Source organism: Lissotriton vulgaris, chromosome 11, assembly GCF_964263255.1.
Source record: "Lissotriton vulgaris chromosome 11, aLisVul1.2, whole genome shotgun sequence".
NCBI lineage: Eukaryota > Metazoa > Chordata > Amphibia > Caudata > Salamandridae > Lissotriton > Lissotriton vulgaris.
In genome coordinates this window covers 710,938,493-712,091,925 of record NC_141699.1, presented here as the reverse complement: position 1 = coordinate 712,091,925, position 1,153,433 = coordinate 710,938,493, and the positions used below count along the sequence as shown (strand labels likewise).

General features: G+C 46.4%; 2 protein-coding genes across 15 annotated transcripts; one reads left to right on the top strand and one right to left on the bottom strand.

Moving 5' to 3' along the window:
- Positions 1-162,044: 162,044 nt before the first annotated feature.
- On the top strand, positions 162,045-380,514 carry FAM168B (family with sequence similarity 168 member B). 8 transcript variants are annotated; one of them, XM_086943796.1, is made up of 7 exons: positions 162,045-162,282; positions 214,992-215,069; positions 233,803-233,886; positions 278,019-278,161; positions 302,379-302,556; positions 317,939-318,029; positions 375,657-380,514. In XM_086943796.1, the coding sequence occupies exons 2-6, from the start codon at positions 215,000-215,002 to the stop codon at positions 318,016-318,018; spliced, it is 555 nt and encodes a 184-aa protein (XP_086799922.1). In that variant the 5' UTR covers positions 162,045-162,282; positions 214,992-214,999; the 3' UTR covers positions 318,019-318,029; positions 375,657-380,514. The 8 variants fall into 8 exon arrangements, with proteins under 8 accessions (XP_086799922.1, XP_086799918.1, XP_086799920.1 ...); XM_086943792.1 differs by having other exon boundaries at positions 162,047-162,282; positions 317,906-318,029; XM_086943794.1 differs by having other exon boundaries at positions 162,057-162,282; positions 233,806-233,886; positions 317,906-318,029.
- A 100,859-nt stretch (positions 380,515-481,373) lies between these two features.
- ARHGEF4 (Rho guanine nucleotide exchange factor 4) lies at positions 481,374-1,144,379 on the bottom strand. Of its 7 annotated transcripts, none has more exons than XM_086943787.1 (14): positions 1,143,981-1,144,379; positions 892,745-897,025; positions 861,506-861,808; positions 816,951-817,077; positions 631,208-631,347; positions 552,106-552,285; positions 534,067-534,261; positions 521,905-522,084; positions 507,909-508,141; positions 501,254-501,383; positions 496,481-496,612; positions 489,647-489,890; positions 486,746-486,823; positions 481,374-482,474 (listed from the first exon to the last, which is right to left on the bottom strand). In XM_086943787.1, the coding sequence occupies exons 1-14, from the start codon at positions 1,144,017-1,144,019 to the stop codon at positions 482,317-482,319; spliced, it is 6,420 nt and encodes a 2,139-aa protein (XP_086799913.1). In that variant the 5' UTR covers positions 1,144,020-1,144,379; the 3' UTR covers positions 481,374-482,316. The 7 variants fall into 7 exon arrangements, with proteins under 7 accessions (XP_086799913.1, XP_086799911.1, XP_086799912.1 ...); XM_086943785.1 differs by lacking the exon at positions 1,143,981-1,144,379 and adding an exon at positions 956,365-956,463; XM_086943786.1 differs by lacking the exon at positions 1,143,981-1,144,379 and adding an exon at positions 956,365-956,451 and having other exon boundaries at positions 861,506-861,805.
- Between the last annotated feature and the right edge of the window lie 9,054 nt (positions 1,144,380-1,153,433).

Here is a 1,153,433-nt window from a genome sequence, read left to right as displayed (position 1 = left end):
TTGGGTCGTACGGGCGGACCGGGGATCCATGCATAAGAGAGTCTTCTACTCTCAGCCCCGTCTGTCTGACCGATGCAAAAAGAACAATTGATGGACAGAATGCAGAACAATGTCATACATTCATCCCAGTACGGAGATATGGGCCTAAATCCATAGTTTTCTTGCTCACCATGCCATTCTAGTTTGGACCCAGCCATATGCAATCAGTCTTGACCCTGCGACCAATGGGAACAGTCCAGCCCGAACTGCCAGGCCAGGTCCTCCCTGGACTGGAAACAAGCATCCTAGGACCGGTTTTGGGGTTTCACCCCTCTTCAGCCAGGATAGCCTGACTCCAGTGTAATGGAGAGCACAGGACCCATGTCTGGGCATACCCGTCCCACTCAGGGTGACGAATGAAAAAGAACAATTGATGGACAGAATGCAGAACAATGTCATACATTCACTTCAGTAGAGAGATCTGGGCCTAAATCCATCATTTATTTGCTCACCGTGCCATTCCAGTTTGGACCCAGCCATATGCAAATCAGTCTTGACCCTGCGCCAATGGGAACAGTCCAGCCCAAACTGCCAGGCCAGGTCCTACCTGGACTACAAACAAGCATCCTAGGACCGGTTATAGGGTTTCACCCCTCTTCAGCCAGGATAGCTTGACTCCAGTGGCATGGAGAGCACGGGACACAGGCCTGGGCATACCCGTCCAACTCAGGGTGACAAATGCAAAAAGAACAATTGATGGACAGAATGCAGAACAATGTCATACATTCACCCCAGTACAGAGATCTGGGCCCAAATCCATTGTTTTTTTGCTCACCATGCCATTCCAGTTTTGACCAAGCCATTTGCAAATCCGTCTTGACCCTGCGCCCAATGGGAACAGTCCAGCCCGAACTGCCAGGCCAGGTCCTCCCTGGACTGGAAACAATCATCCTAGGACCGGTTTCGGGGTTTCACCCCTCTTCTGCCAGGATAGCTGACTCCAGTGGCAGACGGTGCCTCGTCCACGGATCATTCTGACTTGGGTGCTGAACGGCGAATCCCTTTGATGACTGTTTGGTCGGAAGAGTCGGCAGTGGAGAATAAACTTGTTTGACCTGTGTGCACCAGGTGAGTTTGCTTTGGTTCTTTGTGGATATTGTACCATATTGATTTGTATTTGACACAGTCTGATTGCCGTCTTTGAACAAGTGCTTGAATTTGTTTGCGTCCTTTATGAACATGGTACCATTTTGATTTGTATTTGATGAAGTCTGAGGACCGACTTTGGTAAAGTTATTTGCAAATATCTGCCCACCAAAAATAGTGATCTTGTGAACTTTTTTTCTTTTGAAAAATGCTGTGCATTAGTAAGGTGTTTTGTTTAGGCTATTGTTGTTCTGCTGATGTTCAATTGGAAGAAAGTCCGCCAGCGCTTCCGGAAGGCACAGAAAATTTTGACATGTACGTAAAACATGGGCTTGGCCCTATTATGTTTAGTACGTTATGGCACAAATAGTACAATGCCGAGTTGGGGTGACCATTGATGGGCACTTTTGATGGACAGAAAATGATTTTTTTACAGGTAAAATTGTTTGCGAAAAGGAGTAGGCAGTTGATGTTTGATAACTCAGAACGTGGCAAAAGGAAGCTAAACAGAGGTGAATAAAAGCAGAGAAAGAGGCCCAGAAAGGGAGAATGCAGATATTGACTCAGAAAGCTGTAGTGCACGATAGAGAGAAAATAGAAAGAGGAATCGAGTGTGCTGAAAGGAAGTTTTGATTACAATGCAAAAAGTCTTATGTTGTTCGAGAAGAAAATGATACATTTGTGGAGGAATTGTTAGATACTCGACCTACGCCCCACAGAAAATATACCCTGCTACACCACAGCCTCAATCCTCCGATCCTTCTGTCTCTACTACTTCTGTTTCTTCTGCTACTGGTCAAACAGTATCGGCCACAGTGCCTCCTGCCCTTTATTTGACTTCGCCTTCAGCGGCTACGATTACTGCCAGTCTCTCTACTACACCTATTTTTTCAGCATCTCTCTCGCCAGCCCTCACACCTATGACACAGTCACCAGCAACGTTGGTGCCTGTTACTTTGTTGCTACTCCCCTGTTCCTCCATGCCCCGACATTACTGAGCAGCGGAACGCATGTACGTGGACTAGGAGATGGAGACTGGGTGACTGCTAGGGAGCGACTCAGCGGATATTGATACACTCTGATGTGGGAGATGAAGAGAAAAGGGTGGTAGTTATTCAGGCCGCTCAGTGGGTTCATAATCCCATTTACAATGTGGAGGATGTGGGAGTGTGATGCACTACGTATATGCACTCTCTTATTCCACCGAGAAGGGTAGATTGGGACAAGTTAGCAGCATGTCTTCAGAAGAAAGAGGAGAGTGTACCTGATTTTTTTTTACTCGGTTTGAAGGGATGTTTTGGGATTTTAGCGGACAGGATTTGTCGGTGGAGGGAGGCGTCTGATTTTTCATTAATAGATTTGTTATGAAACTGCTTCCTGAAATTGTGACTAGGTTACAGACCTCAGAGAGCACTTGGACTATCCTCCCCTTCTGTAATATTGAGTATGACGCAGTATTACGAGCACAGGAAAAATGAGGAGAAGGAGAAGGTGGGGAAAAATCATAAGGAATTGAAGACAAAGGGTTGTTGCAGCAGGGTTCTAGGGGAAATAGTAGAGAACGTGGTGGTTTGGGTTGAGAGGTTCTGTGTACAAACTGGAATACTACACCTGTAGGGCCGAATCAGTGTGCATATTGTAAAGAGGAGTAGTATTGGCGTAGCGAGTGTCCGGTGTTGTTGCGGAAAGTTGCGGCCCCTAGAGGATGAGGTTTTCGTGCACAGGGTCGTGGAGCTGGTGGACAGGACAGAGCTCAGCATGGCGCTGCCTCGCAGGATCGTTCCGATAGTATCTACTTCAATGACAATAGAGGCAGACAGTATTATCATGACAACTATGATGTGGACAAGGTGACGGGACTGTCTCACAGCTAGGACAGCCAGGGACAGAGTGAGGGACCAGTTCAGATACCTATAGATCAGCGCGATCCTTATGTTACTGCAGATTTGCATGGCTCAGCTTAGGGATTTTGGGTGCATATAGGTGCAATGAATAGCTATATCTCTCATTCACTGGTACCCGGGGTAGCTCTGTCTGGCCATAATAATGTTTTGGTAGGATTTTCTGGCGTACTGGTTGTAAGCCCCATTTCCTAACCTCTTACACTGACTATAGGTCTTTTCACTGTGGATTTGATGTTTTTGTTGACATTTAATTGCAGGGAAAATTTGATGGGCTTAGATTTATTAAAGAAGTTGCATGCAACAATTTATTGTTCCTAGGGAGGTGTTTACATGACAATGGGTCCGAATGTGATCAGCACTAAGCAGTGTCTGTCCAAAGATGCGCCCCTCCCTGTTAAATTTAAGGGCGTGCCGCCCACGTTGTGAGCAACGGGTGACAAGGATGGAGGACTATTGCAGGTACCTCCAGTTTTCATTAACATTAAAGACAATGCCATTTTGCCCCGTATTCCTCTGTACAACATACCGCAGGCAGGGGAGAGAGCCTTGTTGCAGATTATCCAGGACTTGATTACGTCAGGAGTTGTTGAAGAGATGACTGCTAATGTGTGTAATAGCCCTATTCTTCCCATTCTTAAGAGGGCAACTTCAGGTTCCTCTGATGATCATCCAAACGATTATCGTTTTGTGATTGACTTGCATGAAGTTAATAAAATAGTGGTTCCTCAGTTTCCTGTGGTCCCTGACATTACTGCTCTTCTGATGAGGATTCCTCCCTCTGCTAAATTCTTTTCTGAAATTGATCTGAAAAATGCATTCTTCAGTATTCTGATCCATCCAGACAGTAGGCACTTGCTCGGTATTACACCAGCTGGCAGAAGCTTTAGATTCTGTTGCGCTCCTCAGGGCTATACTGAGAGCCCAAGTATATATAGTCAAGCTTTAAAAGACCAGTTGGACTCCCTCACACTTCACTCAGGTAACGTATTGCTTCAATATGTAGATGACCTTCTCATTGCTTCTGACACTGAAAACAGTTACAAAGACAGTACGGTTAAATTGTTGCTGCATTTGGAACACCACGGACATAAAGTGTCCCTTTCCAAATTTCAATATTTTCGACAGGAGGTCACCTACTTAGGTCACCTACTGTCAAAGAAGGGTAGGAGATTGACTCCCGAGTGTATCAGTACCATTGTTAAAATGACTATCCGTCAAACTCAAAAGGATGTGCGCGGTTTTATTGGCATTAATTCCTATTGTCGCCAACTAACAAACGCCTCTGCTAGCATTAACCACTAAAGATGTTCATGAAACCTTGACTTGGACGCTTGAATGTCAGCAGTCTTATGAGCAATTAAAAGTTGCACTTTGCTCTGCGCCTGTGCTTGCTACGCCTGATTATGCGACGCTGTTCGTGCTCTACGTAGACGAAATGGCTGGTTGTGCGCTTTCTGTTTTAACACAGGCCTTTGGAGGTAAGGAAAGGCCATGTGCTTATTTTTCTGCTTTTCTTGACCCTGTTGCAAGAGTCCTCCCGACCTGTCTAAGAGCGGTCACAGCTGTGGCCGTCTCAATAAGACATTCGGCTGGGGTCTTACTTGATACTGACCTCACAGTCATGGTGCCCCATGCTGTGGATACCCGTGTGAATAAGACCAAGTAGCAGCACTTCACCAGTGCATGTCTGACCGGTTATGAGCTAACTCTCTTTGCACCACATGTCACGATCAAAAGATGAGCCACTCTGGACCCAACCATGTTGCTACCCCTCCCTTCTGAAAGTGAGGAAATTGACATACATGATTGTATCTTCCGAACGGAGTAAGAGACGAAAGGATGGGTAGACCTGACTGATGTTCCCTATCTGACCCTCAGGGCGAACTATATGTCGATGGCTCTTGCTTTAAGTTACCAGATGGCACTCCAATAGCTGCATTCAGAATCACAACACTGCACACGGTAGTTGAGATGTCATAAGTACCCTATCAGTCGGCTCAAGCTGCAGAGCTCGTTGCCCTTATTCAAGCCTGTGAGCTGAGTAAGGGACTGGCTGTCAATATCTATACTGACAGTCGGTATGCCTTTGGAGTCACCCATAATTTTGGACGGCTCTGGGCAGAGAGAGGGTTTCTCACTTCCCATGGGATGAAGATCCATCATGGCCCCCTTATACATAGGCTTTTGTTGGCTTTGACGCTCCCCAAGAAATTAGCGATAGTGAAGTGCAGTGCCCACAAGAAAATTACTGATGATGTGGGTAAGTGGAACGCCTTTGCAGACCAGACAGCTAGGGAGACATCCCAAACAACGATGAAAAGGATGTTTGTAGCAGGTCCTGCAAGGTGGGTGCCTGAGCTCACCATGTTTGAGGATGTGCTGGAAAATGTGAAGGAGATACAGAGTGAGGCAACAATTGAGGAATTAGCAATATGGCAGGAAAGCACAGCATGTTTGGTTGAGGAGGGGTGTTGTTACCAGATGCATATGTTCTTCCCATAGTCACCATGGTGCGCAGGCCAGCTCAAATCAGTGCTAAAGGTATTTGTAAGTTGTTAGAGCCTGTATGGCAAAATGATAACATCCCGAAGACTGCTGCCCATTTGTGTCAAATACTGTATGATGTGTATGATACACAATCCTGGAAAAGGTACCCCTACACCTGCTGCTAATTTTGCACCTCCCACTTTCCCTTTTGATGTTCTTCTGATTGATTTCATAGAAATGGACTGAGTCAACAATTTGAGATATATGTTAGTGGTTGTTTGTGCATTCAGTAAATGGGTTGAGGCTTGCCCCAACAAAGAAAATACAGCCATAGCGACTGCAAACATACTCCTGAAGGAGTTCTTTCCTAGCTTAGGCTTGCCCCATTTGATTTGGAGTGATACGGAGTCATCTAGTTAGTTTGTGAGGGACTTCATATCAAACAAAAATTTCAACCTGCAAATCACCCATAGTCCGCAGGTTTGGTTGAGACGTACAATGGTACTCTCAAACTGAAATTGGAAAAGATTCAGGAGAGCCCTTTTGTCTACACGAACAACAGCACATTCTAGAACAGGACTTTCACTCTACGAGGTCGTATTTGTGCACCCAGCAAATGTCTGGGGCTTCCCACGTCCTTGTCGGTTTTCAGAAATTTAATATCCTCTGTTGGTGGACTGTATCTGTATGAGTTGACTAAAAGTTTGCGTTCTATTCACCAACAGATCCAGGAATCTCTTCCGCCAGTACCCGAGGTGCCAGGACATGACATTCGGCCTGATGACTATGCATTGAGCCGCAATTTTCAGAGAAGGAAGAACTTGGAGACGAGGTGGAAGGGTCCGGTCCAGGTGCTCCTTGCAACACGTTCAAGTCAAAGTCACCAATCGAAAGAACTGGATTCATTGTCAGCATTGCCGTATGGGGCCTCTCCCCTTACCCTACAACCAGTGGGTAAATGAAGGAATCGGGGACTCGGAGTGGGAGCAAGTCCCAAGATTTGTCCCCTTTTTGGATGCCAAGCTTAAGTGGACCCAAACAGGGGCCAAGAACGATGAGGTGCTAAATGCAGAAGTGCTCCCAGAGATTAAGGCAATACAAGAGCCCCTTCTACTGGCCCCTCTGTGTCTGAGCCCCTTTTTACTGACCTCTCCATGCCTGGAGTAGCTAGGTACAATTTGCGCCCCCAACAGAGGAACAGTGACCCAAAGGAGAAGTCAGATTAGCAGGGATGGACTGCGCAAGTCAGGGTGTACCTTGCCCATGGTACCAACAGTAGTTTAGAGAAAGGCGAAATTGGTGCATTGTTTGGACATTGGACAGGATTGACCAAACGTGCTCCCCTGGAGGGGGGGTACGGTATCCTGGGCGACGGGGTTCTTTCTTCAAGAGCTAGGATCGAACAGCACCACTGCCGGTGCTCAAAAGCGCCCACGTTGATGAACAATAGGAGTCTGCCAATGAGGCTCTAACGGACACTGAGATTTCTTGTCTTTTACTATTAGTCTCATTGCATTCCTTTTCCTCTGGTTACACAATGTATCCATTTGGTCGGCCCATTACTGAGGAAGAACAGCCATTTGCACCTCCGCGCCCAGAGCGGGTTTGGTCCACAAAAAGTAAAATCGTTTTCTCAGCAATAATTGCAATTTCATTGATGTTTTTATTAGGGATATCTTGGTTCTTGGAAGAAAAGTATCCTGTACGCTCTTTGATTGGGACAACACCCGTCCCCCCTGAACACATGTTTTTTACTTTGGCCCCTCACAAAGGAGAACATCGAAAAACCTGCGCCGACAAAGTATTTTTACAAATGTTGCATCAGGCCCATGCTACAAATTGTTGGATCTGTGGATTGCTCCCCTCAGTTACATATAAGAGTGATATTTTATTATCAATGCCATTGTCCTATCTTGGAAGTTGGGAAGGGTGGTTTGAACTGTTTACGATGGTGCATTATCACTTTCAATTCTCTGCTATAAATATGACATCTGCTGACTCTCGCACTGTGGTAGAATATATACGTTTTCATCAAGGGTTTTTCTACCACAGGGTTAGGAGAACAAGGGACCCCTGATACATTATCTCCAAGAGCTTGTATGAATGTATATGAGAAGGTAAAGAACTAAACATGGCTTCAAAATGAAATGTTAGATTTCCAAGTACAATGCCACTGAATATTGCTGATCTTTCGAAACCCGCAATATTACTAAGGACAAAGCGATACCAGTGTCAGTAGTCAACACAACAGTGAGTTTCTGTGTTCGGGGAATTAGGAAGGTGAAAGTGGAAGAGAGTAATTGCAATCACTCATATACGTTGAGTACGATTAGTAGCCCTCCTTTGCTCCCACCATATAATGTCTATTTTGTTTATGGATCCCAAGCTTATGTTTGGCTTCCTAGGGGGTGTCAGGTATGTGTTACCTCTCTTTTCTTCTTCCCCCAGTGTATATAGCACCGTCCATTTACCATAAGGACCATCGATTGCAGAGTAGGAGTGCATACCTACCTCAAGTTAGAAGGGTTATTAACACAGAAGATATAGATCAGACAGATACCATTTTGCAACAGTTCACAGACGCCATGAACTTTATCGTACCCTTTTGGAGCCCCATTTCCAATAGCCTTAATATTTGTTGGCTCACAAGAGTTGTAGAAGGGGTAATTAATACGACAGCAGGGATACTAACGAATATAACAGCTGAGCTCCATGCTACAAAGCTTGTTGCCTTACAAACCCGGATGGTGTTAGACATCATCCTTGCTGACCGAGGGGGGGGAGGCTGTCGAATAATTGGCAGTAGTAGCTGTTGTGTATACATCCCCGACCAGGCCCCCTGTGTATCTGCTGCCATCCAGAAGTTGTCAGGCAGGCTCAACAAATGCAAAGAACCAAAAACTGGTATCCGCGCACAGGACAAGAAGTACGAACTGGAATAATCCTCTGGTTAGGTCATAAGAAAAACTGAATCCCAGGATGAAGGCAGTTCACAAGTGAGATAGTTGTTGTGTAGTTCCTATAAAAGGTATACAGGATCTGCGCGTTTAGACAACATACACTGTAGGATTGGTGGCAGACAAACTCTGATCACCCTCCACTAGGTATGTTGGCTCTTTTGTACCAACTAGCTCAGTGCCACTATAATCTCCTCTTACCAAGGAGAGAATAGTTCTCTGCAACCATCGAACATGAGAACCTTGATCCCTCAGGACTGTGGAAACAATATACTACCTTTTGCTCAGTCACTCGTGCTTACTTAGTTTGTCGCAGAGAGATACACCGAATTAAAACAGGCTGGGCCTTTTCAATAAGCATTTATTGAACAGTTGTTATTCTGTTGTAGAATAGATGTGCTGCAACAACCGTATAAGTTTAAGATATAAATGATTAACAGTAATATAAAGGTAAAAGGATGGTATAGTTCTACCATCTTACTATAACCATGAATACAGTCAAATATATAAAACACATGATAAAAGATGCGTACTCCTAAGATGCCTCCCTAACTAGATGTACCTAAGTGTACCTAGCATGGGTGTAGATGTTAAGCCAAGAATCCCGCTAGGATTTAGCCAACCCCATTACCTGAAGTGTGAGACTATGGGACCAAGTCCTGGTCTCAAGTGAACACCACACAAGGGATGTTAGACCACTGCGAGCTGGAGTGTCTGTATGCAGGAACCTCAGCGTCTCTGGTCAGTGTGTTGGCCGAGAAGTCTCGGTCTCTTCTGTCTATCTTAGCAAGATGTTGTGTATATATCCCCATAGGTCTCCCCAGGGGTCCTACCTTACTGTGTTACTGTGTCGGCCTAAGGATGACGTTGGGCATGAACTTTATGCATTGATTTTTTGCATGAGATGACAGTCCTGCTGTGCTTCCAGGAATCCTTGTGCATAATGTATGAGATTTTGAACTAGGAAAAACCTGCATTATGAATGCAGTGTAATATCTAGCCAAAAGGTCAGTCCCTGTAAACCGTGACAAGTGTAATGTAGGGAGAGAATATAGGTGAAGGGTAACAAGTTCACTGAGGCCTATATTATGGTACCTATATGGAATATAACAGAGTCACTGGCATCCGAAAGTGCAGAACAAGAATCAGCATCACAAAACAGGAAATCAGGTGATGGGGCGTTGTCCAACTCCACCAGGTAAGTAAGCCAAGCATCAAAGAGTGCATGAGGCCTTCTTTTATCTCTCAGGCCAATCACACGTGAAAATAGGCGTGTGAGTTTCTGTGGTGACGCACAAAGAAGGCCTAATCCATTTCAGCTTTAGTAATTCCTAGTAGTGGTGCAACTTGGGAGATGTAGTGAGAGCGATTTACACCACACAATCGAACAAGAAGCTCAAGGTGTAACACCCTTTAAACATGTCCTGGGGCTGCTACTGCAGAGCCTGCGTGAGCGGTTTTACTGCCAGGCCGATTTGGCATTTAAAACCCCTTGCCAAGCCTTAAAGTCGCCTTTTATTATATTTAAGTGACCCTAAGGTAGGTCGTAGGTAGGCTATAGGACAGGGTGGCATGTGCTTAAAAGGTAAGATATGTACTTTGAAGTTTCAGTGAGTTACATGCGTACTTACCAGGGCTCGAGTCGGGGGTACATGCAGGTACACAGCGTCCACCCACTCTTTTCACAGGGTGGACGCCATCCCCCCTGCCAAGAAGCTGGGCACCACAGAAATATGCTGAACGTGTCCCGGTGTAATTCTCAGACACCAGGACACGATCAGCATGTGACGTCATGAGGTAATTTGCGTATTGTCAGTCCCCCCACTTCTTTTTAAAGGACTTGTGCCCTGGTACTTACAGACCCAAACACCCAGTTATACATCATCTCCCACCCATAGTATGACTCACATACCTATTTACAAAAGCATAGAGCCACTCAAACAGTCAGTCAGACAGTGATAGACGTACTTACACATTCACTCACACTGTAGTTATGTATCCAGCAGTAAAAGAGTCAGTTGCACACACAGTTACATACCCCAACACTCACAGCACAGCCTGTAAGCAATACATACAGCCATTTACATAAACATTTACAGACCCATTGACTTACTAAGAGAGCCACTCATATGCTGATATAGTTACTTACATATCCAATAACACACACACATAAAGGACTAATACACTCATTCAGATATGTACTGAAGAACTGACACTACCAAGTCACCCATCCAGAGAGTAGCCCTTTAAATAAGTGTTGGGCCTGCTACTGCAGAGCCTGTGTGTGCAGTTTTACTGCCAGGTCGAGTTGGCATTTAAAACTCATTGCTAATCCTTAAACTCCACTTTTTCTACATATAAGTCACCCCTAAGGTAGGCGATAGGTAGGCATAGAGCAGGGTGATATGCGCTTAAAAGGTAAGACATGTACTCTTTTCGTTTCATTGAGTTTCACATGCACTTACAGAGCCATACGCCCAGTTATACATCCAGTCTTTCACCTACTCTGTGACTGACATATGTATTTACAAAAGCATAGTGCCAATCACACACCCAGTCAGACAGTGACAGAGGCACTTACACATTCACCCACACCCACACAGAAGTTATGTATCCAGCAATACCTGAGGCAGGTACACATACAATTAGCTACCAGAATACTCACTAACACAGTCAGTAAGCAACCAATACAGTGACTTGCATACACATTTACAGACCCATAGAGTTACTAAGAGAGCAAGTCATATACTGGCATAGTTACTCACACATTGTCAGAAGGCTCTTACCTGAGTCCGCACTGAAGCAGTATGAAGATTGTTTCCCAATTCGCCGCTCCAAACTTTTTTTTTTTTATTTAAAAACCTTTATTTAGAAAAAATATCAGTTGTACATCTCAGCTTACTGCCTACAACCTCTGTCAGGCCGGCATAGCGACATGGTGGATGAGTAAAATGATTGTATTAGGGAGGTAGAGGAATACACAGCAAGCCGCCTACAACCCTTCTGGGCCGGCCACGTCAGTTGGAGTGTTGGATTGTGAAGGCATATACAGCATTGCAATTAAAGGTTGTAAGTTAAACCGTAACAAAGAAACTGAGGCATCTACAAGGAACCAGTTCCACTCCTGTGTCATTATGTGAAAAAATGTGACCACAATTTAGGGGGAAAATCTTGGCCTTTGGATAATAAAAAGTTGTGACCCATACCACTCCGTGTCTACCAATGAGCAAAAGTGCGTGACCTAAGAGAAGAGGGCTGCGTCAAGGTGCTGATGGTGCAGCTCCTGAGGCATCCGTGGTGTCGTCTGCAGCGTGCTCCAATAAATAATTTTGCAGCGGGCTCCAAATGTCTCTTGGGCGCGATGAGGGGGGTTGAAGTTCTGCATAGATATGTAACTGTTCTTGGCAATAGGTAAGATCTCGAAGCCAGTCCTTAAATTTGGGTGCCCTCCCTCTTCCCCATTTGCAGGCAATTTTCCTTTTAGCGAGTAGGAGCGCTATGGCGGTGTATTTACGCATTTTTGCGGCAATAGGTTCAGTGTATCCTAGCAAGGCGGTGAAGGGATCCGTGGGGACGTGCAGGCCTGTCATGAGATCTAGGGCAGTGAGTACTTCCGCCCAATAGCGTTGTATGGGTGGGCAATCCCAGGCCAAATGTAAAAAATTGGCGCCTTCCCGCCGCAGCGATCGCATCGGTCATTGTCGCGCAGCTTTAACTTAAACATTCGCGCAGGTGTGTAGTATAAATGGTGTATGAATTTCTAGTGTATGATTCGGAATCTGCTACTTACGGATTTTTCCCCAGTTTGTGTATAACAATATTTCCACTGTTCATCAGTAATGGAGTGGCCCAGTTCCTCCTCCCACCTGCTTTGGGCCGTTGGTGGTTCATAGTCTCTGTTCGTCTGAACGATTCGGTATAGTTTCGAAAGTATGTGTGCGGGGGCTTCTTGTTGTAGTAGAGAATATAGCGGGGGCATCGCAGGAGGTTCCAGGGGGAAAGTGAGCGTGGTATGTGGTATACAGGTTTCCCCAGGTGTGTAGAGATAGCTTGCGGAGGACCTGACAACATCCGCCCTCTTGCGTGACGGGGAGATCCTGTCGCCCAAAAAGGGGCAGGAGGGGAGAGTACAGTATTGTGCAGTGAGTTAGTTTGGCCAAGTCATGCCACGCGCTGACTGCACATTGCACGGTCGTAGATGCCTTGTGTCTGGGGACCGCGGGAATGCTGAGATAGGCTGTGCTAGGGATCCCCTCTCCAAACTTCCCTGCCAATCCAATAGCTTCTAGACTGACAGATCAGCTCAGAGGGCAGAAAGGGGAATGGGAGAGAGATGAGACAGTCAGGCCTTCTTGGCTTCCTTCCCAGAATACATCTCCGCCTATTTTTTCATTTTTTTCTGTTCTATTCTGCGGTTCTTCTCTGGAGAGGAAACTACATAAGGGAGATATAAGCAGAACAATACAATGTTATCTCATACGACTACTGTATCAGCAATTTAATTCTCCATCTTTGACTTGTAAATTACCCTATATGCCTATGACTGTTGCCCCTCTTCTATGACTTATATGCTGTCTTAATTACTTCTTTTCAAGGTTATTTCTTAGTATTGTAATATTCAGTTATATTGTCTTTCTTTTAAAACATGTTGCCTTTTCACAATTAAACATTTTAATAGTTCATTGATGATACATTTTCGGATCCTTTCTTTCTCTTGTTAGGTCTCGGCCTATTCCATTCCGCAGGAATGAATAGGACGAGTCTATAGCAGTGAAACCAAGAGTTAAACTAAGCTCTCGCAAAGCGGATTTCCCCGAGTGCATGTGGTCTCGTGCACAAGCTTTTGTCCGAGCCGCCTGCCTTCAAGACCTTCACATCCAAGCCATCTGAGCCGCCTGCCTCAGAGAGCTTCAAATTAAAGCCATCTGTTGCTTCCCCAGCGCACTCGGCCTCACTTCTCCTCCCCCTAATTAACACACACTTCTTTCACGGCCGCGAGGCCGTGCTTTAAAGGGATCCGCTCCCCCGCCCATTTAAGCTTCTTTTGGCAATGTTCTTTCATTGCTCTTGTTTTTTTAATGCTTAGTTCTAAAAACGAAACTACGGAAAAGACTTAACTTCAAAGCATGCTTTTGTTAATTTTGTTTTACGCACACTGCTTTTGTTTTTTTAACATTTGAATTCACTATTCTTAAATAGCCATCTGCCAAGTTAAAGTGGTAAAATAAAAATCACTGCCTGCATCATGACGCATGTGCACATATATCACTAGTCGTGTGCAGAGACTTCCCAATGTACATGCCATGATGCCTGCATGCACATCAGCAAGTATCTTGTTTTTTTTTTGGGTGGTCCCACTCTGGAACAGACCGTGCCCGACCCCCGCCCTGTCCTCCCATCGCCCGCCGAACTGCACCCCAACCCAAACAGCCTCAGAAGGATGAAAGGCCCCTGCTGCGACCACCCCCTTAATGTAATGTCTCTCCTGCAAGCACCCCCCTCCTCCCGCGCACCACCGACCGCCCCCCCATTCCTCCACCTCCATTGAAACCCCGTATCCCAGGACGCCACCCCCCACCAGCGCCCCTCTTGTACCCATCCTCTTTCCGCCTCCTTCCGAGCCATGCTACCCCGCACCTCCCTCACCCATCCAAACTGCGAGCCCAACTCCGCCCCACTGAAACCTCAGGCCCTCTCCCCAATTAGCCCCTCCAGCCTCCATCCTCACTGACTGGCGACCAAACCGCACCCCACCCACTACGCCATTCTACTCGGATCCAATGTACAGGGACATGGGTGGTCTCCAGGGCTTTGTTTCGGGTCCGGCACATAAGAAAGTGTTGTCTGTTTGTACAAATGTGGACCCTGTACTCAGTGTTTACATCTTTAATAGCACTTGCCATAAACACACTTTACCACTGATGAAGATGAACTGACCCTCCTCTAAAATACCAGAAGGCTGGTCACCAATACCCCCACAAAGCCCGTGCGCTTTTACAACACACTGTAGATTATCTGATTAAACTACGCAGCATAGGTAAAGACAACAAAGTCTAAACAAGCAGCCTTTTATTTTTATTTTGCGTGAGCAAATGATGCTAGTATTTATTGTTCAAGCCCGGTGAAGGCAAATTATTAAACTTTCACATATTGTCTACATCAAAACTAAAGGTGCTAGACTGGCAGAAGACGGATAAAAGCGGCAGCTTCAAAAACACTAAATCTTGGTCTTGAGGCGAACCAGCAGTCCCTATTTAAGAATCTAAAACACGACGAAGCCTCCTTCTTAATGTCTTGCTTCATTCTGTTTTGGAGAACGGAGGATAAAATAGGATTTGCACAGCTTTTCATCAAATCATTAATGTTATTACGGAGGCGTGGCTATAGCCGGCGTGCTCAGGAAATGACAGGCAGTGGCTGGACTCATCTAACCCCTTGCTCCCCACTCTGACCAAGAAGCGCTGCAACCTGAACCTATGTGCAAATTCTTCGCCATTCACAAACCATCAATGGGGTGGGGGGAGGAGACTGCAGAGGAAACACACATGCAAATCCTGTTGCATCCAGCTCTTGTTTTCAACTGCTGAACCGGTGAGCTGGAATTATGAATTGAGAGGGCATACTCATTTCCGACAAAAGATTTGGCTTCAGTGTAGTTCCATGAGATTGTGAGCATGTGCTTACAACGTTTGTCACTGTATCTGCAGCAACACCGAAATAAAGTAACATGCCTGATAAATGTGGGTTTTAATACATTTTTCAAAATATTTACAAACTGATTTATTCACACGTTGACATACTGACCTATAGTCTATAGAAGAAATACATACGATACTATGAAACATACAGAATTTAATAATCGGATTTAAATGTATGTAGGATTTAGCATTAGGAAGCAATATTACTAGCTCATTAAGACTCATAAAACAATCACACACTGCCACAGAATTCCAATGTAATTGTTGCTTGACAGTCCTACTCCGAGTAGGTACATAGTTGTGCTAGCATTTCCTCATTAAGGTACATATATTACAGTGGAACATCATGCATTCTGACACAGCGTACATATGATTATTTAGTACTAATATGGAAACTATTTCAAGAGGGAAGGGTGTCCATCCTTTCACCATTTTCTATACTGTTTCTTGCCTTCTGCTCCCTTGATTGCCCTCGTTTTTTTGCCTTCTGCTTCCCTGATTGTACTATCCATCCACCCCACTCCATCCATCCATCCATCCCACTCCATTCATCTATCTCCATCCATCCCACTCCATCCAACCATTCCCCACTCCAGCCATCCATCCCCCCAATCCATCCATCCATCCATCCCCCACTCCATCCATCCATCCATCCCCCCACTACATCCATCCATCCCACTCCATCCATCCACCCCCCCACTCCATCCATCCATCCCACTCCATCCATCAATCCCCCCACTCCATCCATCCATCCCACTCCATCCATCCATCCCCCCACTCCATCCATCTTTCCATCCATCCACCCCACTCCATCCATCCATCCATCCCACTCCATCCATCCATCTCCATCCATCCCACTCCATCCACCCATCCATCCCCCCACTCCATCCACCCATCCCCCACTCCATCCATCCATCCCTCCATCCATCCATCCATCCATCCACTCCATCCATCCATTCCACTCCATCCATCCATCCCACTCCATCCATCCATCCATCCATCCCACTCCATCCATCCATCCCCCACTCCATCCATCCATCCACCCCCCCACTCCATCCATCCATCCACCCCCCCACTCCATCCATCCATCCATCCCCCCACTCCATCTATCCCCCCACTCCATCCATCCATCCCCGAACTCCATCCATCCATCCCCGCACTCCATCCATCCATCCATCCATCCATACATTCACCCGACTCCATCCATCCCTCTCCGCCCCACACTCCATCCCTCCCCTGCCCCACACTCCATCCCTCCCCCGCCCCACACTCCAACCCTCCCCCGCCCCACATTCCATCTATCCTTTGCCCCACACTCCATCCCTCCCCCGCCCCACACTCCATCCCTCCACCGGACCCAACTCAATCCCTCGCCCACACTCCATCCCTCGCCCACACTCCATCCCACGCCCACACTCCATCCCTCGCCCACACTCCATCCCTCGCCCACACTCCATCCCTCGTCCTCTTGCCCTGCCTCTATCTCTCACCCTGCCTCTATCTCTCGCCCTTCCTCTATCTATCTTTCGCCCTCCCTCTATCTATCGCCCTCACTATCCATCGCATCACCACAGCATCACTCAGGGGCACCACAACATCACTATGCGCTACCAGAGCATCACTCGTCGCCGCCATAACATCATTCAGAGCCACCACAGCATCAATCTTTGCAACCATTCAACAACAACTGGTTCAAATATGTTCTCTCAATGTTTCAAACTTTATTACAAATGTCACAAAAAAATGTTAATATTTCACTTCTGTTCCTGTATTTTCATCACAATAAAATACACTAAACATAATCTTCCAAAAAGTTATTTGCAAAAGTTTAAGCTATTGCCATTATAAATTACAATAATTTTTATTTAAGTATTACATTTTGAAAAAAATACAACCCATTGTTATGTTTAGTATTAATACATCTAAGTCACATAAATACAAAACATGTTGCATTACAAATGCTCTAGTGTCACAGTAGCGAAAGTTATAACTATTGGCATTGTAAATGACAAAGCTATTAATTTAGCTATTTTCCAAACCAACACATAAATAAAATAATTGTCATTTACAAGAGCAATAGCTCAAACTTTCCTAATGCGAGAAATATACATGTAGCTTTAATAATGATATAGGTGTCACATTTGCAAATTCTATAAATATTGGCATTTACAATAACAAAATTAATACATTTGCTATTATACAAACATAAAAATAAGTTAACATATTATAACATTTACAAGACCAATAGCTCCAACATTTCTAATGCGAGACCTATTGCATTTCTAATGCTTGTTTTTAAGGTACTTGCGTGTCTTCAGGGACTTGAAGAAGGAAGAGATTATTCGGAATTCTTTTCGGGCTTCTGGTAAGTGCTTTACCTACTGCTTCTCGATTCTATGATGTTGGGCTCTATTTTCTAGGGACTTAGATGATTTATTTGAAAACTAAAGCTTGGGGGGAAGAAGCCTCACTCTTGTATGGTGCTAATGACAGGCTTCTACAATTACCAGTAAAAGAGAGACACTAATATCTCTCAGCGCTAGATCAATTGGAACTTGGGAAATTCGGAGACTCCTGACTGACTCCGAAACGAGACACTAACATCTCTCTTGTGTCCTGCAGAGCGCGGAAAGAATGAACTCAGAGCTTGGCAGGCAATTTTAGGGAAGAGGCATTTCAAACCTCACAAACATAAATTTGTAAAAAAAAAAAACTAAACGTAATTTACAAGCGATGCAGCTACCCTGACTAAAAATGTTTGCTGAGTAACAAGGTTTTCATCCTACTCAAGAAACGTCTTTAGTGAAGTGCATTATTCTGAGGCAGTGCACGCTAGACATCCCATTCCTGCATTCAGGGTTGCAACACTAGAGTGTTGAAAAGTTTGTGGCTTTCTGGCGGCCATCTTGTAACTTCTCATCTTCTTCTTAAACACCAACTTAAGCTCTTATGCCTCAGTTTCGGAAAATATCCAGAACATCTTCCAGTTTTCCCAGGTATCTGTGGATTTCTGACACACAGTCATTGGCACGCCCACAGAGGGACTGATAAACTCACTCAGATATGTACTCAAATACTGATACTCCTAGACACATACTGTAGGAAAGTAGGATCTGCTTCTAATGGTTACTCCCACTTTTTGCTTGATGTTACAGTGTTTTTAACTAGTCTGACTGAAATATTGCTTATCAGGACCTCAGTTTATCTGCTTTCTCCCTAAAATATTATGCCATGTACTTTGGTACACTCCAGATTGGATGCTGGGGTACCCTTGTCAGTCCCTCGTATATGGTACACAGGTACCCAGGGCATAGACACCCTAGAGGCCTCCCATGGGCTGAAGCATATATTATGCCACCCATGAGAGGCCATGCAAAATGGAACTACAGGCCTGCCATAGCAACCTGTGTAAGATGGTGCAAGCACCACTTACTTTAGATATAGGTTTGCTATAACTATAGTTCACTACATTTAAAACATATAAGCCCCCCCCCCATAGCAGGCATTGACAATCCTGAAGGCAGGCTGCTGGGTTTTATGTGAGAGGGTGCCCCTGCATGAGCAGATCCCCTTTGCAGCCTTCGGAGACCATTCTCCCGGGTTGTCGGTGACGCAGCCAGACATATAAGTAGAGGTGCATTATATACACGTGTAAAATGCTGTCTCGAAAACGGCTGCAACAAAACATGTCGTGTTTGGGATCAAACACCTTGGAATCATACCTCCTTGGTGTGGGAGGTATGATTCCACCCTTCTGAAGCGAGCTTCGTGGAGTCACTGGTATTTCCGGTACCAGCCGCCTCGACCCAGGCAGCACAAAATGGTTACTGCCGAACAGAGACACATTTCTGCCCTCCTGCTGCTGAGCCAAGCTCCAGCAGGGGAAGCCAGGACAATAGGCATCCTGTCACAGGGTGGTGTGACTACCTCCCAGACAGGATTTAGTGTATCGGGGCTGGGTGGGTGCACTTCAAAAGTGCCTGAAAGTCTGCATCTGGGGCACACTTGGTGTCCCTTAACATAGTCCAGTTCAAAGCAGTACTGGGAGCTGATGACCTATGCTCTGGCGCAAAACTGGACAAAGGACAGGGGAGTATCCTCCCAATTGTCCTGAACCTCCCCCGGGAGGGTCCCATGAATCTGTCCAACCCTCTCCCATGGGTACAAAAGGTCTTACCTGGCTGTAGGACCCCAGATTCAACGTGGACAGGACTCTGAACAAGAAACCACTGAACTTCAACCGTTTGGACACTCTGGACTTTGCTGGACTTTGACTGGGCACGAATTCATCTCCCTCTCCGTCCAAAGCATCGTCTGTGCCCATGCACCATACAGGCTCCGAGCAGGACCTGTGGAGCACCAAGGACCTCTGAAGTATCTCTCTTGGGGTGAAGAAGTCACTCCCCTGCATTTTTAGGCACTGTAATGCAACTGTCCGGTCTGCTAATCCTGAGCTTCTGTGGATTCTGAAAGCTCCACCAATACAGGAGGTGGGTTCCTATGTTCCTTGAGGTTGAGCTGCCCTCTCACTGTGTTTGAGGCCAGTATCCCTCGTGGAGACTGCATAACTGCATAACCTGAACCCCTGTGCACCGTGTACTTTTGCAATCGCATGTGCTTGTTGGCATTTCCCAACTAAGTGCATTACGCTATTGATAGCCCCTACCTCTGTGCACATTTTGTACAAAGGATTTCAGCCTCCTCGCACTTTGTGCCATGTAAGCTGATAATTTGTGAAACTGCTAGGGTTCCTCTCGCGACTCCTGTGCCTTCGGCCTGTGGGTCCATTTGAGAGACAACACTGATTTTCTTGGGCTCCCCAGGTTGCTCCAGGCCTGCCCTGACTCCCCTTACTGTGGTGAGTTTCCTGGTCCTTGCTGGGCCAGACCGTGACCTTCCTCGACCTACTTTATGGGTGTCCGGTGCCAAGGCTTGTTGGTACTCCCACCAGACACTGACCCCTCAGCACTCAACATCCTTCATGGGACAGCTCATATCTGGCTCCTGGATGTCTTTGATGTCTCCTGGTCCCCTTGGCTGCAGAGTCAAGGTCTCATTCTTCACACCTGAAGCACCCAACATCAGTGGGCATTCGTCTACTGAGCCCCTGGTCACTCTTGAGTGACCCAGACTCTGTCCCCTCTGCTTCCAGGTTCCTTCCTTAAAGAATCCACCTGTGGGTTCCACCAGACAATTTTCTTCTTTCCAGCAGTGGCATTTCTTTGAAGACTCCCAGTGAGAACGACTGCGGTTTCCAACGCCACTTCGGCCCTATGCACCCAGCTTCCCTGGGATAGGTAACTCTGGTACTTTGGTATCCACGGGTGGGGTGTCTCTCCAACCTTCTATGTTCCAAAGGGCTTCCTCGCAATCCACTGGGAAGGGTTCTTAAACACTAAAACTGCAACCGCGACTCTCCCATTGAATTGTACATAGCACACGTTTGTGTTGGGATTCAAGCCTGCATTGTTTTACCAGATAAATCTTTGTATTGACTAACGGAAAAATGCAGAAAAAACAGTTGATGGACAGAATGCATAACAATGTCATACGCTCACCCCAGTACAGAGATCTAGGCCTAAATCCATGTTTTTTTTGCTAAACCATGCCATTCCACTTTGGACCCAGCCATATGCAAATGGGAAACTGCGCCCAATGGGAACAGTTCAGCCTGAACTGCCAGGTCAGGTCCTCCGTGGACTGGAAACAAGCATCCTAGGACCGGTTTTGGGCTTTCAGTCCTCATCCGCCAGGATAGCTTGACTCCAGTAGCATGGACAGCATGGGACACACGTCTGGGTATACTCATCCCACTCGGGGTGACAAATGCAAAAACAACAATTGATGGACTGAATGCAGAACAATGTCATACATTCTCGGCAGTACAGAGATCTGGGCGTAAATCCATTGTTTTTTTGCCCAGATCTGTGACTGGTGGAGAGTGTCTGAAAAGTTTCACCGCTCTGTCCATCATCTCCTTGTGTTTGATTTGTTTGCCCTAAGTTAGCAGGGTATGCCCAGACATGGGTCCCTGTTATGACCAGATTCTCAGACCAGATAGAACCAGCTCACCAGAGCACCACCAACCTGGCCAAAACGTAACCACCTCTCTCCCCAGGACCCATCTATCCAGGCACCTGGGTACCTACCTGAGGATGGGGAACTCGCAATATACAAGCTCATATCATCAGAAACACCACTAAATCTATAGGGATTACTAGGAATACTCACTGATTACTAAGGACGTCCATGCCCTACACCACACTCATACCTCATAGTCTCGCGACCACATGGGTCCAGACTAATCTACCCTGGGGCAGTTCTGATTATTTACCATTACACACTGACTACAGTCAGTGCTCGCTCGGCACCTCCGCAATCCTGCGTGCCTACACACCGGTCTGCAGCCCTAGTGCTCTCTTCCTCACAGCCCGGTCCACAATCCGGCGGACCTAAGCACTGGTGTCCCCCCAGTGTTCTCTAACTCACAGCCCGGTCCACAATCCGGTGGACCTACACATCAGGCTTCCACCTGATGCTCTCTTTAACGCCGCTTACCAACGACGATCACTTTCCTATGAATACCTTCAGCTCTCTCTCTCTCTATGTTGGGAAGTTTCTCTCACTATTCACTAGAGGTCACTACTACAATAATATTATAGAATGGCCGAATCACTTAGTGTATGAATGTTCTTTTAGCCCAAGGGCTCCTCTCTCTCCCTAATTATTCAGTGGCGTCTTACCGGATCAGGGGCAGCATCTGTTCTGGCTGTAACACCTGACTAGAAGGAAAGGTTACCTGTGCTTTAAGAACAAGAGACACACACTGTATGCAAGAGTTATTCCCTGATTTAAACGCTCTCTATCATAAGAACAACACATGCACACTGGTTCACTAAGAACTGGGGTATCTTTATTACAATAACAATAGAATGGGAATAGACACATACACAGATCTGCGGGGTCTCTGTAACTAACAGGAACTGTAACACACCGCTGAAAGAAAAGGGATTAGACATACAGTATAAGGACAAGGTTAATGTTTGGAAGTACAGAAAGATATCACCTGAGGGGTATGAGGTCTTGCTCTACCTGTCATCTGGGCTTCTCTCTCGTCTGTGCCTTAGCTCATCTTAGATCCTCTCCTGCACTCTTGGACACACATCTGCGCTGATCACTCTGCACTGGATTCCTCTCCCCACGAACTCTCTCCACCTTTCAACTTCAGTCTAATGGTTTCTGCCGCTCTGATAATCGTTCGCTCCACTAGCTTCTTCACTCTATCTGATTGTATCCATGCCAATGTCTAATTCACTCCAGCTGCTCCCACAGATTAATCCATGATATAACTTCAGTCTCTTCTAAAAGGCATTACTTCAGACTCCAGCTATTCACAACTCCTCCTGATAAGTAACTGCTTCTGACTGCTTCCTTCAGTTCCAGCTCACTGACTGTCTGTCTGTCTTCTCTCTGTTCCAAGCATCTTCTGTCTCTTCTCCTCCTGCAACTCCACTCCTCTCCTCTGCTCCAATTCAACATAAACTCTTTCTGATTCTCCACTCCTTCTGCAACTCCACTCCTCTCCTCTGCTTCAATCCAACTCAACTGCTTCCAGCTCAAACCCTTTCCAGCTCGAACTCTTTCTGCAACTCCAGCTCAACTAACTCTGCAACTCCAGCTCAACTCACTGCAACTCCAGCTCAACTCACTGCAACTCCAGCTCAACTCACTGACTCCGCCTCTGCACTTCACTAATATAGAATGCTCTTCCCTCATGGAAATTTCCAACAGAGGGCTGCCTCCCACTGAATTCCTGTGCCAGCTCCAGGGCCCCTCGCGCAACCGCAGTGACCATCTGCATGTTACGTCTGAACCCAAGAGACAAACACATTCCTCGGATAAGAACCAATCCTGGCTGGTTTTCCCCTAGCAGACAACAGGCTTAACTATAAACATTACCTTTACCCTTCAAGCATCTCAGCTCTGCAGGGACAGAAAGCAAAATGGAGTCTCTCTAGTTCTGGGCCTTGTAGGCCTGAGAAGGATGAAATAACCCTTAGCTCTGTCAGAGTACCTACACAAACCATACCAATATGTAATATAAAGTCAGGACCACAGGATCCACCCTCTACTATAGGCAGGATGATGAAAGGACACATAATTATGTCAAAGCCAATAGGCAATAGATGGATTAGAGTCAAGAATAAGGGATCTATCATCATATAAAGCAGCTATCCTCTTCTAGGTCTGGAAAAAGGGCTTATAAGAGCCAACACAAGGTAAGAATACAGACTATAGATGTGAGCAAGCTTAAAGTCTTCATCACTCCGAAATAGAGCCAAAAACCATGTCAGAACATTCCACCCTAGACTTTATCTTGCGAACATCTATGAACAACAACAAACTAATAAACAAACATCAACATAATCTATCAACAAAACCAAAAACCAAAAGACTCCCTAAAATAAATGACAACTTAAGGAAATTCCACCTAAAACTTGATGTAGGGAATACAAATCTAACAACCAACTGAAAACAAATCAAAGCACCCTTGACCTGAATGCTGAAATGTAACTAAAATTGATCTGATAACAACAGAAACTAACCAAAGCACTCTTGAACTAAATGTGCCTCAACTTCTAGTGATAACTGATGAAATCTATTGATGTAGGGACATGTTTATAGAATGAAAACAACAAAGGGCCTAAATGGGGCCTACCTACTTCGGTCAACTTAAGAACTAAATGTGCCTCAACTTCTAATGATAAAATAACAAAGGGCCTAAATGAGGCCTACCTACTCCGGTCAACTTAAGAACTAAATGTGCTTCAACTCCTAGTGATAACTCATAAAATCTATTGATGTAGGGCCATGATTGTGAAATGAAAATAACAAAGGGCCTAAATGAGGCCTACCTACTTTGGTCAACTTAAGAAAGGATTTGGTGAAATCTAACAAAGTCAAAGTCAAAAGATCTTTATTCGGAATAATAAAAAACATCCATAAAAGTACAGACAAAAATACATTTTAAAACATTCAATTCAGTAATGACAGTTGGAGAATAAATCCGAGGACAAACGAGCATAATCAAATTCCATTTGCAATTTAGCAACTTATACAAAATTTGTCCCTTCATAAAGATAGATTTTTAAAAGGAGAGAATATTTTACAGCACTATTTAAAAGACGCTGTTTAAAAACACTATTAAGAACGCAATTTTAAAAACCATTGTTAAAAAGGGATGGCTAGCACATTGTCATGATTTTATCTACATACACATGAAATTTTTTTTTTTTATTACAAAGAGATAAAACAAATAGATAATAATTCTCTAAAATGCATAATAGAAAGTGCAGTGTGCGATGGTTTTGCCTCAGTGTTAAGAGTGATTCTCAATCTAACAGCAGCTTTGAGAAAACAACTCATCCTAAAAATGACTTCATCTGATCCCAATACTAGGAAGGACCGAAATGCTAATTTAAAATTAGTCAGTCCATTTTTTCTGCAATAGGGCATAAGATAATATCCAGGGAGCTTTTTGTAGAAACCACAAAAGAACAAGAAATGCATAAGATTTTGCTTCATGTCAGTGTTACAAGGGCAATTTAAAGTTTCGAGGTGTTTGTTATATCCCAGCGGGAAGTTCAGTAAATTAACTATACTCCCATCTCGGAAACGAAACAGTAAACCCCTAACCCATCTACCGAGATGCAAGCGTAAATATCTGTAAGGTGGGCCAGGTTTTTTGGTGTGTGGTTCAGAGTAGGCCAAATATTTTACAACAGTGCATTTGGTCAGGTTCTTACTATCACGCTCTTCGCTGTATAGGTCATACAATGCCCTTAAAGTAATGGTCTTATGGGAGCGATTTATTAGGTTTGGTGATGTAAACAGAGAGCCCAACCCCACACTTACAAGGCACTCTTTTACTGCTTTCAACCATGGTATATGATGTCCCCTATCACACTTTAGGCAATCCAAAATAATTTCACGGGTCAGGGTAGCAGCAGTGTTGTTCCATATCTTTATCCAGAATAATGCTGGTCTGGATCTAACGAAATCCTCTATGTAAGGAATATTTAATTCGTTGTGACATACATAGTTGGGAGAACAAATAACCCCCCCCCCCAATACCTTACGACAAAATCTATTTTCTTCTCTTTGGATATGGGAGCAGTTGGTATAACCCCAAACTTCGGCGCCGTAAGTGCCGGTTGGCATACATTGGGTTTGATATATCTTAACCAGGGGAGTTATTACATCAGCTTGGTTGGGTTGTCTCAAAGAGGTTACACAGTTAATGGCCTTACCCAACTTATTCCTGGCGTAAGATACATGTGCATGCCACGTACCACTATTTGAAAATAGCAGCCCTAGGTAGGGGAAAGTGCTGGTGCTTTTTAAGACATTTGACCCTGAATTGATCTGGGGGATTTTGTGATTTTTAGGACCACAACTCATGATCAGTGATTTTTTAAAATTAGTTGTTAGGCCTAAATCGGCCATAAAAAACACAAAACCTGAGATTAAAATACGGAGTGCCTTGGTAGTGCGGCCCATCAGGACCGCATCGTCTGCATAAAGGAGGGTGGGTATAGGGACTCCATTGATGTGAGGCACATCACTAGTTAGAGTGCTCAGAGAGCCACTTAGCTTGTTGATATACAAAATAAACAGGAGGGGGGCCAGCACACACCCTTGTCTGACCCCCCTACCAATGCTAATATCATCAGAGACTTCACCCATTTGATTCACACGCACACATGCTTTGAGGTCACGGTGTAAAAAAGCTAAAAAGTGTACCAGATGGTCATCTAAGCCATATTCAAGAAGGGTAGACCAGAGGCGGGAGCGGTTAACAAAATCAAAAGCCGAGCTCAAATCCATAAAACCAAAGTATAAAGGGGATTTCTTAGCAATGTTATATTTTGCCATGATCAGGTTCAAATTCAAGCATTGTTCCACCGTTCTGACACTACTGCGGAACCCAAGCTGGCTAGGGTGTAGGATGTTATTCTCATCGGTCCAAGTTCTGATCCTTTTAAATATGATCCGTCCCAAAACTTTCAAGGTGTTATCTATTAGAGAAATTGGACGGTAACACCCAGGATCCAGCCTATCGCCCTTTTTAAAGATGGGAACAATAATGCTACGTGACCATGTTTCCGGAATTTGCCCGTCTGTTAAGTTGTTAAAAACATTGCATAGCAATGGGGCCCAAAAATCGGGCTCACATTTTAACTGGTCTATAGAGAGCCCATCGGAACCGGGCGCTTTATTCCCGGCGCTTTCTAAAATAGCATCAAATACCTCCGATACAGAAATAGACAATGGGTATAGGGGGGGTAGCAGCAAAGGAGGATTATCTGGTGTTGCATAGATTTTTCCAAAATGTGCAACCCAGGTAGGACCAGTAATGTTACAATTAATTTCGGTCAAGTTGGAACCAATAGACCTTATCACCTTTACCTCCTTCCAGAACCCAGTGGTATCTTTCAGGTCAGCAGATCGTGCCAGGGAGTCCCAGTGGGTTTTAAGTAATTCATTTGATCTGGTGCGTAAAGCACGCTTGTACTCTGCTCTGAGCAACCTTACTCGTGGTATATCCCTCGGTTCAGCTTTTAAGGCAGCTCTAAGCATCCTATTTGCTTTGGAACATGGGGCATCAAACCATCTAGGCGTTTCCTCAGCCTTACTAGAGGCTGGTCTGGAAATCTCACCTTTAATTACGGTACAGAGTTCAGAAAATGATTTAATCACATTAGCCCCATGGTCCTCGGTAGTAAGACAATCTTTGATCAAAATTGGGTATTTTTTACAAATTCCTGCCAGGATTCCCTTATTGTCTACTCCCTTCCAGATTACCCTCAGTTTGTCTGTCGAGACTTCCAAACCCCTTGCGCCTATTTCATATCTTGGACACTTACCCCTCGGCAACGATAAGTGGATGGCAATTGGATAATGATCGCTGTAAATTTTACACACTACTTCTGCCCTTATTAATGCCTTGGCAACAGCGGGTGAGACGAAAACATAATCAATTGTTGTGCCTCCCCCGTGTCCAATAAAGGTGGGAAATGGGGATGCGCGGTTTTCCATACCTACATGTTCCATGCAATTAACAAGATCACTAGTAGCAAGAAAATTTAACAGTTCTATACCTCTTTTACATGGGGGATTTCTTGGATGTACATGTGCGTTAAAATCCCCTCCTAAACAAATGCCATCAAATTTCCCATGTACCTGTCCATCCATAATTTCATTAATAAAATCAAATAAAAGAATAAAATTTGGGTTAGGTTGGGACAAAAAATCATTGTTATAGAAGTTGATTAAACACAGTTTTATCCTCTGGGTATATGAGAGTGCCATGAAGCTAGGACAATTAGTTTGTAGTTTGTCAATTTTTACTTCTGCAGAAATTTTTATCCAAATGGACAATCCACCACTAGGCCGGCCTGACAGAGGGGCCGAAACAGTCATGTTGTAGCAACTGTACCCCTCGAACAACAAGTCCTCAACACACCAGGTTTCTTGAAACATATATATATGTCGTAACAACTGACACAGTCCCCACATGAAGGAATTCCCATCTTGGTCTTCAGACCCGCAATGTTCCAACTGAGAATTTTTAGATTATTATTATTATTCCTCAGACAGGGACCCTGGTTAATTCTTGAGGCGGATTTAGTTGTAACATGCCCCTGTTGATCGCATAATGTACTGGATGGAGAGATCTCCAATGTTAACGGGGCCGCCTCTGAAGGTGTTTCCACTAGCTGAACTGCCTCAAAGCACACGGAAGGCAGTTTGGTGCTTTCAGAGTGCAGTCAGTCCAATGTGTCCAGGTCCTGAAATATTCCAAACCTATTCTGTAATGGAAAAACTGGTGGGGGTTGCATCATCTTGTGTGGAGGACGATAGAAATATTTTAACGGTAGAGGGGTCACCACAGTAGATGGGCCGTGTCGACCAGAGTTGTTGTTCAGCAAGAATTTTGCAGTGCCCGGGTTTCTGAAGTTAATTACAATGCAGTCCCCGTTGATATTTTTGTAAAGAGGACCGACCCAAGTTACTCGCCGTGTGGATATGATCTCTTTTGAAATATCATAACCCACCCCCTTGTGTTTTGTTAACCAGTCTATACACTTATTGTGCAATTGAACCCATGATTCTCCTTGACCTTCCCTAAGCGGTGGGATTCCAGCCAGAACTAGAACATATGGGCAAGCCTCAGGTGGAAGGTGTAAGGCAGGGCCTTGGTGTTTTATAGGCCTATTGTCCTCATGCGTGGTCTTTTTATCGCGCTGGCTGGAATTAACAGGACCCTTCTGTGCTAAGTTGGTGTGCATCGCTGTGTTACTCTTTATATTAGAATTAATTGATAATCCGCTTGCAGCGTTAGCAGAAACAGAGGGTTTGGACGAATTAACAGGTCCACGTGTAGAATTGCGTGGGAGTAAGGGGGTGTCGGTTAGAGGGTCAGGCGGATTACTGCCTGTTGTGCCCTTACTTTTAGTCACCTTGGGTGTAACAGACTGCGTTGGATTAGTAGTAGCTTGTTGTTCCACAGCCCTGGTGATGCCATGGTCACCACTAGTGGAGACACGGGTGGTGGATTCAAGATCTTTTAGCAAACGTTCTACTCTCATTTTGTCCAAGTTTGCTATGCCTTTTCTCTTTGCATCCTCATTTTTAATTAAGTTCTCCAATTTGTCAAGTCTTTTAAAAATATTATTAAATTGTTTGATCATTTGACCTTCCAAGTTATTAAAAATAGTATCTGCAATAGTCTCAATAAGGTTCCCCTCACACTTGGAGTAATGACTGGATTTGTCAGTTCCGTAGGGGGATTCAGTCTGGGTGGAGATAGATATGTAATTTGACCCGTCGTTATTTATAACGACGACGTCACCCAGATGTGGTTGTTCCTGTGTAGGTACTATATGTTGGACCAACTTCTGTCTCTTCCCCTTATTCCACATACTTTGTGGGGTAGGTTGGTTTACAGTCCTTGGTGGCTGCTTCCGTTTGTTGTGGGTTAATTTAGCAGGGCCCCTCTTTCTCTTGGCTACAACTTTATCAGATACCTTGTTGGTAGCCTCTGTAGATGTTATCACTGGGGCATGGCCAAGAGCCACATCTGGTGCTATGTACGTAACAGTGTCATCATCGTCTAAGACAATTGGTACATCAACAGCAGGATGTGAGGGTTTTACCACAGTTACTTCGGGGTTTATATGGGTATTGCCATTGAGACTGCTCATGGCATGTGGTTGGTTAATGCTCATGGGACCCATAGAGAATCTCCTTTCAGTCTCCACAATCTCATTGAATGCGGTATCTATCAATGCCTCAAACGACGTTAGCAATGATACAGGGGTCTCTGCGTCCTGGGTAAGGATGTCAACATCATTACTTGTAACGGTACAATCAGCCATTATAGTAAACCTGTTAGGGGACTGACCTTATAGAGAAATGTTGGAGGGGTGGCCCGCCCGACCACTGTTGACCTCTGAGGGCCTCAGAGGGCCCGCCCTTTGCCCGGGCTTCGCCCCGGGCGTCCCGCGACGCGGGGGCTCTCCTCCCTTTGAAGGGCTCTGGCGCCCTCAGCAGCGCAACCCGCGTCACTGCAAACGCGCCGCCGCGAGGCCTGCCGGGATTTGTGGTCTCCCGGAGCGGCGGCGCGGAGTCCGGTGTCCTGGGACTCTTGGCGGTGGCGGCGGAGATGGCGGCGTTCCCTCGCGCCTGCTGGCTGCTGCTGGCTGTTTACTGACTCTCGTGGCGGTGGCGGCAATCAGGTAGGTTGCGTTTTCGTTGCCCCCGCTCTGCCGGGGCTCTCCTCCCTTTGAAGGGCTCTGGCGCCCTCAGCAGCGCGACCCGCGTCACTGCAAACGCGCCGCCGCGAGGCCTGCCGGGATTTGTGGTCTCCCGGAGCGGCGGCGCGGAGTCCGGTGTCCTGGGACTCTTGGCGGTGGCGGCGGAGATGGCGGCGTTCCCTCGCGCCTGCTGGCTGCTGCTGGCTGTTTACTGACTCTCGTGGCGGTGGCGGCAATCAGGTAGGTTGCGTTTTCGTTCCCCAATCTAACAAATAAACATGACAAAGGGTCCTCAAGGTCTGGGCAATTATTACTAATAGATTTAGGACATAACCTAACTAAAAGACACACCTCCCAGGACAACTTAAAGTTTAGGGTGACCACCCTTGGAACTAATCCCACTGTTCTAATTAAGAGTTGATGAATCAAAGTGAAAGTGTAATAACAGGAAATCAAAGATAACCCCATTCCTAGCTGGTGTAGCACTATGCATATCAAGCAATAAATCAAAGAAAATTATCTAAATGTGGTGTATATATTGTCTAAAAGATCATAGAATTAAATTTGAACCATGCCAAAGGCAATAGGTAAAGGTCACAAATCATCTAACTCAGAAAACAGTTTGCACCTAGTTCCTCACTGTATCATGCTGTGGAACACATGTGTGCACCATCATTTAAAACACTGCTTTCTCTTCCATTGGCAAGACTGTTTTGCAGAAAACAGGAAAACTATGAAATAGGTGAAAGATAAACACGTGTATCAATAATGAAATAGCGTAGCATACTAAAAGCAAAATATATATGAATCTTAAATGAATGTGGCACTGCATAAACATCAAAACCATGAACAGGACTGAGAGACTTTTTTTTTTTCAAGTGGGGCCTGTATATGGTAACTGCAAAAGTGGCATAATGTCCATCTGAAATAGAAACATGGGAAAAATGCAAGGCTCAAGAAATGAGGTAATTGAAATTTTTATGGTCAGGTATGTCCCCTAACGTGTACCCCAACGTCTCCATGTACGAGTTTAAAGTGCATGTAACTTCCCTCCGCACCCGAATCTGATGATGCAAATACATTTGCGTCCAACGTTAACATGTCCTCTATCAGATCCACCATGAATGGATTGATAATTCAGTTCCTAACCATGCCTTGCCAACGTCTTTACATGGTGCACTTTCTCGTTTTTCCTGGCTCTGCAGAGCTAGGCCCTGATTTCTGCCTTCGAACCACTTTTGTCTCTGTCTCTGAAAGCTGCAGCATGGAGATGCATCCCTGACCTCTGCCTTACTTCCTGCCAAGCGAAGCGGTGCCTGGCTCGGCCTGGCCTGCCTGCCAAAACAGTATGTTGCCTTCAAGTTATCAGCGTAGCCAGTTCAGCCTCCTCAAAAACACATTCCAGTCTAGTGAAATAGGTAAACATATCCTCGTCTGCAGAGCAAAGGGCCAAGCCTTTCTGTCTCCTTCATGTAATTCATTGCTCCCGTTACCATGGTAGGCCCGTGGCCCCGTGCATTGCACTTAGACACATATGCATTTTAGTATAGAATAGCCTCTGCCCGAGAGACCTTTTACTTCAGATTAAACATTCCCCCAAACACCAGATATCAGACATGTTACAGGAACAGGTCGATCTGACATGCCAGACTTTTGTCTCCCCTACTAGTGCTAAAGTCAAGCCCTCAGTTTTCCCCAGATACACGTCAATCACACGTCATACCAGCTGCGCGCGCACCCAGGTCATAGGTTTCAGCTGACTCTGCAGAATCCTCTATGCATCCACCCACTTATGACACGTTTCTGTGATGTTTCCAGCACACACCTCTGTACACGCCTTTTTGCTACGCACATGTGTTCTTATCATATTCTTTTCACTTGTCACGCCTACTGTATTCATTGCTATTGCACAGTTTTACTATATATGTCATGTACTGTTAATAAATCGTTGACATCTTTTTGCCATCATTGCATATACCCCCGAACCCTTGTATTGATGGAATTGATTTCCATGGCTCGAGCCATCCCGAATTAAAGCCCGTATGACTCAGACACCCCGGACTCTGCCTCACATTTGATTGAGCTATTCTTTTACTTGTCAGTAATTATACGGAAAAATAGACTGGTAAATTATATTTACCACATAATTTGGTGCCCGAATAGGGACCCCTCCCCCACCCCACGCGCCGGCGATGCGTCGCAGGCCTTGCCCCCTGCCACAGCCGTGACGGACTCCTATGCGCATCTGCAGGTTTTCCTGTATCTCCCTCAGGCCTACGGAGGTGACGGAGACTGCGATCGACATCCATACGAGGCGGTGAGGAGTGCGGAGGATCCCGACCAGAGCCCAGCCGAGAGAACAGTGTCCGAGGTGTCCAGCGGCCCACCTGTCCGAAGCGTCGAGGCGCATGCGTAGTGCGCAGCAGCAGTGACGTCGTAGCGGTCCAGTCCAGACGAGTTTCCGAGGCCTTCCGTTCCGTGCTTCCCGGTGAGTACCGTTGCTGGGGACGCATCAAGACGGGTGCATTAATTTGTATCCGGTCAAGACGGGTTTGGGTACACAGATCCGGTCTGCACTGTTTTATGTATTAAATATTTTATTGAGCATAGGCAAAAAAATGCACCTCAGCGACTCCTGTAAGGGCCGCCACCATTCTAGGGAGGCCGGGGTCAGCGACCCCGCGGATACCCATCATAGGGCCAGCGGGTACATCATCTTATTAACACAGCAAGCCGCCTACAACCCAATGGGCCGGCCGCGTCTTAAGAGGTGCTACAACGGTGCAAGCTGGTCAGTGCTAGTGCATTGTAAGAAAACACGAGAAACAAAGAACTGTAAACAACCCCACCACCCACCCCACCCCAGCCCTCCCTTCTCCTTGTCCATGTCCGGAATCCAGCTCTAGGTCGCGAGCCACCCTCAACAGTCAGCGGACGCCACGCGCGTGGGGTCTGTGCGCTTACGGGTATGTGTTTTGGGGTCCGGGAGAGGTGTTTCGGCTAAGCGTAGCAGACGCAGGTAGCGCGGGCAGCTCACCTCCCGAAACTCCCCGGTGAGCAAGGCGAGGAATGGTCGCCAGAGTTCCGCAAAATCCGCCCCCCTCCCTGATGCTGCCAGCGATAGTTTCTCCATTCCCAGGATCGCCCACAGTCTATGAAGCCACCCCAGTTGTTGCGGCGCTTGGGTCGCCCTCCAGTGTGCCACAATGTTTTGGACCGCAGCCCCAAGCGCAAGTGCAATCAGGCGCCCGCGCCAGGATTTCAGAGGATACATGAGTGCGTTTGGGAGGCCTAGTAGAATGTACGCTGGGAAGCGCGGCAGTTGTGTGTCTAGATGAGCATCTATAAGATCCAGGATAGGGTCCCAGTAGGGGCGCAGCGCCTTACAGCTCCATAGCAGGTGTTCCAGCGTCCCTAGTTCCCCACATCCCCTCCAGCATCTGTCACTGATCCGAGCATCCCAGTGGTGTAGCCTCTCAGGGGTGTGGTACCAGTATGTTGCTACCTTAGTTAAAGTCTCGGTAAGGCCGGTGTGGTGCGCCGAGTGCCTGGCTCTATGGTACACCCCCTCCCATTCCTTCCTAGTGAGCTGCCTCCCCAGGTCCCTCTCCCACCGGACTTGGCCCGCATTGTAGGTGTGTGCTTGCGTGAGGAGCAGCTGCTGATAGAGGTCCGATATCAACTTCTTATCCGAGGTGCGCGTCAGCAGCCATCGTTCGTAAGGTGTGAGGGGCCGTTGGGCTCCGGGTTGGATCGAGGGGTGGAGCACCCAGTGGCGCACCTGCAGGTACTGCAAGCGTTCTGATTCGGCCACGCCGTAATCCGCCTTGACCTGCCGGAACGGCAGAATGCCCTTGATGTCGAACATGTGTCCTGCCGCGCGACAGGGTGTCGTCCGCCACGTCGTGAACGTGCCGGTGTCCAAGCCCGGTGTGAAGTCTGGATTCTCAAAGATGGGAGTCATGGGCGAGGGGAAGGTGGTCAGCCCCTTGGCCACGGCTACTCTATCCCACACTCGCAGGGCGGTGCTGGTGATTTCAGAGGCGTACAGGTTAGGGGGACGGTGTCGACGCGGAATGAAGGGCACGCCTTGGAGGGTACGGCCGGCCACTGCCTGGTCCAGGAAGAGCCAGTGCTTACCGGACTCCAGCTGGAACCATTCCACAAAGGTGCGTAGCTGTGCCGCCTGGAAGTACAGGGTAAGGTCTGGCACGCCGACGCCCCCGTTCGCGGGGGGTAGGGTGGCGAGAGTATGCTTGAATCTGGCTCGCCGGCCGTTCCAGATGAACCGTGACAGTTCCGACTGAGTTTGTTGGAGCCAACCCGCCGGGGGGTTCAGAGGAAGCGTCTGGAACAGGTACAGAATCTGCGGTAGCAGTGTCATTTTGACTGCGGCAATTCTGCCCAACCACGACAGCGTAAGTGGCTTCCAACGCCGGAGCTGCTCCCGGAGTTTGTGGGTGAGGGCCTCATAATTGGCCCGCGCAGTGCCTCGGACAGTAGGAGCCAGGCGAACGCCCAGATACGGGACGGTTACGTCCGACCATTGGATTTGGAATTCCGATTTAATCTCGTCCACCACATCCGGGCTTAGTGAGATGTTCAAGGCCTCAGATTTGGCTTCGTTGATTTTGAAGCCCGAGGCCAGGGCGAAGGTGTGTAGCTCCACAAAGAGAGCGCGCAGGGATCGCATCGGGTCAGTGAGGGACAGCAAGACGTCGTCGGCGTACAGGCTGATCTTATGCGTGTCGGCCCCAAATTTAATACCTGAAATGAGAGCATGTTGCCGCACCCTCTGAGCCATCGGCTCCATGTACAATGCGAATAGGAGTGGTGACAGCGGGCAGCCTTGGCGCGTGCCTCTGCCAATGTCGAACCTCGGGGAGGTATGACCGTTCACTCGTACCGCGGCGTTGGGCCGGCGATAGCAGTTGAAGATGCGGTGGCGGAGTTTCTCCCCAAAGCCGAAGTGGCGGAGGGCCTGATCAAGGTACGGCCAGTGTACTCTGTCGAAGGCTTTCTCCGCATCGATGGTGAGCAGCATGCAGCCGGGTTTAGTGCGTGATCCGGCCTCAATGAGGTGTAGCACCCGCTTGGTGTTGTCGCTGGTCTGCCGTTGGGGGATAAAGCCCGCTTGGTCGGGGTCTATCAGTTGTTGCATATATGGGGCGATGCGGCTCGCTAGTATGCCAGTGTAGAGCTTCAGATCTACGTTCAGTAGCGATATGGGTCTGTAGGAGCCGCATACTGCCGGATCACGACCCGGTTTGGGAATAACAGAGATAGACGCCTCCAGCAGGTCCGGATGTATGGCGCCGGGCGTGTCAAATGTATTGAATAGGTCGCGCAAGAGGGGGGCAAGCTGCTGACAAAAGGTCTTGTAAAACGCCGCAGTATAGCCGTCGGGTCCCGGGGATTTCCCGACCTTGAGGCGGGCAATGGCCGAGATGACCTCTTCCAGGCCTATGGGCCGCTCCAGGAAGTCCGCCTGGGCTTGGGTAAGGGCGGGGAGGTCCGCGCCCCGTAAATAGGCTGGGCCGGCGTCAGGGTCCAGGTGATCCGCGTCGTAGAGCGCCGCATAGTAATTGCCAAAAGCCGTCGCAATCGCTGCGTTCTCTGTGACCAGGTCGCCACTGGGCAGCCGGAGAGAGCTCACTTGTTGCCTCTGAGTTTGCGCCCGAAGCCTACTCGCCAGCAGTCTCCCGCAGCGGTCGCCACCGGTATAGTAGACGTGTTTGAGGCGCATCGCGGCGTATTCCGCCACATCTTGGTCCAAGGCCGCTAGCATTTTCCGCTCGGCACACAGTTGACGCCATGCTCTGGATGCCCCCGTGCGCTGGTGCATCTGTTCTAATTCCGCCACACGCTGGGAGAGCTCGGCTCGTTTCAGCTCCCTCTCCTTGTTGTTGGCCGTGGCAATGGAAATAATTTCCCCGCGCAGGACCGCTTTAAGGGCCGCCCACTGGGTCGCCTTGGTGGTGTCATCATTGGCATTGTGCTCCAGAAAGCGGTCAATCGCCATCGTGAGTCGGGCCTGGGTGTCAGGCAGCTGTAAGAGACCGTCCCGCAGTCTCCAGTGCCGTTGTGGAGCTGGCATGGCTCCCACCCGAAGCGTCGCCGCCACCGGGGAGTGGTCCGAGAGCGAGGCTGGTAGTATCTCCACGCTCTCCACATGTAGCGCTAGCTGCGAGGAGCCCAGGAAATAGTCTAGCCTCGCATATGTCTTATGAGCAGCCGAGTAATACGTGTAGGCGGTGGTTTGGGGGTGCGTGTGCCGCCAAAGGTCGATGAGGCCCAGGTCCGCCAGGTGCGCGTGACCTGCCGCTGTGAGCGCCCCTACTTGACCGGATCTCTGACCCGAGCGATCCGCCGTGTTATGAAAGACTATGTTGAGGTCCCCCCCCAGCAGCAAGTGAGTGTGTGTGGTGGCTGTAACGGTCTCTAGAGCTGTATGCAGGAACTTTTCTTGGCCCTCATTCGGACCATAAACAGAGCCCACAAGCAAGGTGTGGCCCGCGAGTTGGAAGCTATAGAGTAGGAGCCGCCCTCTAACTTCGGCTTCTTTTTGGAGGACTTTCCCCTCAAAGGACTTAGCCACTAGGATCGCCACCCCTGCAGACTTCTTCGGGGAAGAGGAAAAGAACTGCCACGGGAACGCGCGGGATTTGAGTCTATGCTGGTCGCTGCGCACAAGGTGTGTTTCCTGGAGGAGGCAGATGTCTGCCTTGGAGCGCTCGAGATAGGATAATATCGCCCTGCGTTTGTTCGGGCTGTTGAGACCCCGCACGTTAAGCGTAAGCACTATGAGGTGTCGTGGCATATCTGGGATCGTACGAGTAAAGCCAAGCCTGCCCGGTGGCCGTGAGTGTGGGCCCGCGGGTCGTGAAAGACGCTGCGCTAAGGGCCGCGGTAGGGCAACTCTCGGCGACCGAACCTTCTGGACAAGGAGAACCCTCCCACCCCTCCCCCCTCACTCCCCAAGACCCCCCCAACCCAAACTGTCCCCCCAGGTCCCTGCTCAACCGGAGCAACTGGAGCAACCTCCCCATCTGGAACCCCCCCTCTCTCAGTGCAAACATTTCCCATCCAACTCCCCGTGCCCACCCCCCTACCCAATCCTCCTCCCCAACTGGCAAAGAAATATGGTCCAACATTGTCCCAGGTCCAGGCTCATGGCCACTGGACCCGTGGTAAGGTAAGTCCGTAGAATGGGGGCCGTGGCGGCGTCGCAAGCAGGTCGGCCTGCTCGAAGCACTCCGCCACAGACGAAAAGACAGAGTCACCATCAGGGAAGGCCCAGGAGCGCTCTGCACGCGCCCCCGCCGCCGGACTAGATTAGCCCGAACCCATCATGGCTTGTGGAACCAGTGCGTCGCTCTCCCAGCGCTCAGCTATTGTTCGTCGGCGCCAGGCCCTGCGCCACCGTCTCCACCGCAGCCCTCTGACCCTCTTATATCTCGGTTGCCGCGGTGCGTTTCGGCCTGCGTCTGCGTCGTTGCTGCTGCCAGCGGCCCGGGCCAGTCTCATTAGAAGTCTTTTCTCCCGGCGACCCATCGTCGACCACCGGCTCCTCCAGGCCCAGCACGCGGCAGGCGTCTCTGAGGGTGCGTGGCTGATGAAGGATATTGCCGAGCCGAAACACCAGGCGGAAGGGGTGCCCCCAGCTGTAGGAAATGTTGCGCTGTCTCAGTTCCGCCGTCACTGGCCGAAAGATGCGCCGTTTCTCTAGGGTAAGTGCAGCCAGATCCTGGTAGAGCGCCGGTGAATGGTCGCCAAAGGTGATCCTCTCCATGCGGCGTGCCTTGCTCAGGATCTCCTCTTTCGTCCTGAAGTCCTGCACGCACACCAGGATGTCTGGGGGGTGCGTTGCGTCGGCCCTCGGCGGGCCCGTCCGATGGGCCCTGTCCAGTCGCAGGGGGGCATCCGCCTGTCGGCCCAAGATGTGGTTGAAGAGACCCTGCGTGAACCGAAAGAGGTCCTCCGTGTCCGGGGTCATTTTCACTCCTCGGATCCTGATATTATGCCGCCGGGAGCGGTTCTCCAGATCTTCGGCATGTGTCTGGAGATCCACCTGCTGGTCATGGATGCGGGCCAACTCCTGCCTTAGGGCCTCTATTTCGGCGTCCCGGGTGTCGCTCTTCGTTTCCAGGTCTGCCACTCTCTCCCCTATGGCGTCGGTGTCGCAGCGGACCTCCTTGATCTCGTCCTGGAGCTCCTTCTTTAGGGCGTGGATGTCCTCCCTCAGCCCCGTGAACAGGGACTCCAGAAAGGACCGCGTGACTGGAGCCTCGGGATCCGCTCCCCCAGGGGGTGATGGGTCCACCGTCTGCTTGTCCGTGTCTCCCCGGGGGTCCGCCCCCACGGGGCCATTCCGCTTCCCCACGGTGGGGGGGGGTGAAGAGATCCTTGATGGTGCGGTCCTTCCTGGGCCTTCCGCCGGACATACCGTCTCCGAGACCCCAGCCGCGTCTGCCGGTATCACCTTCAGCCGGCCGCAGACCGATCTTTAGGCTTTGTGGGCACCGCTCCGGCCCCGGGACAACCAGTGCAGCGTGAGTGGCACCCCCGCGATCCTCCCAGTCTTCCTCCACTCCGGGGGAGCAGTGCGACGTGGCCGCTCCACAAATCTGCAGCCGGGTTCAGGGGGGGCCGCGTGATGGGCGCAGGGGCGCCGGCTTTAGAGGGCGGGGCGGGGAGCGCCGGCCGGACCGGGCGGGAGGCCGCCCAAGATGGCGCCCGCGGCACACCACGGTGCACTGTCTGGGGGGCGAGAGCCCAGTATGGTCGCTGGGGCCTCCTCGCGGCGAGGGGGGTCCGCTCGCCTCCGTGGGGGTCGTGGTCGGGGGGGCTTGGCTGCTCGTGTGGGCGTCTCCAGTGTCCGCTCAGGATGAGGGCCCTCGTGCTGTCCCACCACGTGCGTGGCCCCTATGGGTCCTCTCCGCGCCCCCCGCGCCGACCGGCCACCACCTCCCCTGTCGAATGCCCAGGTGCGCGGATGCAGCTAGGGACCGGGGCAATGCTGCAGGCGGGGATCGGCGACCGCGGGGGGCTTTGCCAACAGGCCCCGCGCCGGCCGAATGTGCTCTCGACTGTCCCGGCCTGCCGTCGTGTCCCGCTGCCAGTGGACGGGTCTGCGGGGGTGCCAGCCGGTCTCCGCTGACCCCCGGCGGCCCCACGTGGAAGGGGGTCTGCTGGGCCGGGGGGGTGGGGGCCTCCTTCACCACCTCTCCTCACCTCCTTGATTTGGGGTCTTCCACTCGACCCAAGCCGAGTCCGCCGTCGGCTGCCACCAGCCAGGCACTCCGGGCAGCAGCAGGTCCGTGTGGCGAGCCCGCAGAAGCCCCCGACAGGTGGTCACGGGGGCCTCGCGCTCAGCCGCGCGGGCCGGGCTCGCCGGTGCAGCAGCTGCCGGGCACAGACGCCCGCGACTCGGCCCGCAGACTCCGCCCCTCGCGGCCTCGCTGTTGTGCCGCGCTCCCTTCAGGCCGTCAGCGCCGCCAGACCGCCGGGCCGAGCCCAGCCGGGGCTCCGCGCCGGGAATCGACCACACCGCTGTCCTGCAGTCCCCCGCAGCAATGCCGGCCTCAGCCCGCCGGGAAAGTGCTCGGTTCAGGGCGTTTCGCTAAAAGAGACGCTGTAGATAACGGCCGGCGGCGGGAGCTCCGACAAAACACGTCTGCTCACGCCGCCATCTTGGCCACGCCCCCGTCTGCACTGTTTTAGCAGTGTATCTGTGCTGTTTAGCAGTGCATCTAGTAATTCAGTTATTCAGCGATTCAGATTTGTTTTCGTTATAGAACTCGTTCATAGTCAGTATCTGTTCGAAATGTTTCAACGTGTTTAATGTCGTGGTATGAGTGATTGTGTGCATCTCATTACTGTGTTTATTGTGTTCACGTCCAGAGTAAGGTAGCGATGCCTTTGTTTTCGAAGTTACGACAGATAGGAACTAGGAAAGGGATACTTGAAGAAGCAGTCCCCATCCCACCTAGGGACACTCCAGGACATTTCATGTACCATAAGCATGGCTTAGATGCCATACTGTACTTAGATTTATGGGTGGACTATACGAAAGACTTGGCAGAGAATCAGAGATGGCCCGTTACAGGGACATGGGATGCCGAGTGCATCATGAGGGTAGAAGAAGCGTTATGGAAAAAGAAAGCCAGACAATCACAGAAAGATGCCATAGAATTGTGGCGCAAAGAATCACATAGACGGACAGAGAAAGCACTCAGAAAAGCAGAAAAAAGTAGAGAGGATTCCGAAAAAGCTAGAGAAAAAGAACTACTAGAGGAAGGACAGCGAGTCAGAATGGAACAACATGAAAGACAGAGTAATGCCCTTATAACAGGACTGTATCCAGTTCTGGCCGAGGGCCTGCCCAAGGCGACCCCGGAAATACCAAATGATCTGCCACCTCCATTGGTTCCGACTAAAGTACGTCATAAACAGACCGCAGCAGACATTTTTCTTTCTTCCTATTTAGATGATGTAGCTCCCGCATATACCAATGTACCTCGACAACCCGCCAATAATAATCTGCCACAGCATCTTCCTGCTGATCAAGCCATGACCCCTCCACGTCATCAACTTCCCGCACCTGTTGTCACCTCCCCTACTGGTCCCCCTACTCTTGGTCCTCATAACCCTTTTGGTACGGATGCGACTCAGAGTCAGTCGTCCCCGATAAATATACCTTTCCCACACCCAATGACGTCAAGTCATGCTCACGGTTCTGCCTCAGGAGGTGCTTCAGGAGGTCCCTATCGCACTCCGCCACAAGTACAACGATTGACAATGAGAGAATTAGCAATGCTGCGTACACCTAAAGCGACCCCAGCTGAAAAGCTCAAAGAAAGAATTGGAGATTGTAGATACGATCCTGTCCCTGGCATGCAAGGGGACCTGTTGTTAGCATCATTACGTTTAAGACGTGTTACAGATTACTTGATGACATTACCAGAAATGCCTGATCATCTAGATAAAATATATCACTTCATCCGATCGGGGGAGGGTCCAGAATGTGTTTGTGAAGCCATGGCATATCAGAAAGTCGAGACTCAAGGGTTATTAATGCGATTTTTGATTAATTGTTTGATTAGGGAACAAGATCAGCCAGGTTATTGTCAAAAAGAAATGGATGGATTGACAAAATGGAGTCAGAATATTGCAGATTGTAAGCATGACAAAGAGAAATGTATAGATGCCATGACTAGAAAGATCCGTAAGGTAATAGTAGCAATACATGCCCGACGCAAAACTGATAAAACCCTCGAGTCAGACGAAAAAGAAACCTCAGAGGAGGAAGAAACAGAAACTCCAGTAGTGACTCAGGGCACGATAGCTTACGTAGGTAGGGCGAAACTCCCTAAACAGTATTCTCTTGACAGACCCATTCGTCTAGAAAGCAAGAAACGTTACCTTTCCCCGATACCAGAGCAATGTTCCCTTGAACATATTTTCCAAGTTACTGATAAAATCCTGAAAGAAAGAGTAGGTTATCATGAACTCAATACCTTACGTGATCAGGAACTAGCCCGGTCTGCAGTCCAATGGGCCGGGGATGACAGTATATATAAAGATGATTTAGTAGTGCAAACATTTTTAAGTCTTACTCCAGAAGAACAGCGACTAGCTGGTATATACATGACCCAACATCTTATTGTACAGTATGAAAACCAACAATCTGATCCAGGTCCGTTGTATAACCTATTGCAAGACTTACTCCTGAATAGATGGAGAGGCTTAGGTACTGATTTGATTAATGTAATTCTCGAACAACGCCATAAATACAGAACGTTCTTGACTCCACGTTTTGTACCTGTTCCACCCCCAGTAAGCAATCCTTTTCACCTAGATAGACAGAATCCTTTACGAGAAGTACATCCCATCCGGAAACCAGATGATACACTAGAACGTGTATTTGTATACACGCCCATAACTAAAATGGAATTATTAGAAATGAAGAAAATAGTGCCAAGTCATGATAAAGATCCAGCAGGGTTTCACCGTGAAATAAAAGACATGTTACTCATGGGAGATTACACATATCCCGATATTATGAAAATACTGAAAGTGTTATTGCCTGCCGGTATTTACGAGAAACTCAAAGAAAAAGAATGGGAGGTGGGAGATAAAAAGATTAATTGGACTGAATTGGAAGACGAAGAAAAGGGTCGGACCCCAGGTTTAGGTCTTGGGGATAAGACCAAAGCATTACCAGGATTATTAGTACAGGTTTTGCCAAGACTGTTGACAACTAAAAAGGAGGACTGGGATGCAATCTCAGCCTGCAAACAGAAACACGATGAAGACACTAGTGATTTTTATTCTAGATTCGAGAACTGTTTTATTATAAACAGTGGCCTGAAAACAAGTAGCGAGTCTTACCCACACCTATTTGTGACTAAATTAGTTGAGAATTCCTTACCCCAGGTTAAGAACCGTGTATTGAAAGTCGAGAGCACATGGCAAGCAAATACGCCATCCCAAATGTTACAAATGTTACAATATATTACCAGAATAGAATTAGGGAGGAACATGACCACGAACAGAGACGTATGAAAGACACGAAAATGAAAATGCTAGTGGCTCAGTCAGTTCCAGCTGATGGTCAGAAAAAGGGTACGACACAGTCCAATAATTCGGCGGCTCCCGTTAAAGGGACATGCAACTATTGTAAACAGCCAGGTCACTATGTAAACGATTGTGCAGTTCTGAAACACAATATAGCCACAGGTAAAACTAAAGAGAGACCACGTCCGCCTAGACAGGACCAGGTCCAACAACATATTCCGCAGAACGTGCAGCCTATGCAGGTTCCACAACAGACCGTAGCGGTACCACAGCCCCAGCCCATTGCCGCGACACAGCATGTCACACAGCAGATGTACCAGTATGCACAATCTGATTACCCCGATTATCAGCAGTACACATGAAACAGCCTAGAGAGGGAGGTTGGCTTGCCTCTTATTGAGGTTCCTGTAGATCAAGAGGGTCCTTATGTACATAGTCAGGTATTAGGAAAGGATAGAAAGTTTTTGATTGACACAGGGGCAAGCAGAACTACCATTAGTCATGACGAGGTTCCAGGGGCACCCCTCTCAGGCTCACAGAATGTTTCCCTTGGATTTTCAGGAAAGCCTATTGTTAATGAAGTATCGAAACCTGTTCCCCTCGCAGTTGGTCCATTATCCCGTACTACAGATTTATTGCTCACGAAATCATGTCCAGAAAACTTGCTTGGTATCAAGACTCTGAAAGCTCTAGGAGCTGTAATTTGTTGTTCTCCGGAAGGAGTAAGGCTGTTCCTTCGTGATTTCAAGGGTCATTATGTGTTGAGAGATTTTGATCCCAGGTTACAGAATGTTCCTGCACATTTATGGGCACAAGGCCCCACTGATGTAGGTTGTATGCACATTACACCATATCGTGTTACACTCAAGCCAGGAGTTGTACTGCCCCGAATCCGACAATACAAGTTACCACCTGATGCTGTAGTGGCTTTACTGAAAATCATTGACGAGCTCATTGCACAAGGAGTGGTTGTAGAAACCGACTCCAATGTTTGTAATTCCCCTATCATTCCGATTCTTAAACGCACTGATCCAAATGCACCTCCAGTTGATCGATTGGTGATCGATTTACGGGAATTGAATAAATGCATTGTACCACAGTATCCTGTGGTCCCAGACATCTCTTCATTATTGACAGCTATTGATTCAGAGGCGACGTTCTGTACTGTAATCGATCTCAAGAACGCCTTCTTTAGTGTCCCCATTGATCCGGAAAGCCAATACCTTTTTGGATTCTGTTTAAATGGCCGTAGCTTCAAATTTGCACGCGCCCCTCAAGGATTCACAGAAAGCCCCAGCATCTACAGCCAAGCATTGAAACGACAACTTGACAGTATACACATGCCTCCTAACACTGCCCTACTCCAATATGTCGATGATCTATTGATCACCGCCCGAAGTGAACCAGAATGTGAACAAGCATCACTGACAGTTTTGTATTTCCTGGCAGACAAGGGACACAAGGTGTCTCCTTCGAAGCTACAATTCTGTGCCCAGCAAGTTGTGTACCTTGGGCACTTGCTGTCCAAGGAGGGGAGACAGTTGACACCTGATCGTATCCAGTTAATTGCACATCTTCCGCAACCCAAGACACAGAAGGAAGTACGAGCCTTTATTGGACTCACTTCCTATTGCAGACAATGGATTCCCCAATACGCATTTCTAGCTAAACCACTTATACAGTTGACAACACAAGAGGCAGCGTCTTCGTCTGTCCTCCCATGGACTCAGGAACATACACAAGCTTTTGACGAATTAAAGAAAGCCTTATGTCAAGCACCTGTTTTAGCGACACCATGTTACAGCAAACCTTTTACACTTTTTGTCACAGAACGCGATGGCACAGCGTTATCGGTTCTCACTCAGGTTCAAGCAGACAAACACAGACCGTGTGCTTATTTTTCGAGTACATTGGATCCAGTAGCACAGGCCTTGCCTGCGTGCTTAAAATCAGTTGCAGCAACAGCTCTAGCAATCAGACAAAGTGATTCCATTGTATTAGGACATCAATTGACAGTACAGGTTCCACACTCTGTGGAAGTTCTCCTAAACAGAACACAGACTCAGCACTTGACCATAGCACGACTGACAGGTTATGAATTGACATTATTCCAACCACACATAGAAATCAGACGTTGCAATACACTGAATCCTGCTACACTTTTACCATCAAGCACAACAGATCCTACTCCACATGACTGCGTGGATGTCATTAACACAATCACAAAGCCCAGACAAGACTTGACAGATGTTGCATTACCCGATCCAGACCTGACACTGTATGTGGATGGTTCATGTATGAGAACAAATACAGGAGAGCTAGTGGCCGCATATGCAGTGACCACTGAAACTGAAGTCTTAGAAACACATCGCATTGACACCCTGTCAGCTCAAGCAGCAGAGCACATTGCTCTGACCCAAGCCTGTATACGAGCCAAGAACCTTAAAGTAAACATATACACAGATTCACGTTATGCATTTGGAGTCGTACACGACTTCGGTGTCCTCTGGCAAGAGAGAGGTTTCCTGACCTCTCACGGAGCCAAAATCCAGCATGGTCCCCTCATTCAAGCTCTGTTGGAAGCAATACATTTGCCTACAGCCATAGCCATCATGAAGTGCAAAGCACATACAAAAGTTACAGACACTATTTCCCAGGGTAACGACCTGGCAGATCGAAAGGCGAAACATACAGCCCAGACCTATACTCATACGACTGATATGACAAAGACTGACGTATCCTCACTGACACATTGCATGACAGTTAGGGACCCCACACAAGATGTCATTGACATACAGACACATGCTACTCCAGATGAAATAAAGAAATGGGCTGAACAAGGAGGGGTCCAGACTGAACAGGGATGGATGACGAGGGGAAAGACCACATGGTTTCTCCCCGACTCTATGGTTCAAGTTATTATCAACACTGCACACAGTCCCGCACATTTAGGAGAGAAAGCCATGTTAGACAGTTTACAGAACCTCTGGTTCAACAAACATTTACGAGCAGCAGCAAAACAGAAAGTGCGTACCTGCATGATCTGTTGTCAGTTCAATCCAGGAAAAGGTATTCCCGTGGAACGAGGTGGATTTCATCCTCCCGACCATCCTTTTGAAGTCCTCCAGATGGATTATATCCAGATGGACAGATGCCGAGGATTCAAGTATGTCTTCGTAGTTGTATGTGCCCTATCCCGATGGACAGAAGCATATCCCGTCCCAGATTACACTGCTCCGACCACTGCCAAGCAGTTGGTTCGTGAATTCTTCCCACGGTACGGTTTGCCCCGTGTCGTGTATTCAGATAACGGTCAGCCATTCTCGTCCGAACTCATGAAGCAGGTTTCACTTCTGTTAGGTTATCAATGGAAGTTTCACTGTGTCCGACATCCCGAGGCAGCAGGTCTCGTGGAGCGACACAATCAGACTCTGAAAACTCGCCTTGCCAAAGTGTGTAAAGAAAAAGGCGTAGATTGGATAGTAGCTTTGCCAGTTGCCCTCTTTTACATGAGAATGGTAGCCCATTCTAGGACAGGGCTATCCCCGTATGAGGTGGTCTTTGGTAGGCCTCCTAATATGTGGGGGACGCCTATGCCACGAAAAATAACTGATGTTGATAGTACTATGCTGACAGATTACCTTGCTTCCTTGATGTCTGCACTACAATCATGTCGTTCACAGGTTGCGGCAGCCTTTCCAGACAACACCGAGGTGAAACCGCATGAGCTGGTCCCAGGAGACGTCGTCGTAGTTCGCAACTTTGACCGGTCAAGCCCTCTGGAGCCCCGCTGGAAGGAGCCGAAGATCGTCTTGTTAACCACCAGGACTGCGGTGAAACTAGAAGGAAGAAAAGGTTGGCTCCACTCGAGCCATGTGAAACGATTTTATGGACTTCCGCCAAAGACTGATTCCCAGCCCTACCGCATTCCAGACACTGATACTAAACTCCCCCTGGTAGAGAAAACTCCTCAACAGGAGTACCGCATGAAATTGAGGTCTAGTAAGTCAGACAGTTTAATTGTTTAAGTCCCCCTCGGGTGAAGCGGTTAGACAGTTTCTTGACATGTACAAGTTAGACCCCAATAGAGAGAGAGATAGACAGGAGATCAAGAAAAGAAATTATTGTAAAAGTCTCCGAAGCCGTTGTATCTGCACATTACTTATTATGTTTTTTCTGAGTCTTACCTTAATTTGCATCAGTTGGATGTTATATATGTACTTTCCCATTGCACATTCTTTTTCTAATGACACTGCAGAGCACACATTTAGTGAACTACCCCCACATGAATTGTCTTATCGACTTGCGCTGCGCAACAATACATTTATCCGTATGTTACACCATTCTCACCAGATCAACAATGCTACTAATTGTTGGATATGTGGCCGACTCCCTCCCTATCAGAATTACAAGGGAGCTCTGCCCCTCTTTCCTTACCCGTTTACACATAATGGTTCCTGTGGTGCATGGTTTAGTTTAATATCCTCTTTAGACACTAAATCCAGAGTTTCCCAAGGCAAATGGATATGGGGAAACCTGAACACAGTCATGAACAAAGCATGTTTCCCAGATGAAGAAGGACTTCCACAAATGACAGGGACCGATCTAGAAAATGAAGTGTATGGTTTAGGTAATTTTACACTCAACCTCATGATTCTAAATGTTCAGTCAGAAACTAGTCCAGACTTGCCATCTATATCAGTTTTACCAGCGAAAGGTGTATTATGCGTCAGAAAGAATGGTTCAGTACATCTAGGCCATAGTGACTGTACTACTGTGGTTGAATTCAGTGATGAAGGCAAGTCTACATTCAAAGCTTCCCGACATTCCTATTTCATTTGTGGTCATACAGCTTATGTACGTTTACCTCCAGATTGGGATGGTACTTGTTTCATTGCATTCCTATTGCCACCAGTTTTTCTAGCCCCATCTGATTATCACAGGAATTCCCGCCTCAATCTCGTGAGACACAAGAGAGATCTCTCAATAGTTGATCAGACTGAAACCGCATGGGAACAATATACAGATTTCAATAAAGGATTCTTTCCCTATTTAGGCACTGTTTCAAATAGTAAACTGATACGCAAATTAACCAGAATTCTCGAAGCAGTAGTGAATGAGACTACTTCCGCTTTGGGCAACTTAACAGAGGAGCAGTCTGCTATGAGACTTGTTGTTCTTCAGAACCGCCTTGTCCTTGACGTCATCCTGGCCGATAGGGGCGGAGCTTGTAGAGTCATCGGATCCAGTTGTTGCGTGTTTATTCCTAATAACGCGCCATCAGTCTATAAGGCCATTACCAGACTTCACGAAATTGCCCATCAGATACATCAGAACCCAGGCTCCTGGACTTGGTCCGGTTGGCTCTGGAGTGTAATAACAGCCTGGGGATGGAAGCTATTGTCATTCCTAGGGATTATATTGGCCATAGTATTCAGTTGTTGTTTATGTCTTCAATGTGGGCCAGTGATTTGCGGCTTGTGCGCCACAGCTTGTATTCCCCGCTCAAGTTCACGTTCCCATTCCCGATTAAAGAAAGAAGAACAGATGATGTTATATGAACAGATAGATGGTCTCATGAAAATAGATATATCTTAATGGGTCCGTAGGGGACAAGGAGGGAATGAGGTAATTGAAATTTTTATGGTCAGGTATGTCCCCTAACGTGTACCCCAACGTCTCCATGTACGAGTTTAAAGTGCATGTAACTACCCTCCGCACCCGAATCTGATGACGCAAATACATTTGCGTCCAACGTTAACATGTCCTCTATCAGATCCACCATGAATGGATTGATAATTCAGTTCCTAACCATGCCTTGCCAACGTCTTTACATGGTGCACTTTCTCGTTTTTCCTGGCTCTGCAGAGCTAGGCCCTGATTTCTGCCTTCGAACCACTTTTGTCTCTGTCTCTGAAAGCTGCAGCATGGAGATGCATCCCTGACCTCTGCCTTACTTCCTGCCAAGCGAAGCGGTGCCTGGCTCGGCCTGGCCTGCCTGCCAAAACAGTATGTTGCCTTCAAGTTATCAGCGTAGCCAGTTCAGCCTCCTCGAAAACACATTCCAGTCTAGTGAAATAGGTAAACATATCCTCGTCTGCAGAGCAAAGGGCCAAGCCTTTCTGTCTCCTTCATGTAATTAATTGCTCCCGTTACCATGGTAGGCCCGTGGCCCCGCGCATTGCACTTAGACACATATGCATTTTAGTATAGAATAGCCTCTGCCCGAGAGACCTTTTACTTCAGATTAAACATTCCCCCAAACACCAGATATCAGACATGTTACCGGAACAGGTCGATCTGACATGCCAGACTTTTGTCTCCTCTACTAGTGCTAAAGTCAAGCCCTCAGTTTTCCCCAGATACACGTCAATCACACGTCATACCAGCTGCGCGCGCACCCAGGTCATAGGTTTCAGCTGACTCTGCAGAATCCTCTATGCATCCACCCACTTATGACACGTTTCTGTGACGTTTCCAGCACACACCTCTGTACACGCCTTTTTGCTACGCACATGTGTTCTTATCATATTCTTTTCACTTGTCACGCCTACTGTATTCATTGCTATTGCACAGTTTTACTATATATGTCATGTACTGTTAATAAATCGTTGACATCTTTTTGCCATCATTGCATATATCCCCGAACCCTTGTATTGATGGAATTGATTTCCATGGCTCGAGCCATCCCGAATTAAAGCCCGTATGACTCAGACACCCCGGACTCTGCCTCACATTTGATTGAGCTATTCTTTTACTTGTCAGTAATTATACGGAAAAATAGACCGGTAAATTATATTTACCACAGAATTCAGGCCAAGGAATTACTTTCCAGGACAATGAAATTTTTTTCAAAAATTGAGTATCTGGTTTGAACCTGACTGCTGAGGCAGCCAATTATAAATTGTCTCTGTTCTGATTTAAAAAGGGTCAGTCACTTTAAAAAGGTATAAATAGTTCATTTTTGTAGGCCATGATTCTCCATCTTCATCTGTATCCGGTGCCAAGGACGCACACCCTCCAGTCTGGTCAGCCGGGTACGTCTGCTTCTAATCCTGGATTCAGCCTGGTACGTCTGCTTCTAATCCTGGATTCAGCCTCGGGGGTTTTGGGGGTTGGGAAACAATCATTCCGAAAACAATAAACAGAAAACAAAAAAACACAGCACTCCAAAACAAGAAAATGACACTCATCCAGGGCCCCCACACAATAAAGCCATCTGAAACAAGAAACACGCATCATCAATCTTGCAAAAATACATTTTCCTTTTAAAAAGCACCCCAAGTGCTTTTTATTTTCGAAAGAAACCTCCTAATTCATGAAACGAAGTCTTCTAAATCCAAGGAATGATTTAAACATTCTATATAAATCATATTCTTTAAATTTGTTTGGGCAAAATCTAATTTTGTCATACACAGCCAGAAGGGCTGGGGCTAGCTACTCCTTACTCATCTGAGAAACAGCCCCTCCCTCCAGAAAGATGTTTGCGCTCAAAGTTTTGAATCAGCTCCAACCATAATAAGCAGGAGCCGGGCTACACTGTGATGTAATTTTGAATCACTGCCAAATGCTGATCTCATTGCAGGAGCAAAGCTACTGCCAATTATTCTGTATAAGCATCTCTAATCTCTAGTCAGGGAAGCTCACTGGGCCTACTTTATTTATCTAACTCCAAGGGCCAAGCATCTGCCAATTATTCTGCATGTGCAAGGATCCCTTATCTGAAGTCAATGAAGCTGTCTGCACCGACAGCAAGGAAAAGCGACTTGACCCCCCTTATATAAACATTTCTCTGCGGAAAGAAATTGTAACATAGCCAAGAATAACAAGCTGGCTCTCTCTGCTCTCAGAAGTTACCAACGGCCTCCACCCTTTCAAAACTTGAGCTGCGAACAGATGCCGGGCTCATATCAGTCAAGGTCAAACAAATGCTTTCAAACTGGAAACATACAGCCGTTCCCAGGCCAGAGACACTGACCATGAATTCTAACTAACTGAAGCAGATTTAAACGTGGTGAAAAGCATATTAATAAAGACATATTTTTTGTAACTAAGTCACATGCTAGCATTTTAAAATAATTCTATCATAAAGTACTGCTACTTGCTGAAAGGAAAAAATATTAGAACAACATTGCATGCAAACACATTTCATCATCATTTTTTTTGTTGAAAATAACATGTGAAACACCATCAAATTAAACAAGGGGCAACATGTAATTTCGCATTGCATAACCAAGAATTCATAATTTAGTGTGCAAGCTTTTCTACTCTACCTATTAAAAGGGCCAGATTCATCATTATTTCAAATAGCCATTTTTTCTAACTGAGTGGGTTAACTTTCACACGCTATTCTAAATGGCAGCTTGCATTGGAAAAATAATAATGTATATTTTCTAGAACATTTTTTTTTAAAAGCACACGGTTGCATTTCACTAATTAAAAGCACATTCTATGATGGGTCTGTTTCATTTTATCCTTCACAACCGTTAACGCACTAATTCTCCACAGCTGAAAACCCTTATCACAATCCGACTGGTTGATTCATAACTTTCCGACCTCCGAGTCAAACACATTAAATCATGTGTTCCAAGGCAAACCCACACAAATTCGTGGACGCATTTCAAATAGAAAGTTAAATGAACACAGCTTTTTCCTCTCCATGCAAGATGTTACCATTTTGTCAGCAAGCTGACAAAGCACATAGGCAGACCCAGCAACCAATGAAAAAGTCAAATCAAACCACCATTCATCTAAACAATCACTGACTTTTAGTGTCAGCTCACATAACCATGCATGTTAAAATAAATACTGCTGTCTCAATTCAAGATATTAACTATTTGGCAGCTCAAACACAATCATTCCCCAATGTCTGCAGTACATGGGAAATCCAAGAACTTATCACTCCACGTTTTCAAATAACACGCGTGCACATCTACAAAACAATTTCTCCAAGCATTTGAAAGAGATCCAGCTCTCCTGCCTAACGCAACAATAGCATGCTCTGTACAAGCCATATCCACATGGCACTATTCACAAGCCATATTTACAAGAAAGTCAACAAGTCATAATAATGACATGCTCTTCACAAGGCATATATACAAGGCGCAATTCACAAGGAACACAGCAAGTCAAAATGAGAACATGCTCCTCACAAGCCACATCTACATGGCGCTATTTACAAGCCATATTTACAAGAAAGTCAACAAGACATAATAATGACATGCTCTTCACAAGGCATATATACAAGGCGCAATTCACAAGGAACACAGCAAGTCAAAAAAAAATGAGAACATGCTCCTCACAAGCCATATTTACAAGGAGCTATTTACAAGGAACTCCACAAGTCATATTACATTGAATACATTTCACATTGCACAGCATAAGCAAATGCAGCAAGCAATTTAATGGGCAATTTAAAAGCATTTTTCACACACATATGTACAATTGCATCATCACCAAGATGGAATTGGCTCCCTCATGTAATGTCACCCTTCAAGCCTGACAGTTCAAACACCAAGATGAAAAGCATTTCTTCCACCCTGCATAAGTCAAATGCCATGATATACTGCAATCTCCTTACACTGCAACTGTTCAAGCCCATAGGCCAATTTTCGTGCCGAGTGCAAACTAACAAGATAAAAACAATACAGCGCACACAGGCTACGTAAACATTTTCGTGACGCCAGATGTTATGACCAGATTCTCAGACCAGATAGAACCAGCTCACAAGAGCACCACCAACCTGGCCAAAACGTAACCACCTCCCTCCTCAGGACCCATCTATCCAGGCACCTGGGTACCTACCTGAGGATGTGGAACTCGCAATATACAAGCTCATATCATCAGAAACACCACTAAATCTATAGGGATTACTAGGAATACTCACTGATTACTAAGGACGTCCATGCCCTACACCACACTCATACCTCATAGTCTCGCGACCACATGGGTCCAGACTAATCTACCCTGGGGCAGTTCTGATTATTTACCATTACACACTGACTACAGTCAGTGCTCGCTCGGCACCTCCGCAATCCTGCGTGCCTACACACCGGTCTGCAGCCCTAGTGCTCTCTTCCTCACAGCCCGGTCCACAATCCGGTGGACCTAAGCACTGGTGTCCCCCCCAGTGTTCTCTAACTCACAGCCCGGTCCACAATCCGGCGGACCTACACATCAGGCTTCCACCTGATGCTCTCTTTAACGCCGCTTACCAACGACGATCACTTTCCTATGAATACCTTCAGCTCTCTCTCTCTCTATGTTGGGAAGTTTCTCTCACTATTCACTAGAGGTCACTACTACAATAATATTATAGAATGGCCAAATCACTTAGTGTATGAATGTTCTTTTAGCCCAAGGGCTCCTCTCTCTCCCTAATTATTCAGTGGCTACTTACCGGATCAGGGGCAGCATCTGTTCTGGCTGTAACACCTGACTAGAAGGAAAGGTTACCTGTGCTTTAAGAACAAGAGACACACACTGAATGCAAGAGTTATTCCCTGATTTAAACGCTCTCTATCATAAGAACAACACATGCACACTGGTTCACTAAGAACTGGGGTATCTTTATTACAATAACAATAGAATGGGAATAGACACATACACAGATCTGCGGGGTCTCTGTAACTAACAGGAACTGTAACACACCGCTGAAAGAAAAGGGATTAGACATACAGTATAAGGACAAGGTTAATGTTTGGAATTACAGAAAGATATCACCTGAGGGGTATGAGGTCTTGCTCTAGTTGTCATCTGGGCTTCTCTCTCGTCTGTGCCTTAGCTTGTCTTAGATCCTCTCCTGCACTCTTGGACACACATCTGCGCTGATCACTCTGCACTGGATTCCTCTCCCCCACGAACTCTCTCCACCTTCCAACTTCAGTCTAATGGGTTCTGCCGCTTTGATAATCGTTCGCTCCACTAGCTTCTTCACTCTATCTGATTGTCTCCATGCCAATGTCCAATTCACTCCAGCTGCTCCCACAGATTAATCCACGATATAACTTCAGTCTCTTCTAAAAGGCATTACTTCAGACTCCAGCTATTCACAACTCCTCCTGATAAGTAACTGCTTCTGACTGCTTCCTTCAGTTCCAGCTCACTGACTGTCTGTCTGTCTTCTCTCTGTTCCAAGCATCTTCTGTCTCTTCTCCTCCTGCAACTCCACTCCTCTCCTCTGCTCCAATTCAACATAAACTTTTTCTGATTCTCCACTCCTTCTGCAACTCCACTCCTCTCCTCTGCTTCAATCCAACTCAACTGCTTCCAGCTCAAACTCTTTCCAGCTCGAACTCTTTCTGCAACTCCAGCTCAACTAACTCTGCAACTCCAGCTCAACTCACTGCAACTCCAGCTCAACTCACTGCAACTCCAGCTCAACTCACTGACTCCGCCTCTGCACTTCACTAATATAGAATTCTCTTCCCTCATGGAAATTTCCAACAGAGGGCTGCCTCCCACCGAATTCCTGTGCCAGCTCCAGGGCCCCTCGCGCAACCACAGTGACCATCTGCATGTTACGTCTGAACCCAAGAGACAAACACATTCCTCGGATAAGAACCAGTCCTGGCTGGTTTTCCCCTAGCAGACAACAGGCTTAACTATAAACATTACCTTTACCCTTCAAGCATCTCAGCTCTGCAGGGACAGAAAGCAAAATGGAGTCTCCCTAGTTCTGGGCCTTGTAGGCCTGAGAAGGATGAAATAACCCTTAGCTCTGTCAGAGTACCTGCACAAACCATACCAATATGTAATATAAAGTCAGGACCACAGGATCCACCCTCTACTATAAGCAGGATAATGAAAGGACACATAAGTATGTCAAAGCCAATAGGCAATAGATGGATTAGAGTCAATAATAAGGGATCTATCATCATATAAAGCAGCTATCCTTTTCTAGGTCTGGAAAAAAGGACTTAAAAGGGCCAACACAAGGTAAGAATACAGACTATAGATGTGAGCAAGCTTAAAGTCTTCATCACTCCGAAATAGAGCCAAAAACCATGTCAGAACAGTCCCTTGCTCACTTTGCCACTGGATTAAAGCAAGCCTGGCTGATGAAGGGTGTTACCCAGAAACCAGTCCCAGGATACTTGTTTCTGGTTCAGGGAAGACCTGGCATGGCAGTTTGGGCTGGAATGTTCCCATGAGGCACAGGGGCAAGACTGATTTGCATATAGCTGGGTCTGAACTGAGGTGGCGAAGTTAGCTCAAGAATGATGATGGATTCAACCCAGATCTGCGACTGGGGGTGAGTGTCTGAAAAGTTTCAGCGCTCCGTCCATCATCCCCTTGTGTTTGCTTTGTTCGGCCTAAGTTGGCAGGGTATGTCCAGACGTGGGTCCCTTGCTCACTTGGCCACTGGATTAAAGCTAGCCTGGCTGATGAAGGGTGTTACTCAGAAACCGGTCCCAGGATGCTTGTTTCTGGTTCAGGGCAGACCCGGCTTGGCAGCTCGGGCTGGACTGTTCCCATGTAGTACAGGGTCATGACTGATTTGCATATTGATCCTTGGTGTTGCCTATTAAACATATGGGAGCTGACAGATCTTAACCACGCCGATTGTCAGTGGGCAATGACAGGCATGATGATTGCTAAGCAGAAGCTAGCACAGAAATGGGGGGGCGACACAAGCCCCAAACTTGGTCAAGTGGCGTAGGGATATGGACATGGTCATGGCGGCAGAGAAAGCTTCATACATTCACAGAGGGTGCCCAAAGAAATGGGGAAGAGTGTGTGGCAAATGAAATGTCTACATAGGGAATATATGTACCCTTCCTGTACTGGATCGTGACTCGGATGATGAGGTGTAACACTACTGTTGTTGATGACATTATTCTATCACTGTGTGAAATGTTCACTGATGGACTGTGTACAACTGTCATATCCTTTGTAAGGAGTGTACCTGCAGATTTTATCTGCTATATAATAAAAAACAGTAATATAAAAATAAAATAATTAAAAAAAGACTGATTTGCATATAGCTGGGTTTGAACTGAGATGGCGAAGTGAGCTAAAGAATGAAGATGGATTCAACCTAGATCTGTGACTGGGAATGAGTGTCTGAAAAGTTTCATCGCTCCGTTAATCATCTCCTTGTGTTTTCTTTGTTCGCCCTAAGTTGGCAGGGTATGCCCAGACGTGGGTGCCTTGCTCACTTTGACACTGGATTCAAGCTAGCCTGGCTGATGAAGGGTGTTACCCAGAAACTGGTCCCAGGATGCTTGTTTCCGGTTCAGAGAAGACCTGGCTTGGCAGTTCAGGCTGGACTGTTCCCATGAGGCACAGGGTCAAGACTTATTTGCATATAGCTGAGTCTGAACTGAGGTAGTGAAGTGAGCTAAAGAATGATGATTGATCCTACCCAGATCTGTGACTGGGGGTGAGTGTCTGAAAAGTTTCAGCGCTCCGTCCATCATCTCCTTGTGTTTGCTTTGTTCGCCCTTAGTTGGCAGGGTATGCCCAGACGTGGATCGCTTGCTCACTTTGCCACTGGAATCAAGCTAGGCTGGTGATGAAGGGTGTAACCCAGAAACCGGTCTCATGATGCTTGTTTCCGGTTCAGGGAAGACCTGGATTGGCAGTTCGGGCTGGACTGTTACCATGAGGCACAGGGTCAAGACTGATTTGCATATAGCTGGGTCTGAACTTTGGTGGCGAAGTGAGCTAAAGAATGATGATGGACTCAACCTAGATCTTTGACTGGGGGTGAGAGTCTGAAAGGTTTCAGGGCTCTGTCCATCAGCTCCTTGTGTTTGCTTTGATTAACTGAAAACCATTTAGTACTAGGTACATATAATACTAGCTTGGATAAGTAAGTTCTACTGAACTTGGGGTCGGGTAAGTTAAGGGTCTAGAACACCCTTTTTCCAACCTAAGAGAGTTTAGTTTCCCACTAGGTTAGGTAGGTGCACACACCATGCCACACTTAGTATGTCTACTAAAGGAGAAGCCACCAGTGGCTCTCTGCCTTCTAGATACAGTGAGCTTTCATTCCAAGAATTGAAAGCCCTGTGTGCCTCTAGAAAGCTGAAGACAGGGCGAAGTGCCAACACTCAACGTCTCATTGAGCTGTTACTGTTAGATGACCTTAGGAAGACCCCTGGGTCAGATGAACAGGACAAAGTGGGTGGGACCGGGAATGAGGACAGGTCATAAGGTGAAATGTTTTATGACCTAGACTCAAACCCTGGCCAGGAGGACCAAGATGGGTCCCACCTGGACAACTCAGATCTTAAGGGAGATGTTGAAGAAGGCCACAATGGCCCCCTCTTTATCCCTATTGGAAGAGTTCTGTGTTTACCAAGGAAATCTAGATCTCTCTCTGCAGAATCACATCACTCAGGACAGTCTGTAGGGACCTCTGTATCTAGCAAGAGAACAACTCTGATGACAGGGAGTGCCAATTTCTTGAGCTTGAGAAAGCTAAGCTTAGGCTCAGCCGAGAACAATTGTCCCTTGATGAAGAGTCCCTAGAAGTCCAGAGAGCTAGAAACTAGTTGGGACTAGAGTCCAATGGTGGCAGCAACAGTGTCTCTAGATTTAAGGAACATTCCTTTAATAGTAGGAACCTAAGCAAGATTGTCCCTCACTACCATGATGGGGATGACATCCACAAATGGATAGCTGCATCAGGTAGGCCCTGTAAAGTACACAGGGTCCCTCAGGAGCACTGGACAGCTATCTTGTGGATCTCCTTTGCTGGCAAATGTAGAGATAAGCTCCTCACTGTTAGAGAAGAGGATGCTGACAAATATTCAGTCCTGAAGAGTGCTCTCACTGATGGGTTTGGCGTAACCACTGAACAGTACAGGATTAAGTTCAGAGAGACCCAGAAGGCCAGAAGCAGGACTAGGGGGTCTTTGTGGACAGGGCCATTAAGGCTCTGGAAGGCTGGTTGCTTGGCAGCAAAGTGAATGATTTTACAGGATTGTAAAATTTGATTATGAGATAGCAGATCCTTAATATTTGCCAAAATCAGTTGATGCAGCAATACCTGGTTGACTCCGATCTGACTTGTCCCCAAGAATTGGGAACGAAGGCACATAAGTGGGTCAGACCCAGGGTGAAGCAGAAAAACCAGAACACTGGTGGTGACCAAAAGAAGCAAGATGCTAAAACCTCAGATAAGGGTGGGGACAAGGGTAAAGATCAAAAGTCTTCATCAGGGTCCCAAAAACCTGCATCTAGTGGGAGTCACAGTCCAACAAGGGAATAGGCTAAAAGAAACCTTGGTGTTATGTATGTAAAGAAAAGACCAATTGGATGAAAGATGCCAAGTGTCCAAAGACCAAGGATTCAACTCCAACCACCACTGCCCCTAAGGCAACTGCTCCCCCTAGTACAGTTTCAAGTGGTGGCGCAGGGAACAAGGGAATAGTAGGGTTACCCTTGTGCTCTGAGATGGGTTCTGGCCTAGTCAGAACTCCAGCTCAGGCTGTACTTGTCTGTGATGGTGGCATGGATATTGCCACCTTATTTGTCAGTCCCAGTAACCTGGGCAAATACAGGCAACAAGCTTTGATTAATGGTAAGGAGGCCATGGCATAAAGCGACACAGGAGGAAGTGTCACAATGGTGACAAAAGATCTTGTGGACCCTGACAAGATCATACTTGGTGAGATGTACCAAGTGACCAATGCTAACAATGTCAGGGCTGATCATTCCTTGGCATTTGTTGATTTCAGCTGGCTGGGGAGGGGTAACTGGCCCAAAGAAAGTTATGGTTAGCTCCGACCTTCCAGTAGAATGCTTGTTGGGCAATGATTTGGAAACTTCAGCCTGGGCTGAAGTGGAACTGAGGACTCATGCAGCAATGATGGGCATCTCTGCAGATGTGTTTGCTCTGACCAGGTCACAGGCCAAACTGATGTCTACTGAATAGGCCCTGGATTCTGAAAAAAAACAGACCAGGTGCCTTCCAAGAGAAGGAGCAGGATGGGTAAGGCTGTGATTTCCCCACAGGCTTAGAGAGAGGATCAGTCTCTTGAGGGAGATGATCTCGGTCCATGTGAAGTAACTGTCCAGATTAACTGAAACCTGATCAGGTTGAGTTCTTGGGGACAGGGGGCCCTTCCAGGGCAGATCTGAATCAGGAGCAGCAAACATTCTGCCCCTCTCTTGAAACAGCAAGCTGTTGCTGTGGCTGCAGGGAGTGTCAGTGGATCCCACAGGATCTATTGGGATGAGGGACTCCTTTACTCAGAGGGTAGAGACCCCAAGCCTGGTGCTACCAGGAGGTTGGTCATACCTCTGAAGTTTCGAGGCTTCCTACTCACCGTGGCACATGACATTCCCTTAGCAGGACACATTAGGCCAAAGTAAGACTTGGGTCAGGCGTGTCCCACACTTTCATTGGCCTCACATGTCAGAGGACACCAAGGAGGTTTGTCGCTCCTGTACTACCTGTCAAGCCAGTGGTAAGTCAGGTGGTACCACAAAGCCCCCCCTCATACCACTACCTGTGGTGGGGGTTCACTTTAAAAGGGTTGGGATTTACATAATTGGTCCCATAAACCCTTCAACTGCTTCTGGGCACAGTTACATTCTAGTGGTGGTGGACCATGCCACTAGGTATCCAGAGGCAATACCCCTTAGAACCACCACAGCTCCTGTGTTGAGTAGGGCCCTCCTGGGAATTTTCCCCAGAGTGGGTTTCCCTAAGGAGGTCTTAACTGACAGAGGTACCAACTTCATGTCAAGTTATATCACTGCAATGTGGAAGGAGTGTAGAGTGAACTACAAGTTCAGCACACCTTATCACCCACAATGGAATGGGTTAGTTGAGAGATTTAACAAAACCCTCAAGGGCATGATCATGGGCCTCCGAGAAAAGCTAAGGCGAAAATGGGATGTCATGTTGCCCTGCCTTCTCTTTGCCTACAGAAAGGACCACAGAAGTGGTTGGCTATAGCACTTTTGAACTTCTGATTGGGCATTCAGTTAGTGGTCCCCTGTGTTTAGTGAAGGAGGGATGGGAGCTACCTCTCAAACCACCTAAGCAAGACATTGTCAACTATGTACTTGGTCTCCGCTCCAGGATAGCTGAGTACATGAAGAAGGCCAGCAAAAACCTTGAGGCAAGTCAAGAATTGCAAAACGCCTAGCATGACCAAAAGGCTGTGTTGACTGTTTATCAGCCAGGACAGAAAGTATGGGTGTTGGATCCTGTGGCCCCAGCACCCCTCCAGGACAAGTCAGAATGGACCCCATACTATACTTGAGCAAAAGGGAGAGGTCGCCTACTTGGTGGACCTTGGAACTCCCAGGCGCCCCCATAGGGTGTTACATGTAAACAGGCTCAAACCCTATGTGGACAGGGCAGACATGGGCTTGCTCATGGCTACTGATGAGGGACAAGAGAAAGAGAGTGACCTCCTCTCACAGAACCCTGATGATGGCTCAGTTAATGGTGTAGCTTTGGCAGACAGCCTGTCAAATTTAGCAGATGTTAAGTAGCCCAAAAGGATAACACACATGCCACTAACCTTAGGTTTCTAGCCAGCGGGGACCACAGCTCGAGGAGAGGCCTCCCAGTTCCCGCAAGCGCCAACTCTCCAAATGTGAGACACACACTTAGGACAGGTCGCACTCCGGGGAAAAGGGAAGGGGACAAAAATAAGAAAGAAGTTGTTGAGAAGGTACCCCTCTCGGTCTGGTCTAATGTAGGGAGGTCTTCTGGGCACAACGTCGCTATAATGACAAAAAGGAAAGCTGATTATAGTGGACTGTAAGCTCACCTAACCTATCTCAATTAGGGAAACACTAGGAATACTCACAGAATTGCCCACTCGGTAATGTCCTGAACAGTCTCTACTGTATCATTAGTAGTGGGTAAAGCTTCTCTTGAGTTCTGCAGCTGTTCAGTCACAGCCCAAAACGAACGGAAGGCAAGTGGGATATGCGTCATAGAATACAGGGTAGTTACAGTCACTACTGAAGAGGTTAGAACTGGGTGTCAAAATAACGGGAGTGAAGGGAGACGCAAACAAGGGTTCATGGTACGTGAGGAGTGATATAACGTAGTTACCAAGCAATAGACAGTATAACCAGCACGGCCGTGCAATGGTTCGAGATCCTACCTCCGAAGCGTGAAGGAAAGCGTCCGCGGAACCCAGCGGCGGCGTCCTCCTAGCGGGAAAGAAAGCGTTAGCGGAACCCAGCGGCGGCGTCCTCCTAGCGGGAAAGAAAGCATCGCGGAACCCAGCGGCGGCGTCCTCCTAGCGGGAAAGAAAGCGTCCGCGGAACCCAGTGGCGGCGTCCTCCTAGCGGGAAAGAAAGCGTCCGCGGAACTCAGCGCTCGGAGCTCACAAACAAGTCAGGCTTTACCAATGTTTCAGGAAGGATTGACAAGCACCCAGCACAGCCTGGGAGGTGCTTATATCTCTGCACCTGGTTGAGAGTTCCGGACCGCTATGACCGAGGGCGTTCTGGGAAACATAGTGCAGCAACAGTTTTTACCTCGCACTACCTTGCACCGGTGTTTGCTGGCTGAAATCTCTACACAGCCTCACTGAGCGACAGCAGATTGATTGCAGGGAGGTCCTCAATTAATAAAGGCATATGCTCTCTTTGACTCCTAGTCACACCACCTGGTGTACCCATGAAGTGGACACAGGTGAGAGCCAACCTGTTAAAAATAAGATTTACAGGCAGCCTGACCATGTCAGAGATAGCATTAGGACTGAGGTCCAAAAGATGCTGGAATTGGGAGTGATTGCACCCTCAGATTGCCCTTAGGCTAGCCCATTGCTCCTGGTACCCAAACCTCATAGGCTAAACACAAAATAAAAGAGGGAGGAGGATATGCCCTTACTTCGACCTCCTCAGGGTAGAGCTCATAACACGTAAAGAAAATCGCAGTTGTGTTAGATAAGATACATGGTGTAGCAGAGTGAATGCTTTGTAAAAACTGCCCTCACCCACAATGAATTTTGGCATGCTTCATCCTAGGGCGGCACTGACACCTTTGCGCAGACCAACGCTAGAGGTGGAGCAATAGGGTGGGAAAGTCAATACAAACACAGAGAAAAGGAAAGGATCCAAGAAAATAATAATGAGTGCAGATTTAAAGTCTAAAACTAATCAAGGGATATCCTCATAAAAATTTGATTCCTGGACTCCCTCAATTAGGGCAAAAAGGTGTCTCCCTACCTAAGGATGGTGGTGAGGCAAGTGTATTGAAGCACCAATCACCCCTCCATTCTACATTAAGGTCAACATGTTTCAGCCGGAATCCTTTATTCCCCCAGCTTTCTTCAGGACTGTAGGTACCTACGCGGCACCAGGAGGGACAACTGAGCTGAAGCGGACCACCCTTGACGAATGTGTGACTACAGGGGGCCGCTCTCTCCCCTCATGCCAGTTCAGGCGGCAAATTAAGTGAAACTCGATCTTATCAGGAGTATAAGTACGGAACCCACCATAATCAAAATTAACAGGTGGAGTAATTAGGCATACGATTCGTATATTAATAGAGAGGTATTTAGCACAGGGATCCTACAGCCCTGACGAAAGTTGGGGGAATAAAGGATTCCGGCTAAAACATGTCGAACTTAATAGACTATTTTAGTATATGGTTTGGTCTCCCCCTGGAGCCCACTGTGTAATAGTGCTACTTACGTTTGTTTCTGTGCTACAGTATTGTGTGTTCTGTGTTTATCTGCATGTAGCAGATACTGTGAGGTATTTAAGGTGTGTTATAATAATAAATACATACTTTTATACCTACGGTGTGGTTCTCCTTTCATTTAACCAATACATTAAGGTTGTATTCAGGTAAAACATGCTGCTTTACATTCCTTCAAGACTAAGCCTGAAGGCTGCTCTCCACCGCTACCACTTGGATAGCTTTTTTTTTAAACAATCTTTATTGTATTTTCATAATATATGCAGACTTGCCAGTACAAATAAAACAAAACAGAAAAAAAGAAACCAACTCTGTCCTTCCCTCTAACTCCCCCCCCCCCCCCCAAAATTCCCCTTGGTCCAGCGAGCCCCCCAGATTAAGCCCGCTCTTTCAATGATGAGAATACAGTAATAAACATATAATCACATCTCCAGTTATCATTTCACTGCAAAAGCTGTTGTCCATCTGTGATGGAACGGCCCGCAAACCCCTACCTGGCGGCGGCCCTCCCCCTCGCGTGCCTTGTCCGGCACCCCCGGGACTGAGCATATCTCACCGAAACGCCAACACCGAGACAGGACGCCGAGCAACCTCCATCACCAACGAAACCCCACCCTTCTCTCTCCCACAGGAGCCAACCCGAGCGACAGGAAGGGAGGAACTATACCAAGCTGACCCCGGAAGTCCCGCCCCTCTGGCAGAGCCAGCACAGGATAAAAACAGGGATTCACCACAACAAGGCGTCGGAGTTTCGTGGCAGGACCCTCTGGCTGGAGACGGAGACGGAGAAGGTGACCAGACGTGCGAGGAAGAAGTGTGGACAGAGGAGTGGTGGAGTCCCTTGGAGGTGGCTGGAGAGCGGCCGTAACTCACTGGAGAGTTACGGCGGACCGCGTGAGTGCCTTTTGCCTCCTTTATCCCTACTCACTAGGAGTTCGTGTTAAAGTCCCTGTATATATACCCTCTCTACATAGTCGCACTACCCTTGCACTGTATTATACGTATATAGCACCTCATTATAGAAGCCCTTTCGTTACTCGCACGCCCCACCTCAGCACCCTCTCTTTTACCCCGACCCGTATTCCGTACTCCCGGTACCTTCCTTCCCGCACTGTCATTTTCCAACCCCTCTCACACTACCCTGGTGAAGGTGTACAGTTGAGTCTCGCTACCGACTCGATAAGACTAACGGTCCCTTGTTTGTTTCCTCTCTTCCGGTCCTCCTGGGAGTCTCCCCGTCATCGGAATCAACTCGGACCATCGGCGGACGCCAAGAAGAGAAGAAGCAGCGCCTCTGTGTCCATCGCCTGGTGCCACACCTTCGACCTGTTGGGACTATCTGTGCTGTACATCCGTAATAAAAACCGACTATTGCCCACTACATACGGCCTCCTCGCCTGCTTTTCCGGCCCGCTACACTCACTCCACGACATCTGGTGTCAGAAGTGGGATCTGCCGGAGGTATGGAGGCCGTAATACAGAAGATGGCAGAGTCCCAAGACCAATTCGGGAAACTTATGGAGCAGTTCCTGAAGACTGCCGAAGACGACAGAGGACAGCTCTACGATGTTCTGAAGGGCCAGGGGACGACCCATGAAGAAACCATGACAAAGCTAGCAGACGCCCTGGGCCAACAAAGACCGATGACTTCTCTACCCTCTGTCGTCCTTCAAAAATATGTCCCTGGAGAAGACCCGGACTACTTTTTCACAAACTTTGAGAGGATAGCTCAAGCCGCCAACTGGCCTGCTGATCGGTGGGGACAGTATTTGGGTCCGCTCCTCACCGGGGACCTCCAAGCGGCCTACCAACAGGCCAATATCCAGGGCAACACTCCCTACGCTGACATTAAAAAGTGCATCTTAGAACGCCTCGGCATCGATGATGATACCTACAGGGTGAAACTACGCCAGGCCCGGGAAAAGCCCCAAGAGAACCCAAGAGCACTCTCCTTTCGGATCCGGGATCTCGCAAACCGGTGGTTGTGCCCCGAAACCTCTACCAAAGAGAATATTCTGGAGAAAATCTATCTGGAACAGTTCCTTAACTCCTTACACCCGGCCACCCAACGCTGGGTGAGGCAACACTCCAGACTCACACTCGAGACTGCTATAGAGATTGCGTCCGCCTATAGCAGGGCACAGGAACTTCAGCGGGGTAAGGACGACCACCCCCACAGGCCCTTGCCTGCTACGTCCACTCGCCCAACCCGGCCTCCCCAGGGCCGTCGACCTGAACCACCACCGCTATTACCCTCCCCTGTAGTGTTCCGAACCCCGACTCCCGGCCCCCAGTGTTATTCCTGTGGTGGGTTCGGACACATTGCACGGATGTGTCCGCAGAAGGAGGAACCGATGGAGGTCGGCTTTGACAGGAACTACCTGTGTAACCCTCCCGGATACACACCACCGCCGTTCTACTGTCCAGTATCCATAAACGGTCAGCCATTGAGGGCCCTCGCCGATACTGGATGCCGGCAGAGTGTCCTACGTCCACAAGACCTTACCCAGCCCCTCAGCAATCCTACTGGGGTTGTAGCCATACAGTGTGTACATGGAGACACTAAACAATATCCCACAACTCAGGTACGAGTCCAACATTCCCAAGACCCCGGGACCTCTCTCACCGTGGGCCTTGTGCCCGCCTTGCCAGAACAAGCCATTCTAGGGAGTGATTATCCGGGACTTCCAATGCTCTTACAAAAGACTTCCGACTCCCTGACTCAGTGGTGGAAAGAGGCTCCCTATCCGGAATGTCCCGACCAAGTACCCGAGCCCAAACCCCACAAACCTAGGAGTCAGAAAAGAAGAGAAAAGAAAGAACACGTCAGCGCTTATCCTGCCATTATTGAAGAGCACCCCTGGCAGACCGACCAAGAATTCAGGGCCGCCCAGCGAGAAGATCCTCTGCTACAAGAGGCCTGGGGAAAAGCACTTGATCACGAAGACCCCTTACAAGTAGGTCCTTACTTCATTAAGAAAAACGGGTTGTTATATCGAAAAGGGGGGCCCCAACAGAACGCCCAGTTGCTTGTCCCCGGCCCCTTTCAAGACAAAGTCCTTTTTCTGGCACATAGTCACCTTTTGGGGGGTCATTTTGCGGACGAAAAAACCAGCCAAGCTATCTTGGAGAAGTTCTATTGGCCTGGGGTCTATCAAAGGGTCAAGACTTATTGTCGCGAGTGCATAGTATGCCAAAAGAACAGTCGACACAGACCACCCCGCGTCCCTTTACAACCCCTCCCTATCATAGATGTTCCATTCAGCCGCATCGGGATGGACATAATCGGTCCCCTCTTGCCCTCCCGTAGCGGGTGTCGCTATGCCCTGGTCATAGTAGACTATGCCACCCGCTTCCCGGAGGCCATACCCCTCCGCCAACCTACTACCCAGGCGATAGCGAAAGCTCTAATCTCCTTGTTTTCGCGGGTTGGCTTCCCGCGGGAAATCCTCACCGACCAGGACACCCCATTTGTTTCAGCCCTTATGAAACGTGTATGTGCGGAGTTGGGAATAAAACAAATCCGGACCTCTGCTTATCACCCGCAAACAGACGGGCTCGTAGAACGATACAACGCCACGTTGAAGCAGACGTTGAAAAAGCTCTTAGGCCTCGAAGCAAAGAGATGGGAAGATATGCTTCCTTTGGCCTTGTTTGCGATTCGTTGTAAAACCCAGAGCAGCACGGGGTACTCCCCCTATGAATTACTGTACGGACGAGCCCCCCGTACCCTGCTGGACATGGCCCAGGAAGCGTGGGAAGCTGAACCGGACCGGACACGTCCACTCCCCGAATATATGCAAAACCTTAAGACACATCTGTCCATGATTCGCGATATTGTCCGGCAAAACCTAGAGGCCACTCAGGACAACCAAAAGAGACAATATGATAAGGGCACTCGTAATCGGGTCTTTGCTGTCAACGACCTAGCTCTCCTTATGATGCCCTCGTCCGACCAGAAATTATTGGGACAATGGCAAGGACCCTACCCCATCCTTCGGCAAGTAACACCAGTCACGTACGAGATAGAATTGGACCCTACCCGAGGCACCTCCCAAATCTTTCATGTTAACCTGTTAAAAAAGTGGGAAGGACCCCGTCCGGTGCTGTCGGGAACCAAGAAAACTCTCCTCTTCTCTTTCGACCCTTGTCTGGACTCCGACCTAACCCCCGTACAAATCCAGGAACTACGACACACCTTAGAACCCCTGAAAGACGTTTTTTCGTCCTCGCCCGGTCGAACCACGGTCACTGAACACAGGATTGAAACCGAACCAGGGAAAGTGGTTCGCCTGAGGCCGTATAGAGTGCCAGAGGCCCGTAGGGAAGTTATCCGTCAGGAAGTGGAAGTCATGCAACAAATGGGTATTATTGAACCCTCGATCAGCGAGTGGAACTCCCCTATCGTTTTGGTACCGAAACCTGACGGCTCGGTCCGTTTTTGCATCGACTTCCGAGAGGTCAACAAGGTCTCCAAGTTCGACACCTACCCCTTACCCAGGGTAGACGAAATGATCGAACAAATAGGGCAGGCAAAATTCATTTCCACGCTCGATCTCTGCAAGGGGTACTGGCAGATACCCCTCCGGGAACAAGATAGAAAAAAGACGGCCTTTTCTACCCCGGACGGGTTATACCAATTCCTAGTCATGCCCTTTGGTCTGCATGGCGCCCCCGCCACCTTCCAACGGGCTATGAACCAGGTCCTGAGACCCCATACACCTTACGCAGGAGCGTATCTAGATGACATCATCATCTTTAGCGACAGCTGGCCCCAACACCTACAGCACCTTTCCAGTGTCATCAGCTCCTTAGGGTCATACGGATTCGCCATCAATCCGGCCAAAACCACATTGGCCGCGAAAACAGTTAAATACTTGGGGTTTCTTCTGGGGGACGGCCTGATAAGACCCCAAGACAGCAAAACGGCGGCCATCCGATCCCTTCCGTTTCCCCAAACAAAGAAAGCCCTCCGAGCCTTCCTAGGACTCCTGGGGTATTATTGGCGCTTTGTGCCCAATTTTTCTCAAAGAGCAGCAGCCCTCACAGACCTGTTGAAAAAAACAAACCGGTCTGATGACCAACTCCGGAATCCCTCCTCGGAAGCCTGGCATGCATTTACAGACCTTAAAAATGCCTTGACCTCTGGTCCTGTATTGGTCCCCCCCAATTATTCAGTCCCTTTCATCCTACAAACAGATGCGTCGGACTACGGCTTAGGAGCTGTGTTGTCCCAGAAGGATGCCCTGGGGAATGAACGTCCTAGTCTATATGTGAGCCGCAAACTCTTCCCCCGGGAAAAACAATATGCGGTGGTCGAAAAGAAGCTTTAGCCATCAAATGGGCGGTAGAAATCCTTCGGTACTACCTAGAGGGCAGAGATTTCATACTTTACACGGATCACGCCCCTTTGGAGTGGATGGCAAGGAACAAAGGGCAGAATGACCGGGTCCTGCGTTGGTTTTTGTCTCTCCAACCCTTTAATTTTCAAACCAAACATAGGAAGGGTTCCGATCAAGGTAATGCGGATTTTCTGTCCCGGTATCCGCATTCTCCTCCCACTACAAGAAGGACAGCTAGGGGAAGGGGATGTGATGGAACGGCCCGCAAACCCCTACCTGGCGGCGGCCCTCCCCCTCGCGTGCCTTGTCCGGCACCCCCGGGACTGAGCATATCTCACCGAAACGCCAACACCGAGACAGGACGCCGAGCAACCTCCATCACCAACGAAACCCCACCATTCTCTCTCCCACAGGAGCCAACCCGAGCGACAGGAAGGGAGGAACTATACCAAGCTGACCCCGGAAGTCCCGCCCCTCTGGAAGAGCCAGCACAGGATAAAAACAGGGATTCACCACAACAAGGCGTCGGAGTTTCGTGGCAGGACCCTCTGGCTGGAGACGGAGACGGAGAAGGTGACCAGACGTGCGAGGAAGAAGTGTGGACAGAGGAGTGGTGGAGTCCCTTGGAGGTGGCTGGAGAGCGGCCGTAACTCACTGGAGAGTTACGGCGGACCGCGTGAGTGCCTTTTGCCTCCTTTATCCCTACTCACTAGGAGTTCGTGTTAAAGTCCCTGTATATATACCCTCTCTACATAGTCGCACTACCCTTGCACTGTATTATACGTATATAGCACCTCATTATAGAAGCCCTTTCGTTACTCGCACGCCCCACCTCAGCACCCTCTCTTTTACCCCGACCCGTATTCCGTACTCCCGGTACCTTCCTTCCCGCACTGTCATTTTCCAACCCCTCTCACACTACCCTGGTGAAGGTGTACAGTTGAGTCTCGCTACCGACTCGATAAGACTAACGGTCCCTTGTTTGTTTCCTCTCTTCCGGTCCTCCTGGGAGTCTCCCCGTCATCGGAATCAACTCGGACCATCGGCGGACGCCAAGAAGAGAAGAAGCAGCGCCTCTGTGTCCATCGCCTGGTGCCACACCTTCGACCTGTTGGGACTATCTGTGCTGTACATCCGTAATAAAAACCGACTATTGCCCACTACATACGGCCTCCTCGCCTGCTTTTCCGGCCCGCTACACTCACTCCATGACACCATCATAAGCCAATATTGAAAGAAAATACATATTGTTAATACTGTTGTTCCCCCTTTCAAGAGAGGGCCCTATCACTCCCCCTTTTGAGAAGTCCCTTATAGACCCTTCCACCTAAAGATCTCCTGCATTTTTTAAATCCATTTTTTTCATTGATTCATTCCTACATGGTTCTCCCTCTTCCCCCTCCTGAGACAATCTTATCAGCGGTGCCCACATTTCAGACCCTCTTTTCTGCGCCCCTGCACCCCCTCCTGGCGTAGGCTGCTGTTTCCAGCCGATAGGCTGCTAAAAATCTGCCCAGCCACTGCTGACTGGTTTGAGGCACCGGGTAGAGCCACTGAGTGGCTAGACAGAGCCTGAATATCGTCATAGCAATGAAGACAAATACCTGCATCTGCCCTGAAAATGAGGTATTGCCCACCTCTAGCATAATCAATTGTGTTGACATATCTACTTTCTGTCCGACTTGGGATTCTAAAATGGCACCCACATTTCTTTTAACAGCATCCAAGCTAGGGCAAGATGTAACCATGTGCAAGCTATCAGCTGCTTGAAAACCGCAGTGAGGGCAGGATGAACCAGCTAATCTACCCCATTTTGCAATCTAAGCAGGGGTAATATATAAACTGAACCAGGTTTTAATGCACTGGAGCTGTAGGTTAGCCGCAATAAAAGATGTTTGAGCTAGATGTGAATCATTGACTTTTCCATATCCCACTTGTAAGTGTTCCTGCCAGTAGTCATAATGCTTGGTTAAATCAGCCACCATTATTTCATTCAATAACTTGTATATCCTGCCAAGTGTGAATGCTCCTTTGTATAACCCCTCCACCAGTGACACTCTGACAAAGCCACAGCGACCACTAGCCTTCTTTGCCAAGAAATCTCTTATCTGGATTTATTTAAAGAATTGATTATTCTCCAGTCCATGCATATCCCTAGTTCATTCAAACGGTACAACCCCTGTCTCATCCATCACATCCCTGAGTATCCTCACTCCTTTTTCATACCACCCTTTCATGTATCCATCATTAAAAATATCAGGAAGAGAATCATTTTTATATAACGGGGTGTAAGCGTAGAACCGTCCCAAACTGATTTTTTTACGTTCCGCAGTCCAGACTTTAAACGCATACAAGAGGGTCTTGAATTCGACCCTTTTGTAGTAGTTGAATTCGGTATGTTGCAAAAGACACCCATTAGCCTCTCTACCTAATAACAACTCATATATTGAAATGGGAGCTGTGTCTTGCGAGATATCTTTTCCCCCATTGAGCAGATCACTCATTTTATATAATATCGCAGCCCAGTAATACAGCTGTAAATTAGGAACACCCCACCCTACTCTTTTGCTTGGAAGCTTCCATAATTACAGCCCCATCCTAGAGTGGCAGTTTGCCCAGAGAAATCTCAATATCATCTGAATCATGGATTGGAACCACCAGCATCTATTTATGGTTAGAGGAATGGCTCTAAAAAATACAACATTTTTGGCAGAAAAAGCATCTTAATAACATTACTCCTCCCAACCAGTGTCAGCTAAAGATTATTCAGTCGGTCAAGATCCATTTAAAATTTTGGGAGGAGTGGGTCTAGATTTGTTATGACAATTTTTGCCACATCTGCCAAGAGCTCTACCCCTAGGTATGTTGCCTTCTGCACTACCCGTGGGTCATTCAGATGTAACCCCCTTCTAATCAGAATTTGAGTCTTGCTTTGATTCAGCCGATAACCCGAGATCTGTCACAAACATTAGCTTCCTTTGCAATTTCTCCCAGTGTGCCTGTCGGACTAGAGGTGACAATTGCCAGATCGTCATCATAAGCAAGAATCTTAAACCCCCCCCCCCCATTGCTTTTCACTGCCACAATCCCACTATTACCTTTGATCTTCCTAATTAGCAGGTCAATATATAATGCGAACAAGAGGGAGGAACTGGGACAGCCCTGGCGGGTCGCCCAACTGATCAGTACAGGGTCCAACACCTTTCCCATAGTGCAACTCTAGCTGTTGGTTTTTTATACATTGTTGCAATGGCCTCAATAAAGCCTTTTCCGAGCCCTCTTTTCCCCATAATTGCCCTAATTAACGGTCAGGAGACCCTATCAAAGGCTTTTTCCGCGTACAGCAGGATTAGCTCCATAGGGTCTCCAGCAATTCCTAGGGCATCAAAAAGTGCAATTGTCTGTTGGATATGGTCGATGGTGCTGCGGCCAGGGACAAAACCATGCTGTACTGGAGAGACCAATTTCCTCTGTTTCTTTCCCAACTTTATTCCTCCTTCTCCTACTTTGGGTAGACCGCTGTTTCTGGGCACTAGGACTGGAGAGTAAACTGTCAGCGTCCGTATCTGAATTATCCGGGGCCGATACATCATTCTCACTAATGTTAGACAGCTCAGAGTCCTCATTCAGAGAGAAAAACTCCCCCCCCCCCCCAGTGTTCCCCTGACCTTGCATAATATCTGGGACAGATTAGGATTGGTTGCTGAGGCCCTTTCTGGTGCCTTCTCCTCCTCATTATAATTATTACTTAAGTCATTATTATTAGCAATGTTGCCCTTGCCTGCTCCTTCCAATATTGCATCACATTGGGTTATAATGGCCAGTCCCTTACTTACAGTATCAATGGGAGGAGGCTTGATATTACCCGCTGCTAATTGGGGAGAGAATCTCGCCAGCCAAAGCCTCCTTTTTACAATCCACTTTGCTGCGGCCAGAAAACATCCCTGGAATGACTCGATGCTTGGAGATCTCCGCCTCCTCACTGGTACGCTGTTCCATGGGCCTCTGTTTCCCCGTCACCATCTCCTTGCGCCCAGCCGTTGGAGTAGCATCTCCAGATTTTGTTACGGCAGCCGCCTACTGGGTGGTAGGGAGGCTGTGCAGATTCACAGCAGCTCCAGAAGCGATATCCTCCGGACGGTCCCTCGGGGGCATAGGCTGTTTTGACGGCATAGCCGGGACCGAACTCCGCCATTAAGCCAGCTGGCCATGGTCTTCCAGATGGCACATATTAGCAAATATGTCAATTTGCCTAAGTCTGTCTGTATTTCCCCTAACTTAGATCTCCGGGAGGATGGTCTCTTCACAAGGATCATTGACGTTGTTCACGTTCGCCAGAAACTCCTCATATCAGCCGCAATGCAATGGAGAGGTAGAGGGGTGGCTCCTACACAATCTACACAGCCGCCATCTTGCCGTCAGAGCCCACTGTGTATTAGTGCTGTTTAATATTGTTTCTGTGCTACAGTATTGTGTGCTTTGTAAGTATCTTTGTGTAGAAGATACTGTGTCGTACTAGAGAGTGTTATATCAATAAATACATATTTTTTATAACTAGTGTGTGGTTCTCCTTTCATTTAACGAATACATTAAGGTTGCATTCTGGTAAAACAATCTGCTTAACCAGTCCAGTGAATAACTTTATTTCTGCCACTATGACCGTAAAAGTGCATCATTACAAAAACATAGTAGACATTAAAAAAATAAGTGTGCATACTCGCAATCATATATCTATAGTCACGCATCCTCCGCTTCTCTTAAAATCCATTAAAAAGCTACCTTTAGGTTAATGACAGACTAAAATATTCACAGTTAAAAACAATGAGTAAAACGGAAGGCTGAGGCAAGGTTCCCTATTTGCTGAATCCTGTTGTGACCGTTTACAGTTTCATTACGTAAAACATCCCAGAATGTTACTTGAGGAAGCCCCGCTCCATGGACCACATAGTGTTTAAAAAGTGTGATACAGCAAATACGATTGGAGGGTGGGCATCGTATTTCAAGACTCTGTAGGCCTCCAAGCAACGTCCAAACCCTAGATTTCTACATATTTGAATTAACCAATGTTTGCAAGGCAGGTGGTATGCAGGGCAGGAAAACAATACATTGATTTCAGACTCTACCCTGTAATTGCACGCTGGACAATCTCCCATGTTCTCTGTGGCCAATTTTCTAGTGTGGGTTCCCTTGTCTAAATTGTATATACAATTTCCTGGCCAGAGTGGGATAGATCACATCCAGGAAGTGTTCTTTACTGTATGCATCCTTTACTTGTAGGAACTCTACTGTCATCCGACCGCCAGTGGTGCTTTCCTGTTGGGACATTAACACCTTCGCCGTGGGGCTAATTCCCCCGCGGCGCTTGGGGGGAGGGGGGCGTGCGCAGCGCCACGGTGCTCGTGACGAACTTGGCTCGTCACGCTGCACGGTGGCGCTGTGTTCATGACGAGCTGAGCTCGTCATGACCACGCCTGTTTGTTTAGAACGCTCAGCACCGCGGGGGAATTAGCCCCGCGTGTGAGCGCCACGCGTGTCATGACGAGCTCAGCTCGTCATGAGCACATGGCCACCGTGCTTCATGACGAGCTGAGCTCGTCATGAGCACGGAAGGGGTTAAGTTGGATTGCCTATAGTGTTGCACTAGATCCAGCCTGGAAATCGATGGGCACGATATCTCAGGGGTTCTCCAGAGGTCCCTCCTGCCTAGCCTAGCAAAGAGATCTCATATGTGGCAAAGCCACAGAATTTTCCAAGTTGTTGGAATAGACAAGATCTCGAGCTCAACTTTGTAGAAAGACAACTCTGGAGTCACCAACATGCGGCGCCAGAATGTAATAGGCCTAAGGGCAATTTCTTTGTCAATCGGCCTCATGCTCAAATCCATACGGTGAGTAGCTAGGGGGGGTGCTACAAGGAAGGCCCAGTAACTGCCTCATGAAGTTGTTCTCCACTTTCGCAAGGTTAGAAGAAGAGCAATGCCCCCACAGTTCCGCCCCATATAGAGTGCCCCCCCCCTTGCTTGGGCTGTATATATTTCCACAACAGGGGCAGCTGGCTTGAATGTAGAAGTTCTGTGCAATTTCATAATCCCACCCACGGTCTGAGTTAACCTAAGTCTCGCCCTGGCCATCTGGGACCCCCAATCAAAGTGCTCTGATAGAGTAATACCCAGATACTCAAATATCCTCATCCTTTCCAGGAGTGTACCATTTAGGGAAGGATTTGAACGAGTTTTGGGGGAATTGAAGACTATATATTTGGTCTTACTTAGGTTGATCTCCAAGCCCCTCATGTTACAGAACTCTGCAAAGCCATCAAGAGTGCGTTGTATATCCGTTGGCGATTTGGACAGTAGCAGGGTATTGTCCACAAATATCAACGCGGGAACCTTCCCCGAAACTAGCTTAGGGGCGTCATTATCCATGATGTTATTTAGGTGGTCTATGAGCCCGTTGATATAAAGACAAATAGAGTGGGGGCGAGAACGCATCCTTGGCGTCCTCCCTTTTTGATGGGGAAACATGCAGAAAGTTCTCGTGTTTTCCACATCTCACTTGGGCATAGTTCCCTAAACGAAGCCTCACCAGCACATTGAGGAGGTACTGTGGAATCCTAAGGTCACTTAGTACTTTCCAGAGTTTCTCCCTGGGTACAAGGTCAAAGGCCGACTTCAAATCGACAAATATAAGATAGAGGCTGCAACCCTCTATGGTCACCGTTTTCCAGAGCAGTAGTTGTAATCTGAAAATCTGGTCTACGCTTGACTTATTTGTTATGAAGCCGGCCTGAGAGGGACTTAGGATCTCCTCCTCCTCTATCCAACCCTGTAAGCAGTCCAATAGGATCCATCCCATCAGTTTTTGGGTGATGTCAATTAGACTGCTGGGTCTATAATGTGAGGTAGAAGAGGACAGCCTTTTTTAAATATGGGAACTATCTCTGCTCTGCGCCAGGTGTCGGGAGGATTCATGCCCTTCATGATAGCAATAAATAGGGCACACAGATAGGGGACCCAAATTTTGGGATCATTTTGGAAGAGGTCCCCAGGAAGTTTATCTAGACCTGGCGCTTTGTTACAATGCAGATTATTGATGGCACTTCCCACTTCAGTCATGGTGATCTCCCACATCCCTTCCTGTTGGAACTCCACGGGTAAGCTCTGGGAGCCAATGATAACACCTATGCCATCTTCCCCGTCATACAATGACCCAAAATGCGTCTTCCCAGAAAGATTTCAAATCTTTGTCCTTCAGAGCTGACCTAAGGGCTTCACACATATCTAGTTCCCAGTTATTCCTTTCTTGCTGGATGGTCCCTTTATACCTGGCCCTGGCACCGCATCCAGTAGATCCTGTTTGGCTTTACGACAATTGACGTTAAACCACAAGCATTTGGGATGTTTGTTTTCCCTTGGTTGCGACACCGGGTAGAATACTTCAGTCAATTTTGCAGTTAACTCCTCGTGTATTTTGCGTGCCTTATCTCAACCCCCTGTATGAGTCTCCGCCTGACTTACGGCCCACATTTCAGTTAACATAGGTAATGCTAGCTGGTCAATTTTGGCCAGTTTTGGGAGGGAATGCAGGATATGATTCCATCTAATTCTCCTTCTGTTATTAGATAGTGTTAATGCGTTTGTCTCAGTTGTAATAAGGGGAGCGGGGTTAGACCTACCCAAGTTCCCTATTTTCATGATCACTATTAGGGCATTGTGGTCACTGTCCTGTCTCTGCTGGAGATAGAAGTCAGAGACCTTTTCCCAGGATCTGGTTTCCACCAGGATGTAGTCAAGCAAAGAGGCTTGCCCTTCTCTGTTAAATGTAAACTGGCCCGGCTGGTCGAATTTAGTCCTCCTGTTACATGCCCTCAATTAGAGGGCCAAAGTAAGTGAGTGGAGTTACAGTGCCAGTGGTGACCATACTTTGATCGGAGTAATCTGCGGGTCAGGTATTGACCAATGCAGATCTTCTTCTGTGGGCGCAGAAAGATTAGGATCAGTAAGTGGCTCAAGTTGACAATTGAAGTCACCACCTACGATCAACAAGATTGCTGGATCCAAGGTTAATATGAAACGCCCCAAGTGGTCTATGACGACAGAGTCCTGTCTGTTGTTCACAGGTCTGGAATACACATTAATTAAGGCTATTTTTGTCTTTGTGGGAAATGTCAGCATGACACATTGAATGTCGTTAGTGGGAGGTGTCCTCTGCTCAGCTCTACATCCAAGGTGTGTGCCTACCCAGATAGTCAATCCACCTTAGGGTCTCCCCCGCGTAGTAGCCATGATGTTAAAAGACGCAAAACCCACCCTCTGGCATTCATCCCTCGCCCATGTCTCTTGAAGTATACAAATATCCTGGTTATCCACAAAACGCCCCCTTTCTGGGCAGGGCAGTTTGTTTTTGAATCCTGCCAAGTTCCAGGACAAGATCCGCAGACCACCACCCTGTGCTCTTAACCCACTCGATACCTCAGAGACAGTGGCAAAGGGGGGGTGGAAGAACACTTGGTTTGGCCCCAAGATGACTGTCGGGTATTCCGCCAGGTTCACCTTCTTTATTTGTACCCATCAGAGGAAGTGAGGAAGAGGCATCAGAGACCAGACTCAGTTGTGTCCTGACTCTTATTGAGCTGAACCGCTGGGCATTGTCAGAGCTACTGCCCCCGACTGATCGGTTTCCACTGAGCTCTGCTTCTGCCCTTTGGACCTGCTCCAATATTTTAGGATTATCCCCATCCAGGGGCCCCTCCCCCAGTCAGTCTATATCCTCCAGACTTTCAAATCTATTATTCACTGAGATATTGAATTGAGGGTGCCTGTTGTATGTGTCCCAGCTTCCCTCTATTAGTGTCCCTGGCCCCATCATTTGGATTGCAGGTATTACACTATCTCTTATGATTATTTGCTGTTCAGGATAAAATAAAGTATAAGGGATGGAGTCTAATTCCTGTTGGGACATTGTGACAATTAGTGGTAGTGTTCAGTAGGTTTCGAACGGTGTTAGTATTTTTAAAATTAATGACAACACACTCCCCTGGATCTGTTTTACGGCAATTTCCCAACCACCCTACTCTTCGGACCATTACGATCTCCCCTGCTCTAGCATGCTCAAAATGTTTATATCTTGCAAGCCAAAACAGGCATTTGTTTCTGAGTTTGCGTTGGGTTTCCATTGCTTTGGGTGCGATTGGCGGGGTTCCTGTCATTATAACTACATATGGGGCACATGCCGGGTGGAGATTTATGTTGGGGAAGTGGGTGTCAACAATCACATTCCTCTCTACATTATGGCCTTGCACTGGTTGCCTGCTCTTTTTTTAGGTCTCGCCTGAGCCAGCGCATGTGCTGAACTGCAAGAAATTTAGTGAGTGGGTTTTAAAAGTGCTGCCACACGCTTTTGCTGGCCTAGCGCTTGCGATTACGCGCGCGAGCATGCGCGCAGCCGCCAGCTTTCAGCACCCGATCAGGCGCCATCAGTCTTTCCTTGATGGCTCACCTCCTGCTCCCCCTCTCAGTTAACAGCCCCTCCCCGCCACAGAGCGCATCTCGCGGCCGCCCTTCTTGTTTTAGAATGCGCTGTACTTTTGGGCATTCTTTTCACTGAGAGGCACCTCGTCTTCCATTTCAGCGGAGGGCTTGTTTTGAATACTCTCCCTTTTCTCGGTGACTATCCACCTCCTGCAGTGATATGGCGCTGGCGTACTGGGAGAGGCGAGCATTCTCGGGACGCAGCAGATAGCTGGGCTCCCTGTGACTAAAACGTGCAGTCATGATCCGGCCCTGGACTCTCTTCACTGGGTCTGCTTGTGATGTCCCATGCTTTCTCCAGAAGGGGCCCTTTAATACACTTTGCAGGTTTTAGTCAACATTCTTCAGATTCTCCCGCACTGCTTGCATACCTGTCTTTTTTTAGGAAAGCACCGCAAGTCAGGTAGGTCACGTTGGAGCACTTATTTCATTGGATTAAACGTCTCTGCATCCTATCCTTGGACAGTGCGTTTCAAACAACACGGAAGCACCCCAGAATTGCTTCACTTCGGCACATCTGTTACCAGGTGTGCAATACAGATGCCCTAGCCTCTTTTTGCTCCCCTTGCTGGTCTGTGTTTGCACGGCCCTCTTCCTCTGACCTCCATGCCACTCCAGTCTGCAAGCTCAGCCCTGGCTGTCAGCACCAGGGCGCAGCTGCAGCTCACAGGCCTTGTCAACCTTGGTCCCCAGCCACCCCTTTAACAAAGCGGGGGGGTTGTGACTCGCATGTTCCCATATCTGCTCCCCAGTTCTTTTTCCTGATACCCCGCTTAAAAACTCCGAAGAGTCATTGCTGTGCACAGCCAGGCCCAGCCCCAGTCACTGGGATGGCACCCGCGTCCCATGATTCTCTCAAAGAATCCTACTGTAAACCTGCACCTCTCCATCCCTCCCTGCCCCAGCAAAGCTTTCAGATTCACAGCAGTGACAGAGTGAAGGATTCAAAATGACTGCCCCGAGCCGATCATTTCTATCAGATGCAGGACTCCGAAAGGGTACCCTGCAGCAGGCCTCATTACATATCCTAGCATTGGCGGATTTGCATACAACAGGATGTGGCCTCGAGTTTACTGTCTTGGGGAAGTACTATACAGTGCCTCGACTCAAAAAAATGTAGTGCTGAGGTAGCAAGTGCCAGGTTTCATCAAATGACCCCTCGTCAGCAGATTTAGGTAATTTGGGAAGAAAACTTTCTTTGTGTTCAGGAACACAAAAGGCTTGTTAAAAGCGTTTTACATGTTTACAAAGTATTTCTGAATTATTCGACTTTTTAGAGTGCTCTTCAGTATGTAGGGTTAGACTATGAGAAATTTCCACATGATATATGCACATCTACAGTCCTATCTAGTGAACAAGTGAGTGCTGTGTTTGTGTGTCTGTATGTACACTCACACACACATATATATGTAGATAGATAGATAGATAGATAGATAGATAGATAGATAGATAGATAGATAGATAGATAGATAGATATAGCCAATAGGTCTCGCCTTTGGACTTATAAGTGTTTAGCCATGCAACAGTTAATGTTGTTGCACAAAGGATACTGTGCTGCATAACTAAATACTTATAAGGTCCCAAAGGCGAGACCTATTGGCTATGCCAATGCTTGTTCTAGTAGCATCCAGGACTGGGGGGTGAGGTTTATCACTACTTCGGTAGGAAGGGGGTGCGGTTTCACCGCTATGCTTGTGTCTAACACTCCTATTTCCCTTCTCCTTGCTGATACTCGCTTCCCCTATCTCTTGGCTAGTAGAAGAACCCTCCGTGGTATGCCCCCACGTTGGGTATTTTGTGATTGAAATGTCCACCTGGCAACCTATTTAGATCCCTCCTCTGACTTTGTAGAATAATCTTGTTGAGCTGGTGGCCCTACATCCCCTTCTTCCAGTGATTTCTCCAATTTATCAAGTCGACTAATTAGGGGGGGCTAGTTCCTCTTTAATGGTGGCTCTCAATTTATCATGAAGTGCTGCCATCAACGGTGGATTAGTCATATCTACACTGACAGATTGAGGGCTATCCCGATTGTGTTCTTGCTCAATGCCCCCTCAAGGTCAGCTGTGGTGCCCTCACAGAATTTCTTTTTCTTGGGTCTGACCTTAGTTGTTAGATTGAGTTTACCATTTTTAGGGATGTTTGTGCATGTTCTACCCTTGTGCAATGATTTCTTTGGTGGAACATCCCGTGGGGGTGACATGATGGGCTCAACTACCTGTAATTGAGTTGTGCTTGTCGGTCTGGATGGATCCGGCGCTTGGATGAATATGTCAGGGGTAAGGGACAGCCGCCGTTCCGTAGGCTCAATTTCAGTGGGGGAAGTGAGGGAGCGCTGTTGATTTTATTTCTGCTTAGTCCTACCTTTCTTCCCATTTTATCTCCAGCTGTCACTCAAGAAGTACACACAGTTTAGCTTGAGATTGGGCTTAACATTCCTTCAAGACTAAGCCTAAAGCCTGCTCTCCACAGTTACTACTTGGATAGCTTTCTAAGGTTATCTTTGACCTTTTAAATCACCATAAGGGTTGTTTGGACTGGTGCAAGGTGCCCACTTTAATTAGTGGACATCCTATACCAGACTAACTTCTCACACCTATCCAGACAAGTAGCCCTTTAACCCCTTGTCTGCTGATGACGGAACCGCTCCGTCATCAGCTGCGGTGGCGCTGTGCTGATGACGGAGCGGTTCCGTCATGGCCCGCTCGCTGCTCATGCGCGGCGCGAATTCCGCGCCTGCGCTGAGCGTTCTATTGAGCGGGGCGGGCCGTGACGGAACCGCTCCGTTATAAGCACAGCGCCACCGACGCTGGTGACGGAGCGGTTCCGTCACCAGCATGCGGCCGCCGCACCGCCGCCCCGCCCCCTTAGCACTGCGGCGGAATAGCCGCCGCAGTGAAGGGGTTAAACATGTTTGTGGCCTGCTACTACAGAGCCTGTGTGTGCAGTTTTAGAGCAGGTCGCCTTGGCATTTAAATCCTCTTGCAAAGACTTAAACTCCCTTTGTACTATATATAAGTCACCCTTAAGGTAGGGCATGGTTGGGCCATGGGGAGGGTGCCATGTGCTTAAAATGTAAGAGATGTACTTTTAAGTTTAGTGAGTTTCATGCACACTTACAACCTGTACACCCAGTTACATATCCAGTTTCTCACCTATACTGCAATTTACATACCCATGTACAAATGCATAGAGACACTAACACACCCAGTCAGACAGCGACAGAGGCACTTACACATTCACAGCACTTATGCATCCAGCACTTACTGAGACAGTTGCACACACAGTTACATGCCCCAAAACTTACTAAGACAGCAAGTAAGCAATCCATACACCCACTTACTTACACAAGTACAGACCCATAGAGTTACTAAGAGAGACAGTCAAATTCTGTCATACTTACACATCCAATGACAAACACAGAGGGACTGATACACTCAATCAGATATATACTCAAGTACTGACACAACCAAATCAACAATAAAGACTTGTCACCCTTTAAACACGTCCCAGGTCTGCTACTGTAGAGCCTGTATGTGCAGATTTACTGCCAGGCCAATTTGGCATTTAAAACTCCCTGCCAAGTCTTACATTTTCTTTCTACTATACATTAGTCACCCCTAAGGTAGGCCACAGCACAGGGTCCTATGTACATGGAAGTAAGACATGTACTTTGAGAGGGAGTATAGCTATTTCATTTACTAGCTGTAGAATGGTATGAAACACTAAGATAATGAATTATGTAGGAACTTAGTTGGTTGAAGTATGGAATGTAAAATGTATACTGTATTTTGCTTTGAGATATCTACTTGAAAAGAACACATAGAAAGTGTAGTAGATAAAGCATTTGTCTTGAAGCATAAAGTATTTATCTTAATACTAAACAGAATGAGTACACTGGATAAACTGGATAAACAGTGTTGTCTATGAAGAGAAAAAGCCAGAATAAAAGGCGTATTAATAATACTAATTTTTGTAAAGTCTTCAGATGAGAATGGGAGCATACATCTAGCACTGAGCCTTTTTTAATGAAGAAAATTACTTCCAAGAGAACACATTAGTGCATGCAGTTGAAACAACTGGTTGATGCTATGAGGTAAAAGAAATTTCTCCCATTGCAAATGAGGAGATGGTTCATAGAAATGCAGAGGAGGAGATATGTGTAGAGGTAAAAGGAAGGAGTATACATGCTCCCGTGTATAAATGGGACTGCAGTAGTATTTGTAGTGTAGTGTTCCCCAGTAGTCAATTGATATATTTAGAGCTTTTCTAAGAACATGTCAGAATAAGAGTATCAAACAGAAAATAGCAATTTTGCAAGGATGAGATCCATGCAAAGTGAGGAAGTATACTAATGCACAAGGATATTCATTGGCATATCTATCAAAGCACCTTTCATCACTTCAGAATGTTAGCTATTTATCACTCTAAAATGTGAATCATTTCCCCATCTCTGTTGCGAGAGGCTCCCTTTACGCAGTGGACTCTCTCCAGAGGGGTCTCTGAGACTCCAAGGCCTACATACTGGATCCTTCCTCAAAAAGGGAGAGGGAGTGCTTTGGCAAGGGGTGCCATACCATACCTCAACTGTGAGTGGCTCCCTAGGCGCTGTGGACTCTCTCAGCGGGTTTGGCAGGGAGATGGAGAAAAAAACTGTGCCTAAAGTCCGTCTGGGTAGGTGACTGTCAGGGGATGAACCAAGGCCGATCTCCTAAATAGCTGAACAGAGCAGCTCCACCGGGCCTCTGACATAGTGTTCGGACTCCGCCGTCAGGATGGAGATCAGGAGTACTTAGAGATTGTCAGATTTGGGAGGGGGGGAGAAACCATGGACCAAATGAATTCTAGATGCCATCTTGAGGTCAGGCACAGTCCTGGTAGGATTGTTAGGAAGATTTCAGTTAGGGGCCATGTCACTGTGGTTCCCAGAGCGGCAGTTCTCGCTCCTCTTCACCTCTGCCAGGCCAATAGGGACAGTTAAGGTGCAGCAGGATAACTCTGTAGGTAGGGGTTAACGATTTCCTTATGGCTTAGGGACAGTTATGTTGCAGCAGGATAACCCTCTAGGTAAGGGGGTTAACAATTTCCTTATGGCTGTTCCCGTGGAACCAGAGAAGCAGGCAGTCCGTCGTGATACAACAGGAAAAGAATCCCATAACACGAGGACATGACGTTAATGCCTCTGGTTCTACAACTTAAAGACTAATCGTAACCAGAGAAGTGAGCAGTCCTTTGCGGATTATTCGAGAAACGGAATCCAATTCTGCAAGGACAAGACTTAGGCGCCTCTGTATTTTAACATTGTAAAGAAGAGCAGCAACACACATTGAGCACAACAATTCTGAACTGACTGTATGCCCACGTACCTATATCAACAGGAGCACCATATTGGTAGCACGACCCACATATACAGTTTTAATAATTTGCGTCCAGAAATGGAATAATATAGAAATCCAATTCAACCCTCGCATACGGACTCCAAGGGCAATTGTATTGACCCCAATACCTCGACAGAAATTAAATGGTGTCTTGATAAAGGTGGACAAAACTTTGGAAAACCACCGAAACGCGTCGACGCTTCACCCAGTATAATTCAGGATCTCGACATCTTTGCTGATATGCTGTATTATAGTGCACATAGCTTAGGTGTTAACAATAGAGTCCGAATATACAACCAGTATTGCACAAATGCCATGTCTTACAGTCCTTTCTGTCCTTGTGATTCAATCTTGCTGGTCAAAACTGAATGTTGAAAAACTTTTTATTGTTTTATCTGTGTTGAGTGGGTTCCACTTTGGACCACTCTCCTTTTAACATTTGTATTTTCAAATAAATTGTAAGAATTCTTCATATATACTTGTATTTTGCAATTGTTTTTTCTTGACTCTCTGGCTTCTCCTACTCATTTACGCTCAAGGGAACACTTTATTTTACTGGTTAGTTAACCCTATTTCCCTTGACTCTGGTTAAGGGGTACCTCTCGTATTTTCCCTCAGTTCACAAAGTAGCCAAAAGTTCAGGACCACTGAGTCAAGATCCTCTGGACAACCAATGTGCAATAAAACAAGCAAGTATCTCTCTCTGTATCTAGTAGCCAGAAAAAATATTATGTTGAAATGGATGAAAAAAAATGTTCTATCTTTGGAAGCTGTAGTTACTAAAGTAAGAACCGAAGTGGAGTTCCTTTCATCTCTTCCTGACTCTACCAGGGGTTAGGTGCTAGGGGTTGAGTCATACTCAACTCTTTGAAAAGATCTGCTATGAAGAACATCAAAAGGGGGAGTGAGAATGCCTAAGACAAACCAATGATGTATTAGTACCTGTAGATTAGCAAAAAGTGAGCTTTTAGTGGCAGCGAAATCCAATATACGCTATAATATAATTCGCTGCAGGACTAGGTATAGGCAAGCTTTGCTCAGGGAAAATAAGGAGTGGGAGGACAAATTGTGACTAACCCTCCATGAAGCTATGATTTCAAAGGATAGCCACACCTTTTGTCGTTTGGCATCTACATTCATAAACGGTAAACAAACTGTCTGGATTTTTGTATCCAACCAGATGACTGGGTGAGTCATTTTAGTAAGTTATACTCAAATAGAGGAGCAATAGACGAAGATGATAAATTGAGTCAATGTGTCTCTGCCCGGGATGATACTAATATCCTTTATTTAACTCTAACTGAGATGCTAAATGCCATCAACTCATGCATTGCTACCCGTGCCCCACCGGACAGGATCCCAAATGAGCTCTATAAAGCCAATACAGAGGTGTGGGGTCCGTGTATAAATATTTTATTGAATGCCATTTAGGGCAAACCCAGAGAATTAACGAACCATTTGTTTGATTGATTTGCTACAAAAAAAATTTGCAAACAAGTACTGACCCACCTGCAGAATTGGATTGTTGAGAAGGGTATTTTATCTGACTTCTAGGTGGCTTTTAGAACAAGTATCATTACTTTGGATCAGGTCCTCTGGTTCTTGTGTTTATTTTGGCATGAGGTGTCTCTTCTTGGGGAAAAGCTGTGCATTGCTTTTGTAGACCGGTGCACAGCTTTCGATCGTGTCCCTCAGAAGAAAATGTGGAAAGTATTGGAAAACCTGGGTATTCCCCCCTCGATTTTGAATATTTTGGTGAGAATCCACGTGAGAAAGAAGGCACAGGTCCTATGGGGAATGGACAGGCAGTTAACAGACATATTTAGGGTGGTAAAAGGCACTAGACAGGACGGTTTTTAGCCCCCACCCTTTTCTCCCAGTATATCAAAGGGGTACTTGACCATCTTAACAAAGAGGGGTGTGATGCGCCGAGTCTCGGGGGTAGAAGTGTCCCAGTCCTCCGCTTCGCCGATGATACTTTATTGATTTCTAGGACTCCCCAAACACTGCAATTGCTCCTGGACCATTTCTCCCTATTTTTTGCTCGGTGTGGCCTTTAGCTAAATGGCGCCAAAACAAAATGTATGTTTTTCTCTAGGATGAGGGACTTCCTATGTAACAGACAGATACTGATGGGAAACATGTGTATTGATTGTGTGTCCACCGTTGATTACTTAAGAATACACATGACACCCAATATGAGTTGGGCCCTACAGATAGAAAGGGCCAACTTGTTGCTTTGTGGTAGAAGCAAAATATTCCATTTTGTGGTCAAGAGGAACCTCTGCTAAGGAAGGAGCAACTGAAGAGACTGCTGGGGAAAGACCAATCCTTGCTTCAAGATCTGGGGCTGGTCTGCAGTTTGCTGTTCTAACCAAGGAAGAGGTTGTTGGGACTGTGCTTGGTTGTGGTGGATCCCCCTGCTTGACAAATACTGTGCTTTGTGCTGTGTCTTGAACCCCAAGGGCCCAAGGTGAGCTGGCTCCCTGTTTGGAAACACAGGAACATAAAAGTTTACGGAGAAGTCCCAAGCAACATGGTGTGCGCGTGCTTTTGCAGCTTGAGAACTTCGGAAGTCGTGCCTTGTGATCGTGGGCACACAGGAAGTAAACTGAGTCTCGGACGTGCATGGTGCGTGTCGTTGTGCAAGCCAAGGCGTTGGTGAGGAGCACCTGGTCGTTGTGTGCACTGGGAGGAAGAAGTGAGTCTCAGACGCTCAGAGTGCATGTTGAGGTGCAGCCAAGGCATTGGTGAAGAGCGCCTGGTCGTGGAGTGCAACAAAAGAAGAGGTGAGACTCGGACGCACAGGGTGCATGTCGAGGTGCAGCCAAGGCGTTGGTGAAGAGTGCCTAGTCGCGGTGTGCACCGAGCGAAGAGGTGAGACTTGGACGCGCAGGGTGCGTGTCGAGGTGCAAGCCGGGGCGTTGATGAAGAGCGCCTGGTCATCGCGGACACAAAGGAAGAGGCGAGTCTCTGACACCCAGAGTGCATATTGAGGTGCAACCAGAGGCCCTTCCGATGAGTGCCTGGGTAGGGTGTGCACTGGAATCGAAGTAAGTCTCCACAGTGCTGAGGGCGGATGTACCATGTTACAACGCATACCATTACAACTACCTACCATTACAACGCGACCATTACAACGCATACCATTACAACGCATAGCGCTTAGAGGTGCTGGATAGTGGTAAGTATAATTTACTATTCCAACTCCAGTCCCCGTGGACACTAGGGAAGGTGTTGGATAGTAAATTAAACTTATTCCCTATCCTAGAGCGCCCCCCAGCGCAATGCGTTGTAATAGTATGCGTTGTAAAAGTTGCGTTGTAATAGTAGGTAGTTGTAAAAGTTGCGTTGTAACAGGTGTATACCGCTGAGGGCGGGTCTCTGTGTCCACTGAGATCGCTGGAAGGAGGGCCAGGTCATTGGGCCCTCGGAGTGAAAAAGTATTAGCCCGGACCAGCAGCCCTGGAGGAGCTGAGTTTTCGGCCCAAGCTCGCTGTGCCCATTGACGGAGTTCTGGATCAAGACCCAAATCACTGAAAGGAGAGAGGAGAGTGGGGTCGCGCCCCCCCCAGGTAACGTGGTTCACCACCTGGGGTGGGGACACTCTCTCAGCCTCTCGCTTCTGTCAGCTGTGCAAGCCTTTTGCTTGGGCTCGGATCTAGGTCCGTGCTGGCCCAAGGATAGGGCCGGAGAGAGAAGCGATACTTTTGTGTCATAATTGATCCATATTGGGGGCAACTGTTGACGGAGCACCTAAACTGTCGTATTACACTCTGAATTATTGCTGCTAACGAACTATTGAACTGTTGTATGACGCATGACCTTATTTGTGCTTGATGAACTACATGCTTAGTGTGCTACACACTGCGTTCGTTTTCCCTTGCAGAGTACATGGTTGTAAAGTGGCGCATTGCATTATTTTTTCATCGCACAGTACAGGATTATAACGTGGCGCATTGCATTATTTCTTCATTGCACAGTACATCAGTCAGTCAAATACACTTTATTCGATTTGATAAAATCATAAAAGGAATAAAACATTTATATACAATTAAAAATCACTTATTACATACATATACACAGTCATAGAAAATTCGTTGTGGGTGCTTACTTTATACAGATGTAAACCTGGATACTATACAAGCATTTTGCTGTTATTACACGCTAAAACTGTACAAAATCCCTCAATGGCCCTTTTTAGATTTAATTCTATAGGCCGCCACTAAAAAGCTGGCTACACAAAAAATAACCCGATTGCTACACAAGGACTGTAGATAGACTAAGGCAGGCCTAACCTGGATAAAGCCTGCCTCTCTTAGTAGAGGTGCCAGATATTTCTTCCTGGGGGCCATGTACAAACTACAAAACATAATAAAATGCATAGAGTCCTGCGTGGAAAATTCATCACAACTACACGGGGCCGCTTTCCGGCTTACACCATGATTGATAAGTGCCTAGGGAATAGTGAATTAGGTTGAATCTAAATTTAATTAACAGAAATCTGTGAAAGGGTTTAGTTACAGTTCTGAGGTAAGGCTCGATTGAGGGTGAAGTTAATAACAAATAATGTAGTCTAACAGTTGGTTTCATCAGTTCCTGCTCTTCCCGAGCCAATCTCGCCCTAGCCATAAAATTCTTTTTAGTCCAGATGAGATCCTCTCGCTTGATGCTTGAGGGAGCATTATATAAATCTGAACGTCCTAGCTGTGCAAAGGTATATCTTACATATTCTAGCCAAGGTATTTTCGTTACATGGTCTAATGACATAACATCTGTCAGGATGGAGTGGTTAAGTGTTAACTCAGCATTTAGCCATGTCTTTAGCCAGAATAATAGAGGGACCATTCTTATTCTATCTGTTACATAGTCTAAGCCCACCTCCCCATGGATTGAAAACGTAGGTGTGGACTGGGGGATGGACAGCAGAAGTCTCAAGAACTTGTTTTCTGCTTTTTGAATTGGATCTTGTGATACATACCTCCATAATGAAAAGTCATACATGACTATGGAAATACATTTAGAATCATAGATCTTTAAAAGAGCCTCCATGGGCCTGGCCCTTAATCTTTTTGAAAAACCCAGCAAAGCTGAGGACGCTCTCACTAATGATAAACTTTTGGCCTTTATTTGTGGACCCCACGAGCCCTTCTCATCAAAAGTAACTCCCAAATAAGGAAAAACTTCCACCCTAGACACTGCCTCTCCCTTACAGGAAAAGGGTATATTTTTCTTCTTGTTTCTATGTCGGCCCACCACCATAGTATGGGACTTGTTCGCATTGATCTTTAGGTCCAGCTGATCCATAAAGGTCCCAAAAGAATCTAGCAGACATGATTGTAGCGTGACGCATTGCTTTGTTTCTTCCTTGCACAGGGTATGCTGGCAGTGATACGCATTGCATTATTCCTTCTATTGCAAAGTACATGACTGTGGGCTACGCATGGCATTGGTTCTCTATTACACAGTACAGGAGTAAATTGTAACGCTTTGCAGTATTTCTTGTCTTTTACAACGTGTGTTGTTCTAGCAATACGACATACCTAACCTTTTGGAAACGGTTTGACTTAAGCTTAACTATTGGTTAGAAGCGGTGGTTGGCATTAGAACCTACCAATCAACCAGACAGAATACTACCCATTGTATTGTGTGGTCATATCGTATATCTGCTTATATAAAGCTTATACTTGTTTTATAAAACTTGTGTGGAGTCTATTTGTTGTGACATCATTGGGTTGCTGAGAGTGTGGTTGCACATACTGTACACTCGGAGATGAGCCTGGCTGCTCTTGCCAAGCTACTAAGGGGGTGAGCAGGGCTATCGTAGACGGTGTCCTTACTTAGCATAAAGTTGAAATGAGGGGTCCAGATCTTGCATCTGGCAACAGCGGTGTGGGACAGGGACTCCCGCCTCCAGCATTTGGCGGCGGCGGTGAGGGATAAGGACCCCCACTTCCAACATCTCCCGAACGCCTTCTCCTTATCTGCATCCAAGTGCAATATGTTGCCTAATGAGTCAGCTATAGCTCGGATGTGTTCTTTCTTCCGCTTTTCCCATAGATGTCTGGCTAGTTGTATTCCTATCTTGTTCCCCTGCACGTAAGAGGTGTGGTGCAGCCGTAAAGGGGTATATTCTACCATATTGGAGTAGATTGCTGTAATTTTCCCATTTAAGGTGCTCAATTTGCGCTACAAGGTCTGTGAGGGGTTCTTTTTATGTTCCTTGTCAATAATCTCCAGTTCTGCCTCCAAAGTTTCCCTCTTCTTGGCTCTCTGTTTATTTAATGTGGAGTTAAGCTCCATGCACTTTCCCTGTAGGACCGCCTTAAAAGCATCCCAGTTATTCAAGGGAGAGGTATCCTGCAGTTGGTTTAGTTGGAAGAATTCTGTAATGGCTCCTCTCTTAGTATTTTATCTCTCGTCAAGGAGACCAGGAAATAGCATCTCTTGACTTGGGTCATCGCCCTCCCAAGCTGGACAGATTGTGATTAGACTATGTTCCGATATAGAGATCGGGAGAATTTTCACAGCTTGAAGGGACCCTAATAGCCCTTGGCTTATAAACATGTAATCTAGTCTTGAATATGTTTTGTGTACATGGGAAAAAATGTATAATCTTTGGTGTCAGGGTAGATTTGTCGCCATGCACCTAATAGCCCAAGCTTGTGTATGGAGTGTTTACTGCCTTTAGGAAAGCTACCTGTGGACGTTATATGAGGAGGAGTACTTTCAATTTCTGCATGCCATGTGAGATTAAAGTCTACCATCAGTATTGTCAGTCCGTCAACAAATCCGCCCATCATGTTTAGCAGGGAGGATAAGAAAGCAGGTTGCTCTGTGTTGGGGGCATACGTCGAAATGAACGTACATAGCCGCTCCTTCAGTTTCCCCTTCACCATAATGATCCTACCCTTCTTATCTGATTTTATGGATTCAGGCTGAAATTTCGTAGAGTAGTGAAATAGTAAGGCTGTGCCTCTATGTTTTGTGCTAGCCGAAGACCTATAGATCACTGCATAGCTCCTCCACTCGCTTTAGGTGTGTTTCCTGGAGGGCCACCACCTGAAAGTTTTGATCTGTCAGATACTTCCAAACTTTATGTCTTTTGAGGGGTGAGTTCAAACCTGTTACCTTCCATAAAGCAATTGAGATGCTTTGATACTATTCTAAACCCAATTCTTGTTAGCTTGACCTGTCGCATGCATACCTCTCTCCCTCCACTCTCGGAATTTGGACCAGTGGTGTTGTGCGTCCATTGTCTCTTGCATAAAACTCTAGTCCTTAGAGTGACGGCCCCTGGAGCTTGCGTTCCACTGAGAAGGTCTGCTGCTTTCTTTCTCTCTTGAGCCATTATGAAAATGGGGTAACCCATAAGTGGTTGTTGACCTGGGTTCAATGTAGTACGAAATAAAATGGTCCTAGACCTAATTCCATAGATGATTTTAATCACAGCCTACAATCGTTACTTGGTAAATCTTTTCAGAGCCTCAACACTGTTGGCTCACTGTAATAATTACATTTAGTCTACTAAAGTGCGACAACCAAGAGGTTTTTACAAGGGTTTTTAATTCCATCATATTCGAAAACATCAGTAAAGTAATTACTGGACAATTAAGGTATAGAAAGGAAGGTTGCTCCAAGGAACGTGCAAGAAGAGAGAGTGCTCCGGTGTTAAAAGGGTGAAGAGAAGTTTCAAAAGTAGTGATAGAAGGATAAATGACAATTATTCATTGGCTGGACAGATCATACAATTTCAGTCTTATTTCTACCTGGCCACATTACTATCAATACCAATCTAGTTGCATTTGATTGTTAAACAGTACACAATTCAATTCTTGTGTGGTACGTTGCAAATGGGAACTCGTGGTCCAGGTAGGGTGTAAATGGGCGTCAACGTTTCGACCCGACTTGGGGCTCAGGGGGTGATTGGGGGCCTCAGCCTGCCGGTCTTCCTCAGGACTGGGTTGGGCAACCTGGGTACCGGTGTGGTATCTGTGTCACACACCTACAGGGTAGAAGGGAAGGGGTCAAGGTTGGGCACAATTGTAATTTCTTGGCTGTTCAAGCAGGGTTTCTGTTTATTTAATCATGGTTAGGTTTACCGGTGCGGTCTCGTGGGTAGTGGGGATTCCTCACGTCTATTTAGTGCAGACAGCGGCGTCCTCATCTGTAATTCAGAGGGGCTTATTAGTGGATAAATAGGCATGTTCGCGAGCATGTTTAAAAGGAACAACTGGTTTTGGCAATGAGCCTCCTCATCTCTGGTTGAGGGGGCTGGTAGATTTATAGTTAACATCTCGAGAATTATGAAAACAATTGCATCTGAGTGCAGGGGTTTGGTAATCCATGTTAAGTCTATAACCCCTATTCAAAAGTATGTGAATCAAGAAGGGTGCACTTGCCCATGAGCGAAGGGTAGCGCACTGGTTTGAATTTGTGGAGCATTCAATGCCGCTGCTGAAAATTAAAAGAGGGCGGGGTTAGGGAAGTGGCCTAATGCAAAAGGGATGTAGATTCCGAGGGTGTACCTCGGGCCTTACCTCGTCAGTATGAATGCCGGTGTTCAGGGTCTGAGCGGTGAACTGCAGTCTGACTGCTAGACCGCAAGGACTTTAAATAATACGTCCCGCTAGCGTGAGGCCCATACTTTTCTGTGGTTTGCACCTGATTGCAAAGAGGGCCAGGGGTAACATCTCTTCCCACCTTCGGGTCTCCAATTCTAATAGTTTTTTTAACGTAGTTTTGAGGGTGGCATTATACCTCTCTACCAGCCCGTCTGTTTGGGGGTGAGAGGCAGCTGTGCGTATTTGTTTAATGTTTAGATGTTTACAGACCGGTTTCATTAAGTTGGATGTAAAAGGGGATTCCCTGGTCTGTTATAATTTCTTTTTGGAAAGCCTACTCTAGAGAAGATATTGACCATAGCTTTAGCGATGTGTACAGTATTGGGATGGCGTTGGGCGACTGGCTCGGGAAAACGGGTGCCATAATCCACCAGTACCAAGACATATCTACAATCGCTTTTGGAGGGAAGCAGGGGCCCTATGATATCCATACCCACACGAGAGAAGGGTCTGCTGATAATGGGTAAAGGTTGTAGGGGTACTCTAGGGGACACATGCCTGCTGTTTTTCTGGCAAATTGGGCATTCCTTTCAATACCTTGGGACTTGCTGGTAGATACCAGGCCAGAAAATTTTATCCACCATTGTTTTTTCTGTCTTTTCCTCACCAAAATGACCTCCTAGGAGATGGCTGTGGGCCAGAAACAATACCTGTTCCCTATAGGATAGTGGGACTAGTTGTCAGGGTTCGACGTGTGCCTACCCAATGTTGAATTCGGGAACTACATCTCCCAGAATTCCTGCGGACGCAAGGAATGGGAGAGGCCATATAGCCAGGAAATGCGCTGGGTGCGGTGCACGTGATTTTGTCTTGCTGGGACATTGAGTTACACGGACGTCTTGGTTCTCCGTGTTTTTTCCTGTTTGGGTTGAGAGGAACTGCACCTTTTGTCGATGTAATCCCGCGGCTGTGGGATAACGATTGTTGGAGTTCTGCCTGTGTCCAGTGTGTCCAGTGTGAAGGGGGGCGTTGGAGACAATTTCCTCCCAAAGGCTGATTTTCAGGAGTTTTGGCAGCGCCGAGGTGAGAGACGCAGGATTTGCCCCCTCTCACGTCGGAACGTGTGTGACCCGGTACGAGAGACGCCGGATTGCACCCTCTCGCATCGGAGCGTGTGGGAGCCGGTACGAGAGACGCCGGATTGCACCCTCTCGGCTGGTTTTCCGTTCAGCGGATACAAGGGCTTTGAGACGCAGGATTGCACCTTCTCCTGATCGGAGTCCCTTTTTCTAGTCTCCTGAGAAAACCTTGGGTTAGATTCCGGTACGGGAGACGCAGGATTGCACCCTCCCGTGACCGGAGTTGCAACAGAGGGAACTTCAACTTCTGTCTTTGGTAGGAGAACCTTGTTCCTCATGATTTAATTTGTACTGTTTTGCTGTTCCAGTTATATGACTTTGGAATGATACTATGATATAATTCGAGCCAATTCTGAAGGGCTTACTGTCTAGGTGTAGCTACAGTCAGAATCCACGAACTAGATTTTTGCACTTGAACTATTTACTTTGTTTTTCTACTTCTTGTTTATCAGTCGGAAAAACCTATCCTGTTGGTAAGACTGTCAGAATCCCAGGGGCGAGACCGTATGGTATGTAGAAGTGGCATATGGGTTTTTCTAGGAACCAGTAAGGAAGAATAGGGCTAACAGGTGTTTTTGTACTTTTAGGAATCTTATTCCATGCACGAGAGAAGACATCTCATCCTATCATTTCGGTTAAAAGAAGGGGGTTAAAGTCTGAGACTTATCAGGTAGGGGTTGAGTCTATAGAGCTGTAAGGCAGAGAAGGGTGAGGGCCTTGTATTAATATATGACACTTTGTTTTTACAGGCATCCCTTCTTCAGCGGGTCCCGCCCCGGCGTTTTTTCCCTCACCTGCTTACTACCGTGCTCTGTAAGTGATAATATTCAGAGTGCGGGGAAAGCTGGAGGTGGACCCCTATTAGCATCACCCTGATTCCGAGGAGCCGTTGGACCGTGACAGAATCACGTGCCCACGAAATAACTCCTCCTGATCAGGGTTTAGGTATGGCTACCATGGATGATGTATTGGCGGCCCTAGTGTTAGTGCAGCAGGAGCTGGCCACTTCCAGAGCTGAAACCGCAGCCTTAAAGGAACAGGTTGATAGGCAGGCCAGAAACCCTTTCAATGCTTCGGCAGGTGCTCAACAGATTCAGGTTACGGTTCCACCGCCTATTCCGTTAGCCAGCCCGGAGAGATACTCTGGAGATCCTCACACCATACAAGCGTTTTTAACGCAGGTCTCCTTGCATTTCTCTTGCCGTCCCGCATCATTCCCATCTAATTTGTCTAGGGTGGCGTTTGCCATTTCCTATTTGACAGGCGATGCGGCTAATTGGGCCAGCCCATTGGTCAGGAACGACGATCCTCTTTTGTCGGACTGGACTGCCTTTAAGAGGGAGTTTGAGCGGGTATTCGAAAAAAGGGCCACAACGCTTAGTGCGGATCGTGACCTACTTGAGTTGAGACAGGGTAGGAAAGACTTGGTGTCGTATGTGACCTCTTTCAACAGGCTGGTGGCAGAGACTGCATGGCCGGAAGAGAAGAGGATGGCGCTGTATTATCAGGGCCTTTCTGTGGAGTTGAAAGATGTGTTAGCGCAAATCGACCCACAGCCCACCACCTGTACGGCTCTGATAAACTTAACGTTGAGACTAGATCATCGTCTCTCGGACCGTACAGGAGATAGGAGAAGAGGCAATCGTACTCCTGGGGGGTTGGGTAGGGTCGAGCCTGCTACCCCTATTGAGAAGAGCGGTTCAACGGAACCTATGGAAGTAGGGGCAGTAAGGGCGCCTTTGTCAAGGGCTGAACGAGAAACTCGTCGCTTCCAAGGCCTCTGTATGTATTGTGGCAAGAAGGGCATTATGTAAAGGACTGCACTATGAAACCTAAGAGATCGCGTCCTTTTGTTGCTGAAAAGAATCTTTCCCTTCCTGCGGTACAAAACAGCACAGAGGTGGAGGCCATTAAGTCCCCTACGTGACCTTGAAGGAGCAGGATGGCAGCTGCCGTCTCTAGCAGGGGCGTGTTCGGCACACACTGAGTCACACATAGTACTCTCTATGATTTTGCAAGTGAGAGGTGAACAACACTCGGTTCATAGTATGCTTGATTCTGGGGCCACCGGCAACTTCATTGATGTAGGGTTGGTGCGCCGTCTGGGTCTGGAGAGGGTCTCTATTCTGAAACCTGAAAGGGTATTGGCAGTGGACGGCACCCCACTGAAGTCTGGTCCGATCACAGAACAGACGGAAATAGTAGAGTTGCAACTCCCGGGGGAGCCTTTGGATCATGTGGAGAACATTGTTTTGAATATCATAGAAGCCCCTCAGTATGAGGTTATTTTGGGGATGCCCTGGCTAGGGCTCCACAATCCTACTATGGACTGGAAACTCAAGACCATTCGGTTCCTTTCGGATGAGTGTCAGACGTTTTGTCTGAGGGAGGCGGACAAACATCTGTTGGCCTTGGCTCGGGTGTTCCAGGTGGCCACGGCCACCGAAAAGGATGTGATATTGCCAGCAGCTTATGAGGAGTATAGCGAGGTGTTCAGTGAGGTCAAGGCGGCAACGTTACCACCCCACCGAGAATACGACTGTCGCATTGATCTCATTGACGGGGCAGTGATACCCTCGTGCAGGGTGTATGCACTATCGGAGCCGGAGACGAAGCACCTGCAGGAGTATTTGAAACAATTCTGTGCCATGGGGTTCATTCGTCCATCTAGGTCCCCTGCAGCTTCGCCTCTATTTTTCACAGCAAAAGCCAATGGTGAATTGCGAACCTGCATAGACTATCGCCTGCTGAATAGACAGACTATGAGAAACGTTTACCCTCTTCCACTCATCCCCGTTTTATTGGATCAAGTACGAGAGGCCAACATTTACACCCGGTTGGATCTCCGAGGGGCATATCATCTGGTGAGGATCCGTAGCGGAGATGAGTGGAAAACGGCCTTCAAAACGAGGTATGGCTTTTACGAATACTTGGTTATGCCGTTCGGGCTGTGTAATGCCCCGGCGGCTTTCCAGTACTTCTTAAATTATGTTTTGAAGGACTATATAGACCAGTTTGTCATAGTGTATATCGATGACATTCTGGTCTACTCGGCATCTATACCGCAGCATGCCAGTCACGTCATCTTGGTCCTGAAGAGATTGTTGGAAAACTGCCTTTACTGTAAACTCAGTAAGTGTGAGTTTGGCGTGTCGGAGGTGGAGTTCTTGGGGGTCATATTGAGTCCCCGGGGGTTTCGGATGGCAGACAGGAAGGTGGAGGCGGTACAGCAGTGGCCAGTTCCCAAAAGCGTGAAGGAAGTACAGGGCTTTCTAGGCTTTGCGAACTATTATAGGAGGTTCATATGCCAGTTCTCCTTGGTAGCCTCTTCAATCACTCAGTTGTTGAGAAAAGGAGCACCGTTTGAGTGGACCCCGGAAGCAACAGAGGCTTTTGAACTGTTGAAGACATTGTTCAGTACCGCTCCTATACTGCGACATCCACAGATGGATGTTCCGTTCGTGGTAGAGGCGGATGCCTCGGATACAGCGGTAGGGGCCATTTTGTCCCAGAGAGACTCAGGAACCGGGCAATTGCATCCGGTGGCGTTCCTGTCAAAAAAGTTGTCCTCGGCTGAACTGAACTACACGGTGGCAGAAAAAGAGCTGTTCGCTATAAAACGGGCGTTTATGGAGTGGAGACACTATTTGTGGGGAGCAAGGCATAGTGTTACGGTGTATTCAGACCACCAGAATTTGGTTTTCATGAAGACTGCCGTCATCTTTCTCAACGTTGTTGGACAGGCCTCGTGGAAGACCCGATCCCTACCCGCATGGCGGGTCACGGACCCCTGCTCCTCCTGTTTCCCGGACAAGAACAACCCCTGCAACCCGCCGGGGCAACCCACGACCCTTCCCCGACGGAACCCCAGCTCCTGAACACCCCAGTATCGGCTGGCCCGGGCCCCTTCCAGAACCACTGTCCCCGGCCCCGCCGCCATTTTGGAAACTACACGACCAGGCCGCGTGGCCTCGGGTCGACCTCGGCCTCGGGCCCGGGCAGGCCCCGACATCGAGGCACCATAATCCGTCCAGGGGGTGAAGAGACCACTTGGCGGGTCAATGGAAGGAGGAGTGTCGATGGCTCCCCTCCGCCAGGTGTCGATCGCCCCCAGCCTCCCTGGGCGCTGGCTCCACCCCCCTGCTGGGTGTCTGGACTCCCTCATCCCGGACCTCCCGACCTCCAAGTGCGAGGGTCCGGACATCAAAGGGCGCCAGATCTATAACTGGGGCAGCTCCAGAGCAGGAAGGCAGTTGTATCCTGGAGTCGAGAGACACCGAGACGAACTCATCCTTTGAAGCCTGCTGGCGCTGCCGCGGCTCATCTTTGTGAACCATCTTCAAGGCCTGCTGGTGCTGCCGCGGCCCTCCTCGTCGTGAACCATCTACCAGGCCTGCTGGCGCTGCCGCGGCCCTCCTCGTCGTGAACCATCGTCAAGGCCTGTTGGCGCTGCCGCGGCCCTCCTCGTCGCGAACCATCTTCAAGGCCTGCTGGCGCTGCCGCGGCCCTCCTTGTCGTGAACCATCTTCAAGGCCTGCTGGCGCTGCCGCGGTCCTCCTCGTCGTGAACCATCTACCAGGCCTGCAGGCGCTGCCGCGGCCCCTCCTTACGAACCCTCCAGCTCGAGGATTGTGAGCTCCACCTTTTGCTGCTTCTGTACCAGACCGGTATTCAGACTGTCCCGCTACCCCTTTTACCCCAAAGAGACTAGAATTGACAGGATCACCGTATCCTGGTCCCACTGTACCGCTCATTCACCTTGCCTAAAAGATATATAAAAGCGTGCAGAACTCATCTCTGTGTGGCGTCTATCTGTGGGGGGGGAAGTTACCTGTCTGTACGATTACCGGAGAGGGCCCTCGCCGGAGGTCTCTCCCCCTGTGCTCGGCCGACCCTCCGGGTCCCCGTCTAACATTGGTGGCCAGCGGCGCGATTCGAACCGACGCATAATCGTACAGAGAGTAACTCACCCCACGACACACAGCCACCATGACAACAAAGGAAAGTGGAACAACGGAAAAATTTCTGATGGAAAAGCTGGAAGAGTACAGCCACAAAGAACTAAAACAATTCTGTATAGAACTGGGCATTGCTACCACGGGACTGAGCACGAAAGATGACCTCAAACATGCCTTAGAATCTTGGGTGGAGACGGAAGCATCCCCACTCCAAAATCAAAGCCTCGAGACCACCGAAGCAAGTACCACCCCTGTGGACGAAAGAAGATCGGGCCTCTCGTCCGAGGAGGCCCGAGAACAGGAGAAAAGCCGGCTCCACGAATTGGAGCTGGCTCGACTCCGCTTAGATGGAGAACTCAAATTGGCAGAACAAAAAATAACCCTCGAACACTTACGGCTCAGGGAAGAACGAGAAGAGAAAAAGAGCCAGAGGGAGCTGGAAGAGAAAAGACTAGCCTACGAACATGAGCGCAACTTGAAGGAGCTAGAAATTCAGCGACAGAACAAAGACCTCGGAGTCTCCGGGCACCAGAGCCCCACTGCCCCCACGGACCCCAAGGTCCACATCCCCAAGGATGTCGTCAGGGAATACTACCGGAACGATGATATCCAGCAATGGTTTAAAGCCTACGAGGTAGCAATGACCTCCCACCGAATCCCGCGGAGCGACTGGGGAGCCGGGTTATGGGGGAGATTCGTCAACGAAGGGCGAGACGCCCTGCTGCAACTCCCCGACCACCAGATGACCTCCTACGACCACATGAAGGCCGCCCTCCTCACTCGCTATGGGCTCACGCCCGAGATGTACCGCCAGAGGTTTCAAGACTGCAAACGAATCCCGGGTACCACCTGGGTGGAGTACGTGAACTTTTTTAGCAGAGCCTTCGAGGGGTGGATCAAGGGCAGCCTGATCACCACCTACGAGCAATTGTTTGACCTTATTGTATGGGAGCACCTCTCCAATAATTGCTTCGTCGAACTAAGACAGCACCTCCTTGATAGTAAACTGACTGAACCTCGGAAACTCGCCATCGAAGCAGACCGATGGGAGAGCACCCGAGTCCCTCGGAGCTGGCCCAGCGAACAGAACCGAGCCTCCCAAGGGCCCCACCGCCCCCGGGGGGTAGGAGGAGGCCAGGGTCGGGGCAGGGACACCGTCACGGTGCCCTCCACTAGCAACCCCCCGCCCCCGGCCGGAAGAGGAAGCCCTCCAATGCGACCAGGGTTCCGCTCCAACGTTTCCTGCCACAGATGCCAGCGACCCGGTCACTACACCAATGACCCCAACTGCCCAAAAAATCATAGCCCCATGAACCGCCAGGTTGCCGCCGCCGCCCTGGGAGAAGAGCCGGCCCAAGAAGACGCCGAAGAGTACGAGCCGTACCAGCCCGAGTGGGAACCCGCCGCCATGTCCCTGGTCTGTCTAGGGGAGAGAGACATGGTCCTGCGGGCACCCATCCCCGCCAACACGCAGAAATACAGCCAGTGGGTCACCATCAATGGACGCCGGGCGGAAGCCCTCCGTGACACAGGGGCCAGTGTGACCGCAGTCCGCTGCCATCTGGTGACCCCTGACCAGATCCTACCCAATGTACTTTGTCCAGTGCGGTCGGCCGACAACTCCGAAAGCCTGTGCCAGATGGCCTGCGTCCCCTTCGAGTGGGGAGGGGTGTCCGGCATGCTAAAAGTGACTGTCCACGACGATGCCCCCGTGGACTGCCTTCTGGGGAACGACCTCGAGAGCTCCCCCTGGTCAGCCGTTGAGCGGAGGGAGCATCTGGGGATGCTTGGTCTCCCCGAATGGGTCTGTGTAACGACCCGGTCCATGGCCGCCCGCGCCATCTCCAGCCCAGAGGAACCGGAGTGGCCTGAACCTCCTCAGCCGATCGTCACAGAAGAAACAACCCCTGAGCCTGGTCCCCCGGGGTCCGGCAACGAAGAACCTGATCAACTCCGAGACCTCCCCGACCTGGCCCAGTGGCGTCAAGAGGGTGGCCCCACTCAGGAACAATTCCGCCAGGAACAAAGAGCGTGTCCCTCCCTCGAGGGACTCCGACAACAGGCCCTAGCCCAGAGCGCAGGAGATACCTCGGGGGCCCACTGGATTTACTGGGACAACGAGCTGCTCTACAGTGAGCAAAAGATCGCCGAGCTGGGAGCCAGCCGGGTGCTGGTGGTCCCCCTCCGATTCAGAGACTTCCTATTGAACTTGGCACACGATGTGCCTCTTGCCGGGCACCTGGGGCAGGACAAGACGTACAGCCGCCTGGTGACCCACTTTTACTGGCCGAAGATGCGGAACGATGTAGCAAACCACTGCCGGGCCTGCCCCACCTGCCAGGCCAGCGGGAAGAGCGGCCAAAAACTCAAAGTCCCCCTGCAACCCTTTCCCATCGTCACCACCCCCTTTGAGCGGGTGGGAATCGACATTGTGGGGCCCCTGGAGTCCCGGACAGCACAGGGACACCGATTCATACTTGTCCTGGTGGACCATGCCACCCGCTATCCCGAGGCCATACCTCTCCGGACCGTGACGGCGCCTGTGGTGGGCCGAGCCCTGATGGGGATCTTCTCGCGGGTGGGCTTCCCCCGAGAAGTCATCAGTGACAAGGGCACGAACTTTATCTCCAAGTACATGAAGTCCCTATGGCAACAGTGCAGGGTCACCTACAAATTCACGACCCCCTATCACCCGCAAGGGAACGGAATAGTAGAACGATTTAACCGCACTCTCAAGGGGATGATCATGGGCCTGGAAGAACCCTTACGTCGCCAATGGGACGTGCTGCTCCCGTGCCTCCTGTTCGCTTACAGAGAAGTCCCCCAGAAATCCCTGGGCTTCAGTCCGTTCTAACTATTGTATGGACACCCCGTCCGGGGCCCCCTCAGCCTGGTCAAAGAAGGGTGGGAGGTGGCCCCTCAGAAGACTCCCCCTGATGTATACAAGTACCTCTTGACCCTCCGTAACTAGACCCGGCGGTTCAGGGAACTTGCCAAGGCCAACCTCGAAGCCAGCCAAGAAGACATGAAGCGCTGGTATGATCAGCATGCTTCATCCATCGAGTTCGAGCCGGGACAACAGGTCTGGGTGATGTCCCCGGTTGAACCTTGCGCCCTCCAGGACAAATGGATGGGACCCTTCAAAGTGGTGGAGCGCAAGGGACCCGTCACCTACCTGGTAGACATGGAGTCACCCCGAAACCCCCTATGTGTCCTCCACGCCAATAGGCTCAAGCCCCACTTTGTGCGCTCTGGACTTAGCCTCCTGATGGCTACAGACAATGGGGCTGAAGAAGACTCCGAGCCCCTCCCTGATCTTCTGAAAACGCTCGAGAAGGATGGCTCCGTGGAGGGAGTCCACCTCTCCGATGCCCTGTCTCCAGCGCAACGCCAAGACTGTCAAGAACTGCTACTCCAATTTGCCGACCTATTCTCCCTCATCCCTGGGGTCACCCCCTGGTGCCTCCAGGACGTTGACACCTGGGATAGCCCCCCTATCCGACACAGGGCGTACAGGGTACCTGATCGGGTACGCGCCTGCATCCAGTCGGAGGTCTCCAAGATGCTGGCTCTGGGAGTGATCGAGCCGTCCGACAGCCCCTGGGCCAGCCCGGTCGTGCTGGTCCCCAAGGCCGCCGCCCCAGGCGTCGCCCCCGAGCTCAGGTTCTGTGTGGACTATCGAGGTCTGAACGCCGTCACCAGGACCGACGCTCATCCCATTCCCCGGGCAGATGAGCTGATTGACCGCATGGGGGCCGCCCGCTACCTGAGCATCTTCGACTTGACAGCGGGCTATTGGCACATCGGCCTCACCCCAGGGGCCCAGGAGCGATCAGCCTTCTCTACCCCGGATGGCCACTACCACTTCAAGGTGATGCCATTCGGAATGAAAAATGCCCCCGCCACCTTCCAGAGACTCGTGAACAAGGTGCTGGCGGGTCTCGAGGAATTCAGCGCCGCCTATCTGGACGATATTGCTGTGTACAGTTGCCACTGGGCCGAACACCTCCACCACCTCCGGGAGGTCCTGAACGCCCTCCGGCAGGCCGGGCTCACCATCAAGGCCAGCAAGTGCCAGATCGGCCAAGGGTCCGTGACCTACCTGGGGCACCAGGTGGGAAGTGGCCTGGTGGCCCCCCTCCAGCTCAAGATTGCCGCCATCCAGGCCTGGGAGCCCCTGGTCACCCAAACAGAGGTCCGAGCCTTCCTGGGGCTCACCGGGTACTACCGGCGCTTCGTAAATGACTATGGTAGCATTGTGGGGCCCCTCACAGAACTCACGTCCAAAAAGAACCCCAAGACAGTCAACTGGACTCCTGAATGTCAGGCGGCCTTTGAGAAGTTGAAGTCCGCCATGTGCACCGCCCCGTGCTCCAGGCCCCCGACTACAGCCGGGAATTCATTGTACAAACAGACGCCTCAGATCATGGCGTTGGGGCCGTCCTCTCCCAACTCAACCCTGAGGGAGTCGATCAGCCAGTGGCCTTCATCAGCCGACGCCTGCTGGCCCGAGAACAGCGCTGGAGCACCATCGAGCGGGAGGCCTTCACCGTAGTGTGGGCCCTCAAGAAGCTCCGGCCCTACCTCTTCGGTACCCACTTCCGGGTGCAGACAGATCACCGACCCCTGCAATGGCTGATGCAGATGCGGGAGAAAACCCGAAGCTGTTGCGTTGGTCCATCTCCCTGCAGGGGATGGATTTCACTGTGGAGCATCGCCCCGGCCAGGACCACGCCAACGCAGACGGCCTGTCCCGCTTCTTCCGCCTCGGCGAGGAGAGTACCCAAGAGGATGGGTGACTCTCCCAGCCTTCAGCTGGGGGGAGGCATGTTGGACAGGCCTCGTGGAAGACCCGATCCCTCCCCGCATGGCGGGTCACGGACCCCTGCTCCTCCTGTTTCCCGGACAAGAACAACCCCTGCAACCCGCCGGGGCAACCCACGACCCTTCCCCGACGGAACCCCAGCTCCTGAACACCCCAGTATCGGCTGGCCCGGGCCCCTTCCAGAACCACTGTCCCCGGCCCCGCCGCCATTTTGGACACTACACGACCAGGCCGCGTGGCCTCGGGTCGACCTCAGCCTCGGGCCCGGGCAGGCCCCGACATCGAGGCACCACCATCCGTCCAGGGGGTGAAGAGACCACGATCGCCCCCAGCCTCCCTGGGCGCTGGCTCCACCCCCCTGCTGGGTGTCTGGACTCCCTCATCCCGGACCTCCCGACCTCCAAGTGCGAGGGTCCGGACATCAAAGGGCGCCAGACCTATAACTGGGGCAGCTCCAGAGCAGGAAGGCAGTTGTATCCTGGAGTCGAGAGACACCGAGACGAACTCATCCTTGGAAGCCTGCTGGCGCTGCCGCGGCTCATCTTTGTGAACCATCTTCAAGGCCTGCTGGCGCTGCCGCGGCCCTCCTGGTCGTGAACCATCTACCAGGCCTGCTGGTGCTGCCCAGGCCCTCCTCGTCGTGAACCATCGTCAAGGCCTGCTGGCGCTGCCGCGGCCCTCCTCGTCGCGAACCATCTTCAAGGCCTGCTGGCGCTGCCGCGGCCCTCCTCGTCGTGAACCATCTTCAAGGCCTGCTGGCGCTGCCGCGGCCCTCCTCGTCGTGAACCATCTACCAGGCCTGCAGGCGCTGCCGCGGCCCCTCCTTACGAACCCTCCAGCTTGAGGATTGTGAGCTCCACCTTTTGCTGCTTCTGTACCAGACCGGTATTCAGACTGTCCCGCTACCCCTTTTCCCCCAAAGAGACTAGAATTGACGGGATCACCGTATCCTGGTCCCACTGTACCGCTCATTCACCTTGCCTAAAAGATATATAAAAGCGTGCAGAACTCATCTCTGTGTGGCGTCTATCTATGGGGGGGAAGTTACCTGTCTGTACGATTACCGGAGAGGGCCCTCGCCGGAGGCCTCTCCCCCTGTGCTCGGCCGACCCTCCGGGTCCCCGTCTAACAAACGTCAAATGAGATGGATGCTATTTTTTGCCGGGTATGACTTCGTCATTACGTTCCGCCCAGGGTCTGACAGCCGGAAAGCGGATTCTCTGTCTAGACAGGAGGAAGGGGTGGCATCCCCTCAGGTGAAACCACAAGCCATCATTCCCCCTGAGAAAGTGCTTTGTGCGGTCTCAGCAGACCAATTTTTGAAGCAGGTAGTTGGGCTACGTAGTCCGATCCAGTGGCAAAATTGGGCCGATCAAGACTCACAAGGAACATTGAAGCATGGGATACTGTTGTACAAAGGGAAACTGTATCTACCTTCGCATTCCCTTAGGTTGCAGGCATTTACTTGGTGTCACAACGCCGTGGCGCCGGGTCATCCTGGAAATAAGAAAACGCTACTCCTGGTACAGCGCCAGTTCTGGTGGGACTGAATGTCAAAGGATGTGGCAGAATGGGTGCAACAATGTGACACTTGTGCACGAGCTAAAGGTGAACAGAGTAAGTCAAAGGGGAAGCTTATGACATTGCCGACTCCTGCTCATCCATGGCATACCATCAGCATAGACTTCATCTTGGGGTTACCGACTGATCAGGGTTGTAATGCTATACTGGTGGTGGTGGATAGCCTCACAAAGATGGGGCATTTCATTCCCTGCCATAACCTACCCACAGCTAGCCAGACCGCCCAGTTATTGCTGACCCACGTGGTGAAATTGCACGGGATTCCTCAAGTTATCATCTCGGACAGAGGGCCTCAGTTTGTAGCTCATTTTTGGCACATGTGGTGTAGGGCCATGCATACAGAGGAATCTTTGTCCACAAGTTTCCATCCGCAAACGGATGGACAAACGGAGAGGATGAACCAGACTCTGAAGAAATATTTACGATGCTACGCAAAGGAGGCAGAACAGTCTTGGGTTTCTATGTTGTGGCTGGCAGAATTGTCCTACAACAATGCGTGGCATTGCTCGATCAAAGAAACACCCTTTCGGGCCAATACCGGATATCATGCCAATACTCTGCCGGTGGTGATTCCAGGTGAGGTCCAGAACCATCCAACTGTTGCTGCTCATATGAAGGCCCTTCATCGTATCCATGGCACCATTTGGAAATCGCTGGATCAGGCCAAAGTCTTCTATAAAAAATGGGAAGATAAGCATCGTCAGAAGGAACCGGAATATAAGGTGGGAGACAGAGTCTGGCTCTCCACTCGGAACATACGTTTTCGATACCACAGTATTTTCCACCCTCGTTTCATTGGTCCCTATGCCGTTGTTCGTAGGGTCAATCCAGTGGCATACAAGCTCAAGTTGCCGGCTTCGTTGCGGATCCATCCCGTGTTCCACTGTAGCCTGTTGAAACCTGCGGGGAGGGCCCGGGTCGTGGCGGCTCCTCCGGTGCTGAGAGATGGTCAGTTGGAATACGAGGTCCGCAGGATCCTGGATTCTAGGTACCGCCAGGGGAAATTGTGGTTCCTGATCTCCTGGAAGGGGTACCAAGCGGAGGACGATTCATGGGAGCCTAGTGCTGCGGTTCATGCTCCTGTGGAAGTCCGGAGATATTTTTTGCGGAATCCGGGGAAGCCTGGAGCTAGGAGGCACCTGGGAGGGGGGCATACTGTCAGGGTCCAACGTGTGCCTACCCAATGTTGAATTCGGGAACTACATCTCCCAGAATTCCTGCTGACGCAAGGAGTGGGAGAGGCCATATAGCCAGGAAATGCGCTGGGTGCGGTGCACATGATTTTGTCATGCTGGGACATTGAGTTACACGGACGTCTTGGTTCTCCGTGTTTTTTCCTGTATGGGTTGAGAGGAACTGCACCTTTTGTCGATGTAATCCCGCGGCTGTGGGATTACGATTGTTGGAGTTCTGCCTGTGTCCAGTGTGAAGGCGGAACGCTGTGTTAGTGGTGTCTGAGGGGGACGTTGGAGACATTTTCCTCTCGAGGCTGATTTTCAGGAGTTTTGGCAGCGCCAAGGTGAGAGACGCAGATTTGCCCCCTCTCACGTCGGAATGTGTGTGACCCGGTACGAGAGACACCGGATTGCACCCTCTCGCGTCGGAGCGTGTGGGAGCCGGTACGAGAGACGCCGGATTGTACCCTCTCGGCTGGTTTTCCGTTCAGCGGATACAAGGGCTTTGAGCTGATACGAGAGACGCAGGATTGCACCCTCTCGTGATCGGAGTCCCTTTTTCTAGTCTCCTGAGAAAACCTTGGGTTAGATTCTGGTACGGGAGACGCAGGATTGCACCCTCCCGTGACCGGAGTTGCAACAGAGGGAACTTCAACTTTTGTCTTTGGTAAGAGAACCTCGTTCCTCATGATTTCATTTGTACTGTTTTGCTGTTCCAGTTATATGACATTGGAATGATACTATGATATAATTCGAGCCAATTCTGAAGGGCTTACTGTCTGGGTGTAGCTACAGTCAGAATCCATGTACTAGATTTTTGCACTTGAACTATTTACTTTGTTTTTCTACTTCTGGTTTATCAGTCGGAAAAACCTATCCTGTTGGTTAGACTGTCAGAATCCCAGGGGCGAGACCGTATCCACAGCGCACCTAAAACTAAAAATGATTCGCAAAATTCGTCCATTTCTACCCGAACCTGCGATTAAGACACTGGTCTCGGCTCTTGTCCTCTCATCCCTGGACTACTGTAATGGTTTATTTCTTAATGCGCAATCTCGAGTCACCACAAAACTTCAAACTATACAGAATGCAGCAGCCCGTCTCATTACCGGCAAAACAAAGTTTGAACCTATTGCCCAAAACATAAAAGACCTTCACTGGCTGACTGTACAAAAAAGGATCCTCTTCAAGGCTCTCTGTATAGTCTTTAAATCAGTTAACAATCAAGGACCACATTTTTTGAGAGACAAACTTCAATTTTACAAACCGACAAGAGCTTTACGCTCTGCCACTCTTAATCAATTGTCTGTTCCACGCACCAAAACAGTGTCCTGGGGAGACCGTCGCTTTCTTGTGGCTGCCCCCAGACTTTGGAACACCTTGCCTCTCAACATCAGACGGAGTGCTACGCTGTTTCAGTTTCGTAAACTCCTGAAAACCTGGCTGTTCTCCCATTAACCATGCTTAACTGTCATCCTGTTCATTCTTTTCTCCTGTCTATTCTTTTCTTCCCACCCTTTCAATAATGGTTTTAGCGCCTTGACGCCTAAGGGTATAAGTAGCGCTTTACAAGTGTCAAAAATAAATAAATAAATAAATAAATAAGTATGGTAAGTAGAAGTGGCATAGGGGTTTTTCTAGGAACCAGTAAGGAAGAATAGGGCTAACAGGTGTTTTTGTACTTTTGGGAATCTTATTCCATGCACGAGAGAAGACATCTCATCCTATCATTTCGGTTAAAAGAAGGGGGTTAAAGTCTGAGACTTATCAGGTAGGGGTTAAGTCTATAGAGCTATAAGGCAGAGAAGGGTGAGGGCCTTGTATTATTATATGACACTTTTCACATATTCAGAGTGCGGGGAAAGCTGGAGGTGGACCCCTATTAGCATCACCCTGATTCCGAGGAGCCGTTGGACCGTGACACTAGTAGCTGTAGGGGTTGGTTATTTCCTCCCTTCCTATACAACAGTACCTTTTTCATTATAAACCAAGCACCTACGTGCTCAGGATCTTCGTCGTCTGTGGCCTTATTCCAGGCCTCTCTCAGGGTAGAGTCCTCTCTTTGTACTGAGAAAAAATCCATGGTCATACTGCCACATGGAGTCCTCTTTGGTCCGGGCAACTGCGACCCTGTTCCAGTCTCTTTTCTCTCGCTTCTTTTGTTTCCCACTCTTCCTGGGTTTCTCTTGGTTGGACGCCAACCTGGCCTCTGTGGCGAAAGGCGCATTCCTACACCATTCCTCCTGCTCTGGGGGTGTTTCTGGGATGACTTTAGACAGATAGTGACAATCAGAGCCTAATACCAATGACTCCGGTAATCAGGGTGTCAATCCTACTTTCAAGGGAACTGGGATGTATCCTGGTCTGTGTTTAATCCATACTTCCGTGGTGGTATAACGCTTTTTATCCCCATGCACACATTGTATGTTTACCATACCCTTGGTGTGTGTTACGCCTCCTGGAATAGCGGTACGTTGGATCACACTATGTAAACAACCCGTGTCAGTCAGGGCTTTTCCCGGTTCTCCGTTGACCCTTACGATGTGATAATAAGGTGGTTTCTTTTCGGTGGGGTTACAATAAAAGGACCGTGTAAGACCGATGTCTATGGGTTCTTCCTTTTGGGGGCACACCCTTGCTATATGACCGAACCCTCCACATGAGAAACATTGTGGTCCTGGTTGGGGTGGCCTAATAGAGGGTGTGGACACTGAACCTGGAGAAGGTACTGGGCCTGGTAGGAGAATAACAGTATCCTGCCTTCGGGAGGCTACTGCCTTGGTGACTTTGGAGGGACCCCCGCTGGGATGTTTCCAGGAATGATCATCTCTACCTCGTTGGAGTTCTTGGGCCCTGCTGTATGCTCCCGCTATCTCCATTGCCCTGTCAAAAGTCAAGTTAGTGTGCTGTCGCACCCACTTCTGCATGGGTGGGTGTAAGGAGGACAAGAATTGTTCTAAATAAATCTTTTCCATAATGTCCTCTTTAGTGGCTGTTAGGGGTTTGAGCCATCGATCAGCAAGATCCCGTATCCGGTAGGACAGGGTTCTGGGGGTCTCCTGGGGGCCTTCCTTCACCTGCCGAAGCCAGATGCGGTGGGTCTCGTCGTCTATCCCGAGCCTTTCCAACATTGTCTTCTTGACATCATCATAGGGGGTAAGACCTAGGGGATTGGCAGCTTGGTAGACTGCCTGTAGGTCGCCTATTAACAGTGGTCCCAAATACTGGCCCTATTGTCGGCCGCCCATCCCGCTGCTCTAGCCATCCTTTCAAATTAGCAAAGAAGAACTCAGGATCCTCACCACTGACATTCTTTTGAAGGACCACTGAGGGCAAAGTTGCGTGACTTCTTGATTGTCCCAATGTATCGGCAAGCCTATTAAAGATGGGCTCTTGGGATTGATTCTGTTCTGATAGGGACTTGTGAAGCTTCTACCTGTCCTCCTCAGCTACAGCCAGGAATTTCTCCATCACACGTCCCATCTTCTCCTGTCCTTCTGCCATCTTCTGCAATGCGGGCTCCATTCTTTCGGATCCCACTTCTGACACCAAGTGTGAGAGGGATAGGCGAAAGAAGAAGTGAGGAGGCCGAATTCGTGGATCAATGGTGTCAGGATTTATTTACATAAACAAGTCTGATTTTTGACTGCCTCTGAATGTCCTGGAGGGTAGTGCACTGTATGACGACACAGAGGATTTCTTCCTTGTAGGGTTTCTGTAATGCTTTCAGGGATGGTTGCCTCTGACTGGTGATTTCGGTGTGGTCACGCACCCCAGCAGCCTCAGAAAAAAAAATACAGAGAGAAGTGGCTGTAAGTCACCTGGCCTCAGTCTCTTCCGAAAAGAGAACCCTTCACTGAGCTAGAATACACCCTTTGTGGGTTTCTATGGAGCGATTGGTGATGGCCTAACTGGGTTAAATTCTGAGGAGATGGCTAAAAAGGGGAAGGGTTAAACTAATATATACAGAAAGTGAGGAGATACAAGTAACGGAGGAATATCGAATCTGTGAGGGATTCTATGAGGGACACAAGTGCTCACACGTGTGGAGAGACACTCAGAAACGAGTGATACGTGAAAAAAATGGATTGTGCTAGCAATATGTACAGTGCCCCGTCCTCTGAATACCCTCAACCCCCTCCCTTACTCGTCCCTCCCTCCCGAGTCACGTACCGCGTCAGCCGCAACCCTCCTGGATTGTGGCGGCTCATCAGCGTCCACCGGGGGCGTCCACCACTCCTCGGTCCAGCACTCCGCTTCCTCCTCCGGTTCGGGTAAGGCATCGGGGCTGGTCCTCACGTTTTCCTTTCTACTGCTTTCTTTGTCGCTTTAGTCCTCAGTCTGGTCCTTCTCCGCGCTGGTCCGTACTTCTCCTTCCGGTCCGAGAATGCGGAGTAGTTCTCCCGAGATCCTTGCATACTTTGCGGGTCCCGCCTCTCTGTTCGCCCATTTGCTCCCGCATTCCTCAGACGGGACTCCTCCCTGTGTGTAAGAGGCAGTGGAAGAGATTAACTCTTTCTCTCCCGGCTTCCGAGAAACAGGACTGTTCGGGTTCAGGCATGACGGGAGGAGGGGCAAGGAGTCTACCGAGGCCACCTCCTCACACTTCTCCTCACCCTTTCAACATCAGAGCACTCTCTCTTCTTGCACGTTCCTAGGAGCAACCTTCCCTTCTATACCTTAATTTTCCAGTAATTACTTTACTGATGTTTTCGAATATGATGGAATTAAAAACCCATGTAAAAAACCTCTTGGTGGTTATAATGGCATAAGAATCAGATCCATATTTAAGTAAATAGCCCTTCCAGTCCAAAGCACGGCAGAAGCTACTTCCTTGGATTCCTAGATAGCACAACAAGTTCTTTCAACACACCAAACCTCCAGCAACCTGGGAAATCCCCACTTGATTTGGTTTTGATTTGTCATTAAACTCCTGCGAACACTAAAGGAACAGTCAGTTCTTAGTGACATCTTTATTGACGTCTTATGTCCAAACCTTACGTCAAACTCGACACCTTTCAGGTATAAATATACCAACGTTGCCTTAAGCAAACACACGGTGGTGGTTTTGGAGCCGAGCAGCTATCTACTTGCCCGAGAGCCCAGCTGATGCGAGAGCCCACGGACGCTGCCCCTCCTCTTTGACGCACTGAGAGAGACGCTGTCTTTTCTCCTGCTGAGAAATCCAGCTCTGGTGTTCTCAGCCGCCTTCGCGGGCTGCTGGGATATCCAGTCCTGAAAGAGAGATACCAGACCTCCTGCATTCTATTACCCAGGTACAGAGCTGACTAAATCCTTAAAGAGAATTTTTGAGTCAGATTCTTGGCAAAACCAACTTAACTTAAACTGCTACTTACTTACTCCTTCCCACGTATTAGGCTTAGGTCAGGGACACCGGGGTAGGCGTATTTAGAAGCACCAGTTGAGTACGTTAGTCAATGTATATATGTATGTATATATTTTATCCATTTTAAAGTATCTTATGGCTAAGAAACCATATCAATGCTTTTACAGTATTATTTCATAATACTCTTTTTACTGTACGCACTTTACTTTACATTAAGTATTGCAATTATGGCAATTCATTTCTCTTGCATGAGAAAGAAGACTGCTCAATAAATTACACCTTTTTATTGAAAACGCCCGTCTCTCTTTTCTCTGCACTCTGGTGAAACTAAGTACGCACGATTGACTGAGTGAAATAGCTGTCCATTGTTTTCACACGATTCTAGAGATACACTCTTATTCTGAGGGAGCAAAGTTGTCATGTTATATGGTTGTCGGAAGCTAATCCCTTCTTGTCTATCCAAGGAGGTTAAACTCCTCCTCGTTTATTCGAGAAAGTTTCTAGTGACCTCTGAGCTAGCTGGCAAACCTTAAGTCTAATATAGTCAGTAGAGACCTAGTCGGCCTCAGTCCTACGTCTACACTGCTGAATATATTATTCCAATGCGCAGAGCCTATTGGGAATATAGGAACTACACTACATGGCGCCCAACGTTTGGTAAGGCGATAAATCTAACGTAAGACGTTAGAGTAACTCAGTCGTGCTTTTTCACACAGACCCTTTTTCCCGTAAATACTCCAAAAAACGTCTGGAGTGGGTAAAAGGTTAAAATCCGCCGGAACTTAGTAGGAAGAGATTCCTATGTATAGTTTTTGGTTTAGTCAACGTTGAAGGATACAGTGTTCCAAAATATTGTGCACCTAATCTTTGTTTCCTTGGAAACCTGCTCTGCAAACTTTCATTAAAACAATGTCAATTAACGGCGACAACAACGAAACCGGTGAAGCTGCAGTAGATGCGAAACAACGGGGTTTCGATGTTACAGGGTTTAATGAAAATGAACCGGTGCAATTATCATCCCGGCAAATATAAGAAGAACTATAACTCTTAAACTTATAGAAAATGGACTGACACCACGAGGTGGTACAGTCATATTCGTGGTAGAGGCCCATGAATATCGGCAGACAGAGGTATTCTATTCATGGATAAACTTTCCAGCAGCAAACGATGCAACACACAAATTCCACTATTACAAAATAGAGGAACCTCCGGATGAATACACTCCTTTCGAGGATGTTGAAATCCCACTAAATTACCAAGAGCACCTGCTCTGGTTTAAAGGCACCCTAAACATAATGATCACATAACCAGGCTCGGTCCACTAGGTAGACCAGGAGCAACGTGGCCGTTTCTAGCCAGCTTCACACCACATCCAGACATCGAAAAAATGTCAGACCAGGAACTTTTAGCCCAGCTAAAAGTACTAATTAAAATACATAGACAATTAGTCCAATATGTAATGCGGACTTCAACAGTCCAACCAGCTATTAACAATCCACAGCTGAACCCTCATCAGAGAAACACAAACAAAATTACACCACAGAACATACACTCATGTCTTGGTAAAACACCCGCAAAACGGGAACAAATTCCATTCCGGCTAGCACAAAAGATAACTCAAATAGAGGCGGTATTTCCGAATACTACCCCTAGAGAGAAACACAGAATTCTGACTATCTGCCTTCCATAGGGGATCGCACCACATGTGGAGGATTGTGACACTTGGGGCACAGTCTTTGCTTCCATTTACACAAAAACTCATGGTGTTCCGTCCATGGCGGTAATACCAGATGTGCTAAGACAGATTCAAAATGAATACGGTCCAGGACCTGCTTTAACTCTGGGTATGAAATTACTGAAAGACTTCAAGCAGGTCTCGGCCATATTATTAGCCAACATAAAAGGAGAAGCAGCATCTGTGGCGATCTGCCAGAAATTGAAAGAAACAGATATAGCAGACCAACCAATTGAACTTGCCAGAATCATAGAAAAATCCTATGAAGAACTAGGTAGAGATAGTTTGGGTGGGAAACCGGTAAAATCCCAACTAACTGAAAATCCTGAAAAGATATTTATTAAAAATAATCTAAACACTCCAAAGAAGAGCTGGGATTGAAATAAACAATCCACTCCCAAAGAAAAAAGATTCCAGTCCAGAGGAAGGTCTCCTCGGCGGAGAGAAAGATCTCCGGACCTAGGACACAAGTCTCCCCAGAGGGTGCCCTCTGAGAAAAGATACAACCTTAGAAATAGGGATTTTTTGAAAAAGCCTGATAGATATCAAGATATTGATACACGTCCCTCTCGATCTTTTCAGACTTCCTCGCAGAAATCGGAAAGAAGAGGACGGTCAGAACACAGGGAAGAGCACGTCAAGTCCAAAGACAAGGAACCTGCTCAAAGTAAAAAATTACAATTTCCAAGAAAAAAGGTAGCCAGTATTAAAATAATCAAACATGCCGAGGATACTGAGGACACAGCTGAAAAACAGAGAGTGGGCCCAGACAATGCTAGACAGCGCAGCAGAAGTGACAGTAGCTCGCAAGATCCTGATAAATCATCTGGAGACAGTGGACACGAATGAATACATTCAGGTGGAAACTGCAGATACCAAAGTTAGCGAACCTCATAAAATATACTAAATAACATTGCGTATAGAGGGAGATAAGACTAGGAAAGTAAGGGGTCTGTTTTGGGATAACCTTTCAAAAGGCTATGACATCCTATTAGCTGAGAAAGACTGGCCACCAGAGTTTGTCAGGGAGTGCCCTCGTGGCGAAGAAATGATTATGCTTGCCTTCTCAAATCATATTCCAATTCATAGAAAATACATGTATGCAAGAAAATGGGCAGTAGCTCAAGCACCTGCATTATATAAAAATCATGTAGGATGGGATGAGGACTCTCCTCCTCACAAAATCCAGTTAAAATGTCAACCAACTGCACAAAGGCAGTACCCAATTAAGCAAGAAGCTAAAAAACAAGCCAGGGAGATATTAGATCAACTTGAATACCAAGGGGTGATCGAAACATGCACCTCTCAAATGAACAATCCTTTGTTTCCTGTCTCCAAACCAGACGATTCATATCGTCTAGTCTTGGACTACAGACACCTTAACTCATGTTGCAAGACATTTGCTGTACAAAACTCACACAGTACAGCACTAATGAGTAACATCGTACGCAAAAAATACAAAACAACATTAGACATCTCTAATGGATTCTTTTGTCAAAACATTGCACCTGAAAGCAGGTATTTAACCACTTTCTCAATAATAATCACTGAAAAATTTCTGTTGACTCCCACAGGGATTCAAGAATAGCCCAGGATTATTCTCAGCAAGAGTAACAGAGTTACTACAAATATATGATGACGAGGCATTATCTTATGTCGATGACATCTATCTCACAGATGATGACCTGGATACTCACTTGAAAAGAGTGAACGCCATAATACTTGGGTTCGCAGCAGAGGGTTACAAATTCAACTTTAAAAAGTCACGAATTGCCCGCCTAACTGTCCTGTTTTTAGGATATGAAATGTCAAGTGAAGGCAAAAGCCTAGCAGACAACTTCTTAGAGAAGTGCGCTGTACTCCAAGCACCAAAAACGCTGAAGAACTTACAATCAATACTAGGTTTCCTGAATTTCGGAAGAACTTACATTCTAAATTATGCAGAGAGGGTTAAACCTCTCTATGAATTAATAAAACCTGATTTTATACCAATCAATTGGACTCAGAAACACACAGAAATTTTGAGATCCTTGCAAACAGGCATGTTAGCTAAAACAAAATTACAAACTTGCGACAACGCACGCAATCTTGTAATCCGAGTCATCCCAGGAAGATGCGGATTCACGTACCTGACCTCTAATGAGGGAGAAACGGTACCAATAGCTTACAAATCACATTTGTACACAGAAACTGAAAAAAACATTAAGTCTTACTGAGAATATTGTAAATGCGGTGCAAACTATTGTAGCAAAAGAAAGAGCCCAAGCCCAAGGCAAATGAATAACTGTTTTTACAGCAGAATCAGAATCGTTATTAAGCCCAGTTAATCTAAAAACGGTAGCATTAGATCCAAAATGGATACAGTGGGAAAATTCTCTTGCTGCAGAAGACGTGAAATACTATTTTGACCCGAACTTGAAAAAACTGAAAGATCTAAAATATGAAGAAGAATATCCTCTGCCAATCGAAATTCTGCCTCTCCAACAGTACTCTTGTGTAACCTATATGGACAGATTTGCACAACATTACTGTTAGGAAATAGGTCTAGTCTGTCTTCTATGGCCATACTCCAACATCACATGATCGGCCCTGAGGGGATTAAAGAACCGCCCCTCCCTTGATTCAGTGCTTGGTATCTTTTAGCTTTGGGTTCCTGGTGCTGGGTTGTTGTATCTAAGCTCTTAGATGGACTTGTGTTCACGGGCTCGTGTTCCTTTGTTACTGGATTCCCTTTAATTCACTGGTTCTATTTTTGCCTTGCCCCTTCCCTCCCTTGGTTGTCCCGTTTTCTTATTGTTTGGTTCATCTCCTTGGAATTCTGCATCCTGCCCCCCCTCTCCCCCCTGGAATACTTGGTGCTGTTACGTTTTTTGGCATATCGAGGGTAAACTGGGGCTCCAGTCCCCTCGGATGTCGGACCCTCAGAAGGAGAGTTTGTTTGCGTGGTGAGAGACTCCAGCTGGCTTATCGGAGAGTTCGCTGCATGGATTCCGAGCAGCACCCTCTGCTTCCGCATTTGTTGTAGGCAGTCCGCCTCTTTGTGTGCCGCTTAGGCGTTTTCTGCCGCGCAGAAACCACGGAGAAGCTGCTGATCCCGGAAGAGGGATTTGTTTGTTTTCGTTCTACCCTACCCGTCCCAGGACTGAAGTCAATTACGTGGACAATAGCTTGGGGGTTTTTTGTGCCGAGTTAAATGGCTTTTTCCCCTTAGTATCCCGTTTTTTGGCTGTAAGTGTCCCCGAGTGCAGTCCCCTTTAATTCGACCTCTTCCTGGAACTGGAAGCTCCTACAATCGTGGAGTTTAATCCTTCCTGCTGCCAAAACCTCCTGAGGCTGATCCTGTACAAGTCACAAGTAAGGAGGTGGTCTTTTCATTACATGGTGGAGTGTGGTTATGGGACTGGGAGAAAAAGGGGTACACATAGGAGTTGGACACAGGAGTAATTGTGTGTATATTGTTCCGTAGGTACAGAGGCGTGGAGGTGGTGGTCGAGTATCGTTGTCCAGGTTTATTGCACAACGCTTCGTTGTTTTAGGTCAGGTCTTTTAATAATAAAATTAAAAAACAGGACACCGCTATGACGTTTTTCACGGAGCAGAAACCCATATAAAGATAGCGTCCCAAGTCTTTGGGGTATTTGTCGCCTAAAGGACCTCAATAATTCCATGGTCTGAATAACATTTTTGAAAGTTACAGCAGACATATAGCTATTTACTTAAGAAAAATAAGAAATTTTAAATCAGAAAATCCAGCTAGATACCAAGTGGTACAGCCGTGCTGCTTGAGAGCCGTACTGCCGCTTTATATGAGAACAAAAAGAAACTTGATGGTATAAGTCCTGATGAAGGCATAGTCTTTATGTCGAAACGCGTCGACAGGATACCATCTATTTCCTTTTTAAGTTTTTCTGTGAATACATATGTATTAATACAATGTCATTTTATCAATTGTGTTCAATGTATTGATTTTTATCATTCCTTTTTAACCACATTAAATATGTATATTTTCTAAACTGAACTAGTTTGTTTGCTTAGTCTATTGTGCCATTACCTTAGTTGTATGCCTGGGAGTGTTATTTTGCATATATTATTTACCCTGTCCCAGGATTTTGATCCATATCAGGGGGTCCTTGTTGTTAACACAGTATTGTTCCGTAGGTACAGAGGCGTGGAGGTGGTGGTCGAGTATCGTTGTCCAGTCCAGCTCGGGGGTGAAGCCTTTTGACGTCCCTTTCTTTTGTTTTCCTGTCCCCTGTCCTGGGCTCAGGTATCCTCTCACGGTTATCTACCTCATGAGTGACATTTGAGTCGGGGTAGTGGATTGGGTCATACATCGTTCCTGCAGTGTTTGGGCCAGTGGAATCCAACAGAATACCAAGCCCACGATTAAATACACTGCCTGGACGAGGTATGGACGAGGACTTGGGTGGTCCCTTGGGGGGAGCCGAACGGGCGCCTACTATGCAGGACATAGTGGGGGCTGTAGCTGCCTTGCAGGCTCAGGTGCAGGACTTACAGCAGGAGAATGCAGGACTTAAACAGGAACTCGGGCCGTGAAGGCCAGAGAACAGTTGAGAGATAGGGGACATGGTCCTATCATCCAGCCAGCCACATTTCAGTACGGAGGCGGGACGGGTCAGAGAGCGGAGGGGGGAGCCCCTGTAGCGGTTACTGTTACGACGCCTCTTCCTGTCCCCTTGGCCCCCCCTGAGAGGTTTATGGGAGACAGCAATAAGTATGGGACCTTTATGACTCAATGCCAACTGCATTTTATGTGCAGGCCGACCGCTTTTCCGGATGATACGGCTAAAGTAGCTTTTACAATCTCGTATTTGGTTGGCACTGCGGCTCAGTGGGCTATCCCTCTTGTGGATAGTGATGATCCGGTATTGCATGATTATCTGGTGTTTAAAGAATTAATGAGAGGCCTGTTTGCTAAACATGCTTTTATGCAGGCAAGCGATGCGGAGCTCCTCAAGTTAAGACAGGGCAAACAGGATTTGCTAACCTATGTTTCAACATTCAATAGGTTGGTGTCGGAGACACATTGGCCAACAGACAAAAGAACCTCCTTGTTTTATCAGGGTTTGTGTGACGAACTTAAAGATGTGGTATCTCAGGTGGTTGATCCTCCAGACGACTGTGCTGCCTTTATAGATCTGGTGGTGAAGTTAAACCATAGGTTGACTGAGAGGCGTGGTGACCGTAGTCGGGTTCAGGGACCTTGGAGGAGTTATACGAGACCGGAAACAAAACCTTCTGGGGAACATAAGCCCGCTCCTGAGCCTATGGAGATAGGGGGGGTGAGAGGCCCGTTAACCATGGAAGAGAAAAGAAGGAGGAGGGAACTGAATTTATGTTTGTATTGTGGACAAGGGGGCCACTTTGCCCGAGAGTGTCCTGTTAAACCCTCAGGTCTGGGGTTCAGTAAAAAGGTAGCATGTGTACAGGTGGACCGTAGTCAAGCCATGAGCCGAGGAGCAGGGGGGACCTATGATGTTCTGGGTGTGATAGATCAGGTGCCAAGGCATTTCATTATTCCGGCACAACTCTTGCTGTCTGGGAGTAATCGTGTACCCGTGTCTGTTTTGTTGGATTCCGGGGCTACTGGGAATTTCATTGACATCTCGTTGGCGGAAAAGTTAGAAATCCCATGTCAGTACAAAAGACAACCAGAGCCTGTGAGAGCCATTGATGGGACAGAATTAACTTCGGGTTCCATTACACGCCAGACAGAACCATTGACGTTGTTGTGTGAGAATGGTCACTCGGAGTCAGTGGTCTTTGACCTTATTGACGCCCCTTCTTTTGGTTTAGTGTTAGGAGTCCCATGGCTCCAGGAACATAACCCTAAGATTGACTGGGTGCAACGTTTGGTGACTCTGGATTCCAAGCATTGCCTCACACATTGTTACAGGGGGGCCAGCGAACGGATTCCTCCTTTGTCTTGTGCTGGGGTGGAGGTGATGTCAGTTCCCTCACAGTATTCTGCCTTTCGGGGTGTTTTTGATAAGGTCCAGGCACAGGGTCTCCCTCCTCACCGTTTTTTTGACTGTAAAATCGATTTAATACCTGGTGTCCCTTTGCCTTCTTGTCGCATATATGCGCTCTCTGAACCCGAGGAGTTACATCTCAAAGAGTACTTAGAGGAGATGTTGAGGATGGGTTTTATTTCTTCCCTCCTGTTCGCCTGTGTCATCAGCGATCTTTTTCATTCCGAAGAAGGAAGGGACATTGAGGGCATGTGTGGACTACAGGGCTCTGAATAAGGCTACTGTGAAGAATAGGTACCCTCTTCCACTCATCCCCGTGTTGTTGGACCAGCTCCGCAAAGCAACCATATTTACTAAATTGGATTTGCGGGGTGCTTACCATCTCATTCGAGTCCGACCCGGGGATGAATGGAAGACGGCGTTCAAGACCAAATTCGGCCTATTCGAGTATTGCGTGATGCCGTTTGGCTTATGCAACGCGCCGGCAGCCTTCCAATACTTCATTAATGAGGTTCTCCGGGAATACCTGGACAGAAGTGTTATCGTCTATTTAGACGACATATTGATTTTCTCAGAGACGGGGGCTGAGCACCAAGAACATGTATCGAAGGTGTTACAGAAGTTACAGGACCATCATCTGGACGCCAAACTGGAGAAATGCCAGTTCGGCACCCAGAAGGTAGAATTCCTGGGGTTTATCATCACAGCGGAGGGCATTCGAATGGACCCTAGAAAGATAGAGGCTATTATTACCTGGCCCATACCATCCACTGTCAAGCAGATCCAGGCCCTTTTGGGGTTCGCCAATTTCTATCGGCGCTTCATCCCCCATTTCTCTGATATCGTGTCTCCCATGACACGATTGCTGAGGAAGGGGGTTCCCTTTGTCTGGTCAACTGAAGTCCAGAATGCTTTTCATCTTTTGTTAAGGTCCTTTACCTCAGCCCCCGTTTTGGTGCATCCCGATACTGCCTTACCATTTTTTGTGGAAACGGATGCCTCATTGTGTGCGGTGGGAGGGGTGTTGTCCCAAAGGGAAGCTGAATCGGGTCAGATGCACCCCATTGCCTTTTTCTCTAAGACCCTGTTGCCTGCGGAGCGAAATTACACGGTGGCTGAGAGGGAGCTGTTGGCGGTGAAATTGTCCTTTGAGGAGTGGCGTCATTATCTCTGGGGCGCTAGACACACAGTCACGATCTATACAGATCATAAGAATCTTGAATTCTTTCGGTCTGCCCGGGCGTTAACACCTCGCCAGATGCGGTGGGTCTTGTTTTTTAACGAGTATGACTTTGTCATTACTTATCGACCCGCCGCACAGCAGATAAAATCTGATGCCCTTTCTCGGATACATGTGGAAGGTAGGGAGGAGGGTCGAGTGAAAGAGGATAGACCTATGATCAGTGAAGATAGGATTGTAGGGGTTACACACACTGAGGACTTCCCCTCCCTAGTCAAAGGGCAATTACGACAGTTGGATTTGGCCCCTTGGATGGCTTTACCCCAGGTGTTGATGCAGGATGGGTTGTTGTATCATGGGAACCGTTTGTTTGTTCCCCCTGCCTTGAGGAAGATGGTTTTGGAGTGGTGTCATTTCTCCTCGCTGGTAGCACATCCGGGCATGCAAAAGACGAGGGAGATGTTTTGCGATGGTTTTGGTGGGACTCGCTGATCAAGGATATACAGTGTTACGTGGCAGCGTGTCCTGTTTGTGCCACTAGCAAACCTACCCATAGCAAGCCATCTGGTCTGTTGCAGCCCTTAGAGGTCCCTCCTGCTCCTTGGCACACCATTAGTATGGATTTTGTGACTGATCTACCTGCTGTGTCAGGGCATACCCCCATATTGGTGGTAGATCTGTTCACAAAAATGGCACACTTCATCCCGTTACCCAAGGTTCCTACTGCCAGGGAGATGGCTTTGGTATTTATGTCATCAATAGTTAGGATCCATGGGTTACCATCTGCGATTGTTTCTGACAGGGGAGCAAAATTTGTGTCCCATTTTTGGACTGAATTGTGTTCTGTGCTGAAAATAGAAGTACGTTTGTCATCAGATATAGCCTTAGATATAGCCGCCCCTCAAAAAACTATCAAGGAGAAAACTAAGTTTAAAAAGTCTCCTTGGTATACCCCTGAGCTAAAAGAGTTAAAGCGCGCATGCAGAAAACTCGAAAGAACGTGGAGATTTACTCTCAAGGAAGAAGACAAAACCAGCTACCGAGAGGCCATTAAGAAATACAAAACAAAGACCACACTGGTACAAGCTCGATTCTACGAGGAAAAAATTACTAACTCCGCCAACTCCTCAAAAGAACTATTTCAGATAGTAAAAACCCTAATCAATACCCCCTCTTCCCTGCAAAATCCTCTCGAAGCCCAAACTCGCTGCGACGCCCAAGCTGAGTATTTTTATCAAAAAATACAAAATATCTCTTCTTCTTTTGTTCAGGCCACCCACCAGTCAGTGGTCAATGACACAGCTTCTTCTTCTTCTACTGATAGTTCACTGGCTGAATTTCCGTTATTAAATGAAGAATTGCTTGACTCTCTCATGCTGAAAGTCACATCAGGCTCTCCACTAGACCCTGCCCCCCCACGACAGCTTATGAAAATTGCTAACACCATCAGACCAGCAATTTTAAACATTGTAAATAAGTCAATCAGCTCAGGAAGAGTCCCAGGTACTTGGAAATGCGCGCAAGTCAAAGCCTTGTTGAAAAAACCTAATCTTGACCCTAGCAATATGACTAATTACCGCCCTATTTCACTTCTCCCTTGGGTGGCTAAACTGCTTGAGAGACATATTAACACCAGCCTGATGTCTTACTTGGAAACTAACCATTTGCTTCACGACTCACAGGCAGGGTTCCGTCCTAAACTGGGGACAGAAGCGGCACTTCTGACGGTGACTGAATTAGCACGCAGGCACATGGATCAAGGCGGCACTACAGCAATAATGTTGCTAGACTTAAGTGCCGCCTTTGATACCGTGAATAGCAACATCCTTCTCTCCCGTTTAAAGCTCCTTGGAGTAACGGGCAACGCCATTCTATGGCTTCAATCCTTCCTGGAAAATCGCACATTCCAGGTGGTAGAGGGTGAAGTCCACTCAAAAACCTGGCCTCTCAACCAAGGCGTGCCTCAGGGCTCCTCCCTGAGCCCAACGCTTTTTAATGTTTACATGCAACCTCTGGCAGAAATCGTCCGTCCATTTGGCTTTGACATTGTGACCTACGCTGACGACACTCAGCTGGTGCTAGCTTTGAATCAGCCAGACCACACTTTTTCGAACTTGAGTAGCTGTCTGATAGCGGTCACAAACTGGATGGCTTCCTCCCATCTCAAATTAAATGGGGATAAAACAGAACTTATGTTTCTGGGAAACTCAGCCCTCCCCAGCCCCATCCTACCTTGGCCACCTTGCATGGGTTCTCCCCCTGAACCAAAAAAGCAAATTAAAAGCTTGGGCATGTGGCTAGATAACACCCTTACCTTTACTCATCAAGCCACCACACTTTCCGCCACCTGCTTCGGACTGATGCGCATGCTGCGGAAAGTCCTGCCTCTCCTACCCTTCCAGGCTCGCAGGATACTGGTCCAGGCCATTATCCTGTCTCGCCTGGACTACGGGAACGCCCTTTATCTGGGTGCACCGAGTAGCACACTTAAAACACTACAGGTCACCCAGAACGCTGCCGCGCGTCTGCTGCTGGGCCTGTCCCGTAGCCACTCAGGCACCATGGCTCTGAGAAACTTACACTGGCTGCCCATTCAAGCCAGAGTTAAGTTCAAAGCAATGTGCATTATGCATAAGGCCATGAGGAAAAATGCTCCCGCCATGATCTGCGCCTTGGCCACTCCCTACCACCCCCATAGATCTTTGCGGTCAAGCACTGCTTTTCTGGCAACAGCGCGGAAAATTAAACGAGCCAGGTGGGGCGGACGCTCCTTCTCCCTTAACGCTGCCACTACCTGGAACTCCTTACCTCCTGCCCTCCGTAATGAGCCCAATCTGTTAAAATTCCGTAAATCTCTTAAAACTTTTCTTTTTTCCACATAATTCAGTAAGTCTCCCCAGAAGTAAGCAACTTTAGCGCTACGAGGCCTTCGGGTAGATTTGCGCTCTATAAAACCCCTTTCATTCATTCATTCATTCATTCATCAGCGTACCACCCGCAATCAGATGGTCAGACTGAACGGACGAACCAGACTATGGAGCAATACTTGAGGTGTCTTGTGTCGTCATTGTCCTGTGACTGGATGGTGGCTCTTCCTATTGCGGAGTTTGCCTACAATAACAGCCTGCATTCCGCAGTGGGTATGACTCCTTTTTTTTGTTCATTGGGTTATCATCCCAGGGCGTTAGCCATCCAGCCTACTGGGCACGTGCCAGCCATAGACGATATTTGTAGGTCCTTGGGTGGAATATGGGACAGAGCACGAGAACAGTTACAGGTAACCAAAGACACCATGAAGGCTCAGGCCGATAAACATCGAGTCCCTGCTCCTTCTTACCAGGTGGGCGATCAGGTGTGGCTAGCTTCGCGCAACCTTCGGTTGCAGGGGTCTCGTAAATTGCAGCCTAGGTTTGTGGGGCCGTTTGCCATAACGCAGGTGGTTAATCCCGTGGCCATGAAACTTGCATTGCCTGACGATTATAAGGTCCATCCTGTGTTTCATACATCATTGTTGAAGCCATATATACCGTCTACACAGGTTCTGCCACCACCCCCTCCCTTGTTAATTGATGGGGAAGAGAGTTTGAGGTTCAGGCTATTATGGATTCCAGGCGGAGGAGAGGTCGTCTCTTCTACCTTGTGGATTGGAAGGGTTATACACCTGAGGATCGGACATGGGAACCAGCTGGTAGTGTGCATGCGCCACGGCTGGTTCGTTTGTTCCATAGACAACACCCCTCTAAGCCCCGTCCGGTGGGGAGGACCATTGGGGGGGGATACTGTTAGGAAATAGGTCTAGTCTGTCTTCTATGGCCATACTCCGCCATCACATGATCGGCCCTGAGGGGATTAAAGAACTGCCCCTCCCTTGATTCAGTGCTTGGTATCTTTTAGCTTTGGGTTCCAGGTGCTGGGTTGTTGTATCTAAGCTCTTAGATGGACTTGGGTTCACGGGCTTGTGTTCCTTTGTTACTGGATTCCCTTTAATTCATTGGTTCTATTTTTGCCTTGCCCCTTCCCTCCCCTGGTTGTCCTGTTTTCTTATCGTTTGGTTCATCTCCTTGGAATTCTGCATCCTGCCCCCCCCCCCCCCGTAATACTTGGTGCTGTTACGTTTTTTGGCATATCGAGGGTAAACTGGGGCTCCAGTCCCCTCGGATGTCGGACCCTCAGAAGAAGAGTTTGTTTGCGTGGTGAGAGACTCCAGCTGGCTTATCGGAGAGTTCGCTGCATGGATTCCGAGCAGCACCCTCTGCTTCCGCATTTGTTGTAGGCAGTCCGCCTCTTTGTGTGCCGCTTAGGCGTTTTCTGCCGCGCAGAAACCACGGAGAAGCTGCTGATCCCGGAAGAGGGATTTGTTTGTTTTCGTTCTACCCTACCCGTCCCAGGACTGAAGTCAATTACGTGGACAATAGCTTGGGGGTTTTTTGTGCCGAGTTAAATGGCTTTTTCCCCTTAGTATCCCGTTTTTTGGCTGCAAGTGTCCCCGAGTGCAATCCCCTTTAATTCGACCTCTTCCTGGAACTGGAAGCTCCTACAATCGTGGAGTTTAATCCTTCCTGCTGCCAAAACCTCCCGAGGCTGATCCTGTACAAGTCACAAGTAAGGAGGTGGTCTTTTCATTACATGGTGGAGTGTGGTTATGGGACTGGGAGAAAAAGGGGTACACATAGGAGTTGGACACAGGAGTAATTGTGTGTATATTGTTCCGTAGGTACAGAGGCGTGGAGGTGGTGGTCGAGTATCGTTGTCCAGTCCAGCTCGGGGGTGAAGCCTTTTGACGTCCCTTTCTTTTGTTTTCCTGTCCCCTGTCCTGGGCTCAGGTGTCCTCTCATGGTTATCTACCTCATGAGTGACATTTGAGTCGGGGTAGTGGATTGGGTCATACATCGTTCCTGCAGTGTTTGGGCCAGTGGAATCCAACAATTACGATGTGGATAATAAATCCTACAATGCAGCGTGCGCGATTGTTAAAGGTCGCTGGCGCTGTGGTAAATTCAGACCAAAAATAACAAAAACTGAATCACTGAGAAACTGTCAAAAAAGGATACTTTGAAGAGGCCCCCTCAGGAACAGATGCTCTTGCCCCAGAACCCCCACCGACCAAAGTCCAGAGACTGCCTTTCAGAGATTACAGTCCATAGAATTTGCCCGGGGGGGAAAGGGGAAGTGGAAGACAAAACAAGAGAGACTGCTTCTCTTCGGACACTGAGCCTGCCTCTGGACGACCCTGGCAACTCTCGCTCTGGAAAATGAATAGACAAGATTAACTTCCCTATTTAACTGCCTACACTCTCATTTCTGATGAATATTCTTTTGGTTATTTCTATATCTTACCAGTGCTTACAAGAAGCTAGCTACCCTCCTGAGTGTTTTGTCTGATATGTAGTATCAATCTGATTAACTGGAAGAATCTCTGATACGTGGTATGTACATCCTGCTTAACATACACTTTGGTATAGTTCTTCACTCAAAAGTCTTTTCCTCAAGGCGAACTTTTGTCTTTTCTCTAGCCAGCTTAATTCTCTCAGTTCTTTTCCTAAAAAGGTGAACTCTCACTACTTCTCCAACTCTGACACAAGTCTTTAGAATTTCTCTGAAAAGATTACAGTCTTTTTTCCTCTGGACATAACTGCAGTTCAAGAACAGTCTCAAATGGCTCGAGGCGCGGGATACTCTCTACTGCTCAATAAGAGAGTGAAGACGCCTCTGGTTCATTGCTTGAGACACAATCGAAAATCTTAAACACGCATACTTTGAGGTTGTGGGGTCTTTTCTTGACTGAAGACGCCCCCGATAAGCCTGCTCCTCCTCACCAGACTCTGGGAAGTGAAAGCGCCAAAAGAGCTCCTCCTTAACGATGAATTCTGAGGGAAAAAGGTTTTGATTTAGAGAAGCGTTTTTTAACCTTTCACTGAAAGCACACTATTCTCACTTTACTTTTAGTAAATACTCTGAAGCCTTAGATAAATATTCCACATAAAACGTGTTCTTTGACGGAGAGCATGAGAGAAGCTCTCATTCAGGGAAATCGCCAGTTGAAGTGCGCAGCACGCAACGTGCGCAAGCGCGAAGAAGGAACGCTCTCGAGAACAAGGGAAATCAGCTAGACTGCTAACTCCCATAGAGAACTGAACCGCCTCAAACGTCGTGAGATGGTGGAACGCTGCAATTCTAATATCAGCTGCCGCAAGGAGGTCTTCCAACACGGGTACCTGCGCTTGCAAGGTCCTTTTGGGCGGCAACTTCGTGGAGAAGAAGGATGGATCCTGACAGAAACTGTTCGGCTCAGCGAGCTGAAATCAGATCTTTAAAGATGGCGCTTGAAAATGCTGATCGTGAATTCCCGACACTAATAGTGTGCGATTCACATTTTTGCGTCAAATCTTACAATAATGACTTGAAGAACTTGGTTCAAAACGATTACAAAGATGACACAGGTGCCACAATAAAGCATAAGAAGCTTTGGGAACAGGTAGTTCTTTTGCAGAAAGAACTACGAAAGAGTCACGTGATACATACACTGAGTCATCAACGTGATGGCGTTCACGTTGCAGGGAATTCATTGGCTAGTACAGCCACAGCGGAAGCAACTCAACCGGCTTCCGTAGCCACAAAAAAGCGTTCAGAAAAATACATAGACGGGGAAACCATGCTGGCGGTAAAAACGTCTTCAAAAGGCGACTGTGCAGCACTACCCGTGAACTATCCACTCAATTATACATACATAATTGATGTAAACTCTGTTTCTTTTGCTCGAATCCCTGGAGTGGGGGATAGAGTAATTCCAAACACGAACAGGAGAGTCTTATTAATAGCAGACGCACACATGGGTGAAGGTCCGAGGCACAAACAGATCAAGGAATCTCTGAAAGAATTACAATCAGAATACTGGTGGCCGGGGATGAGCCTGCAACATTACAAATTTGCAAAGAGCTGTCCAAACTGCGACAGATCGCAGTAGTGAACCGACCGGAGTATTGCCATGGCCATTCTTGTAGTTAGCATAAGGCTATCTATACGTAAAATCCAGCGTCCCATTAATTTCCTTTTAAGACTAGAATCACTTAAAAATACAGACACCAGCGCTTGGCTGACGCCAGAACTGTTATAAAGATTTGCTAGTCTTTATCGGCACATACGCAATTGGCATGCTACATTCTGACCAGGGTCCTGCTTTTAGCTCTCGAGCTTGTAAGGAGGCCATGACCAGCATGGGCATTGCATTCGGTACTCTTGTCCCTTCCATCCTGAGGGAAATGGGATTGTGGAAAGAAAAAACGGGGACATAAAGCAATCTATAACGGCGAGGGTATTAGGTTCGGGTGATGGGTGGGTCCAACATTTAACAAGTGTCCAACGTAGTCTTAACAATCTGCCAAGAAATTCTCTAAAAGGTTTCAGTCCGTACGAACTATTGTTCGGAACTAGAATGCATATTCAGGACTTAGATAGTCAGACTTCAGTGGTAGAAAGAAAAAGCTTTGATATCAAAGATCTTTTGGCTGTTTTACAGGACTTAAATGAAACAAGAAAAGACCTGAGCAACATAAAGTTAAAACAGCAGCCAACTGCCACTGAAGATAAACCACCTGTCCCAGTAAGGTCTGTCTGGATTCCAAAGATTGGGGATCTGGTCAGAGAGAAGATTGTGGTGAAGAAGGAATTTGGGCCTTCTTACAGAAAAGCAGTACCTGTCTTAGCTGTCAGCGGAACAAGATCAGTTGTACTACTGCCCCTTGCTGGTAAAAAGGAGAACCGAGTTGTATCCATCGACCTGGTAAAACCACAATCATGTGGCCAATAATAAGTAGTAGGCCCAGTGGACTCCCAAGAAAAAGCAGAATACCAAAATCTGCTACAATTCAAGAGGTTCAAACTGAGAGACTAATCACATTTGATAAACCTGCAGTGAATAAAAAAGGACTATGCAACAATGTCATGGAACTTGTGCCTCTTGAAACCCAAATTGAAACAGTTCGTCAAGAAACACTTGTCTACAACGATGTAGCCTCAGACTATGCTAATGAAAGAAAAAATGAAAAAGCAAAAGAAAATTCGGAAGCAATTCCAACAATTGACAGAACTGCATCTGGCTACTTCATCAATTTCGATAACTTTTCTGAAGATCCAAGCAAACCTGAAGAAACGCCAACAACAAAAACTTTCAAAGACAAATTAACTGAACTCTTTCATCAAGTCAAAGAAACCTATCTGATTTCTCCATGGATTGAATTTTAGATTGTGTTAGGTGTACTTTTCCTCCTGCTTTGGCTCATCATGGTACTTTGTTTGGGAAAATCCATTGAGGGAAAATACAGTACAATGGACACAGCAAGTCAGAACATCAACTTGGTCCTAAAGCCACACAAGTCATCTCACATCGAGAAAAGAGAACTATCATCAGTGAATGTCACAGCCATTCCAATACCCGGTGGGGTAGCTTGGGACAAAACGGATTACGAAATCTATGGCCCGGTGGAACTCTTGAAATATCCACATCAGTTCAAGGTTTCATTAAGTGACTTTGTAAAACCAAGTACATTCTCTGATGATTGGGACTTTGAAAGCATAAATAATATGATGTCAGATTTAGTAATGTCAGCAAAATTTACAGAACAAGATTATTTACAGGGTTCGTCGAATTATGAACAAATGTACTGCTACAACCACTTTGCACATCACTATTTACATAAATCTTCTCAACCTAGAAATGTTTTTAAGTATAATCAATGGGAACATTGTGCAACTCCACCAAAAGGCAGTTCGAAAACATTTTATGAGAAATTCCCATACTTCTCAGGGTTTAACACAAGTGATGCAGAAACGTTTTATTTTAAACTGTTAAATAAGACAGGGATAAAAACAATGTTGACAAATACTAAATTGATTTATTCTGAAACATTTTATGAAAAAATGATTACATTTGGTTTTGATTTCTGGAAAGACAACATTGAAAAGAAAACCATCTGGGGTACAAAAAATTGGCAGGTCCAAGGTTTAGAAACATTATTTAGAGCCTGCATGATCCCAGAACAAATAATATTTTTGAATGACACCATTCAACAGACTACTTGTCTTGGCCTAGCTAAGATTAAAGACTTAAATAAACCGTCGATTACAAAGCCAATACCTGATAGTAATACCACTACAGATGTGGAGATAGACGTATCCAATATTTTACACCAAAACAGAACACATCCTGATTGGAAAAAGTGGTAGATCTGGCCAACAGACACAAATAACTGTCAAGACAGATTCCTGAACAAAAAACAGGGGTTCAAAATGACCAGACCAGACCCTAGATACTCCCAGAGACAGCATCCAGGGATAGTAACAACATACAGTGTAGGGAAACTATGCCTTGAATGGCTACAGACATCCACACTGGCTGAAATTAAGCAACACTTGACTTTACTTAAAGACGGTGCTGACTTGCGTGATTTCATAATGGGACCACGCAGACAGCGTCAAAAACGTTTCATAGCAGCCGGTATATACGCTGCGTACAACGAAGCTTGGAAAGTAACTCAAATTGAGACAGCAGAAAAAATACGAGAAATTGATCGTATTAATTTTGAAAAATCACTTTCTGTTGTGGACAATGGGTTAATGACTCTGCCCTCCAGAATATATTCACTGGACAGTATTGTATCATCTGCTATCGATATAATAGATCAGGACTTACTAATGTTATAACACGGTCAGTCCCAATTACGTTCTATTGTACAGCTAGGTTGGACGTTGCAAAATCTGCGTTCAGGCTACGTGCCATGGCGTTTGATAAACACAACGTCATTATTCTCTATCTTTAACCTTACTGATAAACAAATCAGTTTGGCACAAAAAGGAGCAGACTATACGATCCTGAGCATTGAAAAACTTGAGAGATTACCATTGACAATGTCAGAAAGACCTGTCATTGAATGGATAATACACGGAATAATTACAATTCCGATAACAACTTTCCAATTTAAATACTGCCAAGAGTATATACCAGCGGGCCAGTATAAAAGGTTGGGTAAAGGGTACATTAAGTCATCATGGAAATTGCCTTACACACACACGTTATAGTGAAAAGAAACAGAATGTATTTCTTAGTGGTAACAATTGTAAACAATCACTAAGCGGTATACTTCTGTGCCAAGGTATTAATTTGCATGGGGCCTGTGAGGGGACTTCAAATAACCTTTCATGTCACCAGCAAGGCACACCTGCAACACAAATAGAGCCATTCTTTAGACGGCTTTCTAACGGGAGCTATATTCTAATAATGGACCACAGCTGTTGTGGCATGGTGCCAGGGAAAGCCTATCTCGTAAGCGTTAGTTCCATGGTCACTTCCTGTATGCAAGTATTGTATCCAAACAGCTCTCCAGATACGGAGGCGACGATTTGGCCTTCTTTGAATATCTCTTATATACGAATTGATACTTTAAGCAGAATGAAGTCTGTTCTTTTACAGACAACCGTGCCTTTAACGTCATCAAAAGAAACGTATGATCTTCTAGTTGCAAGGACAACGGCAGAGATACATACTGTTAGAACTAGCTATTTCTGGTAGGCTAAGGCTGACGTCAAAGCCAGGCAGAAACCACCATTTTAGTCAGGGCAAGGAAGTCACACGCCAAGATAACCCCTGCTCACCCCCTTGGTAGCTTGGCACGAGCAGTAAGGCTAAACTCGGAGGCAATGTGTAAAGCATTTGCGCCAGCACACAACAGCAACAACATACTAGGCACACCACAAAAGGAACTCCACACAAGGTTATTTATAAAATAACTTTTGTATTGTAAAAACACATCAGATAGTATCACACAAAATACATGGTGCCAACTGGCACGGGCAATATTCACAAGGGATTATATATAAGACAGGGCCACCTGGGCCACTGTCAGAATCAACACTTAGTAGAAATTAGAATATAGGATATAAAATTACTGTAGCACAACATAACAGTTATAAATCACATTCAGTAACTACTGGGAACAGGTACCAGGACCTCACCAGGACCACCTGTACTAAAAAGAACAACCACCTAAAAATACATTTAGGGGTATAAACAGGAACACATTACCCATGATGCATGAAACACATTCAGAGGAGTAATAAAGGAAAACACATGATGCCTAAAACATTCAGAGGTGTAAGGACAACCACCTAAGTATCACACAGCGTTTAGGGGTCTAGGAAAGAACACATTACCCATGATGCATAAATATACATTCAGAGGAGTAGTAAAGAGAAACACATGATGCATAAACCTACACATTCAGCGGTGTTAAGAACAAAGCACATGATGCAATAAAAATACATTCAGAGGTGCAGCGCAGGAAAGAAAGACACATGATGCATAAAAATGCATTCAGAGGTGTCAGGTAGTAACCAAGTTTCCACGGGAGCGAAGAAGGATCCCTACACCTCCAGGACACAGGAGCAAGCATGCGAATGGATACGCACTCCTGTCTACTGTCCCCTAAAAGTATGAGGGAATTACCCTAGGAGTGTCCACCACTCTCCTCATACGAGGGGGTATGCAGGGTATAGCAGGAGTAGTCGTAGGTGGATGTCCAGGCTAGAAAACAAAACAGGCAATACACATAATATATCCCTACTTCACTAGCCTTCATGCAGGAGTCATTGACATGCGTGATTATTCAGGTGTGCTTACCCCAATTGTAAATTAGGCAGGCTTTATCGAAGAGTTCAAGTAATGGGAGCTGGATCATGGGTAACTGGATATAAGGAATAGAACTCTCGAGGGACATTCACACCAGACAAACACAAAAACAAAAATAGGGGATGTGAGGAGCATCGGCCGGCTGTTGTGGGCAGAAACAGCGGAGCAGTACACACACACACGAGGAGAGACACCCGGCCCTCAAAGGAGGCAAGGGTGGAGGGCTCACTCTCACAGGAAGGGTTAAACAACCAAGAACTCGCCATGTATTTCATTCATACAACAGAAGCGAGAAAAAAGTAGCCGTGCGAGATAACGCCCGCGAAATGCGTGAGAAAAGCAACGGTAGTCGCGAGTTAACTCTCGCGTAGAAATTCAAGAAATGCCGGAGCTCGGCAAAGACACTCTCACTCTGTAACAACCAGCCAGCGTCTGCAGGGTCAGGGGAAAGAAGGCCAAGAAGCGGGAAAGGGTCCAAGGAGACTCGCAGGATTCCATAGGACGCCACCGAACCTTGAGCCAGGAACCAGGAAGTGAAGAGGGGGCGTGGTACCGGAACAGTAAGCCAAGCAAAGGCTACGTTCTGCCGTGCCTCTTTTTCACTGGTTAGGGAGCATCTAAAAACAACAGGCTGTGTGTTTGTAGGGACCTGGGTAAAAGACCACAGCCCAGCAAACCTCGCATGTCAAGGCTATTGATTCCTAACAGGTGTAAGACAAGGGAAACACATGATGCATAAACCTACACATTCAGCGGTGTTCAGGACAGAGCACATGATGCAATAAAATACATTCAGGGGTGCAGCGCACGAAGACACATGATGCCTAAAACATTCAGAGGTGCAGCGCAGGGAAAAGGAAGACACATGATGCATAAACCTACACATTCAGAGGTGCCAGAACAATACAATAGTGCAAAAATCACATGATGTCTAAAAACATTCAGAGGTGCAGGAATAACACATGATGCAAGAAAACACATTCAGAGGTGCAATAACCATACAATTGCGCAGAACTTACATCAGCCACCACCTGTGGCAGTCCCTAGGCCAACTGGCCTTGTTGGGGCTCAGACGCCCTGTGTCCAAATGTCAGGGTGCGCTGCCATGCAGCGCCAGTCCAAGCACAAGCCTAAACGTAGCAGGGGCCCACTACTTGCTGGGCACCTGTGAACCTCCCAAGACCTAAACGGTGCAGCTGCCCACTAATTGCTGGGCAGCTGGGAATCATCAAGGAAACTGCGACAGGGCCTTCACTGACCCTTGGGCGCAAACTGCACCCACTGTGGGAGCCACACAGGCTCTAAAAACACATTCCTCGCAGGCAGGAGAGGGCGGGCACCGGCAATGTGCCCCGATGCCCCCTCTAACTAAATATGGCCAAACGCTGGAGCCAAACAGGCTCTTAAACAAAATATGGCCCCTCTGAGCCACACAGGCTCTCTCAACAATGATGCCTCCACGTTGGACGGGGAGCCTCGGGCTCTAAGTACCGTTGGTGTGACCCGCTGCCAACCAGGGCCGCCCTGACTCTGCGCCTCGCAACCGGCACTACGATAGTCCCCTCGCTCCTGGGATCAGAACAGACATGCCCCACTTTGCAGAGGAGCGACCCGCTGCCATCTGGGGCCGCTCTTCAATCGGAGCCACCCTCCCGCACTCACCGGACTGCCGCGGGGAGGCTCAATCGTCGCGCCGTCTCTCTGCGGCGTCCCCTCTGCTGCCGGCACTCCTCTGCACTCGGGCCGCGGGGGGTGCTCTCCCGCACCGGAGCCTGGCAGCCGGCAACTCCTGGGCACATCTCCGGTCTCCCTCCTCTGCCGGGGGACCGGCAACGCACATCATGCCTCTTTCTCTCGGGGCACCCTCCCGGTCACGGGAGCCCCATAGCAGCCGCCACCATCTTCCTTCCTCTCCCCGGACCGGCAGCCAATCATGGCGCGGCCCGGGGACGCGTCACCAGGGAGTCCTGGGCCAGTCAGCCAATCACGGCGTGGCAACTCTTCTTGGGGCCAGCCAATGGCAGCGCGGCCCTCCTGACGAGCTCACGGCTCTGGTCGCGCTGCCGAGGCTGCGTCTGCACTTTCAGAAGACACGGCAATCTGGGGCACATGCCGGGTGGGCACCGGCTATTGAAAATTAATCAATAAATCGAGGTGGGCACTCGTAAATAATTAAATAAATACGGGCAAGGAACCTCAGCGCGTCCAGCGAAAATAAAGCGCTCCTAAGCGCTAGGAAGTCCAGATAAAGCGCTCTCAAGGAAAATGCAGCTTCTCCAGGCTGCAAAGGTCCCTGATATTCCCAGGGGGCAAAGCGAAGTCCCCCCCATCAGCCCCAGCAAGGCAGAGGGGTCCCCCAGGAGTCCAGGAAAGTCCATCAGAGGTCCGGGGGATGGGCAGGGCCCAGGGATTCCCCTGAGCCCAAGCAGCAGCATGCCCCTGGCAAGATTCAAGTCCACAAACAAGAACAAATTGGAAGGGGACACAGCCCCTTCTTATACAGGGAAAGGTCTTTGAAGTCTTTGTGCAGGCAGTGTGAGAACCAGCTAGAACTGGTTATAGGGAAGTCCTGTCAGTATCAGGGACAGAGGTGACAGTCGCCCAGCGGGGGGTGGAGCCAGCATTGTGGTTTGGCAGGCGCAGCCCTTCACTATCAGGTGCCATCTCCTCCCACTTCCCTGGCAGCAGATGCTGCCTTTCATCCATGGGCTGACTCAGACAACCTCCTGGGCTCTCCAGCCCCTGTCACCCTCAAACCAGACAGTCAATCCACAAGCAGGCCCAGGCACTCCTGACCCAGGCTCACCAGCCAACCACACGCCAGACACAAATTACACAAATATGCCAACTTCTAAAAGTGGCACTTCTAGACTAGACACACTAATGCCGCATATACCATTACGCAGCATTCAATCTCACGAGTTCTCACATATCAAACTCGCCCCTGCACTCCCCACACATCAGGAACTATCATGGGCATACATATTCCCCATTCATTCCTATGGGAGGGCAGGTCACTCACCACACATACAGAGAGCTCAAGCAATTTACACTGTACTACAGTGAAAAAGTGCGCAGAGGCCTAAAATCACCAACAACAGGTTCCAGAAACAGGCTAGGAAAAAGCAAAAAGTCTCGGGTGAACCTGCCTAAAGGGCCGGGTCCAACACAACCCCCTTCCAGCCAAAACGCAGGGTAGACCAATCACTCCACTGATGGTCTTCCTTGCTTTGGGCGACAAAACACGGACACGGACCCGCACAGCAGGGACACCTTCCGGTTCTACGCCACTCTGAACCCACCTGGTTACCTCCAAACAATAACTCTCTGACACAACTAGGATACCCCACTGGTACTCTCTAGCGGTCCACAGCCAGGACCAGGCCATAGGCCATCCAAATCACAGGTCCTAACCAATCCACAGAGTGGGGGGCAGTAACCCCTGGCACACAATAGCCATTCTCCACTCTCTCTCTCTCTCAGTGTAGCTTCAACTACCACTGATCCAACAACCTAGGGTCCACACCCCCAGGCTGACCAGAGTTCACGGGCAAGAATGCCGCACCCTACCTCTACTTCTGGGTTTCCGCACCCTCACATGGAAGCACTCACCAGAACACAATTCTCCTACCAGATCAGGACCTCACTCCATCACTGGTCTACCACCTGGAAACTATTCCACTTCTGAGGTACAAAGCACACAGCACAGTCCCTCTTCAAAGCGGTGGGGGGACACAGCACACAGCAAAGTCCCCTTTCCTCTACCTTAGTGGAAACAACAAACTGCAGGTGAGCCCCAGATCACACAGCAAGGGCAGCCCCCTCAGTCTCTTCAGCTGATCCACTATGGTAGAGATTCCTCTTGACCTAGCAGTTTCCTAATCTCCCAACCTAAGATCTAAACCCTCAGGTTGCACCGGGGTCAGAAGTAAGGACACCGTCCCTCTGCACCCCCTTCCAGTTACATGACTACAGGCCCAGTATGTCTCAGGCTAGACAGAGCACACGCCAGCGGCGTATCAGTGACACACTTTCCTTCAGTACTCCTTCCAGGCAGGCCACAACCCCAACCTGGCTTTCCCCCCTCCTCGGGGAACGACCTCCAGAGGCCCCCCAAATGGTCAAGCACTCTAGACGGTCAAATGCTCAGCGAGCCAGGACTTCTGCACCCTCCACTTAGGAGCGGTACTGCCCAACACTAGGACCGCCGGAGTTCTGGTTACAGATACTCCCCGTCCTCTAGACACAGGAAGATCCTCCTCAAATGACCTGTAAGTACGGCGTAGGCCCCTGACCTGGCGCTCCCTTAGGGAACCCTCCAGGCCCTCAGGCAGGGTTTCCGGCCAACGTAGGACACACCGTCCCACACTCACTCTGCCTCCAATGAGACAGGACGTGAGCCCCTACACCCTACCCTTTCTACTGGGATCTAGCTGGGCTACACAGTAACCTCTTCTCCTACACAGGATCATCAGATACTCAAGCCACTCCTTTTGGAATCACTCCCTAATGCCTCTGCAAGACATCTAGCACACCGCCAGACATCCACCTTCCTGTCCAGTGCCTCTGCAGGACCTCCTGCACACCACCAGAGGTACACCTCACGTGCAAGCTCCTTAAAAAAAAAACTCACACCAACTCCTCCAGTTCAAGACACCACTCATCCACACACTCCCCCTGCAGACTGGTGAGACAGTTCCTTACTGCCTCTGACTCACAACCTGTACCCCTCTTACTGAGCACCAGGCATCATACTCTGGGAACTGGGAATGGGACTTCACACGCACTGGACACATTTAAGCTGCCACCACTGGATCCTACCATACTGTGGAATCCAGACACACACACTACACTCAGGCGATAACCACCCTCCTGAGCTAGTCATTTCTCCTCCACACTCCCTCTCTTCCATCTACCCACACAGGAACAGGAACAGGGATTGGGCACTGGACCCAGCAAGGGATTCTTAATCTAAGGCTAAACTCGGAGGCAATGTGTAAAGCATTTGCGCCAGCACACAACAGCAACAACATACTAGGCACACCACAAAAGGAACTCCACACAAGGTTATTTATAAAATAACTTTTGTATTGTAAAAACACATCAGATAGTATCACACAAAATACATGGTGCCAACTGGCACGGGCAATATTCACAAGGGATTATGTACAAGACAGGGCCACATGGGCTACTGTCAGAATCAACACTTAGTAGAAATTAGAATATAGGATATAAAATCACTGTAGCACAACATAACAGTTATAAATCACATCCAGTAACTACTGGGAACAGGTACCAGGACCTCACTAGGAACACCTGTACTAAAAAGAACAACCACCTAAAAATACATTTAGGGGTATAAACAGGAACACATTACCCATGATGCATGAAACACATTCAGAGGAGTAATAAAGGAAAACACATGATGCCTAAAACATTCAGAGGTGTAAGGACAACCACCTAAGTATCACACAGCGTTTAGGGGTCTAGGAAAGAACACATTACCCATGATGCATAAATATACATTCAGAGGAGTAGTAAAGAGAAACACATGATGCATAAACCTACACATTCAGTGGTGTTAAGAACAAAGCACATGATGCAATAAAAATACATTCAGAGGTGCAGCGCAAGAAGACACATGATGCCTAAAACATTCAGAGGTGCAGCGCAGGAAAGAAAGACACATGATGCATAAAAATAGATTCAGAAGTCTAAGACAAGGGAAACACATGATGCATAAACCTACACATTCAGCGGTGTTCAGGACAGAGCACATGATGCAATAAAATACATTCAGGGGTGCAGCGCAAGAAGACAAATGATGCCTGAAACATTCAGAGGTGCAGCGCAGGGAAAAGGAAGACACATGATGCATAAACCTACACATTCAGAGGTGCCAGAACAATACAATAGCGCAAAAATCACATGATATCTAAAAACATTCAGAGGCGCAGGAATAACACATGATGCAAGAAAACACATTCAGAGGTGCAATAACCATACAATTGTGCAAAACTTACATCAGCCACCACCTGTGGCAGTCCCTAGGCCAACTGGCCTTGTTGGGGCTCAGACGCCCTGTGTCAAAATGTCAGGGTGCGCTGCCATGCAGCGCCAGTCCAAGCACAAGCCTAAACGTAGCAGGGGCCCACTACTTGCTGGGCACCTGTGAACCTCCCAAGGCCTAAACGGTGCAGCTGCCCACTAATTGCTGGGCAGCTGGGAATCATCAAGGAAACTGCGACAGGGTCCTCACTGACCCTTGGGCACAAACTGCACCCACTGTGGGAGCCACACAGGCTCTAAAAACACATTCCTCGCAGGCAGGAGAGGGCGGGCACCGGCAATATGCCCCGACGCCCCCTCTAACTAAATATGCCAAACGCTGGAGCCAAACAGGCTCTTAAACAAAATATGGCCCCTCTGAGCCACACAGGCTCTCTCAACAATGATGCCTCCACGTTGGACAGGGAGCCTCGGGGCTCTAATTACCGTTGGGGTGACCCGCTGCCAACCGGGGCCGCCCTGACTCTGCGCCTCGCAACCGGCACTACGATAGTCCCCTCGCTCCTGGGATCAGAACAGACATGCCCCACTTTGCAGAGGAGCGACCCGCTGCCATCTGGGGCCGCTCTTCAATCGGAGCCACCCTCCCGCACTCACCGGACTGCCGCGGGGAGGCTCAATCGTCGCGTCGTCTCTCTGCAGCGTCCCCTCTGCTGCCGGCACTCCTCTGCACTCGGGCCGCGGGGGGTGCTCTCCCGCACCGGAGCCTCGCAGCCGGCAACTCCTGGGCACATCTCCGGTCTCCCTCCTCTGCCGGGGGACCGGCAACGCACATCATGCCTCTTTCTCTCGGGGCTCCCTCCCGGTCACGGGAGCCCCACAGCAGCCGCCACCATCTGCCTTCCTCTCCCCGGACCGGCAGCCAATCACGGTGCGGCCCGGGGACGCGTCACCAGGGAGTCCCGGGCCAGTCAGCCAATCACGGCGCGGCAACTCTTCTTGGGGCCAGCCAATGGCAGCGCGGCCCTCCTGACGAGCCCACGGCTCTGGTCGCGCTGCCGAGGCTGTGTCGGCACTTTCAGAAGACACGGCAATCTGGGGCACATGCCGGGTGGGCACCGGCTATTGAAAATTAATCAATAAATCGAGGTGGGCACTCGTAAATAATTAAATAAATACAGGCAAGGAACCTCAGCGCGTCCAGCGAAAATAAAGCGCTCCTAAGCGCTAGGAAGTCCAGATAAAGCGCTCTCAAGGAAAATGCAGCTTCTCTAGGCTGCAAAGGTCCCAGAGATTCCCAGGGGGCAAAGCGAAGTCCCCCCCATCAGCCCCAGCAAGGCAGAGGGGTCCCCCAGGAGTCCAGGAAAGTCCATCAGAGGTCCAGGGGCTGGGCAGGGCCCAGGGATTCCCCTGAGCCCAAGCAGCAGCATGCCCCTGGCAAGATTCAAGTCCACAAACAAGAACAAATTAGAAGGGGACACAGCCCCTTCTTATACAGGGAAAGGTCTTTGAAGTCTTTGTGCAGGCAGTGTGAGAACCAGCTAGAACTGGTTATAGGGAAGTCCTGTCAGTATCAGGGACAGAGGTGACAGTCGCCCAGTGGGGGGTGGAGCCAGAATTGTGGTTTGGCAGGCACAGCCCTTCACTATCAGGTGCCATCTCCTCCCACTTCCCTGGCAGCAGATGCTGCCTTTCATCCATGGGCTGACTCAGACAACCTCCTGGGCTCTCCAGCCCCTGTCACCCTCAAACCAGACAGTCAATCCACAAGCAGGCCCAGGCACTCCTGACCCAGGCTCACCAGCCAACCACACGCCAGACACAAATTACACAAATATGCCAACTTCTAAAAGTGGCACTTCTAGACTAGACACACTCATGCCGCATATACCATTACGCAGCATTCAATCTCACGAGTTCGCACATATCAAACTCGCCCCTGCACTCCCCACACATCTGGAACTATCATCGGCATACATATTCCCCATTCATTCCTATGGGAGGGCAGGTCACTCACCACACATACAGAGAGCTCAAGCACTTTACACTGTACTACAGTGAAAAAGTGCGCAGAGGCCTAAAATCACCAACACCAGGTTCCAGAAACAGGCTAGGAAAAAGCAAAAAGTCTCGGGGTGAACCTGCCTAAAGGGCCGGGTCCAACACAACCCCCTTCCAGCCAAAACGCAGGGTAGACCAATCGCTCCACTGATGGGCTTCCTTGCTTTGGGCGACAAAACACGGACACGGACCCGCACAGCAGGGACACCTTCCGGTTCTACGCCACTCTGAACCCACCTGGTTACCTCCAAACAATAACTCTCTGACACAACTAGGATACCCCACTGGTACTCTCTAGCGGTCCACAGCCAGGACCAGGCCATAGGCCATCCAAATCACAGGTCCTAACCAATCCACAGAGTGGGGGGAAGTAACCCCTGGCACACAATAGCCATTCTCCACTCTCTCTCTCTCTCAGTGTAGCTTCAACTACCACTGATCCAACAACCTAGGGTCCACACCCCCAGGCTGACCAGAGGTCACGGGCAAGAATGCCCCACCCCACCTCTACTTCTGGGTTTCCGCACCCTCACATGGAAGCACTCACCAGAACACAATTCTCCTACCAGATCAGGACCTCACTCCATCACTGGTCTACCACCTGGAAACTATTCCACTTCTGAGGTACAAAGCACACAGCACAGTCCCTCTTCATGCAGGTGGGGGGACACAGCACACAGCAAAGTCCCCTTTCCTCTACCTTAGTGGAAACAACAAACTGCAGGTGAGCCCCAGATCACACAGCAAGGGCAGCCCCCTCAGTCTCTTCAGCTGATCCACTTTGGTAGAGATTCCTCTTGACCTAGAAGTTTCCTAATCTCCCAACCTAAGATCTAAACCCTCAGGTTGCACCGGGGTCAGAAGTAAGGACACTGTCCCTCTGCACCCCCTTCCAGTTACATGACTACAGGCCCAGTATGTCTCAGGCTAGACAGAGCACACGCCAGCGGCGTATTAGTGACACACTTTCCTTCAGTACTCCTTTCAGGCAGGCAACAACCCCAACCTGGCTTTCCCCCCTCCTCGGGGAACGACCTCCAGAGGCCCCCCAAATGGTCAAGAACTCTAGACGGTCAAATGCTCAGCGAGCCAGGACTTCTGCACCCTCCACTTAGGAGCGGTACTGCCCAACACTAGGACCGCCGGAGTTCTGGTTACAGATACTCCCCGTCCTCTAGACACAGGAAGATCCTCCTCAAATGACCTGTAAGTACGACGTAGGCCCCTGAGCTGGCGCTCCCTTAGGGAACCCTCCAGGCCCTCAGGCAGGGTTTCAGGCCAACGTAGGACACACCGTCCCACACTCTCTCCGCCTCCACTGAGACAGGACGTGAGCCCCTACACCCTACCCTTTCTACTGGGATCTAGCTGGGTTACACAGTAACCTCTTCTCCTACACAGGATCATCAGATACTCAAGCCACTCCTTTTGGAATCACTCCCTAATGCCTCTGCAAGACATCTAGCACACCGCCAGACATCCACCTTCCTGTCCAGTGCCTCTGCAGGACCTCCTGCACACCACCAGAGGTACACCTCACGTGCAAGCTCCTTAAAAAAAAAACTCACACCAACTCCTCCAGTTCAAGACACCACTCATCCACACACTCCCCCTCCAGACTGGTGAGACAGTTCCTTACTGCCTCTGACTCACAACCTGTACCCCTCTTACTGAGCACCAGGCACCATACTCTGGGAACTGGGAATGGGACTTCACACGCACTGGACACATTTAAGCTCCCACCACTGGATCCTACCATACTGTGGAATCCAAACACACACACTACACTCAGGCGATAACCACCCTCCTGAGCTAGTCATTTCTCCTCCACACTCCCTCTCTTCCATCTACCCACACAGGAACAGGAACAGGGATTGGGCACTGGACCCAGCAAGGGATTCTTAATCTATGGGAACCTCCCCCTCTACTGGCGTCCCGCCCTGTCAATTTCTCTCATCTGCCACTAAACATAAAGTGCAGAAACACATTTGAGAATGATACTCTTGAGGAAAAACAAAAATCCAAAACAATAATCCCAAACATGTTACTATCTATAAACTGCAGAGTTTTGTAATGTAGCCAGCTGTCGCTGTGGCACTGCGCAAACACAAGTCCAAATCCGCACCGCTGACCACCAATGTTAGAACTAGCTACTTCTGGTAGGCTAAGGCTGACGCCAAAGCCAGGCAGAAACCACCATTCTAGTCAGGGCAAGGAAGTCACACGCCAAGATAACCCCTGCTCACCTCCTTGGTAGCTTGGCACGAGCAGTAAGGCTAAACTCGGAGGCAATGTGTAAAGCATTTGCGCCAGCACACAACAGCAACAACATACTAGGCACACCACAAAAGGAACTCCACACAAGGTTATTTATATAATAACTTTTGTATTGTAAAAACACATCAGATAGTATCACACAAAATACATGGTGCCAACTGGCACGGGCAATATTCACAAGGGATTATGTACAAGACAGGGCCACATGGGCCACTGTCAGAATCAACACTTAGTAGAAATTAGAATATAGGATATAAAATCACTGTAGCACAACATAACAGTTATAAATCGCATCCAGTAACTACTGGGAACAGGTACCAGGACCTCACTAGGACCACCTGTACTAAAAAGAACAACCACCTAAAAATACATTTAGGGGTATAAAAAGGAACACATTACCCATGATGCATGAAACACATTCAGAGGAGTAATAAAGGAAAACACATGATGCCTAAAACATTCAGAGGTGTAAGGACAACCACCTAAGTATCACACAGCGTTTAGGGGTCTAGGAAAGAACACATTACCCATGATGCATAAATATACATTCAGAGGAGTAGTAAAGAGAAACACATGATGCATAAACCTACACATTCAGCGGTGTTAAGAACAAAGCACATGATGCAATAAAAATACATTCAGAGGTGCAGCGCAAGAAGACACATGATGCCTAAAACATTCAGAGGTGCAGCGCAGGAAAGAACAACACATGATGCATAGAAATACATTCAGAGGTGTAAGACAAGGGAAACACATGATGCATAAACCTACACATTCAGCGGTGTTCAGGACAGAGCACATGATGCAATAAAATACATCCAGGGGTGCAGCGCAAGAAGACACATGATGCCTGAAACATTCAGAGGTGCAGCGCAGGGAAAAGGAAGACACATGATGCATAAACCTACACATTCAGAGGTGCCAGAACAATACAATAGCGCAAAAATCACATGATATCTAAAAACATTCAGAGGTGCAGGAATAACACATGATGCAAGAAAACACATTCAGAGGTGCAATAACCATACAATTGTGCAAAACGTACATCAGCCACCACCTGTGGCAGTCCCTAGGCCAACTGGCCTTGTTGGGGCTCAGACGCCCTGTGTCCAAATGTCAGGGTGCGCTGCCATGCAGCGCCAGTCCAAGCACAAGCCTAAACGTAGCAGGGGCCCACTACTTGCTGGGCACCTGTGAACCTCCCAAGGCCTAAACGGTGCAGCTGCCCACTAATTGCTGGGCAGCTGGGAATCATCAAGGAAACTGCGACAGGGTCCTCACTGACCCTTGGGTGCAAACTGCACCCACTGTGGGAGCCACACAGGCTCTAAAAACACATTCCTCGCAGGCAGGAGAGGGCGGGCACCGGCAATATGCCCCGACGCCCCCTCTAACTAAATATGGCCAAACGCTGGAGCCAAACAGGCTCTTAAACAAAATATGGCCCCTCTGAGCCACACAGGCTCTCTCAACAATGATGCCTCCACGTTGGACAGGGAGCCTCGGGGCTCTAATTACCGTTGGGGTGACCCGCTGCCAACCGGAGCCGCCCTGACTCTGCGCCTCGCAACCGGCACTACGATAGTCCCCTCGCTCCTGGGATCAGAACAGACATGCCCCACTTTGCAGAGGAGCGACACGCTGCCATCCGGGGCCGCTCTTCAATCGGAGCCCCCCTCCCGCACTCACCGGACTGCCGCGGGGAGGCTCAATCGTCGCGCCGTCTCTCTGCGCCGTCCCCTCTGCTGCCGGTACTCCTCTGCACTCGGGCCGCGGAGGGTGCTCTCCCGCACCGGAGCCTCGCAGCCGGCAACTCCTGGGCACATCTCCGGTCTCACTCCTCTGCCGGGGGACCGGCAACGCACATCATGCCTCTTTCTCTCGGGGCTCCCTCCCGGTCACGGGAGCCCCGCAGCAGCCGCCGCCATCTTCCTTCCTCTCCCCGGACCGGCAGCCCATCACGGCGCGGGCCGGGGACGCGTCACCAGGGAGTCCCGCGCCGGTTAGCCAATCACGGCGCGGCAACTCTTCTTGGGGCCAGCCAATGGCAGCGCGGCCCTCCTGACGAGCCCACGGCTCTGGTCGCGCTGCCGAGGCTGCGTCGGCGCTTTCAGAAGACACAGCAATCTGGGGCACATGCCGTGTGGGCACCGGCTATTGAAAATGAATCAATAAATCGAGATGGGCACTCGTAAATAGATAAATTAATACGGGCAAGGAACCTCAGCGCGTCCAGTGAAAATAAAGCGGTCCTAAGCGCTAGGAAGTCCAGATAAAGCGCTCTCAAGGAAAATGCAGCTTCTCCAGGCTGCAAAGGTCCCAGAGATTCCCAGGGGGCAAAGCCAAGTCCCCCCCATCAGCCCCAGCAAGGCAGAGGGGTCCCCCAGGAGTCCAGGAAAGTCCATCAGAGGTCCAGGGGCTGGGCAGGGCCCAGGGATTCCCCTGAGCCCAAGCAGCAGCATGCCACTGGCAAGATTCAAGTCCACAAACAAGAACAAATTGGAAGGGGACACAGCCCCTTCTTATACAGGGAAAATTCTTTGAAGTCTTTGTGCAGGCAGTGTGAGAACCAGCTAGAACTGGTTATAGGGAAGTCATGTCAGTATCAGGGACAGAGGTGACAGTCGCCCAGCGGGGGGTTGAGCCAGCATTGTGGTTTGGCAGGCACAGCCCTTCACTATCAGGTGCCATCTCCTCCCACTTCCCTGGCAGCAGATGCTGCCTTTCATCCATGGGCTGACTCAGACAACCTTCTGGGCTCTCCAGCCCCTGTCACCCTCAAACCAGACAGCCAATCCACAAGCAGGCCCAGGCACTCCTGACCCAGGCTCACCAGCCAATCACACGCCAGACACAAATCACACAAATATGCCAACTTCTAAAAGTGGCACTTCTAGACTAGACACACTCATGCCGCATATACCATTACGCAGCATTCAATCTCACGAGTTCGCACATATCAAACTCGCCCCTGTACTCCCCACACATCAGGAACTATCATGGGCATACATATTCCCCATTCATTCCTAGGGGAGGGCAGGTCACTCACCACACATACAGAGAGCTCAAGCACTTTACACTGTACCACAGTGAAAAAGTGCGCAGAGGCCTAAAATCACCAACAACAGGTTCCAGAAACAGGCTAGGAAAAAGCAAAAAGTCTCGGGGTGAACCTGCCTAAAGGGCTGGGTCCAACACATACCCTTTTATCAACAAATTGCCCCGTGCATTTCGTAGAAATGCTAAGCCAAATCCTAAATATGTCTGATGCCAGTGGTATCCCACATATGTTTAAGACAATTTTTTCGGGACTGTTAACACCCTTCAAAGCAGTTCTGGGCATTTTTCCCAATTTTGTTCATTCTGTCTTTGGCGGCCTACCACTATTTTTGGGACTCGTAGCAGGAATTTTATTTTTGACCCTTCTGCTCCGATATGGAAAGCCAAGTTGCAGACAAGACTCAAGCAACAATGGAAGAAACGATCCTAGCTATACGCTATCGGGACCGCATAACTAAAGTCCTTGGATTAGCCCGGCTAAGAGATCTGAATATGACCTGGTTTCTTTCATTCAGACCGATCTGGCAAAATTGCATCCTACTTGTGCTTCGATGTATGCTATGCGGAGAAGAATGCGTGTTGGACGTCTGTCTTACACTACCATCAGAAGTACCATTGGATACAGATACTTTGCTAAGTCCTGTAACGGCTCATGCATCGTGTTGTCCCCAGCGGCTACCCATTCTTATGACGGCATTCGGCGAGACTTCACCACTACGATTAGGTGGCAGTGAAGTACGAGATGAGAGCAGCATCACCCAGGTACGACCTTCTGTGAGCATTGCTGATCCTGACATCGATGATAGCAATCATTCTCACAACTGCACTGTTGTGGCACTTTCAAACTTGGTCGAACTTTCACCTGATGTCGTAGACCAATTTTTTGCGAATCTGTCTGAAATGATGTTCTCCCCTGAACAGAAAGAATAACTTTTAAGCAACGAGCACACAGCGTTCCCCTGAACTCTGAATTCGGCCTTCAGCTTTGATAAACAAAAGCTACTGAAAATATTTGGAACTATTTTTTCCCCTGAAAGCGAAATTATTTTTTCAAACTTCCAAAATATTTACCTTTTTCTGGCACATGTACTCTTCTTAAAGTAGAACTATTCTTAAAGAACAGAGCTTCTATTTTTAGGAAACTCTAGAGACAATATATTACCTCAGCCTCTAGCACATTTACAGCAACTGTATTTATATGTGATGGAATGGTCTCGACCTTCTTTTCTGTATTAAGAGCCATTTCATGTGTAATTTTCGCAAATCATTCAGCTAATATATATAAGAATGTTTAACTGAATGATTACACTGCTTGAAAAGCGTACAGTACTAATAATCATTTTGGTGTATTTCGCATACACCATTTCGAATGCATAAAATGTATTTTGGGGTGGGTTGGAATACACATGCACCTTTAAATGTTTACTATTGCTTAGTTTTAGTAATGATGGACATTAGATCGTGGAGTGGGTATTGTGTTTTATCTAGGAACCTGAATCAATATTGCTATTTTATGCCTTTGTACGGCTATAATCAATAATATCCCTATAATGGCATAAGAATCAGATCCATATTTAAGTAAATAGCCCTTGCAGTCCAAAGCACGGAAGAAGCTACTTCCTTGGATTCCTAGAAAGCACAACGGGTTCTTTCGACACACCAAACCTCCAGCAACCTGGGAAATCCTCATTTGCTTTTGTTTTTATTTGTCATTAAACTCCTGCGAACACTAAAGGAACAGTCATTTCTTAGTGACATCTTTATTGACGTCTTATGTCCAAACCTTACGTCAAACTCGGCACCTTTCAGGTATAAATATACCAACGTTGCCTTAAGCAAACACACGGTGGTGGTTTTGGAGCCGAGCAGCTATCTACTTGCCCGAGAGCCCAGCTGATGCGAGAGCCCACGGACGCTGCCCCTCCTCTTTGACGCACTGAGAGAGACGCTGTCTTTTCTCCTGCCGGTGTTCTCAGCCGCCTTCGCGGGCTGCAGGGATATAGAGTCCTGAAAGAGAGATACCAGACCTCCTGCATTCTATTACCCAGGTACGGAGCTGACTAAATCCTTAAAGAGAATTCTTGAGTCAGATTCTTGGCAAAACCAACTTAACTTAAACTGCTACTTACTTACTCCTTCCCACGTATTAGGCTTAGGTAAGGTACACCGGGGTAGGCGTATTTAGAAGCACCAGTTGAGTACGTTAGTCAATGTATATATGTATGTATATATTTTATCCATTTTAAAGTATCTTATGGCTAAGAAACCATATCAATGCTTTTACAGTATTATTTCATAATACTCTTTTTACTGTACACACTTTACTTTACATTAAGTATTGCAATTATGGCAATTTATTTCTCTTGCATGAGAAAGAAGACTGCTTAATAAATTACACCTTTTTATTGAAAACGCCTGTCTCTCTTTTCTCTGCACTCTGGTGAAACTAAGTACGCACGATTGACTGAGTGAAATAGCTGGCTATTGTTTTCACACGACTCTAGAGATACACTCTTATTCTGAGGGAGCAAAGTTGTCATGTTATATGGTTGTCGGAAGCTAATCCCTTCTTGTCTATCCAGGGAGGTTAAACTCCTCCTCGTTTATTCGAGAAAGTTTCTAGTGACCTCTGAGCTAGCTGGCAAACCTTAAGTCTAATATAGTCAGTAGAGACCTAGTCGACCTCAGTCCCACGTCTACACTGCTGAATATATTATTCCAATGTGCAGAGCCTATTGGGAATATAGGAACTACACTACAGGACCACGTGTCCGGTCAGCTCCACACAATATCTCTGCCCCTGGGCCACTTATCTATAGTCGCGGGTCACAATCCAGGAGAACCGCTGTTTCAATGGGATCCACTGCAGTGCCGAATGGCTCCATCTTACCGTCCGGTTTCGGAGTACGGATGGCAGGCGCGGTAACTAGCACAACATTCTCATGGCTCCTCACCCGTTTTCAAATCAGCCGAGTCCCACTGCCCGCATCAGCTCTCAGAGGCTCAGGATCCCTTCACCGAAGCAGTCCATGCAATTCCTCAGCCGCTCAGCCAGAAAAGATCGGAAGCTCCGGATGCCACCCCCATTTTGCTCCATGACTCTTACCCGTTGTCACCCGCTTGCGGTCCAGAAACTGCTTGCGCCATTAAATTAGCAGTTCGTCATCATCACCGCAGGGATTCCCACTCCCGACAGTTATGTTTTGGCTACATATTGCCACAGGTAGCCCACAGGACGACCAAAGGGCTTTGGAGCCGAGGTGAATCACGTCCACCCAGCCATCTTGCCTGGCCACACCCCTGTATGTTTTTTTTTAACCTCATTTCGTATTATATATATTGTTTTATATTATTTTTACTTTGTTGATCTGTATGATCGAAATAAAGTATTTTGGCTGACTGGCAATGCAACAAGCAAGACAGGAAAGTGTTGATTTGAAACAGTTAGTTGGAGAACTGAATGATGAGCAAAACAAAATACCTATGGAAGTAAAAGAGAAAATAGAACATGGTTCACTTCATGACAAGAAAGTGTACATGCACATCATTCAAGCCAATACTATTATATGTCAGTGGTAAAATTGGCACCAGAAAAAGCTTTTTAATTAAAGTTCTCACTGCTTTCCTTTAGAGAACAAGACTCTGATTTGTTGTGTGTAGTAACAGCACCCACTGGATTAAACGCACACAACATTAAAGGAATTACTTTACATTGACTTATTATGCTGCCTGTGGAACATGACAAAAAACTGGAGTAACAAAGGTTATTCAGTGAAGCTTGTCATGAAGTCTCAAAAGTACTGAAGAAACTGAAACTTGTAATCATTGATGAGGTGAGCAAGGCCTCAAACTTAATGCTTTCCTTTGTATACTTGAGAATGCAACAGATGCTAAAGACACACTATGACGTGCAGTTTGGAGGAAATTACCTCAGAACACATCGGCTGCACAAATAAGGTTGGAATTTGGCATCCCCAAACAGTCTCCGGATCGGAGGTGGCTTTTATAACTTGCTGTCATAGGTTGGCTCCAGAGGGTTCCTTGGGAGGCCACCTTAGGCAGGAACTGAAACTCAGGCCAAGTTGTGTGTGTGTGTGGTTGTGTGTGTGGTTGTGTGTGTGTGGTTGTGTGTGTGTGGTTGTGTGTGGTTGTGTGTGTGGTTGTATGTGTGGTTGTATGTGTGGTTGTGTGTGTGGTTGGGTGTGGTTGTGTGTGAGATTGTGTGTGTGTGGTGTGGTTGTGTGTGTATGGTTGTATGTATGTGTGTGCGGTTAGAGAAGGATGTATGTGGAAGGGAGTAGCAGATCAGCACAGCAGAAGAGAACAGGGAGTTAGAGAAGGCGGAGGTGGAAGGGAACAGCAGATCAGCACGGGAGAAGAGAACAGGGAGTTGGAGAAGGAGGCGGGGTGGAAGAGAGCAGAAGATCAGCACAGGAGAAGAGAAGAAAACAGGGAGCTAAAGAAGGAGGTGGGGTGGAAGAGAGCAGCAGATCAGCACAGGAGAAGAGAACAGGGAGTTAAAGAAGGAGGCGGTGGAAGAGAACAGCAGATCGGAACAGGAGAAGAGAAGAGAACAGGGAGCTAGAGAAGGAGGCGGTGGAAGAGAGCAGCAGATCAGTACAAGAGAAGAGAAGAGAACAGGGAATTAGAGAAGGAGGTGGGTGGAAGAGAGCAGCAGATCAGCACAGCAAAAGAGAACAGGGAGTTAAAGTATGAGGCGGTGGAAGAGAGCAGCAGATCAGCACATGAGAAGAGAACAGGGAGTTAAAGAAGGAGGTGGGGTGGAAGAGAGCAGCAGATCAGCACAGGAGAAGAGAACAGGGAGTTAGCGAAAGAGGCGGGTGGAAGAGAACAGCAGATGTGTGTGTGTGGGGGGGTTGTATGGGTGTGAGTTTGTATGGGTGAGTGGTTGTGTGAGGGGGTGTTGTGTGTGTGGGGTGATATTGTGTGTGGGGTGCTGTGTGTGTGGGGGTGATGTGTGTGTGGGGGAGCCTTGTAGCCACTTATTTGGGCTTAGCGGCCACCTACTTGTATCATTTGATCTATTGATGTATCTGTTTTAACCATGCTCATGTACTTCTCTGTGTAAAGCGCTCTGATATCTGCAAGGATCTTGTCCGCGCTATATAAAACTTTCAAATAAATAAATAAATAAATAAATTAGCACAGGAGAAGAGAACAGGGAGTTAAAGAAGGAGGCGGGTGGAAGAGAACAGCAGATCGGCACGGTAGAAGAGAACAGGGAGTTAGCGAAAGAGGCGGTGGAAGAGAACAGCAGATTAGCACAGGAAAAGAGTGTGGGGGGTTGTGTGTGGGGGGGTTGTGTGTGGGGGGGTTGTGTGTGGGGGGGTTGTGTGTAGGGGGGGTTGTGTGTAGGGGGGTTGTGTGTAGGGGGGTTGTGTGTAGGGGGGTTGTGTGTAGGGGGTTGTGTGTGTGGGTGTGTGTGTGGGGGGTTGTGTGTGTGTGGGATTGTGTGTGGTGGGTTGTGTGTGGGGGGGTTGTGTGTAGGGGGGTTGTGTGTGTGGGTGTGTGTGTGGGGGGTTGTGTGTGTGTGGGATTGTGTGTGGTGGGTTGTGTGTGGGGGGTTTGGGTGTGTGGGGTTGTGTGTGTGATTGAGTGTGGTTGTGTGTGGTTTGGGTGTGGTTGTGTGTGTGTGGGGTTGTATGTGTGTAGGGGTGGGGGTGTGTATGTGGTTGTGTGTGGAATTGTGTGTGGGATTTTGTGTGGGGGGTTGTGTGTGGGTGTGTGTGGGGGGTTTGGGTGAGTGTGTGGTGTGTGTGTGCATGTGGTTGTGTGTGTGTGGTTGAGGGGGGTTGTGTGTGGGGGGTTGTATGTGTGTTGGGTTGTATGTGTCTGGGGTTGTATGTATGTGGGGTTGTATGTGTGTGGGGTTGTATGTGTGTGGGGTTGTATGTGTGTGGGGTTGTATGTGTGTGGGGTTGTATGTGTGTGGGGCTGTGTGTGTGGGGGGTTGTGTGTGGGTGTGTGTGTGGGGGGTGTGTGTGGGGGGGGTTTGTGTGTGTGGGGTGGTTGTGTGTTGGGGGTTCTTGTGTGTTGGGGGTTGTTGTATGTTGGGGTTGTTGTGTGTTGGGGGTTGTTGTGTGTTGGGTTGTGTGTGTGGGGGGTTGTGTGTGGTTGTGTGTGTGGGATTGTGTGCAGTGGTTGTGTGTGTGTGGGGGGATTGGGTGTGTGTGTGGTTGAGTGTGGCTGTGTGTGCTTGTGTGTGTGGTTGTGGGTGTGTGGGGTTGTATGTGTGTGGGGCTGTGTGTGGAATTGTGTGTGTGGTGGGTTGTGTGTGTGGGGGGGGGTGGGTGTGTGTGGTTGTGTGTGCATGTGGTTGTGTGTGTGGGGGGGTTGTGTGTGTGGGGGGGTTGTGTGTGTGGGGTTGTATGTGTGTGGGGTTGTATGTGTGGGGGGTTGTGTGTGGGGGGGTTGTGTGTGTAGGGGGTTGTGTGTGTTGGGGATTTGAGTGTGGGGGTTGTGTGTGTTGGGGGTTGTGTGTGTGGGGGTTGTATGTGTGTGGGGGGTTGTATGTGTTTGGGGGGTTGTATGTGTGTGGGGTTGTGTGTGTGTGTCAGGTGTTGTGTGTGGGGTGTTGTGTGTGAGGGGGTTGTGTGTGTGGGGGGTTGTGTGTGTGGGGGGGTTGTATGGGTGTGAGGTTGTATGGGTGAGTGGTTGTGTGAGGGGGTGTTGTGTGTGTGGGGTGATATTGTGTGTGGGGTGCTGTGTGTGTGGGGGTGATGTGTGTGTGGGGGTGATGTGTGTGTGGGGGTGCTGTGTGTGTGGGGGTGCTGTGTGTGTGGGGGAGTTGTGTGTGTGTTGGGTTGTATGTGTGGAGTTGTGTGGTGTTGTGTGTGTGGGGGGTTGCTTTTGTGGGGGGTTGTGTGTGGGGGTTGTGTGTGGGGGGGTTGTGTGTGTGGGGGGTTGTGTGTGTGCACAAGAGTGAAACAGGGGCCGTTTAGATCAGAGGCACCTCATGTAAATACATTTCAATGCTAAGAAGAAAAAAGAAGAGAGACCAAAGGTAAGAATAGACAGAAAAAACCTGTAGATTCAAGGGTCGAATTCTCAAAAATAGAAAGCATACAAAGCATACAAAATAAAATGGAAAAAGAAGCACAAGCTGGAGATGGTTCACAAGTAACAATTATGACTCAGAGGAAATCGTAACTTTAGATAGAAACCTGCTTCCAAGATACGAGACATGAGAGGTACTGTGAAGAGAGGAAGCACCCCAATACAGAACATTATACAGTTGCGATCGGGATCATTTCTACCCGATGCGCCACGCTGAAATGCTCTCAAGTATGCCATTAAATTACAAAGAAAACAAGCTCTCGACTTTGCTGTGGCGGGGGAGCGCATTCCCTTGAAGTCTGATGTGGGGGCGGGGGAGCGGCTTGGGAGCAGCTTCCTTTGAAGTCTGATGCCGAGGCTCAGACAAATGGTGTATGGTGTGCGATGTGCGATGTTGCTGGTGATGTGCGCGCGCCTGGCTCACATGAACTGCACCTAATCCGCAGTGGGTAGACTTTTGAAAGCCTCTTACTATAATCTCGCCGAACAATGTACAAATGTACATGTATTTATATAGCGCAAATCACCAACCGAGGTCGGTATCTAAGCGCTTGCTTAGGGAACCCGTCCGGGTATTCCCCTGTGAGATAACCCCGGCAGGGTATCCACAAGGTGAAAGCCAGGCATCCCGCTGCGAGGGGCCGTTGTGGAGATTAAGCAAGCTATTGCCCAGAGTCGCAGAGTGTGAACCCGTGAGTCGAGTTGGCACCGGAGCGAGAATTATCGAGTCCATGGAATTTTTGAGCCCAAGACCCGCCGAGGCGGGGAATTGAACCCTGGTCCAGGGCCGATCTCAGCTTCCGGGTCTGCCGCCTCTAACCCCTGAGCCACACTTCTCCACATTCTCGCTTGCTTCAGCGAGACCTAAAAATGTACATACAAACCCTGCGATCTTAGGCCTGCCTCAAACACTACAAAAATAGGAGTCTAGAGGGAAAGACAAACAGAACTAGGACGCCCTCCACTCTGTAAGCTAATCAACAACACCAGTCCTAGTTCTTGTGGCAATATTCACTTATTGGACTGTAAACATCAATGGTCGAAATTCGTTACCCAAGGGATCTCTTTAGTCTCAAGATAATCCAAAAATGTTTCAATCTACTGCCTCTTTAAAACAACAACCTCTCTGATCTATACAAACAGGACAGCACAAACAGAAAATGTGTGAAAAGCGAGATGGCACCTCACGGGCGCACCACCAATGGGACCCCTGGCTGGTACTCACCAGGATGGCCCTGTTCTCATCATTGGTGCCATCAAGCTAAAACAAAAGCGTGTCTCGAACCCCAAAAATAAAAAGACAGTGGATGGTGCAGTGGACACAACTTATATGTGACACAACTAACAACATGTAACATTTAACATATAAGTCACTGCGCAACTAGGACAATAAACTTTACTTTCGTTCCTTTCTTTGTTGCAAACAGTAAACACACATATACTAAAAAAGGAGAGAGTGAATACTACCTATCGATTCACTCTCTACTTACAGCCGACATGTTTCATTGCCTTGGTTTCTATCAGGCAATTTCTTCAGGGCAATTCACTTTAAATGCCACTGCAAGAGACACTGAATCTTGGGTGCTGTAACACAAACAAACAAAAATGTGGTCACCTGGTATCCCTCCCTTGGTTCTGCATACCAAGCTATATATCAAACCACCATGCTGTATTGGTAAAAAAATAAATGCCATTATTACCCTGCACGCAGTTTTGCCTCTCATACCAGTCATGAAGTCATGTAAATTCGGAATCCAGCCCCCTTAGGTGAGCATGGTCCTAACTCTCCGTTAGTGAAAATTACTGAAATGCAAAAACCACAGTACATTCAATTATTTTGGTATTGGAGCCTTCTCCTACCTTGCGCAGTATATACAGCTTAGACCTAGTTAAGCTAAAGGTTACCGGTGTCAGAGTAGCGGTCGGCGTCCTCTCAACCCTCGAACGCCGACCGAGTGCACCTCTGCTTATTTACCGGCTTCGGGGTCGAATTTCGCGCACTGCGATTGGTCCGCGGTGTCAGATGACGCGGGACCCGGCTGCCGGTATTCGGGTTCTCTGATTGGTCCCTGGTTACTCTAATACTAGAGTGCCGGTCTTCGGGAGAAGAACGCGGCCATATGTAAACAGACCCCTGTGCCTGGTATTAGATAGGATCTGGGGGCCAAGCTTGTATAACCTTTTTTAATATGCGCCATTATTTTAATGAAAAATGTACACGTGGCGAAGATGCGCATAACTACACTTTCGATGTACTAAGGGAGTAAATCGCCTAAACGTGCACTTTAGTTAATTAATATATAATTTCGATGTTAGCTGATGGCGAATTCTGCAGAATTACAGTATATTCTGGCGTTGTAATTGCAGAGCCAACTAACACAGTGTATTCAGAGTGGTTGCCATGTTAGTAAAGTCTATGGGTGAAGTAAGACTGGCAAACTGTTATTGGCTAATGTGGACATATCGCATGTTCAGCCTAATCAGATAAGGTGTTGTGAATATCACATTTCTACTAATGTGGATATATCATAAATTCAGCCTCATCAGGGAAGGTGTATTACATATCTCAATCTTAAATGTGGATGTTACAATTTTATATGTACCTTCAATAGACGTTAATTCGTAAAGGTAATTTACTTTTGATTTAAGATGGAGAGGTACCAAGAGTTAGGGGGACAGTAGACTACTGCGCTAGAAGACAGCTACTCAGGTGGTTTAACGCAACTTGTTCCATTCCAGTAGTTCGTTCAGCCCTTTCTGTTCACTTTGCTCTTGATATATCCAGCGTGCCTCCTTGGTAATTAAGCGTCTTTCCACAGATTGCGCATCGCCCATCACTCTCTCCAACACTACCCATGTAAAAGTGTGTTTATTGCGGTGTGTTGCACTAACTTGGTAGTCAGTTTTCCAATCCTTATTGTACTGACATGCTCTTGGATGCGGAGTTTGATCTTACGTGTGGTAAGTCCGATGTATTCCAATCCACACTCACATTTTAGTCTATATACCACGTTGGTTGTGTTGCAGTTACTAAAGTGATTCAGTGACCAAGTTTTTCCAGATTGAAGAGTCACAGTGGTGGTTTTCTTTGTCAAGGGGCATACTGAACAACTCCCACAAGGGAAGTGTCCTTTAGGGATGGTAGTGTTCTCAGCTTCTGGTCGTCCAACACTTCTGGTGTGAACCAGTTTGTCTTTCAGGTTACTTGCTCTTCGGAAGGCAAACCGTGGTGGTGGCATCTTAAAATCCGCTGTTGAAAGTAGAGACCAGTGTTTCCTAATAGACTGGCGGATCTTTGTGGCCATGGGATCATAGGTCATGACCACAGGTAGACAGTCTGACTTTTCTTTGACTCGTGTCTCTAACAAGGCTGCTCTGGGTGTATTCAAGGCTCTCTTTTGGGCTTGCTTAACTACTCTCCATGGGTAGTCACGGGCTTCCAATTTCGAACTCAGAACTCCTGCTTGTTCCTTATATAGTTCAGTGGATGAGCAGTTTCGCCTGTACCTGAGAAATTGTCCTACAGGGAGATTATCCCTTAATGCTCTCGGATGATATGACCGGTATGATAGTAGTGAGTTTCTATCGGTCGGCTTTTGATGCACACTTGTTCGAAAGCCCCCTCCAAATGCCTCAATGTCCAGATCAAGATAGACCGCATTTGTGTGATGATAATTCCAGGTAAAGCGAAGGCTCATATCTTGAATGTTCAGCCAATTTAAAAATTGGACCAGGACTGCCTCTTCCCCTGTCCAAAGGAGGAGCACATCATCAATATATCGCCTCCAGAGGCGTATATGGCCTCTGAAGGGATTGGTGTCAGATTCGATGATGTGCTCCTCAAATTGGCCCACGTAGATACAGGCAAGGCTAGGTGCCATTGTAGCCCCCATAGACGTTCCCGTCACTTGTAGGAAAAGGTCGTCTTTATAGCAGAAAAAGTTCCTTGTGAGAGCGATTTCCACACACTGCAACACAAAGCTTTGGGGGGCATCGTAAAACCATTCCTGTGTGGCCAATGCTCTAGATGCGGCCACTAGTGCGGCATCCTGAGGAATACAAGAGTACAAGGACTCTATGTCGATAGTCACAATGTATTCTCTAACAGGATCAAATGTCATTTGGTCTAGGACCTTTAAGATGTCCATGGTGTCCTTGACATAGGATTTCTGGGTTACCACTGATTCGCGGAGAAAGTAGTCAGCGAACTGAGATAACGGCTCTAGGATGGATTGGATTCCAGATACAATCGGCCGGCCCGGCGGAGGCCGGGCCGGCTTGTGTATCTTCGGTAGGATGTAGAAGGCAGGGGTCCTGGGATTGGTGTTAATGAGGAACTCAGCTTCCTTCGCACTTATCCACTTCTTCTCCTTTGCAGTCCCCACAAGGTCAGTTATCATTTTCATCAGATCTGGAGTGGGGTCTTTAGTGAGAGGTTGATAGTTAACTCTCACATTAAGTAGACGTCGTACTTCAGCCTCGTAATCGCAGGTGTTTAATATGACGATGGCTCCGCCTTTGTCGGCGCTTTTTATAGTTATGTTATCATTCCTCTGGAGGGACCTCATTGCCTCCCAGTCACTTCTCATCATATTTTTGAATCCACTTGATTTGTTGTTATTTTCTATTTTCCCAATTTCCTCTAAAACTTTGGCCTCAAATACTGCCACTTCAGGGCCTATTGCCCCCGTAGGGGGACAAAAAGTCGAGGGTTTTTTTAAATTGGTATTGAAGCCTTTATTCTCCTCAGATGGTTGTTTCGCGAAGAATTTCTTCAGTTTAATTTTTCGCATGGTCTCGTGAAACTCAGTGCGACATTTGAAAGCATCATGGATCGGGGTGGGAACAAATCCCAGCCCTTTGTTAAGTACACGCTCTTCCTCCATTGTTAATTGATGGTCGGACAAATTGACCACAATGCTCATCAAAGTGGCTTCTTTCCCCTGCTCCGTGTCTGTCGTGGGGAGAATGTTTGCCATTGTTGCGGGAGCCGATTGCCGCGTCCTTTCCCTTTCCCTTGTTGTCCCGGGCCCTTGTTGGATGCTTGTCCCTGTTCTAAAAAATTACGCAACAATGTACTCAGGTCAGTGTTGGAAGCTTCAGGTTGGTTAAATCTTACTCTGCTGGTACTGGGTCCTGGCTCAGGCTCGTCCTCCAGTGAGGACGAGCCTGAGCCAGGACCCAGTACCAGCAGAGTAAGATTTAACCAACCTGAAGCTTCCAACACTGACCTGAGTACATTGTTGCGTAATTTTTTAGAACAGGGACAAGCATCCAACAAGGGCCCGGGACAACAAGGGAAAGGGAAAGGACGCGGCAATCGGCTCCCGCAACAATGGCAAACATTCTCCCCACGACAGACACGGAGCAGGGGAAAGAAGCCACTTTGATGAGCATTGTGGTCAATTTGTCCGACCATCAATTAACAATGGAGGAAGAGCGTGTACTTAACAAAGGGCTGGGATTTGTTCCCACCCCGATCCATGATGCTTTCAAATGTCGCACTGAGTTTCACGAGACCATGCGAAAAATTAAACTGAAGAAATTCTTCGCGAAACAACCATCTGAGGAGAATAAAGGCTTCAATACCAATTTAAAAAAACCCTCGACTTTTTGTCCCCCTACGGGGGCAATAGGCCCTGAAGTGGCAGTATTTGAGGCCAAAGTTTTAGAGGAAATTGGGAAAATAGAAAATAACAACAAATCAAGTGGATTCAAAAATATGATGAGAAGTGACTGGGAGGCAATGAGGTCCCTCCAGAGGAATGATAACATAACTATAAAAAGCGCCGACAAAGGCGGAGCCATCGTCATATTAAACACCTGCGATTACGAGGCTGAAGTACGACGTCTACTTAATGTGAGAGTTAACTATCAACCTCTCACTAAAGACCCCACTCCAGATCTGATGAAAATGATAACTGACCTTGTGGGGACTGCAAAGGAGAAGAAGTGGATAAGTGCGAAGGAAGCTGAGTTCCTCATTAACACCAATCCCAGGACCCCTGCCTTCTACATCCTACCGAAGATACACAAGCCGGCCCGGCCTCCGCCGGGCCGGCCGATTGTATCTGGAATCCAATCCATCCTAGAGCCGTTATCTCAGTTCGCTGACTACTTTCTCCGCGAATCAGTGGTAACCCAGAAATCCTATGTCAAGGACACCATGGACATCTTAAAGGTCCTAGACCAAATGACATTTGATCCTGTTAGAGAATACATTGTGACTATCGACATAGAGTCCTTGTACTCTTGTATTCCTCAGGATGCCGCACTAGTGGCCGCATCTAGAGCATTGGCCACACAGGAATGGTTTTACGATGCCCCCCAAAGCTTTGTGTTGCAGTGTGTGGAAATCGCTCTCACAAGGAACTTTTTCTGCTATAAAAACGACCTTTTCCTACAAGTGACGGGAACGTCTATGGGGGCTACAATGGCACCTAGCCTTGCCTGTATCTACGTGGGCCAATTTGAGGAGCACATCATCGAATCTGACACCAATCCCTTCAGAGGCCATATACGCCTCTGGAGGTGATATATTGATGATGTGCTCCTCCTTTGGACAGGGGAAGAGGCAGTCCTGGTCCAATTTTTAAATTGGCTGAACATTCAAGATATGAGCCTTCGCTTTACCTGGAATTATCATCACACAAATGCGGTCTATCTTGATCTGGACATTGAGGCATTTGGAGGGGGCTTTCGAACAAGTGTGCATCAAAAGCCGACCGATAGAAACTCACTACTATCATACCGGTCATATCATCCGAGAGCATTAAGGGATAATCTCCCTGTAGGACAATTTCTCAGGTACAGGCGAAACTGCTCATCCACTGAACTATATAAGGAACAAGCAGGAGTTCTGAGTTCGAAATTGGAAGCCCGTGACTACCCATGGAGAGTAGTCAAGCAAGCCCAAAAGAGAGCCTCGAATACACCCAGAGCAGCCTTGTTAGAGACACGAGTCAAAGAAAAGTCAGACTGTCTACCTGTGGTCATGACCTATGATCCCATGGCCACAAAGATCCGCCAGTCTATTAGGAAACACTGGTCTCTACTTTCAACAGCGGATTTTAAGATGCCACCACCACGGTTTGCCTTTCGAAGAGCAAGTAACCTGAAAGACAAACTGGTTCACACCAGAAGTGTTGGACGACCAGAAGCTGAGAACACTACCATCCCTAAAGGACACTTCCCTTGTGGGAGTTGTTCAGTATGCCCCTTGACAAAGAAAACCACCACCGTGACTCTTCAATCTGGAAAAACTTGGTCACTGAATCACTTTAGTAACTGCAACACAACCAACGTGGTATATAGACTAAAATGTGAGTGTGGATTGGAATACATCGGACTTACCACACGTAAGATCAAACTCCGCATCCAAGAGCATGTCAGTACAATAAGGATTGGAAAACTGACTACCAAGTTAGTGCAACATTGCCACCGCAATAAACACACTTTTACATGGGTAGTGTTGGAGAGAGTGATGGGCGATGCGCAATCTGTGGAAAGACGCTTAATTACCAAGGAGGCACGCTGGATATATCAAGAGCAAAGTGAACAGAAAGGGCTGAACGAACTACTGGAATGGAACAAGTTGCGTTAAACCACCTGAGTAGCTGTCTTCTAGCGCAGTAGTCTACTGTCCCCCTAACTCTTGGTACCTCTCCATCTTAAATCAAAAGTAAAAAACCTTTACGAATTAACGTCTATTGAAGGTACATATAAAATTGTAACATCCACATTTAAGATTGAGATATGTAATACACCTTCCCTGATGAGGCTGAATTTATGATATATCCACATTAGTAGAAATGTGATATTCACAACACCTTATCTGATTAGGCTGAACATGCGATATGTCCACATTAGCCAATAACAGTTTGCCAGTCTTACTTCACCCATAGACTTTACTAACATGGCAACCACTCTGAATACACTGTGTTAGTTGGCTCTGCAATTACAACGCCAGAATATACTGTAATTCTGCAGAATTCGCCATCAGCTAACATCGAAATTATATATTAATTAAATAAAGTGCACGTTTAGGCGATTTACTCCCTTAGTACATCGAAAGTGTAGTTATGCGCATCTTCGCCACGTGTACATTTTTCATTAAAATAATGGCGCATATTAAAAAAGGTTATACAAGCTTGGCCCCCAGATCCTATCTAATACCAGGCACAGGGGTCTGTTTACATATGGCCGCGTTCTTCTCCCGAAGACCGGCACTCTAGTATTAGAGTAACCAGGGACCAATCAGAGAACCCGAATACCGGCAGCCGGGTCCCGCGTCATCTGACACCGCGGACCAATCGCAGTGCGCGAAATTCGACCCCGAAGCCGGTAAATAAGCAGAGGTGCACTCGGTCGGCGTTCGAGGGTTGAGAGGACGCCGACCGCTACTCTGACACCGGTAACCTTTAGCTTAACTAGGTCTAAGCTGTATATACTGCGCAAGGTAGGAGAAGGCTCCAATACCAAAATAATTGAATGTACTGTGGTTTTTGCATTTCAGTAATCTTCACTAACGGAGAGTTAGGACCATGCTCACCTAAGGGGGCTGGATTCCGAATTTACATGACTTCATGACTGGTATGAGAGGCAAAACTGCGTGCAGGGTAATAATGGCATTTATTTTTTTACCAATACAGCATGGTGGTTTGATATATAGCTTGGTATGCAGAACCAAGGGAGGGATACCAGGTGACCACATTTTTGTTTGTTTGTGTTACAGCACCCAAGATTCAGTGTCTCTTGCAGTGGCATTTAAAGTGAATTGCCCTGAAGAAATTGCCTGATAGAAACCAAGGCAATGAAACATGTCGGCTGTAAGTAGAGAGTGAATCGATAGGTAGTATTCACTCTCTCCTTTTTTAGTATATGTGTGTTTACTGTTTGCAACAAAGAAAGGAACGAAAGTAAAGTTTATTGTCCTAGTTGCGCAGTGACTTATATGTTAAATGTTACATGTTGTTAGTTGTGTCACATATAAGTTGTGTCCACTGCACCATCCACTGTCTTTTTATTTTTGGGGTTCGAGACACGCTTTTGTTTTAGCTTGATGGCACCAATGATGAGAACAGGGCCATCCTGGTGAGTACCAGCCAGGGGTCCCATTGGTGGTGCGCCCGTGAGGTGCCATCTCGCTTTTCACACATTTTCTGTTTGTGCTGTCCTGTTTGTATAGCTCAGAGAGGTTGTTGTTTTAAAGAGGCAGTAGATTGAAACATTTTTGGATTATCTTGAGACTAAAGAGATCCCTTGGGTAACGAATTTCGACCATTGATGTTTACAGTCCAATAAGTGAATATTGCCACAAGAACTAGGACTGGTGTTGTTGATCTGCCTCAAACACTGCCTTTATGTAAATGAAAGAAGATGGTTTAGAAAATATCTAAATACATGAATACATAAATAATAAATAAAACAAACATTTGGGCAAGGATGCGGCCGAATGGCTAGAGCGATTGAGCTCGGGAAACGGGTTTGAGTCTCGGCAGGGACGCTCAACTCAACATCCTGTGATTCTGTGCAAATCTCCCCGTTCCTAATAAAAAATGATTGTGTGTCTGTAAAGCGCTCTGATACCTTCGGGTCGAGTATGCGCTATATAATCAGATGAAAAGTAACCACCCTGTAGAAAAATTGTATATACAAACTCTACGATCTTAGGCGTGCCACAAACACTGCTTTTATGTACATGAAAGAGGATAGTTTAGAAAATGGCTAAATAAATGAATACATAAATAAAATAAATATTTGTGCGAGGATGCGGCCTAACGGCTAGAGAGGTCGAGCTCGGAAACGGGTTTGAGTCTCGGCAGGGACGCTCAACTCAACATCCTGTGATTCTGTGCAAATCTCCCCGTTTCTAATAACAAGATAGATTGAAACCCTTCGAGCCAGGCCTGTGCGAAGATAGGAATTCAGGGAATGATGCCAGGGGTAAGTTGGTCAACCAAAGCAAAAGAAATTAAACAGAATTAACACAGCAAGACAGAAGCAACCCAACCGAAGCACAGCAAACCAAGACCACCACAAAGCATGCCACACCCAGAGCAAAGATTGCAGGGTTCTCAAACCAGAGGAAGGATCTAGGTTTCTCCCAGCATGAGGGAATGCAGCGGCCTCTCCCATACCGGGTTTAACGTGCATTTCTGTTAAAACAGCGCAAATGATGCAAGATTTTCTCAGAGCAAAGGACAGGCTGCTGGACTCTCTCAGGGCTGAGGAAAGGTTACAAGACTCTCTTCAGGAACAAGAAACAGTAATGCTTTAACGCTGAATGTTATGATTTCGAGGAGAAAATTTGACAGTGCACTGCGACAGTGATGCGACCTGCAGAGAAGGTGATTTAGTTGCAGAACAGACATGTAGAGAGGGTATTCAGATAAGACGACTGGAGGGAGGTGGGAGCCGGTGGCCTGGGAGTAACACTGGAGGGCTTTACAAAACAAGCTCAGGCATTGCACGGAGGAGGCAGGGAAGCGCATTCCTTTGAAGTCTGATGGGGGAGGGGGCGGGGGAGCGGCTTGCTTTGAAGTGGCAGACAAATGGTGTATGGAGTGCGATGTGCACGCGCCTAGTTCACATGAACAGTGTCTAATCCGCAGTTTAGGGAGACTTTTCGTAAACCTTACTAGAATCTCGCCGAACAATGCTTACGCATTGCTTCAGCGAGACCTAAAAAGAGGGCAGGAAAAAGGCAAAACGTTGGGCAGTGCCCTGCAGTAAAAGCGCCAAAAAAAACAATTACAATACTAAAATATTACGGTAGAAGATGGTAGCGATTCAAGCATGAAGGTATAACAATTAGCTCTGTCAATAAATAAAAGAAGGACAAAAGAACTATTAATTTTTTCGTGGGTCGCCCATATTGGAACGGGAAAAGCAGCAACCATAGAGATGTCTCACGTGCAGGTGGCCTAAGCGGAAGTGATGCCACTATGGGAGCCCTCCCCCGCCTCTCCCTCCCATTCTTCCTCCGTCTGTCTATCTCCCCCTTCAGTTTGTTGCTGCGCAGTCACCGTCGAGCCGCGGAAGAAAGAGGTCGGATCGCATCCGTGGATTATTCAAGCGATTGATACCCTACGCCGCTCCTCCCTCCCCCCCAGACCGAGGAAGAGGCGCAAAACATTCGGGGGGAAGAGGAGGTGCCTCCGTGAGACTTAAGGTAAAGGTGGGGGCGGGGACCGGTGGAGGCGGGAGGGCCCGAGAAGAGGGAGGCGGGGCACTACGGGAGGAATTCGCGGAGAGCGGATTTGTACACGGTGTGGGAGGCCTCTTCCTTCTCTTCAAGGACCTTATAGTCACCTAGACGATGTATGTGGGTTACATCTGCCCCCTTACCAGTGTTTTATATTAAATTCATACCTTCGTAGAACAGGTGTATGATGAAGGATAATAGGGCCTACATGGAACCGGTATTTGGTAGGCTGCAGGGACCTGAAGCCATTTTAAATTGTCATAGAACAGAAAAATGGGAGGGGTAATATGAGGATGTCACGTGGGGTTGTATGTGTGAGACCAGACAGGTTGTCTTGCGAATTATGGACCATTACTTAAAGCCTTGTTTAGTCAGGGGAGGTAAACGCTATATAAATAGTGTAATTTACTGCCATTCAGTGTACCCCGTTCTGTGCTGTCTGCTTGAGAAAACTCCAGTGTCTTTACATAATTTTTTTATTGTTTTGGTATCGCTACGTTAAAAAAAAATCTTTTGGAGGGAGAATTTGAACATTGGTAGGCATGGTCTTTACTTCAGTGCTCCATTGCTGCTCTCCAACACCAGGACTTTCTGCCGCTGGTCTCACATCACTCATCGGTTGTGGCCAGGATTTGGGGGAGAGATCGGAGCCTCATGGGATGCACCCATTCTGTTAGAGGTTATGGTGTAGAAGTATACAAATACACGCCTTTAGATTAACGTCTATTGTTTGGCTTTGAGAGAAGATGGACCCCCCACCCCCATTCCTCAGTTAACAATATTGTTTAAAACTCACAATGTGAATCCCCCCCCACCCATAACACCAGAGGTAGCCGCTCTAAGCTTGTGCCTCCTGGCACAGGAAACCATATTCGAAACCTCAGTTCTTTAGTACTTGTACTAGTCGTATTCGAGAAAAGATTATTTATTGGAGTCGGCAACACCCTGAAAATATTTTGCAGTTAAGCAACTTTAAAAGTGCTCTTATTTCTGAAAGATGAAATACATAGGTTTATTAAACAACATTAGTGAAGGGAATCGAGGCACACATTCATTCAATTTCTTTGTACAGTGCTTGTACGACCGCACAATTATTAAATCTGCCGTGCTTAGCATGTCGGTTGAAAAAAAAGAGGATGCTCTCACTCCCAAACATGTCCAGGTTGGAGGATAAATTTCTACTCTCCGTTTATAGTTCTTATGGAAATCTCTGCCTGTCTTGCTGGTGAGTTAATTTTACATGAAAATATTCATTTACTCAATTTGGCGAAGGTAGTATTCAAAGCATCCAATTGTCACTGAGGGGGACAATGGCGGCAGCTTTTTTGGGTATTTGCATGATAACGTCCGCTTTAGGGACATCGCGCTCATTTAAAATGTGTATTTTGTATAACTTTCATGTTGAGTGCAGCATCCACGTCTGGGACACCGCGCTCTGTTTACATTTCATTTTTACTTTCAGAGTGGGCGCGATGCTCCCTTCAGGGACACATCGCTCTGTTTTGTTTATGTTTTTGTTACTTTAACCCCTCCCATGCTCATGACGGAGCCGCTCCGTCATGATCATCGGCTGAGCTGTGCTCATGACGGAGCGGTTCCGTCATGGCCCTGCCGCCGCGCCTGCGCGGCGCTGATTTCGCGCCCTGCACGGCGCGTTCTATTAAGGGGGCGGGCCATGACGGAACCGCTCCGTCATGAGCACAGCGCAACCGCGGCTCGTGACGGAGCGGCTCCGTCACGAGCATGCGAGCGCTACTCTGGCCCCCCCCCCCCCCATAGCGCTGCGGCGGAATTGCCGCCGCAGCGAAGGGGTTAAAACTGGGCGCAGTTTCAAGGACACTGCGCTTGGTTTCTTTATTTCTTTTTAACTTTAACACTGAGCGTGGCGCCTGCTTCAAGGAGGCAGCGATCAGTATTAAAGTATAAAATATAAAACAGAGAGCGGTGTCCTTGAAGCAGCGCAGCGCTCAGTTTTATACTTAAAGAAACATTTGCAGTACACTAGGTCTTGCATGTACGCGAGTTGAAGCTGTAGGCATTGTTATATCCTATGTATTACACTTATTGGTTCCATGTCAGGGTAGTATCAATCCTAGTTCAGCCTGCTCTAGTCGGGTACTAGCCATTTACCAGCCCCACCAGGAGCAGCCTGCCTAGCTGCTCAGCCCATTTCCGACTGTCACCACTCATCCACACAGGCACCCAGGCATTCAGCACAATCACACCAACATTCAGTTACCATCGCTAACTCTGGCTGAGCAGCTTGGAGGACCTAGGCTGATTACATATAAATGTAATACTTGGGATATAACGCATTGTCATTTACAATGTCACTAGCTTAAAACTTGCGTAAATGCGAGTCCTATTGCATTGCAAATGCTTGTTTAAGAATGGTATCCATAGTTTCTTTAAATTTGGTTTTGTCTTTGATTGGGATTCTGATTCATGAGGTTTCTGGTTTGGTCTGTTTAGTGCCTGGCTTGAAGTCTTTTTCTGCCATACTGTCACTATGTGGTCTCCAAAGTGAGGTATGAGCTGTGTATAAGGAAGGAGGCCCAGCAGCTTTAGTTCAGGGTCGCAGGAAGTGATGAGGGACCGGTCACACAGGATTGTTGAGCAGGCAGGTATTAAGTGTTACTATAGTGACAAATTGGTTGAGGTCGTTTCTGCAGGCCTTTCAGCGGATATGTGATGGTATTGAGGGAACTCAGGTGGTCCAGTAACACCAATGCCAGGTAGTGCAGTTAGTTTCCAGGTATTTAAGGTATTATGTTTCAGTAATAAAACACATACCACCCCTGTTACAGCCAAGTAAAATAGGCAGTGTCTCAGAATTTGGTTCCTTTGTACTGGGCTCGCCAAGAGGAGAGAAGGCTTTTAAAAAAAAAATGTTTTTATTGGTATTTCTCGAATACAACAGCAAAGAGCCCATGTGCTGTACAAAAAGATAATGCATATCAATCTAAGAAAAAAAACACAACGATCCAAGGTTACATAAGAGTATAATCCAGATGTTATGGGTTACTATGTATGCCAGCTAGTGCATTTAGTGGGAAAAACGCTAAAGCCTTTCAATCTGTGAGTTCAGGGTGTGACAGTAGATGGGCACAGAGTGGTTGCCAAATGTTTTCGGGTCTGGAGGAAAGGTGTATCAGTGACGCATAAACTTCACCAGTGATTTCGCAATACATCAGGTCTCTAAACCATGCCTTCACATGCAGGATGTAAGCCCCCCCTCCTGTCAAGGATACCTGTCTCTTGGCCAGCAATAAGGCGATAGCCGTAAAGCGATGTATACCAATCGCCAGCGAATGGACATATCCCAGCCATTCCAACAGTGGGGAGGGTGACAACTCTGAGTTCACCATCAGTGTTAGATGCTCGGAGATTGCCTCCCAGAATTTCCGGACCAGGGGCAGATCCACGCAAGATGGATGAAGTCAGCATGCAGTGCTGCACATTTCTGACAGTTGTCAGACCTAGTGGAATCCATTTTAGCAAGAAGGTTGGGGGTAACAGAGGCCCTATATATATTTAAAGTAGAGAAGCTTATGCCTGTGGTTGTTGGAGATAGTGCAAGTTTGCTCGCAGCAGAATGTCCACATTTTGTCTGTCGATGCCCCAAACCCCCCTCCCCCACCCACCCTCCACAGGACGAACAGACTGGGCAAGGTGGTACAGCCGGATTACCAAGTGTGTGCTATTGGGCGATGTAACTATTGTGGATAAAGTAAGGAAATCCTGCGGCTCCAGCACTGAGGGGCGATTTGTAGCAATTAGTCCTGTGTATTAGACATTTGTCGAGTCTCGATTCTTCAACATGTCCGCTACCGACTGTACCTGACTCTTATTAAACAAATACCCAACCACCCGAATTTGACAGCGATGTTAGGCTTTCGGTGGTTGGGGATACCCACTGACTGTTTGATTGCAAAAGTGGGGAGTACAGGCCTTTAAATATTCGAGGCCCAGCAAGTGGTTTGTAATATGTGGATTTCCATTGGTGTCCTTGAGAGGCCCTTAGGTAAGATAGCAGAGGGGGGCAGGGGTGGGCCTGATAATGCGCGACTGCAGTATCTAAAGCCTGAGCATCGGGGTGGTACCAAAAATAAGCATAGTGTACCGGTGCTATGAGATGATACAGGTAAAAATCTGGTACTTTAAACAAAACCGCCTTGCGAAAAAGGCATTGAGAGTGTATCCCACCCGGGCCTGTCCCAAGCCCAAACCAGCTGAGTCAACAGGCTTCGAAGTGATACAAAAAAACGTAGTTGTAAGAGGAATGGTGATATTTAAAAATAGATAAAGCAGGCACGGCAAAACAAACATCTTGATAATGGCTATCCTGCCAGAAATTGACAATGGAAGCATTATCCAACAGCCGATATGTGTGTATAAATGGTCCATGGCAGGGCCGTAATTAATACGAATCACCACAGAAGCCGTGTGATGCAGCAGGATATTGCGATATGTGGGGGTTCGCCACATCAGCGTAGCGGGAAATCAAGCACAAAAGGCAGGGTAGCATCAGTCAATGGAAAGACCTCTGACTTAGTCCAGTAAAAACTCAAAAAACGGACTACCTCTTGTATTATTGGAGACAGATTAACTGCAGAGTCGCGCTCAAAAAGCAGAATGTCATCCGCTTATAATGAGACCAGAAGAGGACCCAGATCAAATCTAGTTTCCCGCTGGACTTGGCGCTCCTGTAGGTGTCTCGCTAGAGGATCCATGGCAATTATAAATAAGTGGCGAGAGAGGGCATCCCTGCCTGACACCCCGTAACAGGGTGAACTGTTCTGTGAGCTCTCCATTAGGACGGAGGCTCGCCACAGGATGGATGTACAGAAAGCAGACCAGGGCACTGATATTGCCAGGAAAACCCAGTCTGTCGAGTGTTGCATACAAAAAGGGCTACTCCAGGGAATCCAAATCCTTTTCGACTTCTAGCAATATCATCACCGCCGGGAGTTCAGGGTTAATCTGGTTGATGACTGCAAATATCGTGCTCAAATTAACTGTGGTTGATCTATTGGGGACAAGTCCCGTCTGAAGTGGGGAGATTATCTGATTTGATTTGGAGCGATATATGGGTTGCAAGTACTTTTGCCAGGATTTTATAATCTTGATTTAACAGGAATAGGGGCCTATAAGAGGCAGTCCTATCACATGGTTTTCCTGGCTTGAGCAGCAACAATAAAGTAGCCTTAAGCATAGTGCGGGGTAGCGCTCCCATCTCTTTAGCCTCGGCGTAAACCTCAAAGAGTGTGGAAACTAGCAAGGTTTTATAAGTCTTATAGAATACACCTGTGAACCTGTCCGTACCAGGGGCGCGTGATCCATGAATGTCATCTTTGTCTTGGGATATCATCTTCGCTAATAGGAGGGTCTAAAAATTGCTTATCACCGCCTTCATTCCACACCATAGCGACCTCCTCCCAAGTAGCCGGAGAGGGAATGATCGACAGGCGGTGAACTAGTTGCGTATAGTCAGGCATTGTAGGAGAGGAAAGCAGCGCTTATGTCCTCGCCTTGAGTGATCTGGGCACCATCATCTAATTGCAGTTGTGATGTATGAAACCTGTTGAGGGGGTCTGAGCAATCTAGCTAGAGTCTGCCCCTCTCTCTACCTCTCCATACACCTAGGCACGTGTGTACTTACCCCCCCCCCCCCTGCAGTCTCATGAGTGGTGAGCTCCTGGAACTCCTCCAGAAGCCTCGCGTGCTGATGCAGTGGAGCCGACAAGCCACCCGAGGCTGCCTGAGCATAGAGTTCTCTCAGTGCCCTCTCTGTGACATCTGGGTCTCGACGTATAGTGCTTAGAACTCCCGCCTGTTAAGTGATTCAGATGCCAAGAATGAATATAGTGAAGGCTTCCCATAATAGCATATTGGGATACTGAGCCCGTATTAATATTAAAGTATTCTACAATTGCCTCACACTTCTCTCTCAAACACCGCGTCAAGCAGCGTATCTCCCGGGAACCGCCATTATCTGTATGGGCGCACAATTCTGGGCAGAGTCAGTGTCGACATTACCGGAGAGTGGTTGGACAGCGTACAGGGCAAATAATCTGTCCCTGCGAATTTGTCAAAAGGTCCGGAGTTGAATCCCAGTGAGCTACAAAAGACCAGGTACCGTGGGTCGCAGGATATAAATAAAAACTCTATTGGTCGGAAGCTGGTGCCGCCAGGTGTCGGTCAGTAAGTGCTGTTGCAGCAGGTGTCGAAGCTCGTCTGTAAAGTGCAATTTTGTAATGCGGCCTGCACCAGTGGTGTTGGAGAAGGGCTGCAAGGTCGGGTTGAAGTCTCCCCCCAATATACGATAGTCAATGGGAATGCCAGAAATGTGGGAAGACAAGCCTGCAAAACAAAGGCTACTCTCCACCAGTAAATATTTTCCCTCCGGATCTGTAATTACTTTGTCGACCTGGAATGGCAGTGTTTTGTGAATCAAATTTCACACACCACGGGAGTAGGTACTGTAACTCAAAAAACCTTTTGATTCCCCAGTTAGCTGCATAATGATTATCAGAAAGCTGTGAGTAATGAGTCTCCTGCAATATCGCTATTTGCGCCTTGTCAGGTTAGATAGGCCAAGATCTGCGAGGATACGATAAAGCCCTCGCATTCCAGGTCATGCAGCACAGTTTCATTACCCCCACCCCTCCTCTCCACCCGGTCTCAGAAGCAGTGGTATTGAACCCGTAAACCAGTGAATACATATAGAATAAAGCAGCCAGGATTAGCGCAACATGTCCTGCATTTTCAATTCAAAATCATAACGAACGTAACATTCCCCCCTTGCCACCACCCCACCCATATCTGATGACAACCCCACACTCGTATCTGGTGAATCCCCATACCCAAGATTGACAATATAGGAGATCTCCTAGGAGGAAAGCAACGCCCAGAGCTGGCCACTAAACATTACACAAATATTGCAATGATTGTATGTAACTGCAATTTAAGAATAGTAAAGAGCAAAATTACATTAATAAAGGCTATTGCATCTCGCCGAGTCGTCCCAAGCCAGTGGGACACAGCTTAGATAGGGACTCAACATTGAGTTGTAGATAGCTGGTCTGTACCACAAAACAAATACAAGTGGGGAGAAATAGAGTAAAGTTATTACCCTGGGGAAAGACTTGTGTTCAATTTGCACTGCTTCCAGAAAGTAGTAGTATCCTCAGGTGTGTCAAATATGTGGGTCTTCCCGTAGACCTGAATGCGAGGACTGGCTGGGTACAACATGGCATATTTTGGATGTGCGCTTCCTTCAGTGCCCGCTTGATATCCTGAAACTTGCGCCTAGCCTCCTGCGCCAGCGGTGTGAAGTCAGGATACAGTGACCGCGACATCCATTAATATTGTAGATCCTCAACCTCTGGCTTTTCGAAGGGCATCATTCCGGTCGAGATAATTAAGGAGTCGCGCAATAATTTTACGCGTGGGGCCCTGGGGGCTGACCTAGGAGCAAGTGAGCGATGTGTCCTCTCAACTGCGAATGTTCCAGAAAAGGCATCCCTTCTAAAGAGGTCTTTGAAAATCCGCTCCACATAGGACACCATGAGACCTATGTTGGTGGACTCTGGCACCTTGGAGATGCGCCGGTTGTTGCAGCGTGACCTTGCCTCCAGGTTTTCTGCTTTGGAGGCTGTTTTGAGGAGGCGTTCCACACGGTCCAGACGCTTGTTCATGGCTGTCTGTGCCGCCTCCGTATCAGAAAGATGCTTTTCCGCTGACTCCATGCGGGCCTCATGTTGCTCCAGGCGACCATTTATGGTGTGCAGGCACGCCGCCAGATTATCAAAACGCGCGGCAATGGCTGAAAAGCCAGCACTCAGCTCCGCCATTATGGCAACCGTCCCTTCTATATGCGGCTGCTCCCCATCAGATAGATCAGCTTCGTCTGGGGGTCCCCTCGTGCCGGAGTGTCACCACCCTCCCGCCTAGGAGTTTTAGTGGGCTCAAATGGCAGCTGCCGCTGCTTAGGGTCCCCTTGACCCATAGTGAGGCAGTTAAGAGTTGGAAGCAGTCCTGAATCGCGGTCAACAGATGAACAAAGATGGAAGGGGGTGCTGGGCAGGATCGCAATCGGCAGAGGAGGTATGGCGCAGGACGCTATAGATCTAGTAGGTAATGCCCAGCCACTCCTAGAGCATGAATTGGGATTAATAGTTGAAGATGCAGCGGCAAGCACCCCCAATTAAAATGCGCAATGGAAGGGCCTGGAAGATACTGATTGCCGTACCTGTGTTGCTTCCAATTTAAGTGCCAGGGAAACCATGTCCAAGCATGAGCCCTTCTGGGCCTCCAATGCTCAGCCCAGCTGGGCCTCCAATGCTCATCAATGTCACTTAGCGCCCGATGCCTGCTGTGCAAACTGCAGAAGAGCCGTCTTCAATGGGGCGCAGCGTTACACGGGAGTCTAGGATCAGCGCCGGCATCCCAGCGCTGTGCATTGCCAGATTGGTAGCAGTAGGTGCAGTGCGGCTGCCTGGTAGCCCAGTGTGTTACCTCCTTGCCCCAACCCAGGGGTTCGGTGGGGGGGACTGGGCCCGTCTCGGGGCCATGCCAGGCCTTCGATTCCCCCGCCTCAGTTGCTCAGGGTGGCATCGCGGCAGTGGCCTTGGCTCCAGGCTTGCACGTGGCCCCTGTCACTGCGGGGCCTCTGGAGGCCGCGTCAAACTGCTGCCCCCGCAGGCCCCCAACCGTGTGCAATTGCCCCCGCCGGGTTTCCCCACATGCCGCCCGCTGTCAGCGGTGCATGACTGCCATCAGCCGCAAAGATTGCACCTCCGGGGTGAAGAAAGGCAGTCCGATCTGTGCAGCTGCTCCAGAGTTCCACCATTGAGCTGCAAGTACACTGCATTTGTGGGAAAATGTCTCTCACTTTTAGGAGCGGGAAAAGGAGGTAGTCCTCACTGTGTCACCCGAAAGGGCGAGGTGTGAAGTATACACACGCAGTAAAGTGAGCATGTAGCCTTCCTCATAGAGCCATGCAGGGTAATCCAGGTAAAACCATTCCTGCTAAATTAGGCTAATCTGTGCTGCCAGATATGTTGAATATGCCACATTGGGCAGAAAATGTCACCTGTGTCACTCAGGAATGTCGGGAGGAAAACATGGGGTGACCTATGTGTAAACACTAGGATGATGGACTGGGAGTCCTTTGTGAATTTAACCAACTGTTCCCTTACTAGATTTAAGTTCTACCAGTTGTCTGCGTGGTGGGCAAGACAGGTTTGGGGGACCGGAGAGGACGCCCTGATCCTAGACTCCATCTGCAGGGGGGGTGTCTAGAAGCGGGAGGTCTCTTTCTGGTACAGGACACTTGCTGGTGTGAAAGATAACCTGAGCTCGAGAGTCTCTGGGGCAGTGTCCTAAACGAGAATGCTGATGAGGTACAGAGAATTTGGACTGATGCTTTTACTATGTCTCAGAGAATAATTAAGCCGGCAAATCTTAGAAGAAATCACTTGTTTACAGCCTATAGGCTATATTGGACACCAGCTAAATTGTCTAGGGTAACAGCTGATAACTATTACTGTCCCCGATGTTAACACCCAGCAGCGTACGACCAACACATGTTTTTTGATTGCCTGGAGATTGCCAGATACTGGGCGGCAGTTTGCGGCTTCTTGGAGGAGGTTCTATTATCACCGATCACCTGTAGCCCTAGACTGGTATTCTTCGGCCTGCCACCGGGTTACCTTATGAACGATGCGGCCTCTCAATTCTTGTTCTATGTGATAGTTATCGCTAGAAGGGAAATCTGTAGAGAATGGAAGTCGGTAGCCCCAACTAGATTCGCTGATTGTTTAAAACACATCATGTTGGTCAGCCAGTCAGATATGGCCTGTGGCGGAGCAAGTGCTAATAAAATATGGTCGGCAATAGAGGCTTGGTCGAGGGAATAACTACGGTCCAATGATTATGCCAGAGGTTTGTGGTCCAGTCCTTCCTGCTACATGTGTGGGTCCATGGAGGTAAACAGGAGTTGGACAAGGAGACAGCCTACCTCTGGGCGAACTCTGTAGGCCACACACATTTCCCGGGGTGGAAACCAATCCAGTTTGTGTGTATGGCACAGAGAGATCCCATCTAGAGTAATCATCTTCTGGTGGCATGTATAAGGACAAAAAAAAAGGAATGTCGGGAGGGAGGAAATCAGTGCTGAATCATATGATTAAGCAAGAGTCAATTGAGGTCCTTCTGGATCATTTCTTAGGGACTTGTTGCATTCCGTGATCTGTGCACGGTGCAGTCCATGAGCTGTCTTTGGCTGTGCGTCTCTGCAGTAATGTGCAGGCAAGGGGCAACCTGGAGCTGCTTATTCCATTCCCCAGTGGTTCCGGAGCCTTTCGCCTGTGTCTGGATCGGTATCAACGCATTAGGCTTGAAGCAAGGCTGAGATTGTGGGGCTGAGGAGACTGAGCTCACTCTCAGCCAGCCCTTTCCCTTTTGCGTCAGCCCCCCTCACCCCCTCAACTTTAGCTTCTTAATGCAGGTTCATTCATATCAGAGCCTAGAAGTGTTGCAAATTTAGTACAAAGTCTAGGTGAACAATGAATTCATTTATCAGGAGAACAAGCTATTGCTGAGGTATTTCAGCTGTAGTTGCTGCTTCCAGGGTGGTTTTAACTTCATCTTAACCTTACTTTTTATGCAGATGACACTCAAATAGTGGTGTCTCTACTACCCAGCCGGGAGGCAGAAATAGGTCAGAAATTCCATGACTGCATGAAGGAAGTAAATACTTTGATGATGAACAATTGTTTACGTTTATAATTCCAGTAAGACCGAGGTGATCATCTTTGGTAACTATGCTAACTTTTGGTCCCTGTGATGGTAGCAGGAAGAACTAGGGACCCTTCTAACTCCAGTTAGGAAAGCTAAAAATCTGGGCATAGTAGCGGGTAACAAGCCCACCTTTGGAGAGCAGGCAAATGCAGACACCTTCGCTACCTTTCATACAATTGGGATAAGGAAAATTCTTCATCTCCTGCCAGCCAACAAACCGTGATTACCTCCCTGATTTTATCTAAATTAGACTACTCTTAACAGCTTATATTTGAGTATGTGTATAGAGCAAGCAGCAGGGTTCTAGCGGACAGCACTACCAGATTTAGTCACAATCTTATTAGCCTATATTGCCCACCTCAAATGATCTGCTGCTAGTAGATCATAAAATAAATACAACAATTTGTGGATGAGAGGCAACATAAAAAGGACAAATCAAATGTACATATTTAAGTTGACGAAATGGTTCTTGTGTCGATATTTTTCTTTTACTTGTCAGATGTATTCGTAGTATGCACAGGATTGAAATCAGCCAACGCGTTTCGCCCAGAAAGAGGGCTTCTTCAGGGCATAAATTGTATATAAGAAGGTAGTTCCTAGGAATGTTTCAAAGAAGTGCGTCGGTGGTAAAAATCTGGTCCAGGGTTGAGAGTATCCCTTGTAGGGGAAAACTCTTTGAGGAAAGCACAAAGACCTGCAAGTAGCTTGGTCCGAGTCTACGTGTGGGAGCCGTTTCCGGTGTACATAACCTGCCAGAATTGCTGGTGCGACCGATGTACAATGCATGCTGGGATCATTGGGAAGTGATAAGTAGGTTCCGTGTAGTCTTGTATTTAAAAGCATTTTCTTCGCACTTCAGTGTGCCCTATCTACTGTGCTGGCTGAATTATCTCGCAGTTACTGTGCTGATTGCGGTGGCGGTATAGTTCCTTCCCGCGCTGCACCATAAAGGCTGCTGATGGAGTCCTCTGCAGATTTGTGAGCTGTTCATGAGGAAGAGGCTGGCGTCTTGAAACGCGTTGGACAATAGCTTTTAAACTCGCCCGCTGGCTCTCTGTGTTAATAAGCCTCACGGCTTGGCAAGTACTGTGGAGTGCGCCTTCAAAACCCCTGGGGCTTTGGTGTGTGTATATATATATATATATATATATATATATACACACACCCCTAGGTGGGAATGCACTTACAGGTAGGAATTAATGCCAACGCAAGGGCGCGAACAAAGTCCTTTTCTTGCCAGACGTGTTTTGGGCCAACGCCCTCTTCAGTGGCAGACCATGTGACATGACTGCAAGCTCCAGTAAATTCCCACAGTAATTATACACAGGTGTAACACCTGAAGCAAAGCTTTCTGGGACTGGTGGTTTAGTAGAACCCAAGTGGGTCGCCGCCACCATTCACAGCAAAAAGTATTAAAAGGATTGCCAATGTCCCCACAGGCACCCCCCAAGTAAACGGCACCTCCCGTACCACAGTAAGCTGCCCAAATGATGTGGACCCGCAGTTTGTCCGCGGTAGTGCAAACCCGCGACCAAGCTGGCCGCTAACAAATGGAAGAAAGAGTTGCCCCTAGGTGGGAAAGCACTTGCAGGTAGGAATTAATGCCAACGCAAGGGCGCGAGCCGCGAACAAAGTCCTTTTCCTGCCAGACGCGTTTCGGGCCAACACCCTCTTCAGTGGCAGACCATGTGACATGACGGCAATATATGTAAATATGTATGTGTGTATGTGTATATATATATATATATATATATATATATATATATGTGTATATATGTATGTATGTATATGTATATGTATATGTATATATATGTATATGTGTATATATATGTGTATATATATGTGTATATATATGTGTATATATATGTGTATATGTATATGTATATGTGTATATATATATATGTGTATATATATATGTGTATATATATGTGTATATATATATATGTATGTGTATGTGTATGTGTATATGTGTATATATGTATATATGTGTATATATATATATATATATGTATATATATATATTGCGTCATCCCGCTGTGTGTGGTGTTCTCCTTTGGGGCAACCTGTGTTTTTGTGTATTAGCGGCTAGTCCGGCCGTGAGAATGACCCGCCGCCCGAAGGCGGACCTCCAGTGCCTGGATCTCCTGGGTGCATGTTTGGACATAGGGAGCTCACTCGCTTGGAGACTTGAAATGAACAGCACAGCTGACATCGCGCTCCCACCTTACAGGGATTGTTATCTTTTGGGAAGCGGGAACTGCAGCCACTTGGTTAATGAACATTCAAGTATTTTTTGGCAATATATGGAACTACTTTAACCAGCATGCCTTGGGCCCATTGGGGCGGGACTCATGATTAAATAAAAATCAGCTGTTCTTACATTGCAGTTTCCTGCTTCTTTGCCAGTGATCAAGAGCCAAGAAGAGCGCTAGTTTATGGGCTGCTACTTTCTCCGCCAATTTATTGTGGTCTGCTTTCAGGAGACTCATGCCTGTGGACATGGCATCCATTTGAGATTCCAACGCCTCACGGGATGCTCTAATCTCCTGCAGTATTAAGTCTAATTTAGCATCGCGTGTGTCCATCCCTGTGGGTGGGATAACTTCACTGCGCAACGAACCCAAAGGGTCCTCCGAATCCGTGGATTGCATTGGGGCTCCCAGCGTAGCATCCGTCAGTTTAGCAGTTTTGCGCCCCATGGAGCTCCTGAGGTCCCCCGCGCGTCTCTGCTCCAGCTGAGATAGGGTGGGGCCGCCCGCAGCGCCGTCGTCGCAATCAGCGAGTTATGAGGTCGTGTAGGCCAGTGGAGCGGCGGGGCAGCAATGCTCCCTATAAGGAGTTTCCGGCCAAACACACACCTGAGTCACAGTGTCCCTCTGTGCATCAATCAACGGTAAATGCGCCACCAGTGCCACCCCACCCCAGGCCCTAAGGAGAGGAAAAGCACATTGTAGGCAGCCGGGTCTTCTAAACAGTACCAGGGCAAAATGACAACAACTAGCGCTTCACAGTCTAGCAGGAGTATCGTGCAGTGTCCAATACAGGCGGGGTTTATGGCTTTCCAAGTCGGAGGCAATCTCCTCTACCCACCCATGTATCTCAGTCAGGTGCAATACTCTCCGGCAGAGCGTGGTTGAAGAAAGGCAGGGGTCCGCGGCTCTTTCCACAGGTAGCTTCTCTGGGACACTCACCGGCAGATGAATACCAGCTCTCTCGGCGGGTGTGACGCACCGTAGGCAGTATCGACCCAGATCCACAGCCCAAAGGATTCACGCAGTAGGTACATCAGGGGGGCACTCCGGAGCCCAGGCACCACACCAGCGTCTGCCCTCCCGGGCTGGCGGTTCCCCACTCTCACTTGATTACACACAGCACAGGATGGGTGCCAACTGGGCGGTGCTGCGGCAGCCCCGCTCCCGATGTTTAGGCAGTTAATGCGGCCGACAGTCTTTCAGAGGCAGGCCCCCGCCGTCTGGCTCGAGAACCTGCACCGTGGTTCCGTTCACAGGGCCTCCGCAACTGTAGTCCGCCGCTTCAAACGGCAGTATAGGCCGCTCCACAAACGCAGTAGGGGCGCAGTCCGGGGAGTGCCGGTTCAGCTCAAAAATCCTCTGGCATCATTTAAGGGGCCTCCGCAAGGCACACACATCAGCTGGGAGCACTTAGACTCTCGGCCCGTCAGGATAATCCGCAAAGTGTCCGGGCCGTGAACAGAGCTTGCTTAGCTCACATCCGCCATGTTCGGCGCCAGGACACTCCCCCAAATCCAAAATTACTTTAACCCAGAGATACAAAAGGACACAGCAGTGGCAATGTCATGTATCACCGTATATGTATCCTATCTCTTTTGAAAGTATGCTCCGTAGTACACAGACTGAGGATGGCCACTAGACTGCTGACAAAATGTGTTGCAACGTCTTATAATGATGATGTATAATCTAAAAGGTGGAGGAGTAACGAAATTATAAGTGTTGAGAAATAACATTGAAAACCACAATATCAAGGAATGTGGACCTAGTGGAGCCTTACCCAGAACACTTTCAAGTAGTGTCCAATAGGTGAAAAGGTTGTGTTTCAACTGAGACCGTGTCCCGACTGGACTCAAATTTCTGAATGAAAAATATATGTAATTACCTTAATCTCTTTAAAACAATGTTGATGTACTAGTATGCGAGTATCAATGGTGTACACACCTACTTCGGTCAAGCAAGACCTTTATACAAATACTTTTATTTCCAAAGTCGTATGGCTGTAAATTGCACCGAGTCCAACAGGTCTCAACTGAGTAAGGTTTTAAACGACATCCGCCTACCAGCAGGCTGCCGAAATGTATCTATAAGCAGAAAATAAATGTATGAGCAGGGGATGTTGCAATATGATTACATGCTAGGTAAATTGTAGCATTACCATTACATGTTTGTGAAATAACACAATACTAACCCACAATCAAAAATGTTAGGCTATGCGAGGTTAACAGATTTATAACCTCGATACATATTTTGACAGTAAGGATTTGGTATGCATACACAAATTCAAACAATACCTCGGAGCTCAGAGGGAATATGGAAAGGGTCGCCCTCCACTCAAAATCTACAATACAAATAAAGACCCAATCCAATGGCGTACAAATATATCAGTGACTCAAAAGGAAGGGGGTCCAAATGTCCTGCTCCCCACTACTCTCTTATACACATTATAAGGAGGTAATGCACTGTACTAGACCTGTTCTCCCGGACAACACCACAGAACACAAACAGATAGTGAGCCAAAAACGAAGTTGGTCACACAAGTTCACACCAAATATTGGACTATACTCTTAGTAGAGGAAAAAATGTGCGAGAAGCAAATGACCCCTCAAGGAAACACCACCATCGGGGTAACTGGTATGCGCATACCAGTTACCCCGATGGTGGTGTTTCCGTGAGGGGTCATTTGCTTCTCGCACATTTTTTCCTCTACTAAGAGTATAGTCCAATATTTGGTGTGGACTTGTGTGACCAACTTCGTTTTTGGCTCACTATCTGTTTGTGTTCTGTGGTGTTGTCCAGGAGAACAGGTATTTTAACGTGGGCGGAGTACAGTGCATTACCTCCTTATAATGTGTATAAGAGAGTAGTGGGGAGCAGGACATTTGGACCCCCTTCCTTTTGAGTCACTGATATATTTGTACGCCATTGGATTGGGTCTTTATTTGTATTGTATGCATACACAAATAACCATGAAGGATACCTCCCGTGTAAAATGGTTGACATAAAGAATGGCAACCAGGGACCACCAATTAAAAGGCAGATACCCGCATTAAATGATGGCAGTGCTCGTCGCAGTAAGTAAGGAAAACCTGCTATCAGTAAAGAAAATCTGAAAGGATTTAACCCAGAATATTGATTGCGAGCTTGTGATGCACGGAATCCAGGTTACCGGATAAAGGCTTAACCCAGAATATTGATAGTGAGCTTGTGGTGCATGGAGTCAAGCTTACTGGATAAATCTGCTGTGCGTAAATACGTGGGCCAGCCTTTCCCCCCCCCCCCCCTCCCAAAAACGGGTAGAGAACGGTGAATGTCGGCAGTGCCCTCTAAATAGGGTCCACCTGATAATGGCGTGGTCAACAGATTTTCACGTGAGGTGCATTAACTTGGAGATCGGACAAAAATGCACAATTTTGGGCGCCATCTTGAAGTGTACAAATGCGCTCCGATACAGTAGAGACGTAAGGACAAGTTGCAGGTAATTCAAATGTCATCTAAGTGGTTAATTGGATGGCACATCTGAATCCTTCATTTTCTTGCTTTTTAGGTCTCGCTGGTGTTAGCAGCGCATAGCGCTGCTCCAGCGAAAGACCTATTGTTGTGGGTTTCCTGGGAATGGCTGAGAGGGGTTGGTTACGCGCATAACCTCGGCGATTTCACCTCGAGGACGCGCTTCAGCTGGCGGGCTCGCATGACGTGTTCAGACTCTCCTGGGCGCTGCAGCTCTGGTGTTGTGAACGTGCCTAATGACCGCGCCTAATGACTTCCGTCTAGCCGTCAATGTGCCCCGACGCCCCCACTCACTGGGTCTCTCATACTCCTCTCGTCCTGTCCCGTGGTAGTGGCGCTGCACGGGATTCGTAGGCGGCTAGCTCCCTTCCCTTCACAGGAGCGGGGGGTAGGCTCCCGTCTGCTTCCTGTCTGTGCTGGTGGCCCCGCCCTCAAGCAGGCAGTCCCGGACAGTCCAGCCTGGCTTCCTGTGTCTCGCCCATGCAGAGGGACCGGAAACACTCAATCCAAGAAAGGTACGTTGCTTGTTGTGGTCGGCATTTGCTTGCAGCGTTTCTCAGTAGTGTCTACCAACTTTGTTTGATGCGCTCTAAGCTTTCAATTAGCTAGATAAGAATATTTACATTTTAAAGAGCTGCGAATGTTGCTGTATACAAGGAGGCGCGATAGGCCAAGAATCACACAAGCTGATGAAGTGGGGAGCCGGGATTCCAACCTAGGTATCTTCTTCGAGAGAGACACACTTTCTGCTCTGCCCCAGCTCACCTCAGTCAGAAGTTCCAACGCTCACTCTGACCTGAATGGCAAATGTATTTACTCTTATAGCCTTAGACAAACGTTACCATTTATAGACTGTTTTAGGAGGAAAAAATATTGCCTCAGCTGTGCGAGATCCTGTCTTCCTTGGATCCACCTGTTGGGCAGACTTCACTGCAGGCTCTCTGAGCTGGATGCACCCTGTTTAGTGGCCTCTTTATGCCGGGTCACACCACCGCCTTTATCCTCTGGGACTCTCTCCCAGCCTCTCATGGCCCTTCCTGTGAGATTCAAGTGGACCTCTTCTCTGAGGTATTGAGCCCCCTCACACCCCATTGAGCCCCTGCATGCGGGCGCAAAGCCTTGAAGCACCCTCTCTGGGGCTTTGCCTGCGTGGCGCTCGGTCCGATGCCCGCAGCCCTCATTCTAGGCCCTGCCTGTACAGTGCAGCTCGCCAAGATCCCCTCCGGGCTCTTTGCCTGAGGGGAGCCAAACCACTGTCCCTCCATCGAGGACCCCCATGGGGCGCTCATCCACCCATTCCTATTTGTACTGCAGAGTGCAGAGCCACTGCCCCTTCCTCTTGGCCTGGCCTGTGGGGATTTTAGCGCGATGTCTCTGCCTGTAGAGGGCACCTGTGAATGAACCCCCCCTCACTGGGCCCCGTCTGTGGAATGCAGGGGTAATGTCCTTCCATCGATGCCCCCATGGGGTGCACATCCCCCCCCAACCCTTTCCTATTTGTACTGCAGAGCCAGAGTGCAGAATAACTGGCCCTTCCTCGTGGCCTGGCCTGTGGGGCTTATAGAGAGATTTCTCTGCCTGTAGAAGGCAGGTCTCCATTAACCCCCTTCCTGCTCCCACACCTGCGGAATGCAAGGGGTAATGTCCCTCGGTCCGTACCAGTTCCCGCTCCCTCACACCCTGACACTTTCAGCTTCTGCTCTGCCTTTCCCCTCCGGGTTGAGGGTCCTGCGGGTGGGTGCGCTGCTCGATGGGACTTGGGAGCCCCCTCCCCGCATATGCTCCCAAGTACTGAGTGCTTTAACGCCAATTAGGGGCGTCTGCCACACAGCCCCATTGAGCGCTGCCAGCCCCTGAATGAATCTGCCTAGAAATTAATACGAGGCAGGCAGTGGGTGAATGGTCAGGAGAGGGGGCTCTCCTGGAGGAAGGGGCGGGGAGCTATGATTTTATGGAGTGCTCAGAAGCAGCGCCTTTCAGATTTATGTGCACTCCGACAACCGCAAGATCTGAGGAATCCCTTCGAGGGGGCTTCAGAGGGACTTTTGCAACCTTCTCAAAGCGGGCTGGGGCTGATCTCTGGAGGGGCTTGGCATCAATAGTAACGTTTCCAAATTACCATCATGACTCTGGGCAATAGCTTGCTTAATCTTCCCGACGGCCCCCAGCGCCTAGAGACCTTTACGGGTGATTGTGCCGCTTTACAAATGTGGATTATCATGTCATATGCTGGGATTCCCATATAACTGTAATTACTAATCCAAGGCCGGCTTAATATCCCACCGGCATTCTGTTAGCCCCGCACAGCTGGACAGGGGGCGTCCTCCGCAGAGGGGTCTGGGCTGCTGCTGCCCTCACACTGCACTACAGCTAGTGCATACTGGTCGGGGTCGGCAGGAAAACGCACAGCTGATACAGCGCCTCTCAAGAGACAACCGCGTGGGAGCTATGCAAATGTTTATAAGTGTGAATGCGGTGGCACTGGTGCCTCTCTGGTGCCTATTAGACTCCCAAGTCCTTGGGGGGGAAAAAACTATTTTGTGTTTGTAATCATTTTGGTGCATTTAAGACAGAGCTGCACGAAACTTCATCTTAAAAGGATGCCCTGCCACGGTCTAAGGTAGCTCTGTGCCACCATGGCTCACTGCTTTTCTCTGCCCGGCCCAGGCTCTGGTGACTTGAGAAATCCGTGGCTCACAGGGCTCGGTGGCTTCCTGACACTGTGGAACTGTTCCTTCTATGTTGTCTCAGGGATACCCGTCTATCGGAATCTGGCCTTCCCCTGGCACGGCTAGCATTGGGATGCTGTGGCTCACAGTACTCTGCGCCGCCACAGGAGGGGACTCACTAGAGTCAAATCTGTAGTTGCACAGTTAATTAAAACAAGCATTTGCAATGCAATAAGTCTTGCATTTGCGAGAGTTTGAGCTATTGGCATTGTAAATGGCAATGCCTTTTATTAAAAGCGTTTGAAAACCTGCAAGCTGTGCGTAAACAAGCACTTTGAAATTGTAGTCCTTGCTTATGAGAAGCAAAGCTGGCAGTCTTTTACTGACCGCCTTGCTTCTTGTAAGCAAGGACTATACGTACAAAGTGCATGTTTATGCATAGCTTGTAGGTTTTCAAAACGAAAGAATAAAAAGCATTGTCATTTACAATGCCAATAGCTCCAACTATTTCAAATGCGAGACCTATTGCATTGCAAATGATTGTTTTTTTATTTATTCATACACCGTATCATCAGGTGGTCCCTATTTAGAGGATACTGTCGACATTCACCGGTCTCTACCTGGATGGGGGAACAGTGGCCCACGTATCTACGCACAGCAGATATATTTTAAGAGAAGAAAAAGTAATTACATTTAAATATACAAAGAATTTAAATGAACCACGATGATAACCTCCTATTTTGCTAGCCTTGTTGATATCATTAACTGTTTGTCGAGCCCATGCTGAATTCAGTCTTGTTGTGACTATAGAAATATAGGTCTTGAGGGAACCCGTTATTGTATGTTTGGTTCTTCCCCTCTTCTCCCTGACCTCAAATAATTTTCTTTCAGAGGGGTCTCAATATCTTGTATTAACATATCGAAGGGACACATTAAACTGGTTGCTTGCTTCCATTTTAGAACAAGCATTTACAATGCAATGGTTTTGCCTTTGTTAAAGTTAGAGCTATTGGCATTGCTCTTGACACTATTTTTATTTATGTTTTTTTTAAACATAAATAAATGGCATTGTCATTTACAATGCCAATAGCTTATTCTCTCGCAAATGACACACACATACACCCACAGAGCCCCCCACACACACACACAGAGCCCCCCCCCCACACACACCCACACAGAGCCCCCCCCCCACACACACCCACACAGAGCCCCCCCCACACACACACAGTCCCCCCACACACACACCCACACAGAGCCCCCCACACACACCCACACAGAGCCCCCCACACACACACCCACACAGAGCCCCCCACACACACACCCACACAGAGCCCCCCACACACACACACACACAGAGCCCCCCACACACACAGCCACACAGAGCCCCCCACACACAGCCACACAGAGCCCCCCACACACACACACCCAGAGCCCCCCACACACACCCAGAGCCCCCCACACACACCCAGAGCCCCCCACACACACCCAGAGCCCCCCACACACACCCAGAGCCCCCCACACACACCCAGAGCCCCCCACACACACCCAGAGCCCCCCACACACACCCAGAGCCCCCCACACACACCCAGAGCCCCCCACACACACCCAGAGCCCCCCACACACACCCAGAGCCCCCCACACACACCCAGAGCCACACACACACCGAACCACACACACACACCCAGAGCCACACACACACACCCAGAGCCACACACACACACCCAGAGCCACACACACACCCCCAGAGCCACACACACCCCCAGAGCCACACACACCCCCAGAGCCACACACACCCCCAGAGCCACACACACCCCCAGAGCCACACACACCCCCAGAGCCACACACACACCCCAGAGCCACACACACACCCCCAGAGCCACACACACACCCCAGAGCCACACACACACACCCAGAGCCACACACACACCCAGAGCCACACACACACACACACACCCAGAGCCACACACACACACACACCCAGAGCCACACACACACACACACCCAGAGCCACACACACACACACACACACCCAGAGCCACACACACACACACCCAGAGCCACACACACACACCCAGAGCCACACACACACACACCCAGAGCCACACACACACACACCCAGAGCCACACACACACACACCCAGAGCCACACACACACACACCCAGAGCCACACACACACCCAGAGCCACACACACACCCGGAGCCACACACACACCCAGAGCCACACACACACACACACACACCCAGAGCCACACACACACACACCCAGAGCCACACACACACACACCCAGAGCCACACACACACACACCCAGAGCCACACACACACACACACACCCAGAGCCACACACACACACACCCAGAGCCACACACACACACCCAGAGCCACACACACACACCCAGAGCCACACACACACACACCCAGAGCCACACACACACACACCCAGAGCCACACACACACACACCCAGAGCCACACACACACCCAGAGCCACACACACACCCAGAGCCACACACACACCCAGAGCCACACACACACCGAACCACACACACACACCCCCAGAGCCACACCCCCAGAGCCACACACACACCCCAGAGCCACACACACACACCCAGAGCCACACACACACACACCCAGAGCCACACACACACACACACACCCAGAGCCACACACACACACACACACACAGAGCCACACACACACACACACACCCAGAGCCACACACACACACACACCCAGAGCCACACACACACACACACCCAGAGCCACACACACACCCAGAGCCACACACACCCCCAGAGCCACACACACACCCAGAGCCACACACACACCCAGAGCCACACACACACACCCAGAGCCACACACACAACCAGAGCCACACACACACAACCAGAGCCACACACACACCCAGAGCCACACACACACACACACACACCCAGAGCCACACACACACCCACCCAGAGCCACACACACACCCACCCAGAGCCACACACACACACACACACACACCCAGAGCCACACACACACACACACCCAGAGCCACACACACACACACCCCCAGAGCCACACACACACACCCAGAGCCACACACACACCCCCAGAGCCACACACACACACCCCCAGAGCCACACACACACCCCCAGAGCCACACACACACACCCAGAGCCACACACACCCCCAGAGCCACACACACACCCAGAGCCACACACACACACCCAGAGCCACACACACACCCCCAGAGCCACACACACACACCCCCAGAGCCACACACACACCCCCAGAGCCACACACACACACCCAGAGCCACACACACACCCAGAGCCACACACACACCCAGAGCCACACACACACAAACACCCAGAGCCACACACACACAAACACCCAGATCCACACACACACACACACACACACCCAGATCCACACACACCCAGATCCACACACACCCAGATCCACACACACCCAGATCCACACACACCCAGAGCCACACACACACCCAGAGCCACACACACACCCAGAGCCACACACACACCCAGAGCCACACCCACACACACCCACACACCCACCCACACACCCACACACACCCACACACCCAGAACAACCAAGGTCAGCCTCTTGTGCTAAAGAAATGGCCAGGAAGGACACAATTTCAGATTCTCGAGTTTGTAACTCATTTACAGAGGTCCCAGCACTTCTAGACATCACACACCCAGAGCCACACACACACACCCAGAGCCACACACACACACCCAGAGCCACACACACACACCCAGAGCCACACACACACACCCAGAGCCACACACACACACCCAGAGCCACACACACACACCCAGAGCCACACACACACACCCAGAGCCACACACACACACCCAGAGCCACACACACACCCAGATCCACACACACACACACACCCAGATCCACACACACACACACACACCCAGATCCACACACACACACACACACACCCAGATCCACACACACCCAGATCCACACACACACCCAGATCCACACACACACCCAGATCCACACACACACCCAGAGCCACACACACACCCAGAGCCACACACACACCCAGAGCCACACCCACACACACCCACCCACACACCCACCCACACACCCACACACACCCACACACCCAGAACAACCAAGGTCAGCCTCTTGTGCTAAAGAAATGGCCAGGAAGGACACAATTTCAGATTCTCGAGTTTGTAACTCATTTACAGAGGTCCCAGCACTTCTAGACATCACACACCCAGAGCCACACACACACACCCAGAGCCACACACACACACCCAGAGCCACACACACACACCCAGAGCCACACACACACACACCCAGAGCCACACACACACACACACACCCAGAGCCACACACACACACCCAGAGCCACACACACACACACACCCAGAGACACACACCCAGAGCCACACACACACACCCAGAGCCACACACACACACACCCAGAGCCACACACACACACCCAGAGCCACACACACACACACCCAGAGCCACACACACACACACCCAGAGCCACACACACACACCCAGAGCCACACACACACACACACACCCAGAGCCACACACACCCAGAGCCACACACACACACACACCCAGAGACACACACCCAGAGCCACACACACACCCAGAGCCACACACACACACCCAGAGCCACACACACACCCAGAGCCACACACACACACACCCAGAGCCACACACACACACACACACCCAGAGCCACACACCCAGAGCCACACACACACACACACCCAGAGCCACACACACACACCCAGAGCCACACACACACACCCAGAGCCACACACACACACCCAGAGCCACACACACACACACCCAGAGCCACACACACACACACCCAGAGCCACACACACACACACCCAGAGCCACACACACACACACCCAGAGCCACACACACACACCCAGAGCCACACACACACCCAGAGCCACACACACACACACACCCAGAGCCACACACACACACCCAGAGCCACACACACACACCCAGAGCCACACACACACACCCAGAGCCACACACACACCCAGAGCCACACACACACACCCAGAGCCACACACACACACCCAGAGCCACACACACACACCCAGAGCCACACACACACACACCCAGAGCCACACACACACACACCCAGAGCCACACACACACACCCAGAGCCACACACACACCCAGAGCCACACACACACCCAGAGCCACACACACACACCCAGAGCCACACACACACCCAGAGCCACACACACACACCCAGAGCCACACACACACACCCAGAGCCACACACACACCCAGAGCCACACACACACACCCCGAGCCACACACACACACACACACACACCCAGAGCCACACACACACACACACACCCAGAGCCACACACACACACACACACCCAGAGCCACACACACACACACACACACACACACCCACACCCAGAGCCACACACACACACCCAGAGCCACACACACACACCCAGAGCCACACACACACACCCAGAGCCACACACACACACCCAGAGCCACACACACACACCCAGAGCCACACACACACACCCAGAGCCACACACACACACCCAGAGCCACACACACACACCCAGAGCCACACACACCCACCCAGAGCCACACACACCCACCCAGAGCCACACACACCCACCCAGAGCCACACACACCCACCCAGAGCCACACACACCCACCCAGAGCCACACACACACACCCAGAGCCACACACACACACCCAGAGCCACACACACACACCCAGAGCCACACACACACACCCAGAGCCACACACACACACCCAGAGCCACACACACACACCCAGAGCCACACACACACACCCAGAGCCACACACACACACCCAGAGCCACACACACACACCCAGAGCCACACACACACACACCCAGAGCCACACACACACACCCAGAGCCACACACACACACCCAGAGCCACACACACACACCCAGAGCCACACACACACACCCAGAGCCACACACACACACCCAGAGCCACACACACACACCCAGAGCCACACACACACACCCAGAGCCACACACACACACCCAGAGCCACACACACACACCCAGAGCCACACACACACACACCCAGAGCCACACACACACACACCCAGAGCCACACACACACCCCCAGAGCCACACACACACCCCCAGAGCCACACACACACCCCCAGAGCCACACACACACCCCCAGAGCCACACACACACCCCCAGAGCCACACACACACCCCCAGAGCCACACACACACCCCCAGAGCCACACACACACCCCCAGAGCCACACACACACACCCCCAGAGCCACACACACACACCCCCAGATCCACACACACCCAGATCCACACACACACCCAGATCCACACACACACCCAGATCCACACACACACCCAGATCCACACACACACCCAGATCCACACACACACACACCCAGATCCACACACACACACACCCAGATCCACACACACACACACCCAGATCCACACACACACACACCCAGATCCACACACACACACACCCAGATCCACACACACACACCCAGAGCCACACACACCCAGAGCCACACACACCCACACACACCCACACACCCCCACACCCCCCCCACACCCCCCCACACACCCACACACCCACACACCCAGAACAACCAAGGTCAGCCTCTTGTGCTAAAGAAATGGCCAGGAAGGACACAATTTCAGATTCTCGAGTTTGTAACTCATTTACAGAGGTCCCAGCACTTCTAGACATCTTCGTGCTTCGTGCCATGACTTTAAGTGGCCTTCTGGTTTGAGGTGTAGGGCAACACCCGTAGTCAGACAGTTTTTACCAGTGTTATTAGACAGACCTTCCTAGCAGGCTGAAAGCCCCATTACAGATCTGTGATGGTCATGTTAGCGCTACACCATGAACCATGAACCGAAGAACACAGATGCATGGCCTGAGGGTGGGAATACAGAGGACGCTGCCTACGACCTTCCAGATAAGGGGCTCTTGCAGAAAAAACATTGATTGGAAGGTCTGTAGGATGGAACTGTACAAATATAGCACATACTTCCCGGAGAACTGAAAGTTATTGTTTGAACCCACCTTTCATATTAAATACAACAGACTATGCCCATTCAGTTTTTGACCTCACAGCAGTGACCGTTCTCTCGTACTTGCACTTTCACAATAAATGTTCAGTAGCCTTTTTGAACATTGCTAATAATGGGCACTGCAGTCCGGAAATAAAGAGACCAGTGCGAAATGGTAGTATGCCCTTACTGAAAGTAATGATTATGTGCATTAAAACCATCGCTATTAGACCTAAACGCACTGGTGTTATAATTATTTCAACCCAAATTAGAATTGGCAACACTTCTCTTATCTTCCTCCACTTACTACCAGGGTACATCATACTTACTCAGAAACATAAAGTATGGATTGGAGATGTCAATCAATCAATGACATTTATAGAGCGCGCTACATACCCGTAGGGTCTCAAGGCGCTGGGGGGGGGGGGGGGGGGGTCGTCGCTAATGCTCGAACAGCCAGGTCTTCAGCTTCTTCCTGAAGGAGAGGTGGTCTTGGGTCAGGCGCAGGTCGGGAGGGAGGGAGTTCCAGGTCTTGGCGGCCAGGTAGGAGAGGGACCTTCCTCCTGTAGTCGCTCTTCGGATGTGGGGGACGTCGGCGAGGGCGTGGTTGGCTGATCGGAGGTGGCGTTTGGGAGCGTAGAAGTTGACTCGGCTGTTGAGGTAGCTCGGGCCTTGATCGTGTAGGGCTTTGTGTGCGTGGGTGAGGAGGCGGAAGGTGATTCTTTTGTTGACGGGGAGCCAGTGAAGGTCTCTCAGATGTCCGGAGATGTGGCTGGTTCGTGGGATGTCGAGGATGAGTCTGGCTGAGGCGTTCTGGATCCGCTGGAGTCTCTTCTGGAGCTTGGCGGTGGTACCGGCGTAGAGGGCGTTGCCGTAGTCCAGTCGGCTGGTGACGAGGGCCTGGGTGACGGTCTTCCTGGTCTCGGTGGGGATCCACCAGAAGATCTTCCGTAGCATGCGAAGGATGTTAAAGCATGCCGATGAGACGTTGTTGACTTGCCTGGTCATGGAGAGGGAGGAGTCCAGGATGAAGCCCAGGTTGCGCGCATGGTCTGTCGGTTTGGGTGCGGTGCCCAGGGCGGGCGGCCACCAGGAGTCGTCCCAGGCGGAGGGTGAGGAGCCCAGGATGAGGACCTCCGTCTTGTCCGAGTTCAGTTTCAGGCGGCTGGTCGTCATCCACTCGGCTACCTCTTTCATCCCTTCGTGCAGGTTGGCTCTGGCGGCGGCGGGGTCGTTGGTCAGGGAGAGGATCAGCTGGGTGTCGTCGGCGTAGGAGATTATGTTGAGGTTGTGCTGGCGTGCGATGGCCGCGAGGGGGCTCATGTAGACGTTGAAGAGGGTGGGGCTCAGAGAGGATCCTTGAGGGACGCCGCAGATGACTTTGGTGGCCTCTGACTTGTACGGTGATAGACGGACTCTCTGTGTTCTTCCGTCGAGGAAGGAGATGATCCATTCCAGCGCCTTGTCCTGGATTCCGACGTTGCTGAGGCGCTGTACTAGGGTGCGGTGGCAGACAGTGTCGAATGCCGCGGAGAGGTCTAGGAGGATGAGGGCCGCTGTTTCTCCGTTGTCCATCAGGGCTCGGATGTCATCGGTGGCGGCGATGAGGGCGGTCTCGTGCTGTGATTGGCTCGGAAGCCGGACTGTGAGGGGTCGAGGGATCCATTCGTCTCGAGGAAGGCGGCCATCTGCTTGTTGACGGTCTTCTCGATGACTTTGGCTGGAAACGGGAGGAGCGAGATGGGGCGGTAGTTCTTGAGTTCGGTGGGGTCCGCTGTGGGTTTCTTGAGAAGAGCGCTGAGTTCGGCGTGCTTCCAGCTCTCAGGGAAGGTGGCGGTGTCGAAGGATGTGTTGATGATGTCTCGCAGGTGGGGTGCGATGACAGTGTCAGCCTTGTTGAAGATGTGGTGAGGGCAGGGGTCAGTCGGTGATCCGGAGTGGATGGAGTTCATCGTGCGGATGGTGTCTTCGGTGCTGATCGGGGTCCAGGCGTGGAGGGTGGTGTTGGGGGGTGGTTGTTCGGTCTTGGTGTTCGTTGGTTGGTTGTTGAAGCTGTTGTGTATGTCCGCGATCTTGTTGTGGAAGTATGAAGCGAGGGAGTTGCAGAGGTCTTGCGATGGAGTAATGTCGTTGTTTCCTGCGCTGGGGTTGGATAGCTCTTTCACGATGTTGAAGAGTTCTTTGCAGTTGTGTGCGTTGTTGTCCAGCCGGTCCTTGAAAGCAGTTTTCTTGGCGGCGCGGATCAGCTGGTGGTGCTTCCGGGTGGCCAGCTTGAAGGTGGTCCTGTTGTCTGGTGTGGGTTCCCTTCTCCAGACTTTCTCGAGGGCTCGGCAGTTCTTCTTGGAGCTCTTGAGTTCGTCGGTGAACCACGGGGCTTTCTTGCTGCCGGATCTGCTGGGCGGGGCTCTCAGCGGGGCGAGTTCGTCCGCGCAGTTGTTGATCCACTTCGTGAGGTTGTCGGCGGCCTGGCTGGGGTTCGCTGAGTTGGCGGGAGGGTGCTGGCTCAGGGAAGCGGCGAGCTGGTCTGCTGTGATCTTGTTCCAGCTTCTGCGGGCGGCCTGATGCTGGTGGTGGTGGGTCGTCGTTCTCTTGAAGGTGAAGTGGACGCAGCTGTGGTCCGTCCATTGAAGCTCTGTGGCGTGGCTGAAGTCGATGTCTGTGCTGGAGGAGAAGACTGCGTCGAGTGTGTGTCCGGCGAGGTGGGTGGGGGTGGACACCAGCTGCTTGAGTCCAAGATTGGCGAGGTTGTCGAGCAGGGTGCTGGTGTTGCGGTCGTTGTTGTTCTCCAGGTGGAAGTTGAGGTCCCCCAGGAGGATGTAGTCAGCGGAGGGGAGGGCGTGCGGGCTGATGAAGTCGGCGATGTCCTCGCTGAATTGGGTGCGCGGTCCCGGAGGTCATGATCATACACTCCTTGGCCTCTCCCACTGAGACATCTAACAAGTAATACGAACGGCAACAAAATTATAGCAGTGTACAGTAAAAGGTTGCCCAACAGGGATACATATTTACCCCCAGAGAAAAATATATAGCTGAAATAGGACAATTACACATAGAAGTTGTTCATTTGAAAAAAAAAATCGTTGCGTCATACGTATTTTAGCCGATGCCTGCATTTGTTTTCACTCGTCGCTCGTGGAATCTGGGCTGGAACTTAATGGAGGATGAAAATCACAATCTCTCCTTTAAACATCTCATCCCTGCAATTCGACAGTACCTAATGCCCTGTAACTCAACTATTATAACTGAAAACATGTACATGATTCCGCATAACCAGCCCCACTAAAGATCACACCTAACGTATACAAATGTAATCTGCCAGACAGGAACAGAAGTAGATGCATCAAGTGGTTTCTTTAAGAGCACAAGACTAACCCAAATAACCACTGGAAAAACAAACAAGAATTTACAAGTGGGTAACAAAATGCTGCAGCGGGAGGGGGGGGCGGGAACGGACAGCGGGAGGGGCTAGTGTCAGACTCGTATGTATCAGGCATGGGAAAAGACATGCAGCGGGCTTCCTTGAAAGCAACACAATTTGATGTCCTGCACAGTAGTGCAATCCTTTGACACTGAAAGTTATTGTTTGAACCCACCTTTCATATTAAATACGACAGACTATGCCCATTCAGTTTTTGACCTCGCAGCAGTGACCGTTATCTCGTACTTACACATTAAATGTACAGTAGCCTTTTTGAACATACGGTGCGTGCATTTTAAACAACCCGCCAGGCAGCTCCCACATGTCCTGGGAAAGAGACAGTTATTCTGTGATTGGCTGAGGAAGGGGCAGTTCCCAGGATCGCTATAATGAATGGATGAAAGGGCTTGAAATGATAATTTGGGGAGGGAGCAAAGTCAGGTTTACTTTTAAGATCCGTACCCGCATAAGATCCAGTGGCATACCACGGGCCGTGTCCCTAGTGCAAGCAAAACATTAGCACTTACACTCACCGGGCTCTCAGGCGGATGCTCCTCTCTCTCTTTGGTGGCGGGTGCGGGACACACGGCCGGTGTGTCTCTCCAAGCTGCGTGGGGCTCTCCTGCAACTCCGGCAGCCGAGGCAGCGGTAGGGGGGCGGGAACTGGGTCCGGAGACACGGAGAGGGGGTGGGAACGGGCAAAAAAAAAAAGCAAGCAAAAAAAGCAAGCACTCACCTGGACTTCTTCCGGGTGCCGTCAATGCCGGACCAGATTCGGGGGCGTTCCCGAGGGCTTTTGGCTGACGTAGCGTGACGTCGCCAAAAGAGAAAAATTCTCGGGAACACCCCCGAATCTGGTCCGGCATTGACGGACAGAGCCCTCTCCCAATGGCTAGCCACCATTTATGGAGCTAGCCAATGGGAGGAGGGGGCCATGACAGTGTTCTCCCCGGGTGAGCAGGGGCAGTCTTGCTCTAGGGTCCCCCCTACTCCTGAAGAAGGCCTCACTAGGGGGCTGAGGGTGCCACCTGCAGTAGGTGTGCACTTACTCATGGTAACATACATGCCAACATTTTAGGACCGGGACGTGGGAGATTTTATTAGGAGGGGCCCTTTTGTAGGTACAATTGCTGATATAAACCAAAATAAAGCTGGCACTGAACCCTACCTCGGAAAGTACAGAGGCCCTGCTGGGACATTGCAGTACTGTTCACTTAAGGGCCACAGAACCTGCCAGGAGCAGCCACTTACAGTACAAAGGGCCACCAAGCGGTAAGGGCTGGTTCAAGCACCTCGTTTACTTTTAGGATTCCTTAAAGCAACAAGAAAGAAAGATACAACGGGGGGGGAGAAGATTGAGAGAGGGTGCGTGCAGCATGAGAGCGACGTGCACAGTATATATGTCCAGTTACCTGGGACAAGACAAGGGGTCTACCTCCGCCCACCCGAGCCCATCAAAGTGCTGATTTCTTTGCAGATATGAGGGGCTGCGCTTACTGTTAATGCCAGCTGCTGCGCCCCCCCCTTCCCCAGAGATGCACCCCCCATCACCCCACCCACAGCTCTGAATTCGACTTGGGGAAGGGCGCAGCCTGCAGACCCCCACAGTGACTGGGATCTGGGTCAAAATCCGCAGGTTCCAGGAGTAACTTTTACTCGTTTCGGTACAGACCCAAGCGGTGCCCTGAGCTGGGTAGCAGTGGATATTTGAGGCGCCTAAATAGGGAGAGTCTGCCACCAGCGCTATGTGTAAAAAAAATCATTATTTCTATGAACGCTTAGTTACCGGCTCTCGTCTCACTTAAACATAGCGTTAAATTCCCTTTCATCAACACATAGAAGCTGCTTTTATAGGAAGCGCCTAGAAAGCAGTTTTATCCATGCAAACTCTGGTTCAAAAGACAAGGTATTTTTGGATTGTCCTTGCTGCATCTGGGCGCTAGCGGAGGAAAGGAAGACAAACTGATCTCTTCTACCTTCTCCCAACCAACCTTCCTTATATCCATATATTGACATGTCCGAAAAAGCGCCAAAGGTTGTCTTTAAGGCGGTTTTGGTGAAGAGCGCTTGTGTAGTGCAGAGTTCTTCGCGGGTTTACTGTCACTGTGCGGGGAGGTCTCCCGCCTGGCAACATACATCTCCCATGCAAATATGATCTGGTTTGTTGGAGGCTGTTTTACAGCTCCGAGCAGCGCTCGGAAGGCCTGCCCAGGCCACGGGGATTTATGGGGAGAGGTTAAATGTGGCTGTTGATAAAAAGCGTGCACGAATCTGATATCTTTTAGGGTGTGTATACGCTATATGTTTACAAACGCGAAACAAGAACGAAAAGCCGACCCCTTAAATGTATGTATTCACCTCTACAGCCAAACACAGAGCAACAGGTGTTCATATACTCTGGGACATTAGGTAGTTGAGTTTGCTGTGTTTCCTCGTTTTATTTCAATGATTAATACATAAATGACAAAGTACTTCGTATTCGAACCGCGTCTTCTATAATAAACAGGATGGTTTAATTATAAGCTAGTTAAAATTTTTGAAATATTGAATTCGCAAATATTTATGATAAAGACGAGCCTGAGTTACTTTCTCAGACGCTGAATTGTCTACACCTTGGCAATAGCATTGTAAACATTTTGCAACAATTCCATAGTTATACGCGGTTCGAAGTCAGATTGTAAAATAAAGTTTATATTCTTATAATACTACCACATTGAATGTATTCAAATAAGATGTTCCACTTATATTTCTCAGATCGCTTCGAATATTTTCGTCCAGTTTACTATTTTCCTCCGAAAAAGAACCAGAAAATATCTGGTCTAAACACCCTAGCGCCTCGTCAGTGGTAGTAGGCGCTATATAAATACCCATGAATCGAAGATCTTATCGCACGAGGCAGAACACCATCCGGCTCGGTTCCAATGTATTTTAACTGTTGAAAGGATGTCACGTCAGGAGACATTATCACCTGAATCTAAATACCAGCGATCCGAACCTTACGGCATTTGCTGAAAAGAAATGTGTGCTGGAAGTGAAATGACACTCGAGTTGAGGTTGTGATCAGTTACCAAAATGTCGGCTGATCTTGGATTGGGTTTAAAGCCGGAGTGTGTGGAAGCGGAGGGCAGCGTGGAACGAGCAACGCCTCCCACGGGCAGTGGCAGACACATGTTTCGTGCATTTAAAGACCTGGAGCGCAAAACGTACAATGATGAACGCTTTCATTCTGCGATTGATATAATTGAATCTCTGGATTAAAAAAAAGAAAAAACCTTTCCTTAGTTCTCTGTGATGAATCAACTTGAAAAAAAATTTCTTAGGAAATAGTTTGTACAAAATATAGGGGCCTTTCATGCTGCTTTGTTTTCAAAATACGTCACATATGTACAGTTTGAACCACTCCTGAGAGGACCGACCTCTGTCATACGCTGAATTTTAACATATATAAAATAGCTTTGAAGCAATACAGCTTTGACTCACAATCGGCTCAGGCTTTTTTTTGCTATGTCCCTCCCAGGAAACTTTACTTGGGCAACTCCGGCAGCCGAGGCAGCGGTAGGGGGGCGGGAACGGGGTCCGGAGACACAGAGAGCGGGAGAGGGGGTGGGAAAGGGCAAAAAAAAAAGCAAGCAAAAAAAAAAGCAAGCACTCACCTGGACTTCTTCCGGGTGCCGTCCATGCCGGACCAGATTCGGGGGCGTTCCAGAGAATTGGCTTTCGGCTGACGTAGCCAAAAGCCAAAAATTCTCGGGAACGCCCCCGAATCTGGTCCGGCATTGACGGACAGGCCCGTCTTCCGATGGCTAGGCTCCATTTATGGAGCTAGCCAATGGAAGACTGGGGCCGTTCCTGTCTCCCCTACTATAATCATTAGGTTTCCGCCTGCGCGAAAAAGATGCGCAGAGCGCATCTTTCGCCAGGCAAAACCTAAAAACGTAACCTTGTAGATTGTTATACATTTTGCCTTGAATACCATGAGCGTTTGAGGTCAGTGGACCTAATGGTCTCCTAGCCTCTAGGAGATGTGCATGCCAAAAACGTGAGTGGCTCTCCCGCTTATTAACAGTACTGGGATATCGCCTAAGAATGGTGCTCATTGTTTGACTCATTGACTCAATTCTGTGGTCATTGCTGTCCGGTGGTGGTCTCACGGTTTTGTGTTTCCTTTCTCATTGTGTACCGCCATATATCTAAGGTTATTGCGGTTTGGTGGTGGGATCATATTTATGTTTTTAATTATGGCTGTTTTATAGCTCCATTTTTACGGGTGAATTGTGCAGATTCAAGCCATGTATGCTGACTTATCTTGTTTGTCTGATTTAGGCGATTTGGTTCTGTGAGGAAGTTTTACTAGTCACCAAACTTTTTTTGGTTCCTCGTTCTGTTCAGTGGTTTAGATCGTGCCTGCCATGGCTATATATATTTTTGTATTTATTAATCTTTAGTCTCATTCTCTTACTGTGCCCTTCATTACATTTTTTTCAGATTTCTGCAACAACATAAGTTCTGTCCTGATGATGACCCCATTAAATTTCTCAGGTCTAAACGCTATTGATGCGTTATTGGGAAAGGGATGTTACTCGTATAATAAGTTCTATCTTATGTGTACTATTCAAATAAATTGGCAACCCTTTGTTATTCTTCTTCACTGTAATGTAGGAATGTGTTTTTGTGTAATGTTTAGCCGAAATTGCTTTGTGTATTGTAGTATACTGTATTGCTTTTTTGCAAAACTTAATTTCTAAATAATAATTCAAACTGGTTTGAATTTGTGTGGGCACTGCGTGTTTTTTCCATATTTATTTTCATATGTTTATTTTTTTGGGTGGGATGGATTTGTATTCATATTTTCATAATGCAATTTTTGCATGTATTTACTAGATCCCCCTGGAACCTTTGTGGCATTAAATTAAAATGGCATTGCCAAAGCCAATATGTCTCACTCTACAAAAGTTATATTCCTTTTGCCAATGTTTTTAAGCCATGTCGTAGAGAAGCACGGCTATCAGTTGAAAAAAAAAAGGGTATGGTTCGGCTGTCAAAGCTTTACATAAAAAAAAAAACTATAAAGAGTAGAGACCCATTGTCTGTTTAAGGCTCTTCGCTCTTAAGCCGCCTTGTCTCTTATTTATCCACAAAGGGTATCTGGGCCAAATATTCGTCCTTCACCCATATCCCCAACCACCCCTCCCCACACACACATGTTGGGGTATTCTAAAGGTATCTGGGATCTGTGGTTCCCCTACAGGGATCCTAGAAGTTAACCACAATGTAGCCAATGGGTGGGGTGACTAACCTGAAACTCTCAATTAACTATTACTCCAAATGTCTTGCAAATCTCAAACGTTGGCTAAGATCATTTCCCACACACTTCTGTGAGGGAAAGTTCTGGAATCTGTGGGATTCCACAACATTCCTACCAACCAGCGATTCCTCAATTATCCGAATACAGATTGTTTGTAAACTATCTCCCACGACTGGAACTGCTGAAAACTGTGACCTCATGAAGCTGCGTAAAAGGCCTCTTTCAGAAACAAGGAGACCAAGATGAAGTTTTTAACTGCTGCCTTCTGCTGAAGGAAAAGCTCAGTCTGCAGGCTAATTGAAATAGCTGTACAACAAGTCTTCATGGACAAAGTTGAAATCCGGTAACCTACAACCATGATTTCAGTAACTGTCTGAATTTTATTAGTTGTAATTGGGCAATACTGTATCCTTTGATATGTAGCAAACCTCGATCTCAAAAAATTTAATAGAGGAATTTAAACCCAGAGTGTTCAGGGAAACTAGGTTGACAGATGTCTTGTGGTGTTTGTGTCGTCTATCATTTGAGATGTCTCACATTTCTTAACATTAAAATGTTCTTGTCCTTCTAAAAGAGGGCTACTATTGCCATGTAGTGGAAGATTCATGGCATGCAACTGGCTGCTTTACCTTCATGTTAGTCCTAATGTGTAGCTAAGTGGGAAAGGGGTTGGAAACAATGGGTAACTGCAGTCTTTGATGAAATACCTCTTGTAGAATCCGACACAGAAGTAATAAGTGTCAAACAAGGTGAAAGGACTGAGTGATTTCCCCTCGTTTAGGGGACTTCTCTGTCCAATTAGGGACTAACAGCCCAGACTAGGGGCACTGCCCACCCCAGACCTCCACCCAACGTTGAAATGTTTGTACATCAAGATGCATCTTAACGCCCTTCAGAGTTCCAAAATGTATTGCCTAGTATCAAAACTAAAAAGAAAATATTTAGTATGTCACATTGTCCAGGCCTCTTGTAATTTAAACGTCCGGTGGTTGTCTCTTCTGATGGGCAAGTTAGAGTTGCTGGCATGATTGATCAAGCGTCAAAGCATTCTGGAGGGAAGCCTTTGTAAGGGAATACCATTTTTCTTGGCAGGCCTAGTTTTTTTTAGGTGGGAGGTTGAATTTTTTTTGTGTGGTATGTTGGACAAATCCTAGGGCATTTCTGGGTTTTAGATATAGAGTATAGACTGGTTCCAGATGATTTTAGCCCTAGTGTCTCAGGTGCTTCTTCTTTGGTTTTAACCGCATGTTGCTTCCATTGATTGCTCATGCAGAAGCCCAACACCCCCCCCCCCCCCCCCCCAGGTTGCGTCAGCCAACTCTTTGCTTATGCCTTGTGCATAACTTGTTGCATTGTGAGGGATTTTCTCCATGGTCCAATTTGGACATTGTAGAAGCGTGTTACTGTGCTAACGAAGCTGATGGTATGTCTGAGTACAGTTTTTGAAAAACAATGTTTTCTTCTTTTTTTTTTTAGTAGAAATAGAGTATTGAGAACTGGCAGTTCTTTCTTTGAGGGAGCTGTTAATCCTGTGATGTTTTATGTTGGCTATCCATGACTCCTGGCCAGGGCTGGTCTCTATCTCTCTATATGCAGTCTGACCGCTTATTGCATCGTCAGCTAGTAGGTCCTCGACCTGGGCCTTTCTGATCTGTCCTGAGGAGCTCTTTGATGAAACCCATGGGGTCCTAATCTCGCCTCTTTGCCAGCGGGTACCCTAAGCAGTGACCTGACATCTAGATAGAAGGGTGGTCAGTCTGGTTCAACTGGTCAGGCTCTGGTTTGCATCTCGTCTTTTTGGCAAGATGTTATCCTCCATCTTGAAAAGTCCAATATTGTGGGAGGATTGGTTTCCAAATGATTTTCCTGTGAAACATGCTGAGAACTGCTCAGACACAATGCCACTTTGCTTTGTATCCGGCCTAAATCTGTCAGTCAGTTGTCCCTGGGTACGTGATGATTGACTTAATCCAACAAGCATTTACAATGCAATGGGCTCTGCATTATTAAAGGTAGAGTTATTGGCATTGCTTATGACTTTTTTTTAATCATAAATAAATAGCATTGCCATTTACAATGCCAATAGCTTAATCGCTCGCATATGCATGACCTATTGCATTTATACACACAGAGCCACCCACACAAAAAGCTATCTACACAGGAGGAAAAAGTAAGATGGGCAGAAAGAAAGACAAGAATAGAAGGGGAAAGGAAGAGCGAAAGAAGAAAGGAAACTTCGAAACAAAGAAGGAAGAAATGGTGAAGGGTGGAAGGATGGATGGACTTTAGAATGAACCAATTGGAGTAATGGATGGAGCAATGAGTAGCAGAGTGAATTGAGGATTGGTGGAAGGATAGGTGATGGGCTAGTGACTGGATCAATGGCTAAAAAGATAAATGGATGCATGCATATACCGACGAGTGGATGGACAATGAAGGAAGCATGCAAATGTGGATGAATAAAGGGTGAAAGTGAGAACCGATGTGTGGATGGATAAGTGAAAGGAAGGACGACAAAAGGGTATAGGAAACTGTTCTAGGGAGTATGGGCAGTGTCCCTTGGTGCTATTTAAGATATGGTTCAAGGTGGGAGCTATTTTACTGTTATTACTACTCCGTTGTTTCAAAGTCTATGCAATGCTGCAATTCAAGGAGCGCTGTGCTGCACTCCCGAATTTTCATCTGTTGACAAAGTTTAATTTGTTTCCCCTGAATGTTTTGTCAATCTTTGTATTGCTAAATTAAAATCAACTAAAATTATGTGCACAGATTATCGAATCTATAAATATGCACTTTAATAAAGCAATCTAGAAGAGTGGCTCCCACTAACAAAGAGAGAGGAATAAAATAAGATACAAGAGCGCATAAACATTAATGACAACATCTACTATGTTTCCACTGACATACAATCTGTCAAATGCAAGCGATTCTGAGAGGGGTAAGAATGTGGAGATTATTAAGCTGTAAAGTCAGTCCCGGCTGGGGAGCACGCTACCTTTTTTAAGCGGGGCAGGAACACGAAGGAGCAGAGCCCCCGCGACGACTCCGAGCTCCACTCCCACGGCGGCCGCCATCAACCCGGGAGCCACCTGCAGCGACTCCATGGACACCCGCAGCACCACATCGCTGAAGCACTAGTCAGCCATCACAGCTGGAGCTAAGACCGAACGAGCCCTGCTCTCCTAGGCTCCCTCTGTGGGGATGTTCCCCGTATTTGACGAGGCAGCTGGCTTCACCCCCGTTTTGCTGGTGGATTCTTCCTTTAGGTTTAAAGCATTTTATTAAGACAAAAAGACACGGAGGGAGGGAGCAGGAGGGTAGGGTCACATACAGTACAATAAAAGAAAAAGGCACAACATCAAGAGCGTTTTCGTGGAACAGTTCGTAGGTCCAGAGGAGAAGCAATGATAAATGAAATGCAACGTGTATCTCCCCTGTGCGCATGTCCAACACCCCGAATCTAAGCAGAGAAAGCAAATAACAACCCAGCAAGGCACACCCCCACCCCTCCCGAAACCCCCCCCCCCCCCAAGAGGAAAGGAACAACTCCCCAACTCCCCCCAACATCCCTGTCCAATGGCCCATCACTAAGACTACCCGCCCCAAAGCCTCACCCCCCCGCCCCCCAGGAGCCCGCCCCCACTCATCCTACTCCGCCGGAGTCACCGGTGGCGTCAGCCTTAGAAGTCTGAGGTACCTCGGGCAAGTGAGCTCCCTGAATTCGGTGGTTAGCAGCGCAAGAAAAGGCTGCCACAGCTCCTCAAATTGGTCTATCTCCCCGCCACCGTGAGCGATAGCTTTTCCATTCCCAACACATGCCAGAGTCTATGCAACCAACCCGTAATGGAGGGGACAGTGGTGGTGCGCCAGTGGATAAGGATATTCTGGACCGCGGACCCCAGCGCAATAGCGATCTGCCTGCCCCTACGGGACTTCAGTGGGTACATTAGGTCATTAGGGAGACCCAGCAAGACATACGCCGGAAAGCGCGGAAGCTCGATTTCAAAGTGCTTATCCACCTCATCTAGGACCTCCTTCCAATAGGCGGTCAGCACGGGGCAATCCCAAAGAATGTGTGAGAGGGTCCCCACCTGCCTGCAACCTCGCCAACACCCTCTATCAGTGTGCCTATGCATCTCGCACAATCTCTCTGGGGTGTAGTACCAGTACGTGGACACCTTGGTGAAGGTCTCCGTAAGGCCGGTATGATACGCAGAGTGTCGTGCCCGGTATGCGATCTTGTCCCATTCCTTGTGGCTGAGCGTCCTACCCAGTTCCCTGTGCCATCGTTCCCTCCCCGGGTTATAATAGTGGAACGGCGGGGGTTGCAGATGCTTGTAAAGATCAGTAATCAATTTAGCATCGGAGGTCCGGGTCACCAGCCACCGCTCATACGGTGTAATTTGACGAGCAGCGGTGTCACGCACCTGTGGCTGGAGAGCCCAGTGCCGAACCTGCATGTAGCGAAGCCTATCCAGTTCCGTCAGGCGGAATTCCTGCCGAAGCTGCTGGAAGGGAACCACGCCTTCCGGCCCGTAGACCTGGAAGAGCGCTCTGCAGCCCGCGGTCGTCCAATGGGAGAAAGCGCCCGGCTCCATCCCTGGGGAGAAGTCCGGATTACCCACAATTGTCCTCTGTTTTCAACGGTAAGTATTCAAATATATTGTACACAGACGCCAATGCTTGGAAACGTCGGACGATAGAAGATATGCTGCGAACAAGCGGAACACAGGTAGTCGTGATATTTGAAGGAACCGATATTTGATAGCCGTATATTGAGCCAAGAGAAGATAACGACCCTGTGTACAAAATATTTGAATACTTACCGTTGAAAACAGAGGACAAGTGAAGTCAAAGAGATTATTTATTAGAACACACCAGACGATATTTACTGGTGGAAATTATAGGTGAATGGAGAGATTAACATTATTGGCATATTGCTGGATGAATTGTGATGAGAATACGAAGATTGATTAGTTGTTTACGCTGTGAGGACCATATTAGAATGAGAGAACACTGAAAGATACAGAGCCCTGAAGAAGTCGAGGTATTATTTAATGCACGACGAAACACGTGTTGGCTGGTGTAATCAACATTGAAAATAAATTACAAGAACTTCATATACAGAAAGTGGACTTTTTTGTGCATTGACCTTGGAAACTATATTCATTGATCCGACTCCTGAGGATTGGAGTTGCTTGCCATATATATGTTCGAATTGTACGAGTGAACTGTAGGTGTGCTCAGAGGTCATTGTACATATTGTCGCTTCACATGAAGCTATTGATGTAGGATACGCATCACTCCTCTAGAAGCACCTTTTGATTTTTGTTAATAATTATAATTTTGTACCCTGAAGTTATGGTAGTGCGCCCACAATAGGTTGGTATCCCCCACTAATAGAGGTCCTGCAGGTATCCCACTAAGTCAGCCCCTTCGTCCGCAGACGGCACTCCTTGCACTCGGATGTTATTCCTCCGTGACCTGTTTTCAAGGTCCTCAGAGTGGGCCTGGAGCTCAACACACTGCTCCCGGAGACGGAGAACGTCTTGTTGTAAGTGGACAATCTCATCGTCCCGGCGCTGGGCCGCCGTCTACACCGTCTCAACTCGGTCACCAAGGCCCTCCACCTCCCTGCGGACCTCACGGACCTCGCTAGCCACTTCCCGCTTCAGTGTCTGGAAGTCCTCCTTGAGGGAATTGAACAGTTCTTCCATGAACGATCTCGTGACCGGGGGTTCACCCCCAGGCGCGTCCGCCGAGGCCCGGGAAGATCCCGGCGACGGCTGCGTCCTGTCCCGTAGTTGCTGGGCCCTGCCAAGCATGTCCGGCAGGGTCCGGTCCCCCTTCCTCGAACCACCTCTTCCAGTCATCTCAGGCACCTTAGTTGAAGAGTGGGCACAGGCCCGACCGCCCCGGGCAGTGTCCAACCACCAACAGCACTCGAGCCGGGGTACTGCGTCACATGCGACAAAATGGCGGGTCAGTCCGGGCACTGCCAGCCGTGGGCGCTTAGTCGGGTCAACAGCTGAAAACTACACTGGGGGGGGCCCCGGTCAGTAAGCCCCTCAAGGAGGCCACCGTGCGAAGACGAAGGGTGCAGAAAATCCGCCAACAAGGGGCTCCGGAGGAGGCCGACGACACCGTCCCCTCGGGGACAAAATGGCAGCTGGGTGGGGCCAAGCAAAGCGTCCGGGCCCGGCGACACCACCGGGGCACCCCAGAAACCAGGCAATCTGAAAAGTTCCACAGCCGATACCACGCTGTTACGTAAAAGAGTCGACAGATCAGTCCCCTGGCTTCAAGCCAGTCGTCCTCCAACTTCGGGACCGGGCTCTCGCCATGCAGGGTGACAGCGCCTCAGGTCCGGGCGCCAGAGCATGTGCCAGAGTCCTCCGTGTAGTCGGTCCCCAGCCTGTAGCTCTCCGTCGACCTCCGTCGAGTGCCGGGGCAGTCTCCACTCGGATCGCCAACTTTTAGCACCAGGCCCAGCCGAGGCGCCTGGACAGCACTCCGATTCGCTCCGCCTCCCGGGCGCTCCGTCGTCCCCCGATCTTCAATCGATCTTTTGAGGCACTTCTACCGGAGCGATTAAAGTCAAATCAACAGCAATGTGCGCACCAGGCACTCCGCCACACTCCTCTCACACGCTGAGCATCAGCGGGGGGAGAAAAGCTGAAGAAAAGGGCTCGAGCCTAGTCGGGCTGGAGGAGCTGCGGGAGGAAGCGTCCGCTCACCCCGCCATTTTGGCCACGCCCCTGGATTCTTCCTTTAAACGATACATAAACAAAGTATCCGCGGTGCCTCTATAAGAGGTGGGTTGCTACCTAATATCTGCCCTGTATTTACATAGCATTGAAAGTTTCTGAGGTGCTCGTCTGGCAACAGTTACTCTGAGCAAATCTGGGAGTGATGCGAAAAGAACAGCTGCTAGGGATTCTGGGACATTGAGTTTCTAATAGTTTTCCACTGAGAGAAAAGCTGCCAAACATTTCAAGTACGCGTTCCACTGCGTGGGTGAGTGCCAACTCACAGGCACGCTTATTGTTTAAAGAGTTAAAGAAATTTGGTAACAGTACCTACCCTGCGTTTAGCGCGGCCTCTGACTTGACCTCAAATACATTAACCCTGCAGTGCGCACCTCTTTGTTGTCCCTGATGTGTTTGTTTTTAGCTAAGCCCGGAGCAGTCTCTTCGGGGTGGCCTTGAAGAATCTGTGTCACTGGAGCATTTTGTTACAGGAGGCAACGGATTTGCAATGGAAACGCTGCGCTTTCCAGGAGATGGACAGGGCTCATGGCGGCGCGGGTACTTCTGAACTTCGGGGGGACGTCCTGACCGAGCTCACCCTGGGACAGAGGGGCTGCACGGCTCCCGAGAGGCGCAGAAGTACTATGAGCTCTTGAAAGCAGCCCTCGTCGGAGAACCCGTCCTGCTCTGAGGGATGCCCGGCGCTGTGCCCAGGACTCCTCGCCCTCAGAGGGCCCCCCCCCCCCACCCCCCCGGCCGGTAGCAGAGCCCTGCTTCCGTGGTGTGCTCTCATCTTTGCCCATTAGTGCTAGTGTTGAGAATTAAGTGAAGGTACGGAGCACCAACCAGCTCAAATGGAGCACGGAGTAAAACTCTGAAAGTGCAGTTAATCGGGGATTAGCATGGTCCAAATCTAACCGAAGGCAATGTGCTAAAGTGCCTTCCTCGTGCTTATCGTGATGATGAAAGTACTGCCACCATACATTCTGGAATCTTCCCTGCAGGGTGTTACAACAGCTAAAGTGCGTTTCTTCACTGTTAATTGCACGATGAGTCATGAGTTGCTATAATGCGGTCCACAGCTAAATCTTTAGGGAATACAACAGAGCTCGCACATACGCCTCCACCGTGACTGATTACTTGTCGTTAACAATAACTTGTGCAAACGTTTGTCCAATGCCAAACTGTGCTCCCGAATCTGTCTTGGAGCACTGTGTTTTTATATACTTTATTGTGACTGCATTCATTCGGTTTGCGCCTTCGGTACAGTGTAAGGGTTGGTGGTCATCCGTGCATGATTGTGCAATCTAAACTTGACCTTCTCGTTTGAACAACTGAGGGAAGCTGTTCTGCCTTCAGTTGTAGGACTGATTGACGCTGCTATTTTCCCCTGATAAGAATTTGTTTGTGTTTCCGGCCTTAGTAATGATCGTAATGGCAGATTTTACCATGTTAAAATTGATGCAAAACTGGCGCAAGGGGCTTGTAAATCTGCCCATTAGTGTCTGGTTTTGCCTGCCTCAATAGAGATGCATATTTGAGAATTAATTGACCCTTTTGTTACCAGATTTTAGTCCCGGAGCCCAATGTCCAGTCGGATTTGGCCAGCGAGGCGTTTTGCGACAATTGGCAAATAAGGCAGGCGGCTTTGCTCTGCCTTAAGCTTGCACATTTTCCAGGAAGAAATTCCAAACCGTATGTTCATGTTGGTAAGAACTTCGTCTTAATCAAACTTTGCTATTTCATTGCTAGTAACGTGGTGTGGTTTGTGATGCCCCCAACTCTAAGTGTGTTTACGTGCAATCGGCGGGACCAGTGACCTTGCAGCCATATACCCAAGTGTGTCAGATGAAATTGCTGCAAAGCTCTTCGCACCAGGTGTTCACGCTCGTTTCTCTCGTTTGTCCACACAGGAGGAGACACGGACAGCGGGAGGGGGGCGGGAGAGGAGACACGGACAGCGGGAGAGGAGACACGGACAGCGGGAGAGGAGACACGGACAGCAGGAGGGGGCGGGAGAGGAGACGCGGGAGAGGAGACACTGACAGCGGGAGGGGAGGGCGGGAGAGGAGACACGGACAGCGGGAGAGAAGACACGGACAGCGGGAGGGGGGGCGGGAGAGGAGACACGGACAGCGGGAGAAGAGACACGGATAGTGGGAGGGGGTTTGCGGGAGAGGAGACACGGACAGCGGGAGAGGAGACACGGACAGCGGGAGGGGGGGCGGGAGAGGAGACACGGACAGCGGAAGAGGAGACCCGGACAGCGGGAGGGGGGGCGGGAACGGGCACTATCAGAAGGCAACAAGCACTCACCCGGACTTCTTGCGGCGGTCGTCCTGAAATGCATGCCACTCTTCACAGCGCCTACATTTGGCTGCAGATAATGAAAGCACATCACGCGGCCCCTGGCAGAGGCAGATGGAGCGGACTTCAAACAGGGGTGCATGAGCCCTAAAAACGGCACAAACGGGGGCAGAGGCAGAGGCTCGATGCTCACCGTCACTGCGGTGAAACAAAATGGCGGCCGCAAGCTTCCGATTTTTTTTCGGAATTGGGGGCGTGGTTTTGCTGTTTTGAGTGACAGACAACGTCACTGTCTAAAGAACAGCAAAACTTACGCCCCCAAATCCGAAAAAGACGGAGCCTATTCGGAGGGATGGCTCTCTCCTCCAATGGCTGGCCTCCGTTTAGGAAGCCAGCCAATGGAGGGAGAGCCAAAAAGAGGGAGGGATAAAGCAGCCCTCTTACTGACAATAAATCTCGGCATAATGTGAGATCAGGAAACAACCATCTCTGTAACCAGAAGCATGCTCTGAGATCAGGAAACAACCATCTCTATAACCAGAAGCATGCTCTGAGATCAGGAAACAACCATCTCTATAACCAGAGGCATAATGTGAGATCAGGAAACCACCATCTCTATAACCAGAAGCATGCTGTAAGACCAGGAAACAACCATCTCTATAACCAGAGTAGCCCACTGATTGCTGGAAAATGCAATAAGGCAACAATACCAATGACATTTTTTTGTTGAGACTACAACAGTGTTCAAGTCACTGATTATGAGGAGATCATGAAGAGGAAGAGACGGCGTGGGGGCTAGTTTATTTCCCTTTTTTTAAATATGATCAAAAAGTACTGGCTCACACTGTTGTTTATGTTGTGGGAAACAATCTGATTTTTATGAAAACCCTCGCCCATCAACCTAGTTGGTGACCTATTTAATCATCGGGTCCCACCCAAGGTGCAGAGTGCACCTCTATTATTCTGTGACGCCTGAATTACAGCTGATCAGGTTTTTTTGTGTAAGTGCAGTAAATGAGATGTTAAAACTGTCTGGTGTCCCTTTAAATAATGTCAGGTAATTTTAATTGTGGGCCCTATGACCGGGTTAAAAATACAAAAGGGCGGATATGTGTAGAGTTTACTATTATGACTTCAATATCCTGGGAATAGATCTATATGTTTCTGCCAGCCTCTAGAGTATGCTGGCTTTCTTCAGGACCTGTAGAGTGATGTGTGCGAAAGAACAGTGTGGTTGTCATGGGGAATCTACCTGGCAAAATAATTAAGTGTCGCACTCGCTAAGGTGCGAATAAGGAGGGAAATAGTGTCCTCCTAGTTCTGCTGTTAAACTATGGTGAATTTGCCATGTACAGCAAGAATTCTGCGAGCGGGCAGGACCTATGGTCACACGTTCATCAAGGTTTTTTGTCCTCTTCTACTACCTGTTGTAGCCTTGAGTTTGGATTCCGTTGGTCACTGATTAGTCTGCACAGATGTATAAAACTGCTGTGAACCACAAGATAGTAGTGAATATGTAGTGAAATATGAAGTGAATAACCTGCACGTGAACTGCTGTTGACCACGTTGAAGAAGTATTAAGCAATTCGAGGACGCCAAAACAGTAATGTTTTTCTGCTGTCTGAGCAGGCAATTCTGTGATACAGAAGATTGTGATAATCGTAGTGCCCTAGATGGTTACAGCTTGTTGTGAATCTGATAGAGCAAATTATTAGCTCTTAAGCTTACAATTAGAATTCCATTCTAGGATGGTGGCATCACTCTACTACGCCATCTTGTTTTTCTCCTGGGTACTTCGACTAAGAACATCTTTTCTCCTCCAACCCAGAATAACCTTCTCAAGGTGGTCTGACACAGTTTTTAAATATCTGTGGTTATTTTACTGAAAACATTTATTGAAAAAGCAATGTATGGTTTTGCCTGCGCAAACACTATTGTCAATTTTTTTGTCTTTTACATAGCTGTCCCCAATTTTTTTTTTTTTTTTTTTGCTGCTCCAGTATCAAACGTATGGGTTTAATGGCTTTGTTACAAATAAAAAAACAAGCATTGGCATAGCCAATAGGTCTCGCCTTCCGGACCTTCTAAGTTTTAGCCATGCAGAACATTATCCTGTTAATAATCCGGCCACACAATTTTACGTCCTATGATGTTTAAGGACTTGATCCTTGTGTGTCATGACAGAAACATGCTTTGTAATGTACCGTGATAACACTGGGCCTCAGAAGTCAGTGCAGACTATCAGTCTATGCAGTTCGACCAGTAGAGATGTCTGTTAAAAAAACATATCTTACACACGTGGTAAAATGCAGGCGTGTGCAAATGGTGGCAAACACATCATACTGTAAATAGACCAGACGGAAATGTGAGTGTTTGGGCGAGTGGAGGACACATCTTCAGGAAGAGGGGAACAGTGTTTTAGAAGCAGGACAGGCGACGGTAGGGGACACGGGGCTGGTGGGGGGGCAGGTGTATGGGGAAGAGAGGAGATTGAGGAAGGAAGACGATGAAACCAGGAGGAAAGGACGGGAGCGGATCCGGTGGAGGAGAGCAAGGATGTTCATTAGAGAGGAGAGAAATGGGGAGTATCGGAAGGAGAAAAGTGTGGGAGAGGAGGAGAGAAAGACCGAATATTTGGAGAGGTGTAGGGGGGGGAGGAGGATCAGAGGAAGGGTGGGACGTGGGAGAAGGAATCAGGAGAGCTTCAGTGAGTGTCTGTGAGAGAGGAGAGAGGATCAGGTAGAGGGGATGGTGGGAGAGAGAAATATCAGTGTTCAGGGGAATAAGGGCAGGTGTTCAGGAGGGGATACAAGGCTATGAGGAGGAGGAGGGAAGTGAAGGGGGACCGCACAGGAAGGAAAGAGAATCACGAGGAGGGACCGAGCGCGTCAGAGGCTAGGAGGAAGAGGAGAGGTAAGGGGGCCGGAAGACAGGTGTTCAGGAAGGAGAGCAGCCAGGGAATCGCGGACAGGCAGAGAGCGGGTTGGTCAAGAGAGGGCGAGTGAGGATTAGTGAAGGGGAGCCAGGGAACGAGAGGCGGAGGGCAGGACTGAGAGCCGGTGAGTATTATTTCTGAGGATGGAGCGAGATGACCAGAGGATAGGAGGGCTGAAGGATCCGGGGACATAAATGGAGACCCATACGGGTGACGCGTGAGCCCAGGCAGTGAGAGGAAACTGAAACAAAGGCCGGGACAGTGAGTGGCATCAGCATATTAAGAGGCTGATTTCAGATCTATGCTTTTCCAGTAATCTGCCCGTGTTCCTCCACATGGCGCCAGGACTTTATCAAAATACTTTTCAAAAAGCAAGCCATTTCTGTGCAGTGCAATCTGAGGATGAAACTTATTTTTCCATTTGGGGCTCTTGGGTCCGAGCTGACGTTATTGCTGGGCCACAGATGTGAGATGAAAGGCGGAGAGCGCCCTGGCGGACACGTGCTGTGCGTCTCCAGCGCTCGAGCAAAGGCACAGAGCATTTGGGGATAAGTGTTACTCTAGCGAGGTAAACCAGCCCGGGAGTGGTGTGCGTGCGCTTGTGCCCGCCGCTGCACGTGAATAACGGATGGCACACTGCGCGCCGCTGCTCGTAACCGTAGGTGGGTACATTTCCTGGGAAAGGTGGGACATGCACCCGCCTTTGCCCAATTGTGCGCTATCTTCACCCGCAAAACCTAATCGAAAACTATCATTTACAATGCAATAGTCTCTGCTTTGTTAAAGTTAGAGCTATTGGCATTGCATTTTCATTTTTAATTTTTTTTGAAACATAAATAAATGGTATTGTCATTTACAATGGCAATAGGTGAGCATTAGAGAGTAGTAGAGTATTAGCGGACACAGAGACACAAAAGGTCCGAAAATCGGACTTGTCTGGGGTCCCAAAAATCTTTGATGGCGCTGATTAATATGGGTCAGTAGGCAATGAGAGCAAAATCCATGCAAATCATATTCTAAAGATAAAATATTTCACTATATTCTCCTTAATCTGTTACAAACTGTTGAGCCGGGGCTCGTGGGACAATATCTCATAACAAAGACTTGCATATAATGTAGGCATTCGTGTCTCACCTTCCTTTATGGTCACCCAGTCAGGACTTAAAAATAAATATTCTACGGATGGAGGGTTACTCTCGGAGGTGATGTGAAACTTCGTGCCAACATGTGTAGGAGAGCACTGACACTGGCTGGAAAGGTTTTCGGACCCCCCAGGAATAGACTGTGGCAGTGGCACATCGAAGCACCCACACTGTCCCTAAAAGCATAAATTCACACCATACCACGGTAAACACAGTTTGGTTAATGGCTATCACATACAGCAAAAAGTGTGAAATATATCTTTTTATTTTTTTTTGCTTTGTTTTTTTGTGGCTTACACCACAGATGGGGTAGGAATTTGCAGGGTCGCCAAGACCGACACCAATGAGTTCATTAGGCTGCACTTGAAAGGGCAATAAACCACATGAGTGGAGGCTGGTGGTACCCAGCTCCAAACTTTGGTCCGTGCATCCCACCGCGAAACCGGGGAAGGTCTGGATCTGCAGCGGACCCTCATCGGCCCCAATCCTCTTCAGGTGATGGTGCATCAACTCGTTCTCCTCCTCCTCAGCATCCGGCAGCAACTGGTCCCTGCCCAGCAAGGCCCCCCAGGCTAGGGCGACTAGCTGCAACCAGCGGGCGGGCAGAACAAGCAACAACCGCAGCAGCAAGGCCGCTAACGGCCAAAAAAGCCGGGCCAGAGAGCGGAACCAGGCGTCCGGGAGAAGTGCTGGGGCCATCCATCCCGTCACCTCTCTGAGCCCGCCGAAGCCGGCACGCCTCAGACCCGACAGCCTGGAACTACGGCATTTTTTTGTGGCCCAGCCGGGCACTGGGGAGCCTCAGGAGAGAGGACGAACAAGGTGCTAAAACGGGTGCCCTCCATGCTCAGGCGACCTCGATGCTCAGGAAAATAAACGCGAGGCACCTCTGAGGGGTGCTGCTTCCGATTGGTCAATTGATGGGCTCGAGGCGACTTATCAAGTTCCGTAGTAACAAACACACAGACCCACACACACACACAGACCCACACACGCACTGACCCCCCACACGCACACACACACACACACACAAACACACAGACTCCCACACACCCACACCCCCACCCACCCCTACACACCCACAACCTGAGGCGCAATGCTGGGGCCCTGGGCCAGAGCCCATTTTTCCCCATGCCTTATAAAGTCTCTGGGGTGCATTTCTAGTAAGTGTCGCAGTGTTGATACTTAACTGCGTGTGTCGGGACACCATGTCTGCACTCCGGTCACTAAACAGGCCGGTCAGGTGCACGATCAGCTGAGCTCGCCCACTGACAGGTTACACCTGGGAAAGTTTACAAGAAGACTCCCTGTCACCTGGGACACCAGGTTCCATTTCCTAAAAATAAAAAAAGAAATTCCAATGGATTCAATTGAGGAGAGGCAGTACTACAACTCCCAGACTACACTGGGATGTTAAGTGAGAGAGTGCATTATTGCCCGGAAGGTACTAGGCAATGTAAAGTTCCTCGGTGTCCTGATGAAGGACTCCCTAGGCAACGTAAAGTTCCTCTGGTGTCTTGATGAAGGACTTCTTCATCAAGACACCCGAGGAACTTTACGTTGGAGCACACTACGGTGGCGCTCGCAGGGGGGGGGTGGCGAGAGAGAGTGCAGTGTGCACAGACAGTCTCTCTGCTGAAAGTCCGACGACTTCCCACCAGGGTGCCTATAGAGACCCGTCCGAGAGCCTTTCAGCGCAGTCTGCTCCTTTCCGCGCTCCCGTGTTGTCGCACAAACAAGTCATGTCACATTTCTTGAACAGAAAGACACAAAAAGTAAAAATAAAAAAATTCTTCAGCCACTCCTCTTGTGAGAAGGGGGTCAGGGGACGGATAATTGAGGGAAGAGATTGGGTCTGTTGTTCTGTCAACCTCACTGAAGACAACTTTATCCTGAGGTGCTGCATTTCGCCCCTCCCCCCACAAGACCACTGCCCGACTTCAGAAGAACTTGTTTCATTTGAACAGTTCCTGGCATGCATACAAATGACCCCACTTACCCACTGTATGCGCTGATGAGACAAACTGCTTGGTCTGCCGTGGTAATGCGATGCACAACAATTCCAGTATTGCACATGTACATAGTACAACAGCCAAAAAGACTGCTGCTGCCGGGGCGTGCTCTTTAAAGTGTCTGCTCGCAGCTTGTGGAAAGTATTTCCCGGCACTAAAGCACTTGCATAGAGCTGCGCACACCACTAGAAAAACAAGACTATTTACAGACCACACTGCGGACAGACATGTGCCTGAAGGTTAAGAGAGCTGCCATCTTTCAGTCAGCTAGCAGCTGTCCAGCGATCCCGAAACCATCTCTGCCGCGAGGTCAGGACACTTCAGAGTGCAGCTCACTCGGTGCTTCCAAGATCTTTCAGTGACGGGGGTCAGGATTTGCAGGAGCAGAGAGGAGGCAGGGACCAGGAGAGAATCTATTTATACACCCAGAGTACAGGGGCTCATTTCCTCTCGGAAAAGGCCCAGGAACGACAAAGCGCAGCAGGAAAGTGTCCGGCAGCAGACTCCGGAGGAAGAGGCGGGAGGGCTTCTCAGTGACTGGATCAAAGCACAATGCTTTTGAAAACTTATTCAGCACGAATTCCTCTGTCTGACTCATTGTAATCTTGGACAAAGGGTGCAATGTACAGGGTGAATAATACCAATACCTCCCTCAACAAGCAGCACCACCATGTTTCTCCGAGGCGAAGCTGAAATGCCTCGGAGAAACCAGCTTCATTTTTGGGATTGAGGGGCGTGTTTTCTTTCTCTCCTCTTCCTATTGGCTGGAATGTAAAATTCCAGCCAATGGGAAGAGGAGAGAAAGAAAACAGTAAGAAACAAAAAAAACACCCCTCAATCCCAAAAAGACGGGACTTGAACGGACAGACGCCCTTCTCGTCCAATGGCTGGCCTCCGTTTAAGAAGCCAGCCAATGGAGAAGAGGGGCGGGTTCAAGCCCCACTCTAGGAGACCTAAAGTCTCGGAGCGAGACTGCGCAAGCGCAGCCTACGGTCCGAGACCTAAAAAGCAGCAACAAAAAAAAAACCACGCACGAGCGTGTGGAAAGTCCAGAGTGATTCCAAGAGGTCGTTTTCCTAGAGCATCTCATGCGCGCTGCTCTAGCCTCGACCTAATAACAGAGGGTACTCTTTGAACACTGCCTTAACCGCATGCGCGCTAGCGGTTTTCCCGCTGGGTGAGATTTAAAAAATCCTGCGTTACGTGACAAGGTCAACTCGTCACACGCACAGCGCAGGTAACGCCCATGACGAGTTGACCTTGTCACACGCATCGAAGGGGTTAACATGTTTTTTTTTTTATTTATTCAGATGTTTATGGGGAAAATGAAGAGAGATGCTACTGTTTTATATAATCTAGGTTGGGGAGAAAATACATAATTTTCATACTTGCTTTGGAAGAAATTTATGTTTCTCTCTCCCCCCTCAACCCCCCCCCCCCCATATGAATTACCAGCAAGTAAGCTGTTTGACATCTTAAACTAGAGTCCATAAGAATTTAGCATACACAAGTTGTGTACTGAATGTTTTTGAATGACTTGCACTTTTCTAAGTCTTCCTTTCCCTTGTTCTTGTCCAGCAAATGTGACATATCATTTGGGTGAAAATAGTCATGCGTCTTTGGTGGCTTAGCAAGACTCAAAAACTTGGCACCTTGACTTTTTCCCGTAATGTGAAAATAACATGTTTCGTTTAACCAGATTGTCTTTGGCTGTAAACACAAGCCAGTAAATTTCTTCTATATGTCTTTAGGGTTCTTTTTTTAGCTTTTTGCTTAAGCAGCTTTTATTGTCTAATGTATATTCTTTTAAATGTTTTAAGATAAAAATGCTCATTTACAACTGTGACAGAAATTCAGCTAGCATTTTGCACAGGGTGTTGATTTTAATTCTCAATTTTATTCGGTTTTTTCTGCGCCATGTATTAGAGCTCGGATCTTTGTCTCAGTTGAGTGACAAAATCTGAATTTTCATGAATTTGTCCTGTCTCCCCTTTGATTTTTATATTTGACTAGCTTGTGCAATGGACAGAATGAACTTAGAGTTCTGTTAAGTGTTTGAATTCTAATAAAATATACATGATGGAAACTGGGTTACTTGTAATGCCTCACACTTTTTGATGTATTCCCTATAGCACACATTTTTCTGATCGGTGTTTATTCTGTTTGCTAGAGCAAATGGATAACTTTTCAGACTAGCATACCATAGATAAACATCCATGTGTTCTGCATTCTTCAAAAATGAGTAGACCTAGGTAGATAAGTACCGATTGCATCCTCAGCTTCGGGTGTGGCCTCTTAAAAATCTATGTTAATGGAATTATTTAAAGGCTTGCATTCTGTGGCCGTTTTAACAATGTTTTTCTTACTACTTTTAGTGTAATTACATTTAACGTTTGTAGAATTATATCCTGCTTTCTTGGTGTTCTATTCTGCTGTTGAATGTACAATTTTCTCTACTCCAATGCACATTTACCTTTTTTTTTCTACAGTTAAAATTATGAACCCTGTTTATAGCCCTGGGTCTTCAGGAGTTCCTTATGCCAATGCCAAAGGACTTGGCTATCCTGGTGAGAAATTTCAGATAATATTTTATTTCATCTTTCTGCAAATGTGGCTTGCATGTCTTAATCCCTGCCTCGCAGATGTCTATGCGTAGGCTAGTGACAGAATGAACACGTATGAATGGATAAACTGTGATTAGGTTCATGTTTCGATTGCCTGATGGGAAGGAGAGGAGACCTGACATGAAGACCCATGTGGTTGCTCAGAAAATGATCTGGTAGTGCTGCAAGACCCTTCTAATTACTGCTGCCTTCTAGCTCACTCTGTGCAGGGCATGCATGGACACTGTGCCTCTGGTTGGTGGTAAAGGCATTGAGAATCCCAGGGAAAGTGATTCTATACTGGGAGGCAGGATCCTAATGAGGAAACAAACACATCTGGGTGGCCAGTGGTACTTCAGCCAGGGAGGAGTAAAAGCTGGCCCTCATCTAGGATGGAAACCAGCCTGGAAATCTTACACACTTGAGATGTTCCTCATGGGGTCGGTTTGTTGCGTGTCACAAGGGTAAACCGGGGACCTCGATAAATTAGCATTGTTTTTAAGAAACAGCAGTCTTTAATATATAATAGTTGAACAGCCTCGTGGATAAAAAAAGTATTCCAAAAACGAAGTTTTAGTAAAAGACGTTAAATAACAATTTTCACGTTCTTGAGTGACAGTGGGGTGCAAACACTTGCTCGGGTGAAAGTGATTCAAATACACAATGAGCGTATCATAATTTACAAAGTCCGTAAGCAGCCTATATCTTTATTAAAACAGATTAGCCCAATTAGTCGATGGTGTTTCGATCCACATACACAAAGGAATCCTCCTCAGGACTTGGCCCCAGCTCTACCGACCCGTCTGCTGTTTCCACAGATCCTGTGCCAGAAGTAACCCTGTCCTGCAGTCGGCGACCTCCAGAACCCTGGGATGACTGACTGCCTTCAACAAAAAACGGATCTCCTGTAAACAGCAGCTCTGTTCAAAAGAAACAGCCAAGAAAGACTCTGAGCCTGCTGAGGACACAGAAACCCAACTCCTTGAACCACCACTGCACCCGACGCCTAAGGCTAGAGTCAGAGGGGCCCACCGCTCCCCACCAGTCCCAGCGAGGTGTTCCAGAGTCTGAGTCCACCATGGGTTGACCCCTCCAGTACTCCCGGACGTTGCCTGCAGCCCCTACATGGAGACCCCAACCGTGAGTGGCGCAGTAAGGTGAAATCCGACCTTCAAAGACACCCCTGCATCCAGCCGGCCGGAGAGAAGAATCCGAGCTGCAACTACGTCCCGAGCTCTCCAACTTACCTGCCCGGCTGTTGGTTCCTCCTGGAATTCTTCCTGGACCGAGCCTGCAGCCAAAACCTCAACTCCCATTCAAATCAGGGCACCCAACGCCAAAACAGAACCCTGCACCCGGCCGGGCCTGTGCCGCTGTGGGTGCACCTTGTTTGCTCAACTGGATTCTCCTTTGCCCTGAGCTTAAGTCCAGGAACTTTGCTTCCACAACCTTGTGGCCTGCTCCTGAGCAGCCACTAACCCAAGGACCCCCAAACTCTATTTGATAACATTGGGCCTCAGCACCCTGCATCTGGCTCCCCTAGTGCCGCTGAGGGGGGTTTCAAGGGTGCATCCTTGACCCTAGGGGAACACTGGTTCTAACCCCAGAATACCAACTCCCACAACAAAGTACTTACCTGTTCACCAATAACTTAATTTCTTTCCATAGGAATACATTGACTAGTATGCCCTGAAAAATGTTCTATGTGTGGAGTTGATTTGCATAAAAACCTGAATCTGCAACTGTACAAAAACTGATTTACTCTAGGAATAAAACTAAATAATATTTTTTCTACACAAACAAATTGGTCTGAGTTCAGTCTTTGAGTGTGTGACATCATTGGCTGCCTGATTGTGTACAACAAATGCTTAACACTACCCTCTGATAAAGCCTTGCTGCTTGCCCACACTACCCCAAATGGAGAGTGAGATGCTGTATACTTTTACCTCTGCCTGCCTTTGCGGTTCCACTGGACTCTGTGCACACTATACCTGATTTTGGTATAGTATATACAGAGCCAGCCTCTTACAAAGAGCTACTGGACACCAGGACACCATCAGTTGGGCACCTCACGACTCCGGGGGGGGGGGGGGGGGGGGGGAGGTGTTGGCGGCACTGCAGTCTTTTCGTATCTGGTTATTCTCACCAGTTGCGGTCAGAGGAGGGTGGGGGGAAGGGGTGGGGGGATGGTGGGGAACCTTCAGGATGAGGCTGCAGGCGTCCAGTAGAAGGTTGGAGGAGGAGGTTGTCAAATGCTGGATCCCAGGTCTAGATCGCTGGGGGGACCTCACTGGGCCACTCTGACTGTGGGCATCTTGTGCAGAGTGATGAGGACTCTCATTCCATTTGGATTCAGGAGCCCTGGCATGGGTTGCTGTTGGAAAATGTTGGTTTCCACAGGAGATCCGAGTCTGTTTGGAAGGCAGGGCAGGTGTCCGGGGTTCTGGGAAGCTGCAGGACATGCCAGTTTCAGCTGGCAGGGGTTTGTAATGCAGTTGTCATTGTTCTCTTCTTCTGCAGCATGGCTCTTCAGTCCTTCTTGTCGTGTTGGATCTGGGTACCAGGCTTCCCCCCCAAAATACTGTATTTAGGAGGATTTTTGGCATCTTGAGGCAGTATTCAATGGAATTCTGTCCTTAGGGTGACTACACCCTTAGGGTGCACACCACACATTGGGGGGGGGGGGCAGCATCCCTATCCCTGATTGGGGGGTGCCTGCCATCTGCAAGATGGTGGACACTGAAGAGTTTGCTTCACTTCGCCTCCCCGACCTGAAGGGTGTGTTTGGCAGAGGTGGGCACACCACCTGGGCTGGTCTACTTTTTCCTGCATGCCATCCCACCGAAAAGGGGGCAGACAGGAAGGGGCACTGCTCCTAATAGCAGGAGAGGCAAGTTGCAAAGGCTGCCACTGATGGCTCTTACTGACCTGGGTGAGGTGTGAAAACCTATGCCCAGGAAAGGCTTTGTTCTCCAGTATTAGGGGTGTCTTTCATTGATTCACATGCCTGAATCATTCCCCGTCGTCGGAGTGGGAGTTCCATGGTACATAAAAAAGCAATAATATGCCATAAATATGTAGTAAATTCCAATATAAACAAACCATGAAGTAAAGTAGCAACAGCTACAGTAGAAAAAACTTCCACATCTATGACTATCCCAGTCAATTTGTATAGTCCAAACTACAGCCAATCAGGCGCTAGCACCCACCAGAATGTTCTCCTCAGAAGCTCAGGCTCTCAGATTTTCTACCGCACGTCGTGTGAAAGGGAGTCTCCCTGAGCTCTGCTCAGTACTTCTCAACTTTACCAGTGTTTCTTCAGAATTAGAATGTCTTCGAAGTCTCTCTTTAGAGCTTGTGACTTGTGGAAAGCTTAGGCTTTTTAAAGAAGATCCCCACAAGAAGTGTATATATTGTCTATACCCTGAACATGAGGTGAAAGACTGTAAAATCTGCAGGACTTTTCCACAGAAGACCCTCAGACGGGGAAGGTCGTTTGCTGCTGTGGTTGCAGAAACTGAAAGGAAAGGAGGATGCTCTTTCTGAGGTAGGAAGTGTGGCTTCTGTTTCCTCTGTGTCATCAAGGAAAAGAAAGACTGAGGAAAAGAGTTCTTCTCCTGGGGCTAAAATGCAGAAAAAAGTCAAGGTCTCTGACCTGCCTTCTTCTTCTTCAAAGAAAAAGGTTTCTGCACCTTCTACTTCTGGACTTAAATCGCCCCTGAAAAAGTCTAAGCCTGTGTCATCTAAAGGACACTCAGACAAAAAATCACCTCAGACTCTAACCTCGACGACGGACTCATCGTCGACGACGGCTTCGCCGACAGGTCCTGTCTACAGTATTGCATCTACGTCGACGGTTACTTTCTCGTCTCCGAAGCCACAAATGATAATGACGTCGGCGTCTTCGCCGACGAGGGTGTTTGTGTCGATAAGACCCATCTCCTCGACAACCATCGAGCGTCGACGTTCCTTCGTCGACGAAGAAGATAATTCTGTCGACGAGCTCATCGTCGACGAAGCTAAGCCCGTCGACGAAGATTTCTCCGTCGACGGATCACTCGTCGACGAAGACCGCACCGTCGACGACGAATCCTCCGTCGACGACAGTTGTACCATCGTCGACTACCTCATCGTCGACTAGAACTTCATTGTCGTCGAGAGCATCGTCGACGAAAACAACCACGTCACTGATGACTCCGTCGACGACACAGGGTAAACCTCCACTGACGATACCGTCGACGATGGGCCCGTCGACGCCACTTTTATCATCCTGTACAGATATCCAGGTGTGGTCTGCTACGTCGCATACTGCTTATGACGCTTCTCAGTCGTCAGGAGCGTCACTACTACAAAGAAGCTCTACATTGCAGCCTCTTTCTCCATTGAAGTTATCTGACCAGTTATTGTATTCAGATGAGGAAGGAGATCAAAACTTTTCTGATGATGGTAATTTCAGAGTAGCCAGGAGTCCTTCAGAATTGTTCATCAAGACGCAAGAGGATGATCAGGAGGAAGATCAGTTTGTTGCACCACAAAGGGGTCAGCCATCTACACCAATACCTACGGCACAAATGCCAATAGATCTTATTAATACTTTACAGTATATGCTGAGTGATTATTACCGAAGGTTTCCTCCATCAGAGTCTGCAGAATCACGTCCGGCGACTCCAATGACGCAGGAACATGGCTCAACTTCTACAATACCTAGACAGTCGTCACTGACGCCAATACTTTAGGCTCACACTATTGACCCATCTCCAGCTCAATCCCAACATACATATCAGACAGTCGATGATGATGATGAGAGAGAGGAAAGGGAAGTTGATGAAGAATCAGAAATGCCGGAGTGGGATAATTATCAGACACTGACCCCATCACCAACTGCTCCTAACACAGCGGATTCACCACCTGTTGACATTGGAGGTTTTCACCTGGTCATGGATAGAGCGACAAAAAGATTTAAGATCGCTATGGAGGTTGCACAGAAAGACTGTTTTTTATATGATTTTAAAGATCAACCACACAAACAAGTAAGAACAATCCCAATAATTGACTTTATTTGGAAAGAAGGCATAAAGATCATGTCTACGCCAAATTCTTTACCTGCAGTTATGCCACGGCTGGAGAAAAAATACAGAGCACCCAAGACATCCCCTGCATGCCTTGTTTGACAGGCAAAGATCGAATCTGTGGTTGTGCAGGCGGCACAAAATAGATCTAAGATTCCAGCCTCTCAGGTCAATGCTCCACCGGACAAGGATGGAAGGCGCCTTGACTCTATTGGGAAAAAGGTGTCCACAATGGCTGCGACCACTGTCAGGACATCAAATTCACTAGCAATTTTGGCGAGATACGAACGACAGATGTGGGCAGACATAGCTCCATTTTTGGAGAAGTTGCCAGAGCCAGACAGATCGGAAGCAATGAAAGTGCTTCATGAGGGTGAGTGTGTCTCGGCAGAAATGATCGACGCAGGAGTGGATGTCGCGTCCACAGGTTTTAGACAGCTGACCGGAGCAGCTGTGCTAAGGAGGCAAGGCTGGCTGAAGTCAACTACTTTCAGACAGGAAGTCCAGGCAAAGATCATGGACATGCCCTATGATGGGGAGTATCTTTTTGGGCAACATGTGGCTAAAGCACTGCAGGCCATTAAAAAAGATACAGACACAGCAAAATCCCTGGGAACGCTACAGTTTCGTAGATCGTCCTTTCGTGGCGCCAGAGGACAGGGGTCCTATTCGAATAGAGGCGGATTTTCCCAGCAACGCTCTTACCAGTCCTCACAAAGTAATCCGCGATACCAGCCGTATAGGCAACAAAGTTATGGACAACGAGGCAACTATTCACAAGGCAAAAGAAGATCTTCTTACCGAGGAAAAGATTCTGCTAAGAGACAATGAGAACAGTCACCTGTCACCACCTCTGACAAATATACCATCAAGAGTTGGAGGAAGAATATCCCATTTCTCATTCAATTGGTCAAAGATTACAACAGACAAGTGGGTTCGGGATGTTGTAACCAGAGGTCACGCCTTGGAGTTTATCAAAGTTCCTCCGAATTCACCTCCAAAAGGTCCCCTACCAGCTCGCATCAAGGAGCTTCTTTCCCAAATCAATATTATGATTCGACAAGGCGCAATCGAGACAGTTCCACAGTTACAGAGAGGAAGAGGCTTCTACTCAAGATTCTTCCTCATTCTGAAAAAGACAGGGGAATGGCGTCCCATCCTCGCTCTGCGCGCCCTCAACAAATATCTCAAAAAGATATCCTTTCGAATGAGAACGCTCCAAGAAATCCTTCAGCTTCTGTCCGAAAACGACCATATGGCTTCCCTGGACCTTCAGGATGCCTATTTTCATGTACCGATTCTCCCGAGGCACAGAAAATTTCTAAGATTCAGAGTGGCTGGCAAGGATTTTCAGTTCAAAGTTCTCCCTTTTGGACTTCGGTCAGCGCCTCGAGTATTCACAAAGATGTTGGTGCCAGTAGCGGCGCATCTTCGCTTAAAAGGCATCCAGATTTTTCCATATCTGGACGACTGCCTTATAAAGGCCAGTTCTTTGAAGGCAGCTACTATGCATGTCCAGGAATGTCTCTCACTATTTCAAAACCTGGGATTAACAGCCAATTTAAAAAAATCACACCTTGTTCCATCACAGAAAATATCATTTCTAGGAGCGACATTAGACACTCAGCTCACCCAAGCCTTTGTCTCAAAAGAAAGACAGTACAAGATTTGCAAGATGGCCCTCGACTTGCAGAAAAGAGTGCGTTTCAGTAAGAACTTACAAGTCTTTCCTAGGGATGCTATCATCTTGCAGCCCTCTCATACCCAATTGTCGTCTGCACATGCGTCCGTTTCAAGAAGAGCTCAGTCTACAATGGATTCAGGTGACCGGCTCATTCGAAGACAAGATCCGCATAACTGGCCGGATGCTAGACGCTCTTGCATGGTGGACACAGACAGGCAATTTAAAAAGAGGACGTTCTTTCCTAACGGAAATTCCAGCTTACACCAACACCACAGATGCGTCTCTGGAAGGTTGGGGAGCGCATCTGGAGGGAATGACAGCCAAGGGCAAATGGAGCAAAGAACAAAAGAGATGGCATATCAACCTTTTGGAGTTGAGAGCAATCTTTCTGGCTTTAAAATCTTTTCAAACAGTGATTCACGGATCAACGGGACTTGTCAGAACACACAATACAACGAGTATGTATTACCTGAACAAGCAGGGGGGCACAAGATCAGCCCTTCTTTCACAGGAAGCCCAGGAAATATGGAGTTGGGCTTTACAGCAAGGGATCAATCTGTCAGCAATACACGTTCCGGGATTGTCCAATGTGCTCGCCGACTCACTCAGCAGGGCGACAACAACAAATCACGAGTGGGAACTTCATCAGGCCACTCTCGACAGAATTTTTCAGGAGTGGGTTCAACCCGAGTTGGACCTGTTTGCGACGAGGCAGAACAGCAAATGCCTACACTTCGCAAGCAGTTTTCCTCACAAGGAGTCTTGCGGAGAAGCACTCTCGATGAGCTGGTACCAAATATTTGCCTACTCGTTTCTACCGATCCCTCTAATTCCCAGAGTCATTCGGAAGATGAAACGACAACCTTGCCGTCTGATCCTCATCGCACCCAGGTGGCCTCACCAGTATTGGTTTACAGAGCTCCTACTTCTATCGGAGTGCAAACCCATACAATTGCGGACTCTGCCGAATCTTCTAACAATGCAGGGGGGTCAAATCTGTCATCCGGACCCAGCCTCCTTGAAGTTAGCAGCTTGGCTCCTCAACACGTCGAATTTGCTCATTTAAATATCCCAGAGGATTGTAAAGAGGTCTTAGCCAATGCCGAGCACCTGCGACTATAAAGACTTACCAGTTAAAATGGAAAAGATTTTGTAATTGGTGTCGCGAGGCTCATTTGCATCCACTTCAAGCGAGACCAGAACAGATTTTACCGTTCTTTCTCCAACCTAAGTCTGGTTTGGCCCACTCCACACTGAAGGTGTTCTTAGCGGCCATTTCCAGATTCCGACAAGATGGGTCTAATTCTCTGTACTCTTCTAGGGTAATACAGCAATTCTTTAAAGGTCTGTTCCGTATGTTCCCACCTGTTCGGCGTCCACCTCCATCATGGTACTTGAATGTGGTACTTTCTCAGCTCATGCGTCACCCTTTTGAGCCCATTCATAAGGTGGATCTGAAATTCCTTTCTTGGAAGGTAACACTTTTGTTGGCTTTAACATCAGCAAGAAGAGTCTGTGACATTCAAGCTTTCACCATCAAAGCCCCTTATATGCAGTTTACTTCTAATTCAGTGGTGCTTCGCACAAATCCAAGATACATACCAAAAGTCCCATCTGACTTTCACCTTAACGAACCGGTGTGTTTAAAGACATTTTTTCCTAATCCTCAGACGATGGCAGAAAGATCTTTGCATTCTATGGATAACAAGAGATGCCTCAAATTTTAACTTCAGAGAACGGCTACATTGCGTAAGACAGATCCGCTTTTTGTAGCATATGGCAGAATGCGACCAGGACACGCAGTAACCAAACAGACTATAGCTCGTTGGGTGTCTTCAGGAATTGCTTTGTGTCATCAGCAAGCAGGAAAACCACTACAATCCTTGCCTAGAGCGCATTCTACAAGAGCGGTCTCGTCATCAGCGGCCCTCTTTGCTGGAGTGCCCCTACATCATATATGCAGAGCGGCAACTTGGTCCAGCACGCATACTTTCAGCAAGCACTACTGCCTGGAGAGCAGCAGCGATGCAGATACTTCGGTGGGAAGAGCAGTGTTGCGCAATCTTTTTAAGTAAGGTGAGCCTCTGTTTTTCCCTCCTCCTCTATGCTTTTCTAGACGCCTATGTTATGTTTATATAGTATTGTACCATTGACATATGCATAATAATACAAGATGGCGTCTAAGAGCAAAGGAATGTTGTACTGCTATTTACTCTGATTCAGGCATGTGAATCTATGAAAGACACCCCTAATAATGGAGAAGAACAATAGTTACTTACCTGTAATCTGTGGTTCTCCAGTATTGGTGTCTTTCATAGATTCACATGCAACCCGCCCACCTCCCCTCAGAGGCTTTTAGGCTATTTTGGTTTACTAACACTCCTTGCGAGAAAATCTGAGAGCCTGAGCCTCTGGGGAGAACATTCTGGTGGGTTCTAGCGCCTGATTGGCTGTAGTTTAGACTATACAAAATGACTGGGATAGTCATAGATGTGGAAGTTTTTTCTACTGTAGCTGTTGCTACTTTACTTCCTGGTTTGTTTATATTGGTATTTACTACATATTTATGGCATATTATTGCTTTTTTATGTACCGTGTGACTCCCACTCCGACGATGGGGAATGATTCAGGCATGTGAATCTATGAAAGACACCAATACTGGAGAACCACAGATTACAGGTAAGTAACTATTGTTCTTTCTGGGCCCAGGGAGCGATTGCGCTCGCCCTAGGGGTTCAGAAATTTGTCTCGTGGTGGCAGGCTGGTGGTCACCAGTCAGAAACCCACCAGAGTCTGTTTTGGTTCAGGGGTCCCCTCTAGAAGAATACCCTGATTGCAGGGAAGAACAAATCTGACACTGGAATCAGTGCAGGTTTATTATTCTGATATGTTTGATACCAATCATCCTAGGATTCAGCAAAGCCATCATGGTACTAGGAAACTCTTAATCCGTTTTCAGACCATCTACTCAGGATGGCTTTACTGAGCTTTCATAATATCTATGAATGGCCTTCGATACTCTAGGGACCTGCCTGCTCCTGCAGACAGACCTTCACATGAGAAATAGTGCATCCTAAATTAAGGGTGACTTACCAAGGCCTCCTGCAGTGCTGGGCAGGCATGGCACACAGGGATGTGTCCCATGTAGACCCCCAATGTTTAGTTGCACCCAAATATGCAGGCTGAAATGGCAGTGGTGTATGTTTGTGGTGTGAGGTCTCGGAGTGTGACATAATGCATACTGCAGCCCTCAGAGTCCTTTCCCTGACTACCATACCTTTTGGTACTATAGGTACCCCTTAGAAGGGACTTTTAGGTAGGCCAGAGTTGTCAATTGGAGAATTTTTTTTTTTTTACAGTTTAGGAAAAGAACACAGGCCCTGGGATCCTGAGAGGCAGGGACCCTGGGCATTGGTGAAATTGCATCAGGTATCTGATCTGGGGAGAAGATGTAGCCTACCTGCTAGGGCAGTGGATCTCAAATCTTAGGGAACTGGGTTCGGGTCTCGGCAATGACACTCAGCATCCTGTGCTTATGGTGTGTCCTTGTGTAATGCAACTGGTGCTCATGTAAAGTGCTCTGATGCCTCCGGGACAAGTTCACGCTATATAGAACTACGGAAAAAAAAATTGGCAAAAAAAGTTAGGGTCATCGCTTGTAGACCCAGATATTAGCCCCTCTGCTGTATTGCCAGCGCAAATAGCTCCAGCGCCAGTGCAATTAACAGTGGGCCTGGGGGGCAACTCTGCGAGATCCCCGCTCCAAAGCGCACACCTCAGATCACCGAATCAGTCCGAATCCTTGCCAGCGGTTGGAAGTACAACAGTTTGGTTCATTTAACAAATGGTTCCCAATCCCCAGGAGAACAGCAGAGAGAGAGTGGGAAAATGAGCAAGTCTCCCTCTCAACAGTAAAGCATCCAAGAGCAAGGCTGCCAGGAGGCACAATGATACTGTCCACTCTGTTACCTGAAGCCTACAACGTCCAGAGGTGCTCCCAGGTGTGAGTACCCCCAGAGGAAGCAGCAACACCCCCCAAACAATGAAGAGAAAACACTGGGGGGGCAGACGGTCCAGCACTCAGATAGGCCCCAAGGCCACGCTGCCCGCTCACCTGGACTTCCAGTGGTACTTTGGGTAAGGGAAAGGGTCACCTCACTCCGCATCCGGCATTACAAGGGAGGTGTCTTGTAGTTTCTACTGATCCCTAGGATCTGCGCCTTGATTAGACACCATTAACAAAGGACTTGGTTTCAAGACTGATTCCGGACACCCTGCAGGATATGTTTGCCTATAGACAAGCTAGCTCGCAGAGCCACTGTGAATTCATAACGGACCCCCCCCCCCCCCCCCCCCCCCCCCCAAACTGACCAGGAAGCTAATGGTTTCTGGCAACCACTGAACATGACAACTCCCATAGGCTAATATTAGGCCAAGTACCCCCTACACCTGCATTGCTGTATTTCTCCAAGAGATGGATCTGATAAAATGTGGCTTTTACCAGCTGGTTTTTCTAACGCTGATTTGAAAATGTACTCTGGTATACTCGAACTGGTTATTGATGATGATTTCTTCACTTCGTTGTACAGTTATAACCCCATTGGATGAAATACTGCATATTTTAATCGTACAAAATGTAAAACCCTCTGGGTCTACCATTCGGTCTAGACACGCATTAGGAAAAAATCTAGAATTTCAAGATGGCATCTGTATATGCTAATTGGCTATAATTCCAGCCTCCCAGAATCACTTAATTACAGCTTTTTATCGGATTGGCTGCTCTGTAATTTTACAATTTTAGAGCAACAAATGGTTATGGGCCACCCCCCCTTTTGAACAATTGCGATAAGAAAGGGCATGTTCGAGGCATGTGGGCTGCTGAATTCATATCTGTGCATAGGTTGCCGCCTAGTGTTGGGTCCGGATGATTGCACCTTGTTGTCCTGGAAGAGTCTTCGAAGTATCACAAGATGGGTGACCCCTCCCCTGGACTAAAGTGCGCATGGGCATCTTCTCCATCCTCAGATTGTTTTTTTTTTTTCCACCATTGGGTTCGGATGTTATTCCTATACTCCAACTTCGGAATCGAAACTAAACTTTCCTAGAGGCCAAAAGGCCTTCGACTTCGACGGTATTGTTCTCGCTCGGTACTTCTTGACTCGATCAAGCTTTCCATCTCGACCCGGTCATCGACGCGGGCCGTTGGGCCTTTTCGACGCCACGTGGGCCTGCTGTCGATGGAAAGGAGCCCTTCAAAAGGTGCCCACAATGCCACTCCAAGTTCCCGCATACTGACAAACACAAAGTATGCAACAAGTGCCTATCCCAGACCACAAGGAAGAAACCTGCCCAGCCTGTGCCCAATTCCGTTAGAAGAAAACCATCTGGATTCGACGGGCCGCTAGGCAAGAGATGCAGCGATAGGCACCGGAACCAGACAACATCTTCGAGAATGAACAAGAACTTCCAGAAGCGGAAGATTCGGATCTAGAGATAGTCACCGTCGAGGACCACTCTGACTCCGATGACGAAATCCCACCAGGGCAAACCGTGAGTACATTGCCCCCGACACCAATTACCCCGTTATAGAAGGCTCTGGTCGAGGCATCGCCTAAAGACCTTAGCCAAGATCCAAAACATCATTCAGCAGCCCCAGGTCCAAGTAACGTTATCCCAAAGAAGGTTCTAGAACCCAAAAAGGTCGTCGACCCGAAGGGCGTCGAACCGAAGAAGGCCGTACAGCCGGACCAAAGAAGGCCGTACAGCCGGACCAAAGAAGGCCGTACAGCCGGACCAAAGAAGGCCGCCGGACCAAAGAAGGCCGCCGGACCAAAGAAGGCTGTCGACCCAAAGAAGTCTGCTGTGCCGAAGGTCGTCTAACTGAAGTCGACACAAAGGGCGTCGTACCGAAGCCTGTGGTCCAGCCAGAGAAGGTTATTGAACCAAAGAAAGGCATAGAACCAAAGACCAGTGCTCCTAAAAGACCAGTCGATCTGAAAAAAGTCATCGACTCGACAAAACACAGTCAACCTAAAAGACCAGTCGAGCACAGAAAGCTTATCGAACCTAAAGATCCGGCTGATCTGCAATCACTGGTCGACCCGGACAAAGAGGCCGAGAAAGAGAGCAATAAAGGCACCGGAAGTCGTCAAACCAAAAAAGGTTATCGACCCGGAGGGTATAGTCGATCCAAAAAAAGTCTAAGCCAAAGAAGTCAAAGACACAGCCAAGGACAGTGGAAGAAGAACTCTTCGAGATCCATCTGAGGATCAGGCAAAAATATATATAAACCATGAGACTGGTAAAGTCGCAATCTTACACAGGAAGAAGAGGCCATTGGACACTGACTCCCATTACCCCATTCCTCTAAAGAAAAAGAACTTTGGGACTTCTCCCTCTAGACCCTTCATTCCTTTCTATCCCACTATGCCTACTACGCCTTTTGCTCCTTACTCCTACGCACTCTGGGAACAATGAGGGCGACACAGGGGAAGATCCTCAACATGATAATGACTATCCAGAGGATCCTAACCCTCAAAATGAACCATGGGATGATCCGACTGATCCATATGACATGCAACCCATCCCTGACACCTCCTCATACACAACAAAGCCTTCACCTACTGACGACACCATTGTCTTCAACCAGCTAATAGATAGGGCAGCGCAGTACCACAACGTAGACCTACACAATGACCCTATAGACAAAGACTTTTTATTTGACACATTCCCTACTTCAAGGAAAAATGTCAGAACACTTCCTATGTTGAAAGGGGTATTAAAACGCGCGCCAGATATATTTAAAGATACAGCCAGGGCACGCGTAATCAATCCCAGGATTGAAAAGAAATATAGAGCGGCACCTACAGACCCTACTTATATCAGAGGTCAGTTACCATTATACTCACTAGTAGTGGCTAATGCACGCACAAGGGCCAACTCACAGACAACAGGAGAAGCTCCACCTCCTGATTAAGAGTCCAAAATACTAGAGGCCTCGGGTAAAAGGTTAGCATCACAGGCTTCAAATTCATGGAGAATTGCAAATACACAAGCTCTACTAGCTCGTTACGACGGAGCACACTATGACCAGCTTGAAAGTTTAATGCAACACCTGCCTGAGCCTTTCAAAGCCCAAGCTAATGACCTCATACAGGAGGGCAAATTTATTACAAACTCCTCCATTAAATGTGTGCTTGACGCAGCTGACACTGCAGCCAGGTCAATCTTACTACGAAGACATGCATGGCTACGTATTTCTGGCTTTAAGAACGAGGTGCAATCCACCATTCTTAACCAACCAGTCAATCAAGACTTCCTTTTCGGCCCTGCAGTCGACATCATTTTAGACAAAATGAAAAAGGATACAGAAACTGCTAAATCAATGGGTGCATTGCAGTTTCAACAACAGAGGTTCCTTTTGACGCTCCTTATACAGAGCAGCTACACGGGGCAATACTTCACAAACCTAGTCTACATACAAAAGCAACACCCAGGGTTCCTTTAACAAGAACTCCAACAGAGGAGGTTATAGGGGCAACAATAATAAGGGAAGAGGACGTGAAGGCAATAACACCAGAGCCTCCACTGCCGCAAAACAGTGACTTCATCACACTACCTCCAGACCATTTAATACCGGTCGTAGGCAGAATCCAACAATTCCTACCGGTCTGGACCGCAATTGCCACAGACAGGTGGGTGAGACAAATTATCCAGTATGGTTATTGCCTAGAACTCACTTCTACTCTACCCAACATACCTCCCAGACACCGTCCTATGTTCAAAGAACACATCACCCTGCTACAACAAGAGGTGAAATGCATGCTGGAAAAGGGGGCCATAGAGCCAGTTCCTTTCCAACACCAAGGGACAGGAGTATACTCACTATACTTCCTTATTCCCGGTTCCCTCAGACCAATATTAGACCTCTGACCCCTAAATCAATACATACCGTCGGAGCACTTCCATATGAGAACACTACAGCAAGTGCTCCCGTTGCTCCAGCAAGGAGACTTCCTAGCAACATTGGACCTCAAGGATGTGTATTTTCACATACCCATCCATCCAGCTCACAGAAAATATCTCCGGTTCACAAATGAAGGTCCACACTACCAATTCAAGGTTCTCCCCTTCGGAGTAACCACGGCTCCAAGAGTGTTTACAAAATGCTTAGCAACAGTAGCTGCACATCTCAGGAGGCAACACATTCTCGTGTTTCCATACCTAGACGATTGGCTAATACAAGCAAACCATGTCTAAGAGATGCGTCTCAGACACTTCAGCTGCTACACAGCCTAGGTTTTTCAATAAACTACCCAAAATCCCACCTACAACCATCCCACACACAACAATTTCTGGGAGCTACGATAGATACCTCAGTAGCAAAGGCATATCCAAACTCGGCGAAGATAACCAGCATGCAAATGCTCATTCGCAAATTTCTGCCACAACACTCTTTGCCAGCTCAACTCTTCATGCAGCTCATAGGCATGATGGCCTCTTGCATATTCATTGTCCCCCATGCCCGACTTCAAATGCGTCCACTGCAAGAGTGCCTTGCAAGACAGTGGAACCAAGCTCAAGGACTACTGAAAGACCTAGTGTTGGTATACAGTCGCGCTTACAACTCTCTGCAGTGGTGGAACCCACAAAACCTTTCCAAGGGGCAACTGTTCCAAGAGCAAGTTCCACAACTAGTACTAACAGCGGACGCATCACTGACAGGTTGGGGAGCCCACCTACTTCAATACACAGTACAAGGGCTCTGAACAATCAAACAAAAGAGACTGCATATCAATCAACTAGAGTTGCTAGCAAAATTCCTATCCCTGAAAGCATTCCAAAAATACTTGTACAGCAAGACTGTGTTGATCCGGACGGACAACATGACAGCCATGTACTATATCCAGAAACCGGGAGGAACACACTCCACAGCTGTCCCACTTGGCACGGAGCATATGTAAGTGGGCAATTCCAAAAAACCTCTTTCTCCTCGCAGAACACCTCCCAGGAGAAAACAATCAAATAGCTGATCTGCTCAGCAGACACAGCCAACAACTACACGAATGGGAGATTCACCCCCAAGTTCTCCAGTCATTCTTCAAAAAGTGGGGTCACCCAGAGATAGACCTGTTTGCCACAAAAGAAAACTCAAAATGCCAGTACTTTGCCGCCAGGTTCCCACATATGTTGTCACAGGGCAATGCGATATGGATGAACTGGTCAGGCAGATTTGCGTACGCTTTTCCCCCAGCACCACTGATTCCGCTGGTGGCACGCAAACTACGGCAACAGTCCCTCACAATGTTCCTAGTTGCTCCCACATGGGCGAGACAGCCATGGTACACAACGTTCCTGGAGCTTTCAGTAGTTCCTCATCGAAGGCTACGCCTCGCACCCCATCTTCTAACTCAGAACCATGGGGAAGTCAGACACCCAGATCCCAATCAGATGAACCTAGTGATCTGGCTCCTGAAGTCTTAGAATTTGGATACCGTAACTTGCCTCCAGACTGCATGAATATCATTAAGGAGGCAAGAAGACCAACTACTAGAGTATGCTATGCAGCTAAATGGAAGAGATTTGTTATTTACTGCAACAATAACCAAATCAACCCATTAGATGCTTCCATACAGAACATTATATGTTACTTATTGCATCTTCAAAGATGCAACCTAGCATACTCTTCTATAAGACTACACCTCGCTGCTATAGTAGCATATCTTCAAAACAGACAACACCTTGCACTGTTTCGGGTACCAGCAATCAAGACTTTTATGGAGGGTCTCAAAAGGGTGATTCCTCAAACACCCACCTTCACCAGTCTGGAACCTAAATATAGTACTCACCAGACTCATGGGACCTCCTTTTGAACCTCTACACTCATGCGAATTGCAATTCTTAACATGGAAGGTGGCATTCTTGATTGCCATTACTTCACTCAGGCGAGTTAGCGAACTACAAGCACTAACAATTCAAGAAGCCTTCATGCAGATGCATGCTAACAGGGTAGTACTTAGAACAAACCCTAAGTTCATGCCAAAGGTCATATCCACTTTCCATATTAATGAATAGAACTGCCAGTGTTCTTCCAAAATCCAGTCGGTAGCTGAAAGAGCCCTACACACAGTAGATGTACAGAGAGCTCTGCTTTATTATGTGGACAGAACTAAATCATTCAGAAAAACAAAACAATTATTTGTTGCTTTTTCACCACAACATAAAGGAAATCCCATATCAAAGTCAGGAATAGCCAGATGGATAGTTAAATACATTCAAATATGTTATCAAAAAGCTAAACTCACGTTAACTGTCCCCCCAAGAGCATACTCTATACGCAAAATGGGGTCATCCATGGCTTTCCTAGGGAATATTCCTCTTGAAGACCTATGTAGAGCTGCCACATGGTCTACTATACACACTTTCACAAAACACTACTGTGTAGACGTACAAGCGAAGCAGCAAGCTGCTGTAGGCCAGGCTGTCCTCAAAACTCTTTCAAACTGCTGCAGCTGACACAGGTAACCACCTCTAGAGGAGTTACTGCTATACAGTCTATGCACATATATGAATTCAACAGCCCACATACCTCGAACGGAATATGCTACTTACCAGTATGCATCTGTTCTTGGCATGTAGGGCTGCTGACCTTCATATCTGTGCATAGATCGCCGCCTAGTGTTGGGTCCGGATGATTGCACCTTGTTGTCCTGGAAGAGTCTTCGAAGTATCACGAGATAGACTCCTCCCCTGGACTACAGTGCGCATGGGCATCTTCTCCACTGTAGTCCAGGGGAGAAGTCACCTATCTCGTGATACTTCGAAGACTCTTCCAGGACAACAAGGTGCAATCATCCGGACCCAACACTATTCCTACTTCAGCAAGGATTATGTTCAATTTTTACTATTCCTAAACTTTTTGCTACCATTTAATCAGGAACAATAGATCTGTCGATTTTTACTACGTTTTTGGAGTTAATTATGAAGATACTAAGGTGAGGATTTATAGGTTGTATAGAATTCTCAGTGAGGGAGAGAATATAGATAACAATTCCTAGTTCCTTAATAGAGTCCATATTTAGGCCAGCCAATCACATTTCATGATGTATACAAGTGCAATATGTTGACTTATACAGTACGTAATGTTTCACGTGCTAAGGTGCACCCGTTCACATTTCTTAATTATATATTATACACTTTTATGGCTAAATAAGTGGGGGCATAGTAGAGGAATCTCGTTGTTTTCGTTGTGCTGTAGATGGGGGCAGCGATTTGATCTTTTTTGCAACATGCCCATCTATCATAAAAATATTGAAATGTCTTATTTTAGAAGAATAATGGACTGGTGAAGGTCTAAATCACCAGGGATTGTAAATTGATTATGGTCGGGCATTCCAGGGGTATTGCTCCTAGGTTTATTGGTATTTAATGGCATTGGCCAGGCATAGTCTAGAATGACCTTGGCTTCAGAAATCACCATCTAAATCCTTGCTATGGTGGTATGAGTTTGTCACCCTTTGTGGCCTAGAAATCTTTTTTTCTCCAAAGCCATATGTGTATGGCAAAGGTTTCTTGGGCTATCCAATCCCATACAATCCTGGTTGTTCAAGCTATTTCCTGGGTATGATCTAGGCTAGGAGGGTTATGCGATTCCTCAGGGGCTATAGTCTGTGCATTTACGGTAGGGGATGCACTTTCTCAATCTTTATTAAGTTGTTACTACTGCTTGCCAGCTTGGGAAACGTAAATGTGATTGAATATTGTGATTCCTATAAATTTTTAAGGTTTTAAACTTGTCTTCTTCTTGCCTGTTTATATTCATTTGCCAAATTAAGAAAAATGCAGCCGTCCAGACGTTGGGTACCTGGTAGTTTTAGTGAACTTAAAATCTTTTGTGTGCCTCTACCTTTTGAACTTCAGCTCATAAATGTTTCTGACTTTTCAGCAGGTTTCCCAGTGGGCTATGCAGCAGCAGCACCTGCCTATTCTACTAATATGTATGCTGGTGCCAATCCTGCCTTTCAAACAGGTATGTATGACAAATGGATATTTTTCACTGCTTCCATTAATAATGGGATAGGTTTGAAAAATATATTTCTCATTCTGTTAAAAACCAGGACTGGTTTTACACTATTTTTTGGCCTCTAAATCTCAGCAGTGAACTGAGTAGTCCAGGCTCTCCAAAGGGTAGCTTGGGGGTTACAGTAGTTCACCAGCTTCCAGTAGGAAGCTCTTGGACCTGTAGTCCAACCTAAAAAGTTATTTGGAGGATCTGAAAGTTGGCTATTCTGCTCCTTGCATAGTGAAGGGCTCGCTGATGTTAAGTTGTAGACCTTAGAAGTGGCAACTAGCCAGGTCCAAAGTCTTATGCTTAATAAGGCTTACAATGTGATTGACAGTTTGGAGCCTGCCACCTAATCAGTTGCCATGCACCAAAGTCACTGTTGAAGCGAGCCCTGGTACTGTGAGTCACACTGTTGGTGTAAGTTCTTGGTCTGGGACAGAAGTTCGGAGAACCACAAGGGAGAGACTACAGGAGTTGAAGTTTGTGGCAACTTATAAAAATAATAATCTGATGACCAAGTCTGATATGGTTACTACAGTGACAGCCTTTACATTTGTTAGTAGTTTGGAACAACGTCATTATCAAAAGTATGTCCATATTAGAGGTTGGAGACCCCTGCAATAGACTGCCAGCCAGAAGTCTCAAAGCAAACCACCTGACAATATTTAGCCAAAGTCGGACCCTTGTCTTCCGAATCTCTTCTTCCTGAGCTCCTTCTTTATTTGTATCTTTCCACCTGACTGACTTATACCTACATTTGTTCTGCATGACTTAAATTACTTTATTGTTTCTGCATGAAAAGGTACCGCTCCATTGAGGTGTGTGTGTATATATTCATCAGGAAAGGGTCTTTCCAAGACTCCTTTTTGATGTATCTAAATGTGAGTATTGCAATGGACATAATTTCCTCCCCTTGCCCCCCTCCCCACGCCGGAGGCCATAAAGTCCAAAGTAGAATGAGTTCTGTCCACTTAACCCACCAGGATTATACACAACTGACTACCCGTTTTTCTGAAATTTTACTGTCCGTGAGTCTCACTACCAGAGTATCACTACCAAACTTAAGGTTATAGGACTGAGCTCCAGTGTTACATTTTAAGATCAGGCCACTGTTGCGCTGCTAGGGTGAGAGGTATTTGGCTGGCTAAAGTGCACATACGTGTGTGGGCCAAACGTGTGACTATCCTGTGAAGGCTGATATGTTTGAACAGGTAGCCTTTTGCAGAAAGGACTCTAAGGATTAATACCAACCTTGAGGGTAGGCCTTATAATGTGAGTAGGCATTCATAGTGTAGGTCTGTAATGCTTATTGGAAAACCTGTGGTGTTTCTCTGTGTAGGTGAATTAAGTGCAGACTCCCTCTGCTTAGGTTTATAAAGTGCAGCAATATAAAACCTACACCAATTTTGAATTTGCATTTCCCAGGAACACATCCCCATTTTATGGGACTTAAGGATTTGTCATATTTCTCTGGTTCAGCTCACAATCCGATTCCTGGCCTATGCATAGTCTCCCCAGCTCCCCCCGCCCCCCCCCTTTTTTTTTTACCTCTGCCAAGTTAATTCTCTCCTGCCCAGTATAGGGCTCCAAAACCTTACCACATGAATGGAGCAACCAACAGTGATTGACCCAGTTCCTGGGAAAAAAAGTGGTGTGGGGTAATCTTCATCTTATAGTTAGCTTGTGATATTGCACCTAAGCTGGGGCAGCCCACACCCACACCCACTAGAGCAAAGGAGAAGGGTCAGACCTTTGGATCCATTATAGGAGGGGCTCGCCTTTGAGGTTTTGGTGGGATAGTATCTTGCAGTGATGTAAACTCAGGGCGGAGCCAAAGCCCTCTGAGAGAACTTCAATTTTCCCAGAATGCTGTGCAGAAGGGTTGAGAAAGTTGCTGAGGGGTGATGTGGCATTGCATGATTGGCCAGGAGTGCCTAAAATTTCCACCCCAACTAAAGACTCCCTGCGCAAGGGAGAGGTAGTTGTGAGACTGTGGACCTCCGAGACGGTGGAAAGGATGCCTAGCTGAACGGAGATTCTACCTAATGCCCGCAAGCATGGACTTAGTACATTGACTAAAGATGATCCCAGGACTAGGGTGGATTTCTCTAGGGGCAGTGGCACTGGTCCTTTGGGGGCCAGTTTGGGTGGGAAAGACTTTCTAGGGTCAATCTTCTATTGTGCTGTTGCTGATCTGGGACTTTGTCCCACTTATCCAGCAGACACGTGTAAACATATGATATATTTCTCCAGTATTAGGGGTGTCTTTCATAGATTCACATGCCTGAATCATTCCCCGTCGTCGGAGTGGGAGTCCCACGGTACATAAAAAAGCAATAATATGCCATAATAACACAGGAAAAAAACAGTAATTCCCAACCAGGAAGTAAAGTAGTAGCAGGTTACAGGAGAAAAAACTTCCACACTCATGACTATCTTAGTCATTTTGTATAACCCAAACTGCAGCCAATCCGGCGACAGCACCCGCCAGAAGGTTCTCCCCAGAGGCTCAGGCTCTCAGATTTTCTACCGCACGTCGTGTGAAGGGAGTCTCCCTGAGCTCTGCTCAGTACTGCTCTATTTTCCTTCTGGAATCTATTTTTGAAGATGTCTTCTTCCAAAAAATCTTTATTCAGGCCTTGTGACTCTTGTGGTAAGCTCCGGCTGTTTAAAGAAGATCCCCACAATAAGTGCATCTACTGCCTGTATCCTGAACATCAAGTGAAGGACTGCAAGATCTGTAGGACCTTCCCTCAGAAGACCCTCAGGGACCGAGAGGGCCGTCTGCTTTTGTGGCTACAAAAGCTCAAGGATACTGATTATCCTGCTTCTGAGGTAGGCCGTATTGCCTCTGGGTCTACTTCAGCCTCTAGGAAGAGAGCTGCTGAGGAGGTATTATCTTCTCCTGGGGCAAAGGTTGTAAGGAAGGAACAACCTTCTAAGGGGTCGGAGAAGCCTTCCACATCTAAGGCTATTCCCCCTGTTATGGAGAAAAGTGGTTCATCTACGCCCGAGAAGATCTACCAAGAAATTGCCTCAAACATCTTCTGAGAAGACTTTACCTCAGAAACAGACCCTGTCGTCGACTATGCCGTCGTCGACGGAGATCTGTCAATGCTACGTCCACGTCAACCTTTTCTTCTCCTAAGCCTGAGATGATTATGTCAACAGCGCCTTCATCGCAGACTATGGCCTATTTTACTATTAGACCTATCTCGTCGACGGCAGAGTCTTCTTCTGCCACCATCGGCGCCTCGTCAACGGCCAAGCTAAAAAAGATTCAGTCGACAACAACTTAGTCGACGCTTGCTCTTCCGTCGACGAAGAAACCATTGTCAACTAGCTCGTCGACAGCTACCACACCGTCGACTGAGACACCATCGTAGACTATGATAACTCACGTCTGCCACCAAACCCAGGTCAACGATCCCTTTGGTGGGGCGCCCGTCGACACCACAACTATCTTCTTGTACTGCTCTTCAAGTTTGGTCGCCGTCTACGGCTTTTTTGTTGACACCAAAGCCGTCTTTACTTCAGAGGCGTGGTTCTAGATTAGAACCTTTATCTCCGCTACACATCTCACCGCAAAGGGTATCCCTACAGGTTCCAGACAAGTTACTGGATTCTGAGGTCAGTGAGGAGGATTCTGTTATTGAGGAAACATTTGGAACGGCGACAAGTCCTTCCGAATTAAACATTAAAGGACGATCAAGCATTCACCTGAGCAAGTGCATTCGCCTGTGACCAATGTTCCCTCCGCTCAGTTACCAATAGCATTGCTTACCAACCTTCAATGCATGCTGGATGACTATTACAGGTGTTTTCCGCCATCATAGACAACCGGCTCTGTACCTCCTACACCTGTGGTGCAAACGCCTAGACCTGATTTCTGACCCCCAAGGTCTCCTCCACCTGCATCGTCCAATCAGCCGGACGAACAACATTCTTCTGACTGAGAAGTTGATGACAGTTCATTGATGTCGGAGTGGGATGATTACCAAATGCAAACTCCTTCTCCTTCACCACCGGCTACCTCTGATTCACCTCCAGTGGACGTGGTGGATTCCACCTTTTTAATGGAGCGGGCTACGAAGCACTTCCACATTAACATGGAGCATACAGAGCAGGAATGCTTTCTATATGATTTTAAAGACCAGCTAAGGAAGCAAGCCAAGTCTATACCTATCATAGATTTCATCTGGAAGGAGGGAATTAAAGTTATGTCTACTCCGGCTTCCATACCTCCGGTTCTGCCAAGGCTTGATAAAAAATCTAGAGCTCCTGAAAAGTCCCCTGCTTGCCTTATAGGACAACCGAAACTGGATTCGGTCATCGTTCAAGCTGCACAAAAGAGATCTAGAAACCCTTCATCTCCAATTGCAGCCCCACCGGACAGAGGCGGAAGACGCTTGGATGCCATTGGTAAACTCAACAATGGCCGCTACCACAGTCCGAGCTGCCAACTCATTGGCCATCCTGGGCAGATATGACTGACCAATGTGGTCGGATATCTCACCATATGTCAACTTACTTCCAGAACCCTCTAAGTCGGAAGCTCAAAGTCCTGCAGGAAGGTGAAAGGATCTTGGCTGAGATCATTGACTCAGTTGTTGATGTGGCCTCAACTGGTTTCAGGCAATTGGCTGGTGCTGCTGTCTTACACAGACAAGATTGGCTGCGTTCTACTTCGTTCCGTCGGGAAGTGCAAACAAAGGTATTGGATATGCCTTATGACGGAGAGTTTCTGTTTGGTCCGCAAGTGGAAGAAACCCTGCAGACAATCAAAAAGGACACAGACTGCTAAATCCTTGGGCACCCTCCAATTTCGTAAGCCGCCCTTTCGAGGAGCGAGAGGACGTGGATCGTCCTCTAACAGAGGCGGATATACTCAACAGTCCAACAGGCAAGGGGAATCAACGCTGGTTTTGGTCGCGTTCTCAGTCCTACGGCCAACGAAACACTAATTATGCACATAACAAAAAGAAACCGGCCTACCGCGGGAAGGGTAAACGACAATTAACTTTATCACCTGCCACCGCTACTGCCCCAATCGCACATAAAAATTGGAGACCAATATCAAAATTCTACTCAAAATAGTCATCGATAACATCGGACAGGTGGGTCCTGGACATCGTGGACACCATGCCCTCGAATTCGAACAGTTTCCTCCAAACGTTCCCCCAAAAGGCCCACCTCCAGCTCATCTAAAAGAACTGTTTGCCCAAATCAATTTGATGTTGAAGAAAGGAGCAATCAAGAAGGTTCCTCATACTCTGAGAGGAACAGGATTATACTCCAGATTATTTCTGGTAAAGAAGAAATCCGGAGAGTGGCGTCCAATTCTGGATCTCCGTGCCCTAAACAAATATTTGAAGAAGCTAAAGTTCAGAATGTTGTCGCTACAAGAAATTTTGCATCTCCTATCGGCTGGAGACTACATGGCCACCTTGGATATCCAAGATACGTATTTCCACATCCCCATCTTACCTCGTCACAGAAAGTTCCTGCGATTCAGAGTGGCTGGCAGGGATTATCAGTTCAAGGTCCTTCCTTTTGGGCTGCGCTCGGCACCCAGGGTATTTACAAAGGTCCTGGTCCCGGTAGCAGCACTCCTCCGGCTGGAGGGAATACAAATATTTCCATATTTGGACGACTGCCTCATCAAGGTCAGTTCTTACGCAGACACAGACAACCATTTACTTTTTTTTTTAATAAATTGTTTATTGGATATAAGACATGGTAGACAGTTCATTCAAAAAATTTCAAAATTAACCAACATAAATATCCATGTTGAACATCCCTCTTTTTTTTTTTTTTGTTGTCAAAAGTATGTTTATTGATCATTTAGTAGAAGGGGAAAAGAAATCATAGGAAAGAAACATGCAACAATCCCGCATTTCAGCCCACGCAGGGGTTTGTAAAACATGAGTCCAGGAGCGACCCAACAGAGTCAGGCCGGGCTGTCGCGCACAAGGCAATGTCCTCAGCTGGACGCCCAGGGCAGCGCTACGCCGCCAGCATAAGGGACATTAGTCATTAATCCTCTAGGGCGGAGACGCTGAAAGTCACAAGTGCGCAGGAGGCTATCAACGTGGAACCTCAGTTAGCCCTCAATCAGGGTGGTATAATTGACACGTGAGAATGCTAGGAATCCTGCTGTGGGTATAGGGCTCTGTGGCCTCAATGTAGTAGAGCACTTAGTGGGATGCAATAGTCAACAAAGAAGACATAAGGAATCATCCCCCCCCTCCCTCCCTCTCTCTCTCTCTCCCTCCTCCCTCCCCCAGTGGTGGTAGCAATAAAGCGCGGTCAAAGAACCAATTGAGTAGCGACAGGGGTTCAGACCTGAAACAGGTGAAGCTTACGGACGCTAGGCGGGCAGACTGCGGATGGCAGGCCCCTGGAGAGGATCGTCACCAACGGGCCCCAGGTAAATTCAAAATTTTTAAAGTCATCTAAAAAGATATCCGCCATTCTTTCCAAAGTGAGCAACCTCCACAGCCTCGAATGCCAGAGCGAGATGGCCGGGGCCTCCCTCTTTTTCCAGGCTGCCGCCAAAGTAATTTTAGCTGCACCAATGCAGAGCCACAATATTCTCTTGTCTGCCCTGGTCTGGTGTTCAAGGTCGGGATCACCAAGTCCCAACAGGGTGGCAGCCATCGTGGTCGGGATAGGGTACCCCAGAGCATCTTTAATTTGGGCCAGGATTTCCTTCCAGAATGGGCGAATAACGGGACAGTCCCACCAGATATGCTGGAAGTCCCCCAGGAACCCACAACCCCTCCAGCACCTATCTGAAGTACCCGGGAAGATCAGTTTCAATTTGGCGGGGTGTAGGTACCAGTCCATCATTGTTTTCATATGCGCCTCCCTAAGCTCCACCGAGTGGTTACATTTAGCAATATCGGACCATAGGTGAGACCACTCCGTATCAGATGTCGTGTTGGAGGATCCCCTCCGACATATGCATGGACCTAGGCCTAGGGGAAGTGGCAGTGGTGAGAAGGTGTCCATAGATGAAAGTGATTGCCCCTCTCATGGATGCTGTCCTAGTCAGAAAGTTCTCAAATGGTGTGAGGGGTCGGGTGGCCGCCTCTTGCACTTGGGGCAAGAGTGCCCAGTAGAGTAGTTGGGCATGATGGTATCGCTCAGTCTCTAGTACTCCATAGTCCCTCCTGCAATTCTCAAAGGTGAGTCGGTCATAATTGTGGAACAGGTGAGTAAGGGCCAAACATCCTCCGTCCTTCCACGCCTTGAAAGGCCCCTCGCAGGATGCCGGGGGAAAGGCAGGGTTGAAGTGAATGGGAGTGAAGGGGGAGGGAAAGGTGGTCCACCTATCATCAATAGAAATAGAGTCCCAAACCTTTAGGACGGTGCTAGTAGGGGTGCTGAGGTAGACATTCTTTGGTCTGTCACATTTGGGCCGCCACACCAAATCCCAAATCGACCTCCCTGCCACGCTCCTATCCATATGCAGCCAGTGTTTTTCCGACTCTTGCTGTGACCATTCGACTAGTATGCGGAGTTGTGCCGCTTTATAGTACAGATGCATATCTGGTAGTCCCCCTCCCGTGCCCCCCCCCCCCCGCCTCGGTCTGCGTAGGATGGCGAAGGAGAGGCGCGAGCGATTCCCTTGCCAAATAAAGCACAGCAACATCGACCGTATCCGCCGAAAGAATTCTGCTTGGGGAGGAGGGTCATTTTGACTGCGTGTATCCTCCCCAGCCAGGAGATGAACATGGGTTTCCATCTGGCCAGCTCTGACTGGTTCTTAGCAAATAGCGGGGGGAAGTTAGCAGCGTATAGTTTCCCCAGTGTGGGGGTCAAGTGGACGCCCAAGTATTGAATGGAGGAGTTCGTCCACGGCAAGGGGGTGAGCGACTGAAGATAGGGGACGTCCACCTGAGGGATCGTAAGGTTAAGGACGTAGGACTTATCAAAGTTGACCTTGAAACCTGCTACTGCTTCAAAGCGCTGTAGTGCTGCCTGTACATGAGGGAGAGAGTGAGCCGGGTCCGAAAGGGATAGCAGAACATCATCCGCAAAGAGTGTGATTTTGTGGGATTCCCCAGTGAAGGGTATCCCGCGGATGTCCGGGTTAGCTCATATCGCAACGGCCAGGGGTTCAATGCTAAGGGCGAAGAGCAGCGGCGACAGAGGGAAACCCTGTCTAGTGCCCCTGGAGTGGTCAAAGAATGGAGAGCATCGACCATTCACTGCCACACGAGATTGGGGGGAGAGATAGTTCGCTCGGATCATCGTTATGAATTTAGAGGAGAAGCAGAATGCCGCTAGTGTATTGAAGAGGAACCCCCAGTCTACCCTGTTGAACACCTTCTCTGCGTCTAGACCTACCAGGACCGCGGGGATGTTAAATTTGGTAGCCTTCTCGATAAGATGAATCACCCTCCGGGTATTATCATGAGTCTGGCGCCCCTTGATAAACCCTGATTGATCCGGGTCTATAAGGGCCGGCATGAGGCCATTAAGTCGGTGGGTGATGATGGAGGAATAAAGCTTTGCGTCCAGATTTAGGAGGGCAATCGGCCTGTAGGACGCGCAGTGACTAGGCTTCTTACCGGGCTTAGGGATGACGGAGATGAGTGCTTCCGTCATGGTTCGGGAGGTCTCACCCTAGTCAGCCATGTGGTTAAATAGTTGTACCAGATGCGGACAAAGTTCAGAAGCAAATGTTTTATAGAAGATGGCCGTATACCCGTCTGCACCCGGAGCCTTGTGTGGTTTCAGGGCATTAATGGCTGTCATCACGTCGTCTCTGGTGAAGGGGGCGGACAACGCCTCATTCCATTCAGCCGACACCTGAGGAAGTGTCAGCCCATGTAAGTATTCGGCTTGGGCAGTGTCCCCCAGGCATTCCCCTGTATAAAGGGACTTGTAGAAGGCCCCAAAGAGCTCCGCCTCATCCTGATGCGTCACCGCACCTTGTGCGTCCTGAATACCTCCAATATATTCACGTTCCCTCTTATCCCGTAGCTGCCTGGCGAGGTGTCGCCCCACCTTATTACCCAGAGAGTAAGAGAGCCGTCGTAGTTTCAGCAGGGTATGTTCGGCTCTATTGTCATAGTGGGCCCTGAGTTTACCCCTGATGGCCGTCAGTCGCCTGAGCCCAATCCTGGAGGGATTCTCCTTATGTGCCTGCTCTAAGGACGAGAGCTCTCCCTCTAGTTGTTCCCGCTCACGACCTCGCTGCGGATTAAGAGTGGCGTTTAGTGCAATGCAGTGTTCACGAAGATACGCCTTGAAGACAACCCATGTGGTGTATACGGAAGTATCTCCCGAGGCATTGAATGTGAAGAACTCATTGATGAGTTCCCGTAAGGAGGTGCAGGAGGGTTTGTCCCGAGCCATGGAGGCCGGGAAGTACCACTTGGAGGTGCCCTCAGTTCTCACCCGCCAGTGGAGCCCTATCGCAAGTGGGCTGGATCCGATACAGAGAGCGGGTAAATCTTGGCCTCCCTCAGAGACTGGCACACGAAGAAGTGATCAATCCGGGAGTAGGTGCGGTGGACGTGGGAGAAGAAAGTGAAATCTCTGGACTGAGGGTATAGGGAGCGCCAGGCATCAATAAGGCCCAAGTCAGAGAGTCGTTGCTGCGTTTCGGGGGAGAACACGCCTGTGGCTGATCTGTGGGAGTGTGTGCTATCTAAATCTGGGAACCAGGCCATGTTTAAGTCCCCATAGCAATCAATGGTCCCTCCACGAAATCAACAATGGCCTTCAGTAGTGTGTGTAGAAAGGCATTTTGCCCAGTGTTAGGTGCATATAAAACTAAGAAAGTGCAGAGCCGTGGAGAAGTGTGGCTCAATGGTTAGAGCGGCAGACCCTGATGCAGAGGTCTAGCCTGGGACCAGGGTTCAATTCCCCGCCTCGGCGGGTCTCTGGCGCAAAATTCCACGGACCTGATAATTCTCGCCTCTGTGCCTATTCCAATCATGGAGTCCCACTCTGCAACTCTGGGCAATAGCTTGCTTAATCTCCACAACGGCCCCCACAACGCTAAGGATGCCTAGCCTCCACCTTGGGGGTGCCCAGGAGTGGACGCCTCACAGGGAAAGCCATGATGGGTTCCACAGCGGTATTCATACAAGCGCCTTGAGACCCTTACGGGTGAGTAGTGCGCTATACAAGTATCAATTTACATTTAATTTACATTTACCCTCAAGAGGCCTTTAACCATGATCCAACGACCTTCCAGGTCACCCTGTACCCCCCATAGGTTGAAAGTGTAGAGCTGAGCGGAACATACGGGCCACTCCTCTGTGCTTCGTAACTGCTGAGGATCTGTAGATTAATGGGAACATCTTGTGCCTAAGGCGAGAGTTCTCCTTTTTGGGCAGGTGAGTCTCTTGAAGGCCCACTATATCGAGGTGATGGTCTATGATATACTTCCAGACCTTCTGGCGTTTTTGGGGGGAGTTGAGCCCCTTCACATTCCAGGTTCCTAAAGCCAAGGGTGTCATTGGAAGGATCTATCAGACAGCATTACAAAAGGCAGGAGTCCCCGCTTACCATGATGTGGAGCCAGACGAATGGACATCTCCCTCCCAGCCTGGTCCCAGAGCACCATTGCAGCACACACCCCCCACCCATGGCCATGGCAACCCGACCCACAGGTACCACCCAATTCCAGCTATCTGCAACCCCCCCCTCCGGCCACCCGTCCCACCAGTATAGCCCCTAAGACAGGCGCTATAAACCTACCCCTGCTACCACCACTGACGCACCCCCCCCCCCCAACATCCCCCAATAAAGAACATAATACACTGAAGAAGATAGAAATAGTCTGAAGTATAGGGGAACATGGCGCCAGTCATTGACCCTCCAGAACGTGTCGTCAGGCTCCCTCACGATCAAGGAGAGAAAACACAAGTGTTACCTCAGGGTGGAAGCCCCCTCCGGCACCTGCTGTTGGCCTCCTTGGATTCACGAAGCCGCTGCATCTTGATCCGCTTCTACATCAGTGACCTGGGCCACCGAGGCTACCGCTGCTCCTCGTTCGTGCAGCCTTGCGGAGAGGTCCGGCCCCCCAGTACGCGAAGGCTTGCCCACCCTCTGCCACTCCGTCGAGCGTCATCTCCTTCTGCCAGACGAGCCACCGCTTCCAGCCGCCGATTCAGAGTGGTCCAGGCCTAGAAGATCCATCGCCGCCTCCAGAGAACGCACTTGGATCAGCTTATTCTGCCAGCGGAAGATGAGACGGAATGGGTGCCCCCAGGAATAGGGCACTTTCTGCTCCTGAAGAAAGGTGGTCACGGGTCTAAAGGTCCTGCGTTTCTGCAAGGTGGAAGCCGCCAGGTCTTGATATAGCTGGGGGCGGTGGTCTCGGAACTGGAGGGGAGCCACATCCCTACTTTTTAACATTTTCACCCAATCCGCCTCTCCCACCCAGGGAGCACCGCAGGGAGATAGGAAGGAAGAGAAAAAAAATATACAATAAGGAATACTTCATAAGGTATAGAAGAAAGAAAAGGAAAGTCTATAATCAGAACAGCATGGCCATTTCATTTGGCTGTCTTGGGCCCTAATTTCATCCAGTCATTCAGGGGTTCCCAAATTCGTTCTCCCTCCCTCCGGGTCCGCCGTCCTCTCCTCTTAAAAACCGATAGTTCCCATCTACACACATTAATTAATTTACCCAGCCACTCATACACATTTGGGGGAGTGGGGTCCAACTAAACCAGGGGTCTCCAACCTTTTCTGTAGTGAGAGCTACTGCTGATCCTTGAAAATCGTCGTGAGCTACTAAAGGCAAGCAACTCGTGCATTTTTTTCGGACACACCTCCCACACCCTGCTTCATTGTCTTTAAGCTTACTGTGGTTTGAACAAAATACACATAGATCTATAGAGCTGTTCAAAGATGTCCGCAGAGTGAAAATCGTAACCTAATAAAACTGTATCTCTGTCTCACACCTCATTCACCACACTGCTACGCGCTACGTCCCACAACATGATAACGATAACTGCACTTTGGAGTTCATCAGGCAAGACAAAGAAAAACTACCCACATTTGATCAAAAACCAAAGAAAACACTTCAAACTACCCACCCAACACATGCCATAGCTTGCTACCAACTGGTAGGGTAAGTGCTTCAGTGCCACACATTAGTAAGCGCTTTAACAGATGACTTCCCCTTTCTTCATTAGCAAAAAAAAGTAAAACAAAAGGGGCAAAGTTATGTTACAAATGAATACATAAGATTTTCTTTCATGTCCGGGCCTTTGCAGATTGGAACAACAAATTAATTAGCCGATATTTGGAAAGGTGGCAAACTTCATTTCAGTATAAAGCACTTCACTCGCTTTTATAGCACATGCTTTTTAACTCTGCAAAGTCCATTTTCAGAAAATGCATGGTACTGCAATGTTCAGCAACAGACTGTCTGCTTAGCCTTGAGTTCGCTGCACAGTCCTATTCTACTTCCAGTAATAATATAGTAGCATGAAACATATGGCAATGTCCCTCAGCGCATACCTCAATAAACAAAGCTCCATAGTCAGACCAATAACAGGTTCTAGCCTTTGTAATCAATTAAAAAAGGAATACAATACATTCATCCAGCCTTATCACACTTCTGTTAAGTAGGACTCGCCTACAAACAATACGAACACATGGAAAAACAGATAGCTGGATTATGTTTAGATAAAACATAACTTCCTGAAAATAAGTATGAAAAATAAATAGGACACTGGTAGAACACGTTATTCTCATGGTATTTCCAATGGGCTCTCATCTCCCGGCCAGACCATAGGGAAAACTGATATTTCACAGACATTTCTGTGAGTATGCATAAAGAGGGCTGCATCATAGCTCCTATTTGCTTTAATTGAAAATTTCATTATTGAAGTAGAAGTCCCCTCGTTTAAACTGATATATTACTGAAATATAGCGTACTTATACATTAACAAATCTAATATACAGATCTAATTTATTAAAACGTACACATCATGAAATACTGAAAACGCTCCAAACAAGTGAGCATGAATTTGTTACTTAAAAACAAAATGTTCAATTTGATCACACCTCGTGCACGCACACACACACACTCCAGATCACTACTGCATTCATCAGCCTGCTTCCCTCCTGCATAGGGCATGAGTTTCTAAATCCGTGTAATAAACACATACCATTAAAAGTACTTAACAAATCAATGTGTTTTGCGTAGATGTGGTGCAGCAAGACACAGCTCCGTGTTACCAAGCAGAACTGCCTTGGCACAAATGAAGAGTGTGGGAGACAGAGAGACTGGGAGTGAGACGGACAGAGAAGTGATGGGCCTGTTTTTGGAGGCATCGGGTCAGTACATGTAAATGGCTTTGATTTCAACATCGGCTGCCACTGCGCTTTAAAACTGAAAGAAGATGTATTAAAGCACAGTGGCAGCCGATGTTAAAATCAATGGCCCTTGCATGCACTGAGCTGCTTTCACTGATTTCAACACGAAGGCATATTTAAAGCGTGCTGTAGTCCGTGAAAGAAGTTCAGTGCAGGCAAGAATCTTTGACTTTAACATTGCCTGTTACGTGGTAGCTGCTCATTGCCTGGAAGTACCTTTGAGTTTAACATCGTCTGCCACCGTGCTTTATATCGGACTTCAGTAACAAATCACGGTGGCAGACGATGTTAAACTCAAAGGGCCTTGCATGGACTAAGCCGCTTTTATTGACTTCCGCACAAAGACAAATTTAAACCGTTTTGAAGTCAGTTGAAGCAGTTCAGGGCAGGCAATTTTGATTTTTCTATTGGCTGCGACCGTGGGAGCAGCTCAATGTCCACAAGGACCTTGGATTTTAATATCGGCTGCCACTGCGCTTTGTTACTGAAGGCAGATGTAAAGCGCGGTGGCAGCCGATGTTAAAATCAAAGGCCTTTCAATACACTGTTTTAGCCGGTATGAACAACTGTGATGCAATTAATTCAGGTGCACACTTACCAGTCCTGCGCACCTTCCCGGGAGGATGAGACAGCAATTTTGAAGTCCGGGAGCCTGCCTGGAAAAGGCCGGTGGCGCATGACTTAAGGAAGAACGTCACCATTTTTGGCCCGCCCCGCCAAGCTCCCGTCAGCTAATCAGAGCAGCTAACAAAGACAATGAAGGGATAAAAAATGAAATGCTTAAACTAAGTCTCTATAATTAGAAAGCAGCGCGAGCTACTCTCAGGAGGTTGACGAGCTACTGGTAGCTCGCGATCGACCGGTTGGAGACCCCTGAACTAAACAGTGGCAATTGATAACCGCAAAATGGCTATAGCAATAAACAATAATTTGCGTTCTGGTTCAGTCAAATTCTGATCCGTTACACCCAGCATTATAACCTGTGATGTCAATAATATCCTATATCTGAATATTTGTTCCAAGTATTGCTCTATCTTATTTAGAAAAGGAGTAAGATAAGGGCAGCTTGCGAACATATGAATACTGTCCACCGCATATTCTCCACACCGTGGGCAATTTACCCCTGTCGTGCCTCCCCACTGTTGTATAAGATGAGGGGTTATATACAGATTACACCATGTCTTAAAACACTGAACCTGTAGGTTTGCGGAGATAGTGGCAGTTTGACTATAACCTAGAGATTCTACACATATCTCTTGTCCCGCATCTAATCCAATCTGCCAACTAGTGTAATGTTTAAATCATCACTCCGCCCTTTATTTAATAATGTATAGATCTTAGAAATAGTTGACTGCCCCCCCCTTAATTGCATCTAACAACGGAATATGATTCCAACTAAGTGTTTTTCTAGAGAAGAATTCACGAATTTGTAAAAATTTGAAAAAGTGTCTATTATTAATCCCAAACTTCTGTTTCATTTCTTCAAAAGTCAATAGCCCAGATTCAGACACTGTCTCCTATTACAGAGACCCCCTGCAATGCCCAGTCTCTAAAATATCCATCCTGAAAAATTCCAGGAAGTAGATTATTCCCTGCAAAGGGTGAATATACATGAATCCTACCAATATTACACTGTTTCCGGACCATAGACCAAACTTTAAAAGCCCCCCATAATACCTTAAACCTAACCCGTTTGAAATAAGCATGATCTATATGTCTGAATAACAGTCCCCGGGCCTCCTCCCCATAAATTAAATGATAGATTTAAATATACAACCATTCTTGATCCTGAACATCTAATAATACAGCAATATGCCTCAATGTTATTGCCCAGTAATATAGCTGAAAATTGGGCACGGACCACCCCCCTCTCTCCCTGGGCAGTGTCATATATTTCATAGCACGCCTGGGCCGTTTCCCTGCCCATAAGAGCCAGGAGATAACCCGATCCAATTTTTTTAAACCAGTTTTGCTCAAATAACAAAGGAATGGCTCTTAATACAAAATGTTGGGTAAAAATAACATCTTAGCCACAGTACATCGACCCATCCATGTTAATTGAAGATTGTTGATCAGACTGGCATCAGCATCGAGTTTATCTATCAAGGGATATAAATTAATCTGGATTATCTCATCTGGGTTAGCACAGATTTCTATCCCCAGATATTTAGCATGATGCACTACCCGTGGGTCCGCTAAGACAATTTTATCATTGTGTAAAATTTGAGTTTTGGCCTCATTTAGATGATACCCAGAGATCGAGCGAAACTGTGTTGTGATAGTCTGGATTTCTTGTAGGGCTACATGCGGGGAGTCTGTCAGAATGGCAAGGTCGTCTGCATAACCTAGAACTTTAGTGACCACCCCCTTAAATTGAATTGGACTTATCAAATTATCAAAAAAGTTTTCTAATTAAAGGATAAATATAAATTGCAAATAATAAGGGGAGCAAGGGCAGCCCTGCCTTGTACCTCTCAGTATATTAATTGTACCAGTCTGGATCCCCATAGAGATTTGAGCTATAGGTTGTTAATACATACTTCGAATAGCACCTATAAATCTATCCCCCCAACCCATAATGCCTTAAAGTAGCCCATAAAAAAGGCCAGGAGACCCTATCAAAAGCTTTCTCTGGCGTCCAGCAGAGTTAAAGCCATAGGGTCCCCTGAAACCTTGGTAAAATCAAACCACGCAATTGTGCGGCGTATATGATCTATTGTTTCCCATCCGAGGAACAAACCTATGTTGTTGTGGGGAAACTATCTTTTTAATAACCCCCGAAAGCCGATTTGCCCAGTATCTTTGCGTAGATCTTTAATCACTGTTTATCAAGGTAATGGGACAGTAGGAGCCTGTATCAGACGGTTCCTTGCCTTTCTTCAGAAATGTGACTATTCTGGCTCTTCTCCAGGATTCAAGAGGAGTTTCCCCATTCTGTATCTTGCCAAACATATTCATCACTGGTGCAAGCTGAGATCGAAAACATTTATAGAATTCTCCCGGCAAGAAATTCGGGCCAACAGCCTTACCAGCAGGGAGGGTATCTATAGCTAACACAATTTCCTCCATTCTAATATCTGCATCTAACAAATCCCTCTCCTCTGAAGATAATGTATCAACTTCGATGTCCCTAAAATATTCTTGAATTTCCAACTGTATTGCCTCACTTTCCCCTGATGTCCTCTTTATAAAGTTTTTGATAACATTTTTGAAAGGCAAAGGCAATAGCCCTTCTTCCAAGACTAAGCCTACATCCGGATCAAGAATATTTTTAATACGTGTGGTTGTCTCTCTCTCTCTCTCTCTCTCTCTCTCTCTCTCTCTCTCTCTCTCTCCTCTCTCTCTCTCTCTCTCTCTCTCTCTCTCTCTCTCTCTCTCTCTCTCTCTCTCTCTCTCTCTCTCTCTCTCTCTCTCTCTCTCTCTCTCTCTCTCTCTCTCTCTCTCTCTCTCTCTCTCTCTCTCTCTCTCTCTCTCTCTCTCTCTCTCTCTCTCTCTCTCTCTCTCTAGTTCTAGATGCCAATAAGTGTCCTGCTCTTTCGCTATTTTCAAACATCTTCGACCTCCAAGCTATATATTTACTTGCTGCCTTAGTTTGTGAAATCTCTATGATAGCAGCTTTAACCAAAATAACTTGTGTCTGGGCAGAATCACTATCCTCAGTCCGAGATAGCGCCCGGGCTAGATAAAGCTCCGCCTTCTCAAGATCTCCATATAGCACCCCTAGTTTCCTTTTCTCCTTTTTTTGGCTTTCCCATCCAAAGCGGGTAGTCTCGCCCTTTATCCCAGCCTTAAGTGTATCCCAGACGTTTTGTATCCCAGTACTACCCATATTTTCTTCTAAAAATCTTGTGATCCAAACCGCCGTAGACTCTAAATATAAACTATCCCTAAACAGTCCCCGGTTAAATGTCCATAGGTCCGGTTTGTCCACCCTCAATTGAACATGAATTTCCAGCAGAAGCGGATTGTGATATGACCGTACTCTAGGATACTTAGTAATATTGGATTTGGGAGCCAGAGCTGAAGATAGAAGAAAAAAATCCAATCTAGAACATATTTTATGAGGTGCCGAGAAATAAGTAAATCCGGGGTCTTTAGCTCTAAAGGATGCCCAAGCATCTATCAAACCATGTAAATCCATCATATGCCGTAGAGCCTTTATAAACCTTTGGTTTCCGACCCACATATGTTGCCCCTAGTTGATTCATCAAGTCACTATCCATATTTATATTAAGATCCCCGCACACTATCAATGGGGCGGGCCACCCTACCAATTCAAGATTCAACCATTTATATACCTCAGGGTCGTCAAGTACGGGACCGTATACTGAACACAGAGTAAGCTCTATATTAAAAAATGCACGATGACCCAACGACCATAAAGATCCGCTGCAGAACGAACAATATTAACCCTACCCCGTCTTGCAAGAATAGCCACTCCCTTGGTTTTGGCTTCCAATTTCATCCAGGATACAAGCTGGAACCCCTCAAACCTCAGAAATTTATGCCGACTGGCTTCAATATGTGTTTCTTGTATGCAGATGACGTCTGCCCGCAAGACACGAAGATCTTATCTAATCCGGCGGCGTTTATTGGGGTCATTAAGCCCACAGATATTAACAGATGCTATCGAATATTAGCCATACCCCTAAGAAAACATTTCTAAAGTCTGACCTTCCAGTATACAAACTCACATTAAACCAAATTCCTTTCTACAAAACCCACCCTATCCACCCCCTGCAATGTCTCCCCCCCCCCCCCCCCCCCCCCTTCCCACCCACCCCAGCCACAAAACAAGCAAAAGGGGTCCTCGGACCCATGTGATGCCTCCCGCTTCCCAAATGCCAGTGGTCGCTCCCTGTCCACAACACAGCCAACCAAAGAGTGAAAAGTATAAACAGAAGAAATCATGGAAGATTGATAGAGAACAAAAAGATACATAAGAGAACAAATATATACAGCCAGTCAGATATACAAATGGCAATAGCCATTTAAGGGGGTACATTCGGAGTTCCTTTAAGCAGTGATCCCATTAACCATCAGAGTTCTTTCAGGTAGTCCCCAGCTTGTATTTCCGAGGAAAATACCCGTATCTTACCGCAACAAGATACGGGTATTTTCCTCGGAATTCACCGCGGCAAGATACAGGTATTTTCCACAGACAACCATTTACAGCAGTGTCTAGCTCTTTCAATCTCTGGGTCTTTCCATCAACGTCAGCAAGTCCCAGTTGGTACCATCCTGAAGACGAGCTTTCTTAGGAGCAACCTTAGACACTCAGCTGCTCCAAGCCTTCGTGTCGGACGAGAGACCAAAAAGAATCCAGGACATGGCTCGGAATCTACTTTCAAAAATGTCAGTTTCAGACAGACCGTTCAAATCCTTTCTGGGGATGATCTTGTCTTGCATTCCTTTGATACTGAATTGCAGACCCAGAATGAGGCCTCTTCAAGGAGAGCTCCGTCTTCAATGGCTGCAGGTCTCCGGTTCATTCGAGGACCTCATCCAGATCACCCCTCGCATTCGGGGTTCCCTTCTTTGGTGGATGCAAAAAAGGAATCTGCAACAGGGTTGCACGTTCCTTCAGTATGCACCAAACTTTACAATCGCCACAGACTCATCTCTCGAAGGTTGGGGAGCTCCTCTTCAGGGACTGACGATCAGCGGCAAATGGAGCCCTCAGCAGAAACGTTGGCACATCAATCTTTTGGAGCTGAGCGCCATCTTCCTTGCCCTCAAATCATTTCGAGCACTCCTTCAAGGAGCCACTGTATTGGTTTGCACAGACAATACAACATGTATGCACTATGTTAACAAACAGGAAGGGACACGATCGGCTCTTTTGTCTCAGGAAGCCCAGGAGCTATGGGCATGGGCAATACGTCACAGAATCAATCTTCTGGCGGTTCATGGAACGGAGAACGTTCTTGCGGACACTCTCAGCAGAACGACAGTGTCAGCTCGCGAGTGGGAGCTTCATCAACAAACGGTGGATCGGATCTTTCGGCAGTGGGGTCATCCAGATTTAGACCTCTTTGCGACCATGAAGAACAGCAAATGCCTATTCTTTGCAAGTTGGCATCCCCACAAAGACTCTCAGGGGAAGGCGTTTTCGATCAACTGGTCTCAAATATATACTTCTGCTTTTTCTCCGATACCGTTGGTTCCCAGAGTTCTGCGGAAGATGAAGAAAGGACCGGGTCGGCTGATTCTTATTGCCCCCAGATGGCCTCGCCAATACTGGTTCACCGAGCTCCTTATCCTATCTGAGCGTGAACCAATTCAGTTGCGTCCAATTCCGGACCTACTCTCCATCCAGGATGGTCAGATTTACCATCCGGACCCGACATCTGAGGTTAGCGGCCTGGCGCCCGAGTACCTTGAATTCGCCCATCTAAACATCCCTGCAGATGGCAAAGAGGTACTAGCCAAAGCAAGAGCACCTGCTACAATAAAGACATACAGACTCAAATGGAAAAGCTTCTGTATCTGGTGTCATTCGGCGGGAGTTCATCCTTTTTTGGCTAAGCCACAACAAATCTTACCTTTTTTCTTGCATCTGGCAAGATCGAGATTGTCCCATGCAACCCTAAGGGTTTTCTTGGCAGCGATTTCAAGATACTGACAAGATGTGTCCACTTCTCTTTACTCTTCAAGAATTATACTACAATTCTTCAAAGGGCTTTTCAGAATGTTCCCTTTGGTACGTTGTCTACCACCATCGTGGCATCTTAATGTAGTGTTAGCGCAACTCCTGCGCCATCCTTTTGAACCTATCCACAGAGCCGATTTTCCTTACGTGGAAGGTGTCACTTTTATTGGCTTTGACTTCTTCTAGAAGAGTCAGTGATATTCAAGCTTTCACAGTCCATCCTCCTTTCTTACAGTTCACAAATGACTCAGTAGTGCTCCGCACGAATCCGAAATTCATACCGAAGGTGCCTTTGGACTTCCACCTGAACGAGCCTGTCCTCTTAAAGACATTTTTTTCTAACCCACAATCATCTGCGTAAAGGGCATTGCATACACTGGACATTAAGAGATGTTTAAATTTCTATTTACAAAGAACATCTACTTTACGCAAATCTGATCAACCGCAAATCTGATCAACTGCTTATTACCTATGGTAGGATTCGTACAGGCCAAGCAGTATCTAAGCAAACAATTGCAAGATGGATCTCTGCAGCTATTGACTTTTGTCATACACAAGCAGGACGACCTTTGTAAGCAGCTCCAAGAGCACACTCTACGAGGGCAGTGTCTTCAACGGCTCTATTCGCTGGAGTCCCTCTCCAGCACATCTGCAGAGCGGCAACTTGGGCCAGTCGGCATACTTTCACCAAACACTACTGTTTGGATGCAGCCAGCGAGACCGATGCTTCAGTGGGTCAAGCAGTTCTGCGTAATCTTTTCAAATAAGGTGAGCTTCTGTTTCCCTCCTCCTCTTACTGCTGTCAGACGGTTGTTATGCTTATTATTATGCAGATGCTCAAGTAACTGCATTTTATCATACTTTTATTAATGTGATTGTGTATATATATATATATATATATATATATATATATATATATATATATATATATATATATATATATATATATATATATTTTTTTTTCATGGTTATGTGCATCTCATATTTACAAGCTTATGCTACAAATAGCGTCTTTCGAGCCCGGATATGTACTGCTATCTATTCTGATTCAGGCATGTGAATCTATGACAAACACCCCTAATACTGGAGAAGAACAATAGTTACCTGTAATCTGTGGTTCTCCAGTATTGGTGTCTTTCATAGATTCACATGCAACCCGCCCACCTCCCCTCAGAGGCTCTTAGGCTACATTGGTTACCATCACTCCTTGCGAGAAAATCTGCGGGCCTGAGCCTCTGGGGAGAACCTTCTGGTGGGCGCTGTCACCTGATTGGCTGCAGTTTGGGCTATACAAAATGACTAAGTTAGTCATGAGTGTGGAAGTTTTTTCTCCTGTAGCTTGGGCTAATTTACTTCCTGGTTGGGAATTTGTTTTTTTCCTATGTTGTTTTGGCATATTATTGCTTTTTTATGTACCGTGGGACTCCCACTCCAACGACGGGGAATGATTCAGGCATGTGAATCTATGAAAGACACCAATACTGGAGAACCACAGATTACAGGTAAGTAACTATTCATCTCCTGTTGCTGAAATTCTGTAAATGTTGAAATTGCCAATTGGCTGCCACAGTCCACTTCTCAGCAATTAATCCTCCCATCACTGAATTGTGCTGTTCCATTCAATAAAGCCAAAACCCTTGTCCAGTTTGCCCAGATTTTGCATCTGCTGCGCTGCAGGTGATTTTACTTAACCCACTGCTGACATGTTTTCTATTCTTGGGATGATTGAGCACTCTGTCCTTCATAGAACATTTTATTGCATTTGAACCCTCTGGGAATCCTAAAAATCAATGTGTGGGTCTGGTTCCTTTCTGGACCTCCTGGCATCTGATTCCATTACTATATCTGAAGTCCACATAAAATGGCCTTCCTGTACCACTTCTTCATGTGTTCAAACCACCATTCAGTTTCTATTATCTTCCTGCGACAGGGCACCCTAGTCCATATATGAGAAGCCCTTTTAATTTAAGGTAATTCTTTATTTTTTATTAATAAAAATCTTACCAAAAAGAAACTTGCCCTGGTAAAGTACAGAAGCTAGAGAAATGTAATTGCCAGAGGATTTCAATTACAATTTTAACTTGTTAAAAGCACAAAACAAGATACAGCAGCCCCGACCTAGTCATCCTAATGATAGTTCCACTTAAAACAATTCAAGAAGACGACCAGTGTCAAATGCATTGTCGTTAAATAACTTGTAATGCAAGAGCCCTGGAAAAATGTCTGAGGTTGTCGGATTCTAAAAAACTTATACTTTCCAACATGTGCAGGAAAATTTGAGTCCATGTGTTGCACCCTACAGTGTTTTATTTGTATTAATTATATATATATATATATATATATATATATATATATATATATATATATATATACATCTATCGAAATCTTGCAGAGTTGAAGTTGCAGTATAGTTGATGCTAAATCTTCCAGAAAACTTGGAAATGTAGTCTTCTTCATGTGACCTGTTTGCATTGAACAAGAACCCAAACCTCTAGTTAATCCAGTATTGGAACTTTCATAGATTCACATGCTTGAATCATTCCCCAGTCGCCGAGATGGGAGTCTCACAGTACATTATAATAGCAATGCAAAGTAAAACATAGTCTAGAAGTAGACTGGGCCCTTTAGTTTTGTAACCTATCCTAGTCTGTGTTGGAAAAGAGACCAAACATTGGTTTGAACCAATCCGGTTGCCCTGCCCTCTAGAAGTTGATGACCACCATGGTTTCGACTGCGTTGGTCACGTCTCCATCGCCTCTCCCAACGATGCCGTCGACTGTCCCGCCGATGAGGGAAATAGGTGAAAGAATTTTTAAAACCGGACAGACTGAGGTATTTGACCCCTTTGACCCCTGAGTACACATCTCCTACTAAGATGTCACCATTGCTTCCCTCACACCTGTTGGAAGAACAGGTATCTAATGATGAATATTGACCACCTTGGGAGTATGAAGGTTAGAGCTACTATGTCCCTCAGGACCAATATCGACTGCAATATCGGTGACGAGATGATTTGCGTGCCCTCCACACTACTCATTGACTTGCAACTTATTTTGTCAGACTATAGGAAGCATTTCCTTCCATCTTCGGCTCCCACAGTGCCAGCCACTCCACCAGTAGGACAGCAGTCACCACAGTGTCTGCCGTCCTAGTCTGTCTGAAGAAAATGCACAAGGCTCCAGAGGATGCTCCTGCTAGTCTTACCAGTCACCGGAAGCCTGATTCAGTCATCCCTCAGCCAGCACAGTGCACATCGACTAACCTGTCTGCACCAATCACAGCACCTCCAGCCAAATCAAGTAGGTTCCTTGACAGTGTTGGGAAAAAGTTCTTCATGTCTGTGCTCACTGTGAGGGCATCAAATTATGTTGCAGTTCTTTGGAGATATGACCGCAAAATGTATTCCGATTTTGCCCCATTCTGGATCAACTACCCAACAAGAGTAAATCAAAGGCCAAAAAGATCCTCCAGGAACGTGAGGGCACGTCGTCAGAAGTGATAGACTGTACAATGGACTTTGCCACAACTGCCTTTAGGATGCTTGCAGGTGCAGCTGTTTTAGGCCACAAGGGATGGCTTAGGCCTACATCCTTCTGCCCTGCTGTCCAAAACAAAATTCTTGACCTTTCTTTTGACAGAGATGCCCTTTTTCGACAAATGCGTCCATGAGGCACTTCAAGCTATAAGGGCCGATACCGACATGGCTAAGTCATTGGTGATGTTGCAGTTTTGTAAAGTGCCCTTTCAAGGCACCCGAGGGAGAGGACTTCCAAATATCACATTCAAGCTCCGGCTAATCTCCTTCGGGCCTTACCCAAGATCTAACTATGAGTCCTACGTCCCCGCCTTCGGGGCCGGTCACGGACATTTGTGAACCTTCACTTACGTCAAAGGTAACGAAAGTGAAGCCGACTGGTCCCGCACCCTCGGATGCGAAACCGAAAGCGAAAGTTGGGCTGGTCAAGAAGGTTCTGGAGGCGTCAACTTCCAAGAAAGTCAAAATGGCCGACTCGAAGAGCCACGCCAAGATGGCCGACCCGAAGCCCTCGGGCTCGGTGCCGAAGGCGAAATCGTCCGACGCGGCTGCGTCGGTTCCGAAAGGGGTCGTGGACCCGAAGAAGGCTCCGAAGAAGCGTCAGGACGACGACGCTCATAGGCATGGGGCGTCGGCTCCGAAGAAAGTGGCTGCCGGCGATCAGGCTCTCGACGACGAGGAGTCGCTCGGACCGGTCAGGCCCTCTCCGGCCTTGACACTGAAGGTAGCGGAATCCCTGCAGCGGATACGAAAGGACAGTGTGGTTCCCGCTCAGGACACTGTAACGCCTAAGCTCCCGCCTAAGCCTGCGAAGGGGCAAACGCCTATCCGTTTCACCCTACCACCCAAGTCGGCGCCGAAGGCCTTCGCGTCGAAACAGGGCGGACCCTCGAAGGAGGTATTGTCGCCGAAAGCTGCCTTGGTGGTGTCGAAGCTTCGGCTCCAGCCTCTTGCTGAGGAGGAACGTCGTGAGGTAATCATCGACGCCAACACCGGAAAACTGTCTCTCCTCAAGAGGAAGATCACGACGGAGCCGGCGTTGGAACATTTCAAGATCCCTCTCAAAAACAAAAGGGACTCTGCAGACTCTTCGGCTCTGGTGGAACCTGTGTCCCCACAAGCCCTGGGACACTCGCCGACGCATTCCCCCGCAGGCGATGCGGACGACGAAGATGCCGAGTACACCTATCCGGCGTACTCGGATCCGGAGGAGGAGCGTGAACCTTGGTCCGCCGGAGGCGACACGGAGGACCCGCAATCGGGTCAGGACACGCAACTCTTTGTGGCCAAAACGTCCCCGACGGAAGACTCGGCGGCCTTTAATGCTCTGATCGAGCGAGCTGCGGCTAACCACGACGTCGAGCTGCACTCGGACCCCGTGGATGTGGACTTCTTATTCGACACCTTCTCGGTGGCTGAAAAGTCAGTCAAAACGCTGCCGATGCTCAAAGGGGTGCTTAAACATGCAACGGAGGTCTTCAAGGAGCCCACACGGGCGCGTGTGGTCAACCCTCGCATCGACAGGAAATATAAGGCAGCGCCCACGGATCCTACATATATCAGGGGACACTTGCCATTGGACTCCTTGGTTGTTTCCAACGCTCGGAAGAGGGCTAACTCTCAAACTACTGGTGACGCTCCTCCCCCAGACAAAGAGTCCAAGATCTTCGAGGCCTCTGGCAAGCGGATTGCTGCACAGGCAGCTAATATCTGGAGAATCTCTAACACCCAAGCCCTGCTTGCACGTTATGATAGGGCCCATTATGACACCTTAGAAGCCATACTGCAACACTTGCCTGACCAATACAAAGAGGCAGGAGAGATGCTAATTCAGGAAGGAAAACTCATTACGAATGCATCCATCAAATGTGCCCTGGATGTGGCTGAAACAGCCTCCAGGGCTATCAATACCAGTGTGTTGCTTAGACGCCATGCCTGGCTTCGAATTTCAGGGTTCAAACCCGACATCCAAACTACAATACTGAATCAAACAGTGAATCCTGACCACCTGTTTGGACCTGAGGTGGATGACACCCTGGAGAAAATGAAAAAAGATACGGAAACTGCCAAATCAATGGGGGCTTTACAAAGTCAGCAGTTTCGGAGTGGTTCCTTTCGCCGCTCAAACTCCAGAGGCACCTCAAGGGGGCAGGCAGCCCAATCCACACAGTATTACAAGAGTAACACCCAGACCTCGTACAACAACAAGGGTAGAGGTGGTTACAGAGGCAATAATGTCAAGGGCAGGGGACGTGGAAACAATAGCTCCAGGTCCACCACCACCAACAAACAGTGACGTCTTGTCACTGCCCCCCGACCATACAACACCGGTCGGGGGGAGACTCCAGCAGTTCCTGCCGGCGTGGAAGACCATCACCACGGACAGGTGGGTGAGGTCTCTTATCCAGTACGGGTACTGTCTAGAGCTTACTTCCATTCCACCGGACATACCCCCAAGAAGCCGTCCTATGTCAGGCGAGCATTTGACCTTGTTGCAGCAGGAAGTTCTAGTCATGCTGCAAAAAGGGGCAATAGAGCTCGTTCCATTGCAAGAGCGGGGAACAGGGGTTTACTCCCTGTATTTTCTGATTCCCAAGAAGGACGGATCCCTCAGGCCAATCCTGGACCTCAGGCCCCTAAACTGGTACATACTCTCGGAGCACTTCCATATGCTCATGTTGCAGCAAGTGCTTCCCCTGCTTCAGCAGGGGGATTTCCTGGCTACGCTGGATCTGAAAGATGCCTATTTTCATATCCCCCTACATCCTTCCCACAGGAAGTATCTCAGATTCACGATCTTAGACCAGCATTACCAGTTCAAGGTCCTGCCGTTCGGGGTCACCACGGCACCAAGGGTATTTACGAAGTGCCTAGCGACTGTGGCGGCGCATCTCCGTCGCCAAAACGTCCACGTCTATCCTTACCTGGACGACTGGCTCATTCAGGCAAGGACGGAACGACAGTGCGTAGACCATGTGTCACGCACCATTCATCTCCTGCACGATCTGGGATTCTCTCTGAACTACCCCAAGTCCCATCTCCAGCCCGCCCACGTGCGACAGTATCTGGGCGCGACAATCAACACTCTGGCAGCCACTGCGCAGCCGAATTCAGTGAGAATCGCCAGTATCCAGGCGCTGATCCAACGATTCAGACCCCGGCACTCGCTTCCAGCGAAGGTGTTCATGCAGTTGATAGGCATGATGGCCTCCTGCATCTCCATTGTCCCGCACGCGAGACTACACATGCGTCCGCTTCAGGAGTGCCTTGCACGTCAGTGGACTCAGGCTCATGGGCAACTGACAGACCTAGTGTTGGTGAGCGGTCGGGCATACAAAACTCTGCATTGGTGGAATCCACAAAACCTTTGCAAAGGCCGACCATTCCAAGAGCCTGTCCCACAGATTGTCCTGACGACGGACACCTCTCTCCAGGGGTGGGGAGCGCATGTACTCCATTACACTGTGCAGGGACTAGGGACACTACAGCAGAAGAAGATGCACATCAATGTGTTGGAACTGATGGCAATCTTCATGGCCTTAAAGGCGTTCAAAGTACATCTGTGCAACAAAGTCGTGTTGATCCGGACGGACAACATGACGGCCATGTACTACATTCAGAAGCAGGGAGGCACACACTCTCCACAGCTGTCTCATCTGGCTCAGAGCATGTGGAAGTGGGCCATTCAGAGGAACATCTTCCTCATGGCAGAGCATCTCCCGGGCAAGGACAATCAAATGGCGGATCTGCTCAGCAGGCACAGCCATCAGATGCACGAGTGGGAGATACATCCATCAGTACTCCAACCGTACTTCCAAAGGTGGGGTCATCTAGAGATAGACCTATTTGCCACAAAGGAGAACGCAAAATGCCAAAGCTTCGCCGCCAGGTTCCCACACCCGCAATCACAGGGCAATGCGATGTGGATGAACTGGTCAGGCAGATTTGCGTACGCTTTTCCCCCAGCACCTCTGATACCGCTGGTGGCACGCAAGCTCAGGCAGCACTCGATGACGCTCATCCTGGTTGCTCCAACGTGGGCTCGCCAACCATGGTACACCACGTTTCTGGAACTCTCCGTGGTACCGCATCAAAGGCTTCATCTCACTCCCAGCCTTCTGACGCAGAGCCATGGCGACATTCAGCACCCAGATCCGCAACAGCTCAACCTGGCGATCTGGCTCCTGAAGTCCTAGAGTTTGGCTACCTCAATCTTCCTCCCGTTTGCATGGACATCATTCGGGAGGCAAGGAAGCCCACTACTAGAGCTTGTTATGCGGCTAAATGGAAGAGGTTTGTCATCTACTGTGCTAACCACAATATTGACCCGCTAGATGCTTCCATTCAGAATATCATCTGTTACCTTTTCCACCTGTATCAATGCAATCTAGCGTACTCTTCCATTCGTATTCACCTGTCTGCTATGGCAGCATACCTACAGAATAGGCAGCACCTGTCGCTCTTTAAGGTCCCTGCTATCAAGGCCTTTCTGGAAGGACTCAAAAGGGTCATTCCACCAAGGACCCCACCAGCTCCAGAATGGAACCTCAATGTGGTTCTTACGAGGCTGATGGGTCCTCCCTTTGAGCCACTGCACTCTTGTGAGCTTCAGTTTCTGACTTGGAAGGTTGCGTTCTTAGTGGCGATTACATCGCTTAGGAGGGTTAGCGAGCTGCAGGCGCTCACCATCCAAGAACCTTTCTTCCAGGTACATGCTAACAGGGTGGTGCTCCGCACTAACCCTAAATTCCTACCCAAGGTGGTATCACAATTCCACATTAACCAGACAATCGAATTGCCGGTTTTTTTCCAGAACCCAGAGACGCTGGCGGAGCGCATGCTCCACACCCTTGATGTTAAGAGGGCCTTGATGTATTATGTAGACAGGACGAAAGATTTCCGCAAAACCAAACAACTTTTTGTTGCTTTTGCTACTCACCACAAGGGAAACGCTATCTCCAAAGCGGGGATTGCTAGGTGGATAGTTAAGTGCATTCAGATCTGTTACGCTAAAGCTAAGCGCACTCTCACTATCCCTCCAAGGGCCCACTCCACCAGGAAGTTGGGGGCCTCTATGGCTTTCCTAGGTAACATTCCCTTAGAAGATATCTGTAGAGCAGCCACATGGTCTACCACACATACTTTCACTAAACACTACTGTGTAGACGTACATTCCAAACAGCAGGCAGCTGTTGGTCAGGCTGTTCTAAAAACGCTTTTTCAGACTGCTGCAGCTGGCACAGGCGGCCGCCGTTAATGGAGGGACTGCTATGTATTCTATGCACAGATATGAATTCAGCAGCCCACATGCCTCAAACTGCAAATGCTACTTACCAGTATGCATCTGTTCTTGGCATGTAGGGCTGCTGACATTCATATCGCCCACCCTCCTCCCCGGCGCCTGTAGCAGCTGCAGAATTCATTCATATACATACATATGCTCATAGCATGGTCATCACTCACATTCTTCACTCCATCTCTGCCAATGGCTAAAAACAATCTGGGGATGGAGGCGATGCCCATGCGCACTGTAGTCCAGGGGAGGAGCCACCTATCTCGTGATACTTCGAAGACTCTTCCAGGACAACAATGTGCAATCATCCGGACCCAACACTAGGTGGCGATCTATGCACAGATATGAATGTCAGCAGCCCTACATGCCAAGAACAGATGCATACTGGTAAGTAGCATTTGCAATCCTTTGAATTATGTGTTTTATGTATTAAATCTTTTATTGAGCACAGGCAGAAAAAAATTAATGCACCTCAATCTGTGATGTGGGCCGACCCCACTCCGGGGAGGCCAAAGGCGGAGATTACAATGACGCCCATGGCCTGGCCATTGGGTCACTCTGTTCGTTAACACAGCAAGCCGCCTACAACCCAATCGGGCCGGCCGCGTCATAAGAGGTGCTACAAAGGTGCGAGCTGAGTTGTGCTAGTGCAACATGAAAGAACCATCAAACTGTTAACAACCCCCCACCCTTCCCACCCTTACCCTCCCCTTGTCCATGTCTGGGAATAATCGGTTAGTTACTGTCTTCCACTAATGGCCTGGTGGTACTGCGCTCGCCTGACCTCTACGCTTGTGGGGGCATATCTTGGGTACTGGGAGAGGCGTCTCCGCAAGGCGTAGCAGGCGCAGGTAGCGTGGGCAGCTCACCTCACGGAATTCCCCCGTAAGTAGGGCGAGGAACGGTCGCCAGAGCTCTGCAAATTCCGCCCCCCTCCCCGCCGCTGCCAGGGACAACTTCTCCATTCCCAGGATCGCCCAGAGCCGATGAAGCCACCCCAGCTGTTGCGGAGCCTGTGGTGCTCTCCAATGGGCCACAATGTTCTGGACTGCCGCCCCCAGGGCCAGTGCGATCAGCCGCCCCCTCCAGGATTTCAGAGGATACATGAGGGCGTTCGGGAGGCCTAGTATAATGTATGCTGGGAAGCGCGGCAGCTGTGTGTCTAGATGTGCGTCTATGAGGTCCAGGATAGGGTCCCAGTAGGGGCGAAGTGCCTTGCAGCTCCATAGCAGGTGTTCCAGCGTTCCTAGCTCCCCGCACCCTCTCCAGCACCTATCGCTAACTCGGGCATCCCACTGGTGTATTCTCTCAGGGGTATGGTACCAGTACGTGGCTACTTTAGTTAGTGTCTCGGTTAGCCCTGTGTGGTGTGCCGAATGTCTGGCTCTATGGTACACCCCCTCCCATTCTTTCCTTGTAAGCTGCCGCCCCAGGTCCCTTTCCCACCTGACCTGTCCCGCGTTGTATGTGTGCGCGTGGGTGAGGAGTAGCTGCTGATAGAGGTCTGAGATCAGCTTTTTATCTGAGGTGCGCGTCAGCAGCCATTTTTCATAAGGCGTGAGGTGTCGTTGGGCACCAGGCCGGATCGAGAGGTGGCGCACCTGCAGGTACTGTAGGCGTTCCGATTCGGCCACACCGTAGTCCGCCTTGACCTGTTGGAACGGGAGGATCCCCTTGAGGTCGAACATGTGGCCCGCCGCCTTACAGGGCGTCGATCGCCAGGTCATAAACGCTCCGGCATCCAAGCCTGGCGTGAAGTCGGGATTGTCAAAAATGGGGGTCATAGGCGAGGGAAAGGTGGTTAGTCCCCTGGTCACGGCCACTCTGTCCCACACTCTCAGGGCGGTGCTGGTGATTTCAGAGGCGTACAGATTAGGGGGTCGATGCTGGCGTGGCAGGAAAGGCACGCCCTGGAGAGTGCGGCCTGCCACTGCCTGGTCCAGGAAGAGCCAGTGCTTGCTGGACTCCAGTTGAAACCACTCCACGAAGGTGCGCAGTTGCGCCGCCTGGAAGTACAGGGTGAGGTCGGGCACACCCACCCCGCCGTTCGCTGGGGGCAAAGTGGCGAGGGTATGCTTGAACCGCGGTCGGCGGCCGTTCCAAATGAATCGCGACAATTCCGATTGGGTCTGTTGCAGCCAGCCGGCCGGGGGATTCAGGGGGAGCGTCTGAAATAGATATAAAATCTGAGGTAGCAGCGTCATTTTGACTGCGGCGATTCTGCCCAGCCACGAGAGTGTGAGCGGCTTCCATCGCCGAAGTTGTTCCCGGATTTTGGCTGTGAGCGCCTCATAATTGATTCGTGCAGTACCCCGCACAGTCGGCGCCAAGCGTACACCCAGGTATGGGACGGCCGCATCCGACCACAGTATCTTGAATTCGGACTTAATCTCGGCCACCACTTCCGGGCTCAGGGAGATGTTCAGGGCTTCAGACTTAGCTTCATTGATCTTAAAACCCGAGGCCAGGGCAATAGTATGGAGCTCCACAAAGAGAGCGCGCAGGGACCGCATCGGGTCAGTGAGTGACAGCAAGACGTCGTCCGCGTACAGGCTGATTTTGTGCGTGTCAGCCCCAAATTTTATGCCGGAGATGAGCCGGTGTTGTCGCACTCTCTGGGCCATCGGTTCCATGTATAGTGCGAATAAGAGCGGCGATAGTGGACAGCCCTGATGCGTGCCCCTGCCAATATCGAACCTCGGGGAAGTATGGCCGTTCACTCTCACGGTTGTGTTATGTCGGCGGTAACAATTGAAGATGCGGTGGCGGAGTTTCTCCCCAAACCCGAAGTGGCGAAGAACCTGGTCGAGGTAGGGCCAATGCACTCTGTCGAATGCTTTCTCTGCATCGATGGTGAGGAGCATGCAGTCCGGTTTTGTGCGCGACCCGGCCTCTATGAGGTGTAGCACTCGCCTGGTGTTGTCGCTGGTTTGCCTCTGTGGGATAAAGCCTGCCTGGTCTGGGTCAATCAACTGCTGCATGTATGGCGCTATGCGGCTCGCCAGTATTCCGGTGTAGAGTTTCAAGTCTATATTCAGCAGCGAAATGGGCCTGTACGAGCCGCAAGCCGTTGGGTCGTGGCCTGGTTTGGGAATTACAGAGATCGAGGCCTCTAGCAGGTCTGGGTGTATGGCACCAGGCGTGTCGAAGGTGTTAAACAGGTCGCGCAAAAGTGGGGCAAGCTGCTGACAAAAGGTCTTATAGAAGGCAGCAGAAAAGCCGTCAGGGCCTGGGGATTTCCCCACTTTGAGGCGGGCAATGGCAGAGATGACTTCCTCCAGGCCTATGGGCCGTTCCAGAAAGTCCGCTTGGGCTTGATTGAGGGCGGGGAGTTCCGCGCTCCGTAAATAAGTCGGCCCGGCGTCAGGGTCCAGGTGGTCCGCATCGTACAGTGCTGCGTAAAAATTGCCGAAGGCCGCTGCAATCGCCGCGTCCTCTGTGATCTGGCTGCCACCAGCAGATTGGAGGGAGCGCACCTGTTGTCGTTGAGTTTGCGCCCGCAGTCTGCTCGCCAGAAGCTTCCCGCAGCGGTCGCCTCCGGTGTAATAGGCGTGCTTCAGGCGCATAGCGGCGTATTCCGCCACATCCTGGTCTAGAGCGGCTAACATTTTTCGCTCGGCGCATAACTGGCGCCATGCCCTCGCCGCTCCCGTGCGCTGGTGCATCTGTTCCAGTTCCGCCACCCGTTGGGTGAGCTCAGCACGTTTTAGCGCCCTTTCCTTGTTGTTGGCCGCGGCAATGGAGATAAGCTCGCCACGCAGGACCGCTTTGAGGGCCGCCCACTGAGTGGCTTTGGAGGTGTCGTCGTTGGCGTTGTGTTCTAAATAGCGGGTGATCGCGGACTTGAGCCGTGGTTGGGTGTCAGGCTGCTGCAGAAGGCCATCCCGCAGTCGCCAGTGCCGTTGCGGAGCTGGCGCAGCCCCCATTAGAAATGTCGCCACCAACGGGGAGTGGTCTGAGAGCGCGGCTGGCATAATCTCCACCGTCTCGGCCTGCATCGCTAGTTGAGAGGAGCATAGAAAATAGTCCAGCCTCGCGTAGGTCTTACGCGCCGCCGAGTAATAAGTGTAGGCCGTCGATTGGGGATGGGTATGTCTCCACAGGTCTAGTAGGCCTAAGTCCGCTATGTGCGCGTGTCCTGCAGCAGTCAGTGCCCCTACTTGCCCGGATCGCTGGCCGGAGCGGTCAGCCGTGTTATGAAATACAATGTTGAGGTCCCCCCCCAGAAGTAAGTGCGCGTGTGTGGTGGATGTCGAGGCCTCCAGTGCTGTGTGCAAGAACCGTTCCTGCCCTTCATTCGGGGCGTAGACCGAACCCAAGAGTAGAGTGTGACCTGCAATCTGGAAGCTGTAAAGCAGGAGTCGCCCTTTAATCTCAGCTTCCTTCTGGAGGACCCTCCCCTCAAATGACTTAGCTACCAGGATCGCCACCCCCGCTGCTTTCTTCAGGGATGAGGAGAAGAACTGCCATGGAAAGGCGCGTGTTTTGAGTCTGTGCTGGTCGTTACGGACCAGGTGTGTTTCTTGGAGGAGGTAGATGTCCGCCCCGGAACGCTCGAGGAAGGACAGTATGGCTTTACGTTTGTTTGGACTGTTGAGCCCCCTCACATTAAGCGAGAGTACTGTTATGTGGCGTGTCATGGCTAAGGCAGTAAGGGAAACGCTGGGTCCCACCTATAGGTGGCAGGCGCTGGCCGGTGATCTGTGGAAGACACTGCGCCGGAGGTCAAACCAACTCCGTCAGTGGTGGTAGAATCCCTTGGACAAGGAGAGCCCCTCCAACCCACCCCCTCTTCCCCCAACTCCCCCCGACCCCAACTGGTGCAACACCCCCCTCCCCCCAACCCCCAGTAGTGCAATGTTCGATCCCTAAGAAGGGTGCAAGCACCGAAACAGTTCCCTCCCCACCCCCACCCTTTGCTCCTGCAACCAAAAGGAAGTCTGAATCAACATAGTCCCAGATCCAGGTGAATGTCCACTGGACCCGTGGTAAGGGAAACATTCGGAGTGTGGGCAATGGCGACGGTGAAGTCGGGCACTGCACGTCTCCGTGTGGGTCAGCCATCAAAGGGATGGCGTAAACATAGCGCGAGTTAGCGAGGCTTCGCCCCCGCCGCCGGAGTGAGCAGTCCCGGCCAGGTCGTGTCTCGGTAGTACTGTGAGATTGTGGCCAGAGTTCAATCGTTTTCCTTATTAACTAGGCCTTGCGCGACTGTCTCCACCGCCGCTCGTTGGCCCTCTGCTATTTCTTTGGTGGCGGGACGTCGTGGCCTGTGTCGCCGCCTCTGCTGCCGCCACCGTCCCGGTGCATCCTCGCTGGGGGCGCCCCCCACCCCAGGGTTCTCGGCTTCCGTCGGTTTCTCAATGTTCAGGAGGGTGCAGGCCTCCCTGAGGGAGCGTATCTGGTGGAGGTTATTGCCCATCTTAAACACAAGTCTAAAGGGGTGTCCCCAGCTGTATGAGATGTTGCGTTTTCGCAATTCCGCTGTGACCGGTCGGAAGATGCGCCTCTTCTCCAGGGTCAGCGCTGCAAGGTCCTGATAGAGGGCAGGGGAGTGTGCGCCAAAGGACACCGGCGCCATCTGGAGCGCTTTGTTGAGGATTTCCTCCTTGGTCCGAAAGTCCTGTACACACACAAGGATGTCCGCTGGATGGGCTGTGGCCGCTCTAGGTGGGCCCGTTCTGTGCACTCTGTCTAGGCCCAGGGGGGCGTCTGACGGGCGGCCCAGGATGTGATTGAACAGGCCCCGGGTAAAGTGGAAGAGGTCCTCCGTGTCAGGGGAGTGCTTCACCCCCCGGATCCTGATGTTGTGCCGCCTGGAGCGGTTCTCCAAATCTTCGGCATGTGTTTGGAGGTCCACTTGCTGGTCGTGTATGCGCACCAGTTCCTGCCGCAGTGCTTCAATTTCCATGTCCCGCGCGTCGCTCTTCGTCTCTAGCTCCGCCACCCTCTCACCAATGGCGTCGGTATCCCGGCGCACCTCCTTTATCTCGTCCTGAAGTTCTTTCTTTAGTTCCTGGATGTCTTCGCGCAGCCCCATGAAGAGCGATTCCAGGAAGGAGCGCGTGACTGGGCCCTCTGGGTCTGGTTGTCCCTGGGTTGGCGAGGCCTGGTTTTTCTTCTCGGCGCCCACGCGGTGGTTGGCCGCTGCGGCGTCCGTCTTCTTCCCCATAGCGCCGGGGGTGAAGAGGTCAGCGATGGAGCGGTCTTTCCTTGTCCTGGCGGTGGACATGGCGCGCGCGGTGCCACCTGCCCAGCAACCGGTCGCTACTGGTACCGTAGGCCTAGGCCGCAGATGCTGCTGTGTCTCCTGGCGTCCGGTACAGGGATAGCCGGTAGGCGGTGTGCTCCCCTTGCCAGCCGTGAGTCCAGTCGGGCGTCGGCGTCGCGGTGTGGCCTCCGCGGTGTGGGCTTGGGTGTGAGGGCTCCGCCAGAGATGCACCACGCAGGTGGGGATGGGGCCCACCCCGTGCTTTGGAGATCAGGAGTGTCCTCCGACTGGCGTATGGGCTAGTGCTGGGGTCGTCACAGGGGCCAGCGGCGCGGGAGCAGCGCAGGGCGCAATGCCAGGTTTCTCTCACGCCCGTGGGATGGCTCCACTCTCGATGTGTCCCCCAAACGCTCCCGCGCCGGCGCGCCGGTCAGTGGCTCAAGAGGGTGGGCAGGAAGGTGGTCGGTTCCAGACGCCACCCGCGGGTGCAGGCTAGGCCGCCGTCGCGCTCCCACGGGGCTTCAGTGCCGGTGCGCCTAAAATGGCGGGCTGTTGCTGGGAATCGCGCCTTTCGCGCCGATTCTACCCCGGCCAGGCGGGTCGGGTCGCGGGTGTCCAGCGAGGGGGGGGGGGGGGGGGGCGCCTGGTGTCACTGTCTCAGCCCCCCCCGTACCTCTGTTCCGTAGTGCTGCGGGCCGGGACTCAAGGCCGTATGCGTCCTCCAAATGGTGCCACCAGGTCCGGAGATGGGAGCCGGCGGCAGCCCGGGCAGTGTCCGCTCCGATGTCTGATGGGGCCGGCAGGTCCGCAGTAGCTTCCACGTGGAACCGTGGGAAGCCTCGCACGTTGCCGTGCGGGCCGGACCCGCCGCCTCAGCCGATGCCTGCCCCGGGCGCTCTTGGTCGGCGCTGAGGCTCCGCCCTCCTCGGCCTCGTTCTCGGCCGCGCTCCCGTCTCACTGAGCGCGCCAGGCCCCAACGGCCGCCGTCTCCGCGGCTGAACAGGTCACGGGTCCGGCCGTCTCCGGGCTCGGAACCGGCCCAGAAAGTCACCGCTGCGGTGGCGCAGGTGCCAGGAGTCTCTCGGGACCGCTCTCGGCCGGGTAAGTGCTGATGCCGTGCTGTATATAGTGACCGGCGGCGGGAGCTCAGCGAGGCACGTCCGCCTACACCGCCATCTTGGCCACGCCGAATTATGTGTTTTAATGAGTAAAACCACTCGTAACTCCTGAAAATTGCTCATAAAAAGACATGGTTAGCCTCAGGCTGCATTGAAAAGCAATAACATAGAAAATGAACGCATTTTCAACAAAAACTGGCACTGTGCCTTTAAGGCAGCCCTGACCCCAGGCTTCCCATCATGCCTCAGGGGTTACAGTTAGGTCAGTTGTTCTTTCCGGCTCCTACTGTCAGGACCCTGGTTAACAGCTCCCACCTTTTTTTGACTTTCTGTCAGAATTACTTGGTGTTTTCTTCAATTTTTTGATCTTACTCGACAGGTTTTTACCCTAGAGAGAGAGTTCTACCTTTTTTGGGCTCAAAAAAGGTACATTTTTTGTCAAAATGCCTAAGGCTCTTTTTGACACCTGCCCTGCCTGTGGGCTTAAGAAGGCTTGGTCAGATAAACATCCAGTGTGTATTCGCTGTCTACCTGACTCTCATGAGGTAGCATCTTGTGTCCACTGCCAGTCCTTGTCATCCAGAACTATCAAGGACAGAGAAAGAAGTAGGATTTGTGGACTTTCTGAGAGAGGTAGGTCTCCAAAGAGACTTAAGAAGCGGTCAACGTCGAAAAAAGTCCCGACCTGCTCTCCTTCGGCGTCTGGATCGGCGTCTAAGTTTCCAACGGCGAAGAAGGTGAAGTCTTCAGCGTCGAGAGCCAAGAAAACTCCGCTGCCGTCAACCGGGCAACGTGCAGCGGCGAGAGAGAGATCACTGTTGAAGCAGGGCGGCTCAACGTCGAGACCTCCGTCGTCGAAGGCTCAGGTACAGTCTTCTACGTCGAAGCCTCGCCGTCGCCTAGTCATCGGCGTCGAGGCAGCCTCCGTCTGGGTCTGGCGATCGACGCTCGACGTCAAGGCACCCTCCGTCGTCGCCAGGTCATGGGCGATCGACGTTGAGACACCTTCCGTCGTTGCCAGGTCATCGGCGATTGATGTCGAAGAAGTGATCGACGTCGAAGCAACCTCCGTCGTCGCCAGGACATCGGCGTTGAAGAAGCGATCGACCTCGAAGCATCCTCTGTCGTCGCCAGGTCATCGGCCATAGACGTCGAGTAATTATCCGTCGACGACCCATCGGCACTAGACGTCTAGGCATTCATCGTCGTCGAAGGACCATGATAGTTCGACGTCAGCTTCTTCCGTCAGCGTCACACCATCGACGCTCGTCGTCGAGGCATTCACAATCGTCGGCAGGACATCGACACTCGCCGTCGAGAGATGAACAAAGTTCGACGTTGGAAAAGCCTTTATGGACTTCACCTCCTCTGAAGTCGACGTCGAGGCATGGGACTCCAGTGGTTCAGCCTCCACCAGTGGCGCAGCAGTCTCTGAGGTCTTCTGGATCCGCTTCAGCTGCGGAGGATGACCAGGGCTCGCAAGTGAGTGACAGTCACGCTGCCAAGCGGTAGAGGTCTCCAGAGCAGAGGGACTCCCGCAGTCGCTCCAGGCCTGCGGCTGGCTCAGGTTCGGAGTCTGGCCCGGATGTAATTATTTATAAGTTGGGCAGCGAGGAATCCAGGAATTTGCAAAGGGATGCAATGCCTCCATCACACTCTAGTGAAAGATTCCGCTCCAAAGTCGCCTACTGTCAGGCTTTCACCGAGATGGTACAGGCAATTTATCACTGGGCTGAGGACGAGGAAGCAGCGTATCGGATGCAGCAACCGCTCTCTAGGCCTAGAGAACGGTCACACTCTCAGGTTAGACAAAGAGAAAGATCACGCTCCCCAGTTCGCCAGATGGAAAGATCACGCTCCCCAGTTCGCCAGATGGAAAGATCACGCTCCCCAGTTCGCCAGAGGGAAAGATCACGCTCCCCAGTTCGCCAGAGGGAAAGATCACGCTCCCCAGTTCGCCAGAGGGAAAGATCGCGCTCCCCAGTTCGCCAGAGGGAAAGATCGCGCTCCCCAGTTCGCCAGAGGGAAAGATCACGCTCCAGGGTGCGAACCAGCAGGCGTAGATCACGATCAAGGAGAGAGCGAAGAACTCCTACTTCCTCGACCCGCTCTCACAGAGACTACTCTCCTACTCTAACAGACTCTCCTCCATCGAGGGTATCTCCGATTGATGATATCTTCACTTTTCAGGACATTCTTGGTAGGGGAGCTCTTAAGCTGGGGGTTACCTTAAAAGCTCCGCAGGTCCAAACCTCAGTAATTTTTGAAACACTACAGCATAGGTCTGCACCCAAACCTCTTCTGCCTTTGGTGCCGGGATTATAGAGCCAGTTATGGACGTCCTCTTAACCCCAGCGACGGTCAAGGCGGCTCTGGCAAGGATCCTTAAGAAGTACAAAGCTCCAGAGGACGACCCGCTATTCCTCAGAGCTGATCCTCCTCCGGACTCTGTAATTATCGCGGCGGCGAAGAAGCCCAGTGCAGTCGCCTCATCCTCCACTGTGCCTCCGGATAAGGACAGTAAGATGCAAGACTCGTGGGGAAGGCGGGTCTGCAATACATCAGCAGCTTTTCTCAAAGTTGCCAATGCGGAAGCCCTCTTGGGGCGTTATGACCGATCCCTGTGGGATTCTCTGCAGCGTTTTGGGGAGAAACTCCCAGCAGAGGATCGTAAGGACTTTGAAGAAATCCTCTTGGAAGGCAGTCAAGACTTCAACCAGGTGATAAGTGCCGCAGCGGATGGGGCTACCCTAGCAGCTCAATGGTATGCTCATGGGGTAACGGCAAGGAGGTCATCATGGTTGTGCCCAACTGCTTTGAAACCAGAAGCCCAAGCGCGCGTATTGAACTTGCTTTTTTCAGGTACTTCGTTGTTTGGCAAAAGTGCGGACGAAGAGATGCAGCGCATGAAAGCAGAGCTGGAAACTCTCAAGGCGGTGGGTCTTGAGAAGGAGTTCAAGAAGAAATTTTGCTCTTTTAACAAGTGCTCTACAAAGCAGCAGGTTCAAACCCCGAACTGGCAGAAGAGCCACGATCAGCAGGGGCAGCAAAAGTCCCAGTACAAAGGAAAGCGTAATTACAAGGGAGCAGGTAATCCATGCCAAGGCAACACCGGCAAGACTCAATCCAAGCAATGAGTTGTTTCTTCCCCAAGCGCCGTGGACCACTCCAGTGGGGGGAAGCCTGGCAAATCATTTGAAAGAGTGGCAAAGCATCACAAAAGACAGATGGGTGTTGTCTACGCTTCAGAATGGGTACTGTCTTCGTTTCAATTATCTGCCTCCACCGGTTCCCCCGATGTGAACATCAAATCATCAGCTGCACCTACTGCAAAGAGAAGTCGGCACTCTACTCGAAGTCAGCTATCGAGGGAGTGCCGGTCTCTCAGAGGGGAAAAGGGGTGTACTCCCGCTATTTTCTGGTCAAGAATAAAGGACAGAAGGCAGAATACAGACCCATTCTGGACTTGCGAACACAAAATCTGCACGTCAAAAAGGAAAGATTTTGCATGTTGGTGCTTCATCAAATATATCCGCATCTCAGGAAGGGAGATGGGATGTGTTCGCTGGACCTTCAAGATGCTTATTTTCATGTTCCAATACACCCCAGCCACAGAAGATTTCTTCGGTTCAGGGTGGGGACCTCCCACTATCAGTTCAAAGTCCTACTGTTTGTGTTGAAGTCGGCCCCTCGGGTGTTCATGAAGTGTGTTGCAGTGGTGGCAGCTGCTCTACGCCGCAGAGGGGTCTTCGTGTACCCATACTTGGACGATTGGCTGGTGAAAGGTCCTTCCCCATTCAGCGTAAGAAATCCTTTCCAGACTTGTATACAGCTCTGCCAGAGACTAGGGCTACATGTCAACTTCGGGAAGTCAGTCATTCAGCCCACCCAGAGGATCCACTTCCTTGGAGCTCTGCTAGACTCCGAAGCAGGAAAAGTGTTTCCTTCAGAGGAGAGACAATCCTCAATCACCCAGAAATGTCAACTGGTGCTTTGCAGCAAGACTTCAAGTGCGCAGGATTGCCTCCCTGCTAGGGTCGATGGCGTCTTGCATCTTCCTGGTCCCGAATGCCAGACTTCGAATGCGTCCTCTTCAGCAAGATCTGGAGGACAAGTGGGATCAACAATCAGCTCGCTGGAACGATCACATCACTATCTCAGACGCTGCTCGAGCTTCTATTCCGTGGTGGACAAAAGCTCAGAATATGCAGGTGGGAGTCCTGTTCCATCAACCTCCCCCTGTGCAGACACTGATCACGGACACTTCCCTTCTGGGCTGGGGAGCGCACATGGGCCCCCTGCAGGTGCAAGGTCAGTGGTCACACAAAGAAAGCACTTACCATATCAACCTGCAAAGCTGAGAGCAGTCCACCTAGCTCTCAAAGCGTTCCTCCCCTCAATTCAAGAGGCATCCGTGCTAGTACAGACGGACAACACCACCACAATGTACTACTTGAACAAGCAGGGGGGAACGCGCTCCCGGACGTTGTCGTTGGAAGCGCAGAGGATCTGGCATTGGCTTCTGACTCACAGGCTGTCTATCACGGCGGTTCATCTTCCAGGAGAGCAAAACGTGAGGGCTCTAAGCCGTCATTTCAACGACCAGGAAGACTGGGTTCTTCACGACGAAGTGGTAGGGTAACTTTTTCAGTCCTGGGGTCGTCCCACCATAGACCTGTTCGCGGACGACCAAAACACCAAATGCCAAAGCTTCGCCTCCAGGTTCCACCCGCCAGGCTCGAGAGGGAATGCTCTTTTGATCGACTGGTCAAACAAATTTGTGTACGCCTTTCCACCTCTCCCGTTGATTACGAAGGTGGTGAGCAAGCTAACACACTTGTGCACAACAATGATTCTGATTGCTCCCGATTGGCCGAGGCAGTGGTGGTACACGGACCTGCGTCACCTGTCAGTGACTCCTCACAAGAGGCTACCATGCAGGCCGGACCTATTGTCCAAGATGAACGGGAGGATCTACCATCCCAACCTTCTGTCACTGAGCTTGGCCGCATGGCTCCTGAGGTCATCCAATACGGCCATCTAGGTTTGCCAGAGGACTGCATGTTCATTCTGACAGAGGCAAGGCGTCCTTTCACCAGACATTCGAATGCATGCAAGTGGAAGAGATTCTATATGTGGTGTATACAGAATAGTCATGATCCGATCAAATGTCAAGAAGCAGTTCTTCCTTATTTGTTGTATCTGGCGAAAACAGGTTTAAAATTTAATTCCATCAAGGTGCACCTAGCGGCCATAACGGCTTATAGGTGGTCACCTTCTCAAACCTCTTTTTTCCAGCTAACATCTGTCAAGGACTTCCTGCAAGGGTTGAAAAAAGTATACCCTCCAGTGCGTCCTCCTTCTCCACCGTGGGAGTTGAACCTGGTGCTATCAAAGTTAATGGGTCCTCCTTTTGAACCCATTTATAAAGCTACTTTACAACATCTTTCATGGAAAGCGGCTTTTTTGGTGGCTATCACGTCAGCTCGCAGAGTGAGCGAGATTCAAGCCCTCTGTGCCTCAGAACCCTATACGGTGTTCCATTTGAATAGGGTGGTGCTGCGGAAGCATCCATTTTTTCTGCCTAAAGTGGGGTCTGATTTTCATGTAAATCAGACCATTTCTCTGCCCACTTTTTTTCCCAACCCCTCTACTCCAGCTGAGAGGGCTCTGCATTCTTTAGACCTGAAAAGGGTTTTAAAATTCTATCTTGACAGGTCTAAAGTGATTAGTCATTCCGATCATATTTTCGTTAACTATAGATCGATCAGGATAGGCCATGCTGCCTCAAAACGTTCCATTTCCAGATGGATCGTTTCATGTATTAAACTTGCTTACCAGCTAGCGCAAAAGCCCCTGGGGTTTTCTCCCAAGGCGCATTCCACCAGGGGAAGAGCTGCAACTGCGGCTTTTCTCAATGTGCCCATGTCTGAGATCTGTAAGGCGGGGACCTGGTGGTCCGTCCATACATTTACCAGACATTATTGTTTTGATTCTGACACGGGAGCAGATTCCGCAAGTAGGCTTGGCCTACTTGGGTATCTGTTTAACAGCTAGTCTGGGCTGTGATGTTGGGTCTTTTAAGGTAGAAGATGTACTTCTCATTTACCTGCAGGTGGTTGTTGGGCTTGCTGTTCTATTCAGTGCTTATGACTATTGATGGGGGTCCCCTGAAAGAGAAGGATAAGTTATGTAATCCTAGTTCTCTTCCAGGGGTATCCTCATCAAAGTCATAAGCAACCCACCCGCCTCCCCAGGTAAATGAGAGCTGTACGTTTTTATATTTGTATTTAGCCCTATCAGGGTTATGCAAAGAACTGCCCTAACTGTCACCCCTGTGGCATGATGGGAAGCCTGGGGTCAGGTCTGCCTTTAAAGGCACAATGCCAGTTTTTGTTGAAAATGCGTTCATTTTCTATGTTATTGCTTTTCAATGCAGCCTGAGGCTAACAATGTCTTTTTATGAGCAATTTTCAGGAGTTAAGAGTGGTTTTAATCATTAAAACACAAAATTCAAAGGATATTTGATTTAATGTGTTCTTTGTTAACTTTATAATTGCAGTACATGTACAAGGTTTTACATTGTGTTAGCCTTTTTTTGGGGCTGCATTGGTATGAGAAAAATAATATATGTACGTACATATATTTGGAGCTAGATATGTGTTTTTACATATATATTTTTATATTGTTTCTGGGGTCCCGCACATTGGCGGGAATATTCAGTGCTTATGACTTTGATGAGGATACCCCTGGAAGAGAACTAGGATTACAGGTAAGTAACTTATCCTTGCCCGGTAAGCATCTGTTTGAGGTTTGTAGTGCTGTAGATTCACATATGCCCACCCTCCTTCCCGTACAACTGTTTGTTACAGTTACTTTCATAATTGCTTCTCAAAAAACTGGCATGTTATAAGGAGCATCCATTCTGAATCGATGTTTGAAATTTTGTACCACTGATTTACCATTCCAAGGTGTCTGATCCATTTTAAAATGGTTAAAATAATAAAGGATGTCCTGGATGCTTTGCACATCAGGACAAGGAATCATTGCCCTGTACCACGGACCCAGAAGTGCAAAATGTTCTCTGTGGACGATCACATTGTGCACAAGCAAGGTGCTGTCATTCACAGAAGGTAGCCAGTGGCTGAAGTGGGTGAACAAAGAAAAACCAAAGGGGATGATGGACAGAGTGTTAAACATTGCAAGCACTTACCCCCAGTCAACTGATCTGGGGGTGAGTGCATCCCCTTTGGTTTTGCTTTGTTCGCCCTAAGTTGGCAGGGTGGTATGCCCAGACGTGGGTCCCTTGCTCACTTTGCCACTGATTACAAGCTAGCCTGGCTGATTAACCAGAAACCGGTCCCAGTATGCTTTTTTCCGCTCCATGAAAGACATGGCTTAGCAGTTCGCTCTGGACTGTACCCATGAGGCACAGGGTCAGACTGAATTACATATGGCCATGTCTGAACTGTGGTGGCGGAGTGAGCTAAATAATGGCACCGGGTCAGACTGAATTACATATGGCCATGTCTGAACTGTGGTGGCGGAGTGAGCTAAATAATGATGGATTAAACCCAGATTAGTTGACTGGGGGTGAGTGCTTGCAATGTTCAACACTCCGTCCATCACCCCATTTGGTTTTGCTGAAGTGGGTGAACCTATTGTCCCATGCTGTATGCTGTGGTTGATGGAAGCTAAGTATGAATGACCATTTGAGATCAGTTGAAGTGATAATGCCCCCTGTTGATTATGTAGTTGTATTTTTTTTTGTATTTAAAAAATTGGTAGTTTGGAAGGACAACTCAATCAATCAACCAACTAAAGCTGACTCCAAGGCCAGGCCCAAAATTTGAAAGTTTCGCTGGGAAATTGTTTTTGTGAAGCCATGGCAAATTCTATGTATGTTCATGATATTTTCTTTGTGTTTTCAGGCTATACACCAGGCACCCCATACAAGGTGTCCTGTTCACCAACTAGTGGAGCAGTGCCACCCTATTCATCTTCACCCAACCCCTACCAGACAGCTGTGTACCCCGTTCGAAGTGCATATCCACAGCAGAACCCATATACACAGGTATATTTTATTTTCCGTTCAGAAGAGAGCTCACAATGTATGCATTCCTTGTTTAGTATATCTGAGAGTGATTCAGGACCTACATTTACATTTTAATTACTTTGGCAGTTTCTTTCACAAGGTTTGTAGATGTAATGTAGAGTCCCATTGTTTTCATTTATAGGTTAGTTGACACACTAAATTCTTTTGAACATACTCATCTGGTTCCAGCTACATTTTTGGTTCCTGGTAAGATTACATTTTTAGTCATGTGTGTATATGCACTCACTTTACTGATTATCCTGCCTCTCCTTTGCCAGTGCCAGCTTGCAGGTTTGTTATCCACACCAGTCTTCAACACAGGTGCAATGGTTGACTAGGTCAAATGAGCAGAGTTCCACACAGTGATTCACCAAGGTATTAATTTTACTAAGAGGGTAAAAATCATGTAGCCAACGCTACAACCTGACTTATCATCCCACAACAATTCTTAATCCTGTATGTCCGCTTCTACTGTTCTTTCGTTTTGAAAGGGTCCAGTACCTATTCTAAATTCACATGTTCTGATAGATACATCTGCCAGTGGATTCCTCACCTTGTGAATATCCCCTGCGCAGCAGCCAATCGTAAACTTTTGTAGCTCTTCACGCTGGCGAGGTCATGGACGACGTCACAGAGGGTACGACTCCGCTCGCTACCCCGCTGACGTCACTGGATCCATAACAGGGCCTCGTCGGCTTGATGACGTCCGTTCCCTTTTTTCCGCGCCGTCGATGCCAATGGTTTCTTGGGACTCTCTGTAGGAACATTGTTATTGTAGTTGTTCTTGTCTGTTCTTCTAGTTTCCTTTCGAAAATGTCTGGGAGAAAATCTGGTTTCAAGCCCTGCAGGGAGTGCGGTAAGCAGATGTCCATCTCTGACCCGCACGAGGATTGCGTATGGTGCTTGTCTTCCGATCACGACGTCTATGTACGTGCGTGTTGCAGGAAGATGACCTCTAAGGCATTAAAGGAAAGGGAGGCGAAGTTATTTATAGCCAAGATGAAGAATAAGAAGGCGAGTAAAAGAAGGTCGAGGTCTCGTTCCGAATCCAGGCCTGTTCTCGCTTGTCCCCCGCATCTGCTGCTGGCAGAGTCACCAGATCTGTGGATCTCCAGGCTCTTCATCCCTTCCTTCTCCATGTTGCTCACCGCTACCTCCTAGACTCTCTTCCGAATCCATCCACTCAGGGTGCGCCAGCTCACGGATCATCACATGTTAGGCCCTCGCACTCTCTGCGTGCAGGCCCTCCAATGCTACGTGCCTCCTAGCGGTTTGCTGCACTCCTTTCTGTGCTCTCCTACATAGGTTCGCACTCCTCGATGCGCTCCCTTTTCGGGCTTGCCAGCCTCCAATTATATCCCCAAAGGCTGTACTGAGATCTCCTCCGCTCACAGTTGTTGCAGGCCCTCCAGCTCCCCATATCTACTGACCGCATTACCCTCAGTGTTTGTCGGTCCATTTAAGCAGGCTGTGTACGTTCCTGACCTCTGCTCTAGTGTAGTTCCCAGCCACATATGCGCCTTCGTCTTTAGCTTGCTCCCTCCTCCACACTCAGCCAAGCCCATGAGCTGCTCAGGTCTGCTTGCAGGCCCTTGGAGCGTCTCCCATCACTCGCCGTGTCTGCTCCTCAATGCGGCTGCCTCTGCGCCTCCGGGGCAAGCAAGCAATTACCGCTATTCTCTTGTCTGCCCTCATCCTGCACCACAGTGGGTGCTTCCTTCGGGCATCCCCCTGTCTCCTTCGCTCTCTCGTCTCTGGGTTCAGCCCTCGACTCGCGCTGCGGTGGCCATTTTGTCTACTGTGTTGCACAGGGTCCACTTGCAGGCAGCCGCGGTTCTGCAGTTTCTGCTGCCAATTGTTGCTCAAACCCGTCTATTCCGGGGTACTTCAGTTGATGATTCCTCTATTTTGTAGAGGGGCTGGAGTCTTGGATACTGCCTGATGGGGGATTCCGAGACTGGAGCTCAGAGGCCCGCTCAAGTCTACATCTGCGTCAAGCCATAACCCTCCATGATAATTCCCTTTATGTTGTTGATCGTTCTATTTTTTTTTAATGTTCTTCTATGTAACGACCCGGAACGATTTGTTAAGCGCTCTGATATCTTTGGGTCTAGCTAGCGCTATATAAAACCTATAAATAAAGAAACCGCACCTATCAAGAGGGAATGCCCTGTCGGTAAACTGGTCAGGGACATTTGCATATGCTTTTCCTCAAATTCCTTTACTACAAAGGGTTCTGGGAAAAGCAGACAACCAGGAACACACCTAATGCTCATAGCCCCTCAATGGGCAAGACAAACTGGTACTCAAGCCTACTCTAACTGTCCCGAGGGCAAATGATCAAGTTCAAGGCAGACCAGGACCTCCCCGCAATACAAAGGGGGCAAATCTTTCACCTAGAACCAGTGACACTCAGCCTAGCAGCCGGGTGCCTAAATACATAGTTTGCGCATTTAAACTTACTGCAAAGAACAAAAGAACAATAGTGGAAAGGGTACACCATATGGTGCACAAAAAACATCCTTAACTCTATTTCCACACAAGAAACAGTGCTCATGTATCTTACACACTTGCTTGACAGGAACATCAACTACTCAAGCCTCAAGGTAAACCGGCAGCAATTGTAGCCTACACAAGGGGAAATACATGTAAAGGTTTCTTCACAGCACCTGTCATCAAAAGATTCCTTGAAGGCTTCAAGAGGATTGCACCCCCTAGAAAGGCTGCAGCCCTACTAATAACTGGACCATTCAAGCCCCTGCACAAAGCTTAACATCGGATACATCACCATAAAGACTGCCTTCCTAATAGCCATAACATCCTTACTACGAGTAAGTGATCTACAAGCGTTAACGATTGAGGAACCATACATGCAAATCCACATGGACAAAGTTATCCTAAGGACAAACCCTCAATTCCTACCTAAGGTAGTAAGCAAATTCCAAATCAACCAAAGCCTACAGCTAGCAGTCTTCTTCCAAAAGCTGCAAGCACAACTAGAAAGAAGCCTTCATACCCTGGACGTAAGAAGGGCTTTACTACACTTATCTACAAGAGACAAAAGAACCCCTAAAGGCAATCAATTGTTTGTCTCTCACTCAAAGTCCAACAAGGGAGCACCCGTGACAAAGGGGACAATTGCACGTTTGATTGTACAGGCAATTCAAGTATGTTATGTATGCCTGTGCAGGAAAAACTCTAAACACACAGCCAAAAGCCCACTCAAGAAAAAAACGGGGCACCTCTGCCTTCATGGCCAACGTGCCTATAGACACCCTATATGTGCTGCGTCAACATGGACATCACACATTCACCAAACATTACTGCGTGGATATACAGATGACTAAGGAAGCTCGAGTGGGACAAAAGGTACTTCCGTATCTGTTTGCAAAGTCTTCCTGATCTTACCACAAACACCCCAAAGAGGGGAAAACCGCTACATAATCTAATGCACAGCAAATGAATCCAGAAAAGGATTCATGCTGTAAAACAACATTGTTACTTACTAGTACTAGTAGTAGTAGTAGTTTTGCAGCTTGAAGAGTTTCCTTGATTCACATGCAACTCTCCTCCGAGGCGGAATGCTAACTGGTGAGACACAAGATCACTGAAACTAAAGAACTAACCTCTAAAGAAAACAGGATTTAAGACATACCCTAGAGAAAAAAGAATCCACAGATGGCTACCATGCACAGGAACTTCCGGGGCCCTGTCTGACACAAGGTATGGACCTAGAACCAAATGGTGGTCTACTCCCCAAGCAAGAAAAGTCTATTCCGGACCCAACCACTAGATGGAGGAATAATGCACAGCATATGAATCCAGAAAACTCTTAAAGCTGCAAACTTACTCCTACTGGTAAGTAACCATTTTGATACAGGTAAATAACTTGTTTTCTTCTTGTGAGAAGTTGGCCTGATGTTCAGTGTTCACTATTCTAGTGATCACTATGTATCAGTCCAGACAACCCTTATGGTGATTGGTTGTAAGTCAACCGATAGACCAGCTATCCTAGTAGCATGGACAAGAGCAGTCTTCGGGCTAAACTCTAGAGGGCGTGTTAAGCCAGCTGTTATACCATCACATATACCCCTTGAACACCAAGTGAAAGGACACCACACAAGTGTTATGAAAATAAACAGTGTATTTATTTAGATCACAACAGCCCTGTACTCTTTATGAGGACAGGGTTCTAAGCACACAACAAAACTCTTACGAAAATACTTTTAGTTGCACAATTTACACAAATGCTCGGAACACGGAAAACCATATACTATGGAAGTGGAATGCGAAATTACGAGCAGGTAAGTACTGGACTAATAGGCTTTGGAATCGCTAGGACTACGTTACTGAACTTTCAGATTACTAGTAGGAGGCCTAGGGGACTCTGGTGCAGAGTGTGCACTCTCACGCGGGATGCGGGACAAAGTCTTTGGGAGCTAGTAAAAGCCAAGTTAGTGTTCTCGGGCGAACCCGATAAGGTAGGTCGAAAACGACAGTGGATCTGGACCCTTGGATAGTGAGGCTATGCTGGGGCACTGAAATGCCGAAGTTACCTAGCCCAGGGGCTGCGGCTGCATAGGTCTGAAAAGACGTCGGGAATCCTCGTTGACGAACCAGGAGCCTGAAGAAAGAGTTGCTGGCAGGCGACCAGTGAAGATTGTTCGAAGTGATCCAAGCCTGGATCGAAGATGGATGACACCTGAAAGCAGAGGGGACCAAGTTCTTAATCACTAGCCAGTGATCAGATGGGCACCAGGATGGCACCGGATGGTAGTCACCTCAACCAGGTGAGTGGGCGACGCTGGGCTCTGCAGTCTCACGGACCAGGAGGCGTTGTCGGCGACCAGGATGGAGGTGCGAGCTGTCCCACGATGGTTGATGCTGTTGACGTCGCTGAACCCAGGATTGGGGCAACAAGTCTTGGCAAATTCAAGCCCACGCGGTGGACCTAAAATGGCGTCTGGAGTGGACCAGGATGGTCCGGGGTGCTCCTCTTTTGGAAGGGAGCAAGGGCCAGTCTGGAGCAACCAAACCAGCAGTGGTGATGTCGTCGGGAAGGCCACAAGCCAGCGGGCTAGTAGCCAGACAACTCGGTGAGCAGCCAAAAAGCAGAAGGGCCCCACGCAGATCTCGTGGATGCTGGGGGGCTGGACTTCGGTGCTGGAGCTGCTCAGGGTCGGGGCTTCTCGGACCCCAAAGCACTCACCAGAGGATCCCTCGGCGGTCGTGCTGTATAGAAGTCGTGCAGTTCTGATGATGGCCGGTCCCTCGAGGTCTCGTCGCACCTACGGTTCTCAGCTTAGCTGTAGAGGTAGGTAGAGGTCAGAGGTGCCAGGGAAGCCGGGTCTCGTCGAGCTGGTCAGTCGGATTCCGTAGGAAGGACGTGCAGCAAACCGCAGAGTTCTTAGATGGTGCCTGCGGATGCAGGGTGACTACTCCTTAGTCACAAGGGAGAAATCTTGAGAAGAGTCGAGAGTTCCTTTCGCAGAAAGTAGTTTCTTGATTCAAAGATGATCTAATTTGGAAGGGTCCCCGCTCCTGCCTTTATCCTAAAGAAAGGGGTGGGTACGCGACTAGGTCCTGCCCTAGGGTTGGGACCAGGAAGGGGGGTGGTTACACCCCTCTCCCATGCCGGACTTTCCCCAGGCCAGGAGCTGGTGTGCCCCTGGAACTGGTTCTAGCCGGCAGATGCGTAGTGAGCACCGGGGTGCCACTTGCAGTCACCTTCCTGTAAAGCCCTGCCTACCCAGGATACACAAAACCCTGTCTGGGATGGTGCTAGCACAGCCCCTGACAGGAAACCCTTTGTCCAAGCTCCCCTCGCTGGAAGGACTCCCAGCTGCAGGGGGGTCAGACCCGTGTCTGTGGTGGCAGCATCCATTTTGTGATGCTGAGGCTTGAGTTAACTTTAACCGGGGTTCACAGTTACATACATGTCGTGTCCATCTAGAACGGTGGAATGCTAACCCCGTCGCCAGAATTGGCGAGGGGTTAGTATTCCAATTCGTATGACACCTTACTCGACATGTTTTGATAAAGCGATACCAAAGATAGCATTTAACCGCGAGGATTATAATGCACTTAAGAGTATATGGTATGCGATATCATGGAACAGCTATTAGGACTTGGTTCCGCAAGCTGCAAACGGGCTCAGCTCATGCCAGTGCACCATCTCACACAATTCCAAGCACTCTGCCTTCAGGATTGTTAAGGCCTGCCATAGGAGTGACTGATAGGAATCTGTGTGTCCATTTTTAGGGTTAGATATAGGTATACTATATCTACAGCAAAGGGTGATTACACGACTTTGCCCCAGCTGTCATGCTGTCATCCTCGCGGTTATATGCTATCTCTAGTATTGCTTTATCAAAACATGTCGAGTAAGGTGTCATACGAATTGGAATACTAACCCCTCACCAATTCTGGCGGCGGGGTTAGCATTCCACCCTTCTAGAGGGACACGACATGTATGTAACTGTGAACCCCGGTTAAAGTTAACTGAAGCCTCAGCTCCACAAAATGGATGCTGCCACCACAGACACGAGTCTGACCTCCTGCTGCTGGGAGTCCTTCCAGCGAGGAGAGCTTGGACAAAGGGTTTCCTGTCCGGGGCGGTGCTAGCACCATCCCAGACAGGGTTTTGTGTATCCTGGGTAGGCAGGGCTTTACAGGAAGGTGACTGCTGAGTGGCACCCCGGTTCTCACTACGCATAGGCCGGCCAGAACCAGTTCCAGGGGCACACCAGCCCCTGGCCTGGGGAAAGTCCGGCATGGGAGAGGGGTGTAACCACCCCCCTCCTAGTCCCACCCATAGGCAGGACCTAGTCACCGGGTCAGCCCCTTTTCCTAGTATAAAGTTAGGAGCAGGCCCCCTTCCAAATTAGATCATCTTTGGAATCAAGACACGACTTTCTGCGAAAGGACTTCAAGATTTCTTCTTCAAGATTCTCCCTTGTGACTAAGGAGTAGTCACCCTGCATCCGCAGGCACCATCTTAAGAACACTGCGGTCTGCTGCAAGTCCTTCCTCTGGAATCCGACTGCCCAGCTCGACGAGAACCGGCTTCCCTGGCACCTTTGACCTCTACAGCAAAGCTGAGAACCGTGAGTGCGACAAGACCTCGAGGGACCGGCCATCTTCAAGACTGCTCAACTTCTTTCCAGCACGACCGCCGAGGGATCCTCTGGTGAGTGCTTTGGGGTCCGAGAAGCCCCGACCCTGAGCAGCTCCAGCACCGAAGTACAGCCTCCCAGCATCTCCACGATCTGCGTGGGGCCCTTCTGCTTTTTGCTGCTCACCGCGTTGTTTGGCTACTAGCCCGCTGGCTTGTGGCCTTCTTAACGACGCCCGACGACATCACTGCTGCTGGTCTGGTTGCTCCAGACTGGCCCTTGCTCCCTTCCAAAAGAGGAGCACCCCGGACCCTCCTGGTCCACTCAAGACGCCATTTTAGGTCCACCGCGTGGGCTTGAATTAGCCAAGGCTTTGTTGCCCAATCCTGGGTCCAGCGACGCCGACAGCTTCATCCATCGTGGGACAGCTCGCTCCTCCATCCTGGTCGCCGACAACGCCTCCTGGTCGAGGTGACTACCATCCGGTGCCCTCCTGGTGCCACCTGACTACTGGCTAGTAGTCGCAAACTTGGTCCCCTCTGCTTTCAGGTATCGTCCATCTTCTTCAAGATCCAGGCTTGGATCACTTCGAACTCTCTTCACTGGTCGCCTGCCAGCATCTTTCTTCCAGGCTCCTGGTCCGTCTACGAGGATTCCCGACGTCTTTTGAGACCTATGCAGCTGCAGCCCCTGGGCTAGGTAACTTCGGCATTTCGGTGCCCCAGCATAGCCTCACTATCCAAGGGTCAGAATCCACTTTCGTTTTCCTCCTACCAGGTCGGGTTCGCCCGAGAACACTAACTTTGCTTTTACTAGCTACCATAGACTTTGTCCCGCATCCCGCGTGAGAGTGCACACTCTGCACCAGAGTCCCCTGGGCCTCCTAGAAGTAATCTAAAGATTCCATAGTAAAGTCCTAGCGATTCCAAAGCCTATTAGTACTGTACTTACCTGCTAGTATTTTCGCATTCCACTTTCAGAGTATATGGTTTTCCGTGCCCCTCGGGCATTTGTATATACTGTGCTAACTTAAGTATTTTCGTAAGAGTTTTGTTTTGTGCTTAGTACCCTGTCCTCCTAAAGAGTACAGGGCTGTTGTGATTCTAATAAATACACTGTTTATTTTCATAACACTCGTGTGGTGTCCTTTCACTTGGTGTTCAAGGGGTATATGTGATGGTATAACAGCTGGCTTAACACGCCCTCTTGAGTCTTTAGCCTTAGACTGCTCGTATCCACGCTACTAGGATAGCTGGTCTATAAGGTTGACTTACAACCAATCATCAATAAGGGTTGTCTGGACTGATACATAGTGTTCACTAGAATAGTGAGCACTGCATATCAGGCCAACTTCTCACACCGGCAAAGGGCGCCGTACCGAAACCCGCGCCGAGGCCAGAAAAACCTGTTGACCCAAAGACACCGGCTCCAAAAACACCAGTCGATCCAAAAAATACCATAGACTCGTCAAAGGACACTCATCCAAAAAAGCCTACGGAGCACAAAAAGCGCGTCTAACCGAAAGTTCCGGTCGACCCGAAAAAAGGCCCAGAGCCGAAAAAATCAGTTACTAAGCCAAAAGTCTTCGAAAAACTAAAGTCTAACACTCAACCCAGGACTGTAGAGGAAGAACTCTTCCACCCAGATCCATCTGACGACCAGGCACAGATATACATAAACCAGAGACTGGTAAAGTTACCATCCTGCATAGGAAAAAGAGGCCTTTGGACTTTAAACCTCAGTCCCCTATTCCATTAAAGAACAAGCATTTACAATGCAATGGTCTCTGCATTATTAAAGGTAGAGCTATTGGCATTGCTCATGAATTATTATTTTTTTAAAATCATAAATAAATGGCATTGTCATTTACATTGCCAATAGCTTAATCGTTAAATAAATGGCATTGTCATTTAGAATGCCAATAGCTTAATCGCTCTCAAATGCATCGCCTATTGCATTTACACCTACACATAGCCACACACACAAAGCCACCCACACACACATACAGAGCCACCCATCAGAGCCACCCACACAGTCATTCACATAGAGCCACCTACACAGAGCCACCCTCACAAAGACAGAGCCACCCACACATAGAGCCACCTACAAAAAAAGCTATCCACACAGAGCCGCGCACACACAGCCACACATATCATATATCATATATCTCATTGGTGTCAGTGCTCAAGATATTTCTGGATTCATCAGCAGCATTTGACATTGTCCATCATGAGATTATTCTGATTACGTTCCAAGCTATTGGCATTTTAAATGACTCATTTTTTATTTATGTGTTGGTTTTGAAAACAGATAAATAAATGGCATTGTCATGTTCGAGGCATGTGGGCTGCTGAATTCATATCTGTGCATAGATCGCCTCCTAGTGTTGGATCCGGATGATTGCACATTGTTGTCCTGGAAGAGTCTTCGAAGTATCACGAGATAGGTGGCTCGTCCCCTGGACTACAGTGCGCCTGGGCATCGACTCCATCTCCAGATTGTTTTTTTCTGCCATTGGGTTTGGATGTCTTTGGTTCCCTCCTGTCGGAATCGATAAAACTTAACTTTACTTCGCTTAAGACCAAAAGGTCTTTAGGACTTGCGTCGGTATTGTCTCCGTTCGGCTTCGTAACTTTCTCGGCTCCGAACCGAAATTGTTCTTCCGCGTGCTTTCGGCGCGGAAGGGCCTAGTCGACGCTCCAGACTCTTCATCCATCATGGAACGAAGTCCATTCAAAAGATGTCCGGTGTGTGCCTCAAAGTACCCACATATCGATTTACACCCGGTGTGCAACAAGTGCTTGTCGCCGGACCACGACGAGGCCAAGTGAATGGCCTGTTCCAGGTTCCGGTCCAAGAAAACACTCCAGCTCAGTCGAGCTGCGCGCCTGGAGCCCCAGCAGTCTGCACCACCGCCTACGGACATTTTCGATGCTGGGGATGTCGAGGACGACGATATCCAGGACATCACGGAATCCAACCCCGCGTCGGAGGTCGAGGACTAATACGACGCAGAGGCCGAGGATTTCGATGAAGTCGTCGTCGACGAGGTAGGGGACGACGACGGGGCCCTTGCCACCGTGGAGGATAGCTCGGACGAGGAGCTTCCTCAGACTGACTCCGGGGCCGTCCAAATTCATAAGGCCCAGGTCGAGGGATCGCCTTCGGGCCTTACCCAACACGTTGATGTACGTTCCACGGCTCCGCCTCCCAGCCCGGCCACGGACATTGATACTGATTCACTCCCGGTACCTCAGAAACCGAAAGTGAAACCTACGGTCTCTACGCCAGAGATATCGAAACCGAAAGTGCGTGTTGCGCTGGTCGGATCGAAGACTTTGGAGGTCTCGGCGCCGAAGAAATCTAAGATGGCCGTCGAGCCGAAGAGCCACGTCAAAATGGCCGACCCGAAGGCTACTACATCGAAGCCGAAGGTTAAGGGGTCGGACGCAGCCGCATCGGCGCCGAAGACGATCAACGCCGGCAAGGGTCGACTCGATCACAAGAAAACGGTCGACGACCCCAAGAAGTCTATTCTCGACCCGAAGAAGCGGCCGGACGACACGAAGTCCCTCTCTGCCTCGCTTCCACACGACAAAACCAAAGGAGCTGCGCCGAGTGCGTCGACTCCGAAGGGCGCATCGTCGGTCTCCGCTCCGAAACCAGCCGCTAAAGACTCTGTCGAACCGGCGCGTCCATCCGCCGCGTTCACTAAGAAGGTTACAGAGTCCCTACAGCGAATTAGGGACGGCGCCGCAGCAGTCGAGCCGAAGGACACTGCGCCGCCCAAGCCTCTGGAGAAACCGGCGAAGGCGCCCACGCCGATCCTTTTCACCTTGCCGCCTAAGACGGCGCCGAAGGCTTTCGCTGCGAAACCGGGGGCCGGCGTGCCCGAGAAGGTGTCTTCGACGCCGAAACAGTCGTTGGTGGTCCTCGGCCCACGGCATCGACCACTTGCAGAGGAGGAGCGTCAGGAGCATTTCATTGACGCCGACACAGGCAGACTTTCCCTCCTGAAGAGGAAAATCACCCCTGAGCCCCAATTGGAGTCGTACAAGATCCCACTCAAAAGAAAGATGGACTCTGCTGGTACTCCTGCCTTGATGGAGCCCATTTCACCACAGGCTCACGAACTCTCGCCCACTCATTCCAATGTCGACGCAGGTGAAGGTGACGAGGAGGATGAGTACAGCTATCCCGTCTACACAGACCCAGAGTATGTGACTGAACCCTGGTCTGCTGGTGGCGATCCTGGGGACCCGCGTTCTGGACAGGACCCTCAGCTTTTTTCAGCCAGAACTTCCCCCACTGAGGACTCTGCAGCTTTCAATGCCCTCATTGACAGGGCAGCGGCCAATCACGACGTCGAGCTGCATGCTGACCCGGTGGACGTCGACTTCCTATTTGACACCTTTTCAGTCTCTGAAAAAACTGTAAAAACTCTGCCAATGCTGAAGGGTGTTTTGAAGCACGCGGCTGAGGTGTTTAAAGAACCCACCCGGGGGAGGGTCATCAACCCGCGAATCGACAAAAAGTACAAGGCGGCGCCCACTGATCCAACTTCTATTAAGGGACATTTGCCTCAGGACTCCCTAGTTGTCTCCAATGCCCGTAAAAGAGCCAACTCACAGACTACGGGTGATGCTCCTCCCCCAGACAAGGAATCAAAAGTCTTTGAGGCTTCGGGGAAGAGGGTGACAGCGCAGGCAGCCAATATATGGCGCATCTCCAACACGCAGGCGCTCCTGGCTCGTTATGACAGGGCACACTATGATACTCTAGAGACCCTTTTACAGCACTTACCCAATCAATATAAGGAAGCGGCAGAAATGTTGATACAAGAGGGGAAGCTTATCTCCAATGCTTCCATAAAGTGCGCTCTGGACGTGGCTGACACCGCTGCACGCGCAATTAACACTAGCGTTATGCTTCGTAGACATGCATGGCTGAGGATATCTGGGTTCAAGCCGGACATTCAAACTCCCATCTTGAACCAAACGGTCAACCCAGATCACCTGTTTGGCCCTGAGGTTGATACCACCCTTGAGAAGATGAAGAAGGACACCGACACTGCAAAATCTATGGGTGCCTTGCAATCCCAGCAGTTTCGGAGTGGGTCCTTTCGTCGCTCCAATACTAGAGGCACCTCAAGGGGTCAACGTTCGCAGTCAGCGCAATTCTACAAAAGCAACACCCAAACTTCTTATACCAACAAAGGTCGGGGTGGATACCGCGGCAACAACGCCAAGGGCAGAGGACGTGGCAACAACAGCTCCAGGTCCTGCACCGCCAAAAAACAGTGACGCCTTGTCACTGCCCCCTGACCACGCAACACCGGTCGGGGGGAGACTCCAGCAGTTCCTGCCCATGTGGAAGTCCATCACCACGGACAGGTGGGTCAGAACACTTGTCCAATTCGGTTATTGTCTGGAGCTCACATCCACTCCACCCAACATACCCCCAAGGCACCGTCCTATGTCCGGCGAGCACTTGCACTTATTGCAGCAGGAGGTCACAGTCATGCTGCAAAAAGGGGCAATAGAGCTCGTGCCCTTGCAGGAAAGAGGTGCGGTATTTTACTCCCTGTACTTTCTTATTCCAAAGAAGGACGGATCCCTCAGGCCCATCCTGGATCTCAGGCCCCTCAACTTTTACATCCTATCAGAGCATTTCCACATGCTCACACTGCAGCAGGTTCGCCCACTGCTTCAACAGGGGGACTTCCTAGCAACTCTGGACCTGAAGGATGCGTACTTCCACATTCCACTACATCCTTCACACAGAAAATACCTCAGGTTCACCATCCAAAACCAGCACTACCAGTTCAAGGTTTTGCCTTTTGGGGTCACCACGGCACCCAGGGTTTTCACAAAGTGCCTAGCGACGGTGGCGGCGCATCTGAGACGTCAAAACATCCACGTCTACCCCTATCTGGACGACTGGCTCATTCAGGCGAAGTCGGCCCAGCAGTGCGCCGACCACGTGTCCCACACCATTCACCTTCTGCACGATCTGAGGTTCTCACTGAATTACCCAAAATCCCATCTCCAGCCCGCCCACATACGGCAGTATCTGGGTGTGACCATAAACACTCTGGCGGCCACGGCACAGCCGAATTCAGTGAGAGTCGACCGCATTCAATCGCTGATCCAAAAATTCAGACCTCAACACTCGCTTCCAGCAAGAGTGTTCATGCAGTTGATAGGCATGATGGCCTCCTGCATCTCCATTGTCCCGCACGCGAGACTACATATGCGTCCGCTTCAGGAGTGCTTGGCACGTCAGTGGACTCAGGCTCACAACCAGTTGAAAGACCTAGTATTGGTGAGCGGTCGGGCATGCAACTCTCTGCATTGGTGGAATCCACGAAACCTTTGCAAGGGCCGACCGTTTCAGGAGCCTGTGCCACAGATTATCCTGACAACGGACGCTTCTCTCCAGGGATGGGGAGAGCATGTACTCCAATACACTGTGCAGGGACTATGGACGCAGCAACAGGGGAAGATGCACATCAATGTTCTGGAACTGATGGCGATCTTCATGGCACTAAAGGCCTTCAAAGTACATCTATGCAACAAGGTCGTGTTGATTCGGACGGACAACATGACGGCGATGTACTACATTCAAAAGCAGGGAGGCACACACTCTCCGCAGCTGTCTCATCTGGCTCAGAGCATGTGGAAGTGGGCCATTCAGAGGAACATCTTCCTCCTGGCAGAGCATCTCCCGGGCAAAGACAATCAGATGGCGGACCTGCTCAGCAGGCACAGCCACCAGATGCACGAGTGGGAGATACATCCATCAGTACTCCGGCCGTACTTCCAAAGGTGGGGTCATCCAGAGATAGACCTGTTCGCCACAAAGGAGAACGCAAAATGCCAAAGCTTCGCCGCCAGGTTCCCACACCCACTGTCGCAGGGCAATGCGATATGGATGAACTGGTCAGGCAGATTTGCGTACGCTTTTCCCCCAGCACCTCTGATTCCGCTGGTGGCACGCAAACTCAGGCAGCACTCGATGACTCTCATCCTGGTTGCTCCAACGTGGGCTCGCCAACCATGGTACACCATGTTTCTAGAACTGTCCGTGGTACCGCATCAAAGGCTACATCTCACACCCAGCCTTTTGACGCAGAGCCATGGCGACATTCAGCACCCAGATCCGCAACAGCTCAACCTGGCAATCTGGCTCCTGAAGTCCTAGAGTTTGGCTACCTGAACCTTCCTCCCAATTGCATGGACATCATTCGGGAGGCGAGGAAGCCAACTACTAGAGCCTGCTATGCGGCAAAATGGAAGCGGTTTGTCATTTATTGTGCGAACCACAACATTAACCCGCTGGATGCTTCTATTCAGAACATCATCTGTTACCTGTTCCATCTGTACAAGTGTAATCTGGCCTATACTTCCATTCGCATTCACCTGTCTGCAATGGCCGCGTATCTCCAAAATAGACAACACCTTTCAAGGTGCCTGCCATCAAAGCATTTTTGGAAGGCCTCAAAAGAGTCATTCCGCCACGGACTCCACCAGCTCCTGAGTGGAACCTCAATGTGGTTCTTAACAGACTGATGGGTCCTCCCTTTGAACCACTGCATTCCTGCGAGATTCAGTTCTTGACATGGTAAGTGGCTTTCCTCGTAGCAATTACATTGCTACGGAGGGTTAGTGAATTGCAAGCCCTCACAATCCAAGAGCCATTTATCCAAATTCATTCCAACAGGGTGGTGCTCCGCACTAACCCTAAGTTTCTGCCCAAGGTTGTGTCTCAGTTCCACATCAACCAAACAATCGAATTACCTGTTGTCTTTCAAAATCCTGAGTCACTGGCGGAGCGGATGCTCCATACCCTTGACGTTAAACGGGCCCTAATGTATTACATTGATAGGACCAAGGATTTTAGAAAAACTAAGCAGCTCTTTGTCGCCTTTGCGCCACACCACAAAGGTAACCCTATTTCCAAGGCTGGTATTGCTAGGTGGATCGTTAAATGTATCCAGATCTGCTATGCCAAAAGCAAAACGCACTCTTACCATTCCACCAAGAGCCCACTCCACCAGAAAGTTGGGGGCCTCTATGGCTTTCCTTGGAAACATTCCCTTAGAGGACATATGTAGAGCAGCCACATGGTCTACCACACACACATTTACTAAGCATTACTGTGTAGATGTGCACTCCAAACAGCAGGCAGCTGTAGGGCAGGCTGTTCTCAAGACACTTTTCCAAACTGCTGCAGCTGGCACGGGCGGCCGCCGCTAATGGAGGGACTGCTATGTATTCTATGCACAGATATGAATTCAGCAGCCCACATGCCTCGAACCGAATATGCTACTTACTAGTATGCATCTGTTCTTGGCATGTAGGGCTGCTGACATTCATATCGCCCGCCCTCCTCCCCGGCGCCTGTAGCAGCTGCAGTATTCACATATATACTCATAGCATGGTCATCATTCACTGAGTTTCACACCATCTTGGCTACAATCTGGGGATGGAGTCGATGCCCATGCGCACTGTAGTCCAGGGGAGGAGCCACCTATCTCATGATACTTCGAAGACTCTTCCAGGACAACAATGTGCAATCAGCCGGACCCAACACTAGGCGGCGATCTATGCACAGATATGAATGTCAGCAGCCCTACATGCCAAGAACAGATGCATACTAGTAAGTATCATATTCGTTACAATGCCAATAGCTTAATCTCTCGCAAATGCGAGACCTATTGCAGTGTTCGTGCAATGGTATTGTCCTTGGTGCATCACTGGTTCACTATTCTAAGCTGGCTGAGATATTGCTTCTAAATGAGTCGCCATGTTGGAACCTTAAAACAATACACTATACCATTCCAATATGGCCACCCACAGTTATGTTTACCTTATTCTTTAATGCAAAGCATTTTTTAAAATCTTTTTTATGCTTTTGTATAAATGTATCTTGCATATATTTACGAGTGTGTGTTTTACTAATCATGAGTGAAATAATGAATTCGGGTGAGTGGGTGAATGCAATAATGAGTCAGAGAATGGAAGGATGCATGTGTGGAAGAAAGAGCTACTGGGCACATGTGTGATGAGTTAGTGAATGAGTGCCTAAACTCATCAGAGATGAGGTCCTTGGTTGTTGGTCTAGATGCAAGCCGGCATATATGGTGACACACACAGTGAATGTGTACTGGCACCACCTTAGTTTGCAGAGTGTTGACACAATGTACCAGGACACTAACCGGACGATTACTGTGCCCGGCCAAGATCTGGATCATGAGTAGCTGTTTGATTCAGAATCTAACTGAATACAACTTTATTTTAGCAATGCGATCACCACATAACTGTGAACTACCCTCATTGCGCCTCATGGAGGTACACTCCAGAGAGTGTGGAACCTCAACTTCATGTATGTATTGATGCATTTTAAGTTAGGTTTATGCATATTCGAAAGCCCTTCCACCTAGCCTCCACCCTGACCCACTTCCCACTTACAGAATGGCAATTGCAAATTTCTTACCTGGTCCAGGACATTGCGCAGAGCGATTTTGCTGGTGACCAGTTCATGAGCCAGGTCGTCCTTCTCCTGCTCGAGACGCATGCTGGCCTCCTGCAGTCGCTGGTTTTCTCTCTGTGGAAGAGACATGCAGACCATGAGAATGAGTTAATCATCGAAACGTTGAAGAGGGATTGACATACAGTGGGCAAAGCAAACAAAGAAAGCAAAACGTCGCAATCAGAGCAGCATACATATAGCATAACTGCAGCTTACAAGGCAAGCGAAGGATCAAGGGGTGGCTTGGACTGCAGCTACTCAAAATGGCTGCAGTTTTTTGCACTCAAGAAAGGAGTCACCTGCAACATGTAGTCAAAACAAGTGCCTGGCTCTTAATTGGTAAAAGCAAGGAGCGAATGTAACAATCTATGCAGCATACGAGTTAGCAACATATATGCAGCTTACATTATACCTTGAGTGATGAAGGATAGCCCGGTTGTGGATACACAAAATGGCGGCTTTACTATTTTTTCAATGAAAGCTTCCTCAGTGAGCTCAGCAGAGAGGCAGACTCGCTATATTTGTAGAAGGTGCTACATATACAGAGATCAAAGAAGAAACACTTGCATTGCTGGCCCAGCCACCTAGCTCCCCAAGGCATCCCAACTTCAGTATTCCCCAAAATGTACAGATAAAAGGGCAGTCATAACAGTTCAATAACGCAACACGCCTTTTCAAAATAACAAACTTGTCTAAAAAAAAACATTATTCACATCAGTCAAAAGCATACTTCATAAACCGAAATCGTCACAGTATAGGGACATACAGACTGGCCATATGTCTTCGTCCTGCGAAGTTCATGTAATTAAACTGACTATGGAAGGGTTTTCACGGCTCTGCCCTTCAAAGACCTCGTCCACCCACAGACATCTTCACAATATATGCCAAATGTAACCGAAGGGTCCGAGAGCATTTTCAAATGACTCCAGTCCCGCTTCAGACGCTTACCTAGCAGTTGACTTTTGTGTGACATCGGAGCCAGAATGCAGCTTTGTTACGTCACGGAGGGTGCTTTAATTGAGTTATTTTATCCCGCTGATATCAAGAGCAACGCCGGATCATGTTACACTAAAGTCTGCCCTCCTTATAACATCACAAGCAGGGGGCGGAAAGTACGCAAAGCAGTTACCTGACCTGCGACAGTAAACAAACGTATTTGGACACTTTGAAAGCTCTGAGCCCGCTCACCTTAGAAGCAGCGACTCCCCAGACGCTGTGCCGTGCGGGCCTCGGAGCTCGCGTAGCTTCGCAAGGCGCGGACCTGAATGGCGCTCACCTGCGCAATTTTTGCCTCGTAGCAGCTCTTGGGGGGGCAGCCCCCACACTCACAACTGCTGATCAGAGCCCAGCCAGAGGATTAGGAGGGAGGAAAGCAGCGCGAGGTGGCTGGAGTGCGGCGCCGACAATGGGGGGAGGTTCTTGCACGAGGAGCGCTCTGCGCGTCGCGGACTCAAGCGCTGTTTGCACCGGCCGGAGTAGGCAGGAAAACGGCTCACCTTTAGTGCGGTGCTGCCTTCAGGCTCGCGGGCGACTCGAGGAGGAGGCTCTCTGCACTTGAAGACTCGGCGGTGGACAGGCAACAATGGCGGCCAAAAGCTTCTGAAAATTTTCGGATTAGGGGCGTGGTTTTGCTGTCCTGAGTGACGGACGACGTCACTGTCTAAAGAACAGAAAAACATACGCCCCCAAATCCGAAAAAGACTGAGCTAAATCGGAGTGACGGCTCTCTCCTCCAATGGCTGGCCTCCGTTTAGGAAGCCCGCCAATGGAGGAGAGACTGGGCAGGGAGGCGGGTTCTACAGCCCTACTAAGAAGCATTAATTCTCCTCCCGGAGACTGCGCACGCGCAGCCTTCTCGGTCCTCAACCTAAAAAGGACTTTGGGACTTCTCCCTCTAGACCCTTCATTCCTTTTCAGCCTATCATGCCTACTACTCCTTTTATTCCCTAATCTCCTTATTCTCCTTCTCAACACTGGGACAATGAAGGTAACACCGGATGAGCCACCGCCTCAATATGATTTCCCACAAGATCCTGAACCACAAGAGGAACTATGGGAAGAGCCACCAGACCCTTACAACACCCATCCCATCCCTGACATACCCTCTTATCCTACTAAGCCGTCACCTACTGATGACACCGTAGTCTTTAATCAACTCATAGACAGGGCAGCACAATTCCACAACGTAGATATGCATAACGACCCTGTTGAGGAAGACGTCTTGTTTGACACCTTCCCTACATCAAAAAAATGTGTCAAACCACTTCCCATGTTAAAGGGAGTTCTGAAACCTGCACCTGACATACATAAGGATACAGCCAGGGCACGGGTAATCAACCCCAGAATAGAAAAAAAGTATAGGGCAGCTCCTACAGACCCTACTTACATCAGAGGGCAGTTACCACTAGACTCCCTGGTAGTGGCCAACGCACGGAAAAGAGCCAACTCCCAAACGACTGGGGAAGCACCTCCCCCTCCCGACAAGGAGTCAAAAATACTAGAGGCATCAGGCAAAAGGGTAGCAGCACAAGCCTCCAACTCATGGAGGATTGCTAATACACAAGCCCTACTGGCTCGTTACGACAGGGCGCAATACGATTAGCTAGAAAACCTAATGCAACACCTACCTGAGCCTTTCAAAGCACAAGCCCAGAATCTTATACAAGAGGGAAAATTCATAACAAACGCCTCCATCAAATGCGCGCTTGACGCAACAGATACTGCAGCTAGGTCAATCGACATTAGCGTCCTACTACGCAGACATGCATGGCTGCGTATTTCTGGTTTTAAAAATGAGGTGCAGTTCACCATTTTTAACCAGCCTGTTAATCAGGATTTTCTATTTGGCCCTGCTGTCGACACCATTTTGGATAAAATAAAGAGGACACAGAGACCGCAAAATCAATGGGCGCATTGCAATTTCAGCAACCACGAGGGTTCTTTCGTCGCTCCTCATACAGAGCGACTACACGAGGAAATACCTCACAAACATCTGCCTCATACAAAAGTAACACACAAGGTTCCTTTAACAAGAACACAACCGGAGGAGGTTACAGAGGTAACAATAATAAGGGAAGAGGACGTGGAGGCAATAACACCAGAGCCTCCACTGCCACAAAACAGTGACTTCATTACGCTACCTCCAGACCACTTAACACCAGTCGGAGGCAGACTCCAACAGTTCCTGCCTGTCTGGAACGCAATTACCACAGACAGGTGGGTGAGAGAAATTATCCAGTCTGGCTATTGCCTAGAATTGACTTCCACACCACCAAACATACCACCCAGACATCGTCCAATGTCCAGGGAACACATCACCCTGCTACAACAAGAGGTGAACTGCATGCTAGTAAAGAGGGCCACAGAGCAAGTCCCTTTCCAACAGCAAGGGCCAGGAGTGTACTCCCTATACTTCCTTATTCCCAAGAAGGACGGTTCCCTCAGGCCAATATTGGACCTCAGACCCCTAAATGAATACATACTATTGGAGCACTTTAATATGATCACACTACAACAAGTGCTCCCGTTGCTACAACAAGGAGATTTCCTAGCAACACTAGACCTCAAAGATGCATATTTTCACATACCCATCCATCCAACCCACAGAAAATACCTCATGTTCACAATAGAAGGTCAACACTGCCAATTCAAGGTTTTGCCTTTCGGGGTTACCACGGCTCCAAGAGTGTTTACAAAATGCTTAATGACAGTAGCAGCACATCTCAGAAGGCAACACGTCCAGGTGTACCCTTATCTGGACGATTGGATCATACAAGCAAAATCGTACCAACAGTGTGCAGCACACGTCTCAAACAATCCAGTTGCTTCACAGCTTAGGCTTTTCAATCAACTACACAAAATCACATCTGCAACCGTCCCACACACAGCAGTACCTGGGAGCCACTATAGACACCTCAGTGGCAAAGGCATATCCAAACTCAGCAAGGATAGCCAGTATGCAGACACTCATTCGCAAATTCCTGCCAAAACGTTCTGCCAGCTCAAGTCTTCATGCAGCTCATTGGCATGATGGCCTCCTGCATATTCATTGTCCCCCATGCCAGACTTCAAATGCGCCCATTACAGGAATGCCTAGCACTGCAATGGAACCAGGCTCAAGGACAACTAAAAGACCTAGTGTTGGCAGACAGTCGCACTCCCAACTCTCTGCAGTGGTGGAACCCACAAAACCTTTCCAAGGGGCGACTGTTCCAAGAGCCGGTTCCACAACTAGTACTAACAGCAGACGCATCACTGACAGGTTGGGGAGCCCATCTCCTTCAATACACAGTACAAGGGCACTGGACCAACTAACAGAAAAAGCTGCATATCAACCAACTGGAATTGCTAGCAAAATTCCTAGCCCTAAAAGTATTTCAGAAATACTTGTTACAGCAAGACTGTGTTGATCCGGACGGACAACATTACCGCGATGTACTATATCCAGAAACAGGGAGGAACGCACTCTCCACAGCTGTCCCATCTGGCACAAAGCATATGGAAGTGGGCGATTCCGAAAAACATTTTTCTCCTAGCAGAACACCTTCCAGGGAAGGACAATCAGGTTGCCGACCTGCTCAGCAGGCACAGCTAACAACTATACAAATGGGAGATTCACCCCCAGGTTCTCAAGCCATTCTTCGAGGAGTGGGGTCACCCAGAAATAGACCTGTTCGCCACAAAAGAAAATTCGAAATGCCAATACTTTGCCGCCAGGTTCCCACATCCATTGTCACAGGGCAATGCGATATGGATGAACTGGTCAGGCAGATTTGCATACGCTTTTCCCCAAGCACCACTGATCCCGCTGGTGGCACGCAAACTGCGGCAACACTCCTTACTCTTGCTTACGCAAACTGCGGCAACACTCCCTCACACTAATCCTAGTTGCTCCCACATGGGCGAGACAACCGTGGTACACAACGTTCCTGGAACTCTCAGTAGTTCCCCATCAAACACTGTGCCTTGCCCCTCATATTCTAACTCAGAACCATGGAGAAATCAGACACCCAGATCCTAATCAAATGAACCTAGCGATCTGGCTCCTGAGGTCTTAGAGTTTGGATACCTTAACTTGTCCCCAGATTGCATGAACATCATTAGGGAGGCAAGAAGACCAACCACACGAGCGTGCTATGCAGCTAAATTGAAGAGATTTGTTATTTACTGCAACAATCAAATCAACCCCTTAGACGCTTCAATACAAAACATTATATGTTACCTGCTGCATCTACAAAGATGTAACATAGCATACTCTTCAATAAGACTACACCTCGCTGCTATAGCAGCATACCTTCAAAACAGGCAACACCTTTCACTGTTTAGAATACCAGCAATCAAAGCCTTCATGGAGGGTTTAAAAAGGGTGATTCCTCCTAGGCACCCCCCCTTCCCCAGTCTGGAATCTGAATATAGTACTTACCAGACTCATGGGCCCTCCTTTCGAACCTTTACATTCATGCAGACTACAATTCTTAACGTGGAAAGTTGCATTCTTGGTTGCCATCACCTCACTCAGAAGAGTGAGCGAATTACAAGCACTGACAATTCAAGAACCTTTCCTGCAGGTACATGCCAACAGGGTGGTTCTTAGAACAAACCCTAAATTCATGCCTAAGGTTGTATCCAACTTCCATACCAACCAATCAATAGAACTGCCAGTGTTCTTTCAAAATCCACAGTCAGTAGCTGAGAGAGCCCTGCACACATTATACGTAAAGAGAGCTCTACTTTATTATGTGGACAGAACTAAATCCTTTATGAAAACAAAACAACTGTTTGTTGCTTTTGCACCACAACACAAAGGGAAACTAATTTTAAAATCCGGAATAGCCAGATGGATAGTTAAATGCATTAAAATATGCTATCAAAAGGCAAAACGCACTTTAACCATCCCCCCAAGAGCACACTCCACAAGAAAAATGGGGGCATCCATGGCTTTCCTAGGAAATATTCCTCTTGAAGATATCTGTAAGGCAACCACACGGACCACCATACACACTTTAACAAAACACTACTGTGTAGATGTGCAAACAAAACAGCAAGCTGCTGTAGGCCAGGCTGTCTTCAAAACTCTTTTTCAAACTGCTGCAACTGGCACAGGTAGCCACTGCTAGAGGAGATACTGATCTACAATCTATGCAAAAGATATGAATTCAGCAGCCCACATGCCTCAAACGGAATATGCTACTTACCAGTATGCATCTGTTCTTGGCATGTAGGGCTGCTGACATTCATATCGCCCACCCTCCTCCCCGGTGCCTGCAGGGGCGGCCTTAGGCATGTGCAAGCTGTGCACCTGCACAGGGCCACCAAACCCCAGGGGCCACCACGCCAATATATATCCTTAATATAATACTCCTCTTAGGATGGATACACATGTGTTGCGGCCCCTGGCAGGGATTTGGCAGCCTCCGGCTCTGTTCCACTTCCTAACACCCTGAACCCCCTCCTCCTGAGCTCCGAGGGGCTCTGCCCCACCCAGACCCACTCTTCCGGGGCCCCCTACCTAAGCTCCCTGCCCAGGGCCACCATGAGCCTAGAGCCGCCCCTGGTGCCTGTAGCAGCTGCAGCATTATCTCTGGCATGGCCATCTCTTACTTTGTGTTTCGCCATTGTGGCAAAGATGGAGATAGCAATCTGAGGATGGAGAAGATGCCCATGTGCACTGTAGTCCAAGGGAGGAGTCCCCTATCTCGTAATACTTCGAAGACTCTTCCAAGACAACAAAGTGCAATCATCCGGACCCAACACTAGGCGGCGATCTATGCACAAGATATTAATGTCAGCAGCCCTACATGCCAAGAACAGATGCATACTGGTAAGTAGCATATTCCTTTTTTTGCCTGAAAATATTACCCCTCATATCCACAAAATGACAAATGGTGCATCCTTCTATGATGCTGCCTTGTTAGATGTAATTTACGTGTATTAGACCTCTGTATCTCTTGTCAGACTATATAACTGCTCCTGGGCTCCACTACCTGATGTGAGAGAGCGACGTCAAGCTTCGCTTTACACTCTGCTACTTATTCTTTCACGCATGTGTCCAACACAGCACAAAGTAGCTCTTGCCAGTTAAGTATCTAAGCTCATGTGGGTGTGCCCTAAATCTGTCTTGTAAGGAAAACTGCAGGTCTGATTCAATGAAGTTGATTTATCATGGCAGATGTAAACCAGAATCTTAAATGAATTTCATTCTTGTGTACGTTCACGTTTATTGATGGGCAATAATAAGCTTCTTTATTTTAAAGATAACTTTGAGGTCTTGCAATGCTTAGTGAAATGGTAATGGAATATCCGCGCTTTCCAGATTGTACTCCAAGAAATACTTAAAACAATTGCGATAAAAATCAAACTCATACTTTATAGTATTGAACTTACTAATTATAGTTTATATGCTAGATATGTGCCTATTTTGACAGTTGAGCGTTAATACTCGCATGTTATCATTTGGCAGTGGTGAATACTTAAAAGCTGTAGTGAATCGCGCTCTAAACCTACCCAGATAAAGAGACTCAAATATTTTATATTTTTCTTTTCAACAGCAAAGCGCATACTACACACAACCTATGTATGCAGCGCCACCTCATGTAATTCATCATACTACAGTTGTACAACCCAATGGCATGCCTGCAACCATGTACCCTGCGCCCATGCACCCTCAAAGAGGAAACGGGATGACAATGGGAATGGTAGCTGGGACCACAATGGCGATGTCAGCAGGTATTCTGGCAAATTGTTTTGTGCATGTATTTATCAGAATGAAATATAAGAATAAGAATGTACATTCTTTAATACAATTGTCTGTATGTAGTTTTTAATATACCTTTACTATAAATGTTAGAAGCTGTTCTTGTTGTTTTACCTTTCCTACTATCCCTAATTATTGGCGTGTCTTGGCTGCTGCAGGAGAGCTAATCAGAAAAATTACTGAGAGAAATGGAATATCAGTCTTATTTTTCGTGTCAAATTCCACCCCCAACACACACCCCCCCCCCCACACACACACACACACCCCATCCCCGAAAATACAGATTTTTTTGTCTACACCAGTCCTTTTCTTCAGATGCTTATTCGACCAGAGGATTCACCCCAAAGTACAGAGGGTTGTAAATCTTTCAAGATTTTCTCCTAGGCGATAATTAAGCTGGTAACACTGCACTATTCATCAGTGTATCTAATCTCAGAAAAATAAGCAGCGCTACTTCTAAGAGGTCTTTTCCCCATATCCCCAAATATCATTATCTGTGAAAACAAAATTAATCTATGCTTTAAGTAAAGGCGCCAATCATACATTTCTCCTCCTTATCCCATCCCACTCACTAATCTCTTGATGCCTGAGGTGAATGAATGAATGAATGAAATGAAATTTATAAATGCGCTACTAAGCCCGAAGGCATCAAGGCGCCTAACCAAAAAATGAATCATAAAAGGCAAATCCAGAGCTAAGGGTAGGCTTTGGCAAATAGCCACGTCTTGAGGGCCCTCCTAAAAGCTTGCATTGAGGGTTGGGATTTAGTCTCAGCCGGCAGTGTTCCAGAGCTTTGGAGCCAGACTCGAAAAGGCTCTGTCACCCCACTTGGCTCTACGAACACGGGGGACTGATAGCAGGGATTTATTACCGGAGCGCAGAGTTCTGGCAGGGGTATAAGGAACCAATAGGTCCTTTAGGCCTCCAGATCTATTTGTAGCCAAAGCCCCATAGATCAAACACAGGGACTTAAAGGAGATCCTGGCCTCAATCGGAAGCCAATGCAGTGTCTTTCTTGCAGCAGTGGCAGAAGCCCGCTTAGGTAGATCCAGTACAAACTTGGCAGCGGCGTTCTGCACCATTTGAAGTCGCAGTAACAGACCCTTGTTAATGCCTAAATATAAGGCATTACAATAGTCCAGTCTTGAGCCTTTTAATGCTATTACAATTTGCTTTCTAGCTTGTGGGGACAGGTAGTGTTTAATCTTCCGCAAGATGTTTATTATGCCCCAGCATGTGGAAATAGTCCTGTTAACTAGCTGACCCATCCCCAGGATAGGGTCAATCATGACTCCTAAGTTCCTGGCCAGGGCAGTGGGTGTCGGACAGACGCCCAGGGATGTAGGCCACCATTCCGCCGACCAAATGTCCTCCTTTCCTCCGAACACCAGAATTTATGTCTTCTCGCCATTAAGCTTCAATGAATTGCAAATCATCCATTGAGCAACTGCCTCCATACAGTGTCTAAAATTAGAGGCAGCGGAGATGACCGGTTGGGCGAGAGACATCCGTATCTGCGTGTCGTCGGCATAGGAGACTACCTCTGCTCTCTGAAATGACCTAATATGCAGCAAATTTGTTTCTGCTGCTTGAAGAGGGCAGAGATCTTACTCCAGGTATATTAATATTATGTAGCAGGGAGTTGGTCTGAGACTGAGCATAGACTTCAGGGTCCTGAACAAATGTCCTTAAGGGAGGAAACATTCAAGATAGTAATGCTGTGTGTGAGAAAGTGCCCTCTTTCTGCATGGTTGCCCCCACTTTTTGCTGATGTGCTTTGACTGAGTGTGCCCTGGGCTCCTGTAAATCCGGTACCCAGGGCCTATGTTCTTTCCCTAAAAACGGGATTGAATACCAAGCCCAATGGGCACTTTTTGGCCACTGGTCAGCCCCTGGTAAATGGTACCACGAGTACCCAGGGCACCGTGACCAGGAAAGGGCTCTAAGGGCTGCAGCACTTATTGTGCCAGCCTTGGAGGCCCTGTAACTTTACACTCAAATGCTGCCTTTGCAGGCTGCGTGTTTTGGTGGAGAACTAAGTGAAGAGTCGACATGGGGCACACAGGCGTAGACCAGCCACCCCTCTAGCTGGGTGCACTATACCAGTGGTGAGGGTAAAGGTGCATGAGCCCTATACCCCTTCTGTGTCAAAGCCAATTCTTAGACATTGTACCTGCAGTAATGCCATTAGGAGTATATGGTGCTGGGAGTTTGTCATTATGAACGTTACAGTACCATAATGGCTATACTGAAAACTGAAGTTTGGTATCAAACTTCTCAGCACATTAAACCCACCCTAATGCCAGTGTGGGGTGTAATGAAAATTGCACCCTGAGGGCATCTTAGGTATGCCCCCTGAAAAACGACCTACCACTTGTGTCCAGGCGTGGCTGCTCGCCAGGTGCCCCCACCAGACATATTTCTGGACCCACTGGTCGAGAGACTGCTGCTGTGGGGGCCTGAAATAATGCACATCCTGGGACGAGGTGCCAAGATCCAACCCTAAAAGGCACCCCTGCACCAAACACCCCATGCCCTTGGGTGACCCAACCAACTGTGTCTAACAACCCTCAGCATCCCAACTTACCTTTCATAGTGGTAAAACCGGAAACTCCCCATTGAAAGTAACACGGCATCCGACGACAAACCTGCACCCGGCCGCCCTAGTGCCGCTGAGGGTGCACCTTTGGTGCTGCTTTGATTTCCCCATTTGCCCTGAGCTAAAGTCCAGGAGCTTTGCTCCCACAACCAAGTGGCCTGCTAGTCAGCAGCCACAAACCGGAGGCTCCTTATCCCCCATTGGATAACACTGGGCCTCCGCGCTCTGCACCCACCCCCACCCTAGTGCCGCTGAGGGTGTAACAAGAGTGCATCATTGACTCTGGGGGCCCCTCTGAGTCTACCCTCAGGACCTCAACTCCCACTACCAAATACTTAGCTTAAAACCGATAACCCTATTTTCCTCCATAGGATAACATTGACTGTTTTTCTTGGGAAAGTTTCTACGTGTAGGGTTTGAAAACCTAAAGGAATTCTTTAAAATTGCACTAACAAACAATTTTACTTACCTGTTCACAGCAAATGTCCCAGAGTAGTATCCATGTATACTACTTTGAGTAAGAAAAGTAATCTCAAAAGTAACTTACCTTAATTTTACTGAAAAACCCATTCAAGTCTCTGTACTGTAATTACAAATTCTCATCCAGGGGATACTCATCAATAGTCATAATCTATGAATAATCCCCGCCCATGTGCGGGATTCCGGAGCATAAAGAAAATACATATATATATTTTCCCAACTGGCAAAATTTACCGCAAAATTACATAAATTAGCATACATACAGTAGTACTCTTCCAAACCCTAAGGAAGAAAGAGAGCAGAAAACATTTGTATACAACAATGCTTTATTGCCATAGGAAAAACCTGTAATTGCAGGCATTTGCCAGTAGGCTGCAGTAGAGTATAAAGCAAACAAAGAAAACTGACACCTTGCCTTTAAGGCATTAGAGTATGGGTACCGTGCCTTTAAGACCTGAAGGCAATCCCGCTCCACAGGTGACAGTTGGGTCAGTTCTTTTTTCCGGCTCCTTCTGTGAGGATCCTGGAGCTTGAGCTCTTCGGTTTTCAACTGAAATAGTTTTTTTGAGAGTTTTCTCTTATATTTCGACATTTTTTGAATAAATAAGGCTTCTGATTTATTTTTCTGTGGTAACCCACAAGAATTTCCTGTCAGAATGCCTGCTCTGTTCCGGAAATGTCCTTCTTGTGACAAAAAGATGGCTCTGACTGACCCACATTCTGTGTGTATTGTGTGCCTTCCATCTTCACACATTCCTGATCAGTGCCATCACTGTAAAAAATTTAAAAGTCGGACTCTTCGCGACAGGGAGAAGATTCGACTTCATGCCATGCAGGAGATGGACAAAAGTCACCAGGTGGGTGCTTCCACAGCCCCTAGATCTTCTCCTACAAGCAAGCACGGCCAAAAACGGCGTCATTCCACTTCTCCTGTCCCCAGAAAGAGGAATGAAGGTCGAAGAACTCCGTCGAGGTCGCCGTCGAAAAGGCCCAGATCATCTTCACGACGTCTAAGATCTCCGCCGCAGTCAACTAAGTCGGCGTCGAGGCACCATGCTTCGGGCTCGAAGTCCATGGCTGCTACTACATTTAAGTCTCCGTCGACGTCGAGGCTTCCGTCGTCGTCGAGACACTCTCCGCCGCCCCGGAGGGGATCAGCGTCGAGAGCTAGGACGGCATCTAGGTCGCCGCTGACTAGCTGGCCGCCGTCGAGAGGGACTGTCAGATCCCATCCTTCGACGTCAAGGAGGTCGACGCCAGGAAAGGTCGCAGTCGACGCGACGTCGAGGAAGGTCATCGTCGACACGACATCGAGAGTCGTCGTCGATACGACGTCATGGAGTATCTCCACCTGATCGACGTCTAGGTTCTCAGGAGAGCCTTTCTCGACGTGATCGATCACCGTCGAGAGCATCAAGACACCGCTCGACGCCACTAGTCACCCAGACGTCTTCGACGTCGAGGATTTAGCTGTCGAGGGATAAAGTGACGGCAGAGGTGGAGTCCCCTGGTTCTAAGACTTCAGGAGGCAAATCATCATCTCCTGGCTTGAACATCGTGCAGGTCTCTCCAGAATCTTTGCCCAGATCTGCCGGCAGCTTGATGTCTCAACATCCACAAGGGGCTGTATCTGGACAGAGTAGTCCGGGCTCGGATTACTCCCGTACATCTTCCCCGTCTTAAGGCAAAGACTCCAGCCAAACCATCTAGATCTCTTCGGAGTCCCAGGATTTCACCCAGGCCGAGATCTCGAGTCGGATAACGTTCTCCAGTGCGGCCAAGAACACCTGTTAGACCAAGATCTGCAATCCGGCCAAGACCGAGGTCTCCATCAAGACATCGCTCTAGGTCCAGGGACAGTCACAGCAGGAATCGTGACAGATCCCATAAGAGGCGGCGTACAAGATCTTCCACAAGGTCGTCCTCGTCTAGGTCGTCTTACCGATATTACTCTCCGACCTACTCCTCTACGCCTCCTTCCCGAGTCTCTCCAATTGATGACCTCGCGACTTTCTCCGATGTGCTGGGCAGGGGAGCAAAAAAGCAGAATATTACGCTGCACACTCCAGTGGTTCCCACTTCTGTGATTTTTGATACCCTCCGTTATCGCACAGCGCCCAGGCCTCTACTGCCCCTGGTCCCCGGCCTCCTAGAACCAGCTATGGCTACTTTCCTCACACCAGTAGTGGTGGGATCTGTTCCATCTCGGATAGCCAAAAAGTACAAGGCCCCTGCAGAGGATCCCTTGTTCCTCAGATCGGATCCTCCTGCGGATTCCATCATTGTGGCGGCTGCCATGAAGTCCCTTGCAGGCTCTACTTCTTCCTCAGTACCACCTGAAAAAGATAGTAAACTGATTACAACTGTATATTTACTGCTTGCTTGATTCTAGAAAATATAATCACTAAAAATAATTTCATACAAAAACTATTGGTCTGAAGTTTAGTCTTTGAGTGTGTGAATAAATTTGCTGACTAAGTGTGTACAACAAATGCTTAACACAGCCCTCTGATGCTGCCTTACTTCTCGACCACAGTATCACAAATAGAGTGAGGTGCTATCTAACTTTACCTCTGCCTACCTTTGGGGTTCCACTGGACTCTGTGCAGAGTATACCTCACTTTGGTATAGTATATACAGAGCCAGATTCCTACATGCATGCAGACTGAACTTGCGCCCTTTGCAAGGGTGTATAGGCAGTTGTCACAGGCTGAGGGTCATACAGTAGCATCTAGTGTTGGTAAAGAGCAAAACGCAACACACTCTCCTGTGATTGAACTGAGGCTTTTTGTTGCTGGGCAGGCCTTTTCTCAACCCAATTCCACTAGGAACCATTACCTCAGGCGCTTCACTCGTGCATTGCGGAGCACATCTCAAACGCAGAACTCGTTGCCACAACAGAGCTGTCACATCAACTACTTAGAACTTGTGGCAACCTGCCTGGCTCTTAAAGTTTTTTTAATGCACTTATTCAAAGCCAAACAGTCACAATAAAGAGAGACAATATGATGGGCACTGCATACATAAACTTTACTCTCCACCCCCTTGGCTCTGGATATGACATTGGGCCGGTCACAACCAGGTACTGTTTTTGAAGCATCCTCCAGGCTGTACGACTGTTTTGCAGACCAGCTAAGCAGGATACATCAACAAGTCCATGAGAGGGGAAATTATTCCCCAAATCCTGCAACTGTACTTTTCGCGAATGTGGCATTCCCACCATAGATTTGTTTGCCACTGCAGAAAACACAAATTGGAAAAGCTTTGCCTGGAGTTACTCACATCCACAGTCCATGGGCAATGCACTATGGATGAACTGTTCAGGGATATTTGCCTATGATTTTTGCTCCACTTCTCTGATTACATATGTGGTCCTGAAAATGAGGCAAGTGTCAGTGACATTCACTCTAATGATACCAGCATGGTCCAAGACATCATGGTACTCTGTTGCTGGGGATGTCTGTGTATCACACGAGTAACTAAAAATATTCTATCCCAGCATCATGATCAGCTCAGACCGCAGACCACTCCAACATAGTGAACTGGCACCTTAACGCAAAACTTCTGGAAGAGCGTTTGCAAATCCTGCATGAGGCATGTAAACCAACTACATGTGCTGGATATTAGTCTACACCTGCAGCACAAGTTACTTAGCTTGGGTAACAATATATCTGTAAGAAACAGTAGTTAGTATTAGATTCCTTACCTTAGAATATTCCCAAGGCGTCACTGGATCCGGAAACTTTTGCGTAGCAGTACCCTTGCACGTCGGTAGGCGTCATCTGCGGCTCTGCGTCCGTTGTCTGCGTCGTTGGTGCCGGGATGACGTCACCGGAGTACTTAAACGCCGCCCTCGCGCGCTGACGTCAGTTCTTGTACATAGCTATTCCGCGCCAGAAACGCAGAGCTGTGATAAAAACCAACACTGGTGCCATGAAACTAGGGCCCTGAAACGGGATGACCGTAACCCTAGATATCGGTTCGCAGACCGGGGAGGATGGGTGGGGCAGTAAGGAATCTAATACTAACTACTGTTTCTTATCGTTACCGAAGGTAAGTAACTTGTGCATCTGAATGAAATAGGTTAGTATTCGATTCCTTACCTTAGAATAGATACCCCAGCAATACCAACCCCGGTGGTGGGTCTGCGAACCAATGATCACACCAGAAAGTCCTGGAGAACGGAACGGCCGAAAAAGCCAACTCTCCGGACTTGGCTATCCAGGCAGTAGTGTTTTGCAAACGTGTGCAGCGAGGCCCACGTAGCTGCCTGACAGATGTCCTGCAAGGGGACTCCCCTACCCAGGGCAGTAGTAACCGCCGTGGCCTGAGTGGAATGGGCCCTCAGCCCAATAGGAGGCTCCTTTTTAGCCAAAGAGTAGCATACCTTGATGCACAACACAACTCACCGAGAGATGGTCCGCTTGTGCACCGCCCGACCTTTCTTAGCGCCCATGTAACCAACAAAGAGTTGGTCATCCACCCATAAATGGCGTGTGCGATCCAGATAGAATGAGAGCGCACGTTTTGGGTCCAGACGGTGGAGCCGCTCTTCCTCTTTCGAGGGTTGCGGAGGCGGAAGGAAGGTGTGCAAGGTGATGGACTGCCCGATGTGGAAGGCTGTGACTACCAGGAAAGAGGGTCGCGTCCGCAAGACAACTTTGTCCGGATGGACAGAAAGGAAGGGAGGCTTAGAGGAAGAGTCTGGAGCTCACTCACTCTCCTGGCAGAGGTGATGGCAACCAGGAATGCAGTTTTCAGAGTAAGGAGACGAAGAGGACAGTTATGAAGTGGCTCGAAAGGAGCGCACATCAGATAGGTCAGAACAACGTTCAAGTCTCACTGAGGCATCACGAAAGGAACAGGAGGAAACCTATGAGTGATGCCCTTCAAAAACCTATTTACAACTGGGGACTTGAACAAAGAGGGCTGATCAGGGAGGCTTAAGAAGGCGGAAATAGCAGAGGTAGCCCTTGATAGTTCCCAGAGCAAAGTCCTGCTGGGCAAGAGAGAAGAAAGAAGAGAACCTCCAAAAGAGGGGCAGAAAGGGGATCCACAGCCTTTGCTGTGCACCATGCCACACATTTGTTCCACCTGGAGGCGTATACAGATTTTGCCCTGTTTGTTGGAGTACCACATGGCGGTGATGTCCGTGAACACCTGCACTACACTCCCCCGGACAGAGAGGAGGAATGCCATCAGGCAAGCCGGATTGCCCACAGCTCCAGAAGGTTTATGTGGAGCCTGACTCTGCCGGAGACCAGAGGCCTCTGATAACCGCCTCTCCCATGTGGCCCCCCCAGCCCTGGAGGGACGCGTCCGTCACAACTACGTACTCCGGTTGGGGTAAGGAGCGGGATCTGCCGCTGACCCAATCGCGGTCCGTGAGCCACCACTGCAACTGTCTTGCAGTGCCCTCCGAGATCAAGACCTGGTCGGACAAGTTACCCTGATGCTGGGCCCACTGAAACTTCAGGTCCCACTGCAGAGCCCGCACCCGTCACCTGACGTAATGCACCAGAAGGATGCAGGAGGCCATCAGCCCCAGTTGCCGCAGCGTCAACCTGACCGAGACTCGAAATAACGGCTGAATGATCGGAATCAGAGCCTGAATATACCAAACCCGCTGTTCGGGAGGATAAACCAGAAACTGTGCTGAGTCTAGAACCGCTCCGATGAAGTGGAGCTTCTGAGAGGGAGACAGTTGTGACTTCGGCACATTGATGGAGAACCCCAGCAGGTGCAGGTGGTCAGCCATAGTCTGGAGGTGGCTGACGACTGTCTGGGGCGAGCCCGCCTTCAACAACCAGTCGTCGAGGTAGGGGAAGACTGAAACTCCTAACCTGCGCAGATGAGCTGCGACCACTGCCATCACTTTCATGAGCACCCGTGGGGCAGGGGTAAGGCCGAAGGGGAGCACCGTAAACTGAAAGTGCTCGTGGCCTACCGTGAATCGCAGGTAACGCCGGTGGGCCGGCAGGACAGGGCTGTGAGTCCAACGCTACCATCCAGTCTCTCGGGTCCAGGGCAGCTAAGACCCGAGCCAAAGTCAGCATCTTTAACTTCTCCTTCCGGAGGAAGCCATTGACGTTCCGCAGGTCCAAGATAGTGCGTAGGCCCCCTTTGCCCTTCTTGGGAACCAGAAAGTAGTGGGAGTAACAACCACACCCTACTTCTGGCCCAGGAAAGCTATCAATGGCCCCCTTGGCCAAGAGGGCTGCAACTTTCTCATGCAGAAGACTCAAGTGATCCCCCGCCACGCGGTGGTACTGCGTTGGCATGGCTGCAGGGGTCGCCTCGAAGGGGAGAGAGTGGCCCCTTCGGACGATTTGCAGCACCCACCTGTTCGATGTGACAGTGCGCCAGTGGAGGAGGTGATGGCGAACCCTGCCCCCCACTGGCGTCACATGGGCCTGAAAGCTCGGACTAGGAGGGTTTCGAGGCGGATGCTGCAGGGGTAGGTGTGGACTGACCTCGCCGTTGTCCCCGACCGCCGCCACGGTGGTTACCACGTCCGCCACCGCGCTGGATGTTGGTCTGCAGGCCATGGCTGGCAGGACGTGTGGGGGCGCCCCTTCCTTGGCCACGAAAGGAGCGAAAGGGAACATATTGCTGGCACGGGGCCGAGAGGCCCAAGGACTTGGACGTAGCCCTGGAGTCTTTAAAGCGCTCAAGCACACTGTCTGCCTTGTCGCCAAAGAGGCGACTGCCATCAAACTGCATGTCCATAAGGGTGTTTTCGATATCAGCCAAAAAGTTGGCGGACTTCAGCCAGGCGTGGCGACTTATTGCCACTGTTGTTGCCATCGCTCTGCCCAGCGAGTCCGTGGTATCCAGCCCACACCGGATGGAATACCGTGCCACATCTCGACCCTCCACAATGGCTTGGGTGGGTTTAGTCCGGACCCCCTCCGGATATTGTGGCAGCACGTCCGCAACCGTGTCCCACAGAGAGTGGGTGTAACGGCCAAAGAGGCACGCGGTGTTGACTGACCGCAACCCCAAACTAATTGAGGAGAACATCTTTTTACCATACTGTTCGTACCTCTTGGATTCCCGATCGGAGGGAGCCGTCGGGAATGCGGTCTGGGAGTTAGAGGCCTTGATGACCAGGCTCTCGGGGTGGGGTAGGTGGGCAGGAAGCAAGGTTCGCCCGGAGCCGGGCGATGGCGCCTGGCCACGTTCCTATCTACAGGCGAACCTGTAGCGGGCTTGGACCAAGTGCCCAGAAGAACGTCTGACAAGGCCTCATTAAACGGCAGCAGAGGCTCAGCCTAGCTTGCCTGCGGTTTAAGGACCTCAGTGAGGAGGTTAGTCCTCACGGCCGCGACAGGGAGCACAAGGCCCAAGGCCTTGGCAGCCCGCGTCAGCACCACACTATAGGCAGCCACCTCCTCCGTAGACATGGTAGGAGGGGAGACAAAACCAGTGTCTGGCGAAGTGTCCAGACCACTGGCAATCACGTGCCAGAGGGTCCTCGGACCCCTCCAATCCTCCTCGCCACCCATCTCCTGAGACTCAGGGTCAAAGGATGGGACGGGGTCGTAGAAGTAAAAATCTCCTAGCGGCGTTGAATACGGCGCCGCTCTGGCTCCAGACCCGAATCGATGGTAAGCCCGTCCTGGGACGGCGCCGCAAACTACACCCTGGGGGCCGGCGTCGGCGAGGTCGTAAGGTCGACCGGCGACGTGCTAGAGTCGCTTGCGGGACCGCTTCTGTGAGAAGTTGGCCTGATATGCAGTGCTCACTATTCTAGTGAACACTATGTATCAGTCCAGACAACCCTTATTGATGATTGGTTGTAAGTCAACCTTATAGACCAGCTATCCTAGTAGCGTGGATACGAGCAGTCTAAGGCTAAAGACTCGAGAGGGCGTGTTAAGCCAGCTGTTATACCATCACATATACCCCTTGAATACCAAGTGAAAGGACACCACACGAGTGTTATGAAAATAAACAGTGTATTTATTAGAATCACAACAGCCCTGTAGTCTTTATGAGGACAGGGTACTAAGCACAAAACAAAACTCTTACGAAAATACTTAAGTTAGCACAGTATATACAAATGCCCGAGGGGCACGGAAAACCATATACTCTGAAAGTGGAATGCGAAATTACTAGCAGGTAAGTACAGTACTAATAGGCTTTGGAATCACTAGGACTTGACTATAGAATCTTTAGATTACTTCTAGGAGGCCCAGGGGACTCGGGTGCAGAGTGTGCACTCTCACGCGTGATGCGGGACAAAGTCTAAGGTAGCTAGTAAAAGCAAAGTTAGTGTTCTCGGGCGAACCCGACCTGGTAGGGAGAAAACGAAAGTGGATTCTGACCCTTGGATAGTGAGGCTATGCTGGGGCACCGAAATGCCGAAGTTACCTAGCCCAGGGGCTGCAGCTGCATAGGTCTGAAAAGACGTCGGGAATCCTCGTAGACGGACCAGGAGCCGGAAGAAAAGATGCTGGCCGGTGACCAGTGAAGAAAGTTCAGTTGGATCCAAGCCTGGATCTCGAAGATAGATGACACCTGAAAGCAGAGGGGACCAAGTTCGAGACTACTAGCCAGTAGTCAGTGGGCACCAGGAGGGCACCGGATGGTAGCCACCTCGACAAGGTGAGTGGGTGACGCTTGAGCTCGAAGATCTCACGGACCAGGAGGCGTTGTCGGCGACCAGGATGGAGGATCGAGCTGTCCCACGAAGATAGAAGCTGTCGGCGTCGCTGGACCCAGGATTGGGCAACAAAGCCTTGGCAAATTCAAGCCCACGCAGTGGACTCAAAATGGCGTCTGGAGTGGACCAGGAGGGTCCGGGGTGCCTCTCTTGAAGAAGGAAGCAAGGGCCAGCCTGGAGCAACCAGACCAGCAGCAGAGATGTCGTCGGGCGTCGTTCAGAAGACCACAAGCCAGCCGGCTAGTAGCCAAACAACGCGGTGCACAGCAAACAGCAGAAGGGCCCCACGCAGATCGTGGAGATGCAGGGAGGCTGACCTTGGGTGCTGGAGCTGCGCAGGGTCGGGGCTTCTCGGACCCCAAAGCACTCACCAGTGGAGGACACGGTGGGCTTGCAGTAAAGATGTCGTGCAGTCTTGGCGATCGTCGGTCCCTCGAGGTCTCGTCGCACTCACGGTTCTCAGCTTGGCTGTAGAGGTGAGTAGAGGTCAGAGGTGCCAGGGAAGCCGGGTCTCGTCGAGCTGGGTCGTCGGATTCGTGATGAAGGACTTGCAGCAGACCGCAGTGTTCTTTAGGATGGTGCCCGCTTGATGCAGGGTGACTACTCCTTAGCCACAAGGGAGAATCTTGAAGAAGAAATCGTGAAGTCCTTTCGAAGAAAGTGGTATCTTGATTCCAAAGATGATCTAATTTGAACAGGGGGCCCGCTCCTATCTTTATACTAAAAAAGGGGGCTGACCCGGTGACTAGGTCCTGCCTATGGGTGGGACCAGGAGGGGGGTGGTTACACCCCTCTCCCCTGCCGGACTTCCCCAGGCCAGGGGCTGGTGTGCCCCTGGAACTGGTTCTGACTGGCCTATGCGTAGTGAGCACCGGGGTGCCACTCAGCAGTCACCTTCCTGAAAAGCCCTGCCTACCCAGGATACACAAAACCATGTCTGGGACGGTGCTAGCACCGCCCCGGACAGGAAACCCTTTGTCCAGGCCTCCCTCGCTGGAAGGACTCCCAGCAGCAGGAGGTCAGACTCGTGTCTGTGGTGGCAGCATCCATTTTGTGGAGCTGAGGCTTCAGTTAACTTTAACCGGGGTTCACAGTTACATACATGTCGTGTCCCTCTAGAAGGGTGGAATGCTAACCCCGTCGCCAGAATTGGCGAGGGGTTAGTATTCCAATTCGTATGACACCTTACTCGACATGTTTTGATAAAGCAATACCAAAGATAGCATTTAACCGCGAGGATTATAATGCACTTAAGAGTATATGGTATGCGATATCATGGAACAGCTATTAGGACTTGGTTCCGCAAGCTGCAGACAGGCTCAGCTCATGCCAGAGCACCATCTCACACGATTCCAAGCACTCTGCCTTCAGGATTGTTAAGGCCTGCCATAGGAGTGACTGATGGGAATCTGTGTGTCCATTTTAGGGTTAGATATAGGTATACTATATCTACAGCAAAGGGTGATTACACGACTTTGCCCCAGCTGTCATGCAGCCAGTTGTGTCAAATTTAGGAGGCCAGCCAGGGGTGGCATAATACATGCTGCAGCCCCTGGCAGCCCTGGGTACACCCATGCCCTGAGTTACAGGGTCTGATAGGGGGGCCCAGTACCAATTGGAAATGTACCTAGGGTACATGGAATCCATTTTAAAGAGAGAGCAGTAGGCCTGGGGTCCTGATTGGCAGGGTCCCAGGTCGACTATGTCCAAAACCAGCTAAAACACAGGGCAAAAAGTTGGGGGCAACCATAGTCAGGATGTACCTTCCTACATCCGCCTCCCTCCCTTCAGATCTGAAGCCACCGAAGTCATCTGCGGCGTCCCTCAAGGCTCCTCGCTCAGTCCAACCCTCTTCAACAGCTACATGAGCCCCCTCGCAGACATCGCACACCAGCACAACCTCAACATCATCTCCTACGCCGACGACACCCAGCTGATCCTCTCCCTTACCAACGACCCCGTCACCGCCAGAGCCAACCTTCACGAAGGGATGAAAGAGGTAGCCGAATGGATGAAGAACAGCCGCCTGAAACTGAACTCAGATAAGACGGAAGTCCTCATCCTGGGATCCTCACCCGCCGATTGGGACGACTCCTGGTGGCCCCCCGCCCTAGGCAGCGCACCCAAACCAACAGACCACGCACGCAACCTGGGCTTCATCCTGGACTCCTCCCTCTCCATGACCAGACAAGTCAACGCCGTCTCCTCGTCGTGCTTCAACATCCTGCGCATGCTACGTAAGATCTTCCGGTGGACCCCCACCGAGACCAGGAAGACTGTCACCCAGGCCCTCGTCACCAGCCGTCTGGACTACGGCGACACCCTCTACGCCGGAACCACCGCCAAACTCCAGAAGAGACTCCAGCGGATCCAGAACGCCTCAGCACGACTCACCCTGGACATCCCCCGTCGCAGCCACATCTCCGGACACCTGAGAGATCTGCACTGGCTCCCGGTCAACAAGAGAATCACCTTCCGTCTCCTCACCCACGCACACAAAGCCCTACACAGCCAAGGCCCAGGATACCTCAACAGCCGCCTCAACTTCTACGCTCCCAAACGCCAGCTTCGATCGACCAGCCACGCCCTCGCCGCCGTCCCCCGCATCCGTAGAGCCACCACAGGGGGACGGTCCTTCTCCTACCTCGCCGCCAAGACATGGAACTCCCTCCCCACCCACCTCCGCCTGACCCAGGACCACCTCGCCTTCAGGAAGCAACTCAAGACCTGGCTGTTCGAGCAGTAGCAGATCCCCCTCCCCCAGCGCCTTGAGACCCTCTGGGTAAGTAGTGCGCTATATAAATGCGATGATTGATTGATTATGTTAAAACAGTGTTTTATTGAAAAGTGTAGCGGTCCAGATGGATAGGAGTGGGATTACATGAAGGACATGGGAGGGAGAGAGTAAATATATAAAAATCTGCGGATACAATGATGTATACATATTGTTAATGTACGGCTATGTTTACTTGGGGCATGCTCTGAACCTACGCCGCCCAACCTCCGGGATGTGGGCCCATATGGCTGTGTTTTACCCTGAACATTGCATGTAGATAATCTTGATCGGCCTGAGAAGCTATGAGGACCTGTGCCTTCTATGTTTTCGCAATAAAAATATTTTTCAAAAAAAATAATTAAATTAGACCAAATGAGATTAGTGGATTCTTCATAAGTCAGTAGATTTTTTTATTTCATCTGTTGGAGAAGTAGCTATTTTAACATTTCTGTTCTTGGTAGTTCTAGGGCACTTGGTTCTGACTCTCCCATCTTCATTACACACACACACACACACCTTTGCTCTTAAACCATGTTTTACAGCAGTCTTTGAGAAAATATATAGAGCGTCTAGGATACTATAGTTGGTGATATACTGGTGGTGGTGTTGGGGGCCAAAGGGCAGGATCATTGCATTAAGTCCAGTGGCAAACGTTTAAAGTAATAGCATTCTTTTTTTGGTCCTGCTTGCACCATTTCTCAACCAGAATAACCAAAAGGTAATATTTTGTGGATGGACTGATTTTTATACTTTAATTAGGCAGAAATACAAATTGATTAGTACATTTTCCCCCTACAGGTACTTTATTGACCACTCATTCTCCTTCCCCAGTAGCCCCCCATCAAGTCACAATGCCTACATATCGGGCCCCAGGAACACCAACCTACAGCTATGTGCCCCCGCAGTGGTGATTCTTTGCAGGGTAAGTGAAATCAATATTCAAAATTTAAATAGGTTTAACTTCGCTATGATATCCATTGATCTTAAGGAGTTTTACATAATTGAATATTCAAAATGTGTGTTCATTGTACTAGTGTTCAGTTCAGCAATGTCTGCATGTACAGGCGCCTGCTTGGCACTAGAGCAAATACATTTGTTTTGCAAATATAACATTTACAATAAGAAAACTAGAATATGAAAATAGAGTCCATGGTTTCATGTATATGGCAAGAGTCTCAGTCTAGATCATGGTTAAGTACTTTATATCACCCTATTTCAAAGAGAAGAAATACTGTTCAGCATAATTTGCCCAGTACTCAACTACATTTAGAACATTGCATTGTTCTCATGCGTTTTATGATAAGTTAATTGATAGTGTTAAAATACAATAATATTAAGTATATTCTTATTAAGGATATTCTTAGTTTAATAAACTCCCGCAAACGTGTGAAAAAGGAACTTCAGTTGTTCCTGTAAAGGAAAAATTAGTGTTATTAAAGTCCTCTATTCTTTATATTAATGTGTTGACCTCACTCGAGGATTTGGTGCTAGTAAACTAGGTAGGCATTGATAAAACAATATTAGCTAGATGGAGAATAAGTACCTTCTCCATAACAACTGTCGTCTTAATCGGGATAGGTGGAAAACGTGGAGAGGTAGAATAAACAAACGTGTTGCAATGCTTTTTCATCTCACCTTTAAGAAGATAATCCTTGTCCTGTTTATGGTGTTGAGTTAGTGGTCCATGTAATCGAAAAATAAGGATAACCGGAATTTGGAAGAAATATTTGAGTATTAATCAGATATTTACCCAGAAATGTGCAACAACTGGGAGAAGATAGACACTGCTTTATCGCTGAAGTTTATGATTTTTTATTTTGTTTTTAGAGCTGCTTGCTTTTGCAAAATAGTTTTATTTGAAATGAGTGATTTATTGTATCCCACTTCATTTAAATAAGAATAATCCTGTCCGGTCTGCAAAAAGGGTTAGATGTGAATCCACAGAAGTAGCGAACAACTCCTAATTTATATTGTGATATTCCAGATTAGACAGTTTGGATTTCTATGTGAGTATCTTGAAAGCCAGTTACGGATTCAAATTCCTCAAAACTTTCACTTTGTTTGTGGGATTATTATCCAGCGCAGGGTATTCTAAAATAGTGGGCCCAGATGTTTTTCTAACATGTAATACCTTGCCATAATGAGCACTATTGTACTTAGTCACTCGACATTTTACAAAGAAAACTTGTAAAGTTATGTTGCTCAATCAGCCATATCTGAAAGAAACAGGTTAGTATTAGATTCCTTACCTTAGAATATCCCCAGGCGTCAGTCAGGATCCGGAAACTTTTGCGTAGCAGTACCCCTGCGCGTCGGTAGGCGTCGTCTGCAGGCGTCCCCTGCGGCTCCGCGTCCGGCGTCGTGCGCCGTGATGACGTCGCTGGAGTATATAGACGCCGCCTCCGCGCGCTGACGTCAGTTCTTCTTTATTCCGCGCCAGTTAGCGCAGATTTGAGAAGTGCAGTACTCCGGTCTTTTGACCAAGTTTTTGATCTTTGATCCTTTTTGAACTCTTCTTACGGTGCCGGTAGGATGCCCGGTTTTAAGAACTGTGACGACTATGACCGTACGATGTCGGTCACAGACCATCACCGACTCTGCCTCCGGTGCCTGGGTCCGGAACCACGACGTGGACGCCTGCGTCGATTGCCGGGCCTTGACGAATAAAGCTAGACGGGAGCGGTCCCGCAAGCTGCTCGAGCTCCGGGTGTCGGCCCCGCGTCGAGAGCGGTCCCGGTCCAGCCGGAGGTCAAGGGAGCGATCGAGGGAGCGGTCGCGGAGCCGTCACGAGCGCTCCGGGAGTCGTCACCATTCATCTGGTTCCTCAGGTAGGAAGCACAAGAAGTCGGGGCGTCATCGTACCCCCGACTCCCCCCGACGCGGCCGGGTGTTCGGGTGGCCCCACCCCCGCGGCTCCGCGTGAGTCGCCGACGCGGCCTGCTCCATACCCTGCGGTCCCTGGGCAAGGCGCGTCGCCCGAGGAGATAGAGGCGTTCCTCATGGCCATGAGGGCTCTGTCTCCTCCGACGGGTTCCGCGGCGCCTTTGGGCCCTGTGGTCCCGTCCGGGGGCCCTAGCGGTTCGGGTGCTCCTGCCTCGACGCCGTCAGGTGCTCCGGCGCCGCCGACGGCTCCGACCCCGGCGCCGCAGGGGCCCTCAGGGTCGACGCCGGCTGGTCAACCGGCCTCTCCGGCGCCGATTCCATCGGGGCAACCCCTGGCGCCGCACCCGCGCGGCACCGGTTCTCCGGCGCCGGGCAGCGCCGCCCCCATTCCCTCTCCGACGCCGGACGCGGAGTCGGACCGGCGTCGTCCGACGCCGATGGGGCCTGTGAACCCCGAGGAGCCGGTCTACATTGTTGATTCCGAATATGGTGAAGATGTAGATTACGGAGAGGAGTGGGAGTGTTCTGAGGACCCTCTGACACGTGAGTGTCAGTACGACGTGGACTGGACGGGTGACTTGGGTGACGCCAGTGGTCTGGACGACTCCCCCCAACCCTGGCTTTGTCTCTCCTCCTACCGTGGCTTCGGAGGAGGGGGCAGCTTATTCAGTGGTGTTGATGAGGGCTGCCAAGGCCCTAAACCTTGTGCTCCCCGTCGCGGCCGTGAGGACTAACATCCTCACTAAGGTCCTCAAACCGCAGTCATGCCCACAGGAGCCACTGCTGCCGTTCAACGAGGCCTTAACTGACGTTCTTTTGGGCACGTGGTCCAGGCCCGCTTCAGGTTCGCCTGTTGACAGGAACGTGGCCAGACTCCACCGTCCGTGTTCGGACGACCCCAAGTTTCTGTCCACCCATCCCACCCCTGAGAGTCTGGTGATCCAGGCCTCCACTTCCCAAACCGCATTCCCGTCGGCCCCGCCCGACAGGGAATCTAAGAGGTACGACCAGTATGGCAAAAAGGTATTTTCGTCCTTGAGTCTGGGACTGCGGTCTTGCAACACCGCGTGCCTCTTGGGCCGCTACACCCACTCTGTGGGATACGGTCGCGGACCTGCTGCCTGAATGCCCGCCGGAGGTACGGGCTAAGCTCGGCAAGGCTATGATTGAAGGCCGAGACGCAGCAAGATACTCCATCAGGTGTGGTCTTGATACAACCGACTCACTGGGCAGAGCGATGTCCACGACGGTGGCGATTTGTCGCCACGCCTGGCTGAGATCCGCCAACTTCTCGGCAGATGTCCAGAATGCATTGATGGACATGCCGTTTGATGGCAGTCGCCTGTTTGGCGACAAAGCGGACCACGCGCTGGAGCGCTTCAAGGACTCCAGAGTCACAGCCAAGTCCTTGGGTCTCTCGACCCAGCGCCAGCAAACGGGTTCGTTTCGCTCCTTTCGTGGCCAAGGAAGGGGCGGTCCCACAAGTGCTGCCAGCCACGCGCCGCAACAGACTTATCAACGCGGTGGCGGCCGTGGAAACCGCCGGGGTGGCGGTCGGGGACAGCGGCAAGGTCAGACCACACCTCCACCTGCAGCATCCGCCACTAAATCCTCCTAGTCCGTGCTTTCAGGCCCATGTGACGCCGGTGGGTGGCAGGGTTCGCCATCACCTCTCCCACTGGCGCACGATAACATCGGACAGGTGGGTGCTGCAGCTCGTCCGAAGGGGCTACTCCCTCCCCTTCGAGACCACTCCTCCAGCCATGCCACCGCAGAACCACCGTGTGTCGGGGGACCACTTGTCACTTCTGCAGGAGGAAGTTACGGCCCTCTTGGCCAAGGGGGCCATCGAGCGCGATCCTGGGCCAGAAGTAGGATGTGGTTGCTATTCCCACTACTTTCTGGTGCCCAAGAAGGACAAAGGGGACCTTCTTCCTGCCCAAGGTTGTCTCTGCTTTTCACATCGGGCAGTCCATCACCCTCCCTTCCTTCTTCCCGCCTCCGCATCCTTCAAAGGATGAAGAGCGGCTCCATCGTCTGGACCCAAAACGTGCGCTTTCATTTTATATGGATCGCACACGCCAGTTCCGGGTGGATGACCAACTGTTTGTTGGCTACGTGGGTGCAAAGAAGGGACGGGCGGTACATAAACGGACCATATCTCGGTGGGTCGTTCTGTGCATCAAGGCGTGCTACTCTTTGGCTCGGAAGGAGCCTCCTGTTGGGCTAAGGGCCCATTCCACTCGGGCCACGGCGGCTACTACTGCCCTGGGCGGGGGAGTCCCTTTGCAGGACATTTGCCAGGCGGCTACGTGGGCCTCGCTGCACACTTTTGTGAGGCACTACTGCCTGGACAGTCAAGTCCGGAGGGATGGCTTCTTTGGCCGTTCTGTCCTCCAGGACTTTCTGGTGTAAGATTGTATTGGTTCGCAGACCCACCACCGGGGTTGGTATTGCTGGGGTATCTATTCTAAGGTAAGGAATCTAATACTAACCTGTTTCTTTCAGATGAACAAGTTACTTACCTTCGGTAACGATATATCTGTAAGAAACAGTAGTTAGTATTAGATTCCTTACCGCCCCACCCATCCTCCCCGTTCTGCGAACTGATACCTAGGGTTAAGGGCATCCCTTTCAGGGCCCTAGTTTCAAATGGCACCAGTGTTGGTTCTCACATGGCTCTGCGTGTTCTGGCGCGGAAAAGCTGTGTACAAAGAACTGACGTCAGCGCGCGGAGGCGGCGTCTATATACTCCAGCGACGTCATCACGGTGCACGACGACGGACGCGGAGCCGCAGGGGACGCCTGCAGACGACACCTACCGACGCGCAGGGGTACTGCTACGCAAAGGTTTCCGGATCCAGACTGACGCCTGGGGATATTCTAAGGTAAGGAATCTAATACTAACTACTGTTTCTTACAGATATATCGTTACCGAAGGTAAGTAACTTGTTCATGCTGCACAATGGTATTGCATTACTGCACTTTATTCCGTTTTTGCACTTTATGGATATATTCAGTCCCAGTTATTTGTTTTTATTCTATATAATTATGAAGGACTTTATTAAACCTGTGCAATATGTATCTACTCTGTAATTAAGACATCTATCAATGGTAATGATATTTTTTTATTGTGCCTCCTAAAACTAATGGGGGATTGTAGGTGTTTGTAAATAAAATGTTGGGACACTATCAAAATCAAGAAACTTATTGATAATATATTGAGTAGTACATGTGTAGATGTCAGGACACCAACTTTTTTCCACAGTGTACAGAGTGATGGTTTCTGAGTAAAGTTTCTATAGTTATTCAATAGCTCCCATTTGGAAGACATAAAGCATTTGTCTCACCCACTCACAAATTCTTAGTGACAAAGAAAATAAGGGTGTTCGAGGCATGTGAGCTGTAGATCACATGCTTTGCCTACTCCTACCATCTGGTGTTTGGTCCGGATGTTTTCACTTTTGTTTTTCTTCAAAAAAAGTCTTTCCAGTCAGGAGGTAGGCGACAACTCTTTTCGGTGATGGTGCGCATGGGCATCAACTCCATTGTTGGATTGTTTTTGTCCGCCATCGGGTTCGGACTTGAATTGCTGCGCTTTGGTACCATTTCTCGGGTTCCCCTCAGTGTGCAATACACTTACCCTTGACGGTATTGTTATTCGATTGAGTTTTCCATTCTCCGCTTATCGTATCATTCAGAAAATCTTTTTATAGGAAACCTTGTGGTAGGCTGTTGGGCCTAGCCGCATCGGGCTTGCTCCCTTGTCGATGGAACGGACTCCATTTAAATTCTGTTCTCTTCGCCACACCACGTACCCGCGATTGACTCGCACAAAGTGTGAAAATTGTGCCTCTTCCCAGAGCACGACTATCAAGACTGCAAAGTGTGCAGATCCTTTGATCCAAGACGACGCTCCGTGACCATCTGGCTCGACTTCATGAAGTGCAACAACATAGCGGCTCTACTCCGGCTCTCTAAGGAGAAGATTCAGAATACGATGGCTTCGACACTCAAGGAGCCGAGGAATAAGAACACCTTTCTGTGTCCAACATGGACGAAGACATCCCGCAGGGTCAGTGTACCGTGACTACCGATCCTCCCCTGCCCCAAACTTTACCTCTCCCCAAGAAAAAGGCTCCGGTCCCTCCTCTGCCTTCGGATCAAGGCTGGCACGTAACAATGTTTCGAACGCCCCACCACCAAAACCAATATTAAAGCCTTCCGGCTCGGGATCGAGTCAGCCGCATTCGGTCACCGACCCGAAACAATCGGCACAGACACCGAAGCACATTTTGGTAACAATCCCTCCGGTACTGAAACCAAAATCTTCGGATCTGAACACTTCAATGCCGAAAATATTGCTACCGAAACCAAAAACAGCTCCTACTCCATCAAATGAGCATTGTGTCGACGTGTCACTTACAAACCCGGATCCGAAACAGAAGGAACTGATCAATCCCAAAACTGGACATGTTCACGCAAAATTGCCATTAAAAAGCAAACCATGAGACGGAGGACACTTGCCACATTCCTCTTAAGGGAAAACGTTTGGTACTAATCCATCTCCTCCTCCTCTATCACCTCCTTCCCCTCCTAACCCACACTTGATAACAGCCACAAATTCATCACCACCACAATCACCTGACAACCAGGATGATTGGGATAGGGATGGAGTATAAGAGTCCTGATCCATGGGACGATTATAATACAGATCCAAATTTAGATAACGAGCCAGACTTATACCCTACAAAACCCTCTCCATCTGATGATAATGTAGGGTACATAGTTAATAAATAGGGCGGCTGAATGTCATGGAATCCAGCTTCATAAAGAGTCACTTGAGGAGGATTTTCTTTTTGAAACACTAAGCTCTTCCCAAATATCCACTCATACACTGCCTATGCTTAGGGACATGCAAAAACATGTGGCAACATTTTTAAAGATCCCGTTAGTGCAAGAATTCTTAAACCAAGGTTAGATAAAATATTATACATCTGCACCATCAGATCCAGTTTATATCAAGGGTCAATTACCATTAGATTCCCTATTGATTTCTAATGCCCGTAAACTGGCAACCTCCTAAACCTCAGGAGATGCCCCTCATCCAGACAAGGAATCTAAACTAATAGATGCAGCCGCGAAAAGAGTAGCTGCACAAGCAGTTGGTCACTGGCGTATTGCCAATACCCAGGCTCTCTCAGCTAGATACTACAGCGCACTATGATGAATTGGAACAATTGCTCCAATTTCTACCTGATGAACATAAGGCTATGGCACATAACCTAATTCAGGAAGGGAATCTAATTTCAAATACTTCCATTAGATGCGCCTGCCGCTCGTGCAAGCAACACCACTGTCTTGTTAAGAAGTCACGCCTGGCTTAGAAGTTTAGGTTTAAACCCAAAGTCAAGGCTTCGATCTTAAATCTACCTTTTGATAAAGCGCATCTGTTTAGTACTGTGGTAGACACTTTCTTAGAGAAGATGAAGGACACAGACCCCCCCCCCCACCCCCCCCCCCCCCCACATCATTCCACACCTGTCTGGGGACGTCTCATTTCCTCCCTGTCTGTCAAACAATAACTTCAGACAGATGGGTGCTAGGAATTATCCAATCTGGTTATTGCCTGCAGCTTACCAACAATCCTCCAAACATTCCTCCTCAACATTAATACAAAATGTCACCAGAGCAGCTACACCTCCTCAAACAGGAGGTTTACTCTCTTCTGCAAATGAGAGCTATAGAGCCCATACCTTTACAATGTCAAGGATCCGGTGTGTACTCCCTATACTTTCTAATACCTAAAAAGGGCGGCACTCTCAGGCCTATACTGGACCTCCGAGTTAAATCTATTTTTTTCACTGATAAGTTTCACAAGAAGGTGACTTTGTCTACTCTATGTAGGAAGGTGGATACCGGACTATGGTTACCCCCAACTTTTTGCCTTGTGTTTTGCTGGTTTTTCGACTTAGTTGACCTGGGACCCTGCTATTCAGGTCCCCAGGCCTACTGCTCTCTCTAAAATGGATTCCCTGTACCTTAGGTACATATCCAATTGGTACTGGGCCACCTTATCAGACCCTGTAACTCAGGGCATAGGTGTACCCAGGGCCTACCAGGGGCTGCAGCATGTATTATGCCACCCCTGGCTGGCCATCTAAATCTGACACAACTGGCTGCACGACAGCTGGGGCAAGGTGGTGTAATCACCCCTTGCTTTAGATATAGTATACCTATATCTAACCCTAAAATGGACACACAGATTCCTATCAGTCACTCCTATGGCAGGCCTTGACAATCCTGAAGGCAGAGTGCTTGGAATTGTGTGAGATGGTGCTCTGGCATGAGCTGAGCCCGTTTGCAGCTTGCAGAACCAAGTCCTAATAGCTGTTCCATGATGACGCATACCATATACTCTTAAGTGCATTATAATCCTCGCGGTTATATGCCAACTCTGGTATCGCTTTATCAAAACATGTCGAGTAAGGTGTCATACGAATTGGAATACTAACCCCTCGCCAATTCTGGCGACAGGGTTAGCATTCCACCCTTCTAGAGGGACGCAACATGTATGTAACTGTGAACCCCGGTTAAAGTTAACTCAAGCCTCAGCATCACAAAATGGATGCTGCCACCACAGACACAAGTCTGACCTCTTGCTGCTGGGAGTCCTTCCAGCGAGGGAGGCTTGGACAAAGGGTTTCCTGTCAGGGGCGGTGCTAGCACCATCCCAGACAGGGTTTTGTGTATCCTGGGTAGGCAGGGCTTTAGAGGAAGGTGACTGCAAGTGGCACCCCGGTGCTCACTATGCATCTGCCGGCTAGAACCAGTTCCAGAGGCACACCAGCCCCTGTGCTGGGGAAAGTCCGGCATGGGAGAGGGGTTTAACCACCCCCCTTTTGCAGCGTGAATCTTTCTGGATTCACTATGCTGTGCATTATTCCGCGATCTGGTGGTTGGGTCCGGATTCGTAGTCTTTTTTCTCTTTTTTTTTTTTTTTTGTAGCCCAGGTGGGCGTCGACGTCCCACCATTTGGTGCACCTTCGTGACGTCGGCACGCTTCCTGCGGAAGCTCCCACCCTTGGGCGCCATCTTCAGATTCTTTTTTCCGCCGTTGGGTCTGGATCGTCGCACGAAGCTCCGGAGAAGTTTCACGAGAAAGAAGGAGATACACAAGTTTTTGGAAAAAAAAAGGGACCGAGGAAGGTCGGAGAAGAAGACCTCCTAGAACAAGAACGGAGAAGGAGGAAGAAAACATCGAGGTTTTCGACAGCCACGGAGAAGGAGCGGGCAGGGGACCCCCTGACCGAGCACATGGACAACACTCCATTCAAGTTCTGCCGTAATTGCCACCACAAGTACGCGCAGAAGGACCAGCATCCAGTCTGCAACCTCTGCCTGCCGGTCGACCACTCCAGCAAGGATTGCAACGCTTGCTCAGTCTTCACGCCGAAGACTTTGAGAGTTCGAGAGAGACAGAGGGTGGCCCACCAGACGATGCAGGGGAAAGGGACCACGCCGACGCTTTACGACCTGGGCGCCTCCTCCGAGGAAGAGGACAACATCGCCGAGGGACCAGATGACTTCACGGTCGTAGAGACCGATGTGAGACCTTCAAAAAAGGTAGTAGAGTCTACGACCCCGAAAACCCAGACAGGGCCTAGAAAGCCTGAGGGAGAATCCCGAAAAACAGAGGCTAAGTCCTCGAAAGGAGCACCGGCGACGAAATTTTCGACGTCCGAAGTTGCATCCTCCGAAAAGCCCAGCGGATCCTTCGAAAAGGACTCCCAGATGGCGAAGACCAGCGAAAAGCATAGGTCGTCGAAGCAGGCCCTCGAGAAGGGACCCGCGAGCGAGAAGACGCTCAAAATGGCCTCCACGTCGAAGGCGCCGTCGAAGAGACCAGCCGAGAAGCTCGACGCCGAGCAGGCGGCACAGATGGAGAAAAAGAGAAAAAGGCTCGAGGCCGAAATGGAGAGTATGCTCCAGAGGAAGAGAGACTTCGACGAGAAAATGAAGAACTACTCGATTCCCTCGAAGACCGCGACTGCCGCCTCGAGCACCGCAGCGCCAGCCGAAGAGGTAGAGTTGCAGGAGGACTTCGAGGCCGAAGAGCCGCCGAAAACTCCAGAGCCCACAGATGAAGAGGAGGATTTCTACCGCTCGGAGGGAGATTACCTCCGCGACACCTACTACTCCGAATGCTCGGCGTCCTTGGACGAAGAGTGGCAGGATCTCGAGGCCGATAACCCCGAGGAACCTGTGGAGACGTATCCGTCGAGGCCTTCGCCGCCAGATGACATTGGGGCTTACTATGAAGTCGTCAAGAAGGCTGCAACCGTCTACAATGTAAAGTTGGAGGAGGAACAGACAAAGGCAGACTTCCTGCTGGAAACATTGCTCCCCTCACAGACAAAAAGCAGTTTCCTGCCCATGCTGAAGAGCGTCACTGCACAAGGAGCTGAAGCCTTCAAGGAACCGGCTACATGCAGGTCGGTGACCCCGAGGACGGAGAAGAAATACAAGTTCTCCTCCGGGGACCCCCCTTATATCCAGGGCACCGTGGCAGCGGACTCTATTATCGCGGCAACTGCCAGGAGAAGGGCCAACGTGCCAACCACATCTGGTCCACCACCTGATAAGGAAAGCAGGAGGAAGGACCTCACTGGAAGGAAAATAGAAAGGAATGCGGCCATGCATTGGAGGATGGCAAACTCCAACGCACTCCTGAATAGACACCAATTCCAGCACTGGGATGAGATGAGCCAGTTGCTGAAACACATGCCTGAGGAGTACAGGCAGAGGGCAGCCCACCTCGTCGAGGGGGGAAAGGACATAGCAAACGCATGCCTGAAGACAGCCCTAGACGGGGCAGAAACATCAAGCAGACTGATGGCCATAGGTATCACTGAGAGAAGGCAGGCCTGGCTCAGAATATCGGGGTTCAAGGCAGAAGTACAGAACAACATCCTGAACACCCCCTTCAATGGGGAGACGCTGTTCGGAACAGCGGTGGATGACAAACTGGCCCAGCTGAAGAAAGACAATGAGACAGCCAAATCAATGGGAGCCCTACAATTCAGGGGGATGCGGAGAGGAACCCCCACGAGGAGACCAAATGGTAGAGGTGGAAACCAGCAATCACATTCGCATCAGTCGCACCACCATGGTCAACAAGGGGACAACCAATGGCAACAGGGTCAACAGAGACAGAATTGGAGCTCCCAGAATAGGGGCCAGTCCTTTCGAGGGAGAGGAAACGGACGGGGCCAAAGACGGAGAGGTGGCGATCAACCCCCCCAAAAATGACTCCAAGAAGAGGGAGGTGCTCACCCACCCAAAGCCTCCGGGGGGAGAGCACCTACAGCTAAGGAGAGGCTCACACGGACACGGCTCAAGAGAACACTCAACACCAGTAGGGGGAAGATTGAGATTTTTCCTACACGAGTGGAGAAAAATAACCACAGACAAGTGGATACTAAACATTATACAACACGGATACTGCATAGAGTTGGAAAGATACCCACCAAGCAGGAGGCCAAAGAGAAGGGGTCACAAGGGCAGAGAACTGCGCCTGCTCCAGGAGGAAGCTCAAGAACTGCTCCTCAAAGAGGCCATAGAGCCTGTCCCGCAAAGAGAACGGAACAAGGGAGTGTACTCAAACTACTTCCTAGTACCAAAGGCGGACGAAAGCCTAAGACCCATCTTGGACCTACGCTTCCTGAACACCTACGTAAAAACTCAAAAGTTCAAGATGACTTCCCTGCAAGAGGTCATCCCGCAAATAAGGCCCGGGGACTACTTGTCCACAATAGACCTAAAGGACGCATACCTGCACATCCCCATGAACAGGAAACTCAAACACTTGTTAAGATTCAAGGTGAACAAAGACCACTATCAGTTCACGACCCTGGCTTTCGGGCTCAAGTCAGCACCAAGGGTTTTTACCAAATGCCTCGCGGCGGTGGCCGCACACCTGCGAAGGGAGGGTATACACGTGTACCCCTACCTCGACGACTGGCTCGTGAAAGCAAGCTCTTACACGAGGTGCAAAGCCCACGCAGAACAGGTCGCAAGAACGCTCACGAACCTGGGCTTCTCCATCCACTGGAGGAAGTGCTCCATGGACCCAGAACAAGTAAAAATCTTCCTGGGAGCCCTGATCAACACTGTCGAATGCAGAGTGACACCCAGCGAGAAGAGAACACTCAGCCTGCTGAGGGAGAAACGTCACTACCAGAAGGGGCAAGTTCTGACAGTGAGGACGGTGAGCAAGATCTTGGGGATGATGGCGTCATGCATCCACCTGGTCCCCAATGTTCGCCTAAAGATGAGACCACTACAGGAGTGGCTGCAACAACAATGGTCACAAGCAGAAGGAAGTTGGGAAGATCTAGTGGTTGTTACGCACAATGTGCAGGAGGAGATGACATGGTGGACGAAGGAGAATATAACGATGGGGAAGCCTCTTAACGCCACCGGACCCAACTGTGACCATCACCACAGACTCATCCCAGAAAGGATGGGGCGCACACATGAACAGGCTCAGAGTCAGGGGTCTGTGGAACCAAGGAGATGCGGTCAAGCACATCAACTACCTGGAACTGAAAACAGTGTTGCTGGCCCTCAAGGCCTTCCAAAAGCACCTTTACAACAAAAAGGTGTTGATACAGACAGACAACACCACGACGATGTTTTACATCAACAAGCAAGGGGGGACTCAGTCATTCCCTCTGTCGAGCTTGGCTCAAGAAATATGGAGATGGGCGATTCCACTCAGGATAGACCTGCTGGCCATACACCTGCCAGGGAAGGACAATGTGGAAGCGGATTGGCTCAGCAGGCAAGCATCAGTGTCCCACGAATGGGAACTGAACAACCAAGAGACAGAGAACCTGTTCAGGAGGTGGGGCACACCAACAATAGACCTGTTTGCAACACGCCGGAATGCAAAATGCCAACACTTTGCATCGAGGGAACAGGAACCAATGTCCCATGGGAATGCCCTATGGATAAGCTGGTCAAAGACATTTGCCTACGCTTTTCCACCGACGCCACTGATCCCCAGAGTCCTGAACAAGTGCAGGTCGAGCAACATGACTCTCATCCTGGTGGCTCCCCAATGGGCGAGGCAGACCTGGTACTCCCAGATTATGGAGATGGCGCAGGGCAGAGCACACAAGTTCCCAAAGAGAAGAGACCTTCTCTCCATGGAAGGGGGACAAGTTCTACACCCAGAACCAGAAAGCCTCTGCCTGTCAGCGTGGCTCCTGAGGACTTAGAGTTTGCTCATCTAAAACTGCCAGAGAGCACACTTCGGGTGCTGAGAGAAGCAAGGAGACCCAGTACACTGAAGTGCTATGGGGAGAAATGGAAGAGGTTCACGCAGTGGTGCCACAGGAAAAACCTGGAGAGAAAACTGACTAGAGAGTCTACAGTACTCAGATACCTCACGCACCTGATCAAAGCCAAACTAAGCTCGTCCTCGCTGAGGGTTCACCTGGCAGCGATTGTGGCATACACAAGGGGAGAAACGGGGAGAAGTTTCTTCACTTCCAGAGTAGTGAAAAGGTTCTTGGAAGGAGCAAAGAGAATAGCGCCACCCAAGAGGATGCCGCCGCCGGCATGGAACTTGAACGTGGTACTGACGGAACTCATGAAGCCGCCGTTTGAACCCATCCATAAAGCGTCACTACAAATACTGACAATGAAGACAGCTTTTCTGGTAGCAATAACATCGCTACGCAGAGTGAGCGAACTACAAGCCTTAACGCTGCAAGAACCGTACATACAAATACACAGTGACAGGGTCGTGATGAGGACAGACCCGCATTTCATGCCCAAGGTAGTATCTAAATTCCACATGAACCAAAGTATCCAGATCCCTAGCTTCTTCCAGAAGCCCACATCAAATGCGGAGAGGGCGCTCCACACTCTGGATGCAAGGCGGGCAGTAATGCACTATATAGAAAGGACGAAAGAACACAGGAAGACAAAACAATTCTTTGTGTCCTTCGCAAGGAGTCTCCTAGGTAGACCAGTGACTAAGAACACCATAGCAAGATGGATTGCAAAAACAATACAGCTCTGCCACATGCAAGCGGGCGAGGAGCTCACGGAGGGGCCACGAGCCCACTCAACCAGGAAGAAAGGGGCAACAATCGCCTTCCTGGCAAACACGCCCATCCAAGACATATGCCTGGCGGCAACATGGGCTTCAGTGCACACTTTCACTAAACACTATTGCGTAGATGTGCAGATGAACAAGGAAGCACAAGTGGGCCAAAGAGTGCTTCAACATATCTTTAACAACCAACGCTCATCTTCCACCCAGCCGCCACATGAGTGACAAAACCGCTACGAAATCAATGCACAGCATAGTGAATCCAGAAAGATTCACGCTGCAAAACGGATAGTTTCTTACCTGTCGGTGTAGTTTTGCAGCTTGAAGATCTTTCTGGATTCACTAGCGAACCCACCCACCTCCGCCAGAAAGATGAGGCTGGAGAAGGTGGAAGGACTTAGAGTAAGATGGGAACGCTTAACAAGACAAATCTACGTGAAGAAGTTTACGTTGAAGGAAAGTTTTAATACACATAGCCATGGATTCACCACAAAAGAGGAAAGAAAAAAGAATCCGAAGATGGCGCCCAAGGGTGGGAGCTTCCGCAGGAAGCGTGCCGACGTCACGAAGGTGCACCAAATGGTGGGACGTCGACGCCCACCTGGGCTACAAAAAAAAAAAAAGAGAAAAAAGACTACGAATCCGGACCCAACCACCAGATCGCGGAATAATGCACAGCATAGTGAATCCAGAAAGATCTTCAAGCTGCAAAACTACACCGACAGGTAAGAAACTATTCGTTCCTGGTCCCACCCATGGGCAGGACCTAGTCGCGTGCCAGCCCCTTTTCCTAGTATAAAGATAGGAGCGGGCCCCCTTCCAAATTAGATCATCTTTGAATCCTGAAACTACTTTCTACGAAAGGAACTCTCGACTTCTTCTCAAGATTTCTCCCTTGTGACTAAGGAGTAGTCACCCTGCACCCCGCAGGCACCATCTAAGAACACTGCGGTTTGCTGCACGTCCTTCCTCCGGAATCCGACCGACCAGCACGACGAGACCCGGCTTCCCTGGCACCTCTGACCTCTACCTACATCTTCAGCTCAGCTGAGATCCGTGGGTGTGACGAGACCTCGAGGGACCGGCCATCTTCAGAACTGCACGACGCTTATCCAGCACGACCGCCGAGGGATCCTCGAGTGAGTGCTTTGGGGTTCGAGAAGCCCTAACCCTGAGCTGCTCCAGCACCGAAGTCCAGCCCCCCAGCATCCACCAGATCTGCGTGGGGCCCTTCTGCTCTTTGCTGCTCACCGCGTTGTCCGGCTACTTGCCTGCTGGCTTGTGGCCCTCTTGACGACGCTTCACGACGACAACACCGCTGGTCTGGTTGCTCCAGAATGGCCCTTGATCCCCTCCAATAGAGGAGCACCCCGGACCCTCCCGGTCCACACCAGACGCCATTTTAAGTCCACCGCGTGGGCTTGCATTTGCCAAGACTTGTTGCCCCAATCCTGGGTCCAGCGACGTCGACAGCAGATACCATCGTGGGACAGCTCGCACCTCCATCCTGGTCGCCGACAACGCCTCCTGGTCCGTGAGACTGCAGAGCCCAGTGTCGCCCACTCACCTGGTCAAGGTGACTCCATCCGGTGCCATCCTGGTGCCCATCTAATCACTGGCTAGTGATTCAGAACTTGGTCCCCTCTGCTTACAGGTGTCTTCCATCTTCGATCCAGGCTTGGATCCCTCTGAATCTCTTCACTGGTCGCCTGCCAGCAACTTCTTTCAGGCTCCATAGACTGCAACGAGGATTCCCGACGTCTTTCCAGACCTATGCATCCGCAGCCCCTGGGCTAGGTAAACTCAGCATTTCGGTGCTCCAGCATAGCTTTGCTATCCAAGGGTCCAGATCCTTTTTCGTTTCAGCTCTACCTAGTCGGATTCGCCCGATAACACTAACTTTACGAAATCTAGCATCCATAGACTTTGTCCCGCATCCCGCGTGAGAGTGCACACTCTGCACCCGATCTCCCTAGGCCTCCTGCTAGTAATCTGAAGGTTCAGTAGTCAAGTCCTAGCGATACCAAAGCCTATTAGCGTAGTACTTACCTGCTAGTAATTTCGCATTCCACTTTTAGAGTATATGGTTTTTCGTGCCCCTCGGGCATTTGTGTAAATTGTGTGACTTTGCGTATTTTCCTAAGAGCTTTGTATTGTGCTTAGCGCCCTGTCCTCATAAAGAGTCCAGGGCTGTTGTGTTCTAAATAAATATACTTTTATTTTCATAACCACTTGTGTGGTGTCCTTTCACTTGGTGTTCAAGGGGTATATGTGATGGTATAACAGCTGGCTTAACACGCCCTCTAGAGTTTAGCCTAAAGACTGCTCTTGTCCATGCTACTATGATAGCTGGTCTAACGGTTGACTTACAACCAATCATCAATAAGGGTCGTTTGGAATGATACAGTGATCACTAGAATAGTGAGCACTACATAACAGGCCAACTTCTCACACTCTAGACTTAAAGGACGCATACGTCCATAATCCAATACATCCCGCTCATTGCAAATATCTCAGATTGTTCTGACCCTACTGACGTTTTTCATCTTGGAGGGTTCAAACCCCTCTGTGGCAGACTGGGAGACCTCACAAACAATAACAAAGATCCTACCAACTCCATCGCAAACAGAGGGTACTTCGGCTCAGCAACCCAACCAAGCAGGCTGACCACCAACTGCTTAAAAAACCTAAACCCTGAGGAGCCGCGCCAGGGACCAAGATGGACGCTTGAGTCTCTGCTCCGCCGGCCGCCACATCCTGACCAGCCATCCGGCATATCCTGAACCCCGGCCCTACCATCGGGTGGGGGACCAGCACCTGAGTCACTAGGTGAAATTCTGGTTCGTTTGGGCGCTTTGGTGACAGAATATAGTCGTCCGAAACTTTGCGTCCTACGGACGTGGAAGCCGGGACCCCGAGTTTGGAGGGGTCCGTAGTGGAGTGCGACAACATCGGCCTCTGGGACCGGAAGTGATCGGTCGGATCCTGGCTCATCGCGGGAGAGTCGTGGCTGGGGTGTCCTGTGTCCACCTATCTTAGTCTAAAGTCACATTGCTGAGGAAGTAGCCAGGACCTGATCGGTGGTGGCAATGGCGTCGAGAGGAGCCCCTGAGAGAACCCCAGTCTAAGTCGGCGAAGAACACCCGTCAGGTTCAGTCTAACAAAATAGACAAGTATGCCCTCTCCAAGGGGTCCCCAGTTGATGCAAAACGTACCCCGACTAGCGGTCGGGATGGTGATTCGGTCGGAATATCCCTGGTCCTGAACTTTCGGAACAGACGCTATCCTGCAAATGGCAAGATCCACGGGCCCGCTGGCCTATGAGAACGCTTCACTATTGTTTTTCCCGGACTTCACTCAGATGGTGCAGAGGCAGCGGCAAAACTTTATGGCCATCAAGCGACGTTTGAGGGAACGAGAGCTGAAGTACTCTATGTTTCCGGCCCGTCTGCGGATTGAACATGATGGGAAAACTTGGTTTTTAGACCATCCTGAGGTTGCCGCGGACTGGCTGGATCGGATTGAGGGCTCGGACCCTGGGGGTCAGGCCCGAACAGATAGTGAAGAACAGTGACTTGTCACTGTGACTGTACCGCATTAATATTACTGGTGACGTAGTGGAACTGGTTGGGGTTGTTTTTATTCCCCCCGCCCCCCCCCGGATTATTTTTGCTGGGGTCCCTTTTTTGTGTATTGTTGTACGGGGGACAGCGGTTGGTTTGGAGTGGTGGGGGTGGACGGCCTGTTGTAAGGTCCTCCTCCGTTTTCTACTTTTAGATACCTGTAGTTAGTTGGGGGTGACAGGCACACTGCGAGTTTGGGATGTGCGTTTGCTACATGCAGGGGTGCAGGGAGGGGGGTTGGGGGACCGGTTCCGGCGGGGTTTTGATTTTTGAGGCGTTTGTTTTGTGTGACCAGAGTTCGCTATGGGTGCCTATGGATATTCTGTTCTTTTTTGGAGATAGGAATGGCCTCCACTAGGTTGGGCTTGGGGTTTTCCGTCCTTAGCTGGAACGTGAATGGCTTGGGTGATAAGATTAAGCGCCCTATGGTGAGTCAGCTGATTAGAAGGCCTTTGCCCGACCTGGTGCTGCTACAGGAAACTCATCTCATGGGTAAACGTTGTATGGCGCTTCAGAGGAGGCTACAAACTAGTGGCTCATGCTGGCTTTACTTCCGGCTCTAGAGGTGTGGGGATTTTGGTGAAAAACTCCTTTCCCCTCACTATCCATATAACAGAGGTCAATATGTTGGAATTTTGGGGTTATGGGAGGGTAGGACTGTCACGTTTGTCTATCTATGTTCCCCCAGCCTTACAAGTGGTTACTTTCCGCGATTTGGGCCGTGTGGTTCTGACTTTGCCCATTGGAACAATGGTGCTGGGCGGGGACTTCAATGCTGTACTGGATGGTGAACTAGACAGGCACCCCTCTTGTGTGCTTTTGCCTTCCCGTAGATGTCTGGCGGATTTTACCGCTGCATCGGGCTTGGTGGATGGATGGCGCCTTCGGCACTCTAGTGATGTTATCTATAGCGAGCGAGCGAGCACTGCACACCTTAGATGTTAAAAGAGCTCTCCTGTATTACATCGACAGGACAAAAGATTTCAGAAAGACCAAGCAACTGTTTGTTGCCTTCTCTCCACAACACAAAGGCAACCCCATTTCCAAATCGGGTATAGCCAGATGGATTGTTAAGTGCATACAAATCTGTTATCAATAAGCTAACCGCACATTAACAGTACCCCCAAGAGCGCATTCCACACGCAAGTTAGGGGCATCCATGGCTTTCCTAGGTAACATTCCCCTAGAGGATCTATGTAAAGCAGCCACATGGACCACCATACATACGTTTACCAAACACTACTGCGTAGATGTACACTCCAAACAGCAAGCTGCTGTAGGACAGGCTGTTCTCAAAACCCTTTTTGAGACTGCTGCAGCTGGCACGGGCAACCACCGCTAAGGAGGTAACTGCTATTTATTCTATGCACAGATATCAGAGTCAGAGTCAAAAATACTTTATTCGATTAGTTAAAATCATAAAAGTATACTACAACACACATAAACACATATCAACACATATAAGGCATATAAAGCATATCAAAACATATAAAGAAATGTATAAAGAAATATAAAGATGGGGATGGCATTTCATTCATATTTAAACAATACGGTTCAGGGATGTGGTATACATATAAAAGCATTTTAAAAGACATTAAAAAGAACAATTATGACGGGGAAATCGGGGTCAGGTGTTACTTTTTCATTTTCCTTTTTACTTTTTACTTTTTTCATTTTACTTTTTAAAGTAAATTCAAACCCCTTGATTCAACATCACATTTATATTCTATAAGTAATTCATTCATTGGCAATTTCAGAAAACAATTAAAAAACTATATGGTGCAAGTTATTTATACAAATCTACAGACATGGGTTGTGTAATATACTACACCTAAATTTACGTGATTCAATCAATATTTATGGAATTCATTGATCTGAGACGTTTAGCTCTCATGGCTGCCACCAAAAAGCTTGCCACCCCATACATCACAATAGGGGTCTCCATAATTTGTAAAAACAGCAATGCAGGTTTCACTTGCATAAATCCCCTATTTCTCATCAGTGGTAGTATGTATTTTTTTCTCCCCTCCGCAAAAAAGGGACAGAAAAATACAAAATGGGTCAGGTCTTGGTCGGAAAAGGAATCACATTTACATGGGGTATTATCCCTTGGTTTATTCCATTTCTGGTATTCTCCCAGAAGAAGGTGCATCTGGTTGAAACGGAATTTGGTGAGAAGCCACCGATGATACGGCCTGTTCACTACCCTTAAATACGGCTGGATGGACATGGTGGATACAACAATATAGTGAGCCCTCACTGTAGTTTTCTCTATTTCTTGTGCTTCTCGCCGCATGTTCCTAGACTCTAAAAATTGTGTTTTGATCCATGTAACATCTTCATTGCACAGCCTCTCGGGGTTGCTATACAGGTCAACACGACCCAGGAGGGTAGCAGCAGCCTTAATATAACTCAGCCATTTAATATCATTAGCTCTGTCTCTCCCCATGCAGTCAGTAATAATTTGGCGGTTTAACGTCAGGTTTGGGTTCAACCACATTTTCACCCAAAGAAGTAGTGGGGCCAGGTTAAGGGTGTCTTCGATGTAACCTTGCCCTAATTCAATTAAAACAGAAAAGATGGGTGTGGACTGTGGTAAGCCCAATAATGAACGCATGGACCTATTCTCCTCCTTCTGTATCAGGGCCAAATCCCTGCCCCGTATCTAGCCAGAGCCAAGGTCTTGGCTCTATACAGCTTGAGAATGGCTTCCGTTGGTTTACCCCCCAGTCTTTTAGCGAAGCTCTGTATCGCTCCAAATGACCGTCGGATCGCCATTGCTTTATTAACCACCTGTGGAGTCCAGGTGCCCCTGTCATCAAAAATGACTCCTAGGTATGTAAAAGTTTTAACTTTAGTTAAAATCACTCCATTACATTGCAGGGTTTTGGTGGTGTTCTTTCCTTTCCCTAAGGACATAACGTGTGATTTATCCATATTTACAACCAGGTCTAGTTTTTCCATAAATGCTCCAAACGAGTCAAGGAGCAGCTGTAGACCATTAGGGGTTCTGGCAATGAGGACCGTGTCGTCGGCGTACATCAGTACGGGCAACGGTGATCCTCCCATCATAGGTATATCTGGGGTAGCAGTTTTTAAGACAGAATACAGGGAATTAATGTACAAGGAAAATAACATGGGGGCCAAAATGCACCCCTGTCTCACCCCTCTGGCTGATCTAAACCCCTTAGTGCACTTGCCACCTGTAGTCATCCGGACCGATGCCGTCAGGTCGCTGTGCAAAAAAGCTAAGAAATTTATCAGAGCGGGGTCCAGACCCAACTCAGAGAGAATTGTCCACAGCTTCGACCTATTTACTAAGTCGAACGCTGTGGACAGGTCCATGAAAGCAAGGTGGATTGACCCGCTAGAAGCAGCAGTATATTTAGAAACAGTCATGTATAAGTTAAGACACTGCTCCTCAGTACCCCTCCCTGTTCTAAATCCATATTGAGTATCACATAAAATTGCATTTTCCTTTTCCCATAAGTTGATTTTATTTAAAATGACTTTGCCAAGAATCTTAAATGAAGCATCGAGTAACGATATAGGTCTATAACACCTAGGGTCACCCCTTTGCCCCTTCTTAAAAATTGGAATAATAACTGAGTGTGACCAAGTAGTGGGGGTGTCATTCAAATTCATACATGCTAGATTAAAAACATTCGCAAGTACTACTGCCCATATGTGGGGATGAGCTTTATACATATCGGCGGGTACCCCATCCGGGCCTGGAGCTTTCCCGCCGGCAGTATTTTCGATTGCATTTAGTACTTCTTTTACCGAAACCCTTAATGGCATGTCAGTAGGTACAGAATCTATAGGAGTAAAAGGGGTAGTAAGGGCCTTGCTTCCATAGATGTTTTCAAAGTGATCTAGCCATTGTTTCTCCGTGATATTAGCCTCTAATATATCATTCTCATTACCACTAAACAAAGGGGAGTTCACTATTTTCCAAAATTTTGCACTGTCTTTTAAAGTAAGGTTTTCATAAAGTGCTTCCCAGGCCCTATGTTTTAGTTCTTTTTTACGAGCCTCTATCGTACTCCTATAAACTTTCCTCAATTGGGACACTACAGTTATATTTCGAGGCTTACATTTAAGGGCTTCTAGAAGATTTTTATGCGCCTTTGAGCAATCGGCATTGAACCATCCCTGTGCCAATCGCGGTTTGTCAGATGATTTGATTGTGAGTGCCTCAGCGACACTTTTGCATATGGTACAAAAAGCATTAGTAACATTTCCTCCAGTTGTTAGCGGATCCCTACATATGTTAAGTTCCACACTTAAATCGTCACACAATTTGATAAAAAATTCCTCAACATTAATCTTAGACCATTTAACCCGTCTACCTTGGTCGTGAGCCCGGACTACTGTAGGATATGTTGACTGATGGTCATAATTTACTACAGTAGGGTTTATGTTAGATAGTTCCATAACGACCGGGTTATGGTCACTAAATGCTGTTATAGTGGCGTTATATGAAATAACATTCATGAGGATACTAGGTGACACAAAAATATAGTCAATGATAGTGTTACTACCTCTCGCACTATATGTTGGCACTCTGTCTTTCGGGTTCGCAAAAGCTGGTTCAGACATATCCATATCAATCAACAATTCTTCTAAAGCGCCCCCCTTAGCAGAGTGTTCAAAGTGCGGGTGAGTCAAATAGTCATCATCATAGAATTTTCCGTTATAACAGTTAAGCTGACAGAGATGTATGTTAAAATCACCAAAAACAATGTAATAAACCAAAGTAGTTTGACTCTTCTTGTAATTGTTTAAAAAATCAGTCAACATTAGGATGTTTTCACCTCCTTGGGACCCTTCTGTTGAATTATAAAAATTGACATATAGGAGTTTTTCCCCCGTAATCATCAAAACCTCTAAAATGAGACAGTTAGGGGAGTTGATGTCTATAATTTTCATCACCCCCATATGATGTACTGAGGTTAATAGTGCAAGACCTCCCTTGCTTCTGCCTCTATTAGACTTTTGTGCTGCTTTAAAGTGGGATACATATCCTTCCACCCAAAAGTTGCATTCGGTGTCCCATGTTTCTTGGAGTGCAATCACTTCATGTTGCTTAATGATTTCAAGCCATTCTTTGTCTTCTCTTTTAGTTTGTAGGCCTGAGATATTCCAAGTCATTAGCTTCATGGTTCTTACAACCTCTTTAGACCCAGAAGGTTCCTGCTGCCCCATCTCGGTGCCCAGTCAGATGTTTGTATCCAGGGTTGTGAGTGCATCAAAGCGGTTACTTAGCCCCAGACCTGGAGTCAGAGCTGCTTGGTGGTGACTGTCTAGGGTAAGATATGAGCTAAGGGGTAAAGTGGCCCAACTGGCTAGATGCACTTTTTGTTTTGGGATATTTTTCCTATGAGCTAAGTCCCGGATGGTTTGTTGTGTTGGGCGAGGATGGAAAAAGCCCAGTGGGACTGCACGTATTTGCCCTTGGATAATGTCAGTTGCATCCCAAAAGAGTCTTGAGCAAACGTGTGGATTCCTAAAGTTAACGATGACACAATCATCAGGGAAACGTTTGGCCGTCGGGCTCAACCAAGTAACTCTTCTCACCAAGCTAACATGTGCAGAAACATCACTGGGGCCTGTGCAGTTTTTGTCGCACCAACTCTTTACGTTTTCCATAAGAGTTAGTTGGGTTTCTGATTCTCCCAGATTAAGTTTTGGGACATTCACCAAGACTGCCACGAAAGGAGTTGCCTCGGGGGGTAGATTCACCATAGGCTTGGGATACAAACCATGCCCCGTTCTCTTGTGAGATGTGTTGTCTGTAGCCCCTTCGTTTACCTCACAAGTATTTGAGTCCGAGTTGTTCTGCCTGCTGGGGTGCAGGGTGTTACCAGCAGCTTTGGGATTATTTGTAGGAATCACTGATGGAATGAGCGGCAGGTGTGCTGTTTTGGGCATTGTATTTTCAGTATTGGTCACCTCCATGGGTTGGCTGGTGTGCCCTGTGGGATGCAGTGGATCCTTTACTAAATACTCTGCCACTTTTTGGAGCAACAGAGAGTTCATCCTCTCACATCGGGTTATAATACCTGCTACACACTCTTTCAGGGTTTCTACTATATCACTTGAGATCTTAATGAGTGTGGATTCAATAGTGTCAGTTAATACCCTTTCTATCAGATCCTTAATAGAGCCTTCAAATTTAGTTGAGGTTTGTCGTGATTTGGTAGTGGCTCTATATTGTGAGGGTAGAGTTTTATATGATCTCGCTCTTTTCCTAGTTTTACATGTCTTGGCATCCCCCACTAGTGCTTGGGCGCGCACAGGGGGGTCAGATACCCCTGTGGAGTGCTCCTGATGCACTGACTGTTGAGCCTTAGGAAGGTTGTCACAGGCACTGTTAATAACAATATTGGGCTCTAAGGGTATCCTTAGCTCATTATGTTCAATCGAAGCTCCCTCCAAACCAAGTTCCCGTTCTGTCTCAGCAATTTCCTTATTAAGCTTCCCAACAGCAGATGTTAGATATGTCAAGATACTTTCGGGAGTACTAGTTTTACGTGCAATTTTAACTTTGCTGGTTCCCCCTGTGAGCGATGTCTGGAGTTTTCTCTTACCCATGACTGGAGTTAGATGTTAGAGGACCGGCCTGTCCTGTCCTCTGTCGTCCCCTGACGGCCACAGACGGCCCGCCCTCTGCCCGGGCTCCGCCCGGCGCCGGCCGCGCGCGTCCGCGAGGCGGAGGGGGCTGTTGCCTTTTGTTGCGCCTCCTGGCGCTTGAACAGGAAGTGGGCGGTGGAAACTGCTAGGCACGCTGGGAGTTGTGGTCCGCTCCGCGGCCGTGCGATGGCGCTGCACAGCGGCGGGGGCGGCCACAACGTCAGGGACCCAGTGGCGCTGTGCTGGTGTGGTGAAACGACCCCTCCTGGAGCCGGTATGTTTGGAAATGATCCCCACACCTCACCGGGTGCTGCTGCCTTTTGTTGCGCCTCCTGGCGCTTGAACAGGAAGTGGGCGGTGGAAACTGCTAGGCACGCTGGGAGTTGTGGTCCGCTCCGCTCCGCGGCCGTGCGATGGCGCTGCACAGCGGCGGGGGCGGCCACAACGTCAGGGACCCAGTGGCGCTGTGCTGGTGCGGTGAAACGACCCCTCCTGGAGCCGGTATGTTTGGAAATGATCCCCACACCTCACCGGGTGCTGCTGCCTTTTGTTGCGCCTCCTGGCGCTTGAACAGGAAGTGGGCGGTGGAAACTGCTAGGCACGCTGGGAGTTGTGGTCCGCTCCGCTCCGCGGCCGTGCGATGGCGCTGCACAGCGGCGGGGGCGGCCACAACGTCAGGGACCCAGTGGCGCTGTGCTGGTGCGGTGAAACGACCCCTCCTGGAGCCGGTATGTTTGGAAATGATCCCCTGCGGTGAAACGACCCCTCCTGGAGCCGGTATGTTTGGAAATGATCCCCATTGCGGTGAAACGACCCCTCCTGGAGCCGGTATGTTTGGAAATGATCCCCCCATGCACAGATATGAATTCAGCAGCCCACATGCCTCGAACGGAATATGCTACTTACCAGTATGCATCTGTTCTTGGCATGTAGGGCTGCTGACATTCATATCGCCCGCCCTCCTCCCCAGTGCCTGTCGCAGCTGTAGCACTCAGAATCATTCTCAGGCATGGTCATCACTTACTGTATTACACCATCTCTGCCACAATGGCGAAAAACAATCTGAGGATGGAGAGGATGCCCATGCGCACTGTAGTCCAGGGCAGGAGCCACCTATCTCGTGATACTTCGAAGACTCTTCCAGGACAACAATGTGCAATCATCCGGACCCAACACTAGGCAGCGATCTATGCACAGATATGAATGTCAGCAGCCCTACATGCCAAGAACAGATGCATACTGGTAAGTAGCATATTCCTTATGGCTATTTGATTGGAATTACTCAGGTGCGTGATGTGTGGGGTAAAGATAGAGTGTTGACGTTTGAGGAGTTGCAGGCCAAGTACCAGCTGCATGATACGGAACGGTTTAGATACCTTCAGGTCGGTCATGCTCTACATGCTGTAATCCCCAGTGGAGAGACGCCTCCAGTAGCCTCCCTGCTGGAAGACAGACTGTTGGATGGTTATCTGCCTACCAAAGCAATATCGCTGACCTATAGAAAACTCTTTAACCACACTGAGGATCCCCTGGTGCAGCTCAGGGAACAGTGGGTGGCAGATGGCTTCGTCCTGGATGAGAAAGATTGGAGGGAGGCGGTGTCATCCCCTAGAGTAATGGCGGTCCCAATGAGACTCCGTTTGGTCCAACTAAGGATTTTGCACTGCTCCTACACCACGGGTCCTGGATTTTTGAGAATGGGGTTGGCCGTATCTGGGGATTGTCGGCGAGGGTGTGGAATGCCTGGAACGTTCCTTCATATCCTGTGGGAGTGTGAAAAGGTCCGTGATTTTTGGACCAGGACACATCTGAAGATGAGTGAAGTATGGGGAGTGCGGATCGAGTTGGAGGCGTGTCGATGTCTGTTGAATGTCTGGGAGCCCTCCGACCTCTCGAGTCATGGCAAACTTTGGGTCACTCTAGCTTGTGTGATAGCCAAACGCAATATTGCACAGCCCTGGGGTGCTTCCCGAGCGCCTCAGGTTGGGAAGTGGATGGAGGACCTCAACTGGTGTCTGTTCCGGGAGAGGTCTGTGTATGTGTCGAGGGGGCGACCCCGTAGGTGGGGCAAGATCTGGGGAGTTTGGAACGCTTATCGGGGTGGCATCTGTACACCACCTGATGTAGATCCCGACAGTGTGGAACCGGAGGACATCTAAGCCCGTTCTCCACATTCTTTATATTCTGTTTATCTGTCTATGATGGAGGTCTATGTTCTCACTGTATATATTTGCAGTCACTCAATGCCCTCTGGTCAGTTCTGAGTTGTGTAATGTCTTTATTATTGTTTAATAAAAAGATGTTTTAAAAAAAACAAAACCCTTCTTCCCTCTTCCGTTACCCACTCCGGTAGGGGGTAACATCTCACACATTATCTGGAAGAGTGGCAAAATATTACAACAGACACCAGGGTCTTGAATATTGTAAAGAATGGGTACTCTCTCTCAGGTTTACTGCCCCACCACCGTCCATTCACCAAAGCATCTGCTTCTCACCTCGACCTTTTAAAGAAGGAAGTACCCATCTTATGCCAGTAAAAGGCGGTGGAACATGTTCCTCTTCAGCCAACGTGGAAAGGGCATTTACTCCAGGTACTTTCTGGTGCCAAAGAAAGACTAACAGACATTCAGCCCCTTTCTCGACCTCTGGTTCACCAACCGAGTGATTCGCAAGGAAAGATTCAAGATGCTGGCTTTACACCACATATACCCTCCTCTTCGCCAGGGAGACTGGCTGTGCTCCATCAACCTGCACGAGGCATAATTTCATGTTCCCAACTCAAGAAAGCATCAGAAATTTTAAAGGTTTTTCGTGGGGCGGAACCACAACACCGTCCTATCCTTTGGTCTCAAGTCAGCACCCAAAATGTTCTCCAAATGCTTGGCTGTGGTGGCAGCACATCTTTGAAAGCACGACTATTTGTCTAGCCATAGCTGGACGACTGGTTAATCAAGGCATCGTCCTTTCCAGAAGCCCAACCGCATATCAAATAGACTTGCGAGGTCCTTCATAGCTTGGGGCTTCAGATCAATTTTTCCAAGTCCACGTCAACACCAGTCCAGACGTTGCACTACTTAGGAGCTGCTATTGACCCAGTGCATGCAAGGGTATGTCTTTCGGAGGAACAAACCTAATCCGTTCTCCAGAAGTGTCAGTCTTACAAGGAGACAGTGGCAGTGTCCCCGACCCGCTTTGCGACCAGACCTGGGTAGTAAGAGCTTGACAGCGCTTTTGTTTTAAAGTGCATTTTAATTTGCTGTTGTGATATTGTCTCATTTTTGAGTGCTTTTTTAAAATTCAATTCCCCCCTGCATCACACGCCATTACTGACTTGCCTTTACTTGCGGAGCCGCCTCCCTGCTACTCATCGTGGGGGCCTCCAGGCACTTCCGGTCGGCCTGCACGAAGAGCGGTTAGCGCTCTAGTGCTTGACTTCCTCTGGGCTATTTAGGCTGAGCAGGGACTGTAGCTCGCTGCAGAAAGGAGACAGTGGCAGTGTCCCCGACCCGCTTTGCGACCTGACCTGGGCAGTAAGAGCTTGACAGCGCTTTTGTTTTAAAGTGCATTTTAATTTGCTGTTGTGATATTGTGTCTCATTTTTATTGAGTGCTTTTTTAAAATTCAATTCCCCCCTGCATCACACGCCATTACTGACTTGCCTTTACTTGCGGAGCCGCCTCCCTGCTACTCATCGTGGGGGCCTCCAGGTACTTCCGGTCGGCCTGCACGAAGAGCGGTTAGCGCTCTAGTGCTTGACTTCCTCTGGGCTATTTAGCCCTCGCAGTATCACGAGCGCGCAGCGATCACGCGCAGCCCCGCCGAAGACCAGCCAAAGAGCTGCCTGTCTGCGCCCGTCCGCGCTAAGGCAGGCCAGGCGCCAGATATATTGTTCCCTCTACGTACAATTTCGAGGTAAGATGTGCTACTCTAAGACCGAGTTGTTGAGTCTCCAGCACCCCACTTGCTCTTGTACCAGCGGAACCCAGCCCATATTCTACATCCCCTGCTACACCCCTCCAAACTCTGCTCTACTACCAAATCTAAACCCAAACCGCCCAAGGCCCTCAGACTAGGACACCTAAATGTTAGATCTATGCAAAAACACCATCTAGAAATCTATGATCTCTTAATAGATCACTCCCTTGATGCCCTGTTCATGACCGAGACGTGGCTCCAGGATGACATGGACTCTGTTTGCAATCTAGCCACTCCTACGGGATATACCACACACACGGTGAACAGGAGCTCAAGAGGGGGCGGGCTAGCGCTTATAGTCAAATCCCACCTTGCCTGCCAACTAACTAAAGTGGACATTAAGGGCAGCGAATGCGCTCGCTTTTCTATCAAAGCCAATTCACAGTTCTGCGCAACTGGCCTCTTGATCTATAGACCCCCTGGCGCTGACGCCCCCTTCATTAACTCACTCCTACAGTATCTGGGCACTAACATCACTAAAACGGCTAATTTTACGATCATAGGCGACCTCAACTTACATCTAGACAGAGACACCGAGCCCAAAGTTGCCACCTTTCTTGCGGATCTCGCTACTTTTCAGCTTAATCAACTCGTAACTGGTCCCACCCATAGAGCAGGACACCTCCTTGATCCTATCTTTACTAATATTACGAGTGGGTCCGCATACCCGCCTATTCCCATGACTTGGACGGACCATCATCTGGTAATATTGTCAATTTCCTGCAATTCTAGCCCTGTTCTGGTGCCCACTCCGCTAGTTCAAAAACGTCCATGGAGAAAACTCCGCTTAGAAGATCTGCATAAACTCCTGGTGTTAAATCCCCCTCCCTCAAGTGAGGACCTTGACGTAGGGTATGACCAGTTTTGCCTCTGGATCACCCAGGCACTAGACACCCTGATCCCTGCTAGATGGATCAAGGCCCGCACCCATACGACTAGTCCCTGGTACAATTCTGAACTAGCCATTTTGAAAAAGGAATGCAAAAAGGCAGAGAGGGGTTGGAGGAAAAATTATGATGCTAATCTCAAACAGAATTATGCCCTACTCCAGAAAACCTATCACCGAAAGGTGTGTAGAACAAGAGCGGCATACTATGCCAATGAAATCAACAGTAGCTCCAACACCTCTAAATCTGTTTTTAAAATTCTGAAAGACCTTACTGCGAAAAAAACTGCTATCACTCCCACTACCTCCCCTGACCTTTGCAACAATATGGCTAATTTTTTTACCAATAAGATTAGGAAAATCTATGATACTTTCCCTAACTGTCCGCAGCTTTCGGTTACTTTGGATCCTACCAGACCCTCTCTTTCCTCTCTTCCTATACTTGAGCGAGAGAGTTTTCAAAAAATTTGTAGAAAAATCAAATCTGGTTCCCCGGCAGATCCCTTAAAACCGGAGACTTTCTGTGAAGCTCGTGAACTTATCACAGAACATATACGAGACATTATTAACCTGTCTCTCTCTACCGCCAGTATTCCTTCCAAATGGAAGCAGGCATGGGTATCCCCCATCTTAAAAAAAACCCACTTTAGACCCCACGCTTCCTGAAAATTTTAGGCCCATCTCCCTGCTTCCCTGGCCAGCCAAAATCATCAAGGCACACGTCAACAACATTCTGACCAACTTCCTCCTAACCAATAACATCCTGGATGACTCCCAACACGGGTTTAGAGCTGGTCACAGCACCGAGACAGCCCTGCTCAGTGTTACAGAGGACCTCCGTACCATCCTTGACACCGGCGGAACGGCAGCACTGGTCCTGTTGGACCTTAGTGCTGCCTTCGATACGGTGTCGCACGAGGTCCTTCTGACGAGACTGGAGGAAATTGGAATCACAGGGACAGCTTTAGGATGGTTTAGAGACTTTCTTTCCAATAGGTCTTTCAGAGTCTCTACCCCCCCTTACATCTCGAAGGAGCATAACATCGGACAGGGAGTGCCGCAAGGTTCTTCCCTGAGCCCCACCCTGTTCAATGTCTATGTCCGCCCTCTTGCAGAGGTGGCTAGAAGGAGCAGACTAGCATTGGTATCCTACGCTGACGATACCCAGTTGGTGGTGGCTCTTAATAACATCAGTGGTCTGGAGGCTCACCACTTCAAACAGACACTCACTGACATCACCAACTGGATGACGGCGAATTTTCTCCAACTTAACGCGGGGAAAACAGAGATACTGCTCCTGGGGAAAAATACCGCGTCCTGGGGAGATAGCTGGTGGCCTGATGTCTTGGGCTAACCTCCTAAGCCTAAGGAATGCGTTAAAAATCTGGGAGTCTGGGTGGACTCGGCACTGAGGTTCACTCACCATACTAAAAAGGTGGCGGCCACCTGCTTCGGCATTTTACGTAACCTCAGACCTATTTTGAGGTTCTTCGACTGCCGCACCCGCCAGTTAATTGTTCAGGCGACCATCCTTTCAAGACTGGATTATGCCAGTTCTCTTTTATTGGGGGCGAACCTTGCCGAAACCTCCAGACTACAGAGAGTTCAGAATGTGGCTGCCAGGGCGCTGGTAGGTCTCCCTCGCCACTCCTCGGTGGCCGGAGCCTTGAAAAAATTGCATTGGCTCCCGGTGGGTAAAAGGATCCAGTTTAAGGCACTGTGTTTAGCCTTTAAAAACCTTAAAACCGCCTCTCCCCCAATGCTGTGCCCCCTCTTGTCGGAGTATAATCCTAGGAGGTCGCTTCGTTCAGAGGGACAACATCTCGCGATCATCCCTCGCATCAGACTGGCCAGAGTAGGCGGCCGATCCTTTAGCTTCCTAGCTGCCAAGTTATGGAATAGTCTTCCGGAATCTATCCGTGGCATGCAGGACCTTTTTGCCTTCAGAAAGGCCATCAAAACTTATCTTTTTCAATAATCGCTTCCATTTCTTTGCGCCTCTTTCTCTCTGCAATCGGTCTTTTTGCAGCGCCGGGACGCCCCTTGGCTGGGGCAGCCGTGCGCTATACAAATCACCTTAACATTAACATGTGCCATTCAACAGTGCTCACAATCTCCTCACTTCCTGGCTCAATGACCTCCTGCATTTTTCTCACTCCCACCGCTCGCCTCCACAAGTGTTCTCTCTAGGAGTGTCTTAAGGACATGTGGGTCAAACTGTCAGAAAACTGGGAGGACATGTTCACTCTGTCCCTGCAGGGTATCAGATCACTCAAGTGGTGGTTCTCCCCGACCAATCTCCTGCAGGGGATGCCATTTCCCCAACAAGATCCCACACAGACCATCATGATGGATGCTGGATGAGGAGCCCACAAGGGTCCCCTTCAGTTATAAGGCTCATCCTCTCCGAAAGAGAGGACATACCGCATCATCTTCCTCGAACTCCATGCTGTTCATCTAGCGCTCAAATCATTTCACCACTGACCCCCTGCTTGTTTGTCAAAATAAGCAGCAGTTTGACAAATAGCATGGAGATTGGTGTACACTTTTCTTTCTTTCCCAGCCAAATGTAATCGTTTATTAACTGAACTGTATGACAATCTTGTTTGGGTACAGGGAGCGTGAAAGGATGGACTGAAGGATGTCACTTTAAAAACTTTTTTTTTACAAAATGTATATATCAATTCTGTTTATTTTATTGCCAAAGAGGATCAATCGTGTACACAGCTGTTTGCCGACAACTGGGAGGCCGGCAGCGTCACTATGGTGTGGATAGAGCAAAAACCTCTCAGCTGTCCACCTACATTCTTGGGGCCAGCAGCGATGGTGAGGCATAAGTCAACTTAAAACAAATCTAACATCCCTTATAACTCTTCCCATCCCCCCTGACTCCTTGTAAAGAGAAAATTGCAGTAACCATTGGCTGTGATGTGGTGGCGCTGAGCGCAGGTAAGTGGGAACATGTATGTGTCGAGCGTCCTTAAAAGCAGCTGGTTTACAGCGGGTGAGCATATTGTGCACAGACAGGTCACAGCTGCCCTTAGTTGCAGCCGCGCCCTGGGAGGCCAGGCGCTAACCAACAGTCCCTCGAAGATTTGCTACAGCGACCTGTGAGGTGAATTTCAAAAGGCGAGGCTCCATTGGCATGGCTACTACCCAGTCATTCCTTGGGGGCTTCTAGGACTCCAGGGGGAGGGGGACCACGACCACAGCAAACCTAAGGAGCCCCGGGTGGGAGTGAGACACTTGTATGGGGGCAGGGGAGCCACAAGGACCATAGAGAGCGCAGCAAGGCTGTCCACTACACCTCGTAAGGCTGCACTTCAAGGCCCACTCCCCGGGCCCCAGCCATTGTACTCATTATGGTGCATGACGTTTCAACTCATTGGGGAGAAGCAGCTTCAGCAAACATCTTCCTCCAATGCTGCGGAGGAACTCCCTATGAGCAGAGGTGAGGAAGCCACTCCTAATATGGTCCAAGTCATATCAGCTACTCTTGAGCACCCACAGGTCACTGGCCTCCAGACCTCCGGCTCGGTCCCCTCTCGACACGACCAGCCCAAGGCCCACCAGATGCACAGGAGGGCTATGGATCTCACTTTTCCACAAGAATCAGAGGGTCCCCACAGCACTTAAAATGTGGTTTAGGCAGTATGGAGGCGGTAGCAAAGCGGGGTGGCCGCTTCCGCAGTGCCTTAGCTTACCGCGTAAGCTTCAGTCCTCTGTCTGCCAGGAGGCCAAGTGTCGAACGCGTGGAGTCAAGTACATCTGGTCCCAAGCACAGGGCAGTGCTGGCTTGCCAGACTTAGGCCGGCGTCCATGTCTAGCGTGGGGGTGGGGGAGGCAGACTGGCACCTAGTGGCATTAATGCAGGTTTGAGACTGTGGCAGAGGTCGTCCCGGCGTCTCCCCTGACGTTGTACGACTATGTCCTGCTTCAGATTGCGGACTCTACGGCGTCAGGCCGACGTCTGGCCGTTTACTCGTCTTCGGACGCCTCCTCTTCTCCTGAGGTTCGGCGCTTGCTGTTTTCGTCCTCACCAGAGACTGGCCGCCGCGTCGTGGATGGCCAGGAGCTGGCGGCCTTTATTCTTCGCTCCGCTCTGGACATCTGAGGTGCTTGGTCGTGCCATGGCTTCTTCTGTCACACTTCGTCGACATGCCTGGCTTTGGGACAGTTTGTTTCCAGAGAACGTTCGAGAAGGGCAGGTAGACCTTCCTTTCGATGACTCTCTTTTATTCCACGCCCCTGCAGTGCTTCAGCCTCCTCCTACTCCTCCTCTTTCTACCCCTCAGTGACTTGTGAATTACTCTGGATTTTGGGAGGTTTTCTTCTGTTGGGGCAGGTTGCCCCTGTGTGCGTTCAGTGTGATTATTGTGCATTCAAGTCCTTTGGTTAGGACTGTGGTGCTGTTGGCATCTGGTCTGGCCCCCCTTTTTGGATTGTTGGCCCTGAGATTAGGCCTCTGTTGTTCATATTGACTGATTGGTAAGCAGTCTGTGGGTTCTCCGCAGGTTCTTTCTGTTTTTCCTCTGCTGCGGAAATTTTTTCTAAGAGGGTTCCCATGTCTTGGGACGTAACATGCCCTATGTGGGGTTCTGGTAGCTATTCTATAGCTCTGTCATGTGCTGGAGAGGTGTGGTCGCCTTCAGGCCTCTGCTCTCCGTGGCGTCATGGCATGTCGCTGGAGCGTTCCTCTTGCTGAGGGGTTTGGAATGGCTCACGCTGCACCCCGGGCTGTGCTTCACCGGGGTCGCTGCGTTGCTGGCCTGGTTTGGCATCATGGCTCTGCGTGGTTCCGTTTCTTTTGTAGTTGGGCCATGTGTGCGGACTTTTTCCTTGGGGTGTGTCCGGGGCCTTCTTGGTCTTCCTTGCCTCTGTTTGCGTCTGGTTTGTCCTGGGCTCACCGTTCAGTGTGTTGTTCGCAGCAGGCTGTGCCTGTGGTGCTGACCTGCTGGTCTTTTGTGTCTCTGGGTCTTCTGGCACTTTGGCGGGACAGTCTTTCTAGCCTTGTCTGCTACTTGAGGCTGGAGTGTGTAGGCCATCTTCCAGTGGGCCCCATCTTCAGTTCTCCCTCTGCTCCCTGGGGTGGCGGTAGTTCTGGGGTTTCATGAGTTTCTTGCGCCTCCTAGGGCACTGTCTGTCCCTGCTGGGTGTTGGGCGGTTTCCCCTGTGCGACCTCTGGCTCCACGTCTGCTCCGCCTGCCTTGTTGCAGAAGGCGCCGTTCTATCTTGTCGATTGCCTTCACTCTACCTCTTTGCCTTATAGTCTCTAGGTTGCTCTTCTTCCTAGGTGCTCCTCTTCATTGCTGGGGCCTTGGGGCTCCTGGTATAGATTCTTGATACCTTGAATGGGTGTGGCGCGCTTTGGCCTCCTTTAGCCCTGCCCTAGTTTTTCCTGCTGCTTGACAGCGGGCAGCCTCTCTTCTTGTCTTCCCGCATCCCCTCGGGGGTTGGGAGTATTCTGGAAGCAGGGGTTCCCCTAGCCTGGGCGGGACAGGATTTTTTCCCTGTCCGTTGGCCTCGTCCCCTGAGGACTCTCTATTATGACCAAAAAATTAGGGGGAGAATGTATCACTTGTCCTGTGATATCAGGGTCTTGGTAGTGTTGCAACCATATAAAAATCCTCCTAAAACATACACAGGCCAGTGGCGTTATATCTTGATTCTCTTCCAGGGGATACTCATCAATAGTCAATAGCCAATAATATGCATATATCTACATATATACATACATATAAATACACATATAATAACTATATATATATATATATATATATATATATATATATATATATATATATATATATATATAGATAATATGCATTATACATATGCAGCCCAAAATAACGATACTAGGCTCCAAAGACTGCCCCCAAATGCCTGAAACAAATCTTTACATTTGTTAAATAGACATATAAATGACATTATATGAAAATGTAAAGAAGAAAGCACTGCCTTTGTTGTCTTTGAAACACACAACCTTTATTTTCAAAGGTAAAACAGGCAGGACCATAGAGGCAGCTTTAGCCTAGATAGGCTGCATTGTAACAATAGGAAAAAAACTGGTGCTGTGCCTTTAAGACCTCTATGAGCCTTCAGGCTCCCATCATGCACCACAGGTGACAGTTAGGTCAGTTCTTTTTTCCGGCTCCTTCTGTGAGGATCCTGGAGCATTGAGCTCGCCAGTTGGTGATATTATTTCACTTTTTTTCTGGGAGTTCTTTCAATTTTTTGTCTTTACTTGACATCTTTGGTCATTATCTGACTAATTCAACAATTTTTGTGTTTTTTTTAACCTTTTTTTCCAGTCACAATGCCGGCCTTATTTATTAAGTGCCCGGCCTGTGGAAAAAAAATGTCCAAATCAGACCCTTATTCGGTCTGTGTGGCTTGTCTTCCATCTACACACAAGCCAGAACTTTGCTACCATTGCAGCAAGTTGTCAAACAGAACTTTAAGAGAGAGGGAGAAGAGCAGGCTTCAGTTCCTGCATGACAGAGGTGAAACCGTGAGTGGAAGAGAAGAACTTCACTCCAGGAAACCTTCTTCTCAGCGGAAAGAACATAAGGAAAGAGGGGAGAAGAGAAAACATTGTTCCCCTTCGACTTCGAGGGACAGATCTTCTTCTAGAGTTCCGGTATGTTCGAAATCGTCGACATCAGCGTCACGTCTTCCGTCTAAGTCGCCGTCGAAGAAGGATTTGCCGTCGATGAGAGGTGAGAGACGCCATGAGCGTAGGCGATCCAAGTCTGGCTCCCCTACGACTACGAGAGAACGGGACTCAACGTCGTCTCACCGACATCGACGTTCACCGCCGAGAGGCTCGAAAGAACAGTCAAGGCCGCCGTCGAGAGGCGCTATGACACCGACGTCGAACCGGGCATTGGAGGTTTCGACGTCGAAGAGCCCAGGCCAGATGGCGTCGAGGCACACGACGCCGAAAAAGCGTCGTCGTCGAGGCACTTGACTCCATCACCTAAGAGGCAATCGACGCCGAGGAGTTCGCCGCCACCGAGGAGGAGGACGCCACCGAGGAGGAGGACGCCACCGAGGAGGAGGACGCCGCCGAAGAGGTCGACGTCGAGGAAATCACCTTTGGAAAGATCGACGTCGAGGAGACCACGCTCCATGTCTCCTGCAGCTAAACGGCCTAGAACTGTTTCTAAAGACCGATCTCAGGTTTCTGTGGCAGTTTCTGGGAGTTAATCTTCATCCCCTGGGCTGAATATAGTACAAATCTCTCCAGAGCCTTCAAGAGCGCCATCGCCTACAGGGGCTAACATCTCTCCACGATGGTTGGGAGAACTCAGAGACTGGAAGATAAGGAGAATCAATCTTCCAAGGTCTAGGTCGCCGGTGTCGGAAAGACCCGCGTCAAGATCAAGGTCACCTCTTTTACGAGTGATCCAGTCTCCTGGAAGGCGGCAGCGTACTCCGCAGAGGAAGTCTCCATCCGCGAGAAGGCAAACTTCACCTTCTCCGAGGTCTTCACATCACCGATCATCCAAGAGGCGTGATACGAGATCCTCGACAAAATCAACGAATTCGAAGAGATATTACTCACCGACGTTATCTTCGACTCCTCCAAGCAGGATATCGCCGATTTGATGACGTAATCACATTTAATGAGGTTCTTTGCCGTGGGGCAGCGAAACTTAATATAGAGATGCCTGTCTCTACTGCGAAGACTACGGTTATCTTCGAAACATTACATCAAAGATTATCATCGAGACCTTTACTTCCTCTGGTTCCAGGTCTCTTGGAGCCTGCCGAACATAAGTTCTTGACACCGGCTTCTTTGGGAGCGGTTCCCTCACGGATCGCGAAGAAGTACAGGGCTCCGGACATTGACCCGTTATTTTTAAGAGCAGAGCCGCAACCTGATTCGGTCATCGTCTCAGCGGCACGTAAAAATCAGAACGGATCGACATCCTCATCTGTTCCCCCAGACAAGGACAGCAAGACTATGGATTCGGTTGGAAAGAAAATGTGTGCCACTTATGCTTCCTACATGAAGGTTGCAAGCGCCTCCGCTTTGTTGAGTCGCTATGACCGCTCTCTTTGGGATTCCTTATCCCGGTTCGCTGAAAAACTTCCCAAAGAAGACAAGAATGACTTCCTGGAAATCCTTCATGAAGGTGGGCTAGTGTCTAATCAGGTGATTAGCGCAGCTGCGGATGCTTCCGATCTATCCACGCATGGCTATGCTCATGGTCTTTTCGCGAGGCGTTCAGCTTGGCTAAGACTTACGGGACTTAAACCTGAAGCCGAGCACCGCATTTTGAACCTGCCTTTTAGTGGGAAAACGCTCTTTGGGTCTCATGCTGACGACGAAATGTCAAAAATGAAGACCGAGCTGGATACTGTGAGAGCTGTGGTCTCGAAAAGAGGAAGGACAATTTTAAGAAAAAATACCGTCCTTATGTCCAGCAGAGGGTTCAAACCCCTCAATGGTCTTCACAACAAAATCAAGGAAGATCTCAGTTCTCCCAGCGTCGTCCTGGTAGAGGAAGAGGCGGTATTTCCAGACAGCAGCAGCAAAAGCAGTGAGTGTTTGCTTCCCCTGAGCCCGTTGACCACTCTGGTGGGGGGGGGGGGGGGGGGGGGGGGGGGGGGAAGTGTGCGTTTTTACCTGGAGGAGTGGAAAAACATCACAAACGACGCATGGGTGCTGAATATTGTGCAAAATGGATATGCAATCAGGTTCAAGTTTCCCCCAACTTCAATTCTTCCTCAAAAGACTGTATTCCATCGTCTTCACCTTTTAAAAAAGGAAGTGTCAGTGTTACTCCTAAAGAAAGCCATCGAGGAGGTCCCAAGGACACAACGTCGAAAAGGAATTTACTCCCGTTACTTTCTAGTTCAAAAGAAAGGTCCAAGCAGGGAGTTCAGGCCCATACTAGATCTCAGGCGCCTCAAACAGTTCATTTGGCGAGAAAAGTTCAGAATGCTGGCGTTGCATCCAATAATTCCACTTCTGCATCAAAAGGACTGGATGTGCTCCATAGATCTTCAAGATGCGTATTTTCACATCCCCATTGCCCCAAAACATCGGAAGTTTCTAAGGTTCTGCATACAAACCAATCATTACCAGTTTGCAGTCTTGCCCTTCGGGCTAAAGTCAGCTCCTCGCACCTTTTCAAAGTGCATGGCAGTCGTAGCGGCTTTCCTAAGAAAGAGGCATATTTTCGTCTATCCCTATCTAGACGATTGGCTGATAAAGAGTGCCTCTCCAGTTCTACTTCAGCAACATCTCACGTTCTGTATTCATCAGCTGCGAAGACTAGGTCTGCACGTGAACTTCAGGAAGTCTATCCTCAATCCCACACAGAGGATCCACCATCTGGGCGCACTTCTGGATTCAAAGGACGCAAAAGCGTATCCTTCGGAGGAGAGACTATCATCCATTCTCCTCAAGTGCCAAACAATGTTAAAGACTCTTCGACCAACGGCCAGACAGATCTCGTCTCTGCTAGGATCCATGGTGTCTTGCATTTTCCTTGTTCCAAACGCCAGGCTACACATGAGACCTCTGCAACAGTCGCTGGAGGATCAGTGGTCCCAGTTTTCAAACCGATGGGAAGACAAACTGTCACTGCCTCTGTCGGTGCGAAACTCCATTCAATGGTGGATGCAGCGGAATCATCTGGTTGTGGGAGTACCTTTTCAGGAGGACATACCCAAACGATCCCTGGTGACAGATGCGTCCCTGCAGGGTTGGGGCGCTCATCTAGAGTCACTTCAAGTTCAAGGAGTGTGGTCGGAGAAAGAAAAGTTGTATCACATCAACATGTTGGAGCTCAGAGCTGTCCATCTAGCTCTCAAAGCTTTCTTTCCTGTGCTCAAGACATTCTCTCTGCTTGTTCAGACGGACAATACAACAACGACGTACTATCTGAACAAGCAGGGCGGAACGAGATCCAGACCTCTGTCGCTGGAAGCGCAAGCAATCTGGAAGTGGCTTCTGGCTCGGGGTATGAAAATTTCAGCTGTCCATCTGCCCGGTGTCCTCAACGTCCAAGCAGACACTTTGCAGAAGCGCACGACTGGGTCTTAAAAGACGAAGTAATAAGAGACGTCTTTCAAACCTGGGGGTTACCAGAAATCGATCTCTTTGCAGACCCCAAAAACGCAAAATGCCGCGTCTTCGCATCCAGGTACCCACAACGAGGATCCAAGGGGAATGCTCTGTGGATAGACTGGTCAGAGACATTACTCTACGCCTTCCCACCGATTCCACTCATTCCCTTGGTGATCAAGAAACTGTACATTTCCAAGACAGACATGATTCTGGTAGCTCCGGATTGGCCTCGCCAATGGTGGTACCCGGATCTCCTGCATCTCTCCAAAATACCGCACAAGAGACTTCCTTGCTTTCCGGATCTGCTGACGAGAGAGAACGGCAAGGTGTTCCACCCCAACCTGCCGTCCCTGAAGCTAGCAGTATGGTACCCGAGTTCGTCCAGTATGGTCACCTAGGTCTCTCTCAGGACTGTATGTACATCTTAAAGGAGGCAAGGAGAGCTTCTACAAGAAAGACATATGCTTTCAAGTGGAAGCGATTTTTCACGTGGTGTGCGGCCGAAGGTCATGACCCTATTCGAGGTCAGGAACAGGTACTGTTACCATACTTACTTTCTTTGGCCAAAGCAGGTTTGCAGTATTCTTCTATAAAGGTCCATCTGGCAGCAATAACAGCATATCGAAAGTCCCCTACTCAGGTTTCTTTCTTTCAAATGCCAGTTGTGAAGGATTTCCTGGAGAGTCTCAGGAAGGTGTATCCTCCCGTGAGAGCCCCCTCACCTCCTAGGGAGCTTAATGTGGTTTTGTCTAAATTGATGGGTCCCCCATTCGAACCTATACATAAAGCTTCTCTTCAACATCTGTCGTGGAAGGTGTCTTTCCTTGTAGCTATCACTTCTGCCCGCAGGGTGAGCGAGATTCAGGCGTTTTGTGCAACAGAACCCTATCTCGTTTTCCATGCGAATAGAGTGGTACTTCGGACTCATCCGAGATTTCTCCCTAAAGTAATCTCGGATTTTCACATAAATCAATCAGTGACACTACCTACGTTTTTTGCTACTCCGAGCTCTCCAGCAGAAAGAGCTCTGATCTCTTTGGATTTGAAAAGAGTTTTGAAGTTTTACCTTGATAAAACTAAGAGTGTCAGAAAAACTGATCATCTGTTTGTGAACTACGGTCCTCTAAATACAGGTTTTCCTGCTACTAAGAGGTCCATTTCTAGATGGATTGTGTCATGCATTTTTTTATGTTATCAGTTGGCACGAAAGTAGCTCCCGGGTAGACCTAGAGCTCATTCCACTAGAGGGAAGGCTGCTACTATAGCAATGCTTAAAAATGTTCCTGTGCATGAAATTTGTAAGGCAGCTACGTGGTGGTCGGTTCACACATTTGCCCGCCATTACTGTCTTGATTCTGATGCTCAGGCTGATGCCCTAGTTGGTCAGGCATCACTGAGAAATTTGTTTGGGTAATTCACATAATAGTGTGCTGTCTAGAGGGTCTGGTGTTCGTCCGCAGGGTATGGGATGGGCTTGCTACTCGAGTCAGTGCTTATGACTATTGATGAGTATCCCCTGGAAGAGAAGGATTAGTTACTTACCTGTAATCCTAGTTCTCTTCCAGGGGTATACTCATCAAAGTCATAAGCACACCCACCCTCCTCCCCGGACGAATACCAGAACTGGTTATTTTACGCATTACCCATGCTGTGATTACCCATGCTGTGATTACACTGTTATACGCCGTCCAAAAAGAACTGACCTAACTGTCACCTGTGGTGCATGATGGGAGCCTGGAGGCTCATAGAGGTCTTAAAGGCATGGTGCCAGTTTTTTTCCTATTGTTACAATGCAGCCTATCTAGGCTAAAGCTGCCTCTATGGTCCTGCCTGTTTTACCTTTGAAAATAAAGGTTGTGTGTTTCAAAGACAACAAAGGCAGTGCTTTCTTCTTTACATTTTCATATGTCATTTATGTCTTTATTTAACAAATGTAAAGATTTGTTTCAAGCATTTGGGGGCAGTCTTTGGAGCCTAGTATGGTTATTTTGGGCTGCATATGTATAATGCATAATATATTTTATATATATATATATATATATATATATATATATATATATATATATATATATATATATATATATATATATATATATATATATATATATATATATATATATATATATATATATATATATATATATATATATATATATATATGTGTGTATATATATATATATATATATATATATATATATATATATATTAGTTATTATATGTATATATATATATATATATATATATATATATGCATATTATTGGCTATTGCTCCGGGGTCCCGCACGAGGGCGGGACGATTCAGTGCTTATGACTTTGATGAGTATACCCCTGAAAGAGAACTAGGATTACAGGTAAGTAACTAATCCTTCTCCGCCATAGTGTACCATTACAGCATCATCATAGGGTTTTAAGATAGCACATATGCTGCCCTCCATCCGGAGGTAGACCAACTGATTTACCAGTAGTGTCCAGAGACTAAAAAAAGGGCGTGAATGTGCAAGTGCAGTGAAGTTAAAATTCCCTACATCACTATGTGACTCATAATGTATTAGGAAAACAGTGATGTGAGAAAATAAAATATAATAGTGGTGCGTGTGTAGACCCAGTTACTAGGTGTGAGAAAGTGCCATCTTTCTTGCATTGGTATGCCCCCTCTTTTTGCTGAACTGCTGATGCGCTTTGACTGAGTGTGCCCTGGACTCCTGCCAAACCAGGTGCCCAGAGCCTGTGTTCCTTCCCTAAAGCTGTGTTGAAACAAAACCCAATTGGCATATCTGGCCACCTATCAGCCCCTAGTAAATGGTACCCTGCGCATGGTGACCAGAGAAGACCCCTAAGGGCTGCAGCACTTATTGTGCCACCCGTAGGGGCCCTGTACCCTGACACCCAAACACTGCCTTTGCAGGCTGAGTGTCTAAGTACAAAACTAAACAGTCGACATGGCACACATCCCTGTGTGCCATGCCCACAACCCCACTGCCCTGGCATACATCAGTCACCCCTCTAGCTGGGTGCCCCATGCCAGTGGTGTGGGCTCAGGTGCATGAGCCCTGTGCCCCTACAGTACCCAGGGCCATTCCTGGGCACTAAGTGCAGTGCTGCCATTTAAGAGTATAAGGTGCTGAGAGGTCGTCATTACGAACTCCACAGCACCATGATGGCTTCACTAAAGACTGAGGAGTTGTCCACCATTGTCTTAGGAACTAAGAATTTATGATGTTATTTGGAATGCTGTATTGTGTTGATACTTCATAATAGGTCGAAAGTCCTATTATTTTTATATGTCAGAAATTTTATGTTTTTAATCTGAGTATATATACTTAATAATAAACAAGATTTTGTATTTTTTAATTACTTGTTTTGCTTGTTACTTATCGTTTGCTCCCGCATGTTATTGCATCTGTTTTCCTTGTTTGCATTGACTAAGTGCAGTGCTGCCATTTAAGAGTATAAGGTGCTGAGAGGTCGTCATTACGAACTCCACAGCACCATGATGGCTTCACTAAAGACTGAGGAGTTTGTTATCAAACTGCTCAGCACATTAAACCCACACTGATGCAGAGTGAGGTTTAATGTAAAATGCACCAGAGGGCATCTTAGAGATGCCCCCTGAAACCTAACCTACAATCCATGTCTGGACTGAGAGGGTGCCTAGGCTGCCACACAGCAGACATGTTGCTTGACCACTGGGTGGAGAGCCCCCCGTTCTCCTGGGCCTGCAGCAATGCACATCCTTGCCAGGTCCTAGGTCTCCTCCCCTAGGATGGGCAGGGGGAAGCTTCAGAGGTCTGCCGCCTCTGAGAGCTTCTCCAGACCATTTGCTGTACCCAACAACTGGCCTCCACCAGTTCTGACCCCCACTCTGGCGGAAAGACTGGCGGGAAACCCTACGTCAGAATGGTGGGGTGCCAGCCTGTGCCAACCCCACCCCTCAGGTGGGAGAGGCGAGGTGAAGAACGACCCCGGGCTCTGACCATCTTGAAGATTCGGAGCCCTGCCCAATCACAGCTAGGTTCCTGCCCTTCTCCCACAGGGGAGGAGCAGACTAGGGGATGTACCCACCCCAGGACAGAGACCTATTGGTCCCTGCCCTTGCCCTACCTGTAATGCCCCTAAATTCAGTATTTAGGGGCTCCCTGAACCTTCCTTACACAGATCCCGTTTTGAAAAACAAGATAAACAAGGACGACCTGCCGTGCAGCTGCTAACAAAAGGACGACGACAACTGACTTGGTCCCAGCCCTACCGGCCTGTTGATCCTGGAACCTGCCCCTGCTTAACCCCGGCGTCTCTTGCGGGCAGCAACCTTGAGAACCCCGGAGGCCCTTCCTGCCTTGACCCTCTTAGAGACTGGGACTCCCATGAGCAGAGGCTCTGCTCCAACAGCAACACCCCTGGTGCCAGCCAGGAACCGCAAATCCAGCCCACTCTGCACCCGCCGAGCCCGTGCCAGAGTGAACCAAGACCCCGAAGACGTCCCCCCGGCGACTGGGACCTGAAGTCCAGTGCCCAAAGACTCTCCTCGATGACCCAGATGACGCTTGCAGCCTCAGAACCAGAGACCCAATCGCGACCAGCAGAGGGTAAGATTTCCCGACACCAAAAGACACACCCCTGTGCCTTCCTTTGGGGTACCTACCTCTTCTCCAAGATCCCAACTTACCTCTCGAAGTGGTGGTCGCACCTGAAGAATCACCGTCCCGGAGTCTGCAGCCTTTGTTTCCTTTTTACCTTTTCCATTGAATAACATTGGGCGCCCGACGGCTTAAAAGTTGCACCCAGCCGCCCGAGTGCCGCTGGAAGTGCAACTACTACCCTACTCTACTTCCCCACTTACCCTGAGTAAGTGACCAGGAGCTCAGCTCCCACAGCTGCGTGGCCTGCTTGCTTGCAGTCACCAACCGAAGGCCTCCTCCCCTCCATTGGATAACATTGGGCCAAACTACCTCTGCACCCGGCTTCCCCTGTGCCACTGAGGGTGTACCAACTGTACCTACCTGACCCTGGGGGACCCCTGAGTCTATGCCCAGAACCTTAACTTCACCAGTCGAGTACTCACCTGGAAACCAATACCTCACTTTCCTGCCATAGGATAACATCGACTGGTTTGACTAGAAAAATCTTCTAAGTGTGAAGTTTTGAAACTCTAAAGTACTCGCCTGTGATCAGGAGAGAAGCCAGAACTGTACCTTGTAGCCCAATACTGAACCGCAAAAGTAATTCTAACCTGGTTTACTAGTAACCTGTATTTACTACATAGGAATCCATTGTCTGCTTTTCTGTGAAATTTATTTTTGAAAACTTGATATATTCCTTAAAAATCGTACCAACTACTGAACCGTAATTACTTTCCTGTCTTAAGCAGAGATCCCAGTACTGGACCTAGGAGCCCAGTACTGGATTATAAAAGTAACGAGAACGTACTTTACCTGTAACCTGCATTTTGCAGCGTGAATCTTTCTGGATTCACTATGCTGTGCATTATTCCGCGATCTGGTGGTTGGGTCCGGATTCGTAGTCTTTTTTTCTCTTTTTTTTTTTTGTAGCCCAGGTGGGCGTCGACGTCCCACCATTTGGTGCACCTTCGTGACGTCGGCACGCTTCCTGCGAAAGCTCCCACCCCTGGGCGCCATCTTCAGATTCTTTTTTCCGCCGTTGGGTCTGGATCGTCGCATGAAGCTCCGGAGAAGTTTCAGGAGAAAAGAAGGAAATACACCAAGTTTTTGAGGAAAAAGGACCGAGGGAAGTCTGAGAAGAAGACCTCCTAGAGCCAGAACGAAGAAAGAGGAGAAAACCTCGTGATACTCGACGGCCAAGGAGAAAGCGCGCGCAGGGGGCCCCCTGAGCGAGCACATGGACAACACCCCATTCAAGTTCTGCCGTAATTGCCACCACAAGTACGCGCAGAAGGACCAGGATCCGGTCTGCAACCTCTGCCTGCCGATCGACCACTCCAGCGAGGATTGCAACGCCTGTTCAATCTTCACGCCGAAGACTCTGAGAGTTCGAGAGAGACAGAGGGTGGCCCACCACACGATGCAAGGGAAAGGGACCACGCCGAGCCTCTACCAGCTGGGTGCCTCCTCCGACGAAGAGGAGAACATCGCCGAGGGACCAGATGACTTCACGGTCGTAGAGACCGATGTGAGACCTTCAAAAAAGGTAGGAGAGTCTACGACCCTGAAAACCCAGACAGGGCCGAGAAAGCCTGAGGGAGAACCCCGAAAAGCAGAGGCTAAGTCCTCGAAAGGAGCGCCGGCGACGAAAGTTTCGACGTCCGAAGCAGCATCCTCCGAAAGGCCCAGCGGATCCTTTGAAAAGGACTCCCAGATGGCAAAGACCAGCGAAAAGCAAAGGTCGTCGAAGCAGGCCCTCGAGAAGGGACCCTCGAGCGAGAAGACGCTCAAAACGGCCTCGACGTCGAAGGTACCGTCGAAGAGACCTGCCGAAAAGCTCGACGCCGAGCAAGCGGCAGAGATGGAGAAAAAGAGAAGAAGGCTCGAGGCCGAAATGGAGAGTATGCTCCAGAGGAAGAGAGCCTTCGAGGAAACAATGAAGAACTATACGATTCCCTCGAAGACCTACTCGACTCCCTCGAAGACCGCTGCGACCGCCGAAGAGGTAGAGGTGCAGGAGGACTTCGAAGCCGAGGAGCCGCCGAAAACTCCAAACCCCACAGATGAGGGAGAAGAGGAGGACTTCTACCGCTCGGAAGAAGATTACCTCCGCGAGAGCTACTACTCAGAATCCTCGGCGTCGCTAGAGGAAGAATGGCAGGATCTCGAGGGGGGGAAAGGACATAGCAAACGCATGCCTGAAGACAGCCCTAGATGGGGCAGAAACATCTAGCAGGCTGATGGCCATAGGCATCACTGAGAGAAGGCAAGCCTGGCTCAGAATATCAGGTTTCAAGGCAGAAGTGCAAAATAACATCCTGAACACCCCCTTCAACGGGGAGACGCTGTTCGGGGCATCAGTAGATGACAAACTGGCTCAGCTGAAGGACAATGAGACAGCCAAATCGATGGGAGCCCTACAATTCAGGGGGATGCGGAGAGGCACCTCCACAAGGAGACCAAATGGTAGAGGGGGAAACCAGCAATCACATTCGCAACAGTCGCACCACCATGGTTAACAGTGACAACCAATGGCACCAGGGTCAACCGAGGCAGAATTGGAACTCCCAGAATAGGGGCCAGTCCTTTCGAGGGAGAGGAAACGGACGGGGTCAGAGACGGAGAGGTGGTGATCAACCCCCCCAAAAGTGACTCCGTGAAGGAGGCGCTCACCCACCCAAAGCCTCAGGGGGGAGAGCACCAACAGCTAAGAGGAGGCTCACACGGACACGGCTCAAGAGAACACACAACACCAGTAGGGGGGGAAGGTTAAGATTTTTTCTACACGAATGGAGAAAAATAACCACAGACAAGTGGATACTAAACATTATACAGCACGGATACTGCATAGAGTTGGAAAAATATCCACCAAGCAGAAAGCCAAAGACAAGGGGTCACAAGGGCAAAGAACTGCAGTTGCTCCAAGAGGAAGCTCAAGAACTGCTCCTCAAAGAGGCCATAGAACAAGTCCCGCACAGAGAACGGAACAAGGGGGTGTACTCTAACTACTTCCTAGTACCAAAGGCGGGCGAAAGCCTAAGACCCATCTTGGACCTACGGTTCCTGAACACCTACGTAAAAACTCAAAAGTTCAAGATGACTTCCCTGCAAGAGGTCATCCCACAAATAAGGCCCGGGGACTACTTGTCCACGATAGACCTAAAAGACGCATACCTGCACATCCCCATGAACAGGAAACGCAAACACATGTTAAGATTCAAGGTGAACAAAGACCACTACCAGTTCACAACCCTGGCTTTCGGGCTCAAGTCAGCGCCAAGGGTCTTTACCAAATGCCTCGCGGCGGTGGCCGCACACCTACGAAGGGAGGGTATACACGTGTACCCCTACCTGGACGACTGGCTCGTGAAAGCAAGCTCTTACACGAGATGCAAAGCTCACGCAGAACAGGTCACAAGAACGCTCACGAACCTGGGCTTCTCCATCCACTGGAGAAAGTGCTCCATGGACCCAGAACAAGTGAAAATCTTCCTGGGAGCCCTGATCAACACGGTCGAATGCAGAGTGACACCCAGCGAGAAGAGAACACTCAGCCTGCTGAGGGAGAAACGTCACTACCAGAAGGGGCAAGTTCTGACAGTGAGGACGGTGAGCAAGATCTTGGGGATGATGGCGTCATGCATCCACCTGGTCCCCAATGTTCGGCTAAAGATGAGACCACTACAGGAGTGGCTGCAACAGCAATGGTCACAAGCAGAAGGAAGTTGGGAAGATCTAGTGGTTGTTACGCACAATGTGCAGGAGGAGATGAAATGGTGGACGAAGGAGAATATAACGATGGGGAAGCCTCTAACGCCACCGGACCCAACTGTGACCATCACCACAGACGCATCCCAGAAAGGATGGGGCGCACACATGAACAGGCTCAGAGTGAGGGGTCTGTGGAACCCAGGAGATGCAGTAAAGCACATCAACTACCTGGAACTGAAAACAGTGTTGCTGGCCCTCAAGGCCTTCCAAAAGCACCTTTACAACAAAAGGGTGATGATACAGACAGACAAAACCACAACGATGTTTTACATCAACAAGCAAGGGGGAACTCAGTCATTCCCTCTGTCGAGCTTGGCTCAAGAAATATGGAGATGGGCGATCCCACTCAGGATAGACCTGCTTGCCATACACCTGCCAGGGAAGGACAATGTGGAAGCGGATTGGCTCAGCAGGCAAGCATCGGTGTCCCACGAATGGGAACTGAACAACCAAGAGACAGAGAACCTGTTCAGGAGGTGGGGCACACCAACAATAGACCTGTTTGCAACACGCCAGAATGCAAAATGCCAACACTTTGCATCGAGGGAACAGGAACCAATGTCCCATGGGAATGCCCTATGGATAAGCTGGTCAAAGAAATTTGCCTACGCTTTTCCACCAACGCCACTGATCCCCAGAGTCCTGAACAAGTTCAGGTCGAGCAACATGACTCTCATCCTGGTGGCTCCCCAATGGGCGAGGCAGACTTGGTACTCTCAGATTATGGAGATGTCGCAGGGCAGAGCACACAAGTTCCCAAAAAGAAGAGACCGTCTCTCCATGGAAGGGGGACAAGTTCTACACCCAGAACCAGAAAGCCTCTGCCTGTCAGCGTGGCTCCTGAGGACTTAGAGTTCGCACATCTAAAACTACCAGAGAGCACACTTCGGGTGCTGAGAGAAGCAAGGAGGCCCAGCACGCGGAAGTGCTATGGGGAGAAATGGAAGAGGTTCACGCAGTGGTGCCACAGGAAAAACCTGGAGAGAAAACTGACTAGAGAGTCTACAGTACTCAGATACCTCACGCACCTGATCAAGGCTAAACTAAGCTCGTCCTCGCTGAGGGTTCACCTGGCAGCGATTGTGGCATACACAAGAGGAGAAACAGGACGAAGTTTCTTCACTTCCAGGGTAGTGAAAAGGTTCTTGGAAGGAGCGAAGAGAATAGCGCCACCCAAGAGGATGCCGCCGCCGGCATGGAACCTGAACGTCGTACTGACGGAACTCATGAAGCCACCGTTTGAACCCATCCATAAAGCGTCACTACAAATGCTGACAATGAAGACAGCCTTTCTAGTAGCAATAACATCGCTACGCAGAGTGAGCGAGCTACAAGCTTTGACGCTGCAAGAACCGTACATACAAATACACAGTGACAGGGTCGTGATGAGGACAGACCCGCATTTCATGCCCAAGGTAGTATCTAAATTCCACATGAACCAAAGTATACAGATACCTAGCTTCTTCCAGAAGCCCACGTCAAACGCAGAGAAGGCGCTCCACACTCTGGACGCAAGGCGGGCTGTAATACACTATATAGAAAGGACGAAAGAACACAGGAAGACAAAACAATTCTTTGTGTCCTTCGCAAGGAGTCTCCTGGGTAGACCAGTGACTAAGAACACCATAGCAAGATGGATTGCCAAAACAATACAGCTCTGCCACATGCAAGCTGGCGAAGAGCTCACGGAGGGGCCACGAGCCCACTCAACAAGAAAGAAAGGGGCTACGATCGCCTTCCTGGCAAACAAGCCCATCCAAGACATATGCCTGGCGGCAACATGGGCTTCAGTGCACACTTTCGCTAAACACTATTGCGTAGATGTGCAGATGAACAAGGAAGCACAAGTGGGCCAAAGAGTGCTTCAACATATCTTTAACAACCAACGCTCATCTTCCACCCAGCCGCCACATGAGTGACAAAACCGCTACGAAATCTATGCACAGCATAGTGAATCCAGAAAGATTCACGCTGCAAATCGAATAGTTTACCTGTCGGTGTAGTTTTGCAGCTTGAAGATCTTTCTGGATTCACTAGCGAACCCACCCACCTCCGCCAGAAAGATGAGGCTGGAGAAGGTGGAAGGACATGGAATAAGATAAGAACGTTTAACAAAGACAAGTATACGTGAAGAAGTTTACGTTGAAGGAAAGTTTGATACACATAGCCATGGATTCACCACAAAGGAGAAAAGAAAAAAGAATCCGAAGATGGCGCCCAGGGGTGGGAGCTTCCGCAGGAAGCGTGCCGACGTCACGAAGGTGCACCAAATGGTGGGACGTCGACGCCCACCTGGGCTACAAAAAAAAAAAAAAAAGACTACGAATCCGGACCCAACCACCAGATCGCGGAATAATGCACAGTATAGTGAATCCAGAAAGATCTTCAAGCTGCAAAACTACACCGACAGGTAAACTATTCGTTTTCTCCCATTGGATAACATAGCCAGATTTTCACTGAAAAGTTTCTAAGTGTGAACTTTTAAAATACCTTTATGTTATCCAGTATTAGGGGTGTCTTTCATAGATTCACATGCCTGAATCATTCCCCGTCGTCGAGACGGGAGCCTCCGGTAAATAAAAAAGTAATGTCCATAGACATACATGGAGAGAAAGGGTCCAAGGGTCTCCCCTTAGTAGCCTTTCCTTGTCCTTATGTAAAAAGGACCAAACTGACATAGTCAGCCAATCAGCTCCGACCTCCCTCTAGAACCTTCCTGGGAGGAGCCTCAGTCCCTCAGATTTTCTACCGCACGTTGTGCTAGGGAGTCTCCAGCCTGAGCTCTCCTCAGGATTATTCTAAATTCAACAAACTCTCTTGGAAGTGTTCTTTGAACCTAAAAACTCTTCAAGGACTTCTTCAACACACTATCCCTGAAGTAAGTGGGTGTGTTTATACTGCCTTTTCCATGTCTGACTCGGGGAAGAAAGCCCTGTTCAGGGCCTGCTCTTCCTGCAGCAAGAAAAGGATTCATGTGGAGGATAGACACGACCTGTGCCTGTATTGCCTTTACCCGGATCATAATTCGGAGAAATGCACAATCTGTCGGTCTTTTCCCAAAAAGACTGTGAGAGACAGAGAAGGTCGCCTTCTGATCTGGTTGGACAGGCTTAAGAACAGAGACAATCTGGAGTCCTCTGTGAGCAGCGTTTCCAGGACTTCTGCTGTCTCAAACAAGAGGCCAAGGGACGCTTCCCCGGGCCCCTCAGACACTCCTCCTGCGAAGACCCACAAAAAGTCTTCAGAGGCGAGATCTGCGTCATCCTCAGTGTCTGCTAAGGAGGATAAAACCTTCAAAATGCCTGCTCCGTCCTCCAGACAAAGCCAGAGGACTACTTCAGTCAAAACCACAGTGTCTACCACATCAGCATCGTCGCCCTCAGCTTCGACGACGATGACTACTTCCTCCTCGTCGTCAGGTAGGCCGATTTCTCCAATTATTCTCCTGACGTCATCGTCGACGACGACAAAGACCATGTCGACAACGAAGCCGGCAACAGTGACGAGCCCATCGTCGTCAAAACCGGCGACGACGAGAGACTCGTCGACGAGAGACTCGTCGACGAGACCATCGTCGACGAAGGCACCGTCGACGAAGGCACCGTCGATGAAGACGACGACTTCGCAGTCGTCGACGACCAAGATCCCTACGTCCACCCCTCCGTCGACGAAGACCTCGTCGACGACCCCGTCGACGAGAGGCTCGTCGGCGACGAGCCCGTCGATGAAGAACCCGTCGACGAAGACCCCGTCGACGAAGACCCCGTCGACGAAGACACCGTCGATGACGACCCCGTCGACGACGACACCAAAGGCTCCGTCGACGGACTCGACGACGACACCGTCGACAGGCGATTCGTCGTCGAATGAACCATGGAAAAAATCAAGACTGGTGGAGACGCCGTCCATGATGCTACCACCGTCGACGGTCCCCTCGACGACTGCAAGCTCTACCATTCAGACTGGCAAACAGGGCAAGCCAATAATTACCCCGGAAACAACGTCTCCTAGCAAGGTGGAAAAGCAACCACCTCAAGAAATTTTCCAAAGCGAGGAATCCGAGGAGGATGACCATCTGGATCCCGCTACTTCAGTCTCAGACCTTCACATAAAATGCCAAAGCACTGATGAGGAACAGGAGGAATTCACCTATCAGGAACACTCCGTCCAAGCCAGTGTCCGCACCGAAGTCACCCCCATGATATGCTTACCAGCGGCCCTGGTGGATGACTTAAAACTTCTTGTGCAAGACTACAAGCGGCGCTTTCCGGAGCCTAGCAGAGGCGGTCAAGCGCCTGAGAGTCCCGCACCAGGGGACAAGGGAGATCAGACACCTCCAGCTCATGTACAGGTGTCCGCACCGGAACGCCCTCATCCTCACCATCAACCCCACCAAGAAGTCCAACCTCAAGTGGTGGTTTCTTCGGACGAAGAAGAGGAAGAGGAAGAACTGGAGGAAGGGGAGGTCCAGGAGGTTCACTCAGACCACTCGGACCAGGATGATGAAGACGAATATATTGCATCATCCCCAGCTTCACCACAACCACGCCAAGCGGACTCCCCTCCGGTGGACATTGCGGGCTTCCACAAGCTGGTGGAGAGAGCGGCGAAGAGATTCCACATGGCGGTGGAATCCACGGAAACGGACTGTTTCCTCCATGACTTTAAGGAACAGCCTCAATAATCTGCAAAAGCTGTTCCAATCATAGACTTTTTATGGGAACAGGGAAAGAAGCTAATGCTCACTCCTGCTTCTGTGCCAGCGGTGGTCCCACGCCTTGATAAAAAATACAGGGCACCACTCACTGCAGCGGCTTGCCTTAATGGTCACCCCAAACCGGACTCGGTAGTGACGCAGGCGGCCCAGAAAAACTCCCGCAACCCTTCCTCACCACTGTCAGCTCCCCCGGACAAAGAGGGCAGGAAACTGGACACAATTGGCAAGCGCTTCACATCCACGTCGGCCATGTCCATCAAGGTGGCCAACTCCATTGCCTTGCTGGGGCGTTACAATCGCCAGCTGTGGGAGGACATTGCCCCTTACATAAAGGAACTACCTGATAACGTCCAGGGTGAGGTGAAAGCGCTCCTCGTTGAGGGTCAATCTTCTGCAGCGGAACTCATAGACTGTGCTATCGACGCAGCCATGACTGGCTTCCGTCAACTTGCGGGAGCTGCCGTACTGAGACGCCAGGGATGGCTCAAAGCGACTTCATTCCGCCAAGAAGTTCAGGCAAAGGTTCTAGACATGCCCTTCGACGGCCAACACCTGTTTGGAGTACAGGTCGACGAGGCTCTACAGGCCATTAAGAAGGACACAGACACGGCAAGGGCACTGGGCTCTCTACAGTCTAGAAACCAGTCCTTTCGGGGCAACAGGCCCAGAGGTCAGTCCTCCTATCGAGGCTCATATCAAAACAGGTCCTCGTCCTCATTCTCGTACAATCACAAAGGCCAGTACCAGAACAAGCAACAGCAGGGCCGACAATCTACATTCGGAAGATCGTCCTACAGAGGTAAAAATACCAAGAGGGGCGCTGGCGGCCGCCAGTGACCACCTACTCCAGCCAGTCCAAACACCATCTCCATCCTTTCAAATTGGAGGAAAGCTGACCCATTTCCTTCACAATTGGCAGTACATCACCACGGACCGGTGGGTTCTTCAAATTATTCGATTTGGCCACTCCCTCGAGTTCACCTCCATCCCTCCCAATACCCCCCCACGCAGACGGACACACAAACATCCACGCCTGCTTCTGAAGGAACTTTCGACAATGCTACAAAAAGGAGCAATCGAAAGGGTTCCGGCATCCTCGAAGGGGAAAGGATTTTACTCCCACTTCTTTCTTGTACAACAAAAAGAAAACAAGTGGAGACCCATCCTGGATCTCCGGGGACTCAACACCTTCCTACGGATCCAATCGTTCAGGATGGTAACGATTCAGGAAATCCTGGGCATTCTGGAGAAAGGAGATTTCATGGTCTCACTGGATCTCCAGGATGCATACTACCACATCCCTATCCTCAAAAATCACCGGAAATTTCAAAAGGTCTACAATGGTGGACACGTCGCCACAATCTGACAGTGGGCTTACCGTTTCTCCTCCCAGCATCACCGCTGGTGATAACAACAGACGCCTCCCTAGAGGGATGGGGCGCTGTGCTCCAGGACCTACAGATCAGCGGCAAATGGGACTCTCAAGAGCAATTACTCCATATAAACCTCTTGGAGCTGAGAGCAGTGTTTCTGGCTCTACAAGCCTTCCTACCCCGCATCCAGAAATCCCCAGTGCTCGTCAGGACGGACAACACCACGACGATGCACTATCTAAACAAACAAGGGGGAACGCGTTCACTCTCGCTCTCACGCGAATCACAGGCGATCTGGAACTGGCTGGTGCTACACGAAATCCAACTCAAAGCGGAATATGTCCCGGGGAAGGACAATACCATCGCGGACGCCCTGAGCAGGCAAAAGTCCCTCTCCCACGAGTGGGAACTATCGGACAGCGCCCTCAAGCACATCTTCTCTCTTTGGGGAGTCCCAAACATCGACCTCTTTGCCACCAAGAGGAACGCCAAATGCCCGTGCTACGCAAGTTGGCATCCCCAACCAGGATCACTAGGAAATGCGTTCTCCATCGGATGGTACAGCGTCTTTGCATACGCCTTTCCTCCATTCCCGATGATTCCACGGCTCCTCAGAAAGATGAAAGCGGAGCCATGCACCCTGATCCTGATTGCCCCGTCCTGGCCGAGGCAACACTGGTTCTCGGATCTGCTTCGACTATCCATCAAATCACCGATCCGCCTGAACCAACACCCAGCCCTACTGACAATGTCCGACGGGCAAGTGCAGCACCCGAACCTCCAATCGCTCAAATTATCAGCATGGCTCCTGAGCACAGAGAGTTCGGTGGCCTGAATATCCCACAAGACTGCAAGGATGTGCTAGCCAAAGCAAGAGCAGACAGTACGAACAAGACCTACTGTCTCAAATGGAAGAGGTTCTGCATATGGTGCTCGGAACAGGGCTTACGGCCACTCACCATCACACCAGAACAAATATTACCATACCTCCTGCATTTGGCCCAGTCGGGACTGGCGCATGCGTCCATCAAAGTTCACCTGGCAGCAATCTCGAGGTTCACCAGATCGGTCACGGGACCTTCTCTGTGGTCTAGTCGGCTAGTCAAGCAATTCCTCAAAGGACTATACAGATCCTTCCCGAGGCCTCGAAAAGTACCTCCCACATGGCAGCTTAACCTGGTACTCAACCAGCTCATGCGTCACCCGTTTGAACCCATTCACAGGGCATCGCTTCAACACCTTTCATGGAAAACAGCGCTCTTGCTCGCTCTAACTTCGGCCAGAAGGGTTAGCGAGCTGCAGGCCTTGTCCATTCAAGAACCATATCTGCAATTCAGACATGATAGGGTGATACTGCGACCAAACCCTAAGTTCATTCCAAAGGTACCTTCGGACTTCCATCTCAACGAACCATTGGTCCTTAGGTCATTCTTCGCCAACCCTTCCACAGCAGCGGAAAGGTCGCTGCATTCTTTGGACCTTATGAGGTGCCTGAAGTTCTACCTGGACAAGACTAAGGATCTCAGGAAATCCTCACAGCTGTTCGTGGCATACAGCAGGCCACGAATGGGCCTACCCCTCACGAAGCAAAGCATCTCCAGATGGATCTCCTCGGCGATTTCCTTCTGCCATGACAAGGCCGGCCGGCCTTTGAATGACCGTGTTCTGGCTCACTCAACCAGAGCGATGTCTACGTCGGCAGCACTGTTTGCTGGAGTGCCGATCCTGGACATCTGTAGAGCGGCGACCTGGAAATCGCCGCACACTTTCTCCAGACACTACTGCCTGGATATCGAACTCCAGAAGGATGCGGCAGTGGGCCAAGCGGTGCTTCGCCATCTCTTTCAGTAAGGTGAGCCTTCCTACATCCCGCCTTCCAGGTATGCACATTATTGCTCTGATGAGATTATGTCTAAGCTGTCTCTTTATTGTATGATATTATATGTATTATCTACTATGACGGCAGAGCAACTCTGTTTTACAAATGTGCTACTGTGATTGCTAGCTACTCTGATTCAGGCATGTGAATCTATGAAAGACACCCCTAATACTGGATAAGAAATGCGTTACTTACCTGTAACAGCAGTTATCCAGTATTGGTGTCTTTCATAGATTCACATGCAACCCTCCCGCCTCCCCTGGAAGGACTCACTTCCCTCTCGGAACTATACTACGCCAAACCTAGCTGGGTGCGTACGAAAATCTGAGGGACTGAGGCTCCTCCCAGGAAGGTTCTAGAGGGAGGTCGGAGCTGATTGGCTGACTATGTCAGTTTGGTCCTTTTTACATAAGGACAAGGAAAGGCTACTAAGGGGAGACCCTTGGACCCTTTCTCTCCATGTATGTCTATGGACATTACTTTTTTATTTACCGGAGGCTCCCGTCTCGACGACGGGGAATGATTCAGGCATGTGAATCTATGAAAGACACCAATACTGGATAACTGCTGTTACAGGTAAGTAACGCATTTCTTCCTGAAAAATCATTGCAATAACCAAAAAGTTTTTACTAAACTGTTTTCAGCTTAGACCCCAGGACTGAATCTAGGATCCAGCCCTGGGATTACAAAAGTATTTTACAAAGTAATCAACTGCATTTTTTGTAGAACCCATTGAGCTCGATGTTAGATTGTGTTTAGAATTGTGTTGCCTGCTGCAACCCCTGTACCGGTTGTGTTTACAAAGTTATTTCCTTTCTGCAAAGCAATACTTGAGATCACTCATAATTGAGAAAAGTATATTTTTGATACCTGTTGGTTTTAAAAACAAAACAACTATATCTTTTGATCTAAAAATAATTGGCATAGAGTTCCGTCCTTGAGTGTGTGAAACCTTTTTGCTTACTGATTGTGTACAACAAATGCTTTACACTGTCCTCTGGTACTGCCTTACTGCTCGACCAAGCTACCACTTTTGAGAGTAAGGTCAGCCCTGACTTTAACCTTTGTTATACCTCTGGGGTTGGTGGTCTCTATACGCACTGTACCTTACTTTGGTCAAGTATATATAGAGCCACTGTCTCACACTAGTCTACTGCACTAGTAGGTCAACATGTTTTAGCCTTCTCGTGTTTTCATAAGGCTTTCATCAGGACTGGGTATATTTTGGTGCTCGTTGCGGCTCCTAATTAAAGTTGTGTACTTACTTACGACAGATCTGAAATTAAAAACACAAGTGGTATCTGGAACTACAAGAAAATAAGTTAATATCATAATCCTTGAATGTGTACCCTATATTTTGAATATGGGTACTTATTGTGTAGCATTATGAGCTCAAAATTGCTGTTAGTTATTTATACAAGTATTTATACAAATATCTTGACTATTTTAAGTCCAAGATCTCAAATTAAAGAGTGGGCGTACCTAGTTTGTTCTAGCGACAGTGGCATGTCAGACGGCTAATAGATCGTAACCAATCAGTGGGTGATCGCTTTAGTTATTCATAACCCTCGTGTTCTTAAAACCTGTAATATAGGCAGTGTTAGTAGGTTTACCAAAACAATACGGTTATACGTGTGGAACGCTATTGTTAGACAAGTCACTATGAATGCAGTGATATTTCAATAAGATGTTTACCTTCAAAATGTTGTTTTATAGCATTCTTCAGGATGCCGTTGAGTGGTTTAGTAACCCGATTCTGAAAAGGTAAAAAATATTCTATACGCCTTACCAGAGTTCCAGTAAGGCACATAGAATTAATATTTTTAGAATCACTAATGTCAAAGTATTTTCAGATACTTCACTGTACAGCTCGGAAGTATTATCACTGAGTAGGGGACACTTTATTTTTGTAGGTTTATTAAAACTGTACACGTGCCATTTGACCATAGACTTTAATCTAATTGTATTCCTCCCTCCAGGTTTAAAGATGGAAGATATGCAATCAGTAATGAGGTTTATCAGCGGGTGCTGAAGCTCTCCTGCCTCCAGCCAGGACTTACTTCTGAGTGCTTTCAACACTTTGCCAAACACTACTAATTCCAGATTACAGAAGAATTTCCGGTGCTGCATATCTTACATCTTGGAACGCCAGCAGTTTGTCTTAAAAACAAAATCCTGTTTTTGTGGACTGTCTTGCAATTTTTTTAGCTAACTATAATGATAAAAAGGGAGTATAAATTTATCTGACCATAACTAGTTGAATGCATGCAAAACCTAAAGCTTGCTCAATCTACTACCTGCAGTGACTGATGCAAAAACATCATATGCAAAATCCAAAGGAACTGAAGTATTTGCAACCTTGTATTGATGTATTTTTTGTATGCAAGGTTTTTAGTACTAGAATTTAAAACCAATTGCTTTTTCAGAGCATCAAAATGTTTGAAAGTGCCTCAACCATTTTGCGGTTTTGGGTACTGCTGACTGAAAGAGCATTATACTTTTATTAAGTATCAGGTACTCTATTAAGTGAGCCAAAATAGTAAGCTCAAGATGGGTACAAAAAACCTGCATCGTGAGGTGACTGAATTCATATTTTTCTTGCATTCTCTGGATTCAGTGTTACAATGTTGGAGCTTCCTTGGATTGGAAATGAGGTGTGATGTAGAAAGTAAACGTGACTTGTGGAATTGTGAGCCTAATTTGTGTGTGCAGATTTGCACAATATAACTGTACACCCTAGACCGCTAAGCCATTAATAAGAATCCAAGAAGCAATTCTGATAAATGTGAAAGTTCCCTACAGTGGATGCTTACAGAGCTCCTCTGTTCGGTCTACACATTTCAATCAGTAAATCTATTCCAAATGGCAATGGAACATTAAATATTTCACCTAATATGGATAAATTGAACTGTGTTCTACCTGCATCGTGTGTAATTCACTGCTGCCGTATTTCTGTGGCCACAGAACAATGCACGAGATCAGTCTTTTGAAAAAGAAAAAAAATATATATTTATGTATGCTTCTTTATAGTAAGAAATTAGCGGGTGGGCTGCCAATGGTTTTTTCCAGTGTTACATGAATTGGCAAACTAGTACGTTGTAGCCAGAACATGGCACTGTGAAAACATGTGAAATTGGGTCATAAAGCTTTTGCAGTGATCTTAATACATAATAAATATTGTGATTTGTTTTTTAACCACTTAACATCACCTCACAAATCGCATACCAAGAATTGGCAAAACTAATGGCAATAATGAAGGCCTGTAAATCCATAACTTGCCTTATGTATTGCCCCGGGGAGTGACGGGGGGTAATTCAAGTAATCCATTGCACGCAGGCTTTAAGGAAAATCTAGCTACCACTGTTGGTGACTTTACTGATTTGTGGTTAATAATGAAACTTTTTTTTCCCCTAGCAATCCTCATCGAATGCAATATTTGAAATACACTGACTGCAATAAATCAGTGAATTGTGAGCACACACTTTCCTTTCATTCTTAACTATTAAAACTGTTAAAAGACTGCAAAGCAATTACCTTTATCACACGGTAGGTACGTAGTTGGTTGCAAGTTTTTTTTTTTTGGCAAATCCATTTTTGATTTTTTCAGAAGCAATTTTGTTTCGTCATGTGAAGTTAGGTGCTCTGATTCCTTACGTTTTAAATTGTTGCTGCCTCTCCAGTACTGTGGATCTCTACTATTTGACTCTGAATTGCGAACTGATCTAAATCGAATGAGTCATTTAAGTGTATTTTTTATTTTTATTTTTTTAACTTTTTTTTACACTTTTAAATTTATGAAGGCTGAGAGTTTTGCACAGATCACTGAGAGCAGAACAACATCCACTTAATAATGCTGCATTTTGTTTAAATGTAATATTGCATAGGAATGCCATACAAGCATTTGTGAGCACTTATTCTACATTAGGGGTTACCTTAAAGAAGCTGGTAATAGGCCAGATAATCAGTTTGATCCGGCACTGCTTGTGTGTTAATTTTATATTCTATGTATCGAGGAGTTCACTTCTTGACTGGTTGGAATTTCCAACATTGAGACTCTTCTCTTCCAGTGTACTTAACATTAAATTGGTGAACCATTTTTTCCAAGCTGCATTAATGTTCAGTGCAGACAGCTGCGTAAACCCATGTAATAATAAGCTACATTGGTTAGTTCTTTCATATGCTGTATTGTTGGAAAAAATGTAATACTTGTGACATAGGAAAATAGTCACTTTTAACTGCATGATGACTGACAAAATAGATTTGGGTTTCATTACGTTTGTGGGAGTGGGCTGTTTCCATGTTACTGATTTGTAGGTAATGCATTCTCCATTTGTGATTTAATTTACTATTTTCATTGAGTTGATTCTAGTATTCAGAATGTCAAGTCCTATTTGGCACACAGCACTCATCCCAGAAATTAGACATTTGGGTTGATTAATTTTGTGCTGTGGTCCCCCTTCTGTATTAATGGGTAAATGGAATTTATGATGGAATAGCTTGCTGATGACTTACTTAAATAGAATGTTAAACAACTGAGGATAATTTAAATGCCTCGTCTTAATATCTTCACTATCCATGGTAGGAACCTAATCAATCGTTAAGCTCGATTAGTACAGATTTTCTGCAGGACTCGAGTGCACTCATAAATTATCTCTCTCCCATGTGTTTACCATGCCTGATTACTTTTAGTCATAAATGTAAAGGTAGTATGTGAAAGTATTCCTTTTGATACGTGCACTGCTGCCTTTTTTCATAACCTTTCTTTCTAACCTGAAGGTACTTCAACGAAGCACCCATCTGAAACTTGATCCTATCGTCTTTGATACCATTTGGTTTTTTTACTTTGAACACAGCCAAAGAGTTTAGATAGCATTCACATTTGTGTATCCGAAAAAGATTCCCCCTTAGAGGAAAACTACCTCTCCTTGGTGTAGTTTGATACACATGGATGCTAAAGGTACCCCAGAAGCGTAGTTTGTGTCCTGAATGCAGTTTAGTTTTACATATTTCCAACAAACTTTTTTCAGCAAGTTCACTAGAAAGAATGCCTGAAATATTTTTCTTTTTTTGTTATGAGTGGTTGCTGAATGTTCATTTTTGGCTATGATTTGTAGAGCTAACAACCTGACGCATACATGACAAACCTACATCTGGTTTTCTTGTGTAGATTTTCTGTTGATTAACAGTGACTCCAGACATTAAATTGCTTATTGTCAGTTACCAGACTGGCTTCTAAGGCTTTTTTTCTTTCTTTCTTCCTCTGTTCTCTGAATGTTAGTCTAGGTGGGGTGGCATTTCTCTTTTCCTCACTTGAACAAATAGTGTGTTGAGTAGTTTGTTTTTGTCTTAAGATTTATGAGCTGAAGTGAAAGGAAGCAGTAAAAGCAGTTTCATCCAGAAGGTGGTAAAACAAATAAATCTTATGCCCCAGCTTGATCTATGGGACCTGATTGTGTTTTTTTAGGGTAGAAACCCTGGGAATAAAAGTTCACAAGGTTCTTGCTACTAATTAATATTTCTTGTATTGTCAGCTTCTGCCTTCTGATCAATTTAAAAAGAATTAACTCATTGAGCAGTAAATGTTCATCACTAGTGAACTTTAGGATGGAAGATGTAGGTGAAGTGATGTTATGTGTAGAAAATCCAAACTATTTTCCTGGCTTCGAACAGAATTCTTCAAACGGAGACAGTATTGTATTGTATGTGTGGCTAAAACCCCCATATTGGATATCCAAAGAACTCGTGATTTGCCTTCCATTGAACAGTTCTGAGGCTCATTTTAGATTGCTCCATTAAGCAGTGACCCAGAGATGTTGGCTCATGAGTGGCTGCATTAGGAGAGCACAGTATATTGAAGTTGTTTATTGGACCCATGTAAACCTTTTAACTTTCTCTTTCTACAAAATAGTTTACGACTGAGCGGGATCAAAGAAGTCTACTCTGTGTTGTATGTTCAGTCAGTTTGTGAGTGTTCTAGAACTGTTTGGGGTCCAAGTGTTAAAATTAAATAGAGAACCATGGCATCATTTTTTAATTGTTCCTTCCATTATATTGTTTTCATTTGTCATTTTCAGAACTTTTGAGATCAATTACTGGATCTGAGCTATCGAATTCTTGTGAGGGCTAAAACTGCATACATATTTGTTGTGAAGAAACTGTATGCACAGGAACCTTGCATGCTTTATCAGCGTACCCAATCAGTTGCTAGAGCGCTCCATTGCTTAATATAGCTATGATTGTTTTCAAAACTATCATATTGCTGTAAGATGCAGCAAACTTAATCTTGTTTTGGTCTGCGTTTGAACCCAGTTCTCCTTCTTGGAGTGGGGGGAGTTAGAGCACAAACATACATTTTTGAAAGTTTTAGTTGTCTGCTGTCCAGAAATGTTTAGTTGAATGAATTTGCATTTTTATTAAGCCCGTGTGTTTAGAAGACAAATGAAGGTGATTGCATGCAACACAAGTACACAAGAGGTCCGAGTTATGGTTCTGTTTTGTTATTAAATAGGCACACGTTTCCTTTTCATGACAATGTGCAGAGATCACTGTTTTACAAGCAGTTATATTGGTACTTTTTATGTTTTGGTCAATGTTGTCTTCCAGAATAATAAAACGTTTTAAAGCATCACTTCTACATTTTGAGCAGTAATTGCATCCACATATATAGTGGAGTTTACATTCTGAGCCAGTTCAATTATGTGTACATTCATGCTTTTATTTTTATGAGATACAATTAGTCGATGAGCTCAGATTAAAATTCTTAAAGGCACGTTTATTGTAACATTTGTTATGTAATAATAACTTCAGTTTTCAATAAAGATTGACTTGTGTTGCTTATTTCGGTTTCTGTCTGTTTTTGATGGTGTTATTTAATAATGGCTCTTGCTTTCAAAATGCTATGTGAATTGTAATTAAGGATTAGAAATAGATGACAAAAGGCATCCAAGAGAAATGGCATGTAGTTCTTCATAGTTCTAAACTCTAAAATTGTGTAAGCTTGATATCCTAGCTCGGACCTAGAATACTGAGCAGTGCCACTGTAGATCGCCACCTCCCCAACCATTTCCTCCTGTGAATGTGGCGTTAATGCACCAGCATACAGATTCATTCATGTAGCTTCACTAAATGACTGGCAATGTGATGTATCTATCTATCCCTGATTGTAAGGCTCACATTGTTTCCTTTCTTTATGGTTTTCTCCCAAACGACATTCTAACCGAATAGAACAGGTTACATAGAGACCATCATATGAATCCAGCGTCAATGTATTGAATGATTTTTTTTATTGGGATACTATCACCATTCCCCACATTAAGAAATTACATAATTTCTCAACAGAATGTCAATCAACATAATTTGTGGCACTTAAGTATGCTATTTTGCCGACTCCTAACTACATTTAGGAGTTGGCAAACTATCCAAAATTACATGTCAAGTCCCATCCAGATGTATTTATACTTTGCATTGGACCAAGAAAATGTGTTAAACACTGACCCCCTTCATTGACAAAACACCAACTGCTGGTACGGCCTGTGAGGGGGGTCTAGTGATTGATATAAGCGGGTTTTGCTTTGTCCTTAAACAACTGGAATTGGAGGCAGAGTGTGGGGCCACAGGGAGGGCTCATGATCAAATAAACACGGGCCAGAGATTAGGAACTCTAGCACCATGATGAATTTCATTGTGGGCCACTAAGAGAAGTGGGGGGAGGACAATCTTGAAGACATTTACAAGGTTATCCAGTAGCCGTGAGGCATCTTATGGTGCCCTTAGGAAGGTACCTGACCGTTGTACCACTCTCTGCATGTATGGATTCCCCCACGTATAACACAGGGATTGAGTTCCAGAGAGGTGGTGTAAGCAGAGATTGTAGAATGGCTGCCGAGTAGGAGCCCTCCCCCGCGGCTACTGGGTTTGGGATCACTAAATAAGCTGATATCCCGTCTTTAACCCAGCCACCCACCAGTATCCTGCCTAAATCCTGCAACCAACTTTAATATCCATTTAGCTCAAGAAATGGGTTTCTCTTCTTACCTTGCTGGGGTCCAATTCGGCCGATCTGAAGTTCGGCTGCCTGGGCCGCTCCGCGCTCGAACCGGACCCTCTGATGCAGACAGTGGCGCACCCTCCAGACACTCGGACACTCACTGCTGTGGCCCTCTCCTACGGGTGCCGATCGTCTGTCGGTCGCCGATCATGGTGCCCCACCCGTGCATCTGCCAAACTATACCGCTGAGTGCCTTTGACACCGCGTCCTGTTATGCAAACTCTGCTTCGCTTGCGTTGAGGACCTCTGAGGCTCTGTATGAGTCCGATCCTAGTGTCCCACCCGTGCATCCGCCATCCCTACCGCAGAGTGCCTCCGCCCCTCGGTCCCGTTGTGCAGCCTCTGCTTCGCCAGTGTTGAGGACCCTTGGGAGCGGTGTTTTTGGGGCTCCCGATTAGAGTCCCTTGGGGATGCAGCCTCTTCCACTGCGACCACACAGTGCCGTTGCTGTCCTCTGCTACCTTCAAATGCATAGGTTCTGGACTTGCCTGGCTCCCCTGCTACTCGGAGGGTGGAGTCGACGATACCGGATCACTGGACCACTTTTCCCTCTGTCCCCGCATCCACTGAACTCTGAGTTTGTGTCCAGGACAGTGGGTTACTGCCGCTTTGCAGACTCAGAATGCCCGGTCTAGCCTGGCTCCCCTGCTGCTCAGTGGGCTGAGTCGGAGCAACCAGATCACCGGACCGCCTTTCCACCCGTCTCCACATCCACTGAAGTCAGTGTTGGTGTCCGGGACAGTGGGTCTCCGCCGCTTGCAGCCTCAGAGGGCCTGACCTTTCCTCGCTGCCCCGCCGCTCAGCTAGCACTCCGAACTAGTTTCCAGCTGCGGTGCCCCAGGACTCCCCCGTTGGTCTCTGTTAAGGATTGTGCTGAGACGCAGTAAGTACTGGGCAGGCTTGACTTCGACCCCACTACTCCAATGACCGCGTGACTCTACCCCATCACGGCTACACCGTTTGCCCGTCTCGTCAGCGGATGATATTTTTGGCAGAGTGCACCTTTTTCCAGCCGCACTATACTATGGAGTCCCTGCTCCCCATGTTGACTGCTGGGATCGCAGCACTATGCTATGGAGTCCCTGATCCCCTGTTGACTGCTTGGATCGCAGCACACTCCCTGACTCTTTGGGTCCTGATTGGCCCCACCGCGGGGGAGACTGAATCTGCTGTCCCCATTCTGCCATCCTCTATTTGGAGGAGGTTCACGGACGGATTTGCCACCATACCCCCCTTATCTTATCTATACCCTGCGCTCCCCACTGACTTTTTCTTGGTACCCTTCCGCCCGGGCTTCTCTGTCCAGGGGCCTGTGGCTGCGCTGCCTTTTTGCCCCGTCCTTGCTCTTTGACACTGGCGGGCTTCGTGTCTCTGGTGCCCTGGCGCCTCTTTGCTCCCCATCTTGGAGGGCCTACACTGCTGTGAATGTGGCTCCGCTGTTGCAGCCATCGCGGAGGTGGGCACGACAAGACGATGTAAAGATACATATGGTCGTCCCTCACTTGCTCACCATTTTCGCTTCGTTATTTCCAGCGGCGGGGCTCCCATGGTTTCACACTGCCGCGGAATCAGTCCTGCCGTTCTCGCTCTTTAAAATGGCTGCGGCCCCCCCTTAACTGCGCCACAAAATGGCTAATGGCGGTGCATTCAGTACGAGACTTTCCCGCTCCACCCATCTGAACTACCACCTGGATCCCTTGTATTGACTATTCCTTTCTCCCATATAGGCCGCCAGGGATAACTGCTTGCTGGCTCCCGCCCTCACCTCTTCAACCACCACTATATGTCTCCCTGAGACGCGGATTCAAAGGCTAGTAGTCGATGTCCATTTACTATTGCTCCTTTGCTTCCCTATCCCCCTGGCTTCCGCCGGTATCTTGTGGTTTATTTTACACCTTACGGCAGAGTTCTTCAAACTGTGGGGCGCGCCCCCCAGGGTGGGCGCGTACTCCACCGTAAAAGCTTACGTTTGTTGTTTTCTTTTCCCTCTGTCCTACGTGGCAAATTATCACCCATTTCCAATGGGGATTTTTGATTGGATAAAGCCGGAGCAGCAGCCAATCTGCATGTAGGAACGTCACCAGTGACTTCTACCAATGAGGGGGGCAGCAGCTGAGATTGCAGGAAGTGCCGCGAAATTTGCGGGCATAAAGTTCCTGCATTACACTTTGGCTGCCTTTTCTTCCTGGTTTCCTGTGAATGTGTTCCTACCTTTTGCTGTTGCCTCGCTGTGAAGAACTGCTTCTGAAATCTAAACAGGTAAAAGGGCTTTTTCAAAGACCGGGGGTGGGGGAGAGGGCGTTGTGGATGTTTGGCTGATGTTGGTCCGTGCCCCCATAATGGAGGGTTGGAGGGAGGGGAAATCGAGGTGCCTGTGCTTCTGGAATTTCACAGGGTTAATTCCTACAGCAAAATGCTCCAGCTGCAGTGGGAGGCACGGAGACTCCTCTGCTACAACCAAATCGGTTTTAGCAGAGGAGACTCCATGTCTCCCAGTGCAGCTAGGAACTGACCATATCGGGCAGTGGTCCACTCTGCCCCCTCCCACCTTCTCTCTGGCGTTTCGCTGTGTGAATACATAAGTGCATAATGGTGGCTGCGGGAAGTGCAGATAGTGACAATAGGAGGGTAGGTGGAGGATGGTAACTATTGTGAGCAAAGCCACTATAGGAAACTTAAGCAGTTTCAAAGAGTAGGGGTGTAAGTAAAGACTGCTGAAGGAGTACTGATGGAAGGGGGGATAGTAGTGTAGCAAAAAGTGTAAGAATTCAGGGAAAGGGATACAAAAGGCAGTGATGAGGGAAGAAGTGCCAACGCTTAGGTTAGAGCGGGTACTGCGGAAAAAAGGAATGTCTAAATACAACAGACTTGAAAGGTAGTACTGATGAACTGTCGGAAGGTCAATGAAAAATAGTAGATCTTCGAATAGCATGCATACATGTTTGTTTAGCGCGGTATATGCACATTTCCTCCTCTTTGGTTGGTCTGTGTCTAACCTCATGGGGGGGTTTCCTCAAAGGAGCCTTCTGTCCCACAGGCTGGTTGTTGGGTTCTTAAAGGTGACATCGTTTTCTATGGCAGTTTTTCCACTCTGCTGACTTGGTTTTCTGCTGTAGGATAATATTTCTCCTGAGGCTTCTTGCCCTATTGGTGGTTCACTTTCTCTTGGGACCTTCACAATGCAGGCTGGTTTGGTTCAGTATGAGACCGACTTTTTCTTCGGTACCTTGAAGTCCTAAACGTTAGAATAATTCCCTGCTGAGTGGGGCGACAACAGAGTGCTTCAATTCAAAACATATAACTCCCCTCCTGTAGGAGGAAGGAAGGTGTCTGTCTGTGTGCCTCTCTCTCTGTCTGTCTGACTGTGTCTGTCTGTCGCACGTCTGCAGCCGCGGCTGTTGTGGGAGAAACTTGTACTGCAGCATCGTCCTGGGATGTTGATGGCACTTAAACCTTTCAGTATACAAAACGGTTGCTTTTTCCTAGGCTTTTCTTTTTATTACTGCCACATGATGGCATAATTCAGTGAATCTATATCTGTGGCCAAGTCCCTTGAGAAGGTATAGGCTGGAACACATGTCAGCCCGTCGCCCCTCCCCACCCTTTCGCCCCTGGGGGGGGACGGCCTTATCGAAACTGCTTTCCCCAGTCGAGCAGGGACTTGTTTCAGACATGAACTCACAACCTGCAGGCCTTCCAAGGCCTGTTGCGGGGAGCCTCCGGGGAGGGAGGGCCAAGAAGCAACTTGGGAAGCTGGCTCCCAGGGAGCGCAGAAACCAGGCACATGGATGGATGAGTGAATGGGAAACGGGCTCCTAGGGAGCACAGGAACCAGGCACACTGATGGTTGGATGAGCGATTGAGTTGGAAACCGGCTCCTAGGGAGCGCAAGAACCAGGCGCACTGGTGGATGAGTGAATGAACTCCCAACCTGCAACCCTTCCAAGCCCTGGTGCAGGAAGCCTCCGGGCAGGGGGGCTTGGAAGCAACTGTGGGAAGCTGGCTACCAGGGACCGCAGGAACCAGGCACATGGATGGATGAGTGAAAGGAAACCGGCTCCTAGGGAGTGCAGGAACCAGGCTCACCGGTGGTTAAGTGAATGAATTCACAACCTGCAGCCCTTCCAAACCTTGTTGCGGTGGAGCCTCCGGGCAGCGAGGGCTTGGAACCAGCTGTGGGAATCTGGCTTGTAGGGAGCACAGGAATCCGGCGCATGGATGGATGAGTGAGTGAATGGGAAATAGGCTCCTAGGGAGCACAGGAACCGGGCACATGGATGGATGGAGGAGTGAGTGAATGGGGAATTATGTAGTGTACCAGATTCCAGAAATTTGTCAGTTGGTGGAGGGGCCCGACATTTCCAAAAATTCAGCTGGGGGGGGGCTCAACTTACAAAAGTTTGAAGACCTCTGAAAAAGCCCCACAACCTCTAACCTCCTCGAGACACCATTCCCCCCCTCCCCCCCCCCCCCTCTCCACAAAATTGTTCATTGCAGCTTGCGGTCCTATTTCGCAGTCTTGGTTAACACTCTTTCCAACTACGCCTGACACCTATCTGCCATTGTCATTCTTACCCCCGCCGAATAACACCCCCACTCCCCCCCCCCCCCCCCCCCCCCCTTTGCATGCCTTTTTGGACCGTCTTAATCTCCCAAATACATATGATCTCTCTCTGTCCTGCTCTCTAACCCTGCCGCACTGTTAGTAGGAAGACCCATCCTACTAACCCCATCCCCCCTCCTGTATTCCTTTGACCTCTCTCACCCACTCATTCGCTCCCGTCGTTTCGCTCTCATAACAAAATCTCTCTCCACCCCTCCCTTCTTACATAATCTACCCATCTTACTTCAACCTCCTTCACCTCACTCCTTGTTATCCTCCTGAATATCTCCATTCCTCTCCTCCCTCTCTTTTTCTTCCCCCATCTCCTCAAACCAGTTTATCCATCATGTCCCACCCCTGCGTTCAGCACTAACCTTACTCTCTCGCCCCTTAACACCCCCCTCACCAGACATGGCTGTAACTCTTGGTCCATTGCCTACCCTCCCAATCTTTCAAAAAACGCCAATAAAAACTTTAACATAAAGTACTTGTCAGGTACCCCACAAGACTTACCTGCTGCTTGCGGAGTATTCTCGCGGAGACGACAGGAGCTCTCGCCCCACCTTACCCCTGCTATGGAATGCACATAGTGCAGGTGGCATTGATGTAGGAACACACTATACTTGGTGCTGTCGCCATAAAAGTGTTCTGCTGGCGCCAGCTGTACAGGATGGGGTGCTATCACCTGTATGGTCTGGTCTTGGTTGGATGCAGAGGAAGGCCCCCCAAAGGTAAACAAGGGAGGACGCAGAACACCTTCCTGTCTGGCCCTATACGTAGGAGTGGGACCCCAAGGACCTGTTGCCCCAGCCGCCATTTGACCCTGTAAGGTCGTAATGTCCTGTCGTAGACTAAGGTTTTCTGCTTGCATGCTAGCAAGCATAGTCGCTATGTCCTGCAACGTAATCTCGGGATCTCCCATGTCGTCCAGGCGAGAAGAAACTCTTGGGCTTCTCATTCTGTCAGGTACCCCACAAGACTTACCTGCTGCTTGCGGAGTATTCTCGCGGAGACGACGGGAGCTCTCTCCCCTGTACCCACCTTACACCTGCTATGGAATGCACATCAACCGGGATGAAGGTAGCACCGGGGATGATAGCCAGAGACGACGGGGATGTCGCTAGTAAGACCAGAAGAGGACCACTCTTGGGATGATGAAGGAACGTTGGCTCCAGCTGCAGGGAAGACAGATGGACCCAGTAAGCTCTGGCTCAGGAATAACCCTATCTAGGTTCTACCCCCCTGCGTGCATGCGGACCAGCTCTTACCTTGGGTAGGGTAGTATCCTCTGTGGAAATGAATGTGACTCCACCAGGACAGTAGTCTCTGCATGGTGAGGTTCGCAGGAAACTAGGCAAGCAACAGAAACTAGCGCTCCTGCGCAATGTACAATTGTAAAGGAAACCCAAAAGTGCTCCTGCGCTATGTGTACAATAGAAAAGGAAACCAAAAGCGCTCCTGCGCTATGTGTTCTAATGCAAAGGGGACCAAAAGCGCTAAATGTACAAAAGAACTACCCAAGCGCTCCTGCGCGGGTAGCAATTATCCCACCATGAAACTCAAAAGAAAAGAAAATGTCAGCGCTCCAGCGCGGCGAGATGCTGGCAGCCTGTCAGCGCTCCAGCGCAGCGAGATGCTGGCAGCCTGTCAACGCTCCAGCGCGGCAAGATGCGGGCAGCCTGTCAGCCCTCCAGCGCGGTGTTGGCAGCAGTAGGAGCGTTTCAAGCGCGGTCTCAGGAACAGAGGTCCCACGCTGAAACCAAGATGCGGAAGGATCACGGGAGCAGGACAGGCATCCGAAGGACGGCGTCAATCAGAAGCGCCGAGCCGGAGGAACCGCCTTGGTTTATTCGGTTTCCCCCGGAAGCGCTGAGGCGAGCTGGTGGCTTCCGGCCCAACAACTGGACCGCAACACAACACGCCCATGAGGTGAGGGAGCCTGACCACGCATGCACGAAGGAGATGGAAACGTGCTGCGGGACGGACCCCGGGAACCATGACAGTACTAATCCGGCATCCTGAAACCCTAATTGTAGACCACTACCACAGCCTCACGTCCCCCATAAAAACCAACTTGATTTCTACTCTAAAAGCCCCTTCAAATGGAAGAGCACTTTCCTACGCCATCTCCCAATCTCTAACTCTAACAATATTCCCTACGGTTTCAAACACATTACCACTCCTTCCTTCCCCCACCTTTCCCGTTGAAATTGACATCTCCATCTTCAAATCTGTAAATATCCTCATTCCTGCCTCTGAACGCCACCTCTATATATTTGAACATAATTTCAGCACTCTGTCCCCCCCAATTGTCCTCACCTACTCCTCTCCCCTCTGTGAGAAGTTGGCCTGATATGTGATGTCCACTATTCCAGTGGGCACCCTGTATCAGTCCAACCAACCCTTATGGTGATGGTTGTAAAGTCAACCTTCTAGACCATCTATCCTAGTGGGAGCATGGACAAAGCAGTCTTAGGCTAATTCTTCAGAGAGCATGTGAAGCCAATTGTTTTACTGATAATAACCCCTTGAATACCAAATGAAAGGACTCACTCAAGGTATATATCAAATATATATGTATTTATTACTAACACAACCCCTCTGCACTCTTAATGAGGTTAGAGTTCGAGATACAGCACAAGTTACTCAATAAGCATACTATAAGTTGCACAAATACAATTCTGCCCTAGGGGCCTCACGAACCATATACTAAGTAAGTGGTATAAGAACCACTTCAGAACAGGTGAATAGGCCTAGGGCCTAGGGAATCGCTGGGACTTCACTGACCAACCACAGGTTAGGAAGTAGGAGTCTCACAGGATGCGTGTGCAGTGTCTAAACACACACGCGAGTTCTCATAGACTTTCAATGGGAACGTTAAAGTTAGAAACTAGTTGATTTCGGACAGTCCTGGTGGACTTGCGGGGAAACCCAGTTAAAACATGACACTTGGATAGTTATTATCCACGGGAGCACCGGAGTACTCTAGTTACCTCACCCGGGTGCATAGGTGTCAAGTCGTGTCTTGTTTCGTCGTCTATTCCTATGGAGAACTGCAAGAAGATGCTGCAGGCGACCAGGAGGAAGATGTCCGGATGAATCCAAGGGTGGATCGAAGAAGTGAAGAACCTGAAAGCAGAGGGGACAGAGTCTGGGTCACTAGCCAGTGACCAGGAAGGAGCCAGGCGATGTCGAGCTGCAAACAGGTGAAGAAGTGAAGCTTGTCTCTGCAGTCACGTGGACCAGGAGGCGTCGACGACCAGGAGCTGGATAAGGACTGTCCCACGAAGGGTCTCGCTGTTGGTGGTGTCGGCTTCCGGATTGGAGTCAACAAGCCTTTGCAAAGGCAACCCACACAGGAAGTGAAGATTTGCTTCTTGTACAGACCAGCAAGGTCTGTGGAGCTTCCCCCTTTACAGGAAAGCAAGAGCAAGCCCAGACCAACCAGGCAAGCAGGGTTGTTTCAAAATGGAGTCTTCAAGATGGCCACTAGCCAGCGGGCTAGCAACCGCGAAGACGCGTCGAGAGGAAATGCAAGAGCAGGCCCCATGCGGCACTCGTGAAGTGTGGAGGGCCAAGCTTCAGTGCACTTGCGACTCTGAGTCTGGGCTTCTCAAGTCCCAATGCACAACTTTGAGGATGCCTCAGAAGCTGCACAATTTAGCAAAGAGCAAAATGGCCAGGGGTCCGGTCCCACGTCTCTCGGGTCCGGTCCCATGTCTCTCGTGTCCACCACGGGTCTCCGCTTTGCTGGAGGTCTGGGTCCGAGAAGTCTGGAAGTCCAGTCCTGTGAAGCAGAGTCGTCTGGATCCTTCCGGAGCGTCGACAAAGCAAACCAGCAATTCGCTAGGTGGTGCCTGTTTGCACAGGTTGGTCACTCCTTGAACACAAGGGAGATTCTTCAGTCTTCTAGTTGCAGTAGAATGTCGAAGGTCCAGAGTTTCGTTTCAGTTCAGGATAATCTAATGTCTCTATACTCGGCTCCTAGCTTTATACGAATTAAAGGGGCTGGATTACCTGCTAAGTCCCTCCTATGGGTGGGACCAGGGAAGGGGGTGGTTACACCCCTTTTCCTTTGTCCAGTTTCGCGCCAGAGCTGGCGCTAGAGTGCCCCAGCAACTGGTTTGAACCGGACTATGCATGGAGCACCTTGTGTGACCCAGGCAGTGTCTCATTTCATTCAACCCACCCTGCCCCAATACACTATGGCCTTTCTGGGGAGGTGCTAGCACCTCCCAAGGCAGGAAACCTATTGTCCAGGCCTCCCTCGCTGAAAGGGCTCCCAGCTGCAGGAGGTCAGACTTGTGTCTGTGGCAGCAGCATCCATTTTGTGATGCTGAGGCTCGGTTTAGCTTTAACCGGGTAAAGCTACAACTACATGTCTTCTCCCTCTAGAAGGGTGGAATGCTACCCCCCCCCGCCAGGACTGGCGGGGGGGGGGTTAGTATTCCAAAGCGTATGGCACATTACACGACATGTTTTGATAAAGCCAAACCAAAGTTAGCATTAACCAAGAGGATTAACCATGAAGCGGGTGGACCTCAGGCAGTAGAACTCCAGGAACTGCTCTCGAACCTCAACCTGACCCAGCATATATTTCTTCCTACTCACGAAAAGGGCCATATATTGGACCAAATATGGTCCCATAATTTAACACTCAACTCCTTCCATTTCACCTTGTATTTGGTCTGACCATCACCTAATTCAGTTTATGATTACTCTTGATGGCCACATCAAATCACCACCTCAGATAAGGGGGTACAACCAGGAAATGGAACTCTGTTAATATGTCGGCCTTTATAGACACCTCGAAATCCAAACAGCCCATATTAGGCAATGAAGTAGATATCATGGAAGGAAAGATCACAGACTGGCTATCTGAGGCGGCAGACTTCCATGCCCCAATGGTTACGTTTTCCCGCACTCGTAGTATGGAGGCCCACAAATGGTTTACCCCTGAACTGAGGAACTCAAAATTGGAACTTCGCCAGAAAGAAAGAACCTGGAGAACAAAATATTGCTCGCAACATAAGGAGAAATATACGACTGCTTGTAGAGAATATTTAAAAACTATCTTAATAAGTTAAACTGAATATTTTTCCAGGAAAATTTTATTTTCCCAAAATAAATCCAAGGATATTTTTAAAATAGTCAATGACCTTTGTAATAGTGACAGAACTGCTCCTACTAAGGCGCCCACCCAGGAGTACTGTAATTCACTCAATACGTTTTTATAGAGAAAATTGCAAACATAAAAAGGAGCATCCCTGATTCATCCAGCTTAGAATATAGAGATGACGTAGTTTCTTAACCCACATACTATAGATACTCTCCCTCTCATCGATTCAAATACACTTTCGGCGCTTAGGTCACGTGTCAAATCTGGGTGTCCCCCAACGATAGCTGCCCCCCACATATCCTGAAAGAGGTCTGCTCGGCTTTGCCCCTGAGTATCCTTCCATTCTTGAACGAATCTTTCTCAGGGCAAGGTCCCTGGTTCATTTAAAAATTCCACGCTTGTCCCATTATTAAAGAAACCTGGTACAGATCCGCTGGATCCGGCAAATTGCAGACCCATCTCCCTACTCTCCTTTCTGTCTAAACTGCTTGAGGCCCAAGTGTCCAGCTGCCTTACGAATTTTATAGAGCAAATCGAATACCTCGAACAGAATCAGGCCGGATTCCGTCCCTCACACTCCAGAGACGGTGATCCTTGCAGTTCAAGACACCTTAAGAGCTAACGCAGATAAAGACATCCACCAGGCATTGGTGCTCCTCGATCTGTCGGTGGCGTTCGACACGGTTGACTATAACATCTTGTTAAACCGTGTCTAGCAGGCCGGCCTCGGGGGATCAGCGCTGGGTTGGGTTGCCTCCTTTATCTCCGATCGGACGCAGTCAGTAAGACTCGGCGCATTCACAGCTCAGAAATTACCTACTTCTTGTGGAGTGCCACAGGGATCGTCACTCTCACCACTCCTATTTAACTTATATTTAAGACCTCTGCTACACTCTCTGAAAAGACGGAAAGTCACCATCTTTAACTATGCTGTTAACTTACGCAAAAATCACAGTTGATGGACAGAATGCAGAACAATGTCATACATTCACCCCAGTAGAGAGATCAACTTACAGCTTATCTTTCCCCTGAATACACCTGATTCTGTCGACGAGTTTCAGGCAACGATGTCGCATATACAAAAGTGGATGGAACAAAACCACCTCAAGCTCAACCCAGGCAAGACAGAATTAGTTTTGCCTGGGAAGAGTGATCTTAGCTGGGGCCCCCTTTTTTGGCCAGCACACATGGGTGCCCTGCCCACGGCTTCCCAGTCATTCAAAAGCCAGAGGGTTATCCTAAGTGCCGATTTGTCATTCAGAAGTCAGGTGGGTGCTATTGTGTCATCCAGCTTTTTCCAACTACGAGAAATCTGGAAAATTGCATATTTGCTTACTCACTCTGCACTTGTACAGGTAATAGTAGCCTAAGTGCTCTCCCGCCTAGATTTTTCGTTTTATATCTCGGGCTCCCAGCCGGACTATTAAAACAACTTCAGATGGTGCAGAATCGGGCGGTAAGACTGATATGGAAACAACCTAAATGGCAATCAGCCCGACCTGGTGTGGAAAAACTTCATTGGTTGCCATTGGCCCAAAGGATCACCTTTAAAGCCGGCTGCATAGTTTTTAAAGCATTGCAGGGCAAGGGCCCTAAATTTATCAGACAGCTGCTCACTGTCTATAAACCTCAACGTAATTTGTGCTCTGCCCATCTTAACCTGCTCACCATCCCTTCCTTTAAAAGAAAGAAGCAAGGGAACATAGGAGACTCTGCTAGGGTCGAGGCTGACCTACCACCACTCGCCGCAACACTCGCTCCTGGGGCCCTGACGCTGCGTGTTTCCCCCGCCGCTGTTGCTTGCCACACTGCACGGCTGCGGGGGGGGGGGGGGGGGGGGGGGGGGATTACAGCTCCCAGCCAGCACAGCGACCAGCACCGCCCACTTCCTGTCTTTGCGCGCCCGGAGGCACTTAAACTGCGGCAGCTTCCTACGCGTCGCGGGCGGCGCCGGGCTAAGCCCGGGCAAAGGGCGTGCCGTCTGGGGCAGGAGGAGGCAGGGCTGGGCTTACCCTCTGACATCGCCTGATTAATGGATAAGCGCAAGAAATATCTACAGGGAGACGAGGGGGGGGGAAATGCAAAGGTTCCAAGACATTCTGAGAGCATCATATCATACCTTTCCTCTGCTGTGGGAGCACTAACAAAAGAAATTGCAAGCGCCGAGCACGGGCTGGGCCCTATTACGACTTTAAACAGTAACAAACTCTGTTGACACTGCCCACTTATCTCACATCCCCTTACAGCCAGAGGTGATCGTGGTCAACCCACCTCCAACTGTGCTACTAGCACCCGCTCCCCCTTCTTGTAACATCTCGGGAAAGAACTCTCAACCAAGTCGGCAAAACTTGAAAAGACGGAAAAAAACGGAGGGCAATGCTATTACCACAAATGTGTCGGACGAAAACTTGGGTGCGCAGTTGGAATTATTTGTAAATTGCATTGAGCCCCTGTTAGTGGGCATTGCCAAAGACATCGTAGAAACTCTAAACACCTGCCTCACAGGTCTGCTGAAGAAATGTGCATTGATTGATAAAATTGTGCAGGGTCATACATCAGCACCAGCATCACATAGCCTGGGCACAGTCCAACAAGGCACATGCCCGATGGAGGGTATTGGCAACAGTGGTCAGCTGCGGGGGAATATCGGGGAGGATGCAGGTAACAATGGGAGAGGGGTCCTAGACACAGCTCCCCTTAGCAGTGAGACTATAGACCCTGCCACACGGTCCACGGGTAAGGACTAACATCCCCTTAGTTTTGTCCCAAGCAGGCGAGTAAAAGAATCTCAGGTGAAACGGAACCTGCCCCCGGAGGCAGCACCTTTAGTCTCAATATTCACGGGTGTCCCACCACTAAATGAGGGACAGTGCGAATCTGCTCGGGATCTTTTAATAAAGGCCAGAGCCTGGTGCGAGGACTTTAGTAGTGGCGGGTCTAACATCTCAAGCAGAATCATTATGGTTAGAAGGGTGGGCTGGAATGGGATGCACCCTAAGACTATTCAAGGAGATTGTGTGGTAGTTAATTTTAATTGTTACAACCAGGCTGATAGCCTGTTTTGGGATGGCTCGGAGCTTTCTAGTTCAGGTCACATGAGGCCGGTACCCTGGGTTATTTTTACCCGCCGTCAGCAACTTACATTGGGGCATACCGTCCTGCTGGAGGGAATAGAGCAGGTGCCTACACTTACACACATCTCCCAAGTAGGGGGATAGGCCCCCGGGTGGCTCCTCCCCCACCATTACCCATATTCACGAGAGGTGTTGGACCAGCTCTAAGTAATCGCTTTGCCCCACTCTGAGTTCGAGGAATTGGACTGACAGTCAGCCCCGGGTATGACCACCACCCCGAGGGCTCCCATTACCGATGTTCCAGCTGTTTGTAAAATTATCAGCTGGAATGTAGCTGGGATAAGAGCAAAGAGGGCAGATGCAGCCTGGGTTGACTTTGTTGGCAGTCACGACATTATAGCCATTCAGGAATCGTGGTACACCTCCCCTAGTTTCTGGTTGGATGGTTTTACCAGTTTCATTGCCTCGGCCACTTCAAGTCCTGCCGGCAGGGCCAAGGGTGGCCTTATAACCCTTTTTTCATTAAAACTTATGGGCACCCTCCACATGGTTAAATCCTGCTCTCCACATCTCCTAATTGTGGAATGGAAGGTTTCCCCTAGTCACAAATGTATTCTAATTAATTTTTATAATGCTTGGGCCAGGGAAAATGGTAATGAGCATATGGCTGCCCTGGAATTATTTTTAATAACGGATAGTCCAAATACTCATACTTCGTTTGAGCTCATTTTAATGGGCGATTTTAATGTTCATCTATGTAATATGTGCAATATGGGGGAGCCTGAGGGCCCAGTATGCTCAATGGTTCCCCACTTTGAGCATACTAAGGCAGGGGAGGCTCTTGAGGAAATGGTGGCCAATTTTAATCTCTCTGAATCAAATTTCACAGAGGGAGAGGGAAGAATAGCTACTTATAAAGGCTCTGACCCCGGGTCTGTAATAGACAACATTTTCCTGACCTCAGGCATTTTCCACAGGGTTGCGTCTTACAAAACAATTGTATCAATATATAGTCACCACAATCCTGTATTGCTAGAGTTATATTGGGGAGGCCCCTTGGGAGTTAAGCCACCTGAAGTTCAATCTGGCCCGGCCTTAAGCCCCATGGATCAAGGGAGAAGGCTGAAATGGGCGAAGGTGGTTCCCGAAAACTTTTTGGAGGAACTACTCCAGAATATTGAGGGTAATATGTTGATTTGTCAGGACTCGAACGCTACAAACAATGAGATCATGGGTGCCTTTGAAGCTATATGCATACAAATTTCTAAGGCACTTACTGTCAAGTCCGGCTCGGGGGGTATTAAACAACCTAGATGGTTTGATTCTAATTGCTCAAGAGCCCATAAGGCGTTATTGCAAGCACTTAAATCCACCCGAGAGACAAGACAGCTGTAGCTATGTTAAGGAAGGAGTATAAGTCAACAATAAATAGGAGAAAGATCGTCCTAAAAAATGCAGCTTGGGAAAAACTACTTTCTGTCAACGTACTGCGTGACAGTTTGCAGTTTTGGGTCATAATAAACCAGCCTTTCTTCTCTGACTCAGATAATAGTGACATGGACTTCGTCATCCCTGACGATACTTGGGTGCAGCACTTTAGGCACGTGTATGGGGATATAGATTCTGCAGTTCAAGGAGACCCACGGGTAGGACCCGGGTCTGCTTACCTTATTTTTACCCAGGGTGAAGTGGAGAGAGCCATTATGGAGACATCCAAGAACAAGGCACCGGGACCTGATGGTGCCGCGACCGATCTCTATAGACTTTCCCCAAAGCTTTGGGCCGGGGTGCTCACTAATGTTTTTAGGGCAGCAAATGGGAATACCTTCCCTACTACTTGGGCTACATCAATAATTGTGCCAATCTTTAAAAAAGGGCAGCGTAATGATCTGGGGTGCTATAGACCTATCTCTCTTTTAGACTCTGCGATTAAGATACTAGGCAGAGTCTTATTATTCAAGTTAAGGGACAACATCGAGAGAGGTGGGGGACTGTCGAACATTCAGTACGGCTTGCTTTAGAGCCAAGAGGGGTACTCTGGATCAGTGCTCTAATTTACATCTGTTAATCGCCGGAGAGTAATGTTTAGTCAGTCAGTATTTCGCACATCGTCCTCTGTTGTGTCCTGTGACGTATCACACAGCTTGCCTGCTTTGTCTGCCTGCCCGCGTCGAAGATTTTGGAAACGCCCGCGCCGAGCCAGAAACGACAGTCTCGCAGTACCGCCCTCCACCCGCCTGAGGTCACACACAGGGAACAGAGCGGAGGGAGAGGGAAACACGGAGACGAGGAACCCGCATCCCGCGGTTGTTGCGAGCGCCGAGAACTGCTGCGAGCAGATTCACGAGCCAAGTAGTAAGGAGCAGGAGCAACAGAAGTATGCCCTAAGAGGAAAGAAGCCTCCTGACAGCCTGGAGGGGGCCTCCTGGCTCCCTAAATAACCACCGGACACTAGGCACGGCATGGGCTTAAGGCTTAAAGCTTGATCTAACAGACACACAGAGGTAAGTGGGGGAACGGCGAGGTGGTTAAAGTGCTGAATACAACCTCTCATTTTACCCGTTTTTTTCTCTTTTTCACCTGTATCTTTAACCCTGGCTTGGAGTGTCACATGAATAAACATATGATGACTGGACCGCTGCAAACTTAAGTAAAGACATTTTACAGGGCACGTCTAAGGTAGTAGAGCCTAAAAAGACCTTCTGGCCCAATAGACGCACGTAACTATCCTTCAGACTTTACCCATATCATCTTTTATAGGGTAAGGATATAACAGAACTCATCAGGGGATATAAGGGAGACCAAGCCCCGGCGAGCTCTAACAGTGCTGGGTGAAAGCCAATCATGGCCTCAAAAAAAGTTAAAAAACCGATGGAACACAACTTGAGACCAAGACTCCACGCAGCAAACACTAAAAATGTGACAAGCCCGGGCTACTTTGAAGAGAGCAGTGAGTGTTTGGAAATAACACCGAAAACTAAAAAGAAAGGAGCCAAAAGACCAAAGGTGACGGCCAAAACCCTGGGTAGTGCAGCGTCAAACTCAATAAAGGAGTTTATGGGGAAGCACTTTAAAAAAGGTGTTTACACCTGCAAAAGAAAGACATTATAACAAGTGAAGTGGCATCCCTGAATGGAAGTCAAGAGGGGAAGAAGAACGCAGGTGCCTCCCTACCCCTGGAGATCCACGTGTCGAACTCCCTCAATTTGGCTAATCAATCGCTACAGCTTTTACTAGATCAGGGGGCCTAATCTCGCCACGGCTGTCATCATCACCACGCCTATCCTTCTCCTATGAAGTGGAGGGAGGATCCTTGGACAGCCCAATCCCATTGGATAGCCCAATCCTTCGGATAGAAACAGAGAAAGGAACAGAAACCTCCCCAAATAAAAGGTCAAGTCAGAATAGGAGTCAAAATAAATGTCCATTGGAAACTAGAAACACCAGTTCAAGACACTGTGCCGAACTGGATAAAACATCTGAATTAACCCTCGAACCTAATCGCAATCTTTCATCACTGTCAGCTACATCAATGCTGGACCTAATGTTAATGCTACAAAGGACCCTGCAAGGTCTCTTAGAGGTCACCTTGTCTAATAACTCTATTCTAAAAACTCAGAAAACATATCCTGCTAATAGAGGTGGAGCTGCGGGGATTAAATCACATATGCCAAATATGATAAGACAAATCCCCGATCCGGAGCCCCAAATTCAGGCACAGGGAGAAACCGTAAAAAACCCAAAGGGAAATGAGCATACACCAAGTACGGCCGGCAAAATCCCTAAGCCTGCCCCGCGGAGGGAGGTTCCACCTCAAACCGACAAACAACTCAATGAGTGCCACCAGATATATATTTCAAACTGGCCAATGAGGATAATAAGAAGGGCAGAGCAGACAAGACGTGGGCCAATAAATAGAGTAGGAGGAGCAAGAATCAAATCAGTAAGAAAGGTGAGCCCCTCCTCGGAGGAAGTAGTCATGACGGAAGATAGGATTACAGGAAAGGAAATAAAGGGTCCCTACCTGCAGATGAGCATCCCAAAATCGAACAACACAAAGCCCCAGGGAAAAGGTGTAGGCCACGGGTACTCATAGTACGGCCCGCGGGCCAGCAGCGGCCCGGCAAGCCTTCCGTGGCGGCCCGCGGACCATGAGCCAGAGTACCCGCGTGAACTAAGACTGTCTGCAAACACTCTGCTGCTCTGTGGGGGCCAGGCAATTTATTCCGGCTGAGCTGCAGGGGCACCGAGAGGGTGTGAAAGACAGCAATGCCCCATTCACAATCAAATGGTCTTTTTGAAGACCTGTGAAATACTCGAGTGGGGCTGTGTGTCTGTGCGCGCTGGGAAAACAGACTGGGGAAGCTGTCACAGCCCGGGTGTCGCAAGGTGGGGTGACAGAGGGAGGTAGAGGGAGAGAGACAGAGGGAGGGAAATGGAGACAGAGAAATGGAGACAGAAAAAGGTAGACAGACAGAGGGAGGAGGGCGATAGAGGGATGAGGGTGATAGAGGGATGAGGGTGATAGAGGGATGAGGGCGACGGAGTGCGGGAGGCACAGTGAAGGAAGGGGAGTGAGGGAAGGGGAATGAGGGAGGGAGTGAGAGAAGGGGAGTGAGGGAAGGGGAGTGAGGGAGTGAGGGAAGGGGAGTGAGGGAAGGGGAATGAGGGAGGGAGTAAGGGAAGGGGAATGAGGGAGGGAGGGAGTGAGGGAAGGGTAGTGAGGGAGTGAGGAAAGGGGAGTGAGGGAAGGGAGTGAGGGAAGGGAGTGAGGGAAGGGAGTGAGGGAAGGGAGTGAGGGAAGGGAGTGAGGGAAGGGAACTGAGGGAAGGGAGTGAGGGAACTGGAGTGAGGGAACGGGAGTGAGGGAACGGGAGTGAGGGAACGGAAGTGAGGGAACGGAAGTGAGGGAAGGGGAGTGAGGGAACGGGAGTGAGGGAGTGAGGGAACGGGAGTGAGGGAAGGGGAGTGAGGGAAGGGGAGTGAGGGAAGGGGAGGTAGTGAGGTTGAGGGAAGGGGAGTGAGGGAGGGAGAGGGGGAATAGGGGGAAGGGGAGTGAGGGGAAGGGAAGGGGAGTGAGGGAGGGAAGGAGAGGAATGGAGAGGGTAGGGAGAGGGAGGAAGAGGGAGGAGAGGGAGGGAGAATGAAGGGGAGGGAGAGGGAAGGAGATGAAGGGAGAGGGAAGGAGAGAGGGAGAGGGAGTGAGACAGTCAGAATGAGGGTGAGATAGGGAAAGAGAAGGAGTGAGAGGGAGCGAGACAGAGGGAGGGAGAGAGGGAGATAGAGGGATGGAGGGAGGGAGGCAAAGAGAGATAGATAGAGGGAGGGAGTCAGAGAGAGAGAGAGAGAGAGAGAGAGAGAGAGAGAGAAAGAGAGAGAGAGAGAGGTGTGTGTATGCCGGGTCTGGTAGCTCAGTGGACGAAGGCGTCTGCTGCAGGGACCTGTGTTCAACCTCATGGTCACCGTTTTTTTGTTGCTCTAGCCCAGCCCCCCCACTGACCCCGCCCCCACCAGTGCGGCCCTCGGACACAAACCACAATGTAAATTTGGCCCCTGAGAGAAAGTTTGTGAGTACCCATGGTGTAGGCCCACTCAAACCCCAGAAGAAGACAGCCGACAGCAAACACATAGGCCAGCTGAAGGGGGGGAAGAAACTGGGAGGAAATTTAGAGGCTTGGGTAACACGGGAGGTGAGAGTAAACCGACCCTATACCCAGTCAGAAAAGGCAGATAAGACTGAACCTCCTGTACCCAGCAGGTCAAGGAAAGATGAAAACGACAATATGAGGCTATACCTTGAACAAATCCCGCTAAGGCTTGGGGGGAAAAAAGCTACATAAGAGGCGGCCTCTGATTAGGTCTCAACTCCTGCAAGGCTTTTCCAAATGCCAGAAGCTGAAAGCGATAGGAACGAGCGACATTAGGGAAGTGGGTTTTAGACAAAATAGAGAAGGAAAAGAGAACACTCGAATCACGCTGTGCTCAAACCTGGTAAAAGTCACTTGAAAAGGCAGTTAACTAGTTACAAAAAGAAGGTATCCGCCTACTAAATGAGAATGAAGTTTTAGTAGAAGTAGAAGTAGAAGGAAAGGGATGGCAGGGAAACAACTTTATAAAATGCCACGCAGGGCTAGGAAAGAGACAGGTTAGGATATGTGACCAGGAGGATGAGGAGGAAATGCCGCTAGGAAACATAAAAATAGTCGCAAACAACTCAGAGGTGGCACATGGGTGGGGAAACTGGAGTAAGGAGTCTGACCAGGCGGGACACACTAATGACCGCGGGGAGGAAGGTTGGCTAGATGATATCGAATAGGGAAAAGGTATGCCACATAGCATAAGGATAATCTCCTGGAATATAAATGGCCTAGGAAATGACCTGAAACAAAATAATATAAGGGAATTGGGGGAAAATACAGAAATTATTTGTATCCAGGAGACTTGGCTATGTGGCAAGACCCCGATTTTTGATGGCTTCTACCAGCTAAACCGACCTGCAAAGAAATGTAGATTCGGGCGTTCTGCTGGTGGAATTAGGACTCTGGTATCGACTAAGATCATGAACAAAGTAATTGAAATAAATATGAAATGCAAATGGTTGTTGGAATGTAGAATAATACTATCAGGGTGTATAAAAATGGATACAATTCTAATGATAAATGTGTACATGCAATGGGCCACCACAGAGCAATATGCAGAGGAAATGGCTCGCTTCAAGGAGGATATAGACTAACTTGGTGAAAAATACGGCAGGGATATGCTTATTCTCGTGGGCGACTTTAATCACAAACTTCACCCCAAGAAGGTAGATTGTTGGTTTCTAGACATATTGGAGACCTATGAAATATTTCATTTAAAAAAACAGAGGGCCCTAGTTTGTCAGGATCATGCAAATGATAGACATACACTAAATAGTACGTATGTCCTTTGTCCAGCCGGACAGGGATTTATTAGTTTGTGTTTTGCACTGGTTCATATAGTAAACATTTATACACAAGTGGGCACAACCCGTGACCCACAGAAGACAAGACACAACAAGAGGAAAACAAATTATGTAAAGGCGCACAAAGCGGTCTGTACTAGTATTCAGTTTTACAGACTTCGATTCGTTTTAACACACCATTGTAAGTAACGTTATGTGACATTATTAAATACATATGGTGCTCTTTGGTCGACGACGTTTCGATGCCATTAAAAATGCAAGCATCATCATCAGGACAAAAACATCATGTTTGTCTTGAGAACAATTTTTAGAGAACCTCAACCTGCTTGGGGGCCACGCGTTTCTTCAGATTGGGGGTGAAGTATAGCGGTCTTTATCCTGCTAGTTTAAACACTGAAGCAGTTTTAGCCGGCCATTCCGGGCGATGGAAGGCACGGCGGGGTACTAATGTAGATGGTTAATAATTCGATTTTCAGGGTCGCTAGCACGGCAGCACGTTGCTCCTGCGTAAGGATTTTCAATGTAGTCTTGCTCGATGGCAGGACGGATGGGGTTCTGGTGGTGATCGCTGAAATACCTCAAGCAACTTTCCCTGAATGTATATTTAGTGCTAAAGATACGCAGTTGGGAAACTTCCTGGGAACTAAAAACCTGTTCTGTTTAAATGGAAGATGCGAGTCAGACTGCCCCGCCAAAAAAACATTTAAACAGGGCTCTCAAATCTGCCCCATAGATTATGCCTTTACCACACCTTGGAATTTTAGATTAATCTCAGGATTCAGAATTGTGAATAGAGATGGAAGTGACCATAACATGGTAGCCTTAGAGATTCCTGATGTGCACTTCGAATCTGGCTCAAAGGTTATGGAACAAGAGGTGGACTATCCCAGACGCCGCACAACTAGGCTCACGGAAGAATATGTTGCTAGATTAATAAAATTACAACAGAACCTAGACCTGAAGTCAGCAAGGGGTCGAAACCTCGATTGGTATGTATGAAAAATCGGGGAGGTGGTCCAAACTCTTAGTATAGGTCTAAAAAATATAAATAGAGGCAAAAACAAAAATAAAGCGAAAAGTAAGAAGATAGAGAAACCTACCGGCTGGTTCACAAAGGAATGCCAGGAGAAACGAGCATTTACAATGCAACGGTTTCGCCTTTGACAAAGTTAGAGCTATTGGCATTGTAAATGACAAATTGTTTATTTATGTGCTGGTTTTGAAGAGATAAATAAATGGCTTTGTCATTTACAGTGTCAATAGCTGAATGTGCTCCCATGCCAGTTGGTCACCCTAGGCTTACCTGTTCTGAGCAGTGGTGCTGTAACACATTTTTTTTAGGTCTCGCCTTTACCATTCCGCAGGAATGGGAAATGGGGAGAATTCAAGTCGGCAAAATCCACTTCAAACCACGGGCTTTCAGCCGCGGTTTTCTTTAAGTTCACGTGAATCACGTGATTAAACATGCACGCGCATCGGCAGCATTTCTCCTGCAGGCTCGCAAAAGGCTCTCCTCCCTCCCCACATCAAAGGCATCAATCACCCTCCCACAGTCTTCCCCAGTGCTGCCCCGCCCCCTGCTTCACAGCCAGGCCATCTGTTCCCTGCCAGACCTCTCACACCTCCGTCGCAGCATGCCTGTGTACTTCAAAGGCTTATCACTTCACACGGCCGGTCGCAGGCCGTGCAACCAGAGCACTTCAGTTGGTGTGCAGCCCCCCTCCCAGCACTGCCTTGTTACTCTCGGCAGCCGTGAGTCCCTAAACACTTTTTATATTTAATTAGCAGCAGCAGCATTTCTCCTGCGCCAGGCCACATCAAAGGCTCTGTGCCACTTTCACCCACACAGCAACACTTACAGACATGCAACGCCACTCACACCCACGCAAGCCCACTATCATCCACGCAACACCACACTCACCCACGCAACGCCACTCACTCACGCAAAGCCACTCACCCACGCAGTGCCACTTTCACCCACACAGCACCACTTTCAGACATGCAACGCCACTCGCACCCATGCAAGCCTACTATCACCCACGCAATGCCACACTCACCCAAGCAACCCCACTCACCCACGCAACCCCACTCACCCACGCAACCCCACTCATTCACGCAACGCCTCTCATTCACGCAACGCCACTCACCCACGCAACGCCACTCACCCACGCAACGCCACTCACCCACGCAACGCCACTCACCCACGCAACGCCACTCACCCACGCAACGCCACTCACACACGCAACGCCACTCACCCACGCACAGCATGCCTGTGTACTTCAAAGGCTTATCACTTCACACGGCTGGCCCCAGGCCGTGCAACCTGAGCACTTCAGTTGGTGTGCAGCCCCCCTCCCAGAACTGCCTTGTTACTCTTGGCAGCCGTGAGTCCCTAAACACTTTTTATATTTAATTAGCAGCAGCAGCATTTCTCCTGCGCCAGGCCACATCAAAGGCTCTTTGCCACTTTCACCCACACAGCAACACTTACAGACATGCAACGCCACTCACACCCACGCAAGCCCACTATCATCCACGCAACACCACACTCACCCACGCAACGCCACTCACTCACGCAAAGCCACTCACACCCACGCAGTGCCACTTCCACCCACACAGCACCACTTTCAGACACGCAACACAACTCAACCACGCAACCCCACTCATTCACGCAACGCCTCTCATTCACGCAACGCCTCTCATCCACGCAACGCCACTCATCCACGCAACGCCACTCACCCACGCAACGCCACTCACCCACGCAACGCCACTCACCCACGCAACGCCACTCACCCACGCAATGCCACTCACCCACGCAATGCCACTCACCCACGCAATGCCACTCACCCACGCAATGCCACTCACCCACGCAACGCCACTCACACATGCAACGCCACTCACCCACGCAACGCCGCTCACCCACGCAACGCCGCTCACCCACGCAACGCCCCTCACCCACGCAACGCCCCTCACCCACGCAACGCCCCTCACCCACGCAACGCCGCTCACCCACGCAACGCCGCTCACCCACGCAACGCCGCTCACCCACGCAACGCCGCTCACCCACGCAACGCCACTCACCCACGCAACGCCACTCACCCACGCAAATCCACTCACACCCACACAGTGCCACTTTTAGACACACAACACCACTCACACCCACGCAAGCCCACTCTCACACACGCAACGCCACTCTCACACACGCAACGCCACTCTCACCCACGCAACGCCACTCACCCACGCAACGCCACTCACCCACGCAACGCCACTCACCCACGCAACGCCACTCACCCACGCAACGCCACTCACCCACGCAACGCCACTCACACCCACGCAGTGCCACTTTCAGACACACAACGCCACTCACACCCACGCAAGCCCACTCTCACACACGCAACGCCACTCTCACCCATGCAACGCCACTCACCCACGCAACGCCACTCACCCACGCAACGCCACTCACCCACGCAACAACACTCACACATACAATGCCACTCACCCACGCAACGCAACTCACTCAAAGCCACTCACACACACGCAGTGCCACTTTCACCCACACTGTGCAGTGCACAATAAGTCTCGCAGTAGGAAAGTTGGAGCTATTGGTTTTGTAAATGACAAAACCCTTTATGTTTTTAAAATGAAAACAAAAATAAAAGGCATTGTTATTTGCAATTGTAATAGCTCCAACTTTCCTACTGCGAGACCTATTGGCAACGCCAGTGCTTGTTTATTAAGATTTCGGGTGCTGCCATTAATGTTATATCACTGAAGTCATAGGGGTTGTGTAAGATCCAAGCATCATATAGAAAACACAAGTGCAGCAAATGTGTCATGCCCATTCACCAGGAGAGTGGTGAGGCTGTGCTATTTATTTATTACGTTTTATATAGCGCGAACAAGATCCTGAAGGATATCCGAGCGCTTTACAAAAGGATAGCGGCCGGTAAGAAATGTAATATCGGCATTAGATAATTTGTAGCTCGTAGTGCTTTCTGAGCACTGATGAGATATCACCCTGTCATTTGCAGACAGCACATTTTCTGTTGAAATGGCCACTACATTTTCATGGGCATGCAGTTTTACTGGTAAAAATATATAACACAGAAAAACTAATGTGCATGGAAATCAGCCTTCAGTGAATATTTATAATGTTTGCATCACCAGGTAAAGTATCTCGGTTTCTTTTAATCCTACTAAAATCCCGGTTTCCATCACAATTTAGAATTACAAAAAAATGCTTTACTTAATCACTGATTTAATTAGAAATATGTGTATAGTTCCTTTCCAGATGTTTAAATTTTGTGTGTTAACAAAAAACGGCGTGCTCCAGCCGTTCCTTTCGTTTTTTGTACCCCAGCAGGATTGTCACCTAAATCACTTTTATCAAACCGTGCAGCAAATTTGACGAGATAAAAACAAAGTTTACATCCGCTCATTCTCCTCCTGAACTTCGGCCTGATTATTTCTAGTGCTGCAGGACCCCTACTTCCAGCGCCCAAATGAATGCATACAACAGACTTCACGCCCTCACGTGCAGGGCACGTGGCCCCCTCACCTGTGATGTCCATCTCCTTCCGGCACCACTGGATGAAGTTGGAGACGTTGTCGCGCACCTGGAAGGTTCCCGGCTGGGCCAGTCTGTTGACCCTCACGCGGGCTCGCGGCAGGTGCACCTTGCCTGCCAGGGTCGGGTACTCGGCGCTGAACTCGGCCGCCACGCGTGTGATGTTGTTGGCATGCTGGCAGAGCACGGCGCCCGTCTCCAGCACCTCCAGGAAGGTGTCCACGCTAATGTCCAGCTCGTAGAGGTCCTTCAGCCACTCCGCCATGTCCTCCTTCATGGCGAAGAGGTACTGCTCGCTGGACTGAAAGGGCCGAATACTATGCACCCCGGCGCCCTGCACCCCAGACATGGTGCCAGTCAATGGACAGCTCGCCTCTTACGTACTTACTCAGCAGCAGAACTTTCTGAAATGCCCAGTGCACCCAGACTTGTGTTGAACAGCCTCAGTGCGCTACTGGTTTAAATGAGTGAACACACAGGCAATACATTCAAATGTAAGTTTGGGGGGGGGGCGGTATTGGGGCTACAGTGTGGCTTTAGCAAGGGACGTGGCGTGGCCCATGGGCTGCATAAAGTCTCCATTTAGAGCAACAAAACATCCAAGAGATGCCGTGGTTGCCATTTACAATGTCAGGGAGTCAGTTATTTCGTCAGCAGAAGCAGCTTCCCAAAAAGAAGCACAGGGCGCAGAATTACTCATTCAACGCTAACATCCCCCGAAAGTCCGGCCGCTCATCGGCAGATGATGGTCGATACTTCGCTTGCTGCACGGGGCTGTCTCGTGGCTGCGCTGCAAACCTCAGATTCCATCCTCAGTGACTAACAAACACCTGCTAATAATTCCCAAGCAGTCTTCCCATGCAGCGACCCCCAGCGCCGGATACATTCCAGCACCCGAACCTGCCGCTCTCCTGCACTTTGAAAACTTTCTCATCGCTTTTTGTTCGCCGGTTCCTCCCCCGGTCTTCGGCGCATTCATGGCCCGGGGAGCATCGCCCCTCGCACGTTTCTCCGAGAAGGGTGGTCTTCCGCCGTGCCGACCCCAGCCTGCAGAGCGCAGCAGGTCGTGCGCCCCTTGCTCACGCACACTGGGGGTTGGTTTGTTTCCCTGGAACGAGCGTCCTTCCCTGTTCTCCTTGGCGACGCAGGCTTGTTTGAAACACGCCCTGTTAACCCTGGCTGGTGGCGACCGTCGGCTGCCCTTAGCACACCTCGTTGTGCTGCTCGGCTCAGAACTGCCCCAAGCCCCGCCACAGAAGGAATGTCGCTGCTTCCCTGTGACGCGGTGTCTGTGGGTTCTCACCAAAGTTACACCTTGTAACTTCAGGCTCGATGTACCTACCGTCATGGAGCAATATCGGAAAACTACAGAGGGAACGATTTTCGAGACAGATTGTATACCTAATCCGTAGCGCTTGGCATCTGATTTTTTTTAATTTTGCAATGTGGAGTCACAAAATATTGGGGGTGGAACTGCAGTTCGAATGTTGTAGACCTCTCTAGCGCTTTATCACAGGAAAAACAAGCATTGAATAGATCAGGTGTTTGGTTTTGTCAATACTTGTTTTGCAATGTAGTCCTGTCAACTAAAAACAAGTCAGGTCCCGGGCCGGCAGCCAATCACAGCGCGGCCCGGGGAATGACGTCACGGGGGTGTCCCGGGCCGGCAGATTCAGGGGCGTGTGTTTCGTGCTCTCCCCTTCCCATTGGCTGGAAGGTAAAATTCCAGCCAATGGGAAGAGGAGAGGGCGGGACTTAAAGACACGGAAACGCCCCCGAATCGCGTTTTCACAGGGAAAGCGTGATTGACAGCCAATCTCTTCCAATGGCTAGTCTCCATTTATGGAGCTAGCCAATGGAAGGCAGAGGCGGGACGAAGCCCCATACTGTAGGATCATAAGATTTTGCCCTGGGCGGAGCACCTGCTTCGCAGGTGCTACGGCCAGGGCGAAACCTAAAAAGGGAAGTTAGGAGAATGACCCGCCGCATTCTGCAAAAGAGAGACCAAGATAGTGTAAATACCCTAGTGGTCCTAAAAACAGAATATAACATGCTTATCAGAAGGGCAAAAAGGGAATTTAAAGAGGGATGCTGGCAAATTACTCGAGGCAATCGAAACTAATAACTTGCGAAACTTCTGGAAGTTAGTCCACTCAGCAGCAGATCGCCAACCAGGGAAAATGAACTGCATAGTAGAAGAGTCAGCATGGGAGGAGTATTTACAGGATCTGTATAGCCCAGGGAAAGACAGGGAAGAAAATCTGCACACAGACTGGAGCGGTCTGGTAGCAGATATAAAACCCGTTTTTTCCGCCCAAGAGGTTAAAAAGACGATAAAGGGTTTGAATCTCACAAGAGCGGCAGGCCCAGATAACCTCCCGGCTCAAATAATCAAAACTCATGTAGATTGGTGGGTGGAATTCTTTGCAAATATGTTTGAAGTCATTCTAGATACTGGGAAACTCCCCGATAACAGGAATGGGGCTATAATAAGGCCAATACATAAGAAAGGGGAGATGAACAAACCGAAAAAAATTATAGATTAATTAATCTACTGGACATTGGGGAGAAAATATTTGCTAAAATAGTGCTTGGCAAATTAAAGGACTGGGTGGAAGAGAACTCGATTATCCCGGTGGAACAGGGGGACTTTAAAGAAGGGCACTCCACCGTGGATCACTGTTATGCCCTGTGGGCCCTTGCGTCGATAGAACAAAAGGGGAACCTGTTTTGTCGACTTCCGGGCAGCCTTTGATTCAGTGGACCGGGGGAAACTATGGGAGTGCCTGATCAAATATGAAATCCCGGTGTGCTTACTTGAAATCCTGAAAGAATTACACAGGGGGAACTGGGCCCAAGTCATTAAAGACACACAAGGGGCGCTGACAAAGAAAATTGAAATAGGGAATGGACTGAGACAGGGCTGCGTCCTAGCTCCGCTCCTTTTTTCAATATTTCTAGCTGATCTGCCAGCAGCATTAGAGGTGTAAAGAAGCGCGAGCCCGAGAATGAATAGTAGAAAGGTCTCATGCTTGCTGTACGCAGACGACCTTGTGATTACTGACCTGACAGAGCTCGGGCTACAAAGAAAACTAAATGCATTCCATGATTACTGTAAGGATAAATTGCTGACAGTGAACATGGAAAAAACAAAGATCATGCGCTTCGGTAAAGGGACCAAGAATTTTAGCTGGTACATAGATAAGATAACATTTGAAACAGTAAAAGAATATAAATATCTTGGTCTATGGTTTGAATCCTCCTTAAAATGGGACATACATTTGGTACACCAAAACGCAAAAGCATCTTCCTCCATTTGTGGCCTGAAAAAATTCAATAAAAACTATGGGGATATGTCACATAAACCGATATTAAAAGCATATGAGGCCATGATACCACCCCAAGTACTGTATGGTGCAGAAGTGCTCCTTCTAAGTGGAAAGGGAGGCTGGGATCGGGAGGAAGGTAAGGCCCTGAAATCATTACTGTCACTGCCAAAGTCATCAATGATACAGGCAATTAGACTGGAAACAGATATGATTGGATGGAATACTCAGGCCAAAATGGCGATGGGAAGATTCTGGAAACACCAATCCCAGGGGATAGGGGAAAAGGTCTCACATTGATGTAGTGAGGAAATCCGCCACAGTAACCTAAGATGGGCATTAAATAAAGGAAATAATTGGGAACCTTAAAGTGGGAGTAAACCAAAATTTTCTAGATGTAGAGTTCACGAAGAGTGCACTCCGAGTACAAGGAAGGGAGTACTCCAGAAGGCAGGATATAGGATATCTAAGAAACAAAAAATCAGTGGTAAATATGATAGAATCATGGGAAAACAAGACGGGGTACCCATACTTAGAAACCCTGCCAAATTACGCATTTAGGTGGGAGATACTGAAAATCCGAATTTGCACCATCCCTTGGGTAATGGAGGGGAGAGTTAAGGCAGAAATGTTATATCCAGATGGTATATGTAAATGCGGCCTGGGGGTCAAGTGTGAAATGCTGCACATACTACTTGATTGCTTGACATGTCTCGAAGTGGGAAAACGGTTCTTACGACCTTTATTTATAGAACATGGCATAAGACAACGTGTACAAGCGACAAACTTATTGATAGGAATGGAAAATCTGGAAATAGCAATTGCACTTGGGAACTTTCTGAAAGAGGTTAATCGCTTAGCACAGGAACAGCAAAAGAAATCAAATTGAGGAACCTATATTGACAGATATAAGTAAAAGCTAAGTTACGAGGGATTGCAAGCCCATAAGATATCAAATAATACTGTAATGAGAAACATATCGAAATTGCCTGTTTTAAATGTAATATCTTTCAGTTTTATTTTGTATAGCATGTGTTTTAAAATTCTTTTTAATGATTTTATGTCTGTGCTACCCATAGAATGCCTTTAAAAAAAAAAATTGTATAACATATGGAAAGCGGCATGGAGAGGAACAGCCTGATTTTATAAATTTTGTATGGTTTTGATATTAATGTGATGCAGTTCTATTTCGATCTCATTGTTTAAAGACCACTGTCTAAATAAACAGAGTTTCTCTTTCTCTCTCAAATACACGGTAGCCAGGCAGGGGTCGCTTTTTTTGGCGTTCATGGACCTCTCTTCGACTTGGTGAACAGGGCTAATCTCTGGGTTATCCTTTTAGAGATTGGGATTGATATATCTCTAGTAAACTTTATAGCGTCTCTTCACCAGGACCTGTTCGCGACAATGAGGGTCACAAAGGAGGGGAGATGCACGAGCCGTTTTAAGTCAGAGCGAGGGGTGCACCAGGGTTGTATCCTGGCCCCCCTCCTTTTTACCATCTACATCAACGGCTTGGGCAATCACTTTGAGTTAGTGGAGGGGGACGTTCTGCATGTAGGAGGAGCCAAAATACCGGCTCCCCTATACGTGGACGATGTGGTTTTAATAGCTCGCACCGGGGTGGGTCTCCAGCGGCTGCTGGACTCCTTTGGCATTTTCATGGACCGATTGGACCTAAAAATAAATGCCAAAAAGTCTCACATGATGGTGGTCGGCTATCGTAGGATTAAACGTAAAACCAAAACCTTTACGTGCAAGGGTGACGTGGTCTCTAGGGTTGCTGTTTTCTCCTACCTGGGGGTGCTTTTTGATGAGAGGGGTACGTGGGGCCCCCAGGTGAGGGCAAAGAGCATATCCATGGCTAGATCAACGTCTGCTCTAATGGGGTTTTCAAAGAGGCTAGGGGCGAGGCCTATGGAGGCCCTTTTGAAAATCTACAAGTCCAAATGCATTCCAATTGCCACGTACGGATCACCTCTATGGGGATATATGTCTAACGACCTGATTCAAAGGGCTGAGAACAGGTTCTTGAGACACCTTTTGTCTGTCCCGCAGTCCACACCAATCTTTTCAGTGCATTGCGAGGTGGGCCTGGACTATGTAACCGACAAACTTAACCTGGCCCCTCTAATATTTTGGGTAAAGAGGTGGCTCAACCAGGAGTTAAGTCTTAACCACGCAATCTCAACTGATGTTATGTCATTGGACTGTGTCAGGAAAATACCCTGGCTGGAATACTTGAGAAAAACCTTTGCCCTGTTAGGGCGCCCTGAACTCTTTCTTTCACCATCTAGCATTAGGAGGGAGGACGTAAATTGGACCAAAAGGCATTTCTTGGATAGGGCTAGATTGGCTCGTGAAGAGCAGGAATTGTTAAAACCCTCTGTAAGAACACATTACATGCTAATGACTTCTCCCTCGCTCGAGCCATACCTCACGATTGTAACCAAGCCCTTCCATAGACTGCTTCTAATCAAATTTAGGTTCAATTTGATCCATTACCACTTGGGTAACTATCAAACGTGGGCTAAACCTGAGGAGGGTCCTGTTTGTAGCTGTGATAAATTTTCAACGCAGGATACCCTGCATTTTATCATGTTTTGCAGACTATTTTCTGATATAAGGCGAAAATATCTGGTACCCATCCTGAGGGAGGCAGGCTTCACCTATGTAAGGCCGGCCCTAGTCCACCTACAGTCCCTGAACAACATTCGCACCATATTCTCCGTGGCCAGCTTTCTAGTAGCGGCAACTAGAATTAAATCAAAACAGTGCACTTTAACCTAGCACAATGTATGTTTGTTAGTCACATGCATTATTTACGTTGTGTATATTATGATTATGTGTACATACCTGATTATGCTGCTCCCTATGGTGTTTTTGTAATTCATGATGTAGATGCTTTTATAATGTTCTTATGTATGTACATAAATGTTTTAATCCTTTTATGATTTTTAAAAAAATCGAATAAAGTGTATTTGACTGACTGACTGAAAGAAGCAAGGGGGATGCTGTTTTTCGCTTTTGGCGTCTACTCTATGGTACTCCCTCCCTATCTCACTCAGGAACTGTGACAATCTTTTGATCTTTAGAAAATCCCTGAAAACGTGGTTATTCTAACACACATGTCTAGCGAATATATCTGGGTCATTGACATTAGCGCCATGAAACCTATGGGTGTACGTGCGCTCTATAAATAAATATTAGCATAACATAACATTATAATGCACTTTAAGAGTATATGGTATGGCTATATCATAGAACCGCTATAAGGACATGGTTCCGAAAGCTGCAGACAGGCTCAGCACATGCTAGAGCACCATCTCACATAAAACCAAGCACTCTGCCTTCAGGACTGTCAAGGCCTGCCATAGGAGTGACTTATAGGTATATATGTGTCCATATGTAATGGTAGGTATAGGGATACTATACCTAAGCAAGGGGTGATTACACAACCTTGCCCCAGCTGAGTGATCAGTCAGTCGTGTCAATGTGGATGGCCAGCCAGGGGTGGCATAATACATGCTGCAGCCCTTGGTAGGCCTTGGATGCACCTATGCCCTGGGTACCTATGGTACACTATACAGGGGCTCACAAGGTGACCCAATACCCAATTAGGTATGTACCTAAAGTACATGATATGAATTTAGAGAGAGAACAGCTGGGCTGTGGGTCTGATTAGCATGCCCACAGCCACACTAAAGTCGAGAAACCAGTATGTCGGAGCAAAAAGTGGGGGTGACCATAGGAAGCAGACCCTACTCTCCTACACCCTCTTCCGCCCAACTCCTAACCCTTATCCTTCCGGCCAAGCTCCCCTCCTAGCCTGTCCCATTACACCCCCTTCTGACCCTACCCACCTCCCTGAATTTACCCCTGAACCAAACGCTAATGCTGCTTCTCCACTAACAACGTACACCCACTCTGCTCCCCTTATGTCCCCTACCCAGTTACCTGGCCCTTCTCTCTCCATGCCCGTCCTTCTCGCACACTGCCAGATCACCACTCTCTCCAGCCCCAGGATTACCACACTCCCATAGCACTCCATTTGCCATCAGCTGGACCTCTCACCCTCTCCGAACATCTGACTTCCAACCTTGACCTACCCCGAACTCTCCCACCCACCCCCTGCCTCAACTACCTCCATCAACTACCTCCATAAATATTCAGTCCTCCCCCACTCACCTCCCCTCTCCCCATCGTCTGCCGGAACCTGCCATCCCACAGGCCTCGCACCCTATCCGAACAGACCTCCATCCCCAATCAACTCCGAACTCTCCCACACCTCCTCTGCACCAACTACCTCTAGAATTAACCAGTCCTCCCCACTCCCCTCCGACTGCCAGAACTCCCCTCACTCCTCCGCACAGACCCCCCTCTCTCCCACAGCTACAACACCTCTCACCCCCCCTCCAGACTTATCACCCTCTCTGAACACTAGACCTCCTCCTCCAACCAACTTAGAACATACCTCCCCCCCACCCCCTATAATACGGCCCGCTCACTCTTTTAACCCAGACACTTCGCAGCATTGATTGCAACATTTCCGCCCTCCTATCCGAATTAGTCCGACTTGGAGAGGATTTCACTAACCTCAAATCCTCCAAACCGATAACCAGCCCCTCTTGGCCCACTTTGCCAGACACTGGCCCCCAAAACTCATTAATCCCAAACTCTGGAAAACCACACCACTTCACAATCGCTCACAGAGACCTCTTCGCACCTTGAATGACTACTCCACCTCTAACCTCTTCGACATCTGCAATTCCTACCAACCTAAGGCCCCTTGCAAAGATGCAGCCTTTCCACATTCTAACATCCCTGTTATTATTGGGACCAGCAGATTGCTCTCCTCGCTTGCCCAGACCCCCCCCCAACTTGCACCCATCCACTCGTGACCCCCATAATTAACCCTAAGGCCCTGACATGCATGCTTGTGAACTGCTGCTCAACGGTTCGACATGCGACAGAAATTTCAGAAACCATCATTAGTGAAGATATAGAAGTCGCCTTCCTAACAAACCTGGCTCAACGATCATTCAACACCCATCCTCGACTTACTAACATCTCTCCCCCCCCTGGTTACTCTATCCTCAGAAATTACAGACCCAAGAGAATAGGAGGTGATCTAGCAATAATCTTTAAAAACAAACTCCAGCTCTCCCTAGCAAAAAACATAGACTTCAAAACATTTGAATACCTTGTAGCAGAACTTAAAATTCAAGACCCCACCAATACTACTACATAACATCTATCACCCTCCAGGTGAACCTCTTCTCTTCGCTGAGGAATTATCTGACCTTCTTTCACAATCGTCACTTTCGCACTCTAAAAATGTCTTCCTTGGAGACTTTACCCTTCACTGGAACAAGCCAGATGACACTACTATCAAACTTCTCAATCGCTTCCTTGAGATAAGCGACCTCAAACAACTCTGCCTTTCCCCAACCCATTCCAAAAGGGCTACTCTTGCCGCCATCATTGCTAACAGTAATCTGGCATCCTATCCAACATCATCCCCATTGACTGGTCTGATCACCACCTTATATTGTTCTTGACCTCAGCCTGCCCCTACTAAAAACAGCAAAACCACAATATTATCCAGAAACCTTAATCGTATCCCCCCCCCCAGGTGTACTGGAGGCCAAACTCCAAGCACAACTCAGCCGCACTCCTCCCTCTCTCAATGCAAACAAACTAATTGAGCATTACAATAATACTGTGTTCCGAGGTCCTTGATCAACTTGCACCACCCAAACCAAAAACTCTTAAAAATATCCCTTCCAAATCTTAGTCTAACTCAGATCTCAACAATGAAAGATGAGTACTCAGACTGGCTGAAAGAACCTGGCGACAACACCCTTCCCCCTCCAATCTTGTCCTCCTTCGAACAGCTAGATCCGTGTACAAGAAGCATTTTTTTCCAAAAAGGCTTCCTTCTTCCGTTCACAGCTCTCACGAGCCAAAAATAGACCCAGAGAACTGTTCAACATTATTAGAAATCAAACCTCCCCCCAACATGTCGGCCACCACGAGCAAATGCGAAGAAATAGCTAACTTCTCTGAAAAATTTGCCAAAATTGACCAATCCTTCACTCTAACTCAATTCCCCCCATCCCCCTCTGTTCCCTTGATACTTTTTCAACACCCTCCCTTCTGCTCACACCCCCTGTGTCCTCCCCACCTTCGACAAGAGTAGACATTCCACAACCAGAGTCTCCCCATTATGGTGACACAGAGCAGATCTACGTCTAGGCACTCGCCACTCTCTAGTGACATCGCATCGCTCTTCGCGACAGATGTCGCGTTCAAGATCCCGTGGGGCCTCTTTGCATTCCGTCAGAAGTTCCCCACAGACAATTGCATCTTCTCACAGTGCATCCAGGTATTCTGAAGAGCCTGTAGGTGCTCTTACAAGAAGTTCTCCAGAGAGACCGAGATCTCCTTCAATACATCTCTCTCCCAGGTGGATGCAACCCCTGCATCTCTGGAAACCAGTGCCAGCAGGTGCCGTCCAAAGGGCGGCTGAACATTCGAGCCCTTTACATAGATCCCTGTTACAACGATTGGTGCAAGAAGTGGACCAGTCACCTCACACTCGCACTAGAGAGCACCGGGGCAGATCTGAGCGCAGATGTACGCATGGCCATCGTAAGAGACGACGTACACCATCTTGGACCTCCTCTACACATTCTTCAAAGAGGGATTACTCTCCCACCCTCACATAGTCCGCCTAGCAGGATTTCTCCTATAGATGATATCAATACGTTCCATGATGTGCTCTCAAGAGGAGCACAAAAGTTAAACATCACCAAGGCCTCTACCCAAACAACAACATCCATCATCTTTGAGACTTTGAATCAAAGATCCGTTTCAAGGCTTCTTCTCCCTTTGGTAGAAGTACAAGCCGGCTACATCGGATCCTCTCTTCCTAAGATCAGATCCTCCTCCTGACTCAGTGATAATTGCAGCAGCGAGAAAAACACATTCAGTAGCATCCTCTTCCTCTGTTCCTCCTGACAAGGATAGTAAGGCTCAGGATTCTTGGGGGCGGAAAGCTGCGGTTCAGCGGCCTCCTCACTACAAGTTTCCAACGCAGCGGCTTTGTTAGGGTGATATGACAATCCCCGTGGGATTCTGTGGACCGGTTTAAAGAGAAGCTTCCGAAAGAAGATCAGCAGGACTTTTCCGAGATCATTCACAAGGGTGCTCTGGTATCAAACCAAGTCATAAGCACTGCAGCTGATGGCGTGTCTCTAGCAGCTCACTCCTATGCTTATGGCATTTGTACACGTCGTTCCTCCTGGTTACGCCTAACGGCTCTGAAGCCTGATGCACAACAACGCAAAATGAATCTTTCCTTCTCAGGTACCTCTCTGTTTTGGTCCCATACAGATGAGGAAATGGGAAGAATTAAAACTGAATTAGACACTCTGAAGGCGGTGGGCCTTGAGAAAAAGAAGGATTTCAGGAGGCGTTACAGGCCCTATAATAAGAAAGGAAACCAACAGAGGGTTCAAACCCCTCAATGGTCACAAGGCAAGCAGGGCACATCACAGTACCAGGGCTGACGCTCCTCGAGGGGACAAGGAGGACACCAGCAACAATCCACCTCCACCCCTAAGACAGCAGGGAAGCAATGAGCAAATGCTTCCTCCAGCACCGTTGCGCACTCCAGTGGGAGGAAGCATCAAGCACTACGCTCAAGAGTGGCGCAGGATAAAAAAAGATCAATGGGTGCTAAATATACTAAACAATTGATACGCTCTACATTTCTGCATGGCTCCAAAAGAATCTCCTCCGATAACATCCATGCAGCATCATCTGGATCTCCTGCGTCAGAAGGTGTCGACCCTTCTCTTAAAGCAAGCGATAGAAGAGGTCCTCCCACTGCAGAGAGGAAAAGGAGTCTACTCCAGATACTTTTTTGTCCGGAAAAGAGACCAGCCAAACAAGTTCAGACCCAAATTAGACCTTCGGTTCCTGCACAAATTTGTCAAAAAAGAAAAATTTCGAATGCTGTCTCTTCATCAAATTTTTCCGCACTTGCAAAAAGGCGATTGGATGTGCTCAGTGGATCTTCAGGATGCATACTTCCACATCCCCATCACGGCACGCCATCGCAAGTTCCTTTGGTTCACTGTAGGAAAAGACCACTACCAGTTCAAAGTCTTACCCTTTGGTCTCAAGTCAGCGCCAAGGGTGTTCACGAAATGCATGGCGGTAGTAGCAGCCTTCTTACATCGGCAAGGCCTACACGTCTATCCATACCTGGATGATTGGCTACTAAAGGACTCTTCTCAATTCCTACTGCTGAAGCATCTTCTCATGTGTCTGGACCCACTCCACCGTCTGGGACTTCATGTCAATCTGGACAAGTTGGTCCTTCAACCCACACAGTCAATCCACTATCTAGGGGCCACTATCAACTCCGCCCTAGGAAAAGTGTGTCCTTCGGCGGACAGACTGTCATTAATGACAGTGAAAGGCAATACCATTCTTCAAGCTTCTTAGCCTTCAGTACGACAGGTGGCATCTCTTATGGGCTCAATGGCTTCATGCATATTCCTCATTCCCAATGCCAGGTTGAGGATGAGGCCACTTCAGCAAGACCTAGAGGTGTGAAATCAAGCATCAGGGCAGTGGAACGATCGGATTACACTATCTCCCAGTGCAAAGAAGTCCATCCTCTGGTGGATGCATCCACAGAATCTCACGGTGAGTGTTCCTTTTCATCAGCCACTGCCAGTGCAATCCCTGATCAGACTCTTCTCTCCAGGGTTGGGGCGCACATCTAGGCCCCCTTCAGACACAGGGAAGATGGTCACCCAAGGAGCAAACTTATCATATCAACATGCTCGAGCTGAGAGCAGTTCACTTGGCTCTCAAACTTTTCAACCTGCCATACAATCAGACTCAGTTTTAATTCAAACGGACAACACAACCACCATGTACTATTTAAACAAACAAGGTGAAACACGTTCTTGTCTCTCGAAGCCCAAGCGATTTGGCACTGGCTACTGGCCAGGAACCTATCGATCACAGCAGACCATCTGCCAGGAGAGCAGAATGTTTGAGCGGACTTGCTCAGTCGGCACTTCCAAGAACAAGAAGACTGGGTGCTTCACAACGACGTGTTGGCAGACATTTTTCGGCAGTCGGGTCATCCTCTTCGCAGACGACGAAAACAAAAAATGCCACGCCTTCGCATCCAGGTTCTACCGACCAGGAACGATGAGGAATGCACTTTTGATAAACTGGTCAGGGACGTTTGCATACGCCTTTCCTCCCCTCCCTCTCATTCCGAAGGTAGTGGCAAAGCTCCTCAGGTCCAGGATGAAGATGATCCTAATAGCACCAGACTGGCTTCGCCAATGGTGGTCCCCGGATCTGTTGCAGCTGTCAATTCGCCCTCATCAGAGGCTTCCATGCAGGCCGGACCTTCTAACCAAGATGGGGGGGGAAGATCTTGCATCCCAGCCTTCCCTCTCTCAGCTTAACAGCATGGCTCCTGAAGTCCTGCAGTACGGACACTTAAACCTCCCCGCAGACTGCATGTACATTCTGCGGGAGTCAAGGAGACGTTCCACAAGATCCTCATACTCTATGAAATGGAAGAGGTTTTACTTGTGGTGTAGACAGAACGGTTGGAGTCCAGTTACTGGCCAGGAGGACGTCATCTTGCCATACTTGCTCTATTTGGCCAAGTCTGGATTGAAATATTCATCCATAAAGGTACATTTGGCAGCCATTACAGCTTACCGTAAATCTCCTAACCAACCCTCTTTTTTTCCAGCTACAAGTGGTAAAGGACTTCTACAGGGGCTAAAGAAGGTTTACCCCCCTGTTAGACCTCCTTCCCCTCTTTGGGAGTTGAACCTAGTATTGTCTAAACTGATTGGGCCTCCCTTTGAACCCATTCATAAGGCTACGTTGCAACACCTTATGTGGAAGGTGGCGTTTCTATTAGCAATCACGTCTGCGCGCAGAGTGAGCGAAATTCAGGCGCTATCCTCCAAATAACACTATACAGTATTCCACCATAATAGGGTGGTTATGCGAACCCACCCTTCCTTTCTGCCAAAGGTGGTGTCGGAGTTCCATGTAAATCAGACTATTTCTTTACCCTCTTTCTTTCCAAACCCTACTACTCCAGCGGAGAGGTCTCTGCATTTGCTGGATCTCAAGAGCGTTCTCAAATTTTACTTGGAAGCCACAAAAGCTATAAGAAAGTCTAACCAATTGTTTGTGAACTATGGCACTGTTAGAACCGGTTTTGCTGCTTCTAAGAGAAGCATCTCATGATGGATAGTGCCTTGTATAAAGCTATCTTACCAGTTGGCAAATAAACATTTGGTTGCTTTACCTAAAGCTCACTCGACTAGGGGTAAAGCGGCAACAGTGGCTTTCCTGCACAATGTTCCGATGGCCGAGATTTGCAAAGCTGCAACTTGGAAATCGGTACACACATTTACCAGGCATTACTGCCTAGATTCAGACTTCAGAGCAGATACCCAAGTGGGCCAGGCTTCCTTGCGGAATCTGTTCCAGTGTTGATTAATTGTGGAGTCTATGTTCGCCTTATGGACGTTTTCTAATGTCTGGAGTTTTCTCTGTATACTTGCCCGCAGGATGAGGGGATGGGTTTGCTATTCTATTCATGTGCTTATGACTATTGATGAGGATCCCCTGGAAGAGAAGGATTAGTTACTTACCTGTAATCCTAGTTCTCTTCCAGGGGTATCCTCATCAAAGTCATAAGCAACCCACCCACCTCCCCGGGCAAGTAATCAGGTGAAATATATATATATATGTTTTTTTTAATGGTCTGCGGTTATCCGCAAAGAACAACTGACCTGTCACCCCTGAGGCGTGATGGGAGCTAGGGTCATGGCTGCCTTAAAAGCACGGTGCCAGTTTTCGGTTACTGTTTTTGTGAGTTAGCTTTTCAGCTTTCTACTCTATGGTTATCTTCTACAATGCAGCCTATGTGCTGACAATGCTTTCACTTTCCTTGCAGGATTACCTTTTCTACTGTATAATAAAGCAGATTTCAAAGGTTTTCTTTCTCCCCGCTTTTATTGGAATGTTTTATATGCAAAGATTTCTATTGCAGCATTGTTCAGCTTTTCCAGAGAGGACTGCATTGTATGTTTTTTATATATGTATATGTACATATATGTAGAGCTACATATATATGATCTATGTTTTCCGGGGTCCCGCACATGGACGGGAATATTCATGTGCTTATGACTTTGATGAGGATACCCCTGGAAGAGAACTAGGATTACATGAAAGCAACTAATCCTTCTTGCCGGAGACCACATCCCAGTTACAAAATAAAGTTTGCCACTGGCTGGGGTAAAACACTAACTTCAACATGAGGGAATATAGCAATGTAATATTTGTTAGGAGGGGTGGGTGGGCCCAGCTAGTAAACATCTGAGGGGGGGACTGTGTGGTGATTAATTGCAGATACCCTGCATTGGCAAGGTGATAGCTTCAAAGTTTCAATGTACAACACTCCCTGGAAGAGACCAAAGGTCTTATAACGCTGGGATATTTCTTTTTATAGCAATCTGCAAACAAGACCCAGGAAAGACCTAACCTCCCTATAAGAACCCTAGAGAGATAGCTATCCCTACCCATACAGTATTCCTCCCATTGACCAGTTTTCAAAATGATGACTGGCTTTCTACCCCTCCTGATCCTCTCCCTACTTGTATAAGTGAGGAACAGCCCTTGTTGGCGCATTCAGTTGTAAATAATGCGAAAATAAATCAAGGCCTCACCCTAAGAATTATTAGCCTGAACATAGTGGGCATCAGATCTAAAATCCTAGACACAGAATAGCTCAAAATAATTATCCACTATGATGTGATGATACAGGAAACCTGTGTGCAGGAAATGATCTCTGTTGATGGGTTTGAGTGATTCTGTGTACCAGCTAAGGCAGTTACAGGCTTACTTGCTTGCTACCTTGTTTCGTGTATCCAAACTATTCAAAGTAATTGCTATACCTGTGGAACCTAGGGGATTCAGGTTTTGTGGGTAGTGGCATCCAGCAATTTCAGTTTTTTCCTAGTTAACTTTTATCATTCTGTTTACAAACTTGGTTATCAAATTGAACCTATATTTGAGGTGCTGTCAACTCTTGAGGTTAGAGCCCTCTCTAAACTGTAATGCTTTAATTTAGTGCCGGGTGGGATTTTATTTCAAATCTGTTTTTATTTTCAAAAGAGAAAGAAAAAAAAAAGGATCGCACACCACAGGACCAGAGGTACACAGCGTTACACCTACAACCCTATCCAGGGCCGGCCGCGTGCTCACATGTTACAAGCAATTCGCTAATACTCAGTAGAAGAGGTGAAAGGATACACAGCGTTACACCTACAATCCAGAAGGGGCCGGCCGCATTCTGTAGTGCATATGGCATAGTCTGATCCCATGTGGGGGAAGACCCCTAGTGTCCACCCTTATAACAGACCGGCAACAAGCCCGGAGTCAACATTCGGCCCAACGGGGCCCTAGAACCTTCAGAGCAGCGGAGAGAATAGAAGAGAAAGGATAGACGATAGGAGAAGAACGAAGGAGAAGAGGAGAGACCATGCAGGAAGAGTAATAGCAGTGTGCACTAGGGATGAGAGAGCAGGGTGTGAAGGCCATTCCCATGGCGGCTATGGTGGGGTCACAGCACAGGAGAGCGTCTAGGGTAGCAATCTGCTTGGATCCGAGGGAATAACAGCATCCATGAAAAGGTGCAGCGTTCTCAGTTTGGTGGGCATATGGCAGGCATGTTCAACCGTGCATAGGTACTTAATTAAAGATTGCCAAACAGCCTTAAAGTGTGTATCGCGTGCCTGCAGTCGCGCTGTGAAGAGCTCCATATTGGCAACATGCCATAAACGCACAAACCAGGAAGCGATTGGAGGGGCCTCAGGTTTTTTCCAATACAAAGCAATAAGTTGCTTAGTGGCTCCTAACATTTGAAGCGCCAAGATCCAATCACTCCTAGTGAGCCTCTTCAGGCCAGCAGGTTTGAAGCCCAACAAGACCGCACAAGGATCCTCAGGCAAAGGGAACCCCAGCACCCCCCTGATGTGGCTGAGGACCTCCTTCCAGAGTATAGTCAAAAATGGGCAAGCCCACCAGATGTGAATTTATTTATTTATTTATTTATATTCTTATATAGCGCAGGACTCGACCCCCGAAGGGGTATCTCCGCGCTTGTGCTTTTAGTTAAGAGTTGCCCAGTGGGTCCATGGTCTATAGGATGATTGATAATTTATAGTTTTTAGGAAGTCGAGAATAAGTACGTTTTTAATGATTTCCTGAAGGATGAAAAATTAGTGGTTTGTTTCAGAATGGGGGGTAATGAATTCCATAGGATAGGGCCCTTGTAGGAGAGGGCTCGTCCTCCATGTCTAGATCTCCTAATCCTGGGTATCTGAAGTAGTTGTAGCTTACTGGAACGCAAAGAACGTCCCCGAGTATAGGAGTTAAATTTTCCAATCAAATATTTAGGGCCGGCGCCAAACAAGCAACTGTGTATAGTGCAGCAGATTTTAAATTTAATGCGTTGCCGCACCGGCAACCAATGGAGTTTATCCAGAAGGGGTCGTGAGGTAGTCCTCGGGTGGACATTAAGGACAAGTCTTGCTGCAGTGTTTTGGATTACTTGTAATCTATTGAGTTGTTCCTCATTGGCCGAGAAAAGCAGGCCATTACAGTAGTCCAATCTACTGATCACCAAAGTCTGGACAAGTGTTTTCCTGTGACTATCAGGCAGGAAAGGAAAAACCCGTCGTAGTAGTCCGATGACACGGAAGCAAGATCCGGCAACTTGACCTACATGTTCTTTAAGTAGTAGTGCCTGATCTAATCGCACTCCCAGGTTTTTCACAGTCTGTTTAGGGCTCGGTGCTGGTCCTAGGTCCAGAGGCCACCATTCAGGGGACCACAAAAGCGTGGCCTCCCCGAACAGCATAACCTCTGTTTTACCTACATTGCACTGGAGGCAATTTAAAGCCATCCATTCTGATACTGCCTTCATTCCGTCCGCAAAGGATTTTGTTAGTGCGGGCGTAAGAGTCTTAAAAGGGAACAGAAGTGGAGTGTCGTCGGCATACGACACCGGGGTGAACCCATAAGTTCTTACAATGTCTGCCAGGGGGGCCACATACACGTTGAACAGTTTGGGGCTTAGGCATGAGCCCTGTGGCACTCCCTTGGTGAGCTCCCTAGAGATGGAATGATGGGAGCCCAGTCTGACTTCTTGTGAGCGGCCTGAGAGAAAACTCTCCAACCAGGACAGCGCCGTACCTCCTAAGCCCACTTCCCTTAGACGACCGAGAAGTACCTCATGTGACACCGTATCGAAGGCAGCGGATAAATCTAACAGCACCAGAATCATAGAGCCCCCTCCATCCAGTTGCATCCTGATGTTATCGGTCACTGAAAGGAGGGCTGATTCGGTCCTGTAATTAGGTCTGAACCCAGATTGAGAATAGTCCAGACCTTCCGCTGCTTCGATATATTTAGATTGATGGGTGTTCACATGCTTCTCGGTCATCTTACTGAGGTATGGCAAGAGGGAGATGGGCAGGAGATTAGAGAGGTCTGTCCATGGGAGTGCCGCATTCTTTCGGATAGGGTTCACCACCGCTTTCTTCCATTCCAAGGGTACTTGTCCCTCCCTAAGCGAAAGATTTATTACTGATTGGATCAAAGGTCCAAGCAGGGTGCTCAGGGGTGCAACCATTTTGGCAGGCAAAAAATCATCAGGAGACCCCGATTTTATATGACTGATAAGGGGAGGAAGGTCTAGGGCACAAATTGCTGGAAAGGACATTAATGAGTTCTCTCTGCATGCAGGCAGATTGGAAGGGGGAGGAATATTATTCCTTTTACTGGAGGCCACCATGATTTTATCATAAATCAAATTTATCTTATTTTCAAAAAACCATGAAATATCATCGCAAAGGGATTGAGAGAATTCGTCAGGGCTGTCACAGGCTACCGGTTTTACGAAAGCCAGTAAAATTTTAAACAACTCCCTCGATGAATTGCCTGCCTTTGCCAGTTGCTGAGTGAGACTGTTCTTCCTGGCCAGTTTTATATTTTTATAATAGTTAGACTGAGCCTCTTGATGTGCTTTCTTGCTCTCCTCAGTTCTAGTTTTCCTTCATATTTTTTCTATCTTCCTACATCTCTGCTTCTCTATTCTAAGTACTTCAGTATACCAGGCTTCTTGTTTGGAGGGGGGATGTTGCTTATGTAGCTTCAGAGGGGCCAGTGTATCAATAGCTTCTATAAGTGAGTTGTTGAATTTGGACAGTGCGGATTCCACACTGTCCTTATCTGTAAGGATAGTTTGTTTCCATATTTTCTGCAGCTCCTCCAAGGATACCTTATGCCACTGTCGACACCAAATTGGCGGAGAAGGGGTCCTTTGGGGGGGTTTATTCAAGCCCAATAATATGAACTCCACTAGAGAGTGATCCGACCAACTGATCTCACTAGTGGATAAACATTGTACCTTGGCACAGTTAGAAAAGAGTAAATCTAGGGTGTGACCCCCTATATGTGTTGGTCCACTATTCTGCAACTCTTATCCCAGGGTGGATAAATCAGAAAGCAGAGATATAGTTTCTGGGTGCGTGGGGTTATCTACGTGAACATTAAAATCACCAAGAAGGATAAAATCTTCTTTGGCTTTAAAATACAGGGCTAGTAGCTCCAGGAGGGAGAGGGTAAAACCCGGATTGGGTCCTGGGGGGCGATAAACTAAAGCTCCTTTCCAAAAGGTTCTAGCAGCTGAACTAATTTTAAAAATCATAATTTCCAATAGTGGGCTGTGCCTTTGTTCCAATATAGTGACCTTCAAGTCCTCTTTATACATGATGGCCAATCTTCCACCTGTTTTTTCAGGACGATCTAAGTTTAGGAACTTATAGCCTAAAGGAACCCCTAATGTTATCACTGGGACTGTATGGGGTTTCAGCCAGGTTTCTGTTAGGACATATATCTGGCTGCAACGTATGTACAAGGTCCCATACCTCATGGTGATGCTTGGGCAAGGAGCGAACATTCAGAAGGAAACTTTTAAGGCCACCTAATAGTGTGATTTTCGCTTTATTTTCCTTGTTAATGGGGTTAGTGAGAGATGATTGAAAGTGGCAGTTTATACATGAAAAGGGGCCCTCTGGGCATGGCCAGGATTCTCTCATACAGCCTACCTGAGGTGTAGATCGTAGATTTAATAGAGCCTGGGCAGAGTACGTGATAGTATTAGTCCCTGAAGATGAAGGGTCCAGATGAAGAGAGCCCATTGCCCCCTTGCCCCGTCCTGTCGCGGATGGGCCCAGACGGGTAGGTCTTTGGCTGCTCTTCGGCGTATCTTCGGCTATGCGCGACTGCTGCGTGTTCGAAGGGGGGCGAGGGCTAAATAGCCCCAGAAGTGAGAGCACTAGAGCGCTAACCGCTCCAATGCTGCCGGAAGTGCCTTGCTCTCGCCCTCCGCACAACGGTACTAGTTATCCTGTCGGACCGGGGCGGGCAGGAAGGAAGTAGAGCCTCGGCTTGTTGCTGCCCCCAAGAGAATGAAGAAAGCTGCTTCCCCTCCTATTTAATCAGGTAGAGAAAAGCGGTGAAATAGCGATTTTAAATGTCGATTCTGGCGTGATAGTTTTCAGCAGGCACAGAATATAATATTAAAAGACAGGCAAGTACAGGTACAACAAATTAAAATTTCAAATCACACACAGCATAGAGCGCAAATTAGGCAACCTTCTTAAGCAAGCGGGTCGGGGACACTGCCACCGTCACCTTACTGCAGCTTCGCTAAGGCTGATGTTCCACCTAAATAGCCCCAGAAGTGAGAGCACTAGAGCGCTAACCGCTCCAATGCTGCCGGAAGTGCCTTGCTCTCACCTGACCGCCCTCCGCACAACGGTACTAGTTACCCTGTCGGACCAGGGCGGGCAGGAAGGAAGTAGAGCCTCGGCTTGTTGCTGCCCCCAAGAAAATGAAGTCCCCCGTCGCAGATCGGCATCTCCAGCATAAGGGGGAGGACGAGGGGAACATCCCGTGAAGGCGTTGGGGCGTGTAGTACCAGTGAGTCATGATCTTATAAGCGTTTTCCCATTGCGGAATACTACAGTACACTTTGGGAATGTCCCGCCACAGCCTACTCCACTGCGCAGGAGAAATATCGATGTCCAGCATTTCCTGCCAGCGGTGCTGATAGGGGTGTGAGGGCGGTACCTGTGGATGTTGCAGCATCTAGTAGGTTCGGGATATTAGCCCCGTGGGCTAAATAAGATGCTGGGCCAGGCGCTCAAAGGGAGTGAAGTTCCGCGTAGCTGCCTGATGCATGTCCTCCGCAGACACCAAGTGCCTCAGCTGAGCATATTGTATCCCTGCCTTCGACGGAACTCGGAACTCTTCCCTGCATTGAGCAAAGGATTTAAGCACTCCCCCCTCAAACAGGTCCATTATAACCCGGCAGTCCCTTTGTGACCATTTGGCAAAAGTCCGTGTATGATATGCCGGTGGAAAGGACGGATTCCCCTCTATCAGGGTGTGCCGCAAAGGAAAGGTCGTAAGGCCTCTGTGCACGGCTACTGTATCCCAAATGTCTAGGACCGTTTTCGCGGGTATGGCAACATAGGCACTCTTAGAGCGCGCCGCCCGGTGGTACCAGGCAAGGTCCCAGATAGTTCGCCCCGTCACGGTTCGGTCCATGTGTAGCCATCTCTTCTCATTCTCTGTGACCACCCACTCCACTACATAGCGAAGATGTGCGGCCCAATAGTAGTCCACTAGATTGGGACATGCCAGTCCCCCCCTATCCCTCGGCGCCATCAGGAGTTTCTGCGAGAATCGGGGTCTCTTCCCTATCCAAATAAAGTTTGTGAGGTCACTTTGGAGGCTGTGTATACAATGTAACCGAAAGGCATTGAAAGAGATATAAGATTTTGGGAAGGACCGACATTTTAATGGCATTGAGGCAGCCCAGCCATGAGAGCAGCAGTGGCCGCCACCACCTCATATCTTCAAGCACTGACCTGCGGCAGTCTCGCCAATTAGCTTGCGTCCACGTGTGGAGAGAGGGGGTCTCTTGAAGGCCGAGGTAGCGAATGGAGTCGGCGGTCCATTGGTATCGGACCAGGCTCTTCAGGAGGGAGATTTCCTCCTGCAGGATGGTTAAGTTGAGTGCCCAAGACTTACTATGATTAATTTTGAGGCCAGAAGCACGTCCAAAGGGCATAGCGCAGTATGAAGGGCCGGAAGGGAATCCCGGGGGCGCGTTAAGGAGAGAAGATCGTCCGCAAACAACGCCACCTTGTTCTCACGTCCCCCCATTTGGATGCCATCTTTGTCGGGCGCCTGACGAATCATCTCTGCCAGTGGTTCCACCACAAGGGCAAATAACAGAGGTGAGAGGGGGCACCCCTGTCTGGTACCCCTAGAAATGGTGAACGGCTCCGTGAGCCGGCTATTGACCCGAACCCTAGCCTGTGGGGCACTGGGTGGGATTTTAATGCCAAAGTTGGCTGTAACCTTATTAACCCTGACCCCTTTGCGAGAGGTGGTACCTCTTTCTGCCCGCCAGTAGCTGATGAAAGGGACAGAAGACTGAGCAGTGCCACAAGGGGTGTGGGATTTAATAAAATATCTACTTGTCCATGGAGCAGGTTGCTTCATAAATCTACTTGTCCTGAACCAAAATCCACTTGTCCCTATTGTGCCATGTAATGCGGCGACAAATTATGGCAGCAATCTCATTATATAAGAGCTCTGAAATAGCCTCTCTGATTATGCCAGGGCTACTTCCATAGTTGGGTTTGAATGCTAGCAATTCCCTTATGTTGCCACCATTCTGCAGATCTACATACTGGGGCTGAAGATGAAATGCTCTTTTGAGTCTGTGCAAACCTACTAACTTGCATGTTTTATGGGTTTTCACCAGCTCTTCTCTAATCTTTCCCATACTGAGAAAGGTTGGAAAATTACTCCTGACAATGGCAGACATCAAACTTCTTCCAGGGTTGGGAACAAAGTTGTCGGAGGGTAAGTGAACTTGTAAACACTCAGATTTTTGCATGAGCAAATCTACATCTGCATATTTGCTCATGCTAAAATGTAGTTGAACTCTTGTGAATTTACGAACTCTGTATATCTGCACTTAATGCAAGGACATAGGTGCACTTTTGAGACTTTATTTAATAATTGGCGCCTAACTAGGTCTGTCTGTAACCATGGCAGTGTGTGTTTATTAAAATTCTCTCTCGCCCTCTCTCAGCTTCACTGTGAGTTACAGCATTCTCTTCTTTCACATGAAGCATATTGACAGTCATTTTGTTCAGTGCTAGGAACTACTGTGGCAAGGTGTGCTTTTGAGACCAAAAACAATTTTTGGCTTTTGCCAATGTTTGTTATAATGGTGAGGGCCCGGCAGCTCCCACACCAATAAGGTTTTACAAAAACCATGCCTAAACAAGTATTGCATTTACAAAACCAAAAGGCTGCCCAACAATTTTAGACCTACTGGCTTTACCAATACTTGTTTGTTTTTGTTTCCCATAATCTTATTAAAACTGGCTTCACTGATTTTCCATTATAAATATTAATAGGGAATACTCGCATACATCAACACATTTTACTAAATGATGCTGCAGCGAAATGGTACCTAATATTTTACAGTAGTTTAGCTAAATGTTTTTGGTTTTTTTTGTGAACATTTTATTTTGAAAGCCAAGAATCTTCAATCTTGCTTTCAAGCTTCTGCAAATATTTGCCCCAAATCAAAGCATTCTGGGAGCATTATCAATAGCCTCATATTGCTAAACTTTGAAAACGTCTGTACACATTTGTATACTCCTAACCACTGTCAGTAGTGCAGTCTTAGCTTACAACATTTACTTAAAGCGCTCACCCTAATAATAAAGGCTTTGAATTAATGAACCATAAATAGAAGTTTGAACAGCATTGGCACAAAGATTATCTTAACTGCATGCAAGCCTTGCCCTGATTCATAAGGTGGTACTGCAAACTGGCAGCCAAAGGGTTTTTACTGTAGGGGGTTGGGCCTACTTGTCCCAAGGACAAAATACACATGAAAACATGTTGTACTTGACCCCAATCAATATGTTCCGGGGTTTGGGCTGTAGGAATTCCACCTCCTGGATAATGCCCTATGCAAGGCTAATATTATCAATGTGGGGACTATCGTGGGGCAGCAGTTTGATCTAAAATAAATATTTGTGGGCAGGGGCAAATGCTTAGTTATTGATTGTTTTCATTTCAAGGTCCTTGGTAAAAAAAAATTAGAAACGCAGTTTGGGATACTTGTTATAGTGACCACAACCCCATTGTGCTTGACATGTTAATATCTACTGGTGTGAGACGCAAAAGCAATCCTGGTTTGACTACCAAGGATGAAGGGCTCAGAATTAAATGGCGCAGCATCTCGCTTCCTGTCCTGTTTATCTCTCTAATTGGGTCGAACATGAGTGCTAATGGAGTCATTGCTTTCAGTTTATTTCCACCCAGAGGGTTTTCCAGAGGCATTTCAATCCCTAAATCATTTCATTAAGCAAATTATGCATGATCTTTCTGTCAGTACAGGGCCTGTAAAAACTGGGTGGGTCGATGAAATATGTAGAGCCAAAAATCTGCTACTAAGGGAGGTGCTTAATGCACGGCCAAGGACATCTTACACGCTAGAGCTTCTTATAGGCTAGCCATTAGGGAGAAAAAGGCATGGTTGATGCTTACCTGTAATCTAGGAGATATTCTAGTTTTGCAGCGTGAATCCATTTCTGAATTCGCATGCTGTGCATTATTCCGCCATCTAGTGGTTGGGTCCGGAATAGTCTTGTTTGCTTTGTTTGTTTGGTTTTGGTTGCGTCCCCTGTGTGATGTCAGAAGGCATCCTGGAGGTCGATGTGCGTGGTAGCCATCTTCAGTTTCTTTTTTCCGCTGTTGGGTCGGGAAGCTCTGAAGAGTTTTTCAGAAAACAGAAAAAAGTGAACCGAGAAGCTCATCTCTCTTTGATGTCGTAACCGGAGAGAAGATCACAGTTACGGGGGAGAATACCACAGTGGCGAGGTAGGGAACATGGAAAACAGCCCTTTCAAATTTTATCCTAAACGCCACCACAAACTTGCATAACGCGATCCACACAACGTCTGTAAGCTCTGCCTACCTGAAGACCACCAGGACAAAAACTGCGAGGCCTGCGCGGAGTTTCAGCTGAAAACTATAAGAACATGCCGTAAGCAGAGGGGGGCTCACTACGCCATAATGCCGCAGCAAGTAAGAAGACGCCCCTCGAGGATCTGGGTTTCTCCAGCTACGAGGACGAACTCTGAGTACCAGCAGAATCGGCGCACGAGAGGTCGAACATTGAAATTCAAGAAGTGGGCTCCGAAAAGGCCTGCACCCAGAAAGACGAGCGAGCCAATGAAGAAGACTGATAAGGAAAAGCAGCACACACATCCGTCGGAACGGAAGGGCCACAAACACAAGGCACAACTCAAGGCAGCCCCGATGCCGAGCAAAAAGGCAATCGAGGGTCAGCCACGATCGAAAGAGACCCACGGAACCCATCCAAAGCTTACCTAAGAGGTAAGATAGCACAAGACGCTGATACAAAGGGTCGAAGCCGACCCCACAAAGAAGAGCTCCACGCTGTCTAAGTCAAATGCACGGGCAAGCAAAAAGAGTAAATCCCAGCCTCCGACGTCGAAAGGGCCCTCTAGGTCGAAAAGAAGAGAAAAAGGCTTGAGATGACTCTATTCTTCAAAACAAGAGAGTTCGACGAATCTGTAAAGGATTTTTGAATCCCCAAAACAGTCCTCAAACAAAAAATGCTCCAGTCGTCGAACCAGAGAGCATCAATGCCAAAGAGGCATAGGACGCCGAAGGAGGAGAAGACTAGATCTTCAAATCACCTATCACACCGGAGCCTTGAGACGAAGAACCCAAGGAATACGAAAGTCTTCCTGCCAAGGGTGAAATCTCTGAAAATTTTGAGATAGAACGAGCTCGACGCCAAAAGCTCAGAAGAAGAGATATGCAGTTATACGTTGAGGGCTTCGCCTCCAGACGTCATAGCCTTTTACAATAGCATAGTCCAGAGGGCAGCAGACCGGTTCAGAGTCACCCTGGAGGAAGAGAAAGCCGCGCGTTTCCTACTGGAAACTCTGGCCCCTGCTACTTAGGGAGTTCAATATCTACCTATGCTCCCCAGTATCCTGGATCTGATAGACTACTAGCCGCAGATTCCTTAACATAGAATTATCCCCAGGCGTGAGACTGGAACCAGAATTTTTTTTGCCACAGCATCACTGCGCCGGGGGTGGGGCAGCATCACACGACTCCGCCAAGGAGTCCGCTTAAGTGATGTCAGCGAGGTCACATAAGTCCCACCCCGGCGCGCCTACATCAGTTTTTTCCTTTTCCGCGTGCACCGTCTATCTGGTTCATGCTCCGGGCCTGTTAGGGCCTTTCCCTTCGCTCTTGTGTTTGTTTTTGGAAACAGTGTGCGGATGCCTTCGGGCTTTAAGACGTGCTCATCTTGTGGACGCCTGATGTCGGTGACATACCCTCACCTCATTTGCATGTGGTGTTTGGGGAAAGATCACGGCTCCACTGATTGCGAGGCTGACAGCGGTTGAAGCCGAAGTTGTGGTGGGAGTGCCGGATGAAACTTCTCGCGGCTCGCATGTCCAGATCGGCTTCCAGGCCTTGCTCAGCTTCTGCAGAAGATTTTCGACACGGCCATCATCGTCGCCGTCCTCCTCTCTCCCCTGTGCCACAAGAGGGTTGCTCTCCTGTCTGTAAGTATCGGTTTCTCCCGAGGGCTGGTTACCGGCCTGTTGGGGGCGTGGGCTCTCCGCGGGTGATGAGGCCCTGCGTATCGTCCCCCTATCCACAGTTTCCCAGTGAGGGGGTGTCGAGAGCCCAAATGGAGACATATGCGGTGGCTTTGCAGGCCTTGCTGGCTTCTCCTCATCCTCCTTCCCCTCCTGGGACATTGGCGGATCCCTTGCATGGTGCGGGGCCCTCCGCAGCTTCGCCGGCGTCTTCGGCCCCGGTGCCGACTGGCTCGGATCCAGACTTGAAGGATGTGGTGCCGTTGGGATGCGGCCCTTCGGGGGTCCCTCCTTCGGACTAAGGTGCCTCTGCTTCGCCGCAAACTCCTGCGGGAGTCCCTGTGGTGTCGCAGGAGGTCGCCGGGGCTCGGGTCGCATCCCGAAGCCCCTCTCGGCCCTGTAGACAAGCGGTGGTCTTGTCTGAGGCCGAGGTGATGCCTCTAGTGCCAGCGGCTGCTGGCCCTGGCATCGCCACAGGGGTTGGCAGACCCCACCTTGTCCCATCATGGGTCGAGGCTGGCAGGGGTCTCGTTGTCACCCCCTGGGTGCCTCTCGTCCCTCCACACAGGCAGCTGCCTTGTCGGAGTTCGAGATGTCCCTGGACCATCTCGGCTCCCGCCCAGCCCCGGTCTCCTGCACCGTGTGATGTGGCGGAGGCCTGTCCGGAGTCACCTTTGGCGTTGGACGACGACGACGCCCTGCTCCAGGTGGCGGACTCTAAGGCACCGGACACAGAGGAGCTGCTTTCCCCTGTGCTGTCTCCTCCTCCTCCTCCTTCTCCTCCTTCTCCTCCCTCTCCTCCCTCATCCTCCCTCTCCTCCTTTCTCCTCCCTCTCCTCCTCTCAGTTGTGTGATCTGTGTGGTTCTGAGAGTCCTCTTTTGTTGGGACTGTAGCACTGTTGGCCGGACCTTCTTTACTGTGTTTTTTGGCTTGGGTTATCTACACCAGGCTGGCCCTGAGATTAGGCCTTCTGTTTTTTTTGTTTTTTTTGTTCTCTTTGGCTGCTTGATAAGCCTTCGGTGGGGGTTTTTACCCGCAGACCTTCTGTTGTCCTCTGCTGCAGAAGTTTCTTCCTAAGAGGGTTCCCATGTCTTGGGACTTAACATACCCTATGTGGGGTAGTGGTAGCTGTTATTTAGCTTGTTCTGTGGTGGGGAGTTGTAGTTGCCGTCGGGATTCTGCCTTCCATGGCGTTTATGTACATTGCAGGTGCAATTCCCTTATTGCTGGATTGAAATGCCTTGGTGGCGGCCTGGGGTGCCCTTCTCTGGGGGTCGCGGTGCTGTTCGCCAGGTCTGACCTGCTGTCTGCGGCCTGGCGTCTTGGCTCTGGTTCTGCTTCTTTTTGGGTCATGTGTGCGGACCCCTCTCTGAGGTGTTTTCGGACCCTTCTTCGCCCTTATGTTCTCTGTCCTGGGGGGTTGAGATGGTTTTTGTGTTCCTACCTCTTTCAAACCCAGTCTGTCCGGTCTTTCTGGGAGCCTCGGGCTACTCTTCCTGCTTCCAACTGCTTCTTGCTGTTGGTGCCGTTCTGTCTGATCTGTTGCCTTCTGGCAGTGGTGGGTTCAGTTGCCCTCTTCGCAGGGTGTGTTCCTGTTGGGGAGGCTTACCTCATTTCTCTTGTCTCTTTTGGGTTGTTCTTCTTCCTCTTCCTTGCCCTGACCTTGGATGGAGGTTCTGTTATCTTGTAGGGGCGTGAGGGGGGTTTCGGCCTTCTCTTGCCCTTGTTTCCTCTGTTGAGTGTGACTGGGCTTCCCTTCTTCATCTTCTTTTTCCTCTTCCCACACCTCTCTTGGGTTTGGTGGTGTTCTGCTTGTGCGGGTTCCCCTTGCCTGGGGGGATGAGCTTCCTCCATTGTCCGTTGGAATGGTCCCCTGTGAGACTCTCTGTTATGTCCAGGCTGGTGGGGTGCTTTCACAGACCCCCCTTCCCCGTGGGTATTTCTAGGGTATCTATTCTCGGTTAAGGAATATATGGTTAGTAGGCTATCAGATGTACGAGTTACTTACCTTTGGTAACAATGTATTTGGTAGAGACGATTCTAGCCGCAGATTCCTTCACGGCCCACCCGTTCTGCGAGGACCTTTTATTTCCAGAAACAAATGGCGCCCCTTTTATTTTTATTATTTATAAATGGTCTGAATAATTTTCTGGCAATAAATGGGAAAGGTATGCCTACGGTTAACGCCTCTTTTGTCCCATCTCTGCTATATGCAGATGACACGCAATTTCTCCTTCGTACCTCAAATGGTATTGGGGGTTTGGTGGACCTGTTCGTTAAATATAGGGATGAGAGGGATCTTGACACTAATAGAGCCAAAACCCATTATATGGCCTGTGGTAGGCAGCTCTCCAAAATTACACCACCACCACTTATTTCCAGAGTTCTGATTCACTTTGACTTGATGTGCCCTGGTCCCTGCCAATCAGATTCCCTGGGCCTGTGTTCGTTCCTAAAACTGTACCTTTGTACCCCCCAGTTGGCACCTCTCTGGCCACATATAAAAGGAACCAAGGGCACTGTGACCAGGGAAGGCCTCTAAGGGCTGCAGCACATATTGTGCCTCCCTTGGAGATCTGTATCTTAACACAAATACATGCCATTGCAGACTGCATGTTTTGGTGCAGAGAAGAGTGAAGAGTCGACATGGCACACATACCTGTGCCATGCCTGCAACCCACTGCCTAGGGTATAGGTAAGACACCCGTCTAGCTGGGTGCACTATACCACTGGAGAGGGTACAGTTGCATGAGCACCGTACCCAGTCTATGTCCATTTTTAGACATTGTAAATGCAGTAAAGCCATTAAGAGTATATGGTCTCTGAGTTTTTCATTACGAACTTCACAGCACCATAATTGTTTTACTGATTTCTGGGAAGTTTGGTAGCAAACTTCTCAGCATAATAAACCCACACTGATGCCAGTATGAGATTTATTATAGCATACACTCCGAGGGCATCTTAGAGATGCCCCCTGAAAAACAACCAACCTCTGGTGCGTTGCCTGACTGGTAAACACCAGCCTGCCACCACAAGACATGTATCTGGACCCCTAGAGTGGGAGCCTTAGTTCCCTGGGCCCAGAAACAAAGCCTTTCTTGGGCAGAGGTGGTCACACTGCTCTCAGGTCAGGAAGAGCCATCCATGGCAGGGGAGCTTCCAAGGCCTTGCCGCCTTTGTAACGCGACCCAAGTCTCCCCTGCTATCAGGAGCAGGTCCCCTTCCTGTCTCACCCCCTTTTCGGCGGGCGTACAGGCAAAAAAATTAGAACAGCCCAGAAAGTGTGCCCACCTCTGCCAACCCCACCGCCTCAGGTGCCTTCAGTGCCTGCCATCTCGTAGATGACAAATGCAAAAAGAACTATTGATGGACAGAATGCAGAACAATGTCATACACCCCAGGACAGACATCTGGACCTAAATCCATAATTTGTTTGCTCACCATGCCATTCCAGTTTGGACCCAGCCATATGCAAATCAGTCTTGACCCTGTGCCCATTGGGAGCAGTCCAGCCCGAACTGCCAGGCCAGGTCCTCCCTGGACTAGAAACAAGCATCCTAGGACCTGTTTCAGGGTTTCACCCCTCTTCAGCCAGGATAGCTTGATTCCAGTGGCATGGAGAGCACGGGACTCGCGTCTGAGCATGCACATCCCACTCGGGATGACAAATGCAAAAACAACAGTTGGTATCGCTCTGTTCGCCCTAAATTGGCAGGGTATACCCAGACGTGGGTCCCTTGCTCACTTTGCCACTGGATTGAAGATAGCCTGGCTGATGAGGGTTATGAACCCGAAACCGGTCCCAGGATGCTTGTTTCCGCTCCAGGGAAGACATGGCTTTGCAGTTCGGCTGGACTGTTACCATGAGGCACAGAGTCAGACTGATTTGAATACAGCCATGTCTGAACTGGGGTGGTGGAGTGAGCTAAAGAATGGTGATGGATTAAATCCAGATCAGTTGACTGGGGGTGAGTGTTTGATTTTCTCAAGCGCTCCGTCCATCTTCCCCTTTGGTATCGCTGGGAAAATATAATAATCAGAAAAGGTGGAGACTGTCCTGGTGCATTACGGATTCAGGAACTAAGTCAAGTAGTTTGTGGCTTTCTGAAAACCAAAGAGTAACTTCCAATTTCCGAATGCAACACTAGACAGCAGGAGACACACACCATGTGATTTAAAAGACATGCTGCAAGCCCAGTAGTCTACCTAAGAACCAAGTTAGCCGATGTGGCAGTTAAACCTTTTTGTGTTTTAACTTTTCCTAAAAAGATTTAACCACAGAAATACTCAACTGTTAAGTACAATTATGGTCCCAAATGTATAACAAAATGGCAGCCAAATTGACACTCTCATCTGACCCTTGACCCCACCAGGTAGGTCGCTCCCCCTCCGTACAGCCCCGCCTGTGCCTCCCTGCCCCAGCTGCCGCTGCTGGGGAAGTTTGAGGCCCTGTTGAATAGAATCACCAAAGCAAGACTCCAAGCCTGCTGAAGATTAAGAAACCTGACGCCTGAAACCACCATTGCACCTGTCGCCTACGGCAGGAGTACGAGCAGCCCAGCAAGGTCGCCCAGCCCTCCAGAGTCTGAACCCAACATTGGTTGACCCCTCCAGGACTCCCCGACATTGCATGCAGAGACACGAAGCACCCCCCCAAAAAAATAAGCGAGTGACCCAGTAAGGTGAAACCCAACTTAAAAAAGCAACCCTGCATCCGGCTGCCCTGCGCCTGGGAGAAAAGTATAGAAGGTGCACCTACGTCCCCAAGCCCTCCAACATACCTTCCCAGCTGTTGGTTCCTCCTTCCTGGACTGAGCCTGTAGCAGAATCCCAAACCGGCAACTCTCATTGAAATCAACAGGGCACCAAACGCTAAACCAGGACCAGGCCCCTGTGCTGCTGTGTGTGCACCTTGTGTGCTAAATCGGATCCCCCCTTTCCCCTGAGCTAAACCCTAGGAGTTTTGCTCCCACATCCAAGAGGCGTGTTCGTGAGCAGCCACCAACCGGAAGTTATCCCCATTGGATCTCAGCACTCTGGACCAGACATATTTTTGAGTGCATCCTTTACCTTGGGGGAACCTTTGTTCTAACCCCAGAAACTCAACCCCAAAAATAGTTTACTTACCTGCAAAAAGAAAACCCAATTTTTCTCCAAAGGATTGCCTTAACTGTTTTCCTCTGAAAAAAGTCTAAGCATTTTGGGTGTTTTGTATGGAAATGTAGGAAACTGTGTTTTGATAACTGTTTTACTCACCTTTTGTCCAGGAAATGTCCCAGTGTGATAGCTAGGCATATCACATGGAGTAGAAAAAGTAATCTTAAAAGTAACTTTCATCTATCACCCTCCAGGCGAACCTCTTCTCTTCGCTAAGGAACTATCTGACCTTCTTTCACAATCGTCACTTTCGCACTCTAAAAATCTCTTCCTTGGAGACTATAACCTTCACTGGAACGTGTCAGACGACACTACTATCAAACTTCTCAATAACTTCCTTGAGATAAGTGACCTAAAACAACTCTGCCTTTCCCCAACTCATTCTAAGAGCTACTCTTGCCGCCATCATTGCTAACAGTAATCTGGCATCCCTATCCAACATCATCCCTATTGACTGGTCTGATCACCACCTTATATTGTTCTTGACCTCACCCTTGGCCCAGCCTGCCCCTACTAAAAGCAGCAAAACCACAATATTATCCAGAAAACTTAATCGTATCCCCCCCAGGTGTACTGGAGGCCAAACTCCAAGCACAACTCAGCCGCACTCCTCCCTCTCTCAATGCAAATGAACTCACTGAGCATTACAATAATACTGAGTTCCGAGGTCCTCGATCAACTTGCACCACCCAAAGCAAAAACTCTTAAAAATATCCCTTCCAAATCTTGGTCTAACTCAGATCTCAACAATGAAAGACGAGTACTCAGACTGACTGAAATAACCTGGCGACAACACCCTTCCCCCTCCAATCTTGTCCTCCTTCAAACAGCTAGATCCGTGTACAAATAGCAATTTTCTCTAAAAAGGCTTCCTCCTTCTGTTCACAGCTCTCACGAGCCAAAAATAGACCCAGAGAACTGTTCAACATTATAAGAAATCAAACCTCCCCCGCCCCCCAACATGTCGGCCCCCACGAGCACATGTGAAGAAATAGCGAACTTCTCTGAAAAAATTGCCAAAATTGACCAATCCTTCACTCTAACTCAAATCCCCCCAATCCCCTCTGTTCCCTTGATACTTTTTCAACACCCTCCCTTCTGCTCACACCCCCTGTGTCCTCACCACATTCCTCCACCCCTCCTGAATTTCCCCCGACAACACTCAGTTCAACTGCAGCACTGAAACTCCATTGCTAAATATAGTTGATGATATTCACCTTGCCCTAGACAATGGCGAGACCTGCCTACTCATTCTCCTTGACCTCTCTGCGGCATTTAACACAGTTAACCATTCAACCTTACTCAATACACTTAAATCTCGGTTTGGCCTTAATGACACCGTCCTCAACTGGTTCAACTCCTATTTCCAGCACAGATTCCTCAAAGTAAAAATCCAAAAACTGCCTATCTAGCCCCACTCCTATCTTCCTCGGTGTCCCCCAAGGATCTATCTCCTGCTCTTTTCAATCTATTCATGGAACCCCTTACCCTCATTCTCGAACAAGCCGGTATTAACTATCACCTATATGCCAATGACACCCAACTGTACTATAAAATGAAATCCCACTCTGATGTACTGCACCTTAACTGTGCCCTGGCCAATATCCAAACCTGGTTCTATTCCAATCATCTCAAACTTAATCCTAATGAAACTGAAATCATTCTTTTCTTTCCTAAAAACAACCCTCTCCACATCCAAACATCAATCACTGACCTTAATGCCCTAAACTGTCCATTCTCCCTCTCCGAATCCGTAAAATCCCTCAGCATCACCTTCGACAGTAAGTTTACGCTCAACTCCCATATAAAAAACTCAGCAAAAGGAGCACTGTTTACGCTCCAACATCTCCAAAAAATCAAACCCTTCATTCCAGCGAAAGATTTTAAATCAGTTATGCAATCCCTAGTCCTCAAAGATTTCGGCTATGGTAATGCCCTTCTCTCCAGTTCTCCCAAAGTTCACCTGGGCCCCTCAAATCTGTTCTATACCTAGTGGTTAGGCTTACAACTGACTGCAATCGTTTGGACCACATCTCGCCAGCTCTAAAGAACCTTAAATGGCTTCCTATTGAAGGCAGATCATCCTATAAATTAGCCTGCATTACGCACAAAGCCCTCCATCAAAAGACCCCGCTCTACCTTTCAAACAAACTAAAAAAAGCGGGCAGTGCCCGACCGATGAGAAGTACTAACTCTCTCCTGCTAAAAAAGAAATCCGCACAATCTCACTCCTTCTTTGGTAAGGCCCCCCAGCATCTGGAATGCCCTCCCTAAAGACCTACGACTTAACCCCTAATACGTCCGTTTAAAAAAGATCTTAAAATGCACCTGCTCCACAAATATTGGGGTCCATAATCATTCTATTTCCATACTTGCCATACAATCTCTTCCTTTTTTGATCTCCTACCTTCCCCCCTCTCTCCTACCTCTCCTATACTCCACCAACCCCTACTCACCCCTACCGTACCCATCCTCACCTCTTGCGTCTCCCTCCTTTCTCCTCTCTCCTAACACTTTGCCACCCGTCCTTTTCCGCACTTGCCTAACCCTTCATTATTGACTAAAATGAGTCTAGTTCCTTTTTACTGTATAATAATTTGTAAATATTTCATTCATATGTTGTTGTAAATAGCTTCATCCTTTTACTTTGTATCATAATCAAGATATGTTACTTATTTTGTTCTATAAGTCTACCATATCTTAATGTTTTTGTTTCGTTTCTATTTGTTTTGTAATCCATGTACTATCGTCATTCCAATGTAAAGCGCTCAGATACCTCAGGGTGAAGCCAGCACTATATAAAACCTCATAAATAAAATAAATAAAAATAAAAAGTAATCACCAAGTAATTGCAAAGTAACTAAAAAGTAATTTCAGCTGTTTCTGAGCATTTGACCTACCTGTAACTGCATTCAACTGTATTACATGAGAAAAATATTATTTTACTTACCTGCACCAAGTCTGGCTTAGTTCTAGGAATTAAATACAACGAGGGATTATTATTATACACAACAATTGGTCAGAGTTCAGTCTTTTGAGTGTGTGAAATCATTTCTTGCCTAAGTGTGCACAATGAATGCGTAACACTACCATCTGATAAAGCCTTACTGCTCACCCATACCACCACAAATAGAGAGTAAGGTATTATCTACTTTAACCTCTAAGCCTTTGGGGATCCACTGGACGCTGTGCACACTATACCTTACTTTGGTATACTATATACAGAGCCAGCTTCCTACAGTTTTTTTTTTTTAGGTTTGCAATGCTAGGTAGCAAACCAATTGTCCTGCTGCTCCAAATCTACAGAATGAAATGCTTACTGGTTCTCACACGTGGTGCCACCATTTGGGGCCATCTCAATTGCAAGAGAATCCAGCAGGAGGAGAACCGTTTTCTCAGGAAACCATTTGGAGTGGGTCCAGCTAGCCACAGTACCTTTGTACATAAGTTGGCCCTGTGGTACGTTGCTGACTATGTAAAATGAGCCCATTCCTCTGGTGGATGTCAGTTTGGAGCAGGGAACATAATAGGCAAGTGATCCCTGATTGGATTGTGATTATGGGTACAAATTCCAGTTGCTGACCTACATTAAAAATGTTGCTGCTCCATTGGACTGCCCAGATCTACACTCTGCTCCCCAGGTTATTACCAAAAGTGATGGGAAGAAGGTTAGAGTTGCTCTTTAGGCAGGCTGCGGAGAGGAGGGAAACTGTGGCCATGGGAGGGAACTTTCCTCTTCAAATTTCGGGTGGGTGCAATACGATATAAGCTATGTTTTCCACCTGGACAGTATGATCCCAGCTCCTTATTAAATCGCCCCAGTGAGGATAGCACGCCACAGCCCTGGAACGCTTCATTTTATTTTGTAAAATGTATGAATTACCCCGAAGAAGATATTTGCTTCCTACTCTAAGATCAATGGGCTTTTACCAGTGTAGACCAGCCTGAACATAATCTTCAGACGCTTGCTGACCATGCTGTTATAACTGGTATAGGGCCCTTTCTGAAATGTGTTTTGCACTTGGACACTGCACTGAATATTTGACCTATGCTTTATTTGTACAAAGGAAATAAGTGTAGCATGAACCGGGCATACTATACGTGTATGTTTTAACTTTGTTTTAAATAGTGTTTATCTGGATATGTAATATTTTTGTTTGTTTTTTATTCTGATATGTTTTATGTCTGGTGATTTTATTCCGTGCTTTTATGATTATTGATTAATAATTGAATTAAGATATTTCATTATCAAATACCTTCTCCCCAGCCAGAAGCACTGCTACTAGATCCTGCATCCATCCTTCAACAGGCCCAATCCCTTCTCCTTTAGGGTGAGGTAGAGTTTGTTTGAGAGCAGGAACGGGGTGAGGGATGCTAGTCCCGCTAAATACTGATCCCTAGAAAGGACAGCCGGCTATGTCTAATCCTAGACCTCCAGGTTTTTTAATTGGTTCTTCAAAAAGGAAAAGTCCACAACGCTGTCATTGGCTAAGGTTCTTTTTTTTCATAACAAATGTAATTGTTTCTTGTCGCAGTAAGGCCCTGAAGGACCACGTATACACACAAATATATTCTAGCACAAATCAGCATGACGCCACCACACCGGGCATAGTCAAAGGCTACAACTCAGCCAATCAGAGACCCCATAAGATATCTTGTCACAGTCACACCATGGATTATTTAATCATAGGACCATGTTGGTTTCTCTGCCCTGGTGTCCTGACCAAATGTGTTACAGTACAATCTGGGTGATGCAGTCCATGTACAAAATCAATAAATAAAAACAATAAAGCCAATGAACATGCTAGTTTTAGCAATTAACTGCTTCCTCTATTCCACCTCTCTCCCAAAGTGTTAACATCCATACATGCAGCGATCCCTCATTTCTGTACTACTGTGTACAGCTCAGTGCAACATCCAATGGATTTCCAGCATATTCAGCTCTGTCAATGCCATCAGTTCTGACCATCATACCATGCTATAATAGCACAGGGCTGCAAATTAAAAGGGGCAAAGTCCCCAAAAACATATTTTTTGGTAATTGTTTATTTGCTGACTTGCCAGTGCAGTTCATCATCTGCTGGAAGTATCGAGATTAGCTCAAATTCACCAGGAGGGCAGAATGTAGCAGCACTGTCATGGAGGGGGCCCCCTCCCATCCTCCGTGCCAGTCCAGAGCTCTCAGGCCAGCGACCCGCCATACTGCAGGGGATGCGGGGCGATTGTTACGCCACTGTCACCAATACAGCCGTTATAAGTAACACTGGATGGTGGAGTTAAAGGTTGGGCTTAGTCTGCCAGCAGGCTATCATAGGTGGTGGTCCATTCATTACAGGGTCCCTGCCATCAGTACGCCAGGGAAATTTGCCCAATTTTAGGTGGGTTTCCTGATGCAGACTCCTGTCATGATATACAACATCGGGCCCACTCATCGTTCAGTTTTGACAAAAGTGCATCCACTGCTCCTTCTCGTTTCCGTTTTAAAACATTAGACAAAGCGACAATGCAGTATTTCAAAAGCAGATGTAACTACAGAGAACATTTTGATAATACATTTTTATTAGTAGACAATAGCAATCTTAAGAGGCATTGCATAGCTTCATACACACTGTGACCCCAATTCCATCACAGTCTCTCTCTCTCTCTCTCAATGAGTCAGTCTCTCTCTCTCTGTCAGTCAGTCTCTCTCTCTCTGTCATTCAGTCTCTCAGTCAGTCAGTCTGTCAGTCTGTCAGTCTCTCTCTCTCTCTCTCTCTCTCTCTCTCTCTCTCTCTCTATCTATCTCTCTCCCCCAGTCTGTCTGTCATTCGGTCTCTCTCTCTGTCAGTCTCTCTATCTCTCAGTCAGTCAGTCAGTCTCTCTCAGTCAGTCAGTCTCTCTCTCTCTGTCAGTTTCTCAGCCAGTCAGTCTCTCCGTCAGTCAGTATTCAGACTCTGAGTAAGTCAGTCTCTACTCTCTCTCCACTCTATCTCTCTCTCTCTCTCTCCATTCTCTCTCTCAACTCTGTCCACTCTATCTCCACTGTCCCTCCCTCCACTGTCTCTCCCTCCACTGTCTCTCCCTCCACTGTCTCTCCCTCCACTGTCTCTCTCTCCACTGCTTCTCACTCACTCCCTTCTCTCTACTCTCTCTCCACTCTCTCTACTCTCTCTCCACTCTCTCTCCACTCTCTCCCACTTCCTCTCCACTCTCTCTCTCTCTCCACTGGCTCTCTCTCCACTGTCTCTCACTCTCTCTATTCTCTCTCCACTCTCTCTCTCCCTTCTCTCTCTTTACTCTCCATTCTCTCTCCCTACTCTCTCTCCACTCTCTCTACTCTCTCACTCTCCACTCTCTCTCTCTCCACTCTTTCTCTCTCCTCTCTCCACTCTCTCTCTCTACTCTCTCTCCACTCTCTCTCTCTCCACTCTCACACTCTTTCTTCACTCTCTCTCTCTACTCTCTCTCTCTCTCCACTCTCTCTCTTCACTCTCTCTCTCTCCACCATCTCCACTCTCTCTCTACTCTCTCTCTCTACTCTCTCCAGTCTCTCCACTTTCTCTCTCTCCACTCTATCCACTCCCTCCCCTCTCCCCCTCTCTCCACTCTCTCTACTCTCTCCTCTCTCTCCCCTCTCTCTCTCCACTCTCTCTCTCTCCACTCTCTCTCTCTCTCTCCACTTGTTCTCTCTCTCTCTCCACTCTCTCTCCACTCTTTCTCTCTCTCTCTCCACTCTCTCTTTCCACTCTCTCTCCATTCTCTCTCTACTCTCTCTCCTCTCTCTCGCTACTGTCTCTCTCCACTCTCTCTACTCTCTCTCTCCACTCTCCACTCTCTCACCACTCTCTCTCCACTCTCTCTCCACTTTCTCTTCACTCTCTATCCACTCTCTCTCCACGGTCTCTCTCTCCACTGTCTCTCTCTCCACTGTCTCTCTCTCCACTGTCTCTCACTCTCTCTATTCTCTCTCCACTCTCTCTCTCCCTTCTCTCTCTTTACTCTCCCTTCTCACTCTCTACTCTCTCTCCACTCTCTCCACTCTCTCGCTACTCTCTCTACTCTCTCACTCTCCACTCTCTCTACTCTCTCTCTCCACTCTCTCTCTCCTCTCTCCACTCTCTCTCTCTCTCACCACCATCTCCACTCTCTTTCCACTCTCTCTACTCTCTCCACTCTCCCCACTCCCTCCACTCTCTCCTCTCTCTCCACTCTCTCCTCTCTCTCCACTCTCTCCTCTCTCCCCTCTCTCTCTCTCCGCTCTCTCTCTCTCCACTCTCTCTCTCCCCACTTGTTCTCTCTCTCTCCACTCTCTCTCTCTCTCCACTCTCTCTCTCCACTCTCTCTCTCTCTCCACTCTCTCTCTCCACTCTTTCTCTCTCTCTCTCTCTCCACTCTCTCTCCATTCTCTCTCTATTTTCTCTCCTCTCTCTCTCTCTCCACTCCCTCTCTCCTCTCTCTCTCTCCACTCTCTCTCTCCACTCTCTCTCTCTACTCTCTCTCCACTCTCTCTCTCTCCACTGTCTCTATCCACTGTCTCTCTCCACTGTCTCTCTCCACTCTCTCTCTACTCTCTCTCTACTCTCTCCCTCCACTCTCTCTCTCTCTACTCTCTCTCCACTCTCTCTCCAGTCTCTCTCTCCAGTCTCTCTCCCCAGTCTCTCTCTCCACTGTCTCTCTATCCACTGTCTCTCTATCCACTGTCTCTCTCTCCACTGTCTCTCTCTCCACTGTCTCTCTCCACTGTCTCTCTCTGTCAGTCTGTCTGTCATTTGGTCTCTGTCTCTCAGTCAGTCAGTCTCTCTCAGTCAGTCATTCTCTCTCTCTCAGTTTCTCAGCCAGTCAGTCTCTCCGTCAGTCAGTATTCAGACTCTGAGTCAGTCAGTCTCTACTCTCTCTCCACTCTATCTCTCTCTCCATTCTCTCTCTCAACTCTGTCCACTCTATCTCCACTGTCTCTCCCTCCACTGTCTCTCTCCCCACTGTCTCTCTCTCCTCTATCTCACTCTCTCTACTCTCACTCCAGTCTCGCGCCACTCTCTCTCCACTGTCTCTCTCTCCACTGCCTCTCACTCACTTAATTCTCTCTCTCTACTCTCCCTTCTCTCTCTCCACTCTCTCCACTCTCTCTACACTCTCTCTACTCTCTCTCCACTCTCTCTCCACTTTCTCTCCACTCTCTCTCCAGTCTCTCTCTCCAGTCTCTCTCCCCAGTCTCTCTCCCCAGTCTCTCTCTCCACTGTCTCTCTATCCACTGTCTCTCTATCCACTGTCTCTCTATCCACTGTCTCTCTCTCCACTGTCTCTCTCCACTGTCTCTCTCTGTCAGTCTGTCTGTCATTTGGTCTCTGTCTCTCAGTCAGTCAGTCTCTCTCAGTCAGTCATTCTCTCTCTCTCAGTTTCTCAGCCAGTCAGTCTCTCCGTCAGTCAGTATTCAGACTCTGAGTCAGTCAGTCTCTACTCTCTCTCCACTCTATCTCTCTCTCCATTCTCTCTCTCAACTCTGTCCACTCTATCTCCACTGTCTCTCCCTCCACTGTCTCTCTCTCCTCTCTCTCACTCTCTCTACTCTCACTCCAGTCTCTCGCCACTCTCTCTCCACTGTCTCTCTCTCCACTGCCTCTCACTCACTTAATTCTCTCTCTCTACTCTCCCTTCTCTCTCTCCACTCTCTCCACTCTCTCTACTCTCTCTCTACTCTCTCTCCACTCTCTCTCCACTCTCTCTCCACTTTCTCTCCACTCTCTCTCTCTCCACTGGCTCTCTCTCCACTGTCTCTCTCTCCACTGTCTCTCACTCTCTCCACTCTCTCTCTCCACTCTCTCTCTCTCCACTCTCTCTCTCCACTCTTTCTCTCTCTCTCTCTCTCCACTCTCTCTCCATTCTCTCTCTATTTTCTCTCCTCTCTCTCTCCACTCTCTCTCTCCTCTCTCTCTCTCCACTCTCTCTCTCCACTCTCTCTCTCTACTCTCTCTCCACTCTCTCTCTCTCCACTGTCTCTATCCACTGTCTCTCTCCACTGTCTCTCTCCACTCTCTCTCTACTCTCTCTCTACTCTCTCCCTCCACTCTCTCTCTCTCTACTCTCTCTCCACTCTCTCTCCAGTCTCTCTCTCCAGTCTCTCTCCCCAGTCTCTCTCTCCACTGTCTCTCTATCCACTGTCTCTCTATCCACTGTCTCTCTCTCCACTGTCTCTCTCTCCCCTGTCTCTCTCCACTGTCTCTCTCTGTCAGTCTGTCTGTCATTTGGTCTCTGTCTCTCAGTCAGTCAGTCTCTCTCAGTCAGTCATTCTCTCTCTCTCAGTTTCTCAGCCAGTCAGTCTCTCCGTCAGTCAGTATTCAGACTCTGAGTCAGTCAGTCTCTACTCTCTCTCCACTCTATCTCTCTCTCCATTCTCTCTCTCAACTCTGTCCACTCTATCTCCACTGTCTCTCCCTCCACTGTCTCTCTCCCCACTGTCTCTCTCTCCTCTATCTCACTCTCTCTACTCTCACTCCAGTCTCGCGCCACTCTCTCTCCACTGTCTCTCTCTCCACTGCCTCTCACTCACTTAATTCTCTCTCTCTACTCTCCCTTCTCTCTCTCCACTCTCTCCACTCTCTCTACACTCTCTCTACTCTCTCTCCACTCTCTCTCCACTCTCTCTCCACTTTCTCTCCACTCTCTCTCCAGTCTCTCTCTCCAGTCTCTCTCCCCAGTCTCTCTCCCCAGTCTCTCTCTCCACTGTCTCTCTATCCACTGTCTCTCTATCCACTGTCTCTCTATCCACTGTCTCTCTCTCCACTGTCTCTCTCCACTGTCTCTCTCTGTCAGTCTGTCTGTCATTTGGTCTCTGTCTCTCAGTCAGTCAGTCTCTCTCAGTCAGTCATTCTCTCTCTCTCAGTTTCTCAGCCAGTCAGTCTCTCCGTCAGTCAGTATTCAGACTCTGAGTCAGTCAGTCTCTACTCTCTCTCCACTCTATCTCTCTCTCCATTCTCTCTCTCAACTCTGTCCACTCTATCTCCACTGTCTCTCCCTCCACTGTCTCTCTCTCCTCTCTCTCACTCTCTCTACTCTCACTCCAGTCTCTCGCCACTCTCTCTCCACTGTCTCTCTCTCCACTGCCTCTCACTCACTTAATTCTCTCTCTCTACTCTCCCTTCTCTCTCTCCACTCTCTCCACTCTCTCTACTCTCTCTCTACTCTCTCTCCACTCTCTCTCCACTCTCTCTCCACTTTCTCTCCACTCTCTCTCTCTCCACTGGCTCTCTCTCCACTGTCTCTCTCTCCACTGTCTCTCACTCTCTCTACTCTCTCTCCTCTCTCTCTCTCCCTTCTCTCTCTTTACTCTCCCATCTCTCTCTCTACTCTCTCTCCACTCTCCCTACTCTCTCTACTCTCTCTACTCTCTCTACTCTCTCACTCTCCACTCCCTCTACTCTCTCTCTCTCCACTCTCTCTCCTCTCTCTACTCTCTCTCCACTTTCTCTCCACTCCCTCTCTCTCCACTGTCTCTCTCAGCTGTCTCTCACTCTCTCTACTCTCTCTCCACTCTCTCTCTACCTTCTCTCTCTTTACTCTCCCTTCTCTCTGTCTATTCTCTCTCCACTCTCTCTACTCTCTCTTTACTCTCCCTTCTCTCTGTCTATTCTCTCTCCACTGTCTCTACTCTCTCTCTACTCTCTCTACTCTCTCACTCTCCATTTGTTCTATTCTCTCTCTCTCTCTCTACTCTCTCTCCTCTCTCCCCTCTCTCTCTCTCTCTACTCTCTCTCCACTCTCAAACTTTCTCCACTCTCTCTCTCTCCACTCTCTCTCTCTCTCCACAATCTCCACTCTCTCTCTACTCTCTCCACTCTCTTCACTCTCTCTCTCTCTCCACTCTCTCCACTCCCTCCTCTCTCTCCACTCTCTCCTCTCTCTCCACTCTCTCCTCTCTCTCCATTCTCTCCTCTCTCTCTCTCTCTCTCTCTCCACTCTCTCTCTCCATTCCCTCTCTCCACTTGTTCTGTCTCTCTCCACTCTCTCTCTCCACTCTCCTCTCTCTCTCCACTCTCTCTCTCTCTCTCCACTCTCTCTCTCCACTCTCTCTCCACTCTCCCTCCATTCTCTCTCTAGTCACTCCCCTCTCTCTCTCTCCACTCTCTCTCTCCACTCTCTCTACTCTCTCTCTCCACTCTCTCTCTCCTCTCTCTCTCCACTCTCTCTCTCCACTGTCTCTCTCCACTCTCTCTCTCTCTGTCTCCACTCTCTCCCTCTCCACTCTTTGTCTCTCCCTCGACTCTCTCTCTCTCCACTCTCTCTCTCCACTCTCTCTCCATTCTCTCTCTACTCTCTCCACTCTCTCCCTCACTCTCTTTACTGTCTCTCCCTCCACTCTCCACTTTCTCTCCACTCTCTCTCCACTCTCTCTCTCCACTGTCTCTCACTTTCTCTACTCTCTCTCCACTCTCGCTCTCCCTTCTCTCTCTTTACTCTCCCTTCTTTCTCTCCACTCTCTCTCCACTCTCTCTACTCTCTCTCTCTCTCTCCTCTCTCCACTCTCACACTCTTTCTCCACTCTCTCTCTCTCCATCTCTCTCTCTCCATCTCTCTCTCTCCACTCTCTCTCTCTCCACCATCTCCACTCTCTCTCTCTCTCCACTCTCTCTCTCTCTACGCTCTACTCTCCACTCTCTCCACTCTCGCTCTCTCCACTCTCTCCTCTCTCCACTCTCTCCACTCTCTCTCTCTCCAATTGTTCTCTCCCTTTCCACTCTCTCTCTCCACTCTCTCCCTCTCCACTCTCTCTCTCCACTCCTCTCTCCCCACTCTTTCTCTTTCTCTCCACTCTTTCTCTCCACTCTCTCTCAATTTTCTCTCTCTCCTCTCTTTCTCTCCACTCTCTCTCTCCACTCTCTCTCTCCCCACTCTCTCTCTACTCCGGCTCTCCACTCTCGCTCTCCACTCTCTCTCCACTGTCTCTCTCTCCACTCTCTCTCTCCACCCTCTCTCTCTACTCTTTCTCTCTACTCTCTCCCTCTCTCTCCACTGTCTCTTTCCACTCTCTTTCCACTCTCTCTCTCCACTCTCTCTCTCTCCACTCTCTCTTGCTCCACTCTCTCTCTTGCACCCTTCTCCCCTCTGCTTGCACCCTTCTCCCCTCTGCCTTGCACCCTTCTCCCCTCCGCCTTGCACCCATCTCCTTTCCGCTTTGCACCCTTATCCTCTCTACCTTGCAACCTTCTCCCCTCCGCCTTGCACCCATCTCCTCTCTGCCTTGCACCCATCTCCTCTCTACCTTGCACCCTTTTCTCTACCTTGCACCCTTCTCCTCTCTACCTTGCACCCTTCTCCTCTCTGCCTTGCACCCTTCTCCCCTCTGCCTTGCACCCTTCTCCCATCTGCCTTGCACCCTTCTCCCCTCTGCCTTGCACCCTTCTCCTCTCTGCCTCGCACCCTTCTCCCCTCTGCCTTGCACCCTACTCCCCTCCGCCTTGCACCCTTCTCCCCTCCGCCTTGCACCCATCTCCTCTCTGCCTTGCACCCTTCTCCTCTCTACCTTGCACCCTTCTCCCCTATGCCTTGCACCCTTCTCGCCCCCCCTTGCCCCTCCCCTCTGCGGACGCCGACATGGTGCTTCTAACAAGAGTGCTTACCTGAGGGCACCATTTTGCTGCCTCATCCCTTCTCATATGAGCTTTGCCCTGGAGAATGCTCTCTCTGGGGGCCCCCACTCCCACCCTTGTCAGGGTCCCGAGCAGTGCTCTGTGCTGCCTCCTGCTCTCTCTCTGGGTCCGCCACCCCCGTCCTTGCCAGGGTCCCGCGCAGTGCTCTGTCTCTCTCTGGGGCCCCCACTCCTACTCTTGTCAGGGTCCAGAGCAGTGCTCTGTGCTGCCTTCTGCTCTCTCTCTGGGGCCCCCACCCCCGTCCTAGTCAGGGTCCTGAACAGTGCTCTGTGCTGCTTCCTCTCTCTCTGTGGTCCCCAGCCCCACCCCCGTCCTTGTCAGGGTCCTGAGCAGTGCTCTTTGCTGCCTCCTCTCTCTCTGGGGCCCCCAGTCCCCGTCCTTGTCAGGGTCCCGAGCAGTGCTCAGTGCTGCCTCCTGCTCTCTCTCTGGGGCCCCCAGCCCCCGTCCTTGTCAGGGTCCCGAGCAGTGCTCAGTGCTGCCTCCTGCTCTCTCTCTGGGGCCCCCAGCCCCCGTCCTTGTCAGGGTCCTGAGCAGTGCTCTGTGCTGCCTCCTCTCTCTCTGGGGCCCACCAGCTGCCGTCCTTGTCAGGGTCCTGAGCGGTGCTCTGGGCTGCCTCATCCCTCTCTGGGGCCCCCAGCCCCCGTCCTTGTCAGGGTCCTGAGCAGTGCTCTGTGCTGCCTCCTCTCTCTCTGGGGCCCCCAGTCCCCGTCCTTGTCAGGGTCCCGAGCAGTGCTCAGTGCTGCCTCCTGCTCTCTCTCTGGGGCCCCCAGCACCCGTCCTTGTCAGGGTCCCGAGCAGTGCCCTGTGCTGCCTCCTCTCTCTCTGGGGCCCCCAGCACCCGTCCTTGTCAGGGTCCCGAGCAGTGCTCTGTGCTGCCTCCTCTCTCTCTGGGGCCCCTAGCCCCCGTCCTTGTCAGGGTCCCGAGCAGTGCCCTGTGCTGCCTCCTCTCTCTCTGGGGCCCCCAGCACCCGTCCTTATCAGGGTCCGAGCAGTGCTCTGTGCTGCTTCCTGCTCTCTGGGGCCCCCACCCCATCCTCTTGGCCTGGCACCTCTGACTGAAGACAAACAATGTATGTTGATCCAGTCAGAAGGAGGGGGCGAGTGGCTCACAGCAGGCTGCAGACAGCCTGCACCGGCTTTAGAGGGAGCGCAAGCCTCTCTCACCAAAGAGCTGAGGGGGGCCGGGCCACCTTCATTTAATGAAGAGAGTGCCCCCCCACGCCCCCCCCACCGCGGGGCCTGTGGGGGCGTTTGTCACGCCCCTGCTCCTTGAGGTAATTCTTTGGATAACCGGCATGACCTGGGAATGTTACACTTCAGGGATCAACACCCCCCCCCCCTTTCACTTTCACAAGGAACCACTTTAAAATGCCTTGCATGGAGTATTGTGGCTTGCTCTTGAGGTCCCATCTAGAGGTAATGACTACTTCTGCAGTCCAAATTTTGATTAGCATTTCATTCTAAATACCTCACCTGGCATATAGCATCCAGTTCTGGAGGAATTCATGGAAATTCGGTTCAGTTTTGGAGCCACATTTCCAGAAGGTTAAGGAGACACTGAAACCAGTCCGGTGACAGGCAGACAATCTGCTGCATGGTTTAAACTACGAGTTCTGTAACAAGAAGCGCTACCGAAACAATAGGTCTCGCCTAAGTGAGATCTGGTGGCTTTGTCAATGATTTTTTTGCCATATTGTACAGCAGCGCTGGCTGCAGTGCAGCATGGCTGAAAGTAAAAAGACATTGTATATATGTTTGATTGTCTTTTAGGATCAGTATGATCAAAATAAAGACTAAATTGAATTGAATTGAAAGTTAAAAAAAAACGCTATGACGCAGTTAATGATGGCTGGGTCATAGAGGTTGTTTTCTTTACTTTCAGCCACGTTTCAACATGGCTAAGAAACATTATCAAATATATTGGGGCATATTATCAACAACTAGCGATATTTATCGCTAAATAAGCTTAGCAACATTTTTTTTATCGCCGAGCATCGCCGGATTTTATCACAGAGACAACGTGCTATTAGCAACGTTAATCTCTAAAGCAATAAAATTCCCGGCGATAGCGGTGAAATGCGTGAATATCGCTGGAAATTCAGCGATATTCAGGCATTATCGCTAATAAGGACTTAGCCTGAATATCCACCTCCCATTGGATATACAGTCTAAGAACTGGTCTGAGCAGGCGTTAGAGAGAATCCAGCAGGAGGAGAACCGTTTTTTCAGGAAACCATTTGGAGTGGGTCCAGCTAGCCACAGTACCTTTGTACATAAGTTGGCCCTGTGGTACGTTGCTGACTATGTAAAATTAGCCCATTCCTCTGGTGGATGTCAGTTTGGAGCAGGGAACATAATAGGCAAGTGATCCCTGATTGGATTGTGATTATGGGTACAAATTCCAGTTGCTGACCTACATTAAAAATGTTGCTGCTTCATTGGACTGTCCAGATCTATACTCTGCTCCCCAGGTTATTACCAAAAGTGATGGGAAGAAGGTTAGAGTTGCTCTTTAGGCAGGCTGCGGAGAGGAGGGAAACTGTGGCCATGGGAGGGAACTTTCCTCTTCAAATTTCGGGTGGGTGCAATACGATATAAGCTATGTTTTCCACCTGGACAGTATGATCCCAGCTCCTTATTAAATCGCCCCAGTGAGGATAGCACGCCACAGCCCTGGAACGCTTCATTTTATTTTGTAAAATGTATGAATTACCCCGAAGAAGATATTTGCTCCCTACTCTAAGATCAAGGGGCTTTTACCAGTGTAGACCAGCCTGAACATAATCTTCAGACGCTTGCTGACCATGCTGTTATAACTGGTATAGGGCCCTTTCTGAAATGTGTTTTGCACTTGGACACTGCACTGAATATTTGACCTATGCTTTATTTGTACAAAGGAAATAAGTGTAGCATGAACCGGGCATACTATACGTATATGTTTTAACTTTGTTTTAAATAGTTTTGATCTGGATATGTAATATTTTTGTTTGTTTTTTATTCTGATATGTTTTAAGTCTGGTGATTTTATTCCGTACTTTTATGATTATGGATTAATAATTGAATTAAGATATTTCATTATCAAATACCTTCTCCCCAGCCAGAAGCACTGCTACTAGATCCTGCATCCATCCTTCAACAGGCCCAATCCCTTCTCCTTTAGGGTGAGGTAGAGTTTGTTTGAGAGCAGGAACGAGGTGAGGGATGCTAGTCCCGCTAAATACTGATCCCTAGAAAGGACAGCCGGCTATGTCTAATCCTAGACCTCCAGGCTTTTTAATTGGTTCTTCAAAAAGGAAAAGGCCACAACGCTGTCATTGGCTAAGGTTCTTTTTTTCGTAACAAATGTAATTGTTTCTTGTCGCAGTAAGGCCCTGAAGGACTACGTATACACACAAATATATTCTAGCACAAATCAGCATGACGCCACCACACCGGGCATAGTCAAAGGCTACAACTCAGCCAATCAGAGACCCCATAAGATATCTTGTCACAGTCACACCATGGATTATTTAATCATAGGACCATGTTGGTTTCTCTGCCCTGGTGTCCTGACCAAATGTGTTACAGTACAATCTGGGTGATGCAGTCCATGTACAAAATCAATAAATAAAAACAATAAAGCCAATGAACATGCTAGTTTTAGCAATTAACTGCTTCCTCTATTCCACCTCTCTCCCAAAGTGTTAACATCCATACATGCAGCGATCCCTCATTTCTGTACTACTGTGTACAGCTCAGTGCAACATCCAATGGATTTCCAGCATATTCAGCTCTGTCAATGCCATCAGTTCTGACCATCATACCATGCTATAATAGCACAGGGCTGCAAATTAAAAGGGGCAAAGTCCCCAAAAACATATTTTTTGGTAATTGTTTATTTGCTGACTTGCCAGTGCAGTTCATCATCTGCTGGAAGTATCGAGATTAGCTCAAATTCACCAGGAGGGCAGAATGTAGCAGCACTGTCATGGAGGGGGCCCCCTCCCATCCTCCGTGCCAGTCCAGAGCTCTCAGGCCAGCGACCCGCCATACTGCAGGGGATGCGGGGCGATTGTTACGCCACTGTCACCAATACAGCCGTTATAAGTAACACTGGATGGTGGAGTTAAAGGTTGGGCTTAGTCTGCCAGCAGGCTATCATAGGTGGTGGTCCATTCATTACAGGGTCCCTGCCATCAGTACGCCAGGGAAATTTGCCCAATTTTAGGTGGGTTTCCTGATGCAGACTCCTGTCATGATATACAACATCGGGCCCACTCATCGTTCAGTTTTGACAAAAGTGCATCCACTGCTCCTTCTCGTTTCCGTTTTAAAACATTAGACAAAGCGACAATGCAGTATTTCAAAAGCAGATGTAACTACAGAGAACATTTTGATAATACATTTTTATTAGTAGACAATAGCAATCTTAAGAGGCATTGCATAGCTTCATACACACTGTGACCCCAATTCCATCACAGTCTCTCTCTCTCTCAATGAGTCAGTCTCTCTCTCTCTGTCAGTCAGTCTCTCTCTCTCTGTCATTCAGTCTCTCAGTCAGTCAGTCTGTCAGTCTGTCAGTCTCTCTCTCTCTCTCTCCCCCAGTCTGTCTGTCATTCGGTCTCTCTCTCTGTCAGTCTCTCTATCTCTCAGTCAGTCAGTCAGTCTCTCTCAGTCAGTCAGTCTCTCTCTCTCTGTCAGTTTCTCAGCCAGTCAGTCTCTCCGTCAGTCAGTATTCAGACTCTGAGTAAGTCAGTCTCTACTCTCTCTCCACTCTATCTCTCTCTCTCTCTCTCCATTCTCTCTCTCAACTCTGTCCACTCTATCTCCACTGTCTCTCCCTCCACTGTCTCTCCTTCCACTGTCTCTCCCTCCACTGTCTCTCCCTCCACTGTCTCTCTCTCCACTGCTTCTCACTCACTCCCTTCTCTCTACTCTCTCTCCACTCTCTCTACTCTCTCTCCACTCTCTCTCCACTCTCTCCCACTTCCTCTCCACTCTCTCTCTCTCTCCACTGGCTCTCTCTCCACTGTCTCTCACTCTCTCTATTCTCTCTCCACTCTCTCTCTCCCTTCTCTCTCTTTACTCTCCATTCTCTCTCCCTACTCTCTCTCCACTCTCTCTACTCTCTCACTCTCCACTCTCTCTCTCTCCACTCTTTCTCTCTCCTCTCTCCACTCTCTCTCTCTACTCTCTCTCCACTCTCTCTCTCTCCACTCTCACACTCTTTCTTCACTCTCTCTCTCTCTCCACTCTCTCTCTTCACTCTCTCTCTCTCCACCATCTCCACTCTCTCTCTACTCTCTCTCTCTACTCTCTCCAGTCTCTCCACTTTCTCTCTCTCCACTCTATCCACTCCCTCCCCTCTCTCCCCTCTCTCCACTCTCTCTACTCTCTCCTCTCTCTCCCCTCTCTCTCTCCACTCTCTCTCTCTCCACTCTCTCTCTCTCTCCACTTGTTCTCTCTCTCTCTCCACTCTCTCTCCACTCTTTCTCTCTCTCTCTCCACTCTCTCTTTCCACTCTCTCTCCATTCTCTCTCTACTCTCTCTCCTCTCTCTCGCTACTGTCTCTCTCCACTCTCTCTACTCTCTCTCTCCACTCTCCACTCTCTCACCACTCTCTCTCCACTCTCTCTCCACTTTCTCTTCACTCTCTATCCACTCTCTCTCCACGGTCTCTCTCTCCACTGTCTCTCTCTCCACTGTCTCTCTCTCCACTGTCTCTCACTCTCTCTATTCTCTCTCCACTCTCTCTCTCCCTTCTCTCTCTTTACTCTCCCTTCTCACTCTCTACTCTCTCTCCACTCTCTCCACTCTCTCGCTACTCTCTCTACTCTCTCACTCTCCACTCTCTCTACTCTCTCTCTCCACTCTCTCTCTCCTCTCTCCACTCTCTCTCTCTCTCACCACCATCTCCACTCTCTTTCCACTCTCTCTACTCTCTCCACTCTCCCCACTCCCTCCACTCTCTCCTCTCTCTCCACTCTCTCCTCTCTCTCCACTCTCTCCTCTCTCCCCTCTCTCTCTCTCCGCTCTCTCTCTCTCCACTCTCTCTCTCCCCACTTGTTCTCTCTCTCTCCACTCTCTCTCTCTCTCCACTCTCTCTCTCCACTCTCTCTCTCTCTCCACTCTCTCTCTCCACTCTTTCTCTCTCTCTCTCTCCACTCTCTCTCCATTCTCTCTCTATTTTCTCTCCTCTCTCTCTCCACTCTCTCTCTCCTCTCTCTCTCTCCACTCTCTCTCTCCACTCTCTCTCTCTACTCTCTCTCCACTCTCTCTCTCTCCACTGTCTCTATCCACTGTCTCTCTCCACTGTCTCTCTCCACTCTCTCTCTACTCTCTCTCTACTCTCTCCCTCCACTCTCTCTCTCTCTACTCTCTCTCCACTCTCTCTCCAGTCTCTCTCTCCAGTCTCTCTCCCCAGTCTCTCTCCCCAGTCTCTCTCTCCACTGTCTCTCTATCCACTGTCTCTCTATCCACTGTCTCTCTCTCCACTGTCTCTCTCTCCACTGTCTCTCTCCACTGTCTCTCTCTGTCAGTCTGTCTGTCATTTGGTCTCTGTCTCTCAGTCAGTCAGTCTCTCTCAGTCAGTCATTCTCTCTCTCTCAGTTTCTCAGCCAGTCAGTCTCTCCGTCAGTCAGTATTCAGACTCTGAGTCAGTCAGTCTCTACTCTCTCTCCACTCTATCTCTCTCTCCATTCTCTCTCTCAACTCTGTCCACTCTATCTCCACTGTCTCTCCCTCCACTGTCTCTCTCCCCACTGTCTCTCTCTCCTCTCTCTCACTCTCTCTACTCTCACTCCAGTCTCGCGCCACTCTCTCTCCACTGTCTCTCTCTCCACTGCCTCTCACTCACTTAATTCTCTCTCTCTACTCTCCCTTCTCTCTCTCCACTCTCTCCACTCTCTCTACACTCTCTCTACTCTCTCTCCACTCTCTCTCCACTCTCTCTCCACTTTCTCTCCACTCTCTCTCCAGTCTCTCTCTCCAGTCTCTCTCCCCAGTCTCTCTCCCCAGTCTCTCTCTCCACTGTCTCTCTATCCACTGTCTCTCTATCCACTGTCTCTCTATCCACTGTCTCTCTCTCCACTGTCTCTCTCCACTGTCTCTCTCTGTCAGTCTGTCTGTCATTTGGTCTCTGTCTCTCAGTCAGTCAGTCTCTCTCAGTCAGTCATTCTCTCTCTCTCAGTTTCTCAGCCAGTCAGTCTCTCCGTCAGTCAGTATTCAGACTCTGAGTCAGTCAGTCTCTACTCTCTCTCCTCTCTATCTCTCTCTCCATTCTCTCTCTCAACTCTGTCCACTCTATCTCCACTGTCTCTCCCTCCACTGTCTCTCTCTCCTCTCTCTCACTCTCTCTACTCTCACTCCAGTCTCTCGCCACTCTCTCTCCACTGTCTCTCTCTCCACTGCCTCTCACTCACTTAATTCTCTCTCTCTACTCTCCCTTCTCTCTCTCCACTCTCTCCACTCTCTCTACTCTCTCTCTACTCTCTCTCCACTCTCTCTCCACTCTCTCTCCACTTTCTCTCCACTCTCTCTCTCTCCACTGGCTCTCTCTCCACTGTCTCTCTCTCCACTGTCTCTCACTCTCTCTACTCTCTCTCCACTCTCTCTCTCCCTTCTCTCTCTTTACTCTCCCATCCCTCTCTCTACTCTCTCTCCACTCTCCCTACTCTCTCTACTCTCTCTACTCTCTCTACTCTCTCACTCTCCACTCCCTCTACTCTTTCTCTCTCCACTCTCTCTCCTCTCTCTACTCTCTCTCCACTTTCTCTCCACTCCCTCTCTCTCCACTGTCTCTCTCTCAGCTGTCTCTCACTCTCTCTACTCTCTCTCCACTCTCTCTCTACCTTCTCTCTCTTTACTCTCCCTTCTCTCTGTCTATTCTCTCTCCACTCTCTCTACTCTCTCTTTACTCTCCCTTCTCTCTGTCTATTCTCTCTCCACTGTCTCTACTCTCTCTCTACTCTCTCACTCTCCATTTGTTCTATTCTCTCTCTCTCTCTCTACTCTCTCTCCTCTCTCCCCTCTCTCTCTCTCTCTACTCTCTCTCCACTCTCAAACTTTCTCCACTCTCTGTCTCTCCACTCTCTCTCTCTCTCCACAATCTCCACTCTCTCTCCACTCTCTCCACTCTCTCTCTCTCTCTCCACTCTCTCCACTCCCTCCTCTCTCTCCACTCTCTCCTCTCTCTCCACTCTCTCCTCTCTCTCCATTCTCTCCTCTCTCTCTCTCTCTCTCTCCACTCTCTCTCTCCATTCCCTCTCTCCACTTGTTCTGTCTCTCTCCACTCTCTCTCTCCACTCTCCTCTCTCTCTCCACTCTCTCTCTCTCTCTCCACTCTCTCTCTCCACTCTCTCTCCACTCTCCCTCCATTCTCTCTCTAGTCACTCCCCTCTCTCTCTCTCCACTCTCTCTCTCCACTCTCTCTACTCTCTCTCTCCACTCTCTCTCTCCTCTCTCTCTCCACTCTCTCTCTCCACTCTCTCTCTCCACTCTCTCTCTCTCTGTCTCCACTCTCTCCCTCTCCACTCTTTGTCTCTCCCTCGACTCTCTCTCTCTCCACTCTCTCTCTCCACTCTCTCTCCATTCTCTCTCTACTCTCTCCACTCTCTCCCTCACTCTCTTTACTGTCTCTCCCTCCACTCTCCACTTTCTCTCCACTCTCTCTCCACTCTCTCTCTCCACTGTCTCTCACTTTCTCTACTCTCTCTCCACTCTCGCTCTCCCTTCTCTCTCTTTACTCTCCCTTCTTTCTCTCTACTCTCTCTCCACTCTCTCTCTACTCTCTCACTCTCCGCTCTCTCTACTCTCTCTCTCTCTCTCTCCTCTCTCCACTCTCACACTCTTTCTCCACTCTCTCTCTCTCCATCTCTCTCTCTCCATCTCTCTCTCTCCACTCTCTCTCTCTCCACCATCTCCACTCTCTCTCTCTCTCCACTCTCTCTCTCTCTACGCTCTACTCTCCACTCTCTCCACTCTCGCTCTCTCCACTCTCTCCTCTCTCTACTCTCTCCACTCTCTCTCTCTCCAATTGTTCTCTCCCTTTCCACTCTCTCTCTCCACTCTCTCCCTCTCCACTCTCTCTCTCCACTCCTCTCTCCCCACTCTTTCTCTTTCTCTCCACTCTTTCTCTCCACTCTCTCTCAATTTTCTCTCTCTCCTCTCTTTCTCTCCACTCTCTCTCTCCACTCTCTCTCTCCTCACTCTCTCTCTCTACTCCGGCTCTCCACTCTCGATCTCCACTCTCTCTCCACTGTCTCTCTCTCCACTCTCTCTCTCCACCCTCTCTCTCTACTCTTTCTCTCTACTCTCTCCCTCTCTCTCCACTGTCTCTTTCCACTCTCTTTCCACTCTCTCTCTCCACTCTCTCTCTCTCCACTCTCTCTTGCTCCACTCTCTCTCTTGCACCCTTCTCCCCTCTGCTTGCACCCTTCTCCCCTCTGCCTTGCACCCTTCTCCCCTCCGCCTTGCACCCATCTCCTTTCCGCTTTGCACCCTTATCCTCTCTACCTTGCAACCTTCTCCCCTCCGCCTTGCACCCATCTCCTCTCTGCCTTGCACCCATCTCCTCTCTACCTTGCACCCTTTTCTCTACCTTGCACCCTTCTCCTCTCTACCTTGCACCCTTCTCCTCTCTGCCTTGCACCCTTCTCCCCTCTGCCTTGCACCCTTCTCCCATCTGCCTTGCACCCTTCTCCCCTCTGCCTTGCACCCTTCTCCTCTCTGCCTCGCACCCTTCTCCCCTCTGCCTTGCACCCTACTCCCCTCCGCCTTGCACCCTTCTCCCCTCCGCCTTGCACCCATCTCCTCTCTGCCTTGCACCCTTCTCCTCTCTACCTTGCACCCTTCTCCCCTATGCCTTGCACCCTTCTCGCCCCCCCCTGCCCCTCCCCTCTGCGGACGCCGACATGGTGCTTCTAACAAGAGTGCTTACCTGAGGGCACCATTTTGCTGCCTCATCCCTTCTCATATGAGCTTTGCCCTGGAGAATGCTCTCTCTGGGGGCCCCCACTCCCACCCTTGTCAGGGTCCCGAGCAGTGCTCTGTGCTGCCTCCTGCTCTCTCTCTGGGTCCGCCACCCCCGTCCTTGCCAGGGTCCCGCGCAGTGCTCTGTCTCTCTCTGGGGCCCCCACTCCTACTCTTGTCAGGGTCCAGAGCAGTGCTCTGTGCTGCCTTCTGCTCTCTCTCTGGGGCCCCACCCCCGTCCTAGTCAGGGTCCTGAACAGTGCTCTGTGCTGCTTCCTCTCTCTCTGTGGTCCCCAGCCCCACCCCCGTCCTTGTCAGGGTCCTGAGCAGTGCTCTGTGCTGCCTCCTCTCTCTCTGGGGCCCCCAGTCCCCGTCCTTGTCAGGGTCCCGAGCAGTGCTCAGTGCTGCCTCCTGCTCTCTCTCTGGGGCCCCCAGCCCCCGTCCTTGTCAGGGTCCCGAGCAGTGCTCAGTGCTGCCTCCTGCTCTCTCTCTGGGGCCCCCAGCCCCCGTCCTTGTCAGGGTCCTGAGCAGTGCTCTGTGCTGCCTCCTCTCTCTCTGGGGCCCACCAGCTGCCGTCCTTGTCAGGGTCCTGAGCAGTGCTCTGGGCTGCCTCATCCCTCTCTGGGGCCCCCAGCACCCGTCCTTGTCAGGGTCCCGAGCAGTGCCCTGTGCTGCCTCCTCTCTCTCTGGGGCCCCCAGCACCCGTCCTTGTCAGGGTCCCGAGCAGTGCTCTGTGCTGCCTCCTCTCTCTCTGGGGCCCCTAGCCCCCGTCCTTGTCAGGGTCCCGAGCAGTGCCCTGTGCTGCCTCCTCTCTCTCTGGGGCCCCCAGCACCCGTCCTTATCAGGGTCCAGAGCAGTGCTCTGTGCTGCCTCCTCTCTCTCTGGGGCCCCTAGCCCCCGTCCTTGTCAGGGTCCGAGCAGTGCTCTGTGCTGCTTCCTGCTCTCTGGGGCCCCCACCCCATCCTCTTGGCCTGGCACCTCTGACTGAAGACAAACAATGTATGTTGATCCAGTCAGAAGGAGGGGGCGAGTGGCTCACAGCAGGCTGCAGACAGCCTGCACCGGCTTTAGAGGGAGCGCAAGCCTCTCTCACCAAAGAGCTGAGGGGGGGCCGGGCCACCTTCATTTAATGAAGAGAGTGCCCCCCCCACCCCCGCCACCACGGGGCCTGCGGGGGCGTTTGTCACGCCCCTGCTCCTTGAGGTCATTCTTTGGATAACCGGCATGACCTGGGAATGTTACACTTCAGGGATCAACACCCCCCCCCCTTTCACTTTCACAAGAAACCACTTTAAAATGCCTTGCATGGAGTATTGTGGCTTGCTCTTGAGGTCCCATCTAGAGGTAATGACTACTTCTGCAGTCCAAATTTTGATTAGCATTTCATTCTAAATACCTCACCTGGCATATAGCATCCAGTTCTGGAGGAATTCATGGAAATTCGGTTCAGTTTTGGAGCCACATTTCCAGAAGGTTAAGGAGACACTGAAACCAGTCCGGTGACAGGCAGACAATCTGCTGCATGGTTTAAACTACGAGTTCTGTAACAAGAAGCGCTACCGAAACAATAGGTCTCGTTTAAGTGAGATCTGGTGGCTTTGTCAATGATTTTTTTGCCATATTGTACAGCAGCGCTGGCTGCAGTGCAGCATGGCTGAAAGTAAAAAGACATTGTATATATGTTTGATTGTCTTTTAGGATCAGTATGATCGAAATAAAGACTAAATTGAATTGAATTGAAAGTAAAAAAAAAACGCTATGACGCAGTTAATGATGGCTGGGTCATAGAGGTTGTTTTCTTTACTTTCAGCCACGTTTCAACATGGCTAAGAAACATTATCAAATATATTGGGGCATATTATCAACAACTAGCGATATTTATCGCTAAATAAGCTTAGCAACATTTTTTTTATCGCCGAGCATCGCCGGATTTTATCACAGAGACAACGTGCTATTAGCAACGTTAATCTCTAAAGCAATAAAATTCCCGGCGATAGCGGTGAAATGCGTGAATATCGCTGGAAATCCAGCGATATTCAGGCATTATCGCTAATAAGGACTTAGCCTGAATATCCACCTCCCATTGGATATACAGTCTAAGAACTGGTCTGAGCAGGCGTTAGGTTTTGGAGATATTCGCGCTTAGCGCGAATATTTTCATCACTACGCCTGTGTTGATAATAGGCGATAGCGATGTTAGCGACTGCTTTCAGTCGCTAACAGGTTGGGTACGCCTACTTTGCATGTCATTAGTGATAAATATCGCTGACATGCAAAGCGGGCCCCAAACCTCTTGCTATCGCCTGCAAGCTGTCGCTAACTGCTGTTAGCGACAGCTTGCTAATAGCGATAAAATTATTGCCGCTTAGCGTCCGAAAACTGCCGCTAAAGCGGCGATAATCTCATATAGCCCGCCTTGGTAATTTGCCCCATTGATTTTTATTTCAAACCGATGGTTGCTTGGTGATTGTCTCATCAATACCTTTTTTCCCTCAAAGAACAGGTTGATGATTACTTGGATTATTTTATTTGGTCTTTGACGGTTTTAATTAATTATGAATTATGGATCAGTTGTATCATTTTAATCCACCAATGCTAAGTTTAAATTCTGTTTACAATTGTTGAATGGATTCAGAGATTCTTTGGGGTACTTTTATGGAAATATTGCAGAATAAAGTTATTTTGACTGACTGAGAAAACCCAAGGCTTATTTGCATATGGTGGCATGGTGGATAACATAACAATGGAATGGATTGCGGCTGAGTATAATTACCAGTAGCTGAGGTTAAATCTAGCAACCCACCCATCACTTTTTTGTTTTCCTCAGTGTGACTTATTGGAGGTCACTGGTGATCTCCTCTGGCTGGGCTGAGGCTAAGCCTGCAGCACACCTGCTTGGTTGGTCATACCAGAGGCACACCACTTAAGCGGCATAGCCTAACATGACAGCTACGTGTGTAGGTGGCACCACCCGGTCAAAACACAGTGAGCGTTGCTCTGAATAGGGTCAAGGGCCAATGGACATTACTAAATAACACTTTGCCATGCCATGCTGGTGTACTTCTCCTACAACTACCTAAAAACACCTCTTGTTTGACTGTGTACAGTGATTCTTTTATTGTGTATTAACATATTAAAGTACTTTCCTTTTTCTAAAAACCAAAATATTGGTTGGACATTATTTGTCACTGATTTCTGTTTAGTGCTGAAGCTCTAGCCCCACACCAGAGGTCCAAGTAAGCCGCTACCTGCTCGACTTTGCTGCCCTGAGAGTAAGTGCTAAAGGAGTGAACATGGTGATCAGTTTTGTGCCCAATAGTAAGGTTAGGTCCTGGGCACTTGTAGTGAAATTCTGTGGTTGATACAGTGTGAGCCCTGTAACCACTGACTGCCCAGGTACTCATGAAAAAGTTCCCATAGCCACTTAATTACAACATAATATATCATGTTAATCTGTAGTAAGGTCTTGTATTTGGTAGCCAAGCCCAGCTTATTCTTATACCCATTAGTCTTCAGTATGTATGTGTCCGCAACCTCTTGAGCAATAAAATCTACATATTTCAACTGAGCTTGGCCCACACTGAAAAGCTGCTCCCTTAATATTAAGCTATGAACCAAGTGAACACCACAGATTGTTTGAAAAACATGTATCACTGGACAAGGGAAATATTTATGTGCCTCAGTGGAACCAAAACTGAAGTTGTACTCTAGGGTAGAGCAAATAGCAGAATATTTCCATTGTGTGCGACCTTCTACTCCTGGAATTGACTCCCAGCCCAAATTATGAGGGGGAAAAAGTAGTGATTTTCAAATCAAATTTTTCACTCGTCTCCCAAATAAATGCCATTATAAAGGGATCACACTTCCAACTGCTATTATTCCACAATATTTTACCACTCTAGAAAGAAACACAATTAGGAATGACAAGATCCAAAGTGATGGGACAGTGGACTATTCCAATAAAATCTACAGGGGTCTATATAAGAAATTAAGAAACTTAATAACAGGTTACAAGGGATACGATGTCAAGCAGCATTATTGGCCTAGAATTGGAAGACACTTGACCACATAAAATCCACCCTTAAAACACATGCTGGCTTTTCGTGGAAGCTGGAGTGAAAGGTAGAGCTCTACTGTGTGGCTGATGTCCGAGAAATAGTGAGTTATGCCCAATGGCCAAACACTCTCTTACCAACCCAACCACCCAAAAACCAAGTACCTTCCATTAATAGTGTTGACATAATCTGTATGCTGAGTGGCTGTCATTGCCAAGTAACCGCCTAAATTTTACTAACTCTAAAATGTATCACATTGTAGTTTCATTCATTCGACTTTTTTATTTTATGTATGCATGTTCCAAAGTGACTTTAAGTCAGAACATTTTTACTTTATAAAAGTTTTGATGAGCTCATAGTCGTTCATTGAGTATGATTGAGTATCAATTGACCAGCCGACCTCTCCTTGCTAGTTGCCAAGCTTTCTTATAAGAGATGCTCCTGAACTGAACACTGGGTCCACCTTTCACCTATTTCCATCTTTTAAAATCCTCTCAGATGTCTTCAAATAATTTTGCATGATTACCTAAAACATTTTTTCGATTATTCTAGTTGGAAACTTAACCAATTACACAGTGAAGGGTTGGCTGTGACATCTGAGTGAAGCCTTTGTCTCACCTTGACAGCTCTCTTTGATTTAATTTTTTATATGTATATTGATGGCACTCAGCGCTGCCTCAAGCGTGGGGCAATATGGAAGGATATGGGTGTTGCTCCACCATTGGTACTTTTTACTCAGGACACTAGGACTGTGTGGGCAGCCGCTGGCTCAAACGAAAATCAGATCACCTCCAGATTATGATGGTTGTAAGAAGCTACTGTCCATTCTGCTAATGGACACACCTTTTCAGAAGACCCCAAGCACACATTAGCAAGTATATATATATATATATATATATATATATATATATATATATATATATATATATTTTTTTTTTTTTTTCACAAAGAACATAATCCAGCACTCCGTTAGTTATACACGTTTGGTTTATTCAGTGCAGAAAAACGAGCCTACGCGTTTCGAACCCACTGGTTCCTTCTCACGGCGGCATAAACAATTGTCCTACTTCACTTTCCATATTTAAGTGATTGTGGTTACTTAGTGCATTGTGGGACACGTAGTTGGTTCAGAAAAAAGTTTCAACCAACACCATTTAAATTACTGACATTTACACTAGGTTCAGTCTTGGTGCAAATGAAGCATACATATAAAGCTTTTAAATCTTTTAAGTCACAATTATGGCTGAGTGCCATAATTGTGATTTGCTGCTTCATTTGCACCAAGTTAGTCTTTTTGCCGTGCGGGGAGTGCTGTCCCGGTTGCCTGCTATCCTCTGCCTGCCAAATCAACGCCTCGCGGCCCCCGCTCCGCGGGAGCCGCTCGAAGGCGCAAGACTTTGCTAGGGATCTCATTCTTGGTCCCCTGTTGTGCATCGGAGCACCAACGCGTCCACGGAAAGTAACTCTGCATACAGAAACCCAGAGGCGGGACTGCGAGGACCAGCCTGCAGAGCGGCGCAGATCGGCCGCAGCTGGTCCTCTTCCCGCCCCCTCCACTTGCTCAAAACCATCGCGGAGTGTGTGCTGATTGGGTTAGTCTTTTTGCCGTGCGGGGAGTGCTGTCCCGGTTGCCTGCTATCCTCTGCCTGCCAAATCAACGCCTCGCGGCCCCCGCTCCGCGGGAGCCGCTCGAAGGCGCGAGACTTTGCTAGGGATCTCGTTCTTGGTCCCCTGTTGTGCATCGGAGCACCAACGCGTCCACGGAAAGTAACTCTGCATACAGAAACCCAGAGGCGGGACTGCGAGGACCAGCCTGCAGAGCGGCGCAGATCGGCCGCAGCTGGTCCTCTTCCCGCCCCCACCTGCCACTCCCTTTGATAATCACTCCCAGCCCCGCGCACGCGGGACGCGCGCGGGGCAAAGGCCGGGGCTAAGACCTGGCAAAGAGCGGGCCGTTGTGTGGCCGTTAGGTGGCTGGTAAGGCTGGGCTGGGCCCTGTCCCTGAGACTTTGTGGCGTATACCCTGGACCTGAATACCTACTCTATGCTTCCTTATTGTGTTGCACCACGCGCCCGATGTGATTGTCTAGTGGCTGTCAAATCTCTCCAACCTTGCTGGATAGGTAACTTGTACGACGGTTATATTTGGTTACTTCCCATAGTTGTTTATTTCCGTCACATTGGACATGGCCTCACCTGGGAAAGTGGGGGCAAATCCCATCAAGGGCACATTGGACAATTACTTCAAGAAATCCATTTCTGACATTGAAAGAGAAGAAGCTCTGGAAGAAAGAAGGATGGAGCGTCGTCGCTCCATCGAGGGTCACAAGGCTAGATCCACCTTAGGTTCGGCACTGCTCAATCGACTACCCAGTACAGAGCTGATCACTGAGGACCCCTTTACATCTCAGGGTGTCCCAGAACTTCTAAGAGACATTTCTTCTGTGCCACTTTCTCTTGTGGATCCCTTTAGTCCACCTCCTCCTGCCCCCCTACCATCTTGTAACTCTGACGTAGCCCCGAATCCCCCGCTAGTTCACATCCCAATTGGAAAAATTAATCCTAAAAACCAGAGGAAGGTTGTGGCTCAGATAAATCACGGTCCTCCGCCCAAAAAGAGAATGAGGAAGGGGGGCCCTATACAAAAAGGTAAAACTAGTCATACTGAATTTGGCAAGGGGAAGGGGGGGGGGGGGGAACAGCACCTGCTTCTAAATCAACTGAAGGCATAAGACCTGATATCCCCACACTGACTATACAAGACACACCATCTCCCGTAGTAGTTACCACCCCCCCAATTGCGGATTCTGAGGCGATTCTCCCGCTCGCCCCTACTTTGGAGTATCTTGGACAAATGCTCAGGACGCTCACTTCCCCAATCATGGACAGATTACGGGCCATCGAAGAGCGGTTGGGGAATCTAGAGCTGACTATTCGCAATAAACTGGACAACCAGATAGTTGTTCCCATATCTAGTACAGTACCAGCTCCAGTCAGCTCATCAAATAGTTTAAAACCTTCTGTACCCAAAAAGGCCCACCCGACTTCTACCAACCTAGCTAAGGCGGCTCACATAACCTCTATCACTACCACTACGGCCTACCTCCCTATGTCCAATCTCCCTACCAAAATAGTGGAAAGCAATCTCTTGGGAAGTTTAACTTCTAAAAATGTTTCTAGTTCTGACATGCACTCGAATGGTGCCATTCCCAAGGGTGGAAATAGTATGTTACCCAGACCAATTCAGTCGGTTGAAGAGAGGGAACCCCCTAGCATAGTACAAAAACGCAGGATCCCACAGGTCGAATTGCCCCCTGAATCACTACCCTATGTAGTGGTGCTTACAGGTGTTCCCATTCTTGACCCTGATAAGCGAGAAGGCCCTCAACAACTCAAAAATAAGACCATGTATTGGCTGTCCAAGAACAGACCGCTCCCTGGGAATGTAAATGGGGACATAGTGCATGTGCGCCGACTCTCCTGGCTGGGGGGGAGGGCGAAAGACATAGAAGGCGATTTGATTGTGATCAACTTCAGGGACCCGGAAGCTGTCAGGCACATTTTGAGCTGGATGCCAGGGAACTTAGGCAAATCCATCATGCCGTGTGATCTCACCTATTTTTACCCTAGAGCTCTAGTGGCCCCCCTGTCATGCCCTTGGCCCTCTATGTCCCTGACAGGTTTCAACGGTCCTAAACAAACCAACCACTATCCTCCTTCGCACCCTGTCCCCTTGATTCCAAAGAATGCTCATAGGTGGGAATCTGTCCCTCAGAGGGGATATGGCTCCAATTATAGGAGTTTGGACCACTCCTCCCAAATGGGGGGGATGGACCACTTGCTTCCTTTCACACCCTTGGAAGTTAGTAACAGATTTGAAGCATTCTCTGGTTTGGATTCTTGTGACTGACTCGAGGGGTGCTCCCCTGGTCATTTTACTGCAGAAGGGGCCCCTAGTGAACTTAATGGTAATTCTGTTGCTCAAGTCTTTAACCCTCCTAGACAATTGCTTGGCGACGTCCTTGCCACAACCCAAACTCATCCAGTTGGAAGTAATTACAATTTATCTCCCCCCACACGGATCTCCACCTCCCATGTAGGTAGTGGTGGTGATACTCATGAGGGGCAGGGCCCTACATCCCATACTAAGTCCAGAACCCTGAGGGTACTTTCATGGAATGTTGCAGGTATTTTTAACAAAATACAAACTGAAGAATGGGATTCCCTGATATCTAATAATGAGATATGCCTTCTTCAAGAGACATGGGCGAGGGAACCGGTTCACAAGACTGGTTATGCTGTATTTGAAATTCCTGCTACTTGGAATGGAAGGGGGAGGCCATCTGGTGGTCTAGCGGTGTGGATAGCATCTCACACTGGGTGCATAGCGGAGAATATAGCCACGCTCTCCCAAGATATCCAGTGTGTCTTACTAACCTGGACGGGCGCCCCGAAGTTGGCAATAATAAATGTTTACTCCCGCCCAGTAGGACCAACGGCGGAGTCCACTACATTAGTGGACCTTGCGTCCTTTTTGAGCCAGCTGCCGTCAGACTATAAGGTGATCATGGGTGGCGATTTTAACTGTCATTTTGAACCCTTAGAGGGCTTGAGGGAAGGGGCTCTCATGGCAGAAGACGATTACTGGGGTATACCAGTGTGCCAATCCCCCCATCCCAGATCCTGGTCTCCACTTGCGGTTCAAATTATGTCACTAACTCTCAACTATGCGTTGAGAGCTTGCAATGGTCGCACACCCTCAGACACCCCCTCTAAATGCACATTTAATAGACCAAACCATGAGTCAAGACTGGACTACATTTTTGTTGATACCAGTCTGTGGCCAAAGGTTGAGGATTTTAATGTAATCCCCCGCACTGATAGTGATCATAACGCCCTTTCACTTTCCCTGACCTATCTCCCAGAGCCCATTGGACTCTCCTCCTCGGGGGAAGGAGATGAAAGGGGAAACCTTGTATTAACCTCTAACAGACGTAGGGTGAGATGGCAGAAATTCTCCAAGTCGGAAGAAAATATTGGGAAAATTTACAATCTCGTTCTCCCAAGATTTGAGGCTTTGGATGAAGTAATCAGTCGCCCCAGTGCTCAGGAACTATTTAAAATTTTACCCTCCATACACGAAGACTTAGTGGGAGCTTTGGGAGAGGTCCTCTATCCAGAGGTACCCAAACCCAAGCACAAAACCAGAACCTCCACTTGGTACAACTCTGACTGTAGAAAGGCCAAATCTGATCTTATTGCTGCAGTCAAAGAGGGTGCCTCCCGTACTAAGGTGTCCGCCCTGCGACAACTGTATAAGGACATTATGGTCCGTGCGAGGTCAGACTGGGACTGGGTTAGATGGCATGATCTCTCGGCAGCACTAATAGCCAAGGATACTAGAAGATTCTGGTCCATAGTCTCTACTGGCTCAGGGGAACCCCAAGCTGCGGTCGAACCCAATATAGCTGCACATACATGGGAAGACCATTTTGGGAAACTTTATGCAGATGAACTAGAAAACACTGATGCCACTATTGCAACACTCCTCTCCCTCCCTGGAGATACCCTGGAGTTCACGCTAGGGGAAGTGGCCAGCGCAATAGATGGCCTAGCAATGGGCAAGGCCCCCGGCCTTGATAAACTACCTGGTGACCTTTTTAAGTCACATACGGAGATCTGGGCGCCCTACCTTCTCATTCTTTTCAACTCAATAGCATGTGGAATGGCGATCCCCTGCACTTGGCTGGGGGCAGAGATAGTCCCTATCTTCAAGAAGGGCTGTCCTCTGCTCCCATCCAACTACAGGCCGATCAGCCTGATAGATGTCCCCCAGAAGATTTACTCCCGACTCTTACTGGACCAACTCATGGATTGGATGGAGGAACTTGAAATTTTAAGTCCCCTCCAGGCTGGCTTCAGGAAAAATACGTCCACCATGGACCAAATCTTCCGCCTCGTTCTCCTTTATTGGAAAACGGTGACCATTGAGGGCGGGAGATTATACATGGTGTTCGTAGACCTGAGGTCAGCGTTCGACCTTGTACCACGGAAAAAACTCTGGGAGGTCCTGAGGGAGATGGGAGTACCCACCAACTTACTCCAGGCAATTATAAGACTCCATCAGGGTAACTTCGCCCAGGTGCGTTGTGGGCGGGGTGGTGCTTTGACACAAAGGTTCCCTGTTTCCCGGGGGGTCAGGCAGGGGTGCGTCCTTGCCCCAACCCTTTTTTGCCTTTATGTGAATAGTGTCATCTCGCATTTAGCCAATGTTGGGGACAACGACGCCCCGGTCCTGGCAGGCAGGAGGGTACCGGCAATTATGTTTGCTGACGATACCCTCCTGCTTTCCAAATCGCCCATGGGAATTCAGAGAATTCTGGATGGCTTTGATCTCTTCTGCAGGCAGTATGGCCTCGAGATCAATGCCGGGAAGACCAAGTATATGATCTTTAACCCCTCCTCCACAACTAGACCCAACCCATCCCTAAACTCCACGGTCCTAGAGAGGGTAAAAACATTTCAATACCTGGGCGTAACCCTCCAAGAGAATCTTTCATGGTGTCCACAGATTGCAAGCTCGAGAATAAGGCTCTCTCAACTGTCTGGGGCTATCTTGAAGACTGTAAATACCTCAACATATAAACCCATAGCTCCAGCAGTTGAGATGTACAAAACCCAAGCAAAACCTGCTGCACTATATGGCAGCGAACTCTGGGGACACCAAGCTGCAAATGAGATGGTACGTGTTGAGAACAATTTCATGAGGCGCCTTTTGGCTCTCCCAGCTGCAACCCCCTTGCTTCCCCTTCGTCTTGACCTGGGCTTACCGTCTATCAGGGAGGATGCTGAACTTAATCCTATAAGATTCTGGCATAGACTGTGGTCAACTAAGGAGCTTAGTCACTACAGGCGAGATCTTGTGCATGTTATGAACCTCAACCACAATGACAAGATCCCCTGGCTAACTTTTGTCAAAAAAGAACTGTTCCGGCTAGGCTTCAATGAACTGTGGCTGGCCCCCGAAATTGCTTGCAATGAGGTCCCTCGGAAAAGACTAGTGAAAGCCTACAGGCAACAAAATCTTGCATCCCAAATGACTGCACCAAGCACTGGCATTTTAACCCACTGTTTCACCCAATCCAAAAATACCTACAAATTTGAATCTTTTTTGGATTTTATATACCCGGTCACAGCAAGAAAGCTTTTTATTCAGTGGCGGTTTGGAACCTTACCCCTTAAATCCTTTACGAACAAATGGATCAATGGAGGGGACAAATTATGCCCTGGCTGCAATTCCTGTGATGAGGAGGAAATCCATGTTTTGTTTTTCTGTCCCACTTATAGGTCCCCAAGGAAGTATTGGTTGGTGCCTTTATGCAGAAACATGGCAATAAGAAACTGTTCAACATCATATAGAATATTGAAATCTGACTCCTCCCCTCACATTGTCTTTGCAGTCTCAAAATATTTGTTCGCCATGTGGCGTATTAGGTCCAAGTTGACTAAGGTCACACCAACATAGGTGATAGTTCCAGCCAAAATAATCTTTAGCTGCCTATGGAAAAGTTTTTACAAAATGCTTATCTTACTGATATGAACTGTGATGTATCTTTCTTATCCATTTTATCTCACCTAATTTTAATTTCTGGATTGTATCCATTTGCACTTACATGTACTTAAATGCTGATTTTAAAATGCTGTATGTTGTTTCATGCATCTTTTATGGTCTTAATGACCGAAATAAAGATTTTTTGGATTGGATTGGAATTACAGTAACTTATATCCATTTTGATTCTCGAGTTAACTTAGCTTGTCATTAGGCCTTATCTGAAAATGTTTATTTTAATGCTGCCACTATGCTGGTTTCTCTCCTCTGCAGGTGTGTTATGGTGTTTCTCGTTAGTTAGAGAAAGGCTAATTGCTGTTTATTAGACTGCTGATAGTGAGGCCTAGGAGAGGACAGTTGGCAACAATTGTGAAGTACGAACAGTGAAAGAAGGCCTCCTGTCAATGGTGTACCAGGAGGATGCTACATTCAAGGAACAGCTGCATACCTAATTGCGTTGTGATGGGAACTTAGGGAGTATGTTGACTCCCCACAAATGCGGCCCAGATATTGGCTCTTAGTGGTGTGAATGAGATATGGATGGTCTGGCAACTGTTAGCTGTACTTTAATTGGTGTTGCATAGTTAGTAAGGCACACTTTATCCTGACTTTGAGAGGAAACAGATCTCTCTGCTGGGCTTCTCTGAGTGGGAAGCATCATGCTGAGCACTCTTCCCATTTATTGGAACTTCTAATGAAGTTCAACCCCTTATGCTGACTTCTTCTATGCTTCCCTGCAGAAATTTTCATTAGAAATCTCCTTTAGAGTTTCTCTTAGCATATGCTTAGATTAGAAAGGTTAGGAAAATGCTACTTACCAGTATGCATCTGTTCTTGGCATGTAGGGCTGCTGACATTCATATCTTAGCATAGATCACCGCCTAGTGTTGGGTCCGGATGTTTGCACTTTGTTGTCTTGGAAGAGTCTTCGAAGTATCACGAGATAGGTGACTCCTCCCTTGGACTACAGTGCGCATGGGCATCTTCTCCATCCTCAGATTGTTTTTTGCCATTGTGGCAAAGATGGAGAATAGAAAAGTAAGAGATGACCATGTAAATGCATGTTAAGAAGGTAACCCTGCAGCTGTGACCGGCACCGGGGAGGAGGGTGAGCGATATGAATGTCAGCAGCCCTACATGCCAAGAACAGATGCATACTGGTAAGTAGCATTTTCCATTCAAGGCATGTAGGCGGCTGAATTCATATCTTAGCATAGACTGTATAGCAGTTTCTCCTCTAGCGGTGGTCGCCTGTACCAGCTGCACTGGTTTGAAGGAGAGTTTTAAGGACAGCCTGGCCTACAGCAGCTTGTTGCTTAGCTTGCATGTCAACACAGTAGTGTTTAGTCAAAGTGTGTATGGAAGACCATGTAGCTGCCCTACATATGTCTTCTAAGGGAATATTTCCTAGGAAAGCCATGAACGATCCCATTTTGCGCGTTGAGTGTGCCCTTGGGGGAACTGTTAAAGTGCGCTTCGCTTTTTGATAGCATATTCGAATGCATTTAACGATCCATATGGCTATTCCTGTTTTGGAAATGGGATTTCCTTTATGTTGCGGTGAAAAGGCAACAAATGTGGAGAAGTGTGGCTCACTGGTTAGAGGAGGCAGACCTGGAAGCAGAGGTCAGCCTGGGACCAGGGTTCAATACCCGGCTCGGCGGGGTCTTGAGTCCTAAAATGTCCATGGACTCGACAATTCTCGCTCCGGTGCCTACTCGATTCACGGGTTCACACTCTGCGACTCTGGGCAATAGCTTGCTTAATCTCCACTACAGCCCCTCGCGGCGGGATGCCTGGCTTTCACCTTGCGGATAACCTGCCGGGGTTATCTCACAGGGGAATACCAGGACGGGTTCCCTAAGCAAGCGCTTAGAAACCGCTCGGTGATTTGCGCTATATAAATTCCTGTACATTTACATTTACAAATAGTTGCTTTGTTTTTCTGAATGATTTTGTTCTGTCAACGTAATATAGCAAAGCCCTTTTAACGTCTAGTGTGTGTAGAGCTCTTTCAGCTACTGATTGCAGGTTTTGAAAGAAAACTGGCAATTCTATTGACTGATTGATGTGAAAAGTGGAGATAACTTTTGGCATAAATGTAGGGTTTGTATGGAGTACTACCTTATTGTGGTGTATTTGCATGAAGGGTTCCTGAATGGTTAGTGCCTGTAGCTCACTCACTCGCCTGAGGGAGGTAATGGCAATTAAAAATGCCACCTTCCATGTTAAGAATTGTAGTTCACATGAATGGAGTGGTTCGAAAGGTGGCCCCATGAGTCTGGTTAGTACTACGTTTAAGTTCCAGACTGGCGAAGGTGGATGCTTTAGAGGGATAATTCTTTTAAGTCCTTCCATAAAAGCTTTGATAGGTGGTATTCTGAACAGGGACACGTGTCGCCTGTTTTGAAGATATGCTACTATAGCAGCAAGGTGTAGCCTTATGGATGAGTATGCCAGATTACATCTTTGAAGATGTAGCAAGTAACAGATTATGTTTTGGATGGAGGCATCTAATGGATTGATTTGATTATTATTACAATAAATGACAAAGCTTTTCCATTTAGCTGCGTAGTATGCTCTGGTTGTGGGACGCCTTGCTTCCATGCTAATGTTCATGCAGCCGGGAGGCAAATTAAGATATCCGAACTCTAAGACCTCAGGAGCAGGATCGCTAGGTTCATCTGATTGGGATCTGGGGGCCTGATGTCTCCATGGTTCTGTGTTAGTAATTGTGGCGAAAGGCGCAGCCTTTGGTGGGGGACTACAGAGAGTTCCAGGAGTGTTGTGTACAGGCCCGGACTGGCCGTTGCGGGCACCGGGCAATCCCCAGGTGCGCCGCATTGGTGGGGTGCCGGTTTGGGGCCCCTGGAGGCCATTTTTGTTACTGGGACGGTTTTGCAGCATAGCTGCAAAATCGGCCCTGTAACAAAATCGGCCAAAAACCATCCCTGGCAATGAGCTCAGGCGCACCATTGGACCCAACCGAGGGGGGAGGGGGGCCGGCCGAGCACTTTGCCAGGGCTGGTTTTGGCTCCCAGTCATGTACCATGGCTGTCTTGCCCATGTGGGAGCAACCAGGATCATTGTGAGTGACTGTTGCCTTAGTTTGCGTGCCACTAATGGAATCAGTGGGATTGGTGGAAAAGCGTACGCAAATCTGCCTGACCAGTTCATCCATATCGCATTGCCCTGTGACAACGGGTGTTGGAACCTGGCGGCAAAGGACTGGCATTTTGAGTTTTCTTTTGTGGCAAACAGATCTATGTCTGGATGTCTCCACTTTTGGAAGAATGGGTGGAGAACTTGAGAGTGAATCTCCCAATCGTGTATTTGCTGATAGTGTTGGCTCAGTAGGTCTGCTGTTTGGTTGTTTATTCCTGGGAGGTGTTCCGCCAGGAGATAAATGTTTTGAGGAATTGCCCATTTCCATATGCTTTGTGCTAGGTGGGACAGTTGTAGAGAGTGTCCCTCCCTGTTTTTGGATGTAGTACTTGGCTGTCATGTTGTCCGTCCGGATTAACACAGCCTTGTTGCTCAAGTATTTCTGAAAAGCCCTCATTGCTAGGAATAATGCTATTAACTCTAAGTAGTTTATATGTAGTGTCTTCTGTTTGACTGTCCAGAGACCTTGGACTGTATATTGAAGGAGATGGGCTCCCCAACCTGTCTGTGATGTGTCCGCTGTTAATACTACCTGTGGAACTGGCTCTTGGAACAGTCGCCCATTGGAAAGGTTTTGTGGGTTCCACCACTGCAGAGAGCGGTAAGTGCGACTGTCTACCAACACTAGGTCTTGTAATTGTCCTTGAGCTTGGTTCCACTGGCGTGCTAGGCATTGTTGTAAGGGGTGCATGTGCAGCCGAGCGTGAGGGACGATGAATATGCAGGCCATCATGCCTATGAGCTGCATAAACACTCGAGCTGGCAGGGAGTGTTGTGGCTGAAATTTGTGAATGAGAGATTGTATGTTGGCTATCCTGTTTTCGTTTGGATATGCCCTTGCTACTGAGGTGTTGATTGTTGCTCCCAGATATTGCTCTATGTGGGAGGGTTGTAGATATGATTTTGGGTAGTTTATGGAAAATCCTAGATCGTGTAGTAGCTGTATTGTGTGAGAAATGTGGCTGGCACACTGAGCGTATGAGTTGGCTTTTATTAGCCAATCGTCGAGGTAGGGGAACACGTGAATGTGTTGTCTCCGTAGGTGTGCTGCTACTACTGCTAGGCATTTTGTGAACACTCTTGGTGCCGTAGTTACTCCAAAGGGGAGAACTTTGAATTCAAAGTGCTGACCTTCTATTGTGAACCTGAGGTATTTCCTGTGAGCTGGATGTACAGGAATGTATGCGTCCTTGAGATCTAGTGTGGCGAGGAAGTCGCCTTGCTGAAGTAGTGGGAGTACTTGTTGTAGAGTGATCATATGGAAATGATCTGAGAGTATGTATTGGTTCAACGGTCTGAGGTCTAGTATTGGTCTGAGTGAGCCATCTTTCTTGGGAATGAGGAAGTATAGAGAGTATACTCCTGTCCCTTGATGTTGCAATGGGACTGGCTCTATGGCACCTTTTTGGAGCATGGAGAGCACCTCTTGTTGTAACAGCTTAATGTGTTCTTTGGACATTGGACGGTGTCTGGGCGGTGTGTTGGGTGGTGTAGAAGTGAGTTCCAGGCAGTAACCATACTGGATAATTTGTCTCACCCACTTGTCTGTAGTGATAGCGTTCCAGACTGGTAGGAATTGTGTTAACCTTCCTCCGACTGGTGTTAAATGGTCTGGAGGGAGTGTGAGCGAGTCACTGTTTGTTGGTGGTGGATGCTCAGGTGTTACCATCACCCCGTCCTCTCCCCTTGTTGTTATTGCCTCTATAACCTCCTCTGTTGGCACTTTTATTAAAGGTGCTTTGGGTATTACTTTTGAATGCGGAGGAAGTTTGGAATGTGATGCCTCTACCTGAGCCTCGAAAGGAGGAGCGACGAAAGGAACTCCTAGATTGTTGAAACTTAAGTGCACCCATGGACTTAGCGCTATCTGCATCTTTTTTCATCTTTTCTAAGATGGTATCTACCGCAGGGCCAAACAAGAAATCTTGGTTAATGGGCTGGTTGAGGATGGTTGATTGCACTTCATTTTTAAAGCCGGAAATGCGTAGCCATGCATGCCGGCGTAGTAATACGCTAGTGTTGATTGACCTGGCGGCTGTGTCAGCTGCGTCAAGGGCGCATTTGATGGAAGCGTTAGTGATAAATTTGCTTTCTTGTATTAGGTCGTTTGCTTTGGTTTTAAAAGGTTCTGGTAGGTGTTGTAGTAAACCCTCCAGTTGGTCATAGTGTGCTCTATCGTAACATGCTAAGAGAGCTTGTGTGTTGGCAATTCTCCTGGTATTTGCTGCCTGGGAGGCCACTCTTTTACCTGAGGCTTCTAATATCTTTGACTCTTTGTCAGGAGGGGGAGCATCTCCTGTTGTTTGTGAATTAGCTCGTTTTCTAGCGTTCGATACAACTAGTGAGTCTAAAGGTAACTGAGATTTAATATATGAAGGATCTGTAGGGGCTGGTTTATATGTTTTCTCAATTCTGGGATTGAGGACACGCGCTCTTTCTGGGTCTTTAAATATGTCTGACGCGTGCTTTAGTACCCCTTTTAACATAGGAAGTGTACGTACACTTTTCTCAGATGTTGGAAAGGTGTCAAATAAGAAATCTTCTTCTATTGGGTCAGTGTGCATGTCTACACCATGATACTTAGCTGCCCTATCGACTAGCTGGTTAAAAACTATAGTGTCGTCAGTAGGAGATGGCTTTGTAGGGTATGAAGAGGGATCAGGGATGGGTTGTGGGTCATATGTATTATAAGGATCATTATGTTCACTCCATGTGTTATCTTGGATACCCTGATCTTCAGGTTCTACAAAAGCATCCTGAGGATCCTCCCCCATATTGTCTGTGTCATCATAACCTGAAGGTGTAGGAGAGTAAGGCACATGAGGCATGTCAGGAAAGAAAGGAGGAGGAGTAAAAGGCCTTGTAGGAGATGTTCCAAAGTCTTTTTTCTTTGGAGGAACAGGAGAATAAGTATCAGTGTCCAATGATCTTTTCTTCCTTTTGTATACTGTTACGTGTCCTGTTTCAGGGTCTATATACAGTTTAGTTTGTTCTTCGGTCACTGGATCAGGATGGAAAAGTTCTTCCTCAATTGTCCGTGGCTTTGGCGCCAATGTTTTTGGCTTGGTCGCTTGTTTGGGGTGAGTCTTTGGCTCGAGGGCCTTAGGCTATGGAGCTTTTTTCGGCTCGACTGGATTTGTCGGCTCGACTGCTGTTTTCGGGTCGGGCACCTTTTTTGGTTCGACAACTCTTTTTGGTTGGACGTTCTTTGTTGGCTGTACTGCCTTTTTTGGCTCGGCGACCTTCTTTGGTTCGACGACCTTTTTTGGATCAATCGATTTTTTTCGGTTCGATAGCCTTTTTTGGTTAAACGTGTTTTTTGGGCTCAACGACCTGTTTCGGCTCGAGGATCTTTGTAGACTCGACGGCCTTCTTCGTGTCGACAGGCTTTTTTGGCTGATCTGCCTTCTTTAGATCGAAAGCTTTTTTCGGCTCGACGGCCTTTTTTGGGTGACAGGTTTTTTCGGATCGACGACCCTCTTTGGTTCGACGCCATTTTTCAGATCGATGACCTTCTTTGGTTTGGCTCCCTTTTTGGGTTCGACGACCTTCTTTGGTTCTACAACCCTTTTTTGTTCGACGGCCCTTTTGGGAAAAGTGTTGCTCGTTCCTGGGGTATCAGAAGGCTTGGGTATGGTCTTCGGAGCCAAGCCGGAAGGCGGGGCTTCTGAAGGAGTTTGTCGGTCTCGGCTAAGGCCTTTAGGCGATGCTTCGACCGGAGCCTTGTCTTGAGGTGGAAGCGGGGTAGGGGCTTTGGTACTCACGGATTGCCCCGGTGTTATCTGGTCATCGGAGTACGACTGGTCCTCTACGGTGACTATTTCTAGGTCGGAGTCCGCCGCTTCTGGGAGTTCATGTTCGTCGCCGAAAATGTTCTCCGGTTCTGGTGCCCGCCGCTGCATCTCTTGTCTAGCGGCCCTTCAGTTCCGGATAGTTTTCTTCGACCGGAACTGAGCACAAGCTGGACAGTTTTCCTTGTTGTGCTCCGGAGATATGCACTTGTTGCATACTGTATGTTTATCAGTATGTGGGAATTTGGAGTGACATTGCGGGCATCTTTTGAACGGGGTCCTTTCCATCGGCAGGAGGCCCACATGGCGTCGAAAAGGCCCAATGGCCCGCGTAGACGACCGGATCGAGATGGAAAGTATTATCGATTGAATGGGTACCGAACGAGAACAATACCATCGAGGTAGAAGGCCTTTTGGCCTTAGAAAGTTGAAAACTTTCGGTTCCGAAGTTGGAGATGAGGAATAGAATCCGAACCCAATGGCGGAAAAAAAACAATCTGAGGATGGAGAAGAAGTCCATGCGCACTGTAGTCCAAGGGAGGAGTCACCAATCTCGTGATACTTCGAAGACTCTTCCAAGACAACAAAGTGCAAAAATCCGGACCCAACACTAGGCGGCGATCTATGCTAAGATATGAATTTAGTAGCCCACATGCCTCGAACAGTTTATTTATGGAACACCTGATCGCGTCAATCTGTTTCCTTTGCATTGTGGCTGTTACTATATTGTATCTCATTTTACTATGACTTAACCTACTGGCACATTTTGGTCTCCAGACTGTATTGTTATACATTTTTAATTTGTTCCTGCTTTGCATATATACTGGTTGGATTAATGTTCTAAAATAAACCTTTATGGTTGAAATAATTGATTCTTGGTCTTCATTGTGGAGACAACTTGGCTTCACAGAAATAAAATTCTGTTGTTAGCTCCCTTACAACGCTTCAAGTTGACTAACAAAGGACCATTCGACCAATGAGGAAACATATTTGTTGATTTCACTCAGAGATTGAGGTTCAGATATCCAGACTCAATGAAGCTTTATCTTTTTTTATTGTCATATTTCCATTGAAACTGTAGTGTTGCATAATCAGAGCATTGTTTCTTTCTTTTTGCCTTCACCAAATGAAATATCGGAATGGTGAATTATTCGGCAAGGACGTCATCAAATAACATTACTCTTGGCAACATTTTGAGAGCCCTTGCACACTAATTGGGAGATCAGCTGAAGAGAAATGTATTTTCAAGATTCCAAAACATCTACCTTCCTTGGTCATGTGGTGCCTATGGAGACGTTGTAGCATTTGGATCTTCCCATCCTACTTTAGTTTCGCTGCAATCCTACCAGTGGTGGCCGGCACGGATCTGGAGGGTGGGGAAGGGGACAAGGGGTAAAGGAGTGTAAAAAAAAGAAAAATACACTTACCTCCTCACCGCTCTGTCTCACGTTGTCTCTCTCCTCTGTTGGTCAAACAGGAAGCAGCCAGCACCCCCTGAACCAATCACAATGCTACAATGCAGCACTGTCATTGGCTCCCCTAAGCCAATCCCAACACTGCAATGCAGTGTTGTGATTGGTCTGAGTGCCATAATTCGGTGCACAGATGGGGACTGGGGGCCTCGGCATGTTCTCCACCCAGGCTGTAATGAAGCCTGGGTGGAGAACATACTAAGTGCTCATGACTGTTTGGCCGCTGGCCAAAGCGCCATGTGATTGCAGTGTGCCCATTACTCCTCCCCTGCCCTGCTCTGTGAGCAGAGCAGCCATGCCCCCATGCTGCTGCAGCAGGAAAAAAATAGAATAATAACATCACATTATTAATATTTTTTTCCTTTTTCTTCTCTGCTGCAATGGAGTGAGGTGACGCTCCTCCGCCTTAGCAGAGGAGCCGCCACTGAATCCTACCATGACAGTTTACTCCCTCATTAAATTTGCTCAAATGGAGAGACTTGGCATTTGTCCAAGCAGAGACCAAACCAAGAGCTGCATTGTGGGAGCAACAAAGGTTCATTCTCTTCCAGGTGGCTGCTCTAGTCTTGTGCGTGCTGTTATTTGTTACTCTTACACAACTCAAAAGTATGTATGTATATGTATATGTATATCTATGTATGTATGTGGCATTGGTATAGCACCAGTGGTGTAATGAAACTTGAGGGGCCCCCACGCTCTGGACCCAGTCTGAAGCTCTCAGACCAGGGACCTGCCAGTGCCGCAGGGGGCCCGGAGCTCAGGCCACTCCCGCACCATGGACAGGACCTAGCTAAAAGACTATTAAATAACAAGGGGTGGTGATGGACAGAGTTTCTGAATTAAGCAGAATACTCTCACCCAGTCAAGAGATCAGGGCTAGATCCAGCTAAAAGACAGCAGCGGGATAACAGGGTCACAAGATGGAGTAAACACTGACTGAGCCTGAGATGCAGCCTACCTATGCCCTTCTGCGTTAGTTTCCCGCCCAGTGGAATCCATTTCTATGCTGTGGAAGTTCTTAATCTCCATCCTCCATCGAGCGTCATTAACTGCACACACTCCCTCTAACAGCCTGGGTAAGATTCATGCTGTCCCAGAGTTCTGCTGGGGACACTCATGGGGCTTTTTGTGCATGAGTGCAATGTTGACACTGTTCCAGAATACATTACTTGATGGATTTAGGCAAAGGTATCCTGATTCACCTATGGAAGAACTCACCATAAAATCTCACTATAAAATAAATAAAATCATTAAAATACATTCCCACACCTAAACCAATAATAAACATTTGACAAGAATGATTACAACAGTTTCTTAAAAATCAAGTTGCTGTTATTTGGGCATAAATAAAGACATTACAAATAACAAATCAGTCTTCCCATGAAGGAGGCTGAAATGGGCTACAGTGGAATATTGTACACAATATTAAGTTAGGCACATTTGTTTCTACGTTACACATGGCGCTCTCCCTTTCTTCTCTCAACATGCCCCACCATATGAAAACTCAGCGGGAGCAGTGAAAGAAGGCACTGAGCCCTCACTCCTCCTTTTCCAGTAACTTCCTGTGGGGACAAGCAGAGTGAGCAGGCATGCATGGCATGCTATCTTGAGCGAACCCCAGCAACATAGTGAGATTCTGTCGTTTCCTCATGCTCTTTGTTCGATTGGCACCATCACATCTACTTCATGGATAGCAAACAGACAAGGAAGTAGTGGTACTCATGCAGGCTGAGTCTGTGAATGCCAGTAGGGGGAAGAAAGGACCTGGTACTGAGGAAAGGTAAAATGAGCCTGAAGACTATGATATTTTTTCGCCAACACAGTTGATTTTCTAAAAGTGCTTTAAAATAAGTATGCCAACTCAGAGTTTTGCGCATGCGTTTAGCATGCCTCCTGTCCTCGTAGAGCACCAACACGCCCCATCCTTAAAGTGGAGACAAATGGCTCATCAGAACGTGATTGGGAGAAGCAAATATGAAAGGCAACATTGTTCACTAATCAAGTGACTGTGGGTGGGATCGGGAAAACTTGAAATGGTCTCCAGTGATTTCAGTCTCGCTAGTTTTCCAGGAATAGCTCGCTGTGATGCGTGCCATACTCCCCAAACTGGCCGGTCAGTAACAATAAATAGTGCACGGTCTGTATACCCAGTAGTCTTTTACCAGCAGATCGCCGGCTAGGCAATCTGCTGGAAATCTTCCTCGTAGCCTGGATAAAGTGCTTCCGTCTGTACAGGCTCCACGTGCAGTGCGCTCACTTCCGGAATGGGGTCAGCCGGCTGATGTTCTGCCAGAAGTTAGAGGGCTTGCGCTTGGGCTCGGCTAGCATGATCACCTGTTGCTGGGGGAGTTTGGCAGGCAGAGTCGGGTGCTTCTGGCGCATCAGGAAGTCGTAGTATGGCCTGTTGACAGCTGTCAAAGTAAAAACACAATTAGGAACTCTTCTTTCATTTTCTTTTCTTCCTATACACTTGTTTTCTTTGATCAAGCACTTTAACCCCTCCCGGCCCCTAGGGCATTCACATTCACTTTAAGTTACAGATGCAACTACGTAATCAGATGACTGCGATGCACATTTGGGAGCGCCAGAGTAATTTAAGTTTTTTTTCCTCTATATACACTCCAATTTTCGACTCCTTTTAGGTTGTGTAGAAAGCTCGATTTACGCAAATTCCATGGCTTGAGATTTGATTAGAATACTTATTAAACTGGCTAAAAATACATCATATTTCCTCTGAACTTGCAGACATTTTCTGAAATCTTGAAATTGCATTACACCACTGAGCCCTCACCATTCATTCAGTGATACAGCACATTTACAATGTCTCCAGAGCTGACACTAATAACCTCAGACTTTTAGGTCTCGCCTAGTGCAGCATGCATGTGCTACTAGGAGAGGGCCTCTTGGATCAATTCAGACTTCCAAGAGACTTCTACGTGTGGGTCTTCCTCCTCCCACACATCCCATTGGCCTTTGCATGTGTCTTTCAATAATGAAAGCACGCAAATGGCCAAAGACGGGGGTATGTCCCGCCTTTTTTGTGTTCACTCCCATGGCCTATGGGTCTCAGGAGCGAGCAGGGGCACACAGGCTGTCACCTGCCTTCCTGGTGTCTCAGGTTAAATGTGTCGTGCCGCACCGTGCTTTCGCTTGTTATGTAATGCATCACCGCTTCCTCCGGTGCGCCATTGTTTCCCTTATCCACGCCCTTCGTGTTGCTGCTGTTTGTAAAAATGCTCCTGTCCGCAGCTCCCAGAAGTTGCCTCCGGAGACATGTGAGCAAATAAAATCAGTCAGCCAATACTTGTCTAAATCACAGTACTGCTCGTGACAAGCAGCATGGCATGCTCCTAAACACGATACGTAAGTGAGTTATTCATTATAAGGCACATTAAAGTTTGATTTGGATTTTTTGTTTTTATCAGCATATGGAGATTGTTGACAAAAAACGGCTTTTTAGCCGAGATACTGCACATTCCGAGTGTCATGCTGAAAAAAAGAACAGTGGCCCTCTGTTTACACAAAACACAGCACATTCTTTTGAGTCGTGATAAGTTGCTGGTGCCCAAAGGCGTGTACTGTAAGACTGAAACATATAGGGATACGGTTGGACTTAATCTACTCCACCAAATGGAGGGCCAGGCACCAGATCTGTCCCGAAGGCTGTCAGAGTTTCTCTCCTATGGAGGCGGCGCACTCTGCCTGCCCTAGGATCGCTTCTCTGCCTGGCTGCACTGTCTCTGTGTGATGGGCTTCAAACTGGAGCTGGGCCAAATGAAGGAGATGATTATTTTATTTTTTAACTCAGCACGTTATCAGGGAACACTCGTAGTTCCAGGTATCTGATGAGTCTGTAGCTTAGCACTGGGTTGTTTTAGTTCCTTTTGGGAAAAGAAAATGGTCTCTGTCCCCCACAAAATGCTTTTCCAGCCCTATGCGTTCTGTCACCCAGTTCACTCATCACACTACTCCGTCATTTCTCCCTTTCTGTCATTCACCTCACCTGTTTTCCGCCCCTCCTCTTTCCGATCAATCAGTTCATTCATAGCGGCGCTCTTTTACACTTCACATATGTCTACATTAACAGCTTCTTTACCCCTTCTTTCCAGTCGCTGCACTCTCCTCTTTATTTTTAATGTCTCTCCACGCCACCAATTCACCCCCCCCCTAGTCACTCGTCATTAAAATAAATCATAAACCCACGCTATATCTTAATGGCAATAATTTATTGTCTTTACAAGTTTAATGGCTATTGCACGTTTGTGTATAAAATAATAATAATAATAATGATAATGATAATTAAATACATGAAATATGCAAGTTTGCTAGTGCCAGCACTTCAATTCCTAGTGACACAGCACCCAGGATAATATGCTGCATTGCTAAACACTTATACAGTCCAAAAGGCTAGACCTATTGGCTATGCCAATGCTTGTTTACCTTACCATTCCAACACTGGGCCGGGGCGTGTGGGAATCTGACCAGCATTAGTTCCAGAAACTAGCATCTGAGTGTAACATTTTTTTCCAATGGTGCATGTCAATGAGATCTGCACTGATTTACCATTTCCTTCTGGTAGACATTTTCCACTTGTGATTTCTATCCTACTCCACTCATTAACCTTGACTTTAGTAATCTTTACCCCGACTGCTTGGTTTCGGGGCAGATTATCAATTTTGCCCAAGTAACAAGCAAAGTGCTTTGGGATCGTACAAGATTTGAAACACCATCTATGGTCAGGGATGGACTGGGACAGAAAATAGGCCTGGGCACCATATTAAAAGGGACCCCCTTTAGCAAATCAGCTAGCTAAAAAAAGGGGCCTACATTTTCAAAACAGGGTGGTTTTATCTTGTAAAGACAAGTGGTATAGGTTTTTTGCAATTTACAGAACACTGTATTCCATAGTGCCAAATGAAGGCAAAGTTTGTGGTAATGTCATAGAAATAAACAGGAAAAACCGCCCACCTGACCAAAAAAACGACCTAAAACAGCCATAAACCAGCCCATACACTGATCTGTCAGACCAGCCCTTCGGGAACTGGCATTGCTCTATAGGTCAGTCCGACCATGTCTATGGCTCACGGTTTTAGGCTGCCCTAGGCAGTGGCATAACAAGGGGGTCGGAGCGGTCTGCCATGGGCAGCACGAGGTTTGCCGGCAGCGGTCTCCCCCACTCTAATCTGTGGCCACGCCAGTCAGAAAAAACTGGAGTTGATCGCCAGCAGCCCCCCTCAGCAGACGGGACTGCAAAGGCTGGGACTCTGCCACAGGCAGCAAAAGGCCTAGCGATGCCACTGGCCCTTGGGGCGAGTCATGATGTCTCAACCTTGATACAGTACAATAGTAGTAGTAGTAGTAGTAGTAGTAGTAGTGGTGGGACCATAAAATAGTTTGCTATGTCTCTTTTTGATACATTATCAGTATCTATTATAAATGGCAGTAGCACCATCCTACAGTAAGAATTGGCCCTACATCGATACTGATGAAGTGAAGCCTGGAATCGCAGGCACATGAATCCAATTCCTCTGCTTTGCCTGTGACATGCTTTCCTTGACTGTGTATCAATTAATAACGTTTTTCTGAGGAGCAGAATTAAAACATCTTTTTATTGCGTAGCTGCAGACCTCCTTTTGTCAGGTTTCTTCACTTGGTATGGGGCATCTATTTTTTTAACAGCTATATCTAGGCCTTTTGGCTCTTCTGTGGCATCCCATTTCTTCCTACCGGACACATGGTTGCCACTTGGTAAATATTCAGCATAGACCTAGTTGTCGGCGCCACGGCCATGGCCTTATTACATCACTTCCTTCAATATTAACTCTTTGAGAAACACCATGGCCAGCCTAAGACTCCCGTTACACAACCTTGTTAAATAATCTGAGGCTGCATCACCCTTAAAAACCAAACCCTTTTTGCATGTTCCCTTTGCAAGACTTTAAATGTATACAGGACTTGTGTCACCATTTATGTATTGTTCTGCTTCTAGTCAGCCACTACTCCTTCTCTGTAATTTAAATAGAATGACCATGATTGCTCGATTCTATATCTATCGACCTGTTTCGGCATATGATCTGGATTCATATTGTCTATAAATCTATATCCTCTGGGGCACCTCCTCTTCTATCAAGTATATAAGGCAGGCTCTAAGGTCTGCGAATGATAAGTGTTTTCTTTTGCTGGTGATCATCTGTTTACAAATGTTATGCGATTCCTGATGCTCAGTGTCTAGTGTTCTTCAGTGAGGATGGGAATGCAAGCCCTCATACATCTAGTCTACAGTGGGTTGCTGTGGGAGCTCAGTTGCTAGTCTTCCTCCTATGTCTGTATTTTGAATGAGCCTCTAAGAAATCTGGCTGTGCTAGGTTTTTCTTTTCAGAATTATGGCTCAAGTGTCGATGGGACATAATCACTCGTCTGTTAACAGGAGTGAACTCCCATGGGTGCAATTCAGGCGAGTTTATCTTTTTTTAGAGGTCTACAGTGACACCTGGACTGGTCATGCGGTAATTTATTCTATTCCTGGTTTGAAGGTGTACTGGTCATGCGGGCATTTATTCTTTTCCTGGGTTTAAGGTGTGATTGTCATGTGTTTTTAGGGGCACTCAGATGGTTTATAGCCTATCACATTGTTAAATGAAGCTGTTAATGTATGTGCTTGTTAGAATTCCTTTTTGCTCACCTTTAGGCTTCCCCGTGGTTGATGGTTTACTAACATTCATCATTGCCTGCTTCTTCTGCACCTCACTGATGGCAAATCCTGCAATCAGAAATTAAGCATATAACTAGGGCAACTGTTTACATACTGTGGGTGAAGACATCAAGTCATAGTTCGATTTTTGCAAGGCAAGCCGCCTCCATGGCTGCCGGAAAAGATTATGATAGGCAGGGAAAACAGTTTCACGTGGAAGCAGAAACGTATCACAAACACTTGCAGTACACACCTGAGATGCTATGGCATAGCCCAGCAACTCAGAAGACTTTCTGAGCACTGGCATCCCACATGCAAGACCACAAACTAAAGGACCATGACAACTACTTAAAGGGTGCAAGAGAAGCATTACTAATCAGAGACCAGGGCAACAGTATACAGATCAGCCACTCAGACAGAGAAGCATTCTAAACATTCATAGCACCCCACTACTGCCACAGATTTCAGTCATTAACCCCTTGCATACGGCCGCGATTCTGCGCCTGTGCGGGCAATTTGGAGAGTGGGCGGGTTCATGACGGCCCCCAGCCGTCATCAGCACATGAGCACCGTGATGCATGCAAGGGGTTAAAAGGGCAGGAGAGAAGCACCCAGAACCTTCATAGTGGACACCTGGAGTCATAGAGTCCAGTCATGCCGAGGAGACAAGCAATTCTAACACTGACAGTACACATTTGGAGGCCCAAGGAAACTAAATAAAAGGACAATAGCTTTATATTGAGGTTTTGCTCTCCAACCAAATCCAGCAGGGTCTCAGTAGTATAATACAGCTGCAGAAAGTTCCTAAATGTGGGAAATGCACTCACCTTTATTGACAACATAAACTGAAAGAGTGGAGGGAAGCTACATAATGAGTGCACTCAATTGGAGTAAAAATAAATTATAATTTTCTAAAACTGATAAACTAAACTTAAAATATTTAAATAAATTCAAGTACCCATCAAATGGAGAGGAAAAGGGACCTGACTTGATAGGGCCACGTGCAAGAAGAGGGAAACTTTGGGGGAAAACAAGATAAATAATAATTCTGGAATTTAGTCTTGAAAAAGATGCCGTTCTCAGAGCTCTAGCTTATTCTGAACAGAGGGCCTCATTTACGAGGCCCTAGCGGCACCTTTATGCTGCCGGAGTGTCACTTTTGTTGACGGTCCAGTGACACAATTTTCTGCAGAATATTTACAAGTCCGCACAAAGCCACTTTGCATGGCTTTTCATGGCCTTGTAAATATGTGCCCCTTTCACGCAGAACACCAAGTGAAAGGGGCGATCCATGGGTGTTGCCGTGGGTGTTCCCAGATTTACGAGGAATCGTAAACCTGGGAATGTATCAGATTCTAACTCCACCCCAGGGATGGCGATAATGAGGCGCAATAAGGAGAAGTATCATTATTTCTTCTAGTTTTTTCCTCTTTCTATGAGTGCTGAATTCTATTTGTTCCTTCCTGCACAAAATCAATCGTCCCAGCAATGCAGTCACCCTTGCAACATGGTACAAGGGTGCCTTAATTGGCGCTAGACTGCTTTTTTATCGCAAGCGTAAAAGTGAGACAAAATCCAGCTAATTAGTTCTGTAACATAGACTGTTGCCTATCAACTGCCATTTTTTCCTACTCTCATTTCTTTAACCTGTTGCTTGAGAACCTGCCTCGATAATTGGGAATAGAACAATTGTAGGCAACATAAGGGAACAAGGATAGCACAGTAGGGCCATGTAACTTTTACGGAGTCTCCATTACACATAAGATCTCCGCTACTGCGCACAGCTTCCCACGAACCCCATAACCATTTACACTATGTCTGGCTTCGCATAGGAAAAGTGATGAATGTGTGCCTCTGTGCACGCCACAAAATTTGGCATGTGCGAAACAACATAATTTTCTTCACATGTAACTTTCAAAAAAATTCTGTTGGTCACGTGAAATATGATTGGGCAGTTGTATGTTTGAAAATTGTATGCAGGGTATTTCCTCACATAGAAAGTCATGCAAGATTCCTATTTTAAGTATATTCTCTAGTTTCTAATGTCTCAAGATGAAAGTTACAGGCGCAGTGCAGGTGGCTGCGGCACACACCCTGTTTTATAACAGTTTGCACAAGACATTTTCTTCTTGAACCACTCCCCTGCAAATTAAAACGACCCACAATGAGTCAGATTAATAAAAACAAGAATCATGTGAAACATGCAAAGTCCATTATGTGGAATTTACGTGAGACTGAGATTTGGAGAAAAACACACCTAGGTCAACAGAGAGCATGCTCATGCATTGTGCATGCACCGTGACAGACCAGGACTCGCTAATCATTTTTGGCTGAGGTGACCAACACTGGCTTGTAAACCAATTTATTAGCTGAGTGGCTGCCTCATTAACGAAGGTAATGATAATTAGGCAGTGTAAATATCGCCATGTGCTGTGCAAGAGGGCGCAGCTTCATTTTGCTGCTCTTGTTGATGTTCTACTTGAGTGGCAGCTTCCTCAACGCGAAGGGATGGTTTCTCAACACGAGTGGTCACTACCATCGCGACCACCCGCTTTGACAAATCTTGCGGGAGGTGGTCTATTGTTGGACTTTCCTCGCTCGCCAACTTAACGTTGGCGAGCAAGGAAAAAACTCTGCCTTGTGAGTTTTTTCAGAACTCCGCAGGCTCTGCGTACTGCACAATATAATGTTTTTTTTAAGCATCCTATTCAGTAACACAGTAACATGCATGCATTATTATTCCACAGCTTGACAATCGCATGTGTACCCAAGGTCACCTACCAAACAAATATGATAACCTTAGGTATCCTCTAAGTTGGGTGAAGGAACATGAACAGTTTACATTTTTAATGACTCATTCTGGTGCTGGGATAGCAGGCGCATTGTCCAAACCTGTTTCCTGATCCATCTGCACTCGCTTTCTTTCGTCTTCGAATGCTTGCAGCCAACGTGCTTTCTGCTCTGGTTTTTTGGCGCAGAAGAGGTGAACCTCTTCTGAGCTCTTGCTCTGTAGCTTGAATGCGTTTTTAACATTGATGTTGAAATCTCGGTCCTTTCCGTCCTCCACATCTAGTACCTCCATTTCATCCATGTCGATGTGTCCTTTGTAGTACAGGACATCACGCCGCAATAGATCCTGAAAAAATACATGATACTGGTTATGACATCTCAGTGTACTCGAAGACATCTCTGCAACTGTGTCTGGCTGTTTAGTGAGGCTCCTCAATAGGTTCAAATTGATCAGCATTTAAAAGAATCCTATTTGTGAATCGACCACAGACACTACCACAACACTGCAAATTCTTTAGATTTCTTACCAGAACCCATGTTTTTTAATAAAAGGCAGTTGAAGAATGGAAAAAGTCCTGAGTCCAGAAATGCAAAGTTGAAGAAAGCTACAAGGCACTAAAGTCTCCATTTAGACAAGAAACGACATGAACACAGGCCAGCGCAGGTCACTGTCAAATTCTACCAGTGCAAATGCACCATTGTTGGAATCCTTTTAGAAGAAACATGTCACACATAAATCGTTGTCAGTGGATTCGCTCAAGAAGAGCATTTGGACGGGGGGAAGCTTATCTCCCCAATGCCAGGACATTTTCGGCTAGTGCAGGACTAGCCCTCTGAGAGTATACTCGGGCCAGCTGAAGGGTAGTGTAATGACCAATTGGGGGGTTCTGAAGGCTGAATAATTCTCTCTGAAGGCCAGCTGTTTGTGCCTGGAGATGAGCTCTGAGTGTAGGCCGAAGGTGTCTTGTGGTGAAAAAAGGGCCTTTGTAGGGCCTGCTGGGGGTGTTTGAGGGCAGATTAAGTGACTTTAATGACCTTTGGGATATTAGCAACCGTTTGGGGAAACTGAACTCAGGTTAACTGTCTCTGGGCAAATGCTGTAATTAAACTCAGGATGGGCTGAGGGCTCACTGAGGTAGTTAATGACCATCCAGTGGTGCCTGAAGGGTAGCCTTTAGGTCTTGAGTACTATGCTGGGGATCGTGAAGGCTCATTTATGGCAATTGAGGGTGGGAGGATACATGCTTTGTGGCTAGACTTGGCTACGGCCCGAAGCTAGAACTGGAACCTGGGCGCTGGTCTTGGTTTTTGGCTCAACATTGTGTGCTTCTGGGCAACTTTAATCTTAGGGGCAAGGTAATACGATACACATTGCAAATTGTGCTTATCGCGTTTTCCATTATCGCCCTCTATCACAGATTTACATCGCTGTGTTAGCGGCGTATTAGCAACGCTTTGCTAAATGGCGATGTGAAAACTAGCGATAGACGGCTATAATCAGCAATAGCGCATGAAATCAAGCGATGATTTCACAGCGCTAAGGGAATGCTTGATAATATTGGAGTGTGGACTTAACCTGTAAATCCACTTCGCGGATCTGCTCCATGCTTGTAAATATAGCGAAGCCTTGTTAGTGATTATTTACATGGAGTAATGGTCAGGAACGCCTTCTTTGCATCTCATTAGCGATGTATATCGCTAAGAAGTCGGCGTTACAAAAACGGCAGCTAACATGCGCTAATGCATGTTAGCGCCGCATTATTGATAGGGAGATAATATTATCGCCACTTTTTGGGCTTTTAAAGCCAAAAAAGCGGTGAGATGGCCCCTGATAATATACCCCTTAATCTTTAAAAAATCTTTAAAAAAATACATCTTTATTTGTTTTTGTGTGTATTCAACACGTTTCACAAATACTGCAGCAAACATTGTAATAAGGCACTAAACGGGCACCTGTCAGTGAATACTGAAGAAAGAAGGAGGCACCCACACACACTCACTCACACCCTCCAGTAAAAACACAAAAGGCAATTACACACATTGGAGAATTTTTAATAATGGTTACAGTAGCGTTCCTCCACATGCCACCACACTTCACTGATGGCAATGGAGTCGATGCTAGCTCCTGGTGAGAGAGGTATAACATAGTATCTCACCCACCTACACACCCAAGATCTTGTGAAATTTACCTAGGCACTCTATACTTTTATATGTGACACATTCAGCCGCCATATACAGGTCCATTCCTCTCTTCCACTATGCCAATATCAGGGCCTAAGGCGCCCGCAGTGTCGTGCCACATCCTGCTTAGCCACCAGTTGTGGCCTAGGACTACCGACATCACCGGGCACTCCCAACAAGATGTATTTCGGATCGAGAGGTACGGCTTCACCCACCACCTGGCTCAGTTCTATCACCACCTGTATCTAATATATCCATCGATCGAGAAGGTATGGAAGTGAGAACCCCTTACCGCCCCAAATGGAAGACAGTCAGGTGAGGTCGCTCTTCGCAATAAATGTAGCCAGTCCCTATTGTAGTACACCTGGTGAAGGATTTTAAGTTGGATCAGATGCAGACTGGATTTTATCGCCACCTCCCTCAGGTGTATCAGGCCCACATCTTCCATGTACCCCACCTCTAGGCACCACTGTTCTCTCAATTTGGCCAACCTGTCCATTATATGGTTGTAAAGTGTTTTGTATTTAAGAGATATGGCCTTGGAAGACAGCCATCCCTCAAATGGGTGCAAACTTGGGCATATCTAGCGTTTCTATGCCCTCTGGCCACCCAGCATGGCGTAAGTAGGCATATTTTAGAAATTGGTTGATCAGCATGGAGTAGTCATGTTGAATAGTTGCAAATAGTATCTGCTCACCTTCTTCGAGGAGATATCCAATGCGTGAGATCCCCAATAGATCACAGGCTCCAAACCCTCTTAGTTTCCTGATCTCATTCAACCACACACCCTCCCAAAGTGGTGCCTCGTGTGGCACCTTATCCACCCAATCTATTTGACCAATATCCTTTCGCCATGCCTCTATTGCCACCTGAGTTGCTGGCGCAATTGTCATATTCCCTTCCACCATAGAGGTTATGGAGACAGGAGCAGCCAGAAAATTGGTTACCTTTCATCCTATAGATCGTCCCCTTTTACGCCGGTACCTGTGTGAACGGGGTGTGCAATGGATGTTGCTGTGGGTGTTCCACCACAAGACCCATTACTTTTTGATGATGCCTCAGATTTACAAGGATCTGTAAATCTGAGACACCGTCAAAATCTAACTCCACTGAATAGCAGGCGTTAGAATGGCACAATTAGGAGAAATATTTTTATTTCTCCTCTTTTTTGCTCTTTCTATGTGTGCTGCATTCTGAGCAAATCGCCTTCAAAGATCATTTATGTGCAAGAAGGTGTCCCTTCCTGCACATAAACAATCATCCCTGCAACACAGACACCCTTCAACCATGGTGCAAGGGTGCTTGCGTTGCCGGAATGATTCCCTGCAACGCAGGGCCCCCTTGCACTCCGGCACAAGGGTGTCTGTGTTAGAGCTAGGCAGCTTTTTTTAGCACCAGCACAAGGGAAAACACAGGGGTGCATTGTATACTTGTAAACATGGTGACCCCCCTGCATTTTTGAATGGCCGCAGCGTGGGGCAGCTAAATTGCTCACAGTGTTGTGCTGCGCCATTTCCTAGTAAATATACCCCAAAGAGTGGTAACTCAAGGTAGTAATGACTGGAGATGAATTAAGTCTGTTTTTGTGTACGATAGTGTGAGAATTGTGATGCACCTCAAAAAAGGAAACAGCAGTGTATACTCCCAGGCTGTACCCAGCACACTCTGTTGTTGAAGTGTGAGCCATGTGTACTCAGTTATGAAAGGTAGATTTTTGCACACAATCACACAGAGCTGAACTCCATAGACTCCTGTACTATTAAATCAGAAGGAGGTTACACACTGCCCCTGGAAGCTGACATACACACAACTGCACTGAAAGATACACACTCAACAACATATGCAAGATATAGTAAAAGTAGAAAAAATAAAACATACTGCCCTCTACACACGGTGGACATATGCTTGCAATAGAGAAACAGGAGCCCGTATTACAGAGGTACTGAACATAGTCTAAAGTTGTTAGAAAGTTCCAGCATGGCCTCCACATTTAGAACCAATATGTTGGCTATGTTGGGATGGTAAAACAATGGTACACTAAGGAGAACAGGATTCCATAATGATCGTCTGGTTTAGAAGAAGTGGCCATGTGGGATGTGGCACACTGCAGATGAAATGAGCTGGAATGCCACTGCCTAGAGAGTTGTAGTATCCTCTTAAGAAAAAATTAAATAAATAGAGAAGAAGCAAAGAAATGAAAGGGAACCTAAAAAAGGCTAACACTGAAAATTAAAGCACTGCCCAATCAAAAGTCATTGAGCATGAGATCCGACGATGATCTTGACTGAACCATTACCCCAGGAATAACACGCTAATGGATGGAAGCAGAGTAAATGGCACTGAGATTGATTATTATTTTATTACAAAATTCTGGCAGACAGCTAAGGCTGCCATTTCTTCCAAAGAGAAACCAACACCAAAATACTCCTTCCCTACAAAGGACCTCTGTGACATTTCATGTCAAAAGGTATAATAAAAGGACACCATGGGGCAGGTGTAAAAACTCCTCTTTCTTGTGTGGCAGGCTACGATGCAGGAGGCCCAGGACATGCACCAAAGACAAAGGGGATGCTGCTTCCTATAATTTAAGAATTTAGTATTTCAGGAGGCTAATCCTGGGCAGCGTGAAGTAAACGTGTTGAACTGGATTATTTTGTTTAAAGACTTGACAAATACTTTTTTTCTGAGACTCTTTTTCGTTCATTATCGCATATTAGAGCTCCTTCAAAAATGTGAGTTCAGGATGCCTATGGAGCAACGCTGGTTTTAGGGTTGTGCTGGGTGTTCAGCAGCTTTCAGGCAACAGTACAAATTTAAAGATAACTCTTGTCATTAATGTTCCTGCCGGAGAGAGATGGATCTTTGTCTAGAGGCAGTTTTGACTTGTGATAAAGTAGTGCAGAGTGTTTATATGCCTACTGCAAAGAACATGTGCCATGCAAATCACAGAACTGCATTTATCTGGATAGTTCAGTGGAGTACTGCTTTTGTTACAGAGATCCTTTTGTTACTTGCAATTCATAGGTTACAATCCTAAATATAGCAAACACAGTGACCTAAAAAATGGTATCAAAGAGCTGCTTGCAAACTGCATGGTATAGGTTAGAACTTTGTATCTTTTTCCCGGTCTTTCAATGTTGCTAAAAAGGGTTTTTTGGGTTGATATAGAGTCTTGTTAGTAAAGCTAACCCCAACCACTGGGGCGAATCCCAACCACAGGGGATTAATTGCCTACGGAACTAAATTGATTAGTACAGTCCTTGAGTAAAAGTTGTCACCAGATTGTGGGGGAGGGGGTATGGAGGTTATTTTGCACTTATGTTGTTTGAATGTAAGAAATTGAAAACTTGAGTAAAACAGATTTTTTAAAGGGGGACAGGTAGACACATGTGACAACCAAGGAGGTCCGAGATAATGAACGAAATGAGTAGGAGAGAAGTATAGTCAATTTATAGATCTTATAGAGAAAGGATAGAATGAGAGAGAGCGCAGGGAGATTAGAGAGAGTTTGGGGAAGACCGAATGGTAGGATATAGCTTCAAGAGAGGATGAGGGAGAAGTAGAGGAGAGAGGAAAGGAAGAGAGGAACGTAGGAAAGATAAAGAGGCGAAATGAGACAAGACAAAACCTTTAACAAGGGAGGAACAAGATAAGGACAAGAGAGACTTAGAGAGTGGAAGTGTATAGGGATAAGAAAAGAGAGAGGAATGATACGTAGAATGATTAGGGCACAAGATTCAGTGTCACCGGGGCTCAGATGTGCAAGGAACCCACTGCACCCCTGTCATGGGTTTGTTTTTTAATACCAACCTAAAGGTGAGGGGGGGGCAATATTTTTCTGGCTTAGATTAGGGACAATGGCACCCTTGCTGTTCTACCGATTTTGGTAGCTTGCATGTGGCACATACTTGCATATTAAGCTGTTGCCTGTCTTCAGTGCACACAGCCTTGACTATAGTACACCAACCACCTTTAGTGCTGCACATAAAAGAAAACAATTAGAGAGAACACTTGTTACCAACAGTATGAAAAAGTTACTGGTCATCTTTCACTTGTTAATAGCACCAACTGTTTGAATGGGCAAGGGGTTTGGTCTTCAACAAGAAATAAAATGCATTACTTATTGAAATGTACCCCAAAGGGGACTTCCACTCTTTTGTGAAATTGTCATCATCCCAACTCGGGAACCGGTAACTTTTCAAAGTTTTGTGAGCGGGTTACGGTTGTATAACAGTAGTACCTACCATAACTAATCGCCGTTTGGAAAGGACACCATAAATGCTCCCCTTACACAAAGCGATTTGTTATGTCTTTCTAAACCATTATATGATTTAGTAACATGTTAACATATTGGAAAATGGCTTTATTATATGTAGTACAGGCCCTGTGCTGCAAATAGCTTTCCCAATCAGGCTCACTGTCAGTTAATGTTAGAAGGAAACATTTTCACTAGAATCAACATAAAATGCAGTTTTCATTGCAGTCCCTTTTGTATTAGTGTGCTAAAAAGTATATCTAGCTAATGATGACACATAATTTGCCACATAATTTGACTACATTTGTATAATTTGCTGTATACATTTAATTCCATGACACATATTTTGCCTTTCCTTGCCAAACAAAATCCTTCAACCATCCTCTATAGCGTAGTGCTCAAGGTGCCACCTAATTCCAGTGCCGCTGGAGTTAATTGATTGAATGTATTATTTATTACTTACATATAAACTAGATAATAACTTTATTTGATCACATTACCTTTTTACAGTAGAAAAGCTGATGATCGAAGAGGAAGAATATTCTCTGTTGACTTTTGGCTTGAGGCTGAGAGATCTTGGTAAGTTCTCCCGAATGTATGAGTTCAGAGCTCCTCATCAGGACATCTTCACCCTACAGCAGTAATGAAACGTCATCACATACAACTGTAGTAGTTATCATTAAAACCATCAGGCATCTCAGTTGATAGACAGCGTGCTATATTTACTGCTAAGAACATCTTCCTGTAGGCTACCGTTCCCATCCTCTTTTCTCCTTTGCTAATTTACCTCTTCCATTAATCCCCTCCCCAAAGTGGTAATTTTTGATGTGTTAACTCACTGATGTTTCCTCAAACCTGACTAGTGCTATGTGAAAAACACAGGAGTAAAATGATTGTATTATTCTTTCATTCCCTAACTTTAAATGCACTTGCTGATGCATCGAATTAATATTCAATTGTTGTGGTCTTATGTTTTGTTTTGAAAACAGTTCACAATCCTTTACAATCCTTCTGAGGTACTTACAAAATATATCTGAGAAATCAGTAGAAAATATGTCAGTAGATGTGTATCTTACCCAATTCCATTTGCACAATATTATACAATTATATATGCTTGAACTGCACAAAATGTGCATTCTACTTTTTTATATGGAGGCTGAAGCTCTTGTACTTCTTCTTGCTCTGTGCTTTGCAATTATAAGAACCCTCTTTTTAATTATCAGACATGTGATTAATAAGTTACACTGGTTTTAGATTAAATATTTGTGTGAATAAACAATATTACACCCATAAGCACAATCTTCTTTTAATCAAGGCACATGGCACCTTTTCAACCCAGTTTTTAATGATAAAAGTTCATTAAACTATGAACCGTTCTTTGATGATATTTATCCGAATTTAGCAAAACAATTGTACATCCAGTTTTGTCATGGAAACTGGCCTCTTAATTGTTTTATTTCCAAATGGTCAACCTCCCTATGCAACTCCGCCCAGGTATGTAGCCTCTGTGGCTACAAGAACGAGGACATTCCATACTTGCTATTTTTTTGCCCACTGAACAAAGAACTGCCTGCAAAATGGTTGACACCAATTTGTAGGAAGCTGGGTGTTAGAAGGCATAAGAAATCATAAAGGATCCTCCAAGCTGATACAACTTTTTATCTAGTTTTTGCAGTGTCTAGATGTCTGCTTCATGATTGGCTAATAAAAAGCAAAAACAGAAATTAGATAATTTTTAAGTAAAAAGGTACACTTTTCACCCTATGACATACATTTTTTATAACATTCTCACGAGTATTTATTCCCCCATATGTGCTAATGAAATGGTCATGTATATAATATACTGAAATTGTTAACAAGTGGTGCTATGCTTATTGGCCCACATGCATCAAAGGAAAAACCGGTTGCAAACGGGCGGAGTCTCAGAATCTGCCCCTTTGCGACCGATATTTTTGCATTTGGGATGCATCATCTCAAATGCAAAAATCTCAATTTAAGTAATCTCTAAATCGCGATTACTTAAATTGCGATTGCATTTAAGAAATCTCAAATTGTGATTCCTTAAATGCAATGCATTAAAGTAAAAAAATTAGCGATTTCGCGGGGAGCAAATTACTATGAAGTTGAACTTCATGGTAATTTGCAAAAACTTTGAAAAATGCACTAAAGTGCATTTTTCAAAGTTCCATTTTACACACACACACACCCTTGGGGCATGTGTGTGTGCAAGATGTACTCATATGCAGACTTCAGGGGTGCAACAGGGTGTCCTTTTGACACCCTGGCACCCTTGAAATTACATTCTCAATTTGCAATTCTCTAATTGAGAATTGCAAATTGTGAATGTCTTCCCATTCATTCATATGGGCCTCTAGGCCCATAGGAATGAATTGGGAGGTATTCCTTAATTGCGAGTCGCAATTTGCGAGTCACAATTAAGGAATGTTTAGAATCCCTATTTTTTAAGCGATTTCTACATGCAAAGCCTTTGGCTATTCCTTATTAGGAATCGCAAATGACATTGTTGTTGCATGTGCCAGTAAATCTTTCAACTTGCTAATGTTGTTTTTAATTGACTGTTTTTATATTTCTTTTTTATACCTCTTTTATGGTATACTAACGAAATAAAGAGTATTTGAATCAACTAGAATTTTGCAGCACCTGAGTTATTTGCACAGAAGTTCAATGAGAGGAACATTTCAGTTAAGAAATATTCTTAATAGCAGCTAATTATCATGACAACTACAGTACTACGGGCATATTTACAAACCCCTATCACTTTTAAAGACGTTCCTGTGGTGATACGGGCTTTGCCTTATTACAAGACAGCGTTAAGCTGCCCTGTAAATAAGGCTCCCTTTCATGCTACACTTAGCGCGAACGGGGCGTACAATGGGTGTGGCGTGGGCATATCACCGCAACACCCATTGATTTTGATGCTGCCCCCTATTTACATAGGTGGCATAAGTAGGAATTAAGACCATAAACAACCTGGTCTTAACATGGTGAAATGAGAAGAATTTTTTTATTTCTCCTCATTTTTGCTGTTTTTATGTGTGCCGCATTGTGCAAAATGCCATGCATTGTTGTTGATGTGCAGGAAGGTGTCCCTTCCTGTACATAAACAATCATTTTAAAAATGACGAGTTGCAACTTCTATGTGTGCAGAACAAAGCAACACACTTATAAGTTACAATTCGCCATTTAAGATTGTTAGTGTGCAGGAAGGGACCCCTTCCTGCACATAAACATTCAAATAAACATTCATTCCCCTCAAAGCAGGCACTCTTGCACTATGGTGCACGGGTGTCTGCATTGGTATTAGGCAGCTGAAATAAGTGCCAGCACAGGGGGAAATGCAGGGCTGCGCAGTATTGTTGTGAATAAGGTGTAGCCCGGCGTTTGAAAAGTGGCGGAGCGCGGCGTTAAGCCAAGAAGGCTAACACAGCACCCCATCACTTCTTTGTAAATATGACCCTTAATTTTCATGTAGTAATATGTGTCATGCATGAGTTAAACCAAGCTGTCAGATTGTCAGGATATCTACACAAGACACATTTGAATAGACTTGATCTAAATTCAGCTGTTAGACATTGAGCGTGATTTAGAGTATTGCTGCCAGGGTACCCCGTAACAAATGCAACAGAGTACTCAGTCTGACAAAACTCTTGGTCCGTCCTCATTTATAGACAGGCTTCTCTAAAGTAAGGTTTCTGTTGACAGAGCCTCCTCTGAAGGTCCGATGGATTAGGGGCGATCAGAGGAAGAGCATTACGATACCTGCCCTATTTATTGTGGATAGTATAATGTCCTTTTTACTGCCCATCACTGCCATGAAAAACCTGGTGGTGAGGAACAAAAAAACAGTATTGTCCCCACACCCTGAGAAAAAAAACACCCACAGTGTGGTGGTCATTAGGTCTTTTTTTTCTCCCCCAAAAACTCCAACTTCGGGAGTTTGTGTTTGAAAAACAATAATTTTTTTAATGTTAAAGGGACAGCCATTGAAACAGATGGTGGCCATCTACCAAACCTTTTTGTAGGAGAATTACTGTGACAGCCATTATTTTCAAGGTACAGAAAGGGGTATCAGGTTCTCCCTGGTAGTGACGGGTATTGAAACCCATTACTACCTCGCCAGACTATAGTCTTGGCGAGGAGGGAACTCAGTAGCCATTGCTAATGAGTGCTCTCTCCGCCAAGCTATAAATCAGGTGTATCCTTTGAGCTTGGCTGCACTGGCCATTTGGGAAACAGGGCAGACGATTGGAATGTTGAGGACCAGGGCTGATTTTAGGGGTGGATGGACAGAGGGATCAGCAACTTTCCAAACTGGCAAGCTGCTTTGAGGAAACACACACAATTTATTTTGTAGACACATATATTACCCCCCACCCACCCCCAATCCTCCATAGATGACTGGATACACTTGCTAACTCACAAGATGTATTATGGGGCTGGTTTGAAACACATTCTCTGTAGTCACTCACTCTATAAAAAACATATTAATGGAAATAGCTTCGATGTTCATAACAGATCGGCTCTTTCTTTTAGGGGCACATGAGCTGCAGCATAACCCGCATCAATATCAGAGCTTTGGGTCTTTAAATGGTGCCACTGCAGTTCTCATGAGACAGCAGCCTCTTTTCATCTGGAAGAGAACTGCATTTCAGAGCTCGCATAAATATTTACCTTTTTATTGGGTCCCAGTGACCACTACAACTGTATCGCTCTAGCCTGGAATTCTGAATTTTTCCCTCTTCAAGTCTCTCTTTGCGTTCAACTTGGAGAACAAGCAACAATCTTGACACACCCTCACAGGAGATTCCACCTCAAACTGCCTTTCCATGTCTCTTTTGTGGAGGAAAATAAACAACCAGTCTGTATAATCATTGAGGAGCTAATTGAATGTAGGCGAACAGAAAGCCTATGAATCATGCCTGAGAAGACCCCTCTCACTTTGAGAGACAAAAACGTTATGAATGGCAATACATAAAGCAATGCTTCACAACAAATCCCATCACTTTTTAACTTGTCCGATTACTCCTCTAGAACATAGCATTAGGCTAATAATTGACATATTGTTACTCAAGGAGAACAGAGTGTTCATGCTTCTATGTAAGAGAGACTCCATTGCTCTAGAGGAATAATACATTTTGGTGAGGTGACCTCACACAGAAAACTAATAATAGGCTGTGAATACTCAACATATTTTCTACTCTCTATCAATAAGTGGGAGACCATACATGCAAGACGGGTGTAGGACACAGTACCTCCCACTCCTCAATGGAGTTCTGCCACTGGGCAATCTTGTCAATGTTCTCCAGACGCCTCTTCCGCTCATTGATGAGTCTTGCAACATTCTTCATGGCATTTAGGGCGGCTTCGACATCATTAAAGTCCCTAAATAAAATTATTATTTATATTAGAAATGCTTATACAGCAGGCCCCATGGCCTATAAAGGTTGGGCATTGCTCACATGATTTGAGTTTGATACATTTCTTCCATAGCAATGTGAATTAGAAGTCATGAAAAATCGCTTGAAATTGGTATATTTACTCCAAGCTCAATTGAGCTGAACTGGAGATCTATGTATCTGCTCAAATTCTATAATTGCCCACTAATCTGTGAATGAAATTGGGATATCATTAGCAATGAGAGGTTACCCAAGATAACACATTGGTGTTAATGAAATTGGGTAGTACTGGGTAAACCAATTTATCTGCCAGTGCCATTACCTGCTGCCGAAATCGTCGAAATGAGAAACAGCCTCTAAATACGATTAAGGTACTTTTCATGGTCTCAGCTCCAATGGCAGTTGCTGAGGGTTTACATGTCTGTGTAAAAGCCATATTTCTCTAAACGTCACCGACCTTTGCTGGGGAATGACACGTCTATGCTTAAAGTCACAGTTCGCCCAAAAAGTTCAAAACACTTGATGGGGATTTGTTTATCTGTGCCAAGGTTTACAATGGAAAAGCCCTTTGCTTCTGGTGTTTGCATTGACAAGCAACGCAGTGAAGTGCTGGAAAAGCAATATTTTCAGAAGAGAGGATCACTGACATAATATCGATTACAAAAATATCGAATTACCAAAATATCGGTGACAAAATGTAGAATGCAAAAATATCGAAGTGCTATCTACAAACAGGTAAGTAAGTAAAATATCGCATCAAAAATATTGTTAAAAAAATATAGTTAGTCAAAATATCGAATTTTTTTAAATGTCTTAAAATTAATTTAAAATTTATGAAATAATAAATATAATTAACTAAAACAGACTTAAACATACTTAAATAACCTTAAAATTATTAAATAATGAATTTAACTTATAAAAAACCATAACATTTTATTTTTTAATACATATAAATATATTAACGTAATATTAATATAAAATATACAATATTTTTACCTTACTGAGTGCAACAGTAGAGAAAACGTTGGATAGCGTAGGGGTAAAATTTACTATTCCCACTCCAGTGAGTGCAACAGTAGGGAAAGCGTTGGATAGCATAGGGGTAAAAATTACTATTCCCACTCCAGAGAGTGCAACAGTAGGGAAAGTGTTGGATAGCGTAGGGGTAAAAATTACTATTACCACTCCAGAGAGTGCAACAGTTGGGAAAGCGTTGGATAGCATAGGGGTAAAAATTACTATTCCCACTCCAGAGAGTGCAACAGTAGGGAAAGTGTTGGATAGCGTAGGGGTAAAAATGACTATTTCCACTCTAGTGAGTTTAACAGTAGGGAAAGTAATGATTTTATATATTAATAAAAATAAATTAAATATCAATACCAATAAAAAATCAATTAGAATTAATTACCAATTTAATATTATGTAATAATTAATCAATTAGAAATACAAACAAATATTAGTTATTAAAATTAATTACCTATTCATAATTAATTAACAACTAATTAATTTCTAATAACAAAACAAACTAATTAATAATAAAAATGAATACCAATTAATAATTAATTAACAGTAAATTAATTATCATTACACAAAAAGTATTTTTAATATGTAATTAATTACAGTTAAATTACTTCCCACACTATTCCCTCATAAACCCATAATCCACTACAGAAAGTTAATGAATACAGTTATCATAATTATCAATTCATGAATGAATAAAAAATAATTACTGATTAATAAAAAATTAATTAACAATTAACAATTATTTAACAATAAATTAAAAATCAATACCAATAAATAAATAATAATTATTTACTTAATTATAATTAAATTACTTCCCACCCTATTCCCCTTTAAACCCACAACCTGCTACAGAACATAAATTAATAAAATTAATATAATTATCAATTCATCACTTTTTTTTCAATTCATTAACTTTATTCGGTGTTCTTCAATTTACAAAAACCATATAAGTACATAGCTAAAAAACATATTTGTTAAAAAAGAGGAGAACATATAAAATATCCTTGTCATCGGATGTTAAAATAGAGGAATAAAAACTATCAAAATATATTGACTCAGTCTGACAGGTACATATATACAAATATATAAAGGTCAGTCCTATGACTTGAAAATAAAGAATAACGCTGGTGATCTTTCAGAGCAACATAAGGAATAAATCTTAACCTAAACAGTCATATTCAATATGTCACAACAGGGCTACTCCAAGTTTTTCCTATGCCTAATGCAGAGTTTCAAGAAATGTGCAATATTTTTTGTCATACACTCTGCATCCAAAAATTGTAGGGCAAGAAAAGCCGGTCGGCAGTATCTAATGCCTAGAATTCTTAGAATAGGTGTTATCCAGCGATTCCTAAATTCCTTGTAAAATTTACAAAACAGCACAACATGTAGAGATGACTAAACAGAATTATCATCACAGAGGCAAGTTGATACATCACAGGGGCAAGTTGATAATGCTTTCGCCCAGTCGTTCATTTTTGGGAAGGATATTAGATGGTGAAAGATGTTCAGTCTGAGCCGGGTTAAGACAAACCTATCATAGCTACTTAAATCATATGTCAAATGTGGTTGAATAGTTAAGGTCATCTGAATCATTAAAATCTGTTGGACTGAACATTTATTTACTTCCCCTAAAAGCCTGAGCCCTTCCAGGTGGCTCATGTACTGGGTAGCCTTTGGACAACTAAAGGGTTTGATAAGTGGGACATTATCAGTATCACTCAAATTAAGGATGTTTGGTGGAAGGAGGCGGTACTTACACATTTGAGTCACTGCAGACAACGTATGGCTTACATAATAGTGAGCGGTTCCGATATTTGCAGGTGAGGCATGCCCTTGCTGCGCATATACCTAAGGGCGTAGTTCCCCAGGAGTCTAGTCCCCTTGAAGATCACATGCTTGACGGGCATATTCCAGAGAAAACGATCTCCCTGATTTATAGGAAGCTGATCAAAAATATGGAGAGCCCCCTGGAGCACATTAGAGCCCAATGGTGTATGGATAGTTTGGAATTGGATGATGAAGTCTGGCTGGCAGCGGTTTCCTCTCCTAAGGTGGTTGCAATTCAGATGAGGCTCCGACTTGTGCAATTGAAGACACTACATAGGTCTTATATCATAGGGCCCCGATTGGCACGAATGAGACAGGGGGAGAGTGGTGAGTGCAGGAGACGGTGTGGAGAATCTGGCACCCTGATCCATACATTATGGCATTGCGTGGTGATACAGACGTTCTGGATAACGGTTCACGAATGTTGAAAGCTGTCTTGGGGGCGGAGATACTGCCGGAAGCCCAACGCTGTTTGTTGAACGTATGGGAGCCTACAGATCTGAATGTTTATCAGAAGCAATGGGTCACCCTGGCGTATATGGTGGCCAAGCGAAACATTGCCAGGCTTTGGGGAGCTAGCCAGCTACCCCTAATCACCCAGTGGGAGGAAGATCTTGACTGGTGCATGTTCAGGGAGAAATCGGTGTTCATAGCCAGGGGTTGCCCGAGGAAATGGGAGAAGGTGTGGGGAGCTTGGAATACGCACCGGGGAGAGATCTGTGAACCGCCATTGCCAAGTTTGAGCTCAGATGCGCAGGATTCCCCATGATCCTAGCACGTTATAATGTGGATTTAGATCCTGTATTTGACCAGAACAACCTGTGTGTATTAGACTGTATGTGATCACCTGACGTTTTTCTTTTTGTATTGTCCTTTTTCATCAATAAAAAGATTTTTTTTTAAAGAAACAATCAAGCAGCTCCTTACTACTATTTTAGAGTCCCACAGATCCTCAGTGCACCGTAGATCCAAGAGAATTAATCAATTAATAAACATTAATTACCAATTAAAACTTAATTAACAATTCATTCAAAATGAATACCAATAAATAAATAAAAACATTTAATTAATCACAATTAAATTACTTCCCACCCTATTCCCCTATAAACCCACAACCCGCTACAAAACTAAAACGCAAAATTTAATTAAAAATAATTAGACATTTCTAAATGTTAATATTTCATTTAATAGAATTAAATTACTTCCCACCCTATTCCCCTATAACCCCACAACCTGCTACAGAATTAAATTACGCAAAAATTAAAAAACATAAAATGCATTACTTAAAATAAATTATAAAAATAATGCACACTTTTCACACATACACTAACATACAAAACACTTAAAAAAATTCGACATTATTAAAAATTCGATATATTTTGATGCCTATATTATATACTTCAATATTTCGACTTTCTATATTTAAAAAAATCGATATTATATTACTTACCTTCAATTCGATATTTTTCACCACTATATTCTGTCCATTCGATATTTTGTCCATTCTATATTTTGACTTCGATATTATGGCTATTATATATTTTGAATTTGATATTATGTCTAGTTACCAGCTGCATATCACTGATGGAAAGCCTTTATCCACAAAAACATGAAACAGCAAGAATAAGTTGAGCGGTCATCTTCCTCTATCGGTGGACAAGTTCGGACTAGGACAAAAAATTGACCCGGGCACTAAAATAAAAGTGCCCGTCATTGGCGAACCAGATAGCTGAAAAAGTAGCCCACATTTGCAAATCAGGCCAGTTTTGAACTTGTAAAGTGTATGGGTATTTTGCAAGGTACGGGGGGCTGCATGCATTTGCATGTGCTGGAGGCAATGCTTGTGGCAATATCAGTGAAATCAACAAGAGAAAAGGGCCCACCTGGCCATAAAACAGGCCCACAACCTGCTAAAATAAATCGGCCCACACACTGATCTGTGAGACCAGCCGATCAGGCACTGCCTGACTGCTGTATAGGCCAGTCCGACCCTGTCAGTTTAACACTTTGAAGCAGCAAATCAGGGATCAATTCCATCTACAAATGCAGATGCTAGCCAGAGTAAGGTTTCCTCAGGACTGAGAAAGGGCTTGTTATCAATACATTCCCGGGCCACATCACTGAGAAGCTAGAGACCAAGGTAACCAGGGTAAGTTAGACACAAGAGAGTAAAAATAAGTCAAGAGCACGAATTAGATGAAACATAATGTGACAAAGTAGAGAAGCAAACTGTTATGGTTAGTAGAATGGAGGTCAGACTCTCAGAAAAGTGAACATGTTCAGCACCTTTAAAATCTTTCAATACAACACAGAAATAACCAAGGCCAGAGCCAATGGACCACCCCATGAAGACAGCTGTGAATGACCATTCCCATTCTCACCAATTGTAAATAAGGCAGTAGAAAAAAATATCCAAAAGGTAAAGAAAAATGTTGTGCGTGGACAACAAACCAACATCAGTCTGCTACTGGGGTCTGTCTGATGCCACAGGAAGAACCCACTTACATTCCAGAAGAGTTTAAGCCTATTTCCCAAAATTTACAGGACGGTATGTTGGGTGAAAGGCACAAATACAGAGTCTTACCAAACTCCTATAAGAGGAGCCAGACATGAAGAACGATAATATTGTAGTCCAATCACTACTGAAGAAAAAGACCCAAACTCTAACTGTGTTCCTGTCTAAGGAGAAGACTGTCCTGCTTTGGAAGTTGTTAATTCGCTGTCATCTTTGCATGCTACTTGACATTATGGCTATGGATCAAGCCCTAGATTCAGTCTATGTTGTATCCAGTAGAAAGGTCAGTAGCCACAAGATCTTCAGGAGGAAAGGAAGGTAAAGGATGGTAACGTCCTTGGGAAGACCCAAAGACAGAATGGAGGTAATGGAATCCCCTGCTAATTTCTGGTGATAGTCTCTGCCTTCTAACCTGGATAATAAAATAACCATTCGTCCATTCAAATATAAACAACTAAGGGCTCATTTAGATCCTGGTGGATGGTTGGCCAGGTGCCCAGGATTGTGGAGGCAATTGCCTCTGTCACTGCAGCAGTGGAGAGCCTGCCCTCTTGAGAGATCATTGCCTGCAGCCCCCAGTCGTGGCTTCTCTCAATTCACTGCTAGTTTGCAGAATGGGAACTGTGTTCAAGGCATCCACTCACCAAACATTTTTGTTTACAGAAAACAAAGTCACAGGCAGTATTTTGTTTTATCTAAACAAAATACGAATTGCCAAAATGTGCAGGGAGTTTTCTTCCTGCATGTCAGGGCCATTGTGCATTACTTGCCTGAGTGGGCACAGGCAGGGAAAATCAGTGATATATGAACTGCCCTCAATAAGGTGGGGTGACCACCACTATGACCCAGTCAACCTGTTAAGGGCAGACTGCTGGGTGAAGGGTTACTGTTAGTGGAGTTAGCGAAGGCTCCACCAATGGTAACCCAGATAACTGGTTCTCCTATCTTTAAATGGGGCAGTAGAACCGCATGTCTGATGGGGCAGGAGGACCATGGAATTGTTGTGTCCCTTCTGCCCTGCCAAACCCTAAGTGAGTTGCTAAAACTGTTGCGTTCTTTTCCACTGCTCACTGCTATACTCTCTGTGTGAATAGGCTAAGCCATTACACTATGCCAATGCCATACTTTATGATTGCCACTGACCTGTGTTGAGGACTTGTATACTTCAGAAGCTCGGCCAACTGGAGTGGATATTTACAGATCTTCTGGACTGGTGTCAGCAGGAACCCATCAAGTGAGATGTCGATCATCTTCTGCACCAGTCGGCATCCCTCAAAGAAGTACACATACTTGTTGACCTTGGCCAGATTGGAGAGCTCACGGCAGGCATTGGGGTGGTTGTTGCAGTACTCAGAGTAGATTTGAAAGTCTGTTTGCTGGAAATGTTTGAGTAGAGAGAGGGTTATTTTGGGTAAAAAACTTCCCATACCATACTGTGATAACAAAAGGGGTCTTGAGGAAAGTATATGATTTGGTACAGTCTGAAATATACTTGATTGATTTAAGGACAGGTGCATCAGTCTAGCTAGGCTGAGAAGCTGATATCATGGTATCACAGTTATGGACGTTTGGTATCTAATATACATTATTTATGTATACAAAAGTTTCTTTCCACTGTTAAAAATCCAAAACTGTGAATGCAACGCACATTGCTTAGCTGGCTGCTGGAGAAGGAAGAATGGAGTCCATTTCTCATACCTACCAGAGAACTAGCATGCCCCTTTGTTACCCACAAATGCAAGCGGAAGGACCTTGGACAGGCAGTGTTGTGCATGGAGAGGCTGTAGGGGGAGCACATGACAGCCAGTTTGAGCATCTTGGGACCTATGAGTGAACCTTGGAATATGTTCATACAATGGTTTGTAATTACAAGCAATCAGGTGATATTAGTAGGGAAGTTAACTCCTTCTTGTATTTAAATTTAGTATGCGTTTTCGTTTTGTTTTTCATTTTTGGAATTATTCGTTGGGGCAATGCATTTTATTTTGGCGGCATCCATATTAAATGTGCTGCCGCAACTTTATCTTTTATAAATAAAAACACATTTAACTGGAAAGTGCAAAAGTATATGGAAAATAAAACATACATTTGAGTGCAAAAATTTGTAGGCGATCATCATACTTAGGCATTATAAGCATATAAAGTAGAGAAGTGTGGCTCAATGGTTAGAGTGGCTGACCCTGATGCAGTAGTCTGGCTGGGACCAGGGTTCAATTCCCGCCTCGGCGGTTCTCGAGCTCAATTTCCTCGGACCTGATAATTCTCGCCTCTGTACCTATTCTGATCATGAGCCCCACTCTGCACCTCTGGGCAATAGCTTGCTTAATCTCTACAATGGCCCAACAACGCTGAGGATGCCTGACTTCACCTTGGGGGTGCCCAGGAGTGGGCTCCTCACAGGGAAAGGCCAGGAAGGGTTCCTCGGCGGTATTCGTACAAGCGCCGAGATGCCTCCGGGTAGTCGTGCACTATATAAGTGCGTAATTATCATTATCATTATAAAGGAATAGCAAGGTACTGACTTAGGCTTACTTAACTGACAATGCCATATTGGTTATAAAATAATGCCTAGGCATTGAAAGGCCTGATGTTCACATTGAGTTGTTGTTATTGCACAAGATGCTTTTCTCTTGAGCTGGGGATGCTGTAATTTTCCAGAATCCTTCTGTTAGCTAGTGAATAGCCATTTATACCGATAGTGAGGTTCTCACTGGGAGGAGAGGAGGCAACAGGAAGGATGATTCATAAGAAGAAATTTCTAAACTGCAAAATGTGGATAAAATATCTTTTCAAGGAAGTGTCTATGGTCTATTGTGCAGACGTGAGAACTTGGGGATCCTAACTCGTCCCAAGGGTTTACTAATATCATATTAGAAATTGTGAAGACAAAAAGAAACATGTTACTATTTAAATTGTTGTGTGTTATATTAGTGGTGTTTTTAGTCTAGAGGGAGCTTCTCTCACTCACATTTGCTGGACTCATCTCGGAGTTTCTTGAAACTATACCTCTCTAAATGGAAGGCTGCCTAGTTTATTTTATAATGTCTGTTGATTTATAGCTTTGAATACTTTCCAGCTTGATATGGAAAGGCTTTATGGTTATGCCCTGATTCTCTCATCAGAACCCTCCTTTATTGGGTATCTGAACTGAGACCTTATTCTATACTAGCTGTACCCGGCCATGCTTTGCTGTTGCTCAGTCTGGTTAAACGGAAGAGAAAGAAAAGAGTAAGCACACGTTTCTAATATGTTTAATTTCACAATGCTTGTGGGTATACAATATGTTTTTGTGACTATTGTCTGTATGTGTCCCTTGTAGTTGTTGTGCAGCAAGCAAATTGATAGGGTCTGTTCGGCCTTTCGATTAAAAACACACGCGTATTGTACATGTGCGTACTTGAATCCAACGTTGTGTATATATAAACACGCGCTAATGTTGCAAAGTAAACCAACTCCTCCCCCCTCCCTCCACGCACTTCTTGGTCTGTCATCCTGACACCAACTGTCTATCCTAATCTATGTAGACTATTGTCTCTATGCGTCCTTTCTTAATGTTGCAAAGTGAACCATTTCCTCCCCCCTCCCTCCACTCACTTCCCGTTCTGCCATCCTGACACCAACTGTCCATCCTAATATATGTGGACTATTGTCTCTATGCGTCGCTTGTAGTTGTTGCGCAGCAACCAAATCGATAGGGTCCATTCGGCCTTTCGATTAAAAACACGCGAGTATTGGACACACACGTATTCAAATCCAACATTGTGTATATATAAACACGCGCTTAATCAAATCTAACGTTGTGTCAAAATTTCAAAGCAATCGGTGAAGAACTTTCGGAGATTTAAGATTTTGAACAAACGAACATTTAAATTTTTATTTGTCTGTTCGGGCTTTCGATTAATAACACGCACGTATTCGACACACGCGTATTCGAATCAAACGTTGTGTATATAAAAACACGCGCATATTCAAATCCAACGTTGTGTCAAAATTTCAAAGCAATTGGTGAAGAACTTTCAGAGATTTACGATTTTGAACAAACAAACATTTAAATTTTTATTTATATAGATTACTCGAGTTCAATTTTGATTAGGAAACTTCCTTTATGGAATACGCTTGATGTACTATTACAAAATTAACTGTAATTTTAACCAATATTGTCTTTTTCCTTATGTTGAAATATCAATTGTTTGAATGATACTTAAAAGACTAATGCTTATTGAATAAATAATTAAACTCAAAAATTGATTTATAAAACCCAGTAACTCACACAAGATTCTATCTATTTATAAAAAGGTGGGGGATATAAGTTCCCTTAAACAGAATTAGGAAGCGTCTCTTTGAAGGCTGCTTTAAGTCAGTCACTTGTTAAAGTAGCCTAATTGAAAACAAAGTTTGTTTCTTGACTGATTCCATCTGAAAAGAAAGTTTGTAACTCACCTACCTGGGGACATATTGAGGAGAAATTCTGTCCTGCATTTATGTACAATGTCCCATTCAGAGAAAAAATATGAATATTATTTAATATAGTGAAAGTAAAAGGTCTAGTTTACTTAAAACCCCAAAGGTGTCTAAGGATGTAATTTCGATCAGTTCTGTAATCCGCCAACAGTGATATCCTCCTTTTGGATCCGTGATTGTTACAGGACCTCAATTCATGTGGAGAGTGAAAAGATGATTACTCAGCAGATGACAAAGATGTTGGCTAAAAGAATGTATATAGATCAGTTCAATATAATAAAGCACTCTTCGGTCTGGGAGCTAAATATCTCCAACGTAGGCTTGCTTTTTATCGTCCTACCAGAGCACTGCGCTCTAACTCTCTGTCTCTTGCTGTGGTGCCTCGAGTCAGGAAGGCCTGGATTGGGGGGCGTTCCTTTGGTTTGAGAGCGCCCCAGCTCTGGAACACTCTGCCATTGGTCTTACGCTGCACCTCCAATCTGTTGTCTTTTAGGAGAGGCCTAAAAACTTGGCTTTTTACTCTTTAGTTGTGCTGTCTAGCTGTTTTCTGGATATCTGTGTTTGTTATGTTTTTCATGAGCTACCACTATAAAGCGCTGGGACACTCCGTTGGAGTAGCCGTGCGCTATACAAAATAAAGTTAACATAACATAACATAACATTAATAATGTATTGTGTTATTGGATTGATGTAGATGATTACTCTTTCCCACTTCTCCTTGTCAATGAGAAAAGGTCCATACGACCAATGGTGGGGGGTTATTTTAAGATTATACCTGAAAATTAAGATACAGAAAACCCCACTCCCTCAGATGTATGTATGCATGGGCCACATTTGCCAGCATCTAACATTCTAACTCTGTAGCTAAAACACCTGTAATATCATGAAAGGCTGTTGATGCATATTTGACTGTTTTGAATCTGTGAGGCAAATAGGAACTGGGTAGAAACGTTATAAGGTGTACAGGATTTGGATTCTATCAAATACTCTGAATAAGCTTTCTCTCTGGAAATCACCATGTAGCTCTTGTTTTAAGAGTTACCAAGGGGCCTTATCTTGTGTGGCTATATGGTTTATTCCAATAGAGCAGTGCAGCAATAGGGAAAGCAAACTATTATAGGATCATGGGTGAGCTGCCTCTAACCAAATAATAATTCTTGACAGGATGTGTCCTCTTGTGGCTGGCTGAGCACTGGCAGTTGGTAGGACAGAAAAGGCTGGAGCGAATCATTGTAGTGTGAGCCATAAGAAGGTGGGGGATATAAGGGGCATATTATCAAGGGGGTTTATCTCCGCTTTTTTGGCTTTAAAAGCCAAGAAAGCGGAGATAAAATTATCTCCCTATTACCAAGCTGTCGCTAACACCAGTTAGTGACAGCTAAAAGGAGATAGCGACCATCTTGGGCCCCGCTTTGCATGTCAGTGATATTTATCACTAATGACATGCAAAGTGGGCGTGCCAAGATGTTAGCGACTGGAAACAGTCCCTAACATCGCTATCTCCTATTACCAACTTTTGGAGATATTCGTGCTGAGCGCGAATATCTCCAAAAGCTAACACCTGCCCTGAGCAGTTCTTAGCCATGTTATCCAATGGGAGGTGGATAACATGGGTAAGAGCATTTGCTCGATAATGCATGAATATCGCTGACTTTTCAGCGATATTCATGCATTGCGGCCGTTTTTTATCGCATTTGCGATAAACCTTGCTAATAGCAAGGTTTATCTGCGATAAAAATCGCCGATGTGCGGCGATAATTTTTGTCTCTAAACAAGTTAGAGACAAAAATTATCGCTAGTTGTTGGTAATATGCCCCTAAGTTCCCTTAAACAGAATTAGGAAGCGTCTCTTTGAAGGCTGCTTTAAGTCAGTCACTTGTTAAAGTAGCCTAATTGAAAACAAGGCTTGTTTCTTGACTGATTCCATCTGAAAAGAAAGTTTGTAACTCACCTACCTGGGGACATATTGAGGAGAATTTCTGTCCAGCATTTATGTACAATGTCCCATTCAGAGAAAAAATATGACTATTATTTAATATAGTGAAAGTAAAAGGTCTAGTTTACTTAAAACCCCAAAGGTGTCTAAGGATGTAATTTTGATCAGTTCTGTAATCAGCCAACAGTGATATCCTCCTTTTGGGTCCGTGATTGTTACAGGACCTCAACTCATGTGGAGAGTGAAAAGATGATTACTCAGCAGATGACAAAGATGTTGGCTAAAAGAATGTATATAGATCAGTTCAATATAATTAAGCATTGACCATCAGCCTTTTGGCTTTTTCAATGATTTTTTGTTTGTTTTGTCATGTTTTTGCAAAACTTTATTGTTGAGGAAGCTGCCGGGCTCTCATTGATGTAAAAAACAAACTTGCCTAAAATCAAAAGTATGTTATGGTTTAAAAAAAATCACTCATTGCCATAATAGTGCCTGGCACGTAAAAGAACTACTTTGTGTGTGGATATGCTCCTGTGAAGTTAGTCAATGGCTGAAGTGGGATGAAACACTGCTCCATGATGTTTGCTGTGGTGGGCAGAAGAAACATGTGAATGACACAATAACGGATCAGGGCTTGAAAAACCATAAAAATGTTACTAGACCTGCAGGTCTAGTTACTTGAATAATCTACGCGACCTTACTGTAATGTGCCTGATCCGCAAACAGGTCTCAAGTTGTGTGATCCTAGGCAAATATTTGTCTTATGGAGCCACCTTTTTCTTCATTATCAATGAGAGAGCACCTTCAAATATGCAAGTTCATTATTTCTGCAGTACAAAGGAACACTTTTTATTTACTAGACTAAACGTTTGATCCATGTATAGAAAGAATCAAGCCCACATATAGGGCACACATGATCCCCTGGCTTGCCTCTTTGTTCACTAATAGCATTGTCATCTGGGCAGGGGCGAGGATATTTCCCAGTTTATGCTTTAAAAATCACTTCTCATTAATATTTACTAAAACATGATGTGGTAGTGCACTTTCATTTACAGATAGCACATTTTCCATTGAAATTCCCACAAAACTTTCCCACTAACATAGTTTTACTGATAAAACGATATAGCGCATAAACAATATTTGAAAACTGGGTTTCAGCACAAATATCTGAAATTTGCACAACACAAAATAAGGTGCTCTGATTTGTTTTGATCCAATACAAATCTTTTTTTTACCACAGAATTACAAAATTGTGTCTTCATAACTAGTGAAATATATTTGAAATGTTTGAACAGTTCACATATTAGCTATTTGAGTGTTGTGTTTGAAAAAAGCCTGAAATCTTACAGCCTTTCATTTTACATGCTTTGCACAGCATGATTGTCACATAGTTCACTTTACAAAATCCTCTAATTCAGTCACAGAAAGAAAATTAAATGTAGGAAGACAAAGTGACTTTTGACCTCGGTCTCTGAAAGCCGTGGGGTGCTGTGTTCTTTGTATTGAGATACAAAGAAAGGACTGGCTAATGTTTGATGTTTGATGTTTGTTGGTTTTTGTATAGCGCACATACACTCCATGGAGCATCTTGGCGCTGCTGATTTCACTGCAAAGATGAAATATTTGGGGATGGTAGCTGAGCTGTAGATGTCCTTAGATTAGAGTCTTACATTTTGCATCAGATAATCCGTAAATCCATGTTTTTAGAAGTTTTTTATAGATTTTTTCTGATGGTGATGCTCTAAGTTTAGCTGGAAGGGCATTCCAGGCCTTGGCGCCTAGGACTGCTAGGGATTTGCCACCCTTGGTGGTCAGTCGAAACTTGGGTATGGTCATTAGATTAGCAGTCGCTGATCTAAGTTCCCTATTTGGGAGGTATCTGTGAAATTTGGTTGACAGATATTTGGGTCCGCATTTATGAAAGCCTCTGTATGTGATCAGAAGGACTTTGAATAGTATCCGTTTTTGGATGGGGAGCCAGTGCAACGCATTCAGAGCAGCTGATGCGGATGATCTCCTAGGCCATCTTAAGACAAGCCGGGCCGCCGCATTTTGAATCATTTGCAGTTTGTGCAGGGTAGATTTAGCTGCTCCTGCGTACAAACTGTTGCAGTAATCGATTCTCGATGTTATGAGAGCGATTGCAACCGTACGGCGGGCGGCCAGTGGGAGGTAGTCAAAAAAATTTCTGAGGCCCTTGATTATGTTGAAACAGATACCGGCCACTTCTTTGGATTGCTGTTTAAAGGACAGCATATCGTCAAATTTTATACCTAAGTTGCGTGTGGCACTGATGGTATTGGGAGGGGCTTCTGCGTCTGATGGCCAGCATGTAAGAGGGGAAAAGATGTTATTTTTCCCGAAGGGCAGGATCTCTATTTTCGCAGAGTTGCACTTTAGATGGTTATTGTGCATCCATCCAAAAGTCGCAGTTAGGCAGTCTTTCAGTATCTGTTCAGCCTTTCCTGTATCTTCATCTAAGACCAGGACCAATTGGGTATCGTCTGCATATGCAACCGTGGTTACATTATGCGTGGCAATTAGGTTGATAAATGTAGTTTTACTGCCTGCTCTAGAGCTATTTCTGCTCTACAGAGTAGGGATTGTCTAAGGAATTGATCAGAAAAATGTTAGTAATAGGTTCTACGGTAGTGGTCCTCAAACGCTTTAATGCCGTGCCCCCCAGTATAAAGAAATAATAATTGCCCCCCGCAGAATTTTTCACAATTATTCTATTCAATTTGCAATGTTAAAATATGTCTGAACTTATTTAAACAATACAGTTATGTTGAACCTTTAAAAATGCAATCAAATACATAATTGTCAAACATACTATTCTGGTTAGCTAGGCCTTAATAACTTGTAAAAGTATCCGCAGTGCGATTATCTGAAATGGTGGCGGGGAGTATGAAGACTATTTGGGGCCCCTTCCCTTTTGACACATACTCCCAGCCAGATATACATGACAGAAGATGTTAGTAATGGCCCATTACGGAGCGGCTTACTGCTTATCATTTGCTTTCAGCTTAAAATAAAGCATTTGTATTAGCCAGATGCTTTGTTTAACCACAGCCTGTGCCCCCATGCATTTGGGCATTTCTTTAATAAAAGGCAGTGTTGGGACTGTGTGCCTGCAAGGCTTGTGTGAGAGTTGCTCAAGCACTTTACCTTTATGTCCTGTGCAGTGTTCACTGTGCTAGTGCGTTTTCCAAACTGAGGAAAACTACATGCAGAGCTCAAGATGTCTTCATTAAATATGCTGATGTGGTTGGTAGATGTGATGTTGCCAAGTGTATGGGCTTGTTTCAACATCATAAGCTTAAATTTGACATGCAGGTAGTATGAGTGAATATCTAACTTGGCGATCCTTTGTCTGTACCTTGACCATCCAGCATGGTGTGCAGGCTCCCAATGGATCCATGCACCTGTTTTTGCTCAAATTTGGATATCTACGGCATAAACAATAACACAGAGCAGTGCATGCCTCTTCATACTTCTGACCTACACTCTGCATCTCATTCAGTAACTTGTACATGTTCTGAGTCAATGTATTCACTGGCAATAGCACAGTTTCAGCTAAAATGGGTTCATGGAACCCTTTTGGACCAATGCACAGTTGCAGCAAATATTTAAAATATGATCCTTGTCCTTTGGTGTGAAGTAATATGGTGCCCATAGGCTTGCTTTTTAGACCATCACAATGTAAACCTAAGAAAAGGAGTGTTAGGTACAGCGCTTTTTGAGAGGACATAGATTCTGAAGACGTCCTTATGGACAGTCATCCTTGTTGCCACAATCCTGATACATGAGCTTTCTGAATGCATATCTCTGTGGCACAGGAAGCCCTTGTCCCTACTTCCAATAGAAAGCCTAACCCTACTCTTAGTCCCACAACCAGTCCAGCAACCAATCACACTAGAAGCCCTAATCGCTACTTCCAATTAAAAGTCTAACCCTAGCCCTAGTCTCCCATAGTCCCAACAACCAATAACACAGGAAACCCTAGTCCCTACTCCAATAGAAATCCTAACCCTAGCCCTAGTCCCAACCCTACATTGATTGAATCACAGACCCAGAAAACAATCAGAACACTCAAATACCCAACCAATGAGGACACTAACCCTAATCCAATAAAAACATCAGATACAACCACCCATCAGTGTACACATGTACCAAACAATGTCAGACCATATAAGGTCTCTGCGACCTCAGAAAAGGTTTGCTGGCCAGGGAGTTGGAAGCTGCTTTTCCTGTTCAGAATCTCCCAGGAGACAGACAGGCTAAATCCACACTTTGGACTTCTGCAGGTAAAAGCCTCACTAACTTGAAATCTAACAATACTGTTTGAATACAACTTTACTCCCTCTATTGGCCAAAAAACGAAGTGCACAGTCCCTAGTAAACACAGTTTAAACATCTCACAGAAGCACCCTCTGATGTAGAATATCCCTGTTGCTGGGGGCGGGGGGGGAGGCAGGGGGTCTGGTTTTACTGGCTTGCGAACACAAAATGGTGGCTGGGGGTGCACTGTTTTAACATACAGGTCTTAGCACAGAGCAAAGGAGAAATTTGGAGGGAAAACTGAAAGTCATCAACAATGAGAGGGAAAATCTAAAGAGTTTGGACTGCAAATCCCACAATTCAACACATTAAATGGAAGCAATCATGGTCAGGAAAAAACACAAGTTTAAAACACAAAACAGGTAAGAAAATATCCAATCACAGGCAGGTTAAAACTACAATTTTTAAGCTGTAACAACCACAGGCAAAGACAGAAATCACAGAAAGGGAAAATCGATTTAAAAAAAAACTTTTGTTTTGGGGAAGAGACAGCACTAGTATGCCTTCTTACCACTTCCTGGACTCTGCTCACTGCAATCTGGGGCACAGGGAGGCTGAAACTCACAAGATGGAGGAGAATGATTTGGGGTGCACCCAGCAAGGCCTTAAGGGGCCTGGGCTAGTTTGAGGAGACGGCTCAGAGTTGCCTGGTAGTTGAATAGCCAATCCCCAGTCCTGGGTCTGCTGGCGTGGGGGGGGAGGGGGCTGGGGAGCTGCTTTTCCTATTCAGAATCTCCTAGGAGACAGACAGGCTCGATCCACACTTTGGACTTCTGCAGGTAAAGGCCTCACTAACTTGAAATCTAACAATACTGTTTGAATAAAACATTACTCCCTCTACTGGCCAAAACACGAAGTGCACAGTCCCTAGTAATCACAGTTTAAACAGCTCACAGAAGCACCCTCTGATGTAGAATATCCCTGTTGCTGGAGGGGGGAGGCAGGGGGCTGGTTTCACTGGCTTGTGAACACAAAATGGTGGCTGTAGGCATTTCATGATCCACAAAGGAACAAGTGAAGGTTCCAAAGGGAGAGAGGGCAGTTTAGTACCGAGTGAGTGAGGCGCAGTAAAGAGCCCAGGATCCATGCAGGCCTGAGGAATAGGGTGCAATGCAGGATTCAAGGGGTGGGTAGAACACAGGCAGAAGGAGTAAGTGTCACTGCGTGATTTGGGTGCAAGTAGCAAATAGTCCAGGGGGTGAATTACCAAAATATTGTGGAAAAAATGTAGTGACACACATATATCATGTCAAAAATATTGGCAACTCAAAAACATCTTGCGATAGAATATAGAAGTTAGGTAGATTTTTTTTAGACATATAGGGGGTCATTAGGATCGCGGACGGACTTGAGTCCGTCCGCGACCCCAGAGAATGAGGGAACGTCCGCAGGGGCTGCGGCGTTCCCTCAGTGCAGATTAGGATGTGACCGCCAGGGTGGCGGTCACATCCTCAATCTTTAACATTGCGGCGGGTGCAGCTTCAAGCTGCACCCGCCGCAATGTTAAAAATGCATGCACAGCATTTGCGTGCACAAAGCAGCAGGCACCGCGCGGTGCCTGCTGCAATGTGCACGCAAATGCAGCGGGGTACCATAGGTACCCCCCATGTGCACCCCCACCACCCCTTCACCCAGGGGGCCCGCAACGGGCCCCCGAAGTGAAGGTCCGTATGCTTTTTCACGGCGGTAAAGCCGCCGTGGAAAAGCATTGTATTGCAGACATCCTAATATGCCTGGCGGTGTCTGATAGACACCGCCAGACATGTTAGTGCTTTTCCGCCGCGGTCGCATTCCGACCGCGGCGGAAAAGCTGCGGACAGAATATCAGACCCACCAGCCATCCTAATTTGGCGGTGGGTCTGTGGAGGGTCCACAGCGCATTTCCCGCATCCTCCGGGCCGGCGGTGGCTTCCGCCGGCCCGGAGGATGCGGGAAATCCGCAATCATAATGAGCCCCTTAAAATTGTTTTTTATATTGTATTGTATATAATATATTTTTATTTAATATAGTTATGTAAAATAGCTTTTTGGTCAATTTGATGAATATTATTTATTATATCATTATTAGGTGTTAATTTAGTAATGGGTTGTTGGTTTTGTAGGGAATTAGGGTGGAAGATTATTTAAAATGCTAATTACTTTTTTTAATTTATAATACATTTCTTATGTAATTTAATTGAATCATTCATAATTATGTAAATTATTTAACTTATTGTTATTTTAATTATTTATTGTTCGTTAATAATTGTTAATTGGTTGATCAATTTATTTAATTATAAATTTGTTTAAATGCATTTCATATTAATAAATTCATTGTTTCCATGTTTTTGTTTTATTCAATAATGAAGGTGATATTATTAATGTTTCATGCGTGGTGTTTTTTTTGTGAATTAGTGAGGGAAGTGTACTTATTTTAATTACTTGGTATTTTTTCTCTATTTTATAAAATGCATTTATAAATGGCATTTTCATAATTTAAGTTAATTTGATTTAAGTTCAATAAATACCTATATTTTTTATTTTAAATATGTTTACATTTTTATTCTTTGTTCTATATTTAAATGTTGTTTTAAAACATAGGTGTTGCAATAGTAAATCTAACCCGTCTAAAGTCCTTCGTTTTCTCTACTTTTGCTTCTGTTGGAGTGGGAATAGTAAATCTGACCCCTCCAAAGTATAACACTTTCCTTACTGTTGTTTGGATTGGAGTGAGAAGAGAGAATCTAACCCCGCCAATGTCCAGCACTTTCCCTGCTTTGCTTTCAGTGGAGTGGGAATAGTAAATTTGATCCCTACAAAGTTTAGCACTTTCCATACTTCTTTCTTTTTACAGTGGAGTGTGACTAAGAAATCTGACTCTTCCAAAGTCCATAATATTTCTTACCACCTTCCTGTTGCTTACATTTTAGGGGGAATAGTAAATTTGAGTCCTTCAAAGTTCAACACTTTCTCTACTATTGTATAGTTAGAATTGTTAATGTTTCTTTAAAAAAAAAACATTTAGCTAGAAAGTGACAAAGCATTTTGCCATTTTTACAGGAATGTCTTTAATCATAGGATTAGCAACTGCCATCCATGCCGAGCTGAAATATTACAAAAGCCTTTTACCATTCCAGATAGAGTATTACATATTTGGATTGGTAAAATACCATCCAAGTGAACTTCAAATGAATAAAAGCAACCCCTAGCATGTGTTTCGATCGAATTAGTGCTCATCAGAGGAAAAGCTTTGCCAAGACACAAAGGAGCATCCAGTATAAGAAAAGACAGTACCCTTTCAGGCTTAGATGCCGAATTAATTATGTAAAGTAGGAAACAGTAAACTCTGGTTAGCTCCCAAATTTAGGTGAAGATAACGCTGTTGGCTTCATCACTTTCTAGCTCAGAGTGGATGACACTATGCTAATCCGATGCTTAAAAACTCTGCAAGAAAAACAGACATTTGAAATGAGCAGAGTCAAAGTGTCGGTGGTGGTGCAGGGTGCTCCATATTAAGGAGTTAGTCTCTACCTTAATTTGGGATCTACACAGAGGTCTCTGCTTCCATTTTTGCATACTGTGTAGGGTCCAGTGAAGACAGTGCAGATCCTAGGGGGAGCAATGCAGGCCTTATTATCTTTGAATATAAACAATGTCTGAGGCCTAAGCCTGAAAGAAACGTGCAACCTAATTACTTTTTTTCTAACACTGTACAATTTGTCTTAAGACTAAAACTGCGTAAACTATGTAACTTACTAACTCCATATCACATGACTGACAATTTAGTTGCAAATGGAAGGACTAGAAAATAAAAAGGTAGTGGAAGGTAAAAATGAAGTGGAATGCTGTATGTGTTTTTAAGTATACCTAGATTATAACAAATGGGCTATAAAATGCATGACTTTCATTCAATTCTTTTGGTAACAAATTAGATCTAAAAATTCATTTAGGTCTAATATTTTCAACATTTTTGACACGGTGGAGTGTGAGAGGTGAATCACCCTTTCTTGTTCACTTTGCTTGCTCTCTGAAATTTTGGTATTTACGTCCCACTTACTTGAAAGTTTACCAGCTGTCACTGAGTGAATTAGATACATGGTCCTTAGCAAAAGAAGAATTGTAAATATTACATTACCAGTACAGTATAATTACTAGATAGGACAAATAGTAGAACAGGAACCCGAACAGATCACAAATGCTTAACAAGACCAAGAATTAGACAATAACCTTCCACGCAGTAATTGGGCATCATTTAGCAGCACTCTGCAATCAGACCCCTACATTCCAAACAGGCTACCAATGCCAGGGAACCCGTTAGCTCCCCTCTTCAAATGAAGTCAATCACAGAATGAACCTAGAGTATGGGCATCAGGGGGTGGTGTTTGGCAGGGGTCAGAGGTATCATTTGAGGCTCCAACTTACATATTCTAAGAAGCAGGTGCCAATCTCGCTCATGTGTGGCAGATCCTTGTTGAACTGCTTCTCTAGAACCTTAAGAAATTTCCGCTGGAACTTGTAGATGTCTTCAATGTTGCCGAAGATGGTGCGCAGCTGCTCCTCTGTGAACATGTCAGCCCTTTTGCGGCACTGCTTTACGTAACCCTTCAGAGAACAAAGACAGTCAGTGCTTGCTTATTTTGGTGGATGGACAATTCAGAAAGATTCAGTTTTTAAACTGAGTATTTCAATTTTTTCCCTTCTATATAGTGAACCAACAGCACATTAATTTAGTTTCCCATGGCCTACTATACTCCTGTTTCTCAAGAATGGATCCTCCCCTGCCTCACAACATGGCTCTACTCCCCTTCTGCCCTCTGTCATAGTCCATCACCACACTTCCCCGTCTGCTTTGTCATTTTAATTCTGCATGACACCCATTTTTAATTTTTTTTTCAAACAAACGTTTTATTGTTTTCCAAAATATAACGATACAAGCATTGTCAAAATATATAGGCAGAAAGGTGCACACGTAATGAGAGTGTAGTAGGGCCGTGCTTATTAACAAGTAACATATCTATAATAGACATATGCACTGTTCCACTTTTCGCTACATGGATATCATATGTCAACAAAACCATCAGTAACGTGTAAGTTATCAGCACCCACATTTCTTAAAGGACAGTGCAGTGAAAATTCCCCCCACGTACTTGATAGTGCTGAACAAATCTCCTTATCCCTCCCCCCTCCGTCAAATTTAGCAATGATTATGTCAACATCTAGATTTAATGCAGGTAAGTACAATAAAAGTAAACAGTTGTTAGCGTCTGGATAATCCCTCTGTGTCGAAAGCAGGGGAATTCGTGAATGCATAGCACCTATGCATCAAGCCATAGAGTGGGCAGTGATAAGGGCAGATTAGCGAAAGCAGCAGCCTCGGGGTCCTCGTCCAAGTCAGGGTCTGGAATTTTCAACAAAACTACCAAGGTTTCCCAAGCCCTCGCTGCCTCCAGTGCTCTCTCACTATTTGCCTGTTTAGCCAGTTACAGTCTAACAATACCTTTACATTCTGCCCATTTGAATAAATCAGTCCTCCATCTCTTAATACTCGAGCCCTTCTTTGATTTCCAGTGTGCTGTAATGTCTATTTTAACCAAGAGAATGCCCAAGTCCAAAAGCTTACTAGTGACCTTGTTTTTAGGTCGAGCTATTTATAGCTCTGAACTATTGTAGGGGAAACAACACTCTTGAACAAGCGGATTCCTCCCAATGCATGTTGTCTACTGAAGCGTGACGCTTCGCCAGGCGTACACTTGGCCTCACTCACAACAAAGCCTTGCACCCCATATGCTCGTTTCCTCCCACTAGCTCCCTTGCTCCCCCGCCCTCCCACCCCCATCCGACTTTGACGTGTTTCCTTCTTGTCAAGCTAGTCCCTGTGACCCTGCCCACGTGCACTGTGACACAAAATGCAGCATGCCTCAACCACGTCAAAGCCCATTACCTGTATTTTTTTCGTCTCTTACAAGCGTCCAGTGCAGGCGAGAGGCAACACATATTATCCCTTTAGCGACCATGTCTCTGAAGCTGCCTGCCATGAGAAAGTGGTTTGCCGGGCCCAGAAACATCAGGAGGCGATTAATAGACCAAATAAACACATATAACTGATCAAGAAACCCCCCCACATCGGCTTGCCTCGTGATCATCTAACTCCCCCACCACAGAGCGCGCCTCGCGGCAAATACCCCCCTTACCCTCGGGCGCCGGCTTCCCATTCACACCGTTGTCCAGACTGAGGTAAGACGTGTCCGCTCTTGCTGCGCGCTTTGATTCTAGAAACTGTCTTGTGGCACTGTAAACACACATGCGTGTTTGTAATTAATTAATTTCCGGATACTACCTGCTTTTTATGGTGTTTAGCTCACACGCTGCCAAACTTTTTCGGGTGCACATTCACGCAATATGTTTCATATTGCCCCGCTTTGAAGAGGTTCTAGCACACATGTTTTTCACTTTTTTAACGCCGGTGCCGTCATATGTTGCGTATTACTTTAAAGTGCCTGTGAGGCTATCATCACAATATCCTTTTGATCCCCGGCATCCACTTGGGTCACTGGAATCCGTGCCAATTGCATAATATCACACACCGGTGTCAACCTACAGGCATTTTACTCGCAGCTGAACGGGCTTGTTGATACTTCCACCCACCCCCTTTTTCCCTCACCGCCCGCCCCCCGGACGGATGATAAGGAAGCCTCGCACACCGTGAAGTAGTGTGGCTCACTGGTTAGAGGCGGCAGACCCAAGAGCAGAGGACGGCCCGGGACCAGGGTTCAATTCCCGGCGCGGCAGGTTTCTGGACCAGGGTCAGCGGACTCGATAATTCTCTCGCCTCGGTGCCCACTCTGATCAGCGATCACACTCGGCAACTCTGGGCATTAGCTTGCCTCATCTTCACTAACGGCCCCACCAGACCGCCGGGGATGCCTGGTCTCACCCTGGAGATACCAATTAAGGGACCATCTCTCAGGGAAGCCAGGAAGGGTTTCGCAGCGGTCGAAGCGCCTTGGGACCCTCCGGGTAAGTAGTGCGCTATATAAATGCCTATACATTTACATTTACATTTACATTACACACCAACATTTGTCTCTCTTACACCACCAGACATCAAAGGCTGCTGCTCTGCCGCCCCCCCTCCCCCACAGCAATGCTGAGAGCTTGTTATGTCCCTGTGACCTCCTTCCCCACATCTCAAACTCATGGAGAGCACCCGTACCTGACCGAGAGATGAAGAGTGAAAACCACTTTCAGCAGTGCGAGGGCACTGCTGCAAAACACTGTACTTAGCTTCCCTAGATGCTTTTTGTTCGCACCCTTATCTTTGGCTTTCCTTCCGTGCATCTCTAGTTCATTTTAGCCAAACAGTATATCATGTACTCTTATCATGTAGTCTGAAAACATTCTTTGAATGAAAAGAAACTGAGCTTTGGACAAAAATGTGGAAGTCATATACAAATACATTTGGAAATGCAGGTCATTTTCTGTATGTAACATTTTCTTTTCATCTTACCTTACTACCGTTAATTACGCAACCTATGAAATTAATCAGGAATGTAACTCTTTTCGGAGCCTTGCAAGGAGGAAAAGGTTATACCAATAACACCTTGAATGAAAACACTCTTACTTCCTTCTGCATATAGTGCATTATTTCTCGCACACACCCTTGGCGTCTCTGGTGTGTTCACACCTGAAAGCCTACACATTGCAGCATAGACCGCCTTTTATAAAGGGCCTTTGAGGGAGTGCGGGTGGAGTCACAGATCTGCATTTGAAATACAGTTTGCTCACACCAGCATCTTTTGCGTTTTACTGCACTGCCTTGTGAATTCTGCAGATGTTTGGGGAAAGGGAACTCGGCCGATGAATGCAGACATTTCTTACTTTTCTAACGCCCGCTTGATCATGTGCTCTATTAGTCCATTGCGAGCCCCATAAAACGCTAGCTGTTCGCAGCAGGTATCACGCGACGCTGTGCTCGGAAAATGGAGGATTGTTTATGAATCTGCGACCCGGATGTTAGGCACGTGCAATGTGCCTTTACTGTGAATTAGATAAACAAGAGCGGCATAGGATATGAAACACTCAGCAATACCACATCATCACTCGGGGACAAGAATGCACCACTCAACACCATCACAGGATAACTCAGCACCACCACAGGATCACTCTGCACCACCACAGCACCACTCAGCACCACCACAGCTTCACTCAGCACCACCACAGCATCACTCTGCACCACCACAGCATCACTCAGCACCACCACATCACTCTGCACGACCACAGCATCACTCAGCACCACCACAGCATCACTCAGCACCACCACAGCATCACTCAGCACCACCAGAGCATCACTCAGCACCACCACAGCATCATCCAGCACTACAACAGCATCACTCAGCACCACCACAGCATCACTCAGCACCACCACAGAATCACTCAGCATCACTAAGCACCACCAAGCACCACCACAGCATCACTCAGCACCACCACAGCATCACTCAGCAGCACCACAGCATCACTCAGCACCACCACAGTATCACTCAGTAACACCACATCATCACTCAGGGCCAAGAATTCATCCCTCAGCACCACCACAGCGTCACTCAGCGCCACCACAGTGTCACCCAGCGCAACCACAGGATCACTCAGCGCAACCACAGCATCACTCAGCGCAACCACAGCATCACTCAACGGAACCACAGCATCACTCAACGCAACCACAGCATCACTCAGCGCAACAACAGCATCACTCAGCACCACCACAGTATCACTGGTTCAAATATGTTCTCTCAATGTTTCAAGCTTTATTACAAATGTCACAAAAAGATGTTAATATTTCACTTCTGTTCTTGTATTTTCGTCACAATAAAATACACTGAACATAATCTTCACAAAAGTTATTTAGAAAAGTTTAAGCTATTGCCATTATAAATTACAATAACTTTTATTTAAGTATTAATTATTTAAAAAAAATAAAAGCCATTGTTATTTGTAATAGAAATACATGTAAGTCACGTAAATACAACACGTATTGCATTACAAATTCTATAGGTGTCACATTTGCGAAAGTTATAACTATTGGCATTGTAAATGACAAAGCTATTAATTTAGCTATTTTCAAAACCAACACATAAATAAAAAATGTGTCATTTACAATACCAATAGCTCAAACGTTCCTACTGCGAGACCTATTGCATTGCAAATGCTTGTTAGATGTATGGGCGAACTAGTGCAGCAGGCAGGGGCCTATAGTTGGTTCTAAATATCTATCAGTGATTTCATTCAGTAGTGTAACTACCTCCTCCCAATAAGTCTCTAATGGTAACGGGGGGCAATCCCACATCAGGTGACGAAAATCTGCTCCCTCCATGTTACAGCTTGGGCACATTGCTGAGTTTGTATCAAAATATTTATTGATTTTGGCCGGGGGAAGATATGCCCTATGTAGAATATAAAAATGCACTAGTTGAAAGCAGACATTTCTAGTACTCTTCCACACTTGTTCAACTAGTTCGGCCCATATCTTCTCAGGAATCACATCACCCAGATCCTCCTCCCATTTTAGTCGTAATGCAGTTAAGGGAGCTAATGCTTCTTGGGTCATACGCCTATAAAGACAAGTGACTGCTTTATAGGTACTCTGCATGACACTCGTGCAAGTTGAAGCATGAGACACTACAAGATTTGTTTCTTCTACTGGATGTGCAGCAATAAATTTAAACCATAAGAACACATCTTACAACAAATATGCCAACTTAAATATTTGAGTTTGCCAACTAACGTGATTTAATAACTTTGGGAACTATAAGCATCCCTAGATAACAGCTAGCCCACAATAACCCCAGTGATAGTCTGACTTATGTCTAGTTGAATGAGATCAGATGCGCTGTATCACAAGCATAGTGTTACTTCAGCATCCTTCTTGTCACTCATTCATCTAACCCTAGCTCTAGGATACTCGCTGTAGCTCGAAATTTGCTATGGCAGAAGTTTACAAATGTACGTGTATTCTCATTGTGGCTTACCGGTATTACCCTAAGGAAAATCAATGTATCATTCCTAAACAATGGAAGCACGGAACCAGGTTTTTGAGCTGCTGTACCATAAGGAATTTTCATTCCAGTTGTGGTGGTTTTATGTACAAAAGTAGCATTTGATTCCAGAATGCAATGGTAACATCGCACTTGTGTGATTGTGTCTGTGTGTGTGCACATGTGTGTGTACACATGCGTGTTCCCTTGTGAGGATCTGTGGTCAGATCCATCTTAAGACATGCTGAACTTGCTTCTTCACTTTCTTCAGTTTCTATTCCTCTCACTTCACAGAAAATGGATAGTGGCAAGTGTTTCTCTGTGGTAAATTGTTAATATATGTGTTACAGTCCATTTTTCCTTGGACTTTGGGGCTAATGAGTCGTAACGTATGGGCACTCAGACACAAAGGGAAGCACAATGCTGCTAGTCGGCGTGGAAATGGATCGTATAATGTATGTGTGGCAGAATCTTATGTACAAGTAAATGAAAAATAGTGTCATCCTGATCTGACCATAACTGCAAGAAATGATCTGTTCTCTCTTTGGATTACGATGGGATAGTGTAAGAAATTGGGTAACTGGTTGAGGGTGGTGAAACCTTCTCAAACAGCAACAACAATTCTCCTCAGGCTAAAGTCACAATCAAATGTGATGTGGATGGCAGCAGCTCAGCATATGTGGTGAGTTGATCCTTACAGAATATCAGATCAGTAAGCCACTCCTTAAATTTGGGGGTGCGCCCCGGCCTCACCTACATGCCACTCGCCTTTTTGCTAGTAACAGACTCAGAGCAGTAAATTTTCTATGTATCGATGGCAGCTCTTCTGTATATCCCAACAAAGCAACAATAGGCGATATTGGGATGCGAGATCCAGTCATCTTGGACACATCATCTATCACTTCACTCCAGTATTCCTGTATCCACTTGCACTGACACGCCAGGTGTAGGAAGCCCATGCACTCCTTCTTGCATCTATCACAGTGATCATAATCTCTCAGCTTGTATCTGTGCAAGAACACAGGAGTATAGTAAACCCGGTGTATGAATTTGAAATGTATAATCCGTAAGCCACTGCTCGCCGTAATAGCCCCTGTTTGCCTGCAGCAATATTCCCATTGCTTATCAGTGAGTGTGGTTTCTAGCTCGAGTTCCCACCCTTTCCTTGTCTCATTTTGTGTACACAGCCGTTCCAACGCAGCTGTTCGATATAGCCTGGTACTATTTGTAACTTTACTACAAGTAATTTTACTAGTAGTATGTTTACTAGTATTAAATTTAAAGTTAATATTAGGAGTGCTGGTTACTGCGCTGGGATGTCCATTCTGAGATATTTTGTTTTTACGTTTATGTTCCTCAGTAGGTACTGGTTGGTGGAGAGATCTGCTGGGATGGACTTTGTTAATATTATCCTACATGTTATTGTCATTGTGAGATGTCAAAAAGCTGCTATAGTGCATAGCTTGTTGAGATCTGCAGTGGTGGACTATATTAAAGTCCTTCTTTGACCAGCAGCATGTACTGTATGATCGACATAACCTGTCGCAACTTTGTCTTATGTGAGTGTGAGAGTGTCAAACAGTATAAGGAAATTATTATGCAGTCTGTGTGAACTACAATTCTCTGCCAGACCGAGAGTATTAATGTGCATACAGGGAAGTAGAGAACCCTCCTCTGTAGGGACGATGTCCAGGCACCTAGTACCCTATAGAGAGGTGGTGTCTTGCAGACTCCTGGGGCCATTTTTAATTTCTGCAGAATAGCCAATAGCCAAGTGTAGGAACTGGTTTCAAGTTGCATTATCCCCCCCTCCCATTTTTGCCTGGTTATTGATGCAACTTTGGCTGAGGTGTACTGGCTCCCTGCTAACCAGGGTTCTAGTACTAGTGTCCTTTCCCTAAAATTGTACCACAATTGGCACAACGTCAGTAACCCCTATGAGTCTCTTGAAACTGATACACCTGGTACCATAGGGCATTGAGTCTGAAGAGGGTTCACTAGGGCTGCAGCACAACTTGTGCAATCCTAAGGACCGCTCGCCAAGACCATGCAAACTGCCATTGTAGGTTTCTTAGCTTGGTGCAGAGAAAACTGAAGAGTCGACATGGCACACATCCTTGTGTGCCTTGCCCACAGACACTGCATACGGTCTAGGTAAGCCACTCCTACTGCAGGCCTTACAGCCCTAAGGCAGGGTTCACTATGTCCCATGTGTGGACATATCTGCATTAGCAGATATGACCTTACAATATCTAAGTCCATTCTTGGATATTATAAGTGCAAAGGGAAACCATAGGGAGTTCATGGGCTGAACACCTGTCAATACAAGTTCCCCAGCACCGTAATGGCTTCACTGTACCCAGGTACATTTGGTACCAAGCATCTCCTCTTAATAAATCCAGCCTGATGCCAGTGTTAGATTTATTAATAAATGTACACAGAGGGCACCTTAGAGTGGCCCCTGAACCATACTAATCACTGGTATGGTCCCTAAATAGTCTTAGCAACCTGCCACCACAATTCATGTTTCTGACATCATGGGGTGAGAGCCTTTGCTCTCAAGGGCCAGGATCATTGCCTGCTCTGCGCAGAGGTGTTTCACACCTCTTCCAGGCCAGATTGGCATTCCAAGACAGGTAGCTTCATATGCAATGCCGCCTTTGAAATGCAACACCGGCATCTCCAGATAGTGAAGGATGCCAACCCCCCTGTCCTGCTCCACGTTTGATGGGAGGACTGGCAGGTAAATTAGTTAGATTAGGAGGTGAGTCCACATTCAGCCAGCACCATCCCTAAGGTGGGGCAGGTGATGAGGACCCCACTTTTCAGTATCCTCCATTTTGTTTGCGAAGGAATTAGCCCATTAGGGTCAGGGTTGTGCCTGTTCCCCAAAGGAAGTGGTCACATAGAGGTTGTAGACACCCTAAAGGTAGGCAGCCCGTTGACTACTACCTGTCTCCTCCTGTAACACCCCCAAATGTAGCATTTAGGTGGCACCCCTCGGCCCTGACTTTAGATTTAACAGATACAAAGAAGACACAGACAAAGAAGAGCTGCAGACCCGAGAACCGAAGAACTGCTGCGGAATTTTGGCACAAAACACTTCCTTCCGCTCCATGGACTCAACCATCATTGTGTGATGTTTCGTCCTGCAACTATGAGACCTCCAAGAACCCCGGAGCACCTAGAGTCCTTCGCTAATAACCTGAGAATGCCCTTGCAGTAGACAAACTACTGCCTTGCAGTCCACAGGCACCTAACCCGCAGAGTACGGTTAACCAACTTGCTGCTCCCCAGTGAATCTGACACAGCATCCAAGCAAGAAGAGGTATATCAGCTCCAGAGGGGCAGATCTGTCTCCCCACACCAAGACCTACCGGAGCCGTGCCGTGCTGTACCATTTACCAGGGGTACCGGACCAATCTGGGCAATCTGGACTGCAACTGCTCAGGAAGCAAGAATCCTATTGAGGGACGTTGAAATCCATCAGACACACTTTGTGAATGGCCCAGTTGTCCCGGAATCATCCCTGCAACCTGCCTGCCCCTGAAAGCGAAGACATCTTGAAGCAGGCCGCCTGGCCGAATGATCTGCTCTGCAACCATTCTGCCTCGCCTGGGTACTGATGAACCAAATGTGCTCCTGGGGTCCCAAGGCCCTTGCAGCCTGATCTCTTGAGTGGGACTCTTTGGACTCACCTTTAAGTCCCCTTGTGCAGTGTGTTTTCTGGTGATCCCTTCTCCGTACTGTGCCTGCAACCAATGACCTCAGCACCTTGCTCTTGGGCGAATCCGGGACGCTCCTGACAATCTGCTGGTGGAACATTGGACCTGGCCTTGCTACTTACCTAAATCCAGAAGGTGAACCATAAGATCCAACTGTATGATTTTATATGCTTGTTTATATTTTCTCTTTAATTTCAAATGCTTAACAACAAATTAGGACATTGGAATATTGGAAGCTCCATTGAAAACAATGGAGTAGCACTGGGCTTATAATGGCTGGTATAAGCCCAGAGCTCCAACATTCCAATGGTTCTTTGTTCACAGCTCTGGCTGTGACCAAACAAAGGCTTCAGGGAGCCTGAGGGAATTCCAATCCCCTCGCCCTCCCTAAGCCATTGTTTTATAGCCTTATAGCCCGCCATAGAGGGCTATACCGGCAATTAAAGGCCCTCTCCAGCGTTCGGCGAGGGCCTTTAACAAGGGAGAGGGACTTTAATAGCCGGTATAGCCCAGCTACGAAGGACTATAAGGCTATTAGAGTATTCTGCAACTAGAGGCCAGAATGTTCTAACAAATAAAAACCAAAGCCTTAAGGGAGCGCGGGGGATTGGAATCCCCTCAGGCTCCCTGAAGCCTTTGTTCACAGCCAGAGTGGTAAACAAATGACCATTGGAAAGTTGGAGCTCCAGGCTTATACCAGCTATTGTAAATCCGTAACTACTCCATTGTTTTCAATGGAGCTCCCAACATTCAAATGTTCTTATATTTGTTAGAACATTCTGCCTTCTAGTGGCAGAATGTTCTAGTAGCCTTATAGTCCTTGTTAGCTGGGCTATACCGGCTATTGAAGTCCTGCTCCCTTGTTAAAGCTGGAGCAGGCCTTTAATAGCCGGTATAGCCAGCTACGGCAGGCTATAAGGTTATAGTAATATCTTAATGTGTTTTCAAAACTCCAGGAGGGAGGATGTCATCCTCAGTTTCACCAGAAGGGAATGCCACATTTTAGCTGCAGCCACTTGCAAAATGTACAATTTTTTTGCGATTGTCTCTTAAATGTACTAACATGGAGCAAATTTGATGAAGATGATCTCAGTGTTCTCGTAGGGGTATACCTTCCTAAAAGACTGCGAACAAATCCTTGGGAGTTATACAGTAATGCCCTAAAACATGAGGATACCACCACACTAATCTGAGGTACTAGTAGAGAACGCTGGGAATCAAATACTACCCCAAGACTCTTGACTTTTCCTGAAGCAATGGGGCTTTTATCATTTCCAGAGGCCAATGACCATTCAGCCATAGAACGCTATGGTCTATAATCACCAAGAACTCTGTCTTTTCTGAATTAACCTACAGTTTATATAATTTCCCTCGAGTTTCAGATTAAACAGGGTGTCTGTTGAAATTCCAATTGTACGTAAGTTTTATTATCTAAATGCACTATCAACTGTGAGCCATGTGTGTACATATATGCCTTGAGCCCTCTATTTTCCAGTAACCCAGCAATGGATCACATACACATTAAAAAATGAAGAGAGAGGAAGGATCCCTTACTGGCTAAAGGTGAATGTTGTCCAGAGTACGGACTCAGCGTAATAGCCTGGGTATGGTTAGTCAAGAACGAGCTAAACAAATGTAGTGCTATGTCCTATATTCCTATGGCCATAAGGCAGTAGATCTAAATATTATGATCGACCATACTGATGTGGTCCATTCCCGAATCCGCTTATCAAGTCAACTCATATGGACAGTAAAAGTGACAGTGCTGTGGGCAGGTCTGAAACTCACCTGCAACATAGAAAGGCAGTTGTTGTTTTGTGGATGATTTCCCAACATCTCAGCTACATGCTTTTCCAAAACCTTAGAAGCAAATGGGAGGAGGGAAGTAGGGGTAAAAATTGTAGAATCCTCATGGCCAGCACCTGTCTTCTTTAAGAGAGGAGTCATTTTTCCATTTTTTTTTAAAGAATGGAACTTTCCCTCTATCAGACCTGTAAGTATCAATTTCCGTAATAATTACTAATTTCTCATGCGACAAATAATACTCAATAACTCTGCCCCCAAGTGGGGCTACTGTCACCCTGGCATCAATAACTTCAGCAGGTGAACTTAGTGGTGCCGGCGCCAATAACCTCTTAATGAGGCCCCATGGTCTTCAACTTCAAGGAAGATCTAAGTGAACATTGTGTCTCTTCCTTAAATTTTATGCTCTGCAGACGAGAATCCTATGTATCAGAGAGATCCCAACCACCTGTCATCAGATGTGAATATGTGGATACCCATTAGGGCCATCAAAGTTCACGATTGGGTAGGTTTCCAATGCCACATGCGCTGTGACTAGAAATAAAAAAAAATCAGACAACTCTCAGTTAGAGATACATTTGAAGGCTAAGGTCTAATGGCTTGTGAAATTTACTTGGTGTGCTTTGATGAACTGTATAGTGCTACTATAAATTATAGTGTTAGTATCAGAGGCGTATTGGTATTGTGAGGTAGCACTTGTATATGTATATATGTTTCAGATACAAAAAGGTTACATATATATTTTTATAGGAACCTACAGTGTAGGTTGATATTTTGTTTGGCATATGGCAGTGGTTCTGAAACAGAACAGCAAGGAAAAGATCTTGGACAAAGGTACAAGGGGCAAAGAACATCTTTTTCCAAAATTGAATGGCTCTATGGCAGGTTCAAAGCACACATGTGGATAGTGCATGTGTGAAGATAACACAGAGTTTCCCGGTTGTGCTTCTTATGCCATGGTTGTCCCTGACATATCTAATTTGCAATTGGAAATATGTGACTCCTCCCATACTCTTTTCCCTGATTACCTCACAGATGTCCTTGAGGTGCTTGATGTAGTCCTTCTCTGTGTTGATGATCTCATTGATGACATTAGTTCTCATCTGGTCCTTGTTGCTTTGACCTGCCCAGTGGCGCCGGGGAGCGCTGCTTGCATCCTCGCCTTCACCATCATCCGCTTTAAGCATATAGTCCTCCCCTGGCTCATCCTGGTTCACCCGCAGCTGAGGGACAAATGGACACAAAAGACTCAGTTAATATGAAATTTGGTTACAGTTGAGACTCCTCCAGGCCCCAACACAGAGCAAGTGGAGCTGGAAACCACAGGACTGGGGCAAGAGTAAACTGAGATGGAGTGGCCACTGCAGCTGGTGAAAGGAGGCCAAGCTTCTTCCATTGAGATGCGGCAATGGCATCTCTATCTGTGGTATGATGAAGAAACAGAAACCTTCTGTATCCTGAGATATTAGCAATTCTAAATATAAGAGCAGGGTTGGGAGAAGGCTGAACTATATCGTTTCCAAGGGTAATCAACGTTTACTCCGCATCTTTTTTTCCGCGGACTTTGAGTCCGTATACCATTACAACGAATTACGTTGTAAAGGCATGTATGGTAAATGCACATGCGTTGTGAAAAAAATAGACTTCAAGAAGATGGAACCAGGAGGAGTGTGGAACCACAACGACGAGAGAGGTAAGGGGGCTTGGATTAATTTTTTAGGGGTGGGGGGGGTCGTGTTGGGGTAGTGATTGTGTAGTGTAGTGTAGTGTTTGTGTAGTGTAGTGTGGTTGTTATGTAGTGTAGGGTCATGCAGGGTTAGTGTTTTAGGGTTTAGGGTAGTGGTGTAGTGTTTGTGTAGTGTAGGGTCATGCTGGGGTAGTGTTTTAGGGTTTAGGGTAGTGTTGTAGTGTTTGTGTAGTGTAGGGTCCTGCTGGGGGTAGTGTTTTAGGGTTTAGGGTAGTGTTGTAATGTTTGTGTAGTGTAGGGTCATGCTTGGGGTAGTGTTTTAGAGTTTAGGGTAGTGGTGTAGTGTTTGTGTAGTGTAGGGGCATGCTGGGGGTAGTGTATTAAGGTAGTGTTGTAGTGTTTGTGTAGGGAAGAAAAGTGCTTTATAGTAGTGTTGGGGGGTCGTGCTGGGTAGTGTAAATGTAGGAAAAGGACTGTGTCAAGGGTGGGCGGTGCAGGGGTACTACATTAGGGTGTAGGGTAGGGTAGGGTACTCTTACTTACCTTTAAAACTTTTTCAATTAGTATACCTTTAACATGCATGCCTTTGCGCTGTAAAGGCATGAGTGGTAAAGGCATATTCGTTGTAAAAGTTTGCGTTGTGTTAATTTGCGGAGTGATAGTATGTGCAGAATATTTTTTGTGGAGTGATGGTATGCGGGGTATTTGTATGCGAAATAACGTCACATATTCGTTTCCAATACCTCCTCTAGGGCAGGAAAACTGACTTTCTGGAGTAGAGGACAACAAAGTAAATGTTGGCATCAAATTCTGAGGGGTGTAAGTGTACAACAGGGGTTCTGCACGGGTGAAGTGGAATGATCAGACTGAGGAGGTGTGTGTGGCCTAAAATGAGAAAGCAGGGTTACCTCTGGAGCTTAGGGAAGGTGACCCATTCGGGAAAGAGTAAACCAGGATGGCAAAGCAACCTGGGATGAAGTAGTGGGGTGGCCCAGGATAGGGAACAGGGTGATCAAGGATGGAGGAGCAGTATCAGTTAGAACAGAGAGGTGGGTAAGCCATGGAAGAAATAAGTGATATAAAATAGAAAGTGGGTGATTTAGGGCAGGTGAATGGGTGATTTAAGACATGAAGAGGGTGATATCGGGATACATTGTAACCATGTATGCCGGAAACAGATTAGGAATCTGGAATGCATTATTTGGGAGGCTCATTGGCGAAGAGTAATATAGCACTGGGAGAGGACTGATTCAGAGAGAATCAATATGATCCAGAATAGAGGGTTGAGGTTGATCAAGGAGGGTGAGTGCCATACACTATACCTCAGGAACTCTGGAAAAGCAATACTTAGGAAATGGAAAAACGTAACCCATCCTAGAATTCCACAGATTGCCTAATTTTCAAAAGTGTTGGGCACTTCGGCTTATGTTACTGCCTCAGAGATATAAAAGGAAGAATCTCCTTTCCAGTAGTAGAATACTACTGCAACAATAGGAACCTCTAGGGGGTGTAAGTAAGCATGGCAGTATTTGTGTGTAGACCTAAAGAACCAGCATGGTGGATGGCGACAGAATAGGGCAGGCATCATGTCAATGGAGCCACCCTCACTGTTCCTACCCCTAGGGCTCAATGGCGGTAGGTCCTTCTTGGATAGCACAGACTTGTTGCAGTCCCCAAGCAGTACTCCACATTGGTATATTGGCACAAAGGAAAGGGCAATGTGGGTCAGTCCTACATTGGGTCTCCTTGTGCATCACTAGCAGTGGTTTAACTTCAGCAAGGGCAGTTTGGTGGTGTACTTGGTGCTCACAGAAGGGGTCGACTTGAGCTTGGGTTAGCAATGGCAGATGACTGATCTATAAACTCAGCCCTTTGAGAACACATGGATAGTTCCACATTTCAGAGTCTGTCTTTAAGGTGGCTATAGGCCAGTGTTGTTATACTTTTTTAATAGGCACTTCTCAGGTCTTCTGCACAAGCTTTAAGTCTTTGATGAAGAAACCTTTTGTTTATGGTATTATGTATGTTTTTATTACTATTGCCAGTGGTAGTAGTCTACATATAATCCATTTATCGTTAGTAATGATCATGATAATAATGTTAAAAAAGGTTTGCAAAAATATACCACAAGTGCCTAATGGCGCCTTCGGGTTGTAGTGCGCTATATAAATAAATAAATAAAATAAAATAAATAATGAGAATTTAGGGGATTAGGCCCTTTGGCTTGATGAACAAGATATAATAGTCTGTAAAGGAAAGTGCCACCTAAGAAATCTCAAAATGTGTTACAGACGAATATTAAAAGCAGAGACAAGTCTCATCAGATGTGTAAATGAGCATTGATGTCCTATGCCACAGAAATGGACGGCATTCCACAACATAGCATCTGGCACTTAAAAAGCTATAAACAAATAGATCTCAGTGATACTGGGACACAAGCATTGTTATATTAGAAGAGCTGAGTGTCCAACTAGGGCAATGGCTAGTACGTTTAGTAAATCATGCAGGAAGCTGGTATGCAACCGATGGGAATGGCCTGACAGCTGAGGCACATATCAGGGTACCATCATTTTTAGGTGGGAGTTTGACTTTATGTTGGAAACAGCTATGGGGAAATGTGGGTCTTATTGGGGGGCGCTTTGTTAGGGGACTACGCAAGCCTTAGCTCTCATAAATGCATGAGGGCTTAAAGAAAATATAGACCAAGGGTTTTCTGATCGTTCAGGAATGCATAGAGCCTTCTCCAGAACAGACTGGCTTCTTTCCAACCCAGGGTTTGCTGAAGATAGTTTGCAGGAGCCAAGTGTAGTGTCTCACTACAATAACTCACGGACACAGATGTATGGGTCTAACTCTTTATTCTTGCATCCACCTCGTTCCCCGTCCCTACTCTATCTGCCCTCATCCTGTACTGACCCCTCCTCTTCCCCTCAGCCCACCTATCTCCGCCCACCCCAGCTACTAGACAGTCAACTATATTACATATCCCCCTTTCTTAGCAAAATGAGCTTAATGTCTTCAGTGTTCGCAATTCTTCGATCCACCACGCGGGTCGGCGGACAGTCTGTTCTTCAAACCTCAGTAGTGTTGAATCAATGGTGAGCCTGGCTTTGGTCAATCTTTCAGTTGTCTGGATCAGGGCATTCTTGACCACGTCGCGTTTGAACTGTTTACTCTCACACTCCGCAGTCATCATGTTTCCTTCCTGCGGTGTAGCTGTTGATTCAGATGCCCGATCTCTTTCATGAGTAGATAATGTTCTGGTCCTCTTCTGAGCACCAGCATCTACTTTTACTTTCTTTTGTCTAGTCCGGTCGAGGGCAACATTGCCCTCCAATTTAGGGTCATGTATACCAGACAGTACGGTGTGGCTCGACAACTCATTCACGGCCTCGGGTTGTCTGGCGAGCTCGTGGGCTATCTGTGCATAGGCATGTTTCTCTCTCATCTGATGATCTCTCTCTGCTGACATGTCCGGTTTTCCTTGCGGAGTGGATGGCTGGTCCCTTCCCGTCTGGTGATTAAGGTCCATGTCCGGTTTTCCTTGCGGAGTGGATGGCTGGTCCCTTCCCGTCTGGTGCTTAAGGTCCACCGTCTCTGTTTTCCTTTTGTAGGTCCTTTGAGTCAGCCTCGCGGACCCCTTCAGGGGTGACGGTGTTCGATCTATGTCCAGATATACTTGTGACTGACATGACAGGTTGCCTTGTGGCGTGACTGAGTATTCAGCGTCCTTAGTGTGTGACGTGTTGCTCTTGACGTGAAGGATGTCCTTTGGTTCCATGGTGCGTTCGGGTGGTTGACGCCATGGCTGTCGTCGGGACCATGACTCGGTCAACTCACGGGATTGAACAGACGAGCTCTCTGGGTCAGAGAAGTCTCTTGTTGACTTCCAGGATCGGACAGACGTGCTCTCTGAGTCAGAGGAGTTCCTGGCCATAGACGTGCTTTCTGGGTCAGAGAAGGCTTTTGTCGACTTCCAGGATCGGACGGACGCGCTCTCTGAATCAGAGGAGTTCCTGGCCATACTCCTTTTGAAGCGTTCCTTAGAGGGTGTATTGGGTAATGGATGTCTGAAGTGAGTGGGCAGTGACGCGTTGTTCGTTGACTCAGGGTTGTCTTTAAGGCACTTCTCCGGGCGCCTTCGTCGACTTGTCTTTGGCATTGTTTCATTTGAGAAGTTGTTCAACAACCATGTGCTTGTTCTTTGTGTTTGCTCTTGAGATTTTCCATCTTTGCCTTTCTCACATGTCAACGACGTCTTCTCAGTTTCTTTGTTGTCCCCGGTGTCATTGATGCGTTGGTCTTTTCCTGTTCGTTGTTGGGGAGGGTCAGGTCGTCTTATGCGACCTATTTCTTCTTCCCACTTATTTGGTGTTCGGATACCCATGATGTGGGTGTGATGTGTTCTCCTGCTGGATGATGTTCCTTCAGACTCATCTTCACAACTTGATGAAGAATGTTCCGGCACCGACTTCCAGTTTTGACCATTTTGATTTCTTCTTCTATGGTTTGTCTTTTTTACTCTCTTGTTGTGCAGGTTGCCTTCTTGTCCAGGAGTGCGGTCTGTCCCACTTGACGCTCCCTCTTCGTCAGACTTTGAACGACACCTTGAGGGTGAAGAACTCCTTGAGGTTGTCCTTTGACTGATTGACTCGGAGTATTCTTTTGAATGACACCTTGAGGGTGAAGAACTCCTTGAGGTTGTCCTTTGACTGATTGACTCGGGGTATTCTTTTGAATGACACCTTGAGGGTGAAGAACTCCTTGAGGTTGTCCTTTGACTGATTGACTCGGAGTACTCCTTGTCACTGTGTCTCTCCCGTTGTCTTTTCATTGGTCTGCCTTCCCTCTCTCTCCTTTTTGTCTTCTCTGTTTTCCGAGTTTCATCTGTCCAGGCATCTTGACAATTTGCCTTCAGATTCGGGTCCTTCGATCTGTCTCTTGCCTTGACGTGCATTCCCATTTCAGCCTTCCTAATGATTTCTTCTAACGACCACTTTCCTCGCAAGATCTTGAGCTTTGTGTCGGGGTTTGCGCAGCCTTCAATTATCCGGAGTCGAACTGCGTCCTCATTCGTAAAGGTGTTGAAATGGCAGCCTTGTACCAGGTTTTGCAACCGAATGATGAAAGTTGGCAATGGTTCGCCTGGTTCCTGCCGAGCTGTGTTGAAAATGATGCGATCATGATTCACTTCTGCTTGTGCGGAGAGACGGGCACATAGCTTCTCTTGGAGTCTTTTATAGATTTCTGTGTCTTCTTTGGAGAATGTTCTGATTGGGCATTGGCCTTCAGGACCCACCAGATGGAGGAGCAGCATCAGACATTTTCTCTCTCTTTGTTCACCATTGGCGTCCAGGAAGTCACCCAATGTCGCCAGCCATTGGTTCCGTTCGAGACACAGACTCCAGGTACCATACTGCATTCCTGGGGGTGGTGCTCTGATGCAAGGGTTGCGTCGTTGTGCTACTTCTTCCCTCGCCATGAGAAAGGATTCTGAATGATTGTATTCGGACGGGTTGTTCACTCGGCTTCTCGTAGTTTTAGTTAATCCTCTTTGGTCGAGGCCTTGGGTCTGGTCATCTGCTGGGGCGTTACTAATCCTTGCAATCACCACTGTATTCGCCAGTGACTATAACTTGGATTTCCTGCGTTCCGAAATGTCCACTATCCAGCCGCACTGTGCTAGTCACAGGGCTCCTTCTCTTTCGAATCGCGTGCTAGTGGCAGGTGGTTACTGACTCTTCCGCGGTGAGGCTAGTGCAAGTCTTTTAGTCACCTCCGTGTATGTTGTGCTTGTTTCTGGGACCGTCCTTCGCAGTCTTGCCTCCTTTTGAACCTCGTGCGGTTCTGTCCCGCAGCTCCTCCCCTTTACGCTCGTCGGCATGTGTTCACCATCGCCTTTGTAGGTGCTCGTGCTGGTTTGCTGTTTCTCGCCAATGTTTGTTTATATGCTTTTATCAATGCTTGGTTGTTCTTCGCCAATGCTTGTTTTGGTCTTTGCCAATGCTTGTTTGGCTTTCGCCAATGCTTGCTTGCTTGGTCTTCGCCAGCGCTTGTTTGGTCTTCGCCAACGCTTGTTTGGTCTTCCACATTTACTAATGCTTGTTGCTTTCCGTATACCAATGCTTGTTCTCTCGCATTTGCCAATGCTTGTTGTGCTATTTCTCTCCTCGTTTTTATCAATGCCTGTCTTCTTAGACCGCTTCTTGCCTTTGCATGTGCTTGTTTGTCGTCTTTTCAGCGCTTTATTATTCTTCACTTGCATTCGCCAATGCTTGCTTGCATGTCACTGCTTGTTTTGTTACAGTCACCAATGCTTGTTTCATTTACAGTTGCCAATGTTTACTTCATCACAGTCGCCAAGGCTTGTTTTTCCACAGTGCCTGACTCTAAGATGGCCGCCCTATGATAGTCAAGGGGTCTGTCCTGACGAGCGCCTGACTCTAAGATGGCCGCCGCACTTTCACACAGGGTTTGTCTTCAGGGCCGCCTGACTCCAAGATGGCCACCACCATTCATCCACGAGGCTTGCTCTCTCCAGTCACAACTCTTCACCGGGCACTTTCTGGGGACAGCACTCACCAGGATTCGTCTTCCCTTGCTTGCCACGGCCACCAGGTGAGGTTGGGGTGGGCTCCCGCCTTACTCTGCGCTCTTCGCGCGCCTCAGCACGACACCCTGCCAAGTTACACGCATCGGGCGTGAGGATTTCTTCCGATCACGGGCATTCAGGCTCTTGTTCTCCGGCGTTCAGTCGCGCTCCGCAGCCGGTCCTTCAGGGACCGATTCTCCCACCGCCGGGCGCCTATTCCAGGTCTCTGGGGGTCTAGCAGGGTCGGAGTGGGCTCCCGACTCCTGTCGTTATGGGGCTACTCACTGCACACGCTGCCGGCGTGACTCGCGTTTTGAGCGCGAAGGGCTCTTCTCTGGCACCGAGCGTTTCAGCGCTCTTTTCAATCACTCCTCTCAGCTCCCTCACGGTCTGCAGAGGGGCCGGGTCGCCTGCTGATGGCCTCTTCAGTCGAGGCAGCAGTTCAGTCACGCCCTACAGCTCGATGTAGGCTGCTGCTCGGGACAGGGTGTTTTCACGAGGTGTTGGGGTCTGTGGGTTTTGCTTATCCCACCTTCGTCGCCAGTTGTAGTGTCTCACTACAATAACTCACGGACACAGATGTATGGGTCTAACTCTTTATTCTTGCATCCACCTCGTTCCCCGTCCCTACTCTATCTGCCCTCATCCTGGACCCCTCCTCTTCCCCTCAGCCCACCTAGCTCCGCCCACCCCAGCTACTAGACAGTCAACTATATTACACCAAGGGTTTTGGAAACGATGATTTCTGACTAATTTGCACTGGTCATGATAATTTATAGGAAGGCACTTGAATGCCGTACACCTTCTGCATTCCAAGCTTTTTAAATACATAGAAACAATGACACAGTATTGGGAAATAAACATATGGGGCCCGAGTCACAAAGGTAAACTGAGCTGAAAGTCTAACTTTACAACTTTTGGTATTCACAAAGGGCATTTACGAGTTGTAAAGTTAGACTTTTGTCTCAGTTACACTTAAGTTTTGGTCTTAAGTGTAACTGAGACCAGGAGTTTTGCTCAGTAACACTTAAAACCATAACTTAAGTTTAACTGAGACAAAAGTCTAACTTTACAACTCGTAAATGCCCTTTGTTAATACCGAAAATTTTAAAGTTAGACTTTCGTCTCAGTTCACCTTTGTGAGTCTGGCGCCTCCTTTGTGGACAGGAATGATAAAATGTGGCATTTATAAGTGAAACAAACAATTCTAAGGTAAGGCGAGATGTTCCCCAGTTCAGTAGTTAAGGCAAGGGATTAAAATTATCAAAGAAATTCTAAGAACTTTCCAGTACCAGCAAATCGGTTATAACGAAAATCAATTGTAGCTATTTCTTACCAGGGAATCAAACCTGGTATTAAACTCAGATACCCCTGATATCTGAACTGTATGGACTATAGAAAGACTTATGAATTCGGGAAAAAGTCAGGAAAACTCATGTCCTGGTCAGTCAAAATGGAGGTCGAAATAATTATACCATTCATATCTGGATGACAAGGGAGATATTCAGAGAGATGAGAACAGGCCTTTTCTGGCTTTGTGGGGTCTACAAGACTATATATACCTCCAAGGGAGAGAACAACAGGACAGAATTAAGAATTAGTCAAGGGCATGCTGATTATGGGGATTAGGGCAGAACACAGAGACTTTCTGAAAGCGACATCACCCCAGAAGAATAAGGTATTTGAAAAGGGACAGGGAAGAAAAATAACAAGGTGCAATGGCTTTGCAGAGATTTGAATACGATTGAAAGGGAAATTGATCAGAAACTATCTGAAGATATTCAGAGAATTCAACTCACCAAAGTAGCTTCTGCTCCATAGAATTGAGGCAAAAATATGAATATCCCCAAATAAGATAAAGCTCATACTTCCCAATGTCTCATATAAATATAGGGGAATATTTACAAGAAAATGCCAGAGTGCAGTGTTACGCCAAATTTGGCAATGCAGCGCTCCGACATTTCCAAAAAGCAGGGATGCACTGTATTTACAGAGATACGGTGCACCCCTGTAATTCCCCTAGTCCTGTTGCTAAAAAAACTGCCTATCGCCAGCGCAGGCACCCCTGCACCATGTTGCAAGGTTTCCTGTGTTGCAGGGACGATTGTTTATGTGCAAAAAGGGACTCCTTCCCTCACATAAACTATCAATAATGGTGATTTGCTTTTTCTTTTTCTATGTGTACTGCAGAATGAAGCACACATGGAAAGAGAAAAATACGAGGACAAATTAATCATTTCTCCTCGTATTGCCATTCTAAGACGAGGTATTACCTGGCCTTAGTTGTTGGCTGTGCCCCAGCCTTGTAAATCTGGGGCAGCATCACAAAGCATTGGGTGTTGTGGTGGAACGCCCACAGCAAAACCATTGCTCGCCCCTTTGCAGAAGCACACTGTGGTGGTAAGAGGCATATTTACAAGGGGGCGTTTCCACTTAGTGCTATCTTGTAAATATGGGAAATGGTGCACTGCCACCGGTGCGTCAAAAAAAGTGACGCTACGTTGGCGTTAAGGGTTTGTAAATATGCCCCATAGACGCCAAGAGCCTATCAACAAAACTGCCAGCTAGACCAGGAAAGATAATCAAAACGTTTACACGCCAAGATCAAGATGGCTTTAAGTCATGCATATGAACTAAGCTACACCGGATAACAAAAGCCAATGGGGGCAAAAGGCCCCTTGGCCATTATGTCTCTCGACATGCAGAAGAAATGTGATACAGTTTAACGGCCTTTCCGCTTTGTGATCCAGGGGGACATGGGCTTCAGACTGAGTTTGGTACTCCATGTCATAATAACTGAATTACCTTCAACATGAATAAGGAAGGTTCTGCTGCTGCAGGGGTTCATCTGACCCCAACAGGATGAGGGCACAGGATAAAATATCTTTCTGCCAGATGATCATCCAATATACTTTGGAGACCTGTGAATATCATGTCCAAAAGGTTTAGATATCATTCGAGAATCTGCTAAAATGAATTTAGGATAAATTCGGAAAAAATTATGTTTCTGACACACTAAGCTATACGGAGGTGCCCACTTGACGAGGAGGGGACCTGCTCATGTGCGTGAATATTAACATTATTAGGGCCAGAAAAATATTCCTCTTCAAAAACATACCCTACAATACATGCACTGATCACTATTTTAAGCACCTGGACGCACCACTCCTAACCTTTACAGGAAGACTAGTAACACATAAAATGCAAGTGTTGCCCTGATTTAATTTTGTAATACAAAATACATCTTTTGTCATTCCAGACGTCAATGGATAAAAGGGGAAATTTGCTAACTCCTCAGGAAAGTATGCGCATAAGAGTGGCGATGGCTGCCGTAAAGAACTCGACATAATAAAATACAATGTCTTGTGAGAGCAAGATTTGGAATTCTACCAGGCCTTAGTCACACCCCGCCGTGGAAAAAACCCAACAGCAGCACATTGTGTAGACTTTGTAAAGGTGGAGAAGAGAATATTGTCCACCTCTTATGTATCTGTCCCGGACTCCGTAACGAAAGATGTGCATTACTTAAACCTCACTTTAATATGCGTGGAACAAGGACATGTAGACAGGCATTGAAAGTCTGTCTTCATTCGAATGATATAGTCATGAACGCTGCCTTTGTAAAGTTCTTAAAGATAGCATCTACAAAACTGGGAGAATAAAACAGAAAAAATGCTTTTATGAATATTTTTTAAGGAATTGTTTTAGGATATAATTGCTTTTTATTGTATTTATTGAATATGTCTTTGTACTGGAAATATTGTAAGATTTTAATTAATCAAACAATAAAGAATTTACTTACTAACTCGACATAATAGGGAGATCTCACATGCATCAGCCTTCATTACTATTATTTGCCGTACAACCCAAAAGGAGATCCAAGAGTGAGACTGGTGAGGAACTGCATGGAGAGCTGGGGTCCCAAACAGATATTATATATAGGTTCAACATCTAAGTTGCGCCCAATGGTTGCGACCTCTGTGAATCCAGCATGGCGAGATGTAAACCTCACCATGGGTGGAAATGGATGGATTCGCTGGAAATGCCGTTATGGCCTAGCAGCCCCTACAAGTGAAGGAGAAGTTGGGGAGCTAAATGACTGGGAGGTGAAGGGACTCAGAGCGATGAGAGACGTATTGTAGAATGGGACACTGCTAACAGTCAGAGATTTGAAGGCCAAATACACCTTTCAGTGAGGAGAGAGCTGCAAATATTTACAACTGAGACACGCATTATCAACTACAGGAGAAGATTAGGCTCCACAAATATATTCCCGCAGGGGCCACTGTACCTAAAGAACGTGTATTGGCAAACCCCACGTAGGAATCTGGTGTGGGTGACTTAGCTGGACTGGGAGGAATGATGTAAGAGTACAATTCTCAATTTTCTCACAGAATGCAATACTAAATGAAGTAAATGTCAGCGGCGCTAGCACTCTGTTAAACCAATGCACTTTATTGCTGTAACTTATTTTGCACTGATGTTATTATTTGTAAACATATTTGCTTAATGTTTTAACCTGTGATTTTATGTATGTTATCTAAAAATCAAAGAAAGATTCTTTGATTTGCAAATATGTTATGTTATGTTATGTTAAAAGGAGGTTTTATAGAGCGCTCAGCTACTCAATTAGAGTGTCCTGGTGCTAACAGACCTAATAGGCGCAGAGCATGAGAGTTAGATTAAGTTATTGTCCAAACAGCCATGTTTTAAGATCTTTCCTGAAGGCAAGGAAGTTGTCACTCTTCCGCAGAGACAAAGGCAGTGCGTTCCAAAGTTGGGGAGCCCAACGTTTGAACGAGCGACCCCCAATGCAGGCTCGCCTAATTGCCGGAACAGTGGCCAGAGCCAGTGATGTGGAACGTAATGATCTAGCAGGGAGATATAAGCTTAGTCTTTTCCTGATATAGCAGGCACCGGTAACATGGAGGGCCTTGAATGCTGTGGTTAGAGTTTTAAAGGTGATACGTTTACGTACAGGCAGCCAGTGGAGCGATTTAAGAAGAGCTGCAGTGCTGGATCTCCGGCTGAGACCGAAAAACGCACGAGCAGCGGAGTTTTGCACCGTTTGGAGTCGTGAAAGAAGATATTCAGGAAGGCTCAGATATAACACATTAGCGTAGTCCAGGCGTGAACCAATCAAGGCCTGGACCATGGTCCTCCTGTGGGCTAGGGACAAAAATGGAAGAAATTTCCTCAATATTTTCAAGAGACCAAAACACTGTCCCACTAGACCCAGAATCTGTGTTTTGAAAGTAAGACCATTGTCCACCTTCACACCCAGATTCTTAGCCACAGAAGCGGCAGCGGAGGGAGGAAACATGGCCGCCGGCCACCAGGACTTCCAGCCGGGGTCAGGAGGGCAACCAAAAAAGAGCACCTCCGATTTGTCCGAGTTGCATTTAAGATGATTCAGTTGGAACCAAGCAAAAACGGCTCCTAAACAACTCTTAATACTCTCTCCATTAAAGTCAGTGTTCTTTTCACAAGTGAAAAGAAGCTGAGTGTCGTCGGCGTACAAAACAATCTGGGCGCCATAGGCCTCCGCCAGTACCGCCAAAGGGGCCATGTAAATATTAAATAGAGTGGGGCTCAAGATCGACCCCTGAGGAACTCCCACCTCCAGTGGCGGCACTAAGGCTGGGCTGAGTGCGGAGGGCCCAGATTGTTTGTTGGCGATCCAATAGAAATGACTCAAACCAACTAAAGGCCGTCCCCCTCCAACCGATCTCATAGAGTCTTGCAAGGAGACGGTTATGGGGGACGGTGTCGAACGCCACCGACAAATCCAACATCACCAGCATTGCTTTTCCTCCATCATCCAAAACCTCCTTAATGGCTTACGTCACTTCCAACAGTGCTGTTTCCGTGCTCATGTTTGCACAGAACCCGGACTGGGTATGATGTAAGATGTCATGAGTCTCTAAGAAATTAGAGAGGGAGGAATGAACATGTTTTTCTACGACCTTAGGGAATGCCTGGAGAAGGGAAATAGGTCGGTAGCTGGCATGAATGCTGGGATCAAGGTTAGGTTTTTTTAGGAGAGGAAGGATAAGGGCCTGCTTCCAGGGCCGGGGAACCACTCCAGAGACAAGGGATTGATTTAATACTGGGTTAATTAACGGGTTAATAACTTGTGCTACCTTGGCGAGGAACTTGGCGGGACAGGGATCCAATGGAGAGCCCGATTTTAGTTTGGTTAAAAGATCCAACGAGGCCATTGGGGAGAGGGCTGGAAAGTTCGAAAGTAAGGGCCGTTCATAGGCGGAGGACGGAAGAAGGAGAGAAGAGTTGGGAGCCACCACCGGATCTGACGGCAAAAAAGACGCCTGAATGCTTTTAATTTTACTAGCAAAAAAATCTGCAAGTTGAACAACCCACGGGTCAGAGTGGGAGCACTTGGGTGTAATAGAAGAAGGAACAAATAAGTTTTAGTTTGCATTAGGTTGTAATTAAAAGATACCCTCTTGGCAGGCAGGAGTCAGGTAGCCAGTTCCTGTAAATTTAACAAGTTGCAGATGTATTGAAGTAATAGCTTAGGTAGGTTACAGGTCGCAAGTTATATGGTAAAGTGGCCCACCATAAGCAGCATCCTTACTGCTCAGGCTCAGCCCACTCTCTCTGACTCCCCTCTAGGCACTCATCAACATTCCATGACATCACGCACTGGCTCAACAGCAGGGAACCTGTGGAGAGGATGAATTATAGCTAACAGCAGGTTATTATTGCCGTACATGTAGTTCTCAAAACTACCACTCGAGGACAGCAAAGGGCTACAAACAAATCTCAAACCTCTACTTTCAGTTTAGTCGGGGTGGTAGAATTATTAAGAACACCATCGAGCAAGATTTCCCAAATATACTAGTAACAAAGCCATATTCTAAGAGTGTGTTTTTAAAGGGAAACTACTGAGATCCTGAATTCAACTTCCATATGGCCTATACATTTTCATTCACATTTTCTAAAAACAATCCCACTTATGGCTTATAAAATGTATATGTCCGATAGAAGGATGATGCCACAAGTTCCCACTTCCCTGACTACACCTATTCTGCCATGGGTTAGCTATGAATGGGTCATGAATTGCAGATCAAGTAAGTTACTGAACCCAGGGTAGTTGGTCTGTACCAGGTGCACCGTTTATGCCTGAAAGCCTGGCCAGTTTATGGCCCTTCTGTCTTCGGGATCAAAATTGGTAACACTCCTGCACACCCCTTGCCTGGCACCTCAGATATGACACTTGTCTTTCCAACTTGAGCAAGGTTTTTCTTTTTCATGTTTCTGTGCATTTTTGGACAACTGCCCGCATGGCTTCCTAACACAGCGCCTACAGCTCACTTAAACGTCTTGGGGTGTTGCTGACCATGCTCCAGGTCCGACTGTAAGCTAAGATGTTCTGGTTTGGGCTGCTCACAAACATCTTAGCTGTGAGGTTTTGGGGTAACTGCTCTTTATGTGTCCACAAGAACCTAAGGAAGATCCTCTGATATCTTCTGCTTCCTTATGGTTTCATCTTAGATATACCTCACCAACTACCTAGGGGGGTTACGACAGGAATATGCCTTAGTCCCTATTTTGTTTCTTTTATATGTAAATTATATGGATCTGTGGTTGCTGAAAAGGGGACAGACATGCCTATGATTGAAAATGCACCTTTACCAGGACTTCTCTATGCGGGTGACACAGACCTTATTGCCAGAACACCTAATAGATTGAAAACGTTCACGGATGCCTTTATAGATTTAATGGGTAGGCTTAATCTCGAAACCAACCTCAGCAAAACGTTTTTATGAACTGTGGTTGCATAAAAATTAGAACCTGTGTTTTTCCCATCAAAGTTCATCGCCTAGAGAGAGCACATCATTTTCTCTATCCGGGCGTGACTTTTGATGGAGTTGGACTTGGGAATCCTACATGCGCATCAGAAAGCAAAGTTTTTTGTAGTCATTGGGTTTGTGTTTAATTTAGCATCTAATATTTGGAGCAAACCAATCACAGCCCTTACAGAAAGTTGTAACTGCAAATGCCTCCATGTGATGTGTTATGGCCCCCAGTATTTGGAGTTACAGGGACATTAAGTGTGTCCGAGTAGAGGAGAATCGTTCTTTCATCGGTTGCTTGAGGAACCGCCCTGTACTTCTAATAACATTATTCACAAGAGCTTGGTGTGTGATATTTAGACGATCAAATTGAGTAAGCTCCACTTTTATTGTGGTGCTCCATATAATCCGAGATAGCTTAGATAAAGCAGTCTGAGTGGAATGAGATGAGAAAAAGAAGAGAGTCCTTCCTTTTTTAAGAAACCCCTCACTCACCTACCTAGTTGGTGACATGCTTCATCATCGGGGTCCACCCTGACAGCCGAGTGCCATCAGGGTGTGCTGCGACACCTGGACTACAGTGGAGCGGGTATTTTGTGTGTGAAGTGAAAAAAAGTGTTAAAAATTGTCCTGGTATACTTGTGTGAAAATTTATTCTCAAGGAACTGGACAATATTAAAAGTAAGTGTGTGGATACGTTTAGGTGTTATGACCGTGTGTATCACTTATGTGTGAGGTCTACATGTTTCAACCCATAGGATGGAAGGTACCGGGTTTTCGTCAGGACCAGAAGGAAAATGGGTGGTCAGGACACACTAACGCCCTGCCGGTCCCTAGATTCCTGTACACAACTGACAAATAGTCAGAGTGAAAAGAGCTCAAAAACAACAATGGTTGAGCTAAAAGAAAAAAGACTCCTATTTAGGATCTTTTAGGTTTCACGGGGTGGAGGGAAGGTAAAAAGCCAAGCTGCCATATTAGGTCAGTTGGGTACAAAGTTCAGAGTACCTACTCGCCTCTCCGTGCCTCCCCGTCCTTGAGAATAAATTTTCACACAAGTATACCAGGACAATTTTTAACACTTTTTTTCACTTCACACACAAAATACCCGCTCCACTGTAGACCAGATGTCGCAGCACACCCTGATGGCACTCGGCTGTCAGGGTGGACCCCGATGATGAAGCATGTCACCGACTAGGTCGGTGAGTGAGGGGTTTCTTAAAAAAGGAAGGACTCTCTTCTTTTTCTCATCTCATTCCACTCAGACTGCTTTATCTAAGCTATCTCTGATGGTACTCCTTTCTTGTTTTGTTCATTACTGATACCCAGGGGACCAGGAGTACTCTCCGTTCACTTTTGTGAATTTATTCCCTTACTCTCTCCTTTGGTTAACTGTGCTCCATATAATCCTCCAGTATGTGGCATTAAATAGGGATATTATTCAGGGTTGTCTGTCCTGTGAGTATGGATTAAAGATTGCTTAGCTCTCTTATATTAAGTTTGGTCTTGGGACCCTTGGCAGGGGAGTCTTATTTAGTAGTGAAAAAGGCTCCGCTGTAATCAGGTGTTGTAGCACATCTTTGATGCGCTAGGTGTACTGTGTGAGAACCAATGAAGAACATGCCACCAACTAGGTCAGTGGGTGAAGAGCATTTTAAGAAAACCTAAAAGTGTTTTTTTCAAACGGATGTGTGAAGAACATCTCAAGCAAACAGACAAACTAAGAGGGATATTTCCAATAAATTGTTGGAGAGCGGTGTTACTCCAAAATTGGTGACGCCGCACTCTGACATTTTTTTAATGCAGGAATGCACCGTATTTACAAAAAGACAGGGGACCCCTGCGGTTCTCCTAGCACTGGCACTAAATAAGCTGCCAAGTGCCTGTGCAGGCACACTTGCGCCATGTTGCAAAGGTGCCTGCGCTGCAGGGCGGATTGTTTGCGTACAGCAAGAGACACCTTCCTGTACATAAACAATCTTTAAAGGCAATTTGCTATTTCTTCATAGAAAGACGAAAATATGAGGATGGATTAATAATTTCTCCTCGTATCACCATCCCAAGACCAGATTTGACCTGTTCTTAGTTTTTGGCATTGCCCTATTTTTGTACATATGGGGCATCGTCAGAAAGCAATGGGTGTTGCGGCGAAACTCCCACTGCAACACCCACTGCACACCCCTTCCATGTTGAGTGAAGCATGAAAAGGGGCTCATTTACAAGGCAGCGTTAAGTGACGTAAGGTGGCTTTACGCCACCTTGTAACTAAAGAGAAAGGGATATCGCCACCAGAAAGTGATGTTCTGGTGACAATATCCCCTTGTAAATATGCCCCAAAGTATGGTAGTGTGCTCGCTTTACTTTGTTGAGTACAATTATGACGGAAGGTGAGCGGGGTCTCTTCTCACTCTCAATTGTTGTTATCTTTCAGCGTTCTATATTGACCAGGTTCAGATCCAGCACCATCCGCTGGCAACTGAGTATTCCTATGTACCAATTTGATTCAGGCTCACTGGACCTATGTCCCTGAAATGATTCGTCACACTAATCTTTATTACATTTTGTTTTTTTTGTACATGTTATGAAGGGCCTAGAAATATTTTTATTGAAGCAATTTTAAGGAAGTTGGATTTTAGAAGGTGTAAACCAGGTTTAACCTTCTTCAAACACTACCATCTCATGCTGTCTTTAGCTGGGTTTCTTCCTTTTTAAAAGCAGCTATCCATTTTCGGGAATCACTCATGTTTTACGCAAGTTTTGGTGGACTAATTAAATGACATCTTTTCTGACTATCTTGATTTTAAAGTCTTGCTGCACTTTAATGATTATTTTTAAATAGTCGAATAAAGTTTAACTTGACTTTAATTTGCCACATTTTAACAACTCATACATGTTTATTTTTGCAATGAGAGTTCCGGACACTTACAAGGCTACTGTGAAACAGGCGAAAGTATCTGAGTTACCTTACCCGCACAAAGCTGGCAGGGAACCAGCCTTCATTGTCCAGGATCCGTCCCCACCACCACTCCTTGTTAGTGGCATCCATCACTTCAATGACTCCACCGGCCTTGAACCCCAATTCTTGGTCGTCCATCGTGACATGGTCCCAGAGGGCCTCGGCATACACCACGCTTCCATCACTGATAAGCTGCCCACATAAAAGAAGGGTTGCATCAGAAACAGCACGAGGTACAGGGAGTGATACAAAATAAATCCCTTACCAGGTCTCCAAGGGCTTCATCATACCTAGACACTAATGTTGGCAAACGTACAGCAATATTTTTCCAAACAGTAATAGTGACATTGACAAAGAGATGTTGATATAAACATGCACATACTGACAGATCTATGAATTTTAAAATAGGCCTAAAGTTATTGACATAGATGAACTGATTTTGATAGACAGATATTGGCACAGAGACAGGTTTCGACTTATAAACATGGATACTGACCACCAGCCTCAGCCGCTGCAGGTAAGAGCAGTGGGGCGGTGGGGCCGTGTGTGTGGGGGTGTATTTCGAGAGACGACCACGAGGGAAAATTAATTATTTATTTTATTTTCCCTTGTGGCCGTCACTAAAAATACCACCCAAACGGCCCCACCGCTCTTACCTGCAGTGGCTGCGGCTGCTGAACGCAAGTATTGGAGGTGTGGCGCCGCTGCCAGGGCGACTGATGCTGGAATCTGGGGCCCACGGGTCGATCCCGGCACTGTCGGCAGGTCAGCCCAGCACCATGTGACTCTGGGCAATAGCTTGCTTAATCTTCCTGATGGCCCCCAGTGCCGGGTTGCCTCCGTGTAACTCACCGCGCTTTACAAAAGGATTTATATTTACATTTTATTCATAGAGGCACATCAATACTGACATAGGCACATTGAAACCAGCATAACAGACATTGACACAGACATGTTACCATATGAGTACCAGGTATAGTGACGTGAATTAGATGTATATGCTGACATAGACACAATGAGCCTGACAACAAAGGTAAATGTACTCTTTTGGGTAAGTTTATGATTTTTTGCACGTCACAAAGGAATTTTACGGGTAGAATCTTAACGACTAAGGAGCCTTCTCCCTTGTGGTGGAGACTCCGCACATATAAAGAAAGAAAGTCGTAATGATACTACTCTTAATATTGCTTTGTGAATTGCAAAAAATCGTAAACTTACACAAAAGTGTTAGAAAAAGACGGACAGGGACGGACCAGGTTACCCCACTTTCCTGCTATTTTCCCTGTGTGATTTTGTTGATAGGTAATTCCAAATAGTGTGCACATACACTTCCTGCACCCGCCGTCGTTACGTACAAACTACCAGGCTGAGAGAAGACTAAGACAAAGTTGAAGTGTTGCACCACTCAAATAGTATTTCTCAATAAATCCTGTAGGCCTATTTGGTTGTGTTAGTGACTCCTTTATTCAAAATGTCATCCAATAATAATAAGTTCCAGCCAGCGCGTTTCATTCATTTGGAATGAACTTCTTCAGGGCAGTCTATGGTGTGTGGACGATGGGGAACGTAGATCCATGAATCACCAAAAGTCGTCTCACGGATACGAAAGCTCGGATTCGCAAAAGGACTGCGTTTAACGTTCTGCACCTCAGAACCTCCATTCACTGGCACTTATCAGGGAGGCCCTCGCTTTCGCATAATCTGCGCCCACCCAGTTAATCATACAGCTCACAGGCATAAGCTTGATACGTATCCTTGAGACGACTTTTGGGGGTGAGTGTTTGATTTGCTCAAGCGCTCCATCCATCATCCCCTTTGGGATTGTTGTGTTCGCCCTAAGTTGGCAGGGTATGCCCAGACGTGGGTCCCTTGCTCACTCTACCACTGGATTCAAGATAGCCTGGCTGATGAGGGTTATGAACCCAAAATCAGTCCCAGGATGCTTGATCCGGTCCAGGGAAGACATGTCTTGGCAGTGCGGGCTGGACTGTTCCCATGTGGCACAGGGTCAGACTGATTTGCATATGGCCATGTTTGAATTGGGGTGGTGGAGTGAGTTAAAGAATGATGATGGATTAAACCCAGATCAGTTGACTGGGGGTGAGTGTGTGATTTGCTCAAGCGCTCCGTCCATCATCCCCTTTGGTATTGCTTTGTTCGCCCTAAGTTGGCAGGGTATGCCCAGACATCGGTCCCTTGCTCACTCTGCCACTGGATTCAAGATAGCCTGGCTGATGAGGGTAATGAACCTGAAACCGGTCCCAGGATGCTTGTTTCCGGTCCAGGGAACACATTGGCTTGGCAGTTCGGGCTGGACGGTTCCCATAAGGCACAGGGTCAGACTGATTTGCAAATTGCCATGTCTGAACTGGGGTGGTGGAGTGAGCTAAAGACTGATGATGGATTGAACCTAAATCAGTTGACTGGGGGTGAGTGTTTGATTTGCTCAAGCGCTCCGTCCATCATCCCCTTTGGTACCGCTTTGTTTGCCCTAAGTTGGCAGGGTATGCCCAGATGTGGGTCCCTTGCTCACTCTGCCACTGGATTCAAGACAGCCTGGCTGCTGAGGGTTATGAACCCGAAACCGGTCCAAGGATGCTTGTTTCCAGTCCAGGGAAGACATGGCTTGGCAGTTCGGGCTGGACTGTTCCCATGAGGCACAGGGTCAGTCAGATTTGCATATGGCCATGTCTGAACTGGGGTGGTGGAGTGAGCTAAAGAATGATGATGGATAAAACCCAGTTCAGTTGACTGGGGGTGAGTGTTTTATTTGCTCAAGCGCTCCGTCCATCATCCCCTTTGGTATCGCAATACTAAACCATCACACCTCACAGTGTTCTAGCTCCTTGCCATGCTAAAACAGCTCTAGGTCCCATGATAGTACGGCCATGATTCTCAACTGTCTAATTCTAAGGTAGGGGAGACACCTCTGCAAGCACAGTGTCTTGGGCCACATGGTGAATTTATAAGGCTGCGGGCAGACACACCAGAAGCACTGTGGGAGAGCTCAAACGTCCACCACAGAGGTATGTGTGTATTGCCCAAACCAAGGTAGCATCCTTTTCATTTAAGACACAAAAGGCCTGGCATTTCTGAGCAGCTGCAGTAGTGCCTGCCTGCCCTCTGTTACTGAGGACTGCAGTCACATACTCTGTGTCTTGTTACTGCCCTTCTATTTCTAGTCCTTTGCTGCAGTGTAAGATATTAATTAGAGTTTCTTCTTACTCAAATGGGTGTAACTTCTGATATTGATATGTTTCCCACATCTTCGTTACTTGACTTTACTCGTGTGAAAGTGTCACTCATAGTTGTTGAAATGTCACTCACAATTACACTGAAATTACGGTAATGTCACACATAAGCAATTAGAAACCTTGGCAGCTATGTAGGAACCTTGAAGAATGACTACTGACACTGACAACTGCTTAATTTAGAATCGAAATACAATCAAATGTTATGGAAGTCGCCACAATATAAATGAAAGCGCTAAAACTGGCGCCTGTGAGAGGGCTTTTTTTTTTAAGAAGCAAGGTGACTTTTGTTTTTTGGAGCAGAATTATTTGAAAGTCCAATCATTGGATACAAACTGCTGTGACTGCTGAGGTGAGTGAAGTGAATTTTAAACTTGCGCATTCCAAAAAATAACCCCGTATAACAGGTTGATTGAGGGGAAGAACTTGTTCCTTCTAATGTGGCTCATAAATTTCTACTCAGAATTGTTCACGCCGCCAACCACTCGAGCGACACCCTGTATGGTAGGCGTAAAGTGCAAGTGCAATAGGCCGAATTCACATTAAATATAAGCATTGGCTTAGCCAATAGGTCTCGCCTTTGGGACCTTATAAGTATTTAGTTATGCAGCAGGTTCCAAAGGCAAGACCTATTGACTATGCCAATGCTTGTTACAACTTCTGGTCTGTGCACTTGTGTAGGGCTACAAGAGTTTAAAAAATAACAAGTGGAACATTTCATAAACACAGACGCAGCACAGCAGTTTTTAATAGAACCAAGGTGCACAGAATAATGCAAATGGTGGTAGGCATGAACATAGAAAACAGGCAACGATACACAAAGGGCTCTTAAGCTCAAAACATTAAATAAACAAATAAAGCGCAATACGATCTGGGGTAACTACATTTCTTTCTACTTGGCCCATAGTGCAGTAGAAAACAAATTCATGCATCCACTTCATTTACGTGATTGTTATAGGCCAGCAACATCACCTGTTCGTCCGTACTTTGTAGAGATGTCACATGCATAAAATGTGGTGTTATGTTGAGCTACGTGTTTTTACACATAATCTACTTGTGATACGGCCCGAAGGCTGTGTCACAGCCGCAAGTCCGAACCTATTCGGGTTGCTTTACCGTCTGATGAAATTAGACAGCTCCTTACGAGAGGTGACCGCGGTCAGTATCATTTGTCATAGCAGCAGTGTCTGACTGATGCAAGCCTGCGGGAGCTTTGCATGGAGGAAAGAGGGTGGGGAGAGTGGGGGGGTTAGTGAGGATCAGGGGCGGGAGAAAGTGCTCAGAGCCTCCCACAAGAGGGGACTTGCTTGTCTTCTTCCTTTCTGCTCCGTGCCGAAGCTACAGTCGCTCCACATTCACATAGACACCCCCGCCCCCCATGAAAAGTTAGGGGGAGGTGCGCTAAACCTAAAACCGGTTAGAACAGGGGAGCTGCATCAGTACATTTGTAAATATATAACCTACTGGCGGTCGCCAGTGGGTAGTTATAGTTAGGACCTAGTTTCCTTAGGAAATCCACAACATTCTACTGGGAATAACTTTGGCGCCGGTTGATGAATCTTCGCGAATTTCCCAAAGAAGATGGCCCGCTCTGCTCCGCTCCTTCCCTGAAAGTTTTGGGGGATTTGTCAAGTGGGAGTGGAGAAAAAAGGGGGGTCCCAAAACGTGTTTTCCCCATGTTATTTTCCATAGGACGATTAGACGGCTACAGCCCGAACTGCTGAACGGAATTACAAGAAATTTGGCAAAATGGTAGAGTATGATTCGCAGATCACGCTTTTGCTTAAATGGTGTAAATCCCTCCAGTAGTTCCTGAGAAAATCAAAATAAAAATATACATATATCTATAAGCGCGTACCGTACGCGTACCTTCCCGAGAAAGCTGCATGCTCATTGGCTGTCAACACTCAAAACCAGGAAGTGTTGGCAGCCATTTTGTGTTCAGTAGACCGAGGCACAAGAAAGCAGAAAAACAAATGTGTAGAACACAAAAAGGGGGCAGGGTAGAAACACCCTGACCCCCTAGGCCTGCCCAGGTGGTCCCACAAGGACCCTCAAGGCCCAAAACCTTTTTTTTTAAACCTGGTCTGTTTTTTTTCAAATTAACCCCTGGGGGGCCAAATTGCGGGGGCATAGTGAAAAAGAAGTGTGGGGGGCCCAATCCCCCCCACACTGCCCCGGGGACCACCACCCCCCAGGGCAAAGCAACGCAGCCCCCTGGCACCTACTGGAGGCTCCTGGTGGGCTAGTTGGCCCCCAGGGAACCCCAGCATGCAAGGGGAATTAGTTTCCCCTCTGCAAACGCGCAAGGGGGCTGCGTTGCAGAGAGGTGTAAAAAAATGTTTTTTCAATTTATATCAAAAATATGTAATGTAATTTGAAAAATAAAATATCTAAAAATAAGTAATTTAAAATAATGTAGTAAAGTCAAAGTCAAAGTCAAAGATTTTATTTGTGTTGGTACTCGACAGAGGACCACAAATATGACATATAAAACAAGAAAAAGAACAGGAAAATGAATACATCACAGATTAATATAAAAACAGCATAGTTTTAAAAAATTTGTAGAAATTATAACATACAAATTCGTTCGGAGGCAATTTGCCCACTGTTAATAGTTCTTTTTCCTTTGTTAACCTGCAGGTTCGATATATTGGATCAATATATAAAGCACGAGCTACTACTACTTTAGAATTAGGGCAAACAAATAATAAATGCTCCACGTTCTGCTCGCCTCCTTGACATAACGAACAAAGATAGGGAGATTCCCCAGCTGACCATTTAGATTTATAGGATTGGACAGGTAAGATCCCTATTCGTAACATCAAGATCACCCTCCTTGCACTATGAGTTAGGGAAAACAAGATGTAAGGCTGAATGTGTTTATACTCTATAAGTTCAATGAATGATTTGAATGTTTTTAGTTTATTGCTATGCGCATAGTCCAGATCAAAACTCAACCTAGGTGTAAAACATTTAAGAAAAAGTTTTAGTTGCGATACAGACCAGGTGAGTAAAATATCTGTAGTAATTTCAGCCATTCTAAATGCAGCTGACATATTCACTGAGAAAGTTTGCTTAGCTGCTTCTGTGTCAAAGGTTTCCTTTTGGAGCAGAAATCTAAGTGTTCCCTCCTTTGCATGGAGGAGATTATAGGCCCACCTAATAATGTTGGCCACAGCCGTGGCATAAGCACTTGTTATTGCAAATTCTAACCTTAGAACCTGTACTGGTGTTGCAACTGGGACCTTCATCATTCTTTTCAGAATTTTTCCCTCTTGGCGATCCATGGAGCCCCATTGTTTTATAGGGATATATTCCGTAGCATAAGAGAGGACTGCAGGAATTTTCACTTTATATATTTTTAATAATGAGGAAAAATGCCTGCTCCCCGTGACACTATAGAGTCTTGAGAGTGCTCCGGCATGTAAATCAGATTTCTTTATTAATTTATCTATATGCTTTATGTTTGTTAGGTTCTTTGAGAGAATCCTGCCGAGATATATATATTCTTTTTCTTCATCGATCTTTTCACCTCCAAGCCTCCAGTTGTATTTGACACTTTTTTTTCTCCCAGAGAAGGCTACAACTTTTGTTTTCTTTACATTCGGAATTAAGAAATTTTTATTTGAGTATTGAAACAAAATGTCAAGAGAATTTTGCAAACCGAATGGTGTAAGATCAAACATTACTATATCGTCCGCATAGAGCAACGAATGAATACTTTGTTTGTTTATTTTTGGAGGCAGGCTTGAGCCCTGCTGTAACTGCTTTGGCAAGTCACTGAGGTATAGCGAGAATAACATAGGGGCTAGTAGACAACCCTGTTTAAGACCATTCTCGGTATTTATTACTTTCGTTAAACCTTTTTCGCCCCCCATTTGGACTTGACACCACGTTGTAGTATGGAGGCTTATTATTACCTGTAGCAAATGTTCGTTGATTCCAAAACTCCTCAGTTTATTCCCTAAAGTGGGTCGATCAACACGATCGAATGCGGTCGAATAATCTATAAATGCCATATAGACCGTCTGTTTTCTTCGTGTCACATATTTATCAAGAATAACCTGGATAATTGCAATATTGTCCGTGACAGAGTGCTTAGGTCTGAAACCAGCCTGGAACATCGGTATCAGACCCAGCGAAAAAGCCCAGTTTTTTAATTGCATTAATACTTCAGCAGCGAGAATTTTTCCGGTAGCATCCATCAATGCTATTTGACGGTAGTTTCCTGCTACCGTTTTGCAACCTTTTTTATAAATAGGGATGATAATGCTCCCCTGCCATGACTTTGGTACTGCTCCAGTGGTCAAGATATAGTTAAATAGTGGGGTTAACAGAAAACTCCATTCCTTAGGATTCATCTGCAGGGCCTTGATAGGAATTTGGTCGGGGCCAAAGGCACCTGTACTTCTTGCCTTTCGAATGTGAGTTTCTACCATTATTGTTGTTGTTTTAGGAATTAATGTTTTTAGTTTTTCCTTTACATTATCTGCACAGTTTTCTTCTAGTTTGACCGTATTTGATTTATAAAGATCTGTCAGATAAATTTCCCACTCTTTCGGAGGAACCGGTACTGCTAGTAATTTCTTTTTTGTTCCTGTTATTTTAGCTATTAGTGACCAGTAAGTTCTCTGGTTTGGTTCTTTTGCAGCAATTTGTAAATCGACCCAGTTGCGATCTTGAAAGGTTTTTTTCTTACTTATTTTTTCTCTTCTCAATTGATTTTTCAGCTTGTTTATTTCTTTCTTTTTGGTAGGAGAAGAGTGTAGATATTGAGCTCGTATCAGATTATTTAGTTTTTTCCTTGTCAGAGTATTCCAGATTTTATTTGTATTTTTCTTCATTTTATTACCAGTATTTCCTTGAAGGTTCATTTTTATTAGTGCCTCTTTAAGTTCGGTAAGCATACTCTCAAAGTTTTCTATAAGATCTTCAGAGTACTGTTTCTTTAAAAAATGTTTATGCTTAACCAGTATTGTTATTTTGTCCATAGAAGATGGATTCCAAAAGATACGTCTCTGGTCGCTGTTTACCAGAGTTTCATTTCTATCAAGGATCATCTGTCCTTCTACTGCAGACTGAGCCGACCAACTGGTACGTAGTTGCATCATGGCGTGATCGCTGTCTAATGAGAAGTTGGAGTGAAGATGAGAAATGGTTTCAAATAGATCCTTGCCACAGATGATATAATCTATTATCGATGGACTCCCGTTTCCCTGTCTTGTGTATGATGCTGGGATGTCTCCTTCAATGTTCCCATTCAGGATTACCCCATTTATATTAAATAACGCTGATAACATTATTTTCCCTCTTTTATTAGAGCGAATGTCTCTGGGGAATTGGGGAGTAAAAGATTCCAGGCTTTCCTCTTCAAAAATTCTTCCCCACTTTTTTATTTCGGGATTAGAGATTTTCCCATTGAAGTCACCCATAATCATAAAAAGTGGAAACATATGGGCTTCTATTGTTTGTTTGATGATTTCCAGGGTATCTTCGAATAAGGTGTCGTTCTTTCTTCCAGGGGGGGCGTATATATTAAAAAGCAACATTGCTCTTCGTGGGGTCGTGTTATAGGTATTTAGAAAAAGTTTAATACATTGCAAATTGTCACTGTTGGTCTCAACTATCTCTTGTTCCCATGTGTAATCCTCTCTCATAAAAATAGCCAAACCTCCTTTGGCGTGGCCCCGATTAGTAGCTTTTGCAGATATGTTATAAACATAATACCCTTTTTGTGAAAAGGGTTCTGTTGCCCAGGTTTCTTGTAAGGTCAGAATATCAGGCTGGTTATTAAGGACTTCCTTCATTTTATTTGTTGTTCTCCCTGCGATATTCCACGATATAAACTTTAGACCTTGGTTAAACAGGGTACTTCAATTGACTAGAACTTTTATTGCAGTTCAGCATCCCCGATAGCCAGGTCCACGACTTCTCGGTATCAATTTCAGTAGCTTTGTTCTCGTTTGATTCCAAGTGCCACACTTCCCTTTCCCCTTTATTAACACGAATTTTCAGGATCACTTCTCCCTGTCGCAAATCTCTAAAATAGCTAGCCCCTGAGTCTTCAGACATCAAGAAAGATCTAGGACCATTGTTTGGATATGGATTAGAGATTAGTTGCATGTTGTTGTTTGCGGTTTTATAGTTTTTATTTCCTTTGAGCTCAACCTTCTCAATTACATCATATCCAAATCTGTATATTATTTCTTTTTCCCTAAGTATAATCCCAGGTATTACGGGAGACCAAAAGGAAACCATTGCGATTTTATTATGACCACTTTTGGGGAAAGTCACTAGGTCTATTTCACTGCTAGTCAATAATTGAAGAGACTTTATGTTTTGCAAGAGGTTGAGTATCCTGCCTCTATTAAGTGGTGTATTATCGGTGGGGAAAAGTTCTTCAAATTGAAGTGCATTTGACTGTATATTAACGCTGCATTCGTTGTCCTTCTTGTTGCTTCTATTGACATCGATACTTTCATGTCTTGTCTTTATAACTGTCCTGGTTGGGAGATATTCATCCGCCCTTGGGTTCAATGCTGGCTTTGTATCTATACTTATTCCTTTGGGGGATTCTCCTTTTTTACTCGTATATGGCGTACTTTTCTCATCGTTTTTCTCCTGTAAATCTTTTTGGGGTATATTGATTTTTTGGAATTTAAGTTTACGGGTTTTCTTTTTAGGAATCCTTCTAAGAGGTTTTTTCCTCCTTTTATTTTTTCCCTTTTCCTCGGTTTCCTTGGTTTTATCTGTTGTTATTTCTCCTATTAGAGTTTCTGACTTAGTTTTTGTACAAGAATCTTCATCTTCCTTTACTAAGTCTTTGTCATATATATCCTTTTTCATATGTTTGTTAAAGATCGGAAATTGCTTTTGGTTTTTTTGCGATTTTTCTCTAAATAATCTTTTTAAGGAATAGAGTGTAGATTCATTGAAAGATTCAATTTTTTTCCTTTTGTGAGTTTCTATGAGATCTTCTTCTGATGTCTGAGTAGAAGAGTGACAATTACTTTGTTTATGATCGTTTTCCTTTTGTTTAGTGGTATCCTTTAATTGATTTTCTATTATTTTTGAGGACTCCTTTTTCCTTTTCTCTTCTACTAGAAATTTTAAGATACCAATTTGGACATCCAGAGTTTGATCTGAATTTTCGAGGATGTTTCCTAAAAAGGAGAGAACCGATTCTAATATTGCCTGTAGTGAGAAAAGAGCCTTAGATAGAGGTATTGTGGATGTATCGAGATTTTTATTTTCGGTTAGGAAAGGGTCCAAAAAGGAATCTTGTTCTTGCGTAGATGTTTTTTTTGTATCAGTATTTAATAGCTTTATTTCAGCACTATTTTCTTCTACTTTTTGTTTGAATATACTTGAATCCTCTAATTTTTGTAGGCTCCCATTGCCCTTTATAGGGGATGATTTTAAATTCGGACTATTTTGTTCTGACTTGTGATCAAGTATGCTTAGGTCCTCTGATTTATATAAGCTCTCATAGCCTTTTATAGGAGTCGATGATTTCAAGAGGATAGAGTTGCAGTCTTTTGGTTGTTGGTCATTCAGTGAGTGAATAGACTTGTTGATGGGCGCCATGTCACTTACGTTGTGAAACAGATGGGGGGATTCAGATAAACTAGTTAAATCCCCTGAACTCCCAAGTGGCTTATTTTCAGTGGTAGATATTATTTTATCAGGTATCTTTTTTGATGGTAAGGTAGAAAAATATTCATTGATTGCCGGGGTTAACGTACTGCGGCCAGGTTTTATCGCTTTATCTGTAGATTTCCTGACTGCTTCCTCAGTTCCCATGCGCTTCATGAATATTGTGCGCGAACGTAATTTTTTTAGACCCATTTGTCTTTCCTATTACAGCTTTTATAGTAACTTTACTAATAAAATCTCGAAGAGTCTCGTTCCAGTAAGGTGTATATGTCAGCACGATACTCTAGACAACTCCCCCTTACTGGGATAGGATTGATGTGCAACTTATATCAAAGAAAGAGATTAGTACCTATTTTTTGACGAGTCGTTTCCGCGATGATTTTGGGCGGTGTTGTTAGTGGGGTGGCCCGTCCCGTCCTCGATCGTCCCCGGACGGCCCCAGACGGCCCGCCCTTTGCCCGGGCTTAGCCCGGCGTCCCGCACGCGTCCCGCTAAGCGTCAGGGGAGCGTCGTTATAGGCGGAGCAGGGGGCGGGAAGAGACTCCAGGTGCGCTCCGGTGATCCTGCGCTGCTTCCTGGGTCTCGCAGTCCCGGCCCCTGTAACAGCAGCCTCACACGTGGTCCAAAAGCGGTCTTACTCCCTCGCTTCAAGGGATAGCAGGCAAGGCAGCAAAGAGCACAAATTCACAAAGTGCAAGTAAAGCTACGAGCGGCTCCCGCGAAGCGGGGGCCGCGAGCAGTTAGCGAGGCAGGCAGCCAATCAGGGCGGAGCAGGGGCGGGAAGAGACTCCAGGTGCGCTCCGGTGATCCTGCGCTGCTTCCTGGGTCTCGCAGTCCCGGCCCCTGTAACAGCAGCCTCACACGTCGTCCAAAAGCGGTCTTACTCCCTCGCTTCAAGGGATAGCAGGCAAGGCAGCAAAGAGCACAAATTCACAAAGTGCAAGTAAAGCTACGAGCGGCCCCCGCGAAGCGGGGGCCGCGAGCAGTTAGCGAGGCAGGCAGCCAATCAGGGCGGAGCAGGGGCGGGAAGAGACTCCAGGTGCGCTCCGGTGATCCTGTGCTGCTTCCTGGGTCTCGCAGTCCCGGCCCCTGTAACAGCAGCCTCACACGTGGTCCAAAAGCGGTCTTACTCCCTCGCTTCAAGGGATAGCAGGCGAGGCAGCAAAGAGCACAAATTCACAAAGTGCAAGTAAAGCTACGATAATGTAGTAAATCAGTATAAAAAATATAACAATTAATACATTTAAAAATTATCATTTACAAAACCATTGAAATTCACTGAAAAAACCATAGGTTTCAGCCACGTTATAGCTAGGAATTACCATTTTAAAAAACTTTGAAATTCACTGAAGAAAACATAGGTTTGAGCCACATTAAAGTTTGGAATTAGCATTTAAAAAACCTTGCAAATTCATTGAAAAACCCATAGGTTTCACACTTGTTATAGTTAGCTGGACATTTCACTCATACGCAATGCACTGCTGATGACGTCACATATTACATCACTCATGCCATGGTCAGTGACATCACTGATGACATCTCAAATGACATCACTGATGACATCATTCTTGTGAAAGTGTGGCAGACCTCCTCTCAGCGTAATATAATCTTTGATACACACATTCAAAAATAGAAACTAACATTTTTTTAAAAATGGAGATACCAATACCAGTTACATCAACCTATTCTGTAATTCCACCATCTATATACACATCCACTCATTCACTAACAGTTCTATATAGTCACTCATACATGTACTCACTCATCATATGTACTGATACACCTATACATCCTGTTACACACCGACAGTCATCCATAGAGTTACTCACACACATACTCACGCATGCAAATAAACTATCAAACATCCATTTATTTGCATATACAGCTTTACACATACTACCACACTTACTTCTACGGAAACTTACACATACTTACTCTCTTAAACAATCACTTATAGAAACACATACTTATTTAAACAGGAACTCTTCCAATCTCTCCCTCTCACATATACTCACTTATATACATCAATACTCACATATACTAGATTAAAACATATGTAGTTACTCATAAAGATACTATTGAGACAGTCATTTACTCAGTAACACACCCATACTCACACTCATCCACTCATACAGTCCTGCACACATGCTGTCTACAAAACACATACAAACAGTGAGTCAGTCATTCATGCATCTATGCGCTAAGTAATACCCCCCCACCAAACCATACAGACACTCATACTGATACTCAAAAAAACAACTAATAACCCATATACACACTCATGTAGGTACTCACCAACCCATGCAGCCACTTATACACAAGTGAGACACTGATACATATATTTAAATATTTAAACATTACTCGCTAATATATGTATTCACTGGGATTACACTTAATAAGTCAGTTAACCAATCAATTTTACAAAAAAACATCCATTTAGACACTTATTTACCCATTTATTCTTCCATCGACCTTTAGATATACATATATAAAAAAATATTTATTTTTCAGAAAGACACACATTCACTGGATGATGTCATCAGTGATGTAATTTGAGATGTCATCAGTGATGTCATGAGTGATGTCACTGACCATGTCATGAGTGATGTAATATGTGACCTGATCAGCAGTGCATTGCGGGCGCACGAGTTATAGTTAGCTGAACTAACTATAACGGGGGAATTTCAAAGGTTTTGTATGAGTGAAATGTCCAGCTAACTATAACGTGTGAAACCTATGGTTTTTTGACTGAATTTGCAAGGTTTTTAAAATGCTAATTCCTAACTATAATGTGGCTGAAACCTATGTTTTTTTCAGTGAATATATATATATATATATATATATATCCTGATACAATAGTGTAATGTTGTAAGATGCAGTTGCAAGCCTTTAATTAAACTGATTTCCCTTACTCAACCGCAATGGTCTCACGTCTTGTTAAACAGAAATGAAGTTCTACTACTGGGAAAATTGTGTACGATATATATGATAAAGAAAGATAAAGGATTACGATAGGCAGAAGGGACAGTGGAAGTAAATAGGAAGGAAGGGTTTGAGGGAAGGAGGAATTGAGGAAGGGAGAAGAGATGGTTGAAGTAATGAAGAGTTGGAAAAGGATGGAGGGGTATGAACGAAGGAAGGTAAGGAAGGTAGAAAGGAAGGAAGAAAGGAAAAGTAAGAGTGATTAAAGGAGGCCAATAAGGAAGGGAGGAATGAGGAAATAAGAAGGAGAGAGAGAAAAAAGGAAGGAAGGGTGGGTCTAAAGGAATTATATAGGGAGGATGGGTGGATTCATTATATTCCTAAAGCACCCCTCTGGCTTTATTTGAAACAGGTGCGCACCTAGCGACTGAGAAACATGGCAGGCGCCTTCCAGTAATGAAAACATATTCCAGAATACAGGCCGTGTTTGTTTTTTTAAAAGGGCTCTGTTTGTCTTATTCAACTGCTTTTAATGTAATGATTTTCTTGGACAAACAGACAGCCATGATACTAATGAAGCTTTTTGGTTTCCACTCAAGATTTTTTTTTATACACACCTTTTGTGATCATGGCACAGGGTTGGGACAGAAGCATGCTTTGCTGTTTAATACACCAGCCGCCCCCCCCCCCCCCCCCCCCCCACCAGCAAAAAGACAGAGATACTGTAGGCAACAGTGGTCCGGTGTAAAAAGCCAAAGTGCTCACTCCATTCCAGACTCACAAAGAATGAAATATGTTTCCAAAAGAAATCAAAGCTGTACTCGGATTTCAGATGTATTAATCCAAGCAGGGAGTTCCAACAAAATATGGCTGGCAAAGTAAATAAAATCACTGTAATATTCTAGACAAAGCCAGCGCTTTGCTAACCGAATTGGGTGAAGGTATGCAAGACACAAACACATCCAGCACAAAGCGGCAGGAAGAAAAAAGTGTGTCCCTTACCTCATGCTCAGCTAAACCTGAAAGTGTAAGAGCAAGAAAAGTATTGTGGAAAGAAACCGACAGTGACATACCACGAGAGAGTGTCGGAAATGAAGATTTTTGGGCAGTGCGCTGGACAATGGTCGTGCTCGATGGAGACTAGAAGGCATTAGACAAAACGGACAGGTAGAAAACTCCATGAGAATCCATAATTAAATATATGCATAAATAAAAAGAAAAGGAAGTGCTGTGTTGGTTAGGAGAGAGAGAGAATGAAACCAGAAAGCCACAGAATGGAAAGAATAGGAAAAGCTTGGCAGGGCTCGGACCAGTATTTATGCAAGCAATATCCGCGCGCACTCAAGTGAAATGCACCCTACGTGAACTCAGCTCCAACGAGGCTCCTGCACGCAGCTCTCGAGCTTCCTACTAGGAACATGCACCACAGAGCACTCCGCGCCATCCTAGTCATTAAGTGCGTTGTACAAAGGTCCATCTAAGAATTCTTTACCCCAGTTAAACGCCTCGGAAATGCATGAGAAAAAACAAGGAATGCGTGTGAGAGAGAGGGGGGGCAGGAGGTGAGCCCGGGATTGGTGGTGCGCGCACTCGCGCACAGTCTGCTAATTTTCAAACACTGCACTCGTGCTTGTGGCGCGCCCCTGCTCGCTCCCGCAAGGTGGATGCCGCCACAAGCACGTGTGTGTGCTTGAAAATGAGCAGAGCAGCGGCTAAAGGCCCTCCTAGGCGAGACCTAAAAAGCTTAAAACATTAAATCAAATTCCCTCACAACTGGCCCCTTCAAAATCAGTGCAACAAGTAATCAGTTCTCCTTAAACAATTTTGTCATAGCAAAGGAATGTGGCATAAAAAATAACCGTTCTGTGTCAGCCTCGTGGTGCAGCCTCTCCTGATTTAAATATTTCATTCTGACTTAAAGGTTTTCACTTTCTTGGTGGAGTCCTGGTTGGGGTAAAACTTATACTTCTGGATCTCATGAAGCAAGTCAGGGCCCCCTTGTTAGATTTTTGAGTTTCTCTTGCGCCTTGCTCCCTCTGTTGTTTTAGACTTTACGCAGGTATCTCAATGTACATTCTTTACCTTATTTTGGATTCTGACCTGGGAGCAGCTCCTATTACTCTGTGAAGAATAGGTGAGTGTCTGTGAGGGGTGTATGAGGATCTACGGGGGTACAGGTTCTGCACCGTATCCCTCGTGTTCCTGTTAGCATCGGGAGGGGGCAGTGTATCAAGGGCTTAGTGGATGTGGGGGCCTCGTCAGACAGGGCAGCGCGTTGAGGGAAGACATTGGTGTTAATATTGATGATGGCCAAGGGCGAGGGGGGAAACAGGTTAGAGGGGCTGGGGGAAGTGTAACGATGCAAGCCGCTCTGGTGAATTCACTGTCTGCTTCTGTGACTCAGGACCTCTACTTCAGTGCCCGAATGCCTATTACAGCGGGCTTGCCTCCTAAATGCAGGACCGGGGTCCCCTTACAATCGGTACTTGTTCCAGGCCTGTCTTGCTCCATGGGGCTTTCAATGCCCCGTGAATGCCGGGACGGCTTTTCTCTCTTGGTGGGGCATGCTCTGCTTCCACTTGTAGTGCTCTGCTTGTACTGCCTACTTTCCAGCCTCTCAGGCTCCAGCCTTTCAGGTGCTCCAAAAAGGGCTCACAGACTGATGCGAATAGGTGAGCTGACTGGCGGGCAAGCGGTAGGGCACCACGATCCAAACTGAGCCCAGCCTACACGACCTCCAACCGGTCCTGCTGCTGGTTTGGCCACCACTCGCTAGCACGGACCAGGCTCAAGTCCTTGTTTCCTACCCGCAGCAATCGTCCTTCCATTTCCTCAAAACAACAGACTCTACTGTATCTTCGGCACAAGGCAAAATCAACGTTTGTTCAGCTCAGAGTTTGGGCACTTCAGAATCACAGAGAAACTTTTATTGCAACAGTGGCATGGTCTCTGGTAAAATAGGCTGTACTGGGTTGAGACCATATAATTGGTATAGTACTAGATCCCATAGTTATTTATATCACACAAAAACTGGGAGCACTTTCCCAAGATACAGAAGCGCATAATTACACCCCCTCAACCTGAAGCCAGTGGGTAGCTTTGCAGTGATGCTGTTTTTATGCCTAGCCTACTAGACAGTGCATACACTGTCTGCTGTGAGAGGGATTGTTCGCTTACAGTGCGCTCAGAGCCTTTCCATTGCTTGCCATTGGTTGGCTGCATTATCACTCTCATCTGCTTGCTTCTTATTCTCATCCGCTTGCTTCTTATTCATTAGTTCATTAGTGTGTTTGTGCTTTCCTTCCTCTTCTTCGGCCATTCCCTGGAGCATGGACATATTACTGTGTCCTTAAACTGCTCGCCTTTTTCTTTTTGTATAAGAACCCTATGAGAGTACATGTGTTTTTCCTCTATCTCCTTTGCATGCTCCCTCCCCTCAAATGCTTGCATGTTGCTGTTTCTTTGCTTCTGTGCTTCTCCACCCACTTTTGTGATGCGCATGTCCTGTATGCTTCCCCATTGCCTTTTTGCCAGTATGTTTCTCCACCCTAGCTCCATGTTGCACTCTCGCTTGTATGTTAATTCACTAGTATAAAAAAAGTCATTACTAGTACTGGGTCCTCGCTTATATCCATGGTAATGTGGATACAGAATGATCATTTTATTTATTTATATCCTATCCTAAGGATATAAAATCAGGACGAAACCACTCCTCTAACCTGATCCCCGAAGTCAAGATTTTGTTCCACAATCACACCCAGATTTTTTGCTCTCCCAGTGAGGGTTGGTAGCTTTCCCAAGGCCATATGTTAGGGTTGTTTCCAAACATGATGACTTCAGTCTTCCCAGCGTTTAATTTAAGGCAATTGGAGGCCATCACGCCGGCAACGTTTTTCAGACAATCGTGGCATCTTGCTGCCATATTCCCTTGGGACCCTCGTTGTATGGATAACACAATCTGTTTATCATCTGCATAGGATGTAAGTTGCAGACCAAAGAATCTTATCAAGGCCGCCTGCGGGCTGACATAGATATTATAGAGCGTTGGACTCAGGGAGGACCCCTGCGGCACCCCACAAGGGAAGACAAAAGGCTTAGATTTATCTGATCCCAGGTCAACTGTTTGTATTCTGTTAGCCAAAAAGGAATTCAGGAGGCTCCAAGCTGAACCATCCACGTCTGCCCCCGAGAATCGGTCTTTCAACACCCCGTGGTGGACCGTGTTGAAGGCTGCCGACAAGTCCAACAGAATCAAAACAGCCACCCCTCCCTGGTCCACAGCTGCTCTAACCTCCTCAGTGGCCTTGATAAGAGCCAGCTCCGTGCTGTTCCCTACACGAAACCCAAACTGCGTGGGGTCCAGTGCCTTAATCCTCTGAAAGAAAGCGCTTAGTTGCTGGTTAATAGCCTTCTCTAGTAACTTGGCCGGAAGCAGGAGTCGTGATATTGGTCTATAGCTATTAGGATCATTTCCATCCAATTTTTTTTTTTATTAGGGGAAGTACCGAAGCAGATTTCCACCTCCTAGGATACTCACCCATGTCAATAATCATGTTGAACATGGTTGTAAGTGTGGATGCAATGACCTCAGAGCAGATCTTAAGTACCGCAACCGGGCAAGGATCATTGGGAGATCCCGACCGAGCCACCCGCAGTAAGTTTAAGACCTCTGTGGACTCTAAAGGACTAAAACACTCTAACCTTTCCGACGGCACCCTCAGCTTTGATTCTGTGCTATTTTCTGCTTCCCCTGCCTCCCATTGGGCATTGGAAAAGGAGGAAAAGATCCCTTCCACCTTATTCCTAAAGAAGGAGGCTAGTGACTTACACTAGGCCGGGCTACTATGAGCACTGGGCTTGGTCGGTATAGTCAGCTTTGAGATGGTCCTGAACAGTTCTCTAGAAGATGAGTTGGCCCTCTGTATCTGCTCCACAAAATAAGCTCTTTTTGCCTCCGAAATCAATTTCTTATATATAACGAGGCTTCCTTTATACTTTTCTTTATTGTTAGGACAGTACCCCTTCCTCCAGATACTCTCAAGCCTCTTACAGTCTGATTTATGTTTTTGCAGTAAATCTGAGAACCAAGGTGCCGAGGGCTGAGCTCGCCTGGGAGTGAAAAGTTTTATCGGAGTGAATTTGTCACACGCGCTCTGAATCCACCTTGAGTACATCTCCTCTGCCTTATCTACATTGGCAGAAAAGCTAGGAGTATTCAATGCCAGGAAGTTCCTCATCTCCGCCCCAATTATATTTTTCCATGCCTGGACAGAAATCTTTTCCCTAGGCTAAGGCATTGCTGGATTGTGAGATCCCTGGGAGAGCGTAAAAATAATAGCCGCATGATCTGACCATAAGAGTGGTAAAATGTCCAGCAAATCCAGGCCGGAATTGTTGCAAAAAATTCCATCTAACGTATGCCCCGCTATATGTGACGGGCCTACCACCCTTTGGTCAAGCCCTCCTCCTCCCATAAGATCCATAAGCCTTTCAGTATGTTTGTCTAAGGCATCTTCCAGATAGAAACTAAAATCTCCCATTATCGTGAAGGTATTAGCACATAACCCTTCTTCCAACAGCTCGCCGAGTGACTCCAAAAACAAGCCAGTGGGTCCTGGGGGACGATAGATTAACATTACTTTAAAGGTGTTATGAGGGGAGAGGCGAACACTGATGGACAATGCTTCAGATGCATTATTGGAGGCTATGGAGAAATAGGGTTCAAGGCTACTATGATGAATAACAGCAAGCCCTCCCCCCCTTCTGGAAGGTCGGTCCAGCGAATGGCACACAAAGTTGGCCGGCAGGGCCGTCACAATGTCAGGGCCTGAAGTGTTATCAGTCCATGCCTCTGTAATAAACGCCATCATAATTTGGTGATCCTCCAGAAATAGACTACACTCCAGGCTGTGTTTAACCAATGACCTGGCGTTTAACAATAGGCATTTCAGGAGGGGGAGGGGCAATTGCCCCAGGCTTCAGAAGGCCCTTCAACTCCCTGAAAATTGCTGGGGTAGGCCAGGATGTCAGGTAGCGGGCAGAGACAGCGAGGGCACGAATCTGCCAGCTCTCCAGGCCTAATACTAGGTGTAAACTTCGGGCAACAGGCTTTCCCTCCCACTGGATCCAAGCTTCTTAGCAAGCTTGGTAAGTATCTTCATGAATCTGGTGATCCAGAACCAGGGGGACTGGCCCTGAGCCCGATCCGAGCACGGACGGGTGCAGACGGGCTTGCCTTAGGCACGCCTGCTGCATGCGTCTGCTGCGCGGTCGTGGCACGCCTGAGTTAAATACCATTACTGACTCCGCCTGCCCAATCACAGCCCTGTTCCCGCCTCCTATCCCTCCAATCAGCAGCGCCCCTGCTCAGCGTCTACAGGGAGTCCGGAAGGACGGGAAACAAAGGTGGGTCCACCGAGCCCGGTATGCTAAAACACTTTAAAACATTAAATCGGCAAAAATAGCAGCAATTAAGGGTTAAAACAGGTTGACCTTGCGGGTATTGAACACAACCCGTACTCCAGGAGTCAGCGCTGTGCTGTAGGCAAGCTGGAGTTAAAAGCCTTCACTTAGTCCACCCACCCAATCACAGCCCCGTTCCCCACCTCCTATCCCTCCAATCAGCAGCGCCCCTGCTCGGTGTCTACAGGGAGTCTGGAAGGACGGGAAACAAAGGTGGTCCCTCGAGCCTGGTAAGCTAAAACACTTTAAAACATTAAATCGGCAAAAATAGCAGCAATTAAGGGTTAAAACAGCATGACCTGGCGGGTATTAAACACAACCTGTACTCCAGGAGTCAGCCAGTTCCAGTAACATGGTCCCCAATAATATCAGAGTTATTCAAACACACAGGAGCACTCTAGTTGCTGACCTCTGTGCTGACACAAAGAGATGATGGACGGAGTGCTGAAACTTTTCACACACTCACCCCCAGTCACAGATCTGGGTTGAATCCATCATCATTCTTTTGCTCACTTCGCCGCCTCAGTTCAGACCCAGCTATATGCAAATCAGCCTTGACCATGTGCCTGATGAGGGCTGTTAGCCCAAAACTGGTCCCAGGATGCTTGTTTCTGGTCCAGGGAAGACATAGCTAGGCAGTCCGAGCTGGACTGTTCCCATGAGGCACAGGGTCAAGAATGATTTGCATATAGCTGTGTCTGAACTGGGGTGGCGAAGTGATCTATAGAAAGATTATGGATTCAACCCAGATCTGTGACTAGGAATGAGTATCTGAAAAGTTTCAGCGCTCCGTCCATCATCTCCTTGTGTTAACTTTCAAATAGTGGCATTTTCAAACACACAAGCTCAGCTGATTCCTGTTACCTCATTCAAGGGATGATGCCCAACTCTACACCAAGACGGGCAGCGCGCTGAACCTTACCCACAGGTAATGTAAATTTGACCACCCAAAAGGGATTTGGTAGATCCACTCACCTTAGACATGATAGGGTATAGAAGGGGCTAGGTTGGAGTACACTATATTACAGCACGTGTATGCAAGCATATAGTTTTCTGAAAGGGAAAGAGAGGAGATGTCCCCTGGGTCTTCTTAGAAATTTGACATGGTAGATGGCAATTGTTATAATGTTGTTGTATATGTTCTATATGATGAAAACACAAGTAAAGCAAATATTTTAACCGCTTTGCTGTGGTGCACATCCCCGCGCTGTGTGGATGAAATCTACGAGTGCGCGAATCGGACGGCCCCCAGCCATCCGACGCGCACGCCCACTGTGACGTCAGACGGCCGGGGGGCGTCCGACGCACGAAGAGGTTAAAAAAGCATATAGTTTTCTGTAATCATCAAAATGGTTGAATTGTTTATCTTCTTCCCTATTCACGTAATGTTAATCACATTATTCTGTGTCCTTCTATTAATCATTGAAGTGGAAGAATTTTACTCGAGAATCACAATGCTTTAATAAATATCGAAACCGCATATTGTGTTTTTCTTTTGTATCTCTTTATGTATGCATAAGTAACTGAGAGAAAGGGTTCTACATCTGTTACCCCTATTTCCTTGGGAAATGAGTGTTGTTATGATCTGACTAGGCCTGGGTGGAGCTTGTGGAGTTGCACTCCCCCGAGTTCCGTGGGCAAAGTTACCCAGTCTGCAGGTCGTGTGCAAGGCATGGTGAATAACAAATTGGTGATTAAGCAGCATGCACTTCGAGCTACAGTGAGCTCAGCACAAGTCTTGTGAATGCCAGCACTGCCCTGAACTAGCAGGGGCTGCTGCCGAGCAAGGAAAACAGGCTCTGCAAAGAAAAGCAGACTGCAAAATCACTTTGTGTCGTACGAAAATAGAGCTCGGAATGGATACAGCCTCTGTTGGATCGAATCATTAGGGAAGGGGGAAAGCATTTAAGATCAAGAAGACAGGCAAAGAAAATGTTTGTTTTTTTATAGATAAATTCAAGGCGTATTTACATAATTTCCAGAAACAGGAAAAGTAGGAACAAAGAGACATACTCATAGAAAATATTGTCAATGCCATGAATAAAACATGGGTACAGAATTCAAATATAATTTTTCTGACTTAAGAAGTCAAGCGGTAACACTCACATCGCTCTTACAGCGACTGAAAGGAGATGGATGTAAAGCAGTTAAAAAATGTTTAGCTGAGACACACAAAGGCGGTAAAAACAAAAAGCATGTATTACTGAAAAATTTTTAAGCTACCACTCTCCTAATGATACAGTAAATTGGGGTTATATTGACCGTCCAGTCTACAGGTTCCAAGACTGTCAAGCCCAAAGGTAGACACGTGAACTATCAGACTTCCCTAATGGAGCATCCGCAGCGACTTTGAAACATGTAAGGCAATGAATAAACATTAACCATAGAATTGGGCGCGCGCGGTAGGGTAGGAGAAGCGATAGAGCTATTGGGCTAAGAATTATTCTGCTTACCTGTGCTGTTCAGTATTCACTTTATAATTTTGAAACAGAAGGCACATGTCAAGCTCAACAACAGCAGTGGTCTCCTTCAACAGCCTTGTGCTAGATTAAAAAAATGAGAACAGCCTGATTGGCCGGTGGCTGAAGCTGTTTAAAAGAGCCTTTTCTCCCAACCTTTGGCTGAGGCTGGCTTATTGGATATTTAGTAGGCATGGGATCTGATTGGTAGGGGTGAGTGTGGGGAGTGCGCTGGTAAACTCCTCTCCGCCTGTGGTAGGCAGTTTTTTTTGCCGAACTCTACGCTCCAATTTGAGTGTGGAGTGACAAAACTCTGTGAACTCTGCCAGCCGAGTGGAGTTTGCCACCCACCCCTAGTTCTGAGTTTGCACATCCCTTTGTTACCCTGTAAGGTTAGGGGTACAGATGGTGCACTATGAGCTAGCAGGGCTATAGACCAACATATCATGAGGGGTGCTCAGATTCAGTCTCACACCAGTCCAATGTTCATGTTGCCCAAACAATGCACAGATTTACTTGAGAAAGTGTAGGCCATGCAACAGAAGGAAGCTATCACCCCTTTTGCCTCAAGAGTGAATTGTGTGAAATACTGATCACAATCTTCAGGCATCAGCGATCTGGGTGGTTTCCATTCTACATTATATCCGATGAGAGCATCATGCTAGTCTCCTGGTTCATAGGGCCTCCTGTGCGTGATAACTAACTCTTTTATTTGTCCATCCCTTACCAAACCATGGAGCAGGGGTGTAACATTTAGTCACTCCCCAAAATTATTTTAAAAACTTGCAAAATCATATAACCAAGCATTAATCAATTATAAATTATGCTAAGCTACTCATACAACCACTGCAAAGACAAGGCTGACGGCATACATGTTGCTGGCCTTGTCTACAATACATGAGAAGGCGAGTTGCCCTGAGTGTTTCTTGAAAGACTCATGTAATGCCATTTGAGGAGCCCTCCTTGAAGGGAACATGAAGTGTGAATCGGTGCTTCTACTGGGTCAGCTTTTCTTTAAAATATTAATGGCACTATAAAACAGCGGCTGCACAACAACAGGTTGCCGTCAAAATACTGCTAAAGGGATGCTTTTGTCTTTAAAGGTGCTATTGACTAATCGAAACAGCAGAAGAGAGACCCTATAGACTTTCATGCATAATGGGCAATCTAGCATTTGTCCTACTGAATAAAAAGTCTGTCTTCAGTTTATTTCTTGAGGAATGTCCTCTTTTTGTTTTCTATAGGCTTATGCATTTCTGGAGGAAGGCGCAGTCTTTGTGTCACACTTTCATCAAACAGCTATCAATAGAGTTGTACAGAGTTCCCCAAGGGGAGCTAAAGAATTTTAGCTCAGCCTTTCTTCTCTCTCACTCACTAAAAAAGTGGGGGTTAAGTGCATGGTGTAGACCCTTGTCAGAATGTAAGGATACCTCACACAGGCTATCGGCAGGACCACAACTGTTGCCCCAGCCGATGACCGTCCAGCGTCATCATCGGTATCCTGCTCCTACGGCAGGCTGGCGGTGCAATGCCCGTCGGGCAGCTAAAAAAGCTGCACTTTGGCGGAGGTCTTCTATTCCGTGCCAACGGGTGTGTGGGTGTGAGGGGCCTGTAAAAAGGTGCAATAGTGAGCGTGGTGGTGTGTTTTAAAAAAAGTCAGTAGAGTCCTAAAATAGAGAGAATTTTATTGGTCAGGCTCACTGCTTTATTAAAAAAGTGAAGGGGTATTAAGGAGTGGTGAACAATGAGACCAAACCTTTATTCAACCCTTGTTGTGGAAACGGTCAACATGTTTCTCGCCCTAAAGGCGATTCATCAGGACCTTGTGCTCATATAATTGCTAGCATCCCCCGGGATTTGGGAGGACACTGGTATACGACCTGTATGGTGTCGCTCGCGGATGTTTCCTTATAACAGAACTCCCGGAGGAATTCCTGTATAAGGCCTCACAAGCTGTCCAGGTGGGGCCAGCAGCGATTAGGGAATTCCTCGGACGTCGCTGGTGGCAGGCTGCTCTACACCTACCCCTCCCACAGGAACTCCGGTGACTGGACAGCCGGTCGCGTAGTACAGCGGGGTCCAGTGTTGATAACGGAGAGTGAAGCGCGCGCAGGGGGTGTGTCAATCCAGTCGCCGGATTACAGCGCGCGGCAGTAGAAACCAACGAGGGGTTTCTACTGCCGCGCGCTGTAATCCGGCGACTGGATTGACACACCCCCTGCGCGCGCTTCACTCTCCGTTATCAACACTGGACCCCGCTGTACTACGCGACCGGCTGTCCAGTCACCGGAGTTCCTGTGGGAGGGGTAGGTGTAGAGCAGCCTGCCACCAGCGACGTCCGAGGAATTCCCTAATCGCTGCTGGCCCCACCTGGACAGCTTGTGAGGCCTTATACAGGAATTCCTCCGGGAGTTCTGTTATAAGGAAACATCCGCGAGCGACACCATACAGGTCGTATACCAGTGTCCTCCCAAATCCCGGGGGATGCTAGCAATTATATGAGCACAAGGTCCTGATGAATCGCCTTTAGGGCGAGAAACATGTTGACCGTTTCCACAACAAGGGTTGAATAAAGGTTTGGTCTCATTGTTCACCACTCCTTAATACCCCTTCACTTTTTTAATAAAGCAGTGAGCCTGACCAATAAAATTCTCTCTATTTTAGGACTCTACTGACTTTTTTTAAAACACACCACCACGCTGACTATTGCACCTTTTTACAGGCCCCTCACACCCACACACCCGTTGGCACGGAATAGAAGACCTCCGCCAAAGTGCAGCTTTTTTAGCTGCCCGACGGGCATTGCACCGCCAGCCTGCCGTAGGAGCAGGATACCGATGATGACGCTGGACGGTCATCGGCTGGGGCAACAGTTGTGGTCCTGCCGATAGCCTGTGTGAGGTATCCTTACATTCTGACAAGGGTCTACACCATGCACTTAACCCCCACTTTTTTAGTGAGTGAGAGAGAAGAAAGGCTGAGCTAAAATTCTTTAGCTCCCCTTGGGGAACTCTGTACAACTCTATTGATAGCTGTTTCTCAGGACGAGTACATTGGACCCCACTCAAAAATCGTCCACCCCCATTCCCCCTTTTTTGATACCACACTTTCATCAAAGACATGGCACCTCTGGAATACCTGCTGTTGTCTCCCAGACTGACTGAAGACAGGTGAGAGCCTTACGCATCACGACTGTGCATGGTGTACATGCATAGAAAGGCAGGAATACATTCATTACACCCTGACAAAGGCCCCAGACCCGAACTGGCTTATAATTGGCACCATTTTTGAGGTTATTTGAGCAGTTATTCAAAACAAACCTCAATAAATGCTTTTATCGGTACCCCGGGTACCCAAGGAATAAAGGATACTTTTGGGTATATGTTAGACCTAGCATCCTTGGCGTGCGTCTCTTACATTCTCTGCCCTAGGCCTCCCAGGTGCAAGACCCACTCTTCAGGCTAGACGCCTCCATGATCCCAACAGTAGCCCAGTGCGAGCCCCCCTAATGATACCCTAACCTCTGACTTCCCAGATCCCCCATGACCCCGGGCAAATAACAGGACCCCCAGCGTAGCACCCCCGATCCCCCGGATTCATTAAGCATACTCGTAGAGCAGAAAAGTAGAAATTCCCAGTTTAGCAATCACCCTTTCCTAGACCCCTGAGTCCTTAGCCACAACGCAGTACTCCGGGCCATGAGAAACATGGAGGCCAAACGCACCATGCCAGGTTGTCTCCCCCGTCTGGGGGTAGCGAGCCTCTCCCAAGTGAGGGGGTGGAGTAGTTTCGATCACACGTCCTGCCTCCCACGTGGACGGCCCCACTCCCCGCTGGTCGTCTGGGGACCCTGCGGCAAAACTTTAAAGGAACAAGGGGCCAGCTGGCAGGAAGCCCCAAAGTCAAGTCAAGTCAGGATTTATATAGCGCGCTACATACCCAGAGGGTCTCAAGGCGCTTGAGGAGGGGGGGGGAGTTACTTGTCGAATATCCACGTTTTAAGTTGTTTTCTGAATGTTATGTGGTTCTGAGTAAGACGTAGGTGAGTGGGAAGAGAGTTCCAGGTTTTAGCTGCCAGGTAGGAGAAGGATCTACCTCCCATGGTGGCTTTGTTGATGCGAGGTACAGTCGCAAGGGCTTGGTTGGAGGATCGTAGCTGACGGGAGGGGGTGTAGAAGGACAGTCGTGTGTTGAGGCATTCGGGTCCAAGTTCGTAAAGTGCTTTGTGTGCGTGGGTTAAGAGGCGGAAAGTAATCCTCTTATTTACGGGGAGCCAGTGGAGGTTTTTCAGGTGATCAGAGATGTGTTCTTTACGCGGGATGTCTAGAATGAGCCTGGCTGAAGCGTTCTGGATGCGTTGGAGTTTTTTTCTGGAGTTTTGCGGAGGTACCGGCGTATAAGGTGTTTCCATAGTCCAGGCGGCTCGTGACCAGTGCGTGAGTGACCGTTTTTCTAGTTTCGGTGGGGATCCAGCGAAATGTCTTTTTGAGCATGCGGAGAATGTTGAAGCAGGATGATGAGACAGCGTTGACTTGTCTTTTCATCGAGAGTGAGGAGTCCAGGATGACGCCCAGGTTCCGTGCGTGGTCCGTCGGGATGGGTGCTTTTCCAAGGGCCTCTGGCCACCAAGAGTCATCCCAGGTGGAGGGGGAGGTGCCTAAGATGAGGACTTCTGTTTTGTCTGAGTTAAGTTTCAGACGGCTGTGCTTCATCCACTCGGCTACTTCTTTCATTCCTTCGTGTAAGTTGTTTTTGGCGGTGTTAGGGTCTTTGGTGAGTGAGAGGATCAGTTGAGTGTCGTCAGCGTAGGAGATGATGTTGAGGTTGTGTTGGCGTGCGATGGCTGCGAGGGGGCTCATGTATACGTTGAAGAGGGTGGGGCTGAGTGAGGATCCTTGTGGCACGCCGCAGATGACTTCAGAGGCCTCTGACTTGAATGGAGGGAGCCGGACTCTCTGAGTTCTTCCGGTAAGGAACGAGGTGATCCATTCCAGTGCTTTTCCTTGGATTCCGATGTTTCTGAGGCGCTGTAACAGGGTGCTATGACAGACTGTGTCGAAGGCTGCGGAGAGGTCGAGGAGGATGAGAGCGACTGTGTCTCCATTGTCCAATAGAGTTCGGATGTCGTCTGTTGCTGCGATGAGTGCGGTCTCAGTGCTGTGTTTGGCTCGGAATCCGGACTGAGAGGGGTCGAGGGATTTGTTGCTTTCAAGGAAGGTGGCAAGCTGGTTGTTGACAGCTTTCTCGATGACTTTGGCCGGGAAAGGAAGAAGCGAGATGGGGCGGTAATTTTTGAGTTCGGTGGGGTCAGCTGTGGGTTTTTTCAGAAGGGCGCTGAGTTCAGCGTGTTTCCAGCTTTCCGGGAAGGTGGCGGAGTTGAGGGAGCAGTTGATGATGTCTCGGAGGTGTGGAGCTATGATGGAGTCTGCTTTGTTGAAGATGTGGTGAGGGCATGGGTCAGTTGGCGATCCTGAGTGGATGGGGTTCATCAGGCGGATGGTGTCCTCGGTTGAGATTGGGGTCCATTTGTTAAGGATGTTCAAGGGGGGTGAAGGTCCTGCAGTAGGTTGATTCGGTTGGTCTCCGGGTCGGTTGTCGAAGCTGTTGTGAATGTCTGCGATTTTGTTGTAGAAGAAGGAAGCTAGTGAGTCGCATAGGGCTTGGGAGGGGGTGATGTCGTTGGAGTTGGCTGATGGGTTGGTAAACTCTTTGACGATGTTGAATAATTCCTTGCTGTTGTGGGCTTTGTTATCTAGTCGGTGTTTGAGAGCGGCTTTCTTGGCAGACCGGATTAGTTGGTGGTGTATGCGGGAGGCGTTTTTGAAGGCGTCTTTGGTGCTGGTGTTTGGGTCTTTTTTCCAGGCCTTCTCGAGGGAGCGACAGAGTTTCTTGGATTTCTTAAGATCATCGTTGAACCAGGAGGCGTTTTTGCTGCTAGGCTTGATTTGACGTTTTTTCAGCGGTGCTAGGCTGTCGGCGCTGTTGGATAGCCATTGGGTGAAGTTAATGGCTGCTTGGTCGGGGTTTGAAGAGTGGGCAGGAGGGTTTTGAAGGAGCGATGAGGAGATCTGGTCGATGGTGAGTTTGTTCCAGTTTCTACGCAGGGTGGGTTGAGGGTGGTTGTGGATTCTGGTCTTATTGTAGATAAAGTGAACGCAGCTGTGGTTTGTCCAATGGAGAGCTGTGGTATGGCTGAAAGAGACATGTTTGCTCTTTTCCAGGTGAAAATTGAGGTCGCCCAATAGGATGTAGTCCTCGGAGGGGAGGGCGTGTGGGGTGATAAAGTCAGCGATGTCGTCATTGAATTGTACACGGGATCCCGGGGGCCGGTAGAGGAGGGTGCCTCTGAGTGTGGTCTTGGGGTCGGTGTGGATCTGGAAGTGAAGGTGTACCCATGCGAGATCACAGGACTTCAAAGACTGAAGGTTCTATAACTGGAGGCCCTTTCTGCTACAGGGGCGTCTTTGTTTCGAACCAGGGAGTCCTGCTGACCTTGTCGTGGCTCGCCCGACCCGCATCTGAAATACGTATCACCCCTGGCGACCGAAGAGCTCTGCTGACGTTGTCGTGGTTCGACTGAACCCCCAAGTACGCCTTGTTACCCCCGGATCGAGCCCTGCTGACTTTGTTGCGGCTCAACTCACCTCCAAGGACGTTTCGCTGTCAACTGCTCGAGCCCTGCTGACCTGGTCGCGGCTCGAGCCGGACGCCTGTTACGACCCGTACCCGCATCCCCGCAGTGTCAACGGGGCTCAAGGAGTGAGAGCGGTACGCCTGGTATGACTCGTACCCGCATCCCGCAGTGTCAACGCGGCTTAAGGAGTGAGAGCTGTACGCTTGGTACGACTCATACCCGCAGCACCGCAGTGTCAACGCGGCTCAAGGAGTGAGAGCCGTACGCCTGGTACGACTCGTACCCGCACACCAGTGTCAACGCGGCTCAAGTAGTGAGAGCTGTACGCCTGGTACTACTCGTACCTGCAGAACTGCAGTTCCAACGCGGCTCAAGGAGTGAGAGCCGTACGCCTGGTACGACTCGTACCAGCAGCACCGCAGCAGTTTCAACGCGGGGTGAGGAGTGCAAGCCAGACGCCAGGTACCTCCCTCCGCAACATCACAGCCACTCTTCACGGTTCCCCAGAACTGACCCGGACTGCGGTACGCCTCGTACCCGTGGACTCGAGACCTCAATCTGGGGCAGCAGCTTGCTTGTTATCAAACAAAATTATGTGTGCATGTGAGAAATTTGGAGGCAACTGCTGGAAGGAGTTCAATAGGGCCTTTAGGAGGAAGAATGGCACTAGTCTGAGTTAATTGTGAGATCAAATTGATGTGAATGCCTGGTTGTACTACAGGATGTTGGCAAAACCAGAAGGATTCTCCTACCAGTCCTTTTGGCCTTTACAGGGTAGGGGAAAAAGAGAGGGATTGCTGGGCAAGTAACAAAATAACCTGTAGCAGGGCCCTGGTAACCTGAAAAATTCAAGCAAAATGATTGCTTTTTTAGAATGTCCTCTATTTAACTGTTTAAGAAGAAGGTGCCATATGCTATGCAAATGTGTGTGCTCTCTTCTAGGTATTGTGTCTAAGAAGGATCATGGTGAATTTTGACTCATTCACAACCTTTCCGTTGTCCTGTGCGGAAACTCTGCTATTAAGGCTGTAGATCAGGCCCTTTGCTCTATGAATGCAGTGCTTGACCAGACTAATTCCATTCTACAGTCTTAGAGCCCAGTATCATTGTTGGAGAAGGCCGATATAAAATCTGCTTATATGTTTTTGCGAGTTCACCCAGATGATTTCCATCTTTTGGGTTTCCAGTTTGAGGGTGTGTTTAACTTTGACAAATGCATGCTGAAGGGCGGTTCTGTATCCTGTTCCTATTTTGAGAAGTCTGACCCATTTTTAGAGTGAGTTTTCAAAAAGGCGATAGATTTGCCATGGGATGACGTTTTGTTCGCTAGTCCCCGACATCAGGTCATTGTGGAGAGCCCTTGGTGACATTTGTGAGGTTACTTGGCCAGTTTGGTGTGCAATTAACACAGGAAAAGACCTGTAGCTTCTTCACAAACATGACATTTTTAGGGATTGATTTGGGATTCTGGGGCGCAAGTATATAGGCTTCCTCAGGAGAAGGTTGCTTTAAGGCACTCAATCTAAATATGCTTAGAGGCGGAAGGTGAGGTTGCAATAGCTACAACAGTTAGTAGAGCAGTTGAATTTCACACTGAACATCCTACCCATGGTCCAGCCTTTTCCAGATCCATTGCACAGGTGATAACTGGATTTAAGTTAAAACGTCACTTTATAGGGTTGTCAGTGGAGGTAAAGAACGATTTATGAATCTGGGAGACTTTTCTTGAGAGTTTTAATGGATTGGTGATCTGGACAGGTGCTCTTAAATCCAGACAGGTTTAGGCCTGTACAATGATAGTGCAGGAAGTGTGGATTTTGGAGTGATTCTGGGACAAAAATAGTGTGCGCATAAGTAGCCTGAGGGTTTGTGTCTAGTTCAGGTAAGAATGTGGCTTTTCTGCAATTATTTCCTTTCCTTGTAGCCTTCACGGCATAGACTGGTTGCTTCTGCAATCAGTCAATGATAGTCTGGTGGAGTTCATTAACCAGCAGTATGCAAGTTGGAAGACGGTACTTAGGGTGCTGAAAGAGATCATTCTGGTGAGCTTACAGAATAGAGAAACATTTAAGGCTAAGCATGTATCAGGGGTGATGAATAACATTGCTGATGCTCTATCTTGTTTCAGATTTCAGGAATTCAAACATTTCCATCTGGAGGCACCAGAAGTGGCACACTGTTCTCCAATCAACTATGCGGGCCTGGTACCCTCTCCTATCAGACCTGGTGGCAGCCAGTTTGGTGTCCAAGTCTAAAAAGGCCAATGAGGTGGCATTCCACATTATTTCAATTTTTTGATACAAGGGGGAATTGTGTTCAAATGGATCCTGGGTTGCATTTCTCTCATTTCTGAAGCAGGAGGGCAGATCAGCTGCTTATGCAATGAGGCATTTGCCAACAATGTTCTTTGTTGTAAAGATTATTGGAGCCTGGGACTTGACAAATTACTTTTTTGTTGAGAGAGATATGAAAGATTTGCAAATGCTTGTCCTGGCTAGGCCTGACACAAGGCAAATCCTTGACATCTGTAAGCTAGCGGTCATTGTATTGGGGCTCCGGTGGTATTTTCCTCCGAAGTTTAGGTCTTTTCCTTCAAGGCTACCTTCTACCTGGCCTTTTATAGGACTGTCATGGTGGTAGGGCTAGGTCAAAATCTGACATGCATCAGTATTTACTGCTTGAAGGGATTAGCTGGTCAGGGGTGCTCGGGAGGTTTCCTTGTATTCTCTATGACTGATCAAAAGTTCAAGGTGAACACATCCTTCTCAAGGTAGCCCTCGGAAATCTATGTTGCCCAGTGCAAGCTGAGAAGGAATGCGTGGAAGGTTGAATGCTGGGGTTGGACAAGGCACTATTCCTCCATACTGACAGAGTCTCGCTCTCTAGATTTCAGTTCACAAAGGTGCGGAAGTTGGGGGCTGTGGGGATCAACCCGGCTAATTTTAGCTCAAATTATTTTCGCACTGGCGCAGCCACTTTAGCTGCAGATTCTGAGTTTGAGGCACAGATAGTTCAGAGGATTAGAAGTTGGATTGCTTCAAATAATATGTTTGCTTTAATATGGTCAGCTGTGCAACCTTGCATTTTTTCACTCATATCACTCCCCTTTATTGTGCATCTAGGTGCTATGCCTCTACATGAAATCTTGGTGGTGGGACATTCTTACATCGGAGGTCTTGGGAAATATATCAAGCTGGGGATTTCACAGAGTGGGCCAAGGAAATAGGCTTCAAGCTGAGGTGGTATGGCCAAGGAGGCTTGCACATAAAATGTCTGAGGAAGGTCATCAAGAAGATTGTTTCAAGGGGGGCTGGCTTCTGCCTCCCATGTTATTCTCCACTTGGAAGGTAATGGTTTGGTTGAGCAAGGTCGAGGGAATCTGCTGTTATAATTATAGCTGAGATGTCATGGTTATCTATGTGTTTCCCTGGCACAAGTATAGCATAGTCGCAAGGCAAATGTGGTGTGGCGGATTCTCTGTTCAGGCTCTTAACAAATCTGTGAAGCATCAGAACAAAAAGGTGTTAAGACTTCCGAAGGCACCTCGACTTAAGTGAATCTCCCATGGATACATCAGGGTGACAAGGCTTTTTTCTCCCCGACATTGTGCATCTTTCTGATCCAGGTATTGACATGCTTGTGAAAAAAATGTTTTTATTTGCCTATCAATTTGTATTGAATCTACAGGGAGGCCATATGGTCGATAAAAAATGTTGGCCTGTGACGGGGTATATAAGGCACACATAATAAGTTTCACATGGACCTCGAAGGGGGCATTTGCAGTATTGCAAAACTTTTTACTGGGGTTAGGTCCGTCGCAGAAGCGGCCTTTACTGGCCTTACATTCCTGGTGTTTGATCAAATTGTTAGTGCCACTTTCGGTGATGGAAGTATGCAGCCTGCGCCCAGGGACCAAGTTAGGGCCTAGTGGCTCAGCCCATCTCTCCAATGGGTGATGGTGGTACTCCAGGGGGGTGCTCTGCAGGATTGGCCTCTGGCATAGGTAAATAGAATCTGGGTTTGCATAAGAGCAGACTTCTTTTGCTCGGAGGTGGGGCCCGTGACCAACCCAGAAGGGTTAGGTGTGCTAGTGAGGCCAGGTGAGAAGTCAACAAATGAGTTTGCAAAAATGTTTTAATGCACGGAAGACCAACTTGCATGTATCTAGCTAACTACATCTTGGGGGAAATAATTTTGTACAAACTTGTAAGTAAATGTACCGGTCTGAATTTCTGATGAGTTATGCTTTTGTTAAATAAATGCGGCCGGAAAAAAATGGGTCTCAGATGGTTATTCTTTGATTATGTAGCTATTGGAGGAGGTGTAACAGTGTCAAAAGCAATTGACGTGTCCCCGCCATAACGGTGGGGTTGCCGGGACTGACGCAATGCTGTTCTGAGGCATTTTCTGGAGAATTAAGATTACTTTGGGCCATAAATATATTCTTTCAGGGTCTATAAAGTAATGAGAGCTGAAGTCCTGCATTATTCCCTTCTCAGAAAATTGTGAACCTCCTTTCATTGATATGGATCCATGGTTGCTTGCCACACACTGTATGCTGTAAAAATCTAGAATGTCCCTGCGACTTATGTCTAATAGACAACTACACAAATCCAGAGGAATCTATGCTTCCAAGCTTGAAGTAGTGACTAACTCTATTCTTAAGGGTAACCGACCAACCAGAACACTTGTTCTCTTGAACAATTTTAAATAAGGATGTAAAAATGTTTTTTTAAATATTGTGTATAACTTTGTATTCATAAATTACTACATGTATGTAATTTTAAATTGTATATGAATATATTTTTGTCAATCCGAATAAATATATATGTTTATAATATATTTTTTTACTCTTCTTTAAAACTTTTGTGGTGAAGACTTGCTGTTTACTTGTATACTTAAGTTTTGTGCATTGTGTTAAAAATTTGTAAGTAGTTAGATATGGTATTGTCATTTCCCCGTGTATAAGAGTACGCTTATAATATTAGTGGTTGGTCGGTTACCCTTAAGAATAGAGTTAGTCACTACTTCAAGCTTGGAAGCATAGATTCCTCTGGATTTGAGTAGTTGTCTATTAGACATAAGTCGCAGGGACATTCTAGATTTTTACAGCATCACTTCCCCTGGTCCCTTAATTGCTACCTAAGGGGGCCTCCTGCATTTTTTCTCCACACACTGTATGCACCACTGCAAACAACAAACAGACCACAGCAGCAAAACGTAATGAGCAACGGAACACCATGCGAACACAAAACACTTTAAGAGCAGTAAAAAGTTTATTGACATACAATGTGCAGAATATGTTAAACAGAAAATCAAAAGGAAGAAATGATTATTTAACGTCTGATCAGCCTCACTCCTAGAGCCAGTGCCTAATGGGTGAGTGGGGAGAAAATTCTTTCTTTGTGGGAGTTTGAGGCCGGCAAACTTCTGTGCATCTTGCCTACCTACACACTACATTTGGGGACATGGGGACATGCAGTGTGCATGGGTGCCCCTATTCCAGCAGGGGAGCCCATATTCCAGCAGAGTAAATGAAAAGATGCCACTGAACAGGCAGATGCACATCCATACTTCCATGGACCTTAATGCACTGAAGGAAAGTGGCGCCAGTTAAGTTCTTAGTTATGTAGTAACAGCCCCAATCATGGTGCAGTGGACCGCTCAGAAACCTGGGCCCTGGTGCTACTGCACCTATTGCATCAGTGATAGCAATACCCCTGTGAACAGGCGTACTGCGTTAACAGTATAGTGGGATTATTCTTTATTAACCACATCGATGCTGATGACGAGCTCAGCTCGTCATCAGCTACGGCGCTCGTATGCTGATGATGAGCTGAGCTCGTCATGTAACGCAGTAATTCGAAAAAAGCCGCACACAGCGGGAAAAGCCGCCGCAGCGATGCGGTTAAGATCTAGGCTGTGCTTATTCGTCCACAATTAAGAAAATACAGTCACCTAGCACCTTAAATACAAATACAAATGAAACAAAAAATGTCTTCCTTCTGGGGTTAGGTCTCAGAACCTCTGTCTGGTGATGAGAACTGTTTCTGGCCTGTCACAATGTCTGGGACAGCTGCTTAAATGGCAACTGGTTTCTAATGCTCGATTACTGGCCTTACATTAACCTTCATTGCTCTGATTCAACCTTCCTCTTCCCAGTATTTACAGCTTTATGAGACAGGCATGATATGGACAATATGATGTAAAAGTTCTCCAAATTCCTCCATTGGAATCCTTGTCATGTAGGGGCCCATAAGAAGAGTCTCCACCCCAACTCCCTCTTCCCTGCTGTGTAACTGTTCAAGCTTTTCTGAGTGAGTGGCAAATAATGGAAAGAGGAGTGAAGATTACCTCTTAGTTATCAGAGCATTACCCCCCGATCTGTATTGCTTGTTCCACTTGTTTTACTGAGGATAAAACTTGGTTGCTATCTTTTGTTTCCTTTCCAAAGATCAACCCACAAAATCACACGGCATAACTCCAACACATCTATTTGACTGAAATGTAAATTAATAAAACGTCATTGCCCTGGCATGGTGGAGGTCTCTAAAAAGACATACCAAAAAGAAAATGGATTGGGTGTGAGAAGTTTCTTAAATCTCATCTAAAACTGGGGAAGACCCCGCAAAAAAACATCAGGGCCACCGGAATTATGCAATTTTGCAGCTGCTGAGCTTTCTGCATACATATGGATGGGCCCCATTTGCCACATAATCCGTTGTCTACTGCATAATCTGCTGATTTTAACAAAAAGAAAAATTGCTTCTAGCACAATCGGATCAAAAGTTACTAAAAACTCTGCAACACGTGTTGCAGCACAGTAGAAGCCTTTCTGCTAAGGTTGACTGATCACCTCTCTGTGGTTTATTGCTATTTTTGTGTGTTAAACTAGTACTAATGAGATTAAACCTTTGCCTAGAGAGTGTTAACATATAAAAATGTAAAAATAATGAAATAATATAAAAAAGTGACATTGTGCCACATTATTTGCCTTTTCTTTCCACATATTTTAGTCAATCCTGCAGCATGATTTGATCCTCTCCTGCTGCATAATTCCAGTGGCCCTGGTTAAAATTTGAGATTACGAAACTTGTAATTGTCGGCTCCCCTCAGCAAAGAACAGACTGCAGTGAGGAAGGGAGCGAGGAGGTAATGTGGTAATTCCAATGACCTCACATAAATACTCACAGGTAAAATTACAATGTTAAACAGGCAAATACATGCATTAAAACAGGAGTGGATGAAGTACTCGCACCAGCTGTACAGCATATCATACAAAATTTATGGCACTTATATTGTATATTCTGTCCTGTTACTGCATCGCCTGCAAATTGTGAGCCAGTAGCTCAAAGTGTGCTTAGCAGCCTACAACTCAAACAAGTCTGAGAAGCAGGTGCTACTAAATTTAATGAGCATTGATAAAGTCAATTAGAAAGCACAGTGAGCTGTTTAATTCAACATATCTGTACTCACTTTTTGGACTGTGGGTCTATGTGGTGGAATCTCAGTCTTATCACTATGCTGCTATTGTATCATTAAGAAGACGAATTCCACGATTCCTTTTACAAAATTGTAAATGTTACCTTGTAAGAGCTCCCTCTGTATTTTAACAAGTGACTAGTGTGATGTAAAACTGTGACAATGCAAGACGTGCCATCACAAAATAAATTTGAAACTGCCTTCCCGCTGGCCATTAGAAGCATTGCAAGCATATGATGAAAATGTTTGCAATATCAGAAAAAAGGTATGATTTGGGCAGCTTGAGGGCAGAAGTATTACCTGGACCGGGGTAGCTTCAGGCACAAGCATGATCAAGATTTGAACGGTTTTATGAAACAAGCATAAACTTACATCAGGACATCTTCAGAGCAAAAATAGGATTAGGGCACTTTCAGGGCACAGGTAAACAAGCTGGGCAGGTTCAAGTCACCAGTGTAACTAGTGTGTGGGAAATGTCAGGGTGCAGATATAAACTGGATCTGAGCAGTGTTAGTGAACAGAAATAATCTTGGCCTGGTTTGGTCCCAATATTTGCCAGTTTCAGATAATGACAAATGGTGCCGTCACAAACAGTGTTCATGGTCAAAGAGCATATTATGCCTACGAGGAGCTGGACAGTTCGAGGGCACAGGGGTGAACACAGGCAACTCATCTCATGGCACTTTGGAGGCATCATCTCTATATTGCCACTTGCAGGGCAGATGTGCCACTCAGAAAGGAGGAAGGCTGGTGCTGCAAGCACCTCAAGCAGTATGTTAATGTAGTGTTGGTCCCACGGGATCCCTCTGCACACCAGATGACCCTAAAACGCCAGCAGGAACATGAGGACCACATTGATGAGGATGAGGAAGACAAGAATGAGGAAGACCACCACCTTCTGGGTCTCTGGGTCCATGTTACAGCGCAGCAGTGTGTGCAGGGTGGTGAGTTGCTGCGGGCTGCGCCTGGGCCCGTTAGCCATTTCAGCTGTTGCGCAGAGCGAAGGCCTATAAACGACTTTCATAGAGTACTAGTTCTTCAATGTCCTAAGTGACTTCTCCCCAGCTGTCAGGGGAGGCGCTTCATTGGTCCATGGCCTTTAGCAAGTACTGGATAATAGGGTGGTGGCGTGGCAAGGTCTACCTGTGGACGACATAGTGTATTTTACACTTGATGGCCAACTGTACTGAAATCTCTGCTTGGGATGAATGATTGCTGGTTCCAACAATGTGCTTGGCAGCTCGCTGCTTGACAATATAACAAGCCTCGTAGACCGCGCTGGGTCACTGGAAGGCTATTCACTTCTGTTTCCTCATTGGTCGCTGCTGAGGGAGTGTGTAGCCTCCGGGGTGCCAAAATGGAAGATCCATGGGGCCCGCATTTTTTTCTTTAACCAAGAGATGGGACCCTTCAGAGAAACGTCATCCGGAACAACTACTATCCCACTGCATGCTTCACAATGTCACTCCTTCGGGAGTACAAGTTGTTGTTCTGCAGAGCGAACAGCACAAGCCAAAAATGTCCAATCGGCAGTGCTTGTCTCAAGATGCGAGGGGCTCGGAAACCTCTCCGTCGCATCATTCCCAGTAGGCCCTAACGCCACCCGCAGGGCCGACAAGATGCGGCGATTCCATCGGAGGACGGACACGGCTGCTTCTGCCACCCTGGGGGTCGAAGACCGAAGCAGACGGTCCGTCGAGCCACCAGAGATCCACTGCCCACCAATGTGTGCCTCGGGGTTTAGTGACCCCTTTCAATCCTCCGCAGCAGCAACAGGCCCATGACCCAGCTTCCGTCAGGATGACCGAATGACAACCGTTCAATCGGACGAAGGATATCGCAGGGGCAGGACGTCCAAGGAGACCAGAGCACGACAGACCGACCCCTCGTCTGAATGGTACTTTCCAAAGCCGGGAACTGCCTCCAGTGTAAAGGCGGGGGCGGGGGCGCGCCTCACCAGGTCAGACACCGCGGGATGTTCCTCGCGGCCCCCGGCGGACGAGCTTTCGGTCTGACGAGGGGCAATCTTACGCCACCCCCTCCCTGCGCCTCATTGTGCCGAGAAGGCTTTGCTCCATCCTCCTGCATAGAGTGCACAGCATTGCCAATGGAGGTCTGGAACACAGCCTGCCTCCCAGCCAGCCAATGAAAGCAGGGTACTCAAGCTCAGCTCCTGCCCGTAGCAACAGAGAAGGAGGGGCTCGGAGGTTATAAGCGTGTCATTCGTTAACCCTTCCCTTCGGGAAACCTGAACACCAAACTGATAACGTCATGTAAGAATACGAATATATACGATGCATTTTTATATGACAATTATTGGTGTTCACGCTTGCCATTCAGACTGGTTCCAAATGTTTTCTATTTGGCAAATAAGGCCATCGACATGTATATACTGGTTCTAAAATATAACAAGCTGTGGGTTAAATGGAAAGCCAGGATTTTAACTCGGGCCTTTTGGTTCCAGGAAACTATCACCTGATTTTTATAACAATCCTCTCAACCAGGCTTTAAGTGGGATGAAAAACTGGGAACGGAGGCTCTCAAAGGGGCGTGGCCAAAGTAATTAATGGCGTGGCTTAAAAACACCTAAGCTAAAAATCTGTGCTTATCATAGTGTGCTGTTTCTGCCATTCTGTCATTGCATCCAGATATATGATACAACTAGTCAGTGGCGTAACAAAACCTTAGGGGGCCCCTCCAGCAATGTACTGCAGTGGGGTCCCCTTAGTCGATCACCCTACCACCCGCTTGTTTAAAGTACCTCACCCTCATAACCTACCTCAAAGCTATCACAGGGTTTTCACTGATACAAATGGCTTCGAGGAGATCAACAAGTGCTCAAGTCAGGGAGACGTTAGGGTATATAAAAACTATTTTTTGAGGGAAAAATGTGAGATGCTTGGTGACATGAAGGGATCCCAGGACACAGTCATAGAGCTACGAGCATTTCAAAGTTAATAGTGAGCAAAAGTGGTGCCTTTGTGCTATTGAAAATTCCATTTGCACAGCACCAATGTACCATGTTACCGGTCATTTTAATCTCTCACATTTCTCGATCAATCTTTCCCATACAGCCTCTCATCTTTAGCCCTCATTCTTTCATCACCTTCTCTACTTTGAACAGTTCACCCAATCTCTTACTTTTCCAGCACTGCTATCCTTCTCCCGCATATTTTGGCCTTCCACCCATTCCTGTCATTTACCATTGTCATTCTTATTTCTATCCAGCAGCGGTGCGTCCATAGGGGCGTAGGGGCGTAGCCCCACTAAGCCCTGGACGCACCGTGGTGGCATTGCTAAGCTTAATAAATATAGCTGCCATCAAAACATAAAAACTTGACGCATACAGAACGGGCGGGGCCGGTAAAACGCAGCGCGGGAGTGACACGGATCTCGGCCGGAGTGCGCAGGGGGTGGGCGGGGCTGCTGGCCTGCTGCAGCTGCTTGAGTGACAGTCTGCAGCAGGCCAGCACTGTGCGCACTAGTGTGCCGGGCTGAGACTTGCCCGCGCATGCGCCAATGCCAGATTCAAAACACTTCAGGCCTAGAGACAGGGCCGGGGGTGCGGATTCAGCCAGCCGGGTTTTCAAAGGCTGCCCAGGGGGAGCAGCAAATGGGCCCCCCTAGCCAATCCTGGGGCTGCATGCAGCGCCAGGATTGGCTGGTCCACAACGTAACATCCATTATTGGATGCCGCGCGTGGGTGAGGGCAGAGAGGCGCGACCCCGGGCAGAGAGGAGAAGCAAGCAGACCCCTGCGAGAGCCCCGGAGACCCTGGCAATGAACTTCCCTTGGCCAATGCCGGCCCATGCGTGAAACTAGTGGGGCACTTTCAAACTGTCTTCCCGTGACCGTCACGTGCAAGAAATGTTCCAGACTGCAGTCAAAGAGCTGGGTGAAGGCCGGGCACGCTGTGAGCAACAGAGGCCCTCTCAGCACCTTCAGATGCGGAACACGATGTGAAACATGCTGCTCGTTGCCCGGTAGGGACCCAGCGCTTTCCCCGTGTTCTCTTTCAAGTTTTAATTCTTGTATGCATGATGCAGCCAGAGGAAACTGTTGGCAAATAGGCCCCTGCTCCCGACCTGGTGGTTTTAATTACACTGAACTCTTAACTTAAGGTGACGGGTGATGATGGTGCGGAGCCCTGGGGCTAACGTGTCATCAAAGCTGTGTAAATATCAAAAGGGCGGGCTAGGGGGCTTATGGGGCCCACCTGGTGGCAAGGGGGGGGGGGGCAGAGAGAAGCTGGCGTAGGTGTGTGGGTGCTCCGCTATCCCGGGCAACATGGAAATGTACATTTAAAAAATATGTACTTGCTGTGTTCATATAGAAATCTGGCTTTATAATCTCTGATGTGTTTTTATTATTGGTGTTGTGTAAAGTGCCAGCATCTCCCTCGTAGCGCTGGGAAGTCTTGGGCGCTATGGTCCCCAGTGCAGGGTTGCCTGCTGCCATGGCAGCAGATGTGGGGAGAGAGTTGGCGGTTCTGCGGACGTTGTTAGGGGTCCGTTACATCCTTATAAGAATAGATGACCCGGGGATTGATTTAGTAGCGTGGATAGCTCCTTCTTGAAGAAGCGGGTCCTCGCGGAGCTAGCCGCATTAGATTCCACCCAATAAAATACATCCACAGAAACCCTCTAGATCACGCCCCTTCACACTCTGTGGGATAGAAGAGGGCTGTAGCTCAGCTGGTGGTACGGGTGACACTGCACATAGAGGAACACTGGGGCAACCCTGTGACGATGGGGCCCTGTACCGTAGCAAGGTAATTTGCAATGAAGTAGCAATGGATGCATGAACACACCAAGTACGGGCCGACTCAGCCTTTCATCCTTCTGAGTCGCATAATCTTTGATGGGGGAGGTGCCGAGGGGCAGTTGGCCTCATCTAGAGAAGCTTTAGCTTGTCATTGAAACTCATTTAATGGGCAGTAACTGCGGTAGGGCGGGGGTTGGGGGGGGGCATTGCGCAGCAGCACACACAAATGTGCACTCGCACAACGAGAAGCGGCGCGAACCTAGGAAGGTTCGGATTATAAAGGTCTATACACATGATAACAACGAGGGTCAGTGAATTGCAAGGTCGCTGCTACTAGGTCCTGGACGTCATGAGTTTGAATCCTGCAACACTAACTCATCCCTACGAGGACAATATTTAGAACTGTATGGTTTTTAAATCTTTCATCTGTAAACATTAGGAGTGCAAAGAAACGGTCTCAGTTAAAGTAGTGGGTGCTATAAAAAGAATCAGTGAGAAAGAATTGTGTGGATTTTGACAATCACTTTTTGAGAATATGTGTCCCCTCTTTACACAGCTACAAAGTATGTCATAAGAAAACATGATTAACGTGACAACCATTTGATCACGGTCCATTCACTAAAGTGAGGTGCTCTTCTGGGACTAAGGAAATAATGAAATTGGCTAAACGTCCTGCCGGAGTATCTTAAACACAGAGAGACATGGACAGACACATGCACACAGAGGACTATGTGTGTTTTAGCTGGCATGTCTCATTTCGGCACCGACAGACTGAGGGCTGTTGCAGATGCACATAATCTCCAATCATGACCACTTTTTGAAATAATGCATTATTCCAGCGGAGTCTTGTTACCCAAGATGCGCGGAACATTGGCTAAGATCTGTAAGAGTTCCTTAAAACAAACAACCATTTTATCTTGAGAAAAATCTATTAATTTGTTGTCATCTCACCCAGCACAGGGGAACGTACGCTTTGTTTGACTGAAGCGGGTCAGGACGAGAACGATTTGGCATGTCAAAGGCAACACAGTGGTATTTAAATGGGTGTCTGAGACCGATGCAAGAAGTGTACACTAAATAGGAAAAAAATAAACGTATACTCACGCTGAGTGACGAACTGTATGAATATTCTTGTAAGGAGAATGACTGAGGCCTGGATGTGATGACACCTGAGGCAGAGTTGTGAGGGCAGTGGGCACGCAAGTAGGACAGTGTGCGCAGGCAAATCAGCGAGGTGACGGTAGCTGGGTTAGGGCACAGTGAAGAAGAGCAGCAGATGAAGTTGGCCAGTGAGTATCAGGTGGAACACTGTGAGAGCAAGCAATGCAGGGCAGTGAGAGCTGATGGTACATTACAGTAAGTACAGGTGGGCAGTATGGCGAGTGCAGAGAAGGTAGACTGGGGTAGGTGCGGGTAAAATGGAGCAGTGAGAGCAGACGAGACAAGTCAGGAAGTGGAGAGGAGACAAATGGTGAGGGCAGGTGAGTCATGGCAGTGAGTGAATGCATGTAAGTGAGAAGAAGTGAATGAAGTTGAGAGGGGTGAAGGCAGGTGGGAAAAGGCAATGTGATAAGGTGAGACAGAAAGTCGAAGCTGGAGAACATTTGTGACAGGACAGTAAGAGGTGGTGAGACAGGGCTGTAAAAACAGATGAGAAAGCACAGCGAGTGAAGCAGGACAGTGAGAGGCAGAAAAACATAGTTGCGGTAGGATGGGGTAGTGTAAGTGAGACAGGTCAGTGAAAGCAAGGGGATAGTGAGGTGAGGTGAGACGGGAAAAGAGTGAAGATGAGGCAGGACAGTGAGTGTAGGTGAGAAACGACAGTGAGAGCATGGATATAGTAGGGTCAGTTGAGACAGGAAGTGAGCGCAGGTTAGTCAGGACAGTGATTGCTGGTGAGGCAGGGACGTGAGAGCAGGGTTATAGTGGGGTCAGTGAGACAGGAAGTGAGTGCAGGTGAGTTAGGACAGTGAGTGCAGGTGCGGTAGGACAGTGAGAGCACAGAGCTAGTATGGTCAGGTAAGACAGGAAGTGAGTGCAGGTGAGTCAGCGCAGTGAGTGTAGGTGAGGTAGGGTACAAAACTGCTGAGACAGCTCGGCCAGCGCAGGGATATCCTAGGAGCGGACAGTTCCTGAGCACTGGACACTAGTATTTTGCTCAGCATTGGGCATCAGATATGTGCCTGAGCACTGGACTCTCAGGGTTATCTTGTACACTCTGCTTTCGGGTCTTCAAGACACTGCTTATCTTTAGAATTACAATGCAGTGAGTACTGGCCATTCATTAGCATTGGAGATTGAGACATTCTAGACACTGCTTGTCTGTCTTTAGTATTACTATGCAGTGAACACTGGATATTCCTGAGCACTGGGCATTGAAGCTTTCAAGGCACTTCTTGTCCTAAGTGTTACAGTAAAATACCTGTAATACCTGTAATACCTGCTGCAATGTTTTCTTCGGTGGTATGATTTAATAGCCATTCAGCACACAGCAATGTACTTGGCATCTGAAAAAGATTAGAATGTTTCTTTACTACTGGCAGAGCGCAGATGTGGAAAATGCCCCAATCTGAAGCATTTTATCCTTGCTACTTTAAAGTACACAGGCATGCTCTTGCTCCTCTTTCCAATCTCGTCCCAGGTGCTGTAAGGTTTCTTGGAGCCACTGGGCAGAAGGTCTTGTGGCGCATATTAAGCAGATTAATGTACCTTGTTTACACCAGGTCATGAAAATCCTGCATTGTTGGGGCTCTACATGGATCCCTGGCTAGAGTAGAAACTAGGTGCCAGATAATGCACATTCTGATTTTATCATGTCAAATTTTCCCTCTCTCAATTTTCTATTGGACATCTTCTGAAACCTTTACAGGTGTGGTGGTAGGTCAGTCACACTTCAAAGTCTGTCCTTACATGCTGATGGGTACTTCTCTTTCACTCCCTGTCTTTGCTTTTACAATTCTTCCCACTTGTCTCTCCAAGCGCTCACATTGCCTTAAGTGACTTATCTGAAGCAAAAAAAAGCTAAATCTTGTAATTGTCTGAAAGTGATTGGGAAATGCTTCAAATTGAGTTTTTGTGAATACATTTGCATGCAAAAAATTGAACCTGCACAAAGATTAATATTTAACAAACCTACAGCTGTAATTGAAAATACAGGACTTTTCATCCTATTTCTCGTGAGTATCCCACCAGATGCTTCAAATAAATTCCTTTCCCTGTCCACTAAAAAAGCACCCTAGTGCGTGGTATATATTTCTTTGCTTGGAAGGTAATCTACCATCTCTCTGTGCTGATCAGGGCACATGCCTTCTAGAAGCTGTTCAACGAGAAGGTTTGCTATCTGTGAGGTGCACTGGCACCAACTGAATAGTGTCTTAGTTATTTATGCATGCCGAACTGAAGTCCCAGAGGGCTTGATTCAGGCCACAATTTTCAGGATTCCTCCTGAAAGTCAATGAGATTCGCAGGGGTTCTTTGTATGTACATATACCTTATGTGGACGTCGGGAAGATGCAGTTTATCAGTTTGGGTGAAAGGGGAAGAGACGGGGACATGGATATGCATGCAGTGTGGCTTTGCTTTCATTTGATAATGCATGGACAGATATAGGGGTCAGGCAGGCTTGTTTGATTAGCCGTCCTTCCTAGGAAAAAAAAGCTCTGTTCAGGAGGGCTTGCCACTTGTTGGAGGAATAGGCCAAAGGATTTCCCTGGGCTGTCACATTTTGAACCAAATTGTAGGAGAGTAATGATCTGCGTTACACCCTTCTTTTTTTCTTAATCCTCCAAAACGTGGGTGGAGGTGTTTTATAGTGTCGCCTGCTGGCAGGTATTCCTCGGTGTTTCTGAGCTCTGTGTGTTTTACACTGTCACATGTCACTGGGTATTCTTCATTGGTGCCTCAGAGCTGTTTGTTCTAAACTGTCACCTGCAGCCAAGTATTTTTTAGAGGTTTTGGCTTTAACTCTCAGCTTTGGGTGTTTTATAGTAGCAGCTGCAGACAGGTATCCTGCCGCGGATTTCCTTGTGTTTTATAATGTCATCTGCTGCCAAGTATTGCTCAGCCGCGTCCCTATGCTCTGTGTGTTTTACGTCACCTGCTGCCAGGTTTCAGCTGCATTACTTCTGGGTATTCACTGTCACCTGCTGGCAGGTTTAATTCGATTAACTTACAGCCTAGACATGATGATTTACCTACTACAAGCAGGATTTTCCATTTGCTCAGCGCTGGCTTGCCCATCTTGAGTCGCACAGAATTTGGTTTGACTTACATTTATATAAATTAAATATATATTGTGAAGTATATACAAAGGTTGAGTGAGTCCCTGTCTAATAGCTTAAAATGCTCAGTTGAAGGGAAATTGATGAACTGGGTGCTAAGTGGTCTGATCTGTGGTGTGGGCACTTTTGAGAATCACCGGCCTGCTTGGGACGAACTACAAATGAGGCATCAGACACTGGATAAGCATGTACCTCATCTATGCTTGGGATAAACTTAAAAATAAGAATGTGTCATTTTCCAAGTGACAATGTTATAGGAAAGAAAGTTGTTCAGCAATTATGTGGAACGTTTTTGTATGACCGAGTAGCTGATCCAGTCCATGTTTTTCTTTGCATTCTGGTGCTTGTTGTCCCGGCTTTATAAAGGCATACACATGACTGAAAGTCCCAGATTTAATGAAAAACAGTGGCTGGAGTAAGCTATTCCCACGTGGACCTAGAAAACGTCAGAGCTCTGAAGTAAAACTGTCAGAGCCTACAAGCTACTTGATTCCATTTGTAGGCAAGGGATTCATTGCACTACTATACATGTAGTCTGAACATAAACAGGTCAGATTAAAAGTAACCCTTAACACGTATCACCAATTGACGTTGATGGATTTAGGATTTCAAGGATTAGGCAAGGTTTCATATCTGCTAAGTAGCTTCCTAGTTTGCAACACTTTCACCCAGTTCTGCCAACATCACTGCCAATGCGGGTGCTACCTGACAACACTTCTAAAAAAAAAAAAAAAACTACATGTATCAAGTTACAAAGTGTCCATAGCTATTAATGTTGCTCTTGATAACGGCATATTAGGTGGCATATAGCCTATTGGCAGCTATTGGGTGGCTATCATCAGCAGGACACTCAGAATTTTCACTGTGATCTCAATCTTTGACTACTTTTGAGGTTTAATGTATAGTTTGGGGGTAGGTTTACTGGACAGACAGGAAAACATTCGTTGACATCTGTGAATGGCTGATCCCAGAGTCCCTGGGCAAGTAATAGAGAGCTGGTCTCATTGTGTTGTCTGTTAAGATGCAAACGTGGCATTTAACTGGGGTTCTGCATTGTGTGACTAGGCTGGAATTAGAGGAAAAAGTTAACCATGTCCTAATGAGTTTTGTGATGTGTGTTTATCTGAAATGGGAATTAAATAAAAGTCGAACAAATGTTACGTCGTTTTTTATGTAAGATCAATATTGTGGCAGTTTATATTTTTAAGTCTGTTACAAAAAGTTTGTCATCTGGAATTATTATATTATAAAGGTGTGTTAAATGTATCTGGGTTTCTGTTGAAGTGCTCAGTATCCAGTGGGCTGTGTCCTTACACCATGAGTTTCAGAATGGTGAACTACACACACTTAAAGTGGCCAGTCCAGTGTGGAGAAGAACATCAGATCTCTTTATCTAGGCTTGCAACGCTATTACCTACTAGCTATAGGCATTCTAGAATGTTACTTTGTTTAATGTCAGCTTGGATTTTGAGATGTATTCTGACATCTTTCACCGGGTTGCTTTTTAACTCCAGTGTTAATACTTTGAAGATGTGCATCACCTCCCGTTTTTGAAAGCGCTAATGGTACAGGGCAGGAGCGACAATCTGAGGAGAGGACATGGGGTGGTCCAGGGCAGGAGTAACATCCCATGGAGAGGTCACTGAGACTCTCAGTGACCTCTCCATGGGATGTTACTCCTGCCCTGGACCACCCCATGTCCTCTCCTCAGATTGTCGCTCCTGAGACTGTGTAGGAGTCTCACCCTTTGAAGTGGGCATGAGGTGGCAGTGTATGAACCATGCTTTATAAATCTTTGATTGATTGATTGACATCCCAAGGAGTGGCCATGAGGGGACACCTTGCATGAGTCTCAGTCTGTGGCGTGGATATGAGGTAACACTGTGTAAGAGTCAAAACCCTATGGGGGATCTGGTCTTCGCCACTGACTGGACTCAACACGATCTCATGTAGATTCCAACAAGTAGAGTGAGCATCAGAAGACTGATGCATGCTTTGTCAAGCAGGCTGTGAACCAAGTGACATGGGGTGGGCAGATTGGACTCCATTTGAACGAGGGTACGCTGGACTTCACGTGACACTCTGCAGGCCACATCCATGGGTAGTGAATGTATGAAGCTCTGTGGTTATACTGAATAAGCAGCTACCTATGTTATGCCATCTATTAATGTAATAACTGCACTTTCACAATTGCTTTATTAGCCTTCCTGCTTTCTCAAATTTGCTTGAAAATGCACGATTTTTCTTCTTTTTTTTCAAAATTTTCTTGGGGGGGGGGGGTTATCCCCCAAACCCCCCTTTTGGGGTTCGGGCTCGCTCGCTGCGCTCACTCGCTACAGTGCTGTATGCAAATCACTTTGCGCCCCACCACTTTCAAATGTCACCCACCGCCCCTGTTTCTATCATTCCCAGATTCCCGGCCACCCTTCCTCTTTTCTTCTCTCTCCCAGTTCTCTTAATTCCAATTCTTTCCTCCAGTTTAATCAATTTATTTGAAATCACTCGTCAAACACCAGCATATGTCTCTCATTTTCATACTGCTGTCATGAACCTCCACACTTCCCCCTACTTGTTCTGACAATTTCTCACTCTGGTCTATTTCTCCTGGGTTTCTTTGCACCTCAGTCTATCTCTGACAATTTGCTGCTTACCTCCAAGTCTGATTTTCTCATTCTCTAACCTATACCTTTAACCTCTCACACACAGCTCTATCTCTGCCAGTTTTACTGCCACCTTAACACTAATTTTCCTCTCCCTTCTCATGTTTACCTTCAACTTGCACACACCACATTCTCTAATATCTATACCATCCCTCCCTCTAACATCTAATTTTACCTTTGACCACTAATTATCTCTCTTTAGTTCATTTCTTACTTTCTACTTTGTTCTGCTAATTCTTTCACTATCACCTCTCACTCCTACTCTCAGCACTGTCTATGATCTTCTTGCTTCTGCATCCCCAGTTTCCGAACTATCTCCATCTTTACCCCCTTGCTTATTTCCAAACTTATGTCACACTTGTTTCCTTATTATCCAAGAGAGGGACTGAGATCTGGGTTATGAGGTCCTGCACACAGATGCCAAAATTAGACTAGTGTTTAAAGAAGGTGTGCAGTTCCTATGTGAGTATTGGAGGGGGGGAGGGGGTTGATGGAGGGAAGGGGAAAAGACAGGTCTTTCTTCATGATGCCCTCATACACCCCGAGAGGTGTCATGCTTCATCATAGGGCGGTTGGCCCTCGTCAGGCCGGTGTTGCAATGCCTGATGAGTTCCCGAAATCGGGGCTCTTTGTCGGGGATCTTTTGAAGAGGAAGCTGTTAGGTGCATGCAGGGGTGGGGGCTGGGTAGTGCACAGTGAGATAAAGTAGGATAACATAGGTATAGAGCAGTTCTCTAGAATCAAGTTTTAATAAAAAGGTAGCTCTAGCCTAAATAAAAACGAGAGTGGGTCCCTATGTGGTTGTTAATGTTCCTAAGGGGCATTCTAAGTGTAGAAGGTCAACATGTTTCGTGCCTAGTCTTGCCCCTAACAGGTCAATTAGCACTTCTTCAGGACTGTTATAAAGAAAAGTGGATTGCGTGCACTACCACCTGGTATTCAATTAGTGGTTGTGAATTACCAGGGGCGGTAGAGAACCCTAGTTGACGTATACTGGGGAATTGATAGACCTGTGTAAAAGGGAACAAAGCGGGGGGGAGGGGAAAGGGGATTGGGGTAAACAAGTGTTACTCATTGTTGCCACACACATCATGGAAATATTGCTAGTAGCACTAAAAGACATTTCACACTATAAGGGTTGTGGCGTGGAGGTCATGTAGTTATCAAAGCACTACTGGGGTCATTGCAAGCGAAAGGGAGTTTAGAAGCACATAGTCGATGCATCATACAAGGAACACATTTACAACAATACACTCCAGGATTAGTGAGGCGTGGAGGTCATGTGGTAGCCAGAGTGCTACTAGGGCACTATAAGTAAAACTATGCCGGGGAGCTGGCGAGGAGGGGGGCATACACGGATAGAAGCAAATTTAACAATTATAAATAGTGCGAAAAGGTGCTCGGTTGATAATTATCCCAACTGCAGTAAGGAGCGCCAGGAAGACTAGGGTGAGGTATTGGTGCTAAAATTCAGCATAGTGAGCAGGACTTAGCCTAGTGAGTGAGTGAGAAGGTGGCTAAGTGTACTAAAGGCGAGTCAATTGCATATCACAGCGGGACCCTGGAGTGGGGTGTGCCGCATGGTTGTGGCCACCAAGGTGCTAGATGACTGCCGGAGTGCACCGCAATAGCGTGAAAATGCCAAATTATTGTCAAATCCAAGCGACGGTATGTACTGAGAATCGTGTGTGCAAGGGAGTGATGGGTCATGAGGGCGTGGACCGGTAGCGGTTTCCTTAAGCGGTCTCGAACGGAAGACCACAGCAGCGTGAGGAATACTAAGTTATATAAACTAGGTCACTGGACTAGTAAAAAGTGATGCACAAGTGGGCGCCAGTATTTTATATTAAAAATGCGTGCCTTTGGGGATTAAAAGCAAACACACATACTCTGAAACTACCAAAGTACAGAAACTACCAAGACTCACCACTAGTAAAACATCAAGGGCTGGCGGGGGTGACCAGAGCACCTCGTTACTCCGGTGGTCTGAAAGCAAAAAGCGGGTACATTCAAGCATCGTTAATTGGCAGTAAAGAGGCTTACCAGTGGACAGGGCGGGAGACCGCAGTAGCACCATACTCAAAGGCTTAAAGAAGCAACTTGCCGTCCTCCTACCCTAGCTCCAGGGCCCCGTAACAGCGACTTCCGGGTTTCTCTTATGTATGTGTGCTGCTAGACCTGCAATTGGGCGGCCATCTTGGGTGTGGTAATTTGGAAAACTTTATTGAGTGCTGGACGATGCTCGTAGAGTGCAACAAGTAAGTGGCTACTGTTCACTGATATTGAGGATAGGCTCCTTAAGGTAGGGGCGCAGGCGGGCTGTATCGTGGAGCTAGGGGCACTGCTCGTGCAAAGTATATTAATGGTATTGGAAGAAACAATTAATGTAAAGGACGGGAACACAGTGCAATTTAACGAGTTTGATTTCGGTTTAAAGGTGGGTACTGTCTCTTGACCAGGTTGGTACTAAGTTCAGAGGCTTGTTTTTTGTAGTCCTCAATGTTACTGCAATTCCTATGAATAAGCAGGAATTGCCCATAGGGTAAATTCTCCCTCAGTGCCCTGGGGTGAAAGCTTTGGTACAAGAGGGGACTGTGACTGTCAGTTGGTTTTTTGTATGTGGTCGACCGTATGAAGGTTCCTGTAAGTGCGGAACAATGCTTGTGTAGTGTAGCTACTAGAGTTCCAAACCCTTATGGCAGACTAAAATACCTTAAACAATCATTAAATGCCCTATTTCTTGTCCGCCTCCTAGCCTATCCCCACATGAAGTGTACCAGACAGTCTACAACATAGCAACTGGGAAAGTTTGGTGTAGGACTTTAAAGACTACACCAAGGAGGATACTCTCACCCCATAATCCACCCGACACATGCACTTGTGGTTTGCATATAGTAGTTCTTGCCACACCTGGGCATCTACTCAAGGTAGTGGTTTAAGGGCGCCTATCTAGGACACACTGTCATAATTTTCCCTCTATAACACTTTCTTCTAAGCACCACAGTGTTCATTGCTCTGCTTACCTATGCTAATAGTTAAAGCAGAGGCAAAAAGACATGTGGGGTGGGGATGGACAATTAATATGGGTCAGTTTGTTACAAAGAAAAATTTAACAATTGTGTGCTAACTATTATAAATAGGCCAGCACTGTTCTTCTCTAATTATATGATGGAATCTATTGTTACCGACCTGGCTACTATTATGCTATATAATCTCTTTTGGCATACAACAATAAAATATAAAAAACAAAATATGATAGTGTTTCAGTCTAGTTCATTAGATCACAACATTGCATTGGCATCTATCTGAAATGGAAGTTTCTAAATATGAACTTTAAAACATTCATTAATTTCCCCACCCCCTTGACTACACCACGAGTGAACAAAGTGAATCAATTAGCTGGTGTCCTTTACATCATGGTCAATATTATTGTTATGGATGGTGCAACTTTCCAGGCTAATAAAATATACAAGTGTTTTTTTACACAGTCCATTTTAAACTGAATTACTTGAAAGTGCTTTCAAATGTCACTATCAAGTAGATTAGACACATGAAGTAAATTGATCTGAACCCAGGTTTCCCGGGAACACATTAAACCACTGACTAGATGAATTTATTTTTCTTAATCCCCTTTAAAACCAAAAGACAGTGTTTTGTACAATTCTGTAAAATGAATAGACTACTGTGGTGAGGTTAGGAGAAGCGGGTGTGCCGATTATGGTAGGGAGGCTCCCTCCTCCCCTGGATGCTCGCGACCGCCTAGTGTGCAGCCACAATGTTTCCCTCCCCCTCCTAAAAAGGCAGGTTCATATCAGCCAATTTCATTATTAAACGCCAATTAGACAGTATTTTTTTAGGTATCCTAGCCAGTCAATTGGCCATCTGGCTCCTCAATTAATCCACCCTGACCAGAAGGGCTTTGTCCCTAAACAGCAGATCCAATGAGCTGACTCAACAACTAGTGGGTGTGATCAATCTTGCCTACATCCACTCGGTTCCTCTGACAGTGGCAACAATAGATGCAGCCAAGACCTTTAACCGGGTATGTTGGGCATATCTTTGGGAGGTTCTAGAAGCACTAGATTTTAACCCTTTTTTCATTTTGACCCTTCAGAGATTATTTGGAAATTCATCTGCCAAATTTTATTTAATGGGTCTTTAACTAAGCGTTTTGGTATTTTAAGAGGCATGAGGTAAGGCTGCTCTCTCTCCCATCTCTTGTTTGACATTTATATTGAACCATTTGCTCAGTTACTCAGAAGAGATCAACAGGTAAACCCCTTTACCTAGCAGTTTTATGAATAAAACAGCGTTCCATGTCGATGATCTTATAATCTATACATCGGACCCTGCTTAGACTATTCCTAGAGAAGAAGAGCTAGCTGAGGGGTTTGGGTCTATATCAGGATATTTGGTGAATAACTCTTAATCAGAGATTATGTGCTGGAATATAACATATTGGGATAAGGAGGTAAAGACTGGGATTTAATACGTGAGCATTACTATAGTCCACTCGTTAGAGGCAATTGCCACACATACTCTAGGGATGTTGGCAAAGGAGATTGATCTGTTGCTCACCAAGTAGAGGAATCTCCATTGACAGTTTATAACCGCATCAATTTAATTAAAATGTTGATACTGCACAAATTGACATACCCTTTTAACTCTATCCCATTTCTGTTTCCTAAAACTGCTTTAGCTAATATACAGGAGAAGATTACAATTTTTATCTGGGCTTCTGGCGCAGTTAGGCTTTCCTGGAAAATATTGAGGCAAAGACTAGAAAAAGGAGCCTTGCATTGCCAGATCTGAGCCTCTATTGTGATGCTTTCCAATTTAAGAATTGTAGGATGCTCCAGGGGACTCCAGATAATTCAACCTGGGGAAGCATACTAACATATAACATAGATGACTAAGGAGTTGGGATCTACTGGTTTTATGAACATGTTTGGGGCCCCAAAATACTTTAAAATAGTCTGTTTCAAAGTTTTGAAGGCTGCACTCAGTCTTTGGGATAGAGTCAAGAAGACCCTGGGTATTAATTACTGCTCTGATTTTTCAACTATCTGGGACTCGCCGGGCACCCCATAGCAGGAGCAGCCCATGCAGGCAAGAGCGGTGGGGCCAGGTTGTGGGGTATTCGATAGACCACCACAAGGAAAAATTTAAAAAATAATGCATTTTCCCTCGTTTTCGGTTGTCGAAATCCTCTCCACCCGGCCTCACCGCTCTTTCATGCTTGGGCCACGGCTGTCCCAGAGTATCTTTTAGACAGTTTGAGCTATCCCTTGAGGAACACTGGTATAACAACTTGGGGGGAATGTGGGACATTGGAAATGTGGAATTGGAAGGTTGGTGAAGGGCATAATGTAGCATTGGAATGTGAACATTGTTATTGGCAGTTGGCTAATAGCAGTGGTTAAGTTGGTGCTCGCTGGCATTGCTCCCTGTAATGAGAAATGTAATCCTATATAAATAAAATGTGATAATATCCTTACCTTGTGCAGTGGATTTATTCTAAAAAATCGCGATGGGTTGGTTGAGAGCGATGTCGACTAAATCCTCAACAGGGAATTATTAACAACATTTTGTTTATCATCATGGGAGGCACTTAAGATTATGACTGGTGGTCTAGATTTACATTTCTGCAGCTTTCCTACTTCTATGCCAGTGGTAATCAGGAGATCGGGGTGCCTCAGAGGTTGAGTCAAGATTGCAGGATGTGTGGCCTATGAAAAATGAAGTCTCTGTATGGTAATGGAAGCTTCTGGATGCAGCTGATGGAAATCTGAAGGCCCCACACTGGGCCTGTGAATTGATGATGCCTGAGACAGAGTATATCCTTAAAATTATTGTACCACACAGTTAAGCCTGCAAACCTGAAAAGGAATAATTGTTTTAAACTCAACAGGATATTTTGGACCCCTCAAAGGATAGACAAATTGGCAAAAAAACAAAGGAGAGCTGCAGAAATTGGCTAAATCCACATCCTACCTCCATAGAGGCATGGCTGATGGCTTCCCATCAAACTTGTAGGTTAAACCAAGGGGGCACTCCAGGAAGGGGTGATATGATCTGGCCCCTTTTTCAGAGGTGGAATGGTATGTTGATTCCGTAAAATCGAGTAGTCCTATGATTACAACAATGCGCCAACATGATCTGTGCACCATAGCCTGTCTTTGTTTGGTTCGGTTAAGTATGTGCACCAGGCTTGTGGTCGGTTTTCATCAAATCTAAACCTGAGACTGCAGCAGTTTCGGCGATATGAGGTAAAAAAAGAATTGAATCTCCGCAATGAGAATTCTCATCATGGAAATTCAGCCCTGAGTGTGGAGACTTTCCCATGAATGCGAGGCCTCAGCCATGAGTGTGGAGGCGCTTTGTGAATCAGGCCCATTGTCTTTCTCTTTTTGTTCAAATCTGTTTTTATTGTGAACACAGCGATAAGCCTACAACCCCTTATCGGGGCCGGCCGCGCATAGAAAAGTCAGTAGGAGTAGTTAACCAGGGGAGGTGGATTCCTTAACACAGCGCCCTGCCTACAACCCCCGCGGGGGCCGGCCGCGTGGCTTAAGGGAAAATATAGCAAGAGGTGGCCATGTGTTGGCAATGTGTCATTGTACGGGGGAGGCGCGTATGTGAAGGAGAGCAGTGGTGTCACATTTTCAAAGGCCCAACAGGGACCAAACTGCCCCAAAGGGGGGCGGAAGCCAGAGTGGCAAGCAAGAAAGAAGAAAAAGTCGGAAGAGGGAGAGCAGGGGTGAGGTGGAGAGGGGCCAGGGAGGAGTATCTGCGGTCGCCCACGATAGGCATAAGACGCAAACCAGCACTGTCTTTCTCTTTTAAGGAGTCCTTCTCTAATCAATTACTCTTTGTCCAGATACTGCGAGATGATCAGAGACTCACATAGGTTGTGGGCCTCCATTCCTCTCCAGACTCAATTTGTAGAAACTTGCACCACCAATTTACACTTGATCAAGTTATACTTTCCCAGGACAGACTTGGACTACCTGAGGTGCTCCTGTTAAGCAATGAACTGACTAACCACAATTCATTATCATCCAGCCCCCTTTAATCAAGCGGATTATAGATAAATGAAGAGCATAACCACAATCCATGGTGTTCAACCTGTATGGAAAACCTTCTCCCCCATCTGTGAGTGGGACATCAAGAGAATGAGGTGCTTGAGTCCTCGATCTGAGGAAGATGAGCTGCATTTGGGAAGTCAACATTTGCACTTGAGGGCCTGACTGCTTTCATTCGATCTTAACCAGCTTTTCAATATTAGTGCCCATATCTATGAAGGAATAGCCTATGCATGGTAAAATAGTGTGTACCCCTACCCTGAGTGGTAAGAATACATGTTAAGCTGCTATCCTGATTTTTGTTGGCCTGGCCAACACACTAATTCACAGTGTAAGGTGAGGCCTAGGCCTGTCTGAAGTGAATCCAAGGTCTAGAACCAGCCCTGTGGCTTGGAAAGGCGCACTGAAAGTGACCTCTTTAATGACATAAGACCACTGTCCATGCTTTTAGTTGTTGACTTGAAGTGGTGGTGGCAGCATACTGTGTTTTTTTGGGATTGATGATATTGAAAATACTTTGTTCCTGCTTCTGGAGGAGTGCAGCCAACCATCCTCACATGTGTAAACTTTCACTTAGATGTTTCACCCAAACTGTTGCCCTGACATACTGTCTGTGGATTGAGCACATGTATTGAAGGTGTTGATAGTAGCAAGACTCTGTTTTGTCGTGAGAGTTTGATGAGTGTTGCAACCAGTGGGATTCATTTTAAATAGCCACTGGTTTGACATCACATACAATGGAGGATGCCATGCAGCTTCCCTAGGCAGTGGAAGTGTATTGTCTACATTCATGGAGCTAAAGGAAGGAAACCCAACCACTAAAGTGAGGGAGGATGGAGACAGTACTACCAATAGAGATATTTTGAGGACTTTTAAGCAGAGGATTGCTGATTAGTCTTTCCTGAGCACTGAATGTACTGGATGGTGGTGCAGATGGGGGGAGTCAGCAGATTCTGTTGTTGAGGGCCTGTCCTTTTGTCTTTGTGTGCATGCTACTTCAGGAAGGCTGATGACAGCCAGAGGCTAGGTCTTCACTTCACTTAGCCATGCCTTGAGATACACCTCGTTGGAGCTAGAAATCTGCTGATGTGAACATAGGGAACGTTACTAAATGTTAATTGAAAAAAAATAGGTATAAAAGCATGAGGGTCTCCACTACTGGTGTTCTCTGGCAATCACACTAATGGAACCCCACAATAATAAACAACCACCCCCTTTTAGCACCTGACTCTCAAACTAAGGAGGCTGAACAGTCCAAGGGTTACTCCAGGAGATAAAGTGAGGTTAGATACCCAGAAAACAATAGAGCACTTCTATTAGAATTAATAACTGCATATTCAGTTAGTGCTTTACTTTAAAATCAAAAACGGTTATATTATGCATAAAGGGCACATAAACTAGTATTCAGCAAGAACAAACCCTGAAGCTTTTGGCACCTTTGTGGCCAGGGACACAACCCCAAACACAATCATAGCATTTGTGCATTATTTACTATAGAACATTAACCAAAGCACCTATCATCAATGTTTTTGGCGCCAATATATGCGAAGATCTTCAACTTGGGCCATAATACCATAAATCCACAGGTCCATGGATTTTATCTCAGGTCCATGGACCTTATCTCAAATTAAAACGATGCACACAACTCCAAAGGACTTAGCAGGATGCTCTTCAAGCCTAGTAACACTTTAGGGGGTTTCAAATGATGCTAATAAAGTTTTGATGAGTTTTATGATGGTTTCTTAATGCACTGAATTGATATCCATGCATCAACTCAGAAACCAGCCAGGTTCCTCCCAAATACCTGCAGGCACGTATTGTTTCAAGACTACGAGTGAAACGCCAACTGTTCTTGGAAAACAGAAACACATTTTTCAAGGGCAGAGAGATAATGTCCAGTACCCAGTGTCATAGAGCAGTCTGAGTAAGTCCTAAGATGAGGCTGGTAACTGGTTCTGGTGCCAGTGCATCGTAATGCCTACACAGAGGGCCCACAAGTTTCAGAAACCTATGACTTGGTAGCCAGTACACCTGGTCACTACTTTTTGGTGACTGGAATGCCCACACGACTGTGGACACTAGCAGTGACCATTCATACAGCCAAGCCAAAACTGAAAACAATGTGCTTCTACAGGTAGTGATGGGGGGCTGAAATGAAAACCTCTGTTACCACCTCTGGTATTACTCTGACAGAGTCACCTCTTTAACTTCAAAGGCTGATGGGCTACTTTCTGCACCCACAGCACACTGGATATACGTTTACATGGTTGAAGCTCATAAGCACTTCTCCTCCTTTGGAGCAGTTAAAATGCCTTTCTCCTGTCTGTAGGCATTCTTCCACCAACAATCTCTTGTAGGCTAGGCAGAGAGGGCAGTAGTCTCTCTCTAAAAGAGGAGTGCATTTTGGGAGCTCCGTGGACTTCAGAGGCTAGCTCTAGGGCCTCCGGTAAGTAAAAGGCAACAACCCTTAGTGGGCTTACATGATTGTGGCACACACCAAGGAAATAACAATAGAGGCACACTGAAAAAGTTAGTGTTCAGGACAGCACATCTCTCTAGATCCATGTATGGGATGTTTCGGCCAAACAGCGTCTTGTTAGCTAACATGCTGAATTTCCAATACAAGACTTTTGCCTACGGTCATGGCAGTCTGTCACCCATGCCTGTTTCTTAGAATCTACTTTCTCTCTTAAATTCTCCCGCTTTGTCAACCTGTTTTTCTCTCCTCCTGTACAACTTGATCTCCCTATGGCTGTCTCTTTAGACACCTCTACGGAGAAGACTTCCACACCACCATGGTCTAGCCCTGTGATGCTGCCTATAGGAACTGCTGCTGGTCATATGTCTGCTGCTATACATTGAGTAAAATGATTGCAAAAGCTTTAATTTTCACAACGCATTTATCTGGACTATATGTGTGACAAGCAGTGGCGGCTGGCAACATTAAAATATGATGGCGCGAGGTGCCCACCAAACTCACCATATATGTTGCACGGAAACACGTTCGCTGTCTCTCTCCTCATTGGGGACTCCAGCAGGCAGCTGGAAAGGGAAGGACTTCCTCCCTTGTGCAACATTATTCCAGCTAATCTTGAGCCTCAGAGCTGCTTCATGATTGGTTGGATCAGGTTAACCCCGCGCTCATTTTGTGATTGGGGGCCTTTGGCTGCAATCCCTCGGCTGTTTCTTAGCCCTGGGATTGTGCAGGATGAAGTGTGCATGTCGGATGGCCGGATGTAGGCAGCAGGCCAATCTGACGCGTGCACTGGCAGGGGCTGCAGTAATAGTGCAATTGCCCAAATCAGGCCCACCCCCTGCCCTCGTGCTGTAACAGCGAGAACCTGCGACCAAAATAAAATGCTATTTATTACCATTTTATTAATGTATGTGCCTGCTGCGAGCACGACGCTCCTCCACCGTTACGGAGTACCTACCGCTGGTGACAAATAAAATGCAGAAGCACTCACTAAAATTGCTTCTTGATCACTGTCGGAGCTAGTGCCATGCACTAAGACTCAAACCCTCACATTCAAAGAATACTGTTGTTTGAAAAAGTCTTAATAACCATGAAACATCACTTATGGCGTCTCTCGAACTTTTTGTTTAAGTCTTTATTGTCTCAGCTAGACACATGTGAGCCATTCAATAAAAAAAATTCGCAATTTAAAATAATGAGTAAAATAACAATTAGGAATATTGACACATTATGAACAATTCATCATCTTCATGAGGCCTTCTACACCTCAAAAACCACAGAAGTGAGTGTGAAAAAGCAATTCATCACCTTATACCAGAAACGCATGTAAATATTAACAAGCATTTACAATGCAATGGTCTCGGCAATATTATAGGTAGAGCTATTGGTATTGCTCATTATTTTTTTTATCTTTTTTGTATCCCTAAAAAAAATGGCATTGTCATTTCTATCGGCATTAGCTTTTTTTGCATATGTGATACCTATTGCATTAGCAGAGAGAGAGTGAGGTAGTGAAAGAGAGAGAGTGAGGTATTGAAATAGAGAGAGAGTGAGGTAGTGAGAGAGAGTGAGGTAGATAGAGAGTGAGGTAGTGAAAGAGTGAGGGAGGGAGAGGGATGTTGTGAGGTAATGATATAAGCATAGAGTGATGTAGTGAGAGAGAGAGAGGTAGTGAAAGAGAGTGAAAGTGAGTTATGTTATTCTAAACTTTTTAAGCGCACAACACCCAGGGGTTTCATGGCGAGTTAGTGAGATAAAAAGAGTGAGGTAGTGAGATAGAGAGTGATTGAGGTAGTGAGTTAGAGAGAGAGAGTGAAGTTGTGAGCTAGAGGGTGAGGTAGTAAGAGAGTGAGGTAGTAAGAGAGTGAGGTAGTGATGTTTTGAGAGAGAGAAGTTGTGAGATAGTGAGGTAGTGAGATAGAGTGGTGTAGTGAGGTAGAGAGAGTTATGTAATGAGAGAGAGGTAGATAGAGTGAGGTAGTGAGAGACAGAGACTGAGGTAGTGAAAGAGTGAGGTAGAGGGATGTTCTGAGGTAGTGAGATAGAAACAGGGAGTGAGTTTGTGAGGTAGTGAGATAGAGAGAGAGTGAGGTAGTGAAAGAGAGTGAAAGTGACTTAGTGAGATAGAAAGAGAGAGTGAGGTAGTGAGATAGAGAGAGAGTGAAGTTGTGAGGTAGTGAGATAGAGTGAGTTAGTGAGGGAGTGATGTAGTGAATTTTTGAGGGAGTGAGTTGTGATATACTGAGGTAGTGAGAGTGAGATTGAGATAGAAATAGAGTGAGCTAGTGAGATAGAGAGAGAGTGAGATAGAGAGTAAAGTTGTGAGGTAGTTGTGAGCCAAAAAGAGGGAGGGATAAAGCAGCCCTGGTTGTAATGCAGTGGTTGTAATGCATTCCTATATGAGCCACAGTATTGCCGCCTGATTGTCTGACTTTATATAAACTCTGCAGAAATAATCTGAAAACAAAGGGGAACTTATAGTAACGCATTCGTGTTCGTCACCAACAGACTGCTTTGTAGATAGATGACAGGGTTAAGAGGCCTGTTGCACAGATCTAGTCTAGCTGCAGTAAGCTTCCGGGCACTGTACTGGGGAGGTATGTCCAGCGTTAATGGACTTGCTCTGGTACCACGATTGAAACAACGTGAAGCAGCTCAGAGTGTTGATGTGCCTGCTGCAGGGGTCGTCTTGTGACCTGCAGGTGACACGTGCCAGGTGTGGTGAAGTAGCTCAGTGGGTGAAACGCTCACTGCAGACAGCGGCACGTCACCTGTATGACGTCAAGCAAACTAAATATGTCACACAGCAGAACACTACTTCTAAGCTTACATACACATTACTTAACTCAGTCGGTACAACTTGTACTAGAAGGTGTATTTGAATCAATTTAATAAAGCCAGTGTTTAAAAAAAAAAATAAAAGGACATACTTGTTGAGGTGGGACGAAGTAAAAAAATATAAAGAGCATCCAAGCCAACACAAGTAAAAACTATAACGATGTATCGATACGCAAAGCGTAGCATTTTAAAATAAAAAAATAACAATGGCACATTGTACCATACTGTAGAAAAGAGTAGCATGGCAACCAGTCCATCCCGAAAGTTGTACTTGATAGCGCAATAAATGTGTTATTACATAGCATTCAGATTATTGCTAGATTGAAAAAAAGATTCTCAACCCCTGAATTATGATGCAACGCTCATAGTAGAGGTGAGCCTGCTATTTGTGCCAGCATCACATTCGAGGAGACACTCCACACGTCCATGCCCAGTGGTTGGGACGCGTCCCAAAAGGACTGCATCACCATCATATGCTGGGGTGGGTGCTAGCTAGAGTGCAAGAGGAGCAGTTTTAAAATATGCCCTAGGACGAAAAGGGGAGCAAGTACATTTTGCATTGTTAGGACTATAGGGGACCCACGAGCTTACTTATGTAAAACAGACGTAACCACAATATGCTAAGCACAGAAATAATTTAACAGTAAAATCAACAGAACAAAATTCTGAGCACAGAAGTGGGGCAACAGTAAAAAAAACAGTAAAATACCCAGATGACCGGTGATGCTGGGTACATCAGCGCTCAACGTGAAACACACAGAAAAGGCAGTGCGCATCAACGCAATAGAAACAATTGACAGATGAAGCTGTGTGCAACAGGCCCGAAACTACACCGGCAAATGACTGATACCTAGCTGAGCACAAAATACAGAGAAGGCAGGCAAGGCTGTACGCCTCGGCGCACGTAATTAATTCGCAGGCAAAGTTGTACAGAGACAATTAGCAGGTAAAGTTGTATGCGTCAGCGCTGAACAAACAAATGCCCAACGAGGCTGTGGGCATCAGTGCACAATGTGAGCTTCGTGGGCAAGGCTGTGCACATCAGCGCAGGGTAAATCACTGAGAGCAAAACTCTGTGCACCAAGGGAATTATGAAGCAAGACTGAGCATCAGCACAAATGGAATAAGAGGTAAATGAGGCGGTGCGCATCAGCACAAGGTGAAATTCACATGGCTTGATTGACATGATGGGTCCAATTACAGATGGGCCACCACTACCCTCGATGCAGAGCAGGACGACGGGGGGCAGAGCAGGACGACGGAGCTGCGGGGGGAGGGAAGGGGGGGGGGGGCAGAGCAGGACGACGGAGCTGCGGGCGGAGGGAAGGGGGGGGCAGAGCAGGACGACGGAGCTGCGGGGGGAGGGAAGGGGGGGGCAGAGCAGGACGACGGAGAAGTGGGGCAACAGTAAAAAAAAAACAGTAAAATACCCAGATGACCGGTGATGCTGGGTACATCAGCGCTCAACGTGAAACACACAGAAAAGGCAGTGCGCATCAACGCAATAGAAACAATTGACAGATGAAGCTGTGTGCAACAGCCCCGAAACTACACCGGCAAATGACTGATACCTAGCTGAGCACAAAATACAGAGAAGGCAGGCAAGGCTGTACGCCTCGGCGCACGTAATAAATTCGCAGGCAAAGTTGTACAGAGACAATTAGCAGGTAAAGTTGTATGCGTCAGCGCTGAACAAACAAATGCCCAAAGAGGCTGTAAAACACAAATACCCAACGTCCTTGTTCCTCATTTGGCTCGTCCTCGTTCCTCAGGAGTGCTCCGGTCTGTTCCCTCCGTCTCCCGAGTCCTGAACACGCACACCTCAGCGTCCTGCAATTATGGTGGGCGTTCAAGATACCAGTTGCGATGAGATCCTGTGCGGGCGGGGCAGGACCAGCGGGAGGGGGCGGGAAAAAAGACGGCGGGAACCAGACAGCGGGAGGGGGCGGCAAAAAAGACGGCTACCACTGAATGATTTATTTAGCGGGAGGGGGGCGGGAAGAAAGACAGACAGCGGGAGGGGGGTGGGAAAAAGAATACAACAGCACAGCGGCCGACCTAATCAGCGGGAGGAGGGCGGGAACAAACACGGACAGTGGGAGGGGGGCGGGAAAAAGACCAGGCAGGGAAAGAAAACAACGGCCGACCGATTCAGCGGGAGGAGGGCGGAAACAGAGACGGACAGCGGGAGGGGGGGCGGGAAAAAGACAGCGGGAAACGAGGACAGCAGCCTACCTCATCACAAGAAGACTTAAAATGGCGGCCACAAGCTTCAGATTTTTTTTCGGAATTGGGGGCGTATTTTGCTGTTCTGAGTGACGGGCGACGTCACTGTCTAAAGAACAGCAAAAATGACGCCCCCAAATCCGAAAAAGACGGGGCTTCTTTGGAGGGATGGCTCTCTCCTCCAATGGCTGGCCTCCATTTAGGAAGCCAGCCAATGGAGAAAGAGCAAAAAGAGGGAGGGATAAATGCAGCACTCTAAGAATCATTAAATCTCCGACTTCCGGTTTCTGCCTTACGGCAGAACCGATAGTCCTCGACCTAAAAACGAGCAGTGCCCCAGGCATAAGGACAGTGATACCGTGAGCTTCAATAAGATGTGTATAGTTGAACTTTACATGAGGCTCAACAATTGGGGAGAGAGGGTCCAGGTTAGTAAAACTGCAACAGGGCCCGGCCCAGATTTGTGTGTATTCTCTCTGGAAATGCCAAATGTCGCCATGCTTCTCTCTGTCTCCTGAAGTTTTTTAAGATTGTTGTAGATTCAAATTCTTGGTTGAGCCCACTAGGTCCTCTGGGTGGTACACAGACAAAATATCGATTTTTAAATATCGATATACAAAAATATCGAAGTTTAAATATCGATATACAAAAATATCGAAGGTAAGTAATATCGACAGTCTAAATATCGATATTGGTATGATATCAGTAATATCAAAGTTGTAAATATCGATGTCAATAATATCGAAATTAATAACTTTGATGTTACTAATATCAATTTTTAAATAAATTTAGTGTATATTATATTGTATTTATTATGTTTTATTATTTATTTTTAATGTAATTTAATTAAATATTGTCTTTTACTACTGTAGCGGGTTGTGGGTTTATAGGGGAATAGGGTGGGAAGTAATTTATTTATGTTAAATTAATTATTAATTAGTAGGAATTATTAATTAATTAATTGAGAATTAATTTTTAATTATTTTTAATTAATTGATTAATTGATAAATATGTTCTGTAGCGGGTTATGGGTTTATAGGGGAATAGGGTGGGAAGTAATTTAATAATAATTAATTAATTGATATATGTTTGTACATATTTTAATTAATAATTAATTGGTAATTAATTTCTATTAATTAGTTAATTAATTATTATAATTTTTTTTACATATTTATAATTATTAATTAGTTGGTAATTAATTAATATTAATTATTTAATTACATTAATTATAGTAATTTTTTATATATAATTTATTGTTATTCTTAATTAATTAATTGGGCAAAATTATATTAATTATTAAATTTAATAAATTACAGCAAATGTGCTAATATATTTACTTTATTGTTATTGTTAATTAATAATTAATTGGTAATTAAATAATATTAATTAATTTTGGGTACAGGGGTATTTTTAGGGTTCAGGGTCAGTTTTCAGTTCATGGGTAAAGGGGTATTTTTAGGGTTCAGGGTCAGTTTTCAGTTTTTGGGTAAAGGGGTATTTTTAGGGTTCAGGGTCAGTTTTCAGTTTTTGGGTAAAGGGGTATTTTTAGGGTTCTGGGTCAGTTTTCAGTTTTTGGGTAAAGGGGTATTTTTAGGGTTCTGGGTCAGTTTTCAGTTCATGGGTAAAGGGGTATTTTTAGGGTTCAGGGTCGGTTTTCAGTTTTTGGGTAAAGGGGTATTTTTAGGGTTTAGGGTCAGTTCTCAGTTTTTGGGTAAAGGGGTATTTTTAGGGTTCTGGGTCAGTTTTCAGTTTTTGGGTAAAGGGGTATTTTTAGGGTTCTGGGTCAGTTTTCAGTTCATGGGTAAAGGGGTATTTTTAGGGTTCAGGGCCGGTTTTCAGTTTTTGGGTAAAGGGGTATTTTTAGGGTTTAGGGTCAGTTTTCAGTTTTTGGGTAAAGGGGTATTTTTAGGGTTCAGGGTCAGTTTTCAGTTTTTGGGTAAAGGGGTATTTTTAGGGTTCAGGGTCAGTTTTCAGTATTTGGGTAAAGGGGTATTTTTAGGGTTCTGGGTCAGTTTTGGGTTTTTGGGGTACAGGGATATTTTTAGGGTTCTGGGTCAGTTTTGGGTTTTTGGGGTACAGGCGTACAGGGTAAAAACAAAAAAATATTACATTAAATCAAATAAATTAGATGAAAAAAATTAAAATTACTTTAAATTTTTAAGTGTTTTATTTATTTTAAATGTATATGTATTAGTTTTAATTTTGTTTTAATATTTTTATTTAATAGTTGTAAAATTATATGTATTTAAATTTTATTTTTACATTATTATTAATACATTTAAAAAAACGATATTTTTGATTCCGATATTTTTGTACTACGATATTATTTTTTCGATATTTTTGTACTTACCTTAATGAAGATAGGATTCCGATATTTTTGCTGTCGATATTTTTGCTCCGATATTTTTGCATGTCGATATTCTGTCTGTCGATATTATGCCAGACATTCCCTCTGGGTATGGGAGGAGCTGTGCTCGTCGAGGCAGCTCTGTGATCTGCGTGCACAAATTGTTGTATGGGAGACGTCTCATAGCACAGCAAGCCCCAATGCTGGGCTGCACTGTGTGACAGGGAAAGGACAGGAATGCATGCATTCGTATTTTTCCCCAACCCTGGTGCACAATGTGCTGCCTGGCGCCATTGCAGGCACCCTTGCAGGTGCAAGGTGCCTCTGTTGTAAGCAGGATTGTTTTTGTGTACAAAGGGGCACCTTCCTGCAAATAAAGCAATAAATGTGTATTTGACCCTAGTGCAGCACACAAAGAAAGAGGAAAAACAAGGAGAAATAAACCTATATCTCCTTGTTGTGCCTCACCTGGGGAGGCATAGTAGTTTTGGCGCATTCCTAGGTCTACCACTTATGGTAAAAAAGGAAATCCATTAAAATCCATAGGTGTTACGTGGGAACACCCACACACCATCCATTAAACACCTCCCGGGGGGCAGGGTAAAGCAACGCAACAATTTACACTGCATTGCGTTACTCTGGATTTATCAATCCACTCAGGGACACACAAAGTGGCCTTACGTGGCTTGATAAATCGCACTTAGTAGTTGTGTTGCACATGCACTCTGTTGCGTGGTGCAAGTGCGACACATCTACGAGATAAAAATGGCCCCAAATGTCACTGAGAATTGAGACACCTTCTATATGGATCTGGGAGATTGCTGCCCCATCTGACTGATGTTTGAAGACCACAGTGGTGTTGCGTAACTTCGGAACCCTTTGCTTGCACCTTTTCTCACTTAATGCTCAATAGCAAATATTATAGGGTATGGTGATCCTATTGAGTAAGTGAGCGACTTTAGCACTCACCCCTGGTATCTGAGACTTCTGTAATTTATAGAGCCAACTCAGCAATTCATCCTCTTGAATGCCAGTCATGTTGGTAATACTAACACCTGGGGCCTCATTTATGAGGCCTTGCGTCAGTTTTGCGCTGCTGATGCGTGACTTTTTGTGACGCATCGGCAGCGTAAAACATGCGCCTTGTTGCGCCATATTTAAAAAGTGACGCATCTAGGTAGATGCGTCACTTTTTAAACCCCTGCGCCACATTATACCTGCGTCAGGTATAATGTATGCAGAGGGGGCGTTCCCCCGCAAAAAGCCTCGTAATAGTGACGTAGTGAAATCTATGAGATTTCACTGCGTCACTTTTAGGACGCTGTTGCGTCAAAATCTTGCGCCTGCCTCACAGCAGGCGTAAGACTGACGCAAGCCCTTTCACATGGGGCTTTCCCCATGTGAAAGGACGCATTGCTGGAGTTGCGTCACTTTTGTGACACACTCCAGCAATGCGTCACTTTTGCGCTTACAGATACGTCAGAAATACTGACGTATCTGTAACTCCTTGCGACATGATGCGTCATACATTAAATATGACCCATCATTGGTGTCGCAAGTAGTGCGCAGTGAAAAGTGATGCATCGCTGTTTTCACGCAGCGATGCGTCACTTTTCATAAATAAGGGCCCTGATATTTACAGAGAGGGCTAACTGTAGTAGAACGTGTAGCATAAAAAGTTATTGCTATCCATTCAGATTCCAACAGCCCTTTAGGTTATTGAGAAATGGTTATACTATACATATGCAGTGACAAAAGCTCGTCCACAGATTGCTTGGCCACTTCCAAGAATAGTGTAGGATCACGCAGAGCATGATGGCCTCGCTTACAAGTCCATTGCACCACCGGGGCACAACTTTTTTTAACGCACCAGTTGTGCAGTGTGCCTGCCCATATTTACAATGCCACATCAAGTCACCCTGCATCACCTTTCATGACCTTGTAAATATGGCCCCCTTTCACACATTACTCTGCCTGAAAGGGGCAGTCCATGGGTATTGGTGTGGGTGTACCCATGCAACATCGATTAAATCTCAGACATTCCCAGATTTACAAAGTTTTGTAAAGCTAGGAATGCGTCCGAATTCTATTCCGCCCCAGGGGAGGCGTAGGTGTGGCGCAACAAGGAGAAATACTTTTATTTCTCCGCGCATAGAAAGAGGAAAATGCCTTCCAATTATTGTTTTTGTGCAGGAAGGTGTCCCTGCACAAAAACAAGCATCCCTGCAATACAGGGACCCTTGCTACATGACACAATGGTGCCTGTGCCGGTGTATGGTGCCATAACAAGGGAAAGCACATGGATGCATTGTATTGTTGTTAACACGACGAATCCCTGTGCTTTTAAAATGAAGCTGTTCAGCGCAGCAAAATAGCTTGGAGCGCTGTGCTGAGTCATTTTTATGTAAATTAGGCCCTAGATAGCTAGCATCAGTTTTCGACGGGAGATTGTTCTTCAAATCAGATGTTGGTGTTCCAGGATAGTGAGAGTTCACACCATGGGCGTAACGCAGGCCTGTGTAGCGACTGCAATACGTGGGTTACACTCCTAACCTTTGGGGCGGAGGGTAGGGTATTTCCACTGTGTGCCCCCACCAGCAAATGAATATATCTGTACAAATTGGAGACTAAGAGGCCCCGCCCCTCACCACATTCAACAGGGGACATCTTTTCGAATTACTCTGCTGGTTAAAACTAGTTGAGACAATGCCTTTTTAAAAATAAATAATATCTGAAAATGTTTCCATGTTCTCTGAAAATTCCTCTTCTAATTTAAATTATTGTAGGAATGCACACTTTGCTCTAAACAAATAACTCAGTCCCCGCTCTCTCTCTCTGGAGGCCGAGTGATGTGTGGGAGGCTGGCTCAGAAGTTCAGGCTTTTAGATCGGGTCACAGACTTACTCTGAGAAATTAATGGGAAACTTAAAAAAAACTAAAGCACAACACACACAAAATTAATGTTTAGCTCAAATGCCTGCTTTTATATAAATAGACTGAAAGACAATGTTTAATCTCAAAGTTTATTGAATGGTCTTTTTTTTAAGTCCGGGTTTAGCAATCCAGCTACCTAGTCTGTATGCTTTTAGCCTTATTACACGGTGTTTCGCTGCAGAAATATAGTTAAAGTAATGCTAGGTTAATGTGACCGACACAAATGTTAAAAAGGTAAATAGACCATGCTTACATTTTAAACTGTAACAAAAAAAAAATCACTCCCCTCAGTTTACAACTATGTGTACCTCTGTCCCACTCCCAAGCTTGGGTCGTGAAGGATTCTCAGCTTGGTGATTGACTTAACCCATGGACATCGATTCACCCATGCGAGGGGAACGGAAGTGACATCATACACAATTTAACACCCATTGAGAACACAGGTCGGGGGGGGGGGGGGGGAAATGAGTGGAAACTGCAGTATATTCATTTTCTGTTCCTGACACTACCGTTATGATCCCTTGGATAGGGGTAAGGAGTACAATGCATGGGGGCAAGACTGACGTCAGACCTGGTATTGGGGTGATAGGATTTTAGAGTCTAGTTCCCATACTAGGCAGCCTAATTAAGGGTCAAGCTGGTGGATGGTTACACCAACCTTTCTGTGTCCTTCCATGAAATCTCAGAGAATGAACGTGGAATGAATGTTTTGATCTTTCTCGTCAGAGGAAGCATGACGTTTGCATGCAAATAGCGGAGACAGGCCATGATGCACTATCCTACCTCACGATGCTCTTGGTCGTTTGCTAGTGGACAAGCATTGTTTCTATTTGTTACTGCTTACATTTCCCTGGTACACTCCAACTGTAAGTATAGTAGGTCATGTTCTGTACCACCTGGGACCTGGACCATAACAAATGGGACAAGCAATTTGAGCTTCTATAGGCTCTCTCTCCCGCCCATGTCTACACGTGGGGCTAGTAACAGTTCACACATGCTTGGATATATGTTGCTGTGACAGATGATAGAGGTAACACTGGTGGCTCCCTTACTAAGCTTTATTCTCTGCTTTCTTTTGTGATTCTTTTGCTGGTTTAATGTTGTGTAACCCTACTTCTTATAGGATACATTTATCACCTGTTTGTATTGCTGTACGTTAACACCTGTGCAGCTGTTACTATCTCAGCATTGTAAAGCAGAATGTACTAAATAAAACCGGAAGAAAAAAAAAACAGTGCATGCACGTTCATATGAACATTATAGGTTGTGTGGGAAGCTAAAAGGTTTGGCTCGCGTCGTCATTGTGTGGGTACTCCATTTTGTATCATCCATGTTTTCATTGAGAGGTGACACATCTTGGATGACAGTAGTAGGAAACAAGTTATTTTTAACATATTTATTTTAGGCCGAAGCCTGTAAGAAAGCATAGCTATCTGGTTTCAAAGTCATATTCGGACATGCTGATAACGGCCCTAGGAATGCATTCAGCCCATTGCTCACCATGGGCTTTATGTTTTGTAACCCACACTTGCTTGCTTTTTATTTGATCGTTTTGTTTGTTTTAGGTTGACCGGCAGCATGTCTTTATCTCGCCCACTCTTCTCCACTCCTTGACACCCCACTCTACGACACTCTATGCCACTCCTCTCTGTGATACTCTATGCCACTCCACTCTACTCCACTCTGTTCTAGTACACTGCAAATCTCTATGCCACTCCACTCCACCCTACTCCGCTCCACTCTACACCACACCACTCCGCTCAACTCTACTCAACTCTATTCCAATCCTCTCTACGACACTCTACTCCATTTGATGCCACTCCACTCAGCGCCACCCTACGACACTGTATGCTACTCCATGCAACTCCATGCTATGCCACTCCACTCTACAACACCACTCAACTCTACGCCACCTCACACTATGCCACTTCACTATACAGCTCTCTACCCCACTCTGCACCACTGCATGCCACTTTACTGCACTTTGTACCACTGCACTTTGCACCACTCCACACTACTCCACTCTTTTCCCGTCTGCCCTAGTCCACTCTATGCCACTCCATTCTACGCTACCTCACTCCATGACACTTTACTCCGCTCTGCACCAATCTACTCTACCCCACACCACTCTAATCCACTCTACAACTCTATACTCAACATGACACTGCACAACACTCTACTCTACACTACTTCACACTACAACACTCCACTCTGACCCTCTACTCTACTCACTCTACTCCACTCTACAACACTCCACTCTATGTCAGTCTATGCCATGCCACACCACTCCACGCCACTCTGTGTCACTCCACTCTATGACACTCTACTCCACTCTGTGCCACTCCACTCCACTCTACTCCACACTATGGCAATTAACTCTACGAGACTCTGCTATATTCTACCCATCTCCACTCTTTCAACTCCACTGTACAATGCTTTACTCCACTCTACATCACTCCTATCTATGACACTTGATGCCACTCCACTCTACAATACTACTCCACTCTACCCCACTTATTTCTAGCCAACTCCAGTGTAGGACACTCTATGCCATTTTATTCCACTCTATGCTACTCCACTGTAGGACACTCTACACCACTGCACTCTATGACACTTCACTCTAAGACACACTACTCCACTCTACAACACTCCACTCTATGATACTCCATGCCACTTTACTCCACTCTATCCCACTCCACTCTACGCCACTCCACTTTACTCTACGACACTCAACTCCGCTGTATAGCAATCTACTCCACTCTATGACACTTCACGAAACTCTACTCTATGACACTCAACTCTACGATACTCTACAGCACTCTACTAAACTTTACGACACTCCAATCTGTCACTCTATGCCACTCTACTCTGTGACACTCTATGCCACTGCACTTCACACACCTCCCCTCTGCAACACTCCACTCTAATCCTCTCCACTCTATGCCACTCCACTCCACTTTCCTCCTCTCTACGACTATCACTCAACAACACTTCAGTCCATTCTACTCAGCTCCACTCTATGCCAATACACTCTATGACACTTTACACTCCCTGCTGCAACACTCTATGCTACTCCGTTCTACACCCCTCCACTCACCAACACTCTAATCCACTCTATGACATGCCACTTTACTGCACCCTACGCCACTCCACTCTGTGACACTCTAAGCAGCTCCAAGACACTCTACTCCTCTCTATGCATTCCACTCTCAGCATTCCACTCCACTCAACTCCACTCCACACCAATGTACTCTACAAAACTTTACTCCACTCTACCTAAATCCACTCTGCAGCACATGATGCCACTCCACTCTATGCCACTCACTTCCACTCTACCCCACTGCTCCATTCTATGCCACTCCACTCTATGCCATTTTACTCCACTCTATGCCACTCCACTGTTTAACGCTCTATGCAACTCCACTCTATGAGACTCCACTCTAAGACACTATACTCCACTCAATGACACCCCATTCTATGATACTCCACGCCACTTTACTACACTCCATGCCATTATACTCTAAGCCACTCCACTCTACTCTACAATACTCTACTCCACTCAACGGCACTCTACTCCATTCTATGTCACTTCACAACACTCCACTTTATGGCATTCTATTTTATGACACTTTACTTAATGACACTCTACTGCACTCTACGACATTCCACTCTATGTCACTCCACCCCACTCCACTCTGTGACACTCTACTCTAATATACTTTACTCCACTCTGCAACACTGCACTCTACTCCACTCCACTCTATGCCACTGCACCCCACTATCCTCCACGCCACACCGCTCCACTCTACGATACTCTACTCCATTCTACTTAACTTCACTCTATGCCACTCCACTCTACAACACTTTACTCCCCTCTATGTCACGCCACTCCCCTCTGCGATACTCTATGCCACTCTGCTCTGTGCCACTCCATTCTACTACACTCTATGCCACTCCTCTCCATGCCACTTCAGTCCACTCTATACCACTATATGTCACTCTTCACCACTTCACTCTGCGTCACTCTAGGCCACTCCAATCTATGCACTCTACTCCACTTTATGGCATTCCAATTTACACCACTCCACTCAATTCCAGTGTATGCCACTCCACTCTACAACACTCCACTCTATAACACTCTACTCCACTATATGCCACCGCACTCTGCAACACTTTATACCACCCCACTCTATGCCACCACACTCTACTACACTTTATGCCACTCCACTCTAGGACACTTTACTCCACTCTATGTCATGCCACTCCACTCTCTGACACAATACAACACTCCATTCTACACCACTGCACTTCATGCCACTTTCTTCTACTCCACTAAGTTTTAGTTATGCTGAACAGCAGTCACGCTGGTGTACAACATGACTAAAACACATTGGCAAAGCCAATAGCTCTTGTGTAGGGGACACCTATTGGCTCTACCAATGCTTGTTACTACCTGATACTTTACTGGATTCATATCCTGTGCATTATTCTGCCAACTTGTGGCTAGGCCTGGGAAAAACATTTTGAAAAAAGAATCTATCATTTTGGACATCGAACTTTGGCAGAGTCAATAGGTCTTAAGATGACATTGCACAGAAGCCCACAATGCACCACTTCGTGACCACTATCTTCAAATTCTAACTTCAATCTTTGTACTCAGAAGTGTGCGTGAAATTGGCTTCTGAAGGTCACTTTTAACTTAAATGAAGAATTCACCAGGGTCTGATAAGATATTGATGATGGAGGACACATGCGAGGACATTGAAGACAGACAGAGAAAAAAACCTTTGATGTAAGAGTGTTTTGTTTTCAGAAACTGACAAAAGGAATTTGCCTATGGGGAAAGGTTGCAAAGATTGACTTTTGTAAATGTTTTAGTTTTCTCTGTGTCATTGTATTGGTTTACTCTGTTTTAGATAAAGGATAAAGGACAGAGCATCATTTAGGCAGCAGTAACATTGTTGAAATCCATGGGTACACCAACATACTGTCTGCAATTTCTGCCTGACAGGAGTGTGAGAAACTGGGTTTTTGTTTCAGCCCCCCCCCCCCCCCCCCCATACACACTTTTTGCCTGGTTTTTGATGCAACTTTTGACTAAGGTATAATAGGTCCCTGCTAACTAGGTTCCAATAACAGTGTTCTTTACCTAAAATTGTTCCACGATTGGCACAACTTTGGCCCCCTTGTAAGTCCCTAGTAAACGGTACCCCTGGTACTTAGAGCATTTGAACTGAACAAGGTCCAGTTGGGCTGCAGCATGTATTGTGCTGCCCTAGGGACCCCTCACCAAGATCATGCACACTACCAGTGCAGGCTGCGTATCTTGGTGCAGAGAAAACTGAAGAGTCGACATGGCAGATATACTATGTGCAATGCCCACAGACACGCATGCATGAGATATAGATAAGCCACCGCTATAGCAGGCCTTAGAGCCCTAGGGCAGGGTGCACTATATCCCATCTGTGGACATATCTGCTTGAGTGGAAATGATCCTACAATCTCAAAGTCCATTTTATGAAATTGTAAGTGCAAAGGGAATCCATAAAGTGACCATGGTCTGGATACTGGTCAGTACGAGTTCCCCAGCTCCATGATGGCGTCACTGTACCCACTGATGTTTGGTACCAAAAATCTTGCCTTTATAAATCCTCACTGATGCCAGAGTTGGATTTATTAATTATTGCACATGGAGGACACCTTAAAGATGTCCCCTGAAAACCTACCAGCTACTAGTGTGGTTACCTTCTGGTCTCATCCAACCTGCCACCACTAGACATGTTTCTGGCCTCCTGGGGTGGGAGCCTTCGCTCTTAAAGGCCAGAAACAAAGCCTGCTCTGGGCGGGGTGTTTCACACCTCCTCCAAGAAGGATATGCCATCCAGGGCAGAAAGCTTCAAAGGACATACAACCTTTGCAATGTGACCCATGCCTCTCCAGTTAGTGGAGAATGCCAACCTTCCTGTCCTGACCCCACTTTTGGTAGAAGGACAGGCAAGAAAATGTGTAAGATTAGGAAGTGTGCCGACAGTTAGCCAGCACTACCCCTTATTTTGGGCAGGTGATGGGAACTCCACTTTTCCAATTCCCCCATCTTGCGGTGGAGAGAATTAGCCTATCAGGGTCAGGGTTGTGCCCCTTCCCTCAGGAAGTGGTCACATTGACGGTGTAGGCACACTAAAGGTAAGTAGCCCACTGGATACTACCTGGCAATCCATTCTAAGCCCGTAAATTTAGTATTTAGGTGGCATCCCTCAACCCAGATCTGTAGATTTGACAGACCTAAAGAAGAACTGAACAAAGAAGAACTGCTGAACCCAAGAACAGAGTACCTGCTGCAGAATTTTGGTGTGAAACCCTGCCTGCTGCGTCATGGCTCGACCACTGTGGTGTTCTGTCTCGTCCTCCTACTGTGAGGCCTCTAAGAACCCCCGAGGACCTCTAGACCTTCACCAAAAAAAACCCTTGGAGTAAAGGAGCAGCTCTCTTGCAGACCACAGGTGCTGAACCCACAGAGTCCGGCGCTCCCCGGCGATGCCGTTTCAGCAACCAAACCAGAAGAGGTACACCAGCTCCAGAGGGTCTGATCTGTCTCCTCACCAAGTGTGAAGACACCAGGACCTACCAGAACCATGCTGACATAATACCCAGGACACCGGACCCCCTGCAACCTACACCGAGACGATGAGTCCAAGCCGGACTCCTAAACTGAGAAAAATCCTAACTTTAAGTCTTTCGGTATTCACAGAAGGCATTTAGGAGTCCTAAAGTTAGGAGTCCTAACTTTACTACTACTAAACTGAGAAGAATCCTAATTTTAAGACTTTCGGTATTCCCAGAAGGCATTTAGGAGTCCTAAAGTTAGGAGTCCTAACTTTACGACTCCTAAACTGAGAAAAATCCTAACTTTAAGACTTTCGGTATTCACAGGAGGCATTTAGGAGTCCTAAAGTTGGGACTCCTAACTTCTGTGAATACCGAAATGAGTAAGTGCCTTCTGTGAATACCAAAATGAGTAAGTGCCTTCTGTGAATACCAAAATAGTAGTAAGTTTAGGATTTTGTCTTAAGTTAGTTCTGCGAATCGGTCCCAGAATCTTTGATTTATTTTGATGGAGCAGGGTTATTGACTCAGAACCGTGTGAGTTTTTGGGGGGGTTTCATTGCTGATTGGACCATAATTTCTTGCAATATTGAACCCCTTCTTGGTTTACTTATCTTCTGGATCTAAACTCAATTGACTGAATTTGCTATTTAGCCAGCTACATTGGTACTTTGAGTTTTGCCTAGACTGGAACTGAATCCTGACGAGTTGGGTCATTGCTTATTATTACTCGATTTTTCAACATGGCCTCTGACTTCCTTGGGGCTCTTTGTGAATGATACTGTAGCAGGGACATTTTGCTATTCTTGAGACCGAAGCTCTGGATAAAGCTCTACCACGCCAGTTTCAAGCTTTTTGGCATCTGATAACAAATCTAGTAACTTGGGTTCCTATCCAGGAGACATTATTATCTGACTCACTTCTCCTTCTTGCCTGCGCGGTAGCATCGCAGTCATGGTGACCAATCCAAGTGCGGCCATTCAGGTAAGAGCGGTGGGGCGGCGGGGCGGAGCAGGGAGAAGTTGACAGACTAACAATAAAACCACTTACCTTGCTCTCGCCGCATTTCTGAGTCGGCGATGCGGCGAGCGCAAGGTAAGTGGTTTCATTTATGGTATTTTCCCTAGTCCGTCATCTGTTCACGCCCCTCTCGCCCCACTCCAACACTCTTACCTGAACCGGCCACGCCTGGACCAATCAGATATTTGTGAGGACGTACAGTCTTAACTTTCATACCTCAAAGGCACTTCTTAGACTTAAGAGAGATGGGTCTTTCACACTCTGGACATACGCTGCTGACACCATTTGTAATCTGCCAAGCTGTCTGGTGGTTGGGTGTGCAGCGTGTCACAATTCCCCTGCTTGTGCGGACACTCTGCAGAGAAATTTATTTAAAGAGGGAAGTAGATAAATTGCTTTCATCCATCCTTTCAGCTTTTCCTTCCATCCACTCTTTCGCCTTTCAGTCTATGCCTCACTCTTCCATCCACTCCCTGTTGCTCCCTTTCATACCTTGCTTCCTTCCATCATCCCTCCTTCTTTTCACTTTTCTTTCTTTCGTTTCTTCCATCCACTCTTCACTCTTTCCTTTTGACCTCTCCTTACGTTTTCTTACTTACCTTTCCCTTTCCCACCTGCTCAGTCTATTTGCTTCTCTTTCTCAGACTTATTTTTTTGTCTATGGTCGTTTTTCGTCATGGCAGTTCCTCAGCTCTGTTGTTATACTAATTTCCAGTCTTATTAATTTATTGTTGTCTTCAGACATTCAGGCAGAAGACACCAACGAAGAACTAGTCAACATTAAAATATGACCCAGTTTAGCAGCTCCACAGACCCATTGTGGGCAAGAGAATGGAGATGTACTAACACCACTGTCCTGCAGGTCAAGAAAATTGCACTACTGGGGTAACAGTTTATGTTGCATGTCACAATTGGAATAGATTGACTACGTCCTGGCCCTAGCCTAGCAAGCCAGGACTGCATTTTTCAGACATCTTTGCCAAGGTACTTTATCGCTGACTAATGATGACACCATCAGTCAACAGTATTAGGACCCTTGTAGAGATGTGCTGAGACAAGGTACATCAATAGATAGGTGCAGCAGCACCACCTATTCTACTGAGATGCACACAAATGCACATTTTGTCATTGAACCATAAATCTGACAGACTGGAGCCCCTGAGATGCCATTAGAGAGACCTTCCCTCCTCAGTGTGTGAGAGGCTAGAGGTAGAGGTGAGCCCAACGCTCAGAGGGACCCTTTCAGGACACAATATCACTCTCTTTCTTTCTCTCTCTTTGCCTCCTATCGCTCCTTCTCACTCATCGTCTCTCTGGTTCTCTTCCTCTCTTTCACTCATATGTTCATCCTCTCCATTTGTCTCATCTCAGTGTATCCTATATTCCTATCATCCTTTCATTTCACCTACATCTCTTTTTCCACACTCTCCCCTCTAGGGATTCCTTTCTTGCAACTTTTTTACCTTCATCTCTCACACCCTTCTCTCACACTCTTCCCTCATTTTAAATCCACTTTCCTCACACTCTTCTATTATTCCAATAGTTCCTCGATTTTCTCTTTATCGCTTACTTCTGTCTACCCCTTTACCTCCCAAGGCACGTGCAAGGATTTGATTGCAAGGATTCGTGCCAACCTTGGTAAAGATGCATTTTTCTTTATCACCCACTCTAGTAGAGGTGCCCAACTTGAGCCTCTATTGTTAATAAGTCACCCTATGCTGGAGGACCCACAAGCTTAAACATGGCTTTTTAATAATCGAAAAGCAGAAAAATAAAGGTTTGGAGGCATTTTGAACTGGTGCAAATTGTTTAGTTTTTCAGGTATTAGAGAGTTTTACTTATACGGCTGTGGCTATATGAGTTGGAGTTATTTGGAGCAGCAAACACACAAAAGTCACGGGAGGATGTTTGCAATGTCTAACAACTAGCAATTGCTCGGGGTAGCATTCCAAACCATCGTTCTTTTGCCCACCACGCCACCTCAGTTTGAACCCAGGCATATACTAATCAGTTTTGGCCCTGCTCCAATAGCAACAGTCCAGCCCTGAACTGCCAAGTGAGGTCCTCACTGAACCAGAACAGTTTTATTGATTGGTTTTAACTTCTGATGAATTGTAATATTTGTATGCTCTTTTTTTTTAAATCGATGTTTCTCTTTTGTGGTACGATAAAAACTAAAACAAAGAGTATTTTGACTTGAACCAGAACATAGGTAACACAAGACCATTTTTGCCCTGATAGGGGCTCCTCTGTACCCGGGCTGGTGAGGTGAAACCAGCCCTGGGTTGCTTGCAAGCAGCCTCCCATCACCTTTTGAGTGTTTCATGTATCGCCCTAAGAGGCATGGGTATGCCCAGATGTCAGTCCCGTGCCAACTATGTCACTGGAGCCAAGCTGTACCCGGCTGATGAGCCCATAACAAGGGCAAAACCAGCCCAGGGTTGCTTGTGTTCTGGCTCAGGGAGGATTTGGCTTGACAGTACGCGCTGGACTGTTCCCATGAGGAGTAGGGTCATTACTGATTTGCATATGGCTAGGTCCACACTGTGGTGACATGGTGAGCAAAAGATCAATGGGTTGAAGTGCTACCCCAAGCTATCGCGAGTGGTTACACTTGCTGCAAGCAGCCTCCCTTCCCCTTTTGTCTATTATTTGAGCAGATTGCCCGCCTAGAACCCTCAAGTCAAGCATATATCTACCAACTTCATAAAAATAGGTTTTGAATGTACATACACCACGCAATCCCACCTTAGTGTTACACCTTTTTAAATTGTGAGAGTCACCACTGAGGTTGCAGGCTTTGTCTTGAGGAAGCTTGAGTATCTGTCAACAGAGGTGGTCATGAGATGCAATAAAGTGAAAAATAGCCATTCCTTTGAAAGAAAATTACTTGATAGAGCAATGGTATTACATAGTGTGAAGTCAAGTCACAGCATTGTGAATTACCTATGCTAATTAGTCAACCTATTACTTTAGGACCTGTGCCATGTTTCTGATACAGAACTATGGTACCTCGTTAATGGCGAGTTGTTCTCCTCCACCTCCAGAGTGTCCATAGCGGTGACTGGAGCCTCTGAAGTCATCATACAAGTCTTCGTCAAGCCCAACATCATCTGGTAGGGTAGTCTTATCAAAAGCACCATCGGCAATTACTGAAAAAGCAAAACCATTGCTGTCAGACAGATCTCCTTTCTAGCGCTCTTCACAGTTGCATCACAGGCAATGACTGGCACCCAAACACTATAGAAGGGAAAAGTTCCTTCTGGAACCCACACTAGGTCAAACCCAGTAGAAGAAGCAGGTGATAGGAAAGCAGAGAAAATAGCATTATAATATGCTATACTATATGGCACAGGCATGCAATAATACCAAGATACACCGAACGACATATGAAAATGACAGCATCTATTGCACCAATTCACACTGCCACTTCACTTATGCTGCCACATACGCCACAGATACACATTGCCACTTAAATTAAACTGCATCTTCCAACACAGATCTAGCACAGCTACACTCCATCACACAGCATGCATAAAGGATACTACTTAACCTATACTACATTGCATTGCACAAATAAACAATATTACTTCACAAAGTTAACATTTTTTCAAGTACTCTGCTTCAGATTACACATACATAGAATAGTACTTCAGCTATACGGCTTGAAGCTGTGCGTATGCACACAATACTGCTTCAGTTACACCCATCATACTATACAGGTGCACAATACCACTATACATACATACATAGAGCAGCACTACACTTCTACAACTTAAGGCTGGGCATATATAAACAATACTGCTTCAATTACACCTGATCGTATAATACAAATGAACAACATCGCACAAGCACTCTGAATAGTGCTTCAGATAATTGGCTTAAAGCTGTGCACAAACACTCATCAATTCTTCAGTTGCACCGGACCCCGCGATACAGATGCACAAAACAGCTACACATACATAGAACAGTGCTTCATGTACATGGCTTAATGCTATGCATATGTACTCAATAATGCTTCAGTTAGTGAATCACACCAGATAGATGCACAATACCGCTAAACATACTTAGAACACTATTGCAGTAGTACTGCCTTACAATGCACCGATACAAAATACTCCTTTAGGGATATATTTATTAACAATATACAGTGCATTCCTGTCATTTCCCAGTGCTGGCACACAATATGCCGCCTAGCCCAAACGCAGGTGCCCTTGCACCATGGTGCACCGGTGGCTGCATTGTAAGCAGGATAGCCGGATTGTTTTGTGGAGGAAGGGACACATTCCTGCACAAAAATAATCCTCTGAGGCATTTTCCTCTTTCTATGTGTGCTGCATATAGAAAGGGGAGGTGTAGATTTTGATGCATTCTCGGGTTAACCATTGTTGGTAAATCTGGTAATGCGCCAAAGGGAAGATCCACACACCACACATGGATCGCCTCGCTGGGGCAGAGTAACGCAACACAGTGATTTGCGCTGTGTTGCTTTGCCCTGGGTTTATCAAACCTTGCAGGGTCACACAAGATGGCCTTGCCTGGCTTGTTAAATCCGAAATAGGTTTTGTGTCGCCCTTGCACCCCGTTGTGTGGCACAAGGGCAACACAAAACCTTCATAAATATGCCCCCTAGTTTTAGTGGCAAATAAACCAAGGATACATTAAAACACAAACAAAACACAAATTAGCGTAGATTTGAGTTGTTTAAAAATAAAAATAGCACTATTGCATTCTTTCTTATTGGTTTGTGAACTACTTGGAAATGCTACCTAGATTTATCATTAGATCAATTTAGAAAGTTCGACTGTGATGTAATAACTCGCTTTAATATTCTGTTTGTGTACTGCAATACATCATGTCGTTTGTCCAGCTCGTCATAGTGGGGGCCGGGCCCTGGGACCAGCAGATTGCAAGCCTATGTCTAGCCACTAGGAGTGCCCACCAGTCATCTAATTCCCTTAGGCAAATGTTTGGAGTATCCCAATAGAGTGAGCATAGGGTCCGACTCGTGTGGTGTCCGTGACTTTCCCAAGAGTCTTGAATATCAACACCCAAAAGTCACCATCCAAGGGAATAACCAGGCCAGATGAAAAAAAATCAGCAGCGTCTGCACCACAACACTCGCACGCTGCAGAGTCACGCAAACCGTACCTGCAGAGCCTCTCTGGTGTATAATATACCCTATTAAAAAATTTGAAATATATCAGCCTACGACGCCCATTTAATGAAATGCGTTTCGTACTCTCACAGCAGTACTTCCATGTTGTGTCTTCAATCACCTGGCTCAGGTCAGCCTGCCACGCTAAGCTAGCCTTAGTATAGTGGTTAGCTGGGTATCCCTGTGCTGTGTTATAAATCCTGGAGCCGATTCGTACTGATGATTCAACATTTAGATTTTTAAGTGGGAATAGGTCTACACTTGAATCACTATGTGGAAGGAATATATTTGGGATTACAGTCAAGACAAGAAATAGCAACCGGTGCCACTACATCTCCAAAAGAAATACATTGTATCTGTTGAAAAGTATGAGGATCTAAATCCTCAATTAGAAGAAAGTTTGAGGTTTAACAGCATATGACGACATAAATATGACAACATAGTCTGGATGAAAGAACTCCTGTTGCAGCTGGCAGGTGACAAGGAGTCTAGACATCACTCAGCCTTGTGCAACACTTACTATCTGTGATCAACAGAGACTCTGAAGAAACAAGCATGGTCAAAGCCATTAGATCTGGCGTTGGCTGCCAACTTTTGCCTTTTTCAATGTTTGTGGATTTTTTTGGTAGAACTGTTCAAAGGAACTACTTTTTGTGAGCAAGTACATGTTGTGTAAGAGCAAAATGCTGTCACTCAGAGAGAAGTACACCAATGGATGACGTGGGCTGACCCTGTGCCTCATGCTGTATGCTGCGGAGAGGCAGAACAAAATTCAATGACAGACAAATGGGTGAGGAAAGCTTGCTGGAAGACCATAAGAGTAAATATATTATATATATAATTTTAATAAACTCAAAAGGCCTTCGCTAACAACAGACTTAATGATGGAAGGAAGGTTAAAAGAGTGAGTGACTAAACATGAAAATAGAGAAATGATTTTCAGAAAGTGTGATTGAAGGAGTCTGTGGGCAATGAGGGTGGGATTTATACAGAAAGGGGCACATATGGATGCCTGGTATAGTGAATGATAAGAGGAGGTGATAAATGGAAACAAGAAAAATGCAGCAAGGTGGGAAAGAGGGAAAGAGGAGGGAGAAACAGGCAAGTGAGGAAAAAAGGGGCAGCTAGGGAAATAAAGGGAAGGATAACAGAGAAAGAGAGAGGAAGAAAATGGATGAGGTTAGAGATAAAGAAATGAAGACAGGGAGCACGGATGGTGATACAGAAAAGATGGAAAAAGGATGATGGTAGAGAGGGGGATAAAAGAGAAGAAGAAACAAGAATGATGATGAAAAGACTTGGCGAGAGGAGAATAGACAACAAATACATGTAACAAAAATGTGCAAAATCTTTATAACATGTTTAATAAATGTCCGCCTAAATATTCAGTGCCATGAGTCTGTGCCTTTCGGGGTCTTTGGCCAATAGATTTATTTCCAGCACATTTTATTACAGTGTTTGAGTGAACATTTTGTATTTGACATACAGGAAGCAGGGTCAGCCCAAGAAAAATATAACAGCAAAGGGAATTGTTTAGGGTGAGAGGTATATAGAATAAAAAAAGAATATCTGGCGTTCCCCTGACAGAAGGAGCCAATACCTTTCTCAGATGTACCCAATTTTTAAGTTTTAGAACCGTTAATGGTAACATTTCTTGTGGAGTTTGGAATATGAACTTGTCCAGAAAGACTAGAAGTACCCATAGTCCACTGAGTGGAGTGCCTCTATTGGGAGGACCACCATTCACAGAGTGTAGTGACGGACGGGGCGTCCAGCACAAAGGACACCAAAAATTGGCCTCCTTCTTTGGTTCATCTTTCAGTGAAGAAGTAGGCAGTAGACTAGAAAATTATTTTACCTTATCTCCTGAGGGAAAGAGAGTAACATATCAAAGACAAAAAGACGAGCAAAGGATGATTTCCCACTGCTGTCACAGACAGCAATGACTACAAATAACTATAGGGCAGATGCATCATTCCCACCTGCAAATCAAGACTGAAAGGCCGAGCAGACCTCTGTAAAATCATTTGGGCCAGATTTATCATCATCTGGTACACGGCAACGCAGCAAGACAACTTTCTACGCTGGGCTGCATCAAACAGAGAGAGCAGTAATGTGCCATAATTACTAACATATGGCACATGCCTGCTCTTTCTCTGCGCTGGCGCACTTGTGGCTGCCAAGCACCAATGCAAGCGTCCTTGCGCCCTGGTACATGGGTGCCTTCATTACAGTAAGTATCAAAAGGTATCAAAAGAAATTCCTTTCTGTATTAGCTTTCCATATGTTGCCAACAGGCCTACACACTAATCTCGCTTTACTGGTGTTCAAACGTGACTTTCCATTTGTGACCAAAAGGCCTACACACTAATCTCACTTTACTAGTGGTCAAATCTGACTCGGATAGTTATTTCTGCACACTGGAATTTCTTATGTCTCTCAAAAATGTTATTCTCATAAAATTAAAATCATTATAATCACATTTATAACATCACATTTCTTTTAAACATATGTTCAAAATTGATCCTACTCTAATACATATGGTAATTCCTATTCTAATTTTGCTCAAACTAAAACAATTGTTATACAGTTTAAAAAACATACATTAAATTTTTTTTGCATCATAACATTTGATTGAAGAGAGTCATAAGAAATTCCAGAAAGGAATTTCTTTTGATACTGTTTGATACCCAGTCCTTTCTGGTTCTCTGGGAAACTCTCTTTTTGAAAGATTTCATTACAGTAAGGATTGTTTATGTACAGGAAGGGGCGCCTTCCTGCCCAAAAATATCCTGAAGAAGTTTCATCCTTCTATGTGTGCTGCAGCTCATGTATAAAGAGGAAATAACAGTTTTCTCCTCGTTACACCTCACCTTGGAAGGCATAGCATTTTTATGCATTCCTAGTTTTACTAGTATTAGTAAATCTGGAACATGCTCTAAAAACCATTGGTGGATGCATGAGAACACCCCCTCTGCACCCATGGAATTCCTTTGCCATGCAAAGTAACACAAGGCAGTGACTTGCACTGCCTTCTGTTACTTCAGATTTACTATGCCACGCCGAGCCATGCAAGGTGGTTCTGCGTGGCAAAGTAAATCTTACTTAAGGGCTGGCGTTGCCTTGCGTGACTCAAGGGCAACACAAGCCCATGATAGAGCTGGGCCTTGGTTTCCAAGACGAAAGCCTTTATTTAAGGCAGCCCTTATTCCTTAAAGGAAACATTGCTACTTTTAAAGAAAGTTTCGCATTTGGGAAACCATCGAGGAAGCAGGCAGTGTTTTTGCTTCTTCTGAAGCGGCAAAAGCATTCACTAAATGTAAAGTGTCCCAAAGTGAAACCTTCCCCTTTGTGAATCAGTTACTACCACCATTGAGGTGTTGGCAACTGATCAATGCCTTGCAACTGCAATTGCGGTTACAACCCATTGATACATACCATTGCAACTCACAACTAGGAGGGGGCACCTCTTCCATTCCCATTTCTTTTTGTGATTAGAATGGATTGCAAAACTAATTTTGCAAATCAGAAAGGCTTTTCTGACTAGCAAGATGGGTTTCATACATATAAAAAACCATTTGGCAGTCCCAAATCCTGTGATTTTGCGATTGCGATATAACTTTGTATTTTGGACCTACTGTCTCTGACAGAGGCTCTCATGCATTTAATTTCACTATGTGTGCTGCCCATGCTTCAAGAGCTGACGCGATGCATTCAGACGGTCTGCTAACGTTGCCAATGCGGCTTCTGCTGCATCAGAGACGCACAATGTCGTTCCACTTTTGGCTATGAATGCAGTAAATTAACCGAGAGAGTGTTAATAAGCAAATACGACTTGATATCTGTATTAACTAGCAGTGACAAAGTCAAATGATTTATTTTTTATTAATTTAATTTGCAACACGCTCTGTCAAGAAGGCCACGTGTTTTCCTGAACCTCGGTAACGGTGTAGGTAGAATGAAGGCTTAGCGCAATGCAACCCGCAGCAGTGGAATATTCCAAAAGCAGTTACAGTACAGGAAGCAACACAAACACAAGCTGTAGCAGAACATGTGAAGTACAGGCACCCACTTTCCCCACACACAGTCAGGGACAGCAGCAGTGCAAGTTCTCTGCAAACTCACTTTGCAACTCACCATACAAATCTGCTGTTGAAAATTAGGCAAGGGAGAACTTTCAGTGGTGGCCATAAGGTGTTAGGGAGAGAGTGAAGGAGTGCAGTCAGTGGAGGGCAGAGCGAGAGGGGAAACTAGGGGGTATGGGAGTCTGTTATTCATGATGAAAGAGGACAGGTGAGGGAGTGGGCAACCTCTGAGAGGTGGTGAGGGATAGCAGGGAGAAGGGATTGGGGCAGGTGATAGAGTGGCCCATTGGGGCTGAGGGCAAAACTGACTCATAAAGTGAACGGAGACGTGGGACAGCGTAATCTGGGGGAGACCTTCAGTGGGGGAGAGTGGCGAATAAAGGATAATGTTTGCTGGAAGGCAGTAAAAGAGACTGAACCTCAAGGGGGTGAAGTAGAGGTTGACCAACATGGGGAGTAAGGGACTGGCAGACCAAAAGATAAAAAAACAGAAGGGTAAGAGGTGCACAGAGTACAAACATAACCAAGCCTGGTGCAGCAGGTACACCACCCGAACAAGCTTTGCCATTGTAACTGTTATCTGCAACACACAATCCACATACAAATTTGCAGCAGGCACACCAAAAACATGGACCATCTCTCTGGGACTGGAATACCATGTCAGAATTTCAGAGTTCCCTCACATTTTCAATGCAATAGACCCATTATGTTTTCACTAGGGCTTTGGGGGACAAAAGCAAAAGAGATGGCCATTTATACTGGGGTCAGTGGTCCACCACTGGCAAAAGAGATAGAACTAGACCCGGATGCCAAGAATCAATTACACTTGACCTGCAAACAACACACAAGTCGATTCAGGATGCACATTATCCAGTAAAGCAGTATCACTGGGACTGGATTTTACAACATACAGACCGCACACAACTCTGCGCAGGTACACCTAACACATGGCCCATCTCAATGGTGCTGTAACCTTTGAACAGCAACTGGATGTTTCCACTAAATCATAAGCATTATCCCTGCATGCTTTCTTATCGTCAACACCGGGCAAATTGCCACAAAGCAACCCATTCATATAAGGAAAGGCAGAGGTAAGATGAGCCTCAGGTGCTGAGAGAAACAACGCTAGACACTGGTGACAACAGGTCATGGAGGGCCTTGCCTCCCATCCCAATTTACAGTTGCATTATGCAACATTTCGGCCTACACATTCTCTAATTATTCCTTCAGAAGAATGACCACAATAAAACAACTCCCTTGGTTAACTTTGCCTGAAACAAATGGCCATTATTATTATATACCATTTTAATGTTAATTGTTTTTCAGAAGTGAAAAAAAGACTTTTGGAATTTTTTTATTTTATTTCTTACTTTCGGAAATTACAATTACATTATGTTTACACATAAAACAATTTGTACGTTTACTTAAACACAAGACCTCTTTAACATGTTGTTTAACATGTTTTTATTATTTTATTAACAATAATGAATAGTGTTTTTTCTTTTTCTTTGTACTGCAGTTTGTTTCCAGTTCCTTTGATTTTGTAGACTTTCATCATCATTTGGAGTTCTTCATGGAGTTTTCAGTCACAATATACCATTGCTGGTTTCTGGGTCAGGTAAAACTATTTTTAAATTATTTGATAAGGATTTAGGGGGCGGGGGTGTTAAGACTTAGTTAGGCTATTCTTTGCAACTGGACGTTGTTTTATTGTATTTTTTTTTGTGTAGTATGTGTTAGTTTGCAGTATTGTGGTAGGCCTTATTGTGAAATGTAATGGTTATTTGCATTTTATTTGTGTATTCTATGTGTTTAACACTGATTGTAATGTATTCTTACCTTATGATAGGGTTGTGGGACTTTTAGGGTTGGTTTATATGATTTTACCTTTACAGGTTCTTTATTTTTGGACACCAGACTTTAACCTGGATGCACTTTTTTTAAACCAAATTTACCTTTTCCCTGTTTTCAGTTTTCATGGGCTACTTATTTATTTTTACAATTTTTTTTAGGTTTTCATAGAATTTATTGGTTTATTGAACTTGAATTAGATGTCCTGTTTTTCTCTGGTTTGTTTTTGCATTTCTTTTCTAGAAAGCCAGAGGGCCTTCTGGAAGACGGGCCCTGCCATTAGCCAATCGCTGATTACCCCCACCACCCGAATAGACAGCTTAGATCAGCTTCTTCCTTCCTCGCCCTAGTGCCCAGGATCAAAAGAACTAGATGTGGTGGCCGCTCCTTCGCTTACAACTCGGCCAAACTCTGGAACTCTCTCCCCCAGCACTTGCTAGCAGAGCCCAATCTCCTCCCATTTTGCAAGCTTTTAAAAACTCTGCTCTTCAACAAACCTATATAGTTTCTAACTATCTTCCTACACACGTTTGTCAGCAGCGCTAGGACGCCTTAGGGTCGCTATCGCGCTTAACAAATGGTCTTTTCATTTAATTTAATTCAATTTATCGATTTTTTTGGGGTTGTACGTTTCGATTAACATTTCACTGGCCTGGACCTTAGCTATGAAATTGTTAGTGTTATCTTATTTTACTTGTTTATGATATTGGGTGGGCAATGTTATTCTTTTATCATATGTTTCTTTATTGTTTTATATACATATGCTGCTTTATGGTGTTAGCATATTTCTATAGGTGATAAAAGAGTGTCTGTTTACCTAAAATAATATTGATTGTTTCGCATTGTTTATTTATTTTCAAATATTTATTATAGTAAATTGTAATTATCAATCTGAATTTTTGTCTTTTGAATATTCTTTTATAAAGACTGCAATTTTAAATTTGTTTTAATAATATTTGTAGATAAATATTAATAAAGTGTGAGTGTTTGTGTTTTAGGGTGGTTAAATAGTATTGTTGTATAGAGTGTTTTTTAAAGTTGGGTTCATGCTATTGAGTCTAGATATGTAGACCTCGGCTGTCTTACAATGAATGCTAAGAGTTCATGCCTTTGTTAAGTTTGTTTGTAGGATTTTGGGTTGAGTTGGGTTAAGGATTATTCCATTCTTACCTCCTGGCAGCATTGTTCTTTATTGACATAATTCTAGGAATTGATAGAGGGTAGAGTGTCTTCTGCCAAGGATTCATTGGAAGAAATTGTCCCACAATTCCACTGTGTTATTTGTCTTTACTTCTTTACTTCTCGGGACATGGTACTGTTATAGAAATTCCACCTTAGAATGTGATATTTGGTTTGGTATTTGGTTTGGCATCGGTGTCCTGATTGGCGCAGGTGTCCAATCCAACTATCCACAAAAATAATCTATTCCTGGAGCTAGTTTTGTTTCATGTTGTTGCTAATAGGGAAGTTCAATTAGTACATCATAATGTTTAGTGACGTCTGTAATAGGGGTGTATGCTAAAGCTATTAGCTTTTTTATTTATTGTGTACATTTTAGGTTAGTTGCATGCTCAGGGCGGATTTTGTACGGTACTCCAAGTGATTGTAGCGGCCCTGAATTGCATTGTGTGGGAAGACATATTATTATAACCATGAACTGCATGGGCTTTCCCTATTAAAGGTGAGACACTTGGCTCATTTTTTAATCTGCCAAATTCACTGAAAGCAGAAATCCGATCATCATTGTTAAATGTCTTCACCAAACACATAAGCACTGAGATCAGTGGCGGTTCTACCATGGGGGCGTTTGGGCGCCGTCCCCCCTCCTTTCTCGCCGTGCGAGAAGAAGGCAGAAACAAATGGTAGTTATTTATTTATAACATCCATTTGTTACTGCCTGCCCTTCTCGCACGGCGAGAAAGCAGTCAGCAGAACAGAACTTCCTTGTTACTCGAGCCTCAGGGCAGGGGGGAGTGGCTTGGGGGAGTGGCTTGCCCACTGTTGTTAATACTGACTGTTTGGACAGCCTGAGAGGCTGTCCAAACAGACAGTATTAGCAACAGTGGGAAAGCCGCTCCCCCAAGCCACCTCCCACTCTCCGTTCTGCAGGATGCAGACTAGGAGAAATGACGCGGTTAGGGCAGCCGGCCGAACCAATCAGCGCCGGCTGCCATGGAGGGGAGGGAGGCTGCCTGCAGCCTTCAGTGACGAGAGCCCACACAACCACGTCAGACGCAGCGGCGGCATTCAAAATCTAGGACGGCAGGAGTCTGCAGTCTCGGGACTCGAGTCGGGAGTCAGCGCGGGAAGCCAAGGTAAGTTTTTTATATTTATTTGCCAAACATGTGTTTTGCTTAGCTCGCGCGGTGAGGGCTAAGCCTAAGGCGTCGGGGCAGAAAACGCAGACAAAGGATAGCCCTTGTAGCCGTCTTTCTATAGAGTTAATGTTAATTGAGCAATATTTTATTGTCCCCTCATTATCCCACTGCGCAGTAAATCAGCCGTGGCCAAGCGCATGTAACCTAAAGCAGCCGAGTAGCAGTCACCACTCACTAATGGACATTGCTAGGGCCCGGCCCTGCCACATCTGAGAATCGAGTGTCAGAAAGTAGTGCTCCAAAGATGAACGTGTGCAGCATTGGTTGTCGGGATCTGTTTTCAAGGTGCACCATGTGAAAGGGCCCAGCAGGCAGCAACAAACATAACGGAATCTGAGCAGAAGTTGCTCAGCATTGTTATCTCAAAGTCTGTTTTAAAGTTCGCTGGTTATACAGAATAAGCAGCTACCTATATTACTATTGAACAATATGTCTCTATTGATGTCCTAACTATACTTTCACAACTACCTTATTAACCTACTTACTCTCTCAAATTTGCTTGAAAATGCACCATTTGTCCACTCTTTTTTCACAATTTTCTCAGGGGAGAACTCCCCCGTTCCCCCTTATGACAGTTGGGCTCACTCCCTACGCCAGCTCGCTCACCACAGGTCACTTATCCATACATGTTACGCCCTACCACTTTCAAATGTCACCAGCCGCCACTGACTGAGATGAAAAAGAGCGACTAAACAAGATGATATGTGGTAGAATAGAAAGATTTCTTGTGAAAAGATACACATTGTTAAAGGTATGGAAATGTTCACATCAACAAATATATCCATGTTACATAAGAACAACCTCCAGTAATCACCTACTCTGCTTAATAAGCTGTGACAGGTGAAAGACAAGTATAGCGCGCATAGTTGGGGCAGTGACTTAAGAGTGAAAATCCACTCCAACATTTGCAGAATCTCCTCTTCAATGTTTTCTTTATTTACCCTGTATACTCTTTCATGTTGTTATGATCATGAGGTTGCTTCTGCCTCTGAGCACAGCCTAAAGCTCTCCATATTTCCCTTTATATGGGCTCAGTCATTACTTTACACGTCAAAACCCTGCGTTGATCAGTTGTCCTTGCTGGAGTGGTGGTCTAGGGGTGTCCTACTAGTGGACAGACTGGTCACCTGATTAAAGTGCTTCTCAAAATTACCTAATATAGCACTGTTTCACATGCAAACAATTTTCGGTTTTCTACTGTAAAGAAACGCTTCTTTTTGCATAAACACCGCCCACGTTTTTGGATTGATGCTGCTGGTTTTTCGACTCTAAATGTGCACTGTGTTGGCTCAAAAGGACCTCAGTGGCACTTTAAAATGTGTATATCTAGTTGGTCAAGCCACAATTAAAGTAAAGTAAACTTACCTATAAGTCGCTAGTACATGGTGCCAGGGGTACCTAGGGCCAGTAGATTGTGTCCCTCATGGACTGCAGCACTTGTTGTGCAACTACCAGTGTGACAAAGCAAAGCATGAGTCCCAGTTTTTAAACTATTATCTCTTTGCCATTTAAACCGATATCAAAGCCCAAACCTTCCTTTTTAATATTTATATGTCACCTTTAAGGCAGGCCTTCTGAGCCCTAAGGCAGAGTGCATCATATTAAAAGGTGGACATGTTTTTTTATTAACTTTACATGTTCTGACTGTAAAAAAATCCTGCACTGCCGCTTTTACTTTGAAAAGGCTGCTAGTGGGCCTAAAAGTGGCACTCCTGGCACCCAGATCTCAGATCACGTCTCATCTGAAGAGAGGACCAAAAAAGACTGCCATTGTTCCCAGGGCACAGCAAAGAGAAGTTGAACTAAAGGCTGGACTGCACCTGCTGCATCTTCGGCATTCAAAGAAAGGACTGTGGTGTCCGGTTCAAGCAAAAGTCATCACCGAGCCCTTGACCGAAAAGGTGATTCCAAGAGTCCGTTGGCTGACTCCCTGTTACAGACACGGGGCTATAAAAGTTGATAAGCCTGCTCCTCTGAGAGGCCAGCAGCAAGAAGCCTGATTGCCGCTTGATGCCAAGGTGCAGCCTGGGAACCTGAGCATAACCCCTAAAAGTTACACCAGAGTCTGCTGGATATGGGAGAGTCATTAGGGTGCAGTTTGGCCACCCAGCACAGAAGTTACTGTAAGTTGAAGGGAACTGCTGGTTCTGCTTTCACCGGAAACCAGTAGATCAGTGGCAACTGGTGTTCTGCTGGACTTCATCCAGACTCCATGGGACATCGACCCCTGAGGCCAAAGTCACCGCACTGTGCTCGTTGACCCCTCGACACTGGCTTATCATCCTCAGCATCTTTGAGCAACTTCAACATCTTGTATCCATTGCCTCAGGGCCACTACATTGACTTCTACGGTGGTTAGCCTATAGACCCTGGAACTGGACTGGAAACTGCTTTAACTGTGAGGTAACTGTTCAACTGGGCATTTTTGTTCCCTGTGACTGTCTCTCTGCCAGAGGTGGTCCCCACAAGAGTGCCTTTATAGCCATTTTCAAGTTACTTGTTGTGGCTAACCATAAAACATGAGTCATGGTAGATTTCAATGATTTATTGCATGGAGTGAAAAGCTGTGGTTTATTGTATCTTTAAAAATTCATATCTCTGGACGTTTCTGATGGATTTTTGTCATTAAAGTATCTATTTAACGATAAAAATACAACCTATTTTTAAAAATTTGGACTGGATTTATTTTTATTGTGTTGTGTTTTCTTCCTATTAACTCTTTTGGTACTTCTTAATGCTTTGCAAGTGTTCCTTTGATAAAGCCAGACTGCGCTGCATCACAGCTACCCAGAACTGACCTAAGGTTTTACAAATGAACCTGACTAGACCTGATACTGAATTGTGACTTTAATACATGGTGAGGTTCCACAACCACACCATATAATAAACCACCTTCCTCACATTTAAACTTTTGCATTCTCAGATTTCATGCTAGCTCAAAAAAGTCTGTGCTGTATTTCCAGGAAAACTGACCATGACTTAAAACTTTTAACTGTTTTTTTCTGAGTTTTATATAGAGCGAACTTGACCCGAACGTATCGTGTATCAGAGCGCTTTACATAGCATCAGTTGCGTTACATGAGGACACATTCATTTTTGTTAGGGATGGGGAGATTAAGTGATTTTCCCAGAATCACAGGATGTTTAGCGTCATTGCTGAGACTCGAACCCGGTTCCCCAGATTCGAGGTCGACCGGCCTAGCCCAACTCTTCTCCCCAACAGTTGCCTCTCATTTCCTTTCAAATGACCCTCTACTTACTTCCCATCCTCTGTTTGCCTACTCTCTCTGTACTGTATTTCTGAAAATTGCCCACACCTCAGGTCAAAGGTCACAACCTCTCTGTTGCAAGTCATATCCTTTCAACCTAACAATAACTATTCTCCTGCTGCTCATTTATTAATACCACCAACCATTTGCATTAATTCACATACCACCTATCCCGCTAAAGATCACACACAGCTCTAATGTATTTAATCTACCACATAGAAACTCGAGTAAATGCATGTGATGGCTTCTTTAAGATCACAAAACTAATGTCGATAATAAACTATAACCAGTGGGAGAAAAACCATTAACCTTGGGTTTCAGAATAGTATGGGGCTTGGTGTAAAGCACTTTAATGCTCAGTCCAGGGTAATGCCATAACACTCAGTGGTCGGGCAGTGGATTGTAGCTCATAGTTCATAAAGTTCATAGCAATTTGCTTATGCTGCTTGAAGGACAGTGCCAGATTCAAATAAATAATATAAAGAGAGTGTGCCCCCTCAACCGAGTCTGCTTCCTGTCAGCTTCTAAGCTTAAGTGGGTCACAAAGGGGCAGAGCCTGGGGTTGCAGACCGAGGGCCATTGTGGCATTTCCCCAATAGGCTGAAGGCTAGGAGGCTGCATCCCCTGCAGGATGGGCTGCCATAGTCCAACCATGCCCCATAGACTTGGGGGTGAGGAGTAAAAGGTGCTCTGGGGCTCTTTACATGGTGTGTGCCTTTGAGGTACCTCCACCTTCGGCCTATGTCTATTCTTTAGTACTGCTACCTGCCTCAGTCTCATCTGCTTCCTAACTCTGGCAAGCCTTGGTCCTAATGTTGCCCATGCTTATGTCCTGTCTGAACCCCCTATCCTTTCTGTGTATCCAAGTCAAAGCACAGGTGCAGTGCACTGATAGCTGCAAAATGTCCTGGGGGCAGCATTTTGCACACTGCACCTGAACTATGTTGGGGTCAATCCCAGCTCATGCCTTTATATTAGTCCGGCTTTGGCGACGGTAAGCAGGAAAAGGTAGACTGGGAAATGCAGTGGCTTCTTCCTTCAGAGCTTAGATGATTGTGGTGCAGGACCTTGGCTATGCCTACTTGGCCTGTCACTTTTGATTGCTCTGAGACTCAAACCCTATCACCTCAGACATGGAGCATTCACAGGTCGTCCTGGAGCTGTATAGGAATGAGGCCTTTTCTTTCTGCTTTCTGCATAATCATGCTAATCTAATAAAAAACTCGCTTAGCACGTAGTCACACTTACATGCAACGCTCTGACTCCTTGTTTGTGCTCAACAATGCTGCCCATATCTCCAGTGCATTGTTTCAATTGCCTTTTACTGCATAGAAACTATTTTCTTCCAACCAACTGCCTTGTTCATCCAGTGTAACAACGAGTCTCAAACATTTCAAGAGTCGCTTTGCTAATGGGAGTCCTCTAATTTTAGTTACTTTAGAAGCGAAGTGCTGATAGTACTTGCAAGAAAAATATATGAGTTTTAACTTTTCGGGAATTTGCTATAATCCTAATAAATCACAGTACCAAATCCCTGGGTGTTGTATATAACAAGTTTAAATGTTTGTTGATGTTTTATGGATTCCACAAGAACAAATAACCCTACGTTCACTTGCTCTAGGTGGTGAATCGCATCGGAAGCAAATCCTTCTCAGGTCGATCGGCTGCAGTTCTAAGCCTGAGATGTGTCAGTCAAATATATATGGAAACCAAACGGCTCCTTACCGTCACGCATGGACCCCGCTCCGGCACGTCCGAGCTGTCGGAACCCCAGACAAGACCAGATGGACGGTGGACCCCGCAGTCCCTGCTGCCTGCAGCCCTTCTGTTGAACGTCAGATGCTGGGGCTGCAGTGGGCAGAACAAAGGCATTCCACCAGAAGCACGCCTCTCCGACGTAATTCACAGTAATGAATAAGCCCCCAGTCCTTTGCCACGCAAGTAGCATGGCTCACAAGCTCCAGAATGGAAAATACACCCATGCCCCTCCGTGCAGCAAAACATGTCCTATTGCCTGAGCTGTTTACACCGACTAGGCGTACACTGGAACAAAGACATGCCTGCTTTGCAGCCAATACTATATAGGGTGAAGGCAGGGCAGACCCCCCTCCTAAGTTCGAGATGTAGGGTTTTGTCAATTGTCGTTAGTTGCATTAAAAACAAGCATTGGAAATGCAATAGGGCTCGCATTAGGAAAGTTTGAGCTATTGGTGTTATAAATGAATTATTTTTATTTATGTGTTTTTTTTAAATAGCTAAATTAATAGCTTTATCATTTACAATGCCAATAGTTATAACTTTCGCAAATGTGACACCTATAGCATTTGCAATGCAACATGTTTTGTATTTACGTGACTTAGATGTATTGATATTACAAATAACAATGGCTTTTAATTTTTTTAAATAATTAATACTTAATTATTTATTTAATTTGTAATGGCGATAGCTTAAACTTTTGTAAATAACATTTGTGAAGATTATGTTCAGTGTTTTTTATTGTGACGAAAATCCAAGAACAGAAGTGAAATATTAACATCTTTTTGTGATTTGTAATAAAGCGTGAAAGCTTGAAAAATTGAAAGAACATATTTGAACCAGTGATGCTGTGGTTGCGCTGAGTGGTGTGTGCATCGGTGTAGCTGTTTGGTGGGTGCATTGGTGGAGCTTAGTTGGAGCATCGGTGGAGCTGTATGGTGGGTGCCACGGCGGAGCTGTGTGGTGGGTGCCACGGCTGAGCTGTGTGGTGGGTGCATTGGTGGAGCTGTGTGGTGAGTGCATTGGTGGAGCTTAGTTGGAGCATCGGCAGAGCTGTGTGGTGGGTGCCTCGGCGGAGCTGTGTGGTGGGTGCCTCGGCGGAGCTGTGTGGTGGCTGCATCGCTGGAGCTGTGTGATGGGTGCATCGCTGGAGCTGTGTAGGTGGAGCTGTGTGGTGGGTGTATCGGTGGAGCTGTGTCGGTGGAGCTGTGTGGTGGGTGCATCAGTGGAGCTGTGTGGTGGGTGCATCAGTGGAGCTGTGTAGGTGGAGCTGTGTGGTGGGTGCATCGGTGGAGCTGTGTCGGTGACGCTGTGTGGTGGGTGCATCGGTGGAGTTGGGTGGAGGGTGCATCGGTGGAGCTGTGTAGGTGGAGCTGTGTGGTGGGTGCATCGCTGGAGCTGTGTAGGTGGAGCTGTGTGGTGGGTGCACCGGTGGAGCTGTGTAGTGGGTGCATCGGTGGAGCTGTGTAGTTGGAGCTGTATGGTGGGTGCATCGGTGGAGCTGTGTGGTGGGTGCATCGGTGGAGCTGTGTAGGTGGAGCTGTATGGAGGGTGCATCGGTGGAGCTGTGTGGTGGGTGCATCGGTGGAGCTGTGTGGTGGGTGCATCAGTGGAGCTGTGTGGTGGGTGCATCGGTGGAGCTGTGTAGTGGGTGCCTCGGTGGAGCTGTGTGGTGGGTGCCTCGGTGGAGCTGTGTGGTGGTTGCATCAGTGGAGCTGTGTGGTGGTTGCATCGGTGGAGCTGTGTGGTGGTTGCATCAGTGGAGCTGTGTAGGTGGAGCTGTGTGGTGGGTGCGTCGGTGGAGCTGTGTCGGTGGAGCTGTGTGGTGGGTGCATCGGTGGAGTTGGGTGGTGGGTGCATTGGTGGAGCTGTGTGGTGGATGCATCGGTGGATCTGTGTGGTGGATGCATCGGTGGAGCTGTGTGGTGGGTGCATCGGTGGAGCTGTGTGGTGGGTGGATCGGTGGAGTTGGGTGGTGGAGCTGTGTGGTGGGTGCATCGCTGGAGCTGTGTAGGTGGAGCTGTGTGGTGGGTGCACCGGTGGAGCTGTGTAGTGGGTGCATCGGTGGAGCTGTGTAGTTGGAGCTGTATGGTGGGTGCATCGGTGGAGCTGTGTGGTGGGTGCATCAGTGGAGCTGTGTAGGTGGAGCTGTGTGGAGGGTGCATCGGTGGAGCTGTGTGGTGGGTGCATCGGTGGAGCTGTGTGGTGTCTGCATTGGTGTAGCTGTTTGGTGGGTGCATTGGTGGAGCTTAGTTGGAGCATCGGTGGAGCTGTATGGTGGGTGGCACGGCGGAGCTGTGTGGTGGGTGCCACGGCGGAGCTGTGTGGTGGGTGCCACAGCTGAGCTGTGTGGTGGGTGCATTGGTGGAGCTGTGTGGTGAGTGCATTGGTGGAGCTTTGTTGGAGCATCGGCAGAGCTGTGTGGTGGGTGCCTCGGCGGAGCTGTGTGGTGGGTGCCTCGGCGGAGCTGTGTGGTGGCTGCATCGCTGGAGCTGTGTGATGGGTGCATTGCTGGAGCTGTGTAGGTGGAGCTGTGTGGTGGGTGTATCGGTGGAGCTGTGTCGGTGGAGCTGTGTGGTGGGTGCATCAGTTGAGCTGTGTGGTGGGTGCATCGGTGGAGCTGTGTAGGTGGAGCTGTGAGGTGGGTGCATCGGTGGAGCTGTGTCGGTGGAGCTGTGTGGTGGGTGCATCGGTGGAGTTGGGTGGAGGGTGCATCGGTGGAGCTGTGTAGGTGGAGCTGTGTGGTGGGTGCATCGCTGGAGCTGTGTAGGTGGAGCTGTGTGGTGGGTGCACCGGTGGAGCTGTGTAGTGGGTGCATCGGTGGAGCTGTGTAGTTGGAGCTGTATGGTGGGTGCATCTGTGGAGCTGTGTGGTGGGTGCATCGGTGGAGCTGTGTAGGTGGAGCTGTGTGGAGGGTGCATCGGTGGAGCTGTGTGGTGGGTGCATCGGTGGAGCTGTGTGGTTGGTGCATCAGTGGAGCTGTGTGGTGGGTGCATCGGTGGAGCTGTGTAGTGGGTGCCTCGGTGGAGCTGTGTGGTGGGTGCCTCGGTGGAGCTGTGTGGTGGTTGCATCAGTGGAGCTGTGTGGTGGTTGCATCGGTGGAGCTGTGTGGTGGTTGCATCAGTGGAGCTGTGTAGGTGGAGCTGTGTGGTGGGTGCGTCGGTGGAGCTGTGTCGGTGGAGCTGTGTGGTGGGTGCATCGGTGGAGTTGGGTGGTGGGTGCATCGGTGGAGCTGTGTGGTGGATGCATCGGTGGATCTGTGTGGTGGATGCATCGGTGGAGCTGTGTGGTGGGTGCATCGGTGGAGCTGTGTGATGGGTGCATCGGTGGAGTTGGGTGGTGGAGCTGTGTGGTGGGTGCATCGCTGGAGCTGTGTAGGTGGAGCTGTGTGGTGGGTGCACCGGTGGAGCTGTGTAGTGGGTGCATCGGTGGAGCTGTGTAGTTGGAGCTGTATGATGGGTGCATCGGTGGAGCTGTGTGGTGGGTGCATCAGTGGAACTGTGTAGGTGGAGCTGTGTGGAGGGTGCATCGGTGGAGCTGTGTGGTGGGTGCATCGGTGGAGCTGTGTGGTGGTTGCATCGGTGGAGCTGTGTGGTGGTTGCATCAGTGGAGCTGTGTAGGTGGAGCTGTGGGGTTGGTGCGTCGGTGGAGCTGTGTCGGTGGAGCTGTGTGGTGGGTGCATCAGTGGAGTTGGGTGGTGGGTGCATCGGTGGAGCTGTGTGGTGGATGCATCGGTGGATCTGTGTGGTGGATGCATTGGTGGATCTGTGTGGTGGATGCATCGGTGGAGCTGTGTGGTGGGTGCATCGGTGGAGCTGTGTGGTGGGTGCATCGGTGGATCTGTGTAGGTGGAGCTGTGTGGTGGGTGCATCTCTGGAGCTGTGTAGGTGGAGCTGTGTGGTGGGTGCACCGGTGGAGCTGTGTAGTGGGTGCATCAGTGGAGCTGTGTAGGTGGAGCTGTGTGGAGGGTGCATCGGTGGAGCTGTGTGGTGGGTGCATCGGTGGAGCTGTGTAGTGGGTGCATCAGTGGAGCTGTGTAGTGGGTGCCTCGGTAGAGCTGTGTGGTGGGTGCCTCGGTGGAGCTGTGTGGTGGGTGCCTCGGTGGAGCTGTGTGGTGGGTGCATCAGTGGAGCTGTGTGGTGGGTGCATCGGTGGAGCTGTGTAGGTGGAGCTGTGTGGTGGGTGCGTCGGTGGAGCTGTATCGGTGGAGCTGTGTGGTGGGTGCATCGGTGGAGTTGGGTGGTGGGTGCATCGGTGGATCTGTGTGGTGGATGCATCGGTGGATCTGTGTGGTGGATGCATCGGTGGAGTTGTGTGGTGGGTGCATCGGTGAAGCTGTGTGGTGGGTGCATCGGTGGAGTTGGGTGGTGGGTGCCACGGCTGAGCTGTGTGGTGGGTGCATTGGTGGAGCTGTGTGGTGAGTGCATTGGTGGAGCTTAGTTGGAGCATCGGCAGAGCTGTGTGGTGGGTGCCTCGGCGGAGCTGTGTGGTGGGTGCCTCGGCGGAGCTGTGTGGTGGGTGCCTCGGCGGAGCTGTTTGGTGGGTGTCTCAGCGGAGCTGTGTGGTGGGTGCCTCGGCGGAGCTGTGTGGTGGGTGCCTCGGCGGAGCTGTGTGGTGGGTGCCTCGGCGGAGCTGTGTGGTGGGTGCATCGGCGGAGCTGTGTGGTGGGTGCATCGGTGGAGCTGTGTCGGTGGAGCTGTGTGGTGGCTGCATCGCTGGAGCTGTGTGATGGGTGCATCGCTGGAGCTGTGTAGGTGGAGCTGTGTGGTGGGTGTATCGGTGGAGCTGTGTCGGTGGAGCTGTGTGGTGGGTGCATCAGTGGAGCTGTGTGGTGGGTGCATCGGTGGAGCTGTGTAGGTGGAGCTGTGTGGTGGGTGCATCAGTGGAGCTGTGTCGGTGGAGCTGTGTGGTGGGTGCATCGGTGGAGCTGTGTAGGTGGAGCTGTGTGGTGGGTGCATCGCTGGAGCTGTGTAGGTGGAGCTGTGTGGTGGGTGCACCGGTGGAGCTGTGTAGTGGGTGCATCGGTGGAGCTGTGTAGTTGGAGCTGTATGGTGGGTGCATCGGTGGAGCTGTGTGGTGGGTGCATCGGTGGAGCTGTGTAGGTGGAGCTGTGTGGAGGGTGCATCGGTGGAGCTGTGTGGTGGGTGCATCGGTGGAGCTGTGTGGTGGGTGCATCGGTGGAGCTGTGTAGTGGGTGCCTCGGTGGAGCTGTGTGGTGGGTGCCTCGGTGGAGCTGTGTGGTTGTTGCATCAGTGGAGCTGTGTGGTGGTTGCATCGGTGGAGCTGTGTGGTGGTTGCCTCAGTGGAGCTGTGTAGGTGGAGCTGTGTGGTGGGTTCGTCGGTGGAGCTGTGTGGTGGGTGCATCGGTGGAGTTGGGTGGTGAGTGCATCGGTGGAGTTGGGTGGTGGGTGCATCGGTGGATCTGTGTGGTGGATGCATCGGTGGAGCTGTGTGGTGGGTGCATCGGTGGAGCTGTGTGGTGGGTGCATCAGTGGAGCTGTGTGGTGGGTGCATCGGTGGAGCTGTGTAGGTGGAGCTGTGTGGTGGGTGCATCGGTGGAGCTGTGTCGGTGGAGCTGTGTGGTGGGTGCATCGGTGGAGCTGTGTAGGTGGAGCTGTGTGGTGGGTGCATCGCTGGAGCTGTGTAGGTGGAGCTGTGTGGTGGGTGCACCGGTGGAGCTGTGTAGTGGGTGCATCGGTGGAGCTGTGTAGTTGGAGCTGTATGGTGGGTGCATCGGTGGAGCTGTGTGGTGGGTGCATCGGTGGAGCTGTGTAGGTGGAGCTGTGTGGAGGGTGCATCAGTGGAGCTGTGTGGTGGGTGCATCGGTGGAGCTGTGTGGTGGGTGCATCGGTGGAGCTGTGTAGTGGGTGCCTCGGTGGAGCTGTGTGGTGGGTGCCTCGGTGGAGCTGTGTGGTGGTTGCATCAGTGGAGCTGTGTGGTGGTTGCATCGGTGGAGCTGTGTGGTGGTTGCATCAGTGGAGCTGTGTAGGTGGAGCTGTGTGGTGGGTTCGTCGGTGGAGCTGTGTGGTGGGTGCATCGGTGGAGTTGGGTGGTGGGTGCATCGGTGGAGTTGGGTGGTGGGTGCATCGGTGGATCTGTGTGGTGGATGCATCGGTGGAGCTGTGTGGTGGGTGCATCGGTGGAGCTGTGTGGTAGGTGCATCGGTGGAGTTGGGTGGTGGAGCTGTGTGGTGGGTGCATCGCTGGAGCTGTGTAGGTGGAGCTGTGTGGTGGGTGCATCGGTGGATCTGTGTGGTGGATGCATCGGTGGAGCTGTGTAGTGGGTGCATCGGTGGAGCTGTGTAGTTGGAGCTGTATGGTGGGTGCATCGGTGGAACTGTGTGGTGGGTGCATCAGTGGAGCTGTGTAGGTGGAGCTGTGTGGTGGGTGCATCGGTGGAGCTGTGTGGAGGTTGCATCGGTGGAGCTGTGTGGAGGTTGCATAGGTGGAGCTGTGTAGGTGGAGCTGTGTGGTGGGTGCGTCGGTGGAGCTGTGTCGGTGGAGCTGTGTGGTGGGTGCATCGGTGGAGTTGGGTGGTGGGTGCTTCGGTGGAGCTGTGTGGTGGATGCATCGATGGATCTGTGTGGTGGATGCATCGGTGGAGCTGTGTGGTGGGTGCATCGGTGGAGCTGTGTGGTGGGTGCATCGGTGGAGCTGTGTAGGTGGAGCTGTGTGGTGGGTGCATCGCTGGAGCTGTGTAGGTGAAGCTGTGTGTTGGGTGTACCGGTGGAGCTGTGTAGTGGGTGCATCAGTGGAGCTGTGTAGTTGGAGCTGTATGGTGGGTGCATCGGTGGAGCTGTGTGGTGGGTGCATCGGTGGAGCTGTGTAGTGGGTGCATCAGTGGAGCTGTGTAGTGGGTGCCTCGGTAGAGCTGTGTGGTGGGTGCCTCGGTGGAGCTGTGTGGTGGGTGCCTCGGTGGAGCTGTGTGGTGGGTGCATCAGTTGAGCTGTGTGGTGGGTGCATCGGTGGAGCTGTGTAGGTGGAGCTGTGTGGTGGGTGCATCGGTGGAGCTGTGTCGGTGGAGCTGTGTGGTGGGTGCATCGGTGGAGTTGGGTTGTGAGTGCATCGGTGGAGCTGTGTGGTGGATGCATCGGTGGATCTGTGTGGTGGATGCATCGGTGGGGCTGTGTGGTGGGTGCATCGGTGAAGCTGTGTGGTGGGTGCATCGGTGGAGTTGGGTGGTGGGTGCATCGGTGGAGTTGGGTGGTGGGTGCATCGGTGGAGCTGTGTGGTGGATGCATCGGTGGAGCTGTGTGGTGGATGCATCGGTGGAGCTGTGTGGTGGATGCATCGGTGGAGCTGTGTGGTGGGTGCATCGTTGGAGCTGTGTGGTGGGTGCATCGGTGGAGCTGTGTGGTGGGTGCATCGGTGAAGCTTAGTGGATGCATTGGTGGAGCTGTGTGGTGGGTGCATTGGTGGAGCTTAGTTGGAGCATCGATGGAGCTGGGTGGTGGGTGCATCTGTGGAGCTTGGTGGTGGGTGCATCTGTGGAGCTGGGTGGTGGGTGCATCTGTGGAGGTGGGTGCATCGGTGGAGCTGTGTGGTGGGTGCATTGGTGGAGCTGTGTGGTGGGTGCATCGGTGGATTGTGTGGTGGGTGCATCGGCGGAGCTGTGTGGTGGGTGCATCGGCGGAGCTGTGTGGTGGGTGCCTCTGCGAAGCTGTGTGGTGGGTGCCTCGGCGGAGCTGTGTGGTGGGTGCCTTGGCGGAACTGTGTGGTGGTTGCCTCGGCGGATCTGTGTGGTGGGTGCATCGGTGGAGCTGTATGGTGGGTGCAACGGTGGAGCTGTATGGTGGGTGCAATGGTGGAGCTGTATGGTGGGTGCAACGGTGGAGCTGTATGGTGGGTGCATCGGTGGAGCTGTGTCGGTGGAGCTGTGTGGTGGCTGCATCGCTGGAGCTGTGTGGTGGGTGCATCGCTGCAGCTGTGTAGGTGGAGCTGTTTGGTGGGTGCATCGGTGGAGCTGTGTGGTGGGTGCATCGGTGGAGCTGTGTGGTGGGTGCATCGGTGAAGCTGTGTCGGTGGAGCTGTGTGGTGGGTGCATCGGTGGAGCTGTGTCGGTGGAGCTGTGTGGTGGGTGCATCGGTGGAGCTGTATAGGTGGAGCTGTGTGGTGGGTGCATCGGTGGAGCTGTGTGGTGGGTGCATCGGTGGAGCTGTGTGGTGGGGGCATCTGTGGAGCTGTGTGGTTGGGGCATGTGTAGTGGGGGCATGTGTGGTGGGTGCATCCGTGGAGGTGTGTGGTGGGTGCATCGGTGGAGGTGTGTGGTGGGTGCATCGGTGGAGGTGTGTGGGGGGTGCATCGGTGGAGCTGTGTGGTGGGTGCATCGGTGGAGCTGTGAGGTGGGAGCATCGGTGGAGCTGTGTGGTGGGTGCATCGGTGGAGCTGTGTGGTGGGTGCATCTGTGGAGCTGTGTGGTGGGTGCCTCGGTGGAGCTGTGTGGTGGGTGCCTCGGTGGAACTGTGTGGTGGGTGCCTCGGTGGAGCTGTGTGGTGGGTGCATTGGTGGAGCTGTGTGGTGGGTGCATCGATGGAGCTGTGTGGTCGGTGCATCGGTGGAGCTGTGTAGGTGGAGTTGGGTGGTGGGTGCATCGGTGGAGCTGTGTCGGTGGAGCTGTGTGGTGGGTGCATCAGTGGAGCTGTGTGGTGGGTGCCTCGGTGGAGCTGTGTGGTGGGTGCCATGGTGGAGCTGTGTAGGTGAAGCTGTGTGGTGGGAGCCTTAACGGAAATTACAACTCTCAAAACAAAAAAAATCTATCCTTTAACGATGCTGGATAAATTATGACAAGTGCTTGATACTGTTCCAACAGATACATGCAGAAAAATATGTAGGACGTTATTCTGGAAGGAAAACTAAATCACAGAAAAGAAAAGAGTACGAACCGTAAATGAGAGAGGTTTGTTTGTTAACATCTGCACTGGGAGAAGGTTTTGTTAAACCTGTCGGTGTTTAATTAATACCGAAGCTACACTATATTTTAAGGAATGACGAATTTTAAAGGTCTGCTTAGAAAATGATAAGTAGCAGGGCAAAATAAATCGCAACAATGTGTGCAGAAAGGAAAGAAAATATATATGAATGTTGTCTGGGCAAGGCAACAGCACATGGCAACATAACTGCGCCTTAGCTAGCTACTACACAGTGCACTCAGTACTTAAACCAAAACTCCGAAAAGCCCTCTTAAGAAGCATGGAATTCGTGGTCCTGGATACAGCATGCATTCCATGTTTCTTTTCAAGCAGAGCATAAACAGTTGTTGCAGCAAGGGGCGGGAAGATTAGGACGGCCGGCAGGCAGTGAATAATTAGGAGGTGACAAATGACCTGGGACGGCTGCCTTTGTTGTGGTAATGCGAGGCAGGCAGGCAGATGGCTGGTGGCATTGTGCACGCGCTTTTTAGGGCTTGCGCTTGCGCAATGACCTAAAAAGCACATGCACTCAAAGGAATCGCCAGTGGAATCGCCAGTGGTGGTTAAACACTGGATAAGCCCCCATAGAGCTTCCAGCTGTGCGCATGCGCACAGCAGGCGGGCCCTAAAAAGCAACAGCCACTGCATCATTTTATATAAAATTGAAAATGCTTCAATTCTGAAATTATAAAACTGTGAAATAACTAAAACGAGTCGCTTTCAAGTTAAATCGAAAACAGGGACGGGTGGTACTGATGTAGAGTTAAGATTTTTTTTTTTACCTTGAGGGTTAGTGCAGAAATGGAGAGCCCGAAGGGAACCAATCTCAGCAGCTGTTTATTTGAACTGTCTGTGCTGAGAACCGGCAGGACACGGCCCACTTAAAGCCCTAACAGAGCAAAAGATAACAAAAGTGCCCAAAAAAGTGTCCAAAAGCAGGGAAATGTGGTAAACATGCCCACAGCACAAGCCAGTCTCGAGGAAGTGGTGATGTGTGCAGCCTACAGGGTCACCATATGGAGCACAACCAGCCTACAAAAATGGTATCTTTGTTAGCAAGAGGAGCCAGAGCCAGGACTTGTTCTACTTGCTCATCTTCACATTAGGTGAAGAGGCCTCAGCATTGCCATGTGGCCAAAACCTCTGCCAGGCAACCTTTGGTGTAGGTCTAACTGGATTATTTAAAGTCTCTATCGACAATTCAGAATAAACAAGGTGCCAAGAGCAATAACAACCTGGACACGTTTACAGCGGAGTGTTCAACTGCAGAATTCCTTTTCTCGATTTCATACATTTTTGCAAATTTTGATAGCAGCAGTACGACATATTCATTTTGCTGTTTCCCACTTCTGAAAACATTGGACCATCAATTTGTCAATATCTGCCAGGTAGAGTTTTATCTGTATAATATCTGTAAGTGAAAAGGTGCACAGATATTGCGTTACACGTTGCACCTTTTTACAAATTTAAAATGTCCATGCTCTCAGCATTGCTTTTCCTCGCCCTCTGTGTTGCTTCCCCCCACCTCTGGTCTCTGTGCTGCTCCTCCCCACCCACGACCTCCGTGTTGCACCCCCACCTTCACCCGGGATTCCAAAAATATCCCCACATTGTCCTACCTAAAAAAAAAGTTTATTTCTCGATCCATCTTCAGTATGTATAAAAAAAATTGCTCGCCATTTTGTAGGCAAATTCATACATTGTGCACCCGCCTACACAATCATGCCACCGCCGTGCCATAGCATCGTTTCTTTCATATTTTTTTTCCAATAGCCATGCTTAATAGCATTGGGGATCATATACAGCATGGCTAAAAACCATTGTCAACGCTAATCGGTCATCCACTGGCAAACCCAACAAGTCACAAACATGAGACCTCTAAACTTTGCCCTCTGGGGCCTTTGCTTCAAGGCGCCCCACAGAGTGGCGCTTCTGTGTGGGCTGGAGTGCCTTCCACACTTCCTACAGTGGCCTCTTCAGGTGTCGAGTGGCTGCTTCCTTTCATTTTAAATCCCTGTTTTCATTTTCGCCAGATCTGCTGACACGCAGTGTTTTGCCAGTTCTTCCCACAGTACTTGCAGAGAAAACTTGGCCCTGGTACAAGCTTCGAGCAGCGTGATTGAAGATATATCTAATTTCTGGGAACAGTTGGCATCCTCCTCTACTCAGTGGCTGAGCGCAGATTTAATTCCCATGCAGTGTCGTCGGGTTTCTCACTGTGCTTGCAGGGCCCGCCAAATGTTGGGAAGGCCTCTGTGCCTCCAGAGGTAAAGCACGGTTTTGAACAAATTGTGGTGATCGCCACAGGTGTTGTATGCAGTGCTTAGTTTGTAAAATAATAGGTTGGGCCTAGAATTTTTGTCAGATGCCTTTCTCTGCCGCTATTCAATTGACGTTGGCAAATACCAAGGCTGGCTAGCTTTGGAATAGACCTTATGTCTCTTTCATTTACCAATTACCACTTCCTGCACCTTTATCTCCCCCCCCTCCCCCCGGGGCGCCTTTTCCCTGTTTTCTTTTGTCTGTGTTTTTTTTTTCAGTTATCTCCCATGTATATCCTCTGCACCATGTAAATATAATTTTCAATAAAAAATTACTGAAATAAAAAAAATAAGTAAAAAAGAGAAGTTCCAGGGACCTAGTCTTGAGGCCACTGCAGCTCGAACAACCGATTTCCCCATGTCAGCTCTGCGATTGACAGAACCAACACAATGTCTAACCATCACTCCCAGTATGATAATTCAGACTATTCCAGGGCCCCAAAGCTATAACAATGGCATTGGTGACAGGTATTAGTAATTTTTAATGTACATTGACCTAATAAACTACTGTTGTTGTGCTCAACTCTAATTTGAACAAAGAGCGCCACTATTTGGCAGACTGTCATAAGTGCTGGTGCTGACAATAAAGTGCTGGTGCCGAGCACTGAAAACTACTGGCTCAAATTAATCACTGTGCAGGTTCTTATTCATGTGTGCTTTCTCCTTTGTAAACTATTTTCCATTTTTCTCGTACCCAGTCCTTCTCTCCTCTCTGACTTTCTCTCTCGAAGTTTTGGGTCATAGCTTGAAAATGATAAATAAGTGCCATTCCCCCATAATGCCCCAGTTACTTACTGTTAATATTCATTATTCCGTCCTTCAGAACCTGTTCCCTGGCTGACTTGAAAATACTCCAAACATGGCATCGACTACCCAGCAGCCTGTATAAAAGGTAGGAAAACTGGCATCGCTTCCTTTCCATTTCACAAACTTTCAAAGTAGAAACCAACATAAATATAATAATTCCCACTCCCCCTTAAACAGGACTATATTGGGGAAGACTTGGACTTGGAGTAATGAAGATTACCAGTAAGTAACTGGGACATTACCTCCTCGTCAATCTTCCCCGATCCAGTCCTCACCTGCGAGACAATACCCAAGCTATTTGAGAATGAATGTGAAACACTATAGCAGAACACAATAACAACACCGGATGAATGCTTAACAACATGTTTAATACATGATAACATCTCCTATAAAACGTGCACATTATGGGTCTGATAAAGCAAAGAACATACTATTTTAAAAAGAAGTAGAAATACCTTTACCCAACTGAACTCGAGAATGGGAAAGGAAGTATGTGGAGATTGCCACGTGGTGGCACTGCGAATGTCTCTTAATTAAGTCCCCCCAAAAGAAGCCTAAAAGGCTGACAATCCTGTAGTGGATCTACTTCCAATGACTGAAGGAAAAGGAGCCCCAGCCAATTCATAAGACATGATGATGGTGGACTTAATCCACCTAGAGAGAGTCGATGTTGAGGGATGAGAAGCCTTATTCAACAAATCATAGGTGATAAATAATGCGCTTACTTTGCAAAATGGAGCAGTTCTGTTCAAATACACAGAAAGGGCTCTATGCAAGTCCAGAGTATGAAGCATCTCCTTCTCAGCCGATCAGGGCTCAGGGTAAAACACTGTTAAGACAATATCCTGAGGGCAGTGAAATGCAGATGGAACTTTTTGTACGCAAGAGGGACTAAGACGAAGGTCGATCTTATCTGGAAGAAAACGAATGAAAGGGGAAACTGAAAGTAATGTACCCAAATCCACAACCCAAAGTCCTCAACAAATTGCCGCCTGAAAAAAACTATTTTTCGTCAATAATTTGGGAGTACCTACTTCCAGCGGCTCAAGCGAAGGAAGAGCCAGAGATAAATTCGAAGATGGAACTGGAGAATGTACAGAATGATGTTTGAGAAAAGAACAAAGCATAAGACGCGAGGCTAAAGGAGTAATCCCCCTTACATCCTCCCACCTGAAAGCTTGAATTGCAGCCCATTGAGCTCTGATGCTGTAGACTGCCAATCCCAGCTGAAAGTATCGTGCAAAAACTCCCAAATCTTTACTGGATCACAAAGAGTAGCCTGTGATTCCCTGGACAGACACTGATACACCAATGGTGACTGGAAGATTTTCTAGTAGAAGAACAATGTAACTGTTGATGGCGCCTGCTACCTCTGAAGAGCAATCCTTTGCTAACAAGAGTACCTGTTCAACTGCCAAACCCCTATATTCAACAGACTGAGAGATTCCTGAGACAACTGTGGCTGACTTGAGGGGGATTGGCTGCAGAGAAAATATCCACGGAGGAACCATAGCCATATGCCTCAATAATAGAAACCATGGTCACCGCGACCACCCCAGCAATATTAATAGTACCTAGGCCTGAGCTACCAAAATCTTTTGCAAAACCTGAGGAACCAGCGGAATAGGAGGAAAATAATAGGAGCTGGCGGTAACAGTTGGATTCTGGGACCGAGATTTGTCAGGATTTGGGGTCCCCCGGCCACACCCCCTTCCTCAAAATGGCTGGAAGCCCTCCTTAAGTGACATCTGGTGGGAAAGCTGCCTTATAACAAAAACGTCTTCCCTTAGAGAAGGCCTTGACTGGAGCAACCAATTTCTTGTTTTCAGCAGCCTTTTTAATCATGTTCTCCAATTACTGACCAAAATCAGTACAACCATCAAATGGTAAGTTCATTAAAATGGATTTCTGAGAGGAATCACCTTTCCATGCCCGCATCCACAGGATGACATGCTGAAACCGAAGCACCTCAGGCTGCGGCTGAAGCACCAAGATTATCAAAGGACAGATCCGAAAGAAATCAGACCTGCTGTTCCATGACACTCAAGAAAGATGTGCAGTCTGTACCTTCAGACATGAGGTCAGCCAACTGATGAAAGTCTTTGAGGAGGGACTGCACTGTCTAAATAGTGTATGTATTTAATTTGAGCGCAAAGTAAGAGGTTCTATATGACCTTTTTACAGCCTCCTCCGCCTTCTTGTAAACAGGATCAGATGGGGAAGCATCATCTGCAACAATGTTACCTTGTGGGGAAAGAAACAACATACGATTATCCACTTTTACCATAGCAGGAAATTGCTCAGAAAATGTATCGATATGGTATTTCCTGGCCAGGAAACGAGGTGAAGAAGACTTATTCACATCCCTCCATTCATGATCCAACACACGCCTTATGCATTTGAAGCGATTTTGGTTCATGGAACATATATTGCAAAAGGAAGTCCTCCTCTCCAAACCACAGGTTCAGAGGCAGGTAGGCAATATTTTCCCTTAAATGCTGTAATGAATCACGGAGATCAGCACCTTAAATAAACCGGCCTCTCTTCTGTTCATCCTCCATATGTACATCAGGATCAACCTTCTCTTGAATATGAGGCACTCTAGATGGTGGAGGCCCCTCCCTTGCTCTAAATGTAGCTTCTACTGCCTGCTCAACTATTTGTTGGATTGATGCCACTGGTGAATAGGGCCCGGAGCCCAACAGCTTCTTCCATATTGTATCATGCCCAGAAGCTGAAGTAAGTCAGAAATGGACGGGCGTCGCCAAAATCTTTGAAACCAACAGAAACGTCCTTTTTTCATCAAGTTTCTAAGCAGCCAGAGTTCTTGCAAGCATACCCGCAGATGAGCATGATGAATTGGGCTGCTTCAAACAAACCCGATTAAACGTGCTAAGCACAGATCAGTTAAAAGGTTTATCTCACAAGTTTCTTGATTTTAAACCAGGGGCAAACCAGCAAACTTGAGCGAAGCATAGCTGACAAAAAGAATACATAAAAGCTGCTAAAGCAAGCCCTCATCAACATAAACCAATTAAAAATACATACTAAAGATATCAAAGTAACACCAGCATCAGCTAGCGTCTCAGGATGCAGAAAGAAAATGACAGGAAGTGATGTCAGAGGTCCTCCTGTTTTTACTGATTGCTGGGTAGTGGCAGCCATGTTGGGAGGATTTCCAAGTTAACTAGGGAACAGGTTCTGCAAGACGGCGATGAGGAGGTGAGGACTGGATCGGGAAAGATGGATGAGGAGGTTATAAGTGCCGGTGGGCCAAACTTGCAACCACAGGCACAAATTAAGCACTTCTGGCCTGTGCTGTAAAGTAAACTATATGCTAGTATGGGAGAGTGTAAGGCCTTCATTTGTGCCTTCTCGTCGTGGGTACCAACAGGGAAGGGAAGAAAGTGGTAAATACTGATGAGGGACAGGCACGTGGAGTGGTGGTGTTCATTACTGACGTTGAAGTATTCTGGCGGATTTAACACCACGCTCATAACTGGCTTAGTGGCGTGACTGTGAAAAGGTGGAAACCATTGGAAAAAACCCTTTAAAATAGCAGTGCGATTTATGAGCGACCACCAAACACCAATAGCTAAATGAGGCTGAAGTCAGGTAGACCTAAGTGAATTTGGTGTGCGACGGGGGAAGAAATAAAACGTGGGATGGTCAATAAGGTGTTGACCATTATTCCTCTGTCTGACAGGAACACCACCCTCTTGTGAAGTATCTAGAGCACTTGATGGTTTCCTTATAGTCTTAGTGTCTGGTGCCCAGGAATCCTACTCTGTCGACTGACTGGTATGTGCGGGGGACACACCCAAAATTCGATATGAGGTATAATGGTGCCTCTACCTGTTTCTACTCACACAGGTATCACAAAATATAATCAGACAGAACAAGAATGTCTCATAAATGGCTGACACAAATGATGCAAGGATTTTCAGCATTCCAGGCAAAAAAGAATTGTGCCTCCGGAGCACTCCTACACATAGGAAAAGAGAGATGTCTGATCTTTGTTCAGTAATTTGGTTGCACCACCTGATAGATCCATAAAGCTGCTGCCTTGCTGCACCTTATAGAAGTTCTGGCAGTGACAGCATTCTAAGTGTCATGTTCTAGTCTTTAATATTTTAGCAGATCCTTGAAACGAAATGTACCCACTTAGGGCCAAACCTATTGGCTTTGGAAATGCTTTTTAGGGTTATGGTTTTCACCTGCAGAAATGCAGGGCAGACAATGGAAATACAATATTGTGTGTATGAGAATGGTAGTGAGTTTTGATATGGCAGATGCCGAATATCAAAAGGAGGTTGAGGACTTGAGCAGAGACCATGGTGGGATTACTAAATATGGATATGTAACACATTACTGTAGGCTTGTAACTTGCTTATGTGATGTTGTATTGATAATCAATAGAAATTGGTTAAAAAAATGTCAACGGAGGTTGAGGAGTGTCGAGTGCAGCTGACAGATCGAGATGTCACCCCAGTGAGGGGGCCCAGTTATGTTGCATGCACCAGGGTCCATGGCAATTTAGCTACGTCACTAATCGACTCAACATCCTGTGGTTCTGGGCAAACCAATTAATCCCCATGCCTAAAATGAATGTGGCCTTGTGTAATATATCTGGTGCCCTTCTAAAGCTCCCATACCTCTGTGTCAAATTTGTGCTATATAAAAACTGCAAAATAAAATAAAAAATAAACCTGTGAGATAAAAAAACACGGAGTTGTTTGGTGGTGGATTTAAGAGGCATGAGATGGAATCGAGATTACACAGCTTTGTTACTTTGCATCCTGACCCCTGGTGATGCCAGCTGAGGATTTGGAACAATACTTTGGGCCCCATCACATATACTTTTACAAATTAAGCAGTGAAAACAGAAACCGGCCCCTACCCTTCCAGCCTCCCGGGGAAAAGCCTGATGCCCGGTATGGCCAGTCCAGCCCTACCTCTGTGAAATTGTGCAAGGCTGGCATGGCGGCCCTGTGCCTAATTTGTAAAATATCAAGTCCAGGTCCTAAAAAATGTTTAGGAGGCCAATCCCACTTCCACCACTGTCTCCACCCACTTACTCTATTGGCTACACCCACATCCTCAACTGGCACTGCTGAAAGACAGATGTAATAACCGATCTGAATTTCAGCAAGGGAGCCTTCCTCAAGTAAGGTTTTGATAGGAGGTTTACCCCGTCCGAGAACATTTTGACGGAGGCATATGTCCAAGGCTCTAGGGATCTTCTAAGAATTAGGGAGCTCAACCATAAAAGAAGGAATGTTCCATCAGACCGTGAGATCTTTGTCCTGGGGAATTCACAGCTTCTTGGGCACTATCTGTGTAGGGTACCATCGTCAACCACCTATAGCCAAGGCTATAGGATACCCAAGTCACTCTCTTTGCAGCTCTTGACTCTCAGAGTCTAACTCTAGCAGTTGTTTGCTAAGCACTGGAAACCACTGACAGAAATTAAGCACTGTCCGCATGATAGTTTTTTTCCAAGTGTCAATCAAACCTGTTTTTGCTGCTAATAATATGATGCAAAATTAACAAGCCACACAGCAATTCGGTTCAGACATGACAGAGAACTTCTTAAAAGGCCATCAATCACTGATGCTCAAAATATCAGTGCTGCTCATTGACACAGAAGGCAACTCGCTGTGTCAGGGAGATGCTCAGAGTACCAAGCCAGCAATGTAGGGTGATGGAACTGTGACACTACACAAACACAAGTCCAAAAAAATAACAGTGTTCATTGTGTCCTAAATACATAACATAAATCTCTCGTTATTTACTTCGACGTAGGATTTGTATATGGTTTATTCTATTGCATATATTGTTTTAGATGGGTTTTGCATCTTCTGTGTCTTGAATATTTAGTGGAAGTGCATCAAGATGTCTATTTTTTGTTAGTATCTCGTTCATTATTTCTTTATAGGCATACATACAAGTTGTTACCTTGGCTCAATGTTACTCCTGGTACTCCGGCAGAACGTGAATTTAAATATTTCTTAAACTTTTCTTCAGACTTGCTTATATGTCCTATGGCATTTTAGCCAATACATGAGATAAATTATTTTTTGGAACCAATTGAGTCAATTTTTTCGCACTGGGCTTTTTTGCAAGAAGTAAAGTTGGGCATTATTTTCTCCCAAGGGTCATATTTGGATACCATCCGGGGCATAGATACCATTGGTGCAGCAGGTGCAATGCACCAGGGCCCTGAGGGGCCCATCGAATCATTAGGTTTTTCTGTATTTACTACACCAGGCAGCAGTCTAGGGGGTCCTTTTCCTTGATTGCACCAGGGACCATGGCACCCAATCTATACTACTGAGTCCAGTACTGAATAAAAGTGCTTACATTAAGCATAGCCACCAAGTGCCAGAATGAAAAATTAGACGTGAACATGCGGCAGCATTGCAGCTAGCGACAACGTGTTAACAAGAACATCCATACCGGAACCAAAGAGCAAGAAACGCCAAGCATAGCATTGACCCAGACCACATAGTTAGTTTTATGTATCAAATGAGAGTTATACAAAAGTTAACATCAGTGCAGAACTCTCAAGTTTCCTATTTCCATGGGTGAACAGCTGTGTCAGACCAGGCGTTTGCTTCATATTCTGGGACATGTTGTCTTTACTTTATAAATAAGGCTCCCTGTTTTCAGTTTTTACTGAATTTTACAGATAAATACAGACAGAAAACAATTTATTTTCCTGTCTGTATTTATTTTTAAATGTGGATAAAAACGGAAATTGGGTTGTTTTTGAGCGATTCTAAATGCTGTGAATCATGACTACCAGATCAATTGCTGTGCGGATTGACAGGCAAGACGATAAAAAAAAATAAGGGTTTTAGAAAAGAGCCTTAAACAACAGTAGATTTGCACAACCTTGATACTATTTATTTTTTTATTTTATTTTGAAAGTTTTATATAGAGCGAACAAGATCTTTGCAGATATCAGAGCGCTTTACAGACGAAGGGTACAACATGTGAGTAAATAACAATTGGGGTGAGGAGGGTAAATGCAGGAGCGTAGTCAGATAGATTCATCAATGGTGATACAAATAAAAATAGGTGGCAGCGTAAACAATCAGGTAAGTCAATAACACGAGTCATACAAAAATGCAAAAAGATCAGTAGAACAGGATGGTTCAGCGTTTGTAAAAATCTTCCCTAGTGATAATTCAAGTGTATTTAACCATGAGGATAGCCTTTACTTCTTTCTTAAAAAGTATGGTGGAGGAGATGAGCCCGGTTTAAGGGGGGAGTGAGTTCCAGATCCTGGGTGCCATTCCTGAGAAGGAGCGTTTATAGGTTTTTTCCTTGGGGAATTTTTGGGGCTTTAGCAAAAGATTGTTTGTGCCTCTAGTGTTTCTGGAGCCTCCAGAAATCGTCAACTTCTGAGCGAGGTATCCGGGTGAGCTCAGGTGGACAGCCTTGTGCGTCATGCAGGCAATTTTCAAGTGTATTCTGGCTTCAAAAGGCAGCCAGTTCAGGGGGCGTGGCTTGGACGGCAATGTGGACGGTCGTCTAGGTCCGTCAGCTCCGCATCCCTGAGGGGAAAACAACACGCCAAAACAACCAATTCCGCCAACAAAGGAGAGGAACGAGGAGGGGAAAGGTCCGTCCAGTTGGGAAGCTGCTCAGATTTAAGAGGAACAGCCACGCTGCCGAGAAACCAGCTCGATAACTTTGCCGAGAGCCTCAAAGCACGAAGCCCAAGATGGCGCCTGGTGCTCACAGAGAGGACAACAAGCGATGACTGTGCGGCAAACCGGCTTAAGAGAACAGCGAAGTAAGAACCAACACCATACCCACGGAAAAGGAAGAGTAAGACAGCTCTCAGCACATAGCGATTGAAACACACTGAACGCAGAAGAATCACGCATTCGCCACCGCCTCCGCTCTACGAAGGAGCACACACAGCAAGGTAAGCCCGCCGAACAAGCAATCCCCCACCAGCAAAATAAAGCAGCGCGCTCACCGGAGATCAGACACCGACACGGTTGAAGGCACCGGAAGTGGGAGGAAGGTAGGCGCCATCACCGGAAGTCTTCCTCAAATCAACCCAGACGGCAGGACCGGAAGAGGAAGGGCGTCATCGTCCTGCGCCAGGAAGTGGACGCTTAAGCAAAGGAAAACAAAGGAGGGAAGCTTGCCGAGCCTCCCAAGGTCGGGAAACCGGATTGAACGGCGCAGAGGCGGCACGAAGCACAGCGGATGCTAGACAGAGTGACGCTGGGCGCAGGCGCGACAGAAGCGAGAACAAGTGACGCGGGAGCAGCGCAGCGCGCTGAAGGCAAGCACAGCGCTAACTACACCAAGGAGCCGACGCTCACAGCGGGCTGCCCAAGCAAGGGGGAACAAAGGAGGGAAGATCACCAAACCTCCCGGAGGCGGCACAAAGCACAGCAAATGCACGACGGAAGCGGAAACAACTGACGTGGGGGCGGCGCGGTGGAGGCTAACACAGCGCTAATTGCACCGAGGAACTGGCACCTGCAGCGGATCCCAAAAGGGCACACAGCCACAGAGCAAGCTGCAGAAGCTGTGAGCGGAAGCGAACAGCAGACCTAAGCACAGGCAGAGGCAGCTAGCACAGCAATACTGCCGGAGGTGCGGTTGGGACAGAGGCGTGGCACTCATAGTAGGTAGTGGCGGCCAGCAGGCCAGTACACAAGCAGCGGCGCGAGGGAAGCCGGCCACTCAAAAAGCACAAGGAACCCAAGGAGCACATCAGTTTAAGTGGCCAAGGCACCTACGGGAGACCAAAGACAAAGACATCGTTAGTGGAGGACCGAGCCCCTTCAGGGAGCATACAGTACAGAGGGCGCAACACAATATAAAGGCAACATCCAACCTACCCTTCTGGGCGCCACACGTAAGCACGCAGCCCCAGTGCCCAAAAGCAGTAAAGACATAAGCGACACGAGACAAAGGCACACGCTGGCAGGTCTCAAGGCAAAGACCAGAACAAGGTACATCCGGGAACCGAGCAGATACAGACTGCAAGGTAGCTCAGAGAAAACGTCAAAGGCGACAGAACTACCCAAGGCAACCCTAGCAGAAGGGAGGCTAGGCAACATCCTATCAAGGAGGGGCATTATAACCATGGCAGGCAACGAAGGGAAAGCAGCTGTTGATCAGAAAAAACCAAAGATAGACAACCAAGGGTCGCCTCTGAAAAATAACAAGAGCGAGACGGCCACCCTAGAGACGATCCTGCGGAAAGTAAATGAAGGGATCGAAGTGGGAAAAGATACAAAACTCAAGGTTGAGAACATGCAGCTTGAGATGGCAGCTATAAGAGCAGACCTCCACAAGGCAACGACAAGAATCGAGATGACAGAAGGTAGAATAAGTGCAGTGGAGGATGAGACAAGGGGCAACACCAAGGCCATAACCGAGCTGCAGAAAACGACAATAGCCTTACAAAAACAGCTTGCTGAGAAGGACGATAGAGCCAGAAGAGGCAACATAAGGATCCTAGGAGTGCCGGAGGGGACAGAAGACAAAGCGGGGTCATGCGCAGCAATGTTAGAAGAGCTGATCCCCAAACTCACAGGCATCACTTTCGACAGAAGGTTCGAGGTGCAAAAGGCATACAGAATACCGGCGGGAAAGCCCACAACAGGGAAAATGCCGAGAGCAATAATATGCAGCCCACTCAGACTAAGCCAAACAGACGCCATCTTCGCCTTCGCTAGGAAAAACCAGAACTTGAAGTGGGAAGGCAGTAAGATCGTTTTAACCCAAGACTACTCCAAACCCACGGTAGAGTCAAGAAAAGGATTCCTGGCCCTCAGAGAAACACTACGTAGAAGGGGGGCCACTTTCAGCTTCGTTGGTCCCGCCAGATTCAAAGTAATGGACAAATGGAAGACAATGATTTTTGAAAGCCCGGAGGAACTAAGGAGATACCTGCAAGGCCCACCCGTGGAAGAGATGGAGGACAACAGAAGCCCAGGAGCAGCAAAAAGAAGCGCCTCACCGGATGTGAATGGACAACCTGAATAAGTGAATGCGATAAAAGCCGAAGAAAAAAAAAAATGAATAAAATCACCAATGGCACAAGGAACATATCTACCTCACTAAACCCACAGCGGGAAATTAAAAGTACTATAACTATAACTATAACGGAGAGCGACAGCCAGCACACCAAAATCCAAGGTCAACCAAGGCACTACCCAACGAGACAATCGAGCCGCTGCAGAGCAGGGTGCATAGCTCTGTCATTGGCACCATCTCCACCTCAGTCGAGCTAGATCTTGGAAGGAAACCGACACTACCTCAGGGGGAAGACGCGGAGCAAAGGAACTTTGTCGTCGCACACCCACTCAGCAAGTAAGGGAGGGGGGGAGGGACAACTGGGGGAGGGAGAACGGAGGGGGAGCGGGGAGCACACACATGGGTCTACTTACTATCATCTGTCCTTTCTATACTCTACCTTTCTATCTTTCTTTCTATCTTTCTTCTTACACTCACACAGGAGAGAAGTACACGCAGGAGAGAAGGGGGACGGTCCCACACACGAGCGGAAGACCGAAAAGATGCAGAGAAAGCCACTGCAATGCGAAACAATAGCACTATAAATGATAAACAACAACAAGAGTAGCATTGCGTCTGACATTAAAATAGTGTCCCTAAACGTCAAGGGTCTAAACAGCCCGGTGAAAAGGAGGAAGGTACTCGAACACCTTAGGAAACTCAAGAGCGACATATACGTACTGCAAGAAACACGATTGCAAGCAGAGGACATCAGCCGCATAGGGGCCAATTGGATAAGTGAGGTGCAGGGCTCACCAGCACAGAATAAGAAGAACGGGGTAATAACAATTATAAGCAAACACTCCAAAATAGAAGTGGTAGGCTCGCAGGCAGACACACACGGGCGAATGCTCACGACGACACTCAGAAGGGCAGGGGAAACATTCCATGTAGCTAACATATATGGGCCCAACAGTGACGACAGAACATTTTGGGAGGGGGTGGGCGCACAACTGTACTCACTACCTCTAGGGGACTTGCTGATCGTCGCGGGGGATATGAACCAAGTCCTGGATCCAGCTATTGACAAGCATCCATACAGACCAAGCCAATCAACAAAAAATCCCCACATCCTTAAAAATCTCTGCTCCAAACTAAGTCTAAGTGACCCTTGGCGCTTAAGTAACCCAGACGCCAGGGAGTACACTTTCTTCTCCAACCCACACAACTCATACAGCCGAATAGATTACATTCTAATGTCAGAAACACACACTCACCTTATAGACCACACGGAGATAGGACCCAGAACTATATCAGACCACTCACACATAAGCCTAACACTATCGGGCAAACACAACGACGAGCCGACCCGCAGATGGCGATTCGACGACAGCCTGCTCCAAAACGTCCCAGCGAGAGCCAAAATAGAGGAGGCAATAAAAGAATACCTACTACTAAACGATGAACCAAACACAAGCAGGGAAGTCCTATGGGACGCCCTGAAGGCCACTATTCGGGGAACAGTCATGACAGTCAAGGGAAGGATGAACAAAGACAGAAACAAAAAAGTCGCAGACCTGGAGAAGGAAATTAAAAAACTCGAGAACAGCCACATAGCCAGATTAGACGACAGGAACACACTCACAAACCTAACTAAATTAAAGTACGAACTAAACAGAATACTGAGCGAGAGAGCGGGCACTTGGATCAATAAATATAAATCAATTAATCTGTGCACTGCAAACAAAGCGGGCAAAAACCTGGCATCCTATCTGAGAGGGAAGCAGAGACATCACACGATAAGTGCCATCAAAGACAAACACGGCATATCCCAGACCTCAAACAAAGACATCCTTGAAGTCTTCAGGGATTTCTACGAGGGACTGTACACAAAGGATGACACACTGCAAGATGATGGGGGGAAAGAGCTACTAGCGAACATAGCCACACCCACACTGACGGACCAGGAGAGAGACATTTTGGAAATGCCCATAACAGGGGACGAGATAGAGAGAGCCACGCAAGGCCTCAAAGATAACAAGGCACCCGGACCAGACGGGTTCACAGCTGGCTTCTATAAGCAATACCTGAACTTACTTAAACCCACAATGAGAGAGGTATTCACGGCATGCGCCCAGAGCGGACACATGACACCCTCAATGGCTGAGGCAAACATAATAGTGATACCCAAGGAAGGGAAAGACACAACAGAGGCGAAAAACTTTAGACCGATCTCCCTCATCAATGTCGACTGCAAAATATATGCAAAAATCCTAGCCAACAGACTCAACGCTTACCTTCCGAAACTCATACACAACTCGCAAGTAGGCTATATTAAAAACCGGATGTCACATGACAACACGAGACTCCTATGCCACGTAATTAATCACTCCTCACGCAGCGACAACGCAGCAGTCATGATAGCTTTAGATGCTGAGAAAGCCTTTGATAGAGTCTCATGGCCCTTCTTGGATCAGTGCATGGGGAAATTCAGGTTAGGCCCAAACTATAGGAAAATGGTGATGGCCCTATATGAGAACCCCAAGGCAAGGGTGGTGGTCAACGGAGGCACATCAAACACACTCAGCCTGGGAAGAGGAACTAGACAGGGATGCCCCCTATCACCAGCCCTATTCCTGCTAGCCATAGAACCGCTCCTCACGATGATCAGAACCAACGTGGACATTGTTGGGATACCAATAGGGGGAGAGACCTTCAAGCTAGCGGCGTATGCAGATGATGTACTAATAGTAACCGAAAACCCAGAGAGATCCATAAAAGCACTGACTGACACCATTGACAAATACGCCAAGGTCTCGGGGTACAAACTTAACAGGGACAAATCTGAATGCAAACCGCTAAACATCCACGCAACAAGAACAGTATTAGGAACATCAGGACTTACATGGCAACCAAAACCCATAAAATATTTGGGCATCCTTTTTGAGAGGGACCTAAGAATGACACTGGAACACAACGAGCACGCAACGATACAGAAAATCAAGGACAAAGTAGAGGGGTGGTCCCCCAGGTTCACAACATGGTGGGGAAGGGTAGAGGCGATCAAAATGATGCTCTCGCCAATGGTCAACTACTTGCTAACAATGCTCCCACTGACTAACACAGAGAGCTTCCACAAGACACTTGACAAAGTACTAAACAGCTTCCTTTGGAGGGGTAAGAAACCAAGAATAAGCTTACACAAGCTAAGGCTATCTAAAGAACAGGGGGGCCTAAACATAACGAATTTCAAGCGATTCCAGACGGCATGCATAGCCAGACAGGGACTACACTGGCTAGACCCAAGAAAGGAATACACCCCAGCATGGCTATCCTTTGAGCGCGGCCTACTAAAGGGCATGAACCCCATAACTCTCCTGACAGCCACACGACACCCAGCAATGAGGGAGAACCCCATCCTCAAGAACACAAAGATAGCCCTATTAAGCGTCGACAAAACACTAGCAACAAGCATCAGGGGAGGCCAATTTGAATCCCTCTGGCACAACCCTACCTTAAAGTACAGAGATAAGGTTCTGGACATGCCGGCGTGGTACGGACAGGGCATATCCACGGCCCACGACCTTCTAAGACAAGGCGAGAACACAACGTTTGACACACTCAAGGGAGCACACAACCTACAAAACATAGAACTATACAACTTCCTGAAAATAAAAGTAGCTATTAGGAAGGCAAACCTCACAAGTCGGACACCGTCGCTCTTAGAGCTTGCGGCAACTCTAAACAAAACAGGACATCAAATAGCACACCTCTACAGAGCCCTACGCCCCAATCACACCAAACTCAATGACAAAGTCACAAACTTCTGGGAGAATGTAGCGGGGAAGGCACTAAGCGAAATAGAAAGGGCCGAATTGTGGAGATCTACCACTAGGAAAAAGATAACTGCCTCATTAAATCAGACCAAATACTGGTTAGTGCACAAGGCTTACTGGACACCAGCCCGCCTTTCCACCCTGGGGATCCGAGAGAGCGACACATGCTGGAACTGTAACAATGGTAGGGGGGATTTAGAGCATCTCTTACTCAACTGCCCCCAGATCAAGGGTTTCTGGGAAAGAACGGGGGAACTTATCAAGGACATCACTGGCGTAGCCATACACATAGATTTTCCAAGTCTAGTCCTGGGCTTTGCATCCCCATCCATCACAACGACAGAAGACTGCGACCTCATTGACCTACTGTTAACGGCTGCAGTCAAAATAATCCTAAGCAACTGGAAGGACACCACAAAAGCGACACCACAGGCATGGCTTAACTGGGTCACCTTCCTAAGAGGGGCAGACAACATTACAGCGAAATATACACCGAAAACACACAGGCAATCAAACATGTGGAGGCCCCTAGACCTCTACCTTTCATCGCATAAACCCCCCTAGGCGCAGACACCAGGCACCAGACAGCCACTGAGGGACACACCACAGGGACCGACACTCCAACAAGAGAAACCGGCTAGGAAGTACACTCTCCTATCTCCAACCTCTATCACTTTCTTTCTCTCTATCGTCCGGGGTGTTGTACCCACCAGGCAGATCAACGGGGGGAAAGAAGACAACGCCAAGCAAGACTCGGATAACGGACTTCTTCTTCCTTCATGGACTAGTAGATCTATCCGACCCCACGCACCATGGCAAGGAACGAACTATTGCAGGACAATACTACTATACCCCCCCCCCCCCCCCCGGCGCCTTCTTTTCTCTTTTTTCTCTTTTTTTCCCTCCTTCTTTCCGCCACTCATGTATGCTCCATGTAAATATATATTTTTTTATACACAATAAAAAATTACAGAAATAAAAAAAAAAAAAAGGCAGCCAGTTCAGCGATTTCAGGTCAGGGGAAATGTGTGAGTGTTTTTTTGATCCAGTGATGAGTCTCGCTGCTGCGTTTAGAGAAGCTCTTATGGGTGCCGTAGTAGTTAGGGGGAGACCGCAGAGGGCGATGCTGCCGTAATCTATTCGAGGGATGACTAGTGCTTGTACCGCAGTTTGGAAATCTTTGGCTGGAAGGAAGGGTTTGAGTTTCCTTAGGGTATTGATCTGATAGTTCGCACCCTTAGTTGCTTTGTTGATGTGTTCCTGCATGTTGAGGTTGGTGTCAAGTGTTACGCCTAAAGATTTTGCTGAGTCCACGATGGTGGGCTGAACATTGAGTGCCGTTAGGTGTTTAAGCCAAATTTGAGCGGTAGTGATCTTCGCGGGAGGTGAGATCAAGAGGAACTCTGTTTTAAGAGCATTGAGTTTGAGATGATTAGCGGCCAGCCAGGATTGGGTGCTTCTGATCGTAGAATTCAAGAGCATAATCTCTTTGGGTGATTGTAATTTGAGATACAGTTGGGTGTCATCGGCGTACATGTGGAAGTGAACATTGGATGCTTCTAGCAAGGTGGTGAGAGGCTCCATAACTAGGTTAAACAAAGTTGGGGAAAGGGAGGATCCTTGTGGGACGCCTAGTGATACAGGTATTGGCGAAGACATCAAGTTGTTACTCTTGAATTTCTGCGATCTGTTGTGTAGAAAGGACGTGAACCATTTGAGCACAGTTCCAGATAGACCCATTCTTGTGTTTAATAGTTCGAGTAAATTCTCATGTTTGACGGTGTCGAATGCAGACGAGAGATCAAGAAGGATGAGGAGGCAGGTATCATTTTGATCTAGGATTTGAAGGGCGTCGTCAATTATGTGAGTCATAGCCGTTTCTGTACTGTGATCTGCTCTGAAGCCTGATTGATGAGGGTTGAGTAGATCAAACTGATTAATGTGTTTAGTCAATTGTACTTGTGCGCATTTTTCCAACAGTTTGGCTAGAGTCGGAATATTGGTAATGGGACGGTAATTATTTAGATCAGAGGGGTCGGCTGTCGGTTTCTTTAGTAGAGGTGTGACTTGTCCAACTTTAAGGGCGTCGGGGATGGTCCCTTGTTGAAGTGAACTGTTAATAATTTTAGTCCAGAGTGGGAGGAGCGACGGGGTAAGGTCTTTGACAGCGTTAGCAGGAAGGGGGTCCGTGAGGTGATTGGCTGGTTTCACAGTGCTGAGCAGTCTACCAATTTCTTCTTCCGAATAGGTGGCAAAGGATGACCATGTGGCATTGTTTTTTGGTTCAGTGGGTGCTGTGCAATGGGGTTTGGAGTAAAGACTTACGTCAATGAGGAGATCGTTCTTTATGTTATCGGTTTTTTGGATAAAGAAAGAGGCGAAGTCTTCACAGGATGGTGCTTTGTCCAGAGTGCTGAGTGGTTGGGGTTGTTCCTTGGATTGTGTTCTGATTAGATCAAACAGCTTTCTCGGACGATTTTTGGCTTGGTCGAGCTGCCGGCTGAAAAAATCTGATTTAGACCGTTTTATTTTCCTGAAGTAGGCATTTCTCTTTTTCTTCAGCGTTTTTAGGTGCAGTGCGGATGGAGCTGATCTCCAGGTGCGCTCTGCCATTCGCATAGCTCGTCTATCGTCATTGAGACTCCCGTCGTACCAGGGATTGGACATTTTTGTGGAGGCTCTTTTTAGCTGCATAGGTGCAGCTTCATTAACTATTGAGGTCATAGCGTTGAGATAGTGATCAGTCAAGGCTTGGACATCCGTGACGCCGGTAGGAGGAAGTAGGAGGTTGCAGCTGTTGGGGGGTAGAGAGTTTGGATTGAGTTTTTTCAGGTCTCTTTTCCAGACTTTGGGCTTGAAGGATTGAACCGGGTTAAATTAGACTTTTTCCTTGATGAAGATTGTGACAATATGATGATCTGACCAGTCACAGGGTTGGATAGATTCAAGTTGGATAGAGTCCTCTTTGGAGATGATAAGGTCAAGGATAGAGCCTTTCTCGTGGGTCGGGCTGTCGCATATTTGGGTGAGGTCAAGGGCGTTGAGGAAATTTTTAAGACTTTTTACCACTGCGTCATTATGATCGTTCCAATGGAGGTTGAAGTCACCAAGATATATTTGTGTGAGTTGTCGACCGGAATTGGTTGAAATCAAATCCATGATTTGTTGCGAGAAGGTACGGTTGTCCCCTGGTGGGTGGTAAATGCAGTGAAGAGTGCATATCGGTTTGCCCTCACTGATAATATCGAGGCAGATGTATTCATAGGAGGTTGGGGAGGGTAGGGAAGGGGAGGTTACTTTCAGGACAGAGAGGTTACTCCTGTGTATGCATGCGACACCGCCACCTTTTTGACCAACCCTGTCTAGTCTAGTGATGTGGTAGTTGGGGGGAACCAGTATGTCCATTACAGGTGTAGAAGATTCAGTTAGCCAGGTTTCCGTCATGATGATTAGGTCAAGGTCCAGTTTTAGGATGAGATCAGCGATTGCGGAGGAGTGCCTAGAGGCCGATCTGCAGTTGAGGAGTGTGCATTTGAGACGGGGTGCGTCGAAGGTGGAGGGGGGTTCTAGAGAGAGGGGGACTTTTCTCAGGTTACTAAGGATAGAAATTCTGTTGTTCAGTGTGGGAGGTCTAAGGGGGTTTGGATGAATCGTTGGAATGGCGCGGAGGGTGGTGGGTGTGTTGTTATGGGTAGCTGGGTCGTAGGAGCGGAGGAGGGTGACTGTGTCGAGGTCCGATAGTCGGTTGCAGGAGCGGTGGGGACGGTTTTCACGATCGCGAACGGGGATTGAGGTCCAGTGTGAGGGGCGTTGAGTAGGAGAGTCAGCCGACCGGGTGTAGGTCCTGTTGGGAGGGCTGGTACTGGTGGAGGAGGCGGGTGAGGGGTGTCTGGGATGCGGGCAGAGTAGTTGTTTGATGATGTGAATGTCTTCTTTGAGCTTGAGGAGGGTGGTGGGTGAGGAGTGACTGGAGTGTGTGCAGAGTAGTTGTTTGATGATGTGAATGTCTTCTTTGAGCTGGTGGAGGGAGGCCATAACGTACTCTAGTGTGGGATATGTGTTGGTGGTGGGGATGGGAGGGTTGGGGGTGGATGACATAGGGGGGAGGTTGTTGGTAATGAAGAGGGTATTGGTGGTAGGCGGAGAGTGCAGGGTGGAGGATGGGCGTATGTTAGTGGTGATGGGGGCGCATGTAGGGTAGTGGGGGGTGAGAATGGGGGGGGGGGAGTGGGATTGTATGTGGTTCTTTTTTGAGGAGGCGGAGTTGCATTGATAGAGGCGGCGTGTTCTGTGTGGTTTGTTAATGGGTGGAAGTGGGGGCTGAGAATGGGGGGGATAAAGGGTGGGGTTTGTCTGTGTGCGTGTCGATCTGATGCTGAGCTTGATTAGGCGGGATGTGGGTGGGAGCTGTGATGTCATGGGTGAAGAGAATGTGAATGTGGGCTGGTGTATGGGGGAAGGGGGTACGGCTGGTGTATGTGGGGGAAAGATCTATGTCTGTGATTGAGGGGTGTGGGGTAGCAGCAGTAGATTGGTGCATGACTAAGGTGCTGGTGGTAAAGGAGAGGTGCGTGTTGTTTTGGGGCTGAGCTAGATTAGCGGCGTTGTGGATGTGGGCTGAGGTGTCAGGGGTGAGCGGATTGGGAGTGGTATGAGTGGGGGTCAAGGTGTTGGTGGGGGGGAGGGGGTGCGGCTGGTGTATGTGGGGGAGAGGTCTGAGTCTGTGATTGAGGAGTGTGAGGTGGCTACAGTAAGTGGATGAATGACTATGGTGCCGGGGGTAGAGGAGAGGTGCGTGTCGTTTAGGGGCTGAGCTAGGATAGAATGGTTGTGGTTGGGGGCTGTGAAGTCAAGGGTGATAGGACTGAGAGTGCTGTGAGTGGGGGTCCGCGGTTTGGAGAGGTGCTGTATGAAAGTGGGGAACAGGTTGTCTAGTAGTTCCAGGTTCCTGTCTGTGGATTGGATTAGGACAATCCCGTTGTTATAGATAGTGATGGTGGTTCTGCCCGGGAAGAATTGGGAAGGTGTGATGGTGAGTGTTCGGCCATGAGCGGATTTCCTGGAATTGGAGACGGTGAGTAAAGAGAGGAACGATTTTCTCCATTGAGCTCTGCGTGTGGTGTGGAAGATGATATCATATTTTCTTACAAGTGCATATTTTACCATCTGAGTGAAACATTGAAACCTGTCAAGCGTACAGGCATGAGTGCACATTAACTGGTTAAATAAATGCAGAAATTTACACATTTCAGCTTCATTTTTTCACAAAACCTAAAATAAAAATGGATCAATACAGGTAAAATTAGCAAAAAATAAATATGGATAAATACAGATGAAATAACAAAAATATAAATACCATAAAACCTGGAGCCGTATTTATAACATACTTAGAAGTCCCATAATGCAATGATAGAAATCTACCCAGGCTCAGTTACTCACTGTTATATTTGAGAAACTTAAGAGCACTGTACTTTTGACTGTTTTCTCAATTCATGTGCGTCCTTGATGAATTTGAAATTGTTTGACATTTTTCCTATTGCCTGATGTTCGCACACTTATATTTTCATTAGACAGGTTGCAGAGGAGAGTATCTGTCTTTGCTATGTGTGAGCAGCATTCAATCCACCTGCAGAGCATTTGTGCATACCTGTTACGGACGGGACCTTATGACAATTGACTTTCCAAATGAAGGCCTTCAAACAGGGCTTTAAGTGGGATGAAAAAACGGGGGGGTCTCATAAAGGGGCGTGGCCAATGTAATTAAAGGTGTGGCTTAAAAACACATAAGCTAAAAATCAGTGCTTAGCATAGTGTGCCGCCATTCCTGTATTTTGCGGATTCTGTCATTGCATCCAGATATTTGATACAAGCAACGTTATACCTACAACAAGGCAGGACTATTGGCTTTGTCAATGGTTGTTAGTTGCATAAGACAGACGCCCACTGGGCAGCAATCGCGCTATATAAATCAACATACAATACAATACAATACAAGCAGCAACTATGACCTGATGTATATAATACTGAAAAAGCTTCCACTTAAAACCCTGCTGAGACAACGATAATGTTGCTGCTCCTGAGTTTCAAAAAGAGAAGGGAAATCAAAAGAGAAAATGACTCTCTTTAAAGGATTTCCCTTCCCCTACAACGCTCACCTGGCATGACGTTATGCTGTATCTTCTCCATTAGTGAGAAAGGAGAAGTGAGAGTAGACGCACATCGATGTGCCTGCTGTCACTGCAGTCCGGAAAAAAAAGGCCGCTTGTGCCAGGGCACAAAACAGAGCCAGATACAGACCCGTTTCGAGGCCCTCTTAAAAAAACTGCTGGTGCTCCGACCCAGGGAGACCCGGCCCACTTAAAGCCCTGCCTGCAAATTTAAAACTTAAATTGGATGTACTCATGGGAACCGAGTGAGGCACGTGAGTAGATCACAAGAGTTTACCTGATGTGGGGTAAAGTGCCCATAACCCTGTTGCAGCGGAAGATTGTTAACATTTCCAAGACCAGCCTGCCTCAATCCCAGCTCACGGAACCCATCAACCCACCCCGTCATTAACCAATGGGAGTGACATGCTCAGGCAGGCGTGCACTACTGACATCACTAATGTGATGCAGTCATCATGCCTGGACCTGGGTGGGCCAACCTTTGGACATTATAGGGAAACATGCATCAGGAATGAAGGAGGACAGGACAAATAGGTAGTATATTAATTTGTAATAATTACTGGGCCTATCTCACAGGGAGAAAAATTCAATAGCCCCGGCGCAGTTACACAAGTACCGGTGCTAAGCACCGGAAACCACTGGCACAAATTAAGCGCTCATTGTTGAATTTCTGCTTGTACGGTCGGTCTTTTGCTCTTTCCTCTACTCTAAGTTGGGTACGTGCCAATTTGCACGTAGGAAAGATAGCCTCATTTCCAGAGAACAGAAATGAGTTATCCTCTTTATGCATCTGGCCGCATCACCAGATATACAGTTGTTACGAAAAGAACCCCCATTATTAGCGAACAAGAGACTACACTGCAAAATGGACATGCAAAGTTTACATCTCTAGCTGATCACGCTGTTCCTGACCAACTGGTTTCAAGATCACACAAATAAACGCGAGATGCTGTCTCACGTCCACACACTCACACATACACACATGATGCTATACCACACACAAACACACATGCAAACAACATGCTATGCCACACATAAGCACACACACACAAGTCGCTATTAGACACACAGACACACACGAGGACCTATGCCACCCACTTGCACAAAAACACACCCAAGATTCTAAGCCACAGACGCAATCACACACACATACTCATACACAGGGTTGGTACTAGGCATGGGCAGTGTTGGCAGTTGCCCAGGGCCTTGCTCTCAGCTGAAAGACAGGGGGGCCCGCTTGCGTGTGAAAGGCCACACTTTCACAGTTAGCCCACCTGCTCCTCTGAGGCCCCCTGCCCCACACTATCACAATACACATGCAAGATGTCCCGAGTAGACCTTGCTGGTCAGGGCCGGACTGGTCATAGCGGGCACTGGGCGTTTCCCTGTTAGGCCGCTAGGGTGGGGGCCGATTTTGGGCCCCGTTTTTTTGTTACAGGGGGTCAGCAGTATCGGCCCCCTGTAACAAAATGGCCAAAACCGGCCCTCGCAAACTGCTCGACTGCACTCCCCCTCATCCCAAGGGGGGCAGGCTGAGCAGTTTGCTAGGGCTGGTTTCTGTTCCCAGTCCGGCCCTGGTCAGGGCATCGTCGTGGCATTCCTGGGGGTGCAGGGGTGGGGGGAAGGTACAAACAGAGTGGGGAAGGTACAGCAGCCAGGCCAGCAATTATGGCTCAGAGTGTCAGGGGCGGGGCAGCACCTCTCTTAAGTACCGGCCATTACCTTTCTGCATTTTGTTGGTAGGTGACAGAAGGCCCCTTTGTTTCCAGGACCAGCCAGACACAGGTAAGGCGAGGTGGATGAGGGGACGAGGGTGCCAGATCAAGTGGCTTTTGTTAACTTTTGCATCTTTGCTGGGGCAGTGTTTTATGAAATGCCTTGGTACTGCTTCAAATGCCCAGGGGAGGGGCCCCCTTTCTCTGGGTCTCTAAGCATTAGAGGAAGCTGAAAGGTGTGTAGGCCCCCTTCAAGGCCTTGTAGCCAGTACTCCCTCTTTCCTTTCCTTTATTTGTTCCCCTGTGAAATTAATCCAAAACATAAAAACGCTTTTGCTGGAAATGTCGTCCTTTTTCTGACATTTTTCACTTCCAAAGTGCAGCCTTGGAATGGAGAGTAATAAAATGTTCAAAATATAAAAAATAACTAAAGCAAGACAGAGTGGGTCGAAAAGGGGCCGGATTGATTTGATTCACACCCAAAGCACATTAGTGCCACTTTACAGAGTTTGCTAGTGAAGTGCTACTTTTGTTTTCTTGTCTTTCTCTGAACAGCATTGTTTTCCCCAGGTGGGGAAGTGCACCATTCCTGGATGTACTGAAATACCTGCTTGATGGGCAGATTCAAAATCAAAATGCATACCGCAGCTCTGTATTCATGAATGTAGTCTTTGTAAACCATATTGCTTTCCTTTGCACAAATATAAGCAATGGACATTGAAACTGGTCCCTTCCGGCCCTGTAGTCATGGCCTTAACTTTTCATGCTAAAGCACTAATTGATTTCTGAATAATAAGTGCAAAAGCGTTAGGGTAACCATGTTGTTCCTGCTTGCATTTCACATGCTTTTACTTAATCTTACATTCCTTATGAGTGTTTACTTTTTCCAGGATGTTGTCACTTTTTTTTAGGCAGCATATTGCTCTTGCCTTGTGCCTAATTTGAATTGAGTCCCCTCCAGGGGTGCAATTGGGTTGTAGTTGAAGGCAGTGCAAGTTTCTCTCAGTGGGGCAGTATGGTGTTCAGTGGGGGAGTGGATGTGGCACAATGGTCAGAGCTGCCGAATGTGGAACTGGGGAACCAGGTTCAGCCTTCATGACCAGTCCAACAGACCACTCTCCTGAGAGAGCACATTTCCATGCTAGACCTTGGAAGGCCCAAAAGACCTTAGAAGAATGGTGTCTGAGCACCAGCAGGTGGACCATAGCGGTGGCAAGTGTGGGTTAACCTTGAAGGCCTGTCCACTACAACCCCTATTGTAGCTCACCTCAAGTCTTTTGGGCAGGCCTACGAAGCAGCACACCCTAGAGCAACAGTGACTCCGCCTTCCTCCATTCAAGTCCGAGGCCTCTGAAGTCATCTGCGGCGTACCACAAGGATCCTCACTCAGTCCCACCCTCTTCAACGTATACATGAGCCCCCTCGCGGCCATCGCACGCCAACACAACCTCAACATCATCTCTTACGCGGACGACACTCAACTGATCCTTTCTCTCACCAATGACCCCAGCACCGCCAAAACTAACCTACACGAAGGAATGAAAGAAGTTGCCGAATGGATGAAACAAAGCCGTCTGAAACTGAACTCAGACAAAACAGAAGTCCTCATCTTAGGTACATCCCCCTCTGCATGGGACGACTCCTGGTGGCCGAAAGCCCTCGGAAAAGCACCCATCCCGACAGACCACGCACGTAACCTAGGCGTTATCCTGGACTCTTCACTCTCAATGAACAGACAAGTCAGCGCCGTATCCTCTTCCTGCTTCAACATTCTTCGCATGCTCAGAAAAACATTTCGCTGGATCCCCACCGATACAAGGAAAACAGTCACCCACGCTCTGGTCACGAGCCGACTGGACTACGGAAACACCCTCTACGCAGGTACTAGCGCAAAACTCCAGAAGAAACTCCAACGAATCCAAAACGCCTCAGCCAGGATCATATTAGACATCCCGCGCAACGAACACATATCTGGTCACCTTAAAGACCTCCACTGGCTACCCATCAATAAGAGGATCACCTTCCGACTGCTTACCCACGCACACAAATCACTCTACGACATCGGACCAGACTGCCTCAACTCACGACTGTCCTTCTACACCCCCTCCCGCCGACTACGGTCTTCCAGCCAAGCCCTCGCCACTGTACCTCGCATCAACAGAACCACCATGGGAGGCAGATCCTTTTCTTACCTGGCTGCTAAAACATGGAACTCACTCCCCGCTTACCTTCGCCTTACTCAGAACCACCTAGCATTCAGAAAGCAACTTAAAACATGGCTATTTGACAAGTAATCCTCCTCCCCTACCTAAGCGCCTTGAAACCCTCTGGGTATGTAGTGCGCTATACAAATTATATGACTTGACTTGACTTGACTCTGTCACTGAGGTCACAGGACCCTTGAGCAGGAAGGCACTAGGGCGGTGTGACCGATGAGATCGCCCTGAGCGCTGACTTTGGGTAGGGGCGTCATGTTTGCAAGTATATTATGTTTCTAAAAGAACTTGCTGCCTCCTTTCTGGCCTCCAGCAATTTTCAGCAACAATAAAAATGTCATGATAACTCCGGTGATTAATGTTCCCCTTAGAGAGAGATGGAGTATTGCCAAGTGGAATTTTTGACTTGTGGGAAGGTAGCGAAGAGGGTTATTGTGCCTGCTTCAAAGAACATGTACCATGCAGATCACTAAGTCCATCCACATAATGTAAATAGGCCAGTGGGTTACTGCTTTTGTCAGAGAGATCCTACTGAAACTTGCAGTTTATAAGTCAAAATCCTAATATAGAACAATGAGCTATTAATTGTCATCTAAGAGATGCATGCAAACTGCAAGGTATAAATTACAGCGTTATGGTTTTTCCCCCAGTCATTGATTATCCTAATGTTGCAAAAAGGGTTCATTTGGACAGAAAACAATTCTGGTTATTAAAGAGAACCCCCAACCATGGTATTGCGTTCTAACTTCAGAGGTTGTGTTTCTCCAGACCAATCACTATTAAACTATACTGCCTACAAGTATGATTGTCATGTGACTACCAGTCCTTTGTCTTATGTAACATTACCTATTGTGATTTACACACATATGATTGATTGTCTCTGTGTAATGTGTGATATAAAGTTCTCTGACACCCTACACTGGTATCAGTGGCGCTATAAATCAAATTAAATGCATCTGAGCGAGAATGTGGTTATGGAGACTTGAGGGGCACTGTTAAAGGGTGGTAGTGAGGGAATCCGTGGCAGAGCAAGTCATTGGGTGGCACCAACATTGTTGCACAGGGCTTCACCAGCGCTAAAGGGAGCCACTTCTACTTCCTACAGTTCGAACACCAAATTCAAAAATGTTGATTTGAAAACCCCTTGAATCTGAAGCATACCTTCAAGTCTATGTATGATTTAGCAGTGGTATCGGGTGTTCTAAGTCTTTTTTATTTATGTACAATCTTTATTTGTTTACCATGGTGTCTTGTAATTTTGTACTATATGTGTTGTGTTTTTGCACTAAACATAATTCTGGCGATTAAAGAGCCTACACACAAAAAAGATTGTCCTACGTCTCTTAGCATGTGAGTGTGGGATACTGGTGAGAGGATTTAAATTAAAACAAATGAAGTATTAATGTCATCCTAAGGTAGCACAATAATGGCACAGAAAGATAAGGGAGCCTTTTGAAATGTGCAAATATATCCATGGTGTGAGAGGTTTTCTCTTTTGTCATTTTATATTTTGAATGATCTCGCCCCTCATTACCTCAACAGGATCTCCCCCCTTTATGAGGCAGAACTGGAAATTGTATCATGCACTCATCTGGAAACAATCAGTTAACAAGGAGTAAATAATATACACCTTTGTGAGACCTGCTCCTAGCTTTTCCATCCAATGTGACAAAATGTAATCCATTTAATACAGTTTTAAAATATATGGACTTATTTAATTTGTATATTTATCTTTTTGTCCATGTTACTGATGGCCATGTTAGGTCTCTTCAGTGATGCCAAATAAGATCAATAGTCCTGTGATGGCACTTTCTGTGATGTCACTTTGTGTGATGTTACCAAGGGCGGCTCCTCCACTTGCACGGAGGAGTGTCGCCTCACTGCTTTCTCGCAGTGCGAGAAGCAGAAACACAAAATGCTAAAACTACCAATTGTATGTTTCTGCTTCTCGCAGAGCAAGAAAGCAGAAGTGTTTGGTTGGGGGCAGGTGGGTCTGCTTTAGGGCAGGGGAGGAGTGCCTTGCCCACTGCTAAGGGCGCTGACTGTTTGGTCGGCCCTCTGGGGACGACCAAGCAAGTCATGCACACCCTGGCCTTTCTCCATGTAGGCTGCAATGCAGCCTAATGGAGAAAATGGCCTCCCCATAGGCGCCTGGCTGGTCAGCGCCCCGACCAATCACAAAACTGCCATTGCAGCGTTGTGATTGGCTTAGGGGAGGGCGGCTGCCTGCTTCTTGTTCTTGCCAGAGGCAGGAAAGCAGGAGAGCAGGTCAGGAGCAGAGATAACGTGAGACCCGGTAAGGTAAGTTTATTTTATTTTTAAATTGAGCCCCCCTGCTTGTGAACGCCGACGAGACCGCCACCCGCAAGACTCCCCACCCGCGAGTCATGTCGGCCGCGACTGGATGTTTCATGCAAAGTAGAGGGGCATCACATCTTCACTTTCACCTGGGGCCCCAGAAGTTCTAGGACCGGCCCTGCTCATACACCATGCTGTAGCACATATAAACACACAAGCACTCAAGATACCATGCCACACATACACAAACAAGAACTGCTATTACACACAGGCACACAAAATGATATGCCATAGGTACACATACACTTGAAACCGGTGGCACACTTGCACACACCAATTGCTATTACACATACAGCATGCACGCACACACTTAGACAAAGCTATGCCATACATTCACACAAAGATACACCCAAAATTCTAAGGTACGAGAGTTTCACACACATGGGCACATACACACACACACAACCACGATGCTTTACCATAAACAAACGCAAACACAACATGCTATGCTACTCATACTAAATTATGCACACGAGAAGCGATTGCACAAACATATGCGCACAAATGTACATACATACACAAAGGCGGGATTCTATGCCCTCCCCGCTTACAAACAAACTCGAGGAGATAATGTCACCCAGTGACCCCCTCACCCGTCATCCATTTCAGCATCCGTGGAATGAGGGTCTGGGCTGCCATGGCCTAGTTTATCGGTCCTTAGGCTCCAGCCGTGGCGGGGGAGGAGAGAGGGAGGACAAGAATCCTAATGAGCACATTCCAGTTTTCTGAAAACATATCCTTGCAGACCGAACCCGGCTGTCTGTTTTATTGTTTTTAATGTGTTTACATTGGAGAGGCAGATAAGCACAGCCTGGCCCTTCCAATCTGCCCGTTTCTATTATGTGTCAAGTTGGTAATTAAAACAAGCATTAGCAAAACCAATGGGTCTCACCTTTGGAACTTATTGTGTTTGCCAGTGGTTTTTAGTAATGCTGTAGATGCAGGATTTAGCATGCCTACAGATAAAAAACACACAGCATGCCAAAATCATTTTGAAGGCATGTGTGTATGTGTCAACAAACATGCCAGTGCTTGCAAAATCATGCAGGCGCCTTTTTTAAAATTCTTTTTATATGACGATCCTAGAGGGATCAGTACATTTTTTTTAAAGTAGAGCAAAAGTGTTTCTTGTACACATTTGTGGTAGAAATTATTTTCGTTCTTCTTTCTGTGTTGGTTGTTTTTTGTTTAAAACGTGTCTTCAGTTTTGGGTTGACATGTTCACACTTTAGGGCGACAATAAACACATTTTTTAGCATTGAAAACAATAAATTACATTACATTATTATACGAGTGTCTCACAAGGGTCAATTTTGACATACAACTTCAGACCCTAAAATGGATGCAGTATGTTTCAGATTTGTCTAAACTCTCAGGGCCTTATTTATGAGGTTTCACTGTAGGACAGCGCTGCAGGCCTTTCCAAAAGAAAAGGACAGGAATGCGACATATCTACCAGATATGACGCATTCCTGTCCTTTTCCCCTGCGCCGACGCACAATGGGCTGCCGTGCGCCAACGCAGGCACCTTTGCACCGTTGCAGTATTTTTGTGAAAACTGTCCTGCACAAAAACAATCACAAGAGGCTTTTTCCTCTTGCTATGTGTACAGAATGCAGCACACATAGAAAAAGGAAAAAAACTAGGAGAAATGAAGCTATTTCTCCTCGTTCTGCCTCCCTTACTGTGCTTCCCTGTGGAGGCGTAGGTTTTTAGCGCTTGTTCAGAGTAATCTGGGGCAGTGTCAAAAAGCCATGGTCTTGCTGGGAACACCCCCAGCAACACCCATTGCATGTCCCTTTAACGCAGAAAACAGCGTTAAAAGGAACGATAAATATGAGGTAGCATTAAGCCAAAAAAAAGTGGCTTAGTGCTGTGTCGTAAATATGGAGCAGGCTCCTGCACCACAGAACGTTACAAAAAATGACTTTCTGGCAGCACAAGGGGCCTCATAAATGATGCCCTCAGTGTCCTCCTATGATAGTTGCTCCTTCCAAAACAGTGTCTGCGATGTAAACATATATTTGTGTGAAGAGTGCAAAAAATAAATTTAGTGGCAAGGAAGGAACCAAGTTTTAGACAATAACATTAAAATATGCAGGGGTTTCATTGCGTGCACAATAAATATCCATTACTCTGAGATATTTAGACCACCCAGGCACAATTCTAACGTCTTTAATGTTGAATACAGCAACCCACAGCTGAATTTTAGAAAAATATTTGGTATTGTTTCGAAGCTCTTGTGAAAGTTTTGAGACTGAAAACAGATTTTAATTTCTTCTGGAAGTCTGACATTATGCAACAGATACTGGGTTAAGTGTGCAAAATCCATACATAAATGTGAGGACGGAATAGAGTTGCAAATTGCTTAGTCAAGACATAACGAAACTTCCAGCACTTGGCAATCCAAGATCACCATAAAAAGCACGTGTACTTTATTCAGGCTACATTAGGTGTGTATTTTATAAAGCATGTAAAAAGTAACACGTTCAGCCTCAGACAGCATAGCTATTGCAGAGTTTGCACAGAGATTACAGGTCTGCACCAGAGACAGCAGAGCTATCCAGAGGTTGCAAAGAGTTAAAGGCGGGCCCGTCTGCGCCCGTCTGCGCCTGGACCGGGCCTAGGGCCAGCCCCCCTGGTTCTCATCCCTTGCCCCCAGGAAGAACTTACACTGCTAATCAGCTTCGACACTGGTGCCTCCCCCAAGACCAATCTTGCACTATACTCGATCCTAGCCTACTTACTGGAAATTCACCTCACTGTTGTTCGAATTGCTCCGCATCAATACCCTTATATCTGAAACACCCTCGGTGTAACCCTAACAATACACAGAGCTTTCATTCAATTGCCCTTATCAATGTTCGATCGCTCGGCAAACACCGACAGGAAATATTCGAACTTATAGAGGACAACAAACTAGATCTATTATTTTTGACAGAGACCTGGATGGACAGCGCGTCCGATCCGGACGTAGTCATTGCTGTTCCTCACGGCTTCTCTATTTTTAGATTGGATAGACAACGCAAGAAAGGGGGTGGGATAGCAATCATTGCTCGTGATTCATATGCGGTAAGAACCAAAGTGATACCGCTCCTCTCCTGTGAGGCTCTTCAATTCTCCATTAAAATGACTCCATCGGTGAATTTTAAAGGTATTCTCCTCTATCGCCCACCAGGGCATAGGTCTGGATTCATTTCCGACATTGGGTCTGTTCTGGAAGTGTCTGCCCTTGATAGCTCATTCACCATCTTAGGTGACTTCAACTTCCATTTTGATAAAATTGAAGATAACGATACTGCTACCCTCCTGGCAGACCTGACAACCTTTGGCCTTTCCTCGTTGGTAAAGTTCCCTACTCACGAAGGAGGTCATATCCTTGATGGGATTTTCACTAATTTGGAGGACCTATATGTTACTGAAATACTCCCCATCACCTGGTCAGATCACTATGTCGTAATGGCTTCATTTATCACCCATGACACTGGAGCACTTATGGCAAGTGTCAGTCCCCGCCAGACATATCTGGCCTGGAACGACATCGACAGTGACAGTCTAGAATCACTCCTGACCACCTCCAAACCAATCCTCTCACATGACCCAAATATTGCCATTACTCAATTTAATGAGTGGGTGGGATCCGCGACCTCCGCTTTGGTCCAGACCAAACAACGCTCTCGCAACAGATCCTCCCCGTCAGCCCCCTGGTATTCCGAGACCTTAAGAACACAGAAACAATTGTGCAGAAGGTACGAAAGGTGTTGGCGTAGAGACTATTCTGAAGAGGCCAAAACCAAATACAAAGAAATGGTGACTAAATATAAAATAATGATAAGTGAGGCCAAGAACAAGTTTTACTGCGAAAGAATAGAATTCTCTAAAAATTCCAGCAAGGCCTTGTATGAGACCACTAAGTTTTAGTGGGACCTACTGTTTCTAATTTGGAACCCCATAGGACTAATGGTGTCAGACTGAGATGGTCAGGGGATAAAGCAGGGGATTTATTTAGCTGTATTATTAACCCCTTCCATGCTCATGACGGAACGGTTCCGTCATGAGCGTCGGTTGGCCTGTGCTTATGACGGAACCGTTCCGTCATGGTTCCATAGCCCCAATGGAACGTTCAGCACAGCGCAAAAATGTGTGCCGCGCTGAAGGGGTTAAGGGGAGCTTTGCAGAAATTGACTCAATTTTAGCAAATGTTAATGATCATGAGAAGGTACTGTTGTGTTTTAAAAGTATTAACCTAGCTATTAGTAGAAAATTTACCGGTAAAGCCAAAACTCTATCGAGGAAGAATCCAGGATGGTTTAGTCATCACTGTACAGTCTCTTTAACTACCCTGAAGTCGGCATTATCGGTTAAACCTAGGGACCCTGTTTTAATTGCTAAATCAAGACTGGAATATAAATGCGCCCTTAGTGAGAGGAAGAGGGAACTCCAATTGCAGGCATGGGATTCACTAAATTTAGCTGCTGAAACATCGAATACCACCCTGTTCTGGGCAACAATTAATTCCCCATTTCTTAAAGCGGACGATATCCCAGAACTAACCTCCACCGTGTCCAGTGAGGGGTGGATAACTCACTTTTCCAACATTTTTGATACAAATAGAACAGTGGCGGTGGAGCCCAAGGGGTGGGATGTGGTGCCTCTTGACATCACTCCCAAGGAAGTAGAACATTGTATTACACTTAGTAAAGGAGGCAAGGCTCAGGGCCCCGACGGGGTACCTATCGATGTTTATAAGACTGAAACCAAATCGTGGGGACCCCTGTTAGCATCTGTTTTTAATGCTGCTGTCTGTAGTGATGTACCTGTTACCTGGGGACAATCAATTATCGTACCCATTTATAAAAAAGGCAGCAGGTCAGAGGCCAAAAACTATCGCCCTATATCCCTCCTTGACTCGTCGGTTAAAATTATGAGTCGGTCATGCTAGTAAGATTGGAGGAATGGGCTGAGCAGGAGGGTATTCTGGCTAATAGCCAATATGGCTTCAGAAGGGGTAGGGGTACTCTCGATCAGTGCATCAATTTGGATCTGCTGATCGGGAAGTACACCGAGGCCAAACAGGGCTCCCTATACCTCTGCTTTGCAGATCTGAGCAGTGCTTTCGATCTAGTGGACCATTCCATCTTGTGGACCACCCTGCTCAATCTAGGTGCCCCAGAGGGTATAATATTTTTTTTTGGCTAGATTATATGACAAACTACAGACCTGCGTTCGTTTTGGTAAAGGGGGGGAATGTACCCCGAACTTTGAGGTCAAGCGGGGAATTAGACAGGGCTGCGTCTTGGCCCCACTTCTTTTCATTTTATTTATTAATGGGATTGATAATGTTTTAAAGAAGGTTGTGGCTGATGCCCCTCTGATCCATGGCGACCCTATCCCAGTGTTATTATATGGTGATGACGCTGTTTTACTATCAAGAACGCCGATAGGATTACAGCGCCTAATGGATAGTTTTTCAGCATTTATTAAAGAAAGGAAACTGGTGATTAACAAAGGGAAAACTGTAATAATGACCTGTGGGAAAAAAAGGAAGTGTCCAAATGCCTTTTTTATTGATAAGGAAAAAGTCCAACATGTGGACAAATTCTGCTATCTGGGAATTACCTTTGCAAATGACAGGAAATGGTCCAGTGAATTCACCAATATCCGGAATAAAATGGCTAAGAATGCCTATGGTGTTTTTAGATTTGCCTCGAAAGTGGGGGAGAGGCGCACCTTAGACATGCTCAAAATTTATCAGGCAAGGTGTGTGTCTATTGCATTATATGGTGCAGGCATATGGGGCTATAGCCGGCATGATAGCTTGCAAATTGAAGAAAATTATTTTTTAAAAAGCTTCTGTGCCTACCTGTCTCAACCTCTAATGAATTGACCCACCAAGAGCTTAATATCCACTTTTTAGGTGATTTGTTATCCATTTAGGCCTTTGATGGTCTGGCGCTCCATCTGGCTCAAGGAAGAGAAGGCCTTTAACAGATCTGTTATCGAGGATTGCCTTTTAATGGACACATTTTTGTCTATCCCATGGATCAAATATGTTGTTGTCTGTTTTTCGGAAATCTATGGTGTTAATATTGTTAACGACCCATCTGTTAAGTGCGCTGGGGATGCCCAGACGTGGGTCCCAGGCACTCCACACCACTTGGAGTCAAGCTAGCCGGGCTAATGAGAGGTGTTACCTCGAAACCGGTCCGGTCCTCGGATGCTTGATTCCGTTCTGGGAAGGACATGGCTTTTGTAGTTCGGACTGGACTGTTCCCATGGGGCAACAGGGTCAGAGCTGATTTGCATATCGCCATTGTCTAACCCAGGGTGGTGTGGAGTGCAAAAAAACGATGGATTTGGGCCCAGATCTTTTGACTGGGGGAGTGTGTGACATTGATCCACATTCAGTCCATCACTTGTTGTTTTTGCAATTGCCGCCCTAAGTGCGCTGGGGATGCCCAGACGTGGGTCTCAGGCACTCCACACCACTTGGAGTCAAGCTAGCCGGGCTGATGAGAGGTGTTACCTCGAAACCGGTCCGGTCCTCGGATGCTTGATTCCGTTCTGGGAAGGACATGGCTTTTGTAGTTCGGACTGGACTGTTCCCATGGGGCAACAGGGTCAGAGCTGATTTGCATATCGCCATTGTCTAACCCAGGGTGGTGTGGAGTGCAAAAAAACGATGGATTTGGGCCCAGATCTTTTGACTGGGGGAGTGTGTGACATTGATCCACATTCAGTCCATCACTTGTTGTTTTTGCAATTGCCGCCCTAAGTGCGCTGGGGATGCCCAGACGTGGGTCCCAGGCACTCCACACCACTTGGAGTCAAGCTAGCTGGGCTGATGAGAGGTGTTACCTCGAAACCGGTCCGGTCCTCGGATGCTTGATTCCGTTCTGGGAAGGACATGGCTTTTGTAGTTCGGACTGGACTGTTCCCATGGGGCAACAGGGTCAGAGCTGATTTGCATATCGCCATTGTCTAACCCAGGGTGGTGTGGAGTGCAAAAAAACGATGGATTTGGGCCCAGATCTTTTGACTGGGGGAGTGTGTGACATTGATCCACATTCAGTCCATCACTTGTTGTTTTTGCAATTGCCGCCCTAAGTGCGCTGGGGATGCCCAGACGTGGGTCCCAGGCACTCCACACCACTTGGAGTCAAGCTAGCCGGGCTGATGAGAGGTGTTACCTCGAAACCGGTCCGGTCCTCGGATGCTTGATTCCGTTCTGGGAAGGACATGGCTTTTGTAGTTCGGACTGGACTGTTCCCATGGGGCAACAGGGTCAGAGCTGATTTGCATATCGCCATTGTCTAACCCAGGGTGGTGTGGAGTGCAAAAAAACGATGGATTTGGGCCCAGATCTTTTGACTGGGGGAGTGTGTGACATTGATCCACATTCAGTCCATCACTTGTTGTTTTTGCAATTGCCGCCCTAAGTGCGCTGGGGATGCCCAGACGTGGGTCCCAGGCACTCCACACCACTTGGAGTCAAGCTAGCCGGGCTGATGAGAGGTGTTACCTCGAAACCGGTCCGGTCCTCGGATGCTTGATTCCGTTCTGGGAAGGACATGGCTTTTGTAGTTCGGACTGGACTGTTCCCATGGGGCAACAGGGTCAGAGCTGATTTGCATATCGCCATTGTCTAACCCAGGGTGGTGTGGAGTGCAAAAAAACGATGGATTTGGGCCCAGATCTTTTGACTGGGGGAGTGTGTGACATTGATCCACATTCAGTCCATCACTTGTTGTTTTTGCAATTGCCGCCCTAAGTGCGCTGGGGATGCCCAGACGTGGGTCCCAGGCACTCCACACCACTTGGAGTCAAGCTAGCCGGGCTGATGAGAGGTGTTACCTCGAAACCGGTCCGGTCCTCGGATGCTTGGTTCCGTTCTGGGAAGGACATGGCTTTTGTAGTTCGGACTGGACTGTTCCCATGGGGCAACAGGGTCAGAGCTGATTTGCATATCGCCATTGTCTAACCCAGGGTGGTGTGGAGTGCAAAAAAACGATGGATTTGGGCCCAGATCTTTTGACTGGGGGAGTGTGTGACATTGATCCACATTCAGTCCATCACTTGTTGTTTTTGCAATTGCCGCCCTAAGTGCGCTGGGGATGCCCAGACGTGGGTCCCAGGCACTCCACACCACTTGGAGTCAAGCTAGCCGGGCTGATGAGAGGTGTTACCTCGAAACCGGTCCGGTCCTCGGATGCTTGATTCCGTTCTGGGAAGGACATGGCTTTTGTAGTTCGGACTGGACTGTTCCCATGGGGCAACAGGGTCAGAGCTGATTTGCATATCGCCATTGTCTAACCCAGGGTGGTGTGGAGTGCAAAAAAACGATGGATTTGGGCCCAGATCTTTTGACTGGGGGAGTGTGTGACATTGATCCACATTCAGTCCATCACTTGTTGTTTTTGCAATTGCCGCCCTAAGTGCGCTGGGGATGCCCAGACGTGGGTCCCAGGCACTCCACACCACTTGGAGTCAAGCTAGCCGGGCTGATGAGAGGTGTTACCTCGAAACCGGTCCGGTCCTCGGATGCTTGATTCCGTTCTGGGAAGGACATGGCTTTTGTAGTTCGGACTGGACTGTTCCCATGGGGCAACAGGGTCAGAGCTGATTTGCATATCGCCATTGTCTAACCCAGGGTGGTGTGGAGTGCAAAAAAACGATGGATTTGGGCCCAGATCTTTTGACTGGGGGAGTGTGTGACATTGATCCACATTCAGTCCATCACTTGTTGTTTTTGCAATTGCCGCCCTAAGTGCGCTGGGGATGCCCAGACGTGGGTCCCAGGCACTCCACACCACTTGGAGTCAAGCTAGCCGGGCTGATGAGAGGTGTTACCTCGAAACCGGTCCGGTCCTCGGATGCTTGATTCCGTTCTGGGAAGGACATGGCTTTTGTAGTTCGGACTGGACTGTTCCCATGGGGCAACAGGGTCAGAGCTGATTTGCATATCGCCATTGTCTAACCCAGGGTAGTGTGGAGTGCAAAAAAACGATGGATTTGGGCCCAGATCTTTTGACTGGGGGAGTGTGTGACATTGATCCACATTCAGTCCATCACTAGTTGTTTTTGCAACGACCCATCTGCAGCATCCAATATTACTAAGTCTGATATGAAAAATACTTTTTTTGGATTTGCAGATAGAAAGCGTAAATTAGCCTCTGGATCATTATCTACTGTACTGTTTTATAATTCATTTGTCACAGGAGAAGTGTTTCCATTATATCTCCTGATGGTAACTAGACAGTCACACAAGTGTGTACTTACAAGGTTGCGGTTCGGGATGGCACATTATTTAGTGGCCCATCCCCAGATCAAGAAACATCCGACAGGACCATGTATGTGTGACTCTATATCTACCCAAAGCACTCAGCACTTTCTTTTGTTCTGTGAACTGTACAGGGAACAGCGTACTATGTTTTTGAAACCTATGTTTAACAAATATGGTGTACGTACAGTTAAGGAAGCCATGGGTCTAATTTTAAATTTACAATCAGCAGATATTTGTTTTTATACTGCAACGTTTTTAAACAAATGCATTTATTCCAGGAAAAATATGACTTTTTAATGTACCATATTTATGGATTTTTTAAACTTTTGCATTTTTATCTTTTTTAATCATGATGTATTTACTGTTTTATCTGTGCTTTCATGGTCATTCATTTGTACCGAATAAAAGCTTCATGAACTGAACTGAACTGAACTGAGACCACTAAACAGTTAGCTGGTGACTCGCCTAACTTACATCCTCCCCCCTCCCAACCACTCTGCGATGCGCTGGCAGAATTCTTTTTTAATAAAGTTAATGATATCTATGCAGCCTTCGCCAACGGTGTTAAAACCACTCCTAAACCCATCTCTGAGCTGGTTTGTATCCCTAGGACCAGCCCATCGCTCCTCCAGTTTGCAGAGGTCTCCACAATCCAGATTAGGGACATTATGTCTTCCATTAAAGCAGGCTCCACCCTTGACCCATGTCCTTTCAAAGTATTATCTTCAGTTACTGAAGTGGTTCTTCCTGTTATTACCACCATTTGTAACACCATGATTACTACAGGTATTTACCCACTTACCTTGAAAAAAACCCTAATAAGACCTTTGCTCAAAAAGTCTAACCTAAACATGGATGAACTTAAGAGCTATCGGCCCATTGCTAACCTCCCAGTCTTGGCAAAGATTGTTGAAAAGGCTTTGAATTTTCAACTCTCAGCCTTTATAGAGGAACATCACTTATTGGATGATTCCCAGTTTGGCTTTCGTCAATATCATGGGACGGAGACTGCCCTGATCAAGGCTGCGGAGGATAATAGAGCCATCCGGGATGCTGGGGGAACAGCAGTTCTTATACTGCTGGACCTGTCAGCAGCATTTGACACGGTCGATCATACCATCTTGATCGACCGTGTCGAAGGCATGGGCGTTCAGCAAAAGGCCAAGACTCTCCTGGCCTCTTTTTGGCAGAAAGAACCCAGGTGGTTACCATAGGACCCTTCCAGTCTGCCACCTTATCACTGCCATATGGAGTACCCCAAGGCTCATCTCTGAGTCCGACACTTTTTAATATATATGTGTCGAACCTTGCTAATATCATTCGAACTCATGGGATGAGCCTTACATCCTACGCTGACGACACCCAGCTGGTCCTTGCCATCAGGAATGATGGCCAAAAAATTGCTGACGAATTCAATCTGGGCATGCAAGCCATAGGGAATTGGATGGCTTCCAATTGCCTGAAATTGAATTCTGAGAAGTCCGAAGTAGTTATCTTCGGAAACTTGACCCCGGAATGGTCCTCCCGCTGGTGGCCACTGTCTTTAGGTCCTCCCCCCACACCTGTAAGTAGGGTGAGGAATCTGGGAGTCATTTTTGATGACCGTCTTACCTTCCTCCCACATGCTAATCAGATTACCTCCTCTGCTTTCTATAAGCTACGACTTATAAAAAAAATTCTCCCTTTCCTTCCGACCTCAGCAGGCAAAACTTTGATTACGTCCCTGGTTCTGTCCACCTTGGACTATTGCAATGCCCTATTCCTGGACACACAAGAAAGAGTTCTCAACAAAATGCAAGCCATCCAAAATGCAGCTGCCAGGCTTCTGGGAGGTGTCCCCAAATTTCACTCAGTGTCAGGAACCATCAGAGAACTCCATTGGCTTTCTATCAGTAATAGAATAAAATTCAAAACTCTTTGCATTGTTTACAAAGCCTTGCATAACCAGGGACCAGCCTTTCTTACTCAAAATCTTATTCCTTACCGTCCCCTTAGATCCTTGCGATCTTCTAACTTACATGAGTTAGTGGTACCCCGTACCAAACTGGTGTCATGGGGTGACAGAAGATTCCTAGTGTCAGCACCCAAACTCTGGAATACTCTACCATTGGCCATTAAAACCAGCCCGTCTCTTTGGTCTTTTCGAAATCAACTTAAAACCTGGCTTTTTAATCAGTGATCCCCTTCCCCTCTTTGGCTGTACATAGCAGATATTTTAGCGCCGAGATGCCCAAGGGCCTTCGTTCGCGCTCTACAAGTGCTATAAATAAATAAATAAATAAATAAATAAAGGTTAGCACCTTTGACAGCAGGGCTGTCCTTCAGGTTACCTAATGATACAGCGGGTGCAAATGGGAGACGAGCTATGTCTCAGGAAGCACAGAAGTTAAAGTTAAAGACAGTAGGACAGTCTCACAAGTTGCATAGAAGACACAGTGGGTGAAAGCAAGACCAAAGAGCTGCTGAAAAGGACCCACAAGAGTTAAAGGCTTTGAACTTGGACAGAAGGGTCGTCTCTCAGGTTACATGATACAGCAGGTGCAATGAGAGATATGAGAGAAGAGTTGCCCCTCAGGATGCATTGAAATTAAAGGCTTGCACATAGATTGCAGTGCTGTCTCTCAGGTTATGTAGATGATAGTGGGCCTAAACGAAAGATGAGCTGTCTCGAAGGATGCACTTGAATTGAAGGTTTGCGCTCTGTTTCTCAGGCTACAGAACTGTCTCTCTGGGTACATGAGTGGTACAGTGGTGCAAAAGAGACAGCAGGCGTATCCGTCGGGTGCACAGGGGCTGCAGGTAGATGCTTCCCTCTTCAGTGCTCTTCTAATAGCTGTGTGGGTGTTACTGTCAGTGCATCACTCATGCATAGACGTGTATAAACCGCTTCCCGCTCGCGCTGCTTCTACAAACGATGTGTTTGTGCTGATTTGTTGAATGATGCCTGTCCTGGCACAGATGCCCGCACCTTCTGCGGTGAGCTGTTCCTAAGAAGGGGGGAGGGGGTGAGGCTGAGTACCGCGTGCTGCAGTGGCCATTAATGTGTGACAGATGGGGTTCCTCCTTCGCTGGCAGGTGGGATGACTGACAGAACAGCGAGACCCCCCTCAGCAGCACACTCGTGGCATGTACCACGAGATACCTGATCTTCGAGTGGCCCACTTAAAAATGTTTTGCCTCAGCCTTAGACTGCAGCGCTGTCTCTCAGGGTAACACCTAGGCTTGTTGAATGATGTTTGCCCTTTAGAAGTAGCGGAGCTATCTTGCTGTGTGCAATGCAAGTCACTGAACAAAATGGCAGCAATATCTCTAATTCTAACGAATGTGAATTGTTGTTTTGGTTTGACATAGCAGTACACAGAAGAACAATCCTATCTCCTACTGAATCTGGCGCCAGGAGAATGGTTGATCTCATGTGCGCGCGCGCTATGTACATTACCTCATTCGTCCACATATAATTTAGATGTTTGTTTGCGCTTTGTCAAGTCACTAAACAGAAGAGTTATCCCCCAGAACTCTTGACTTGTTAAAGGAGATTTGCCATGCGTTAGACAACAGAGCTCCCTTAGGGACTTATTTACAAGTCCCTTGCGCCACCTTTGCGTCATTTTTAACATGGGAAAAGTGACGTAGAGGTGGTACAAGGGGCTTGTAAATAAGCCCCATAGTCTTTACTACATGTGACGTGTTAAAATGAGCTTTGCTATGCTGTAAATAGCACAACTATCTCTGGTTGTGTAATGCCTGTACATTGCTGAATGAGCTTCACTTAAGGTAAAAACAGAAGAGCTCTCTATCAGTATGTAACATCTTTGGCTTGATACTGAAATCAATATTTTTCAAGAAGAACCCGTATAGAGTGGATCCTCGGATCTCCCCTTCAATGCAACCTAGTCAACAAAAAAGATCCTATTTCTCAGTTGCATAGGGAGGGAACCTGCACAAGGTTGTGGCCAGAGAGACAGAGAGCCTCCCTGGTGTGCTACGACGCGTGAATTACAGTGGTGTGCAGAAAAATGGGCAACCCAATATACCCTTGAGGGTTTGGGCGTAATTGTATGATAAGGTAAAGGTACCGTCAAGGGATTTTGATCCAACAGGATATTTTAATTCTTTGAAATCTTAATTAAATGACCCAAAATCAATGGAAGTCTTAAATCATCAATAGCGAACTTTGATAATTATTTAAAAAGGATTGTGCTAGATGTCACAAGGTAGAACGCTGTTAGTCTACAAACAGAAATAGTATATAGAGGCAGGTGTAGATAGAAAAAATAGATTTTATCTGTGAATTTTCATAAAATAGGGTACATAACAGTATATGAAAACACAATGTTACATGAAGAACAAAATCAGATTGTAACAGCTTCTCTGTAACAAGGGTACAAGCTTTTCTTCTTAAATATACAGTTATGGAAGAAAAAGCGTCGGTCAACGTTTCGGTCTTTAGTAATCAATATGCAAGACCATCTTCAGGACTATACGGGATAAATACTCGTTGACCCCTTGAGAGCGTTTAGCTCAATCGTGTTAGTGATTCTGCGTTGGAGTTGGTCATATATTTTATTTTTGAGATCTTTATCGGCAAAAAAGTCGCTAGTCTTTTTTAATTCAGACTGCGTGTGAAGTTTTCTTTATTAGCAAAAAAGTCGCTTGTCTTGTTTTAATTCAGACAGCGTAAGAGATTTTCAAGTTTAAAGTATTTTGTGTGCCTGATCGTCTTCGTCTTAGCCAAAGCTAACTGTATTTTTATCCCTGGTCATGTGCCTGTTGGCAGTGCTATTCCATTGCTCATTTGTTTGAGATTCAGGGCCCGATCTAAATGTTGGCGGAGAGGGCACTCCATCGTAATAGAGTTCCCTCACCACCAATATTATGGCCTGCTCACCTAACTTTGTTTCAGGCAGACCATAGTTTGACAAAAGCGGAGACTACTCCATATCTGCTGCAGCCAAACTTCTCCGACAGTCCAACGGAGTGAGGGCCATTGAAGTTTAGGCTATATTTTTTACCCACCTAATTTGGATGGGCAGACATTTAGCCATTTTCAATACCCATCTCAGACAGAAAAAGAATGGCGGTATGGGGCACTCAAAAGTGCTCAATGCCCCGCTCGCTATGGGATGAAACTCCCATGGCGAGGGAGACAATGATTTATTTATTTTTAAACTGAAAACCCTGCTTTGGGATTTTCTTTTGAAATTAAAAAAAATTGCAACTTTGCTGGGCGGCGAAGTACGCTAGAAGGGTCAGTTGCCTACCTGAACCCCAGCGGTCGGATCACAGGCGCAGCGCCCTACGCGTGCAAGGATTGACAACAGCAGGACTTATGCCTGAAGAAATGTATCCACTCGTGTAAGGAACTGTCTCCAAATTCTCTTGGAGCCCGACTCGGCCCACCAATAGACGGCACAGATGTCTACCGTCTTTTAATGCTCTCATTCCACATTGTCCTGATGAAGACCCCAACATGAGGCAGCAATCACCCTTCTAGCGTACTTCGGGGGTCGAAACGTAGACTACGCCATTCCAGCACACCATAGGACACAAAGAAATTGATTGATCTAACCTATGTTTGATGCAATGTTGGAACCTTGTATATGCTGATTGTAAAGGCGTTTTGGATTTTAACGTGATGTTTCAAACAAGTCACACCACCTTTACCCGGTCCCTCACAACCCTCACACTTTCCCTTCCCTTTCTATTGAGAGCACTCTGAAATGTAATGCTTATACAATTGCATTTAAAGTACCTCTATGTGTTTCACATTATTTGATTTAAGTCAATATTTCGCAACTAACACTAGTGCGTTAATACCGACTATGCACCAATAAATGCATAGCAAAGTTTTCAAAAAATGACTTATTGGTATCAATGTGAATTTATTAATGGTAAATGATTATGTGGTGAGTGTTAGATCTATATGACACAGCCTATATATAGCACATGAGTTGCACATGAACTCGGACCACTGCTTTTTTGTATTGACATTTGGACCCCGGTCCTGGAGTTCTCAGGGTCTACCCCTTTATTACTCCTAATGGCGTTATTGAAGCCAGCGCTAACTGATGCTCCTGGCATGTTTGGCTCAGTGCCAAACTATAGCAGAGCTCCGGATAGGTAGCCGCCTAGGAGGTTGGGTTTCCTCTACGGCAGATTTTCCCCTGGTGCCCAAAAATCCATATAAGAATGCCCCAGAAGTTAAAACTAGTGTAGCTCAGTGGTGCTTGTTGTAATGCAGATGATTGATTTGGGTTGATCCTGTGCCCCCTTCAACTATTACTGTGATTTCCACTGGTACTGGCTTGGCCCCTATGTCTCCCACAGTGAGTAAATCCATGGGCGAGCAAATGCCACACTCAGAATTAGGGCCTGATTTAGATATTGGTGGAGAGGTTACTCAGTCACAAATGCAAAAAATATCCCCTCTGCCTTATTACGGGTGTATTATATTGTATGGTACTTGAATTGAGGTGGATGGGATAGACGTCACGTTGGTGATGAAGTTACTCTCTGCCAAACGCTAAATTAGCCCCTGCAAAGGTGTTCTGCAAAGGTGCTAGCTTTATTGTCTAAGCTGAGAGTTGGTAATGCAGGTGCTATAGCCAAGGCATATGGGGAGATTTTCTGGCCACTCAAAGAAGCTGGTGGTCTTTCTTGAGGGAAATAAACAGAAGCTGAAAACATCTAACACTCAGGCTGGGGTCAGAGTGCTGCAGAGTATATCCGTGTGGGTGAAAATATATCTTAATCCCATATTCTCCTCCACACTATCTCAGACCTACTGAGCTAACCGCTCTGACCAAGCTACTTGCTCTGTGCTCCTGAACACCCCTCCCCTTACAGATCTATTAAAACTTGACCCCGAGCCCTACATTGACCTCTGCGACACGTCATGGGTTAACAGCTGTGGAAAGCCTCTGAATCTTGCAGGTTGGCTTAAACTTGCTTTCTGGTCCCTTGTGCCCATATATTGCTCTATGTTCTGGGCCTGCATGGCACTTCTATTTGTATATGTACAACCGTATTTGGCCTTGGCCACATCTTTTGAGTTTACTGATGACTGCACTTTCTGCCCTATATATTCTGCTGTGACTATTCATGAGGGGCAGAAGAAGCTTGTTCCAAGACGTGACACTGCGTCTGCATTCTGCCTTGGCATGCCAATAAACGGACAAAGGTGCAAGAACATTTCCTGTGTTTTGGGAGGCAGCTGTGGTTTATTTGCTTTGCGTCTTCGTCTTCGCTCTGAGGAGGAGGGTTGGAGGATTTATTACCCAGCTTAATGGATTTATTACCCAACAGTAGTGGTGTTAGAAGTGGGATCATTGAAGGACTGTAAAGTCACCAGTTGGTAAGTAGGCTGTAAAGCTAAAATAACTTGCTGACGTGACCTTTCAGTGTTTCAAATGCTCAGTTAGAACATAATATTTTTTTTAAACAAAAAAAAAAAGAGAGGAGGTAGTAACCGGCATCTAATTTAACTAGGGGACTGTAGAGAAACATTGATTGATTTTTTTTCATCATTGATTGAAGCCTTTTCCATCAAGGGATTGAAATTTTTATCATCATTGAAATATTTCTCTGTATCAACACCTTGGAGTTGATATGCGGCAGGGGTCTACGGGATCCCATACGCGACAGGAGAGCCTAGGCAGGACAATCATTTATGACCCAAGAGTAGAGGGTTGAAAAGATTTTTTTTTAAAAAAGAACTCCCAGAGTGTGGCGAGGGAAGCGGTGACCATTGGCTGGCTGCAGGACACAAGGAAATGTTTTTCAATTTTGCACTGTCCTGTCATTGATCAATGACTGTATTTAATTATGTTTAGAGTCTTTAAAGGTATTGTCCTGCTATGTTTATTTGAAAATACTTCTTTGAGTGATATCAAAACAAAATTGCATCAGAGAAGTCAAATTGTTTTATGTGGTGTCTGAGTGTTCCACAACTGTATATTTTTCTCTCAAGTCTCTCTATCCAAATCTTAACAAAATTTTACTTCCAGGAGACAAATTTGTTTTATCTTTCAGGGTTTAAAAATTGTGAGTAAAGGGCACAATGGGTTCTGGTAATTCTAAAGGAACTATGGAGGTGGTAAGGCCTCGCATGGTGAAAAAGACAAAGAAATTGTTTAAACAACTGTCATTAGAGAAGGATTTTAAATTACCAGCTGATAGCCCTGCAGCTCAGGTTGTGAAAGATACAAATTGTTTAGAATATGTAACTCCTTTTTGCGCACTAGTATGGTCGTGGAAAGGGAATGAAGGGCTGTGGCCTAGATTTGGTTCTCTTGAGATAGATGATATTGAACGTTTGACAGAAAGAATACACTTAAAAGGTGACCCATCATGGGATTCACATTATGTAAAAGATTGTTTAGAGCAGTGGCTTTCAATTGCAAAAAATAAAGCTCTCCTTTCAAAAAAGAAAGGCCAGGGGAATGCCTCCACTGAATATAAAGACTGTTCTGCAATAGCAATGGTGAATAGTGAGTGCAAAAAGCCTACTAAAAAAGAGCTAGAATTAGCAAAAGATTGGCCCGCATCTTATGGCCAGTGTTTATTGGAATTAACCCCTTCCATGCTGCTGACGGAACGGTTCCGTCATGCACTACGGGTGAGCTGTGCGGATGACGGAACCGTTCCGTCATGACTCCGCCCGCGCAAGGCGGAGTCAGCATGGGCGGGGAAAACCGCCCGCACGGAAGGGGTTAAGTAACTATGTGCAAACAGAACAGCATTTGTTGTCACTATGGCAAAAATGTGGGTTTTCAACAATTGAAGCAGAACGTGTTAAGGAAATACCAAATGCCACTACTTCTAGACGGGCTGCTGCTCTGCTATGTATTTGGACGCACCGCCAAGTAAATATTGATATAAATACGTTGAAAAAACTGTTTATCGCCTCGAAGCCTCAGGGCCTTTTCGTCAAAATGGGGGAAGGAACAGACAATGAGCAAATAACTAGTAGCGCATTGACTGAGGAGGAGATTGTGTTGCTTACTGAGGAAGAGAGGAAAAGACAAAGAGTAAATGCAACTAGTGAATTTAATTCCTGGGTCTCAGATAGAGCCAGCAATGAGAACAGCCACCAAACATTGGGACAAAACAGCCAGTCTGCAGGGCCTGTTTCTCCTGCACCTCAATTCTCATCCCCTCTTCCAGCAACTTCAATTTACCCATCACTTTCAGGCCCCTACAAACAGTGTGAAAGACATAACACACCTGAGCAAGCACTGGCTTCACAACAAAGCTTAGCACGTGTACCTTATTTCCACATATCCCTGGAAGGTGATTTAACTAGGGTACCTGACATACCAACTAACAACAGAGAGGGCAATTTTAGAACACCAGTCTTGAATGGGCACTTATCCTTAGGAGGGGACATGCTACATGCTTTTGAATCCCCAGCCCAACCTTCCACTTTTGGTCTGAACGAAGACTTAGAGCTGAGTGCAAAAGAGAGAAAAGATGAGGAACATGAGCAGTTGGCACACCTGAGGAAAGAGGCAGATGAGTTCCAAGAAGAAGTGAACACTGATAGGGAGGAAATACAACGCTCCATTAATAAACTACAGGATAAGCTAGAGAGAAGGGAACGGCTGATACATATACAGTCACAAACACGGTCCCTAAAAGGAAAGGGTGAGAAATCATATACTGATGACATATTATTGAACACTAAACTAACTGCACCAAAAATAGTGTTGGGGGGACAGCCATGCTAAAACCATGGACCCCCTTGGAGGCAACACAAATGACTAAGGACGCACCTGACCCACTGACTGCCAGTGTAAAATATTATGAGTGGCTTCATAAAATATGTATTGCCTATACCCCCCTCCCTCGAGATGTAGAAATGCTATTAAAAATAGGATATGGGAGCAGATGGTCTTTAGTAAAAAGTGCATTCCAAATTCCACAGGAAAGGGATTGGACTATACTGACTAATAATATGGATGTCACAGAAAATAGATTGATTAATTGGTTAGAGTCTATCAGGGACACAATTAATGGCCTAGCAGTTAAACATGGTGATTTTTCTCAAGTCACTGCCACGTTGCAGAAGCCAGGTGAGTCAGTGGCTGATTACATCTTAAGGTACAATGAAGCATGGGATAACAGTGCAGGGGTACCACGCACCACAGAGGCCTATAAGGTATTGGCTACGCAAACCCTTATGAATGGATTGCTAGCTTCTGTGGCCCACAGTTGTAAACTACGCCACCCTGATTGGTCCACTAAAGGATATCATGAGTTGTGCACGCTTCTCATAACTATGGAAAGAGATGGTATTTTTAAGGTAAGGAAGGACATCGCTAAAAATGACAAAGGAATGATGTTGCAGCAAATACAAAGAGAGGAGGAGCCAGAGGGAATGTACTATCAGGGGGCACAGCAAAGACAGGATAATGGACAAGGATACCAGAGGAGAGACAAGAGTGGGGATCGGTGCTATTGTTGCCAGAGGTATGGGCACTGGGCACGCAATTGTAGAAATAATAGAGGTAGAAGGGACTGGAATGAGAGAAGTGACCAGTATAATAGAAATGATAAAAACAGGAATGAAAGGTCAGACAGAAATGAGACCCAGCCATCTGCACCACCCATGCCCAGAGACCTGAAGCAGACCCAGCACTCCCTGAGGAATCCTTTCCAGGAGCAAAATGGATCAGCATAGGACAACGCGGAGAGAGAGATGGGACAAACTGCAGCAACCAGAGCCCAGTGCTTTATGATGAAGGTATCAGAGACACCAGAGGAGAATCCCATGTTCCAAATTAAGGTAGGAGATAAAGAGATCGATTTCCTAATAGACAGTGGTGCAACCCTATCCGCAGTAAGAAACAAGTTGGGTCCTGGTAGTGGTGAAACAGTTACTACTATAGCAGTAAATGGAATGATGATGCATGAAGAATTGTCAGAACCCCTACCAGTTTCTGTTGATGACCTCACAATGACCCATCCGTTTCTGCTGTCACCAGATGCACCCATCAATTTGCTGGGGAGAGACCTCCTCTGTAAATTGCATGCAACATTATATTTTTCACAAAATGGGATTTACTTACAAGTACCTGAGGACAGGTTAGAATTGGCTAATAGAGCACTTACTGCTTGCAAATTAAGTGAGGACTCTGTGTTATGTGCACCCCCTGTCTTCTCTCTCTCTCCAACACGTTACCAATGGACTCCATTACATGGAGGTTTTTATGAAAAGATGTTCCAAGAACTGTTTAAATACAGCCCTGACATTGAGAGTGAATTGGTCACTCATTTAGTGCAGTTGACATTAGTACCTGAGCCCATACACTGTACTGCAGCATTTTTCACAGGAGCAGTGCCTGAATGGTACGCCTACAGGGCAGATAAACATTTGCACTGGACAATGGAGTTGTTTGAGCACACATTATATGTAGGAAAAGAAGGGTGTGCAGTGAGCATTGAACTAGGACCACATGAAATGAGATTATTTCAAGTGCCAGATTCTGAACCACATGTATCCATAGCTGTAGCACCAGGTTACTACCCTAAGGATTTGGGCCCCATGGTCAAACGCCTTCAGGACTTACCTAGAACTAAGGATTTTACATTTCCTTTAGGAATGGTGTCTGTGTTAGGAGATGGAGAAGGATGGTGTTGGACGTTGTGTATGAACAGAAAGGACAGGACTGCAGTTTTTGACAAACTTGAAGGGAATATGGCTTTACAGCTGACTAAAAACAAAATCCTAGAGCAAGTGAACTCAGAGGTCTGGGCAAAACACAAAAATGAGGCAGGATTATTGAAAACATGCCCTCCCCATAAAGTGACACTTAAAGAGAATGCTGAATTACCTTATGTCCGTCAGTACAGGCTGTCACCTCAGGCAGAGGAGGGAATAAAACCTGTGATTGAATCTCTCTTGCAACAAGGTATCATTAAAAAGACATCCAGCCCCTGTAATAGTCCTATCATTCCATTACCCAAGGGCAATACTGGGCAGTATAGGTTCATACAGGACTTACGACAGATAAACAACCTTGTGGTTCCCTTAGCACCTGTTGTGCCTGACACCAATACCATATTATCTTCTATACCTGTAGAGGCAGAGTACTTTTCAGTCATTGATCTCTCCTCTGCATTTTTCAGTATTAGAGTCCATCCAGAGAGCGAGTACCTCTTTGCTTTCACAGTGAAAGATACCCAATATACTTTCAGAAGACTGGCACAAGGCTATACTGAGAGTCCCACGGTCTATGCACAGGCAGTAAAGAGAGACCTGGATAGCCTACACCTGGAAGGAGGTAGCATCATCTTGCAGTACGCGGATGATTTACTCGTGGCATCTCCATCACTTGAAGCCTGTGAAAAAGACACTGTAGCGCTGCTGAATGACCTCCAGGAGAGAGGACACAAAGCTTCATTGTCAAAATTCCAGTGCTGCCAAAAAGAGGTGACTTACCTGGGTTATGTGGTATCCAAAGGAACACGCCGCATATCACCTGACAGGATAAAAATGATTCAGGGCATGCAGCCTCCGTCCACCAAGAAAGGAATGCAGTCATTCCTGGGGATGATGAACTACTGCCGCCAGTGGATCCCGGAGTACAGATCCTATGATGCCATCCTGCGACAAAGTACACTACAAGATGCTCCCAACAACATTGTATGGACTAATGAACTTGCAATCTGTTTTAAGAAACTGAAAGAGACTTTGTGTACTGCGCCAGCCCTGGGGCTGCCTGATTACAAACTGCCCTTCCATCTCTATGTGTCAGAGCAAAATGGCATTGCAAATGGTGTGCTGACACAGCAGCATGGCTCAGGAAAAAGACCTGTGGCATACTACTCCGTGACTTTGCCTGCAGCAGTAACTGGGCATCCAGCTTGTTTGAGAGCAGTGGCGTCAGCAGCTGTGATGGTAGAGAGGACAGCTCCCATTGTGTTGGACTACCCTTGTATTGTTTATGTGCCACATTCGGTACAGTTGTTGTTGTCATCTGCAGCAACACAACATTTTTCGGCGGCCAGGCAAACAGGTTATGAGGTCACTCTGTTGTCTAACACCAATATCACCATTAAAAGATGCCCACCTGTTAATTTTGCAACATTATTACCTCCACTAGGTGATTCAGATGAGACCCCTGACCATGACTGTGTTGAAGTTGTAGAGACATGCACCACACCCAGACCAGATTTGCAGCAAACACCATTGGAAAAAACTGACTATGAGTGGTACACTGACGGTTCCTCCAGCAGACTAACAGACACTGATTACAGAGCAGGGTATGTGATAACAACAGTAGACACCATAATTGAAAGTGCAGCCCTCCCACCTGGCACATCTGCCCAGCAAGCCGAGCTGTATGCTGTCACAAGGGCATGCTCGATTTACAAAAGGGGGTGGTGATGAACAGAGTGTCTGAATTGAGCAGACCACTCTTACCCAGTCCAAAGATCAGGGCTTGATCCATCACCGTTATTTATCTCACTGCCCCATCCCAGCTCAGAACCTGGCTATATGCAAATCAGTCTGTCCCTGGCCCAGTGCATCATGGGAACAGGGCAGACTAAACTACCAAGCCAATTCTTTACCAGAAAGGAGCCAAGCTACCGGGGACCGGTTTCTGGCATTTCAGCCTCTTCGGCCCGGCTTGCTTGAATCCTGATGGAGCAGTGAGAAAGGGACTCATGTCTGAGTATACCCTGCCACACCTATAGTGGCCAAAATCGATTTACAAAAGGGGGTGGTGATGAACAGAGTGTCTGAATTGAGCAGACCACTCTTACCCAGTCCAAAGATCAGGGCTTGATCCATCACCGTTATTTATCTCACTGCCCCATCCCAGCTCAGAACCTGGCTATATGCAAATCAGTCTGTCCCTGGCCCAGTGCATCATGGGAACAGGGCAGACTAAACTACCAAGCCAATTCTTTACCAGAAAGGAGCCAAGCTACCGGGGACCGGTTTCTGGCATTTCAGCCTCTTCGGCCCGGCTTGCTTGAATCCTGATGGAGCAGTGAGAAAGGGACTCATGTCTGAGTATACCCTGCCACACCTATAGTGGCCAAAATCGATTTACAAAAGGGGGTGGTGATGAACAGAGTGTCTGAATTGAGCAGACCACTCTTACCCAGTCCAAAGATCAGGGCTTGATCCATCACCGTTATTTATCTCACTGCCCCATCCCAGCTCAGAACCTGGCTATATGCAAATCAGTCTGTCCCTGGCCCAGTGCATCATGGGAACAGGGCAGACTAAACTACCAAGCCAATTCTTTACCAGAAAGGAGCCAAGCTACCGGGGACCGGTTTCTGGCATTTCAGCCTCTTCGGCCCGGCTTGCTTGAATCCTGATGGAGCAGTGAGAAAGGGACTCATGTCTGAGTATACCCTGCCACACCTATAGTGGCCAAAATCGATTTACAAAAGGGGGTGGTGATGAACAGAGTGTCTGAATTGAGCAGACCACTCTTACCCAGTCCAAAGATCAGGGCTTGATCCATCACCGTTATTTATCTCACTGCCCCATCCCAGCTCAGAACCTGGCTATATGCAAATCAGTCTGTCCCTGGCCCAGTGCATCATGGGAACAGGGCAGACTAAACTACCAAGCCAATTCTTTACCAGAAAGGAGCCAAGCTACCGGGGACCGGTTTCTGGCATTTCAGCCTCTTCGGCCCGGCTTGCTTGAATCCTGATGGAGCAGTGAGAAAGGGACTCATGTCTGAGTATACCCTGCCACACCTATAGTGGCCAAAATCGATTTACAAAAGGGGGTGGTGATGAACAGAGTGTCTGAATTGAGCAGACCACTCTTACCCAGTCCAAAGATCAGGGCTTGATCCATCACCGTTATTTATCTCACTGCCCCATCCCAGCTCAGAACCTGGCTATATGCAAATCAGTCTGTCCCTGGCCCAGTGCATCATGGGAACAGGGCAGACTAAACTACCAAGCCAATTCTTTACCAGAAAGGAGCCAAGCTACCGGGGACCGGTTTCTGGCATTTCAGCCTCTTCGGCCCAGCTTGCTTGAATCCTGATGGAGCAGTGAGAAAGGGACTCATGTCTGAGTATACCCTGCCACACCTATAGTGGCCAAAATCGATTTACAAAAGGGGGTGGTGATGAACAGAGTGTCTGAATTGAGCAGACCACTCTTACCCAGTCCAAAGATCAGGGCTTGATCCATCACCGTTATTTATCTCACTGCCCCATCCCAGCTCAGAACCTGGCTATATGCAAATCAGTCTGTCCCTGGCCCAGTGCATCATGGGAACAGGGCAGACTAAACTACCAAGCCAATTCTTTACCAGAAAGGAGCCAAGCTACCGGGGACCGGTTTCTGGCATTTCAGCCTCTTCGGCCGGCTTGCTAGAATCCTGATGGAGCAGTGAGAAAGGGACTCATGTCTGAGTATACCCTGCCACACCTATAGTGGCCAAAATCGATTTACAAAAGGGGGTGGTGATGAACAGAGTGTCTGAATTGAGCAGACCACTCTTACCCAGTCCAAAGATCAGGGCTTGATCCATCACCGTTATTTATCTCACTGCCCCATCCCAGCTCAGAACCTGGCTATATGCAAATCAATCTGTCCCTGGCCCAGTGCATCATGGGAACAGGGCAGACTAAACTACCAAGCCAATTCTTTACCAGAAAGGAGCCAAGCTACCGGGGACCGGTTTCTGGCATTTCAGCCTCTTCGGCCCGGCTTGCTTGAATCCTGATGGAGCAGTGAGAAAGGGACTCATGTCTGAGTATACCCTGCCACACCTATAGTGGCCAAAATCGATTTACAAAAGGGGGTGGTGATGAACAGAGTGTCTGAATTGAGCAGACCACTCTTACCCAGTCACAAGGGCATGCATCCTAGCGAAGGGGAAAGATGTTAATATTTACACTGACTCTCGTTATGCCTTTGGAGTTGTACACGATTTTGGCCAGCTGTGGCAGTATCGTGGTTTCATAACAGCAGCAGGACGCCCCATTCAAAATGGCCCCTTAGTAAAGAATTTGCTACAGGCAATACTACTGCCCAACAGAGTAGCAGTAATAAAATGTGAGGCACATACAGGAGCTAATACTGAGATAGCCAGAGGTAACGCGATGGCTGACACAGCAGCAAAAAAGAGCATGTTACAGCCAGTACAGATGGTGCCTTCAATGGCTAAAAAAATTCCAAAAATACAGCTGATTCAGAGACAATTGTTGCTAGCTGATGTGAAAGAAGCCCAATGGTCTGCACCTCCAGAGGAAGAAAGAGCGTGGAGTGATGCTGGATGTGAGCCAAATGATGAGGGATTGTGGGTACACCAGGATGGGAGGCCTGTGGCCCCCACGCAGTATGTTCCTGCCCCTTACAAGGCTTGCCCATGGACCCACTCACATGGCTCAAGGAGGGATGAATGCTTTGATTAGACAAGAATGGTTTGCACCAGGGATAACAGCTTTCACTGCACAATTCTGCTCCCAATGCCTTGTCTGTGCCCAACATGCTAAAGGTCGGTCCCCCGCTACTCATGATCACTTGCCAGTACCAGAGGGTCCCTTTACCAACCTTCAAATAGACTTCGCCTACATGCCCCCAGTGAATGGATTCAAATATTTGCTGGTATGTGTGGATCAGTTTTCAAAATGGGTGGAGGCATTTGCCACTAGGAAGAATGATGCAGCAACTGTTGTGCGATGCTTGATGAATGATATAATACCCCGATTTGGGGTCCCCCAGAGCATAAACAGTGACAGAGGGGGTGAATTTGTTGCTGCCATTGTGGAAAAGATGTGTGAGTGTTTGGGAATAGAGTGGAAAATGCATGCCCCTTACCACCCACAAAGTTCAGGGCAGGTGGAGAGAATGAACTCCACAATAAAACATAAATTAGCCAAAACAACTGATGCAACAGGCCTGAAATGGCCAGAGGCGCTGCCTTTAGTGCTGCATGCCATAAGAGCAACACCATCTAGAACAACTCTCTTGTCCCCCCATGAGGTATTGATGGGGCGGCCTATGTCGGTGGGGTTGAGGTTGCCTCTCACAGCATCCCAAGCAGCACTGCTGTGGACGGATGAGCAGATTTCTGACTATGCTGTACAATTATCAGTGGTATTGAGGCATCACCATCTCCAGGTGAAGGAAGCTTTGCCCCATCCTTCCTTAGAACAAACACACCCTTTTAAACCTGGCGACATGGTCATGGTGAGAAAAATAAAAAATGTTTCTCTTACTTCTAGGTGGACTGGACCCCACATTGTGCTCCTGGTTACCAGAACATCACTAAAGGTGGAGGGACGTCCCGAGTGGCTGCACGGAACAAGATGCAGAGCTGCACCAACAACGCCTGAGGCAGAGTCACCTTTAACAGATGAGCAACGGCCACAAGTGGAGCAGCGCGAAACACAGGACAAGGGGGAGACAGACCAGACCTTTCCTAACAACAACGCTGAGGGTCCTTCATCAAGTGTCCCAGGAACGGTGACACCAACTGATGCTGTTGAGTGAAGCACGCAGGGCAGGTCCGGGAAACTGCCCCTGAACAAGACGACTACGGACCAGGAGGAGAAGCAGATGACAGCACACCACAAGAACTTTCATTATTGACACTTACAGAAAGTAACCTGGAACTGAGACAGAAAGGCACTGCCTAACAACATTTTAAATTCTCAAAGGAACATTTACCACTGTCCAGAAAATGCATTGCATTATGCGAACAATATTTTTAAGTACCTTAATTATGTGTGTGCTACCTGTACTGCAACAACCTGCTGACCATCCCCTCATTGCAGTACATGAGAAAGTTGCCCAGGCTTTAGGTCTTCAAAATTGCTGGATTTGTAGAGAGTTATCCAGACACCAAAGCGACCCTATTGGCCTTTATGAAACGCCTGTGCCTATACAAAATTATGCGCAAGGAATAGGATGCCTCATATCCAATGTAACCTGGGATTGTGGAGAAGGAAGGATTGGATGGTACCCACGTTGTACCGTACTGCCAAATATTCAACCCCAATATCAAGTGTCTCCTACAGTAGAATACAAAGACAAGGAAAAAGCATTTCCTGTATGTTTAAAGCATCATGTTTCAGGATATAACCCAGCTTCGCGATACTTAGGACATTTAAAAAATAGCCAGTGTCCTAACATATTAGAATTTGATAATATCACAGGGAATTGGAACATAAAAGACAGACAGTTAGTAAGTAGGAACTGGACAGCTAAGGTACGGGGAAAACAAGTAAACTATACTTTGCATTACTGGAACATCACTGTAGATAGAGAGACACTATTAATAACACCTGATGGTCTTCTATATGATCCATTCATTTAACAAAAGCATAAGCACGCTAGGGCACCAAATGTGATTTCTAAAATATTAGAATACCACTTATGGTCAGCTCGCTGCTCGTACATGGCACCATGGGCAAATGTTACCCTTATAAATTCTTCATGGATTGATTACAAATGGTGTGATCAATTCCAAAACACTTTTCCTGAAGGGGTAGGCCTTCCACTCAGTAAATATCACACATTAGACACACAGTTACAGGGCGGAATGTATTTTGTTTGTGGCACTAAAGCATACAAGGTGCTTCCCCGCCACTGGGAAGGCATGTGTCCTATTTCTTACCTTACACCAAACATTTCAGTCGTGCCACACATTGCAGCCCATGAGCCACTAAATTTGGGGAGTTTTGCTCATAGATACAAAAGAGATATACATGCACCTATTCTGGAAACTAGACAAGGTCTATCCTTTGAACTAATGCGTATATTTATTCCTGGATATGGGGTATATGATTTAGAATTGGCTCTAGTTAATATGTCTGCTGAGCTAGCTGTAGCATTCAATGCAACAAGAGATGCACTTCAACAGTTGCAGATGGAAATTAACTCAGTAGCTGCCATGACTATTCAACATCGAATTGCACTTGACCTCCTGACACTACAACAAGGAGGACTGTGCGTTTTATTAAATTCCTCTTGCTGTTATTTGTTAAACAAAAGTGGGAACATAGCAAGGGATGTGGCACAAATTAAGAATGCAGTTCAAATATTTCGTGGAGCAGCAAAAATTACAGATTCTGATGACTGGTCCTGGCTATGGTCATAGCTACCAACAGGATGGTTAAAGCACTTACTTTTAGCGCTTCTGGGTATTTTTTTAACAATAGTGATATTTTTGTGTTGTCTTTAGTGTTGCTGCTCCATGGTACAGCAATGGTGTAGTAAAAGCATCTATTCAATTTCCGCAGTTAAAACTCTACCTCCTACAGAACAGGAGCTAGCCTACAAATATCTCCAAATACAACAGGATGTAGAGAAAGCACACAAAGAAACATTGCAATTAATGGCTATAGAGATATAATATAAAAGCATTAAGTATTAGTATATAATTTTATCTATGTAGAAAAATGAATACCTCGTGGATGGTTCTACGCCAATATATGCTTGTTATTTAAAGACTGTGTGATGCTAGTCAAAGATAAGTATTTTTGCGATATTTCTACCATATGTATGTATTCATATTTTTCTTACAATGGTATTTGATATTGCTATCAAAAAGGAGGGATATTGTGGGGAAAAATATATCTTAATCCCATATTCTCCTCCACACTATCTCAGACCTACTGAGCTAACCGCTCTGACCAAGCCACTTGCTCCGTGCTCCTGAACACCCCTCCCCTTACAGATCTATTAAAACTTGACCCCGAGCCTTACATTGACCTCTGCGACACGTCATGGGTTAACAGCTGTGGAAAGCCTCTGAATCTTGCAGGTTGGCTTAAACTTACTTTCTGGTCACTTGTGCCCATATATTGCTCTATGTTCTGGGCCTGCATGGCACTTCTATTTGTATATGTACAACCGTATTTGGCCTTGGCCACATCTTTTGAGTTTACTGATGACTGCACTTTCTGCCCTATATATTCTGCTGTGACTATTCATGAGGGGCAGAAGAAGCTTGTTCCAAGACGTGACACTGCGTCTGCATTCTGCCTTGGCATGCTAATAAACGGACAAAGGTGCAAGAACATTTCCTGTGTTTTGGGAGGCAGCTGTGGTTTATTTGCTTTGCGTCTTCGTCTTCGCTCTGAGGAGGAGGGTTGGAGGATTTATTACCCATCTTAATGGATTTATTACCCAACAATCCGCACCAAGGACCAGGTGGGGCTTGTGGCGGTGGAACAGAGCATAGTTATAGAATGGCCTTGTCCCCTACAGAACAACTAAGGTTGTATTTGTAGAAGGACATGAAGGAAAGTAGTGCAGGCCAGTGGTCAAAGAGACATTCATCAATTTGATTAAAGGTTTACCATTTAACAACCAATAGTGCTTAAGAAGTTGCTGTCCTGGATCCCCCAGATGTCTTATGAACAGAATAAGGCTGTTAATGCCAGGAACAATTTGAGGGGAATTGTTGGAAAGGGTATGTCCAGGTATTGTGGTGGAAGAAGGCTTCTAACCCATACAGGTTTTAGGACCGGGTCAATGATAATGCTTAGTTAAAATGCATGATACCTGAAAATGGAGAAGGTAGTTGAAGCCAACCTTTTTCCTCTGCTCATTTGGCAAGGGAGAGAAGGGTGCTTGCTGGGCGAATAATTAAAAAGCATGCACCCACTCAACGGACACCTTTAAATTCAAGCCTATATTTCAGAACCTGAGTTCTCCTTGAATTCAAGTGTTTAAAATAATATAGTTATAGTGTAAGTCTATGCAACTGGTTGATATACAGGCAATGATTGCTTGGATTAACATGTATCTTAAACAGCAAGTGGCAAACCTGCGTTATTGTGGTTTTTGAAAAACAGCCCAGTTGGTACAGGGACAAAAAGTTTACACAATCATTCATTATTGTCCACACGGGAAATGACCATGAAGTAGACTTACAAGAAAAGACATTTCAGCAGAGTTACTTAGTCCTTTGAGGCAGAGCCTTTTGAGGATTTCATTTGTTACCCATTGGGCATTATTTCTAAGAAAGAACTAGGGGAGTTTTGTTTGAATCAGAATCTGTCAGCCTCTAAGAGAAAATCAGTAGATGATGACAGAGGCACATCAGGCTGCTCTGTAAGGTATACTTCCCTGTTCAAGCCATGGCAAAGTCAGGGCAAGGTTGCCCTGCTTCATATGATGGACGTAGAATCAGCAGTTTGCCTCTTTCCTGTTCATCCATAGTTTTTCCACCTGCTGGTTTTCAATCTGAAGAGTCCTTCTACTTTGATAAAAACATGTCCATGGGTTAGGTGTCTTGTGTGATGTGTAACTTTACCCAGCAGTTTTTACCCCATATGACAGTTACCGTTCAGTCTTTACCAGGGAGGTAAGTGCCAGGCAGGTAAGTGATACTAATGGGAGTTTCAGATATTACCCAGTGGCGGTCGTCCCTGGGTAGTTCTAGGTCTAGTTAGGTCAGCCTTCCATAGGAATTGTGTTGTTAATAACATTGGCACAGTTTGACGAATCTCCACGAAACGTTCCAAAAAAGTGCATTTTGTGTGCTTGGTTAGCATGGAACGTTTCGGGGTGATCAGTCAAACAGGGACCGATAAAAAAGGGGGTCCCAAAACAGAAAATCCCCACGCATTTTACATAGACTTTTTAAGAAGCAATACCGCAATAACTGCTGAATGGAATTACACCAAATTTAGCAGAATGCTCAATCTTGGTCTGTAGATTGGTGTAAATACATACGCTCAGAGGTTTTTGAGAAATTAAGGCAAAAAAATATTTGCATATCTGGATGGTTGGGTCTGAGGGACTCCTTTAAGAGTCCCTCGAACCCTATTTTAAAAAATAGAGTGCTTTGATTGGCCCAGGGTAGCTTTTTTCACCTTGAACCAATTCGCTCCTGCGGGAGTCAGACTCCCACAGGAGTAAGCAATCTTATTGGCTGCCAGAGACATGTGAAATATTTAGCTAGCAGCCATTACAGGACTGAAGTTATATATAAGAAAATAATATAAGAGGGCAGGGTGGGGATACCATGTCCCCCTAGGCTCGATAGGGGAACCCAGAGAGACCCCAGCATGGACAAAATAGAAAAAAACCCAGCAATTTTTCTGGGATCAGAATAAAAAATATGCCGGATCAAGGATGCGTTCTTTAATAGAAGGAAGGGAGCACTCTCACCCCGGCCGTTTTTGGCTCCAGGAACCCCACACCCAGGACTCTGGGTTTTCTCTCACCTCACTGAAGCATTTTTGAAACTCCTGCCAAACTGGAGCAAAATACACAGTCTGATCCCATAGGGCAGGAGCTTAAAAATACTGCTGATGGCTGAGAGTACACTTGAGGTCTGTTTCCCTGCCTGTACTGATGCACTGGAGTCAGCTTGGGCCACGGGGGCCCTGGGGTTCTCCCGTGGCTCCCAACATTGTGTATGGTGGGTGCCCAGGGTGGGCACCAGGGCATCCTCCTATATTGAACTCAGGCCCCGGGGATAGGGCTCCCAGGACCAAAATAGGCCCAGGGAGGGGGGTTGATGGGACCTTCCCCTTTGAAAAAAATACAGTCCACTGGTCTCCCTTTTAACTGCTGCTGAGTATGAAAGGCACCAAATCACCTACAAGCTCCGCCCATTTGGCTCTGCCCCTTGTATGTTAGTAGTATGCAATGGTGTCCATGCCATTTTCCAGTTTAATGGACAGTATTTTTGCTTTACAAGTGCACGTTGAAAAACGATATGAAATCTTTAATGGAGGTGGCTGTATCGTTGATTTACTGGGGCGCAATTACTTCTGTATTGACTGTCTAAGACGAGTGGGTTCTTTCTTTTTGTCTACTGGTCCGAAAGCAGAGTCCACGGTTCTCCCTTTTAAATGCTGCTGAGTATGCAAAGACCCCATATCACCTACAAGCATTGCCAATTGGGCCCTTCCATTCCACATTAGTAGTAAGTAACTTTATGAAAGTAGTATTTGCTTCTTTTGGTTACCCCCACTTTTTGCTGATGTCACACTGTTTTTGGCTTAGTCTGACTGGGATCCTGCTATCCAGGACCCCAGTCTATCGTCTTTCTCCCTTAAATTGAAATGCATGTACTTTAGGTACACTCCAGATTGGATTCTGGGGTACCCTTATCAGTCACTAGTACATGGTACACCATGTACCCAGGGCATTGGTACCCCAGAGGCCTACCATGGGCTGCAGCATGTATTATGCCACCCATGAGAGGCCACCCAAATTGACACGACAGGCCTGCTACTGCAGACTGAGTAAGATGGTTATTGCAGCACTTACTGAGGTATAGGTTCACTATATCAGCTTTCTCGACCTGGGTAGCAGAAAATGGATGCTGCCAGCCGCAGACATGGGTCTGCCCTCCTGCTGCTGAGCCAAGCTCGAGCAGAGGAAGGCATGACAATAGGCATCCTGTCATAGGGAGTTGTAACCACCTCCCAGACTGGATTTAGTGTATTGGGGCTAGGTGGGTGCACTCTCTGAGTGCCAGAACGTCTGGACTGAGGGCACATTTGGTGTCCCTGTGCATAGTCCATCTCAAACCAGTTCTGGGATACTTGACATGGGTGTATCCACCCCTCTGTCCTGCCCCTCCCACAGGAGGGTCCACAGAATCTATCCAAACCCCTTCCCATGGGTATAAAACGGGTTACCTGATCACAGGACTTTAGATTTTAACTGGACAAGTTTCTGCTACGAAGAAACCAAGTACTTCGACTGCCTGCATGATGCTGGACGACTGAAGAATCTCCCTTGGAGTAAAGGAATTACTTCCCTGCAAAAGCAGGCACCTAAACCCACCTACCCAGTTTGCTTCTCCCGAGCTCCTGAGGACTCCGAAGATTTAGCAACACAGGAGGTGGGTTTCCAAAAGTCCCTGAGGTCGATCTTCCCTCTCAGCAATTCTGAGACCGTATCCCTCGTGGGGACCGTGCAACCCGAACCCCTGTGCACCACGTAGGTTTGCAGTTGCATAAGCTTAGTGTTGATTCCTGAGCCTGTGCTTTGGACTCTGTGTAGTCCTGACCCCGAGCAGTATTTGCACGGATGATTTCCAGCCTCCACTCTCCGTGTGTCCTGTGGGCTGGTCCTTTGCATACTTACTTGAGGTCTCCTCGTGATCCCTGGTCCGTTGGCCTGTGGGTCCTATCGAGGGTCACCTTGTGAATTCTTGGGCTTACCTGGTTGCCCCAGACATGCCCTGACTCTCTATTGCTTGGAGAGTCCCCTGGACCTTGATGGTCCACACTGTAACCTGTTTCCTCTGACCGCGTGGGTTGCAGTTGGCTTGTAGGTGCTCCAGCCGGGCATCGACCCCTCAGCTCTTGACATTCTTCGTGGGACAGCTCACCTCTGGATTTTGGTCATCCTAGACATCTCCTGGTCCCCGTGGCTGCAGAGTCAAGCAGCAACCTTTCTTTGCACCTGAAGCACCGACATCAGTGGGCATTCGACTACCGAGCCCCTGGTAACAAGAAGTGACCCAGACTCTGTCCCCTCTGCTTTCAGGTTCCTCTAACCATGAATCCAGGATTGGATTTCACCGGACACTCTTCACCTTCCTGGCAGCAGTACTTCTTTGCAGCCCTCCATTGAAAACAACAAAGGTTTCCAACACCACTTAACACCTATGCACCCAGCTCCTCTGGGATAGGTTACACAGGCACCTTGGTACTCACTGGTGGGTTGGCCTTAGAACCTCCTATGTTCCAAAGGGTTTGCTCGAAGTCCTTTTAGATGTGTCCTTAACTTGTAAATTTCCAACTGCGAGTTTCCCATAGAGTTGTACGTAGCACGTGTCTGTGTTTCCTCACTGCACCCATCCTCCGTGGGCTCCCTGTGTCACTCCTCTGGGGGGTTCCTTGGAGTCCCAGTGATTCTACGTGCTCTAAGCACTGTATCTAGTTAAGTGGTTGTTGTTATGCCATTTTTTTAGTATATAGTTCAGTCTCCCCCTGGAGCCCGCTGTGTATTGTGCTATTTATGAATGTTCTATTGATTAAGTACTGTGTGCTTTATGACCTAGTCTCACATATAGTCTAGTAGAGAGTATTATATTACTAAATACATATTTTTTATATAAACTCTGTTTGGTTCGCCTTTCATTTAGACATTTGGGAGGTGATATTCTGGTAAAACAAGCTGCTTTACATTCCTTCAAGATTAAGCCTAAAGGCTGCTCTCTATAGCTACCACTAGGATAGCTTTCAATGAGGTAACCTTATTGAAAGCTATCCTTGTCCTTATCTTTGACCTTTTTTATCATCGTGTGGACTGGTACAAGGTACCCACTTTAATTAGTGGAAAGCATATACCAACCCACCGTCTCACAGCAACAGTGCTGGCTCCGGGGGGGAGGGGGGTGGACCACCCCATGCTGTGCACAATCAAAGGTTGTGCCCAGTGTGGAGTTGGCTGCCTGTGGGGCGTTTGCCACAGGTCATAGCCCCAGGCCACGCCCTGCAGTCAGCCCCACACTGTCCATGGCCAAACGCCATGTGTGTGGGTGGTTGGCTTTACATATGGTAATAAAATATTACTTTACGTTAAAAAAAAACCCTAGAAATTAACTGAAAAAAAAGAAAGGTTAAAGCAACGTTATAGTTAGGTGTGAAAAAGGATCTGTTCTTGTGTTAAAAATACCCCTAGAAATTCACTGAGAAACCCAAAGGTTAAAGTAACGTTATAGTTAGGTGAGTTTACCAGTTATAAAGTTCCACTCCCATGTACTGCTTATGACTCCACATATTACATCACTCATGACGTTCTATGACATAATTTTTTACATCACTGATGACATCTCAAATGACATCATTGATGGCATCACTGAGAATGTCACTCACTCATCATACTAGATTAACAATAATTCACCCGTTCTCCATACACTAGCTACCCTAGTATAACACATAATTTATAGCATGTGAAATGACAGCAATAATAACAACACTTGTGACATCTGAAATTACATGATTTTACAGAACACAATGCATGGTACAGTGACGAATTATAGTTCATCTAGTGTGGTGAGTGAGGTGACAAGACTTTTCAGAGGTGCATGAGTTATATCAATTTGAAGGTGGTGCGTAAGAGTAAATGTGAGTGATAAGGATGAATTTGAAAGTGGTATGTAAATGATAAATGTAAGAGATAACTGTAACTTTAGAATGTCAAATGTTTGTGCAGTTTAATTTGGGTTTATCACAAATAAATAAATAAGTGCACAAGTGGTGCGTGAATCATAAATTTAAGAGATGACTATAAGTGTGGAATTACTAATGTTTGTGCAGCTCATAGTTATTTTAAAGAGCTTGTAAGCTGGCACTTCGAAATTATTTGGTTTTCAGCAATCTGATTACAAGCCTTTTTAAATTAAATTAAAACGAGCACATAGCTTGATAACTAGGATTCAAATGGACTTGTCATGCAAGACACACATTTGTCAGTTGACAAGCTGTCTAAAATAACTACTAAGTTGGCCCTGGACAGTGCTTAATTTGTAAAAAAAAAACATAAGGGCCAGGGTCCTCGTCAGAAGGCCACCACAACTTGCACCACCCATTGCCACTGCCAGCACTGCCAATGACAGCACCTACACTGCTACAGGTGTGACAATTCAGATTATTCTATACCCCAGTGCCATGAGAATGGCTTGGGTGGCTGGTATTATCTGCTGTTAATATATATTGTAATTAATAAACAACTGTTGTTCTGCTCATTTTTTTAACTGCATAAACAGCTCCACCATGTGACAGCTGTCATAAGTGCTGGTGTTGACAATTAAATGCCGGCGCCGAGCACTGGAAACCACTGTGCTCAAATTAAGCAGTGGCCTTGCAGTAGCCACATTTGTATTGTATATTAATTGCAAAACACATGTTGCCCATTTTGACTTTGATAAAAAAGGCTCATCGGTTAATAAAGAAGACATAACTAAAAAATAATTGATCCCTAAAAGTCTGTGACCACAAAACAACCCGTCTCTATTTGGTCCTTTAGAATTCCTAATTGGGCTCGTAACCCCCCCACCTCCCTTTCTCTTTAGTTTGATCAATTAGAATATAACTATTTGTGTACTATATTGGTATTCATATCTAAACCAAAAATTAATGTATATACATTATGTACAAATTGATGAAAACAGATATTGTTTAAGACGCAACAAGATCTTAGTGTTGTCTCACCTAGTTGAAACTAAAGAAATCAATATTATGGATTATAAATGGTGTTAAATTATTTGTGTTACATTAAACCACATAGCATGGTGCGTGAGATTTCTGATCTGAAGTGGTCTGTTGACGGCCACTTTACAAAAACAATAAATTAATGCTATCGCACATAAACGCGAAAACAACATTTTGAAAAAGCTGTGTCTTTATAACGACATAGCCCTCCAGTGTAACTTGCAATTGATAGAGGTACATTATGTGATAAAACATGAAAATTACAACATTATTATGGTTCTGTGCAGCCAAAATTGAAGCGGAAAAACACTCTGTCCTTTGTTTGTGAGACTGTGCAGCTGTGTGCTTGTTGGTAATGCATTCTTGTTTTAATTCCTCTAAGCGTAGGATGGTTTCAGCGTCATTATTTTTTCACAACCCAGTCATTAGTTACAGCAAGCAAAGATTCTGGTGCGGAGGTGGAATCAGAGAAGGATCTCTGGGGGAGGTTTAGAGAGTGAATGTAAAATGCACCTGCTGGGCTTCAGTGGTACTCGAAACAAGCATTTGCAATGCAATAGGTCTCACATTTGTGAGAGTTTAAACTATTGGCATTGTAAATGACAATGCCTTTTATTTATCTGTTTTGATAATTAACACATAATTAAAAGGCATTGTCATTTACATTTTCAATAGCTCAAACTCGTGTAAATGCCTATTTTACTTCAAAGAAGCGGCTGCCATTCTCCCAGGCTGCTTGGAAAGTGAAAGTGTGCATGGTGTGATGAATGTTGCAGGAAAGCATGTTGTGCCTGCAGTAGGAGAAACTCATTAGAGAAAATAGTGCTTACAGACTAAAACTAAATGAGACTACTGTGTAACAACTGAAGTAAAAGGCCAGTCCTCATGGAAGGTTACAAATGAAGACAAGGCAGTACTAAGGAGAGACTAACAAGTTTATTAACAAATCAGAAGTCAGCATTTATGAAGGACAACGACACAAGCCAATGACAAATATGTGCAGAGAGTGGGCGGGACTTAAAGTCCATACTCCAATACAGCTTGCAGAGCAGGGAATGCGCTGCCCAGGCTTGACCTAAAAAGAGGACGCTTCCCTCATGTTTTTGATCCTAAAAATGGCATCTTAGAGAAATCCCCTTCTGCATCAGTTGTGTTGTTCCAGAAGGGAGCTAATTTTACAGTATTATGGTGAATAGTGTATGTGTGTGTATTAATCAGTAGTATGATACAGCAAATATATATGAAACAAGCATTGGCAAAGTCAATAGGTCTGGTGTTGGCTGCTAAGTTTTGGTTATGCCAATGTTTGTGATTGGTTTTTGTAAAATTATACAAGGGGACTACTTTTTGTGTGTATGTGCACATTGTGCAAGAGCTGAATGCTGTCACTTACAAAGAGATAAGCCAATGGCTGAAGTGGGATGACCTTGTGCTCCTTACTGTATGCTGCCATGAGCGGAAGAAAAAAGCAACTGATACACTGACAGCCCAATGGATGAAGAGAGCTGGCTGAAAGCCATTATAAGTTAGTATATTATCTACAGATATTTTTATTAAAATCAAAAGATATTGACTCTAAGAAATTATCCATGAAGATTAGGCTAATTTTCACTCTTTCTGTCATTAACTACTGTCTTTTTTCAAATTGTCTCTACAAGATGCAGTTGTATTGACTATTGCTGTCACAGAGGAAGAATGTCTGTGTGCTCTAAAAATCTCGAGACAAAGGACGGCACTAGAGATTTGTCCCGAGGAGCACAGTAAATTCTCCTGATTCCTCATACTAATCCTTGCTCAGTATTCTAGCTAAAAGACAGTACAAGTAACCAGAGACAGCTGCCCACACCACTGACAGTTGGATTCCCACACCCAGTGGTTCATTTGTGAAAAAAATAAGTGCCAGGGCTCTGTCATGCACAGCTTGCACCAGCCCATTACTGCTTTTAGCGTTGCCTAAAACAGAACCACCATGAAAGCTGGAAGAGGATGTGGCATTATGGCCAGAGTTGCAGACTTCGGAGCTGGGGGACCTGGCTCCAGTCTTGGGTTGGCTCAACATCTTGTGATCCTGGGCAAATCCCTCAATCTACCTGTGCCTACCATAAATGAATGTGCCCTTAACTTGTGCTCATGAAAAGCGCCGGTGTGGATGATTAAGTGCCGGTGATGAGCACCGGAAACTACCAGCTCTAATTAAGCACCACCCACATCTTTTGAGGAGCTATCACAATGTGGAGGTTTCTGCCAGGTACCTGGATTCAACAAAATGTTTCTGCACCCTTTGACCTCTGATGACCTCACTTGGATGACCTTTCAAGGGCTCCCTGGTCCTTCAGGGGTATCCATTTGCTGCTGAGATTCTAGCCAAAGGAAAAGATGTAAAAACTACCAAAAGGTCGGACTCTGAGAGCCCTGCCCAATCCTGCCCTGACGCAAGCGGAAAGCAAAGGGCAATATCAGTTTCACCCATAAGTGACACCCATGTTCATTGCCAGTCTCCACATTGAGCATAGACCTGAGCAATGGGAGAAAACGTATTGTAGTCAGTATAAACATTCTCATTCCCTCTAAAATGAATGTTAATCAGATGGATGTGTCTTACAGAGTGCCTTCTTGTATCAGTTAAAAACGATAATGCACCGTAAAAGGAAAGGCAACTAATAAAATGCATTGCATTCATTGCCGTCGCTAGATAAAAAGGAGTAGACAGGGTCAAATGAATTACGTGACTTCATTTCACAGTGTTTTTACTGTATCCCTTCTTCTACAAATTTCCAACAGCTTCACTTTTAAAAAGAATGATTCCAAAAAAAATCACACCTGTGAAGGAGGCAATTCACACTTTTTCCGTAGCTCTGGAATCTCAAGCCAGGGCATGGAGGAGGACCAGGGGCGCAACTAGACCCGAACTTTGGGGGGGGGGCTAACACTCCCAGGAAGGGCAGGTCCTAGCACTGGTCACACACGGTGCAACAGTCTTTTTTTGGCACCCCCTCCCCCATTTCCTCCTTCTTCATGAATTCCCTCACTACCACTCACCAATAATGCACCTCATCTGTAGCACCTTTCTGACTCATAGTTTACTCACACTCAGTTCTGTGATCTGCAAAGTACACGTTCTTTGTAGCAGGCACATTAACCTTGTGTGCTGTGTGGGTGACAGGAGTACACAGTGAGCGATGCAACAGTGTGAGAGTATGGTAAGAGGAGTGACTGCAGGATGAGTGAGGTGACCATGTGAATGTGGTAGCGAATGTAAGTTCAGAGTGAGACGAATGAATTCATGGTTAGTGATAGGCTTGTTTGAGTGAGACTGCAGATTGGGCAGTGAGGGGGACAGGTGAGTGAAATGTCACATGAGTGCAGGGTGATCAGTGTGCTTGTGTGACTGCAGGATGAGGTACAGGGTAAACAGCGCAAGTGCATTGTGAGTGCAGAGTGATCACTGGGAGTGCAGGGTGAGGTGGTAATGTAAATGTAAATGTAAATGTAAATGTCAAGGTATTTGTAGAGCGCACTGTCACCAAGCGGTTTCCTGGCGCTATTACTCATACCGCTGTGGAACCCCTCCTGGCTTTCCCTGTGAAGTGTCCACTCCTGGGCACCCCCAGGGTGAAGCCAGGCATCCACAGCGCTGTTGGGGCCGGTGTGGAGGTTAAGCAAGCTATTGCCCAGAGTTGCAGCGTGGGACCCATGATTAGAATAGGCACCGAGGCGAGAAATCAGGTCCGAGGAATTATGAGCCCAAGACCCGCCGAGGCGGGAATTGAACCCTGGTCCCGGACCAGAACTCTGCATCAGGGTCTGCCGCTCTAATCATTGAGCCACACTCCTCCACGGGTGCAGGGTGAGCCTGAAAGTGAAGGGCGAGAATGAGGAGTGAGTTGTCTGAATACAGGGTGCATTCCCAGACACTTGAAGTAAGTCAGCATGTTATTGACGGCGGCGTAGGGTTTCAGATATAAGTTAAACTATTGTTATTATCGCATCAATCAGGGCTCAAAGGTGGAGGAAATAAATAATGTGCTGCTCCTGCAACAAACCTCTAGTTTTATGATTAGGATTGTCAGCTCATTATTTTGATGTCCCAGATGGTACAAAAATAAGCAGTTACCTAAAACTGTATTTTCAGTACTTATCTGTGTATACTTCAAACAGAAAAGATAACTAGAAAACACTTTTAATTGTGTTCTAGGGCTGCCCAAATGATCCATGACTGATAATTAAAGGGAACAAAGAGAGGAAAGTCACATTACAAATGAATACGTTTTTTTTTATTTATAACCCTATGTAGTGTCAAGACGAGGTCTTTGCAGGATCTTTAAACAACACATGGTTGGCATTTTTTTTTTGGTATCCCTACTTTATATTTCTTTTCATGAAATGCATTCTCACACTATGGAAGTAAATGTAAAATGCAAATGTAAGGAATAGGCAGAGTGGGGGCCTAGGGGGTACTGGAACCAGAAAAAACCGAAACCTCTGTAAACAGTTTACAAAGGGATGTAAATATGCCAATGGTCTTTAAAGAACTGTGAACAACTCAGGCGTGCCGGAAATAAGACTCCAGACACTGCCCAGCCGAGCCCACAGCAGCTCGAGCTGCAGCAGTCCTGGCTGAGACACATGAAGGGGGAGGATGGAACTGAAGCCCATTTAGCTCTATGCAGACCCTCCAGGATTTCGCGATTTTGCGGTTTGCCGTGAAATCGGCACTTTTGTAAAAATGCCACGATTTTTACAAAAGTGCCCGCGAAAATCGGCACTTTTGTAAAAATCGCGGCATTTTTACAAAAGTGCCCGCGAAATGCAGATAGTATATAGTTTATTTAAGGGCACATGTCTCTGAATCTTAGTGTAAGAAAGGGAGACGCGGTTGATTCAACACGGATGCTGCTGCCATTATGCCTCGCAGTTCTTGTTCTCTCCCATGACCTTCGAAATTATCAACAGTGCAGTGATAGTATTGTGCACTGGCTGGCCCAGCATACTGTACTACATATGAATCAATACATTATTTTTAATCCACAAAAATGAAAGAGAAGTTCCATGTGGGGCTGTATGTAGATATGACGCAAAGGATTGTGGGGAGTGTGGGTGTTGCTCATGGCCGGAGATGCTGCTGAGCTGCCTTCAGACTGGACTCTCGGGTCTCAGGCGAGGCCACGTGATTGGACCCCGGTTGCTGCTGCTGGCTTTTACTGCAGGCCTGGTCATGCATGAGAGGGGAGACTGCCCGGGGTACCAGGCGCGTGGGTTCCTCTCTCCTGGAGCCGCTGCAGAGCAGTGCTTGTCCTGGTTGCCTCCTATGCTTCCCTCCCCAGTTAAATAGTGAGGAAGCAATTTGTTTAAGGTTTTTACCCTCTTCTTTGCAGGGGCAGAGTATGCTGTCCCCTCTGCCCGCAGGTTGCGCTGGCTGGGCCATGGCCTATCTTTTTAGGTTCGAGCCTCGATGCGGCTCCTGTGATCCTGGGCAGATCACGTGCTTGTGGTGAAGGATGAGGCTTTTCTGTCACTATTGTAAACATAAAAGAGTTCAGGGCACGCAGCTGAATTGGAGAGCTGTTCTTTGTGGAAATGTGATTTCCATTTTCCAGGCACGTAAGCAAAATAATATTCTTGTCAAAACAATGAGCGCTCTGAATGATTCCTAAAAGCCCAAACTCTAAAGCAGTGCGGCAGCAGTGATTACCTCAGATTGTGTCAGATTTTTACTTCCCGCTGCTCCAGAAGTGTCTGGTAGTGTTAGGCGTGCAGGACTTCACAGGGTAATCTGGAACCTAAGTGCATGAGACAGGTGGTGAATCATACTGCGAGACCGTGCAGCTCGGAGTCTGATTGCCGCATTGGTCCTTAGCTGTTTCTCCTTCGACCGATGGTCCGAGAATCAAGATGAGCCAAGTCACAGGGGGCCATGTGTAATGAGGAGGTTGGCCACCAGTTTATCTTGTCATTAGATCAGTGTCTGATGTACCCCTGCCACACCCAAACAAGAAGGAGACAAAGGCCCTCATTCAGTGCTTAATTTTCAAAGGAAGAAGTGCCGGGGCACAAAGTTTTGCTCGGAAGCCTGTGGCCGGTGCTATCGAAAATTGAGCTGCCGAATACCAAGTTTTTGTCATCTTGATTTCACCTCATGCCTCTTTAATCCACTGCCAGACACTTCCTGCCTCTCTATCGCACTCTGGCGGGTTCTTTTGATCCCTGCTTTCTCCCTTTGTTATGGCTTACTATATTTCTTTTCCTCCTTCCAAGTGCCAGTCCCCAAAGTTGATTCAATGGGCACCACTTCCAACCACCTGCTCAAAATAAGCACGGCCCTCATTGCAAGTGACATTGTGATTGTGCTCGTATCGGAATTAGAAGTTTTTATGGCAAAGCCCTACCTTTGGATTTTCCCATTTCGCCAGGAAAAGCCTGACGCAATGGGGCATATTTACAAAAAAATGTTGGAGTGATGATCTGCTTCAAATTCAGCAGAGTCGCGCTCTGACATTTTTAAAACCCAGGAATGCGCCATATTCACAAAAATACAGTACACCCCTGTGTTTCCCCTAGCACTGGTACAAAAAAATCTGCCTAGCACCAGCCCAGGCACCCCACCGCCATGTAGCAAGTGCATCTGCGCTGCAGGGGCAATTGTTTATGTGCAGGAAGGGGCACCTTCCTGCACATAAACATTCATGGTGATTTCTTTGTGAATGCCGCAGACATGGAAAGAGGAAAACTTAGGAGAAATCAATAATTTCATCTCGTATCGCTATTTTAACGCCTGGTAATCCATGGCGTTAGAATGAGCTGTTTTTGGAGCTGCCTCAACCTAGCACCTCTGGGGCAGCATCCAAAACCAATGGGTTTTGCGGCAAATTGCTCACAGCAACACCTATTGCATGCCCCTCTGCCGCAGTGGACTGCAGGGAAAGGGGCATATTTACTAGGCGGTATTAAGCCACGTTAAATGGATTATCGCCACCTTGTAAATATGGGAAATGGCGCTACACCACTGGAGAGGTAAAAAAAGTGATGCTCCAGTGGCGAATGGGGCTTATAAATATGCCCCAATGTCTGCAGGGAAAAGAGCGGGAAAAAGGAGAAAAACCTGTGGGAATCGAAGTGTAAGCAATGATTCTTGTTGTAATTCCCCACACATAAACAAAAAACTCATACTATTGTCATCGAATGTCTCTTCTTAGGTTAACATGCCCCAAATCAGAAGTTGGAGTTAATTTTCCAGATTTTCCGGCTTATCAGAAGGCATTTCTTCTACGACAAGCCTCCCTTTGGCTACAGGATCCCTCAGATGACTGTCCTTTGTGGACTACAATTGAACATCTCTTCCGATTCCCTTTTTCCTTTGCCGAATACCTTTCCTTCACACGTAAACCACAGGCCTTATCCACTCCCATAATCACATTCACATCCAAATTACTTTTACCCTCCTCCTCTTTTCCTCTCACAACGGTAGATGATTTACTTAACTCCACTATCTGGCACAACAAAAATGTACTCATTAACCACATGGCTGCTGGGCGTTTTCCCCCCCTGTGCTGGAAAACCACTGATGCCATTTGTTCATGACGAGCTCAGCTCGTCATCAGCACACGACACCTTTGGGTGATGACGAGCTGAGCTCGTCATCAGCATCGAAAGGGTTAAGAACAAACCTTTCTATTGGAGGACTTGGCGTCAGAAGGGGTTAATTTGGATTCATCAACTATTCTCACAGTCAAATGTCATACCTTTCTCATCTCTCTGTTAATTATTCAATTTACCTGCCTCATTCATTCATAAATAACTTTTGCTTAAGGAAGCAGTGATGGCTACCTATACTCGGCTGTCCAATACACATACCTCTTCTGTTACTTCCAACTCTACCTCACAACTTCATGACCTCTTAGATACCACTTCCAAGGCTTCCATTATATACAGGTATCTCCACAGTACTGCCACTATAAGGCCAAAATCCAAAGTGGAAGAGTTGTGGGAACCTGATTTTGCCACATCTTGGCCAGTGTCTCTATGGAATAATATATGGGTCAAAATTCGCAAATCATCTAGAGCAGCTAGTATAACGCAAACATTGTTTTTTCTATATAACAGACTTGTCCTTACACCGCATGACTTAAACAAAAAATGTTCTACAACTCCAGATGTCTGTTGGACTTGTTCCTCCCCGAATGCAAATTTATTTCACATGTTATTTTCTTATCAGATTGTACATCATTTCTGGAAACAAGTATGGTCCCAAATTAACTTAATTTTCAAGACTCAAATTCCTTTCTCTTTTGCGCATGTTTTTCTGGGAAGCCTTTCTTCTTGTTGGGAAAATGTTACATTCAATTTTAAAATTATTGATTTATTGTTAGCAGTTGCTTTCCAGCAAATTACAACTAATTGGAAAGATTTTTCCAAAATCTCTTTCAGAGCATGGTGGTACAATGTCTGCCATAACCATAGGCTAGATACTTCCTTTGTTTATCCTATTCACATGGCAGCGAAACATCTAGACTTATGGCCCCCTGTTACGATGTATCTTGATGTTTGTGCCAGTCGTTCTTTTCGGCTGCAGCCCACTCAACAAGAAGTTTCAAAACCTCCTTGATTACCCTAAACGTTCTTGAATTCTTTACTAATTTTTCATGATTGCGGTATTTCATTTTACTTGTTTTACCTCCAGGCCCATTTCATATCATATAACATAATTGAAGAAATGTCTTGATTGATTTTTTTTTCTGTACGATATCCATTAATGTTTTGTATTTTGTATTGATACCTTACCTTTGTTTATATCAATAAAATTTCTTTGAACTAAAAAAAGAAGTTGCTGTAGAGGTGCAGAACTTTCAAAATCAGGCATAAAATTGTCTTTCAGGCTTTTACCCATTCATCCAGAGGATTTTTGACTTTTGGGTTTGTAGTTTGATGGTAAGTTTTTCATGAACAGGATGTTGAGTGTGGGATGCTCAGTTTCATGTTAATTGTTTGAGTTGTTTAGCTCATTCTTGAAGTGTTATTTCATGTTTAAGTCTGGTATTCACAGTTACCAATTGCCTCCATAATTTTGTTTCTTTTAGTGAAAAAAATGCTGGTAATTGTGGATTAGAGTTGCAGGCATTATAAGCTGCGATGGGAGTACTAGAGGTGCCAAAAGCGCCTGAAAAAATTGAGCTCAGTAACTGTGCTGACTTTTCTAGGCATTCAGTTTGATTACGACAGGTTAGAGGTGAGGTTGCAGCAAAATAAGGTGGAAATGTTGATACAATTGTTGGTGGTACCATCAGGCCTTTCACCAGGAGAAGTTGTTTTGGGGGGCTTGTCCCCAAGCAATAACTATTGCATGAATCTGATCTTGGGGTGAACAGGGATATGCCTCCCCTACAATATCTTGTAAAAAAGGCACAGTAGTTTCAATAGAGTTTAATGAACACAACACATTTGCTGGTATTTTTAAAGTATTCTACCTTGAACAGTTATTTGTGATAAATAGCAAAAAGAATTGCGCCATTAAAACCACAGTGAGAAGGGAACATTAGGATCTCTTCTGAAAATGTGTGTCAAATAGCGTTCTGAAAGCACTTCTGGACAATAAGATTGGTGAAAACTGAATAGAACATAACTGTAATTATATAGCGGGATATGTATTCTCTATCAAGTCACCTTTGGTGAAAAGTGTGGCAAATATTGCCATTCTAGGCAAGATGTATTCTCAACCACTGACAATAATTGAACAGGTTTTAAAGCAGATGTAAACACATTGGTACAGTTCTGAGTAGATAGACATCGTGCATGCAAAGATATGATCCCACTGCCTGGACATGGTTCTTAAAGGAGTGACTCAAAGGAACAGTTACAGAGCAGAAAGACAAGGTAGGCCTAGGTTATTGGGGGAGCCTTGGCACAGCCCCGGGAGTCAGTATTGCAATGTGCCCACTTACACTAGTCAAAAAGAGCTAGAACTAGCCAGGCAGCTGCTCATTCATCCTTCCAAAGTCTTGGACCCAGTGCTTAATGTGTGCTGGTGTCTGGAGGTGACAGGCACCAGCACTCATTTTTAGGGGTACCAGACCAACTTTTCAGGAAAACAGTGTCAAAGGGGGATAGAGGGGATGACCAAGAACCTGCATGTAGCATGGAGGTAGAAAGTGTAGGGTGGTAGAAGAACAAGACACAAAGTGGAATCAGAACTAGGCAGCCTTGGTATTTGGAAGCCCTGAGATTCAGTAAAACGGTGTGCGCCTTCTAAGAAACAGCTACGGGCCTTGCCCAAAACGTTTTATTTGACAAATTAAGCACTGCTTGTACCACAAACCATTTACAGGTAGCGGCAGTGATACACTCTGGAGGAAGCCATAGAAAGAGACCACTCTGTACTCGTCTCTTACTGGATAGAGTGCTTCTAAACTGGCTGGGTAGGCAGCACGGAGCACAATTTAAATTATGAATACAGATCAAACAACAAGGAAAAATAAGATCTCCTCTTCCCTAAATGCAATGTCCCTAGCCTGATTGAAACTCCCTTTTCTTTCCTGTCACAGCAGAAAGCATGTGTCCTTCCCACAGTGCCAGGAAACTGAAAAAGTAATTCTGGGAACTTACATTGGCTGAGGCAGGGTTCAGATTGTTTGGCAAGTGCTGAGTAGTCATTGTGTTTGGAAGTTGATAGGTTGCCTTATTGCCTCAGGAATTAGGAAGTACTGCTGATCAACAGCATCTGCTAACATGACGCCCTTTTGGTACTAAGGATTGCTGAAGAACACTGTTATTTAGTTGGGACCATAGGCGTGTTTGTTCTTATATCCATAGTCCTAGAGTCTTTGGTCTACCGACCTATCTCACAGGCCTAGTCTTAGTGCCCATGCATTAATGTCCCTATGTCCTCATGCACGAGTGCCAGTGACCTTTTGTAACTTTTGGTGCCCTTGTCAGTGACACATTCTGCCTACATCCCCAAGCCCCAGTGTCGGTGTTGCAGTATGTCTCCCAATGTTAGTGTCAGCCACAATGTCTCTGTCAGGGTCCCCACATAATTGTCCAAATGCCAGTGTCTCTGTATTGGTGCCAGTGCCTCCATGCCCATGTGCCCATTTGCCAGTTTGTGTCTGTGTCAGAGTACCAGTGTGAATATGATTCTATACGTTTCTCTGACATTATCCTAGTGTCACCATTGAAATGTTAGTGTTCAATGTAACTTTAACCGTCTCAGTATCAGTGTCCCACAATATCTGAGGCTGTGTGCCAGCGGCAGCAATGGCCGCCTGCTCAATGTATAGTCTATTGTTCCAGTGTATATATGAATATCCCTGTGTTCCAGTAGCCATTTATCCACATCAGTGCTCTTGTGTCACTGCCCCAGTGTCAGTATCCCTGTATCAGTGTCCCCCGAGCAGTTTTCATGTACAAGTGTTGGTGCTGCAATATCTGTCTCTCCTGGTAGTTTCCCTGAGTCTGCTTTGGTAACCTAGTGGCAGTTCCCTAATATCAGTGACTCCTGCTGATGCCCTGGTGTCATGTTGACACTCAGTGTTAGTATCCATATGAAGTAGCATCCCGCATCAGTGTCCCAATGCTGGTGCCCTTGTCTCACTATCTCATCATTAATATTTGTGGACGGGGCAGGGTTCCTGGGTCAGTGTTCGTGCAAATGAGTCCCTCTGTTTGTTTCCCCGTCTCTGTGTTACACTATCAAGGTCAATGTGTCTATATATCACCTTCTCCCGGGTTTCCATGCCCTGGTGGGAGAGTCCCAGGGTCAACGACCCCATGTCAGTAGCTCAGTGTCATTGGTCATGGGACAATGACAGCATGCCAATGTCCATGCCCCTGTGTCAGTTCACTTTTGACCCAGTGTTTGTGCCCAGGCAGTGTCACTGTGGCAGTAACCCCGGGCAGTGTTGCAGTGTCCAATGTCAATGTTAGTGTCCCAGTGCTGGTATCTATGCATACGTCCCTATGACAGTGTCTCCATATCAGCGTCCATGTGTCAGCGAGTGTGCCCCTGTATCAGTGCCGCTGTATGATTACTGGTGGCTCTAAGTTCAAGTCCCAGTGTTTCCTAAGGTGTCCAGAAATGTCAGGTTTAAGTTATTGCAGTACCATATCCTTCATAGAATCTACCTTACCCCTCTCAAGCTTCGTAAGTTATATGGGCATCTCAATGCAGACTGTCCGAGGCGGAGGGCAGACAGGGCATTTACCTTGCATGCCTCATTGGCCTGCCCTGGGATTCAAGACTGCTGACAGAAATAACAACCGTGCTAGAGGACATTACTGAAAGCACTAAAGGCTTCCTGGGATTAGCACGGGATACAGCAAAACACTGTTTAATCATGCAGTGGAAAGGTTTTAATGTACCCTTAGTTATCAAGGGGAGTAAAGAGGTGATAATATGGGGGGGGGGGAAACGAACAGAAGCCCTACATATAGACCATGGGACGGGCATAACTGGCCATGAAAGAGCCCAAGCATGGGGTGACTTGTATTTTTAATTCAAACACTATGAGGCTGACAAATAATGTATTAATCTGTAGGACGAGAGGACAATTCTACTGCTTAAGAAGTTAAATAAGGCAGCACAAATTGTACTCTGACACTTAAAAGACAAATCCACTGTCTGCCCATGTCGCTTGAATTTCCCTGTGGCGTCACGCTCTCCTCTGCTTTATTAACCCACCACTGTAATCCAGGTGTCGTGAATCATACAATTAAACAAATTTATGGGCAATGAAACTGAAAACTTATTAGAATTAAACCTTCTACCAAGGAGACACCAGTTTGGTGCAAAATAGTAAATATTCTTCAATAAAAGTATCAATGTTGGTGTCCCTGTGTCAGTGTCCTAGTGTCAATGTTTGTGACCCGCGTCAATGTTCCTGTTTCACTGGCCCCATGTCAAAATAATCATGTGAGTGTTGGTGCCCATGTGTCAGTGTTATAGACTCCATGTCCCAGTGTCTATGTCTCCATGTCAGCATCCCCCTGTCAATATCCACATGCCATGAAACAATGTCTTATCACCCACCCCCCCTGTCAGTTATGTTCCCTGTGTTGTGATATTGTGCGGGTATTGTATACTATTGACAGTAACTTTGCATTCTAAAGTCCCCGTGTCAATGTCCCAGTGAAGCCCCCCTATACCAGTGCTCCAGCATCACTGGCCGTAGCGAGCACCTGGCATTTCTCCGGTGGGCTTGACGGGTGGGGCAGTTTTTGTGGCCGTGGGGGCCGTTTTTTTTGCAGCAGTGTTGCAATATTGGCCCCCTGTAACGGGAGCGGTGCTTCTTACTGGCACCCCCTCCCAGGTCCGGTCGAGCAGCAATCTGCCAGGGCTGGTTGCTTTCCCGGTCCAGCCCTGCCCAGCATTAGTAATAAAGACTCATGTCAGCGCTTTAGTGTCACTGTTCAAATGCCTGTGTTTATGCTCTTGTACCAGTAACCAAGTGTCCATGTGGATTTGCCTGAGTCATTTTCCTTGTGACAGCGACTATTGTCCATTGTTGCTGTGTCAGTGTCCTCTTGTAGTGTCCTACTATCAGTTTATTTTAGCGCTGTACCCTTGTCAGTCTCCCCACGTCAATGCTGGTGGCCCGGGGGCAGTGGCACTATGTCATTGTTGGGTCCCCCGTATCAGTTTTTGAAGTCAGTATGAGTCCCCTAACCCAATGTCAGTGTACGAGCCTTAGAGTCCCACAGGATACCATAGTTTGGTTATAAACTACTTATTCCATTATAAAAGTGATATTTGAATGTGTTTTGCTTTTTCAGTTTCAGGGGAGGTTTTACCACATCACAGAGTGAGGTTGAATGCAGGTTTAAGAGAGTATTTGCAAGTTTGATTACCATCTTGAAGGATTTCAATGATGTGACGATGTTGTCATTACAGGATGAATGAATGTGGCAGATCAAACTTTCTCGGATATAGAAGAGTCTGCTGGATTTGGTCTATTTTGGGATGTAAGATGGATAGCAAAGCCCTGGCCTTAGGAATGGGTGTAAAAGTAGAGAAACACTGCATTTTTGGATCTGTTTTCTTTGATAGTGGCGAAGGTTTGTGGGAGAGTTATTGGCCAACAGAAAAGTTACCTTTAATGTTGGTAATTAAGTGGTTGTAGATTTGATGAAGTCAGAGAAGGCCAGATAGAAGAGAGTTTTGTTTTGCTGTGCGTTTTTACTTAGTTGTTTGAAGTTTAATATTCTTTTTAGAGCAAAATATGCACCGGGGGTCGAAAATAACATTGTGGATACATTGTCTCATTCACAGTGGCAGACGTTCTGTGGGCAGGGAGATAGAAGACCAGCTTGCTACAAGACCTTTTGCAGCTGGGTAAATGAAAATGCTGGACTTGATTGAGAAGTTGTTTGTGGTGTCAACCAGGAAAGCATACTGACAGGCTTGGCTGGAGTTTTTGCAAGTGGTGCAATGAAAAGAGGATGTTCTGTCAGTGCTGTAAGGGTGAGACAAGTTGATGCCATTAACTTTGTAATGGGACGGATCAACATTGTGTTTTATGCTTTTTCTATTTCTGGAAAACTATCAGGTATTTCCTTTTACAAAAAATATACTTGGGGTTACAATCCAGTGGCAGGTAAAGTGTGTAGATACATTTTGGCTGGTTGAGCAAGGTAAAGGTGAGTCTGCTAGGACTAGCAAAAGCCAATCACGGCAAAGCTATTGTCTGACATTGTTGATAAGTTGCCGGTTATTTCTTCATCATCATTTGAAGTTATGTTGTTTTCGCTGTACAAGCTATAGTGTTTTCTGGGTCTTTTAAGATTACTAAGTTGTTAGGGGTGAAGGGAGAGGGAGGTATGAGGAAAGATCATGTTATTGCCTCCAAGGATGAAGTGTCATCTTGGCTTCAGAGGAGCTAAATGGACTAATTGGGTACAGGCCACGAGATGACTTTATTTAGTGGAGCTGAGGAATGGCGTTGCCCTGCTAGCGCGTGGGGGCCTATTATACAAGCCCTGTGTGCTGCCAGAACGTCACTTTTGTTGACGTTCCTGCAGCACACAGGACTAAGCCATATCTATGAGGGCAAGAAAGCCACCATGTGTAGCTTTTCATGAGCTCGTAGATATAGTGTGAGGCAACCTCACACTGCGATGGAGAGGCGTACCATGGGTGTTACGTGGTTGTTCCCACATTACACCCATGGCATTGGGCACATTACCAGATTTATAACATGCTGTAAACCTGGGAATGCGTCATAACCCTACACCTTCCCAGGGGTGGTATAAGGTTGTTTTTGTGATGGAAGGTGTTCCTTCCCCCACAAAACTACCTGATTTCAATGCAGACACCCTTGCACCATGGTGCAAATGTGCCTGTGTCGGCGCAAGGCAGCCAATTGTTTGCCAACGCAGTGTAAGAGGACAGGAATGCACTGTATCTCATAGATATGGCGCATTCCTGCCCTTTTCTTTTGACGTAGGGCAGCGCAGCAGGAAGACCTGTGGCGCCTACCTATGCCAAAATGTAGCAAATTAGGCCCCAGGTTTTCTTTTTTTAAATGCAAGGGGATTTTCAGGTTATATTTCCTGCACTAAAGTGACTTGCTCTTGACAGCAATTTAAATTCTTCCGGTTTTGGGGAAGGTATTGTTCAGTATGAGTTTGGACGCCAATAAATTTGGAACACAATATTTTAAAATAGGTGCTGTGAAAGAGACACAGAGGTTAGGTTTATTTAAAAATAGGTTGAAGCAATGGGGTAGATGGAGATTTAAGTCCTGAGGAGGTATGTGCAGTTGAGTAAGTTGTGAGGTGCTACTTTATATTTGTTTTTATGTTTTTAACATTTGGAAAACATTTTTTTTCTAAGATTGCGTTGCTGATCCTGTAAAACTATTGCATCAGTCTGGATTGTCGGGCACTCTTTTGTCCGTTGGCTGCAAAACAGGTAGAGACTAGGCCATTTAGACCCACTGCTCTTCCCTCTACCCCTCCCCAACTGTTTCTGATTGTTGATGCAGGATGTTTTGTTACTCTAGAACTGTCATTTGTGGGCATAGAGGTGTATATTTTTATGTCAAGCCAGATCTAGAATTTTGCTAATCATGACTTATGGGGCAAAAGAAGCAGCAGTATTCACTGAAACATAGAGCGCTGGTTCGACCCTTCAACTAGACTTTGAAACGTTTGCAAAACCAGCTCCTTAATGCACTGAACAAGAATAGTAAGCATGTCCAGCCATACGCAGAAATACTGAGGAATGGGGTTTCCTAACATGTTTATGGAAATGTTGAGGACTATATGGCAGTATTCCTTCTTCAGGGCAATAGTTATGAAAGTTTTCTTTGATGTAGGGATGCACACCTCTTTATTCACATGTTTTTATTCCTCATATTTATATCCCACTTTCATCAGATTGCGTGCAGATCGGTATAGGCATGCCCAACTGCCATAAGTTAAGTATACAAATAAAACTTTCATAACTATTGCCCTAACCAGGGATTGCACCCGTTGGATAATCAGAGAACACTATAAAATAATGGAAGAAAATTCGGGATCCACACAAGTCGACGGAACATCCAAAGTTCATCACAAGTTCAAACAACTAAACAACAAGTATTGATAAGCAGATGGACACTGAAAAACATTAGCAGCATGCTTTGTGTTTTTTGTTGCTTTTATTTCCTTTCGAACCTGGCAGGATTTATGGTTCGGTTGCTAAGCTGTTGAAATGCATAGTGGGAAATGCAGTTTACGTACTCAGAAAGACGGGAAGTCCTTGGTTTCTAACCAATCGGGAGGGATTCTGGGCACACAGGTGGAGTGATTTAAGAGCGCGGGTGGGGAATTGAAGCTGTTTTTCGAGTTCAGGAGGATGGCGTGACACCTGGGTTTTTAATGATGAACAGAGCAGGTACGTTAACTTGGCACGATGTCATTTGGTCTATTTAAGCACAGGGAGATTCGGGATACGTGAAGATAGAGTTGCTATCATAGCATTATGAGTCTATAGCAGCAGCATATGCGCTTTTGAAGCACGCAGAGTGGTTTCACAGACAAGCAAGCGTAGCGTAGGGACGATGTTTAAATGGAGTGCCTGTAGCACAGATTGGAGGGTTTCAGCACGAGGATGGTGCGAGATACATGGGGATTACCAGGGAGGAGCTGTGGATAGACTGGGAATGAGGGGGTGTGCTCATGAAGGTTTGGAAAGGAGAGATTGGGGTACAATATCAGGTGAAACACAGGATTACGCTATGCATTTATTGAAATGACTTTGTTAACATGTATACACAGAATAAGGAATGCATATTTATATTATGTTGCAATGATACATTTACTTAAGATTACTAGTATTAACTGTTTGTGTTAATTTTAATTGTAGTGACCCCCCAAAGAAGGGCCTCAGTAGCCCGAAATGCATTGGGTCTTTTACTCAAAATAAAGACTACTTGTGATGAACTTCTGCATCATTCCTATTCTTTGAAAGAGGCCTGGATTGGCTCAATTTGAATAGCAGAAATGTGGAAAATGGCATTGTAAACCGGTTGTGGTCCTTTGGAGCAAAATGATAAAAGATAGTCAAATGAAGAATTTAAAACATGGTTTAAAGAAAGAAAAATGAAAAAAATTGATAAAAATGATCGCGAAAAAACATGCACGTCAGAGACGGCATGAAGCTGTGCGAAAGGTTCTTGGGGCTATGTAGTCCCTTCCCACATATAGTATTCCTTCTTCAGGCGCCTCCTTGGAACTGTGAAGCAGACTATTACAAAATATTGAGCAACAAAATTTAGTGGGGCCTAAATATTCAGAACCAAAGTATCAGGACAGAAAGTGCATATAGGTAAGTAAAGATTTACTGTTCTTGACTCCACAATCACAGGAAGCCATTGCATATCAAGAACATAGCCAAATGAGCTTCAAAAGACATAAGTTGAGTCCAAAAAGTAGCCACTTCTGGGCAGGTCAAAGCTAGATAGAAAAAGTCTGCTCCCAAGTACCACAGCTCTTGCATTTAGTCTCAGCTTCTTGATAATAACGTCCAAGATCCAATGGTGAAAGGTACACTATATGTAGAAACTTATAGTAAATCAATCAATACCTGGAGATGGAGGATCTATTATTTCCTGTCCCAGATCACCTGCCTACGCCTGGCGAGCCCTAGGAGACTCCGGAATCAAGCAGTCATTACTGCAATATACAATCTTGAGATAAGTTTGTATGGTTGTGGGTTACTAGTAATCAGGATGCTCAATAACGACCATTCAGGGGGCTCCTCTGGGAGCATACCAAAGAGGCGTCGAGCTGCATGTGAGAGAAGGCCATAAGTAAGAACGTCTAGCCTAGTAGCCTGTGAGTCACCCATATACTCTCGGTATGTTTTAAACTTGTTTGCTAGAAATAAATCACCCAGTGTTGTAATGTGTATCTTTCCCATTGACTGTATAATCCCAGGGGTGCAATCTAGTCTTAGCATGTGATAATGCCTAAAGGGTATTTGCGGGGAGCATGACGTGGATCCATTACACAGAGTGGCTAGCCTATTCCAGGCCCAAACAGTGCAACGCACTGTGTGGATTTCCTGGGTTGGTCTGGGGAGTTGAGTGAATGGTTGCCGGGAGAAGGGCGGGGGCAGTAGGCCTCTCTCGATAATAACCTGTGGGGCCTGTCTGCTGTTATGGAACCTTTGGTGGATAAATTGCACGTATGCCACTAAGTTTCAAAGTAAGGGGCGGCAAACCCACCCTTGCGATATGGAAGCTGCAAGGTGTGCCAGCCGATCCTGGGCTGCCTGCCTGCCCATGCCAACTTGATCATGAGGGAGCGTAGTTGAACGAAAAAAGCTTTGGAATATATTGAAATAGATATAATAACTCAGGCAGGACTATCATTTTCAATAGAGCAACCCTACCCGCTAGTGATAGCAAATGGCTGACAGAGTTGCTCTTGAAGCTGAGCTGCCTTTAGATTCTGACTCTTCGGCGCGACTGCTAAATCTTCTGCTGATGGCTTGGGTTTTGATGTAAAAAAACATATCTTGTTTAAAGATCCATACAATGATGTGTGGGGGATGAGCAACCGCGTTGATTCCTGGCTTTTGTGACTCACAATGACATTCAAACTGAGAAGCAGCTCGAATGCATTTCTTTTCTAACCTCATAAGGCCTTCGTCCGTAAGCAGGGTAACTCCATTATCTAATTCATTACATCATCGTCCTAGAGCTTAAACCAATAAGCAGGAAATCATTTGTGTCATAGTTGTCTGGTGGAGTAGTGTCATTTTGTTGCCAAGCATCCTCCCCACCTGACTAAAAGGCAGGATGAGATGTCCGTACGAAGGTATGGGAAAGTGGGATACGAAAGCAATTAGAACACACATTTTCTACCGCCGTACTCCCTGGCAATCTCTCCACAAGTCTAACAGTGCTCCAATTGAATGTGTATGAATCTGATTTACTTGAATAGTATACCTTAACCGGAGTTATGTCTCCATGCACTACATTTTTCCCGCTTAACCAAACTGTGTGATCTTGTGCAAGTCAATCTCCATGTGCTTCATTTATTTTCCCTGCTTCGAGTTCCTAGAAAGAGGCAGAATAACAGTAACTCGCACCACACAGAAATCATTCTTTTTCCTATACATCTGACTTTAAAAATTAGGACCTTTCTTGCTCCGGCACCCTAGCACCACCAGTTAATGTGAATGTATTCTGAACCAACTATAATATACACTACTCTAATGGTTATTACTGGTGCACAGACATAATATCGAGTCCAAAATATCGTTTGGACATAATATCGTGTATTTAATATCGAGTGGACAAAATATCGACAGGATAGAATATCGACTACAAAAATATCGTTTTTAAGGTAAGTGAAGTAATATCGACTGTAAAAAATATAGATGGTTAAAATATCGAAGTATATAACATAGATAGTAAAATATATCGAATTTTTAATAATATATACATTTTTATAGTGTATTTTTATGTTATCATATGTGTGAACATTGTGTATTTATGTTATAAATAATTATATTTAACTAATTTTGTTTTAATAATTTTTGCGTAATTTTAATCTGTAGCGGGTTGTGGGTTTATAGGGGAATAGGGTGGGAAGTAATTTAATTATAATTAATTAAATATGTAAATTTATTTGTTGATAGTAATTAGTAATTAATTGCTAATTATTTATATTTGTTAATTAATTTAAATAAAATTGTTAATTAATTTAGAGTAATAGATTAATTGTTAATTATGTAAATTAAACTAATTTAATTCTGTAGCGGGTTGTGGGTTTATAGGGGAATAGGGTGGGAAGTAATTTATTTATAATTAATTAAATATGTACATTTATTTATTGATAGTAAATAGTATTTAATTGTTAATTAATTTATATTTGTTAATTAATTAATTTAAAATTGTTAATTAATTTATATTAATTGATTAATTGGTAATTATGTAGATGTAACTAATTTAATTTATGTAGCGGGTAGTGGGTTTATAGGGGCATAGGGTGGAAAGTAAATTATTAATTATTAATTAAATAATAAAACTAATTACAATGTATTTATTTGGAAATAATTGTAATATTTGTTTAAGTTATAAAATATTTATTTGTTAATGTTTAATTAATTAGTATTAATAGGTGATTAATTTAATTAATTATTGTTAATTATTATTTTTAAATTAATTATTAATAGATATTTTTTTGTAGATTTTTGAATAATATATGAATTATTTACTTTCCCTAATGTTGTATTCTCTGGAGTGGGAATAGTAATTTTAACCCCTACGCTATCCAATGCTTTCCCTACTGTTGCACCTACTGGAGTGGGAATAGTAATTTTAACCCCTACGCTATCCAACGCTTTCCCTACTGTTGCACTCTTTGGAGTGGGAATAGTCATGTTTACCCCTACGCTATCCAACGCTTTCCCTACTGTTGCACCCACTGGAGTGGGAATAGTAATTTTAACCCCTACGCTATCCAACGCTTTCCCTACTGTTGCACCCACTGGAGTGGGAATAGTAATTTTTACCCCTACGCTATCCAACGCTTTCCCTACTGTTGCACCCACTGGAGTGGGAATAGTAATTTTAACCCCTACGCTATCCAACGCTTTCCCTACTGTTGCACCCACTGGAGTGGGAATAGTAATTTTAACCCCTACGCTATCCAACACTTTCCCTACTGTTGCACCCACTGGAGTGGGAATAGTAATTTTAACCCCTACGCTATCCAACTCTTTCCCTACTGTTGCACCCACTGGAGTGGGAATAGTAATTTTAACCCCTACGCTATCCAACGCTTTCCCTACTGTTGCACCCACTGGAGTGGGAATAGTAATTTAAACCCCTACGCTATCCAACGCTTTCCCTACTGTTGCACCCACTGGAGTGGGAATAGTAATTTTAACCCCTACGCTATCCAACACTTTCCCTACTGTTGCACCCACTGGTGTGAGAATAGTAATTTTAACCCCTACGCTATCCAACGCTTTCCCTACTGTTGCACTCTTTGGAGTGGGAATAGTAATTTTAACCCCTACGCTATCCAACGCTTTCCCTACTGTTGCACCCACTGGAGTGGGAATAGTAATTTTAACCCCTACGCTATCCAACGCTTTCCCTACTGTTGCACCCACTGGAGTGGGAATAGTAATTTTAACCCCTACGCTATCCAACGCTTTCCCTACTGTTGCACCCACTGGAGTGGGAATAGTAATTTTAACCCCTACGCTATCCAACACTTTCCCTACTGTTGCACCCACTGGAGTGGGAATAGTAATTTTAACCCCTACGCTATCCAACTCTTTCCCTACTGTTGCACCCACTGGAGTGGGAATAGTAATTTTAACCCCTACGCTATCCAACACTTTCCCTACTGTTGCACCCACTGGAGTGGGAATAGTAATTTAAACCCCTACGCTATCCAACGCTTTCCCTACTGTTGCACCCACTGGAGTGGGAATAGTAATTTTAACCCCTACGCTATCCAACACTTTCCCTACTGTTGCACCCACTGGTGTGAGAATAGTAATTTTAACCCCTACGCTATCCAACGCTTTCCCTACTGTTGCACTCTTTGGAGTGGGAATATTAATTTTAACCCCTACGCTATCCAACGCTTTCCCTACTGTTGCACCCACTGGAGTGGGAATAGTAATTTTTACTCTTTTGTTATTGTACGTTAATAATATTGGCTATTATTTAATTATATTTTGTTACTATATATATATATGTTTTAAGAAATATGATTAAATATTTTTTATTTTTTTACTTTCATTAAATATGTAATTATCATTAGTTGATTCAAGTATTCTTAAGTATATTTTAGTACTTAGTTTTTAATATTAATTTAATTTAATAGTGTTTTTAGCAAAGTCGATATTTTTTAAAACTATATTTTTGTAAACGATATTTTAAACTCAATATTTTTGTACTTACCTGTTTGTAGATAGAAACTCGATATTTTGTCAGTCGATATTTTTTCCACGATATTCTTGCAGGTCGATATTTTGTCATTCGATATTATTTCAGTGATCCGTTATTACTCTCAGCCAGGAGCGCAGTGACTGTAAGGCTGGAAGGGCTTTTTTGACTAATTTGTGCATGGAACGTTTTGGGGTGATCTGTCAAAAAGGAGGCGCTAGTCCCAAAATGTGTTTTCCCCATTCATTTTTCTATAGGGAACTTAGACACAACCGCAGCCCAAAACACTGAACGGATTGGCACCAAATTTGTAAGAGAGCTAGATCTTGGTCTAGAAAGTGCACTTTTTGTGATTTGGTGAAAATTCGTTCAGTACGTTTTGGGTAATTAGTGCCCAAAAATGTTGTGGTTCTAGGGATGCGGAGCGTCCATCGATCCAACAGATCTCAAGCTGAGATTTGATTGGCTGCCTCCACATCCACTATTATTGCAGGATGGTCGGCGGGATGGAGTCTCCTGGCCTTTTTAAGTCTTTGGGAGGGGGCCGCATGGTCCCCCTCATCATTTATTTATATTTTGGCCCAGAGACATGGGGTTCACTTGGCCTAATAAGGCTCGGGAAGGGGGCCACACGCCCCTTCCCTTTATTTAATTACTTGACTATGGGAGATGGAGTCCCTGGGGGTTTTTTAGGCTGTGGCCCCCTCCCCTGTTTAATTGTACTTGTCCCCGGGGATGGTGTTCCTGGGGCCTAATGAGGCTAGAAGAGGAGGGCCCTGTGGCCCCTCCCCCTTTTTGTTGAATTTGGCCCCAGGGACCTATTAAGACTTGGGGCCCGATGTAGGTAATTCCTATTTACCTACTCTTAAATACCGAATCATACCGATTCGGTATTTAAGAGTAGGTAAATAGGAAGGGGGCAGATGTAGGTAATTCTTATTTTAGAATTACCGAATCTGTAAGATTCGATATTTACCGATTCGGTAAATACCGAATCGGTATTTCCTATTGATTCCTATGGGTCTTGAAGCCCATAGGAATCAATGGGAAATACCGATTCGGTATTTACCGAATCTGTAAATACTGAATCCTACAAGGGTGAACGGGGTGTCACTTTGACACCCTGTAGTACCCCAATGCCAGGCTTGTGTGCCATGTGGCACACATACATGCCCTAAGGGCATGTCTGTGTGTCACATGGCACAGGTGCACATGCACAGATGTGCATATACACCTGAATTCGGTATTTTACCACCCAATTGTATTGGGTGATACAATACCGAATTCTGAAGGCCTGTAGCACTGTAAACAGTGCTACCTACATCTGGGATTTACCGAATCAGTAAAATTACCGAATCGGTATTTTACAGAATCGGTAAATTTACCGATTCGGTAAATTTACCGTTTCAGTAAAATAATGGCCCCTACATCTCAATCACCAAATACCGGTCGGTAACGGCCGATTTCGGCCGTTACCGACCGGTATTTGGTGACCTACATCGGGCCCTTAGTAGCAAAATCTTGTTTTATGTTTTTCAGTTCCATGTAACAAAAACATTTTTAAAGTCTCTTTTAGATAAAAACAGGACCTCACATATTACAAATGGCAGTGGGTTGCAGAGTTTATTTGCAATAATATTAGTGAGCTGCTGCTCTATTACAATACTGAAAAGACAAATCTCTGTCCCTGAATATTCGAAGGAAACACATTTAGAATTTAGATGATGATGCCTCTGCAGTGTCAGTGACCTGGCCAACGAGGGCATGAAAAAGCTGAAATTGGATCATAAATTCAGAGATGTTCTAGTCGGGGCCCCCAAAATATGTTTGGCCCAGGGCCCCCAAAACCCTTAAGATGTCGCTGGTTAAAGACTGTAAACTGTATGCGACATTCACAGGAGTTTTGTGCCCACAGCCATAAGGACAAGGACTCACACATTCCACTGTGGTTATCTGTTTTGAAAAAATAAAACCACGCTCCCTCAATTTCAAAAGTCAAATTACTGACGCAAGCGGAGGTTAGAAGCATTCCTTCTCGCTGGCCGCGTTTTGTTCTCTTTCCCCGTGTAAGGGAGCTGTAGCTATGTCAATACGATCATTTCTATGACAACAGATCAGGGTGCGCCAAATATAGAACCACGACTTCATTGTGCTGAAAGAGAAAGGTCACAGATTCACAGAAAGAAGGAGAAATGTTCAGTGACAGGAAGCCAGAGAGGAAGACCAATAACGAGAAGGAGAAAGGCACAGGGTTTATAGCTTTCCACCGAGTCTATTCCATGCAAATATTTTGTTGACGTGTATATCTGGGGCCCCTGTTTACTTAGGGGGGCGTGGTTCGTCTGTCAGTTTGCTCTTATGGAAGTGGTTCCTTTTATCCAGTGAAACTGAGTTCTTGTCAACTGAATATTTTTTTCTATTTATTTTTATTTTGGTAGACCAATATTAAAATATACATGATGACAGGATTTAGGAGTCTCTTGAGCTTCAGAACACTGTACAGAAATACTACTCAAAGGCTACTGGTATATTTCCTTCCCCACATTCGGGTTCTCGGTTCCTAGTTAAGAATCCACTCTAAGTTAAGATTTAATTTCCCGGCTGAGAGTACATTCTCCAACAAGTTTCCATCTCCAGTTAAATATTGATCCCTAACAGTTAGGCTTTCTTTTGAATTAATTTTAATCCTCAATTGACATCCAATCGCCCAAATCAGTTTTCATCCACGACGTGTCTAAGTTGAGTGCATATTCTTCTGGAGCAGTGACGCCTTGTAATGTGCAGCTGGGGTGGGGTGGGCACACACGCACACATGCATTCTCTTTCACACGAGCTCACAAATACTCACATCCGGCACATACACAGGCATTAAAAAGAAAAAACTTATCGGGCTGACGCAGTCATCTCTGGTGGCTGGAGGGACACCTCTGTTGTTTCCTGGAGGCTTCCCCAGGAAGATCCCGCCATCTCCTCTCACTGGCTGACCTTGTTAAAGATCAGCCAATGAGTAGGGTACCTTCCTTCCCTTGTCATAGAGTGGGATGGTGTCAGTGAGAGTTGCTGACCCTACCTTACACTGTGACGAGTGCCAGTGCTGGACATTAGGCCCTAGGCACTTAAAGGCTTAAAAGTGAAGCACCCAGGCCCGAGTCGATCAGTGCCATCCCCCTCGTCATGAGGGGAGGCTCACAGAAGACTTTGTTGGGCAGAGGGGATCAAGCCCACTGGACTGTGAAATCTTCAGCCTGGCAAATTTTGGCACATGTATCTAGCGCCTGCGCATTTAGCACATTTACAGCGACAGACTGCCTGACAAGATCATGAAGAGTGTCTGTCAGGCTGACCTGCGTCAGAAAAAGGTGAAGGGAATCCCACCTCCTACAATGGAACTCAGTTAACTTTACACTATAACCCCCAGATGTGATACAAATGCCCCAGTCGAGGTATAATTGTTCAGAGTCATCTCTTGTTGCCTCTGTTCAGATCTAATGATAAAGCATACAATTCCATTGCCACGATTAATGTCACACTCCACTGTTAAGATTTAAATATTAGAATTGAGCATCCATCATTCAGGGAAGCTTTCATCCCGCCAGTCTTTTTCCATTTCAGAAACTCCCAACAATTTCTGACATACTCACTGTCATTCATTTTTTCTTTCAGGACCCTGAGCTCAATTTGCAGCACTCCAATTAAGTTTGTGGGATCCATTTTATGTCTATAAGCCCATTTGTGGCTAATAACAGAGTCAAATCTAACTTGCATCTTGCATCTGTGATCTTTACTGATGATGGCAAAGAATGAAATCCAATTAATTTATTTCCATGAGATAGTGATTGTGGTAAGGAATATCAAAGGCAGAATATCGAAGGGTCACAATATCGTGACCAGAATATCGAAGAACAAAATATCAAAGAGGTAAGTGGACAGAGAGAGGTATGTTTTTACTATTCTGAACTCCACATCTAAGTACTTTGAAGATATATATCAACAAGGTATGTAAATGTGGAGTTAAGTTTAGAAAATGTATACAAACTTACCTTTCGAGATTTTGTCTTACATTAATTTAGTTATTGTTGGGACAGAATCGTCCTCTTCATGGTAATGGGCACGTACCCCTGCCCTGAGTGCCCAACTGTACTATTGTCTGGATCCCTAATACTGATTTTTGTTGTCATAGGCAGATACGGATTATGCGTGTTCACCATGACATGGGCTTGTCTCATGGATTTTGGTCTGGTTGGACCTGGAGGTGCGCCCAAAGCACTAGTCTCATAATGAATCAATCAATCGGTCAATCATTGTTCTTATAGAGCGCACTACTTACCCGGGAGGGTCTCAAGGCACTGGGCAGGTCTTGAGGAGTCTTCTGAAGGGGAGCAGGTCTTGGGTCTGCCGTAGGTGCATAGGGAGGGTGTTCCAGGTTTTGGCGGCAAGGAAGGAAAATGATCTGCCGCCGGAGGTCATTCGATGGATGCGGGGGACAGCGGCAGTGTTGTGGAGTGCTTTGTGTGCGTGGGTGAGTAGCTTGAAGGTGATTCTCTTGTTGACAGGGAGCCAGTGTAGGTCTCTCAGGTGGGAGGATGATGTGGCTGCGGCGAGGGACATTGAGGATCAGTCTGGCGGAGGCGTTTTGGATGCCTTGCAGTCGTTGTAGGTGTTTGGCCGGGATTCCTGCGTAGAGTGCGTTGCCGTAGTCCAACCTGCTGCTGACGAGGGCCTGTGTCACTGTTCTTGTTTCGGTGGGGATCCAAGGGTGTTGTAGCAGGAGGAGGAGACGTCTTTGATCTGCTTCGACATGGAGAGGGAGGATTCGAGGATGATTCCTAGGTTGCGTGCGTGGTTGGTGCAGTTCCCAGCGTGGTCAGCCACCATGAGTCGTTCCAAGCAGAGGGAGTGGATCCGAGTATGAGGACCTCCGACTTGTCCGAGTTCAGCTTCAGTCGACTGCCTCTCATCCGTTGGCGATGGCCTTCATTCCCTCGTGGAGGTTGGTTTTGGCTGTGTGCGGGTCCTTGGTGGGGGAGAGAATGAGCTGGGTGTCGTCGGCGTAGGAGATGATGTTGAGGTTGTGCTGGCGGGCTGCGTGAGCGAGGGGGGCCATGTAGACGTTGAACAGCGTTGGGCTGAGGGATGATCCCCGGGGTACGCCGCAGATGATATCGGTGGCTTTGGAGCGGAAGGGGGGGAGGCGGACGCTCTGGGTTCTGCCGGACAGGAAGGATATGGTCCAGTCCAGGGCCTTCTCTTGGATTCCGGCTTCCTGGTGGCATGTCTTTAGTGTGCGGTGGCAGACCGTGTCGAAGGCGGCTGACAGGTCCAGGAGGATGAGGGCTGATGTTTCATCGTTGTCTACTTGGATCCTGATGTCGTCTGTGGCGGCGATGAGGGCTGTCTCGGTGCTGTGGTTTCTTCGGAATCCGGACTAGGATGGGTCTAGGATGTTGTTGTCCTCGAGGTAGCGGGTCAGTTGCATGTTGACGATTTTCTCGATAACCTTCGCTGGGAACAGGAGCAGGGAGATGGGCCGGAAATTCTTGAGGTCCTTGGGGTCCGCCTTGGGCTTCTTGAGAAGGGCGTTGATTTTGGCGTGTTTCCAGCTTTCTGGGAATGCAGCTGTGTTGAAGGAGATGTTGATTACTTTCCGTAGATGGGGTGCGATGGCTGAGTCTGCTTTGTTGAATATGTGGTGTGGGCAGGGGTCTGACAGTGATCCTGAGTGGATGGAATTCATGATCTTGCGTGGTTTGTTGTTGTTGACGTTGGTCCAGGAGGTCAGGCGGTTGGTGCGGGTGGTGTTCGTAGGGGGGGTGGAGTCTGACGTTGTTGGGGTGGTCGTGGTGGTGATGAAGCTGTCATGGATGTCAGTGATCTTGTGGTGGAAGAAGGTGGCCAGTTCTTGTGAGGGCGGGATGTCGTTGGCGTTGGCGCTGGGGTTGGAGAGTTTCTTCACGATGCTGAAGAGCTCTTTGCTGTTGTGTGCATTGTTGTCCAGGCGGGCTTTGAAGGACGATCTCTTGGCTAATCTGATGAGATGGTGATGTCTGCAGGTGGCGTCCTTGTGGGCTGCGTGGCTGTTCGGTGTTCGTGCGTGGAGCCATTTTTTCTCCAATTTCCGGCATGCTCGTTTTGAGGTCTGGAGCTCTTCGGGAACCAGGTGGCTTTCTTGCTGGTGCGGCTGTTGGAGGGTTTCTTGCGCGTGGCGAGGGAGTTGGCGCAGTCGTTGAACCACTGTCTGAGGTTGCGGGCGGCGGCGTCTGGGTTGCTGGGGTCGTTGGGAGGGTTCTGTGTGAGGGTGGTGGCCAGCTGGTCTTTGGTGATTCTCCTCCAGCAGCGGCAGGGCAGCTGTTGGGTGCTGTGGTGCGTGGTGGGCTTCTTGTAGGTGAAATGGATTCATTGGTGGTGTGGTCGAAGGAGACGTGGGTGCTTGTGGAGAAGATGGGGTCAAGCATGTGGCCGGCGGCGTGGGTGGGAGCAGTGACGAGTTGTCTGAGGCTGAGGTTGTCGATCAGAGTGGCGGAGTTGGCGTCATTGTTGTTCTTGAGGTGAAAGTTCAGGTCCTCGATGAGGATGTAGTCCGTGGAGGCGATTGCATGGGTGCCTGCGAGGTCGGCGATGGAGTAGCTGAACTGTGGCCGGGGTCCGGGGGGGTCTGTAGACGAGTGTTCTTCTGAGGGTGGTGTTGGGGTCAGTGTGGATGCGGAAGTGCAGGTGTTCGGCGGTGCTGAGTGTGTCGTCTGAGTGGGTGGAGATCTTGAGGGTGGACTTGTGGACGATGGCTATTCCTCCTCCAATTCTGTTGGTGCGGTCTCTGCGGGCGATCTTGTATCCGTCCGGTACGGCTATGGAGATGTCAGGAGCTGAGGAGTCATTCCATCAGGAAGGCAACGTCTAGCGTGGAGGTGTCGAGCAGGTCCCAGAGCTCGATGGCGTCTTTGCGTGCGGAGCTTGTGTTTGGGAGTATGCAGCGGAGGTGGTTAGGTCCGGTCCTTGGTGGTTTGGTGGCTCTGTTGCAGGTGAAGCTGCAGCATGAGAAAGGTCCGTGGGTGCGTTTCGGGCGGCCTGGAAGCAGCTGTGGTCTCGGCTGACGTTGAGTCCGTGGAGGGTGTTGGCGTTGTATTGGAGTCTGGCGTTGTGGCGTTCGCGGGGGCAAGGGGTTCTGGCGCTGGGCGCGGTCCTGGCGCGGACGGATAATGGTGAAAGGCTATTGAAAGATGAAATGTTGTGCAACATGCACATGGTGAATGTGTGCTAGTAGTGTGTGATTTTGCAGGTGGCACCTCACTGCACAACACAGCAAGGCTACAATCCTGAGCAGTGTGCACAGAATGAATGTGTGTGTTGGATGAATGTGCATCAGGGGTGGTGCATTGCATGGAGGTGACAGTACTGGACAGTATGCGTGATATATATATACACAGACACACACACAGACTGAATGCAAGTGGGTCTGCAATGATACATTACATGGAGGACCTTGGGATCCGTTTTACGAAAGCCTTGGCCTGGCTGGTGAAGAAATGAGGAGCAGAGTAATCGCCCAGACAGATTTGTGCATTGCTACATTCTTGTGAGCTGGGTGGTACACACTGGAGAAGGGAGAAAGAGACCATCCCTACACACTTCAGTGAGTAGTCTTTGATTCAATGAGAGATCACAAAGAAGGGGTGTGGACACATCTCCGGAAGGAGATGGGGCTGATAAGAGAATTATAAAGAGCAGGGTTGGGAGCCCGGCATTAACCTTTTGATGCACATATCACTGTGGCTGACATCCAGGTGTGAAATCTGGCCACTCTCATGGCCTGTGTTGTGGGGTACTATCAGCTGCACATTTTCTCCTGCTGTGGCGGATAGCCTTTCAACAGGGAAGAAGTCAGGATAGAAGCAAGTATTCGAAAGAAGCAGAACGCCCAAATAAAACATCAAAGACCCAGACCCTAAACCTTACTTGGAATGAACCATTGGAAGGCAAGGTTGAGAACCCAAAAATCTGTCATCTGCCAAGCAGCCAGATGGGCTGTGTAACCAGGGGAAGTTCTGCAAGACTTGCACCTGCGACCAGGACTGGGGGCTAAGGCCTGCTTGTCACCCTGCTGAGTGAGGGGACATCACCCAGGGAAACCAGGACCGCCTTCACTTGAGCCTGGAGAACCAGCACCTGCCTTCTTGCCAAAACCAATGTGCCCTGTGAGGAAGAGAAGAGCATTTAAGGCAGTAGCTACTCCTCCGCTAAGGTGGAGGAGCATCGCCCTACTGAGAAGGTCAAAAAGGTAAAAATGAAATGATAATAAATCATTGTTATTATAATTTTATTTTTACATCTTTGCTCAGCTGGGGCGGGCTGCTCTGCTCACAGAGCAGGGCAGGGGAGGAGTGGTTTGCTCACTCCTAGTGCTCATGACGCTTTGGCCGGCTCTCTCCGGCCAGCCAAACAGTCATGCGCACTTTGTATGTTCTCCAAGCAGGCTGCATTACAGTCTGCATGGAGAACATGCCAGCCTCCTATTCTCTGGCTGAGAGCTGATCCACGGCACTCAGACCAATCACAACACTGCATTGCAGCATTGTGATTGGCTATGGAGAGGCTGGCTGCTGGGTGCTTCCTGCCCTGGAAGCGGGCGAAGAAAAGGACTGAGAGGAGGAGGAGGAGGCGGCGACGGCAGACAGATAAGTGTATTTTTATTTTCACTCCCTCCCCCGCGACCTGCCTCGCCTAACCACCTTTAAATACCAGCCGCCACTGGTTGGAGATAGCAAGGTCCAGTGGGAAGCCCAGCTGAGAGGACTTCCGTTGAGAGCTCTGAGGAGATGGCTGTGCATTGTACTACCTGTTGCCCGTGTGCATGATCGATCGGCGACCCCCCGTATGTCAGGAGAGGGCCACCAAGACTTAGCCTTGATTTGAGTGCTGTGCAGGGAGCGTGAAACCCGTACCCCCTAGTTGCTGTGACCCTGTGTCCCAGGAGGGGCCACCGGGGAACTAATTGCTACAGACAAAGTGCCAAGACCAGTGCTGGCCTTACTGGTGAGCCTGCATTACAGGAGGGACCTTGTGGTATAGATGGCGGTTCAGTGAAGACCGAGGACTTGCTAGAGGGTACCGCAGCATCACCATATGCCAGAAGGGGCCGCAGGTACCAGGTACTGGGAAGTTCAGGTTGTCTCTCAGAAAACTGAAGCTGCGACCTGTGGGTCAAAAACAAGCAGAAGACATGCTCATGACCTGTCCTGTGAACTCTGGAGGACATCAAAAGGACATCGCCCCGTCACTGGGATCTGATCGGAAGTACCAGGATCATCCATTCCCTCCTCATTTGAGGAGTGCTGAACTTACAGTTTCGACATAAGCTAGTAGCGCCTCTTATCGCTGTTGAAGCCGGACAAGCAGCTCAGGGAGAGCCTGCACCTGACGTGTGCTGCTGCATGTCCTGCATGTAGACGAACTCGACCAAGCCAGACTGGAGCATTGTGAGTGCTGGGGGTTGGGACACTGGCTGAGATACTGATAGCTTCAACGCTGCTGCAGTGGGTAAGACTTGATAAAGGCCTGTCGGGCCTTGGGGGACTCACTGCCAATGGAGCTGTGGCACTACATACACTTTTGACTGTTTTCTAAGAGTCGGAGCGTACTCTTAAGTAAGGCCTACTAGTAAGCATTCCTTGGATGCGGCTGCCAGTGAATGGGTAATAACCTCCAACCACATTATGAGGAAGAGAGTGGGACAGGGGCTTGCCAGTTAAACACTAGAGCTCTGACCTCAAGAGGATTGCTATATTGCTTATGAATGTCGTAATAATTCTTTCAATTTGCAGAGTTTGGAATAAAATACTTCTTTTTAATATAAAGTCAAGTATGTGACCGGACATTGATTTATTAACATTGCTGAGTGCACTTTAAGTTATGAGTCGTGTTCACTAACCTGTATCCACACTTCCCCTTCGAGGGACGATTGACTGTTCATCCACATTTATCACTGAGAGTCGATTGACGTTGGGGTACTTGGCCCAGTTATTCAGGATCCATAGTAGGTCAGGCCCCGGTACATCAGGAGTAAAAGGCATCAACCACCACAGTTGGGCTCAGTAGCCCCTGCATGCCCCATAGCACCCAGAAAGGGTTTTGGCAGTCATGATATTGTGAGCCATCCATATTCTCTCTTTGATATTCACAACCCACACCTGAGCTAGTTGGGGCAGTTAAATATGAGACAATTTCATGTCTTTTAGCTCATTGGGGCTGGTAATAAAGGCTATCCAATTGGAATGTAGCGAGTTATTGGGCTTGCCAACCACTGCAGTCAAATTTATGTTTAGAAGTCCACTGATTTATGAAGTTGGTGACATCAATCTAATTCAGTTCTTTAACCCTAATGGGCTGGCTGTGAGTTAGATCCTCATGACTACAACAAACCTAATGAGGCTGATAATGAGTGAGACTTAGTTCATGCACATGAGCCCTTTTAGGACTGGCAATGAGGGAGATTAAATGTGTTGGCTAATTGACACTTGCTATGAGTGAAATCAAATTTATATCCAAACATAGCATGGATCGTGGCAGCAAGTGAGATCTGCTGTATAAGCCCTGTGGTGCTGTTCCTTAATTAAATTCAACTCATTTCCGTTAACTCATTGGCCCCAGCAGTATGATCACACCGGAGATACCAGGATATCATGGTGCTAAATGTCGGTAGTGGCTGCTACTGAATGGGGTGGTGGGGCGGGGAGGGGGATATATATTTTTTAAAAGCACATACTTTAGTACCGCCGACTGCGGCCTCTTCTCTGTCCTCCTCTCTGCACCAGGAAGCACACAGCCTCCCAGAATTACCTGGCAGCGTTGTGATTGGTCTGAGCACCTTGGTTCGGCGCTCAGACAGGGAGTGGAAGGCAGGGCATGTTCTCCATCCAGGCTGTAATACAGCCTGGATGGAGAACATATAAAGTGTGCATGACTGTTTGGCCGACCCGGAACGGCCGGCCAAACTGTCATGCGAACTTATGGTGCAACCACCATTCCTCCTCCCTGTGATGCGGAGCGGCCAGCCCTGCCTGCCCTTACCCACCCTGACATCAACTGCAATCTGAATACAAAAAACAGAATTATATTAACAAACGTTATTATCATTTTATTTTTTGTATTTAACTTGCAGTTGAAGCAGTGGGGCGACGCTCCTCCGCCTTAGCGGGGGAGCCGCTGCTGGTAAATGTTAAGGGAAAAGTGGAAAGGAAGAAAATTAAGAAGGGCTGAAAGCTCAGCGACTGGAGAACTATGTGGCCAAATTAACTGTTGAAGGAGAGGGAACTCCATTGCAACTCCATAACAGTGATAGAATAATTCACTTATTTGTCATGGAGGAGAAACGGGCCTCTTGCCAAACTTAAATCGGCCCCAAGGTCTTTGAAGCTCTCCTAAAAGTATGATGATGGGTTTCCTCCATTAAATTCTCTGAAAAGGCATTTTAACAAACAATGGAAGATTGTACCCTGAATGCTCAAACACCAACCTATGCAAACTGAAATGAAATGCTGATACTTGATGGATAAGCTGGAGGAGGAACAGAGAGCAAGACTGGACAGAAACACCTTAAATGTCTCGCTCAGGAGAAGCGGGTCTGAAGTTTTGAAGTCTGGGCGTAAAACTGGATATTCCTTGTAGTAGCTGTCAAGAGTAATGAGCAAACGACTGCCAAACCATGCTCACATTTGTAAAAGTAAAAGTAAAAGTATTATGGGTGGGAATAATTAGAGCCTATCAAATGCAGCCCACGTTTGTAACCCGAATGAAAATCCATAAAGGCCTTGTCTGTTGAGACCCAGAGATGGAAAAACAGAAAATGACGGATGTTCATTAACTGAGCTGAAAAATTAGTTTTTAACCAACCTAAATGTTGTGGCTCTTAGTAAAAGATCCACATTGACCACACTGTCCACATTCCTCACCTCTATAGTGGGAGAAGGTAATTAGCTGGTGAAAGAGACCACATAATAGATTTCTGCCAAGAAGAGTGTGATACGGTCAGCAGTATTTCAGATGTTACCACTAGAAAACACTAAGATATTTGCTGGCATTCATCTGCTTACTGGAATACCCAACTAAGACGGTCCACAGGAGAGTGGCAAGGTCAACTAGCTATTGTCTAACACCACAAGGTTTGTTTAAAAGAACCCTCACACACCAACCTGGTTGGTGTCATGCTTCATCATTGGGTTCCCAGTTGGTTAGCCAAATGCTACCCAACTGTGCTACAACACCTGATTACAGTGGAGCGAGTTTTTTTGTCTTTATGTGATGGTGCTGGGAGTTAAGTGGCGTTAAAAATACCTCTGGGAAAGTCACTAATCACTAATCAACATACCCTGGACCAGTGGCCCAGAGTATGTTTAAAAATGATGAGATGGATAATGTGTCAGAACTACAGGTAAGTGTCTTGATTATCCTTTGGTCAACATGTTTCATCTCTCGAAAAATTAAGGAGCTTTCTTCAGGACCTCTCTATACTGACTAATGTGAAAAGGTGAGAAAGTGAGTGGTAAAAAATTGAACCACGTGTTTACTGCATTTTTACACACTCGCTAAATCATGCTTAGATGGACTAACCATTAGTACGAGTCCATCAATGATAACATTCGTAATTCATGGTATTTCCATGGCCATACAGTTCCAGGGAGGGGAGTGCTCCTATTAGGTATTTTAGTCTCGGTGCTGGCCAGCCTATCAGCCTACTGCGGTGTCCTCTGGAACTGGATGGGTTGACCCATCCAGTTCCAGGGGAGGTGGGGTCTAAGCAATAATGAAAGAAACCCGATTAAGGGGCTGATAACTGTGGGGCTCCTATCTAACTTTCTTTGGCTTTGGTATTTTAGGGAGTCATACGAATAAATAGGCAATAATTTGATGCTTCTGACATCAGGGAAACATTGTAGAGTGAAGAGATGTATAAAAATGTGCTGTACAAGACTACGGCTAGTGGGTTGGAGGGATAAAGGGGAGCCTACAGAGCACCAGCCAAACTGAAGTACAGAAGTTTCACCGATCTCTGCAATGAGCCTCTGCCGCTCTAGCATCAATTTGGGGCACAGCCACTGAAATATAGGGGGGAATATCATGGAAATAATTACACCATTACCCATGCTAGGCAACTGAGCAGGGGTAGTTTTAAGATGTGATGTCAGCTGGATAGTGAAATATATCAACAGTAATATGGCTAGCCCCATCCTCCATCTCTGTAGACTCTGCCTACTTCCTGCTTCTCTGTGTGGAACAGTGGCCACAAATTAATCTGCAGAGAGTGTAGAAAGAAGCCATCAAAACCGAGCTTTCAAACAAGCATTTGCAATGCAATAGGTCTCGCATTATTTAAGTTTGAGCTATTAGTACTGTAAATGGCAATGTTTTTATTTATGCGCTATTTTAATTTTCTTTGCATAAAAAGGTACATATAAAATATATGTGTTGTAGAAAAGTAATTTATGCAGTATTTAAATTTTCTTTGCATAAAAAAGTACATATACAATATTTCTTGTAGAAAAGTTAAACATTTTAATGATGTGTCCAAATAATTTTTATATGTACATTCGTTTTGCAAACGGATGGGGTGGGGGGGGGTCTGAAAACTGAAGGAGGGCCTCTGGCAGTTTATCTGCATAAAGCCCTGCATGTCTAAGGCCACGTCCCCTTTCCACATGGTGAATTCTCTTTTCAAGAGGGCAGGTCTTCCTCTGAGGTAACAGGGCAGCATCATGTGAAGTGCAGCAAGATGGGGTTGCAAAGCTTCTACAAGTGCTCACACTGAAACAGGCATAACATCAGCAAATATGTAGTCACCTTCACCATCCTTTACAGACTTCAGAAGATCTACACTAGTCCCAAACTGCACTCTAACTTGGACTGCGAGACTCCATTAGCAGCAGGCAGGGGAGAAATTCATTCATGAAGCTTGCAGTCCGTGTTTGGGAATAAAACCTGGGAAATGTTGAGGGTGACGACACATCTTACTGCAGCAAAGAAGAAGCCAATATAGTTTCGACGGAGGGAGGTGAATAAGTTCTACAGTCCATCATCAAGATATGCAGTCTATGCTCCTAATGCAAAACTAAAAGAGCTGGAGAGTAAGCCTCAAATTAAATCGCACATATCAAAAGGAGAGGGAACCTGACCAGAGAGACAGCCGCTGCACCAAGGAAGCCGGTGAGTGGGGCTTCGCCTTGTTGCTGGGCTGCGAGGGCGGGGGGCATGTGTGTGCGCGCGCGGCGGCGGGCTGTGTATGTGTGAGCGTGCGTGTGTGTGTGTGTATGTGTCTTGGAGTCTGTGTGTATGCGTGTGTGTGTGTGACTGGGGGGGGGTTGCCTGTCTGGGTGCCTGCGTTTCTGTGTAAGTGTAAGTGCGTGTGCGCGTGTGTGTGCATGCATGCGCGTTAGGCTGACTTGCTGGGAGTATGGGAGGGAAGTGCACGGCGCAGGACGGAACGTGCGCGTTCGTGCACCCAAATCTGCCTTCAAAAGCTCGTGACAGATTCTTGTCCTCATTCCCCCGTGTCCGATAACTATAAGTCTCTGACCCTGGACGCATCCTTCGAATGCGAATTCCAGGGCGAGACCTAAAAAGAGGTCCTATACCAGTTGCAAGTACAACACCATGCTAGGAGGTGCCAGTACTGTTGTATTAAGGTTATACAAGAAAAAAACAAATATTATTGTAAGCATATGGCAGCCACGTTTAGACACTGGTTTCCAAAATCCAGGCCTTTAGGGCTTCGGCTGAAGGATGGGGCCTGTATTTTTGGGCCAACTGTAGTTTCCAGGGCTAGATATGTCAGCATTTCAGAACACTACAAATCTAGAGTGAAGGGACAGACTCCACAGATCTTTCCAAGATTCCTTAAATACTGTTAACTGTGACATAGACTACGCCTGTGATTAAAACAGCCTTGCAATACACACTAGAATCAAATATTGATCTCCCTTAAGGTGCTGGGAACAGGCTCAAAGTGCAACCCACACAGACAAATGTAATGAAGACTGCTCCACTCCCCCAGCACTCCCTCAGACTCGAGCATAAACAAGTAGCTGGCATTCACATCTTTGTTTCCATAAACCAGTTGGCAGTTAAGGCTCTTGCGCTGAAAATTAAAACTGCAACCGAGACAAAATTGATAAGTGTTTTACAAGTAGCAGCTCAAAGTCTAGGCCAAAATGTATAAAAAGGAGAGTGGATGCAGCAAAGTAAACAAGAAAATGTTCTGGCTGGACAAAATCAAACTTGATCAGGCTGGCACAAAATCATTCCCCTACGCTTTCAGACTGTACAGGATGTGCACGGTCTGGTCTTTAATCAAGTCATGCTTGCTCCAATAAACTCTGCAGCACGCTACATAAAACATTAAGGTCCTTGAGAAGAAACGGAACCAGCTGCAAAGCGCTGTCTATTGTAAAGATGAATCACGAAAGCAGGCAAAACAAACAAACCCACTAAGTCACTACAATTACTTCAAAAACTGTATGTGTGATAGTGCTCGAATAGCCTAAGCCAACTAAGAACCGTTAAAGGCACTAGATCTAGATCAGGGAAACTGGTGCAGTAGTATGTTTTATTTATTTGTTACATGCTTATGCCTGAAGTTAAAAAAGAAAGTGTGCCTGTCTGAACACGGTGCGTGCTGCAGTCCGCCGCCGGCCTGCGACCAGGAAGTCAGGCAGGCCGGGCGGGACAACCGGAAACAGGAAGTAGGAGGGCGGGAGCCTACCCCGCCTCCCACGGAAGAGCTGCGATTGTTTGGAGCACCGGAGCAGGCAGGAGCCTACCCTGCGCCCCGGTGCCGAAGAAGGGAGGAAGAGTCCTGCTGCCGGTGAGAGCCGCTGCACCAAGGAAGCCGGTGAGTGGGGCTTCGCCTTGTTGCTGGGCTGCGAGGGCGGCGGGCTGTGTATGTGTGAGCGTGCATGTGTGTGTGTATGTGTCTTGGAGTCTGTGTGTGTGTGTGTGACGGGGTGGGGGGTTGCCTGTCTGGGTGCCTGCGTGTCTGTGTAAGTGCATGTGCGTGTGCATGCATGCGCGTTAGGCTGACTTGCTGGGAGTATGGGAGGGAAGTGCACGGCGCGGCGCAGGACGGAACGTGCGCGTTCGCGCACCCAAATCTGCCTTCAAAGCTCGTGACAGTTTCTTGTCCTCCATTCCCCCGTGTCCGATAGCTAGAAGTCTCCGACCCTGGACGCATCCTTCGGATGCGAATTCCAGGGCGAGACCTAAAAAAGGAAGGAATTCAATGTAAGTCAAAGGTTTTCTCATTCAGGCCCAGGCTAAGTGGGCCATGGGCAAGCGGATTGGGAACATTCTGCACTCAGTCCCTATAATACCCAAATAGTTCACAGGTGGCATAGGAGGTAAAAGTTCTGGGAAGCCTTTCCATGGAATTTGAGCCGTGCAACTCCCTCAGTTTATTCCTTTTTTCATTATCCTCCATAATCACAGCTTCAAAGAATACCTACCATTGTCTTTGGCTTTTGCTCACTCCCTGAGGCCAACCCCTATTACTTCCAAGCTTTGGTCATTGATGGTAACATGTGTGAACTGATCAATTATGTCATTAATGATGTAATGTGATATGTCATTACTGATCCTATCAATAATGTAATTTGAGATGTTATCATTCAGACCAAGTGTGTGAGTTCAAGAACAACTGGTCTGTGTAGGTTACCATAACTTTTGGAATTGCTGTAGGGTTGAGGGCTTGCATGTTAACCATTACATTACTTTAACTCTTTACAAGGGAATTTCCGAAGTATTTATTAACAAACATTCTTTTAATTTCAGTAAAGATAACCAGAAGGTTCCTCTGGCAAAGTTCTAACACCAACTAGCTATATGGGTCTATGTCCATCCTCTATCTCACCCAAACCAGACGTGCACATCCTTCAGCCATGCACAGTGGGCTCTGGGGTCAGGGTATGCCATTAGGTGACGTCATGCATATAGAACCCCTCCGATCAAAAGCAGCAGCCCATTATCTTACGCAGGTCCCAGTGATTAAATGCACAGGGGATGAGCGGATGGTGCAGAGCCAGCCTTTGTTCTAACCCTGACACAGACCCCCTTGGGAACATAACTCACTGTGCATGAAAATCGACCATGCACAGAGGAGTTGGCGCAGGGAATGCCCAGAAGGAAGGCCCTGTGCCAAAGACTATCGCAACTGAACGACCTGTGGTTGGCCTTTGTGCAGATGCAACTATTTTTGGGTGTAAAACCCTTTCTACTAATGTTAGAAGATAGGGTTTCATAACAAAAAGCACGGGTGGTTGCTTGGGAATTCACATGTTCCACCACTGCAACACCCCCCTGACGCTAAGTAATGCAAAGCAGCGTTTAACACTGGTTTGTGTAAATTTTCATTACAAACCAAATCAAACACCAATTGGTGTTGGCTTGTAAATCCCCAGAAAGGTTTTGTGTCGGGTTTGCATTAAAAAATGAACGCAAAACTGACACAAAACCTTTGTAAATCTTGGCCCTGGTGTTAAGAAATGCTTTGGCTCAGTTATAGCCCACCGCCCATTTTGCATTCTTGAAGTGGTATTTACTGTTTCCCTCGCAGAGCATGATGCCGGACACAACAAAAAAACACACAAAAAGAGTTCTCTTACGTGGGGCTACTCAGATTGTGATAATTCGAGGAACCACCTAGGATCTGAGAACTCACACTTGACTAAGGAAAACAAATTCTCTCATCCAATCTGATTCATTTATATTTTAAATTTTGATGAACAGATTATGCAAAGTCAACATGCCAAGCCAACTTTCACGATTTCTGTACATTGCTTTATCTCATCTGAACACTAGCTTTTCTAGAAAGCCTTGTTTTTGTAAAATCCACTGAACAGATTTTGACCAAATTTCAAAAGGACTGCCAGTTGAATCGTGCCACTTTACTCAATTCAAATTTAGTTCAATACATCCAGCTGTTATTGCCATAGGTTGAAAAAGTCTGGCATGTGGAAATTAACATGGGGTACAGACATTTTTGTGAACGCTTATAACTTTAGAGCTATTAAAGAGTCGGTGAGAAAAAAGTGATTTGAGTTGATGTAAAAGTAATGCTTTTGATTTTTAATTTCCATATGAATTCCGCTACAGCAAAAACGAGAAAACAAATTGAACTAAACTTTTTGTGAAGATATATACCTTTACTTAAAATATTCCCTTTTATGTTTTGCTAAATCTGTTCAGTCCTTTTCAAGGTTTTTGAATTCTAAAAATCTGCCAAATGGTTAGTTTTATGTTTATTGATGGATTTCACAAATTCTCTACTGACCCAGAGTATATTTTAGAACATTTTAGATTTTTTTTTTAAGGCAATTGAATGAGAGAGGTTTTTTTCCTGTCTGCCATTTTGAGTATTCATGGGTCCAGACAAAACCTCAGTTCTAAGTGATCTGAAGGTCAGAACAATTAGAGGCAGCAGGTATTATGGTATGCAACGCATCTGGGTATCTATTGTGATTCCTCATAGCAGAAACAGCATTTAGTGGAGAAATTAGAAGACAAGGGCTACATCCCCTGGCCAAACAAAGGATGTGAGTGACTCCAATGGAACAGATATTGCCCTAAAAATGCAAACACACCAAATACGCCAGTTTAAGCATCACTGGGTGCAACGTTATATCCATAAATCCAGTGATTCAGAAATCAATTGCAGAGGGATGCTCAGGGGGCTGGAGGAGGGTAGCCGGACTCCAGGGAGGGATCAAAAAAAGCCAATGGGTGTGAAAAACAGTTACTGGGGGTATAATGGATGGCTGCAGGGCATGACTAATGTCAATGTTCGTCACACAGACCCCACTGAACTCTGGTCAGCATGTTTCAGTGGAACAACAAATAAGCATAGGGGCTGGGCACAGAACATGGCTGAAGGCAACACCTTCCTCTCAGATCCTAATGACCATGGGAAGAGGTGTGGCGCCGCAGCCAGGGCGACTGACGCTAGACGCTGGGGGTCACGGCCCGATCCCCGGCTCTGGCGGCAGGGGTCTGCCCAGCACCATGCGACTCTGGGCAATAGCTCGCTTAATCTTCCCAACGGCCCCCAGTGCCGAGATACCCCTTCAGGCGTAATTCGTGCGCTGTACAAGTACTGGATTTACATTTTTAAAACATTTTTATGACTGAAAGCACAACGCTGGGCCCAGCATGTGGCTTAAGGTTACTCGCTGTGATTTGAAACCACGGTGCGTGGCTGAAGACTATGTGCAGCACCTTCTGGTGACCTTGGGCTAGGTGCAGGACATGGATAAAGGCTATGTCCTGCACCCACATATACTATCCATAGCCTGGGGACATGCATAGTGGTTTCGTTTGTGCACGGGGCATAAAGTCACTAAAATAACTGTTAAATATAAGTTATTGTTTTTTAGTCAGAAGATAATGTTTGTGAATAAACACATTTAAATCCCTTCTTTAAAACAACTTAATTTGAAGGGATATCATGAGTATTGTGCACATTTCAGACCACTGATATTCACCTTATGGTGAGCAGAGCAATCACACTCCACCTCCAATGGTGATGCCACAGATAACTTGACCAGTAGTGTCTACAGCATCACTGTAGCTGATGTGTGAACTAGGGTATTCAGAATTGAAGTCTATGGCTGAACACTAGGCCCTGAACTCCAGAGCCTGCTGGGCAATACTAAAGCTCATGCACAGACACTACAGGTGGAAGGGGTGTTGAATGCAGCCAGGCACAGGAATTAACTGGGCTTGAGGCAAGCAAGTGGCACAACAATCAATTCAAATTCGACGCACAAATGTTTTTTATGATTTTAATGATTTTAATTGTTTTCTATATATGTAATATATTAAATATCTAATGGTCTGATTGAATGCATTGTTATCCTACATCTCTTTCAGGTAATACGTGGCAATTCCTGAAGAAGGCGCTGGTCGCCGAAACGCGCATCAAATTTGAATTGATTGTTGTGCCACTTGCTGTGTTTTCTTCTATTGTATTACTCTGTGATTTGTTTTATGATTATTGTTTGATTTGATCTGTATATTTTATATGGAAACAAGTCTTTTTATAGAACATGGGTTTTTAAATATAACTTTGTTAATAATAAATCAGAACCTTAGTTTTTCTCATGTGTTACTTTAGCGGTTAATTTGTTGCCTCTCCTAGATGTCATTGTACAGACAAGACAATACAATTGCCTAGGTGGGTATTTTTCATATATGTTTGACCCTGACCTAGGAATTGAAAAAACTTTGGATTCAGGGGGTCCTTGTTGTATACATTGAGATCTAAGCAGAAATCCTGGCCCTGACTATGTAGCGCAGTGGGTTCAGCCTTGGACTCAGGTACAGTACTCCAAGGGCCCTCTGGAGAAAGCATTTAGCTGTTTATAGAGGCTCATAGTGCAGGAACTGGTGTGATATTGAATAAGTATAGTACATTTTGATGCATTGTCCATATGCAGTAGAGCTTGAAGTTAAAGGTGGATAGTTTTGAGCTGGACATCGTCATCCCAGTTTCTTTGATGGCCCACAAGTTAAATGATGCGAGAACTGATTGAAGGATCATCTACCCATTCTGAAGATTTGGTAACTCCGTCCATTGATTCCAGCCCCAAACTCTAAATATATGTTTTAGCATATGAGCCTAAAACTCTATGAGTTGAATTACCTGCAAAATAACATGAGAGTAGTCATGGAAAGCATCACTGGTGATATGAAGGGCCAACATATGGAAGTCACATGCAAATAGCTTCTCCACCAAAACAATTTCCACAAAGTTGCAGAATAGCTATGCTGGATAACATTCTACACTGGAAGATACTCCAACATGACACATACTTTACTTTGACACACTCTCAGCCCTGACACTCTAAACCCTTACACACTATTCCTCCTGAAAATCTCCCTGTGGCCCGCACCTTCTGGTCACATCAATTGTAATACCTTGTGCAATTAACCCATCCTTGTTCACACCAATACTGCCTCGAATGCCACATACCTGACTAGTGGTACTCCAGTTGTATGTGTGGATATATGTGTGGTGGTGGCAGCGTGAAATTGAAAATTTTAAGCTTTGGGACCTGGAACATAAATGATGACTGTCTATGCCTTCTTGAACTCAAAGTACTATTCCTTACGAGTAACACAGAGTCATGCTTTCATTTCTGAGAACAAATCACATGTTGAAATTATCCCAAATATCTCCAACTTCATTCTGTCCTCAGAAATGCATTTGATAAAATTAATGTTACAACAAGCGCTCTACAATTGTTCTGTGCAGATGGGATACCTTGGTCGACATTTGGGGCAGAGTAGGATAATAGATATGTTGTTGTTGGGCCAGGCCTACCTTATTAACACACAGTCAGGTATTAACAGGAAGCCAAGAAGATGAATTTAAAGTAAATACTGTAGGGGGTCCCAACCACAATACTTCAATCCCAACAATTAATTAACACCATGATCAGCATGTTGTACAACTTGTCACAATCCTGGAAATGCGTCTTACTTTCAAGTTTCTACATTCTCTCTAAATACTTGAACCAGCCAATTTTCACAGTTGCTTTTGCTCCAAAGATTATACAGACATGCAGTGTTTTTTCAGACACTATATAATGCAATGGAGTTTGAACACATTCCTAGTGGGGGCCCTATGCTGCCCAATTTTCTAAGTTCACCCCTGCACAATTCTTGACTGTGTGAAGTAGGTAAGGGTGTGTACTCCCTGTCAATAGGTAGTGTCCCATTTAGGACAGCAATCTTGCACTGCTTACATTACTTATGCCCCCACTCCCCCAACCCATCATCCCTGCTACCTTTAATACACAATACATTTCCTTGTGCACCTGTTGAAAAAAGTTCTACCCAATTTTCCACAGGGCTACTATTATTATATACCAGTGGGTTGGATTGGGAGGGTTGTTTTCATTAAAGATGGCAAAGGTCATCCAAACCCCCACCATGTCAATACCCTTCAACCTCTAGTAATCTCATGAAAGTGAAGTGAGATTGTTATTGTGGTTAGGTACATAGACATTGTTAGACCTGACATCCTTGGCGTGGTTATTCCCCCATCTTTTTGCCTCTGACTCATGTATTTTTGATGCTGTGCTGGATTTCGTTTTTGCTGGTTTAGATGCTTTGGACCCTCTGCCACTGCTGAACAGTGTCAGAGGGTAAGTGCTCCCTCTGTAAATTGTCATATTGATTGGGTATACCTGATTGGCATATCTGTATCACCATGAAGTCCCTAGTAAAGTGCACTGTGTGTGCCAGGGCTGGTGATGACAGATGCTACTAGTGGGCCTGCGGCGCAGATTGCGCCACCCACATGAGTAGCTCTAAAATGGTGTCTCAGGCCTGCCAGCGCAGGGCCTGTGTGCAGTCAGTGGACTGCCATGTCCGCCTGGCCAGTGTCCCCACTGGCTGGGCTTAACCCTCCCCTGTCTGTGCACATCAGCCACCCCTATGGAAGACTCCAGGTACCCCCCTGGGCAGGGTGCAGTGTATGGATAGGGGAGAGCATGTACTAGTGCAGGTAACATGCACTGGTGGAGAGCAGCAGCCACTTTGTGTGCTCACTGCTGTAGGGCTGTAAGGCTCCCTAGGGTAACATGGGGAGTCTGGTCCCATTGGACCCCAGCCTATCTCCCTATAGGAACAAGATGGAACATCAATGAAAGATATCCCTGAACTCAGAATTAAATGACACATCTTTTAGTGAAGGTTGTTTTTGGATCCTGGGGTTGAGAATAGCACTTTTAGAAAGTGGCTGTTCTTTTGTTAAACCTTTCTGTGTGCTTGGGCCTGTGTGTGTGGAATGCCTGCATGACAGGAGCTGCAGGGCCCCGGAGGGGGTTGGAGTCAGCCCAGGGGTGAAAGGCGACATCTGTTGCCCGGGGAAGGGGAGAGAGAAGCGCCTGATAGTGCTGGGCTGTGCCTGCCTGACCACCGTGCTGGCTAACTCCCCTGCCGGCCTGCTGTCACCTCTGGCCCTGAAGCTGTCAGGAAGAAGAACGCCAGAAACATTCCAGAGCCAAGGACCCCCTTGCACCAAGGACTTCAAAGGCGTTTAGGGGTATAAGGGAAGGACCCTTTACTACAGAAGATTAGATTCTGAAATTCTACAATCAAGAAGGACCCTCGGCTGGAAGGAGGACGGCGAGAGAACTAAAGGAAGATTGCCTTGCTGTGTGCTCTAAGGGCTGACCTGTTCTGCTGTATCACTGGAAGCTGAGGAGGAGAAAGGGACTTTGCTGTGGGCTGTGTCCCTGCCTGCTTGAAACTAAAGAGACTTTGCTGTATGCTGGGTCTACAACTGGAATCTCCAAGGGCCTGAGAAGAGCTGGCTCCCTGTCTGCAACCCAGGAACATAAAGGTTGCCCAAAGGACCACAAGATTCTGCTGCGCCCCCCTGAAGCTGCTGTGCAGTGCAGAGATCGTGAAACACTGCGTGGGGCTGTGTAGCGCACTGGCTGCTCTCTAATCTGAGTGAGGGCGCCGCGCTGAACCAGCCTGCCGTGTGGCCGAGATCGACGTGTTCATCGACACGTAGGGAGCGAAGATCGGACGCTTGTGGGCCTTCCCAGCGTAAGGAGCGCTGAAAAATAATTGCTGGCCGTGTCACCGTCGCAGCCCGGGGTCAGTAACCCCCGTGGAAAGTGCCCCGTATCATCCCGGTGGCTGTGTCCTGAAGATCGAGCCCGCCGCGCTCTGATTGGGCGAGAGGGCCGAGCCCCCTCACCAGAGTCGCGACGGGATTGGTTCTTGTGGCGGAGCGTCATCAGCGAGGCCGCGCTGCCATTGGTTGGCGGCCTCGCGCTCAAGAGGGGCTCGACTCGAACGCCGCGACGGGATTGGCTGCCTCGACTGGAGCTGCCGAGGAGCCGAGGAAGCGCTGAAGATCACCGCCGGGCCCGGGTGAAGACTGGACTGACCTCGCCGAGGGATCTACGGAGTGTTCCAGCCCCTGGCCTGCCGTCTCTGCTCCCCGCTGCTCTCTGAAGGACCGAGAGCGGGCGGAGAGCGTCCTGAGACCGGCCGGGCTGGAGCGCGAGTAAGCGTTCACCCGCGAGGTGCGCCTGAGAGATACCGATCACGGGGAAGGGAGTCCCCCTCCCCCCAGCTACCGGGTGAGACGCGCTTGTAGCGCTTGGAGTCCCTGATGCCAGGGGCTCGCTGTGACGCATTTTTCAACGCTGGCCTTGTTTAATTGCTCGTTTTGAGAGCGTTTGATTCATCAAACATTGGCATTGTTCTTGGCTCATTTTGAAGAGCGTTTTTCAATCACATAATATTGGCATATCTTTCTGCCGATTAAAGAGACTAGAGACATTGGCTTCAAGAACTTCCTGAAATTTAGAAACACCAATTAAGATTAAGTTCATCATTGCTATGCTGAAGTGATTATCGTGCAACTGCTTATTTACATTGCTGCAACCAGATAAAGTTATATATTTTTATAAAATATACTTACCTGTGTGGTCTCAGTTTGTGGTGGATGGGGGATTATTGTTGTGTTAAGTGCAAATATTATCCACGTTGCCTCTGTTTAGCCTAGACTGCTCGCGCCATGCTACCTTGAGGGTGAGCGGGGGTTATCTCAGAGGGTTATTCCTTCACCCTGACTAGAAGCAAGGGTCCCTACTTGGTCTAAGGTACTTACCTGTGCCAACTAGAGACCCCCAGTTCTAACAGACATCTACAGGGACACCATGATTAGCAGGGCGATTCCATTGATGTCTACATATAGAGACATACCGTGTTTAGCTGGGCAGCATTATGGAAACCTATGGAATCATCTACGTTTAGAAGAGTGCTTCCATTGATGTCTTGAGAGATAAGCAATGTTTACAAGATCTAATCTATCATATGGAAGACTGTACAGGTGTGGCATGTTTAGCAGGTATACATTTTGTAATTATATATGTGTATGTGTGCATATGTATATTGTCAGGACCCTAGATCTTGGGCCAAAAGGTATGCATTTTGTAATTTGGTGTAAATTCATTCAGTAGATTTGGAGAAATTACGGCTCAAAAATGTGTAGTTCATGCAGCAGAGGATCCACAGAGCAGTCAAATGTGAAGATGAGAACCGAGTGGCTGCCCACATCAAGATGTAGCCTCAGCCACCTTAGGACTCGAAGAATCAGTCCCCCGACCTAATTTAAAGTAAAAAAAAGAAAAAAGTATGGGTACAGGGTAGTGAAACCCTGCCCTCAAGGCCTGGTGGGGGGTCAGAGAAGGACTCCCATAGGGCCAAAAATAAAAACAAATGTATCTGCTCAATGGATCCGCAGCTCCAATTTAAAAAATGGCCGTCTCTCACCTTTCATCCTTTCACTCAAAACCACCCTGGGCTGGGTAGGAGACTGGAGGGATGCCCCATTCATGTTTTTTGGGGAGGAGGTTCATAGCTCCCCCTCAAAAAGCCTCGGAGAGGCCCCGGTTCCCCATCCCCTGGGGCCATATCTAATATGAAAGCGAATGACCCCCTTTTTAAGCCCCTCTATGGCCCATGGAAACCCAGCCACTGGTGCTAAATGTTAATTAAGTGATAGGGGGCATGTGTCCCCCCTCTCTGAGCCACTGTTGGCACCTGGGTGAGCTATGCCATGGGGCCCCTTCTAAAATCAAGAGGAGGAGCGTGCAGTCCCCCATCCCTTAGACAATGTTCAGTCCACTGAAAGTTGGGGGTATCGGGCCCCCCTCTCTGAGAAATACACTGGCTCCGGGGACCCCACCACCCAGAGCCTGGTGCAAGGGTCCCAGGGACCCCATCACCGAGGACACTGCAGTTCTCTCCTCAGGAGAATGCAGGCATATCTTGCTCACACTCTCCTTGGAAGGGAACAAAACTTTTACTCCTGCCCGGGTGTAAGCTATGAAAAATGCAGCTTCTGCCCGGGCAGAAGCAAAAGATGGTGTCAGCTCCAGCACCTAGTGTGGTGCTGGCTGGGGAGCGGGCTAGGGCCATGGGCGCTCTGGACACCCCCTGTAGCCCCCTATGTGCTGAGATATGGGTGCCCCGGATGGGCTCCAGGGTTCCCACAGAAAAGTTACACAGTGGCCAGCTCCAGTGAACGGAGATGACAAGGGCTATGGGGCCCTCGGAAACCGAAATAGGCAAATTGGAATGGGGTGCCCCTGGTGGCCCCAGGCAACCCTGTTGACTTAAAAAAAAGAAAAAAATGTTTTGCCACTTAGGACCGCATTTATTGCATCACTCATGACATGTTCTATGACGGCCTTGATAAAGTGACTTCATTATCTCATATGACATCATTGATGACAACACTGTGCATGGTGGGGGTGCGAATTATGGTTACTTGAGGTCACGATTCATAGTTACTTCAGTTAACTATAGCTGGTGAATTTCAGTGTTTTTTAGAGTTTAAAATGTTATGTTTTAACTGACGTTTTCACCTTATTATAACGTCACTTTAACATTTAGTTAAACCAGGGATTTGCTGAAGATTTTCTTTTGTAAAGCAAGATATCATTACCATACTTAACTCTAACGTAACTTTAACCTTTGTTTTTTTATTGAATGAATGGCTAGGGTTTTAAAAAAATGCAAAGTAATATTTTATTCCCATCGTAGGTACCTGCTGCGCACAGCCTTTGGTTAGGACATGCGCAGAACTTCCCTTTGCCGGCCAACCCTCTTGCATGCATGGATGAAGGCCCTGAGACCACTAACTAGGGCGACCAACCCCCGCCAATGCCAACAGACACCAACCACCCCCACTTAAAAAAAATAGATTTCCTGATACCGTGGGACTCCCACAGGAGTCTGGAGCCCAGCGCTGACTTTTTAGGGATTGCGGACCCCACAATATTTATTTTAACAAGAACCCATGGGTGGTCCCTCTGCGAACCCATGCTCATGGTCCAGAGTGTGAGAGTAGGCCTACCTGCCCCGTTACATCCCAAATCCTGTAATGGCAGTTGCAAAATTATTGTTCAGGTTATGGCCAGACAATCGGAGTGCAAGCTCCAGTGGGACTAATGGGAGCCTCTTGTTCCCTACTTAGCTCCTTCCTCCCAAAGAGATTATTGAAGGGGTTCTATGATGGAACCCATCATGCATTTATCCTGCATGCCTTTACAATGCAGTCACTACCCTGACTACGACGTTACCATACGTTACTTTACCATGCAAGTGGTTGCAATGACTTGCCTTAGGGGGCGTAGGACTTTGAAATAGTATAAGTTACTATTCCAACTCCAGTCTACACAATGGTATTGGACTTAAAAGTCCAACACCAGTCCAACAACATGCCCCATAAAGCTAGTTGTTGCAAAGACTTGTGGGTTAAAGGAACACGTAGTAACGCCGCAGTCGGAGTAGTGACTGTGTTGTAAAGACTGGCCGTTGTTGTGACTGCGGGGTAAAGGTTGTTTCCCTATGGAAGGTGTTCCAAAAGCTAAAATGAAAGGATATTTTCTCACAATATCTTTCTCAGCCATATGAAAATGGAGTCTGACATTCTTCTGGGAAAAGGAGCTGCGAGATCAGCGAGGGCCCTCTGGGAGTAGGCCTGTGACACTGGTGAGAGGCGCGCTTCTTTTCTTCGGCGCCCCCGAGGCCTGGCTTACGCCACTTGTGTCCCTGCTTGCTGGACCGTTTTCCCTGGGAGAGGGTGGAGGAGCTTTCTACTTGTATATGTGACCCCACTTCTTTCTTGCGAAGCCCACGACCCTGGTCTGAAGTGGTACGGGCTGTTGATCTTTATCTGTGCAGAGGGCTCCACTAAACTGCACCTGAATATAGCTCGGCAATTATTATGCAGGATATTGACTGGGAGTCTTTTGAACTTTTTGGCAACATTGGCAACATTGTCCATACATACGGAGGAGAATCCTGGGAGCTTTGTGTCTCCCTGCATAGTGGGGACGCTTCTTTTACGCCGACCCCGCCGAGAGAGTCATTTGGGCCACCTCTTCGTGCCGAGACTAAATATCCCAGAGTCCCTAGTGACACCATTGGGGAAACGCCCGCTCGTTGTAAAGCTGCAAGCCTTACCTGGGGTATCGATCTGGGAGCCGCCACAGCCGAGAGTCACTCTCACCTTTGCTGGGGGATTGTTGGAGGAGCCGCCACTGCTGAGAGTCACCGGCGCCACTCCCAGGAGGACGGACGCCGGAAGATATGTGAACTACGCCTCCCAGCATCCCCTGTGGCGCGCACGCCGCTGACAGTGCCAGATAGCACCAGGAGGCGCTCAAAAGGACGGTCGGGCTCATCTAAGGCCATCAGAGGCCAAAGGAGGCTGGGCTGGGCCACTCCATTTTGTTTTGGTGGCAAAGAAGAAATATAAAGGAGGAAGCCTAAGTTATTTGATCAGGGCTTACATGCCTACCTGTCTCATAATGAGTAAACGGAGGGGAGTAGCAGGAACATTGGACGATTTCATCATAAGGGCTGAGTCAGTACTTATGCATGAGATCCAGATGACAGAGAGAAGACTGTCTCTGGACCCAGCTGAATTGCAATTACAGTTACCAATGGAGGGCCAAGTTAATCCCTGTACACCGGACAATGAAACCATATCAACAGCAATAGCAGGGCCCAGCACTCCTAACCTAAATATGTCATCAACACCACCTCAGGCCCCTCCTAATGCTAGTACCTTTGCTATCAATACACGAGAGAATGCTAAAAAAAACTGCCAGAGGACCCACTTTAATTGCTCCATCAGCTAAAGGGAAGAAAAATGCTGTAAAATCAAGCTATGCCAGGTCTAAACAGAAAGCTAAAAATGTCAACAAGGGAGCACTCAATAGCAAGTCAGAAGTGGTTGAGACTGTAAATACAAACTCAGTCGCTACACAGACAGAAAATAGTCAAGATAATGGCCGCCATGTAACAGATATGGGCACGGTAACCATGGACCTTATAATGGAAGGGCTGGAATCAAGACTGGATTGCATAAGGGGGAGCTTGATAAAAAATGTCATTTACTTTGGGGGAAATTGTTGCATATCAATTCATTTCTGGTTGAACAAAATGGGGGAAATGGGGAAAAGTTGATTAAGGATGCCACTATGGCAACTAAATCTATATCTACTGCAGCAGCCTATCACAATAGTGTGATGCAACCATTAAGAACCGTGCCCACTAAACTCAACCCCTCACTTAATTCATATGTAACCTGCGGGAAGCAAGGAGCTGGTCTCGTGCCCAATACTGATTACACTGAGAGACCCAGCCAGGGAACATCGGGAATGGATTATTTGGTTAACCAGAATATGGTAATAGGAAGGGCCACTGACAGACAGCCACAGCTGAGTACTGCTGTGGTTGAATCTGTTAAAGACATCAGAGCATGCCCCCGTAACATAAACATAAATCCTAACCCGATGTTTTAAACTTGCCACCCGCCGCCAGCCCTTACGTGCTAGTTTTAACTGCCATTCCAAACCTTGCTGATGGTCAGAGTGAGACATCTTCAGATCTGCGTAACAAATCCGTAGACTGTCTACGAAAACAAAGAAATTTCGACCCTTGTCTAATAGATGAAATAATCATGGCTAGAAGAGTGGGGTGGGTTGGCAAATCAAAAAAGAACATTGACGGTGATTGTATTGTTCTCAATTTTCGCAGACCACAAATGGTCCGCCGTTTACTATCTATTAGAGAGCAGTCATTCACCGCCACAACAGATATTAGTGCACTTTCTTTGGGCTATTTTTACAATCCTCAGTAATATCAATAAGGAGTCCCGAAGCACATGTACCAACAACTAACAGGTTTTATGTACTTTCCAACCTTGATAGTCAGGACTGACTACCATCTCTGACATCTAACACACAACCCCCTGAAGGGCCATTGCTATGTAGAACCCATATATCCAACAAAACCATAGTGAAGACAGCCATACCCAGATTTAGCAGTGGGGATGATCTGAGTGTACTTAGCTGGAATGTGGCGGGTCTACCATCAAAGCTTGACAACCATGACTGGATAAGCTTGATAAGGAAACATGACATTGTGATGTTTCAGGAAACCTGGGCCACAGATGAACTGTATATTGGGTTCTGTTGGGGGGGGGGGGTTTAACGCTAAAATTATTAGCAGGGGCATTGTCGGAGGGTCGGGATATCCCGGGCATTCAGCTTGTAGGGGTGTTGAAATTGCTCTGCTCTTAAGATCAAATAATTTTGCTAATGTTATGGATCTGGTTGGCGGGCTAAATACAATATGCAACCAACATTTAGGGGCAGGGGCTGTCGCTCCACGATTGACTTTGTTTTTATTTCTCCTCTACTTGAAGATCTATTAAACGCAGCAGAAGTTATTGCATCAGATCATGGGTATCATAACCCCATTAGAATATTATTGAACTCGGCATCTAGACCTGTATTCCAGATTGAAAGGGGGGCTTTGAATCTGACACTAACAAACAATAAGTTAAGATTACACTGGAAGGGGGCTGACAGTGGTAAAGTACTCAGGGAATTAATTAAGGGCAATATGCATCTCGTTGATTCCTGCCTGTCACTGCAATCCCCACACACAAAGATAATCCAGGATTTTATCCTCTTATGTCAAGCTATAAAGACACTTCTATCAAAACCTATACCCCAAACAGAGAGTAGCCCAAGGTGGTTCGACCATGAATGTACCCTGGCAAATAGGAACCTACGTAGGGCACTAGTAGCCATTCCGAGGTGTGCAACGGATGTCCAACTAGCCAGAAAGAAATATAATTTGGTGACTGTAAATAGAAAGAAGGCCCTCCTGACTGAACGCTGGGACACCATCTCTGAGGCAGCCAGTACAAAAAAAGATAATGCTTTTTGGGCAGCAGTAAAGGACCTCCGATCAATGGGCCAGCTATCAACTCCGATTAGCTGTAATATCTCTAGTGATGCCTGGGTAAACTATTTTTCAGCAATATATACTACCCAATTAGCGGAGGTAGAAACTTATGCACCCGGCCCTTTAGTTCCAATAGAGATAACCATTACAGAAGTTCAAGAAGCGATTCGGCAGAGTCTGGGGAATAAAGCTCCTGGACCAGATGGATTCCCAATTGATTTAATTAAATGGAACCCTGATTTTTGGGGCCCACTGCTTTTAAACGTTTTTAACAACCTGACTCTTGCCAATTTACCTGCTACATGGGCCAAGAATATTAGCGTACCGGTTTTTATGAAAGGAGACAGGTCCCAACCGTGCGATTACAGACCTATATCCCTAATAGATAATACGCTAAAAATATTAGGGAGAGTCCTGTATAATAAAATTCTAACATCATAGACGGAGGATAACGATATTTTGGAACCATGCCAGCTAGGATTCCGGAGCAAGGTGGGATCAGTTGAACAATGCCTCAACCTTAATTTGGTTGTTGGTAAACACACCATTGCACGGAAGTCACTGATTTATATGGAATTTATGGATCTGTCCACAGCTTTTGACCTTGTTAACAGGGCAAAGCTGTGGACAATCCTTCTGGTGGGTGGGCTGGATGAGCCGTTGGTATATTTTCTAGCGTATCTTCATAAGCATCTTAAGGCACAGGTGTGGATCGGTACGGGAGGGGAGGTCTCGGGGGTAATTGACGTGGGAAGGGGGGTCAGACAGGGATGTGTCTTGGCCCCCCTTCTCTTCATCATCTATATTAATGGGCTGAATAATTCTCTGAAAACAGCAGCCCAAGAAGTCCCTAAAATTAATGGAAAATCAATCCCCATACTTTTATAAGCGGATGACGCTGTCCTTATTGGTCACACCCCCAATTCCCTGCGCAATCTGGTCCAAAATTTTAATAAGTATATGAATGACTTAGGCTTACGTGTTAATTTTAAGAAATCCTTTTTAATGTGCACTGGGCCGGGGAAGAGAGAGAAAGGTACTATCACAGTAGATAGCCAAAAACTGACATGTACACGTTCGTTTATTTATTTGGGGTTGGTCTTTGCTGCGAAAGGCTCCTGGAGTGAGCATTTAGCTCACGCCAGGAGCAAGTTCTCAAAGGCCACCAATTCAATTCTGAGTCTTCCTCGTCCTAAGACTAACGGGGCCATTTTAGCAATTCAGAAAATGTATAAACTGTAGTGTATCCTGGTGGCCACATATGGTGCTGAGATTTGGGGCATAATAAAAAGCTCATGGATCCAACAAGAAGAAAACAGGTTCTGTAGGAAACTGTTGGGTGTCCCAATCTCAACCCCTCAATACATATGCCACAAGGAACTAAATATTAATTTTATATCTGATTTTATTCGTGCTCGACCTGCTCTTTTTTGGCTTTCAGTGTGGAAGAATGAAGCAACCTCCCTCACCCGCCAGATTATTAGCGACTGTCTAAAGTGTGATAAGGGGATGGAAATCCCATGGTTAAGAGGTGTGCAACAAAGCTTGCACAGCAAAAATAAAGAATACCTTTTCCTAGATCCTAGCACAGCAGAAGTAGAGCCTAAAAAGTAATTGAGGAACGCTCATTACTCTTGTTATAATGAAGAGAGGATAGATTTAGAATCTGGGAAAACATTTGTGCGCAACTATGTCTATTGAACAGTCTTGCTCCCCCCTTCACATATATTTCACTCTACCTATGAGTCGCTAGGAGAGGAGTTTATTATGCCGTCTAAGAGCTGGAACCATCAGATTTGCACTTTGTTTTACCCTTGGTTACCACCCTAATCTTAATCAAATACCCTGTCCATGTGATGGGAGGAGTGGACAATCAATTATACATTTTTTATTTTCCTGTAAATACTATATTAAATATTCCATGTGGCTTTTAAATTCCTATTTTGAAATGAAACGGTCTATTAGTCTGGATGAGGTTTATTTGTGTATAGTAACCATGGATGATGAAGATTTGATCTTTCGCACATGCACTTTTCTTAGAATAGCTATTAGAACACGCAAGGCTATGTTGGATGCCTGAACCATCAGATGTATTTGAAAAATGTATAATGATTTAATGGTCTTTTGACATAATGTATTATGAGCGAAGTCATTATTATCTGAAATATTAATAATCATGCCCCTAATTGTATACTGTCATGTTTTTATCTGATGATGTATTTTCTTGTATTTGTTATGAATTTGTGCTTTTATGGGTACTGAGGTACCCGAATAAAGATAAAGAACTGAACTGAGTCTGACATTCTCAGTAAATCATGTAATTCCAACTGGAGCAGCCTGTCAATCGATTGCATTGTGTCATACTGCAGCCTCGCAGAGTGTTCCAAAGAAAAACTAGAGTACTAACAGTGTAACTTATGGCAAAAGTATGGCACAAACCAATCACAAGCAAAAGTATGGTGGCAATTGGAAAAAATAAAGTGGTATACTGTATACCAGAGCTTTTGTGCAGTACAAGAATCCAAGGGCCACATGTATCAACCATTTTTGCATTCGCAAATGGGCCGATTCGCAGAATCGGCCCATTTGCAAGTGCAAAAAGGGTTTTCACATGTATCAAACACAAATTGCGATTCCATAACATTTTACAGAATCGCTATTTGGGTTTACGATTCGGTATTAGGAACGGACGTGTTTAGGGAGTCGCTTCCTAATACCGAATCGCATCGGAATGCATGAATGTTTAGCGACCGAAATGCGGTTGCAAAACATTCACATTTTATCACCTACTTCAAGTAGGTGGTAACACATTCGCAAATGGGAAGGGGTCCCCAGGGGACCCCCCCTTTGAGAATTTTTGTAAAAGCATTTGTTTAGAGCAAGCAGTTGTCCCACAAACTACTGCCTGCTCCTAAAAAATGAAAGAAACATTTTTCATTTTTTTGTTGTAAAGCATCCTGTTTTCCTTTAAGGAATACGGGCTGCTTTACCAAAAAAACGAAGATTGCTTTATTTAAAAGCAATCACAGACATGGTGGTCTACTGACCCCAGCAGGCCACCATCCCTGGGATTTTTGCATTCCTAGGGAGTTGTAAATTGCGACCTATCTCATTAATATTCATGAGTTAGGTCATTTGTGATCCCTTAGGTATTGCAGAAAGAGTTCAACACACTTTCATACATTCCATTTTGAGATTTTCTAGTTGCGAATCGCAAGGGTACACAATTAGAAAATCGCAAAACAGGGCTTTCATACATCTGGCCCCAGGTTATGGAAGTGAATGAAATGTTGTCTCCTATCAAGGAAAAGGCATCCTTTATGGAAAAGGAAACCTAACACACATAATAGTGTCATGCTTCATCATCGGTATCCTCTCCCCACCCTGGTATGGCAATGACACAAGGGCGGACTCGAACTACTCAAAGACTGTACAGGAAAGAGGGAGTTCTTTAAAAAAATACTACTGGACAAAGCAAAAAGGGGATCCAGATTGAGTTAAAGATACCTTAGTGTTCCTTGGTTATTATCTTTATTCAGCAGGACACTAGGTATGACTAAAAACCAAAAGTGGTTTGGTATGTCTAGAGTAATAGCTCAAGCCCATTTACTAACTTCCAATATGTGCCTGCCCATATCTATTAGCCTAAAAGGTCTGGCGTATTCTTCAGGGCTTATGGGTCCCTAAGATTAGATATTGTGACTCTATTAGTCACTGACACACAAAGCTAAAATGTGTGAAGCTACCTGTTTAACCCAAGTGAATCCTACCTGGAACTGGGCACGTGGAAACTTGATTCCCTAAATTTTAGGGGATACTGAGGGGGTGGTGTGCCGGTCACAGAGGGGTGGTGTCCTTTGTGTCACACATTCTTCAAAAGGTGCACCACTTGTTGATACCTGTGTCTGGCCCGTTCTGAACCACTGGTAGGGCACACCTGAAGCCATGCTTATTGAATCAAACTGGTTAGAGATAAAACATTTAATTTACAAAGGAACAACATGAGGGGGTTCAGTTTGTCACAGGAATTATGGTTAGTGTTGTAGAAAGAAAAATGAGGTCACAATTTAAGTGAGTTCTCAAATATTTACCTCTTCTATTTCATTAAAACATTCTGACATGCAGACTGAAACATGCACTTTCAACACCAGCAGCAGACTACCAGTTAACTCGCTGGTGATTAGTAGCTTTACTACAGTGTTCTATTGAGCAACCAGAGTGCTAACATTCTGAATTTATGCCAAAAGTGTGGCACATCTGAACGCTCTCGTGATGGAATCGAAGAAGAAAACTGAAAACATTTTCTACTGAGGATACTGCAGTAAATGAGGAAATTTAGGAGCTTCAAATCAAATAAGTCCCCCACGAAGGCCACCAGAGAAAAAAGAGCCCAAATATAGCACAAATATCACCCACATGTAGCCCAAGTATAGCCCACTAACAGAAGTGTGCAAAACACTTAATTTTGTTGTATTTTGCAGTTTTATAAAGCACGGACTTGACCCGATGGTATAAGAGTGTGTTACATGAGCATCAGTTACATTAATCAAGGACACTTTCATTTTGATTTTGGGCAAGGGGAGATTAATTAATTTGTCCAGAATCACAGGGTGTCGAACTGACGCAGAAACTCAAACCTGGTTCCCCAGTTGCAAAGTCTGAAGCTCTGGCCTTAACATCACATCCTCCCCCTTAAATGTAACATATAATCAAGTGATCAGCTGGGTAAAATAAATATAAAATTAGCTAATTATTTAAAAGAACTGTGTCGCTATTTGTGAACTCAGAAAATATGTCCTCATTTTAGTTGTTTAGAACACTGACCATCATTTATATGGGAATAAAGTCCTCTCATGGAGGAGGGTAAAGAGGCAACAAGTTGACCACGCTGTGAAGGCGGGGGGAAGTGGCAGGACAATAGACCATGTAGGGCAGGGGAAAGCGGGATAGGGGCAACAAACCAACCATGCAGTACAGGTAAGAGAGGCTGCAGCAATATTAAAGTCCACTGAGGGCAGATGGAAGAGGCAGTGGCAGTACAACCATACATGCCAACAGACCCGATTCAGGCAGGAGGCTATCGTTGTTTTTGAGCCCAAAAGGGCTATATTGTATCTGTCTCTTGCCTAAAATCTCCTCTTTTTCAATGTAAGTCAACAGGGAAAATCAATTCCCCAGGGTCTTTATAGTTAGGCTCAGATTGTTCTCATACAAAACCATTGAAATTCAGCAGTTATAGTTACCTGAGCTAACAATAAATTATGCCCCCACTATGCGCTGCTTATGACCTGACATATTACATCACTTATTACATGGTCAGTGACATCACTCATAACCTAACTGATGACATCTCAAATGACATCACTGATGCAAACACTGCTTACATCCATAGAACCACTCACACACCCACTCACAACCCTATATAACCTCTCATATACCCACTCAAACAGCTGTAAACCACTGTCATACCCATTCTCAGACCCATGCACATCCACTTCTTAACTCACACAGCTACTCACACACACACTTATACACCCATACAGCCACTCACACAGCCACAGCCACTAAACCACTCACACATCCACTCACACACCCATACAACCACTCAGATACCCACTCACACACCCATACACACACCCATAGAGCTAGGCAGAAACCCACTCACTCACCCGTACAGCCACTCATGCATGCACTCCCACACCCACTCAGACATCTACTCACACACAAATCCAGACTGTCACACAGCCACTCAGATAACATATGTTAGAAATAGTATCACCCATTAGTAGTACAACTAGTATACTAATCTAACTTTTGTTGTATGTTAGCATATATGTTTAATACTCATAAACACTTAGAAAACTCTTACACTCACTTGCTGATGTCATCAGTGATGCCATTTGAGGTGTCATCAGTGATGTCGCTGACCATGTCATGAGTGATGAAATATGTGAGGTCCTAAGCAGTGAGTTGCAGAGGCGTAAGTTATAGTTAGCTCAGGTAACTATAACTGCTGAATTTCAATGGTTTTGTATGAGTGAAATCTGAGCCTGACTATAATGTCCCTGTAACCTTTGTTTTTTTCACTGAATGCTGTGTGTGTGTATATATATATATATATATATATATATATATATATATATATTAGTCCAAACATTCTCCCATCAGGAAAATACGTACAACGACACTCCAGGAGTTGCTGTGCTTGAAAATGTATTTGGCAGCAAAAAACAAACAACGCGCTTCACCTCACGGCTTGTTCACGTTTGTTGTGAACTCCAACCCATAGTCCTTTTACATTGTCAGTTCATTATCATGGAAACAGGACTATTCGTGCACACCTCTAAGTGAAATAAATGCAGCAGACATTTTGGAACAGACAATATACAGCATTGCATTGCGTTTGTTTGTTTTTTGCTGCCAAATAAATTTTCAAGCACAGCAACTCCTGGAGTGTCGTTGTACGTATTTTCCTGATGGGAGAATGTTTGGACTAAGATATTGGGCTTCCGGAACCCTAACAACGACCCACTCGTGAGCAGGTACTGGCTTTCACCGGAACTCTGTGTCTGAGATATATATATATATATATATATATATATATATATATATATATATATATATTCAATCAAACAACTTTGCCACCAAAGAAGTTACTCGAGCCCAGGTCCTTTGAGCGTGCAATTTATTAAGTACCTGCACCGAAACGCGTCGGGTGTTGTTTGACACTCTGTGTACTTAATAAATTGCACGCTCAAAGGACCTGGGCTCGAGTAACTTCTTTGGTGGCAAAGTTGTTTGATTGAATTTGTGAGGGTCGCTTCCTCACTCGAGCCCGCCGCCGTGTGAGGCCGGGAGATTGGCGAACATTTGCTGACATATATATATATATATATATATATATATGGCGGTGGTGTCGGGCGTTGAATAATAGAAATGTGCACCATCCATCTGGGTTCGCCTCGTCTTCATACAGATCAGGATTGTGGCTGGAGGACGATTTCTTTATATATATATAAATATATATATATCTGTTTCCTGTTTCGCCTGCTGGGGAGCGTGAGGATCGTGGCCAGCAAGTCTGGGATGCCACTGGGTGTTCGAGTGGGCAAATCACTGCATATTGCCCCCGCTACGTGGTAACACAAAACCCGGCATGGATTCAGAAACGGGAACAGCGCACTCAGCAGCCAAGGAGGAAGGGCCAGTACAGCACTCCAATGGGAGAGGACGACTTAAGATTTAAACAGGCCCTCAGGTGTGTCATCGCTGTTGGGGAGAAACGGGCACTGAAGAAAGCAGAAAGGCTGAAACGCGTCTGCCCTGTCCAGCGGTCTGGGCACAGAAATCCCCTTTGATGTGACTTTAAAAAAGACATTACCAACTCATGTGTCTGCGCTTGTAAATTGGCAATAAAAACATCATCCCCTGTCATACGAGTGGACTCGGACCCATTCTTTTGGGAGTGGGATTGGACCTTATAAACAACGGTGAGCAAGCACCACTATCCGGGACCCCCTTTCGGTCAGGAGCAACACGCTAATCTTGTGTGCAAATGGACTGTGTATTGAAAAATACAGCGTGTGGCCCCCCTGAATGGTAAAAATGCGCACGTTTGCATCTGCTGTTTGGGGAGAAAGGAAGCAGTATTTCACTGCGTGAAGGTGACAGGGGAAAGACTGACCTTTTCTGTTTCCTGTTTCGCCTGCTGGGGAGCGTGAGGATCGTGGCCAGCAAGTCTGGGATGCCACTGGGTGTTCGAGTGGGCAAATCACTGCATATTGCCCCCGCTACGTGGTAACACAAAACCCGGCATGGATTCAGAAACGGGAACAGCGCACTCAGCAGCCAAGGAGGAAGGGCCAGTACAGCACTCCAATGGGAGAGGACGACTTAAGATTTAAACAGGCCCTCAGGTGTGTCATCGCTGTTGGGGAGAAACAGGCACTGAAGAAAGCAGAAAGGCTGAAACGCGTCTGCCCTGTCCAGCGGTCTGGGCACAGAAATCCCCTTTGATGTGACTTTAAAAAAGACATTACCAACTCCTGTGTCTGCGCTTGTAAATTGGCAATAAAAACATCATCCCCTGTCATACGAGTGGACTCGGACCCATTCTTTTGGGAGTGGGATTGGACCTTATAAACAACGGTGAGCAAGCACCACTATCCGGGACCCCCTTTCGGTCAGGAGCAACACGCTAATCTTGTGTGCAAATGGACTGTGTATTGAAAAATACAGCGTGTGGCCCCCCTGAATGGTAAAAATGTGCACGTTTGCATCTGCTGTTTGGGGAGAAAGGAAGCAGTATTTCACTGCGTGAAGGTGACAGGGGAAAGACTGACCTTTTCTGTTTCCTGTTTCGCCTGCTGGGGAGCGTGAGGATCGTGGCCAGCAAGTCTGGGATGCCACTGGGTGTTCGAGTGGGCAAATCACTGCATATTGCCCCCGCTACGTGGTAACACAAAACCCGGCATGGATTCAGAAACGGGAACAGCGCACTCAGCAGCCAAGGAGGAAGGGCCAGTACAGCACTCCAATGGGAGAGGACGACTTAAGATTTAAACAGGCCCTCAGGTGTGTCATCGCTGTTGGGGAGAAACGGGCACTGAAGAAAGCAGAAAGGCTGAAACGCGTCTGCCCTGTCCAGCGGTCTGGGCACAGAAATCCCCTTTGATGTGACTTTAAAAAAGACATTACCAACTCCTGTGTCTGCGCTTGTAAATTGGCAATAAAAACATCATCCCCTGTCATACGAGTGGACTCGGACCCATTCTTTTGGGAGTGGGATTGGACCTTATAAACAACGGTGAGCAAGCACCACTATCCGGGACCCCCTTTCGGTCAGGAGCAACACGCTAATCTTGTGTGCAAATGGACTGTGTATTGAAAAATACAGCGTGTGGCCCCCCTGAATGGTAAAAATGCGCACGTTTGCATCTGCTGTTTGGGTAGAAAGGAAGCAGTATTTCACTGCGTGAAGGTGACAGGGGAAAGACTGACCTTTTCTGTTTCCTGTTTCGCCTGCTGGGGAGCGTGAGGATCGTGGCCAGCAAGTCTGGGATGCCACTGGGTGTTCGAGTGGGCAAATCACTGCATATTGCCCCCGCTACGTGGTAACACAAAACCCGGCATGGATTCAGAAACGGGAACAGCGCACTCAGCAGCCAAGGAGGAAGGGCCAGTACAGCACTCCAATGGGAGAGGACGACTTAAGATTTAAACAGGCCCTCAGGTGTGTCATCGCTGTTGGGGAGAAACAGGCACTGAAGAAAGCAGAAAGGCTGAAACGCGTCTGCCCTTTCCAGCGGTCTGGGCACAGAAATCCCCTTTGATGTGACTTTAAAAAAGACATTACCAACTCCTGTGTCTGCGCTTGTAAATTGGCAATAAAAACATCATCCCCTGTCATACGAGTGGACTCGGACCCATTCTTTTGGGAGTGGGATTGGACCTTATAAACAACGGTGAGCAAGCACCACTATCCGGGACCCCCTTTCGGTCAGGAGCAACACGCTAATCTTGTGTGCAAATGGACTGTGTATTGAAAAATACAGCGTGTGGCCCCCCTGAATGGTAAAAATGCGCACGTTTGCATCTGCTGTTTGGGGAGAAAGGAAGCAGTATTTCACTGCGTGAAGGTGACAGGGGAAAGACTGACCTTTTCTGTTTCCTGTTTCGCCTGCTGGGGAGCGTGAGGATCGTGGCCAGCAAGTCTGGGATGCCACTGGGTGTTCGAGTGGGCAAATCACTGCATATTGCCCCCGCTACGTGGTAACACAAAACCCGGCATGGATTCAGAAACGGGAACAGCGCACTCAGCAGCCAAGGAGGAAGGGCCAGTACAGCACTCCAATGGGAGAGGACGACTTAAGATTTAAACAGGCCCTCAGGTGTGTCATCGCTGTTGGGGAGAAACGGGCACTGAAGAAAGCAGAAAGGCTGAAACGCGTCTGCCCTGTCCAGCGGTCTGGGCACAGAAATCCCCTTTGATGTGACTTTAAAAAAGACATTACCAACTCCTGTGTCTGCGCTTGTAAATTGGCAATAAAAACATCATCCCCTGTCATACGAGTGGACTCGGACCCATTCTTTTGGGAGTGGGATTGGACCTTATATATATATATATATATATATATATATATATATATATATATATATATATATATGGCGGTGGTGTCGGGCGTTGAATAATAGAAATGTGCACCATCCATCTGGGTTCGCCTCGTCTTCATACAGATCAGGATTGTGGCTGGAGGACGATTTCTTTATATATATATAAATATATATATATATATATATATATATATATATATATATTATACATTTGTATCGTAATGCTTCCGCAACAATTTCTATCACAGAATGGTACTCCGAGTGGAGCTATGATGATTAATTCAGCTTGGCAGAAGAAAACCGTGTATAGCTATACACTGTTTTGTTCTGCCAAGCTGAATAAATCATTGTAACTCTACTAGGAGTGTTGTTCTGTGATTGAAATTTTTGCGGAAGCATTAGTATTTGTAAACAACCGCGCACAGGCGTTCCACAAGCACCCCTGATGATTGGGTTGCACGCCATCCATATGTGCTGATTGGAGGATATATATATATATATATATATCTATATATATATATATATATCTATATATATATATATATATATACAGTGTGTTTCATTGATATCTATGGAGATAACCAATGTTTATAAGATCTAGCGTAGGGGCGTCCATAGACGTGTGCAATGTTTAAGAGTGTGATGACTTTGATACACAGAGATTTGAAGTGTTTAGCAGGGTGGTTCCAAGGATGTCTATTCTGGCACACAATACTGACATCTAGGGAAGCATGTTTAGTAGAGTGTCAACTTTAAAGTGTTTGAAGGCCTTGTCTAATTCAGAGAGTAGCTCTTACCTGATGCAGAGAGCAGGCTCTCCAAGCTCCAGTACCTGGACAGGGGCCGTCTCATCCCGCCATATCCCATACTGCTGCCATCTGATTCCGAGCCTGGTGATAGCCCTGAGCTCCCACTGCTGCCACATTCGCCTGAAGCCTGGGACACCTCTGTTTCTCCCAGGCATTGGTGAGTCTTCATCACGAAATTGGAGAGTGTGGTGGCTCTGGTAAATTTGCTGGTTCTGGTTGGCTCAGCCACACTGTTCAGTCAGTGACATTAGAGAATTAGTGGCTCCTGGTGAAATTGGTAGACCTGATGATTTTGGTGTATCTCGCGAATACGCGGGTGATTCTGGGATGTGGTACTGGGGTTAGGAAAGAACGCTAGTTTTCTTGAGCTGTCCAGTGCCAGTGATGTAAATTCTCTTCAATAGTGAGACCACTCTCTGGTGCATCCTACCATAAGGTTGCTAATAACAGGTTCTCTAAAATGGGCGTCCCCATACAAGGTTCCACGTGTATGTTGAGGTTTAGCTCAACTTTTAGTGAAGGCTCCCTGCAAGAAATTTATGACAGAAACATCATTGTGAGAGCTTCCTCGGAGGAAGCTCACTGTTCCTCTTGTCACAGGAGCTCTTAGGACAAGCTGCTTCTGATCTGGATATACAGCGCATGCACCATGTGAATCCATACACAAGGGTCGTCAAAGCAGATATGCTGTGATGAAGGCCTCGGGGCTTGCTCTCTGCAATGCCCTATGGCATATCCCCAATATGAGTGTTCCTTGAGCTGACTCCCTGTGAGGGGGTCTTCAGAGAAGATTTCCTTTGCATCCTAACATGAAGGTCCACACACCCCCGACTCTATTCGTACCTTGAGGTTGGGTTATTGGGAGCGGGCTCCCTGTAGTAGAATCTTCAGCACAATCTCCCTTTGAGAGGAAGCAGCAGACAGGTGGGTGGGTCATTAGAATACGCTCTGCAGGTTGGAGCCTCAATGTAAGTTTTCTGAGGGTGTGTCCTTATCACTGGCTCCCTGTGAAGGACCCCCGGGAAGGATACTTATCGCGTTACTCAGAGCCGATTCTTTGTGCATGCTGGCATTGGTCTCCTTTTCAGAGCAGGATTCTTGGGGAGGAGAGGGCGGCTCGGATTAATCACTCACTCTCTGTGACGGGACTCACTGCAGGCTCCGTGTGTGAACGCTGCAGAGGCGGCTTCTGGTAGGTGAGTCATCGGAGTTGACTCCTTTAAGGGGGTCCCGAGAGAAGGCTCCTTACCAAGGGGCGTCAGAGCTGGCTCCCCATGCATCCTGGCGGCGGGTTGCCTCCGAGCATGCTTCTTACTAACGAGGTCCTCAAAGGCGCTCACTCTGACGCAGCCCTCAGAGCAGAGACCCGCTAGACATCCGTGACTTGGGCGAGGGTCCTCGGAGCACGCGCTGCGCAGCTCTTGCAGCCCCGTGTCGCGCGCCGCCGAGAGCTCAAGCCCGGCTCCGCAGAGAGCTCTGAGGTCTGTGCATTGAAGGCACCTCGGTCGCCGGACTCCTCAGACAGCAGACGGTGGTTCCAGGTGCAGCCTGCGCGGGAGAGACGAGCAGACCGAAGCCTGCGATGCTGCCTTACAGTACCAGGCTCCAGCCTGTGCCAGCATCACAGCTGCTCCTGGAGACGACTGAGATGAAATGTTCTGTGCAGCCCTCCTCCACGGGAGCTGCGGCTCCCTCCTCCCAAGACCACGGTTCCAGCGCCTGCTTCACAGGGAGGAACCCGCCTTAACGGGAGGCACCTCCTGCAGTTTCGACCTCACAGGGGCTGCAGATCTCGCATCTTTCCTCCACGAGGGTGTAGTTGCTCCTGCACCTCCAAGGATGCTGTTCCGAGCTCCTGCCTCCTGAGTAAATTGTTTCTGCCTTCTTAAACCACGGCACCCCCTGCCACCATTTGCTTCCTACGGTTCAAGCTCCCACCCTACAAGGCAGGAGCTCGCGTTACATAATATTATAAGGCTACCTGCTGCCCCTTACATTACATAAGTATGTCATTCATTGTATGTCAGACCTATCTCTCATTTTACGTAGATATTACAGGCTAAACACGTACACAGTCTTGTGCTCGTTTCCACAGTGATTAGAGGGTGAATCCTTATGGAGCAGACCTTTATTTTACCCTTGCAGAGAGATCACAAGCTCATTCTTTAAATAGCAGAGCTATTGCTCAAGTTGCACATATGTTAAATAATGGGTCCTTATGCAGCAGAGAAGTCCCTCGCGGTACGCACATCACAGGCTTGCTTATTAAACATCAGAGATGCACTTACAGCACTGAGGAGAAAGAATGAAGTAAACACTTGCGTAGGGCGCCTCTAGAAATGTACCTGCCTCAAGTAAAGTTATATTTGTGACAGAGTAATGTGACATGATTTCTTATTTTTTTTAGGATTAGAGGGTTCGATTGGTTAAGGTTATGCAAACAGAAAGCGCTTGCTTTTTTGTTGGGTAAGCAAAGGAATCGCTAAAGGCTGTTCTGGCACTTTATTGCTCAGGAAATTAAGGGCCGTTCATTCAGTGCTAAGTTTGTACAAAATAAGTGATTCCACTGCAGATTACACCTGCCAGCATTGCCTATAACAGTATCAACACAGCTGATAACCACACTCCTTTGTGATTGTTCTGACCATTCCAGTCTCAAAGCTATAAGAATGACTTGGGAAACCGCAGGAATTAGTTATTTGTAATGTGACTTGAATTAATAAACTATTGTTGTTAAGCTCATCTGTGATTTGGGAAAACAGCGCCACCGTGTGGCAGGCTGCCATAAGTGCCGGTGTTCAGAATTAAGTGTCAGTGCTGAGCATCGGAAACAACCGGCTCAGATTAAGCACTGCCCTGGACAACCCAGAGGGCAGGGTGCCCTGCATTTAAAGGGCAGGGCATGTACTTTTAAGTTTGACACAACTTGGTAGTGAAAAACTGTCAAAGTCGTTTCCACTACTGCAAGGCCTTTCTCTCCCAAAGGATAACATTGGGATTGTCTGATTACATTTTATAAGTGTATTTCCTAATTTAGAAGAGATAAACCCTTCAAACCTGGTGTCTCTGGAAATACAATTTAAAATCTAAACCGATGGTGAAGTCAGATTTTAAATTGTAATTCTGAAATGCCACTTTAAGAAAGTTGGCATTTTCTTATGTTAGCCATTTGGTGCCTGCTGCCTGTCTCTGACCGCATGTCTGGGGTGGGTGGCAGCTGGGCTTTGTGTATTCCCCTTAGACAACCACACACAAAGGGAGCTTAGGTGTGACGTGATGTGCCATCTTGAAAGGATGGGAGGGAGGAGCTGGACCTATCCTCACTTACACCTGAATAGACTGTGTCTTGTCTTCACACAAAGGGCTGCATATCCCCTCTTGGGTGAGTCTGGAGCCAGGACAGGAAGGGAGGACATCTGTGCACTTCAAAGGCATGTCTTTCAAGTCTCCTCTGCTTCAAAGGCACAACTAGGTATAAGTACTTGACCTCAGACCTTACCACTTGAGTACAGTTCTGGAGCTGTAACAACTCTGCCAGGAAGAGAGACTGCTATGCTGCTGAGAGGACTGCCATTCTACTGGACAGCTGTTTTGCTGAACTCCTGCCTTGCTGTGTTGACCTGCTGCCTGCTGTTCTCTTGCCTTGGTGAGGGGACTGGACCTGCATCACTTGAACCAAGAGTGACTACAAGGGCTCACTGGCTGGCCTCCTGTCCCTGAAGTCTCAGAGACATAAAAGACTTCCAACCAACCTGCTTCTGCACCTAGACTGCCATCTATGAGTCTACCCTGCCAAGTGTTACCACCTCAATCCTGGTCCCTTGGAAGTGAGCCTAAGGTGTGTCTCCAGCAAAATCATTGCATTTTCTGCTGTGCAATGTATTCCTGAGCAGAACCGACACATCTCTTCGGCTGAACAGTGCATCTTCAATCAGAACGGATGCATCATCGCTGTTACGAGGACTGGATTTGTCACAAAAGGCTTGCATCCTCCTGCCTCTGGGATGGATGCATCGCCTTTTGAACTGCCGCTACGCAATGCTTTACCTGGAGCACTCTCCTAGCATTCCTCGTCGATGGCAGTCTTGACAACAATGCCAGATCTCCACATCGTAACTTCAGCGTGCATCAGGACTGACGAATTGCCCCTGCTACCCCTTGCATTCTCAACTGGGTCCCTGTAGCCGTCCCGAACTCTATCATGGTCAGCCTGAACTTTTGAGTTTGTCCTGGTCCAGTGCAGCCAGATATCTCAAATATCTCTTTTTGCTTCTTGGCTCTACTTTGCCTAAAAACTTTGAAATTCAATGCTTGAAGATGTACTTATTGGATTTTCGTAATTTTTATCTTGTTTTATTTATTACGTTAAGCTCTATTTTTCTAAACTGGTGTGGAATTTTTCTGTGTGGTGATTCACTGTATTACTGTTTGAATGTTGCACAAATAATTAACATATTGCCTCTACATTTAGCCTGACTGCTCTGTGCCAAGCTACCAGAGGATGAGCACAGGCTAATTTAGAGATTGCTTGCTTCTTGCTCTGACTAAGATTGTGGTTGGTGCTTGCCTAGGGCTCATACCCCAGTCAACCATTAGCCCAATTTCTAACACATACCAAAGTCAAAGACCAGTTACATTGGACATTTTTTTCAGTGACCTTGCATCAGGTTACTGTGGCAGTAATGGGGCCTGAAGAAAAAAAAAAAGCTGTGCACTACAGGTTGCCATGGGGACAAAAATAAATTGGTTAATCCCTATTGATGGGATGTAATAAATGCCAAATGTCTGACAAGCCATAGTCACCAATCAAATTTAATAATAATGCATTCTCCTTGCAGTTGTGAATATCTAAATGCCCCAGTATAATTAAAATAGGATCTAAGATCAGATTTTGGTCTCCACCCACCAGTATCCGAGTCCATCTGAATGCCATCATTAATCATGACACTCGTGCAAGGAAATGTTTTTATTAACATTAGGGGTGCATATTGATCTAATGACTACAGTTTTTTTTTGTTAATTTCAAAGTCTGCAAAAATCCATGTGCCCTCATCATCTATCACATGAAAACTTTTTTGCATGATTTGATAAACCTTTGCAAAATACAAAAAGGACAAATTTAGCACTTTTTGAATTTGTTAAAAAGAACCCCGGTTCCTGTAGATAAAAGTACCCATCCTCCTAATTGTAAAATTGTCTTGTAAGTGCACTGTCCATAAATCCAATAATGGTGTTCCCTTAAGGGGCAATTGTAATTGTTGAAGTAGCTTTTAAGTCCCAGATTTAGCTAGCCTATGCGCCATTCCCCTTCCAATAGTCGTTTTGCTTTGATATTTCCGACAATTATTCATGTGCCCGGCTGCCCCGCAAAAAGAGTTCTTCAACGGCTATTGCGATGAGCCAGGGGTCTGAATCTCCGGCCTAGGTAATGTTAAGCAGTTCCCCTCCGCTAGTTTTTTTGCTGCACGGTCCATAAACCTCACCAGTGCACAATTTAGGTTGGTGTTCTGGGGATCAAAACAGGCCAATACTACAGATCTGCACGATCTAATCTCCTTGTCATTCCAGCCCTTCCGTAGAAAAGCCCTTCTTTCCTTCAAGAGGTTAGGACACAGGCACAGTACATGCATTAAGTCCTCCCTATGATGCCCACGAATCCAACATGATTCCAGGGCACAGTCTCTTTTCCATTTGGGAAGATGGCAAGACTATTGGATCACCCCCATTCTCAATTTTAAAAAGCGGAGCTTGGTGCGTGCACTGAACGAGAAAGTTAAATAGCTCTGAAATTTCAGCTGATCATATGTCTTGAGGGTCATCAAACCATGGCTTCTAGCTGTGAGGCTTGCCCTGTCTTATGCTGAGGAGAGCTTTTTCGCACTAACATTTGCTAGCCTCTTGAACTCATTTTGACCTACATGTAGGTCCCAGACTTCGCTCAGGCAAGGGTGTTAAGCCAGCTGGACAAATAGCGGTACCCCACTAGCCATCGTTTTGTGTTCAGGTTGGTCCATAAATGTTGCGCTAGACTGCCCTCCTTTGACGACCTCAGCTTATGGCAGCTCATTAGAAAATTCATCATTCTGCCCATTGATTGTTTGCAGATGCCCAGTTCCAGCCTGATTTGTGCCGGTGAAGTGTGTGACGGTAGCTGGAAGACCATTCTAGAAATGTTTGCAATAATTTTATCTAATTGACCACAATCAAGTCCTTTTAGTGCCTCGCTTCTGTATGTTAGAGTTGGAATGACTTTTGCCTGGGCCACCTGAAGTGTTGGAGCGAAGGGTGGGCCAAGTAATTTTTTGTGAATGGATCTAAGTGCAAATGCTAGCGCTGTTCCTTTCTTTTTTTTCTCGGCCAAATGGCTTTTTATCTTCCGTTGTTATTGAAGAAGGCTCCTAAATACTTGTAGCAATTGGTTTCTTCAATACTGTTGGAGTTTAAGACCCATGACAGCTTCTTGGACCTTCCCGGGCAAAAATACATGTGCCCGCATCATCTATCAATTGTTAAGGACTCTCTGTGGGAGTCTTTTGTTAATGAGAATCACTACACCACACTTCTTGAAACAATTTTTGGAGGGGAAAGGATTCCTTTGTGTCTTTCATCCTACTACTACTCACAACCATTCCCACCCACTCCCTCTTATTTTAAATAAAACCCTATTTATTTCTGTTTTTTGGTTCTGCACATGAACATATATTGAACACGGCGGGATGGATCAGATTAATGAAAAAATTAGCCATTTTACACAATGAATAACTTTAGGTTATATGTCCAACAATTTGTGGGATTTCTTGGCTTCCTGCACTTCTTTCACTGCATGTGGTGTGTCTATGCAACTGAAGTTCAGGCGGAAATGGAACCTGCAGCGGTATGGGATGTTACCTAGGCATAAGTGTTCTGTGATGTCTTAAAAGTCCCTACAGTGTGCGAGAGAACGAGAGGAAAGATTTTGAAAGACAGTGGGGCAGATTACGATTTTGGTCGGAAAGCCTCTGACCACTGGTCGGAAGCTGACCGACGCGGTCGGAGGCTTTCTGACTGACTCGGTCAGGTACTTTCCGACCGCCCGATTACTATGTTGGTGGTTGGCGTGGGAAAACGCTCAGTCAGTCCGAGGTGGTTCCAACCGACTCTCAGAGTATTCTGGGCAGTCGGAACCATGCCGTAATGCCCTATGGACAGATTTCCGCTGTCAGGATTATGATGCCGGTTTTTTGACTGCCTGTCTGTGCCAGCTTTTCCAACACGGAAAGGCTGCCGGAGAGTGGCTTTTGGGGACCCTTGCAGGCCCCCTTCACGCTGCGGCCTATGGTTGTTGGCCGAGGGGGTACACAGGGTGCTGCCCTGTAAATCCCTGCACTGTGTGGCAGGCATCATGGGGTGCTTGCCACCGGGCGCAAGGTTTTCAACACCCCCCCATTTCTCTATTGGCGCTTGTGTTACGGCTGGTGCACGATCATAACACAGACTCCCATAGAGAAAAGGAAGTATCCGACCAAACAGTGTTCGGTCGCATCGTAATCAGGCGTTCGGGACCGCCAACCGGAGGCCAGTCGGTCCTGAGAACGAGATGGTGTCAGTCAGAAGCAATTCTGACCGACATGGTAATCAGCCATAGAGTGTGTCACCCTTGAATGATAATGGTTCTTGCTTTCAAGCTGCAGCCATGATCACTTCCTGTTCTTTGATGAAGTGAACTCTCGTAAGTACATCTGGGATCAGCTTCCATTTCTGTTGGACGGCAGAGAAGACTCAATGAGTGCGGTTCAACTGAATAGTCTCCAAGACTGTATCTTGCAGGATCTGTTTGAAGAATGCCTCCACGTATTTCTCAAGATCTTTGTTAGTGATCTCAGTTGGGATGCCCCAGTTGTGAATATTAGATTTCTTGAATCAGCTTTCCAAGTTGTCTATCTTATTTGTGAGATCCTGTTGGTGTGTTTGAAGAGAGGACAGCAAACGTTACATCCTGTCTTGCTCGTAGGTAGTGGTGGTGAGATCATGTTTGACCTGGTCTACGTGAGTTTTAGTTGATTGGAGGTGGTGATCTAGGCCCGAGATCTCTTTTCTGATGTCTTGTTTCCATAAGGACATCTCTTTTCAGAATGTATGCAGGAGGACCTGGATTTCACCTTTAGTTGCTGGTGCCTGGAATGTCGGATCTGTAGAGGCCGCCTAAGCATGGTGCCTGGTTGGAGTGGAGGCCTCTGATGGAGCTTGTTTGTTCCCTTGTTAAGGATGCAGTATCTCATAAATAGAGGTGGTTTTATGCACTTTCCCTTTTGAGGATGCCATGGATGTGAATTATGCTGCAGGCTAATAAACGCCATGCAATGTTGCCCAATTAGTCGCTGACTTGGGGGAGGGACAACCACATCGTAGGTGGACATGCTATGAGAGGTCAGGCGTAAGAGAGTTTCCCAATGTGGGGGCTACAGTCAGAGCCTCCAAGTGAAAGGAGGCTTAATAAGCATTCTTCTCTAGTGGAACTAATGGTGATTGTGCTCCGTGTGCAGAGGAGGCTGAAATATGTAAGAAGCAGGCTTTGTGTGCTTCCGCTTTGTATGGGGTTGAAGGGATACTTAGATTCTCCACAGTGGTTTAGTGACCTTCGCCAGGATAGGCAAGCCCCATCTTAGGAGTTTCAGGGTGCTCTGCTCTGATTTGTGTTGCCATCTAGTGACACCAGGAAGATCCCTTTCATCGGATGTGCAGGTGAGGGGGTAGTGCCCTTTTTCTCAATGCTGGTGGTGAGGGACTTTGAACTGCTTATTGATCCTATTCTTGGGAAAACTGCCATTTTTGTTGTGTCCCCATTGTGATGTAACTCGGGAGGAGGAGCTTGTGTTGTTTTATGTTGGCAGTCCGCTTGCCTGTGGTGATCTCTGTCCCCTAGGCCCTTATCTCGCCATGGGTACCTCCTTGGGGGTGAAGCCAATCGTTCATATTTTTATCGTTCCAGCTGCATCGGAGGCTAAGTTATTGAACGAGGGCAGTGCACCATTGGGCATCCCTATGCTGATTCAATTCTGGTGGCCATACAGTGGAGGAGCGCCCAACCAGGTGATATTCAATTTGGTCACGGATGCTCTGGACAGCTTCCTCCTGTGCCCAAGACATTCAGGGAGCAGGAGTTGAGGTCATGGCTTCTCCGCCTAGGGGATTTAGCGGAATTAATTAACTAGCAGGAACAGCAGGTCGGAGCTCAGGCGAGGCACACCTTGGTGGATCTTTACTCTGTCCACGCCCCCCACTCAGTCCCAATCAAGCTTTCGAGATTCTTCATGAGATTAATGTGTGTCTTGAACAATTGCCATATTTGTTTGTTTATTGTTCAAATAATTTAGTACTTTCTTACGTTTAATAAAATGTCACATTCCATTGACATTTAGATACATAATAGTCAATACTGCAGTCATTGCATTAGTCATAAAATGAAAGAACTATATAGTGCTAACCAATAGGTTTATACAGTGTGGTCTCTAAACCTGTAATAGAGATTGGTTGATTCTGGTTTGTCGATCAGGAGGATGGAGATAATTCTAGATAACCTAGCTTAAAGTATATGACATGAGGTCCCCAGTATATATGCTTACGAGCAGATCTTGAGATCTTACAATGGCGTTAAGGAGTTAGTGCATAGTCTGACTATTCTAATGTGTGTGGTAAGGGCATGACAAGGGGAGGAGATGGGCAGGTGATAAACTGGTTGGAACAAATACCCACAAATCTATTCAGGTTAACAGGTTCTACTATGTGTTGTGAGCTAGCGCCTATGCCGCTCATCTTATTATTACTATCATTAGAGAGTAAGAGGATGAAGGGAGTTGCTACCATAGCTGTCTCGAAGGAGTGATAAGCAACTAGTGAATAGTTATCCCAATGCTCTCTGTTTCATGTACATGTGTGGGGAATAAAGAGGGTGGACATGAGGGGGCTCTTGATCCCTTATTTGACGGATGTATATGTACTTAAAAATCATCATACAGGGTTGAATACTTCAAATGACTTTGCAAACAGTGATGCACAAATGGAGATCTATGGATGACGGGAGATCACAACAGGTTCTTGGTGGGTCCACTCTGATATCAAAGTTATTCAGAGGAGCCCTCTACTCCAGAGCCCCGATCAGCCACTCACACTCAATCATAGTGTTCTTCTTTTTCCATACGCGTCCGTAAGTACGTAGACACGCAGTCCACACACCTTGGCGCATGTGTAGGTTCTAGTTTTACTGTTTTCCCCTTTCACGTGGCACCACATCTTTTGCCACTCACTTATTTCCACGGTCCTGAAGAAAGCCCCTCCTACATTCTCCTGCGGGCTGAAACATGTAGACCCAACACATAGCCAACTACAAGCTAATTATTTCTTTTTTAGTTGCATCACACATACTTTTCAACCATCTCCTGAGCCGCCAGTAATAAACATAAAGAGGCAAGGATTCTCAGAGATATTTTTAATTCACACCACATCACATTTCTGCACCACACCAGCTCCCCTGTAATCAGGCATCATAGCACAACCGTCCGGCATTCAGCCACCCGGTTGGGACCCCAATGATGAAGCATGACACCAACTAGGTTGGTGTGTGAGGGGTCTTTTAACAAACCCAGTGGGTTCCAAACACTGCCTACCAGTGATAGTGCCACACATAGATTGGGTTTGTCCATTATTGTTTAACGATCTATGGATCCCGCCCTGATTGTCAGAAGCCTTGATTAAGTTTACCTCTCAAGTATGAATGTGTCCTTGAAACGCAACTGTTGCTCGTTTAAAGCGCTCTGATACACGATACCTTCGGTCAGGTCAAGTTTGCGCTATTTAAAACTCTGTAAAACAAATAAACAAAAAAGGGGAGGAGAGAGCCCCATCCCATCAAAACAAATGGATTTGCTACCGCTCAAGTAGACTTTCTTACTGGGTTGCAGCAAAATCAACTCGAATAGCCGTGTGCTCTTGCACACCTCATGGTGCCATTTGCACTGATTTGAGGAAATAGGGTGTATTATATGGTATGGTTGTGCAACCTCATTATGAAATACACTTACCAACCCCTTTTAGGTCCAGTATGTATTATCTGTAAAACCCTCAGCTCAACCCTGGGTAGCTATGGCACTGAGTGGTAAGGCTTACACACAGGGGCAAGTGTTAAGCATTCAAACAGCACCAAAACAAATGAAGAAGAAATCGACATGGCACTCAAGAAATTCAACACCAATTTATAAAAATAAACTGTGTATTTGTAAAAATGTAGTCACTAGAATGAAAAAGATCTACCAGAGGGTTCCAGTGATATAGATTTTACAAGCAATACTAAATCAAAGCAATTTCACTCAACCGAACAAACAAGCTTGGGCAAAGTCAACAAATTGGATGCTTAGAAACTTTTCCAAGGAAAACTTCGGTAAGTGTGAATGCGGTCAGTTCCACATACTTGGGGCTACCTATTAAAGCAGGGAGATAGACAGGGGGACCAGCCGGGTCCCCAAGAACAGTTACCTTCACAGAAGAAGCAGTCCTTTAGCAGTTCCAAGCACTTTGTCCGCGTTGCAATGGATTTCTATTGAGTGGTCATGATGCAAGAGATGAAGGATGCTGAAGATGCTCTATGGATGCTGTGGATGTTATGCGGTCGATGGGGGTCTTTTTGCAGGGATTCCTCAGTTCACAAAGGTAGTGTGGGGGTCCTGGTTGCAGTGTCAGTGTCCCATGAAGTCCTCTCTGGTCTGGCCAAAGTCCAGTCACCACTGACCTACCAGTTACCGATTGTCGTGGTCACAGGCCAATCTTTCCTGGGTCAATATCTCTCCATCTGAGTGTCCTAGCAACTCTCTGACAGCACTCCCGGGCTTAGCCAACTTGGGTGCAACTCTGTGCATCAGGTCTTGGTGCTGGACAGCGGCAGTGGTAGTGACCTGAAGACTTTGGGCTACCAACTAATCTCACAGGCTTTTTCAGCTGTTGTGCTCCTGTGTTGCGAACAGGAGGCCAGTCAGCTGGCCCTTGGAGATCTCTTGGCTTGAGTGGGCTCTGGAGACAGCTTCTCCTTGAGCGGGACATGGCAGCTACAATGGCTCTCTTTGCTAATCACCAGGTGCAGCAGGTGCAATCCTCGTCATGTCAGCCCATCTCGACCGACTTAGAAGAAGGAGCGAAGAAGGGCTACCATGCTGCATTGAGTGACCAGCAAATAGAGGGTGGTTTAATATTCCTTCCTGACTTGCTTTTAGTCCTGAAGAAGTCCCATGAGGGATGAAACACGTTGGCAAGCAATTGTGTGGTGCTTTTAAAAGAATAAAGTGTTTTTCAATAAAAAATTCATATTGACTACAATCAAGAAACACGACCATCTGTTATTTTCATCCCGGGAAGCTATTTATCAATATATTGTTCTCCTGCTATTGTTTAAACATGATGCACTAGGATATCTATATATAAGAGTACGTGTCTTTCTCGGGTGCAGGGTCAATCTTTAGTCTTGTATAGTGGTTGTTTGTAACCACCCTTTTGGGATGCATGCGGGTCACATCCTAGACCCAATGCACTGAGGTACAGTGTAGTTTCAATAGGCTTTACAAGTAGTGACGTTTGGTGCTGGACCTTTAAAGCTCTGACCCCTTTCTTTTTGGTAGAAAACATCAGTTTTGCATGGAACTATTGGGGGACTTGACCGCGCATTCTTATCTTCACAAAATAACCTAATAATGCGCAAAGATTATGAGTCAGGCAGAAGAGAATGCAGCTTTTCAAAAGCCCTTGAACACAACTGGGCTTGGCTATTGGTCTTCATTCATCATCAGCACTGTCTCTGGTGCAAGCCAACATATCACTATGTTCAACTTCAGCTCATGGAATATCAAGGGTTATAAAAATCTGGTCTACTCGCATGATTACCTACTGCATGTACAAACTATTAATATAGTCTGCCTACAAAAAAACAGGCAAATTACCTCAAACCCTTGGCATTATTACACTGCGGGCCTGATTCACAGAGGCCCCCCGCACTCGTAGTAGAGGTCCTTGTCAGGGTTTCCAGTTGCGCCTACCTGTATGTTAGACTAGTGAACTACATTTCCCATGAGCCTAGGGGGGTATGACTACAGCTCCCATGATCCTACTGGTCGGCCGGATATAGCTCGGCTTGACAGTAGGGAAGGCGTACCTGATTTCAACTACTGTTCCCGTATTTTGCCGTGCTGTAGGAAGTCTCTCGCCCGGAGAGAGGCGTCGGATTCTGGTATTGTTCGCTTTGCCGTTTGTTGCTCAGAGCGGGTAGCTCTGTTAACTGCAGCGGTTCCTGTTTACTTTTACTTTATTACCTTCGTGTGCTGTGGAACGACACCTTAATCGGAGCTCATTCGGGATACGTGTGACTCAGTGATTTCTTTGTGTAATTATTTAAACAACGTTCGGTTGTGGATTCAGTGGTGGAATGCAGGGGGGAATAATCTCCGCATTGCCGTCACAAAGAAGGAGCATAATCCTTATCTGTGGAATACAAATACCAAAGCGGAGAGTGGTGGTAAGGATCCACGCTCTACCGTGTTTGGGATGCATAAAGTGATGCACTAGTGATTTACTCTTTCCTCTTACTGTTTCAGATGAAGTAATCTGTTATCGGTTATTTTTTAGGAAAGAACTATTCTTAGAGACCTTCGAACATTTATGTATGTTTCTTTTCATTGGTCCTGGAAGTCAAACTGCTACATAAGTTTCACGAGGACCCAAGGTGTATATTGGTTACTGCCAGTTAGGGGGTATGTATCTAGAATACGTAATGCATACGATCATACAGCCTTACTATTGAATGTGGTTTCACCCTGAACTCCTCCGATGCTGCTGGTGACTTCCAGGCTTATATGACCCATATCCAGAGGTGGATGACCTTGAACCATCTCAAGCTGAACCCGGGCAAGACCGAGTTGATCTTGCCCGGGAAGAGTGAGATCAGCTGGGGCCCCCATTTCTGGCCCCTGGATATGGGCCTTCCTCCTAAAAAATCTCACTCAGTAAAAAGCTTGGGAGTGACCATCAGCGAGGATCTCTCTCTGAAAACACAGATTGGAACAGTAGTCTCCTCGGGGTTCTTCCAACTGAGAAAACTGCTCACCTTCTTACCCATTCTGCCCTGATCCAAGCAGTTATCCCCTTAGTTCTGTCCCGCATTGATTTCTCCAACAGTCTATACTTGGGCCTGTCTGCAGGTCAACTTAAAAGACTGCAATATCTTCGAAATCAAGCAGTCAGGCTGATTTGCAAGTTACCCAAGTGGGAATCCATCAAACTAGGACTAGAGAGACTACACTGGCTACCTGTGACCCAGAGAGCCGCATTTAAAGCCGGTTGCATTATTTTCAAGGCCTTACAAGGCAAGGGCCCCCTGTTTATAAGACAGCTGATAGGGAGATACACCCCCTCGCGTAGTCTGCGCTCAGCCCATAAAGATCTATTGGTGGTGCCCCGGTTTAAGAAGAAGCGACAAGGAGGCAGCTGTTTCTACTTCTTGGCAGCCTCCTTATGGAACTCCTTGCCTCTGACTCTCAGACAGAGTAAGGATCTCCTTACCTTCAGACGGGCATTTAAAACCTTGCTCTTCACACAGGCTTTCGCTGTATAGATTGTTGTTTATACTTTCCCCTTGTTATGTTATTTATCTGATCTTTCCAATAGCGCCATGAAGCCCATGGGCGTACGTGCGCTGTACAAATAATAATTAACATAACATAACATGGTAATGTATGTTGTTGTACTCTATAGGAAGAGAAGGTGTCTTGTGAGAGACCACTGCAGGGAAGAAGAGAAAACAAAAGAGGCACAGGTGATCTCATGCTCCCTTAGCGAGAATATAAAGAGAGTAGAATTTATATGTAATATTAATCTGCTGTGTATTCTGTTTTTCAGCATCCCTTTCCCTGCAGCCCCCTTCCTTTCCCTTCCCGGGTTTTTCCCCTTTGGGGTTTTTTCCCTCACCGTATCACTTGAACACCCTGTGAATTTACATTCGGGGTGTTCGGGAGGTCCGGAGGTGGAGCATTGTTACTGCGTGCGAATCCTGCAGACTGGAGTCCTGACAGTCCTGCTGTCGTGGTGGAGTCTCGGCGGTCAGGGCGGAATCTCCACTACGAGAATTCCTATTTGTGGAGATTCCGGCCAGAGTGAGGAGACTCCCCCACGCCTATGGGGCCTCCACCACGAGTGAGGAGACTTCCCCACGACTGTGAGAACTCCGCCACAAGTGTTGTGGCCCTTAGTGAATCAGGTCCTGAGTATTAATCACAAGCACTAAGGTCAGACAAGAGTGGTCGTCCTTCCGGTGGAGTGTCAATTGGTGCACAAAATCAACTAGGGCTAACCGTAAATATCTTGACTCAATTCAATGGCGAAATTATCATGATAAAGCTAGAATCACCTACTGAGTTGCACATTGGGAAGAATCTTCTTTACAACTCTGTGGCACTGGCGAACATAATCCCAAATCTGTACAGGAAAAGGGTGACAATAGAGTATTTAATTGATACCCTTCACTTATTAAGACCAGCTAATTAAAAATCAATATAGTTGCTAGCAGTAGACTTTAATGCCAATATGCTAGCACCATGAATGACTAAGAATTGCTTGGTCTTGAGAACCCACCCTTTCAGTGAAAAGTTCAAAGGCTAGTTCTAGATTAACCTTGGCCCTGAATAACCTACGATACTTTGAATACTAAATGGCAGAAGCACATGCGACCAAGCCGCATCCTACTTGCACATGTCAGACCAGAGGCTGGCCTTGCTCGACTACCTGTGTGTAACAGGTCAGCATTTTCATTGTTTTAGTAATTTCAAAATCGACCATACGCCAATTAACGATCACGCTATTCTGTCATAATCCTTTCCCTTGAAGGCAGCACCTTTACAAAAAGTGATCATACTTGACCTCAAATAGCATGTGGAAGGGGTCAACAGGCTTCAATGGGACAGTGAGATTAACAACAGCAAGATAAAAAAATGTAAAGCTCTACTGTCATCTTAGCTGAAGGCAAGGCAACAATGCATCCTTGAAGGATGGTCGGATCTTACCAGTGGGCTATTAAAATCATTTGCCCCCCCCCGCCTTTGAGCCAGGCCAGCAAAAATGTTGCATTGGTACTCACCCGAACCCACACAATCAAGGCCATTTGCTAAAAAGACAGTTAAACCAAATCATAAAAGCTGGGAATAAAGACAAAACCAACTGTGCCTTGAAAGAAGAACTTAAGGTAGTATGGAAAAGGTATCATCACTGCCTTTATGCAGAAAAACAGTGCCTAAAAGACGAGCAATAGATTGCCGTATTTGAAGCAGTTAAATCCAAAAAACACGCACATTTTTTTACTAATGGTCTATAAACTGCCACACCGCCACTTATTGAGGGAACTATTCAACATTTCGGCAACTGGATTTTCGTCCTGTATTACAGTGTTGTAGGTGGATCCCTCCATTCCCAAATGTGACCTAATGAGCATTCATGTGACGTACAGGGTAGGCACCCTTTCCTCAGTACTTAATTTAATCACAGATGAAATGGTTGCTGATACATGGTTGAAGATGTGACCCGCAGGTTCTCCAGGCCCGATTGAGCTCCCAATGAGCTTAATCAAGGCAGCAAAGGCAGAATGATTAAGTCATCTCAACCCGCTTTTTAACAAATGCCGGACCAGGAACCAGGTTCCAGAGAGCGGAAGGGGCTCTCTTTGAGTTCCTATCCACAAGAAGGGTTCTTATGATATGCCAGAGAAAATTTCCGTCTCACTGACTTACTTGACGTGGAGGGAATGTACTTTGCAAAAATCTTGAATTGCTTCTCTTTTAATCATTCTTTTACTTCATAAAATTGTATATAATGTGATTTGTGCGACCTTTTAAAGATATGTTTTATATCTAAATAATGGAATTATTATCTATCTTTATCTTGAATAAAGAACTTGATGAATGGGCGACTGATAAGAAAATCACCCCTTCACACAAACACATTTTCAACCAGTTATGTCTATCAGCATTAATAGCCTGCATCACAAAAAAGCCAACAAGCTCAGCATTCATACATCCAAAACCAAGATACAGGTCTTTGGCAACAAAAAGATCTAGTATGGTGCATGGATTATACATGACCAGAAAATTGAGAGAGTCAACACAATCATATACTTAGGGGTATGGCTAAAGAGTCATGGTCATCCAGCTTCACAAACTGAGTCTCTCAACCATGGAAAACACCCTTACTTTCGCATTTCAGTGTCTCCTTAACAACCTCTTAGGCCCACAACTGTATCCAACGTGCAAAGTAATCAAAAGTAAATTGATTCCTATCCTTACATATGGATAGTTTATTTACAAAATGTGCGTACGATCTTGGTTAAATCTTGCACATTGGCGTTGCAAGGCTCAAGCTCAAAATCGACTTGATTTCATTCTGACCCCTCACTAGTTATGTGTCCGTTCTCTCTCTGTGCTAAACTGAAAATCGCCGAACTTGGGTTGTATCAGGCAGCACTTATGGGTCCAGATTTTCGGAGCTTTTTTCAGCTTGCAAATGGCCTGATTTGCAGAATCGGGTCATTCGTGAACTGAAAAAAGCATTTTTAAATGTACAAAGACCTATTTGCAATTCGGTAAGCTATTACCAAATTGCAAATTGGTTTTGTGAGTCGCTATTAGGAAGGGGTATGCAAAGAGCATCCCCTCCTAATAGTGAGTCACAGCGACATGTATGAATGTTTTGCGACCGGAATGCAGTTGCAAAACATTCATACTTTACCGACTCCTTGAAGGGACAACTTCCCCTTTATGAATGTGGGCGCCAAATCTTTTTAAGAGCAGGCAGTTGTCCCATGGACCACTGTCTGCTCTTCAAAAATGAAAAGAATACTTTCATTTTTCATTTTTAAATGCATCCCTTTTTCCTTTAAGGAAAACGGGCTGCAGTTCAAAATAAAAAAAATCTTTATATTTAAAAAGCTGACCCCAGCAGGCCACTATACCTATGAGGGCTAGCCGTTCCCAATGGGTCCCAAATTGCGAACAGCCTCATAAATATTAATGAGGCAGGTCCCTTGCGACCCTTTGGGAATCACAAACAGAGTAAAACACACTGTTATACATAATGTTTGCAATTTCCTAATAGCGAATCACAAAAATGTGCTGTTAGGAAATTTCAAATGGAGTCTATGCACATCTGGCCCATGGAGTGTTGTACAAAATAGGGAATCAGATCTTCACAATGCCTATCAGGCTGCACTTAAGGAGCTTGTAGCTGAAGACACGATGCAATCCTCACTAGCAAAAATATTCTTGAAACAGGCAAGTCTGCTATCTACTCACACTATCCGCTCACGAAGATTTGGAGGTTATCAGGGGTAGAAATCATGCTATACCGACCATGGACCTCTGTTCTCCACTAATTCTGCTATCATATTTATCTCACCTAATTGTTTATAAAAACTCAACTTTTTTGGCTTACGACTCAGTCTGATTCCATTGAAAGCATATAAGTAGGGACATTTGACAGGAATTTAGGAAGCTCTATGCAGGGGTTGTTGTTTATTATCGGAGACCCTCCAGCACATAATCTGTGTGCAGTGCTTCATTTGTAAAAAAATAAGTGTTTGGTCCTCCTCAGGTAGACACCACAGTTTGCACCGCACATTGCCACTGTACTTATACAACTCCTAAATATCACACTGCTACACGTGTGACAATTCAGACTGTTTGAGGCCACCAAAGCTTTAAGAATGGCTTGCGAGGCAGGCATTAGTTGTTGTCATGTATATTGAACTAACAAACAACTGTTTTCTGCTCATCTTTCCATTACACAAACAGCACCACCACGTGGCAGCTGTCATAAGTGCAAGTTTCTGCAATTAAGTGAAGGTGCCAAGTTCTGGAAACCACCGGCTCAAATTAAGCACTGTCTGTGTGTGCACTAATCTCACCGCCCCAAGGTGCTTTTGGCTAGTACCAATCTTCAAATGGCTGAATGTTAGAACTTGTAAAGCTGCGGTGGAGGAATGGTTAAAGGGGGACTTGTACCAACTGTCCACAATATTTTTAAAATATATAAATGTTGCTCCAATGTTGCTGAACGATGTTGCACCACAGCTCCAGCATCTTTATCAGCCTTGGATATGGATCGTCTGTTTTTCGCATTTTCCAGCTGATATATAATTGTGCAACAAATGCCTGTGCAATCACTGCTATCGCCTTAACAGCTCTTCTGGTTAATATCAGTCACAGCTTTTAATGAACTCTTGATAAATCGTGGGCTTTCGGCAGTTTCAGCTTTTTTTTTTTATCTAAGTCCAGTTGTGCTCAGCGAATCGGGATGAGATGGGGATTTGGGGTTTCCTATTTACTTGCATTTCAATTTGTTTATTAATTATTCACATGTAGAGAGTTACAAACCGACTGGGTTCATATCAGATTTGCTTGATACTTATCTTAAATATTTGTATCATATTGGCATTGGTTCTTTTTGCAATGATTTTAAATAGCTGTGCAAAATAAAGAATCTTTTAATTTGATACTTGCTGTCTGACTAACACACAATCTCCCTTTCGGAGTGAGGGGCTTTCCCTTCAATCTCCCTATTCAACCTATACACACACAAAGAAAAAGGGAAAGGGTGATTCAATGGGACCAATCTGTCCCTGGGTGCCGCCTCTTTTCCATTTTGAAAAAACCTAATGGTTTTTTAATACTGCCCTCACACACTAAGTAGAGTCATGCTTCATCATCGGGCCGCATCTACATCAAGACGCAGACCAACGTCATTTGATGGAGCAGAAAAATTGTTTTATCTAAAATATAATTTAGGTGATTAATTCACATCTTCTAACTCCTTTGGGATCAAGATCCTCTCAACACAAAAACAGTAATTAAAACTATCTAGGAGAATGTTTAAAAAAAGTTATTCTTAACTCCTCCTGGCAGGGTAAAAAACAGTATCTTGGGTGTATGTGCTGTTTAGTATCCGTAACCCCCTTACATATAGGGTTGTTAGACTATCAATATGTTTCGGCCACCCTTGTGCCCCTACCGGGTCTCTCGGCCTTCGTCAGGATTAGGATCTCTTAAACTTCCTTGGGATCCTTATTACCCTCCTCAGTATAGAGTACCTTAGTTTTCAGGTATTGATATGGGGATAATTTTCTTATTTTTCAGGGTAGAAGTGTTACCTTTCTGCCATCCGCTACGGAGGGTAGCGGATGGCAGAAAGGTAACGCTTCTACCTTGATGAAAGTGTGACTAAGGGAGACGTTCCCACCATTACCCTGGTTTTCAGACTGATGCAATGAAACTCAGGATGTTCCCAAGATAAGAGGTAAGATCAAAAGAAAAATAAGAAAAATATCCCTAAAGCCAGGCGCTCATTTTTATGTTGCTATCAAAGGCTTCACCTGACTTAACAAAGATATTGATTTCCGCAAGGTTGCTCTGCGTGGCATAGTAAATCTCTCTTAAGGGCTTGCATTTCCCTTGCATCATCTTGTGAGAAGCAAAGGCAATTCAAACTTTTGATTTATCTGACCCCTAGTTCGAACCAGGCTTGAGCCATCATTGGCTCTTTCACCTCCTCTAAAATTGATTAATGATATCTTTATAATTCACACAACAAAAATATACCTAGGAACTAGGCACACCCTGAATCCCAAAACATTTGCCTCAAATGGACCAACCTACCTGCTGAAGAGTTCCGATATACAGGTTATAGTCACAAGCAAAGTACAAAGAATCCTATTCAAGGCTTGAGGGTCATAATTTCCTTCAATGCAACCGTTGAAGTGCATAAAGGAAAAGTGTGAGAACTGTGGTCTTGGGTGCAATGGGGTGGGGTTAGTGAGTGGGAGACTGGCAGTGCCAAGAATGTGACTAAAAAGAACAAAATATTATTCAACTTATTGTTGTTACCCTTTCACCTTAAAGTAAATACATATAAAATATAACCCACACGCCTTAATTGCAAAATAGATGCAAGTTAAAGCAATCTGTTGGAAATATATTCTTTTACTTTATGAAAGTGCAAATAGTTAACACAATCACTGAAGATGTGTGTGTAACGAGACAGTCACAGATATACATCATGGTTGGTGCAGTGGGAAATAGTCATGTGCACTGATAGGGCTGCAAGACCCCGGCCTGTGCCTGAAAACGCTGTGAATATGCAAGCCATTACTTGAAAATTCTTTGACAAACAGTATAAATAGGCTGCAAAAAAATATGCAAAGTGATTTAAAGTTTAGGATAAAACAAGTGCTTTCGAAATATGTATGTTTAGAAATACACAATCAGTCTGTACCAAGTGGAAAGCTTTTTTTTAAATAAGTTTCTATTGTAAGGACACATTTCCAAACTATGAGCGTAACACCCTTATATTAACTCTCAAAAAGAATAGGACCTTCCCACCATAGTCACTGAAATCACTCCATCAATTAAGACCACATGCAGGCTCCCATGCAGATTTTTTTATTAAGCGATTAACAAATTGCACACATTTACATTTCTTTCAGGTACCACACACCCTTGTGAGAAGGCTTGTTCCTGCTTTGGCTCACTGTCTATCCCTTGGCTTCATGGTACAAGAGACCCCCCTGCCTTCCTTGTCAGCTAGGGCACTTCAAGGTCAGCATTAACAGTGCTGAAACCATTGTTTTTTTTAACAAAAGGCAGGACAATGTTTGGAACGGAACGCTATTCTCAATAGCTCCCGCCCACTCCAACCACTGGTTCAATAGAAGTATACACATGAGTTTGAGTTTGAGTTTAAATTATTTCTAAAGCGCGCGTACACCTGGCGGTTTCTTGGCGCTACAGTTTACTGAAGCCTCGTAGGGCAGGGAGGAAGGGGGACATGGAAGAGATCATTGAGGGAAGGCTTGTGAAAATAGAAAGGTTTTTAGTGCTTTTCTGAAAAGAGAATATTGGGTAGAGGATCTGAGGTGGGCTGGAAGGGAATTCCAAAAAGTGGGGGCAAGTGTGGAGAATTTTGAGCCTCCCCATTTTTTTCCGCAAAAGCGGGGAACTATCAACAGGTGTTGAGAGGATGAGCACAGTTCCCTAGTGGGGGCATAGGCTTTGATCTCCGAGGAGATGAATGCTGGGGCAGAACCTAGCTGAACATGGCAAAGAAAAAACATTCTCAATGCTGCGATCCGATACCAAACAATTACAGTAAATCAAAATATGTGGCGTAAAAATATGCCCATTTATACAAAGACAGAGGTCAAGGAAAACACTATGTGACATTCACGGTCACATCTTTAAACTCATTTTTAAAATATTTATTTGTACAATCATGCTGAAATTGCTCAGCTGTGTACACAGCACGTTTTTTAAAATAGATAAGCATCGCTTTTTCTTGTCCACTGCTTGGTTGGGCAAGGAGTCTAAAACTCTTATTACATTTAAGGGACAATACATTCTGCTTCTTCATGGTTGGAGGTGATATTTTGATATTCTTTTAAGGTGACAAAGAACTCAGAGCCATATTATCAAGAAAGGGCGATACATTATCGCCGCTTTAGCGGCAGTTTCCTGGCGATAAAAGCGGGATAGTGAGCTTGATAATATACCCTTGTGAATTCCTGTGGAAGCCAAGGTTAGCACCAGAACCTATGCTTCAATGGGAATTCACAAGGGCATATTATCAAGCCCATTATCGCCACTTTAGCGGAAGTTTCCTGACGATTAAAGCGGCGATAATGTCTCGCCCTTTCTTGATAATATGGCCCTCAGGTGGCATATTATCAAGGGCCTTATATCCGCTTTTTTGGCTTTAAAAGCCAAAAAAGCGGAGATAATGTTTTAGCTGTGGAGGTTCCAAATCGCCCTCTTAGCACAAGACTGGTCGAAACGTTGACACATCTCCCCAGCAAGGGCCTGTTCCATATGAAAACAAGTTACTTACCTGTAACTTTGGTTCCCCAGTATTGGTAACTTTCATAGATTCCCATGCTTTGTATCATTCCCCGTCGTCGGAATGGGAGCCTCGGTAAATAGTAAAAAACTATAGTAGTAAGCACAAAGTGAAAAAATAGGCCTAGGCCTCATCTCATTTTGTAGCTTATCCACCTCTTTTTGTAAAAGAGACCAAATTTCTGCAGCAGCCAATCAGAGCAGCCTCACCCCATAGAACCTTCCTGAGAGAAGCTCAGAGCCTCAGATTTTCGTAGCCGTTGTATACAGCTATCCACCAAGATCAGAAGAGTGAGCTTTCCCAGGGGAGGTGGGTGGGCGCATGGGAATCTATGAAAGTTACCAATACTGGGGAACCAAAGTTACAGGTAAGTAACTTGTTTTCTTGCCCCAGTATTGGAACTTTCATAGATTCCCATGCTTTGTATCAGAGTAACTAGCAGTAAAGAAAAACATATTTTGTCATACCTGAACCTGAAAATGTGACACATATCTGTAAAAAACAGCAGAACACATAGGATCATGAAATATGACAACAATGCAGTATACAAAATATGCAAAGGAAGGCGGGATAGAAAGGAAAGCTCACCGACTTATTGGAAAAGATTCCTCAGGACTGCTTGGCCCACTGCTGCATCCTCCTTCACAGAAGAATCCAGGCAATAGTGGCGGGTGAAGGTGTGGACACTGCTCCACGTTGCCGCCCTGCAAATGTCCTTGATAGGGACTCCTGCGAATAACGCCGCAGAGGAAGCCATGGATCTGGTAGAGTGAGCACGAACTGCTCGCTGCAGAGGTTTCCCAGCCGCCTGGTGACAAAATTGTATAGCACTGGAAATCCAACGGGAAATACAAGCCTTAGAAACTGCACAACCCTTGCGTGGAGCACTGAAGGAAACAAAGAGCTGTGAAGATTTCCTGAACTGCTTCGTTCGCTCCAGGTAGAATTTCAGGCATCTGTGAATGTCCAGAGAGTGCAGAGTTCTTTCCGCAGGTGAAGAAGGTTTTGAAAAAAATGGTTTCAAGACCACGGGTTCATTTAGGTGGAATTCCGAAGGAACTTTCGGGATAAATTTAGGATTCGTCCGTAGAATCAGCACATTATTTTTAAACTGGAGGAATGGTTCCTCAATCGTGAAAGCCTGGATCTCGCTTACTCTGCGAGCCGATGTCAGGGCCAAGAGAAGAGCCACTTTCCAGGAAAGAAACTTAAGGTCAGACTTATGCACAGGTTCAAAAGGGGCTTTCATGAGGGATGACAAAACCAGATTCAAGTGCCAGGTCGGAGGAGGTGGCCGGACTGGAGGAAAAACCCTGAATAAACCTTTCAGGAATTGCTTGACAATCCTGGCCGACCATAGGGAAGGCCCTGAAGATGAACGTCTGAATCTAGATATGGCTGCCAGATGGACCTTTATCGACGATGGAGCCAATCCCGATTTCGCCAGTGAAAGAATGTAAGGCAAGAGCTTGTGTGGAGAAGAAGTATACGGGTGTAAACCTTCCTTCTGGCACCAAACACAGAATCTCTTCCATTTGGCTCGATAGGTCTTGTTGGTACTAGGGGCTCGAGCCTGAGCTAGAATGTCTCTACACTCACTTGAGAGATCTAAACCCTGGAACTCTCTGAACTCAGGAGCCACGCTGTCAATCGCAGGGACTTCAAGTCCGGATGTAGAACCTGACCGTGAGACATTGTTAGCAAAGTTGGAACAGGCTGCAGGAGAACTGGCTGGTCCTGGGAGAGGAGAAGAAGCTCTGAGTACCAAACTTGTCTGGGCCATGCTGGAGCGATCAAAATCATCCTGCACGGTTCCACCTTGAGTTTGCTGACCAACTTCGGAATCAGTGGAATGGGAGGAAAGGCGTAAACAAAGGCGCCTGACCAGGCAATCAAAAGCGCATTCCCCAAGGATTCCCGATGGTGAACCCTGCTTGCGAAGGACAGGCATTTGGCGTTCTGGGGAGTCGCAAACAGGTCGATTGATGGTGTCCCCCATCGAGCAAAGAGTTCCTCCAGAACGGTCTGATCCAGTTCCCACTCGTGAGAGACTGTCCTCTGACGACTCAAAGCGTCCGCCTTGACATTGAGTGTCCCCGCTAGATGTTCCGCTGAGAGGGAGACGTTGTTCTGTATTAACCAATTCCATATCGTTTGGGCTTCCTTGGAGAGGGTGGAGGATCTTGTGCCACCCTGTTTGTTTATGTAGTGCATGGCTGTAGTGTTGTCCGTACGAACCAGCACTGCCCTGTTTTGAATCCTCGGAAGAAAAGCTTGAAGAGCCAAGCGGATCGCGAGAAGTTCCAGGAGGTTGATATGGAACTTGCGTTGCACTGGACTCCAGTGACCGCTGACCTTCAGCTCCTGGAGGACCGCTCCCCATCCTTCCATGGAAGCGTCCGTTGTTACAATCAGGGGAGATGGAGGAATGAGGAACGATAAGCCCTTGGAAAGATTGTCTTTTTCCAGCCACCAGCCGCCTGCTTTTCTCATTTCCTTGGTAATGACAACCTTGTCGTCGAAGGATCCTGTGACCTGCCGCCACTGTCTGTCCAGTTGCTCTTGTAGTGGACGCATCCTGAGCCTGCAGTGCGGAACTAAAGGAATGCAAGATGAAATCGATCCGAGAAGTGATTTGTACTTGCGAACTGTCAGTGTCTTTCGAGATTGGAGAAGACGAGCTGAACACATTAGTTTGGTCTGGCGCTCCTCCGATGGAAGGGCTAAGCAACTGTCCGTGTTCAGGATGGCTCCTAGGAACCTTGCTGACCTGGATGGGTATAAAACCGATTTCTCCCTGTTGAGTCGAAGACCTAGTCGCTCGAACAGATCCCTGCACGTCCGGACTGCACTGGACGCTTCTTGAACAGATGGAGCTTTCAGTAGCCAATCGTCCAGGTATGGAAACACCTGAATAGCTTGTTTTCTGAGAAAAGCTGCCACCGGAGCTAGAACCTTTGTGAAGATCCGTGGGGCGGACCGGAGACCAAATGGCAGTACCTTGAATTGAAAGTGACTCTTGGCCACTGTAAAGCGCAGATATTGCCTGTGAGCTGGATGGATAGGAACGTGGAAGTAGGCGTCCTCCAAATCGAGGGTCGCCATACAATCCCCCGGATTGAGCAGACGAAGGATGTCCTGAAGAGTGACCATCCTGAAGGACAACTTCACGAGATAAGTGTTGAGCTGCCGTAGATCTAAAATTGGACGCCACTTGTTCCTTGTCTTCCGAACCAGGAAGAACCTGGAATAGAACCCTTTCCCCTTCTGCGAAAGGGGTACAGGCTCCACCGCCCCCTTGGTGAAAAGCTGGTGGGCTTCGAGATGAAGGAGCCTGAGATGTTTTGGAGGGAAGGCATCCGGCGCTCTTGTTGGAGGAAGGTCTTGAAACTCCAATGTGTGTCCTTCTCTGACAATCTGGAGGACCCACTGATCCGATGTAATAATCATCCAGTTGTGTAGGCAATGGGAAATCCTGCCCCCCACAGATGTGAATGAGGGAACAGGAACAGTGGAAAGAGCCACCTGGCCGCTATTGTTTCCTGGTGTTGTCTCTCCTTTGCTGCCCCTGACGTCCTTTAGGCTGCTGGCGAGAGAAAGTACCCCTTTGAGAGTATTGAGGCTTATACGACTGGCTGGACTGAGATCCAGAAGAGTAGCGATTTTGATTACCTCCACGATAAGAAGAAAAACCTCTTCCTCTAGCTCCTCTGAAGGGCACCTTACGATACTGCAATGTACCCAAGGACTTAGCTGTATCCGTGTCCTTTTTGATTCCTTGCAGGGCCTCATCGACGTGCTTGCCAAATAGCATCTCACCGTCATATGGTAGATCCAAGATCTTATTCTGCACCTCCTGCCTGAACCATGTGGCCTTTAGCCACCCTTGGCGTCGCAGAACCGCAGAGCCGGCTAGAGCTCGGAATGCGGTGGTTGCAATATCCATTGCCACATCAATGACCTCCGAAGAGGCCCGCTCCCCTTCGAGCAAAATCTTCTTCACATCCTCCTTAGACGAATCCTGCAGTTCGTCTACAAATGGGGCAAGATCGCACCACATTTGTCGATCATAGCGTCCCAGAATCGCTAACGCATTGGCTGCCCTAACCAGGAGACTGGCCATAGCTGAAAACCTCTTGCCCACATTGTCTAGGCGCCTGCCCTCCTTATCCGGCGGCGTAGTCATCGGCGTGGAAGGATTCTTGGACTTGCTCTGGGCAGCCTGCGAAATGACCGAATCCGGTTTCGGTTGGCCAAGTAAACATGCTGGACTGCCATCCGGTGCCTTATACTTCTTTTCTAGTCTCGGAAGTACCGGGAGGACTGTGGCCGGATTATGCATAGCCTTCAAGCCCTCAGACCAGACATGCTCAATGATTGGAATGGACCTCACTGACTTTCTGAATGGTTCTTTAAAGTCATACAAAAAGCAATCCGATTGCACTGTGGTCACTGGGAGACCAAATCTTTTGGATGCCCTGTCCATTAAGTTGTGAAACCCTCCAACGTCCGCTGGAGGCGAAGTAATATTATCCGGGTCGGTGTTGTCCGGATCTATAGGGTCAGCAGTATTCCATGGCGCCTGTTGATCTTGATCAGGATCCGCTTGCTGGTCTGCATCAGAAGACGCAGCGTCATCATCATCGGTATCTGGCACCTGTACTACCTCTTGAGGGCGCACTTCCAGCGCAGCGGAACGCTCTCTTGGGGGTAAAGAATGGTCTGTCCCAGGACGTAATGTCTGAGGCGGAGGTGTCGTGGGGCGCACTTGTTGGGTTTCCGGAGGCGCCGGGAAACGTTGCTTGTAATCCCGCAACATAAGTTGTAAATCCGTCACTAAAGTGGATGGTATTGCCACCATACCCTCAGGTAACTGACGCCTCGGTTGTTGTGGAGGCACGCGCCTGGTAGCAGTACGTTCCTCCCCATAATAATGCTCTGGAGCATAGTGCTGTCGTTCCATCTGCTCCTCCTCAGAGCTAAACTCCTGCACCTTAACCTGGAGGTCAGAAGGGCTATAGGCCTGCCCAAATTCACTGAAAGTCTCTTCCTCAGAGTCATCCTCCAATAGTAGTGTTGGTGGTAGCTTCTGAACCTGGCGAGGAGACGTCATCTCTGGCGTGATCTGATGCCTTTTCCGTGAAAAAACATGTTTTCCCGCCATTTCCATCGTCGACGAGGTCGTCGTCGACGAGGCCGTCGTCGACGAGGCCGTCGTCGACGGGAAGGTCTTCTGTGTCTGTGTCGACAGTGGAAGTGTAGACATAGAAAGTGTCTTCGTCGACGAGGATAGCGTCGTCGACGAGGTGAAGCTCATCGTCGACGATGGTGGAACCGTCGACGGGACCGTCGACGAGCTCGTCGTCATCAACATGGCAACAGGCGTCGTCGACATCGTCGTCGTCGAAGTCGTTCTCGTCGACGACACCGCCGTCGACGGCAGCTTTGCAGACATTGTCGTCGACGTGGAGGTGGTCACCCTCGTCGACGACGAGCAGGATTCCGGAGCCTTGAAAACAGTCGACGGTGTAGGCGTCGACGCAGCCGTCGTCGACGAGCCCGTCGACGAGGCAACCTTGGTAGAGCTGTCCTTTTTAACACTCGTAGACGACGTACCTGGGAGTTTAGTCGTCGACGGTTTCTGCTTCTTGTCTGAAGCGACCTCCTGAGTCGGGGTTGAAGGCTTGTTGACCCCACGATCTTTCTCTGAGGAAGGCGAAGAGACTGTAGAAGCCTTTCTCACCTTTTTTGAGGCCGGAAGTTCCTCAGGCTTACCCTGCCTCTCCTTTTCACCTCGGTGAGGAGATTTTTGGGCAGCCGGCCTGTCGGACCTGTCAGAGGTCCCTGGTAAGGCCTTGTGACGGGACTCGTCTGAAGCAGAAAGGGGGGACCTACCCCTTTTTTGAGACCTTCTGGAAGACACCATAGACGAGGAGCCCTCACTGTCCGAAGAGATGTCGTCTTTCCGGTCTTTCATCTTCTGAAGCCATGTGAGGAGATGTCCTTCCCTGTCCCTCTGGGTCTTGGCTGAGAAGGATCTGCAAATCGGACAGGCTGTTGGTTTATGGTCCGGATATAAACAGTAGATACAATCCTCATGTTTATCCTCGACAAACAACCTCTTCTTAGAGCAGGTGGCACAGGCTCTAAAAAGGGCTTTCCTCTCCGACATGCTGAGAAAAAATCCAAGTAGTTGAAGAAAAAACTGAAGAAAACTGAGCAGAGCTCAATGGAGACTCCCTTGCACAACGTGCGGTAGAAAATCTGAGGCTCTGAGCTTCTCTCAGGAAGGTTCTATGGGGTGAGGCTGCTCTGATTGGCTGCTGCAGAAATTTGGTCTCTTTTACAAAAAGAGGTGGATAAGCTACAAAATGAGATGAGGCCTAGGCCTATTTTTTCACTTTGTGCTTACTACTATAGTTTTTTACTATTTACCGAGGCTCCCATTCCGACGACGGGGAATGATACAAAGCATGGGAATCTATGAAAGTTCCAATACTGGGGCAAATATTTTTTCCCCTACAAAACTGGATGTTGCAATCAAGCACCCATGAATAATGTAAATATAATTATAAAAAGATATTGGACAGGCCTATGAATTCTGGCTCTTTTACAGACCAGTGCCCTTCTGTAATAAGGAACAGTGTGTACCTTCAATCTCCTGATTTCCACTTCTTTCTCACGAGCACTTCCTTCTCCTTTTCCTATTTCTTGCGCAACCCCTTTTCAATTCCATGTGGTAATAACATTACTTATTATTTGATGCTTGTATTTGATTACAAAATATCTAGAAAAAAACAATGAACTTACTTAAGGGAAATATGTGTGGGTGTATTTAGTATATACAATTTTGAGCAATTAATTGTAGCTTTGTTAGGGTATATAATCCTAAATCAATTATATTCATTACTCGTGGTTGTCCCTCCTGGCAACCCCTTAAATCATTATTTTTCTTATTTAAATATTTCCTCGAATCCAGTCAAGGCCCAACTTTTCTATAATATACAGTACCCAGGTCCTGTGACGCTTATTAGGTTACCCCATTATTTCATAAGGATTTAAATGTCTAAGTCAGCTCATACCATTCTCTATTTCACCACAATATGTCAGCTTTATCTATCTCACCAACGTCATGTTTTCTAAAGAATTCCCTTAAAAAATGCATACATATATACAGCCATGTTGTGGCGTTTAGTCTGTCCTCTTCATCCAGTAGCCCGTTTAAGTGCCTTTCACATTTTGCTACTGCCCACAACAGTAGGTGCCAGTGGTTCAGCCCACTTTATTGATTGTCTGTATTGCATATGCACAGCTGCCTGAGAAGGTGTGCAAAAGGAGTGTATCCGGTGGTGTGCCTCTGCTTTTTTATGTAGACTGAAATGCAATGGCATGCAGTAGAGTGGTGTAGAGTAGAGTGGCACAGAGAAGACTGAAGTAGAGTAGAGTGGCATAGGGAGATGTAGAGAGGAATGGAGTGGTGTAGAGTAGAGTGGCATACAGTGGCATACAGCAGAGCAGCATAGAGTAGAGAGCATAGAATATAGAGTGGTGTAGAGTGTCTTAAAGTCGCATTGTGTGGAGTGGAGAGGCATGGAGTATAGTGGCGTGGAGTATAGTGGCGTGGAGTGTAGTGGAGTGGCATGGAGTGAAGTGGAGTGGCAAAGAGTGAAGTGATAAAGAGTAAAGTAGAGTGGAGTAGCATAGAGTAGAGTGCAACAGAGTAGAGTGGAGTGGCGTACAGTAGAGTTGCATAGAGTGGTGTGGAGTGGCATAGAGTGTCGTAGAGTAAAGGGAGTGTCATAGACTAGAGTGGAGTGGTGTAGAGGAAAGTGACATAGAGTGGAGTGGTGTAGAGTGGAGTAAAGTGGGGTGTAGTGGTATAGTAACATATAGTAGAGTGCCACAGAGTAGTACTGTTGTGGGTGTAAGTAAAGCATCTATAGAGACGCAATATAAATAGGAAGCTGTATGCCTGTGTTAAAAGTAGGAAAGCACATTGCACGTCCAGGAATACTGACACCCTTATAAAGTAAAAAAAAATCATGCATTACAAAAAGTTGAGGAAGAACAAAGACGAGGAAGAAAACATGTACTTGATCCGCGCTCAAGGGATGAGCTAACACAAGAAAGGAAGGGAAGCCTACAGGAGCTAAGCAATCAAAAGATTGCATATGAGAGTGAAAATGAAAACAACTAATGGTATGCTGTGGTAGGGTTGTAAGCCCACTGAATTACAATACATCTCACAGCACAGTGCAATCGCTGTGTAGGTGAGACATAAAAATCATTAAAAAAAATACACTCTATTTAAAGTCAAAGTGTGGATTCTAACACATCAGTTTAAACATGTAGAGCCTACCCGAACATCTTGGCACACTAGAGGCATACAATCATGAGGGGCCATTCATACTCCGGGATAGAGAAGGGAAACTTGCCACGTACCTGGTACTGATATGCGCCTTCTCCAGCCGACGAAGTCCAGTCCTGATGGGGTGCTCTGGGAGAAAGGATGTAGCTTTAGTGGCATGATTGTCAGCAATGGGGAGTCCATGGAGAGCCTTGTTCGGAACTGGAAGAGGATAGTTGAAGGAAAGCAAAAAGTGACACTTGTGTTAGCTATGCTTGACACTGTGTTGTGCCGCTAGAAACCTATCAATTATGTCACACGAGAATGCTGGATTTCAATAATGACTCCACCTTACTTACCAAAAGGTCTAAAGGGATACACAAAGGGACAGACCTCTACAAACTTTTACCCATTCCCTCATGTGAGATGCCAGAAAAGAACCATTGGACATACCAGCTCTCTGAGGGCGTGTTGCATAACCTTTTCTGTACAATGACGCCCTTGAAGACCAATCCTTTGGTGCTCATGGGATACACATTCTCAGGCATCATTAGCAGTCCGATATATATTCTTCCACTCTCATCACAATCTGCCCCTAGAAACACGTTTACACACTAGGCACACCTTTATGGCTGTGAGCTGCTCTTGCCCCTTGCTATTTGCAACTGTCAAAGTGAATCAGGTCTGCGCTCTGCTGAAAGCATCTCTACTCCGCACCAAGACACCCATCATCTCAAAATGATTTGCCTAGAAAACCAAAAATACTATATTTGTGGGTGGGGAGAATAGAATAGACTTGACCTGTACCGGTGAGTGGGGGTTTGGTGTAGGAATTTGCTGAACCATGGCTGAACCATGGCCCAAGGGAGACTTCTATTTCTGTCCTGCCCCAGCTGAAGAAACAAAATTGTACCTACCTGCTTGTCACATGCCTGATCTGCAATGAAATGTGTACCTAAGTCCTCTTTGTGACAGTAGGACAAAGCAACATGGTGGATACTGTTGTTTATAATTGGCGTCCCAGGGCCTAAAACACCAAGTCATTCAACTTGAATAACCAAGTTATTCACTTTATACACTTAACTCTCCAAAGGGAGCAGCAGTGATAAGTACTGGTGCAGATAATTTAGTTTCTGCTGATTTTGGTTGTTCAATGTCCAGTGAGACTATATGTATGAAATTGCCAAGCACATGGATCTATTTTATTTATTTATTTGAAGTTTTATAAAGCACAAACATGACCTGTTAGGGTATCAGAACGCTTTACAAGGAAAGATACGTTACGTACATGAAGGCATGGGCAAAGTACGGGGATGGGGGATAGGGAAAAGTCACTAGTGGGACAAACCCGTGGATACATTCAAGAATCAATACAGTTTCAAAATCAACAGTGACTTGAGTTCAGTAGGGCACAAGGAAGAGATATATACAATAAATGGTACCGATCCAAGTACAGGATGGCATGGGCAGAATACAAGGATGAGGGTTAGGGAAATAACAAACATTGGACAAAGCTATGGATGTATACAAGTGTCACTACAGTTCCAGAGTCAGCGGGCGATTTGATTACAATAGAACGTAAAAGATATGTAAAAAGATCAGGGCGCATTGAAAGGAGTGAGAGTTGTTACAAGTAGCAGGTCAAGCGAGAACAAAAATCACGAAAAAGGCAGTATGTGCACCCTAGGAGCGTTATTGGAGGAATTTGCTCATTAAGAAGGTTTTAGCTTCTTTTTTGAAGAGCGGCTGAAGAGCATGTTTTATGGCCATGTACTTACTTCCATAGTCCAGGTCTCTTATGAAGGTTTCCTAGGTATGCTTCTTAGTCTAGTCCTCTTTCAGAAACTCCAACTTTGTTTACTTAAAGCATGGGCTAAGTAATGAGTGACCAATGGTGATGGTGAAAAAGTTTATTTTGGCAAACTGAGGCCAGCGCCATCGATTCCAGATCGTTTACCGATGAGAGTGCTTCAGCAATGAGGAAGCTGCTGCTTGCACCTGACCTGCCAGCACCACAACAAGCACCACCCACTTTGCACCACAGCCCTGGACTCACCAACACCCCTTGACGCTAAGACCGAGCCGCATCCTGGGGCACCACACACCGCGCCACTCTACTTTGCACCTCAGCTCCGACGCCTACTGACGCCGGCGCTCCTGACATCAGCCTCACAGAGTTCGACCTGCAACACGTGTGACTTCAAGGTCCCCGATACTCTGCATTTCCAAGGTACTGTTTGCGGGTCTTCCCAACATCGTATCTGACTCACGATTCTGCAGTCGGCCTGAACTGTTGGATTTGTTTATTCACAACGCCGTAATAGCCCCGGATGGAGCTATCAACTTCAAGGAACTGTATTTTAAGTCTATTTTTACAATATTCATATTTTTGTTTCTGTATGTTGGATTTTCATTGTTTTGGTCTTGTTTTACACAGATAAATATTGGCTATTTTTCTAAAACTGGTGTGTTTTCCTTTTACGTTGTTTTCACTGTATTACTGTGTGCTGTGTGCTAATGCTTTACACATTGCCCCTGAGATAAGCCTGACTGCTCATGCCAAGCTAGCAAGGGGGCGAGCAGGCTTTATTTTAGAAGTGTAATCCCCTTACCCTGACTAGAAGGAAGGGCCCCTAAATGGACAGAGGAGAAACCTGCCAACCAGAGAACCCAATCTCCAACAAGGGGGAACACTACATTACAGCAACATAAGGAAGCAGAGGCCAAGAAGGCCAGAGTAAGATGGGCTCTAAATTGGTCTGACCTGCTAATGGTAATGTCCACATACTTTGGAATTTTGGGATGCAGTGGTATAGTGGGTATGCCATGCAACATGGTCGTTACCTGAGAATATCATGAAACAGTGTTTACTTGGACTTGGAATAATAGCTGTGAGGAAGAAAAACAAAATATGATATAGATTTGCTGCATTAGGTACCATCCTGGTTGCACTTCATAGGGCCCTGTCGAGACCCCCAATACAGGATGTATGGTGAAAAGACATGCAGAGTAGGCCTTGACAGAGGAACAACAAATTCAAATTATATGTAGGGATGAATGGATCACCGATGAACTAGGAGCAGGTTGAAATACTGACAAGTCTGACTGACCCTGCAGAGGGCCCGCTTCTGTGAGAGGGGAACTTTAGGATAACTGAATAATATTGTGTAATTTGGGGAGACTTGAAAGATGGGACCCCTGCCTTCCTCTTGCGACCCCTGGCACTGCACTTGCTACCCCGGGGCTCACAGATAGCAAAGTCAGTGCCACGAATACAGGAGCCGCATGTCCTTATGGACATTGGGAGAGGCTCCAATCTCCTTGTTTCTTGTCATTTTTATTTATTACACCAATATTGAACAACAATATATTATTGACTATTGGTGTAATACAAAATGGAGTACAGTTAGCTGGAATATGACCCTGGCAGCAGAGGTAAGTTAAAACTGCTTTTAGATGTATGTTGAGTGCATGGGTGCAGGTGAGGGTGTGCTTATGTGAAAGAGAGATAGCGTATGAATGATTATGTGTGTGGGTAGCATATGTGTGTGTGTGTGTGTGTGGGGGTGTGTAGGTGAACGTAAAGGTCAAATGGCATGCAATGTCATTTCACTAGCCCAGCCTTGTAGTAAATTGATGTACATGGATACCACCCTATTGAACCCCCAGAATATCTTTGTAAAAGAATATTAAGGTATCGAAGGACAAAATATTGAAAGGTACGTGAATATAGGGAAGTATAGATTAAATATTCCTAACTCAACATCTACATTATTTGAAGATATGTGTACAGCCTAGGTACATATATGTAGAGTTAGATATTGCAAAATCTAAACTTACCTATCAATATTTTATTCGGCCTCAATAATGTGTCCCTTCAATATTTTTGGGCAGATATTTAGGGTGCATAACAACCATGCTACACTCTTACCAGAGACATAGGAAATAACAGGCAACTTGGGCTGCAAATCATAGTTGAGGTAGGGAGGAAACTCCTATTGAGTGACCTAGGCTAGTGTGACAAAATGCTAGAAATGATGACTGGTGCGGGACAAGGGAAGGATTATGCTAAGGCGAGGAAGAAAATAGGGGAGTACAGAAGACCTTAGGATGGATATCTGTTTGATAAACTAATCTGAACTGCTACAGGCGTCTTAATGTTTTCAAGGATAAGCATGTGTTTTAATGTTATAATTGCTGAAACCCAATTAATAAATTAAAAAATCTAATGGTGTGCAGTACCACTGTGTTTGCTTCAATTATTAGGCAGGAACCAGGCATCTCATCCTCACGGACGTCTCTAGACTATGTACCTTTATGGTCTATTTCCAATTAGACCGAATAAAGATTTTGAATTTGAATTTTGAATTTTGACTAGAGCTCCCATAGAGTACCGCTGTCATTCAAGACTTCTACTTCTTATAACTTTTCACAAACCCTGATATTCCAATTTTCTCTCACATCCTATTACCTCCAATTTATACTATTTACTGCTTCACTGACGCAGCCACCACTACATCTCTATGTATGCCTTCCATTACACGTGGAGCAGAAGAACACGTTGCTGACATAGTAACACCAAAGGTCCTCATTGGTTGTCATCAAGATACTGAAGTATGGGAATTCTTCTCCAGCAGGGATAGACTGTTCATTTGATTGTACACAGAACGGTGCTAGCTTCCAGCGAAGGTAGCATTTTAACCCATCGGTTTTTGCTCACTATGCCACCTCAGATAAGTCCCAGCCATATGTAAATCAGACTTGGCTATAATCCTGGGCTCTGTTTGGCAGGAGTCGGACAGTGTGAGTTAGTATTATAAGGGATAGGATCAAAATAGGTTTTATACCTGATTTAGTGACATGAACGTCTCATAATCTCTTTCTGGAAGAATAGTGAACATCTTTATTTATATAAAAATTGCCTCCTTGAAAATCCTCCAGAGTTTACAAGCTGTTTATTTTATGTTGTCGAAATCCTCAAGACTAGCAAATGGGGGTCATGGCTAGCAGCTGAAGAGAATGGCGGCTGGCTAGAGAGGCTCTCGCAGCTCCGCAGATTATCCGTCAAAATCCTGGGCCAGACAAACTAAAAATTTGAAGCTGCTGAAAGCGTATCAACGCCAGAGCCCACCGCTATCGAAGCTTGTGAGTTGGGATCCCGCCAAAGCGAGAGAAAGGAGACGACTTGGAAAACAGAGCCGGAAGGACAACATGGCGGCGTCATAATCTCCGATTGTGCTTCGGAGTTCGGGGCGCGCAGGAAGGCCTCCAGCCGTTCCGACCGTATATTGAAGCGGCGCTTGTGATACCGGGGCGGGGGAATGGCTGCAGTGTGGCTGAGACCGCCTCCGGGAAGCTAAAACTGGAGGTCCTGGCTCCATGGGCCCACCGAGTCTGCCGAGGTATGCGCCGCCCCGGGCCTGGATATACAAATAAAGAGAGGGGTACTGTTGGAACCTGGGATGTCAGGTCACCTAGGGTAGCCTGGCCTAGGGTAAGACACATTCACTAGAGGCACATGTGTGAAGGTTGCAAACCACCCAGCAATAAATCAACGCAATAACACTCAAAAAGGACGCTACACCAATGTTGGAAAAATACGAGCTTGTTTATAAAAATAATAATTGCTCTCTTGTCTTTAGAAATCACAGTTTAGTACATTACAGTTTGTCTTGAAAATAATAATAATACTTTTAAAGTTGCTAAATCATATCATTATCCAGCATCAACAGTTCATTACAATAGACTCCAAACTTTACTGGCTTTGACTTTTCTGAAGTGCTTATACCTTTACCCCCCTCCTCTGTACCTTTAACCACAAAGAGGGTGCACACCCAGTGAGAAGTGTAGGAAATACACAAGTTCTATGTTTTCACCAGTAACTTCTATGAGGACCTTATAATTTTCCTTAGACCATAGGTACTTTCAACACCACATTGGCAGATGCTTCTACTCCCAAGTTCTGATTAAGTGGCTTCTTTTCCCTGGACTGGCAATTATTTAGGCTTGCGCCATCAAGCTCCTCCCCACCTCATGAAACACAGTGGAAGGAAAAACGAACAGTGAGCCAGGGCACTTTTTATATGCACTAGAACCAATTTTCCTCAGGAGGGAAAAACCTTTTCTTGGACCCCACTCCTCTAACTCATAAGGAGATTGATCCCTGGAAGAGCTCAGTTTTCCCCTTCACCCACTCACTCCTTACTGTCTCGTGGGGGTTGTACTGCCCGAGTCTTCCGGTATCTGGGCTGACAGGCGGCTCTTTAGATGTCCCAGCCGGCAGCTGTCGAGTCCGCTACTTCCCGCCCAGCCAGCTGCTCAACTCGGTGCTGGCGCGGGGAGAAGCGGTGATGCCAATTCCCCTTGTCCAAGGGACGATTGAAGTCTTTCCGCCGACTCAGCCACTCACTCTCCGGGCTGGCGCAGGCAGGGCGCGTCTCCGCTGACAGGAGCCGCTCTATACCGCGCCCTCGTTTCCGGCCGACTCCTCCTCTCAGAGACTGTCGGCTCCACCGGTCATGCGCAGGGGTACAGTGTCTCCTCACCGGAGATCGCGCTCTCCTGACGGCGCCTCCCCTTCCGCTCCTCACACTCCGGGACCGGGGAAAAACACACAGGGCTGCTCCTGCAATGAGTGACTTCCTCGCTTCACCTCTCCCCTCTCCACGGTACCGGTGGCCACAGCTCCGATCCTGTGCTGCTCACCACGCACTGGTTCGGGGGTAGACCGGTTCAGCCTCACCCCGCTTCCGCTCCCTCAGCGCTGGCTCCTCTCCACAACCAGAAATTGGCCACAGCAAGTAAGAGATGAAACACTGTGGGATTTTGTTACTAGGGGAAAGCCACGGCAACCAGGGGCAGGATTCAGTGGACAAACTGAACAAGGGGCCACAAAGGTTAACCCTTCTCCTTCTGAGCACTGCTCAGTAAAATTCTCTCTCAAGTCTCTCTACTGGGCAGAGGACTGCGCTCCGCAGCGCTGCAGTCTCCTTCTCCTTCTCACACCCCTGTTTTTCTAGACTAGGGGTTGGTCAGGCGCCCAGGGTCTCCAGCCATCCAAAGCAGCAGGGTCAGGACAAATAACCCAAGGGAGGAAGGGTGGTGAATCAATAGGTCAACCCTTGGACTATCCTACCCCCACCTTCAGCTACAGCCTGTCCTCCAGCTGACTCTCTCTAGTAAGACAAAATGGCTGACCAGCATTCCGCCTTTTATAGGCTGACCCTCAGAGGTCCAGAAGGGACCGGAAGGTTCTGGAATGCCCTACTCTATCCTATGGGACAGATTCTAGGTTTGTCAGTTGGGACAGTTGGTAGCCACCATTTTGTGACTCCAACTATATTCCTGTCAGGAAAGGCCTCTAGGCCTGAGGTGAAAAACTATGAGGGTGAAAGAACACCTATCCCCTTGACCAACACCTTGAAAAAGCTAGTGGACACAAAAAATTAATAAAGGTATGAGGGGCAAAAAGGGGACAAAATAAATAATAAATTGGAGGGACTACGCAAAAAGCCAGACAGGTCTAACACGCGTCCCCCCCAGCTGAAAGTGGGGAGAACTACCCAACCCCTTGGGAGTCCTCATCACTAAGGCGGAAATACCTAGAGAGACCGTCTGCATTGGCGTGGTCAACTCCAGGTCGATGTTCCACCCGGAAGTCCATTCCCTGTAGGGAGATGGACCACCTCAACAGCTTGGGATTCTCCCCCTTCATCTGCATTAGCCAACGAAGGGGGCGGTGGTTAGTCTGAACCAGGAAGTGCGAGCCAAACAGGTATGGCCGCAGCTTCTTCAGAGCCCACACCACCGCAAAAGCTTCCCTCTCAATTGCACTCCACTTCTGTTCCCCGGGAAGCAGTCTCCTGGATAAGAAGACTACAGGCTGATCCAGGCCCTCTTCATTCAGTTGCGATAACACTGCCCCAATGCCATGTTCTGATGCATCTGTCTGGACAATGAACTCCTTGGAGAAGTCTGGGGCCCTCAGGACCGGTGCTGCACACATTGCCTGCTTCAGTTTCTCAAAAACTTGCTGACAAGCGTTCGTCCAAACTACCCGTCGAGGTTGTTTCTTGGAGGTGAGCTCTGTGAGGGGCGCTACAATAGTGCCATACCCCTTCACAAAGCGACGGTAGTAGCCTGTGAGGCCCAGGAAAGCTCGGACCTCAGTCTGTGTCTTGGGGGGCTCCCAGGCCATGATTGCCTCAATCTTTGCCTGCAGGGGCTGCACAGTCCCCCTACCCACCAAGTGTCCAAGGTACACAACCGACCCCTGCCCAATCTGGCATTTGCTGGCCTTGATGGTCAATCCAGCTTGTTTCAGGGCCTGGAGAACTGCTTGCAAATGTTGCAAATGGTCCTCCCAACTGCTACTGAAGACAGCAATGTCATCCAGGTAAGCAGCAGAGAAACTCTCCATTCCAGAGAGGACCTGGTTCACCAGCCGCTGAAATGTGGCAGGGGCATTTTGAGCCCAAAGGGCATCACGCAAAATTGGAAGTGTCCCTCAGGCGTGGAGAAGGCTGACCTTTCCTTTGCTCCATCTGTCAAGGAGATCTGCCAGTACCCCGAAGTGAGGTCAAAGGTACTTAGGTATTGGGCAGCTCCTAGCCGGTCAATTAATTCATCCGCCCTAGGGATCGGATGAGCATCAGTCTTTGTAACTGAGTTCAGTCCCCGGTAATCCACACAGAACCTCAGTTCTGGTGTGGTGCCTGGTGGAGCGGCTTTTGGCACTAGCACCACCGGACTGGACCAGGACTGCTGGAAGGTTCTATAACTCCCAGCTCTAGCATCTTGGCAGCCTCTCCATGGATGCTAGCCTTCACCTTGTCGGACAGCCGGTAGGTCTTCGACTTCACTGGTGGGCTGTCCCCTGTGTCCACATCATGGGTACACAGGTGAGTCCTTCCCGGGACAAGGGAGAACAACGTAGAGTACTGCTCCAGTATCTGGTGGCAGTCCTCCCGCTGCTCAGGAGTTAGAGTGGGAGAGAGAATCACTCCCTCCACTGACCCATCCTTCTCTTGAGACGAGAACAAGTCTGGGAGACGTTCGCTTTCCGCTTCCTCTTCCCCATCAGTCACCATCATTAAAATGACCTCGGGCCTCTCATGGTGGGGTTTGAGTCGGTTGGCATGCAGCACCCGTAGGGGCTGTCGAGGGGTCTTAAGGTCCACCAGGTATGTGGCCTTACCCTTCTTTTCCAACACTTCAAATGGGCCTGTCCAGCGATCCTGGAGGGCACTAAGCTCTCCAGGTTCCATCACCCACACTTTCTGGCCAGGCTCCAATTCCACCTGGTGAGCATTGTGGTCATACCACTCCTTCATGACTGCCTGGCTGGCCTCCAAGTTGTCAGAAGCTTGCTTCCACAACTTCGCCATTTGGCTCCTGAAGGCCAGCATGTAGCTCACCACATCCTGGGGGGTCTCCTGGGAGATTTTTCCCAATCATCCTTCACCAGGCTGAGAGGACCGCGTACAGGGTGCCCATACAGAAGTTCAAAGGGGCTGAAGCCCACTCCCTTCCGTGGCACTTCCCTGTAAGAGAATAGCAAACAGGGTAGGAGGACGTCCCATTTCCTCCGCAGGCTTTCGGGCAGACTTCTGATCAAGCCCTTCAAGGTTTTGTTGAACATCTCAACCAGTCCATTTGACTGGGGGTGATAAGGAGTGGTGAACCGGTAGGTCACTCCACACTCCTTCCACATTGCCCGCATGTAAGCTGACATAAAGTTGGTCCCCCTGTCAGACACAACTTCTTTGGGGAAACCCACTCGGGTAAAGATCCCCATTAGGGCCCTAGCCACCACAGGTGCAGTGACTGTCCTCAGAGGAATTGCCTCTGGGTATCGTGTGGCATGATCCACCAGAACCAGGATGAACCTGTGACCAGCTGTTGTTGGTGGATCTAAAGGCCCTACAATGTCGATGCCCACCCTTTCAAAGGGGGTGCTAATGACTGAAAGTGGTTCCAGGGGAGCCTTCAGCTTTACCCCTGTTTTCCCACTGGCCTGGCAGGATACACATGTCCGCCAGTAAGTGTTGGAGGCCACTTTCATCTGAGGCCAGTAAAAGTGGAGGACAAGCCGAGCAAAGGTCTTGTCCTGACCTAAGTTTCCTGCCAAGGGTATAGCATGAACCAATTCCAGCAGAAAGGCTCGGTATTATTGCGGGACTACCAAGGCCCTTGATGAACCAGGTAAGGGTACCTTGGGTTCACTGTAGAGGAGTCCATCCTCCCAGTAAATATGGTAGTGTCCCGTAACATCACCTGCTGCCTGGGCTTCAGCCTGTCGCCTCAGTCCCTCAAGGGTAGGGCACTCCCTCTGCCCCTTACAGAATTCCTCTCTGGTAGGTCCTCCCTCCACATGCCACTCAGCAGGGATGGGTAAATCCTCCGGAGAGTCTACTTCCCCCTCCACGGACTCCTGGTCCACCACCGCAGGTGGCCGATCTGTCACATGGGGTGTGGAAGCCGAAGCAGGCTCTTCCTGTCTTCGGGTCTGTCCCTTTTTGGCAGCGGGTTGGGCCATTGTTCCAGGCTCCAACCCAGGTGAACTCCCTCTCCGGGCAGTCGCAGACCGTGTGCTCACACAGGCCCAGTCAGGTGTACCCAGCATCGCAGTGTGCGTCCGGTATTCCATCTCTCTCCAAGCGTTGTGCTCCATGTCATTCCCCAGCAGACAATCAACTGGCCCGGAAGGGCTTACGGCAACTCGAAGAGAACCTGCAACCCCCTCCCACTCAAAGGGAACCTCAGCCACTGGATAGTGGCCCATTCTGCCGTCAGCCATCGCGGCGGGGTGGAGTACATGGGGAACCACCTGCTCTGGAGACACCAGTTGACTTCTCACCATAGTCATACTGGCTCCTGTATCTCTCAGAGCCTCCCCTCTCTGGCCATTGATGGTGACCCATTGCCCATACTTTACAGTATTTGGGGGCACCTGGATCTTAGGAACCATCTCCCGTTCTCCCAGGGACACTAAGGTGACACCCGCCCACTCACCCCCCTTATCTAAGGGCAACTCCTCCCCGAGCGCTACACTAGCTACTCCCGGTGGTTTTCCTCCGATGGGAGGGGGTGGTCTCTTTGGGCATCTGACATCTCCCTTATAATGTCCAACACCACCACACTCAAAACAGTGGAGAACCCTTGGCTGCTGGCTTTGGCCAGGATTAGGGTTTCTGGGCGGGTTTGCCTTAGGGGTGAAACCTGTTCCCTTTCCTTGGCAATTGTTTTGGGGACCTTTAGAGAACTCCCTCTTTTTATCTCCCCCCTCCTTCTTCTGCGGGGCGCCCTGTCCGGCCTTTTGGGAATCCCCTCCAGTCCCCTTTGAGGACACCCGGGTACTTGCCCAGATGTCCGCCTCCTCTGCAAGCTTCCGGGGATTGGTCAGCTTGCTGTCCACCAGGTGTTGGCGCAGCTCGGGAAAACATTTCTCGAGGAGGTGCTCTTTCAAAAATAGATCATACAACCCCTCATAATCTTTCACCTCACTGCCCTTGACCCAGCCCTCTAAGGCCTTTCTTGCGTAATCAAGGAAGTCCACCCAGTTCTGGGTGCTTAACTTGTGGCTCCCCCTGAACTTCTGACGGTACCTTTCTGGGGTAAGCCCAAACTTCCTTCCCAACGCTAGCTTCATAGTGGGGTAGTTGGTTTGTTCCTCTGGTTCTAGGGCCAGAAAGGTGTCCCGACCAGCAGGAGGCATGTACTTATACAAACCACCCCCCCAGTGCTTCTCCTGCACCCCATGGGCTCTTAGGGAGACCTCATAGGCAGCCAACCACTTGGCTATGTCGTCCCCCTGACTAAAGCTAGCTATAAGGTCTTTTGGTAAATAGGGTCTGGACTCCCTGGCTGTCTCTTTTGTTTCGCTGCCACCATTCATTACAGGAGAGGACCCCCGTCGCAGGTTCTGGAGTTCTAATTCCTTCAACCTGAACTCATGGGCCATCCTCCGCTCCTCCTTCTCCTGCTCCAGCTTAGCCAACTCCCTTTTTAACTGTCTCATTTCCCTCCGGTCAGTAAGCTCGGCTTCAGTCAGGCTTCCCCCGGAGACACTACTGCCCCTCCGGGAGTAGGACACTGGTCCTGGGAGTAGGTTTTCCCCCTCTGATGGGAATAAGCCTTCTATCTCCACAACCGTGTCCCGGTCTGTCCCTTCATCCTCCTCCTTCCCTTCTTTGTGTGCCTCCACCCAAGCCCTTAGACTGGTTTGGAGCTCCCCCTTCCTGGCACCATGCTTAAAAAATACCCCCATTTGTTGGCAGAAATCTTTCAGCTGAGCCACAGAATAGGTGTCTAGTTTTTCTAATGCAAACTCCATTTTGAAATAGGCAAAACCAGATTATACACACAAGGAAATTAGAGTTGCAAGGGCAACCTAAAGCCACCTCCACCCCACCACCAGGAACAAATTTGGAAAAACAAAAGTAAAATTAGGAGGGCCGCTAGGAGAAAACTCCTGGTGTAGGCTAGTGAATTCCGTTCAATTACTACTGAGTAGCTGCAACCACAGTCAGGATCCCACCGCTAGACACCAACTTGTTGGAACCTGGGATGTCAGGTCACCTAGGGTAGCCTGGCCTAGGGTAAGACACATTCACTAGAGGCACATGTGTGAAGGTTGCAAACCACCCAGCAATAAATCAACGCAATAACACTCAAAAAGGACGCTACACCAATGTTGGAAAAATACGAGCTTGTTTATAAAAATAATAATTGCTCTCTTGTCTTTAGAAATCACAGTTTAGTACATTACAGTTTGTCTTGAAAATAATAATAATACTTTTAAAGTTGCTAAATCATATCATTATCCAGCATCAACAGTTCATTACAATAGACTCCAAACTTTACTGGCTTTGACTTTTCTGAAGTGCTTATACCTTTACCCCCCTCCTCTGTACCTTTAACCACAAAGAGGGTGCACACCCAGTGAGAAGTGTAGGAAATACACAAGTTCTATGTTTTCACCAGTAACTTCTATGAGGACCTTATAATTTTCCTTAGACCATAGGTACTTTCAACACCACATTGGCAGATGCTTCTACTCCCAAGTTCTGATTAAGTGGCTTCTTTTCCCTGGACTGGCAATTATTTAGGCTTGCGCCATCAAGCTCCTCCCCACCTCATGAAATACAGTGGAAGAAAAAACAAACAGTGAGCCAGGGCACTTTTTATATGCACTAGAACCAATTTTCCTCAGGAGGGAAAAACCTTTTCTTGGACCCCACACCTCTAACTTATAAGGAGATTGATCCCTGGAAGAGCTCAGTTTTCCCCTTCACCCACTCACTCCTTACTGTCTCGTGGGGGTTGTACTGCCCGAGTCTTCCGGTATCTGGGCTGACAGACGGCTCTTTAGATGTCCCAGCCGGCAGCTGTCGAGTCCGCTACTTCCCGCCCAGCCAGCTGCTCAACTCGGTGCTGGCGCGGGGAGAAGCGGTGATGCCAATTCCCCTTGTCCAAGGGACGTTTGAAGACTTTCCGCCGACTCAGCCACTCACTCTCCGGGCTGGCGCAGGCAGGGCGCGTCTCCGCTGACAGGAGCCGTTCTATACCGCGCCCTCGTTTCCGGCCGACTCCTCCTCTCAGAGACTGTCGGCTCCACCGGTCATGCGCAGGGGTGCAGTGTCTCCTCACCGGAGATCGCGCTCTCCTGACGGCGCCTCCCCTTCCGCTCCTCACACTCCGGGACCGGGGAAAAACACACAGGGCTGCTCCTGCAATGAGTGACTTCCTCGCTTCACCTCTCCCCTCTCCACGGTACCGGTGGCCACAGCTCCGATCCTGCGCTGCTCACCACGCACTGGTTCGGGGGTAGACCGGTTCAGCCTCACCCCGCTTCCGCTCCCTCAGCGCTGGCTCCTCTCCACAACCAGAAATCGGACATAGCAAGTAAGAGATGAAAAACTGTGGGATTTTGTTACTAGGGGAAAGCCACGGCAACCAGGGGCAGGATTCAGTGGACAAACTGAACAAGGGGGCCACAAAGGTTAACCCTTCTTCTTCTGAGCACTGCTCAGTAAAAGTCTCTCTCAAGTCTCTCTACTGGGCAGAGGACTGCGCTCCGCAGCGCTGCAGTCTCCTTCTCCTTCTCACACCCCTGTTTTTCTAGACTAGGGGTTGGTCAGGCGCCCAGGGTCTCCAGCCATCCAAAGCAGCAGGGTCAGGACAAATAACCCAAGGGAGGAAGGGTGGTGATTCAATAGGTCAACCCTCTGACTATCCTACCCCCACCTTCAGCTACAGCCTGTCCTCCAGCTGACTCTCTCTAGTAAGACAAAATGGCTGACCAGCATTCCGCCTTTTATAGGCTGACCCTCAGAGGTCCAGAAGGGACCGGAAGGTTCTGGAATGCCCTACTCTATCCTATGGGACAGATTCTAGGTTTGTCAGTTGGGACAGTTGGTAGCCACCATTTTGTGACTCCAACTATATTCCTGTCAGGGAAGGCCTCTGAGGGTGAAAGAGCACCTATCCCCTTGACCAACACCTTGAAAAAGCTAGTGGACACAAAAAATTAATAAAGGTATGAGGGGCAAAAAGGGGACAAAATAAATAATAAATTGGAGGGACTACGCAAAAAGCCAGACAGGTCTAACAGGTACCCGCTGATAAAGAAGGCCAGTTCTCATCATATTAGAGGTCTTAGTTGCGGACCCGATATCCGACGCCGGAAAGATCGCTACCAAGAACTCTGCGAAGGCCCCGGGACATCGCAGCGTGAATGAGCCACCCCATGCGGAGCCCGCTCTTGACGGTACATAACTGACCTAAGTGAGCACTAACTTGTACCAGCGAGGAGCTGAGGGGGTGATTTGATTTGATGATCCATCCGGTGGGGCGATATAGAAACAACACCACAGGTGTGAACTGGGCGCTATAGAACAGTAATGCTGGCAAGACCCTCATAAGACCGAAGAATATATAGACTACACCCAGGGCCTCCCCATACGCTTGGAGCCCTGCGGAGGCCCCCAGGACGAAAGTTATACTTCTTGCGTCACCCCAAACCCACCTGAAACCAAGGTAGAAGCCAAGACGGAGGTCGCCCTATGAATCTTAGAGGCGATAGTGGGCATAAGAGACTCTGTTCGGGTGGATCGGGGGGGAAGTAACACAACTGGACTATTGGTCCATCTACCACTGTTCATGGCTAACAAGGTGACCTGACGCTGTAGACCTCCTAGACGAGCAAGGACCTTCACTACGCAGGAGGGATAGTTTTAACTAAGTGGTCCCTTGTAGACTGGTCTGTGGGAAACCCGACAGGCCACCGGCGGAAACACCATCCATGCTGGGTAGGCGGCGGGGACTACCCAGACTGTTTCTTAGGCCGGATACCATCTCCCACACACTGCAGTCCAAACATGGCAATGGGTAGGGGGCCGAAAACAAATGCACACAACAAACTCGCCAAATTTGCCTGGAACAAATCAGGAGAGGGTCGCGAAACACAACAAATGGAGACACTGGAATCGCAGCGGGACCCAGGACCGCTGTTGGAACCCACCCTGTGGGAAGTTATGGAAGCTATTAGTGGAGTACAGTCCTCCCTTGACTCTGTGACCACTGAGGTCTCCCTTCTGCGAGCAGACTTCAGAAAAATAGACGAGAAAGTGAAAGATCTCAAAATAATCACGTCATCGCTACAACATGACCTGGCTCAACTCCAGACCCAAGTAGCTGAACTCCAAAGTTGACAAGCACGAATGGCACAACAACTGGATAAGTATGAAGGGAAAGCCCGAAGAAACAACATACGTATACTGGGGGTGCCTGAGCAGGAAGAGGGGCCAGCCGCTAACCTTTATGTGGAAGATCTAATAGTGCAACACCTACAACCCAAGAGATTGTCCAGCTATTTCTCGATTGAAATAGTGCATAGGGTACCAGGAGGTAAACCAAAACCAGGAGCCCCTCCGAGGCCGCTGATAGCCCGTGTCTTTAACTATAGAGACAGGGACACTATCCTACAAATGGCACGATCTAACCCGCCGCTTTAGCTGGACAGCGCTGAAATCAAGTTCTTCCCAGATTTCACGGCCAAGGTCCAGGCCCAAAGACGAAGCTTCCAGGCGGTGAAGAAGGAGCTTTGTGACCGTGAAGTGAAATACGCCATGCTTTTTCCGGCTAAACTTAGAGTGGAATCAGATGGAAAAATATGATTCTTCACCTCGCCGGAGGACACATGGGAGTGTTTGGAGGGGTGGCATAGAGTTGAGGCCAGCGCCGAGAACGGAAAGATGGACTGAGAACGCAAAAAGTAAATGGCGAGACTCTAACTGAAGACGGATCTGCCAGTGCACAAGGCAAGTAGCCGACATGCAGCAGCCATGACCAGACCTAAGATTGGGACTACTGGCTACTTGCTCGATTGAAGAGGTGAGGCAGTTCCTATGATGTTGTTGAACTGGGGATCCTAAAGAGACTAATTTTCGAACTGTTGCTGGCATAGAGATCCACACACAAAATGTGAAATTTACATCACGCACTAGGAGCACTAGGGGGCAAAACGATAGTAAGTGCAACACCAATAGTTCTTAGCGGAGATAAGGGACAACTGACCCACATCATTCACTATTATTGGGAGGGGGAGAGGCACTCTGCCTAGCTGGGGAGTGGATAGTTATAAATCCACGGGTAGGGGGGCAGGGAGGGTGGAGCGGGGTGGAAAAAAAAAGGTTATTTTATCAAGAAACGTTTGATTCACGAAGTAGTGCTTGGCATACTGTCACATACCGATTCTCTAGTTAACAACAACGGTAGGTGAGAAGAGAGAAGCCACGTCTTGCTAGTTCTGATGGGCTGGACCACTATACACACGTCAATGCTAAAGTACTGCATCTGTACTGTCTTCATGTCAGATGATGGGGATAATCTAGAATCGTTGCTCTCGATACTCACTTGGAATGTGAATGGTATGGGGACAAAATAAAGGAGGGATAGTCCAACAATACATAAAATGACAGGCTCCAGACATAGTATTGCTACTGGAGACACACATGGTTCGTAACAAAAGTAAAGCCCTAACACGGTGAGGGTATAAACTCCTGGTACATGCTGACCACACCACAGGATCCCGGGGTAAGGGGATTTTAGTTAAAAAAAACTTGCTCTTATCGTAAAAAATACCTGGGCAGATCCCGGGGTAGATTCGCTGCCCTAGAGGCTCAATGGGAAGGGAGAGCGATTAATGTAATCTCACTGTATTTACCACCAGCATTGGGCAGGGAAGCACTGACAGACCTAGGCAACATACTAACAGACCTTGGATGACAGCCTAGATAGACACCCACAGCGGCTAGGGGCCCGTCCAAACACACAAATGAGACAATTCACCATGGTCTTGGGTCTGACAGAAATATGGCGTATGCTGAAACCAAATGACATACAATACACCTATTTCTCGAATGCACATAAAAACGTATCCCAAATCGATTACTTCTTGACACATGTAGCCTCCATTGGGAATTTTCAAACCCCCCAAGCCCTGCCGTGAGGTATCTCCGATCACTCCCCTGTTAGAGTCGAACTCACCCACTGGGAAAGAAAGCCGCGGTCGACTATCATTCTTAATCCATGGTTGTTGAAAATTACAAGTATTAGAAAAAGGAGGTACCCCTGTAGTATATGTCAGGGAGGGGGATAGTGACATCAGCAAAACAAGTAAAAGTCCCTGTTTAAACCGTGGCAGGCTAGAATGGCTGAGCAAAAATTGCTAAATGGGGTCAGGGATAGGTGGAAGAGTAATTATCCCTATCTTTTTAACCAATAAAACATATACAAGCAAGGCAAAGTGGACCTAGACACAAAGTTATTTCAACGTGAAAATATACTCAGTAGAGCAGTTTTTGTCGATTAAAAAAATCATCATTACATTTATTTATCACCTCCCAGCATGGGTTACATTCTAAAACATAATAAAAACATTTGATTTAAAAACCACCAGTGGTGGTAAGGCAATGAATCTATATACAGTCAAAAGTGAACAAAACAGTCGACGCAGCGTTTCGGTGTTTTCTAGATCTTGACACCTTCTTCAGGACATTGCAACATTTTGACTCAGTATCTGTTTTTTTGTGGAAAAAGATTAAAATTTCTTTCCACATAGATTTAAACTTCTTGTGCGATTGATATTTCTCAGGCTTAACTGTCAATGGAATAAGCCTCTGTATGCACGGAGGGGCCACCGTCAATGGCAGGAATAGATACTCGGTTTCTTTGGACCTGTTTATAATGTTAGGTAGGTCTTGACGATATAGTTCAAAGGGTAATAATCTCTTTATCCAAGTCTTCACTTTCTTAATTTGGTGAAGAAATCTTTGGGTTAAAATGCGGCCTCCCTGCTCCTCCGTGCTTCAGTCTTGGCGATTCGAAGTAGAGTATATTTTCACGCTCAGCCATTCTAGCCTGCCACGGTTTAAACAGGGACTTTTACTTGTTTTGCTGTTGAAAATTACAGACATCACAAAAGAACTGTACACACAAACTACTAACTATTGTAAAGAAAACGTAGGATTGGTTACGTCGGAACAAACACTATGGGAAGCCTTGAAGGTGGTCCTAAAGGACCAAGCCCTGTCCCTAAAGACGGGATATATCCGGAATAAAAATCGCCAGCTATTCCAATTGGAAGTTGAGCTTCAACAATTGGAGTCAGACAATACCACCACGCCGTCAGAAGACACACTACACCTCCTCACACTCAAGCATGCCTAATATAGGATCAAGGCGAGGCAACATATGATGGCCAAGCACCTAAACACGCAGCACAGACTATACGAACTTGGTGATAGGGCCAATAAGACACTGGCCTGGCTAGAATGAAGAGAGCAGGGAGACAGATGGGTACCAAGTTTGACTTCGTCTGATGGTAGAATTATAACACACCCCAAGGACATAGCGGAATCTTTCGCAGAACATCTAGAGCAGATATACTCTCCCTCCACCACGTATGAAGCAGAAGATTCCCGCCAACTTTTCTCTGATAGCAACATATCAACCCTCTCTGAGACCAATAAAGAGACCCTAGAGAGGGACCTCACAGATGACGAGATTCAAAAGGACATAAACCAAATCAACTCTGGGAAGGCGATGGGACCTAACGGGACTTCAATTGAATTCTTAAAAGTAACTGCCTCCCAGGTATCCCCACATTCGCGGGCCATGTATAATGAAAGCTATGAGTGAGGGATACTGCCTAAGGACCAACGGATGGCATCCATAGTTGTGATTCGCAAATCAGGGATACCTGTTATTAATTGCGGCTCCTATAGGCCGATCTCATTAATAAACGTGGAGGCCAAGATCCTAGCGAAAGTTCTTGCCACCAGACTGATTGCGGTTATCTCATCTTTGGTTCACCAAGACCAATCTGGCTTTATACCAGGGAGGAATACGGTACTTAATATCCGCCGCCTAAACAATGTGCTCGCACGTCGGGAATATTTAGAGGAGGACGCAGTAGTGCTCTCTTTAGATGCCTCCATGGCATTTGATTCTATAGAATAGCCATACTTATTTGAAGTTCTGGCAAAGATGGGATTTGGCCCGAAATACATGGGGTGGGTGAAACTATTACACACCGATATACAGGTACAAGTGAGAGTCAATAACTACACCTCACAGGGGAACCCGTCAAGGCTGCCCTCTTTCCCCACTGATATTTTCTCTTATGCTAGAACTGTTGGCTGCCTGGATCCGTCGAGATGTTGGGGTGAGAGGCTTGAGGAATAAATTGGAGTAAATCGGTGCTGTTCGTACTTCGAGGCCCGATTCTGTGCTTCCTGTAAACTGCAGGGTGGAGGTGGAGGAGGAAGGTTTCCGATACTTAGGAATATTTGCAACGTCAGACCCAACCCTTTTTTATGACCACAACCTGCCCCCCCCCCCCCACCGAACTGTCTGAGGGCAGACGTTAAACATTGGAGATCCCTACCTTTATCAATAGTAGGGCGCGCAGCCTTGTTTAAGATACTAGTCCTTCCCCGCTTCTTGTACATTCTTCAGAACTGCCCCTACAGAGTCCCAGATGCTTATTCCCTGGCGGTGGATGGTGTGGTTTGCACTTTGCTCTGAGACGGCAAGGCTCCCCACATTGCTACCAAAAAACTGATGAAAGGGTGGTATGATGGGGGTTTTGCCCTCCCAGATCTTGGACTTTATTATTGGGCCTCGCAATTGGTAGTGGTAAACCACTAGTTGTATCGCTCACCCAATGACCCTGCCTATCTATTAGACAAATATCAGACGGGAAGATCTGATCACTTAGAAGCATTATACTCGAGGGTCAAGAGGGGGCGATATTTCGGGCCCTTCATCCACACTGCAGCGATTTGGCATCAGACGAATTCCCAACTAGGTTGGCCCAATGTCCTCACAAGAGCGACACCACTGTGGTATGCCCAGGGGTTGGGTTCCCTCTGCTATCAGCCTGGCTTCGACAGATGGGATACAATTGGGATCTCAACAGTTGGAGATCTGATTAAAAAGGGGTCGATCCTTAGATTTGAGGAACTTCAGGGACAATATCCGATGGCACAAGGAGAACTGCTTAGATATTTACAAATTCGACACGCACTCTCCACAGCCTTCCCAGATCCTACGAAGATACCAGAGTCATACGTTGGAAGATCGTCTTCTCGATGGGCTACTACTCTCAAAAGCCATCTCATTAATTTATAAAAAGCTATGCAACAACTTACCAGACACATTCCACACACTTAGGGAACAGTGGCAGGAAGACTTGGGACCAATCGAAGACGAGGACTGGCAGACGGCCCTAATGTCCCCAAAAGAAGCAGCTATTAGTCTCCACTTCCGACTGATGCAACTCAAGACCCTTCATAGGTCATACTTTACAGGAGTTACCTTGGCAAAAATAGGTGCCAGAACTGATGCACTTTGTATTAGGGGCTGCGACCAAACGGCTACCTTTTGTCACACGATCTGGGAGTGCCCGGCACTTCTTCGAATATGGGAAGGGGCCACGACTCATATCCAGACTGCATTAGGGAAAGAAAGAAATCTCACACCAGGGCTTGGTCTACTTAACATCCGGATGGTCACGGACCTTACAGACACAGAACAGCAGCTGGCTACACTGGGATATACCCTTGTCAAACGAAAAATCGCCAGGGGATGGGGGCTGCAAACCCACAGACTATCCGGGCATGGACAAGAGAACTTGACAAATGTATGATCGCAGAAAAGGAAGTATTCATGACACGTGGGTGCCCTAAGAAGTGGGATAAGAAATGGGGCAAATGGAATGAATACCGGGGAAGGTTATGTGTCCCCCCATCGGTGGAATTAGAACTGAGACGTGCTGGAGATTTGGGTGTTGTTTTTATGTAAATACTACTTTTCACCCCTTGATACTGTAATGATGTACTATGTAACTGATGAAAACAATGATTGAGGATGTATGCATAACTACTGCTGAACCTAATAAAAATCTATATAGCGAGGGTAATCCCTCCTCCTGCTTGCCTTCTTTTTGTAATTGGCTTATTCACGTGTGACTGTTATTTCCCGCCTCCCTATTGGTTGCTGGCCCGCTTCATCACTTCCATTTTTATCGGAAGCAGCACCGACCAACTATGTTTTATAGAGCTGTAGGGCTTTGTCATTTTCGTTTAGGGACTACTTGGGCTTTTTTTTAAATCGCCACATTAGCCCGTTTCATGGGCCGCTATGTGCATGTGTTTAGTATGCATAGGCACCACGGGGCCCGCTTCCATCATTAAGCACAACCCTTCGACCTCCAACACAGCATGGACGTGCACAGCAGCGTTTTCACTTTGAATCCCTTGTTTAGTTGCTGCTTTCCACTCGAATCAAGCCCATTGTGGACTTCTATCGGCCCCTCCCTCCACCTCGTCTGATTTTTAGGTCGAGTATCACGCTTGCAGAGTAATAAATAAGTAAATCTTTCAATTAGATAAACAAGTAGCCGAGCTAAGCGGTTCGAATGGTTGCTTTCCACATCGTGGACTTCTATCGCCCCTCCTTCCACCTCGTCTGATTTTAGGTCAAGCATCAGGCTCTGAGAGTAATATTCAAGTACATCTTTAAATTAGGGAAACAAGGTAGCACAGCGCAGTGGAATCCCAGGGCTTACAGTGCGCTGAACAGGAGGCTTTGCCAATGTACTCACTGATAGCCGGGCTGACATCTCACTTCAGGGGGAGAACTGCACGCCGCGCCGTGAGAGCTCTTTTATCCTTGTTTTTAAAGTTACACATGCAGCAGAGAAAGGTTTATAAATTAAGCCCCCCGTCTTCACCATGAGCCCCTGTGCTGCCCTTCCTTGGTTTAAGCCGCATGCCTATCACGGTGCCTGGTTGTGAGTTGCATGGCCGAGACTATATTATACAGGTCAGCATACCGGTCAATTCACCCACATTTGGCGGTGGTCGCATGATGGCGAATAGGGGACTCTGGACTTTATCTGCATTCAGCTGCGTTTTTACTCTACTTGTGTCGTAGAGATGGCCTCTTCTCACAGGCTGCCCGTGAGGAGAGGCCCTCTGTTAAATCGCTTTCCCAAGTCAAGTCAAGTCAAGTCAAAAAATGTATATAGCGCGCTACATACCCAGAGGGTCTCAAGGCGCTTGAAGAAGGGTGGGGAATTTCTTGTCAAATATCCACGTTTTAAGTTGCTTTCTGAATGCTAGGTGGTTCTGGGTAAGGCGAAGGTGGGTGGGAAGTGAGTTCCAGGTTTTAGCTGCCAGGTAGGAGAAGGATCTACCTCCCATGGTGGTTTTCTTGATGCGAGGTACAGTGGCAAGGGCTTGGTTGGAGGATCGTAGTTGGCGGGAGGGGGTGTAGAAGGACAGTCGTGTGTTGAGGCATTCGGGTCCGATTTCGTAGAGTGCTTTGTGTGCGTGGGTTAGGAGCCGGAAAGTAATCCTCTTATTGACGGGGAGCCAGTGGAGGTTTTTCAGGTGACCAGAGATGTGTTCTTTACGCGGGATGTCTAATATGAGCCTTGCTGAAGCGTTCTGGATGCGTTGGAGTTTTTTCTGGAGTTTTGCGGTGGTACCGGCGTAGAGGGTGTTTCCGTAGTCCAGTCGGCTCGTGACCAGAGCGTGGGTGACCGATTTTCTAGTTTCGGTGGGGATCCAACGAAATGTTTTTTTGAGCATGCGAAGAATGTTGAAGCAAGATGAAGAGACAGCGTTGACTTGTCTGTTCATCGAGAGTGAGGAATCCAGGATGACGCCCAGGTTCCGTGCGTGGTCCGTCGGGATGGGTGCTTTTCCAAGGGCCTCAGGCCACCAAGAGTCATCCCAGGCGGAGGGGGAGGTGCCTAGGATGAGGACTTCTGTTTTGTCTGAGTTCAGTTTCAGACGGCTGCGCTTCATCCAGTCGGCGACTTCTTTCATTCCTTCATGTAGGTTGGTCTTGGCAGTGTTAGGGTCTTTGGTGAGTGAGAGGATCAGTTGAGTGTCATCAGCGTAGGAGATGATGTTGAGGTTGTGTTGGCGAGCGATGGCCGCGAGGGGGCTCATGTATACGTTGAAGAGGGTGGGGCTGAGTGAGGATCCTTGTGGTACGCCGCAGATGACTTCAGTGGCCTCTGATTTGAATGGTGGAAGGCGGACTCTCTGGGTTCTTCCGGTGAGGAACGAGGTGATCCATTCCAGTGCTTTTCCTTGGATTCCGACGTTTCTGAGGCGTTGTAATAGGGTGCTATGGCAGACCGCGTCGAAGGCTGCGGAGAGGTCGAGGAGGATGAGGGCGACTGTGTCTCCATTGTCCAGTAGAGTTCGAATGTCGTCTGTTGCTGCGATGAGGGCGGTTTCAGTGCTGTGCTTGGCTCGGAAGCCGGATTGTGAGGAGTCGAGGGATTTGTTGGTTTCGAGGAATGCGGCGAGCTGGTTGTTGACCGCTTTCTCGATGACTTTGGCCGGGAATGGAAGAAGTGAGATAGGGCGGTAGTTTTTGAGTTCGGTGGGGTCAGCTGTGGGTTTCTTCAGGAGGGCGCTGAATTCGGCATGTTTCCAGCTTTCCGGGAAGGTTGCGGAGTTGAGGGAGCAGTTGATGACGTCTCGGAGGTGCGGTGCTATAATGGAGTCTGCTTTGTTAAAGATGTGGTGAGGGCATGGGTCTGTGGGGGATCCTGAGTGGATAGAGTTCATCAGACGGATGGTGTCCTCAGTGGAGATTGGCTTCCAGTCATTGAGGATGTTCAAGGGGGGTGGGGGTCCTGCAGGGGGTTGGGTGGGTTGGTCTTCGGGTCGGTTGTCGAAGCTGTTGTGGATGTCTGCAATTTTGTTGTGGAAGAATGAGGCTAGGGAGTCGCAGAGGGCTTGAGAGGGGGTGATGTCGTTGGAGTTGGCTGAGGGGTTGGTAAATTCCTTGACGATGTTGAATAATTCCTTGCTGTTGTGGGCGTTGTTATCTAGTCGGTCCTTGAAAGCGGCTTTCTTGGCATTCCGGATCAGTTGGTGGTGTATGCGGGTGGCGTTATTGAAGGCGTCCTTGATGCTGGTGGTTGGGTCTTTTTTCCAGGCCTTCTCGAGAGAGCGACAGAGTTTCTTGGATTCCTTAAGATCGTCGTTGAACCAGGAGGCCTTCTTGCTGCCTAGTTTGATTTGTCATTTTTTCAGTGGTGCTAGGATGTCGGCGCTGTTGGATAACCATTGGGTGAGGTTGGTGGCTGCTTGGTCGGGGTTTGAGGAGTGGGCTGGGGGGTTTAGAAGAAGCGATGAGGAGATCTGGTCGATGGTGATTTTGTTCCAGTTTCTTTGCAGAGTGGGTTGGGGGTGGTTGTTGGATGTGGGCTTGTTGTAGGTAAAGTGAACGCAGCTGTGGTCAGTCCAAAGGAGAGCTGTGGTGTGGCTGAAGGAGACACCACCAAGACCAAGCAGGGCCCTCTGCTGCTGCCGCCACCCTGGGCCTCCAGGATTCTGTTATTTTAAATTGTCAGCTGCTGTGCTGCAACCAGATTGTGCAGCGATGCCGATAGCCTGATCACCTTCCTCAAGGGTTACCCCCTCGCCCCCCTGCAGGAGCTGGGGGTCTTGTGTGGGTTCTGTGTAAGCTGCTGCTGCCCCTCTCCCTTCTAGCATGTAAAGCATTTCTTCCAACATTTACTGTGTCTGTAGCAGTATTTGCTATACCATAGACCAGCACCAGTACAGGTGCCTGTCTGGTGTATTTTTGTAGCACCTACTGATGCCATTGTTAGCTCATTGAGGAAAGATGTGCGGTGAGATAAACGGGTCGTGCACAGATTCACACATGTTGGTCAAGTGGAGATACGAGTACTGCACTTCTTTAATTGGAAACAGAGTACCAGCACTTCTCAGCAGGGTCTCAATACTTTCAAAGGGAGAGTACAGGCTCTTCGCAGTACCAGGCTGGTGATGTGGGATGATGTGTACTCTTGTTCCTACATTTCAGTTTGAAGCACTTGTCTTACTTCAGGGTGTGAACGGGAGCAGAGGGGTGACATAGAGAGGTAGCTCAGTAGGTTAGCATCCTTGCTGCAAGTTTATAACAGTTACTGGGCACACGTATAATCAACAGTTTAGATAATACAAGAGTTGAAACAAAGTAGGTTGACACCGGTGGTGTGGTAAAAAAACCACGTTGCTTTATGTAGATCTTTTCTTCAGATTTTACAACGCCAGCCGACACAAGTTTTGTCAAACAGGGCGAAATGGTCCGTACTATCAGGAATAAAGGCTCCCCCACGTGGAGGCAATGTGGAAACCCTACTGTTAAAAAGAGAAACTTACCTAATTATGAAATATGACTGCGTGAGTGGGGGACTGAACGAATAGGGTGAAAGTTGAAATTTGTAAACGCGCCTCATGTAATACGACCACAGAATAGACATGTATCTAAATCAATTTAATTCTAAAGAGTAACACACTCATGAAAACCCAATGGACTTCAAGACTACATGTCCCATAACCGCTTGCTTCTGCCAGGAAACTGGCAGAAGCAAGCGGCTATACACGGACGCTGCAGGTAATGACTTACCCGGAGTAGAGATAGAAAATATTATCCCCCGCTTCGCGGTAAATAAGTTCTTTAATTCGATCGTTTATAAATCCCACAGTGCATGCGGCAAACCAGATAAAAAGAAAAGGCGACGCCCTCCCTTAAATGATAGTTTGGCGTCCCGCCAGCACACGGAAATTTCCAAGTAAGTAACAGCCGCCCAAAAAGACCCTTGCAGACACTAATAAACAATTAGATTCACCACTTTAAAACCGTTCTGTTTTAATGTTACAGAACCCGGTGAGCCACTTCGCACAGAGTCGTAAAATCGTAGAACAGATGACATGTAGCAAAAGAAATTTAAAAAAACGTAAGTTACATTGTGGGCGATCTCTCTTCCAAACAAAATGCTGTGATACAATGTCCCCTATACAGAAAACAGATACAATTTCTGTGTTCTACTTTACAGAACAAAGCAAAACACCAGTCAAGAGTCTGAATGTACTAGAACAGACTTGTACATACAACGCAGGAAGGTAAAAAAACAATTGTGAACAACCCCCTTCCAGTGACGCAATATTTGAAGGCCCCATACTAAAGTATGTCCCCCCTATATTTACACAGGTACCCAACTATACGCCCTGAAGAAAAGCCAGCTAAATGAGAAACGGGCGTGGAAACGCGTCAGCTTTGGCACATTCGTCGTAAATACGAATGCACTTTCCGCAAAGGCCTTAGAAAGTTCTTTTGAACGCAATGGAATAAAGAATGTATACTAAGTTTATGCCTTTGCGATACCAGGCTTAAATCAGATTAAATCAGGATCACGTAGGCCTGGTAGTACAATTAGTTGGTAGGGTACAACCTTAGAGCTTGACAAAAATGTAGTTTTATGGTAAATGTTTTGTTTAACAGTCAAATGTAATTCAATTGTGTATGTATTGTAAAAAGAGTTCATTGTAAATGTGTAAATTTATGTTTTTTTGTACGGCAACGAACAAACCTCAGACTGCTTTCAAAAATCTGAAAAAAAGTGATTTAAATTGTATTTCTAAAAAAAAAGTGCATATATCACCCAAGAATTAATTACCTTAGGGCGAGTTTCTGCTCAAAATAAAAAAAGCTGCAGAACTAAACAGTGACCGGGTCCCTCATTTTCTAAAGTTTTAAGACGTTGTCCTACCCGGCCACAGTGACGGACACAACCCCACTTCTTGTATAAGTACAATGGTAAAAGGGCCATGCACTGATCCAAAGCTGCTGCTGTAGATCAGCTTGTAACAGCTCACAGGAGGCACTATCTCCCTGAGCAGCCCTCTGTTCCCCGGCGTGCCCCTTCCCAGGAGGACAGCTCCAGAGGCTCCCGCCATTAAAATCGACAAAGCGAAGAGCAGGAGACCCTTTGAGAGGTGAGGGAACATGTTTAGCTGCGGTACAGGAGTTTGAGGGGCATAGTGTGTTTCATTAAACTTTGTTGCCGTTTCCTTTTTATTCACTCTCCGTTGCTGGTTTTCGTTATTTACCAAGGCTCGGGCCGCCGCGCTTCATGTTTGCCATAAATCACCTCATCGTCCCAGGAACAACCCCCACCACCTCCCGCAAGTCGCTGCTGCTCCTCACCGACAGAAGAAATCAAATGTGTATGTGCCCAATTTGCATCCTGAATCACGTACAGAAAATACATTGTGGAAGGTTGCCTTAAATTGGTCACTTTTGGAAGTGCTGCTGCAGAAAAAAAGAGGAAGACACCAATGTAAAACGCATATTTGCTGGCCCCGTTTCAACGTCATCCAATGCCAGGCACATAAGCGCCTCTGTTTTGTAGTCTGTATTTTGGTATCACAGATTTGTTAAACAGGAGGCATCATGGCTGTGGTCTAAGCTGCAGTGTTAAAGCTCGTCTTTCCAGAGGCATGGTTTTGAATCCCACTACTACCAAGTCCGTATCGTATTTTGTTCAGGTACATGACTGCAAGACGTTTTTATTTTGAACATATTAGGATCGGGTCTCTTTTCATCACGAAGCAATATTGCTATTATTGTTAACAGTAGCAATTGCACAACGAAATCTGGTTTTGGTGTGCAGATTTAAAGTCTCTTGACTAAGAGGATGATCTTTTACCACTTTGGATCTGATAATATTTGGCAATCTTTCTACTTAATGCAACAAAGGAAGTCATGAGTCTGACGTTGCGGTTTTTATCCAGCCAGAAGCAAGGTTTAAGTATGAAGTAGACAATAGATCCAATGTGTTTCTAATGTAAATCTAACTGGCAGTGAAGTTACGCTTTCCTAATAGGCCATTAGAAAATGATCCTGGGACACCTGATAACATTAATTACATTCACTATGCCCTCAGATAAAACTGGGATACATTACAGGTGTTACTTTTGTAGCTGTAGTTTATTGCAAGCTCAGCTGTAAAAACGTGTCCTATATCACTGCACTTTGGGACAAACAGCCCTGAACCTGTTCACAATCAGTCCAATTCCTAGGTCATTCACCACTTCATGCAGAAACTACATATCCATCTCTATCGTCCTTTCTATCTATTCTATGCAGCTCTCACCCTTATCTATTCGCCATGCCACATTATTCCGCTACATAAATACACTCCACACCACAAAATAATCAACTAACATTTCCGACACAACCACATAATTCCACTACACACAGCATCCCTCCTCCTCCCCCCAAACTCCAAACCAAAACACATAGGTAAAAGACATTGTCATTTACAACGGCAATCGCTCCAACTCCTACAAATGCGAGACCTAATGCATTGCAAATGCTTGTTTAGATGGGTGCCCGTGCGTGCATCTGGAAGCACTTTCCGTGGATGCAGGACTCGCCCTATTGATTCATAACTGAGCTGCATGTTTTCAGGAACCCTCGTTGTGCGAGGGTGTGTGTGTATAGATCTATGCCTAGCGTCATTCATGTAGGATGGAGTTTCTATTTCCTCAATCTGTGTCAAGAAACCTGCGTGTAGATTTATTTTGTTACCGTACACACCGACATGGGGTTTTCTCATCAAGTGCATATGAATTGTGTACAGAAACCTCAAGCTTTCACGGCGTCCTCGCTCCTCGTTCGCTGTGTTTTGCATGCAGCATGATGAGCAATCTATATAATACATAGACATTGCCATCTAGTGGTGAGTATTCAAAAGTACAGTCTGCTTTATTGTGAAAATTCAACTATTCGTGTAATCATGGTTGTATTTGAAACGAGACAAAAGCTGGCCAACAAGCTATAAAAGTGACCCGAGCCTGGCTTCACCCTACAGCAAAATAAAGATTCAAGCCACCATAATAGCTATCATGCGAGTGTGGCCCGCTGGCGAAATCACACAACCATCTTAAAAAAAAATAATAATAATAATAATAAAAAAACCAAAATATATATATATATATATATATATATATATATATACAGCTCACGGTTTCCACCAGTTCTTGCAGGGACTTGAGCTGGATATATATATATATATATATATATATATATATATATATATATATATATATATATATATATATATATATATAATCACTGAAAAAACCATAGGTTTCACACCAGTTATAGTTAGGAATTTGCATTTAAAAAACCTAATAAATTCACTGAAAAAAACATAGGTTTCACACCAGTTATAGTTAGCTGGAAATTTTACTGACATAAAACCAATGAAATTCCCACGTTATAGTTAGTTGGACTCACTATAACTTGCGCGTACAATGCACTGCTGATGACGTCACATATTACATCACTCATGACATGGTCAGTGACATCACTCATGACATCACTCATGACACCATCCTTGTGACATAGTGACAGACTTCCTTTCACTGTAATGTAACACTTGAAACACATATTAAAAAATAGAAACCAATTATGGCCCCCACATCAAACCTAGGGGGTCAGGGGGGTCTATCCCTGCCACCTTATGGTCATTTCCCCCTTTTTTTTTCCACCTCTTGTGTCTCTATCCTACCGAGACACAAGATGGCGGCTGCTCCACACTGTTTCGAATGTTTACAGACACCCGAGAGCCAATCAGCTTTCTGTGCGCAAGTCGCGTGGCGCGCCCGGAGCGCTCCCCGGAGCACGTACCGGGGCGCTGCCATATATATTTTTTTGAACCTAAATTACTCAAAATCCACTGGAACACATATCTTGAGACATAGCAAAGGCACATCGGGCTACCAGTCCCTACAATTTTGCCAAGTTTGGTGGAAATCCATTCAGCCGTTCGGGCTAAAAGTGAGGTCGACCGCCCTATGGAAATTAACATGGGGAAAACGCGTTTTGGGAACCTCCTTTTATCTTGGCCCCCGCTTGACGCATCCCCCCCCAAACTTTCAGGGAAGGACCGGAGCTCGACGAGGCCATTTTGAGGAAATTTTCAGGCAGATTCGTCAACCGGCGCCAAAGTTATTCCAAATAGAATTTTGAGATTTAACATTGAAAAAAATCCTAACTATAACTACCTACTGGCGACCGCCAGTAGGTAATATATATATATATATATATATATATATATATATATATATATATATATACAGCTGTTTGTAAATATAATCAATAAGATCACACAACGGAAGTATGTGATGTTCCTTTAATCATGCCTTTAACCATCCCTGGAGGATTTTGTTGTATGGAGTGGTCCTCCTGTAGGGTCTATACATTTCTTTTTTGAGAAGTGAGCTCATAAAACACTGCAAATGGCCAACTAGGGTGGCCACCGCAGTCAAAGTCATCATGAACACTTTCGAGTGCTGATTTTATCGTGGTAATCAATTGCATTCTGGGAGTTGTAGTCTTGGTTTGCTACCATAATTATACTAACAACCCTGATACCACTAATTTGTTGCTTTAAACCCCAGTACTGCAGTTACTGTCCATGAAGACCCAGAGCAAGATGGGCCTCTAATGACCATCTTCACTCCAAACGCATGCCATCAGCCCAGGGTAGGAATGGGACAGAAAATGGTCTTTGGCACCAAAATAGAAGTGGCTCTCATGAGTGAATTAGAGAGCTTAAAAAGTGGCCCATGTTTACAAATTGGAGCAGTTTTGAACTTTGACAGATCCGCTGTACAAGTGTTTTGCAATGTATGAAACGCTGCATGGATTTGAGCTTGCTGCAGGAAATGTTTCTTTTAATATCAGGGAAATCAATATTAAAAACCAGCCCAGCAGACCATAAACTAACAGCCAAAAAAAGGGCCCACACACTGGCCTGAGAGACCAGCCTTTGTGCAGTGCCTGCTTGCCATAAAGGCCGGTTCGACCCTGCATTAGCCCACATCTCTTGACTATGAGATTAGCATGGTACCCGTCCTCCCTTGCTACACTCAGGTGGTCGAATAGCAATGGGAGTGGGTAGACATGCTAAAAATGTGGCTAGAGAATTTGGATATAAATATATTTAGACTTCAGAGTAAAGCTGAAGGTTATTACTTAGTGTTCAAAGGATTTCCGTCACTGACAAAAAAACAAACCTTGGATTTGGCTGCTGGCAGAGGAAGTTAAATGTAAGATGTGACTGGGACATGTGCACAGGGCAGTGGCATCCGAATCCCAGCACAGGGATGGCAATCGACCCAGCAGGAGAACAAGCAAGAATCGGCCAGTGCTGTTGCCAGTGTTGGAGCGGTGTGCCAACAGGGGACTGCTACACTCCGCCACGATACCCACACACTCAGTTTTGCACTATACTCTCATCCATCGTAGTTAAAATGTAAGATCGTTAAAGTCACTCAATGCACTGCTCACTCTTGCATAAAACACTTACCCACAGGTGCTAGAGTGCAAGATCTTTAAAGGGCACTCACCGCAACACTCATTCTTAAAAGGCGCTCATAATGACACACATTCATGGACCAGACACTCACCAAAGGGTGCTAGAGTGCAAAATCCTTAAAGGGGGCTCGCCGCAACACTCATTCTTGCACTAGACACTAATGCCCAGGTGCTAGAGTGCAATACTCTTGAGGCGCTCAGCACTACACTCATTCTTGCACTAGCCTCTAACCTACACGTGCTACAGTGCAAGATCCTTTAAGGGCAGATGAGTAAAGGTCTCTCGCAGTGCTGTGGGGAAGTGGACTTACAAAAGGGGGTGGTGATGAACAGAGTGTCTGAATTGAGCAGACCACTCTTACCCAGTCCAAAGATCAGGGCTTGATCCATCACCGTTATTTATCTCACTGCCCCATCCCAGCTCAGAACCTGGCTATATGCAAATCAGTCTGTCCCTGGCCCAGTGCATCATGGGAACAGGGCAGACTAAACTACCAAGCCAATTCTTTACCAGAAAGGAGCCAAGCTACCGGGGACCGGTTTCTGGCATTTCAGCCTCTTCGGCCCGGCTTGCTTGAATCCTGATGGAGCAGTGAGAAAGGGACTCATGTCTGAGTATACCCTGCCACACCTATAGTGGCCAAAATCGATTTACAAAAGGGGGTGGTGATGAACAGAGTGTCTGAATTGAGCAGACCACTCTTACCCAGTCCAAAGATCAGGGCTTGATCCATCACCGTTATTTATCTCACTGCCCCATCCCAGCTCAGAACCTGGCTATATGCAAATCAGTCTGTCCCTGGCCCAGTGCATCATGGGAACAGGGCAGACTAAACTACCAAGCCAATTCTTTACCAGAAAGGAGCCAAGCTACCGGGGACCGGTTTCTGGCATTTCAGCCTCTTCGGCCCGGCTTGCTTGAATCCTGATGGAGCAGTGAGAAAGGGACTCATGTCTGAGTATACCCTGCCACACCTATAGTGGCCAAAATCGATTTACAAAAGGGGGTGGTGATGAACAGAGTGTCTGAATTGAGCAGACCACTCTTACCCAGTCCAAAGATCAGGGCTTGATCCATCACCGTTATTTATCTCACTGCCCCATCCCAGCTCAGAACCTGGCTATATGCAAATCAGTCTGTCCCTGGCCCAGTGCATCATGGGAACAGGGCAGACTAAACTACCAAGCCAATTCTTTACCAGAAAGGAGCCAAGCTACCGGGGACCGGTTTCTGGCATTTCAGCCTCTTCGGCCCGGCTTGCTTGAATCCTGATGGAGCAGTGAGAAAGGGACTCATGTCTGAGTATACCCTGCCACACCTATAGTGGCCAAAATCGATTTACAAAAGGGGGTGGTGATGAACAGAGTGTCTGAATTGAGCAGACCACTCTTACCCAGTCCAAAGATCAGGGCTTGATCCATCACCGTTATTTATCTCACTGCCCCATCCCAGCTCAGAACCTGGCTATATGCAAATCAGTCTGTCCCTGGCCCAGTGCATCATGGGACCAGGGCAGACTAAACTACCAAGCCAATTCTTTACCAGAAAGGAGCCAAGCTACCGGGGACCGGTTTCTGGCATTTCAGCCTCTTCGGCCCGGCTTGCTTGAATCCTGATGGAGCAGTGAGAAAGGGACTCATGTCTGAGTATACCCTGCCACACCTATAGTGGCCAAAATCGATTTACAAAAGGGGGTGGTGATGAACAGAGTGTCTGAATTGAGCAGACCACTCTTACCCAGTCCAAAGATCAGGGCTTGATCCATCACCGTTATTTATCTCACTGCCCCATCCCAGCTCAGAACCTGGCTATATGCAAATCAGTCTGTCCCTGGCCCAGTGCATCATGGGAACAGGGCAGACTAAACTACCAAGCCAATTCTTTACCAGAAAGGAGCCAAGCTACCGGGGACCGGTTTCTGGCATTTCAGCCTCTTCGGCCCGGCTTGCTTGAATCCTGATGGAGCAGTGAGAAAGGGACTCATGTCTGAGTATACCCTGCCACACCTATAGTGGCCAAAATCGATTTACAAAAGGGGGTGGTGATGAACAGAGTGTCTGAATTGAGCAGACCACTCTTACCCAGTCCAAAGATCAGGGCTTGATCCATCACCGTTATTTATCTCACTGCCCCATCCCAGCTCAGAACCTGGCTATATGCAAATCAGTCTGTCCCTGGCCCAGTGCATCATGGGAACAGGGCAGACTAAACTACCAAGCCAATTCTTTACCAGAAAGGAGCCAAGCTACCGGGGACCGGTTTCTGGCATTTCAGCCTCTTCGGCCCGGCTTGCTTGAATCCTGATGGAGCAGTGAGAAAGGGACTCATGTCTGAGTATACCCTGCCACACCTATAGTGGCCAAAATCGATTTACAAAAGGGGGTGGTGATGAACAGAGTGTCTGAATTGAGCAGACCACTCTTACCCAGTCCAAAGATCAGGGCTTGATCCATCACCGTTATTTATCTCACTGCCCCATCCCAGCTCAGAACCTGGCTATATGCAAATCAGTCTGTCCCTGGCCCAGTGCATCATGGGAACAGGGCAGACTAAACTACCAAGCCAATTCTTTACCAGAAAGGAGCCAAGCTACCGGGGACCGGTTTCTGGCATTTCAGCCTCTTCGGCCCGGCTTGCTTGAATCCTGATGGAGCAGTGAGAAAGGGACTCATGTCTGAGTATACCCTGCCACACCTATAGTGGCCAAAATCGATTTACAAAAGGGGGTGGTGATGAACAGAGTGTCTGAATTGAGCAGACCACTCTTACCCAGTCCAAAGATCAGGGCTTGATCCATCACCGTTATTTATCTCACTGCCCCATCCCAGCTCAGAACCTGGCTATATGCAAATCAGTCTGTCCCTGGCCCAGTGCATCATGGGAACAGGGCAGACTAAACTACCAAGCCAATTCTTTACCAGAAAGGAGCCAAGCTACCGGGGACCGGTTTCTGGCATTTCAGCCTCTTCGGCCCGGCTTGCTTGAATCCTGATGGAGCAGTGAGAAAGGGACTCATGTCTGAGTATACCCTGCCACACCTATAGTGGCCAAAATCGATTTACAAAAGGGGGTGGTGATGAACAGAGTGTCTGAATTGAGCAGACCACTCTTACCCAGTCCAAAGATCAGGGCTTGATCCATCACCGTTATTTATCTCACTGCCCCATCCCAGCTCAGAACCTGGCTATATGCAAATCAGTCTGTCCCTGGCCCAGTGCATCATGGGAACAGGGCAGACTAAACTACCAAGCCAATTCTTTACCAGAAAGGAGCCAAGCTACCGGGGACCGGTTTCTGGCATTTCAGCCTCTTCGGCCCGGCTTGCTTGAATCCTGATGGAGCAGTGAGAAAGGGACTCATGTCTGAGTATACCCTGCCACACCTATAGTGGCCAAAATCGATTTACAAAAGGGGGTGGTGATGAACAGAGTGTCTGAATTGAGCAGACCACTCTTACCCAGTCCAAAGATCAGGGCTTGATCCATCACCGTTATTTATCTCACTGCCCCATCCCAGCTCAGAACCTGGCTATATGCAAATCAGTCTGTCCCTGGCCCAGTGCATCATGGGAACAGGGCAGACTAAACTACCAAGCCAATTCTTTACCAGAAAGGAGCCAAGCTACCGGGGACCGGTTTCTGGCATTTCAGCCTCTTCGGCCCGGCTTGCTTGAATCCTGATGGAGCAGTGAGAAAGGGACTCATGTCTGAGTATACCCTGCCACACCTATAGTGGACGGCATTTTTGGAAACTGCAGCTCTATCCTTTTAAGTCAGCTTCAAGCCACTCTTCTCGTATGGGTCTCTGCAACTTACAACCAGCCGTGTTTGGAGTCCTCATCTTATGGCCATATTATCCGATTGAACCATCCTTATTTATATTCTAAAGATTATGGGGCATAATACCAAGCCTGGCGAAATGACATTATCGCCGCTTTAGCAGCCGTTTTCGGCTGCTAAGCGGCGATAATTACATCGTCCTATTAGCAAGCTGTCACTAACTGATGTTAGCGACAGCTTTGAGGCGATAGCGAGCGGTTTGGGGCCCGCTTTGCATGTCAGCGATATTTATCGCCAATGACACGCAAAGTGGGCGTACCCAAACTGTTAGCGACTGAAAACAGTCACTAACATCGCTATTGCCTATTAGCGAGGCAGGCGTAGCGATGGAAATATTCGCACTAAGCTTAAATATCTCCAAAAACTAACGCCTGCTCAGACCAGTTCTTAGCCATTATATCCAATGGGTGGTGGATATAATGGCTTAAGACCCTGTTAACGATAATGCGTGAATAGCGCTGTATTCTCAGCGATATTCACGGATTTCGCCGCTATCGCCGGGAATTTTCTCACTTTTGAGATAAACGTTGTAAATAGCACATTATCTCAGCAATAAAATCCGGCGATGCGCAGCAATAGAAAAATTGTCGGTAAGCCTATTTAGCGATAAATATTGCTAGTTGTTGGTAATATGCCCCTACATTTTTTATTTTGGGCTTCAAATTGCTTCTTTTGCGTAGTGCTGACAAATTTTCCTCCTTGTTTGGGTTTTTGGAAAAAATATTCTCTTTATTTTTCTCACACGGTACCCTGAAAGAGTGGGTTTATCAAATCCTTTTCCTATATAACTCACTTAAATGTCCACTTTTTGACTATACTTCAACAAAGCTGCCATGCTTCAGTCCTGGGCTTTGTAGCTATTCACTTCAAAGTAGGCATTATAGTAGTCAATGTTTAAACATATTGTTGGAATGTAAAGGCACTTTTCATATATGAAGTGACACCAACTGCGTAGCGCTTTATGCAGGGAATTTTTTTTACAGGACAACCAATCTTAAGTAGTGCCAATAATAAAGTGCTTCTTGCACAGCGCTAATTAGGCACTCCCATTGCTGAGACTGATTGGCTATGACAATGCTCGTTTTATATAATTTACAGCCATGGTGTTAAGTGCTGAATTAGGTCCCTTCTCCGATGCAGCTGGTGCCAAAGGAAGTGGAGCTATCCTGGGTAAGGAGTGGTGTGGACCTTCATCACCACACAAGTCATTTTCTATGACCCTGTTAGGGATAATATTTGCTTGACATGTTTCCCATCTTAGTTCCACTTCATTTAGGGATGGGTCAGCTTCAGGTTTTCTCAGTGGTTTCTTATCAGATATCATGTTTGTGGTGCAGTCAAAACATCATCAGTACACACAATTCAAATGTATCCTTAGGCTCTTGAAAAGACTTGTTCGCATCCTTCTGCAAAGCAACAGATTGTTTGGGGTCAAGGATGTCCGTTGGGTACTCAATAAAGTTGTTGATGCTTTGTCTCATCCCAAGATGTAGGGATGTTGGGGGTTTCGCCTAGAAGTTGTGGAAAGCCACACCATTCTGGAAAGATCTCTGGAGTCTTGGGGTGAAGTCCTCCCGAAACGCATCACTGCAAGCGTAGAGCCCAAAACTAGGAAAGTCTTTAGAGGCCATTGATAGATGTTAAGATGTTACAGCTGTTCTGGAAAAAAGGAACAGTCGGAATACATATTTGCTAATGGGTCACTAGTTTCTTTCTTGGAACACTGAGGGGTAGGTGGAGGTCAGCGGCCCACAATCCCGTCACATAGCTGACATAGCTTTGCTTGCGACGATAGCCAGGGCTCAAGATTTGTACTCATAGTTTCAGGATAAAGAACGACTGAAACAGATGGGAGTGGTTAGATGAGGCTGAGCCTGACAGGAGAAGGCCAATTGATGCTAACAAGCAAGATAACTTCTTGGTGCATTTCCTGTCAACATGTAGCTTGCAGTATGAGGTGGTCATCTTCAAGGCCTTTTATGGAGCAGGTGGCGTGGGAGAGCTGGTGGGTGCATCATAGTGAGGTTCAAAAGTGCTTTGGAGCTGGTCCATGTATCACTGGAAAGGAATCTTTGTCGATACTCGTATTGCGTATGATAACTGACCTGTGCAGTAGGGATCATACATACCTCTGGGGATGGCATGAGGTCGTTCTTGCTGCCCAGTTTTAGGTTTGGCAGATATCATGGCTCCTCACCCAGCTGGTACAAGTACTACTATACTGGCACATGCAAATAGGATACTGCTGATCTGCTTTTAGTTCAGCAGAGTGCAGAACACAACCTTGAAAGCAGTGCATATATGTGCTTGGCCTTGGCTAATCTGAAAATATTTTATAAGTCATACAAGAAAACCTTGTGAAATGTTTGCATGTTATGACTTTTGTGGCAGCAACAAACAACACAATGATGAAATGAATGCTTGGATTAATCTCAGCAACTTGTGATGAATCAGCCTTCATTACTGTCCATGTACTACTAGGCCACTCCAGGCATGAACCAGCCATGTGCACTTCAGCCTTGGTCCTATGCCGGTAGGAAAGGTCCAGCCAGGTCACCTCCAGACAGGAATACAAACTGCCCCGTGGTCAAATTCAGCTTACTTATGCTTCTTCATAATTTAAACCTGTGGAACAGTGACTACGGTACCCACGTCTAGGATTACAACCGTTACACTGTAACAAACAACACAGTGATGAAAGCAATGCTTAAATTCATCTCAGTCACTGGCGTTCTCTCTGGTCGCATTCTTATCCTTTGTCTTTCATTCACTATCAGCCTGATTCATCAAAGGTAATAGCGCTCGCAAAGGGCCAGATTCTGAGAATCTGGCCCTTTGCGAGTGCGATTTTTGCATTTGGGATTCATCATCCCAAATGCAAAAATCGGTAATAGCGAATTCGCAAATTTGCGAGGAATTACATTTAAGGAATCTCTATTTGAGATTCCTTAAATGCAATTCATCATCCATTTTCAAATTGCGAATTCGCAATTTCGAGCCGCTATTTACCGCGAGGTCAAACCTCGTGGTAAATAGCGAAAACTCAGAAAAATGCTTTTAAAAGCATTTTTCTGAGTTGCATGTTGCACACACAGATGTCCTTTGGACATGTGTGTGCGCAGCCCCTATTTAAATTAGCATTTAAGGGGTGCTACAGGATGTCCTCTGGACACCCCTGGCACCCTTTAAATCGCTATCTTATTTGCGATTAGCAAATTGCTAATCGCAAATAAGGAATACTCCCCATTCATTCCTATGGGCCTCTTGGCCCATAGGAATGAACGCAGAGTTATTCCTTATTTGCGATTAGCAATTTGCTAATCGCAAATAAGGAATAATTAGGAATCGCATTTTTTTGGGATATTCCTACATGAATCCCGTTTTGCGAGCCTGTAATAGCGATTCCTTATGAATCGCTATTAGAGACTCGCAAAACGGGTCTTTCATGAATCAGGCTGTATGCCACTCCAGACAGAGATCACTCAAATGCTCTCATACTCAAATCAGTCTTGGTCCAGCTCCAATAGGAACAGTCCAGTTTGAACTTCCAGGCCGGTGACAGGATTTGATTAAAGCATTCCTTTCATTACATTGTTGTTTGATTCAGTAGATGCCGAATGTGAGACATGTATGTTCACTACATCCTGCCAGAGAGGACAGGGGCCAAGAAGAACCCGTTTGTGTAATTGTGGACACTTTTCTGCACACTTTGGAGGCTTGCCCTCATGACTGAAATTGGCCATAGAGGACTTAGGGAAAACCAAGGTGGGAAAAGTGCAGGAGGCTGCTTTAGGGGTAGGATGGGTTGAGAGATACCCCACCATCCACCCCTGAAAGTAGCTCAGACGGAGTGCCAGATTTATTTTTATTGTTACAAACTTGATTTGCTGCTGTAAATAAATAATGCTCCTCCGTACTATGCCTGCCCCTTAAGTATTGAAGTAATTCTTGGTTCCTCACTAAAATGTGTCTTATTTGGCAAGGGAATCGAAACTTAGATAAATTAAGGCATGGGTCTATAACTGTTCTCAACTGAGTCATGCTCTGGAACTTGACCTTGTGTACATATTTCCTCTCTTTTTAACCCTAAAGGTTAGGCATTGCAGCATAGATTGTCTTTTTGGTTTACTTCTGCTGTTCTCAGGGATCGGTTGAATTGTGCCTATTCTTCTCTACTATGAGTTTGTTTGATTGTCATGGGTTTGCTTTTTTGTCTGCTCAGAGACGGTCCGTGTCTATCCATCATAAGTATATATGGAAGTCTATGGGTAGGCCAATCTGGATTTGACTGCGCCTACCTCCTGTGAGAGCAACACTCCACTCTGTCTCACGAGGGTGACTTTATGGTGGTGTTATGTTCTTTCCTTGCCTCCCATTTTCCCATAGTTTGCCATCAATACTGGAAAAGTAACCTGTCGCTGCTGCTCCTGGGATGCAGTAGTGGAGCGGGCGGGGGGGTCAGAGGGGGGCTAAACAATAAAATTAAAAAGATAACTTACCTGCCGTCTGGCCGACCGGCTGGCCAGCCACCACCTCTATTCTGTCCTCTTCCAGGCTTCTGTTGGAACAGGAAGTACCAAGGCTCACTAAGTCAATCATACGCTGCAATGCAGAGTTGTGATTGGTCTGAGCGCCGTGGTTCGGCGCTCAGATGGGGAATGGGAGCCTGGGCATGTTCTCTACATGGGCTGTAATGCAGCCTGGGTGGAGATCATGCAAACTGCGCATTAATGTTTAGCTGGCTTGAGAGAGCCGGTCAAACATTCATGTGCATTTAAGAGGGTGCCACCACTCCTCCCCTCATGCTGCCCAGCCTAGTCCCACCCCACAAAACTGCCTCTGCAAGGAAACATAAAATGGTGAGAACATCACATTATTATCATTTTTGTTTTCCTTTCTTAACATGCTGAAAGGTGGTGGGGCAACACTCCTCCGCATTAGTGGAGGAGCTGCCCCTGAATTCACTGATCAAAAATGGACCTTTCCCCATTAAAGATAATCAATTGAGCTGGGGTCCTCTCTGCTGAATGGAGGCTCCTTGCCAGAAAGGACATGTGGCACACTGCATGTGTATCAATTGTGTACTGTTGTTGGAGTTATGCACCCTGGGTTACTATCTACTTCTGCTCCTTTGTCATCTGCCAGCCCAGGTTTTGAGGGGAAAAGAAACCAGTGTCATAAGAGCCTCCTTTTGTCTGAGATGTGCTCTGCCACCACAGCATGGATAAGGCGTGCCATAGTTCATCCACTTGAGATGCAACTTGCCCACAAGATGCAGCTGCATCCACAGAAATGCAACAGCAGCACTCATGTGAAATGCAGACGCGTTCACCCACACCAGCAGAGCTTTAAAGCAACACGCTTGCCTGCAGCAGCTGAAATGCAATAGCGCAATTATCAATAGGAATGAAGATGTAAAGAAGCCGGGACAGTCCCCGGCAATGTATATGACAGGTTGCTAGGACAGAAAACAGAAAGAAAGGATACCAGAAATAGCGGGACAGAAGAAAAGACAACATTATGCTTTCATTTGGTTCTGCTACAACAATTGAAGTCGAATTGAGCCAGGGATTGTGATCACAGGCCACTAGCCACATTTCATCCCTATGGGATTAAAAGATGAAACCCAATGGAGGAAGGCCAGGAACCTGGCTTGGAGCGCCATGTTCATCCCCTGAAAACTTCCCTTCGACAGTCGGTCAAATTTTGCACTTGACTAGTTTTTTCCTGTGCCTTGAATATGTCACCTATGCTTTGTATTCGGAGGAAGCTTTAACAGCCCTTGTTTGCAACTGTTCAAAAGAAGGAAATCCATTAAAACACATTGCCTCGGCGGATCTTGATGTTCCATAGGTTTTGGCCAGCATAATGGCTATGTTTATTTCTAGAGCACATTGATGGTGACCGTTGTGTCCTGTTGATAGCTGCCCAAGAGCTCTATAAGGACACTAATAGGTTTTCAAAGCACATACAACAAAGTAAGCTTTCATACATTTAATATACATTCCAAGAATATTCCAGATCTGTGTTGGATGGATGGAAAAAGATAATTTCTGACACTTCAATCTTCCTAAATTTTAGGAGCAGATAGTCATTTGAGTGAAACAGGACTGAGTGGTCTTCCAATCTGCATGGATTTAAATGGATGAGAATGAACAACAGGTCTTATCGTGGACAGCTGAGTGCATCATACTCCGTATCTTGAACTCTAGTCATTCTCTAAATGGCAGCTAGTGTGGCATATACAGTGCAAGGGTAACGTGATCCCTCAAACTAAGCCCAAAGAGGATATGTTTTGCCATATTTTGTGGGCATAATAAATGTTGCGGAAAATATTGTGGAACACATAAGTTGGCATTATTAGTGGCTTTACGAGAAGGCGCAAATGTCATTATTAGTGGTATCTGCAGAAAGGACTCAAGTATTTCTAGAACTAACACATTTTCCCATAGACACAGAATGGGCAAAACCCTTTGATGCATCTGGCCCTTAGTGTATGAAGAGTAACAAAACTTGCTCTAACCACAATGGGCATCTGACGACCATTGGTCAGTTCAGAATCCATGCTTACCCATATCTTTTTTATTTTTATCAATAGGTGTTGGTGAGGTACCATAGTCTACAATGCCAGCTCTCACTCAACCAATGGGAGGAGGCCAATGTTTTACTAATGTAACAGCCTTTTGGCACTCAACAAAGACCAGCTTGTTTTTTCCTGGTTAGCATGTAATATTCTGAGGATCAATTGAGTGCAGGCACCACAGCTGAAAATGTGAACTCCCAAATAAATCTAGCTGAAATTAGCTAGATGAAGTAGGGATCTCTCAGAAAGCAGACGTGGCAGAGCTCACTCCTGGGGTGCTCTGTAGTCTTTAGTAAGTGGGGAAGATATGAAGTGAGAGGGCTACCACCTGAGCTCTGCCTTTCAAAAAGAAGCAAACACACCCTAGGGTTCATATCTGGATGACAAACTCATCAAGAGATATTGAGTAGGATTGCATGTTTGGCACTCTTCAATGCCATCAATAGGTGTAACAAGATCATTGTGCTCAGATTGCAATCACCCACCAGCAGCCATGGGTATCTAGGGGATCCCCAATTCAGCCTGCTGGTACAGCCTGTTCAAGCAATATGAATGGAAACAGGAATTCAGAAATAGACTAAAATCAGTGTTCTCTGAGATCCTTTGGATCAGCCTGTGGTTTTTCCAATAGAGGTGTCACCCCAGACTTTTTGAATGAGACAGGTACAGATGTCCAAAAGACACAATACCCATTTTGAAGGGTAATGGAAGCACTCACTCCTAATAGTTCCTCATTGCATGTATCATTCACAAAGGTATGTCGATATAGGAGCATTGAATATTCTGTTTGACGTGGAGATGTTGAGCATTGTCTGCGGATACTCTCAGCCTGAGATACGAGGGTAAGGTCGGTGTAATTCTTAGCTATTAGATCCCTACCAATGTCAATGATGGTCAGGATTCATGTCCATGAGTACATGTGTACTCCTGATCTATCACACTAAAGAAACTGGGGGCCATATTATCAAGAAAGGGCGATACATTATTGCCACTTTTATCGCCAGGAAACTGCTGCTAAAGCGCAATAATGGGCTTGATAATATGCCCTTGTGAATTCCCATAGAAGCCCAGGTTCTGGTATTAACTTGGGCTTCTATGGGAATTCACAAGGGCATATTATCAAGCCCATTATGGCCGCTTTAGCGGCAGTTTCCTGCCAATAAAAGCGGCAATAATGTATCGCCCTTTCTTGATAATATGGCCCTGTGCTCCTTCCTATTAAGAGGAAATGTGTAGCCCTGCACACAAAATCGTATCTGTGGCAAAAGTAAGTGATTTACCTCCTCCTCGTCTTGATGTAGTCACAGAGATATACATAAGAAGGGAAAAAGTAGAAAAGCAAAGGCAATCACCCCATCCAGGAAATCTTCCAAAAACTTAATTCTCTGTTAAAACAACAGCTCTAGACTCATAAAAAGATAAGTACGACTCATTGCAACAATGACGCTCCTCTACCGTAAAGTTTAGTAAAGAAGAGTGCGGCCTGCGAAGAGGGGATGGTTTAAATTTGTAGGGTCCCAGTTCAGCTGATGTACTGACAAACCTCCAGCTTGGACTTTACCAGCTGATCACTACCTGAATTTGGGAGGGCGAGAAGAAGACTGGTGTGAATCGTTGTTCTTATGTTCATTAACACACCATAGTTATCCATGGATTATCAATTGTTATATATGGATGACAATAACTGCACAGTTTTGTTTGACTGTCCTACCGACAAGAGGCTGTGAGTGAAAACTAGAGTAAAGACGAAATGCAAAAGTAGTAGGGCATAAAGAATTGAATGTCAGGGGTATTTAATACAGAGTACTTTTGCTTTTTGTAACGGTGTGTATTTGAAGAGTTACTCATTTCTATTTTCTTGGTTACAATATCTCAAAACTCTCTGGATCAGTCAATAAAATACAGAAGGACATATAATGCCATTGGCCAGTGTCTAATTTTACTTCGGGTTGCTATGGTCAGATTAAGGGATACTGTTTTAATTTATAAGTGCTCTGGGGACTTGAGCCTGCTGTTTTGATAAAACGATGCACCCGACCATCAGCCATGGATGAGGACACGGCTACCACTACCAAAGGTAAGCAGGAAGCCCTGGTAAGCACAGGGGACTCAAACTATATCCCATTTGATTAACTAATGTCAGAGGCTATTGTTGGGGCCCCAAAATCACTTCGTGGGTAGGGCTCCAAAGTGTCTTCATTTTGCCACACGCTCCACCGTGAATTAACAAATGGATGGAGGGATTCAGACTCTCCGGCATCACAGAACCTCAGAGCTCGTCAACTTCAAATGATCAGACGCTTAGAAAAAAGACGATAGAAAAGTCAGAGATACCCAGTTAGAAAAAGCCAAAAAATCCAGTTGGAAAAGAACAAAAAGAGACAGCAATAGAAGCCAGTAATGTTGGAGATTAGAGGAAAGCGCCAGACAAAAGGGGTGATATTGGTGTCTTACTTCCTCCAGGGTGTGCCTTGCTTTCTCATGCCTGTCTGATTGGCAGCCCTTTAGCTTCATCCTCTGCCTCCGCTCCTCAACCAGCCACAGGTCATCTAGGCTGAATCGCTGGCGCTTCTGGTCGCTTCTTGTGTGACTTTGCTCTCTGCCTTCCGTGGCATGTAGGGGGCGCATCCAGGCGCTTGTGTCTGAGGCGGGACGTTGAGGTGGTGGCAAATCAGAAGTCCACTTTTTGGAAGAAAGCAATCTCTTTTCCCTTGGCCTCACTTCCAGTGGAGATTTGCAGGGCTGTTTATACTCCTGCTGTGCAAGTATTGGGTAAAAACACAAGTCATGTGACAATGGACATCAGAAAATATTGCTTTGAGGCTGGACCGACAATAATTTGAGTGGTACAAAGGTACACAGAGAAAGATGATGAAAAATATTAGGTAGATGCAAATTGTTCATTACTTTGCAAATAAATGCTACTTACTAGAGATCACATACACAATGTTCACGACTTCAGCTCACATATGCTTAAAGATATATTAAGTGCACGTGGGTTCTATTACTACTGTAGGTGCAGTTTGAGACTATCTAATTAGAAGTACTCAATAAGAGCCAAGTCTCATACATAACAGGAGCAAATAACTCAAAAATTGAACAGAGAATCATTTGTCTCACTAAGGCAGCCAAATCTGAAGCACCGTTAACAATGTGACTGCGTGAGATGCTCCCAGATTGCTGAAGCACATCAATGTCTGAATGTTGGTGCAGCAGTTGCTATTGTGGTAGCCAGAGCCTGCTCGAAAGCCAAAACATACACTCTATAGTCAATTTCAGCGGTTCGATGGAGCTCAGGTCAGGGACTTGGGAGAGGCATTCTCTTTCTGCTCACCACATGCGGGCACTGAGGCTCCACCTCATTCAGCTGGTGGGCCGTGCTGGGTAAGGGATGCCTGTGCGGTGGGTGCTGTCAGGCCCACTAGTGGGCTGTGGCCTGGCTGGTGGCAATCCGGCCCTATGACAGCCTACTGCCCAACATGTGGCCAACTACCCTCCCTGTTTATTGCGCAGACAGTGCAGAAGATGCAGCACCTTCTCTCTGGCCACATGCAGAGACCTTGGGCTGATCGGGAATGGCACTGATTCAGAAATACTTTATTTTCAAGAAATATATCCATATAGAAATATGACACACATTTCTATTTATTATAAAATGGAGAAAACAGACATGAAGTAACCTAAACAAAAATGCATGGTTGTTTCCTTCAGCCACAACTACTTATAGATTATACAATTTCAACCCTATAAACAATAAAAATGTCCCTACCCTGACCAAATACAATCCACAGCCCAAAGTATCACATATATTTAAAACCTTTCACTAAAAATAATAAAAAATGAATCAATAGAAGAACAGTTCATTCTACCCCAATCAGCATTTTAAAGTGCAATGTGTGTTTAACCAATAGCAAATAGTACATTTTACCACAATCAGGATTCTAAATTGCAATGGCACTGTTGCTCTTGAGGGGCTTTCAGAATGGACGTCTTTGATATATATCATATACTTAATATGTTATCTTTACAATACATATTGCAAATGAGTATCCTAAAGCAGTTATGAGTCCATTAGTGTTCGATCTCATGCTCAGAGGCCTTTTCCTCAGGGTGACCCACATTTCCACATTATCTATTTGAATACTTCTATTCTCCTCTCTTAGGTTCTCCATTTTGCATCATGTGGAGTGAGTGTCCTATACAGAGATTGGAAGGCTTGCGACAGCCGAGTTACCATATGAGCCCTCTTTCTAGAGATGTGATTTCTCCAAAATGATCAGAGTACTGGGGTGGCACTACCTTAACGACCTCATAGGAAATGACATGACAAGACATTTTACCATGATGATGTCCCCTTGTACATGCCTTAAACAATTGGTATTTGTTGGAAGCTAGGTTCCTGGTTCAGGGAGTTGAAACCCTACTCCAGCAGGAACTACAATCTGTGTCAAGGTGAAACACAAGCAAATCCCAAATTCACCTGTGCTTAACCCACTGGCAGCTTGGCACAAAAGCAGCCAGGCTTAACTTAGAGGCAATGTGTAAAATATTTATGCAGCATTTCAAACAAAAACAGGGTGAAAACACAACACAAGAAAAATCCTATATCAATTTAGAAAAATAGAGCAACATTTAATAAATGATTTGACACCAAAATGACAAAAATCCAATGAGTAGAACCAGAGATATGCAATTTTAAAGATTTAAGTGAAAATAGTGTCTAGAAGCACAAAGTGCCAAATGTGCTTATCTGGTTGAGTCAGACCAGGGCAAAGTCACAACTTCAGGACTACTGCAATGGAGTGTTGGCCGGACAAAGGGACAAGTTGAGCACACTGAACAAGATTACCTTAAATCCTGGGTTGGTGAGGGTTGCGATAGCCCGAATTAGGGTTGCATCGTGCAGCGGCAGTTCTGAGGAGCCGTGAGGTGAGGTCCTGCATCGTTGTCGAGGATACCATTGACAAGGGCTTTGGGATCCCAAGTTCTGCGTCAAAGATGCACCACTCACTGGCTGGCTCCGAAAAAGCTTCGGGGATGCAATGCAGAGTCCTGCATCTTCTTTGAAAATGGCTTTAACAATGGGTTTTTGATGTGAAGGCCTGTGTCAATGAAGTGTCCCCCAGTGGTGGTTCAGAGGGGATTGCAGGCTGCGACATGAGGTTCGATATAAGGGATGCATAGCGCTGCAATGGTTATGAAGTGACTGCGAAGAGATGCATTATGCTGCGTTGGTTCTGCTCACAGGACCACAGTTGGGCTGGCAGAGCACCTTCAGGTCCACTTCCAAGGGTCTAGGACTGGGGTGGCACCAGTGGGGGACAAGACTCAAAGACTCACAGCAGGCCGAGTCCTTAGAGTCTGTTCTGTCCATGAAACCTCTGATCATGGGGGCAGTCAACTGGCCCTTGGAATCACTCTGATGGTTCTGGGTACCAGATGCATGCCCAGTCCTTTTACTCAGGCAGCACGGCAGCAGGGCAAAAGAGTAGCAGCCATTTTGGCAGCGCAGCAAAGCATTCCTTTTGAGTCTTCCACAGATCCAGTAGTGTACTGAAGAGTTGAATCTGAGGGTCCAATACTGGTGGAAAAATAAATTACAGTCCCCATAAAAGAGTGTCCGTGGGGCCCATGTGCAAACACTGACTCAAATTAAGCAGTGCTTGTAACCAACTGGATATTGGGAAAATAACCCAATCTAGTGTCCACTTTAAAGTAGGAGAAGGTTTCCATCCTCAGAGGGGCTTGGAATTTTCTGCCTCCCTGCCTTGACCCCCGATTGTCTGGGGTCACAATAGACAAGTGTCAAACCCATTGTGAGTGTGCTCAGGGAGAGCCTTTGTGATGTGCATGTGTGGTCGGTGACAGCTCCTCCCCCTAATTAAGACAGAGAAGGCCTTTCCTGATAATGCATATGCTCCTTTGTCCCACTATTTGGGATCAATACACAAAGACCAACTGCCAGCTACACCTAGTCATGTGACCCAGTAAAAAGTCGGCAGGCGCCAAATGATTAGGACAAGAAAATGGCAACTTTCTAAAAGTGGCATCTTTAGAATTGCGACCTAAAATCTGACTTTACCATTAAAAAGTGCTTTAAATTCCATTTCCAACTAAGAGGCCCTTGATCCAAACTGAACTTGGAATTTGTATGTGAGCAGTCAGTTTCAACTAACAAACAAAAGTGCTCAAAGACTCGTTAAAAACTGAGCCTTTCGCAACTTCCTCTGGCCCCACAGGATCACGCCCTAGGAATATTTTTCATTCATGAACAGATAACACAGTCGACGCCCTGAAGAGAATCCTGTAAATAACTCTGGTAATCGAAACGCGTCAGCACTACACTACGCAAGGATTGTTTTCATTTAATTAAATTTGCCCTTGTAGAAATGTTCCAAAACTCTTAACTACTAGGCATAACAGCTTCTTCCCTGTGTTTAGCAGCACTGAAAATGTTGTAGACAAATAGACTGCTAATGATTGTCAAGTTGCAGCTATTGTATCATGAACTTCGACTGGGTCACAACCACTGTTGTTTATTATTTTCACTATGTATTGTGGCATTGTTACATTACAATGTTGATTTAAGTTACATCCTTTTTTTCATGCGTTGTTACATGTATCGCCAATACGTATATTAATTCATACGTATCCACTTGTGTCTGACTTCAGAAATAATGTGGTTCTACATCTCTACATAAAAGTGAATGACTTGGCAAATAAATGTGTCAAGTCCAGTTTAATTTCGTTATTGGTCTTTAGTCTTTTAAATCACTTTAACAGCAGATAAATGCGATGGCTAGGATATTTTCTTCTTGTTTAACTTTCTAAAAGTGGCACCTTACGAATTATGACCTAAAATCTGACTTTACCATTAAAGAGAGCTTTAAATTACAATTCTATAGGCATAAAACTCGATATTCCTTCCTGCTAATAATTAAAAGTTATCACTTATTAAATGTTATAAATGAACCCAATGTTGTCCTATGGGAGAGGTAGACCTCACAGTAGTAATAAACTAAATTTAGTTTTTCACTACCAGGACATGTAAAACTTAAAAGGGCATGTCCAGCTTGTTAAATACACTGCACCCTGCCCTCTTGAATGTTTAGGGCCTACTCTAGGGGTGACTTATATGTAATAAAAAGAGAGGTTTGGGCCTGGCAAGAGGTTTATCTTGCCAGGTCGAAACAGCAGTTTGAAACTCCACACACAGGCTGCAATGGAAGGCTTGAGACACATTTAAAAGGCTACTGAAATGGGTGCCACAATTAGTGTTGCAGGCCCACTAGTAGTATTTCATTTACAGTCCCACAGGTACATGTTGTACCACTTTACCAGGGAGTTACAAGTAAATTAAGTATGCTGATTGGGTGAAAGCCAATTTTACCATGTTTAAAGGAGAGAGCACAAGCACTGTAGAACTGATTAGCAGTGGTAATGTGTGCTGAGTCCTAAAAGGCAACAAAAATTTGTTCAGAAAACAGGAGGGTGAAGGCAATTATTTTGGGGGTGACCCTGCAGAAACGGCCAAGTCTAACAATATTGAAAACTAAATGCTGCATAATGTTAATAATGATGGGCTGGTAACAGCTGTAAACAACCAACTACAAACACCTGGAAGAGCTGAATGCACAAATATTTTAAAACACCTATAGTCTGATTTATTAAAACACAGAGACTGCAATGTAGTACACTGATAACAGAGAAACGTTCAATCATAAAGAATTAAGACGGGACTAAAAGACTACTGTCAATTTAAAGAACACGGTTTACTGTCCTTTCCTTTGCAACCAGTACTCAATTTGTGAAATAAGTGCCTATGGCCAAACGTTTTCTCAGAAGCATAAGGCCTGCCTTCCGAATGTCAGAGATGCCACATACAAAGTTTGTCTCGTCTTGATTCCACCTCATTTCTCTTTCATACACCAATCTACACTCTCTGCCCTTTATCTCACTCTTGCTAGTTCTTTTTCATTGCTGCTTTTACCCTTTCCTACCGTTTTCCCTTCTTTGGGCCACATGTATCAACACATTTCCCCATAGACATAGAATGGGCAAAACCCTTTGATACATCTGGCCCTATATCTTTGTAGCTCTTTCCTCTTTTATTTCTTTCTCTCTTGTTCTGGGTCAAAGTCGAATGGTGGAAAAATACGGTCCCAAAAAAGAGTGCCAGTGGGGCCCTCTTGCAAACACTCACTCCAATTAAGCACTGATTGTGACCTATTGGATATTGGGAAAACAACCCAAGAGATCCAAAGACACATTCTGCAACATCCGCCCAAAATCAGATGTGCAGAGAAAAATGACCTCATCACCAAACTTCATCCCAAAAAAAAACTTAAACCAACAGCTTGGATGATTCTTAAAACCATTGAGTGCTTGAGGAAGTAGTATTAATAAAACTGTTAAGTTTAAAAAACACGGATGAATTCATAATTTAAGTACAGTAAGACAGGTCAAAGTTAACATATTGAGTGAACATATTTAGCTATGAAAGGGCACACCTATTTTTCATTACTGGACTAACGTTTATTCTGTACTGTACTATACCACAAGCAGCTCTTATTACAGTATCTTTTTTATGTTTATGAAAATAGACTGTTTTAGTATTTATCAACATTTGTTCAGGTCTGATAATACTTTGCTTGTAAAGTTGACAACATATTTAGAAATAAAGTGCAGTAATTACTTAAACCTTTTTATTAGGTTTGGCATTACCCAAGACCTTTTAATTTGACTAAAGTTATATACAGAGGCTTTCAGCAAGCCGTGTCACCCATTTGAATATTGTTGTGTTATTCACATTTATCTTCTGCCCACTACAGCATATAGCATGGGGAAGTGGATCAGCCCACTTCAGCCATTGACAAATGGATCAGCCCACTTCAGCCATTGACATATTTCACTATGAAGGATGGCATTCTGCTGTTTCATAGGAAGCACATCCATATACTAAGTAATTCTCTTCAGTGTCAGTGACTACTATGGCAATGTGTGTGTTATTTACTCAAAAACATATTTTTGCTTTGAGCTAGTGTTTTCTTTTTTAAGACTAGCCAGGTTCTAGAAGCTCCAAACAATAACAACAATTTTCAAAAACTATGACAAAACAAAACAAGCATTGACATGGCCAAAATGCTTACAGTCAATGCTAGATCAATTGTCTTTATCAATGCTTGTTCAGATTTTGACATCAATTGGCTGACATTGGCCGAGCAACGCATCAGACATTTTGAATAACTCTCTTCCATGTTTGATGCCTTTTTTCCACTCTTAAATTTCTGGTGAGGTTGAGTGCTGCCTGTGTACATCGAACAGCTGCCGGAAGCTTTCATGGCCTCCTGTCCTGCAATGTACATATTTTTCCACTCTTTAATGTATAAATTGTTTTTTGTTTTTTACAGTAGGCAAACGTACGCATAATTATTTGCCAAATGTTTTGACCTTGTATGGAGGCTTCGATATATTCGCATCTGTGCAGTATTAATAAACTTAGAACAGTATGGTGCTAACCATTTCTATCAATCAATCAATCAGGGTAATGTAAGCGCGCTACTCACCCGTGAGGGTCTCAAGGCGCTGGGGAGGGGAAATGCAGCTCTGTTCAGTTGAAGAGCCAGGTCTTGAGCGTCTTCCTAAAGATGTTCAGTGAGGGGGCGTACCTGATGCTGATCGAGAGCTCGTTTCAGGTCTTGGCTGCGATGTAGGAGAAGGTTCTTCTGCCTGTCCTGGCTCTGCGGATGCGAGGGGTTTCGATGAGGTCGCCGGATTGGAGGTTTCTCTTGGGTACGTGGAATGAGATTCTCTCATTGAGGTATTGGGGACCTGGGTTGTGGAGGCATTTGTAGGTGTGGATGAGTATCTTGAAAGTAACTCTCTTCTCAACGGAGAGACAGTGTAGGTTCTGCAGATGTTAGGTGATGTGTTCGTGTCGAGGGATGCTGAGGACAAGTCTGGCTGCGGTGTTCTGTATGGTCTGGAGCTTGCCCAGCAGAGGCTTGTTGATCTTGGCGTAGAGGGTAGAGCAGGGGTATTCAAACTGTGGGGCGTGACCCCCAGGGGGGCTGTGGAGTGATAGAAAGGGGGTCGCGCATTCCCTTCACACTACTGCATAAGCCCATAGCTTCAGCCCCCTCCTCCTCCGCCGTGTGTTTCAGCCCGGGTGCTGCAGTGCAGCTGGAGCTGCTGGGGGCTTGGCTGGGCAGTGTCTGGAATCTTATCTCCAGCACGCCCGAGTTTTTCACAGGTCATTAAAGACCATTAGCATATTTACATACCTTTCGTGAATTGGTTACAGAGGCTTCAGGTTTTTTCTAGTTCCAGTACCCCCCCGGGCCCCCCCTCTGCCTGTTCCATACATTTGCATTTGACATTTACTGGGGTAGTGTGAGAATGCATTTCATGAAAAGGAATATAAAGAAGGGTTGCCAATAGAAAATGCCAGCCCTGTGTTGTTTAAAGAGCCTGAAAAGACGTCCTCTTGACACTAAATAGAGTTATTAATAAAAAAAGTATGTATTCATTTGTTATGTGACTTTTCTGTCTTTGTTCCCTTTAATTATTAATCATTGAGGCAGCCCTAGAACACAATTAAAAGTGCTTTCTATTTATATTTTCTGTTCTAAGTATGCACAGATACGTGCTGAAAATACAGCTTTAGGTGATTGCTTATTTTTGCATCATCTGAGACATCAAAATAATGAGCTGGCAACCCTAATCATAGGACTGGGTGCTGGACAGCAGTGATAGGGGAAGAGAGGGTGTACTGGGTTGGGTGCTGAGCAGTGATTAATTTGTAATACAACATGTGTCAAGGTCCCTCACCAGTAGGCCACTGCAACTTTAACCACCCACCCATTGCCTTGCTTGCCCGGCCAATGACAATACCTATGCAACTACGAACAATAACACTTGTGCAAGTGTGACTATTCAGACTATTTCAAGACTCCAAAGCTATAAGAATGGCATGGGTGTCAGGAGTTTACCATTTTTAATGTATATTGAATTAATAAACAGCTGTTCTGCTCATCTCTAAATTTCACAGATTAGACAGAGCCACCATGTGGCAGACTCTCATAGTGCCAGTGTGCACAATTAGGAGCCAGTGCCGAGCACCGGAAACCACCTGCTCAAATTAGGCACTGGTGCTGAGGTAACAGGGGAGACGGACTAAACAGGTGTAAGATACAAATAGACAACAATTTGAATGGAGAGACTTGAGGTGAATGAGAAGTGCTGAGGGGCACGGGAGGTGACTGGGCCAGAGAGGCCATGACATAAATGTGAGAGACAGTTAGAAATGAGGGCAGTGAAAAGACAGAATGGCAGAAGGTGGTTAAAGGTGAAGTGATAGATTGAATGGGGAGAGTTCAGAAATTGTAAAAAGGTGTGATAGAAGTGGACTGCAAATTGAGAGAGGGATCCGGGATTAGGAGAGGAGAGGGAGTGAGAGGAAAGCGGCATAGGTAAACTGCTTAACTGCACAAGACCGCCAGGGTTTTAAGGGACCCCTGCTGGTCCCGGTCAGGGCCAGGTGAGCTTCTAATGTGGCAGCACGGTATTCCTGTGCAGTGGAAGGCCCATCACAAAGGTTAAATAGACATCTTTCTGATGTTAATTGCTGTATTTTGGTTATAAACTGGTACTGATAGGGTGAAATAATTTCTCAGTGTTACTGTGTGTAAAAATAATGAAGCAATACTAACCCAAAATACGCTGCATCACATAACATTATTTAAATTTTCTTCCCACACAATTTGGTCAAGCCTGCCATGTAATTTGGCCCTCACCGGCCTCATAATTCCAGTTGCCCTGCCTACAGGTTTAGAATTCTTTGTCAGGAGGGAGTCCTTACGCCTGAAAATGTTGAAAGGGGAGGTCTCTGCATCCTAAAGTTTGAAGACCTCTGAGGTAGATGATGTTTCCGTAGTCTAGTCTGCTGATTATGAGTGCGTGGGTAATGGCCTTCCTTGATTCGGGGGTGGGGGGATCCATTTGTAGGTCTATCGGAGGATGTGGAGTGTGTTGAAGCAGCTGGAAGCGATGGCGTTGACCTGTCGGGTCCTGGAGAGGGAGGAGTCAAGTAAGATGCCGAGGTTTCGGCCGTGGGCCATGGGGGTGGGAGGGCTGCCAAGAGTGGTGGGCCACCAGGTGTTGTCCCATCCAGAGGGGGAGGGTCCAAGGACGAGGACCTCTGTCTTCTCCAAGTTGAGCTTCAGGCAGCTGCTGAAATTCTTGGATGCGACTTCCTTCATTCCTTCCTGGAAGTTGAGTCTGGTGGTGGTAGGCTACTTGGTGAGGGAGATGATGAGCTGGGTGTCGTCAGCATAGGATACTATGTGAAATCCGTGCTGTCTGACAATGGCTGTGAGGGGGGCCATGTAGATGTTGAAAAGCATAGGCCTGAGCGACGATCCTTGGGGTACTACGCAGTTGATTTCCGTTGGTTCGGAGACGAAGGGTGACAATCTGATTCTTTGGCTTCTGCCGGTGAGGACCGGGCGGATCCAGTCGAGGGCGGTTCCTTGTATGCCTGCATTGTGGAGTCTAGCGGTGAGTGTGTGGTGAGAGGTGGTGTCACACACTGCAGAGAGGTCAAGTAGGATGTCATCTGTGGCAGCAAGTAGAGCAGTCTCGTGTTGTGGTTGCTGGGGAATCCTAATTGGGCGGGGTCAAGGATGGAGTTTTCTTCCATGAATTTGGTTAGTTGTGAATTGACAATCTTCTCAGTGACTTTGGCCTTGAAGGGGAGGAGGGAGATGAGTTGGTAGTTCTTGAGGTCCGTGGGATCTGCTGAGGGCTTCTTGAACAGGAGTCTGATTTCTGCACGTTTCCAGTCGTTGGGAAAGATGATGCCAGGCTTGAAGGTGGTGTTGATGGTGCGTTGTAGTTCAGGAGCGATGGCGGCTCTGTGGAAGATGTGCAGAGGGTAAGGGTCCGTGTGGGCTTTTGAGTGGATGCCTTTTATAGTTAAAGTGGTGTCTTCAATAGCGACTGGGGTCCAGGAGGAGATGGTGGTCTGGCTGGCATTGCTGGAAAAGGAATAGGTTTCGGAGTTGGGTGCCTGGTCATTGAAGTTGTCGTAGAGGCCCTTGATTTTCAGATGGAAATAGGATCCAAGCTAGTTGAAGAGGTCCTGGGAAGGGGTGATGTCCATGGTTTCGCTCAGGAGCTTGGTGAATTCCTGGATGACCCTGAAGGGTTGCTTGGAGTTGTGGAGTTGGCGAGGATTGTGTCTTGGATGAAGGCCCTTTTTGTGGATCTGATGCGTTGGTGGTATTCCGTCATGGCGTCCTAGTAGGTGATATGATCTTCTGACGTTTTGCTGTTTCTCCAGTTCTTCTCGAGATGTCTGCAGGTGTGTCTGGATTCTTGGAGGTCTGTGGTGAACCAAGTGGCATTCCTGGGGCGCTGTCTGTTTGGATTACGTAGGGATATACCTTACTGAAGAGAAAACTGATATACTGTAGTTTCCTACCTCCGAAGGATAAATGGTGGCTAAAGTGAGTGTACCTTTGACTAATATCAAAGACCATACCATAATTTTGGCTGCGTGAAATGCAGCTGCCGAAGTCCATCTGATATCCACACTAGCACAAGTCTCCACTTTTCAAAAGGTTTCTCAAAAAATGCGTTTGATTAAACTGGGCTTCTGAAAATGACCACTCTTCGAGCAGGAGGAGGGGAAATTGAGAGCTACACTTACATATCGAGCTAGTGTATTTCCCATGACTGAGCAGGATTCTGACATGCAAATCGTGTAGAACATAACCGGAGGAACCTGATGATAATCAATTCAAAGAATGCCATGGCTTTTAGCATACAGCAGATGTAGAAAAGAAACTTGTATCTTGAGGGTTGTTGTCATCTAGAAATATCAGAAAACCAAAAAGTCCCTAAACCTCTCTGATTGGAGTCATGTTATGCTCAGCTAACCACAACTCAAGGCCTCCTTTTATGCTTCATAAATTATAAGGCAGCTTGATGGACAATAAATCCGGAATGACACCAAACCTAGACCCCGAACTACTGACTATCCTATTTAAAACAGGAAGGGATCCTAGGAAAGGGCTTGAGCGTTGTCTCAAACAATACCAAAAAAACTACCAGACTCGACAGAAGAAGCCTACCTTAAGGGCACTCCTGTGGCTGTAGAACTACTCCAGAGATGAAGCAAACATCCCCCATGCCTTCTTGGTAATGCCAATGTGGGGCTAACCTCTGAAAGAAGAAGATCTATATTAATGAGAATATACACAACATTGGAAAGGCTTGCAAATAAAGATATTCAAGGTGACCCAAAAGGCCTTCTCTTCGGGGAAAACGTCATCAAAATATAAGCAAAATGCGTTTCCACCTTTTCAGCCTTTAGTAAAGCCCAAACAAACAAGAGACGCATGTCCGGGGGTAGAATTTTTTAAAAGGCTGACAGGATGGAACTGGCTGTAAGCCGCGGACAACATAGGTCCCCATACTACCAGCAAAGTCAACGTGGTTATGGCTGATACTTCCGTGAAAACGACAACTCCTTATTTCTGCAAAGAGGCCACAACACCCACACATGAGGTGGTGGCAGAGGCAGAATCCAGGGCCCGGACAACAAGGTAAGAGCATCCCATTGTTTTTTTCCATCCAAAGGTAGGGGAAAGACTATACCTTTTCAACCAATATTGGTCATTAATAACAAACAACTGTTGGGTACTAGATACCAAAGAGGGATTCAAAATATATTTCAATATGTCATCTTACCAGGTACATCAACCGAGAGAAATAACTCTAGACCCGGAACAAACAACTCTAGGAGATGCAGAAGTGAATCAGATGCTGCTAAAAGGACTATGTGCAGAGTGACCAATGCAGGACGATTTGTGAGCACGATCTTCCTGGTAAAGAAAAAAGACAAGGGTTGACGTCTTGTGATAAATTTGAGAGAACGAAATACTTTTCTAGTATACAGATATTTCAAAATGGAAGGCATCCGCCTTCTAAGAGACATCCTACAAGAGAAAGACTGGCTTGTGAAACAAGATCTCAACGATGCTTATTTCACAATCCCTATGGACAAGGACTCACAAAAATATCTAAGGTTTATTTGTAAAGGAATAAATTACCAATTTTGTTATCTCCCATTCGGCTTCTCCTCAGCACCTTGGTGTTTCACCAAGGTTCTAAGGCCAATGGTCACCACTTTGAGAAGAAGGGGAGTACGGCTAGTAATTTATCTAGATTATATACTACTGATATCTCAAAGTCAAGAAGAATTGCTAAGACACATGAAATGGTCAGTGGATCTCTTGGAAGGATTAGGATGTATTATCAATGTAGAGAAATCTGTAATTACCCCAACACAAAATCTAGAATTCCTAGGGTACCAGGTAAACACCATTTCAGCCCAACTACAGCTACCACTGAAGAAGTTGACAAAAATAAAGAATGAGATAGCTTATGTGTTATCAAAATTGTAGTGACCTTACGCAAGCTAGCAAGAATAGTTGGGTTTCTATCCTCTCCCATTCAAGCTATTTCCCCAAGCCCACTACACTACAAGACCTTACAGAGACTGAAATCTTTGGGGTTTACGAAAGCCCTATGGTACTCAGACAGAATTGCCCTATCACAGGAAGCTCGAGAGGACCTCCTATGGCGGCAGTACAATTTACACAGCTGGAATGGAAAAGCAATATTTGGAAAAACCCTGAATCATACTGTGGAGTCAGACGCAACCAAACTTGTTTGGGGTGCAACATTGGGCGAAATAGAAACAGGGGGAAATGGTCTCAAGAGGAACTTCCACTTCACATAAATTGTTTAGAAATGATGGCAAGTTTGAATGCTTTAATGAGCTTCATATCCGCTCTGAGAAACAGTGTCATCCTTATCAAACTAGACAATGTTGCAGCTGTCTTCTATATCGATCGCTTAGGGGGGGCAAGGTCAAAGATAATTGCATACCTGGCTAAGAAGATTTGGTATTTTTGTTGGAATGAAACAATTGTACTGAAGAAAGAGTTTATCCCTGGCCATCAAAACACAAGAGCAGATTGGAACTCGAGGTTTTTAAGGGATTGAAGCGATTGAAAACTGAATCTAATGGTCTTCAAGAAGGTTCAGGACCTGTGGGGTCCTTTCCAGGAGGACCTGTTTGCCAGCAGTTTGACGTTTCAAATAGATCGGTATTTCAGTTAGAGACCAGATCCCCAAGCCACAGCAGTGGATGCTCTGGTCCAAACTTGTGACAAGGAAACCTGGTATGCGTTCAGTCCCTTCACATTGATCCAGAAGGTTTTACTGAAAGTGCAAACAGAGCAAGGCAGCGTCGTCTTAATTACTCAATTTTTGAATACTCAAATATAGTTTCCCGGAGTGATGGAATTGACAGTGGACGTGCCACGTTTGATCCCAGGGAGCTTAGATCTTCTGCAGGGACAACAAAGGGAGGTACATCCTCTTCTTCTAGAAGGAAACATGAATCTTCTTGCTTGGAGGATTTCAGGGAATCCAAAAGATACTCGTGCCTTTCAGGAGAGGTTAAAAACTTACTGGGCGAATCTTGGGCACCAGGAACAAGGAGAAGATACACAGGTGTAGGGAGGAAATGATGTAGTTTGTGCATGGAACGGGATCTGGATCCTGTGCACGCCCCTATAGTGGAAGTAGCAATTTTATTTAGATCACATTTATGTTATAGAACAGTCAACTGTTACAGATCAGGCATTTCAGCAGGCCACTCACTAATAAATGATTATTCTATCGATACTGACCCTTTAATACATAGAGTAATGAAGGGAATAGGACTTAGACACCCTCCCATAACCAGATATGATTCTCTATGGAATGTTAACCATATTTTCGATCTATTTGTCATATGGCCTGATATCCCTTATCTCTCCAGAAAACAACAATCAATAAAGTTAGCAACCTTACGTTGTCTAATATCCTTTAGAAGAGTATCATATGTTATTGCATTAGATATCTCTAACAGATACTATTCTCCAGATGGAGTACATTTTGAAATATGGAAAAGGACCTAAATTGTGTCTGAAAATATTTGTTATGCTTACTTTACTGATTGCAAGAAACTGAGCGTTGTGAACCGCATGAAAGTTTATGAACAAAAAATGGTTGATGTGAGACTGAATGGTGAGAATCAATTACTAATATTGTTTGTAAAACCCTATTAGGCTGTGTCTTCACCTACAATTTCGAGATGGGTAAGAACAGTCATGTTAGAAGCAGGAGTAGATATGTCCAAATTTGGCGCACACTCATCCCGTGGTGCGATGGCCAGTAAAGTGTTTTGGGCCGGAGACTCACTATCGGATATATTAAAAGCAGTAGACTGGTCGAACACATCCACCTTTATGAAAATGTACCTTAAACCTGTGGAATACATAAGCAGTATAGCATTAAAAAGCTTTAAACATGATTGATGTTAGCCTCCGGTCTTGTAATGAAATGATGATTCTCCAACTAACATATACAGAGAATCCTGATTTCATTGAAGACCGGCACTCATGAAAAGTAGTCAGCAGGGTTTTGTTCTTTGCCTTGTCAGTGCATGACAGTGTAGTCATATTCCTGTAGTCGCGGTCGCCAATGTTCAATTCTAGGAAGCATCTTGGTTTTTGGGTTGCCAAAGATGGTAAGCAAGGCTTTGTCTGTTACCAAAGTGAAAGGTTCTCCACATAATGATACGTGGAAATGTTCACATACCCACACGACTGCTGAACTTTCTTTCTCAGGTTGTAAATAAGCACATTTAGTTTGTGACAAACTTCTGCTTGCATATGCCGCAACATGTCGTCAAGCATTTGAGTGTCTACTGTGTTGGGCAAGGATTGTGCCCATCCCAATCGGCTTTGCATCAACAACAATCTCAGTATGAAGCGTCGGATCAAATTAAGCCATGTCAGTGGTGTTCTTAGTTGCATGCTTGATTTTCTTAAAACGTTGCTCACATTCGTGTGACCAGTAAAGTGAAGCATTTCCATTTGTTAAGTCTCTTAAGGTAGCACTTACTGTGGCAATGTCATGTATGTATCTGGAACAGTAACTAGCCATGCCGAGGAATGAACGCAACATGGTAACATCTTGGGTAGCTAACAAAGTTTGTACTTTACGTGTATCCGGTGTCATACCCTATTCAGAAAAGATATGACCAAAGAATGTAAGTTTTGTTTTGTGGAATTCACATTTCTCAGCATTCAAAGTTAAACCTGCATCAGCAAGTAAACAACACACTTGTGTAAGAGCGTTATCATGTTCCTTTCGGGTAGCTCACAAATGTGCTGAATAACCCGTCCACCGTAATACATGTGCCGTATGATATAATGTACTTGTAATACAGCGGACAGGATATCCATTACAAATGAATTCCATCCGCCAATATCAAAATCAGGTCCCTAATTCTAACTGCCATTTGACTATCCTAGGGGTCTTTGGCCTGGCACATTAGGCTGTTTTGGATCTTTTCCTCCACCATTTCACCTATTCCAAGTAACCAGATTAATTCTTTTTACCTTGGATTGATCTTGACAACTCCCTGGAAGCTAATATAGACTGCCTGATCTGTTTTCCCTCACAGTACTATACAGCTTTCCTACAACATAAGCCTTCCCAGGTCACCAATTCTCTTGTCAAGTGTTTAGAATGGCGTCCACCTCTTGTTGCTGTATCATAGTGAGATGCTTGCTTCTTTCAAATTTTTTCAGTTGTTTTCCTTATATGCCATGGTTAATTTGGGGGGAACTCCTAAGCATTAGATATCTTTGCAACCCCTTCCTGCTGGTTGTTAACTTTTGCCTGGGAGTCTTTCCCCACCAGCTTTCCTGGTCACTTCTTGACCTGGACACATCTTCCTTCCATTGTGTGGCCGATTACGGGTGTCATGCTATAGTGTCAGCCTGAATTTTAGCCCCAGCGGGTATTTAGTACTTAACAGAGTATAGTGAGCGCAGAACCATGAAGCAAGTCTATGGTTGGACTGCCACTTGGAAAGGATGGTCCTAGAGGCCTATGTAGCAGTTTCAACAGTTAAAGTGTATTGTGGTGGTGTTAGAAGGAGGTTCTGACACTATGGTCCGCCTGGATTTTTCGCTTTTTGAGCGCCTAATTGTTGAGCTTTTACTGTGGGGGAGCCTCATAAGTTGGGACTCACCCACAGTGAACTCAGGATGAAAGAGACTGTATGGGGATTTTACTGGTGTCCCTCTGGCTTCTCCAGGCCATTGCGCAATAGCTGGAGTAAGGGACACCGGGCTGGTTACATGCAGACACAGATGTACATGCGTGTGCACATGTGTAGGGGCTGCGCAGGGGAGATTCCCAGAGTGCGCAGCCCAGGAGCAGCTACAGAGTGAATGGTGTGGCAGGACTTATGCAGAATTGGGTGGTGACATGGAATAGGCTTTATACACTGGGAAGGAACATGCTAGGGAAAGTCAGTGTGTTTTACTGTTTTTCACTTCATTATTCCCCAATGTGGGTGTCGAGCCTACGGGCTAGAGTATCTTTCATAAGGCCTACAGATTCCAGACACGTTCTAAAGTCCACTGTAACAGATGTGAGAAAGAGTATTCTGCAGAGTCCAAAGTCATACTTGTACTGCTTTTGGGTCATCCAGAAATGTCATATTTCTCTGAGCCAGCCATAACCAGACCCTGGCTGAGGGCTGACCTCAGCAGGATGGATTGATAACTTTTCTACCACAAGCTAAGGCCTCCTCTCCATGAAGAGAAGATGGGGGGGCTACAGGCTCATCCATCAGCAGCTATCAGTGGGTGCCAGGCACCAGGTTGCACCAAGGAGGGAAGGCAGTGAGGGGGAAGGGGCTTTTTCAGAGACCATGTGGCAAGAGACCCTGGATGGCGCCATTTTGAACAAACCCAGAGGCTGGACAAGAAGGAGGGAGCAGGGAAGTGATGTGTAGCTGTTTGATAGGGCCAAGAGAGACTTCCTGCCAGCCCCCTTCTCAACTTTTAAAAAGTGCTTGCACAGGAAGAGAAGCTCTCTCTGGGGTGTTGGCTACGTAGGAAGAGGGTGCTGGAACCTGGCGTCATGTGCAGTTGGAAGGAGGAACCCCCTGATTGTACCAGAAGATAGAATAGCACCAGGAGAAGAGTGGAGGACAAGTGAGCAGCAGCCTGGGCCTCTGCGCAAGCAGAAGAGAGGCATAGGGGGACAGAATGCTGGTAAGGCTGGTGCAGGGAGCCAGTGAAGACAGCTCCCTGCTGAATACCCCCTCTGAGAGGCCCAGAGGGCAAAAGAGAGTGCTCCCAGTGGCTGGGGGCGCCACCAGGAGCAAGAGCACGTGAAAATGGAGAAAATCTGCAGCCTGGGGGCCGAGATATGCTCCCAGAAGGCAGGTAACCTTTGACCCCGCCTGGGACCGGCGACGAAGCGAGTGGGGCTCCGCCACCAGTCACAATTATGCCCCTGGGGTGGGTCAGGTCTTGGGGGCTACCTCAGGAGGAAGCAATGTCGGGGGCGCCATTGTGCCCCCGTGAAATCGCCCAGGAAGACGGCCTGGAGCCCACACTGGCCCTCGGTGATGTGGGAGGATGGGGAGCGCCGTCGCACCCCCCCCATGTGAAAATATGCCACAGGGGCCAGGGACCCCATCCCCAGGCCCCGAAGAGGGAGAAAACCAGTTGGGGAGCGCCGTCACGCCCCCCCTTAAAGATATCCGGGGGGCCAGGGACCCCATCTCCGGGCCCCGTGGGGAAGGAGGAGGCCGGAGGAGTGCAGCCGCACTCCCCCGAGGGCGGATCCCGCCGGTGTGAGCCTCAGCGTCTGCCTGCCAGAGCGGGCAGACCAGAACTGCTGGGCTGGCTCCCGAGGCAGCACGCGAGGGTGCTGGCCATGGGGAGCTGGCGGGGGCAGCAGGGGGTGGTCTCCCTGGGCTGCCCTCCCACTGGGAGGCATGTGAGGGTCCCGGGTGGGACGGGGACCACAAGAACAGAAGAGGAGTGGCAGGGGCACGGATGGGACCAGACCCCCACCAGCCAGTGGAGCAGCCGGGCGTGGGCCCCCCACCGAGGCCAGCAGAAGAGGCGGGAGGCCGCCAGCTGCATTGCGGCACTCCCCAGCGCAGCGGGATAGTCGCTAATAAAATATTTATAGAAAGGAGCATGAAGCGCCCCATAATGCCTTGCACGGCATGGGGAAACAATTTTTTTTGGTGCCAGGTGGACCCCAGAGCAGAGGGGGCACCCTCATTGGTGAAAAAGGTGCTGTGGGAGCTGCTGGAGAAGCATAGTCTCCCCCCCAGCATGAAGAGAAGTCCCTCCCTAAGTCACATGGGGACTTGAAAAGAATAACCCCTCAAGGGCTCACCCAGCATTTAACACCTTCTAGGCTGGAACTGTTGTTCTACAGCTGAGGGTGTATTGAGAGGTGCATCACAGAGTGAAGGGCTGAGTTGGTGATGTCTGGAGAAGGTCATCCCCCTTGAGGTGATGAGGTGTAATTGCACCAGAATTGCATTACTGAGGTTATTTCTTGTAAAGGAATTGAAGTAATGAGTAATTTGAAGTACTGCTGTAAGGTGATGTCATAAGCACAGGGACGTTATGTTGTTAGACATTCCTGCTAGGGTGTCTGGCTGTACATGCATAATCCTGTGATTTCATCTGTCATTCCTTTAGGGGCTGTAATTGCAATGCATTCTAATTATCCACAAATGTGATAACTACTGTTATTTGAAGTGATGCTTAAACATGTATTCTTGCTGCTGATTTTAGGTGAGAAACAACCCAGACTGTTAGCCCTGAAGATTTAGAGGTGTATACTTTATGGTCCGTAGGGGATGCTCAGTCAGGGTTATGGGTCACCAAGGCAGGTGTACCCATTTGTAATGCTTGTTGAGGTAACGGGGTTGGTCGCCACTGGGATGGTGCCAGTGCGCAGGGCCCATGCCCCAGGTTATGATCAACTAACTGCATTGGGTGCAAGATGATGTGCATACATGGGAGTGGTGGTACTAGACCCCTCCCCGTGGGAGGGGTGGAGATGTTATGCAATGTCATAAAGTAATTCCAACAGCTTATGTATATTTGTAAGTTGGTGCATAGTATTGAGTAGTATGTGTGTTTAATCTTACTTTTATAAAGCAAAGTACAGACTGGACAATCAATTATTGAGTGTTATTTTTGCGCACCAGCAAATGGCGATTACTAGCCCACACCAGCTCCCTTGAGTAAGCCTCAGACTGCTCTGTAACGCTACCCTCTGAGAGTTAGGCTGCACAATTGGGTGTTTGATTCCCAGTGAAGGACAAATGTAGTCATGTTATTTGTGCAGGCCTCACAGATACTGCCTCATTTTCCAACAGGTGGCCTACTTCATTTGTGAACGCAACTGCTCAGTCCAGACAGGTTGCCTCCTGACATAGGCAATAGTAAACATTACTAGGTGGGAGGTGCCAACTAGTGATTTGGTATTTCAGCACAAGTCGGAGTAATTCCTGATGGTTCCTCCTTACATGGTTTCTATGGTATTCTGGAATGCTTCCTTTTGCCGTACCCTCATCGCATGTTTATCTCGTAAGCTAACTCAGGAACTCTGTGAGAATGGTCAGGTTTAGAATAAAGCTTCCTCAATAGTTGTTCATGCCCAGGAAGCATTGGTTTCTGATATGTTAGGTAATCTTGATGCCCTTTACTTTTTTTGGATCCGCTTAGATCAATGCTGTTGAGTATATATGCCCAGAAAATCCTTGTGGAATGTGAGATCAAGTTCTGTCTACCTTTGGAAAGTTGTCCTCACCCATTGGTGATGTTCCTGGTTGGTACTGGCATGTATGAATATGTCATCAGTCACACCGTGGACTCTTTAAAGCACTGCAACCATATTTCAGAATGTACCTTGTTAGAATGTTGCTTACAATAATACCTCAATGTTGAGGTGACACAGTACCTTTGAAACCCTAGAAACTCTGTGTATTGAGAATGTTGAATGTAGTTATTATTTATAGTAATAAAAATTAATAAATAAATAATCTTAATGTTGCCCTTATATTAACAGTAATCTTTAGATTTTTTGTTGATGTATTTCTACTACAAGATCAATAAACAGTGTAAAATGAAACAATTTTCTCAGAAACAGCTTACCCACCGAACACCCTTTTTCCAATTCATTTTGATAAGTTGACCTTTTTTCTTAGAATTGTACTGATTAATGAATTCGCTCATCCATTCATTATTTTATATTTTTAAATAACAATATATTCCAGGAAAAGACACTTAGGGTCTGATTATCAACTTGGCGGATGGAATACTCCGTCACAAACGTGACAGATATCTTGTCCGCCGTATAATCAGTTCTATCATATTCCATTGTATATAATGAACCTAATAGTATGGCGGATGGGTTATCCGTCACGTTTGTGATGGAGTATGCCATCCTCCAAACTAGTAATCATGCACTTGGTGTTTTTAGTGTCCTTAACTATTTTTAATAATCACTTAGCTGTAACAGAATTTTAATACTTTTCATTATGATATAGAGCTCATTACGAGTCTGTTAGAATAGGGTTGGGTATTTATCAAATTTGGTAAATACCATTACCCCAAGGTGAGGTATTTACCATGCGCGGAAAATAGTTTCTATTCCAAGTTTTAAAAAGGAAAACAGGGCTTCACGTTTGGAATTGGTTCTTAACTTACAGAATTCTGCAAGTTTAGCCATTTATTCAGGCCTCTTACCCCTAATATATTTGGCGGAATTGATCAAGGGAAAAATGCGAGGGTCTGATAATTAGTACACAACTCCTAATTCCCATCAATGAGCAAACGTGTTTGCACATGAATCGAAATTTAGCCCTTAACTCATAATGAGGACCATAGTGTCTCGCAGGGGACCCAAAGCAGCCCTGGTGATGTTGTAGGACCAGCCCAGAGATGCGAGGGGGGCTGCAAGTGTGTACTTTTGTTACTGGGGACCAATACTGCAGCACCGCTGCAAAAACCGGCAAGTAACAAAACAAGCATTTACAATGCAATAGGTCTTGCATTATTAAAGTTTGAGCTATTGGCATTGTAACTGACAACGCCTTTTATTCATTTGCATCGGTGCGTAAACAAGCATTTTGTACTTATAGTCCATGCTTATGAGAAGCAAGGCTGGCAGTCTCTTTTACTGCCAGCCTTGCTCATCCTAAGAAAGGACTATACGTTCAAGGTGCGTGTTTATGCACCAATTGCAGGTTTTGAAAACAAATGAATAAAAGACAGGGAGGCCTTCCCTGCTCTGTGTGCCTCAGTGGGGAGTGGAAGACAGACTACAAGTCTGCCCCCTAAACAGCACAAAACTAGAGGAAAATGCCATGTACAAAGGAATGCTATAAGTGATTACAAGAAAGAAGAGAATCTTAAGCTTCTGCTCAGGTTGCTATATGTTTACTGACTAGAGGTTTTTGGCATCGGAAGGCTACCGCCCCTCAGCAGGGGAGCAAGATCCTCAGAAAAGTACATTTGGGGAAAAAAGAGGGTTTTAAGTACCGGGCTCAACAACCTTTCATCCAAAAACGCCTCCACAGTGTAGCGTCAGATAACGCGCTTAGATACCCAGCACTGTGAATAAAAGCTATAATAATCAGAGGCGCAACTAGAGCCAAATTTCGGGGGGCGGGGGGCTAAGAAAAAATTTCGGGGGGGCTGAACCTTTAATAATTAGGCAGAGTGGAGCTGCAGGGGCTCTTAGAAGGGGTGAAAAAACTGCAAGGCCTAATTAACATTCAAATGGTCTTTTAAAGACCTGTGAAACGTTCGGGTATGGTTCTGTGTGTGCCCGGTATCTGTCTCATCCCGGGCTGCCACACACGAAGGGGGGGGGCTGAAGCCCGGTCAGTCCAAAGGGTGTTGCCCGCCTGATACGAATGAAGCTACAATACAGTACGAAAGCACCAAAGCGAACGCCTTCCAGTGGGAGGACCAAAATAATGTGTATGGGCGGGGGAGAAATACAACAGAAGAGGAAAAAGTTATGATATACAAATATGTTGGAGGGGCTGGGGTAAAGGAACCTAGACACGTGACAAACACTTTCTCCCACACAAGTAAACTTTAAAATCTCTTCTAAAAAAGAACCTGCGCTACATTTGCCAGGGCTGCATTATTTAATTCGAATCACAGCGACCAGATGCTCACCTAACACCGCACTCTGAGGGGGGGAGCAATATATCAGGTTACCACTATCAATCGCACGCCAACATGTGGGAACTGCCAAAGCAGTGGTGGGGGTAAGGCAGAAAAAAGGGGCTTTCGACTTGAACCTGAGTTGCAGGTATTTCAGGAATGAAGAAGTTATATAAAGTAGATATGGCCACAATTTTTAAAGGAGAGAGTTAAAATGCTGGGCTTACGCATTTTACAAATGTTCTAAAAAAAAACTTGCAATAAAAAGATCTCTCCGTCAAAAAGGGAAGGTGGGCTATTATTTCAGCGCTCCATAAGTGCATGTATAAATAAATAACCGATCTTCGGACCCTACGGAGGCGGCGCAGCATAGGCGAACTCACAGGCGTACCTGCACAAGGCGACTCACTCCACTTCTTGCCGCACCCGCTCCGCGGGTGCCGCTTCGCCCAGGAGTGTGTGGGGTATCGCTACTACATTTCAAGGAGGAGGATCAGCAAGGCAGTCAGGGCGAGAGGCTCGGCGGGGCTGCGAGCGTGCGGGGACTCCATCAACCAGGAGTCCCTGCGAGACCAGGGATACCAGCATCCGGTCCGCTCTCCCTGCTGGCCCGCCCCCTGCCCAGCTGAAGCTTGTTAAGGCTTCCACCACTTTTCCTCACTGGGACACCGATCTTCGGAACCTATGGAGGCGGCGCAGCACAGGCGAACTCACAGGCGTACCTGCACAAGGCGACTCACTCCACTTCTTGCCGCACCCGCTCCGCGGGTGCCGCTTCGCCCAGGAGTGTGTGGGGTATCGCTACTACATTTCAAGGAGGAGGATCAGCAAGGCAGTCAGGGCGAGAGGCTCGGCGGGGCTGCGAGCGTGCGGGGACTCCATCAACCAGGAGTCCCTGCGAGACCAGGGATACCAGCATCCGGTCCGCTCTCTCTGCTGGCCCGCCCCCTGCCCATCACGGCCCTATAATATAGCCTCTAACTCCCGCAGCGCGGGACGCAGCTCGGGGCGAAGACCGGGCTAAGAGCGGGCCGTTTGAGGCCGTTCGAGGACAGAGAGGACTGGACTGGGCCACCCTCTTTCGCCATTTTTTCCCGATTACCCTCTATTGAGTCTAAATAGGTAAACCCATTTCATTATCCCATTTTTACTGCTAGATTGGCGATTGCCCTTGTGTAACTAAAGTTATGTGTTCCAGGTCAACTCGGAGTAAGGCTGCCAAGGGTGGCCCAACAATCAATGGCCCCATGGATGACTTTATTACCCGTACCAATCTAGCTATAGACCAAGAAATTTCTAAACTCCAAACTCGGGTCTCCCTGGAATTGGTAGCTGCTAGAAGATTGTCCCAGGTCATTGCAATTTCTAAAAAATCCTCCCTAGGCCACATAGCCACTGCGGTTACCCCGGAGCGTCCTGCCATTTCCCATTGTGTAGTCACACAGGTTGATGTTCACCAGACCCCGATTCCTTCCATCCTTTCCCCGCCCTTAGAGCAACTATCCAAGATAGACGAAGTGAACCTACCAGCTGTTTTTCCCAAGCAGGTTGCTATTATTAACCCCCCCACCCCGGCATTTTCCAACTCGCCTAGTGGTAATATTCTCAATGGCAAACAACCTAAAAGAAAACGTAATTCCCGCTCTGCCTACTCTCGCAAAAAGGCAAAAATTGCTGTAGCTCAAGATCTGAAGTTGACTAGTGTCCCGGTACCTAACGCAAAAGGAGAGCGTACCCCCAGTGAACAGCCACTAAGGGAGGGAGGGGGTGAGGGGACAGCCACTGCTTCCTCCACCACCACTCTAGAGGATGAGGGCTTACAGGTAGAGGGTTTGGGAAAGAATGAAGGGGAATTTATAGGTTTAGTTTGGGAAACTCTTAAAAAACTTCTTTCCCCCCTCGACCTCAGACTCTCACGCATTGAAAACAACTTGCTCGAGATGGAAATGAGCATTATTGCTCTGGCCACTCTCGGTCTGAGAAGTCTTGAAAATCAGGGTCTCCCTGTAGCTGATCCAACACCATTAGTCCCTACATCACAAGCCCAGCAACCTCCCCCCTCAGTACCAGCCTCTGTACGGCCGGTTACCCCAGGTGAACCTTTGCTAAAGATTTTAAGCTGGAATGTGGCAGGGCTTGCCCGTAACTTTGAAATCCCTGAATGGAACGCTTTCTTAGAACCCTATAACATCTGCCTCCTACAGGAAACCTGGTGCCTAGAACCCAGGCACAGAGTAGGCTTTACAACCTACTTTGTCCCAGCTTCCCAACAACATGGATGCAAAGGTCGCCCGTCTGGCGGCCTTCTTATATGGGTCAGCATTGCACTAGGTTTAAGTGTAAGTCAAAGGACCACCTAATCTCCTGACCTCCAGAGGATAACTATACACTGTCAAGGGGGAAGGAAGTTAGAAGTCTTCAACCTTTACTTGAGGGGGGCCAGGGGTGGGGCATCATGCATAACCTCAACAGGATTAAGCAGCGATTTAGCTGCTTGCAATATCGATTCTTATGTTCTTCTTGCAGGCGATTTCAACTGCTGTTTTGAGCCATTGGCTAGGGAGGACATTTTGGACACCTTGGAAGAGGATATAAGGAGAGGCATCCCTATCCTGGCCCTAGATCCGATCCCCAAATGGACGCAAAGTGTGATAGACATCAATGCTCTTTGCATGGAACACGACCTGAGACCAACAAATGGTCGATCCAAATCGGATTCTATGGGTGCGCATACTTGTAACAGGACGGGACACACCTCCAGAATTGATTACATCATGCTGAATTATAATCTTTGGCCATTCCATCAAGACATGGAGGTCATAGCGTCTTGTGATAGTGACCATAATCCTCTTTCCTTAACCCTTACTCCTCCTTGGCAGGTCGGGAACCTAGACAAGTTTGCCCACAAGTGGAAATCATCCCATGAAATTGTTCCCTCAAACTGTGGCAGGCGCCTAAAGTGGGCTAAAGCAGCAGCGGATGAAGTAAGGATGGCGCAAGCAGGGACCATCATGTCAGTGGTGGAGCCACGGCTTGATGCCTTAAGTCCCACCAGTAAAGATGTTTTACGGATATTCACTGAAACTATAGTGGCATTGAGCGAACTGTTTACCATTCCCCAATCCAGTGCGAGGGTTGTACCGAAAGGTGTTTCTAAGGCAAGAGACAAGTGGTATTCCTCCAAATGTCGAGCTGCTAAGGGGGAACTTATCTCTGCAGTGAAAAACAAGGACCCAGTTAATATCAGAATCGCGAGGAAACTCTACAAAAAAACTGTGGCTGAGGCAAAGGAGGCTCATGAATACAATTTTTGGTGGGAGCTAGTAGAGGCAAGTACTAGGAAAGATTCCAAGGGGTTTTGGGATTTGCTGAGAGCCAGGGACAAGCCTCTTGATCAACAGATAACCTGTAATATCCCTGGTGACGTCTGGTTTGCCCACTTCTCCAAGCTATATTCTGTCCCACTGGGGGCACCTCATCTAAGTCTGGGTCCTTTGCCCAGTCCCACAGTCGACATTCCAATTAACGACGGCCCCTTCACCAGTGAGGAAGTTGAAAGGGCAATCAGGTGTATCGTATCCAATAAGGCTGCAGGCCCTGATGGGATTCCGGGTGACTTGCTGAAGAACTACCCATTATTGTGGAGCAGATTAATTGCTTCTCTCTTAAATGAGGCCTTGCGGGGAGGTTCTCTCCCTGACTCATGGAGGGGCGCTGAAGTCGTCCCTATTTTTAAGAAAGGCTGTAGGGACGACCCAGCCAACTATCGCCCTATCAGTCTGCTGGACTCAACGCAAAAGGTTGCGGGTAAAGTGGTACTAGGTAGGATTTTGCAGTGGGCTGAAGAAAACCAGATCCTGTCAGATTTCCAAGCAGGTTTTAGAACAGGGACAGGCACCATCGAGCAGACATTTCGCCTCTTAATGATATATTGGAAAGTGGTGGTGCTGGGCGGGGGCAGTTTGTATCTAGTCTTTATAGACTTGCGAACTGCCTTCGACCTGGTCCCACGAGCCCAATTGTGGAATGTCCTCGATGGGTTAGGCATACCCCCTTACTTGTTGGCTTTGCTTATAAAATTCCATGAAAGCAACTTTGCTCAGATTAGATGGGGTGTTCAGGGGGAAAAAACATCTCGTATCCCTGTAAATAGGGGCGTCCGCCAGGGGTGTGTGCTTGCCCCCACTCTGTTTTCTCTCTACGTTAACGGAGTGGTGGAGCATCTCCTTCAACATCCATCAGATGCACCTTCCCTGGCTGGAAGGAAAGTTCTGACGCTCCTATTTGCGGACGACACCCTCCTAATCTCAAAATCACCAGCAGGCATCCAAAAGTTGCTTTCTAGTTTCAAGGCCTTTTGTGATACTAAGGGCTTGTCTATAAATATAGGCAAGACCAAATTCCTTGTCCTTAACGCCCCCAAGAAATCTGTTGCCCCTCCTGCTCTAGACTCTGTTCCACTCGAAAGAGTCAAAGAATTTGACTACCTGGGCATACGACTCTGCGACACTATGAGTTGGAAGGCACACCACCAAAAGGTGTTTCTGACCCATAAGAGGGTCGCAGGTGCCCTGCTCAAAGAACAACGTGCCTCATCTATAAAACCTTTTGGGGCACTATTAGACATTTACAGGGCAAGGGTTGTGAGTGCAGCATTGTATGGCGCAGAACTGTGGGGCATTCAGAGAGTTGACACCTTATCTCACCTCGAAAATAACTTTCATAAAGATCTTATGAGGCTACCCCACAGTACACCTACAATCCCCCTCTTGCTAGATGCAGGCACCCGCCCAATATGCGAGCAAGCAAGACTACGTCCCCTTTTATTATGGGCCAGGATATGGAATGTCCCTGAACTGTGTAGCTACGCAGATGCCCTAAGTGAACTTTTGTCCCTTTCGGGCTGTTATAAGGTAACCTGGCTCAGGGAGGTTAAGCGGCTTCTCTATGAGTTGGGGTTAGCAGACGCTTGGGTCAACAGATCAGCACCGTCAAAACAATTGCTAAAGAAGGCTTATTGGTCATGGGTGGACAACGAGAGAATGTGCAATCCTAAGCATTGTAAATCTGTTGCTCAGTTTCTGTTAGTTAAGGAGCTCCCTTATAGGGAACCCTATCTGGATTTAATCCATAACTCGGGCGACAGATCATTGTACTTCAAATTTAGGGTGGGGGTACTCCCCTTAGGGTTGTTAACTTCCACCTGGAAACCACCATTACAAGCTGTACCATATTGTCCCTTCTGTGACTCAAGGGTTGAGTCCGTTGCTCACCTGTTGTTTGAGTGCTATGCTTATGCGGTGCCTAGGTCGAGATGGCTGAAACCTTTATGTAGGAGCTTGGGAACTAGATCACATTTGGAAGCCATACGCATATTGCGTACAGATGCCCGACCCTTCTTTGCCTGCTGTATGGCAAAATTTCTAGGCTGGGCTTGGCGTATAAGAACTGCAAGGAAGTTGCTGATCCAGTAATGTGTTCTCTGCCTGTATTGGCCTTTATAATTCGCCCAATAATGCCTTTCAATCAATCAAAAATAAATAACCGGACCCCTGGTGTCACCGCGGCCATACTTTTGCTGAATTTGATTTTTGTGATTTGTTCAATTTTTGTGTGTCTTCTCGATGTTACAGGTACGCATGACCCCTGGTTTGGTAGTTGATTGCGGTGCAGTGGGCTCCTCACGCCTCTTGACCCTGGTGGCACTGCACCTGCTGCACGCTCAATAACTACGCCCTTGTGCATTTGCCTTGCACTGTTCAGTTAGTGTGTGTGGCGTCTGCTCCCTGTCCCAGCATGTTGGCAGTAAATAATACCACCCAACCCCTACCCCCACACACCATGACCCCCTCACGCTCACCTGCATGGGTAGCAGGGTGGGCAGCACCAGCAACCCCAGACACAGGGCCAATAGTTTCCTCATGGAGCTCCCGGGTGTTTCCGAGCTCCGCTGGGTGGTCACTGGGATTGGTTGTCTCAGGTGTTGGTCTCCGGTGCGGTGCGCCTCAGTGCGGACGAGATGGATGAATGACTCTGTCTCAGGGTTTTATGTGAGAAAGCTCTGACGTGCGAGCTCTCTCCTCCTCGTCCCTCCCTCCAGCCTTTTCAAATGCAAATTTCATTTTTGAGACACTACACCACACCCCCGAAACCCACCCTGTCGAATTCTATGCCTGGAGCACCGAACCGTCGCCCTGCTGGTTATTTACCTCACGTCTCCTAAATTTGCATTTGTGTTAGTCTCTATTTAACCCTCTGAGCCTCACACGAGCGCCCAAGGCCCCCTCCCCTCTTATAAAGCTCCTGCTTAACACCCTGATTCGGACACTTTGCCCCCTCACTCATCTTAAAAAAGCCCACGAGTGGTGTGTGCAAGCGCGCCACCGCGAGCCATATGTCTTCAATTATGACGCCCGTGTCTGGGCACGATAGTTGAAGACATATAGGCTTTGGTGCGCATAACAGACACCAATAAATAGGCCATGGGCGAGCTACGCGACCGACTATAGCCTATTGCGTGTTCTGTTAAAAAACAACACGCACTACAAGCCCAATCAAAATGGACCATAAGAAATGGACACGCACGAGCGTGTGCATTTCTTAAGTCCATTTTGAAAACACGGACAAAAGGACTCTCACTGCGCAAACACCGCTGTGGAGTGTATCGCTAAGCGCAAGACATAAAAACGGTCCCCACTGCTGCAAAAACGGCCCCCACCCTTCTAGCCTTACGGGAAAACGCCCCATGCCCGCTACCCGCTACAGCCAATCCGGGCCTGGTGGCCCGTGATGTAGTGACTATGATGTAAAGTACACAATGTAATGTCCCACAATGTACTGAACTCAGTGCAATGCAGGTGTGCCCTTCAGGACTTCCTCCCAACACAGTGGACAACATCTTAACTTCAATGACATCCTCATAGGTGGCCACTAGTATCTGCATACTAATAGATGCCCACACCACCACATTCCTTCTTTTGGATAAAAGCAGTGCCGAATTGGTATATGATCCTACCTCTTATTAACTGATCCATAGAAAGCATTTCAGTGTGGTACATAATTTTTGTTCACTTAATCTTCCTTGTGTACGAGCTGACTCTGGTGCCCTTCTTCACCATGCAAACGGATGCTTCCCATATTGTCTGCTTTTCAGGCCTTTAACATATGTGCTCAACTCCATTTTAAGCAGTGTCACTGGCCTTAACTAGGTTTTATTCATACAGTTACGAAGAATGAATTTAAATCTATCATTCCGACAAACATTTTGCCCATGTCCACAATCATGCCCTCTACCCGCACTCTTCATGAGAGTCTGTAAAAATGCTTCTTCTTGTTTAATCTTGCTTTGATATAATAGTCTTTCATGTCTCCCACAATCCCCTAATTAGTGTGGTATTTACCTTAGCTGAATCCCCTATATCTAGTATTTGCTGTGAAAAAAGGCCAGGCCAATGAGACATAAGTGAAGCAACTCCATTACTACCTAGAGGCTTTAATTATCTGTGTGTTCAGGGGCAACTGACCACAGGGGACAACATGCCATTCTGAATGGACGTCTTTGATGGTGTTTTGAAAAACTAAGGCTCATGAAGAGATTTCAACGGTTGGCATCTTGCAGCGAAGCAAATCGATGTTCCTGGGGGATTTGGTTGTATATGAGGATCCATCATGTAGTGCTAGCTGGTGAGAACACTTGTTTAGGACCAGAATTGAAAACCGTTAAAATCCATCAAGGCTAACTATATATATGTTGTCTTTGGTGGAGTAATATGCCTTTTATCTTTGATGGCCTTAGGCAGCCTCATATTCATACATATTGTAACCTGGGCCAGTTTTGCAATTATGATGGAAAAATCATAGGGTGGGGCCTTCATCCCCCTACATACTTTGAAGCTATATGTTCAACATACATATATGTGCAGTTAGGTATACTGAATCTATACTTACCTATTTATAGATAGGTTCCTGATATGGCGGTAATCAATAATCTGTGATCTTTTTGTAGGACGGTATTTGTTATACAATATTTAGGTAGTATATCTTGGCTCATATATGTGCAGTTATTTTAGGATCATCTAAGAAATTAGTGATAAAGGCTGATATTTGAGTATTTATCACATAGGTAACTTCTTCCAGTGCGCAGAGAGCACTCCCAAGTCTAGAGGTCATGGAAATCCAGCACAGAGTTTCATTGTGCATCCAACCCTATCTGTCACCCTTCTGCATGTAGAGCAGAGTCGCCAAAGCTGGACCAGTGAATTAACAAAAAAACACATTTGAGGCATTCCTCCAATCCCTTCAAAAAACTTGTTTGGATCAGCTGCTGACAGGTAGAACCGCAGTATAGCAGATTTTATTTTATTCAGAAGGTTAAAGGTGGAAATGTGAGTCACCCCAAGAGAATGACCTCTGCCCCAAGATAGTGAAACTTGAAATGAATACCCTAGATTGGGGGTACGAATGAGGACAAAGCTGGGCATAAACCAATAATCGAGCATGTCACTTAGTTTTTCTAAAACATGAACATATAGATTTTACTTGCAGTAATGCTTACCTCGTCCTTTGGAATATCACTGACAGAAGACTCTGTGAGGAGACTAGTTTGTGATTGGCTGCTAATACCACTGTCTTCCTTCAGGTAGTCGATATCCAAAGAGTTTACAGAAAGCATCAAGTTTGATTTGGGCTTTAAACTCTTTGGTCTTTCAGGTGCCTCAGAAAAGACTTCAAACGCGGAGCTCCAGCCAAGAGAAGTCATTGAGGTGGCAGTAGTCCGGCTGTAACGGAAACATTTGCGTTGGGAACTTGGCATGGGGCTCTGTGGCTTGGGGCTCATGGGTTTGGTGGGGCCATCTCTTTCTTCTGTAGTTGAGCATCTTTGAGGGCTATAAGGCAGTAACTGATTTAAATTTGAATCATAGTCGCTTGAACTGATGGGAGACATCATTCCAGATTCCTCAGGTGGCAAATCTAAGCTGTTTTGTGGTTTGTCTGGGAGCTCTGCGTCAAACGAAAATAAAGACATTAAAGTTTGTTCATTGAGCGGTGTTTCCTTTTTTGCATCCTCTGAAGATATGTCAAAGTTCGACCCAACTTTTGGATGTGAAATTACAACCTCTGAGGATGTTCCATGGGAGTCATTGGACCATGTCGAACTGTGACCATTTTCAGTTTCTATTTTTTCTTTTGACAATCGCCTTAATGGGTCACATGGGTCCTGCTGCTGGGATGTTGGAGACAGGAGACCTTCTTGTGGTGCTGACAAACTTACAGGGCTTTGCTTTTTTGATGTCTCATATTCCTTACTCTTTCGTAAGGTTTTCCATGAAGACTGGCGTAGCTTTCCTCTGTTCTTCTCAACTTTGAGAGATCCTTTGGACCCTTCCTGGTCTGCATTCTCCTTCTCCAGGGATTTGGAATCAAAGAAACTTGAGAAGGATCTTTGAGCTAGCGCCAACCGTACCTTAAACTTTCGGCCATCTGATATTTTGCTTCTTCTGCGGTCGATGGTCTCATCAGCGGATTTATTACTTTGCTCCTCTGTCTCGTCACGCTCATCCAAATCATTTGCACCAGAGGCCACATTTTCAAGAGATTTAGTAGTAACAAATTCATCAATGTCTATTCTTCCAGGTCCAGATGCTTTTCTCATACTTCTGTTAAAAAAAGTACTTTTCTCAAAAAAATCATCATCATCTGAATTTTCTGAGATGCTGTATTCTACCTTGGTGCTAAATTTTCGATTTACTGGATTGGATGCTGGGGATAATGTATTTCGAATATGCTTTCCCGTGGGTCTTACTGATTCATTTTCATTTTCATCCTTCTTGGTCTCTAATTCTTTATGTTTGATATTTTGCCTTTGATGATCTGGGTCTTCCGTAAAGAGCGTCTTGTTCTTCTTGAATGAAGTAATTTTTGGGAAAGCTAAGAACTTGGAGGGCTTCCCAGCTGTGCCATTGTGCAGAGGCTTTTGCACAGCCTTGTAGAGGCTGCTGTTGCTTCCTAGCAGACGCTTGCTATTATCCTCCAAATCCTCACTATTAGTACTGCCAGTGCTTATGCTATCAAGAACCATTGTGGGTGTAGTGGGTCTCTCAATAAGTACTGGTCTATCTGTGAACGATGCCATGTTCAAAAGCTGCTCATTATCAGAGTTGTTGATGTCAGCCACCATTTGGTAAGAGTTTTCTATATCAAGCGTTTCATTAACATGATCTAAGACAGCCTCTGATGAATGAGAGCTTTCTTGCTTTTCACTTTCAACACTGTCTTCACAATTCTCCTCCAATCTGAGCACATTTCCATTTTTGTCCTTGCGATTTTCTTCCAAGTTGCTGAGAGGCCTTATTTCCAACCTGAGTGTACCTGCCCCTTCAACGACTTCAGTGAGATATTCATTTCTTGGAAACACTGCTCTCCCCACCTCTTCATCCTTTGTTTCCAGTGCTAAATTCGTGGACTCCACCCATGCACCTTCATCTGGAGAGATGTGCTCAGCAAATTCCTGAGAAGTCTCTAGGAAACTGTAATGGGGGTTGGAGATCAGTTTGATCGAAATTGGTTCCTTGGAATGAGTCACTGGTTGTGATTTTGCCTCACTCGCTGGTCCCCTCATCAAAGATTGCACACTGGGAGATGTTAACAAGGCAAGCTCTTGTTGTTCATCCTCACTCACGGAAAATGGTTCTTCTCTAGGTGATACACTGTCAGGATATGCTTTCAGCGTATCCGAGTATGACACACATACATCATGCTTGGTGGTTGACGTGCTATCTGTCCATATTTGGTTGTTGTCATTAACAGAGGCAGGTTGTTCACTTTCCAATCCACCACAGGCATCCAATGTCTCTGATACAGATGCTCCACCCGTCTGTCGTTCTGCCTGAGCTCCTGTTTGTTCAATGGAGACAATAATTAAAGGGGGTTTGAATGCAAGATGGCCTCTTGAGTCTGTCTTGTGCCCCTTGCTCTGGGTTTCTGGAATGTCGGATTCAGCCTTGGTTTCCAGAGGACAATTGGACACATTGGATGAAGCTAGCTCCTGATTCTCGTCCACAGGATGGTCTGTGCATTTAGGAGTTTGCTGTGGCAGAACTGCTGACTTTGTTGTCCATTCAGTTCTTGAATTCGTAAGCAGTACCAGGCCTTTCAGTGTTTTTCTTGATCCCTGATCAGTGAGCCCATCTTTCTGTTTGCTTGTATCCGTCGGTGATGATGGCACTCTGACTTCTGAGTCAGTGACAAACGTTAAGGGCCCACTGTGGATACAATTAGTGGAATGACTATGGTTCCCGTTGTCTTTTTGTGTTAAAGGGGCAATTTCACTTGCCCAGGTGTTCAGGTGAGTGTATGAACCAGAGCCCCGAAAATGAGTTTCTGACTCAGGTTCATTCGTTGGCAGAATTCCTCTAAATGTTTCCTTACTAGTGGGCAACGGGAAGTTAATTTCCTTTGAGGATTTATTTGACGGCTCAATAATTAGAGCTCCTGATGAACAAATATCAGTAGGCACAAATGTTCTGGCTGTCTTTTTGTTAAGGTCACTTGTAGTTTTCAGAAGAGGAAGCTGTCTTGTCCAGATGGAATCCGGACCAGTTATGAGACTCTCTCCCAGGACCTCGCCTCCTCTAGCTTCCTTACCGTTCCCAGATGCACTCTCACAGTGCTCTCTGCGATGCAGAGGGTGCTCTGGGTGTCTTTTTGGCAGTTGCCCTTTTGAACCAGACTCTCTAAGTTTACTCTTCTGAAGAAAGTAGTTAATAGTGGTTTCATTCTCCCTTTCACCTTGAAGGCTAATGTTTTCTGGAGTACTAATCCATGATTTTGCTTTTGTAAAGCCACTGGGTTTTAAGTTCTGGCAGCGCTGACCAATCTGAGAATCAAGCTGGGCCGTCTTCAAGGGCCATGCAAAGGCAATCTCTTCACGTCTTATGGAGTTGTGTCGGCTACAGTTTTTGCTTCGGGTTAGCACAAACTGCACATCACAATTCAAGAGGGGACCCTGATTGCTTCCAATTTTGCCTTTCTCTTCAAAATGAAGATCAGGCAAACTGTAGTGGGATTCGTTCTTGGGAAATGAGGAAAGACTTTCAGTCCTGCTACAAAGCAAGCAGTCGTCAGACTTTGATTGCAAATGAGAAGTGCTATTGACCTCAGCTGCTCTGGTCGTCCATTCTGGCAGCCATGCTTCAACACCGTCCAAGCCAACTTGGCAGCCTCCTCTGACCTCTTCAAGGGGATCAGCCTCTGCTGCGCGCCCTACGTGCGGATGGTCTGTGTCTGTACCTGTCTCCTGGGCTGGCTCAGAGTCAGTGATAGACACATCTGTGGTTAAAGTTGGCTCCTCCTCCTCCTCCCCGCCCCTCAGTGTTGAAGTCTGTGTCCTTTCAAGGGGACTGTTCGAATCTGCCTCAAGGGCAGCAGAGGCTTCAGGCTGGCCCTCTCGTCGTTGGTCTGTGACCCTTGCAAACTGCTTAGTTCCTGGAGCAGTGGGAGCCTGGCCTTGGCTGTTTGAGTTTGAGTCCCTCGGCCAGCGAAGTGCTTTAAGAGCAGGGGAAGCCTGTGGTTCACAATATTTGCTGTTTTTCTCTTCACATGCCAGCTTGGAACAGACCTCCTCGTTGGTGATGGACTCTGCATCGGAAGCACTTTCAAAGGCCTCTGTCCTGACCTCGGAAGTACTTTCGCTCTGGTGAGACTGGGTCTCGAAGAAATCCTCATCGGTTTCTGGGGTTGATGCGCTGGTTTCCAGCTCTACCGTGGCTGTGGAAGGGGGACAGACTTCATGTTGTACCGCCGCTTCACCGGACGTCTCCTCCTCTGTGTCTGGGGTCTGTGAAAGAAAATAGGAGAATCAGCCATACAGTGCAGCTTGTGTCATCTCAGTGACATTTAAACCAAAAAACATGTTCTCAGCTCTTGTGACAATCAAAGTATATATTATGTTTGTGAAGTGTATCGGCTCACGGTACAATGTATCATACCCTAAAGCATCTGCAGTGTAATGCACTACAACGGAAGAAGTATTGCATAACTATTACGTGTGATGCCATATAATTGAAGCAGTGTTGGACATCTGTGCCCTTTTAGTGTGCTGCAGTACAGATGAAGTAGTGTTGCGTATCTGGTTAGTGTGATGCATCAAAACCGTTATTGTGTTCTGCCTATGGTAGGGTGCTATATAAAATTCTACAATGCCTGGGAACAGAATGGGTTACACACACAGATTAAGGATCATGTGCTAGTTCGTAGTCTGGCACTACTTTGTGGTGATTTTCATGCATATGACTAGCCAGAAAAGAAGCTCTATGAAGCTTGTGTTAAAAACAGATTCCAGTGTGGGCAGTCGCCCACCCACTCCCACCTCTATTGCTTGTTTTGTAGTGTAGTTCCTAGTTTCCCTATAGGCCCTGCGCATTGGAATAACATAAACAGCAGTGTAGACATAGGACTGAGGTCTTCTAGGTCTCTACTGACTATGTTAGACTTAATTTAGGTTTGCGCCAGCTAGCTCAGAGGTCACTGGAAACTTTCTGGACTGAATAGGAAGTGATCAGCTTCCCTGGCTCAGATCAGAAGGGATTCAGCTTCCGACAACCACTTAAACATGACAACGTTGCTCCTCAGAATAAGAGTCAATCTCTAGAGTCGTGTGAAACAATAGACAGTTATTTCACTCAGTCAGTTGTGCAGATTTAATTTCACAGAGTGCAGAGAACAGAGAGACGGGCGTTTTCAATAAAAGATATTATTTATTGAGCAGTCTTCCTTCTCATGCAAGAGAAATGAATTGCCACAATTGCAAGACTTGTTATAATATAAAGTGCGTACAGTAAAAGGAGTATCACAAAGTAATACTGTAAAAGCATTGATATGGTTTCTTAGCCATACGGTTTGTTAAGATGAATAAAATATATACAATATATACATTCATATATACATTTGCTAACAAGTTCAACTGGTGCTTCTAACTACGCCTACCCCGGTGTACCTGACCTAAGCCTAATACTTGGGAGGGGAGTAAGTAAGTAGCAGTTTAAGTTAAGTAGGTTTTTGCCAAGAGTCTGATTCAAGAATTCTCTCTAAGGGTTTAGTCAGCACCGCACCTCTGGAATAGAATGTAGGAGGTCTGGTATCTCCTCTCAGGACCCGATATCCCAGTCACCCGCAAGGGTAGGCTGGAAACGCCGGAGCTGGATTTTCTCGGCAGGAGAAAAGACAGCGTCTTTCTCAGCGCGTCAAAGAGGAGGGGCAGCGTCCGTGGGCTTCTCGCATCTGCTGGGCTCTCTGCAAGGGGACAGCTGTTCTGCTCCAGTATTCCCCACCACCGTGCGTGTGATTGCTTAAGGCAACGTTGGTATATTTATACCTGAAAAGGTGCAGAGTTTGACGTAGGTGTTGGACATAATACGTCAATAAAGATGTCACTAAGAACTGGTCGTTCTTACAGTGCTCGCAGGAGTTCTATTACAAATCAAAACAAAGCAAGCGGGGCTTTCCCAGGTTTGCTGGGGGTTTGGTATGTCGAAAGAACTCGGTGTGCTATCTAGGAATCTAAGGAAGTGGTTTCTGCTGTGTCATGGATTGTCATGAACTGCAGAGGCGAGTTACTGAAATATGGCATTGATTATTATGCCATTATAGGGATATGTATCGATTATAGCCGTATAGGGGCATAAGGTCATGATATTGATCGGGGGCCTAGATAAAACACATCAGTATCACTTGACTGAGGTGTTAGTTCACAGAGCAACTTTCACTGCCATGGATGAGCTGTCATCCATTTTAAGCTCCTGCTAGAAAGACAATCGAAGAAGGCAGAGCGCCAGAATGAACATGGCTGGGAAGATTCCAGCCAGTGCACCTCAAGGGACTGCTGCCGGAATGGCAAGTACTGCAATCGGCAGAACTATGTGTAAAACAGGCCAACCCTGCACCTGCACCTGCACCTTCATTTACCGCTCGTTTATTTATTTATTTACTTATTTAATGAGATTTTATATAGGCGAACATTATTACCCGAAGGTGTCAGAGCGCTTTACAAAAGAACCAGTTGCGTTACATAAGGACTTTGGATTACACGAGTTACATAAGAGATACAAACAGGAAAAATTTGCAAATGTACAAGTTGTAAAGTCACACAACGAAGAGATACACACAGAAAAAAATTGCAAATGTACAAGTTGTAAAGTCACTCAAGGAAGAGATACAAACGGATAAACTCTAAACTCAAAGGAATTGTAGTAAGTACAAAGGTCTACTACATATACTAGTGGTTAGAGTTATACATAAATATATAATCAAATAGTAAATTTACTCATGATTCCATTTTACCAGCGATTAGGCTTGGACAATTAAATATTACATATTTACAGAGTGAATGGAGAAATAAAACATCAAAAGGGGTAGAGAGAGGTGGGGGGGGGAAACTCGGAGGCTGAGATTAGCGAGAGGGGAACCTGCGGGGGGAGAAAGAGATAAGGCAGTCCAGCAAAAGAGAAATGTCTGAAGTTGAATACGTGAATATGTGTGCTGTCTGTCGGGAGGGAGAGGTGAAAGGGACGAGTGGGTAAGACGGTGGCTCTCTCACGCCTTTCAAAGGTGCTGCAATTGTGCCTCCCTGTTAGTGCGCGCGCTGCCGCACCCCAACAGTGTCCCCGCACCAGGTTGCCCCCACCCGCTTGAGGCGCTCGCTGGCATCCCCCATGTGAAATGGAGGGGGGGAAGGAGGGTCGGCCATGATACCCACCCCCCGGGCAGCTCTGGGCACAGGAAAACGACCCCGCAAGGTCTTCGCAAGCCCCGTGCATCACTGCATTTCCTCCCCGCTTCATGTAACAGCTGTCCCCCGCACGGGGATCGAACTCACGGCCCTGGTGTCTCTATCATTCCGCTCACAAAGGAGACTACTGGTCATGCATGTACTGTTGATGCACTCTGTCTGGTTTATTTGGAAAATGCCTGTGCTCCGATAGAATCTTAGGGCGTCATTTGCAAGCTTACTGCACCGCCAGTGCGACACTTATTTTGACGCACCGGCCGCGCAATGGACTTGCCCATAATTTCAAGGCCACGAATATTCACCCTGCGTGACTTTTCAAGGCCTTTGTATCCTCATGTAATGTGTATGTACTTGCATCCAGCTGCTCAGCCCTGTGTGTGTGCATTCTTATTGGAATCCTAGTCTGTGTGGAATGTTGGATGCATCAGGGTGTCAGTTAAGGATGGGCTGAGCGGCCAGTGGGCTGCTCCTGATGGGGCTGTTATCTTGACCTTTACTTATGCTAATAAACATCAACTACAAGTACCTGAATTGGTCTACGGAGTCTACTTATCTACACCTGTACCTGTGGGACCTACCCACTACATTTTGGCGACGATGAATCAACTTACCTCTATTTTTAATTATTGAAGGAGGAGGATGGTGTTTGTTTATTTCTTTCTTTTCGCTTTCTTCCTTCTTTAATAATTTAGATTTCTGTTTTCCCTCTCGTGATGCCTTTTTATATTCATCCCTGGGTCACAGATTTCTTGGTTGTTGTATATTTTTCTTGTGCATAGTTTCTCTTTGTTTTCTCTTCTGTTCTTTTGTTTTAAATTATTAAAGGGAGAGGATAATGTAGTATCCTCATGTAATGTGTATGTACTTGCATCCAGCTGCTCAGCCCTGTGTGTGTGCATTCTTATTGGAATCCTAGTCTGTGTGGAATGTTGGATGCATCAGGGTGTCAGTTAAGGATGGGCTGAGCGGCCAGTGGGCTGCTCCTGATGGGGCTGTTATCTTGACCTTTACTTATGCTAATAAACATCAACTACAAGTACCTGAATTGGTCTACGGAGTCTACTTATCTACACCTGTACCTGTGGGACCTACCCACTACAGCCTTGTAGATATGGGACTGTTTCATGCATTACTCTGTGTGAAAGGGGCCTTCCATGAGTGTTGCTGTGGATGTGTCCACACAAAATCCATGGAACCTGACACATGTCCTGATTTACAATGTTTCATTAAGCTGGAAATGCGTCAGAATCCTACGCCTCCCCAGGGAAGGCATAGGAGTGGTGGAAATACTTTTATTTCTCCCCATTTTTTCCTCTTTCTATGCATGCTGCAGAATGCAGAACTCATAGAAAGAGGAAAAGGCCATCAATTATTGTTTTGTACAGGAAAGTGTTCCTTCCTGCAACAAATTAATCATCCCGCAACGAAGGCACCCTTGTAAAATGACACACGGGTTTCTGCGCTGGCGTACGGCTGCTATTTGTGCACCGGCACAGGGGAGGACAGGAATTTTCTGCATCTTGTAGATACGGCGCATTCCTGCCCTTTTATTTTGATGCACTGCAACGCAGCAGGAAGGCTTTCTGCACTGCCGTGTATCAAGATATTGTAAATGAGGCCCAGTGTATCTGTGCGATGTCATGCAAATATCACAGCATTGCGTACCATACAGTGAAATGCATGATATATATGAAAGAGTATTATTAGTGTGTGTTTAAGGGGTAAGGCTGACATTTATTGTATGCCTGCACAATATGATGATAAAGTGAAGTACTATTACACAAGTTTACACACGTTACCATATTACCACTACGATGGTAAATTTGTATAGTGTGATGCATTTTAGTATTGCCAAGGTAGTTTTATATATGTGTGCAACATTGTGCAATATAATAATTGCTGTACTCTTTTAAATCTGTGCACAGCAATGCAGTATATATATCAGAAGTAGTAATATGTATATACATATAAATACACAGATATGTTTTGATTTCCTGTCCTGGGTGATTTTATATATTTTCAGTCTTATGTCTACCATATCTATGTTTTGGTGTGTGTGCTTAGGTGTGACAAGCTCCAAGTTTTTGTTTGCACTAAAAGTGTTTACCTCTATGAGCATTTTAAAGTATCACAAGTTCTACACGGAGGTGATGTTTACAAATCAATACAATGTACACAAACTTCTCTATGCAACAGTATGTATAGACTTTGTAACACAGCCAGAAATCCTGGCGGACTATCACTTTGTATAATTACAGACCCTCCAGGCATAACACCAAAATGATGCTGTATGTATATTTACTTTCCTTAGCTTGCAGTTGTTACGCAACTAGATTCTTTATAGGAGTGGTATCAGGGAGTATAAATCCTTGGTACTGATGAAAAGCCTTGGGGTAGGGCTTGAAACATGTAGACCTTTGAAACTCAGGATCATTATTGCATTGAGTTTCATTTCCTCCCCGGTTTTTAACAATACCGACTAGAGGTACGAATAAAGTATTTTTTCCTACTAGGCAGGTATTTTTAATGTTCCACAAAAAAAACACTTCTATTCTTTACATCTTTATTTATCTATTACTAGCTTACCCGTCGCGCGTTGCTGCGATCTCAGAAGAAAGGAAATTTAAGGAAACTTGTTATGATAACATTCAATTTACATTGTGTCATTTTTATTGAAACTTATTCATTTTAATATGGAAAACATTTTGAAATGTTGTTTTAATTCTGTTTATTTATTTGAGTGCTTGTGGATACACAGTATTTTTTGTTTTTCCGTCTGGTGCGTACACGAATAAATCAGAAGGTTTTCCGACGCGTGAGCTGGCCACACACAGTTGTCCATGTGAGAAGCACGGATTCTCCTAATCTAGTCCACACACTTGCAGCGATTGTCCTTGTGCTTTCTTGATGGTCATTGCAAAAGCGAGTCGCACCGGAAACTGTAAACGTTCAGTATTGGAAAGATTATGAGGGCCCTGGGGGGGCCGATATTTAACGAATTATTATTTTATTTTTTTGCCAGAAACTTTCGCGGGAGTGTACTCAACAACTTTTAACAATTTTTTTTTTTTTTGCTAGAAACCTTCGATGGAGTGTACTCAACAACTTCCCAAAGTTTCATGGCGATCTGATGAATGGTGTAGTAATGCATAAAGGACAAACAGACATACTTTCGTTTTTATATATATAGATGAAGCACCTAAAAGGGATTCCATGTAACTCATAGGTCGTAGCACGCCCTGTTCTGTAGGACAACGGGAATGACCGAATTATGAAGCATGCCACCAAGGGGAAACCCTGGTGGGCGAGGGTTATCTAAAGAAAACATTCTGTTTTCCAAACCAGATGTGGAATTTATGGAACAGTCCAACACAGAATTTCTGAAAATGCAATAGGTGTCGCGGACTATTAGGCGATTAAGATTGCTGTGATAATAGGGTGTTCAATAACATGTCTATATATGGTATTCTTTAGATCAATTCCTTTTTATTCTATACGAAAACTGATTCTAATAGGATTTTAGTGTTAGATTGGTCCAAGTATATGTTCCATCGCTAATCAATGAGACACTTCAAAATAGTGGTCTGAGAATTGTATTAAGAGTCATTATTAGATAGTTTACAAGAATAATAGATGATTGGGATGGTCTTTATAGAAGTGTTCTCAGTAAGATGTAAAAACTGATTCCAATAGGATTTTAGAATCAAATGGTCTAATTGTATGTTCCATCTCTAATCGATGTGGCACTAAAAATAAGGCGGTCTTAGAGTTTTGTTAAAAGTCATCGCTGTAGAGTTTACAGGACCAACAGGTGATTAAGATGGCCTTTATGACAGTGCTCTTAACAAGATGGTGGCCTTTTGCAACCAGGCAGAATGGTGAGACACTCTGAAATGGTTTGAAACCACAGGTAATGGTTGTTAACCGTGGGGGTATGTTATAGATTTGAAAACCGGTTATTTTTTCAGTTTGTGCTTATGCAGGGATTGGATATAAACATGGATTTTATCATTTGAAATTAGCTTGTGGGTTGTTAGCGGGCTAATCACTTAGTGGGGTCAGATATTTCTATTTGCATTGTTTGAGCGATAGTCACTTGGTGGTTTTAAACTAATTATATTGCTAAGAGAATGCTTGATGCAACTATTACATATACACAGTCATGTTTAATGCTTAGTTATACGGAGGTGATGGACAGGGCTTGGAGGATTGTAAGATTTTGTGGAAGTGTAGCTTTCACTAATATGGAGGATGTATCAGATTATGGATTCATATATGTAGAAATTTAGAAGAAATTATGTTGATTTTATAGACAATTATGAGAGTTTAATTGATTTTATATTAGACATGATAATTTTAAGACTATTTGTATTGATTTCACAATGAGTAACAGAAATGTGGGCAATATTATTGTCTGTAGTACAGGATTGTTTACACACCTATAAATCTGTTAATCCAACTGTTTGATGAACAGACATATATAGAAAAGTGCGTAAGTATGTATATGCCTTTATTTTGGGGACTGTTAGATAAAATCAATGGGGTGAAGTTCAATATTTCAGAAACTATACTGACAATGGTGATATTTTGAGTATTTGGTTTAATATTCAGATTCAAAATGATTACAAATTGGTCCACAAATATGGAATATTAAAATGATTAGAATACGTATAAGGGATTCCCTACCTCTTTTTTAAGATTGATTTGATATTATTACAGGTTGATCAAGTATGTATATAATTGTTTAATATGATTTTTGAAAAATGATATAATGTTTAAATTTAAGATGCCATAATGATAATGAAGTGCTGTTTTCAATGTGTAATTATTGGGTGTTCGGGGTGTCCTTTTGTAAAAATATATAGGTATCTTACAGTCCTGATGATGTCCCGGAGGAGGTTGAAATGCTTTGGTTGGGTTGTTGCTGTCTGATCTTAATAGGGTGGAAATAAAGAATAAAGATTGAACTTCTTTTTTAACCAACAACATCCGAGTCTCCTTTTGTGGCTGACACTCATTTAAGGACAAATTTGAAAATTAGATTATTGGGAATGAAGTATACTTGAATAATTGTTTTCTTTTTTAATTGAAGAAGCTCAAGTGCTCCCCTTTTGTGGTACTTGGTATAGGAGCTTGAAATTGTGGTAAACAATAATTTTGACACTATATTTTTTACAGCAATATTTTTTAACACAATATTGTGTCAGCGAACCTGCCCCAGATCCCGGTTCAAACGCAGGGCAATCAGAGTGTCATTAGGTTGCATAAACGATCATGCGAAATAATATAAATGTTCAGTAAAAGGCTCGATGATATATTGACCAAGAGAAAAGATTCCTGCATTGACCATGGTTATGAATTTTCTTCTGGGAGATTGGGTTTTATGTCAGTCTAAGAGGCATGCAGAGAGAGAGAAGCATAATCTTCAAAGTAAACCCTGGGCAATATGTGATTTCACAGTATTAGCTGTGGTGGGACGAAGGAAATATGTTGGTAGTGAGAAAGAATATTGAGGTCAGCATTATTTTTCTTCAACAAAGATGTCGCCAAAGGCACAAGTAGAAGCTGCAGTTGGTTTACAATTGCAAAATGAAATAGAGTCACCTTTAAGCCTCAGAAAGATTATGCCACGACTCCAAAGAATATGATAGTCTGCAGGGAGTGTTACTGTTAAGCGGAAGGCAGCCATATCTCAGAGAAGTTCAACAATCACAGATGTTTTCTCTAGGGTGGGGTTCGTCAGTGTGATGCAGCGTATCCGCTGGGGGATAGCTAATGTCAATCACCTTTATCAACAAGGTGACTGCTAAGTGCAAAACACCCTTTGACATGAGATTGAATAAGAAGACACTCTCGAACATCTACACACCCCACGGCACCCAAAAATCCTTCATAGTGAAATTTAAGCCCCTAAACGATGCGCAAGATATGAATGTGATTGTGTTTGCTGAGGCCTGGTTCAAGCAAAGTACAGAGATTTCCGACAGACGATAACATGGGAAACGGCTGAGTTGCAATCCATTTTTTTGATTAGTTCTTTCCGATGCACATGTGATATGAATTGTGAGCCCTCCTCAACATTTCTTGCCATTATTTAAAAATATATATATGCATGATTTATAATAACTGCCTGCCCTTGCTGTGTTTAAAAAAATGTTGCACTCTTTGCAGGACATCTGTGCACAGTGCTGATTCAATCTGACAGCATTTTAACACAAGTCTGAGTATAAAGCTGGAAATCTAGAGAACCCTGGAATGTTGCTATTTTGTTTTTTTAGTCAGAACTTTGCTGATTTGATGAGTTAGACAAGAACAGTCCCTTATATTTAGTATTATTGGAATTAAATAAATATTTGGAGTCATCATAGAAGCAGATCTTATTCTTGAGCGGCAAAGAAAGCTGTACCAAAATTGTTAACAAATATGCTCAGAAACTTAAAGAAGGATTCTTCCCTACGTAGACTCCCTTCACAACAACTAATCTTGTGCTCCATTATTTGGTTTACATGAATAAACTATACCTAGGAGCCTAGAAAATTATCCTTAATAAATAACAAATGGATCAAAACTCAGTGGCAGGCTCCTACTACACCTGAAACCATGGGACCACAATACGTTTGTCCTTATAAGCTTGTACTGGCTCCAAATGTCAAGCTAGATCAAGTTCACAAAATTGTGCATAACAGAACAAGCGATTTATAGATAAGTACAAATATTCCTAAAACAAAGATTCAAGACCCACCACTCTAGACAAAGTATATGTTCCTAACCACTTCTATAGCAGAAATGACAGTTTCAGCTAAATCTGACTAACAAGGCACACGTTTGCAGACTCAGCCAGCAAGATTTGAACTCACATCCCCCACAAAGAAAGTACAAAAAATACCTAGTTTTAGAAAGCCCCTTAGAGATACCTAGGAAACCACTGAGAAAAAAGCCATCAACTACAAAACTATTAAACCCCAGTGCAAACCAAGATAATGTATCTTCCAGACAAGAAGGGAACAACTTTTAGGTAAAATAAAGCAAGCGTGGGTGAAGCATCACCTATGTGATTGAGCATGATCACGTTGAACGCAACACCACCAGATCAGGTGTCAACAGGGCCGGACTGGGAACCAGAACCGGCCCTGGCAAAGTGCTCAGCCGGCCCCCCCTCCCCGCTCCGGAAGGAGGGGGGTGGGGTGGCCGCGCTCTGTGTCAGGGCCGGTTTTCTGCCGTTTTTGTTACAGGGCCGTTTTTGCAGTATAACGGCCCTGTAACAAAAACGGCCCCCAGGGGCCCAAAACCGGCCCCCAACCATGCGGCCCACCGGGGGATTGCCCGGTGCCCGCAACGGCCAGTCCGGGCCTGGGTGTCAGGAGCTCAGGCATTTCGCCCATCTCTTTCTATGTATGTCTTTCTAGAACCACATAGTAATTCCAGTTGGCCAACATCCTTTACATTGCGGTGATTACACTGCGATGCATTTAGAACGCTGGCATTACAATTCAATTCAATTCAAAAAGTGCTTTATTCGAGTATTACTCATAAAAGCAGACAAACAAACACATAATAAAATACAATTAAATTACAAAGTCAGACATGACTTAAGCACAATACACGTTGAAAAGACAGTTTAAAATTACATTTCATCCTGTTATTTACAATCAAAGGTGCAAAGTTCATATGGTAAAAAGTCATATTTAAAAGCGATCCTGTTTCGCAATTAAAAAACAAAGTAAAATTTTTCGTCAGGTAGACACCTCGCATGGGAACAGAGAATAGATAATCTAGCAGTCTCTGTTCAACTAGGCAGAGAGTAGTCACCCTACTAGCAATCTCTGCCTAATTACCCACGCCCACCCCAAGTACTTGGCAGTCGTTATAATAATCCAGTTTAAGGAGGTAGATTTAACAATGCGTAGAGCTACCATGCTGCTTTTAGTACCCAGATTTCTACACATGGGAGCCAACCAAACACGTCTGGGAGCAGAATATGCATGACAGGCAAACAAGAAGTGACCCAAAGTTTCCTTTCCTTCCCCACAAACTGGGCAAATAGCTGGTCCTCCATTTCTCCATTTTGATGTTAAATTGCTCAGAGGTAGAGAGCCAGCCCTCATTTGAAAAAACAGTTTCCTATCCATGGGTTTAGTTATAAGGTCCCAATACATTTCAAACATCGGAAACAGTTTAGCTTCAAGGAAAGCAGTCGTCATAGACCCATTATTATTGCTAAGGAGACTCTTGTTTTCAGCCTGTTCCCAAAAAAGGTTTTTTATGAACAACTTGGATGGGAAGGATGACCCGATTGGATCGGACCAAAGTTCGCTTAACCCTAGTTCACTTAATGCTATTTTTAATGATCTAAACCATCTGATTTTATGGAATCGGTCTGCTTTGATGACATCAGCAAATCCTTCTGCATATTGTGACAACTCAGGGGTGGTCCAGATTCTACGCCAATATAATATCGGTCGAAGTTTGCACATTGCCGAGATTTCCTTCCTGCCAAGGTCATATCTGAGAGGCAAAAGGGGGCTGCTCTGTGGGGTGCCTGTTAGTTTTCGGAGGAAGTTATTCTCTGACGTCTGTAACTCCTGAAGGTTTTCTTGCCCCCACATCTCTGCCCCATACAATGCTGACCCTATTGCCTTAGCCTCATATATGATTAATGGAGGTTTAATTGGTTTGGTTAAGGATTTGCTGTGCTCCTTAATGATGGTACCAGCCAGTTGTTTATGTCTTAATACTGCAAGATTTAAATGATGGTTCCATCTATTATCGTTTGAAATGTGGATCCCCAGGTAAGTAAAAGAATTCACTACTTCGAGGCAACGCCCACCCATGGATATTTTGGATTTAAAATTCCTGCAGGGATTAAAAACCATGAGTTTTGTTTTAGCTGCGTTTACCTCCAAGCCGTGATCACTACAAAATTTGTCAAAAATTACCAATGCCTTTTGCAGACCGCTAGGGGATTTTGATAAAATTAAGGTGTCGTCTGCGAACATTAAAATAGGAACTTTTGCACCTGCGAGTGAGGGAGCATATACGGGCTCAGCTTGCATACGGGGAACAATTCCATTTATAAAAAGAGTAAACAATGTCGGTGCCATTGAACAGCCCTGTCGAACCCCACGCTCGACAGGGAAGTCAATAGTGTCGTTGCCGTAACCACCCCATTGGATCTTAGCATAAGTGCCCTCATGGAGTCTCATGATCAAAGTCAAAATAGTCGTCGGGACCCCCAGAGCTGCCAGTACCTCCCACAATTTTGCCCTCGGCACCAGGTCGAATGCAGCCCGTAGGTCAACAAAAGCTGCGTAGAGACTGCATCCGCCCAGGACCACGGTCCGCCATTGTATCAATTGGAAACGGAAGACCTGGTCCCCAGTGCTGGTTGCTCTGCGAAACCCAGCCTGAAAAGGAGATAAGACGTTCTGCTCCTCAGCCCAATCAAGCAAGTTGTTAATGATTACACGTCCTACCACTTTTTGAACCGTGTCAATTAGGCTGATTGGGCGGTAATTGCAAGGTTGGGCACGATCCCCCTTTTTATATACTGGGATAATAACAGCACCCCGCCAGGATTACAATGCAAGCGTTACATCGACTTGCACTGGAGGGCGCTATAACCTAAGGAATAGTAAGATTTACTATTCCAACAACTTCCGTACTGTACGTAGCCTGGTGTTGGAATAGTAAATCTTACTACTCCTAAGTCCAGCGCCCTCCAGCGCGAGCCGTTGTAACGACTTGCGTTGTAAAAACGGTGATGTTACATACCGCGATCATTTTGATCGTGTTGTAACATTACATATTCATTCCAGTCAAACAAAGAGGCCCGCTCTACACAACAAATACCATGATCTTTCTGCCATTTGGAATTGATACCATTATAGTAGAAACTTTTTACATATTACTTCCAAACAGAGATGAGTTTGCCTAAACAGCAATGGACTTTGCCCTTACAATCTCTGTCACACGCTACTGGGGCTAGCAGTCACATGTAGACCGAAGTACAGAGCAGGCCTTCGTTAAGATAGTGCAGTGGGCGGAGATAAATTTGGTGCCCTTGCTGATGCCAAGACATTAAGGGGTATATTTACTAAGTTTTAGCACTGTCACAAAAGTGATGCAAAATGATGCTATTTCTTTATTTTACTAATTATGGGGCATATTTACAATGCCCCTGCGGCACTTTTACTCTGCCGGAGGTCACTTTTGTGATGCTCTGGAGGTGCAGTGTGTCGGCCCATATTTACAAGGCCACGTAAAGCCACCCTGCATGGCTTTCCATGGCCTTGTAAATATGGAATAAGGCAATGCCTTACTCTGTGTGGAAGGGGTGTTAAAACTACAAAACTAACCCCTCCCCAAAGCAGGGGTAACGAGAAGAAATGTTTATATTTCTCCTCGTTTTTTCATCTTTCTACATGTGCTGCATTGTCCAGCACACATAGAGTGAGGAAAACGCCTCCTTTGCTTGTTTTTGTGTAGGATGCTGTCCCTTTCTGCACGCAAAACGATCATGCCAACAACACACCCTTGCACCATGTGGTGTGAGTTGCTCTGTGTTGGTGCTTGGCTGCAATTTGTGCTCTGGCGCTCGCAGAAAGGACAGGATTGGCCAGTATCTTGTAGATACAGTGCATTCCTGACCTTTTTTTTTACATAAGGTGGCAGCACAGCTAGAAGGATTGTGGCGTGTCTGTGTGCCATAATATTGTAAATATGCCCCTTAATTTCCAGCGTTAAACGTGTTTGATGCTGGAAAACACTTGAAAGTAGAGCAAAGCATAGCGCAGCTTTGCATTACTTAGCGCCATGGGGGCGAACCATGGATGGTGCATGGCGTTCCCATGCAATCTCCCAAGGTTTCTGACGCTAAGCCTTATTTACTTGAAAAAGTAGGCAAGGTTTAGCATCAGAAAATAGCGCCGTCTTCAACCAGGCGCTATCACAGAGAAATGCTTTAATTTTTCCTCTATTTGCAGGCTTTGCATGTGTGCTGCACTATACAGCTCCTGACCTCTCCTTCTCACGCAGCACAGTATTTGTGGGTGCTGCACTGCGCTGTTTGAGAAACTAGTAAATTGGGGCCTAAATGAGGCAGCAGGGGACTCCTTTTGTGTTCACTGGCCAGTACCTGACCGAGCCGGTACTGGCCCCTGAACACAAACGTCTCTGGACCTCCCCCAGCTCGCCTGAATCACACATAGCGTAGATGCCTCATGCTGATGAGGATTTTGGGTGTTTATCAGCAGGGGTGAAACAGCGAGTGATGTCAAGGGGGCGCAATGGGGGGCTAAAAACATTGCACACAGTATGATAATGAAGTATTAAAACCACTTACTGGCAAACCAGACAGAAACAAGCACACAGGGACAGGGACATGGATAATGGCTGGAGCAAGACGACAGGGCTGCTGCTGTTAGCATTACCTTAATGCACATAGCTCAGTGCGCCCCTCAGAATATTGGTGCCCTGGGCCTGGGCTAAACTCGCCCCTGCTAAAGGCCGACCCTGAGCGGAGACGTATGGGTCATGCTATAGGAAACTCAGAAACCCAATGCCCAGCAGTGGACAAGCATTGTCTTTCTTTCTTGTTTATTGTGTAAGTACAGACCTTAGAAGGAATTGGACTTTAAACGTGGTTACATAGTAGTATTGCTAAACTGTGAGTGCCCCAGGCCTCTCTGAGATTACTTACATGGTTTGTCTCCACTGCATTTGCGCGGGGATGTTCTGAGCAGTCAATGCCAGTCCCAGGAGAAAAAGACTTTCTAAAATTACACCTCAGCCTCCTAGGCTCACCACGGTACGGTCCTTTAAGTACCTTTCCGTCACTTCCGGACACCGTGAGCACAATGTGCACATTCACAATGCAAACATTTATAGCAGAGATGACAGGAGAAAGGCAGTGCGTAGCTGCGACCACTCCCCCCTAGAGAGTGATGTCATGTGCCAGAGGCTGTTTGGATATCAGAGCCAGCTGCTGGGGCCGGTATTAGAGGCTGAACACCGCTTTGGTGTCATATTATGGCCCAGAAAATGGGCATCTGTTCCTAAAATGGAAGAAAAAAAGTTCTAAATAGGTGTGCCTAGACCAAGATTAATAAGACAGTCAGCAAGGCTGTCTCATGTTGCCCTCACACAACCCAAGGGGATGTCATGCCGTATGATGAGTGCAAGTGAGGTGCTATGTGTGGTGGAGTAGTGACACGTAATTAGGAGTTGAAACTGATAGGGGAGGTCGTAAGCTATCCTTTAATAAGAGGAACACCCGTCAGAGATAAAAATCCTATAATAGGCCAATGCTACCCTAGAGGTTTTAAAGGAACTCTGTTAGTCAGTGTGTGACGACTGGGCGGAGCAAGTACCCTATAGTCGTGGGTGGGAGGGCTCATTCACACTCATCATACAGCATTCTCTTAAAAAGATCTCCACCAAAGTTACCCTTCGAGGCACCTGTAGGCAACTGAACAGCACTCACTTGTAACGCTGTAACGCTGCTAGTTAAACTTTTAATATTGGCTGCTTCTTTTAACCTGTAGAGCCTCCTGCTCGTTTTTAGTGTGTATAGTGTTTTTTTGCGTATTTTGCACTGATAATTTTTATTAAAATCTGTGACGCTTTGATATTGGTTAAACTGACCGCATTGCCCACACTTCACCCCAGTGACTTTAGTTTGGGGTTTCTGATCGCCGCCTCACTGTCGACCGCCATTTTGGGTGTGGGGGCTGAGACGCCATCTAGCTGCTTTGCCGGTTAGCGGTGCAGTCTTTCTAGGGACCCGGGCTTTTCTCTATTTAGGAAGCATTTTGATCTGGTGCTTCGCCTAAAACCAACTGAACAGCACTCACTTGTAACGCTGTAACGCTGCTAGTTAAACTTTTAATATTGGCTGCTTCTTTTAACCTGTAGAGCCTCCTGCTCGTTTTTAGTGTGTATAGTGTTTTTTTGCGTATTTTGCACTGATAATTTTTATTAAAATCTGTGACGCTTTGATATTGGTTAAACTGACCGCATTGCCCACACTTCACCCCAGTGACTTTAGTTTGGGGTTTCTGATCGCCGCCTCACTGCCGACCGCCATTTTGGGTGTGGGGGCTGAGACGCCATCTAGCTGCTTTGCCGGTTAGCGGTGCAGTCTTTCTAGGGAATCTGTTCCATACTATTTAATCCTTAGATATGCTAGCACGCAGCGCAAGCGCGCAGCGTTGCGCCGGAGGAGCGCCAGAGGAAAGCCCGTCTGCGCCCGTCCGCGTCCAGGAGGCGGACGGGGCGGCGGGAGGCGCTACCTCCAGAATATCATATACGGCTGGTGAGCTGCTGGCTATTAGGGCGGGGAGGGGAGCTTGTCGCACTGTTTTTCCGGGTAGACATTGTGGGAAGCGGCGCTGCCCTGGCTGCGGTTGGCTCCCAAGTAACATACGTGTAGGGCTACCTGTGGCCCCTGAGGTCACTAACAACTATCAGTGCTTGCTTCTCAATACACGTTCCATGGGCAGGCATGCGCTTAATATCTATGAGCTCCTTGTAACAGAGAGGCCGCTATGTTTAATGTTGACTGAAACCTGGCTGGGAGAAACATCGAATCCCGATATCGCAGCCGCCATCCCTGCTGACTACGTCATTTTACGGCAAGATAGAGTGGAAGGGAGAGGTGGTGGTGTGGCGATTGTGGTTAGGAGATCGGCCACCTGCGCTGTAGCCCCAATTGAGCCCATCTCGGGTTGTGAGGCCCTAGCTTTCTCCATGACTCTTTCTGCCCACCAATCCTTTTTGGGGCTTCTTGTTTATCGCCCCCCGGGGCCCCTTGGTTCTTTTTATGAAGATCTGCAGGCAAGGGCCATGGAACTTTGTTTGAAGGGTAAACATTGTCTGGTCTTGGGTGATTTTAACATCCATATGGATCAAGGAGATGAGGGTGACACGATTAGACTCTTGGATGTCACCGCTCCTCTTGGCCTTATCCCTCACTTGGCTGTACCAACCCATAATAGAGGTCATACTCTTGACCAGGTGTTTTCCACTCTGCCTCTCATCATGGCCCTTCCAATCCCTGTGCTCTGGTCAGATCACTTTCTGATATCTTTTCAGATTGTCGGGGTTGGTAAGCCCGTGTGTGCCGCCACTTGTCCATCGGGGCAGTCCCATCGAGCCTATCATAAGGTCTCTCTTGAACATTTGGGACAGGCTTGCCGAGATTACCCTTACCGGCAGTCTGGAAACTTGGAGTCTGACCTTGTTCAGTTGCAAGATTGGATCAGGGAGCGCCTAAATGAACTTGCTCCTGAATCCTCTCCTCGTAAAATTCCTAGGCGGTCATCTGCACCCTGGTTTACTGAGACCCTGGCTTCGTCCAGACGTGCCTGTAAGAGTGCGGAAAGACGGTGGCGCCATAGGTACGAGGATGTGGCTAAGACTGATTACAAGTTAGCTATTAAAGCCTATCATGCTGACATTCGGCGAGAAAAACGGCACTATTTCGCGGCTCGAATAGAGTCAGCCTCTAGCTCCTGTAAGGAGATCTTCGCGATCGTGAAGGAGTTTATGTCGCCCAAAGCTATTGCATCTCAGCACGAGTTCTCGGAACCGTGGGTGACCGCACTGGCCAGCTTCTTTCATGATAAGATCAAGCTGATCCAGGACTCTTTCCCTAACCCTGTCATTGGGGCTAGGATGTGCCAGGAGATCCATGGGAATTTGGTGGAAGATTCTGAGTACACTCTATCGGAATTTCCACCTCTATCTATTACTGCGTCGCATGATTTGCTCTCTCAGCTTAAATCTGGTTCACCTGCTGACCCGTGTCCTGCCAGGTTTTTGGCAAGGATGGCGGAGGTGGTCAATCCACTTGTGAATCCTGTGCTGAACTGTTCTTTGACCAGTGGCGTTGTTCCCGGTATTTGGAAAGAGGCGAGGGTGGTTCCGCTTCTCAAAAAAACGGGACTCGACCCTGAACTTCATGCGAACTATCGCCCGATCTCTCTCCTACCTGCTTTTGCTAAAATCGTCGAGAAACATGTCCATGGGGTCCTTTCTGCCTTCCTTGAGTCACACGGCCTGCTTCATGCCTCTCAGTCTGGCTTCCGTACCAACTTTAGCACTGAAACGGCGCTTCTTGAAGTCAGTGAGGCTATCAAGGAGGTGCTGGACTCAGGGGGCAGGGCCATGTTGGTCATGCTCGACCTGTCGGCGGCTTTCGACACCGTCCCTCATGAAGGTCTTCTCCGTAGACTGTATGAGATAGGTCTGCGTGGGACGGTGTTGAGGTGGTTTCAATCTTACCTTACTGGTCGCCGGCAGGTGGTCTGGGCCCCCCCCCACTCAGCCGAAGTGCCGCCGCTTGGGGTTGGAGTACCGCAGGGCTCCGTGTTGAGCCCGATACTTTTTAATATCTTTCTGACCCCTCTGGCGGTGCTGGCTGAGTCTTTTGGGGCCAAGATAATATCATACGCCGACGATACGCAGCTCCTTTTCACGTGTGCAAAGGGGGCTGAGTTTGATGGAGACAGTATCTGTGGCTGCCTAGGAGCTGTATTTGAATGGTTTCAGGGTCATAGTCTTAAGTGTAACCCTGGAAAATCTGAGGTGCTCTTTTTCGGGTGCCAATCCGACCCGAGCTGGCAGGAATGGTGGCCGCATGACATGTTTCCACCGGCATCTTCCTCCACCGTGGCGAAAAATCTGGGGGTTAAAATTGATAATGGCCTGACCATGAAAGCCCAAGTTCTTGGCCTTGTGGGCGTCTGTTTTGGCTTGCTCAGGATGTTGCGGAGGTTTCTCCCTCTGCTTTCTTTTGACCATCGTAAGATTACCGTCCATGCCCTCATAGGATCGAGGCTGGACTATTCCAATGTTCTTTACCTGGGTCTGCCTGACTACCTGATGCAGCGTCTTCAGGTAGTCCAGAATTCGGCCGCCCACGCCATTTATGGTCTCCCCCGTCGGGCCAGTGCATCTGATCTTTTATCCACCTTGCACTGGCTCCCTGTCAGAAAGCGAATTGCTTTCAAGGCCCTCACTTTGGCCCACAAGGCGCTATATTCTACTGGAGCGACTTATATTCAGAAAAGGCTAGCCTTCTATAAACCCACCAGGGTTCTGAGATCAGAAACTCTCTCTCTTGCGGTGGTTCCAGTGGTGAAGAAGGCTCGGACTGGTGGACGCTCCTTCAAACGTCTTGCTCCCCAGCTCTGGAACACTCTCCCCCTGTCACTCCGCAGCACCGCCAATCTGCTTGCCTTTAGGAAGGGACTTAAAACCTGGTTGTTTGGTCTTTAGTCTGGTGTTTCTACTCTTCCTACTGCTCCTTTTTTTCTTTGTTGTGTTATGTGTTAGCTGCTGACCTGTTGGTCTGAAAGCGCCGGGACACTCCGTTGGAGTATCTGAGCGCTATACAAAACCCCCCCATAACATAACATAACATAACATAACATTGCAGCCCCGGCCCAAAGAGGAGCACAGCCCGATGATGAAGAAGGACATCCCCTGGGGGGGGGGGGGGGGGGGGGGGGGGTGAGGACAAAATGAGACAGCCTCGCTGACTGTCTTATTGATCTTGGTCTAGGCACACCTGTTTAGAACACCTTTTCCGGGCTCTGGACCTTCTTAATTAGCTCCCAGTCCCCTCCTCTTTCCTTCCTCAGGGAATCTGATTGAAACGTCATATTATGGCCAACAGGTCTATGAGAATTTTTCCTGAGAAAAACCCGATCTCCTGTTCTAGGTCTATTGCTATTCAGAAAGAAACAAGTGTGCCTCCTGTGTACACTCACGGGTAGACGCCCTGTCTCACATTCTGCCCCGGTTTTGGCTCCAGATCTAAGGTATACATGATCATTGCTCGAGAGAGCAGAACAATGCATACACCAGGGCTTTAAGTGGGATATAAAAACTGGGGGGCTCTCAAAGGGGCGTGGCCAATATCCTTTTGGGCGTGGCTTAAAAGAACATAAGCTGAAAATCTATGCTTAGCATAGTGTGCTGCCTGACAGGTATTTTGCTACTTCTGTCATTGCATCCAGATATATAATACAGCAAGTAACATTACACTAACAACAAGGACTATTGGCTTTGTCAATGTTTGTTAGTTGCATAGCATAAATGAGCAACAGATATATAATACAGCAAGTAACATTAGACTAACAACAAGGACTATTGGCTTTGTCAATGTTAGTTAGTTGCATAGCATAAATGAGCAATAACCATGGCTTCTTAGTAATAGCATATTGAAAATGCTTCAGTACTGAAATGGTGAGCATGTAAATGAACTATAACGGGTCTCTTTAAAGTCACATCAAAGGCAGGGAAGGGCGGCACCGCTGGTAGTTAAGATTTATTATTTTCAGCCTGAGGAATGGAGAGCCCGATAGGGACCTGTCTCAGCATCTGCTTTTTAGAACTGCCGGTGCTGAGCACCTGCAAGACCCGGCCCACTTAAAGCCCTGCATACACAATCCATTCAAGGATGGTAACGGAGTATTATTGAACAGCGCAGAATGGGGGTTCGCGGTTCCCCAAACTCCGCATAACAATTCTTGGCTATCAGCTCCCTCCCACCGAGGAGCTTGGAAAGGTGACCCAAGCAAACCCTTCCATGTAAAACGCAGAGATACAACGACGTATTCGTTATCAGTTAGGCGTAAGATAGCTCAGTGCGTTGAGTACTCTCTGCGGAGAATTGTTTGTAACTTACAAGTTACGGTTTCCCACGAGTAGTTCGCAGAGTTAATATATTCTTCTGTGCAGTCCAAAACTGACGATCCAAGTAACGCACCTCCTGCGTGCATCTGTGAGTAATTCGGAGATCGTGGTCCTAAGCCCACTATGGTAGCCTCCAGCTGCAAAGGTCGCTGTGTAGCCGCAAAGTCGCAGCCTTCAGTCAACATACAAATCGCTAGGTGGACTAATGAGCCACCGTAAAAAATATCTTGATCCAATCTGAAGGTCGTAAGAAAACAACAAACAAAAGTATACAATGGCAGAATACGTGAATCCATCTGCTATGAAGATCGGTGTGTAATCGGCAGGTGACGGCTCCAACCCTGAATTAAACTTTTCAAATTAAATGAACGGGTCTACTGCGGTGAGCGCTTGTATCCCACAGGTCAGGTCACAGATTCACATACAAACTGCACTGCACCTGTAGCAGAGAGCGCTGTGCAGTTTGCATGTCGCGGCCGGTCCGAATGGCAGCAAGCTAGGTCGGTAGGTTAATGCGCATGCACCTTGGTGTACTTTGGAGGTCACAGGTTTGCACTCCTGACACCGCTCAACCCAGCCAGCCATGCGCGCGAGGTCTATGCAATTAGTACCATCGAGTTTGATCGCAATATCAGCTATGGAGCTTTGACCTATATTAGTATTAACATTCTGTTACCGAAGTCAGCGTGGTTCCCATGGCTCCATCCCCGAAGTCAGCGTGGTTCCCATGGCTGCATTGAGTCCCGCCGCTCCTGCTCCACCGAGCGCTCCCCCGGAGGCAGTGAGAGCAGCAGACCCGCGCGGCGTCTTGTCTCTCCCGGCGGCGGAGGTCTTGGCGCGCGCTGCACATTCCAGTGACGTCCGAGGACGGTGCCTGGCCCTCCGGGCCTGCACGGGCTTGCCCGGCCCGCACCGACCATACCTGCGCGAGATATCTCCGTGACTTCCCGAGAGCTGGGTGGGTCTGTCACCAGACACCTCGCTTTGTTGTCCCTGAGTCTTGCCTTGTTCACACCTGTCGAGCGGATGCAGACACTCAGACAGTCCCTTTCTGGCACTCTCCTGGGGGCTCCCTCGCCTCGAGGATGAGCGGAGAGCCGGCCGGGTCCGTGCAAGGTCAAGATCCCCAGAGAGTGACACAAACCCAATGATGGTCGACGCAACACAATCGTGTCTGTATTAACAAATAATTCGATTATGAATGACAATAAACCAACATGAGATGAGAGAAAACTGTTAACTAATAATAAAACTAAAAAAAGTCATCAATCTAGGATCGTGAGCACTGCTTCAGGAACTGGCTGATCTGCCTACCAACAATAGTGGTGAAATAATCACTGATCAAGGTACAGGTACAACACACGTCAGTGATTCATCGGAGACAAAGACCTCTGTCTCAATAATCCTAAAATCATTTATGGCGCATTTCTGAGGGTCCTAGGGCCAGATGTACAAAGCATATTACTGGTCGCAAACTGCACGGGCCGTTTTGTGACCAGTAAAATGCATTTTGCCATGTACAAAAGGCAAAATGCGACGAACTTGCTAGCAAAACACATTTTGCTTTTGCATTTCAGTAATAGGAAGTGGCGTATTTAGGGCGTCCCTTCATAATACCAAATAACACCAGTATGTATGAATGTTTTCTGACCGGGAACTCGGTCGCAAAACATTGATAATTTACCGACTACGTAGCGGGGGTGGTAACCCATTCACAAGCAGAAAGGGGACCCCAAGAGACCCCTTCCCCTTTGTTAATGTGGGTAACAGAACATTTTCAGAGCAGGCAGGGGTCCCATGCCTGCTCTTAAAAAATGAGAAGAAAACTTTTCATTTCTATTTCTGTAATGCAGCCCGTTTACGGGATGTACCATTGTTTTGCAACCGGAATGCGGTCGTAAAACAATTACAGTTTACTGCCTACTTCAAGTAGGTGATAACCCAGTCGTAAAAGGGAAGGGGTTCCTAGGGTACCCCATCCCCTCTGTGAACTTTTTCAAGAGCAGGCGCTGGTCCAATGAACCACTGCCTACCCTTAAAAAATGAAACAGAAAATTTTCATTTTTCTTTTTGAAATGCATCCTGTTTTCTTTTACGGAAACCGGGCTGCATTCAAAAAAAAAAACTTGCTTTATTAAAAAGCAAAAACATACATGGTGGTCTGCAGTCCCCAGCAGGCTAACATCCCTGTGTTATTGCCCGTTCCCATGGGTCGTAAATTGCAACCTGCCTTGTGACTATTGAGGCAGGTCCCTTGAGACATATTTGGGAATTGCTAATGTGTCTGAGATACGTTAGTATATTTCGTTTTGGGAGCCGCAAAAAATCACAATTTGAGACTCTCAAATGAAATGGTGATACATTTGGCCCTAAAGGCTGTAAGAATAGAAAATGTTAGCATTATTCAATGTAGTGGCGTTCCCTTTTCTGCCTCTAGGGCCCATGCCCTGCTCAAGGATTTTGAATATCTATAACAAGGTCTGCCTGATTGAAGCTTTAAAGGGTCTCTCTTAAGTTCTGCAGGGATATCCATCAATTTGCTTTAAGACACATGAAAACACTCCTGATTTAGAGAGAAGACTCACATTTTTGTAAGCTACACATAAAACAATGTTGCCTTTTGCCTTTTCAGCATATAGCTTCCTGTACCCAAGGACTGAACAAACTATCTCCACCAGGCACCATACTCCATATCCAGCACATTTCCATGTAGGTTAAATTGCTTTAGCTGTCTGCGCATATAGCGCATATAACACCTACCTGACACAAGGTAATGTAAGGCAGGGCAATGTGCTGCCTTGCGTTTGTGTATTTATTTTACCTTTAACAAATCAATGTGATCAGGATTTGTGTGGCACTGTAAATCCCCAAATAGATTTTGCACCAGGGTTGAGCCAGAAAACGGATGCAACCCTGACACAAAATGTGGGCCTCAACATATATATTTGTTTTTAAAAAGTCTGCAGCAATACATTGGCAACAAGGATAAACGTAACAGTAAATAGGTTCTGCTTAATTGATTTCCAAGTATGAATTTTAAAATATCTTACGGCGTTAAAGTACCTGCTGCAGAGATCCTTAGGTTTCCAGTAAATCTGAGGTAATAATAATAATGGTAAGATAACTTTGATGGTTAACGCATTTGCTGGAAAGATCTGTGTTCTGTCTAGAGAATGTTTTGACTCAAAGTAGCATAGAGGGTTAATGTGTTTCCTGCAAAGTACATCATGTAACATGCAGATGACAGATTTTTATTTTGCGTAGATAGGTAAGCGGGTTACTGCTTTTAACACATAGATCCTTTTGTAATTTGCAGTTCATAAATTGTAATCCTTCTAATATAGCTCAGTGAGCTATGAAGGACAATTATGACTCCTAAAACTTGTGACCCTCACTTTTCTATGTAACATATCCTGAACATTGATGTACAAATGTATATAATTAATGTCAATGTAATGAGTATGTGTGATGTAAAGCCCTCTGACACCTGGCATTTTTACGGGTAGCTCTATAACACAAAAAAAGAATGGTATTTACTTTATTATATTGTGGAAATACTGAGACAGACCAGCACATCTGACATTCTAACGGTGCTTGCACATCTCTCCTATACAGGGACTGAACAAAAGCAAAAGTGTACATCTCTTAAATATCTGTGAAGTGCTAGCAAGCTGTGTAACTTTGTTTCCTCTCCACTGCATTTGCATCCAGGTGTGAGGCACCAGCCAGCTTCCAGCCAAGGATACTCCAACAAAAGGAGGGCTGGTGGCCCCTTAAATTCGACCTTTGTTAAGGCCTAGCTGGAGACTGAAATTGGAAAGACACCATCGCCCGGCCAACATTCATGTGCTGTTGAATGTGTCCCAGTGTCTAAAAATTACAATTTGAAGAAGTCAGCATTTTAGATTGGGACCCAACTTCTTGGCTGGGTGGATGGCGTCTACCCTTTGGAAATAGTGGGTGGACACCGTCCACCCGCATTTGCCCCTGACTTGTGCCCTGTCTCCAGGTGAAAGTTTGGGACAAAAAGAAGAATTACTGAAGAATCAGATCCACTGATTCATTTCTTTGTAGACTCGCAAGGTCCCACTCATAATGGACCGGGTTTTCTGTGTTCCTTGGAATGGGGAAATGCTGGCCCATTTCCCAGGCTACTGATAACGAGTGCCAGAATGTCATTAAATAGGATAGTAGTAATAGCTTCCAAGCAGCATTCATCAAAATGTTTGGCTTTTCTAGTTGTGTGCTAACTCTTAACAGGGCCATTGGATTTATGCGATTTTGCTGCTGCAGTATTTTCTGCGCAATTACGCAGCTGCCACATAATCCATCATCCAGTGCATAATTTGCAAACTTCAACTAAATAAAACAAATTGTTTCTAGCGCTAACAGATCAAAAGTTACAAAAAAGCAACAACACTTGTTTATGAACAGTGGAAGGTGCTTCACAAAGAGTGGCTGGTCATCTTTCGGTTGCTTATTGCTATATTTGGGTGTCAAATATGTACTAATGTTGTGAAACTGTTACCTAGATACTGTTAACGTGTAAAAATGTTAACATAATTAGGTAATACCATCACAAAATATGCCACACTATATTGCCTAATTTGCCTTTTCTTGCTGCATAATTTAGTAAACCGATCACAGTTGTTTGATTTGTTTTATAGAGCTACTCATACCAGTGTAGGGTTTCAGAGCATTTTACATCACACTCACTTTATACAGAGAAAATGAATCATACATGTGTAAATAAGCTTGTAGGAAATGTTACACATGGCAAAGAGGAGTATAAGGTGAAGGAGTCACATGCCATCCATACTCGTAGGCAGTATATTTCACGAGGACATGGGGCATATTTTCAAACCCCTATCGGCACCACAACATCACATTTTACGATGTTCCTATGGCGATAGGGGCTTCGTCTTTTCACAAGGCAGAGTTAAGCAACTTAACTTGGCTTAATGCTGCCTTGTGAATAAGGTCCCCATTCAAGCTATACTTAGAGTGAAAGGAGTGGGCAATGGGTGTTGCAGTAGGTGTTCCACCGCCACACACATTGATTTTGACGCTGCTCCATATTTACAAGGACAGCGTAAATATGTGGCAGCGCCCAAATTAAGACCAGGGAAAAGCTGGTCTTTAACAGGCGCAACAAGGAGAAATGTTTCTTTTCTCCTCATTTTTGCTTTATCTATGTGTGCTGCATTGTGCAACATACATAGAAACAGCAAAAGCCATTGATTGTTTATGTGCAGGAAGGGGACCCTTCCTGCACAGAAACACTCAATTAAAAAAATGATGTTTTGCCTATGTATGCTGTAGAAGTTTCAAAATGCCATTTCAGATTGTTAATGTGCAGGAAGGACACCTTTCCGCACATAAACAATCTTCCTCTATAACGCAGGCACCCGTGCACTATGGTGCATGGGTGTCTGCGTTGGCACTCAGCAGCTAAAATTATCACCAGCGCAGGGGGAAACGCAGGGCTAGACCGTATCCTTGTAAATGCGGTGCAGCCCTGCATTTTGGCAGTGGCGGAGTGCAGAGTTAAACCAAGGTGGCTAATGCCACGCTCCGCCACTTCCTAGTAAATATATCCTTTGGTCTGAAGAAGCAAAAACTCAGGATTTAAAACTTAACACCATAGTTGGGGGTTCGCTTTTCTAATAAGAATGTATTTCTATCTATACAAATCCAGTTTAGGAACATTGGGATAATGAAAGACTGGGAAACACAATATAACATTGTAACCTATACCTTGCGCTTTGCATGCAGCTCTTTAATGGTAGTTTATAGCTCACTGTGCTATTTTAGGATTGTAATTTATGAACTGCAAGTGATAAAAGGATCTCTCTAACACAATCAGTAACCAACCGAGCCATCTACATAAAATACAGTTCTGTGATCTACATGGTACACCTGCAAAGTAGGCATATTAATCCACTGCCCTACAGTATGATCAGTCAAAACTGTCACTATACAAAACACCACGCTCTAATTACCATAGTTATCTTGACATTTTTATTGTTGCCTGAAAATTGCTGGACACACCAGGAGCTCTCCAGCTAGTGCTTTTAATCCCTTAACATATTTCAAAACACAGCATAACCAGCCCTCAGTCCCCCCCTCCAACCTCAGTATGGCGCCAGATGTGGAGGCACTGGTTGCACCACCCTGGTTCCAACGACCCTGTTACTCTTCAGGGCCCACATTGCATGTAAGATACCTCATCTTACATCGCCACACTAGTGCCCCTTTGCTCTGACATTGTCTGGGCCTATGTACAGGTATTGCAAGAGGTCCTCTGGCTGGTCCTCCCTGTTCTTCATTCATTAGTCCTCTTCCGCTTGCCCAGCATCCCCACTCCAGCAACACTCAGTCTTCTGGTATGTAAGTATAAATGTGATATTTCTATAGTGCAAGCCTGATGGAAAGGGACGAGGAGCGATGTACAGGGTCAAAGGCACGTATACAATCAATGGTCGACAGGAGAGATATGTGGTTATGTGATTGTTACTGGTGTCTTGTACCTCCTCCAGCTGTCACCTAAGTTGCTTCTTCCTGTCCCACGCTCCATCCAGCATCCATGACACCATCTTGCCAAACATCCAGGATACTAAAACACAGTGGCTGATCTATAAACGTTCAAGGCACAAAGCTTTGGAAGGCCCTGTTGACAAACTTGAAGGCAGATCCCACCTATCTGCTCTTCAGAAAACTCACGAACCAAGATGTTCAGAATGGCCCTTGACAAAGATCTAGTCTGACACCCACTACTAGTACAGTGCTCTGAAGTAACTGCAAGGTGACCAGAAGCACTTTCTACCACATAAATAAATGGGATCACAATCAAGTATAATATTGAGATGTGAATATAAGGCTGCCTCTCCCCTGGAATCAATGCTAACCCTAGGATGAGAAAAGTAAGCTGTGGCTGGTTCAGGGATTCAGAAGCTATCCTTCTCGGATGAATTGTTTTCGCAACACTTAATCTTCAGCCTTGCAAAACAATGCCTTCTTAAGTAGTCACTCAACAGTGCCAACACCACACCTAGTATCACCATGAAAGTAGACCTGGAAGTGACAATGCTTTTTCAGCAGCAGCAGGTGCATGTAAGCGGGGTGGGGCGTGGCGCTGCGGGGATGTCGGCAGACGACTGAATAGGAGTTATTTATTTATTTAATTTGCCCTATTCCATCGTCTGTCAACATACCCCCGCCAAGATTACCTGCTCTGGCCGCTGCCGTGCTTTTTCCACTAGACTGGCGGCTTCTTGTGCCTGTGGTTTACGTGTTGAGCTCACAAATCCAGAAAAATCACCCTTTACTAAAAATAGAATTTAACACGTTTAGGTTAGCTTAACCTTTCCGAGAGAGACAGACGTAACAGCCATAAGACAGGCCCAGGCAAGATGAATTGATGCACCATCAACAGTATTTTAATGCAGGTCCCAGTGCTCTTCGCTCTGGGACAGGAACACGCATCTCAGCCGATTTCCTTCAACTGAGGGTTGGATTGGCCTATAGGGCAATGAGGCAGTGCTTGATGGGCTGGTCTGATCCAGGAGTGTGTGGGCCAGTTTTATAGCAGTTTGTGGCCTGTTTTATGAAAAGATGGGCTGGTTTTTAATGTTTATTTCTGTGATACTACCAGAAATATTGCCTGCTGCAAGCTCAAACCCATGCAGACTTCCATAGCTTGCAAACACTTATACAGCTTGTCTGTACAAGTTTAACTGTTCTGATTTACAAATGTTGGCCACTTTTTTTTAGCTATCTTGTGCTCTAATGTGGGCCAAATTAATTTTGGTGCCCGGTAGCAGCGGCTTCTCGGTAATGGTGGAGGAGCGTCGCCCCACTGCAGATGAAAAAATAAAATGATAATAAAACAATTGTATTATCGTTGTGTTTGTCACTGACAGCCAATGTTGCCAAGTCTAGGATGGGGCTGGCCGGTTTGGCCAGCCATCTTAGGACGGCCAAACCGACATGCGTACTCAGATTTCTCCAACATAGCTGTATTGTACAGCAGGGTCGAGAAATGGCACAGGCTCTTAGTCCCTTAGTGAGTGCCTAACCAGGCCGCCCAGACCAATCCTCACGCTGCTCTCATAGCATGAGAGCATCGTCTGGATTGGATGGGGAGTCTGAGAACCTGTGCTGACCATTGGACGTCTTCTGTCAAGAGAGGAGCACCGAGACAGGCAGCCGGCAGCGGGAGCAGGAGTGGCAGGTAAGTGCTATTTTGGTTTTTTAGTATTATTTGCCCAACCACTCTTGTTTTGGCAGTAGCCGCCCCTGGTGCCGGGCCTATTTTCCATCCAAATCCGACTTTGCTTTCACTTCATGGGAGTGGTGCAGGACCGTTTCATTCGATTCTAGCTATGGAGAATTAAAACACATTGACCATCTCTGAACAGGACAAGTAAAGAGATGCATGACGTTCCTTCCCTCCTGTTGGAGCTGCTTCAACTTTTTCGTAAAGACCTTTACCACACCTCTGAAAGGCAAAGACCCTGTTCTATCACAATCACTACTGAAAGGTGTCAGCCATCCAATTTGGCCAGCGTGCTCATGTGTAATTTGAAGGATTTTGCATTATGCTTATTATATTACATTTCTGTAATTAATACATTATGGCACATCGCTTAATTTCAAGCCCATTCAGGTAAAAAATCCTATTGTGGGAGCAGGAGAACACCACAAATTAACAGAACGCGAGTTGCTGTTGTACGCTGCACTTTTATTTGCTATATTTGATTTTGTCCAAAATGTGTTTTTGTACCTAAAATGGACGCAAGGTTGCATTGCATACTAAAATAAAGTGCTAAGGGACAGATTTGCATTTCACATAATTTCGTCGAATGTTTTCAATGTTTCGCTTAATTACGCTAAAAGTAATTATGCAAATTTCACTTATCACTAGTTATTATGAGATGGTAACAACAGTTCCAGATCTTTCAAAGTACCTATATTCCCGCATGCAGAGTTAGTTCAATGCAAACGCTGTTGACGTCTCTGTTAAAATCTGTAGCCAAACAATGAAGCCAAAAGCAACAATGGTAAACAAATCTTCAAAGGCTATGTTCTGATACAGAGTGCAAAATATTATTAATGTCAGGCTGGTTCCAGGGTTCCGCATACTCCTCTGCTATGCACCGGTCCATAGCCCCTGTGCAATTGAAACACTAAGGTTCAAAGTGCAAGTGGGCCAGAATGGGGAGAAGGATTTACTGCATGCAGTAAATACCAATTCCGTGTGTTGCAGTAAATATCTCTGCTTCTGAGTTTTCCTAGATATTGCATGCAGATTTAATGCTTTGCACACCAGATCCTGCTTTTCTCTGAATTTGCAGTAATTTTTCCCTTGGAAATGGCAGTAGGTGTGGTGTTATCACTTATCGGCACAATTCAATTCCTACTTTTAGATCGAATTACACATTGCCTTTATAATTGGTGCCCAAGGCTATTATTGCAAATGAGGCAAAATCTAAGGGTCCTTATCAAACTCACTAGATACTGATTCTATGGGATAAGGTATTTACTGGGTGTAGGAAATTGGCCTTATCCTCAGTTTGCCAAGTAAATATGAGGACTTTTTTCCCCTGATCAATTCCCGTGGGTTTGCTCAGCCGAAATTAGCTAGGAGAGAAATATAGGGGAAACAATTGTTACCCATGGCTCAACACTCCAATCCCCGTGCAAGCTGCTCTTTGCACAGAAATCAGAATTCTGCACACACTTGGAATCAGGGCCAACACTGAAGAATTCCTAAGTCCTCTCTACCGTCCATCGATTCATTGAGTAGTTGCTTTCAAATATTCTCTGATAAAATGCAGGCTCCTTGCTCCTTCTCTGCATTTGACGATGATATGCGGATACCTGGATGCAAGTTGTATCCAGTGGTCGAAGTGGGTTGGTTCTCTTGGGAACAGCCAGTGGTCAAAGTGGGTTGGATCTATTGGGTACAACATTCCCAATCTTTTTTAATATTACGAAAGCAGTTCCCAATCTTTTTGTTAAAAAACAACCATCCCTGGGTAGTTAATGCGGATCCTCTCTGCTTTCGGCCGAAAAGGAAGGGAGGGAGTCTTGTACTCTGAAGCCAAGAAAGAGGAAAACAGCTAAAGAAAAAAAGCCGTCACTACAAGATGCCTTCTGTTTGAGGGAAATTTAAATATGTGTAATTGGTTAATCAGCACATCTAAACGCTGCATGGAAACCAGCAGTCTTTAAGTGATGAAGTTGCTTGAGGCTTCCTGGTGACAAAGATGTATTCTTTTTTAGCGGTAATGGAAGGGTCTTAGGTCCAGAGGTCTGGAGTGCTTCCTCCTTAAGGAAACTACAAAATAAGGGGGCATATTATCAAGGGGCGTTATCTCCGCTTTTTTGGCTTTAAAAGCCAAGAAAGCTATCTCCCTATTACCTAGCTGTCGCTAACACCAGTTAGCGACAGCTAGTAGGAGATAGCGACCATCTTGGGCCCCGCTTTGCATGTCAGTGATATTTATCACTAATGACATGCAAAGTGGGCGTGCCAAGATGTTAGCGACTGGAAACAGTCGCTAACATCGCTATCTCCTATTACCAACTTTTGGAGATATTCGCGCTAAGCGCGAATATCTCCAAAAGCTAACACCTGCCCCATAGCAGTTCTTAGCCATGCTATCCAATGGTAGGTGGATAACATGGCTAAGAGCATTAGCTCGGTAATGCATGAATATCGCTGACTTTTCAGCGATATTCATGCATTTCGGCCGATTTTTATCGCTTAGGAGATAAACCTTGATAATAGCAAGGTTACTAAGCGATAAAAATCGCCGCAGCTCGGCGATAAAAATATCGCCGCTAAACCAACATAGCGATAATTATCGCTAGTTGTTGGTAATATGCCCCAAGATTTTCACTAGGTTTACTTTGATTGCATATCATAAAAAATATATATATTTTGAAAACACTTGTTTGATCTTAAACACTATCTCTACATAATTTAAGGGAGCCTACCTTATATTGGATGTAATACCATTTTAAAATAAGGACTTCCATGTTCACAGTGCTCTAAGTTGCAGGCTGGGACGCCGTAGCACTATGGATATAAATGTCACTATTCCCCACTGCGCCAACCAGGATTCAGTTGTGTGACTATCTGGTTATACACACAGACATTTGCAGTGATTGCACTAACCAATCAAGCTTTCGTAAGGAAAAAGAGCGCATTTGCTACTAATAACTTTAACTTGCATTTTTTTCATTTCATGCACATGTTATATTTTATATGCATTTACCTGAATTAGAAAGGCTAACAAAATAGTTGCAACATTTTTTGTATTTTTGAGCCACATTACTGGCTCAGCCCACTCAGACCGACACCCACCCCCGTTGCCCTCAAAATCACAGTTCCCGAATTTTTTTATGCACTTCAACCACTGGGTGTATCCAAGGGATCATGTGTCTGAAATACCTCATACATCAATACTTCCTGTGAGCCTTATTACTAACTGCATATTCTACTCTATTCTCTGTGAAATGTCTGGACACTAAAGTCATATGATCGAGTCATATAATCGAATAGAGAATAGGCCACTGAAATATACAATTTTGAAACTGGACTATCTGTGAATTTAAGAGTGTAATAGTCCCCTGGATACCTGTGTACTGCATAAGCAATCCACTGCAATCCTCTATGTCTTTGTCATGAATATTTATGAGGTAGTTCGCAAATTGCGAATTAGTCTGATTGGATGCCATCACAGGAATGGTGGCATGGTTAGGTCAGCAGGCCACCATGTCTGTTATCACATTGAAATTAAGTAATTTTTTTCCTTAAAGGAAATGGCGCTGTGTTTAAAAATAAAAGTTAACTTTTTGAAAAGTTTGTTTGAGAGATGACCATAGTCACCTCGACCACTGCCTACTTGTGAGCAAACTTTTTTTTCTAATTCACAAAGAGGAACAGATCTTTTTCTTTTGCGAGTGGTTTACCACCCCCAACTCAGAGTCAGTAGATTTTCAATGTTTTTGGCTGATTTTGGTTGCAAAACATTGTTACATTCACTAAAGCATCACTATTTATAAGGAATCGGTACAGCATGGACCTTTCCTATAGTAATTGCTTATAGAGTTGCAAATCCATATTCGAAGTCTGCAATAATTAGCAGAATCCCTGTTGGCGACCATAAAAACATTTTGTACAGTTGGCCCTAAAGCTCTCATTATAATCCAAGCATGACAACTACATTAGTAATTCCGAACCCACAATTACAGTACTGTGGGGTATGTAATTCCAGGATGTGGCTTTACCACAGATTTTCTCACTTTTGTCACTTGAGAATTACTGCGTGCTACACAATCCTCGCAGGTTTTTTCACATGGCTCTCTTCTATGCAGAATTTTGCCATTTTTTTAGGTTTTGCCTGCACATAAAATCTCTTGTATTTAATACATTTCAAAAGGAGGCTCTTATCAGTTCCCAAAGCCGAATTACTGTGCTCACTCACTTTTGCGTGGAACTGTTTTACTTTACTTCCCCTGACTGCACGCATTTACAATACTTCTACAAAAGCTGTTCACACACTGTTTAAGCCCCATTCACTGTCAAGAAAGGATCTCTTCCCAAGGAAAAGGCAGACAGTTTCTAATGGTATGCTGAAATGCTTGCTTTTCATTAGATGTGTAAAGCAGATGCTTTAGCCTTAGAATGTTTGTGGCATTTCCTATTCATGCCACAGTACTTTTCTTTGCACTTTGTAAGCAATATTGGATTAATATTTTCAACTTAATCTAGTTGGTCGTTATGATCAAATTCTAAATGTTGTAATAAACATTGTACGTTAAAAAAAAGTTAATATACATGAGCTGTGATATATTTTACGTGCTCACTTTGCCCCTTGATTTAAGCTAGCCTGGCTGATGAAGGGTGTTACCCAGAAACCAGTCCCAGGATGCTTGTTTCCGGTTCAGGGAAGACCTGGCTTGGTCGTTCTATCTGGACTGCTCCCATGAGGCACAGGGTCAAGACTGATTTGCATATAGCTGGGTCTGAACTAAGGTGGCAAAGTGAGCTAAAGAATGATGATGGATTCAACCCAGATCTGTGACTGGGGATGAGTGTCTGAAAAGTTTCAGCGCTCTGCCCATCATCTCCTTGTACTTGCAATATTTTACTACTAAACAGGCAGCCACAAGTGCAGTTACCTCGCAGACAACAGGGCCATAATTTGAATGATGCAACAGGTGCACTAGCACCAGGCCCAAAAGATGTCAGAACTTCTCTGAGCAACAGGACCTGCCAGATGACTCCTTTAAACACATAATATTGCTATATTTGACTACTACAAAGGCGTACACAATCGCAGTTACTTTGCAGACAACAGGATCGTGATTTAAATGGTGCAGCAGGTGCAGTCACACCGAGACCATAAGCTCTAGGCACCCTACTAAACACCCAAAATTGCTATATTTTACTACTAATCAGGCAGTCACAAGTGCTGTTACATTGCAGGCAACAGGGTCATGATTTGAATGATAGAGCAGGTGCAGTGGGACTGGGTCCAAAAGTTGTAGGAACTCCTCTAAACACCTAATATTGTTATATTTTACTACTATACAGTCAGTCACAATTGCAGTTACGATGCAGTTAAAAGGGGCTTGATATAAATGATACAGCAGGTGCAGTGGCAATGGGGCCAAATGTTGTGATATCTCCACTAAACACCTAATATTGCTAGATTTTGCAACTAATCTGGCAGTTGTAAGTGCAGTTATCCAGCAAGCGCTGGGGTCATTATTTCAATAGATCAGCAGGTGCAGTGGCCCCGGGACAGAAAGCTCCAGGCACCCCATTAAACAAAGATTAATGCTATGTTTTACAAACGAAACAGGCAACTACAAGTGAAGTTACTTTGCAGATAACAGGGTCATGATTTGAATGGTGCAGCAGGTGCAGCACCACCAACCCAAAACATGTCAGAACTCCTCTAAACAACAGGACCTACCAGATGACTCCTCTAAACATATAATATTGCTATCTTTGACTACTACAAAAACAACAATTGATGGACAGAATGCAGAACAATGTCATACATTCACCCCAGTACAGAGATCTGGGCTTAAATCCATTGGGCCTCATTTATGAGGCCCGTTGCGCCATCGGAACTTCACTTTTCATGAAGTTCCGTGGCGCAGAAGCCAGCGTGGTATTTATCAGGCAGCAGTACGCCAGTTTTTGTGGCGTACTGCTGCCTGATAAATATCAGTCCCTTTAACGCAGTGTTCTGCGTTAAAGGGGCGTGCAATGGGTGTTGCTCGGGGCGTTCCCAGCAACATCCATGGCCTTTTGACACTGCCCCAGATTTACGAGAAATCGTAACTCTGAAGCAGTGCCAAAAGCTTACGCCTCCCCAGGGGAGGCGTAAGGGAGGCGCAACAGGGAGAAATTTCTTTATTTCTTCTCGTATTTCCTTTTTCTATGTGTGCTGCATTCTACAGCACACATAGAAAGAGGAAAAGCCTCTTGTGATTATTTTTGTACAGAAAGGTTTCCCTTCCTGTACAAAAATAATCTTCCCCGCAACGCAGGCACCCTTGCACCATTGTGCAAGGGTGCCTGCGCTGGCGCAGGCAGCCCATTGTGCGCCGGCGCAGGGGAAAAGGACAGGAATGCGCCGTATCTTATAGATACAGCGCATTCCTGCCCTTTTCTTTTGCCGTAGGGAAGCGCAGCAGGAAGGCCTGCTGCGCTTCCCTACGGCAAAAAGTCATAAATGAGGCCCATTGTTTTTTTGCTCACAATGCCATTCCAGTTTGAACCCAGCCATATGCAAATCAGTCTTGACCCTATGCCCAATGGGAACTGTCCAGCCCGAAATGCCAGGTCAGGTCCTCCCTGGACTGGAAACAAGCATCCTAGGAACGGTTTCGGGGTTTCACCCCTCATCAGCCAGGATAGCTGGACTCCAGTGGCATGGAGAGCATGAGACACACGTCTGGTCATATCCGTCCCACTCGGGGTGACAAATGCAAAAACAACAATTGATGGACAGAATGCATTACATTTACCCAAGTACAGAAATGCAAAACACCATTAGGAACATGAAGAATATTCTACTTCGCTCAGCAAACTATCTCTGCAAAATCATCCAGAGACAAAAATCAATACACGCTCTCCAGAATAAACTTACCACGAGACCATTGCCACTGTCTAATAGGATTTACCGTCCACGTATTTTTCTTAGATACCTGATGGACACCGAAACCCAAATCCTACAACTATCCTACGAGACGACACCCAGACTACCAGCTAAGTTAAATGAACAGAAAATCAGAACAAAACCCAAACAACCTGAAGGAAATAACAACAATTCCCTCAGGGCAGGGCTCTATCTCAGATAACCATACCAAAAAGATGTCTACTTATCAACTGCCGCTCAGCAATAAAACATGGCAGTGACATTGCAGACCTAATCCTGAATCAAGACATTGACATTTCTATCTTAACTGAATCATGGATATCCAAATCATCCTCCCCATGCCTAGACCTACTTGTTCCACCAAACTATAACATCATAAGGCTAGCCAGGTTAAACAAAACTGGTGGAGGTGTAGCCTGTATCTACAAAAAACCAGACTTCAGCATCTCCAAAGTTATCGCAGATCCCATGGAATCATGTGAATGTTTAGGGCTCTCTGTACGATTTACAGACAACCAACTTTACAGATTTCACACATTCTACCACCCCAGGTAAAAACTTGATGTTCATAGACCAACTAATGGAAATGATTACTGCAAGCTCAGAATCTCATGCCAAAAATATTTTCCTAGGAGACCTCAACTTTCACTGGAACGACAGCATTGATAATCAAATCAATATTCTGAAAGAATTCCTGACTGACCACGCACTAGTGCAAGCCTGTACCCTGCCAACCCATTCCAAAGGGGCTACTTTTGATTGGATCATATCCAAAGAAAACATGGCCCACTCTGTCTAAATCGACCCTTGTGACTGGTCTGATCACCACATTATCACGTTCCAAGTTCCATCCACTAAAAATACATCAAACACACAAACAGTTAAACCCAAGCATTGGCTTAGAGACACAAAAGGTCTAAACCCTGACAGTTTAGCTTTACAATGCAAGAATGAACTTCAACCCCCTTCTGAACTGACGGATGTCAGTGAGCTGACAAATCACTATAATAATACGATTTCAAACATATTGGACAATATAGCTCCTCTTAAATTGAAAAGAATTCAAGTCAAGGATAATAACCCATGGTTCAATAGTGCACTGAATGAGGAAAGACAAAAACTCAGACTTATGAAATGGATTTGGAGACAAAAACCAAATCCATCATCCCTCCACCTAAAACAATTAAGAAAGTCCTGAAATAACTACAATAAAAGCGTACTTAAATACAATTTGTTTTTAGAAATGAGCTTGATAACGCAAAAAACAGGCAGAGAAAACTCTTTGGTCTACTAAAAGATCAATTGAACAAATTAGCCAAATCCTCACTACTAACGGGTAAATCAGATTTGAACTGTGAAGACTTCTCAACTTTCTTTACCAAGAAAGCCAGCTCACTGGAGATAGAACTCAAGAATACTGCAGACAAAGCCGTGAGTATAAGGAATATTCAATGGGAGACTACAGACACACCTGCACAAGCAACACCCAAAAACAATGCTCACTGGTCAGATTTCAAACAATACGACCAACATGACATTACCAAAACCTTACTATCCCTGAAACCCAATAACGACAACAATGACCCTCTTCCTGCTAAATGCTGGTCCTCATTCAACCACATGGTCATCCCCTACTGGACCAAGATAATTATTGAATCATTAGCCCAAGGATCTTTCCCGAATTGTCTAAAAACAGGGCAGGTCATCCCTCTTTTAAAAAACCTACGGAGAACCCTTCGGATCCAAACAACTATAGTCCGGTGACAACCATCTCCTTACTATCCAAAGTTCCAGAAAAATGTGCTCAACAACAACTGAATCAACACATTACCAAATTTAAGTTACTGAATGACAATCAATCAGGGTTCAGATCAGACCACAGTAGGGAAACAGCAATCCTACAAATAGTAGATGATGCTCTACTTGCTCTAGACTGTAATGAAACCTGTTTCTTGGTCGTTCTTGACTTATCATCCGCATTTGACACCATAAACCATCTTAAACTATTAGACCGCCTCGAAAATAGGATGGGGTTATCAGGAACAATCTTGAAATGGTTCTAATCCTTCCTAGAGAACAGATCACAAAGATTCCTAGTGAGCAAGGAGCTTTCCCTTCCATCCCCAATTCAGATTGGGGTACCACAAGGATCATCTCTATCCCCTTCACTATTCAACCTGTACATTGAACCACTAACAGATGTACTACAGCAGGCTAACATCTCCTTCCACATCTATGCAGATAACACCCAACTGTATATGAATCCCACATCACCAGAAGAGATCGTCATGAACCAAGCACTAATTAGAACTGTTGAATGGCTAGGTGACAACCATCTGAAGCTCAACGCAAAGAAAACAGCATTTTATTGATTTCCCCGCCTAAAAGCGCAACCAGGACTAAGGAATGGACCAAGATGATCTCTGCGCTTAACGGATCCCCAATTCTAGTAGTCTCTACCAAATCTCTTGGAATCACTCTGGATAAAGAACTAAACATGCAAACCCACATAAACGCTATGACCAACTCTGCTAGTTTCCATTTGAGCTACCTAAAAAAATTGAAGCCGTTCATCGAATCAGATGATCTAAAAATGTCAGTCCAGACACTGGTCATATCAAGAATTGAGTATGGATACACAACCCTCTCAGGGCTCCCTAAGATCTCTACAGCCCCCCTAAAAGCATGTCTCAATACAGCAGCCAGATCTATACCGGGTTAAACATTTTTTTTACCACATATATCCACACCTAAAAGAGCTCAATTGGCTACCATACGAGGCAAGAATACAATTCAAGACTGCCTGTATCACTCACAAGACAATACACCACAAAGCTCCACGTTACTTGGCCCAGAAAACCACGCTATCGTGAGGCAATAGACCCTCCAAAGGATCTAAAGATTTTTTTCTAAAACCAGCATTCTTCGGTAAGAAGTGATCCTACAACAGAGTGTTCACGGGAGGTGCACCAAGGATCTGGAATTGGTTACCACCGAATATTAGGAGAATCACACATGGTCCACGATTCAAAAAAGAGACCAAGGCCTTTCTGATGGGTACATTTCTCCCATAACTAATTCTAGGCTACAATAAGACTATTCTGAACAATATACCTTGAACAATATATATCTGTTTTAAATGAGCAATATTATAACCATCGTAGACAGTTAGGATATCAGGAATGAACCTATTTTTGTTCAGAATAATGTGTATAACATGTTTTACTTTTACCAAATGATTTCCTTATTCTTCATTGCATGACAGATTGGACATTGGCTAACATCTGACATACTATTGAAAAAGTTTTTCACGCTTATATGTAAATAAATGAATATCCTCTGATTGTAAAGGGGTGTTGATGTAAAGCGCTCTGACACTCAATTTCTTGGGTCTTGTTTGCGCTTTAGAAAACACTGAATAAATAAATAGAGATCTGGGGCTAAATCCATCATTTATTTGCTCACCATGCCATTCCAGTTTGAACCCATCCATATGCAAATCAGTCTTGAGCCTGTGCCCAATTGGAACAGTTCAGCCCAAACTGCCAGGCCTGGTCCTTCCTGGACTGAAAACAAGCATCCTATGACTGGTTTTGGGGTTTCACCCCTCTTCAGCCAGGATAGCTTGACTCCAGTGGCATCGAGAGCACGGGACCCACGTCTGGGCATACCCGTCCCACTCGGGATGACAAATGCAAAAACAACAATTGATGGACAGAATGCAGAACAATGTCATACATTCCCCCAGTACAGAGATCTGGGCCTAAATCCATCGTTTTCTTGCTCGCCATGCCATTCCAGTTTGAACCCAGCCATATGCAAATCAGTCTTGACTCTGTGGCCAATGGCTTGACTGGGGGAGAATGTTTTGATTTGTTCTGCATTCCGTCCATCAATTGTGTGTCTTTTGCTTTCTCGCCCTAAGTGCGCTGCGTATGCCCAGACGTGGGTCCCAGGCTCACTGTGCCACTTGATTCAAGCTATCCTGGCTGAAGAGGGGTGAAACCCTGAAACCGGTCCTAGGATGCTTGTTTCGGGTCCAGGGAGGACCTGGCTTGGCAGTTCGGGCTGGATTGTTCCCATGAGGCACAAGGCAAGACTGATTTGCATATGGCCAGGTCTAAACTCGGGTGGCGTGGTGAGCAAAAGAATGATGGATTTAACCCAGATCTCTTGACTGGGGGACAATGTTTTGATTTGTTCTGCATTCCGTCCATCAATGGTGTGTCCTTTGCTATCTTTGACTACTAAACAGGCTGTCAGAATTTCAGTTACCTTGCAGTTAAAAGGGACTTAATTTGAATGGTGCAGCAGATGCAGTTTCACCAGGTCCAAAAGCTCTAGGGACCCCACTAAACCCAGATTATTGCTACATTTTACAACTAAACAAGACAGACACCAGTGCATTTATCTAGCAGGCAATAGGGTCATGGTGCAGCAGGTGCAGCAGCACCAGGATCAGAAACTCTAGACAACCCACTAAACACCTAATATTGCTATATTTTACTACTAAACAATCAGTCACAAGTGCAGTTACTTTACAGACAACAGGGTCATGATTTGAATAGTGCAGCAGGTGCAGTGGCACCGGGTCCAAAAGCGGTCAGAACTCCTCTAAACACCGAATATAGCTATAGTTTACTACTATACAGGCAGACACAATTGCAGTTATCTTGCAGTTAAATGGAGCTTGATTTGAATGGTGCAGCAGGTGCAGTGGCACAAGGGTCAAAAGCTCTAGGGACCCCACTAATAACCAAATATTGCTATAGTTACATAATAAATAAGCAGTCACAAGTGCAGTTACCTTACAGGCAATAGGGGCATGATTTGTATGGTGCAGCAGGTGCAGTGGCACTGGGCCCAAAAGTTGTAAGAACTCCTCCAAACACATAATATAGCTATTACACAAATTAATTCTATTATTTTTAATATACTTTCTCTAACTTATATTGTACAGCTAGTCAACAAGCTACAATTTATAACAAAAAACAGCTTATTATTAATAACATAGGCGAAACCTAATGAATTTAGCAATGCTTCTTTACATAGTGAGATGGGCAGAGGGTAATAAACCAAAAGTTCAGTTTTCTCATAGCATCTGCAATTTCAACTCGATTGAAAATTCAATTTTCTCCCCAAATCAGAAATTCCTTGTAATAAGGGCCTATTCAGGGTAAGTGGTAATGCAAAGACAAGGGAAACACAATGAGTAAGTTCATTTGGGTTACTTATTAGCACGAGAAAGGGCAGAAGTTATGAGACTAGCTGTACTTTTCTGCAGGAAATGTGACAGCCGATAACAGGGGGGATGGTAGGGGCGGGTTCCATATGTCTGGTGAAGTGGGCAGGCTGGGTGGGCCTGTACTAGACTGCAGGAGGTAGGAAGACAACATGAGCCCGGGTACCACTTCATCATGGAACTGAGAAGTGCAGATCTCTGTTAAACTTTGCTGGAAATAACCAGACTTGACTGCTGAGGATCGTGTTCTGCTAATTGTATCTTTGGATCTCTGCGATCACTCGAGACCAGGAGCCCTCCATGTGCATGTGTTGGATACATGAACTCCTGTAGGCAAGCCTTTTCTTCCTGCACTTGCTTGACTCTAGTTGATGTCGTGTAGGGATTTCCTTTCCAGATGGGACCTCCCTGAGTCTTGCTACATTGCAGTGACCGGATATGTAGGAGTCTTCTATAATCAACACTCTTCATTGCAGACCGCATGTGAGCCGATGTGACTTCCTGCTGGCTGAAAGATCTGTTTGTTCAGTATCTACTGAAAGGGCCTTGATGCTTTGGGAATTGTAAAGCACATTCAATACACTTGAGGGCTTGAGAAGTTTTAAGGTCCTGCGTGAGCTGACTCCCCACTAAATAATGTAACACATGAAACAAGCCACAGGTCCAAAAGGGGAGAAGGTTAGTATGTCATGCAAGAGGGGGAAATTCCCTTTTCAAGACGGTTCCCCTCACACACCAGAGGTGTCATGCTTCACCATGGAGGTGCCTCCTCACACGAAAGACCTAGTCTTCGTCTAGGCTATGACCGCCTCACTACGAGGGGGGAGCTCAGGGATGTTTTTATTTTATCAGGCAGGGTGTACTAAACCCCTATGTGAGCCGGTGTGTGTGTGGAACAAGAGAGTGCAGTGCTGTGATGTGATGTGAAGGATAAAACTGGCTACAGGGTTAGCTGTATTGTAACTTCATTCAGCTACCCGGTGTCAGGATTAAAAACAGTGAGGAGCTGATGACACAAGTGCCAACATTAGAGACACATGTGTAGCTAGACCAACATGTTTCGGCCAGGAGGACCTAAATAGTGTTGCGGCCTTCTTTAGGGTCAATTTGTTCAGCTTCTGCAGCTATTAAGTGTGTGTACGTGAGAAAAATGGAAACACATGTGAATAAATCAAAGTTTTGATACTGAACCAGTAGTCTGACTGTTCAGTATGGACAAAGTCCCAGGGATTTCTGGTGACTGACATGATATACTTAAGTTTGTACTATGCATGGAACTATGTATGTATGTTAAAGAAGTGCAAAATTGTCAAAATGTTATATCACAAACTTTACATAGTTATCAGTTGTATGTGTGCGGTTTTCATGTTAAAGTTGGGACCTTCATCCCCTTCTAAGTTGTTTCGAAAGAGAACCATCAAAAACATGCATCTGCTTTCGAAATTTGACATTCCTTTGAACTCAAGCCACATTTCAGACAGAAGTCTAAGAATCAAATCGTTGTAAGACCATAAGGAACTCCTTGAGGACTGGACTTTGCTCTCAGCATCCTGCTTTCTTAAGTTTCTCCAAGGGCTTGAGTTGAGCTAGCCTGCTGTTGGAATCCCCTGGGTGATCAAAGATGTCACCTGCAGCAACTGGGCTCCACTGCTGAGAACCCTACTCTTCCAAGTGGTACCAAATCCAGTTCATGGGTCCTTGGAAGTGGTTTCTGTGCTGAAAATAGAAGAACTCAATACCTCGGCTTTGAGCCTCTCCTCTGAACCGGTGCCGCACTTCGACATCACGCCGTAGCCTGTATCGGAGCCGGTGTCCCCGCTAAATGCAACAACCATGACTTACAATAATAATCCACATTTGTAAAGCATGAACAATCACCCGTTAGGGTCTCCAGGCGCCGAGGGCCGCCGGGATGATTAAGCAAGCTATTGCCCAGAGTCACATGGAGCTGGGCTAAACTGCAGCCGGTGTCGGGAATCGGACCGTGACCCCCAGATTCCAGCATCAGTCGCCCTGGCCCCGGCATCACACCTCTCCCACTGCAATGCAAGTCCTGATGCTGCTGCGGCATCTCTGATGAACCACTACAAGTGATTCCCAAGAACTACGTTGCCTAAATCCGTGTCGCCTTACTCTGATGCTGCCACCGCACTGGTGGCACAGTGGTGTGACATAGATGCTACAAACTCAATGCCTCATGACTTGACCCTCGACACTGCATCAACACCGCACCACCAGCAGAACTGCCGCCTAGCCCCAACTGCTGCATCACCTTCCCGACCCCGCCCCTCGTCCATGGGCGTCAGCAGTTTAGCGACTCTGCACCGACTCCAGGAACCGACATTTCACTGGCTCCAGTGATGCCTCACCTCCGTTGTGCAATTCACCGTCCTCGAGACTGGGGTCTGTACGACTCCGTAGCCAGCCCGCGCTCCCTCGCAATCAGCCTGATCTTGTGGATTTGTCCTGGTCACTCACGTTAGAATACCCCGAGCTGGAGCTATTGTGTTTCCAAGAGCTATAACGTAATTTAACCTCTACAAAATCTTGACTTGTGTATGTTGGATTTTTGTTGTTTTAGTTTTCTTTTAATCTAATAAATATTGGCTATTTTTCTTAACTGTTGTGGAGTCTTTTGGTGGTGTTTTCACTGTGATACTGTGTGTGTGTTTACAAATACTTTACACCTTAACTCTGGGGATAAGCTGACTGATCTTGCCAAGGTACTAAAGAGGTGAGCATGGGTTATTCTTAGGGTGTGACTTACCATGACTGGAGTGAGGGTCTCTACTTGGACAGGGTGCAAACCACTGCCAACCAGCGACCCCATTTCAAACACCGTGTGTAAAGTGGATGGACCCTATAGAGGGCTGGGCCCTTTGCTTAGCCATGCCTGTAAACATTTCTAACATTTCTACCCTTCCTCTCCTTAAAAAAAAAAAGAAACAACTTCTGAGGCAATTATTTCCTGGGGAGATTCAACACCTATAATGGGCATCGATTGCGCAGAGCTTCCAAATACAAGATGGAAATCCACACTGTGTAGTGGTTTCCCGCTCATGTTTCAGTTTACTGTATGATTACAGGTCTTCCTCAGGTGACCGTGTGAGGAGAGGGGATATTGTGTGAGGGGTAGGTTTTCAAGCCCTTGAGAGTTGCCAGCACATTATTTTTTGTTTTTGTTGTGGTGGTGCTCTTTGTGCTCTTTGCTCAGCTAGTGCTTTGCCCCCCTTAGTGAGGTCTTCATGTGAAACTGCATCGCTTTGGCCCAAGGTTGGTGACCCCAACTTATTGCAGATTTATGGTTAGCAGAGTTACTCCTTCCTTTACATTAGCCTCTAATATTATATATGTACAAGCAAAGCTGATGTTTAACGAGTCTGCGGGCCACAGGAAACGTTGGACACCTGGGGTGCCTGATTAAGATAATGAGAGTTTGACATCTTTCACTTAACAGGCTCTCCATTACGTTAATTTCTACATTTCATAAGTCTGTGAGTGCCTGCATGGACTTCAGACTAAGCAATCCTCCAATTCACTTAAGTATTATCTTGGTAACGCCATGAAAGGGCTGCACCACAGGGGCACCTAAGACACACTAAATCCGCCTACTCTGGAACCGAAAGCAGCCACATGGTCAGACCACCATTTGCTTGCCTTCTAACATAAAACAACACTAAGCGACACACCTAAAATTACCTTACGTGCATCCATCCACCTATCGGCTGTGGAACAAACTTAATTTGGAACACTTAGAAATACAACTAACATCAGGTAGAGATCTAGAAACAGTAAATTCTGATCAAAAACTATATGAGTGACTACAGGAAGTTTTTGATATCCTGATACCACTAAAAACCACACAACAGAACAAAAGAAAACAAGCACCTTGGAGAAATACAGAGATAAAAGAGATAAAACAACCAATTAGAAAGCTGTAACATGCCTGGCACAAAACAAACACCAACCAAGACAAACTTCACCTACCGAAAATTAACAGATTATACAAGTCAGCTGTCAAAAAACCACAGAAAAAATACTATTCAGACAGAATTCAAAATGCTAAATGTGCAAATAAAGAATTCTATTAAATTCTCAATGAATTTCACAAACCAAATTTCCTAGCAGCTCATCCTGTTACTCAAGAGTTCACAGACAAACTGGCAAATCATTACTCGGACAAAGCAGACACGTTGGACTCATACTTAAAACAGAGAAAAAGCATCAGTACTAAGCCTTTTACAAAGCTATAATCTAAAAACAATCTAACCCAGCCTCTCTGTTCCTTCCAACACATTTCACGCTAGGAATTTATGGACCTGGTCAAAGCAACCAGACCTGTCAGCAGCCCTTCTGACCCATGTCCACCACAAACCTTCAAGACTATTCTTCTAACAACCTCTTCTGCTACTCTAGTAAGGAGAATCATCAACAACTCCTTAAATGCCAGAATATTTCCAGAAGAACGCAAAAAGTCATACATACGCCCATTACTGAAGAAAATAAAACATGGAACCGCTGAACCCTGACATCTACAGACCGATTTCAAATGGACCTTTCCTGGGCAAACTGATAGAAAGCGCAGAGTTCGCCCAGATGTCACAATTCATTGAAGAGAATGCCCTACTTTCAGACTTCCAATCGGGATTACGTCCAGGAAGAAGCACAGAATCTGCCCTCCTTGCCATCTGGGATGACCTGAAGAACACAGCTGACTGCAATGGGATTGCTGCGCTACTTCTCCTGGACCTCTCGGCTGCCATTGACATGGTTGACCATGACACTCTGATACAAAGACTCTATGAAGACAGCATAGAGGGGACTGCTCTAGACTGGAGCACGCCCTACCTTCGTAACAGAACTAATGTAATCCGTACCCCACCTTTTTAGTCTAAAACGTACTTTACAAAAGTAGGGGTCTCTCAAGGCTCTATTATCTCGCCCATGCTTTTCAACATCTACATGAAGTATTTACTGACACTAATCAATCAATTTCACCTCACCTGCTAAACTATGCAGATGACACGCAAATATTCCTTCAACTGCAATGCCCCAAAGACATTGGAAACTCGCCAATTTTTAGTTGTCTCAGAGCCGTGGATCAATGGATAACATTGAGTCATCTCAAATTGAATGCTTCCAAAATGGAAATTCACATCTGGTGATTGAAAACATTATGACCCACTCGCTGCGTTGCCTGATGATCTGGGAACACCGCCTAAAATATCGAAGGAAGTAAGAAACCTCGGAATGACCATGGACTCCAAGCTAACCATGAATGCCCAAGTGGACAAACTAGCAAGTTCCAGCTTTGCTACTATAAAAACTCTACGACTAATCTTCCCCCATTTTTTGTCCAAACTCGATTACGCTAATAGCGTCTACCATGGATCACCTTTAATGACCATGAAAAGACTGCAATGGATTCAGAACTCGACTGCAAGGCTACTTTTACATATAAAACCGCAAGACCACATCTCCCCTGTCTTGAAAGCCAGAAGATACACATTCAAGCTGCTTTGTATCACCCAAAAAGCGATATATGGAACAGGTCCGCTCTTCATCAGGAATAAAATCACAAAACACATTCAACAAAGAAACCTCTGCTCTAGAGTGGCACCTCGCCTCAAAGTCCCAAGATACAAGAATAAAGCAATTGGTGTCACATCATTCTCTGTTCAAGCAGACAAACTTTGGAACTCTTTACCCCTAACATAAGATCCAAGGATAACCACCTTATCTTCAGAAAACTACTCAAGGATTGGCTCTTCCACGCATCACCATACGGAAACAGATAGACATATACAGCGTATCTCTCTGTATATAAGCATTTATTTGTACTGTAAATATGTAACTATATATGTGTGTTGCTTTGTATAAACATGTAAAATATTTATGTTTAAAAAAGATATATTATTATATATAGATATTCATTAGTCCTACTTAACAAATGTACGTATTACTGATAGTTACATTATTCTATGTTTTAACATGTATATACGTGACTGCATAAATAAGTAAATATTTTTATCAGAACTATCTACAATTGCTTCACTATTGATCTACAAAAAATATAAATAAATAAATAAAACTAATTTAAAGTACAACAACACTTGAAAGCTAGAGTTTATTTAATGCATCTTTAATACTACCTTCCTTTATGCTTCTGTATACCTTCCATCTTCTTATGGATCTTTATCTTTATTACTTTTGGATCTATATATTAATTACTTACACTTATTTATTGCTTTTCTTCTAATTTAGCATATCCAATGCACTACCATATTTTTCACTCTATACTGCTCTCAATGTATCCTCTACCTCAACTCTCTAACTCATCTCAAACCTCTTTCTACTACTCTTTCCATCTCATACCTCTTTTTACTGTTCCCATCCCCAAAACAAACGTTTCTAAACCCTCTCTCTCCCTCTTTCCCCTCCACCCCCCTCTGACTCTTCCCCTCCACCTCCCTTTTACTCATCCCCTCCACCTCCCTTTTATTCATCTCAAGCCTCCTCCTACTAGAATGAGCTTCAAAACAAACAAACAAACAAAAATAAAATCTAAATACTTCCCTTCTATCCCTCCACTATCCTTTTCAATCCAAATAAAAGACTAACATGTCCACCACTCAAATTAATTTCATATTTCACTATACTAATTCACCACTAATCCTTTATGGGTTCCGGAGTAGAGTGTTACTCACCGAAAAAGTACTTCAACACCTCATCAGGGTTAGCAAGCGCTGTATCAATGCAAACCTTTTTCCTTCTTCTACCCCTTCGCTATCCTTCTCAATCCAAATAACTGACTAACATATGCACCATTCGAATTACTTTCATATTTCACTATACTAATTCACCACAAACACTGTATGGGTTCCAGAGTAGCATACTACTCACTGAAAAAGTACTTCACACCCCATCAGGGGTAGCAAGCACTATATAAATTCAAACCTATTTCCCTTCCCTATCCCTCCACTATCCTTCTTAATCCAAATAATGGAATAACATATCCACCACTCAAATTACTACCATATTTCCACTATACTAATTCAGCACTAATCATTTATGGGTTTGAAAGTAGCGTGCTACGGCTAAAAAAGCGCTTCAACATCCCATCAGGGGTAACAAGCGCTATATAAAGGCAAACCATTTTCCCTCTTCTATCCCTCCACTATCCTTCTCAATTTAAATAACTGACTAACATATCCACCACTCAAATTATTTTCATATTTACCCCTATACTAATTCACCACTCATCATTTATGGGTTCCTGAGTAGTGTGCTACTTGCCGAAAAAGCGCTTTGACGCCTCGTCAGGGGTAGTTAGCGCTATATAAATGCAATTACAATACAATACAATGTAGATTGTGCATCCTGGAATGTGTGGTGCAATACCCGTGAAATTACTTGTTCAGAAAGGCCCGCAGTTGGTAACAGGCGAGGACAGTGAAACTAGGTTATTTGTTCTTTTTTTGGTGAGTCTCTTCATTTTCAGCCCTCACTAAAAGCAGCTCAACAGTTCTGTCTGAGGAACATAGGAACAAAGGGCCTCTATGTACTAAAAGGCTTTGTAATCAAAAAGCCAGGGAATCACAACATTTCAGGCTTTGTGACTGCAAAATCCAAAATAAACTGAAGGGAAATTATGTACACATTAATACTCATTGAGAATTATTGGGAAGAGTGAGCTTAAATGGGACTTGCAGTTTGTAATAAGATGTATAAATCGTTTCAACAGCATTATGAAGTGGTTAATTAAATATAAGAAAAGCTCTAGAATAAATCTTAAACAGTAAGTTTGTTGAGTGGGACCACAAGTGCTAACTGATAGGTTTGGGACACTGATTCTTTTTCAACTTTATTTTAACACCTTTTATTGAGTTTTATATTGAAACAATAGCACAGAAATATACTGTAAATTTCCGGGGGATACATCACAAGAAAGGTGTTTGGGAGAACAATAATATACTGGTAATACAAAGCACCTCAAGCAGAGCAGACTGAAGTGTAGTCTGGGGGTGCAGATTGGTGGGTTTATCGTGGAGCAACATATTACCACAAGCATCCCTAGGTAGGTGAGATAGTTTCCTCCGAGCTCAATCAATCAATCACTCAATCAATCAATAAAATAAGGGTATATAAAGTGCAACTACTCACCCGTGGGGTCTCAAGGTGCTGGGTGAAGGTAGGGGGCGTAGCTCCAGGATATTAATTGATCATCGAAGAGCCAGGTCTTGAGGTCCTTCATGAACTTGGAGAGTGTTGGTGTCTGTCGGAGGTGGGGTGGGAGGTTATTCTATGCCTTAGCTGCGAGGAAGGAGAAGAACCGTCTTCCGGTTCTGCTTTTCTTGATGCGTGGCACCGTAGCTAGGGAGAGCTGGGCTGAGAGGAGGGATCTCTGCGTTGTGTGGAACGAGTTGTGGTGGTTCGGGTAGGCCCCGATGTTGTGAAGGGCTTTGTGGGCGTGGGTGAGAAGCTTGAAGGTGATTCTCTTTTTGACGGGGAGCCAATGTAGTGTCTGCAGGTGTTCAGTGATGTGGCAATTGCGAGGTAGGTTGAGGACAAGACTGGCAGAGGTGTTATGGACCTTTGGGAGTTTGCGGATGAGGTTTTTGTTGATCCCTGCGTAGAGTGCATTGCCGTAGTCCAGTCTGCTGCTGATGAGGGCGTGTGTGGCGGTTTTACTATGCTCGAGAGGAATCCAGTTGAAGGTCTTTTGTGGAAACAGGCGAAGGTGACTACATTTATTTGGCGGTTCATTTTAAGTTAAGAGTCCAGGATGATTCTGAGGTTTTGTGCGTGGTCGGTGGGGGAGGGAGGGTTACGGAGGGCGGTGGCCCGCCAGGTGTCGTTCCATGTGTCTTGGTTAGGGCCCATGATGAGTACTTCAATTTTGTCTGAGTTAAGTTGTAGGCAGCTGTTTTTCATCCACCTGGCTGACAAGTTATCTGATATCCCAAACAGAACTGCACATTGCCAAGGACAAATGAGAAGAGAAAGAAAGAGATAGAAACCCCTGCAACAAAAACAGAAAGAAGAAAAGAGCTAGAGGGGAAGGGATGGGGGGAAGAGAAAAAGTGAGGAAGCGAGGAGGAATATATTGTGTGATGCTGGCAGGTCAGTTGGTATTCTTTAACTGGACGATACCGACGCCTTTGGGTGCCCAACATGTAAGCCGTGAATGCTCTGTGCATCCTATGTAATGCAATATCACCTAATGTGGTTTGCTCATGGCTACATATATGTGAAAATAATCCCATAAGTGTCTAGTACTGGATTCAGTGTGTAGTCTTGTGTACATTATGTTGTCTGCACTTCTAATGGAGCATTACATGTTCCACCACTTTTTGAAGAAGATCATGGATGTTGATTCCTATTCCATTAGGCCCCCTTTGGTGCCCAATGTTTGCAATAGATCAAGCAATAATGACTCCTGCTCAGGGAGGGCCAATGGAGATAAATTTTCAGGGACTCCTAAAGCAATTGTCAAGAATTTGTTCTTGAACCGCTTTCCAAAGATAGGATGTGGATTATTTTTGGTAGTTACTGTCGTGTTTGTGTACAGCATACACTTCGTGCACCACATGTAGGCCCACTGCTGCGCAGTGAAATCATAGGACAGACACTCAGGATTACTCGTCTGGGCCGGAAGTCATGAGCGACCCGGCCCCTTTATTTATGCTCTCTGGCCATGCCTTGCCAGAGAGTGAAACATTGTGTGTGGGTGCTTCCAAGGCTTCGCCCAGCTAGGGTGAATAACTAGACCGCTACATCCCATCCCAAGTTAGTTTTTCAAACACAGTAATAGAAACATGTTTTAACATACAAAGTCAGCTAGTCTCTTGCTAGGCCTGGGGTTCGGCCTGAGATTGTATGGATGCTGGCGGCCCTCTTGCTCTTGTCGGGGACTCCTTGGCTCTGATGACTTCGCTGGACTTTGAGATGGAGTTTCATCAGGATTACCCTCGACTGTATCAGGTTGTAGTTTGGCGGTTCCCGACTGATCTGCGACTTGCTGTGTTCCGACTTGTGAAGGAACTTTCTTGAACCATGAGATGGTCCGTGTTATCACCTCTCCGTCCTGTTCTACAGTGACGGCTGTTCCGTTGGTCGACTTTAGAGTCCACGGCCCTGGCTCATGGGGTGTTCAGGACTTTCCTACGATCCACCGATTTCGTAGCAATACAGAACACCCAGGCATCACTACGTGGACTTGCACTCTTCGGCGATATCTTGCTTTGTCGTTAGTTTGCTGCCTCCGTGTTTGGGCACCTTCTGGGTCGTATGGCTCTTGCCTCCAGTTGTCGGCTTGGGTAACATGTCTAGCCGAGGTCCGGTTAGCATGAGCGACCAAGGAGATCGTTGTGTTGTACAGTGAGGCGTGCCGCGGTATTCTCTCAGGAATTGTTGTAGAGCAGATTCTGGGTTGGTGTGTTCGGCCATTGCTATGCACAAGACTTTGTTGGTGGTGCACATGAATCGTTCGACTTCGCCATTGGCTTGTGGCCACTGAGGTGTGATTCGGCGATGTTTGATTCCTAATCGTATCAGGAAGTCTTTGAACTTACTGCCTTGGAATGGGGGCCCATTGTCCGTCTTGATGATGTGTGGTAGGCCAAATTGGGCAAACGACTTCTCCAAGACCGGTTGCAGATTGGCAAATGCTGTAGACGGCAGAACTTCAACGTTTGGATACTTGGTGTAACTGTCGATTAGAATGGTTGTAACTCTCCCATCAGTGAAACTTCCGAAATCAAGGCTCACCCACGACCATGGCGATGGGGCCGGATCTTCGGTGATCACTGGTGCTGGGGTTTCGCAGTTGCCTGTGAGTTGACAAGCTCTGCAGTTGCGGACAATGGTGTCCACACTGTCCTCTAGGCCCGGGAACCACACTTTTTCCCTCATCCTTGACTTCATCCTCCCTATGCCTTGATGACCTTCATGGGCGAGGAGTGTTACTAGTTCTTGCAGGCTTTGTGGTATGACGATGCGTGAACCCCTTAGTATGATTCCATTCTCCACGGAACTGAGTTCATCTCGAACTTTCCATAATTTCCCCAGGCGGATCCTGTCAGGCTCACTCCACCCTTGGTTGTTTTTGAGGAATCCTTCCCATGAGCTGTCCTCCAGAGCATCAGATACTCGCTTGAGGATCATGTCCGTGTCCATGCGTCTTTATCTCTTCTATCGAGAGAGCTCGCGGACACGACCACTGGGAGATCATGTTGACGAACTCTTCTGTCTCTTGATCATCATCTGTCTCCGTGGTGGATGGGGGGTGGCGTGACATGAAGTCGGCGGGGTTCTTGGCACCTGGTGGATATGCCAGCTTCATCTGGTAATGCTGCAATTGGATTGCCCACCTTTCAATTCTTGAAGGTGGGTGAGGTGCAGTTCCTTTAAAAAGCGGGAGGAGAGGCTGGTGATCTGTTACGACTCTGAAGGGGTGGCCACTCACATATAGGTGAAAGTGATTGCATGTCCATTTGATGGCCAATGCTTCCCGTTCTATTTGTGAGTATGGGGCTTCCGTTGCTGTGAGTGCTTTACTCGCGAAGGCTAATGGGACCCATGTCCCTGGTTCAGTCTCTTGGGTGAGTAAAGCTCCTAGGCCCACCGGGCTGGCATCTACCAGTAGCTCTGTTGGGCGAGTGGTGTCGAAGTACGCCATGGTTGTGCTGTCTAGTAAGGCTGATTTCACTTGTTTGAACGCCTTGTCTTCTACTTCAGTCCACTGCCAGGGGGTTTCTTTCTTTGTTAGTTGTCGCAATGGCTCTGCAATTGTGGCAAGGTTTGGAATAAAGCGCCCACAATATGTTGCCATCCCCAGAAAGCTTCTTACTTCGGAGGCGTTTGTTGGTGCGGGAGCAAGTTGGATAGCTTGTGACTTCCTGGGGTCTACCTTGACACCTTCCGAGCTAAAGACATACCCGAAGAAGTTGATTGCCTTGCGGAAGAACTGACACTTCTCCTTGTGAAGGGTCACGCCATGTTCTGTCAACCGCTGAAGAGTGGCTCAGAGTCGACAGTGGTGTTCTTCAATTGTCGCTGAGTGGATGAGGATGTCGGAGCTTACATTTAGGACTCCCAGAAGCCGTGATAGAATTTCCTCAAAGTGTTTTGGAAAATTTCTGCAGCTGAAGATATTCCAAAATTCAATCTTTTGTAGCGACGAAGCCCCAGGTGGGTCGAGAACGTGGTAATATACCTGCTTTCTTCAGCGAGTTTCAACTGATGATAGCCAGCATTTAGGTCTAATTTTGAGAAACATTGTGAGCCGTTAAGGTCGGCTAGGATGTCATCGACCGTTGGTGTCAGGTGTCTTTCTCTTTTTATGGCTTGGTTAGGCATCCTCATATCAATGCAGGTTCAGATCTTGCCTCGCTGTTTTGGCTTTTCAGCGATTACCATGAGGGATACCCAGGGAGTTGGCCCTGTTACCTTTTTGATCACTCCTTGTTGTTCTGGTTTTTCAAGTTCCTGTTCTACCAATGGTCGGAGATGGAAAGGTATCCATCTGTGTCTTAGCGCAACAGGTTGCACTGCCTTATCAATATGCAGCTTTACTGGAGGTCTCTTTATGTTTCCTAGACCTTTGAATAACTGTGGAAACAGGTCCAGGATGTCGTCGGTTTGGAGAATCTTCACTGCATTTGCAAATGCGATTAGGTTTAGGTCCTGGGTGGTTAACGACTAGTATATCTGCCTCTCTGTCAACTACGTGAAATGTCGTTGTGACTTCTTGAGTTTCCGACTTCACCTGGACCGACATTTTTCCCTTTAGGGGAAGTGGAGTATGGCTTCCATATGTAAGAATTCTGATTTTGGATGGGGTAAGTTGCGGCATCGGATTCAACTTTTTGTAGTGTTGTGACCCCATGACGTTGACTGTTGCACCTGTATCAATCAGGCCGACCACTGGTGATCCATCGATCTCGATATTGCATTTGAGTTGTGGGCGACGTCTCCGCTTGAGGTCGCTTGCAAACGATACGAAGTAGCATTTCTCGTCTTCGTCTGTGGAAGAATCTTCCGGGCATTGTCTGTGGTGAGTGGTGGTTCCTGCTGATCTCGAGGTGGTGGGTTCTTCCAGTGTAAGATGTCTCACGGCTCTCGTGGGTGGTCTCCTTCCTGGGTTTCCTCGGCCTCGTGTGCCTCCTCTGCATACACTCGCAAAATGTTTGGGGATGTTGCACTTGGCGCAGGTTTTTCCTCTCGCCGGGCAATTGTCTGGAGGGTGTTCCTCTCTTCCACAGTAGCCACACTGTGACCGTTGCGTTGTCTTGACAGGTCATTCCCTGCTCACTACGGGATGGTGTGCAGATGGCGTCAGCTCGCTCAGACTTGACGTTAACTGTTTATTCTGTTTGTTGGTTGAGGGCAGCTTCTATTGCCGTTGCTCTGATGTCGGATAGTTCATGTGAGCGGGCTAGGATTAATATGTCTTCTAGCGAAATGCAGGGTTGTCGGAGGACGAGGGTCCTCAATGTCTTATTGCGGCAGCCTTGGATGAGTTGTGATCTCACTTCTTTGGTCTGATCATCGTCAGTGCACGTGCTTGCTAGCTCTCTGAGGCGCGCACAGTATGTACCCATGGATTCTCCTTCTCTTTGCCAGGCTTGTCTGAACTTGAAGCATTCATAATCTGGGTTGAGCTGCGGGTCAATGTGGGCTGACTGAGGCATCGTAGTCGGTGGGTGCCCCAGTGACTGGTAAATGGGCAAAGAGTTTATATGTTTCATCACCCGTGAAGTGTAGGAGCAGCGATCTTTTGACGGCTCCGTCGGTCTCCCTCGTTGCTATGAAATAATTGTTGAGGCGGACAATCCACACTTTCCATCTGGGTGATGCAGTGGCAGGGTCAATTAATTCACTGAACGTAGGAAGTGCAGTGATTTGGGGGTGTTCTGGATGTGGTGGCTCATGTGGGGCCACTGGCTGTTGAACTGCCTGTGCTGCTGGGTTTGACATGGTGCACTCTTACTTGGCAATAGCACATGCGTCTCACCACTTGCACGTGATGTTTCCAGTCTCAAGTGCTTGTATCTTTATGTATCTTGCACAGGGCTGTGTTGCTTTTGCCAGTGCTTGTTGATCCTACTTTGCCCTGGGACGCTTGCTCTTGCCGCTGTGTGATGTTGTGCCACAGTTGTGCTGCTCTCGCTAGTGTTTGACGTCTTTTTACTGTTGTCTGTGCCAAACTGGCGTTGCATTTGCCAGGGCTTGTTGATTTGGGCCTTTCTGGGTGTGATCGACACTGTTGCTGTGTCCCAAATCACTTGTGTGGTGTCTGATGCCTTTGGTGGAGCTGCTCAGTCTCTTAGCAGCTGTTTTATGCCCTCTAAGCATGGGCGAATTTTGCGAATTTGCGATTCGCGAATTTGCGAATTCGCGATTCGCAAAATTCGTGAATTCTCGCGAATTTGCGAATTTCTTTGTTTTTGCGAGTTCGCGGGGAGCTTGGCGTGTTCGTGGGGCGCTTTGCGTGTTCGCGGGGCGCTTTGCGTGTTCGCTGTTTTTTTTAGTGCAAGCCCGCAATGCACCCTCTGGTTCATCACTGCCACCCTCTCGTTTTTTGTGCCCTTCTGCCCTCTGCCCCACTCATTTTTTGTGTCCTTCTACCCTCTGCCCCACTCGTTGTTGTGCCCTTGTGCCCCTTGCCCCACTCGTTTTTTGTGCCCTTCTGCCCTCTGCCCCACTCATTGCTGTGCCCTTCTGCACTCTGCCCCCACTCTGCCCCCACTCCTGTTTTCTTTTAGGATGGCGCCGGCAAGCTGCCAGCGCCATCCTAAAATAGTTACTAAATTAGCTTCAACAGGAAGCACTAATAGATAAAATAAAGCAGGTGCTCGAGCACCTGCTTTATTTTATCTATAGGTGCTTCCTGTTGAAGCTAACTTAGTAACGACTTTAGGATGGCGCTGGCAGCTTGCCGGCGCCATCCTAAAATAGTTACAAGCTTGAAGGCTTGAACATTTGCCCCCCGGACCCGCCGCTCGCGAATTTGCGAATTTGCTATAAATTCGTGGGAGTTCGCGGATCGCGAATTTGCCGAAAATTCGCAAAATCCGCGAGCGGAACGGATTTTGCGCTCATGCTTTATGCCCTCACGTGTTCTCTTTCACGCTCAATCGGGCTTTGGCTGGGCCTCTGTCTGCTCCTGCGCATGCCCGCTCTCACGGGGGTAGCCGGGACTCCCGAGCAGCGTTGTGATGCTCCCGGGTGATGCGCACAGGGTTTATTTTCTTTTGGAGAGGGCACTCGTGATCGCTGGCTGCGTCGCGCTCTGCTCACCATGGGACCTCTCGATGTCGTCGCTCTTCTCCCTCGAGCTCTCCTGCTGCTGGGCTCGGCTGGGCTTCGCGCTTGCTGGCGCCGGACCTGATTGCACAGTAAGTGTTGCTCCTTCGTTGTGGGTATAATTTTGCAATCGTCGCCAGTGTAGTGTTTGTGTACAGCATACACTTCGAGCACCACATGTAGGCCCACTGCTGCGCAGTGAAATCATAGGACAGACACTCAGGATTACTTGTCTGGGCCAGAAGTCACGAGCGACCCCGGCCCCTTTATTTATGCTTTCTGGCCATGCCTGGCCAGAGAGTGAAACATTGTGTGTGGGTGCTTCCAGGGATTCGCCCAGCTAGGGTGAATAACTAGACCGCTACAGTTACCAAACAATACAGTTCAGAATTTTTTTGTAACTGTCTGTTGCACGATCTAGACGGCATCACAGATGCTAGGAAAAAATGACATCTGAAGTCTTGCGGTTGAGGAAATCTTACAAGGAAAATATAGTTCAGCTTGTTTCTCTGAATTATTATGAATCATTTCGAATGTATTTTTGGGGGAAATGGGAACTTGCAGTTATCTCCACCTTCTGAATCACATGTTTTACTTATTTTAAAGGCTAGGTGCAATATGTCTCTCCATATATGCAGTAACGTCATTAGTATAGACTTAGCACTCTACTCTTAATTTTCGCCTGAGGAGAAAAGTGTAAATATGGAGAAGATGTGTTCTCTGAGTATAACACTAGACAGGTTGCAGCAGGTGAGGTGTGTCAATATTAAGAAGTGAAGACCTTTACATGTTTCTATTTTCTAGATTTTGCTGTGCTTCTATTATTATTTCTTTGCAAACTGAAGTGCTTGTAAGGGATGCAAAGTGAAAAATAGCTCACGTTCCTTCCATGTTCGTTTGAATGTATTTAATATATATAACTAGGAGTCAAATAAATCATCTGATGCAGATTTCAAACCAAAACATCTATCTAGCTCAGAGAAATGTCAAAAGTTACAAATAAAACAGCTGTTCGGATGTTAAGCTGTAATAATGAGGTGAAACGTGTACCCATATAGTGCTAACATTTTAAAATGACAACATCGCAAATAATGCTGCCACAGAATATGCTGCAATTTGCTAAACAATTTTCCTTTTCAAAGTGCATAATTTAGTCAACTCTGCCATATAATGTGTAGGAGTTCTGGGCAGAGTTCGCATAGTTGCGCGGAGTGACCTAAATGATCTGCCGGGCTACGCGGAGTAGGGCAAGCGGCGGTGTACGTTTGGCCATGCCGTTCGTGTTCATTTTCCTGTGCTGTAGAATCTGCTGGCACCATGCTCAGCGCAAGAGTGCGCTGCATCTTTTCTGCCACATAAGCAGATTTTCTACTTGAGTAGCAGCTTTCTCAAAGCGAACGGAAGATTTCTCAATGCGAGCGGTCGCGACCATTTACGACCGCCTGCCTTGAGAAATCCGACGGCCCGCCTTGAGAAATCTTTCCGGGAAGTGGATTTTCCTGGCTCGCACTTGCCAACTTGACGTTGGCGAGTGAGGAAAAAACTCTTCTCCGCTACATGGAGCAGAGTTTTTCAGAACTCCACGTGCTCCGCGGAGCGCAGAAAACTCTGCAAACTCCGCAAACAGAGCAGAGTTCACCGCCTAGGCCTAATAATGTGGTCTTCCTTTCCTGCAAAATTCCAGGGGCTCTGCACTTGAGAGTACCTGGGCAGAGCCACATACAGGAAATGCAGGTTGAAGATCTCACAACACAAATTTCAATCTGTTTTAAGTCCCTTACTCCGAGGGAAGGTAGTGGACTGACACAAGGCTATAATTCCCATGTCACGTATGTTGCAGACCATGCCTCACGCATTCTCAAAGAACATGGGCTGACTGGTTGTAGGGCTTAATAGCTGAACGTTTATGTCATATCAAGTGTACATAACTAAAATATGACTACAATGATCATTCTTTAATGTCAAAAATGTGATCCAAAAATACGTAAATAGGAAAAAATACGAATTTATTGAACCAACTTTAAAAGCTTCACGATAATCCTATACACGAAAGCTAACTAGGCAAAACGAAGGCGTATTTTTCTGTAGCTCTTCGTTTTTTGGGGGAGTTTTATAGCGAAAATTAGACCCGAAGGTATCGGAGCGCTTTACATTATCACCAGTTGCATACTGCACTTCTACTGTTTGTATGCACTGCGAACATACATGCCATTTTAATCGTCGCCCTATGAAAAGGCCACCAATTTATTAACTTCGAAAGGATGAAATGCTGACCTGGGCCAGCGAAATTTTTGAGTTGTGATCGTGTCAATGGCAGCTTTACCTCCCTCAACCATCTTGCTGACAGTTAATATTAACTAACCTTAAGCTCATGTCTAATCAGGGGGCCAATTCTAAGGCTAAGCTCAGACTTAATTAACTCTTGTTCTAACTAGAACACTCGCACTGACCTTATAGTTAAGAAGTATCCTCCTGCAATCTAAAATGGTGTAAATATCAGGGAAAAACATACTTAATTTGCTCTGACTAACATAAACTATTTTTTAAAATAATTATTTGATGTTTGCGTTTTCGGTATTTGTGTTTAGGTGTTTTCTCTAGTTACAATCGGTGTAAAACAGTGATGTGGTTTAAGCTCTGCTTGTTTGTGATAAAGTTGAATTCGGTCTGACAGTCACAAAAGCCTCCAGGTGAACTTGAATCTCGGTCCAGACACCTCATATGTCTGGGCCCGGACAAGGGACATTCGCAAGCACCTCATCCAACCTGCAGAGCTACCTGTGTCGATAAGACCGCTTGGTGTGTGAATGCACTTGCTACACACACCTGACTCTCGTCCATAAAATATTCACAATCGAGTGCTTAATTGAAAGAATGCTGCGAAGCTACAAGCAGGTGTTAGCAGCAAGCGGTGCGGATAACAGGTTTTAACAAGCTGTAATATCTCTCACCTCTGTATTTCGTTCACCCTGGCCGCACTGGTGATTTTTGTAGCTGCTCATCCCACTTTTAGTTTCATTTTTAGTTGGAGCACACATTGCCCGTGCCATATTTCCATGCCAAGCTCCTCACAAGTACTCAGGGACAAATAAAATGCACCAGGACAAGAGGGAAAATGGGTCTCTACCTGCACTCTTCTGCCTCCTCCCTGGACCGAGAGTGGGACGCCGAGAGACGTCGGTCGCGAGCGCTTGATGAAGCCCCGAGACGTCGGTCACGAGCGCTTGCTGAAGCCCACTGACGTCGGTCGCGAGCGCTTGCCTTAGCCCAGAGACGCCTGTCGCGAGCGCAGCGCTGGCCGCGTGTGCTTTCTGTGGCGGCGGCCGCAGCGCACCCATTTGGCAGCGGCCAGACCTGCCCAGCAGGTTTGCAGGCCTCTGAATATTTGGGAACGAGATGCTTACGCACCTCCAGCTGCCACTCACGGCAGGCATCACCTGCAGGCTGCCGCCTACTCCACTTGGCCATCACCCTGTCTGGGTGCTCGGGGCAGTAGGACTGGTGTGCTCTTTATCGAGCGCCAAGTTACCGCAGCTGCCAGCGCCGCGGTTTCCCCGTACAGCGGAGCCGCGCCAGCCTTTCTAAGGATTGTATGACGCCCGGGGTGTACAGGAGGGCTCGGCTTTCTTAGGTCTCAGGTTACGGTTGGCGGGGGTGCGCGTGAAGCGTGAGAGCACGAGAACAGAAAGTCTGGTGGGTGGGCGAGCCAATGAAAGCTCGAGGCAGGCTTTGCTCCATGTCCTGCTGGAACCTCGAGCCTATAAAGAGCCGAGCTTTCACATGGTGTCTGCCTGCTTGCATCCCTACCCCTCAGGATGTAGGGTCAACGGCCAAAGGTGTCGAACCAGGGGGCTCATAGCTATGGTGTAACGATCGCCACCGCCTAGCTGGCGGTGGCGAGCGTTACGCTGTTGTGACAAGAAATACCCCCGCCATATTATGATGGCAGTGGATATCGCGGTGGACGCAAAGTCTGTCCGCCGCTTTTCCACTGGTCGGCAATCATTACGATTGCCGGCCGGGCGGAGTTGGGCCAGTAATATGGTGGCGGTGCCTAGAAGGCACCACCAGCCATATTATGATGTGGGTACTTTACAGGCTCGCCGCCATGGAAGGGCTGGTGGGGATTGGCTTTGGGCCACACGGGGGGGTGCACTTGGAGGGCTGTGCATGCCCTTTTACCATTGTGGACGGTCGCAATCGTAAAAGGCCAGGATGCGCCTGCCCAGTATGGCGGGCGCATCCTAATTGGGCCGGTTGGACTGCTGCACGTCTGGCGGTTGGTCCATCATTGTTATGATGAGCCCCCAGGCTTAAGTCTACGTGCTTCTGGAGCACATCACTTAATCTCCCCCTGCCTAAAAACAATAAATGTAAAACTGTGTAATGTAACTAAACATTTAAAGAGTACCAACACCTTCGCATCGAGTTCCCCCCATTATAAAAACTGCAAAAATGCACAAAGAGGTAAAACAAGGCCTAATACAATGAAAGACAAATAGATACCCATTTCCTGGCTGATTTGTACAAAATGAAACCAGAAAATCTGGATAAACTTCCCTGCTTAACTTGTGTCATTTTAGGCAAATATTTTATTTCACCAAAACACTTTTTTCTTCATTATCACATATATGAAAGCCGTTTCAACTATGTGAGTTCATAATACCACTTGTATAAAAACCTATTGTGTTTGATTTAATAGACTAATGTTTCTCTATAATAATCTGGGTCACGTGCAGTGTTTACATGACAATTGTCTTGCCTCTTTGTGAACTAGTGGTTCATGTTTGAAAACTATCACTTTTAATAAATACTTCATTAATGGCAAACCTTCACATGTTAAGGAAATACACTTACTTGAATTTTGAAGCGGCTTTATCATATTTTATGTGACGTTTGCTGTGTGATTTACATAGAAAACATGTTTAAGGCTGGGTTTATGCACCGGCTCTAAGATTCAAGGTAGACCCTGGCTCGGCTCTCCCTGTCAATCTGTTGGCTCGGCCACCTCTATGTGCAAGGGTACCATGGGTCCTAAAGCGACCATGGAGAATGCCTCCCCCACACCTTTAATGGTAACAAAACAATACCTGCTGACCATCGGGCTCCTGAGCCCCGGTGCCACTGCATCTGCTGCATTATCAGTAGCTATGCCCAGCTGGTGGCATGACCCTACTTGTGTGCCTGATGATTGTGCAGCTCACCTTGTTTGTCAATACGCACAGTCAGTCTACCAAGCCCCATGCGTCACACGGGCCAAGGAACTGGGAAAACAGGATTGAGGAGGTCCTGACAATTCCAAAAGCTGCCCTGAACTGTCACTCCTTCCCTGGCGTGTTCTTGTGCTGAGAGCTGCCGACATGCCTTCGCTCATATTGTTCATTTTAAGCTGAGCCTGAGGCATTCTCACCAAGTTGTATTGAGACAGAAGCACTGACATTTCACGCCCTTATTCATCGGTCTGCCTACCCTCTATAGGGGTTGCGTGTGATTGAGTGAGTCTCTGCATAGCGGAGCAAGTTTTATCAAAGGAAGTTCCAGATCCTGACTCATCCTAATATGTGGGCTCTCACGCGAAACAATTTTTAAAGGAACTTAAAAACTGCATCGTGTAGCAGGAAAAATAAAGCCGTTACGATGGAGCAGACACACAATGGCAGCCTTTTGTTTGTGCTCTGAAAACGTATTGGCCAAGATCAAGCGGTTACACACAGATTGCTGAGAGTTGGATCACTGTGCTTGCCTGCTCCCTGCTCGATTGGAGGCAACTTTTATTTAAAAAAGTGTGGACATATAGACTACAATGTTGCTGAGTGCAACATTGTATACGTTTTAAATACATACATTTCACTCTGCAAAGTGGAAAGGACAGTGTTAATGCAATGACTCGCCTGGGCTTCCATGTGAGAACAGATTATTCATTGTTGTGACTGCCATTTTGAAATGGATCAGTGGAATGCATGTAGGATTTGTTTTTTTAGGAAACCTATGGGTTTTGTGTAGCAGTGTGGGCCCCTGTGCATCAGTAGGCATGTGTGTGATATCTGGATAGCGTGAACCTCGTCAAAGGGTAGCAGAGCACTGTACAAGGCCAAAGGCAAGGAAACAGTCAACACGCGATGAGACAGGAAGTTGATTATTTAACTGTTACACTGTGCATTAAAAAGTTGAAGTATCTAAATGGTATTGTCATAGAGTGTTTTGAATTAATTGCCTTTATTTTTGTATTGATTATGCAAAATGTTTTCCTTGCCCCATAATTTAGTCACAGTGACCCCGTAATTTGGTGTTCCAGTGGGATGTATGACGTTACCACGCATACCATTACCACGCATACCGTTACAATGCGGTATTTACAACGCATACCATTACAACGCATAGCGCTTTGAGGTGCTGGATAGTGGTAAGTATAATTTTATATTCCAACTCCAGTCCCCGTGGATACTAGGGAAGGTGTTGGATATAAAATTAAACTTATTCCCTATCCTAGAGCGCCCCCCAGCGCAATGCGTTGTAATGGTATGCGTGGTAATGCCTGCGTTGTAAGTGTAGTGCGTGGTAAAAAATGCGTGGTAACAGTTGTACACCGTTCCAGTGGCACTTACTTCCAGTGACCCTGCCTGTATACCAACACCAACCACCTCCAGAGCATTCCTCAGATGCTGGCAACTGGAAGAAATGTAAACTGTATCGACCCTGTACTAACTCCTTTCTACAATGGTACTTGGCCAGCTCCTTGCTGCACTCCATGGGCCTGCTCTAGGGCGGTGCGACCAGTGCCAATGAACTGGGTGCTGACTCCAGGGGGCGCCAAGTTCACAAAGTTTTTTTTGGTTTGAAGAGTACGCAACAATAAACATTTCAAGATAATTCCGATGATTAATGTTCTTCCTGGAGAGGGATCGAGTTTTGTCTAGTTGAGGTTTTGACTGATCATAAAGTAGCACAGAAGGTTAACATGCCTGCCGCAAAGAACGTGTACCATGCGGATCACCAACGGCACTTAATGTAAATAGGCCAGTTGGTTACAGCTTTTCTAAGAGACATCCTTTTGTTACTTGCAGTTTTAAGTGAAAATCCTGATATAGAACAGTGGATTATTAACTGTCATTAAAGAACTGCATGCACACTGCAAAGTATAGAAGTTGGAAAAAGCTTTCTGTTGGATAGAAATTGATTCTTATTATTAAAGAGATCCCCCAACTATGATGTTCCGTTTTTAATTCTGAGTTTGTGCTTCTCCAGACAACACACTAATAAATTATACTGCCTACCAGTATGAATAACATTTCACTCCTACACCTTGTAGACCTCTGGTTTATGTAACATTTCCTATAGACTGATTCACACTCATATGATTGATTGTCTCTGTATGTGTATGTGATGCAAAGTGCTCTGACATCCTACACAGGTATGAGTGGCACTATATAACTAGTTAAATGCATCTGAGAGAGAGTGGGTATGGAGACTTTAGGGGCACTGTTAAAAGGTGGTGGTGAGGGAAACCGCAGTTGGATGGGGGAACACCAACAAACAAGGTCACCGTGGGAGCCACCAGCACTAAAGCCGGCCTTGAGGGTCAAATTTAAGTTGGCTTCTTCATCGCAGAGATGCTTTTAAGGCATCAGTAAAGTGGGCAATTTCCCAGGGACCCCACCTTCCAAGAGGCCCTTGGAAAAATTAACTTTCTCTCTTTCTCCTCTGCCTATTTCTGTACGCCAACCTCTCTCCTCTCTGCCCCTATCTTTTTATGCCCAATCACATCTAAAGAATTTTGGGGCCCCTGTCAAGGCATATTTTAACTGTTTATAATTTACACACATTTCAGAAATTTTTTGGTCATAATGAGGGCTTGAACGAGCTGAAATCTATACTACTATTATAAAGAGAGAACACAAACCTTTGAGCCAGGTAAACTACAAAAGTAATGCACCAATCACTACACCCAATACACCATTTGAAAGGGGATATGTGGCAGAAGGACATAGGCTATAGATATGTACACCATATACATTAAAAAAGCAAAAACGCCAAAAGTGGTAAAGTAGTCCCTTGGGGGCGTGGCCGTGGGCGTCTCAAACAACAAATGTGGGCGTTTTCAGGGCCGTGCCAAGTGCAAATAACAAACATAGGCCAAGCGACTTCACAACAGACTTACATATGCACACATAGAGCGGAAATGCGCTTTCACTGAATTTAGAACGCACAATATGCAGACATAGAGTGGAAATGCGCTTTCAATGAATTTCTAACAAACATTTGCAAATCCCAACACATACAGCGGAAATGCGCTTTCAATGAGTTTAAATTCACACATACAGCGCAGTAACACCAATATACAAAAACAGCAGAGGTGCGCACTACAAGAAATATACACACATTTGTTGCAGTTACCCAGACAACATTGACGCCTTCGCATTAAAAACCGGGCGGGCCTTCCATCGACGAAGAGTGTCAAATGACGCCACACAGGGGGAAGGATTAATCGCATACTACACCAATCACAACGCACTAAAGAAAACACACACACAACTTCGGCTTACCAAAAAAAGTCTTTAACTATTAGCCATTGACCAACGACGTCACAGGGGGGTTAACACGAACAAAAAAAGCCGACATTTCTTAACGGAGAAACGCAATGGACTGCGCATTCACGAGACTTTCCTCACATCTAGCGGACAAGATAAAACGCTTACAATAAGACATACGAATAACGAAAATAACACAACTGCCCATAATCACTCGAGCACTGCCAGGACTTCACCACACAATTGACAAAACGAAAGGGAAACTTCTTTGAAGGGATACAAAAACAAACACACGGAAAGAGCCTTCGAAAGAAAAAAAAACATTAAACAGGTGACACAACACTTTCCTCACATCTTGCGGACAACATAAAATGCGAAAAACATTACATACGAATTAAAAAAATAACACAAGTGGGCCAAATCAGTTTAACAGGGCCAGGACTTGCACAGACAAATTTTCTGCGGGGCGGGCTGGGGCCCTGAAGCAGCCTTTTACTCCCGGACAACGTCGGGTCGGGCTGCTAGTTGGGTAATAAAATTCAAAGTTTTTTCCGAATAGCAGCCCCCAAAATCTGCCTTGCCCAGGACCCCCAAAATCCTTAAAATGTAGATAGAGATACAGTCAGGCCTTATGTAATACATTGTTTTAAGAAACCTATGATTGATTACATCGAATTTTCAATGGAAATTTATTCTTTAATTGCAACATAAGTACTTTAGGCTGAATTTATAGTTTGAGTATACCACTTCTGTGTTTCATCTATAGGTGAATCAGGGTAGAGCCGCCTTTATTTAGCCAATTCTCAATTTTTTGACGGTGTTCTCTCCTCTATTACTCATTCTTCGATGTTGCAGATCACTTGTCTTCTGTAGAAATTAAACATATGTGGGTGCTTCTGGGCCACTCTTCAATCTTCCAATTTCCAGAGCAGTCCCTGGAGTCCTCTGGTGTAGGGGGTCACCGCAACAAAGCAGTATGGGCTTGGTGCTCCCCACACAGCGCTCGATGCACGGCTCAATCCACGACAGCTCTCTACTGGCACACAAGGGTCACCCAATCACTTCTGCACACAGGGCCGGCTTTAGCGCCGGTGGTTCCTGCTGCGACAATCTCTTTTTGTTGCCCCCATTACCTCCTTCTCGGATCTTCTCACTACCGCCCCTCATTTCTCCATAGCCCGCCTCGCACATATATTTAATTTGTTTTTAAGCACTGGTGAAGACTCAGCTTTCCATATCAAATGCAGGTCTTTTCTTTGTAGCAGGCATATTAACTCTATACAAAAGTCCAATCTCTCTCTAGCAGGAATATTAATCACAAAATGTGTCTTGACATTTTTTTGCTGCGAGAAAGCTGGACGCACAAGGAACTCTGCAACAGGTGCTATTAAATCATAAGTAATTGCTAAACACAGTGCCCCCATACACTCCCCTCCAGGTCTGTGCCGCCATACAGGTCAGCGCCCAGTGTGGCCACACTGGTCCCACTGCCCTAAAGCTGGCCCTGTCTGCACATGAGCAACCACCCAAACAGTGCAAAATCCATCTCCTCATACTTCACACAGTGAGCCCTCTTGGTACGGCTCCCAACTGGACGTTGCTACCTTCAATACTGTCCTGTTCCTCACAGAACACCTTGGTCTTGGGAAGCAGACAGGAGCTGGTGCTTCAAGCTCGACAGCAGCTGGTCTTGTTTTACCTGGGTGATGTCCCCTCACCTAGCAGGGAGACTAGCAGGCCTTTGCCCCCAGTTCTTGTCACAGCTCACAGGAAGAAGTCTTACAGAGCTTTTTTATTCTTACACAGCCCATTTGGCGGCTTGGCAGATGAAATATTTTGGGGTCTCAATCTCCCCTCCTTATAGTCCATTTCCAGACACCAAATGTGATCTGTGTGTCTAGGAAGATTCATGTTGTGTTCTGTTTTTTATTAATATACACTTTTCTCTCTTCTTCATTTTGAAAGGCTGTCTGTCACAGCAGGAGAGACTCCAGAGCTGATAGACCCACAACAAAGGCCATGGAAGGTACTAGAGTTCACACCTGGAAGTCAGCAACATTGATATGTGCATCAACAGGTTAATCCCAGGCTCACAGACCGACTCTTAATGATTCCCTTATCAGCCCCATATCCTTCTTGAGAATATTCCAGGCGCCTTCCTTGTGATCTATCACTGAGCCCAAGAGCACCCTTCAGAAGTGTATAGGGAGAGTCCCTCTTTCACTTCCTCCAAATTGTCCCACACAGCTATCAGGAATGCAACAATCCACAAATCTGTCTGGGGGGATTCCTCTACTCCTCATGTCGTCACCAGACAGGCCTGGGCTTCTCAAAATGGAACCCAGGGTCTTACATGCAATGTCCCATTGAAGGCACACTTGCATTCAGTGAATATATATAGCACACATACTATTCAGTACTGTCACCTCCATGTATTGTTCCACCCCAGGTGCACATTCATCCAGCACAGTCACCCTGTGAGCACGGTTTAGTACTGCATCCATTCAGTATTGAGCCAGTGGTGTGCTATTTGCAAGCACACACACAGCCAGCACACACACTCACTGTGCACGGGCTGCACAATACTGCACCCTTCGTGTTTTGTACTTCTCGCAAGCACACATACACCCAGCATAAGCTTTTCAAAGCATACACACTGCATAGCATTACATCTCTCATGTAATGTTTTAATTGCAGACGTACATACAATGATTACGGGCACTAATCATGCATGTACTGCACAGTGTCAGGAAACACATCTGCTCAGTCGGCTGAACATCCCATCCTCCAGCTACAGCTGGGGTGTCCTGGTCCAGCGCCTGGCACTACAGACTCTTTCATCCTATTATGCCACCACACCACATGCTCAATTCACACTGCACTAGGGATGGTGCCTGCACACTGAGGATGGTCCACTGAGGGATACACAGGGAGGTTATGCTAAGCACATGGGTTGCACACTAGGGCTACACAAGGAGACTGTGCAGAATTATGTATTCCTTTCCCATACTCTTCCCCAACATCACCTACGGAGGGCCACAGTGCAACAGAGTGAATAGGGCAGCAAATGCTCGTTCCACTGCTGCTGCTAGGACGGCACTTCGTTGTGACCGTCCTTTTGCGGTTGGGGCAGTGGAGCTCCAGCAGTCCTCAGGGGCTGGGGCTGCTCTTCAGATGGTCTGGACAGCCCTTTAATGCTGGGACTGCATTGGAAAGCCCCTAAGGACATATTGGATGCTAACAGTATTTAAGTCCCAGCCAGTGGCAGCTTGCACAGTTAACGCTGTTGGGCAGCGAGGCGGGGCCGGGGCTTGGTGGGGGGTAGTGGAGTGTGACATATGACGGGCTCTCCACTTTCTAGTTATATGTCACACTCCACTGATCCCCCACCCAGCCCCACCCACCCCACCTTGCCGCCCACAGTGTACCTGTGTGAGCCGCCACTGAGTCTCACCCCGGAAAGTGCTCAATGCTTCGCATTGAGAAGCTTCCTGACCTCGGAGCTGACGGAAGGCTACCTCCCGGTGGATGTTTCTCTTGGCGGTCCGGATGCAAGAGCGCCCTTGCCACCAGTTGCAGTGTTTCCTTGCCACCAGTTGCAGCACTTTCTTGCCTCCACCAACAGCACTCTATTGCCATTAGCTACAGCGTTCAAGTTAGCTGACGAAGTAGGAACACAGCGGTACCGTGAGTACAGCTTCAAGTTATATTGATACAATTCTTGGGTCGGTCGGTCGCATGACAGACAAGTGCATAATGCTTTGTGACTATTCCGCATAAGCTCACTAAAGTGCCTCCTGTGTGCCTCATTGTGGTATATCTTGCATATAGATCGATTTCTTTATTTGGTGTACAGTACTGGAAGGCTCCTTCCTGAGAGCCCTACAAGGCATCATTACTGCACATCACCGCCCAGCAGGCACTATTGGAGCTGGTGCTGTGCGTGAATGTATGTGTGGACTGTGTTGGGGTCCTTGGGTGCTGGACATGTGCAGAGTGATTATAGCAGCTGTTGCTTAACCTTCTGATATTCGTCTGTTTTCCCTGTGACATTTTAAAAGAGAGCCTCTCCAGTTATAGTCCAGACCATATCTGGGTGAGGAGTCCACGTTGTAGGTTACCAAATCCAAATAGCATCACCAAGGTGTAGCACAGACATGAACTGCGAGTCATTTCTGGCTCTAGGGAAAGGGCATGTAACTGTGCTGTGTCTTGCTTCACCTGTGTTACTTTATATCTCATTTGTGCCAGTATTACACTTCATCAGCGATATTGTGTACCTCGTGTGTCAGTACTATTCTGCTGCATACGCATTGATCAGTGTTGTCATTTTGATTTATTTTGTTTAGTATATTGTTTGTTCCCAAACCCCCTTCCCTTGGGAGTATGAGTCGTCATTTGGTTGACTATCCGCTGGCCGTCAGATGCTTCAGGGGATTGCGGGACCATGCTGCCTCTGTGACTGAACGTGCAAAGAAGAACACATTCCATCTAAGACTCATTGTGACACACAGCACTGCTCTCTAAGTGTACTGTACCCTTCCCAGACACACATACATCCAGCGCAGTCACCACTCTAAATCTAACTGATATAGGCCAAGAGTGAGATAAGCACACATCAGCTGCACTTTTCAAAAGGTGGGTGAGCCTGTAGGCCTCACTCCAGTGACACAGGGTAAAAAGGACCTCTCCTGAGTCTGCTGAATCTAAGAGTGGGGGGGGGGGGGGTGGCTGGCAATTTCTGCGGCCTCTGCCCTGCTACAGCCGCAGGCAAGTGCAGTGGGGCGCTGGCCCCAAACTCGTGACGCCTCCCGCTACGCAACTGTTCACTCCTTCTGATCACTATACAGTATGTTGCCACCACAGCGCTTGAGATACTTAACTCTTGGTGAAGGTGAAGGTGAAGGTGAAGGTGGCAACCTACTTTGAGGGTAGTGCTTTGGGTACCCCCTCCGGTCAAATAAGACCACAATCCAGGAGACAGTGCTATGCCATGGCGTACACATATGAAATATGTTTGCCTATGACAAAAAAAATCAGTATTAGTGATCCCGACAACAGTGCAGTTGGGAGCTTAGAGCAGGGGTACATGCCTTTTATTATTCAGAGTACTTTTCCGTCCCAACATAGATGCTCTGTCTCTTTTTAAGATGGCACTTTCAAGAAACTGTCAAGAGAGGCAGATGTTGTTTTGATCAGTTTTTTGCAAGACATCTGGAATTCTGAACACCCATAATAGACATCTTTGCATTAAAATCACTTACACCCCAGATGCTCAGTAAGAATGAAGTGGTAATTGAGAGATACAGGAACTGTTATTGGAATCACTGAGAAGACAACACTCATTGATATAAAATGCTATAGTGTCTTTTTTTTAACTGCATTTCAAAGAAGGAAATAAATTATGGGCAGCTATCGGCTTGCAGCAATGATGTTCTTAGCAAGGACTTGTATAAGTGCTACTGAACATAGATAAAACTTGATGTGGGGAGATGCAGAAAGGTGGATCACGATGAGCAACTCATCAGCTCTACTTACTTATAGACATTTTTATTTACGTATTTTGGGGGTCACCATAAATGCATACCCCAGTTCAGGAACAGAAACTCTCCCCCTACATTTTTGTTCTGTCTTTCTTTGACACCAAGGGAGGCTGAAAGTTCAATGGGTAGAAGGAATAGGCATGACTGTAGGGACATCCATTGAAGTACTGATAGGTGGACAAAAATAAAATGAAGATTAGGATCCAAAATTCAAGGACAAACTACATTGTCAAGGTAAAGTGGATTTCTGGAAGGAAGCACAAGAGACCATCATATCTGATAGTGGTCAAACAGAAATTTCTCCTTGCTGGAGAAATTGAAAACACGGTCTCCATATTGATGAGAGAAGGTGTCCTCTAACCATGTACCAATTTAGAAGGGTTACAAAGGCAATTGTGATCAGACCTGGAAGGCAGCACATACTATATAACATATATTCATTTAAGATTGGACTAGCCTCGAAAATGGCAACCAACAGAATGGCCCAATAAAGTCTGATTAAAATTGGACTTTGGCAGTTCAAGCACATGGGTATATATACACCCTAAAACTGCGAACAAATGCTGCAAGGATATGGTGCCTAGGATTGGCTTGATGAACATGTTTTCTGAGTTGGTGACACCAAGATTCTGTCTATTGAAGCATAGGATTCACAGGATAACACTTTCACAACTGAGTAGGATTTCCACATTCAAAATCGACAAGATAAATTCATGGATGGCCAGTTTGCCTGATGAGCATGACTAGAGAGGCTGGAGTTCTCAGATTTGCCTGGACAGTCCCAATTTCTGTCCAGACTACTGCCCAGATTTTTCAGAGGCCAGAAGAAACTTCTTCACTACAGTTAAAAAGAATGTTTTGCATCATTCTCTCTCGGTCTTACATGGTGGAGGCAGAGGTCTTTCATTCTCAACTGCTGCATGAGCTTATCAACACTCAAGTGTGCCATGCAGCAGCGTGCAGCACTTCAGGTGCCTGGTAGTGTCTGGGGGTTCCAAGAGAGAAATGCATCTCCTTGTCTTACTGTACATAATTGGTGGAAAAACCTTCTAAGTAAGCAATTTAGTTACTACAGCAGAATTGTATTTCAAATGTCCATTCATTATTCCCTTGTTACATACCCTAAACATTATTGATCTTGCTATCTCAGGGTTTTTCACTGCATTTTCTATGTTAATGAGTACTGTCCATTAAGCCATTCTATGCCGCACGATCGCTGCTAAATTGTAGTCCTCCTTTATTTATTAATGGCCTCATACACATCATGTGCATAAGCATGGAAATCGATGGATCAGTCCTGAAATGATTGAAATCAAACCCCGCTCCATGATCTGTTTGCAAAATTAGACTCTATTCAATCGCCAACATTCCCAATCAAACGTGGCATTCCACAAGTATCTCTTTTTCTTCATGTCATTCTAACTATATATGGTACATCCAGCAATAATAATGCAAAACAACATTTTTAGCAACCAACAAGCAGATCACACTCAGCTATCCCTAAGAGCAAATCCAGTCAAAATAACATTTGAAATCCTTTCTCTCTCTGAAAATGAACCAAAGAAAAACAGAATTTGTACTCCTCTTCTCCAGTAATTCCACACCCCCAGTACATAAATGGCCCAGAGACCTACACCCTATACACATTTATTCTTTCAGGTTCCTTGTGCCAATCTCTTGGTTTTATCATTGGAACAACATCTCACCCTAACAGACACAACACCCAGCTGACAAGATGTTGATTCTACTAACTCCATCTGTTCAGAAAGCTTAAACCATGCAACCCACACTTGGACAGTAGATCAGCTATATAGGCCCTCATTTTAACCAATCTTGATGATGGAAATATTATCTTGGCAGGTCCACCAAAATCCACGCTGACACAACGAAAATACATCCTTCATGCAGCAGCACACTTGGTTATGGGAGCCAGAAAACTGGATCCTTTAACACCCTCTCTAAGGCACCTCCACTAGAAGAGCAAGAATTGATTTCCATATCGCTTGTATAAAACATGAAGCGTCATATACTGGCCAACCATCTTGCCTGAGCAACAAAGATCGACTCCCTAGTGGCTGTAGGAACACCAGAGACAGAAGTTGCCTAATCTTGGAAATCTAGAAAACCCGAAGAGTTAAGACATCTAAATAGGCACTTCTTGCCCATCTCCCAGATAACTGAACTCCATCCTTTATCTAATTGGTCTGATTGAGTATGTAATGACTTTTCAAAAAGAACTAAAAACTCACCTATTCAGACTGTACCTCCTTCATTAACTAACTTCCTATGATCTCTCTTCCATTCCTTGGGCCTTCGGTGGTCATGTCACAGAAAATACAATATTTTAAAAAAACTATTATTGTCTATGAGTGCTCGTGAAAAGACAGTTTCTATGGACTGGAATCTAGAGAATGTTAAAGTGATTCTGGTATTTTACTGATCTCTGCTGGTCGTTTTCTATCAAGAAAGTTAAATGGAGTTAGTTGCCAGAAACATAAAAAAGGAAAGTACCTCAGCAGAAAGCAATTCTGTTATTTTACTGACCTCTACTAGTCGTTTTCTATCAAGACGGTTAAATAGAGGCAATTTATCAAGCAGAAAGCAATGCTGGTATTTTACTGACCTCTACTGGTCGTTTTCTATCAAGACAGTTAAATACATGCAGCTGAACAGAAAAAAAGTCCCTAAGCTGAAGGAGACAAGTCCTAGGACTGATCTCCAGAGCCCACAAAGTACATACGCATATAAGTATATACTAAAGTATAAACAAGAGGTCTTGAATGCTCGACCTAAAACGATTCCATTATGTGATATGCACAGGTGTTAACCCTTGCAGTGCTGTGTGCAGGATAATAATGCTTTCTAAATAATGACAATTCTGCTTATTTACTTAGCTTTCTACAACTTAGGTAATTCATAAATATATGTGGCGCTGTTATGGTCTTCTTTCACCATATGGAATTCTATGTGCCTGGGCCAATGTTCTTTAGAAGCATTGAAACATCAAGCATTCTACATATTTTTCTACTGTTCTTGAATCTTCTCCAAACAAATGTTGCTCCTTTGTACCTCTGAATGCTGTATAGAAACCACAAATCCTGGAATTAATTGAAATTGTTGAAGTCTTTTCAGTTTGGATTCATTTTAAATTTGCATATAATGTAAATGCAAGCCCAAAAACATAGATAGTGGTCTATTCAATAGCTAAGCCCTCTGAGTATTGAAAGATATTTTCTTTTCTAATGAATCCCACTAGCACCATCAACACTGATACTGGGGTAGCTGACAGGGCTGGCTTTTAGAATGGGGGAGCTGGGCCCAGGCTCAATGCTCCAATCTTTAGGGGGTTCATGGAGCTGTCTGTATTAAAGTCCTGCAACAGCAGCATCCTTCTCATTTGGCTCCATTAATTCAGATTAGCCTGTTTAAATTGATTTCTTTTCACATGCCGCAGAATCAGTTTTACACCCGATTAACCCCCTTCCTTCCTCACTTCTCTCCCTCTAACCACCGGCTGCTGTGCACCAAGAAGCCCATCCACCCCACCAACTTGGCACTCTTGTGATGGAGCTCACCCTTGAGTGAATCAGGCTATATGGTTAGATGTCGAGATGTTTGTTTCCAGAGGCCAGTCCCTGTTTTGATGTAATCATTTGGGGCTAGATGTACAAAGCATTTTTGCTGCCTCAAATGGCCCGCTTCGTAGATTCAGACCGTATCCAACCGCAAAAATGCTTTTTGTAATAAACAAATACCATATTGCGATCCGGTAACTTGTTACTAAATCTCAGTTTGAGTTTGCAAACAACAATAGAATTGCTCTTTGGAAGAGATATATGTTCAGGGCGTTCATTCCACATAGCGAATCTGAATGGTATGTGCTAATGCTTTGCCACCGAAATGCGGTGGCAAAACATTAGCATTTTACCACTAATTAAAAGTTGGTGGTAACCCATTGGCAAATGGGAATGGGCCCCCTTGGAACGCCATCCTCTTTGAGAATGTTTGAAAATGCCTGCAGCTGTTTAATATATTTCTAATCCATTATTGGGCACAGAAGAAGAGTCTCTCCTCCTAGGTCTGCCATTTTGACAGTTACAGCCGCAGGAGCTGTAACAGAAGTAGGATGTCCACCATCCACTTCATCCATAATGTGGTGTGGCTGATTAAAATCAACCTGATCACCTTCAAAAGTAGGTACATTTCTTAGCTGAGTGAGTAAATTTTGACTCACATTGCTTTGAATACATTCACAATCCTCTGACTGCAAGCGTTGCAGAATAGTTATTATTCCTAAATGGCACTTAGATATGTTAGAGTGCTTTAACATGTTAAAGCAACAATAATTTAATTGTACATATATGCATATAGGCACTGATGCTGAACATCCTGTAATTCTGGGCAAATCACTTTATCTCCCCGTGCCCAACAAAAATTAATGTGTAAAGCGCTCTGATACCTGATTTGGGTCAAGTTTGCGCTATATCAAACTCTGTAAAGAAAAAAAGGAAAAAGAAAAAAGCCTTCTGTAACATCAATAGAGTCAGGAAAGCATAACAAAGCTGAACATTTACTTTCAATTAAGTAAAGATAATGTTGAAAAGGAGCATTCAAGGTGTTCATTAAAAGATGCGTATGATTCAGATTTTGTTAGAAATGCATAATATATCCAGGAAAATATTCAAAGTGTGCTACGATTTGCGGTCAAGAAAACAACGTTTTAAAGTGTTGGAAAACGTTACAGCCAGATTCATGAAGCCAAAGTGCGATCGCAATAGCTGCGAAAAAGCTATTGCGATCGCAATTTGATGAAAAGCTATTCAAGAACAAAATTTGCGAGTTCGCTAACATAGAATAGCGAATTCGCAATATAATTTGCAGAATCCTGGTAGTACCCCATTAGCGATTCTGGCAATGCGAGAAACCACGGATTCTGCGAATAAATCAGCGAACTCGCAAGTAAATCGCAATCGCTATTCAAGAAACATCGCAATTTGCGAATACCCCAAAAAGTGCATTTTGCGAGGCGCAATTTAAGGAGAACCCAAACCAGGTGGTAATCAGTAATGTGATTTTTTTTTTTTTAAACGTTTCCTAATCAGCAACAGGTGCTGGCCTGACCAAACACACTTAAGGAGATGCAGCTGCAGCATTAGGACACTCACAATGCCAGGACTCTATATGGTGGTCAGGCGGCGACGGCTACAGCGAGCAGCACGGAACAGACGTAGGATCCAGGAGAGGATATTCCGCCAGCGGGTCACCCTGCTGGGCCAAACCAGAGAGCAAATATACGCTAAGTACCGCCTGAATGGGCCAATGGTCATCAAGCTTCTCCAGGACCTGGACCCCTGATGCAGCACCCAACAAGGCGGACCAATGCCGTGCCCACACATATCCAGGTATTGTGCAGCCTGCACCTACTGGCCTCTGGAAGCTTCCAGGGGATAGTTGCCGTTGCTGGGGGGATATCCCAGCCCACCATGTCCCGCTGCCTCAGGAGTTTCCTAGATGCAATGCTGACCCAGCTACACCACCACATCTCATTCCCCACCAGCCAACAGGACTTGGATGAGACCAAGCATCAATTTTACAATGTTGCGCAATTTCCACATGTGATAGGATACATTGACTGTACCCACATCCACATCTGCCCACCAGCACAAACGGAATACATGTACCATAACCGCAAGTCCTACCACTCCCTCAACATCCAGAAGGTGTGCAATGCTAAGACATACATCACGGACATAGTGGCAGAGTACCCTGGCAGCACACATGACTCCTTCATATTCCGGCACAGCGGCCTCCACACACGACTGGCCAGGGGAGACTTTGGCGAAGGACACCTACTCGGTAAGTACACTTGCCCCACAATGTTAAACTGTGATGATGTAGCTGCGCAGCACAGGCACTCACCCTCTGCTCCTCTCATTCAGGTGACAGTGGCTACGCTCTCCGTGAGTACCTCCTCACCCCATACCTCAACCCTGCAACACCAAAGCAACAGCGTTACAATGTAGCACACATACGCACAAGGAATTGCATTGAGAGGACATTTGGGCTCCTGAAGAGCAGATTTCGCATACTTCACACAAGACTGTTGGGGGCATGAAATACGATCCGGATGTCTGCTGCCGCATTGTGGCTGTGTGTGCTATACTACACAACATTAGTACCAAGCTCCGGATACCTGTAGAGATATCTGGCAGTGAGTCGGAAGGGGACCACCGGCCACCTGCACATGCGCGTCATGCACGCGGGGAAAATCCTGCTGAAGGACACAGACGGCGCAACCAAATCACAATGAACTGTTTCTAGTGCACCCACTACCCTCACCCAACACTTCACTCATGCATGACAATTGAAATAATGACATGAGTCCGATGTTCAATGCTTGAATAAATATTATTGTTGTGTACACAATAATAAGGAATAATTTGTATCAGTTACATATGAGGAGTATTGTGCCATACTGCTCAATATTACTAACTGGACATGCTTATGTCAGCAGCATGTCCCTGCCCATGTACTGAAATGTCATTGGCGCCTCCGGCGCACAGCTCCCAGTCGCCTCTCAGGCTCCTCCTCCGGCAGGGCACGTGATCCCGCACTGGGCCTGCTGCTGCGACGTAGGACACCGACCTGTGTCGCAGACAGGCTGCTGATACTCGATGTCCCCTCGCTTGTGTCATCCCCTGCAGCATTGGCTTGGCCAGTTGGTTGTAGAGCCTGGACAGCAGTGGTCACCTGCTCGAGTGCACGTGCCACGTCCTCACAGCATTGTACCATCTGCAGCTGCATTGCCAGGGACCTACGGGACAGCTGGGAGGTGGCATTTCCTATCACGTAATTTGAACGTGTGTACGCCGAGAGGCGTGTGAGTAGCTGGCGGTGGCGGCGGTGGGTGAGGTTGCGCTGGCTGATCATGGCCGCAGTGTTTGCCTCCATGGCAGTGGACATCCGGTCAATGCGATCAGACAGATTGGCAACATTCCTGCCTGTGTTGTGCAGCTGCAGGTGTATTGCACCTAGGTGTCGTGCCTGCAATTGGTGCACGCGCAGCATGCAGCGCTCAATAGAGAGCCCTGGCACACGCACAGCCATCCCCCTCCTGCCGGTGCATGGTGTACTCTGCCGCCGCTCCCTGACATGCCTGCCGTGCTGGCTGGGCACAGTGGGTGTGCGCTGTGTCGCAGGTCTAGCAGCACCTGATGTTGATGGTGCCACTGGAATGGGTCATGCAGCTGGCAATGTTGGTGTGCCTGATGTAGCTGGCGTTGCAGGTGGTGGTACGCTTGGTGGCACTGGAGCTTGGCCAGATGGTGCTGGTTGTGTGGATGTTCTCTCTTCCTCACCCTCAGGCTCCTCTGGAGCGTCATCTATCTGCAGCCTCTCGCTGTCACTGCTGGTGTTATCTGAGCCACCTGTGATGGAAAGTGGACGTAGATTAAGTACATGTATCTTTGACATGTGCAGTTGCTACATGCATGCTGGCTTCCATTCCCTGACTGGCTGTTGCGAAGCGTACATTGGGACATGTCTGGCTGCATGGGAGTTTTTGTACATTGTGGTCAGACTACATGTCCCACAATGCAATAGGGATGTTCTGATGTGCATGGGCTGCATGACTGGTGTTGATTATGGGAGGCTATAGGGTCATGGCCATTGTTAGGGGACAGGGTCGCAGTCCCATGGCACTTACCTTGGCTGTCTTGGGTGGGTCGGGATGAGTCCAGACGGATAACCCCAACACATGCCTCAGGCTGCAGTGTGTCCTCCACACGATCCTCCAAGGGGTGTTGGGAGGGACTGTAGGCTCTCCCCCTCCAGTTGCAAGGCGCTCTCCAAGCCTCTCAGCCACCCTCTCCTTGGCACAACCTCGGAGGTCGTACCACCTCTTCTTTAGGTCGTCTATGGACCTCTGTGCGACTCCTACTGCGTTCACTATGGCGCGGATGCGCAGCTTCAGTCGCCGTTTCTCTGCCTCAGGCACCCTCCTGGAGTCCTTGCTGAAAAGTTTGTCGTGGTCTTTGCAGACTCCATCGATTAGATGCTCCAGCTCCTGCTCCGAGAACTTTATCTTGCGCTTTCGCCCGGTGTCACTGGGCCCTGCTGCTGCTTCCTGTGCCATTGCTGCAGTCTGCAGTGTCCTAAATTCCAAGACTGGAGGTGGTTTGTGAGGAGCTCTGAGTGGTGCTGCTTCAATGTCTGCCTCAGTGTTCTCAATGGGGGAGGGAACTGCTTGCTTCCTGGTTGTGATGTCATCACTGTGCTCGAAATGCGACTTCCCGTTTTTGCGATCTCGCTATTAGTGAGATCGCAATTCCAACACGAAAATGGACAGATTTTTCGATTTTACTGTGATTTCGGAAAATCGCTATCGGCTTTTGCGGCCGGATATGAATCACTATTTTTTCTCGCACTTTTACATGAATCCCACTATGCAAATTCTAAATTGCGATTCGGTTTTAATCGCAATTTAGAATTCGCATATTTCGGCTTTCATGAATCTGGCAGATTTTTTTAATTTATTTTTTTATTTTATTTTATTTTATTGAATTTGTATTGCGCTCAGCTACCCACAATGGGTTTCCCGGCGCCAGGGACAGACTGAAGAAAGAGAACAAGCAGGTGCAAAAAGAGATCACAAAAAGGGGAAATCAAAACAGAAAAGTCTTCAACTTTTTACGAAAAGCCAGAAGATTAGTTTCTGTTTTTAACGCCAGCGGGAGAGCATTCCACATCTTTGGTCCGAGATATGTGAATGAACGGCCTCCCATTTTTGCCAGTCGGATTCTTGGAATCAGAAAATTGCCAATATTAGATGACCTTAGAGAACGGCCAGGTAGATAAGACTAGGCAAGGGTATGAAGGTAGGTAGGGGCAGAACCCTGACGAATCTTGAACAAAAAACACAGTGTTTTGAAGGTCACACGATCTAAAATTCTCAGCCAGTGCAGGTCACGCAAGACTTGCATTGCGGACGTTCTCTGTGGAACATTGCGCAAGAGGCGAGCGGCTGAGTTCTGTACCACTTGGAGTTTATTAATTGTTGCTTTATCCGCTCCAAGATAAAGCACATTGCCATAGTCAATGCGAGACATCACAAGGGCCTGGACGACAGTTCTTCGAGTGGACTCAGGCAGCATCCATAAGATCTTCTGCAGCCAGCGTAAGGTGTTAAAACAGACTGCAGCGACCTTGGTCACCTGCTGCCTCATCGAAAGTTTGTCGTCAATCAAGAATCCGAGGTTACGAGCAACAGGCACAGGGGTAGGCAGAGGACCCATGTCACATGGCCAGTGTCTAGAGCCCCACAGATCTTTATGCTTGCCTAATATAATAACCTCCATCTTATCTCCGTTTAGCTTCAGCAGATGGTCTTGCATCCAAGCTGCGAGATAGGCCAACTTTAAGGGCAGAGACTTCCTGAGCCCTGCTGCTAGAGAGAGAAAACACAATCTGCGTATCGTCTGCGTATGTATATATAGACAGACCGGCGTCCTCTACGATGGAGGCAAGAGGTCTGATGTAAATATTAAACAACAATGGGCTTAATATAGACCCTTGAGGGACGCCGTAAGCTGAGGAATGAATCGCAGATTCAGCCATGTTTGAGAAAACCTGAAAGGTGCGCTCATTAAGAAATGAGGCCACCCAGGCAAGCGCAGATTCATCAACACCAAGGGAGCGGAGGGACTCCAAAAGAGTGGAATGAGACACTGTATCGAATGCAGCGCTTAAGTCAAGAAGAATAAGCGCAAAGGTCTCACCGCTATCGATACCGTGTCGGAGTCGCTCAGTCACCCCAAGGAGTGCGGATTCGGTGGAGTAATTAGCGCGAAAGCCTGATTGGGATGGATGGAGATATCCCACGTTTTCAACAAACTCATTGAGCTGGGTGTTAACGTGGCGTTCCAATATTTTGGAGCAGGCTGGCAGCAGGGATATAGGCCTAAAGTTGCAAGATTTGTGATGTCAGCACCAGATTTTTTGAGCAAAGGGACAACCATGGCATGTTTCCATTCCTGTGCCACCCGAGATTCGGTAATAGAGATGTTCAGTAGCCTCATTAAGAATCTTCGTGGTTCGAGGTCTAGTTGTTTTAGTATCTTCATAGGAACTGGGTCCCGAGGGGAACCTGACCTGATACTATTTAGACAAGACAGGAAGGAGGAATCATCAAATGGTAGCCAGTTATGGATAAATACAGTGGGAGAGAAAAAAACACTGCATGAAGAGCCAGGTTGGAGGGAATCAGTTGGCAGTGAAAGGGAGGCCAAGGATTGATGGATGCCCTCGACCTTGGATATAAAGAAATCCGCAATGGCATTACATTGTGTGCCATTCAAAGCCGGTAAGGTTATCATGACATTTTGCAAAACAATTTTCACTATACCTTCTACATAATGCTACTGTTCCTAAAGTATGACAACTGGACTGTTATACTGCTCCTACGAATTAAGTAGGACTGTGTATCTGGACAACATGTACTTCAGAATATGGGGACTCAGTTTACATATATCAACAGAAAGCGTTGGCCCAATTCCAAGCTAGTCAACAGTGTCCCATCTAAACCCCTAACCTTACAATGCTACCAGATGTTATCAGCAACTTCAAACATGACCACTTTTATTCCACAAGGAAATCATGGAAACAGATCTACCCTTGTGTTGTCACTTATGCATGATTAAGGTAAACACAAAATATAAACAAATATGGCTTTTCAAACATTTATCGTAACAATTGTATTCTTGTAAAGAAAGCATCAGCTATGATTATTAGGCAAATGAAACAAAACATTGTACTCATACTTTAAGAATGGTGAGAAAGACAAACAATGTAACCATGATAACAGTACTATGTGATTACACTCCTATTTAATACTATCAATACCATTGAGAGCATAGTAGGAGTATCCTCTGCCAGATCCATTGGGATAGCCTAAACCCCATACCTGAGTGTGATGTGCCAGGAAGCCAGTCGGAATAGAACAGACTATCTTTCTTTGCAGGATAGAGGTCAGAGTCAGCAGGGCCGCATCTCTCAGATACAATGCACCGTGTTCAAGGACAATTCTATCAGAAGTGCTTCTCTGTCAAATGTAGCACAGAGGCTGTTTATATAATAAACGCACCATTCCAATCGCACTGTGTCAAAGGTGCAGAGTTGATGCAAGGGTTTGTCTAGAGGCCTAGAGCTCTCTCCAACCAGACAATGTAAACGCAAGGGAATTGCATTCTATATGCCTAGCCTTGGACAGAGTGTACAAATAACATGATAATAAGACTTACTAAGGAATGAACTGCATGATTAATAACCAGACCCTCCAGAATTTCGCTATTTCTTGATTCATGAAAAAATCACAAAACCAGCTGACAAGCACAATATTTGCTACTGTTAGATTTGAAATGTTATTTCCGCAATGCACAGAATCGGAATTCTCCCTTTGCTACGCTCAAACTCAATTCCGTGTTAAGTTAGAATTCATGGTGCCATCTTTATTGGCGCCATCTTGTTCTGTAACTATGATCGAGCTTCTGTCTCAATGTTCGCCTTAGCAGAAAGGCTGCCCCTGCGCCTCCAGCTTGTACTTCTCAAGGTTGACGTTTCACTGCACTAATGAATGTACTATCTATTGTTGCATACCTTTGCTATTAGATAGACTCATTCCCACATCCTAGAATGGTAGACATTGGCCGAATGGCCTTGGGGTCGAGATAGCCTGTACTCAGCCCTGTGCCATCTCTCATCCTTGTTTGCCTTTTTTGTTCACCATGGCCTGAGCTGGAAAATTCCAGTTTGGGTGGGACTTTAGAGGTGTTGGAAATGTATATTTTGAATATATGATTTTTCAACGATTTCAAGTTCCACGCATGGCATAACCACGCAAATTTTACATCGCAAGTGGCTTTACCACGCTGGAATTTACAACGAAGGATTGTACCACGTCTTACCTGCACGTCTTTCTCCAGCAGCCCTTACTTCCATCTACCATGGAAACAAGCGTTAAAACACGTCTTCCAAAATAAAAAAAGGACTTCTTTTTTGACGTACACTGCACGTCTTTGGGGGAGGCTCTTTCCTTTTACTTCATTAATACCACAGAGCGTTTTTTTTTAATCTAACTCGCTCCTTAATTGTTGTTATTTTTTGAGGGGGAGACCCCCCCAGCCCCCCTAGCCCCCCTCCCAACCCTCCCCCAGCCCCCCCAGCACGACTGGACGGAATACCACGTCTCCCCCCAACCCACGCTGAACGTACTTTCGTGGTAAAGACGGTCGTGGAAGGCACCCACGTTGAAAAAACGTTTGCGTGGTAAGTGTACCGTGGTAAACGTTATGCGTGGGGATGCCTTCGTAGTAAATGATGTTTCCCGTATATTTTGTGTAGACGGGGGTCAGTCCCTCGGCAGCTATCCTATGAGGTTGGTCAGACCGGACTCCACTGCAGCGCACTTCTAATAAATGTGTTTCTTCCTTCACTATTTTGGTCCTAAAAAAGGTCTCCCGGCAGCCATAAAAAAATTCTGCCTTCTTATTTGCTGTACGCAAACATGTCACTACGTGTTCCCGTACGGCCATAAAATAGCTGCTTCCTCCAGCCACACTGTGGCAAGCAGAGTCAACGGCAACCAGTCTCTGACTTAGCGTCTGGCAAGACTTCTCATCAATTAGTAGGCAGGTTATGTTATTAGCAGCACGTCACTGTGTCATTCGCTTCAGTGGCCTTTGAAATGCTAGGCCCCCTCTCATCCTCTGTTCCCTTTCTGAGGAAGGACATGAAAGCACGGCCATCCCTGCAGAGTCTTACTACTGCTGGGTGCAAGAGGCAAAACCTGCACTTCAGATACAGAATCACTCTGGGCTTTCCAAATGGGCACGCCGCCGCGAGCTCCGATAGGAAAAAAACTGTTTAGGTTTCTTTTGTAAGAAAAATATTTTCACCCATACCTAGACCCACAAATATTAAAGACATACATTCTGTTGGCCTAGGCAACTATTCAAAATGTTCTGTCAGACCAGATGCAGGCTTTTTTCTCGCAGCAGGGGTGGGCTACACTGAGACTGACCTGAGACCCTGAAAAGGAAGACTTTCGGCTGAGTTCACAGAACTACTGATGTCAAAATAAAGAGTAAAACTAGATGGTATTGACAATTGCTTGTTAAAGAGACCTCCACCGGCTATACTCTCTACAGACTAAGGCTCTCCCTAAGTTCTCGAAGGTTGCCACATATTTTGCAGGGAGCTGGTAAGAGCAGCTACCGGCCCAAACAGGAGATCCAATGGAACACTGCAGATTGGTTTATGTTGGTTGCTGAAAACACTGGAGTGAAAGTGTGGCTATCATCACAGGAATCAAAATTGAATTTACCAATTCTCTGATAATTTTACTGGGCCCTATTTTCTCCACCCTTGAAGTAAACAATACTCTGGGTATTAGAAATCTGACAGCCACTGAAAACTCGACTTGCACCTGGCTTTGACTCCGCTCACGGTCCTCCTGGACCCTCAAGCCTGAAACGAGGCTAACTTCTTGTGGCTTCTGCCTGCCACTCAGGCTGCAACCTTATGGCCAATAATTCCATTACAGACAAAGCAGTGTCCTTTCATGTAAAACGGGTGAGAAAACCATCTAGTTGCTGAATTGCACACTGTGAAACCAGAAATCTGGGCTTTCCCCTTTGACCAAATTGCATGCTCCTAGGTAAGTATTTTATTCCAATGGGCCTCCTTCAAATAGTGTACAAAAACCTCTTGTGTTTTGTTTAATATACAATACAGACACTCCAGCATTTCACAGTTTTCGCAGCCATCCTGCTAGTCAGCTGATTTAGCGATTTTGTTTAGGAATTGTGAAATTGTGAAATGCTGGAGGGTCTGTATACAAATACTATCAAAGCAAATAGGCATGTGTGCCCCACTATGTTCCCGTAGGTCAGGCCGCCTGTTTCTAACATGCTCTTAGGTACCGTCATATGTAGTAAAATGGACTAGTTACCTCAGTACACAAATGAGGGGGATCTGTATGACTAGTTACACAAAAATTTAAAAAGCACTTACAAATGAATTGTTTTAATATAATAATTTTATAGTGCTAATCTTTCTAATGCAGGATGTCAGAGTGCTTTGCATCACACCCAGATATTAAACAGAGACAATAAATCATACACATGTGTGACTCAAATGTGTATGACATTACATATGACAAAAAGGGTTACGAAGTGTAAGAGTCCCCTATCATCCCTACTGGGAGGCATTAGGTTGTATTAGTAAGATTGCAACCTAAGAGCTGCAAGTAACAAAAATATCTCTGCGCCAAACGCAGTAGCACCTTACTTATGTACATAAAATACATGTGTGATTTGCATGTTCGACAATGTGCTTTGCAGCAGTTACATTAACTTGTTATGCTACTTAAGGAGTCAAAACTGTGACTAGACAAAAATACAGATCTCTATTTTTGACCTCACTCTCAGTGTGAAAAAAATCTGGCGTTGGTAGCTATATCACCCATCCACAGCTTTTGATGTAAATTCGAAGATACTTCTTTGTTATGTCTGTTGCCACGATCAGCAGCTAATCGAAAGGTATGATCACCTGATAGTGATCTGAAAGCGCACGCCACCGGACCCACAGGGGGCAGGAGGGGAGGGTTTGGTGAGCAGGGCTCAGGCTCTAAAACTCATGTATCCAGTGTTTAGCTGCTGAAGTCAGATACAGCTGCTGGAGCAGTGCTTAATTTGTAAAAAAACAAGTGCAGGTGCTGAACATTTTGCCAAGGAGGCCACCACACACGTCTTCCTCCGGTGAGCCCCACTTACAACACTCCCACTGCCTCAGTCTCTATCTTCTAACCTTGATCTGTTGTCTGTCCCCTAAGTCTTTGCTCTAAGAGTCTATCCTCTCACCTCTCTAATTGTTTTCTATCACCTTTGTGTATGTTATTCTTTTTATTTTGAATTGAACAATTAATATTGAGACCACCACCTGCAGGTTCAGAAATTGTAGCCCAGGCCCTGTGAAAGAAGTGCAGGTTCTGAACTGGGATGGTGCAGTGAGATAAATAACGGTGATGGATCAAGCCCTGATCTTTGGACTGGGTAAGAGTGGTCTGCTTAATTCAGACACTCTGTTCATCACCACCCCCTTTTCTGAATCGTTTTTGGCTACTATAGGTGTGGCAGGGTATACTCAGACATGAGTCCCTTTCTCACTGCACCATCAGGATTCAAGCAAGCCGGGCCGACGACGGCTGAAATGCCAGAAACCGGTCCCCGGTAGCTTGTCTCCTTTCTGGAGAAGAATTGGCATGGTAGTTTAGTCTGCCCTGTTCCCATGATGCACTGGGCCAGGGACAGACTGATTTGCATATAGCCAGGTTCTGAGCTGGGATGGTGCAGTGAGATAAATAACGGTGATGGATCAAGCCCTGATCTTTGGACTGGGTAAGAGTGGTCTGCTTAATTCAGACACTCTGTTCATCACCACCCCCTTTTCTGAATCGTTTTTGGCCACTATAGGTGTGGCAGGGTATACTCAGACATGAGTCCCTTTCTCACTGCACCATCAGGATTCAAGCAAGCCGGGCCGACGACGGCTGAAATGCCAGAAACCGGTCCCCGGTAGCTTGTCTCCTTTCTGGTGAAGAATTGGCTTGGTATTTTAGTCTGCCCTGTTCCCATGATGCACTGGGCCAGGGACAGACTGATTTGCATATAGCCAGGTTCTGAACTGGGATGGTGCAGTGAGATAAATAACGGTGATGGATCAAGCCCTGATCTTTGGACTGGGTAAGAGTGGTCTGCTTAATTCAGACACTCTGTTCATCACCACCCCCTTTTCTGAATCGTTTTTGGCCACTATAGGTGTGGCAGGGTATACTCAGACATGAGTCCCTTTCTCACTGCACCATCAGGATTCAAGCAAGCCGGGCCGACGATGGCTGAAATGCCAGAAAGCGGTCCCCGGTAGCTTGTCTCCTTTCTGGTGAAGAATTGGCTTGGTAGTTTAGTCTGCCCTGTTCCCATGATGCACTGGGCCAGGGACAGACTGTTTTGCATATAGCCAGGTTCTGAACTGGGATGGTGCAGTGAGATAAATAACGGTGATGGATCAAGCCCTGATCTTTGGACTGGGTAAGAGTGGTCTGCTTAATTCAGACACTCTGTTCATCACCACCCCCTTTTCTGAATCGTTTTTGGCCACTATAGGTGTGGCAGGGTATACTCAGACATGAGTCCCTTTCTCACTGCACCATCAGGATTCAAGCAAGCCGGGCCGACGACGGCTGAAATGCCAGAAACCGGTCCCCGGTAGCTTGTATCCTTTCTGGTGAAGAATTGGCTTGGTAGTTTAGTCTGCCCTGTTCCCATGATGCACTGGGCCAGGGACAGACTGATTTGCATATAGCCAGGTTCTGAACTGGGATGGTGCAGTGAGATAAATAACGGTGATGGATCAAGCCCTGATCTTTTGACTGGGTAAGAGTGGTCTGCTTAATTCAGACACTCTGTTCATCACCACCCCCTTTTCTGAATAGTTTTTGGCCACTATAGGTGTGGCAGGGTATACTCAGACATGAGTCCCTTTCTCACTGCACCATCAGGATTCAAGCAAGCCGGGCCGACGACGGCTGAAATGCCCGAAACCGGTCCCCGGTAGCTTGTCTCCTTTCTGGTGAAGAATTGGCATGGTAGTTTAGTCTGCCCTGTTCCCATGATGCACTGGGCCAGGGACAGACTGATTTGCATATAGCCAGGTTCTGAACTGGGATGGTGCAGTGAGATAAATAACGGTGATGGATCAAGCCCTGATCTTTGGACTGGGTAAGAGTGGTCTGCTTAATTCAGACACTCTGTTCATCACCACCCCCTTTTCTGAATCGTTTTTGGCCACTATAGGTGTGGCAGGGTATACTCAGACATGAGTCACTTTCTCACTGCACCATCAGGATTCAAGCAAGCCGGGCCGGCGACGGCTGAAATGCCAGAAACCGGTCCCCGGTAGCTTGTCTCCTTTCTGGTGAAGAATTGGCTTGGTAGTTTAGTCTGCCCTGTTCCCATGATGCACTGGGCCAGGGACAGACTGATTTGCATATAGCCAGGTTCTGAACTGGGATGGTGCAGTGAGATAAATAACGGTGATGGATCAAGCCCTGATCTTTGGACTGGGTAAGAGTGGTCTGCTTAATTCAGACACTCTGTTCATCACCACCCCCTTTTCTGAATCGTTTTTGGCCACTATAGGTGTGGCAGGGTATACTCAGACATGAGTCCCTTTCTCACTGCACCATCAGGATTCAAGCAAGCCGGGCCGACGACGGCTGAAATGCCAGAAAGCGGTCCCCGGTAGCTTGTCTCCTTTCTGGTGAAGAATTGGCTTGGTAGTTTAGTCTGCCCTGTTCCCATGATGCACTGGGCCAGGGACAGACTGTTTTGCATATAGCCAGGTTCTGAACTGGGATGGTGCAGTGAGATAAATAACGGTGATGGATCAAGCCCTGATCTTTGGACTGGGTAAGAGTGGTCTGCTTAATTCAGACACTCTGTTCATCACCACCCCCTTTTCTGAATCGTTTTTGGCCACTATAGGTGTGGCAGGGTATACTCAGACATGAGTCCCTTTCTCACTGCACCATCAGGATTCAAGCAAGCCGGGCCGACGACGGCTGAAATGCCAGAAACCGGTCCCCGGTAGCTTGTCTCCTTTCTGGTGAAGAATTGGCTTGGTAGTTTAGTCTGCCCTGTTCCCATGATGCACTGGGCCAGGGACAGACTGATTTGCATATAGCCAGGTTCTGAACTGGGATGGTGCAGTGAGATAAATAACGGTGATGGATCAAGCCCTGATCTTTGGACTGGGTAAGAGTGGTCTGCTTAATTCAGACACTCTGTTCATCACCACCCCCTTTTTAGGTTTTGCCTCGCGAAGAAGATGCGCTCTGCGCATCTTTTTTGCGCAGGCAAAAACCTCTTGAGATCTATATGGGAGACAGGAACGGCCTCCGTCTTTCATTGGCTAGCTCCATAAATGGAGACTAGCCATTGGAAGACGGACCTGTCCGTCAATGCCGGAGGAGACACAGGGGCGTTCCCGAGATTCTTTGGCTTTTGCCGACGTCACGCGACGTCAGGCGAAAGCCGGGAACGCCCCCGAATCTGTTCCGGCATTGCCGGCACCCGCCTTCCTGCTCCGGCCGTCTTCTGCGTCTCTCCTCCCCCTTTCCCGCCCCCTCCCGCCCTCCCGCTCATTAATACCTGCTGCAGTTCAAGAATGCTTCCGAACCTGGAGGCCAAATTAATGACAGGCCATTCTACGAGAATCCTATCAATGGAGTGCTTAACTTTCTGTAGATTTAACATCTGAAAGCATTTGATCATATCACTGGGCAGTGGAGACAACGGGGTCCGGTTTGCAGAATACACCATTTAAATCAGAATTTCGCCTTTGACAATAAATTATGACGTAATGCAGCTAACACAAATGTAACGTGTGAAACTGCAGACTGTTATGTTCAGCCAGGATTTTAGGACTGTTACTCTGCACTGTGAAATACTTTTTTTCGCATCAGAGTGGAGCTTCAGAGTGCAGAGTGGGAATGCTCCCGAACCTGGAGGCCAAATTAATGACAGGCCATTCTACGAGAATCCTATCAATGGAGTGCTTAACTTTCTGTAGATTTAACATCTGAAAGCATTTGATCATATCACTGGGCAGTGGAGACAACGGGGTCCGGTTTGCAGAATACACCATTTAAATCAGAATTTCGCCTTTGACAATAAATTATGACGTAATGCAGCTAACACAAATGTAACGTGTGAAACTGCAGACTGTTATGTTCAGCCAGGATTTTAGGACTGTTACTCTGCACTGTGAAATACTTTTTTTCGCATCAGAGTGGAGCTTCAGAGTGCAGAGTGGAGCTTCAGAGTGCAGATTCAGAGTGCAGAGTGGAGCTTCAGAGTGGAGCTTCAGAGTGCAGAGTGGAGCTTCAGAGTGGAGCTTCAGAGTGGAGCTTCAGAGTGGAGCTTCAGAGTGGAGAGTGGAGCTTCAGAGTGGAGCTTCAGAGTGGAGAGTGGAGCTTCAGAGTGGAGCTTCAGAGTGGAGAGTGGAGCTTCACTGTGCAGATTCAGAGCGGAGCTTCAGAGTGGAGCTTCAGAGTGGAGCTTCAGAGTGGAGCTTCATAGTGCAGAGTGGAGCTTCAGAGTGGAGCTTCATAGTGCAGAGTGGAGCTTCAGAGTGGAGCTTCAGAGTGGAGCTTCAGAGTGGAGCTTCAGAGTGGAGCTTCAGAGCTTCAGAGTGGAGCTTCAGAGTGGAGCTTCAGAGTGGAGCTTCAGAGTGCAGATTCAGAGTGCAGATTCAGAGTGCAGATTCAGAGTGCAGATTCAGAGTGGAGCTTCAGAGTGGAGCTTCAGAGTGGAGCTTCAGAGTGGAGCTTCAGAGTGCAGAGTGGAGCTTCAGAGTGGAGCTTCATAGTGCAGAGTGGAGCTTCAGAGTGGAGCTTCAGAGTGGGCTTCAGAGTGGAGCTTCATAGTGCAGAGTGGAGCTTCAGAGTGGAGCTTCATAGTGCAGAGTGGAGCTTCAGAGTGGAGCTTCAGAGTGCAGAGTGGAGCTTCAGAGTGGAGCTTCAGAGTGGAGCTTCAGAGCTTCAGAGTGGAGCTTCAGAGTGGAGCTTCAGAGTGGAGCTTCAGAGTGGAGCTTCAGAGTGCAGATTCAGAGTGGAGCTTCAGAGTGGAGCTTCAGAGTGGAGCTTCAGAGTGGAGCTTCAGAGTGCAGATTCAGAGTGGAGCTTCAGAGTGGAGCTTCAGAGTGCAGATTCAGAGTGGAGCTTCAGAGTGCAGAGTGGAGCTTCAGAGTGCAGAGTGCAGAGTGCAGCTTCAGAGTGGAGCTTCAGAGTGGAGCTTCAGAGTGGAGCTTCAGAGTGGAGCTTCAGAGTGCAGATTCAGAGTGCAGAGTGGAGCTTCAGAGTGGAGCTTCAGAGTGGAGCTTCAGAGTGGAGATTCAGAGTGGAGCTTCAGAGTGCAGAGTGGAGCTTCAGAGTGGAGCTTCAGAGTGGAGCTTCAGAGTGGAGCTTCAGAGTGGAGCTTCAGAGTGCAGAGTGGAGCTTCAGAGTGGAGCTTCAGAGCGGAGCTTCAGAGCGGAGCTTCAGAGTGCAGAGTGGAGCTTCAGAGTGGAGCTTCAGAGCGGAGCTTCAGAGTGCAGAGTGGAGCTTCAGAGTGGAGCTTCAGAGTGCAGAGTGGAGCTTCAGAGTGGAGCTTCAGAGTGCAGAGTGGAGCTTCAGAGTGGAGCTTCAGAGTGCAGAGTGGAGCTTCAAAGTGGAGCTTCAGAGTGGAGCTTCAGAGTGCAGAGTGGAGCTTCAGAGTGGAGCTTCAGAGTGCAGAGTGGAGCTTCAGAGTGGAGCTTCAGAGTGGAGCTTCAGAGTGGAGCTCCAGAGTGGAGCTTCAGAGTGGAGCTTCAGAGTGGAGCTTCAGAGTGCAGAGTGGAGCTTCAGAGTGCAGAGTGGAGCTTCAGAGTGGAGCTTCAGAGTGGAGCTTCAGAGTGGAGCTTCAGAGTGGAGCTTCAGAGTGAAGCTTCAGAGTGCAGAGTGGAGCTTCAGAGTGCAGAGTGGAGCTGCAGAGTGGAGCTGCAGAGTGGAGCTGCAGAGTGGAGCTTCAGAGTGGAGCTTCAGAGTGGAGCTTCAGAGTGGAGCTTCAGAGTGGAGCTTCAGAGTGCAGAGTGGAGCTTCAGAGTGGAGCTTCAGAATGCAGATTCAGAGTGGAGCTTCAGAGTGGAGCTTCAGAGTGGAGCTTCAGAGTGGAGCTTCAGAGTGCAGATTCAGAGTGCAGATTCAGAGTGCAGATTCAGAGTGGAGCTTCAGAGTGGAGCTTCAGAGTGGAGCTTCAGAGTGGAGCTTCAGAGTGCAGAGTGGAGCTTCAGAGTGGAGCTTCAGAGTGGAGCTTCATAGTGCAGAGTGGAGCTTCAGAGTGGAGCTTCATAGTGCAGAGTGGAGCTTCAGAGTGGAGCTTCAGAGTGGAGCTTCAGAGTGGAGCTTCAGAGTGGAGCTTCAGAGCTTCAGAGTGGAGCTTCAGAGTGGAGCTTCAGAGTGGAGCTTCAGAGTGGAGCTTCAGAGTGGAGCTTCAGAGTGCAGATTCAGAGTGCAGAGTGGAGCTTCAGAGTGGAGCTTCAGAGTGGAGCTTCAGAGTGGAGCTTCAGAGTGGAGCTTCAGAGTGCAGAGTGGAGCTTCAGAGTGGAGCTTCAGAGTGGAGCTTCAGAGTGGAGCTTCAGAGTGCAGAGTGGAGCTTCAGAGTGGAGCTTCAGAGCGGAGCTTCAGAGCGGAGCTTCAGAGTGCAGAGTGGAGCTTCAGAGTGGAGCTTCAGAGCGGAGCTTCAGAGCGGAGCTTCAGAGTGGAGCTTCAGAGTGCAGAGTGGAGCTTCAGAGTGGAGCTTCAGAGTGCAGAGTGGAGCTTCAGAGTGGAGCTTCAGAGTGCAGAGTGGAGCTTCAGAGTGGAGCTTCAGAGTGCAGAGTGGAGCTTCAAAGTGGAGCTTCAGAGTGGAGCTTCAGAGTGCAGAGTGGAGCTTCAGAGTGGAGCTTCAGAGTGCAGAGTGGAGCTTCAGAGTGGAGCTTCAGAGTGGAGCTTCAGAGTGGAGCTCCAGAGTGGAGCTCCAGAGTGGAACTCCAGAGTGGAGCTTCAGAGTGGAGCTTCAGAGTGGAGCTTCAGAGTGCAGAGTGGAGCTTCAGAGTGGAGCTTCAGAGTGCAGAGTGGAGCTTCAGAGTGGAGCTTCAGAGTGGAGCTTCAGAGTGGAGCTTCAGAGTGGAGCTTCAGAGTGAAGCTTCAGAGTGCAGAGTGGAGCTTCAGAGTGCAGAGTGGAGCTGCAGAGTGGAGCTGCAGAGTGGAGCTGCAGAGTGGAGCTGCAGAGTGGAGCTTCAGAGTGGAGCTTCAGAGTGCAGAGTGGAGCTTCAGAGTGGAGCTTCAGAGTGGAGCTTCAGAATGCAGATTCAGAGTGGAGCTTCAGAGTGGAGCTTCAGAGTGGAGCTTCAGAGTGGAGCGTGGAGCTTCAGAGTGGAGCTTCAGAGTGGAGCTTCAGAGTGGAGCTTCAGAGTGGAGCTTGAGAGTGCAGAGTGGAGCTTGAGAGTGGAGCTTCAGAGTGGAGCTTGAGAGTGCAGAGTGGAGCTTGAGAGTGGAGCTTGAGAGTGGAGCTTCAGAGTGGAGCTTGAGAGTGCAGAGTGGAGCTTGAGAGTGCAGCTTGAGAGTGCAGCTTGAGAGTGCAGCTTCAGAGTGGAGCTTCAGAGTGCAGCTTCAGAGTGGAGCTTCAGAGTGCAGAGTGGAGCTTCAGAGTGGAGCTTCAGAGTGCAGAGTGGAGCTTCAGAGTGCAGAGTGGAGCTTCAGAGTGGAGCTTCAGAGTGGAGCTTCAGAGTGGAGCTTCAGAATGCAGATTCAGAATGCAGATTCAGAATGCAGATTCAGAGTGGAGCTTAAGAGTGGAGCTTCAGAGTGGAGCTTCAAAGTGGAGCTTCAGAGTGGAGCTTCAGAGTGCAGATTCAGAGTGGAGCTTCAGAGTGGAGCTTCAGAGTGGAGCTTCAGAGTGGAGCTTCAGAGTGGAGCTTCAGGGTGGAGCGTGGAGCTTCAGAGTGGAGCTTCAGAGTGCAGAGTGGAGCTTCAGAGTGGAGCGTGGAGCTTTGGAGTGGAGCTTCAGAGTGGAGCTTCAGAGTGGAGCTTCAGAGTGGAGCTTCAGAGTGGAGCTTCAGAGTGGAGATTCAGAGTGGAGCTTCAGAGTGTAGATTCAGAGTGGAACTTCAGAGTGCAGAGTGGAGCTTCAGAGTGCAGAGTGGAGCTTCAGAGTGGAGCTTCAGAGTGGAGCTTCAGAGTGGAGCTTCAGAGTGGAGCTTCAGAGTGCAGAGTGGAGCTGCAGAGTGGAGCTGCAGAGTGGAGCTTCAGAGTGCAGAGTGGAGCTTCAGAGTGGAGCTTCAGAGTGGAGCTTCAGAGTGGAGCTTCAGAGTGGAGCTTCAGAGTGCAGAGTGGAGCTTCAGAGTGGAGCTTCAGAGTGCAGAGTGGAGCTTCAGAGTGGAGCTTCAGAGTGAAGCTTCAGAGTGCAGCTTCAGAGTGCAGCTTCAGAGTGCAGCTTCAGAGTGGAGCTTCAGAGTGGAGCTTCAGAGTGGAGCTTCAGAGTGGAGCTTCCGAGTGCAGATTCAGAGTGGAGCTTCAGAGTGCAGAGTGGAGCTTCAGAGTGCAGAGTGGAGCTTCAGAGTGCAGATTCAGAGTGCAGAGTGCAGAGTGGAGCTTCAGAGTGGAGCTTCAGAGTGCAGAGTGGAGCTTCAGAGTGGAGCTTCAGAGTGGAGCTTCAGAGTGGAGCTTCAGAGTGGAGCTTCAGAGTGGAGCTTCAGAGTGCAGAGTGAAGCTTCAGAGTGCAGAGTGGAGCTTCAGAGTGCAGATTCAGAGTGGAGCTTCAGAGTGCAGAGTGGAGCTTCAGAGTGCAGATTCAGAGTGGAGCTTCAGAGTGAAGAGTGGAGCTTCAGAGTGCAGATTCAGAGTGGAGCTTCAGAGTGCAGAGTGGAGCTTCAGAGTGCAGAGTGGAGCTTCAGAGTGCAGAGTGGAGCTTCAGATTCAGAGTGGAGCTTCAGAGTGCAGAGTGGAGCTTCAGAGTGCAGAGTGGAGCTTCCGATTCAGAGTGGAGCTTCAGAGTGCAGATTCAGAGTGCAGAGTGCAGCTTCAGAGTGCAGATTCAGAGTGGAGCTTCAGAGTGCAGAGTGGAGCTTCAGAGTGCAGAGTGGAGCTTCAGAGTGCAGATTCAGAGTGGAGAGTGGAGCTTCAGAGTGGAGCTTCAGAGTGGAGCTTCAGAGTGGAGCTTCAGAGTGGAGAGTGAAGATTCAGAGTGGAGATTCAGAGTGGAAAGTGGAGCTTCAGAGTGAAGATTCAGAGTGGAGAGTGGAGCTTCAGAGTGGAGATTCAGAGTGAAGCTTCAGAGTGCAGAGTGGAGCTTCAGAGTGCAGAGTGGAGCTTCAGAGTGCAGAGTGGAGCTTCAGAGTGCAGAGTGGAGATTCAGAGTGCAGAGTGGAGCTTCAGAGTGCAGATTCAGAGTGGAGCTTCAGAGTGCAGAGTGGAGCTTCAGAGTGCAGATTCAGAGTGGAGCGTCAGAGTGCAGAGTGGAGCTTCAGAGTGCAGATTCAGAGTGGAGATTCAGAGTGGAGCTTCAGAGTGCAGAGTGGAGCTTCAGAGTGCAAAGTGGAGCTTCAGAGTGCAGATTCAGAGTGGAGCTTCAGAGTGCACAGTGGAGCTTCAGAGTGCAGATTCAGAGTGCAGATTCAGAGTGGAGATTCAGAGTGGAGCTTCAGAGTGCAGAGTGGAGCTTCAGAGTGCAGAGTGGAGCTTCAGAGTGCAGAGTGGAGCTTCAGAGTGGAGCTTCAGAGTGGAGCTTCAGAGTGGAGCTTCAGAGTGGAGCTTCAGAGTGCAGCTTCAGAGTGGAGCTTCAGAGTGGAGCTTCAGAGTGGAGCTTCAGAGTGCAGAGTGGAGCTTCAGAGTGCAGAGTGGAGCTGCAGATTCAGAGTGGAGCTTCAGAGTGCAGATTCAGAGTGCAGAGTGGAGCTTCAGAGTGCAGATTCAGAGTGGAGCTTCAGAGTGCAGATTCAGAGTGGAGCTTCAGAGTGCAGATTCAGAGTGGAGAGTGGAGCTTCAGAGTGCAGATTCAGAGTGCAGAGTGGAGCTTCAGAGTGGAGCTTCAGAGTGGAGCTTCAGAGTGGAGCTTCAGAGTGGAGCTTCAGAGTGGAGCTTCAGAGTGGAGATTCAGAGTGGAGAGTGGAGATTCAGAGTGGAGATTCAGAGTGGAGAGTGGAGATTCAGAGTGGAGAGTGGAGCTTCAGAGTGGAGCTTTAGAGTGGAGCTTCAGAGTGGAGCTTCAGAGTGGAGCTTCAGAGTGGAGCTTCAGAGTGGAGAGTGGAGCTTCAGAGTGGAGCTTCAGAGTGGAGCTTCAGAGTGGAGCTTCAGAGTGGAGATTCAGAGTGGAGATTCAGAGTGGAGAGTGGAGATTCAGAGTGGAGATTCAGAGTGGAGAGTGGAGATTCAGAGTGGAGAGTGGAGCTTCAGAGTGGAGCTTCAGAGTGGAGCTTCAGAGTGGAGCTTCAGAGTGGAGCTTCAGAGTGGAGAGTGGAGCTTCAGAGTGGAGCTTCAGAGTGGAGAGTGGAGCTTCAGAGTGGAGATTCAGAGTGGAGAGTGGAGCTTCAGAGTGGAGATTCAGAGTGGAGAGTGGAGCTTCAGAGTGGAGAGTGGAGCTTCAGAGTGCAGAGTGGAGCTTCAGAGTGCAGAGTGGAGCTTCAGAGTGCAGAGTGGAGCTTCAGAGTGAAGCTTCAGAGTGCAGAGTGGAGATTCAGAGTGCAGAGTGGAGCTTCAGAGTGCAGATTCAGAGTGGAGCTTCAGAGTGCAGATTCAAAGTGGAGCTTCAGAGTGCAGAGTGGAGCTTCAGAGTGCAGATTCAGAGTGGAGCTTCAGAGTGCAGAGTGGAGCTTCAGAGTGCAGATTCAGAGTGGAGATTCAGAGTGGAGCTTCAGAGTGCAGAGTGGAGCTTCAGAGTGCAGAGTGGAGCTTCAGAGTGCAGATTCAGAGTGGAGCTTCAGAGTGCAGAGTGGAGCTTCAGAGTGCAGATTTAGAGTGGAGATTCAGAGTGGAGCTTCAGAGTGCAGAGTGGAGCTTCAGAGTGCAGAGTGGAGCTTCAGAGTGCAGAGTGGAGCTTCAGAGTGCAGAGTGGAGCTTCAGAGTGCAGAGTGGAGCTTCAGAGTGTAGAGTGGAGCTTCAGAGTGGAACTTCAGAGTGGAGCTTCAGAGTGCAGCTTCAGAGTGGAGCTTCAGAGTGGAGCTTCAGAGTGCAGCTTCAGAGTGCAGCTTCAGAGTGCAGAGTGGAGCTTCAGAGTGCAGAGTGGAGCTTCAGAGTGTCAAGAGCAATGCCAATAGCTCTAACTTTAACAAAGGCAAAACCATTGCATTGTAAATGCTTGTCTGAATAGTTTTTGGCCACTATAGGTGTGGCAGGGTATACTCAGACATGAGTCCCTTTCTCACTGCACCATCAGGATTCAAGCAAGCCGGGCCGACGACGGCTGAAATGCCCGAAACCGGTCCCCGGTAGCTTGTCTCCTTTCTGGTGAAGAATTGGCATGGTAGTTTAGTCTGCCCTGTTCCCATGATGCACTGGGCCAGGGACAGACTGATTTGCATATAGCCAGGTTCTGAACTGGGATGGTGCAGTGAGATAAATAACGGTGATGGATCAAGCCCTGATCTTTGGACTGGGTAAGAGTGGTCTGCTTAATTCAGACACTCTGTTCATCACCACCCCCTTTTCTGAATCGTTTTTGGCCACTATAGGTGTGGCAGGGTATACTCAGACATGAGTCACTTTCTCACTGCACCATCAGGATTCAAGCAAGCCGGGCCGGCGACGACTGAAATGCCAGAAACCGGTCCCCGGTAGCTTGTCTCCTTTCTGGTGAAGAATTGGCTTGGTAGTTTAGTCTGCCCTGTTCCCATGATGCACTGGGCCAGGGACATACTGATTTGCATATAGCCAGGTTCTGAACTGGGATGGTGCAGTGAGATAAATAACGGTGATGGATCAAGCCCTGATCTTTGGACTGGGTAAGAGTGGTCTGCTTAATTCAGACACTCTGTTCATCACCACCCCCTTTTCTGAATCGTTTTTGGCCACTATAGGTGTGGCAGGGTATACTCAGACATGAGTCCCTTTCTCACTGCACCATCAGGATTCAAGCAAGCCGGGCCGACGACGGCTGAAATGCCAGAAACCGGTCCCCGGTAGCTTGTCTCCTTTCTGGTGAAGAATTGGCTTGGTAGTTTAGTCTGCCCTGTTCCCATGATGCACTGGGCCAGGGACAGACTGATTTGCATATAGCCAGGTTCTGAACTGGGATGGTGCAGTGAGATAAATAACGGTGATGGATCAAGCCCTGATCTTTGGACTGGGTAAGAGTGGTCTGCTTAATTCAGACACTCTGTTCATCACCACCCCCTTTTCTGAATCGTTTTTGGCCACTATAGGTGTGGCAGGGTATACTCAGACATGAGTCCCTTTCTCACTGCACCATCAGGATTCAAGCAAGCCGGGCCGACGACGTCTGAAATGCCAGAAACCGGTCCCCGGTAGCTTGTCTCCTTTCTGGTGAAGAATTGGCTTGGTAGTTTAGTCTGCCCTGTTCCCATGATGCACTGGGCCACGGACAGACTGATTTGCATATAGCCAGGTTCTGAACTGGGATGGTGCAGTGAGATAAATAACGGTGATGGATCAAGCCCTGATCTTTGGACTGGGTAAGAGTGGTCTGCTTAATTCAGACACTCTGTTCATCACCACCCCCTTTTCTGAATCGTTTTTGGCCACTATAGGTGTGGCAGGGTATACTCAGACATGAGTCCCTTTCTCACTGCACCATCAGGATTCAAGCAAGCCGGGCCGACGACGGCTGAAATGCCAGAAACCGGTCCCCGGTAGCTTGTCTCCTTTCTGGTGAAGAATTGGCTTGGTAGTTTCGTCTGCCCTGTTCCCATGATGCACTGGGCCAGGGACAGACTGATTTGCATATAGCCAGGTTCTGAACTGGGATGGTGCAGTGAGATAAATAACGGTGATGGATCAAGCCCTGATCTTTGGACTGGGTAAGAGTGGTCTGCTTAATTCAGACACTCTGTTCATCACCACCCCCTTTTCTGAATCGTTTTTGGCCACTATAGGTGTGGCAGGGTATACTCAGACATGAGTCCCTTTCTCACTGCACCATCAGGATTCAAGCAAGCCGGGCCGACGACGGCTGAAATGCCAGAAACCGGTCCCCGGTAGCTTGTCTCCTTTCTGGTGAAGAATTGGCTTGGTAGTTTAGTCTGCCCTGTTCCCATGATGCACTGGGCCAGGGACAGACTGATTTGCATATAGCCAGGTTCTGAACTGGGATGGTGCAGTGAGATAAATAATGGTGATGGATCAAGCCCTGATCTTTGGACTGGGTAAGAGTGGTCTGCTTAATTCAGACACTCTGTTCATCACCACCCCCTTTTCTGAATCGTTTTCTGGAGCACCTGAGAGCACCTGCTCAAATTAAGCACTGTGCTGGAGTGGGAGTATGCTGTCTCTGGCGATGGGTGTCCACTTTCTCTCTGCACATGTCTGCTGTCTCAGCTGGCAGTACATGTACCTCTCAGTCATTACCAACCGGCACTCTCCCATGCCCCTATGGGGCTGTAACTTAACCCCTGGTGGCGCTGAGCACTGTTTTGGCAGCCACTCAGAGCTTTCTATCGGATTCAAGCTTGTTTCTGAGAGTTGAACAGAATGAAATACTATCTTCAGAGAACATGAAGGAAGAGGCTGCCGTAGTAACTTGTGGAGCGATGGAGGGTTGCCGTTTGGAAAGCAGAGGGATGTGGCATGTGTGGTATTGTCCCAGTAGAACACTGTACAAAACCAAAAATAACTCAATGCAACAGGTGTGTGGTGAGAGATGGGACAATGGAGAGGCTGGTATACATCATTGTGTGTGTGAATGTGTACATTACCTGTAAAATGTTTCTTTCTTTACTAACTGGGCCTGCCAAACTCTATCAGTGGAGGGCTGGGGCAGCTGCAGGTAAGTTAATGTGTGCGTCATTATTTAACACAAAAATGTGAGCCACCAAAATATCAGGGCCTTTGTGTGCTATGGCTCTACTGGCTCTGTTAATGTGGTAACTGCACAGCAACACATAGTGCTCTATTTGTTAAAGTTGCCCCCCCCCCCCAAAAAAAAACGTTTCAGGAAGGGGGCGAGTGTTATAGGAGTTTTAAAGTCAACTATATTTAAACTCTGCAAAATATTCGGCGTGCTTTTTAGTCTGAAAGGTATGTATTCAAATGTAAAGACAATAATTGCACGCACAGTAATGAACCCCTCAGATCTTGATTCTGTATGTGTGGGGGAACTCCACTGCCTAGGGAGGAGGGTTGCTCACAGGGGAGTTGTGGTGTGAATAGGCTCATATTTGGGATGTAGACTACACACACCCCGCCTGTAAGTCACATTGAGGTGGGGGCTGTATTGTGAGAGGGCTTACGCTCACCCCCATGTCACTGATCTGCGTAGAGCAATATTTAACATGATAACATTAGCCGTGGCAATGCTCCTCCACCCACTATGATCCTGCGCCGTAGGGCACTCGAGGAAGAGGATATGAGTGCTAGAACTTCTCAGGGAGAAATAGGGCCCCCTCTCACAAGTTTAGGATTGGAGCTGTGCTTCTGTAGAACTGCATGCACTTTCAACATGCCTATTCCAAAGTACTAAAACGGTTTCCATTGATTTAAGGCTGCCAATGAATGATTATGAGTAAAATAAAGTACAGCAAAATGCTGCAAAATTCCCATATTTGTGCTGCTAAATTTCTATATCTGTGCCACCAAATTTGCTAATCCAAGCCGCAAAATCTTGTGGTCTGAATAACCTTTCAGTACATTATCGTGTAAGTTTCAAGCATGTAAATAGTCACTATTAGAAAAAGCTGTCAAGCTAAAATGTGAAACTAAAATGGAGACTCAGAGAGGGCCGTGGTGTATCTCATGACAGTACATGTATGGAATCAGGAACCAACCCCGCTTTACCTTAATTTTGCAAAGAGAGTCATTTAAATTTTCAAACACTTTCAGTTTCTCTTAGCTGCAAAGAGAGATATCAATCAAAACTTCTTGTAAAAGTTGGGAAACTACTTTCATGTTGATGTACGTTTAATATTGCACAATGGCTAATGCAGGTAAAGAGCAGAGGCAGGCAAGGAGAACATTGCAGAATCTGCACCTTTGTTGTACATCTACATAACACCAAGGTACCCATGCAAGTAGTGGCAGTCAGTTGCTCTGGTGTGGCAATGGTTTTTAATTTTTGCATGCTACAGATCAAAAGCATGCAGAAGAGGTAATACGTTGACAATGCAGTAATGTCCTAAAATTTAGAGCAGTCTCCATTGAAACTCCGAAGCAGATGCGGCGATACTGCCCACACTCACTGAAGTAATGCGATCGTGCATTTTCCTACAGCTGGCACACAGCACCCAACAGGACTTTTTGCCATTAAGCAAACAGAATTGATCATGCTGGTGCCAGCAACCCCCGAAGTCCAGTTGCTGAGCGCCCTCGCGCCTATGGTGAACCGTTGATTCTCTGCCACCTTAGAATTGTAAAAAAGGTGTGATACATTATTATCAAGACAGCAATGCATTATTTGTTTGTCCTGAAGATGGTGCCCTATATTTAATGTTGGCATCGAAACATCGTCGACACCCAAACACCCTATGCACCAGACTCAAGCTATAACACATTGTGCAACGGTGTTAAATGAATAATTTGTGTCTGTCTATACTGAGTACAAGTGTACAGACCCATTTTGGCTTGCCTTTTTGCCAATTCTGTGTTCGTTGTTCTGTCTTGTGTTCTGTGGGTCACGGCTGTGCCCACTTGTCATCTGAATGTTTTATTTGATACTACTTTTGAAAAATATTATGAAAATAAATTCTTGTCCGGCTGGACAAAAGACATACATTCTATTCTAGTGTATGGTTATCTATCACACTGTATTCTCCCTGAATAGGGACCACTGTTCTCTATAACACGTATCTCATGACAGTACATGTATGGAACCAGGAACCAACTCCGCTTTACCTTAATTTTGCAAAGAGAGTCATTTAAATTTTCAAACACTTTCAGTTTCTCTTAGCTGCGAAGAGAGATATCAATCACAACTTCTTGTAAAAGTTGGGAAACTACTTTCATTTTGATGTACGTTTAATATTGCACAATGGCTAATGCAGGTGAAGAGCAGAGGCAGGCAAGGAGAATATTGCAGAATCTGCTCATTTGTTGTACATCTACATAACACCAAGGTACCCATGCAAGTAGTGGCAGTCAGTTGCTCTGGTCCACCAAAGTCTTGGGTGTGGCAATGTTTTTGATTTTTGCATGCTACAGATCAACAGCATGCAGAAGAGGTATACGTTGACAATGCAGTAATGTCCTAAAATTTGAAGGTTTAATCACACCGGAAAAGCTTACCTGAAGCCGCCGCTGCAGCAATTGGACGCCACAGCTTGCCAGGCGCCATTATCCACGCCGCCACCGCCGAGAGTCACTTTCACTGGCCTCAGACAGCGCCGCCGCTCCGGGACTACGAATCCCGGCAGCCTACGCGGCGGCGCACGCACTGACACCGCGAGGGCGCCAGGGGAGGTGCACAAAAGCGCACCAGGAACGGCGGAGCTTCGGGAGACACCGGAAAAGCTTACCTGAAGCCGCCGCTGCAGCAATTGGACGCCACAGCTTGCCAGGCGCCATTATCCACGCCGCCACCGCCGAGAGTCACTTTCACTGGCCTCAGACAGCGCCGCCGCTCCGGGACTACGAATCCCGGCAGCCTACGCGGCGGCGCACGCACTGACACCGCGAGGGCGCCAGGGGAGGTGCACAAAAGCGCACCAGGAACGGCGGAGCTTCGGGAGACACCGGAAAAGCTTACCTGAAGCCGCCGCTGCAGCAATTGGACGCCACAGCTTGCCAGGCGCCATTATCCACGCCGCCACCGCCGAGAGTCACTTTCACTGGCCTCAGACAGCGCCGCCGCTCCGGGACTACGAATCCCGGCAGCCTACGCGGCGGCGCACGCACTGACACCGCGAGGGCGCCAGGGGAGGTGCACAAAAGCGCACCAGGAACGGCGGAGCTTCGGGAGACACCGGAAAAGCTTACCTGAAGCCGCCGCTGCAGCAATTGGACGCCACAGCTTGCCAGGCGCCATTATCCACGCCGCCACCGCCGAGAGTCACTTTCACTGGCCTCAGACAGCGCCGCCGCTCCGGGACTACGAATCCCGGCAGCCTACGCGGCGGCGCACGCACTGACACCGCGAGGGCGCCAGGGGAGGTGCACAAAAGCGCACCAGGAACAGCTCCGCGGGACGCGAGCGGGACGCCCGGGGCGAAGCCCGGGCAAAGGGCGGGCCCTCTACGGCCCTCATCGGCACGAGGAGGCAGGGCTGGGCCAGAAACTCTACAGGACTGATACCAAGTAAGCCATACAGCGGTGTTAACCATATATTACGTATTTAAAGTTTTAAACGTTGGCTGTGAAGATTCTGAAAAGTATGCCTGCAAAAACCAAGGAAGCCCCACAGAAGACCCTTGATAATTTTCTTGTTCAGACTGTTAGGAAAATTAATATGCAAAGGAGAGATTCTCTTGGTCTAAGCCAATCCCCAGACCTTCGCTGCTTGTCACCTACAGCTTCCACCATGATTGATGATACCATTTTGCAAGAATCTAGTCAGGAGAATGTAATCAGCGGCCCCATTCTCCTGGATGTAAGCAGTGCACCAGATAATGCAGACAGGGCTATTGATTCTTCTCATACACAGGCTGAGGGTGGTACTGTCTCTGACACTGACTCTGATTTAGAGACACACGCACAGGCTGCACCCAAGGAGATGACACCTAAAGTCCATGCTACAAGACCTAGACGCTTATGCACAAAGATCCCCCCAAAACTGAGTGGCCCGCGCATAGGGGCTAGAAAGAAAAGGATTACTACCCCAAAGCCTAAACAAGCAAATGTCATTGAGGATAATCAGTGTCACAATTTGGAGGACGTTCTTTTTGAAAGGATCGCTGACTTTCTTGAGCATAAAATCAATGCCATTGTCAAACCTTTAACATCTAAGATAGACAAATTGCATGCAGAGGTCAAGAGGTTGGGTGGTTTAAGCTCCAAGGTAGTAGATGGGGTGGATAATATCACCAAGATAGTCACTACCATGCCCAACAACATAGGGGGAGATGTGATTAATGAAGTCTTTCGTGAAAATGAAGGGACCCAGTTACCTGTTGATAATTCTTTGCCCGAGCCATTAATATCTTTGTCTACCACTTCTGAGGGCCCTCTTCTGGTCCCTATACCAACAGAGGTCCCCCCTTCTGTTGGACCACCCCCGGCAAATATCCAAACAATGGTCCCTCACCAATTTCTAGTTGAGGCCACCCCTGTGGTTCTGGTGCTTGCAAACGTACCCCCGCTGGAAGGGGGAATAGTCGAAAGCCCTACCTCCCTTACTAGTAAGGCTCTGCACTGGCTAACCAACAATATGCGGTTAGCCCCTGGGGGAAAACATCATTTAGCAAATGTTATCACGTCTGCAACCAGGGTCTCTTGGTTGGGAAACCGCCCAAAAAAGTTTAAGGGGGACTGCGTGGCAGTGACCCTTTCGAATCAAGACGTTCTCCCTAACATCCTGGCCAATCTATTCCCCCCTCAACGCAGAAAGGGCACAGTTGTTCCTCTTACTTTGAAGTTTTTCTATGGGGAGCAACAAAATGTCACCTATCCAAGGACTCCAGCGCTGGGGTGGGACAGACCCTGGGATTCCAACCCCAGACAAGGGCAGGATATAAGACATAATTCTGTAGCTCAATATCCCTTCCTATCACGGCAAAATTTTTTTGTCGAACCTCTCCAGTTATTTAACCGCTATGCCCCATTGTCCTCCATGGACCAGAATGATTGACTCACTCCTACAATAGATACCAATAAGAAGGATTTTTTACCTGTTTCTTTTACTGTCTCTGAACATCTAGACTTAAAAAATAAAAGTAACAGGGTGTGTAGTATCTTGAGCTGGAACATTGCTGGTATTAATTCAAAAATTGGTAATAAGGACTGGCTGGAAATGGTTAGGTCCTATGATATTCTTGTTTTTCAGGAGACCTGGGAGACGTCCGACGGACTTGTTCTAGACGGCTTTTCCCAGTTCTCTGTACCTGCCATTCCCAGCACATCTGGAAGGGCAAAGGGAGGCTTGGCTATTTATATTTCCTTAAACATTCAGGGGAAGCCAAGACGAATTAATTTTAACTCACCAAATATACTAGCAGTTGAATTAACTTCTTTTAATTCACAGCCTATCCTATTAGTAAATTTTTATAATTCCCCTGTCAGTCAATTGCTCAACGAGCATTTGGAAACCTTAGAGGATTTTTTGTCTTCCCACAGCGAAAATAGTGCCCACGGCTTTGACGTGATTCTCATGGGTGACTACAATATCCACCCATGCAATAGGGATTGCCGTGAGGAATATGAAGATTTTCCCCCTTATCTCTGTATTCCGCACTTTGAACACTCACCGCGTGGGGAGGCACTGGAATCACTTTTAGCAACTTTTAATCTTTATGAATTCTCTAGTAGTAATAGAGATTTGAGGTTACCGACATTTGTGGGAAACAACTCTGGCACAATAGTAGATTATATTTTTTTGTCGTCTGGTATTTTGTCTGAGGTTTCAACCTATAAGGTGGAAACCTCAGTTTTTAGCGATCATAACCCACTAATTTTAGAGATTTTATCCCAGGGAGTACTTGGAAAGAGAGAAGCTACAGCCTCATGTGCGACTAACTTAGTTTTGGAAGATCAGAACCGCAGGCTGAAGTGGGATCAAGTCACTCCGATCACTTTTATACAGGATACCCTGCCCAAAGTTGAGAGCGAGGTTGCAATCTGCCTAGAAAAAAATAACCCGTCTTCTAGCTTGATAGAGGCTTTTAATGTCATCTGCAACCAGATTGACCTGGATCTGACCGTAAGGAGTAAGGGTCAAGCACATAGAGGTAAAAAATGGTTTAACACAGGTTGCTCAAAGGCTCATTCAATTCTCTTAAAGGCTTTAAAAGCGGAGCCAAGAGATAAAATACAGATAGCGATGTTAAGGAAAAATTACAACGACGCCATCAAGAAGAGAAAATTAGAGATTAAAACTGAGGCCTGGAACGATTTGCTTTCGCCCGAAACCCAGAGAGACAGCTCAAAATTTTGGGCGATAATAAATCATCCCTTTTTTGTCGATTCAGACAAGCAGAGAGCAGATTGCACCATTCCGGATGACCAATGGGTCACCCACTTCAGCAATATCTATAGTTGCCCTGATAATACCTCAGGCTGTGGACTACAATCCATACAAGCAGTTCCTCGCATTTCTGCCTTCAGTATAGAAGAGGTTAAAAAAGCTATCAGCGACACAAATTCTAAAAAGGCCCCAGGGCCTGACGGGGTTCCTGCTGATTTTTTTAAGAGCGCCCCTGAATTAAGCGCCAAGATTCTCGTCAATATTTTTAATGCCACAAGAGATTCTGTCTTTCCTAGTAGCTGGTCAAAGTCCACCATAATACCTATCTTTAAAAAGGGACAAAGAACAGACCCAGCCTGTTATAGGCCAATCTCCCTAATCGACTCAAGCGTCAAGATTTTGGGAAGAGTTCTCTTAGGCAGATTGACCTTGCTGCTAGAAGAAAAGGGCATTTTATCGAATGCACAATACGGCTTCAGAGCAAAAAGGGGAACCCTGGACCAGTGTCTGAATTTAGAATTGATTATTAGTAAGTATGTGGCAGCTAAGGGGGGCTCCTTGTACATGGCCTTTATGGACCTCTCCTCAGCTTTTGACCTGGTCAACAGGGCTAAGCTGTGGGGGGTCCTTTTGACCATGGGCTTTGATGCCCCTTTAGTGGGTTACTTGGCAGAGTTACATAGAGATCTCAAGGCGTCTGTCAGAGTGACCAGAGAAGGGAGATGTACCTGTCACTTTGATTCAGGGAGAGGGGTTAGGCAGGGATGTATCCTTGCACCCCTTCTCTTTACACTCTATATAAATGGTCTAGAGGCAGTTTTGGTAGCGTCCCACATGGATATTCCACGCGCAGGAGAAATAAAGATTCCTGTTCTCCTGTACGCGGATGACGCCGTCCTTTTAGCTCGATCAGGAGTGGCACTAAGCAAATTACTGTCAGTTTTTGGGGATTTTATGTCCTCATTGGACATGAAAACCAATGTAGAAAAATCCCACGTAATGATAGTAGGAGCCGCAGGAAGGAAAAAAAGGTCTAAAACTTTCTTTTGCTCAGGGAAGGAGGTGAGGAGAGTTCCATCTTTCCCCTACCTGGGTGTGATCTTTGACGATAAAGGCAAGTGGGGCCCTCAGCTTTTGGCCAAAAGCAACGCAGTAGCAAGAGCGGCTGCTGGGTTGCTTGGATTTGCTAAAAAGCTGGGTGCTCGCCCCATGGAGAGCATTATAAAGGTCTACAAATCTAAATGTATATCGGTTGCCCAATACGGCTCTGTCATCTGGGGGCACACTAATAATGAGCATGATAAAATTCAAAAAGTTGAAAATAAATTCTTGAGAACTCTGCTCTCAGTCCCCCAGTCAACTTCTACTTATATAATACATACTGAGCTCGGCCTGGGCTATATTACCGACACCCTGAAGGCAGCCCCAGTTATTGGCTGGTTGAAAGTGTGGCTCAATCAGGAGCTCACTCTAAACCATCATATTTTTAAAGATTGCTTAGCCTTGGATAATGTTCATAACATTCCTTGGTTAAAATACGTCAAGACACAGTTAACTCTAGTTGGCCGACCTGAACTTTTTTCCTCCCCACATCTGATAAATCTAGAAGACATAAAGACAGTCAAAAATCTCTTGACTGAGCTTTATGTCATGGAGAGGGAAGCCACAGAGTTGAACAAACATATGGTTAGGAAACACTGTATGATAACAACAGTCCCAGGTATGGAACCATATCTCGGTTTGGTACATAAACCTTACCATCGTTTCCTCCTAACAAGATTTCGTCTTGATCTAATTCCTTTTATACTGGGCAATTTTAAAAAGTGGTCTAGACCTGAATATGCCGATCCCTGTGATTGTGATCAATTTTCTATCCAAGACACAACGCACTTTATCCTGTTCTGTGGTCATTACAAAGAGTGCAGAAAAAAATTTCTCCTGCCTATACTGTGCAATATGGGTTTTACTCAAGTTAAACCTGCTATGTTGTTTCTGCAACTTTTATCCAGTTTAAAAGTGGCATTTCATGTTGCTAGTTTTTTGGTTGCTGGCGCACGCATAAATAAGCATCGCTTCAACGCCAGGCACTGTGTCCTTGATCAATGATTGCTTTTTATAATTAAATGAAATTTTAGATCATGGTATAATTTTACTCTTGTATAATGTGTTTTTAGGGTTTTTTTAAAAAGAAAAACTTTTTTAAAATTTTTGTAATTTCATAAATTTTTGTGTATGTATTACTATGTGTCATGATGAAACGTTACCGTGTATTGCTCGTTCTTCTTTTATGATTTTAATTAATCGAATAAAGAAATTTTGACTGACTGACTAGTGTATGGTTATCTATCACACTGTATTCTCCCTGAATAGGGACCACTGTTCTCTATAACACGTATCTCATGACAGTACATGTATGGAACCAGGAACCAACTCCGCTTTACCTTAATTTTGCAAAGAGAGTCATTTAAATTTTCAAACACTTTCAGTTTCTCTTAGCTGCGAAGAGAGATATCAATCACAACTTCTTGTAAAAGTTGGGAAACTACTTTCATTTTGATGTACGTTTAATATTGCACAATGGCTAATGCAGGTGAAGAGCAGAGGCAGGCAAGGAGAATATTGCAGAATCTGCTCATTTGTTGTACATCTACATAACACCAAGGTACCCATGCAAGTAGTGGCAGTCAGTTGCTCTGGTCCACCAAAGTCTTGGGTGTGGCAATGTTTTTGATTTTTGCATGCTACAGATCAACAGCATGCAGAAGAGGTATACGTTGACAATGCAGTAATGTCCTAAAATTTGAAGGTTTAATCGTTACTTCAGACAAAGCAAAGTACCATTGATACACTATCTGTAACTCTACAACGACAGCATTCCTTTCAAGATATGTCTGCAGGTAACTGCAGGCGATAGACAATACCATACTAACCATATTGAAGCACTTCAGTCATGTGAACAGCAACATGTGCAGAACAAGAACCACACTATTCGAATTTTGAACAAGGGTGAATCTGTTTCACAAACAATATTAATGTAGTGATTTTCAGGGAAATGTACTTCCTCTACAGTGTCAATACAAAATAGGCACAAGATCAAGGGAGCAGGCCTTTAATGGCCGGTAGAGCCCGCTAGGATTGCTCTAAGGCTATTAGAACATTCCCTCCCTGGAGGGCAGAATGTTCTAATTAGTAAAAATATAGACCGCTCGGAGCCCGAGGGGATTTAAATCTCCTTGGGCTCCGAGAGGCCTTTAATCACAGCAGCAGCTGTGAAAGAAAAACAACATTGGAATGTTGCTCTCCGGACTTGTACCAGCCAGTAGAAGCCAGTAGCACTCCATTGTCTACAACAGAGTGCTCAACATTCAAATGTTCTAATATTACATAGATTAAAACAAAATATTATGAATAGAAAAAAATATAAAGAAATGGACAGCATATTAAGAGTCGGGGAGGTTGTGGAGAGATGGCATCATAGGTGATTAGATGATATATCTGATCTGATCTTTATAGATTAAGATAAAGGCTGCATAAACAACATCAGTAAGAAGGACACTATCTCTGCTAAACAGATATGGATTATAACATTTTACACTGCCATGGTAAATACTACAAAAGTGTTATCCTCCAAAATGTGTTGTATTGACTACACATTAGACTTCAGGATAACTGTGGAAAGTCATCCTCATAAATCAATCAAGATAAGAAAACGATTTCTAAAACATGAACACTTACAAAATATTTAAAAACAAACCACCACCATCAAATTATTAAGTACTGGTTGGTTGAATGGTTTTATGTCACCAACAAAAGATATCAAATTAATGAATATGTGACTTTTTCTATAAGTAGACTTTGGATAGTTCAGTTCATGTATTTAGTGACACCATTGATTTCACAGACAATAGCAACCTTGTTTAATCTATTGTTTGAAAAATGCATACAATTTGAATGAATAATATTCACGAATATGATAAAATGTAAAAAAATATGTAAATTCTAAAAAAGAAACACAAAAATAAAGACTAAAGACAATAATTTTGTAGATTATATATGCTATATGGTAATGTGTTACCTAAATTTGCATCTTAACCCCTTCCATGCTGATGACGAACCCCAGCCGTCATGCACTACGTTGCTCGTGTGCTGATGACGGCTGGGGTTCATCACGGCCCGCCCCTGTTCCTGTTGTTTACAGCACACCAGGGGAATCGCGGCCGCATGGAAGGGGTTAAAAAGTCTCAAATAAAATAAACAATTCAAATAATGCAGTTCACTTGTAAAGGTTCATAAATATCAGTCACAAGTAATTAAAAACCTTTTTCCTAAATGTAAACATATATATTAATAATTATGTAAGTATATTTTTAACCCCCAAAAAACGAAAACTATAGTCTTCCAGCACAGTTAATTTCTAAATGGGAAAATTACAGTGTATCACTTTAAAAAAAAAGAAAGTAGACTTCCTTGCTCTGTCTCTTTGATTCAGTTAGACAAGCTGACTACTTTTAGAGCATTGCACAACTAAGTGACAAATACCTTTATTACAGGCTTTGCTCTTCAAAAGAATAACATCACGTATAAGCAATGTAAATTAATTTCACTAAATATTAACAAGAGGTACATATAAGAGTTATAGTTTGTTAGAAATGGGGAGTTTCTAGTTGGCAGAGTTATGTATCTTTGTCCAAGTAGAGACCCTTGCATCTAGTCAGGGTAAGGGGATACACACTGTAGATAACTGCTGCCCACCCCCTTGGTAGCTTGACACGAGCAGACATGCTTATCCCAAAAGCAATGTGCAAAGTATTTGTACTCAAGACACACAGTAACACAGTGAAAACACCACAAATGGACACCACACTAGTTTAGAAAAATTAGACTATCTTTAACTTTAAACCACACAAGACCAAAACGACAAAAATCCAATATACAAATATCAAAATAGCACTTTTGAACAGTTATGAACAGTTATTGTAAGAATAGAACTGGTAGAAACAAAATAGCTGCACCTGGGGCTATTGTGATGACATGACAGGCATAAATCCAAAGTACAGCACGGACCGTGAGGTGCAGGGCGTTGGGCATGGAGTCACACAGACCCCCAATCAACAGCACCTTGGAAAACGAAGTAAATGGACGATGCACAGCGTCGTGGAGGTGAGGCATCAGTGTCGAGGTTGTGGCTAGTTCCTTCGTTACATAGGGGGAGGTGAGGTGTTGTGCCCGTGAGGAGGCAATGTGTCGAGTCCAGGACAGGGTAAGTCGGTGGTGTCAGGGGTGAGGCGCCGGTTGTGAAGTCACCTTTGTCGGTTATCGGCTCCATGATAACGGGATGCTGGCAGTGACTGGGTCGGTGCGAGCACTGGTGTCGGGAAGGCCGATAACTGCAGGCATTGGAGGGTGTCAGAGATGCGGTGCAGGTGGGGGAGTGCATGGTGCACTTCACTAGTGGGCCCCCTTACTTAGTGCAGGTCGCAGCATTACTAGCGGCGTCGCTGGCGGTGTCAGAGTTGTTTTTCTTGCTTTGATGCACCAACCACACAATTCTCAAAGGCCACGAACTAGAATTGGCACCTTTTTGCATGCAGGAGTTTAGGTGCTGGTCAGTGGGTTGCAGGTAAAGTCTTTGTGTCCCTGAGACTTCGGAACAGGAGGCCAGTACATACAATCCCTTGGAAATTCTTCTTCAAGCAGGCTCATAGAAAAGTTCCAGTCTTTCTGCTCTCCTTGGCAGAAGCAACTGCAGCCCAACCCAACAAAGCACACACAGCAAAGGGGCAGTACTCCTCCATACAGCTCTCCAGCTCTTCTCCGAGACAGAGGTTTCTCTTGAGTCCAGAAGTGATCTAAGTCTCTGGGGTTTAAGGTCCTCTCCTTATACGCCATTTTCTATTTGTTCTGGTTGTGGCAAAGGTCTCTAAGCCCAGTCCAAGGCAGTTCGGTCCTCTCTGGTGCAGCATCACTACAGGAGGTGGAGATAACAATGTGCAGAGGGGACACTGCCTATTCAGTTGTAAGTGAAACTCCTCCTACCACTCTAAATGCAGCCTATTCTCCTCAGGTATGAGTCATTCAGGAAAGGCAGGACAAAGCTCAGCTTCCCTTGTTGCTGTCTACAGTGAATGCACATCCCCAGCGCCTGTCACTCAAAGACCAGACAGTCAATACACAAAACACTAGAGGCACAGAGAATGGTTAAATAAGAAAATGCCTACTTTCTAAAAGTAGCATTTTCAAACACACAATTCAAAAAACATCTCCCTAAAAAGATGTGTTATTATGAGAGCTTAAACTCCACTTTTCTATCTTGTCCCAATGTACATTTATATTTGTAAGATGTTACAAAGCAACTCCTATGTTAGCCTATGGTACAGATAACTTCTCAATATTGAAAAACGAAATTGGCAGCATTTCACTATCAGGGCATGTGACACACACCAGTACATGTCCTACATTTCACATACACTGCACCCTGCCCATAGGGGTATATTGGCCTTACCTGAGGGGTGCCTTACATGTAAGAAAATGAAAGGTTAGGGCCTGGCAAGCTGGTGCCCTCGCCAGGTCGCCATGGACGTTTAAAACTGTGCACACAGACACTACAGTGATAGGTCTGAGACACATTTACAGGACTACATCTGTGGGTGGCAAAATCAGTGCTGCAGGCCCACTACTAGCATTTGATTTACAGACCCTGGGCACACACAGTGCACTGTACTAGCGACATCCCAGTGAATCAAATATGCCGATCATGGATAACCAACCACAGTAACAATTTACACAGGGAGCACTTGCAAATTGACACTTATCAGCAGTAGCAAAGTGCCTAAAGCATCTAAGCCAGTAAAAATGAAATCCAGCATACCATCAAAAATTGTGGAGGTAGAGGCAAAAGTCAGAAACCAATCCAAGGATGCCAAGTCTAACACAGTTGATATGGGTTTGATACTTGGGATCATATACATATGTTTAAAGTCAAGTAGGAAAACTGCCAATTTCAAGATGAACAATGGGCGCACTGATGGACAGCGGGATTTGTGTAGGGACCATCCAGTCATTGTAATTTAAATGGGGCAACACCTTTTCGATATAGTCTAAGTACAAACTGTAGGAGGGGCATCTAAGAATTACAAGAACTATATACCTGTGTCAAAATTTACCTAAAAACCGGGTGAACACCTACAAATAGGAAGAGTGAGTCAGTGCCTAAGCACACAGGGGTAGAAGGTTACTTAATAAGTGATGCAGTTTAAAAGGAAAACTGCCAGGGGAAATATGCAGGTGGAATAAGAGATAGGTGGGGAAAAGACATATGTTGAAACATACTTACGAAAAAGATCAGGAGGTGTCATTGTGGCCACAGGGTGACAAAGTAGGATAAAAGGGGTGGTGCAGTGCAGTGTCAACAGGGTGGGCGGTCAAGGCATAAGGAATGTACTGTCGATGCAAAACACCAGGGGAAATATACAGGGACTGCAGAGGATACAGGGGCACACAACATGTATGCTAAAATGAAATTATGAAACTATCAAGTACTTTCCAAAGGATTTCAGTGACACAAAAGAGAGACAGTACAGATGGTGCAGGAGAAACATTGTGACTACAAGGTGGTCAGGGGCAGGCATTACAAATGTATCATGAATGGAAATCAGCCCTAGATCATATTTAGACCCTGAAGTATAAATAAAGCAAGTTGAATAGAGGCCACAGTTGCAAAAATGTCTTATGTACACATAAGGGGTGTAGTGCTACTAAAACAGTGCCTGTGGGCATACACAGCTCCAGCAGCTTGAATGAGGTGCATATACATAGACTGAAAGGTATTTCAATAATTCATAACTATAGATTAAAAAGGTTCCACAGGGACATCCAGGGATCAGCAGGACTATTGCAGAGGCAATACAGGAACTGTTGGGTGCAAGGAGCCATAAATGAAACTTTTCAAATAAAACAAATGTAAAAAAGTAATCCATTCCCTAAAACAACAAAGGTTGAAAGACAGGTGGGTTGACTGTGTGAATTAATTTATGGGGATGAACATATTGGCATATAATGTACTTTAATGTTTCATATCATATAGTGTGCTACTTTCTGTTTGCAAAGGTGTGTAATGTATAATTTCTCATCAATGCACTTAAGGCAGGCACAAACTTTCACTCACTTGTTTACTACAAATATCACCCTGATCTAATATGAAAATACGTTACAGAGACAAAAAGTATTATGAACTATACCTTCAGAAAAAATGTAACAGCACAGATCACATTATTAAAATGTCCTTACCAATAACTATGCATGAATTTATGGAAGGTATGTTGAACACAATAATTTACTGCTGTGATTCATAAATATGGCTAGCACTAACAAAGACAATTAAAGCTAAATTCTACATTTAAAGACGGCCAAACTCGTTAGAGAGCAATTCATTTATCCTAATCTCAGCAGATGACCAAGGATAAATGGTGAGAAAGGACATGGATAGAAGGGTTGCGAAGAGGGAAACCAAGATACTATCCTATGGCCCGATGGAGTGGCGGTTGAGCCCCCCTGTTCCCCGGATATGGACCTGGAATTTTCCCTAGGTGAGGTGGTGACTGCAATGGAGCGCCTAGCGCTGGGAAAGGCGCCGGGTTGGATAAGTTACCGGGGGATCTCTTTAGACACCACCCTGACATTTGGGGCCCGTACCTTCTTATCCTCTTTAACGCCATCTTAGGAGGTATGGCGGTCCCCTGCTCTTGGCTGGGGGCAGAGATTGTGCCGATATACAAGAAAGGGTCTCCTCTGCTCCCGGCCAATTACAGGCCGATTAGCCACATAGATGTTCCCCAAAAGCTTTTTGCGCGCCTCATCCTGAACCATCTGTTAGACTGGGTGGAGGATAATGATATCATGAGCACCCTGCAGGCTGGCTTTAGAAAAAACACGTCGACCATGGATCAGATTTTCCGCCTCGTCCTCCTTTACTGGAAGACGGTGAGGTTAGAGGGGGGAAGGCTGTACATGGTCTTCGTGGATCTGAGGTCAGCCTTTGACCTAGTCTCGCGCAGGAAACTCTGGGAGGTTATGGAAAAGTTATGAGTACCCCCCCAGTTACTAAGTATCATAACCAGGCTGCACGAGAACAATTATGCGCAGGTCAGGTGCGGGAGGGATGGCAACCTTTCGTCCAGGTTCCCTGTCCGTCGAGGGGTGAGGCAGGGTTGTGTCCTGGCACCGACCCTGTTCTGTCTCTTTATTAATAACGTTATATCACATCTAGAAAACGTTAAGGACAATGACGCCCCATATTTGGCAGGCAGGAGGGTTCCGGCAATCATGTTTGCCGATGATACCCTCCTGCTTTCCAAATCCCCCATGGGGATCCAGAGGATTCTGGATGGATTTGGTCTCTTCTGTAGACAACATGGTCTGGAGGTGAATACGGAGAAGACCAAGTTCATGATTTTCAATCCACCAAACAAAGCCAGGCCCAATCCCACCCTGGGTACTGTCAGCCTTGAGAGGGTTGCTACCTTCATATATCTGGGGGTAACACTACAGGAAAATCTATCATGGGACCGTCAGATAGCAAGATCAAGGGTCAAATTGTCCCAGCTGTCGGGCGCAATTCTGAAGGTGGCCAACACTTCCACCTTTAAGCCCATAAGCCCGGCCCTTGAAACCTATAGGACTCAAGCCAAGGCAGCGGCCATGTATGGGAGTGAGCTATGGGGGTACAAAGCAGGAAAAGATTTGGCGAGAGTGGAAAACAGCTTTCTTAGGCGCCTATTAGCTCTTCCACGAGGCACACCACTCCTGCCATTGAGATTAGACATGGGTCTTCCCCCTATTGCTGAGGAGCTTGTGTCAAAGCCAGTGAAGTTTTGGCACAGGCTTTGGTCCACAAACGAATTACACCACTACAGGCAGGACCTTATCCATGTCATGAGCCTGAAACGCAATAGTAAAATCCCCTGGCTTGCTTTCGTAAAAAATGAATTGCTCACTATGAACCTATTGGAGCTATGGGAGGATCCCGTGCGAGGCTGCCAAAGGATCTCACGTAAAGCCCTGACCCAAATCTATAAAGACAGGAGCCTTTCATTTCTGATGAATGCTCAAAACAGCGGCACCCTTACCGCACGATTCCTGGAATCCAAAAATTCTTATGTATTTGAATCTTTTATGGATTTTATTTTCCCTATCCTGGCGAGGAAATTGTTTGTACAATGGAGGTTAGGCACACTCCCCACCAAAATATTTACCCACAAATGGACCAAGGGGGGTGATAAAATGTGTCCATGCTGTAACATCTATGAGGAAGATGACCTCCACATCATGTTTGTGTGCCCTGCCTATCAAAGACCCAGAAAATATTGGATAGCGCCGCTCTGTAGAAACCTGGGGTTCAGAAAGTATTCACAGGCATTTAGAGTAATGAAAACCAGCATTTTGGGTCACATTGTGTTCGCCATATCGAAATTTCTAATGACAGTATGGCTAATCAGAAAGAAAAAAGCCCTCTAAACCATGGATACTGTTATGACACTTCCTATTCCTCGCTGGACGAGAAGAGAATTTTATACAATGTATTTTCATAAAAATGTATTTTAAATGTATGTATTGTGTTTTGTACTGTATCTTTTATGGTCTATATGGCCGAAATAAAGAATTTTTGGATTGGATTGGATTGGATTGGAAACCATTGTATTGTAAAAAAACAAAAACTTCACCTCTTAACCAAGATTCTTAATGCTGATGACACCAGCTGAGAATTTGAACAATATTCCTGGCGATTATCCCTTACATGGATCAGAAATATCAACACAGTACACACCAATTTGGACAAGTCATGCTCATGTGAAAGAGGTTTCTCTTTCATTGCCTGATGGAGCACATTCAAATATAAAAGCAGGCCTTTCATGCGTTTGACATATAATTTCACAAAACAAATCGACACTGTATTGTTTTTTATCAAGCTGCCCTTCTCACAGTATCTCTTTCCAACAGTGTGGTCAGCTGTTGCTTTGCCATCTGTCTCATCATTTTATTTTATTTTTTATCTTCAGTTTTTATATACCCTGCTCATCTTCTAGCAGATATACCCTGTTCATCTTCTAGCAGCTGCCGATGTACTTCAGACTCCCGCGCCGAGGCTCTATCATCCTGTTCTCTGTCTCTGCACACGGTATTGAGTGAAGAAGTGTGTCAGCGCTTAATTTGAGACAGTGGATTCCAGTGCCCTGCACCAGCACTCAATTAGTTTCCGGTGCTTGGCACCGGAACTTAGTTGTCAACACCACATTTATGACACTCTGCCATATGGTGGCGCTGCTCAACTAATTTTGTTGTATATGAATACAACATACATTAAAAATTACTAATACCTGCCTCCCCAGTCCTTCCTTTGAGCTTTGGGGACCTGGAATAATCTGAACTGCTGTGCTTGCAGGTGAGATAGATGGTTTGTGATTATTTTGGAACCGCCATTGGCAGCGATGACGGGGCAATGGGTGGTGCAAGCGGCAGTGGCCTCCTAGTCAGGGCCCTGGCACTAGGGGGCAGATTTACGATAAGTGGCGCATCCCTGCATATCAGCAGGGATGCGCCACTTATTGTGCGCCATGCCTCCGCCACCATGGATGCGCCGCATATACAATGCGGCGCACCATGGGGCAAAAACGGCACAGATGCGTGACGCATCTGTGCCGTAAAAGTGGCGCATTGCTGGAGTTGCGTCGCAAGCACGACGCAGCTCCAGCAATGCTCTTGGGGGGTCTATTCTTACAATGCTGCGTCAATCCTTACGCCTGCTTGAAGCAGGCGCAGGGTTTTGACGCATCATGGGCCCCAAAGTGACTGAGTGAAATCTTGTAGGTTTCACTCAGCCACTTTTAGGAGGCGTTCCTGCGCCTGAACACTCCCCCCCCCTCCCCTGCGCCAGAACGCCTCCTTCTGACGCAGGGCTTTACAACGTGGCGCATCTCCCAGATGCGCCACGTTGTAAATATCCCGCACCATGGTGCATCTTTTGCGCCGCCGCTGCGTCACAAAAGTAACGCAACGGCGGCGTAAAAGAGGCGCAACAAGCTTATAAATCTGCCCCTTATTATTTTCCAAATTGCACTTATTATTTTACAAATTAAGCTCTGACTGTGTGGTATCTACATGAAAGCCATGCGCGTGGGCCACGGTGCCCAGAAAACGCATCTGCAGGCTGATTTGTTGTGAATATAGAGACAAGCCATAGTAAGAGCATGGCGTGTGCGAGTCGAGGAACAGACTAGCTGACGTCAGCCACAGCGGCCAATAACTAGACCCACTCAACTCACAAAGCAGCCGATTGCACTCTGGCAGACATCATGCGACCACGTTCAGGCTTATTCTGAGTACAAGAGGCAGAGACTTCAACTGGCGGTAGAAGTAACATAGCAACGGGACAAGCAGCCTTTTGGAAATACTCTGCTTCTAGGACGTGCACTGCTTTGAGAAGAGGAGAGAACTCCTAAATCTCTCAATTCACAATGGAGAGCTGAGGGGCAGAGAAGGACAGCGACGGCAGCTGGGGAACCATTGCTAGCGCTGGGAAACGTTTTTAGGTAGCCATGCGCTTTACAAAATGTGCATTATAATAATAATAATTCTCACTGCTTGAAGCCGTTCATCCACTTTCCCCTTTGGAGGACCATTTTAATCCAAGTGCATGTTAAAGAATCTCATTGTTTCTCAAAAGATCTGAGTCTTAGGAAATGCAAGCAGGAATAAAGATCTTTCGTATACATGTTCTCCCCTCCCCCTCTCTTTTTCTCGCCCTGTCTTGCCCTCTTGCACACTGTCTCTGTCTCTCTCTCCCTCTCTATCTTTTTCTATCTCTTATTTCCCTCCATTTCTCCCTGTCCATCTGTCTCTCTCACTCTCTCTCTCTCTCTCTCTCTCTCTCTCTCTCTCTCTCTCTCTCTCTATTTCTTTCCCTCTACCTATCTGTTTCACTCTGTCTTACCTTCTCTCACACTTTGTCTCCCTCTCTCTTTGTCTTTCTCTGTATCTCAGTATGCCCCTCCTGCGTTTCTCTGTCTATCCCCACTCTCTATCTCCTCTCTCTCTCTTAGTCTCTCCCTCTCTGTGTCTCTCTGACTCTTTCTCTTTCGGTCTCTCCCTCTCTCGCTTTATCTTTTTCTCTCGTCACCTTGGTCTCCGTTTCGCCCCCCGCCACTCACTCTCACTCTGTCTCTCCTGCTCTCTCTCTCTCTCTCTCTCTCTCTCTGTGTGTCTTTCTACCATCTCTCTCTCTCCCCCTCTCACTGACGCTCTCTCTCTCTCTCTTTCCCCCTCTCTCTGTCTCTCTTTCTCCCTCTCATCCCCATTCAAACATGCAGGGACCGGATGGGTGACGGTACAACGCGTACCGTCACAACGCGTGCAGTTACAACGCGTCCCTTACAACGCAAGTCGTTACCACGACTTGCGTTGGGGGCGCGGATATCGAATAGTATAATTTACTATTCTAACACCAGTGGACACTAGGGAAGGTGTTGGAATAGTAAATGTACTATTTTTAATCTTCTAGCGCCCTCCAGCGCAAGTCGTGGTAACGACTTGCGTTGTTACGGACGCGTCGTAACAGCACCGCGTTGAAACATCCGCGTTGTAACGGATGTTTCCCGCAGGGACCACTCCCAACACTGGAACGTGCTGCTCCAAGGTGGGTGAGGTCAGAAGCATTCAGAACTGATTTTTAATGGCATAACGAAGAGTTCGCCCTATTGCCTAAGCAGGTGTCAGAGGGGCTTCCAGGGCAGAGGATGGACAGGTCCAAGGTCCACAGGGAGTCACTAGTTTCCAAACATGTTGTGATAAAGGGACAACCTTCACTATGCCAACAGCCCTATTTGAAATCAACTTCAGTGCTTGATGTAATTCCAACCACCGCACTTAATGTTGAATAAATACAAATGTAATGTTTCCAACCAGCTCTTGATGAAGACAATCAACTGTTGATGCTTCTGCTTCCGGCAAAAAAGGGAATTTAGGCACAAGGGAGTGGACTTCAGTGACCATCAAGCAGGGGTGGCTCTTCCTTTAGGGCGTCGGAGCCTTTCTCGCAGTGAGAGAAGCAGAAACATAAAATGGTATTTTAAATACTGTTTTATGCTTCTGTTTCATGCGTTGCGAGAAAGCAAAACGGCATGCCTGGTTGAGGCGGGCAGGTGGGCGTGTCGGAGAGGAGTTGCTTGCCCAATGCTGTGGGTCCTGACTGTTTGGTAGGCCATCTGGGGCCGACCAAAACAGTCATGCGCACTCTGCATTTTCTCTATGTAGGCTGAATGCAGACTACATAGAGAAAATGGCCTCCCTACAGGCGCTGGCACGGCGCTGTCACCACCAATCACAATCCTGACATTGCAGTATAGTGATTGGCCTAGGGAAGGGGAGGGGAGGGAGGATGCCGGCTTCCTGTTCCAGGAAAGCAGGAAGAAACGCAGTACACGACCAGAAGCGGAGGCGGCACAGGGTCCGGTAAGGCAAGTTATTTATTTATTTATTAAATTCGTCCCCCAGCCCCCCGGGCGAACATCCACGCGACCCCCGACTTGTGAGTCATGCGAGCCACCACTGCCATCAAGGTGGGACCAGGGTCATAACACAGACCCCTGCAGCCTCTGCGGCAACAGGCGGTTGGGGAGAGGTGGGTTTCAACACCTCAGGGGTCCACAGCCCTTCTAAGGCCAATGAATATCTGTGAGATAAGGCAGACTCGGGCCCCTCATCATATTTTCCAGGAGGCCCAAATCATTTTGCGTTAGGCCACTGAGGGGGACTTGGCTTGGAACAAGAGGCCTTCTCATGTTGTATGGCGCTTTAGGATCCGAGTGAATTTTCCAGATTCATGGCCTTATATAGGTACAATTCACACTGCCCTAATATAGGCATAGAAATCATTCCCTTATTTAGACATAGCTCATGCAGACCAATCACAGGCATGGCTACTTCCACCCGTATCAAAACGTCACAACGATTCCTTGGAAAATCGGCTTAAGCAGTCAGGGACCTTCCCTTGCTTGAATATTGATTTGTCCAAGAAATCATGTCCTTTACAAGGAACTACTATTCCCTTGGGGTTCTTTCCTGATATTATTATGCCTGACTTTACGTCAAACTAGACACCTTCAAGGTATAAATATGCCTTCACTTGCTCTAGCAAGACACGGTGGTTCGGAGCAGTTCGACTCTCTACTTGCCCGGCGCAGCTCGCTACAGCAAGTTCCGAAGGAAGTCGACCCTCCAGCTGAGCCACTGATCGAGAGGCTGCATTTCTCCCGGCAAGAATCCAGCTCCAGTGTTTCCAAGCTCCCCTTGCGGGGTTTTGGGAAATCGAGTCCCGAGAATGAGATACCAGACCTCCTTCATTCTAAACTAAAGGTATGGAGCTGATTAGAACTTAGAGAAACCTTGGATAGATTCTTGGCAAAGAAAAACTAAACCTATGCTACACAGCACTTACTCCTTCCCGCGTACTAGGCTTAGGTTAGGTACATTGGGGTAGGCGTATTTTAGAAGCACCAGTTGACTACTTTTTAGCCCTTGTTATTCATGTATGTATTTATATATGGTTTAGAAACCATAAAATGCTCTAACATTATTATTTTATAATGTTGTTCTCGCTGTACACATTATACTTTGCAGTCTGCAGTACGATTGTAGTAGTTCACTTTTCTTGCATGAGAAAGAAGACTGTTTAATAAAACCTTCTTTTGAAAATGGCTGTCTCTCTATTTCTCTGCACCTCTGTAGAAAGGAAACGTGCACGATTGACTGAGTGAAATACTAATCTATTGTTTCAGCGACTCCAGAGATACTTTTCTTATTCTTGGGAAACAAAGTTGTCATGTTTATGTATTTGTCAGAAAATTATCCCTTCTTGTGAATTCGAGAAAGTTTCTAGTGACCTCTGAGCTAGCTGGCACTTACTATTAAGTTTAATATACTCGATGGAAACCTAGTAGACCTCAGTCCTACGCCTAAACTATAGGATATATTATTCCAATGTGCAGAGCCTATTGGGAACATAAGAACTACACTATATGGTGCCCAACGTGGGGCAAGGCACTAATTTATCACTAGATACTAAAGTAACTCAGTCGTGCTATTCTCAGAGACCCCTTTTTTCCCGCAAAAACTCCAATAGACATCTGGAGTGGGTAAAAGGATAAAATATTCGCCATAACTGAGTAGGACGAAAACTCCTATGAATTAGTTTTTTGGTTTATTCAACGTTGAAGGATAAAGAGTTCCAAAATATTGTGCACCTTATCATTGTTTCCTTGAAACTTGCCCTGCAACTTTCATTAAACAATCACTGAAGACGACAACAATGCAACCGGTGGAGCTGCAGCCATACCCAGCTTAGACGTTACAGGTTTCCAACAAGATTACTTGGATGCTATAATCATCCCAGAAAATGTAAGGAAAGTCATCACTATAAAACCTATAACAAATGGCCTATAATCAAGAGGTGGTAGTGTAATTTTTTTTAAATATCTTTTTATCAACATTGCTCATGTTCACATTCATCATACAGCTGTGTTCAAAAGGAATGAAGGAAATCAATATTACATGGTACAAATGCAGGCAATCTAGACAGTGCTACAGCTGGATGGCACCTAAACCCCCTCCCTCTCCTCACTCCGCTCAGCTTGGTACCTCCGCCAAGGCCCCCATACCTTCTTCCACTTCTTTATGCATCCCCTGGCCTTATATATAGTTTCCTCAGCCCTCTGACACCAGTCCAGGTCTCGCAGCCATTGGTCCCATTGCAGGGGTTCCTGCACCCCACAGCATCTGGTAATGTTGCATTTTGCTACCCCGGCTGCCAAGGCAAGCCAAATCTCATTGTATCTGGACCAGTCCGTGGGCCCTTTAATCATAAGTAGGAGCCACCTAGGCTCCACCGGGACCGGTGACCCCACCGCTATTGCCATTGTGTGGGCCACTTTAGTCCAGAAGGGTACTATGTTCGGCCATTCCCAGAGAATATGGTAGAATGTCCCCACCTCCTTGCAACCCCTCACACACTGCAGGGACAGGCTCTTGCCCCAGAAGAACAGGTGCATACGCGGGTAATAAACCCGATGCAAAATCTTCAATTGAATAAGGCGGAACCTGGTCCGAATTGCAACTTCACGGGGACTCTGCAGGGCCTCCTGCCAATCCTCTTCCTCTAGTTCTCCAATCTCTCTCTCCCATCTCTCCCGAAGAGACACCAGCGGGTCAGGCATGTTATTTATGAGCTTTCTGTAGATGGTGGACGTGGGCTTTTCTGGAATGGGATCAAGGAGGAGCCTGTCTTCCATGGGTGAGTATTCTGGGATCGAGGTGCCCGAGTGTATATGGGAGCACAGGGCATGTATGAGGCGCAGGTAGTGATAGTGTTTGGAGTCGTGTAGCTGAAATTCTCGTTGGAGGTAGTCAAAGGATCTAGGGGCACTCCCTTTCCATACATCATCCAGGTATTCTATCCCAATTAACTTCCGTCCCCTAAAGCCTGTAAATCTCCTCACCTCCGCTAGCTGGTCTCCGAGCCATAAAGGGGTCCTGCCTGTCAAGGTGCCTGTCCACCCCAGGAATTTATTGGCCTCCCTCCAGCATTGAAGAACGACCCCCTGTGTGAGGGCAGCTGCCCGCTCAGCCTTCGGTATGCTGGCTCTAATCCCGGCGCGTAGACCTAATCGTTGATCACTTGCAGCTGGGAGGCCCAGTAGTATGTCCAGGAGGGCCAGCCCCCTGTCGTATACCCCTCGTGTGAGCTTACACATCGCTATCCTCAGGTTCCCGCCCTCCCATAGTAGCGTTTGCACGGCTTGGGATATCCGCCTCAGAACCCGGCCCGGAACTGGGTATGGCGTATTTTGTAGGATGTACAGGAGACGCGGCAATGCTAACATCTTAAATAGCTTGGCCCATCCCATCAGAGTGAGAGGCAAGGACTGCCAATGGGTTACATCCGATGCCAGCCATGCCAGGTGAGGCTCTAGATTGTGGGTGAAGAACCCCACTCTCACGGATCTCTCAGACTCCCTCGCCGACCGCAGCGTTCTGAAGCCTCCTGTTGCGCAGCAAGCGCCCGGTAGGTGTCCGGCCCTTCAACCAGGTAGATGCCCCTCGTCTCACGCGAGGCCTCAAGTATGGACAGTGGCCCAGCAACCCTCGTCGCTCCTCAGCCAGACTCTACGGGCGCAATCACACATGCAGTCGGGCAGAAGTACAATTTAGGCACGGTCCCCCAGCATTACGGTTCCTGCCACAGTGTGGGCCTTCCACTATGAAACCGCCACCGTGATCCAGTCCGCCTGCCGCCTCATGGTTCTTCACCGGGGTCTTAGAGGCTGCTTCTGGCTGCTCTGCTTTTTATGAGTTTGAGTCTCAGGGCCACCAGCTAGACAGGTCGCGGCCCTCTCCACAGGCCTCTCTGAGTGCTGAACTCTGTCTTGAACCACTCTCCGGGCTCCCCACAAACTATTATGGGGCCAGGTGCCAAATCAGTCTCTCCTCAGCTTGCCGGATCCTCGTGTGCCCCAGGCCCTGCTAGAACAGTCTCTGTGGGTCTCAAGGCATCTATTACCGCTTCAGTCTCGCTGCTGTGCCCGCCATTCCTTCCAACAGCCGGGCCAGCCATGGCGCTCCTACTGCCCGGACTCCACTGCCTCACTTCGCCACAGGTAGGTCTCCAACGTACAGCGGGCCGTAGCTGGCCGAGCAGCACACACTTCGGGGGCACCGGATCCTCCTCCGGCCATCGGCCGCCCCTCTCAATCCCCAGCACTGTCCAGAAGTTGCGGCTCTGTCCCCAAGCCGACCATCAGCAGATCCCCAGCTCCGCCAGTCACGGCATTTCAGCTGCTGCGCGCCGCGGTGGCGGGCGCCACCCTCATCTGTATGGCCGTGCACTTGCCGGGAACTGCTCCCGTCTGCCCATCCTCCTCGGCTGCAGAAGTCGTCCGCAGCCCCCGCGGCGTCGGCAACTCTGTGCCTCTGTCACTCTTCAGCAGCTCCCCAGGGTCCGCCACAGGTCGCAGACTTCTAAGAGCGGCGCTCTGAGGCTGCCAGTGCCATTTTCTTGCTGCAGGGTGATGAGCCCAGGGCGACGAACATCGGCCAAAGAACACTCTGAATCTGCCCCTCACGCCGCCAACTGCTGCCCATCAGCTCTACTCCACAGCACTAGCCCGAAGGTGCCCTCACAAGGACGGATGATAACGGATGATAACGGATTTCGGGTGTGTTGCTGCTATCTGCTAGCGCAGCTTCCCTAGTGTGTGGCCATCTTCCTTGGCTGCAGGCCACGCCAGATTGTAGGGTAATTGTTGTGATAGAAGCACACGAATATTGGCAGACAGAGGTATTCTATTCATGGATAATCTTCCCTGAAGCAAATTCAGTAACACATGTGTTTCACTTCTACAAAGTAGATGAACATCCAATGGAATATGTCCCTTTTGAGGATAATGAAATTCCACTAACTTACCAAGAGCATGCACTCTGGTTTAAAGGCGCCCTACACCATCAAAATCACATTACCAGGCTTGGTCCACTAGGTAGACCAGGAGCAACATGGCCGGTACTAGCCAGCTATACACCACATCCTGACATTGAAGAAATGTCAGGTGATGAACTATTAGTTCAACTAAAACAACAAATAAAAATACATAGACAACTGTTTCAATATGTCATGCAACAGTCCAACCTCCTATAAGGATTCCACAACACACCCCTTACCAGGGGAACACAAACAAAATCACACCACAGACTATACAATCAGTCATCGGTAAATTACCTGCAAAAAGGGAACAAATTCCATTCTGGATAGCTAAAAAAATTACTCAAATCGAGGCAGTATTTCCTGATACTACCCCTCATGAGAAACACAGGATTTTAACAATATGTTTACCAATGGGGATCGCACCACACCTGGAAGACTGCGGCACTTGGGGTTCAGTCTTTGCTGCAATCTACACAAAAACACATGGTGTTCCGTCTATGGCGGTAATACCAGACGTCCTGAAACAGATTCAAAATGAATACGGGGCAGGGCCTGCTTTAAATCTAGGTATGAAATAACTGAAAGATTTCAAACAGGTCTCAACAATAATATTAGCTAATATTAAAGGTGAAGCAGCATCAGTGGCTATACGCCCAAAAGTTAAGAGAATTTGATGTAACAGAGCAACCTCAAAAACTAGCCAGAATAATTGAAAAATCCTATGAAGAACTAGGTAGAGACAGTTTGGGTGGTAAGCCAGTAAAACCCCAGCTGACTGAAAGTCCTGAAAAGGTCTTTATTAAAAACACTCTCACTGCTCCTAAAATGAAGTGGGAGAACACAAAACAAACTTCCAAATTGAAGCGTTCTCAATCCTGAGGTAGGTCCCCTCAAAAGGAGCCCTCTGAAAGGAGGTATAACCTCAGGAATAGGGATAATTTGAGAACACCTGATAGATATCAAGATACTAATACACTTTCCTCTCATACTTTTCAGACTTCATCACAGAAATCGGAAAGAAGAGGACGATCAGAACAAAAGGAATAACGTGTGAAGTCCAAAGACGATTAACACGTTAAAATAAGAAAACTCAATTCACCAAAAAGAAGGTAGCAGTTCTAAAAATTAGCCATGCTGGGGATCTTGAGTACACAACTCAAGAACGGTGAGTGGGCTCAGACAATGTTAGAAAGCGCAGCAGAAGTAACCGTATCTCGCAAGATTGTGAAGGATCATCTGGAGGCAGTGGACTTGAATGAGTACATCCAAGTTGAAACTGCTGATACAAGGGTTAGTGTCCCACACAAGTTATATGAAATAACACTCCGGATGAAGGGGGATATAACTAGAAAAATAAGAGCGCTCTTTTGGGAGAAGCTATCTAAGGGTTATGACATTCTTCTAGCTGAACCAGACTGGCCATCTGAATTTGTCAGGGAGTGCCCACATGGCGAAGACATCATTATGCCAGCCTTCTCCAACCACATTCCAATTCATAAAAAATACACATATGCCAGAAATGGGCAGTTGTCCAGGCACCTGCATTATATAAAAATGATGTAGGATCGGATAAAGATTCTCCTCAACATAAAATCACGTTAAAAACGCAACCGACAGCACAAAGGCAGTACCCAGTTAAGCAAGAAGCTAAAAAACAGGTCAGGGAGCTCTTAGATCAACTTGAATACCAAGGGGTGATTGAAATATGCACCTCGTCAATGAACAATCCTTTGTTTCCTGTATCAAAACCAGACAATACATATCTTCTAGTTTTGGATTACAGACATCTAAACTCCTGTTGCAAAACTTTTGCAGTACAAAATGCTCACAGTGCAGCAATAATGAATATTGTACGTAAAAAATATAAGACAACATTAGATATTTCTAATGGTTTCTTCTGTCAAAATATTGCACCAGAAAGCAGGTATTAGACCGTTTTCTCAATCATGGGGACACAGCGTCAGTTCTGCCATCTCCCACAGGGATTCAAGAATAGTCCAGGGTTATTTTCAGCCAGAGTAACAGATTTACTACAAAGGTATGATGATGAAGCATTATCATATATCAATGACATCTATCTAACAGACGATGACTTGGACAGGCACTTGAACAGGGTGAACACCATAATATTGGGCTTCACCTCTGAGGGGTACAAATTCAATTTTAAAAAATCATGAATTGCCCACCTCAATGTCCTGTTTCTAGGATATAAATTATCAAGTGAAGGCAAAAGCCTGGCGACAAACTTTCTTGAGAAATGTGCGCTGCTCCAACCTCCAAAAACGCAGAAAAACTTACAGTCAATTCTAGGTTTCCTAAATTTCGGAAGAATTTACATTTTAAATTACCCAGAAAGGGTTAAACCTCTCTACGAATTAATCAAACCGGATTTCAAACAAATTTATTGGACTCAAAAACGCACAGAAATTTTGTGTTCAGTGCAAACAGACATGTTAGCAACCACACATTTGCAAACACGCGTAAATATACGCAACTTAGTAATCCGAATCATTCCAGGAAGATGCAGATTCACTTACTTAACCTTTAATGAAGGGGACAAAGTACCAATTGCTTATAAATCACACTTGTACACACAAGCAGAAATGAAATTCACTTCTACAGAAAAAGTTCTGACAGCTGTTCAAACTGCAGTACCAAAAGAGAGAGCCCTCGCACAGGGAAAACGCATAATGGTTGTTACTCCTGTACTTGCTTTAGAAGCAGTAACAAAAGCGAGCATTCCGAATGCAAAGGCTTTACATCCAAGATGGATACAATGGGTTAATTCTCTTTCTGCAACAGATGTTGAATATGTCTTTGACCCCTATTTAAAAACACAAGAATTTCTACAATACAAACAAGAATGTCCTCTGCCCATTGAGATTCTGCCTCTAGAAGAGTACGGATGTATAATTTATGCAGACCGATCTGCACAGCCCGCAATTGGGGGTAAACAAGCTTAAAGTGCTGCGTGTGCGATCATTAAAGGTCGCCGACCTATTGTGACTAAAACGCAATCTATAGGAGATTGTACAGCTCAGCTAGCTGAACTACAAGCATTCAAGATGGCGCTTGAAAATACTGATCGCGAATCCCACACACTCATAGTGTGCGATTCATATTATTGCGTTCAATCTTATAACGAATACTTGCAGAACTGGATTGAATACAGTTTCAAAGATGCAAAAGGTGGCACAATCAAGCATAAATTGCTTGGGAACAAGTAGTTTAGTTACGAAAAGAACTACAAAAAGCTCACGTGAGCCATACACTGAGCCACCGGCATGATGGTGTTCACGTTGCAGGTAATTCATTGACAGCTGTGCAAACGGCTTCCGTAGCTGCAATCACTCGTTCAAAAACGAAAAAGAAAAGCGAAATAATGCAAGCTGTCAATTCTTCAAGCAAAGACAGTGGTAAAACATTACCAAAAGGCTTTCCACTCAAGTACTCGTATATAACTGATGCAAATAATGTTCTGTTCGCTCGAATCCCTGGAGTCGGGGATAGAGTAATTCCAAACATGGAACATAGATTAGGACTAATCGTAGCAGCACATGAAGGGCTCGTCTCTGCACACGCTGGTGTTTCTGCTATAGTATCATTATTAAAGCAGCGATACTGGTGGCTGCGCATGAGGAAACAGACCAGAAAATATGTTTTGCAAGGTGAAATCTGCCAAAAGATAAAAGTCTCTACAGTGAAACTTCCTGCGCAGACGCCCCTGTTAATTTCAGATAAACCATTTGCATGTGTTTATCTGGACCACTGCGGTCCCTTACAAAGGGATGGTAACTATAAATATATCATGGTTGCAGTGGAGTCATGCACGAGATTCATTTGGATGTAGCCCCAGCGCTCAGCTGATGCCTGAACTGTTATAAAAGATTTGCGAATCTTTATCAGCACATACGCAGTTGGCACGCTACATTCTGACCAGGGTCCTGCGTTTAGCGCAAAAGCTTACAAGGAGGCCATGGCCAATCTGGGTGTTGCATTGCGGTATTCTAGTCCATTCCATCCTGATGGAAATTCAGTTGTGGAGAGAAAAAAACGAGACATAAAGCAATCTATAACAGCTAGGGTACTAGGCTCGGGTGACGGGTGGGTCAAACATCTAATAAGTGTCCCACATAGTCTTAACAATCTGCCAAGAAGTTCTCTAGGGGGAATCACTCCATATCAAATACTTTTTGGAACTAGAATGATTGTCCAGGATCTTGATCATCACACTTCAGTGGTAGAACAAAAACCTTTTGATATCAAAGACCGTTTGGCTGTTTTGCAGGACTTGAATGAAACAAGAAAAAGTCAAAGCAACGTATTCCTGAAGCCAATGACCACTGAAGAAAAACCACCCATCCCAGCAAGGCCTGTCTGGATTCCAAAGATTGGGGATCTAGTCAGAGAAAAGATTGTGGACAAGAAGGAATTTGGGCCTTCTTACAGACAACCAGTACCTGTTTTAACAATTCACGAATCAAGAACAGTACTTCTGCCGCCCCTTGCTGGAAGAAAGGAGAACAGGTTCTCCTCTATCGACCTGGTAAAACCACATCATGTGGCCGATCATAAGTAGTAGGCCAAGTGGACTCCAAAGATGTAGCAGACACATAAATCTGGCTACAATCCAAGAGGTTCAGACTGAGAGACTGATAACATCTGAAGGCTCTGCAGCACAGAACATAGAACTTTGTAACAGAGCCATGGAACTTGTGCCTCTTGAGACTCAAATAACAGTTTGTCAAGAAACACCTGTCTACAATGATATAGCATCCAAGTATACCAATATGACAAGTGATCAAGTGATTCCAGCGATTTCATCGAATCCAGAAGCAATCCCTACAATTGACAGAATTGCCTCTGGCTACTTCATTAACTTTGATACGTTTTCCGAGGATCCCAGCGAACCTGAAACAACTCCAGTAAAAATAACTTTTAAAGAACAAGCAACAGAATATTTTCATCAACTGGAAAAGACTTATTTGGTTTCACCATGGATTGAACTTTAGATTGTGTTGGGTGTACTTTTTCTTCTACTTTGGTTGACTCTTGTAATTTACTTTGGGAATACTGATAAATGGAAGATATTTTAAAAAGGACACAGCAAATAAGAACATCACTTACTCCTCAAGCCGCACAAATCATCTCATCATGAACAAAGAGACTTGTCATCAGTGAACATCACAGCCGTTACTATACCTAGTGGTATAGCTTGGGACAGAACTGATTATGACATTCTTGGTCCAGCAGAGATGTTGAAGATTCCACACCAATTCAAGGTTTCCTTGAATGATTTTGTTTCACCCAGCACATTTTCTGATGATTGGGACTTTGAGACTGTTAATAATATGATGTCAGACTTCGAAATGTCTGCAAAATTTACAAATCATGAATACTTAGAAGGTTCATCAGACTATGAACAAGTGTACTGTTATAATCACTATGGTCATCATTTCTTGCATAAATCTGCAAATCCTAGAAATGTATTTACTTATAACCATTGGGTACATTGTCCTACACCACCATAGGGTAGCTCAAAAACATTTTATGACAAATTTCCATACTTTTCAGGATATAATGTTTCCAATCCAGAATCATTTTACTTTAAAAATGTTAATAGGACAGGGATGAAAAGTATGTTGACAAATACAAAGCAAGTTTATTCTGTGGCGTTTTATGCTCAGTTGTCTACATTAGGTTTTGACTTTTGGAAAGACACCTTTGAGACAAAAACTGTCAGTGGCACATAATACTGGCTGGTGCAGGGCTTAGAAGCTTTATTTAGAGCCTGCATTATCCCAGAACAAATAATGTTTTTGAATGACACTGTTCAACAGACATCTTGTCTTGGATTAGCTACAATAAAAGATTGAAACAAACCGTCAGTACCTACACCTACACCTGAAAGAAGTAACACTTCAGATGGGGTGGTTGACGTAAAAACTATTTTACTTAATATCAGAACAGTTCCTGATTGGAAAAAATGATTAATCTGGCCCACAGACACAAACAACTGTCAAGATATATTCCTGATTATGACACAGGGGTTCACATTCACCAGGCCAGATCCAAGACATATCCAGAGACAACATCCAGGGATAGTAACATCATACAGTGTGGGAAAACTAAGCCTTGAGTGGCTGCAAAAATCTACACTGAAGGAAGTAAAACCACACTTATCTTTACTTAAAGATGACACTGATTTAAGGGACTTCTTACAAGGACCTGCGAAACTGCGTCATAAACGTTTTATATACGCCGGTATCTATGCCATGTATAATGAAGCATGGAAAACAACGCAAGCAGACTACAGAACGAATACGAGAAATTGATCGTAATAATTTAGAGAAATCTCTCTCTGTAGTTGACAATGGGTTAACAACTCTGTCATCCAGAATAAATTCTTTGGACAGCATAGTATCCTCTGCCATTGACATAATGGAGCAGGACTTGGTCATGTTACAGCATGGTCAGTCACAATTGTGCTCTAAAATGCTTTTGGGCTGGACGTTGCAAAATCTTCATTCTGGATATGTGCCATGGCGTCTAATCAACACCACGTCTTTGTTTTCTGAGTTTAACCTTACAGATAAACAAATCACTTTGACACAGAGAGGGGCAGACTATACGGTGCTGAGCATTGAAAAACTGGAAAGATTGCCATTAACTGTTTCTGAGCGACAGAATGGATAATACATGGTACAATCACTCTGCCTGTGACGCGTTTTTTCATTTTCAGTATTACTTAAAACATATACCAGCAGGCATATAGGAAAGGTTGGGTAAAGAATATATCAAGACATCTTGGGATTTACCTTATACACACAAATGTTGGAGTGGTGGAAAAGAAGTGTTACTTAGTGGTAGGAATTGTGAAAACACACTAAGTGGTTGACTCATGTCAGGGTATTAATTTACACGGGGCTCGCGATGGTTCCTCGAACAACTTATCCTGCTTCCTGCAAGGTTCTCCAGCTGCAGTGATAGATCCAATTTTTAGGCAGCTTTCTAATGGAAGTTACGTTATGTTGAATGATCACAGCTGTTGTGGCATGTTGCCAGGAACCCCCTATCTTATTACTGTGTCAGACAGGGGCACTTGCTTTATGCAAGTATTGTTTCCTAAAACTAAGTCAGGCAAGGAATCGCCATAATGGCCTTCACTGAAAATCTCTTCTATTCGAATTGATACTTTAGGAAGACTGAAAGCCATTCTTTTACAAAAATCTGTGTTACTGACCTCGGCCAAAGAGACATATGATCTGCAGGTTGCAAGGACTTCTGCAGAGATACATGCCTTTTTATCGACAAACTGCTCTATACATTTCTCAGAAATGTTAGGTCGTATCTTAAACATGTCTGATACGAGTGGTATTGAACATGTATTTAAGATGATTTTTTCGGGACTGTTGCACCCTTTGAAGCAGTCCTAGGCATATTTCCAAATTTTGTGCACTCTGTGTTTGGTGGCCTGCCTCTCATTTTTGGGACTCATAGCAGGGATACTATTTTTGCTCCTTCTGCTCTGATTTGGCAAGCCAAGTCACCATCGACACCCAGATCACCTTGGAGAACACCCTCCTGGCAATGAAGTGTCGTGAGCGCATGATACAAATTCTGGGCTTGGCTCATTTAAGAGATCTAAATACCACATGGTTTCTATCATTCCGACCAATCTGGCAAGATTGCATCTTACCTGTTCTACGATGCCTGCTATGTGGAGAAGAATGCGTGCTAGACTGACACTACCATCAGTCCTGCCAACGGAAGTTGATACTTTGCTTGAACCAGTAACGGCTCATGCATTGTGTTGTCCCCAGCGGCTACCAATCCTAATGATGGCATTTGTTGAGACCTCACAAACGCAAACAGCAGACAGTGAGATACGTGGAGCAACAGGCACACAGGTACCATCTGCTTCGAACATTGCTAATGCGGCTATGGCTGACGGCGATGCTTCTCATCTATGTGCAATTGATCTACTTAACGATGTAGTTCAACTTTCACATACAGTAGTACACACATTCTTTACCAGCTTGGAGGATTTGAGGTTTTCTCCAAACAATGACACTGACTTTTGAAGTTAGTACTAACCCTGGGCGGAGTTCGCGGAGTGGGGCTTCGCGGAGCTACGCGAAGTGGGCGAGAAACTACGCCCACCTCCGCACTCCGCGTAGCCCCACTCCGCAAACACAACTGGCCGCCAGCCCCGCCACCCGCCTCCCTCCCGCCCTCCCTAAATACTTTGAAATAAAAGAATCAAATAATTTAAAAGCACTTACCTTGCCGCCGCTGCCCGCCGCGTCCCCGGGGCTCGCGATCTTCCGTCTTCCGTACTAATGCGCATGCGCGGGCGGCCGCGCATGCGCATTTTCTCGTGAAAATGCACATGCGCGGCCGCCCGCGCATGCGCTTTAGTAAAGCGGACGGAAGACGGAAGATAGTGAGCCCCGGGGACGCGGCGGGCAGCGGCGGCACGGTAAGTGCTTTTTAAATTATTTCATTTCTTTATTTCAAAGTATTTAGGGAGGGCGGGAGGGAGGCGGGTGGTGGCCAGCTACGCTCCATCTGCGGATCGTGCGTAGTGCCGCCTGGCTCCGCCAGCTCCGCAAAATGCGGAGTAGGCGGCACTACGCACACTCCGCAGACGGAGCGTAGCTGGCCGCCCACCGTTAGTTAGTACACAGTGTTCTCTGAATTGGACCTTCACTTTTCAAAAACAAACTTCTAACTTTGGAACTCTATTTTTCTATGATTTTACTTTTGTCCGAAATCAAACTTTTTTTGGGGCACAAAGTAATTTGCTTAAAGTTGAACTATTCCTAGAGAACAAGAATTCTTTGAATACTTCCGAGAGACAATATTTGACCTTGTCCACAACCAAACAATTTATATATTTTATATATTCTGTAATGGAATGGTCTCGACCCTTTGTTCTGTATTTAAGAGCCATTTCATGAATGTATTTTCATGATTCATTTGGATAGCGTTTTTTAAATATCATCTATATGCTTTGAATGAAACATTGCTTTTAAATGCGTACAGCACAAATATTCTTTTCTTATACAACCATTTTGAATGCATTTCATGTATTTTGGGTAGCGATTTTACACATCATGTTTTAAGATATGTTTTATGTGTTTAGAACTTAGTAATATTGTACATAATAAAGTGGAGTCGGTGTTGTATGGTGGTTTAGGATCTGAGAGAATTTTCCAGATTCATGCCCTATATAGGTACAATTCAAACAGCCCTAATATAGGCATAGAACTCATTCCCTTATTTAGACTTAGGTCATGCAGACCAAATACAGGCATTGCTACTTCCACCTGTATCAAAACGTCACAACGATTTCTTGAAAAATAGGCTTAAGCAGTCAGGGACCTTCCCTTGCTTGAATATTGATTTGTCCAAGAACTCATGTACTTTACAAAGAACTATTATTCCCTTGGGGTTCTTTCCTGACGTTATTATGCCCAACTTTACGTCAAACTAGACAACTTCAAGGTATAAATATCCCTTCACTTGCTCTAGCAAGACACGGTGGTTCGGAGCAGTTCGACTATCTACTTGCCCGGAGCAGCTCGCTACAGCAAGTGCCGAAGGAAGTCGACCCTCCAGCTGAGCGACTGATCGAGAGGCTGCATTTCTCCCGGCAAGGATCCAGCTCCAGTGTTTCCAAGCTCCCCTTGCGGGGTGTTTGGAAATCGAGTCCCGAGAATGAGATACCAGACCTCCTTCATTCTAAACTAAAGGTGTGGAGCTGATTAGAACTTAGAGAAACCTTGGATAAATTCTTAGCAAAGAAAAACAAAACCTATGCTACACGACACTCACTCCTTCCCGCGTACTAGGCTTAGGTTAGGTACATTGGGGTAGGCGTATTTTAGAAGCACCAGTTGAGTACTTTTTAGCCCTTGTTATTTATGTATATATTTATAATGGTTTAGAAACCATACAATGCTCTTACAGTATTATTTTATAATATTGTTCTCGCTGTACATATTATAATTTGCAGTCCGCATTACGATTATTGCAGTTCACTTTTCTTGCATGAGAAATAAGACTGTTCAATATAACCTTTTATTGAAACTGCCCGTCTCTCTATTTCTCTACACCTCTGTAGAAACGAAGCATGCACAATTGACTGAGTGAAATACTTATCGATTGTTTATGCGACTCTAGAGATACTTTTCTTATTCTTGGGAAACAAAGTTGTCATGTTTATGCGGTTGTCAGAAACTAATCCCTTCTTGGGAATTCGAGAAAGTTTCTAGTGACCTCTGAGCTAGCTGGCACTCACTATTAAGTTTAATATATTCGATAGAGACCTAGTAGATCTCAGTCCTACGTCTAAACTATAGGATATAAAATTCCAATGCGCAGAGCCTATTGGGAATATAGGAACTACACTACACTCACAGATAATCCAATTTAGCTATAACGGGTAAAAATGTGTTTTGACAAAACAGAAAGACCTTATTTTCAAAGATACAGTGTAAGTGGCAGTGAAAGTATTGCATTATCATCTAGGACACTTTTAGCATGACATAGTCCTTTGAGACAGTGTCAGCGTAACATTGCTAGGACAATAGTATCCCAAGATATAGTTCAGAAAGAGCATTACACCCAATATAATGTCAGAATGCTATCAGAAACAGTGGCACAAGAACACCAAAGAGAGATGAAATGAGAGTGCCCCAGTTACAACACCAGAGCAAAATTGATACAAAGCCACTGCAAGGTTTTCCAAAAATATGGTAGAGTTCACTTGACCCCCTGACAGAGTGCAAAGACAAAAAGTATTCTCAGAGACATACCATGTTTTACTTGTATACACTTATATGAGAATATTGTCCCCATGAATCGTATTGGCTAATTTTGTGCCAGAATAACCCTGTCTCCCTGCTTGAGTAATATTTTAACACCCTCCTTCAGACTCAGTCCTTGGACCCATTGTCGCCAGATGGAGGGCTAGGGCAGCACGGGCATTAGGAATAGCACCAGGAAGGCGAAGCAGCAATGCATGGAGTGCACAAGGAGTTTTCTTTCTTCGTGAGTGCCCACTAGTGGCTGACTTTCCTAGAGAGAGAAAAGCTATAAAAACACTGCTAGAATGGGGTTTTGTATTTAGAAATGTATAACCCGATGGCTTCTCCTGCCTGTCGGTATGATGCTCCTACTTGGCAACACAGTTTGCTTGCATGAAGGGTCTGTGCCTGTTCACTCCATTGATTCAGAAAAGGGGGTGGTGATGGACAGAGTATCTGAATTAAGCAGAACACTCGTACCCCGTCAACAGATCAGGGCATGATCCATCACCGTTTTTGAGCTCACTGCACCATCCCAGCTCAGAACCTGGCTACATGCAAATTAGTCTGTCCCTGGCCCAGTGCATCATGGGAACAGGGCGGACCAAACTACCAAGCCAATTCTTTTACTGGGAAGGAAACAAGCTTCCGGGGACCGGTTTCTGGCACTCCATTGAGCATTTCTGGTAAGTCGCTCCACCTACTAAAAGAAAAGGACAAAGGCAATGTCGAGGGAGTTCTCTGTGGCTGCATGTTTTACAATTGTGCGGTGCACCACAGTGGTGGCTGCTGAATGGGCTGAAATTGATCCAGATTGCTAACCGTTCCCAGTGCTGAAACATCAAGCAATGGAGGTATGTACCTGGATCAGAGTTCCTATTTCTGCAAACTTGCTTTTTTCTATGCGGTTTTATATAATGCGAAGCCAACCTGAGGGTATTGGAACTCTTTACATGAACACCAGTTACATTGCACTGGGACACATACAGGGAGATTATCTGGTTTGCCTAGAATCACAGAATGTTGAGTCGATGCAAGACTCGAACCTGGTTTCACAGTTCCAAAATCAGCTGCTCTGGCTATTTGTTTACTCGCTGGTGTTGTGGCCTGGGTTGTCTTCCTTTAGTTCCTGATCTCAATGTGGTGCCAGATGAGGCTGAATGTCGAGGCTGCAAACTACTCCTCCGAACGAGACACCTTCTATAATGTGGGCAAATGCTGGTGAGAATCTTCTGGTGCTTGATGGTAAGGGGGTCACATCACGCCTGCAAAGCTGATCGCTCAGCATGATTCTAAGGACTAACAGGGTACCTCCCCATGGGTTCCCAATCCAGGTCTGAGCTGAGTTTCTTGTGCTGAATCTGTAAGAATAGCTCAAAATTTGAACTGCAGATGCCTCTGACATACATTTTTAACCTGCTCTCGCTTACGTATTGGTGCTTTTCAAATACTGAGATCAAGAATTCCTTCAGAATGCTTGAAATCAGATCATCTGTTCAATTCATGAAAATTCAGATTTAGGTGTAGTGACAGTGGCAGTGAGATTTTAGGATTAACCCATAACAATATTGAATCTAAACTTTTAGAGAATTTTGGAGAAGACTTAAGATGGCAAAGAAAACTTCACTGTGGAAGACAGCCTCCCTGAACAGATTATGATGGCAATGCAAACCAAAGCGCATTACAAGGGGAGAAGTTGAAAACATTGTTCCCAATTACTAATCAGCTGTATAGATGGACTACAGATCTGTTGTAACTTGCTTACCTTCGTGGACCTTTCCCTCCACGTCCTTCATGGTTAGCCAGATATTAGTTTACGTTTGACTATATTCTTAGCTTGTCACACATTCAATACCTTCTAATTTAGAACAGCATCATACACTGTTTAGGAGCATTCCACTAGTAGTAGCTCCTGGAGAAGAGGGACACTTATCATCAATGGGCTCAGACTACTAACCAATGTTTCTCCCTTCTTGGATCATAGTATATTAAGAGATGTGTATTACAATGGCCATTTCATGATGATCATATTTTGTTGCTCTGGGTGGGCGTTGGGGGGGGCGTCAGATGCTGAGAACTGAGTTAAAAAAGTTATTCATAGTTGGGATAAGGGAAAGATCCTAACAAAAACGTCATTGTTGAAGATGGCCGGGATAGATGTTCACGGCTGGACCTCACCGGTAAAGAGTGCTTTTTATTGAAAATATTCCACAATGTGATTGCAGAATTGTTAATTTGGAGGAATTGAGAGAGTCTGAACAGTATCAGGCTCGTTTTTCTACAGCATATTTGGCATATTGAAGAGTCATGGACTTGATTTTCAGATCCATGGCCTTCAGAGGAATGAAAAAGTAGTAGTATTACAAAGATACATTGAGACATGACAGTTTCCCCCAGTGGCTCCTGATAGACAAAAGAACGGCTATTTAACCAGGTTTTACAGTGTGGAGCTCGGTTCACCATGGCAATGATCACTAGGGATACTATTGAATACTGCAATCATTACCACACTGGGCAGATCACACCCAAATACTGCATTTGCAACTTGTTACACTAATGCCTTGGTTCATCCCCTCATGGACCTGAATATTTAGAATGTGTGGAGATTTTAGCAAGGTGAAAAAAGAAATTATAAGTTTTATTCCCATGTACATAAAATGTATTTGTGATTTGTTCTGCACACCCTCTCTTCTACTCATTGGTAATATTTCTACCCTTGAAAGTTGCGGGGAATGAGATTTTAATATCCTTTATGATCAATTTGATAACTTATCTCATTCGTCATTTTTGGATCGGTTGTTATCTGTCATTGAGTAAAAGACAACCCCTGCATAGGTTAGATAAACCCCATAAACTGACGCAACTCTGAAGAACCACTTACAACTGATGAAGTTTAAAAGTTTTAATATAAAATTAAGAAAAGTTGCAAATACAATCCTCTCAGGCAGCAAATATACAGGAACTAGAAGGAACATAAATTCCCTAAAGAACCTTAGTCTACAAACGAATACAATTAAAGTCAGTTCCAGAATCAACAAATTAAAAGCATAGATATGACGTGGTTCTGTTGCGTCATCTAAAAGAAAGAAATACAAGTTAAATCTGTCCCTACTCTATACTAAGTGACATCCCTACTTCGCAAGTTTCTAGTACCCTAAAAAGGTGTCAGCAGTTTGACTCCCTAAGAAGTTCAAACTCTCTTAGCCTCTAAAGGTAACTTAAGTTTAAGAAGCAGTACCCTCTCTGCCTACCCATCCGATCTCTAAGGGTCCTCGGCCTACTGCTCCCTTGCGCTCTGATCTCTCTCAGCGCATCTGCTCAAGTCATCTGCTCTTCCTAACTTGCCTCTCGCTGTTCTCGCTGAGCTCTTGCTAACTTCTCCCCGGGGTGCTGTCCCTAAAATACACAATCACAGTGTGGGTGGAACGCCCCTTCGACGCCCACCACGGACTTTCCCCCATGATGTCATTTTCTAGCTCTTTCCATGGCTTCGTCTCTTCGCGTCGTCCGTTAAGTTGACCTTTCTCCTTAGACGCCATCTTCGTCTTCTTGCTGGTGACTTCATTCGACTTTACCTTTGACACTTTCGGAGCAAAATCTATCACCTTATCAGAACTTTACTCTTTACGACTATATACGTAACCTTTCTTGGTCTTGTGAATGGTCATTTCAAAACAAGACTCAAATTCCAAGCGTCTCCTCTCACGTTTAGGCAATAAACTTCGTCCGACATTGTCACCTTAAATCTAACAAGAACTAGACTCCTTGGCTCGCACGTTCACATCAAGGCTATTCACGACTCCTGTGAGCCCACTAAATTACCAACAGCGGACTACACTCCTGCGAACCCTTGGTCAGTCAGGTTATAATCACAAATGACCTAAAACTCTTCTAACATTCCTACAAACTTCTTCTATACAGTATAACCTTTAACATACATTTATATATGATCGCATTTAGCAAATCCCTTGCTTATATGTGAATACATTTTACATAGAATACAAATTACGTAGAATATAAAGTTATATTCTCATTTATCACATCGTTATATATATGCTTTCTGCACATTTCTCCATGTTACATTTCTCGCCGTTTCTGCATTTAAAGTTACACATGTACATGAATTCTACTTTGCACGTTCTTCTGTTCGTGAGCATTTCTACACATTTCTACATTAGCCCACTACGTATACGGGCCTTCTAAATCTAATACATTCTAAAGTGAATACAGAATACATTTCCTATATTACTTTGGTCACATCTGTTAACTTTATGCTATAAGCGTCAACTTCTCGTTCGATATACATTTCATTCCTACGTTTATACGATATGCTTGTAAATATGACTCGGATATACGTTTTATTCAAATTGCGCTCTCTCAAAGTAGAAAGCTCACAAACCTTACGCGTAGTTATGGGTTTGTACCTTGAGATTGCAAGGGGGTGTAACTTCAGGTGTTCAACAAAATGTAAACTTATTGAGTGACATTCTACTATCTAAACGGATATGCAAAGTAAATTATATTTTCAAGAAAAGTCTTCCTCTAACATTCTGGCAAAACATCTGGAAGACTGTACTAGTAGTAAATAGACATGAATCAATTGCTCTGTTGTCAAAAGAAAACTCCAAACTGGAAATTGTGGGAGAAGACCTAAACCTTGGAAATATAGCATAAGGACATTTTTTCAACAAAATCTTGATACAGATGCATAAAATGATAAATGAATTGGAAGTGCCTTTTTTCCTGGAGGATGTAATAAATGTTCTTTATAAAAAACAATTCTGTTATAAACAAGGAAGCATGCACAATAATTATTGGCCTACCAACTAGAAAATGTAAAATTAGAGGATCCATTGGGGGGAATTAAAGTGCAGGATAAGCTTTAGCCATTGTGGAAATTCTATTGGGGGATGTCTGAGGGTGATTTAAACTGATCGCTGTGTTTAGTGTATAATGGCAGGATGGCACACCCAAGGGAAGACAACAAACTGAGGAACTGGCATCGATTTTCGACTATGCAGTATCAATAATCGATACTTCATAATTAGCATGATGTATCTAAATGCTTTAGCATATAGACGCAAACATTAGCATAAACTCACCTGTCATTTCTCAGAACTCTAGCTTATACCATTCCCCGCAATTCACACTTCCTTAGCCTAACTAGCGCCATTTTGTGGCCTCGCTCGATGCCTTGCAGTAACAGACCCCATTCATTATGTTCTGCTAAAAGCTTTCTCCTGAGAAATAACCCAACTGTTGCAGAATTGCTGTCTCAGCTCGTTAGGCCTGTCAAGGTTGTAGGTAGCAGAAGAGGGCCCGATAAGCACATTCCAGGAGGGGAGCGGGGCGGGCTGTCTCGGAGCTGGCAGAAGGAAGTCACCCGTTCGACCTTGCTAATCTGGGATGAGCTAAACCAAGAGTGCTTTGTGTGCCATATATGGCCTTTCCTTTTTGTACCAACCTGTACCAGCTTGTATTTTTCAATATTGGGCCATGATTCTGCAAATGCAACTGTATATATGTGATGTCCTGACAGTGTGCCAGCAGTCTTCTTGGCGAACCTCATGGGGTTAGGTCGCAAGGAGCTCCTCTGGCAGAGTATTGTTTGTCTAATAAATGCTTGGACCTTCTACACTGCCAACTGACTGATTATTGGTAATTGGGCATGGGATTGGTTGTGAATATAACTATAACTGGGAGGTGGTAAATAATTTTCGGTACCTCAAAACTTCCTCAGAAACTTAAAAGTCTTTTACATCTGGGAAGATACCAATGGAAATTACTCCTTTCCCAAATAGTAAAGAGCTAGGCCAGATTATTCTCGTCCATGTTTGATTAAATCTAAAAACGTGCAACCCTAAACTTTGTACGAGGTCTTCCACTCCTTTTTACAGTCCGGCACTGTGACACAGAAAATGGTCAACCCTACTTTAAGACTGAAGTGTAAAACAATATAAATCAACAATAGAATAAGATGGACTAGGAGTAATCAAAGTCCAGCACATGTAGTTCCACATACATAATATTCAACAAAAACACGGTGGTGTTCCTACAACACGTGACGGTTAATACCAATCATGCTACTTAAAAATCCCAGGCCGGAAGGGATATTGAGAATATTGGAGAAAAGCCCTCATCCATCCCTAGGGCTAGCATGCTTCATCATTGGGCTAGCTCCTTGTTGGGCCAGTGCTGCAATGTCCAACTGGCCCCTAAAAAGAGGCTCTGTGCCAGATATATTTTCTAGATTAAGCTGTCTGAGCCTGAGAATTCTCTCAGAATCCCAATGTTGACTAGATGTTTGGATTGGTTAACTCAAAATTATGAAAATTAACTAAGGTATACCTTAAAAACGCTTTATTGAAACGATCCCTGTTAAAAGTTAAAATAAAAGAGGGAAATAACTTCGCGCTGAGCACAAGTATAAATAAATTGTGGCTCTTGAGTTAGAAAAAACATTCTTATAAATGTATTCAGTTTCTAAAAAAATTAACCAAATATTTCCTAAAGTACAGGACTTCGTAGTTCTTAGACCTTACTGCCTTAGAGTGGTGTTCCCCCCCAACTTTTCACCTTCCTCCGCCACTTTACTGACATCGTTTTTTGCTGGTATTAGGACTCTGCACTCTTTACCACTGCTGATCAGTGCTAAAATTCTTGTGGTCTTGCCCCTAAACATGGTAATATTGGTTCCTCCCCAATTGGCAAATTTAATTTACTAATAAGTCCCTAGTAAATTGGTACTCCCTGTACCAAGGGCCTGAAAATTATATGCTACTTGTGGGGCTGCCACACTGATTGTGCCACCCATTTAAGTAGCCCTTTAACCATGTTTCAGGCTTGCCATTGCAGAGTCTATGTGTGCAGTTTACACAGCCATTTCGACCTGGCAAAATAAACCCTTTGCCAGGCCCGAACCTTCTATTTTTATACATATAAGTCACCCCTAAGGTAGGACCAGGACAACCCAGAAGGCAGGGTACACTGTATTAAAAAGGCAAGAAATATACTTTTAAGTTTTATATGTCTTGGTAGTGAAAAACTCTAAACTGTAAGGCCTACATCTCCCATAGGATAACATTGGGAATACCTTACTGCATTTTATTGCGGCAATTCCCAAATGTGAAGATATAACTTTTGGTTTTTCTGGATACACAATTAAAAATCCAAACTTATGGTGAAGTCGTATTTTATATTGCAATTCAGAAAATGCCACTTTTAGAATGTTGCCATTTTCATACTTAATCCATTTGGTGCCTGTTGCCTGTCTCTCACCCCATGTCTGAGCTTTGTGTTTCCCCCTAGCCAGCCACACACAATGGGAGCTTAGGTGTAAGTTGATGGCAGGATGACAAGGAGGAGCTGGACACAGCCTCACTTACTCTTGAACAGGCTGTTTCGTGTTCCCAAAACAAAGGGCTGCATACTCCCCTGTTGCAAGTCTGGAGCAACGGCATGAAGGGCAGAGCCTTTATCCACTATAAAGACCTGTATTTGAATCCCCCCACATTAAAGGCACCCCTGGGTATAAATACTGGACCTCAGACACCACCACTTCAGTGCACTTCTGGATCTGTGGATATTTTATCAGGAAAAAGGACTGCTGTGCTGCTGAAGAACTGCCATTCTGCTGGACTACTCTCTATTGGACACCTGCTTTGCTGTGCTGGCCAGCTGCCTACTGCCTTCTGCCTGGGTGAGAGGGAATGGACCTGCATCACTTGACCCATTAACCCAGAGTGGGTCCAAGGGCTAGTTGGCTGGCCTCCTGATCTGAAGTCTCAGGAACATAAAAGTCGTCCTACCCTTGCACCTGGACTCTGCTGTCTGTGAGTCTACGTGCCTATTGGTGCCACCCCAGTCTGGGACCCTAGGAAGTGGGCCTAAGGTGCTTGCCAGCGGAACCCATGCCTCTTTGCTGCAGAGCGAAGCATTCCCTGAGCAAAACCAATGCATCTCCCTGACTGAGTGGTGCATCCACGCATCACTGCTGCAGCGTGGATTGGACACGTCCCAAAAACTCATATTGATGCTGCTTCCCGCATCTTGGGACCGTTGCATCATTTTGGGACCTGCTGCTGGGTGATTCTTTAACCGATGCAAGCTCTTCGCATACCTCGTCAATGGCAGCCTTGAAGATGAAACTGAAACTCCACATAGCAGGTTTACTGCTCATTGGAACTCATGCATCATCCCTGCTGCGCTCTGCATCCTCGACACCGGACTTTACATCGCAAGCCCCAGCAACAGGATCCTCAACATCGATACATCAGGACTTTGCCCGCAGCCTCGTCTCATCTTGTGACTGATACATTGCATCAGTAGTGCAACTCATCTTTGACGTGGATCCATGCAACGCTCCGCAATTTGAATTTAAGGTACTTTGTTCAGCAGCCTAACTAGGTCGCTGTAGCCAACCCAAGCTCCAGCACGGTCGGCCTGAACTTGTGACTTAGTCCTGGGCAGGCGCAAGCAGATATCCCCAATAGTGCTTTTTTATTGGCTCTATTTTACATAAAAGCTTTGAATTTTCAATATCTACAGTTCTACTAATTGGATTTTTGTCATTTTGGTCTTGTTTTATTTATTACATTCAGATCGATATTTCTAATTTGGGTGGTATCTTTTTATGCAGTGTTTTTGCTGATTTATTGTTTGAAGTGTTCCATAAATACTTCATACTCGGCCTCTAAAGTTAAGCCTGGCTGCTCTGTGCCAAGCTAGCAGAGTGGGAGCACAGGTTAATTTCAGGTTTACCTGCCTCTTCTCTGACTAGGATTGTTGTTACTGCTTGACCAGGGCTCATATCCCAATCAACCAACAACTCAATTTCTGACAATAGTTATGTTGTGCAAGTTAATATGGATACTCTTTCATGTGAAGTCATATAAACAGAGGTATCTCTACAACCAATAATGGTAATTCAAATGAGGAGAGGTAGATTTAAATAAACCAAAACCAAAGTCATAATTATATGATGAATACATCGCGTATAGGGATTGTTGCAAATGTGCCACAGGATTGGTAATTGCGACCTAAGAGCACAGGGTAAAGCCCAGCGGCTACTACTTTCTGACACAGGTTAATTCACTCCATGAGATGTCATTGTTTAGTCCATTTTCATGTGTGTTCAAACTTATCACCCACATTGTTCTAAGATTGATTGTACATTGGTGTTCTCTTGTGTGGATTCCAGCACACACCATTCCATATCGTCTTCAGTATGTTCTAACTCAAGATAATGAGCACTTATCTTGTTGTCACTCTCTTGCGTCTGATGCCACTCCTGTGTTCAATGATGTGTGTTTTCACTGCTCTTATCGCCATCCCTACGTATCTCAATCCGCAGGGGCATTAAATCAAATAGATGGAAGTCTTTGTGTTGCAGTTAGTGTGTCTGTTAAAGCCCATTTCTTGCCATTCTCTAGTTCAATAAATGATTTTGGTTTCGTAAACCTACATACATTACAATGACCACCTAGGTGATGGCCCGTCACTGGGTCTAACATCCATTCGTCATCATTCTACTGGGGTACCTGGGTCTAGTGGGGACCAAAATGTCTTTTCTATTCCTTCTGAGTTTGAACACACATTGCAGACAAAGTTCAGAGAGCCACTGTTAATGATATGCCATATTTTATTGATGATCTTCTTCACTGTGTCACAACAAGGGGTAAAGGTTGTGACGCAAATAAGTGTCCTGGATGTTTTGGGGAGTTTTGGTTCCAATAGTGCTTCTCTATTATTGTTTCTAGCTCGCGTTTGTGCTCATTGATGATAGGACAGGGGTATTCTCAATATCCCTTCCGATCTGCGACTTGTTAGGTAACACGATTGGTGTGAACCATAACTCTTTGCAGGAAATGCACATAATATTATTGGATAAAGAAAATAAATGCCTAAGGAACATTCATCGTATGCTCATCTTTTAAAACAATTGTGTTCTCCTGAATTATACCATCCACAGGTACCCTAACATGTCTCTTGGTGTTGGCCTTGCATGAAACAACAATCAATCTAAAAAGGTGGGTCTTTCATTGTTTTCCTGAAGGACGTCAAGGAATCGGTTTGCTGAGGACGAAGGGGGAGTGTTTTCCAGCAGCTAGGATCCGGAACCAAGAATGCTTTACCTCCTCTAGATGATAATTTAAACCAGGGGTTGTTCACAAGATGCACACTTCAAATATCATTACTAAGTTTATAGGCAATAATACAACTTGCCAGGTAAAAGAGTTAATATCATGGCTGCTCTTAAAAAAAATAAGCTTAGTTTAATCACATTCTTTTCCTATACTGACAGCCAACATATACTTTCTTGAAAGCCATAACTTGAACCCTCATCCTAGCACCAGTGACCACCCAAGCTGCTCCATTATGTGCCATCTGCATGTGGGGAATCTCAGCAGCAGTCATGCCAGCATGGAATGCATTGTAATGATTTAGACAGGAGTTTACAGATGCTCCTACCCGTAGACATGTGAAATGAGGAGCAGTCTCTTCATCACTAATCTGTTCTGACCAAGAATGCTGACAAAGGACATTTCTAAAAGACTTTATTGGGACTCCTCCTAACTTTAGTGAGATATATAATTGTGTGATTTTTTTCAATATTCATGCTTACTAAAACACTCATAGGCCTATGTCGGGTTCAACATCTTGTTTTAATAAGAAGCTTTACATTTTCTCTTTAAATGCATGCTGTATGTTCATCAACATGAGTTTGTTGTGTAGCTATTAGGACAGTAAAATATTTGATGAAACAAATTATTAATTAACCTTGTGTTGGCATCAGAATCAAGTCCAGGTAATTTTGTTTTATAAAGTCTCTAAAAATGTATTGCATACAGAAGGGTATTTTGTGTTTTATACTGATAAAAAATCTGACCACGTTTATGGTGCTCATGGATAAAAACGCTGATGAGTTTTTGGACTCTGATTTCTCATAAAAGGTTGGCTAATTATAATTGTTTGGGTCTTTGCTTATTTGAATGTATTTTCATGGACTCATGCGCAAGGGGTTAATATTGTTTCACAATATTGTGTACACCCTTTCCATATTCATGTCTAGAAATAAACTGTGATTCTCATGTGATTGGTGGGTTGAGCCTTATGATTAGGTACCTTACTAGGTCCTTCTAGTAAATGGAAACTGTTATTAACTTAATTGAAAACATTTCAGAATTGTTTTAGAAGTGACTCAACCTCAGGAATCCCTTGTTGCTAATGCATTGTACTAAGACAGCCCTTCTTTCGCTCACTATCGCTTCATCATTCCTGACAATCCACATTTTCTTCAATAGTTAGTATTTGTGATCTAAAACCACCTTTGATGTTTTGGGCACTATGTTATATCAAACATGTTTTCTTCTGTTGGAATATTTGCCACCACACTAAGATGCTTTTTACATTATCTCCTTGAGCGTTCATATTTCGATGTCTTGATCTAAACCCTACTGGGCTCTTTATTTGCGGCTACTATTTTCTCCAGAGCTTTTGCCTGGCTCCTGTATTATTCTTTGACCATACATCATATCCTTCGAGCCTTTCACAACACGTCTATGCTGATGATTTAGAAATCTCTCTAGCCTTCTCTTCCGTCTCGCCTCATGCCCAAAAAATGTGTTTTACATGTCTAACTCGTGTCAATCTTTTGATAATGTCCCTCTCTCTTCTCCTCAATAAAAACACAACACATATGACTGTATTTTCTATTGAAAAGTTATCAAGTTTGCCGACCAATTTGACTGACATCTTAGGGGAGGTAAAACACTCCCACCGCCAGGGGGGAAAAGAAATGGATCTAAATCTGGAAAAGCCACCCCCAGACAACACGACAAGCTCATAAGCAGCAACCCGCAACAGGACACAGAACATAACCTAGGGGAAGCGGGGATAGAAAGGTCGGTTTTAGACCTGGAAGGAACACAGCACACCAAAAAATCCATCAGGGAGGAGAAACCAACCAAGAGACAAAAGAAAAAGGCCAGGAAAGCCAGATTAAAGTATAAACAGCAACAAAATAGTGATCTAGGCAACTTCTTCCCGATTTTTAAAACAAACACACTGCAGGAAACCAACGCGCCAGTGCAGACCACGCCGCAATGCGGAAAGGAGGGTCTAATCCACTCGTTAGACAATCTGGACACTCAAATCCCTTCGAGGGAGAGAGAACTAAGCCAGGAAATCATAACAATATCACTAAAACAACCCACTACTAAAAATCTCTCACCGACTAAAGCCCATAGCCATCAAATAGAAACAAGATCAGCCTTAACGAAAGACCATAAACCGTGGCAAGAAACTACTGCCCCATGGAATATTACTGATAACCAAGGTCTCGAACAAACAAAATTAAAACGAGCCTCGGGAGATAACCCCGGTATACAAGGTGTGCCTAAAACAGACTTCGACCATGACCCAATTATCGTCTGCATGCAGAATACATCTGCAAAATTAGGAACACCGATAAACGGGAAACTAGGAGAATTATCAGAACCAAAGTTAAAGATAGTACAATCCCGAATATGCGTTACAGTCTTGGAAAATGAGCGTAGCTGCGTGCTATCTCAAAGGGATCCTATACCAGTTCCAAACGAGCAATACAGATCAGAACAAAATCAAAGTACTACAAACTCAACAAAGCTGGTGAAAATGGAGCAAGAACAGGAACCCTCCCTCAAAAGAACCAATTATAAAGAACCTATTAAACCTCTATCGATTACAGTAGGTTTTTCACAACTGTCTAAAGAACCCTCTTACTACCCCGAATCACCACATCATAAACTAATATTCACCCCAGAATATCCAACAAAGGGGCCACAGGACATCCTCAATCAAGGCAACCTGCTAAAATTGTTTCATGCAACACCAGCACTAAGAGAGATAACAACACAGGACCTTCTGGCTGTTGAGTTTCAAAAAAAACGTCATACGGCAGACACCGAAGACACCATCACAACATGGGCATCAAAGGCCATCGCAGACAAGATATTTTCCACTAAACCCCACTTTGAAACATGTGGTATATCGATCAAGCGGCAAATACGCCCAAGATACCCCAATCCTTTTCAAAACAGCTCTTGCAATGGAAAAAAGGGGAACAGGAAAAGAGGATCTCCCTTTTCCTGTCTACTAGGCGCACGTGCCACCTCACCTGTTACACCAAGTAGAAGGGTCGGGGTTCACCCAAAAGAAAATGAGCAAACAACTAGTCAGCGTGGCCGGGAAAGAACGGACTGGTCTTGGGTTCCCATGGTCCTGGGCAATAAGGACACCTAACCCGGAGCATCAATTTTCCACGTCATCCTGCATGAAAAAGGACACGCAGCATGTTAAAAAACGAGCTCTCTCTCTTTGTTCAGGGAACATACATGGCTTCCAAGAAATGGAGCTGGACCATGACACACAAGCATTCTTCCAGCAACAAGATGTAATCTTGATTCAGGAGTCATGGAAACTATAACCTACAGCAATATCAGGATTTAAAGACCACCATATCTTGGCAGAAAAACTTTCAAACTTTGGGCATACTATGGGGGGTTTATCAACCTACATAGCCCAAAAATACAACAGGGAAGCGGAAGTACTGGAAGTGGGATTTAATTGGGTACAAGTGATCAAAATCTCTGAAACTCTGACAGCCGGGCCTGAACAGTGGCAGATCTTAATTATCAACGTTTATATCCACCCAGACAGGAAGTTACATCAAGAAAAACACTCAAGTTTAACTTCACTGATAAAATTGATGCAAAGAACATACTTAGGATGTCCACTGTTCATTTCTGGGGACTTCAACTGCGACCTAATTGGTAAAAAGGGGACAAAAGGAATCGCACCACTGTCCACTGGTGGTCCAAGGCTAGCAACCAACTTCACAGAACTAGGTCTGACGATTTTGAACGGAAATATAAGGGGAGACAGAACGGCGGGTATTACATACCTGAGCGGAAGGGTCACCTCCACAATTGATTACACCATAGTGAGTGAAGAGTTCATCTCAGACATTGAGGTATTTCAAATCGCCCAACGGCCAGAAAGTGATCACTTCCCCCAAATAACCAGTTTGAACTCCGCACCCACCCAGGCACCGAATATGCCCAGTCTATTACACCATGCCTTAAAATTCAACTTAAAGAAACTAAAATGGCGAGGAGAAGGGCTGGAAAAAATTCAGTCGGCCGTAAAAGCTCAAATACTTAATCTGGGGCCCAAAAAAGATGAAGACCTCGTAAGAAACTGGGAGCAATTGATTTTGGACTTGCTCCACAAGTTTCCAGTAACATCAGCGAAACAGAGTAAGTTTATCTTCAAGAAGGAGCCTTGGTTTAATAAGCAATTAAGAACAAAAAAAGGAAGAGTAGCCAAAGAGGTCCGAGCACTAGCCCGTCAAAAAAAACTGGGGTTACAAATAAACAAGGGTAACCTGATTGAAGCCAGAACCTCTTACAGGAAGTCATTGAATGCAGCAAAGTCCTCCTACAAGGAAACGTTGTGGCATAAACTCCTAAGTGCAGGAAAACAACCTAACAGTCAGGACTTCTGGGGCATAATAAATGACCTAAACAAAGGATCAAAACTCCATCAAGAAGCAGGAGTGGGAGCTGATTCTTGGACCCTTCACGTACAAACCTTATATTGTACACCAGTTACAGGCATCACGAATGATTCAAGGGTAACAAATACAAACGAGGAAGAACTAATGGGAGCGAATAGTACAGATACCAAAGGCTTAGCGACAGAGGAGGTTTTAAAAGATGCGTTCAAAATCCTGGAATTAACCAACAGTGGGGAGCTGTGTAAAATAATATCAAAATTAAATGCAGAAGGTGCAGCTGGCCCGAATGGGATGCCAAACGCCATCTTCAAACACGACCCGGCCTTCTGGGCCGAAACTCTAACGCCCCTTTCCAATTACATTTACAAAGAAGACCAGGTCCCGTCATCCTGGAAGGGATGTGTTATTCACTCAATTTTTAAACATGGTGACCACCACAAACCAACAAACTACAGGCCTATATCTTTAATAGATGTGGAGGCAAAGCTATACGCCTCTTGCATCCTTGTAAGTCTGCAAGAATGGATCGAAAAAACAAACAGAATCCCCTGGACGAAACAGGCTTCAGGAGGAAAATGGGAACAATTACCAACTTGACCTGCCTGTCATTATTAATGGACAGAGAGGCAGCAAATGGAGCACGGCTGTACGCCTGCTTTGTCGACATCAAATCGGCATTCGACCGGGTTAATAGAGAGCGATTATGGGGAAAACTAAAGACCTGGGGTGCACCAACCAACCTTTTAAAGACAAGAACAGCTTTATACCAAAATACCTGGGCAAGTGTGAAACTGGGCAATGGAGCCTATACTACTAGGAGCATACCAATGCACCAAGGCCTAAAACAAGGCTGTGTTTTAGCTCCGACTCTTTTCAACCTCTTCATTTCTGACCTCTCAACCGTGCTGGACTCGGATGAAGTTCATCCACCATCATTGTCTAAACATCGAATCCCTTGCCTGCAATACACAGACGTTATAGTATTGCTGAGTAAAACGCCAATAGGACTACAAGGAGCACTAAATAAATTAGTAGCTTATTTGAAACAGGAAGGTTTGGATATAAATAAAGAAAAAACAAAAGTAGTCCGCCTAGTAGACCCCCAAAAACTTAGATACACATGGATGGCGAATGGGGCAAAGGTGGAAGAACAAGGGTCTTACAAGTACCTCGGAATTACAATATCTCAGGGAGCTAAACATATGGAGCATAAAACAGTAATAAGTGCAAAAGCTCAAGCCCTGATTTTCGCTTACCGCTTATTAAAAGCAAAAATGGACTGCCCAAATCATGAGCATCTGTTGAAAGTTATGTCGGCCCACATTTTGCCCACCCTGTCCTATGGTCTGATCACCTGGTGTGGCAAGGAAGCCGACGTACTAAACGACCTAAAAACTAAAATCTATAAAGCTGTCTTTAATCTCCCAAGATGTGCCTCAGCTTCGCAAGTTAGGCTCGAATTTGGTCTGCAAAACCAGAAATACAGGAGCATGAGCGGCTTCGTAAAACTGTGTAATAAACTTAGATCTGCAGACCCAGATTCAATGGACTGGCTAAGCTGGGAAAAAATAAAAAAATCAAGGGGAGTCCGGAATCCCATGCACCTGGGGAAAGTACTTGAAAGTCTGTGTGAAAGAGCTGGAAGTAGCATGGGAAGCCAGGATGGACAAAGCAGGCTTAAGTAGATCGGCCAACATAGCCGCAAAAAAGAAATCTTTTCAAGAAGATAAAGGTACATTAATAAAACGACAACACGGCTGGTCTATTATAAATTCCTTCATAGCAGGAAAACCACAAGCGTATTTAATTTCCCATTTCAACAAGCATCTAATAAGAGCTTTCATGGACTATAGGATGGGTATGCATATCTCGAAGGACTTACTACCTTCTTGGAAAGGAGCCTTCCAGACCGAGCAATGCCGACTATGTGGGTACAAATCTGAATCCTTAGCCCACTTTCTGTGCGTCTGCCCGGCACTCATGGCACAGAGGCAAAGACTTCTGAAACCCATCCTTAATGAGCTAAAGATCCGTTCCTGCAGACATGCGGTAACATGTTGGCTGGGAGGGAACTCTATCATCATGGCGTGCAGAGGAACTAAGTTTCTGGCAGAGGTGAAAAAATGTTTGGCTCAGGCTGAACAGGGGGCCGCCCAAGAGTCAGGACATTAGGCCACCCTGATACCAGGGACTGTAAAAGCTCGCATGAACCTGTAAAATTAAACTGAGAACTTTAGATAGGGGGAGTATCTCCGGAAGAAAGCTTTTAAACATTATTTTACACTATTTCCTAACAGGGGAGGAGAAACTATTTTAGTAGAATGTATTAAATCTTGAATTAACATTTTTTATCATGTGTAAATTGTAATAATTTTAATTAATTATGCAATAAATCTTTTTGACTTTGACTGTATTTTTTATTTCTTTATCTAAAGACTCCCCAGGCTTCAATTACCACTTCAAGTAACCTTTCTCCTTCAGATAATGAGTTCTTTTTGACTCATTTTCTCCTCTCACATCTCTTCTGTTGTACACACCTGTAAGTTCCAGCTTTACAGCCTTCACGAGATTAGTTCGCTCATCACTGTCACAGTTAACAAAATATTCATATCTGTGGCTGTCATTTCCTGTCTTTACAGCTACCTTCTTTTTCTCTTGGTAGTTCCAGCGGACTCACTTTCCCCTCTTTTGTCTATCTTCATCACTTCAGACTGCTACGCTCTCCTCACATCACCCTTCCTCTTATATGTCTGCTTTGACTCCCCTTCCCTTTTCTTGTAATTCTGTTGAAAGCTACTTATACCTCTAGCAGAGGGTTTGAAAGGTTTCCTAAACAAGGGCTGCCAGGAATTTAAAGTGCAGCTTGCTTTTGTAAGATAATTTAAAAGAATTGACTTAGGTGAGCCGGCTCTTAGAGCTGTACAGGGTCTATGAAGAGGTACACATACTACCTTCAATGCCAGGTATTTTAATCAGTGCTATTGCTATAGAAGAATATGAAGACCAAACAAGCCACTTCAAGGATATCCCTTTCCATCAGAAGGAGCCATTAAAGTGATCTCCTACCATTACTGAGAAAGGGGTTCATTGTGGAAACAGTTGTATCATACCAATAGGGGGTAATCAAAGTTACTGCCAGTTGGTAGCTAATATTCATTAAACAAAGGCTGCCAATGCTGGGTGGCGTGCCCATTGGGAGTAAAAACCCATAGCTAAGAATTCTATTGGGTTACTCTCTGGCCAGGTGGACCACATTTTCACTGGGGCAAGTCCCTTGCCAGTGAGGTCCACTTCCTTCCACCAGCAGTGATGTGATACTGATTAGTATGAAAATGCCAGTTGATCTTATTTTGAGCAGTATTACTGGACCACAAGTGTGAGTTGCTGACACCAAAACTGTAGGGCGATCCTGTTAACTCAGCCTTCCCAAGGAAGGTGCCTTAAAGGTCACCCCACTTCTGTGTCCATACACTCAAAGGTCTGGTTTTCATTCAACAGTCCACTAGACTGCTGGGTGGAAGAGGCCAAGTAGGTGGAAAAGAGGTCGGCTTGGTTGTTTTGAGCCCCCGTCTCAGCAGCAGAAATTACTGCTCAATTGGGACAACTGATACTCGCACAGAGTGAAGGCCAATAACTTTCATATCGTAGACCGTGATCTTTCTTTGAGAGAAAAAAATCTAGAGCTGCTCTTTAGGTAATCTGAAATGTATGCATTAGGATGTTGGGAATACCACCCCAGAGAAAATAGGTATAGTCCAGGAGGGCTTTTACCATGGATCCAACTAGTCTCTATTTATAAGTGAAAAAGAGAGCAATGGAATCAGGATTTGACCTAAGGCTGAATGGGCATGTCAGATTGAAACACCTTATGACATTCTGGATCAAGAATGGACTTTGGTTTATAGCAGTTGATTCAAGAGTAAGGTGGCTCTTTTCCTTCACATGAACCAGGGCAGTGGGCTCCTATACTGAACAATGTCTTTCAGTGCTTCCTATCCATATCCACCTGCTCACATCCTCCACTGGGTATGATGCGCATACCACACCAGGGGGGCAATGGTCACCTATCTAGTGAGGCCACCTCCCGCTTTCATCACTTACACCGCTCCAAGAGGTCGGCCCGGGTCAGAAGTGGTCCCCTACCCGACCAAATTAAGTTAAAACTGGGAAAATAAGAGTGAGAAGTTCTGGCTCCCATCTCCTGACACAGAGTAGGTATTCCTACCGAATTGAAGTGGCCCTGAAGCGAACCTGCTCAACCAAAGCTGACAACGGCTGCTGAGCCTAACCCAACCCCATCAATAACGCTGTAGAAATATCAGAAGGGAGCTGGGAAGCAAGGCAACAAGTGGTGAAGAAAGGGAGCAGTATGGACATTGTGGGCTAGGTCCCATGGTAGTAGCTGAGCCCCAAGGTCTGCAGAAGTGGCCCGCCCAGGGCCTATGCAGCTTGCTGCCTAGGTGAGCTCCTCCCACGTGCTGCACATGCCTCCTGTAAGTACAGCAGTTACCAGAGTACAATTGCTTGGAGAGGGACCCAATAAGGTCCTGCAGGGTGCTTTTGCCCCTCCTTGGCTACCAAGCTCTAAGGAGGTGTGGCGGCGCTGTCAGACAGGCAGTCTTAACCCCCAGGGACCTCTGCCACCCAAAGCCCCCCAGTACAGAAGCTGTTTCAGCTTAGAGAAGACTAGGCCACCCAATTCCAGGTGCCCAGCTGCTGGGAACGAGGAAAGCCAAGGACAGCACCGGTCACTGCTAGTAGTACCTAGTGCCTGGCAAGAACAAGGCCGAAGTGTGGAACCAGGGCAATCCAAGTTTATCCAAGACAACTCAGCTACCATCAGCTCCCTGACAGAAATCCAGTGAAGAAATCTAGGGTAGGAACCACCAAGAAATCCATCAATATCAGTCAAGGCTTAAACCACACTGAGAATACTGAGACAAAACATCAAACTCATAAAAGGAAGCTGTTGGAGGTCCCGACCCGTTGTCTTTGCCCTTTGCACCATCACATCTTCTGGCTCTAAGGTTGCGGACCCTGCAGAATCAATTTGCAATTCCAACAGCCCCCCATCATAGGGGACACCCTCTTAAAATGTATTGACTCAGAGGTTACACCTGAGGGAGGAGCACTGTGTGATGAACTAAATAAATCTGGGCTTCCCCCCAGCCCAGCCCAGCCAGTAGCCTTTATGACATCTCTCAAACTTCAAATAATGAAGTACCGACAGCTATTGAGTCAAACATCCGCAGGTCACAATCATGCCCTAGACTAAGAGCAGACGGACTGCCAACAGAGAAATTACCACAAACACCAAAGGTATCTGAACGGTTGCACCATCGTGGGGCAGACAGACACCAGCCAAGTGTCTCTATTCACACAACATTCCAATGGGACCTAACAACAGTAGAACCAAAGCAATATAGTAACAGGGGAGCTGCCCAAGTCCATCGAACTCCAGAGCTGGTGAGCCTATTGGCTACAACACAGCCATCAAGTGAAAAATCACCAACCATAAATAACACACCAAGAATGTCTAAGAGGGAAAACCTACTGACCAGGAACTGGGCAATCTGTCAGATCGCTTCCTCTCTAACCTTGAAGCACAAATAAACAAGACACTAGGGCAATAACCATTTGTGGGTCGGGATGACCAGAAAAAGATTTCTGCCACATTGTCCCAATCCAACATCAAATCGCTGCTTGCAATAAGAGCCTTGCAGTATTAAATCAACTGGGCCATTTTCTGGCAATCAAACAAGTTGGAATTACAGCTTGACCTGATATAGTCACTGGCCACTGATCTGACCGAATTGGGGAATAAACTAATCTGCCTGGAGTCCCAAATAAGAGCATTTGAGAATGACAACCCCTGCCTATGCTCTCCTTTTATTGATAAGCTAATCTCTCTACCTGAGATATTAGGAGCTTTAGTAACCATAGTCAAGTCCAAAGCAGCAAGAATAAAGTGACAGTTTAAGGGGACAAGTTCCAACATGGTTGAGTTCCTTAGTTCACCGAACCAGGGTACAGGCATGCCAGATGGAACTGCCACTTCCACCACCGATGAAGCGACAAAGCCACTTGGTGCTCCGGACCACTCAAACTGCAGGCAGGTAGCTTCCACCACCACTGAATACCAGGCTTAGGCCAAGAGAAAAAAGAATCAGGCAGCAAATGAGCCAGCGGAATTAAGAGTGCAGCATGGAGACTCCGCTAATTTGATAGCCCTGACCCCCCACTAACTTATAGCCCACCAAGGAAAGCAAAATAAAAGACTAAAGAAACAATCAAAGAAACAACGTTTACTTAAATGATCCTCAACTATGCATAAACCACTTAAAGCTACCAATGCACAGGTGGAAACTAACACAGTACAACTCTTCCCCATCTTTGTTCAACCAACTAAGCCTACACCCCAGCCTCCATTGTTCAGCGACAAACTTGAAAACGCAGGGTAGCATACCCCTCTACCTCAAAAGGAAGGCAAGGTGAAGTGTTTGACCAGGGAAGCGCCGGAGCCTGACAGTCAGATGGTCCAAATTGCGGCAACCTAATCGATTGAGCATTCTGGGGACGCAGCACCTGGGTCGTGGCCAACCCCCTCTACAAGACAGGGAGGACTGAAGATTAGCCCAGTGAGGTCTCTAGGAACGAGATACGAGAAACAACGGATCAAGGCACACAGTCGGACAGGAAGAGATCAAAATTGCCATTAGTCTACAACCCTGGGGGCGTAACCAGGTACTCTCCTAGGGGTCGTAACTTAGTTGATGCCTTTTGAACTAGGAGTGAGCGAACTTCCTCTCCTGTAGAGAATCTAGGCTCATAATTGGATACGACCTGCCAAGATGCTTTATTCAGCCATCTGCAGGAGAGCTAGTTTAGAGGTCCCACTCCAAATGGCAACCTAGCTGAGCCCCTGCGGACCTGCAGTGGCCCTACACCGCAAACTCTAATTATCAACAGTCCGTTACTCAGGCCGTAAGGGATGAGGATGGGCGTGTCCATCCAGAACTGCTTTTCATCACCCGTTCTTCCCAAAAGGCCTAAGGACACTCTCAATAGAGGAAATCTGCTACAGCTATTCAGCCACATTTCCACATTAAAGTACATAACAATGGATGACCACAATTGGGTGAGATTTGAGCCACCATTCTTAAACTAAAAAGGGGAAGTTACTGCGTGGGTATGGAAGAGAGATGCCCAAAGGGACACAGTGTGGGCAGAGAAAGCCACCTTTGTGGACTTTCACATACCTTCACCAGTGAAGTATCCGCCTGTCCTCTCAAATCCATACACAAGACAGACTACCAAGAGCATCCAGAAGGGTACAACAGGAGGAAAATGAGGCTCGGTCTTGGAAGAAGCTGAGGGATACCTTGCACGCATAGCAAGAGAGAAGTACGCTCTGACATCTCAAGTGATGCACATAGGAAGCTGAGGATGCATGAAATCTCCGCGACTAAGAGATCGGGATACTGTCCCTAGCCCTGAGAGACGTTATAGACATTTCCTTCGAGATTAAACACTACTCTCTCAGTAGTCTCATGGAACGTGGCTGGCCTCATAAGTGCCAGTATGTGCAGGGAAGCAATGTCCTTGCTGGAGGCAAGCAGCATTCTCTGCATCCAGGAGACTTGGGCCCTCACCCCTACAACTTTGCCAGGTTCCTATGAGACATTCAGACCTACACTACCAACATGTTTGTTTGGGCACCAGTAGGGGAGATTATCTATGTACACGTAGCACTCAAGCAAGCAGTTTCCATTAAAGGACTGAAACTTAAATGGAACGCTACTGGCCAAATACTGGTCAACTGTTATTTTAATTCCTAAAAAAAAAACAAGTTGATAACACTCAGAGAGCTGGTTGACAGCCATTAGATGCTCATTTTGGATCATCCTTCTCATGCAATTATAATTGCAGGAGACTTCAACATTCGAGACCTGGGGGCGCCACCTGACAACCTCACTCTGGCGAGAGTGGGATGTTCTATATAGGAGTTCCTATCAACCTACAAACTGATGTCAGCACAACTGAAGACTGAAGCAATAGAGAAGGAATGAACTTTCCCTCCAACCTGCAAAGGCCAATCGACTATCGATTATGCCTTTCTCTCAGAGTGTCTAACTGCCCCACTTGCAAACTTTAGAATTGCAGAAAATTCAGTAGGGTTTCACAACCCACTAATATGCACACTGAATCTAATGTCATAACCTTCGGATTAGAGCAATCACGTGGGCTCATCGACAGGGGAAGAGAATGTGAATCTATTAAAAAGAATAAAGTGGAGACCAGAATATACAGTAACAGTCATCGCCTGGCTAACCAAACAGGAGCCACATTAAATCTGATATATCAGAAATAGCCCTGCAGAGATGGGCAAATTGCATTGAAGATATCAGACCTTGCCTGTTGAGAAAAGGAACAGTGCCTAACCCCAACAACCTGGTTGGGTTAGGAGAACACCATCCCAGTATGATAAAGCCATTGACGCCACAAGAAGAGCTCTCTGCAACATGCCTACAGACAAAAGCCTTTAATCACTACAGCGGTGGCGGTACAACTTATGAGCTCGACCTACAAAAAATAGTCTGGGAACATAATGAAGAAAGGAACCAAAAAGAATGGGCTACCATTTTTCAGTTGCTTGAAGATCCAAACAGGCATGCTTCTGGAACCATCTCAACAAACTAAAAAACAGAAAAGAATCAAGGGAGAAGGGGCATTTCAGAAAAGTCATGGGTGATGCACATATCCAAGTTATATGAGGACAACCCTTAGCCCCCCAGCCTTCCAGCCAGCCGAGGAATGGACCGTAAGCAAAACTCTATCTCAGACCCAATCACCAGAGTGTCCGCCAATGGTCGCAGAATATAACCAAATCACGGCATGAACCAGTCCTTCATTCTGATGAGGACCAGAGTGCCTTGGCTGAACTAACAAACATCAAGAAGTTGAGAGCATATTCAGGCACCTGAGAAACAATGGGGCTGGCAGCCCCAATGGTATACCTGCAAAGCCTATTTAAATGTGCCCCAGACAGTTGAGAAAGGTTGTGAACTCCACTTTTCAACCTCGCTCTTCAAACAGCAACCGTCCCTGAAGCATGAAAAGGGTCTATCCCTTGCTCTATATACAAAAAGGGGGATTGGACAAAAGCCTCAAATTTTCGTTTGATTGTACTTCAGGATGTGGAAGCCAGAGCTAACGCCCATTTCCTGTTAGAGCGGCTAGAGGCCTGGTTCGAGAGCAAGACATATTCCTTTTTTTTAAATCCGACTTCCGAGCCAGGGCGTCAACCATGGATAATATTGTCGCATTATCCTTCTTGAGACATCAAGCGGCCCAAAACAATAGAGTACTTCCCTTCTGCTGATTCATTGATTACAGTGTGGCATTTGATAGGGTTGATGGAGTAATCCTATGGAGGAAGCAAGATGCATGGGGTATTCCGACAATGCTGCTAAAAGTCGTAATATCATTGTAAACCTGGGCATGGGTTTGAGTGAAATCCGGGCTCAGCACAGTTATTCATAAAACCAATACAAATCGCGGCCTAAAGAAGGGCTGTGATTTGGCTCCCCTGCTGTTTAATCTACACACAGATGATTTAGGGAAAGCTTTGGAGTCTGGCTGTCTGGTTCCGCCCAAGGTAGGAAATATCAAACTGCAAATAATTCAATATGTGGACGATATTGTGATCATGGATCACACCAAACCTGGAATACAATGGGCATTGAACGCTTTGAACATATTTAACGTGGCAAACCATTTCCAAGTAAATTAGGGAAAAATAAATGTCCTAATATTTGGGAAATACTGTAACAAAAAACATACATCCGTGCGCCTGGGCAGCAAGACAGTCAGTACAACAAGGAAGTACAACTACATGGGTGTGTGGTTTAGTGAAAACAGTACTCCAGCTGCACAAGCAAGAGTTCCTAAATTGAAAGGTGCCACCATAGTATATGTGATTGGTCAACTGAATCAGCTATTAGGCAGCGCCTCGGCTGCCCCAATCTTAAAAGGTATTGAAGGCTGCACTCTTCCCAGCCTTGCAGTACAGCCAACAACAGCATTACGCATGTCTCTCCAGGTTAAGGCTTTAACTGGACCTCATGATGCCTTCCTACCTGGATTCAGAAAAGGCTGCAGTACAGACACTGCAAAACTGAACATCATAGACGACCTACACAGATTTCTGGATGAAGGCCAGACCTGCCTCCTAGTCCTCCTGAACCTCTAAGCTGCCTTTGATACTATCACCCATGACATCCTCATAAACAACCTCTCACAGCGTGCAGGCATCAATGGAACTGTCCTTCAGTGGTTTGCTTCAATCCTAAACCAACATTTGCAGCTAATCAAACTAAAAAAACTACACCTTAAAAGCAATATCAGTCTCACAAGCATAGTGTCGCCCCACTGACTCAGAGACAGCAGGTGAAAAATATAACAATATACCATAATTGTTTTATTGTTCATTTGGCTGCTCTGAGCCAGCGTGTGCAGGGAGGGGCAGGGCCGGAGCATAGGAGGTGGGAGGAGGAGTGATATGGGCACTTCTAGAGTGTGCATGTGTGTTTGGCTGGCTGTCTTCAGCTGGGCTGGAGAAAAAGCACAGACTCCCTGTCCTGAACAGAGCGTCATTTCAGCCAGCTCAGGCCAATCCCTGTGCTGCTCTCATGACATGAGAGCAGCATTGGGATTGCACAGGGAGTCATATGAACAGTAAGTAGTTGCTGGATAGGATAACTGCGCTTGTACAAGTTATGTGAGAGCCTTTCGGAAGATGTGTTGTAGTGTTCTTTGGCATCTTTGTTTGTGGTTAGGAGGTCTTAATATGATTTAATAGGGATATTTCTAACCAACATTGTCGTTTTTTTTCTAAAATACATAGTGATTGGTCCTGTTCCTTATGTTTATATTTCTAGATCAGCTTGCTATCGAAGGATTTAATTGGAGTACACTGTTGGAACTGACACTCTCTCATATTCAGCCAAATTGAAGCTTAATATTTAATGAAGGGATCACTGACATAATATCGATAACAATAACATAAAATTACACAAATATTGAAGTAAAAATATTGAATACAAAAATATCGAATGCCTATCTACAAACAGGTAAGTACAAAAATATCGAATAAAAAATATTGTTTAAAAAAATATAGTTAGTCAAAATATCGATTTTTTTTAAATATCTGTAAAGTAATTTAAAATTAATAAAATATTAAAATAATTAACTAAAATATACTTAAAATACTTAAATAACCTTAAAATTAATAAATAATTAATTTAAGTTCCAAAAAAAATTAAATTTTATTTTTTAAAACATATATAAATATATTACCATATTATTAAGAAAAACATATACAATATCTTCACCGTAGGATAGCGTAGGGGTAAAAATTACTATTCCCACTCCAGAGAGTGCACAAGTAGGGAAAGTGTTGGATAGCGTAGGGGCAAAAATTACTATTCCCACTCAGTAAGTGCAACAGTAGGGAAAGCGTTGGCTAGCGTAGGGGAAAATTACTATTCCCACTCCAGAGAGTGCAACAGTAGGGAAAGCGTTGGATAGCGTAGGGGTAAAAACGTAGTGAGTGCAACAGTAGGGAAAGCGTTGGATAGAGTAGGGATAAAAATTACTATTCCAACTCCGGAGAGTGCAACAGTAGGGAAAGCACTGGATAGCGTAGGGGAAAAAATTACTGTTCCCACTCCATAGAGTGCAACAGTAGGGAAAGCGTTGGATAGCGTAGGGGCAAACATTGCTATTCCCACTCCAGTGAGTGCAACAGTAGGGAAAGCGTTGGGTAGCGTAGGGGTAAAAATTACTATTCCCACTCCAGTGAGTGCAACAGTAGGGAAAGCATTGGATAGCCTAGGGGTAAAAATTACTATTCCCGCTCCAGTGAGTGCAACAATAGGGAAAGCGTTGGATAGCCTAGGGGTAAAAATTGCTATTCCCACTCCAAAGAGTGCAACAGTAGGGGAAGCTTTGGATAGCGTAGAGGTAAAAATCACTATTCCCACTCCATAGAGTGCAACAGTAGTGAAAGCGTTGGATAGCATAGGGGCAAAAATTACTATTCCAACTCTAGTGAGTGCAACAGTAGGGAAAGTAAATACTTCATATATTAATAAATATAAATTAAATATTAATACCAATTACAAATTAAGTGAAAGTAATTACCAATTTAATATAATATAATAATTATTCGATTAAAAAACAAATAAAAATGTATTATTAAAAATAATTACCTATGATTACAAATTAATTACCAATTACCAATTAACTAATTAACAATTGAAAAATAATTAACAATTAATTCAAAATCAATACCAATAAATAAATTTAAAAAATTTATTAATTACAATTAAATTACTTCTCTCCTTATTCCCCTATAAACCCACAACCCGCTACAGAAAATAAATTAATAACATTAACATAATTATCAATTAATCAATTAATACAAATTAATTACCAATTATAATTACATTAATTACCAATTAAAAATTGATTAACAATTAATTCAAGATACGTACCAATAAATAAATTAAAACATTTAATTAATTATAATTAAATTACTTCCCACCCTATTCCCCTATAAACCCACAACCCGCTACAGAAAATAAATTAATTAAATTAACATAATTATCAATTAATCAATTAATAAAAATGAATTACCAATTATATTTTAATTAATTACCAATTAAAATTCAATTAACAATTAATTAAAAATGAATACCAATAAATAAATTAAAATATGTATTTAATAATGATTAAAGTACTTCCCACCCTATTCCCCTATAAACCCACAACCCGCTATAAAATTATAGTCCGCATTAAATTAATTACTTAAAATAAATTATAAAATAAATATACACTTTTCACACATATACTAACATAAAAACACATTAAAAAAATCGATATTATTAAAAAATCTATATATTTAATACCTATCTGATATACTTTCTATATTTATGTAAATCGATATTAACTTACCTCAAATTCAATATTTTTGTTGACTATATTCTGTCCATTTATCCATTCTATATTTTGAATTCGATAATACTGCAATTCAATTCGATTTTTTTGTTGACTATGTTCTGTCCATTCGTTATTTTGTCCATTCTATATTTTGAATTCGATATTACTGCAATTCTATATTTTTGACTCGATATTTTGACTGTATACCTTAATGAAGTAAGTATTTTGATATTGTATTAATATACTTGACTTAGACCGATAGGGGAGATTAAAAAAATTCACACTTGATTTTTAACCAAATCCCTCACAGAACCATAGATGAGGTATTACGTACATTGCATAAGAAAAGACGAATGATAATTGAATGACACAGAAATATTGCCCAAAAGTGAGTGTAAGAGTACTAGTTCTGATCTTGATTGAGTGTGATTCCTTGTGGTTATCAGACATACACGGAATATAGAATGTTTTGCACCATATAGAAAGAACTCATTTTTTCTGCATTAGCTATCAATTATGGCCAATTGTGGATATATTAAAGTTTCTAAGTAAACAGTGATTTAATTTACAAAAAATACCTGGTCTATAGTCCATGATCTGCATGTATTAAATATGAAATCAAATAATGAATGAGATTATATAATGAATTACATTCTTGTTTATAAAATATATAGATTGTGAATCTCGTGATAAGGGCAACTTCTTGTTCATATACTAACAAGAACAAATTTTGACCATCTTTAGGGTTCTAAATAATATCTGATCACAAATTCGGAAAAAGAAAATAGATCAGCGTATGTTACCGGATTTTTGTTGAAACAGCATATTTTCTTTTTCTTTTAGAAATATATAAATGAATGTAATATTTGTATATATACTGTGTAGGTTGGGAGACCTGCTGCCACATTTGTGTATCATTGAAGTGATTATACATTTGTATTTTTTCTACAACATAACACAATTGTAATATATGTATTCCATATTTTTTAATTGCAGCCCTGATGAAGTCCATAGGGACAAAACGCATTGGCTGGGCTGATAGATGTAATAATTAAAAAAAGAAATAAAAGAACAATATACAGAATACATGACTCCTGAACAAAATTATTCTTCGAAGTTTCATAAGCATTGTTTGTAGGTTGAATGAAAGCACTAGCTTAATGGCATGATTTTATTAGGCTATACACTATGTTTGTGAATTTTTCAAGATATAAGAGCTCCTGTTTACATTTGTCTTTAAAAGTTTGCATAATTTTGATACCTTAGCAGAGGGTTCAATAACAGTAGAGCACTGCCAATCCTGATAGCATTATATGGTTAAACATACTAGTCCTTCCAATAGATAGCTTGCAAAGCTTTGGCTTCTTTTTGTGTATAATGCTGCCCCAGTGCCTGCTGGGACCGCGAAAATCGAGGCACGATGCGAGAGAAGCTGGCAGCTCCAGGTAAGTGTTTTTAAAAACAACTTATTAACCCCTCTCACCAGTGCTCCCTCTCCCGCGTTCCTCTGCACCCACTGCACCCCCTCCACCCTCCCCACCACCTGAATCCCTCAAGGGTCAATCCTGTCTCCTGCCCTATTCAACCTCTACATGGAACCCCTTGCAAAAATCCTGAAAGAAACCAGAATTGCCTATCATCTCTATGCAGATGACACCTAACTCTACATTAAAATTTCGTCAGTCAATGACATCTAGCACCTAAACAGCACTCTCTCCACAGTTCAACCCTGGCAGGCCAACAGCCATCTTAAGCTCAACCCCAACAAAACTGAACTCCTCTTCATCCAACTCAAAGAAAAGTTCTTTCCGGGAGATACCTGGCTTGACAATCTAACTGTATTAAACTGCAAACTATCCATCTCCAACTCTGTCAACCTCTGTCAGGTAACTCGGAGATGGCTCAATCCCCGAATGAGACTCTTACCTCGCTGGAAACCGCAACTTTACCTCCTGACAGTCATAAACACGGAAACACATAGACAGATATTGTACATGTGACTGTTAACATTTCCAGTAAAAGATTTCAACCCCGCCTGGGTGTGCCTGAGAGGCATAAGGGATTGCAGGTTATGCAACTATACACATAAAACAGGGATAGATCTGTAATGCTGCTGCCCCTCTTTAGACCACCAGAGGAGATTACTTACCAAACTCGTCTTCCTGGCCATAGAAGAGAGCACAAGCTAGGAAGCATCCTCAATCTGTTTCAAGAACCTTCCTCCTTGGGCACCAGGACTCCCCACTCACCGCGGTTGATCACAAGCAAGGGCAAAACTCAATAACAAAATATGCCGCCTGAGTTGGGTCAGACAAGAGTTAAATGGAGGCCCAGAACCTGGTGGTCAAATGTTCGCAGGGCTCCTCGTTTAGCTCTGGACCAACCCACCCAATGAGGTCAGGTCAACTGCCTGACCCCTGTATTTAGAGGTTGGCTTGCCACTTTTAGCCCGTCCCGGTTTTGGTATGCACTGATTGTTCACTTTTATTGCACCCTGGCTCATGGCACATGGCATTTTAAAAATGTAACTGCTTCTTCCTGATTATACCTGATTGTAATGGTTTTCATTAACTATACAATAAAGCTTACTTACTGCTACACGCAGGGGTGTTTCTGCCTGCCTAGTTCTTTTATGGTAGCTGAGAAATATGTGCCTAACGTTTCTAAAACAAGGAATAATCCTCCTACAGACTACTGATTGATGAACATAGTTAGACTTTCAAAATATGACCTTGTGATGTTTAAGTGAATGATAAACCTTTACATTTTGGGTTTGCTTGGTACTTAACAATTATTTCTATAGTTGACAGGGCAATTGCTTTAGGTGATGGCAGAGGGGGAACCTTAGGCATCTCCTGTTAGCAAAGAGTTCAAGAACCCCACCTGCTCTCCTGCTGCCAAAGAGTTCAGGACCTCAGCCTCAACTTCCGCTAGCAAATAGTTCAGGAACTTAACCTGCACTACTATTATCAAGAGTTCAGTAATCTAAACATGACTCAGCTCCTATTAGCAAAGAGTTCAGGGCCCCAACCTTGACTTCTATCAAAGAGTTCCGGAATCCAACCTGGACTCCTGCTAGCAAAGAGTTCACAGAATACAACCTGGACTCCTGCTAGCTAAGAGTTCAGGAACTTAACCTGCACTTCTATTATCAAGAGTTCAGTAATCCAAACACTACTCAACTCCTATTAACAAAGAGTCCAGGACCCCCAACCTGGACTTCTAGCAAAGAGTTCCGGAATACAACCTGGACTCCTGCTAGCAAAGAGTTCACAGAATACAACCTGGACTCCTGCTAGCTAAGAGTTCAGGATCTTAACCTGCACTTCTATTATCAAGAGTTCAGTAATCTAAACATGACTCAGCTCCTATTAGCAAAGAGTTCAGGGCCCCAACCTGGACTTCTAGCAAAGAGTTCAGGAATCCAGCCTGGACTCCTGCTAGCAAAGAGTTCACAGAATACAACCTGGACTCCTGCTAGCTAAGAGTTCAGGATCTTAACCTGCACTTCTATTATCAAGAGTTCAGTAATCTAAACATGACTCAGCTCCTATTAGCAAAGAGTTCAGGGCCCCAACCTGGACTTCTAGCAAAGAGTTCAGGAATCCAGCCTGGACTCCTGCTAGCAAAGAGTTCATAGAATACAACCTGGACTCCTGCTAGCTAAGAGTTCAGGAACCTAACCTGCACTTCTATTATCAAGAGTTCAGTAATCTAAACATGACTCAGCTCCTATTAGCAAAGAGTTCAGGACCCCAACCTGGACTTCTATCAAAGAGTTCAGGAATCCAGCCTGGACTCCTGCTAGCAAAGAGTTCACAGAATACAACCTGGACTCCTGCTAGCTAAGAGTTCCAGAACCTAACCTGCACTTCTATTATCAAGAGTTCAGTAATCTAAACATGACTCAGCTCCTATTAGCAAAGAGTTCATGACCCCAACCTGGACTTCTAGCAAAGAGTAGGTCGGGAATCCAACCTGGTCTCCTGCTAGCAAAGAGTTCACAGAATACAACCTGGACTACTGCTAGCAGAGAGTTCAGGAACCCAACCTGCTAGTTATATACTTCCATATATAACAGTTATATCCCACAATAATAATACGAAAACCATAATATACAATAATCACCAACAAATTGTAACTTATACATCTTAAATTCACATTAGACTTATTTGTTATGAGGGTTGTCTATCACCAGTACAGTACAACCAAGAAAGGAATCACGAAATGAACAGGAATGGAAGCAGCCTCATGAATAATTCTGGCCCATTAAAGTCAGCATGGAACCATTTTCATTTGTTTCCCTGGTTGTTCTTTAAATCAGGAGTGCAGGCTGGGTTCCTGAAATCTTTGCTGGCAGGAGTCCAGGTTGGGCTTCTGTACTCTTTACTTGCAAAAGTCTATTGGCCATATTATCAAGCAAGGGCGATGCATTATCGCCTCTTTTATCGGCAGGAAACTGCCGCTAAAGCGGCGATAATGGACTTGATAAACTGCCCTTGTGAATTCCCATAGAAGCCCTGGTTCTGGTATTAACCTGGGCTTCTATGGGAATTCACAAGGGCATATTATCAAGCCCATTATTGCCGCTTTAGCGGCAGTTTCCTGCCGATAAAAGCAGCGATACTGTATCGCCCTTGCTTGATAATATGGCCCTAGGTGCTGTACAGAACTCTTTGTTAGTAGGAGTCCAAGTTGGGCTCCTAAACTCTTTGCTAACCAGAGCACTAGAATGTGCTCCTGGCCTCGTTGCAATTGGAGGCTTGTAGGTGGCACACATCTGATGTACGCCTGAGATGAAGCAGGGCTGAGGCCCAGCAGCCAGTAGTGAAGTATTTTTTAAAGATTCTTCTCGACGTAGCTCCCAAGTATACATCAGTTTTTCAAACCAAATCAGCATTTTGTGCCTTCTTTGTAAATCAGTAATAATAATCCACATTTGTAAAGCGCACAATCACCCATAAGGGTCTCTAGGCGCTGGGGCCCGATCGAACCGTGATCCCCAGATTTCGTAGTCAGTCGCCCTAGCCGTGGCGCCACACATCTACCTCACTTCTAATGAAGTGTTTACATATCTTCCTTTGTAAAACTCGTGCTTCTTCAGGGTGTAGCTCAGACTTGTGTCATGCCATTCTAGAACCATGTGCCCCTCCTGAAGGAGACTGGCTTTTTGCCACGTATTTAGGTTTGGGCTCATTTATTTCTGAATCCCAAGCAGGCAGGGGCTTGTGGCGCCTGCGTCATAACGTTTACTGTGCTGTGCTGCACTGCGATGCAGGTACAGTTGAGAGGTAAGACGTCTTCTCTTTGGTTCTAGCCAAGTGGCGAGGAGCAGGTATGTTGTGTATTTTGACTGCTGCATTTGTTTTCTCTTTCTGTTCTGTATGAGGCAGCTGGTGACTGTACATCTCTCTGCCTGGGTAGGATCCATGTGGATGGTCCTCTTCCTTCACTGAGAGCAGGCTAATTTGATAGATTTGTGGAACAGCCCATTGATATTAATAACCACTAAGATAAATATGCCAGCAGAATATTGGTGCAATGGTTTAAGTATTGTGCGCAGATGGGTGTGAAAATAAGAAATCTCTGACTTATTTGCTTTTTTTGTACTGGACCTGCAAAAAATGGTAAGCACATTGGTGAAACAAGCGTAATTCGCTAATTTTGTGTTACGCAACATTCCTGAAATTACATGAAATTTCACTTTATACAGTTTTACATTAGTTTTGCACGTGAGACTTGTTTATACATAAAATATCTCACTGAGACTTTTTTGCCAATACCTGACAAGACTTTTTTTTACCTGAATAACGACTATTCCCTAGATAACTGAATTCTGGCAGCAGAAAACAGTTCCACCCTCCAGCGTAATTTCTCAGCTTTCAAACCACGATTTGCAGACAACCCAACCAGCAAACCGAGATCATTATGTAGGTAAGTAATAAAAGACTGACATATGGTTCACAGTGACATTATATAGTTATGTACTTACATATATAACAGTTATGTCCCACAATAATACTAAAACCATAATATGCAGCGGCCAGCAACAAACTGAACCTTATATCTCTTAAATTCACATAAGACATGTCTGCTATGAGGGTTGTCTATCAGCAGCACTGTACAGCCAAAAAGCACACAATCACCATAAAAACAGGAATGGAATAACTGAAAAGATCCATCACACATTACTGGATAATTTGGAGGACTTTAATATAGTTCTTTTACTGCCGGTTCCACAAATCTATACAATCGGACCACTTCTTTTCATCTCACAAAGATACTCACATGTGCAATGATAATAAAAATATCCATCCCAACAGATCTCTCTATAGCCCTCTCCCTCCCTCCAACCATTCCAGCTCGGGACCACAACTATACACACAATCTCAAAATGTACAACCCAGTGAATAAGCAGCTAAGCAGACTATATCAGATGAAATGCCATAAAGGGACGTGCAGAACTGTTAAAAGAAACCAGCTTCCTGAAAACCATAACATTGTGCGTCTGTCTCTTTCCCTTTGTCACTCAACACACTGACACACACTGCATCCCATAGCACAATAAATGCACCTCAGTGGTCATCAGGCATGACATGGAAACACAACCTAAATAGGATCAATACAAAAACCTGCTGTTCCAACCACACACCCTACACAGTGTGCTACTCATGTAGGCAAGTGCTTCAGTGACCCATGGAGGGGATGTAAGCACTATATAAATGTTGCAGTGCAATACAAGACAATACAATCTCTGCACAGGTGCAGTATACATGATTACTATGCCATGTTCCAATATGTATTTGCCTATTTAATTACCTGTGACCCTGTGTCAATATCTTTGTCATTACCTGTGTGTTTTTTTCTCGATATTCCAGTCTCTGAGATAAGTATGGACACTGTACTGGGGTGAAGTGACCATTGCCCTGCAACTCTGTGCCTCGAAACACTGTCGCCTTTCATAGGAGCTCAAAGGCTGAAAGACTTGCCCTGGAACACCGCTTTGGCTTCCTGAAGGACGGTGTGAACAGCAGAAGGTGGGGGCGGGGTGATCACAGGGAACACTAGGTTCACTGGGGAAGATAATCACCAGCAGCACTACAGCCTGATCCCTTTGGCATGCACAAGGGGGCTTTGGAGACAAAAGAGACTTATTAGGAATTGGGCGTTAATGGAATAACCTCCACTTGTGCAAGAAGTGTTAAACCAGGAGGAAAAGCATAAGTATCATTTTTCCCCCTATAATATTAGTGTAGCCGATCAAATTCCACCTTGGAATTTTTACCCAAATTTTGCACTTCCACAACTATTCCAGGATTTTCTATAACTATCCAAATGTAATTAAGCCCAAGATGCTGGTGCATACTTCAATCATTTTCTCAGCTGCCCCACTAAAGTGTTTCATTCTTTTCTTACAACAAACTATTGAAGTTAGATCATATTGCTGCAGCATGGACATTGACTCATCAAAATGCCAGGGTGTTCCATCAAGACCAGCCCTCATACGGTGTGTAGCGAGCAAGCGCAGGGAGCGACCACTACTAGGTGGAGTTTGGGGGGGTTCTCCCCCCCAAAGAAAATTTTGGTGACAGAAACCAAACAGTAACCAAAGTTCCTTGAGTAGCCTCAGCTGCTTGAGAGTAGGACTCCAGGAGTCAGCGTGTAAGATTGGAAACTGGTAAAAAGCCCTACTGCAAAGGAGTACAGGGGTCTGAGTGGGAGCAGAGACAAACAAATATAAGGGATAGGATGAGGAAAAGTTACATGTGTGTAGGGACCTTTCCATAGCAGACATTTTCAACCTCTTTTAGGCAATCCTGGAAATATGAGAACACCTGTGGCATGGTTTGCCCTCTGAATACATGCATCAACCTAGGCAGGACGGTAGTTATACACTGACTGACTGTCACATATTTGAAATGACTCTCATAATTATGCTGAAATCATGCAAATGCCACACATGGCAACCTGAAACCTTGGCAGCTATGCTGTTGGTGAAAATTGGAGATGGCAGCGAATCATTTTCTCTCTGGATTTCCCTTCTCTTTTTGAAACTCAGGAGCAGCAACATTGTTGTGGTGTCACCAGGGCTTTAAGTGGAAGCTTTTTCTATATTATATACAAGCCATAGTTGCTGCTTATTTATCTTTTGCAACTAACAACCATTGACAAAGGCAATAGTCCTGGCTTGAAGGTAGGATGTTACTTGTTATATCATATATCCTGATGCAATGACAGAAACAGCAAAATACAAATAGGCGGCACACTATGCTAAGCAAAGGTTTTTGGCTTATATGTTTTTAAGCCACGCCCATATTGGCATTGGCCACACCCCTTTGAGAGAGACCCCCCTATTTTTTCATCCCACTTAAATCCTTGACTGGCAGTGTACAGAACGTTTTTAACACAGGTCTGAGTGGTTTCCAAAAATGTATTGCTTTTTTACCTGCCTACCTTCCTTAAGCAGGGCAGCTTCATGCAAAGTGAACCGGCCGGGGAACTATCTTCTCTCTGCAGGTTTCGGCGCTGGCAGGTGAACTTGGGGAGGGGGCGCATATCATTGGTCAGACGCACATCGCGCCTGTGCCTACTTTAAGGCGAGTCAGGTGCCTCATTTCCCGGTCACGAGTGTTGGTAGCGGCCTGGGCAGTGGCTCCGAAAGTGTAAGCGCAGTGGCCTGCGCGCACCCTGCGCAGTGGACACACAGGCACAGTGTAGTAGTTGGTTAACGTGGGTTGAACTTAGTAGTGCGTGTGCGATGCACACACACTACTAAATTCAACCCAACTACAGCACTCTGATCTCTATCTGTGCGGGTAAAAAGCCCCACTGCCATTCGTGAGATGAGGTCACCTCACCAATGACACTTGTGCTTTTTACCCGCTCAGACACAGAAGTCACAATGCATTGACTGTGCAGAGCAGAGAGACTAACTCTGTCACTCGTACTCGGAGACGAGTCGGACAGCCTTCTGATTGTGTTGCTGGGTTCCGATATTTTAAAACCCAGTAACAAAACCGCCCTCCACCCCTTCCGGCCTCCCGGGGGATTGTCAAGTGCCCGGCATCACCAGTCCGGCCCTGGGTTCAGGGAGAAGCTGGGGCCTTGATTTAGAGCAAAGGACCCCCATTGGGGGAGATTTTCTGCTGCCATTCAGGTGGCTACAGCTGGTAGGTCAAGGGGGTGAAGAAGAGACAGGGGAAGGAGGGGACAGGGGGGGAGTAGGGTGGGGTTAGTGAAGACCTTTTTGAGGATTGGGGGAGCAGGGAAGATGGCAGTGCTTGGTCCCCCGATTGGGGGCATACTGGAAGCTGGGTGGGGGGAGCAGGCCTCAGGTTCTCAGCCAGGGAGCAATTAGACAGTGGACGATTCCAAGCAGGAGGTTTGGGATAGGCGTAGCGCTCTACAGGGCCCCATAGAAAGGGGTGCCATCACACAGTTGGTACAGAGCAGCAGGGCTTTTGGGATAGTAGCAGCTAATGATGAGTGGAGCAATGGCAAACGGTCTGAGGTGGAGTGGGGTTCCCCCCCTAGAAACACCACAGGTGAGAGAAAGAGGGTCAGACAAGTAGACAGAGAGGCCGGCTAGTGCAGTTTCAAGGGGAAGGAGTGAACCAGGAGCAGCCAGCATTTTTTTCGGGATGCTGCACACCGGGCCTTCTTTCTACTTTCCAGATTCACAGCAGGAGGCAGGTTCCAGACCCGGGAGAGCACAATACAGTTCGCGCTCCCTAGTGGGAAGAGAAGGCTTTGTCCAGAATGTCCAGCCGGACTGCGTCATGTGACCAGGCGACATATGGCACACAAAGGTCCAGGAAGGCCTCGCCACAATACATGCAGGAGATAAAAGGCGCATCTCCATGCTGGAAGCAGCATGGGGCCAACTGGCCCGCATTGTTATAGCACCTGAGTGGATTTGGTACTGCTCCTCTGGGATTGAGGAAATTCAGGCTGTATTTGGGAACCAAGGGCCACAAATTGTGGCTACAAGGGCAAGTGGCCTGTGGGTCACACATGGCAAGATGAACTTTTGAATAATGGAAATTAGAGTCTTGAGGAGGAAGAGATTGTGGATACTGAAGGGCAGGATGTCCTGGTCATGCAGAGAGAGCAGGTTATTCTAATTCCATCTCTACTGCTGTGTTTCAGGTTCCCCTTCAGGATCAGGGATGCCTGAAGGCCAAACCAAAAGCGCAAGAGGCGTATCTAATGGCAAGGTACGGAAGAAGAAAAAGGGAAGGCGTAGACATGAGGCTAAAGTCAGCTTTGGGGGCGATCGTAGAGACCATGAAGGGCAGAGAAGCCTCCACAAAGGTAGGGGAAGAGGACAAACTGGGAGACAAATGGCAGGCAGTGGGCACAGCAGGGAAAGAGAGTAAAGAACTCAAGATTCGTAAGTTCCCATATATGGAGGGTATGAAGCCATTAGGGGCACACTTAATATTGGCTACTAAAGAGCACATTTGGAAGGGTAAATAAGTAGAAAGGTTTAAACTCCTTCATAGCGAACTAAGAGCAAAGGAAGGCTCAAAGGAGGAGGAGTATGATTTGGGCAAACGCCTGAGGGTACTGGTCACCATTGAGAATTGAACGGTGTATTGAGAGAAATTTCCAGAGAGGAGCACTGTCTTATTCAAATAGATGGATGTCATATGCAAGGAACAGATATCGTTTGGCGGTAACGCCTGGGCACAGTATGAGGAGGAGCTCCGGGCACGCATTACATGGATCACCAAAGCGCAGTGAGGGATTGAACACAAACCTTTGGCAGCAGATGATGGGGTCAGCAGAATTTGTCGATACAATATACATGCCCAGTGATTTGCCAATAGTCTACCATCCCTTTAAGGCCGGTCCCACATGGGGAGGGTGGGTAACTCCAGTAAAGGCCAGGGAGGGCAACAAGGGGAATGTTGGGCTTTCAATAGGGCATGTGCACTTGAGATTATAGTAGTTTCCGGCATAAACTCTCTAAGTGTTTCTGGTCAACAATTTTACCTCATACAACACTTATCGTGGCCTGAAGGCCAATCGGTCAATTACTTTATTGGGATGACTTGGCATCGGTGTCTTACTCCTCTCTAGACGTGGAAATTGCTATGGAGGACTAAACTGGGCCGGCAGCTCTCATGGCAAAATGTGATACAAAATCAGTTCTACCGGTACACTCAGAGGATTTTCAATTGCTGGGTATCCAATTTGAAGGGTCTTGATATATGGATAAAGCCCTCTTGATGGTATGCTCAATTTCATACTCCCTTTTTGAATATTTCAGTATTGTTCCTGCAATGGCTTTTTGCACAGGAAACGGGTCACAAGAAGGTGACACACTATCTCAATTACTTTTTCATGGTTACTGACTACAGTTCCATGGACTACCAGTGGCTGCTGGTTAGTTTTCAGGAGCTCATGGAGGATGCAGGGGTCATGGAAAAAATGGTGGGTCCGGTAACCACCATTTCTTTTCTAGGCATCGAACTGGATTCAATGGCAATGGTAGCGTGCCTTCCACAAGAGAAAAGGTTGGGCATGCAGGTCCGCTTAGACTCAATGCTGGTAAAAATATAAGTCTTGGTTAGAGAGGTGCAATTGCTCTTGGAACACCTAAATTGTGCGTGCACAGTGGTGCGGGTGGGGAGGACTCTCAGTAGATGGCTCAGCTTAGCACTGCCTGGTGCTGACATTACCACCCCATGTTAGGTTGTCCGTAGGGTTTAAGGCAGAGCTACAGATGTGGAGGACAATTTTAACTCATTCAATAGCATTCTGATGAGCACACCACGGCAACTGGACTGGGACATGTTGATTTTTTCAGATGCCTCAGGCGGCATAGGCTTTAATATATATCCGCAAGGTCACTGGCGTGCAGAAGAAAGGACGGATGACTAAAAGCATGGATGATGTAATATTGCCTTTCTTGACTTGTTGACCTTAGTGGTAGCTTTAACACTGTGGGGGCCTATTTACAACACAGGAGGGTGTTTTTAGGGGGTAGACAACATAGCTGCAGTACAGGTAATTAACTGACAGTCTGCAAGAGATGCAAAGATCCGCCAACTGCTGAGGGTGTTTGTGCTTGAATGTTTGTGGCAGGATATTTTGTTAAGAGCTAGGAATGTACCAGGTGTGGTCAATGACATTATGGATGCTTTGTCTCGTTAACAGTGGGAAAGGTTCTTTTGATTGGCCATGGAGGCGGACAGGGACAGAACTCGAATGCCACCAGGGTTATGGACAGTGAGAGACAAAGGATGTGTCAACTGGTAGTAAGGTCTCTGGCAGAGTCTATGCATAAGGCATATTTCCAGGCTTGGAACACATTGTTTAGCTCAGGAGCTCACTGCAGAGTGGCAATGAGAAGAGGACGTAGTCCAATTTATACTACAGCTGACCGAGAAAGGTTGATCCAGAGTCACAATTTCAGGGACGCTGGAAGGCATTACCTTTATGGGGAAACTATTGTGGGGTTACACCCCTTCAGCGGGGGATTTGGGTAGGAGGATGTTAGAAGGTTAGGCTAGGGAGAAGGGTAGCTCTAACAGATGAGGAAGCCCCTTTCTTGGAATATTTTTTGTACAGTGATTCAAACTTTGCCAGGGATTTGTCAGTCACTGTTAGCAACCGTGTACTTCTCCACACTTATGTTGTGGATGTTCTTCTGAGCCTTTCAGATATCAGACTTGCTGAGGGAAGAGGGGTACAGGGTTTGAAGTGGGAGGAAGTCACGTTTAGACAGGACAAGGTGGAAATTCGATTGCTTAAGATGGACCACTGGTCGAGAGGAACTATGGCATTACTGGACAGGCAGGAGGAAGAGGTCTGCCTGGTAGTATGGGGCAGAAAGTCAAGAGTCAGGCAGGGGGACAGGCAAGGCTAGTGTTTGCTCACCAACAAGGGGAGCAAGTGACATTTTTCCAGCTTTTGGCAGTTCTGCGGAAAGCGGTAACCACTTTGGGCTTGGTAGCGTCTCAGTTTGGTACATTCCTTTAGGACTGGGGCCGCGACAGAGGCAGGAAGGAAGGGGTGACCTAGAGAGGAGATAATGGGGCTAGGCAGGTTATGTTATGTTATGTTATGGTCATTTATTACGCGCACAGCTGCTCCAGCAAAGGAGCGTCCTGGCGCCCGACAAGGTACCAACACAACACAACTTAGAGAGGGTATAAAAAGGGAGCAGATTTAAGAGAACAGAAAGGTCTTAACGGCTCTACGAAAGGAGAGCAGGTCACCAAGAGCACGTATCTCTGGGGGAAGGGAGTTCCACAAGGCCGCGGCGCGTACTCGAAAAGAACGGCCGCCAGCACGGCTACGCTTAAAGCGGGGGACTACTGCCAGTTCAAGGTCAGATGATCTTAAAGAGCGGACCAGAGTGTAGGGAGACAAAAGATTCAGAAGAATCAGGGCAGGAGAGCCCTTGAGGATCTTGTGAGACACACAAAGTACTTTAAATTGGATCCTCTGCTTAATCGGCAGCCAATGGAGAGAACGCAAGGTGTTGACAGCAGAGCAAAACCTGGATAAACCCACGACTGCTCTGGCGGCCGCATTCTGCACGCGTTGAAGGCGGGTGATTTCGGCCTGATTCAGCCCTACCAAAAGGGAGCTGGCATAGTCGAGCCGAGAAATCACCGTCGCCTGCACCACAAGTTGCCTGGTTGATGCATCAAAAAATTTTAACACAAGTTTTAGGCCGCGCAGAATGCCAAAGCAACAAGCCGCAGTTCGCTTTGTGTGGCAGACAAAACTGAGGGTAGGGTCTAGCCACACCCCAAGATTTTTTATTTCCGACACCGGCGTCGGCGTGGGACCCAATTCCGAAGGCCACCACATATCACCCCAGAGTTCCCTTTGCTTGCCGAGGTGGTCATCAGAATGCTACCAGAGGTATGTTAGAGCTGTCATCGGTGAAGAGGATACATTTTTTTCACAATAATGTGCTTACACTGTTTTCTTTTGCAGGTTCGGTTCCAGGCCCTTGGTCTGCTGGCTTGTCTTGTGGATTGTTGGGCATGCCTTTGTAAAAAGGGCAGAACGGACAGCAGTAAGTAGTGCAAGGGGCAGGAACCTGGGTTTTTTGACAGCTCTTTGTCCATCGAGTGGTACAGGAAAGGTAGCATGAGGTGGCAGGAGTTGCTCCCCAAACTCAACAAATCGATAAGGAGGGATGTTTGATCAGATATTTTCATCATCCATTTGGGAGAGAATGACATGAAGGTGGAGAAGCCTCTAGCACATGTGATCCATGAAGCAAGATTTGAGGGAAGTAAGGGAACAGAGGTCAGGATGCTTTGTAGCCTGGACAGAGTTCCTTCCTAGGAGGTGTTGAAGGGGTGCATTGAAGCCAGCAGCCATAGATAAAGCCAGGGGAAAAATAAATAGGGAGATGAGACGCTTTTAAGGGATGAAGAGGTAGGTCAGTTACAACATGTGGATCTTTGTTATGAAGTGGTTGAGTTCTTCAGGGACGATGGTGTGCATCTTTCGGAATATGGTATGATGCTATATTTGTTGGAGCTGAAGTAGCTCTTAGTTCGGAACTTGCGAAGGCAGGAATGAGTTGTCCCTTTAGGGGGGGGGGTATAAAAAGTCAGTTGGCCCCTTTTTCTGGTGACAATTGGCCCACAAGTTTGCAGGCCTTCACTTAAAGTTAGGTTGTTTAATATAAGCTAAGCAAACAGAAAGTGAGGGCCTTTGCAAACACAAACCGGAAGTCCTTGAGTTAAAATGTTACGTCATAGGGACACCAAGTCAAGCACAGGTTATTTAGTTCACTGTTAGGCAGAAAGAGAAGTTTAAAATGTGACAATAAGAAAAAGACAATAGGTCAGAAGTTTAAAGTTGTAGGGTTTGTATACAAGGTGTGGGGTTAGGGGAGGGGGGTATGAAATGCAGAATATTTAATGTATAGTGAGGTTTTAGATCTGTAAGGCCTTAGGCCGTGGATGTTTATTTGATATACATCTGTTTCAATAAATTGGTCTTTTCCACACGTGCAGAGAGTCAGTGGTCCGATTGTGCCCCATTTCACGCAACTGGGCTTTGGGAGACAGCAGACCGAAGGAAGGTCAGTCCCCCGGGGGTATTTGGGAAAGAATGGGCACAGTCTAGTTCACTATGCGCTTTGGGCCCCATCTGGTTAAAGATGCAGCCCAAGGCATATATAGACGTCCATTTTGGGCAGCCACCCACCATCTTTTTGTAGCTGTACACAGTGGAAGACCAGGTATTTATTTATTTATTTTATTTATTTTTGATATTTCTAAAGCGCAAGCAAAGGCCCGTGGGCGTCTCGGCGCTAAGTATCTGAATTATTTACGCTAAGAGGAAGGAGCGGGATCTATTGATTAAAAAGCCAGGTCTTAAGTTGCTTACGAAAAGACCAGAGAGATGGGCTGGCTTTGATCACGTGGGGCAGAGTATTCCACAACCCACCCCCACATCCCACCCCCACACCCCTTCCAGACCCTGATTTCTAGTGATTTGAGATAGGATTATCCTTACGTGCCGGAAGGGGAGGCAGGCTAATTGCATATGGTGTGTGGGAGCAGGATGTGTATTGGTACTCGCTGTTGGACAGGAACATAGATGGGGAGGTTGGTCCACAAGTTTGAAGGCCTTCACTTAAAGTTAGGCTGTTTAAAATAAGCTAAGCTAAGCAGGAAGAAAAAGAGGGTCTTAGCGAAGCCACACCAGAAACCTTGGAGTTAAAATGTTACATCATAGGGACACCAAGTTGAGCACGTTATTAAGTTCACTGCTAGGCACAAGGGCAATTTAAAAATGTGACAATAAGAAAAAGACAACAGGTTTGGAGGTTAATGTTGGAGGGTTTGTATACAGGGGGTGGGAGGTTGCTGAGGGGGGTATGGAATGCATGCCATTTAGGGCCAGATGTAGGTAGACATTTACCGACCGGTAACGGACGATTCGGCTGTTACCGATTGGTAAATGGCTAATCTAGATGTAGGTGGCCTATTTTACCGATTCAGTAAATTTACAGAATCGGTAAAATACCGAATCGGTATTTTTACCGATTCGGTAATTTTGAAATGTAGGTGGGACTCTTCTGAGTCCCACAGGCCTTACCGAATCGGTATTTTACCACCCAATCCAATTGTATGGTAAAATACTGATTCCAGGTGTGCATGCACATGTGTGCATGCACACCTATGGCATGTGACAGACGGACATGCCCTTAGGGCATGTCTGTGTGACACATGTCACACATGCCTTAAATCGGGGTGCTAGAGGGTGTCAAAGTGACACCCTCTGCACCCTTGCAAAATTCGGTATTTACCGAATCGGTAAATACGATTCGGTAATGCCCATTGATTCCTATGGGCTTCAATGCCCATAGGAATCAATAGGCATTACCGAATCGGTATTTACCGATTCGGTAAATACCGATTCTTACAGAATCGGTAATTCAATTACCGATTCTTTCTACATCTCCCCCCTTCTATTTTACCGATTCATAAATACCGAATCGGTAAAATTCGGTATTTATGAATCGGTAAAATTAACTTACCTACATCTGGCCCTTAATGTATAGTGAGGTTTTAGTTCTGTAAGGTCTTAGACCAAGGATGTTTATGTGATATGCACCTGTTTCAATAAAGCAGCCTTTTCCACACATATAGAGAGACAGTGGTCTGATTGTGCCCCATTTCACCCAAGCTGATAATTAAGATAGAAGTCCTTGCTGGGATGTCGCTTACCTGTCACGTGGCATTTCTAGTCAGAGGGCAGCAGAAACTCTGGGGAGTGCTCAAGGGATTGTTTACGATACAGAACTCTCTTGCCATCCCTGTGACAGGCGCGTTGCGGAATGCACTGTAGTGCTCCCTGGCAAATTCAGACAGGCAGTGCAACAGGTGGAGTGTAACTGGCACGGGTGCCATCCTGAGGCAACTCACAGTGCTCTCCTCCCTTGTCTCGACACTCCCGGGCTTTTATAGGTTTCGCAGGGCGATGTCATGTAAGTGCATAATATTTCACTTCACAGCAGATGTCTGTTCTGTCTGCCCAGGGCCCAGGGACTGGTAGCTGGCAGTCACCTCAGTTCATAGCCGCAGTTTCAGGTGCCAATTGGGCTGTTCTTGACACCTGTACAAGTTCTTTAGAATCAGCTACTCCATCGAGGGATTAGTTAGGTATGGCTTCAAGTTGTCTCTGGTAATTAGACAATAAATCCACCAGTCAACGTTAGAAGCAAAAAAACACAACTGCTTTTAAAAGGCTGCATGTCTTTCGGTTTCTCACCAAATCTTTACATGCGTAGGTATCAGGATTTCCGGGAAGTGAATTTGAATTCATGTAGTTAGTGGCATGCCTTGGGGGGTTGCGTTAGGAAAGCACGTGGCTTCACTCTGGAGCCTGTTCCTGCCTCTGTCGCATCAATGCAAAACCAAGGAGTGAGGAAGCGCGCAGGACAAAGCCTGTCATGAGACCGCCACTGCTGTAAGGCCATAGGAATGTAGGGTGACCAGACGTCCCGGTTTTGCCCGGACAGACCCCATTTTCTGATGCCGGTCCCGGCGTCCTGACACTTGTAAAAATCCAGGTTTTGAGAGAGAGTCGGGTGAGCACACACATGTATCACTGTGCTCAGTGGGCTCACGTTCACACCGGCCTTGTCATGACAATATGGACAGAGTTTTGTTTTAGACTCTCCTGCTGTGCTTCCTGACTTAATTCAGGAAGCACAGCAGGATATAATGGGGGAAATTAACCCCTGCAGAGCCCATCACCCGATGAGAAGCACAGAGGTCCCCTTGAAACAGCATGGCAGAGGAAATGTATAATTGTCATACTACCGAGGTGTGTGTGTTTCTGTAGCATGAAAATTAAAGACTTGCTTGGCCATGCTGTGGTCGGTCGGTAGGTCGGTCGGTCCGTCTGTCTGTCTGTCGGACTAAATGTTGGCACTGGTCAGTGCACTGTCAACATTTAGTCCTATCTCTTCGTCAATGGCTGTCCTGGTATCTTTGTTCTGAAAATCTGGTCATCCTATGGAAAGGGCTATATGGATTATAATGTAAGGACTGGGAATAATGGCTCAGTAGTAGAAAAAAGATCTCTTTAGATCCAATTCAGACTTGGCACCCTGCAGGTATTGTCCTTCACAAAAAATGGTCAAAGACTGCGAACAACCTTTCAGACATCTGTAACTACACCCTGGGAGGTCCTGAAACAATTGGTCATTTTATGCTTTTATGTATCCACATCTTGCAGCACAGAAGGTTCCTTTTAGTCCCTTATTCCTAAAATACAACGCACGGTCCTGCAAGAAAGCCCTTGAACTATGCAACAGGACAGACTCGAGGGAACTATACCTTGTAGTAGCAGCTTATATTTACTCAGCATGGAGAGTAACAAGATCCCACCTGAGATGTGTCAGGGTTATCTGACTTCAGTAAGGTACAAGTGCTTCGTTGGGGAAAATTACGAATCTTACAGTTAAACTATGAGTCATTTATTTAACATCACAGTGTTTTTATCCGCCATGCGGCTATAACACAAACTTGGGCCTTGAAAGGCCGCCCTACTTGATACTTTATGAATTGCATTTTATTAAGTGCCTTGAATGATTTGAACATATTTTTATTGTGACAACCGCCACACTAATTTGCACTTTCTAAATTTTAATGCATGTTTTTATTGTATGGCTATAATGGCTGAAACAATAAAGGAACTTGGACTTGGATTCAATAGTAGCAATATTGGAAATAATCAGATGGCTATTCTTCTTTTTATTATTACTATTATCATCATTAATATTTTTACTATCGTTATTAATATTATTATTATTATTATTAACATTAATTGCCTGTGCACATGGAGTTCTGTAGCACTGCAGACAGAATTCTCAAGATCTGGTCCTCACAGAACCCTGTGCGTGTCATGCACCAGCCCTTAGCGTGCCCACATCCCTCCCACAGCCAAAGCAACTTAACTGCTTAACCACTTAAGCCACTAATGTCAGAGCTGTCATATGAGACAGCTTATTTTCCTTGCTCTTTTTTTGCTCTCCCTACTTCCCTCTCTTTTTAGTTCTCCCTATTATTCTGTCCATCTCTTTGTTCTTATTTTCAAACTTCTTTCCATGTCTTTCATTCCCCATTTTTATTTCACCTTATATTTCTTTATTTTGTCTTACTAGCTTTCATTTTCCTTCATAATTGTTTACATCTGTTCCTCCATGCTCTACCTCTATCTCTGGTCATTCTTTTTTTCCCAAATTCTGTCTTTTTTTCTAAATCATCTTCCATCTCTCAAACCCTATCCACAAACTCTTTTATGCAGAGGTTTCTCTATCTCCTTCTTCAACTTCTATCACTCTGTTCCTTGTTAGCCCTCGGAGTCAATCTTCCTTTCAATCTCTCTTGAAGGACATGTGTTTATAGATATGAATATATTGTTATTTTATGTCATTTATTGTCTGCCTAATGCAGCGTTTGTCAATTCACTTGTTACTTTAGTTTCTCATGGTCAGAGTCATGTCTGTGATTTTGTGTTTCCCGGATAGTTGGTCCCTTTACCTGGGTGGGGACATTCAGGCTGCCGCTTGCATATAGGTGTAAATGATATAATTTGTAAGTCGAGGGTTTTTGATACTTTGGTGTTTCGTAGGTGGGACAGTGCTTAATTTGAGCCAGTGGTTTCCGATGCTAAGCACCAGCACTTAATTCTGAACACCAACACTAATGACAGCCCACCCTCAGGGGGATTGGGGATATGAACATAGAGGTGACTGGAATAATTTTGGCAGGAGACCATATCAACAAATGTACAACGAACCATGGTCTGGAATTCCGACCTTTAATCATTTTAGCTGCCTAGATATGGTCGACTGACCACCATCACAGTCTCACACTCCAAGTTATCCGCTCAAAACTAGCATGCTACTACTTTCATCACCTAGTATCTCTAAACCAAAGACTCTTGGAAAGGCTCAAAGCCCATCACAACTAAGAACAAAAGACGCCACCCCAAAACCTATAATTCAAAACGGAGGCAGCCAGATTGAAACCAGGCAACATCATGCCAATTTGGTCTCAGGTCTGCAGAAACTGCCACTATCTCCCTTAAAAAAACGACTGCCCGGAGTGGCCCTGAATGCAGATGAACCAAACTTAATGGTACACGAACCATCCCCCCCCCTTACGACCCAACCTACTGACAATACAACTAACGTTGAGAGAAACCTGTTATTCTGGAATGTGGCGGGTCTCGCAACCAAGCATCAAGAGAAAGTCTTTCTGGACTTGGCCCACACAAATGATTTAATATGTCTTCAGGAGACATGGCTGAATGATCCAGTCCACCTGGTGGGATACAGAACATACTTCTCGCAAGCAACAAAATCACACTCAGGGAGAAGCAAAGGGGGTCTAATAACATACATCTCGAACCTTTTGCCCTGTCAGGAAATAACGCCTATAGTACTCCATCAGAACTACCAAGTGATCAACATTAAAGTAACTAATCAAGTCACCTATACAATAATAAACTTTTATAACAATATGAGCCCGGTGGACCTACTTAAAGCACTAAGCGAAATCACTGAAGTAACAAACGTGCAAAAAATCAAATATGCTAAAGTCTCACACTCAATAATCTGGGGCGGAGACTTCAATTTACACATCTGCAGCAAAAGTAACGCACCCACTTGTGGGATTACCGATGAACAGGACAATCCTCTAACTCATTTTTCACACACGGAGGAAGGAACTAATATACAAGCCGTCATGTTTGAGCTAGATTTAGGGTTTGCGAATATGATAATGTCACTGACAACCCCCTTTACGTCAACCTTTCATGGTAGAGGTGCTCAAACATTAATTGACTACATCCTGGTTTCCACCATCAACGCAGAACGTATAAAGCACTTTGAAGTGAATAATAACGCACTCAGTGACCACTCTCCGCTTAAATTAACGTACCTAGAACCTGATCACAATAAGAATCCAGCAAAGGACCATTTTGCTCTACTGCATCAAGAAAAACTCACGCTAAACAGATTGAACGGCTTCACCCTAAAATGGGGTATTCTAGACCAAGAATTGACCAGTAAAAGAATAGTTGAAAAATGCAGGACCCTTATCGATAACTGCTTAAATCCTTCTGCTACTGCGGATGAAATCCTGAACGATTATGACAGAATAGTGAAAACCATAGGAAACGAACTAACCAAACCCAGAAAACAAAACAACACACTAAGAAAAGGATGGTTTAATACCCAGTGTACAAAAGCCTATTCTAACCTAAAGAAAGCCCTAGCAAAGAAAGAACGAAACAGAGAAGAGATAGTGAAATTAAGGAAATCATATGCGCATGCACTTAAACAAAGGAAAAAAGAGATACAACGCAACCTCTGGACTCAGATTCTAGACAGCAGTATGCAAAAAGATAACCTAGCATTCTGGAGAATAGTCAAGACCCCATTCTTAGCTGGGAACAAGGAGGGCCCTTCCTTAGACATTGCAATAAACGCGGAGGACTGGGTGCAGCATTTTTCAGGGGTCTTTGGAGAGGTAAAAACTGGAGACTCAGCCCCTCTACCAGTCCTTCCATTGGTGAAATACCCGTTAGAAATACACTTCACCATCAATGAGATACAGAAAGCCATTAACTCAGCAAAAAATGGCAAAGCGCCAGGTCCAGACTCCGTTCCAATGGACCTCTACAAATTTCTTCCCGATCTCTGGTCCCCACTTTTAACAAAGGTACTGAATGCAGCCAAGGAAATCAATCTTCCTAACTCATGGTCAACACCAATCTTGGTCCCCATTTTCAAGAAAGGCAACAGAGACAGTCCTTCCTGCTACCGACCCATCTCGCTTCTGGACTCAGTGGGAAAGATGGCAGGAAGGATACTTCTTGATCGTCTCCAGGAGTGGTCTAAAGAACACGGGGTCCTTTCAGATCTTCAATACGGGTTCAGGGCGGGCCTGAGCACCGTGGACCAAGTTCTGAATTTAACCTTGCTGGCCGCAAAATACACAACTGTAAAATAGTCTCCACATGGTCTACGTTTACCTTACGGCAGCGTTCGACTGTGTGGAACATTCAAAACTCTGGCTAATAATGTTGGAAATGGGGATTGATCCTGCAATAGTGGACTTTTTACGTGAGTTATACTCTGGCGCCACAGGCAAGGTAAGATACGGTCTGGAAGGACAACTTACAGATAGCTTCCTAATACAGAAGGGGGTCAGGCAGGGCTGCGTGTTGGCCCCCTTCTTATTCACGCTGTACACTAACGGACTTGAGGCAGCAATGCTACAGGGAACAAAAGACTTTCCAACAGCAGGTCGGCGACCAATTCCAGCATTGTTATACGCCGACGATGCGGTGATTCTTGCCCGAACTCCGATTCAGTTACAGAGAGCCTTAAACAACTACTGCACTTTTATGACCATTCTTAACTTGAAAGTCAACATAAAGAAAACCTTTGTGATGCACGCCGGCAGTAAGGGGAAAAGGGTGAAAACAATCTTTGTGGACAATCTACCACTTGAAACAACAAAAACTTATCCATATCTTGGCATCACCATCGATGAGGAGTTCAAATGGAAAGATGTAATCAATTCCCGTAAGCTATCGCTCATACGAACAGTGGGCGCCCTAAAAGCCTTCTCTCTTCGCCTAGGAAAAAAAACCCTGGTAGAGATGTTAAAGATCTATAATGCAAAATGCATTAGCACGGCCATCTTCGGAGCAGGAGTTTGGGGAATAGCAAACGTAGAACAAATTCAAAAAATTGAAAACACCTTCCTCAAATTTTTATTAGCAGTCCCAAAGAGCACGACCACCTTTGGATGCCACCTAGAACTTGGAGTGGATCATATCTCCGATCTCATTAAGATCCAACCCATAATGTTATGGCGCAGAATATGGGCTACGGATGAATGCACACTCACAAGAGCAATTATTGAGGACTGCATGAACCTAGAGCATATGGAAAAGATAAAGTGGCTACACTACGTAAAATCCTTCCTTGCAGATATTGGCCTTTTGAGGTTCTTTAACGATCCGCAGTCAGTAACAGACATAGCGAAAAAAGAACTAAAAAAGATATGTCTGTCTCACTTAACCCAACTACGGCTGATGACAGAAATAGGCAAACCATCAGTACAACACTGCCTCATGATACAAACTGTTCCATCTATACAACCATATCTGCAGCAAGACCTGACCCAATTTGAAAAGTTACTTCTCACCCGTTTCAGGTTCAATCTTTTCCATATCATGGTTTCATTTCCTACTCAGAACAACTGGACACATAATACAACAGCGTGCCCTTGCGACTTCAATTCTCCTCAGTCCACAATTCATGTTCTTTTCTTTTGTACTTTTTATACGCCATTCCGTAAGAGGTGGATCTTACCAATTTTAAAAGTAATGAAGGTCAGAAGATGTCGCCCAGCATACCTGGCACTGCAGTTCTTGGAGAATACCCTAGTGTCAAAATCTGTGGCACACTACCTTAGAATGTGCCTTAAACACCGTATGAACTTATGAGAAATCTGAGAATCTGCCTTAACATGGACTCTAGTAAACGCATTGTATAGTATAAGAGACCTTAATTTTAACATATCATGAACTTTTAACGTTTTTAATGGTTTTTTACTGTGTAAATTTGTACTTTTGTGGCTTTCATACTGAAAACCGGATAAAGTTATTTTGAATTTGAATTTGACAGCCCACCACATGGAGGAGCTGTCTATCTAATCTTAAGAGGAGCACAACAACAGTGTTTAATACTTCAATATACATTACAAATTAATATTACTGTCTTCCGTACCATTCTAATAGATTTCAGTGTCTTGGAATAGACTGAATTATCACAGTTGTAGCACTGTGATGGTTAGTAGATGTGTTGGTAAAGCCTCTGGCAGCACTGGCAGGGGTAATGGGTGGAGCACGCTGAGGTGGCCTCCTGAGAAGGCCCCAGCACTTAATTTTCACAAATCAAGCACTCAGTGTGAAGTATTCTGCAATTTTCCAACTAATCAAGGTGAGTAGGAGTTACGCACTTGGTTGTCTTTGAGGTGTGCCCTGAGTGGAATGACCAGGTCTTGTACAATCCGACTAACCTGTGTCATCTGTAGCGGTGTTATTCAGTAAGGGTAAGGGTCCTGTGCCCTTACCAATGATCTAGGTGCTTACGTGTCACAGTCTTCATACTCCAGTGTTAGTGGTTCCCATATATCTGGTCTGGCTTTTATTGTTCATAACAGAGGGTATAATAAGGGACATGTTGTCCTGAGTTCTTGTTTAAGTGTTTACTGGTATTTGGAACAGATATGACCCCTCCTTGTTTTATCTTGTGTTGCCCAGGCGAATGGCACTGCGTGCAACAGACCCACTGTCTCTGTGTCACATGCACTCATAGCTCATTATTCCCTTGTTTCCCCTCTGACCAGAGGGGTTATCTGCCCCTCTTTTCCCCCATGCTTCCTGGTTCCCTGCACCTTCAGAGTCTTGTAGTTGATGCTCACTGTCCCATGGCTCCCAGGCATGGGTGAATATATACATACAAGTGGCAACATATCCAAACAGAGAGATGTGCAACTTTCCACAGAGCAGAGGTAGCTCTAATGTCTGTGAGAAGTGAGGGATATGTGTGTTGTCCTTGACATGTGAGTAATGGTTCTGCTCTCACCGTTGATCAAGGTACAGAGAAAAGCAAGAGGCAATTACTCTAACGAGACTCATGTGAATGAAGGTTTGCACCATTTTCATGATCACTAGGTGTCAGTGACTGTTAAGCAAAGCATGGGTTTAGAGAAGAGGCTAAAATCAGCTTGAAAAGGGAGAATGTGAAAAAAGCTGTGTTTGGGCTTGTGGATGGTGAGAATAAGTGTTGGGGGGATGGAACAATGCTATGATACGATATGTGATTTTATGTGATGTAATATCATGAGATTCTGGTAATGTTTTATGATATACGAATAATATACTGTGCTTTGTTATGGAATGGTACTGGATGCAAACAATTGTTGTAGTGTGGTTCGTTATAGCATTGGATGGTATGGCATGCTATGGCAGGTCTGGAATGTTATGGTGTGGTGGGGTAGAAAGTAATATTATCAGGTTTGGATAGAATGGTATGTTTCACTATGTAATGTTACACCGTACTTCACTGTGCTGTGCGACCCTGTTGGGTTGCAATATGATAGTATTATATATTGTGGTGTGGCATGGTGTGGAGTGGAGTGGTATTTTATGGTGTGGTGTGATGTGTTCATTGTGATAATATGCTATGTTATGTTTTATCGTGAATTCTATGGGATGGGGTGCAATGGGATAGCCACCCTCATGGCTGCACAGTGGTTTGCATACTGCTCATATCAGCAGTAGCACAGTTAATTTTTCACTTCCAGAAAAAAAGCCCAGAATTATTCTTTTCCAGCAAAAGGATTAGAAATGCAGTTAGGGTTTTTGACTGATTATCCAGCTTTAGCTGATGATATGCTGAAGTGGGATCTAGGATCGCCAAGATCTATCCCCCATTCAGTATTGCCAGCATATTTGTTATATTAGGGAGTGGATATTTATTCACTACCACACACTTGTTGAGTTTGTGAAGATCCACACACAACCTTAAGTCTCCAATGGCCTTACACTCTGTCATAATTAATCTTAGCCATTCAATGTCTTTAATCTCCTCCGTGGTGCCTTTTCTCTTCAAACACTCTATTTCAGCCTGTACAGCATGTCTTATAGCTATAGGCACCACTCAAACTTTGCTTTTATTAGGTTGTGTATCTCAATAATTCAGCCTAGCATGAATGATCACCAAGTCTCTCATCTACAGTGTTACTAGATTTACCTGTGGCTGCGACGGTAGGTCTCTGCAGGATACCCTTCATTTTGTTTTGTTATGCCGTTTTTATTCTGTCCCTAGACGTAAGTTTTTAGTGGGGATCCTGAAGGAAGATAAATTCAGACAAGCGAAAGCAGCATTAATGTTTTTTCAGGAAGCTCCGGATGCTCATACACTTTTCTGCATAGTAAGCTTTATCAAGGTGGCATTAAGGTTAAGGAACACTAGAGAAGCAAGTGACTGTATTGCCCTGTAATCAGAGTCTTATTTTTTAGAACCCTTTTCAAATTAATCTAATACTTTTTGGCTTTTAAAAAATAATTTTAAACGTGTTTCTTCTTTTTAAAATATATATATTTTTAAAGTAATTGCTTATGTACTTTTATGGTGTCTTTTTAAGTGCCAAATAAAGAATTTAATTGAAAGTGAAATACTAGATTTACATGAGGCTGCCAGTTCACATAAATCAGTTACATAACTCTCCACTGATCCTTCACCTATTTGAATGCTGCTTGCAAAATGGTGCAGCTGAAGGATCATGCTCACTTTTGGAAGATAATGAATATCTAGCTCTTCGATATATATTTTGTGCTCATTATGGCCTGAGGCTTCCTCATTTCACAATTCAGGACGATGATCAAACAACTGTTCTCCCTCAGACTCAAACAATGCATGAGCAGTGACATCTTTCTCTTGCCACTTATATGTGCCCATAAGTCCTGGAATAGTGGCCAAAGACCTTTTCCATTTTTGCCACTGTAAGACAAGGTCTAAAGGGGAAGGTCATAAGAAAGGGGTTGTAGTTACATTTTGCATTTCCCCTGCAACATTGTAAGCAATTCTAACAAAGTAGCTTACATTTGTATTTCCACCGGTTTCGAAACTGACACCCAAAGTATACTCTGTCAACCCTACTCAACTTAGTAACCTAAGCTGAACAAAAGAAACACCACTACCAACCACTATATTCATTTTAGATGTGTTGGTCAATATATAATCCCTTTTTATTTGTGTCTTCTTGGTAAAACCTTCACACCAGATGCTGTTTCACCTTACCCATAGTGTCACAGAGCGAAAGTTAGTATGAACATTAGCTTGATCATATCACAATGATAAGACTCCTTTAGGCCAGAGCACAACTTCACTGTAGCTTCTATCATGGTGAATATGCCTGTTGCCATAACAACATCTTCCGAAGATGTAAGGACCTCACTTCATTGTGGCTCTCTTTCTCGGCTTCCTATGCTATGCCTCATTCTCGTGTATACAAGAGATTTCTGCTTGCACAAGGGCGAGGTTCGCAAACCGAAGACTTGAAGTATTCACAGGTTAGAGCAGTCGCACACACAATGGACTTTTAATTCAAATTTAAGCCATTACAAAAAAGGTGAGCTTCTTCTATACATCAACCAAACTGTGGTAAATAGTGTCCAAGTGACTAATTCATCATGCATAACTGTTACTGGCTTTATTTGCAGCAGGGCTTAATCGACTCCGGAATGAAACCAGCACTTGTCAAGGCTACTAATATTAGTTTTCTGAGATAAGCACAACTCGTTCACCTGCTCACCCTCAGTGTCAAGTGTGAGGTGTTGCAACATCTCAGAGCCGTCGCCACAGTTCAGCTTAGACATCTCTTTAATGATGACCTGGAGACCCAGTTGGTAAACACAAATTTATTCGGGGTACAATGCCTTCACCGCCAGTCAGTATTCGTTCCCTATCTTCTCCGCCATTCCATTCTCATTCCTCTAGTTCAAAAATCTACATCTTGGTGATTTCACTTTCCACACAATGGATGCGAAACCACCAAATCTTACCACAGCATGGCCTGAACAAATTGCATCTAAAACTTTCATGTCATTGGATTGGATCCCAAAAAACTGTTTTGCCAAAGCTGGAAAGAAGGCATACAGATCTAACTGCACCTGAAGCTGTTGACTAGGCTGTGGGTGGAGTGGTCAGGAACAAATGTTGGTAGTGGATCAACTGGGTCAAATTTCCTGGAGTTCTAGGCCATGCTGCTGCTTGTCTGCTGAGCCCAGCAAGTATGATATCAATGTCAGTTTTCTAGAACAAATTAAACTCAACCGGTCATGCCTCATCTTCATGTGGACTGAAGGTGCCATCATTGGTTTCATGTAAGTCATTACTTGGGTACATGGATAAGGCTGGGCACGTCTCGAGCGGGGAGGAAGGATAGAGGTGTGTGCAAGCATGTTTTCTGAGATTGCTGAACTGCATATTTAAGTGTGTGCATGTATGTTCCTGTGGTTAGGCTTACTGGAGGATGGCCGGTGAATTGACAGGCAGCACCAGGCCAACACCTCTCTGAAGGGTGACTTCTGGACAGTACTAGCACGTTTTTTGGGCATGAAAGAGTGAGAGCTGTCCATTACTATCATAAAGCCCTGAGCAAGCATGCTGACACTACCCCACTAAAACTACAACATCACTCCTACAGTCCCTGATATAGTCTTGGAGGGGTGTTATACTAAGAAATAAAAATGCTAGACTTGATTTATTCCCTGCAAAACGATTCACCTCAATTTTAATGTTAGAATGGCTGCTCATTTTTTGTTGCTATTCTCTTTTAAAATTGCTGCCTTTCAATTAGGTTTCATTTGCACAATAACCACATACATCCATACATACTGACTGTCTTTCACTGACTGATCAAAGCAGGTGGAGTATGTGTGTGTTAAACTCCTTGGAAAATGAAACATCATGCAGAATACCGCATGGTAATTCCTCTTCTGCAAAGTTATTCTTCAGGAGTTTAACTCATAACAGGAGAAAACTGTGAAGATGCTGGTCAGTAAACGCAACTCCAGCAAACCAAAATATCTGCACATTTTTAATTAATGATGATGGGGTACCTGAGGAATCATGAAGATTTGATTCTTCAACAATTAGCTAATGCCCTTACATTGAGAACACCAAAAAAAATGGGTAGTTTACTTCTTTCTTAAACTCACAGGGGCAGATTTACTAATATCTCACATAATGCTGTGCTGCGTTGCGTGAGTGAGAGAGCACTGCCTTATCTAGTACTATAGGGAGCTGATGCTCTTTTCCCAAGTGTAAGAGTACTTTCTGACAGGGACGTTTTAAGGATTTTAGGGGCCCTGGACCAAATCATATTTTGGGGGCCCTTGTTCGTAAAAGCTTTGAATTTATGATCCAGTTTCAATTCTTTATGCCCTCTTTGGCCAGTTCTAACCAGTGCACAGGCTCACTGGTCCAAATTCTAAATGTTCTAACATCTTTTTAAGTTCAGAATATAGTTTATTAATAATCATGTAAATCACTTATACAAATTAAAGACATCAATGCAAAGATAAAGTATACACTAAAGTAAATAAAAGAGACATTCCAAAGGAAATAGACCATAAAAGTAACCAGCTATAGTAAAATATGCAAACATTATTAATTTGTGAATATACTAAAGAATGGTAGACTGTTTGTTAATAGAAAGTAGATAAAACAATGAAGGGAACTCAAGGAGGTTTCGCGACTTCCTGTTGAAAGGGGGATTGAGGCAGAGAGCGGAGAGCACATGTATCAAAAAATGAGGTGACTGGGTCCCATAACTGTTTTCGTTTTGAAGCCAAAGCAGGTGGATAAACAAACATTGTGTCTAGCCTATGGTTATAACATACAGCGTACCACCAGGCCTGAAAATTTTCTAACATCTAATATTCAGGGATAGTGATGTGTGTTTTCAATATTGGAATACAGCAGCAGCTCACTAATATTACTGCAAATAATCTCTGTTACCCCCCTCACATTTATCATATGTGAGGTACTGTTTTGATCTAAAATAAACTATTTTTATGTGTTGCATGAAACATAAACACAACATTTGTCTGAAAAATGTGTATAATAGACTCACACATTACCCACATCAAAAATAAATTAAAGTAAAACGCTATTGAAAATAATCTGTTTAAGAATTATGCACGGTCACCAGGGCAAGACTCTCTCAGGGGGCCCCTTGAAAGGCTGGGGCCCTGGGTCAGAGCCCACTTTGCCCATGCCTTAAAACGTCTCTGCTTTCTGGCTGCCTATTGCCACACAGACAGCTTTGCACCATAGGTAAAAGATGTATGAGTGAGTCTAGCATAGATTTTGTACTAGAATGGTAGCTTTCCAGAAAAAAATACTATGCTTATACTTACTTCTAAACTTTCCCAACTTTGTTTGTGTGCTCTACAGTTCAGTACACATGCAAAGTTAGAAAAGTTTGGAGGAGAAAACTTTCTCTTTCTTTGTATCTACGTCAAGGAGGTATTTTTTTGTACAAAGCCCTGTCTACAAATGCTAGTACATAGGGCTTTGCACCAAAAACCACTGGAGGTAGCTTAGGAATGTCACTGCACTGATTATGGGGCGACTTCTATGCACAAAGTGCTACTTTGCTTTACTTCGATGCAACTTTTTATCCATATTGTGTCAGTCAATTGTTCCTCTATATGGTCAAGGAACACCTCAATGACTTGCAATATCCCTATGATGCACAGCCAGGGGTACTTTAGCTCATATATTTGTAACTTCTTTTCTACTTCATATTACACATAGACACTGATTGCAGATGACAGCCACACCATCTCCGTTACTCTTTTTTTGCAACACCATAAACTTAGCTTACAGCTCTGTCTTTGCTCCAACACCTTAAACACAATGACTATGATTGAATATAATAATCGTTACCATTACAAAATATATCTTAACACAAATCTTTCCATGAATCAGGTTCCTGTTCCTTTGTTGTACATAGACTCACTCTAATGAAACTATTACATCACAAATAAAACACAACCCATCCTAATACCTAATACACGAAGCTTTTTGCTACAAATATTAAGATAGACCTATTGCCTTTACAAATGCTGTTTCTATTTATGGCTCTTCAGTACCTCAGTGGTTTGTGTGCTGTAATAAAGACTAAAACATTAATAATAATCCAAGTATATACTTCATGCAAGCCAAATGAATAAATTAATGAAATACTTAGATATGTAAATGGACACTCTAACGCTCATGGCACTATATAAACGAAAGATAAAAACAATGCTTAAATGTATCTTGCCTTCTGATACTACTTGACTTATCTTCTCTCTTGAACACTGTTTAAACATGACAGTCTTCTGAACCTACATGAATGAAAGATGGGCTTATCAGGTGTCATACCGCAATGGTTTACTTTATTCCTACACAACAGATCCCAAAGAGTGAAGATGATTCAATCCCCTTCTAAGCCCTCTGTGGTCACTCTTAGTGTTCCACACGAATCTACCTCTCCCCCATTCTCTTCAATCTATTCTTGGGACCTCTAGCAGACTCCTCAAAATTTGCTAACATTCATTGTCACATGTCTTCAGATGACACTCAATTGTGTCTCAAAATCTCCTCCCCAGAAGACATCTTATCCCTCAACTCTACTTTGCAAAATCCTGTCTTTGGCTCACGGATAACCATCTCAAGCTCAATGCTGCCAAAACAGAATTTCTTCTCATTACTGCTCCGAATAACATTCCCAAGATCGATCTTTGGATGAAACATCTTTTAGCTTTCAACTTGTCTCCACACATCATAGATTCTACTAGATCCTGGGGAATTACATTAGACAAACACCTGAACATGCTGTATTAAATCAGTGCGGTCACCAAAGGAGCGAATTACCAGATGAGCATTCTACGGAAACTTAAACCCTACCTCCCACAGGACAACCTCAATCATATGGTTCAAGCTCTTCTGTTGCCCATAATGCACTACGGTAGTGCCACACTATGTAGCCTACCTAGATACAAGTTGGCCCCTCTAAGGGCCTTCCTTAACGTGACTGTCAGACTTGTCTCTGGAACAAAAAGAAATAATCACAATTCCCCGGCTCTAAAATCCCTGTACTGGCTCCCTTATGAGGCAATAATTCAACTAATGAATGTGTGCATGACTCATAAAGCCCTAAATTTTAATACCTGCAGATATTTGGCTCAAAAGCTAGAAAAATAAGGGGGTTGAAGATCTTCGTGAAGTGCAAGCTTCTTGCTTCTGAAATTTAAGTGTTTCCATAAAAAGAAAACGGACTACAGACCTTTCTCAGGTAACGCACTGAAGATATTGAACTCTCTGCCTCCGGATGTTTGCCTAATCTCGTCTACCGCCTACTTAAAAAAAGAAGCAAAATAATTTCTGATCAACAAGTTCTTGCCCTAAGATAACACCTTTGTGTTTGTGGATTGTATCCATACCTGTTATTCTTTTATGATGCCTGACTTCTACATTGCTGAATACCGTTAGAGATCAAGCTTATTCTTATGTTTGTTCTCAACATTGTGTCCTTCGTTCATATATGTGACTAGTTTTGTTAGTTCAATTATACCCTACCTTCCCTTGATGTCAAGCACTCTGATACCCTCTAGGGTCACATTTGCGCTATACAAAACTTTATGAATAAAAATAAATATAAATAGATGCTTAGCCTTGGCTAAGCTTTCTACCAGAAAAAAAATGTTTTTAATTGCTGTCTAAATCGGGACAGATTCTCCTTAAGTTGATTTCAAGTTGGAAGAACCTTCTACAATTTAGATGCCAGGAAAAAAGGTTCACCCACCTACTCTTATCTTAGCTCCACGTGGGATAAAAAGGAGGGACAACCTATTGGATTGAAGTGATACTGCAAAGGTATTTTTTCGGATAAAACTTGGGAGCTTTCCTTTAAAAGGCTTTATAACAGTAACTGAAAGCCGTGTACTGTGTTCCTTTCCCACTGGACACCAATAACAAACGGTCCAGCCTTCTTATACTTGGTCAAACCTGATCTGGTTAAAAAAGCATCCTGATAGCATGAGACAGAATGTGCTGGGACCTTTGTATAGATTTAGATGGATTCCCTAAATACAAGCATGGGTGTAATGAAGGCTGGAAGTTAAAGCTTGAGATTTTCCCAGGGCTCCGAGTACCTTTTGGCTATATGGCAGATTCAATTCAACATCTTAACTTGAAGAAAACAAACAATTTTACAAACAGAATTAATTTAAGGAAGCAAATTTAGATCACTGAAAATTAAGAAACCCAGAAACTTTCTATGTCAGCTGGGAAAGGTGGTGGTCCTAGATTGAGAGACGATAAAGATGGAGACTACAAATTATTTTTTTCCACATAATAAGATCAAACTAAAGAAAACATAACAAAAATAGCAAAGATAATATAAAGAAATACACTCAACAGAAATAACACCAAAGAATAAAGAGATCTAAGGAAAAAGGACAATTTACCAAAAGAAAATAACTAGCCTACAACCTAAAAATGTAGATGCTGTGGTATGGACCGGTTTAGACCAACATGGCCCAATTTATGCATCTGGTGCACTGTCACAATTTTTCCACCACTGTGTACACTTAACTAAGTGCGCCCACAGCAGAACAGGGCAGCATCCCGATTGCACTAAAAAAAGTGGTTTTTCAGTGTAGGCATGAAATCTGATTGCTCGCGCCTGCGCTAACTAAAGCATATGAGTAAAAGATGGTTCCACTAAGGCAGCTCGGTCTCAGTTTGAAGATGGGGCCAACATTACCCCTTAGGCAGGTAGAGTATGCTGCTGCACCAGCCAGCAGGTGGATGCTCTAGGGTCACTGAGATATCTACAGACTCTTCCCAAAGAGTGCCATTAGGTGGCACCCTTTTTATGCACCAAGTTCTATGTAGCTGTGGCACACAATAAGTTCACTTCCTACCAACTTCTTTGCCAATGTGCCCATTTCTGTAATATGTAAGCGGAGCAATGGCAAAGTGTTCCATCATTTGCAGTTGACCACGCCCCAGGCAAATGAGGCAACTAGCCTTTTAGTTTACCTGGTCACTTCTTACGCAGGCATGATTCATATAGCAGCAAGCGCTACGCCTGTGTCTACAACCACTTCTTTATTACCTGAGTGCCTTGGGGGCACAGACAACAGGCACACACACCTGTTGTGCTCCATTGGCACTTTGTATCATAAGGTCTAAGGAGTGCTCTTTAACTCCTTAGGTGATATTGATATGGTCTTTATAAAGCATTCATGTCCTGCATGAACCGGTTGGCTAAGGATCTGACCATAATCAATCAATCAATCAACCAGAGTACTTGTAAAGCACGCTAATATACCCATGAAGGTCTCAAGGCGCTGAGGGGGAGGGGGGGATGCTGCTACTGCTCGAAGAGCCAGGTCTTGAGGAGTATTCTGAAGGCGAGTAGATCTTGGGTCTGCCGTATGTGAGTAGGGAGGGTGTTCCAGGTATTGGGGCGAGGTAGGAGAAGGATCTGCTGCCGGAGGTCGTTCGCTGGATGCGGGGGACAGCGGCGAGGGCGAGGCTGGCGGAGTGGAGCTGGTGGGTGGGGGTGTAGAAGCTGAGTCTGCTGTTTAGGTAGGCTGGTCTGGCGTTGTGGAGTGGTTTGTGTGTGTGGGTGAGGAGCCTGAAGGGGATCTTCTTGTTGATGGGGATCCAGTGTAGGTCTCTCAGGTGAGGGGTGATGTGGCTGCGGTGGGGGGGCATTAACGATCAGTCGGGCGGAGGCGGTTTGGATGCGATGTAGTCGTCGTAGGTGTTTGGCTGGGATTCCTGCATAGAGTAGTCCAGTCTGCTGCTGACGAGGGCTTGTGTCACCGTTCTTCTTATTTCGGTCGGGATCTACTTGTAGATCCTGCGGAGCATGCGGAGGGTGTTGTAGCAGGAAGAGGAGACGTCGATGAATCCTAGGTTGCGTGCATGGTCGGTGGGTGTTGGTGCTGTTCCCAGTGTTGTCAGCCACCAGGATCATCAAAGAGGACAAGGGGAAACCCATTAAATCACTCGGGACCATGGGTGGCAAGTATTTATCAAAACAACAAGTGGTCCTGAGTATACGAGAATGAGGAAAAAAAGATATATATAGATCACAATGGAATTCTATATAGTTCAGAATTCCTTGACCAGCCGGCCAAGGAATATTTATTGGTTCAATAAGTTTTTGATTTTAAAATACAACAATTAACCCAAAGAGTAAGGGTTAAATTAGGGCACAGTCCTGTGCCGTACAGAGAGATGGAAGGCAAGAGGTTAAAGGTAAGTGAGGAAAGTAATCAGGCAAACAGAGTGAGCTATCAGGTCACTGGTTTTAGATATACATTAGCAGTGTATCATGGAGTCATTCATACACACAATAATATCATGGAAGTACATGTATGAATTCCTCTAAGGTCGACGTTTCGATCCCCAGCTCAAGTATCATGGGATCATCATCAGGACAAGAAAAATAGTTTTGCCTGAACACAATTATTTATAACACCAAGTTGGTGGCTTGAGGTAGGATTAACTTCAATTGGGAAGGTCCTTTTTGGGTTGCCCACGTGATTCCTTCTTAGTGGGTGAGCCGTACTTCGAGAAGCGGTAGGGTTGAGGTTCTGAAGAAGCGCTGGTCTAGGTTTAAGGGTAAAGCCAAATCTTGTGGGTTATTGGGTAGAGTGACACCAGTATCACGGGTCTTGAAAATATTCAATTGGGGAGTTCTGATCCTCTGCATTTATTTACCTGATGTGGTGAAAGGTATCATTGTTTAAGCAGAGGTCCGATTTGGTTACTGGGAATACAGTCTATTACTTCTAGTTGAGGCACGGTGCGCTGGACAACCAGATGCCTTCAGGGCAGGATCGCCGTCCTCACGCTTCTTGGGATAGCGCCGGGTGAGGGGGTGCGGCCAGAGAGATAACTGGTCCGCGGTTGGGAGCAAACAATTCTCCGAAGGCGCCGGTGACCTGAGCTGCTCTCAGCCACCAGGAGTCATCCCAGGCTGAGGGGGTGGGTCAGAGGATGAGTACCTCCATTTTGTCCGAGTTCAGCTTCAGACGGCTGCTCCTCATCCATCAGCGACGGCCTCCATTCCCTCATGGAGGTTGGTTTTGGCAGTGTGTGGGCCCTTGGTGAGGGAGAGGATGAGCTGGGTGTCGTCTGAGTAGGAGATGATATTGAGGTCGTGATGGCGGGCCACTTGTGTGAGGGGGGCCATGCAGATGTTGAAAAGCGTTGGGCTGAGGAATGAGCCTTGGGGGACGCTGCAGATGATGTCGGTGGCTTCGGATCGGATGGGTGGGAGGCGGATTCCGGCTTCTATGAGTATTGTCTTTAGAGTGCTATGGCAGACCGTGTCAAAGGCGGCCGACAGGTCCAGCAGGATGAGGGCTGATGTTTTGCCATTGACCAGTTGGCGCCTGATGTCGTCAGTGGCTGGCATGAGGGCTGTCTCGGTGCTGTGGTTTCGTCTGAATCCGAACTGGGATGGGTCCAAGATGTTGTTATCTTCCAGGTGGCGGGTCAATTGTCCGTTGACGATTTTCTCGATGACCCTTGCCGGGAACGGGAGCAGGGAGATGGGCCGGAAGTTCTTGAGGTCCTTGAGGTCCGCTTTGGGCTTCTTGAGGAGGGCGTTGATATCAGCGTGCTTTCAGCTTTCCAGGAATGTCGCTGTTTCGAAGGAGATGTTGATGACTTTCTGTAGTTGGGGTGCGATGGCGGCTTCTGCTTTGTTGAATATGTGGTGTGGGCATGGGTCTGACGGAGATCCTGAGTGGATGGAGTTCATGACCTTGCGTGTCTCGTTGCCGTTGACGTTGGTCCAGGAGGTCAGGCGGATGACGCTGGTGGTGCTCACAGGGGAGGTGGAGTCTGGCGTAGTCGGGGCGGTCGTGGTGTTGAGGCTGTCGTGGATGTCAGCGATCTTGCGGTGGAAGTAGATGGCTAGTGAGTCGCACAGTTCTTAAGAGGGAGGGATGTCATTGGCGGTGGAGCTGGGGTTGGAGAGTTCTTTTACGATTCTGAAGAGCTCTTTGCTGTCGTGAGCGTTGTTATCCATGCGGTTTTTGAAGGAGGATCTCTTGGCTAATCTGATGAGGTGGTGGTGTGTGAGGGTGGTGTCCTTGCGGGCTGCGTGGTTGTCCGGTGTGCGTTTGTGGAGCCATATTTTCTCAAGTTTCCGGAATGCGCGTTTGGAGGTCTGGAGCTCGTCGGTGAAGCAGGTGGCTCTCTTGCTGGTGTGGTTGTTGGAGGGTTTCTTGAGCGGGGCGAGGGTGTAGGCGCATCGTCGATCCACTGTCTGAGGTTGCGGGCTGCGGCGTCTGGGTTGGTGGGGTCGGTGGGTGGGTTCTTGGTGAGGGAGGTGATCAGCCAGTCTTCAGTGACTTTGCTCCAGCAGCGGCGAGGCAGCTGTTGGGTGCGGTGGTGCGTGGTTGGTTTCATGAAGGTGAAATGGATGTGGCGGTGGTCGGTCCAGTGGAGTTCGGTGGTGTGGTCAAAGGTGACGTGGGAACCTGTGGAGAAGACGGAATCCAGCGTGTGGCTGGCGGCGGTGGTGGGTGCGGTGACGAGCTGTCTGAGGCTGAGGTTGGCGAGGTTGTCAATCAGGGTGGCGGAGTTGGCGTCGTTGTTGTTCTCGAGGTGGAAGTTCAGGTCCCCAAGGAGGATATAGTCCATTGAGGCGAGTGTGTGGGTGCTGGCAAGGTCGGCAAAGGAGTCCCTGAAATGAGCCCGGGGACGGGGGGGGCTGTCTGTAGATGACTGTTCCTCTGAGGGTGGTGTTGGGATCGGTGTGGATCCAGAAATGCAGGTGTTCGGCGGTGTTGAGGATGTCGGCTGCGTGGGTGGCTACCTTGAGGGTGGATTTGTGGACGATGGCTTTTCCTTCTCTGGTTCCGTTGGTGCGATCCCTGCGGGTGATCTTGTTGCTGTCCGGGATGGCTATTTCGATGTCGGGCGCTGAGGAGTCGTTCCACCAGGTCTTGGTCAGGAAGGGCACGTCAGGGGCGGAGGTGTCGAGCAGGTCCCAGAGCTCGACGGCGTGTTTGCGTGTGGAGCGGGTGTTGAGGAGTATGCAGCGGAGGTGGTTGGGTACAGTCCTTGGAGGTTTGGTGGTTCGGTGGCAGGTGAAGTTGCGGGTGCAGCAGGAGATGGGTCCGTGGGTCCGTTTCGGGGTGGCCTGGAAGCAGCTGTGGTTTTGGCCGGCCTTGAGTGCTTGGAGGCTGCTGGCGTCGTAGTGGAGTCTGGTGTTGTGGCGTTCGCGGGGTCCAGGGTTTTAGCGCTGGGCGTGATCTTGGCACGGACGGGCGCAGACGGGCTTGGCGCTGGCGCGCCAGCAGCACGCCTGCTGCGCGCATCGGCGCAGCGGCAGGCATTTGAGGCTGGGAGGGAGAGAGGAGCAGCTGGGAGGCGGGAGCGGGGTGGCGAATGGAAGGCGAGAGGGCGTGGCCGTATGGGAGCAGCAGCGGGAGTGGGCAGCGGGGTACAGAGGAAAAAACCATATGTTGATTGAGTGTACTGCTAAAATGCATTTTATGAATATATAATACTGTCTGATGTCTCTGATTGCATTACAGTCCATATATTCAGTATCTATGAAAACGCATCTAAATATGTTTTTGAAAATCTAACAATTACAAAACTTATTTCGACATTAATGGATATCCAAGAAATGATGGTTTCAAACTGTTACACATATATCAGATAGCTTGATGGCTAAATAGATTGGCAGATAAACAGAAAATAGTTACATAGATACACAGTTGCCTGATTGACAGGCGTCTATTATGCAAATGTTTAATTCTAATTCTATAATTAAATTGAAATGTTACTTTGATTCACGTTCTACTTGGAGTTGCCAGTTATTGTGTGCAGTGTTTGGCACACATTTAACGCTTTTAGATTGTGGGTAAAATATGTTGACAATGTCCTTACGTTTGATGAAATAATGCCCAACTTTAACAGGAAAATGCTGCACTAATCATCAATATCACATTTAAAAGACACGCAATCATGTCACAAAGCAAAAAGACTTAACTGTCTTCGAGCAAATTGCTTAAAATCCAAGCATATTGCATGCAATGTAGCACTTGATTATATAAACCAAAGTAATGAATTAGTTTGACCGAATGTTCAAATCAGTCAAGATTTAAAACAAATTGCAAACTAATCAAAATGTGTAGTTGTAACACTTAGTAGACATGCCTTGCAGGGTGTAGAATATTACAAATTATAAAGTTATAAAATGCTTACCTAAGAGTTAAAGCAAAAATCTCAACTAAATTGCATAAAAATGATACTCTTGCTGCAATAAGGATTTGGTTCCATTTATAATCTTTGCACAAAACAAAGCAAGTTATTTAGCTGTCACCATGAAGTCTCGTTCAAATACCTCCATGTTCTGTGGCACTAACAATGCATTATTTCACTTTAATTTGTCAAACTACAGTTTCATCTTGATGAGACAAACAGTAAAACCTGCACTGAGCAGTTGGTAAAGGGGAACAGGAGTCTGGTGTGGGGAGCAGGTGGTGTGCTAGGGTGGGAGGATGTTGGTGGATGGAGAGGCTGGAGGCAAGTGTCAGGGAGCCGTCCATGACGACTCACGCAGTTGGAGGTGGTCGAGCAGGGAGTTGGCTGGAATTGTACCACAGCATCTGCCAAATCCTACCTCAATTTTACTGTAGCTGATTCTTCTCAACTTGTTGGTCGCTTTCGATACTGTCAACCACTGGCTGCTAATCGACCAGCTGGAGAGCATTGGCATAAAGGACTCAGTCCTTTCCCATCGAAGCTCTCTCCTGTCAGATAGACAGCAAGTGGTATTGTTAGGTGATTTTACATCGGAACCCTTCTCTCTCCCATGTGTGATTTCCCACAAGTCCTACACTCTTTCATACTTTTGTTACCCCTTTGGCAAACCTGATCCGCTCCTGCAGCTTCGCTGTAATCTCCTATGCCTACGACACACTGATTGTAGTGTCTATCTCATTTAACGTTGAGGAGGTAGCAAAATAGTTCAAAAACTGCATGGTGCAAATTGTTGGCTAGATGGAGAGCAACTGTCTCAAACTTAATTCTGATAAGACCAAGATACTCCTATTCGGCAATGATACTTCTTTTTGAAATGCCTCCTGGTGGCCCCAAAACCTTGGCCCATTTCCCTCTCCAGTACAAAAAGCAAAACATTTAGGAGTCCTCTTCGATGGAAAGCTATTTCTCTGACCAAATTAATTAGGTCATATCTGTGATGGTGCTTACTTATTATATGCTGTACCTTTAATGTATTAAGAATCTTTCATGTGGAGATTCTGGAACTATGTTGATTCGAGCTCTGACTTGTCAGTTGAAGTGCTGTCTCCTGTGGCTGAGGTTTAATAAATACCTCCTGACTTCAATCCTTCTGTTCCTGAGCTTTTATTCACTCAGAAGACACTACATTTTCATGGCGACGATCGGGTGAACCCATACATCACCTCAACACAGTGAGAAAAGAAGAACGACTCGTCTTCTCCTCCAGCTGCAGTAAATTATATGAAGAAAGGAAGCGGAGCCTTCCCAGCGGGTGTTTAAACAAAAAGCGGTGAGGAGTAAGGCGGGAGGTTTTTTGAGGAGATTAATTCAATAATTGAAATATGAACAATGTGCGTTTTTCACATTTGACGTGTGAAGTTAACATAACGAGCACTGCTCGCGCTTGAGATATTTTGCTCGCGCTATACTGCTCGCGCTAATCTGGTGACACAGCGCCCCCTGACGTCTCATCTTTATAACGCAACGCACTGTCATCAAAAGAACATTTCTTTTGCTCGCGCTATGCTGTTTGCCCCCTGAAGTCTCATGTTTATCTGACACAGCGCACTGTCATCAAAGAGAACGTTCCTTTGCTTACAATTAGAAAATTACACGCACAAGAAAAGAACAAAGAATGTTGATGACACCATTCTAGTAAATGAAGACGTTCTTTCAGCACTAACCATTGTTGAAAAGATTCCATAATCTTCTCTTACTTAACAATCATTTTTTAGAGTAAAAGAACACGGCAAGAGAAAGGAGGATTCTGAAACCTAATTCTTCTCAATGTGAACATTCTATTTTTACTTCATAAAGAGGAAAGACTCTTTTATTTCATAAAAGGAAAATAATAAAGACTCTAACATATTCACAACATCTAAAATAAGGAAAATTCCTTGTTAATAATTTTAAAAAAAAGGAAATAACATGCAAAATGTAACCCAACCCGCATTTTTTTTTAATACTCCAGGAGAACCCAATATAAAATGGAAAAAATGGAAAAAGATTTTTGCCAACTATGCAAGAGTTTGTGGAACTAACCTGAGTGCAGAAAGAAAGCTAGCTCTTCTTCTACATTGTTTAGGAGGAGAAGGACAAGACGTTTTAGAGCACCTCCCTGACCTGTCTGCTGGAGAACAACGCAATTTAAATGAATATGAAATTGCAATTGCACAACTGGATAAAAATTATCTTCCAAGAGTCAGTACCATTATGGAACGTTATCACTTCGGCTTAAGAGAACAAAAGAGAGATGAGACTGTAGAAGACTATGTATCTTCATTAAGAAAGCTGGCGGCCTCTTGCAATTTTGGTTTAACACTTGATGAAAGAATTAGAGATCAGTTTGTGCTCAGGTGTGCTCATGATGAAATAAGAAAAGAAATCGGGTTAAAGGATGAACCACCCCTTGAAGAAGTTTTGGCTATAGCAAAACAGGTGGAACATATGACAAAGTGTGTTGGAGAATTAAAAAAAGAAAAGGATAAAACATCTATTGTTGAAAAGAAAGAAGAAACAAAAGTTGAAGAAGTTATATGTCAAGTCAAGAAACATGAAAAGAATGAAGCTCAATCTGGCTCAGAAAAGGATAATTTTCCAACAAATTCTATGACTCAAAACAATCTTGTAGGGCAAAGTATTAAGTTTGCATGTTTTAGATGTGGTCAAGTAGGCCATCTAGCTAACTCTCCAATTTGTCCTGCATTAAGAATTATATGTAATGTGTGTGGCAAGAAGGGACATTATGGAAAGTGTTGCAGAACAAAAGTATTTAGACCTGAATTGTTTAGAAAACGTTGGAATCAGTCTCAACCACAAGTTAGAACTGTTACCTTTGAAATAAAATGTGAGGAAGGAGATCATCCAATTCATCCTGTAAAAGTAGGAAATGTAATGATTAATTTTAAATTTGACTCATGTTCTCGCATTACTTTAATTGATGAAGAACTATTCAATACTTATTTTGCTGGTAAAGTTAGACTAATGAAATCTGATGTTAGGCCTCTTGGGTATTCAGATAACCCAATTAAAATGGTTGGTTGTTTCATGGCTGAGATTGAACTTGGGAGCAGAATAATTGTAGGCAAAATATATGTGGCAAAGAAGGGTGATATCTTGTTAGGTTGGGTACATCAAGGACAACTTGGGGTAACTTTAGATCCCAATGCAGATCCACAGGTACAAATTCATCAAGTAGACATTGTGGAGAAGAATGAGTCAGATAAGGAATTGGGTGAGAATTTAGCTAGTAAGTTTCCCAAAGTATTCAGAGAAGATTTAGGTTGCTTGAAAGGTTATAAGCATTGCATTAGATTAAGAGAGAATGCAGTACCTGTTATAGCAAAAGTGAGGAGAATACCATTGATGGAACAAGATAAGGTAAAAGAAGAAATAGACGAATTGTTAAAAAATGATGTGATTGAACAAGTGGAGGCTACTGAGTGGTTGGCTCCCGTTGTCATAGTTAAGAAGCCAACTGGAGAAATCAGACTCTGTGTTGATTTGAGAGCATTAAATAAGGAAGTAGTTGTGGACAGGTTACCCCTTCCGAATATTGATGAAATGGTAAGCACGCTAGAAGGCGCCAGGTATTTCACCACACTAGACCTTGCCTCAGCCTATCATCAGGTTGTATTAGATGATCATTCTCAGGATTTAACTGCCTTTATCACCCCCATGGGAACTTATAGGTATAAAAGGATGCCGTTTGGCCTTGTGTCTGCGGCTTCCGTCTTTCAAAGAATTATGGCAAGAATTTTAAGAGGGTTATCTGGTGTAAGATGTTACCAAGATGATTTACTTATTTATGGAAATAGTTCAAAAGAACATTATGGTCGCGTGTGTGCTGTTCTCAAACGTTTGGAGGATGCAGGTATGACACTAAAGAAAAGTAAATGTAAGTTTGGTGTGAAGGAAGTAAATTATTTGGGACATAAAATAACTGACAGAGGCATCTTTCCAAAAAAAGAATTGGTTGACACTATCAACAAAATAAAACATCCAGAGAATAAGGAGGAATTAATTTCCTTCCTTGGAATGGTGGAATTCTATGGAAAGTTTATTCCTAATTTTGCAGACAAAACACAGTCTATGAGAAGGTTGACATCGAGGAATGTGGAGTATGTGTGGTCTGATGAATGTAAAACTGAATTTATTGGAATTAAATCTGAATTGAATAAGGCTCCCTCCCTTCAGGCATTTGTGCCAGGGTTACCTACAATTTTATTCACTGATGCTAGTGAAAACGGCCTTGGTGCTGTCCTAATACAAAAAAGAAATGGGAAGGACAATTTGATTTGCTGTTCTTCAAGATGTCTAAGGGGTTCAGAATTAAATTATTCTGTAATAGAAAAAGAGTCTCTTGCCATCTATTGGGCTCTGAGAAAATTAAAGAATCTAATTTGGGGAACAAAGATTCTTGTTTTCCCTGATCATAAACCGTTAAAAGAAATTTTTGATAAGAAGGGATTGGATGCAATTTCATCAAGAATTAGAAAATGGATTGTTTCTTTACAAGAGTTTGATTTCTCTGTTGAATACATTCCGGGAATATCAAACAAATCTGCTGATTGTCTCTCGAGAATGGTTGGGAAAGAGAATTTTGAAGAAGATGATGTTTTAGGTTTTTCTGATGACTCAATAAATGTATGTGAGATTACAGAAGGAGCGATTGAAGAAAAGGAGTGGAGAGATGAACTTGAAAAGGATGAAGAGGTTAAAAGAGTAATGCTTTCCTTGAGTAATAATTCTCGTTTAGAGAAACCTTGGACTTTGGTTTCTGATGAACTTTCTATTCATTCTGGTTTTCTAACTCGGGGTACAAAAATGGTTCCTCCTCTAGGTATCAGAAAGAAACTTTTATCTCATGCTCACTCTGGACATCTTGGTATTGTGAAAACCAAATAAATTTTACGCATGCAATTCTGGTGGCCAGGGATGGATCTGGAGATAGAAAGGTTAGTGAGAGATTGCCCAGAATGCTCTGCCAGTGATAAAATTCTAAAGACTATGCAAATCCCCATGGTTAAGAGATCCCTTCCAAGACATCCTTGGGATGAATTAGCCATAGATATAGTTGGTCCTTTGTCAGGTGTGAGTGATACACCTTATCTTTTAGTTCTCTTGGATCTGTATTCCAGGTGGATTGAGGTGAGCGCAGTAAGGGAAATTACTTCTGAGGAAGTAATAAAGTTTCTAGATACTATTTTTAAAAAAAGAAAGTTTTCCAAATAGTCTTCTTTCAGATAATGGACCACAATTCTGTTCAAAGGTTTTTGAGGAGTTTATGGAAAAATCTGGAATTTTACATAAAAAATGTTCATTGTATCACCCAGAAACTAACGGTGCAGTAGAGAGGGTCAATAAAACCTTGAAGGAGGCCATACAGTTAGCAAGGTCATCCGGCTTGAATTGGAAATCTGTCCTTCAAGAGAGAATAAATGCTTATCGTTATGCTCCTCACTCGACTACAGGTAGATCTCCGTTTGTTTTGTTTAAAGGAAGGGCTCCTAACACCTACTTGTGTCCTGGTTGGATGGATCTTAATAAAGGTCTGGTTGATAATGGAATTGGTGAGTGGCGAAGGAAGGAAGAAAAGAAGCAAGATGAGAGAAAGATTTATTTTGATAAGAGAAATTGTGTGAATGCTCGGAAAGTTCTAGTTGGTGATCTTGTTCGTATCAAAGCTCCTGTTGGTTGTAGAACCTGGTCCAAATTCTCTGATGTGAAAGCTGTAGTGAAAGTATTCAGGAATGCCATTAAAACAGAGGATGGTAGAATTTGGAATAAAAGCAGAGTTGTTGTGGTTAAGTCAAGAATACCTGTACGTGATCTCTCATATGAAAGACAAGGTTTGTCTCACTCGATTTCCAATTTTGCTAATGACTTGAATTTGTCCACGTTCCCTTCAAGATGTCAAAGGGTACGTAGACCTCCCACTTATTTAAGAGACTATGCATTATAGCTTTTTCACTTTTCTTACACTTGTAATTTCATTTTTATTTTGTTCATTGTTCTTATTTTTCTGTTGGGGGGAGATGTGTGATGGTGCTTACTTATTATATGCTGTACCTTTATGTATTAAGAATCTTTCATGTGGAGATTCTGGAACTATGTTGATTGGAGCTCTGACTTGTCAGTTGAAGTGCTGTCTCCTGTGGCTGAGGTTTAATAAATACCTCCTGACTTCAATCCTTCTGTTCCTGAGCTTTTATTCACTCAGAAGACACTACAATATCCTTCTGGGTTTTTTCACTTAGGATTTTTAAAAAAGATTTTTCCCTTTATCCCTCCAGAGCTTCAGAAAACAACCTCTGTTGTACTAGTCATCTCAAGGACGGACTATTGTAACATGCTTTACATTGGCATTCAGTAATATCTACTGAGTAAACTCCAGACTCTTCAAAATGCTGCAGCTTGTCTGCTTATTAAAATCCCAAAATTCAGCTCTGTCTCGCTAACCATCATCAACCTTAATTGGCTTCTAGTCTGTGAGTGGGTTACGTTCAAAGCTCTTTGCCTAGTTCATAAAGGCCTTCACTAGGTTGGCATGACTATTTTCAAAGGATCTTTAATTGGTACTCTCTCAATCATGACCTTTGGTCCACTTCAGCCAAAATGGTGGTTATCCCCAAAATCAAGAAGGCTCAATGGGGCAGAATGATTTTTTCTTATTCTACCTACACACTGTGGAACTCACTGCCCTTTCAGCTCAGAGCTCAGTCCAATTTGATACAATTTAGGAAACAATTCATAACCTGGCTTTTATCGTCTTATCTTTCCAATTAGGTTTTCTTCTAATGGCTCCTTTTGGACAATAGCGCCAAGACACCTTCAGGCATTCGCACGCTTTACAAGCCTTTATTTTAGCTGTTTCCTTACTGTCTGGATTTTTCATCAAATAACATCGGGCTCAAAGTTACCTGGAAAACACACACCAGATCAGTCATGATTGGTTTGAGCCCGGGATACTGCTCCATTGACTCGTAATGGGGTCCTAAACCGCTAGTTTTTTAAGGAACATCTTGCTTTGAAAGCAAGTAGCTAAGGCTTAGAGCTGGTGTACGTGTGTGCATTTTTTGGTGTGAGGAAGTAGGAATGCTGCATGTACAATAGCTTTTAATGGGGTGCGACATAGGCCTGGGAGGATGGTGAGGAGGGCACATCCATAGCATAAACCATTGCCTTGTTTTAACTCTAACAGCTGCAATCATGTTTTCTCGCTCATGCTAACTTGGCCTACAGGAATCATTCAATATGATGCGTAGAGCATTTGTTTCACATCTTTGCTCATCAAACGAGAAAATGTTCAATAGCTCACGCAGTAGAAACAAGTGTATATTCTTCTAACACCTATAGCTCATCTTCCTTTCTCATGATCTCAGTCCCCGGCATGCGACTCTCTTTGTTTTAGGAAACCATGCGATTCAAATTAGAAGCCTGTTTGTAAAATCCTGTATATTTTTGTCATGTCTTTGCTTAGCCGTGCTTATTATATTATGGTTACTGGGATATCTCTTTGTCAACCAATTTATAGATTCACACATATATTTTTCATCTGTTAATAAACAATCTTAGACTTTGAATAGAATGAGCACAGACTTTCTTTGAGAATCGTCTAATTAATAAGTCACCAAGGCTCAATTGTTCTGAGTGAGCATATTCACATTAGCATAGTTCTCAGAGTATGACCACGTCATCACCAAGATACTATTGTGAGACAATATGCACACAGCCTCACTGTGTTTCTGAGTATTTGTACCATATAGCCACTTTCCTAAGAGCATGCTGTTATAATGTGGGGTTATGTTAGTCCCAGCCTGCATAGTTACGTAACTGTGATGTCACAGTGATAGGATCATGGATTGTTGGGTTTTGTTGGGCTATCATCAGCTTCCAGTGTGTTCCAACGGATGATGAGTACATTATTTGAAGGGGTTCCAAGTGTACCTTTCTTCCAAGATGTCATATTACTTTTCAGTGCCAAGAAGGAAGAACACAATGGTACTTTAGTCAGAGTGTTGGAGATCTTGAGAGAGGCGGAGTTAACCTTGCGTATGGAGAAGTGTCCATTTTTATTGGAGGAAATAGAGTATCTGGGATACCATCAAAGGGCAAGGAGTTAGTCTGAAAGAGGCTTTGGTAAAGTCCATAGGGGAGGCTCCAACACCAAAAGGGAAAGATCAGCTGAGGTCCTTCATAGGGCTGATAGAATATCATTCAAAATGTGCAGATAATTTTGCAGAGAAGACAGAGGCGTTAAGGGAGCTCTTAAGGAAATGGAAAGAATGTGTATGGAGTGAAAGGTAAGAGCGAGAGTATGTAGGGGTTAAAGAGGAAATTACGAATGCAAAAATACTAACAGCATTTGAACCCACATGCAGTACCGTGGTAACAGTTTATGCCAGTGCTCATATTGTTGGGGCTGCATTTGCTTCAAGGTCCCTAAATTGAATTGAACATGATTATGCTGTTATTGAGAGGGAGGCGTTCATAGCTGCATGGGCAATTGAACATATCCACGCGTATGTGTGAGGAGTCTACTTCACTTTACGTATGACCCACAAACCGTTGTTGAAGGTGTTGTAACCGGGGGAATCTGATAAAGTGTCTGCTAAAATGACCCAATTGGCATCCCGGGTTTAGGAATATTGGCTGGATGGAGCAACGTACAGACAGACTGCTTGTCGAGGTTGCCGTTGAGTGTGGACAATGAAGACCAAATTGACCCTGCAATGGTAAACTGACCCTGCAATGGTATGTGTGGTAGCAGCAGATGCCTTGGAAGGTGATGACAAATCCATTATGCGTGAGGAATGGAAGGCAGCTGTCCAAGACAATAGCGTTTTCCAGGAGTTGGGAAAGAGTATATGTGAAGGTTGGAGAGGTGAAGGAGATCTTAAACCGGTTTTGCAGGGTTTTGTGAAATTGCAGCATGAATTGACCAAAGGGGTCACTGATGGAAAGATAAAGAGAGGGGGAAGATATGTACCTCTTGAAGGAGTGAGAAGGAAGTTGATGATGTTGGCTTAGGAAGGCCACTTGGGACAGACGTTTACAAATAAGCGCTTAAAGGAGACATTTTGGTGGCCGGGGTGGACAGGGAGGTAAATGAGTGAGTGGAAAGTTGTGGGTTGTGTAGGGAAAATGAGAAGCGGTGAAGATAACAAGTAAGGGTATGGGCTCTCTTAGTGAAGAGGAAGGCCCTTGGATGAAGGTATGTTTGGATATAATTGGCAAACAAGGGAATGGGTCTTCTCTACATCTTATTGTTGACATCTTGAAGACTTGACTATAATGAATAAAGCAACGTAAATGATACCAGGCTCCAGGCTTCTATTTACAACAGGAACGTTGACAAATGTTGTGTTAGTAGCAAACCTTTTGGAAGTCATCAGTAATGTGTATGTTCAATAACTTATTTGTGAAGCTACTTTCTTTTACAATTTCGTTGTCAATGTAATTTAGTGTTTGGGCAAGATGTTGAATGCAATAAGGGGTGTGCCATTTCTTATTTGTGCAAGAAAGGGGAATGTTATAATGTGGGGTTATGTCAGTCCCAGCCTGAGCAGTTACTGTAACCGGGATGTCACAGTTATAGGATCATGGAATGTTGGCGTGAACTGGGAAGGCAATAGTGGATGGAGAGCAGGCAAGGGAGAGGTTTATGTTGTAGTTGGCTAAGAATAAATATGCTGAATATCCAAGTCTTGTTTGTGAAGTCTTCTTCACATGCCTACAACTTCTCTACAGTGCTGACAACATGGCGACAGGGTTACTAATATACAATTCTGGGAGAAACTAACTACAGAAAATTCACGTTATGAGGGAGCTACTCAACAACATCTCCATCTGGACAGCATCGATGTAATTCTTTTTTTTTAACAATTATATTTATTAACATTACAGCTTAGTTGATAGAATAACACTGCCTGTACGTTCACATTGTAGGAGGAGGTACAGAAATGATAACAAAAAAGCTCTTTACATTGCATATATCGGAAAAGTATAGAGAGTAAATACAGGAGTATAATTATTCTTATGTACAACAGACTTTATTTCTTCCCACATTTTATGGATATTCTATCCATTCCTGAGCATTGATACTTTTTAGTGCAAAAAAAAAAAACAACTTGTTTTCAAACTTTTTCAGCTTGTCGCGGGCTATAATGTCAATTTTTCCATAGTAATGATGCTCATAATTTAGTCCACTAGAGGCTCAACAGTAAAGCCCTTTACACTAAAGCAGTGGTACCACATAATCTTCCCGGCTGAGCGCAGGCAGTTGCACCTCGTGTTGGGTGGGAAATACATGGGTATGAACTCCACTGAAAACAACTATAGCACAGATGGAGGATGAGCCAGGATTAGAAGGGCAGTACGACCTTCAAAAACCACCCTCATATGCTAGCGGCAGCACCACCAAACGCTCCACACTCGCAGACAGCTTTGACACCAGCACCAACAGCAGCAAAGAGCTCTTCACCATAGTGAAAGATTTCACCACCCGAGTGGCCAGCTAACCCCAGCATCACACCGTCACCGAACTTCAGCACCAAACTGTCTGTGTTCTTTTGCATCAACATAAATGACAACTTTGGCCCGCTCACCTAACCCCAATCCCCACCATCTTGACCACAGAAACCACACTGACAGACTGGTCTGCCATCAACACAGAGGGCACAGTTTCCACCATGAAATCCATCCAATCTGAGGCCACTCTGGACCCGGCCCCCACCACACTTTCATCAAAGGACCGCAATCCATCAGCTTTGCATTCACCCAGACCCTCTATGCCTCCATCACTATAGCCACATTCAAGGGTGTCTGGAAACATGTAGGACTTCCTCAAGAAGTCTCTGTGGCCCCAATTATGCTAGCCAATTACAGACCCATCGCTCTGCTATCCTACCTGGCCAAAGGCCTGGAGAAGTTGATCAACAAACACCCAGCCAACCACCTCAATGAAAACCATCTCCTCGATGCCACTCAGTCTGGATTCAGACCAATCACGTAGCACAGAACAGAAACAATCCTCATTTCCTTAACCAAACACGTCCGGATGATCATGGACGGAGGATAGACTGCAGCCTTCATCCTAGTGACCTCTTTGCAGCTTCTAAAACTGTATCCCACCGCCTCGTCATCAAATGATTACATGAAAGCGGCACCCATTGACCTGCGTCCCATTGGATATGCTTCCTCTTGACAGGTCGCATCCAGTCAGTCAGCATGGCCCCCACTGCCTGGATGTCCGCAACCTCAACGCTGAAGTTCCGCAGGGCTCCTCTCTTAGACCAAACCTCTTCAACAAGTACATGATCATGCTCGCCAGCATCATCCATGCCCTCAGAATAGAAGTCCCATTCTACACCTCAACACACAGCTGATACTCTCCTGTTTGGACAAAACACATAACATGATATCCAATTGTCTAAAACTGAACACTGGCAAGACATAAGTTGTAATTTACTCTTTTCTGTGGTACTCCACCTACTGGCCAGCAGAATGCGGTCCCACCCCCACCACCCATGCCAAGAACCTCAACATCGACAATTAACTCACCATGACCACCCAAATGAACGCTGGGTACTGCTTGACCCACCCTGAATATGCTGAGGATAATCTTCAAATGGCTCCCCACCAGCACCCGCAGAACCATCCCCCAGCCCTTATTACAAGCAAACTGGAATACAGGAACACCTTCTACGCTGGAATTAGCATGAATTTGATAAGACGCCTCCAAACAGAACTCAGCAGCCAGAATCACACTAAACCTATCATGCAACACACACATTACTCCACACTTCATGGAGATCCATTGGCTTCCCATACATAAACATGCTCTTTGCAAACTCCACATGCACATGTGCAGGGCCTTACACAACACAAGCCCAGCGTACATCAACAACTCCACCACATTCCACACACCCACCAGACACCTCAGCTCGGCGGGACTCCTACTTGCACACAACTGTCGCATTCACAGAACCAGGTGTGGCAGTCTGACTTTCTCCTACAATAATTTCTACAAAAGCCTGGAATGACCTGCAGCTTCACATCAGAGCCGTCTCTTCCATTCTTGAATTCAGCAAAAACGTAACTTTTCAAATAGGCCTTCCCAGATTAGCCCTAGGCTGGCCCAGAAAGCTTCTGCTTAAATCGCCAGGATACCCTCCCTGGTGACAGAGTGCTCTACAAGTACATATAACATTGGTGGAAAGGTGGAACCTGCCCTTTTCTCTGCTTTGGCTTCCACAAGAGGGTCTTTTATGGTTGATACAGCTTGAGTCTGAACTAAAACTTTGTAAGGCAGTCTCAGGAATAAGAATGTTTTATCTCCCATTTCTCCTCAAAGTGTCATCCTTATTGGCAAGAAGCGTGGAAAATTTACTAAGTCTAATGACCATAGGTTGTGCTTCCAGCGCTTCACCCCGCATGGTACTATGCCTTACAAAAGGAATATATTCTCCAATGTTAGCAGTGAATTAATGACTAAGTGGAGACTTTTGTGCTTTTCTGCCATATCCTAATTCATATTTACAAGGTTATTATTAAAGGAGTTCTCTATTTTTGGGGGTGTTGTGCATTGCTTTTACACAATAAGCGAATCTGGCTTAGTAAAACTTTAATGGCTTTCGCCTATCCAGAAAGTGTTTGTGTATTCTGTGGTTACAAAGAGCATGCAGTGTCACTTGTTTCATTGGATAGAGCAGCAGTCGCCAACAGCGGGGCTCCTCTGCAAATGGCGGAGAAGCGTTGCCCCACTGCCTCGGTCAGAGCCAGCAGATGTAAATTTAAAACGATGTTTGTGCACCGGTTTATTTTGCATTTGTTGGCTCTGAGCCAGTGCTGTAGGAAGGGGCGGGGTCTAGGCATGGGAAGATGGAGGCGGAGTGCTACATGCACTCCACTCTCTATGTGCCCATGTGCATTTCGCAGGCAGTCTCAGGCTGACCAAAACACACATGCATACTTAGATTTTCTCCAGCCCAGCTGCATTGAGCAGCCGGGCTGGAGAAACACTCACAGATTTCCTGGCCAGAGCAGGGCATCTTTTCAGCCCTCTCAGGCCAATCGCTGCACTGCTCTGCAGCACGGGGAGTCTGTTCCAGGGGCTACTGAGACCCAGGAAGAGGAGAAGCAACAACACTGCGGCGCTGGAGGCGGCCGGCGGTTAAAGGTCATTTTTTTAAAATCTATTATTTCTACCCCCCCAACACCCACGTGACCCTCCCCCCCCGCGCTCGCCCTCCCGCCTCACCACCCTTTATTTGTGGCAGCCACCACTGGTCGCCAACCTTTTCTGTAATAAAAGCTACATATGTGCAATGAAAATCATCCTATTATAGATGTTGTAAAGATGACCACGCCAGAAAAGATTACATCACTGAGCACTATATGAAGGTTTACCGCAAATTGATCACCTCAGTGCATCAGGCATGGTTGCCAGCAGTAATTTATCAAAGAAAGGATATATTATTAGTAATACGGCCCCCTAACAATGCATCGTTTTTCCCTCAATTGATCAGCTGCTAACATATTTTGAAAATGTTGCCATCTTTCTCCAAACATCAACATATGATTTATAAAAAATATGCACATTTCTCCCTGAAATAAACAATTTTCATATTTCATATTACATATTCAACTAATCAAAGGCTTCTAATTTAGTAGACTGAGCTGAACACGTGAGAACTACTAACAGGTAGCTGGAAAGCTAACTGTAGAATCACAGTCTTCTCCTTGGAGAAGGAGGGGGTAGACGTATTAGGTTTCCGGATATAATTGTTCGATTTCATGTCCTCAGCTTTTAAACAGTCAGAACCAAGAAACATTTAACGAACACATTAGTGTGTACCATGGCAAATTTATAAAACTTTGAGCAAGGTTTAACCCTATTTCATTTACAAAATCATGGCTAGCTTAAGAAGTGTACATTTATTAAAAGATTTATAAGGGTTCTCTGCTTTCATCATTTTAAAAAATATATAAAGGTGGAATACCTAATGGTGGTGAATTAAAATATGATTTGATCAGGTGTGGTTTCCGGTGCATTCTCAAAGCTTTCACTCAATCTTGGAGAAACATTCTGCAGTGTTTGCATCTTAATTCAAACATATCAACACAGTTGATTGGAACAAAATCCAGGCATTTATTCAGAACATGAAGTTCTTCTTTAGTCAACAGCTCTGTTGTTAAGTTAACTACTAGGTCCACTCACCCCCTTCCCAAGTTGAGGTTCTCTGGCATTGCTCTCTGTTCTTACCCCTTCTTGTTCCTGTTCCTTTTCTTCCCAGCGGATTTGTTTTTCTCTTCTCTTGCCTCGCCTTCCTCCCCCTCCATTTCTCCCTAAAAAGGATGATTACCCTGAAAGAGTGTGGAGGTAGGCCCATCATGGGGGAGTGGGTGGGGGGACAGCATAGGTTCCTTTCCAAAACATCATCTGGTGAGGTACAGGTGTCTTACCAGGTTTTAAGGAGAGATCACGAGACATCTAGTACAGGTGTTGGCAGTATCTAAGCGCACAGAGTCCCAAGTCCTACAAAACAAAAGGTTTAAAGGCAAAACGTCTTCCGGTGACCCTGCGGAAAGGGCCAAGTCCAACTGTTCCCTTCAAAATGTTTGACATTTATGTGGAAAGTGTGTTGAGAAAAGTACTTTTTGATCCAATGTTGTACTGTCTGGAAGGATATTTAAATTCCTCTACAACCTATGACGACCCCTAGATCAAGTTGGCCTCTCTCAATGTAATATCATGGGTGAATTATCATCCCTCACAGATATTGACCATCAATATACTGTGATAGTAATATATATATATATATATATATATATATATATATATATATATATATATATATATATATATATATATCTTTAAAAAAGGCCACAGCACTCCAGAGGTCGCCTTTCTGTGAAAGCTTTTAATAAATCGTAAATTCCACCACCATCACCACCACCCACCAACGTTTCGACCAAGAGATAGTCTTTGTCACGGTTAGTCAAAGACCGTGACAAAGACCATTTCTTGGTCGAAACGTTGGTGGGTGGTGGTGTTGGTGGTGGAATTTACGTTTTATTAAAAGCTTTCACAGAAAGGCGGGAGTGCAGTGGCCTTTTTTTGTTTGAAGAAATATTTGCGAGGCACCGTCTGACCTCGACACAGGCACCCGCATTTTTAGCGCACCGATTACAGACTGCTGGTTCAAAAAAAATATATATAGATAGATAGATCGATAGATAGATAGATAGCTAAGTATAGGTTTACTATATATACTTACCTTTCATGATGTTTTGTTTTCAATATTTAGGCAACAATATTTTTATAGGATATTTCTGTCCTCGATATTCGTACATATTCCCAGAGAAACTAATAATGAGTACAATGTAAAATACTTACAGAATGACAAAACAATGTTTGTGTTTTTTTAGATTTAACCATGTCTTCCTTTGATATTTCATTAAAGAAATACATGCACCACTTTGAGTACACATCTTGAATTTGAAGATCGCAAGCATACAGGTGTTTGTTGAAAAGAGATTTCTGAATAGGCAGGAGCCTGGCCAAAGATGTTTTATTAGTTCCCTCTGTTCCTCGTGTTCTTAGAAAAGGAAGAAATGTATTGTGGCCCCACCCTCCAAGATTCTGATGTTTGCTGTGCCCAGTAATAAATGCCTTCCGGTGTGAGAGGTCATGACGTCTCTATTTTCGCTCTGGGTGTGCTACTATGAAATCAAAGGATCACTAGAGTCTTTTGCAGAGCAGTTTGGAATGCGTTGGTGGCAGTCACCCTGAACTGCTTGGGATGCTCTAGCACAGTCTGCCCTTAATTGACTCATGCTGCCTACTACAAACACTGGAAAGGTTAGCAGTGCAGGCATTCTTACTTTCACCTAAGATGGCACTGGCAGGCGTAGAGGAACTGAACAGGTTTTCCTTGAATGAACAATCAAAATATCAACAGCAAAGGGGGAATGCTCTGCAGGGCAACATGAATTGAGTTTATTGGATACCACGGTCAATCTGCATTGATGGTGATACTGTTAGCACCAGGATGTCTCTGTAGGACACTCAGTACTCTGGAACAATGAAGGACGAAAGTTTATCCTCAGTCATCCACAGAGATTGCTACTGCTGACTATCCCTGTGGAATGTGGTGCCCGGATTTGGAAATCTTGGATATCCTCTCAGCATGACCACAACAATTCAAAACCTTGGACGCTTCCCTTTCCTTCAGCTTCCACTCACTTCTCCCCTGCCTCTTCTTCAGTCTTTTTTCTCCGTTACAATTGTCTCTCTCTTTCCCCTATCGAAACCTTACCATAATCTTTAGTTCTAGTCTTCCCAAGACCCACCCTACAACACAGTCTCACAATTTCGTAACTTCCAACTATAATCTTCACAAGATTTACCCGTTCTAGCCATTCAGAACTACAAAAAGCCTAATTTTCAACCTTTTTATATCTCAGATCTAGGCCGAGGCCATGAACTCCGTTCGGTTCAAGGAGTTTGCGGATTTTCCCACACTTTGCGGAGCATGTGAAGTTGCGAAAACTCCGCTCTGCGGAGCTGAGTTTTTTCCTCGCTCGCCAACGTTAAGTTGGTGGCCGCAAGCAAGGAAAATCCAAGGCTAGACTACCTCCTAGCGAGATTTCTCAACGCGGGCGTTCACGGATGGTCACGACCACACATATTGAGGAACCATCCATCTGCGTTGAGGAAGCTTCCGCTCGAAGACAAAATCTACTCGAGCAGCAGAAAGAAGCAGTGCCCTCTTGCGCTGCACATGGTGCTGATTTTCAAGCGCGGGACAAACATCCGGTGCAAAAAATCTGTGTGAACAGCATGAATTAACGCACTCCACTGCTTGAGGAACTCCACATATTGTGGAGTCTTTTGGTCACTGCAGAACTCTGTGAACTCTGCCCAGGCATGCTTAGATCCCATGTAAAACTATTCTAATCCTATATTTATTACTCTTCCTGCTTACTGTGTTTACATTGATGAAATAATGAATCTATACAAAGTATTGACTCGAATCTATTACAAAAAATCTATACAGAGAGAGATTCTAAATCAAGACCGCTTGCATTGTAAATAAACATTGATACACTGTTCCGCTAACATTTGATAACTGTGGGAGGTAGGCAATTAAATGGTTTTGGTTTCTCTGACATGTGAAGGCAGGGATCTGGAAAACCGAGGCCATGTATCTACTTCAATGTTAAGACACAGAATCTCACAAGGTTCCTGCCATCAGCAACACTTTTGAACCATACATAGAACCCAGAACAAAAGTATCAAGCCAGGCTGATAACACGGAAGAGGAAAATCAGCCACATTGCTACACTTCTGCTATCTCTAAAATAGCTAGAAATGCAAGTACGATGTGCTTTATATGCAAAGTTAATCACACTGGAACACCTAAATACTTGGCCCATCAAAAAGCCATTTCAGGAGGTCAATAGTGTCTGAGAAGCACCAATACCCCACAAAATCCAAGTCTTGAAGAGAGATACACACATAAACAATCAGTTTCATGAAATACAATTTAAGACTAGGAACTCCTGACACCCCTCAAACAGAAGAACCCTTCTTACCTACCTAACAATGGAGAATGTAAAACCATAATACTGAAGTGCTATTTGTCAACAGGACAGTCTCCTGCTTGTTTTACCCTTCTCTGAGTCACTTTTGATGATCCAGTTAAACAATACTTAATGGAACTTTGCTTTTAGAAGTTTATGTCTGTAGTATATAATATTTTTATGCTATAGCTATGTGCAACTGATTGTTAACATATGTAAAGTACTCTGCACGGACATCATTTAGCAGGTGCTAGGGGTCACAGCTGCGACTCCTGGCTTACCCCATTAGACCCCTGGCACTGACTTTGTGACCCATGGCCTCAGTGCTGGTGGGGATTTGCATTTAGGAGGATGTAGATCCAAGACACTAAGGCCCAGATGTACAAACATTAGAAATACTGTTTTCCTAGTTGAGATTCTCTCCCAATCATTAGGAAATTGGTACTCCTAATGTATGAAACTCATTGAGTTTCATTTAGGGATTCCTTGTCGGTCGCAAATCGACCTACCTCATGAATATTAATAAGGTAGGTCACAGTTGTGACCCACTAGGACTCACAGCAATCACAGAGATGGTGGCCTGCTGCCGATTTTTAATAAAACAATCATCTTTTTTATGCAGCCTGTTTTCATTAAAAGAAAACATGAAGTGTTTAAAAAGAAAATAAATGAAACCTTGAAGTTTCATGTTTTAAGAGAAGTTTGTAGTTTGTGGTACCACTCACTGCTCTTAAAAAAATTATTAATTTTTTATTTACATTTTCCTCTGTGAATGGGTTACCACCCATTTTAAACGGGTGTTAAAGTATCACTGGTTTGCTACCGGAATTTGGTCGAAAAAAGTAATACATACTGTACTGATTCGGTATTTGGAAGCGGCGCCCTAAACACACCCCTTCCAAATACCGAATCGCAAATGCAAATTGCAATTCGGTAACAAGTTGCCGGATTGCATTTTGTATATTTGAAAAACCATGTTTCCGGACGCAAAACGGCTTGATTCTGCTAATCGAGCTGTTTGCGACCAGAAAAAGGCTTTTGAAATCTGGCCCTAAGTTCCTTGTGGTAGTGAGCTTTTGAAGGAATCGCTGGATGCTCGTGAGTGGTCATGTCCTATATTTCCTGACCTGAGACTGTAAGATTCAGTATCTTATCTGGAGATCTTCATCTTTCCCTCTGGTATGTGATATGTCTTTTCTTCTAGTATGTGATATGTCTTTCCCTTGTTCTCTCTGGTATGTGATTTGTTGTTTGAATATTTTCGAGCATGCAAGGATCAAAGAACACAGGGGTAGCACAGCATTTTTTAATTTTCTGTCCGTCTGATTTCATTAAACTAATAGTGAAAAAAATTGTATCGGTGTGATAAAAATGGAGCACACTTAGCTGGGACGGGGCCTTTGGTAGCAGCTGTAGTAAGTAAAAATAGTATTAAATGTAGGTTGTGTGGGTGCTTGTGGCTAGAGTGTGTAAAAGTGAGAGAGAGTGTGTATGTGTGAGCAAGTGTGTCTGCATGTGTAACTATTTGTGTATAAGTGAGAGACAGTGACAGGTAGTGAGTGAGATTGAGGCCAAGATTTACTATTCTTTGATGGAAGGCAACACTGCATGAATGTTGCAGCGCTGCCTTGTGTCAAAAGAAGAGAGAAAAATGTGCCATATCTATGAAGAAATGTTGCTTTTTTTCTCTCCCCGTGTGTTTGTGCACTTTTGGCAGCCATGCGCCAACACACACACACCCTTGCTTCATAATGCAAGGAGGTGAGCATTTTCTGAAGCATATTTTTTGTACTAGAAGGAGTTTTCCGACTTTGTATGTGGGATGTATAATGCAGGACACGTGCAAAGTTGTAAAAATAAAGTAACTTAAACCTGGTGCAACATGTTAGTAAACCAAGGCCTGAGTGTCAGTAAGTAGGAGTGAGGGAGTATGAGTGAGATTAAAAGTGAATGCAAGAGATTAAGAATGACTACCAATGAATGTAAAGAGGTTAAGATAGTGTGACTGACTTAGTGATAGTGATTGTGAGAGAGCGAGAGAATTTCTGCGCGTGAAGGAATGTGAGTGTGAGCAAGAATGTGATGTGATGCTTGTAAATTTGTCATTGGCCCGGGTATACTGAAGGTAAATATTGTCTCATAGATATAACCAGGACAAAACACTGCTGCTGGCATGCTTGGATAAATTCTTTGCATGACAAACACCTGTGACCAAATACAGGCACTGGCACACTGGGGCTGGGGTAATTCTTTGCATAAAAAGCGCCAATGGTATAATACTGATACTGGCCTAATAGAAGTAACTCATGACATATAAAGTACCCATGGAAAAGTGCTGGCACACTTGAGGAAATTCGTGGTACGTGAACACCAATGGCACAATGCTGGCACTAGCACAAGGGAGGCAATTCTTGGCATAAAAGTTGACAACCTGGCATATGGGAGGGTGGCAACCACGACACAATGTAGGCCCTGACATACTGAGGTAGTTTTTGACAATAGGATCACCTAAGGCATTTGCCCAAGGGCCACAACGTACAGTCTGCGGTGTGACCAAGGGCCGCACTGATGCCAGCAGGGTGGAAGTAGGTGGTCTGGGTGGGTCAGGGATTGAGTAAGGAGGTTAATAAACGCTTGCCCATTTAGTTAACATTTTTTCTAAATATTAGTGCTCAGCAACTAAACAGCAGCTTGTGCTGCTGTTTACCAGGGGGGCTGTATGTAAAGGTCAGGAGGGCCGCAAGTGCCCCCCGGGCCATACTTTGAATATCACTGACCTAAGGTATCAGCTTGGCATTAATTCCAAAATTCCGGCACTGACATATTTTATGTAATTTTGAAATGAGGGGGCACCCATGAAATATAGGGGAACCTTTGATATACTGCTGTCTATGGTACAATGAGGGAGTATTTTGATGTTTGTGGGCACCCATACCTCATTTTGAAAGCAATTGGGTCTGCTCCTGAGGAACATCAGGCTTCATTGGCTTGGCACACCATGAAATGATTTCAATATTTAATGATTTATCTTTCAGCTCCTATGGCATTTTAGAAAATGTATGCCAAAATTGTTCTTTAAAAGCCGCAATTTTGCCCCATTCTTTTCACATTTTTCTTGAGGTAGACCTCACCTAAAACAGTCTTTGGCTTACTCGCTTTGCTCGTTCACGACAATTCAGGGCAAGTGTTATGCCCTAGGACTGTCAAACATCAATTCAGCACAATAACATATGTAGATTCATAAATATACATTTGTTTATGATATGCTGCTGTACTTACTAATCATGCTCTTATAGAACTTCGGTGATGTAAATTATTAGATATTAGGGTCATGAGACATGCCTTTCTGGGAGAAAAAAAATGTAAGTCAAGGGTCTTATGATGTCACTTCCTGTAATGTCATTAAAGTCATAGGGTATGTGATGTCACTTCCGCTAGCCCTGGCACTTTGGTGAATCGATGCCCATGGCGCTGTCACATCTGTGGGTCTAGTGTTCAATAAATTAACAAACTAGTATAGAACTAAATAGGATGAACATAAGTTGTATCAAGATGACTATGAGTAAATTCACAAAATCAAATGTATCCTTTTTCATAGACTTCTACAATTTCTTTGAAAATGTAAATTAACAGGCGATCGGCCAGGTTTACAGATTTATGCAAATCTTGCATAAGGTGTCCTAGAATTCTATGCGTGTTGAGAGAGGCATGTTATGGGGTTATCATATCCACTACTAGATTTGGAGGAGCGAATGCCCTAAATGACAGTTCCGCCATTGTTTTTAAGGTTAGTCACCTCAATTATTCTGAGTTATGCGGGTATTTGCATTATATGTTCCACGCCTCTACACATTGGTTGACACCTAGCATGCCTCGCATATAAATGGTCAACGAGTGCGTTGTTTCACAGGGCAGAGGAGGGCGATCATAGAAATACACCTTCATTTAGAGTAAGTACGTCAACAACAGCTGTGATTGCAGGCTGGAGGAGAGCAGCGGGCAGGCATACTTAAAGGCGTAGTCTGAATTTGCAAGCACCTATGTTTCACTAAGCACGCGGCGTGACCCAGAAACTCAGCATGATGGGAGCACATCAGGTGCGGTGCTCTTGCCACGCCCCAAATGTAAATTAGCGCTGAGTATATTGCTCCATCGTTTCGGGGAGTGCGTCACCATCACAGTGGACCACGCAACTATGAATTTCGGTCAGGCGGAACGCCCACATTCATTTAGACAACAAATATTTCATGGATTTTCTTGTAGAGGTTCCTAGTCGTTGTCGGTCTGTATCAAATCCAAATGCATGGGGCACTACAGGGGCCAGGATTGGGGGAACAATTGCCGTGCATTCCAGCCACAGTGTCTGTGGGGTCTGATCGCTTGCTTCTTCGAGGTGAATACAGCTGCCGTTCTAGAGATGAACCGTAGTGCGGCTGCAAAGGTGCTTTGCGGGTGCGGCCACCTGCAAAGATCAGACTTAATAATAATAATAATACACATTTGTAAAGCGCGAACATTCACCCGTAAGGGTCTCCAGGCGCTGGGGGCCGTCAGGAAGATTAAGCAAGTTATTGCCCAGAGACACATGGTGCTGGGCTAATCTGCCCCCGGCGCCAGGGATCGAACCGTGATCCCGAAATACCAGTGTCAGTCGCCCGGGCCACGGCGCCACACCTGTGCGTGCGTGTTTTTCCATAGCTATCCTTCTTGATTAAAATATTTAAACATAGATTTATCTAAAGATATGTGTGTGTATATATATATATATATATATATATATATATATATATATATATATATATATATATATATATATATATATATATATATATATATATATATATATATATAGATAGATACACACACATATAATATACAAAGTAAGATTCAAATACTGTAAGCAAAACAATGCTTTCCAATGAAAAGTAATTGGACAGATTAATGTGCGAGCAAAGGGCAGTGTCTGTTTTCTTTTATGTGTCGCCTCTCGGCATGTTCATTAGCTGCCGTGGTGGGGCTCAAGGTGAAGGGGGTGGGGGAGGGCAGGACAAATAAAGCTGGGCTAGAGGCCCCATCTGCCGCCCCCTAGAGTCACCAGTGGGCGAACAGAGTGGGAACATCGCTAGATAGATCAGAGCTTCTGAAATTGACATACACGTTCTGTTTAATCCGTGTCTTAGATTCATTTTAATCACTTACAGTTTCCAGGTAAGAGACTAGAGGCGCAGGGAGGCCGCCTCCTGTGCCAAGTAGAAACATCTGATTAAAACCCACGCCTTCCTTTTCTCGATCCGTGACCTTTCCCACTGCGGCACGCCTTCCTGATACTCTAGGGCAGGAATGTGACAGAGAAGGGAGGCCAAGGTTGTGAAAGCGATGCAGTGCTGTACTACTAATTAGCTTGCAGGTTTGTGTCAGGAACCTCCCAAAGAAGGTGAAGTCAACAAACACACATGAAATAGGAAATGGAATTGAGAGGGTGCCAGGTGTTTAGAGTTTTGTGGAATGTAGAGCAAGCAAGAACTACCCTCGCTGTTTATATCTGATGTCACCAGTAAAGAGCAGGGAGGTGAACTATCACATTGTGCATCTGTGCCTGGGACTGTGTTGCTGTGTTGTGTGCGCACATTTCCAGAAACCGTAGAGATTGACAGTAAAATAGAAAGCATTGTCTCACAGTGATTGTGACATATCTGTGTACCACACAACTGTGTGTAAAGATTCATGTGTCCCATTGCACTTCTGCTCTGCAAATCAGGAAAAGTGGTTGAGACAAACCTATTTATCTCCGCAGTCTGTTTTCATCCTGCCACTCTGTATTCCCAAGCTCTCCGTTTCCCGATCTTTAACTTCCAGATGGGATTGGCCTCTTTTTTGGGAGCTTTCCTTCCTGGATTCACATGATGGATACTGGCAGGGGCATCAGATGTTAACTTCATTGAGCATGCCTTCTGGAGAGCTACTGAACTGACACAGAGCTGTAGAAAATTAGTCCTGCATTAATCTTATCATCAGACCCTGAGCAGTCTGTGCAAGTGGCAGAGCAGAGACAACTCACAAAGATGCCCTTCGCTCTATATAAATTTACGCCTTTTGCCTAAAACCCTTTGGATGGGGAATGAAGATTCATTTGTAGTCTTGTCTGTCCTGTGGAAGGAGGCAGGTCCAAGCTTGGCAATGCCCTAGTTGGTCAGAACCATTGAGGCTCTTTTGGATTCAGACTCTTGGAGAGTAAGGAGTACAGATCAGGATGGTCCGTTTAATTTTTTGTTAGGGTCGAGCCTGCATGAGCAGCATTTGCGAACCCATGTGCTCTAGCTTGTGAGACACTAATGTGTATGTTAAGGGGCGTGCAGCCCACCCATTGCTTACCATTAATTGGATTATTTGTCACTCTTCTTTACTGTCTCCTAATGGGCCTCAGTGGGCATTGACATCACTTCCTGTCCTTTTGTGGAGCATGGACCATGCACATATTTTTTCACCTTAAGTAGTGTCCCTCCGCCGATCGTGCTGTGATTCAAGTACTGATTCTATTGTCCTTGTTTCTTTATCCCCCTTTTCACTCACCCTTTCATGTTCATTTATCTTGTTCCTGTATATATACTGTTGTTGTCACATAGGGAAAATGTACTATGCCAGCATGTTTTTCTCCTGGTGCACATAGGCTACAAGTTTATAGAGTCTATGTTAAGTAGCCAGATTTTTTTAATCTTCATACATGCTCTTTTCGGATGCACACTTTCTCTGTCATCCAACAACACTAACTTGACATGGTTGCTGTAGCCTTCATGCTGAGATGTGTGCCACACCAACAGTGCTGGAGTTAAAAGCACATGAAAAAGTGTCCACCCTGTCTGTAACACATGCTGGGAATTGAAGTCCTGCAATTATATTGGTTGTTTTAATCATCATAAAGTAGCAAGCATACTGACCCCATTTATATCACTTGCCACAAAGAGGGACAGTAGTAGCAGTACGTCTCTCTTCTCACATGCTGCAGCGCTTTTCTTTGAAGCCGTACCCCACTCTAATCCACTCCACTCTAATCCACTCCACTCTAATCCACTCCACTCTAATCCACTCCACTCCAATCCACTCCAATCCAGTTCATTCTAATCCACTCCACTCTAATCCACTTCACTCTAATCTACTGTAATCCACTGCACTCTACTCGAATCCGCTATAATCCATTCTACTCCACTCCACCATGCTAAAAATCCCCTCCACTCAATCTACTCCAATCTACTCCATTCAAATACACTCCACTCAATTTAACTCCAATCAAGCAATCGGAATTTATAAAGCGCAGCAAATCATCCGCGAGGGTCTCAAGGCACTGGAGTTTCTATGTGTTTCACAGTGAAAAATGAGGCAAAAGCAGGAGAAGGCACTAAGAAAAAAAAGGGGAAAGGAAGGAGAAAGCAGCGAAAAATGAGGCAAAAGCAAGAAAAAGCACTCCGAAAAATGGGGTGGAGGAAGGCGGAAGCAGTGAAAAAGAAGGCAAAAACAGTAGAAAGCACTCAGAAAAATGGGGGTGAAGAAAGAGAAAGTAGTAAAAAATTAGGCAAGAGCTGGAGAAGGCACTCAGAAAAATGGGAGCGAGGAAGAGAAATCAGTAAAAAATGAGGCAAAGCAGAAGAAAGGCTCAGAAAAATGGGGAGGAGGCAGAGCGATGCAATAGCATGGGAAAGCCAGGCCTGCGATCTGCTCAATGGGGTTGCACTGCGGCCTCCATTAAGTAGGTCCTGGGAGGCAGTGGGCGTGGCTATGTGGGAGGTGGGAAAACGGGCATCAGGCTGGAGCAAAAATTGAGGAAAAAACATGGATAAGCAGTAAAAAAATGAAGGAAAAGCAGGAGAATGAACTCGGAAAAAGAGGGGGAGCGGAAGGAGAAAGCAGTAAAAGATAAGGCAAAGCAGGAGAAAGTACTCAGAAAAACAGGGGGAGATCAAGAAAGCAGTGAAAAGTGAGGCAAAAGCAGGAAAAAGTACTCAAACAAATGGGGATGAAGCAGAGCGGAGCACAGGAGAGCTGGACTTTCACTGTAAACCACCCCACATCAATCCACTTTAATCCACTCCACTCTAATCCACTGCAGTCCACTCTAATCCACTCTGCTCAAACCACTCCACTATAATATAATCCACTTTAATCCACTTCACTCCATTCTAATCCACTCCACTCCAACCCTCTTCAGTTTAATCCAATCCACTCTACTCAAACCCTTTCCACTCTAATCCACTCCAGTCCACTCTTATCCACTCTACTTCACTCAAATCCACTCAAATCCACTAGACTCCACTCTAATCCACTCTAGTCAATTCCAATCCACTTCATTTCACTCTAATCCACTCAAATCCACGCCACTCTAATCCACTCCACTCTAATCCACTCTACTCTAATCCAAACCACTTCACTCTCATCCCTACTCTAATCCACTCCACTCTAATCCACTCCGCTCTAATCCAATCCACTCCACTCTCATCCCCTCTGCTCTAATCCACTCCTCTCCTCTACAATTCACTCTAATTAACTCCAATCCAATCCACTACATTCCACTCTAATTCACTCTAAACCACTCTACTCAAATCACCTAGAATCCATTCTAATACACTCCACTCCAATCCTCTCCACTCTAATCCACTCAAGTCCAGTTTAATCCATTCCACTACAATTCACTCCATTCTAATGCACTCCACTTTATACCTCTCCAATCTGTTCCACTCTATTCCACTCTAATGCACTCCAATTTAATCCACTCCACTCTACCCCACTATAATCCAGTGTAATCCAATCACTTCACTCTACTCTAACCTATCCAATCCACTCTGCTCTAATCCATCCTAGTCCACTCCACTCTAACCCACTCCAATCCACTCCTATCCACTCCAATCTAATCTTATCCACTCTTCTGTAACCCTTTCCACTCTAATCTAGTCCACTTCACTCGAATCCACTCCACTCCACTTTAATCCACTGCACTCTAATCTGCTCCAATCGAATCTCGCCAATCCACTCTAATCCACTCCACTCTATTCCAACCCACTCCACTCAAATCCAGTGTACTCCACTCTAATCCAATAAACTCCACTCTAAGCCAATCAACTCCACTCTAATCTAATCAACTCCACTCCACTCTAATCAACTCCATTTCACCAATCCACTCTAAACCACTCCAATCCACTCTAAATCACTCCACTCCAACCCACTCTGGGAATTGAAGCCCTGCAATGAGTTTGGTTGTTTTAATCATCATAAGCATATTGACACCAGTTGTATCACTTCCCACAAAGAGGGTCAATAGGAGTAGTACAGCTCTCTTATCATATACTGCAACCCTTTTCTTTGATGCTGCCCCTCATGCAACTGCACATCCCTACGCTTTTGGCACTCTAATCCACCCAATTCCACTCTATTTCGCTCCAATACACTCCACGCTAATCCACCTCACTCCAATCCACTAGAAATCTCATCCACTCCAATCCACTCCACTCTAATCCACATCACTCCACTCTAATCTACTCCACTCTAATCCAGTCCACCCCAATCCACTCTTCTCTAATAGAAATTCTCCCCACTCTAATCCACTCCAATCCACTCTAATCTAATCCACTATAATCCAATTCACTCCACTCCACTCTAATCCACTACAAATCCCCCTGCTCTAATCCACTCCACTGTAATTAAATCCAATACACTTAACTCTAACCTACTCCATTCTAACCCAGTCCACTCCAATCCACTCCACTCTTATCCACCTCAATCTATTCTAATCCACTCCACTCCAATCCACTGCACTCTCACAATTTCCACTCTAATCCACTCCACTTCACTCCAATCCACTTCACTCCAATATAATCCACGTTAATGTGGTCCACTCCACTCTCATCCTCTCCACTCCTCTACAATCCACTCCAAGCCACTCTTCTGCACTCCAATCTACTCCACCCTAATCCAATCTACCCCTCCACTACAATCCACTCTAATCCAATCCACTCTAATGCACTCCACTCCACTCTATTCCCCTCCACTCTACTCCTGTCCATCCCACTCTAATCCACTCCACTCCAATCCAATGTAATCCACTTTAATCCACTCCAACCTAATCAACTTCACTCCACTGCAATCAGCTCTAATCCTTTCCACTGTAACCCACTCCAATCCACTAAATTTACCTCCACTCTAATCCACTCCACTCTAATCAACTCTAATCCTCTCTAATCCAACCTATTCCAAACCACTCCACAGTAACCCTTTCCACTCTAATACAATGCAACCCACTCCACTCCACTGTAATTCATTCCACTCTAATCCACTCCACTCTAATCCTCTCCAATCTAATGCATTTCATTCTAATCCCCTCCAATGCTCAACAGTACACTCCACTCCAATCCACTATGCTCCACTCTAATCCACTTCACTGCACTCTAGATAGCTCCACTCCACTCCAATCCACTCTAAACCACTCCAATACAATCTAATCCACTCCAATCCATTCTAATGAACTCTAATTATAATCCACTTCACTCCATTCCATTCCATTCCACTCTCCTATAATGTACTCCAGTTTAATCCACTCTAGTCCACTCCACTTTACTGCACTCCACTCTAATCCACTTCACTCCAAGCTACTCCACTTCACTCTAATCCACTCCACTTCACTCTAATCCACTACACTCTAATCCACTCCAGTACCCACCCATTCTACTTAAGTCCATTTCTCCCCATTCTGCTCCAATCTACTCCAATTCACTCCACTCCAATTCACTCCAATCCATTCCACTCCAATCCAGTCCACTCCACTCTAGTCCACTCCAATCCACTCCTCAGTAATCCATTCCAATCCACTCCAATCTACTACACTCTACGCCAATCTACTCTATGCCACTCTACTCTATGTCAATCCACGCCACTCCATCCATGCAGCTGTAACACTCCAGTACACAACACTCTAACCACTCTATGCCACTCTATTTCAGTCTATGCCACTCGGAACACCGGTGTCCAACACAAAAGAAGGTGCTCACAGTAAGGCACACCAGTTACACTGCAGCACAGGACAACGGTGGGTATGACATTGACTCTGTTCCCCTCTGCAGCCTAGTATAGACTATGACATCTATACTGAATCCTAATTCACGGAAAGGCCTAATAAACCCCAGGGTCAAGTCCAATGAAGTATTTTTATTTCAGATAATTCCAGGACACAATAAGCAGTGGCGTAACAATAATGCTGGGGCCACTGTGCTGAATGTGATGAGGGGCCCCTGAGTCTCCCATATCTCACAGATATCCGTTGATCTTTGACTGAATCGAGCCCCACTGGAAGGGGTTGCGGGAGCCCGGGCTGCGGAAGGGGCTGCGGGAGCCTGTGTTGCACCCCTAATAATAATATATGAACATAAATCATACCAAACAAAGAATCACACTAAGCAAATGCCAAATATTGTCCTTAGTGAATTCAATTTTCAGAGCATAAAGCCCCTTGCACAATTTCATTGATGAGAACTGTCCCTACCAAAAAAGAAAAAAACAATTCCCACACCTACACCCTACAAGTTATACTTTTCAACTGCTTAGAGGTCTGTTAGTAGTTTAAATATTTTGAAGTCTCTGTCCCTACTCCACGTAAAGCACATTAATACAACTTGGCGCAGTCGCGCTATAGAAACATTTTAAATACAATAAGTTATTCTCCAACAGACTCCTAATAAATACAACCTTTTACACCCAATTACATCATACGCCCTGATGCTTCCTTCTTGGTTTCTAATCTAAAAGTTGATACAGCGCAGAGTCAATCGGTTTTCCATACACAAAAAAAAAAAACACACAGGGCACAAATCACAAAGAAATTTCTGTGAGTAGGTGTGATTTGCTCATATCCAAATCATGATGCACCTACTTAATTAATGGAAGTCTGCCTTGAAATTAGGATCTTCAAGTTAGCAAATTCCACACCACTCCTCCTCCATACCGGTTACGATACATACTTCTTTGACAGTAATTGAGAGGGCAAGGAAAACAAAAGTAACAAAGGCCTCAAGAACAAGGATAGCTCACAGACACAATAATCAATACATTTATTTGTTGTTGACCCACAACAAGATCCTTTGAACTCACAGAAGTGCGACGAAATTAAGCCTGGTCAATATTTTTGTGTGGTAAACGACCAGAACCGCATAAAGATATTGCTTAGTACCTGAGATTAACTTTATCCTACCGATGCTTTTTTTTGCATAGATTCCTGTCCTAGTAATGAGTCATTGCACTTTATCACTCTTTGAACTATTGACACATCTGGCCAAATGTACAAAACGTCTTAATGTTCATCATTCCCACTTATAAATGTGAAAAGTCATGAAACTTGCACGCATATCTAGCAATTGGTTAACAAAGCCAGTTTAAAATACAAAGCTATCAGGCATGCAGAAATTCTGGATAGAATGTCGTGTTTATGCATAGTTCAGACCCTGGGAAAATGGCATTGCCTGGACCATGTTCAATGTAACTGAGATGAACCTTTAAGAAACATTCTGCTTATATGTAGACAGATTTACCGCAGTACAGAACATCAACACAACTAGGGTAGGAAAGTCATGTTAAAACTTATTAGTCAAATCTTTACATTAAATCAACATTAACACATACACGTACAAAAGTTGTCTCTGGAGAAAGATTTGCAATGAAATTCAGATTGGCCACGGCTGATGAAGGGCTACCTTGTAAAATGGCTAGCTGTTGCCACCATGCTTTGCGACACAAACGTTTTATTTCAAGTGAAGCTAGAGTCCTAATAATCGGCTGTAGTGTTTTTTTTCTTTCTTTCCAATGACATTAATGTTTCTTTTGTGATGATCATGGAATGTTTTGATGGGTAGTGCATTTGCGAAGACATCTGCAGAGTACAGGCTAGTTTCTGTAATTTATCTTGCTACAGATAATCTAAGTTTGAAGGATGCAGGGAGCAGCTGCATTGTGAGGAGTCATGAGAAGCATACGAACATACAGTTGTATCACCTCACTTTACTCTGATTGGATTGTCTCATGAGAACTATGTGCAGGTGTATCAATGGTTAGAATTGTGTGATTTAAGCTACAGCAATCTAAATTACAGTAAGAGAGAGCAAACTGTTTTCCGATATACTTAGCATGGAGCAGAGTAAAAGATTTAGAGTAGCTTATGAGAGAACTGTGTTGAAATGTTATTTCTCTTCTTCTTTCTTTCTGTGACACTTCTTCTCTGTTCAGCCTGGTTGAGTGTAGAATATTTGATGATGTCATGAATGCATGGGTTGCTTGGAGATCTGGTGTGGTCAGTTGAAGATTGCAGGCTGAGCAGCAGGGAGGCTGCTTCTGGTGGAGCTACATTACAGCTACAATACATCTACTCAACTTCTTATTTACCATCTACTTGGATTGTATCTGGAACTTAATAAAGTATCATCTTGGAACCTACTCCTGGTCTACATCTGGACTTCTTTATACCACGACATTTGGTGACTATTTGAAGTAAGAACCTACGTGTGTTGGAATCTGTACTACATTTGAAACTACTGGGCAAACCTGGATTTTACAAAAAAGAAAACTTTAAAGGAACTGTACTACTTGAAATTGCTAAAGAAACTCGAATCCTGGAGGTAAACAACGCCTTCACTAGCCCCACCAGTGTCCTTTACCACTGGACAGCCTGTTTGAGGTGTTTCAACTCCTTGACTTCAACGGATTTTAAGAACATTTCTGTGCTGCTGCGAATTTAAATGTGCTGTGTGGCTGATGTAAGCTAGAAAGATAGCCGATTTCCAAGTAGGTTCTGTAGTAAGTTTATTCTACAGATGAAGGAGCAGCTTAACATCCACAACAGGTCCCAACAGTCTCCCAGTCAGCATACAACTGACTCACATAGAACTCCCCAACAGAGAACACATAAGAACATTCCAACCCTCATTATACATTCCACAGCCCACTTAATGCAATACAAAGGATACCACAGTGGCGCAAGGAGACATTGACTTATCATCCAAGCTCTGAAGTAAGCTGTCTACCTAAAACCAGTGGCTGTTACTATCTGGGCAAACAGTGAAAATGTTACAGTTTTTTTTTCTTGAAAGGTCTTTGTGTTGATTTAGACCATTTGGCTTACAAGCACTGCATCTGGCTTTGGGGACTGGCTGCTTTATTTTGCAGCAATGGGCAGAGTATGCGTAACTGTTTGCACCATCTCCTTTGAGCTTCAGCCACCTACACTGAGTATTCTGAAAAGGAGGGCAGCTTTTCATGTGCATGAGTGTCTCACTTCAACTTGAGTTCTGTCTACTACTTGTACGTCCTGCCAATTGTGTTGTTCATTTAATAAAGTTCAGCTAGAGCTTGCTCTAGACCGAGAACGTTGCAATGTTCCTATCGGCCCTGTTCCTGTCTGCGTGGAGACCTATTCCATACTTGGGACTAGCTTCGTGCCAAGATGCGTGTGTCAGAAGATGCATGAATGGCGGACACTTTGGTCATGTATCTCAATTGAGCTCATGATTGATTTAGTGGATCTTTCAACAATTGGGGAGCAATCGTTGTCTGCATTCACTGTGCCACACTGCATTGGATGCCAACGGCCACATGGAGCTCTGGGTGAAGATGTGCTTTCAGCTTCTGAGAACTATCAAGGACTACAGTGACTACATTAATTATTTTAACTTGGATTTTTAAATATATTGGTGGCTTGCAGTCCATTGTGCATTGTTCTTTGCATATGTTATGATGTACTTTTCTTTCATTCATTTCCGGTTTACATTTTGTTCATCATTCTGGTACAACCTAAAAATGTAAAGTAACGCTCCCAGAACTGGTTTGAACTAGACTATGCACAGGGACACCAAATGTGCCCCTCGTGCAGACTTTCAGGTGTTTACAAGCCACCCACTCGGCACAAATACACTAAATATTTTCTGGGAGGTTGTCACACCTCCCTGTGTTGGGATGCCTATTGTTCCACCTTCCTCTGCTCGAGCTTGGCTCAGCAGCAGGAGGGCAGAAATGTGCCTCTGGTCGGCAGTACCCATTTTGTGCTGTCTGGGTCTAGAAGACTGGTGCCAGGAACACTGAGAGCCTAACGGAGGGCTCTGCCAGTCCTTGGAATCATATGGGGGTATGATTCCATCATGTTTGATACCAAACGTGCTAGGATTCGTTGAAGACGTTTTCGTGATGGTCACCACATAATTACGAGGTGTCCCTCCATATAGTATATGGTTGCTTGACTGACAAACAGGGAGAATGGACTCCGTAGGCTGCAGGGGGGTCCTGTTCATGAAGCAGCACCCTCTCACTTAGAACCAAGCACCATGCCTTCAGGATTGCAAAGTCCTGCTACAGGGATGACATAGGTTTTAAGTGCAGTGACCCTTAGATATAGTAAACCTATATCTTGAGCAAATGGTGCATTCACCATCTTACGCAGGCTGCTCTGGCAGTCCTGTAGTTCAATTTTGAATGGTCTTGCATGGGTGGCATAATAATGCTGCAGCCCATGGGGGACCTCTGGGGCACCCATGCCCTGGGAACATGGGTACCATATACTAGGGAGTGCCAAGGGTACCCCAGTATCCAATCTGGGATGTACCTAAGTACTGAACAAACCAATGTAGGGAGAAAGCAGATAGACTGGGGTCCTGATTAGCAGGATCCCAGTCAGACTAGTTAAAAACAGCATCACATCAAGCAAAAAGTAGGGGTAATCATTGGAAGTAGATCCTACTTTCCTACACTAACTGGACACACTTTGGAGATTCATATTTCATGTATTTCCCACAGCATGGATCCTTGCCTTCTGATGATTACTAGGTGACAACCAGGTGTCGTCACTCTTGTTTCATAATGTGTGCATAACCACTGAATGATCTAACACATTCTGTAAATGCATATGCCATTGATTGGCATTTCTAGTTTGAGTTAAATTGCCTCACATACAGAAGTCAACTCTCAAGATGCACCATATTGCACAAGGGTACCACCCCTTTTACTATATAAACATGTCACTGCTATTAAAATACTCAATTTAAATCTCAATATCACTGAATTTAAATGTAGGCATTGTTCATCTGTGACCACAACTGAAGGGAATCCTAATTGATCTGATAATCTTCTCCTCGGCCAGGACCTTGAATCACAACAGTAACAGCTTAGCTGACACAACTACCAATCACAGTGGTCAAAATCACTTTTGAGAGGATCATTCACCCTTTCTAAACAGAATTACAATAACATTTCTATCAGACAACTCTGGACTTTCCTCACTTCTTTCTTAAAGGTTATCAACAAATTGCTCATTAATGGACACTGAAAGGTGATTTTCATTCCTACAATGTTCCAAACCATTGCAGGACCTGGGGTATGTTTTCAGACTATAACTCGTTGGCAGGCTCCACCTCCATTAAGAAGAAATCCATCTTATCCAGAGGAGTGACATAATTGGAGTTTCTTATATTTCCTTCATTGACCATAGAAATCACATCTTTCATTTGAAGCTAAAACGTCATAAAGGCTTGAACAGTAACTTGACAAACTCTTTGTGGGTTTGATGTACTATGTTTCTCTTTGGAAGACTTTGTTTGTGAAGGGTGTCCTCCGTAGGCACAATAACAATATGGGCACCAATATTGACCCTAGCGGGTGGATTAAGAAAACTAAGAAATACAACAGGCGGTCTGGGATGTTGGGCCTAACCTCATAATGGAGCTGACATTCAGCACCTAAAATTCTTATTAAACAGAAGATAAGATGATCACCAAACAATATTTACACAGATTTTGAAGCAGCACAAACAGTGTCTGCTTGTGTGTATCCCGTAATATAGACTGCAGTCCAGTATTTGCACTTACACTGGAGAATATAAGGTACATTACCGTGGACACAATATGACCTCAGTTCCTACATTCATTCTGACAGACAGAGGACTACGGTGGATGCAATTACAGTGGCGATGATGACAGTATGATTATTATTCATAATAATTGTGAGAAAAACAGTTTTTGGTTGCGGGGAGGGCGGGTTGTGAGCCGTTCTCAAGCAACAGCCACAATCTCTGTCAGAGTGAACCACAAAAAGTCACTAAATTAACCTGTGCTTAACCCTCTCGTAGCTTAACACAAAAGCAGTCAGGCTTAACTAGGAGTATTTATGCAGCACACAAACAGTAATATAGTGAAAACACAAGAAAATTCACATAACAATTTAGAAAAATAGCGTAAAAAAAAAAAATTAGACACCAAAGCAACAATCAGTAGAACAGGAAATGTGCAATTTCAAACATTTAAAGTATGCATGGCACCTAAAAACACAAATTGCCACTTGCTGTTATCCGGTTGTGTGAGAGTGGGTGACAGTCACAAATTCATGTCAACCTCGATGGAGCATAGACCGGATAAAGGAACCAGGTTAGTCCTGCTTAAAAAGTTACCTTCTAAAGTTCAGTGCAATGAGTCCAGTTCTCAGTGGACTAGCCCGCAAGAAGCAGGCAGAGCGTTGCGGATGGTGGTCACTGTAGCGCGGAGAGGAAGCCGGGCATCACAGATGGTCATCACTGTTGTGTGAAAATCCTGTTTTGCGTTGGTGCTCACTGTGGGCTGTCGATGCTGTAATGTGAAATACAAATCTTGCATTGCTGGTGATTGCTGGTGGTCGCTGTAGTGTGAAGAGTCAGGTTCACCTGAGCTTCATGCTGGCAGTCACTATGGACAGCAAGATCTTGGCGTGAATGAGCTGCTCTGGATCGCAAAGAGCCCAAATCTTCAGAATCTCTTCTCTTATTATAGGAGGAGATCAAAGGATGTCACATTAAGGGTCCCGGACCTGAGAGGTACCTCTTGGGGATCAGGAACTCACTTCAGCAGATGCCAGCAGGGATCAAGTAGGTCCATTTTCAGGTGCAGTCAGGTCCTGTGCAGCAGGTCAGGTGGGCAGTTGCAAATAGGCATCTGGAGCTTGTTGTGTCCCTGTAACTCCGAACAAGAAGTCAGCTATCTAGCCCTTGGAGTCACTCAGGTAGCCAGCCTGAGTGGAATGGTACAGGTCAAATCTCCCTTCTCAGACAGCAGGGTAGGCCTCAAACAGCAGGGCACTCCTCTGGAAGCAGAGCATGCCTTCTTTTATAGTTTCCACAAGTCCAGGAGTGTACTGAAGAGTGTGCTTGAAGGTTCTATGTTTATCCCCGATGCTAACTTTGAAGTGGAAGAAGCCTCTGGACCCCCCCCCCCCCTCCATCCCCCACACAAAAGAGCCTGGAATTTCCTGCTTCCCTGTCCTGTTCACTGTCTGTAGTCACAATAGGCTAGTGTGAAGTTCTTTATGTGGGAGCTGAGGCAGTGTCTCTGAAGTGCAAGCAGGACTGTGTAGAGCTCCGCACCCCATCCGGCTTTGGAGGGCCCCTCCTGTCAACACACAATCCCTCTATTGCAGAGGTCTTCAAACTGTGGGGCGCGCCCCCCTGGGGGGGCATGGAGTGGTTCCAAGGGGGCGCAAATAGCTCTGCAGATGCATGTAAATTAAGATGGCCTGGATGTACAGCGATCTTTAATTGCCGTATTTCCAGGCTGTCTTAATTTACTCTGGAGTACAGTGAGGGCAGGGGTGAGTAAATGTGCTGGAGGGTCAAGGAGGTTGCCTAAAGAAATCTGATGAGAGAGAGGCACAGTGCACGCAGCGCGTGTCACTTATTAAGTCATCCCCGATGGCTCTGAGGTGCAGAGATTTTATCACAGGCGTGTGCAGCAGGGCCTGTTCTAGGATTCTCTGGGCCCTGGGCAGAAAGGGAATTTGTTAGGCCCCTCTAATTTTCATAGATGTGACACATTAAGGGCTTCCTGCATCTCAATAGATGCCCCTGCTTATGAAGATGCAGCCCATCCCTCTCCTTAAGTGCCTCTTAACAGCTCATAAAGGGCTGGAGCTGTGAGGGATGCGTATCTGTGCAGACTGCCAGGGAGCTAAACAGAGGGACAATATCCATCATACTGTGCCTCTGCAGGGGTGGGGGTGGAGACCTAATTGCTGGACAAAAATGAGTAATGTGTTTTCCTGCAACTGGTACTGCCCCCTACCCTTCACCCCCCTCAGGTTGGTTTCCCTACACCAAAGCAATAAGGCCAGGGGAGGGGGCTCCCTAAGGTGGCGGCGGCGCACTTACAAGGTTGCATCTTTAATGCCATAACCTGGCTGTGTCTTATTGGTGCAAGGCCCTAAGTTGGAGGGCTGACTATGGGGCCCTGGGAATCTGCTCACACTGCCCATGCCAAGGACTGCCCCTGTTGTGCAGTGGTTCAGTAAAAGGCCTCTGCCCTGTTAACACCGTACTGCAAACCAATATATGCATTGTATTTTCAGTTGAGGACCATATAGTGGTGACCGTCTTGCAAGCTGCTGGGACAGAATGTTGAGCTATGTCAGTCAAGCTAAGAATACAGAAATGTGATGGACAGAAACCCCCTCGATACAGGGTTCAGGTACTACTCAAACAGCAAAACAGCTCAAATGGGGATTATCACGGGTGTCATTTGTATACAGAGGGGAGCCTGGGAGTTTCTGTCAGGTGTTCGCATTTCATACACACGAGAACCGATGTAAGTAAGTGTTTTGTGTTTTCACAGTTAAGGTCTGGCATTTGAAAAAGTTAAAGCTATTGCGTCATAAATTGTCATGTTTGTTATTTACTTTATAGGTCTGTAGTGGAGTGATTGTTTAAGGAACAAAGTGCACGTGATTCTATATTACGAGAATTAGTTGGGACGTTAAGGAGTTGTGGGGTGGAGAGCTATGAAGACAGGAAGAGGAGGATAGTGGACAGAGGTTTAGGTGAAAAAAGATGAGGCGTGAGATAGAATAGTAAGATGAACTGAACATGCTATGGATGGAAAATGCAAATAGAAAATTGCAAGAGGTTATGGAAATCAAAAATGGTGGACGGTCGGTATGTATGTCAGATGTAAACTCGGAGAGCAACAGGGAAATAAATGAGCGAATGTGGGGAAAATGCAGATAGATTTCCATGCAGCATACTCCTGCACATGTGTGTTTCTCAAATGGAACAACTACAAGAAGTCATCTTTAGCAGTCTACTGGCCTTAATGTTAGTTTCAATGTCCCCATGTTGTTAGTTTGCTTGTTAAAGTTGCAGGCGTCAACATATGTTGTTTTCTTTTCCTTGTGGTTCTGTTTCAGTGGGGACACTTTGCTAATTTTTTATTATGTTCAGTGAATCGAGTGTTTCATGTGTCTGTTATTGTGCAATAAGGAAATTGATAAATGTTCTCAAAAATACATATGGTGGACATATTAGTGACTCATTGTCAACAGCATTAATTGCTTGTGGTGGCTAATTAGGTCTTTGAGTATTTGAATTTTTTTCTGAATGGTACCTAGGAGTGCCATTGGTTTGCTAGAGTACCAGTACCTACTGAGGCACAAGTATTGTAAATATGGTTTATTTAGCTCTGTGATTGATTGTTTGCGGGGGGAGGGTGCCTGCCCATGAACATAGCCATGTCCCTCCCGCTCCCCCAATCAATACATAAAGTTTTGGAGGGGGGCCAAACCTCAAAACATTTTGCTTATGGGGGGCTCAGAGCAAAAAAGTTTGAAGACCTCTGCTCTATTTGGCAGGAATACACAAAAGTCCGCTGCCAACTACACCTACAATAAACGAAGAATGGGTCTGCTACAACATAATATCCGAAAGAAATAGTTAATAACTTATAATTAACCCCCGCCTAGTGGAAGGATTATTCAATTAATGAAATAGAAAGGCAATACTCCCAATATTTCAAAAATTAAGAAAAACACTTACAAAATTGTGAAATGTAAATAATTTATATATATATAGATTTGCAGAGGCATGACATCTATACACACACAGTATTACTCCAAACACAATTACAAAACAACGAATAGTGAAAATGTAGTGCACAATACAAACAATTATATACACATAGTACAAAGACAAACAATCAACAAAAGCTCAATAATACCACATTCAATAGTATCAATGTCAAATTCATATGATAGTGCATATGTGTGAGAACATGGGTGTGGTGGGGGTATTGTACATATTTGAGTGCATGTTTGTGGGAAATGCCATTACAAAGCGGCTGTTTACACACATGCCATTACAAAGTAAGCACTACAACGCATGCACCATTACAACGTGTAGACTTTACTATGCATTTTTTTACTACGCATATGCTTTTACTATGTATGCCATTTCAACGAATTTCGTTGTAAAGGTATGTATGGTAAAGGCATATGTATAGTAAACAAACCACAAGGAGGGAGGTAAGGGGGCTTTGGCCTGGGCGCTACTATTTTAGGGACGTGGGAGGTCGCTCAGGGGTACCGTTTTAGGGTTTAGGTTAAGGAAGGGGCTGGGGGCCGGGCGGGGGGGGGGGTCACGCAGAGTTAGTGTTTCAGGATTTAGAGTAGGGAAAAGGCTTGGGACAAGGGGGGGTCGCTCAGGGGTAGGGTTTTAGGGTTTAGGGTAGGGGAAGGGCCGGGGTCCTGGTGGAGTCAAGTTGGGGTAGGTTTTTAGGGGTAAGGGAAGGGTTTTTAATAGAAGGGTTAGGGCAGAGGGTGGGGTGCGCCAGGGTCCAGGATTAACGTTTATGGTAGGGTTCAGGGAAATCTTTACCACGCATATGCTTATAACATACATGCTTTTACAATGAATTTTGTTGAAAAGGCATGATTGATAAAGGCTTAGTCATTGAAAAAATATGCCTATTACAGTGTACTGCATAGTGCATTGGTCCATGCATTTATATAGGAAACATTAGCACCACTGTACTTGCATTTACAATGGATATCAGTACCTCTGAACCTGCACCTACAGGGAAGACATCATACTCCTGTACTGGCAGGTACAGGTTTTACATCAGGACCTCTATTCTTGCACTTACAGAAGGGACCACAAGACCTACGCACTTAAAGTCTAGACATCTGGACCTTTATATCTGTGTGGGCAAGTGCTTGAGTGCCTCACAAAGGGGTACTAAGCACTGTATAAATAAATAGTGCAAACTGCCGACGATACCCAGTTGGTACTGGCAATCAAAGGTGATGGAGATCAAGTGGCTGAAAAATTTAAGAAGGGACTTATTGACATAGGAGAATGGATGGCCACTAACTGCCTCAAATTAAACTCAGATAAAACTGAGGTGGTCATATTTGGACCTCTTCTCCCAGCCTGGCCATAAAGTTGGTGGCCAGATGACTTCGGTACCCATCCCACCCCAACCGCCAAAGTTAGGAACCTCGGTATCATTTTCGATGAAGGCTTACACTTCATGGACCACGCCAATAAAACAGTTTCCACAGCACATCTAAAACTAAAGATGATCAGAAAAATTCGACCTTTTCTCCCGGAGTCTGCCATCAAAACTCTGGTCACCTCCCTAGTATTTTCCGCTTTGGATTACTGCAACGGCCTCTTTCTCATCGCTCAATCCAGAGTAATAACCAAATTACAAACAATCCAGAATGCAGCAGCACGTCTGCTTTCAGGAAAAACAAAATATGAATCAATATCAGGAAGCATAAAGGATTACCACTGGCTCACCGTCCGAAACAGAATCCATTTCAAGTCCCTTTGTATCGTGCTCAAAGCGCTCAATAATCAAGGACCTCACTTTTTGAAAGAGCAGCTGCAACCGTACAAACCTAGCAGAACGTTACGTTCAGCCACCCTTGGCCAACTGGTCATTCCTCGTACAAAGACAGTATCCTGGGGTGATCGACGCTTCCTGGTGGCAGCCCCAAAGCTCTGGAACACTCTACCCCTAAACATCAGGCAGAGCCCCTCACTCCTTCACTTCCGTAAGCTTCTAAAAACTTGGCTGTTCGATCAATGATTCCTCCGTCCCCACGTTTTCTCACCACAAGTAACTGGTTTCTTAGCGCCAAGACGCCCTAGGGTATATGCTGCGCTTTACAAATATCAAAAATAAATAAATAAATAAAACAACAGCTGCTCTTACAGAGGAAACATCAGGATATGCATCTCACCACATGAATGTAGTGGAGTTTTGAGTAAAACATTTTCTGCACATGCATTCAATGGAGACCACAGAGGCTTTGAGACCTGATTACCTGCAATCATAGCTGTATATATATATATATATATATATATATATATATATATATATATTTTTTTTTTACGTGGATGTTCGAAATAAACTCAAACATGCGTTGGCAAAGTCAATGAGTTTGGTGGTTGGTGATTTGCTTTGCCAAAGCTTGTTTTTTTAACATTTGTTGTAAATCTTTATTATAAAAGCATTAAAAAGAGGGTCACATATGCATGCGCATGCAGGAGCATCTATCTTGAATTGGATTAAAAATTCATTTTAGAAAAGTGTATATTGCTAGGAGTCAGCATGCGGGACGTGGCGCATTATATCCAGTGGAGAGGGACATTGTCTGGAGATCTTGAGAACCACCTCTCACAGCTTAAAAAAAATAAAAATAAAGAAATAACTTACAATGGCCCACAATCCCCTGGCCCTGAAAGGGGTTACTTTCTGAGTGGTTGATAAGATTGTGATTTGACAGAATGCCATTACTCACAGAGAAAGGAACCAATGGCTGGAGAGTGTTTATCCACTGCTCCATGATAATGCGGATGGAAACAAAAAACATGAATGACATTGAAGCGGTCAATGGATTAAGAGGGCTGGCTGAAAAAGTTATAAGGACATACTTTACATTTATTTTAGCAAAATCAAAAGGTTTTGGCTAACACCAGACCTATTAATGAGATTAGACTACCTCCCTTTGTACCTGCATTTACCGAGGCACCATTGGCCCTCAGTATCCTGAATTACAATGGGAGGCAATGACTTAGTACACACACTCACAGTGGAGACCGGAATCTCAGTAACTGAGTTGTACGACAGAACAATGCAGGGTAATACATTGCATGCCTTAACCATGCATTTTTTACCCTGCATTTTTTACAACGCTTATACTTTTACAGCGTATGCCATTACCGCGCATTGTTTATATATATAAAAACAACGTATTTGTGGGGGGAGACCCCCCACGTCCCCCTTTACCATAAATGCATAGTAAAGGCATGCGTTGTAAAAACATACATGTGGTAAAAACATGTGTGCTAAGAAATGCATGGTAAAGGCACAACGTGGTAGTAACCTCGTTGTAAAGTCTGTTTCCCAGGCCCTGCACTCACTGGGGCTGAGCACTGACGCGGCAAAGAGGAGACATGCCACTTCTTCACAAAACATTCAAATAAATATATGTACAGTGACAGTGGAGCGGCGTCATAAATTGGAACAATTAGATATGATGATCCCAGAACCTGCTCTTTGAAAAGCAACCAGGGCAGCCTCAGTACCCGCACTAATCGCAGAAGGAAGAAACTCACCATCTGAGTTTACAGTGGAGATTAGGACCACAGTACCTGCAATTCGTGTGGAGAGCAGGTGCTCAGTACCTATACTTAGAGTTGACACCAGGGGCTCAGTACATTCACTTACAGCCAGGGCCGGACTGAGAACCAAAACAGGCCCTGGCAAAGTGCTCGGCCGGCCCCCTGGAGGTGCGAGCAAGCTCTTTGGCTGGGCCGGTTTTCGGACGATTTTGTTACAGGTCCGTTTTTGCCGATATGCCCTGTAACGAAAACGGCCCCCAGGGCCCAAAACTGGCCCCCACCCTTGCGGCGCACCGGGGGATTGCCTGGTGCCCGCAACGGCCAGTCCGGGCCTGCTTACAGCGAATATCGGGGGCTCAGTGCCTACACTTATTGTATGCATCAGGGGCCAGATATATCAATATTTGATGCAGTGAAATGCAGCGAGACAACTTGATATGCTGCTCTGCGTAAAATGGAGAGAGAAGGAAGGCTCCATATTTACTAAAATAGGGGCATTCCTGCTCTCTGTCTGTGCTGGCGCGCAGTGTGCCCCTTAGCGCCAACTAGGGCCCCCATGAGCCAGGCAGGATTGTTTCTGTGCAGGAAAGGACACCTTCCTGCAAAAACACAATTCGAGTTGTTTTCCTCTTTCTAAGTGTACTGCAGAATCCAGCATATTTAGAAAGAGGAGAAAAAGGAGGAGAAATACAACTATTTCTCCTCATTGCGCCTTTATCGCGTATGCATACACTTTTGGAACATTTCCAGGTTTACTTGTCTAGGTAAATTCCTGGATGGGTGCATGGAAACAAACATCCACTCTCCACCCATGTAACACCTTCCTGGTGCAAAATAATGCCTCTTTACCAGCCCAGTGGTATAACACAAAATGATGCCCCCCCCCCCCTCGCAGAATGTGCGGCGCATAAGCCTGTGCTATGCACTCCTCTGCACCAGCCGCAACAGCACAAAGAGTCCCTCTTTCCTGCCCCGTACATTTTAATTCTGTGCCTCAAGCACCAGCGAGCCTCTGCTTTAAACGCCACATGACTCGTCTGGTGTGTTTCTTTCCTGTCAGCATGCGTGAAGTGCAATTGGATTACCGTTACTTACCACAACCTCGCTTAACCTCCCCCTCCCCCCGCGCATACCTCCACAGCGGCGCCTCAGCCGCTCCGCCACAGCACAGGAAGGACCGTTACTCGGAGTCACACGGTGAACCCACCCATCTTACTCCTAGCATCGGCACCTGGATCACCCGAGAGTGAGATGTCGGCGAACCCCCGGGTGTGGACACTGCGCTTCTCATACGAAATACAGCCTGAATCTGGGGTGTGTGTACATACAGGAGTGACGGAAGTACGGAATGCACGCGCGCTCCTTTTCAGAATTGCTGGCACTTGACAAGTTTGTGTACAACCTGCTTTCTGCAGAGGTCGCTGCGTCAACAGCACCAGAAATAACATCGGAACAAAATGGGAAAATGACGAGATCACACTTGAGGGTGTGGCGTATGCGGTGTCAGTAGCGATCAGGGTTTCAGGTGCTCACTGTACCCAGATTTTGGGGTAGATTTACAAGCCCCTTGCGCCACTTTTGCGTCACTCTTCCCATGTGAAAAGTGGCGAAACGGGCTTGTAAATCTGCTCCTTTGTATTTCTCTACACACCAAGGGACGGGCCATTTCCTTGCTTGCGTGAGGGCCATGATACCATTGCTACGTCACAGCTCGAGCTGAGGGGTACCTCTGTGTTTCTAACTCTTTCTTTGAACGTGCCGGGACGCCCCAGGAGTAACACTGTGTGCTATGAAAGAATCATTAAAGTTTTTGTCATAAGAATGCATGACTGTTTCATTGACCAGTTCTGCAGCGTTGGTACTTTTCACAGCTTCCTATGTAGAAATGCCACGCTCTTACTAACTCTATGAGGTGCCTGGGTGAGAAGGTGAGAGCACGGTGTGCTATAAATAGATGTATTGCTGTTAATCTTGCTAAAAACTCCAGCTGCTTTCGTGGAAGCGAGGTTAACGCTTCTGTGACCATGACCAAGGGGTGCTATGTTTCAAAAAGTGATGATACAGGTATTGTATGACGCATATATCACGTCAGCGCTGTCGGTTGTCGTGGAATGCGCTTTACTACAGTGCTTTGAGATTACAAGCAGGCAGTGGTCGGTGTGAGCAGGTTCGTTGTGCTCACTGTGCTGTGAGTTGTCACTGTGAGAGCTTGCGATGCAGTTAATTTACAAGTACGCATTTCCAGTCACCTGAGAGACAGTTGTGCGGCTATTAAATATTAAAAACAAAGTGGCAATAATTGCTTTAAAATCTAGCTATCGGACGTCTGAGAAGAATGAATAAAACTTATTTTCAGCTATGTATCTCGTAGCATTTACATATATTTACATCCCCCATCAGTGAACAGCCCAGACCTTCTGTTACAAACGGATGATTTAGATTTAGATGTTGTGCGCTGTGTAAACACAGCTGTGAATATTGTTCATAACTAAAGTTTGCCAGTGGGCTATAAGGAGTTACTTTTCTAAATCTTCTATTCTAATAGCCTCACTGTGGGATTACCCGGTCACACGCCAGGGAAACATGAAAAGAGCTTGCAAAAAACTACAAAACACCCCCAAAAACAAGCGAAGTGAACTAATGAACTATCCAGAGATGACGACCTGCAGGTCACGTGAAGCGTTGCTGAACTCTCAGCAGTACACCTCCCATCAGTTCCGCGGACACTGGATGCACAGGCACACATCACATCCCCTACCTTGAAGAAGCTCCGGAGGAAGTACATGAAGCTCAGCATCTTGGGACGGCTCTCCGCGTCGCCGGGCCTCGGTCCGGGCCGTGCGGGGTGCTCGCGGCCGGCTCCCCACTGCCGCCGCTCCCACCGCGCATCCTTCTCCGGCGCTATTTTGGACCGTCTTCCAGGCGAAGCCTGCTCGCCGCTGCCAGAAGCTTATGCTAAGGACTTGCATAACAAGTAGGGCTTATCTATGGCGCGCCGCCACCGTGCAGCGACGCAAACAGGTTTGTTCACGGCTTACTGGCCCCGGGTGCTTTATTCCCTTCTTTTGGGACCAGGCCTGGACCAGAAAGAGGTCTTTGTGCGGCGCGCTGAATGGGAAGCCGAGAGGCATGCCTGGGACGGTCTCCCCGAGCGACCGGACCCTATTGAAACCGGCCTGGCCCGGCCCACCTCGCCTAGTGCTTTTATGTGGGGAGTACTTTCTGAACCAGTTGCAGGCACACCCCGAAAATGGGGGCGAGGCTTGGGAGGATGGCGTCCTTATACCTCTCACCCGGCTTCCATATAATTATAACTCATAAAAAGGGAAAACAGCGTGTGTTTGCTCCGGTCTGGCAAGACCTAGCACACGCAGCGGGTTCAGTGGAGCGTCCGAGTTCTCAGCTCACGTGCAGACGTGAGGGCAGTGAGGTTCGCCCCCTTTAAATGGGTGAATTAAAGCAGCGCTTGCTTGCACCTTCAATTTCGCTGTGGTGTAAGCAGCAGGTTGAAGCTCTCTCTAAAAGGGCGAGTCGGCCTTGCCGGGATTTGACAAGTACTTTCCAAGTTGCACACAGGTCATGGCGGCAGGTGCATTACCCAGTAAGGATCTGAAGCCGAGCCACCACCGTTGGAAATTAAACAGGTCACTTCTCAGTAGCACAAAGATCACTGCAGCAGGCGCATTAGCCTCATATGGCTGAGACAAGCCACTGCTGCAGCAATTCAAACATTTAGCCCCCAGGATGCACACAGACCTATAATAGGTAGGTGTAGTAGGTGCACTAAACCCTAATATATTGTGCTATCTTCTTTTAATAGAGTTTTTATCGTCTACCAGTGTCTGTGCACCCTTCCATATGAAAGGGTACGGACAGTGTGCCCCTTGAACATAGAACCCACAATATCTGTGGAACAGAATATCGAGGTCAATATATCGAAAACATAAATATTTGGGGGCAGATTTATGTTTCCTAGCACATCCCTGCAAATCAGTAGGGATGCGTCAGGAAAGATCCGTGACGCAAGTTTACCCCTGCGCCACGTGCCGCATTTACCATGCGGCGCATCATGGCGCAAGGATAAACAGATGCGTGTCGCATCTGCTGGCGTAAGGTTGACGCATGGCTGGAGTTGTGTCGTGCCACGCATTGCTGGAGTTGTGTCGCGGGCGCAAGGCAACTCCAGCACTGTTCCAACCTGGCCCATCCTCAACATGGTCCGTCACGCCTTACGCCTGCTTCAAGCAGGCGCAAAGTTTTGATGCAGCGGCGTCGGAAAAGTGACTGAGTGAAATCTTGTAGATTTCATTCAGGCCCTTTTCCGAGGCTTTCCTGCGATGGAACGCTCCCGCCGGCGCCGGAACGCCCACATGAAACCTGACGCAGGTTTCATGTGGCGCAGGGCTTTACAACGTGACTCATCTCCCTGGATGCGTCACGTTGAAAATAGGGCGCATAGTGGCGCATGCTTTACGCCGCCGCTGCATCACAGAAGTGATGCATTGGCGGTGCAAATGTTGCTCACGAGGCTCGTAAATCTGCCCTGTAAGTCTTGATTGTCGATACCTAACTCCACATATATGTACCTGCGCAGTTCATTTACCTTTCAGGTACATAGATGTAAGTTACGAATAGTAAATCTGTACTTCCCAATGTGCACTTACCTTTCAATATTTTGTCCTACATTATTGTGTCCTCTATATTCTTGTACCACAATGTTGTTGTTGTCGATACAACCGGTACACACACAGAAAGTAACTGGATGTAGCTGCCATTTTTCGCTCACTCTTAGATTCATTGTCTCTGTGTTTGGAAAGTATGAAAGTGGGATGGTGCTGAAGGACCAATCTGGTTTTCAGGCACCCAAATGGTCTGATCACGCTGCTCACGGGACGTGCCATGACGTACATCATGTTTTTCTGTCAATTTCTGAGCATTGACACTTCTGAAAGGGAGAAACATGTTTTGCTCATAATTACAATATTGGGTCAAAGTGGAAAAGTGGAATCCATACTCTGGTCAGGTGGTTGCCAAGAGGTGACCTGACAGGTAAAGCGAGCTGGCCTCTTCCCTTAATAGCAGAATCAAGTAGTTCATTTCAGTTCATAAAGCTTTATTTGATTGTTACAAATTTGAAGCATCTGTATTAGTGGAGGGTTGCTCATGTTGCTGGCCAGCATGCTTCATTATTCTCAACCAGAAAGAGTATGTTTATGCATTTCTTGTTGAAAAACAGTATTTCTGCCTTTTCACATTTCTACCTTTTCACATTTCTACTAGTGGAGCGTGTTCACAGATAGAGTAGAAAATGCATACCATTGTTTAGAGCTGATTGCTGCTTCACTTGCAATTTGCACAACCACAAAAACAAGTCCAATGCTATTTTCCATGGTATATGAACAATTTAACAGGTGTGAGATACATCAATCACTTGAGGGAGTAAGGCCCAGACCATTTGGGTAATGGTAATTTTGCCAACAGAGACCATCTGTTCAAGTTGAGAACATTCCAGGGGTACACAGTAACACCCTGGCACTATTAAAACATCATGGATTACTTGAACTGGCATTTGTTTTTGCCATCCCTCTTTTTTTTTTTGAAAACCTTTATTAGAAGAAAAGTAATACAATTACAGACCTACAACCAGGCCCGGCTCCAAGAATTTTTGTTTGGGTGGGCCAAGGGCGCATTTGGGTGGGCCACTGCGGGCTCAATGTGTCGCTTCTGGAGGTAGCCTACAAATAAAAAAAACTGTACTCCTGCGTGTGATAGAAGGGGATAACAGGAGATTCAGGGCCCTCCATTATTTTCCAAATCTCTTTCTAATCGTTAACACTCTCAAAAAGTGTTTTGATCCCATGTAAGGTCCTTTTGATGGGCAGAGGAGGTTTCTGAGGTGGGAGTATCAGGCAAGTAACACTACTCAGCCTGCCTCGTTGCCAGCCTTCAGAGAGAATCTCTCTTCATTATTATCTCCATCTGACCCCAGACTCTGCAGTACACTCCCTTCCAGGCCTGATCATCAATTTTCTACAATCTCTCTACTGTGCACCTTAACTCACAGCTAACCTTGGTCCCCAGCCCCATATCAGGCACCACCTGGTTTCATTCTCCATAATCCCACTAAAAAGATTTGTAAAATCACCTTCAAACTGAAAACCCTGAATATAAGAGTAAATATAATTAGCACACACTTTAAACTATGTTACACAGTGGCCCTAATGACCCAACTGCTAATTAAATAAGCAAAAACATTACAGGGTCTATTATAGCGCCGGTGCAAAACTATTTATTGGTGTCCCACCACTGACCTCTTACTCGATAGACAACTTTACTACCACCCTCCAACAGTGCACGTCATCTCTCCTTAGCCCCTTTCAGTCATGACCTCCTCATCAGACTCCCTCCCTACCTGCCCCCCACCAGTGTCCCTCATCAGTCCAAAGCCCCTCCCCATGACCACCTCCTCAGACTCCCACACAAATACCCTCCACCAGTGCCCCTCATCGCTCCATAACCCGTCCCCCCATTGACCCTCACTGCCACCCTCCACCAGTGTCCCTCATCGCTCCAAAGCACCTCCCCCATGACCTCATCGGATTCCCTCATTGCCACCCTCCTCCCAGACTCCCCCACTACCACCCTCCACCAGTGCCCCTCATCTCTCCGTAGCTCCTCCCCATGACCTCCCCCTCCTCGGATTCCCTCATTGCCATCCTCCAACACTGGCCTTCATCTCTCTGTAGCCTCTTCCCCTCATGACCTCCTCCTCAGACTCCCTCCCTACTACCCTCCACCAGTTCCCCTCAGCACTCCATAGCCCCTCTGCATTACCTCCTCCTCAGACTCCCTCCCTACCACCCTTCACCAGTGCCCCTCATCACTCCAAAGCTCCTCTGCCTCATGACCTCCTCCTAAGACTCCCTCCCTACCACCCTCCACCAGTGCCCATCACTCCAAAGCAACCCCCCTCATGACCGCCTCCTCAGACTCCCCCACTACCACCCTCCACCAGTGCCCCTCATGACCTCCTCCTCAGACTCCCTCCCTACCACCCTTCACCAGTGCCCCTCATCACTCCAAAGCCCCTCTGCCTCATGACCTCCTCCTCAGACTCCCTACCTACCACCCTCCACCAGTGCCCATCCCTCAAAAGCAACCCCCCTCATGACCGCCTCCTCAGAGTCCTTCCCTACCACCCTCCACCAGTGCCCCTCATCACTCCAAAGCAACTCCCCCTTATGACCTCCTCCTCAGAATCCCTTCCTACCACCCTCCACCAGTGCCTCTCATCACTCCAAAGCCCCTCCCCCATGACCTCTTTAGACTCCCTCACAAACAACCTCCACCAGTGCCTTCCATCTCTCCGTATCTCCACCCCTCATGATGCCCCCCTCGGATTCCCTCATTGCCACCCTCCAACAGAGCCCATCATCACTCCATAGCCCCTCTCTCATATGCATTTTATTTCTTGTATAGCGCTACTCGTAGTGTAGGGTATCACAGTACTGTACATCACACACACATTATGCAGACACAATGATTCATAAAAGTATCCAAATCAGCCTATAGGGAATGTCACATAAGCTAATGAAGATTACCAGGTGTAGGAATCACATCTCATCCATGCTGCTGGTGGCAATATGTATTAAGAGGGTTGGGTCTGGAGAACCACAAACACAGGATTTAAAGCATACCTCAGTGGTTGGCTGTACTGATTAGAAATTATATCTGCCCAAACTCTGTATTGCAACATTAGAATAATGAAATACTGGGAAAATTCGAACTAACTAGCAATACAAAAAAAATCTAATTATACCATTCTGGTTTGTATACACGTCTTTGATCACACTGTCCTGTGTATCAAAGGAGCTCTGTGACAAAGACAGTAACCCACTGAGCTATCTACGTTAACTACAGTTCTATTGCATTTAAATACTACAAACCAAAAAAAAGAACGCTCTCCAGCAAGATCAACAATCCCCAAGGTTATTTGGACATTTATTGTCGTGCATCCTTGCAGAAACACTCATGAATGATACGATTTAAACACACGATGTAAATGAAAATGAAATAAACACGGCGTTCTAAGTATGTCTTTCTCACAGATTTAAAAAACACAATAGCCACACATTCTCTTACCTGCTCCTTATGAACTCTGTCACAGCCAGATCGGGTAAACAAACAGCTCAAGGGGTCAGGAAGGTCAGGAAAACGAAACGGCAAAACAAACTCCTCTTTTCCAGCAGAAAAGAATTAATTATCCACAAATCCAGTTCCAACGAAAGGCTTTGTCCCCTTCGCAGTGCCCCTAATGTACCTGCACGAGTCGGCGGGGACACAGCCCACCTGCCTAATAGGAGATGCGTGATTGGGGGTGCGAGCCCAGGCCCAATCACGCAACTACTAAAGAAAAATAACGTTCGAAGAACGTTTTAACTTGCAGTGGCCATATTCTGCTGGCCTTGCTGACGTCACTGCCAGGGCCAAGGGTTATGTTTGGGTGGGCCAGGCCAAAGTTTGGGTGGGCCCGGCCCACCCGGCCCACCCTCTAGAACCGGGCCTGCCTACAACCACAGAGGCCGGCCATTAGCAGTAAATATCTAAATCAAAATAGTACACAGCTCATCAGCCGACAACCCGTGGGTCCGACAGCGATATCATATGCCAATGCGATGATCTTGTGGTGGTAAGAGGACAAATGAAAGGTTTCACATGTTACATTTTTTAAAACAAACATACCAACAAAAATCTGAGGTAACAAACTATATGATAAGTGGCTGTCTCAGATAGCAGGGGGAGGGACCCAGTTAAAGAAGCTAATTTGAGAAAGGATAGAGGATCTCGAGGAGGAAGGGGGTCGAGAGTAGGCAAGCAAGTCATTTACATTAGGATATGGATGCGCGGAATGCATGGTCACAGGGGTGCAGATCTCTCCACGATACGAGTTCCATTGACCCCATATCCTCCCCCATTTCTTGGGCCTGCCACGGGCGACATATACAGTTTTTTCTCTAAACATGCACCAGTCCATGTTTTCCTTCCATGTTGAAACCAGAGGTGCCCTTTGGGACCCCCACAGCTGGGCAATGTCCCTTTTCGCTATCATGTTGCCGAGGGTGGCCCATTGAGTCTGAGCAACGCTGTAATCATTCGGCTCCCAAACGTTCAACAGGCAGCGTCTGGCCTCAGGCAATAATGAAACACCTGTCACCTCTTCCATAACAGCATGCACACGTCTCCAATATACCACGACATCCGGACATTCCCATAAAATGTGGAGAAAAGTAGCAAGCATACCACAGCCGCGCCTACACAACCCATCCAAAGAATAACCCATACTCATCAGGCGTGGACCCGTGACATAGACACGGTGTAAAATCTTCAGTTGCACCAGCTGGAGACGCGCCAGAATAGCGACCTCCTTAGGGGATGATATCGCGGCCTGCTAATCTTCATCATCCAGCTCCAACCCATCCCCGGACCAGGCCCCACGAAGCTGCACAAGAAGGTCCGAGCGATCATTGATAAGCTTTTTGTAAATGAGAGAGATAGTACTATCGGGAACGTACCTGTCAAGCACTCTATCTTCCAGGGGAGAGGACTCTGGGATGGCGGTTCCGGCCCGGAAGACCGATTCAAGCGTGTGACGAATCTGAATATATCGGAAATGCTCCCTATCACTCAATTTATATTCTCGTTGGAGTTCATCGAAAGTTTTAATCCTATTCTTGACCCAGAGATCTCCAACCCTACTGATGCCAATAAGGTCCCATTTGTGGAATCCCTTCATCGTCCAGAGACTGCCCAGTCTCTCCGCCGCGTAAAGCGGGGTTGCTCTTGTCAGCTTGTCCGTCCATCCCGTGGCAGCAGTCGCACTACTCCACACTCGTACCGCAACCCCAGTGGGTCCAGTCAGATGCTTCCTAGCCGATCTAGAGTAGAGCGCCCTGTTATAATCGCCACCCGGTAGCTGCCATTTATCCATCCCGAATGCAGGATTCGGGACCGGACCATACATGGCATGGTTGATTGCACTCAATTGGGATGCCCAGTAGTACCGTTTTATATCAGGCAGCGCTATGCCGCCGTCGTACCAGGGCAGAAGCAATTTCGCCAGTGCAATGCGAGTACGCCCTGCCCACACCAGCTTCCTCTGGAGGCCCTCGATCTCGCGGAAATAACTAGCAGGCACCAAGTCAAGCGTATTTTGGAGGGCGTACAGGAATCGGGGGAGAGACATCATCTTAAACAGGGCCGCTCTCCCTACCGGGGACAGCGGCAAACCACACCACGCCGTGACGTCCGATCGAAGCCGGCGAAGCGGCGGAAGCAGATTCCTCTCATATCGTACAGCGGAGTCCAAGGAAATGTAAATCCCCAAGTACTTAAAGCCGTCTTGTGATACCGGAATTGGGCAGACGCGGGGCAACAGGGGCGAGTCTCCAGTAAGCGGATAGATGCAGGACTTGGCCCAGTTGATAGCCAAGCCAGAATTCCTCCCAAAGGAAAGTAAAACGTCGAACAACACTCCTAACGATTTACGAGGGAAAGTGAGGTATAACAAAATATCGTCTGCACACAACGATATGCGATCCTCAAAGTCAGGGGACCACCTGATGCCTTTAAGCAGCAAGGGGCTCAAGGGCGAGTGCAAAGAGCAGCGGTGACAATGGGCATGCCATCCCTCTTTTGAATGATTTCTTCTGTGCTCTATCCACTTGTATCTTTGATTTACACTCTAACAGGTGTAATTGCAACCTGTTGCAGGGGCCCTGGATACCTTACTTAGTAATTGTCTACACAAACTCCTTATTCTTTCTCTCGTCCCTTCATCATGATCCCCATCTGTGTACCAAGACTGGGGACAGAGAAGTTCTCATAAAACAATTTCTGGCCACCCCCAGATACAGTTTCCCTCAGTTATACCTGTCAATGTATTGCTCATGACTTCTTCCTTAATTGCCCCAATCCTTCTGAATGCTTGGGGTCAACCACATGATCTAATTCTTGCAGGAACATTGGAATGGTGGCGAGAAAAATGATGGGCCTTCCTAGTTAACGTGTCATGTGTCACCATGTGACCATAGTGACATCCCTGAATGTCGGGCACTCCTTTGGTTCTCGTGGAAATGAGACTCCAAGTGTAGTTCAAGAGAGAATTTTAATCATTCATCTTGAGTTTAAGTCATTCAAATTTTCAAATTTTCATTAAGTAAATGCATCCAAAGAAATTTATCCCAATGCTCCAATGCATTTCGGGCATCTCTAGCCCTTCATCGGGGAGCCTCTGTAATTAAACCAGACATAGCAATCAGAACAAAACTAAACGAAGATGTAAATACCGATTGTTAGTAAGTGCTGATAATGCTGGGGTGACCTTAGTCAAAACGAGTGAATCAGGCAAGGAGTTGGTGAAATTAGTCCGTGCATGTGGTAGAGTGAAACGAGTAGCTTTGTGCGTATGTACAAGTATAGCTCGATGACCAAGTGGAAAAACGGAACGGGTGAAAAAACTGAAACGTTCGAGTGAGTCAAAATCAATGTGAAATAGACTAACGTGCAGGTTCATGCTGAAAACGTATGGCAGCGAGTTTAACAGTGAAAAGTTTAAATGACACCAGAGTGCCCAAAGAGGAAAGCGGAAGCAAACATACGAGTGAGTTTATAATTACATTCAGGTCCACGCGTATAGCGTTTGACAGCGATTAAAAACAGTGAATGTTTAAGTAGCTATAGAGTCAGACAGAGTATCTCAGTACTTTAGAGAATCGTTTACTCACTGGTGATCGTGTGGTCACAGGCTTCAAACGCCGGTATCGGTGTGGGACAGGAATTGTTGTTAGTTTAGTAAGGATAGAAAAAATAGAAAAAATAGAAAAAGGACTACCGGGGAGGTGTAAGAGTAGTGGCCATCTTGGAAAGGTTGCCAAAGTGGCGAGAATCGTAAAAAAATGAATAAAATGAAATGAATGAACCATAAGGACACAAATAACAAAAAGTACCAAGATTAATCGCATTTTGGGAATCAATGACAGCTGGTTAAACAAACATGAAAACTCCAGGCGATCATTGAGACCGACTGGTTTCATAGTCTGCATACGATAAATCCAAGTCATTTCCCTCTGAAGTAAGTGCTTGTTATTGTCTATTCCTTCAATTTTACGCACTTGTTCCAGAATCAAAAACTTTAGTTGGGAAACGTTATGTC

Bases quoted from the DNA above. Each gene is read 5' to 3' on its own strand.
- FAM168B (XM_086943792.1), top strand. From the start codon at position 215,000: ATGAACCCTGTTTATAGCCCTGGGTCTTCAGGAGTTCCTTATGCCAAT. The intron at 215,070-233,802 runs GTGAGAAATTTC...CTGACTTTTCAG, and splicing joins CAAAGGACTTGGCTATCCTG to CAGGTTTCCCAGTGGGCTAT. The intron at 278,162-302,378 runs GTATATTTTATT...TCTTTTCAACAG, and splicing joins AGCAGAACCCATATACACAG to CAAAGCGCATACTACACACA.
- ARHGEF4 (XM_086943785.1), bottom strand. From the start codon at position 956,463: ATGGCACGGGCAATGTGTGCTCCAACTAAAAATGAAACTAAAAGTGGG. The intron at 534,262-552,105 runs GTAAGGTAACTC...TTTGTCCCTCAG, and splicing joins TCCCTGCCAGCTTTGTGCGG to CTGCGGGTGAACCAGGATGA. The intron at 486,824-489,646 runs GTTTGGACAATG...TTCTGATTGCAG, and splicing joins GCAGATGGATCAGGAAACAG to GATTTGCCATCAGTGAGGTG.